This window comes from Phyllobates terribilis, unplaced genomic scaffold, assembly GCF_046119375.1.
Source record: "Phyllobates terribilis strain yellow unplaced genomic scaffold, ASM4611937v1 Scaffold_8__6_contigs__length_399053987, whole genome shotgun sequence".
Lineage (NCBI taxonomy): Eukaryota > Metazoa > Chordata > Amphibia > Anura > Dendrobatidae > Phyllobates > Phyllobates terribilis.
In genome coordinates, this window is record NW_027362768.1 from 32438012 (window position 1) to 33591444 (window position 1153433).

The following is a 1153433-nucleotide window of genomic DNA, read 5'->3' on the forward strand; positions in this document are numbered from 1 at the left end:
CTGTGTGTAATCGCCCGCTACAGCTTCTTGATCCATCTCATCATACTCTGGCTGCAATGCCTCCTCTTTAATTCTCTGCAGAGAGCGTTGCAAAAGACAGACAAGTGGGATGCTGACGCTAATGATGGCGTCATCGCCACTCACCATCTTGGTGGACTCCTCAAAGTTTGTCAGGATAGTACATATGTCAGACATCCAGGTCCACTCCTGAGGTCTTATGTGTGGAGTCTGACCTGAATATCGACGGCCTTGTTGCAGCTGGTACTCCACAACTGCTCTCTTCTGCTCACAAATCCTTTGCAACATGTGGAGGGTAGAGTTGCAACGTGTGGGGATATCACACACCAGTCGGTGTGCCGGAAGCTGCAAACACTGCTGCAACACAGCAAGGGCGGTGGAAGCTGTAGCCGACTTGCGAAAATGAGCTGACAGGCGGTGTACTTTGTCGAGCAGATCTGGCAACTCGGGGTACGATTTAAGAAACCGCTGACCCACGAGGTTAAGCATATGAGCCAGGCATGGTACGTGTGTGATCTCGCCTCACCTCAGAGCCGCCACCAGGTTACGGCCATTGTCACACACGACCATGCCTGGATGTAGGTTCAGCGGTCTCAGCCACAGATCTGCCTGCTCTTTCACAGCTGTCCACAACTCTCAAGCAGTGTGAGGTTTATCACCTAAGCTTATGAGTTTCAGCACAGCCTGTTGCCGCTTGGCGGAGGCAGTACTGCAGTGCTTCCAGCTTGTAACTGATGTGGTGATATCTGATATGAAGGCTGAACATGAGGAGGAGGAGGAGGATGTTGCGCAGGAGCTGTACACTGTGGGGGCAACTCTGACTGACATAGGTCCCGCAATCCTCGGTGTGGGGAGGATGTGTACCGTCCCAAGGTCCGACTGGGTCCTGGCTTCCACTATGTTTAACCATTGTGCCGTCAGGGAGATGTACCGTCCCTGGCCTCAAGCACTTTCTCCACGTGTCCGTTGTCAGGTGGACTCTCCCAGTAACTGCGTTGTTGAGGGCCCGGCAGATGTTTTGGGACTCATGCTTGTGTAGTGCGGGGATGGCATACCGGGCAAAATAGTGTCGGCTGGGGACCGAGTACCGAGGGACGGCCACCGCCATAAGGTTGCGGAAGGATTCCGTCTCCACCAGCCTAAAAGGAAGCATTTCCAACGCAAGCAGTCGTGAAATGTGCGAATTTAGGTCTGTGGCCTGTGGGGCTTTGGCTGCGAATTTGCGCTTTGGTTCAAAGCTCTGGGATATGGACAATTGAACGCTGCGGTGGGACATGGACGTAGACGTTGATGCTGTTTCTTGAGAAACTGCCATAACAAGTGAATACTGAGAGGAGGGGCATCTTTGCATGCTGTATGGACAAGGGATTGCCTTGCACGCACAACAGGGGGTTATCTTACACACACAACAGCAGAGGAAGCAGTGGTGACACCCGTTAACACTGGTCGTGGACCCTGGGGTTCGCCTCACAAGGTCGGGTGCTTTGCTGACATGTGCCTGATCATGCTGGTGGTGGTCAGGCTGGTAGTTTTGTCACCCCTGCTGATGCTGGTCTGGCATGTGGTACAAATGGCCTGTTTGGGGTTATTAGTAAAGTCTTTAAAAAAATTCCAGACTCTGGAAGACCTACCGGTTGTACTGGCAACGTCCCTCATGTTGGTGTTACAGGGAACGGTTGCCTGCCTTCTGTCTGCGGCAACCACACTGCTTCTTCCTGCCTGTTGGGGTACTCTGCCTCCGTCCCCTTGTGTGCTGCTGGCCTTGCTCTGCGTGTCCTTCTGCCATGTTGGGTCAGTTACTAGATCATCCACCACCTCCTCCTCTTCCACTTCCGGACCACGGTCCTCTTCCTCACTTTGTGGCAATTGTGCCTCGTCATCGTCCACCTCTTGTGACAAATTGCCAGCGTCGTCTTCCTGTGGCCGTGGCTGTTCAAATATTTGGCCACCGCAACATGGGATCTCCTTTTCCACCACTTCAAGCGGAGCAGGCGAAGGGCAAAAATATGGAAATGGACCAGTGAACAGCCCTTCAGAGTGTCCAACTGTGGGATCAGTTGCTGTCTGACGAAACTCGGCATGGTGGGAGGAAGGAGCATCAGGGTGAGGAGGAGTATGCGGTCGAGACTCACTGCTACTAACACTTGCCCATCTGGAAGACAAACCGGAGGTGGTGGTGCCAAGGTGACTGGAAGTATTATCTGCTATCCAATTAATAACCTGTTCACACTGATTAGTTCGCAATAGTGGTCTTGTTGTTGTGTGCTTCCCTAGTAATTCGGTCAAGAACTGGGAGCAAGAAGATGTGGCTGTTGGTTGTGGCACATTTTCACCTTGGCCAACATCCCCTTTCTCTGCACGCACCATCACCAGAACGTCCAGTTCCACGTCCCTTGCCACGCACCTTGCCCACTGTAAATGAAGTAAAATAGCTTACACTCGCACTATCAATGGCAAAAGGGTAATAAAAAAGGAGATTTGAACCGTGGAAGAGGAAAACCACAGTTCTAGTTCTCTGGCCTACACCAGACTCTTTTAAACAGATATATTGGTGTCTGAACAGTCAGAGAGACACTGAAAATGTTTTTTTTTTATGCAAAAAACACAAAAAAGTGGATAATGCAGAGATTTGAACCGTGGAACTGCAAAACCACAGTTATAATTTCCTGGTGTATACCAGACTTGTTAAAATAGATATATTGGTGTCTGAACAGTCAGCGACACACTCAAACTGTTTTTTTTTATAGAAGAAAGGCAAGCAGGTTGATAACACCCAGATTTGAACAGTGGAAAAGGGAAACCACAGTTCTAGTTCTCTGGCCTACACCAGACTCTTTTAAACAGATATATTTGTGTCTGAACACTCACAGACACACTCAATTTTTTTTGGGGGGGCGGGGGGGAATAACAAAAGGTTAATAAGATGAGTATTTGTACAGTCTGACTGAGGAAAAAAAAACAATAACAGGATTTAGATGAAAAAAAAAGGATTTTTCCTGGCCCCTGAGACCTGGGGCTAAGTCTAGAAATTTGACCAGCAGGAGCACACAGGACTGTAATGCAGTGTTTGTTGGTATAACCACTGCATCTCCTATACAGCCTGCCTGATATCTGGGATGGATATTAGTCCTGAGAAGGACTGTTTGTTTGATTTGGCAGGCTTTAGAGACCCTACACTAACTATTTTGCAGTATAAATCTCACCCTAGCTCTGCAGTACTGACCCTACACTGTCTGATCCGGAGCGACTGTGTCCAAGATGGCGGCGTCCGGTTTTAAATACTTGAGGTGACGCTGTGCGGCCAGTCAATCACTGTAATGCCCAGAAACAACATGGCTGCGGCATTACAGTGACTGGCTGGCAATCCCTGCATGTTCATTGGCTCTGTAAAGAGCGCCAAACGTGCAGTGCGGAGACCCGAGCTCCCGCCCGAGTAACCCGGAAATGCTCGGTGCTCACCGAACATCCCGAGTAGTGAGATGCTCGGGCGAGTAACGAGCAGTGTCGAGCATGCTCGCTCAACACTAATTATTATTACTTATAAAAACCAAAAAAACACACTGGCTCTTCACACAGGATATAAAAAAAGCTGCTGGTAGTAAGCAGGCTCTGTGTGTATCTGCCTGCACTATGTAATAATAATAATAAAACAATAACAAATACTACGGCGCTAAGTGCAATCTATTGGTGACCTTTGACACCTTCAGAGCAGGAATGAATGTGTCGCATGGATTTATGTCGTTCTGCATCAACTAAGGCGATGTGCCCATCAGTCTTCTGGACCTAGACACAGGACAATAAAATCTTCACACTCCTTATCTATGAACAGCTAAAATATTTACAGCCAGAACTGTTTATCTCTCCCATAGTAATAGCTCTGCTTTTCATCACCTGTCTCATCTATTGCATTATTTCTGTGTCCTACTGTGTATAAATATGCAACTCTTCAGATTTTGGGTTGTACTAGCCTGATGAAGAGGCCTGAGTAGTCTCAAAAGCTTGCAACTTGTTACCATCTTTTCAGTTTGTCATTAAAAGGTATCAACCACTGAGGACTCTGAAACCTAAATACTTTTCTTTGTACGGGACAAAACTGTTTTATGTACAATTTGGATTAGGTAGATTGCTACCTTTTTATACCAGGTCCTGGTCTTCCACTTCACCCGATATGGTTGAAGCACCTGGTCTGACATGTCAATGCCACCAATAAATGTATTATAATCTGTGATGCAGATTGGTTTCTGTTTGTCCCTGGTGGCGCACCTGTCTCTGACACGGCACGAACATTGCACATTCGGATTCGTGATAGGACAGCCGAGTGTTTTTACAGAAAATCGGCCCAATTCGGCAAAAGTGCGGGAAATGATCGCATTTCCACTACAGTATTTATTAGGACTCTGCCTAGAGTAGTAGGGTAGTGATGCTGTATGATGAGCGGGGGGACGTGTTTGATGAGGGGAGGTGTTGGGAGCATTCAGAGTAGCGGGATGTTAATCCTTTTTTTCTTAACTTAATATGTGCCGATTCCGGCAAGCCAATCAGGGCGCAGGAACCATCCACAACGTCCAGACACAAGGGCTTCTGTCATTGGCTGCTGAAGTCACATGTCCCTTTTCATATAGAGAGTGGACATGTTGTTTTAGTGCCATTTTGTCAGTATAATAGGGCTGAGAGGCTGCTCCTGACGCTGGTCCTGGATACTGAGAGATTTGAGATAGTTAGCTAGGTGTTTGCTTCTAAGTCAGATAATTCAGACAGATAGGATCCTGTGTGACTTTGAAATTGACCTTCCAGCAGATCAATTGCTTTTGCTATTAGTGTGGTCCAGACAGAGACAGCAGGGCACATTTCTGCATAGAACTCTGCTGTCCACTGCTGATATTGTGCTGCATGCAGGAGTACACCTTTGAAATTCAGCTGTATCCAGAGCTTGTACACAGTAAAAAATTCAAATTTCTTCTGTTACTAATGTGATAGAGCAGGCCGCATCTCAACTTGAAATTTTTTGGCGCATATATTCTACTATACACAGGCTTCATCCATAGTAAAAAATCCAATTTCTTCTGTTACTACCTTGATACATAAAGGAAGCCACATCTCAGTTTTAAATTTTCTGGCGGTGAAATTCAGCTGTATCCAGAGCTCATCCACAGTAAAAATAAAATTAAATTCTTCTGTTACTAACGTGATATGTAACATGTTGACATGTCTTTCTGGTAATGAGCTCATATTCATGACAGTGTAAATTTCTCCTGCAATGACTTAGTCCAGCCATTAGGAGTCAACAAGGAACAAGTAAAGGAAAAGCCCGGGAAAAGAGAGATCCAGGAAGTCCAGAGAGAGAAGGCGACGTGCGTCTAATGCTGTTTGACGTGGGAGAGATTATACAGTCTGGAGCCAGACTGTGTCTTCAAGGAGAAGCTGTGCCTTGTGAGTAACTGAGATATGTGACCGGTCACCAACTGTGTAGTCAGTTAGGGAAAGCTAGTTAGTGATTCCAGTGTGCTGAGAACAGCCTGGTGTATATCACTGCTGATGGACTGAGCAGGCTTGATCCAGAGATTGTAAAGGATCTGGTATACTAAGACTGTGCACGTGGATACTACAAAGGAGCCCTGTTGTGAACTACACTTTGAGACTGAGATTGATTCTAATTCCTGCTGACACCTGGATGTGCTGGAGAGCTTGGTGAGAAGGAGAAGCTGATCAAACCCTGTGGCTGGAGATCAGAGTCTAGTTAAAGGTTTAGTTAGTTAACTGTTTGCATATGTATTAAGTCTGAGAGATTTCTCTTTGCTCTTGTAAGAAGAGAAACTGTACACTGTATAGGTAACGCGTTGGTAAAATATATATGAGTGTTCTCTAAGGGGAAAACAAGGGTACCCAGATCCCATTGTATTAGTGTGGGAGGGGGGTGTTAGGTTATATTCCTGGGAGGACCACGTGCCACGTCCGCGGTAACGTCCTGGGTAGGCCCTGTACTGAATAAGGGTGGGAGCGGCATAGCCCAGGGGTAGATTTTCTTATCCCCGCGAGATTGGCACTTGGGCTCTCTTGGGCTGCATAACTTGTAATTTGTGTTAGTGACTGTTGTGGCCCATATTTTGTAGAATTGTTTAACCTTGTCATTCTTGTGATCAGTAAAAAGAAAGTGTTCTGCCACTATACAAAGTCGGAGTCATTCATAGCAGCGCCGTATTCCTCATACACATTCGACCGGTGTTCCGGTCGTTACATCTTGGCGTAGTCGGCAAGATACGGTGCTCGCCATGAATGGTGACAGTAGCGCGGAAGGTACTGCCGCGTCAGCTGAAGTACTCCACGCCCCTTCTCCCATTGAGATTGGTAGGGATCGGTTAGTTGGTTGCTCTGCAACGGGCGCACTACTTAACCACCTGGCCAAGTTTGATGGGTATAACTTGCTGTTCAGTGACTGGGTAGGCAGGTTGAAGAATGCCATTGCCTTGCACGGTGTCAGCTCTCAGCTGCAACCGGAAGTCGCGCTGAATGCTCTGGAGGGGGATGCCCGTAAAGTTGTCTTGTTAAAACCTGAGGATAGGCGAAAGATGGTCAACGACATCATCCGGATACTAGGGAAAGTATTTGATCACGTGGCAGCGGCAGGGCAACTACGAGTACAGTTTTTCGCCCGGACCCAGAGAGACGGAGAAAGCTTGATCCAGTATGCTATACGGCTGGAGGAACTGCATCAAGAGATCAAAAAGAAATCACCTGTAACCGTGGGTACTGAATCCGATGTCGACAGCATTCTTCGGGATCAGTTCATCGAGGGGATACGGAGTGAGGCGCTAAGGAGCGAATTGTTGTTGAAGGCGCGGAATACCCCTGGTGTCACCTATGCCGAAATACAGGAAGAGGCGGTAGCACGGACTTTGGAAGTGAAGCCTGCTCTGCAGTGGAGTAGCCTGCAAGTGGCTAACACAGGAGAGCCGAGACCAGATCCTGTTCGGGCACAGCTGGCTGCTTTGCAGAAAACCATGGAAAACCTGACGGAACAGGTACAGCAGATGCAAGTTCGAGGGACGCCTCCGATATGCTCGGCCTTGACGAACCCCTCTATTCCCCTTTATGATCAACCCCCCTATACCTCACGGAGGACGCCGACTGCTCCTAGACCTGAGGCATCCGGAGGTAGGGCAAGAAGATCAGTTCAATGTTGGCGATGCCGAGAACTGGGGCATATGCAGCGGTACTGCCCGAGGAGTCTGCCAGCTGAAGTTCCGCCATCGGTAAAAGAGAGGCCCTTGCTGTAGTTGGGCATACGGCAAGGCAGGAACGAAAATCAGCGCCCAATGTCTGTTCCGAGGATCTGATTGCAGAGAGTCCCACGTTGGATGTGCAGTTTGCAGGAAAGAAGATGGCGTGCTTGGTGGATACCGTATCGGAGGTGACGACCATGCAGATGGAATTTTTCAAGACGCACTTCGAAGAGACTGTCAAAACGGAGTCAGGACACCTGCTAAAGCTGATGACCACTAATAATGAAGAAATTCCAGTGGCAGGCATCGCTTGGATGAGAGTACAGCTGTGTGGCCAGGAGTTGGAAACCAAAGGAGTCGTGCTCGTGAAGACTCAGGCGAGGCCGAATCTCCCGGTGGTTCTGGGAATGAATATCCTGAGAGAACTGGACTCCCTTTTGTTTGAGCGTGATGGTCTGAGATACTGGAAACGAGCGACACCCCACAAAGCCACTCAGAGGGCCCTGCAACAGGTGGTCCGTTCGTGCGGCATTCAAAAGAGCTCGGCTGAAGGAAGAGCAGTGGGAGCAGTGTATGTCCCATGCGGCTCTGCCGTTGTAATCGCTCTGGGTCAAGAGAAGCTTGTGCTGATGCCGGTAGGGACGCACAGGAAACTGAATGGTGTAGAGGTGATTCTGGTACCGGCGGGATGGTAAGAAGATACAGATAGCCCGATGATAGCCCGAACACTGGCCATTGTGCAAGATGGAAGTGTACCAGTGAGATGTCTGAATCTGCAGAATCATGAGGTGACTTTGACAGTGGGCACGAAGCTGGCTGACGTGTATGTGTGTGGTGAAGGGGTCATCCCCAAAAGCCAGTTCACACTGAGGGAAGACAGCCGGACCGCCTGGACCTTGTCGATGCAGACAGCAGCTGAAGAATCCCCCACGCCTGAGTGGAATGGCAAAAGGATTATGGAAATCATGGGAGTAGATGAGTCCCAGTTGACTCCCGAACAGGCTCGCAGACTGGAGGCTGCACTGTGGGAATATCAGGCTGCCTTCTCCAGGGGAGATGAAGACTTTGGTTGCACCAAGGCTGTGGAGCACGAGATACCCACGGGAAACACCCCCCCAATTCGAGAGAGATATCGCCAGATCCCACCGAGTCTTTATCAGGAGGTCAAAGGAATGCTGGCGCAGATGCTGGATAATGGGATTATCCAGCCGAGTCAAAGTCCTTGGGCCGCACCAGTCGTGCTGGTCCGGAAAAAGGATGGGACCATACGGTTTTCTGTTGATTACCGTAAGCTGAATGTGCACACAGTGCGTGATTCCTACCCATTGCCCCGGATCGAGGAATCTCTGTCTGCCCTTGGAAAGGTGAAGTACTTCTCCACTCTTGACCTGGCCAGCGGCTACTGGCAGGTGCCCGTGGCAGCTCTAGATAGGCAGAAGACAGCATTCATCTTGCCAATGGGACTGTATGAATTTAATCGAATGCCCTTCGGACTGACTAATGCTCCAGGAACATTTGAGCGGTTAATGGAATACTGCTTGGGCGATTACAATTTCGAGTCCGTGCTGATCTATTTGGATGATGTGATTATATTTGGAGATTCGTTCGACGCCCACCTGAAGAAGCTCCGGCAAGTGTTGCACCGACTGAGAGACAATGGACTTAAGATCAAGCCAAAGAAATGTCACTTGTTCCAGACACAGATCGAGTATCTGGGGCATGTGGTGTCTGCTGAGGGTGTGCGACCAGCACCGAGTAAAATTGAGGCCATTCAGGGTTGGCCCCGTCCCAAGACCGTGAGAGAAGTACGAGCATTCCTTGGTTTAGCAGGATACTACCGTCGGTTTGTGAAAGACTTTGCTAAGGTGGTTGAACCACTGAATGAGTTGTTGAGAGGGACGGCACAGGGGCCCAAGAATCAGCCAATTCGGTGGACTGACCGACAGCAACAGGCATTTGATCGGGTCAGGGCCGCCCTTGTACAGGCACCTTTATTGGCGTATGCTCGCTTTGACCAACCGTTCACCCTGTACACGGATGGAAGTCTCCATCGTCTGGGAGCTGTGTTAGCCCAAGAACAAGATGGGTATGAAAGGGTCATCGCGTATGCTAGCCGGTCTCTACGGGACACCGAGCGAAACCCGGACAATTACAGCCCGTTTAAGCTGGAGATGTTGGCCCTGGTGTGGGCCATGACTGAGAAGTTTGCAGAGTATCTGGCTGGTTCTGAGATTCTCGTGATGACGGACAATAATCCGCTTGCACACTTGGAAAACGCTAAGCTTGGAGCCCTGAAGCAGAGATGGGTAGCTCGGATGTCCAAGTTTAATTAGGGCATTCGGTTCCGTTCGGGTAAAGAGAACTCCAATGCTGACGCATTATCACGAGTGACCCGAGGCGCACCAGAGCATGGGGTGGATGAAGACCTCGAGGATACTGAGATCCCCGATTTGAGGCGACTGCCTGTGTTCGCAGACGTGGCACGTTCAAGTGGGGTGGCGACACGGGTCGCCACGATGCTGGGCAAGACTCGTCAAGAGTGGGCTGAGTTACAGGACGCAGACTCCGAACTGTCACGAGTAAAGAAATGGCTGAGTCAAAAGTCCTGGCCCTATGGGAGAGCAATAGCCCGGCTGGGAGCCTAAGGACAAAAGCTGCTAAGGCAATGGGATCAATTGGTCATAGCGGAGGGGATACTGTATCACTGGATCTACATAGCAGCAGAGCTGGGGTACCGTTGGCAGGTAGTAATTCCAGATTCAGTGGCTCCAGACATTGCCCAGGAAGCTCATACGCGGGGTACACATTTCGGGCCTGAGAAGACTTATCGTTGGCTGCACCGGTACGTGTACACGCCTGGCTTAGAAGAAGTTGTGAGAGAGGTGTGTGGTAGGTGCCGGGCATGTGAGCTGAATAAGTCCCCAGAGCAGAGGGCTCCTGTCCAGACAATCGTGACGTCTGCCCCACTGGAAGTGCTAATGGTGGATTATTTGTCAATTGGGTATGCCAGAAGTGGTCATCATTCATGTCTGGTCATGACTGATCACTTTACTAAGTTTGCGGTCGCTGTCCCCACCAAAGATCAGACTGCTAAGTCTGCAGCAGAGGCAATTTGTAAGCATTTCATCCAGGTTTATGGGTGTCCTCAAAGGATACATTCAGATCAAGGTGCTTGCTTCCAAGGTCAGCTCATAACGGAGTTGCTGCAAGTCTATGGGATTCAGCAATTCCGGACAACACCCTACCATCCGCAGGGAAATGGGGCCTGTGAACGGTTCAACCGTTAAACCAAACCTTGCTCCAGATGCTGAGAATGCTTGAACAGAGGCAGAAGGAGCGATGGACTGAGTTCCTCCCAGAACTTATGTGGGCCTATAACAATCGGGTCCATAGCACCACAGGATTCACTCCGTACGCGATGATGTTCGGTCGGCCTGGGCGAGAGATTGAAGAGCTTAGTCTCACTGTACCCGATGAACCAGAATATCGTACAGCCAGTGAGTGGGTCCAGGATCATCGCCGAAGGTTGCGTGAAATCCACCGGATAGTAAAAGACCGTGTACAGGATCACGCGCATCGGGGTAGGCGCCGCACAGCTCTGGTGGATCACATAGGTATGCACATGCCAGTGGAAGGCAGCACATTCTACAATGTATTTATAAAAACAATGACGTGTAATGTTACATATGTGCTATGAGATATAATACCAATATAAAAGATATATAACATTTGATTGATTATGTGCCATGTTGCTTATACTGTCTGTTGATATCTATAGACAGCACAGGTCACTATGTCATATACAAATAGATATACTGGTTTACCTCCATCTTGGATTATTTAACTTGACAGTTATGAAGTTGCATGGCACTGTATCGATCTGGTATATATTATACTAAGGCATCGTTGCATCCTATGGATATTACGACTCTGACTGATCAATTGTTTGTGCTTTTGTACACATACCAGGAAATGATACTTCATTGTTTCAGTATTTATTGCACTAAGGCACTTTTTTAGCTTAGAGCTATTATAAATTAAATGAATTGGTGTACTGTTACAATTGTATTATGAAAGATGTGATTATTTTTGCTCAGATGATTATGTACGATGCTGCTTATATTTTGTATTGATTTACGCCATGTTCATAACATACAGGGATAATGCATGTCCCCCAATGTACATCATTGTTGTGTGAGCGTCTCTCCATGCAGTGCCACCTAATGGCCTAACCATGATTCATTAAAGTTTTTTTAAGGAATATTGTCTACTTTTTGATCTTTGTTGTTCGGTTGCTCTCTGTTGGTTAGCCAGGGGGAAGTGTGTACACAGTGGTTCCCGAAGGGTGCATTGGACCCCGTCGCACAATGCACCGGAACTGGCTAAAGAGGTGTATGTCCGACTCACCTGCCTGTCACCCAGAGTCACCTGCGCCACCTACGACAGTAGCACCGGACAATTTTGAATGCAACTGTTGGGATGACTTCGGGGTGAGACCATCGGATGTGCAGAGTCCGATAGTGCAAGTTCCAGGTGTTCCAGACACCGTCCCTGATGTTACTGTTCCACTAGATGTGGTAGACCCTCCATCGAGATCGGCAGGTACTGGTTTGCGGAGATCGGAGAGGAGCACAGCTGGTGTTCCCCCGATACGATATAATCCTGAGGAGTATGTGTTACATATGAGTGGTACGAAACCATTTGTCGGGACGCCAAATTGTGAGTGGGGTGGAGTGTAACATGTTGACATGTCTTTCTGGTAATGAGCTCATATTTATGACAGTGTAAATTTCTCCTGCAATGACTTAGTCCGGCCATTAGGAGTCAGCAAGGAACAAGTAAAGGAAAAGCCCGGGAAAAGAGAGATCCAGGAAGTCCAGAGAGAGAAGGCGACGTGCGTCTAATGCTGTTTGACGTGGGAGAGATTATACAGACTGGAGCCAGACTGTGTCTTCAAGGAGAAGTTGTGCCTTGTGAGTAACTGAGATATGTGACCGGTCACCAACTGTGTAGTCAGTTAGGGAAAGCTAGTTAGTGATTCCAGTGTGCTGAGAACTGCCTGGTGTATATCACTGCTGATGAACTGAGCAGGCTTGATACAGAGATTGTAAAGGATCTGGTATACTTAAGCCCCCGTCTCACATAGCAAGATCGCTAGCGAGATCGCTGCTGTGTCACGGTTTTGGTGACACAACAGCGACCTCACCAGCGATGTCGCTATGTGTGACACTTTGCAGCGATCAGGCCCCTGCTGTGAGGTCGCTGATCGCTGCAAAGTGTCCTGGACCATTTTTTGGTCGTTGCTCTCCCGCTGGTCAGCACACATCGCTGTGTGTGACCAGCGGGAGCAGCGATCAGGCTTGAACTATGGTAAACATCGGGTTACTAGGGGCACAGGCGCTCCTAGTAACCCGTTGTTTATCATGGTTGCGAGCCTGCTAAAGTGAGCGGTAACCTCCCGCTCACTGTAGCAGAGTGGTAACCATGATAAACAAAGGGTTACTAGGAGCCCGTGTGCCCCTAGTCACCCGATGTTTACCATAGTTACCAGCCTGCTCCTGCTTCAGCAGGCTCGTAACCAGGAGCAGGACATCGTGGAAAGATTCTTTACACGATGCCGCTGCTCCCCTGATCGTTGGTGAGCCTACCTGTTTGACAGCTCACCAGCGACCACATAGCGACGCAGCAACGACCCCTGACAGGTTGTATCGTTGTCGGGGTCATTGCAGCGTCGCTAAGTGTGACGGGGCCTTAAGACTGTGCACGTGGATACTACAAAGGAGCCCTGTTGTGAACTACACTTTGCTGGAGAGCTTGGTGAGGAGGAGAAGCTGATCAAACCCTGTGGCCGGAGATCAGAGTCTAGTTAAAGGTTTAGTTTGTTAACTGTTTGCAAATGAATTAAGTTTGAGAGATTTCTCTTTGCTCTTGTAAGAAGAGAAACTGTACACTGTATAGGTAATGCGTTGGTAAAATATATATGAGTGTTCTCTAAGGGGAAAACAAGGGTACCCAGATCCCATTGTATTAGTGTGGTAGGGGGGTGTAAGGTTATATTCCTGGGAGGACCACGTGCCACGTCTGCGGTAATGTCCTGGGTAGGCCCTGTACTGAATAAGGGTGGGAGCTGCATAGCCCAGGGGTAGATTGTCTCATCCCCGCGAGATTGGCACTTGGGCTCTCTCGGGCTGCATAACTTGTAATTTGTGTTAGTGGCTGTTGTGGCCCATATTTTGTAGAATTGTTTAACCTTGTCATTCTTGTGATCAGTAAAAAGAAAGTGTTCTGCCACTATACAAGGTCGGAGTCATTCATAGCAGCGCCGTATTCCTCATATACATTCGACCGGCGTTCCGGTCGTTACAGATACAGCAGGCCACATCTCAGCTTAAATTTTTGATGCATATATTCTGCTGTATACAGGCCTTGTCCACAGTAAAAAATCTAATTTCTTCAGTTACTAACATTATACAGCAGGTCACATCTCAGCTTGTAATTTTCTGGTGGTGAAATTCAGCTGCATCCAGAGCTCGCCCACAGTAAAAAAAAATCTAAATTCTTCTGTTACTAAAGTGAAACTGCAGGCCACATCTCAGCTTGAAATTTTTTGGCACATATATTCTGCTGTATACAGGCCTCTGTTAAGGATCCGGGTGGTGGAACCTCTGTGCTGCGGTGCAAGGAGGGACCAGAGGGGTGTAACTAGGTATCAACTCGGACCGACCAAGGCCGTACGGTGGCTCAATCAACTCCGTGACCAGGGAAGGACCGAGCAGAGGGACAAGGTGCTACTCTGGGGACCGACCTTGTATTAGAGCAGGTGACTCCCATGGGTCAGAAGGCAGAGACTGATCGGTACAGCAGATGAGCACGGCAGGCAGGCTGACGAGAGATCCGGGCAGACGGGCTGGCAGACAAGGCAGGAAACTAGCAGGAGCCTCTAGATAGGCTGTCAGGTATACACGGCAGGTGCCGGCAGGAGCCTCTAGGTAGGCTGTCTGGTGGTCACGGCAAGTGACAGGCAGGAGCCTCTAGGTAGGCTGTCAGGTATACATGGCAGGTGCAGGCAGGAGCCTCTAGGTAGGCTGTCAGGTGGTCACGGCAAGTGACAGGCAGGAGCCTCTAGGTAGGCTGTCAGGTGGTCACGGCAAGTGACGGGAGGGAGCCTCTAGGTAGGCTATCAGGTGGTCACGGCGAGTGATGGGTAGGAGCCTCTAGGTAGGCTGTCAGGTGGTCACGGCAAGTGACGGGAGGGAGCCTCTAGGTAGGCTATCAGGTGGTCACGGCGAGTGACGGGCGGGAGCCTCTAGGTAGGCTGTCAGGTATACACGGCAGGTGCAGGCAGGAGTCTCCAGGTAACAGGCAAGTTCTCCAAGTAGGCAGGCTCGCCTAGCCCATAGACAGACTGGCGGGTTTGACCGGAGGCAGACCGTTGGGCTGGAGAGTGTCCTTGGCAGGCGGAGACAGGTAGCAGGTGGAGGCTCCGGATAAGCGGACTGGCCAAGCCCATAGACAGACTAGCAGACTGGGCTGTAAGCAGACTGTCGGGCTGGACTGGTAATCAAGCTGGCAGACTGAACTGATAGTCAGACGGACTAGACTGGTAGTCAGACAGGCAGCGGGACCTGTGGGCTGATGCAGAGTTTAGCATATAGAGCAACAACCTTGCATGGGCACCTCCATATTGCCATTTATAGGGGAAGTCCTCAGGCCATTGGCCGGGGACTTCTTAGGACGGCGCGCGCGGCCCCTTTAAGAGGGCAGGAGCGCGCGCGCCCTAAGCACAGGGCCAGGGAAGCTACGTGCACCAGCACAGCTTCAGGGAGGCCAGAAGATGCCGGGGCAGGACCGCGGCGGTAAGAGGGACGGCGTCTCTGCCGGGCAGGAGGCAGAGACGCCGATGCTACAGCCTCGTCCACAGTAAAAAATCTAGTTTCTTCTGTTACTAACGTAATACAGCAGGCCACATCTCAGCTTGTATTTTTCTCGCAGTGAAATTCATCTGCATGCAGAGCTTGTCCACAGTAAAAAAATCTAATTTCTTCTGTTACTAATGTGATACAGCAGGTCACACCTCGGCTTGAAATTTTTTGGCGCATATATTCTGCTGTATATAGGCCTCGCCCACAGTAAAAAATCTAATTTCTTCTGTTACTAACGTGATACAGCGGGCCATATCTCAGCTTGTAATTTTCTGGTGCTGAAATTCAGCTGTATCCAGAGCTTGCCCACAATAAAAAATTGTCTAATTTCTTCCGTTACTAATGTGATACATCAGGCCACATCTCAGCTAGAAATTTTTTGGTGCATATATTCTTCTGTATACAAGCCTCGTCCACAGTAAAAAAAATCTAATTTCTTCTGTTACTAACATGATACAGCAGGCCACATCTCAGCTTGTAACTATCTGACGTTGAAATTCAGCTATATCCAGAGCTTGTCCACAGTAAAAAAAATCTAATTTATTTTGTTATTAACGTCATACAGCAGGCAACATCTCAGTTTGTAATTTTTGGCGCATGTATTCTGCTGTATACAGGCTTTGTCCACAGTAAAAATCTAATTTCTTCTGTTACTACCGTGATACATAAAGCATGCCACATCTTTGCTTGTAATTTTTTGATGTTGATATTGTTCTCCAATCAGGGGTTCACATAATAAAATCTAACTATGCTGTCTTACTACCGTGCTACATATAGCAGACCACATTTCAGCTTTTAATTCTTTGGTGCTGATATGCTACTCCATCCAGGGGGTTCACATTATAAAATCAAATTTTTTTCTGTTACTTCCATGCTACATAAACAAGGCCACATCTGAGCTTGTAATTGTTTCTCTCAAGCTTGTCTTCAAGTATGTTTTAATACTCCAGCATGGGTGCGTCCCTTTCCAGGGGGGGAACATCTGGAAAAATTTGCTCTTGCACCGTGGATCGAACAGAGTGGCAACCCAAAAGTCAGAATCCTAGCAATACGGTCAACAATCATGTTGCAGATAGTGCAGCAAGAAGGCACTCATGGATCAGTCTCTTCCATGAAGTCCAAGTCCATGGTGTGTTGGTGGCGGGATAACACTCAAGTTTGCTTCCTCTTTCCCCTCCCAACAACCACGGACAACAAAGTGGGGATCATTATTTATCCTCTTCATCTCCTAACTGTTGTGCGCCCATTACCTCTTCCTCATCCTCTTCCATTTGTTCCTCAGCTCCTGCACCTTCACTAACAGTTTATCTGGTACCATGAGTCCCCTTGATCACTGTAATCCACTCTCCCATGACAACCGCCTGTGCGATGATGGCTTGGAGCTTAGAGATATTGTTATCCTTCCGCATCCTCCTCTGCTTCCACCTCTTCCTCCTCTTCCTCTGGGACCACCACCTCCTCCCACTGACTATTCAAAGTGTGCTCCAACTTGAAGATGACCGGAATATTGATGCTGATGATGGCATCGTCAGCGCTAACCATCTTAGTAGCCATTTCGGAAATGTGCAGAACGGTGCAGAGGTCCTTCATTTGTGTCCACTCCGCAAGTGTGATTTGCACAACGTCCGTACTGCTCTGGCCCAGGCTATGCAAAATGAAATACTGCACCAGGGTTCATCACTGCTGCCACAGTCTCTGCAACATGTGCAGAGTTCAATTAAACCATGTCGCAACTTCACAGATCAATCGGTAGACCGAAAGATCTCTATAGCAATACATGCTGGCTGCGCAGTACGGAGGTGGGGGAGATTCTCTCTGCACTGATTGAATGCGTATCTCATTAAGGCAGATGTTGAGGGTGCAGGTAGAGGCCCTACAGCGGATTGAGGAGAAGGAAGCAGTGGAGGAAGTGTTAGATTTAGAGGTTTGTCCCGCAGGCCTTGGGGATTCCAAGACTTGGTGTCTAGTAGTTTAGTTCTCTATCCCCTTGTATGTAGTGGTTTAGTTCTCCAACCCTGGATGTTTAGAAGTTTAGTTCTCCAACCCCTGCTGTCTATTAGTTTAGTTCTCCATCCTCTGGTGGGTAGTGGTTTAGTTCTCCCACCCTAGCTGTTTAGTAGTTCTGCTCTCCAACCCCTGTTGTCTATTAGTTTAGTTCTCCATCTTCTGGTGTGTAATTGAGTCACCCAGTGCCCAGTCAGCGAGATGTAATGCCCCTGGCCATGCTGGCTTGTCCAGGTGTCAGTGAGGAAATGCATCCTGGCAAACATAGATTTTTTCAAGGCATGGGTGATGTTGTCTGCAACATGCTGGTGTAGCGCATGCACATCTTTATTTGAGTAGTAATGTTGACCGGGAAACTGGTACTGGGGGACTGCGATGGCAATCAGTTTTTGGGAACTGTCTTTATCCACCAGGTGGAAAGGCAGAATTTCCGTAGTCAACAGATTGGAGGTAGTGAGGTTCAATCTCTTTGCTATGGCATGTGTAGGAGGAAACAATCTTTTACATGATCACAACTGTGGGATCGAGGGCTGGCTGCTGTTCTGAGAGAAGGTGATGTAGGTTGAACATGAAAAACTGCTAGACTGTGAGAGAGGTGCAGGCGGGGATCTTATGATGGATTGAGAAAGAGATGGTGCGCTTGGTGTCCACTACCATAACAGCTGACGTGCTCTTACTCACTGCGACTGTAGCGTGTAAACAAGTGGAGGTTCTGCAGCCGGAGACCTGTGGGAGAACAGTTGCCACAGTGGCGGAGGAGGAAGAAGCAGCAGTTGTGGTTGATGGGGCGGACAGTCTTTGGCGACGCCCGCTAGTCTGCATTTTAGTGCAGTAAGATTCCCAGTCTAACACATGTTGATCACGCATGTGCCTGTACATGCATGTACTAGTCAAATTATTGCAATTTTTACCTGTACTCAGTCATTTTTAACATAGTTGCCAGATAAAGTGTGTTGTGTCATCCTTTGGGGTCTCAACAAAGACCCAGGCGAGGCAACCCTTGCCATCCCTGTGAACTGCAGACCCACGACCGCTGCAGGTCACAGCCACAGATGTGGCTATGAATACTGTACAATGCTTGTCATGGTTGCATCACTCAGTGTCTGTGCGGGATGCCACAATGCAGCCTCCTAATCTTCCTCCTCCTCCATCTCCCCTGCTTAGCTACTCTGCTGCGTGCCTCTGGGTTCACACCAAGTGGGATCTTCAACTTTATCGTCATTCTATTTGTTCTCCCACTCCTCTCCCTGAGAGTCACTCTCCTCCTCTTCCTGTCCTGATAGCACAGTACAGTCTGCGTGTGCCTCAGGTATCTGAATGTCATCAGTATCACTTCTATGCTGATTACACACAAATCTACCTCTCTGGACCTCATATCACCTCCTTACTAACCAGAAACCCTGCACTGGCTCCCTGTTGCCCAGAGACTCCAGATGAAAACCCTAACTTTGTGATACAAAGCCATACAAAACCGGTCTCCTTAATACATCTGTGACCTAGTCTCCCGGTACTTACCTGCGCGCAACCTCCGATCCTCACAAGATCTCCTTCTCTACTTCCTTCTTATCTCCTCTTCCCACAATCGCATACGAGATTTGTCCTGTGCATCTCCCCTATTCTGGAAACCTTCAAAAGGAACCTGAAGATCCACCTCTTCCGACAAGCATACAACCTGCAGTAACCCTCGTTCCACCATACCGCCCCATGACCAGCTCTACCCTCACCTACTTTATCCTCACCCGTGGCTTGTAGATTGTTTGCCCCTTGCGGGCAGGGTCATCTCTCCTCCTGTACCAGTCAGTGACCCCTTTTCACATGTAATGCGCCATGGAATAAATGGCACTATAATAATAAATAATAATAATAATTATACTATTTGTACTGTGGGTCAATTCATGCCAATTTTCCTGGTGTCTGCCCTCAATTTGAGCTGTTTTGGCAGCTTTTGGGCCCATTTGAAGGTGTTCTCTATGCTTTTGGTTTTGCCTTTCATTGAATGCAATGGGATTCAGATATGTTTGGTGAACAATGGGAAGTTCTCTGATCGAAAACGAATCGAACCTTGGGAGGTTCACTCATCTCTATACACATTTTTCCTGTCATTCCACTTCACTGCATGAAGTTGGTCACTTGCAAGTGAGAATGACACCCCCTTCTCCAAACGTCTGGACGCCAACTGTGATGGAAAACCTACTCAGTTTTTCCTGACTGCCCCAGAGGCCCCTATATTTGCAGCATTGAGGGATTTGTATAGGGAGATACTTGTATAGTAGTTGTCTGTGTACACATGGTACCCTTGATATAAAATGGCTTCATTAGTTCCCAGACAATTTTACCCAGGATGCAAATTGTCTTTGGGCAGTTTGGTGGGTTAATCTGGCGGTCCCTACCTTCATATATTAGGAAGGTGGATGTGTAGCCTGTTGTGCTCTTGTACATTATGTACAATTTGATGCCGTATTTGGCGTGCTTGGAGGGGATGAATTGGTAGAACGACAGACAGCTCTTGAGACTCATGATGGACTCGTTGACTGCAACATTTTTCTCTGGGGTATGTGAATTTAAAAATGAATCTTGTAGACAGGAAATTAGGGATCTCAATTTGTTTAGACGATCATAGTTGGGGTCATTTCTTGGAGGGGCTTGGGAATTATCAATAAAATGAAGGAATCTCGCTAGGGCTTCATAACGGGCTCGGGTCATGACAGCTGCAAACACAAGGGTGCTGTGGACAGATTTTGTTGCCCAGTAGGAGCGGAGTGTGTTTTTTTTTTTACTAAACCCATGTTGAGGGTAAGGCTTTAACATTTTTTTATTTCAGGGACATTTGTAGGGATCCATGACTGGAAAATGTATTGTGGGGCATATAAATTGGTTTGTGGGGCAATCAATTGTAGGACTTCTGGAGTAATGAAAATTTGAAAAAATTCAAAGAGGTAAAATTGGGGGCATCTAAGTTTTATGCAGGGGGTGCTTGAAAAGGGGGAATTTGAGGGGAAAGTGCATTGTTGGGATGCCAGAGTGAAGGGGGACTGCGGTACTTGGTCCTGCTTCTGACGCTTCAGCAGTGACTACCGACTCCGCTACCATCAGGCTGTCAGATCCCATGGAGAAAGAGTCGTCATCACTAGCTGAAAATTGCTCTGCTTCAGAGGCAGATTCAGTTTCAATCCTGGAACAGCCGGCGCAAAGCAGGGTGTACACCTACTGCTCCGTGGTGTAGGTTCTGTGGGCCATTATTATATTGTATATGCCTGCCTAACAAAAAAAACTAGCGTAATCTAACACTACTAGACCTAAACCTTATCTAAGACTACTTGTCCTTAACCGAATGTAACACTAGTATATCTAAACATATTTTTTTTTAATATATGTATATATAATATAGATTTTTTTTACCTTTGAAGAAACTCTAAAGTCTAACCCTAACACCTAACCCTAACACTAAAGCCCAACCATAACAGATTTATGAAAACCGATCAAAAATTAGATTTATTTCCTCTGACAGGCCAGCACTTGGATGTAGTGCATCTCTCTTCTCTCCCAGAACAACTACAAGAAGAGAAGAGAGAGGCACAGCCCAAGTGTTGCCATATTTACTAACATTGGGGCTTTTGATCACTGTCATAGGGTCTATCACATTAATCAAAAGTTATCAGCCAATAAAAAAAATCCCTGCAGGGAGGTAGTTCTCGGTGGGCGCACTGCTCATAAGCCCGCCATTTTGCTTTGGAAGAGAAAAAGTAAGTGGGCCGGGGGATTGCGGATCCGGTACCAAAGGTACTGTGGTGGGCTCAGCGATCCCAATTCTCTCTCCTCTGATATGTTAGATCATGTCAGATGAGAGAGAAATGAATTTTAAATTGAACTTTACCTTTTTTTTAACGTGATCACGTGACAGGGAACCAGAAAACCTGTAGCTGAAACCTTGGAGATTTTCTGATGCTGGGGGACCGCTATACTCTTTTTTCTCAAAGCTGTTAATCATTTGTGTAGCGGTATTCAGCCCCATGAAATGACGCATAATGTCCTGTTGCCTGTGTGCACCAGAGGAAGGTGTTGCATTTGGGTTCATATAAGGAGCAGAACCAACACGTCCTCTCCCTGCAGCAGGCCCACCAGCAGCAGATACACCAGCACCACCATGCCCACATCCTTGCCCTGTCATTGATGGTCTACTCATTTTTTGAAGTGATTTTTAGGCACACTACTCGCGCACACACACGATTGCAGAGTATAACTATTTTTAAGGCCCACAACTTGTACAGACACTGCGATTGAGTATAATAATTATTTTAGGCCCAGACTTCGCATACAGACAAACCGGTACAGTAATATAATTTTTTTGGCCTACAAATGGTAAAGCGACTGCCGCAGAGTAGAATGTTTTTTTGATCAAAAATGGCAAAGAGACAGCTGCAGACTAGAATTATTTTTTTGCCACACTAGGTGTATAGACACAGCGGAACAATAACATTTTTTGCTTGTCCTACAAATGGCAAAGAGATGGCTGCAGAGTAGAATAAGTTTTTGGACAGAAAATTGCAAAGACATGACTGCAGAGAAGAATTATTTTTTTGCCACACTACTTGTATAGACACAGTGAAAAAACCTGGGAGTCTGAACTGAACCGTAAATTGATGTGCATGCAAAATGTAAATGCATGTTCACATAAAGCCACTAGACAGAGAAAAAGCAAAGACAAGCAAAATACCCAAATATCTGGAAGTAAATGGGTAAATCGCACAGTGCAAAAATAATGATAAATAATAAAGGGTATTTAGTTAACATAATTTGATCAAAATAATGTAAAAGCCATCCCACCACGTCACAGTAACCCTTATAGGACAGTCCTAACTCTAATATTAAAACCTTACCATTTGTCAAGTGACATACATATGGATAAGGGCAGAGAGACTGAAACCCTAGTAGAAACATAGACCTGTGAGTCAGAATGAACCTTTCAGCTCAGACAAAGGGCGGCCACACCATTTATATGCACTAAAGTACACTAAACTGCAAAGAAAAAACCTGGGAGTCTGAACTGAAACGTAAATTGATGTGCATGCAAAATGTAAATGCATGTTCACATAAGGCCACTAGACAGAGAAAAACCAAAGACAAGCAAAATACCCAAATATCTGGAAGTAAATGGGTAAATCGCACAGTGCAAAAATAATGATAAATAATAAAGGGTATTTAGTTAACATCATTTTGATCAAAATAATGTAAAAGCCATCCGACCACGTCACGGTAACCCTTATGGGACAGTCCTAACTCTAATATTAAAACCTTAATATTTGTCAAGTGACAAACATATGGATAAGGGCTGAGAGACTGAACCCCTAGTAGAAACATAGACCTGTGAGGCAGAATGAACCTTTCAGCTCAGACAAAGGGCGGCCACACCCTTTATATGCACTAAAGCACACTAAACTGCAAAGAAAAAACCTGGGAGTCTGAACTGAAACTGTTAGAACCCTCCTGTTTGTTTTTGTTTCTATCTTGTGTTTTGCGGTCACGTGACCATCTTCCTATATATTCCAGCTCCGCCCTTGTGGCTTTGCTGGACTTCAGTGTTGTTTTGACTGTCTCTCTAGCCAGGTGCCTTTGTGCCTATCTATCTCTTGTTTGCTTGGTCCTCTGGGACCTCTAATACTTTTGTCAGTTTATCTTTGGCTCTGCAACAACTTCTGTTAGGAGGTGTCCCATTTTTGTCCCAGTTCTTAGCTCTTTTAGGGACCCCTCCCATTCTCTATAGGTCTCCGTTCAGACTAGCCGAGGAAGAAGGCGGGTCTGTTCACAAGGAACAGGTTGCCCGCTACAATGTGGGGACTCTGCTTAGTCTTACTGTAGGGACAGCTCTCCCCTTCTTTCCCTAGTTTATGTTGCAGATCATAACAGAAAACGTAAATTGATGAGCATGCAAAATGTAAATGCATGTTCACATAAGGCCACTAGACAAAGAAAACCAAAGATAAGCAAAATACCCAAATATCTGGAAGTAAATGGGTAAATCGCACACTGCAAAAATAATGATAAATAATAAAGGGTATTTAGTTAACATAAGTTTGATCAAAATAATGTAAAAGCCATCCCACCACGTCACGGTAACCCTTAGGGGACAGTCCTACCTCTAATATTAAGACTTTACCATTTGTCAAGTGACATAAATATGGATAAGGGCAGAGAAACTGAACCCCTAGTAGAAACATAGACCTGTGAGGCAGAATGAACCTTTCAGCTCAGACAAAGGGCGGCCACACCCTTTATATGCACTAAAGCACACTAAACTGCAAAGAAAAAACCTGGGAGTCTGAACTGAAACGTAAATGGATGTGCCTGCAAAATGTAAATGCATGTTCACATAAGACCACTAGACAGAGAAAAACCAAAGACAAGCAAAATGCCCAAATTTCTGGAAGTAAATGGGTAAATCGCACAGTGAAAAAATAATGATAAATAATAAAGGGTATTTAGTTAACATAGTTTTGATCAAAATAATGTAAAAGCCATCCCACCACATCACGGTAACCCTCATGGGACAGTCCTAACTATAATATTAAAACCTTACCATTTGTCAAGTGACATACATATGAATAAGGGCAGAGAGACTGAACCCCTAGTAGAAACATAGACCTGTGAGGCAGAATGAACCTTTCAGCTCAGACAAAGGGCGGCCACACCCTTTATATGCACTAAAGCACACTAAACTGCAAAGAAAAAACCTGGGAGTCTGAACTGAAACGTAAATTGATGTGCATGTAAAATGTAAATGCATGTTCACATAAGGCCATTAGACAGAGAAAAACCACAGACAAACAAAATACCCAAATATCTGGAAGTAAATGGGTAAATAGCACAGTGCAAAAATTATGATAAATAATAAAGGGTATTTAGCTAACATAATTTTGATAAAAATAATGTAAAAGCCATCCCACCACGTCACGGTAACCCTTATGGGACAGTCCTAACTCTAATATTAAAACCTTACCATTTGTCAAGTGACTTACATATGGATAAGGGCAGAGAGAGTGAACCCCTAGTAGAAACATAGACCTGTGAGGCAGAATGAACCTTTCAGCTCAGACATAGGGCGGCCACACCCTTTATATGCACTAAAGCACACCAAACTGCAAAGAAAAAACCTGGGAGTCTGTACTGAAACGTAAATTGATGTGCATGCAAAATGTAAATGCATGTTCACATAAGGCCACTAGACAGAGAAAAACCAAAGACAAGCAAAATACCCAAATATCTGGAAGTAAATGGGTAAATCGCACAGTGCAAAAATAATGATAAATAATAAAGGGTATTTAGTAGATTTGAGCGCACACTTAAATGCTGGGGTGCTCGAAGCTCGGGCCGAGCTCACCGTGATACTCGGGTGCTCGACCCGAGCAACGAGCCCAATGTTAGTTTATAGGAGACCCGAGCATTTTTGCGGTGGCACCCACGGCAGTCTGTAGAAAGCCTAAAAAGTTCCCAAAATGATAGTGACAGTGCTCAAATGACATGGGGACAGTATGGGGATCGCCCCAGGAAGCATTTCTGACTTCCAGGTCACTGCTGTCAACAACATGGTTAGAAGTATTAAGCCACTTTTACGGGCTCACAATAAAACATTCAAAAGCGAAACTGAAATGGTTTTTCTGTGAAATATGTTAAAGAACTTCCTTTCCAGGGTAAAGACTTGGGTATAAGGTAAAATAAATAACCAAAAACAAAAATACTCCTCCACACCTTGGGCTATGTTCACAAGTAGAATTGTGTATGCGTTTTTGCACTTTTGTATTGCTTTCAACCATGACAAATGCATTCACCGGGAAATGTAATTTTAACATTTTACAACCTTATCTGGCCATTTTCTGTGTGACACATGCATACAGTGCTGAAAAGACATGGGAACAGCATGGGGAAGACCCCTGGAAGCTTCTCTGACACCCAGGTCGCTGCCTAAAAGTGTGCCCATCAGAAGTGATCCTTGCCGCATCAGAAGATGCAGACTTGCAACTATCCCCGTGCAATTCCTTGTCCCAGGGCAGTGTTCAATTTTACCTCCCCCATTCCTTGCAATGCAAGTGCAAGTTTGCAGCCTGCCCCCTACCCACCCCCAGGCTGAAATACTATACTGCTTGCTTGCTTGCACTTGAAATTGGGCCTTTTAGGCATGTGGAGGCGGAATCTGGCCACCAAGTCATGGCTGTGTCGGCGGCCCGGTATCCAAACTCAGTCCCCAGCCGCCCAGTGGCCGGGTGTCCACGCTTGGTCCCCAGCCGCCAGGGGGCGGCCGGGTATTCATACTCGGTCCCCAGCCGCCCCGCAGCCGGGTGCCCACACACGGTCCCCAGCCGCCTGGGGGCAGCCGGGTGTCCATAAACAGTCCCCAGCCGCCCCTATTTGAAGGACAGCCTAACCACAAACACGTGGACAAGTGAATGTGGCCAGGGATGGTCCATCTGACTGATGCCTTTACACTGGGTTAATATTGTGGAAGTCGGGACACAGTTCGACACTGGGATGCAACACGTCCTCCAGACATAGAGGATTGCGGGTCCTGGGTCAATCAGGCTTCAACACAAAGTTCAGAAGGTAGACAGCAGCAATTGTCGGTCTCCTACACAATGAGTAAATTATTCATGATCATGAGGCCATCCATCTCTTTAGCTTTCTGTTCCTTGGAATGCAAGCGCATGTCTGTAGCAGAGGCTAGGCCTGAGGTGGTAAGCGTTTTGGCGCATATCCTACCTCCTCCGAGGATTGCTGGATGTTTTCCTTCTACTATCCCAGTTCTATGACTCCCGTTAAAGCAAAGCTTCAGGTGATGAATGATGGATAAGGTGGTGGCAAAGGAGAAAGAGCAGGAGGAACAGGGACCATTCACATCAATATCAGGCCAGTCAACCACACATGTCTTGTAGGATATGTTTCTGTACAAAAGGAGCGGTTCGGCTACACAGTTATAGGGCATACAGTGAGTGCAATGCATACCAAAATTTTCGGGGCACTCCAATGCCCCTTTGAAGTGACATGGAGGTCAGAGGGCCTTAACTAAACCATTTTTTCCATTTATAGCAACTGGTTCTCCTGTACACGGTTGGCCTAAGCAGTGAATGGAAGGCTTTCCAAAAATTATAAGGAACTGCAATGCCCATTGAAACAGACATGGAATACAGGGTACTAAAAACCTTCTACCCATTATTGGGGATTGGGTCTCCCTTAGTGTTCGCCAATGCATTGAAAAGAAAAGCTGACTAAAATTAGGAGGAAATGCAATGCCCGTTATAAGAGTCATGGAGGTAAGAGGTAATAAAAAACTACATTTCAATGCCCCTTGGAAGAGCTGTGGAGTTCAGAGTGGTTTAACAAGACGGTTTTAAAACCCCTTGGAAGAGCTGTGGAGTTCAGAGTGGTTTAACAAGATGGTTTTAATGTCCCTTGGAAGAGTGGTGGAGATCATAGTAGCTTAACAAGACGGTTTTAATGCCCCTTGGAAGAGTGGTGGAGGTCACAGTAGCTTAACAAGACGTTATTAATGCCCCTTGGAAGAGACGAGGAGTTAAGAGTGGTTTAACAAGATGGTTTTAATGCCCCTTGGAAGAGTGGTGGAGGTTGCAGTGGAATAAAAAGACAATATCAATGTCCCTTGGAAGAGTGGTGGAAGTCGCAGTAGCTTAACAAGATGGTTTTAATGCCCCTTGGAAGAGACGTGGAGGTCACAGTAGCTTAGCAAGACAGTTTTAATGCCCCTTGGAAGAGTGGTGGACGACGCAGTGGAATTAAAAGACAATATCAATGCCCCTTGGAAGAGTTGTGGAGGTCACAGTAGCTTAACAAGACGGGTTTAATGCGCTTTCGAAGAGACGTGGAGTTCAGAGTGGTTTAACAAGACGGTTTTAATGCCCCTTGGAAGAGCTGTGGAGTACAATGTGGTTTAACAAGACGGTTTTAATACCCCTTGGAAGAGATGTGGAGGTCACAGTAGCTTAACAAGACAGTTTTAATGCCCCTTGTAAGAGTGGTGGAGATCACAGTAGCTTAACAAGACGGTTTTAATGCCCCTTGGAAGAGTGGTGGAGGTCACAGTTTCTTAACAAGATGGTTTTAATGCCCCTTCGAAGAGACGTGGAGTTCAGAGTGGTTTAACAAGACGGTTTTAATGCCCCTTGGAAGAGACGTGGAGGTCACAGTGATTTAACAAAACGGTTTTAATGCTCCTTAGAAGAGACGTGGAGGTCACAGTAGCTTAACAAGACAGTTTTAATGCCCATTGGAAGAGTGGTGGAGGTCACAGTGATTTCACAAGACGGTTTTAATGCCCCTTGGAAGAGACGTGGAGTTAAGAGTGGTTTAACAAGACGGTTTTAAAGCCACTTGGAAGAGACGTGGAGGTCACAGTGGAAAAAAAGACGGTTTTAATGCCCCTTGGAAGAGTGGTGGAGGTCGCAGTGGAATAAAAAGACAAAATCAATGCGCCTTGGAAGAGTGGTGGAGGTCACAGTAGCTTAACAAGACGGTTTTAATGCCCCTTGGAAGAGACGTGGAGGTCACAGTAGCTTAACAAGACAGTTTTAATGCCCCTTGGAAGAGTGGTGGAGGTCGCAGTAGCTTAACAAGACGGTTTTAATGCCCTTGGAAGGGTGGTGGAGGGCACAGTAGCTTAACAAGACGGTTTTAATGCCCCTTGGAAGAGACATGGAGGTCACAGTAGCTTAACAAGACAGTTTTAATGCCCGTTGTTAGAGTAGTGGAGTTCGCAGTGGAATAAAAAGACAATATCAATGCCCCTTGGAAGAGAGGTGAAGGTCACAGTAGCTTAACAAGACAGTTTTAATGCCCCTTCGAAGAGACGTGGAGTTCAGAGTGGTTTAACAAGATGGTTTTAATGCCCCTTGGAAGAGACGTGGAGGTCACAGTGGTTTAACAAGATGGTTTTAATGCTCCTTGGAAGAGACGTGGAGGTCACAGTAACTTAACAAGACAGTTTTAATGCCCATTGGAAGAGTGGTGGAGGTCACAGTAGCTTAAAAAGACGGTTTTAATGCCCCTTGGAAGAGTGGAGGAGGTCACAGTAGCTTAACAAGACTTTTTTAATGCCCGGTGGAAGAGACGTGGAGTTCAGAGTGGTTTAACAAGACAGTTTTAATGCCCCTTGAAAGAGTGGTGGAGGTCGCAGTGGAATAAAAAGACGATATCAATGCCCCTTGGGAGAGTGGTGGAGGTCACAGTATCTTAACAAGATGGTTTTAATGCCCCTTGAAGAGTGACGGGGGTCACAGTAGCTTAACAAGATTGTTTTAATGCCCCTTGGTTGAGACGAGGAGGTCACAGTAGCTTAACAAGACAGTTTTAATGACCCTTGGAAGAGTGTTGGAAGTCGCAGTAGAATAAAAAGACAATATCAATGCCCCTTGGAGGAGTGGTGGAGGACACAGTAGCTTAACAAGACGGTTTTAATGACCCTTGGTAGAGACGTGGAGTTCAGAGTGGTTTAACAAGACGGTTTTAATGCCCCTTGGAAGAGACGTGGAGGTCACAGTAGCTTAACAAGACAGTTTTAATGCCCCTTGGAAGAGTGGTGGAGGTCGCAGTAGCTTAACAAGACAGTTTTAATGCCTCTTCGAAGAGACGTGGAGTTCAGAGTGGCTTAACAAGACGGTTTTAATGCCCTTGGAAGAGTGGTGGAGGGCACAGTAGCTTAACAAGACGGTTTTAATGCCCCTTGGAAGAGACATGGAGGTCACAGTAGCTTAATAAGACAGTTTTAATGCCCGTTGTTAGAGTAGTGGAGTTTGCAGTGGAATAAAAAGACAATATCAATGCCCCTTGGAAGAGAGGTGAAGGTCACAGTAGCTTAACAAGACAGTTTTAATGCCCCTTCGAAGAGACGTGGAGTTCAGTGTGGTTTAACAAGATGGTTTTAATGCCCCTTGGAAGAGACGTGGAGGTCACAGTGGTTTAACAAGACTGTTTTAATGCTCCTTGGAAGAGACGTGGAGGTCACAGTAACTTAACAAGACAGTTTTAATGCCCATTGGAAGAGTGGTGGAGGTCACAGTAGCTTAAAAAGACGGTTTTAATGCCCCTTGGAAGAGTGTTGGAGGTCACAGTAGCTTAACAAGACTTTTTTAATGCCCTGTGGAAGAGACGTGGAGTTCAGAGTGGTTTAACAAGACAGTTTTAATGCCCCTTGAAAGAGTGGTGGAGGTCGCAGTGGAATAAAAAGACAACATCAATGCCCCTTGGGAGAGTGGTGGAGGTCACAGTATCTTAACAAGATGGTTTTAATGCCCCTTGGAAGAGTGACGGGGGTCACAGTAGCTTAACAAGATTGTTTTAATGCCCCTTGGTTGAGACGTGGAGGTCACAGTAGCTTAACAAGACAGTTTTAATGCCCCTTGGAAGAGATGTGGAGGTCACAGTAGCTTAACAAGACAGTTTAATGCCCCTTGGAAGAGTGGTGGAGGTTGCAGTGGTATAATAAGACAATATTAATGCCCCTTAGAAGAGTGGAGGAGGTTACAGTAGCTTAACAAGACGGTTTTAATGCCCCTTGGAAGAGCTGTGGAGTTCAGAGTGGTTTAACAAGACGGTTTTAATACCCCTTGGAAGAGACGTGGAGGTCACAGTAGCTTAACAAGATGGTTTTAATGCCCCTTGTAAGAGTGGTGGAGATCACAGTAGCTTAACAAGACGGTTTTAATGCCCCTTGGAAGAGTGGTGGAGGTCACAGTTTCTTAACAAGATGGTTTTAATGCCCCGTCGAAGAGACGTGGAGTTCAGAGTGGTTTAACAAGACGGTTTTAATGCCCCTTGGAAGAGACGTGGAGGTCACAGTGATTTAACAAGACGGTTTTAATGCTCCTTAGAAGAGACGTGGAGGTCACAGTAGCTTAACAAGACAGTTTTAATGCCCATTGGAAGAGTGGTGGAGGTCACAGTGATTTCACAAGACAGTTTTAATGCCCCTTGGAAGAGACGTGGAGTTAAGAGTGGTTTAACAAGATGGTTTTAAAGCCACTTGGAAGAGACGTGGAGGTCACAGTGGAAAAAAAAGACGGTTTTAATGCCCCTTGGAAGAGTGGTGGAGGTCGCAGTGGAATAAAAAGACAAAATCAATGCGCCTTGGAAGAGTGGTGGAGGTCACAGTAGCTTAACAAGACGGTTTTAATGCCCCTTGGAAGAGACGTGGAGGTCACAGTAGCTTAACAAGACAGTTTTAATGCCCCTTGGAAGAGTGGTGGAGGTCGCAGTAGCTTAACAAGACGGTTTTAATGCCCTTGGAAGGGTGGTGGAGGGCACAGTAGCTTAACAAGACGGTTTTAATGCCCCTTGGAAGAGACATGGAGGTCACAGTAGCTTAACAAGACAGTTTTAATGCCCGTTGTTAGAGTAGTGGAGTTCGCAGTGGAATAAAAAGACAATATCAATGCCCCTTGGAAGAGAGGTGAAGGTCACAGTAGCTTAACAAGACAGTTTTAATGCCCCTTCGAAGAGACGTGGAGTTCAGAGTGGTTTAACAAGATGGTTTTAATGCCCCTTGGAAGAGACGTGGAGGTCACAGTGGTTTAACAAGACTGTTTTAATGCTCCTTGGAAGAGACGTGGACGTCACAGTAACTTAACAAGACAGTTTTAATGCCCATTGGAAGAGTGGTGGAGGTCACAGTAGCTTAAAAAGACGGTTTTAATGCCCCTTGGAAGAGTGGTGGAGGTCACAGTAGCTTAGCAAGACTTTTTTAATGCCCTGTGGAAGAGACGTGGAGTTCAGAGTGGTTTAACAAGACAGTTTTAATGCCCCTTGAAAGAGTGGTGGAGGTCGCAGTGGAATAAAAAGACAATATCAATGCCCCTTGGGAGAGTGGTGGAGGTCACAGTTTCTTAACAAGATGGTTTTAATGCCCCTTCGAAGAGACGTGGAGTTCAGAGTGGTTTAACAAGACGGTTTTAATGCCCCTTGGAAGAGACGTGGAGGTCACAGTGATTTAACAAAACGGTTTTAATGCTCCTTAGAAGAGACGTGGAGGTCACAGTAGCTTAACAAGACAGTTTTAATGCCCATTGGAAGAGTGGTGGAGGTCACAGTGATTTCACAAGACGGTTTTAATGCCCCTTGGAAGAGACGTGGAGTTAAGAGTGGTTTAACAAGACGGTTTTAAAGCCACTTGGAAGAGACGTGGAGGTCACAGTGGAAAAAAAGACGGTTTTAATGCCCCTTGGAAGAGTGGTGGAGGTCGCAGTGGAATAAAAAGACAAAATCAATGCGCCTTGGAAGAGTGGTGGAGGTCACAGTAGCTTAACAAGACGGTTTTAATGCCCCTTGGAAGAGACGTGGAGGTCACAGTAGCTTAACAAGACAGTTTTAATGCCCCTTGGAAGAGTGGTGGAGGTCGCAGTAGCTTAACAAGACGGTTTTAATGCCCTTGGAAGGGTGGTGGAGGGCACAGTAGCTTAACAAGACGGTTTTAATGCCCCTTGGAAGAGACATGGAGGTCACAGTAGCTTAACAAGACAGTTTTAATGCCCGTTGTTAGAGTAGTGGAGTTCGCAGTGGAATAAAAAGACAATATCAATGCCCCTTGGAAGAGAGGTGAAGGTCACAGTAGCTTAACAAGACAGTTTTAATGCCCCTTCGAAGAGACGTGGAGTTCAGAGTGGTTTAACAAGATGGTTTTAATGCCCCTTGGAAGAGACGTGGAGGTCACAGTGGTTTAACAAGATGGTTTTAATGCTCCTTGGAAGAGACGTGGAGGTCACAGTAACTTAACAAGACAGTTTTAATGCCCATTGGAAGAGTGGTGGAGGTCACAGTAGCTTAAAAAGACGGTTTTAATGCCCCTTGGAAGAGTGGAGGAGGTCACAGTAGCTTAACAAGACTTTTTTAATGCCCGGTGGAAGAGACGTGGAGTTCAGAGTGGTTTAACAAGACAGTTTTAATGCCCCTTGAAAGAGTGGTGGAGGTCGCAGTGGAATAAAAAGACAATATCAATGCCCCTTGGGAGAGTGGTGGAGGTCACAGTATCTTAACAAGATGGTTTTAATGCCCCTTGAAGAGTGACGGGGGTCACAGTAGCTTAACAAGATTGTTTTAATGCCCCTTGGTTGAGACGTGGAGGTCACAGTAGCTTAACAAGACAGTTTTAATGACCCTTGGAAGAGTGTTGGAAGTCGCAGTAGAATAAAAAGACAATATCAATGCCCCTTGGAGGAGTGGTGGAGGACACAGTAGCTTAACAAGACGGTTTTAATGACCCTTGGTAGAGACGTGGAGTTCAGAGTGGTTTAACAAGACGGTTTTAATGCCCCTTGGAAGAGACGTGGAGGTCACAGTAGCTTAACAAGACAGTTTTAATGCCCCTTGGAAGAGTGGTGGAGGTCGCAGTAGCTTAACAAGACAGTTTTAATGCCTCTTCGAAGAGACGTGGAGTTCAGAGTGGCTTAACAAGACGGTTTTAATGCCCTTGGAAGAGTGGTGGAGGGCACAGTAGCTTAACAAGACGGTTTTAATGCCCCTTGGAAGAGACATGGAGGTCACAGTAGCTTAATAAGACAGTTTTAATGCCCGTTGTTAGAGTAGTGGAGTTCGCAGTGGAATAAAAAGACAATATCAATGCCCCTTGGAAGAGAGGTGAAGGTCACAGTAGCTTAACAAGACAGTTTTAATGCCCCTTCGAAGAGACGTGGAGTTCAGTGTGGTTTAACAAGATGGTTTTAATGCCCCTTGGAAGAGACGTGGAGGTCACAGTGGTTTAACAAGACTGTTTTAATGCTCCTTGGAAGAGACGTGGAGGTCACAGTAACTTAACAAGACAGTTTTAATGCCCATTGGAAGAGTGGTGGAGGTCACAGTAGCTTAAAAAGACGGTTTTAATGCCCCTTGGAAGAGTGTTGGAGGTCACAGTAGCTTAACAAGACTTTTTTAATGCCCTGTGGAAGAGACGTGGAGTTCAGAGTGGTTTAACAAGACAGTTTTAATGCCCCTTGAAAGAGTGGTGGAGGTCGCAGTGGAATAAAAAGACAATATCAATGCCCCTTGGGAGAGTGGTGGAGGTCACAGTATCTTAACAAGATGGTTTTAATGCCCCTTGGAAGAGTGACGGGGGTCACAGTAGCTTAACAAGATTGTTTTAATGCCCCTTGGTTGAGACGTGGAGGTCACAGTAGCTTAACAAGACAGTTTTAATGCCCCTTGGTAGAGATGTGGAGGTCACAGTAGCTTAACAAGACAGTTTAATGCACCTTGGAAGAGTGGTGGAGGTTGCAGTGGTATAATAAGACAATATTAATGCCCCTTAGAAGAGTGGAGGAGGTTACAGTAGCTTAACAAGACGGTTTTAATGCCCCTTGGAAGAGCTGTGGAGTTCAGAGTGGTTTAACAAGACGGTTTTAATACCCCTTGGAAGAGACGTGGAGGTCACAGTAGCTTAACAAGATGGTTTTAATGCCCCTTGTAAGAGTGTTGGAGATCACAGTAGCTTAACAAGACGGTTTTAATGCCCCTTGGAAGAGTGGTGGAGGTCACAGTTTCTTAACAAGATGGTTTTAATGCCCCGTCGAAGAGACGTGGAGTTCAGAGTGGTTTAACAAGACGGTTTTAATGCCCCTTGGAAGAGACGTGGAGGTCACAGTGATTTAACAAGACGGTTTTAATGCTCCTTAGAAGAGACGTGGAGGTCACAGTAGCTTAACAAGACAGTTTTAATGCCCATTGGAAGAGTGGTGGAGGTCACAGTGATTTCACAAGACGGTTTTAATGCCCCTTGGAAGAGACGTGGAGTTAAGAGTGGTTTAACAAGACGGTTTTAAAGCCACTTGGAAGAGACGTGGAGGTCACAGTGGAAAAAAAAGACGGTTTTAATGCCCCTTGGAAGAGTGGTGGAGGTCGCAGTGGAATAAAAAGACAAAATCAATGCACCTTGGAAGAGTGGTGGAGGTCACAGTAGCTTAACAAGACGGTTTTAATGCCCCTTGGAAGAGACGTGGAGGTCACAGTAGCTTAACAAGACAGTTTTAATGCCCCTTGGAAGAGTGGTGGAGGTCGCAGTAGCTTAACAAGACGGTTTTAATGCCCTTGGAAGGGTGGTGGAGGGCACAGTAGCTTAACAAGACGGTTTTAATGCCCCTTGGAAGAGACATGGAGGTCACAGTAGCTTAACAAGACAGTTTTAATGCCCGTTGTTAGAGTAGTGGAGTTCGCAGTGGAATAAAAAGACAATATCAATGCCCCTTGGAAGAGAGGTGAAGGTCACAGTAGCTTAACAAGACAGTTTTAATGCCCCTTCGAAGAGACGTGGAGTTTAGAGTGGTTTAACAAGATGGTTTTAATGCCCCTTGGAAGAGACGTGGAGGTCACAGTGGTTTAACAAGACTGTTTTAATGCTCCTTGGAAGAGACGTGGAGGTCACAGTAACTTAACAAGACAGTTTTAATGCCCATTGGAAGAGTGGTGGAGGTCACAGTAGCTTAAAAAGACGGTTTTAATGCCCCTTGGAAGAGTGGTGGAGGTCACAGTAGCTTAGCAAGACTTTTTTAATGCCCTGTGGAAGAGACGTGGAGTTCATAGTGGTTTAACAAGACAGTTTTAATGCCCCTTGAAAGAGTGGTGGAGGTCGCAGTGGAATAAAAAGACAATATCAATGCCCATTGGGAGAGTGGTGGAGGTCACAGTATCTTAACAAGATGGTTTTAATGCCCCTTGGAAGAGTGACGGGGGTCACAGTAGCTTAACAAGATTGTTTTAATGCCCCTTGGTTGAGACGTGGAGGTCACAGTAGCTTAACAAGACAGTTTTAATGACCCTTGGAAGAGTGTTGGAAGTCGCAGTAGAATAAAAAGACAATATCAATGCCCCTTGGAGGAGTGGTGGAGGTCACAGTAGCTTAACAAGACGGTTTTAATGACCCTTGGTAGAGACGTGGAGTTCAGAGTGGTTTAACAAGACGGTTTTAATGCCCCTTGGAAGAGACGTGGAGGTCACAGTAGCTTAACAAGACAGTTTTAATGCCCCTTGGAAGAGTGGTGGAGGTCGCAGTAGCTTAACAAGACAGTTTTAATGCCTCTTCGAAGAGACGTGGAGTTCAGAGTGGCTTAACAAGACGGTTTTAATGCCCTTGGAAGAGTGGTGGAGGGCACAGTAGCTTAACAAGACGGTTTTAATGCCCCTTGGAAGAGACATGGAGGTCACAGTAGCTTAACAAGACAGTTTTAATGCCCGTTGTTAGAGTAGTGGAGTTCGCAGTGGAATAAAAAGACAATATCAATGCCCCTTGGAAGAGAGGTGAAGGTCACAGTAGCTTAACAAGACAGTTTTAATGCCCCTTCGAAGAGACGTGGAGTTCAGAGTGGTTTAACAAGATGGTTTTAATGCCCCTTGGAAGAGACGTGGAGGTCACAGTGGTTTAACAAGACGGTTTTAATGCTCCTTGGAAGAGACGTGGAGGTCACAGTAACTTAACAAGACAGTTTTAATGCCCATTGGAAGAGTGGTGGAGGTCACAGTAGCTTAAAAAGACGGTTTTAATGCCCCTTGGAAGAGTGGTGGAGGTCACAGTAGCTTAGCAAGACTTTTTTAATGCCCTGTGGAAGAGATGTGGAGTTCAGAGTGGTTTAACAAGACAGTTTTAATGCCCCTTGAAAGAGTGGTGGAGGTCGCAGTGGAATAAAAAGACAATATCAATGCCCCTTGGGAGAGTGGTGGAGGTCACAGTATCTTAACAAGATGGTTTTAATGCCCCTTGGAAGAGTGACGGGGGTCACAGTAGCTTAACAAGATTGTTTTAATGCCCCTTGGTTGAGACGTGGAGGTCACAGTAGCTTAACAAGACAGTTTTAATGCCCCTTGGAAGAGATGTGGAGGTCACAGTAGCTTAACAAGACAGTTTAATGCCCCTTGGAAGAGTGGTGGAGGTTGCAGTGGTATAATAAGACAATATTAATGCCCCTTAGAAGAGTGGAGGAGGTTACAGTAGCTTAACAAGACAGTTTTAATGCCCCTTGGAAGAGCTGTGGAGTTCAGAGTGGTTTAACAAGACGGTTTTAATACCCCTTGGAAAAGACGTGGAGGTCACAGTAGCTTAACAAGATGGTTTTAATGCCCCTTGTAAGAGTGGTGGAGATCACAGTAGCTTAACAAGACGGTTTTAATGCCCCTTGGAAGAGTGGTGGAGGTCACAGTTTCTTAACAAGATGGTTTTAATGCCCCGTCGAAGAGACGTGGAGTTCAGAGTGGTTTAACAAGACGGTTTTAATGCCCCTTGGAAGAGACGTGGAGGTCACAGTGATTTAACAAGACGGTTTTAATGCTCCTTAGAAGAGACGTGGAGGTCACAGTAGCTTAACAAGACAGTTTTAATGCCCATTGGAAGAGTGGTGGAGGTCACAGTGATTTCACAAGACGGTTTTAATGCCCCTTGGAAGAGACGTGGAGTTAAGAGTGGTTTAACAAGACGGTTTTAAAGCCACTTGGAAGAGACGTGGAGGTCACAGTGGAAAAAAAAAAACGGTTTTAATGCCCCTTGGAAGAGTGGTGGAGGTCGCAGTGGAATAAAAAGACAAAATCAATGCGCCTTGGAAGAGTGGTGGAGGTCACAGTAGCTTAACAAGACGGTTTTAATGCCCCTTGGAAGAGACGTGGAGGTCACAGTAGCTTAACAAGACAGTTTTAATGCCCCTTGGAAGAGTGGTGGAGGTCGCAGTAGCTTAACAAGACGGTTTTAATGCCCTTGGAAGGGTGGTGGAGGGCACAGTAGCTTAACAAGACGGTTTTAATGCCCCTTGGAAGAGACATGGAGGTCACAGTAGCTTAACAAGACAGTTTTAATGCCCGTTGTTAGAGTAGTGGAGTTCGCAGTGGAATAAAAAGACAATATCAATGCCCCTTGGAAGAGAGGTGAAGGTCACAGTAGCTTAACAAGACAGTTTTAATGCCCCTTCGAAGAGACGTGGAGTTCAGAGTGGTTTAACAAGATGGTTTTAATGCCCCTTGGAAGAGACGTGGAGGTCACAGTGGTTTAACAAGACTGTTTTAATGCCCCTTGGAAGAGTGGTGGAGGTCACAGTAGCTTAAAAAGACGGTTTTAATGCCCCTTGGAAGAGTGGTGGAGGTCACAGTAGCTTAGCAAGACTTTTTTAATGCCCTGTGGAAGAGACGTGGAGTTCAGAGTGGTTTAACAAGACAGTTTTAATGCCCCTTGAAAGAGTGGTGGAGGTCGCAGTGGAATAAAAAGACAATATCAATGCCCCTTGGGAGAGTGGTGGAGGTCACAGTATCTTAACAAGATGGTTTTAATGCCCCTTGGAAGAGTGACGGGGGTCACAGTAGCTTAACAAGATTGTTTTAATGCCCCTTGGTTGAGACGTGGAGGTCACAGTAGCTTAACAAGACAGTTTTAATGACCCTTGGAAGAGTGTTGGAAGTCGCAGTAGAATAAAAAGACAATATCAATGCCCCTTGGAGGAGTGGTGGAGGTCACAGTAGCTTAACAAGACGGTTTTAATGACCCTTGGTAGAGACGTGGAGTTCAGAGTGGTTTAACAAGACGGTTTTAATGCCCCTTGGAAGAGACGTGGAGGTCACAGTAGCTTAACAAGACAGTTTTAATGCCCCTTGGAAGAGTGGTGGAGGTCGCAGTAGCTTAACAAGACAGTTTTAATGCCTCTTCGAAGAGACGTGGAGTTCAGAGTGGCTTAACAAGACGGTTTTAATGCCCTTGGAAGAGTGGTGGAGGGCACAGTAGCTTAACAAGACGGTTTTAATGCCCCTTGGAAGAGACATGGAGGTCACAGTAGCTTAACAAGACAGTTTTAATGCCCGTTGTTAGAGTAGTGGAGTTCGCAGTGGAATAAAAAGACAATATCAATGCCCCTTGGAAGAGAGGTGAAGGTCACAGTAGCTTAACAAGACAGTTTTAATGCCCCTTCGAAGAGACGTGGAGTTCAGAGTGGTTTAACAAGATGGTTTTAATGCCCCTTGGAAGAGACGTGGAGGTCACAGTGGTTTAACAAGACGGTTTTAATGCTCCTTGGAAGAGACGTGGAGGTCACAGTAACTTAACAAGACAGTTTTAATGCCCATTGGAAGAGTGGTGGAGGTCACAGTAGCTTAAAAAGACGGTTTTAATGCCCCTTGGAAGAGTGGTGGAGGTCACAGTAGCTTAACAAGACTTTTTTAATGCCCTGTGGAAGAGATGTGGAGTTCAGAGTGGTTTAACAAGACAGTTTTAATGCCCCTTGAAAGAGTGGTGGAGGTCGCAGTGGAATAAAAAGACAATATCAATGCCCCTTGGGAGAGTGGTGGAGGTCACAGTATCTTAACAAGATGGTTTTAATGCCCCTTGGAAGAGTGACGGGGGTCACAGTAGCTTAACAAGATTGTTTTAATGCCCCTTGGTTGAGACGTGGAGGTTACAGTAGCTTAACAAGACAGTTTTAATGACCCTTGGAAGAGTGTTGGAAGTCGCAGTGGAATAAAAAGACAATATCAATGCCCCTTGGAGGAGTGGTGGAGGTCACAGTAGCTTAACAAGACGGTTTTAATGACCCTTGGAAGAGATGTGGAGTTCAGATTGGTTTAACAAGACGGTTTTAATGCCCCTTGGAAGAGTGGTGGAGGTCGCAGTGGAATAAAAAGACAATATCAATGCCCCTTGGAAGAGTGGTGAAGGTCGCACTGGAATAAAAAGACAATATCAATGCCCCTTGGAAGAGTGGTGGAGGTCACCGTAGCTTAACAAGATGGTTTTAATGCCCCTTACAAGAGCCATGCAGTACAGCATATTAAAAACATTATTCCCATTATTGGTGAGTGGGTCTCCCATAGGCTTTGCCTATGCCTTCCAAGCAAAAGCTGCAAAAAATTAAGACGGAGGAACTTGCAATGCTGGCAAACAAGAGCCATGCAGTACAGCATATTCAAAACATTATTCCCATTATTGGGGAGTGGGTCTCCCATAGTCTTTGCCTATGCCTTCCAAGCAAAAGCTGCCAAAAATTAGGACGGAGGAACTTGCAATGCTAGCAAACAAGAGCCATGCAGTACAGCATATTCAAAACATTATTCCCATTATCGGAGAGTGGGTCTCCCATAGTCTTTGCCTACGCCTTCAAAGCAAAAGCTGCCAAAAATTAGGATGGAGGAATTTGCAATTCTGGCAAACAAGAGCCATGCAGTACAGCATATTCAAAACATTATTCCAATTATTGGGGAGTGGGTCTCCCATAATCTTTACCTATGCCTTCCAAGCAATAGCTGCCAAAAATTAGGACGGAAGAACTTGCAATGCTGGCAACATGGGCCACGGTCACCCTAGTGGTATAGTGGTGGTGGAGGATAAGGAGAAGAGCAAAATACAGCTGAAATGATTAAGCATATACCCATGTGTGGGTGTGAAGCGGTGCATGAGAATACACCTCCAGAAATAACACAGTGGATTTGACTTCATGTTACTCTGCTGTCATTTGGTGGTGATGAGAAGTCTGGCCCAATCCAGTTCTTGTTCATTTTGATAAGGGTCAGCTTGTCAGCATTGTCAGTTGACAGGCGCGTGCGCTTATCAGTTATAATTCCCCCAGCGGCACTAAAAACACGCTCCGATAACACGCTAGCGGCAGGGCAGGCCAGGACCTCCAAGGCATACAGAGCGAGTTCATTCCAAGTGTCCAGCTTGGATGCCCAATAATTAAAAGGCACAGAGGAATCACGGAGGACGCTGGTACGGTCGCCAAGGTCCTCCCTCACCATCTTTTGAAACTTTCCTCTTCTTGTGAGGGCCTGTGTGCTGAGCAGGTCTCACAAAACTGTCCCAGAACGTTGACAGTGTTCCCCTGCCTCTGCTGGATTGGAGTTGTGTCTCCCTCGCCTGTACGCCTTGGTTGGTCAGCGAAATGTGACCTCTGACACTAGCGTGTTCAGATGGGTATTTTTTTAACAGTTCTGCAGCAAGGGCCTTCTGGTACTGCCACATTTTTGTAGACATCTCCACCTCAGGAATAAGAGAGTGAAAGTTCTCCTTGCAGCAGGGGTCTAAAAGTGTTACCAACCAGTAATGACTGTCACCCAACATTTTGACAACGCGAGGGTCACAGTTAAAGCAGCGTAACATAAAGTCAGCCATGCGTGCCAGACTGGTAATGGGCAAGACTTCCGTGTTCTCACCAAGATGACGACTAACCATGCTCTCCTCCTCCTCCCCCCTGTCCTCATGCTACCCACGCTGAACCGACGATATGACAGTTGTACAGGTACTACCATCTACAGCACATGATACCAGCTCCTGTTCTTCCTCCTCCTCCTCCTCCTCTCCCTCATTGTCCCCCAATGCACGTTGGGATGAGATGAGGCTGGGCTGTGTGTAATCGCCCGCTATGGCTTCTTGATCCATCTCATCATACTCTGGCTGCAATGACTCCTCTTTAATTCTCTGCAGAGATTGTTGCAAAAGACAGACAAGTGGGATGCTGACGCTAATGATGGCGTCACCGCCACTCACCATCTTGGTGGACTCCTCAAAGTTTGTCAAGATGGTACATATGTTACACATCCAGGTCCACTCCTAAGGTCTTTTGTGTGGAGTCTGACCTGAATATCGACGGCCTTGTCGCAGCTGGTACTCCACAACTGCTTTCTTCTGCTCACAAATCCTTTGCAACATGTGGAGGGTAGAGATCCAACATGTGGGGACATCACATACCAGTCGGTGTGCCAGAAGCTGCAAACACTGCTGCAACACAGCAAGGGTGGCGGAAGCTGTAGCCGACTTGCGAAAATGAGCTGACAGGCGACGTACTTTCACGAGCAGATCTGGCAACTCGGGGTACGATTTAAGAAACTGCTGAACAATGAGGTTAAGCACATGAGCCAGGCATGGTACGTGTGTGATCTCGCCTCGCCTTAGAGCCGCCACGAGGTTACGGCCATTGTCACACACGACCATGCCTGGATGTAGGTTCAGCGGTCTCGGCCACAGATCTGCCAGCTATTTCACAGCTGTCCACAACTCACAAGCAGTATAAGGTATATCACCTAAGCTTATGAGTTTCAGCACAGCCTGTTGCTGCTTGGCTGAGGCAGTACTGCAGTGCTTCCAGCTTGTAACTGATGTGGTGATATCTGAGATTGCGGCTGAACATGAGGAGGAGGAGGAGGATGATGCGCAGGAGCTGTACACTGTGGGCGCAACTCTGACTGACATAGGGCCCGCAATCCTCGGTGTGGGGAGGATGTGTTCTGTCCCAAGGTCTGACTGGGTCCCGGCTTCCACTATGTTTACCCAGTGTGCTGTCAGGGAGATGTACCGTCCCTGGCCACAAGCACCTGTCCACGCGTCCGTTGTCAGGTGGACTCTCCCAGTAACTGCGTTGTTGAGGGCACGGCAGATGTTTTGGGACACGTGCTTGTGTAGTGCGGGGATGGCACACCGGGCAAAATAGTGTCGGCTGGGGACCGAGTACCAAGGGACGGCCACCGCCATAACGTTGTGGAAGGATTCCGTCTTCACCAGCCTAAAAGGCAGCATTTCCAACGCAAGCAGTCGGGAAAAGAGCGAATTTAGGACTGTGGCCTGTGGGGCATTGGCTGCGAATTTGTGCTCTCGTTCAAAGTTCTGGGATATGGACAATTGAACGCTGCGGTGGAACGTGGATGTTGATGCTGTTTCTTGAGAAACGGCCATAACAAGTGAAGACTGAGAGGAGGGGGCATCTTTGCATGCAGTATGGACAGGGGATTGCCTTGCACGCACAACAGGGGGTTCTATTACAAGCACAACAGTGGAAGAAGCAGTGGTGACACCCGCTGACACTGGTCGTGGACCCTAGGGTTCGTCCCACAAAGTCGGGTGCTTGGCTGACATGTGCCTGATTCTGCTGGTTGTGGTCAGGCTGGTAGTTTTGTCACCCCTGCTGATGCTGGCATGGCAGGTGGTACAAATGGCCTTTTTTTGTTTATCAGCAGAGTCTTTAAAAAAATTCCAGACTCTGGAAGATCTACTGGTTCTACTGTCAACGTCCCTCATGTTGGTGTTATGGGGAACTGTTGCCCGCCTTCTGTGTGCGGCCACCACACTGCTTCTTCCTGCCTATTCGGGTACTCTGCCTCCCCCCCTCTGTGCTGCTGGCCTCGCTCTGCGTGTCCTCCTGCGACGTTGGGTCAGTTACTAGATCATCCACCACCTCCTCCTCTTCCACTTGCGCACCACGATCCTCCTCCTTACTTCATGGCAATTGTGTATCGTCATCGTCCACCTCTTGTGACAAATTGCCAGCGTCGACTTCCTCTGGCCGTGGCTGTTCAAATATTTGGGCATCACTAGATGGGATCTCCTCTTCCACCACTTCAAGCGGAGCAGGCGAGAGGCACAAATATGGAAATGGACCAGTGAACAGCTCTTTACAGTGTCCAAGTGTGGGATCAGTTGCTGTTTGACGACACTCGCCATGGTGGGAGGAAGGAGCATCAGGGTGAGGAGGAGTATGCGGTCGAGACTCATGGCTACTAAAACTTGACCATGTGGAAGACAGACCTGAGGTGGTGGTGCCCAGGTAACTGAAAGTATTATCTGCTATCCAATTAATAACCTGTTCACACTGATCAGTTCGCAATACTTGTGTTGTAGCGTGCTTCCGTAGTAATTCGGTCAAGTAGTGGGAGTGAGAAGATTTGGCTGTTGGTTGTGGTACATTTTCACCTTGGCCACGGCCCCGTCCTCTATACGCACCATCACCGGAACGTCCAGTTCCACGTCCCTTGCCACACACCTTGCCCATTGTAAATGAGGTAAAATAGCTTACACTCGCACTATCAATGGAAAAAGAGTAATAAAAAGGAGATTTGAACCATGCAAGAGGAAAACCACAGTTCTATTTCTCTGGCCTACACCAGTCTCTTTTAAACAGATATATTTGTGTCTGAACAGTCAGGGAGACACTATTACTGGGTTTTTTTATGGAAAAAATGCCAAAAGCAGGATAATACAGAGATTTGAACCGTGGAGCTGCAAAACCACAGTTCTATTTCTCTGGCCTACACCAGACTCTTTTAAACAGATATATTTGTGTCTGAACAGTCAGGGAGACACTATTACTGTTTTTTTTACGGAAAAAATGCCAAAAGCAGGATAATACAGAGATTTGAACTGTGGAGCTGCAAAACCACAGTTCTATTTCTCTGGCCTACACCAGACTCTTTACAACAGATATATTTGTGTCTGAACAGTCAGGGAGACACTATTACTGTTTTTTTTTACGGAAACAATGCCAAAAGCAGGATAATACAGAGATTTGAACCGTTGAACTGCAAAACCACAGTTCTAGTTATCTGGCCTACACCAGTCTCTTTTAAACAGATATATTTGTGCCTGAACAGTCAGGGAGACACTATTACTGTTTTTTTTTATGAAAAAAATGCCAAAAGCAGGATAATACAGAGATTTGAAACGTGGAACTGCAAAACCACAGTTCTATTTCTCTGGCCTACACCAATCTCTTTTAAACAGATATATTTGTGCCTGAACAGTCAGGGAGACACTATTACTGTTTTTTTTACGGAAAAAATGCCAAAAGGAGGATAATACAGAGATTTGAACCGTGGAACTGCAAAACCACAGTTCTATTTTTCTGGCCTACACCAGACTCTTTTAAACAGATATATTTGTGTCTGAACAGTCAGGGAGACACTATTACTGTTTTTTTTACGGAAAAAATGCCAAAAGCAGGATAATACAGAGATTTGAACCATTGAACTGCAAAACCACAGTTCTAGTTATCTGGCCTACACCAGTCTCTTTTAAACAGATATATTTGTGCCTGAACAGTCAGGGAGACACTATTACTGTTTTTTTTTATGGAAAAAATGCCAAAAGCAGGATAATACAGAGATTTGAACCGTGGAACTGCAAAACCACAGTTCTAGTTATCAGGCCTACACCAAACTCTTTTAAACAGATATATTTGTGTCTGAACAGTCAGGGAGACACTATTACTGTTTTTTTCACGGAAAAAAATGCCAAAAGCACGATAATACAGAGATTTGAACCGTGGAACTGCAAAACCACAGTTCTATTTCTCTGGCATACACCAGACTCTTTTAAACAGGTATATTGGTGTCTGAACAGTCACAGACACACTCAATTTTTTTTGGGGGGGGAATACCAAAAGGTTAATAAGACGCGTATTTGTACAGTCTGACTGAGGAAAAAAAAAAAATACAGGATTGAGATGAAAAAAAAAGGATTTTTCCTGGCCCCTGAGACCGGGGAATAAGTCTAGCAATTTGACCAGCAGGAGCACACAGGACTGTAATGCCGCGTTTGTTGGTATAACCAATGCGTCTCCTACACAGCCTGGTTGCCTGTTATCTGGGATGGATATTAGTCCTGAGAAGGACTGTTTGTTTGATTTGGCAGGCTTTAGAGACCCTACACTAACAATTTCGGAGTATAAATCTCTCCCTAGCTTAGCAACACTGACCCTACACTGGCTGATCCGGAGCGACTGTGTCCAAGATGGCGGCGTCCGGTTATAAATACTCGAGGTGACACTGTGCGGCCAGCCAATCACTGTAATGCCCACAAACAACATGGCTGCAGCATTACAGTGACTGGCTGGCAATCCCTGTATGTTCATTGGCTCTGTAAAGAGCACCAAACGTGCAGGGCGGAGATCTGAGCTCCCGACCGAGTAACCCGGAAATGCTCGGTGCTCGCCAAACATACCGAGTAGTGAGATGCTCGGGCGAGTACCGAGCAGTGTCGAGCATGCTCGCTCAACACTAGTATTTACTTAATGTAATTTTGATCAAAATAATGTAACGCATGCACATCAATTTACATTTCAGTTCAGACTCCCAGGTTTTTTCTTAGCAGTTTAGTGTGCTTTAGTGCATATAAAGGGTGTGGCCGCCCTTTGTCTGAGCTGAAAGCTTCATTCTGCCTCACAGGTTTATGTTTCTACTACGGGTTCAGTCTCTCTGCCCTTATCCATATGTATGCCACTTGACAAAAGGTAAGGTTTTAATATTAGAGTTAGGACTGTCCCATAAGGGTTACCGTGACGTGGTGGGATGGCTTTTACATTATTTTGATCAAAATTATGTTAACTAAATACCCTTTATTATTTATCATTATTTTTGCACTGTGCAATTTACCCATTTACATCCAGATATTTGGGTATTTTGCTTGTCTTTGGTTTTTCTCAGTCTAGTGGCCTTATGTGAACATGCATTTACATTTTGCATGCACATCAATTTACATTTCAGTTCAGACTCCCAGGTTTTTTCTTTGCAGTTTAATGTGCTTTAGTGCATATAAAGGGTGTGGCCGCCCTTTGTCTGAGCTGAAAGCTTCATTCTGCCTCACAGGTTTATGTTTCTACTACGGGTTCAGTCTCTCTGCCCTTATCCATATGTACAGTACAGACCAAAACTTTGGACACACCTTCTCATTTAAAGATTTTTCTGTATTTTCATGACTTTGAAAATTGTACATTCACACTGAAGGCATAAAAACTATGAATTAACACATGTGGAATTATATACTTAACAAAAACGTGTGAAACAACTGAAAATATGTCTTATATTGTAGGTTCTTCAAAGTAGCCACCTTTTGCTTTGATGACTGCTTTACACACTCTTAGCATTCTCTTGATGAGTTTCAAGAGGTAGTCACCGGAAATAGTTTTCACTTCACAGGTGTGCCCTGTCAGGTTTAATAAGTGGGATTTCTTGCCTTATAAATGGGGTTGGTACCATCAGTTGTGTTGTGCAGAAGTCAGGTGGAAACACAGCTGATAGTCCTACTGAATAGACTGTTAGAATTTGAATTATGGCAAGAAAAAGGCAGCTAAGTAAAGAAAAACAAGTGGCCATCATTACTTTAAGAAATGAAGGTCGGTCAGTCCGAAAAATTGGGCAAACTTTGAAAGTGTCCCCAAGTGCAGTTGCAAAAACCATCAAGCGCTACAAAGAAACTGGCTCACATGAGGACCGCCCCAGGAAAGGAAGACCAAGAGTCACCTCTGCTTCTGAGGATAAGTTTATCCGAGTCACCAGCCTCAGAAATCGCAGGTTAACAGCTGCTCGGATTAGAGACCAGGTCAATGCCACACAGCAGCAGACACATCTCTTCAACAACTGTTAAGAGGAGACTTTGTGCAGCAGGCCTTCATGGTAAAATAGCTGCTAGGAAACCACTGCTAAGGACAGGCAACAAGCAGAAGAGACTTGTTTGGGCTAAAGAACATAAGGAATAGACATTAGACCAGTGGAAATCTGTGTTTTGGTCTGATGAGTCCAAATTTGAGATCTTTGGTTCCAACCACCATGTCTTTGTGCGACGCAGAAAAGGTGAACGGATGGACTCTACATGCCTGGTTCCCACCGTGAAGCATGGAGGAGGAGGTGTGATGGTGTGGGGGTGCTTTGCTGGTGGCACTGTTGGGGATTTATTCAAAATTGAAGGCATACTGAACCAGCATGGCTACCACAGCATCTTGCAGCGGCATGCTATTCCATCCGGTTTGCGTTTAGTTGGACCATCATTTATTTTTCAACAGGACAATGACCCCAAACACACCTCCAGGCTGTGTAAGGGCTATTTGACAAAGAAGGAGAGTGATGGGGTGCTACGCCAGATGACCTGCCCTCCACAGTCACCAGACCTGAACCCAATAAAGATGGTTTGGGGTGAGCTGGACCGCAGAGTGAAGGCAAAAGGGCCAACAAGTGCTAAGCATCTCTGGGAACTCCTTCAAGATTCTTGGAAGACCATTTCCGGTGACTACCTCTTGAAGCTCATCAAGAGAATGCCAAGAGTGTGCAAAGCAGTCATCAAAGCAAAAGATGGCTACTTTGAAGAACCTAGAATATAAGACATATTTTCAGTTGTTTCACACCTTTTTGTTAAGTATATAATTCCACATGTGTTAATTCATAGTTTTGATGCCTTCACTGTGAATGTACAATTTTCAAAGTCATGAAAGTACAGAAAAATCTTTAAATGAGAAGGTGTGTCCAAACTTTTGGTCCGTACTGTATCTCTCTGATTTAAGGGCGTAAAAATTTAAATTTTGAAAATTGCAAAATTTTCAAAATTTTTGCTAAATTTCCGTTTTTTTCACAAATAAACGCAAGTGATATCGAAGAAATTTTAGCACAATCATGAAGTACAATATGTCATGAAAAAACAGTCTCAGAATCAGTGGGATCCCTTGAAGCGTTCCAGAGCAATTACATCATAAAATGACAGTGGTCAGAATTGTAAAAATTGGCCTGGTCATTAACCACCTTGATTTGTAATGGGGTTAAAGTGAACCTGACAGTTGATGCACTGCAGCATTTCTAGAAAATGCTGTAGACTGCTTGGAGAGGTAGTACCCCCGCAGCTTTTAAAGCACATTTTTCTCTGAGCTGCTGCAGTGTTTCAGAGTCAAACACACAGTGGAGACCAAATGTTTTGCATTGTTTTTAAAAGTGTGATTACTTCTGTCTGGTTGTTGTGTTGCCATTTTTCGGGTGATTTTAGTAAACTGAAAGCAAATGGTTGTCAGCTATAAGGCTGTGTGCCCACTTTGCATTTTTCAACATTTTTGATGCGGAATTTCCACTGCAGAAATGCTTTAAAAACACTTGGTAATCCGTGCCCCATGATCCCCAATGAAAATCTGCATCTTCTGTGCCCATACTGCCGATTTTTCCGCAGCGGATTTTCCTTGCGGAAAAATCCGCAGCATGTCCATTATTTGTGCATTTCTGCATGCGGATTTGAGGTCCCAATGGACTTGAAAAACGCAAGTCAAATCCACATGTAAAAACGCTGCAAAAACGCATCAAAAACGCCTGTAAAATCCGCAAGCGTTTTTGACTGCCAAGACCATGCAGAAATGCTGCAGAAATTTTCTGCTTCATTTCTGCATCGTGGGCACATAGCCTAAGGCCAAAAATTGTGTTTGACATTGTTATATCCCTTTATGGCTATGTGCCCACGATGCAGAAATGAAGCAGAACATTTTTGCAGCGTTTCTGCATCTCCCTTGCCAGAAAAAACGCATGCAGATTGTGCATGCGTTTTTCCTGCAGAATACACGCGTATTCACATGCGTATTCACATGCGTTTATGCATGCGTTTACGCATGAGGACTACAAGCACTTTCCAGGCGATAGCATCACTTGGAAAGTGCTTGACAACTAGGTCACACTATATAAATCCATGCAAACAGCATGGATTTATATAGTGTGACCGTAAAAAATAAAGCTATACTTACCGATCCCCCGCCGCGTGTGCTGCCGCGTGTGTTGTCGCGCTCCTTCCGGGTTGCCGGCATATCGCGAGACACCCTGCGGTCACATGACCGCGACGTCATCTCAGGTCCTGGAAGGAGAAGCGCTGCAGGGGCCGCCGGACAGGTGAATATAAACTTTATTTATTATTTTATTCTTTTTTTCACAGGTACAATGGTACCCAGGTCTGGATGAGAGTCTCCTCTCCTCCAGAACAGGGTACCATCCGCACATTGAAACGCATATTATTCGCGTGTACAAATGTACAGACACGGATATAATGCGTCTCAATGCAAGTCAATGGCGGCAATTCTGCTGCGCTTCCGCAAAATTAATGAACATGCTGCGGATTTATGAGCGCTGCAGAAATGCTGCGGAAAAATCCGCAGCATGTGCATTGACATTGCGGAATGCCCTTGGGGACCATGGGGTGCGGATTACCATGCGTTTTTTATGCGTTTCTGCTGCGGAAATTCCGCAGCGGAAACGCATGAAAAAAGCATCGTGGGCACGCAGCCTATGTGTTAGTTTTCAACATTTGCTGGGCCAAATGTTTTGCATATTTTGTCATGGGAAGTCAAATTTTCCCTAAAATTTTATTTTATTTGTGTGTGTGTTTTTAGGTTAAAACATGGCAAAGACAAAGCCAAATGTTACAGCAGATGTCAGGAAGCATATTATTCTGAGAGTGAAGTCAAAAAGAGAGCAGCTATGGAATTCCACTGCTCTCAGAGTCAAGTGTAACGTATATTAAAGAAAGAAAAAGAAGGTTATGGAACAGCTGACAAACCTAGAAGTGGACGACCTCGGAAAACTTCCTCCAGAGTTGATCACATTATTAAGAAAAAGTCAGTATCTGATGTCCATAAAAGTGCTGTACAGATTTTGCAAGAAATGAACAAAGAATATGGGGTCAATGTGAGCCGCCAAACTGTGATGCGAAAGCTGAGAGCAGTAGGGCTGAATGCACGAGTTCCAGTCAAGAAGCCTTTCATTTTGCTTAAAATTAAGGTCTTGCATGATGACAACTTCATGAACTTTCAATGCATCACCAGGGAAATGGCATCACAACAACCAGACAGAAGTAATCACACTTCTAAACTTTTGGCCGTCACTATACCTGGCTGAGATCATACAGCCAGTGTCTGATACATGCTGACCATAGATTGCGCAGCATTTATCAGCTGTCAGGTTCACTTTAACTTTTAACATCCGAGGAAGCACTCTCCAGCCCACTGATTTCTAGAATTTAGCTGCTCACCTCCATCCCTCTCTGTTTCAGTTTCTGAACAGAGGTGCAGCTATAAATATTGCAAATTCACCAGGTGCTAGCTTTCAGAGCAGGTCTACTAATCTGCTCTTGACGCGCCCATGGGCCTACTTAGTGTAGCGTTGCGCACGCGGGGACTACCCGGAGCCGGGCCTGTTGGGGGTAGTAGTTTCGTGGCGGTGACCCGGTCCGTGCCCAGGGAGTCAAACTGTGTGGCTGAGTATTAGCAGTAGATGTTGGACGACTACGCCACCCGTTGAATGCAGCTATGGAGCTGCCGCTGCAGGGCAGACCGCTGAGGCCGGTGGTACGATTGTGCAGCGTAGATGGTATAACCCCCAACGGGAGGGGTATGGCCTCAGGGCAGCCGACGTGGATGAAGTACTGGCTAGCAATTGGGGCCTGGTCAGTCCTTGAGCAGATGGGATCTCCCCTGGCCAGGCGGAGTTGTAGGCCTTCCCAGCTAACTGTACTCTTCTGGCTACCTTGCTAGAGGCGGGTAAAAGTAGCCCACGTCCCTGAGTGTACCGTGTGGTGCTCACCCGTATGGCCGGTGACTCGGGGCCTTCTAATGGCTTCCGCTCCACGATGGCGGTGCTGGTCCCACGCGTGTGACCGTGCCTTCGGGTTTCTGGGCCAGAGGACCTGCAATCCCCTGCCGGTTGGTTTCTGCTGCTGGGTAAGGATTAGTCCCCACAGCCTCGGACTCCGGGTCCGGTGATAACTTCTCAGTCAGGGCGAGCTCTGCAGCTGCCAGCCCCTGACTCCTTGTAACACTGCTCCCACAGAGCTCCTGATGTTTCTTCCCATAGCTGCTTCTCTTCTCTGTCTCTACTTCTGGCATGGCCCAGGAGCTGGGCCCAGCCGGAGCCACAGCTCCCTGTCAGCCCTCCTGGCTGAACTCTCCCTCTGAACTCTCTAACCCTGCCTCAGCCCCAGGTTTATATAGGGGAAGTTCTTCCCCTCCCAGGACTGGGCAGGAGGTGTGGCATGCATAGGATTCCTGACCAAGAGACCTCCCACCTGCTCTCAGACATAACATTGCTGTTACTGTGGAAACCAGACCCCTGGGGTGCCACATTCCCCCCTAGTGAAATTTAGTACTCCGGGACTAAACATATTTTTAGAAAAACATAACAAGGTATAAACAATAATAATACAATAAGAAAAACACATAAAGATGGTTACGGCGTGTCCGCAACCGGGTGCAGTTTTGAAGAAAAGCAAGGTGTTCATTTCACCAAAACAGGGAGACATAACCAGGTAGGGGTCTGTCCTGCCCCGAGTCCTTAACAGTCTTTAGTCCGTCCTGGGTTACGCTCCAACCATGTACAAAGGATTCCCGGTAAATCCACCAAAGACTCCCATAAATTACTAGAAACACATAATTATTTACAGGATATGGCCGCTCTCAGTCCTCGGCCAGTGGGGATAAGGAATGGCTGCTCACAGTCCTCAGCCTGGTTTAAGATAGGGGCACATGGGGAACAATTCACTAATCCCAACGGGGACCATATTTTAATTAGCAGCAGTCCTTGTACCCTTACGGGTAACTATTTACAGCTCTTTATTCACGCTACTTCCCTTCAGTAGCTATGTCCTCTTTCTGCTCCCTCCTGAGGGTAGTCCTCAGACCCGTCCGGGTCCTCTTGGCTTTCCTCGTATTGGTAGTACTGCAGCTCCTCCTCGGTTAGCTGGGTTAGTATCTCTGCGACAGTCCTCCTCCCAGGTGGCCAGGACTTTACCTCCCTTTGGGCTGCCCCGGTTAATTGGGCCACCAGAATGCTCACTTTTTGCTCCTCTGTGAGGGGGTACACCTGGAAGAGGCTATCCAGCTTTTCTCTAAAGTCATGCAGGGTATGTGACTCCCCTGAGGCTGCCCCCGGGATATAGGGCATGGTGAAAGGCATGACCGCAACAGCGGTGGCGCTGGCGGGGGTTGAAGCGGTGAAGCTCTCCTCCGTATCCGACATCCTTCTCCCCCCTAGTGGACCGTGGCCTACCTTGCGATGATCCTCTTCCGTAGGCCGCGGCTCCGCAGTGGATCGTCAGGGTTGAGGACCTTCCGTCGCGCTCCTGTGACGTCGGCGTCTGCTGGGCTCCTTCCAGGACCTTACGCAACGTCCGGACGTGAGGCGGGGCTTCAGTTCTCGCGCGCTTTCGGAGTCCACGCCCCTCTTCTTCCCGCGCGGCGTCTTCAAGATGGCGTCCAACGGCGGGAAAACTCCACGGATGGTGGGAAGAAGGCAGAAGATGGCGCCGGATGGCGGGAAAACTTCGCGGATGGCGGGAAGAAGACAGAAGATGGCGCCGGATGGCGGGAATCTTCACCACTGGTAAGTTTGAACAGTCTTTTTCAGGCACGCAGTACCCGGTGGTTGCGGGCACGAAATCCTGCCGACTACGCCAAAGGTTGACGCGCCCATGGGCCTACTTAGTGTAGCGTTGCGCACGCGGGGACTACCCGGAGCCGGGCCTGTTGGGGGTAGTAGTTTCGTGGCGGTGACCCGGTCCGTGCCCAGGGAGTCAAACTGTGTGGCTGAGTATTAGCAGTAGATGTTGGACGACTACGCCACCCGTTGAATGCAGCTATGGAGCTGCCGCTGCAGGGCAGACCGCTGAGGCCGGTGGTACGATTGTGCAGCGTAGATGGTATAACCCCCAACGGGAGGGGTATGGCCTCAGGGCAGCCGACGTGGATGAAGTACTGGCTAGCAATTGGGGCCTGGTCAGTCCTTGAGCAGATGGGATCTCCCCTGGCCAGGCGGAGTTGTAGGCCTTCCCAGCTAACTGTACTCTTCTGGCTACCTTGCTAGAGGCGGGTAAAAGTAGCCCACGTCCCTGAGTGTACCGTGTGGTGCTCACCCGTATGGCTGGTGACTCGGGGCCTTCTAATGGCTTCCGCTCCACGATGGCGGTGCTGGTCCCACGCGTGTGACCATGCCTTCGGGTTTCTGGGCCAGAGGACCTGCAATCCCCTGCCGGTCGGTTTCTGCTGCTGGGTAAGGATTAGTCCCCACAGCCTCGGACTCCGGGTCCGGTGATAACTTCTCAGTCAGGGCGAGCTCTGCAGCTGCCAGCCCCTGACTCCTTGTAACACTGCTCCCACAGAGCTCCTGATGTTTCTTCCCATAGCTGCTTCTCTTCTCTGTCTCTACTTCTGGCATGGCCCAGGAGCTGGGCCCAGCCGGAGCCACAGCTCCCTGTCAGCCCTCCTGGCTGAACTCTCCCTCTGAACTCTCTAACCCTGCTTCAGCCCCAGGTTTATATAGGGGAAGTTCTTCCCCTCCCAGGACTGGGCAGGAGGTGTGGCATGCATAGGATTCCTGACCAAGAGACCTCCCACCTGCTCTCAGACATAACATTGCTGTTACTGTGGAAACCAGACCCCTGGGGTGCCACACTCTTAGCTGTCCAAAGCTATGTGCTTAAGCTGCTTTGTTTTTGATACTTCCTGGTGTTTTGCTTTGACACAACCTTGACCTGTGGATTTTACACATTGAATGCAATTCCCATCTGCTTTGCTGTAACTGTAAGACGCTACATTTTTTGCTCAGTCAAAATATACAGCATCAAAAATTCATTGCTGGAACTTAGGTTGTGTTTTAAGTTGTTTCTAATCTTGGCTGCTACAGCAGGAGCGGGGATGTGTGTTACCGCTGAACTCAGTCCGTACCTTGTGCGGGTACAATACAGCAACCATGAAATTATCATTATGAAATCATTGGAGATGGAAGGGATTAATATGAGTGTTTAATTAAACCAATCAACAAACTGCAAATAAGAGCATTACCATTAAATAATTATATATATATATAATCCAGTTTTACTTATTTATACTTTTATTTCTTACACAGAAGTCACTGAAACAATACACAGGGAGTGACCACTATTTTATTTAAGTGAGTAGTACAATTAGAGAAAAGGCTGTTTGTCTATAGATGTTTTTTCTCTGTATGGTGTTACACTCTGGGTGCTATTAAGGTAATCACCCTGACGATACTGCGGAAAAATAAGAAACAGAACAGAATTAATGATCTGTATGCAACATACTCCTAAATAATGAAGAAAATAAATAAAAATGATAAAGCTTAAAACATTCAATAAGTCCCCTTATGCTACCAAAATGTCTCTAGCTCATTAAAGAAGGAACCTCTGAAGGTATAATTTGGTATTTGCCACCTGGACGTTAGACCAGACGAACATGTCAGGTTTTAGAAAACAGACCATCAGTTTTTTAAATCATATTTTCATCAGTATTTGGTCAGAGGGTCAGATTTTACCATCAGTGTTTCATCGTTTTTTTTCATATGCAGATAAACCCTGAAGGAGATTTCTCAAGCCTATCAGTCTATGAAAAACAGACAACACTAGGATGCAACCAGCTGTGTTGTCTGAGTTTTTCACTGACCCATAGACTTCAATAGGTGATTTTGATCTGTCACTAGAAGAAAAATGAAAACCAGAGTTGTAGCTTTTTTTTTGTTTGTTGTGCTGACACCAGGTCTGAAAAAAAAATAGTCATGCTGCATCATAGACAAACCACAAACATTTTGGGGGCGTTTCATTAAGATGCATATGCCAGAAATCTGGTGTAAACACCATAATAAATCACAATATTTTTCCACATCTCTGAAATGGAACTTATTGTGACTTTTGGCGTTTAAATGGCAGTCCAGGCAAGCTATACCAATACGGGCATAGCATGGGAAGGATGGGGTATGGTCATGCCTGCCCTTTACATTTATCTTAAGCTATGCCTTTAAAGGGGGGAATAGTGTACTTTTCCGGCGGCAGGGCATGCTGGGTAACAGATACACCAAGTTTATTAAAGCATGCTACCTAATGAATCAGGAGCACTGTACTCCAGCGAGCAGTTGCTACTCCAGTCTTAAAGAGGTTGTCCGCTACTAGGAAAACCCCTTCTTGATCTAAATAAAACCTCCCATGCCGGTGCTGTTCCAGTGGTGTCAGCACTCGCGTTCCCGGGGCTCTTGTGCGGTTGTATGACACGTGGTGCCCGGTGCCCAATCAGCACTGGCGTCACTGTCCCTGTCTCTAGACATTTTGAGCATGAAGAGGAAGTCCGGGCTGTAGCTTATCTCTGACTTTCTCTTCATGTTCAATTTGTACGAAGGCACGACCAGTGACGCCAGCTCTGATTAGGCGCTGGGCATCACGCGTCATAACAACTGCACGGGAGCCCAGGGAATGCGGTTGCCGACACCGCTGAAACGGCGCCAACACGAGAGGTTAGCATAAGCTTTTTTATTTTCTCGGGACCAAACATTTAGTTAAAGAAGGGGTGTTCCTAGTAGTGGACAACCCCTTTAAGGAATCGTCCCCATCTATTAAAGTAGATACTGAAGCTGAAAAAATTATTTAAAACAGTTATAAGGTATGTGCACACAATTTATTTTATATCATGGTTTACCCCCTGAGTTTTTAAAATAGAAGACAATTCTCAAATGCAGGAAGTATTTTTCCTGAAGTGTCTTTTTGGTGTTTTGGTGCTAATTTTCTATATTTGCTAGCCACGTTTTTTTTTCTTTACTACTGTGTATAAAATAATGAGTGGCTTCCAGGTGGCAGATGCCTGGAGAATGGTCAGGTCACTAGTTTTACAAACATTAAGTGGTTGAAAGAAGCTTAAAAGATTGACATAAGCACAGCAATTCAATTTTACTTTGCCGTGCAAATGTTCAATCTTGTTAAACTTTATTGAGCTTTTTTTCAGGTGGGTTACACAGCAAATCCATCTGAAAAATAAGTCACATGCACATACCTTAATATATGGTATTGTATACAAAAGAAATAGAGGCCTTTGTCAAGACTTTGGTTATCACAGAAATCCATCAACAATCTGTGATTGTGAAGTAGGAGGCCATTGGGCTGACACAGGGAGCATTCTTCTTCTTCATGTTTCTCATGAGCTTCCGTCACTATCGACATTGGCATATAAGTATATTAGTGGTTAAACTGCTGGGATCAGTGAGAATATCGATCCTAGCAGTTACAGCAGTAGCCTGGCTATTTACTGCGTATCCGGTAAGCTCCTTCAGCTGATCGTACTTGTACAAAAGTGGAGGAGATACAGTTTTGTAGTATGGGCTTTTTCAGGAACATAAAAATCTCAACAGGAAAGGTAAAAAATAAATCAAGCTAGCATAGAGAGAAACTAATCACTAACAATATTAAAGTAACTCCAAAAAATTGTTACAATATTATTAATTACAAAAAAAAAAAATCCAATGATATTAGCCGCCTTAAAGATTACTATAGTAATATAATTGTAGAGGTCAAAGAATGCCGAGATATTAATTTTGCGCTTTTTAAATGTGCTCAGCAATGAACTCCCTGTACCAGGTATCATACAGCAAGGCAGCAACCAATGTTCACCACCCAATATAACTAACATAAAGTGAGAAGAAATACGGATGAGTAAGAGCAAGGTTTTTTTTTATTTTATTCTTATTTTTACACCAGGATACAGTGGGAGCAGAATACTACTCTCAGCATTGTCGTTGCTGGCGTTGATCGCAGCTCAAGCTTGGGGCAATGATGAGGGCAGCGTTCAGCATCTGGCACTTGGGAACAGTGCTAACTGCACCGCTGATTCCCAAGCATCGGTACGTGTGAGCCTGATGCGGCACACGGTTGCCACATTTATGCCACACGTGTGACAGGTGCACATGGACAGACAAACACCAATATCTCCGGTACTGGTTTTTCCAGTACTGGAAGTATTCAGACGTGTGAAAGAGGTCTAAGGAAGAGGAAAGGAGGAACAAGAAGGTCTATGCTCATCAAAAAGAAGAGTGTGTCTCCACGGGACTAAATCAGAGCTTACGTGTCTTGCCAGGATTAGGGGGAGTTAAAGGTGAATCCTCTTCCCCCTTGCGAAGTAAGTGAAATGACATTGTATCTTTTGTGATACATATGCTCAAATATAGTGTTGGCTGGAGCTAATTTTTGTGTTTTTTGTAGCTGGGATTCTGAATGGAATAAAGTCAGTAGTGGGGACCACAAGGATCAGTACTAGGACTAGTGGGAATCACAAGTATCATTGTTAAGAACCAATTTTTTTAATTCCTTTATTAACCCCTTCATGACATATATCATACATGTACATCATATGTCATGTCCCTGTCTTTGATTCGAGCTTGCACGCCGAGCTTATATCTTTCTCTGCAGATGATGGCTGATTTAATCAGCCATCTTGTGCTTTTAACAGCCGCGGATGGAGCCGTTAGGGGCACATTATTCCAGTTGACCATCGGCGTGACCATGGCATGATCATGACACGCCAATGGGTTGTCATGACATCTGCTGATTATCTCCGTGCCTGTCATTACAATACTCCTGTGAAAGCCAGCCATTGGTTGACATTCATAGGAGATTGTGATTTTCATTATACATGGCAATGCTGATGCACTGCTATGTGTAGCACAAACGATCAAACAATAACAGCTTTTCTTAAGGGGAGTATTAAGTACAGTAAAAAGTTTTTTAAAAAGTTTTAAAAAATGTGAAAAAAGTAAAAAATACCTCCTTTTTGCTCCATTAAAAATAATACAATTAAAAAGTTTGATCTCTCAAAATATAAAGTAAATTAATTTGATTGATAAACAACAAAATGAGAAAAAATATAAATGCTCATATTTTTTATTTTTGAGTTGCTAGAACATTGCAATAAAAGGTGAACAAAACATTGTATCTACCTCAAAATAATATTAGTAAAATTGTAAGCTCAGGGTGAAGAATATAAGCCAACACACAGGTCTATATCCTGAAACTTTAAAATGTTACGGGACTCGGAAAATAGCGATAAAAGCAAAAATTGTTTTTGTTACAAATTTCAGATTTTTTTTTCACCACTTAAATAAAAAAAAAACAGCACGTTTGGTATCTGCGTACTCATATTGACCTAGAGAATCATATTGCCAGGTCTGTTTTACCATGTACTGACCATGGTAAATAAAAAATACAAAAAACAATTGTGAAATTGCACTTTTTTTGCAATTTCAGCTCACGTGGAATCTATTTCCCATTTTCCAGTATACTATGTGATAGAATGAGAGATGTTATTCAAAATTACAAATCATCCCATGGAAAATAAACCCTCAGATGACTATGTAGATAGGAAAAAAAAAGTTATAGTACTAGGTAGAAGGCGAGGAAAAAACGAAAAGAACAAATGGAAAATCGACATGTTGTGAAGGGGTTAATGACATTGTTGATGGAATTGAGAGTAAAGTCTCAGACTTTTCTGATGAAACAAAACTGTGTAACACAGTAAATATAGAGCTTGATTGCATACAGTGGCATGTAAAAGTGTTAGCACCCCTGCACCGTGCGCTGTTGGGATTCGTCAGTTTCAGACCCGGGAATAGTCAGTCAGTAGACGGGGCGTGACTTCGGCTCAATAAAAGTGTACGTGTGAGGCTATGTGCCCACGATGCAGAAATGCTCCGGATTTTTTCCTGAGCGTTTCTGCATCTCCCTGGCAGAAAAAACACATGCGGATTGTACATGCGGATTGTACATGTGGATTGTACATACATTTTTCCTGCCAGGGACATGCGGATGTGAAGCGTTCTTCACACGCATTTCCACATGCGAGTTGTCAAGCGCTTTCCAAGAGATTTTAGCATCACTTGGAAAGTGCTTGACAACTTGGTCACACTATATAAATCCATGCAACCGGCATGGATTTATATAGTGTGACTGAAAGAATGGTAAAAAATAAAAAATAAATATATACTTACCTTCTGATGGCCCCCGGTGTGCTTGTCTCGGCTTGCCGGCAGCTCGCAGTAGATTAAAGGACCTGCCGACGTCAGCGGTCGCGTGACCCGTCACATGACTAAATGACGTCACCGCAGGTCCTTGAGTCCACAGCGAGCAGCCGGCAAGCCGAGACAAGGACACCAGGGGCCATCAGAAGGTAAGTATAATGTATATTTTTTATTTTATTCTTTTTTTTTTACAGGTTCTATGGTTCCCGGGTCCGGAGGAGAGTCTCCTCTTCTCCAGACCCAGGTACCATCCGCACATTGAAACGCATGGAATGCGCATCTGCAGATGCAGTGATGCAGATTCCATGCGTTCCAACGCAAGTCAATGGCGGCAAAAACTTCAGGCTGCCGCAAAATAATTGGTAGTGCTGCGGATTTTTCAGCAATGATTATCCGCAGCGGAAATTTCCGCAGCATGTGCACAGCACATGCGGATTATCATTGGGGAACATGGCAGATCTTCTACCAAGCATTTTTTAAGCGTTTCTGCAGCAGAATTGCCCCTGTGGAAACGCTTAAAAAATGCACAGTGGGCACACAGCCTTATACATACTCCCGGCCAGTGAGCTTGGCCTTGCTTCCTACACTTGTATTGAGCCGAGATCGCGCCCTGTCTACTGACGCAGACATCTAGTGGGTGAGGCTGACTAGAGGGAGAAGCCTCGCTCGATACAAGTGTATGGAGAGTGAAGATGCGCTTACTGGCCGGTAGTATGTATAACACATCCTGTGTGTTCCGGGTATGAAACCGGCAAATCCCTGCAGCTCCATGCAGCACACAGTGCATGCACTGGGGGGATTCATAAGTCTGCAGTCACACAGAGTGATTGGCAAGATGTTCTTTTCTTGAAAATCTGTGCCCTTGGGGGCGTGGCCTGGGCTCAGGGTATGTAGGAAGTGGAAGTCTGGGACTCCGTGTAGGCCACGCTGTAAATCTACAATCAAAGCTACTAAAGAAAAATTTCTTATCCTAAAGTACCAAGGACATGTTCCTTATAAGATCTGAAACATTTCAAGACTAAAATTGAAAAATTTGGTCCTGTAAAACAGAAGCTACACCGTGTGAAAGTCGGCGGGGGGCCGGAGCTGCAGCCCGGGGCTCTCCCCTGCTTCAGTGTGCTGCGACAGAGGCCTGCACCTCACTGAGCACACAGTGAATGGTGTACTCCAGACCAAGCACCCTGTGATATCGGGACCTGGACTGGACTAAAGTGCTCAAGCAACCGGTCATCTGTCCGGAGCATAACAACAAGGAACAGACCACGGATCGGCAGATTAACCGACCCGCCACAACCTCTGAGAAGGAGCGCGAGTCAGTTCCCACGGCACACCTACAAGAAGCAGAAGAAGCCTCAGGCCTGGTCACTCATACCTTTGACAAGGTTAGTCCCCCTTCCTGAGTTCTCCCCGACCCTCACTTCACACTCCAGTGGTGGCACAACTTGGACACCGACGAGCACTGAGGGCGGGACTGCGGTGGCTTCTTCCCTGTCACCGCGGAGTGAGGCCCTGCAAGAGACAGCTGCGGGAGACATCGGGGATCACTAGACCCCCTAACTGGCCCTGTAAAGAATTTTGCACTTACCTGAGAGGGCACAAGTGGTGACTCGTCGACCTCGGAGCGGAGGACTGCAATAGCCTCCCTGTTCACAGCGTGCAGGACCCTGCTGTCGGCGATTCCGAGAGGAAGCGGGAAGCTTCAGCGCATACCAAACCCGGTACATCTGTAGTGGAAACCGGGATTGTGACAGCCCCTGCTAACCATCTCACTGCTGAATCCTGTCACCAGTGACATCAAGGTGAAGAGAGGTCCCCAAGGCTGAATCTGACCCGTGGCACCAGGCGCTCAAAAGCTCATCTACCCTCTTGGACCCAGCACCTGGAAGTAGCTAGACACTGGCAATCCAACAGTGACCAGCCCTCTACCCAAGAGAAGAAAGAAGAAAGAAGCTGAGAAGAAGAAAGCAGGTAGAAAGAAGACACAAAGGCGGCGGATCAACTGACCTGTCAGCAATTCCGGAGGAGAGGAGCACTCCTGACCCTCTGCAGCGCTGTACAGATCTCCGGAGCAGAGGTACCGGTCTGGGCATACCCATAATAAGAAAAGACCTCCTCCCATAGTGCCCCCCGGTACTTACCATCCTTCACCTTGCACCCAAGTGGTGGCACAGCCGGGATCCAGGTGGGAGCGGGTGGCGGGACCACGGCGGCAACTCCTCAGTCACTGAGCAGCGCAGAACCTGACTGCCGGCGGCGCAAGGAGAAATCTTCTGACCAGACCGGACCCGATGCAGCTGGAAGCTGACGGCAGGACCACGCCAGGCTTCTGAGCAACACAGCGGGAGACATTACTGCCGGCGGCACCAGGGAGAAGAAAGGACCAGACCCATTCCACAAGGTAACTGTCAGTGACAGCTCCCCCTACATCACCGCAGCGGCGTGAGCCCCTGCTGCAGGCAACACAGGGAAGAAGCGGAGACCAGCAGACACCTCATATTAGGCACTGCAGGAGAAGTACACAGGGGATAAGCTGGGATCTGACGGCAGGTCAGTATAAGCATCTTCTCAGCTGTTGTAACGCAGGTCCCTGGTGCAGGAGGCCCCCGGGAGTAGTGGGGTTCACTGAGTCACTGAGTTCGCTTTTCCGGTCTCCACTATAATTATTAAGCAAATTATTTTCTATATACCTGACCCAAGATATCACCGGGTCTGAAAGGCGCAATCGGGCAGACCGCGATATTCCTTCCCAGCTACTGCATCATAAGCCCCTGCTACCGGTGGATTCAAGAGTATACCTTACCCCCCCCCCTTGCAAGCGGGAGCTTCACAATCCCCCACTGAACCTCAATCCTCACATTACAGGGATTTATATGAAAATACTGCTAAAATGCAGTCCTGAATTTACTCAAATCGCAGCCTGAATTCAGAGTATTTTTACAATTATTATAACTCAATCTACTACTGCTCTTGAACAGTGAAAAGGATCTACTTATTTTTTGAGCAACATTGTATTAACATCTTGAAGGTGTAGATCGCTGAAACCTTGTGAAATACGACTTGGGGATAGCTCTATACCCTCATTCTTTTCTCCGCAAACTCAAAGTGGAAAGTCAATATCTTTAGTACATGCACATTTCTTGTATAAAATCTAGGTGATTGTCACCGGCGTTTATGCTGGAAGTTTTTGCTTCAATTTTCCAAGTACCTTTTGTCTACTGCATATTGGTTATATTGTTTATATACTGCATTTCAGATTACTCATAGCAATTCCTTGAATTTTACGCATTATACCTCAAGTAACTCTAACCGTTTTATTTACTAGGAAGTGTCTGCACACCCCATCCCCGTTTGTACTGAACTTCCCGTTGGGGACACTATAAAGCTTTGGCTACAGTCAAGGTTCAAATTACTATTCAGTTTTTATTGCAATCTACTCTTTAATAATTAATATCCTAAAATGGCTTCAAACCCAGGAACGCTTCTGCAGCGTCACAAAAACCTTCTGAATCTGCTATTAAATCTAAAAATCTAAAAGACAAATCCTCTCATTATCACTCATACTCTAACCCCTCAGAGGATTTACCCAACCTCATAAGCCCTGTTAAATCTATATCTCCTCTTAAAAGGGTGGACTATACCTCAGATTAAAAAAAAAACGAATCTATCCCTCTCAAATAGCAAAACAGCCAAAAATGAAACTTCACCAAAAATCCATGGAACTACACACTCAGTGATCACTACTAATACCCCACTAGGCAAAAAAAAGTGAGGAAGAGATGGACATCTCCATCTCTGCTAAGAGAAGGGAACCAGGAGACTGGGGCAATAAAAGCACATTAAATTCAGAAGACTCAGAGGATGAATTCTTAGATTCATCCCCTAATTTGAGCCCTGAGAGAAGACGCTCCAAAAAAGATCTATCCTCCCCCTGTAGAAGTACAAAATCTTATGTAGCGCTTTACCTAAGTGATCCCCCTGTATCCAAGTTTACAGTTTAAAGAAAATCCCCATAGGGAACCAAACTACCCGAAACGCTGAAAATCATGGCCTACATTCAAGGATTTCTCACTTATACACCACTTTCCCTTAAAGCAGTTTTCTAATGGTTTATAACATTAATGTTTACAAAATGTTATGTAAGGTTTTTTATTCCTTTATTATGTTGTCAATTGTTAAACTGCTTTTGAGGGTTGTTCATATATGGTCAAACTCTGTAAAGCTTCAATAGTTACTATTCATACATGAAGAAAGCGAGGTGGCACACCGATGTAATAAAATCTTCTCATATGCCTGGACCCATAGAAGCGTGATAGACACGCGAAACGGCCGTCATCCGTAAAAGGTGCCGCTTCCCTGCATTTTTAATGGAAATGGAATAAAAGAAGATTTTATTACATCGGTGTGCCACTTCGCTTTCTTCATGTATGAATTGTGGCTTACTTTGTTTCTGGAGGGAGTTGCACCCGATGGTAAGACTGATTGCTCCTCCAGCTGGTGAGGTCGAGCTTCTGGAGTCTCTGCACAAGGACTGAGTCGCTGCAGTGCTGGTTGCCTGTGCATTTGTATTTCAATAGTTACTATAACATCCTTTTGAAAGACTTTATTATACCATTCTTCTTTTCGGATGGCCTTCATGGTCTTGATCCACGAACTTTTCCCCCAAAAGAGAAGGAGAACCTTGGACGAGAAGGTTCCTTCTGGAAGACTTTGATTTGATTCAGAGAATTACTTGAGTTAATTTTATTACATTTTCTTGTGTTACCATTTGCTATAGTGTATTCCATTGTTTAGTGTTATTACAACAAATATTCAAACTAGTTTAACTGTTTTATACACACTCTTTTGAGACTCACTCATATTCTTTCTATCCCATTCTAAGGTTCATTAGATCCTCAAACCAATTTACCCATAAAATATCTCAATAACCAATACTCATCATGTCCATCAAGATCTTATCCTATAATGTAAGAGGTCTGAATAACCCCAACAAAAGGTTTACCTTATGGAAAGAGTTAAATAATTTTAAAGCGGACATTGCTTGTATCCAATAAACTAAATTTGCAAAAGGAAAACACCCAAAATTTAACCATAAAAAGTTCCCACATATATTCGAGTCAGTTATTGAAGGCAAAAACGCAGGAGTACCTACAATTATTAAAAATTCCATTCCCTTTGAATTTTTAGAGGAGCACAAGGACACAAAAGGGAGGTTTCACATCCTTGTATGCAATTTAAACAATCATGAGTGCACCATCGTAAAAGTTTATGTCCCCAATAATAACCACACTACGTTTTTGGATAAACTAATGAATAAAGTGGAAAAAGTCAGGAGGGGTGAATTAATCTTGCTGGGGGACTTTAATATAGTTTCAGATGGGCATCTTGATTCCTCTTCTCCCAATCGTCACCTTTCCGCCACGCTAAATAACTGGCTGTTCAAAAAAGAGTTATTTGATGTCTTCAGATGTCTAAACACGACTTCTAGAGAATACTCCCATTTTTCAGATGTTCACCAATCTGCGTCAAGGATAGACTTAATTCTGACAGATGTCTTCTCACTGACCAAATTTAATAAAATCTCCATAAACAAGAAATCCATCTCTGATCACACCCCTGTCATGGGAGAAATTTCTTTAGGCCCTCTCCTCAAAGATAACTTCTTATGGAAGTGTAACTCCTCCCTCCTTCATACTCCAAAACACAAAGCTATGATTGAGGAAGCTATCATTAATTATTTTAAGGAAAACGACAACCCAGAATTAACTAATCATTTTATTAGTTGGAATGCGCATAAAGCCGTTCTAAGAGGCATAATCATGCAAATTTCGTCCAGACAAAAAAAAGAAAATAGGGCAAAATTAAACAAACTACAAAGCCTAATCAAAGAAATGGAACTAAAACAAATCAATATCCCCTCTCCATCAATAACAATACAGAGAGAGCTATTGAATCTGAGACAGGAACTGAAGTCAGAGATTTTCATATGTTTTGACTCAGTCATTAAAAATTCTAAATTTAATCATTACGCCGCATTAAATAAACCCACCCGTTTTATGGCTCGCCGCATTAAACAAAAAAGAATCTTCAACAGAATCGACTAAACTAAGTCAGAAAATAGAACAACCTTTTATCACCCCAGGGATATTGCAAATCAATTTTCCAATTATTACAAGAATTTATACAATATTAATTTATCCCCATCATCCCCCCAACCAGACACAGAAATAATTAATAAATTCCTCCCCTCCATTAACCTCCCAAGACTGAACTTACCCGATCTTGAATCTTTAAACGCACCATTCACTTCAGTAGAAATACTAAGTACAATCAAGCAACTAAAATCTTTGAAAGCCCCGGGGCCAGATGGGTTTATTAACGAATACTACAAAATTTTCAGCCAACACCTATCTCCCCATCTGACCAAAATTTTCAATTTAGCCTCAACCCTGGGATCTTTCCCAGCAGAAATGCTAGAGGCAACTATTATCCTAATACCTAAGCCAAAAGGAGGGCTGGATAACATCAAAAATTACAGGCCCATCTCATTAATTAATTCAGACATTAAAATATACTCCAAAATTTTAGCAAATCGTCTCACTAATATACTCCCCCAGTTGATTAACAATGACCAAATTGTATTTGTGGGAGGAAGGCAACCAACAGAAGGCACAAGGAGATTACTAAATATTATTAAACTAATCAACACTTCAAAACTACCAGCAACACTACTAGCATTAGACGTGGAAAAGGCCTTCGACAGATTAAATTGGGATTACGTAAAACTATCACTCCTTAAATTTGGCTTCAACAATCATTTTCTATCCTCAGTTATGGCTCTTTTCTCTAATCCTTATGCCAGAGTATACGTCAACAACCAGTTATCCAACCCGATACCCATTTCAAACGGTACAAGACAGGGAAGCCCGCTTTCTCCCTTGCTTTTCGTGCCCAAAAGATTAGGGAAAACCCAAAATTAAAGGAATATCCACCACAGCTCGCCAATTTAAAATAAGTCTTTTCGCAGATGACATCATGTTAACCCTACTAGACCCAATAAACTCAGTAAGGGAAGTCTCTGAAATATTGGAAGTATTCTCACAAATCTCTTATTTTAAAATCAACAATGAGAAGTCAAAACTACTCCATTTCAATTTAAGCAAATCTACTAAAAACACTCTAAAAAAGAACACATCTTTTAGCTGGGCAGAAAAAGATATAACATACCTAGGGATCTCTATATGTAACTCCATTATCTCCACCAATTTAGAATCTATTATTGACATCCTCTCTAGAGAGATCCTTAAATATGGAGATCATGACCTCTCATGGTGGGGTAAGGTACTCATGGCAAAAATGTTTATCCTTCCAAAAATTCTATATATCTTCTGGAATCTCCCCCTAATAATTCCTCATACATTTATCCTCAGAATTCAAAACCAAATAAACTCATTCATCTGGAACAATAAAAGAGCCAGAATATCTACAAATATCGTCTACAAAAATAAAGCCAACGATGGACTTGGTCTACCAAATATTACAGCATACTTCCTCGCCAATCTTATCAAGCAGAGTGTCTACTGGTTTAACTATGTGGACCTACCAGCTTGGATCGATCTTGAAACATCAATGAATAATATTTCCCCTCCTCGAGAACTTCTTTTCAGACATCTTTTCCAAAAAAACTCTAATGACCCTACACACCCTATTTTTCATGCGGCTATTTTGGCCTGGAAAAAATTAGCAAAACAAAAACAGATCCATTCTAGGTGCCCAAACAATAACAAATTCATTTTCCTAACAAACTTATCATTATCATTTATTGCCTCTTTATACAATTATTCAACCCCAGATCTCTGGGAAAGTCGAGGTTTAAAAAAACTAAAAGACCTTCATGATGGCTCTAATATCATCCCTTTCAGAACCATTAAAAATAATTTTAACTTATCTTCCTCAGACTTCTTTCATTACTCAAACATAAAAGAAATAATCCAGAAATTCCTTTCAGGTAAACTCCTAATTTCAGAATCTTCATCAAAACTCATTTGCAACCATAACCACAAAATTTTTTGGAGCTTAAAAATCATTTACAACGGATGCAACAATGACTCATCATTCACTAAAAATCTGTACATGACACGTTGGTAAGCAGATCTAAAAACCACTTTCCATATCGATCAATGGGAAAATGCGTTAGCATTCATACAAGCGTCATATATCTCCATGCCCTTACAAGAATCATATTACAAACTTTTCTCAAGATGGTACTATACACCTACTAGGCTTCACCATATCAATCCCAGTAACTCTCCCCTATGCTGGAGGAATTGTAGTCAATGAGGTAATATCTAGTGTTGAGCGAGCACTAAAATGCTCGGGTGCTCGAAGCTCGGGCCGTGCTCGCCGTGATACTCGGGTGCTCGACCCGAGCAACGAGCCCAATGTTAGTCTATGGGAGACTCGAACATTTTTGCGGTGGCACCGCCGGCAGTCTTTTAAAAGCCTAACAAGTGCCCAAAACGATAGTGACAGTGCCCAAATGACATGGGAACAGCATGGGGATCGCCCCAGGAAGCATTTCTGACCCCCAGGTCACTGCTGTCAACAACGTGGTCAGAGGTATTAAGCCACTTTTACAGGCTCACAATAAAACGTTCAAAAACGAAAGTGAAACTTTTTTCCTGTGAAATATGTTAAGGAACAACCTTTCCAGGGAAAAGACTTGTGTATAAGTTAAAATAAATGACCAAAAACAAAAATACTCCTCCACAACTTCGGCTATGTTCACATGTAGCATTTTTTATGCATTTTTGCACTTTTGTATTGCTTTCAACTATGACAAATGCATTCACCGTGAAATGTCATTTTAACATTTTACAACCTTATCTGGCCATGTGCTGTGTGACACATGCATAAAGTGCTGAAAAGACAAGGGAACAGCATGGGGAAGACCCCTGGAAGCATCTCTGACTCCCAGGTCACTGTCTAAAAGTGTGCCCATCATAAGTGATCCTTACCGCATCAGAAGATGCAGACTTGCAACTATCCCCATGCAAGTTCTAGTCCCAGGGAAGTGTTCAATTGTACCTCCCCATTCCTTGCAATACAAGCTCAAGTATGCAGCCTGCCACCCACCCACCCCCAGGCTGCAATACCATACTGCTTGCTTGCTTGAACTTGAACTTGGGCCTTTTAGGCATGTGGAGGCGGAATCTGGCCACCACGTCATGGCTGTGTTGGCGGCCTGGAATCCAACTGGGGACCGCTTGCTCCCCAGCCTCCAGGGGGTGGCCGGGTGTCCATACTCGGTCCCCAGCAACCCCTATTTGTCCCGGTAACCTTTCCCACACTTTTCTTAGCCTGGCCTGCTTTAGGGCAGCATTGGCCGAGCCCACCGGACTATCAGACTCCTCCGGTGGGATGATAGAAGTTAGCATCTGCTTTGTTTTGTTGTAATGCAAGCGCATGTATGTAGTAGAGGCTAGGCCTGAGGTGGTCAGCATTTTGGCGCATATCCTACCTCCTCCGAGGATTGCTGGATGTTTTCCTGCTACTATCCAAGTTCTATGACTCCCGATAAAACAAAGCTTCAGGTGACAAATGATGGATGAGGTAGTGGCAAAGGAGAAAGAGCAGGAGGAACAGGGACCATTCACATCAATATCAGGCCAGTCAACCAGATATGTCTTGTAGGATATGTTTCTGTAACAAAAGGAGCGGTTCGGCTACACAGTTATAGGGCATACAGTGAGTGCAATGCCTACCAAAAATTTCGAGCCACTCCAATGCCCCTTGGAAATGACATGGAGGTCAGAGGGCGTTAACTAAACCTTTTTTTCCATTTATAGCAACTGGGTCTCCCATGCACTGTTGGCCTAAGCAGTGAATGGAAGGCTTTCCAAAAATTATGAGGAACTGCAATGCCCCTTACAAGAGCCATGTGTGGCACGCCAGGGGTCTGGTCACCACAGTAATAGAGATATTACGTCGGAGAGCAAGTGGGAGGTTTCCTGGTCAGGATCCCTTAAACATGCAACATCCTCCTGCCCCAGTCCTGGGAGGGGAGAATTCTGCCCTTATAAACTGGATCTGGGGCGGGGTTGAGTGAGTCAGAGAACAGTCAGAGTCAGAGTGAGAGCAAGGGAAAGTAACAGCAAGGAGCTCTGTAGGAGCTAGGAGCTAAAGACCAGGGGCTGGAAGCTGAGCAGAGCTCACCCTGGCAGAAGACAATAGGAACCGGACACAGGAGTCCGAAGCTGTGAGGACTTATATATCCAGCAGCAGAAACTAGCCGGCAGGGGATTTCAGGTCCTCTGGCCATAGAAGCCCGGAGGCTCAGTCACAAGCAAGGGACCAGCACCGCCGTCGTGGAGCGGAGGCTAACAGAAGGCCCCAAGTCACCAGCCATACGGGTGAGCACTACACGGTACACTCAGGGACGTGGGCTACTTCTACCCGCTTACAGCAAGGTAGCCAGGAAGAGTGCAGACAGACGGGGAGGCCTACAACTCCACCTGACCAGGGGAACTCCTGCTTGCTCACAGACTGACCAGGCCTCTTATGCTAGCCAGTACTCCCGGGAGGGTCTACCTTATAATCATCAGTAAAGACCCTGAACTGCACTGCAAAGACTCTGAGTCGTTCCTGCTGCGCTCGTGCACCATCACCCCCATCATCCACACTCACTGCCCTGAGGCTATACTCCTCCCGAGGGGAGTTATCCCATTCTATGCTGCGCACACAACACCAGCCTCAGCGGTCTGCCTCACAGCGGTGGTACTCCCTGATCGCAATTCACGGGTGGCGCAGTCGGACACTTAACCTCAAAGCCTAAGAAAGACTGCCACTGGTTTGACCAGCCTGAGCCATGGGACCGGGTCACCGCCACGGAGACTACAGACCCCAGAGACCCGGCACCGGGTATCCCACACACGTGTACACACGGCCCAGGGGGCACGTCACATGCAGTACAGCATATTACAAACATAAGTCCCATTATTATGGAGTGAGTGTCCCATAGTATTTGCTTATGTCTTGCAAGCAAAAGCTGCCAAAAATTAGGACGGAGCAACTTGCAATGCCCCTTACAAGAGCCATGCAGTACAGCATTTTACAAACATAAGTCCCATTATTGGGGAGTGGGTGTCCCATGGTATTTGCTTATGGTTTCCAAGCAAAAGCTGCCAAAAATTAGGACGGAGCAACTTGCAATGCCCCTTACAAGAGCCATGCAGTACAGCATATTACAAACATAAGTCCCATTATTGGGGAGTGGGTGTCCCATGGTATTTGCTTATGCTTTCCAAGCAAAAGCTGCCAAAAATTAGGACGGAGCAACTTGCAATGCCCCTTACAAGAGCCATGCAGTACAGCATATTACAAACATAAGTCCCATTATTGGGGAGTGGGTGTCCCATAGTATTTGCTTATGCTTTCCCAGCAAAAGCTGCCAAAAATTAGGATGGAGCAACTTGCAATGCCCCTTACAAGAGCCATGCAGTACAGCAAGCATATTACAAACATAAGTCCCATTATTGGGGAGTGGGTGTCCCATAGTATTTGCTTATGCTTTCCCAGCAAAAGCTGCCAAAAATTAGGACGGAGCAACTTGCAATGCCCCTTAAAAGAGCCATGCAGTACAGCATATTACAAACATAAGTCCCATTATTGGGGAGTGGGTGTCCCATGGTATTTTCTTATGCTTTCCAAGCAAAAGCTGCCAAAAATTAGGACGGAGCAACTTGCATTGCCCCTTACAAGAGCCATGCAGTACAGCATATTACAAACATAAGTCCCATTATTGGGGAGTGGGTGTCCCATGGTATTTGCTTATGCTTTCCCAGCAAAAGCTGCCAAAAATTAGGACGGAGCAACTAGCAATGCCCCTTACAAGAGCCATGCAGTACAGCATATTACAAACATAAGTCCCATTATTGGGGAGTGGTTGTCCCATGGTATTTGCTTATGCTTTCCAAGCAAAAGCTGCCAAAAATTAGGACGGAGCAACTTGCAATGCCCCTTACAAGAGCCATGCAGTACAGCATATTACAAACATAAGTCCCATTATTGGGGAGTGGGTGTCCCATAGTATTTGCTTATGCTTTCCCAGCAAAAGCTGCCAAAAATTAGGACGGAGCAACTTGCAATGCCCCTTACAAGAGCCATGCAGTACAGAATATTTCAAACATAAGTCCCATTATTGGGGAGTGGGTGTCCCATAGTATTTGCTTATGCTTTCCCAGCAAAAGCTGCCAAAAATTAGGACGGAGCAACTTGCAATGCCCCTTACAAGAGCCATGCAGTACAGCATATTACAAACATAAGTCCCATTATTGGGGAGTGGGTGTCCCATGGTATTTGCTTATGCCTTCCCAGCAAAAGCTGCCAAAAATTAGGATGGAGCAACTTGCAATGCCCCTTACAAGATACAAGAACCATGCAGTACAGCATATTACAAACATAAGTCCCATTATTGGGGAGTCGGTGTCCCATGGCATTTGCTTATGTTTTCCAAGCAAAAGCTGCCAAAAATTAGGATGGAGCAACTTGCAATGCCCCTTACAAGAGCCATGCAGTACAGCATATTACAAACATAAGTCCCATTATTGGGGAGTGGGTGTCCCATTGTACTTGCTTATGCTTTCCAAGCAAAAGCTGCCAAAAATTAGGACGGAGCAACTTGCAATGCCCCTTACAAGAGCCATGCAGTACAGCATATTAGAAACATAAGTCCCATTATTGGGGAGTGGGTGTCCCATTGTACTTGCTTATGCTTTCCAAGAAAAAGCTGCCAAAAATTAGGACGGAGCAACTTGCAATGCCCCTTACAAGAGCCATGCAGTACAGCATATTAGAAACGTAAGTCCCATTATTGGGGAGTGGGTGTCCCATAGTATTTGCTTTTGCCTTGCAAGCAAAAGCTGCCAAAAATAAGGACGGAGGAACTTGCAATGCTGGCACCCTGGTGGTATAGTGGTGGTGGAGGCTGAGGATAAGGAGAAGATAAAACAGCCGAAACGAGGAAGCGTATACCCATGTGTGGGTGTGAAGCGGTGCATTTGAATACACCTCCCGAAATGACACAGTGGATTTGACTTTATGTTACTCTGTTGTCATTTGGTGGTGATGAGAAGTATGGCCCAATCCAGCCCTTGTTCATTTTGATAAGGGTCAGCTTGTCAGCATTGTCAGTTGACAGGCGAGTGCGCTTATCAGTTATAATTCCCCCAGCGGCACTAAAAATACGCTCCGATAACACGCTAGTGGCAGGGCAGGCCAGGACCTCCAAGGCGTACAGAGCGAGTTCATTCCAAGTGTCCAGCTTGGATATCCAATAATTAAAAGGCACAGAGGAATCACAGAGGATGCTGGTACGATCGGCAAGGTACTCCCTCACCATCTTTTGAAACTTTCCACTCCTTGTGAGAGTACCCCGCGCCTCAGGGCCTGTAAGCTGGGCGGGTGTCAGAAAACTGTCCCAGAACATTGACAGTGTTCCCCTGCCTCTGCTGGATTGGAGTTGCATCTCTCTCGCCTGTACGCCTTGGTTGGGCAACGAACTGTGACCTCTGCCGCTAGCGTGTTCAGATGGGAATTTTTTTAAGAGTTCTGCAGCAAGGGCCTTCTGGTACTGCCCCATTTTTGTAGACCTCTCCACCTCAGGAATAAGAGAGTGAAAGTTCTCCTTGTAGCGGGGGTCTACAAGTGTCACCAACATTTTGACAATGCGAGGGTCACGGTTAAGGCAGCGTAACATAAAGTCAGCCATGCGTGCCAGACTGGTAACGGGCAAGATTTCCGTGTCCTCACCAAGATGATGACTGACCATGCTCTCCTCCTCCTCCTCTTCCTCCTCCCCCCTGTCCTCAGTCCACCCACGCTGAACCGATGGTATGACACTTGTACAGGTACTACCGTCTGCAACGCATGATAGCAGCTCCTGTTCTTCCTCCTCCTCATTGTCCCCCAATGCATGTTGGGATGAGATGAGGCTGGGCTGTGTGTAATCGCCCGCTACGGCTTCTTGATCCATCTCATCATACTCTGGCTGCAATGCCTCCTCTTTAATTCTCTGCAGAGAGCGTTGCAAAAGACAGACAAGTGGGATGCTGACACTAATGATGGCGTCATCGCCACTCACCATCTTGGTGGCCTCCTCAAAGTTTGTCAGGATGGTACATATGTCAGACATCCAGGTCCACTCCTGAGGTCTTATGTGAGGAGTCTGACCTGAATATCGACGGCCTTGTTGCAGCTGGTACTCCACAACTGCTCTCTTCTGCTCACAAATCCTTTGCAACATGTGGAGGGTAGAGTTCCAACGTGTGGGGACATCACACACCAGTCGGTGTGCCGGAAGCTGCAAACGCTGCTGCAACACAGCAAGGGCGGCGGAAGCTGTAGCCGACTTGCGAAAATGAGCTGACAGGCGGTGTACTTTCACGAGCAGATCTGGCAACTCGGGGTACGATTTAAGAAACCGCTGAACCACGAGGTTAAGCACATGAGCCAGGCATGGTACGTGTGTGATCTCACCTCGCCTCAGAGCCGCCACCAGGTTACGGCCATTGTCACACACAACCATGCCGGGATGTAGGTTCAGCAGTCTCAGCCACAGATCTGCCTGCTCTTTCACAGCTGTCCACAACTCACAAGCAGTGTGAGGTTTATCACCTAAGCTTATGAGTTTCAGCACAGCCTGTTGCCGCTTGGCGGAGGCAGTACTGCAATGCTTCCAGCTTGTAACTGATGTGGTGATATCTGAGATGGAGGCAGAACATGAGGAGGAGGATGCGCAGGAGCTGTACACTGTGGGGGCAATTCTGACTGACATAGGGCCCACAATCCTCGGTGTGGGGAGGATGTGTTCCGTCCCAAGGTCCGTCTGGGTCCCGGCTTCCACTATGTTTACCCAGTGTGCCGTCAGAGAGATGTACCATCCCTGGCCACAAGCACTTGTCCACGTGTCCGTTGTCAGGTGGACTCTCCCAGTAATTACGTTGTTGAGGGCACAGCAGATGCTTTGGGACACGTGCTTGTGTAGTGCGGGGATGGCACACCGGGCAAAATAGTGTCGGCAGGGGACCGAGTACAGAGGGACGGCCACCGCCATAAGATTGCGGAAGGATTCCATCTCCACCAGCCTAAAAGGCAGCATTTCCAATGCAAGCAGTCGTGAAATGTGCGAATTTAGGACTGTGGCCTGTGGGGCGTTAGCTGCGAATTTCCGCTTTCGTTCAAAGGTCTGGGATATGGACAATTGAACGCTGCGTTGGGACGTGGACGTGGACGTTGATGCTGTTTCTTGAGAAACTGCCATAACAAGTGAAGACTGAGAGGAGGGGGCATCTTTACATGCAGTATGGACAGGGGATTGCCTTGCACACACAACAGGGGGTTCTATTGCACGCACAACAGTGGAAGAAGCTGTGGTGACACCCGCTGACACTGGTCGTGGACCCTGGGTTTCGCCCCACAAAGTCGGGTGCTTTGCTGCCATGTGCCTGATCATGGTGGTGGTGGTCAGGCTGGTAGTTTTGTCACCTCTGCTGATGCTGGCATGGCAGGTGGAACATATGGCCTTTTTGGGTTTATCAGCAGAGTCTTTAAAAAAATCCCAGACTCTGGAAGACCTACCACTTGTACTGGCAACGTCCCTCGTGTTGGTGTTACGGGGAACGGTTGCCTGCCTTCTGTCTGCGGCCACCACACTGCTTCTTCCTGCCTGTTGGGGTACTCTGCCTCCCTCTGCATGTCCTCCTTCCACGTTGGGTCAGTTACTAGATCATCCAGCACCTCCTCCTCTTCCACTTGCGCACCACGATCCTCCTCCTCACTTCCTGGCAATTTTGTCTCATCATCGTCCACCTCTGACAAATTGCCAACGTCGACTTCCTGTGGCCGAGGCTGTTCAAATATTTGGGCATCGCAACATGGGATCTCCTCTACCACCACTTCAAGCGTATCAGGCAAGGGGCCCAAATATGGAAATGGACCAGTGAACAGCTCTTCAGAGTGTCCAATTGTGGGATCACTTGCTGTCTGATGACACTCGGCATGGTGGGAGGAAGGAGCATCAGGATGAGGAGGAGTATGCGGTCGAGACTCACGGCTACTAAGAGTTGACCGTGTGGAAGACAGACCGGAGGTGGTGGTGCCCAGGTAACTGGAAGTATTATCTGTTATCCAATTAATAACCTTTTCACACTGATCAGTTCTCTATACTGGTGTTGTTCTGTGCTTCCCTAGTAATTTGGTCAAGAAGTGGGAGCGAGAAGATGTGGCTATTGGTTGTGGCACATTTTCACCTTGGCCACGGCCCCATCCTCTGCATGAACCATCACCAGAACGTCCATTTCCACGTCCCTTGCCACGCGCCTTGCCCATTGTAAATGAAGTAAAATAGCTTACACTTGCACTATCAATGGAAAAAGGGTAATAAAGAGTAGATTAGAACCGTGGAAGAGGAAAACCACAGTTATTGTTTACTGGGGTATACCACACTTTTTTAAATAGAGATATTTGCGGCTGAACAGTGAGCGACACACTCAAACTGCTTTTTTTTTTAGATACCAAAGGCCCAAAACTGGATAGTACAGCGATTTGACCCGTGGAACTGCGAAACCACACTGGGATGTCGGGCCTACACAAGACTATTTTCAACAGATATATTTTTGTGTCACAACAGTCAGGAGACACTACTGTTTTTCTTTATGGAAAAAACTACCAAAAGCTGAATAATAGAGATTTTTTACCATGGGATGGCAAAACCACAGTTATTGTTTACTGGGGTATACCACACTTTTTTAAATAGAGATATTTGCGGCTGAACAGTGAGTGACACACTCAAACAGTTTTTTTTTTTTAGATACAAATGGCCCAAAATGGATAATACAGAGGTTTGAACCGTGGAAGTGCAAAACAACACTTCTGTTTCTCTAGCCTACACCAGACTATTTTCAACAGTTATATTTGTGTCTGAAAAATCAGAGACACGCTTTTTTGGGGGGGGGGGGGGGGACACACCGAAAGGTTAATAAGACGGGTATTTGTACAGTGTGAAGGAGGAAAAAAAAGGAGGATTTAGATGAAAAAAAAAGGATTTTTCCTGGCCCCCGACACCTGGTGCTAAGTCCAACAATTTCAGCAACAGGAGCACACAGGACTGTAATGTAGCGTTTGCTGGTATAACCACTGTGTCTCCTATACAGCCTGCCTGCCTGGTATCTGGGATGGATATTAGTCCTGAAAAGGACTGTTTGCTTGTTCTGGCAGCCTTTACAGACCCTACACTAACTATTTTGCAGTTTATATCTCTCCCTAAATCAACAGCGCTGTCCCTACACTGTCTAATCCGGAGCGACTGTGTCCAAGATGGCGGCGCCCCGTTTTAAATACTCGAGGTGACGCTGTGCGGCCAGCCAATCACTGTAATGCCCACAACCAACATGGCTGCAGCATTACAGTGACTGGCTGGCAATCCCTGCATGTTCATTGGCTCTGTAAAGAGCGCCAAACATGCAGGGCGGAGACCCGAGCTCCCGCCCGAGTAACCTGGAAATGCTCGGTGCTCGCCGAACATCCCGAGGAGCGTGATGCTCGGGCGAGTACCGAGCAGTGTCGAGCATGTTCGCTCAACACTAGTAATATCCTCCATCTTTTCTGGAGTTGCCCCAAAATCCAAAAATTATGGGCTCAGACATCCAAACTAGTTAATAGCCTATTGAACAGATCATTCGATATCCCTCCTCAAATGGCCTTATTTTTTTTTAGGTTTAGGAACCCTTAGTCCCTCCGAGAGACCACTACTAATACACATCTTTTTAGTCATTAAGAATGCTATAGCATTCTATTGGAAAAAGCCAGACATACAAACACTAAAAGACATAATAGAAAAAATGAATCTGCATAGAACATATGAATATAAATTTGCTGTTACTAATAACTGCATGGTTAAGTTCTCAAAAAAATGGGATATTTGGACAATTAAATTTCCATACTGATTTATGAGTCCGTTGCAACTGTTATCTCATCTGCATTATATAGATGATCAATCATTACTAATACTCTGTAATTCTCTTGCATTGTTAATTGATTATTTTATTTTAGAATATTTTACCTATGTTATTCTCTATTGTTAAACACCAACATTAGTTGACTCAATTTCTTCCCCCTTTCACCCCCTCAACTTTCCACTTCCTCCCCCTTCACCCAGTTTCCCTCCCACCCCTCCCCTATATTCCCTTATCTTCCCCGACCCTTCATTTTCAAGTTATTAAAAATTAATTAAAATTTTTGGAAAAGAAAATCTGTGCCCTTTTTCATCACACATACATTTGATCATAGTGGCCAAAGAATTCTATTTTAACCTCATCGGTAGTGTTGAGCCACGCCCGTAGTGTTCGAGTTCGGTTCGGTTCGTCGAACACCCGTGTGTTCGCCGAACTGTTCGTCGAACTGTTCGTCGAACACCTTCAAACACCGTTAAAGCCAATGGCAGGCAAACAAAAACACATAGAAACACATAGAAAACACCTTCAAAGGTGTCCAAAAGCTGACAAACTGCTCAGAAGACACAACTAACACATGGAAAAGTGACAAGTACATATAGTCATGCGAAAAGAAAAGAGGTGGAGGAGTAAAAGGAGGGGGAGACACAGATATAGGCATGTCATGCCCTTCTAAAATCCAAAAAGTGAGAAGCCGACACGTTCAGTCCGCTCCTGCCCGTGCCACCTCCGTGTCGCCGGGTTTGTGCCAGAGCCGCGGTGAACCCTGACGGCCAGCCCCCCTCTCCCAATACTGGTGCCTGTACGCTGGTGGGTCGAGCGAGCCCCCCTGTGGTGGAGGCAGCTCTAAGCTTTTTAATTTAAATTGCCTCTCTAATTTGAATGAATACACTTTAAATCCATTTACAAGGATCTATTGGAGGGCAAGTCTCATGCCAGCAGCCGCATAATTCCAGCTCCAGTAGCGTCCACTAAAGCTGCTGCAGTTAAAAAGCTTTTATAAGGATCGAGCTCGGCTGTCCACCGCAAGGCATCCTACTGCCAGTCCCAGCCCCTATGCCTTGGGGTGCCTCATGATGCTCTTCACTGAGTATCCCGTGGTCCCGAAGCATTTCCTTTGAAAAAATTAAGTGTCCAAACTACAGGTGGTGTAGCTTGCTTAACAGCTGGGATAATCCGCTGACTAGCAGACACTGCTACTAGGCACAAAGTATTTCCTGGGCTAGATGCAGTTAAAAATTTGTAATTAGATACTCTCGTTGGATGCTGAGAAAGCATTCCATAGAGTCTCCTGGCACGCCATATATGATTCTCTTAAAAAGCTTGGGGTAGGGGTCTAGGGGACCCTTTTATAGCCAAAATCACGGCCCTGTATCGCAATGCGTCACCTAGGCTGAAGATAAATGGAACTGTAGCACCCTGAGGGCTCGGTTGCTACAGAGGTATTGCACCTCACCCAGAGGTGTGATATCTCACTCTCAGGTAAGGATGGAGTGTGGATCAGGACCCGACACCTGCATGCATTACACCACATTGCCGTGGGGCAGGGCGACCAATATGCCCCTGAGATGGGCACGACAGTCCCTGTCCCTGGCTGGAGTGGAGGGAGGGAACACTGAGGAAGGGGAACCCTGTAGTGCAGGAGCAGGGAGGAAGCAGTTCCTGGGTGCATTGAGAAGGGAGTATAAAAGGTGGGCACCATCTTAGTTCAGTGCAGAGAAGTCTGAGCAGAAGTGGCAGGGAGCAGGGGCTCTGCATGAGCTCTGCTCCGGAGGCGGGCCTAGTAACAGAGGCCCAGGCCTGGAAGAGGGAGAAGGAAGGAAGAGGAGTGGAGAAGGCTCCAGGAACGAGGAACGAAGGGATCCCAGGGGTGCGGACGGGCGAGTCGCCACCGCACGCCCGAATCCACCTGCGTGAAGGGGTCAGGCCAAAGGGGGAGACCGGTCCCCGAAACTAGTGGAGGCAGGAAACGACCCTCAGCTAGAAACCGGAGGCTGTGACATTTTATGTGGCGCAGCCCCTCGCTACACCCGCTAGGAAGGCACCACATAGGGTCAGGGAAACTGGCGCCAAGTTTACCAAGAGGAGGCCCGAGGCAGCCGGACAGAAGGGTTGGTAAGAAAGGCCAGACAAAGGACACACAAAGGGGGTCCTGTGAAGCACTCCAAAGTTATCTGGGAGTTGTCTGGGCCCCTCACCTGGTGAGCACAGTACGACCTAGGCAGCCGTTACCTGCAGACGTGGTCTGGATAATAAGAACTGTGAGTAAAGGCCCTGGACTGCATCACTGACTCCGTGTCGTTACTGCTGCTGCCCTGCACTATCACCCCCATCCTCCGCATACACTGCCCTGAGGCTATACTCCTCCCGTGGGGAGTTGTGCTACGCTCTGCTGCACCCACAACACCAGCCTCAGTGGTCTGCCCTGCAGCGGCGGTTCACTCTGACCGCAATCCACGGGTGGCGTAGTCGGACATTTAAACATCAAAACCACATAAATAGTTCCGCCACTGGTTTGACCACCCTGAGCCACGGAACCGGGTCGCCGCCACGAAGACTACAACCACCAGCATCCACCAAAAAGGGTCCGGCTCCAGGTGTCCAAAGGCCCAGGGGGTGCATCAGAACATTTTCATCACCTTTCACAATCACCAATGGGACAAGGCAGGGATGTCCTCTGTCCCCTCTCTTATACATCCTAGTGACGGAGCACCTGCTCTCATCAATTCGCCATAACCCCAATATTAGGTGGATTGAGGTGGGAGGCACCGAGTACAAGTGCTCTCTATTTGCTGATGATGTCCTAGTATATATCACTCAATCACATATATCCATCCATGCTGTTATGGCTGAAATAGATCACTTTGTTAGATGGTCAAATTTTAAAATCAATGCAGCGAAGTCTGAGGCCCTCGATGTCTCCCTCCCCAAATCCATACAGGATTCCATCCAGTCCAACTTTCCCTTTGCCTGGCCCTCACAGGGTATCAAATACTTAGGAATTCCTATTCATAGAGACCTCTCCCATCTATGTTATCTTAATTTTGGGCCCTTTATTGAACAACTCCATACAGACCACGGTTGGCAATATAGAACTGTAAGATTCACTACGTGAACCACTGGTGTTTTGTGGAAAAGCACATGTACACTGTGCTCCAAATTATTATGCAAAAAGTGTTTAGGAGTGATAAGGGAAGAATTTGTTTGTTTGTCAGTTAAACTCATTGATGGTGATGTGTGTCAGGGCTCTTTATATCACTGCAAGCAATTGCAGACACCTGTGCTAATTAGTTTGGCAGGTGTGTCCAATGAAAGGCAAGACTACTTAAGAAGGCTGTCTCACATTATTAAGCAGCCTACATTTTCTGCCAAAATGGGAAAGAAAAAGGATGTGTCGGCTGCTGAGAAGCAACAAATTGTGGAGTGTTTAGGTCAAGGCATGACTACAATCAACATTGTGCGATGATCAGGATGAAGTGTCTTGGCAATCAAGAAGTATGTAGCTGATTCACAGTACACACGTGTGCGTGCTGATAAGGGCAAATTGAGGACTCTTTCCTACAGGCAATTACGTCAGGTTAAAAGAGCAGCGGCAAAAAAGCCTTGTCATAGCAGCAGACAAGTTTTTGAAGCTGCTGGTGCCTCCAACATCCCCCGAACAACAAGATGCAGGGTCCTTCAGAGGTTTTCAGCTGTGCATACGCCATCCTGTCGACCTCCTCTATCCACTTCACACAAGCAGAAACGGCTCCAGTGGGCCAAACATTACATGAAGACTGATTTCAAAACTGTTTTGTTCACGGATGAGTGCCATGCAGCGCTCGATGGTCCAGATGGATGGAGTGGAGGATGGCTGGTTGATGGACACCCCACGCAAACACGGCTACAGCGCCAACAAGGAGGAGGTGGAGTAATGTTTTGGGCTGGAATCATGGGGAGAGAGATTGTCGGCCCCTTTAGGATCCCTGAAGGGGTAAAGATGACCTCCATAATGTATGTGGATTTTCTCAAACAGCACTTCCTGCCATGGTTCAAGAAGAAGAACCGTGTATTCCACAGCAAGATCATTTTTATGCATGATAATGCACCATCTCATGCTGCACATAAAACATCTGCATCTCTGGCTGATATGGGCATAAAAGGGGACAAACTTATGGTGTGACCCCCATGCTCCCCTGACCTCTACCCCATTCAGAACCTCTGGAGCATCATCAAAAGGAGTGTCTATGATGGCGGGAGGCAGTTCACATCTAAGCAACAGCTCTGAGAGGGTATTCTGTCCTCATGCAAAACAATTGAAGCAGAAACCATCCAAAACCTGACAAATTCAATGGACGAGAGAGTTCAGAAGCTCCTTTCGAACAAGGGGTCCTATGTGAAAATGTAACTTCACCTAGAATAAAGTTTTGTGTTGAAAACTGTTTGATTTCAGTTTCTAATAACCTGCTAATGCTTATAATTTCAAAAATGACCATTTTTTTGGTCTTTATTAAAATGAAAAGGTTGATCGAAAAGTTTGGGGGATCTAAGAGTGTGGCAACCCAGTAGTCATGATTACTTCGAATTCTGACAATATGAGGGTCATGTTGCAGGTAGTGCAGCAAGAAGGCACTTATGTGTCTTGCGCATCTCGGAGCCCCAAAATTATTTTCCGGGCTAGATGCAGCTAAAAATTATTATTAATTTTAAATCTGGTGGAGCTTAGTATAGATGGCCTAATAGGATCAGTGCTGCACACTGCTACGAAGCCCAAATTATTTTCCAGCCAAGATACAGATAAACATGATTAGTAATTTTAAATCTGGTGGAGCTTATTATAGATGGCCTAATAGAATCAGTGCTGCACACTGCTACAAAGCCCAAATTATTTTCCAGCCAAGATACAGATAAACACGATTAGTAATTTGAAAGCTTAAAACGGTTGGTGAGGTGATTTTAACCAATCATCAAGCTTTTACTCTCCCCAGGATGACACAGGGGTAGAAAAGTCGTTTCGGATCCATGATTTGTTCATCTTTATGAACGTGAGTCTGTCTACATTATCAGTGGAGAGCCGCGTGCGCTTATCTGTCAGCACACCACCAGCAGCGCTGAACACACGTTCAGACAGAACGCTGGCTGCGGGGCATGACAAGATCTCCAAGGCGTAAGTGGCTAGCTCCGGCCATTTATCCAGATTGGAAGCCCAAAAAGAGCAAGGGTCCAGTGACACAGTCATGGCTTCAATGTTTACTTGGAGATAATCCTGTACCATCGTCTCTCGGCGTTGACTATGTGTCAGACTTCTTGTCTCCTGTGGTCTTGCAAAGGATGGGCTAAAAAAGTGGTGAAATGATTCCGCAAAATTGATGTTACCAGCAGATACTGTGGTTCTGTTACTGTTTGAGTGCTGAACACTTGACGGTCCCACGGTTGGCAAGTTGGAACTGTGAGATTCACTACGTGCACCACTGGTATTTTGTGGAAAAGCACATGTAAGATTCTGCAACAGTCTCTGCTGATACTTCTGCATGAGTGCATCCCTTTCTATGGCAGGAATAATTTCTGCAAATTTACTTTTGTACCGGGGATCTAACAGTGTGGCAACCCAGTAGTCAGGATTATTTCTAATTCTCACAATTCGAGGGTCATGTTGCAGGTAGTGCAGCAAGAAGGCACTCATGTGTGTTGCGCATCCAGGAGCACCAAGTCCCTGTTGTGTTGGTGGCGAGGTAACAATCATGCTTCCTTCTTCTGTCCTCTCCCCCCAACCTCGCACAACAGAAATGTGATCAAGGTCTCCCTCATCGGATGAGTCTTCCATCAATTCGTCCTCCACTTCTTCCTGGGCTCCTGCACCTTCCTCACTAGTTTGGCTGCTACCATGCGCCCTGGTAAAACCATCTCCCCCACCCTCACATGCCTGCCGCCTTGGTGCTGCCGACCGTCTGGACCTTGCAGATGTTAGCCCTTCCGCATACAACTCCTCCTCCTCTACTTCCTCCACCTGCTCTTGTGCCACCACCTGACTCCGAATTCTGTTTAACATGTGCTCCAGCATGTAAATCACCGGAATAGTCATGCTGATAATGGCATCGTCAGCACTAAACATCTTCGTCGCCATTTCAAAACTGTGCAGAAGGGTGCATAGGTCCCTGATCTGAGACCACTCCTCCAGCGTGATTTGCCCCACCTCTGGATCTCGTTGGCCCAGGCTATACGTCAGAACGTATTGCACCAGGGCTTGTCGGTGCTGCCACAGTCGCTGCAACATGTGAAGAGTTGAATTCAACCGGGTAGGCACATCGCATTTTAGACAGTGAAGTGGCAGGCCCAACGACTTCTGTAGAGATGTAAGTCGCTGAGCTGCGGGATGCAAACGGCGGAAGTGAGCACACAGCGACCGTGCCCTCTGCAGAAGGCCATCTAGTCCGGGATAGTGGGCTAAAAATAGCTGGACAACCAGGTTCAACACGTGAGCCATACAAGGCACGTGTGTGACATTGCCCCGGCGAAGGGCCGCACCCAGCTTTGCAGCATTGTCGCACACGGCCTTCCCTGGTTTCAGGTCCAGTGGAGACAACCATTCATGAAATTGGTTCTCCAGAGCTGACCACATCTCCTCAGCTGTGTGACTCACATTTCCCAGACATTTCAAAGTAAAAACCGCCTGATGACGTTGAGCCCTACTGCCAGCATAGTAAGGAGGTGTGCAGGATCCCTTCTGCGCAGTTAGAAAGCTTGTGGCATGACCAGACAGGCTTTGGGTGCAGGTGGAGGACCGAGAGGAGGTTGAGGAGGCAGAAGCAGTGGAGGAACTTTGACATAAAGAGGATTGACGCACAACTCGTGGGGATGGCAAGACTTGGACAGCAGCCCCTTGTCCTGCTGTCACCATAGTTACCCAGTGCCCAGTCAGCGACATGTAACGCCCCTGTCCATGCCTACTCGTCCAAGTGTCTGTGGTGAAATGCACCCTGTCACACACAGAGTTTCTCAAAGAAGCGGTGATGTTGTGTGCGACATGCTGGTGGAGCGCAGGCACACCTTTCTTTGAGAAGTAGTGCCGACTGGGCATCTGGTACTGGGGCACTGCGACGGACATAAGGTCTCGAAAATCCTCTGTGTCCACCAGGCGGAAAGGCAGCATTTCTGTAGCCAAGAGCTTGCAGATGGTGAAATTCAACCTCTTAGCTTTCTCATGGCTAGGAGGAAATGGTCTTTTACTTGTCCACATCTGAGGGACCGAGGGCTGGCTATTGTGCTTAGACGGGGTTGATAAGGGTGTCCCCGGCAAACTGCCGGTCTGTGAGGAAGATGCAGGCGGACATGTTAGGTTGCCTTGATCCAAAGGTGGTGCTATCGATGTCGGACAGCGCTCAACACCAGCTGGTGTTACCACCTGCAAAGAAAATGATTACCTGCCAATCACGCTGGCTGTTGCGGGTAAAGAGGTGGCAGGTCTGCGCCCCAAAACAGGTGTGACTGCTGTCCCCCCAGTCACAGAGGATGAAGAGGCCGCGGATGCACAAGATATGGCAAACGGTGGTTGGCCCGGCCGGCTAGGCCGCATTGTAGCACAGTGAGCTTCCCACTGCAACTTATGCTTCATGTCCATGTGCCGGTTCATGCATGAAGTACTCAAACTATGTATTTTTTGGCCTCTACTTAGCTTTTGCTGCCAAATGTTACAGATAACACGAGTTGGGTCATCTTTATCGATCTGAAAAAATGCCCAGGCTATGCAATGCTTAGCACCCATGCGACCTGAAGAGCCACCACGACTTGTGGTGAGAGGCAGAGTTGTGTTTGAGGATGCAGTTGTTGACATGCTTCCAGTACTACGTCTCTGTCCAGGAAGGCGCAACCTGACCTCGTCGTCACTAGCATCCTCCTCCACCTCCTCTGCTGACCTCATCTCTTGGCTGACTGTGGGTTGACAGTAAGTGGGATCTCCAACCTCATCATCATCACCCTGTGCGTTTTCACACCCGTCGTCCTCAGAGCCAACCTGTTCCTGCCCTGACAAAAAACTAAAGTTGTCGCTCCAATCAGGTATTTGAGTCTCATCATCGTCTTCCTCATTGTCTCCACCAACAGGAGTTACAGTTTGGGAATGAGGGTCTACATTATGGTCAGAACCTTCTGCGTCTGGTCCTGGATCCGACTCATAAAGATTCTGGGCTTCAGTGCAGATCATTTCCTCGTCTGGATTCACAGAAGCGCTGGAGTCGACCTCTGATTCCCAGGCTATAGTATGAGTAAACATCTCTGCAGACTCAACCATCTGTTCTACCTCATACTCAGACGGGCAGCTGGAGATTTGGGAGCTGTGAGGAAGCAAGTGCGATTGGGGTGACACCTTTGAGGACTGGAGTATTTGTGCTGTTGAAGTTGATGTGGAGGAGAGCCCACTTAAAGGAGCACTTGATATCCGTTGAAGCACCTGCTGTTTTTGTGCCTCATCTGGAATTTGTAGCGATTAGCGTGGCTGTAAGAAAGGGATCTTATCACATTGTCCGCTAAAAGAAGTAGACATTTTAGTTTGGCTGGAAGATGGTCTTTCTTCTGCAGATGTTACTGTTGCTTTAACACCTACCCCACGGACACAACCTTTTTTCCCCTTCCCAACACGCCTATTCCCCTTTCCACCAGCAGCAGGCCTTTTTCCACTCATTTTGGTGGTTAACTAATTCACAACTCTGGAGTTGTTTGCACAAAAAAACAATGGATGGGAACCGAGCAGAGCTGAGTGGCCAAACTGTGGTATTAGGCCAAAACTACTGGCTGGGTTAGATGCAGAAAAAAATTATATTCAATTTGCAACCTGATGGAGGTCAGTATAGATGGACTAATAGAACAAGTCCCACACACAGCTAGAAGCCCAAATATTTTTTCAGAGGTAGATGCAGAAAAAAATTGTATTCAGTTTGCAACCTGATGGAAGTCAGTATAGATGGACTAATAGAACAAGTCCCACACACAGCTAGAAGCCCAAATATTTTTTCAGAGGTAGATGCAGAAAAAAATTGTATTCAGTTTGCAACCTGATGGAGGTCAGTATAGATGGACTAATAGAACAAGTCCCACACACAGCTAGAAGCCCAAATATTTTTTCAGAGGTAGATGCAGATAAAAATTATTTTTAATTTGCAACCTGATGGAGGTCAGTATAGATGGACTAATAGAGAAAGTCCCACACACTGCTAGAAGGCCAAATATTTTTTCAGAGCTAGATGCAGATATAAATTATTTTTAATTTGCAACCTGATGCAGGTCAGTATAGATGGACTAATAGAACAAGTCCCACACACTGCTAGAAGGCCAAATATTTTTTCAGAGGTAGATGCAGAAAAAAATTATATTCAGTTTGCAACCTGATGGAGGTCAGTATAGATGGACTAATAGAACAAGTCCCACACACAGCTAGAAGCCCAAATATTTTTTCAGAGCTAGATGCAGACAAAAAATTATTTTGAATTTGCAACGTGATGGAGGTCAGTATAGATGGACTAATAGAACAAGTCCCACACACTGCTAGAAGGCCAAATATTTTTTCAGAGCTAGATGCAGATAAAAATTATATTCAGTTTGCAACCTGATGGAGGTCAGTATAGATGGACTAATAGAACAAGTCCCACACACTGCTAGAAGCCCAAATATTTTTTCAGAGCTAGATGCAGAAAAAAATTATATTCAGTTTGCAACGTGATGGAGGTCAGTATAGATGGACTAATAGAACAAGTCCCACACACTGCTAGAAGGCCAAATATTTTTTCAGAGCTAGATGCAGATAAAAATTATATTCAGTTTGCAACCTGATGGAGGTCAGTATAGATGGACTAATAGAACAAGTCCCACACACAGCTAGAAGCCCAAATATTTTTTCAGAGCTAGATGCAGACAAAAAATTATTTTGAATTTGCAACGTGATGGAGGTCAGTATAGATGGACTAATAGAACAAGTCCCACACACTGCTAGAAGGCCAAATATTTTTTCAGAGCTAGATGCAGATAAAAATTATATTCAGTTTGCAACCTGATGGAGGTCAGTATAGATGGACTAATAGAACAAGTCCCACACACTGCTAGAAGCCCAAATATTTTTTCAGAGCTAGATGCAGAAAAAAATTATATTCAATTTGCAACCTGATGGAGGTCAGTATAGATGGACTAATAGAATGATGCTTTGCCCAAAAGATTTTACTTCACTAGGTGCAGTAAAAAAATTGGTATTCTATACACAGTTGGTATATCTTGCAACACAGATAGGCTACTCCACTGACTAACACACTCTGCAATAGGCCAAAAAGGATTAGCTTTGCTAGATTCAGCCAAATGCTGTGAAAAAAACTTGCACAGCACTGGCACAGACCTGCCTGGCAAAAACTGATAGGAACTGATGTAACCTAGTCCTGAAAAGGACTGCAATTACAATTAGTCTTTACTCCCACAATCTATCTATTTAAGAGCACAGACCTGCCTGATAAAAGTCGTAGGAAATGCTGTAACCTAGTCCTTAAAAGGACTGCAATCACAACTATTCCCTACTCCCAAGCTATCTGTAGATTTGTCCGAAAATTGGCTTGAAATTAACAAGGTATAGCGCACACAGCAACAGCGGTGCCATCTAACACGCAGCTGCAGCAGTGAGAAAATGGTGGCGATGGGGAAAATGGCTTGGTCTTATAGGAGTGTAAAATCACTCCTATTAGTATACATTGCTGTGCAGGAGGTCACTGGGGTTCATCAGCTGAAAATTAGCTCCAGTGAACTTACCACCATGGGAACGTTCTTCAGAACGTTGCTGCATTTCAATTAAAGTCAATGGGCGGGAAACGCTCCGGAAACGCTGGGCATAATGGTCATGCTGCGTTTTTATCCACAGTGCTAATCCTGAGAGGAAATTTCCACATCATGTGCACAGCACATCAGGATTGGCATTGCTATAACTGGCAGATCTATTAACAAGCGTTTTTGCAACATTTTGTGTGCACATAAACCTAAAAGTAATTTTGAGCAAATGTGCCCAAACTTTTACATGCCACTGTAATATTACAGAATGCTGCACATAAGATGTGTGCAAGGGCAAACACGTGGCAGATGAGGTTTAATGTTGATAAATGTAGAGTAATGCATCATGTCTGTAGTTATCATATTGCTGCATATAGATTAAGTGGAAATCTACTAGGGACTACAATACAGGAGAAGGACTTGGGTATTCTAGTTACAAGTAGGGATGAGCAAGCACTAAAATGCTTGGATGCGCGTTACTCTAACTGAGCAATTCTTAATGCTTGGATGCTCTTTTCAAGTAACGGGTATAATGGGAGTCAATGGGAAAGCCTAGCATTTTTTCTGCAGACCCTACAAGGAAGACTGAGGGGTAGTGAAGACCTTGAAATGGATGGAAAAGTGCTGAATGGAAGGAGAAAAAACAGCATGGGAAAAACACCTGGAAACATCTGCTGCTGAGAAAAATGGTGTCACACTTTTACTCAATTTTACCCCATTTCTGGCATAGTACGTAATAATGCGTTCCTGTGCCCTCTCTGCCTTATGGACCAGGTACGTATTATTACGACATCGCGATCGCGCCTGCACAGAGGCTGTGCGGGCGCAATCGCCGCCGGATGTCAGCTGATTCTGACAGCTGACACCAGGCACTCAGTGCCAGGAGTGGTGCCCACACCGCTCCCGGCACTTTAACCCCTTAAATGTTGTGATCGCTGCAATCGCAGCATTTAGCGGGGTCCCAGTCGTTGCCATGGTGACCCAATATCATCCAACATCCGAGTCACCAAGCACCAGCACAGTTCATGATCAAACTAACTTGTGCCAGTGCAGAACTTACTGTTATAAGGAATAGCAGTGATTCTGCACTGCTATACATTATAATTGGGATCAGACTGCAGAAAGTGAAAGTCTTATAGAGGGACTAAGTAAAAAAGTGAAAAAAGTGAAAAGCAAAAGTAAAAAAAAAATGTAAAAATAATAATAATAATAATAATAATAATAATAAAGTAAATATATACACACGTGGTCAAAATTGTTGGTACCCCTCGTTTAATGAAAGAAAAACCTACAATGGTCATAGAATTAACTTGAATCTGACAAAAGTAATAATAAATAGTGTTGAGCGAGCATGCTCGACACTGCTCGGAACTCGTCCGAGCATCTCGCTACTCGGGAAGTTCGGCGAGCACCGAGCATTTCCGGGTTACTCGGGTGGGAGCTCGGGTCTCCGCCCTGCATGTTTGGCGCTCTTTACAGAGCCAATGAACATGCAGGGATTGCCAGCCAGTCACTGTAATGCCGCAGCCATGTTGTTTGTGGGCATTACAGTGATTGTAAGTGTAGGGTCAGTGCTGCTGAGTTAGAGAGAGATATATAATGCGAAATAGGTAGTGTAGGGTCTCTAAAGCCTGCCAAATCAAACAAACAGTCCTTCTCAGGACTGATATCCATCCCAGATATAAGGCAGTGAGGCAGGCAGGCAGTATAGGTATTGGTTATACCAACAAACAGTGCATTACAGTCCTGTGTGCTCCTGGTCAAATTGCTAGACTTATCCCCCGGTCTCAGGGGCCAGGAAAAATCCTTTTTTTTTCATCTAAATCCTGTATTTTTTTTCCTCAGTCAGACTGTACAAATACGCATCTTATTAACCTTTTGGTATCCCCCCCCCAAAAAAAAAAAATTTAGTGTGTCTGTGACTGTTCAGACACCAATATATCTGTTTAAAAGATTCTGGTGTAGGCCACATAACTATAACTGTGGTTTTGCAGTTCCACGGTTTAAATCTCTGTATTATCCAGCTTTTGGCCTTTTTTCCATAAAAAAAACAGTAATAGTGTCTCGCTGACTGTTCAGACACAAATATATCTGTTTAAAAGATTCTGGTACAGGCCACATAACTATAACTGTGGTTTTGCAGTTCCATGGTTCAATTCTCTGTATTATCCAGCGTTTGGCCTTGTTTCCGTTAAAAAAAACAGTAATAGTGTCTCACTGACTGTTCAGACACAAATATATCTGTTTAAAAGATTCTGTTGTAGGCCACATAACTATAAATGTGGTTTTGCAGTCCCATGGTTCAAATCTCTGAATTATCCAGCTTTTGGCCTTTTTTCCGTTAAAAAAACAGTAATAGTGTCTCCCTGACTGTTCAGACGCAAATATATCTGTTTAAAAGATTCTAGAGTAGGCCACATAACTAAAACTATGGTTTTGCAGTACCACGGTTCAAATCTCAGTATTATCCAGCTTTTGGCCTTTTTTCCGTAAAAAAAAACAGTAATAGTGTCTCCCTGACTGTTCAGACACAAATATATCTGTTTAAAAGATTCTGGTGTAGGCCACATAACTATATCTGTGGTTTTGCAGTTCCACGGTTCAAATCTCAGTATTATCCAGCTTTTGGCCTTTTTTCCGTAAAAAAAAACAGTAATAGTGTCTCCCTGACTGTTCAGACATAAATATATCTGTTTAAAAGATTCTGGTGTAGGCCACATAACTATAACTGTGGTTTTGCAGTTCCACAGTTCAAATCTCAGTATTATCCAGCTTTTGGCCTTTTTTCCGTAAAAAAAAACAGTAATAGTGTCTCCCTGACTGTTCAGACATAAATATATCTGTATAAAAGATTCTGGTGTAGGCCACATAGCTATAACTGTGGTTTTTCAGTTCCACGGTTCAAATCTCTGTATTAACCAGCTTTTGGCCTGTTTTACGTAAAAAAAAACAGTAATAGTGTCTCCATGACTGTTCAGACACAAATATATCTGTTTGAAAGATTCTGGTGTAGGCCAGAGAAATAGAACTGTGGTTTTCCTCTTCCACGGTTCTAATCTCCTTTTTATTACCCTTTTTCCGTTGATAGTGCGAGTGTAAGCTATTTTACTTCATTTACAATAGGCAAGGCGCGTGGCAAGGGACGTGGAACTGGACGTTCCGGTGATGGTGCGTGTAGAGGACCGGGCCGTGGCCAAGGTGAAAATGTGCAACAACCAACAGCCACACCTTCTCGCTCCCACTACTTGACCGAATTACTAGGGAAGCACACTACTCCACCAGTATTGCGAACTGATCAGTGTGAACAGGTTATTAATTGGATAGCAGATAATACTTCCAGTTACCTGGGCACCACCCCCTCCGGTCTGTCTTCCACACGGTCAAGTTTTAGTAGCCGTGAGTCTCGACCGCATACTTCTCCTCACCCTGATGCTCCATCCTCTCACCATGCCGAGTGTCATCAGACAGCAACTGATCCCATAGTTTTACTCTCTGAAGAGCTGTTCACTGGTCCATTTCCATTTTTGTGCCCCTCACCTGCTCCACTTGAAGTGGTGGAAGAGGAGATCCCATGTAGCAATGCCCAAATATTTGAACAGCTGCGGCCACAGGAAGTCGACGCTGGCAATTTTTCACAAGAGGTGGACGATGACGAGACACAATTGCCACGAAGTGAGGAGGAGGATCGTAGTGCGCAAGTGGAAGAGGTGGAGGTGGTGGATGATCTAGTAACTGACCCATCGTGGCAGGGGGACTCACAGAGCGAGGCCAGCAGCACACAGGGAGAGGGAGGCAGAGTACCCCAACAGGCAGGAAGAAGCAGTGCGGTGGCCGCAGACAGAAGGCGTGCAACCGTTCCCCGTAACACCAACAAGAGGGACGTTGCCAGTACAACCGGTAGGTCTTCCAGAGTCTGGAATTTTTTTAAAGACTCTGCTGATAACAATAAAAAGGCCAATTGTACCATCTGCCATGCCAGCATCAGCAGGGGTGACAAAACTACCAGCCTGACCACCACCAGCATGATCAGGCACATGTTAGCAAAGCACCAAACTTTGTGGGGCGAACCCCAGGGTCCACAACCAGTGTTAGCGGGTGTCACCACTGCTTCTTCCGCTGTTGTGCGTGTAAGAGAACCCCCTGTTGTGCGTGCAAGGCAATCCCCTGTCCATACTGCATGCAAAGATGCCCCCTCCTCTCAGTCTTCACTTGTTATGGCAGCTTCTCAAGAAACATCCACGTCCACGTCCCACCGCAGCGTTCAATTGTACATATTCCAGATCTTTGAATGAAAGCGCAAATTCACAGCCAACGCCACACAGGCCACAGTCCTTAGTTCACACATTTCATGACTGCTTGCGTTGGAAATGCTGCCTTTTAGGCTGGTGGAGACAAAATCCTTTCGCAACCTTATGGCGGTGGCCGTCCCTCAGTACTCGGTCCCCAGCCGACACTATTTTGCCCGGTGTGCCATCTCCGCACTACATAAGCACGTGTCCCAAAACCTCTGCCGTACCCTCAACAAAGCAGTTACTGGGAGGGTCCACCTGACAACGGACACGTGGACAAGTTCTTGTGGCCAGGGACGGTACATCTCCCTGACGGCACACTGGGTAAACATAGCAGAAGCCGGGACCCAGTCGGACCTTGGGACGGAACACATCCTCCCCACACCGAGGATTGCGAGCCCTATGTCATTCAGCGTTGCCCCACAGTGTACAGCTCCTGTGCATCATCCTCCTCCTCCTCCTCATGTTCAGCCTCCATCTCAGATATCACCAGATCAGTTACAAGCTGGAAACACTGCAGTATTGCCTCAGCCAAGCTGCAACAGGCTGTGCTGAAACACATAAGCTTACGAGATAAACCTCACACTGCTTGTGAGTTGTGGACAGCTGTGAAAGAGTAGGCAGATCTGTGACTGAGACCGCTGAACCTACATCCAGGCATGGTCGTGTGTGACAATGGCCGTAACCTGGTGGCGGCTCTGAGGCGAGGCAAGATCACACACGTACCATGCCGGGCTCATGTGCTTAACCTCGTGGTTCAGTGGTTTCTTAAATCATACACCGAGTTGCCAGATCTGCTCATCAAAGTACGCCGCCTGTCAGCTCATTTTCGGAAGTCGACTACAGCTTACGCCGCCCTTGCTGTGTTGCAGCAGCGTTTGCAGCTTCCGGCACACCGACTGGTGTGTGATGTCCCCACACGTTGGAACTCTACCCTCCACATGTTCCAAAGGATTTGTGAGCAGAAGAGAGCAGTTGTGGAGTACCAGCTGCAACAAGGCCGTTGATATTCATGTCAGACTCCACACATAAGATCTCAGGAGTGGACCTGGATGTCTGACGTATGTACCATCCTGACAAACTTTGTGAAGTAGACCAAGATGGTGAGTGGCGATGACGCCATCATTAGCATCAGCATCCCTCTTGTCTGTCTTTTGCAATGCTCTCTGCAGAGAATTAAAGAGGAGGCATTGCAGCCAGAGTATGATGAGATGGATCAAGAAGCCATAACGGGCGATTACACACAGCCCAGCCTCATCTCATCCCAACGTGCAATGGGGGACAATGAGGGAGAGGAGGAGGAGGAAGAACAGGAGCTGGTATCATGCGCTGTAGATGGTAGTACCTGTACAACTGTCATACTGTCGGTACAGCGTGGGTGGCCGGATTACAGGGGGGGAGGAGGAGAAGGAGAAAGAGAGAATGGTCAGCCGTCATCTTGGTCAGGACACGAAAATCTTGCCCGTTACCAGTCTGGCATGCATGGCTGACCTTATGTTAAGCTGCCTTAACTGTGACCCTCGTGTTGTCAAAATGTTCGGTGACAGTCATTACTGGGTGGTGACACTTCTAGACTCCCGCTACAAGGAGAACTTTCACTCTCTTATTCCTGAGGTGGAGAGGTCTACAAAAATGGGGCAGTACCAGAAGGCCCTTGCTGCAGAACTGTTAAAAAAATTCCCATTTGAATACTCTAACGGCAGAGGTCACAGTTCGTTGCTCAACCAAGGCATAAAGGCGAGAGAGACGCAACTCCAATCCAGCAGAGGCAGGGGAACACTGACAATGCTCTGGGACAGTTTTCTGAGACAATTCCAGCTTACAGGCCCTGAGGCGCGGGGTACTGTCACAAGGAGTGGAAAGTTTAAAAACATGGTGAGGGAGTACCTTGTCGACCTTACCAGCATCCTCCGTGATTCCTCTGTGCCTTTTAATTATTGGGTATCCAAGCTGAACACTTGGAATGAACTCGCTCTGTACGCCTTGGAGGTCCTGGCCTGCCCTGCCACTAGCGTGTTATCGGAGCGTGTTTTTAGTGCCACTGGGAGAATTATAACTGATAAGCGCACTGGCCTGTCAACTAACAATGCTGACAAGCTGACCCTTATAAAAATTAACAAGGGCTAGATTGGGCCAGATTTCTCATCACCAACAAATGACAGCAGAGTAACATAAAGTCAAATCCACTGTGTTATTTTTGGAGGTATATTCCCATGCACCGCTTCACACCCACACATGGGTATACGCTTCCTCATTTCAGCTGTATTTTGCTCTTCTCCTTATCCTCAGCCTCCACCACCACTACACCACAAGGGTGACCGTGGTCCGTGTTGCCAGCATTGCAAGTTCCTCCGTCCTAATTTTTGGCAGCTTTTGCTTGGAAGGCATAGGCAAAGACTATGCGAGACCCACTCCCCAATAATGGGAATAATGTTTTAAATATGCTGTACTGCATGGCTCTTGTTTGCCAGCATTTCAAGTTCCTCCGTCCTAATTTTTGGCAGCTTTTGCTTGGAAGGCATAGGTAAAGACTATGGGAGACCCACTCCCCAATAATGGGAATGATGTTTTTAATATGCTGTACTGCATGGCTCTTGTAAGGGGCATTGCAAGTTCCTCCGTCCTAATTTTTGGCAGCTTTTGCTTGGAAGGCGTAGGCAAAGACTATGGGATACCCACTCCCCAATAATGGGAATAATGTTTTTAAAATGTTGTACTGCATGGCTCTTGTTTGCCAGCATTGCAAGTTCCTCCGTCCAAATTTTTGGCTGCTTTTGCTTGGTAGGCATAGGCAAAGACTATGGGAGACCCACTCCCCAATAATGGGAATGATGTTTTTAATATGTTGTACTGCATGGCACTTGTAAGGGGCATTGCAAGTTCCTCCATCCTAATTTTTGGCAGCTCTTGCTTGGAAGGCATAGGGAAAGACTATGGGAGACCCCCTCCCCAATAATGGGAATGATGTTTTTAATATGTTGTACTGCATGGCTCTTGTAAGGGGCATTGCAAGTTCCTCCGTCCTAATTATTGGCAGCTTTTGCTTGGAAGGCATAGGCAAAAACTATGGGAGACCCACTCCCCAATAATGGGAATAAAGTTATTATTATGCTGTACTGCATGGCTCTTGTTTGCAAGCATTCCAAGATCCTCCATCCTAATTTTTTGCAGCTTTTGCTTGGAAGGCATAGCCAAAGTCTATGGGAGACCCACTCCCCAATAATGGGAATAATGTTTTTAATATGCTGTACTGCATGGCTCTTGTAAGTGGCATGAAAGCTGTCTTGTTAAACCACTCTGAACTCCACAGTTCTTCCAAGGGGCATTAATACCGTCTTGTTAAGCCACCGTGATCTCCACCACTCTTCCAAGGGGCATTGATATTGTGTTTTTATTCCACTGCAACCTCCACCACTCTTCCAAGGGGCATTAAAACTGTCTTGTTAAACCACTCTGAACTCCACATCTCTTCAAAGGGGCATGAAATCCGTCTTGTTAAGCTACTGTGACGTCCAGGTCTCTTCCAAGGGGCATTAAAACTGTCTTGTTAAGCTACTGTGACCTCCACATCTCTTCCAAGGTGCATTAAAACCGTCTAGTTAAACCACTCGGAACTCCACGTCTCTTCCAAGGGGCATTGATTTTTTCTTTTTATTCCACTAGTACCTCCACCACTCTTCCAAGGGGCATTGATATTGTCTTTTTATTCCACTGGCACGTCCACATCTCTTCCAAGGGGCATTGAAACCATCTTGTTAAGCTACTGTGACCTCTATGTCTCTTCCAAGGGGCATTAAAACCGTTTTGTTAAACAACTCTGAAATCCACGTCTCTTCCACGGGGCATTAAAATTGTCTATTTAAGCTACTGTGACCTCCATGTCTCTTCCAAGGGGCATTGATATTGTCTTTTTATTCTACTGGGCCCTCCACCACTCTTCCACGGGTATTGATATTGTATTTTTATTCCACTGGGACCTCCACGTCTCTTCCAAGGGGCATTGAAACCGTCTTGTTAAGCTACTGTGACCTCCAAGTCTCTTCCAAGGGGCATTAAAACCGTCATGTTAAACCACTCTAAACTCCAGGTCTTTTCCAAGGGGCATTAAAACCATCTTGTTAAACCTCTCTGAATTCCACGTCTCTTCCAAGGGGCATTAAAACCGTCTTGTTAAACCACTCTGTACTCCACAGCTCTTCCAAGGGGCATTAAAATGTTGTTTTTAATTACCTCTTACCTCCACGACTCTTCCAACGGGCATTGCATTTCCTCCTAATTTTAGTCAGGTTTTGCTTTTCAATGGATAGGCGAACTCTAAGGGAGACCCCCTCCCCAATAATGGCTAGAAGGTTTTTAGCACGCTGTAATCCATGTCTGTTTCAAGTGGCATTGCAGTTCCTCATAATTTTTGGAAAGCCTTCCATTCACTGCTTAGGCCAACAGCGTACAAGAGACCCAGTTGCTATAAATGGAAAAAAAGGTTTAGTTAAGGCCCTCTGACCTCCATGTCACTTCCAAGGGGCATTGGAGTGCCTCTAAATTTTTGGTAGGCATTACACTCACTGTATGCCCTATAACTGTGTAGCCGAACCGCTCCTTTTGGTACAGAAACATATCCTACAAGAAATCTGTGGTTTACTGGCCTGATATTGATGTGAATGGTCCCTGTTCCTCCTGCTCTTTCTCCTTTGCCACCACCTCATCAATCATTCATCACCTGAAGCTTTGTTTTAACGGGAGTCATAGAACTGGGATAGTAGCAGGAAAACATCCAGCAATCCTCGGTGGAGGTAGGATATGCGCCAAAACGCTGACCACCTCAGGTCTAGCCGCTACTACATACATGCGCTTGCATTCCATGGAACAGAAAGCTAAGGAGATGGATGGCCTCATGATCATGAATAATTTACTCGTTGTGTAGGAGGCCGACCACTGCTGCTGTGTACCTTCTGAACTTTGTGTTGAAGCCTGATTGACCCAGGACCCGCAATACTCTATGTATGGAGGAGGTGTTTTGCTTACCAGTGTCCAACTGTGTCCCGGCTTCCACAATATTAACCCAGTGTGAAGGAGTCAGTGAGATGGACCATCCCTGGCTACATTCACTTGTCCACGTGTTTGTGGTTAGGCTGTCCTTCCCACTAAATGCACTGGGGAGGGCACAGGTAATGTTTTGGTATACGTGCTTGTGTATAAGGCACAACGGGACAAATAAGGGCGGCTGGGGACCGAGTATGGACACCCGGCCGCCCCCTGGCGGCTGGGGACCGAGTGTGGACACCCGGCCGCTGGGCGGCAGGGGACTGAGTATGGATACCAAGCCGCCGACGCAGCCATGACATGGTGGCCGGCGTCTGCCTCCACAGGCCTAAAAGGCCTCATTTCAAGTGCAAGCAAGCTAGCAATATGGTATTGCAGCCTGGGGGTGGGTGGGTGGCAGGCTGCACACTTACGCTTGCATTCCAAGAAAACAAAGCAGATGCTAACTTCTATCATCATCATCATGCTCCTCACCATGGCAGTCTCAACTCCCCTGATGGAGAAGCCAGGACCCACCGGAGGAGTCTGGTTGTCTGGTGGGCTCGTCCAATGCTGCCCTAAAGCAGGCCAGGCTAAGAAAAGTGTGGGGAAGGTTCCCAGGGAAAATAGCGGCGGCTGGGGACTGAGAATGGAGACCTCACCACCGACGCAGCCATGAGGTAGTGGCCAGCTTCGGCCTCTTCCAAACTAAAAGGCCCCATTTCAAGTGCAAGCTAGCAGTATAGTATTGCAGCCTGCGGGTGGGTGGGTAGTTGGCTGCATATTTGCGCTAGCATTGCAAGGAATGGGGGAGGTACAATTGAACACTGCCCTGGGACAAGTCTGCATTTTCTGATGCGGCAAGGATCACTTCTGATGGGCACACTTTTAGGCAGGGACCTTCGTGTCAGAGATGCTTCCAGGGGTCTTCCCCATGCTGTTCCCATGTCTTTTCAGCACTGTATGCATGTGTCACACAGCACATGGCCAGATAAGGTTGTAAAATGTTAAAATGACATTTCCCGGTGAATACATTTGTCACGGTTGAAAGCAATACAAAAGTGCAAAAACGCATAAAAAATGCTACCTGTGAACATAGCCAAGGTGTGGAGGAGTATTTTTGGTTTTGGTTATTTATTTTACCTTATACACAAGTCTTTACCCTAGAAAGGAAGTTCCTTAACATATTTCACAGGAAAACCGTTTCAGTTTCGTTTTTGAACGTTTTATTGTGAGCCCGTAAAAGTGGCTTAATAACTCTGACCACATTGTTGACAGCAGTGACCTTGGGGTCAGAAATGCTTCCTGAGGCAATCCCCATGCTGTCTCCATGGTATTTGAGCACTGTCACTATCGTTTTGGGCACTTTTTAGGCTCTCTACAGACCGCCGGGGGGTGCCGCCACAAAAATTCTCTGGTCTCCCATAGACTAACATTGGGCTCGTTGCTCGGGTCGAGCACCCGAGTATCACGGTGAGCTAGGCCCGAGCTTCAAGCACCCGAGCATTTTAGTGCTCGCTCAACACTACCAGGAACTCCAATTTTCTGGAATGTAAGTGATAATTCTTCTCGGCATCTGTCAACGTTCTAGAACCGTAACCGATGACCCTCAATTTTCCATCTTGATGCTGATACAGGGCAGCTCCCAGTCCAACTTAAGAAGAGTCACAATGAAGAACAAATGGTAAATTGAAATCATGATATCCCAAGATGGGTTGTTTTACAGGTAGTCTACTAGTTCTTCCAATACCTCCTGTTGGTCTGCTGTCCAGAGAATAAGCTGTTGGGACGAAACGGCGTTGTTTCTTTAAAGCCCTGTCCTACCCGCGTTCCTCTTTTACTCCATGGGTGTTGTTGTCTCTGTCCCCCCCCCCCCAAGAGGAGGTATAGTGGGGCGGCAATCCTGGAGAAGTTCCGAATGTAAGTACAATAGTATGAGAGGAATCCTAATATCCGCCTCAACTCCCCTACGGTAGAGGGCCACTTGTCTTTTAAAGCCAGTACTGAAGCGATTTCGACTGAGTCCATGGTATATCCTTCTCCGGACACAATTTTCCATAGAAATCGGACTTGTCTTTTGAACAGTTCACACTTCTTTGGGATCAACTTAACTCTGTGTTGTTGATATCGTTGTAATACGGTCCTCACGTGTTCAACATGCTTCCGGAAGGTTTTACTGTGTACCACATTGTCATCCAAGTATGGCTGGCAGATATCGTCTCTCAATCCTTCTAAACATGTCTCCATGCTCCTCAGGAATTCTGCTGGAGCTGAACTGAGCCCAAACCATATGCGGATCCACTCATATAATCCCCACGGTGTGATGAATGCTGTCAAGGGTCTACTGGACTCTTCGACAAACCCTTGGTGGCCTTACCCTGATCGAGGACAGAGAACCAGGTGCTTCCTGATAGGCTATCCAGCATATCTTGGATCTTTGGTATTGGGTGTCGATCAGGTACTGACTTTCGGTTTAGTTCCCGGTAATCACAGCAGAGTTTCAACGTACCTTCCTTCTTTCTAACACAGACAATAGGAGAGGAATAAGATGACTTCGACTTGTGGACCCAACCTCTGTTGATGAGATCTTGTAAATATTCTTTCACTTCACGGTGTAATGGTTTCGGCACAGACATGTAACTTCTGGTTACTGGGGTTGTGTCTTTCAAATTGATTTTCAACTGCAATGATGGGATACAGCCTATATCAGAGTCATCTTTGGAGAATGCATGACACTCTTCTCTCAGCATCTGTTTTGCTACCGCTTGATCTTCAGCACACGAGTGTTCCAGGAATACTGGGGGATCACAGGACTCAGAGGTGGGTCGTGCAATTTCTTCCCCTGGGCAACTCCTGTTCCTTGTTGGGGAGACTGAATTCACTGTAGACACCTGGGTGGGTCTCACACTGGCTGGATATACCGTTTTAACGGTTTCGATGTGACCTAACACAGTCTTTGGATTCAGTCTAATTTCATGTCTTGTAGTATTCATCACCGGCACTGTCACTCGAGCAAACCCACCAGTAGGAATCGTAAGCACAGTCTCACCTTGAACTAGGCCTTCTGGAAGTTCTAAGGAGTCTTTTGACACAAACAGTGTTTCCTGGACTTTTCTTCCCAGTTCTACCCAGACTCCATACCTCACCCCCACCATTTGGTTTGCAGTAATGATGGTTGGGCGCCAGCCTACCATGACTTCTTTTAGGTCCATTGTATTCTGTGTTTCGTTACTCTATGAATCACATTTTCGGCCATGGTGTTGGGTATGGCGAGCGATGTGGCGATTGCATCCACCACCAGCGCCCCTGCCTTGTGTTTCCTGATGACCTCACTGATTACATTATAACCCAGGATAGGATCCTGTGCCACGTTCTCATGACTGGTCATGAGAAAAGGTACCAAAAGCTTGATGGTGTTGCTGTTCTTCATGGCCCTGAGTTGGAAAGTCACTTCCACCCAGCCTATGAAAGGGATTTCGGTTTGGTTGACGGCTTTGCCCTGGTGTTCCACTGGTCCTAAGAGTTCTTTTAGTGACCGAAAGCAAGTGTGTGGCAGGTAGCGTATTCTCCATTCTTCATTTAAAAGGCTCGCTTGGGCTCCTGTGTCCCACAGTACTATGAGTCCATCTAGCTGGCGCTGTACAAAGCACCTTTCACCGATTAGGCTACCTTTATTGACTGAGGAATCCTCCTCCCAGGAATACATCGTTTGACCTTCGCACTGGGCATTAAGCAACTGATGCCCCTGTCTCCCTTGGAGATGTTGTAGACGGGAACACACTTGGAGATAGTACTGACGTAGCCATTTTACCTCAGGTGCTGTTCTGGGGTTTTGTGAGATTTGGATTTGCTTCTGCGGCCTCCTCTGTGTCGAGGTTACCAGTCACCCCGCACTGGTATCTTCCTGTCTTTTAACCCAAACTACCGTGACCATTGGCATTCCTTGGCATAATGTCCTTCCTCACCACATCTTAGACAGTGGACACACACCAAACTCTGATTTGAAGAACGGCACGCTTCACAAGGCGGGTATCTTCTGCATTGGAACCCACTCCTGGATCTGAGGGATAACGGTTCTGGCCTGGAACGAATCAACTTTTTCACCTCAATAAACTCGGCTTGCAGTTCTCATATTACTTCCTCCCAGTCAGAGCTGGCAGGCCTCTCTTTTGTTGGTGATTTAAGGTTCCCTCTCGGAGGTGGTACTGGAGGGTCTCTATGATGATATTTGGACTGGCCACCGGGGGTCTCCAACTTCAGCTGACTCATTTTGGTGATTTTAGGTGCAGAGCCTTTCTTTAATTTCAGTTCGCTGTCTGACTCCAAAGTAGCGGCCTCATTCATTTTTTCAATTAGAACTTCGTCCAAAATGCCCGGATCTTCTAGGTACTGTTTCATCTACAACTTGAAATCTTTGCTGATTAATCCATTTCCCAATGATCTCAAGAACTTCTTCTGGACTAGTCCATCATCAAACTTCTCTTCAGTGTATACATCTCTGGATGCAAACAACAGTCTATTCTTCAGTTCAATTCCTCTGAACAAGAAATTTTGGGGTGATTCATTATTTTTCTGTGAGAGGTTAATGAGTCGGTGGAACAATTCTGAAGTACTCTCCTGTTTATAGTGCCCTTTTAAAATTTACTTCAGCTGTTGTAAGGTCAATTGACTTTTCATTTACAGCATATTACGAAGGTTCAGTCCTGGGCTGATCGCTTTCACCACCCCCTCAATGATCTCATCTAGCTGGTAGCCTTTCTATAAGCCTACATCGGTCTGGTGCAACAAGTTCCTATAAGACAGTCTCTTTTTCTGCTCACACTCTCCAATCTGTCCAAGGATCTTGAATTCTTACCTTATGGTGAATTGTGGTGTTAGAGAGGACTGTATCCCTGATTTATCTAACCCGAGCAGGTTAAAGGTCCTGTTTGAGTCTATCACCAGTTCAAAGGTTTTGGTCGATTCGTGCAGAGCTGTTGTTAGGGGTTTGAATTGTTCTTTCAATTCCTGTAGTTCAGCCTGTGGACGGAGATTCACGCTTTGGTAATTGGTACCGCCCCTCCATCCTCCAACTTCAACTTGTTTATAAACTGTGTTAGTTCCTGGAGGAATGTACCCATGACGTCTTCAGCTTCTTTCTCCCCCAGCTCATCTATTTTTGCATTAATGGCAGCTAACAGCTGCCTGCGGTTGTGTGCTTTGGAAATCTGTTCTACTGACATCTTTGTATGTTCTGATACTGTTCTTAATTCTTCACAGGTTAACTGAAGAAGCAGCTCACTAATTCTGTCCATTTGTATTTCCACATCCGTTGCTGCTAGTGAGTTTTTCTTGAGAGCTGCTCCCCTTTTACTGATGTAGCAGAGTTGAGTTGAGGTGCTGATGTGCTTTTCCAGACACTTTTTCTCTTCTCCCTCTACATGCTAATTCCCACTCAGGATTCCCCGTACAGGCCACCAACCAATGTTACACGCACGCCGGTAGGTTCAGATAGGGGCGAGACAGGTTACATGAATTCTTTGGAATCCTAGGGGAACCGTTACTCAGGGTGACTATAGACCATGTGCTGCAGCTTCTCTCAGGCACACAGGGGCATTGACCCTCAGGCACAGACACGTAATTTTTTTCACTTGCTGACCAGACACACTTGACAAGAGTCTTCTTAAACGGTAGAACAGTAGCATTTAATAAGAAGCCACACAGCCAGTGCAAGTTAAGTCTTATGAGCAACAGGCTCCAGTGACAAACAGTACAGCTTCCTTAGCAGCACAGCCATTTACAGTCTTCCCGTAGTACAGGACAGCACAGTTCTAATGCAAAGGCACATAAATGAACACAGCATTCTTTACAGCACAGTGAGATGGAGGAGGGGGGAGGGTTTGCTGAGGGAGATGATCCCTGTGAGACCATTTCTTCCAGTCCTTATCTTTCTGCTTGACAATACTCTGCACTACTAGTTCAGGAACTCTACCTAACCTGTGCTTAGCTTCACTCCTGACTTCAATCCTTTTAACTTGCAGGGGTGCTTCTGTCATATGCAGGACACACACACCACCTTTCTCTTTGGCTCCTGCCAGACAGTAAACAACTTCCCAACAATCCCCTGGGGCTCCGCTAAAACACTCCCCTTCTCCTGTGACTGTGTTAACCCCTTCAGTTGCTGGATGCTTGTGGAGCACAACACTTCCTGTCTCATGTGCTTGTGTTACTGCTAATAGTTGCTGAATGCTTTTAAAGCAACAGCACTACTTCTGCATATCACACTCTGCAACAGCACTACTTCTGCATGTCACATTTATGAGCATAGAATCCATACTCTAAGGCTTTTCACACAGTGCAAAGCCAGAAAAATAATTAGGATGGTAAAACAGTAATCCTCTTCAGGTGTCCGCTTCTTCTTCTCCTTCCTCGGGAGGCTGAGGCGACTGCCTCCGCCTCCTTCCTAGAGCCTGATTCCCAGGTGCCTGGGCTGTAAGTGACCCGGCTTTCGGTAGTGCCAGAGCCCCGAGATGTAGAAATGAGTGACAGACCCCTGTGTCACCTACAACATCGCCTGCTCCCGCATAGGAGATGGGGAACCCCAAGGACAGTCCGATCTCTTGGGGGTGGTAGCCGCATCTCGAGTAGCCTTGAGGAGCCTTTCCCAGATCAATTAATTTTGCAAAAATACCAGCGATGTAGCCCCTCCAGTTTGAGGAATGTGACCCTGGTTCCAGCCATCAGCTCTTGCAGCCTTCTAGGCAAGTGTTCCATCTCTACTTCCCACTGGTTGAACGAGATGTGATGAGGGGTCCCAAACTCTTCTATGGACCCTCATCTCTGCTGCAGGTCATACTCAATGACCTCCGCCTGGGATGCCAACTCTCGGTATCTACTGGCTAGCGGGCCCGCAAGCATGTTACCAGTCCTCGTTACTGCTTGCCCCCTTCTCTTTTCTCAGTCCGCTCAACAGTTCCTGGATCCTGGCTCCCAACCGCAGTCCACAATTACCCCAGCAGTGAAGTCTGCGGTCTTGGTTCGGGCCCTGGTTTTTCTGGGAAAGGGGCCGTTTCAGGGCCACATGCTCCTGCACCTCAGCTGTTGCGCCAGTTTGGTCTGACTCAGATATTCCTCCAGTCCCTTCCTGCGGGATTCTACCACCCTTGTCGCCCACTAAGCCCGTTACACTGAATGGATTACTAATTGAATCCAGAAACATTTTCAACATTTTTTTGGAGTTGGTTATACCACCGTAATGTAACACACAACATGTAATACTCTATGGATGACAAATTCAATCCAGGAAAAATTTTCAATTCTTTTTTGCAGTGTTATATACCACCGAAATCTAACACAAAGCACGTAAAACTCTATGGATGACTAATTGAATCCAGAAAAAAAATTAACGCTTTTTAGAGTGTTATATACCACCAAAATATAACACAAAGTACATAATATTCTATGGATCAGTAATTGAATCTAGAAAAAAATGTCAATGCTTTTTGGAGTGTTATATACCTCCAAAATGTAACACAAAGCACGCAATACTCTATGGATGACAATATAGTCAATTTTGTCACCAAAAAATAAAAGTACAGTTTCCATTTTAGGACATGATCAGATATCAAAATCAAACATCAGAATGATGTTAGTTTGAGGCTAAATACCCTGTCTGAGAACTGATTTTGATAAGTGATTCTGACAAGTGATTTTGACAAAAGATTTTGACGAGTGATTTTGATGAGCGATTCTGACAAGTGATTCTGACGAGTGATTCTGATAAGTGACTCTGATGAGTGACTTTGACAAGTGACTTTTACAACTGTAATAATAATAATAAAAAAGTAACTGTTCGCTGATGGGACTTGAACCCAAAATTCTATGTCCCAAAGCCAGTGCACTATCCACTGAGCTATAAACTCAGTTGTAAAAACATAGGAGTTCTATTTGGTTATATGATTTTCAGTGCAAACTTGTCTATAACTCATTGGGACTTATGCACAGACTGCAAGCAAGCCAAATTCAAATGATGTTTGATTTTTATGTGTGAGTCTGATGTGTGACTTTCTTCAAACATCAGAATCAGAATCACAATGATTTTTAGTCACCCTGAGTATTTTCATGGTTGATCTCATAAGACAAGAAAAGCTAATAGTTAGTATCACTTGACTGGATAGTGCAATGGTAAGGCAGCAGCCTCTGAAACCACAGTTTTAAGAGCTCAAATCCTGATAGGAGTAAGATTTTATTTTTTTTTAAATTATGCCTATTTAGCACACAAACTACAGGGGTGTTTTACTTTTAATATCTGACACTCTGATTGTCATCCTGATGTGTTAAGAGTTTCAGACACGCTGTCTATTTGCATGGTAAATTACATAGCCAAAGTAAATTGGGAGGCAATAATTTACTACATATCTATTTCCAAGTGACTTTATATTTGCATAATTTCTTAAAGGGATCTAATGATAAAATGTCTCTATTGTAAATTTTTATTTCCATTCACCCAAGTACTGGCTGCAAACTCCAAATTTACTTTTGCTATGTAATTTACCAGACTGCGTGTCTGAAACTCTTTTAACGCATCAGGATGACGATCAGAGTGTCAGATATTAAAAGTAAAACACCCCTGTAGTTTGTGTGCTTAATAGCCATAATTAAAAAAATAAATCTTATTCGTATCAGGATTTGAACTCAAACACTGTAGTTTCAGAGACTGATGCCTTACCATTGCACTATCCAGTCAAGTGATAGTAGCTGGCAGCTTTTCTTGTCTTATGAGATCAACCATGAAAATACTCAGGGTGACTAAAAGTCATTGTGATTCTGATGTTTGAAGAAAGTCACACATCAGACTCACACATCAAAATCAAACATCATTTGAATTTGGCTTACTTGCAGTCTGTGCATAAGTCCCAATAAGTTATAGACATGTTTGCACTAAAAATCATATAACCAAATAGAGCTCCTAGGTTTCTATAACTGAGTTTATAGCTCAGTGGTTAGGGCACTGGCTTTAAGACACAGAATTTTGGGTTCAAGTCCCATCAGCGAACAGTTACTTTTTTTTTTATTATTATTACAGTTGTAAAAGTCACTTGTCAGAATCACTTGTCAGAATCAGTTCTCAGACAGGGTATTTAGCCTCAAACTAACATCATTCTGATGTTTGATTTTGATATCTGATCATGTTCTAAAATGGACACTGTATAAAAGAATGTGGTCACGTGTAGGAGATACTGTATATATTTAGCAAAGGAATGCAACACCCTAAGCCCTGCCTAGAGAGTGTATTCTGCCACTCTCCCTGCTCCTGCAACTGTCCCTACCTAGGCTAAATGCAGAATGTATCTGATAGAAACAGCAAAGTACAAGATTAGCCCTTAAAACTGTTAGATGGTTCAGCATCAGCACCAGTATCAACATTAGAGGACTCGGATTACTTAAATTGTACACACACAAGCCTGGACAAGCACTTTCTCCTAGAGATGAGCGTTGTTCTACTCGAACTGTTCGCCAATCTCAAATTCGAGCTGTTTTGGGCGGTGTTCGAGCCGTTCGGCGAACACGAACAATTTGAGAAAAATTCGGCTGTTCGAGGTTATGTTCGATAACTGTTCGTGCACCAAAATCATAACTGGATTTTTTCTCAGTAATGATGAAAATTAATGTTTATACGCAGTTTGAGTGTACAGCGGGGTGGGGGGAGGGGCAGGGGATGGATCTCTGCAGGAACAATGAAGATCTCCATTTTTTTTTCTCTTTCCCGCATTTGCAGTGGGGAGGTGCAATCTGTCAGCCTATCAGCAGCGCACACACGGAGCGAAGTGCTTTTTTTCACACAAGCAAGGGCATGTGTCATTGGCAGTGTATGTCACATGTCCTTGCCCTATAAGACCAAGCCATTTTCCCCGTCGCCACCATTTTCTCACTGCTGCAGCTGCGTGTTAGACGGCACTGCTGTTGCTGTGTGCGCTATACCTTGTTAATTTCAAGCCAATTTTCGCACAAATATACAGATAGCTTGGGAGTAGGGAATAGTTGTGATTGCAGTCCTTTTAAGGACTAGGTTACAGCATTTCCTACGACTTTTATCAGGGAGGTCTGTGCTCTTAAATAGATAGGTTGTGGGAGTAAAGACTAATTGTAATTGGAGTCCTTTTCAGGACTAGGTTACATGAGTTCCTATCAGTTTTTGCCAGGCAGGTCTGTGCCAGTGCTGTGCAAGTTTTTTTCACAGCATTTGGCTGAATCTAGCAAAGCTAATCCTTTTTGGCCTATTGCAGAGTGTGTTAGTCAGTGGAGTAGCCTATCTGTGTTGCAAGATATAACACCTGTGTATAGAATACCAATTTTTTTACTGCACCTAGTGAAGTAAAATCTTTTGGGCATAGCATCATTCTATTAGTCCATCTATACTGACCTCCATCAGGTTGCAAACTGAATATAATTTTTTTCTGCATCTAGCTCTGAAAAAATATTTGGGCTTCTAGCAGTGTGTGGAACTTGGTCTATTAGTCCATCTATACTGACCTCCATCAGGTTGAAAATTAAAAATAATTTTTTTCTTCATTTAGCTCTGAAAAAATATTTGGGCTTCTAGCAGTGTGTGGGACTTGTTCTATTAGTCCTTCTATACTGACCTCCAGCAGGTTGCAAATTGAATAGAATTTTTATCTGCATCTAGCTCTGAAAAAATAGTTGGGCTTCTAGCGGTGTGTGGGACTTGGTCTATTAGTCCATCTATACTGACCTCCATCAGGTTGCAAATTAAAAATAATTTTTTTCTGCATCTAGCTCTGAAAAAATATTTGGGCTTCTAGCAGTGTGTGGGACTTGGTCTATTAGTCCATCTATACTGACCTCCATCAGGTTGCAAATTAAAAATAATTTTTTTCTGCATCTAGCTCTGAAAAAATATTTGGGCTTCTAGCGGTATGTGGGACTTGGTCTATTAGTCCATCTATACTGACCTCCATCAGGTTGCAAATTCAAAATAATTTTTTTCTGCATCTAACCCAGCCAATAGTTTTGGCCTAATACCACAGTTTGGCCACTCAGCTCTGCTCGGTTACCATCCATTGTTTTTTTGTGCAAACAACTCCAGAGTTGTGAATTAGTTAACCACCAAAATGAGTGGAAAAAGGCCTGCTGCTGGTGGAAAGGGGAATAGGCGTGTTGGGAAGGGGAAAAAAGGTTGTGTCCGTGGGGTAGGTGTTAAAGCAACAGTAACATCTGCAGAAGAAAGACCATCTTCCAGCCAAACTAAAATGTCTACTTCTTTTAGCGGACAATGTGATAAGATCCCTTTCTTACGGCCACGCCAATCGCTACAAATTCCAGATGAGGCACAAAAACAGCAGGTGCTTCAATGGATATCAAGTGCTCCTTTAAGTGGGCTCTCCTCCACATCAACTTCAACATCACAAATACTCCAGTCCTCAAAGGTGTCACCCAAATCGCACTTGCTTCCTCACAGCTCCCAAATCTCCAGCTGCCCGTCTGAGTATGAGGTAGAACAGATGGTTGAGTCTGCAGAGCTGTTTACTCATACTATAGCCTGGGAATCAGAGGTCGACTCCAGCGCTTCTGTGAATCCAGACGAGGAAATGATCTGCACTGATGCCCAGAATCTTTATGAGTCGGATCCAGGACCAGACGCAGAAGGTTCTGACCATAATGTAGACCCTCATTCCCAAACTGTAACTCCTGTTGGTGGAGACAATGAGGAAGACGATGATAAGACTCAAATACCTGATTGGAGCGACAACTTTAGTTTTTTGTCAGGGCAGGAACAGGTTGGCTCTGAGGACGACGGGTGTGATAACGCACAGGGTGATGATAATGAGGTCGGAGATCCCACTTACTGTCAACCCACAGTCAGCCAAGAGATGAGGTCAGCAGAGGAGGTGGAGGAAGATGCTAGTGACGACGAGGTCAGGCTGCGCCTTCCTGGACAGAGACGTAGTACTGGAAGCACGTCAACAACTGCATCCTCAAACACAACTCTGCCTCTCACCACAAGTCGTGGTGGCTCTTCAGGTCGCATGGGTGCTAAGCCTTGCATAGCCTGGGCATTTTTTCAGATCGATAAAGATGACCCAACTCGTGTTATCTGTAACATTTGTCAGCAAAAGCTAAGTAGAGGCCAAAAAATACATAGTTTGAGTACTTCATGCATGAACCGGCACATGGACATGAAGCATAAGTTGCAGTGGGAAGCTCAGTGTGCTACAATGCGGCCTAGCCGGCCGGGCCAATCACCGTCTGCCATATCTTGTGCATCCGCGGCCTCTTCATCCTCTGTGACTGGGGGGACAGCAGTCACACCTGTTTTGGGGCGCAGACCTGCCACCTCTTTACCCGCAACAGCCAGCGTGATTGGCAGGTCATCATTTTCTTTGGAGGTGGTAACACCAGCTGGTGTTGAGCGCTGTCCGACATCAATGTCACCACCTTTGGATCAAGGCAACCTAACATGTCCGCCTGCATCTTCCTCACAGACCGGCAGTTTGCCGGGGACACCCTTATCAACCCCGTCTAAGCACAATAGCCAGCCCTCGGTCCCTCAGATGTGGACAAGTAAAAGACCATTTCCTCCTAGCCATGAGAAAGCTAAGAGGTTGAATTTCACCATCTGCAAGCTCTTGGCTACAGAAATGCTGCCTTTCCGCCTGGTGGACACAGAGGATTTTCGAGACCTTATGTCCATCGCAGTGCCCCAGTACCAGATGCCCAGTTGGCACTACTTCTCAAAGAAAGGTGTGCCTGCGCTCCACCAGCATGTCGCACACAACATCACCGCTTCTTTGAGAAACTCTGTGTGTGACAGGGTGCATTTCACCACAGACACTTGGACGAGTAGGCATGGACAGGGGCGTTACATGTCGCTGACTGGGCACTGGGTAACTATGGTGACAGCAGGACAAGGGGCTGCTGTCCAAGTCTTGCCGTCCCCACGAGTTGTGCGTCAATCCTCTTTATGTCAAAGTTCCTGCACTGCTTCTGCCTCCTCAACCTCCTCTCGGTCTTCCACCTGCACCCAAAGCCTGTCTGGTCATGCCACAAGCTTTCTAACTGCGCAGAAGGGATCCTGCACACCTCCTTACTATGCTGGCAGTAGGGCTCAACGTCATCAGGCGGTTTTTACATTGAAATGTCTGGGAAATGTGAGTCACACAGCTGAGGAGTTGTGGTCAGCTCTGGAGAACCAATTTCATGAATGGTTGTCTCCACTGGACCTGAAACCAGGGAAGGCCGTGTGCGACAATGCTGCAAACCTGGGTGCGGCCCTTCGCCGGGGCAATGTCACACACGTGCCTTGTATGGCTCACGTGTTGAACCTGGTTGTCCAGCAATTTTTAGCCCACTATCCCAGACTAGATGGCCTTCTGCAGAGGGCACGGTCGCTGTGTGCTCACTTCCGCCGTTCGCATCCCGCAGCTCAGCGACTTACATCTCTACAGAAGTCGTTGGGCCTGCCACTTCACCGGCTAAAATGCGATGTGCCTACCCGGTGGAATTCAACTCTGCACATGTTGCAGCGACTGTGGCAGCACCGACAAGCCCTGGTGCAATACGTTCTGACGTATAGCCTGGGCCAACGAGATTCAGAGGTGGAGCAAATCACGCTGGAGGAGTGGTCTCAGATCAGGGACCTATGCACCCTTCTGCACAGTTTTGAAATGGCGACGAAGATGTTTAGTGCTGACGATGCCATTATCAGCATGACTATTCCGGTGATTTACATGCTGGAGCACATGTTAAACAGAATTCGGAGTCAGGTGGTGGCACAAGAGGAGGTGGAGGAAGTAGAGGAGGAGGAGTTGTATGCGGAAGGGCTAACATCTGCAAGGTCCAGACGGTCGGCAGCACCAAGGCGGCAGGCATGTGAGGGTGGGGGAGATGGTTTTACCAGGGCGCATGGTAGCAGCCAAACTAGTGAGGAAGGTGCAGGAGCCCAGGAAGAAGTGGAGGACGAACTGATGGAAGACTCATCAGATGAGGGAGACCTTGATCACATTTCTGTTGTGCGAGGTTGGGGGGAGAGGACAGAGGAAGGAAGCATGATTGTTACCTCGCCACCAACACAACAGGGACTTGGTGCTCCTGGATGCGCAACACACATGAGTGCCTTCTTGCTGCACTACCTGCAACATGACCCTCGAATTGTGAGAATTAGAAATAATCCTGACTACTGGGTTGCCACACAGTTAGATCCCCGGTACAAAAGTAAATTTGCAGAAATTATTCCTGCCATAGAAAGGGATGCACGCATGCAGGAGTATCAGCAGAGACTGTTGCAGAATCTTACATGTGCTTTTCCACAAAATACCAGTGGTGCACGTAGTGAATCTGACAGTTCCAACTTGCCAACCGTGGGACCGTCAAGTGTTCAGCACTCAAACTGTAACAGAACCACAGTATCTGCTGGTAACATCAATTTTGCGGAATCATTTCACCACTTTTTTAGCCCATCCTTTGCAAGGCCACAGGAGACAAGAAGTCTGACACATAGTCAACGCCTAGAGACGATGGTACAGGAGTATCTCCAAGTAAACATTGAAGCCACGACTGTGTCACTGGACCCTTGCTCTTTTTGGGCTTCCAATCTGGATAAATGGCCGGAGCTAGCCACTTACGCCTTGGAGATCTTGTCATGCCCCGCAGCCAGCGTTCTGTCTGAACGTGTGTTCAGCGCTGCTGGTGGTGTGCTGACAGATAAGCGCACGCGGCTCTCCACTGATAATGTAGACAGACTCACGTTCATAAAGATGAACAAATCATGGATCCGAAACGACTTTTCTACCCCTGTGTCATCCTGGGGAGAGTAAAAGCTTGATGATTGGTTAAAATCACCCTACCAACCGTTTTAAGCTTTCAAATTACTAATCATGTTTATCTGTATCTTGACTGGAAAATAATTTGGGCTTTGTAGCAGTGTGCAGCACTGATCCTATTAGGCTATCTATACTAAAGCTTCACCAGATTTAAAATTAAAAATAATTTTGAGCTGCATCTAGCCCGGAAAATAATTTTGGGGCTCCGAGATGCGCAAGGCACATAAGTGCCTTCTTGCTGCACTACCTGCAGCATGACCCTCATATTGTCAGAATTCGAAGTAATCATGACTACTGGGTTGCCACACTCTTAGATCCCCCAAACTTTTCGATCAACCTTTTCATTTTAATAAAGACCAAAAAAATGGTCATTTTTGAAATTATAAGCATTAGCAGGTTGTTAGAAACTGAAATCAAACAGTTTTCAACTCAAAACTTTATTCTAGGTGATGTTACATTTTCACATAGGACCCCTTGTTCGAAAGGAGCTTCTGAACTCTCTCATCCATTGAATTTGTCAGGTTTTGGATGGTTTCTGCTTCAATTGTTTTGCATGAGGACAGAATACCCTCCCAGAGCTGTTGCTTAGATGTGAACTGCCTCCCGCCATCATAGACACTCCTTTTAATGATGCTCCAAAGGTTCTGAATGGGGTAGAGGTCAGGGGAGCATGGGGGTCACACCATAAGTTTGTCCCCTTTTATGCCCATATCAGCCAGAGATGCAGATGTTTTATGTGCAGCATGAGATGGTGCATTATCATGCAGAAAAATGATCTTGCTGTGAAATACACGGTTCTTCTTCTTGAACCATGGCAGGAAGTGCTGTTTGAGAAAATCCACATGCATTATGGAGTTCATCTTTAGCGCCTTCAGGGATCCTAAAGGGGCCGACAATCTCTCTCCCCATGATTCCAGCCCAAAACATTACTCCACCTCCTCCTTGTTGGCGCTGTAGCCGTGTTTGCGTGGGGTGTCCATCAACCAGCCATCCTCCACTCCATCCATCTGGACCATCGAGTGCTGCACGGCACTCATCCGTGAACAAAACAGTTTTGAAATCAGTCTTCATGTAATGTTTGGCCCACTGGAGCCGTTTCTGCTTGTGTGAAGTGGATAGAGGAGGTCGACAGGATGGCGCATGCACAGCTGCAAACCTCTGAAGGACCCTGCATCTTGTTGTTCGGGGGACGTTGGAGGCACAAGCAGCTTCAAAAACTTGTCTGCTGCTATGACAAGGCTTTTTTGCCGCTGCTCTTTCAACCTGACGTAATTGCCTGTAGGAAAGAGTCCTCAATTTGCCCTTATCAGCACGCACACGTGTGTACTGTGAATCAGCTACATACTTCTTGATTGCCAAGACACTTCATCCTGATCATCGCACAATGTTGATTGTAGTCATGCCTTGACCTAAACACTCCACAATTTGTTGCTTCTCAGCAGCCGACACATCCTTTTTCTTTCCCATTTTGGCAGAAAATGTAGGCTGCTTAATAATGTGAGAGAGCCTTCTTAAGTAGTCTTGCCTTTCATTGGACACACCTGCCAAACTAATTAGCACAGGTGTCTGCAATTGCTTACAGTGATATAAAGAGCCCTGACACACATCACCATCAATGAGTTTAACTGACAAACAAACAAATTCTTCCCTTATCACTCCTAAACACTTTTTGTATAATAATTTGGAACGCAGTGTACATGTGCTTTTCCACAAAACACCAGTGGTTCACGTAGTGAATCTTACAGTTCTAACTTGCCAACCGTGGTCTGTATGGAGTTGTTCAATAAAGGGCCCAAAATTAAGATAACATAGATGGGAGAGGTCTCTATGAATAGGAATTCCTAAGTATTTGATACCCTGTGAGGGCCAGGCAAAGGGAAAGTTGGACTGGATGGAATCCTATATGGATTTGGGGAGGGAGACATCGAGGGCCTCAGACTTCGCTGCATTGATTTTAAAATTTTACCATGTAACAAAGTGATCTATTTCAGCCATAACAGCATGGATGGATATATGTGATTGAGTGATATATACTAGGACATCATCAGCAAATAGAGAGCACTTGTACTCGGTGCCTCCCACCTCAATCCACCTAATATTGGGGTTATGGCGAATTGATGAGAGCAGGTGCTCCGTCACTAGGATGTATAAGAGAGGGGACAGAGGACATCACTGCCTTGTCCCATTGGTGATTGTGAAAGGTGATGAAAATGTTCTGACGCACCCCCTGGGCCTTGGGACACCCGGAGCCGGACCCTTTTTGGTGGATGCTGGTGGTTGTAGTCTTCGTGGCGGCAACCCAGTGCCGTGGCTCAGGGCGGTCAAACCAGTGGCGGAACTATTTATGTGGTTTTCATGTTTAAATGTCCGACTACGCCACCCGTGGATTGCGGTCAGAGTGAACCGCCGCTACAGGGCAGACCACTGAGGCTGGTGTTGTGGGTGCAGCAGAGCGTAGCATAACTCCCCACGGGAGGAGTATAGCCTCAGGGCAGTGTATGCGGAGGATGGGGTGATGGTGCAGGGCAGCAGCAGTAACGACACGGAGTCAGTGATGCAGTTCAGGGCCTTTACTCACAGTTCTTATTATCCAGACCACGTCTGCAGGTAACGGCTGCCCACGTCGTACTGTGCTCACCAGGTGAGGGGCTCAGACAACTCCCAGATAACTTTGGAGCACTTCACAGGACCCCCTTTGTGTGTCCTTTGTCTGGCCTTTCTTACCAACACTTCTGTCCGGCTGCCTCGGGCCTCCTCTTGGTAAACTTAGCGCCAGTTTCCCTGACCCTATGTGGTGCCTTCCTAGCGGGTGTAGCAAGGGGCTGCGCCACATAAAATGTCAGAGCCTCCGGTTTCTAGCTGAGGGTCGTTTCCTGCCTCCACTAGTTCGGGGACCGGTCTCCCCCTTTGGCCTGACCCCTCCACGCAGGTGGATTCGGGCGTGCGGTGGCGACTCGCCCGTCCGCACCCCTGGGATCCCTTCATTCCTCGTTCCTGGAGCCTTCTCCGCTCCTCTTCCTTCCTTCTCCCTCTTCCAGGCCTGGGCCTCTGTTACTAGGCCCGCCTCCGGAGCAGAGCTCATGCAGAGCCCCTGCTCCCTGCCACTTCTGCTCAGACTTCTCTGCACTGAACTAAGATGGTGCCCACCTTTTATACTCCCTTCTCAATGCACCCAGGAACTGCTTCCTCCCTGCTCCTGCACTACAGGGTTCCCCTTCCTCAGTGTTCCCTCCCCCCACTCCAGCCAGGGACAGGGACTGTCGTGCCCATCTCAGGGGCATATTGGTCGCCCTGCCCCACGGCAATGTGGTGTAATGCATGCAGGTGTCGGGTCCTGATCCACACTCCATCCTTACCTGAGAGTGAGATATCACACCTCTGGGTGAGGTGCAATACGTCTGTAGCAACCGAGCCCTCAGGGTGCTACAGTTCCATTTATCTTCAGCCTAGGTGACGTATTGCGATACAGGGCCGTGATTTTGGCTATAAAAGGGTCCCCTAGACCCCTACCCCAAGCTTTTTAAGAGAATCATATATGGCGTGCCAGGAGACTCTATGGAATGCTTTCTCAGCATCCAACGAGAGTATCTAATTACAAATTTTTAACTGCATCTAGCCCAGGAAATACTTTGTGCCTAGTAGCAGTGTCTGCTAGTGAGCGGAGCAAGCTGCACCACCTGTAGTTTAGACACTTAATTTTTTCAAAGGAAATGCTTCGGGACCATGGGATACTTAGTGAAGAGCATCAGGAGGCACCCCAAGGCATAGGGGCTGGGACTGGCAGTAGGATGCCTTGCGGTGGACAGCCGAGCTCGATCCTTATAAAAGCTTTTTAACTGCAGCAGCTTTAGTGGACGCTACTGGAGCTGGAATTACCGCGGCTGCTGGCATGAGACTTGCCCTCCAATAGATCCTTGTAAATGGATTTAAAGTGTATTCATTCAAATTAGAGAGACAATTTAAATTAAAAAGCTTAGAGCTGCCTCCACCACAGGGGGGCTCGCTCGACCCACCAGCGGACAGGCACCAGTATTGGGAGAGGGGGGCTGGCCGTCAGGGTTCACCGCGGCTCTGGCACAAACCCGGCGACACGGAGGTGGCACGGGCAGGAGCGGACTGGCCGTGTCGGCTTCTCACTTTTTGGATTTTAGAAGGGCATGACATGCCTATGTCTGTGTCTCCCCCTCCTTTTACTCCTCCACCTCTTTTATTTTCGCATGACTATATGTACTTGTCACTTTTTCATGTGTTAGTTATGTCTTCTGAGCAGTTTGTCAGCTTTTGGACACCTTTGAAGGTGTTTTCTATGTGTTTCTATGTGTTTTTGTTTGCCTGCCATTGGTTTTAACGGTGTTCGAAGGTGTTCGACGAACAGTTCGACGAACAGTTCGGCGAACACACGGGTGTTCGACGAACCGAACCGAACTCGAACACTACGGGGGTGGCTCAACACTACTCTCTCCCTCCAATAAGAACTGTTCTTGAGCTGTGCAATGGCATCAGTGTGCCGAGCGTGGCAACCCCTGTCCTTTTATAACCCCAGATGATGTATTGCAGCCAGCCAATCACAGTAATGCCACTACCAAGATGACTACGACATTACAGTAACTGGCAGGTAACCCCTGCAGCAGTGGCGTACCGCCAATGGCGGCAGACCACGCGACTGCTATGGGGCCTGTGAGCCGGGGGGGCCCCATAGCAGTCCAGGGGTGGAAATACCGCCGCCGGTGCAGCTGCGCCAGGTCCCCACCATGCAGCTGCACCAAGGGGCCCGCAAGATGCAGCTGCTCCCTGCACAAGGCGGTCAGGGAGCGATCCCTGCAGCTCCGCTGATGTCAGGAGGAGAATAGCAGCGGAGCTGGAGGGTTCGTCCTCTGCTTCCTCCCTGACCCAGGCGCGCATATCTTGATGACGTCATCATGCAGCGCGCTGATGGCAACCAGGAGGATGCTGCTGCAGGGGAGCGAGCTGAGGTAAGTTGTTTTTTTTACTGAAATGCTGGGGAGGTGAGGTGCTGGTGTGGCACCCCAGGGTTCTGGTTACCACAGTAATAGCAATATTACGTCTGTGAGCAGGTGGGAGGTCTCCTGGTCAGGAACCCTAAGCATGCCACACCTCCTGCCCAGTCCTGGGAGGGGAAGAACTTCCCCTATATAAACTGGGGCTGAGGTGGGGTTAGGTAAGAAAAAGAAGAGAAGAAGAGGAGTCCCAGACAGAGACACAGTCTGGTCTGGAGTGGAGCAGGTGCAGGGAGAGCAAGATCAGGAGCTCTGTGGGAGCAGTGATAAAAGGGGTCCAGGACTGGAAGCTGTAGAGCTCGTCCTGACTGAAGAGATCTCACCGGACACGGAGTCCGAGGCTGTGGGGACTGTTCCATACCCAGCAGCAGAAACCGTCCGGCAGGGGATTTCAGGTCCTCTGGCCAAGAAACCCGAAGGCACGGTCACACGCAAGGGACCAGCACCGCCGTCGTGGAGCGGAGGCTACCAGAAGGCCCCGAGTCACCGGCCATACGGGTGAGCACCACACGGTACACTCAGGGACGTGGGCTACTTTTACCCGCTTCTAGCAAGGTAGCCAGGAAGAGTACAATTAGTTGGGGAGGCCTACAACTCCGCCTGGCCGGGGGAGATCCTATCTGCTCACGGACTGACCAGGCCCCAATCGCTAGCCAGTACTCCCGGGAGGGTCTACCTTTGCCACCAGTAAAGACCCTGAACTACACCGCACCGTCTCTGAGTGGTTCCTGGTGCCTGCGTGCAATTCTGCTATCCCCATCATCCACGTCTGCTGCCCTGAGGCCATACCCCTCCCGTTGGGGGTTATACTACCCATGCTGCACAACTGTACCACCGGCCTCAGCGGTCTGCCCTGCAGCGGCGGATTCATAACCGCATTCAACGGGTGGCGTAGTCGAACACTATAACATCTTCTGCTAAATTCCGCCACTTAGTTTGACACCCTGGGCACGGACCGGGTCACCGCCACGAGGACTACTAACCCCGATAGATCCGGCTCCGGGTATTCCCCGCGTGCGCAACGCTACACAACACAGGCCCAGGGGGTGCGTCAACTTTGGCGTAGCCGGCAGGATTTCGTGCCCGCAACCACCGGGTACTGCGTGCCTGAAAAAGACTGTTAAACTTACCTGTGGTGAAGATTCCCGCCATCCGACGCCATCTTTTGCCTTCTTCCCGCCATCCGTGGAGTTTTCCCGCCATCCGACGCCATGTTTTGCGTTCTTCCCGCCATCCGTGGAGATTTCCCGCCATTGGACGCCATCTCGAGGACGCCGCGCGAGAAGAAGAGGGGCGTGGACTCCGAAAGCGCGCGAGAACTGAAGCCCCGCCTCACGTCCGGACATTGCGTAAGGTCCTGGAAGGAGCCCAGCAGACGCCGACGTCACAGGAGCGCGACGGAAGGTCCTCAACCCTGACGATCCACTGCGGAGCCGCGGCCTACGGAAGAGGATCATCGCAAGGTAGGCCACGGTCCACTAGGGGGGAGGAGGATGTCGGATACGGAGGAGAGCTTCACTGCTACAGCCACCGCCAGCACCACCGCTGCTGCGGTCATGCCTTTCACCATGCCCTACATCCCGGGGGCAGCCTGGCTACCCCAGTACTCAGGGGAGTCCCATACCCTAAATGACTTCAGAGAAAGGCTGGATAGCCTCTTCCAGGTGTACCCCCTCACAGAAGAGCAAAAAGTGAACATCCTGGTGGCTCAATTAACAGGGGCAGCCCAAAGGGAGGTAAAGTCTTGGCCACTTGGGAGGAGGAGGACTGTCGCAGAGATACTAGCCCGGCTGAAGGACACCTTTGATACCCGTACCTCAGCCGAGATCAAGCTTAGATTCTACGGGTGCAAGCAGCGAGCACATGAGAATATAAGGGACTATGCACTAAACCTACAAGAGGCCCTGAGAGCCATTAAGCAGGCCGACCCTGAAGGCGTGGGAAACGAAGACAAGTTGTTGACTGAACAATTTATAGAGGGTCTACATTGCAATGCCCACCGAACCCAGTTGCGAGCAATGGCCTTACAGGACCCTCATCTGGACTTTGCACAGTTCAAGGACAGAGCCATCCGGGTGCTCCGAGAACCGGCACCAGGTGGCGCTGTGACCCACAAACGCCCTGCTACCATTTACCACCAGGAGACGGCGCCCTTGTCGGCAGGGCCTGTGGGAGCTGATGCGCAGGCTTTAAACAATGACCCGGCTACAGACCTGCACCGTCAGGTCCAAGAGCTAACTAAAAGCGTTGCCGCGCTAACCCGAACTGTGCAGTCTTTACAGGTTTCTACTCCAGGGAAGATCCAGCTGGCATCCGGACCGGAGGATATCCCGTGGCGCCGACCAAGGAGGACCCCACCGGCCAGAGGAAGACCCAGCGACCGATACAACGAGGACGGACAACCCATCTGCCGCCGCTGCAATCAACCCGGACATATGGCAAGGTACTGTCCTTTAAACTGGCACAACCTGGGGTAGAGGGCCAACCCCTAGGAATAAGATCACCAGGCCCATCGAACTGGCGTGACAAATACGTGGGAGGACGTCTAGTCTTGCCTGTAGTACTGGATGGCATTCCTATGAGTGCCCTACTTGATACCGGGTAACAGGTCACCACCATCCCGTACGTGCTCTTCAAGCAGTACTGGAATGACTCGGATATAACCCGCTACCCAGACGACGACTTGAGTATCATCGCCAGCAATGGTCAGCCCGTGCCACAGATCGGATTTAAAGAGATGACCATTAAAATCGGTAAAGTCGAACTGGCAGCACAGGGACTGATCATTGTAGACATTGACAAGAGCGAGAGTCACCCAAAGATAACTCTAGGAACTAATGTGATTGAAAATTGTCTTGCAGAGGTGATTCTCATTTTACAGCAGGTTGCCAAGAACGCCAGCTCCGGCCAGCAGCGAGTGCTCCAAAAAGAGATCCGGGCACTGATGCGACGGCAACAGGTGGAACTCTCCGGTGGTGAGATTGGTAGCGTGAGAATGTGTGACCCTTTCCCTATTGCCATGCCCCCGAAAAGTGAAATGATGATTTGGTGCCGGGCAGCTATTGGTCTGAGAGGTAGAGATTACCAGGCAATGGTAGAACCAGTCTACTCAGATAGTAGGCCCACCATTTTGACGGCACGGGGGGTGGTTGATGTACGCCATGGGAGGGTGCCCGTTCGCATAATAAATATCGGGAAGAGGGAAGTGTACCTGCCCCAGTATGCTACGCTAGCCAAATTGTATACCATCAACCAAAATTCTGTACAGTCCGTGGAACCCTTGCCTCCATCTCATCCAGAGGAAGGTAACGGCTCTAAACAACAAATGGAGGACTGGTGTCAGCAACTGCATTTGGGTACTGACTCCACACCTGCTCACCAAAAGCAGGGAGTCTACCGGGTGATCCAGGAATACGAGAGAGTGTTCAGTAAACACCCGCTGGACTTCGGGCGAGTAAAGGGAGTGGAACATCACATCCCCACGGGAGATCATCCTCCCATAAAGGAAAGGTATCGTCCCGTACCCCCTGCACACTACCAACACGCCAAGGGGATGCTTAGAGACATGAACGAGGCTGGGGTAATCAGGGATAGCTGTAGCCCCTGGGCAGCTCCACTAGTCTTGGTTAAAAAAAAAGACAACACCATGAGAATGTGTGTAGATTACCGGAAAATCAACCGTATCACACACAAAGATGCGTACCCCTTACCAAGGATAGAGGAGTCTTTGGCTGCTTTAAAATCTGCTAACTTCTTCTCCACTTTGGATCTCACTAGTGGGTACTGGCAGGTTCCTGTCGCAGAGGCGGACCGGGAGAAGACCGCATTCACTACCCCGATGGGACTTAGCGAGTTTACCTGCATGCCGTTCGGACTCTGCAACGCACCAGGAACCTTCCAACGATTGATGGAATGCTGTCTGGGACACCGGAACTTTGAGACGGTCCTGCTGTACCTGGACGATGTTATAGTTTATTCCAAAACCTACGAGGACCACCTGAAACACCTGGCGGAAGTGTTCGAAGCCCTGGCAAACTACGGTCTGAAGGTGAAACCGTCGAAGTGTCACCTGCTAAAACCAAAAGTGCAGTACCTGGGACACGTGGTGAGTGCTGACGGAGTGGCTCCCGACCCTGATAAGATCACCGCGATTAAGGAATGGCCAAAACCCTCCAGCGTAAAGGAAGTGCGGCAGTTCCTCGGGTTGGTAGGATACTACCGAAGATTCATTCCCGGTTTCACCAAAAAGGCAGCTCCTATGCAGGACCTCCTGATAGGCCAGTCCAGGAAGGCCAAGAACCAGAAGCCGCCCTTCAGATGGGAGAAGCTGGAAGAAGAGTCCTTCCGCCAGCTGAAGATGGCCCTCACGGGGGATGAAATCCTGGCGCACCCTGATTACAGCCAGCCCTTTATCCTCTACACCGACGCAAGTAACATCGGGCTAGGAGCCGTACTGTCCCAGATCCAGCAGGGGAGAGAACGGGTAATTGCTTACGCCAGCCGAAAACTGCGACCCACCGAAAGAAACCCTGAAAATTACAGCTCATTTAAGCTAGAGTTCCTGGCAGTGGTGTGGGCAGTCACCGAACGCTTTAAGCACTACCTAGCCTCTTCGCGGTTCACCGTGTACACGGATAACAACCCATTGACACACCTGGACACTGCAAGACTCGGTGCCCTGGAGCAGAGATGGATGGCCCGCCTGTCCAACTATGAGTTCACGATCAAATACCGGGCAGGATGCTCCAATACCAACGCGGATGCCTTGTCCAGAATGCCAAACCTACCGGACGTAGGGGAAGATCCAGAGGAACTGGAAGAAGTTGAACTCCCCGCGTTTCACCGTCATGGGACTACCCAGTATTCCCACCGTGTAAGGGGTAAGCAATCCGCTACGTTCAACCCCTTACCTCATTACAACTGGGCGGAAACACAAGACAGTGACCCCGCCGTCCGACTAGTGAAGGAGATGCTGACTCGGCCAGATGCCCGCCTTGACCCAGACGGTCCGGAGGAGACCAAGCAACTGTGGGCTGAGAAGAGTCGACTGTTTCTTTACAAGGGGAAGTTGTGCAGCAGAATGGTTAACTCCCGGACGCATGAACTGATCTGGCAAGTAGTGGTGCCAAGAAGAGACGCGGCTATGGTACTGGAGGCATACCACGACGGAGCTGGGCACTTCGGATGGAAGAAGCTGGAGTTCCTGCTGCGCGGGCGGTTCCACTGGGTAGGCATGAGAGGGACCATCGAGATGTGGTGCAGAGACTGTGGCCCATGCAACCTAAGAAGGAAGGACCGTGCCAGCCAGAAGACTCCCCTGCAGTCCATCGTCACCAGGCAGCCGTTGGAACTGGTAGCCTTGGACCATGTAAAACTGACCCCCAGCAGAAGTGGCTACGTCTATGCGTTAACCATCGTGGATCACTACTCCCGGTTCTTGGTTGTAGTCCCCGTCAAGGACTTAACGGCTCAAACAGCAGCTAGAGCCTTCCAGCAGCACTTCTGTCGTCCACACGGATACCCAGAGCAGGTGCTGACGGACCAAGGACCTGCCTTTGAAGCGGAAGTCTTCCAGGAGTTCTGCACTCTGTATGGCTGCCGGAAGATAAGAACAACACCCTATCATCCGCAAACCAATGGACTTTGCGAGAAGATGAACCAGGTGGTGATAGACCTTCTGAAAACATTGCCCCTGGAAGAACGCAGTCTGTGGCCTGAGAAACTGCCTGATCTGGTGGACCTATACAACCACATCCCTGTAGGTTCTACCAACTGTACCCCGGCTTACCTAATGAGAGCAAGACCTGGTAAGCTGCCTGTTGATCTGGATATGGGAGTCCTGACACCCGAGGACACTTCACCAGAAGCAGACTGGGACACAGAGAGGCAGCAGCAGTACCGGAAAGTACAGGAGAGCGTTGAGCGAAGTCTCCGTCAAGCAAGAGAAAGACAGGAGAAGACTTACAACCAGTGTGCTCCCGCTGTTCCCCTGGTACCTGGAGAGCAGGTCTTGAAGAGGAAAAGACGGCTCCACAAGTTGGACGACCAGTGGGAGAAGGACCCGTACACCGTACTGCCATCAAGCCATGAAAACCCAAAAATCTGCACAATCAGTAAGGATGGAGGAGAAACCACAGCCATTGTCTCCCGAGATCACCTGAAGAAGTGTCCCGAGCAGCTACGAAACCCTGAAGAAGATCAAGAAAACCCTCGACCCGCAGAGGAAAGGGAAGAGATGGTCAGTACTGTACTCGGAGACTTCCCTCTGTCTTGGACACAGGTAAATGGCGCGGTTGTGGTACCCGTCCTCACCTTCCTCCAGCCAGCATCCCAAGTGCCTACGGAAAAACAGGTAGAGCTGGAAGAGCAGCCGGTCCAGGAGGCAGAAGACCCAACACAAGCAGACCAGGAGAATCGACCCTCTGCTTATAGTGAGCCTGCCGTGCCCCTAGTGAGCCAAAGAGTCCGTAGACAGCTGCCCAGCTTACCTTTGACAGCTCCTACACCCTGTAGCTCAGGACCGGTCAGTAAGCTCCGTAGGTCTACTAGGGCCAATAGAGGCCAGTTGCCCGTACGTTGGAGGATCTAAAGTGTTCAGACTGTCTTATTGGTATTTACCTGTTTACTATTGCTTGTAAATAATTATGTTTTTCCAGTTATTTTATAGGTGTCTTTTGTGGATTAACCGGAACTCTGTTGTATATATGTTTGGAGCGTAACCCAGGAACGGACTATAGACTGTTAAAGACTCGGGGCAGGACAGACCCCTACCTGGTTACGGCTCCCCGTTCTTTGGTGAAATGGACACCCTTTTTGCTTCAAAAATTGCACCCGGTTGCGGACACTCCGTGACCACCCTAACGTGTTTTTCCTTATTGTATTGTTCCTGTTTATACCCTGTTATGTTTTCAAAAATATGTTTAGTCCCGGAGTACTAAATTTTACTAGGGGGGAATGTGGCACCCCAGGGTTCTGGTTACCACAGTAATAGCAATATTACGTCTGTGAGCAGGTGGGAGGTCTCCTGGTCAGGAACCCTAAGCATGCCACACCTCCTGCCCAGTCCTGGGAGGGGAAGAACTTCCCCTATATAAACTGGGGCTGAGGTGGGGTTAGGTAAGAAAAAGAAGAGAAGAAGAGGAGTCCCAGACAGAGACACAGTCTGGTCTGGAGTGGGGCAGATGCAGGGAGAGCAAGATCAGGAGCTCTGTGGGAGCAGTGATAAAAGGGGTCCAGGACTGGAAGCTGTAGAGCTCGTCCTGACTGAAGAGATCTCACCGGACACGGAGTCCGAGGCTGTGGGGACTGTTCCATACCCAGCAGCAGAAACCGTCCGGCAGGGGATTTCAGGTCCTCTGGCCAAGAAACCCGAAGGCACGGTCACACGCAAGGTACCAGCACCGCCGTCGTGGAGCGGAGGCTACCAGAAGGCCCCGAGTCACCGGCCATACGGGTGAGCACCACACGGTACACTCAGGGACGTGGGCTACTTTTACCCGCTTCTAGCAAGGTAGCCAGGAAGAGTACAATTAGTTGGGGAGGCCTACAACTCCGCCTGGCCGGGGGAGATCCTATCTGCTCACGGACTGACCAGGCCCCGATCGCTAGCCAGTACTCCCGGGAGGGTCTACCTTTGCCACCAGTAAAGACCCTGAACTACACCGCACCGTCTCTGAGTGGTTCCTGGTGCCTGCGTGCAATTCTGCTATCCCCATCATCCACGTCTGCTGCCCTGAGGCCATACCCCTCCCGTTGGGGGTTATACTACCCATGCTGCACAACTGTACCACCGGCCTCAGCGGTCTGCCCTGCAGCGGCGGCTTCATAACCGCATTCAACGGGTGGCGTAGTCGAACACTATAACATCTTCTGCTAAATTCCGCCACTTAGTTTCACACCCTGGGCACGGACCGGGTCACCGCCACGAGGACTACTAACCCCGACAGATCCGGCTCCGGGTATTCCCCGCGTGCGCAACGCTACACAACACAGGCCCAGGGGGTGCGTCACTGGGACAGAGCAATGACGGGAGGGGGGGTGCTGGGACAGAGCAATGACGGGGGTGCTGGGACAGAGCAGGGAGGGGGGATGCTGGGACAGAGCAGGGAGGGGGGGTGCTGGAACAGAGCAATGACGGGGGTTGCTGGGACAGAGCAATGACGGGGGGTGCTGGGACAGAGCAATGACGGGGGTGCTGGGATAGAGCAATGACGGGGGTGCTGGGACAGAGCAATGATGGGGGTGCTGGGACAGAGCAATGACGGGGGTGCTGGGACAGAACAGGGAGGGGGGGTGCTGGGACAGGGAAATGATGGGGGGTGCTGGGACAGTGCAATGACGGGGGTGCTTGGACAGAGCAATGACAGGGGTGCTGGGACAGAGCAATTATGGGGGTTTCACTTTGCTTGTACTGTGAAGCCTTGTGTGTTTTCCGTGTGCACATAGCCTTACAGTTAATTGGGGAGAGTCACAGAGACTGAATAATTTATATTATTGGCCGGTGCTGATTATTGTTCATGGGGGGCACAGTGCTGCTTATCACTTTATATTTTGATTACTAAGTGGCTAATAGTATATTAATGGGGGGGTATGTATCTGTATTCGAGGACACAGAGCGGGGGAGACACATGTATGCATACAACATGTGACCTTGTTATTTTCTAGACTGGAGATCATCGTGACAAGACGAGTCATGGCTGGGAGATGTCGACATGAAGGTCTGATCAGATGGAGAAGAAGCAGCAGAAACCGACTCTGATCAGATGAGACGTCAGCGGTAAGTGCCTGGATGTAAATATTATTCTATATCTGCACTGTGTGACTTGAAGTGATAATGTTATCTGTAACATCCCTTATGCCACATTCTCACACTTGTGTGAAATGTCCGTGTGCTGCCAGATCTTTTTATCGGATGGTCCACGGACTCGTACAGTTTTATAGATCCATTCACACATCCATGAAAATCACGTATCTGAGAATGAGATCTAAGAGGGTCAGAGAATGTCCTGCTCTGATCCGATTTTGAGGATTAGAATAGGACATGCTCAATGCGTCAGTAAAACAGGGCAGCACACCGACACTGCACACAGATGCAGGAATGTAGCGTAATTATGTATAGCACAATCCCTTAGTATATAGTGTACTCACTTATTATGTATAGCGCCATCCTTAGTTATATAGTTTCCTCTTTTATTATGTATAGTGCTGTCCCTTATTATGTACCATCCTCTCTAGCGGCTCACAGTTGGGGGATCATACTGTGTTGGGGTCAGCATACTTTACCCTGGGAGTTGGTGGGATACAGTAGGGTCATTATACTGTGCATGTGGAGGAATTCACCATGGGGGTTTCATACTGTGCTTGGGGGGCCCTTTTATTGGCATCACACTTTATGGGGCAATGAAAGAGATCTAGGACGTCAGCAGGAGGAAAATTACTATGTAAAGGATGGAAAGTTGTGAGATCTGATCCTTGGTGACCCCGACAATTATTTATTTATTTTTTTTTTGGGGGGGGACCTAATTAGAGCTTCTGCTATGGGGTCCCATGATTCCTATGTACGCCCCTGCCCTGCAGGTTTACTGGCTTCGAAACAGGCGCCAAACATGCGGGGCAGGGATTCGAACTTCAAATTCAAGCACCAGCTAATGCTCGCCGAGTGCCGAGCACCCAAATACTCGAGTGAAATCCGTGTATTACAGAGTATGTTCGATCATTCTTAGTTACAAGTACAGGTGCATCTCACTAAATTAGAATATCATCAAAAAGTTAATTTATTTCCATTCTTCAAAATTATATAGAGTCATTACAAACAGAGTGATCTATTACAAGTGTTTATTTCTGTTAATGTTGATGATTATGGCTTACAGCCAATGAAAACACAAAAGTCGTTATCTTAGTAAATTACAATAATTAACAAAAAACACCTGCAAAGGCTTCCTAAGCATTTAAAAAGGTCCCTTGGTCTGTTTCAGTAGGCTTCACAATCATGAGGAAGACTGCTGACTTGACAGATTTTCAGAAGGCAGTCATTGACACACTCAAGGTCCCAGAGTTCCAATTTTAATTTGGAAATCAAGGTCCCAGAGTCTGGAGGAAGAGTGGAGAGGAATACAATCCAAGCTGCTTGAGGTCTAGGGTTAAGTTTCCACAATCAGTAATGGTTTGGGGAGCCATGTCATCGGCTGGTGTAGGTCCACTGTGTTTTATCAAGACCAAAGTCAGGGCAGCCGTCTACCAGGAAATTTTAGAGCACTTCATGCTTCCCTCTGCTGACAATATTTATGGAGATGGAAATTTCATTCTCCAGCAGGACTTGGCACCTGTCCACACTGCCAAAAGTACCAATGCCTGGTTTAAAAACAACAGTATCACTGTGCTTGATTGGCCAACAAACTCGCCTGACCTTGATCCCATAGAGAATTTATGGGGTATTGTCAAGAGGAAGATGAGAGAAATCAGACCCTACAATGCAGACTAACTGAAGGCTGCTATCAAAGCATCCTGGGATTCCATAGCACCTCATCAGTGCCACAGGCTGATCGCCTCCATGTCACGCCGCATTGATGCAGCAATTGATGCAAAAGGAACCCCGACCAAGTATTGAGTACATTTACTGAACATACATTTCAGTAGGCCAACATTTTGGATTTTAAAAACAATTTTCAAGCTGTTGTTATAAAGTATTCTAATTTACTGAGATAATGACTGTTGTGTTTCCATTGGCTGTAAGCCATAATCATGCCATACAGCTCCATCGGTCAAAAAATAAAAACGTTATAGCTATCAGAATAAAGCGATGCAAAACAAATCTTTTTTCTATCAAATAGTTTTTATTGTGTAAAAGCGCCTAAGCAAAAAATAAATATAAATGTGGTACAGCTGTAAACGTACTGACCCAATGAGTAAAGCTGCCTTATCAATTTTACCACACGCAGAATGGCATAAAAAAAAATCCTGAATTGTTCGTTTTTGTTTATTCGGCCTCCCAAAAATCGGAATAGAAAGCGATCAAAAAAGTCACGTGCCCGAAAATGGTACTAATAAAAACATCAACCTGTCCCGCAAAAAACAAGCCATCACATGACTCTGTCTGCCGAAATATGGAAAAATTATAGCGCTCAAAATATGGCGATGCAAAAACTAGTTTTTGCAGAAAAAAGGGTTTCTAAGTATGTGACAGCTGTCAATCATAAAAACCCGATATGAATCTCGCATCGCTTTAATCGCGCAGACCCGAAGAATAAAGTTGTCTAATCACTTATACCACATGAGGAATGATTTAAAAAATAAACTCTAGGGTTAGGGTTGTGCTAGGGTTAGGGTTGTCCTAGAGTTAGGATTGTGCTAGGATTAGGGTTGTTCTAGGGTTTTGGTTGGGCTTGGGTTGGGTTTAGGGTTAGGGATGGGCTTAGGGTTGGGTTAGGGTTGTGCTAGGCTAGGGTTAGGGCTGGGCTAGGATTAGGGTTGAGCTAGGGTTAGGGTTGGGCTAGGGTTAGGGTTGTGCTAGGGCTAGGGTTGTGCTAGGGTTAGGCTTGTGCTAGGGTTAGGGTTGGGCTAGGGTTAGGGTTGGGCTAGGGTTAGGGTTGGGCTAGGGTTAGGGTCGGGGTTGTATTAGGGTTGGGGTTAGGGTTGGTATTTTTTTTGTCAAAAGTAAAGAAAAAAAAATGACGACGATATGGCAACTAGAGATGAGTGAATTTGTTTGGCAAATGATCGCCAGTTTCAAATTCAGCATGAATCTGGCACATTCGGATTCGTGTTCGAGTTAACGAGCTTTTACGCAAAAATTGGCAAAAGTCGGCCATGAACATGAACATCACTGGCTTCCCACTCTGTCATCTGCGTGACAGCACGGGAATCAGGGCCTGGGACCGGCGATAATATCATTACCGCCGGTAACAGCGCTGCAGGGATCATACTGACAGCTATCAGCGTGATACCCACAGATGTGACAGTGACTCGCAAGAAACGGGCTGTTACCGGCAGTAATATCAGCTGTCAGAGTGATCCCTACAGCTGTGACAGTCACTCGCGGTAAAACACTTACCACAGGTGTCAGGCGCCGGCTGATGGAGCTACTACCCCCATCATCCGGCGCCTGCTGTCATAGTGCACACACTGCCCAAGCGCCGCTGATGGGAGAAGTAATCTCTCATCAGCGTGCTTGCGTGATGAAAGTGAAAGTTAAAAAAAAAAAGTGAAAATAAAAATAATAAACACATATACTCACTTACTTACACTTACCTGCACCTTGACTCCGATGTTCTCGTCCTCTGTAAAAAATAAACAATAAAAAAACACCATATACTTACCTTACACGTAGTCCCCGAAGCCCATGTTCATATGCAATAAAGGTAAAATAACAAACCAACCTCATCCTCACCTGTTCGCCGCAATCCATATAATGAGTGTCCCACGTTAATCTCAGTAATAGAAGGCCACATCCAGAGATCCGGCAGCCGGCGATACACTGACAGGAGCTCTATGGCTCCAGCAGTGTATCGCGAGAAGCTGCCGACTGGGGGTCACTGGAGTTCAAATAGCTGATGATCAGCTGAGAGCTCTAGTGATCTCACTTACGGCATTAGTGCTGTGTGGGAATTTTCCCACACAGCACTTAATGCTGTAAAGTGAGATCACTGGAGCTCTCAGCTGATGATCAGCTGTTTGAACTCAAGTGACCTCACCTGCAGCACAGCCTATACATTGACAGGAGTGATTACACTCCTGTCAGTGTATACAGTGCTGTCTTCTACAGCAGTGACATCAGTGATTGCTGATGTCACTGCTGTAGAAGTGACCCGGATCGCCGTGGGACAATTGTTGGTGGTAATCGTGGACTGCGTGGTGACGGCAGACAGGTGAGGGATATGGTTGTTTGTTATTTTACTTTTTTTTCAGAAGAGCGAAGGCTTCGGGGACTGGGCGTACAATAATTTTTTTTTTAAAACCGTGCAAACACTGATCATGTGCACGTACCCTAAATACATGTATAAAGAGACAAAAGGACAGTGAAAAAACAGCACCAAGAACAAAGCAAAAAATCCAGAAAAATCCTAAACAAACCTTCCTGGCAAGACATAAGGATTTGCTGCAAAAAAAAACTACAGCAAAAATGCATTACTTTTTTTTTCTGCGGTTTTTTAATGCATTTTTATGCAGCTGTATTTTAACAGCAAAGTCTATGAGATTCCAGAAATCTCATGCACACATCTTTTTTTTTTTTAATCAGGATTTTGTACTTTGCATGTCTTTTTGCAGAATAGGGCTATGCTCACACATTGCGTTTTTACCGCCATTTTACCGCAATTTTGATTAAAGTTATTGCCTGTGGTTTTGCCGCGATTTTATTGCATTTTTTATGCGATTTTGATGCGTTTTTTCAGTGTATTCAATGCACAGAGAATTGACATACTGAAGATTATTTTCTATTTTGGCTTTTGGTGCTTCTTGCCTGCGTTTTTCACCCATTGAATGCACTGAAAAAAAGCTGGCAAAAAACGTGGCAAAAACGCAGAGAATTAACATGTTGATGGTTATTTTCTGTACCAAATCTGCAAGTCAAAAAATACTCAACGTGTGCATAACACTTCACGTTTATCATCACTTTGCAACAGAGTTTTTGTTGCATTTTTTGGACGTGTTTTTGTAAAGCAATGAATGGTTTTGGAGCTAAATAAAGATATTTTAAAAAAGAAACGTGGGACATTGCTTTAAGAGTATGTGCACAGGGTCAGGAGCCACTGCGGGTTTGACGCTATGTGCTTATGCAACGTCAAACCCGCAGCGGCCAGTTGTTCCAGCATAATGGATGGGATTTGTAGAAATCCCATGTCCACTATGCGTTCATCAAAGGCTGAGGGTCACCCATGGACACGGACATGCGGTGCGTCTTTCCAGACAGCAGCATGTCAATTTCTCTTGTGGAGTCGCTAGTTTCCACAAGAGAAATCTGATCAGTACAATGTATTGAATGTGGGGAATCCACATGATTCAATGAACACATGCTGATTCACCTGCGTTTAATAGATCGCAGTGCTTTGGATGCAGCATAAAGTATACTGTGTCCAAAGCGCTGTATGTCCGGATCGTGAGCACATACCCTAGCCCTTTGATTACCGTCGGACCAGGGGTGAGTATTTTCGCAGCGTCTGAAATGCTGCGCTCTAATGCCGCACTTGTTTTGTCAGTACATGTGGATCCAACGCATGTAATGACATTTCAATAGGTCAAATTCTGCGCAGAGAGTTGTCTCTCCGCTACAGAAATTGACATGCAGCGGGTGAGTTTACGCAGCGTGAAAAAAAACAAGCACAGTGGAAATGGGATTTCTTTTAAATGAAATAAAATGAAGAATTTAATAAAAAAATGGTGTGGGCTCCCGAGTCATTTTCATAACCAGCAGAGGGAAAGCTGACTGCTGGGGGCTGATATTAGTAGCTGGGGAGGGGGTCATTAGCCAAAGATGTTCCCTGGCTATTAATAACAGCTCACAGCTGTTTGCTTAGCCTTCACTGGCTATATTACAGGGGGACCCCAGAAAAAAATTGACGCAGGGCCACCCTATAAAATCTAACCAGCAAAGGCTAAACAAACACTGCGGGCTGATATTAATAGCCAGGGAAGGGGACATGGATACTAGCCCCCTCTGCAACTATTAATATCACCCCTCAGCAGTCCCAGAAATGGTGCATCCATAAGATGCGGCAAATCTGGTACTTATCCTCCGCTCTTCTTACTGACCTGTAGTGGTGGCAAGTGGGTTAATGGGGTTGGGGTTCACTTCAGCCTCGTATTGGCGGCTGACGTGAAGCCCAGGTTAGTAATGGAAGGGCGTCTACAAGACACCCCTATTACTAACCGCGTAGTAAACTTGTCAGCGCTCTTTCAATAAATACACAGCCAGAATAAAGTATTTTAATGAAATAGAAAACACACAGTTTTAACATTTTTTTATTGTATGCCCAGTCCCTGAAGCCTTTGATCTTTTGAAAAAAAAGTAAAATAACAAACAACCATATCCCTCACCTGTCCACCGTCAAGACGTAGCCAACGTACCACCAACGATTTTCCCATGGCGATCCGGGTCACTACTACAGCAGTGACATCAGCAATCACTGATGTCACTGCTGTAGAAGACAGCACTATATACACTGACAGGAGTGTAATCACTCCTGTCAGTGTATAGGCTGTGCTGCAGGTGAGGTCACTTGAGTTCAAACAGCTGATCATCAGCTGAGAGCTCCAGTGATCTCACTTTACAGCATTAGGTGCTGGGTGGGAAAATTTCCACACAGAACTAATGTTGTAAGTGAGATCACCAGAGCTCTCAGCTGATCATCAGCTGTTTGAACTCCGGTGACCCCCAGCCGGCAGCTTCTCCCGATACACTGCAGGAGCCATAGAGCTCCTGTCAGTGTATTACTGGCTGCCGGATAGCACGGTTACATGTCCGGATGTGGCCGTGCTATCACTGAGATCGACGTGGGACACTCATTATATAGACTGCAGCGGACAGGTGAGGATGAGGTTTTTATTGCAGGCGAACATGGGCTTTGGGGACTAGGTGTAAGCGGAGTATATGGTATTTTTTTTTCTTTGCTTTTTTTTTTACAGGGGACGAGAACATCGGGGTCAAGGTGCAGGTAAGTGATAGGTGAGTATATGTGTTTGTTATTTTTATTTAAATAATTATTTTCACTTTTTTTTTTACTTTTACTGCGCAAGCTCACTGATAAGAGATTGCTTCTCCCATCAGCGGCGCTTGGGCAGTGTGTGCACTGTGACAGCAGGTGGCGGATGATGGGGGTAGTAGCCCCATCAGGCGGCGCCTGCAAGCTACGGTAAGCTTTTTACCGCAGGTGACTGTCACAGCTGCGGGGATCACACTGACAGCTGTCAGTATGATCCCCTCAGTGCTGTTACCGGCCGCGGGTCACCGTCACAGCTGCGGGGATCATTCTTACAGCTGTCAGTATGATCCCCGCACTGCTGTTAAAGGTGGTAATGATATTGCCACCAATCACAGGCCCTGATTCCCACGCTGTCACACAGATGACAGCATGGAAACCAGGGATGTTCAGAGTCATATTCGTGTTTTGGTTTGTGATCGGGCGCCCGAACACAAACATTTTTTTGATGTTTGGGTCTATTCGTCAAAACCGAACATCAAAACAATCGCTCATCTCTAATGGCAACTAGTGTTCAGCGCAAGAGCTCGCTACTTGAGTTTGCATTGGGTGCTCGGGTATGCATTGAGTATCGCGGGTGCTCGAGTAACACGTGGAGTCTCCACCCCATATGTTTTGCAGCTGTTATATAGCCAAAAAAAACTCACAGGGATTGTCTGCCATGCACGAGTGATCCCTGCATGGTTTTTTTGAGTATCTAACAACCGTGAATCATGCAGGGTGGGGACTCGAGCATGTCACTTGGGCACCCATGATACTTGGTGCATACCCGAGTACCCGATGCAAACTCAAGTAGCGAGCATTTGCACTCAAGACTAATGACAACTTATTCAATATGATGACCTAATGTTATCAAATTCTGTGTCGTACCTCTGGGTTCAAAATGTTCACTATACCCCTTGATAAAATCCTTGAGGGGTGTAGTTTCCAAAATGGAGTCACTTGTGGGGAGTTTTCACTGTTTAGGCACATCAGGAGCTCCCCAAACGCATGGGAAAAATGTTAACATTTTATTTTTACGGCTCAATGTTATAAACTTCTGTGAAGTACCTGAGGGTTCAAGATGCTCAACACTCATCTAGATAAGTTCCCTGAGGGGTTTAGTTTCCAAAATGGGGTCACTTGTGGGGGGTTTCCACTGTTTAGGCACATCAGGGGTTCCCCAAACGCAACATGGCGTCCACTAATTATTCAATCAAATTTTACATTCAAAAAATCAAACGGCGCTCCTTCCATTCCAAACCCTGCAGTGTGCCCAAACAGTGGTTTTCCCCCACATATGGGGTATCGGCGTTCTCAGGAGGAATCGCACAACAAATTTTGGCATCCATTTTTTCCTGATACCCTTGATAAAATATTTTTTTTTTGTCTAAAATAACATTTTTGTGAAAAAAGTTAAATGTTGATTTTTTTCTTCCATATTCCAAAAATTCCTGTGAAGCACCTGAAGGGTTAATAAACTTCTTGAATGTGGTTTTGGGCACCTTGAGGGGTGCAGTTTTTGAAATGGTGTCACTTTGGGGTATTTTCTGTCATAGTGGCCCTTCAAAGTCACTTCAAATGAAATGTGGTCCCTAAAAAAATGGTTTTGTAAATTTTTTCGGAAAAATGAGACATTGCTGGTCAACTTTTAACCCTTAAAACTTCCTAACAAAAAAAATGTTGGTCCCAAAAGTGTGGTTATGTAAAGTAGACACGTGAGAAATGTTATTTATTAACTATTTTGTATGACATATCTCTCTGATTTAAGGGCATGAAAATTCAAATTTTGAAAATTGCGAATTTTTAAAATTTTCGCCAAATTTCCATTTTTTTCACAAATAAATGCAAGTCATATCGAATAAATTTTATGACTATCATGAAGTACAATATGTCATGAAAAAACAATCTCAGAATCAGGGGGATCAGTTGAAGAGTTCCAGAGTTATTACCTCATAAATTGACAGTAATGACAGTGGTCAGTATTGTAAAAATTGGCCTGGTCATTAACATTCAAACCACCCTCGGGGGTTAAGGGGTTAAAATGCTAGTGTCTCTCGATGTTCACACGGCATTGTTATGCCAAATTGTCTGGTTCTGCTGATAAACTGCTGTTTACTCTCTTTAACAGCACACACACTGTAGCCGCAGCATGATTCCTGCTGCGGCTCAGCGGTTGCATGTGCCCGCTATTAAAGAGCATGAATATTCACTTCTCCCCATGCCCATGGGAGTAGGTTGTAGTGACCACCGAGCCACTGCAGGAGCAGGCGGCTGCTGCTGACACTATGTGCCCGCTAATAAGGAGAATGAAATGAGGCTCCTGCCTCCTGTGCCCCGCTCCTCCGCCACTGCCACTCTCCCCACAGCTCCCACCACCCACAGCCATATATACAGTACAGACCAAAAGTTTGGACACACCTTCTCATTTTAAGATTTTTCTGTAGTTTTATGACTATGAAAATTGTACATTCACACTGAAGGCAGCAAAACTATGAATTAACACATGTGGCATTATATACTTAAAAAAAAAGTGTGAAACAACTGAAAATATGTATTATATTCTAGGTTCTTCAAAGTAGCCACCTTTTGCTTTGATGACTGCTTTGCACACTCTTTGCATTTTGCATTTTGATTAAATTGTCACAAAAACTTCAGCAAAAAAGCAAATGATGAGTCAGGCCCAGAGAATTTTTAAATGGATTTTGAAGTGAATCTGATACAAAATCCACATTGAAAATTTTATAGTCAGGTCAAGAATAATAACTATGGATTCCACCAGTAAGTATTCTGTGACCAGTTAAGGTATGTTCACGCAATATTTTCTGATGTGGACTTTACAGCAGATTCACTTAAAAATTTGCATAAAAATTCTGCTGATACTCTATGAATACTTTTCAATGTGGATTTTGTATCAGATTCACTTCAAAATCCATTTAAAAATTCTCTGGGCCTGACTCATCATTTGCTTTTCTGCTGAAGTTTTTGTGACAATTTAATTAAAATGGTACATCTGATCCATGAAATTTGAGCATTGCTCATACTTGTCGGTTTTTCACTCTTTAACTGGTTTTGCAACTTTTCAGAGGGAAAAGTTGCACATTTTGCAAAATATGCAACAAGTTAACTGGAATAAATAAAATAGCCGGTTCCCTCCCACACTCCAAAGACACACTGATAGGGAATTTTTAAAGCGCTGTGGAATTAATGGCACTATATAAGTGATTAAAAATAAATAAATAGCTCTGGTGGGGGGGACTGGAGTAGAATTGCACCAAATTTTGCAACATTTTTTAAATTAAAATTGCATTTCATGAATTTGGTTTTAAAACAATTGCCTTTGTGTGGTGAAACCATACTGGTTACTTCATCAGGATGGTGTATTATGTTGATAACAACTCATTGATCTTGCACCTATTAAGGTTGGTCTGGGGTCTCTAGTTGCTTTTGGGATTTGTTTTAACTCCCTTTATGCTGTTAGTGCAGAGCTAGTTATAGACAGTCTAATTTTTGTATTAAATAAGTGCATATAAAGTGCATACATAGAAGACGTACCTGCAGCAGAGCATTTTGGGTATTGTATTTTTCCCAATGTACATGTGGCTTCCAGCCTCTTTTCTGGTATCATTTCTTCATTACATTGAAATGTGACTGTTTGTCCACGTTCTACTACTATGCTTACATTGTAATTAATATTATTGGCAATCATTTCCGATTGTTGTAATATACAAAAACCTGCAAAATAAATAATTCAATTTTACTTATACATTGGTTGTTGGGTGCAAATCATGCTCCAGTATAAAAGAGAGAAATATATCATGTTACTATTAATCTACAAGAAATTACTCAGCTGTACCCAGGCTCGGACAAAGACAGGAGATGACCCCTGTATAGTATATGCTATAGCGTAACTCCCCACTCACTTATCTTCAGCATCTTCTTCACTCTGTAGCTCTCTTACGGGACCTGCATCTCAAACATATTAATTAAATATTCAATTCTCTTTTTTTCTTGTCTCCCCGTGAATCGAACCAACAATTGCTTATATTGCAGTCACAGCTAAAGATAAGAGCCACAGGTTGCACTGATCAGTATTATAGAATTTGGCATGCTTGAGCTGATTTGCAGACTCTGACAGCCCAGGCAAATAATACTGGTACATAGAGATACATCTGTACATAGCAGTCTATTTCTATATCCCTGGATTCTAGAGGTGAAGAAAAAGTCAGATTTTTTTCTTCTTATAAAATTACTAAAATCATGAAAAACAATTAGATAGATGTCATTTTTAGAATGCTTTTTTTAAAAATAATAAAACATCTCAAATCAGCAAATAACATGAACATATTTGTCCCTGCAATGACGTGCACAACAAATTATTTATGGTGATCGGTAAATGGCATAACAAAATGTTGTGTCATATTATTTTTTTCATTAATCCTATAAAAAATGTACTGTAAATGTAACACTTAGGCCGTGATCACACATACCGTAAATGCTGCATTTTTACTACGGCTTTTTTCTGCAGTAGTTTGAACCACACGACGCAAGACCAAACATCTCTGATTATTGTGTGTTTGCCATGTTTTTTAAGACATTTTCTACATTATTTGATGCTCATTTGGTGCAGATGTGAAGCCACTTTTTAATGTGGTTTTTATAGTATGGAAAAGTTTGCTTCTGCTTTTAAAAATGCAACAGCATTTTTTTTTACCTGTTTTTTTTTAAGGCTCAGAACATATCAGAAGGCGTCTCCACCACCTCATTAAGCCCATTGGGGTGCAAACAAGAGAGCTTGCAAGCAACAAGAGAACTTGTTTATAACACTGGAAAAATGCTTGTTAATTAGTTACTGCAACTGTTAGGCCGGTTTCACACATCCGTATATTTCCGGTACCGGAAACACCAGTGCCGGAGATATCTGTGTCCCGTGTGACCATGGGAGGCATCTTGGCGCATGCGAAGATGCCTCCCGCCATGAACCTTTCATTGCAGACTTACAACAATCACCATCCACGTCCTTGTCCCACTGCAGCATTCAGCTGTCCCTACCCCATTCCTTGGAATGCAAGCGCAAGTATGCAGGCAGCCAGCCACCCACCCACCCACAGGCTGCAATACTATACTGTCAAATTTTTGACAGCTGCTTGCACTTGAAATGTGGCCTTTTAGGCTCGTGGAGGCGGAAGCTTTTCATAACCTCATGCCGGCGGCGGCTGGGTGTCCATACTCGGTCCCCAGCCACTTACTGGGAAGGACCGCGTAACCACAAACAAGTGGACAGGTGAATGTGGCCAGGGACAGTACGGAGCCAGTCCACAACTTTTTTTACTGACAGTTGTATTTAGCTCGGTGAAAGGACTGGCATAGAGGGAAACCCTATCTACCCTGCATGTCATTTCTTACAGGAAGTCCTGTAAAGCTGCTTTCACTTGAAATGTGGCCTTTTAGGCTCTTGGAGGCGGAAGCTTTTAACAACCACATGCCTCATGCCTCGTGTCCATACTCTGTCCCCAGCCGTCACTATTTCTCCCGGTGTTGTCTCCGTCTTCTACAAGCGCGGGTCCCTGAATATTACTGCTGGTACTTTTCTGTGGGAATTTGCTTGCCTCCTACCAGCCTGAAATATTTCCAGCAAACTATGGTACGACGCCATGGTATTAGTACTGCCCCCAGTACCAGTACCAAAGCCATCCCCAATTTCCTTCTCAGGAATTTTATTTGGTAGACTGAGTGGCTACCCAAATACATTTTCTCACAAAGGAGCTGAAGATAGAGTGGCAGTAGGTGCAAGTTTCTCCAGCCTGTTAGATATTAGAGGGTGAACGGCAGCACATTGGATCAGTGGTTAGCACTGAGGACTTGCAGCGCTGGGATCCTGGGTTCAAATCCCAGCAAGGACAACATCTGCAAGGACTTTGTATGTTCTCCCTGTGTTTGCATGTGTTTCCTCCTCAGTAAAAAAGCAGCCATAGAGTGTCTGGGAACCTTTCCATACACTTTTCTTAGCCAGGACTGCTTCTTGGCAGGGTTGGACAGTCCCACCAGAGAATCCTCTGGTGTGCCTTGGCTTCTACCTCAGGAGAGTTCACGATAGCGCTAACTTTGCAGCTGCTATGGGGCTCTTGAGCGGGGGAGAAAGGTTAGCCCTCAGAATCAAATCCTCTGGTGGGCACAATGTTTTTCAATCTGAAACAGCTTCTCAGTGGGAGTTGTATTTCACCACAGCCATATTCTTTAGCTCGGTGAAAGGAGTGGCATAAAGGGAAACCGTATCTACCACGGCTGTCATTTCTCGGTCACCAGGTTGCGCCCATTGTCACACATGACCATGCCTGGCTGTATGATCAGCGGTGAGAGCCACAGATCAGGCTGCTGTGTTACAGCTTTCAACAACTCTGCAGCGCTGGGCGGTTTGTCAATTAAGCATTAAGCATGTTATCTTCAGCACAGCCTGTTGTCGCTTGGCAAAGAAGTGCTGCACTGCTGTCAGCTTGTGACTGATGTGGTCATTTCGGAGATGGAGGAGGAGGTGCATGAGCTGAACAATGTGATTACATTGTTGCTAAATTGGTGATGCTATTTTTTATGCTAAAGAAAGATCCTATTGTTTTGTTTTTTTACATTTTTTTTTTTTAAGACAAATGCATTCACCGGGAAATGTCATTTTAACATTTTACAACCTTATCTGGCAATGTGGTGTGTGACACATCATCAGACACATCCTGTTTTATTTATGATGGAGGGACTCTGATGTCCCTATAAAATAGGCTTAATGACTTTCAAACGGCCCTTACTATTCTTAAAAGGCCAGCAGTCGGCCCTAGCTATTGTTAGAGAGCCATCAGCCGGCTATGCTTTGTTGTTCCCATTATTAACAAGTGGGTCTCCTAAACTGTTATTGCATATCCAGCGACTGCAAGGGCTACCAAAAATTTGGACGCAACCCAATACCCCTTTGAAGAGACATAGAGGAGGGTCTCAGTAAAAAAAATGTTCCCATTATAAAGGAGCGGGTCTCCTATAGTGGTAATGCCCATGCTGTGACTGCAAGGGCTGCCAAAATTTGGGAAAAACCCCACTAAGAATTTAAAGACACATAGAGCAGGGCCACAGTAACAAGGTATGACATGTTCCCATTACAAAGGAGAGGGTCTGCTATACAGTTATAGGGTATGCAGTGAGTCCAACAACTGACAATTTTAGGAAAAATCCCACTAAGAATTTAAAGACACATGGAGCAGGGCCACAGTAACATGGCACGACATGTTCCCTTTAGAAAGGAGAGGGTCAGCTACACAGTTATAGGGTATGCAGTGATTCCAATGGCTGACAATTTTAGGAAAAACCCCACTAAGAATTTAAAGACACACAGAGCTGGGCCACAGTAACAAGGTACGACATGTTCCCATTAGAAAGGAGAGAGTCTGCTATACTGTTATAGGGTATGCAGTGAGTCCAACGGCTGACCAATTTTAGTAAAAACACCACTAAGAATTTAAAGACACATGGAGCAGGGCCACAGTAACAAGGCACAACATGTTCCCACTAGAAAGGAGAGGGTCAGCTATACAGTTATAGGGTATGCAGTGATTCCAATGGCTGACAATTTTAGGAAAAACCCCACCAAGAATTTAAAGACACACGGAGCAGGGCCACAGTAACAAGGTACGACATGTTTCCATTAGAAAGGAGAGGGTCTGCTATACAGTTATAGGGTATGCAGTGAGTTCAACGGCTGACAATTTTAGGAAAAACCCCACTAAGAATTTAAAGACACACGGAGCAAGGCCCCAGTAACAACGTACGACATGTTCCCATTAGAAAGGAGAGGGTCAGCTATACAGTTATAGGGTACGCAGTGAGTCCAACGGCTGACCAATTTTAGTAAAAACCCCACTAAGAATTTAAAGACACACAGAGCAGGGCCACAGTAACGACAAATTCCCATTAGAAAGGAGAGAGTCTCTTATATTGTTTGCCTATGCAGTGAAGGCAAGGGCTGCCAAAAATTTGGAGGCACTTCAATGCCCCTTGGAAGAGACGTGGAGGAGGGCCTCATAAAAAAATGTTCCCATTAGAAAGGAGCGGGCCTCCTATACTTGTAATGCCCATGCACTAAATGTATGGGCTGACAAACATTTACCCCTGTGGGGTATACATGAACATACTGTATAAAAAAAATTTTTTACGGGCATAATAAACACCCTTTAAAAAAATTATGTGGGTGTTGCATCATGGACCATGGTCACCCTGGTGATATGGTGGTGGAGGATGAGGAGAAGGAGGAGGACAAGAGCAAATAGCCAAAATCATGAAGCGTATACCCATGTGTGGGTGTGAAAAGGTGCATGGGAATACACCTCCCAAGAAAAGACACTGGATTGGAGTTTATGTTATGCTGCTATCATTCAGTGGTGTTGAGAAGTCTGGCCCAATCCAGCCCTTGTTCATTTTTATAAGAGTCAGCCTGTCAGCATTTTCAGTTGACTGGCAGATGCGCTTATTAGTTATAATTCCACCAGCGGCACTAAAAACCCACTCTGATAAAACGCTGGCGGCAGGGCAGGCCAGGACCTCCAAGGCATAGAGAGCCAGTTCATTCCATGTATCCAGCTTGGATACCCAATAATTATAAGGCACAGCGGAATCACGGAGGACGTTGGTACAGTCGGTAAGGTACTCCCTCAGCATCTTCCCAAACTTTCACTCCTTGTGAGAGTATGCCGCGCCTCAGGGCCTGTCCGATGGGAGGGTCTGAGAAAACGCTCCCAGAACTTTGACAGTGTTCCCCTGCCTCTGCTGGATTGAAGTTGTGTCTCTCTCGCCTGTACTCCTTGGTTGTCCAACGAAGTGTGCCCTCTGCCGCCAGCGTTTTCAGAATGGAATTTTTTTAATAGTTCCGCAACAAGGGCCTTCTGGTACTGACCCATTTTTGTAGACCTGTCCGCCTGAGGAATAAGAGATATAAAGTTCTCCTTGTAGCGTGGGTCTAGAAGTGTCACCAACCAGTAATGACTGTCACCCAAAATTTTGAGAACGTGAGGGTCATGGGAAAGGCAGCGTAACATAAACTCGGCCATGCGTGCCAGACTACTAACAGGCAAGACTTCCGCGTCCTCACCAAGAGGATGACTGACCATGCTCTCCTCCTCCTCCTCCTCTGTGGCCATCCACGCTGAATAGATGGTATGACAGCTGTGCAGGTAGTACCGTCTATAGTGCATGAAACTAGCTCCATTCCTTCCTCCTCCTCCTCCTCTTCCTCAATTTCACCCAATCCACGTTGGGATGAGATGAGGCTTGGCTGTGTGTAATCACCCTGTATGGTTCCTTGCTCCATCTCATCGTGCGCCGCCTGCAATGCATCCTCTTTGATTGTGAGCAGAGAGGGTTTCAGAAGACAGAGAAGCAGGATGGTGATGCTAATTATGGCGTCATCGCCGCTCACCATCTTGGTGGAGTCCTCAAAGTTTTGGAGGATGGTACATATGTATGACATCCATGTCCACTCCTGAGGTCTTATGTGTGGAGTCTGAACTGAATACCGACAGCCTTGTTGATGCTGGTACTTAACAACTGCCCTATTCTGCTCAAAAATCCTTCCCAAGATCTGCAGTGTAGAGTTTCAATGCGTGGGGACATCACACACCAGTCTGTGAGCTGGAAGCTGCAATTGCTGCTGAAACACTGCAAGGGCGGCGGAAGCTGTAGCCGACTCTCTAAAATGGGCTCACAGGCGGCGTACTTTAACAAGCAGATCCGGCAGCCTGGGTAGGATTTCAGAAACCGCTGAACCACGAGGTTGAGCACATGGGCCAGGCATGGTACATGTGTGAGCTCGCCTCGCCTCTGAGCCGCCAACAGGTTCTGGCCATTGTCACACATGACCTTGCCTGGCTGTAGGTTCAGCGGTGTGAGCCACAGATCAGCCTGCTCTTTCAGAGCTGTCCACAACTCTTCAGCATTGTACGGTTTTTCACCTAAGCATATTAGCTTCAGCACAGCCTGTTGCCCCTTGGCCGAGGCAGTGCTGCAGTGCTTTCAGCTTGTGACTGATGTGGTAATTTCGGAGATGGAGGCTGAAAAGGAGGAGGAGGCTGAGGAGGATGAGGTGCAGGAGCTGTAGACTGTGGGGGCAACCCTGATTGACCTAGGGCTCACAATTCTTGGCGTCGGGAGGACGTGTTCCGTCCCAGGGTCCGACTGGGTCCCGGCTTCCACTATGTTAACCCAGTGTGCCTTAGCGAGATGTACAGTCCCTGCCCACAAGCACTTGTCCAAGTGTCCGTGGTTAGGTGGACTTTACCCGTAACTGCGTTGTTGAGAGCACGGCTAATGTTTTGGGACACGTGCTTGTGTAATGCGGGAATAGCACACTGGGAGAAATAGTGGCGGCTGGGGACTGAGTACCGAGGGATGGCCGTCGCTATCAGGTTGTGGAATGCTTCTGTCTCCACGAGCATAAAAGGCAACATTTCGAACGCAAGCAGTCGTGAAATGTGAGAATTTAGTATTGTGGCCTGTGGGGCGTTGGCTGCATATTTGTGCTTGCGTTCCAAGGACTGGGGTATGGACAACTGAACGCTGCGCTGGAACAAGGACATGGACGTGCTTCCTGGTGCTGCTACTTGAGAGTGTGAAACGACAGTTGCAGGGCAGGAGGCATCTTCGCATGCACCATGGACCGGGGATTGGCTTGGATGCACAACAGTGGAAGAAGCAATGGTGCCACCCGCAGACACTGTTCCTGGACCCTGAGGTTCGGCCCACAAAGTCAGGTGCTTTGCTGCCATGAGCCTGATCATGCTGGTGGTGGTCAGGCTGGTCGTTTTGCCATCCCTGCTGATGCTGGCCTAGCAGGTGTTGCAAATGGCCTTTTTGGGGTTATCGGCAAAGTCTTTAAAAAACAACCAGACTCGGGAAGACCTAATACTGGCAACTTCCTTCGTGTTGGTGTTAAGGGGAATGGTTGCCTTCCTTCGGTCTGCGTCCACCACACTGCTTCTTCCTGCCTGTTGGGGTGCTCTGCCTCCCACCCCCTGTGTGCTGCTGTCCTCGCTCTGCATGTCCTCCTGCCAGGTTGGGTCAGTTACTATATCATCCACCACCTCGTCTTCCACTTCCGCCCAATGGTCCTCCTCCTGACTTTCTGGCAATTGTGTCTCATCATCGTCCACCTCTTGTGACACTTTCCCACCGTCGCCTTCGCGTGACCGTGGCTGCTAAAATATTTGGGCATCGCTACACGCGATCTCCTCTTGCCCCGCTTCAAGTGGACTGGGCGAGAGGCCCGAATCTATAAATGGAAAAGTGAACAGCTCTTCAGAGTGTCCAAGTGTGGGATCAGTTGTCTCTGGGTACTCGGCATGTTGGGAGGAAGGAGGATCAGGGTGAGGAATATGCGGTCCAAACTCACAGCTACTGAGACTTGACCGTGTGGAAGACCGGGTGGTGGTGGTCGTGGCTAAGTGACTGGAAGCATTATCCGCTATCCAACCAACAACCTTTTGACACTGCTCTGGGTTCAACAGTGGTGTGCTGCGGTCCCCTAGAAATTGGGACAGGAAGGTCAGGCGAGAAGATGTGGGTGTTTGTTGTGGCACAATTTCGGTTTGCCCACGGACTTGTCCTCGGCCTCTGCATGCACCATTACCATCACGTCCAGTTCCCCGTCCCTTGCCACGTGCCTTGCCCATTTTAAATGGAGGACAGTATCTTCCACGCTCACTACAAATGACTGAGTTTGGAGCGAATTTATATGTGATCCGTGTGACGGAGAAAACAGAGTTTTAAATACCTGGCCTGTAGGTAAGTAGTTTGACCAGCAAACTGCTGTGAATTGCTTCACTGACACACTGAAAGAAATTTGTAATGGAGGCCAGAAATGGCAGTATTTTATGAAAACGTATATGTGAGCCGTGTGACGGAGAAAACACCGTTTTCAATACCTAGCCTGTAGGTAACTGTTTTGAACAGCAAACCAGTGACAAAAACTTTGCTGGCACACTGAAAATTTTTTTTAATGGAGGCCAGAAATGGCAGTATTTTCTGAAAACGTATATGTGATCCGTGTGATGGAGAAAGCATAGTTTTAAATACCTGGCCTGTAGGTAACTGCTTTGAACAGCAAACCAGTGTGAATAACTTTGCTGATGTGGCACCCCAGGGGTCTGGTTTCCACAGTAATAGCAATATTACATCTGAGAGCAGGTGGGAGGTCTCCTGGTCAGGAATCCTATGCATGCCACACCTCCTGCCCAGTCCTGGGAGGGGAAGAACTTCCCCTATATAAAACTAGGGCTGAGGCAGGGTTAGAGAAAAAAAGAGCAGAGAACACAGACAGAGACACAGTCTGGTCTGTAGTGGAGCAGCTTTAGGAACAAGAAAGATCAGGAGCTCTGTGGGAGCTGTGCTAAAAGAGGTCAGGGCTGGAAGCTGTAGAGCTCGCCCTGATTGAAGAGTTCTTACCGGACCCGGAGTCCGAGGCTGTGGGGACTAATCCTTACCCAGCAGCAGAAACCGCCCGGCAGGGGATTTCAGGTCCTCTGGCCAAGAAACCCGAAGGCACGGTCACACGCAAGGGACCAGCACCGCCGTCGTGGAGCGGAAGCTACCAGAAGGCCCCGAGTCACCGGCCATACGGGTGAGCACCACACGGTACACTCAGGGACGTGGGCTACTTTTATCAGCCTCTAGCAAGGTAGCCAGAAGAGTACGATTAGTTGGGGAGGCCTACAACTCCACCTGGCCAGGGGAGATTCCATCTGCTCACAGACTGACCAGGCCCCGATCGCTAGCCAGTACTCCGGGAGGGTCTACCTTTGTCACCAGTAAAGACCCTGAACTACACCGCACCGTCTCTGAGTGTTTCATCATCCACGTCCGCTGCCCTGAGGCCATACCCCTCCCGTTGGGGGTTATACCATCCCCGCTGCACAACCGTATCACCGGCCTCAGCGGTCTGCCCTGCAGCGGCGGTCTCATGACCGCATTCAACGGGTGGCGTAGTCGAGCAATATAACATCTTCTGACAAGCACCGCCACTTAGTTTGACTCCCTGGGCACGGACCGGGTCACCGCCACGAAACTACTACCCCTATCAGATCCGGCTCCGGGTAGGTCACCTGCGTGCGCAACGCTACTCAGCACAGGCCCAGGGACGCGTAAACTTTGGCGTAGTCGGCAGGATTCCGTGCCCGCAACCACCGGGTACTGCGCGCCTGAAAAAGAGACTTTCAAACTTACCTGTGGTGAAGATTCCCGCCATCCGACGCCATCTTCTACCTTCTTCCCGCCATCCGTGGAGTTTTCCCGCCGTTGGACGCCATCTTGAAGACGCCGCGTGGGAAGAAGAGGGGCGTGGACTCCGAAAGCGCGCGAGAACTGAAGCTCCGCCTCACGTCCGGACGTTGCGTAAGGTCCTGGAAGGAGCCCAGCAGACGCCGACGTCACCGGAGCGCGACGAAAGGTCCTCGACCCTGACGATCCACTGCGGAGCCGCGGCCTACAGAAGAGGATCATCGCAAGGTAGGCCACGGTCCACTAGGGGGGAGGAGGATGTCGGATACGGAGGAGAGCTTCACTGCCACAGCCACCGCCAGCGCCACCGCTGCAGCGGTCATGCCTTTCACGATGCCCTATATCCCGGGGGCAGCCTGGCTACCCCAGTACTCAGGGGAGTCACATACCCTGAGTGACTTTAGAGAAAAGCTGGATAGCCTCTTCCAGGTGTACCCCCTCACAGAAGAGCAAAAAGTGAGCATCCTGGTGGCCCAACTAACCGGGGCAGCCCAAAGGGAGGTAAAGTCCTGGCCACCTGGGAGGAGGACTGTAGCAGGGATATTAACACGGCTGAAGGACACCTTTGATACCCGCACCTCAGCTGAGATAAAGCTTAGTTTCTACGGGTGCAAACAGCGAGCACATGAGAATATAAGGGACTATGCACTAAACCTACAAGAGGCCCTGAGAGCCATTAAGCAGGCCGACCCTGACGGCGTGGGAAACGAGGACAGGCTGTTGACCAAACAATTTATAGAGGGACTATATTGCAATGCCCACCGAACCCAGTTGCGGGCAATGGCCTTACAGGATCCTCATCTGGACTTTGCACAGTTCAAGGACAGAGCCATTCGGGTGCTCCGAGAACCGGCACCGGGTGGCGTTGTGGCCCACAGGCGCCCTACTACCGCTTACCACCAGGAGGCGGCGCCCTTGTCGGCAGGGCCTGTGGGAGCTGATGCGCAGGCTTTGAACAATGACCCGGCTCCAGACCTGCACCATCAGGTCCAAGAGCTAGCTAAAAGCGCAGCTGCGCTAACCCGAACTGTGCAGTCTTTACAGGTTGCTGCTCCAGGGAAGATCCAGCTGGCATCCGGACCGGAGGACATCCCGTGGCGTCGACCAAGGAGGACCCCACCGGCCAGAGGAAGACCCAGCGACCGATACAACGAGGACGGACAACCCATCTGCCGCCGCTGCAATCAACCCGGACATATGGCAAGGTACTGTCCTTTTAAACTGGCACAACCTGGGGTAGAGGGCCAACCCCTAGGAATAAGATCGCCAGGCCCATCGAACTGGCGTGACAAATACGTGGGAGGACGTCCAGTCTTGCCTGTAGTACTGGATGGCATTCCTATGAGTGCCCTACTGGACACTGGGTCACAGGTCACCACCATCCCGTACGTGCTCTTTAAGCAGTACTGGAATGACTCGGATATAACCCGCTACCCTGACGACGACTTGAGTATCATCGCCAGCAATGGTCAACCCGTGCCACAGATCGGATTCAAAGAGATGACCATTAAAGTCGGTAGAGTCGAACTGGCAGCACAGGGACTGATCATTGTAGACATTGACAAGCGCGAGAGTCACCCAAAAATAACTCTAGGAACTAATGTGATTGAAAATTGTCTTGCAGAGGTGATTTTCATTTTACAGCAGGTTGCCAAGAACGCCAGCTCCGGCCAACAGCGAGTGCTCCAAAAAGAGATCCGGGCACTGATGCGGCGGCAACAGGTGGAACTCTCCGGTGGTGAGATTGGAAGCGTGAGAATGTGTGACCCTTTCCCTATTGCCATGCCCCCAAAAAGTGAAATGATGATTTGGTGCCGGGCAGCTATTGGTCTAAGAGGTAGAGACTACCAAGCAATGGTAGAACCCGTCTACTCAGACAGTAGGCCCACCATTTTGACAGCACGGGGGGTGGTTGATGTACGCCATGGGAGGGTGCCCGTTCGCATAATAAACATCGGGAAAAGGGAAGTGTACCTGCCCCGGTATGCTACGCTAGCCAAATTGTATACCATCAATCAGAATTCTGTACAGGCCGTGGAACCCTTGCCTCCATCTCAACCAGAGGAAGGTAACGGCTCTAAGAAACCAATGGAGGACTGGTGTCAGCAACTACATCTGGGTACTGACTCCACTCCCTCACACCAGAAACAAGGAGTCTATCGGGTGGTTCAAGAGTACGAGAGAGTGTTTAGCAAACACCCGTTAGACTTCGGGCGAGTAAAGGGGGTAGAACACCACATCCCCACGGGAGACCATCCTCCCATAAAGGAGAGATACCGACCCGTACCCCCTGCACACTACCAACATGCCAAGGGGATGCTTAGAGACATGAAGGAGGCTGGGGTAATCAGGGATAGCTGTAGCCCCTGGGCAGCTCCACTAGTCTTGGTTAAAAAGAAAGACAACACCATGAGAATGTGTGTAGATTACCGGAAAATCAACCGTATCACACACAAAGATGCGTACCCCTTACCAAGGATAGAGGAGTCTTTGGCTGCTTTAAAATCTGCTAACTTCTTCTCTACTTTGGATCTTACTAGCGGGTACTGGCAGGTTCCTGTAGCAGAGGCGGACCGGGAGAAGACCGCATTCACCACCCCGATGGGACTTAGCGAGTTTACCTGCATGCCGTTCGGACTCTGCAATGCACCAGGAACCTTCCAACGGTTGATGGAATGCTGTCTGGGACACCGAAACTTCGAGACGGTCCTGTTATACCTGGACGATGTCATCGTTTACTCCAAGACCTACGAGGACCACCTGAAACACCTGGCAGAAGTGTTCGAAGCCCTGGCAAACTACGGCCTAAAGGTGAAACCCTCCAAGTGTCACCTCCTGAAACCAAGGGTGCAGTACCTGGGACACGTGGTGAGTGCTGACGGAGTGGCTACCGACCCTGATAAGATCACCGCAATTAAGGAATGGCCAAGCCCCTCCAGCGTAAAGGAAGTGCGGCAGTTCCTCGGGTTGGTAGGCTACTACCGAAGGTTCATTCCCGGTTTCACCAAAAAGGCAGCTCCTATGCAGGACCTCCTGATAGGCCAGTCCAGGAAGGCCAAGAACCAGAAGCCGCCCTTCAGATGGGAGAAGTTGGAAGAAGAGTCCTTCCGCCAGCTGAAGATGGCCCTCACGGGGGATGAAATCCTGGCGTACCCGGATTACAGCCAGCCCTTTATCCTCTACACCGACGCAAGTAACATCGGGCTAGGAGCCGTACTGTCCCAGATCCAGCAGGGGAGAGAACGGGTAATTGCTTACGCCAGCCGAAAACTGCGACCCACCGAAAGAAACCCTGAGAATTACAGCTCATTCAAGCTAGAGTTCCTGGCAGTGGTGTGGGCAGTCACCGAACGCTTTAAGCACTACCTCGCCTCTTCCCGGTTCACCGTGTACACGGATAACAACCCGTTGACACACCTGGATACGGCAAGACTCGGTGCCCTGGAGCAGAGATGGATGGCCCGCCTGTCCAACTATGAGTTCACGATCAAATACCAGGCAGGACGCTCCAATACCAACGCGGATGCCCTGTCCAGAATGCCAAACCTACCGGACGTAGGGGAAGATCCAGAGGAATTGGAAGAAGTTGAACTCCCCGCGTTCCACCATCATGGGACTATCCAGTATTCCCACCGTGTAAGGGGTAAGCAATCCGCTACGTTCAACCCCTTAACTCATTACAACTGGGCGGAAACGCAAGACAGTGACCCCGCCGGCCGACTGGTGAAGGAGATGCTGACTCAGCCAGATGAACGCCTTGACCCAGACGCTCCGGAGGAGACCAAGCAACTGTGGGCTGAGAAGAGTCGACTGTTCCTTTACAAGGGGAAGTTGTGCCGCAGAATGGTTAACTCCCGGACGCATGAACTGATCTGGCAAGTAGTGGTGCCAAGAAGAGACGCGGCTATGGTACTGGAGGCATACCACGACGGAGCTGGGCACTTCGGATGGAAGAAGCTGGAGTTCCTGCTGCGCGGGCGGTTCCACTAGGTAGGCATGAGAGGAACCATCGAGAGGTGGTGCAGAGACTGTGGACCGTGCCACCTAAGAAGGAAGGACCGTGCCAGCCAGAAGACTCCCTTGCAGCCCATCATCACCCGACAGCCACTGGAACTGGTAGCCCTGGACCATGTGAAACTGGCTCCAAGCAGATCTGGGTATGTCTACGCCCTCACAATCGTAGATCATTACTCCCGGTTCCTGGTGGTGGTCCCGGTCAAGGACTTAACGGCTCAAACAGCAGCTAGAGCCTTCCAGCAGCACTTCTGCCGTCCACACGGATACCCAGAGCAGGTGCTGACGGACCAAGGACCTGCCTTTGAAGCGGAAGTCTTCCAGGAGTTCTGCACTCTGTATGGCTGCCGGAAGATAAGAACAACACCCTATCATCCGCAAACCAATGGACTCTGTGAGAAAATGAACCAGGTGGTGATAGACCTTCTGAAAACATTGCCCCTGGAAGAACGCAGTCTGTGGCCTGAGAAACTGCCTGATCTGGTGGACCTATACAACCACATCCCGGTAGGTTCTACCAACTGTACCCCGGCTTACCTAATGAGAGCGAGACCTGGTAAGCTGCCTGTTGATCTGGATATGGGAGTCCTGACACCCGAGGACACTTCACTAGAAGCAGACTGGGACACAGAGAGGCAGCAGCAGTACCGGAAAGTACAGGAGAGCGTTGAGCGAAGTCTCTGTCAAGCTAGAGAAAGACAGGAGAAGACTTACAACCAGTATGCTCCCGCTGTTCCCTTGGTACCTGGAGAGCAGGTCTTGAAGAGGAAGAGACGGCTCCACAAGTTGGACGACCAGTGGGAGAAGGACCCGTACACCGTACTGCCCTCAAGCCATGAGAACCCGAAAGTCTGCACAATCAGTAAGGATGGAGGAGAAACCACAGCCATTGTATCCCGAGATCACCTGAAGAAGTGTCCCGAACAGCTACGGGACCCTGAAGAAGAACAAGAAGACCCTCGACCCGCAGAGGAAAGGGAAGATATGGTCAGTACTGTGCTCGGAGACTTCCCTCGGTCTTGGACTCAAGTCAATGGCGCTGTTGTGGTACCCGTCCTCACCTTCCTCCAACCAGCATCCCAAGTGCCTACGGAGAAACAGGTAGAGCTGGAAGAGCAGCCGGTCCAGGAGGCAGAAGACCCCACACAAGCAGACCAGGAGGATCAACCCTCTGCTTATAGTGAGCCTGCCGTACCCCTAGTGAGCCAAAGAGCCCGTAGACAGCTGCCCAGTTTATCTTTGACAGCTCCTACACCCCGTAGCTCAGGACCAGTCAGTCAGCTCCGTAGGTCCACTAGAGCCACTAGAGGCCAGTTGCCCGTACGTTGGAGGATCTAAGTGTTTAGACTGCTTTATTTGTATTTACCTGTTTATTGTTGCTTGTGAATAATTGTGTATTTCTAGTTATTTTATAGGTGTCGTTTATGGATTATCCGGAATCCTTTGTACATATGTTTGGAGCGTAACCCAGGAAAGGACTAAGACTGTTAAAGACTCGGGGCAGGACAGACCCCTACCTGGTTACGGCTCCCTGTTCCTTTGTGAATTGGACACCCTTGTTTTCTTCAAAAACTGCACCCGGTTGCGGACACGCCGTGACCTTCCTAATGTGTTTTTCTTTATTGTACTGTTTCTGTTTATAACTTGTTATGTTTACAAAAATATGTTTAGTCCCGGAGTACTAAATTTTACTAGGGGGGAATGTGGCACCCCAGGGGTCTGGTTTCCACATTAATAGCAATATTACGTCTGAGAGCAGGTGGGAGGTCTCCTGGTCAGGAATCCTATGCATGCCACACCTCCTGCCCAGTCCTGGGAGGGGAAGAACTTCCCCTATATAAAACTAGGGCTGAGGCAGGGTTAGAGAAAAAAAGAGCAGAGAACACAGACAGAGACACAGTCTGGTCTGTAGTGGAGCAGCTTTAGGAACAAGAAAGATCAGGAGCTCTGTGGGAGCTGTGCTAAAAGAGGTCAGGGCTGGAAGCTGTAGAGCTCGCCCTGATTGAAGAGTTCTTACCGGACCCGGAGTCCGAGGCTGTGGGGACTAATCCTTACCCAGCAGCAGAAACCGCCCGGAAGGGGATTTCAGGTCCTCTGGCCAAGAAACCCGAAGGCACGGTCACACGCAAGGGACCAGCACCGCCGTCGTGGAGCGGAAGCTACCAGAAGGCCCCGAGTCACCGGCCATACGGGTGAGCACCACACGGTACACTCAGGGACGTGTGCTACTTTTATCAGCCTCTAGCAAGGTAGCCAGAAGAGTACGATTAGTTGGGGAGGCCTACAACTCCACCTGGCCAGGGGAGATTCCATCTGCTCACAGACTGACCAGGCCCCGATCGCTAGCCAGTACTCCGGGAGGGTCTACCTTTGCCACCAGTAAAGACCCTGAACTACACCGCACTGTCTCTGAGTGTTTCATCATCCACGTCCGCTGCCCTGAGGCCATACCCCTCCCGTTGGGGGTTATACCATCCCCGCTGCACAACCGTATTACCGGCCTCAGCGGTCTGCCCTGCAGCGGCGGTCTCATGACCGCATTCAACGGGTGGCGTAGTCGAGCAATATAACATCTTCTGACAAGCACCGCCACTTAGTTTGACTCCCTGGGCACGGACCGGGTCACCGCCACGAAACTACTACCCCTATCAGATCCGGCTCCGGGTAGGTCCCCCGCGTGCGCAACGCTACTCAGCACAGGCCCAGGGGTGCGTCACTGACACACTGAAATTTTTTTTTAATGGAGGCCAGAAATGGCAGTATTTTCTGAAAACGCATATGTAATCCGTGTGACGGAGAAAACACAGTTTTCAATACCTGGCCTGTAGGTAACTGTTTTGAACAGCAAACCAGTGTCAAAAACTTTGCTTACACACTGAAATTTTTTTTTAATGGAGGCCAGAAATGGCAGTATTTTCTGAAAACACATATGTAATCCGTGTGATGGAGAAAACACAGTTTTAATTACCTAACCTGTAGGTAACTGTTTTGAACAGCAAACCAGTGTCAAAAACTTTGCTGACACACTGAAATTTTTTTTTAATGGAGGCCAGAAATGGCAGTATTTTCTGAAAACGTATATGTGATCCGTGTGATGGAGAAAACACAGTTTTAAATACCTGGCCTGTAGGTAACTATTTTGAACAGCAATCTGGTGTCAATTGCTTCACTGACACACTGAAATTTTTTTTAATGGAGGCCAGAAATGGAAGTATTTTCTGAAAACGTATATGTGATCCGTGTGATGGAGAAAGCATAGTTTTAAATACCTGGCCTGTAGGTAACTGCTTTGAACAGCAAACCAGTGTCAAAAACTTTGCTGACACACTGAAAAAAAAATTAATGGAGGCCAGAAATGGCAGTATTTTCTGAAAACGTATATGTGATCCATGTGACGGAGAAAACAGTTTTAAATAGATGAATTTTTAGCGCTTAACAAAGGACCTGGCTGTATTCTGCAGTGCCAACAAGCAAATGGCGCAGAAAAACCGTGTTCTTTGGATTGCTTTTTAAGCAAATAATGAGGATTAAGATGCAAAAAAAATTATTCCTGGCCCCTGAGACCTGGGCCTATTTCCAGCCGACAGAACTGGAATGGAGCCTCTTGTGCTATATGCACTGCAGTCTGCTATATACACTGCCTGCCTTTACACCCTGCCTGCCTGATATCTCTGCAGATGGATTAGTCCTCAGAAGGACTGTTTGTTAAGATGGATATGTGTAATGTACGGTTTTTCTCCCTACACTACCTAATACAAGATCAAATCTCTCCCTGACACAGCAGCAGCTCTTCCTACACTGTCTGATCCAGAGTGACTGTGACGAGCATGGCGGCGCCAGGTCTGATATAGACCTGATGACGCTGTGCGGCCAGCCAATCACTGTAATGCCCACAACCAACATGGCTACGGCATTACAGTGCATGGCAGGCAATCCCTGCATGTTCATTGGCTCTCTAAAGAGCACCAAACATGCAGGGAGGGGACCCGAGTTCCCGCCAGAGCAACCCGGAAATACTCGCCGAGCTTGTCGGGCACTATGATGCTCGGGCGTGTACCGAGTAGTGGCGAGCACGTTCGCTCATCACTAGTGACCATCTATTAACCTGAGCAGTCATGAGGGCCAGACCCCTTTGTGTCTATATACTTTTTAAATGTTTTTAAATGTTTTGTCTACGAAGTTTCTGGAATAAAATTATATATTTTATATATAGAAGTGTGCTGCTCCGTGCATGTGGTTCTTTTCTCTTTTCTTTTCTCTCTTTTTGTGGTTCTTTTCTCTTTTACTTTCCCTCTAGAATATGGCGACATAGAAATGTACTGCTTTGTACAGATGTACTGTATCTCTATTTACCAGAATTATCTGCTTATGGGTTCAGAGCCTGCACAGCAGCTTTATACATAGAGAATCCTCCCACTGAGGTCTGTGGAGGCTGTAGCTTGTATCTTTCACTGTTGCCTACAATGATATAAATTGTGGGTTTGACTTATGGGGAGACCAGATCTCACAAAAAAATAGAAAGTGACATTTTTGTACTTTTTTTAATTAGTTTTAGCAGTTTATAGGAACATAAAAATCTGTCATTTTCTTCACTTCTAGAATACAGGGACATAGACATACACTGTTATGTGCAGATATATCTCTATGCATCAGTAAAATCTGCTTGTGGTTTAATTGCCTACAATGTAGCTTCAAAGATAAAAAATTCTCCTTTCTAAACCAGTGCAGTTGGTGGCTCATAGGTTTTTGGTTCACATTCCAGTGGAGACCAGATCACAAAAGAATAAAAACTGTTTAATTAATTAGGAGTGAGCAGAGCAGAGATGGTGCCCGCTCCTCTCCAATGAGGAGCAATGGAGCGATAAAAACATTGGAGAGAAGAGTGAGTGACGGTCGGGACAAACCCCTGACGTGCTCGGACATGTGAACTGATCCCTCAAAGCAGACAGTCCTGTTGAATCCAGGATGGTTGAGAACAATGCTTCGGAGTGTAATCAGGGTGCTAATCAACTGAGCAACGGGCAGATGCACTTTCATTGGATGAAATTATTTTTAAGCTGACTTTAAAATCATTACTCTATGCAGCGCATAATCCTGTGTAATTAGAACCTGTGCTGCAACAATGGCAGTCTACATACACAGAATGATCTATTATTGATCGTTCTTTGCACATCAGAACTGTGGTCTACCTGTCTAAACAAGTTATTAAGCAAACACCGATAAATTATCCCTTTCTGTTATTATTCTGGAAACAACTTATTTAACTGAATTAATGTTTGAACTTGCACATTCCTATGTTCCGTCTCACACCTTTTCTTAGGCATTTTGGATATTCCAACTTTCCATGTTCGCAAGTAATTCTCATCTGAGTGGTAGGAAGAGCTTCATATCCAAAAATACAACTGAATTCTATATTTTCTCCATGTTTAAGGTACTTTTTTTTTTCTTCTGCAAACCTTAGCTGTATATTATTTTCATCCATGCTGTTTTCCTTTGCAGTACAAGGTTCTGAAACATAAAATAGACATTTTTTCTAAGTTATTTTAATTACTTTTAGCTAAGGCACAGTTATCTTTAACTCTATACATTATATTTACTATAAAAAGTTACATATTTAGTATGATTGTATGATGATGATTTAGTATGATGATTTAGTATGAATTTAAAGAAGATCTTTTGCTGGATTTTTTTAATTTAAAATTAGTGCTGCTTCATTGATTCTGGAAAAGTTTTTATTTTTCTTCTTTGCCACTTTGTTCTAAAGTTATTTACTAAGGGGGAATAAATATGCAAAATTTCCCTTCAACTAACTGGGTGTATACCACAAAAATTCTCTGTGGGCATTTGCTTTTTCTCCTCTAACTTCATCTCTTGAGAGGTGTGGGGAGGCCCCCATACACAATATCTGGTCAGCCAGTCCCCCTTTGATCTAAAGGGCATTTAGCTAAAATAATACTTAACAAATATGCAATACAAATTGAATAATGTAGTAAACCTTATTTATGAGCTTTCTACATTAGCTTGAACATTTAAGTTATATTATAGCTTGGCTATTTTAAAGTTATCTTTTTCTATTTATTAGGAGCAGAATTCCCAAACTAACATATTTTCCTAGTCATTGTTTCTAAATTCTAGTGTCTACTTCAGACATGTAAAAGATAGAGCATGTAGAGTAGTGTTGAGCCACCCCCGTAGTGTTCGAGTTCGGTTCGGTTCGTCGAACACCCGTGTGTTCGCCGAACTGTTCGTCGAACTGTTCGTCAAACACCTTCGAACACCGTTAAAACCAATGGCAGGCAAACAAAAACACATAGAAACACATAGAAAACACCTTCAAAGGTGTCCAAAAGCTGACAAACTGCTCAGAAGACACAACTAACACATGGAAAAGTGACAAGTACATATAGTCATGCGAAAAGAAAAGAGGTGGAGGAGTAAAAGGAGGGGGAGACACAGATATAGGCATGTCATGCCCTTCTAAAATCCAAAAAGTGAGAAGCCGACACGGCCAGTCCGTTCCTGCCTGTGCCACCTCTGTGTCGCCGGGTTTGTGCCAGAGCCGCGGTGGACCCTGACGGCCAGCCCCCCTATCCCAATACTGGTGCCTGTCCGCCGGTGGGTCGAGGCCCCCCACGGTGGGGGGGGGAGTAACATCTGCAGAAGAAAGACCATCTTCCAGCCAAACTAAGATGTCGACTTCTTTTCGTGGACAATGTGATACGATCCCATTCTTACGGACACGCCCATCGCTACAAATTCTAGATGAGGCACAAAAACAGCAGGTGCTTCAACGGATATCAAGTGCTCCTTCAAGTGGGCTCTCCATCACCTCAATTTCAACATCACAAATACTCCAGTCCTCAGAGGTGTCACCCCAATCGCACTTGCTTCCTCACAGCTCCCAAGTCTCCAGCTGCCCGTCTGAGTATGGGGTAACACAGATGGTTGAGTCTGCACAGCTGTTTACTCATACTATAGTCTGGGAAACGGAGGTCTGCTCCAGAGCTTCTGTTAATCCAGATGAGGAAATGATCTGATCCGATGCCCAGAATCTTTATAAGTTGGATCCAGGACCAGATGAAGAAGGTTCTGAGCATAATGTAGACCCTTGTTCCCAAACTGTAACTCCTGTTGGTGGAGACAATGATGAAGACGATGATGAGACTCAAATACCTGATTGGAGCGACAACTTGACTTTTCGGTCAGGGCAGGAAGAGGTTGGCTCTGAGGGCGACGGGTGTGATAACACACAGGGTGATGATGACGAGGTTGGAGATCCCACTTACTGTCAACCCACAGTCAGACAGTCGATGAGGTCAGCAGAGGAGGTGGAGGAGGATGTGACTAGCCCTGGGGATGGGGATGACTCGGTACCCGGGCATTTGCCTGGCCTTGGGGATGTCGCGGTGGTCGGCTCCCTGGCCCGTACCCTGGGGTCTCTCTTTAAAAGGGTGGATAATTGTTAATTTTATAAGAGTTCATGACGCCACCTGTGGTATCTGGTGACAAGCACCAGCGCTGCAGCAGTCCACTGAGGCCGGTGATAAGGCAGCTCGATGGTATAGCTCCCCACAGGTGGAGCTAGGTCTCAGGGCAGCGTATGCAGGGGGAATGCAGGACAGGCGAGACCCAGCTGGGTCAGAGCAAGAACGGGAACGGACACGGTAGTCACTTCAGAACCTTTTACTGGTGGAAATTCAGGCACATCCCGGAGCACTGTAGGGTGAAGGGTGCATATCAGGATCCTCCCCAATGAGCGGGTGTAGGGCCTCCTGTTTCTTGCCTCTGCGTAGTAAGTTTCTGACCTGCCTGGAGCCAGGCCTAACTTTGTCTCTGTCCCGCGCTGGCTGACCTTGTGGTAGGGCCTTCTCTTGGAGTTCACGCTCCCAGTATGCGGGGCCTAAGCGTCTCCTGGCTCTGTTACATATCAGTACCTTTGCGATCCTGGGACTTGTAGTTCTCCAGGGATTCCGGTTATGCCTTACTGGGTCATAGAGATACCGGTAAGCTCGGATCCTGTGTCCGGTAAATGCTTCGGGGTGAGCTGGTTAAGCTCCTCTGCCCCTTATGTACTAACTCGCCACTCGCCTTCGGCCTACTCGGGCCCTCACTAGGCTATACACACTAACGGCAGCTTGCCGCGCTTCACTGATCTTACGGCACCGGCACACCTTAAGCTCTATCTGGGCTCCCTGAATCTAGCAAGCAGGAGCCTCGTGCTCCACTGCTGAACTATTAACTGCGTTCTCTAGACTAGACTGAGCTCCACTGCAGACTGACCTCTCTTAGGCTTCTCTACTGCAGGAACTCTTCAGAGGAACTGAACTGCCTAGCTCCACCTTCCCTATTTATATCCCTAACGGGCTCCCTCTGCTGGTCTGAGGTGGAAGGTGGAGATGTGTGAATGTTTATGGGGGCCTCTTGTGGAGGATTCCATCAATGCACTCTTGTAGGATCTGTGATACCAAGCGCAGCGGGGCATCACAGATGCTATTGACGACGAGGTTAGGTTGCGCCTTCCTGAACAGAGACGGAGTACTGGAAGCACGTCAACAACTGCATCCTCAACCACAACTCTGCCTCTGACCACAAGTCGTAGTGGCTCTTCAGGTCACATGGGCTCTAAGCCTTGCATAGCCTGGGCATTTATTCAGATCGATAAGGATGACCCAACTCGTGTTATCTGTAATATTTGTCAGCAAAAGCTAAGTAGAGGCCAAAAAATACATAGTTTGAGTACTTCATGCATGTACCGTCACATGGATATGAAGCATAAGTTGCAGTGGGAAGCTCACTGTGCCAACCACCGTCTGCCCCATCTTGTGCATCCGCAGCCTCTTCATCCTCTGTGACTGGGGGGACAGCAGTCACACATGTTTTTGGACGCAGACCTGCCACCTCTCTACCCGCAACAGCCAGTGTGATTGGCAGGTCGTCAGTTCATTGGGAAGTGGAAACACCTGCTAGTGTTGAGCGCTCTCTGACATCGAGAGCACCACCTTTGGATCAAGGCAACCTAACATGTCCGCCTGCATCTTCCTCACAGACCGGAAGTTGCCGGGGACACCCTACTCAACACCGTCTAAGCACAACAGCCAGCCCTCGGTCCCTCAGATGTGGAAAAGTAAAAGACCATTTCCTCCTAGCCATGAGAAAGCTAAGAGGTTGAATTTCACCATCTGCAAGCTGTTGGCTACAGAAATGCTGCCTTTCCACCTGGAGGACACGGAGGATTTTCAAGACCTTATGTCCGTCACAGTGCCCCAGTACCAGATGCACAGTCGGCACTACTTCTCAAAGAAAGGTGTGCCTGCGATCCACTAGCATGTCGCACACAACATCACCGCTTCTTTGAGAAACTCTGTGTGTGACAGGGTGCACTTCACCACAGACACTTGGACGAGAAGGCATGGACAGGGGCGTTACATGTCGCTGACTGGGCACTGGGTAACTATGGTGACAGCAGGACAAGGGGCTGCTGTCCAAGTCTTACCGTCCCCACGAGTTGTGTGTTAATCCTCTTTATCTCGAACTTCCTCCACTGCTTCTGCCTCCTCAACCTCCTCTCGGTCCTCCACCTGCACCCAAAGCCTGTCTGGTAATGCCACCTGCTTTCTAACTGCGCAGAAGGAATCCTGCACACCTCCTTACTATGCTGGCAGCAGGGCTCAACGCATCAGTGTTTACTTTGAAATGTCTGGGAAATGTGAGTCACACAGCTGAGGAGTTTTGGTCAGCTCTGGAGACCCAGTTTCATGAAAGGTTGTCTCCACTGGACCTGCAACCAGGGAAGGCCATGTGCGACAATGTTGCAAACCTGGGTGCGGCACTTCGCAGGGGCAATGTCACACACGTGCCTTGTATGGCTCACGTGTTGAACCTGGTTGTCCAGCAATTTTTAGCCCACTATCCCGGACTAGATGGCCTTCTGCAGAGTGCACGGTCGCTGTGTGCTCACTTCCGCCGTTCACATCCCGCAGTTCAACGACTTACATCTCTACAGAAGTCGTTGGGCCTGCCAGTTCACCGGCTGAAATGCGATGTGCCGACACGGTGGAATTCAACTCTGCACATGTTGCAGCGACTGTGGCAGCACCGACAAGCCCTGGTGCAATACGTTCTGACATATAGCCTGGGCCAACGAGATCCAGAGGTGGGGCAAATCACGCTGGAGGAGTGGTCTCAGATCAGGGACCTATGCACCCTTCTGCACAGTCTTGAAATGGCGACGAAGATGTTTAGTGCTGACGATGCCATTATCAGCATGACTATTACGGTGATTTACATGCTGGAGCACATGTTAAACAGAATTCGGAGTCAGGTGGTGGGACAAGAGGAGGTGGAGGAAGTAGAGGAGGAGTCGTATGCGGAAGGGATAACATCTCCAAGGTCCAGACGGTTGACAGCACCAAGGCGGCAGGCATGGGAGGGTGGGGGAGAGGGATTAACCAGGGCGCATGGTAGCAGCCAAACTGTTGAGGAAGGTGCAGGAGCCGAGGAAGAAGTGGAGGACGAACTGGCAATGGGCATGGAAGACTCATCAGATGAGGGAGACCTTGATCACATTTCTGTTGTGCGAGGTTGGAGGGAGAGGGCAGAGGAAGGAAGCATGATTCTTACCTCGCTACCAACACAACAAGGACTTGGTCCTTCTGGATGCGCAAGACACATGAGTGCCTTCTTGCTGCACTACCTGCAACATGACCCCCGGATTGTCAGAATTCGAAGTAATCCCGACTACTGGGTTGCCACACTCTTAGATCCCCGGTACAAAAGTATATTTGCCGAAATAATTCCTGCCATAAAAAGGTATTGACGAATGCAGGAGTATCTGTTGCAGAATCTTACATGTGCTTTTCCACAAAACACCAGTGGTGCACGTAGTGAATCTCACAGTTCTAACTTGCCAACGGTGGGACTGTCGAGTCTTCATCACTCAAACAGTAACAGTAACACAGTATCTGCTGGTAACAGCAATTTTGTGGAATCGTTTCACCACTTTTTTAGACCATCCTTTGCAAGGCCACAGGAGACAAGAAGTCTGACACATAGTCAATGCCTACAGAGGATGGTACAGGAGAATCTCCAAGTGAACATCGAAGCCATGACTGTGTCACTGGACCCTTGCTCATTTTGGTATTCCAATCTTGAAAAATCGCCGGAGCTCGCCACTCACACCTTGGAGATCTTGTCATGCCATGCAGCCAGCGTTCTCTCTGAAAGTGTGTTCAGCGCTGCTGGTGGTGTGCTGACAGATAAGCGCATGCGGCTGTCCACTGAGAATGTAGACAGACTCACGTTCATAAAGATGATCAAATCATGGATTCGCAAGGACATTTCTACCCCTGTGTCATCCTTGGGAGACTAAAAGCTTGGGGATTTGGTAAAATCACCTCACCAACCGTTTTAAGCAACAGTGGGGCAATTGATGCCACTTAACCCTAGAACGCATGACCATAAAAATCTACACTTTCACATACCTGGGGCCCTTTAGGCCCGTGTGCAAATAACATGGAATAACTCAAACTCAAATGACAAACAACTATATACATGAAGAATACCTAGAGTTTCAAAATTCTAACTAAAGCAATCTTGCAGAAAATAGAAAACAATTAACTGGGCGGGCCTGCAAGGCCACAGGTATGCGTTCTAGGGTTAAGTGGTGTCTGTGCCACAATTTTGGGAGTCCCCTTGCTGTGTCTTACGTGACGTTGGCATCGTCAATTCCAGGTGGGTTGGGTCGCACCCCCCCCTTTTAACTGTAAGAAACTACATACACTATGGCTTGGGGTAACACAGATGGTTGAGTCTGAAGAGCTTTTTACTCAGAGGTCTGCTCCAAATCTTCAGTGTCTGCTAGTCAGCGTAGAATTTTTAACTGCATCTAGCCTAGGCAATACTTTGGGCGTAGTAGCCCAGCTGCGAATCAAGCTGCACCGCCTGTGTATCTAATAAGAATTTTTAAATTAATCTAGCCTAGGCAGACTGTGGGGACCCCCAACCAAACCCAGATGCTCAGCCCCCCTACCGCCCCCCTTTCATGGACAACCCAATAATGTAACTCTTACAACTGGATGGGTGAGGATCGGTCACAGCTTTATTAACTCTTTATACTCATTCCATTAGAAAAGCATTTTATTTCTAAAATAATTCAGCTTGTTGCAGCATGCCCTGGGTCCCCACTCCGGCAAGTTGGCCAACAAGTGTAACTCTCCAACATGTCCTTTCTATTTCCAGGCCACGGAGGATCCAGCGTACTCGTATGCAGGACTCTGACCCCCACCCATCACTCTTAACGCTTGTTCCACTCCGTCCTGGAGTCTTGACAGGAATATGTCCAGTCCAATATCTATTAAGTGAACACTGTCGGGCCGTATGAGGCCTGCTTTATCTCCTTCCAGTTGTCGGTGTCGTATCACTACACTGCCTCTGTCTCTTCTAAATTTTGCCATCCGAATATTTATTACCCGCCTTGTCCATTCGATGGCCGTGATGTCTCGCGCACCTTGCCATACCGCTATCGGCACAATCTCTGACCATACTATAGCTAATTTTGTGAAAAATTCGCTGAAGCGCTCAGTGTCTAGTTTCATTATTGCCATTAGTTATGCGCTCTTGTGATGACCTAGGTTGTTTCCCCCGGCCTGTATAACTAAGATGACCGGACCTCTTGCCTCTCTCCCTACCTTGATTACCTCCATTAGTACCTGTGGCCATAGCAGGCCTCTAATACCTCTCCAGTTGAAATATGTGTTATGAAACTCTAAATTCCTCCCGCCTGGGCGGACTTTCGCCCTTTTTTGTGCCCAATATATATACGAGTGGCCTATCACTCACACTGTTGGCTTAGCGTTACCTGTAAAAGAAACAAACCACGTTAGGATAACAAGTCCGGTCTTATGTATCTCGCCAAACACGTGGATCGCCATCTCCCTATCCTCTGAACTTCCGTTTCTGACAGTCCTGCTCTTGCTGCTTCCGTGGCCGCACCTATGCGGAATGATTGTGTCCCGTAATCTTTGTGGTGGTTCCCTGCCGATGTTATGCATTTATTAAATATAGCTTGGAACAGGTATCTTGATAATGGCGTTCCATCAATGTGTGATACGAAGAAATTACTTTGTGATCTGATGGTTAGATATGTTTTTACTATTGTTACCCGACTCAGTGTACCGTTTGTGGGTTGTAGAAGTACCCAAGTACCCCTGCCCGCTGGAACCGTTTTCGATTGGTGTATGCGTACACGTATTGCATTATTGGCTATGACTACTTCCTGGTGTAATAAGCGTCCACTGGTCGTAATTTTGGATTGAGGGACTAATTCGCTTATACATAGCGCCCCGAAGAAGGCGATCACAAATGCAGTAGACATTAGTGTTGCTTCAAATTGTGAGTGTCATGTTAATGGTGTTAGGGATAAGATGTGAGAAATCAGTTTTAGTGACACGGGACGGGACGTCTACATTCCTGACTTGGCTGACCCCTTTTCCACCCTTTTATGGATTGTCTGATGATGAATCTTTGTCACATCTCCCCAATTCAGTAGTTGGAAGTGAAATGCTACTCCGGTCAGACACCGCTGCGCTGACGCCCCTGATATGCCCCTCATCATTAGCTGGTGGAGAAATTCTATGGTGACTTGTGATCTGGCTTGTTCACATTGGTCAACCCGTCTGCCTGCTACTAGTCGTGTCCACTCTTCCCATGCCTTACCGCATGCTTGCCACGTTGACGGGGCAACTGACGCTCTGATTAATGGCATGAACTATTCGCCACTAGATCCCATAGGGAGGGTGGGCAACTGTTGCCCGATGGGTGGGCGTTGTGGAAGAGCTCTGTGAAAATCTGCCAATTGAATTGTTATAAAGCGTTAGCAGCAGCTTTATACCCCTCAGCATAGTGGCTAGCGCGGACCCATACATTGTGTTTTAGGCACAGGAATACTAGCCTGCGTAGTAGGCCTAGCACTGGGAGAGACGATGATGCCATCTTATTAATGCAGTGCGCTAGGCTGGTGTTTTGTGTTATGAAGCGTATATTTTTGTTAGCCAGGCGCGCGCCCCATATTTCTATTGCTACCACTATTGGGAAAAATTATTTTCATGGCTAGATGCAGCTAAAAATTATTATTAATTTCAAAGCTGGTGGAGCTTGGTATAGATGGCCTAATACAATGAGTCCCACACACTGCTAGAAGCCCAAATATTTTTTCAGAGGTAGATGCAGATAAAAATTATTTTTAATTTGCAACCTGATGGAGGTCAGTATAGATGGACTAATAGAGAAAGTCCCACACACTGCTAGAAGGCCAAATATTTTTTCAGAGCTAGATGCAGATAAAAATTATATTCAATTTGCAACCTGATGGAGGTCAGTATAGATGGACTAATAGAGAAAGTCCCACACACTGCTAGAAGGCCAAATATTTTTTCAGAGCTAGATGCAGATAAAAATTATATTCAATTTGCAACCTGATGGAGGTCAGTATAGATGGACTAATAGAACAAATCCCACACACAGCTAGAAGCCCAAATATTTTTTCAGAGGTACTGTAGATGCAGATAAAAATTATTTTTAATTTGCAACCTGATGGAGGTCAGTATAGATGGACTAATACAACAAGTCCCACACACAGCTAGAAGCCCAATATTTTTTCAGAGCTAGATGCAGACAAAAAATTATTTTGAATTTGCAACCTGATGGAGGTCAGTATAGATGGACTAATAGAGAAAGTCCCACACACTGCTAGAAGGCCCAATATTTTTTCAGAGGTAGATGCAGAAAAAAATATATTTAGTTTGCAACCTGATGGAGGTCAGTATAGATGGACTAATACAACAAGTCCCACACACAGCTAGAAGCCCAATATTTTTTCAGAGGTAGATGCAGAAAAAAATATATTCAGTTTGCAACCTGATGGAGGTCTGTATAGATGGATTAATAGAACAAGTCCCACACACAGCTAGAAGCCCAATATTTTTTCAGAGGTAGATGCAGAAAAAATTATATTCAGTTTGCAACCTGATGGAGGTCTGTATAGATGGATTAATAGAACAAGTCCCACACACAGCTAGAAGCCCAATATTTTTTCAGAGGTAGATGCAGAAAAAAATATATTCAGTTTGCAACCTGATGGAGGTCAGTATAGATGGACTAATACAACAAGTCCCACAGACAGCTAGAAGCCCAATATTTTTTCAGAGCTAGATGCAGACAAAAAATTATTTTGAATTTGCAACCTGATGGAGGTCAGTATAGATGGACTAATAGAGAAAGTCCCACACACTGCTAGAAGGCCACATATTTTTTCAGAGGTAGATGCAGAAAAAAATATATTCAGTTTGCAACCTGATGGAGGTCTGTATAGATGGATTAATAGAACAAGTCCCACACACAGCTAGAAGCCCAATATTTTTTCAGAGGTAGATGCAGAAAAAAATATATTCAGTTTGCAACCTGATGGAGGTCAGTATAGATGGACTAATACAACAAATCCCACACACAGCTAGAAGCCCAATATTTTTTCAGAGGTAGATGCAGAAAAAAACATATTCAGTTTGCAACCTGATGGAGGTCTGTATAGATGGATTAATAGAACAAGTCCCACACACAGCTAGAAGCCCAAATATTTTTTCAGAGGTAGATGCAGATAAAAATTATTTTTAATTTGCAACCTGATGGAGGTCAGTATAGATGGACTAATAGAGAAAGTCCCACACACTGCTAGAAGGCCAAATATTTTTTCAGAGCTAGATGCAGATAAAAATTATATTCAATTTGCAACCTGATGGAGGTCAGTATAGATGGACTAATAGAACAAGTCCCACAAACAGCTAGAAGCCCAAATATTTTTTCAGAGGTACTGTAGATGCAGATAAAAATTATTTTTAATTTGCAACCTGATGGAGGTCAGTATAGATGGACTAATACAACAAGTCCCACACACAGCTAGAAGCCCAATATTTTTTCAGAGGTAGATGCATAAAAAAATATATTCAGTTTGCAACCTGATGGAGGTCTGTATAGATGGATTAATAGAACAAGTCCCACACACAGCTAGAAGCCTAATATTTTTTCAGAGGTAGATGCAGAAAAAAATATATTCAGTTTGCAACCTGATGGAGGTCAGTATAGATGGACTAATACAACAAGTCCCACACACAGGTAGAAGCCCAATATTTTTTCAGAGCTAGATGCAGAAAAAAATTATATTCAATTTGCAAGCTGATGGAGGTCAGTATAGATGGACTAATAGAATGATGCTATGCCCAAAAGATTTTACTTCGCTAGGTGCAGTAAAAAAATTGGTATTCTATACACAGGTGGTATATCTTGCAACACAGATAGGCTACTCCACTGACTAACACACTCTGCAATAGGCCAAAAAGCATTAGCTTTGCTAGATTCAACCAAATGCTGTGAAAAAAACTTGCACAGCACTGGCACAGACCTGCCTGGCAAAAACTGATAGGAACTGATGTAACCTAGTCCTGAAAAGGACTCCAATTACAATTAGTCTTTACTCCCACAACCTATCTATTTAAGAGCACAGATCTGCCTGATAAAAGTCATAGGAAATGCTGTAACCTAGTCCTTAAAAGGACTGCAATCACAACTATTCCCTACTCCCAAGCTATCTGTAGATTTGTGCGAAAATTGGCTTGAAATTAACAAGGTATAGCGCACACAGCAACAGCGGTGCCGTCTAACACGCATCTGCAGCAGTGAGAAAATGGTGGCGACAGGGAAAATGGCTTGGTCTTATAGGGCAAGGACATGTGACATACACTGCCAATGACACATGCCCTTGCTTGTGTGAAAAAAAGCACTTCGCTCCGTGTGTGCGCTGCTGATAGGCTGACAGATTGCACCTCCCCACTGTAAATGCGGGAAAGAGAAAAAAAAAATGGAAATCTTCATTGTTCCTGCAGAGATCCATCCCCTGCCCCTCCCCCCACCCCGCTGTACACTCAAACTGCGTATTAACATTAATTTTCATCATTACTGAGAAAAAATCCAGTTATGATTTTGGTGCACGAACAGTTATCGAACATAACCTCGGCAGCCGAATTTTTCTCAAATTGTTCGTGTTCGCCGAACGGCTCGAACACCGCCCAAAACAGCTCGAATTTGAGATTGGCGAACAGTTCGAGTAGAACAACGCTCATCTCTAATGTAGAGTAGAGCTTCCTAACTAATGGCTCATGCACCCCTGCTGTATGGCTCATAGCGATCTGCTAGCTCTGCACATTAAAGCTGGGCAATGGTGATACTAGGCAATTTGATTCCTTGTTCTGAATCTTTAGGGCTGCGTTTTAGTCAATTTTAAATAGATGTTATTTTATTTTACACAAGCTACACAAAATGCAAGCTCGCAGGCTGCTGATGTATCATATGTATCTCTGCCCTGCATAACTTCTCTTCCTGAATCGTCTTCTCCAACTCACTGCTTCTACAGTGGTATATCTGTGGGTGGGGGCAAGCAGGGTATTTGCATCGGGTGTAATTAGCACTGGGGTGCCATTGCGCTGTCAAATACTGTAATCTGTGGTGTCTCCCAGGCGGCATTTTGTTGACCTCAAAGAATAGGACTCTCCTATTCTCCAAACTGGTTTCAAACTAACCCCAGACTCAAAAAACATAAAATGCCATCTCCATCACCCAAATGTACATGCATCTTTCAGGCACGAGCATCAGGGCAACGTTAGGCGACATGATCATCTGATTACTCTGCAGGTCCCTGTGACTGGACTGTATGAGGGGAGAAAAATGTGATGGGAAAGCATGGGGGGGGGAATGTGAGGAGACAGCATGGAGGAAAAAAAGTGAAACAGTATAAGTAGTGAAAAGTGTAAGTAAAAAGTAAAGCATAGTGTACTAAGATTGGTGATGTATTCATATACTGAAAGTGGTTGTAATGCTGTATTTCTGTGCTGTTGGTGGTGCTGATAATGTATTCTTGTACTGATGGTGTTTTGGTGATTTACTCATGTACTTATGATGGTTCTGGTGATGTATTTCTGTAATGTTGGAGGTTCTGGTGATGTATTCATGTAATGATGGTAGTTCTTGTGATGTGTTTCAGTACTGTTGGTAGTTATGGTGAAATTTTTATGTACTGATGATGGTTCTGTTGATGTATTTATGTAATGTTGGTGTTACTGGTGACATATTCATGTACAGATGGTGATTCTGGTGAAGTATTTCTGTAATGGTTGTGGTGCTGTTTTTCTGTAATATTGTTTTTTTTATTGATGCATTGATATGCTGATGGTGGTTTTAGTGATGCATTCATATACTAATGATGGTTCTGGTGATATATTCCTGTACTTGTGGTTGTGATGATGTATTTCTGTAATATTATGACTCTGGTGATGTATTTCTGTACTTTTGGTGGTTCTGGTGATGCATTCCTGTATAGTTATTGGTTCTAATCCAGTACACATGAAGCAATCCGTAACTTGTCAAATAACCTAATACATGGCTACATTGTTAAAGTATTGTGCAGTCTGACAAGATAAGGATTACAAGATCTCTGTTTATGTTAGGATAAATAATTATAAAATTATGCACTATGGAATGCGAAATCCTAACAGTATGTGACATACTGACTGTCAGAATTTAGGCTCTGCTTGCCAGTTCCAGAGATCATCAGATGACCACATGACCACTTATATATGATTTTCATACTTCCAGTCACATGCTAACTAGCTTCTCTTCCTGTACTTTCATTAAAGTAAGGGTTGTAGTTTTTTACTGAACATTGAGATAATTAGAAAGCTCACCTAGTCTGCATTTAGCTGTAAGTATGCAAATTGCATATGTATGTTCAAATGACGACTACTCAAACCCCTTAAGTTATATACTGAAGGGGGCCCCAAACTGAATTTTTGCCCCGAGTGCATGAAAACCTTGATTCGCCTCTGGCTTCTACATTCAGCCCATACAGAATGCATACACATGGCTCCCATTGCTCCCCAAGCCTATCCTCTTCCACATTACAGCAACAGTAATTGAGTGAGATGAAGGGAGGTAATATAAATTTTGATTTTACATAATTATCTTTAACTGGTAAATGATTATTCTGACTCCAGTTCTAACTCCACTTCTGAGTGGTGCATCATGTTTACAGACATTTGATGAGACCTGTGTGTGATCAGCAAGTATAGTTTATATGTATTATTTATAAGGACATGTGTGCATTAGTCTTGAAAAGTATCTGTAAATATGATGTCAGTCGGCTACTCACCTCCTGATACTGAAGTGAACAGTGCCAAAATGATCCTTTTATACATGGATCTGACTTTATTGCAAATTCTTGCACGGTTCGATTTGGTTACTATCGACGAATTTCACGATGTTCGCCGAACGGTTTGTTGAACATATCCGAATCCAATTGCATTCAATGGGAGGCAAAACCAGACTCATAGACAATGCCTTCAAAAAGGCACAACAGCTGTCAAAACAGCTCAAATTATGGGCAGACACCAGGAAAAGTGACATCAATTGACCCATAGTACAAATAGTATAATTACTATTATTTATTATTATAGCGTCATTTATTCCATGGAGCTTTACATGTGAAAAGGGGTATACATAGCAAACAGCAAGTACAATAATCTTGAACAAAAATGAGTCACCCACTTGTACAGGAGAAGAGAGGACCCTGCCATCGAGGGCTCACAATCTACAATGGATGGGTGAGAACACAGTAGTTGAGGGCAGAGCTGGTCGTGCAGTGGTATGGTGGAACGAGAATTACTGCAGGTTGTATTCCTGTTGGAAGAGATAGGTCTTCAAGTTCCTTTTGAAGGTTTCCACGACAGGCGAGAGTCTGATAGGTTGGGGAAGAGAGTTCCTGTTAACAATACTTATTTTGTATATTTATTTATACAGGACTTCTAACCAGATGCGATACTTCAGAGAACATACTGTATCACAGTAATTATATAAAAAAATGTAGAGGTTTATTTAATTGTTCATCAAAAACAATAAATGCAGCAAACATAAAATAGCTGAAGTAGTTACAAAGAGATTGTCCATTTGTCCATAATTAGCTCATTAGTTGAAGTCCACCCATCTTTTCCTGGGATCCTAAATGGTAGGTTGCATCTGTCTGTGTCAATACCATGACCAAGGCTGAAGATGCTGCAGGTATGGGAGCAAGTGTTCGGGCCTACATGGGAGCACATGTAACCGTAAAAATGGACCCCCCGTGTCTCACATGTGTTATATATATCCCATATAGCTCAGGGTAGAAGTTAGTGCCTTATACAGAAATGGGTGCTAAGTATACAGAAATAGCCTAAATGTCATGTCAGCAAAACCTTTCATGTGGCTAATGCAATCTATCCAGTACCAAATTGAGAGTAAAAATGAATAACCATAATTAATATTTAACAGTTACAGAGTAGGGTAGATGCATGGGACAAATCTTGTATGTGACTGTGGGAAGAGGAGATAAGAGGGGAATAGAGAAAGAGATCTAGTGAGGATCAGGGGTTGCGTGAAGGTAAGTACCAGGACACTAGGTCACAGATATATGGAGGAGACAGGTTTTGGATGGCTTTGTATGCCAAAGTTAGGGTTTTCAACTAGAGTCTCTGGGCAACTGGGATTCAGTGCAGGGATTGACAGAGGGGAGAAGCCAGGGAATAGCGGGGAGACAGGTGGATTAGTCGGCCAGCTGAGTTTAGGATAGATTGGAGGGGTGCGAGAGTGTTAGAAGGGAGGGCACAAAGCAGAAGGTTGCAATAGTCGTGCCGGGAGATAAGGATGGGCACTACTGTTTTTGCAGATTCATAGTTAAGAAATGTGAGAATCCATTAGATATTTTGGAGTTGGAGTAGGCAGGAAGTGGAAAGGGCTTGGATCTCAGGTTTGAAGGAAAGATGAGAGTCAACCTTGTGGGACTAGGGAGAGTGGGCAGCCATTGATTGACTTTGATAGATAGGTCAGTTGGGGGGGGTAGAATGAGACGGTGGAAAGATGATGGATACAGTTTTATCCATGTTAAGTTTTAGAAATCTAGCAGAGAAGAAAGATGAAATAGCAAACAGACATTGTGGGATTCTGGTTAGTAATAGATATGAGGTCCAGAGAGGTATATCTGTGTGTTACCAGCATAGAGGCGATGCTGAAAGCCATTAGACTCTATGAGCTGTCCTTGGCCGAATGTGTAGATGGAGAAGAGCAGGGGTCCTTGAACTGAACCTTGGGGGACTCTGACGGATAGAGAGTGAGATGAGGAGGTGGTGTGTGAGTGGGAGACACTGAATGTCCGGTCTGTTAAGAAAGAGGAGATCCAAGATAGGGCCAAGTCTGTGATTCCAAGACATGAGAGAGTCTGTAGTAAAAGGGAATGGTCCACTTTAGTCAGGGCAGTTTCAGTGTAATGGTGCGGTCGGAAGCCAGATTGCAAGCGGTCAAAGAGGAGGAAGATGAGGAGGTTACATTGTGGCTTCGCGCACAGACATGAAGTGATGCAACCTCGATGAGTACCGCATACTCAGCCACAACTTTGGTTGTGGCCAGCAGTGGTCGCAAGTCTGCAGTTCACAGGGGAAGCAAGGGTAGCCTATCCTGGGCCTTTTTGGAGATCGCAAAGGATGACAAAACTTATGTTATCCATTAACTTTGCTAAAAACAACTGAGTAGAGGCAAAAATTGCAATAAATTGACTACTATATGAAACTGACACATGTGCGATGAACATGCGTTACACTGGGAATTTCACTGCGCTAAAAAACAGACTAGCGGGCCTTGCCAACCACCGGCAGCCCAATCAACCGTATCTGCTGCTTCTTCCTCCTCTGTCACTGTGGAAAGTGTTCTCACACAGGTCTCCGGCCGCAGAACCTCTACTTGTTTATCTGCTACATTCGGGGTGAGTGAGAGCCCATCAACTGTTACAGAAGTGGACATGATCTGCTGTTTTTGACCGATCTCGGAGACAGAGCACATCTTTCTCAATCCACCATAACATCTCCGTCTGCACCTCTCTCACAGTTCAGCAGTTTTTCATGTTCACCCTACTCCACCCTCTCTCAGCACAGCAGCCAGTCCTTGGTCCCGCAGTTGTAGTCATGTAAAAGATTATTTCCTCTAATGCATGCCAAACTAAAGAGCTTGAAATTCAACATCTCCAATCTTTTGGCCATGGAAATGCTGCCTTTTCGCCTGGTGGATACAGATGGTTTCCAAAAGCTGATGGTCCCCCAGTACTAGTTGCCCAGTCACCATTACTTCACTAAGAAAGCTGTGCCTGCGCTACACCAGCATGTCACAGACAACATAACCCATTTCTTGAAAAAATCTATGTCTGCCAGGGTGCATTTAACCACTGACAGATGGACGAGCAAGCATGGCAAGGGGAGTTACATCTCGCTGACTGGGCACTGGGTGACTCTGGTGGCTATGGGGGCAGGCGGGGAATGGGCTGCTCTACAAGTCTTAGAGTCCCCAAGATCTTGCAGGGCACTTGGGGATGGAGAAGTAAACCACTACCCACCAGAAGATGGAGAACTAAACTAATAGATAACAGGGATGGGAGAACTAAAACTACTAAACACCTAGGGGTGGAGAACTAAACCACTACACATCGACACACCAAGGGATGGAGAACTAAAGCACTAGACACCAAGGTGTCATTAGACATCGAGTCTTGGAATCCCCAAGGATTGCGGGACAAACCTCTGTGTCTAACACTTCCTCCACTGCTTCGGCCTCCTCCATCTCCTCTAGGGCCTTCACCTGCGCCCTCAACCCCTCCCTTAATAAGACACATGTTACAACAGTGCAGAGTGAATCCCCCCACATCCGTACTGCACAACCAGGACTCAAAGCAGTCAGGCAGTGCTTAAATTAATATGCCTTGGAGAGTGCAATCACACAGCTCAAGGGTTGTGGACAGCTATCCAAACTGATTTAGAGCAATGGCTTTCTACACTGAATCTGGAGCCAGGGAAGGCTGTGTGCGATAACGTTGCTAACCTGATGGCAGCCTTACGCCGGGGCAACCTCACACACATGCCTTGCATGGCTCACGTCCTCAACCTGGTGGCACAGCTATTTCTCCGCCACTATCCCAGCCTGGATGTGCAGCTGCAGAAAGCACCGAAGCTGTGTGCTCAGTTCCACCGTTCGCAACCCACGGTTCATCGACTTGTATCGCTACAGAGATCTTTCAGCATACCGGTTAACCGGTTTATATGCGATATGCCGACATGGTGGTATTCCACTCTACACATGTTGCAGTGACTGTAGCAGTAGTGAAGAGACTTGGTGCACTTTGCCATTAAGCATAGCCTGGGCTAACCCAGTACAGACATAGTGCAAATCACGATTGTGGAGAAGGCACAGATGAAGGACCTCTACAACCTTCTGCACAGTTTTGAAATGGCTACTAAGATGGTCAGCGCTGATGATGCCATCATCAGCATCACTCTTCCACTTTTCTGCATGCTGAATCACACTTTGAAAAGTCTAAGGAAGAAGGTTGTGGTCACAGAAGAAGAGGAGGAAGCAGAGGAGGATGGATAAGGGATAACAATATCTCTAAGTTCCAGACTGTCATAGTACAGGAGGATGCCAAACGACGGTGAATTTCAGTGATCGAGAGGACTCATGGTACCAGACAAACTGTTAGTGAAATTGCAAGAGTCGAGTAACAAATGGAGGAGGACGTGGAGGAAGAAGTGATGGGCGTGCAACAGTCAGGAGATGAAGAAGATAATGATTAGAGATGAGCAAACATGTTCAAAAAACGTTCGCCAATCTCAAATTCGGTACGAACATTGCACATCCGGATTCGTGTTCGGGCATATTTCAGCACAGAACTCTGTTGTCCACTGCTTATATTGTGCTCCATGCACGAGTACACCTTTGAAACTATTTTTTTCTGTTCATATTGTGCTACATTAAGCAAACCACATCTGAACTTGTAATTCTTTTGTGCTGAGATTCAGCTATATCCATGTTGTGAGGCAGTGACTGGGATCATATATGAGGGATATATCCCCCAGAATGTGTACAGAGACCTATTAAACCGGTTGGAGTGCATTGCAGTCACAGACACAGCTGCGGCTGCAATGCAGGAATGAAGGTGAGCATTGACCTGGTCAGGCTATCTGGCTATGGCAGACTAAGTGAAACCCGGCAGGGCCTTCATTTCTTGGAGGAGGCTACAAGAAGGCAGTGGGGCAGCCTCCGCCCTCCAACCCGGGTTTTCCAGTGGCTCTTGCCACAGGGCCTTTAAAAAACCCTGCATTAGGGATTAGTGTTGTTCAGTGTTGGGACCTGCTAGGAGCATAGGAGGAAAGCTCGGCGGGCTTGTGAGTAGCTGAACCCATGCCTGGGAAGGCTCTGCACCCGTCAGCCTCTGAGCGGCACGGCGCGGCCATTGCCCCCAGCTAGTGTTGTTTATGGACTTGTGTTAAGCCAGCTGCGAACCCATGGACTTCCTATTTTACCTGTGAGTTTGCTGAATAAAAGCTGCTTATGTTGGACTTGCTTGGGTCACTGCCTCAGTTACTGCACGGTGTGAACCTCACCGCCTTACAGTTTGGTGGAGAATGCAGGCATTGTGACTGAGGCATACCCCACCAGCAGCTACATGTCCACAATCCGGCCTGCCACCTTTCAGCCCAACCCCGTGGACAAAATGGAGGAGCTGTTAAGGCAATTGGTCCTCACGCAGAGGCAGCAGCAGGAGCAGTTCAAGCAGCAGCACACCAATAAGCTGATCGTGCAGCAGCTCACAGCTCTGCGGGAGACACCGACGGCACCAGTCCCGGAATGTCGAGAGGCCTGGGACAAGGTTTGCTCAGCTTTGAGGAAGATGGGACCGGAAGACGACGTGGAAGCCTTCCTTACCATCTATGAATGCACAGCAGAGCGGGAAAACCTACCAGCCTGCCAGTGGGCAGAAGTGGTGGCTCAGTTTTTGGTCAGTGATGTCCAGAAGGCCTACAGTACTTCGACCTCAGTCTGGAGGACACCCAGGACTACCAGAGGCTCAAAGGTGAGATCCTTGCCCGTCTGGGGGTCAATACATATGCGAGGGCTCAGCGTGTATATTAATGGGCCTTTGTGGAGACCCGACCCACCCAGTCTCAGGCTTATGACCTTCTGCAGCTGATAAAGAGGTGGCTCCAGCCTGAGACTTTGACTCCAGCCCAGATGGTGGAGAGGGTGGTGGTCGACCGGCTGGTGAGGACTCTGCCGGCTGCTATCCAACGTTGAGTGGGGCAAGGGGACCCCGGCACCCTCGACCAGGTGGTCAGCCTGATCGAGCGGTACTTGGCCACTCAGGACTTTATACGGGAGTCTGCCCCCTTGCGGCTATCAAGCTGGACCCTGCCAACCCATAAACCGGGAAAGGGGTCGCGTCCCTCTGCTGAGGACAGTCAGCACTAGTGTTGAGCATGCACTAAAATGCTCGGGTGCTTGAAGCTCGGGCCAAGCTCGCCATGATACTCGGGTGCTCGACCCGAGCAACGAGCCCAATGTTAGTTTATCGGAGACCCGAGCAATTTTGCGGCAGCACCCCCGGCAGTCTGTAGAAAGCCTAAAAAGTGCCCAAAACGATAGTGACAGTGCTCAAAAGACATGGGGACAGCATGGGCATCGCCCCAGGAAGCATTACTGACCCCCAGGTCACTGCTGTCAACAACGTGGTCAGAGGTAGTAAGCCACTTTAACGGGCTCACAATAAAATGTTCAAAAACAAAACTGAAATTGGTTTCCTGTGAAATATGTTAAGGAACTTCCTTTCCAGGGTAAAGACTTGTGTATAAGGTAAAATAAGTAACTAAAAACAAAAATACTCCTCCACACCTTGGGCTATGTTCACAAGTAGCATTTTTTATGCATTTTTGCACTTTTGTATTGCTTTCAACCGTGACAAATGCATTCACCGGGAAATGTCATTTTAACATTTTACCATCTTATCTGGCCATGTGCTGTGTGACACATGCATACAGTGCTGAAAAGACAAGGGAACAGCATGGGGAAAACCCCTGGAAGCATCTCTGACACCCAGGTCACTGCCTAAAAGTGTGCCCATCAGAATTGATCCTTTCCGCATCAGAAGATGCAGACTTGCAACTATCCCCGTGCAAGTCCTTGTCCCAGGGCAGTGTTCAATTGTACCTTCCCCATTCCTTGCAATGCAAGCGCAAGTATGCAGCCTGCCACCCACCCACCCCCAGGCTGAAATAACATACTGTTTGCTTGCTTGCACTTGAAATGGGGCCTTTAAGTTTGGAGGAGGCCGAAGCTTGCCACTACCTCATGGCTGCTTCGGCAGCGATGTATCCATACTCAGTCCCCAGCCGCCCGGCGGCCGGGTGTCCACGCTCGGTCCCCAGCCACCAGGGGGCGGCCGGGTGTCCATACTCAGTCCCCAGCCGCCCCGCGGCCGGGTGTCCACACACGGTCCCCAGCCGTCAGGGGTCGGCCGGGTGTTCATAAACGGTCCCCAGTCGCCCCTATTTCTCCTTGGAACATCCCCCCACACACTTTTCTTAGCCTGGCCTGCTTTAGAGCAGCATTGGACGAGCCCACCAGAGAACCAGACTCCTCCGGTGGGCCCTGGCTTCTCCATCAGGGGAGTTGAGAGTGCCAAGGTGAGGAGCATGAAGATGATGATAGAAGTTAGCATCTGCTTTGTTTTCTTGGAATGCACGCGTAAGTGTGCAACCTGCCACCCACCCACCCCCAGTCTGCAATACCATACTGCTAGCTTGCTTGCACTTGAAATTGGGCCTTTTAGGCATGTGGAGGCGGACGCCGGCCACCATGTCATGGCTGCATCGGCGGCCTGGTGCGTCGGCGTCCTAGTATCCATACTCAGCCCCCAACTGCCTGGCGGCCGGGTGTCCACGCTCGGTACCCAGCCGCCAGGGGGCGGCCTGGTGTCCATACTCGGTCCCCAGCGCCCCGCGGCCAGGTGTCCACACATGGTCCCCAGCCGCCTGGGGGTGGCCGGGTGCCCATAAACGGTCCCCAGCCGCCCCTATTTCTCCTTGGAACATCCCCACACACGTTTCTTAGCCAGGCCTGCTTTAGGGCAGCATTGGACGAGACCACCAGAGAACCAGACTCCTCCGGTGGGCCCTGGCTTCTCCATCAGGGGAGTTGAAATTGCCAAGGTGAGGAGCATGATAATGATGATAGAAGTTAGCATCTGCTTTGTTTTCTTTGAATGCAAGCATAAGTGTGCAGCCTGCCAACCACCCACCCCCATGCTGCAATACCATACTGCTAGATTGCTTGCACTTGAAATTGGGCCTTTTAGGCATGTGGAGGCAGACGCCGGCCACCATGTCATGGCTGCGTCGGTGGCCTGGTGTCCATACTCAGTCCCCAGCCACCGGCGGCCGGATGTCCACGCTCGGTCTCAAGCCGCCAGGGGGCGGCCGGGTGTCCATACTCGGTCCCCAGCCGCCCCGCGGCCGGGTGTCCACACACGGTCCCCAGCCACCTGGGGGCGGTCAAGTGCCCATAAACGGTCCCCAGCCGCCCTATTTCTCCTTGGAACATCCCCCCACACTTTTCTTAGCCCAGCCTGCTTTAGGGCAGCATTGGACGAGCCCACCAGAGAACCAGACTCCTCCGGTGGGCCCTGGCTTCTCCATCAGGGGAGTTGAAAGTGCCAAGGTGAGGAGCATGATGATGATGATAGAAGTTAGAATCTGCTTTGATTTCTTGGAATGCAAGCATAAGTGTGCAACCTGCCACCCACCCACCCCCAGGCTGCAATACCATACTGCTAACTTGCTTGCACTTGAAATTAGGCCTTTTAGGCATGTGGAGGCAGACGTCGGCCACCATATCATGGCTGCGTCGGCGGCCTGGTATCCATACTCAGTCCCCAGCCGCCCGGCGGCCGGGTGTCTACGCTCGGTCCCCAGCTGCCAGGGGGCGGCCGTGTGTCCATACTCGGTCCCCAGCCACCCCGCGGCTGGGTATCCTCACACGGTCCCCAGCCGCTTGGCGGTGGCCGGATGTCCATAAACGGTCCCCAGCCACCCTAGTTCTCCTTGGAACATCCCCCCACACTTTTCTTAGCCCGGCCTGCTTTAGGGCAGCATTGGACGAGCCCACCAAAGTAAAAGACTCTTCCGGTGGGCCTTGGCTTCTCCATCAGGGGAATTGAGAGTGCCAAGGTGAGGAGCATGATGACGATGATAGAAGTTAGCATCTGCTTTGTTTTCTTGGAATGCAAGCGCATGTATGTAGTAGCGGTTAGGCCTGAGGTGGTCAGCGTTTTGGTGCATATCCTACCTCCTCCTAGGATTGCTGGATGTTTTCCTGCTACCGTGCCAAGGTGAGGAGCATGATGACGATGATAGAAGTTAGCATCTGCTTTGTTTTCTTGGAATGCAAGCGCATGTATGTAGTAGCGGTTAGGCCTGAGGTGGTCAGCGTTTTGGTGCATATCCTACCTCCTCCTAGGATTGCTGGATGTTTTCCTGCTACCATCCTAGTTCTATGACTCCCATTAAAGCAAAGCTTCAGGTAATAAATGATGGATGAGGTAGTGGCAAAGGAGAAAGAGCAGGAGGAACAAGGACCATTCACATCAATATCAGGCCAGTCAACCACACATGTCTAGTAGGATATGTTTCTGTACCAAAAGGAGAGGTTCGGCTACACAGTTATATGGCATGCAGTGAGTGCAATGCCTACCAAAAATTTCAAGGCACTCCAATGCCCCTTGGAAGTAACATGGAGGTCAGAGGGCCTTAACTAAACCGTTTTTTCCATTTATAGCAACTGCGTCTCCTGTGCACAGTTGGCCTAAACAGTGAATGGAAGGCTTTCCAAAAATTATGAGGAACTGCAAAGCCCCTTGAAACAGACGTGGATTACAGCATACCAAAAACCTTCTACCCATTACTGGGGAGTGGGTCTCCCTGAGTGTTCGCCTATGCATTGAAAAGCAAAAGCTGACTAAAATTAGGAGGAAATGCAATCCCCTTTGGAAGAATTGTGGAGTTCGCAGTGGAATAAAAAGAGAATATCAATGCCCCTTGAAAAAGTGGTGGAGGTAGCAGTAACTTAACAAGACGGTTTTAATGCCCCTTGGAAAAGTGGAGGAGGTCGCAGTGGAATAAAGAGACAACATCAATGCCCCTGGGAAAAGTGGTGGAGGTCGCAGTAGCTTAACAAGACAGTTTTAATGCCCCATGGAGAGTGGTGGAGGTCACAGTAGCTTATCAAGATGGTTTTAATGCCCCTTGGAAGAGACGTGGAGGTCGCAGTGGAATAAAAAGACAATATCAATGCCCCTGGGAAAAGTGGTGGAGGTCACATTAGCTTAACAAGACGGTTTTAATGCCCCTTGGAAGAAACGTGGAGGTCACAGTAGCTTAACAAGACAGCTTTAATGCCCCTTGGAAAAGTGGTGGAGGTCGCAGTAGCTTAACAAGATGGTTTTAATGCCCCTTGGAAAAGTGGTGGAGGTCGCAGTAGCTTAACAAGATGGTTTTAATGCCCCTTGGAAGAGACATGGAGGTTGCTGTAGCTTAACAAGATGGTTTAAATGCCCATTGGAAGAGTGGTGGAGGTCACAGTAGCTTAACAAGACAGCTTTAATGCCCCTTGGAAAAGTGGTGGAGGTCACATTAGCTTAACAAGACGGTTTTAATGCCCTTTGGAAGAGACGTGGGGGTTGCAGTAGCTTAACAAGATGGTTTAAATGCCCCTTGGAAGAGACGTGGAGGATGCAGTAGCTTAACAAGACAGTTTTAATACCCCTTGGAAGAGACGTGGAGGTTGCAGTAGCTTAAAAAGACGGTTTAAATGCCCCTTGGAAAAATGGTGGAGGTCGCATTAGCTTAACTAGACGGTTTTAATGCCCCTTGGAAGAGACGTGGAGGTCGCAGTAGCTTAACAAGACAGTTTTAATGCCCCTTGGAAGAGACATGGAGGTCAGAGTGGCTTAGCAATATGGTTTTAATGCCCCTTGGAAGGGCGGTGGAGGTCGCAGTAGCTTAATAAGATGGTTTTAATGCCCCTTGGAAGAGTCGTGGAGGTTGCAGTAGCTTAAAAACACAGCTTTAATGCCCCTTGAAAAAGTGGTGGAGGTCGCAGTAGCTTAACAAGACAGCTTTAATGCCCCCTGGAAAAGTCGTGGAGGTCGCAGTAGCTTAACAAGATGGTTTTAATGCCCCTTGGAAAAGTGGTGGAGATTGCAGTAGCTTAACAAGACGGTTTAAATGCCCCTTGGAAGAGACGTGGAGGTCAGAGTGGTTTAACAAGACGGTTTTAATGCCCCTTACAAGAGCCATGCAGTACAGCATATCAAAAACAATATTCCCATTATTGGGGAGTGGGTCGCCCATAGTCTTTGCCTATGCCTTCCAAGCAAAAGCTGCCAAAAATTAGGAACTTGCAATGCTGGCAACACCGACCACGGTCACCCTGGTGGTATAGTGGTGATGGAGGCTGAGGATAAGAAGAAGAGCAAAAAAAAGTTGAATTGAGGAAGCGTATACCCATGTGTGGGTGTGAAGCGGTGCATGGGAATACACCTCCCGAAATAACACAGTGGATTTGACTTTATGTTACTCTGCTGTCATTTGGTGGTGATGAGAAATCTGGGCCGATCCAGCCCTTGTCCATTTTGATAAGGGTCAGCTTATCAGCATTGACAGACGAGTGTGCTTATCAGATATAATTCCCCCAGCGGCACTAAAAACACACTCCGATAATACGCTAGCGGCAGGGCAGGCCAGGCCCTCCAAGGCGTACAGAGCGAGTTCATTCCAAGTGTCCAGCTTGGATACCCAATAATTAAAAGGCACAGAGGAATCACGGGGGATGCTGGTACGGTCGGCAAGGTACTCCCTCACCATCTTTTGAAACTTTGCACTCCTTGTGACAGTACCCCGCGCCTCAGGGCCTGTAAGCTGGGCGGGTCTCAGAAAACTGTCCCAGAATGTTGACAGTGTTCCCCTGCCTCTGCTGGATTGAAGTTGCATCTCTCTCGCCTGTACGCCTTGGTTGGTCAACGAACTGTGACCTCTGCCGCTAGCGTGTTCAGATAGGAATTTTTTTAACAGTTCTGCAGCAAGGGCTTTCTGGTACTGCCAAATTTTTGTAGACCTCTCCACCTCAGGAATAAGAGAGTGAAAGTTCTCCTTGTAGCGGGGGTTTAAAAGTGTCACCAACCTGTAATGACTGTTACCCAACATTTTGGCAACGTGAGGGTCACGGTTAAGGCAGCGCAACATAAAGTCAGTCATGTGTGCCAGACTGGTAACGGGCAAGACTTCCGTGTCCTCACCAAGATGACGACTGACCATGCTCTCCTCCTCCTCCTCCTCCCCCCTGTCCTCAGGCCACCCACACTGAACCGATTGTATGACAGTTGTACAGGTACTACCATCTACAGCGCATGATACCAGCTCCTGTTCTTCCTCCTCCTCCTCTCCCACATTGTCCCCCAATGCACGTTGGGATGAGATGAGGCTCGACTGTGTGTAATCGCCCATTAAGGGTTCTTGATCCATCTCATCATAATCTGGCTGCAATGCCTTCTCTTTAATTCTCTGCAGAGAGCGTTGCAAAAGACAGACAAGTGGGATACTGATGCTAATGATGGCGTCATCGCCACTCACCATCTTGGTGGACTCCTCAAAGTTTGTCATGATGGTACATATGTCAGACATCCAGGTCCACTCCTGAGGTCTTATGTGTGGAGTCTGACCTGAATATCGACGGCCTTGTTGCAGCTGGTACTCCACAACTGCTCTCTTCTGCTCACAAATCCTTTGCAACATGTGGAGGGTAGAGTTGCAACGTGTGGGGACAACACACACCAGTCGGTGTGACAGAAGCTGCAAATGCTGCTGCAACACAGCAAGGGCGGTGGAAGCTGTAGCCGACTTGCGAAAATGAGCTGACAGGCGGCACACTTTGACAAGCAGATCTGGCAACTCGGGGAACGATTTAAGAAACTGCTGAAGCACAAGGTTAAGCACATGAGCCAGGCATGGTACGTGTGTGATCTCGCCTCGCCTCAGAGCCGCCACCAGGTTACGGCCATTGTCACATATGACCATGCCTGGATGTAGGTTCAGTGGTCTCAGCCACAGATGTGCCTGCTCTTTCACAGGTGTCCACAACTCACAAGCAGTGTGAGGTTTATCACCTAAGCTTATGAGTTTCAGCACAGTCTGTTGCCGCTTGGCTGAGGCAGTACTGCAGTGCTTCCAGCTTGTAACTGATGTGGTGATATCTGAGATGGAGGCTGAACATGAGGAGGAGGAGGATGATGCGCAGGAGCTGTACACTGTGGGGGCAACTCTGACTGACATAGGGCCCGCAATCCTCGGTGTGGGGAGGATGTGCTCCGTCCCAAGGTCCGACTGGGTCCCGGCTTCCACTATGTTTACCCAATGTTCCGTCATGGAGATGTACCGTCCCTGGCCACAAGCACTTGTCCACTTGTCCGCTGTCTGGTGGACTCTCCTAGTAACTGCGTTGTTGAGGGCATGGCAGATGTTTTGGGACACGTGCTTGTGTAGTGCGGGGATGGCACACCGGGCAAAATAGTGTCGGCTGGGGACCGAGTACAGAGGGACGGCCACCGCCATAAGGTTGCGGAAGGATTCCGTCTACACCAGCCTAAAAGGCAGCATTTCCAACACAAGCAGTAGTGAAATGTGAAAATTTAGGACTGTGGCCTGTGGAGCATTGGCTGCGAATTTGCGCTTTCGTTCAAAGCTTTGGGATATGGACAATTGAATGCTGCGGTGGGACGTGGACGTTGATGCTGTTTCTTGAGAAACTGCCATAACAAGTGAAGACTGAGAGGAGGGGGCATATTTGCATGCAGTATAGACAGGGGATTGCCTTGCATGCACAACAGGGGGTTCTATTACACGCACAACAGCGGAAGAAGCAGTGGTGACACCAACTGACACTGGTCGTGGACCCTGGGGTTCGCCTTACAAAGTCGGGTGCTTTGCTGTCATGTGCCTGATCATGCTGGTGGTGGTCAGGCTGGTAGTTTTGTCACCCCTGCTGATGCTGGCATGGCAGGTGGTACAAATGGCCTTTTTGGGGTTATCAGCAGAGACTTTGAAAAAATTCCAGACTCTGGAAGACCCACTGGTTGTACTGGCAACGTCCCTCGTGTTGGTGTTACAGGGAACTGTTGCCCGCCTTCTGTGTGCGGCCATCCCACTGCTTCTTCCTGCCTGTTGGGGTACTCTGCCTTCCTCCCCCTGTGTGCTGCTGGCCTCGCTCTTTGTGTCCTCCTGCCACGTTGGGTCAGTTACTAGATTATCCACCACCTCCTCCTCTTCCACTCGCGCACCATGATCCTCCTCCTCACTTCCTGGCAATTGTGTCTCATCATCGTCCACTTCTTGTGACAAATTGCCAGCGTCGACTTCCTCTGGCTGTGGCTGTTCAAATATTTGGGCATCGCTACATGGGATCTCCTCTTCCACCACTTCAAGCGGAGCAGGCGAGGGGCACAAATCTGGAAATGGACCAGTGAACAGCTCTTCAGAGTGTCCAAGTGTGGGATCAGTTGCTGTCTGACGACACTCGGCATGGTGGGAGGAAGGAGCATCAGGGTGAGGAGGAGTATGCGGTCGAGACTCACGGCTACTAAAACTTGACTGTGGAAGACAAACCGGAGGTGGTGGTGCCCAAATAACTGGAAGTATTATCTGCTATCCAATTAATAACCTGTTCACACTGATCAGTTCGCAATACTGGTGTTGTAGTGTGCTTCCCTAGTAATTCGGTCAAGAAGTGGGAGCGAGAAGATGAGGCTGTTGGTTTTGGCACATTTTCACCTTGGCCACAGCCCCGTCCTCTACACGCACCATCACCAGAACGTCCAGTTCTACGCCCCTTGCCTTGCCCATTGTAAATGAAGTAAAGTAGCTTACACTCGCACTATCAATGGAAAAAGGGTAATAAAAAGGAGATTAGAACCATGGAAGAGGAAAACCACAGTTCTATTTCTCTGGCCTACACCAGAATCTTTTAAACAGATATATTTGTCACTGAACAGACAGGGAGAAACTATTACTGTTTTTTTTTTTACGTAAAACAGGCCAAAAGCTGGATAATACAGAGATTTTAACAGTGGTACTGCAAAACCACAGTTCTAATTTACTGGCGTATACCAGACTTTTTAAAATAGATATATTTGGGGCTGAACAGTCAGCGACACACTCAAACTGTTTTTTTGTTTTTTTTGTAAAAAAGGCCCAAAAGTGGAAAATACAGAGATCTGAACCATGGAACTGCAAAACCACAGTTATAGTTATGTGGCATACACCAGAATCTTTCAAACAGATATATTTGTGTCTGAACAATCAGGGAGACACTATTACTGTTTTTTTTTACGGCAAAAAAATGCAAAAAGCAGGATAATACAGAGATTTGACCCATGGAACTGCAAAACCACAGTTATAGTTAGGTGGCGTACACCAGACTCTTTTAAACAGATATACTGGTGTCTGACCAGTCAGGGAGACACTATTACAGTTATTTTTACGGCAAAAAATGCCAAAAGCAGGATAATAAAGAGATTTGACCCGTGGAACTGCAAAACCACAGTTATAGTTATGTGGCGTACACGAGACTCTTTTAAACAGATATATTGGTGTCTGACCAGTCAGAGAGACACTATTACAGGTTTTTTTTACGCAAAAAATGCCAGAGACAGGATAATACAGAGATTTGACCCGTCGAACTGCAAAACCACAGTTATAGTTATGTGGCGTACACCAGACTCTTTTAAACAGATATATTGGTGTCTGAACAGTCACAGACACACTCAATTTGTTTGTTTTTTTGTGGGGGGGGGAATACCAAATGGTTAATAAGAGGCATATTTGGACAGTCTGACTGAGGGAAAAAAAATAAATACAGGATTTAGATGAAAAAAAAACAAAAAAACATTTCTTTGCCCCTGAGACCTGGGTGATAAGTCTAGCAATTTGACCAACAGGAGCACACAGGACTGTAATGCAGCGTTTGCTGGTATAACCACTGCGTCTCCTATACAGCCTCCCTGCCTGCCAGATATCTAGGATGGATATTAGTCCTGAGAAGGACTGTTTGTTTGATTTGGCAGGCTTTAGAGACCCTACACTACCTTTTTCGCTCTATATATCTCTCCCTAACTCAGCAGCATTCTCCCTACACCGTCTGATCCGGAGCGACTGTGTCCAAGATGGGGGCGCCCGGTTTTAAATACTCGAGGTGATGCTGTGTGGCCAGCCAATCACTGGAATGCCCACAAACAACATGGCTGTGGCATTACAGTGACTGGCTGGCAATCCCTGCGCTGTTCATTGGCTCTGTAAAGAGCGCCAAACATGCAGGGCGGAGACCCGAGCTCCCGCCCGAGTAACCCGGAAATGCTCGGTGCTCACCGAACATGCCGAGTAGCGTGATACTCGGGCGTGTAACGAGCAGTGTCGAGCATGCTCGCTCAACACTAGTCAGCACCTTACCTGTGCTGAAGGGGTACCTCGGAGTGAGAGTGGCAGAAGACCGGTTCCCTCCCAAACCGTCATAAGAACTAAAAGTACCTCCACCATTAGGTGCTGGTGGTGTCAGGGGCCGGGACATGTGGTTGCTAACTGCCCCCTGACTATGGAGCCAATGGTCTGTCGGTATAACCGCCGGGTCTCAATATACACCCAGACTGTCTGCACTGCAAGTGCAAACCCCCTGGACAGTGAACCCCAACTGTGCCAGGTACTGGTTAATGGGTACCCCACGGAGGCCCTCCTAGACTCCGAGAGCCTAGTGACTTTGGTACATGGGTCGCTGGTGGCAGGAGACAACCCCAGTGGACGGACAGTCGGGGTTGTGTGTATCCTTGGGGACCTCCGAGAGTACACAACCGTGGAGGTAGTTTTGTCCACGTCATTTGGCGACATGAAACAATAGGTGGAGGTGGTAAAAACTCTTCCATATGGGACTGTGTGGGGAAGAGACTTGCCCCTGTTCTGGACTCTGTGGGAAAACAAAAACCACTCTTCCACGGTAAAATTTATTACAGGCGTTGTACCCGAAGAACCCGAGTCAGGGGTACCTACCGTAGGGGTGTTCAACCTAGGGACAGAGTGTGACCCCGATAGGTCTCCCCTAAAAGTACTGGCAGGAGAGGTTAAGGAGACTCCATCATTCCCCGAGCTGGAAGTGTTTCAGGCACATTTGGGACAGCTCAGATACAGGATCCCACCCTGACTCGGGCGCGGAAACGGGTGTTAGAGGTAAATGGCTTAGCTCAACAGCCCGGTGCAGATACTGTGTTTCCACGCATGGCGGTCAACGGTGAGTTGCTCTATAGTTTAGACAAAATCAGGAACGAGGTTGTGGAACAGTTAGTGGTACCTCAGTAGTACCGTCAGTCGGTTCTGGAGATGGCACACACACACATTCAGGGTGGACACTTAGGGGTTAAAAAGATGCAAGAGCATATCTTGCAGCAGTTCTTTTGGCCTGGGATTTACGTGGAGGTCCAAAAGTACTGCGAATCCTGCCCCGAATGTCAGCTGACCACACCAAATGCAAGTTTCTGTAGCCCATTGGTACCTCTTCCAGTGATAGAGGTACCTTGTGAACAGATTGCAATGGACTTGGTAGGGCCCATTGTAAAATCCACTCGTGGCCACCAACATATACTTGTGGTCGTCGACTATGCCACCCGGTACCTGGAGGCTATACCGCTAGGCCACACCTCGGGAAAAACTGATTGCACGGGAGCTGTTTGCCATGTTCTGTCACCTGGGGCTACCTAAGGAGATCCTGACAAATCATGGTACCCCTTTTATGCCCAAGGTGACGAAGGAACTGTGCAAACTGCTAAAAATAAAACAATTGCACACCTCGGTGTACCACCCTCAAACCAACGGGCTAGTAGAAGGGTTCAATAAAATCCTCAAGTCCATGTTAAAAAAGGTGGTTTCTAAGGACGGAAGGCATTGGGACATGCTGCTACCCTATTTGATGTTTGCCGTCAGTGAGGTACCCAAGGCTTCTACAGGGTTCTCTCCCTTTGAATTATTTTACGGCAGACACCCTAGGGGTTTGTTGGATGTAGCCAAAGAGATGTGGGAACAAGAGCCGACTCCACATAGGAGTATAACTGAACACGTGGCTAGTATGCAGGACCGGATCGCGGCAGTCATGCCCATCGTGAAAGAACATCTGTTAGATGCCCAGGCAGCACCGAGGCTCACATATAATAAAAGAGCCACGGTTAAGTCTTTTAACAAGGGCAATCGGGTGTTAGTACTTGTACCCACAGCCGAGAGAAACCTCATGGTCAAGTGGCAAGGGCCATATGAAGTTCGAGAAAAGGTGGGGGAGGTAAATTACCAGGTGTATCAGCCCGGAAGGAGGAAACCAGAGCAGCTTTATCATGTAAACCTGCTAAAACCTTGGAAAGGTCGAGAGTGTTTAGTTACAGACGTCACTTCTGGCATTCCATCAGAGTTCTCTACTAGTGTTGAGCCACCCCCGTAGTGTTCGGGTTCGGTTCGGTTCGTCGAACACAGGGATGTTCGAGGAACTGTTCGTCGAACACCTTAGAACACCATTGAACACCGTCGAACACCGTTAAAACCAATGGCAGGCAGACAAAAACACATAGAAACACATAGAAAACACCTTCAAAAGTGTCCAAAAACTGACAAACTGCTCAGGAGACACTCTCTTTAAAAAAGCCAGCCGGCAATTCAGCAGCGGCATACACCGGTACCCGACAATTTAGACAAGAAGGAATAGAGCATCACACATAGATTAGATAGATAGAAACATGTCAGTCACATATATAAGAAGTATAGTGACAGTGTTGGTTACTGTACTTGTCATTTAGTGTTAAAGGATTTATTAAAAAAAAATATTAGTGTTTTCATGCACCGTCTCTTTAAAAAAGCCGGCGGGCAATTCAGCATCGGTACCCGACAATTTATAACAGAAAGAATAGAGCATCACACATAGATTAGATAGATAGAAACATGTCAGTCACATTTATAATAAGTACAGTGATAGTGTTGATTACAGTACTTGTCATTTAGTGTTAAAATAATGGATTTATTAAAAAAAAAATTGCCGTGGGGTTCCCCGTAATTTTAGTCTCTAGCGGAGGTTAAGCAGACGGCTGGGGCAGATGTTTGAAGCCTGGGAAGGGGGTAATACCCACGGAGCTTCCCAGGCTACTAATATCAGACCCCAGCTGAATACCTAGCCTTTACTAGCTATTAAAATGGGGGACCCCCAAAAAAATGACGTGGGAACCCCTCTATTTTAATAGCTAGCAAAGGCTAGGCAGACAGCTGGGGGCTGATATTAATAGCTCAGGAAGGGTGCCATGAATATTGGCCCCCTCCCAGGCTAGAAACACCAGCCGTAAGCCGCCCCAGAAATGGCGCATCCATAGGATGCGCCAATTCTGGCACTTAGCCTCGCTCTTCCCACTGCCCTGTAGCGGTGGTAGTGGGGTAATAGTGTTGGGGTTGATGTCAGCTTATAATGCCAGCTGACATCAAGCCCAGGTTAGTAATGGAGAGGCGTCTATAAGACACCCCCATTACTAACCCCATAGTCAAAGTTACAAAAAAACACAAACACCCAGAATAAAGTCCTTTAATTGAAATAAAAACACAATTCTTTATTGTTCTAAATTAAACCATACTTACCATCACGCCCATTCCAGCTGAAGCCAACGATCTCCTGCAATAAAAGTAAAATAATAAAGCAACATCATACTTACCTTTCCATGGTTCCCACGACAGCTTCAGCTCTGCTACATTCACATGACAGGCTGGACTGCAGCAGAACGCTGCCATCCAGCTTGCCATGCGGCAGACACTGAGAAGCGCAGGCATGCTGGCGCTCCTCAGTGTCTGGCTGTGACGGCATAAAGATGAGCCGAGTTCATGTCCAATGAACTCAGCTCACCTCATGCACGTCACTGACAGCGTGGGAAAATTCTCCTGCGCATGCGGTGAGTGCAGGAGAATTTCCCCACGCTGTTAGTGACGTGCATGAGGTGAGCTCATGTCCAATGAACTCGGCTCACCTCATGCACTTCACTGGCGCTTCTCAGTCTCTGCGGCATGGCAAGCTGGATGGCAGTGTTCTGTTGCGGTCCAGCCTGTTATGTGAATGTAGCAGAGCTGAAGCTGTCGTGGGAACCATGGAAAGATAAGTATGATGTTGCTTTATTATTTTACTTTTATTACAGGAGATCATTGGCTTCAGCTGGAATGGGCGTGATGGTAAGTATGGTTTAATTTAGAACAATAAAGAATTGTGTCTTTATTTCAATTAAAGGACTTTATTCTGGGTGTTTGTGTTTTTTGTAACTTTGACTATGGGGTTAGTAATGGGGGTGTCTTATAGACGCCTCTCCATTACTAACCTGGGCTTGATGTCAGCTGGCATTATAAGCTGACATCAACCCCAACCCTATTACCCCACTGCCACCGCTACAGGGCAGTGGGAAAAGCGAGGCTAATTGCCAGAATTGGCACATCCTATGGATGCGCCATTTCTGGGGCGGCTGACGGCTGGTGTTTCTAGCCTGAGAGGGGGCCAACATTCATGGCACCCTTCCTGGGCTATTAACATCAGCCCCCAGCTGTCTGCCTAGCCTTTGCTAGCTATTAAAATAGGGGGGACCCCATGTCATTTTTTTGGGGGTCCCCCATTTTAATAGCTAGTAAAGGCTAGGCATTCAGCTGGGGGCTGATATTAGTAGCCTGGGAAGCTCCGTGGGTATTACCCCCTCCCCAGGCTTCAAACATCTGCCCCAGCCATCTGCTTAACCTCCGCTAGAGACTAAAATTACGGGGAACCCCACGCCAATTGTTTTTTTAATAAATCCTTTATTTTAACACTAAATGACAAGTACAGTAATCAACACTATCACTGTACTTCTTATATATGTGACTGACATGTTTCTATCTATCTAATCTATGTGTGATGCTCTATTCTTTCTGTTATAAATTGTCGGGTACCGATGCTGAATTGCCGACCGGCTTTTTTAAAGAGACGGTGCATGAAAACACTAATATTTTTTTTAATAAATCCTTTACACTAAATGACAAGTACAGTAACCAACACTGTCACTGTACTTCTTATATTTGTGACTGACATGTTTCTATCTATCTAATCAATGTGTGATACTCTATTCTTTCTGTTCTATATTGTCGGGTACCGGTGTATGCCGCTGCTGAATTGCCGGCTTTTCATGTTTCACTGTGAGCACTGTTCTCATCGATTTGGGCAATCACTGTAATGCCACAACCACCATGGCTGTGGCATTACAGTGAGTGGCAGACAATCCCTGCATGATTGGTGCTCTAAATAGCGCCAGACATGCAGGACACGCTTTTGGTGCACAAACAGTTATCGAACATAACCTCGAACTGCCGAATTTTTTGCAAATCGTTCGCGTTCGTCGAACTACTCGAACACCGCCCAAAACAGCTCGAATTTGAGATTGGGGAACAGTTCTAGTCGAACACCGCTCATCTATGTTCTCTACCTTCAGCCAGCGATGCATCTGGGGGAGAGGTCAGGATAAGTGATGCTGTCACTAAACAGCAGAGATGGGAGGCTCGCTTGCTGGTGCAGCAGAATACCGACGTGTTCTCAGAGCTACCGGGTAGGATTACGGTTCTCCAACATGACATTGTCACTAAACCTGGGGTAAGGGTACGAATGAGATCGTACCGGGTACCCGAAGCCCGGAGGCAAGCCATCACAGCTGAGGTAAAACAAATGCTCCAGTTAGGTGTCATCGAGGAATCACAGAGTGAGTGGGCTAGCCCCATGGTACTGATCCCGAAACCAGACTGATCGTTACGCTTCTGTAACGATTTCCGGAAACTAAATGAAGTGTCGAAGATGGACCTTTATCCAATGCCCAGGGTGGATGAGAGACTGGGGCAGGCACATTACTTTACCATGCTCGATCTCACCAAGGGTTACTGGCAGGTACCTCTCACGAAATCGGCAAAGGAAAAGACTGCCTTCATAACTCCGGAGGGTCTATATCACTATGTGGCTTACCTTTTGCGTTACATGGGGCCCCGGCTACATTCCAGAGGCTGATGGACATAGTGCTCAAGCCCCATCAGGAGTATGTGTCCGGGTATCTAGATGATATCATCATCTTTAGCACCGTCTGGCATACGCACCTATCCCAGGTACAAGCGGTGTTGGATTCTCTCAGAGCCACGGGGTTAACGACAAACCCCAAAAAATATGCGATAGGGCTAGAGGAAGCCCGATATTTAGGGTATGTGATTGGCCAAGGAGTTATCAAGCCCCAAATCTATAAAGTTGAGGCCGTTAAAAACTGGCCTAAACAGTCAAATACAAAGCAGGTGAGGGCGTTTCTTGGCATCCTTGGGTATTACCGCCGGTTTACAGCTAATTTTGCTGGGAGAACGGTGGCCCTGACCGATCTCTTGAAAGGAAAGAAATCGGTAGTGGTTCGGTGGAACCCTCAGGCAGAAGAAGCGTTTCAGTCCATGAAATTGGCCCTGTGTAGACAGCTGGTCCTCATCAGCCCCAACTTCAAGGAAACCTTCATTGTACAGACAGATGCCTCGGAGGTAGGCCTAGGGGCGGTATTGTCACAAAAAGTGAATGGTGAAGAGCACCCGGTCACCTACTTGAGTACAAAGCTTACCCCGGCAGAGAAAAACTATAGTGTGGTAGAGAAGGAGTGTTTGGCTATTAAGTGGGCCTTGGAATTGGTACATTATTATTTGCTCGGGCGTCTGTTGCTTGGTGATGGACCACTCACCCTTGGTATGGATGAGGAACACCAAGGAGAGGAATGCGCGAGTCACCAGGTGGTTTTTTGTCATTGCAAAATTTCAGTTTCTCTGTAGAACATCACGCTGGGAAGTCACAGGCAAACACGGATGCCCTGTCCCGGGCACCCTGTATGGTGACAGAAGTTCAACCCCGCAAGGTTGAACAATGGGGGGGGTATGTAAGGCAGTGACTGGGATCGTATACGAGGGACATTATATATCTCCCAGAATGTGTACAGAGACCTATTAAACCGGTTGGAGTGCATTGCAGTCACAGACACAGCTACGGCTGCAATGGAGGAATGAAGGTGAGCATTGACCTGGTCAGGCTATTTGGCTAAGGCAGATTAAGTAAAACCCGGCAGGGCCTTCATTTCTTGGAGGAGGCTACAGGAAGGCAGTGCGACAGTCTCCTCCCTCCAACCCGGGTTTTCCGGTGGCTCTTGCCACATGGCTTTTAAAAAACCCTGCATTAAGGATTAGTGTTGTTCAGTGTTGGGACCTGCTAGGAGCATAGCAGGAAAGTTTGGCGGGCCTGTGAGTAGATGAACCCACGCCTGGGAAGGCTCTGCGTCCGTCATGCTCTGAGCGGCATGGCGTGGCCGTTGCTCCCAGCAACTGTTGTTTATGAACTTGTGTTAACCCGGCTGCGAGCCGGTGGACTTCCTATTTTACCTATGAGTTTGCTGAATAAAAGCTGCTTATGTTGGACTTGCTTGGTTCACTGCCTCAGTTACTACACAGTGTGAACACCGCAGCCTTACAATGGCTTCACAGTAAAAAATCTATTTTTTTCTGTTACTACCGTGATGCATATAGCAGGCCACATCCCAGCTTGTATTTTTCTGGCGCATATGTTCTACTGTATCCAGAACTCGTCCACAGTAAAAAAAAATAATTGAATTTCTTCTGTTATTGATTCGTGATACAGCAGGTCATATCTCAGCTTGTACATTTTTGGTGCATATATTCTACTGTATTCAGGCCTCATCCAAAGTAAAAAATCTAATTTATTTTGTTACTAACGTGGTACATACAGCAGGCCACATCCGAGCTTGTAATTTTTTGGTGCTTATATTTTACTGTATCAAGGCCTCATCCACAGTTAAAAAATCAAATTTTTGTTGCTAATAGCGTGCTCCAACCACACTATCTGAGCAACATGAGTAGGAAAAAGCAAGGTCGTGGTGAAAGGGGGAATAGGCTTGGTGTCAAAGGTGAACAAACACAGTCTCGTCCTATCCAAAGACAACTGACAAATTCTTTTACTAGACTTTCTACTCCACTCCCTTTCTTTTGCAACCACACAGTGGTATGCCTTGTAGATGAGGGCCAGAAAGAGCATGTGCTCCAGTGGATGTCAAGTGCTGCATCAAATGGCTTCTCCTCCTCTTCTTTCACCTCAACATCACCGACAGTACAGTCCTTAGGGGTGGCACCCCAATTACCCTTGTTCCCCCCACCCGTGTCACAACTCTCCAACCACCCAAATGACTGTAGGGAACTACAGATGGGTGAGTCTGCAGAGCTGTTCAAACATTATATTCCATGGGCATCAGAGGTCTGCTCCAAAAAGAGAACATAGAGGAAGATGATGAGGTTGTAGATCCTACTTGTTGTGAACAGAGAGGCAGCTGAGTAGCTCATCTAAGGAGGTGGAGGGGGGGGAATAAGAGGGGGTTATGTTGCACCCTATGGCACAGACATGGAGTGATGCAACCACGACGAGCACTGCATCCTTTGCCACATCTGTGCTGTGGCCAGCAGCGGTCAAGGGTTTGTGTGGCACCCCTGTGGGTCCAGTTGCCACAGAGGTACTGCATCTCATCCAGAGGTGCTGTACCCCACTCTCAGGTAAGGAGGGAGCACTACCCAGGACCCACACACCCACATCCAACACTACACCACTGCAGACCAGCAGGGGGGCAAGATGCACTTGGTCACTGCTGAGCCCTGTCCCTGGCTGGAAGGGGAGAACCAAAAGAGAGGGAACCATGTAGTGGGTGTGGGTGGAGGAAGAAGTTTAGAGGAGCACAGATGTTAGGAGTATAAAAAGAAGGGTAGAAAGTTCTGAGGAGAGTTCTGCTCAGGGGTGCAGTTGAAGACAGTTCTGCTCAGAAGAGCAAGGAAGGAGTTCAGTGGAGAAGAGTGAAAGAGGAGAGGGGCCCAGTCAGAGAGGCCCAGGAGTAGGAAAGTGAGGAAAGAAGACAGGAGCAGTGAGGAGGGCTCCAGAGAGACAGAAGGGATCCCAGGGGCATGGCGACGTGGAGGGATCAGGCCGCAGTAGGGGACTGGCCCCAGCCTAGTGGAGTACTGTAGGTCTCAGCTAGCAAACCAGAGGTTGCAGCATTTCAGGTGCTGTAGCCACACTCCACACTTAATCGCTGAAAAGGTGGCCATAGAGGATCAGGGGGACAAAGAGGACGTCGCCCGACAAGTCCCGCGGCCACTGGCTTGGGACACTGGGTGTGAGACGCAGGGCAGGAGGGCGAGAACCAGAGCAGAGAGACGACCTGGAGAGGTACACAGAAAGGGGTCCCGTTCAAGTGCTTCCAAGATACCTGAGAGTTGGCTGGATCACTTCCCTGGAGGACACAGGACGACGTGGGCGGCTATAGCCTGGCCATTGTAAATTGGAGCAGCTTAACAACTGTAAGTAAAGCCTGAAGACTGCACCCCACTGTGTCCTTGACTAATTACTGCGTCACCAGCCCTGCACTACACTGTCCCAGCCCGCAACATCTACCTTTAAACATCACCATATACTGCCCAGGAGCTTAGCTCTGCCCGTGGAGAGCTGAATCAACTCTGCTGCTTCATAATCAGCTCCAGTGGATCTGCACCGCAGCTGCAGCCCCAGATAGCCGCATACCACGGGTGGCATCACGAATACATTCCCCAAAATAGACTATTACACTTTTCCTTTATTTGACCGCCCGGGGCCACGGACCGGATCACTGCCATCGTGACTACCCCAGAAAAGGACCGGCCCGGATACTGAGTACCCCACGGCCCCAGGGGGGCGCGTCATCTGCAGCTCGCAGGGGCGGCAAGGGTTGCCTAAACTGGGCCTTTTTTGACACTGCAAAGGATGAGCCAACATACGCTACCTGCCAACTTTGCAAGATTCGGAAGTGGGAAAAATTTCAATAATTTGACTACTATATGCATTAACCGTCACATGCACGATCAACATGCGTTACTCTGGCAATCTCACTGTGATAAAATGCTGACCAGTGGGCCTTTACCAACCATCGACCGCTTCGTCAACTGCATCTGCTGATTCTTCCTCCCTTCGTCACTGTCCCAACTGTTATCATGCAGGTCTCCAACCGCAGAACCTCCTGTTAATTACCCGCTCCAGTCAGGCTGAGTGAGAGCCCATCAGTGTTATTATCTGCAACATGTACTAAGGAAAGATAGGGGAAAGCTGTCCCTACAGTAAGACTAAGATAAATACCTACGATGTAGCAGGCCGCCTGTTCCTAGTGAACAGACCCGCCTTAGTCCTCGGCTAGTCTGAACGAAGACCTATAGAATTAAGGGAGGGGTCCATAAAAGAACTAAGGACTGGGACAAAAATGGGACACCTCCTAAACAGAGAAGTTATTGCAGAACACAAAAGACAAACTGACAAAAATGTATTAGAGGTCCCAGAGGACCAAGCGAACTTGACAGAGAAAGGCACCGAAGCACCGGGCTAGAGAAACAGTCAAACACTGAAGTCCAGCACATCCAGAAGGGCGGAGCTGGAATATAAAGGCAGATGGTCACATGACCACAAAACACAAGATAGAAAAAACAAACAGGAGAGTTCTAACAGTACCACCTCTTTTATGAGGATCCTCCGTATCCTCTAGGCCCAGGCCTATACGGAAACCTCCAGTGGAAAGCTTTAGCAAGCCTAGGAGCAGAGACATCATCCGTCCTTACCCAGGAGTTTTCTTTGGGACCGAAACCCTTCCAGGAGACAAGATACTGTAATCTCCCTCTATGCCATCTAGAATTCAAGATACGAAAAATTTCATATTCGCCATCTTCCACCACAGGAGGAACTGTGACAGTGGCGTTCCTATCAGATACATCAGCCTTTTTCAACAAGGAAACATGAAACACAGGATTAATCTTCCAGGAAGTAGGGACATCCAACCTAACAGCAGATGGGTTAACAACCTGAATCACTTTAAATGGACCCACAAACTTAGGACCCAGTTTTTTAGAGGGAATCTTCAACTGCAGGTTCTTCGAGGACAACCAAACCTTGTCACCCACAGTAAACAAAACCTCCTTACATTTCCTGTCAAAATACTTCTTGGACTTCTTGTTAGCCTCTTGAAGGTTGCAACGTACATTAGTCCAAACTCTCTCCAAATCACCTGAAAAATTCTCCTCCTCCGGCACCGCCGACCCCAATTTGGAGAACGAACCAAAAGACGGATGTCTCCCAGTACAACAACAAAAAAGGAGAACACCCAGCAGAGGAGGATGTATGATTGTTAAGAGCGAATTGTGTGAGAGGCAGAAACTCAGACCACACCTCTTGATTGTCCGCCACAAGACAACGCAAAAACTGTTCAACATCCTGGTTCTTTCTTTCAGTCTGTCCATTAGACTCAGGATGATAACCAGACGAAAATGACAAATGGATTCCCAACCTGTCACAAAAAGCACGCCAAAAGCAAGCCACAAACTGAGGTCCTCTATCAGAAACAATATCCGTGGGAACGCCATGGAGCTTGACAATCTCTTTAACAAATGCCTTAGTGAGTGTCTTGGCGCAGGGCAACTTAATGAATGGAACCAAATGACACATCTTACTAAAACGGTCCACAACCACCCAGATGACAGTAAAACCCTCGGACACAGGAAGATCAGTAATAAAATGCATTGTGAGATGCGTCCAAGGCTCATTAGGAACCTCCAGAGGGCAAAGCAACCCCGCAGCAGGAGTATGTGAAGCCTTTGACATAGCACACACAGTACACTGACGCACCCATTTGATGACTTCCTTCTGCCATCCAGGCCACCATAAACTGCAACTGATAAGTCTCTTAGTCTCTGAAATTCCTGGATGACCTGCCAACCGAGATTCATGACACTCCACAAAACAAATCTCTCCTAAAGGCTCTAGGCACGAGCAACCTCCCATGGGGAGTGTTAGATGGAACATCATCTTGAGTTTTATGAATCCCATTCTCCAAAACGGAGTCCAATGCCGCCACCACAACTCCTTTCTGTAAAATGCTCTCCTCCTCTTTGGCACCGACCATAGGAGAGAAGCTACGAGATAAAGCATCGGCTTTAACATTCTTAGTACCAGAGATATAGGTAACAGAAAAATGAAACCGAGAAAAAAAAGTGCCCACCTATCTTGAAGGGCATTCAAGCGCTTGGCAACATCCAGATAGATCAAATTCTAATGATCTGTGAAAACCTGAATAGGAAATCTAGCACCTTCCAAAAAATGACGACAATGTTCAAACGCAAGTTTAATAGCCAGCAACTCCCGATTTCCAACATCATAATTCAGTTTGGTTTCCGAATTTTTTTTTTTCGAAAAGAAGGCACAAGGATGTACTCCACCCTTGTTTTCCTGAGACAAAACTGCTCCTACCCCCACCGATGAAGCATCGACCTCGACCAAAAAAGGCTTGGTCTCATCAGGCTGCATAAGGATAGGGGCAGAACTGAACCTCTCTTTGAGATACTCAAATGCTTCAATGACCTCAGTAGTCCACTGGGCCGTATTCGCACCTTTCCTGGTGAGATCACTTCGAGGTTTAAAAATTACAGAAAAATTCTTAATGAATTTCCTGTAATAATTGGCAAAACCCAAAAATCTCTGTATAGATTTCAAACCAATCGGCCTAGGCCATTCCTGCACAGCCTGAACCTTCACAGGGTCAATCTCAAAGCCCTCGCTGGAGACAATGTAGCCCAAAAAACTAATTTTCTGCACCGCAAACTCACATTTCTCCAGCTTAGCAAAGAGTGAATTATCACTCAATAACTGCAAAACTTCACGTACACTCTGCCAATGGGACACTAGATCTGGTGAGTAAATCAAAATGTCATCCAAATACACAATCACATTCTTACCAATCAAAGGTCTCAGGATGTCATTAATAAGGTTCTGAAAAAATGCATGTGCATTGGTAAGACTAAGAGGCATCACCAGATTCTCAAAATGACCTACCGGAGTGTTAAAAGCAGTTTTCCTTTCATCACCCTCCTTCACTCGTAACAAATTGTATGCCAGGAGAGTTCTAACAATCAGCTGTAATGGAAGTGGACATGTCTGCTGTTTTTGCTTCAATGAGCACACCACATCTTTCTCAATCCACCGTAACATCTCTGCATGCACTTCACTCACAGTCCAGCAGATTGTCGTGTTGACAATATTCCACCCTCTCTCAGCACTGCAGCCACACCTTAATCCCCCAGTTGTGGTCACGTAAAAGATTGTTTCCTCCTACACATGATAAAGATAAGAGGTTGAACTCCACCATCTCCAATCTGTTGGCCATGGAAATGCTGCCTTTCCGCCTGATGGATACAAACTGTTAGAACTCTACTGTTAGGTTTTTTCTATCTTGCTGGTCACATGACCTTTTTTGCCTATTTAATCCTGCTCCGCCCTCCTGGCCTTGCTGGACTTCATTGTAATTTCTACTCTTAAGTTAGCTTGGTGCTTAGTTACCTTTCTCAGTCAGTTTTGCTAGGTCTTCGGACCTTTATGTTCTATGTTGTGTGTTTGTCTTTTACTGCTACAATTTCTGCTAGGAGGTGTCCAACTTTATCCCAGTCCCTAGTTCTTGTAGGGATTCCTCCCTTGCATCTATAGGTCTTCGTACAGACTAGCCGAGGACTTTAGCGGGTCTGATCGCAGGATCAGGTTCCCCGTTACATCGTAGGGATCTAGCTTAGTTCTATTGTAGGGACAGATCTCCTTTCTTTCCTTAGTGCTTGTAGCAGATCATAACAGTAAGTCCAGCCCAAAAATATCTCTAAGGAAAGACTTCCAGTTTCCATCATGGTGTCGGTTCAGGATTTGGCTCAACGCCTGCAGGGACTCTGTCTGGAGGTGGCCGAGCTCCAACAACACGTGAGTAGCTGTTCTGGAGCACATTTTGTGGAGCAAAAGGTATGTTTGCCTGATTCATTTTTTGGTGATCAAGAAGAATTTTTTTCCTTTAAAAATGCTTGTTTGTTGTATTTTCGTTTGAGACCCAGATCCTCTGGTGATGAATCACAGAGCATAGGTTTCATAATGTCACTTTTGCGCAAAGAACCTCAGGGATGGGCCTTTTCTCTCCAACCTAGTGATCCATGCTTTAGATCAGTGGATAGGTTTTTTTCTGCTTTGGGTTTGTTGTATGATGATCCTGATCGTGTCTCATCAGCTGAAACTGAATTGAGACGTTTGAGGCAGGGATCAGGTAATGTGGAAAAATATTGTTCTCACTTCCGTCGGTGGTCTGCCCAGGTGGGGTGGAACGATTCAGCTTTGAAAAGTTTGTTTCTTGCGGGGCTAGGTGAAAGGGTTAAGGATTTGCTGATTGCTTATCCCACACCCAGAAACTTGCAGGAGGCAATGCAATTAGCTATATGGGTGGACAGGAGACTGCGTGCAAGGGTTAATGATAGTAAATCCTCTGCCATGTCAGCTCAGAGTCTTGAGAGGGTCTGTACTGACTTTGGAGAGCCGATGGAGATTGGGGCGATGGCACCCCGCTCTCAGGAAAAAGACCGCAGATCTTCTGAAGGTTTGTGCTTTTATTGCGGGAAATCTGACCATTTTATTAAGAACTGTGTGCTTCGTATGAACAAAGAAAAAAAAAAGGTCAGTTACGCCTGTATTGCCTGTTTAAATTCTAAGGGGGTATTTCTTTCTGCTACTGCTGCTGCTCAGGAAGAATTAATTGAATTTCGGATATTTGTGGATTGTGGTTCTACTCTGAATGTGATTGATGGGGGATTCTTGGAAAAACTTAAATTAAAACCCAAACCTTTGTCATCCCTATTGCTGTGGTTTCTGTCGATGGCTCCCCCTTGAAGAGTGTTACTCACAAGGTCTGTGAATTTCCCCTCACTATTAATGGTATTCACCAAGAAAATTTGGATTTGGTGGTATTAAATAATTTGCCTTCTCCAGTAATTTTGGGGTTACCCTGGTTAAAATTGCACAATCCTGTACTGGATTGGTCTACCAATGAAATTAAGTCCCGGAGCCCTAAGTGTTATGACAAGTGTTGTAACGGACGTATTGCTGCGGTGGAAAAAGGGGAATTACCTGTACCTATTCAGGATTTTTGGAGAGTTTTTTCTGAGGAGGAGTCACAAATCTTGCCTCCCCATACAGACTATGATTGTACCATTGAATTTGTCCCTGGAGCGACTCTTCCTAAAAGTCATTTATTTAATCTTACTATTCCTGAGAGAAAGGCTTTGGAGGAATACATACAGACAAGCTTGGCCGCCGGTCACATTAGGCCTTCCAAGTCTCCTGTGGCTGTTGGATTTTTTTTTGTTAAAAAAAAGGATGGCAGTTTACGTCCTTGTCTGGATTTTCGTGAGATTAATAAAATTACTGTACGCAATCCTTACCCACTGCCATTGATTCTTGATTTGTTTAACCAGTTAGTGGGGGTCAAGTGGTTCTCTAAAATTGATCTCCGGGGGGCATACAATTTGTTGCGCATGAAGGAGGGTGATGAATGGAAGACTGCTTTTAACACTCCTGTGGGTCATTTTGAGAACCTGGTTATGCCTTTTGGTCTTACCAGTGCTCCAGCATTTTTTCAGAATCTTATTAATGACATCCTTAGACCTTTGATCGGCAAAAATGTGGTTGTGTATTTGGATGACATTTTGATTTATTCACTGGATCTGGAGTCTCATTGGCGGAGCGTACGTGAGGTATTACAGTTATTAATTGACAATTCGCTTTTTGCTAAGCTGGAGAAATGTGAGTTCGCTGTACAGAGAATTCGTTTTTTGGGCTACATTATCTCCAGCGAGGGCTTTGAGATGGACCCTGTGAAGGTTCAGGCGGTTCAGGAATGGCCTAGGCCTATTGGTTTGAAATCGATACAGAGGTTTTTGGGTTTCGCCAATTATTACAGAAAATTCATTAAAAATTTTTCTATTATTGTCAAACCACTGACCGATCTCACCAGGAAAGGTGCTAATGCGGTTCAGTGGACTACTGAGGCCATTGAAGCTTTTGTGTTTCTAAAGGAGAGGTTCAGCTCTGCTCCCATCCTTATGCAGCCTGATGTGACTAAGCCGTTTTTGGTTGAGGTTGATGCTTCTTCGGTGGGGGTCGGTGCGGTGTTGTCTCAGAAAAACAAGGATGGAGTACATCCCTGTGTTTTTTTTTCAAAAAAATTTTCTGAGACTGAACTTAATTACGATATTGGTAATCGGGAATTGCTGGCTATTAAACTCGCATTTGAACACTGGCGTCATCTCTTGGAAGGTGCTGAATTTCCCATTCAGGTTTTCACTGATCATAAAAATCTGATCTATCTTGATTCTGCCAAGCGCTTGAATGCCCGTCAGGCTAGGTGGGCACTTTTTTTTTCGCGGTTTAATTTTTCCGTTACTTACATCCCGGGTACCAAGAATGTTAAAGCTGATGCTTTGTCTCGCAGCTTTTCTCCCATGGTCGGTGCTGAGGAGGAGGGGAGCATTTTACAAGAAGGTGTTGTGATTGCTGCATTGGACTCCGTTTTGGAAGATGAGATTCTTAAAGCACAGGAGAATGCCCCATCTAACACTCCCCATGGGAGGTTGTTTGTGCCTAGGACCTTTAGGAGAGATTTGTTTGTTGAGTGTCATGAGTCTCGGTCATCCAGGAATTTCTGAGACCAAGAGACTTGTGGGTCGCAGTTTTTGGTGGCCTGGATGGCAGAAGGAAGTCATTAAGTGGGTGCGTCAATGTACGGTGTGTGCTAGATCTAAGTCTTCACATACTCCTGCAGCGGGGTTACTTTGCCCTCTGGAGGTTCCTAGTGCACCTTGGACACATCTGGCTATCGACTTTATTACTGACCTTCCCCCCTCTGAGGGTTTCACAGTCATCTGGGTGGTCGTGGACTGTTTTAGCAAGATGTGTCACTTGGTTCCTTTCATCAAACTGCCCTGCGCTAAGACACTCGCTAAGGCCTTTGTCAAGGAAATTGTCAGACTACATGGCGTTCCTACTGACATTGTTTCGGATAGGGGACCTCAGTTCGTGGCTCGTTTTTGGCGTGCTTTTTGAGACAGGTTGGGAGTTCATTTGTCGTTTTCATCCGGATATCATCCTGAGTCTAATGGCCAGACAGAAAGGAAGAATCAGGATGTTGAGCAGTTCTTGTGTTGTTTTGTGGCAGACAATCAGGAGGGGTGGTCTGAGTTTCTGCCACTTGCTGAGTTTGCTCTTAACAACCATACATCCTCTTCTGCTGGTTGTTCGCCTTTTTTTTGTTGTTCTGGGAGACATCCGTCTTTTGGGTCATTCTCCAAATTGGTATCAGTTGTGCCTGAGGAGGAGAGTTTTTCCGGTGATTTGGAGAGAGTTTGGACGGATGTGCGTGGTAATCTTCAGAAGGCTAACAAAAAATCTAAGAGGTACTTTGATAGGAAACGGAAAAAGGTTTTGTTTGCTATTGGTGACATGGTTTGGTTGTCCTCTAAGAATCTGCGGTTGAGGATTCCTTCTAAAAAATTGGGTCCCAAGTTTGTAGGGCCCTTTAAGGTGTTTCAGGTAGTTAACCAATCTGCTGTTAGGTTGGAGGTTCCTACCTCCTGGAAGATTAATCCGGTGTTTCAAGTTTCTCTGTTGAAAAGAGCTTATGTGTCGGATGGAGACGCCTCTGCCACTGTTCCTCCGGTGGTGGAGGACGGGGAATACGAAATTTCCCGCATCCTAAATTCTAGACGGTATAGAGGGAGTTTGCAGATTCTCGTCGCTTGGAAGGGTTTCGGACCCGAGGATAACTCATGGGTGAGGGCGGATGATGTTTCTGCTTCCAGACTTGTCAGAGCGTTTCACAAGAGGTTTCCTGATAAGCCTGGGCCTAGGGGATCCGGAGGATCCTCATAGAAGAGGGGGTACTGTTAGAACTCTCCTGTTAGGTTTTTTCTATCTTGCTGGTCACATGACCTTTTTTGCCTATTTAATCCTGCTCCACCCTCCTGGCCTTGCTGGACTTCATTGTAATTTCTACTCTTAAGTTAGCTTGGTGCTTAGTTACCTTTCTCAGTCAGTTTTGCTAGGTCTTCGGACCTTTATGTTCTAGGTTGTGTGTTTGTCTTTTACTGCTACAATTTCTGCTAGGAGGTGTCCAACTTTATCCCAGTCCCTAGTTCTTGTAGGGATCCCTCCCTTGCATCTATAGGTCTTCGTACAGACTAGCCGAGGACTTTAGCGGGTCTGATCGCAGGATCAGGTTCCCCGATACATCGTAGGGATCTAGCTTAGTTCTATTGTAGAGACAGATCTCCTTTCTTTCCTTAGTGCTTGTAGCAGATCATAACACAAACGGTTTCCAAAAGCTGATGACTAGTGTTGAGCCACCCCCGTAGTGTTCGAGTTCGGTTCGGTTCGTCGAACACCCGTGTGTTCGCCGAACTGTTCGTCGAACTGTTCGTCGAACACCTTCGAACACCGTTAAAACCAATGGCAGGCAAACAAAAACACATAGAAACACATAGAAAACACCTTCAAAGATGTCCAAAAGCTGACAAACTGCTCAGAAGACACAACTAACACATGGAAAAGTGACAAGTACATATAGTCATGCGAAAAGAAAAGAGGTGGAGGAGTAAAAGGAGGGGGAGACACAGATATAGACATGTCATGCCCTTCTAAAATCCAAAAAGTGAGAAGCCGACACGTTCAGTCCGCTCCTGCCCGTGCCACCTCCGTGTCGCCGGGTTTGTGCCAGAGCCGCGGTGAACCCTGACGGCCAGCCCCCCTCTCCCAATATTGGTGCCTGTCCGCTGGTGGGTCGAGCGAGCCCCATTGTGGTGGAGGCAGCTCTAAGCTTTTTAATTTAAATTGTCTCTCTAATTTGAATAAATACACTTTAAATCCATTTACAAGGATCTATTGGAGGGCAAGTCTCATGCCAGCAGTCGCGTAATTCCAGCTCCAGTAGCGTCCACTAAAGCTGCTGCAGTTAAAAAGCTTTTATAAGGATCGAGCTCGGCTGTCCACCGCAAGGCATCCTACTGCCAGTCCGAGCCCCTATGCCTTGGGTTGCATCCTGATGCTCTTCACTGAGTATCCCGTGGTCCCGAAGCATTTCCTTTGAAAAAATGAAGTGTCCAAACTACAGGTGGTGTAGTTTGCTTAACAGCCGGGATAATCCACTGACTAGCAGACCCTGCTACTAGGCACAAAGTATTTCCTGGGCTAGATGCAGTTAAAAATTTGTAATTAGATACTCTCGTTGGATGCTGAGAAAGCATTCCATAGAGTCTAATGGCACGCCATATATGATTCTCTTAAAAAGCTTGGGGTAGGGGTCTAGGGGACCCTTTTATAGCCAAAATCACGGCCCTGTATCGCAATACGTCACCTAGGCTGAAGATAAATGGAACTGTAGCACCCTGAGGGCTCGGTTGCTACAGAGGTATTGCACCTCACCCAGAGGTGTGATATCTTACTCTCAGGTAATGATGTAGTGTGGATCAGGACCCGACACCTGCATGCATTACACCACATTGCCGTGGGGCAGGGCGACCAATATGCCCCTGAGATGGGCACGACAGTCCCTGTCCCTGGCTGGAGTGGGGGGAGGGAACACTGAGGAAGGGGAACCCTGTAGTGCAGGAGCATGGAGGAAGCAGTTCCTGGGTGCATTGAGAAGGGAGTATAAAAGGTGGGCACCATCTTAGTTCAGTGCAGAGAAGTCTGAGCAGAAGTGGCAGGGAGCAGGGGCTCTGCATGAGCTCTGCTCCGGAGGCGGGCCTAGTAACAGAGGCCCAGGCCTGGAAGAGGGAGAAGGAAGGAAGAGGAGCGGAGAAGGCTCCAGGAACGAGGAACGAAGGGATCTCAGGGGTGCGGACGGGCGAATCGCCACCGCACGCCCGAATCCACCTGCGTGGAGGGGTCAGGCCAAAGGGGGAGACCGGTCCCCGAAACTAGTGGAGGCAGGAAACGACCCTCAGCTAGAAACAGGAGGCTGTGACATTTTATGTGGCGCAGCCCCTCGCTACACCCGCTAGGAAGGCACCACATAGGGTCAGGGAAACTGGCGCCAAGTTTACCAAGAGGAGGCCCGAGGCAGCCGGACAGAAGGGTTGGTAAGAAAGGCCAGACAAAGGACACACAAAGGGGGTCCTGTGAAGCACTCCAAAGTTATCTGGGAGTTGTCTGAGCCCCTCACCTGGTGAGCACAGTACGACGTGGGCAGCCGTTACCTGCAGACGTGGTCTGGATAATAAGAACTGTGAGTAAAGGCCCTGGACTGCATCACTGACTCCGTGTTGTTACTGCTGCTGCCCTGCACCATCACCCCCATCCTCCGCATACACTGCCCTGAGGCTATACTCCTCCCGTGGGGAGTTATGCTACGCTCTGCTGCACCCCCAACACCAGACTCAGCGGTCTGCCATGGAGCGGCGGTTCACTCTGACCGCAATCCACGGGTGGCGTAGTCGGACATTTAAACATCAAAACCACATAAATAGTTCCGCCACTGGTTTGACCGCCCTGAGCCACGGAACCGGGTTGCCGCCACGGAGACTACAACCACCAGCATCCACCAAAAAGGGTCCGGCTCCGGGTGTCCCAAGGCCCAGGGGGCGCGTCAGAACATTTTCATCACCTTTCACAATCACCAATGGGACAAGGCAGGGATGTTCTCTGTCCCCTCTCTTATACATCCTAGTGACGGAGCACCTGCTCTCATCAATTCGCCATAACCCCAATATTAGGTGGATTGAGGTGGGAGGCACCGAGTACAAGTGCTCTCTATTTGCTGATGATGTCCTAGTATATATCACTCAATCACATATATCCATCCATGCTGTTATGGCTGAAATAGATCACTTTGTTACATGGTCAAATTTTAAAATCAATGCAGCGAAGTCTGAGGCCCTCGATGTCTCCCTCCCCAAATCCATATAGGATTCCATCCAGTCCAACTTTCCCTTTGCCTGGCCCTCACAGGGTATCAAATACTTAGGAATTCCTATTCATAGAGACCTCTCCCATCTATGTTATCTTAATTTTGGGCCCTTTATTGAACAACTCCATAAAGACCACGGTTGGCAAGTTAGAACTGTAAGATTCACTACGTGAACCACTGGTGTTTTGTGGAAAAGCACATGTACACTGTGTTCCAAATTATTATGCAAAAAGTGTTTAGGAGTGATAAGGGAAGAATTTGTTTGTTTCTCAGTTAAACTCATTGATGGTGATGTGTGTCAGGGCTCTTTATATCACTGTAAGCAATTGCAGACACTTTTGCTAATTAGTTTGGCAGGTGTGTCCAATGAAAGGCAAGACTACTTAAGAAGGCTGTCTCACATTATTAAGCAGCCTACATTTTCTGCCAAAATGGGAAAGAAAAAGGATGTGTCGGCTGCTGAGAAGCAACAAATTGTGGAGTGTTTAGGTCAAGGCATGACTACAATCAACATTGTGCGATGATCAGGATGAAGTGTCTTGGCAATCAAGAAGTATGTAGCTGATTCACAGTACACACGTGTGCGTGCTGATAAGGGCAAATTGAGGACTCTTTCCTACAGGCAATTACGTCAGGTTGAAAGAGCAGCGGCAAAAAAGCCTTGTCATAGCAGCAGACAAGTTTTTGAAGCTGCTTGTGCCTTCAACGTCCCCCGAACAACAAGATGCAGGGTCCTTCAGAGGTTTGCAGCTGTGGATACGCCATCCTGTCGACCTCCTCTATCCACTTCACACAAGCAGAAACGGCTCCAGTGGGCCAAACATTACATGAAGACTGATTTCAAAACTGTTTTGTTCACGGATGAGTGCCGTGCAGCGCTCGATGGTCCAGATGGATGGAGTGGAGGATGGCTGGTTGACGGACACCCCACGCAAACACGGCTACAGCGCCAACAAGGAGGAGGTGGAGTAATGTTTTGGGCTGGAATCATGGGGAGAGAGATTGTCGGCCCCTTTAGGATCCCTGAAGGCGCTAAAGATGAACTCCATAATGTATGTGGATTTTCTCAAACAGCACTTCCTGCCATGGTTCAAGAAGAAGAACCGTGTATTTCACAGCAAGATCATTTTTCTGCATGATAATGCACCATCTCATGCTGCACATAAAACATCTGCATCTCTGGCTGATATGGGCATAAAAGGGGACAAACTTATGGTGTGACCCCCATGCTCCCCTGACCTCTACCCCATTCAGAACCTTTGGAGCATCATTAAAAGGAGTGTCTATGATGGCGGGAGGCAGTTCACATCTAAGCAACAGCTCTGGGAGGGTATTCTGTCCTTATGCAAAACAATTGAAGCAGAAACCATCCAAAACCTGACAAATTCAATGGACGAGAGATTTCAGAAGCTCCTTTCGAACAAGGGGTCCTATGTGAAAATGTAACATCACCTAGAATAAAGTTTTGAGTTGAAAACTGTTTGATTTCAGTTTCTAACAACCTGCTAATGCTTATAATTTCAAAAATGACCATTTTTTTGGTCTTTATTAAAATGAAAAGGTTGATCGAAAAGTTTGGGGGATCTAAGAGTGTGGCAACCCAGTAGTCATGATTACTTCGAATTCTGACAATATGAGGGTCATGCTGCAAGTAGTGCAGCAAGAAGGCACTTATGTGTCTTGCGCATCTCGGAGCCCCAAAATTATTTTCCGGGCTAGATGCAGCTAAAAATTATTATTAATTTTAAATCTGTTGAAGCTTTAGTATAGATGGCCTAATAGGATCAGTGCTGCACACTGCTACAAAGCCCAAATTATTTTCCAGTCAAGATACAGATAAACATGATTAGTAATTTTAAATCTGGTGGAGCTTATTATAGATGGCCTAATAGAATCAGTGCTGCACACTGCTACAAAGCCCAAATTATTTTCCAGCCAAGATACAGATAAACATGATTAGTAATTTGAAAGCTTAAAACGGTTGGTAGGGTGATTTTAACCAATCATCAAGCTTTTACTCTCCCCAGGATGACACAGGGGTAGAAAAGTCGTTTCGGATCCATGATTTGTTCATCTTTATGAACGTGAGTCTGTCTACATTATCAGTGGAGAGCCGCGTGCGCTTATCTGTCAGCACACCACCAGTAGCGCTGAACACACGTTCAGACAGAACGCTGGCTGCGGGGCATGACAAGATCTCCAAGGCGTAAGTGGCTAGCTCCGGCCATTTATCCAGATTGGAAGCCCAAAAAGAGCAAGGGTCCAGTGACACAGTCGTGGCTTCAATGTTTACTTGGAGATACTCCTGTACCATCGTCTCTAGGCGTTGACTATGTGTCAGACTTCTTGTCTCCTGTGGCCTTGCAAAGGATGGGCTAAAAAAGTGGTGAAATGATTCCGCAAAATTGATGTTACCAGCAGATACTGTGGTTCTGTTACGGTTTGAGTGCTGAACACTTGACGGTCCCACGGTTGGCAAGTTGGAACTGTGAGATTCACTACGTGCACCACTGGTATTTTGTGGAAAAGCACATGTAAGACTCTGCAACAGTCTCTGCTGATACTCCTGCATGCGTGCATCACTTTCTATGGCAGGAATAATTTCTGCAAATTTACTTTTGTACCGGGGATCTAACAGTGTGGCAACCCAGTAGTCAGGATTATTTCTAATTCTCACAATTCGAGGGTCATGTTGCAGGTAGTGCAGCAAGAAGGCACTCATGTGTGTTGCGCATCCAGGAGCACCAAGTCCCTGTTGTGTTGGTGGCGAGGTAACAATCATGCTTCCTTCCTCTGTCCTCTCCTCCCCACCTCGCACAACAGAAATGTGATCAAGGTCTCCCTCATCTGATGAGTCTTCCATCAGTTCGTCCTCCACTTCTTCCTGGGCTCCTGCACCTTCCTCACTAGTTTGGCTGCTACCATGCGCCCTGGTAAAACCATCTCCCCCACCCTCACATGCCTGCCGCCTTGGTGCTGCCGACCGTCTGGACCTTGCAGATGTTAGCCCTTCCGCATACAACTCCTCCTCCTCTACTTCCTCCACCTCCTCTTGTGCCACCACCTGACTCCGAATTCTGTTTAACATGTGCTCCAGCATGTAAATCACCGGAATAGTCATGCTGATAATGGCATCGTCAGCACTAAACATCTTCGTCGCCATTTCAAAACTGTGCAGAAGGGTGCATAGGTCCCTGATCTGAGACCACTCCTCCAGCGTGATTTGCCCCACCTCTGGATCTCGTTGGCCCTGGCTATACGTCAGAACGTATTGCACCAGGGCTTGTAGGTGCTGCCACAGTCGCTGCAACATGTGCAGAGTTGAATTCCACCGGGTAGGCACATCGCATTTTAGCCGGTGAAGTGGCAGGCCCAACGACTTCTGTAGAGATGTAAGTCACTGAGCTGCGGGATGCGAACGGCGAAAGTGAGCACACAGCGACCGTGCCCTCTGCAGAAGGCCATCTAGTCTGGAATAGTGGGCTAAAAATTGCTGGACAACCAGGTTCAACACGTGAGCCATACAAGTCACGTGTGTGACATTGCCCCGGCGAAGGGCCGCACCCAGGTTTGCAGCATTGTCGCACACGGCCTTCCCTGGTTTCAGGTCCAGTGGAAACAACCATTCATGAAATTGGTTCTCCAGAGCTGACCACAACTCCTCAACTGTGTGACTCACATTTCCCAGACATTTCAATGTATAAACCGCCTGATGACGTTGAGCCCTACTGCCAGTATAGTAAGGAGGTGTGCAGGATCCCTTCTGCGCAGTTAGAAAGCTTGTGGCATGACCAGACAGGCTTTGGATGCAGGTGGAAGACCGAGAGGAGGTTGAGGAGGCAGAAGCAGTGGAGGAACTTTGACATAAAGAGGATTGCCGCACAACTCGTGGGGACGGCAAGACTTGGACAGCAGCCCCTTGTCCTGCTGTCACCATAGTTACCCAGTGCCCAGTCAGCGACATGTAACGCCCCTGTCCATGCCTACTCGGTCAAGTGTCTGTGGTGAAATGCACCCTGTCACACACAGAGTTTCTCAAAGAAGCGGTGATGTTGTGTGCGACATGCTGGTGGAGCGCAGGCACACTTTTCTTTGAGAAGTAGTGCCGACTGGGCATCTGGTACTGGGGCACTGCGACGGACATAAGGTCTAGAAAATCCTCTGTGTCCACCAGGCGGAAAGGCAGCATTTCTGTAGCCAAGAACTTGCAGATGGTGAAATTCAACCTCTTAGCTTTCTCATGGCTAGGAGGAAATGGTCTTTTACTTGTCTACATCTGAGGGACCGAGGGCTGGCTATTGTGATTAGACGGGGTTGATAAGGGTGTCCTCGGCAAACTGCCGGTCTGTGAGGAAGATGCAGGCGGACATGTTAGGTTGCCTTGATCCAAAGGTGGTGCTATCGATGTCGGACAGCGCTCAACACCAGCTGGTGTTACCACCTCCAAAGAAAATGATGACCTGCCAATCACGCTGGCTGTTGCGGGTAAAGAGGTGGCAGGTCTGCGCCCCAAAACAGGTGTGACTGCTGTCCCCCCAGTCACAGAGGATGAAGAGGCCGCGGATGCACAAGATATGGCAGACGGTGGTTGGCCCGGCCGGCTAGGCTGCATTGTAGCACACTGAGCTTCCCACTGCAACTTATGCTTCATGTCCATGTGCCGGTTCATGCATGAAGTACTCAAACTATGTATTTTTTGGCCTCTACTTAGCTTTTGCTGATAAATGTTACAGATAACACCAGTTGGGTCATCTTTATCGATCTGAAAAAATGCCCAGGCTATGCAAGGCTTAGCACCCATGCGACCTGAAGAGCCAACACGACTTGTGGTGAGAGGCAGAGTTGTGTTTGAGGATGCAGTTGTTGACGTGCTTCCAGTACTACGTCTCTGTCCAGGAAGGCATAACCTGACCTCGTCGTCACTAGCATCTTCCTCCATCTCCTCTGCTGACCTCATCTCTTGGCTGACTGTGGGTTGACAGTAAGTGGGATCTCCAACCTCATCATCATCACCCTGTGCGTTATCACACCCGTCGTCCTCAGAGCCAACCTGTTCCTGCCCTGACAAAAAACTAAAGTTATCGCTCCAATCAGGTATTTGAGTCTTATCATCGTCTTCCTCATTGTCTCCACCAACAGGAGTTACAGTTTGGGAATGAGGGTCTACATTATGGTCAGAGCCTTCTGCGTCTGGTCCTGGATCCGACTCATAAAGATTCTGGGCATCAGTGCAGATCATTTCCTCGTCTGGATTCACAGAAGCGCTGGAGTCGACCTCTGATTCCCAGGCTATAGTATGAGTAAACAGCTCTGCAGACTCAACCATCTGTTCTACCTCATACTCAGACGGGCAGCTGGAGATTTGGGAGCTGTGAGGAAGCAACTGCGATTGGGGTGACACATTTGAGGACTGGAGTATTTGTGATGTTGAAGTTGATGTGGAGGAGAGCCCACTTAAAGGAGCACTTGATATCCGTTGAAGCACCTGCTGTTTTTGTGCCTCATCTGGAATTTGTAGCGATTGGCGTGGCCGTAAGAAAGGGATCTTATCACATTGTCCGCTAAAAGAAGTAGACATTTTAGTTTGGCTGGAAGATGGTCTTTCTTCTGCAGATGTTACTGTTGCTTTAACACCTACCCCACGGACACAACCTTTTTTCCCCTTCCCAACACGCCTATTCCCCTTTCCACCAGCAGCAGGCCTTTTTCCACTCATTTTGGTGGTTAACTAATTAACAACTCTGGAGTTGTTTGCACAAAAAAACAATGGATGGGAACCGAGCAGAGCTGAGTGGCCAAACTGTGGTATTAGGCCAAAACTATTGGCTGGGTTAGATGCAGAAATAAATTATATTCAATTTGCAACCTGATGGAGGTCAGTATAGATGTACTAATAGAGAAAGTCCCACACACTGCTAGAAGGTCAAATATTTTTTCAGAGCTAGATGCAGAAAAAAATATATTCAGTTTGCAACCTGATGGAGGTCTGTATAGATGGATTAATAGAACAAGTCCCACACACAGCTAGAAGCCCAATATTTTTTCAGAGGTAGATGCAGAAAAAAATATATTCAGTTTGCAACCTGATGGAGGTCAGTATTGATGGACTAATACAACAAGTCCCACACACAGCTAGAAGCCCAATATTTTTTCAGAGGTAGATGCAGAAAAAAATATATTCAGTTTGCAACCTGATGGAGGTCTGTATAGATGGACTAATACAACAAGTCCCACACACAGCTAGAAGCCCAATATTTTTTCAGAGGTAGATGCAGAAAAAAATATATTCAGTTTGCAACCTGATGGAGGTCAGTATAGATGGACTAATACAGCAAGTCCCACACACAGCTAGAAGCCCAATATTTTTTCAGAGGTAGATGCAGAAAAAAATATATTCAGTTTGCAACCTGATGGAGGTCTGTATAGATGGATTAATAGAACAAGTCCCACACACAGCTAGAAGCCCAATATTTTTTCAGAGGTAGATGAAGAAAAAAATATATGCATTTTGCAACCTGATGGAGGTCAGTATAGATGGACTAATACAACAAGTCCCACACACAGCTAGAAGCCCAATATTTTTTCAGAGCTAGATGCAGAAAAAAATTATATTCAATTTGCAACCTGATGGAGGTCAGTATAGATGGACTAATAGAATGATGCTATGCCCAAAAGATTTTACTTCACTAGGTGCAGTAAAAAAATTGGTATTCTATACAAAGGTGGTATATCTTGCAACACAGATAGGCTACTCCACTGACTAACACACTCTGCAGTAGGCCAAAAAGGATTAGCTTTGCTAGATTCAGCCAAATGCTGTGAAAAAAACTTGCACAGCACTGGCACAGACCTGCCTGGCAAAAACTGATAGGAACTGATGTAACCTAGTCCTGAAAAGGACTCCAATTACAATTAGTCTTTACTCCCACAATCTATCTATTTAAGAGCACAGACCTGCCTGATAAAAGTCGTAGGAAATGCTGTAACCTAGTCCTTAAAAGGACTGCAATCACAACTATTCCCTACTCCCAAGCTATCTGTAGATTTGTGCGAAAATTGGCTTGAAATTAACAAGATATAGCGCACACAGCAACAGCGGTGCCGTCTAACACGCAGCTGCAGCAGTGAGAAAATGGTGGCGACGGGGAAAATGGCTTGGTCTTATAGGGCAAGGACATGTGACATACACTGCCAATGACACATGCCCTTGCTTGTGTGAAAAAAAGCACTTCGCTCCGTGTGTGCGCTGCTGATAGGCTGACAGATTGCACCTCCCCACTGTAAATGCGGGAAAGAGAAAAAAAAAATGGAGATCTTCATTGTTCCTGCAGAGATCCATCCCCTGCCCCTCCCCCCACCCCACTGTACACTCAAACTGCGTATTAACATTAATTTTCTTCATTACTGAGAAAAAATCCAGTTATGATTTTGGTGCACGAACAGTTATCGAACATAACCTCGAACAGCCGAATTTTTCTCAAATTGTTCGTGTTCGCCGAACGGCTCGAACACCGCACAAAACAGCTCGAATTTGAGATTGGCGAACGGTTCGAGTAGAACAACGCTCATCTCTACTCTACTAGTACCAGTTGCCCAGTCGCCATTACTTCGCTAAGAAAGCTGTGCCTGTGCTACACCAGCATGTTGCAGACAACATCACCCATTCCTTGACTAAATCTATATCTGCCAGGGAGCATTTCACCACAGACAACTGGACGAGTAAGCATGGCCAGGGGCGTTACATCTCGCTGACTGGGCACTGGGTGACTCTGGTGGCTGTGGGGGCAGGCGGGGAAGGGACTGCTCTACAAGTCTTGGAATCCCCAAGGCTTGCGGGACAAACCTCTGTATGTAACACTTACTCTATTGCTTCTGCCTCCTCCACCTCTTCTAGGGCCTCCACCTCCTCTAGGGCCTCCACCTGCGCTTTCAAACTATGCCTTAATAAAACACGTGTTCCAACAGTGCAGAACGAATCCCCACCACCTCCGTACAGTGCTCACTGCAATCAGGCAGTGTTAAAATTAATATGTCATGGAGATCGCAGTCTCACAGGTCAAGAGTTGTGGACAGCTATCCAAGCTGAATTTGGCTGCATACTGCAAACGGAGTGGAAGTCTCAGTGACTCACCGTCACTTGCGCAATACAAGGCTGCGGCGCAGTATGCAACCAAACGGGGCCGGAGGAAAACAAAGTGAGCTTCCTGGGAGCAGGGCACGTCACAAGGTCTGTCACAGGGCCCTGTGACGTGCAGGGGAGGGGGTAATATGGTAATTTAGCACAGAGGTGTCGATTTAGGGGAATAGTAAACAGATAAGAGTAGTTTTCTTGGTGTCCCCCGGACGCCAAGCATCTGGAAAACAGACTTTATAAAAACAGATTTCTCTGCAATCAGACCTCTGCTATGGGTCATTAAGGTAAGTATAGATTTACTTTTCTATGACCTGTATGCCCAAAGTAGAGGTCTGATATCGCCCAGGGGAGTGACACATTCCCTTTAATGTGCTGCTTTGATCTTGCCTAATTGCAGTATGTGATATCTTTGTCTTGGCTTCTGTGCCTGCTGTTGCTGCAGATGTTAACAATATTTTTTTTGAGATTTGGAGGCTCCTGGTTGGGTTTCCATATGGTGGGTTGGCTGTAGTGGAAGGGGTGTCAATGGCCCATCATACTAGGTCTACTATGGTAAAATTGATGCCAATTTAGAGGTGGTGTATGTCTCTAATTTTTGGAAATGTGGAGACTCCTGATTGGGTCTCCTTCATGTGTGTTGCCTGCAGCAGTAGGTCTCCCAGACCAGCAGGCCACCACTTACTTTCAGTCAACTACTTGTATTATTATCCTTAAATTTTTGTTTCAATAGTACTCTATGAAACTGAGGTTTGTGCTACCTGAGTGTAGCAGAGCAGAATAGCAGAATGAGCTGTTGCATGTGGTATCAGGGCTCTCTGCACAGCAGGCTTACACCGATCCCTCATCCAACTCGTCTTAATTTGAAGATAAATTCAAAGCTGTAAATGCTGGTCCAGATCCTGATACCTCATGCATTGCCCACAGCTGACTGCTGCTGTGCCATTATAAAATGTGTACTGTGGGTCAATTGATGTCACTTTTCCTTGTGTCTGCTGATAATTTGAGCTGTTTTCGCAGCTTTTGGGCCCCTCCAATGGGGTTTGGATATGTTCGACGAACTATTAGACAAATTTTTCGGCGAATATCGGGAAGCTCGCCTATCTGAAACAAATCGAGCCTTGAGAGGTTCACTCATCTCTAATAATGATCCCCGCTCTGCTGTCCGTTGTTGGTGGGAGGGGACGGAGGAAGAAAGGTTGAGTGTTACCCCTCCACCAACACACCATGGACTTTGACCTCATGGAAGTGCCCAACACATGAGCGCCTTCTTGCTGTACTATCTGCATCATTATTGTTGCCCATATTGTTAGAATTATAAATAGTGCTGACTACTGGGTTGCCACTCTGTTAGATCCACGGTACAAGAGTACGTTTAACAGATGCTTCACCCCTGAAAAGGGACACATGCATGGTGGAATATCAATGCCATCAGGGGGAATTTGGACCCCTTTGAATTTTGGTATAGAAAAATTAAAGAGTGGCCTGAGCTCGTCTGTCACGCCTTGGATGTTTTGTCATGGCTGGCAGCCAGCGTTCTCTCAGAACGTGTCTTCAGCGCTGCTGGTGGTGTCCTGATGGATAAGCGCATCTTGCTGTCCCCTGAAAGTGTAGACCACCTAACTTTCATAAAGATGAACAAGTCATGGATCTCCAATGACTTTTGACCCCAATCACAGACTGGGCAGATGAGGCGATGGTATAGTTTCTAATGTGCTGCATTGATCTCACATTATTGCAGTCTGTGACACTTTTGTCATGGTTTTTATGCCTGTTGTTGCTACTGCTGTTGATGTTACTAACAATTTTTTGAAATATGGAGACTCCAAGCTGAGTCTCCATCTGGTGGGTTGCCTGTAGTGTAAGAAGTGTCAGAGCCCGATTATATTATTTGTACTTTGGAGAAATTGATAATGTCTGTTAAGCGCTGTGGAATTAATGGTGCTATATACACTGTGTGCAGAATTATTAGGCAAGTTGTATTTTAGAGGATTATTTTTATTATTGATCAACAACTATGCTCTCAATCAACACAAAAGACTCATAAATATCCAAACTTAATACTGTATTTTTGGAAGTTGGAGTGGTTTTTTTTTAGATTTGGCTATCTTAGGAGGATCCTGTGTGGCTGTGAAATCCAGCAGATCAATCGTTTTTTGCAATAGTGTGTTCCAGGACAGAGACACCAGGTCACATTTCAGCATATAACTGTGTTGGGCTGCTAATTTTCAGCTCCATGCAGGAGTACACCTTTGAAACTCTAAATTATTTCTGCTAATACCATGGTCCTGAAGCAGGCCACATTTGTGAATAGAAAGATTTGGTTCTGGTAATTTGTAATTATTTTGTGCTGAGATTCTGCTCCATCCTGGAGTTCACATTATAAAATCTACATTTTTTCATTGTACTACAGTGCTACAGAAACCAGGCCAGATTTGAGATTGTAATTGTTTTGTGCTGACATTCTGCTCCATCTAGGAGATCACATTAGAAAATCTAATTTTTTTCTGGTTCTACCATGTTACATAAACCAGACCACATTTGAGCTTGTAATTGTTTTGTTTTGGACCACAGGTTCTCTATGGGGTTCAGTTTCAAATGTGTACTCCTGCATGGAGCTGAAAATTAGCAGCCCAACACAGTTATATGCTGAAATGTGACATGGTGTCTCTGTCCTGGAACACACTATTACAAAAAATGATTGATCTGCTGGATTTCACAGCCACACAGGATCCTATCTATGTAAACTATCTGATTTACAAGCTGTGATGATACAGCTTATAATCTTAATCAGCCAGAAGTTTAGATTTGTTAATCCAAGAGAAATACACTATTATCTTTGTGTTGACTTGTAAATGTTTGTGTATTCCTGTGGCTGGCCAAGAAGGTCATACTATTTGTATAAAACTGAATGTTGACTTGTCTTAGTTTGGAAACAATGATGTTTTCTACTATGCTAATGACATATTATACTAAGATAGCTAGATGTTTATTTACAAGAGCCCCCTACTATACCAACTATATAAATAGATTAGCTCAAACAATGAGACCTGAGCCCTGTGAGTAATGTCCTCCCCGACCCCTTACCCTTGAATGTGTACTTGCAAGGACAACTGTAACTATTTTAAGGAAGATGTGCTTCTGTAGCAGTCAGACTTGAAACAGAAATTGGAAAGAGACTTTACAAGGAGAATCAAAGATCAGACTCTCTGAGACCATCAGCTTGGAAGAATAGCTTTACCCAAAGAGACACAGATTTGGATTCTACATGATTCCAGCCTAAGGATAAATGGCCCTGACTGGAAAGATACGGATCTGCTCCATTGACCATCAGAGAGACAATGGATACATTTGGGGAGACCAGGTTGGGACGATGAAGTCACCTGGTCACATGGATATGTTGTTTGGGGTTGCCAGGTGGGACTCTCCGGTCACCTGGAACCCATGGAGACATTCGGAGAAGCCAGATTGGGACCATTCGGTCATCTGGCCCCATGGAAACTCTCGGAGAGGCCAGGGTGGGACCCTCGGATCTCCTGGCCTTGTACCTCGATGGACTGCTAGCTTCCTACGCTTGCAGCCACCTTCTCTCTGTGGGAACCCGCCAGAAGTGGGGGGCCACTGGTTGAGGTAATTGCCCCTGGAAGTCCCAAAGTCACAGCTATTCTATCCCAGGCAGGGTAACGGAAGGGTGAGGACTGTGTAATATTCTACCATCTTGGGTATTTGCTGGGACTGTTTTATCTGTTTATTACCTGTTTTGCGGCTTAATAAAATATTGCCACACTGTTTTACCATCACCCTGTGTTGTCTGAGTAGTATTACGCCCACTGAAGACCCCCGTGTTTTCATACAAGCATTACAAGCAACCGCCTAGCTAACTATCTCACTCTCTCAAAATCCAGTAGCAGCAGGACCAGCCTCTCTGCGCTGTTACACTGACAAAATGGTGCCAAAACAACATGTCCGCTCTTTATATGACTTCGGCAGCCAATGACACAAGCCTTTGTGTCTGGATGTTGTGGATGGTTCCTGCGGCCTGATTGGCTGCTGAAATATGCACACCAAAAAATTGAGAATAACATTCCGCCGCTCCTCCGACCTCTTCTCACCCCATCCCCTCATCAAACACGTCTCCCACGTACATCATACAGCACCTCTGTCCTAGGCAAAGTCAGAAAAAAAATAGTGGAAACGTGATCATTTACCGAATTTTGCCGATTTTGAGTAAAAATGTTCGGTGCCGATCACGAATCCGAATGTGCAATGTTCGTGCCGACTTTGAAATTGGCAAACGTTTTCCGAACATGTTCGCTCATCTCAATTAATGACTAATGATAACCTTTTAATGATCAGTTTTCCAACATTGGTCACAATTAGAGATGAGCGTTGTTCTACTCGAACTGTTCGCCAATCTCAAATTCGAGCTGTTTTGGGCGGTGTTCGAGCCGGTCGGCGAACACGAACAATTTGAGAAAAATTCGGCTGTTCGAGGTTATGTTCGATAACTGTTCGTGCACCAAAATCATAACTGGATTTTTTCTCAGTAATGATGAAAATTAATGTTAATAAGCAGTTTGAGTGTACAGCGGGGCGGGGGGAGGGGCAGGGGATGGATCTCTGCAGGAACAATGAAGATCTCCATTTTTTTTTCTCTTTCCCGCATTTGCAGTGGGGAGGTGCAATCTGTCAGCCTATCAGCAGCGCACACACGGAGCGAAGTGCTTTTTTTCACACAAGCAAGGGCATGTGTGATTGGCAGTGTATGTCACATGTCCTTGCCCTATAAGACCAAGCCATTTTCCCCGTCGCCACCATTTTCTCACTGCTGCAGCTGCGTGCTAGACGGCACCGCTGTTGCTGTGTGCGCTATACCTTGTTAATTTCAAGCCAATTTTCGCACAAATATACAGATAGCTTGGGAGTAGGGAATAGTTGTGATTGCAGTCCTTTTAAGGACTAGGTTACAGCATTTCCTACGACTTTTATCAGGCAGGTCTGTGCTCTTAAATAGATAGATTGTGGGAGTAAAGACTAATTGTAATTGGAGTCCTTTTCAGGACTAGGTTACATCAGTTCCTATCAGTTTTTGCCAGGCAGGTCTGTGCCAGTGCTGTGCAAGTTTTTTTCACAGCATTTGGCTGAATCTAGCAAAGCTAATGCTTTTTGGCCTATTGCAGAGTGTGTTAGTCAGTGGAGTAGCCTATCTGTGTTGCAAGATATACCACCTGTGTATAGAATACCAATTTTTTTACTGCACCTAGTGAAGTAAAATCTTTTGGGCATAGCATCATTCTATTAGTCCATCTATACTGACCTCCATCAGGTTGCAAACTGAATATAATTTTTTTCTGCATCTAGCTCTGAAAAAATATTTGGGCTTCTAGCAGTGTGTGGGACTTGGTCTATTAGTCCATCTATACTGACCTCCATCAGGTTGCAAATTAAAAATAATTTTTTTCTTCATTTAGCTCTGAAAAAAAATTTGGGCTTCTAGCAGTGTGTGGGATTTGTTCTATTAGTCCTTCTATACTGACCTCCAGCAGGTTGCAAATTGAATATAATTTTTTTCTGCATCTAGCTCTGAAAAAATATTTGGGCTTCTAGCGGTGTGTGGGACTTGGTCTATTAGTCCATCTATACTGACCTCCATCAGGTTGCAAATTAAAAATAATTTTTTTCTGCATCTAGCTCTGAAAAAATATTTGGGCTTCTAGCGGTGTGTGGGACTTGGTCTATTAGTCCATCTATACTGACCTCCATCAGGTTGCAAATTAAAAATAATTTTTTTCTGCATCTAACCCAGCCAATAGTTTTGGCCTAATACCACAGTTTGGCCACTCAGCTCTGCTCGGTTACCATCCATTGTTTTTTTGTGCAAACAACTCCAGAGTTGTGAATTAGTTAACCACCAAAATGAGTGGAAAAAGGCCTGCTGCTGGTGGAAAGGGGAATAGGCGTGTTGGGAAGGGGAAAAAAGGTTGTGTCCGTGGGGTAGGTGCAGAAGAAAGACCATCTTCCAGCCAAACTAAAATGTCTACTTCTTTTAGCGGACAATGTGATAAGATCCCTTTCTTACGGCCACGCCAATCGCTACAAATTCCAGATGAGGCACAAAAACAGCAGGTGCTTCAACGGATATCAAGTGCTCCTTTAAGTGGGCTCTCCTCCACATCAACTTCAACATCACAAATACTCCAGTCCTCAAAGGTGTCACCCAAATCGCACTTGCTTCCTCACAGCTCCCAAATCTCCAGCTGCCCGTCTGAGTATGAGGTAGAACAGATGGTTGAGTCTGCAGAGCTGTTTACTCATACTATAGCCTGGGAATCAGAGGTCGACTCCAGCGCTTCTGTGAATCCAGACGAGGAAATGATCTGCACTGATGCCCAGAATCTTTATGAGTCGGATCCAGGACCAGACGCAGAAGGTTCTGACCATAATGTAGACCCTCATTCCCAAACTGTAACTCCTGTTGGTGGAGACAATGAGGAAGACGATGATAAGACTCAAATACCTGATTGGAGCGACAACTTTAGTTTTTTGTCAGGGCAGGAACAGGTTGGCTCTGAGGACGACGGGTGTGATAACGCACAGGGTGATGATAATGAGGTCGGAGATCCCACTTACTGTCAACCCACAGTCAGCCAAGAGATGAGGTCAGCAGAGGAGGTGGAGGAAGATGCTAGTGACGACGAGGTCAGGCTGCGCCTTCCTGGACAGAGACGTAGTACTGGAAGCACGTCAACAACTGCATCCTCAAACACAACTCTGCCTCTCACCACAAGTCGTGGTGGCTCTTCAGGTCGCATGGGTGCTAAGCCTTGCATAGCCTGGGCATTTTTTCAGATCGATAAAGATGACCCAACTCGTGTTATCTGTAACATTTGTCAGCAAAAGCTAAGTAGAGGCCAAAAAATACATAGTTTGAGTACTTCATGCATGAACCGGCACATGGACATGAAGCATAAGTTGCAGTGGGAAGCTCAGTGTGCTACAATGCGGTCTAGCCGGCCGGGCCAACCACCGTCTGCCATATCTTGTGCATCCGCGGCCTCTTCATCCTCTGTGACTGGGGGGACAGCAGTCACACCTGTTTTGGGGCGCAGACCTGCCACCTCTTTACCCGCAACAGCCAGCGTGATTGGCAGGTCATCATTTTCTTTGGAGGTGGTAACACCAGCTGGTCTTGAGCGCTGTCCGACATCGATAGCACCACCTTTGGATCAAGGCAACCTAACATGTCCGCCTGCATCTTCCTCACAGACCGGCAGTTTGCCGGGGACACCCTTATCAACCCCGTCTAAGCACAATAGCCAGCCCTCGGTCCCTCAGATGTGGACAAGTAAAAGACCATTTCCTCCTAGCCATGAGAAAGCTAAGAGGTTGAATTTCACCATCTGCAAGCTCTTGGCTACAGAAATGCTGCCTTTCCGCCTGGTGGACACAGAGGATTTTTGAGACCTTATGTCCGTCGCAGTGCCCCAGTACCAGATGCCCAGTCGGCACTACTTCTCAAAGAAAGGTGTGCCTGCGCTCCACCAGCATGTCGCACACAACATCACCGCTTCTTTGAGAAACTCTGTGTGTGACAGGGTGCATTTCACCACAGACACTTGGACGAGTAGGCATGGACAGGGGCGTTACATGTCGCTGACTGGGCACTGGGTAACTATGGTGACAGCAGGACAAGGGGCTGCTTTCCAAGTCTTGCCGTCCCCACGAGTTGTGCGTCAATCCTCTTTATGTCATTTTTCCTCCACTGCTTCTGCCTCCTCAACCTCCTCTCGGTCTTCCACCTGCACCCAAAGCCTGTCTGGTCATGCCACAAGCTTTCTAACTGCGCAGAAGGGATCCTGCACACCTCCTTACTATGCGGGCAGTAGGGCTCAACGTCATCAGGCGGTTTTTACATTGAAATGTCTGGGAAATGTGAGTCACACAGCTGAGGAGTTGTGGTCAGCTCTGGAGAACCAATTTCATGAATGGTTGTCTCCACTGGACCTGAAACCAGGGAAGGCCGTGTGCGACAATGCTGCAAACCTGGGTGCGGCCCTTCGCCGGGGCAATGTCACACACGTGCCTTGTATGGCTCACGTGTTGAACCTGGTTGTCCAGCAATTTTTAGCCCACTATCCCAGACTAGATGGCCTTCTGCAGAGGGCACGGTCGCTGTGTGCTCACTTCCGCCGTTCGCATCCCGCAGCTCAGCGACTTACATCTCTACAGAAGTCGTTGGGCCTGCCACTTCACCGGCTAAAATGCGATGTGCCTACCCGGTGGAATTCAACTCTGCACATGTTGCAGCGACTGTGGCAGCACCGACAAGCCCTGGTGCAATACATTCTGACGTATAGCCTGGGCCAACGAGATTCAGAGGTGGGGCAAATCACGCTGGAGGAGTGGTCTCAGATCAGGGACCTATGCACCCTTCTGCACAGTTTTGAAATGGCGACGAAGATGTTTAGTGCTGACGATGCCATTATCAGCATGACTATTCCGGTGATTTACATGCTGGAGCACATGTTAAACAGAATTCGGAGTCAGGTGGTGGCACAAGAGGAGGTGGAGGAAGTAGAGGAGGAGGAGTTGTATGCGGAAGGGCTAACATCTGCAAGGTCCAGACGGTCGGCAGCACCAGGGCGGCAGGCATGTGAGGGTGGGGGAGATGATTTTACCAGGACGCATGGTAGCAGCCAAACTAGTGAGGAAGGTGCAGGAGCCCAGGAAGAAGTGGAGGACGAACTGATGGAAGACTCATCAGATGAGGGAGACCTTGATCACATTTCTGTTGTGCGAGGTTGGGGGGAGAGGACAGAGGAAGGAAGCATGATTGTTACCTCGCCACCAACACAACAGGGACTTGGTGCTCCTGGATGCGCAACACACATGAGTGCCTTCTTGCTGCACTACCTGCAACATGACCCTCGAATTGTGAGAATTAGAAATAATCCTGACTACTGGGTTGCCACACTGTTAGATCCCCGGTACAAAAGTAAATTTGCAGAAATTATTCCTGCCATAGAAAGGGATGCACGCATGCAGGAGTATCAGCAGAGACTGTTGCAGAATCTTACATGTGCTTTTCCACAAAATACCAGTGGTGCAGGTAGTGAATCTCACAGTTCCAACTTGCCAACCGTGGGACCGTCAAGTGTTCAGCACTCAAACCGTAACAGAACCACAGTATCTGCTGGTAACATCAATTTTGCGGAATCATTTCACCACTTTTTTAGCCCATCCTTTGCAAGGCCACAGGAGACAAGAAGTCTGACACATAGTCAACGCCTAGAGACGATGGTACAGGAGTATCTCCAAGTAAACATTGAAGCCATGACTGTGTCACTGGACCCTTGCTCTTTTTGGGCTTCCAATCTGGATAAATGGCCGGAGCTAGCCACTTACGCCTTGGAGATCTTGTCATGCCCCGCAGCCAGCGTTCTGTCTGAACGTGTGTTCAGCGCTGCTGGTGGTGTGCTGACAGATAAGCGCACGCGGCTCTCCACTGATAATGTAGACAGACTCACGTTCATAAAGATGAACAAATCATGGATCCGAAACGACTTTTCTACCCCTGTGTCATCCTGGGGAGAGTAAAAGCTTGATGATTGGTTAAAATCACCCTACCAACCGTTTTAAGCTTTCAAATTACTAATCATGTTTATCTGTATCTTGACTGGAAAATAATTTGGGCTTTGTAGCAGTGTGCAGCACTGATCCTATTAGGCCATCTATAATAAGCTTCACCAGATTTAAAATTAAAAATAATTTTTAGCTGCATCTAGCCCGGAAAATAATTTTGGGGCTCCGAGATGCGCAAGACACATAAGTGCCTTCTTGCTGCACTAAATGCAGCATGACCCTCATATTGTCAGAATTCGAAGTAATCATGACTACTGGGTTGCCACACTCTTAGATCCCCCAACTTTTCGATCAACCTTTTCATTTTAATAAAGACCAAAAAAATGGTCATTTTTGAAATTATAAGCATTAGCAGGTTGTTAGAAACTGAAATCAAACAGTTTTCAACTCAAAACTTTATTCTAGGTGATGTTACATTTTCACATAGGACCCCTTGTTCGAAAGGAGCTTCTGAACTCTCTCATCCATTGAATTTGTCAGGTTTTGGATGGTTTCTGCTTCAATTGTTTTGCATGAGGACAGAATACCCTCCCAGAGCTGTTGCTTAGATGTGAACTGCCTCCCGCCATCATAGACACTCCTTTTAATGATGCTCCAAAGGTTCTGAATGGGGTAGAGGTCAGGGGAGCATGGGGGTCACACCATAAGTTTGTCCCCTTTTATGCCCATATCAGCCAGAGATGCAGATGTTTTATGTGCAGCATGAGATGGTGCATTATCATGCAGAAAAATGATCTTGCTGTGAAATACACGGTTCTTCTTCTTGAACCATGGCAGGAAGTGCTGTTTGAGAAAATCCACATACATTATGGAGTTCATCTTTAGCGCCTTCAGGGATCCTAAAGGGGCCGACAATCTCTCTCCCCATGATTCCAGCCCAAAACATTACTCCACCTCCTCCTTGTTGGCGCTGTAGCCGTGTTTGCGTGGGGTGTCCATCAACCAGCCATCCTCCACTCCATTCATCTGGACCATCGAGCGCTGCACGGCACTCATCCGTGAACAAAACAGTTTTGAAATCAGTCTTCATGTAATGTTTGGCCCACTGGAGCCGTTTCTGCTTGTGTGAAGTGGATAGAGGAGGTCGACAGGATGGCGTATGCACAGCTGCAAACCTCTGAAGGACCCTGCATCTTGTTGTTCGGGGGACGTTGGAGGCACAAGCAGCTTCAAAAACTTGTCTGCTGCTATGACAAGGCTTTTTTGCCGCTGCTCTTTCAACCTGACGTAATTGCCTGTAGGAAAGAGTCCTCAATTTGCCCTTATCAGCACGCACACGTGTGTACTGTGAATCAGCTACATACTTCTTGATTGCCAAGACACTTCATCCTGATCATCGCACAATGTTGATTGTAGTCATGCCTTGACCTAAACACTCCACAATTTGTTGCTTCTCAGCAGCCGACACATCCTTTTTCTTTCCCATTTTGGCAGAAAATGTAGGCTGCTTAATAATGTGAGACAGCCTTCTTAAGTAGTCTTGCCTTTCATTGGACACACCTGCCAAACTAATTAGCACAGGTGTCTGCAATTGCTTACAGTGATATAAAGAGCCCTGACACACATCACCATCAATGAGTTTAACTGACAAACAAACAAATTCTTCCCTTATCACTCCTAAACACTTTTTGCATAATAATTTGGAACGCGGTGTACATGTGCTTTTCCACAAAACACCAGTGGTTCATGTAGTGAATCTTACAGTTCTAACTTGCCAACCGTGGTCTGTATGGAATTGTTCAATAAAGGGCCCAAAATTAAGATAACATAGATGGGAGAGGTCTCTATGAAAAGGAATTCCTAAGTATTTGATACCCTGTGAGGGCCAGGCAAAGGGAAAGTTGGACTGGATGGAATCCTATATGGATTTAGGGAGGGAGACATCGAGGGCCTCAGACTTCGCTGCATTGATTTTAAAATTTGACCATGTAACAAAGTGATCTATTTCAGCCATAACAGCAGGGATGGATATATGTGATTGAGTGATATATACTAGGACATCATCAGCAAATAGAGAGCACTTGTACTCGGTGCCTCCCACCTCAATCCACCTAATATTGGGGTTATGGCGAATTGATGAGAGCAGGTGCTCCGTCACTAGGATGTATAAGAGAGGGGACAGAGGACATCCCTGCCTTGTCCCATTGGTGATTGTGAAAGGTGATGAAAATGTTCTGACGCACCCCCTGGGCCTTGGGACACCCGGAGCCGGACCCTTTTTGGTGGATGCTGGTGGTTGTAGTCTTCGTGGCGGCGATCCGGTTCCGTGGCTCAGGGCGGTCAAACCAGTGGCGGAACTATTTATGTGGTTTTGATGTTTAAATGTCCGACTACGCCACCCGTGGATTGCGGTCAGAGTGAACCGCCGCTACAGGGCAGACCGCTAAGGCTGGTGTTGTGGGTGCAGCAGAGCGTAGCATAACTCCCCACGGGAGGAGTATAGCCTCAGGGCAGTGTATGCGGAGGATGGGGGTGATGGTGCAGGGCAGCAGCAGTAACGACACGGAGTCAGTGATGCAGTTCAGGGCCTTTACTCACAGTTTTTATTATCCAGACCACGTCTGCAGGTAACGGCTGCCCACGTCGTACTGTGCTCACCAGGTGAGGGGCTCAGACAACTCCCAGATAACTTTGGAGCGCTTCACAGGACCCCCTTTGTGTGTCCTTTGTCTGGCCTTTCTTACCAACACTTCTGTCCGGCTGCCTCGGGCCTCCTCTTGGTAAACTTGGCGCCAGTTTCCCTGACCCTATGTGGTGCCTTCCTAGCGGGTGGAGCAAGGGGCTGCGCCACATAAAATGTCAGAGCCTCTGGTTTCTAGCTGAGGGTCGTTTCCTGCCTCCACTAGTTCGGGGACCGGTCTCCCCCTTTGGCCTGACCCCTCCACGCAGGTGGATTCGGGCGTGCGGTGGCGACTCGCCCGTCCGCACCCCTGGGATCCCTTCATTCCTCGTTCCTGGAGCCTTCTCCGCTCCTCTTCCTTCCTTCTCCCTCTTGCAGGCCTGGGACTCTGTTACTAGGCCCGCCTCCGGAGCAGAGCTCATGCAGAGCCCCTGCTCCCTGCCACTTCTGCTCAGACTTCTCTGCACTGAACTAAGATGGTGCCCACCTTTTATACTCCCTTCGCAATGCACCCAGGAACTGCTTCCTCCCTGCTCCTGCACTGCAGGGTTCCCCTTCCTCAGTGTTCCCTCCCCCCACTCCAGCCAGGGACAGGGACTGTTGTGCCCATCTCAGGGGCATATTGGTCGCCCTGCCCCACGGCAATGTGGTGTAATGCATGCAGGTGTCGGGTCCTGATCCACACTCCATCCTTATCTGAGAGTGAGATATTACACCTCTGGGTGAGGTGCAATACGTCTGTAGCAACCGAGCCCTCGGTGCTACAGTTCCATTTATCTTCAGCCTAGGTGACGTATTGTGATACAGGGCCGTGATTTTGGCTATTAAAGGGTCCCCTAGACCCCTACCCCAAGCTTTTTAAGAGAATCATATATGGCGTGCCAGGAGACTCTATGGAATGCTTTCTCAGCATCCAACGAGAGTATCTACTTACAAATTTTTAACTGCATCTAGCCCAGGAAATACTTTGTGCCTAGTAGCAGTGTCTGCTAGTCAGCGGATTATCCCGGCTGTTAAGCAAGCTACACCACCTGTAGTTTGGACACTTAATTTTTTCAAAGGAAATGCTTCGGGACCACGGGATACTTAGTGAAGAGCATCAGAAGGCACCCCAAGGCATAGGGGCTGGGACTGGCACTAGGATGCCTTGCGGTGGACAGCCGAGCTCGATCCTTATAAAAGCTTTTTAACTGCAGCAGCTTTAGTGGACGCTACTGGAGCTGGAATTACGCGGCTGCTGGCATGAGACTTGCCCTCCAATAGATCCTTGTAAATGGATTTAAAGTGTATTCATTCAAATTAGAGGGACAATTTAAATTAAAAAGCTTAGAGCTGCCTCCACCACAGGGGGGCTCTCTCGACCCACCAGCGGACAGGCACCAGTATTGGGAGAGGGGGGCTGGCCGTCAGGGTTCACCGTGGCTCTGGCACAAACCCGGCGACACGGAGGTGGCACGGGCAGGAGCAGACTGGCCGTCTCGGCTTCTCACTTTTTGGATTTTAGAAGGGCATGACATGCCTATATCTGTGTCTCCCCCTCCTTTTACTCCTCCACCTCTTTTCTTTTCGCATGACTATATGTACTTGTCACTTTTCCATGTGTTAGTTGTGTCTTCTGAGCAGTTTGTCAGCTTTTGGACACCTTTGAAGGTGTTTTCTATGTGTTTCTATGTGTTTTTGTTTGCCTGCCATTGGTTTTAACGGTGTTCGAAGGTGTTCGACGAACAGTTCGACGAACAGTTCGGCGAACACACGGGTGTTCGACGAACCGAACCGAACTCGAACACTACGGGGGTGGCTCAACACTAGTCACAATATCAATCCTATAATTTATTTGGAGAGAATGTGGGTAGGGAGAATCTCTCAGAGTTGAATGTGGCTCTCAAGGTAAAAAAGTTTGGAGACCAAAAATGCAGAGTATTATAATTAGTGTTGAGCGAGTATGTTCTGTCCGAGTATGCTCGGGCCAAGCTCCGAGCATTTATAGCTGCTCGGTGATATGGTTGTATCGCTCCCGTGTGCATGATTTGCAACTGTTTGACAGTTTTATTACATGTGAGGAAGTGTAAGAAATAGACATTCCTCACATGTAAGCAAAATATGTCTCCTGATCTGAACCCAACTGAAACACTTATGGGAAATTATGAAAAGACAAGCTGAGCATCACTCTCCATCCAGCATCCAGGTGCTAAAAAAGGTTGTTCTTGATGACTGGAAAAATATTGATGTTGCAATATGCAGCTAACTTCTTCATTCCATGCCTAGAAGATTTGTTTCTGTCTAGTGGCATAACTAGAGTTTAATGGGCCAAGGTACAAGATTTGGACCGCTCCTCCACATCCTGAATAAATATATATATATACTAGCTTTTACCCGCGGCTTCACTCGCGTGGAATTTGGTCTGCCACATTAAGTTTCGTGACAGATCATTTTAATAGTAAAAAAAAATAATCTTAACAGTAAAAAAAAATAATCTTAATAGTAAAAAAAAATAATCTTATTTAGTTACTCGTACATCCAAAATTTCAGATGTCTAACTTCAAAACTGACGGATTCCATACAATCTTTGAACCCCTATAATATGAAGAGGGAAACTCTTGAGGGTGGAATTATCAAAATTCCTTTCTTAGTGCTCATTTAAGCTATAATAGAACCTATCTGCAAATTTCAAGATGCTAAGTTCAGTGGTTTCGGCTGTGCGTTGACCGCTAGGTGTGTCAGTCAATCAGGTTTACAGTTTTATATAATCTTCGCCTGTATGGTGTGTTTATAAAAAGTAGCCCTATGTCCTTCCCCAGGCTTGAAATTATCCATATCAAATTTCATCACAAACGGATTACTAAACACTGATTAATAAACAGGACGGACTGAAGTTACTTGCGTTTAATATTGTTCGTGTTAGTAAAGAATTAGTATGTAATTGGAATAATGGACATCTGCAGGTAATTTATCTATGTGTTTTTACTGCAATATACTCCTGTAAACTATGTTATTTAATTTCTTTCGTTCAGTGAAAATATGTAGATTTTGCGATTTAGAAACACGTGAGCAAGCTACGTATAGCTGACCGTGGGAAAAACAGGGCGTGCCTAAATGTATCCCCGCTACCTTCAAAGTTTGTCCTTGCGATTTATTGATGGTCATTGAAAATGCAACATTAAGTGGGAACTGCAAACATTTGAAATTAAAGGGTAAGTTATTGGGTATAATTGGGATGCGTGGTATAAGAATATTTTCACCCTTAGCTTCTCCAGTTAAAATTGTGGCCTTTACAATGTGCCTGCCTAGTTCAGTGACTCGCAATCTAGTGCCATTACATAATCTCGGGGCATCCAAGTTGCGCATTAACAAAACGGGTATACCGACCTTTAATTCGAGCTTATGAGATGGGACCCCGGATAGCTCCAAAGAGTTAAGAAACTCCACGGGGTAGCTCGTACAGTCTTCAGATGACATGACTGTGTCGATGGAGTTGTAGGTTGTTGCATCGCTGGTTACTTGGTCCAAGATAATTTTATTGATTTTCGCAACTGTTTCATTTCTTGGTGCTAGTATAGTTCTTTCACATAGCCAATTTTCATCGTGGATGTTTTGTTGCAAATTTGGAAAAACTTGAGCAATAAGTGCGTCTTCTGAATCCACAACATGACAAAATTGGTTAGTGAATAGAACCATACCTTCTTCGTCAGTTTCGATTCGACCTTCACCGATCTCGAGCAGTTTCTCAGCGTACGCGCCCGACTCTAGATCACTGAATAACTGGACACGCATGTTGGTGGTGAGGTGCAGCTTCTTCAACTTTGGTCCATAAATATGAGGATTTCAGACATGCGTTAATTTCGTATGCTGCAGTGCCTCGCTCGATGACAGGCAAAGTTTGCCTAAAGTCCCCAGCCAATAAAACAACCACACCACCCATTATTGTTTCTTTACTGTGTAAGTCTTGTAGACAACGATCAAGAGCTTCGATGGCGCGTTTGTGTGACATTGTGCACTCGTCCCACACGATTAGTTTGCGCTGTTGCAACAGGAGGCCACGGGCGCTGCTCTTGCTGATATTACACGATGGGGTTTCTTCGTTCACCAGATTAAGAGGTAATTTAAAGACTGAATGTGCCGTCCGTCCACCGCTTAGCAATGTTGCAGCAATTCCAGAGGCAGCCACAGCTAATGCAAGGTTATGACTGCTACGAATTTTTGCTAAAAGTAAATTAAGCAAGAAAGTTTTTCCTGTACCACCCGGGGCATCAAGGAAAAAAAGTCCGCATTCACCATTCTCAACTCGTCCTACTATTTTGTGATAAATCTCTCTTTGATCAGGTTGCAAACGTGGCTCAGTTTCGCAAACGTGAGCGTCTAACTGGTTGGTATCATAGCTTAGCTCTTTTATCAACTCGTTCGACAGCTCTCCTCTACGCCACGGTGAGGGTAGACCAAAATCGGACAATTTCTTTCCAGAAATTATTAATATTTTGTCCTCGATAAGCCCCAACGCCTCATTGAAACAGAGATCATCGTTAACGTGATCCATTCTTTCAAATCTGTGCATGATATCCTCTGATAACGCAGTTTTATACTTGTGCCAGAGTTGTAGAGGATTGGATAAACTGCAAGTGCATATCAATATGGCAAACAGCTCTCTTATTTGCGCCGGGGAGCGACATAGCACGGCCTCTTCTAAGGTGGTATCCCAGTGTCCCAGTGGTTATCATCTTCCAACAACCCCATCTTCTCACACACCTGCCGAAAAGTTGCAAGTTCTTGACCTTCAAATGTTTTTAAATCCGAGAAGTTGGTTGGACCCCTTATTACATTCAGCAGCATACGCAACAATAACATTCAAAATTGCTAACGTGCACCGTGTAAATGCGACCTAGAGCGTCTCCTGCCTTCACACCTGGCCAGCCATCGACAGGTGTTCCTTGTAAACGACGTTTCCATTGCTTCCGTGCCACATTCCAAGTATAGTAGCGAGGCACGTCAATGTAAAGTAATGTTTTTGCAAACGTATCACTTTGGCACAACAGGAAAAATGCAGTTAGTGTAGTTTTAGGTGGTGCTTCTAATCTCTCTCTAAAATTATTTTCCGTAAAGTAAACACTCTCACCATTGGGTAAATGAATCGTGAGATGAGTGACGGTTGGGTGTCTCTCGTGCAGAGGCAGACCTAAGGTCCGCCACGCTGCTTCGTTACTACTAACATATCGGCCGGTTCTAAAGGTCTGCACCTCATCTCTTGGGTCAATGTTAACATTCCCTTGCTGGCGGATGTTAAAAATAGCCTGGTCGCTACCCTTATTAATATATTTACAAATATATTTTATCGCCTGTACCGTATTACAGAACTCTACATTTAAATGAGAATTAAAAATTTTTGATAAGAGTGGAGAATATGGGACCACCCAGCTATTGTCCACCAATATTTCCTGTGTTCCTCTACTGGTTTTTATAATCGTCGTGCGTCCACCATTCTCTGGTGCTCTGCGCCTGTACAAAGGATAACCTTTGTCATTGGTTTGAGTATCTTTTAAAAGCTTCCTCGGATATTTTTTGGTACATTTTCCTTCCTTCATGCATGGCGATGAAGAATTGAATGTACCACATGGCCCGTGAATCATATTCTTTGTCACTGTATCATAGAGCTTTTGATCGGTTTCTGGGTTTGGTATCTCAGCACATATGATTTCGTCAATTTGGTTCGGATGCAATTTTTCCTTTAACCACAGCAGTAAGTGCACATGAGGCAAACCTCGCTTTTGCCACTCGATCGAGTACATGAAGCATTGCATATCACCAAATATGTTACCTTTTGTAAGTAGAGCTACCAACTTCTGTACTTTTATTCTAAATACTCGAGCTGTTAAGTCATGTCTGTCCGTTGAATTTTGACCAGCTATAAGCTCTTTGGTGATTTCTGGCCAAGCGGGGTTGCAAGTCATTGTAATAAATAAATCAGGCCTCCCATAATTACGTACGTATGTGAACGCATCTTGTGTGTATTCGTGTAGGTATCTCGGGCTATTTACAAATGATGACGGGAGAATCACCATCTGACCTAAGTTATTTGGATCCAAATCCGCATCATTTCTTATTGCATCTTGCAAGTGAATATAATTTTCTGCGCGCAGTTTTTTTTTATTTAAAGAACTGAACCTTAAGTGCTCACTTTCCATCTTTACATACATGTCGACCAGAAACTGATGAAGTAGGAGCCTACACTTAAGCATCAAATTAAAATCGCTGCGACGGACCATCAAGTGAAAGGCATAAAAATCTTTGCAGGACACCTTTTTGCTTGGCATTGCTTGTTTGGTAATTGGATTTATCTGAGGAATATCAATGCTGTACCCCTCTTGTCCTTTCCAAAAAATTATTGGGTACTCAAGAGCATCATAGAATCTATGTGTATCAGGAACCCGAGTGAGCATGCCATCGCGCGGCTGCACAACGATGTCCCGAAGACATAGTTTGTTCGCTACTAACTATTACAGCAGCTATTTCATTTGTAGTAGGGGCATTGAATCGTCTCTTATGTTGACCACATGGTACACGGTATGGGTGAATCACTACTTTGAAATGATCGTCATTGATCATCCTGTCTCTAGCCATTTTAAATTCATGCACCAAAATGTTGTGGTCGTGAAGTACTCGTTGTAATTTTTTAATTATGTTTCTATCTACGCTTTGCACGCACTCAGTACGCCTGTTGATTTGTTCTTCTTTATCACCTATGAAATAAACTTGTAAAAATTGTGGTTGCGAAATGGACGTAGGAATTAAAGAACCGATACGGTGGTATACTTGTCCTTGTATTGTAAAGGTCGGGCAAAACCCTGGCATTGAGACAATTTGATCTGCTCCAAAAGACGTCATATGAAAGCACATGTTGTATTTTCTTATATTATTTAGAAAAAGGGGAGAGTCATCAGTTTCATTAGAGAAAAGCTCTTTTAAAGGTTGAACTGTCTCGTCTATATAAGGAAGAGCTACTTTCCCGCCCAAACAACACATACCTGCTGCTTCCTCTTTCCACTTAAGAGCTCCGCAATATTTGCAATCTATGGTCATTGCTTCTATTTTTATAAGCTTGTGAGTTTCATAATCAAGAGTCTCGTCATACTCAAATGCAGCTTTATTAAACAATATCCATGTATTTCTTGTAAATGTTTGACGTCGCTGTGCTGCCCTTTCAGCAACAGTGCGTCTGCGAGATTCGGCCATTTCATATGTTTCAGTGGCTCCTTGGGACGCCATGTAAGTCGCTTGCTGCTGATGTCGAGCTTGGGACTGTTCTGGAGTTTCAGCAGCCCATTGAGACGCCAGATACTCCGCATGCTGCTCACGTCGGGCTTGGGACTGTTCTTGAGTTTCAGCAGCCCGTTGAGATGCCAAAAACTCCGCATTCCGTTCACGCCGGGCTTGGGATTGTTCTGGAGTCTCTGCAGCTCTATGTGCCGCACATCGCACCGCCTGCTCAAGCCTTCGTTGCTCGGCTTGTTGAGACGTCTCATCACGTCTAATTATTTTCATAGCTTGGGCTTTATTAGAGCTTTGCGAAATGTTAGACTTACGCTTTCGCGGCATTTTTATAAGTACTAATTACAAAATAGGTACTTAGTAAAGTTCAAACAAAATACTAAAACAATCTAATTAGTTATATTACGATCGCTGTACAGACGATATCAGTTGTATGTGACTGGTCTATGAGGAGCAGCTGTGGCGCGGTTACCCATAGCAACCATTCCCAGTGCTATGTGGGAGCTGAGAGCAGCCTGCTGGTGCTGTAGGTGAAATGGTCTATGAGGAGCAGCTGTGGCGCGGTTACCCATAGCAACCATTCCCAGTGCTCTGTGGGAGCTGAGAGCAGCCTGCTGGTGCTGTGGGTGACATGCTGCGCAGCACACACACAGGGCTGTGCTGCACACAGGAGGGGAGGACGCCATTTGTGTAGCGCTGCTGCTGGTGCTGTCAGGCTGCAGTGTGTGCATCCTCCATGGAGCCGCGCTCAGGTTACTGCCCCTCCCCGTGTGTGAGTCACTTCCCCTCCGCCCAGGTGAGGTGCTCGGAACATTCCCGGCTGCAGCAGCTGGCGCAGGTGAGCGCATGTTTTATTATACGGTGTTATGTGGAGGGACAATGGCAGCGGGGACCCCCTGTGTGAGGACAATGACGGCCCGGTGCCCCCGGGCAACCTGCAGGAGGAAGCCTCACACTCCCCCCGGGCTGTGGGCGCGGGCAGGCCATGCTGGGACGTGTAGTTCCCTTGTAACCTGTTCCTGACATATGGGATGTTTTCTGGGCTATTTTTTTTTTTTTAAGTCTGAGAAAATGTCATAAATTATCCTTCTCCCTTCAGCTGTTTCCAGAGTGTAATGTATCAGGGTGAGCTCATGACTGACAGCTGCCAAAGTTTCTAGGAAATGTCAGTCCCTGGGGGTCGTGTGTGAACCCCCTGTACCACACTTGTACCTGGCCACGGTATATGATCACCCCTGTATTCTGACTGTGGACAGGCGGCAACTGTGACCTCACTATACAATGATCCACTGTGGGCAAATTATTGTATTATCAATCTCTTCTGACTGCTGTAAATCAGCCATTTAAATATCACCTGTGTATGTGTGTATATAAGAGTTTGATAAATATACTAAAAAGTTTGATAAATATACTAAAATGTGCATTGTAAAATAGTATCTAATTTAATTAAATTTATGGTTCACAATTTTGGTCATAGTGGCTTCCACATAAAAGGTAGATATATGCTGTCGCAGACTTTTATTTAGAACTATTCAAGACAAACAATTCTACAGTACATCCTCTGTGTGTAACTCCAACGGTTTAGGCAGCGTACGCCAAGATAGCTCTCAGAGGCCAGATTTTTTTTCCGACTTAATTGACATGTATCGTTATATTACGACCAAAATTACATAAAATCATTACAAATTGTAGCCTACATGTTATTCCGATGTATAATCTATATTACTGTAAAGTTTCATGCAAATCCGTCCAGTTGTTTTTTCGTGAAAGAGTAACAAACATACATACTCACAAACTTTCGCATTTATAATATTAGTAGGATATATATATATATATATATATATATATATATATATATACACACACACAGTGGGTACAGAAAGTATTCAGACCCCTTTAAATTTTTCACTCATTGTTTCATTGCAGCCATTTGGTAAATTCTAAAAAGTTAATTTTTTTCTCATTAAAGAACACTCTGCACCCCATCTTGACTGAACCTTCGACCAAGTCTGAGGTCCAGAGCACTCTGGAAGAGGTTTTCATCCAGGATATTTCTGTACTTGACCGTATTCATGTTTCCTACAATTGCAACCAGTCCCTGCAGCTGAAAAACACCCCCATAGTATGATGCTGCCACCACCATGTTTCACTGTTGGGATTGTATTGGGCAAGTGATGAGCAGTGCTTGCCTGGTTTTCTCCACACATGCCGCTTAGAATTATCACCAAAAAGTTATATCTTCGTCTCATCAGACCAGAGAATCTTATTTCTCATAGTCTGGGAGTCCTTCATGTGTTTTTGAGCAAACTCTATGCAGGCTTTCATATGTTTTTCTCTGAGGAGAGGCTTCCGTCGGGCCACTCAGCCATAACGGCCCGACTGGTGGAGGGCTTCTCCCATCTCCCTACTGCATCTCTGGAGCTCAGCCACAGTGATTTTGGGGTTCTTCTTTACCTCTCTCACCAAGGCTCTTCTCCCACGATTGCTCAGTTTGGTTGGATGGCCAGGTCTAGGAAGACTTCTGGTGGTCCCAAACTTCTTCCATTTAAGGATTATGGAGGCCACTGTGCTCTTAGGAATCTTGAGCAATCCGGAAATTCTTTTGTAACCTTGGCCAGATCTGTGCCTTGCCACAATTCTGTCTCTGAGCTCCTTGGGCAGTTCCTTTGAACTCATGATTCTTATTTGGTCTGACACGCACTGTGAGCTGTGAGGTCTTATATAGACAAGTGTGCGCCTTTCCAAATCAAGTCCTATCAGTTTAATTAAACACAGCTGGACTCCAATGAATGAGTAGAACCATCTCAAGGAGGATCACAAGGAAATGGACAGCATGTGACTTAAATATGAGTGCCTGAGCAAAGAGTCTGAATACTTATGACCATGTGATATTTCAGTTTTTCTTTTTTAATAAATTTGCAAACATTTCTACATTTCTGTTTTTTTTTCAGTCAAGATGGGGTGCAGAGTGTACTTTAATGGAAAAAAAATTAACTTTTTAGAATTTACCAAATGGCTGCAATGAAACAGAGTGAAAAATTTAAAGGGGTCTGAATACTTTCTGTACCCACTGTATATATATATATAAGCCCTTCATCCTGGTCCCCATTCTAGCTTGGTTTATGTCCCCTGTTCTGCTACTGTCCTTTAATGTATAGAAAAAAAAACGTTATACTCACCAGGGGTGAACATAGAAGTCATGTGGCTCAATAGCAGAAGTATAATGCACTCCCCATAGTCCTCCATATAGTATAATGCATCCCATAGTCCTCCATATAATATACTGCACAGCCCATTGTCATCCATGTAGTATAATGCACAGCCCACAGTCTTCCATATAGTATAATGCACAGCCCGTAGTCATACATGTAGTATAATGCACAGCTCATAGTCATACATGTAGTATAATGCACACCCCATAGACCTCCATATAGTAAAATGCTCTTCCCATAGTCATCCATAAAGTGTAATGCACCCCATAGTCATCCATAAAGTAAAATGCACCCCCTTCGTCATATATAGTAGTATAATGCACCGCATAGTCACATATAGCAGTATAATGCACCCCAGTCATATAAAGTACGAGGGTCAGTCAATAAGTAATGCCTCCTATTTTTTTTCTCCTTAAATAAGGTAGTTATGTTAAATATTCGAATTTGGCACAATTCCTCAAACCTTCTTCTCCAATCCACAGCAATTGCAACTTCCTGCACCAACAGGTGGCAGGACTGTATCCGTTTGCAAAGTGTCTGACATCGATGTTCGTATTAGACACCATTCTATGATTGAATTCTTGCATGCAGAAGGTGAAACGTCCATTCGAATTAATGAGACTGAAAAATGTGTACGGTGATGCAACAGTGGATGTCAGTACTGTTGGATGACAAAATGCGGAGTGGCAGGCCAGTAACCGCAGTGACTCCAAGCAACATTCAGTGAGTCGATGACATCATTCGTGGTGACCGCCGGGTGACTGCAGATGAATTGTGTGGCATTATCTTCCTCAGTAAAGGCAGTGTGATGAAAATTATTGGACAACTGGGATACAGAAAAGTTTGTGCATGGTGGGTCCCAATAATGATTTTAACTATGCTGGAATACATGCCCTTGTTAAACGGTGGACCAAGACTGTGGAAATGGATGGAGATTATATTGAAAAGTGACAAATTAATCGTTAATGTTGTGGTTTTCAACCTATGTAATTGCATTTGAATTTCTTGCCAATTAAAAGGAGTAAAAAAATAGGAGGCATTACTTATTGACTGACTCTCGTAGTATAATGCATCCCCATAGTTATATATAGCAGTATAATGCATCTCTATAGGTATATATATATAACAGTATAACGCACCCATAGTCATTTATAGCAGTATAATGCACCACCATATTAATATATAGCAGTATTATGATTCCTCATAATGATATATAGCAGTATAATGCACCCTATAGTCATATAAAGTACTATAATGCCCCCCCATAGTCATACATAGTAGTATAATGCACCACATAGTCATATATAGCAGTATAATGCACTCCATAGTCATATACAGTAGTATAATGTACCCTCACAGTCATATGTAGCAGTATGTCCATTAACCTTAGCATGCTTGAGTCCCAAATCTACACTTTTACGTAACGGGGCATCTTAGAAAACACCAAAAAAGATATTTTTTTCCAAATTTCAAACAAAAATATGAAAACACACAAAAGTATATAAATCTAGAGTAAACTAGCTGCAGCTACATTTCTTTTCTAACTCTTTCTTTTCAATTTCATTGGTCTTCCCAACAATTTTCTCATGTTATCTTTTCTGAATAATGTTCTTTACAGACATTTTCCCCACAAGTGGTACAATATCGCTTAGTTTTCCTCTCTAAGTTTCTTGGACAAATGAAACAATGCTTTCATTTTCTTTCTCCTGGCCCTGGAATATCCTGAAACTGTACGCCACACTGTTTTATTGCTTCTTTAGTTTGCCTTGGCAAGAATTTCATGTTGCTTCGCTCCATCATATGAGGCATTACAAGTTCATGGCAGAGGTCCTTCAAGAATAGGCGTCTCCTGTCCTTCCTCCTTGCATGGAATTCTGGATGAGTTTCTGTATAAATAATGAATGAATTCAGGGCTGCTACATCAAGCATATTTGAAAAAATTACTACAGGCCAACATCTTGTTTGCCTCTTGCATGAATATTCTCCCACCATTTAACTCATTTTGTCTACACCTCCTTTAGTTTTATTATAATACAGGATGATTTCTGGTTTCAATTTCCTGTCATTGCTGTCAATACTGCAATCATAATGCATGGTAATGAGTAATATATTGGATTTCTCCTTCTTCGCTTTGTAAGATACCAGTGTCGCTTTGTTGTTGAAACCAAAGACACTCTCATAAAGTGCTCGCTGTGGATTGTGTTTCATTGCTTGAGGAATTTCTCGTCGGTTTGTCTTCATAGTACCAACAAGTGTAACAGCTTTTTCAAGTAGAAAATTGCCCAGTCCAACATTGGTAAAATAATTGTCCATGGTAATGTTTCTACCTGAATTGTATATTGGTACAGCAAGTGTTTTCACAATCTCAGACCCTAGATCTTTCTGTACTGGCGCATCAACTTCTTTGCCCCAGTAGATAAGCCCATTTATGCCATAATAATTTGCAGAATCACACATCCAGAAGATTTTTATTCCATACTTCGCTGGTTTACTGTGCATGTATTGTATGAACTTGCAACATCCTCTGTAGGGTACAAGTTGCTCATCTACTGTAACATTAGTACTAGGATTGTAAAGTTTGGTGTAATTTTTGATAAATATGTTCAGATATAACTGATAGGGGCTAATTTGTCTGTTTGGGACCTCGCTGCACGAGTTTGCTTATCATCAAATCAAATGTTTCTTCTAATTTCCTCATATCTGTCCACTGCCATTGTCGCTTTATAGTGTGGATCAGAAAGTGGGGCCAGAAATAATTCTCTGATTGGAACACCATACGATTTTTGACTCCCTGCCAGCAGTAAAAGTCCAATATATGCATAAAGTTCCTCTTTTGAGATATTTTTCCAGGACTTATTTTTTGCAGAAGCGATACGTCTTCCTTCTAGGCCTTATCACTCCTTCCCAAAATCACACGACATCCTCACATGGCATGATCCACCCCCTGGCACCTCCACCAGCAACCCTGACTACAAATAAAGTAACTTGTGACACAAACACTGCTGAGTACATGATAAAAATAGCAGGGGCCTAAAAGGCCCCCTTTCTGTACAGATGTGGTTTTCCCCAAAAAAGCATTGTTACACCAAAATGCCTATCAAAAAAATTATATGAACAACTGGATATTACCAACAACGACATACTTGAGGAATACCTAGAGTTTCAAAATTCTAACTAAAGTAATTTTTCAGATAATAGTAAAAAAGTAAGCATCAGGGCCTGAAAGGCCCCCGATACGCATTGTAGGGTTAATTAAAAAAAACTAAAAAAAATTATATATATATATATATATATATATATATATATATATGTATATACAGTGGGTACGGAAAGTATTCAGACACCTTTAAATTTTTCACTCATTATTTCATTGCAGCCATTTGGTAAATTCTAAAAAGTTCATTTTTTTTCTCATTAATGTACACTCTGCACCCCATCTTGACTAAAAAAAACAGAAATGTAGAAATTTTTGCAAATTTATTAAAAAAGAAAAACTGAAATATCACATGGTTATAAGTATTCAGACCCTTTGCTCAGACACTCATATTTAAGTCACATGCTGTCCATTTCCTTGTGATCCTCCTTGAGATGGTTCTACGCCTTCATTGGAGTCCAGCTGTGCTTAATTAAACTGATAGGACTTGATTTTGAAAGGCACACACCTGTCTATATAAGACCTCACAGTGCATGTCAGACCAAATGAGAATCATGAGCTCAAAGGAACTGCCCAAGGAGCTCAGAGACAGAATTGTGGCAAGGCACAGAACTGGCCAAGGTTACAAAAGAATTTCTGCATTACTCAAGGTTCCTAAGAGCACAGTGGCCTCCATAATCCTTAAATGGAAGAAGTTTGGGACCACCAGAAGTCTTCCTAGACCTGGCCATCCAGCCAAACTGAGCAATCGTGGGAGAAGAGCCTTGGTGAGAGAGGTAAAGAAGAACCCCAAGATCACTGTGGCTGAGCTTCAGAGATGCAGTAGGAAGATGGGAGAAAGTTCTACAAAGTCAACTATCACTGCAGCCCTCCACCAGTTGGGCTTTTATGGGAGAGTGGCCCGACGGAATCCTCTCCTCAGTGAAAGACATATGAAAACCTATGAAGGACTCCCAAACTATGAGAAATAAGATTCTCTGGTCTGATGAGATGAAGATAGAACATTTTGGTGATAATTCTAAGCGGTATATGTGCAGAAAACGAGGCACTGCTCATCACCTGCCCAATACAATCCCAACAGTGAAACATGGTGGTGGCACCTTCATGCTATGGGGGTATTTTTCAGCTGCAGGAACAGGACGACTGGTTGCAATTGAAGCAAACATGAATGCGGCCAAGTACAGAGATATCCTGGATGAAAACCTCTTCCAGAGTGCTCTGGACCTCAGACTTGGCCGAAGGTTCACCTTCCAAGAAGACAATGACCCTTAGCACAATGCTAAAATAACAAAGGAGTGGCTTCAGAACAACTCTGTGACCATTCTTGACTGGCCCAGACAGATCCCTGACCTAAACCCAATTGAGCATCTCTGGAGAGACCTGAAAATGGCTGCCCACCAACGTTCACCATCCAACCTGACAGAACTGGAGAGGATCTGCGGGGAAGAATGGTAGAGGATCCCCAAATCCAGGTGTGAAAAACTTGTTGCATCATTCCCAAGAAGACTCATGGCTGTACTAGCTCAAAAGGGGGCTTCTACTCAATACTGAGCGAAGGGTCTGAATACTTATGACCATGTGATATTTCAGTTTTTCTTTTTTAATACATTTGCAAAAATTTCTACATTTCTGTTTTTTTTAGTCAAGATGGGGTGCAGAGTGTACTTTAATGAGGAAAAAATGAACTTTTTAGAATTTACCAATTGGCTGCAATGAAACAAAGAGTGAAAAATTTAAAGGGGTCTGAATACTTTCCGCACCCACTGTATATATATATATATATGTATATACACTGTGTTCCAAATTATTATGCAAATAATATTTTCTCAGATTTTCCCAAATTACCTATATGAATTGCAGTCATTGTAATTTTCCAGTCAAATAACTATTAGAGTACAATTGAAAGGTTTTTGTACAAACTGCCTATGATAACAGTATATTTTTAAATAAATAAAACACTCAAACTGCACTCAAAATGCATGTTCCAATTTATTATGCACAGCAGAGTTTTCAACCTTTTCATTTTAATAAAGAACAAAAAAATGGTCATTTTTGAAATTATAAGCATTAGCAGGTTATTACAAACTGAAATCAAACAGTTTTCAACTCAAAACTTTATTCTAGGTGATGTAACATTTTCACATAGGACCCCTTGTTCGAAAGGAGCTTCTGAACTCTCTCATTCATTGAATTTGTCAGGTTTTGGATGGTTTCTGCTTCAATTGTTTTGCACGAGGACAGAATAACCTCCCAGAGCTGTTGCTTAGATGTGAACTGCCTCCCGCCATCATAGACACTCCTTTTGATGATGCTCCAGAGGTTCTCAATGGGGTTGAGGTCAGGGGAGCATGGGGGCCACACCATAAGTTTGTCCCCTTTTATGCCCACAGCAGCCAGAGATGCAGATGTGTTATGTGCAGCATGAGACAAGGCATTATCATGCATGAAATGATCTCGATGGTCCAGATGGATGGAGTGGAGGATGGCTGGTTGATGGACACCCCATGCAAACATGGCTACGGCACCAACAAGGAGGAGGTGGAGTAATGTTTTGGGCTGGAATCAAGGGGAGAGAGATTGTCGGCCCTGTTAGGATCCCTGAAGGGGTAAAGATGAACTCTATAATGTATGTTGAGTTTCTCAAACAGCACTTCCTGCCATGGTTCAAGAAGAAGAAATGTGCATTCCACAGCAAGATCATTTTCATGCATGATAATGCCCCGTCTCATGCTGCACATAACACATCTGCATCTCTGGCTGATATGGGCATAAAAGGGGACCAACTTATGGTGTCTAAGCAACAGCTCTGGGAGGGTATTCTGTCCTCATGCAAAACAATTGAAGCAGAAACCATCCAAAAACTGACAAATTCAATGAATGAGAGAGTTCAGAAGCTCCTTTCGAACAAGGGGTCCTATGTGCAAATGTTACATCACCTAGAATAAAGTTTTGAGTTGAAAACTGTTTGATTTCAGTTTGTAATAACCTGCTAATGCTTATAATTTCAAAAATGACCATTTTTTGTTCTTTATTAAAATGAAAAGGTTGAAAACTCTGCTGTGCATAATAATTTGGAACATGCATTTTGAGTGCAGTTTGAGTGTTTTATTTTTTTAAAACATACTGTTATCATAGGCAGTTTGTGCAAAAACTTTTCAATTGTACTCTAATAGTTATTTGGCTGGAAAATTACAATGACTGCAATTCATATTGGTAATTTGGGAAAATCTGAGAAAATATTATTTGCATAATAATTTGGAACACAGTATATATATATATATATATATATATATATATATATATATATACAGTACAGACCAAAAGTTTGGACACACCTTCTCATTTAAAGATTTTTCTGTATTTTCATGACTATGAAAATTGTACATTCACACTGAAGGCATCAAAACTATGAATTAATACATGTGGAATTATATATGATATGTAACAAAAAAGTGTGAAACAACTGAAAATATGTCTTATATTCTAGGTTCTTCAAAGTAGCCACCTTTTGCTTTTATGACTGCTTTGCACACTCTTGGCATTCTCTTGATGAGCTTCAAGAGGTAGTCACCGGAAATGGTTTTCACTTCACAGGTGTGCCCTGTCAGGTTTAATAAGTGGGATTTCTTGCCTTATAAATGAGGTTGGGACCATCAGTTGTGTTGTGCAGAAGTCTGGTGTATACACAGCTGATAGTCCTACTGAATAGACTGTTAGAATTTGTATTATGGCAAGAAAAAAGCAGCTAAGTAAAGAAAAACGAGTGGCCATCATTACTTTAAGAAATGAAGGTCAGTTAGTCCGAAAAATTGGGAAAACTTTGAAAGTGTCCCCAAGTGCAGTTGCAAAAACCATCAAGCGCTACAAAGAAACTGGCTCACATGAGGACTGCCCCAGGAAAGGAAGACCAAGAGTTACCTCTGCTTCTGAGGATAAATTTATCCGAGTCACCAGCCTCAGAAATCGCAGGTTAACAGCAGCTCAGATTAGAGACCAGGTCAATGCCACACAGAGTTCTAGCAGCAGACACATCTCTACAACAACTGTTAAGAGGAGACTTTGTGCAGCAGGCCTTCATGGTAAAATAGCTGCTAGGAAACCACTGCTAAGGACAGGCAACAAGCAGAAGAGACTTGTTTGGGCTAAAGAACACAAGGAATGGACATTAGACCAGTAGAAATCTGTGCTTTGGTCTGATGAGTCCAAATTTGAGATCTTTGGTTCCAACCACCGTGTCTTTGTGCGACGCAGAAAAGGTGAACGGATGGACTCTACATGCCTGCTTCCCACCGTGAAGCATGGAGGAGGAGTTGTGATGGTGTTGGGGTGCTTTGCTGGTGACACTGTTGGGGATTTATTCAAAATTGAAGGCATACTGAACCAGCATGGCTACCACAGCATCTTGCAGAGGCATGCTATTCCATCCAGTTTGCGTTTAGTTGGACCATCATTTATTTTTCAACAGTGCAATGACCCCAAACACACCTCCAGGCTGTGTAAGGGCTATTTGACCAAGCAGGAGAGTGATGGTGTGCTACGCCAGATGACCTGGCCTCCACAGTCACCAGACCTGAACCCAATCGAGATGGTTGGGGGTGAGCTGGACCGCAGAGTGAAGGCAAAAGGGCCAACAAGTGCTAAGCATCTCTGGGAACTCCTTCAAGATTGTTGGAACACCATTTCCGGTGACTACCTCTTGAAGCTCATCAAGAGAATGCCAAGAGTGTGCAAAGCAGTCATCAAAGCAAAAGGTGGCTTCTTTGAAGAACCTAGAATATAAGACATATTTTCAGTTGTTTCACACTTTTTTGTTACGTATATAATTCCACATGTGTTAATTCATAGTTTTGATGCCTTCAGTGTGAATGTACAATTTTCATAGTCATGAAAATACAGAAAAATCTTTAAATGAGAAGGTGTGTCCAAACTTTTGGTCTGTACTGTATATATATATATATATATATATATACATATACATATACACACACACGCACATTAATATTCTACTCACCTTTCCTTCAGTCCCGCACCACGCGTGTCCTCTTGGGAGGCTGTCAGCTGACATTGGTGTGCACCAGGAGCGTGTGACGTCACTGCCATGCCCCATCATGTGCATGCCAATGACAGCTGCTGGCCTCTGATTGGCCGTCAGCGTGTATTGACGTGGATGGACCCAATGGGTCTGTCTGCATCAATACACTTCAACTTGATGTGCGTCTGAGGGCCTCTTGGCGTCCGAGGGCCTCTTTAACTGCTGCAACTGCTGGTTGGCCCTAGTTCTGTCTTTTAAAATCATGGAGATCATACAAAATACTAGATGTAATAGTTTTTGTGGTGGGGTGTATTCATTTTTGTATCAACTAATTTGAGTAAAACTGAAGATTTGTAGTGAAAGTTATGTTATTAACCTTACTTACATGTTATGGATTAAAAAAATGTTCTATGAAATTCAGTCTTGTAAAAATTTTGTAAATTGTTCTTATGTTCAGTGGGATACTCATTTATATCGAGTAATGTATCTATCTATCTACACAGTTGGTGAAATAAGTATTGAACACGTCACCAATTTTGGAAGTAAATATATTTCTAAAGGTGACATTAACATGGAATTCTCACCAGATGTCGTTAACAACCCATCCAATCTACACAGGCAAAAAAATCAAACTATAGATGTCCATAAATAAAGTTATGCGCAAGGCTGTGTGCACACAGTGCATTTTTGCCGCGTTTTTTATGGAATCTTGTGCCAGCATAGCCAGTTAGAATCCTGAAGTGCTGTGCACATGATCAGATCGTCCGGCAGCAGGCAATACACTGACAGGAGCGTGATTGTTCCCGGAAGCACCGCATAGCGCTGAGCTGCCAGGAGAGAGGTCACCAAAGTTCTATCAGCTGATGAGCTTCGGTGACCTCACTTACTGCACTGATGCTGCATGAGAAAATTTTCACTCAGTGGTAGTGCCATAAGTGAGGTCACCGGGGCTCATCAGCTGATTGAACTCTAGTGACATCTCTCCCAACATCTCAGCACTATACACTCACACAGGTGCCATTACACTCCTGTAAGTGTATATCCTGCTGTCCTCTAGAATAGTCACATTAGCAATTTCTGGTGTGACTGCTCTAGAACTGGCCCAGATCTTCATGGGACACTCTGGATTATGTCATCACGTCGGACATGTGAGGGATATGCTTGGTTTTTATTTTTGTTTTTCACAGGAAACATTGGCTTCAGTGGATTAGGCCTTAGGTGAGTATACTGTGTTTTTTTATTTTTAAATAAATGATTAAAACCATGTGGTCTTTTATTTCAAATAAATGATTTTTTTCAGGCCATGTGTTTGTTTCAAAACCTTTACTATGGGGTTAGTAATCTTATAGACGCCTCTCCATTACTAACCTGGGCTTCATGTCAGCTGCCAATACAAGGCTAACATGAACCCCAACCCTATTACCCTACTACCACATTTGGCGCATCTTATTGATGTACAATTTTTGGGGCCACTGAGGGCTGATATTATTAGCCTAGGAGGGGGCCAGTATCCATGGTCCCTTCCCTGGATGTTAATATCAGCTCACAGCTGTCTGCTTAGCCTTTGCTGGTTGGATTTTATAGGGGGACCCTACATCAATTTTTTTCAGGGGTCCCCCTGTAACCTAGCCAGTAAAGGCTAATCAAACAGCGGTGAGCTGTTATTAATAGCCAGGGAACATTTTGGCTAATGGCTCCTTCCCTGGCTATTAATATCAGCCATAATCAGTCCTTTCCTAAGCTAAAAATACCAGCCTTCAGCTGACCCAGAAAATGCATATTTGAATTGGATTAGGAGTAATGGGATTAGGGGTAATGGGATTAGGTGTCGCTGACACAAAGCCCTAGGTTTAGTAATGAAGAGGTGTCAGCCAGACATCCTCATTGTTAAACTTGAAGGTAAAGAGGTAAACACACACACCTAGAGTAAAACACTTTAGTTGAAATAAAACAAACACATTCTTTAATCATTTAAATTAACCAATATACTAACCCCAAGTCCGATGGTTAAAGCAATGTTTTTTCAAATATCTTTATTTAGCTTCAAAAAGCAGCCATTGCTGTACAAAATGCTTAGAAAAACGCATGCAAAAACGTACCAAAAACACATCAAAATCGTCGCAAAAACAGGCATTTTTTTCCGCAGCGCTTTTGCTACCAACAGATACAGAAACTTTGCAGAAATTTCTGCGCTCAAATACTCAACGTGCGCACATAGCCTGATAATGAGATATGACACAGGGAAAAATTATTGAACACATGAAGAAAGAGAGGTGCAAAAAGGCATGGAAAGTCATGACACAAGCTGAAATCTCTCAATAAGTAGAAAGCAATCCTGCCATTTAGTGAAAAATAATGTCAACTGGTTCATCTGATGGCCTATATAAAGGTGTCTCATTACCAAAAGTGCCACACAAGAAACATCTCATGATAGGTAAAACAAGTGAGCTGTCTCAAGACCTTTATTTTTGCAAAACATATTGATGGTGTTGGTCACCGAAGAATTTGTAAAACTACTGAAGGTTCCAGTGAGCACTGTTGGGGCGAAAATCTGATAGTGGAAAGAACATAATTTTACCATAAACCAGCGACAAGCAGGTGATCATGGCAAGATTTCCGATGAGTGAAAAGAATTATCAGAAGAGTTGTTCAAGGGCCAAGGACAACAATCCCAAGCACACAGCCAAGGAAACTATCAAATGGTTTCAGAGAAAGAAAATAAAGCTGCTGGGATAGCCCAGCCAATCACCTGACCTGAATCCAATAGAAAATTTATGGAAGGAACTAAAGCTCAGAATTCATAGAAGAAGCCAACAGAACCTTCTGGTTGTGAAGAGTGTTTGTGTGAAAGAATGGGCCAAACTCACACCTGAGCATTGCATGTGACTAGCTTTTCCATACAGGAGGCGTCTTGAAGCGGTCAGCATTAATAAAGACTTTTGTACGAAGTAATAAATAATTTTCTGTAAGCGTGTTCAATACTTATTTCCTGTGTCATTTCTCATTATTACACATGTTATGGTAAATATTTATACTTTGCTTTGATTATTATTTTAGACAGTTAAATCTACCTATATATCTTTGATAATTTAATATTAGCTTGTATAAGTGTTATTCATAAAAGCGATAAAACAGGATGTAGAGCTGTGTTTCTGTTTCATTTTTCTCTGTTTTTTTAAAGTATAGATCATCGAACAGAGCTAGTTTAGTTCAAGGACATCTGCATCAGTTTAAATAATTTATGATTTTGTGAATTACAATTAAAATTCTTTCTTTCCCCAATTAAAATATCTGCAGCATGAGGTAATGTAAAGCCTGCAAAGACATTCTCCCTTTCATATCTCTGTTGTTGTAATAAAGATATGTGACTGGGCTTCTGAGACTCAGACAAGGCAGGGACACAGACAGAATTGGCTGTGAGTTCTCTTGTCTCCGATCCCTGATTTGATCAAAACTGGCAAACGTGTGAAACCCCTTGAGTTTCTCCTAAACCTTTCCACATGGTGCCGAAAACCCAGGATGGTCAGAACTGGACCTCCTTTGGACCCGACTGCAAGGATATATCTCTCGGAACACTGAATGATGATCCGCGGTGAGTAACCCATTGTGTTACTAAAAATTCAGTGTTACTTAGAGGGCTGCAAGACGGGTAATTGGTGGTGCGAACAAGACAATCTCTGTTGAACCTTTGCCGGTATTTGAATTTTGTATGTATCATTTGTGGTCTGTCATATGTTTCAATGTGTCTTTAGATGTATAACTGATGATTGAATGACGCTTGAATGAACATTGAATGAAGTGACAAGTAGCCAACCTTTCACAACAATTCTGGTCAGGTGCCTTCACAATTCTGCCTGTATACAGTTATATGAAAAAGTTTGGGCACCCCTATTAATCTTAAGCTTAATGTTTTATAAAAAATTGGTGTTTTTGCAACAGCTATTTCAGTTTGATATATGTAATAACTGTTGGACACAGTAATGTTTCTGCCTTGAAATGAGGTTTATTGTACTAACAGAAAATGTGCAATCTGCATTCAAACAAACTTTGACAGGTGCATAAGTATGGGCACCCTTATCATTTTCTTGTTTTAAATACTCCTACCTACTTTTTACTGACTTACTAAAGCACCTTTTTTGGTTTTGTAACCTCATTGAGCTTTGAACTTCATAGCCAGGTGTATGCAATCATGAGAAAAGCTACTTAAAGTGGCCACTTGCAAGTTGTTCTCCTGTTTGAATCTCCTCTGAAGAGTGGCATCATGGGCTCCTCAAAACAACTGTCAAATGATCTGAAAACAAAGATTATTCAACATAGTTGTTCAGGGGAAGGATACAAAAAGCTGTCTCAGAGATTTAACCTGTCAGTTTCCACTGTGAGGAACATAGTAAGGAAATGGAAGAACACAGGGACAGTTCTTGTTAAGGCCAGAAGTGGCAGGCCATGAAAAACATCAGAAAGGCAGAGAAGAAGAATGGTGAGATCAGTCAAGGACAATCCTCAGACCACCCCCAGAGAGCTGCAGCATCAACTTGCTGCAGATGGTGTCACTGTGCATCGGTCAACTATACAACGCACTTTGCACAAGAAGAAGCTGTATGGGAGAGTGATGCGAAAGAAGCCGTTTCTGCAAGCACGCCACAAACAGAGTCAGCTGAGGTATGCAAAAGCACATTTGGAGAAGCCAATTTCTTTTTGGAAGAAGGTCCTGTGGACTGATGAAACCAAGATTGAGTTGTTTGGTCATACAAAAAGGCGTTATGCATGGCGGCAAAAAAACACAGCATTCCAAGAAAAACACTTGCTACCCACAGTAAAATTTGGTGGAGGTTCCATCATGCTTTGGGGCTGTGTGGCCAATGCCGGCACCGGGAATCTTGTTAAAGTTGAGGGAAGCATGGATTCCACTCAGTATCAGCAGATTTTTGACAATAATGTTCAAGAATCAGTGATAAAGTTGAAGATACACAGGGGATGGATCTTTCAGCAAGACAATGATCCAAAACACCGCTCCAAATCTACTCAGGCATTCATGCAGAGGAACAATTACAATGTTCTGGAATGGCCATCCCAGTCCCCATACCTGAATATCATTGAACATCTGTGGGATCATTTGAAGAGGGCTGTACATGCTCGGCGACCATCAAACTTAACTGAACTGGAATTGTTTTGTAGGAATAGTCAAAAATACCTTCATCCAGGATCCAGGAACTCATTAAAAGCTTCAGGAAGCGACTAGAGGCTGTTATTTTTGCAAAAGGAGGATCTACTAAATATTAATGTCACTTTTCTGGTGAGGTGCCCATACTTATGCACCTGTCAAATTTTGTTTGAATGCAGATTGCACATTTTCTGTTAGTACAATAAACCTCATTTCAAGGCAGAAACATTACTGTGTCCAACAGTTATTACATATATCAAACTGAAATAGCTGTTGCAAAAACACCAATTTTTATAAAACAATACGCTTAAGATTAATAGGGGTGCCCAAACTTTTTCATATAACTGTATTTCAGGAGTCGGAGGATTGTTATATATTGTCCTCATTGTCTATGTGATTGTAAAGTCTGGAGGGATATTGTTGTAAACTATGAGGATCCTTGAATGTGAGACTGAATGATTTTTGAGTGTCCAATAAGGGACTACGGTATCTGTTTGATAAGGGATCCTGTTAGGTGTGTTCCTTCACATGTGGTGAAGTGAAAAATTGGTCCCGTGACTGTTCATAACAGACGAATCCTACACAGTAAGGTAGTACACTGAAGGTATTAATTGTCCCCTGTAAATTGATAAGGGCACTCTCTTGAAAGAGGCGCTGAATGCATCCTTAGCCCGAATACAGCAGGAGGATTTTATACCAACGATTGTAGAATGTGGATTGAGTGACTGACGTATAGTAAAATTGTGTTGATGAATCAGAATCATTGTCCTCAGTGCCTGTGCTCTGTTTTATGTTTACCATTTCTGATCAATCATCATCCTTGGTGTCCGTGCTGTGTGAACTCAAGAGAGAAAATGTAATAATAGGAGTTTTAGTCCATCCAGCCAGTATATACAGAGAGGGGAGACGTAACACAGATTTCATTGTCAAGCTGTGTCCCCTGCAGGATGTTGAAAGGAACTCCTTGTTCGAAGTACTTAAAACCTGCCATTATGCTCTGATCTAAGTCACCCCTCCTCTTTTGTCCTAGATGTAATCTGTCTGAATTAGAGGAGATGGACAAAGGTTTTGTAGAAAAAGAACTTATTCTCCCATGACATGTTATTTTGACTAGTGGAAGTAATTGCAATAACTATTGGTAGTATAGTTTTTGGATTTTTATTTTGTTTGGTTATGTATCAAAGTTGCATGGGTACATAAGGCTGGGTACCTGATGTTGATATTTCCTAAAATTCTTCTTTTTCAAGAACATTTTAATTTTGGGAGTTGAATTCCTTCTCTTGCGAGCTAATTAGAAGCTTGGAGAATAGTAGAGTCTTCTACGGTTATGACTCTATGGGCCCATTCAGTTCTTCGATTAACTGCGGGCATTAAAGTTGCAGTTATGAGGACTGGCAACTCAAAGGAAGTAAGCAATCTGAGAGGTACCACCTTTGTCCATGCATGTGATATAGTGAAAAGACTAAGAAGGAATGGGAGAAGTGTTTTTTTTCAATTGGGAAGGATTATTGGAAGATAGATAAGAGCAGACTTGAGCTGGCTAGGATTTGGTTAGAAGTATTTAAAGCGTCTCTCAATGAGTGAACATAAATCAGAAAAAATTAACATAGAATTGTGTATGTAATCTATGATACATGAAAACACAGAGATCCCTGTAAAACTTGCATCCTTTGTGACACCCCTGCCTTATGCAAGAATTGCAGATATTGTGTACAGAATCCCCGTGGGGTTAATTACTGTGTCCTGTGGGCCCCCATGTCCATGCATGTCCAAGGTGCCTCTGCCCCCATGAGGACTACAAGTCATGTACACTTTCTACCTCCTAGGATAGAAAGTAAGCTGCTGGTACATGGTCGACCATGGTTATGGTCAATAGAATAACAATGGCCCTGGTCCCCCAGTGAGCTCATCGCTCTTTGTACCCAGCTTCTGGATCCCCTAACATTTATAATATGTCTCTATGGTGTTGAGGAGGCATATCGGGCCACATGGGATGATCTAGTAAAGTCATTTTACAGTGACCCCTTACTATTCCTGCAGTGATTCATGAATGGTCTTAGACGTATAGTCCAGACCGTAGAACACACTAGTCGCCAGGAGTGGCACAATAGGTTGATCTGAAGGAAATAGCCTGGGGTGCTGAAGTAGAAAGCATGTCAAAGAAAGAGTTAATTACAAATTAGGACCTGTGCAGCAAGAAAGGGAAGAAGGAGGGGGAGATATTTCACTGGGGGAAAGGCTGTTACATTCATGATAGACACTGGAGCAGCCAGTACAGTATTAATGCAAGAACAGAAATCAGAAGACATACTGTCCCCCGAATATGTAACTTGTGAAGGGGTAGAGGGACGGCCTACTAAATTACAAATGTCTCAGCCCCTCCGACTGAATTAGCATGATTCAATTTCAATTGTAATCCAGGTTTTAGTTTCCCCTGATGTATATTTTGATTTGTTAGGGACAGATGTGTTGCAGAAAATTGGAGCCTGCAAATGGCCCCAAGATGACTAGGCTCATAGATGAATGTCCACTGTGTAGTCTCTTGTCCCTGACACTTCCTACAGCCCTGGACTGTACACGCTCTGAACCCCATTCCCTAAATACTTGGTTCAAGAACATAACCAGCCAGCTGGGGCATCTTACAAACTTGATTGGGGAAAACTATCCACACCCCGGTGACAGTAAAGCTTAAACCAGGTGTCCATCCCTCTGTATAAAGTAGCATCCTATAAGTACTGTGGAGAATGTGGTGATACATGATAACTTCCGAGAGCTCCAGAGAGGAGGTCCTATGGTTCCTATAATCTCCCCGTTTAATTTCCGCCCCATATAACTTTCAAACTCCGTAATGTTCTAAATCCAGCTACGTTATTACCAGTGGATTTAGAAAAGGGAGAATATCAGGATGGGAAAGAGGGAGGGACGATGAGTCAAGATCCACCCTAGTTTTTCAAACTAGCAGATGAGGAAGCTCAGTGTGACATTGACACATGAACATGACTGTCAGGCATTGATGGATGCAAACACATAGGACTTGTTAGATATCACTGATGTACCCTCTCAAACCCCTCTGTTGAGTATTTTGTAGATGGTTCCAGAGCTCGGGACAGTGATCAAGCACGGTTCTTTCACTGGGTATGCAGTAGTCCACAATGGTAAGACAGTAATACATGAACCACTCTCCTCCAGCTGATCTACGCCAGAGGCTGAGCTGAAGGCGCTCGCTGAAGAGTGCAATCTGGGTAAAGGTAAAGAGATTCGTGTATTTTCGGACTCGAGATATGTTTTAAAGGGTCGCACATAACTTTGGCGCCATTTGGTGAAGCAGTAATTTCCTGACCTCTGCTGGCAAACCTATGAGGCGGTAGAGCAGCTACTCACAGCACTCACCCTTCTCCAAAGGGCAGCTATTGGCGCACACATGGAACAAACTCCCCTTTCAGTAAGGATTGACTTGGCCGACCAGGCATCTAGGCAAGCAGCACGACTACCTCTGACTGGAATACTGACCATAGATGACACAGTCCCGCTAGAGGACTCAATGACTGAGAGTGCAAGAAGTTACCTTTTCACAGAGGAGACTGTCACCGCACTGGCCCCAGTGGCTGTTGATCGTGAACTACTGCTGGTCCAGACCCAGGCTCCCCCACACGAACAGAACAAATGGGCCAAAGTGGGTACTGCACGGTCAGTCAGGGGTATGGCAGGCAAACACAGGATTTGGCCTCCCACGCTGCGTGTTCCCCATGATGGCTGCCCTAGCACATCCCCCTGGTGCACAACTCAAAGGGTGTTATGTGTGCAGCAGTGCAACACCCACAGGGGTCCCAAATGTGGCTACAAAGTATGTCTAGTTTGTGTGAAACATAACCCTGGTAGACCTATTCGAGTCCCACAAAATGCAAACCAAAACCAGATTACCTGTTTCAGAGACTGCAGTAGGACTACATATAGCTACCTAAGGTGGGTACTTATGAATACGTCTTGGTATGCCTTGATCTCTTCCCTTGGTTGCCTGAAGCTTGAGCCATGACCAAAGTTCAAAACAAAATTTTGATAAGTGAGAAGGTTTGTAGATATGGGGTAACCAAACCATGGTTATAGGAAGTTTCGCCCCCAGCAGTTCGCCCCCCAGCAATTTGCCCCCAGCAGTTCGCCCCCATCAGTTCGCCCCAGGTATATTTCGCCCCCGCACATTTTGCCCCTATCATTTTGCCCCCAGGAAGATTAGCCCCCGCACATTTCGACCCCGCACATTTCGCCCCCAGACCGGGGCGAACTGGGGGCGATATGTGCAGGGGTGAAATGTGCGGGAACAAAACATCCTGGGGGCCAAATGCTGGGGACGAAATGTGCGGGGGCGAAATGTACCCAGGGGCGAATTGCTGGGGGTGAACTGCTGGGGGCGAAACATCCAATTCCCCCAAATCATACAGAGTGACAGAGACACTCACACTTCACTGGAGAACTGATGAAACAGATCATGGCCACTCTGGGGATAGAACAGGTTTTCCATGTTCTCTATCACTCACAAAGTAGTGGGAAGGTGGAATACCTTAATGGTACTCTGAAATTAAAAATCCAGAAGTGCATGGAGGAAACACTCTTGTACTGGGTAGATTGCTTGCCCATGGCATTATATTCAGTGAGGACCACCCCAAGGCATAGAGAGAAGCTGTCCCCGATGAAATACTGTTTGGTAGTGTCCCAAAGAAAGGGTTGTATTTCCTACAGCAGCTGCAGGCCTCTTACAGTTCCCTCGCTGAATATGTCTTGGGGTTGCACAAACATTTGACTGTTACTCATAACCATGTTCTTTCCTCCATCCCAGACCCCAAGCAACACACACACACACATTGGTACCAGGAGACTGGGTTGTGGTCAAGAGACATATAATGAGACCACTAAACCCAGATACAGTGAGCCATTTTAAGTACTACTGACCTCTGCCATTTCTGTCAAGCTCCAAGGCAAAGATCAACGCCAGCCACTGAAAAAAGTCCTGATCCCCGGCAGCAGCAAAGAATATGGCACTTCCCCTTTGGACACTTCTGATGGCAATTGCATCCCTAACCCTAACTCTCAATGATATACTAAAAGAGGACTGGGACAACAAACTGATAAGTATCATCAAGTCCTGCTGTGAGACATAGGTTCTAAAGACATTCCTAAAAACTGCTGGATATGCACCCATAGCCCAATGTCCTCTGATACAATGTCATATCTCACAGTGCCCCCAACCCCATATGAAGAAAGAAGGAATTGTGCGGTGTTAGCGAAGCGCTAGAACAACTAGACAGGGGATTAGGTTATAACACACAAACCTTTAATAGTTTAGTACGCTCTCTAACACCACGACGCGTTTCGATAGCAGAAGCTATCTTCCTCAGGTAGATTAGAGAGCAGATGAAAGAGCAACCATTATATAGGGTAGGTGCACCAATCAAAGGACACTAACAATTATGACAACACAGGAAATACAAAACAGGAAGAAAAGAAAAAAAAAAAAAAAAAGGAAGTAAAAGAAATGAATATCATATAAATATGAATATAAAAACTACATTAGGTCAAAAGGTTAAAAAAGAGGATAAAATATGCCACAGTATACCCAATAGTGTCATGATGTACTAGCAGGGATTATAAATAAAATATAAAAAATATAAAATTAATAAAAAAATAAAAAATGAATAAAAACTAGTAATGCGTGAATAAGAACCAAGAGAGAAATAGGGTTAATGAATCGCATTCTCAATCATTAAATTAAGGCCCTCAGGGGACAGCGTGCCCAATCTAAAAATCCAATAACTCTCACGATTAATTAAACGACCCAAGCGGTTAGTCGTGGTTTCAGCAATCTGATAAATAATTTTAAGCCTTAAGTCAGTAGGATCCTTATTATGCGCCACAGAAAAATGTTTAGAAACGCTATGTAGAAGGAAACCACTATGAATGTTAGACCTATGTTTATTCATCCGTGCATGCATGGCCTGTATCATATGGCCCACGTATTGTAGGCCGTACGTACATTCAAGGAGATATACCATGAACATGGAGTGACAGTTTAAAAATTGTCTAATGGTTTATGTTTTGCCAGTGGTATTCGAGTAGAAAGTCTTTGAACCACTCAAGATACTCTGGCAACACATGCATTTTGGGGACCCACAAGAGAAACAACCACTGATCAAATTGCCCATGCCGATAGGTTGGGTTGGAGAGGATTCACATAGCGTATTGCTAGGAGCCACCATATTGCGGAGGTTCTTACCCCTTCTGAACACCACCCTTGGTTTATCAGGAAGGTGCCTAGAGAGGACCGGATCACTCTTAAGGATAAACCAGAATTTGTCTAATAACTTCTGGATGTTCCTGTGAGACTGGTTATAAGTAGTCACCAGGCTCCAGTTACTCAACTCAGTAGCGTCATCAGGGTTTTTATCACTGGCCGAAGTCGTGCTCTTAACAATACTGTCTTGGGAACGGAGCTGGAGTTTTTTGATACTGGACTCTTGAGATAATGCTCTACATTTCTGAAAGGCATCACTCAGTAATTTCCGTGGATATCCTTTTTGCCTGAACTGTTTGTTGAGGATTTTGACGTCCAGGGCAAAATCAGAATTATTAGTGCAGTTTTTTCTGATCCTCCAGTATTGGCCATATGGTACATTTCTGACCCATCTAGGGAGGTGTCCACTGTCAAAGCAAAGGTAGCTGTTGACATCAACCTGTTTAAAATGGGTAGACGTGGACAACCTCCCCGAAGGGTCAACCCGCACCAAAAGGTCCAAATAATGGAGGGCTGTTTCTGACACAGTTGCTGTAAAGGTAAGACCCCATGTATTCAAATTTAATTCTTCCACAAACATAGATGCCTCCTCTTTAGTCCCTGACCACAAAAAGAAGAGAACATCAATGAAACGCTTGTAGAGGAGAACATGTCCAGCTGTAGAGGGGGACTGCGCGATGAAGACAGACTCAAACACCCCCATAAACAGGTTAACATAACTGGGGGCGAATCTCGTCCCCATTATGCAGCCCCTCAACATCGATGCCACTTTGTTGGTGTCTGCCAGTAATTTCTGGAAATGTGGAGAATCCTGACTGGGTTTCCATCTATTGGGTTGGCTGTAGTGGAAGCGGTGTCGGTCCCCATTATACTACTTAAACTGTAGTGAAATTGATGCCACTTTGGTGGTTTTAAGCCCTCATTTTTTTAAATGTGAACACTCCTGATTGGGTCTCCGTCTATTGGGTTGGCTGTAGTGGAAGAGGTTTCTGTCTCCATTAAACTACTTCTACTCTGGTGAAATTGTTGCCACTTTGCTGGTGTCTGCCACAAATTTTTGGAAATGTGGGGAATCCTGATTGGGTCTCCATCTATTGGGTTGGCTGTAGTGGAAGCGGTGTTCGTCACCATTATGCTACTTCTACTTTAGTGAAATTGATGCCACTTTGGTGGTTTTATGCCCTCATTTTCTTAAATGTGAACACTCCTGATTGTGGCTACATCTATTGGGTTGGCTGTAGTGGAAGAGGTTTCTGTCTCAATGAAACTATTTTTACTCCTGTGAAATTGATGCCACTTTGCTGGTGTTAGGCCCTAATTTAGTGAATTGTCCAGAAATGTTGCAGTTTAGTATTGCGGCTTTTGGGTGGATGGGTGGATGGGTGGATGCGTGGCTGGCTGCATACTTGCACTTGCATTCCAAGTAACAGAAAACTAAGGAGATGGATGGCTTCATCATCATCACCACAACCTGAAAGGTTTGCGCTATGAACTCTCCTGATGGAGAGCCAGGGCCCACTGGAGGATTCTCCGGTTCTCTGGTGCGCCCGTCCAACCCTGCAGAGAAGCATCACTGGCTAAGAAAAGTGTGTGGGAAGGTTCCCGGACACTCTATGGATTTTTTTTTACTGAGGGGGAAACCCACACAAACACAGGGAGAACATACAAAATCCTTGCAGATGTTGTCCTTGGTGGGATTTGAACCCTAAACCCCAGTGCTGCAAGGCTTCAGTGCTAACCACTGAGCTACTGTGCTGCCCTCTCTGTTCTCCCTCTGATATCTAACATGCTGGAGAAACTTGCACCTACTGCAACAGAGTATCTTCAGCTCCTTTGTGAGAAACTAAAGTATTTCGGCAGCCACTCAGTATACCAAATAAAATTCCTGAGGAGGAGATTGTGGATGGCTTTGCTACTGATACTGGGGGCACTGCTAATACCATGACATCGTGCCATAGTTCACTGGAAATATTCCAGGCTAGTTGGAACCAAACTGATTCCCATAGAAAAGTACCAGCAGCAACCTAAGGAGATGGTGGCCTCTATCATCATCACAACCTCTATCATCATCACGACCTCGGCACTATAAACTCTCCTGAAGGAGAAGCCAGGGCCCACCGGAGGAGTCTCCGGTTCCTTGGTGGGCCCATCTAACCCTGCTGAGAAGCAGCCCTGGCTAAGAAAAGTCTGTGGGAAGGTTCCCGGACACTCTATAGCTGCTTTTTTGCTGTGGCCTGGCTCCAGTGAGATGTACCGCCCCTGGCCACATTCACTTGTCCATGTGTTTGTGGTTAGGAGGTCCTTCCCACTAAGTGCACTGGGGAGGGCACGGGTAATGTTCTGGGACCCGTGTTTGTGGAAGGGGGGGACGACACTGAGAGAAATAGTGGCGGTTGGGGACCGAGAATGGAGTCCCAGCTGCCATGAGGTTTTGAAAATCTTCCGCCTCCACGAGCCTAAAAGGCACTATTTCAAGTTCAAGCAGCTGTCCAGAAATGTTGCAGTTTAGTATTGCTTCCTGGTTGGTGGGTGGCTGGCTGCATACTTGCGCTTGCATTCCAAGTAACAGAAAACTAAGGAAATGGATGGCCTCATCATAACAACCTGAAAGGTTTGCGCTATGAACTCTCCTGATGGAGAAGCCAGGGCCCACCAGAGGATTCTTCGGTTCTCTGGTTGGCCCGTCCAACCCTGCCAGTAAGCATGCCTGGCTAAGATAAGTATGGGGGAAGGTTCCTGGGACACTCAATGGCTGCTTTTTTACTGTAGACTGGCTCCAGCAATCATAAAATTACAGTCTATAAGATCCCTTCACTGGCTTCCAATTGCCCAGCGTATCCAGTTCAAACTATTAACACTAATGTAAAAATGCTGGAAGGAAATGAGAGAGCAAAATAGGGCTTTAACTGATACAACCAGTGTCAATAAGGCAGTGTGCCCACTATGTGTTTTTTAAGCGTTTCCGCAGCGGCAATTTCACTGCAGAAACGCTTAAAAAACGCTTGGTAGAAGGTCAGCCATGTTCCCCAATGATAATCCGCATGTGCTGTGCACATGCTGTGGAAATTTCCGCTGCGGATTATGAATGCGGAAAAATACGCAGCACTACCGATTACTTTGCAGAAGCGCCGCGTTTTCGCTGCCATTGACTTGCACTGGATCGCATGGAATCTGCACCACGGCATCTGCAGATGCGGATTCCATGCACTTCAATGTGCGGATGGTACCTGGGTTTGGAGAAGAGGAGACTCTCCTCTGGACCCGGGTACCATAGTACCTGTAAAAAAAAAGAATAAAATAAAAAATAAATATACTTACTAACCTGGGCTTGATGTCAGCTGGCATTATAAGCTGACATCAACCCCAACCCTATTACCCCACTGCCACCGCTCCTATGGATGCGCCTTCTGGGGCGGCTGACGGCTGGTGCTTCTAGCCTGGGAGGGGGCCAATATTCATGGCACCCTTCCAGGGCTATTAATATCAGCCCCCAGCTGTCTGCCTAGCCTTTGCTAGCTATTAAAATAGGGGGGACCCCACGTCATTTTTTTGGGGGTCCCCCATTTTAATAGCTAGTAAAGGCTAGGTATTCAGCTGGGGGCGGATATTAGTGGCCTGGGAAGCTCCGTGGGTATTACCCCCTTCCCAGGCTTCAAATATCTGCCCCAGCCGTCTGCTTAACATCCGCTAGAGACTAAAATTACGGGGAACCCCACGCCAATTTTTTTTTAATAAATCCTTTATTTTAACACTAAATGACAAGTACAGTAATCAACACTATCACTGTACTTCTTATATATGTGACTGACATATTTCTATCTATCTAATCTATGTGTGATGCTCTAGTCCTTCTTGTCTAAATTGTCGGGTACCGGTGTATGCCGCTGCTGAATTGCCGGCCGACTTTTTTAAAGAGAGTGTCTTCTGAGCAGTTTGTCAGCTTTTGGACACCTTTGAAGGTGTTTTCTATGTGTTTCTATGTGTTTTTGTTTGCCTGCCATTGGTTTTAACGGTGTTCGACAGTGTTCGATGAACAGTTCCTCGAAAATCCCGGTGTTCGACGAACCGATCCGAACCCGAACACTACGAGGGTGGCTCAACACTAGCAATGACAGGTGAAGGGCAGGAGGCATCTTCACATGGACCATGGATAGGGGATTGGCTTGCATGCACAACAGCGGAAGAAGCAGTGGTGCCACCCGCAGACACTGTTCCTGGACCTTGGGGTTCGGCCCACTTAGTCGGGTGCTTTGCTGCCATGTGTCTGATCATGCTGGTTGTGATCAGGCTGGCAGTTTTGCCACCCCTGCTGAAACTGGCCTGGCAGGTGGTGCAAATAGCCATTTTAGGGTTATTGGCAGTCTTTAAAAAACAACCAGACTCGGGAAGACCTAACAATTGTACTGGCAACTTCCTTCGTGTTGGTGTTACCAGGAACGGTTGCCTGCCTTCTGTCTGCGGTCGCCACACTGCTTATTCCTGCCTGTTGGATTGCTCTGCCTCCCCCCCCCGCCTGATGCTGTCCTCGCTCTGCATGTCCTCCTGCCAGGTTGGATCAGTTATTATTATCATCCACCACCTCGTCTTCCACTTCCGCACTCTGGTCCTCCTCCTGACTTTTTGGCAATTGTGTCTCATCATTGTCCACCTCTTGTGACACTTTCCCACCGTCGCCTTCGTGTGACCGTGGCTGCTCAAATATTTCGGTATCGCTACATACGATCTCCTCTTGCCCCATTTTAAGTGGACCGGGTGAGAGGCCCGAATCTATAAATGGAAAAGTGAACAGTGTCCAAGTGTGGGATCAGTTGTCTCCGGGCACTCGGCATGGTGGGAGGAAAGAGGATCAGGGTGAGGAATATGCGGTCCAGACTCACGGCTACTTAGACTTGACAATGTGGAAGACAGGGTGATGGTGGTGGTGGTGGCAAAGTGACCGGAAGCATTATCTGCTATCCAACCAACAACCTTTTGACACTGCTCTGGGTTCAATATTGGTGTGCTGCGGTCCCCTAGGAATTGGGACAGGAGGGTCGAGCGAGAAGATGTGGGTGTTTGCTGTGGCAAAATTTCAGCTTGCCCACAGCCTCAGCATGCACCATCACCATCACAATCACGTCCAGTTCTCCTTCCCTTGCCGTGCACCTTGCCCATTTTAAATGGAGGACAATATCTTCCACGCTCACTACAAATGGTTGAATTTGGAGCAAAGTTATATGTGATCTGTGTGACGGAGAAACCACAGTTTTAAATACCTTGCCTGTAGGTAACTATTTTGAACAGCAAACAAGTGTCAAAAACTTCGCAGACACACTGAAAAAAGTTTTTAATGGAGGCCAGAAATGGCAGTATTTTCTGAAAACATATATGTGATAAGTGTGACGGAGAAACCACAGTTTTATATACCGTGCCAGTAGGTAACTATTTTGAACAGCAAACTGGTGTCAAAAACTTCGCTGACACACTGAAACAAATTTTTAATGGAGGCCAGAAATGGCAGTATTTTCTGAAAACGTAAACCACAGTTTTAAATAGCTGGATTTTTAGCAATGTAATATGGAAAGGACCTGGCTGTATTCTGCACTGTCAACAAGCAAATGGCGCAGAAAAACGGTGTTCTCTGGATTGCTTTTTAAGCAAGTAATGAAGATTAAGATCCAAAAAAAAATTATTCCTGGCCCCTGAGACCTGGGCCTATGTCTAGAAATGTCTAACAGCAGCAGCAGACCAAACCTTTTGCTATATGCACTGCAGTCTGCTATATATCCTGCCTGCCTATATACACAGCCTGCTTGATATCTCTGCAGATGGATTATTCCTCAGAAGGACTTTTTATTGAAATGGATATGTGTAATATACTTCTGTTCTACCTACACTACCTAATAAACAAGCAAATCTCTCCCTAGCTCAGCAGCACCTCTCTCTACACTGTCTGATTGCGGAGTAGACTGACAAGCACAGTGGCGCCAGGTCTGATATAGACCTGATGACGCTGTGCGGCCAGCCGATCACTGTAATGCCACAACCAACATGGCTGAGGCATTACAGAGTGTGACAGGCAATCCCTGCATGTTCATTGGCTCTGTAAAGAGCGCCAAACATGCAGTCAGGGGACCTGCGAATCCGCCCGCGCATCTCGCAAGTACTCGGCGAGCTCTGAGCATCTCGAGTACTGAGATGCTCGGGCGAGTAACGAGTACTTGCAAGTATACTCGCTCATCACTAATATGGATAGCTAGATTTATAGATAATAAATAGATAATAGATAGATAATAGATAGATATACAGATAAAATATGTGATATATATAATCCGTGCTTTGCGTGTGTACCTTACTGTTCATGTAATTTATTAATAAATGTGTAAATTTCTGGGGGAAAAATGGTGTGGGGGTCCCCCTATTTTAACAGCTAGCAAAGGCTATGCAGACAGCTGGGAGCTGATATTAATAGCCTAGGAATGGGCAATGAATATTTGCCCCCTCCAAGGCTAGAAACAGGAGCCCTCAGATGCCTCAGAAATGGCACATCCATCGGATGATCAATTCTGGCACTTAGCCTCGCTCTGCCCACAGCCCTGTAGCGGTGGCAGTGGGATTATAGGGTTGGGGTTGATGTCAGCTTATAATGCCATCTGACATTAAGCCCCGGATAGTAATGGAGAGACGTCTATAAGACACCCCCATTACTAACCCCATAGTGATGGTGAAATGTAAAATAAAAACACCCACACCGTGAGTAAAATATTTTATTTGAAATAAACACAGACACCTTTAATGTTCTAAATTAAACCATATTTAATGCCAGCTGAAGCCCATGATCACCGGCAAATGAGGTCAGCGCATACGTGGTGAGTTTTTTCCCATGCTTGCGTCAATGAACTCAGTTCAACTCATTGGCATCAGGGCAAGCGAGGAAAAATATTCACTGCACGTCAGCTGACCTCATTTCCCGGCAATACACTGAGCTTGAATGTATTGCCGACAAATGAACAGAGTGGTCACATTTTACAATGTGGCCATTCTGTTCATGGGATCATGGTGGGATCCTCGATATTTGGACTGCGGTGGACAGGTGAGGTTGAGGTTGCTTTATTATTTTAATTTTGTTATAGGTGATCATGGTCTTTTGGGATTAGCTGTAAGGTGAGTATATGTTTTTTTTTATTATTTTTTTTTTGCAGGGGCGGATAACATCGGGGACAAGGTGTAGGTGAGTATAATGTGTTTTATTTTTATTTGAATATTTTTTTATTAATTTTAACATTTTTTTTTAGATTAAGCACAGCACAGGTGCCGGCGGATGGGAGACTACTGCTCCCATCCAGAGGTGCCTGCTCTCGCTGTTTCCTATGGCAGTAGGCGCCGGCTGATGGCAGTAGTAGTACCATCAGCCGGCGCCTATGACCCGTGGTAAGCTTTTTACCACAGGTCACTGTCACAGCAGTGGGATCATGCTGACAACTGTCAGAATGATTTCACAGTGCTCTGACCACGGTAATGCTGTTACCGCCTATCAGAGATAGTGTCTCCTGCTCTGTCACGCAAGTGACAGCGCAGGACACCGGAGCCCAAACATTAACACAGTCTTCCTTAGGAAGTTTGTGTTTTGGGTCCGTGTCCGAACATTAGGTGTTAGGTATGGACTCCGAACTTTAGTGTTCAGGTTCGCCCATCACTAGTATCACCCATTAAGGACTTTCAAATATTGCACAGTCATTCGTTTATCTCCTAACTAGTGATGTGCGAGCAGTAAAATGCTCAGGTACTCGTTGGTCGAGTCGTGAAAATTGGAATGCTCGAATGCTCAGTCCGAGTAACGAGCCCAATGTAAGTCTATGGGAAACGCGAGCATTTTTCCGATGGCTCCCCCCGACGGTCTGCAGAGGGCCTAAAAATTGCCCAAATTGATGGGAACAGTGCTCAAATGACATGGAAACAGCATGGGGAAAATCCCTGGAAGCATTTCTGACTCCCAGGTTACTGCTGTCAACAATGTTGTCAGAGGTAATACACCACATTTATGGACTCACAATAAAACATGCAAAAACGAAACCAAAATGGATTTTTTGGGGAAATATGTTAAGGAATATCCTTTCCAGGGTAATGACTTGTATATAAGGCAAAATAAATAATCAAAAACAAAAATGCTCCTCCACACCTTGGGCAATGTTCACACGTAGCATTTTTGATTAGTGATGAGCGAGCATGCTCGCTACTGCTCTGTGCTCGCCCGAGCATCTCAATGCTCGAGATGCTCGGCGCTTGCCAAATATTTCCGGGGTTGCTCGGCGGGACCTCGGGTCCCCTCCCTGCATGTTTGGCGCTCTTTAGAGCGTCAATGAACATGCAGGGATTGTCTGCCACACACTGTAATGCCGCATCCATGTTGGTTGTGGCATTACAGTGATTTGCTGGCCGCACAGCGTCATCAGGTATATATCAGACCAGGCGCCGCCATGCTCAACACAGTCTACTACGGAATCAGGCAGTGTAGAGAGAGGTGCTGCTGAGCTAGGGAGAGATTCGCTTGTTTCTTAGTTACTGTAGGTGTACCAAAACATATTCTACACATATCCATCTCAACTAACAGTCCTTCTGCCGATTATTCCAGCTGCATAGTTATCAGTGCTAGGCAGGCAGTGTATGTGGCAGACTGAAGTGTATATAGCAAGAGGGTCCATTCCAGTTCTGTCTGCTGGTGCTTTTACAGATATTTCTAGAAATAGCCCCAGGTATCAGAGGCAAGGAATAATATTTTTTAGGATCTTAATCCTGATTATTTGCTTAAAAAGCAATCCAGAGCACACAGTTTTTCTGCTCCATTTGCTTGTTAGCACTGCAGAATACAGCCAGATCCTTTCCATATTACAGCGCTAAAAATCGATCTATTTAAAACTGTGGTTTGTCCGTCACATGGATCACATATAATTGCACTGAAAATTCTGCAATTTCAGGCCTCCATTGAAATTTTGTTTCAGTGTGTCAGCGAAGTTATTGACACCAGGTCGCTGTTCAAAAAAGTTACTTACAAGCCAGCTATTTAAAACTGTGATTTGTTCGTCACCTGGATCACATATAATTGCCCTGAAAATTCTGCCATTTCTGGCCTCACTTGAAATTTAGTTGCAGTGTATGAGTGAAGTTATTGACATGAGGTCGCTGTTCAAAATAGTTACCTACAGGCCAGGTATTTACAACTCTGTTTTCTCCATCACATTGATCACATATACGTTGTCAGAAAATACTGCCATTTCTGGCCTCCTTTAAAAATTTCCTTTAGTGTGTCAGTGAAGAAATTCACAGCAGTTTGCTGTTCAAACTACTTACCTACAGGCCAGGTATTTAAAACTCTGTTTTCTCCATCACGCGGATCACATATAAGTTCATTCCAAACTCAGTCATTTGAAGTGAGCGTGGAAGATACTGTCCTCCATTTAAAATGGGCAAGGCACGTGGCAAGGGATGGGGAAGTGGACGTGATGGTAATGGTGCATGCAAAGGCCGAGGACAAGGCCGTGGGCAAGCCGAAATTGTGCCACAACAAACACCCACATCTTCTCACCTGACCTTCCTGTCCCAATTTCTAGGGGACCGCAGCACACCACTATTGAACCCAGAGCAGTATCAAAAGGTTGTGGGTTGGATAGTGGATATTGATTCCTGTCACTTAGCCACCACCACCCTGTCTTCCACACGGTCAAGTCTCAGTAGCCGTGAGTCTGGACCGCATATTCCTCACCCTGAACCTTCTTCCTCCCACCTTGCCGAGTACCCAGAGACAAATGATCCCACCCTTGGACACTATGAAGAGCTGTTCACTTTTCCATTTATAGATTCGGGCCTCTAGCCAGGTCCACTTGAAGCGGGGTAAAAGGAAATCGCGTGTAGCGATGCCCAAATATTTGAGCAGCCACAATCAAATGAAGGCGACGGTGGGAAAGTGTCACAAGAGGTGGACGATGATGAGACACAATTGCCAGAAAGTCAGGAGGAGGACCAGGGTGTGGAAGTGGAAGACGAGGTGGTGGATGATATAGTAACTGACCCAACCTGGCAGGAGGAAATGCAGATCGATGACAGCCGCACACAGGGGGAGGGAGGCAGAGCACCCCAACAGGCAGGAAGAAGCAGTGTGATGGCCGCAGACAGAGGGCAGTAAACCGTTCCCCGTAACACTAACACGAAGGAAGTTGCCTGTACAACTGTTAGGTCTTCCCGAGTCTGGTTGTTTTTTAAAGACTCTGCTGATAACCCCAAAAAGGCCATTTGCACCACCTGCCAGGCCAGCATCAGCAGGGGTGGCAAAACTACCAGCCTGACCACTACCAGCATGATCAGGCACATGGAAGCAAAGCACCCGACTTTGTGGGCCGAACCCCAGGGTCCAGGAACAGTGTCTGCGGGTGGCACCATTGCTTCTTCCGCTGTTGTACATGCAAGCCAATCCCTTGTCCATGGTGAATGAGAAGATGCCTCCTGCCCTGCACCTGTCGTTGCACACTCTCAAGTAGCAGCATCAGGAAGCACGTCCATGTCCTTTTTCCAGCACAGTGTTCAGTTGTCCATACCCCAGTCCTTATATGCAGCCAACTCCCCACAGGCCACAGTACTAAATTCTCACATTTTACGACTGCTTGCGCTCGAAATGTTGCCTTTTAGGCTCGTGGAGAAGGAATCATTCTGCAACCAGATGGCGATGGCCGTCCCTCGGTACTCTTTCCCCAGCCGACACTATTTCTCCCGGTGTGCCGTCCTCGCATTACACAAGCACGTGTCCCAAAACATTAGCCGTGATCTCAATAATGCAGTTACCGGTAAAGTCCAGCTAAGCACGGACCTGTGGACAAGTGCTTGTGGGCAGGGACGGTACATCTCGCTGACGGCACACTGGGTTAACATAGTGGAAGCCGGGACCCAGTCGGACCTTGGGCCGGAACACGTCCTACCGATGCCAAGGATTGCGGGCCCTATGTCAATCAGAGTTGCCTCCATGGTCTACAGCTCCTGCACCTCATCCTCCTCAGCCTCCTCCTCCTCTTAAGCATCCATCTCCGAAATTACCACATCAGTCACAAGCTGGAAGCACTGCAGCACTGCCTCGGCCAAGCGGCAACAGGCTGTGCTAAAGCCAATATGCTTAGGTGACAAAGCGCACAATGCTGAAGAGTTGTGGACAGCTCTGAAAGAGCAGGTAGATCTGTGGCTCACACCGCTGAACCTACAGCCAGGCATGGTCGTGTGTGACAATGGCCGGAGCCTGGTGGTGCCTCTGTGGCGAGGCGAGCTCACACACGTATCATGCCTGGCCCATGTGCTTAACCTCGTGGTTCAGCAGTTTCTCAAATCCTACCCGGAGCTGCTGGATTTGCTTGTTAAAGTACGCGGCCTGTGTGCCTATTTTAAAAAGTCAGCTACAGCTTTCGCCGCCCTTTCAGTGTTTCAGCAGCATTTGCAGCTTCCAGCTCAGTCTGGTGTGTGATGCCCCACGCATTGGAACTCTACACTGCAGATGTTGTGAAGGATTTTTGAGCAGAAGAGGGCAGTTGTTGAGTACCAGCATCAACAAGGCCATCGATATTCAGTTCAGACTCCACACATAAGACCTCAGGAGTGGACATGGATGTCAGACATATGTACCATCCTCCAAAACTTTGAGGACTCCACCAAGACGGTGAGCGGTGATGACGTCATAATTAGCATCACCATCCCGCTTCTCTGTCTTCTGAAACGCTCTCTGCTCACAATCAAAGAGGATGCATTGCAGGTGGAGCACAATGAGATGGAGCAAGGAACCATACAGGGTGATTACACACAGCCAAGCCTCATCTCATCCCAACGTGAATTGGGTGACAATGAGGAAGAGGAGGAGGAAGGACAGGAGCTAGTTTCATGCACTATAGACGATACTACATGCACAGCTGTCATACCGTCTGTTCAGCGTGGATGGCCAGAGGACAGAGAGGAGGAGGAGGAGGAGGAGGAGAGCATGGTCAGTCATCCTCTTGGTGAGGACACGGAAGTCTTGCCTGTTAGTAGTCTGGCACGCATGGCCGAGTTTATGTTACGCTACCTTTCCCATGACCCTCGTGTTCTCAAAATTTTGGGTGACAGTCATTACTAGTTGGTGACACTTCTAAACCCACCTACAAGGAGAACTTTATATCTCTTATTCCTGAGGCGGACAGGTCTATGGGGCTGTACCAGAAGGCCCTTGTTGCGGAACTATTAAAAAAATTCCCATCTGAAAACGCTGGCGGCAGAGGGCACACTTCGTTGGACAACCAAGGAGTACAGGTGAGAGAGACACAACTTCAGGGGAACACAGTCAAAGTTCTGGGAGAGTTTTCTCAGACCCTCCCATCGCACAGGTCCTGAGGCATGGGATACTCTCACAATGAGTGCAAAGTTTGGGAAGATGCTGAGGGAGTACCTTGCTGACCGTACCAACGTCTTCCGTGATTCCGCTGTGCCTTATAATTATTGGGTATCCAAGCTCGATACGTGGAATTAACTGGCTCTCTATGCCTTGGAGGTCCTGGCCTGCCCTGCCTCCAGCATTTTATCAGAGTGGGTTTTTAGTGCTGCTGGTGAAATTATAACTGATAAGCGCATCAGCCTGTCATCTGAAAATGCTGACAGGCTGACTCTTATGAAAATGAACAAGGGCTGGATTGGGCCAGACCTCTCAACACCACCAAATGATAGCAGCGTAACATAAACTTAAATCCAGTGTCTTTTCTTGGGAGGTGTATTCCCATGCACCTTTTCACACCCACACATGGGTATACGCTTCCTGATTTTGGCTATTTGTTCTTGTCCTCCTCCTTCTCCTCATCCTCCACCACCATATCACCAGGGTGACTGTGGTCCGTGATGCAACACCTGCATAATTTTTGTAAAGGGTGATTATGATGACCTTAAAAAATTTTTTTTATACAGTATGTTCATGTATACCCCCCAGGGGTAAAATGTTTGTCAGCCCATACACTTAGTGCATGGACATTATAAGTATAGGAGGCCCACTCCTTTCTAATGCAAACATTTTTTTATGAGTCCCTCCTCCATGTCTCTTCCAAGGGTCATAGAAGTGCCTCCAAATTTTTGGCAGCCCTTGCATTCACTGCATAGGCCAACACTATGGGAGACTCTCTCCTTTCTAATGGGAATTTGTTGTTACTGTGGCCCTGCTCTATGTGTCTTTAAATTCTTAGTGGGGTTTTTCCTAAAATTGGTCAGCCGTTGGACTCACTGCATACCCTATAACTGTATTGCAGACCCTCTCCTTTCTAATGGGAACATGTCGTACCTTGTTACTGTGGCCATGCTCCGTGTGCCTTTAAATCCTTAGTGGGGTTTTTCCTAAAATTGGTCAGCCGTTGGACTCACTGCATACCCTATAACTGTATAGCAGATTCTCTACTTTCTAATGGGAACATGTCGTACCTTGTTACTGTGGCCCTGCTCTGTGTGTGTTAAATTCTTAGTGCGGTTTTTCCTAAAATTGGTCAGCCGTTGGACTCACTGCATACCCTATAACTGTATAGCAGACTCTTTCCTTTCTAATGGGAACATGTCGTACCTTGTTACTGTGGTCCTGCTCCGTGTGTCCTTAAATTCTTAGTGGGGTTTTTCCTAAAATTGGTCAGCCGTTGGACTCACTGCATACCCTATAACTGTATAGCAGACTCTCTCCTTTCTAATGGGAACATGTCGTACCTTGTTAATGTGGCCTTGCTCCCTGTGTCTTTAAATTCTTAGTGGGGTTTTTCCTAAAATTGGTCAGCCGTTGGACTCACTGCATACCCTCTAACTGTATAGAAGACCCTCTCCTTTCTAATGGGAGCATGTCGTACTTGTTACTGTGGCCCTGCTTTGTGTGTCTTTAAATTCTTAGTGGGTTTTTTCCCAAATTTTGGCAGCACTTGCAGTCACAGCATGGGCATTATTACTATAGGAGACCAGCTCCTTTATAATGGGAACATTTTTTTTACTGAGACCCTCCTCTATGTCTCTTCAAAGGGGTATTAGGTTGCGTCCAAATTTTTGAAAGCCCTTGCAGTCACTGCACACGCAATAACAGTATAGGAGACCCACTTGTTAATAATGGGAACAACAAAGCATAGCCGGTTGATGGCTCTCTAACAATAGCTAGGGCCCACTGCTGGTCTTTTAAGAATAGTAAGGGCCGTCTGATGTCCCTATAAAAATAGGCTTTATAACTTTCAGAGTCCCTCCATCATAAATAAAACTGGATGTGTCTGATGATGTGTCACACACCACATTGCCAGATAAGGTTGTAAAATGTTAAAATGACATTTCCCGGTGAATGCATTTGTCTTAAAAAATAACGTAAAAAAACCAAAACAATAGGATCTTCCTTTAGTATAAAAAACAGCATCACCAATTTAACCTCAATGTAATCACATTGTTCAGCTCATGCACCTCCTCCTCCATCTCCGAAATGTCCACATCAGTCACAAGCTGACAGCACTGCAGCACTGCCTTTGCCAAGCGGCAACAGGCTGTGCTGAAGATAACATGCTTAATGCTTAATTGACAAACCGCCCAGCGCTGCAGAGTTGTTCAAAGCTGTAACACAGCAGCCTAATCTGTGGCTCTCACCGCTGAACATACAGCCAGGCAAGGTCATGTGTGACAATGGGCGGAACCTGGTGATGGAGAAATGACAGCCCGGGTAGATAAGAAAAGTGTGTGGGAAGGTTCCCGGACACTCTATGGCTGCTTTTTTACTGAGGCGGAAACACACGCAAACACGGGGAGAACATATAAAGTCCTTGCGGATGTTATCCTTGCTGGGATTTGAACCCAGAATCCCAGCACTGCAAGTCTTCAGTGCTAACCACTGATCCAATGTGCTGCCGTTCACCCTCTAATATCTAACAGGCTGGAGAAACTTGCACCTACTGCCACTCTATCTTCAGCTCCTTTGTGAGAAAATTTATTTGGGCAGCCACTCAGTCTACCAAATAAAATTCCTGAGAAGGAAATTGGGGATGGCTTCGCTACTGGTACTGGGGGCAGTGCTAGTACCATGGCGTCGTACCATAGTTTGCTGGAAATATTCCAGGCTGGTAGGAGGCAAGCAAATTCCCACAGAAAAGTACCAGCAGTAATGTTCAGGCCACATTTCAAGTGCAAGCAGCTTTAGAGGACTTCCTGGGAGAAATGACACGCATGGTAGATACGGTTTCCCTCTATGCCAGTCTTTTCACCGAGCTAAATGCAACTCTTCGCCAAAAAAGTTGTGGAATGGCTCCATACCGTCCCTAGCCACATTCACCTGTCCACGTGTTTGTGGTTAGGCAGTCCTTCCCAGTAAGTGCACTGGGGAGGGCTCGGGTAATGTTGTGGGACCCAAGCTTGTGGAAGGCGGAGGCGATACCGGGAAATATAGTGGCGTCTGGGGACCGAGTATGGACACCCGGCCACCGCCGGCATGTGGTTTCAAGTGCAAAGTGCTGCCCAGAAATCTGGCAGTTTAGTGTTGCGGCCTGTGGGTGGGTGGGTGGCTGGCTGCATACTTGCACTTGCATTCCAAGTAACAGAAAACTAACCAGATGGTGGCCTCTATCATCATCATGGCCTCACCTCGGCACTATGAACTCTCCTGAAGGAGAAGCCAGGGCCCGCCGTAGGAGTCTCCAGTTCTCTAGTGAGCCCGTCTAACCCTGCCAAAAAGCAACCTTGGCTAAGAAAAGTGTGGGGGAAGGTTCCCGGACACTCTATGGCTGCTTTTATAATGTGGATCGGCCATGCTTAAGCATGTTATTTCTCAAAACGCATTACAGATCAGGCCATTGTCCAACTCTGTATTCGAGAAATTGAATGCGCAAAGAAAGATGTGTGTGTGTCAAAGCACCACCGACAAGTGCGAGTTGATGTTGGACGGGCTGCCATTGCTTCTGCAACAAGCTCAATTCCAGGACTTCCTGGGAGAAATGTCACTCAGGGTAGATACGGTTTCCCTCTATGCCAGTCCTTTCACCGAGCTAAATACAACTCTTAGCAAAAAAAGATGTGGACTGCCTCCGTACCATCCCTGGCCACATTCACTTGTCCACGTGTTTTTGGTTAGGCAGTCCTTCCCAGTACGTGCACTGGGGAGGGCACGGGTAATGTTGTGGGACCCGTGCTTGTGGAAGGAGGAGGTGATACCGGGAAATATAGTGGCGGCTGGGGACCGAGTATGGACACCCGGCCGCCGCCGGCATGAGGTTATGAAAAACTTCCGCCTCCACGAGCCTAAAAGGCCACATTTCAAGTGCAAACAGCTGTCAAAAATTTGGCAGTATAGTATTGCAGCCTGTGGGTGGGTGGCTGCCTGCATACTTGCGCTTGCATTCCAAGGAATGGGGTAGGGACAACTGAATGCTGTAGTGGGACATGGACGAGGATGGTGATTGTTGCAAGTCTGCAACGATAGATGCATGGCGGGAGGCATCTTCGCATGCGCCAAGGATCACTTTTGATGGGCACACTTTTAGGCAGTGACCTGGGAGTGAGAGATGCTTCCAGAGGTCTTCCCCATGCTGTTCGCATGTCTTTTCAGCACTGTATGCATGTGTTTGATGATGTGTCACACACCACATGGCCAGATAAGGTTGTAAAATGTTAAAATGACATTTCCTGGTGAATGCATTTATCTTGGTTGAAAGCAATGCAAAAGTGCAAAAAAAAGCATCAAAAACACTATGTGTGAACATAGCCCAAGGTGTGGAGGAGTATTTTTGTTTTTGGTTATTTATTTTGCCTTATATACAAGTCATTACCCTGGAAAGGATGTTCCTTAACATATTTTCCAGGAAAATCCATTTTGGTTTCGTTTTTGTATGTTTTATTGTGAGTCAGTAAAAGTGGGGTAATACTCTGACCACGTTGTTGACAGCAGTGATCTGGGAGTCAGAGATGCTTCCAGGGGTCTTCCCCATGCTGTTCCCTTGTCATTTGAGCACTGTTCCAATCGATTTGGGCAATTTTTAGGCCCTCTGCAGACCGCCGGGGGGGGAGCCGCCTGAAAAATGTTTGAGTTTCCCATAGACTTACATTGGGCTCGTTACGCGGACTGAGCACTCGAGCATTCCAATTTGCTCGACCCGAGCAATGAGTACCCGAGCATTTTAGTGCTTGCTCATTACTACTAGTTATTTAAACTATCTGACTTAAAAGCAACCATCTATCAATCTAGCTAAAATCTCTCGGTAAGTTGGATTGGCGTCCAGCAGCAGCGTCTGTGATAACTTATAAGCATAAAATGGCACTCACACAACATGTCTGCTCCTTATATCGAGAGGACATGTGATTTTTCAGCAGCTAATAGCTCAAGCCCTTGTGTCTGGACAGTGTGGATGCTTCCTGCGCCCCGATTGGCTAGCCACGATTTGCATACATAAAGTTGGGGGAAAAAAAAAATTAGAAGCATGGTGCTGCTCTCAGCATCTGTTAGCTCTCCCCCCAGCCCCTCCCCTCATCAAACACGTCCCCCCGCTCATCATACACAAGCAGTATGCTAGCCAAACTGTTAAAAACACCTTCGTTGTGAGTAGTGATGCGCGAGTGTATTCGTTACTATTCGCTATTCGCATGGATAGTACGGCATTCGGGTTACACTTTATTCTGCGAGTATTGGTGTACTTGCCTTGCTATATACGGATGTCCCACCCTGCAGTTCTGGCACCTTCTTTGCAGCCATTAAACATGCTCGGCTTCTTAACCAATCACAGTAATGCCGCAGACATCTTGGTTGTGGCATTACTGTGATTGGCTGGCCACCCAGCAGCATAGTCTTTTTAATCCCTGTTGCCACCATTTTGTGCACATTGCGTCTGGAGCCTGCGTTCTTTAAGCATAGGGAGAGATCGCTGAGTTGCTAGGGAGAGTATTTAGGCTTCTTGATAAAACAAAAGCCCTTTTAAGGGCTACCTGCAGTGTATACTAGTTCAGTGTTTAAAGGAGCCGCTCACTAACTCCATAATACGACTAAAAAATAGCTTTTCAGAGCTGAAGGCACACAACAAAGTCAGAGTACAGGGAGGGAGAGATTGTGTGTTAGGTAGGGAGAGGTTAAAGTGTTCTTCCAGTGTCCATCTTAAAACAGCTCTTGTCAGGTGCAAAGCAATATTTTCCAGCACACACAGACAAAAGTTTTAATGCTGCCTTTTTTTTTTTTAAGCACCGGTCTATTTTCACTGTTGTTTTAGGGGTTAGATCCTGGCTTCTGCTGTCCACATTAGTCCACTTAAAGAGGAGTTTGGTGCCCTACGCAAAGCAGTAGTCCAAACATTTCCTACTACCTACTACCAAGCCCACACCAGGCCATTTTAACCACTATTCTGGGGTGTCAGCCTGCCCTCTGTCCATATTAGTCCACTTTTAAAATCATTGAGTGCCCTGCACAAAGCAGTAGTCCAAATATTTCCTACTGCTAGCTACAAAGCATGCACCAGGCCATTTTAACCACTATTTTGAGGTGTCAGCCTGCCTTCTGTCCATATTAGTCCACTTAAAAAATCATTGAGTGCCCTACACAAAGCAGTAGTCCACACATTTCCACCTGCCTGCTACAAAGCATGCACCAGGCCATTTTAACCACTATTTTGGAAACCACCATCCCAAGGGCCACCAATCACAAATAGTAGCTAGGCTGGAGTAGGAATACTGTCCTGGTTTGTCCACTGCACAATTTGCATAGGGTTTGTAAAAATTAGCCCTATGGGCTGAGTCATGGTTGACGCAGGAAGCCCCCATCCCACGGGCCTCCAATCACAAATAGTAGTTAGGCTGGAGTAGGAATACTGTCCTGGTTAGTCCACTGCACAATCGGCATAGGGTTTGTAAAAATTAGCTCTATGGGCTGAGTCATGGTTGACGAAGGAAGGAAACAGGTTCTTATGAGAAGGGGGTGATGATAACAGAAGCATGAATCTGAATTTTTGGTGAATTTAGGTTTGCTTGCTGTCATCTGGAGGGATTACAATCTGTGGGGATATCCAGTCCTTGTTGAATTTAATCAGAGTAAGTCTGTCTGCATTTTCTGTGGAGAGGCGTGTGCACCTATCAGTGATGATTGCCCTAGCGGAACTGAAAACACGCTCAGACACCACATTAGCAGCCAGGCAGGCAAGGCATATAAAGAGAGGTCGGGCCAAGTGTTCAGCTTAGACACCCAATAATTAAAGGGAACTGAAGCGTCAGAAAGGACGCATGTATGGTCAATTAAGTACCCCTTGACCATGTTCTGCAACTTGTCCCTCCTTGGCATTGTTATAGGCACAGATAGCCTTTGCTGTTGTGCTGGTTTATTTAAAATTGCACAATTTATGCACATTTTCCCCCCACCTCTGTTGGATCTGGTGTTCTTGTCTCTCCCCATTATCCCTTGGTGTTGAAAAGAGCCGGTACCCCTGCCACCAGCATTGTCTGAGGGTGATGTTTTCAGCAACTGATCTACAATGGCCCTCTTGAACAATTCAATTGTAAAACTCTTTGTTGACTCCAAAAGGAGAGAAGGAATTTTCTCCTTGTACCGTGGATTGAGAAAGGTGGCCAACCAGTATAGGTCACTCTTGTCACCTGCACCTTAAAAACATCTCCAGAATCCGACCTTTTCTCATCTTTGAAACTGCTAAAACTCTTACTGTTGGTCTTATTCACTCTCGTGTGGACTACAGCAACTCTCTTCTGATCGGTCTCCCTTTTACCAAACTTTCTTCACTTCAATCCGTCCTGAATGCAGCAGCCAGAGTTGTATTTCTGTCCAGCCGCTACACCGATGCCTCCATCTTGTGCCAGTCATTACACTGGTTGCCCATTTGCTACAGGGTCCAATATGAACTCATTACTCTCACCCACAAAGCTCTCTACAGTTCTGCACCGCCTTATATCTCCGCTCTCATCTTTGTCTATCGCCTTACACGTGCCCTCCGTTCTACAAATGACCTAAGACTAACATCCCCCATAATCCAAACCTCGCAATTCCGTCTCCAAGACTTCTCTCGTGCTGCACCAGTTCTCTGGAATGCCCTACCCCAGACGATCCTACTGATGCCTAGCCACCACGTCTTCAAGCGCGCTTTAAAAACCCATCTCTTTAAACTACCACCTCAACTACTCAGTAAACTAACTTTCCCCTTTTTCCGCCTTCTAAATATTATTCTGAATCGGCACCCTACTATTCATCTGTCTCCACACCCTCCATGCACACGATAACTACACTGGCTGATGACCGGATCATGCAGTTTTATATGAAAATCCCTACTTATTATAATTGCCTGACCTGAAATAACAAGCACTTTTCACCTATTGTGTCCACCCATTTCCTTGTTGAATGTAAGCTTGCGAGCAGGAACCTCACTCCTAATGTAACTGTTTAAACTGTCTTACCTTGTATTGAATTTATTGTATGAACATGTCTCCGCTTAATTGTAAAGTGCTGCGGAATATGTTGGCACTATATAAATAAAATTTTTTATTATTATTACTGTTGGATAAAATGTGTATCACAGGAGGGTCTTGCCACAGACACTAATACATCAATGGTGCCATGTGGGCCAAGCTGCAAAAAGGCAAATGTTCTGTGTCCCCAACAATAGAAACAGTACCCATCATCTTCTTACGCTGACTCGCCTCCTTCTCCTCCTCCACCTTCTCCTTTCCAGCCCATCCAGGTTGGACAGACATGAAGCTTGGGTTGGGTGTCCCCTCTGTAGCACGGAAAAACAAGTCCTCTCCTTCCTCATCTTCCTCCTCATCACCAATGTTGCCTCAGAATATTGACTGGGCTGGGAAGTGTCACCCATTGGGAAATCTGGCTCCATACCAACATGCTGGGCACTCAAAGCTCCCTCTTTGAGATTATGCAGCGATTGTTTCAAGAGACACAGCAGCGGGATGGTTACGCTGATAATAGCCTGATCACCGTACACGAGGTTGGTGCAGTACTCAAAGTTATCAAGAACCTCACAAATGTCAGCGATCCACACCCACTTAACAGTTATGTGTGGTGGCTGACTCTCAGTCTAACTGGCATGCTGAAGCTGGTATTCAGCTACTGCCCTCTGCTGTTCACTAATCCTCCCCAACATATGATAGGTGGAGTTCCACCACGTGGGCAGGTCGCAAATTAGTCGGTGACTTGGCAAATTCAAGCGCTTTTGCAGCGCTGGAAAAGTAGTAAAAGCAGTAGAGGAATGGCGGAAATGGGCACTAATACGGCGCACCTTCTCAAGTAGGTACGGCAAGTCTCGTAAAGTTTTCCAAAATTTCTGAACAACTTGGTTCAGCATGTGAGACATGCATGGCACGTGTACCAGCTTGCCAATCTTTAAAGCCGCCACCAGGTTACGCTCATTATCGCAGACGACCAGACCGGGTTGGAGGTGCAGCGGGGAGAACCACTGATCGGTCTGTTGTTTTAAAGCTTGCCATAGCTCTGTTGCAGTGTGTGCTTACTGACCTAAACAGATTAGCTTCAGCAGGGCATCTTGCCACTTTGCCGATGCGCTGCTGCACAGGTCCCAGCTTGGCAGTCATGGGGAGGGTAATTCAGCAGAAGCTGAGGAACAGGAGAAGGGGAGAAACGAAGTGGAATATGAAGAGTTGGAAACTCTGACAGAAGTTGGGCCCGCTATTCTTAGGGTGGGTGGGATGTGTGATGTTCCAGTTTGGGCCTTTGTCCCACCCTCCACCAGGTTCTCGCAGTGTGCCATGACAGAAATGTATCGTCCCTGTACACAAAAATTTGTCCAGGTGTCTGTTAGGTGGACCTTCCGGGTTACGGTGTTGGTGAGAGCACAATTCAGATTGTTTAACATGTACTTGTGTAACGCAGGGACAGCACACCGGGCAAAATAGTGGCTGCTGGGAACACTATCGTGGGGCAGCCACAGCCAAGAGATCACGGAAGACTGAGTTCCCACGAGCCTAAATGGCATCATCTCCACAGCTAGAAATTTGGCAATGTGTGAGTCTAGTATTTGTGCCTGTGGGTGCGTGGCTGGGTATTTACACATTCTTTCCAAGCTCTCAGGCACGGACAATTGGACGCTGTGCTGGCACAAGGAACTGGATGTGGTTGATGTTTGTTGTGTGTGAGCAACTGCAGCTTGTGGGCAGGAGGTATGAGCGCATGCTTCTTGAACAGCAGATTCTGAAGCACATAGCCCAGGCGACATGGCATAAGTCTCCACCGAACCCCAAAGCACTACAGATGCTGGCTGGTGATGAGCTCATGCAACCTTTATCTATCCCTCATCCCCTCAAGATGGCTGGACCATCATTATAAATAAGCCCCTGTACTTTGTATCACCCCCACCTCATTGTAGATTGTAAGATCTTATGAGCAGGGTAGTCATTATTTTTGCTTTAATTATTGTATTATCTTTAGCTATGTTACTTATGACTGTTGAATATGAACCTCTGAATTGTAAAGCACTGCGGAATAGGTTGGCGCTAAATAAAGAGTATTATTATTATTATCACTATTGGTTTGACCCGCAGACGCACATTTGATACCCTGATGTACTGCTTGTGGGCAGGAGGTATAAGCGCCTGCTTCTTGAACAGCAGATTCTGAAGCACATAGCCCAGGCGACATGGCATAAGTCTCCACCGAACCCCTAAGCACTACAGATACTGGCTGGTGATGAGCTCATGCAACCTTTATCTATCTCTCATCCCCTCAAGATCGCTGGACCATCATTGTAAATAAGCCCCTGTACTTTGTGTCACCCCCACCTCATTGTAGATTGTAAGCTCTTACGAGCAGGGTCGTCATTATTTTTGCTTTTATTATTGTATTATCTTTAGCTATGTTACTTATGACTGTTGAATATGAACCTCAGAATTGTAAAGCGCTGTGGAATAGGTTGGCGCTATATAAATAAAGAGTATTATTATTATTATTAGTTTGACCAGCAGACGCAGATTTGATACCCTGGTGTTCTGCCCACCTACTGGGCAGCTTGGCTGCCATGTGATTTCTCATGCTGGTTGTTCTCAGGTTGCCTTTGCCCTGGCCTCTGCTCAACTTGGTATGGCAGATGCTACAGACAACGTTTTTCTCTGAAGGACTTTCAGAAAAAAAAATTCCACACAGCAGCTGAACGCCCCCTAGCCCTGACTTGGCGCACAGCGGGGGTGCTCTTGGGAACACTTGACCCAGTTCTCACTCTGGGCTAACCACGACCCCTTGGTGCCTGTGTTTGTGCTACATATTCATCTTCCTCTGTGTTGCTGTCATGGCTATGTGTGCAAACGGTCCTGGTCGGATGAGTGAACTCATCATCGACCACCTCATCTTCTATCTCATCCTCCTTCCCAGTTGACATTGTAGGCTGACCTGATGGCAACTGTGTCTCATCATCATCAGCCTCCACCTCTGGAGACAGTAAATGACGTTCCTTCAAGTGGCTTTCTTCTGGCCATAGGTCCTCAAATACTTGAGCATCAATGCACGCCACCTCCTCTTGTCCCTCTTCAATGCTGCACAGTGAGAGGCCAGAGTCAACCAAAGGCTACGTACCAAACAGATCCTCGGAGTAGCCAAGCTTGGTGTCATATGTCTCCTGTGACTGATAATGGCAGGAGGAAGGAGAACCAGCTTCAGGATTGGAAGGGCCAGCCTTCTGTGTATCCACAGTAGACTGTGTGGTCATGGAAGATTTGTTGCTGCTTGACAAATGTGTAGAGGCATTGACTGCTATCCAAAACAGAATCTGCTCTCGCTCTTCTTGCTTCCACACACGTTTATGCTCCAGACTGGGAATTTTTTCCAGGAACATAGTGGATGTATCAAGCTTCTTCTGACCTGACACAGACTGAGTGCCTTCTCGTGCACCACTGACAACACCACGTCCACGTCCCTTAACAACAGGCTTTTTTGGCATTTTGGGTTTTGTTTACAGATTTTCAGATGTTGATGGCACAAGCCAAGCTGGCTGTCACAGGCTCAGCCAAAATAGTGAGTCAATCATGACACAGCACATATAGCTAATTTTTACAAATCCTATAAACATTGTGCAGTGGACAACCCAGGACAGTATTCCTACTCCAGCCTATCTACTATTTGTGATTGGAAGCCCTTGGGATGGGGGCTTCCTGCGTCAACCATGACTCAGTCCATAGGGCTAATTTTCACAAACCCTATGCATATTGTGCAGTGGACAAATCTGGAATGTACAGTAGTCCTACCAAACTAATATTTGTCACTGGAAGCCCTTGTCACATGTTGTGCCACATTGTGACTGAGATAGGGAATACATATTCAACAGAAATTTACACTGACTGTTGATGACTGACTGATGGCCCTCTGAAAACTTGAATTGAGGGCCAGAACTACTACAGTACTCCATCGTAGATAATGTTTGTCAAGGGAGGCTCTTGTCATGAAATCTTCTTGCACCTATGACACAGCCCCCAGCCCCAAGAGTAATTTTTGGAAATTCGATGCACATTCTGACCTGGACCAAGTAGTACAGTATCAAGAAGTCTTCACTTGCTATATAATCTGGGGACTATAGACAATCAAAATATCTAAGCCATTTGGAGAAGCTTCTCCAACCCATCCTGGAGGGGGGGCACCATATATCCTTTGTCCATTGACTTGCACAAGTGATATATTTGAGCTCGTCTTCCAGTTGACTAGTGCAGCTTTATTTTTCCGGTTCACAGAGTTCAGCCATACCTGAGGATCATAGGCCGCATTCACTGTTATCTTCTAGTACTCCATGTCTCTTGGCCATTTTCTCTGTAGTCTCTGCCCTTAAATTAGTTAAATAATAGTGAGGGCCCTACAATATGAATAAGTAAGGGCACTCTCAAATGTACACAAGAGGCACCCCAAAAATTTCTAGAGGAGGGCACTTCAAAATGTATGTTACAGAGCCACACGAGGGCTCTCACAAAACTCAGCTTTCCAGCCTACTGCAGGCCCTCTGAACATTTGAATTTAGGGCCGCAGTATCACATGGTGGTGGTGGAGGAGGAGGAGGAGGAGGGGGTCAAGCTCAACGCTACAATGGGCACATTGTAAACTACGATGGAATATGTATTCCACTATCTGAGTGTCAATGATGGAGGGACCACCCAAATGTCTAAGTAACAGCTGTCCCTCCAAAACGCATGTTACAGAGCCACCTGAGGCCTCTCAGGTCAAAGATCAACATACCTATTAGTATGTTCTAGCTGTGCTTGTAAAGTGCTGGGGAATAGCGAACTAAAAATGATGTATTACAGAGGGACCAAGAAAATGCATAAGTCAGGGCCCTCCCAATTGTAAAAGGCGAAAAAAAGCCACAAGAGTATGTGTGAAAAAACGATAAAATGCATGTCTTCTGGTTTCTCTGGTTTATTTAGCCTTATAAAATAGTGATTATGCAGGAAAAACTGTTTCTTAACCTTTTTGGCCTGTTAAATGCAATTTAGGTTAGGTTTGGTAGTTGTTCTTGTGTGTCTGTAAAAGTGGCGTAACACTGCGACAAACGTATTCCCAGAAACCATATGTGAGTCAGAAATGCATGCAGGCATATTCTCCAGGCTCTTCCCAATCTGTTCATCACTTTCCCATCCATTTCAGCCTTTTCCTCAGGCCCACAGACCCCTTTGTAGGGTCCAGCAGAAAATTACTCTCATTTTCCATTGACTTACATTGTACTCGCTATTCGGAACGAATACGCGATTATTACAAAGTACTCTTTACAAGTATAGCAATTATGAATATTATGGTACTCACTCATCACTTGTTGCGAGGCAATCATTTCCTGCCCTTTTTACCAAATTTTACCAATTTTTGCCGATTTAAAAAAAAATGCACGGGTTTCCGATCAGGAATCCGAAAGTACAATATTCGTGTCGAGTTTATCTTTTGTGAACGTTTTTCAAACATGCTCGCTGATCACTAACCTCCACCTTCTGCTGCTAATTGACACACCCTTGCTTGATAGTTAAAAACTCTCCGTGTCTCCAGAGAGTCGCCGGTGATTACTCTATTTTCCTCTGTCCAGGGCTGGAGTGCTAGAAGTTGGCTAGTGTCTTCTTGGAATTTCCTTGGAGGATAGTTGGCGTGATCTCTCTGGTGTCTTCTCAAGCTCAGTGTACCTCTTTGTTTGCTTACCTTGTTATCTTTGGTTGCACTAGGGGCTGACTAGTGCTCACCCTGTCCCCTCCATACCTAGCGCCTAGCTCTAGGGACAGTCAGGGATTAGGTTTCCTGCTCAGCGATAGGTGCAGAACTTATTTAGGGACGATAGGGCAGTCAGGATGATATTAGATCAGCCTAGGGGTTTCTACCCCCCCTTTGCCTAATTATTGTGCTCCCTTCCCCCTCATTCTGTCATTATACACTTATTCCTCCCCTCAGCCTGCATGACACTAACCATGTGGTAGAGTTTATATATACCATTTACAGTTAGGTCCATATATATTTGAACAGAGAAAACATTTTTCTAATTTTGGTTCTAGACACCACAATAAATTTTAAACAAAACAATTCAGATGCAGTTGAAGTTCAGACTTTCAGCTTTCATTTGAGTGTATCTACATTAAAATTGGATGAAAGGTTTATGAGTTTCAGCCCCTTAACATGTGCCACCCTGTTTTTAAAGGGACCAAAAGTAATTGGACAATTGACTCCAAGGCTATTTCATGGACAGGTGTGGGCAATCCCTTCGTTATGTTATTCTCAATTAAGCAGATAAAAGGCCTGGAGTTGATTTGAGTTGTGGTGCTTGCATTTGGAAGGTTTTGCTGTGAAGTAAACATGCGGTCAAAGGAGCTCTCCATGCAGGTGAAAAAAGACCTCCTTAAGCTGCAAAAACAGAAAAAAAACATCCATTAAATTGCTACAATATTAGGAGTGGCAAAATCTACAGTTTGGTACATCCTGAGAAAGAAAGCAAGCACTGGTGAACTCATCAATGCAAAAAGACCTGGGCGCCCATGGAAGACAACAGTGGTGGTTGATCGCAGAATAATCTCCATGGTGAAGAGAAACCCCTTCACAACAGCCAACCAAGTGAACAACACTCTCCAGGAGGTAGGCGTATCAATATCCAAATCTACCATAAAGAGAAGACTGCATGAAAGTAAATACAGAGGGTTCACTGCACGGTGCAAGCCACTCATAAGCATCAAGAATAAAAAGGCTAGACTGGACCTTGCTAAAAAACATCTAAAAAAGCCAGCACAGTTCTGGAAGAACATTCTTTGGATAGATGAAACCAAGATCAACCTCTACCAGAATGATGGAAAGAGAAAAGTATGGCGAAGGCGTGGTACAGCTCATGATCCAAAGCATACCACATCATCTGTAAAACACTGCGGAGGCAGTGTGATGGCTTGGGCATGCATGGCTGCCAGTGGCACTGGGTCACTAGTGTTTATTGATGATGTGACACAGGACAGAAGCAGCCGAATGAATTCTGGTGTATTCAGAGCCATACTGTGTGCTCAGATCCAGCCAAATGCAGCCAAACTGATTGGTCGTCGTTTCATACTACAGATGGACAATGACCCAAAACATAAAGCCAAAGCAACCCAGGAGTTTATTAAAGCAAAGAAGTCACCTGATCTCAACCCAATTGAGCATGCATTTCACTTGTTAAAGACTAAACTTCAGACAGAAAGGCCCACAAACAAACAGCAACTGAAAACCACCGCAGTGAAGGCCTGGCAGAGCATCAAAAAGGAGGAAACACAGCGTCTGGTGATGTCCATGAGTTCAAGACTTCATGCAGTCATTGCCAACAAAGGGTTTTCAACCAAGTACTAGAAATGAACATTTTATTTACAATTATTTAATCCGTCCAATTACTTTTGGTCCCTTTAAAAACAGGGTGGAACATGTTAAGGAGCTGAAACTCCTAAACCCTTCATCCAATTTTAATGTGGATACCCTCAAATGAAAGCTGAAAGTCTGAACTTCAATTGCATCTGAATTGTTTTGTTTAAAATTCATTGTGGTAATGTCTAGAACCAAAATTTGAAAAATGTTGTCTCTGTCCAAATATATATGGACCTAACTGTACAAAAGGGGGAAATTGATATAGAAAGGTTTATGTAACTGTGTGACATTAGGGCTACACACATATTGTGATATTTACTATTCACTGTATACAACATATTGTTACAATTTACTATTGTGTGTTGACTTTGGTATATGAATAAGGTAGCATTTGTTCTGCCTTATTGTACGTTTAGGGATTATTGCCTGTATTGATCTAATACTTACTTCCTGCAATACTTAAGTGTTGTGGTGCCATCTACTGTTTTCCTAAGTTTTTACTTCCATTTTTTAATATTTTGTAGTTTAGAATAAAGTTTTACCTTTTTATTTAGGTTCTTTTTTGTACAAATTTATTTGTAGGATAATGTTTTTCTTTGTACTGAACGATATACAGTTATATGAAAAAGTTTGGGCACCCCTATTAATCTTAAGCTTAATGTTTTATAAAAATTGGTGTTTTTGCAACAGCTATTTCAGTTTGATATATGTAATAACTGTTGGACACAGTAATGTTTCTGCCTTGAAATGAGGTTTATTGTACTAACACAAAATGTGCAATCTGCATTCAAACAAAATTTGACAGGTGCATAAGTATGGGCACCCTTATCATTTTCTTGTTTTAAATACTCCTACCTACTTTTTACTGACTTACTAAAGCACTTTTATTGGTTTTGTAACCTCATTGAGCTTTGAACTTCATAGCCAGGTGTATGCAATCATGAGAAAAGCTACTTAAAGTGGCCACTTGCAAGTTGTTCTCCTGTTTGAATCTCCTCTGAAGACTGGCATCATGGGCTCCTCAAAACAACTGTCAACTGATCTGAAAACAAAGATTATTCAACATAGTTGTTCAGGGGAAGGAAACAAAAAGCTGTCTCAGAGATTTAACCTGTCAGTTTCCACTGTGAGGAACATAGTAAGGAAATGGAAGAACACAGGGACAGTTCTTGTTAAGGCCAGAAGTGGCAGGCCAAGAAAAACATCAGAAAGGCAGAAAAGAAGAATGGTGAGATCAGTCAAGGACAATCCTCAGACCACCTCCAGAGAGCTGCAGCATCAACTTGCTGCAGATGGTGTCACTGTGCATCGGTCAACTATACAACGCACTTTGCACAAGGAGAAGCTGTATGGGAGAGTGATGCGAAAGAAGCCGTTTCTGCAAGCTCGCCACAAACAGAGTCGGCTGAGGTATGCAAAAGCACATTTGGAGAAGCCAATTTCTTTTTGGAAGAAGGTCCTGTGGACTGATGATACCAAGATTGAGTTGTTTGGTCATACAAAAAGGCGTTATGCATGGCGGCAAAAAAACACAGCATTCCATGAAAAACACTTGCTACCCACAGTAAAATTTGGTGGAGGTTCCATCATGCTTTGGGGCTGTGTGGCCAATTCCGGCACCGGGAATCTTGTTAAAGTTGAGGGACGCATGGATTCCACTCAGTATCAGCAGATTCTTGACAATATTGTTCAAGAATCAGTGACAAAGTTGAAGTTACGCAGGGGATGGATCTTTCAGCAAGACAATGATCCAAAACACCGCCCCAAATCTACTCAGGCATTCATGCAGAGGAACAATTACAATGTTCTGGAATGGCCATCTCAGTCCCCAGACCTGAATATCATTGAACATCTGTGGGATCATTTGAAGAGGGCTGTCCATGCTCGGCGACCATCAAACTTAACTGAACTGGAATTGTTTTGTAAAGAGGAATGGTCAAAAATACTCTCATCCAGGATCAAGGAAATCATTAAAAGCTACAGGAAGCGACTAGAGGCTGTTATTTTTGCAAAAGGAGGATCTACTAAATATTAATGTCACTTTCCTGGTGAGGTGCCCATACTTATGCACCTGTCAAATTTTGTTTGAATGCAGATTGCACATTTTGTGTTAGTACAATAAACCTCATTTCAAGGCAGAAACATTACTGTGTCCAACAGTTATTACATATATCAAACTGAAATAGCTGTTGCAAAAACACCAATTTTTATAAAACATTAAGCTTAAGATTAATAGGGGTGCCCAAACTTTTTCATATAACTGTATATAGGTTCCATGTATATATTCCAGTATGGGTGTACTGTATTCCCCTATGCAAATTGTCTCTTCAGAAAGGAAGATAATTAGAACTCTATAGCGCCACTATTTGGAAGCAGCGATCCTACAAGTCACTATCGACCCTTTAATGAGCCTTGACATATGACTTAGGCTGTGTGCCCACGATGCGTTTTTTAAGCGTTTCCGCAGCAGAAAAAACGCTGCAGAAACGCTTAAAAAACGCATGGTAGAAGGCCTGCCATGTCCCCCAATGATAATCCGCATGTGCTGTGCACATGCTGCGGAAATTTCCGCTACGGATTATCATTGCGGAAAAAAACGCAGCACTACCAATTATTTTGCGGAAGTGCTGCGTTTTCACCACTATTGACTTGCATTAGAATGCGCCAATTCCGCAAGACTGCATCTGTACTTGCGTAATTGGCGCATTCTAATGTGCGGATGGTACTCGGGTGTGGAGGAGAGGAGAGGAGAGTCTCATCCACACCATCCACACCCAGGTACCATTAAAAAAGCTGTAAAAAAAGAATAAAATAAATATATACTTACCTTCTGGTGGCCCGCGCTGCGCTCCTCCTTGCTTCCCGGCACATCGCAATGGAATGAAGGACCTGCGCTGACGTCAGAGTCATGTGACGGGTCATGCGACACTGACGTTGGCAGGTCCTTCACTCTACCGCTGCCGGCAGCTGGGACCGAGCGAAGCAAGACAGCACGGGCCATCGGAGGGTAAATATATATTTATTTTTTTATTTTTTGACATTCTCTCGGTCACACTATATAAATCCATGCCTTTTGCATGGATTTTTATAGTGTGGCCAAGTTGTCAAGCACTTTCCAAGTGATGCTAAAATCGCTTGGAAAGCGCTTGACAACCCGCATGCGGAAATGCAAGTGAAGAACGCTTAATTTCCGCATGTCCCTGGCAGGAAAACGCATGTACAATCAGCATGCGTTTTTTTCCATTAATTGGCTGGCCGCACAGCATCACCTCGAGTATTTAAAACCGTGCGCCGCCATCTTGGACACAGACGGCTGGGATCAGACAGTGTAGGGACAGCGCTGCTGATTTAGGGAGAGATATATACTACAAAATAGTTAGTGTAGGGTCTGTAAAGGCTGCCAGATCAAACAAACAGTCCTTCTCAGGACTAATATCCATCCCAGTTATCAGGCAGGCTGTATAGGAGACGCAGTGGTTATAAACGCTGCATTACAGTCCTGTGTGCTCCTGTTGCTGAAATTGCTGTACTTAGCTCCAGGTCTCGGGGGCCAGGAAAAATCCTTTTTTTTCATCTAAATCCTCTTTTTTTTTTTTCCTCCTTTATACTGTACAAATACCTATCTTATTAAACTTTTGGTGTCCCACCCCCTCCCCCCCCCCAAAAAAAGTGTGTCTGTGACAGTTCAGACAAAAATATATTTTTTTAAAAGAGTCTGGTGAATGCAAGAGAAATAGAAATGTGGTTTTGCAGTTCCACGGGTCAAATCTCTGTATTATCCTGCTTTTGGCATTTTTTGCCGTAAAGAAAAACAGTAATAGTGTCTCCTGATTGTTCAGACACAAATATATCTGTTTAAAAGATTCTGGTATACACCAGTAAATTATAACTGTGGTTTTGCCGTCCCACGGTAAAAAATGTCTATTATCCAGCTTTTGGTATTTTTTCCGTAAAGAAAAACAGTAATAGTGTCTCCTGATTGTTCAGACACAAATATATCTGTTTAAAATAGTCTGGTGTAGGCCCGAGAAATAGAACAGTGGTTTTGCAGTTCCACAGTAAAAAATCTCTATTATCCAGCTTTTGGTATTTTTTCCGTAAAGAAAAACAGTAATAGTGTCTCCCGATTGCTCAGACACAAATATATCTGTTTAAAAGAGTCTGGTATACACCAGTAAATTATAACTGTGGTTTTGGCATTTCACGGTGAAAAATCTCTATTATCCTGCTTTTGTCATTTTTTGCCGTAAAGAAAAACAGTAAAAGTGTCTCCTGATTGTTAAGACACAAATATATCTGTTGAAAATAGTCTGGTGAAGGGCAGAGAAATAGAAGTGTGGTTTCGAAGTTCCACGGTTCATTCGTCTGTATTATCCACTTTTGGGCCATTTTTACCAAAAAAAAAACAGTTTGAGTGTGTCGCTCACTGTTCAGCCGCAAATATATCTATTTAAAAGATTCTGGTATACACCAGTAAATTATAACTGTGGTTTTGCCGTCCCACGGTAAAAAATCTCTATTATCCAGCTTTTGGTATTTTTTCCGTAAAGAAAAACAGTAATAGTGTCTCCTGATTGTTCAGACACAAATATATCTGTTTAAAATAGTCTGGTGTAGGCCCAAGAAATAGAACTGTGGTTTTGCAGTTCCACAGTAAAAAATCTCTATTATCCAGCTTTTGGTATTTTTTCCGTAAAGAAAAACAGTAATAGTGTCTCCTGATTGTCCAGACACAAATATATCTGTTTAAAAGAGTCTTGTATACACCAGTAAATTATAACTGTGGTTTTGCCGTTCCACGGTGAAAAATCTCTATTATCCTGATTTTGGCATTTTTTGCCGTAAAGAAAAACAGTAATAGTGTCTCCTGATTGTTCAGACACAAATATATCTGTTGAAAATAGTCTGGTGTAGGCCCGAGAAATAGAACTGTGGTTTTGCAGTTCCACGGATCAAATCTCTGTATTATCCAGCTTTTGGTATTTTTTCCGTAAAGAAAAACAGTAATCGTTTCTCCATGATTGTTCAGATTGTTTAAAAGAGTCGGGTGTAGGCCAGAGAAATAGAACTGTGGTTTTCCTCTTCCACAGTTCTAATCTACTTTTTATTAGCCTTTTTCCATTGATAGTGCGAGTGTAAGCTATTTTACTTCCTTTACAATGGGCAAGGCGCGTGGCAAGGGACGTGGTACTGAACGTTCTGGTGATGGTGCGTGCAGAGGATGGGGCCGTGGCCAAGGTGAAAATGTGCCACAACCAACAGCCACATCTTCTCGCTCCCACTTCTTGACCAAATTACTAGGGAAGCACAGAACAACCACAGTATTGCAAAATGATCAGTGTGAACAGGTTATTAATTGGATAGCAGATAATACTTCCAGTTACCTGGGCACCACCACCTCCGGTCTGTCTTCCACACGGTCAAATCTTAGTAGCCTTGAGTCTCGACTGCATACTCCTCCTCACCCTGATGCTACTTCCTCCCACCATGCCGAGTGTCGTCAGACAGCAACTGATCCCACACTTGGACACTCTGAAGAGCTGTTCACTGGTCCATTTCCAGATTTGTGCCCCTCGCCTGCTCCGCTTGAAGTGGTGGAAGAGGAGATCCCATGTAACGATGCCCAAATATTTGAACAGCCACGGCCACAGGAAGTCGACGCTGGCAATTTGACACAGGAGGTGGACGATGACGAGACACAATTGCCCGGAAGTGAGGAGGATCGTGGTGCGCAAGTGGAAGAGGAGGAGGTGGTGGATTATCTAGTAACTGACCCAACGTGGCAGGAGGACTCGCAGAGCAAGGCCAGCAGCACACAGGGTGAGGGAGGCAGAGTACCCCAACAGGCGGGAAGAAGCAGTGTGGTGGCCACACACAGAAGGCAGACAACAGTTCCCCGTAACACCAACACGAGGGATGTTGCCAGTACAACCTGTAGGTCTTCCAGAGTCTGGAATTTTTTTAAAGACTCTGCAGATAACCCCAATAAGGCTATTTGTACCACCTGCCATGCCAGCATCAGCAGGGGTGACAAAACTAACAGCCTGACCAACACCAGCATGATCAGGCACATGGCAGCAAAGCACCCGACTTTGTGGGGTGAACCCCAGGGTCCACGACCAGTGTCAGCGGGTGTCACCACTGCTTCTTCCGCTGTTGTGCGTGCAATAGAACCCCCTGTAGTGTGTGCAAAGCAATCCCCTGTCCAAACGGCATGCAAAGATGCCACCTCCTCTCAGTCTTCACTTGTTATGGCATTTTCTCAAGAAACAGCATCAACGTCCATATCCACGTCCCACCGCAGCGGTCAATTGTCCATATCCCAGACCTTTGAACGAAAGCAGAAATTCGCGGCCAACGCCCCACAGGCCACACTACTAAATTCGCACATTTCACGACTGCCTGCGTTGGAAATGCTGCCTTTTAGGCTGGTGGAGATGGAATCCTTCCGCAACCTTATGGCGGTGGTCATCCCTCGGCACTCGGTCCACAGCCGACACTATTTTGCCCGGTGTGACATCCCCGCACTACACAAGTACGTGTCCCAAAACATCTGCCGTGCCCTCAACAACGCAGTGACTGGGAGAGTCCACCTGACAACGGAAATGTGGACAAGTGCTTGTGGCCAGGGACGGTACATCTCCCTGACGGCACACTGGGTAAACATAGTGGAAGCCAGGACCCAGTCGGACCTTGGGACGGAACAAATCCTCACAACATCGAGGATTGCGGGCCCTATGTCAGTCAGAGTTGCCCCCACAGTGTACAGCTCCTGCGCATCAACCTCCTCCTCATGTTCAGCCTCCATCTCAGATATCACCACATCAGTTACAAGCTGGAAGCACTTCAGTAGAGATGAGAGTTGTTCGACTCGAACTGTTCGCCAATCTCAAATTCGAGCTGTTTTGGACGTGTTCGAGCCATTCGGAGAACACGAACGATTTGAAAAAAATTCGGCTGTTCAAGGTTATGTTCGATAACTGTTCGTGCACCAAAATCATAACTGGATTTTTTCTCATTAATGCTGAAAATTAATGTTAATACGCAGTTTGAGTGTACAGTGGGGCGGGGGGAGGGGCAGGGGATGGATCTCTGCAGGAATAATGAAGATCTCCATTTTTTTTTCTCTTTCCCGCATTTACAGTGGGGAGGTGCAGTCTGTCAGCCTATCAGCAGCGCACACACGGAGCGAACTGCTTTTTTTCACACAAGCAAGGGCATGTGTCATAGGCAGTGTATGTCACATGTCCTTGCCCTATAAGACCCAGCCATTTTCCCCGTCGCCACCATTTTCTCACTGCTGCAGCTGAGTGTTAGATGGCACCGCTATTGCTGTGTGCGCTATACCTTGTTAATTTCAAGCCAATTTTCGCACAAATCTACAGATAGCTTGGGAGTAGGGAATAGTTGTGATTGCAGTCCTTTTAAGGACTAGGTTACAGCATTTCCTACGACTTTTATCAGGCAGGTCTGTGCTCTTAAATAGATAGGTTGGGAGTAAAGACTAATTGTAATTGCAGTCCTTTTCAGGACTAAGTTAGATCAGTTCCTATCAGTTTTTGCCAGGCAGGTCTGTGCCAGTGCTGTGCAAGTTTTTTTCACAGCATTTGGCTAAATCTAGCAAAGCTAATCCTTTTTGGCCTATTGCAGAGTGTGTTAGTCAGTGGAGTAGTCTATCTGTGTTGCAAGCTACACCACCTGTGTATAGAATACCAATTTTTTTACTGCACCTAGTGAAGGAAAACCTTTTGGGCATAGCATCATTCTATTAGTCCATCTATACTGACCTCCATCAGGTTGCAAATTAAAAATAATTTTTATCTGCATCTAGCTCTGAAAAAATATTTAATCTTCTAGCAGTGTGTGGGACTTGTTCTATTAGTCCATCTATACTGACCTCCATCAGGTTGCAAATTAAAAATAATTTTTATCTGCATCTAGCTCTGAAAAAATATTTGGCCTTCTAGCAGTGTGTGGGACTTGTTCTATTAGTCCATCTATACTGAACTCCATCAGGTTGAAAATTAAAAATAATTTTTATCTGCATCTAGCTCTGAAAAAAATATTTGGCCTTCTAGCAGTGTGTGGGACTTGTTCTATTAGTCCATCTATACTGACCTCCATCAGGTTGCAAATTGAATATACTTTTTTTCTACATCTAGCTCTGAAAAAATATTTGGCCTTCTAGCAGTGCGTGGGACTTGTTCTATTAGTCCATCTATACTGACCTCCATCAGGTTGCAAATTAAAAATAATTTTTATCTGCATCTAGCTCTGAAAAAATATTTGGCCTTCTAGCAGTGTGTGGGACTTGTTCTATTAGTCCATCTATACTGACCTCCATCAGGTTGCAAATTGAAAATAATTTTTTTCTACATCTAGCTCTGAAAAAATATTTGGCCTTCTAGCAGTGTGTGGGACTTGTTCTATTAGTCCATCTATACTGACCTCCATCAGGTTGCAAATTGAATAAAAATTTTTTCTGCATCTAGCTCTGAAAAAATATTTGGCCTTCTAGCAGTGTGTGGGACTTGTTCTATTAGTCCATCTATACTGACCTCCATCAGGTTGCAAATTAAAAATAATTTTTATCTGCATCTAGCTCTGAAAAAATATTTGGCCTTCTAGCAGTGTGTGGGACTTGTTCTATTAGTCCATCTATACTGAGCTCCATCAGGTTGCAAATTAAAAATAATTTTTATCTGCATCTAGCTCTGAAAAAATATTTGGCCTTCTAGCAGTGTGTGGGACTTGTTCTATTAGTCCATCTATACTGACCTCCATCAGGTTGCAAATTGAATATAATTTTTTTCTCCATCTAGCTCTGAAAAAATATTTGGCCTTCTAGCAGTGTGTGGGACTTGTTCTATTAGTCCATCTATACTGACCTCGATCAGGTTGCAAATTGAATATAATTTTTTTCTGCATCTAGCTCTGAAAAAATATTTGGCCTTCTAGCAGTGTGTGGGACTTGTTCTATTAGTCCATATATTCTGACCTCCATCAGGTTGCAAATTAAAAATAATTTTTTTCTGCATCTAGCTCTGAAAAAATATATGGCCTTCTAGCAGTGTGTGGGACTTGTTCTATTAGTCCATCTATACTGACCTCCATCAGGTTGCAAATTAAAAATAATTTTTATCTGCATCTAGCTCTGAAAAAATATTTGGCCTTCTAGCAGTGAGTGGGACTTGTTCTATTAGTCCATCTATACTGACCTCCATCAGGTTGCAAATTAAAAATAATTTTTATCTGCATCTAGCTCTGAAAAAAATATTTGGCCTTCTAGCAGTGTGTGGGACTGTTCTATTAGTCCATCTATACTGACCTCCATCAGGTTGCAAGTTGAATATAATTTTTTTCTGCATCTAGCTCTGAAAAAATATTTGGCCTTCTAGCAGTGTGTGGGACTTGTTCTATTAGTCCATCTATACTGACCTCCATAAGGTTGCAAATTGAATATAATATTTTTCTGCATCTAGCTCTGAAAAAATATTTGGCCTTCTAGCAGTGTGTGGGACTTGTTCTATTAGTCCATCTATACTGACCTCCATCAGGTTGCAAATTAAAAATAATTTTTATCTGCATCTAGCTCTGAAAAAATATTTGGCCTTCTAGCAGTGTGTGGGACTTGTTCTATTAGTCCATCTATACTGACCTCCATCAGGTTGCAAATTAAAAATAATTTTTACCTGCATCTAGCTCTGAAAAAATATTTGGCCTTCTAGCAGTGTGTGGGACTTGTTCTATTAGTCCATCTATACTGACCTCCATCAGGTTGCAAATTAAAAATAATTTTTATCTGCATCTAGCTCTGAAAAAATATTTGGCCTTCTAGCAGTGTGTGGGATTTGTTCTATTAGTCCATCTATACTGACCTCCATCAGGTTGCAAATTAAAAATAATTTTTATCTGCATCTAGCTCTGAAAAAATATTTGGCCTTTTAGCAGTGTGTGGGACTTGTTCTATTAGTCCATCTATACTGACCTCCATCAGGTTGCAAATTGAATAAAATTTTTTTCTGCATCTAGCTCTGAAAAAATATTTGGCCTTCTAGCAGTGTGTGGGACTTGTTCTATTAGTCCATCTATACTGACCTCCATCAGGTTGCAAATTAAAAATAATTTTTATCTGCATCTAGCTCTGAAAAAATATTTGGCCTTCTAGCAGTGTGTGGGACTTGTTCTATTAGTCCATCTATACTGAGCTCCATCAGGTTGCAAATTAAAATTAATTTTTATCTGCATCTAGCTCTGAAAAAATATTTGGCCTTCTAGCAGTGTGTGGGACTTGTTCTATTAGTCCATCTATACTGACCTCCATCAGGTTGCAAATTGAATATAATTTTTTTCTCCATCTAGCTCTGAAAAAATATTTGGCCTTCTAGCAGTGTGTGGGACGTGTGCTATTAGTCCATCTATACTGACCTCGATCAGGTTGCAAATTGAATATAATTTTTTTCTGTATCTAGCTCTGAAAAAATATTTGGCCTTCTAGCAGTGTGTGGGACTTGTTCTATTAGTCCATATATTCTGACCTCCATCAGGTTGCAAATTAAAAATAATTTTTTTCTGCATCTAGCTCTGAAAAAATATTTGGCCTTCTAGCAGTGTGTGGGACTTGTTCTATTAGTCCATCTATACTGACCTCCATCAGGTTGCAAATTAAAAATAATTTTTATCTGCATCTAGCTCTGAAAAAATATTTGGCCTTCTAGCAGTGAGTGGGACTTGTTCTATTAGTCCATCTATACTGACCTCCATAAGGTTGCAAATTGAATATAATATTTTTCTGCATCTAGCTCTGAAAAAATATTTGGCCTTCTAGCAGTGTGTGGGACTGTTCTATTAGTCCATCTATACTGACCTCCATCAGGTTGCAAGTTGAATATAATTTTTTTCTGCATCTAGCTCTGAAAAAATATTTGGCCTTCTAGCAGTGTGTGGGACTTGTTCTATTAGTCCATCTATACTGACCTCCATAAGGTTGCAAATTGAATATAATATTTTTCTGCATCTAGCTCTGAAAAAATATTTGGCCTTCTAGCAGTGTGTGGGACTTGTTCTATTAGTCCATCTATACTGACCTCCATCAGGTTGCAAATTAAAAATAATTTTTATCTGCATCTAGCTCTGAAAAAATATTTGGCCTTCTAGCAGTGTGTGGGACTTGTTCTATTAGTCCATCTATACTGACCTCCATCAGGTTGCAAATTAAAAATAATTTTTACCTGCATCTAGCTCTGAAAAAATATTTGGCCTTCTAGCAGTGTGTGGGACTTGTTCTATTAGTCCATCTATACTGACCTCCATCAGGTTGCAAATTAAAAATAATTTTTATCTGCATCTAGCTCTGAAAAAATATTTGGCCTTCTAGCAGTGTGTGGGATTTGTTCTATTAGTCCATCTATACTGACCTCCATCAGGTTGCAAATTAAAAATAATTTTTATCTGCATCTAGCTCTGAAAAAATATTTGGCCTTCTAGCTGTGTGTGGGACTTGTTCTATTAGTCCATCTATACTGACCTCCATCAGGTTGCAAATTAAAAATAATTTTTATCTGCATCTAGCTCTGAAAAAATATTTGGCCTTCTAGCAGTGTGTGGGACTTGTTCTATTAGTCCATCTATACTGACCTCCATCAGGTTGCAAATTGAATATAATTTTTTTCTGCATCTAACCCAGACAATAGTTTTGGCCTAATACCACAGTTTGGCCACTCAGCTCTGCTCGGTTCCCATCCATTGTTTTTTTGTGCAAACAACTCCAGAGTTGTGAATTAGTTAACCACCAAAATGAGTGGAAAAAGGCCTGCTGCTCGTGGAAAGGGGAATAGGCGTGTTGGGAAGGGGAAAAAAGGTTGTGTCCGTGGGCTAGGTGTTAAAGCAACAGTAACATCTGCAGAAGAAAGACCATCTTCCAGCCAAACTAAAATGTCTACTTCTTTTAGCGAACAATGTGATAATATCCCTTTCTTACGGCCAAGCCAATCGCTACAAATTCCAGATGAGGCACAAAAACAGCAGGTGCTTCAACGGATATCAAGTGCTCCTTTAAGTGGGCTCTCCTCCACATCAACTTCAACATCACAAATACTCCAGTCCTCAGAGGTGTCACCCCAATCACACGTGCTTCCTCACAGCTCCCAAATCTCCAGCTGCCCGTCTGAGTATGAGGTAGAACAGATGGTTGAGTCTGCAGAGCTGTTTACTCATACTATTGCCTGGGAATCAGAAGTCGGCTCCAGCGCTTCTGTGAATCCAGACAAGGAAATGATCTGCACTGATGCCCAGAATCTTTATGAGTCGGATCCAGGACCAGACGCAGAAGGTTCTGACCATAATGCAGACCCTCATTCACAAACTGTAACTCCTGTTGGTGGAGACAATGAGGAAGACGATGATGAGACTCAAATACCTGATTGGAGCGAGAACTTTAGTTTTTTGTCAGGGCAGGAACAGGTTGGCTCTGACGACGACGGGTGTGATAACACACAGGGTGATGATGATGAGGTTGGAGATCCCACTAACTGTCAACCCACAGTCAGCCAAGAGATGAGGTCAGCAGAGGAGGTGGAGGAAGATGCTAGTGACGACGAGGTCAGGTTGCGCCTTCCTGGACAGAGACGTAGTACTGGAAGCACGTCAACAACTGCATCCTCAAACAGAACACTGCCTCTGACCACAAGTCGTGGTGGCTCTTCAGGTCGCATGGGTGCTAAGCCTTGCATAGCCTGGGCATTTTTTCAGATTGATAAAGATGACCCAACTCGTGTTATCTGTAACATTTGTCAACAAAAGCTAAGTAGAGGCCAAAAAATACATAGTTTGAGTACGTCATGCATGAATCGGCACATGGACATGAAGCATAAGTTGCAGTGGGAAGCTCACTGTGCTACAATGCGGCCTAGCCGGCCGGGCCGACCACCGTCTGCCCCATCTTGTGCATCTGCGGCCTCTTCATCCTCTGTGACTGGGGCGACAGCAGTCACACCTGTTTGGGACGCAGACCTGCCACCTCTTTACCCGCAACAGCCAGCGTGATTGGCAGGTCATCATTTTCTTTGGAGGTGGTAACACCAGCTGGTGTTGAGAGCTGTCCGACATCGATAGCACCACCTTTGGATCAAGGCAACCTAACATGTCTGCCTGCATCTTCCTCACAGACCGGCAGTTTGCCGGGGACACCCTTATCAACCCCGTCTAAGCACAACAGCCAGCCCTCGGTCCCTCAGATGTGGACAAGTAAAAGACCATTTCCTCCTAGCCATGAGAAAGCCAAGAGGATGAATTGCACCATCTGCAAGCTCTTGGCTACAGAAATGCTGTCTTGCCGCCTGGTGGACACTGAGGATTTTCGAGACCTTATATCCGTCGCAGTGCCCCAGTACCAGATGCCCAGTCGGCACTACTTCTCAAAGAAAGGTGTGCCTGCGCTCCACCAGCATGTCGCACACAACATCACCGCTTCTTTGAGAAACTCTGTGTGTGACAGGGTACATTTCACCACAGACACTTGGACGAGTAGGCATGGACAGGGGCGTTACATGTCGCTGACTGGGCACTGGGTAACTACGGTGACAGCAGGACAAGGGGCTGCTGTCCAAGTCTTGCCGTCCCCACGAGTTGTGCGTCAATCCTCTTTATCTCAAAGTTCCTCCACTGCTTCTGCCTCCTCAACCACCTCTCGGTCCTCCACCTGCACCCAAAGCCTGTCTGGTCATGCCACAAGCTTTCTAACTGCGCAGAAGGGATCCTGCACACCTCCTTACTATGCTCGCAGTAGGGCTCAACGTCATCAGGCGGTTTTTACTTTGAAATGTCTGAGAAATGTGAGTCACACAGCTGAGGAGTTGTGGTCAGCTCTGGAGAACCAATTTCATGAATGGTTGTCTCCACTGGACCTGAAACCAGGGAAGGCCGTGTGCGACAATGCTGCAAACCTGGGTGCGGCCCTTCGCCGGGGCAATGTCACACACGTGCCTTGTATGGCTCACGTGTTGAACCTGGTTGTCCAGCAATGTTTAGCCCACTATCCCGGACTAGAAGGCCTTCTGCAGAGGGCACGGTCGCTGTGTGCTCACTTCCGCCGTTCGCATCCCGCAGCTCAGCGACTTACATCTCTACAGAAGTCGTTGGGCCTGCCACTTCACCGGCTAAAATGCGATGTGCCTACCCTGTGGAATTCAACTCTGCACATTTTGCAGCAACTTTGGCAGCACCGACAAGCCCTGGTGCAATACGTTCTGACATATAGCCTGGGCCAACGAGATCTAGAGGTGGGGCAAATCACGCTGGAGGAGTGGTCTCAGATCAGGGACCTATGCACCCTTCTGCACAGTTTTGAAATGGCGACGAAGATGTTTAGTGCTGACGATGCCATTATCAGCATGACTATTCCGGTGATTTACATGCTGGAGCACATGTTAAACAGAATTCGGAGTCAGGTGGTGGCACAAGAGGAGGTGGAGGAAGTAGAGGAGGAGGAGTTGTATGCGGAAGGGCTAACATCTGCAAGGTCCAGACGGTCGGCAGCACCAAGGCGGCAGGCATGTGAGGGTGGGGGAGATGGTTTTACCAGGGCGCATGGTAGCAGCCAAACTAGTCAGGAAGGTGCAGGAGCCCAGGAAGAAGTAGAGGACGAACTGATGGAAGACTCATCAGATGAGGGAGTCCTTGATCACATTTCTGTTGTGCGAGGTTGGGGGGAGAGGACAGAGGAAGGAAGCATGATTGTTACCTCGCCACCAACACAACAGGGACTTGGTACTCCTGGATGCGCAAGACACGAGTGCCTTCTTGCTGCACTACCTGCAACATGACCCTCGAATTGTGAGAATTAGAAATAATCCTGACTACTGGGTTGCCACACTGTTAGATCCCCGGTACAAAAGTAAATTTGCAGAAATTATTCCTGCCATAGAAAGGGATGCACGCATGCAGGAGTATCAGCAGAGACTGTTGCAGAATCTTACATGTGCTTTTCCACAAAACACCAGTGGTGCACGTAGTGAATCTCACAGTTCCAACTTGCCAACCGTGGGACTGTCGAGTGTTCAGCACTCAAACCGTAACAGAAACACAGTATCTACTGGTAACATCAATTTTGCGGAATCATTTCACCACTTTTTTAGCCCATCCTTTGCAAGGCCACAGGAGACAAGAAGTCTGACACATAGTCAACGCCTAGAGACGATGGTACAGGAGTATCTCCAAGTAAACATTGAAGCCATGACTGTGTCACTGGACTCTTGCTCTTTTTGGGCTTCCAATCTAGATAAATGGCCGGAGCTCGCCAATTACGCCTTGGAGATCTTGTCATGCCCCGCAGCCAGCGTTCTGTCTGAACGTGTGTTCAGCGCTGCTGGTGGTGTGCTGACAGATAAGCGCACGCGGCTCTCCACTGATAATGTAGACAGACTCACGTTCATAAAGATGAACAAATCATGGATCCGAAACGACTTTTCTACCCCTATGTCATCCTGGGGAGAGTAAAAGCTTGATGATTGGTTAAAATCACCTCACCAACCGTTTTAAGCTTTCAAATTACTAATCATGTTTATCTGTATCTTGGCTGGAAAATAATTTGGGCTTTGTAGTAGTGTGCAGTACTGATTCTATTAGGCCATCTATACTAAACTCCACCAGATTTAAAATTACTAATCATGTTTATCTGTATCTTGGCTGGAAAATAATTTGGGCTTTGTAGCAGTGTGCAGTACTGATTATATTAGGCCATCTATACTAAGCTCCACCAGATTTAAAATTAATAATAATTTATAGCTGCATCTAGCCCGGAAAATAATTTTGGGGCTCCGAGATGCGCAAGACGCATAAGTGCCTTCTTGCTGCACTACCTGCAACATGACCCTCAGATTGTCAGAATTCGAAATAATCCTGACTACTGGGTTGCCACACTCTTAGATCCCCCACACCTTTTCATTTTAATAAAGACCTAAAAATGGTCATTTTTGAAATTATAAGCATTAGCAGGTTATTAGAAACTGAAATCAAACAGTTTTCAACTCAAAACTTTATACTAGGTTATGTTACATTTGCACATAGGACCCCTTGTTCGAAAGGAGCTTCTGAACTCTCTCGTCCATTGAATTTGTCAGGTTTTGGATGGTTTCTGCTTCAATTGTTTAGCATGAGGACAGAATACCCTTCCAGAGCTGTTACTTAGATGTGAACTGCCTCCCGCCATCATAGACACTCCTTTTGATGATGCTCCAGAGGTTCTGAATGGGGTAGAGGTCAGGGGAGCATGGGGGTCACACCATAAGTTTGTCCCCTTTTATGCCCATATCAGCCAGAGATGCAGATGTGTTATGTGCAGCATGAGAAAATGATGTTGCTGTGGAATACACGTTCTTCTTCTTGAACCATGGCAGGAAGTGCTGTTTGAGAAACTCCACATACATTATGGAGTTCATCTTTACCCCTTCAGGGATCCTAAAGGGGCCGACAATCTCTCTCCCCATGATTCCAGCCCAAAACATTACTCCACCTCCTCCTTGTTGGCGCTGTAGCCATGTTTGCGTGGGGTGTCCATCAACCAGCCATCCTCCACTCCATCCATCTGGACCATCGAGCGTTGCACGGCACTCATCCGTGAACAAAACAGTTTTGAAGTCAGTCTTCATGTAATGTTTGGCCCACTGGAGCCATTTCTGCTTGTGTGCAGTGGATAGAGGAGGTCAACAGGATGGCATATGCACAGCTGCAAACCTCTGAAGGACCCTGCATCTTGTTGTTCGGGGGACGTTGGAGGCACCAGCACCTTCAAAAACTTGTCTGCTGCTATGACAAGGCTTTTTTGCCACTGCTCTTTTAACCTGACGTAATTGCCTGTAGGAAAGAGTCCTCAATTTGCCCTTATCAGCACGCACACGTGTGTACTGTGAATCAGCTACATACTTCTTGATTGCCAAGACACTTCATCCTGATCATCGCACAATGTTGATTGTAGTCATGCCTTGACCTAAAGACTCCACAATTTGTTACTTCTCAGCAGCCGACACGTCCTTTTTCTTTCCCATTTTGGCAGAAAATGTAAGCTGCTTAATAATGTGGGACAGCCTTCTTAAGTAGTCTTGACTTTCATTGGACACACCTGCCAAACTAATTAGCACAGGTGTCTGCAATTGCTTACAGTGATATAAAGAGCCCTGACACACATCACCATCAACGAGTTTAACTGACAAACAAACAAATTCTTCCCTTATCACTGCTAAACACTTTTTGCATAATAATTTGGAACACAGTGTACATGTGCTTTTCCACAAAACACCAGTGGTTCACGTAGTGAATCTTACAGTTCTAACTTGCCAACCGTGGTCTGTATGGAGTTGATCAATAAAGGGCCCAAAATTAAGATAAAATAGACGGGAGAGGTCTCTATGAATAGGAATTCCTAAGTATTTGATACCCTGTGAGGGCCAGGCAAAGGGAAAGTTGGACTGGATGGAATCCTGTATGGATTTGGGGAGGGAGACATAAAGGGCCTCAGACTTCGCTGCATTGATTTTAAAATTTGACCATGTAACAAAGTGATCTATTTCAGCCATAACAGCAGGGATGGATATATGTGATTGAGTGATATATACTAGGACATCATCAGCAAATAGAGAGCACTTGTAATCGGTGCCTCCCACCTCAATCCATCTAATATTGGGGTTATGGCGAATTGATGAGAGCAGGTGCTCCATCACTAGAATGTATAAGAGAGGGGACAGAGGACATCCCTGCCTTGTCCCTTTGGTGATTATGAAAGGTGATGAAAATGTTCTGACGCGCCCCCTGGGCCTTGAGACACCCGGAGCCGGACCCATTTTGGTGGATGCTGGTGGTTGTAGTCTCCGTGGCGGCGACCCGGTTCCGTGGCTCAGGGCGGTCAAACCAGTGGAGGAACTATTTATGTGGTTTTGATGTTTAAATGTCCGACTACGACACCCGTGGATTGCGGTCAGAGTGAACCGCTGCTGCAGGGCAGACCGCTGAGGCTGGTGTTGTGGGTGCAGCAGAGCATAGCATACAGTTATATGAAAAAGTTTGGTCACCCCTATTCATCTTAAGCGTAATGTTTTGTAAAAATTGGTGTTTTTGCAACAGCTATTTCAGTTTGATATATGTAATAACTGTTGGACACAGTAATGTTTCCGCCTTGAAATGAGGTTTATTGTACTAAAAGAAAATGTGCAATCTGCATTCAAACAAAATTTGACAGGTGCATAAGTATGGGCACCTCACCAGAAAAGTAACATTAATATTTAGTAGATCCTCCTTTTGCAAAGATAACAGCCTCTAGTCGCTTCCTGTAGCTTTTAATGAGTTCCTGGATCCTGGATGAAGGTATTTTGACCATTCCTCTTTACAAATCAATTCCAGTTCAGTTAAGTTTGATGGTCGCCGAGCATGGACAGCCCTCTTCAAATGATCCCACAGATGTTCAATGATATTCAGGTCTGGGAACTGGGATGGCCATTCCAGAACATTGTAATTGTTCCTCTGCATGAATGCCTGAGTAGATTTGGAGCGGTGTTTTGGATCATTGTCTTGCTAAAGATCCATCCCCTGCGTAACTTCAACTTTATCACTGATTCTTGAACATTATTGTCAAGAATCTGCTGATACTGAGTGGAATCCATGCGTCCCTCAACTTTAACAAGATTCCCGGTTCCCGGCATTGGCCACACAGCCCATAAGCATGATGGAACCTCCACCAAATTTTACTGTGGGTAGCAAGTGTTTTTCTTGGAATGCTGTGTTTTTTTGCTGCCATGCATAACGCCTTTTTGTATGACCAAACAACTCAATCTTGGTTTAATCAGTCCACAGGACCTTCTTCCAAAAAGAAATTGGCTTCTCCAAATGTGCTTTTGCATACCTCAGCCGACTCTGTTTGTGTCATGCTTGCAGAAACGGCTTCTTTCGCATTACTCTCCCATACAGCTTCTCCTTGTGCAAAGTGCGTTGTATAGTTGACCGATGCACAGTGACACCATCTGCAGCAAGTTGATGCTGCAGCTCTCTGGAGGTGGTCTGAGGATTGTCCTTGACTGATCTCACCATTCTTCTTCTCTGCCTTTCTGATGTTTTTCTTGGCCTGCCACTTCTGGCCTTAACAAGAACTGTCCCTGTGTTCTTCCATTTCCTTACTATGTTCCTCACAGTGGAAACTGACAAGTGAAATCTCTGAGACAGCTTTTTATATCCTTCCCCTGAACAACTATGTTGAATAATCTTTGTTTTCAGATCATTTGACAATTGTTTTGAGGAGCCCATGATGCCACTCTTCAGAGGAGATTCAAACAGGAGAACAACTTGCAAGTGGTCACTTTAAGTAGCTTTTCTCATGATTGCATACACCTGGCTATGAAGTTCAAAGCTCAATGAGTTTACAAAACCAAAAAAGTGCTTTAGTACGTCAGTAAAAAGTAGGTAGGAGTATTTAAAACAAGAAAATGATAAGGGTACCCATACTTATGCACCTGTCAAATTTTGTTTGAATGCAGATTGCACATTTTCTGTTAGTACAATAAACCTCATTTCAAGGCAGAAACATTACTGTGTCTAACAGTTATTACATACAGTTATATGAAAAAGTTTGGGCACCCCTATTAATCTTAAGCTTAATGTTTTATAAAAAATTGGTGTTTTTGCAACAGCTATTTCAGTTTGATATATGTAATAACTGTTGGACACAGTAATGTTTCTGCCTTGAAATGAGGTTTATTGTACTAACAGAAAATGTGCAATCTGCATTCAAACAAACTTTGACAGGTGCATAAGTATGGGCACCCTTATCATTTTCTTGTTTTAAATACTCCTACCTACTTTTTACTGACTTACTAAAGCACCTTTTTTGGTTTTGTAACCTCATTGAGCTTTGAACTTCATAGCCAGGTGTATGCAATCATGAGAAAAGCTACTTAAAGTGGCCACTTGCAAGTTGTTCTCCTGTTTGAATCTCCTCTGAAGAGTGGCATCATGGGCTCCTCAAAACAACTGTCAAATGATCTGAAAACAAAGATTATTCAACATAGTTGTTCAGGGGAAGGATACAAAAAGCTGTCTCAGAGATTTAACCTGTCAGTTTCCACTGTGAGGAACATAGTAAGGAAATGGAAGAACACAGGGACAGTTCTTGTTAAGGCCAGAAGTGGCAGGCCATGAAAAACATCAGAAAGGCAGAGAAGAATGGTGAGATCAGTCAAGGACAATCCTCAGACCACCCCCAGAGAGCTGCAGCATCAACTTGCTGCAGATGGTGTCACTGTGCATCGGTCAACTATACAACGCACTTTGCACAAGAAGAAGCTGTATGGGAGAGTGATGCGAAAGAAGCCGTTTCTGCAAGCACGCCACAAACAGAGTCAGCTGAGGTATGCAAAAGCACATTTGGAGAAGCCAATTTCTTTTTGGAAGAAGGTCCTGTGGACTGATGAAACCAAGATTGAGTTGTTTGGTCATACAAAAAGGCGTTATGCATGGCGGCAAAAAAACACAGCATTCCAAGAAAAACACTTGCTACCCACAGTAAAATTTGGTGGAGGTTCCATCATGCTTTGGGGCTGTGTGGCCAATGCCGGCACCGGGAATCTTGTTAAAGTTGAGGGACGCATGGATTCCACTCAGTATCAGCAGATTTTTGACAATAATGTTCAAGAATCAGTGATAAAGTTGAAGATACACAGGGGATGGATCTTTCAGCAAGACAATGATCCAAAACACCGCTCCAAATCTACTCAGGCATTCATGCAGAGGAACAATTACAATGTTCTGGAATGGCCATCCCAGTCCCCATACCTGAATATCATTGAACATCTGTGGGATCATTTGAAGAGGGCTGTACATGCTCGGCGACCATCAAACTTAACTGAACTGGAATTGTTTTGTAGGAATAGTCAAAAATACCTTCATCCAGGATCCAGGAACTCATTAAAAGCTTCAGGAAGCGACTAGAGGCTGTTATTTTTGCAAAAGGAGGATCTACTAAATATTAATGTCACTTTTCTGGTGAGGTGCCCATACTTATGCACCTGTCAAATTTTGTATGAATGCAGATTGCACATTTTCTGTTAGTACAATAAACCTCATTTCAAGGCAGAAACATTACTGTGTCCAACAGTTATTACATATATCAAACTGAAATAGCTGTTGCAAAAACACCAATTTTTATAAAACAATACGCTTAAGATTAATAGGGGTGCCCAAACTTTTTCATATAACTGTATATCAAACTGAAATAGCTGTTGCAAAAAAAACAATTTTTACAAAACATTAAGCTTAAGATTAATAGGGGTGCCCAAACTTTTTCATATAACTGTAACTCCCCACGGGAGGAGTATAGCCTCAATGCAGTGTATGCGGAGGATAGGGGTGATGGTGCAGGGCAGCATCAGTAACGACATGGAGTCAGTGATGCAGTCCAGGGTCTTTACTCACAGTTCTTATTATCCTGACCACTTCTGCAGGTAACGGCTGCCCACGTAGTACTGTGCTCACCAGGTGAGTGGCTCAGACAACTCCCAGATAACTTTGGAGTGCTTCACAGGACCCCCTTTGTGTGTCATTTGTCTGGCCTTTCTTACCAACCCTTCTGTCCGGCTGCCACGGGCCTCCTCTTGGTAAACTTGGCGCCAGTTTCCCTGACCCTATGTGGTGCCTTCCTAGCGGGTGTAGCGAGGGGCTGCGCCACATAAAATGTCACAGCCTCCGGTTTCTAGCTGAGGGTCGTTTCCCGCCTCCACTAGTTTCGGGGACCGGTCTCCCCCTTTGGCCTGACCCCTCCACGCAGGTGGATTCGGGCGTGCGGTGGCGACTCGCCCGTCCGCACCCCTGGGATCCCCTCGTTCCTCGTTCCTGGAGCCTTCTCCGCTCCTCTTCCTTCCTTCTCCCTCTTCCAGGTCTGGGCCTCTGTTACTAGGCCCGCCTCCGGAGCAGAGCTCATGCAGAGCCCCTGCTCCCTGTCACTTCTGCTCAGACTTCTCTGCACTGAACTAAGATGGTGCCCACCTTTTATACTCCCTTCTCAATGCACCCAGGAACTGCTTCCTCCCTGCTCCTGCACTACAGGGTTCCCCTTCCTCAGTGTTCCCTCCCCCCACTCCAGCCAGGGAAAAGGACTGTCGTGCCCATCTCAGGGGCATATTGGTCGCCCTGCCCAACTGCAATGTGGTGTAATACATGCAGGTGTCGGGTCCTGATCCACACTCCATCCTTACCTGAGAGTGAGATATCACACCTCTGGGTGAGGTGCAATACGTCGGTAGCAACCGAGCCCTCAGGGTGTAACAGTTCCATTTATCTTCAGCCTACGTGACGTATTGCGATACAGGGCCGTGATTTTGGCTATAAAAGGGTCCCCTAGACCCCTACCCCGAGCTTTTTAAGAGAATAATATATGGCGTGCCAGGAGACTCTATGGAATGCTTTCTCAGCATCCAACGAGAGTATCTAATTACAAATTTTTAACTGCATCTATCTCACGAAATACTTTGTGCCTAGTAGGGTGTTCGACGAACCGAACCGAACTCAAACACTACGGGGGTGGCTCAACACTACACTGCAGTACTGCCTCCGCCAAGCGGCAACAGGCTGTGCTGAAACTCATAAGCTTAGGTGAGAAACCTCACACTGCTTGTGAGTTCTGGACAGCTGTGAAAGAGCAGGCAGATCTGTGGCTGAGACCGCTGAACCTACATCCAGGCATGGTCGTGTGTGACAATGGCCGTAACCTGGTGGTGGCTCTGAGGCGAGGCGAGATCACACACGTACCATGCCTGGCTCATTTGCTTAACATCGTGTTTCAGCGGTTTCTTAAATCGTACCCCGAGTTGCCAGATCTGCTCGTCAAAGTACGCCGCCTGTCAGCTCATTTTCGCAAGTCGGCTACAGCTTCCGCCACCCTTGCTGTGTTGCAGCAGCGTTTGCAGCTTCCATCACACCGACTGGTGTGTGATATCCCCACACGTTGGAACTCTACCCTCCACATGTTGCAAAGGATTTGTGAGCAGAAGAGAGTAGTTGTGGAGTACCAGCTGCAACAAGGCCGTCGATATTCAGGTCAGACTCCACACATAAGACCTCAGCAGTGGACATGGATGTCTGACATATGTACCATCTTGACAAACTTTGAGGAGTCCACCAAGATGGTGAGTGGCGATGATGACGCCAACATTAGCATCAGCATTCCACTTGTCTGTCTTTTGCAACACTCTCTGCAGAGAATTAAAGAGGAGGCATTGCAGCCAGAGTATGATGAGATGGATCAAGAAGCCGTAGCGGTCGATTACACGCAGCCCAGCATCATCTCATCCCAACATGCATAGGGGAACAATGAGGGAGAGGAGGGGGAGGAGGAAGAACAGGAGCTTGTATCATGCGCTGTAGACGGTAGTACCTGTACAACTGTCATACCGTCGGTTCAGCGTGGGTGGCCTGAGGACAGGGGGGAGGAGGAGGAGGAGAGCATGGTCAGTCATCATCTTGGTGAGGACACGGAAGTCTTGCCCGTTACCAGTCTGGCATGCATGGCTGACTTTATGTTATGCTGCCTTAACCGTGACCCACGCGTTGTCAAAATGTTAGGTGACCGTCATTACTGGTTGGTGACACTTTTAGACCCCTGCTACAAGGAGAACTTTCACTCTCTTATTCCTGAGGTGGAGAGGTCTACAAAAATCGGGCAGTACCAGAAGGCCCTTGCTGCCGAACTGTTAAAAAAATTCCCATCTGAACACGCTAGCGGCAGAGGTCACGGTTCATTGACCAACCAAGGCGTACATGCGATAGAGACGCAACTCCAATCCAGCAGAGGCAGGGGAACACTGTCAACGTTCTGGGACAGTTTTCTCAGACCCTCCCTTCGGACAGACCCTGAGGCGCGGGGTACTCTCACAAGGAGTGGAAAGTTTCAAAAGATGGTGAGGGAGTACCTTGCCGACCGTACCAGCGTCCTCCATGATTCCTCTGTGCCTTTTAATTATTGGGTATCGAATCTGGACACTTGGAATAAACTCGCTGTCTACGCCTTGGAGGTCCTGGCCTGCCCTGCCACTAGCGTGTTATCGGAGCGTGTTTTTAGTGCCGCTGGGGGAATTATAACTGATAAGCACACTCGCCTGTCAACTGACAATGCTGACAAGCTGACCATTATCAAAATGAACATGGGCTGGATTGGGCCAGACTTCTCATCACCAGCAAATGACAGCAGAGAAATAAAGTCAAATCCACTGTGTTATTTCGGGAGGTATAATCACATGCACCGCTTCACACCCACACATGGGTATACGCTTCCTCATTTCGGCTGTTTTATGTTCTTCTCCTTATCCTCAGCCTCCACCACCACTATACCACTAGGGTGACCTTGGTCCGTGTTGCCATTATTGAAAGTTCCTCCGTCTTTATTTTTGGCAGCTTCTGCTTGGAAGTCATAAGCAAAGACTGTGTGAGACCCACTCCCCAATAATGGGAATAATATTTTTAAGATGCTGTACTGTATGGCTCTTGTAAGGGGCATTAAAATCGTCTTGTTAAGCTACTGTTACCTCCACCACTTTTCCAAGAGGCATTCAAACCGTCTTGTTAAGCTACTGTGACCTACACCAGTTTTCCAAGGGGCATTAAAACCGTCTTGTTAAGCTACTGCGACCTCCACGTCTCTACCGAGGGGCATTAAAAGCATCTTGTTAAACCACTCTGAACTCCACAGCTCTTCCAAGGGGCATTGAAATGTTGTTTTTAATTAACTCTAACCTCCACGACTCTTCTAACGGGCATTGCATTCCCTCCTAATTTTTGGCAGCTTTTGCTTGGAAGGCATAAGCAAAGACTATGGGAGACCCACTCCCAATAATGTCAATAATGTTTGTAATATGCTGTACTGCATGGCTCTTGTAAGGGGCATTGCAAGATCCTCCGTCCTAATTTTTGGCAGCTTTTGCTTGGAAGGCATAAGCAAAGACTATGGGAGACCCACTCCCCAATAATGGGAATAATGTTTTTAAGATGCTATACTGTATGGCTCTTGTTAGGGGCATTAAAACTGTCTTGTTAAGCTACTGCGATCTCCACCACTTTACCAAGGGGTATTCAAACAGTCTTCTTAAGCTACTGTGACCTCCACCACTTTTCCAATGGGCATTAAAACCGTCTTGTTAAGCTACTGCGACCTCCACGTCTCTTCCGAGGGGCATTAAAACCATCTTGTTAAGCTACTGTGACCTCCACCACTTTTCCAAGGGGCATTCAAACCGTCTTGTTAAGCTACTGTGACCTCCACCACTTTTCCAAGGGGCATTAAAACCGTCTTATTAAGCTACTGCGACCTCCACGACTCTTCCAACGGGCATTGCATTTTCTCCTAATTTTAGTCAGCTTTTGCTTTTCAATGCATAGGCGAACACTAGGGGAGACCCACTCCCCAATAATGGGTAGAAGGTTTTTAGTATGCTGTAATCCACGTCTCTTTCAAGGGGCATTGCAGTTCCTCATAATTTTTGGAAAGCCTTCCATTCACTGCTTAGGCCAACAGTGCACAGGAGACCCAGTTGCTATAAATGGAAAAAATGGTTTAGTTAAGGCCCTCTAACCTCCATGTCACTTCCAAGGGACATTGGAGTGCATCTAAATTTTTGGTAGGCATTGCACTCACTGTTAGAGATGAGCGTTGTTCTACTCGAACTGTTCGCCAATCTCAAATTCGAGCTGTTTTGGGCGGTGTTCGAGCCGTTCGGCGAACACGAACAATTTGAGAAAAATTCGGCTGCTCGAGGTTATGTTCGATAACTGTTCGTGCACCAAAATCATAACTGGATTTTTTCTCAGTAATGATGAAAATTAATGTTAATACGCAGTTTGAGTGTACAGCGGGGATGGATCTCTGCAGGAACAATGAAGATCTCCATTTTTTTTTTCTCTTTCCCGCATTTACAGTGGGGAGGTGCAATCTGTCAGCCTATCAGCAGCGCACACACGGAGCGAAGTGCTTTTTTTCACACAAGCAAGGGCATGTGTCATTGGCAGTGTATGTCACATGTCCTTGCCCTATAAGACCAAGCCATTTTCCCCGTCGCCACCATTTTCTCACTGCTGCAGCTGCGTGTTAGACGGCACCGCTGTTGCTGTGTGCTCTATACCTTGTTAATTTCAAGCCAATTTTCGCACAAATCTACAGATAGCTTGGGAGTAGGGAATAGTTGTGATTGCAGTCCTTTTAAGGACTAGGTTACAGCATTTCCTATGACTTTTATCAGGCAGGTCTGTGCTCTTAAATAGACAGGTTGTGGGAGTAAAGACTAATTGTAATTGGAGTCCTTTTCAGGACTAGGTTACATCAGTTCCTATCAGTTTTTGCCAAGCAGGTCTGTGCCAGTGCTGTGCAAGTTTTTTTCACAGCTTTTGGCTGAATCTAGCAAAGCTAATCCTTTTTGGCCTATTGCAGAGTGTGTTAGTCAATGGAGTAGCCTATCTGTGTTGCAAGATATACCACCTGTGTATAGAATACCAATTTTTTTACTGCACCTAGTGAAGTAAAATCTTTTGGGCATAGCATCATTCTATTAGTCCATCTATACTGACCTCCATCAGGTTGCAAATTGAATATAATTTTCTTCTGCATCTAGCTCTGAAAAAATATTGGGCTTCTAGCTGTGTGTGGGACTTGTTGTATTAGTCCATCTATACTGACCTCCATCAGGTTGCAAACTGAATATATTTTTTTCTGCATCTACCTCTGAAAAAATATTGGGCTTCTAGCTGTGTGTGGGACTTGTTCTATTAATCCATCTATACAGACCTCCATCAGGTTGCAAATTAAAAATAATTTTTATTTGCATCTACAGTACCTCTGAAAAAATATTTGGGCTTCTAGCTGTGTGTGGGACTTGTTCTATTAGTCCATCTATACAGACCTCCATCAGGTTGCAAATTAAAAATAATTTTTATCTGCATCTACCTCTGAAAAAATATTTGGGCTTTTAGCTGTGTGTGGGACTTGGTCTATTAGTCCATCTATACAGACCTCCATCAGGTTGCAAATTGAATATAATTTTTATCTGCATCTAGCTCTGAAAAAATATTTGGCCTTCTAGCAGTGTGTGGGACTTTCTCCATTAGTCTATCTATACTGACCTCCATCAGGTTGCAAATTAAAAATAATTTTTATCTGCATCTACCTCTGAAAAAATATTTGGGCTTCTAGCTGTGTGTGGGACTTGTTCTATTAGTCCATCTATACTGACCTCCCTCAGGTTGCAAATTGAATATAATTTTTATCTGCATCTAGCTCTGAAAAAATATTTGGCCTTCTAGCAGTGTGTGGGACTTTCTCTATTAGTCCATCTATACTGACCTCCATCAGGTTGCAAATTAAAAATAATTTTTATCTGCATCTACCTCTGAAAAAATATTTGGGCTTCTAGCTGTGTGTGGGACTTGTTCTATTAGTCCATCTATACTGACCTCCATCAGGTTGCAAATTGAATATAATTTTTATCTGCATCTAGCTCTGAAAAAATATTTGGCCTTCTAGCAGTGTGTGGGACTTTCTCTATTAGTCCATCTATACTGAACTCCATCAGGTTGCAAATTGAAAATAATTTTTATCTGCATCTACCTCTGAAAAAATATTTTGGCTTCTAGCTGTGTGTGGGACTTGTTCTATTAGTCCATCTATACTGACCTCCATCAGGTTGCAAATTGAATATAATTTTTATCTGCATCTACCTCTGAAAAAATATTTGGGCTTCTAGCTGTGTGTGGGACATGTTCTATTAGTCCATCTATACTGACCTCCATCAGGTTGCAAATTGAATATAATTTTTATCTGCATCTAGCTCTGAAAAAATATTTGGCCTTCTAGCAGTGTGTGGGACTTTCTCTATTAGTCCATCTATACTGACCTCCATCAGGTTGCAAATTGAATATAATTTTTATCTGCATCTAGCTCTGAAAAAATATTTGGCCTTCTAGCAGTGTGTGGGACTTTCTCTATTAGTCCATCTATACTGACCTCCATCAGTTTGCAAATTAAAAATAATTTTTATCTGCATCTATCTCTGAAAAAATATTTGGGCTTCTAGCAGTGTGTGGGACTCATTGTATTAGGCCATCTATACCAAGCTCCACCAGCTTTGAAATTAATAATAATTTTTAGCTGCATCTAGCCCTGAAAATAATTTTTCCCAATAGTGGTAGCAATAGAAATATGGGGCGCGCGCCTGGCTAACAAAAATATACGCTTCATAACACAAAACACCAGCCTAGCGCACTGCATTAATAAGATGGCATCATCGTCTCTCCCAGTGCTAGGCCTCCTACGCAGGCTAGTATTCCTGTGCCTAAAACACAATGTATGGGTCCGCGCTAGCCACTATGCTGAGGGGTATAAAGCTGCTGCTAACGTTTTTTAACAATTCAATTGGCAGATTTTCACAGAGCTCTTCCACAACGCCCACCCATCGGGCAACAGTTGCCCACCCTCCCTATGGGATCTAGTGGCGAATAGTTGATGCCATTAATCAGAGCGTCAGTTGCCCCGTCAACGTGGCAAGCATACGGTAAGGCATTTGAAGAGTGGACACGACTAGTAGCAGGCAGACGGGTTGACCAATGTGAACAAGCCAGATCACAAGTCACCATGGAATTTCTCCACCAGCTAATGATGAGGGGCATATCAGGGGCGTCAGCGCAGCGGTGTCTGACCGGAGTAGCATTTCACTTCCAACTACTGAATTGGGGAGATGTGACAAAGATTCATCATCAGACAATCCAAAAAAGGGTGGAAAAGGGGTCAGCCAAGTCAGGAATGTAGACGTCCCGTCCCGTGTCACTAAAACTGATTTCTCTCATCTTATCCCTAACACCATTAACATGACACTCACAATTTTAAGCAACACTAATGTCTACTGCATTTGTGATCGCCTTCTTCGGGGCGCTATGTATAAGCGAATTAGTCCCTCAATCCAAAATTACCACCAGTGGACGCTTATTACACCAGGAAGTAGTCATAGCCAATAATGCAATACGTGTACGCATACACCAATCGAAAACGGTTCCAGCGGGCAGGGGTACTTGGGTACTTCTACAACCCACAAACGGTACACTGAGTCGGGTAACAATAGTAAAAACATATCTAGCCATCAGATCACAAAGTAATTTCTTCGTATCACACATTGATGGAACACCATTATCAAGATACCTGTTCCAAGCTATATTTAATAAATGCATAACATCGGCAGAGAACCACCCCAAAAATTACGGGACACACTCATTCCGCATAAGTGCGGCCACGGAAGCAGCAAGAGCAGGACTGTCAGAAACGGAAGTTCAGAGGATAGGGAGATGGCGATCCACGTGTTTGGCGAGATACATAAGACCGGACTTGTTATCCTAACGTGGTTTGTTTCTTTTACAGGTGACGCTAAGCCAACAGTGTGAGTGATAGGCCACTCGTATATATATTGGGCACAAAAAAGGGCGAAAGTCCGCCCAGGCGGGAGGAAATTAGAGTTTCATAACACATATTTCAACTGGAGAGGTATTAGAGGCCTGCTATGGCCACAGGTACTAATGGAGGTAATCAAGGTAGGGAGAGAGGCAAGAGGTCCGGTCATATTAGTTATACAGGCCGGGGGAAACAACCTAGGTCATCACAAGAGCGCATAACTAATGGCAATAATGAAACTAGACACTGAGCGCTTCAGAGAATTTTTCACAAAATTAGCTATAGTATGGTCAGAGATTGTGCCGATAGCGGTATGGCAAGGTGCGCGAGACATCACGGCCATCGAATGGACAAGGCGGGTAATAAATATTCGGATGGCAAAATTTAGAAGAGACAGAGGCAGTGTAGTGATACGACACCGACAACTGGAAGGAGATAAAGCAGGCCTCATACGGCCCGACAGTGTTCACTTAATAGATATTGGACTGGACATATTCCTGTCAAGACTCCAGGACGGAGTGGAACAAGCGTTAAGAGTGATGGGTGGGGGTCAGAGTCCTGCATACGAGTACGCTGGATCCTCCGTGGCCTGGAAATAGAAAGGACATGTTGGAGAGTTACACTTGTTGGCCAACTTGCCGGAGTGGGGACCCAGGGCATGCTGCAACAAGCTGAATTATTTTAGAAATAAAATGCCTTTCTAATGGAATGAGTATAAAGAGTTAATAAAGCTGTGACCGATCCTTACCCATCCAGTTGTAAGAGTTACATTATTGGGTTGTCCATGAAAGGGGGGCGGTAGGGGGGCTGAGCATCTGGGTTTGGTTGGGGGTCCCCACAGTCTGCCTAGGCTAGATTAATTTAAAAATTCTTATTAGATACACAGGCGGTGCAGCTTGCTTCGCAGCTGGGCTACTACACCCAAAGTATTGCCTAGGCTAGATGCAGTTAAAAATTCTACGCTGACTAGCAGACACTGAAGATTTGGAGCAGACCTCTGAGTAAACAGCTCTTCAGACTCAACCATCTGTGTTACCCCAAGCCATAGTGTATGTGGTTTCTTACAGTTAAAAGGGGGGGTGCGACCCAACCCACCTGGAATTGACGATGCCATCGTCACGTAAGACACAGCAAGGGGACTCCCAAAATTGTGGCACAGACACCACTTAACCCTAGAACGCATACCTGTGGCCTTGCAGGCCCGCCCAGTTAATTGTTTTCTATTTTCTGCAAGATTGCTTTAGTTAGAATTTTGAAACTCTAGGTATTCTTCATGTATATAGTTGTTTGTCATTTGAGTTTGAGTTATTCCATGTTATTTGCACACGGGCCTAAAGGGCCCCAGGTATGTGAAAGTGTAGATTTTTATGGTCATGCGTTCTAGGGTTAAGTGGCATCAATTGCCCCACTGTTGCTTAAAACGGTTGGTGAGGTGATTTTACCAAATCCCCAAGCTTTTAGTCTCCCAAGGATGACACAGGGGTAGAAATGTCCTTGCGAATCCATGATTGGATCATCTTTATGAACGTGAGTCTGTCTACATTCTCAGTGGACAGCCGCGTGCGCTTATCTGTCAGCACACCACCAGCAGCGCTGAACACACGTTCAGAGAGAACGCTGGCTGCATGGCATGACAAGATCTCCAAGGCGTGAGTGGCGAGCTCCGTCGATTTTTCAAGATTGGAATACCAAAATGAGCAAGGGTCCAGTGACACAGTCATGGCTTCGATGTTCACTTGGAGATTCTCCTGTACCATCCTCTCTAGGCATTGACTATGTGTCAGACTTCTTGTCTCCTGTGGCCTTGCAAAGGATGGTCTAAAAAAGTGGTGAAACGATTCCACAAAATTGCTGTTACCAGCAGATACTGTGTTACTGTTACTGTTTGAGTGATGAAGACTCGACAGTCCCACCGTTGGCAAGTTAGAACTGTGAGATTCACTACGTGCACCACTGGTGTTTTGTGGAAAAGCACATGTAAGATTCTGCAACAGATACTCCTGCATTCGTCAGTACCTTTTTATGGCAGGAATTATTTCGGCAAATATACTTTTGTACCGGGGATCTAAGAGTGTGGCAACCCAGTAGTCGGGATTACTTCGAATTCTGACAATCCGGGGGTCATGTTGCAGGTAGTGCAGCAAGAAGTCACTCATGTGTCTTGCGCATCCAGAAGGACCAAGTCCTTGTTGTGTTGGTAGCGAGGTAAGAATCATGCTTCCTTCCTCTGCCCTCTCCCTCCAACCTCGCACAACAGAAATGTGATCAAGGTCTCCCTCATCTGATGAGCCTTCCATGCCCATTGCCAGTTCGTCCTCCACTTCTTCCTCGGCTCCTGCACCTTCCTCAACAGTTTGGCTGCTACCATGCGCCCTGGTTAATCCCTCTCCCCCACCCTCCCATGCCTGCCGCCTTGGTGCTGCCAACCGTCTGGACCTTGGAGATGTTATCCCTTCCGCATACGACTCCTCCTCTACTTCCTCCACCTCCTCTTGTCCCACCACCTGACTCCGAATTCTGTTTAACATGTGCTCCAGCATGTAAATCACCGTAATAGTCATGCTGATAATGGCATCGTCAGCACTAAACATCTTCGTCGCCATTTCAAGACTGTGCAGAAGGGTGCATAGGTCCCTGATCTGAGACCACTCCTCCAGCGTGATTTGCCCCACCTCTGGATCTCGTTGGCCCAGGCTATACGTCAGAACGTATTGCACCAGGGCTTGTCGGTGCTGCCACAGTCGCTGCAACATGTGCAGAGTTGAATTCCACCGTGTCGGCACATCGCATTTCAGCCGGTGAACTGGCAGGCCCAACGACTTCTGTAGAGATGTAAGTCGTTGAACTGCGGGATGCGAACGGCGGAAGTGAGCACACAGCGACCGTGCACTCTGCAGAAGGCCATCTAGTCCGGGATAGTGGGCTAAAAATTGCTGGACAACCAGGTTCAACACGTGAGCCATACAAGGCACGTGTGTGACATTGCCCCGGCGAAGTGCCGCACCCAGGTTTGCAGCATTGTCGCACATGGTCTTCCCTGGTTGCAGGTCCAGTGGAGACAACCTTTCATGAAACTGGGTCTCCAGAGCTGACCAAAACTCCTCAGCTGTGTGACTCACATTTCCCAGACATTTCAAAGTAAACACTGATGCGTTGAGCCCTGCTGCCAGCATAGTAAGGAGGTGTGCAGGATTCCTTCTGCGCAGTTAGAAAGCAGGTGGCATTACCAGACAGGCTTTGGGTGCAGGTGGAGGACCGAGAGGAGGTTGAGGAGGCAGAAGCAGTGGAGGAAGTTCGAGATAAAGAGGATTAACACACAACTCGTGGGGACGGTAAGACTTGGACAGCAGCCCCTTGTCCTGCTGTCACCATAGTTACCCAGTGCCCAGTCAGCAACATGTAACGCCCCTGTCCATGCCTTCTCGTCCAAGTGTCTGTGGTGAAGTGCACCCTGTCACACACAGAGTTTCTCAAAGAAGCGGTGATGTTGTGTGCGACATGCTAGTGGAGCGCAGGCACACCTTTCTTTGAGAAGTAGTGCTGACTGGGCATCTGGTACTGGGGCACTGTGACGGACATAAGGTCTTCAAAATCCTCTGTGTCCTCCAGGTGGAAAGGCAGCATTTCTGTAGCCAACAGCTTGCAGATGGTGAAATTCAACCTCTTAGCTTTCTCATGGCTAGGAGAAAATGGTCTTTTACTTTTCCACATCTGAGGGACCGAGGGCTGGCTGTTGTGCTTTGACGGTGTTGAGTAGGGTGTCCCCGGCAACTGCCGGTCTGTGAGGAAGATGCAGGCGGACATGTTAGGTTGCCTTGATCCAAAGGTGGTGCTCTCGATGTCGGAGAGCGCTCAACACTAGCAGGTGTTTCCACTTCCCAATGAACTGACGACCTGCCAATCACAGTGGCTGTTGCGGGTAAAGAGGTGGCAGGTCTGCGTCCAAAAACATGTGTGACTGCTGTCCCCCCAGTCACAGAGGATGAAGAGGCTGCGGATGCACAAGATGGGGCAGACGGTGGTTGGCCCCGCCGGCTAGGCCGCATTGTAGCACAGTGTGCTTCCCACTGCAACTTATGCTTCATATCCATGTGACGGTACATGCATGAAGTACTCAAACTATGTATTTTTTGGCCTCTACTTAGCTTTTGCTGACAAATATTACAGATAACACGAGTTGGGTCATCCTTATCGATCTGAATAAATGCCCAGGCTATGCAAGGCTTAGAGCCCATGTTACCTGAAGAGCCACTACGACTTGTGGTCAGAGGCAGAGTTGTGGTTGAGGATGCAGTTGTTGACGTGCTTCCAGTACTCCGTCTCTGTACAGGAAGGCGCAACCTAACCTCGTCGTCAATAGCATCTGTGATGCCCTGCTGCGCTTGGTATCACAGATCTTACAAGAGTGCATTGATGGAATCCTCCACAAGAGGCCCCCATAAACATTCACACATCTCCACCTTCCACCTCAGACCAGCAGAGGGAGCCCGTTAGGGATATAAATAGGGAAGGTGGAGCTAGGCAGTTCAGTTCCTCTGAAGAGTTCCTGCAGTAGAGAAGCCTAAGAGAGGTCAGTCTGCAGTGGAGCTCAGTCTAGTCTAGAGAACGCAGTTAATAGTTCAGCAGTGGAGCACGAGGCTCCTGCTTGCTAGATTCAGGGAGCCCAGATAGAGCTTAAGGTGTGCCGGTGTTGTAAGATCAGTGAAGCGCGGCAAGCTGCCGTTAGTGTGTATAGCCTAGTGAGGGCCCGAGTAGGCCGAAGGCGAGTGGCGAGTTAGTACATAAGGGGCAGAGGAGCTTAACCAGCTCACCCCGAAGCATTTACCGGACACAGGATCCGAGCTTACCGGTATCTCTATGACCCAGTAAGGCATAACCGGAATCCCTGGAGAACTACAAGTCCCAGAATCGCTAAGGTGCTGATATGTAACAGAGCCAGGAGACGCTTAGGCCCCGCATACTGGTAGCGTGTACTCCAAGAGAAGGCCCTACCACAAGGTCAGCCAGCGCAGGACAGAGACAAAGTTAGGCCTAGCTCCAGGCAGGTCAGAAACTTACTACGCAGAGGCAAGAAACAGGAGGCCCTACACCCGCTCATTGGGGAGGATCCTGATATGCACCCTTCACCCTACAGTGCTCCGGGATGTGCCTGAATTTCCACCAGTAAAAGGTACTGAAGTGACTACCGTGTCCGTTCCCGTTCTTGCTCTGACCCAGCTGGGTCTCGCCTGTCCTGCATTCCCCCTGCATACGCTGCCCTGAGACCTAGCTCCACCTGTGGGGAGCTATACCATCGAGCTGCCTTATCACCGGCCTCAGTGGACTGCTGCAGCGCTGGTGCTTGTCACCAGATACCACAGGTGGCGTCATGAACTCTTATAAAACTAACAATTATCCACCCTTTTAAAGAGAGACCCCAGGGTACGGGCCAGGGAGCCGACCACCGCGACATCCCCAAGGCCAGGCAAATGCCCGGGTACAGAGTCATCCCCATCCCCAGGGCTAGTCACATCCTCCTCCACCTCCTCTGCTGACCTCATCGACTGTCTGACTGTGGGTTGACAGTAAGTGGGATCTCCAACCTCGTCATCATCACCCTGTGTGTTATCACACCCGTCGCCCTCAGAGCCAACCTCTTCCTGCCCTGACCGAAAAGTCAAGTTGTCACTCCAATCAGGTATTTGAGTCTCATCATCGTCTTCATCATTGTCTCCACCAACAGGAGTTACAGTTTGGGAACAAGGGTCTACATTATGCTCAGAACCTTCTTCATCTGGTCCTGGATCCAACTTATAAAGATTCTGGGCATCGGATCAGATCATTTCCTCATCTGGATTAACAGAAGCTCTGAAGCAGACCTCCGTTTCCCAGGCTATAGTATGAGTAAACAGCTGGGCAGACTTCGCCATCTGTGTTACCCCATACTCAGACGGGCAGCTGGAGACTTGGGAGCTGTGAGGAAGCAAGTGCGATTGGGGTGACACCTCTGAGGACTGGAGTATTTGTGATGTTGAAATTGAGGTGATGGAGAGCCCACTTGAAGGAGCACTTGATATCCGTTGCAGCACCTGCTGTTTTTGTGCCTCATCTAGAATTTGTAACGATGGGCGTGTCTGTAAGAATGGGATCGTATCACATTGTCCTCGAAAAGAAGTCGACATCTTAGTTTGGCTGGAAGATGGTCTTTCTTCTGCAGATGTTACTCCCCCCCCCACTGTGGGGGGCCTCGACCCACCAGCGGACAGGCACCAGTATTGGGATAGGGGGGCTGGCCGTCAGGGTCCACCGCGGCTCTGGCACAAACCCGGCGACACAGAGGTGGCACAGGCAGGAACGGACTGGCCGTGTCGGCTTCTCACTTTTTGGATTTTAGAAGGGCATGACATGCCTATATTTGTGTCTCCCCCTCCTTTTACTCCTCCACCTCTTTTCTTTTCGCATGACTATATGTACTTGTCACTTTTCCATGTGTTAGTTGTGTCTTCTGAGCAGTTTGTCAGCTTTTGGACACCTTTGAAGGTGTTTTCTATGTGTTTCTATGTGTTTTTGTTTGCCTGCCATTGGTTTTAACGGTGTTCGAAGGTGTTCGACGAACAGTTCGACGAACAGTTCGGCGAACACACGGGTGTTCGACGAACCAAACCGAACTCGAACACTACGGGGGTGGCTCAACACTACTCACTGTATGCCCTATAACTGTGTAGCCGAACCTCTCCTTTTCGTACAGAAACATATCCTGCAAGACATGTGTGGTTGACTGGCCTGATATTGATGTGAATGGTCCCTGTTCCTCCTGCTCTTTCTCTTTTGCCACCACCTCATCCATCATTTATCACCTGAAGCTTTGTTTTAACGGGAGTCATAGAACTGGGAGAGTAGCAGGAAAACATCCAGCAATCCTCGGAGGAGGTAGGATAAAACGCTGCCCACCTCAGGCCTAGCCGCAACTACATACATGCGCTTGCATTCCAAGAAAACAAAGCAGATTCTGTCATCATCATCATGCTCCTCACCTTGGTACTCTCAACTCCCCTGATGGAGAAGCCAGGGCCCACCGGAGGAGTCTGGTTCTCTGGTCGGCTCGTCCAATGGTGCCCTAAAGCAGGCCAGGCTAAGAAAAGTGTGTGGGAAGGTGACAGGAGAAATAGGAGCGGCTGGGGACCGTTTATGGACACCCGGCCGCCCCCAGGCGGCTGGGGACCATGTGTGGACACCCGGCCGCCGGGCGGCTGGGGACCGAGTATGGACACCCGGCCACCCACTGGCGGCTGGGGACCGAGTGTGGACACCCGAGCGGCTGGGGACTGAGTACGGATACCAGGCCGCCGAAGCAGCCATGAGGTAGTGGCCAGCTTCGGCCTCCTCCAAACTAAAAGGCCCCATTTCAAGTGCAAGCTAGCAGTATGGCATTGCAGACTGCCCACTTACGCTTGAATTAAAAGAAAACAAAGCAGATGCTAACTTCTATGATCATCATCATGCTCCTCACAATGGCACTCTCAACTCCCCTGATGGAGCAGCCAGGGCCCACTAGAGGAGTCTGGTTCTCTGGTGGGCTCATCCAATGCTGCCCTAAAGCAGGCCAGGCTAAGAAAAGTGTGGGGGAAGGTGACAGGAGAAATAGGGGCGGCTGGGGACCGTGTGTGGACACCCGGCCGCGGGGCGGCTGGGGACCGAGTATGGACACCCGGCCACCCCCTGGCAGCTGGAGACCGAGCGTGGACACCCGGCCGCCGGGCGGCTGGGGACTGAGTATGGATACCTCGCTGCCGAAGCAGCCATGAGGTAGTGGCCAGCTTCGGCCTCCTCCAAACTAAAAGGCCCCATTTCAAGTGAAAGCTAGCAGTATGGTATTGCAGCCTGCGGGTGGGTGGGTGGTTGGCTGCATATTTGTGCTTGCATTGCAAGAAATGGGGGAGGTTCAATTGAACACTGCCCTTGGACAAGGATTTGCATGGGGATAGTTGCAAGTCTGCATCTTCTGATGCGGCAAGGATCACTTCTGATGGGCACACTTTTAGGCAGTGACCTGGGAGTCAGAGATGCTTCCAGGGGTCTTCCCCATGCTGTTCCCATGTCTTTTCAGCACTGTATGCATGTGTCACACAGCACATGGCCAGATAAGGTTGTAAAATGTTAAAATGACATTTCCTGGTGAATGCATTTGTCACGGTTGAAAGCAATACAAAAGTGCAAAAACGCATGAAAAATGCAATTTGTGAACATAGCCCAAGGTGTGGAGGAGTATTTTTGCTTTTGGTTCTTTATTTTACCTTATACACTAGATTTTACCCTGGAAAGGAAGTTCCTTAACATATTTCACTGGAAAACCGTTTCAGTTTCGTTTTTGAAAGTTTTATTGTGAGCCCGTAAAAGTGGCTTAATACCTCTGACCACGTTGTTGACAGCAGTGACCTGGGGGTCAGAAATGCTTCCTGGGGCGATGCACATGCTGTCCCCATGTCTTTTGAGCACTGTCACTATAGTTTTGGGCACTTTTTAGGCTTTCTACAGACTGCCGGGGGTGTCGCCGCAAAAATGCTCGGGTCTCCCATAGACTAACATTGGGCTCATTGCTCGGGTCGAGCACTCGAGTATCACAGTGAGCTCGGCCCGAGCTTCGAGCACCTGAGCATTTTAGTGCTCGCTCAACACTAATGATAACGATATATAAATATATATGTCACTGGGTCCCATCAAGGGTTGTTCACATGGATTAAATAAACATAGTTTGTATGAGAGCCATCATCCTGTAATACTCCCTTGAGGTAAGTATATAACACATGTCACAGAAGTGTGTTCATGCAAACATGCCAAAACAGGAAATTAAAAAAGATACCTGATGTGACCAGGAGCCACACATGAATATCTAGAACACAAGAATGAAGCAAGGAATATATATAATACAGATGAAAAAATTATTATTTCCATGCGAACCACCTAGAAGATGTATGAACACTCTAATAACCAAATATTAGGTTGCTGGCTAAGAGATCCATAATGGGATCAGGTATATCACTTGCATGAATTACCAAGGGGGGGCATTAAGGACCCCACGCGTATCGCTACAAAGACATAGAGCTTTCTCAGGGGCACTTTGTCCCTAAAGCCCCTAGTATAATGTCCCTACAGCCTCCAGTATAATATGATGTCCATCACAGCCCTCTGTTTAATGTCCCCCAGAACTCCTCATATAATATAATGTCCCCAAAGTCCCCAGTATAATGTCCCCCATAGTCCCTCATATAATTTGATGTCCCCACAGTTCCCAGAATAATATCCCTAGAGCCCCTTGGATAATGTGCAACATAGCCCATAGTATAATATGATGTCCCCCATAGCCACCTGAATAATATCCCTTACAATCCCCTGTACAATGTCCCCCACAGCCCCTCATATAATATGATCTCTCTTCCGCAAAAGTATAATGTACCCCACAACCCGTCATTTAATATAATGTAAGCCCCCCCTGAAGCAAGAATAGAATGGGGGTCTCATGGTAACACAGGCCCTGTCAGTTTATTTTAGGTATGCTGGCCAAGTGTATTTTAAAGACTAATAGTAATTTATGTCATCTTTAACATCATAGGGTCAAAAGGTCATTTGGTAAGCTGTGAGCTGTCATGAAAAGGTTAAAACCAGTATCAGCCACATGTTTTGGTGGTTCTTTTTCAAGGAAGCGGATTGGCTAAGATAAAAAGTGCGGGAAAGCTTTTGGAGTATATAACAGCTGTTGCTGTCTTCTTATCATTGTGAGCTGCGCAAAAGAGTGAAGATCCCACCCGCCCTCCCATTTTTTCAAGCATTTTATTTTGTCATGATGTTCATTAGTGGGAAAATTGCCCAGCTAGGCTGGGTGGATTAGTTTATTTATATGGTTTTAAATTAATATTTATTTGATATTTATTGAGTTGGTATCTTCGTTAATTGATTAAACTTCATGATACTCATAATAAACATCACGGCCTGTTTTATCCATTCATATTGTGTTTGATTTATTTTATTTATAATTGTTTGGCATGGGTTTTGTGTTACCATGTCCACACAGTCTCCAGTAAAATGTCTACCACAAACCCTCATATAATATGATGTCCCCACAGTAACTCTTATATTATGATGTCCCAACAGCCCCCATTCAGTGGCCTAATAGTGTAATAAAAATTAAAAAAGCTTATATAATCATAGATCCTCGTCCACAGTGGCTTCCATCTCCTCTTCTATCTTGCATAGCAGTGTGCACCACATGAAGTTCTCTGTGTTTTATTGGCATTACCTATGGGGCTGGCAGCTGATCAGAGCTCATCTACTATATTAGTGTTTTAAAAACACAAATACAATTGAGTGTGTGAAGGAAGTGCTGGCTGAGGTGCAGGCAGTGAGCGGTATTAGTGACTCACTGACACTTCTTACCTGTATGACTGTGCCGCGGACATCATTCTGCTGAATGCCTGTGGCATTAGGAAGATGTCGGTGGCAGTAGTCATAGCACTGTCAGATTTCTTTTTTAAAAATGTGTTTCTCTCAGGAAAGCAATAGGTAGCCCCCTAGGTGGGTGCCTACACTGCCTACCCCTCATCCTGGCCCTGAGTTGACATTGTTTGATATCTTGAGGTTTTTTATGTGATGTCTAATTTCACTTGCAGTACAGAATATACACGAACTGGTGAACCCGAATTTTAAATGCTCTGCTCATCACTAATATACTGTATACACTTGCTTCTATGACGGAGGGAAGGGATACAGGATAGGGACACTTTGTTGTCAGTTGTCTACCGATCAATTCAACAGACCTATATAGGAAGTACTTTCCTTCTGTGTTTGTTATCATAATCCTAATAGTGATATGATTGTATTACATTTATGTTTTTTTCTGTACATTTTGTGATAAATGATCATGTACATACCTAGACAAACCGGCGCTTCTCCCCAGACACCGTTCAAACACTTCACAATCTTTTCTCCTTTAACAAGATGATAAATTGGGCACTTGTATTCCACAAATTCACCAGGTTTATAGATAAATTTTCTAATTTCAATGGTGTCTCCAAATTGTATGGTTGGTGGTGGACCACATTGATCACCGATTTCTGAAAAGGAATTAAAATTAAACAAATTATTTTGTTTTGCCGTTGTTACATTCAACCAGATAATGCATTTATTGTGTGCTTTCTCCTCAATGTCACATAATTTAACTCTAAAGTTGCATATATCCTGACATACACTTTCTGTCACTTGTGTTTCTGTGCTGCATTTTAATCTCTGAAGCATAAACCCAGAGTACCGCACCCTCGTGCGAGTTCCCCCACTTTCCAGTCACTGCTGAATGGTTTCTCCCTATGCACTGCAATATGGAGAGAGTTGTCGATTAGCAATTGGTGGGTTTGGGATATCACAGCCAGGGCCATGAGGAGAGAGAAGCATCTTGCTTCAAGTGACAGACAGACAAGTTAATTCGAGCAAGAAGGTCTTGCTCTGACGATAATACATATCAAACAGAATACATTAATATCAGACATAGACTTAATTGATGGTGTATTCCAGAATGCATGAATATACACACGTGGTAAAAATTGTTGGTACCCCTCGTTTAATGAAAGAAAAACCCACAATGGTCACAGAAATAACTTGAATCTGACAAAAGTAATAATAAATTAAAAATCTATGAAAATGAACAAATGAAAGTCAGACATTGCTTTTCAACGCTGCTTCCAAATAATTAAAAAAAAATAATTAAACTCATGAAATAGGCCTGGACAGAAATTATGGTATTCTTAACTTAATATTTTGTTGAACAACCTTTTGAGGCAATCACTGCAATCAACGATTCCTGTAACTGTCAATGAGACTTCTGCACCCTTCGACAGGTATTTTGGCCGACTCCTCATGAGCAAACTGCTCCAGTTGTCTCGTGTTTGAAGGCTGCCTTTTCCAGACGACATGTTTCAGCTCTTTCCAAAGATGCTCAATAGGATTTTGGCCAGGGCTCATAGAAGGCCACTTCAGAATAGTCCAATGTTTTCTTCTTAGCCATTCTTGGGTGTTTTTAGCTGTGTGTTTTGGGTCATTATCCTGTTGCAAGACCCATGACCTGCGACTGAGACCAAGTTTTCTGACACTGGGCACCACATTTTTCTCTGGAATCCCTTGATAGTCTTGAGATTTCATTGTACCCTGCACAGATTCAAGACACCCTGTGCCAGATGCAGCAAAGCAGCCCCAGAACATAACAGATCCTCCTCCATGTTTCACAGTAGGGACAGTGTTCTTTTCATTTCATTTTTCCATCTGTGAACATGGCTGATGTGCATCACAAAAACCTCCATTTTTGTCTCATCTGTCCAAGGACATTCTCCATGAAGCTTTGTGGCTTGTCACCATCTAGTTTGGCAAATTCCATTCTGGCTTTTTTATGATTTTTTTTCAACAATGGTGTTCTCCTTGGTGGTCTCCATTGAAGTCCACTTTGGATCAAACAATGACGGATGTTGCGATCACTTTAGAAGTTATCCTGGGGTCTTTTGTTACCATTCGTATTATCCGTCTCTTTGATTTGTCATTAATTTTCCTCCTGCGGACACATCCAGGGAGGTTGGCTACAGTCCCATGGATCTTAAATTTCTGAATAATATATGCAACTGTAGTCACAGGAATGCTTGGAGATGGTCTCATAACCTTTACCTTTAACATAGTTGCCTTAATTTTCTTTCTAATCTCCTGAGACAACTCTTTCCTTTGCTTCCTCTGGCCCATGTTGAGTGTGGTAAACACCATGTCACCAAACAGTACAGTGAGTATCTGTAGCCCTATATACAGGCCCACTGACTGATTACAAGATTGTAGACACCTGTGATGCTAATTAGTGTTGAGCGAGCATGCTCGACACTGCTCGGTACTTGCCCGAGCATCTCACTACTCGGGATGTTCAGCGAGCACCGAGCATTTCCGGGTTACTCGGGCGGGAGCTCGGGTCTCCGCCCTGCACGTTTGGCGCTCTTTACAGAGCCAATGAACATGCAGGGATTGCCAGCCAGTCACTGTAATACTGCAGCCATGTTGTTTGTGGGCATTACAGTGATTGGCTGGCCGCACAGCATCACCTTGAGTATTTAAAACAAGGCGCTGCCATCTTGGACACAGTTGCTCCGGATCAGACAGTGTAGGGTCAGTGCTGCAGAGCTAGGGAGAGATTTATACTGCAAAATAGTTAGTGTAGGGTCTCTAAAGCCTGCCAAATCAAACAAACAGTCCTTCTCAGGACTAATATCCATCCCAGATATCAGGCAGGCAGGCAGGCTGTATAGGAGATGCAGTGGTTATACCAATAAACACTGCATTACAGTCCTGTGTGCTCCTGCTGGTCAAATTTCTAGACTTATCACCCCGGTCTCAGGGGCCAGGAAAAAATCCTTTTTTTTCATCTAAATCCTGTTTTTTTTTTCTTCTCAGTCAGACTGTACAAATACCCGTCTTATTAACCTTTTGGTATTTCCCCCCCACAAAAAAAAAATTGAGTGTGTCTGTGAGTGTTCAGACACCGATATATCTGTTTAAAACAGTCTGGTGTAGGCCAGAGAACCTGCTTGCCTTTTTTCTATTGAAAAAAAGTGTGTCGCTGACTGTTCAGACACCAATATATCTATTTTAACAAGTCTGGTATACACCAGGAAATTATAACTGTGGTTTTTCAGTTCCACGGTTCAAATCTCTGTATTATCCACTTTTTTTATCTTATCTTTTTAGCAAAAAAAAAAACATTTTCAGTGTCTCGCTGACTGTTCAGACACCAATATATCTGTTTAAATGAGTCTGGTGTAGGCCAGAGAACTAGAACTGTGGTTTTCCTCTTCCTCGGTTCAAATCTCCTTTTTATTACCCTTTTGCCATTGATAGTGCGAGTGTAAGCTATTTTACTTCATTTACAATGGGCAAGGCGCGTGGGAAGGGACGTGGAACTGGACGTTCTGGTGATGGTGCGTGCAGAGGATGGGGCTGTGGCCAAGGTGAAAATGTGCCACAACCAACAGCCACATCTTCTCGCTCCCAGCTCTTGACCGAATTACTAGGGAAGCACACAACAGCACCACTATTGCGAACTGATCAGTGTGAACAGGTTATTAATTGGATAGCAGATAATACTTCCAGTCACCTGGGCAACACCACCTCCGGTCTGTCTTCCACACGGTCAAGTGTTAGTAGCCGTGAGTCTCGACTGCATACTCCTCCTCACCCTGATGCTCCTTCCTCCCTTCCTGCCGAGTGTCATCAGACAGCAACTTATCCCACAGTAGGACACTCTGAAGAGCTGTTCACTGGTCCATTTCCATATTTGTGCCCCTTGCCTGCTCCGCTTGAAGAGGTGGAAGAGGAGATCCCATGTAGGGATGCCCAAATATTTGAACAGCCAATGCCACAGGAAGGCGACGCTGGCAATTTGTCAAAAGAGGTGGACGATGACGAGACACAATTGCCACGAAGTGAGAAGGAGGACCGTGGTGCGGAAGTGGAAGAGGAGGAGGTGGTGGATGATCTAGTAACTGAACCAACATGGCAGGAGGACTTGCAGAGCAAGTCCAGCAGCACACAGGGGGAGGGAGGCAGAGTACCCCAACAGGCAGGAAGAAGCAGTGCGGTGGCCGCAGACAGAAAGGGGGATCCGCTCCCCGTAACACCAACACGAGGGACGTTGCCAGTACAACCGGTAGGTCTTCCAGAGTCTGGAATTTTTTTAAAGACTCTGCTGATAACCTCAAAAAGGCCATTTGTACCACCTGCCATGCCAGCATCAGCAGGTGTGACAAAACTACCAGCCTGACCACCACCAGCATGATCAGGCACATGTCAGCAAAGCACCCGACTTTGTGGGGTGAACCCCAGCATCCACGACCAGTGTCAGCGGGTGTCACTACTGCTTCTTCCGCTGTTGTGCGTGTAAGAGAACCCCCTGTTGTGCGTGCAAGGCAATCCCCTGTCCATACTGCATGCAAAGATGCCCCCTCCTCTCAGTCTTCACTTGTTATGGCAGTTTCTCAAGAAACAGCATCAACGTCCAAGTCCACGTCCCACTGCAGCGTTCAATTGTCCATATCCCAGACCTTTGAACGAAAGTGCAAATTCGCAGCCAATGCCCCACAGGCCACAGTCCTAAATTCGCACATTTCATGACTCCTTGCGTTGGAAATGTTGCGTATTAGCCTGGTGGAGACAGAATCCTTCCGCAACCTTATGGCGGTGGCCGTCCCTCGGTACTCAGTCCCCAGCCGACACTATTTTGCCTGGTGTGCCATCCCCGCACTACACAAGCTTGTGTCTCAAAACATCTGCCGTGCCCTCAACAACACAGTTACTGTGAGAGTCCACCTGACAACGAACATGTGGACAAGTGCTTGTGGCCAGGGATGGTGTATCTCCCTGACGGCACACTGGGTAAACATAGTGGAAGCCGGGACCCAGTCGGAACTTGGGACGGAACACATTTTCCCCACACCGAGGATTGCGAGCCCTATGTTAGTCAGAGTTGCCCCCACAGTGTACAGTTCCTGCACATCATCCTCCTCCTCCTCCTCATGTTTACCCTCCATCTCAAATATCACCACATCAGTTACAAGCTGGAAGCACTGCAGTACTGCCTCAGCCAAGCGGCAACAGGCTGTGCTGAAACTCATAAGCGTAGGTGATAAACCTCACACTGCTTATGAGTTGTGGACAGCTGTGAAAGAGCAGGCAGATCTGTGGCTGAGACCGCTGAACCTACATCCAGGCATGGTCGTGTGTGACAATGGCCGTAACCTGGTGGCGGCACTGAGGCAAGGCGAGATCACACACGTACCATGCCTGGCTCATGTGCTTAAACTCGTGGTTGATTCAGCGGTTTCTTAAATCGTACCCCGAGTTGCCAGATCTGCTCGTCAAAGTACGCTGCCTGTCAGCTCATTTTAGGAAGTCGGCTACAGATTCCGCCGCCCTTGCTGTGTTGCAGCAGCATTTGCAGCTTCCGGCACACCAACTGGTGTGTGATGTCCTCACACGTTGGAACTCTACCCTCCACATGTAGCAAAGGATTTGTGAGCAGAAGAGAGCAGTTGTGGAGTACCAGCTGCAATAAGGCCATCGATATTCAGGTCAGACTCCACACATAAGACCTCAGGAGTGGACCTGGATGTCTGACATATGTACCATCCTGACAAACTTTGAGGAGTGCACCAAGATGGTGAGTGGCGATGATGTCATTATTAGCGTCAGCATCCCACTTGTCTGTCTTTTGCAAAGCTCTTTGCAGAGAATTAAAAAGGAGGCATTGCAGCCAGAGTATGATGAGAAGGATCAAGAAGCCGTAGTGGGTGATTACACACAACCCAGCCTCATCTCATCCCAACGTGCATTGGGGGACAATGAGGGAGAGGAGAAGGAGGAAGAACAGGAGCTGGTATCATGCGCTGTAGACGCTAGTACCTGTACAACTGTCATACCGTCGGTTCAGCGTGGGTGGCCTGAGGACAGGGGGGAGGAGGAGGAGGAGGAGAGCATGGTCAGTCGTCATCTTGGTGAGGACACGGAAGTCTTGCCCGTTACCAGTGTGGCATGCATGGCTGACTTTATGCCTTAACCGTGACCCTCGCATTATCAAAGTGTTGGGTGACAGTTAATACTGGTTGGTGACACTTTTAGACCCCCATTACAAGGAGAACTTTCACTCTCTTATTCCTGAGGTGATAAGGTCTACAAAAATGGGGCAGTACCAGAAGGCCCTTGCTGCAGAACTGTTAAAAAAATTCCCATCTGAACACGCTAGCGGCAGAGGTCACAGTTCATTAACCAAACAAGGCGTACAGGCGAGAGAGACGCACCTCCAATCCAGCAGAGGCAGGGGAACACTGTCAACATTCTGGGACAGTTTTCTGAGACCCGCCCAGCTTACAAGCCCTGAGGCACGGGGTACTCTCACATGGAGTGGAAAGTTTCAAAAGATGGTGAGGGAGTACGTTGCCGACCATACGAGCGTCCTCTGTGATTCCTCTGTGCCTTTTAATTATTGGGTATCCAAGCTGGACACTTGGAATGAACTCGCTCGGTACTGCTTGGAGGTCCTGGCCTGCCCTGCCGCTAGTGTTTTATTGGAGCGTGTTTTTAGTGCCGCTGGGGGAATTATAACTGATAAGCACACTCGCCTGTCAACTGACAATGCTGACAAGCTGACCCTTATCAAAATGAACAAGGGCTAGATTGGGCCAGACTTCTCATGACCACCAAATGACAGCAGAGTAACATAAAGTCAAAACCACTGTGTTGCTTTGGGAGATGTATTTCCATGCACCGCTTCATAACCACACATGGGTATAAGCTTCCTCGTTTCGGCTGTTTCTTGCTCTTCTCCTTATCCTCAGCCTCCACTACTGTAGCGTCGGCGTCCCTCCTTTCTGCTAGGCAGAGACGCCGTTCCCCTCACCTCCCTACTCCGTCCTCGGTGTCCTCCTCCCGCGCTGCTGGCAGCGCTCGCTGCTTCCCGGGCACTGTGCTTAGGGCGTGCGCGCGCTCCCTCTCTCTTAAAGGGGCCACGCGCGCCGTCCTAAGGAGTCCCCGGCCAATTACCGGCGGTGCTCCCATATATAAGGCACCTCCTCCAAAATGGAGGTGCCCGAGCAAAGTTGTTGCAAAGTCTTTCACCTCTGCTTCAGCCCTCAGGTTCCGTTGCCAGTCTGTTTTCCAGTGCTGTCTACCTGCTAGCATTCCCTGCGGTCCGACAGTCTGTCTACCAGCATCCTCCAGTCTGTCTATGGACCAGTCCACCTGCGGTTCAGGAAGCACCTGCCTGATACCTGCCTGATACCTGCCTGATACCTGCCTGATACCTGCCTGATACCTGCCTGAGACCTCCTGCCAGCCAGCCGAGAGACTCTTCCCGCTCACCTGGGAGCACTCACCTGCTACCCGCCAGCTAGCCTACCTGGAGGCTCTGCCGTCACTTGCCATGACCACCTGCCAGCCAGCCGTGAAACTCTTACCCGCTCACCTGGGAGCGCTCTCCTGCTTCCCACCTGCTAGCCTACCTGCAGGCTCTGCCGTAACTTGCCGAGACCACCTGCCAGCCAGCCGTGAGACTCTTACCCGCTCTCCTGGGAGCGCTCACCTGCTTCCCACCTGCTAGCCTACCTGGAGGCTCTGCCGTCACTTGCCGTGACCACCTGCCAGTCAGCCGCGAGACTCTTACCCGTTCACCTGGGAGCGCTCACCTGCTTCCCACCTGCTAGCCTACCTGGAGGCTCTGCCGTCACTTGCCGTGACCACCTGCCTGTCTAGAGACTCTTACCCTGCTGTCACTTGCCGTGATCACCTGCCTGTCTAGAGACTCTTCCCCTGCTGTCACTTGCCGTGACCACCCGCCTGTCTAGAGACTGTCCTGTCACTTGCCGTGACTACCTGCCCGCCTTCCCTGGGAGCCACCCGCTTCCTTACAAGGACTCCCCCTTTGTATAGTAGCTCAGAGGTTCCACCTCCCAGACCCGTTACAGTTTGCTCTGGCCATGGAACCCGGTGGCACCCAAGCTCCCTCACTCTCGGATCTATGCCTTGAGCTATCCCGTCAGAGGTCCCAACAGGAGTCCATCCTGAGTCACCTGCATAGTGTTAACTCCCGCCTGGACACACTGACTGCCTCATCGGGAGCTGCTTCCACTCGCACAACTACTACCCCGGCAGCGTCGCTGCCCATCAATACCATGGCATCCCTTCCTGGTCCCCGCCTATCCGCCCCGCCTCGTTTTAGTGGAGATCCCGGTCAGGCCCGGGGCTTCATTAACCAGTGCACCCTGCACTTCGAACTTTTGGCACACCAGTTTTCCACTGACCGAGCCAAAGTGGCCTTCATCATGTCCCACCTCACTGGGGAGGCGCTGGCTTGGCTTCATCCTCTATGGGAGAGAGGAGACCCCCTGGTGTCCAACCTGCCAGCCTTTCTTCCGGCCTTCCGGAAAGTCTTTGACGAACCGGGACGAAAGACCTCTTCCACCTCTTCTCTGCTACGTCTCCGTCAAGGGAGTCTCACCGTGGGCCCATATGCCATACGGTTCCGTACCCTTGCTTCGGAGCTTGCCTGGGATAACGACGCTCTGGTGTCCGTCTTCTGGGAGGGCCTATCCGGCCGGACTAAAGATGAACTTGCCGGTCGGGACATTCCTACCACTCTCGACGACCTAATAACACTTGCCACCCGGATTGACATCCGGTTCCAGGAGTGAACCAAAGAGGTCACCCGTGAGAGGAGGTTTCCTCGCCTTGCTCTTACCTTCTGGAATCCCGTCACTTCCTCTGTTACTCCCCAGGTGCACTCACCCGAGCCTATGCAGGTCGACCAGACCAAGTTGGTCAAAACCCGTCAAGAGTCACGCCGTGCCGAGGGGAGCTGCTACTACTGTGGCAGTAAGGAGCACCGGATCCGTTCCTGCCCGGAGAGGTTGGGAAACGCCTGTGTCTAGGATCGCTCAGAGAGGTCTTCCTAGACAAGAATAAACCCTCTCCATCTCTGATGCTGTCGGTCTCCATCATCTGCGGGGAGAACCGTTACTTTGAACTAGCTCAACTTGACTCTGGAGCTGCTGGAAATCTCATTTCTCAGTCCCTGGTAGAGAAATTCCACATTCCCACCAAACCTCTGGCTGAACCCTGTCACCTCCGTGGATGGGGGTCTCTTACCACATCCCATCCAACTTATCACCGAACCCATAACTCTGCAGGTGGGAATGCTGCACTCTGAGAGCATCTTCTTCCATGTTCTACATGGACTCTCTCATGCCCTTTTGCTTGGCCTACCTTGGCTCCAGAGACATGCACCCGTGCTTGATTGGCAACTGGAGAAGTCCTTCGCTGGGGACAGGACTGCCATAAGACTTGTTTAGTTCCTGTTCGTCTTGCCCGTCCTTCTCCTCTTCCAGCCAATCTATCCGGCCTGCCGGTACCCTATTGGTCTTATGCTGATGTCTTTAATAAAAAGGAAGCAGAGACATTACCTCCTCATAGACCATACGATTGCCCTATCGACTTGGTACCTGGCGCTACTCCGCCCCGAGGGCGTATCTACCCTTTGTCCGCTGCTGAGACCCGGTCCATGTCTGAATATATCGAGGAGAACCTGGCCCGGGGTTTTATCCGGAAATCTACCTCCCCGGCGGGAGAAGGCTTCTTCTTCATTAAAAAGAAGGATGGCTCACTCCGTCCCTGCATAGACTATAGAGGCCTTAACCAGATCACGGTGAAGAATAAATACCCCCTTCCGCTCATTCCAGAATTATTTGATCGTCTGAGGGGTGCTAGAATCTTCACCAAGCTGGATCTCCGTGGGGCCTATAACCTGGTTCGTATCCGTCAGAGGGATGAATGGAAGACAGCATTTAACACCCGGGGCGCCACTATGAATACCTCGTAATGCCCTTCGGTCTCTGTAATGCTCCCGCCGTCTTTCAAGAGTTGGTCAATGATATCTTCCGTGACCTTCTCTACTCCTGCATGGTGGTGTACCTGGACGACATCTTGGTCTTCTCTCCGGATCTCCCCACACACCAGAGGGAAGTTCGTCAGGTCCTGCTCAGGCTCAGGCAGAACCACCTCTACGCAAAATTTGAGAAGTGCCTCTTTGAACAGACCTTCCATTTCTGGGCTACATCATCTCTCAGACCGGTCTACAAATTGTTCCTGAGAAACTTTCTGCCATCCAGAAGTGGCCCCGACCGGAGGGGTTAAAGGCTATCCAGCGGTTCCTGGGCTTCGCCAACTACTACCGCCTCTTCATTCCGCACTTCTCTTCCCAGACTGCCCCTATCTCTGCGCTCACCCGTAAGGGTGCTAATAAGTGTTGAGCCACCCCCGTAGTGTTCGAGTTCGGTTCGCCGAACTGTTCGTCGAACTGTTAGTCGAACACCTTCGAACACCGTTAAAACCAATGGCAGGCAAACAAAAACACATAGAAACACATAGAAAACACCTTCAAAGGTGTCCAAAAGCTGACAAACTGCTCAGAAGACATAACTAACACATGGAAAAGTGACAAGTACATATAGTCATGCGAAAAGAAAAGAGGTGGAGGAGTAAAAGGAGGGGGAGACACAAATATAGGCATGTCATGCCCATCTAAAATCCAAAAAGTGAGAAGCCGACACGGCCAGTCCGTTCCTGCCCATGCCACCTCCGTGTCGCTGGGTTTGTGCCAGAGCCGCGGTGGACCCTGACTGTCAGCCCCCCTCTCCCAATACTGGTGCCTGTCCGCTGGTGGTTCGAGCCCCCCCGCGGTGGGGGGGAGTAACACCTGCAGAAGAAAGACCATCTTCCAGCCAAACTAAGATGTCGACTTCTTTTCGTGGACAATGTGATACGATCCCTTTCTTATGGACACGCCCATCGCTACAAATTCCAGATGAGGCACAAATACAGCAGGTGCTTCAACGGATATCAAGTGCTCCTTCAAGTGGGCTCTCATCCACCTCAATTTCAACATCACAAATACTCCAGTCCTCAGAGGTGTCACCCCAATCGCACTTGCTTCCTCACAGCTCCCAAGTCTCCAGCTGCCCGTCTGTGTATGGGGTTACACAGATGGTTGAGTCTGCAGAGCTGTTTACTCATACTATAGCCTGGGAAATGGAGGTCTGCTCTAGAGCTTCTGTTAATCCAGACGAGGAAATGATCTGCACTGATGTCCAAAATCTTTATAAGTCGGATCCAGGACTAGATGAAGAAGGTTCTGAGCATAATGTAGACCCTCGTTCCCAAACTGTAACTCCTGTTGGTGGAGACAATGATGAGACTCAAATACCTGATTGGAGCGACAACTTGACTTTTCGGTCAGGGCAGGAAGAGGTTGGCTCTGAGGACGACGGGTGTGAGAACACACAGGGTGATGATGACGAGGTTGGAGATCCCACTTACTGTCAACCCACAGTCAGCCAGTCGATGAGGTCAGCGGAGGAGGTGGAGGAGGATGTGACTAGCACGGGGGATGGGGATGACTCGGTACCCGGGCCTTTGCCTGGCCTTGGGGCTGTCGCGGTGGTCGGCTCCCTGGCCCGTACACTGGGGTCACTCTTTAAAAGGGTGGATAATTGTTAATTTTATAAGAGTTCGTGACGCCACCTGTGGTATCTGTTGAGAAGCAAAAGCGCTGCAGCAGTCCACTGAGGCCCGTGATAAGGCAGCTCGATGGTATAGCTTCCCACAGGTGGAGCTAGGTCTCAGGGCAGCGTATGCAGGGGGAATGCAGGACAGGTGAGACCCAGCTGGGTCAGAGCAAGAACGGGAAAGGACATGGTAGTCACTTCAGTACCTTTTACTGGAGGAAATTCAGGCACATCCCGGAGCAATGTAGGGTGAAGGGTGCATATCAGGATCCTCCCCAATGAGCGGGTGTAGGGCCTCCTGTTTCTTGCCTCTGCTTAGTAAGTTTCTGACCTGCCTGGAGCTAGGCCTAACTTTGTCTCTGTCCTGCACTGGCTGACCTTGTGGTAGGGCCTTCTCTTGGAGTTCACGCTCCCAGTATGTGGGGCCTAAGCGTCTCCTGGCTCTGTTACGTATCAGCACCTTAGCGATCCTGGGACTTGTAGTTCTCCAGGGATTCCGTTTATGCCTTACTGGGTCATAGAGATACCGGTAAGCTCGGATCCGGTGTCCGGTAAATGCTTCAGGGTGAGCTGGTTAAGCTCCTCTGCCCCTTATGTACTAACTCGCCACTCGCCTTCGTCCTACTCGGGCCCTCACTAGGTTATACACACTAACGGCAGCTTGCCGCGCTTCACCGATCTTATGGCGCCGGAACACCTTAAGCTTAATCTGGGCTCCCTGAATCTAGCTAGCAGGAGCCTCGTGCTCCACTGCTGAACTATTAACTGAGTTCTCTAGACTAGACTGAGCTCCACTGCAGACTGACCTCTCTTAGGCTTCTCTACGGCAGGAACTCTTCAGAGGAACTGAACTGCCTAGCTCCACCTTCCCTATTTATATCCCTAAGGGGCTCCCTCTGCTGGTCTGAGGTGGAAGGTGGAGATGTGTAAATGTTTATGGGGGCCTCTTGTGGAGGATTCCATCAATACACTCTTCTAGGATTTGTGATACCAAGCGCAGCGGGGCGTCACAGATGCTATTGATGACGAGGTTAGGTTGCGCCTTCCTGGACAGAGACGGAGTACTGGAAGCACGTCAACAACTGCATCCTCAACCACAACTCTGCCTCTGACCACAAGTCGTAGTGGCTCTTCAGGTCGCATGGGCTCTAAGCCTTGCATAGCCTGGGCATTTATTCAGATCAATAAGGATGACCCAACTCGTGTTATCTGTAATATTTGTCACCAAAAGCTAAGTAGAGGCCAAAAAATCCATAGTTTGAGTACTTCATGCATGTACCGTCACATGGATATGAAGCATAAGTTGCAGTGGGAAGCTCACTGTGCTACAATGCGGCCTAGCAGGCTGGGCCAACCACCGTCTGCCCCATCTTGTGCATCCGCGGCCTCATCATCATCTGTGACTGGGGGGACAGCAGTCACACATGTTTTTGGACGCAGACTTGCTACCTCTTTACCTGCAACAGCCAGTGTGATTTGCAGGTCGTCAGTTCATTGGGAAGTGGAAACACCTGCTGGTGTTGAGCGCTCTCCGACATCGAGAGCACCACCTTTGGATCAAGGCAACCTAACATGTCCGCCTGCATCTTCCTCACAGACCGGCAGTTTGCCGGGGACACCCTACTCAACCCTGTCTAAGCACAACAGCCAGCCCTCGGTCCCTCAGATGTGGAAAAGTAAAATACCATTTCCTCCTAGCCATGAGAAAGCTAAGAGGTTGAATTTCACCATCTACAAGCTCTTGGCTACAGAAATGCTGCCTTTCCGCCTGGTGGACACAGTGGATTTTCGAGACCTTATGTCCATCGCAGTGCCCCAGTACCAGATGCCCAGTCGGCACTACTTCTCAAAGAAAGGTGTGCCTGCGCTCCACCAGCATGTCGCACACAACATCACCGCTTCTTTGAGAAACTCTGTGTGTGACAGGGTGCATTTCACCACAGACACTTGGACGAGTAGGCATGGACAGGGGCGTTACATGTCGCTGACTGGGCACTGGGTAACTATGGTGACAGCAGGACAAGGGGCTGCTGTCCAAGTCTTACCATCCCCACGAGTTGTGCGTCAATCCTCTTTATCTCGAAGTTCCTCCACTGCTTCTGCCTCCTCAACCTCCTCTCGGTCCTCCACCTGCACCCAAAGCCTGTCTGGTAATGCCACCTGCTTTCTAACTGCGCAGAAGGAATCCTGCACACCTCCTTACTATGCTGGCAGCAGGGCTCAACGGCATCAGTGTTTACTTTGAAATGTCTGGAAAATGTGAGTCACACAGCTGAGGAGTTGTGGTCAGCTCTGGAGACCCAGTTTCATGAATGGTTGTCTCCACTGGACCTGCAACCAGGGAAGGCCGTGAGCGATAATGCTGCAAACCTGGGTGCGGCCCTTCGCAGGGGCAATGTCACACACGTGCCTTGTATGGCTCACGTGTTGAGCCTGGTTGTCCAGCAATTTTTAGCCCACTATCCCGGACTAGATGGCCTTCTGCAGAGGGCATGGTTGCTGTGTGCTCGCTTCCGCCGTTTGCATCCCGCAGCTCAACGACTTACATCTCTACAGAAGTCGTTGGGCCTGCCAGTTCACCGGCTGAAATGCGATGTGCCGACACGGTGGAATTCAACTCTGCACATGTTGCAGCGACTGTGGCAGCACCGACAAGCCCTGGTGCAATACGTTCTGACGTATAGCCTGGGCCAATGAGATCCAGAGGTGGGGCAAATCACGCTGCAGGAGTGGTCTCAGATCAGGGACCTATGAAGTTGACGCGCCCCCTGGGCCGTGGGGTAGCCTGAGCCGGGCCGGTAGACGCTGTGGCGGTGACCCGGTCCGTGACCCAGGGCGGTCAATCCAAGGGTAATTTGTATATATGGATTTTACAATGTCCGACTACGCCACATGTGGAGTGCGGCCAAAGGGGCCGCCGCTGCGGAACAGTCCTTTGAAGCTGGTGGTTTTGCAGCAATTGTATTATTACTCACCACAGGAAGAGTGTAGCTTCAGGGCAGTGTGGGTGGATGATGGTGGTTGTAGTGCAGGGAGTCAGTAATGAACACAGAGTCCGTGTGATGCAGTCCCAAGATCTTTACTCACAGTTGTTGCAGTCCAGATTACAGGTACCAGAGCAATCTCACCCGTCGTGCTGTGCGTAATCAGTGAGGGGCTCAGTCCACCCCCAGGTAGCTCCGGAGTACTTAGCAGGACCCCCTTCTGTGTGTCCTTTCTCTGGCCTTCTCCCTGCACCTCACACCCAGTGACACTTCTATCCGGTATCCTTGGGCCTTGGCGGGCGACTTGTGTTGTCCCCTGGGTTCTATGTGGCTACCTTCTAAGTGAGACTGGTGTGGACTTTGGCCTGCAGTACATGAAATGCTGCAGCCTCCAGTTTCTAGTTGAGCCTTGCTGTTTCTCCGGTAGTTGAGGGACCGATTCCCCTTATGTGGCCTGACCCCTCTACCTCCTGGTAGCAGCGGGAGTACGGGTGGCCTTCTTCACGGCCCGTAGCCCTAGGGTCCCTTCGGTTCCTGGAGCCTTCCTGCTCCCACTACTCTCTACTCTCCTTCAGTCCTGGGCCTCGCAGGCTAGGCCCGCCTCCCGAGCAGAGCTCATGCCGTGACTCTGCTCCTGTCACTTTTCCTCCTCTGACTGGCTTGCTCTTTCTAAGATGGATTCCTATTTATACTCTCCCTGTCATGTGCTCCCCTAATCTTCTCCCCTAAGCACCCACTACATAGGACCCTCCCACCAGCTAGGGACCTGGGACTGTGCTCTCCCTTTGGAGCAATCTCGCCCTACCATCACTGCGGGTATGTCACGGATGCAGGTGTTAGGGTCCCGAGCCATACGCCTTCCTTACCTGAGGGTGAGATACCACACCTCTGGGTGAGATGCAGTAACTCTGTGGCGACTGAACCCTCAGGGGCGCCACACACCCTTCTGCACAGTTTTGAAATGGCGACAAAGATGTTTAGTGCTGACGATGATGCCATTATCAGCATGACTATTCCGGTGATTTACATGCTGGAGCATGCATTAAACAGAATTCAGAGTCAGGTGGTGGGACAAGAGGAGGTGGAGGAAGTAGAGGAGGAGTCGTATGCGGAAGGGATAACATCTCCAAGGTCCAGACGGTTGGCAGCACCAAGGCAGCAGGCATGGGAGGGTGGGGGAGAGGGATTAACCAGGGCACATGGTAGCAGCCAAACTGTTGAGGAAGGTGCAGGAGCCGAGGAAGAAGTGAAGGACTAACTGGCGATGGGCATGGAAGGCTCATCAGATGAGGGAGACCTTGATCACATTTCTGTTGTGCGAGGTTGGGGTGAGAGGGCAGAGGAAGGAAGCATGATTCTTACCTCGCTACCAACACAACAAGGACTTGGTCCTCCCGGATGCGCAAGACACATGAGTGCCTTCTTGCTGCACTACCTGCAACATGACCCTCGGATTGTCAGAATTCTAAGTAATCCCGACTACTGGGTTGCCACACTCTTAGATCCCCGGTACAAAAGTAAATTTGACGAAATAATTCCTGCCATAAAAAGGGATTGACGCATGCAGGAGTATCTGCAGATGCTGTTGCAGAATCTTACATGTGCTTTTTCACAAAACACCAGTGGTGCACGTAGTGAATCTCACAGTTCTAACTTGCCAACCGTGGGACTGTCGAGTCTTCATCACTCAAACCGTAACAGTAACACAGTATCTGCTGGTAACAGCAATTTTGTGGAATCGTTTCACCACATTTTTAGACCATCCTTTGCAAGGCCACAGGAGACAAGAAGTTTGACACATAGTCAATGCCTAGAGAGGATGGTGCAGGTGTATCTCCAAGTGAACATCGAAGTCATGACTGTGTCACTGGACCCTTGCTCATTTTGGTATTCCAATCTGGAAAAATGGTCGGAGCTCGCCACTCATGCCTTGGAGATCTTGTCATGCCCTGCAGCCAGTGTTCTCTCTGAACGTGTGTTCAGCGCTGCTGGTGGTGTGCTGACAGATAAGCGCACTCGGCTGTCCACTGAGAACATAGACAGACTCACGTTCATAAAGATGAACAAATCATGGATTCGCAAGGACTTTTCTACCCCTGTGTTATCCTTGGGAGACTAAAAGCTTGAGGATTTGGTAAAATCACCTCACCAACCGTTTTAAGCAACTGTGGGGCAATTGATTCCACTTAACCCTGGAACGCATGACCATAAAAATCTACACTTTCACATACCTGGGGCCTTTTAGGCCCGTGTGCAAATAACATGGAATAACTCAAACTCAAATGACAAACAACTGTGTACATGAAGAATACATAGAGTTTCAAAATTCTAACTAAAGTAATCTTGCAGAAAATAGAAAACAATTAACAGGACGGGCCTGCGAGGCGCCAGGTATGCGTTCTAGGGTTAAGTGGTGTCTGTGCCACAATTTTGGGAAAAAATGGAGACTCTTTTTGCAGTCCCCTTGCTGTGTCTTACGTGACGTTGGCATCGTCAATTCCAGGTGGGTTGGGTCGCCCCCCCCCCCCCCTTTTAACTGTAAGAAACTACATACACTATGGCTTGGGGTAACACAGATGGTTGAGTCTGAAGAGATGTTTACTCAGAGGTCTGCTCCAAATCTTCAGTGTCTGCTAGTCAGCGTAGAATATTTAACTGCATCTAGCCTAGGCAATACTTTGGGCGTAGTAGCCCAGCTGCGAAGCAAGCTGCACCGCCTGTGTATCTAATAAGAATTTTTAAATGCATCTAGCCTAGGCAGACTGTGGGGACCCCCAACCAAACCCAGACGCTCAGCCCCCCTACCGCCCCCCTTTCCTTGACAATTCAATAATGTAACTCTTACAACTGGATGGGTGTGAATCGGTCACAGCTTTATTAACTCTTTATACTCATTCCATTAGAAAGGCATTTTATTTCTAAAATAATTCAGCTTGTTGCAGCATGCCCTGGGTCTCCACTCCGGCAAGTTGGCCAACAAGTGTAACTCTCCAACATGTCCTTTCTATTTCCAGGCCACGGAGGATCCTGCGTACTCGTATGCAGGACTCTGACCCCCACCCATCACTCTTAACGCTTGTTCCACTCCGTCCTGGAGTCCTGACAGGAATATGTCCAGTCCAATATCCATTAAGTGAACACCGTCGGGCAGTATGAGGCCTGCTTTATCTCCTTCCAGTTGTCGGTGTCGTACCACTACACCGCCTCTGTCTCTTCTAAATTTTGCCATCCGAATATTTATTACCCGCCTTGTCCATTCGATGGCCGTGATGTCTCGCACACCTTGCCATACTGCTATCGGCACAATCTCTGACCATACTATAGCTAGTTTTGTGAAAAATTCTCTGAAGCGCTCAGTGTCTAGTTTCATTATTGCCATTAGTTATGCGCTCTTGTGATGACCTAGGTTGTTTCCCTCGGCCTGTATAACTAAGATGACTGGAACTCTTGCCTCTCTCCCTACTTTGATTACCTCCATTAGTACTTGTGGCCAAAGCAGGCCTCCAATACCTCTCCAGTTGAAATATGTGTTATGAAACTCTAATTTCCTCCCGCCTGGGTGGACTTTCGCCCTTTTTTCTGCCCAATATATCTACGAGTGGCCTATCACCCACACTGTTGGCTTAGCGTCACCTGTAAAAGAAACAAACCACGTTAGGATAACAAGTCCGGTCTTATGTATCTCGCCAAACACGTGGATCACCATCTCCCTATCCTCTGAACTTCCATTTCTGACAGTCCTGCTCTTGCTGCTTCCGTGGCCGCGCCTATGCGGAATGAGTGTGTCCCGTAATCTTTGGGGTGGTTCCCTGCCGATGTTATGCATTTATTAAATATAGCTTGGAACTGGTATCTTGATAATGGCGTTCCATCAATGTGTGATAGGAAGAAATTACTTTGTGATCTGATGGTTAGATATGTTTTTACTATTGTTACCCGACTCAGTGTACCATTTGTGGGTTGTAGAAGTACCCAAGTGCCCCTGCCCGCTGGAACCATTTTCGATTGGTGTATGCATAGACGTATTGCATTATTGGCTATGACTACGTCCTAGTGTAATAAGCCTCCACTGGTGGTAATTTTGGATTGAGGGACTAATTCGCTTATGCATAGCGCCCCGAAGAAGGCGATCACAAATGCAGCAGACAGTAGTGTTGCTTCAAATTGTGAGTGTCAGGTTAATGGTGTTAGGGATATGATGTGAGAAATATGTTTTAGTGACACGGGATGGGACATCTACACTCCTGACTTGGCTGACCCCTTTTCCACCCTTTTATGGATTGTCTGATGATGAATCTTTATCACATCTCCCCAATTCAGTATTTGGAAGTGAAATGCTACTCCGGTCAGACACCGCTGCGCTGACGCCCCTGATATGCCCCTCATCATTAGCTGGTGGAGAAATTCTATGGTGACTTGTGATCTGGCTTGTTCACATTGGTCAACCCGTCTGCCTGCTACTAGTCGTGTCCACTCTTCCCATGCCTTACCGTATGCTTGCCACGTCAATGTGGCAACTGACGCTCTGATTAATGGCATCAACTATTCGCCACTAGATCCCATAGGGTAGGTGGGCAACTGTTGCCCGATGGGTAGGCGTTGTGGAAGAGCTCTGTTAAAATCTGCCAATTGAATTGTTATAAAGCGTTAGCAGCAGCTTTAGACCCCTCAGCATAGTGGCTAGCGTGGACCCATACATTGTGTTTTAGGCACAGGAATGCTAGCCTGCGTAGTAGGCCTACCACTGGGAGAGACGATGATGCCATCTTATTAATGCAGTGCGCTAGGCTGGTGTTTTTTGTTATGAAGCGTATCTTTTTGTAAGCCAGGCGCGCGCCCCATATTTCTATTGCTACCACTATTGGGAAGAAAAATTATTTTCAGGGCTAGATGCAGCTAAAAATTATTATTAATTTCAAAGCTGGTGGAGCTTGGTATAGATGGCCTAATACAAGTCCCACACACTGCTAGAAGCCCAAATATTTTTTCAGAGGTAGATGCAGAAAAAAATTATTTTTAATTTGCAACCTGATGGAGGTCAGTATAGATGGACTAATAGAACAAGTCCCACACACTGCTAGAAGCACAAATATTTTTTCAGAGGTAGACGCAGATAAAAATTGTTTTTAATTTGCAACCTGATGGAGGTCAGTAAAGATGGACTAATAGAACAAGTCCCACACACTGCTAGAAGCACAAAAAATTTTTCAGAGGTAGATGCAGATAAAAATTATTTTTAATTTGCAACCTGGTGGAGGTCTGTATAGATGGACTAATAGACCAAGTCCCACACACTGCTAGAAGCCCAAATATTTTTTCAGAGGTAGATGCAGATAAAAATTATTTTTAATTTGCAACCTGATGGAGGTCAGTATAGATGGACTAATAGAACAAGTCCCACACACTGCTAGAAACCCAAATATTTTTTCAGAGCTAGATGTAGAAAAAAATTATATTCAATTTGCAACCTGATGGAGGTCAGTATAGATGGACTAATAGAACAAGTCCCACACACTGCTAGAAGCACAAATATTTTTTCAAAGGTAGATGCAGATAAAAATTATTTTTAATTTGCAACCTGATGGAGGTCAGTATAGATGGACTAATAGAATGATGCTATGCCCAAAAGGTTTTACTTCACTAGGTGCAGTAAAAAAATTGGTATTCTATACACAGGTGGAGTAGTTTGCAACACAGATAGGCTACTCCACTGACTAACACACTTTGCAATAGGCCAAAAAGGATTAGCTTTGCTAGATTTAGCCAAATGCTGTGAAAAAATCTTGCACAGCACTGGCACAGACTTGCCTGGCAAAAACTGATAGGAACTGATGTAACTTAGTCCTGAAAAGGACTGGTGGCAACGGGGAAAATGGCTGGGTCTTATAGGACAAGGACATGTGACATACACTGCCAATGACACATGCCCTTGCTTGTGTGAAAAAAAACAGTTCGCTCCGTGTGTGCGCTGCTGATAGGCTGACAGATTGCACCTCCCCATTGTAAATGCGGGAAAGAGAAAAAAAAATGGAGATCTTCATTATTCCTGCAGAGATCCATCCCCTGCCCCTCCCCCCGCCCCTCCCCCCGCCCCACTATACACTTAAACTGCATATTAACATTAATTTTCAGCATTACTGAGAAAAAATCCAGTTATGATTTTGGTGCATGAACAGTTATCGAACATAACCTCGAACAGCCAAATTTTTTTCAAATCGTTCGTGTTCGCCGAACGGCTCGAACACCGCCCAAAACAGCTCAAATTTGAGATTGGCGAACAGTTTGAGTCGAACAACGCTCATCTCTAGTGCTAATCCCAAAGAATGGCCGGCCGAGGCAGAGGAGGCCTTCCTGTCTTTGAAACAAGCTTTCTCTTTCGCTCCTGTGCTGCACCGTCCGGACAGCAACAAACAATTCTTCTTAGAAGTAGACGCTTCTTCCTCCAGAGCCGGAGCGATGCTCACCCAAAAGTCATCTTCCGGAAGAATGGTAACCTGCGGCTACTTCTCCAAACTCTTCTCCTCATCTGAGCTCAATTATTCTATCGGAGACCGAGAATTGTTAGCCATTAAGTTGGCACTGGAGGAGTGGTGTTACCTGCTCGAAGGGGCTCTTCACCCGGTAATAATCTACACGGATCACAAAAACTTGGCTTATCTCCAGAGTGCCCAAAGACTTAACCCGTGCCAAGCCCGGTGGTCCTTGTTCTTCGCCCGCTTTGATTTCATTCTTCATTTTCGCCCGTCAGACAAAAATATCAAAGCTGATGCCTTGTCCCGATCCTTTTTGTTCTCCGATCTAGAGGAGGAGCCGAAGCACATCATCGACCCCGCCAAGGTAATGCAGGTGGCTCCCGTGGACCTAAATCGTCTTCCACCCGGTAAGACGTTCTTAGCAGTACCTGATCGTGAGAGGGTCCTACACTGGGGACATTCGTCTAAACTAGCTGGCCATGCTGGCCAGAAAAAGACCCTCCTGCTTATTACCCGGCATTAATGGTGGCCTACCCTGCAAAAGGACGTAATAAATTTTGTCTCAGCCTGTGCATCCTGCGCCCGCAACAAGGTTCCTAGACATCTGCCAGCCGGCTACCTTCTGCCTCTTCCCATACCTGCTGCCCCGTGGCAGCATATAGCCATGGACTTTATAACGCATCTCCCCGTCTCTGCTGGTTGTACGGTCATTTGGGTGGTCGCTGACCGCTTCTCTAAGATGGCTCACTTCATTCCCCTGCGAGGTCTTCCGTCTGCCTCTGGGTTGGCTAAAGACTTTATCCATCATATTTTCCGTCTCCATGGTCTCCCTCTCCACATCGCATCCGACCGAGGAGTTCAGTTCACCTCTCGCTTCTGGAGAGCCATGTGTAAACTGCTGGGGGTCACCTTGGACTTCTCCTCTGCTTATCACCCACAGTCCAATGGTCAAGTAGAGCGAATCAACCAAATTTTAACCAGTTACCTCCGGCACTTTATTAATGCCCACCATTCCGACTGGGTGGATCTTTTACCGTGGGCTGAATTTTCCTATATTAATCACGAGAGCGAGGCTTCCTCCAAATCCCCGTTTTTTATTGTCTACAGTCAACATCCTCGGATCCCGTTTCCCGTCTCCGCCTCGGTGGATAATCCGTCCGCGGAATCTCTTGTTAGCGAATTTTCTTCCATTTGGGAGAGTAAAAGATCCGCACTTCTTCAGTCCTCCGAGCGGATGAAGAAACAGGCTGACAAAAGACGTCTGGATCCATCCCAATTCCATCCTGGAGATAAAGTCTGGCTCTCGTCCAAATATGTCCAGCTCAAGATTCCTTCCTACAAGCTAGGGCCCCGGTTCATTGGCCCACTGGAAGTTATCAAACAAATCAACCCGGTGGCCTATAAATTGAAACTTCCGGCCAACTTGAGGATCCCTAACTCCTTCCATGTGTCTCTCCTCAAACCTGTGGTACTTAACTCTTTTTCCAAGTCTACAGGTACGCCTCCTGCTCCGGTTTCCGCTGAGGACGAGTTTGAGGTAGAGAGCATTCTGACCACCAAAAGGGTAAGAGGAAAGACCTTTTTTCTAGTGGATTGGAAGGGGTTTGGTCCTGAGGAGAGAACGTGGGAGCCCCGGGAGAACATCCATGCCCCGCTCATCCTTGATAAATTTCTCTCTGGCCTAAAAAGGGGGGGCCTAAAGGGGGGGGTACTGTAGCATCGGCGTCCCTGCCTCCTGCTAGGCAGAGACACCGTTCCCCTCACCTCCCTGCTCCGTCCTCAGCGTCCTCCTCCTGTGCTGCTGGCAGCGCTCGCTGCTTCCCGGGCACTGTGCTTAGGGTGCGCGCGCGCTCCCTCTCTCTAAAAGGGGCCGCGCTCGCCGTCCTAAGGAGTCCCCGGCCAATTGCCGGCGGTGCTCCCATATATAAGGCACCTCCTCCAAAATGGAGGTGCCCGAGCAAAGTTGTTGCAAAGTCTTTCACCTCTGCTTCAGCCCTCAGTTTCCATTGCCAGTCTGTTTTCCAGTGCTGTCTACCTGCTAGCATTCCCTGCGGTCCGACAGTCTGTCTACCAGCATCCGCCAGTCTGTCTATGGACCAGTCCGCCTGCGGTTCAGGAAGCACCTGCCTGATACCTGCCTGATACCTGTCTGATACCTGCCTGATACCTGCCTGAGACCTCCTGCCAGCCAGCCGAGAGACTCTTCCCCCTCACCTGCTACCCGCCAGCTAGCCTACCTGGAGGCTCTGCCGTCACTTGCCATGACCACCTGCCAGCCAGCCGTGAGACTCTTACCGGCTCACCTGGGAGCACTCACCTGCTTCCCACCTGCTAGCCTACCTGGAGGCTCTGCCGTCACTTGCCGTGACCACCTGCCAGTCAGCCGTGAGACTCTTACCCACTCACCTGGGAGTGCTCACCTGCTTCCCACCTGCTAGCCTACCTGGAGGCGCTGCCGTCACTTGCCGTGACCACCTGCCTGTCTAGAGACACTTACCTTGCTGTCACTTGCCGTGACCACCTGCCTGTCTAGAGACTCTTACCCTGCTGTCTCTTGCCGTGATCACCTGCCTGTCTAGAGACTCTTCCCCTGCTGTCACTTGCTGTGACCACCCGCCTGTCTAGAGACTGTCCTGTCACTTGCGGTGACTACCTGCCCGCCTTCCCTTGGAGCCACCCGCTTCCTTACAAGGACTGCCCCTTTGTATAGTAGCTCAGAGGTTCCACCTCCCTGATCCGTTACAACTACCACTATAGCACCAGGGTGACCGTGGTCCGTGTTGCCAGCATTGCAAGTTCCTCCGCTCTAATTTTTGGCAGCTTTTGCTTGGAAGGCAGAGGCAAACACTATGGGAGACGCACTCCCCAATAATGGAAATAATGTTTTTAATATGCTGTACTGCATGGCTCTTGTAAGGGGCATTAAAATCATCTTGTTAAGCTACTGTGACCTCCACGTCCCTTCCACGGGGCATTGTTATTTTCTTTTTATTCCACTGCGACCTCCACCACTCTTCCAAGAGGCATTAAAACCGTCTTTTTAAGCTACTGTGACCTCCACCACTGTTCCAAGGGGCATTAAAACCGTCTTGTTAAGCTACTGTGACCTCCACCACTCTTCCAAGGGGCATTGATATTGTCTTTTTATTCCACTGCAAACTCCAACACTCTTTCAAGGGGCATTAAAACCATCTTGTTAAGCTACTGCGACCTCCACCACTCTTCCAAGGGGCATTAAAACCGTCTTGTTAAGATACTGCGACCTCCACCACTCTTTCAAGGGACATTAAAGCTATCTTGTTAAGCTACTGTGACCTCCATGTCTCTTCCAATGGGCATTAAAACCATCTTGTTAAGCTACCTTGACCTCCACCACTCTTCCAAGGGGCATTAAAACCGTCTTGTTAAGCTACTGTGACCTCCACCACTCTTCCAAGGGGCATTAAAACTGTCTTGTTAAGCTACTGCGATCTCCATCACTCTTCCAAGGGGCATTAAAACCGTCTTGTTAAGCAACTGTGCCCTCCACCACTCTTCCATGGGGCAATAAAACCATCTTGTTAAGCTACTGCGACCTCCACCACTCTTCCAAGGGGCATTGATATTGTCTTTTTATTCCACTGTAACCTCCACCACTCTTACAAGGGGCATTAAAACTGTCTTGTTAAGCTACTGTGACCTCCACCACTCTTCCAAGGGGCAATAAAACCATCTTGTTAAGCTACTGCGACCTCTACCATTCTTCCAAGGGTCATTGATATTGTCTTTAAATTCCACTGCGACCTCCACCACTCTTTCAAGGGGCATTAAAACCACCTTGTTAAGCTACTGCGACCTCCACCACTCTTCCAAGGGGCATTAAAACCGTCTTGTTAAGCTACTGCGAACTCCACCACTCTTCCAAAGGGCACTAAAACCACCTTGTTAAGCTACTTCGACCTCCACCACTATTCCAAGGGGCATTAAAACCGTCTAGTTAAGCTACTGCGACCACCACCTCTCTTCCAAGGGGCATTGATATTGTCTTTTTATTCCACTGTGACCTCCATGTCTCTTCCAAGGGGCATTAAAACAGTCTTGTTAAGCTACTGTGACCTCCACCACTCTACCAAGGGGCATTAAAACCGTCTTGTTAAGCTACTGCGACCTCCACCACTCTTCCAAGGGGCGTTGATATTGTCTTTTTATTCCACTGCAACCTCCACCACTCTTCCAAGGGGCATTAAAACCATCTTGATAAGCTACTGCGACTTCCACCACTCTTCCAATGGGCATTAAAACTGTCTTTTTAAGCTACTGCGACCTCCACCACTCTTCCAAGGGGCATTGATATTGTATTTTTATTACACTGTGACCTCCACCAGTTTTCCAAGGGGCATTAAAACCGTCTTGTTAAGCTAATGCGACCTCCATCACTCTTCCAAGGGGCATTGATATTGTCTTTTTATTCCACTGTGACCTCCACGTGTCTTCCAAGGGGCATTAAAACCATCTTGTTAAGCTTCTGCGACCCCCACCACTCTTCCAAGGGGCATTAAAACCGTCTTGTTACACTACTACAACCTCCACCACTCTTCCAAGGGGCATTAAAACCGCCTTGTTACACTACTACGACCTCCACCACTCTTCCAAGGGGCATTAAAATCGTCTTGTTAAAGCACTCTGAACTCCACAGCTCTTCCAAGGTCCATTGAAATGTTGTTTTTAATTACCTCTAACCTCCAAAACTCATCCAATTGCATTTCCTCCTAATTTTAGTCAACTTTTTCTTTTTAATGCATAGGCGAACACTAAGGGAGACTCACTCCACAATAATGGGTAGAAAGTTTTTAGTATGCTGTAATCCACGTCTGTTTCAAGGGGCATTGCAGTTCCTCATAATTTTTGGAAAGCCTTCCATTCACTGCTTAGGCCAACAGTGTACAGAAGACCCAGTTGCTATAAATTAAAAAAACGGTTTAGTTAAGGCCCTCTGACCTCCATAAGACTTCCAAGGGGCATTGGAGTGCTTCGAAATTTTTGGTAGACATTGCACTCTCTGTATGCCCTATAACTGTGTAGCCGAACCGCTCCTTTTGGTACAGAAACATATCCTACAAGACATGTGTGGTTGACTGGCCTGATATTGATGTGAATGGTCCCTGTTCCTCCTGCTCTTTCTCCTTTGCCACCACCTCATCCATCATTCATCACCTGAAGCTTTGTTTTAGCGGGAGTCATAGAACTGGGATAGTAGCAGGAAAACATCCAGCAATCCATGGAGGAGGTAGGATATGCGCCAAAACGCTGACCACCTCAGGCCTAGCTGCTATTACATACATGCGCTTGCATTCCAAGGAACAGAAAGCTAAGGAGATGGATGGCCTCATGATCATGAATAATTTACTCATTGTGTAGGAGGCCGAGCACTGCTGCTGTCTACCTTATGAACTTTGTGCTGAAGCATGATTGACCCAGGACCTGCAATCCTCTATGTCTGGAGGACATGTTGCATCCCAGTGTCCAACTGTGTCCTGGCTTCCACAATATTAACCCAGTGTGAAGGCTTCAGTGAGATGGACTATCCCTGGTCACATTCACTTGTGCACGTGTTTGTGGTTAGGCTGTCCTTCCCACTAAATGCACTGGGGAGGGCACAGGCAATGTTTGGTATGCGTGCTTGTGTATAAGGCACACCGGGACAAATAAGTGCGGCTGGGGACTGTTTATGGATACCCGGCCACCCCCAGGCAGGTGGGGACCGTGTGTGGGCACCCGGCCGTGGGGCTGCTGGTGACCAATTATTGATACCAGGCCACCGACGCAGCCATGACATGGTGACCGGCGTCTGCCTCCACAAGCCTAAAAGGCCTCACTTCAAGTGCAAGCAAGCTAGCAGTATGGTATTGCAGCCTGGAGGTGGGTGGGTGGCAGGCTTCACACTTACGCTTGCATTCCAAGAAAACAAAGCAGATGCTAATGTAGCACCCTGAGGATTTGGCTGCTACAGGGATATTACACCTCAAGCCAGAGGTGTGGTATTCCACTCCCGGGTAAGGATGGAGTGTGGAACTGAGCTTAGTAGGCTGCATGCACTACATACATCCCATTTCCGGGGGACAGAACGACGGTACTCCCACCAGTTTATGTGCAGGTACGACAGCGTCTGTCCCTGGCTGGAGTGGGAGGGGGGGTGGAACATCCCAGTAGTGTAGGGGCAGATAGGGGGAGTAGTCTGGGTAAAGCTAGGAGCTCATTGGGTGCTGGTCACCTGAGCTCACACATAGAGGGAGTATATAAGGTGGGCACCATCTGAGAACAGGGTTGTTGTTCAGTTCAGTTCAGGCAGGAGGAGAAGAGGAGAGGAGCTCAGCCAGGAGGGCTGACAGGGAGCTGTGGCTCCGGCTGGGCCCAGCTCCAGAACAGAGCCTGCTGAGAGAGAGAGAGAGAGGAGTCAGAAGGACCCAGAGAGGAAACAAGAAGGAACCCCAAGATCCCAGAATAAGGACAGAAGGGTGAAGGGTTGGCGAACAAGGGTACCGGAACCCAAGCTGGCAGAGGCCAAAACGAACCTTAGCCAGGAACCGGAGGTCGTGGTCAGGATCTGCCACGACCCTCACCAAATCCACTAGAAAGGCACACCGAGTATAGGGTCAGGGAGCCCAGAGGAGGCTTGACCACCAAGAGACCCGAGGGAGCCGGCCAAAAGTGGATCCCTGGTGGGAACGGCCAGAGGAAGGGAGAGTCAGAAAGGAGCTCAGGACCACGCTCCAGAATTGCCTGGGGGTTGGCCGAGTCCAGGACCTGGTGGACGCAGCACGGCTCGGGTGGTCACTCAAGGCCAGAGTGACCAAAAGTACACCAGTAAGTAAAAGCCCTGAACTGCATCTCCTGACTCTGAGTCTTCCTTCTGCATCTTCACAACCCCCATCATCTACACCTTCTGCCCTGAGGCCATACCCCTCCCGTTGGGGGTTGTACCATCACTGCTGCACATATACCACCGGCCTCAGTGGACTGCTCTGCAGCGGCGGCTTCAAAGCCGCACTCAACGGGTGGCGTAGTCGACAATCAAGTTAACATCTACTGCCATAGACTGCCACTTAGTTTGACACCCTGGGCACGGACCGGGTCACCGCCACAAGGACTACTACCCCCATCGAGATCCGGCTCCGGGTATCCCCTACAGCACTGGCCCAGGGGGCGCGTCAACTTTTGGCGTAGTCGGCAGGATCACGTGCCCGCAACCATCGGGTACTGCGTGCCTGAAGAAAAGTTCGCATTTACCTCAAAAAGAAGTCTCCCGCCGGTTCCGGAGGGTCCCCGCCATCGGACGCCATCTCGGATCGGTTCCCGCCATTTGCCCGTCATCTGCAGTCTTTTCCCGCCATCTGCAGTGTTTCCCGCCACTGGGAAGCGATTTCCGCCATCTAAGAAGATTTCCCGCCCTGGCAGAGCGGACGCCATTATGGGCGTGCCAGAGGGTGGTAAGAGACGACCTCCCATCGTGGGCCAGGACCAAGAATGGCGCCAAAAACGGAAACCGCCCCCACCAGCAGAGACTGTGATGTTAGAGATGTCCATCAGCGTGAGGGGTCTGCCCCTGGAACTGACAATCACCAAGTTACCCCAGGACCGCCCTCAGTATGGGCGTAGACAGAACAAAAGAGTGAAGATGGGAGCAGCCTGGAGGAGTCTGGAGAAGCCGTACCCGGAGATGGAGGGGGAGGCAGGCAGCACCGACCCAGTGGTCAGGAGCCTGTTGCAAGCGACAACCCCAGAAGGCCTGGTGGAGATCCTGGCGCAGCTCCCCAGAGATCGGGAGCATGCACGGACCGCACTGGAGGGCTTGGCTCAGAGGATGGCCCGAGTGCAGCGAGACGTACTGGCCGCATGGAGCAGAGAGATGGCCCAGCAGGCTGGAACCCGCCAGCGGAGCACACCACCTGCAACGAGGAGCACGCCTGCCCCTGAAGAGGATGCAGAAGGGACGGAGGCCGGAGACGACGCCGCAGAGGGAGCTGAAGATACGGAGGCAAGTAAAGGGGACGTCACTACCCCAAGCCCGGCCACAGTAAACCTACCCCCGCTCCCCGTCGCAGGGCCCGAAGTCCCACCGATCGTGCCCGTTGCCGCTCCGCTACCGCTCCAGACTAGGACTCAAGCAGGAGCCGCGGCCACGCCTCTTGTGACGTCACGCGCCTCAATCCTGAGCGCGGCAAAGCAGGAGACGCCACCGGCCTGGTCGCAAGGCCGAGTACCCCCGGGCGCCGCAGTACCAACAGCGCCCTCTACCTCCACTGAGCCACCGGCCTGGTCGCTGGGCCAAGTAACCCCGGTCGCCGCCGTCTTCACGGTGCCCTTTACATTCAGGGTGCCCCAAGCCTGGTCGCAAGGCCTGGTGAACCCGGGCGCCGCCACCACAACAGCGCCCTCAACGTCCACAGCGCCACACCTGGGTGAAGACCTATTTGCCCAGCACACATGCCCGGATGGGCAGCCCTTTGTGTGGCCACCGGAGTTCCACCATCCCCGACTCCGGAAAGAAAGACCTCTGGATGAGCCCCTGATCCCGGCTCCGGCGCCTGCCAAGATCACCCCACTCTCGCTGGAGGAAGCACCAGGAGGACGCCGCTACTAAAGTACGGTAAATGGAACTGTAAAATAGTTACCCGTTAGGGTACAGGAACTGTTACCATTATAGTCCCCGTTGGGACCAGTGAACTGTTCTAGTGTGTCCCATATCCCTTAACAGGCTGAGGACTGTGAACAGCCATTCCTTTTCCCCACTGGCCGAGGACTGAGAGCGGCCACCTCCCCTTGTAAATAGTTGCGCTTCTTAAAGCGCCCCCTACCGGTTTTATAGGAAACTGTTGTTTTTACTACAAGAGACTGTTGCACTTTACCCGGTCACAAGTTGCATCGTGGCCGGAGGAACAAGAATGTTTCTATGAAAAGTTTTATATGAAAAGTTTTATGCTGATGATATATATAATGTTTTATATGTTTATGATGTTTAAAAAAAAATTTTTGTGTGTTTGTGGATGTTTTAATTCTTTTACAGCCCGAGGACGTGCTGTGGTTTACCAGGGGGGAATGTAGCACCCTGAGGATTCGGCTGCTACAGGGGTATTACACCTCAAGCCAGAGGTGTGGTATTCCACTCCCGGGTAAGGATGGAGTGTGGAACTGAGCTCAGTAGGCTGCATGCACTACATACATCCCATTTCCGGGGGACAGAACGACGGTACTCCCACCAGTTTATGTGCAGGTACGACAGCGTCTGTCCCTGGCTGGAGTGGGAGGGGGGGTGGAACATCCCAGTAGTGTAGGGGCAGATAGGGGGAGTAGTCTGGGTAAAGCTAGGAGCTCATTGGGTGCTGGTCACACATAGAGGGAGTATATAAGGTGGGCACCATCTTAGAACAGGGTTGTTGTTCAGTTCAGTTCAGGCAGGAGGAGAAGAGGAGAGGAGCTCAGCCAGGAGGGCTGACAGGGAGCTGTGGCTCCGGCTGGGCCCAGCTCCAGAACAGAGCCTGCTGAGAGAGAGAGAGAGAGGAGTCAGAAGGACCCAGAGAGGAAACAAGAAGGAACCCCAAGATCCCAGAATAAGGACAGAAGGGTGAAGGGTTGGCGAACAAGGGTACCGGAACCCAAGCTGGCAGAGGCCAAAACGAACCTTAGCCAGGAACCGGAGGTCATGGTCAGGATCTGCCACGACCCTCACCAAATCCACTAGAAAGGCACACTGAGTATAGGGTCAGGGAGCCCAGAGGAGGCTTGACCACCAAGAGACCCGAGGGAGCCGGCCAAAAGTGGATCCCTGGTGGGAACGGCCAGAGGAAGGGAGAGTCAGAAAGGAGCTCAGGACCACGCTCCAGAATTGCCTGGGGGTTGGCCGAGTCCAGGACCTGGTGGACGCAGCACGGCTCGGGTGGTCACTCAAGGCCAGAGTGACCAAAAGAACACCAGTAAGTAAAAGCCCTGAACTGCATCTCCTGACTCTCAACTCCCCTGATGGAGAAGCCAAGGCCCACCGGAGGAGTCTGGTAGTCTGGTGGGCTCGGCCAATGCTGTCATAAAGAAGGTCAGGCTAAGAAAAGTGTGGGAAAGGTTACCGGTACAAATAGTGGTGGCTGGGGACCGAGTATGGACACCTGGCCGCCCCCTGGCCTCTGGGGACCGAGTGTGGACACCCGGTATCCGGGCGGCTAGGGACTGAGTATGGATGCCAGGCCACCGACGCAGCCATGACATGATGGCCGGCGTCTGCCTCCACAAGCCTAAAAGGCCTCATTTCAAGTGCAAGAAAGCTAGCAGTATGGTATTGCAGCCTGGGGGTGGGTGGGAGGCAGGCTGCACACTTACGCTTGCATTCCAAGAAAACAAAGCAGATGCTAACTTTTATCATCATCAACATCATGCTCCTCACCTTGGCACTCTCAACTCACCTGATGGAGACGCCAGGGCCCATCGGAGGAGTCTGGTTGTCTGGTGGGCTTGGCCAATGCTGCCCTAAGCAGGCCAGGCTAAGAAAATTGTGGGGAAGGCTACCAGGACAAATAGGGGTGGCTGGGGACCGAGTATGGACACCAGGCCGCCCCCTGACGGCTGGGGACCAAGCGTGGACACCCGGCCGCTGAGCGGCTGGGGACTGAGTATGGATACCAGGCTGCTGACGCAGCCATGACGTGGTGGCCTGATTCCGCCTCCACATGCCTAAAAGGCCCAATTTCAAGTGCAAGCAAGCAAGCAGTTTGGTATTGCAGCCTGGGCATGGGTGGGTGGCAGGCTGCATACTTGCGCTTGCATTACAAGGAATGGGGGAGGTACAATTGAACACTGCCCTGGGACAAGGACTTGCACGGGGATAGTTGCAAGTCTGCATCATCTGATGCGGCAAGGATCACTTCTGATGGGCAAACTTTTAGGCAGTGACCTGGGAGTCAGAGATGCTTCCAGGGGTCTTCCCCATGCTGTTGCCATGTCTTTTCAGCAATGTATGCATGTGTCAAACAGCACATGGCCAGATAAGGTTGAAAATGTTAACATGACATTTCCCGGTGAATGCATTTGTCACGGTTGAAAGCAATACAAAAGTGAAAAAATGCATAAAAAATGCTACTTGTGAACATAGGCCAAGGTGTGGAGGAGTATTTTTGGTTTTGGTTATTTATTTTACCTTATACACAAGTCTTTACCCTGGAAAGGATGTCCCTTAGCATATTTCACAGGAAAGCAGTTTCAGTTTAGTTTTTGAACGTTTTATTGTGAGCCCGTAAAAGTGGCTTAATACCTCTGACCACGTTGTTGACAGCAGTGATCCGGGGGTCAGACATGCTACCTGGGGCGATCCCCCTTGCTGTCCCCATGTCTTTTGAGCACTGTCACTATCGTTTTGGGCACTTTTTAGGCTTTCTACAGACTTTCAGGGGTGCCGCTGCAAAAATCCTCGGGTCTCCCATAGATTAACATTGGGCTCGTTGCTCGTGTCGAGCACCCGAGTATCACAGTGAGCTCGGCCCGAGCTTCAAGCACCCGAGCATTTTAGTGCTCGCTTAACACTAATGCTAATTAGTGGACACAACTTGATTTAACATGTCCCTTTTGTCGCATTATTTTCAGGAGTACCATAATTTCTGTCAAGTCCTATTTCATGAGTTTAATTTTTTTTTAAATTCTGTGGAAGTAGGGTTGAAAAGCAATGACTGACTTTCATTTGTTCATTTTCATAGATTTTCAATTTATTATTATTTATTATTGCTTTTGTCAGATTCAAGTTATTTCTATGAACATTGTGGGTTTTTCTTTCATTAAACGAGGGGTACCAACAATTTTGACCATGTGTATATTGCATCTACTAGTACAAGATGTTAACGACTGGATCATAAAAAAACCTCACACTTTAGAAAACCAACTTCTATATTACCTGTTATTTTTTCTACTTCATACACTAAGGATTAACGCAAAATAGTATTTATCCATATTATATCAGGACTAATGATGAGCGAGCATGATCGTCACTGCTCAGTACTCGCCTGAGCATCTCACTGCTCGAGATGCTTGGTGCTCTTTGAGTATTTCCAGGATGCTCGGACGGGAGCTCGGGTCCCCTCCCAGCATGTTTGGCGCTCTTTAGGCAGCCAATTAACATGCAGTGATTGCCTGCCACTCACTGTAATGCCGTAGCCATGTTGGTTGTGGCATTACAGTGACATTTTGTGGAGCGTGCCAAATATTACACTCCATTTAAAGACTGGCAGCGGTGTTTTGTTGAACCTATTCGCACTTGGTTGTTGACCTAGACTATACTACAAGGCCACAGCCCAAAACCGTGGTCATCACACGTGATCGCATATTACTGAGGGAATAATACAGACATTTTGTGGAGCATGCCAAATATTACAATCCATTTAAAGTCAGCCAGCTGTGTTTTGTTGAATCTATTCATGCTTGGTTGCCGACCAATACTATACTACAAGGCCACAGCCTAAAACCGTGGTCGTCACACGTGATCACATATTGCTGCGTTAATAATACAGACATTTTGTGGAGGGGGCCAAATATTAATCTCCTTTTAAAATGGTAAAGGCGCGTGGCAAGGGACGGGGAAATGGTGATGGTGAAGATGAAATTGTGCCTACTGAGGGAGCGCAACAAATACCCACATCATGTAGAATTACCTTCCTGTCCCAATTATTAGGGGGCCACAGAACACCACTCTTGAAACCAGAGAAGTGTGAAAAGGTTGTTTCTTGGATAGCAGATAATGCTTCTAGTCAGTTTGCCACCACCACCTCCCTGTCTTCCACACGGTCAAGTCTCAGTAGCCATGAGTCTGGACCACACATTCCTTCCCCTGATCCTCCTTCTTCTCACCATGCCCAGTGCCCGGAGACAACTGATCCCACACTTGGACACTCCGAAGAGCTGTTCACTTTTCCATTTATAGATTCAAGTCTCTTGGTCATCTTCAAAGCGGGGCAAGAAGAGATTGCATGAAGCGATGACCAAATATTTGAGCAGCCACGGTCACATGAAGGTGACGATAGGAAACTGTCGCAAGAGGTGGATGATGATGATGAGACACAATTGCCACCAAGTCAGGAGGAGGTCCAGGGTGCGACCGTGGAAGACGAGGTGGTGGACGATGAAGTCACTGACCCAACCTTGCAAGGTGACATGCAGAGTGAGGACAGCAGCACACAGGGGGAGGGAGGTATAGTATCAGAACCAGTAGGAACAAGCAGTGGGGAGACCACAGACACAAGGTGGGCAACTGTTTCCCAGAACACCAACACGATGGGAGTTGCAAGTCCAACTGTTACCTCTTCCAGAGTCTGGCTCCTTTTTAAAGACTGTCCAGATAATCCAAAAAGGGCCATTTTAAACATCTGCCCGGCCAGCATCTGCAGGGGCAGCAAAACTACCAGCCTGACCACCACCTCAGCTCAGGCACATTACAGCAAAGCACCAGTCTAGGTGGGCCGAATTCAAGGGTTCAGAAACAGTGTCTGTGGGTGAACCACTGCCTGTTCCGCTGTAGTGTGTGCACGCCAATCCCCTGTCCACGGCGCAGGCATTCAGGTCAGCCTCCGCACATAAGAACTGAGGAGTGGGCATGGATGTCAGACATCTGTGTCGTCCTCCATAACCTTAAGGACTCAACCAAGAGTTTAAGCGGTGATGACACATAATTAGCATCACCATGCCGCTTCTCTGTCTTCTGAAACGCTCGCTGCTCCCAGTTAAAGAGGAGGCATTGCAGTTGCAACACGATGAGATGGTGCAAGGAACCACATAGGGTGATGCCACACAGCCCATCCTCATCTCATCCCAATGGGGATTGGGTGCTAATGAGGAGGAGGAAGAGGAGGAGGAGGAACAGGAGCTGTTTTTTTGCGCTACAGAAGTTACTACCCGCACAACCTTCATGCCGTCTGTTCAGCGTGGATGGTCTGAGGAAAGGGAGAATGAGGAGGTGGAGGAGGAGGATGCGAGCATGGACAGTCGTCCTCTTGGTCAGGACAGGGAAGACTTGGCTGGTGGCAGTCTGGCACTGACTTTATATTCCTCTGCCTTTCCCATGACCCTTGCATTGTATGCATTTTGGCCAACTTTCATTACTGATTGGTCACACTTCAAGACCCACATTACAAGGAGAACTTACTAACTCTTTTTCCTGCGGTGAAGAGGTCTAGTAAAATGTTGCAGTACCAGAAGGCCCTTGTTGCGGAATTAATAAAAAAAATCCCATTTGAAAACTCTGGCGGCAGAGGTTGCAATTCCTTGGACAACCAAGTAGTACAAGAGAGGGAGACAAAAATATGATGCAGCAGAGGCAAGGGAACACTGTCATAGGTGTAGGACAGTTTTCTCAGACCCTCCCAGCACCCAGGCCCTGATGCACATGGCACTATGACAAGGAGGGAAAGGAATTGGAAGTTGCTAAAGGAGTACCTTGCCGACTGTACCAACGTCCTCCGTGATTCCTCTGTGCCTTATAATTATTGGGTATCCAAGCTGGACACATGACAAGAACTGTCTCTCTATGCCTTGGAGGCCCTCTCCTGCCGTAACGTTTTGTCAGCTGGTTTTTAGTGCCGCTGGGGGTATTATAACTGATATGCGCATCTGCCTGTCAACTGAAAATGCTGACAGGCTGACTCTTATCCAAATTAACAAGGGCTGGATTGGGCCAGACTTCTGATCACCACGGGATGATAGCAGCGGAACATAAAGTCAAATCCAGTGGCATTTTTTGGGGGGGTGGTCTATTCCCATGCACCTCTTCACATCCAGACAAGGGGAATATGATTCCTGATTTTTTCTATTTTCTGTTATCTTCCTCCTTCTCCTCAACCTCCAACACCATATCATCAGGGTTACCGTGATGCAACACCCATATAATTTTTTTGTAAGGGTGTTTATAATTCCCGTAGTAAAAAATTTTTGAGGCCTACCTCTAACATTCTGTATGTTATACAGTATGTTCATGTATACCCCACAGGGGTAAATGTGCTTCAGCCCATGCACTTAATGAATAGGCATTACCAGTATAAGAGAACCACTCCTTAACAATGGTAACAATCTTTTATAATGAGGACCTCCTGTACGTCTTTTCAAAGGAGTATTGGGGCGTCAATTTTTTGTGCAGCTGTTGCAGTCACTGCATACGCAATAACGGTATAGGAGACTTGCTTCTTATTAATGGGAACATTTATTTAATGAGTCCCTCCTCTTTGTCTCTTCAAAGATGTATTGGGGAGCAACAAAATTTTTGGTAGCCGTTGCACTCACTGCATATGCAATAACTGTATAGAAGAACCGCTCCTTCATAATGGGAACATTTTTTTTAACTGAAGCCCTCGTCTACGTGTCTTCAAATTGGTATTGGGGTTTTTCCAAAATTTCGGCAGCCGTTGCAGTCATTGCATATGCAATACCTGTATAGCAGAACCTCTCCCTTATAATGAGAATTTTTTTTTTAACTAAGGCCCTCCTCTATGTGTTTTCAAATTGGTATTGAGATTTTTCCAAAATTCAGGCAGCCATTGCAGTTAAAGATAAGCGAACGTTTCAATGTTCGGTTTGGATTACGATCATCGATTTTTCAATATTCGCCGATTTATTCATCGAATATTCACTGAACATTACCAAATGCCATAGGATTCAATGGGGGACAAAGATAAACGCATACACAACACCTTCAAATGGCCCCAAAAGCTTCCAAAACACATCAAATTAGGGGCAGACACCAGGAAAGTGGCATCAATTGACCCAGAGTACAAGTACTATAATTATTATTACAGCGACATTTATTTCATGGCGCTTTAAATGTGAAAAGCGTTTACTGACTGGTACAAGAGGAGAGAGAACAGTGCCCGCAAGGGCGCACAAACAATCTACAAGGGATGGGTGAGGATACAGTAGGTTAGAGTACAGCTGGTCATGCAGCAGTATGCTGGAGCGAGGGTTACCGCTGATTTTTCAACGTTTCCATGGTAGGTGAGAGTCTGATACGTTGGGGTACAGAGTTATACAGTAGGGGAGATGAACGGGACAAATCTTGTATGTGATTGTGGCAAGAAGAGATAAGTGGGAAATAGAGAAGGAGATCTTGGAAGGATGAAAGGTTGCGTGCAGATAAGTACAGGGAGACTAGGTCACACATGTATGGAGGAGACAGGTTTTGGATGGCTTTGTATGCCAAAGTTAGGATTTTCAACTGGAGTCTCTGGGCAATGGGGAGCAATGGATTGACAGAGAGAGGGTAGAAGCCAGGGAATAGCGAGGTGACAGGTGGATTAGTCGGCCAGCACAGTTTAGGATAGATTGGAGGGGTGGGAGAGTGACAAAACAGAGGCCACAGAGCAGAAGCTTGCAGTAGTCGAGACAGGAGAGAATGAGGGCGTGCACTAAAGTTTTTATAGAATCATGGTTGAGGAATGTGCAGATACCGGACATATTTTGGAGTTGGATTCGGCAGCAAGTGGAAAGGGCTTGGATTTGTTGTTTGAAGGACAGATCAGAGTAGGCAGCCATTGACTTTGATGGATAGGTCAGTTGGGGGGGGGGTGAAAGAGATGGTGGAAAGATGATGAATTCAGTTTTATCCATGTTAAGTTTTACAAATCTAGCAGAGAAAAAAGCTGAAATAGCAGACACACATTTTGAGATTCTGGTTAGCAAAGAGGTAATATCAGGTCCATAGAGGTCGATCTGTGTGTCATCAGCAAAGAGGTGATCCTGAAAGCTATAGTATAATGGAGACCGACACCTCTTGTACTAAAGCCAACCAAGCAGAGGGAGACAAAATCAGGAGTGTTCACATTTTAATAAATTATGGCCTAACACCAAATTTTCCATGGCCAACAGATTGGAGATGGTGAAGTTCAATCTCTCAGCTTTGTCATGTGTAGGAGGAAACAATCTTTGACGTGACCACAACTGCGGGACCGAGGGCTGGCTGCAGTGCTGAAAGAGAGCGGAATACGGTGAACCGGAAAATCTGCTGGACCATGTGTGAGATACAGGTGGGATGTTACGATGGATTGAGAAACATGTGGTGTGCTTGGTGAAACAAACACAGCAGGCATGTCCGCTTCCATTACAGCTGACGGGCTCTCACTCAGCCTGACAGGAGCGGGTGTAAAACCGGAAGTTCTGTGGTTAGAGACCTGCATGACAACACTTGGCACAGTAACAGAGGAGGAGAAAGAAGCAGCAGATGCATTTGATGGGGCAGCTGATGGTTGTTTATTGAAAACCAATTTTGAGTTTATCATGTTTGTGTACCCCTGTGTAGAGATCAATATCTGCACCCAAAAATTTAATTCACTAGAGTATAACTATTAAAATGGAGACCAAAATCTCTTCCAACAACAGGCAACCCAGCAGATGGAGACCCAACCAGGAGTGTTCATATTAAAAAAATTAGGCCTGATACTACCGAAGTGGCATCAATTTCAGTAGATTATAAGTAGTAAAATGGGAACAGACACTTCTTCCACTACAGCCAACCCAGCAGTTGGAGACCAAACCAGGGGTGTTCACATTTCCCTAAATTAGGGCATAACAACAGCGAAGTGGCATCAATTTCAGTACCATAAAAATAGTAGAATTAGGACTTACACCTCTTTCACTACAGCCAACCCAGTAGATGGAGACCCAATCAGGATTCTCCACATTTCCAAAAATTAGTGACAGACATCAGCAAAGTGGCATCAATTTCAGTACAGTAGAAATAGTAGAATTAAGACCGACACCTCTTCCACTACAGCCAACCCAGCAGATGGAGACTCAATTAGGAGTGCACCATCCTCTCCAGTCGTTCACCATGTGTCAGACTTGTACTCTGTTGTGCTGGTGCACAAGTTGGTTTTAAAAATGTGTGAAAGGACTCACTGAAATTGCTTCTGCCACTTACACTACTGCTGATGCTAATATTTTGGCATTGACAAATTGATTTGCCGAAGTTTAGAAGTGTAGAGCTGTGATGCACACTGTGTGCCTCAATGCCATCTTGGGGAAAACCTATCTTAAGGTTGTGTAAAAATGTGTTTTGATACTCCAGCATTCGCGGGTCCCTTTCCAGGCGGGAAGCATCTGGCAAAATGTACAAAATTGTAATGTGGATCTAACACAGTGACAACCCAGTAGTCAGCACTATTTGGAATCATAACTATACGGGGATCATGTTGCAGATAGTGCAGCAAGAGGGCACTCATATGTCAGGCTTTTCCATGAGGTTCAAGCTCATGATGTGTTGGTGGCTGGGTAACTCTTATGATTGTTTTCTCTGTCTCCTCCCACCAAACACGACCCATTAACAGAGAGGGGATGATTATCCTCTTCATCTTCTGACTGTTGCTCACCCATCACCTCTTCCTCCTCCATTTATTTCTCACCACTTGCACCTTCACTAACAGTCTGTCTGGTATCACCAACCACCCTCGATCACAATGATCTACCCCACCATGGCATCCTGAGATGTCCTCTACTGTATGACGTTAGTAACAGAAGAAAGTATTACTTTAGTGTGGATGATGCCTGTATAACATTGCAGATATACTCCAAGCTATTTCAAACTGTGATGTCCCCTGCTGTATCACGTTAGTAACAGAAGAAAGGATTTTTTACCATGGATGAGGCCTGTATAATAAAGGAGATATACTCCAAACTATTTAAATCTGAGGTGTCGCCTGCTGCATAACGTTAGTAACAGAAGAAAGTATTTTTTTTACTGTGGACGAGGCCTGTATAACAGAGAATATATGCTCCTTGATGTTTCAAACTCAGATCTTGCCTACTTTATCACATTAGTCACAGAAAAATAAAAGATTTTTTTTTACTCTTGTTAGGAACAGAAAAAAATAGTTTTTTACTCAGTCTACACACAGTTTCCTTTCACCGCCACTAAAGGACTAGGTGGCTTATAGCAGACTGTATCACATTTGTGACAGAACTCTAGCTAGCAACGGAAAAAATTTTTTTTTTTCTTACTGTGTGTAGAGCTGAATTTCACCCCCAAAAAATGACAAGGTGGACTAGTAGGGCTTGATTGCTGTATCACATTAGCAAGTGAAAAAATAGATTGAAGGGATACTCATGCACTCATAATAGAAGCAGTGCACAACAGAGTTCTATGACATGGGCCCTGCTGTTTTTGTCTGGACCTCAGTAACTAACAATAAAAAAAAATCTGCTGGAAGGTCGATTTCACAGACACACAGGACACTAATTATCTAAACTATCTGACTTCCAAGCAACCACCTATCTATCTAGCTAAAATCTCTCTGTACACAGGATCAGGGTCCAGCAGACGTGTCTGTGACCAGTTACATGCATAAGATGGCGCTCAGAGAACATGGCTGCTCTTCACATTGAGAGGACATGTGATTTCAGCAGATAATGGCACAAGCCATTGTGCCTGGACAGTGTGGATACTTCCTGCACTCTGATTGGCTTGCTGCGATTTGCACACAAAGTTAGAGAAAAAAAAATTAGAAGCACGGCGCTGCTCTCAGCTTATGTCTGCACTCCCCCATTCCCTCTAATCATCAAACATGTCCCCCTGCTCATCATACACAAGCAGTAAGCTATCCAAACTGTTAAAAACACTTTAGCTGCAACACAATAATTTTTGCTCACTGTTTCATCGAATGTTACAATTTTTTTCCGATTTTAAGAAAAAATGCTCGCGTTTCTAATCACGAATCAGAATGTGCATATTCGTGTCTAATTTAACATTTGAGATCGGATTTCTAACATATTCGCTCATCACTAGTTGCAGTCACTGCACACGCAATAACTGTATAGCAGAAACACTTCTTTATAATGCTCACATTTTTTTTAACTGAGGACCTCCTTTATGTGCCTTCAAATTGGTATTGAGGTTTTTCAAAAATGTAGGCAGCCGTTGCAGTCACTGCATACGCAATAACTCTATAGCAGAACCGTTCCTTTATAATGGGAACATTTTTTTAACTGCGGTCCTCCTCTATGTGTCTTCAAATTGGTATTGGGGTTTTACCAAAATTTAGGCAGCTGTTGCAGTCACTGCATACGCAATAACAGTATAGGAGAACAGCTCCTTTATAATGGGAACACTTTTTTTACTCAGGCCTTCCTCCATGTGTCTTCAAATTGGAATTTGTATTTTTCCAAATTTTTGGCAGGCTCTTAAGTCACTGCATACGCAATAACAGTATAGGAGACCCACTCCTTTATGGGAACAACAAAAGCTGATGGCCCTCTAGCAATAGTGAGGGCCGACTGCTTGCATTTAAACAAAAGTAAGGGATGCCTGATGGCCATATAAAAATAGGATTTGTTACTTTCAGAGTCCTTCCTTCATAAATGAAACAGGATGTGTCTGATCATGTCTCACACACCACATGTCCAGATAAGGTAGTAAAATGTTAAAATTACATTTACCGGTGAATATATTTTTCACCCTTGTAAGCAATGCACCTGTGAGTCAGAGATGCTTTCAGGGGTGTTCCCCATGCTGCTCTCATGTCCTTTGAGCACTGTTCCCACCGATTTGGGCAATTTTTAGGCCCTCTGCAGACCTCCTGGGGGGAGCTGCTGGAAAAATGCTCAAGTTTCTCAAAGACTTACATTGGGCTCGTTGCTCGGGTCGAGCACCCAAGCATTATGATTTGCTCGACTCAAGAAACGAGCACCCAAGCATTTTAGTGCTCGCAAATCATTAATTATTACACCATATCTGTTTATCGCATTTTTCGTCTCTGCATATCTGATATATTACATATTGCTTTTTCAGTGTTCAGCTTGTTAGCAGTAACATGACTGTCTGTATTCATCATTATTTGGTGACTTTTTTTTTGTATATGTGTATGTCTGCCTAGGGGTAAGAAGGATTAGTAAGGGATAGCTGGCTCTAAATCGATTAGATATGGTGTTATCCTGCCTGTCAGCGGAGGTTATCAGCCAATTTGGGATTTCTAGGGCTAGCCTGCATAGTAAGTGCTCTATATCTATCCCATTATCATACCCCCCATTATACCTGTATATTTATAATGGGTGGTGTCTCTATACATAATGATATGGGTGCTTTTATCTTTATTAAAAGTTATTTTTAAGGGTTTTTTTTCTATGTTTCTTTGGCTGTTGGTTGATTGGTATACCTCACCTTTCCTGTATTGCCTTTGGCATATGGTTTTCTCCTAAATATATATAGTATAATTAAACAACAGAACATTTTGGGTATAAGATAAAATAAAATCTATACAGTACATGAAAAAGTATATCTGTAGACAAAAGAAACTCACCATAGCATTCTGGAGGTTGTTCCCATTTTCCTTCGATACAACGTATTGTTGCAGAGCCATACATCCTATACCCTCTTTTACACTTCATAGTAACTTCATCATTGCTGTAATAAGCTTTCTTCATATTTATGATTTCAGCATTTCTTGGATTATGTGCAATAGGACATGTCTTTTTTTTTTCTAAAGGTAGACAAAAAGGTTTTTTATTAATAAGTATTGAATTTAATAATCTAATACTACATTTTTCATCATGTTGAAACATTGCTTTTTATTATGTTCCTCAGTGAAGTAATCAATTTTGGCATTAATGACCAAGTCCTATACTTAAGTTGTCACTTTATGAGGCAAAAACTCTGGAATAGTGGTGGACGGACCCCTGGATGTACGAGTCTGGCTGGTTCGGCCGAACATCTATTAACCCCTTCGCCCCCGAGACTGTTTTCACCTTCATAACCACACCAAATTTTACAATTCTGTCCAGTGTCATTTTATGAGGTAAGAAACCTTCAACGGATCCCACTGATTCTGAGATGGTTATTTCACGATATATTGTGCTTCATGATAGTGTTAAAATTTATTTGATATGACTGCCATTAATTTGTGAAAAAATCAGAAATTTGGCAATGATTTTGAAAATTTAGCAATTTTCCAACTTTGAAATTTTATTCCGTTAAATCAGAGAGATATGTCATACACAATAGTTAATAAATAACATATCCCATATGTCTATTTTACATCAACACAATTTTGGAAACACATTTTTTTGTTTGTTAGGAAGTAATAAGGGTTAAAATTAATTAGCGATTAGGAATGTGGAAGAAAATAATGAACATTTCGTTTTTTTCACAAAAAATTAAGTTTAGACTAGTGATGGGCGGGCACTAAAATGCTCGGGTGCTCGATGCTCGGGTCGAGCAAATTGGAATGCATGGGTGCTCGACGCGAGCAACGAGCCCAATGTAAGTATAAGGGAAACTCAAGCATTTTTCAGGCGGCTGCCCCCAGCGGTCTGCAGAGGACCTAAAAATTGCCCAAATCGATGGGAACAGTGCTCAAATGACATGGGAACAGCATGGGGAAGACCCCTGAAAGCATTTCTGACTCCCAGGTCACCGCTGTCAACAACGTTGTCAGAGGTATTACGCCACTTTTACGGACTCACAATAAAACATCCAAAACGAAACCAAAATGGATTTTCCTGGGAAATATGTTAAAGAACCTCCTTTGCAGGGTAATGACTTGTAAATAAGGCAAACTATATAACCAAAAACAAAAATATTCCTCCACACCTTTGGCTATGTTCACACGTAGCGTTTCTGATGCGTTTTTGCACTTTTGCATTGCTTTCAACCAAGACAAATGCATTCAACGGGAAATATTTTAACATTTTACCACCTTATCTGGCCATGTGGTGTGTGAGACATGATCAGAAACATACTGTTTTATTTATGAAGGAGGGACTCTGAAAGTCACAAAGCCTATTTTTAAAGGGCCATCAGGCAGCCTTTACTATTCTTAAAGGGCCAGCAGTCAGCCCTCACTATTCTTAGAGAGCCATCAGCTGGCTATGCTTTGTTGTTCCCATTACTAAAGAGTGGCTCTGCTATATTGTTATGGCGTTTACAGTGAGTGGCAGGTCTGCCCAAAATCTGGATGCACCCCAAAACCCCTTTGAAAATTTGGACGCACCCCAATACCCCTTTGAAGAGACTTAGTGGAGGACCTCCTGAAAAAAATCTTCCCATTATTAGGAAGTGGGTCTCCCATACTGTTTGCCTATGCAGTGAATGCAAGGGCTGCCAAAAATTTGGATCTACTCTAATGCCCCTTGGAAGAGACGTAGAGGAGGGCCTCCTGAAAAAAAATGTTCCCATTATTAGGAAGTGGGTCTCCCATAGTGTTGGCCTATGCAGTGAATGCAAGGGCTGCCAAAAATTGGAAAGCACTCCAATGCGCCTTGGAAGAAATGTAAAGGGCCTCATGAAAAAATGTTCCCATTATTAGGAAGTGGGTCTCCCATACTGTTGGTCTATGCAGTGAATGCAAGGGCTGCCAAAAATTGGGAGGCAATCCAATTCACCATGGAAAAGACATGGAGGAGGGCCTTATACAAAAATGTTCACATTAGAAATCAGCGGGTCTCCTATACAGGTAATGCCCATGCACTAAGTGTATGGGCTGACAAACATTTATCCTTGGGGGGTATATGTGTCACCCTGGCCTGGATGCCACAAAATGTAATAAAGCTGTGTCTGAGAGCAAGGGGGAGGTTCTCTAGTCAGGGGAACATTAGCATGCAGTACCTCCTGTCTCAGGCCAGTAGGGGGAGCAGGCTGCCCCTATAAAAGCTGGTACTGGGGGCAGGGTTAGAGAGAGCTGGACGACCTGTCTCAGGATTCAGGTCCCAGAGCAGAGAGGGCCAGTTGTATTGCACCCTAAGAGGAAGTGTGGCAGGAGGAGAGCCACAAGCCAGAGACAAGAGGTGAAGTGATCCTGTCTTGGCAGATAACGGACTTAATTTACCAGACTTTAGTGTCTGAGGCTGGGAGGATTCCACATCCTACAGCAGATAACCAGTCCGCAGGGGACTGTATATTCCTTGGCCTAAGAAGCCTGTCGGCTCTGCCACAGCAGAAGGGACCAGTAAAGCCGTACCAGGCCGGGAGCAGAAAGGAACCCACGTAGCAGGCCATACAGGCAAGAGTACACGGAGAGCTCGGAAACGTGGGCTGTTACCCTATGAGGAGGAGATAGCCAGAAGGAGCGCAGAAAGCACGGTAGGCATACACCCTCACCCTGACCAGGGCCAATTTCCCCATTGCTCTCAAACATCCAGGTCCCCTCCTAGCCGGGACTGTTTATGGGTCAGTTTACCTGTTCTAGTAAAGACCCTGGACTGCAACCTGTTGTCTGTGTTCTCCTTGCTTCTCCAGCACTATCAGCACTGGGACTCTCACCACCATCACTCCCACCATCCACTACACTGCCCTGGGGCTGCACTCTTCCCGTGGGGAGTCACACCACCTCAGCTGCATACATCATCAGCCCCAGCGGTCTGCCTTGCAGCGGCGGTTCCTAATGACCGCAAATCCACGGGTGGCATAGTCGGACATAATCATCAGCACATAACGGACTACCACTGGCCTGACCACCCTGAGCCACGGAACCGGGTTGCCACTACTACTCCCATCGTTCCCCCTACTGCCCGGATCCGAGTGCCCCACGGCCCAGGGGGCGACTCATATACATGAACATAATGAATCATTTTTTTTTTACCGGCATCATAAATAGAGTTGAGCCACCCCCGTAGTGTTCGAGTTCGGTTCGGTTCGTCGAACACACGTATGTTCACCGAACTGTTCGTCGAACTGTTCGTCGAACACCTTCGAACACCTTTAAAACCAATGGCAGGCAAACAAAAACACATAGAAACACATAGAAAACACCTACAAAGGTGTCCAAAAGCTGAGAAACTGCTCAGAAGACACAACTAACACATGGAAAAGTGACAAGTACATATAGTCATGCGAAAAGAAAACAGGTGGAGGAGTAAAAGGAGGGGGAGACACAGATATAGGCATGTCATGCCCTTCTAAAACCAAACAAGTGCGAAGCCGACACGGCCACTCCGTTCCTGCCAGTGCGACTTCCGTGTCGCCGGGTTTGTGCCAGAGCCGCAGTGGACCCTGACAGCCAGCCCCCCTCTCCCAATACTGGTGCCTGTCCTCTGGTTGGTTGAGCGAGCCCCCCTGTGGTGGAGGCAGGTCTAATATTTTTAATTTAAATTGTCTCTCTAATTTGAATGAGTACACTTTAAATCCTTTTACAAGGATCTATTGAAGGGCAAGTCTCATTCCAGCAGCCGCATAATTCCAGCTCCAGTAGCGTCCACTAAAGCTGCTGCAGTTAAAAAGATTTTATAAGGATCGAGCTTGGTGGTCCACCGCAAGGCGTCCTACCGCCAGTCCCAGACCCTTGGGGTGCCTCCCCGATGCTCTTCACTGAGAGTCCCGGGGGCCCGAACTATTTCCTTTGAAAAAATTAAGTGTCCAAACTACAGGTGGTGTAGCTTGCTTAACAGCTGGGATAATCCGCTGACTAGCAGACACTGCTACTAGGCACAAAGTATTTCCTGGGCTAGATGCAATTAAAAATTTGTAATTAGATACTCTCGCTGGATGCTGAGAAAGCATTCCATAGAGTCTCCTGGCACACCATATATTATTCTCTTAAAAAGCTTGGGGTAGGGGTCTAGGGGACCCTTTTATAGCCAAAATCACGGCCCTGTATCGCAATACGTCACCTAGGCTGAAGATAAATGGAACATTTTCATCACCTTTCATAATCACCAATGGGACAAGGCAGGGATGTCCTCTGTCCCCTCTCTTATACATCCTAGTGACGGAGCACCTGCTCTCATCATTTTGCCATAAACCCCAATATTAGGTGGATTGAGGTGGGAGGCACCGAGTACAAGTGCTCTGCATTTGCTGATGATGTCCTAGTATATATCACTCAATCACATACATCCATCCCTGCTGTTATGGCTGAAATAGATCACTTTGTTACATGGTCAAATTTTAAAATCAATGCAGCGAAGTCTGAGGCCCTCGATGTCTCCCTCCCCAAATCCATAAAGGATTCCATCCAGTCCAACTTTCCCTTTGCCTGGCCCTCACAGGGTATCAAATACTTAGGAATTCGTATTCATAGAGACCTCTCCTGTCTATCTAATCTGCATTTTGGGCCCTTTATTGAACAACTCCATACAGACCATGGTTGGCAAGTTAGAACTGTAAGATTCATTACGTGAACCACTGGTGTTTTGTGGAAAAGCACATGTACACTGTGTTCCAAATTATTATGCAAAAAGTGTTTAGGAGTGATAAGGTAAGAAATTATTTGTTTGTCAGTTAAACTCATTGATGGTGATGTGTGTCAGGGCTCTTTATATCACTGTAAGCAATTGCAGACACCTGTGCTAGTTAGTTTGGCAGGTGTGTCCAATGAAAGGCAAGACTACTTAAGAAGGCTGTCCAACATTATTAAGCAACCTACATTTTCTGCCAAAATGGGAAAGAAAAAGGATGTGTTGGCTGCTGAGAAGCAACAAATTGTGGAGTGTTTAGGTCAAGGCATGACTACAATCAACATTGCCAAGACACTTCATCCTGATCATCGCACAATCAAGAAGTATGTAGCTGATTCACAGTACACACGTGTGCGTGCTGATAAGGGAAAATTGAGGACTCTTTCCTACAGGCAATTACGTCAGGTTAAAAGTAGAGATGAGCGTTGTTCTACTCGAACTGTTCGCCAATCTCAAATTCGAGCTGTTTTGGGCGGTGTTCGAGCCGTTCGGCGAACACGAACAATTTGAGAAAAATTTGGCTGTTCGAGGTTATGTTCGATAACTGTTCGTGCACCAAAATCATAACTGGATTTTTTCTCAGTAATGATGAAAATTAATGTTAATATGCAGTTTGAGTGTACAGCGGGGTGGGGGGAGGGGCAGGGGATGGATCTCTGCAGGAACAATGAAGATCTCCATTTTTTTTTTCTCTTTCCCCCATTTACAGTGGGGAGGTGCAATCTGTCAGCCTATCAGCAGCGCACACACGGAGAGAAGTGCTTTTTTTCACACAAGAAAGGGCATGTGTCATTGGCAGTGTATGTCACATGTCCTTGCCCTATAAGACCAAGCCATTTTCCCCATCGCCACCATTTTCTCACTGCTGCAGCTGCGTGTTAGACGGCACCGCTGTTGCTGTGTGCGCTATACCTTGTTAATTTCAAGCCAATTTTCGCACAAATCTACAGATAGCTTGGGAGTAGGGAATAGTTGTGATTGCAGTCCTTTTAAGGACTAGGTTACAGCATTTCCTACGACTTTTATCAGGCAGGTCTGTGCTCTTAAATAGATAGATTGTGGGAGTAAAGACTAATTGTAATTGGAGTCCTTTTCAGGACTAGGTTATATCAGTTCCTATCAGTTTTTGCCAGGCAGGTCTGTGCCAGTGCTGTGCAAGTTTTTTTTTCACAGCATTTGGCTGAATCTAGCAAAGCTAATCCTTTTTGGCCTATTGCAGAGTGTGTTAGTCAGTCAGTGGAGTAGCCTATCTGTGTTGCAAGATATACCAGCTGTGTATAGAATACCAATTTTTTTACTGTACCTAGTGAAGTAAAATCTTTTGGGCATAGCATCATTCTATTAGTCCATCTATACTGACCTCCATCAGGTTGCAAATTGAATATATTTTTTTTCTGCATCTAGCTCTGAAACAATATTGGGCTTCTAGCTGTGTGTGGGACTTGTTGTATTAGTCCATCTATACTGACCTCCATCAGGTTGCAAACTGAATATATTTTTTTCTGCATCTACCTCTGAAAAAATATTGGGCTTCTATCTGTGTGTGGGACTTGTTCTATAAATCCATCTATACAGACCTCCATCAGGCTGCAAACTGAATATATTTTTTCTGCATCTACCTCTGAAAAAATATTGGGCTTCTAGCTGTGTGTGGGACTTACTGTATTAGTCCATCTATACTGACCTCCATCAGGTTGCAAACTGAATATATTTTTTTCTGCATCTACCTCTGAAAAAATATTGGGCTTCTAGCTGTGTGTGGGACTTGTTCTATTAATCCATCTATACAGACCTCCATCAGGTTGCAAACTGAATATATTTTTTTCTGCATCTACCTCTGAAAAAATATGTGGCCTTCTAGCAGTGTGTGGGACTTTCTCTATTAGTCCATCTATACTGATCTCCATCAGGTTGCAAACTGAATATATTTTTTTTCTGCATCTACCTCTGAAAAAATATTTGGCCTTCTAGCAGTGTGTGGGACTTGTTCTATTAGTCCACATATACTGACCTCCATCAGGTTGCAAATTCAAAATAATTTTTTGTCTGCATATAGCTCTGAAAAAATATTTGGCCTTCTAGCAGTGTGTGGGACTTTCTCTATTAGTCCATCTATACTGACCTCCATCAGGTTGCAAACTGAATATATTTTTTTTCTGCATCTACCTCTGAAAAAATATTTGGCCTTCTAGCAGTGTGTGGGACTTTCTCTATTAGTCCATCTATACTGACCTCCATCAGGTTGCAAATTAAAAATAATTTTTATCTGCATCTACAGTACCTCTGAAAAAATATTTGGGCTTCTAGCTGTGTGTGGGACTTGTTCTATTAGTCCATCTATACTGACCTCCATCAGGTTGCAAATTGAATATAATTTTTATCTGCATCTAGCTCTGAAAAAATATTTGGCCTTCTAGCAGTGTGTGGGACTTTCTCTATTAGTCCATCTATACTGACCTCCATCAGGTTGCAAATTGAATATAATTTTTATCTGCATCTAGCTCTGGAAAAATATTTGGCCTTCTAGCAGTGTGTGGGACTTTCTCTATTAGTCCATCTATACTGACCTCCATCAGGTTGCAAATTAAAAATAATTTTTATCTGCATCTACCTCTGAAAAAATATTTGGGCTTCTAGCTGTGTGTGGGACTTGTTCTATTACTCCATCTATACTGACCTCCATCAGGTCGCAAACTGAATATATTTTTTCTGCATCTACCTCTGAAACAATATTGGGCTTCTAGCTGTGTGTGGGACTTGTTGTATTAGTCCATCTATCCTGACCTCCATCAGGTTGCAAATTGAATATAATTTTTTTCTGCATCTAGCTCTGAAACAATATTGGGCTTCTAGCTGTGTGTGGGACTTGTTGTATTAGTCCATCTATACTGACCTCCATCAGGTTGCAAACTGAATATATTTTTTTCTGCATCTACCTCTGAAAAAATATTGGGCTTCTATCTGTGTGTGGGACTTGTTCTATAAATCCATCTATACAGACCTCCATCAGGCTGCAAACTGAATATATTTTTTTCTGCATCTACCTCTGAAAAAATATTGGGCTTCTAGCTGTGTGTGGGACTTACTGTATTAGTCCATCTATACTGACCTCCATCAGGTTGCAAACTGAATATATTTTTTTCTGCATCTACCTCTGAAAAAATATTGGGCTTCTAGCTGTGTGTGGGACTTGTTCTATTAATCCATCTATACAGACCTCCATCAGGTTGCAAACTGAATATATTTTTTTCTGCATCTACCTCTGAAAAAATATGTGGCCTTCTAGCAGTGTGTGGGACTTTCTCTATTAGTCCATCTATACTGATCTCCATCAGGTTGCAAACTGAATATATTTTTTTTCTGCATCTACCTCTGAAAAAATATTTGGCCTTCTAGCAGTGTGTGGGACTTGTTCTATTAGTCCACATATACTGACCTCCATCAGGTTGCAAATTCAAAATAATTTTTTGTCTGCATATAGCTCTGAAAAAATATTTGGCCTTCTAGCAGTGTGTGGGACTTTCTCTATTAGTCCATCTATACTGACCTCCATCAGGTTGCAAACTGAATATATTTTTTTTCTGCATCTACCTCTGAAAAAATATTTGGCCTTCTAGCAGTGTGTGGGACTTTCTCTATTAGTCCATCTATACTGACCTCCATCAGGTTGCAAATTAAAAATAATTTTTATCTGCATCTACAGTACCTCTGAAAAAATATTTGGGCTTCTAGCTGTGTGTGGGACTTGTTCTATTAGTCCATCTATACTGACCTCCATCAGGTTGCAAATTGAATATAATTTTTATCTGCATCTAGCTCTGGAAAAATATTTGGCCTTCTAGCAGTGTGTGGGACTTTCTCTATTAGTCCATCTATACTGACCTCCATCAGGTTGCAAATTAAAAATAATTTTTATCTGCATCTACCTCTGAAAAAATATTTGGGCTTCTAGCTGTGTGTGGGACTTGTTCTATTACTCCATCTATACTGACCTCCATCAGGTCGCAAACTGAATATATTTTTTCTGCATCTACCTCTGAAAAAATATTGGGCTTCTAGCTGTGTGTGGGACTTGTTGTATTAGTCCATCTATACTGACCTCCATCAGGTTGCAAATTGAATATAATTTTTTTCTGCATCTAGCTCTGAAACAATATTGGGCTTCTAGCTGTGTGTGGGACTTGTTGTATTAGTCCATCTATACTGACCTCCATCAGGTTGCAAACTGAATATATTTTTTTCTGCATCTACCTCTGAAAAAATATTGGGCTTCTATCTGTGTGTGGGACTTGTTCTATAAATCCATCTATACAGACCTCCATCAGGCTGCAAACTGAATATATTTTTTTCTGCATCTACCTCTGAAAAAATATTGGGCTTCTAGCTGTGTGTGGGACTTACTGTATTAGTCCATCTATACTGACCTCCATCAGGTTGCAAACTGAATATATTTTTTTCTGCATCTACCTCTGAAAAAATATTGGGCTTCTAGCTGTGTGTGGGACTTGTTCTATTAATCCATCTATACAGACCTCCATCAGGTTGCAAACTGAATATATTTTTTTCTGCATCTACCTCTGAAAAAATATGTGGCCTTCTAGCAGTGTGTGGGACTTTCTCTATTAGTCCATCTATACTGATCTCCATCAGGTTGCAAACTGAATATATTTTTTTTCTGCATCTACCTCTGAAAAAATATTTGGCCTTCTAGCAGTGTGTGGGACTCGTTCTATTAGTCCACATATACTGACCTCCATCAGGTTGCAAATTCAAAATAATTTTTTGTCTGCATATAGCTCTGAAATATATTTGGCCTTCTAGCAGTGTGTGGGACTTTCTCTATTAGTCCATCTATACTGACCTCCATCAGGTTGCAAACTGAATATATTTTTTTTCTGCATCTACCTCTGAAAAAATATTTGGCCTTCTAGCAGTGTGTGGGACTTTCTCTATTAGTCCATCTATACTGACCTCCATCAGGTTGCAAATTAAAAATAATTTTTATCTGCATCTACAGTACCTCTGAAAAAATATTTGGGCTTCTAGCTGTGTGTGGGACTTGTTCTATTAGTCCATCTATACTGACCTCCATCAGGTTGCAAATTGAATATAATTTTTATCTGCATCTAGCTCTGAAAAAATATTTGGCCTTCTAGCAGTGTGTGGGACTTTCTCTATTAGTCCATCTATACTGACCTCCATCAGGTTGCAAATTGAATATAATTTTTATCTGCATCTAGCTCTGGAAAAATATTTGGCCTTCTAGCAGTGTGTGGGACTTTCTCTATTAGTCCATCTATACTGACCTCCATCAGGTTGCAAATTAAAAATAATTTTTATCTGCATCTACCTCTGAAAAAATATTTGGGCTTCTAGCTGTGTGTGGGACTTGTTCTATTACTCCATCTATACTGACCTCCATCAGGTCGCAAACTGAATATATTTTTTCTGCATCTACCTCTGAAAAAATATTGGGCTTCTAGCTGTGTGTGGGACTTGTTGTATTAGTCCATCTATACTGACCTCCATCAGGTTGCAAATTAAAAATAATTTTTATCTGCATCTACAGTACCTCTGAAAAAATATTTGGGCTTCTAGCTGTGTGTGGGACTTGTTCTATTAGTCCATCTATACTGACCTCCATCAGGTTGCAAATTGAATATAATTTTTATCTGCATCTAGCTCTGAAAAAATATTTGGGCTTCTAGCTGTGTGTGGGACTTGTTCTATTACTCCACCTATACTGACCTCCATCAGGTTGCAAACTGAATATATTTTTTTCTGCATCTACCTCTGAAAAAATATTGGGCTTCTAGCTGTGTTTGGGACTTGTTGTATTAGTCCATCTATACTGACCTCCATCAGGTTGCAAATTAAAAATAATTTTTATCTGCATCTACAGTACCTCTGAAAAAATATTTGGGCTTCTAGCTGTGTGTGGGACTTGTTCTATTAGTCCATCTATACTGACCTCCATCAGGTTGCAAATTGAGTATAATTTTTATCTGCATCTAGCTCTGAAAAAATATTTGGCCTTCTAGCAGTGTGTGGGACTTTCTCTATTAGTCCATCTCTACTGACCTCCATCAGGTTGCAAATTAAAAATAATTTTTATCTGCATCTAGCTCTGAAAAAATATGTGGCCTTCTAGCAGTGTGTGGGACTTTCTCTATTAGTCCATCTATACTGACTTGCATCAGGTTGCAAATTAAAAATAATTTTTATCTGCATCTACCTCTGAAAAAATTTTTGGGCTTCTAGCTGTGTGTGGGACTTGTTCTATTAATCCATCTATACAGACCTCCATCAGGTTGCAAAATGAATATAATTTTTTTCTGCATCTAGCTCTGAAAAAATATTTGGCCTTCTAGCAGTGTGTGGGACTTGTTCTATTAGTCCACCTATACTGACCTCCATCAGGTTGCAAATTCAAAATAATTTTTTGTCTGCATCTAGCTCTGAAAAAATATGTGGCCTTCTAGCAGTGTGTGGGACTTTCTCTATTAGTCCATCTATACTGACTTGCATCAGGTTGCAAATTAAAAATAATTTTTATCTGCATCTACCTCTGAAAAAATTTTTGGGCTTCTAGCTGTGTGTGGGACTTGTTCTATTAATCCATCTATACAGACCTCCATCAGGTTGCAAAATGAATATAATTTTTTTCTGCATCTAGCTCTGAAAAAATATTTGGCCTTCTAGCAGTGTGTGGGACTTGTTCTATTAGTCCACCTATACTGACCTCCATCAGGTTGCAAATTCAAAATAATTTTTTGTCTGCATCTAGCTCTGAAAAAATATTTGGCCTTCTAGCAGTGTGTGGGACTTTCTCTATTAGTCCATCTCTACTGACCTCCATCAGGTTGCAAATTAAAAATAATTTTTATCTGCATCTAGCTCTGAAAAAATATGTGGCCTTCTAGCAGTGTGTGGGACTTTCTCTATTAGTCCATCTATACTGACTTGCATCAGGTTGCAAATTAAAAATAATTTTTATCTGCATCTACCTCTGAAACAATTTTTGGGCTTCTAGCTGTGTGTGGGACTTGTTCTATTAATCCATCTATACAGACCTCCATCAGGTTGCAAACTGAATAAAAATTTTTTCTGCATCTACCTCTGAAAAAATATTTGGGCTTCTAGCTGTGTGTGGGACTTGTTCTATTAGTCCATCTATACTGACCTCCATCAGGTTGCAAATTGAATATAATTTTTTTCTGCATCTAACCCAGCCAATAGTTTTGGCCTAATACCACAGTTTGTCCACTCAGCTCTGCTCGATTCCCATCCATTGTTCTTTTGTGCAAACAACTCCAGAGTTGTGAATTAGTTAAACACCAAAATGAGTGGAAAAAGGCCTGCTGCTGGTGGAAAGGGGAATAGGCGTGTTGGGAAGGGGAAAAAATGTTGTGTCCGTGGGGTAGGTGTTAAAGCAACAGTAACATCTGCAGAAGAAAGACCATCTTCCAGCCAAACTAAAATGTCTACTTCTTTTAGCGGACAATGTGATAAGATCCCTTTCTTACGGCCACGCCAATCGCTACAAATTCCAGATGAGGCACAAAAACAGCAGGTGCTTCAACGGATATCAAGTGCTCCTTTAAGTGGGCTCTCCTCCACATCAACTTCAACATCACAAATACTCCAGTCCTCAAAGGTGTCACCCCAATCGCACTTGCTTCCTCACAGCTCCCAAATCTCCAGCTGCCCGTCTGAGTATGAGGTAGAACAGATGATTGAGTCTGCAGAGCTGTTTACTCATACTATAGCCTAGGAATCAGAGGTAGACTCCAGCGCTTCTGTGAATCCAGACGAGGAAATGATCTGCACTGATGCCCAGAATATTTATGAGTCGGATCCAGGACCAGACGCAGAAGGTTCTGACCATAATGTAGACCCTCATTCCCAAACTGTAACTCCTGTTGGTGGAGACAATGAGGAAGACGATGATAAGACTCAAATACCTGATTGGAGCGACAACTTTAGTTTTTTGTCAGGGCAGGAACAGGTTGGCTCTGAGGACGACGGGTGTGATAACGCACAGGGTGATGATGATGAGGTTGGAGATCCCACTTACTGTCAACCCACAGTCAGCCAAGAGATGAGGTCAGCAGAGGAGGTGGAGGAAGATGCTAGTGACGACGAGGTCAGGTTGCGCCTTCCTGGACAGAGACGTAGTACTGGAAGCACGTCAACAACTGCATCCTCAAACACAACTCTGCCTCTCACCACAAGTCGTGGTGGCTCTTCAGGTCGCATGGGTGCTAAGCCTTGCATAGCCTGGGCAATTTTTCAGATCGATAAAGATGACCCAACTCGTGTTATCTGTAACATTTGTCAGCAAAAGCTAAATAGAGGCCAAAAAATACATAGTTTGAGTACTTCATGCATGAACCGGCACATGGACATGAAGCATAAGTTGCAGTGGGAAGCTCAGTGTGCTACAATGCGGCCTAGCCGGCCGCGCCGACCACCGTCTGCCATATCTTGTGCATCCGCGGCCTCTTCATCCTCTGTGACTGGGGGGACAGCAGTCACACCTGTTTTGGGGCGCAGACCTGCCACCTCTTTACCCGCAACAGCCAGCGTGATTGGCAGGTCATCATTTTCTTTGGAGGTGGTAACACCAGCTGGTGTTGAGCGCTGTCCGACATCGATAGCACCACCTTTGGATCAAGGCAACCTAACATGTCCGCCTGCATCTTCCTCACAGACTGGCAGTTTGCCGGGGACACCCTTATCAACCCCGTCTAAGCACAATAGCCAGCCCTCGGTCCCTCAGATGTGGACAAGTAAAAGACCATTTCCTCCTAGCCATGAGAAAGCTAAGAGGTTGAATTTCACCATCTGCAAGCTCTTAGCTACAGAAATGCTGCCTTTCTGCCTGGTGGACACAGAGGATTTTCGAGACCTTATGTCTGTCGCAGTGCCCCAGTACCAGATGCCCAGTCGGCACTACTTCTCAAAGAAAGGTGTGCCTGCGCTCCACCAGCATGTCGCACACAACATCACCGCTTCTTTGAGAAACTCTGTGTGTGACAGGGTGCATTTCACCACAGACACTTGGACGAGTAGGCATGGACAGGGGCGTTACATGTCGCTGACTGGGCACTGGTAACTATGGTGACAGCAGGACAAGGGGCTGCTGTCCAAGTCTTGCCGTCCCCACGAGTTGTGCGTCAATCCTCTTTATGTCAAAGTTCCTCCACTGCTTCTGCCTCCTCAACCTCCTCTCGGTCTTCCACCTGCACCCAAAGCCTGTCTGGTCATGCCACAAGCTTTCTAACTGCACAGAAGGGATCCTGCACACCTCCTTACTATGCTGGCAGTAGGGCTCAACGTCATCAGGCGGTTTTTACATTGAAATGTCTGGGAAATGTGAGTCACACAGCTGAGGAGTTGTGGTCAGCTCTGGAGAACCAATTTCATGAATGGTTGTCTCCATTGGACCTGAAACCAGGGAAGGCCGTGTGCGACAATGCTGCAAACCTGGGTGCGGCCCTTCGCCGGGGCAATGTCACACACGTGCCTTGTATGGCTCAAGTGTTGAACCTGGTTGTCCAGCAATTTTTAGCCCACTATCCCAGACTAGATGGCCTTCTGCAGAGGGCACGGTCGCTGTGTGCTCACTTCCGCCGTTCGCATCCTGCAGCTCAGCGACTTACATCTCTACAGAAGTCATTGGGCCTGCCACTTCACTGGCTAAAATGCGATGTGCCTACCCGGTGGAATTCAACTCTGCACATGTTGCAGCGACTGTGGCAGCACCGACAAGCCCTGGTGCAATACGTTCTGACGTATATCCTGGGCCAACGAGATCCAGAGGTGGGGCAAATCACGCTGGAGGAGTGGTCTCAGATCAGGGACCTATGCACCCTTCTGCACAGTTTTGAAATGGCGACGAAGATGTTTAGTGCTGACGATGCCATTATCAGCATGACTATTCTGGTGATTTACATGCTGGAGCACATGTTAAACAGAATTCGGAGTCAGGTGGTGGCACAAGAGGAGGTGGAGGAAGTAGAGGAGGAGGAGTTGTATGCGGAAGGGCTAACATCTGCAAGGTCCAGACGGTCGGCAGCACCAAGGCGGCAGGCATGTGAGGGTGGGGGAGATGGTTTTACCAGGGCGCATGGTAGCAGCCAAACTAGTGAGGAAGGTGCAGGAGCCCAGGAAGAAGTGGAGGACGAACTGATGGAAGACTCATCAGATGAGGGAGACCTTGATCACATTTCTGTTGTGCGAGGTTGGGGGAGAGGACAGAGGAAGGAAGCATGATTGTTACCTCGCCACCAACACAACAGGGACTTGGTGCTCCTGGATGCGCAACACACATGAGTGCCTTCTTGCTGCACTACCTGCAACATGACCCTCGAATTGTGAGAATTAGAAATAATCCTGACTACTGGGTTGCCTCACTGTTAGATCCCCGGTACAAAAGTAAATTTGCAGAAATTATTCCTGCCATAGAAAGGGATGCACGCATGCAGGAGTATCAGTGTGACCGTCAAGTGTTCAGCACTCAAACTGTAACAGAACCACAGTATCTGCTGGTAACATCAATTTTGCGGAATCATTTCACCACTTTTTTAGCCCATCCTTTGCAAGGCCACAAGAGTAAAGAAGTCTGACACATAGTCAAAGCCTAGAGACGATGGTACAGGAGTATCTCCAAGTAAACATTGAAGCCATGACTGTGTCACTGGACCCTTGCTCTTTTTGGGCTTCCAATCTGGATAAATGGCCGGAGCTCGCCACTTACGCCTTGGAGATCTTGTCATGCCCCGCAGCCAGCGTTCTGTCTGAACGTGTGTTCAGCGCTGCTGGTGGTGTGCTGACAGATAAGCGCACGCGGCTCTCCACTGATAATGTAGACAGACTCACGTTCATAAAGATGAACAAATCATGGATCCGAAACGACTTTTCTACCCCTGTGTCATCCTGGGGAGAGTAAAAGCTTGATGATTGGTTAAAATCACCCTACCAACCGTTTTAAGCTTTCAAATTACTAATCATGTTTATCTGTATCTTGGCTGGAAAATAATTTGGGCTTTGTAGCAGTGTGCAGGACTGATTCTATTAGGCCATCTATAATAAGCTCCACCAGATTTAAAATTACTAATCATGTGTATCTGTATCTTGACTGGAAAATAATTTGGGCTTTGTAGCAGTGTGCAGCACTGATCCTATTAGGCCATCTATACTAAAGCTTCACCAGATTTAAAATTAATAATAATTTTTAGCTGCATCTAGTCCGGAAAATAATTTTGGGGCTCTGAGATGCGCAAGACACATAAGTGCCTTCTTGCTGCACTACCTGCAGCATGACCCTCATATTGTCAGAATTCGAAGTAATCATGACTACTGGGTTGCCACACTCTTAGATCCCCCAAACTTTTCGATCAACCTTTTCATTTTAATAAAGACCAAAAAAATGGTCATTTTTGAAATTATAAGCATTAGCAGGTTGTTAGAAACTGAAATCAAACAGTTTTCAACTCAAAACTTTATTCTAGGTGATGTTACATTTTCACATAGGACCCCTTGTTCGAAAGGAGCTTCTGAACTCTCTCGTCCATTGAATTTGTCAGGTTTTGGATGGTTTCTGCTTCAATTGTTTTGCATGAGGACAGAATACCCTCCCAGAGCTGTTGCTTAGATGTGAACTGCCTCCCGCCATCATAGACACTCCTTTTAATGATGCTCCAAAGGTTCTGAATGGGGTAGAGGTCAGGGGAGCATGGGGGTCACACCATAAGTTTGTCCCCTTTTATGCCCATATCAGCCAGAGATGCAGATGTTTTATGTGCAGCATGAGATGGTGCATTATCATGCAAAAAAATGATCTTGCTGTGAAATACACGGTTCTTCTTCTTGAACCATGGCAGGAAGTGCTGTTTGAGAAAATCCACATACATTATGGAGTTCATCTTTAGCGCCTTCAGGGATCCTAAAGGGGCCGACAATCTCTCTCCCCATGATTCCAGCCCAAAACATTACTCCACCTCCTCCTTGTTGGCGCTGTAGCCGTGTTTGCGTGGGGTGTCCATCAACCAGCCATCCTCCACTCCATCCATCTGGACCATCGAGCGCTGCACGGCACTCATCCGTGAACAAAACAGTTTTGAAATCAGTCTTCATGTAATGTTTGGCCCACTGGAGCCGTTTCTGCTTGTGTGAAGTGGATAGAGGAGGTCGACAGGATGGCGTATGCACAGGTGCAAACCTCTGAAGGACCCTGCATCTTGTTGTTCGGGGGACGTTGGAGGCACCAGCAGCTTCAAAAACTTGTTTGCTGCTATGACAAGGCTTTTTTGCCGCTGCTCTTTCAACCTGACGTAATTGCCTGTAGGAAAGAGTCCTCAATTTGCCCTTATCAGCACGCACACATGTGTACTGTGAATCAGCTAAATACTTCTTGATTGCCAAGACACTTCATCCTGATCATCGCACAATGTTGATTGTAGTCATGCCTTGACCTAAACACTCCACAATTTGTTGCTTCTCAGCAGCCGACACATCCTTTTTCTTTCCCATTTTGGCAGAAAATGTAGGCTGCTTAATAATGTGAGACAGCCTTCTTAAGTAGTCTTGCCTTTCATTGGACACACCTGCCAAACTAATTAGCACAGGTGTCTGCAATTGCTTACAGTGATATAAAGAGCCCTGACACACATCACCATCAATGAGTTTAACTGACAAACAAACAAATTCTTCCCTTATCACTCCTAAACACTTTTTGCATAATAATTTGGAACACAGTGTACATGTGCTTTTCCACAAAACACCAGTGGTTCACGTAGTGAATCTTACAGTTCTAACTTGCCAACCGTGGTCTGTATGGAGTTGTTCAATAAAGGGCCCAAAATTAAGATAACATAGATGGGAGAGGTCTCTATGAATAGGAATTCCTAAGTATTTGATACCCTGTGAGGGCCAGGCAAAGGGAAAGTTGGACTGGATGGAATCCTATATGGATTTGGGGAGGGAGACATCGAGGGCTTCAGACTTCGCTGCATTGATTTTAAAATTTGACCATGTAACAAAGTGATCTATTTCAGCCATAACAGCATGGATGGATATATGTGATTGAGTGATATATACTAGGACATCATCAGCAAATAGAGAGCACTTGTACTCGGTGCCTCCCACCTCAATCCACCTAATATTGGGGTTATGGCGAACTGATGAGAGCAGGTGCTCCGTCACTAGGATGTATAAGAGAGGGGACAGAGAACATCCCTGCCTTGTCCCATTGGTGATTGTGAAAGGTGATGAACATGTTCTGACGCGCCCCCTGGGCCTTGGGACACCCGGAGCCGGACCCTTTTTGGTGGATGCTGGTGGTTGTAGTCTCCGTGGCGGCGACCCGGATCCGTGGCTCAGGGCGGTCAAACCAGTGGCGGAACTATTTATGTGGTTTTGATGTTTAACTGTCCGACTACGCCACCCGTGGATTGCGGTCAGAGTGAACCGCCGCTCCAGGGCAGACCGCTGAGGCTGGTGTTGTGGATGCAGCAGAGCGTAGCATAACTCCCCACGGGAGGAGTATAGCCTCAGGGCAGTGTATGCGGAGGATGGGGGTGATGGTGCAGGGCAGCAGCAGTAACGACACGGAGTCAGTGATGCAGTCCAGGGCCTTTACTCACAGTTCTTAGTATCCAGACCACGTCTGCAGGTAACGGCTGCCCACGTCGTACTGTGCTCACCAGGTGAGGGGCTCAGACAACTCCCAGATAACTTTGGAGCGCTTCACAGGACCCCCTTTGTGTGTCCTTTGTCTGGCCTTTCTTACCAACCCTTCTGTCCGGCTGCCTCGGGCCTCCTCTTGGTAAACTTGGCGCCAGTTTCCCTGACCCTATGTGGTGCCTTCCTAGCGGGTGTAGCGAGGGGCTGTGCCACATAAAATGTCACAGCCTCCTGTTTCTAGCTGAGGGTCGTTTCCTGCCTCCACTAGTTTCGGGGACCGGTCTCCCCCTTTGGCCTGACCCCTCCACGCAGGTGGATTCGGGCGTGCGGTGGCGACTCGCCCGTCCGCACCCCTGGGATCCCTTCGTTCCTCGTTCCTGGAGCCTTCTCCGCTCCTCTTCCTTCCTTCTCCCTCTTCCAGGCCTGGGCCTCTGTTACTAGGCCCGCCTCTGGAGCAGAGCTCATGCAGAGCCCCTGCTCCCTGCCACTTCTGCTCAGACTTCTCTGCACTGATCTAAGATGGTGCCCACCTTTTATACTCCCTTCTCAATGCACCCAGGAACTGCTTCCTCCCTGCTCCTGCACTACAGGGTTCCCCTTCCTCAGTGTTCCCTCCCCCCACTCCAGCCAGGGACAGGGACTGTCGTGCCCATCTCAGGGGCATATTGGTCGCCCTGCCCCACGGCAATGTGGTGTAATGCATGCAGGTGTCGGGTCCTGATCCACACTACATCCTTACCTGAGAGTGAGATATCACACCTCTGGGTGAGGTGCAATACCTCTGTAGCAACCGAGCCCTCAGGGTGCTACAGTTCCATTTATCTTCAGCCTAGGTGACGTATTGCGATTCAGGGCCGTGATTTTGGCTATAAAAGGGTCCCCTAGACCCCTACCCCAAGCTTTTTAAGAGAATCATATATGGCGTGCCAGGAGACTCTATGGAATGCTTTCTCAGCATCCAACGAGAGTATCTAATTACAAATTTTTAACTGCATCTAGCCCAGGAAATACTTTGTGCCTAGTAGCAGTGTCTGCTAGTCAGCGGATTCTCCCGGCTGTTAAGCAGCTACACCACCTGTAGTTTGGACACTTAATTTTTTCAAAGGAAATGCTTCGGGACCACGGAATACTCAGTGAAGAGCATCAGGAGGCACCCCAAGGCATAGGGGCTGGGACTGGCAGTAGGATGCCTTGCGGTGGACAGCCGAGCTCGATCCTTATAAAAGCTTTTTAACTGCAGCAGCTTTAGTGGACGCTACTGGAGCTGGAATTACGCGGCTGCTGGCATGAGACTTGCCCTCCAATAGATCCTTGTAAATGGATTTAAAGTGTATTCATTCAAATTAGAGAGACAATTTAAATTAAAAAGCTTAGAGCTGCCTCCACCACAGGGGGGCTAGCTCGACCCACCAGCGGACAGACACCAGTATTGGGAGAGGGGGGCTGGCCGTCAGGGTTCACCGCGGCTCTGGCACAAACCCGGCGACGCGGAGGTGGCACGGGCAGGAGCGGACTGAACGTGTCGGCTTCTCACTTTTTGGATTTTAGAAGGGCATGACATGCCTATATCTGTGTCTCCCCCTCCTTTTACTCCTCCACCTCTTTTCTTTTCGCATGACTATATGTACTTGTCACTTTTCCATGTGTTAGTTGTGTCTTCTGAGCAGTTTGTCAGCTTTTGGACACCTTTGAAGGTGTTTTCTATGTGTTTCTATGTGTTTTTGTTTGCCTGCCATTGGTTTTAACGGTGTTCGAAGGTGTTCGACGAACAGTTCGATGAACAGTTCGGCGAACACACGGGTGTTCGACGAACCGAACCGAACTCGAACACTACTGGGGTGGCTCAACACTAGTTAAAAGAGCAGTGGCAAAAAAGCCTTGTCATAGCAGCAGACAAGTTTTTGAAGCTGCTGGTGCCTCCAACATCCCCCGAACAACAAGATGCAGGGTCCTTCAGAGGTTTGCAGCTGTGCGTAAGCCATCCTGTCAACCTCCTCTATCCACTGTACTCAAGTAGAAAAGGCTCCAGTGGGCCAAACAATACATGAAGACTGACTTCAAAACTGTTTTGTTCACCGATGAGTGCTGTGCAACGCTCGATGGTCCAGATGGATGGAGTGGAGGATAGCTGGTTGATGGACACCACATGCAAACACGGCAACGGCGCCAACAAGGAGGAGGTGGAGTAATGTTTTGGGCTGGAACCATGGGGAGAGAGATTGTCGGCCCTTTTAGGATCCCTGAAGGGGTAAAGATGAACTCCATAATGTATGTGGAGTTTCTCAAACAGCACTTCCTGCCATGGTTCAAGAAGTAGAACAGTGTTTTCCGCAGCTAGGTCATTTTCATGCATGATAATGCACCGTCTCATGCTGCACATAACACATCTGCATCTCTGGCTGATATGGGCATAAAAAGGGACAAACTTACGGTGTGACCCCCATGCTCCCCTGACCTCAACCCCATTGAGAACCTCTGGAGCATCATCAAAAGGAGTGTCTATGATGGGGGGAGGCAGTTCACATCTAAGCAACAGCTCTGGGAGGGTATTCTGTCCTCATGCAAAACAATTGAAGCAGAAACCATCCAAAACCTGACAAATTCAATGGACGAGAGAGTTCAGAAGCTCCTTTCGAACAAGGGATCCTATGTGCAAATGTAACATCACCTAGAATAAAGTTTTGAGTTGAAAACTGTTTGATTTCAGTTTCTAAGAACCTGCTAATGCTTATAATTTCAAAAATGACCATTTTTTTGTTCTTTATTAAAATGAAAAGGTTGATCGAAGAGTGTGGGGGATCTAAGAGTGTGGCAACTCAGTAGTCAGGATTATTTAGAATTCTGACAATCTGAGGGTCATGTTGCAGGTAGTGCAGCAAGAAGGCACTCATGTGTCTTGTGCATCTAGCAGCCCCAAAATTATTTTCCGGGCTAGATGCAGCTAAAAATTATTATTAATTTGAAAGCTGGTGGAGTTTAGTATAGATGGCCGAATAGAATCAGTACTGCACACTGCTACAAGGCCCAAATTATTTTCCAGCCAAGATACAGATAAACATGATTAGTAATTTGAAAGCTTAAAACGGTTGGTGAGGTGATTTTAACAAATCATCAAGCTTTTACTCTCCCCAGGATGACACAGGGGTAGAAAAGTCGTTTTGGATCCAGGATTTGTTCATCTTTATGAACGTGAGTCTGTCTACATTATCAGTGGAGAGACGCTCACTAGTTTGGCTGCTACCATGCACCCTGGTAAAGCCATCTCCCCCACCCTCACATGCCTGCCGCCTTGCTGCTGCCGACCGTATGGACCTTGCAGATGTTAGCCCTTCCGCATACAACTCCTCCTCCTCTACTTCCTCCACCTCCTCTTGTGCCACCACCTGTCTCCGAATTCTGTTTAACTTGTGCTCTAGCATGTAAATCACCGGAATAGTCATGCTGATAATGGCATTGTCAGCACTAACATCTTCGTCACCATTTCAAAACTGTGCAGAAGGGTGCATAGGTCCCTGATCTGAGACCACTCCTCCAGCGTGATTTGCCCCACATCTGGATCTCGTTGGCCCAGGCTATACGTCACGACGTATTGCACCAGGGCTTGTCGGTGCTGCCACAGTCGCTGCAACATGTGCAGAGTTGAATTCCACCGGGTAGGCACATCGCATTTTAGCCGGTGAAGTGGCAGGCCCAACGACTTCTGTAGAGATGTAAGTCGCTGAGCTGCGGGATGCAAACGGCGGAAGTGAGCACACAGCGACCTTGCCCTCTGCAGAAGGCCATCTAGTCTGGGATAGTGGGCTAAAAATTGCTGGACAACCAGGTTCAACACGTGAGCCATACAAGGCACGTGTGTGACATTGCCCCGGCGAAGAGCCGCACCCAAGTTTGCAGGATTGTTGCACACGGCCTTCCCTGGTTTCATGTCCAGTGGAGACAACCATTCATGAAATTGGTTCTCCAGAGCTGACCACAACTCCTCAGCTGTGTGACTCACATTTCCCAGACATTTCAAAGTAAAAACCGCTTGATGACGTTGAGCCCTTCTGCCAGCATTGTAAGGAAGTGTGCAGGATCCCTTATGCGCAGTTAGAAAGCAGGTGGCATTACCAGACAGGCTTTGGGTGCAGGTGGAGGACCGAGAGGAGGTTGAGGAGGCAGAAGCAGTGGAGGAACTTTGACATAAAGAGGATTGACGCACAACTCGTGGGGACGGCAAGACTTGGACAGCAGCCCCTTGTCCTTCTTTCACCATAGTTACCCAGTGCCCAGTCAGCGACATGTAACGCCCCTGTCCATGCCTACTCGTCCAAGAGTCTGTGGTGAAATGCACCCTGTCACACAGAGTTTCTCAGAGAAGTGTTGATGTTGTGTGCGACATGCTGGTGGAGCGCAGGCACACCTTTCTTTGAGAAGTAGTGCCAACTGGGTATCTGGTACTGGGGCACTGCGACGGACATAAGGTCTCGAAAATCCTCTAATGTCCACCAGGCGGAAAGGCAGCATTTCTGTAGCCAACAGCTTGCAGATGGTGAAATTCAACCTCTTAGCTTTCTCATGGCTAGGAGGAAATGTTCTTTTACTTGTCCACATCTGAGGGACCAAGGGCTGGCGGTTGTGCTTAGACATGGTTGAGAAGGGTGTCACCGGCAAACTGCCGGTCTGTGAGGAAGATGCAGGAGGACATGTTAGGTTGCCTTGATCCAAAGGTGGTGCTATCAATGTCGGACAGCGCTGAACACCAGCTGGTGTTTCCACCTCCAAAGAAAATGATGACCTGCCAATCACGCTGGCCGTTGCGGGTAAAGAGGTGGCAGGTCAGTGTCCCAAAAGAGGTGTGAGTCCCCCCAGTCACAGAGGATGAACAGGCCGCGGATGCACAAGATGCGGCAGACGGTGGTTGGCCCAGCCGGCAAGGCCGCATTGTAGCAAAGTGATCTTCCCACTGCAACTTATGCTTCATATCCATATGCCGGTTCATGCATGAAGTACTCAAACTATGTATTTTTTGGCCTCTACTTAGCTTTTGCTGACAAATGTTACAGATAACACGAGTTGGGTCATCTTTATCGATCTGAAAAAATGCCCAGGCTATGCAAGGCTTAGCACCCATGCGACCTGAAGAGCCACCACGACTTGTGGTCAGAGGCAGAGTTGTGTTTGAGGATGCAGTTGTTGACGTGCTTCCAGTACTACGTCTCTGTCCAGGAAGGCGCAACCTGACCTCATCTTCACTAGCATCCTCCTCCACCTCCTCTGCTGACCTCATCGACTGGCTGACTGTGGGTTGACAGTAAGTGCGATCTCCAACCTCGTCATCATCACCCTGTGTGTTATCACACCCGTCGTCCTCAGAGCCAACCTCTTCCTGCCCTGACAAAAAACTAAAGTTGTCGCTCCAATCAGGTATTTGATTCTCATCATCGTCTTCCTCATTGTCTCCACCAATAGGAGTTAAAGTTTGGGAATGAGGGTCTACATTATGGTCAGAACCTTCTGCGTCAGGCCTGGATCCGACTCATAAAGATTCTGGGCATCAGTGCAGATCATTTCCTCGTCTGGATTCACAGAAGCTCTGGAGCCAAACTCTGATTCCCAGGCTACAGTATGAGTAAACAGTTCTGCAGACTCAACCATCTGTTCTACCCCATACTCAGATGGGCAGCTGGAGACTTGGGAGCTGTGAGGAAGCAAGTGCGATTGGGGTGACACCTCTGAGGACTGGAGTATTTGTGATGTTGAAGTTGAGGTGGAGGAGAGCCCACTTAAAGAAGCACTTGATATCCGTTGAAGCACCTGCTGTTTTTGTGCCTCATATGGAATTTGTAGCGATTGGCGTGGCCGTAAGAAAGGGATCTTATCACATTGTCCGCTAAAAGAAGTAGACATCTTAGTTTGGCTGGAAAATGGTCTTTCTTCTGCAGATGTTACTGTTGCTTTAACACCTACCCCACGGACACAACCTTTTTTTCCCTTCCCAACACGCCTATTCCCCTTTCCACCAGCAGCAGGCCTTTTTCCACTCATTTTGGTGTTTAACTAATTCACAACTCTGGAGTTGTTTGCACAAAAAACAATGGATGGGAACCGAGCAGAGCTGACTGGCCAAACTGTGGTATTAGCCCAAAAGTATTGGCTGGGTTAGATGCAGATAAAAATTGTATTGAATTTGTAACCTGGTGGAGGTTAGTATAGATGGACTAATAGAACAAGTCCCACACACTGCTACAAGCCGAAATATTTTTTCAGAGCTAGATGCAGAAAAAAATTATATTGAATTTGCAACCTGGTGGAGGTTAGTATAGATGGACTAATAGAACAAGTCCCACACACTGCTACAAGCCGAAATATTTTTTCAGAGCTAGATGAAGAAAAAAATTATATTGAATTTGCAACCTAGTGGAGGTTAGTATAGATGGACTAAAAGAACAAGTCCCACACACTTCTATAAGCCCAAATATTTTTTCAGAGCTAGATGCAGACAAAAATTATATTGAATTTGCAACCTGGTGGAGGTTAGTATAGATCGACTAATAGAATGATGCTATGCACAAAAGGTTTTACTTCACTAGGTGCAGTAAAAAAAATTGTATTCTATACACAGGTGGTGTAGCTTGCAACACAGATAGGCTACTCCACTGACTAACACACACTGCAAGAGGCCAAAAAGGATTTGCTTTGCTAGATTTAGCCAAATGCTGTGAAAAAAACTTGCACAGCACTGGCACAGACCTGCCTGGCAAAAAGTGGTAGGAACTGATGTAACCTAACCCTCAAAATGACTGCAATTGCAATTAGTCTTTACTCCCAACCTATCTAATTTAAGAGCACAGACCTGCCTGATAAAAATGATAGGAACTGATGTAACCTAGCCCTGAAAAGGACTGCAATTACAATTAGTCTTTACTCCCAACCTATTTATTTAAGAGCACAGACCTGCCTGATAAAGTCGTAGGAAATTATGTAACCTAGTCCTTAAAAGGACTGCAATCACAACTATTCCCTACTCCCAAGCTATCTGTAGATTTGTGCGAAAATTGGCTTGAAATTAACAAAGTATGGCGCACACAGCAACAGCGGTACCATCTAAAACGCAGCTGCAGCAGTGATAAAATGGTGGCGACAGGGAAAATGGCTTGGTCTTATAGGGCAAGGACATGTGACATACACTGACAATGACACATGCCCTTGCTTGTGCGAAAAAAAGCAGTTCGCTCCGTGTGTGCACTGCTGATAGGCTGACAGATTGCACCTCCCCACTGTAAATGCGGGAAAGAGAAAAAAAAATGGAGATCTTCATTATTTCTGCAGAGATCCATCCCCTGACCCTCCCCCCGCATCGTTGTACACTCAAACTGCGTATTAACATTAATTTTCAGCATTACTGAGAAAAAAGCCAGTTATGATTTTTGTGCACGAACAGTTATCGAACATAACCTCGAACAGCAGAATTTTTTTCAAATTGTTCGTGTTCACCGAACGGCTCGAACACCGCCCAAAACAGCTCGAATTTGAGATTGGCGAACAGTTTGAGTCGAACACCGCTCATCTCTAATCATAAACACCCCTTAAAAAAATTATGTGGGTGTTGCATCGCGGACCACGGTCACCCGGGTGACATGAGTATGAGGATGAGGAGAAGGAGGAGGACAAGGGCCAATAGCCAAAATCAGGAAGCATTACCCATGTGTAGGTGTGAAAAGGTGCATGGGTATGCACCTCCCAAAAAGAGACACTGGATTTGAGTTTAGGTTATGCTGCTATCATTCAGTGGTGTTGAGAAGTCTGGCCCAATCCAGTCCTTGTTCATTTTTATAAGAGTCAGCATGTCAGCATTTTCAGTTGACAAGCAGATGCGCTTATCAGCTGTAATTCCACAAGAGGCACTAAAAACCCGCTCTGATAAAACTCTAGCAGCAGGGCAGGCCAGGACCTCCAAGGCGTAGAGAGCCAGTTCATTCCACGTGTCCAGCATGGATACCCAATAATTATAAGGCACAGTGGAATCACGGAGGACATTGGTACGGTCTGCAAGTTACTCCATCAGCATCTTCCCAAACTTTGCACTCCTTGTGAGAGTACCCCGCGCCTCAGGGCCTGTGCGATGGGAGGGGCAGATAAAATTATCCCAGAACTTTGACAGTGTTCCCCTGCCTCTGCTGGATTGGAGTTGTGTCTCTCTCGCCTGTACTCCTTGGTTGTGCAACGAACTGTGACCTCTGCCGCCAGTGTATTCAGATGGGAGTTTTTAATAGTTCCGCAACAAAGGCCTTCTGGTACTGCCCCATTTTTGTAGACCTGTCCGCCTCAGGAATAAGATATATAGAGATTAGTGTTGAGCCACCCCCGTAGTGTTCGGGTTCGGTTCGGTTCGTCGAACACCGGGATGTTCGAGAAACTGTTCGTCGAACTGTTCGTCGAACACCTTAGAACACCGTCGAACACCGTTAAAACCAATGGCAGGCAAACAAAAACACATAGAAACACATAGAAAACACCTGCAAAGGTGTCCAAAAGCTGACAAACTGCTCAGAAGACACTCTCTTTAAAAAAGCCGGCCGGCAAATTCAGCAGCGGCATACACCGGTACCCGACAATTTAGACAAGAAGGAATAGAGCATCACACATAGATTAGATCGATAGAAACATGTCAGTCACACATATAAGAAGCACAGTGACAGTGTTGGTTACTGCACTTGTCATTTAGTGTAAAGGATTTATTAAAAAAAATCTTATTGTTTTCATGCACCGTCTCTTTAAAAAAGCCGGCCGGCAATTCAGCATCTGTACCCGACAATTTAGAACAGAAAGAATAGAGCTTCACACATAGATTAGATAGATAGAAACATGTCAGTCACATATATAATAAGTACAGTGATAGTGTTGCTTACTGTACTTGTCATTTAGTGTAAAGGATTTATTTAAAAAAATAATAGTGTTTTCATGCACTGTCTCTTTAAAAAAGCCGGCCGGCAATTCAGCAGCGGTACCCGACAATTTAGAACAGAAAGATAGAGCATCACACATAGATTAGATAGATAGAAAGATGTCAGTCACATATATATGAAGTACAGTGATAGTGTTGGTTACTGTACTTGTCATTTAGTATTAAAATAAAGGATTTATTATTAAAAAAATTGGCGTGGGGTTCCCCTTAATTTTAGGCTCTAGCGGAGGTTAAGCAGACGGCTGGGGCAGATGTTTGAAGCCTGGGAAGGGGGTAATACCCACGGAGCTTCCCAGGCTACTAATATCAGCCCCCAGCTGAATACATAGCCTTTACTAGCTATTAAAATGGGGGACCCCCCAAAAAAAATCACGTGGGGGTCCCCCCTAATTTAATAGCTAGCAAAGGCTAGGCAGACAGCTGGGGGCTGATATTAATAGCCCAGGAAGGGAGCCATGAATATTCGCCCCCTCCCAGGCTAGAAACACCAGCCGTCAGCCGCCCCAGAAATGGCGCATTCATAGGATGCGCCAATTCTGGCACTTAGCCTCGCTCTTCCACGCTGCCCTGGTGCGGTGGCAGGGGGTAATAGGGTTGGGCTTGATGTCAGCTTATAATGCCAGCTGACATCAAGCCCAGGTTAGTAATGGAGAGGCGTCTATAAGACACCCCCATTACTAACCCCATAGTCAAAGTTAAAAAAAACACAAACACCCAGAATAAAGTCCTTTAATTGAAATAAAGACACAATCCTTTATTGTTCTAAATTAAACCATACTTACCATCACGCCCATTCCAGCTGAAGCCAACGATCTCCTGCAATAAAAGAAAAATAATAAAGCAACCTCATCCTTACCTTTCCATGGTTCCCACGACAGATTCAGCTCTGCTACATCGAGATGACAGGCTGGACCGCAGCAGAACGCTGCCATCCAGCCTGTCATCCCGCAGACACTGAGAAGCGCAGGCTTGCTTGCGCTGCTCAGCGTCTCTCTGTGACGACATCCAGATGAGCCGAGTTCATGTCCAATGAACTCGGCTCACCTCATGCACGTCACTGACAGCGTGGGAAAATTCTCACGCTGAAGCGCTGATTGCAGGAGAATTTTCCCACGCTGTCAGTGACGTGCAGGAGGTGAGCTGAGTTCATTGGACATGAGCTCACCTCATGCACATCACTGACAGCGTGGGAGAATTCTCCTGCACTCAGCACTTCAGCGTGAGAATTTTCCCACGCTGTCAGTGAGGTGCATGAGGTGAGCCGAGTTCATTGGACATGACCTCGGCTCATCTGGATGCCGTCACAGCGAGACAGTGAGGAGCGCAAGCATGCCTGCGCTTCTCAGTGTCTGCGGGATGACAGACTGGATGGCAGCGTTCTGCTGCGGTCCAGCCAGTCATCTCGATGTAGCAGAGCTGAAGCTGTCGTGGGAACCATGGAAAGGTAAGGATGATGTTGGTTTATTATTTTTCTTTCATTGCAGGAGATCGTTGGCTTCAGCTGGAATGGGTGTGATGGTAAGTATGGTTTAATTTAGAACAATAAAGAATTGTGTCTTTATTTCAATTAAAGGACTTTATTCTGGGTGTTGTGTTTTTTTTAAATACTTTACTAGAAATTCATGGCGGTCATGTCTAATACTGGCGTGACCCCATGAATTTTGGGCTTGGGGCCAGCTGATAATACCAAGCTGGCCCTAACCCCTTTATTACCCAGTGAGCCACCGCACCAGGGCCCTGGATGAGTTGGGTACAGCGCCAGAAGATGGCGCTTCTATGAACGCGCCATTTTCCGGGGTGGCTGCGGACTGCAATTTGTAGCGGGGGGGGGCCCAGAAAGCTTGGGCCTCCCTGCGCTGCAGATTCCAGCCCCCAGCTGCCTAGTTGTACCTGGCTGGACACAAAAATAGGGCGAAGCCCCACGTATTTTTTTTTTAATTATTTCATGAAATTCATGAAATAATTAAGAAAAAAAGGCCTTCCCTATATTGTTGTGTCCGGCCAGGTACAAATAGTCAGCTGGTGGTTGGGGGCAGCCCGTTCCTGCCTGCTGTACCTGGCTGGACACAAATATAGTGCGAAGCCCCACTTCAATTTTTTTTAATTATTTCATGAAATTCATGAAATAATTAAGAAAAAAAGGGCTTCCCTATATTGTTGTGTCCGGCCAGGTACAAATAGGCAGCTGGTGGATGGGGGCAGCCCGTTCCTGCCTGCTGTACCTGGCTGGACACAAATATAGTGCGAAGCCCCACTTCAATTTTTTTAAATTATTTCAGGAAATTCATGAAATAATTTAAAAAAAATTGACGTGGGGCTTCGCACTATATTTGTGTCCAGCCAGGTACAGCAGGCAGGAACAGGCTGCCCCCAACCACCAGCTGCCTATTTGTACCTGGCCGGACACAACAATATAGGGAAGCCCTATTTTTCTTAATTATTTCATGAAATAATTTAAAGAAAATTGACGTGGGGCTTTGCCCTGTTTTTGTGTCCAGCCAGGTACAACTAGGCAGCTGGGGGCTGGAATCCGCAGCGCAGGGAGGCCCAAGCTTTCTGGGCCACCCCCGCTGCAAATTGCAGTCCGCAGCCACCCCGGAAAATGGCGCGTTCATAGAAGCGCCATCTTCTGGCGCTGTACCCAACTCATCCAGGGCCCTGATGCGGTGGCTCACTGGGTAATAAAGGGGTTAGGGCCAGCTTGGCATTATCAGCTGGCCCTAAGCCCGAAATTCATGGGGTCACGCCAATATTAGACATGACCACCATGAATTTCTAGTAAAGTATTTAAAAAAAACACAACACCCAGAAAAAAGTCCTTTAATTGAAATAAACACACAATTCTTTATTGTTCTAAATTAAACTATACTTACCATCACGCCCATTCCAGCTGAAGCCAACGATCTCCTGAAATAAAAGAAAAATAATAAAGCAACATCATCCTTACCTTTCCATGGTTCCCATGACAGCTTCAGCTCTGCTACATCGAGATGACAGGCTGGACCGCAGCAGAACGCTGCCATCCAGCCTGTCATCCCGCAGACACTGAGAAGCGCAGGCTTGCTTGCGCTCCACAGTGTCTCTCTGTGAGGGCATCCAGATGAGCCGAGTTAATGTCCAATGAACTCGGCTCACCTCATGCACGTCACTGACAGCGTGGGAAAATTCTCCTGCACTCAGCGCTTCAGCGTGGGAGAATTCTCACACTGAAGCGCTGAGTGCAGGAGAATTCTCCCACGCTGTCAGTGACGTGCAGGAGGTGAGCTGAGTTCATTGGACATGAGCTCACCTTATGCACGTCACTGACAGCGTGGGAAAATTCTCCTGCACTCAGCGCTTCAGCGTGGGAGAACTCTCACGCTGAAGCGCTGAGTGCAGGAGAATTCTCCCACGCTGTCAGTGACGTGCAGGAGGTGAGCTGAGTTCAATGGACATGAGCTCACCTTATGCACGTCACTGACAGCGTGGGAGAATTCTCCTGCACTCACCGCTTCAACGTGAGAATTTTCCCACGCTGTCAGTGACGTGCATGAGGTGAGCCGAGTTCATTGGACATGAACTCGGCTCATCTGGATGTCGTCACAGAGAGACGCTGAGCAGCGCAAGCAAGCCTGCGCTTCTCAGTGTCTGCGGGATGACAGGCTGGATGGCAGCGTTCTGCTGCGGTCCAGCCTGTCATCTCGATGTAGCAGAGCTGAAGCTGTCGTGGGAACCATGGAAAGGTAAGGATGAGGTTGCTTTATTATTTTTCTTTTATTGCAGGAGATCGTTGGCTTCAGCTGGAATGGGCGTGACGGTAAGTATGGTTTAATTTAGAACAATAAAGGATTGTGTCTTTATTTCAATTAAAGGACTTTATTCTGGGTGTTTGTGTTTTTTTTAACTTTGACTATGGGGTTAGTAATGGGGGTGTCTTATAGACGCCTCTCCATTACTAACCTGGGCTTGATGTCAGCTGGCATTATAAGCTGACATCAGCCCCAACCCTATTACCCCCTGCCACCGCACCAGGGCAGCGTGGAAGAGCGAGGCTAAGTGCCAGAATTGGCGCATCCTATGAATGCGCCATTTCTGGGGCGGCTGACGGCTGGTGTTTCTAGCCTGGGAGGGGGCCAATATTCATGGCTCCCTTCCTGGGCTATTAATATCAGCCCCCAGCTGTCTGCCTAGCCTTTGCTAGCTATTAAATTAGGGGGGACCCCACGTCATTTTTTTTGGGGGGTCCCCCATTTTAATAGCTAGTAAAGGCTATGTATTCAGCTGGGGGCTGATATTAGTAGCCTGGGAAGCTCCGTGGGTATTACCCCCTTCCCAGGCTTCAAACATCTGCCCCAGCCGTCTGCTTAACCTCCGCTAGAGCCTAAAATTAAGGGGAACCCCACGCCAATTTTTTTAATAATAAATCCTTTATTTTAATACTAAATGACAAGTACAGTAACCAACACTATCACTGTACTTCATATATATGTGACTGACATGTTTCTATCTATCTAATCTATGTGTGAAGCTCTATTCTGTCTGTTATAAATTGTCGGGTACCGCTGCTGAATTGCCGGCCGGCTTTTTTAAAGAGACGGTGCATGAAAACACTATTATTTTTTTTGATAAATCCTTTACGCTAAATGACAAGTACAGTAAGCAACACTGTCACTGTACTTCGTATATATGTGGCTGACATGTTTCTATCTATCTAATCTATGTGTGAAGCTCTATTCTGTCTGTTATAAATTGTCGGGTACCGCTGCTGAATTGCCGGCCGGCTTTTTTAAAGAGACGATGCATGAAAACACTATTATTTTTTTTGATAAATCCTTTACGCTAAATGACAAGTACAGTAAGCAGCACTTTCACTGTACTTCGTATATATGTGGCTGACATGTTTATATCTATCTAATCTATGTGTGAAGCTCTATTCTTTCGGTTCTAAATTGTCGGGTACAGGTGTATGCCGCTGCTGAATTGCCGGCTTTTCATGTTTCACTGTTGGCACTGTTCCCATCGATTTGGGCAATCACTGTAATGCCACAACCACCATGGCTGTGGCATTACAGTGAGTGGCAGACAATCCCTGCATGATTGGTGCTCTAAATAGCGCCAGACATGCAGGACACGCTTTTGGTGCACGAACAGTTATCGAACATAACCTCGAACAGCCGAATTTTTTGCAAATCGTTCGGGTTCGTCGAACAACTCGAACACCGCCCAAAACAGCTCGAATTTGAGATTGGCGAACAGTTCTAGTCGAACACCGCTCATCTCTAATAGAGATCTCCTTGTAGCTTGGGTCTAGAAGTTTCACCAATCAGTAATAACTGTCACCCAAAATTTTGAGAACGCGATGGTCACGGGAAAGGCAGAGTAACATAAACTCAGCCGTGCGTGCCAGACTTTTAACAGGCAAGACTTCTGTGTCCCCACCAAGAGGACGACTGACCATGCTAGCCTCCTCCTCCACTTCCTCCTCCCCCCTGTCCTCAGGCCATCACGCTGAACAGACAGTACGACAGATGTGCAGGTACTATCGTCTGTAGTGCATGAAACTAGCTCCTGTTCTTCCTCCTCCTCTTCCTCATTGTCACCCAATCCACATTGGGATGAGATATGGCTGGGCAGTGTGTAATCACTCCGTATGATTCCTTGCTCCATCTCATCGTTCTCTGCCTGCAATGCATCCTCTTTGATTGTGAGCAGAGAGCGTTTAAGAAGACAGAGAAGAGGGATGGTGACGCTAATTATGGCGTCATTACTGCTCACCATCTTGGTGGACTCCTTAAAGTTTTGGAGGATGGCACAGATGTCTGACATCCACTCCTGAGGTCTTATGTGTGGTGTCTGAACTGAATACCAACTGCCTTGTTGATGCTGGTAGTCAACAACTGCCCTCTTCTGCTCACAAAGCCTTCCCAACATCTGCAGTGTAGAGTTCCAACACGTGAGGACAACACACACCAGTCGGTGAGCTGGAAGCTGCAAACACTACTGAAGCACGGCAAGGGCGGTGGAAACTGTAGCATTCTTTCTAAAATGGGCATACAGGAGGCGTACTTTGACAAGCAGATATGGCAGCTCTGGGCAGGTTTTGAGAAACTGCTGAAACATGAAGTTAAGCACATGGGCCAGGCATGTTACATGTCTGAGCCCGCCTCGCCTCAGAGCCGCCACTAGGTTTCGGCCATTGTCACACACACGACCATGCCTGGCTGTAGGTTCAGCGGTGTCAGCCACAGATCTGCCTGCTCTTTCAGAGCTGTCCACAACTCTTCAGCATTGAGCATTTTGTCACCTAAGCATATTAGCTTCAGCACAGCCTGTTGCCACTTGGCCGAGGCAGTGCTGCAGTGCTTCCAGCTTGTGACTGATGTGGTCATTTCGGAGATGGAGCCTAAAGAGGAGAAGGAGGATGAGGAGGATGAGGTGCAGGAGCTGTAGACTGTGGGGGAACCCTGATTGACCTAAAACTCGCAATCATTGGTGTCGGGAGGATGTGTTTGGTCCCAAGGTCCGACTGGGTCGAGGCTTCCACTATGTTAACCCACTGTGCCGTCCCTGCCCACAAGCACTATTCCACGTATCCGTGGTTAGGTGGACTTTCCCAGTAACTGCATTGTTGAGGGCACAGCTAATGTTGTGGGACACGTTCTTGTGTAATGTGGGGAAGGCACATCGGGAGAAATAGTGGCGGCTGGGGACCGAGTACCGAGGGATGGCCACCGCCATCAGGTTGCAGAAAGATTCTGTGTTCACGAGCCTAAAAGGCAACATTTCGAGCGCAAGCAGTCATGAAATGTGGGAATTTATTAGTGTGGCCTGTGGGGCGTTGGCTGCGTATTTGCGCTATCGTTCCAAGGACTGGGGTATGGACAACTGAATGCTGCACTGGGACAAGAACGCGCCTGCTGATGGTGCTAGTTGAGAGTATGCAATGACAGGCACAGGGCAGGAGGCATCTTTGCATGCACTATGGACAGGGGATTGGCTTGCATGCACAACAGTGGAAGAAGCAGTGGTGTCCCCAGCAGACACTGTTTCTGGACCCTGGGGTTCGGCCCACAAAGTCGAGTGCTTTGCTGCCATGTGCCTGATCATGCTGGTGGTGGTCAGGCTGGTAATTTTGCAACCCCTGCTGATGCTTGCCTGGCAGGTGATGCAAACTGCCTTTTTGGGGTTATTGGCAGAGTCTTTAAAAAACTACCAGACTCAGGATGACCTAACAGTTGTACTGGCAACTTCTGTCGTGTTGGTGTTATGGGGAACGGTTGCCTGCCTTCTGTCTGTGGCCACCACACTGCTTCTTCCTGCCTGTTGGGGTGCTCTGCCTTCCTCCCCTGTGTGCTGCTGTCCTCGCTATGCATGTCCTCCTACCAAGTTGGGTCAGTTACTATATCATCCACCACCTCTTCTTCCACTTCCGCACCCTGGTCCTCCTCCTGACTTTACGGAAATTATGTCTCATCATCATCCACCTCTTGTGACACTTTCCCACCGTTGCCTTCGTATGACTGTGACTGCTCAAATATTTGGGCATCGCTACATGCGATCTCCTCTTGCCCCGCTTCAAGAAGACCAGGCGAGAGGCCCGAATCTATAAATGGATGAGTGAACAGCTCTTTGGAGTGTCCAAGTGTGGGATCAGTTGTCTCTGGGCACTCGGAATGGTGGGAGGAAGGAGGATCAGGGTGAGGAATATGCGGTCCAGACTCACGGCTACTGACACTTGACCGTGTGGAAGACAGGGTGGTGATGGCTAAGTGACTGGAAGAATTATCTGCTATCCAACCGATAATCCTTTCACACTGCTCTGTGTTCAATAGTAGTGTTCTGCGGTCCCCTATTAATTGGGACAGGAAGGTCGAGCGAGAAGATGTGGATGTTTGTTGTGGCACAATTTCAGCTTGCCCACGGCCTCAGCCTCTGCATGCACCATCACCTTCACGTCCAGTTCCCCGTCCCTTGCCATGTGCCTTGCCCATTTTAAATGGAGGACAATATCTTCCATGCTCACTACAAATGGCTGAATTTGGAGCGAACTTATATGTGATCCGTGTGACGGACAATCCACAGTTTTAAATAGCTGGCCTGTAGGTAACTATTTTTAATAGCAAACTGGTGTCAATAACTTCGCTGACACACTGAAATTTTTTTTTTATGGAGGCCAGAAATGGCAGAATTGTCAGCGCAATTATATGTGATCCGTGTGATGGAAAAACCACAGTTTTAAATAGCTTGCCTGTAGGTAACTATTTTTAACAGCACCGACCTCGTGTCAATAAGTTCACTGACACACTGCAACAAAATTTAATTGGATGCCAGAAATGGCAATATTTTCAGCAAAATTATATGTGATCTGTGTGCCGGACAAACCACAGTTTTAAATAGCTGGATTTTTAGCGCTGTAATATGGAAAGGACCTGATTTTGCAGTGCCATCAAGCAAATAGAGAAGAAAAACAGTGTTCTCTGGATTGCTTTTGAAGAAAATAATCAGGATTAAGATAAAAAAAAAATATTTCTAGCCCCTGATACCTGGGGCTATTTCTACAAATATCTGTAAAAGCACCAGCAGACAGAACTGGAATGGATCCTCTTGCTATAAGCACTGCAGTCTGCCACGTACCCTGCCTGCCTGCCTAGCACTGATATCTCTGCAGCTGGATTGGTCCTCAGAAGGACTGTTAGTTGAGATGAATATGTGTAGAGAATCTTGTAGAATACCTACACTAACTAATAAACAACCGAATCTCTCCCTAGCTCAGCAGCACCTCTCCCTGCACTGCCTGATTGCGGAGCAGACTGTGATGAGCACGGCGGCACCAGGTCTGATATAGACCTGATGACGCATTGTGGCCAGCTCATCACTGTAATGCCACAGCCAACATGGCTGTGGCATTACAGTGCGTGACAGAAAATCCCTGCATGTTGATTGGCGCTCTAAAGAGAGCCAAACATGCAGTGAGGGGACACTAGGTCCCAGCGAGCAACCCCGGAAATACTCAGCGAGCGCCGAGCATCTCGAGTATGAGATGCTCAAGCCAGCACCGAGCTGTAGCGAGCATGCTCACTCATCACTAGTTTAGACACAATTTTTTTTATTTTCACAAGTGTAACAGGAAAAAATGGACCCCAACATGTGTTGTCCAATTTCTCCTGAGAATGCGGATACTACATATGTGGGGGAAAAACACTGTTTGGGCACACGGCATGGCTCAGAAGAGAAGGAGCGCCATTTGACTTTTTGAATGTAAAATTTGCTGGAATAATTAGCGGACGCCATGTCGCGTTTGAAGAGCAGTTGATGTGCATAAACAGTGGAATACCCACACAAGTGACACCATTTCGGAAACTATACCCTTCAGGGAACTTATCTAGATGTGTTGTGAGCACCATGAACCCATAAGTGCTTCATAGAAGTTTATAACAATGAGCTGTGAAAATAAAAAAAAAAAATCACATTTTTCCAACAAAAGTGTTTTTTAGCCCCAATTTTTTTTAATTTCACAAGGGTAAAAGGAAAAACTGCACAACAAAATTTGTTCTGCAATTTCTCCTGAGTACACCAATGCCAAATATGTGAAGGAAAACTACTGCTTGGGCAAGCAGCAAGGCTTAGAAAGGAAGAAGTGCCATTTGACTTTTTGAATGCAAAATTTGCTGGAATAATTAGCAGATGACATGTCGCGTTTGGAGAGCCCCTGATGTGCCTAAACAGTGGAAACCCCCCCACAAGTGACACGATTTGGGAAACTGTGGTGTGCACCTTGAACCCTCAAGTGCTTCACAGAAGTTTATAATGTAGAACCGTGAAAATAAAAAAAAATGCAATTTTTCCCCACAAAAAATGTGTTTTGGCTCCAAATTCTTTATTTTCAAAGGGGTAACAGGAGAAAATAGACCCCAAAATTTGTTGTGCAGTTTCTCCCCAGCATGCAGATACTCAATATCTGGGGGAAAAAAAATTTATGCGCATGGCAGGGCTCAGAAAGGAAGGAGTGACATTTTGGAACGCATACATTGATGGAATAGTCTGCAGGTGTCATATCGCGTTGAAGAGCCCCTCATATGCCTTAATAGTGGAAAACCCTCACTAGTGACCCCATTTTGAAAACTAGACCCCTCAAGGAATCTATTTAGATGTGTGGTGAGCAACTTTAACCCACAGGTGCTTCACAGAATATTACAACAAGAATCGGTAAAAATGAAAAAATATATATTTTTCCCACAAAATGTTGTTTTAGCCCCAATTGTTTTCATTTTCACAAGGATAGCAGGAAAAAATGAAGTTGTGCAATTTTTCCTGTGTACACTGAAACCCCATATGTGTTCAAAAACTACTTTTGATGCACAGTGCAAAGCTCAGAAGAGAAAAAGCACCATATTTGAGTTCAGATTTTGCTGGACTGGTTTGAGGGTGCCATGTCACATTGGCAGAGCCCCTGAGGTGCCAGAACAGCAGAACCCCATAAGAGACCCCATTTTACAAACTACACCTCACAATGAGTTAATCTAGGGATGCAGTGATCATATTAACACCACAGGTGAGTCACAGAATTTTATACCATTGGGCAGTGAAGAAAAAAATAATTAAATTTTTACCACCAAAATTTTCTCTTAGCCCCAGATTTTACATTCTTACACTAGGAAATGGGTAAAAATGGCACCAAAGTGTGTCCCACAATTTCATCTGAATGTAGAAAAACCCTGTATGTGGCTTTGCAGTACTACTTAGCCTCTTGGCAAGACTCGGGAGGGATGGAGTGCTATTTGCCTCCTGGAGTGCAGGTTTTTCCGGAATAGTATGCAGACTCCATATACGGAGCCGCTAAGTGCTAGAATAGCAGAATCCCACATCAAGTGCCCCTATTTTGGAAATTATACCCCTTTGGGAATTTATCTACAGGTGTAGTGATGATTTTGACTCCATGATTGTTCTCCTCAAATAAGCAGCAGTGGATGTTGCTGATTGAAAATTGCAAACTACGGCTGTAGTCACCAGTACCTTGTAGTGACCAGTACGTTATGCCCAGCTCATGCTTCTGGAGACATGCACCAGTAAATTAGGTGGGCTCTCATTACTACAGAAATGCCAAACCAGTAACTTGGAAGCCCTCTATATTATCATTGACAGATGATGGACCTGAGTGGGGATTTGTTATCTTTTGTGGATTGATTTGAAGCTTTGTTAGGAACATTTTACATAACATTTTGGATCACATTTATCCAGCACTCTATGCTGATCATCTAAATCACTGAATGACATGATTCAGATGAAATGCTCGAGGGATCCATTCATTATAATGATGCAGCAGAGTTACTATGGACCCAGTCTATCTTAAGTTCAGTGTTATACTTTTCAGAAATGCACAAAACTGTGGCAGATGGCAGTTTTATGCACGCCTAAAAAGACAGACACCGCCAGATCACAGGCCAAACGTCGTCCACAGTGCCTCATTATGGGGAATCTTTCGCCAGAGGTTCCATCTGAATCACGTATTTCAGAGATTTACACGGAAACCCCTGTGTAAGTGCTCAGTGTAGAGTGCAGCATAAATATGCACCTAGTCTTAGGCTATGTTCCCACATGTTGTGTTTTTTTCAGTAAGAAATCTCCAGCAAAACTGATCTCTGGAAGGAAATCAGCTGCATCAAAAACGCAGGTTTTGCTGCATTTTTCTATGCATTTTTGATGCGTTTTTTCAGCGTTTTTTTTCACTGTCCTGTCTCTATTCATGCATGTACATAAAGTTCTGTGGCAAAAAAATATCATTCTGGTTTTGGCATAGAGGGGAAGGTGAATTGTTCAGGAATAGTTTAGACACTGGCAATGCATTGAGTTTGTATGACACTATTTGCTTTCACGCTATGGGGTCTGCCATTCAATTTGCACAGGCATTGTTCAATTTCACACCTAACTGGGCCACAGGTATTGTTCAATCTCACACTATAGGTCAGCTAATGTTTATACATCACTAATTTATTTAAACTCTCCAAATGCAAACAACAGCCTGAGTGACCAAGACTAGATGGTTAATCACAAAATAGAACTCATATTGTGCCATCAAAAACGCTGAAAAAAAACACAAAAAAAAGCTGAAAAATATTTAGCTGCGTTTTCTGATGCTTTTTTTTCACCACCCATTACTTCCTATGGGTGAAAAAACGCTGAAAAAACACTGAAAGAAGTGACAAACTATTTTACAAAAACGCAAGCTAAGCAGAAAATACGCAGCCAGCAATAAGCAACATGTGCGAACAATGAATTCTGGTTTGTCATACACTTTGCTGGTACTGCAAGACGCAGCTGAAAATGTGCATAAAAATCTGCTGCAAAATATGCAACAAAACACAACGTGTGTAAACATAGCCTTACTGTGATCTTTGGGAGGCAAAATGAGCAAATCAACAGCGGGTGAAGAATTGGTTTTATTTATTTTTTACGCTGTTCCTCGTTCGGTATAAGTGATTAGGCGACTTTGTTCTTCAGGTTGGTGCAACTATAGAGATATCAGATTTATATCAGGTTTTTATGTTTGGCAGCTGTGTCACACTAAAAGACGTTTTTTATTGCAAAAACTCGTTTTTGCATCAACATATTTTGAGAGCTATAATTTTTCCATATTTCAGCCAACAGTCAAGTGAAGGCTTGTTTTTTGCGGGATGAGTTGACGTTTTTATTGGCACCATTTTAGGGCACATGCATCCTTGCAGTTTAACCCCTCTTATGCTGCTGTCAAGAGTGAAACAGCAGCACACAAGGAGTTAGACTGGGGGGAAAGTGATTCTCTGACAGATAAACGGTATCTGCGCAGTGCAATCGTGGATTGCTATGGCAACTGGGGTGTAAAAAATCCCTCCGGGTCTGCCATACATCACAGTCAATCAAATCCTTGCAGGGTCTGGGCCTGATCGGCTGTCAGTCAAGAACTAACAGTGTAGTATATTAATAAATCGATCATGAGATTGAATGTTAAAGTCCCATTTGGGGACTAATAAAGAAATGTAAAAATAAAGTAAAATAAATGTTTTGAAGTGTTCAAAGTCAGTAAAAACACTCTCCAAAAAATTTCAATACCCACAACAAAAAATGCTTAAATCTGGAAAATAATAAATGTAGCTACAAATATTACAGTTTTTGTATTGTCACATCTGCAATGACTTGTACTACAACACTATATTATTACTATTTATCCTAACCCCTACATTTTTTTCAAAAACAATGCCAAGACTTTAATTTTTATGACACTCACAATGGTCCCATCTACTCTGGCTTTTCTATTGGCCGATGCAGAGTAACTATTCAGTAGCCATTTTTCATTCTTGGGACTTGTGGGTGTTACAAGACCAATAACTATGGGGATAATTCTGTCAGGTTGGGTTTCCTCCTGTTGTCAGCATTAGGTGGAGCTGTTCTCTATTTAAACACCTGAGAATCAATTCTCACATACCTGAATGAACCTGTATCAGCTCACCACAGCCTGGGACCATCTACTTTTATCTTCATTATACGTAAATCTATATAAAGCCTCCTGATGAACCTGTCAGATGGTAAAATCCGTCAAGACGAAAGAAAAATAAGTTAAGTTCATAATTTACTATGGCATTCTACCCTATTTAGTGTTATATAATCTTGACCTAATAGGGAAAGAAGCTAAAAACATCACGTTTCAAAGATAACGGCTTTATCTCCAGGGAAGTTTTTTGATTGCTGTTCTATATTTCTATTGGGTATATCTCCCTACGATTTTTGCTATATATGTCTACTAATTATCTACTGTATGTGACTATATCTCACCATTTTGTCTTTAATTGTTATATCAATAGGGTGAGGAAGGGAAAGTGATCATTAATTGGGGGCGCCATATCTCTCTTTGTTTAGGGTACCAACCTTCGCAGTCAGGTAGTACCAGCACTAGGCATCTGAAGAGGGAAGTACAGGTTTCCTGGTGGTGTCTGGTATATATACTTTTATTTCTGATAGTTAAGAATCTAATGTTATCAGGATAATCCAGAGGCTATCGCTCTCTATGCTAGATATATATACAATTTTATTATAGTGTGGGTCACATGCGTATTGGTGTTTTTTATAGATTTTATAGGTGGAACTATAGAGTTCAAGTCCTCTTTCTATCTGAAGAGGCAATTTGCATAATATTAATACAAATTATTTTTAAGAGTTAGTATGTTCACACTTAATCCTTGCTTCCATTGGTATGATCAGTACTTTACACAAACTTCAATTCTCACAAGCCAATCAATGTTTGTGCTTTCGGGGTTTTGTATGTCTGTGTTTCATTCTGATTTATCCAGTTCTCTGACCTCGGCTAGTTTTTGGACACTTCTTCTGCCTAATGATTTTTTACCTCCTGGATCTGACCCTTCTACCTATCCTTTCTGCCAGCTTGCATCACCGAACAACAGCTGACTCTGTCGCCATAGCCTAGGAAACTTGTAAAAGTCCAGATTCCTATGATAGGATTAAAGGGTAAAGGCTAGGGCAACGCCTGGGCTTGGGAAATAATAATAATATAATAATAATAATTTTTATTTTTATAGCGCCAACAAATTCCGCAGCACTTTACAATTAAGCGGGGACATGTACAGACAATAAATTCAATACAATTTAAGACAGTTTAAACAGTTACATTAGGATGTGAGGTCCCTGCTCGCAAGCTTACATTCTACAAGGAAATGGGGGGACACAATAGGTGAAAAGTGCTTGTTATTTCAGGTCTGGCAATTATAATAAATAGGGATTTTCATATAAAGCTGTATGATCCGGTCATAAGCCTGTATGTTTAAGTGCAATACTCAAGTACCCAGTGCAGTTATCTTGTGCATGGAGGGTGTGGAGACATATGAAGAGTAGGCAACAGATTCTGAATAATATTTTGAAGGAGGGAACAGGGGAAAGTTAATTTAGTGAGTAGTTAAGGTGGTAGGCTTGTTTAAAGAGATGGGTTTTTAAAGGATGCTTGAAGACATGGGAGCTAGGCATCAGTCGGATCGCCTGGGGAAGTGCATTCCAGAGAACTGGAGCAGCACGAGAGAAGTCTTGGAGACAGAGGTGCCAGGTTCGGATTATGGGGGATGTTAGTCTTAGGTCATTTGTAGAATGGAGGGCACGTGTAGGGCGATAGACAGAGATGAGAGAGGAGATATAAGGCGGTACAGAAATGTGGAGAGCTTTGTGGTTGATAGCGATGAGTTTATATTAGACCCTGAGGTGGATGGGCAACCAGTGTAATGAATGACACAAGATGGAGGCATCGGTGAAGCGGCTGGACAGAAATACGACCCAGGCTGCCGTATTCAGGAAGGATTGGAGAGGAGAAAGTTTGGTAAAAAGTTAGACCTATCAGAAGAGAGTTGCAGTAGTCCAGACGAGAGTGAATAAGATCAACAGTAAAAGTTTTAGCAGTTTCAAAGGTGAAAAAAGTTCGGATTGTGGAGATGTTTTTAAGATGCAGGTGACAGGAGCGAGTGAGTGATCGGATATGGGGGGTAAAGGAAAGGTTAGTGTCAAATATGACCCAAAAGCAGCAGGCTTGCTGCTTGGGAGTTATGGTTGAACCCTCCAAGGTAATTTTGATGTTAGGTAGAGTTGGGTTAGTAGAGGGGAGAAACACAAGAAGTTCAGTTTTAGAGAGATTCAGTTTAAGATAGAGGGGGCACATGATGTTAGAGACAGCAGACAGACAATCTTTGGTATTTTGTATTAGGGTAGGGGTGATGTCAGGTGATTGGATGTCGTCAGCATAGAGATGATACTGGAACCCAAATCTACTGACTGTTTGTCCAATAGGGGCAGTGTATAGAGAGAAGAGGAGGGGGCCTAGGTCTGAGCCCTGCGGAACTCCGATATTAAGGGGACGAGGAGAGGAAGAGGAGCCAGCAAAAGAAACAATAAAGGAGCGGTCAGAGAGGTAGGAGGAGAACCAGGAGAGAACAGTTTCCTTGAGGCCTATAGAACGGAGCATAATGAGGAGGAGCTGGTGATCTACAGTGTCAAATGCGGAGGAGAATCAGCAGGGAGCAGTGACCTTTGGACCTTTGGATTTGGCTGTTAGTAGATCATTAGAGATTTTAGTGAGGGCAGTTTCAGTGGAGTGTAAGTAGCGGAAACCAGATTGCAGAGGGTCGAGGAGAGAGTTATCTGAGAGATAGCGGATTAGACGGGAAAGGACCAGGCGTTCCGGGAGTTTAGAGATGAAAGGAAGGTTAGAGTCAGGTCTGTAGTTAGCAGTACAGTTCTGGTCCAGGGATGGCTTTTTAAGTAAAAGCGTTATGATGGCATGTTTAACCCCTTTACCCCCGAGGGTGGTTTGCACGGTAATGACCAGGCCAAATTTTACAATTCTGACCACTGTCACTTTATGAGGTAATTACTCTGGAACGCTTCAACGGATTCCCCTGATTCTGAGAATTTTTTTTCATGACATATTTTACTTTATGATTGTGGTAAAATTTCTTCGATATCACTTGCGTTTATTTGTGAAAAAAACGCAAATTTGGCGAAAATTTTGAAAATTTTGCAATTTTCAAACTTTGAATTTTTATGCCCTTAAATCAGAGAGTTATGTCACACAAAATAGTTAATAAATAAAATTTCCCACATGTCTACTTTACATCAGCACAATTTTGGAACCAAAATTTTTTTTTGTTAGGGAGCTATAAGGGTTAAAATTTGACCAGCGATTTCTCATTTTTCCAACAAAATTTACAAAACCATTTTTTTAAGGGACCACATCACATTTGAAGTCACTTTGAGAGGTGTTTATGACAGAAAATACTCAAAAGTGACACCATTCTAAAAACTGCACCCCTCAATGTGCTCAAAACCACATTCAAGAACTTTATTAACCCTTCAGGTGCTTCACAGCAATTTTTGGAATGTGGAAGAAAAAAATGAACATTTAACTTTTTTCACACAAATGTAACATTAGACCCAATTTTTTTTATTTTCACAGGGGTAACAAGAAAAAATGGACCCCAAAATTTGTTGAGAAATTTCCCCTGGGTACGCAGATACCCCATATGTGGGGAAAAAACACTGCTTGGGTGCACGGCAGGGCTCGGAAGGGAAGGAGCGCCATTTGACTTTTTGATTGTAAAATTTGCTTGAATAATTAGCGGAGGCCATGTTGCATTTGGAGAGCCCCTGATGTGCCTAAACACTGGAGCTCCCACAGAAATGACCCCATTTTGGAAACTAGACCCCCCAAGGCACCTATCTAGATGCATAGTGAGCACTTGGATACACCAGGTGCTTCACAAATTGATCCATAAAAATGAAAAAGTGTTTTTTTTTTCACTTTTTCATTTTTACGAATCAATTTGTGAAGCACCTGGGGGTTCCAACTGCTCACTATGCATCTAGATAGGTGCCTTGGGGGGTCTAGTTTCCAAAATGGGGTCACTTGTGGGGGAGCTCCAATGTTTGGGCACACAGGGACTCTCCAAATGCAACATGGTGTCCGCTAACAAATTGAATGGAAAATCGGCTCAAATTGTTAGCGGACACCATGTTGCATTTGGAGAGCCCCTGTGCGCCAAAACATTGGAGCTCCCCCGCAAGTGACCCCATTTTGGAAACTTGACCCCCCAAGGCACCTATCTAGATACATAGTGAGCAGTTGGAACCCCCAGGTGCTACACAAATTGATTCGTAAAAATGAAAATGTGAAAAAAAAACACTTTTTCATTTTTATGGATCAATTTGTGAAGCACCTGGGGGTTCCAAGTGCTCACTATGCATCTAGATGGGTGCCTTGGGGGGTCTAGTTTCCAAAATAGGGTCACTTGTGGGGGAGCTCCAATGTTTGGGCACACAGGGGCTCTCCAAACGCAACATGGTGTCCGCTAACAATTTGAGCCGATTTTCCATTCAATTTGTTAGCGGACACCATGTTGCATTTGGAGAGTCCCTGTGTGCCCAAAAATTGGAGCTTCCCCACAAGTGACCCCATTTTGGAAACTAGACCCCCCAAGGCACCTATCTAGATGCATAGTGAGCACTTGGAACCCCCAGGTGCTTCACAAATTGATTCGTAAAAATTTAAAAGTGGAAAAAAAAATACTTTTCCATTTTTACAAATCAATTTGTGAAGCACCTAGGGGTTTCAAGTGCTCATTATGCATCTAGATAGGTGCCTTGGGGGGTCTAGTTTCCCAAATGGGGTCACTTGTGGGGGATCTCCAATGTTTAGACACACAGGGGCTCTCCAAACGCAACATGGTGTCCGCTAACAAACTGGAACCATGTCTCGTTTGGAGAGCCCCTGTGTGTCTAAACATTTGAGCTCCCCCACAAGTGAACACATTTTGGAAACTAGACCCCCCAAGGCACCTATCTAGATGCATAGTGAGCATTTGGAACCCCCAGGTGCTTCACAAATTGATTCGTAAAAATGAAAAAGTGAAAAAAAACACTTTTTCATTTTTACAAATCAATTTGTGAAGCACCTGGGGGTTCCAAATGCTCACTATGCATCTAGATAGGTGTCTTGGGGAGTCTAGTTTCCAAAATGTGGTCATTTGTGGGAGAGCTCCAATGTTTGGGCACACAGGGGCTCTCCAAACGTAACATCGTGTCCCCTAACAAATTGGAACCATGTCGCGTTTGGAGAGCCCCTGTGTGTCTAAACATTTGAGCTCCCCCACAAGTCACCCCATTTTGGAAACTAGATCCCCCAGGGAACTTATGTAGATGTGTGGTGAGCCCATTGAACCCCCAGGTGCTTCACAGAAAATCATAATGTTGCCTTGTGAAAATAAAAAAAATCATTTTTTCGACAAAAATGGAAAAAAAAATATTTTCACAAGGGTACCAGGAGAAATTTCACCCCATAAGTTGTTGTGCAATTTCTTCTGAGTATGCATGTACCCCATGTGTTGGAAAAAACGACTGTTTGGGTGCATGTAAGGGCTCGGAAGGGAAGGAGTGATGCTTTTGAACGCAGACTTTGATGCAATGGTCTGCGGGCGTCATGTCATGTTCTCAGAGCCCCTGATGTGCCTAAACAGTGAAATTCCCAACAAGTGCCCCCGTTTTGGAACGGATTCCTGACTTGTCAATTTTATAATGTAGTGTTATATGCCAGTTGTGTATTACAACCTGATAAACACTACACAACTGAAGTATGACAACCTGACGAACACTACGTCAGCTGTGTAGTGTTCATCGGGTTCTCATACGTCAGAAATTAATTCAATAGTCCATGGAGGTATGGTATCTTCTGAAGCAGCCTTTCATGCACGAACAGTTATCGAATATAACCTCGAACAGCAGAATTTTTTTCAAATTGTTCGTGTTCGCCGAACGGCTCGAACACCGCCCAAAACAGCTCGAATTTGAGATTGGCGAACAGTTTGAGTCGAACACCGCTCATCTCTAATCATAAACACCCCTTAAAAAAATTATGTGGGTGTTGCATCGCGGACCACGGTCACCCGGGTGACATGAGTATGAGGATGAGGAGAAGGAGGAGGACAAGGGCAAATAGCCAAAATCAGGAAGCATTACCCATGTGTAGGTGTGAAAAGGTGCATGAGTATACACCTCCCAAAAAGAGACACTGGATTTGAGTTTAGGTTACGCTGCTATCATTCAGTGGTGTTGAGAAGTCTGGCCCAATCCAGTCCTTGTTCATTTTTATAAGAGTTAGCATTTTCAGTTGACAAGCAGATGCGCTTATCAGCTGTAATTCCACAAGAGGCACTAAAAACCCGCTCTGATAAAACTCTAGCAGCAGGGCAGGCCAGGACCTCCAAGGCGTAGAGAGCCAGTTCATTCCACGTGTCCAGCATGGATACCCAATAATTATAAGGCACAGTGGAATCACGGAGGACATTGGTACGGTCAGCAAGTTACTCCATCAGCATCTTCCCAAACTTTGCACTCCTTGTGAGAGTACAGCGCCTTAGGGCCTGTGCGATGGGAGGGGCAGATAAAATTATCCCAAAACTTTGACAGTGTTCCCCTGCCTCTGCTGGATTGCAGTTGTGTCTCTCTCGCCTGTACTCCTTGGTTGTGCAACGAACTGTGACCTCTGCCGCCAGTGTATTCAGATGGGAGTTTTTAATAGTTCCGCAACAAAGGCCTTCTGGTACTGCCCCATTTTTGTAGACCTGTCCGCCTCAGGAATAAGATATATAGAGATCTCCTTGTAGCTTGGGTCTAGAAGTTTCACCAATCAGTAATAACTGTCACCCAAAATTTTGAGAACGCGATGGTCACGGGAAAGGCAGAGTAAAATAAACTCAGCCATGCGTGCCAGACTTTTAACAGGCAAGACTTCTGTGTCCCCACCAAGAGGACGACTGACCATGCTATCCTCCTCCTCCACTTCCTTCTCCCCCCTGTCCTCAGGCCATCACGCTGAACAGACGGTACGACAGATGTGCATGTACTATCGTCTGTAGTGCATAAAACTAGCTCCTGTTCTTCCTCCTCCTCTTCCTCATTGTCACCCAATCCACATTGGGATGAGATATGGCTGGGCAGTGTGTAATCACTCCGTATGATTCCTTGCTCCATCTCATCGTTCTCTGCCTGCAATTCATCCTCTTTGATTGTGAGCAGAGAGCGTTTAAGAAGACAGAGAAGAGGGATGGTGACGCTAATTATGGCGTCATTACTGCTCACCATCTTGGTGGACTCCTTAAAGTTTTGGAGGATGGCACAGATGTCTGACATCCACTCCTGAGGTCTTATGTGTGGTGTCTGAACTGAATACCAACTGCCTTGTTGATGCCGGTAGTCAACAACTGCCCTCTTCTGCTCACAAAGCCTTCCCAACATCTGCACTGTAGAGTTCCAACACGTGAGGACAACACACACCAGTCGGTGAGCTGGAAGCTGCAAACACTACTGAAGCACGGCAAGGGCGGTGGAAGCTGTAGCATTCTTTCTAAAATGGGCATACAGGAGGCGTACTTTGACAAGCAGATATGGCAGCTCTGGGCAGGTTTTGAGAAACTGCTGAAACATGAAGTTAAGCACATGGGCCAGGCATGCTACATGTCTGAGCCCGCCTCGCCTCAGAGCCGCCACTAGGTTTCGGCCATTGTCACACACACGACCATGCCTGGCTGTAGGTTCAGCGGTGTCAGCCACAGATCTGCCTGCTCTTTCAGAGCTGTCCACAACTCTTCAGCATTGAGCATTTTGTCACCTAAGCATATTAGCTTCAGCACAGCCTGTTGCCACTTGGCCGAGGCAGTGCTGCAGTGCTTCCAGCTTGTGACTGATGTGGTTATTTCGGAGATGGAGCCTAAAGAGGAGAAGGAGGATGAGGAGGATGAGGTGCAGGAGCTGTAGACTGTGGGGGAACCCTGATTGACCTAAAACTCGCAATCATTGGTGTCGGGAGGATGTGTTCGGTCACAAGGTCCGACTGGGTCGAGGCTTCCACTATGTTAACCCACTGTGCCGTCCCTGCCCACAAGCACTATTCCACATATCCGTGGTTAGGTGGACTTTCCCAGTAACTGCATTGTTGAGGGCACAGCTAATGTTGTGGGACACGTTCTTGTGTAATGTGGGGAAGGCACATCGGCAGAAATAGTGGCGGCTGGGGACCGAGTACCGAGGGATGGCCACCGCCATCAGGTTGCAGAAAGATTCTGTGTTCACGAGCCTAAAAGGCAACATTTCGAGAGCAAGCAGTCATGAAATGTGGGAATTTATTAGTGTGGCCTGTGGGGCGTTGGCTGCGTATTTGCGCTATCGTTCCAAGGACTGGGGTATGGACAACTGAATGCTGCACTGGGACAAGAACGCGCCTGCTGATGGTGCTAGTTGAGAGTGTGCAATGACAGGCACAGGGCAGGAGGCATCTTTGCATGCACTATGGACAGGGGATTGGCTTGCATGCACAACAGTGGAAGAAGCAGTGGTGTCCCCAGCAGACACTGTTTCTGGACCCTAGGGTTCGGCCCACAAAGTCGGGTGCTTTGCTGCCATGTGCCTGATCATGCTGGTGGTGGTCAGGCTGGTAATTTTGCAACCCCTGCTGATGCTTGCCTGGCAGGTGATGCAAACTGCCTTTTTGGGGTTATTGGTAGAGTCTTTAAAAAACTACCAGACTCAGGATGACCTAACAGTTGTACTGGCAACTTCTGTCGTGTTGGTGTTATGGGGAACGGTTGCCTGCCTTCTGTCTGTGGCCACCACACTGCTTCTTCCTGCCTGTTGGGGTGCTCTGCCTTCCTCCCCTGTGTGCTGCTGTCCTCGCAGGGTGGTGATGGCTAAGTGACTGGAAGCATTATCTGCTATCCAACCGATAATCCTTTCACACTGCTCTGTGTTCAATAGTAGTGTTCTGCGGTCCCCTATTAATTGGGACAGGAAGGTCGAGCGAGAAGATGTGGATGTTTGTTGTGGCACAATTTCAGCTTGCCCACGGCCTCAGCCTCTGCATGCACCATCACCTTCACGTCCAGTTCCCCGTCCCTTGCCATGTGCCTTGCCCATTTTAAATGGAGGACAATATCTTCCACGCTCACTACAAATGGCTGAATTTGGAGCGAACTTATATGTGATCCGTGTGACGGACAATCCACAGTTTTAAATAGCTGGCCTGTAGGTAACTATTTTTAATAGCAAACTGGTGTCAATAACTTCGCTGACACACTGAAATTTTTTTTTTATGGAGGCCAGAAATGGCAGAATTGTCAGCGCAATTATATGTGATCCGTGTGATGGAAAAACCACAGTTTTAAATAGCTTTCCTGTAGGTAACTATTTTTAACAGCACCGACCTCGTGTCAATAAGTTCACTGACACACTGCAACAAAATTTAATTGGATGCCAGAAATGGCAATATTTTCAGCAAAATTATATGTGATCTGTGTGCCGGACAAACCACAGTTTTAAATAGCTGGATTTTTAGCGCTGTAATATGGAAAGGACCTGGTTTTGCAGTGCCATCAAGCAAATAGAGCAGAAAAACAGTGTTCTCTGGATTGCTTTTTAAGAAAATAATCAGGATTAAGATAAAAAAAAAATATTTCTAGCCCCTGATACCTGGGGCTATTTCTACAAATATCTGTAAAAGCACCAGCAGACAGAACTGGAATGGATCCTCTTGCTATAAGCACTGCAGTCTGCCACGTACCCTGCCTGCCTGCCTAGCACTGATATCTCTGCAGCTGGATTGGTCCTCAGAAGGACTGTTAGTTGAGATGAATATGTGTAGAAAATCTTGTAGAATACCTACACTAACTAATAAACAACCGAATCTCTCCCTAGCTCAGCAGCACCTCTCCCTGCACTGCCTGATTGCGGAGCAGACTGTGATGAGCACGGCGGCACCAGGTCTGATATAGACCTGATGACGCATTGTGGCCAGCTCATCACTGTAATGCCACAGCCAACATGGCTGTGGCATTACAGTGCGTGACAGAAAATCCCTGCATGTTGATTGGCGCTCTAAAGAGAGCCAAACATGCAGTGAGGGGACACTAGGTCCCACCGAGCAACCCCGGAAATACTCAGCGAGCGCCGAGCATCTCGAGTATGAGATGCTCAAGCCAGCACCGAGCAGTAGCGAGCATGCTCACTCATCACTAGTTTAGACACAATTTTTTTTATTTTCACAAGTGTAACAGGAAAAAATGGACCCCAACATGTGTTGTCCAATTTCTCCTGAGAATGCGGATACTGCATATGTGGGGGAAAAACACTGTTTGGGCACACGGCATGGCTCAGAAGAGAAGGAGCGCCATTTGACTTTTTGAATGTAAAATTTGCTGGAATAATTAGCGGACGCCATGTCGCGTTTGAAGAGCAGTTGATGTGCATAAACAGTGGAATACCCACACAAGTGACACCATTTCGGAAACTATACCCTTCAGGGAACTTATCTAGATGTGTTGTGAGCACCATGAACCCATAAGTGCTTCATAGTTATAACAATGAGCTGTGAAAATAAAAAAAAAAAATCACATTTTTCCAACAAAAGTGTTTTTTAGCCCCAATTTTTTTTAATTTCACAAGGGTAAAAGGAAAAACTGCACAACAAAATTTGTTCTGCAATTTCTCCTGAGTACACCAATGCTAAATATGTGAAGGAAAACTACTGCTTGGGCAAGCAGTAAGGCTTAGAAAGGAAGAAGTGCCATTTGACTTTTTGAATGCAAAATTTGCTGGAATAATTAGCAGATGACATGTCGCGTTTGGAGAGCCCCTGATGTGCCTAAACAGTGGAAACCCCCCCACAAGTGACACGATTTGGGAAACTGTGGTGTGCACCTTGAACCCTCAAGTGCTTCACAGAAGTTTATAATGTAGAACCGTGAAAATAAAAAAAAATGCAATTTTTCCCCACAAAAAATGTGTTTTGGCTCCAAATTCTTTATTTTCAAAGGGGTAACAGGAGAAAATAGACCCCAAAATTTGTTGTGCAGTTTCTCCCCAGCATGCAGATACTCAATATCTGGGGGAAAAAAAATTTATGCGCATGGCAGGGCTCAGAAAGGAAGGAGTGACATTTTGGAACGCATACATTGATGGAATAGTCTGCAGGTGTCATATCGCGTTTGAAGAGCCCCTCATATGCCTTAATAGTGGAAAACCCTCACTAGTGACCCCATTTTGAAAACTAGACCCCTCAAGGAATCTATTTAGATGTGTGGTGAGCAACTTTAACCCACAGGTGCTTCACAGAATTTTACAACAAGAATCGGTAAAAATGAAAAAATATATATTTTTCCCACAAAATGCTGTTTTAGCCCCAATTGTTTTCATTTTCACAAGGATAGCAGGAAAAAATGAAGTTGTGCAATTTTTCCTGTGTACACTGAAACCCCATATGTGTTCAAAAACTACTTTTGATGCACAGTGCAAAGCTCAGAAGAGAAAAAGCACCATATTTGAGTTCAGATTTTGCTGGACTGGTTTGAGGGTGCCATGTCACATTGGCAGAGCCCCTGAGGTGCCAGAACAGCAGAACCCCATAAGAGACCCCATTTTACAAACTACACCTCACAATGAGTTAATCTAGGGATGCAGTGATCATATTAACACCACAGGTGAGTCACAGAATTTTATACTATTGGGCAGTGAAGAAAAAAATAATTAAATTTTTACCACCAAAATTTTCTCTTAGCCCCAGATTTTACATTCTTACACTAGGAAATGGGTAAAAATGGCACCAAAGTGTGTCCCACAATTTCATCTGAATGTAGAAAAACCCTGTATGTGGCTTTGCAGTACTACTTAGCCTCTCGGCAAGACTCGGGAGGGATGGAGTGCTATTTGCCTCCTGGAGTGCAGGTTTTTCTGGAATAGTATGCAGACTCCATATACGGAGCCGCTAAGTGCTAGAATAGCAGAATCCCACATCAAGTGCCCCTATTTTGGAAATTATACCCCTTTGGGAATTTATCTACAGGTGTAGTGATGATTTTGACTCCATGATTGTTCTCCTCAAATAAGCAGCAGTGGATGTTGCTGATTGAAAATTGCAAACTACGGCTGTAGTCACCAGTACCTTGTAGTGACCAGTACGTTATGCCCAGCTCATGCTTCTGGAGACATGCACCAGTAAATTAGGTGGGCTCTCATTACTACAGAAATGCCAAACCAGTAACTTGGAAGCCCTCTATATTATCATTGACAGATGATGGACCTGAGTGGGGATTTGTTATCTTTTGTGGATTGATTTGAAGCTTTGTTAGGAACATTTTACATAACATTTTGGATCACATTTATCCAGCACTCTATGCTGATCATCTAAATCACTGAATGACATGATTCAGATGAAATGCTCGAGGGATCCATTCATTATAATGATGCAGCAGAGTTACTATGGACCCAGTCTGTCTTCTGTTCAGTGTTATCCTTTTCAGAAATGCACAAAACTGTGGCAGACGGCACTTTTATGCACGCCTAAAAAGACAGACACCGCCAGATCACAGGCCAAACGTCGTCCACAGTGCCTCATTATGGGGAATCTTTCGCCAGAGGTTCCATCTGAATCACGTATTTCAGAGATTTACACGGAAACCCCTGTGTAAGTGCTCAGTGTAGAGTGCAGCATAAATATGCACCTAGTCTTAGGCTATGTTCCCACATATTGTGTTTTTTTCAGTAAGAAATCTCCAGCAAAACTGATCTCTGGAAGGAAATCAGCTGCATCAAAAACGCAGGTTTTGCTGCATTTTTCTATGCATTTTTGATGCGTTTTTTCAGCGTTTTTTTTCACTGTCCTGTCTCTATTCATGCATGTACATAAAGTTCTGTGGAAAAAAAATATCATTCTGGTTTTGGCATAGAGGGGAAGGTGAATTGTTCAGGAATAGTTTAGACACTGGCAATGCATTGAGTTTGTATGACACTATTTGCTTTCACGCTATGGGGTCTGCCATTCAATTTGCACAGGCATTGTTCAATTTCACACCTAACTGGGCCACAGGTATTGTTCAATCTCACACTATAGGTCAGCTAATGTTTATACATCACTAATTTATTTAAACTCTCCAAATGCAAACAACAGCCTGAGTGACCAAGACTAGATGGTTAATCACAAAATAGAACTCATATTGTGCCATCAAAAACGCTGAAAAAAAACACAAAAAAAAGCTGAAAAAAATTTAGCTGCGTTTTCTGATGCTTTTTTTTTCACCACCCATTACTTCCTATGGGTGAAAAAACGCTGAAAAAACACTGAAAGAAGTGACAAACTATTTTACAAAAACGCAAGCTAAGCAGAAAATACGCAGCCAGCAATAAGCAACATGTGCGAACAATGAATTCTGGTTTGTCATACACTTTGCTGGTACTGCAAGACGCAGCTGAAAATGTGCATAAAAATCTGCTGCAAAATATGCAACAAAACACAACGTGTGTAAACATAGCCTTACTGTGATCTTTGGGAGGCAAAATGAGCAAATCAACAGCGGGTGAAGAATTGGTTTTATTTATTTTTTACGCTGTTCCTCGTTCGGTATAAGTGATTAGGCGACTTTGTTCTTCAGGTTGGTGCAACTATAGAGATATCAGATTTATATCAGGTTTATATCAGGTTTATATAAGGTTTTTATGTTTGGCAGCTGTGTCACACTAAAAGACGTTTTTTATTGCAAAAACTCGTTTTTGCATCATCATATTTTGAGAGCTATAATTTTTCCATCACAGTCAATCAAATCCTTGCAGGGTCTGGGCCTGATCGGCTGTCAGTCAAGAACTAACAGTGTAGTATATTAATAAATCGATCATGAGATTGAATGTTAAAGTCCCATTTGGGGACTAATAAAGAAATGTAAAAATAAAGTAAAATAAATGTTTTGAAGTGTTCAAAGTCAGTAAAAACACTCTCCAAAAAATTTCAATACCCACAACAAAAAATGCTTAAATCTGGAAAATAATAAATGTAGCTACAAATATTACAGTTTTTGTATTGTCACATCTGCAATGACTTGTACTACAACACTATATTATTACTATTTATCCTAACCCCTACATTTTTTTCAAAAACAATGCCAAGACTTTAATTTTTATGACACTCACAATGGTCCCATCTACTCTGGCTTTTCTATTGGCCGATGCAGAGTAACTATTCAGTAGCCATTTTTCATTCTTGGGACTTGTGGGTGTTACAAGACCAATAACTATGGGGATAATTCTGTCAGGTTGGGTTTCCTCCTGTTGTCAGCATTAGGTGGAGCTGTTCTCTATTTAAACACCTGAGAATCAATTCTCACATACCTGAATGAACCTGTATCAGCTCACCACAGCCTGGGACCATCTACTTTTATCTACATTATACGTAAATCTATATAAAGCCTCCTGATGAACCTGTCAGATGGTAAAATCCGTCAAGACGAAAGAAAAATAAGTTAAGTTCATAATTTACTATGGCATTCTACCCTATTTAGTGTTATATAATCTTGACCTAATAGGGAAAGAAGCTAAAAACATCACGTTTCAAAGATAACGGCTTTATCTCCAGGGAAGTTTTTTGATTGCTGTTCTATATTTCTATTGGGTATATCTCCCTACGATTTTTGCTATATATGTCTACTAATTATCTACTGTATGTGACTATATCTCACCATTTTGTCTTTAATTGTTATATCAATAGGGTGAGGAAGGGAAAGTGATCATTAATTGGGGGCGCCATATCTCTCTTTGTTTAGGGTACCAACCTTCGCAGTCAGGTAGTACCAGCACTAGGCATCTGAATAGGGAAGTACAGGTTTCCTGGTGGTGTCTGGTATATATACTTTTATTTCTGATAGTTAAGAATCTAATGTTATCAGGATAATCCAGAGGCTATCGCTCTCTATGCTAGATATATATACAATTTTATTATAGTGTGGGTCACATGGGTATTGGTGTTTTTTATAGATTTTATACGTGGAACTATAGAGTTCAAGTCCTCTTTCTATCTGAAGAGGCAATTTGCATAATATTAATACAAATTATTTTTAAGAGTTAGTATGTTCACACTTAATCCTTGCTTCCATTGGTATGATCAGTACTTTACACAAACTTCAATTCTCACAAGCCAATCAATGTTTGTGCTTTCGGGGTTTTGTATGTCTGTGTTTCATTCTGATTTATCCAGTTCTCTGACCTCGGCTAGTTTTTGGACACTTCTCCTGCCTAATGATTTTTTACCTCCTGGATCTGACCCTTCTACCTATCCTTTCTGCCAGCTTGCGTCACCGAACAACAGCTGACTCTGTCGCCCTAGCCTAGGAAACTTGTAAAAGTCCAGATTCCTATGATAGGATTAAAGGGTAAAGGCTAGGGCAACGCCTGGGCTTGGGAAATAATAATAATATAATAATAATAATTTTTATTTTTATAGCGCCAACAAATTCCGCAGCACTTTACAATTAAGCGGGGACATGTACAGACAATAAATTCAATACAATTTAAGACAGTTTAAACAGTTACATTAGGATGTGAGGTCCCTGCTCGCAAGCTTACATTCTACAAGGAAATGGGGGGACACAATAGGTGAAAAGTTCTTGTTATTTCAGGTCTGGCAATTATAATAAATAGGGATTTTCATATAAAGCTGTATGATCCGGTCATAAGCCTGTATGTTTAAGTGCAATACTCAAGTACCCAGTGCAGTTATCTTGTGCATGGAGGGTGTGGAGACATATGAAGAGTAGGCAACAGATTCTGAATAATATTTTGAAGGAGGGAACAGGGGAAAGTTAATTTAGTGAGTAGTTAAGGTGGTAGGCTTGTTTAAAGAGATGGGTTTTTAAAGGACGCTTGAAGACATGGGAGCTAGGCATCAGTCGGATCGCCTGGGGAAGTGCATTCCAGAGAACTGGAGCAGCACGAGAGAAGTCTTGGAGACGGAGGTGCCAGGTTCGGATTATGGGGGATGTTAGTCTTAGGTCATTTGTAGAACGGAGGGCAAGTGTAGGGCGATAGACAGAGATGAGAGAGGAGATATAAGGCGGTACAGAACTGTGGAGAGCTTTGTGGTTGAGAGCGATGAGTTTATATTAGACCCTGAGGTGGATGGGCAATCAGTGTAATGAATGACACAAGATGGAGGCATCGGTGAAGCGGCTGGACAGAAATACGACCCAGGCTGCCGTATTCAGGAAGGATTGGAGAGGAGAAAGTTTGGTAAAAAGTTAGACCTATCAGAAGAGAGTTGCAGTAGTCCAGACGAGAGTGAATAAGATCAACAGTAAAAGTTTTAGCAGTTTCAAAGGTGAAAAATGTTCGGATTGTGGAGATGTTTTTAAGATGCAGGTGACAGAAACGAGTGAGTGATCGGATATGGGGGATAAAGGAAAGGTTAGTGTCAAATATGACCCAAAAGCAGCAGGCGTGCTGCTTGGGAGTTATGGTTGAACCCTTCAAGGCAATTTTGATGTTAGGTAGAGTTGGGTTAGTAGAGGGGAGAAACACAAGAAGTTCAGTTTTAGAGAGATTCAGTTTAAGATAGAGGGGGCACATGATGTTAGAGACAGCAGACAGACAATCTTTGGTATTTTGTATTAGGGTAGGGGTGATGTCAGGTGATTGGATGTCGTCAGCATAGAGATGATACTGGAACCCAAATCTACTGACTGTTTGTCCAATAGGGGCAGTGTATAGAGAGAAAAGGAGGGGGCCTAGGTCTGAGCCCTGCGGAACTCCGATATTAAGGGGACGAGGAGAGGAAGAGGAACCGGCAAAGAAACAATAAAGGAGCGGTCAGAGAGGTAGGAGGAGAACCAGGAGAGAACAGTTTCCTTGAGGCCTATAGAACGGAGCATAATGAGGAGGAGCTGGTGATCTACAGTGTCAAATGCGGAGGAGAATCAGCAGGGAGCAGTGACCTTTGGACCTTTGGATTTGGCTGTTAGTAGATCATTAGAGATTTTAGTGAGGGCAGTTTCAGTGGAGTGTAAGTAGTGGAAACCAGATTGCAGAGGGTCGAGGAGAGAGTTATCTGAGAGATAGCAGATTAGACGGGAAAGGACCAGGCGTTCCGGGAGTTTAGAGATGAAAGGAAGGTTAGAGGCAGGTCTGTAGTTAGCAGTACAGTTCTGGTCCAGGGATGGCTTTTTAAGTAAAAGGGTTATGATGGCATGTTTAACCCCTTTACCCCCGAGGGTGGTTTGCACGGTAATGACCAGGCCAAATTTTACAATTCTGACCACTGTCACTTTATGAGGTAATTACTCTGGAATGCTTCAACGGATTCCCCTGATTCTGAGAATTTTTTTTCATGACATATTTTACTTTATGAGTGTGGTAAAATTTCTTCGATATCACTTGCGTTTATTTGTGAAAAAAATGGAAATTTGGCGAAAATTTTGAAAATTTTGCAATTTTCAAACTTTGAATTTTTATGCCCTTAAATCAGAGAGTTATGTCACACAAAATAGTTAATAAATAAAATTTCCCACATGTCTACTTTACATCAGCACAATTTTGGAACCAAAATTTTTTTTTGTTAGGGAGCTATAAGGGTTAAAATTTGACCAGCGATTTCTCATTTTTCCAACAAAATTTACAAAACCATTTTTTTAAGGGACCACATCACATTTGAAGTCACTTTGAGAGGTGTTTATGACAGAAAACACTCAAAAGTGACACCATTCTAAAAACTGCACCCCTCAATGTGCTCAAAACCACATTCAAGAACTTTATTAACCCTTCAGGTGCTTCACAGCAATTTTTGGAATGTGGAAGAAAAAAATGAACATTTAACTTTTTTCACACAAATGTAACATTAGACCCAATTTTTTTTATTTTCACAGGGGTAACAAGAAAAAATGGACCCCAAAATTTGTTGTGAAATTTCCCCTGGGTACGCAGATACCCCATATGTGGGGAAAAAACACTGCTTGGGTGCACGGCAGGGCTCGGAGGGGAAGGAGCGCCATTTGACTTTTTGATTGTAAAATTTGATTGAATAATTAGCGGACGCCATGTTGCATTTGGAGAGCCCCTGATGTGCCTAAACACTGGAGCTCCCACACAAATGACCCCATTTTGGAAACTAGACCCCCCAAGGCACCTATCTAGATGCATAGTGAGCACTTGGATACACTAGGTGCTTCACAAATTGATCCATAAAAATGAAAAAGTGTTTTTTTTTTCACTTTTTCATTTTTACGAATCAATTTGTGAAGCACCTGGGGGTTCCAACTGCTCACTATGCATCTAGATAGGTGCCTTGGGGGGTCTAGTTTCCAAAATGGGGTCACTTGTGGGGGAGCTCCAATGTTTGGGCACACAGGGACACTCCAAATTCAACATGGTGTCCGCTAACAAATTGAATGGAAAATCGGCTCAAATTGTTAGCGGACACCATGTTGCATTTGGAGAGCCCCTGTGCGCCCAAACATTGGAGCTCCCCCACAAGTGACCCCATTTTGGAAACTAGACCCCCCAAGGCACCTATCTAGATACATAGTGAGCAGTTGGAACCCCCAGGTGCTTCACAAATTGATTCGTAAAAATGAAAATGTGAAAAAAAAAAACTTTTTCATTTTTATGGATCAATTTGTGAAGCACCTGGGGGTTCCAAGTGCTCACTATGCATCTAGATAGGTGCCTTGGGGGGTCTACTTTCCAAAATGGGGTCATTTGTGGGGGAGCTCCAATGTTTGGGCACACAGGGGCTCTCCGAACGCAACATGGTGTCCGCTAACAATTAGATCCAATTTTCCATTCAATTTGTTAGCAGACACCATGTTCCATTTGGAGAGTCCCTGTGTGCCCAAACATTGGAGCTCCCCCACAAGTGACCCCATTTTGGAAACTAGACCCCACAAGGCACCTATCTAGATGCATAGTGAGCAGCTGGAACACCCAGGTGCTTCACAAATTGATTCGTAAAAATGAAAAAGTGAAAAAAAAAACACTTTTTCATTTTTATGGATCAATTTGTGAAGCACCTGGGGGTTCCAAGTGCTCACTTTGCATCTAGATAGGTGCCTTGGGGGGTCTAGTTTCCAAAATAGGGTCACTTGTGGGGGAGCTCCAATGTTTTGGCACACAGGGGCTCTCCAAACGCAACATGGTGTCCGCTAACAATTTGAGCCGATTTTCCATTCAATTTGTTAGCGGACACCATGTTCCATTTGGAGAGTCCCTGTGTGCCCAAACATTGGAGCTTCCCCACAAGTGACCCCATTTTGGAAACTAGACCCCCCAAGGCACCTATCTAGATGCATAGTGAGCACTTGGAACCCCCAGGTGCTTCACAAATTGATTCGTAAAAATTTAAAAGTGGAAAAAAAAATACTTTTCCATTTTTACAAATCAATTTGTGAAGCACCTAGGGGTTCCAAGTGCTCATTATGCATCTAGATAGGTGCCTTGGGGGGTCTAGTTTCCCAAATGGGGTCACTTGTGGGGGATCTCCAATGTTTAGACACACAGGGGCTCTACAAACGCAACATGGTGTCCGCTAACAAACTGGAACCATGTCGCGTTTGGAGAGCCCCTGTGTGTCTAAACATTGGAGCTCCCCCACAAGTGAACACATTTTGGAAACTAGACCCCCCAAGGGACCTATCTAGATGCACAGTGAGCATTTGGAACCCCCAGGTGCTTCACAAATTGATTCGTAAAAATGAAAAAGTGAAAAGCCATGACAGAAATTGCATCAAATAAAAAGTTGCAATTCAAATCCTTTCTAAATCGTGTCATTAACTTACAGGAGAGAGTAGTATCCCCATGGTCCTGGCGCTGCACCCCGACGGCCGTTTCGCCACGCTTCTTCCTGGGGGCGAAACGGCCGTCGGGGTGCAGCGCCAGGACCACGGGGATACTACTCTCTCCTGTAAGTTAATGACATGATTTAGAAAGGATTTGAATTGCAACTTTTTATTTGATAGCAATTTCTGTCATGGCTAGAACCATACATTCGGGCACTATACTTTGAGATATGTGAACCTTCTAGTTTGTGTTACAATAGATAGTGGGATATCATTAGCTTATATATGGCTTTGTCTATTAACTGTTACCTATGAGTTGTACTTTACAGGTTTGTTATAGCTCACACGAGGAAAAATCATTATAGCTGCTAGCACTAGACACTTTTTTTGCCTGTTGTACTCTATAAATATGACTTGAGATAAATTATCGATTTTACCTTGGGATCTGAAGGTCTAAAATAGTTCTGAACTTTGTAAAGCCTATTTCAGCTAATGGCTCTAGACACTTTATCAATAGTTGCACTTTATGAGTAAAGAACCTAGATCCTATGATTGATTGAATATATCCTTTAAATTCAGTAATAACACAAATCTATTGGTGTTAATTGATTCTATAGGATGGAGACCTATACTTGAACCCTGGTGCTGAATAATTGTCCTCCTGCTTAATTTTAAATATATTTGTCTTTTTAATGGATTTAATAAAATATTTTTTTTAAACACAAATTGTCTACACTCTATTTTCCCTCTACCTATATGTGTAGTGGGTGACATGTGATGTACCCTGGAAATGCTGGCCTGGTACAACTCGAGGTCCTTTAGTTCCAGAAGTAGTGGGACCCGCTCCGCCACCACTGCCAAATATCAGGGCCTTGATAACTGTCTTCTGAAAGTGAAGATACGACGCAGAAGTCTGGCCTGCACATTGAGACAGAAGGAAAGCGTTGTGCATTGCCATCTGAACAATGTGCACGGCCAGCTTCTTATACCATACCTTGGCCTTTCTCAAAGCACTGTACGGCTGGAGGACTTGATCGGAGAGATCAACTCCCCCCATGTACTTGTTGTACCCCACTACACAGTCTGGTTTGGCGACCTGTGTAGTGGAACCTCTTACAGTGCTGAGGGTGCAGCCATCACCATGTATGGTGGTCAAGAGAAGGACATCCCTCTTGTCCTTGTACTTGACCACCAAAAGGTGGTCGCTACATTGGGCTCTGCTCTCACCCCTTCTGAGCAGCTGCCCAATTAGCGTCTTTGGGAGGCCTTTCTGATTTTTGCGGACAGTACCGCAAGCTGCGGTATGTCGCGCAGAGTGGGACTTGAAGAGTGGGATACTTGTATAAAAGTTATCCATGTACAGGTGATAGCCTTTATCCAGCAGTGGGTGCACCAAGTCTCACACAATTTTCCCACTCACTCCCAGAACAGGGGGGCATTCAGGGGGTTCAAACCGGGAGTCCTTCCCTTCATAAACTCTAAACTTGTGAGTGTACCCTGAGGTACTCTTACAAAGTTTATACAGCTTGATCCCGTACCTGGACCTTTTACTGGGCAGGTACTGCCGGAATCCAAGCCACCCCTTTAAAGAAATTAAGGACTCATCCACGCAGATGTCCCTTTGGGGCATGTACACTTCACCAAACTTGTTGTTGAAGTGCTCGATGACCGGTCGAACTTTGAAAAGATGCTAAAAGTTCGGGTCATCGCGTGCAGGACATCTTGCATTATCTTGGTAATGCAAGAACTTGTGGATGGGCTCAAAACGTTTCCGGATCATCACCATTCGGAACACTGGAGTGTTATACAAAACGTCAACACTCCAGTATTGCCGAACCTCTGTTTTCTTCAGGATCCCCATATGAAGGACCATGCCCCAAAACTTCATAATTTCTTCTGCGTCTACAGGAGACCAGTTAGAAAATGATGAAGAGGGGTTTTGTTCCAAAAATTGATGAGCATACAAATTAGTTTGGCCCACCATGAGGTTTATAAAATCCTCAGAGAAAAAGACTTTGAAAAAGTCTATTTCTGTGAGGCCGGTGGTGTCAAACTTGATTCCTGATTAAGCCACGAAATCAGGAATCAATGGCTCAAAATTTTCGGGGGGCGAGGTCCATATGGGGTCAGTATTGGGGGGCACTGGAATATCTTCTCTCCTGCGACGACTGTGGGGCGGTCCAGGAGAACCTGAGGAAGAAGAGGAGGAAGAAAAGTAGGAAGAGGAGGACGATGAAGCGTCAGAAAAGCAAAGAAATGTGGGATCCTCGCCCTCGCTGTCAGTCTCAGTGTTGGAGGCAACAAAAGAGTATGCCTCCTCCGCTGAATAGCGAGTTTGGGATGAGCCGGCCATTTTTTTTTTCCCGTGTATGTGGTGCGTGTGTGTCAGTTCTTTATTTAGTGTGTGTGTGTCAGTGTGCTTGGTGTGAACTTTTTTTTCCTGAAAAAAAAGAGAAAAAAAAGAACTACCATAGGTGGTTCAAACAGCGAGCATGAGTGCGGATCGGTGAACTATGTCACCAATCAACTCTCGGCAGCTGCTGGGTGTGTGCGCGGATGTGGTGCAAAGGTGGGGGGGGGATTGACAGGGACAAGAAAAAGAAGAGAAAGAAAAGAAAGAAAAAAAAAAGAAAAGTCGTGAAAACAGCGAACACAGAAAAGAAAAAAAGAAAAGTCATGAAAACAGCGAACACAGAAAAGAAAAAAAGAAAAGTCGTGAAAACAGCGAACACAGAAAAGAAAAAAAGAAAAGTTGTGAAAACAGCGAACACAGAAAAGAAAAAAATAAAAGTCGTGAAAAGCAGCGAGCATGGACGTTGATCAGTGACGTACACACTGCTCAGCGCTCGGCCGCTGCAGGACGCATGAAAAAAAAAAATTGGTAAAAGGAAGGGGGGGGGGGGTGGAGAGGAGGAGGGGGGGAGAGGGGTGGATGAGGGGAGAACAGAGATGCACTTACCAAAGTCTTCTCTGTTCTTCTTTCAGCAGGATCAGTAGCAGGTTCTGGAAGAGGCTCAGGAGCAGGATCCGCAGGATAAGAAGCTGGAGACCGACGAACCCAGGAGACAGGAGCAGGAGATTCAGGACCCTGGACAGCAGCCAGAGACCGAAGCTGAAGATCCAGCAGCCTGAACAACTCAGCAGATGCCAGAGCAAGAGATCCAGGACCCTGGAGAGCGGCAGCAGTGACTGGAGCAGGTAGGAGGAGGTCTTGTAGTGTCACAGAAGATTGTGGAACTACAAGGCCCAGCACAGAGTGATCAGACGTGACCGCTCTGTAGAAATCCTCACCAAGTGTGAGGATCTGCAGGGCGGTCACAGGGGGGTGACAGGGTGGTGACAGGTAGGTCACAGGCCGGTCACCACCCGGTCAGGTACTCTGATTGGTGTGATTGATGATGACATCAATCGCACCAATCAGAGATGGCTGGGGCCTGGGAATGCACCACAGGGGGTTACAGGGAGGTGACAGGCTGTGTCACCTGTTTTCATGTACTCTGATTGGAGCGATCGATGTCATCATCGATCGCTCCAATCAGAGCTGGCTGGGGGCTGGCAGGGGGCTTGTATGACTTCAAAGGTGGTCATGGGGAGGTGACAGGCAGGTCACAAGCCGGTCACCGCCCCGTAACCGCCCTGTTACCGCGCGGTCCCGCTGTGATCGGTGCGATCGATTTGATTGGCGATCGCACCGATCCTAGCAGTTTGGGGAGAGGGCTGGGTTTACTAGGCAACAGCCTAGGATTGGTGCTCTTAGGAGCACCGATCCTAGGCTGCACAGCACTGTTTCCGGCAATATGATTGCCGGAAACAGTGAGAAATGCTGTGATTGGCTGTTCAGAATTGAACAACCAATCACAGTGATCGTGGGTGCGGGGGGGCAGCGCCACCCCCCAAGATGCCGGCGCCATCTACCCTGAGGTAAGATGGCATTGGAATTTTAATTTTATCACCGCGACTTTGGTCGCGGTGCCTCTTTAAAGATAGGGCATACTAATACGTATCAGGTCCATAAGTCCCAGGGCACCGATACGTATTAGTACGCCTTGGGTCAGAAAGGGGTTAAATGAGGAGGGAAAGAAACCTGAAGAAAGAAAGAGGTTAAATATTTTCGTCAGGTGAGTGGTGACTACAGGTGAGAGAGACTGCAGAAGATGTGAAGTAATAGGGTCACTGTTGCAGGTTGTAGGTTGAGAAGAAATGAGGAGCTGGGTAACTTCTTCTTCTGTAACAGGCTCAAAGATGACTAGTGAGCTTGAAGTGCGGAAGGGAAGGGGATCCAGGCACTGAGGAGCTTGGGCTGAGATGTCCTGATGGATGTGGTTGATTTTTTCTAGGAAATAAGTGGCCAGATCCTCCCCGCTGAGGCTGGTGATGGGGGTCTGTGCTTTAGGGCTCATGAGGGAGTTTAAGGTTTCAAAAAGTGATTTTGGATTGTTGGACAGTGAATTGATGAGAGTGGTGAAGTAGGATTGTTTGGGCAGATAAAGGGCAGAGTTATAGGTTTTGAGCATGAATTTATAGTGGATGAAGTCCTCTGCTAGAAGAGATTTTCTCCACTGCCTCTCAGCACACCTTGAGCAACGCTGAAGAACGCGTGTTTGCATTGTGTAACAGGGTTGCCGTTGTCTGTGTCGGGTCTTTCTGAGTGTAGAAGGTGCTGCTTCATCTAGGGCATTCTTCAGTGTATTATTGTAGTGTGACAAAGCTAAGTCTGGACAGGAGAGGGAGGATATGGGGGCTAAAGATGTGTGGAGATTGCCCATAAGCTACTGGGTATTAATGGTACGTGTATTCCTATAAGTGTGGTAAGTGGGGATGTCCCGGGTGAGGAGACGGTTCTTGACAGAGAAGGAAAGAAGGTTGTGGCCCGAGAGCGGGAGAGGGGAGTTAGTAAAGTCACGCAGGGAGCAGAGACGAGAGAAAACCAGGTCCAGAGTATTCCAGTCTTCATGCGTAGGAGAATTAGTAAATTGTGAGAGGCTGAATGAGGAGGTTAGAGAAAGTAGATGAGAGGCAGATTGGGAGAGGGGATCATTGATGGGGATATTAAAGTCTCCCATGATGATGGTGGGAATGTCACAGGATAGAAAGTGAGGAAGCCAGGTGGCAAAGTAATCCAGGAACTGGTGGGAGGAGCCTGGAGGGCGAAACACAACCACCACTCGCAGGGAGAAGGGTTTGAAGAGTCTGACAGTGTGCACTTCAAAGGAAGGAAACATAAGTGAGGGACCCGGGGGGGTGACCTGGAAAGCACATTGTGGTGAATGGAGCAAACCAACACCTCCACCCTGTCTATTCTCTGGTCTGGCAGTATGTGAAAATTTCAGCCCACCAAATGAGTGAGAAGCAGCTGCGGTGGTGTGTGAATGCTTGATCCAGGTTTCTGTAATAGCCAGAAGGTTAAGGGAATTAAAGAGGAAAAAATCGTGAATGTAAGTTAGTTTGTTACACACAGACCGTGCATTCCAGAGACCACAATGGAAAGCGATAGGAGAGGGCATGCACTGAATGTTAATAAGATTAGCAGGGTTTCAACAGTATTTGCAGCTGAAGGAGAGTGGTGTATGTTAGTGGTGGGAGGCCCAGGTTTGAGGGAGATGTCGCCAGCGACTAGGAGAAGGAGAAAAAAAGAGAAAGAGCAGGTGGTGCAATGATTTGCGTGAACGTTTTGAGTGCTGTATGGAGGTAGTGGATGGTTTGGAGTGGGTGAGAAATGTCAGTAGAGCCTCAGAGTTATACATGGGAGAGGGGAGAAGGGAGGGGTGGATATGGAGTGAATGCACAGAATGTGTTAAAGGGCGGACGAGATGTGAGAAAGCAGAAGTTAAAACAAGTAAGAAGCATATTGCTTTACACAAAAGTAGTAAAATGTAAAGAAATAATAATCATTTTTATTTCAATAGTACAAACATATTCTGCAGCACTTTACAATTCAGAGATAACATGTACAAACAAGATAAGACACTATAGAGTAATACATAGTTCAACACATACCAAGAGGAGTGAGGGCCCTGATCGCAAGCTTACAATCTATGAGAAAATATGGATGACACCAAAGGTAAAATTAAATGTTTTGTTGTTTAAAGTCAAGCCATCAATATAACAAAGAGTGCTTCTCAAATAACATTGCAAGAACCAGTCACAAAGCAAGCCAATATTGTACAAGTACAAATACAAGTAGCTGTCCATTGCATGTAAGAGAGAACAGGGAATAGTTATTTAGATTAGGGAGGTGAGGTGTGAGATGAGTCTCAAAAAATGTGTTTTTGGGGTATGCTTAAAACTTTGGATGCAGGGAATTAACCGTATTGTATGGGGTAGTGCTTTGCAGAAAACTGGTGCAGCTCGAGAAAAGTTCTGGAGAAGGGATTGAGATGTTCGGATTATAGTGGAATTAAGTCTTGATTGAACAGAGAGGACAGAGAGGATGGTAGTCAGAGATGAGAGAGGAAATGTAGGGCGGTGCAGGACTGTGTGGAGCTTTGAAGGTAAGAGTGATTCATTTACCGTATATTGTACTTTGCAGCAGATAGATAACCAGTAGTGATGAGCGAGTATGCTTTGTTAACCCTTTCACCGAGTATGCTAGGGAGAGCACCTATTATATTCAGCGTGCTCGGTCTTAAAGTTTTCGTCGCTCCGAGAACATGATTTGCGACTGTTTGACAGCTTTAATAAATGTGATGAATGCCTGTTTTTCCAGCATTCCGCACATAGCACTGGGTGTCAGCTGTGACAATCAGCAGACACCCGGCAGCGATCGCGCCCGCACAGCCTGTGCGCGGGCGCGATCGCCATGATGTACTATTCCATACCTGGCTCTTAAGTCGCAGGGAGCAATTATGGAAAAGTACGTCATGGGCTTTAAAGGGGTTAAAACTGTGGTTTGTCCTTCACATGGATCACATATAATTGCACTGAAAATTCTGCCATTTTTTGCCTCCATTAAAATTTTGTTTCAATGTGTCAGCGAAGTTATTGACACCAGTTTGCTGTTAAAAATAGTTACCTACAGGCCAAATATTTAAAACTGTGGTTTGTCTGTCACATGGATCACATATAAGTTTGCTCGAAATTCAGCCATATGTAGTGAGCGTGGAAGATATTGTCCTCCATTTAAAATAAGCTAGGCGCGTGGCAAGGGATGGGGAACTGGACGTGATGGTGATGGTGCATGCAGAGGCCGAGGCCGTGGGCAAGCTGAAATTGTGCCACAACAAACACCCACATCTTCTCGCCTGACCTTCCTGTCCCAATTCCTAGGGGACCGTAACACACCACTATTGAACCCAGAGTAGTGCCAAAAGATTGTTGGTTGGATAGCGGATAATGCTTCCAGTCACTTTTAGAGATGAGCGTTGTTCGACTCGAACTGTTCGCCAATCTCGAATTCGAGCTGTTTTGGGCGGTGTTCGAGCCGTTTGGCGAACATGAACTATTTGAAAAAAATTTGGCTATTCGAGGTTATGTTCGATAACTGTTCGTGCACCAAAATCATAACTGGATTTTTTCTCAGTAATGATGAAAATTAATGTTAATACGCAGTTTGAGTGTACAGCGGGGCAGGGGGAGGGGCAGGGGATGGATCTCTGCAGGAATAATGAAGATCTCCATTTTTTTTTCTCTTTCCCGCATTTACAGTGGGGAGGTGCAATCTGTCAGACTATCAGCAGCGCACACATGGAGCGAAGTGCTTTTTTTCACACAAGCAAGGGCATGTGTCATTGGCAGTGTATCTCACATGTCCTTGCCCTATAAGACCCAGCCATTTTCCCAGTCGCCACCATTTTCTCACTGCTGCAGCTGTGTGTTAGACGGCACCGCTGTTGCTGTGTGCGCTATACCTTGTTAATTTCAAGCCAATTTTCGCACAAATCTACAGATAGCTTGGGAGTAGGGAATAGTTGTGATTGCAGTCCTTTTAAGGACTAGGTTACAGCATTTCCTACGACTTTTATCAGGCAGGTCTGTGCTCTTAAATAGATAGGTTGGGAGTAAAGACTAATTGTAATTGCAGTCCTTTTCTGGACTAAGTTACATCAGTTCCTATCAGTTTTTGCCAGGCAGGTCTGTGCCAGTGCTGTGCAAGTTTTTTTCACAGCATTTGGCTAAATCTAGCAAAGCTAATCCTTTTTGGCCTATTGTAGAGTGTGTTAGTCAGTGGAGTAGCCTATTTGTGTTGCAAGCTACACCACCTGTGTATAGAATACAAATTTTTTACTGCACCTAGTGAAGTAAAACCTTTTGGGCATAGCATCATTCTATTAGTCCATCTATACTGACCTCCATCAGGTTGAAAATTGAATATAATTTTTTTCTGCATCTAGCTCTGAAAAAATATTTGGGCTTCTAGCAGTGTGTGGGACTTGTTCTATTAGTCCATCTATACTGACCTGCACCAGGTTGCAAATTGAATATAATTTTTTTCTGCATCTAGCTCTGAAAAAATATTTGGGCTTCTAGCAGTGTGTGGGACTTGTTCTATTAGTCCATCTATACTGACCTCCATCAGGTTGCAAATTAAAAATAATTTTTATTTGCATCTAGCTCTGAAAAAATATTTGGGCTTCTAGCAGTGTGTGGGACTTGGTCTATTAGTCCATCTATACTGACCTCCATCAGGTTGCAAATTAAAAATAATTTTTATCTGCATCTAGCTCTGAAAAAATATTTGGGCTTCTAGCAGTGTGTGGGACTTGGTCTATAAGTCCATCTATACTGACCTCCATCAGGTTGCAAATTCAAAATAATTTTTATCTGCATCTAGCTCTGAAAAAATATTTGGGCTTCTAGCAGTGTGAGGGACTTGGTCTATTAGTCCATCTATACTGACCTCCATCAGGTTGCAAATTGAATATATTTTTTTTCTGCATCTAGCTCTGAAAAAATATTTGGGCTTCTAGCAGTGTGTGGGACTTGGTCTATTAGTCCATCTATACTGACCTCCATCAGGTTGCAAATTAAAAATAATTTTTATCTGCATCTAGCTCAGAAAAAATATTTGGGCTTCAAGCAGTGTGTGGGACTTGGTTTGTTAGTCCATCTATACTGACCTCCATCAGGTTGCAAAAAGAATATAATTTTTTTCTGCATCTAGCTCTGAAAAAATATTTGGGCTTCTAGCAGTGTGTGGGACTTGGTCTATTAGTCCATCTATACTGACCTTCATCAGGTTGCAAATTGAATATAATTTTTTTCTGCATCTAGCTCTGAAAAAATATTTGGGCTTCTAGCAGTGTGTTAGACTTGTTCTATTAGTCCATCTATACTGACCTCCATCAGGTTGCAAATTCAATATAATTTTTTTCTGCATCTAGCTCTGAAAAAATATTTGGGCTTCTAGCAGTGTGTGGGACTTGGTCTATTAGTCCATCTATACTGACCTCCATCAGGTTGCAAATTGAATATAATTTTTTTCTGCATCTAACCCAGCCAATAGTTTTTGCCTAATACCACAGTTTGGCCACTCAGCTCTGCTCGGTTCCCATCCATTGTTTTTTTGTGCAAGCAACTCCAGAGTTGTGAATTAGTTAACCACTAAAATGAGTGGAAAAAGGCCTGCTGCTGGTGGAAAGGGGAATAGGCGTGTTGGGAAGGGGAAAAAAGGTTGTGTCTGTGGGGTAGGTGTTAAAGCAACAGTAACATCTGCAGAAGAAAGACCATCTTCCAGCCAAACTAAAATGTCTACTTCTTTTAGCGGACAATGTGATAAGATCCCTTTCTTACAGCCACGCCAATCGCTACAAATTACAGATGAGGCACAAAAACAGCAGGTGCTTCAACTTATATCAAGTGCTCCTTTAAGTGGGCTCTCCTCCACATCAACTTCAACATCACATATACTCCAGTCCTCAGAGGTGTCACCCCAATCGCACTTGCTTCCTCACAGCTCCCAAATCTCCAGCTGCCCGTCTGAGTATGAGGTAGAACAGATGGTTGAGTATTTACTCATACTATAGCCTGGGAATCAGAGGTCGGCTCCAGCGCTTCTGTGAATCCAGACGAGGAAATGATCTGCACTGATGCCCAGAATCTTTATGAGTCGGATCCAGGACCAGACGCAGAAGGTTCTGACCATAATGTAGACCCTCATTCCCAAACTGTAACTCCTGTTGGTGGAGACAATGAGGAAGACGATGATGAGACTCAAATACCTGATTGGAGCGACAACTTTAGTTTTTTGTCAGGGCAGGAACAGGTTGGCTCTGAGGACGACGGGTGTGATAACACACAGGGTGATGATGATGAGGTTGGAGATCCCACTTACTGTCAACCCACAGTCAGCCAAGAGATGAGGTCAGCAGAGGAGGTGGAGGAGAATGCTAGTGATGACGAGGTCAGGTTGCGCCTTATTGGACAGAGACGTAGTACTGGAAGCAAGTCAACAACTGCATCCTCAAACACAACTCTGCCTCTCACCACAAGTCATGGTGGCTCTTCAGGTCGCATGGGTGCTAAGCCTTGCATAGCCTGGGCATTTTTTCAGATCGATAAAGATGACCCAACTCGTGTTATCTGTAACATTTGTCAGCAAAAGCTAAGTAGAGGCCAAAAAATACATAGTTTTAGTACTTCATGCATGAACAGGCACATGGACATGAAGCATAAGTTGCAGTGGGAAGCTCACTGTGCTACAATGCGGCCTTGCCGGCCGGGCCAACCACAGTCTGCCACATCTTGTGCATCCGCGGCCTCTTCATCCTCTGTGACTGGGAGGACAGCAGTCACACCTGTTTTGGGGCGCAGACCTGCCACCTCTTTACACGCAACAGCCAGCGTGATTGGCAGGTCATCATTTTCTTTGGAGGTGGTAACACCAACGGGTGTTGAGCGCTGTCCGACATCGATAGCACCACCTTTGGATCAAGGCAACCTAACATGTCCGCCTGCATCTTCCTCACAGACCGGCAGTTTGCCGGGGACACCCTTCTCAACCCCGTCTAGGCACAACAGCCAGCCCTCGGTCCCTCAGATATGGACAAGTTAAAGACCATTTCCTCCTAGCCATGAGAAAGCTAAAAGGTTGAATTTCACCATCTGCAAGCTCTTGGCTACAGAAATGCTGCCTTTCTGCATGGTGGACACAGAGGATTTTCGAGACCTTATGTCCATCGCAGTGCCCCAGTACCAGATGCCCAGTTGGCACTACTTCTCAAAGAAAGGTGTGCCTGCGCTCCACCAGCATGTCGCACACAACATCATCGCTTCTTTGAGAAACTCTGTGTGTGACAGGGTGCATTTCACCACAGACACTTGGACGAGTAGGCATGGACAGGGGCGTTACATGTCGCTGACTGGGCACTGGGTAACTATGGTGAGAGCAGGACAAGGGGCTGCTGTCCAAGTCTTGCCGTCCCCACGAGTTGTGCGTCAATCCTCTTTATCTCAAAGTTCCTCCACTGCTTCTGCCTCCTCAACCTCCTCTCGTTCCTCCACCTGCACCCAAAGCCTGTCTCGTCATGCCACAAGCTTTCTAGCTGCGCAGAAGGGATCCTGCACACCTCCTTACTATGCTGGCAGTAGGGCTCAACGTCATCAGGCAGTTTTTACTTTGAAATGTCTGGGAAATGTGAGTCACACAGCTGAGGAGTTGTGGTCAGCTCTGGAGAACCAATTTCATGAATGGTTGTCTCCACTGAACCTGAAACCAGGAAAGGCCGTGTTCGACAATGCTGCAAACCTGGGTGCGGCCCTTCGCCGGGGCAATGTCACACACGTGCCTTGTATGGCTCACGTGTTGTACCTGGTTGTCCAGCAATTTTTAGCCCACTATCCCGGACTAGATGGCCTTCTGCAAAGGGCACGGTCGCTGTGTGCTCACTTCCGCCGTTCGCATCCCGCAGCTCAGCGACTTACATCTCTACAGAAGTCGTTGGGCCTGCCACTTCACCGGCTAAAATGCGATGTGCCTACCCGGTGGAATTCAACTCTGCACATGTTGCAGCGACTGTGGCAGCACCGACAAGCCCTGGTGCAACACGTTCTGACGTATAGCCTGGGCCAACGAGATCCAGAGGTGGGGCAAATGACGCTGGAGGAGTGGTCCCAGATCAGGGACCTATGCACCCTTCTGCACAGTTTTGAAATGGCGACGAAGATGTTTAGTGCTGATGATGCCATTATCAGCATGACTATTCCGGTGCTTTACATGCTGGAGCACATGTTAAACAGAATTAGGAGTCAGGTGGTGGCACAAGAGGAGGTGGAGGAAGTAGAGGAGGAGGAGTTGTATGCGGAAGGTCTAAGACCTGCAAGGTCCAGACGGTTGGCAGCACCAAGGCGGCAGGCATGTGAGGGTGGGGGAGATGGTTTTACCAGGGCGCATGGTAGCAGGCAAACTAGTGAGGAAGGTGCAGGAGCCCAGGAAAAAGTGGAGGACGAACTGATGGAAGACTCATCATATGAGGGAGAACTTGATTACATTTCTGTTGTGCGAGGTTGGGGGGAGAGGACAGAGGAAGGAAGCATGATTGTTACCTCGCCACCAACACAACAGGGACTTGGTGCTCCTGGATGCACAAGACACATGAGTGCCTTCTTGCTGCACTACCTGCAACATGACCCTCAAAATTGTGAGAATTAGAAATAATCCTGACTACTGGGTTGCCACACTGATAGATCCCCGGTACAAAAGTAAATTTGCAGAAATTATTCCTGCCATAGAAAGGGATGCACGCATGCAGGAGTATCAGCAGAGACTGTTGCAGAATCTTACATGTGCTTTTCCACAAAACACCAGTGGTGCACGTAGTGAATCTCACAGTTCCAACTTGCCAACCGTGGGACCGTCGAGTGTTCAGCACTCAAACCGTAACAGAAACACAGTATCTGCTGGTAACATCAATTTTGCGGAATCATTTCACCACTTTTTTAGCCCATCCTTTGCAAGGCCACAGGAGACAAGAAGTCTGACACATAGTCAACGCCTAGAGACGATGGTACAGGAGTATCTCCAAGTAAACATTGAAGCCATGACTGTGTCACTGGACCCTTGCTCTTTTTGGGCTTCCAATCTGGATAAATGGCCGGAGCTCGCCACTTACGCCTTGGAGATTTTGTCATACCCCGCAGCCAGTGTTCTGTCTGAACGCGTGTTCAGCGCTGCTGGTGATCTGCTGACAGATAAGCGCACGCGGCTCTCCACTGATAATGTAGACAGACTCACGTTCATAAAGATGAACAAATCATGGATCCAATATGACTTTTCTACCCCTTTGTCATCCTGGGGAGAGTAAAAGCTTGATGATTGGTTAAAATCACCTCACCAACCATTTTAAACTTTCAAATTACTAATCATGTTTATCTGTATCTTGGCTGGAAAATAATTTGGGCTTTGTAGCAGTGCGCAGTACTGATTCTATTAGGCCATCTATACTAAGCTCCACCAGATTTAAAATTACTAATCATGTTTATCTGTATCTTGGCTGGAAAATAATTTGGGCTTTGTAGCAGTGTGCAGTACTGATTCTATTAGGCCATCTATACTAAGCTCCACCAGATTTAAAAGAACTAATCATGTTTATCTGTATCTTGGCTGGAAAATAATTTGGGCTTTGTAGCATTATGCAGCACTGATTCTATTAGGCCATCTATACTAAGCTCCACCAGATTTAAAATTAATAATTATTTTTAGCTGCATCTAGCCCGGAAAATAATTTTGGGGCTCCGAGATGCGCAAGACACATTAGTGCCTTCTTGCTGCATTACCTGCAACATGACCCGCAGATTGACAGAATTCGAAGTAATCCTGACTACTGTGTTGCCACACTCTTAGATCCCCCACACTCTTCGATCAACCTTTTCATTTTAATAAAGACCAAAAAAATGGTCATTTTTGAAATTATAAGCATTAGCAGGTTATTAGAAACTGAAATCAAACAGTTTTCAACTCAAAACTTTATTCTAGGTGATGTTACATTTGCACATAGGACCCCTTGTTCGAAAGGATCTTCTGAACTCTCTCGTCCTTTGAATTTGTCAGGTTTTGGATGGTTTCTGCTTCAATTGTTTTGCATGAGGACAGAATACCCTCCTAGAGCTGTTGCTTAGATGTGAACTGCCTGACGCCATCATAGACACTCCGTTTGATGATGCTCCAGAGGTTCTGAATGGGGTAGAGGTCAGGGGAGCATGGGGGTCACACCATAAGTTTGTCCCCTTTTATGCCCAAATCAGCCAGAGATGCAGATGTGTTATGTGCAGCATGAGACGGTGCATTATCATGCATGAAAATTATCTTGCTGTGGAATACACGGTTCTTCTTCTTGAACCATGGCAGGAAGTGCCGTTTGAGAAACTCCACATACATTATGGAGTTCATCTTTACCCCTTCAGGGATCCTAAAGGGGCCGACAATCTCTCTCCCCATGATACCAGCCCAAAACATTACTCCACCTCCTCCTTGTTGGCGCTGTAGCCGTGTTTGCGTGGGGTGTCCATCAACCAGCCATCCTCCACTCCATCCATCTGGACCATCGAGCATTGCACGGCACTCATCCGTGAACAAAACAGTTTTGAAATCAGTCTTCATGTATTGTTTGGCCCACTGGAGCCATTTCTGCTTGTGTGCAGTGGATAGAGGAGGTCGACAGGATGGCGTACGCACAGCTGCAAACCTCTGAAGGACCCTGCATCTTGTTGTTCGGGGGACGTTGGAGGCACCAGCAGCTTCAAAAACTTGTCTGCTGCTATGACAAGGCTTTTTTGCCACTGCTCTTTTAACCTGACACAATTGCCTGTAGGAAAGAGTCCTCAATTTGCCCTTATCAGCACGCACACGTGTGTACTGTGAATCAGCTACATACTTCTTGATTGCCAAGACACTACATCCTGATCATCGCACAATGTTGATTGTAGTCATGCCTTGACCTAAACACTCCACAATTTGTTGCTTCTCAGCAGCCGACACATCCTTTTTCTTTCCCATTTTGGCAGAAAATGTAGGCTGCTTAATAATGTGGGACAGCCTTCTTAAGTAGTCTTGCCTTTCATTGGACACACCTGCCAAACTAACTAGCACAGGTGTCTGCAATTGCTTACAGTGATATAAAGAGCCCTGACACACATCACCATCAATGAGTTTAACTGACAAACAAACAAATTCTTCCCTTATCACTCCTAAACAATTTTTGCATAATAATTTGGCACACAGTGTACATGTGCTTTTCCACAAAACACCAGTGGTTCACGTAGTGAATCTTACAGTTCTAACTTGCCAACCATGGTCTGTACGGAGTTGTTCAATTAAGGTCCCAAAATTAAGATAACATAGACGGGAGAGGTCTCTATGAATAGGAATTCCTAAGAATTTGATACCCTGTGAGGGCCAGGCAAAGGGAAAGTTGGACTGGATGGAATCCTGTATGGATTTGGGAGGGAGACATCGAGGGCCTCAGACTTCGCTGCAATGATTTTAAAATTTGACCATGTAACAAAGTGATCTATTTCAGCCATAACAGCAGGGATGGATATATGTGATTGAGTGATATATACTAGGACATCATCAGCAAATAGAGAGCACTTGTACTCGGTGCCTCCCTCCTCAATCCACCTAATATTGGGGTTATGGCGAATTGATGAGAGCAGGTGCTCCGTCACTAGGATGTATAAGAGAGGGGACAGAGGACATCCCTGCCTTGTCCCATTGGTGATTATGAAAGGTGATGAAAATGTTCTGACGCGCCCCCTGGGCCTTGGGACACCCGGAGCCGGTCAAACCAGTGGCGGAATTATTTATGTGGTTTTGATGTTTAAATGTCCGACTACGCCACCCGTGGATTGCGGTCAGAGAGAACCGCCACTGCAGGGCAGACCGCTGAGGCTGGTGTTGTGGGTGCAGCAGAGCGTAGCATAACTCCCCACGGGAGGAGTATAGCCTCAATGCAGTGTATGTGGAGGATAGGGGTGATGGTGCAAGGCAGCATCAGTAACGACACGGAGTCAGTGATGCAGTCCAGGGCCTTTACTCACAGTTCTTATTATCCAGACCACTTCTGCAGGTAACTGCTGCCCACGTCGTACTGTGCTCACCAGGTGAGGGGCTCAGACAACTCCCAGATAACTTTGGAGCGCTTCACAGAACCCCCTTTGTGTGTCCTTTGTCTGGCCTTTCTTACCAACCCTTCTGTCGGGCTGCCTCGGGCCTCCTCTTGGTAAACTTGGCGCCAGTTTCCCTGACCCTATGTGGTGCCTTCCTAGCAGGTGTAGCGAGGGGCTGCACCACATAAAATGTCACAGCCTCCGGTTTCTAGCTGAGGGTCGTTTCCCGCCTCCACTAGTTTCGGGGACCGGTCTCCCCCTTTGGCCTGACCCCTCCACGCAGGTGGATTCGGGCGTGCGGTGGCGACTCGCCCGTCCGCACCCCTGGGATCACTTCGTTCCTCGTTCCTGGAGCCTTCTCCACTCCTATTCCTTCCTTCTCTCTCTTCCAGGCCTGGGCCTCTGTTACTAGGCCCGCCTCCGGAGCAGGGCTCATGCAGAGCCCCTGCTCCCTGTCACTTCTTCTCAGACTTCTCTGCACTGAACTAAGATGGTGCCCACCTTTTATACTCCCTTCTCAATGCACCCAGGAACTGCTTCCTCCCTGCTCCTGCACTACAGGGTTCCCCTTCCTCAGTGTTCCCTCCCCCCACTCCAGCCAGGGACAGGGACTGTCTTGCCCATCTCAGGGGCATATTGGTCGCCCTGCCCCATGGCAATGTGGTGTAATGCATGCAGGTGTCGGGGTCCTGATCCACACTCCATCCTTACCTGAGAGTGAAATATCACACCTCTGGGTGAGGTGCAATACCTCTGTTTCAACCGAGCCCTCAGTGTGCTACAGTTCCATTTATCTTCAGCCTAGGTGACGTATTGCGATACAGGGCCGTGATTTTGGCTATAAAAGGGTCCACTAGACCCCTACCCCAAGCTTTTTAAGAGAATAATATATGGCGTGCCAGGAGACTCTATGGAATGTTTTCTCAGCATCCAACAAGAGTATCTAATTACAAATTTTTAACTGCATCTAGCCCAGGAAATACTTTGTGCCTAGTAGCAGTGTCTGCTAGTCAGCGGATTATCCCGGCTGTTAAGCAAGCTACACCACCTGTAGTTTGGATACTTAATTTTTTCAAAGGAAATGCTTCGGGACCACGGGATACTCAGTGAAGAGCATCAGGAGGCACCCAAAGGCATAGGGGCTGGGACTGGTGGTAGGATGCCTTGCGGTGGACAGCCGATCTCGATCCTTATAAAAGCTTTTTAACTGCAGCAGCTTTAGTGGACGCTACTGGAGCTGGAATTACGCGGCTGCTGGCATGAGACTTGCCCTCCAATAGATCCTTGTAAAAGGATTTAAAGTGTATTCATTCAAATTAGAGAGACAATTTAAATTAAAAAGCTTAGAGCTGCCTCCACCACAGGGGGGCTCGCTCGACCCACCAGCGGACAGGCACCAGTATTGGGAGAGGGGGGCTGGCCGTCAGGGTCCACCGCGGCTCTGGCACAAAGCCGGCGACACAGAGGTGGCTCGGGCAGGAAAGGACTGGCCATGTCGGCTTCTCACTTTTTGGATTTTAGAAGGGCATGACATGCCTATATCTATGTCTCCCCCTCCTTTTACTCCTCCACCTCTTTTCTTTTCGCATGACTATATGTACTTGTCACTTTTCCATGTGTTAGTTATGTCTTCTGAGCAGTTTGTCAGCTTTTGGACACCTTTGAAGGTGTTTTCTATGTGTATCTATGTGTTTTAGTTTGCCTGCCATTTGTTTTAACGGTGTTCGAAGGTGTTCGACGAACCGTTCGACGAACAGTTCGGCGAACACACGGGTGTTTGACGAACCGAACTGAACTCGAACACTACAGGAGTGGCTCAACACTAGTCACTTTGCCACCACCACCACCCTGTCTTCCACACGGTCAAGTCTCAGTAGCTCTGAGTCTGGACAGCATATTCCTCACCCTGATCCTCCTTCCTCCTACCATGCTGAGTGCCCAGAAACAACTGATCCCACACTTGGACACTCCGAAGAGCTGTTCACTTTTCCATTTATAGATTCAGGCCTCTCACCTGGTCCAATTGAAGCGGGGCTAAAGGAGATTTCATGTAACGATGCCCAAATGTTTGAGCAGCCACGTTTATAAGAAGGCAACAGTGGGAAAATGTCACAAGAGGTGGATGATGAAGAGACACAATTGGCAGAAAGTCAGGAGGAGGACCAGGCTGTGGAAGTGTAAGACGAGGTGGTGGATGATATAGTAAATGACCCAACTTGGCAGGAGGACATGCAGGGCGACGATAGCAGCACACAGGGGGAGGGAGGCAGAACACCCCAACTGGGAGGAAGAAGCAGTGAGGTGGCTGCAGACAGAAGGCAGGCACCTGTTCCACGTAACACCAACAAGACGGAAGTTGCCAGCACAACTGTCAGGTCTTCCCGAGTCTGGTTGTTTTTAAAAGACTCTGACGATAATCCCAAAAAGGCCATTTGCACCACTTGCCAGGCCAGCATCAGAAGGGGTAGCAAAACTACCAGCCTGACAACCACCAGCATGATCAGGCACATGGCAGCAAAGCACCTGACTTTGTGGGCTGAACCCCAGGGACCACTGCTTATTCTGCTGTTGTGTGTGCAAGTCAATCCCCTGTCTATAGTGCATGCGAAGATGCCTTCTGCTCTGCACCGGTCATTGCACTCTCTCAACTAGCACCATCAGCAAGAACGTTCTTGTCCCAGCGCAGCATTCAGTTGTCCTTACCCCAGTCCTTGGAACGCAAGCACAAATACGCAGACAACGCCCCACAGACCATACTACTAAATTCCCACATTTCGCGACCAGTTGGGCTCGAAATGTTGCCTTTTAAGCTCATGGAGACAGAAGCTTTCCGCAACCTGATGGCGGCAGCCGTCCTTCGGTATTCGGTCTCCAGCCGCTACTATTTCTCCCGGTGTGCCATACCCGCATTACACAAGCACGTGTCCCACAACATTAGCCGTGCCCTCAACAATGCAGTTACTGGGAAAGGCCACCTAACCATGGACACTTGGACAAGTACTTGTGGCAGGGATGGCACACTGGGTTAACATAGTTGAAGCTGGGACCCAGTCAGACCTTGGGACGGAACATTTCCTCCGGACGCCGAGGATTGCGGGCCCTAGGTCAATCAGGATTGCCCCCACAGTCTACAGCTCCTGCACCTCATCCTCCTCAGCCTCCACCTCCTCTTCAAGCTCCGCCTCCAAAATGACCACATCAGTCTCAAGCTAAAAGCACTGCAGCACTGCCTCAGCCAAGCGGCAACAGGCTGTGCTGAAGCTAATATGCTTAGGTGACAAACCACACAATGCTGAAGAGTTGTGGGCAGCTCTAAAAGAGCAGGCAGATCTGTGGCTAACATCGTTGAACCTACAGCCAGGCGAAGTCGAAGCGAGCTCACACATGTACCATGCCTGGCCCATGTGCTTAATATCGTGGTTCAGCGGTTTCTCAAACCTACCCAGAGATGCCAGATATGCTTGTCAAATTTCGCCGCCTGTGTGCCCATTTTAGAAAGTCAGCTTCAGCTTCTGCCGCCCTTGACGTGCTTCAGCAGGGTTTGCAGCTTCAGGCTCACAGACTGGTGTGTGAAGTCCCCACACATTGGACCTCTACACTGCAGATGTTAGGAAGGATTTGTGAGCAGAAGAGGGCAGTTGTTGACCACCAGCATCAACAAGGCAGTCGGTATTCAGTTCAGACTCCACACATAAAACCTCAGGAGTGGACATGGATGTCAGACATCAGTACCATCCTCCAAAACTTTGAGGACTCCACCAAGATAGTGAGCGGCCATGACGCCATAATTAGCTTCACCATCCAGCTTCTCTGCCTTCTGAAACGCTCTCTGCTCACAATCTAAAAGGATGTATTGCAGGCGGAGCATGATGAGATGGAGCAAGGAACCATACAGGGTGATTACACACAGCCCAGCCTCATCTCATCCCAACATGGATTGGGTGGCAATGAGGAAGAAGAGGAGCTAGTTTAATGCGCTATAGACGGTACTACCTGCACAACTGTCATACCGTCTGTTCAGTGTGGATGGCCTGAGGAAAGGGAGGAGGATGAGGAGAAGGAGAGCATGGTCAGTCGCCCTCTTGGTGAGGACACGAAAGTCTTGCCTGTTAGCAGTCTGGCACTCATGGCTGAGTTTATGTTAAGCTGCCTTTCCCATGACCCTCACGTTCTCAAAATTTTGAGTAACAGTCATTACTGGTTGGTGACACTTCTAGACCCAAGCTACAAGGAGAACTTTATATCTCATATTCCTGAGGCGGACATGTCTAAAAAATGGGGCAGTACCAGAAGGCCCTTGTTGTGGAACTATTAAAAAAATTCCCATCTGAAAACGCAGGCGGCAGAGGTCACATTTTGTTGGAAAACCAACGAGTACAGGCGAGAGAGACACAACTCCAATCCTGCAGATGTAGGGGAACACTGTCAAAGTTCTGGGAGAGTTTTCTCACACCCTCCTATTGCACAGGCCCTGAGGCGTGGGCTACTCTCACAAGGAGTGCAAAATTTGGGAAGATGCTGAGGGAGTACCTTACTGACCGTACCAACGTCCTCCGTGATTCCTCTATGCCTTATAATTATTGTGTATCCAAGCTGGACACGTGGGATGAACTGGCTCTCTACACCTTGGAGGTCCTGGCCTTCCCTGCCGCTAGCGTTTTATCAGATCGAGTTTTAGTGCCTCTGGTGGAATTATAACTGATAAGCGCATCCGCCTGTCAACTGAAAATGCTGACAGGCTGACTCTTATAAAAATGAACAAGGCCTGGATTAGGCCAGACTTTTCAACACCACCAAATGATAGCAGCATAACAAACTCAAATCCAATATCTTTTCTTGGGAGGTGTATTCCCATGCACCTTTTCACACCCAGACATGGGTATATTCTTCCTGATTTTGGATAATTGCTCTTGTCCTCCTCCTTCTCCTCTTCCTCATCCTCCACCACCACATCAAAAGGGTGACCGTGGTCCGTGATGCATCACCCACATAATTTTTTTAAAGGGTGTTTACGATGCCCATAAAAAGTTTTTTTTATACAGTATGTTCATGCATACCCCCCAGGGGTAAATGTTTGTCAGCCCATACACTTAGTGCACGGGCATTACAAGTATAGGAGACCCGCTCCTTCCTACTGGGAACATTTTTTTATGAGGCCCTCCTCCACATCTTTTCCAAAGAGCATTGGAGTGCCTCCCAATTTTTGGCAGCCCTTGCATTCACTACATAGGCAAACACAATGGGAGACCCACTTCCTAATAATGTGAACATTGTTTTCAGGAGGCCCTCTGACCTCCACGTCTCTTCCAAGGCGCATTGGAGTGCCACCAAATTTTTGGCAACCCTTGCATTCACTGCATAGGCAAACTCACTAAGAGATCCACTTCCTAATCGTGGGAACATTGTTTTCAGGAGGCCATCCTCTAAGTCTCTTCAAAGGGGTATTGCGGTGCGTCCAAATTTTGGGAAGCCCTGCCACTCACTGCATACACAATAACAGTAAAGAAGACCCACTCTTTAGTAATGGGAACAGCAAAGCTTAGCCGGCTGATGGCTCTCTAAGAATAGTAAAGGCCGCCTGATGTTCCAATAAAAATTGGCTTTGTGACTTTCAGGGTCTCTCCTTCATAAATGAAACAGAATGTGTCTGATCATGTCACACACCACATGGCCAGAAAAGGTTGTAAAATGTTAAAATTAGATTTCCCGGTGAATGCATTTGTCACGGTTGAAAGCAATGCAAAAGATGCATCAAAAACGCTACGTGTGAACATAGCCCAAGGTGTGGAGGAGTATTTTTGTTTTTGGTTATTTATTTTGCCTTATATACAAGTCATTACCCTGGAAAGGATGTTCCTTAACATATTTCCCCGGAAAATCAATTTTGGTTTCGTTTTTGTATGTTTTATTGTGAGTCCGTAAAAGTGGGGTAATACCTCTGACAACGTTGTTTACAGCAGTGACCTGGGAATCAGAAATGCTTCCAGGGGCCTTCCCCATGCTGTTCCCATGTCATTTGAGCACTGTTCCCATTGATTTGGGCAATTTTTAGGCCCTCTGCAGACCGCCAGGGGAAGCAGTCTGAAAAATGTTCACGTTTCTTATAGACTTACATTGAGCTCTTTGCTCGGGTCGAGCACCCAAGTATTCAAATGTGCTCGACCTGAGTAACAAGCACCAGACCATTTTAATGCTCGCCCATCACTAGTAAAGTCCTTACAGGTATGTTTTAGAACATTAGAGATAAAACCGCGTCATGAAAACCAAGGAATATACCAGACAGGTCAAGAAAAAGGTTTTGGAGAAGAGTTAAGCACCTTTAAGTATAAAAAATTAGCCAATGCGTTGAACATCTAATGGAGCACTGTTCAATCTATTTTCCAAAAATAGGAGGAGAATGACACAACTGTAAACCTACCAAGACATGGCCATTCAACTAAACGGTCATGCCAAACAAGGAGAGCACTAATTATTGACGAAGCCAATGGGCCCATGAGCACTCTGGAGAAGCTGCAAAGATCCACAGCTCAGGTGGGAGAATCTGTCCACAGGACTACTAACAGTGTTATAATCCACAAATCTGACCTTTATGATAGAGTGGCAGGAAGAAAGACAATTTTGAAAGCAAGTTTAGTAATACGAAGTCCGATTAGTAGAAAGTTGAAGGTGTACAGGTGTGAATGAATCAGAGTAAGAGTTAATTCCCCTTTGCAGTTTGAAAAAATCAATGTAGAAGACACAGCAAGCAAGAAGCTGCTGTGGTCAGGTGAGAACAAAGTAGAACTTTTTGGGCTAAATGCAAAACCCAATGTGTGGCGGAAAACTTACACTGCACTTTAACCTGAAAATACCATATCCACCATCAAACATGGTGGTAGCACTGTGCTGTGGAGATGATTTCTTCAGGAGATACAGAGAAGCTGGTTTGAGCAGATGAAATATGGATGAAGCTAAATATAGGGCAATCCTGGATGAAAACTTGACCTGTTGGAGGCAAAAGACTTGAGACTGGGGCAAAAGTTCACCTTTCAGCAGGATAACAACTTTAAGCTTACAGCCAGAGCTACAACTGAATGGAAAAGCATATTTATTTATTTTACTCACTTATATAGCACAAATAATTCCACAGTGCTTTACAAAAAATATCCCCATTGGAGCTCACAATTTAGATTCCCTATCAGTATGTGTTTGGAGTGTGGGAGGAAACCGGAGTACAAAGACGAAACCCACACAAACATGCGGAGAACATACAAACTCCTTGCAGATGTCCTTGGTGGGATTTGAACCCAGGACTAGTGTTGAGCCACCCCCGTAGTGTTCGAGTTCGTTTCGGTTCGTCGAACACCCGTGTGTTCGTCGAACTGTTCGTCGAACACCTTCGAACACCGTTAAAACCAATGGCAGGCAAACAAAAACACATAGAAACACATAGAAAACACCTTCAAAGGTGTCCAAAAGCTGACAAACTGCTCAGAAGACATAACTAACACATGGAAAAGTGACAAGTACATATAGTCATGCGAAAATACAAGAGGTGGAGGAGTAAAAGGAGGGGGAGACACAGATATAGGCATGTCATGCCCTTCTAAAATCCAAAAAGTGAGAAGCCGACACGGCCAGTCCGCTCCTGCCCGTGCCACCTCCGTGTCGCCGGGTTTGTGCCAGAGCCGCGGTGAACCCTGATGGCCAGCCCCCCTCTCCCAATACTGGTGCCTGTCCGCTGGTGGGTCGAGCGAGCACCCCTGTGGTGGAGGCAGCTCTAAGCTTTTTAATTTAAATTGTCTCTCTAATTTGAATGAATACACTTTAAATCCATTTACAAGGATCTATTGGAGGGCAAGTCTCATGCCAGCAGCCGCGTAATTCCAGCTCCAGTAGCGTCCACTAAAGCTGCTGCAGTTAAAAAGCTTTTACAAGGATCGAGCTTGGCTGTCCACCGCAAGGCATCCTACTGCCAGTCCCAGCCCCTATGCCTTGGGGTGCCTCCTGATGCTCTTCACTGAGTATCCCATGGTCCCGAAGCATTTCCTTTGAAAAAATTAAGTGTCTAAACTACAGGTGGTGTAGCTTGCTTAACAGCCGGGATAATCCGCTGACTAGCAGACACTGCTACTAGGCACAAAGTATTTCCTGGGCTAGATGCAGTTAAAAATTTGTAATTAGATACTCTCGTTGGATGCTGAGAAAGCATTCCATAGAGTCTCCTGGCACGCCATATATGATTCTCTTAAAAAGCTTGGGGTAGGGGTCTAGGGGACCCTTTTATAGCCAAAATCACGGCCCTGTATCGCAATACGTCACCTAGGCTGAAGATAAATGGAACTGTAGCACCCTGAGGGCTCGGTTGCTACAGAGGTATTGCACCTCACCCAGAGGTGTGATATCTCACTCTCAGGTAAGGATGGAGTGTGGATCAGGACCCGACATCTGAATGCATTACACCACATTGCCGTGGGGCAGGGCGACCAATATGCCTCTGAGATGGGCACGACAGTCCCTGTCCCTGGCTGGAGTGGGGGGAGGGAACACTGAGGAAGGGGAACCCTGTAGTGCAGGAGCAGGGAGGAAGCAGTTCCTGGGTGCATTGAGAAGGGAGTATAAAAGGTGGGCACCATCTTAGTTCAGTGCAGAGAAGTCTGAGCAGAAGTGGCAGGGAGCAGGGGCTCTGCATGAGCTCTGCTCCGGAGGCGGGCCTAGTAACAGAGGCCCAGGCCTGGAAGAGGGAGAAGGAAGGAAGAGGAGCGGAGAAGGCTCCAGGAACGAGGAATGAAGGGATCCCAGGGGTGCGGACGGGCGAGTCGCCACCGCACGCCCGAATCCACCTGCGTGGAGGGGTCAGGCCAAAGGGGGAGACCGGTCCCCGAAACTAGTGGAGGCAGGAAACGACCCTCAGCTAGAAACCGGAGGCTGTGACATTTTATGTGGCGCAGCCCCTCGCTACACCCGCTAGGAAGGCACCACAAAGGGTCAGGGAAACTGGCGCCAAGTTTACCAAGAGGAGGCCCGAGGCAGCCGGACAGAAGGGTTGGTAAGAAAGGCCAGACAAAGGACACACAAAGGGGGTCCTGTGAAGCGCTCCAAAGTTATCTGGGAGTTGTCTGAGCCCCTCACCTGGTGAGCACAGTACGACGTGGGCAGCCGTTACCTGCAGACGTGGTCTGGATAATAAGAACTGTGAGTAAAGGCCCTGGACTGCATCACTGACTCCGTGTCGTTACTGCTGCTGCCCTGCACCATCACCCCCATCCTCCGCATACACTGCCCTGAGGCTATACTCCTCCCGTGGGGAGTTATGCTACGCTCTGCTGCACCCACAACACCAGCCTCAGCTTTCTGCCCTGCAGCGGCGGTTCACTCTGACCGCAATCCACGGGTGGCGTAGTCGGACATTTAAACATCAAAACCACATAAATAGTTCCGCCACTGGTTTGACCACCCTGAGCCAAGGAACCGGGTCGCCGCCACGAAGACTACAACCACCAGCATCCACCAAAAAGGGTCCGGCTCCGGGTGTCCCAAGGCCCAGAGGGTGCATCAGAACATTTTCATCACCTTTCACAATCACCAATGGGACAAGGCAGGGATGTCCTCTGTCCCCTCTCTTATACATCCTAGTGACGGAGCACCTGCTCTCATCAATTCGCCATAACCCCAATATTAGGTGGATTGAGGTGGGAGGCACCGAGTACAAGTGCTCTCTATTTGCTGATGATGTCCTAGTATATATCACTCAATCACATATATCCATCCATGCTGTTATGGCTGAAATAGATCACTTTGTTACATGGTCAAATTTTAAAATCAATGCAGCGAAGTCTGAGGCCCTTGATGTCTCCCTCCCCAAATCCATATAGGATTCCATCCAGTCCAACTTTCCCTTTGCCTGGCCCTCACAGGGTATCAAATACTTAGGAATTCCTATTCATAGAGACCTCTCCCATCTATGTTATCTTAATTTTGGGCCCTTTATTGAACAACTCCATACAGACCACGGTTGGCAAGTTAGAACTGTAAGATTCACTACGTGAACCACTGGTGTTTTGTGGAAAAGCACATGTACACTGCGTTCCAAATTATTATGCAAAAAGTGTTTAGGAGTGATAAGGGAAGAATTTGTTTGTTTGTCAGTTAAACTCATTGATGGTGATGTGTGTCAGGGCTCTTTATATCACTGTAAGCAATTGCAGACACCTGTGCTAATTAGTTTGGCAGGTGTGTCCAATGAAAGGCAAGACTACTTAAGAAGGTTGTCTCACATTATTAAGCAGCCTACATTTTCTGCCAAAATGGGAAAGAAAAAGGATGTGTCGGCTGCTGAGAAGCAACAAATTGTGGAGTGTTTAGGTCAAGGCATGACTACAATCAACATTGTGCGATGATCAGGATGAAGTGTCTTGGCAATCAAGAAGTATGTAGCTGATTCACAGTACACACGTGTGCGTGCTGATAAGGGCAAATTGAGGACTCTTTCCTACAGGCAATTACGTCAGGTTGAAAGAGCAGCGGCAAAAAAGCCTTGTCATAGCAGCAGACAAGTTTTTGAAGCTGCTTGTGCCTCCAACGTCCCCCGAACAACAAGATGCAGGGTCCTTCAGAGGTTTGCAGCTGTGCATACGCCATCCTGTCGACCTCCTCTATCCACTTCACACAAGCAGAAACGGCTCCAGTGGGCCAAACATTACATGAAGACTGATTTCAAAACTGTTTTGTTCACGGATGAGTGCCGTGCAGCGCTCGATGGTCCAGATGGATGGAGTGGAGGATGGCTGGTTGATGGACACCCCATGCAAACACGGCTACAGCGCCAACAAGGAGGAGGTGGAGTAATGTTTTGGGCTGGAATCATGGGGAGAGAGATTGTCGGCCCCTTTAGGATCCCTGAAGGCGCTAAAGATGAACTCCATAATGTATGTGGATTTTCTCAAACAGCACTTCCTGCCATGGTTCAAGAAGAAGAACCGTGTATTTCACAGCAAGATCATTTTTCTGCATGATAATGCACCATCTCATGCTGCACATAAAACATCTGCATCTCTGGCTGATATGGGCATAAAAGGGGACAAACTTATGGTGTGACCCCCATGCTCCCCTGACCTGTACCCCATTCAGAACCTTTGGAGCATCATTAAAAGGAGTGTCTATGATGGCGGGAGGCAGTTCACATCTAAGCAACAGCTCTGGGAGGGTATTCTGTCCTCATGCAAAACAATTGAAGCAGAAACCATCCAAAACCTGACAAATTCAATGGACGAGAGAGTTCAGAAGCTCCTTTCGAACAAGGGGTCCTATGTGAAAATGTAACATCACCTAAAATAAAGTTTTGAGTTGAAAACTGTTTGATTTCAGTTTCTAACAACCTGCTAATGCTTATAATTTCAAAAATGACCATTTTTTTGGTCTTTATTAAAATGAAAAGGTTGATCGAAAAGTTTGGGGGATCTAAGAGTGTGGCAACCCAGTAGTCATGATTACTTCGAATTCTGACAATATGAGGGTCATGCTGCAGGTAGTGCAGCAAGAAGGCACTTATGTGTCTTGCGCATCTCGGAGCCCCAAAATTATTTTCCGGGCTAGATGCAGCTAAAAATTATTATTAATTTTAAATCTGGTGAAGCTTTAGTATAGATGGCCTAATAGGATCAGTGCTGCACACTGCTACAAAGCCCAAATTATTTTCCAGTCAAGATACAGATAAACATGATTAGTAATTTTAAATCTGGTGGAGCTTATTATAGATGGCCTAATAGAATCAGTGCTGCACACTGCTACAAAGCCCAAATTATTTTCCAGCCAAGATACAGATAAACATGATTAGTAATTTGAAAGCTTAAAATGGTTGGTAGGGTGATTTTAACCAATCATCAAGCTTTTACTCTCCCCAGGATGACACAGGGGTAGAAAAGTCGTTTCGGATCCATGATTTGTTCATCTTTATGAACGTGAGTCTGTCTACATTATCAGTGGAGAGCCGCGTGCGCTTATCTGTCAGCACACCACCAGCAGCGCTGAACACACGTTCAGACAGAACGCTGGCTGCGGGGCATGACAAGATCTCCAAGGCGTAAGTGGCTAGCTCCGGCCATTTATCCAGATTGGAAGCCCAAAAAGAGCAAGGGTCCAGTGACACAGTCGTGGCTTCAATGTTTACTTGGAGATACTCCTGTACCATCGTCTCTAGGCGTTGACTATGTGTCAGACTTCTTGTCTCCTGTGGCCTTGCAAAGGATGGGCTAAAAAAGTGGTGAAATGATTCCGCAAAATTGATGTTACCAGCAGATACTGTGGTTCTGTTACGGTTTGAGTGCTGAACACTTGACGGTCCCACGGTTGGCAAGTTGGAACTGTGAGATTCACTACGTGCACCACTGGTATTTTGTGGAAAAGCACATGTAAGATTCTGCAACAGTCTCTGCTGATACTCCTGCATGCGTGCATCCCTTTCTATGGCAGGAATAATTTCTGCAAATTTACTTTTGTACCGGGGATCTAACAGTGTGGCAACCCAGTAGTCAGGATTATTTCTAATTCTCACAATTCGAGGGTCATGTTGCAGGTAGTGCAGCAAGAAGGCACTCATGTGTGTTGCGCATCCAGGAGCACCAAGTCCCTGTTGTGTTGGTGGCGAGGTAACAATCATGCTTCCTTCCTCTGTCCTCTCCCCCCAACCTCGCACAACAGAAATGTGATCAAGGTTTCCCTCATCTGATGAGTCTTCCATCAGTTCGTCCTCCACTTCTTCCTGGGCTCCTGCACCTTCCTCACTAGTTTGGCTGCTACCATGCGCCCTGGTAAAACCATCACCCCCACCCTCACATGCCTGCCGCCTTGGTGCTGCCGACCGTCTGGACCTTGCAGATGTTAGCCCTTCCGCATACAACTCCTCCTCCTCTACTTCCTCCACCTCCTCTTGTGCCACCACCTGACTCCGAATTCTGTTTAACATGTGCTCCAGCATGTAAATCACCGGAATAGTCATGCTGATAATGGCATCGTCAGCACTAAACATCTTCGTCGCCATTTCAAAACTGTGCAGAAGGGTGCATAGGTCCCTGATCTGAGACCACTCCTCCAGCGTGATTTGCCCCACCTCTGAATCTCGTTGGCCCAGGCTATACGTCAGAACGTATTGCACCAGGGCTTGTCGGTGCTGCCACAGTCGCTGCAACATGTGCAGAGTTGAATTCCACCGGGTAGGCACATCGCATTTTAGCCGGTGAAGTGGCAGGCCCAACGACTGCTGTAGAGATGTAAGTCGCTGAGCTGCGGGATGCGAACGGCGGAAGTGAGCACACAGCGACCGTGCCCTCTGCAGAAGGCCATCTAGTCTGGGATAGTGGGCTAAAAATTGCTGGACAACCAGGTTCAACACGTGAGCCATACAAGGCACATGTGTGACATTGCCCCGGCGAAGGGCCGCACCCAGGCTTGCAGCATTGTCGCACACGGCCTTCCCTGGTTTCAGGTCCAGTGGAGACAACCATTCATGAAATTGGTTCTCCAGAGCTGACCACAACTCCTCAGCTGTGTGACTCACATTTCCCAAACATTTCAATGTAAAAACCGCCTGATGACGTTGAGCCCTACTGCCAGCATAGTAAGGAGGTGTGCAGGATCCCTTCTGCGCAGTTAGAAAGCTTGTGGCATGACCAGACAGGCTTTGGGTGCAGGTGGAAGACCGAGAGGAGGTTGATGAGGCAGAAGCAGTGGAGGAACTTTGACATAAAGAGGATTGACGCACAACTCGTGGGGACGGCAAGACTTGGACAGCAGCCCCTTGTCCTGCTGTCACCATAGTTACCCAGTGCCCAGTCAGCGACATGTAATGCCCCTGTCCATGCCTACTCGTCCAAGTGTCTGTGGTGAAATGCACCCTGTCACACACAGAGTTTCTCAAAGAAGCGGTGATGTTGTGTGCGACATGCTGGTGGAGCGCAGGCACACCTTTCTTTGAGAAGTAGTGCCGACTGGGCATCTGGTACTGGGGCACTGCGACGGACATAAGGTCTCGAAAATCCTCTGTGTCCACCAGGCGGAAAGGCAGCATTTCTGTAGCCAAGAGCTTGCAGATGGTGAAATTCAACCTCTTAGCTTTCTCATGGCTAGGAGGAAATTGTCTTTTACTTGTCCACATCTGAGGGACCGAGGGCTGGCTATTGTGCTTAGACGGGGTTGATAAGGGTGTCCCCGGCAAACTGCCGGTCTGTGAGGAAGATGCAGGCGGACATGTTAGGTTGCCTTGATCCAAAGGTGGTGCTATCGATGTCGGACAGCGCTCAACACCAGCTGGTGTTACCACCTCCAAAGAAAATGAGGACCTGCCAATCACGCTGGCTGTTGCGGGTAAAGAGGTGGCAGGTCTGCGCCCCAAAACAGGTGTGACTGCTGTCCCCCCAGTCACAGAGGATGAAGAGGCCGCGGATGCACAAGATATGGCAGACGGTGGTTGGCCCGGCCGGCTAGGCCGCATTGTAGCACACTGAGCTTCCCACTACAACTTATGCTTCATGTCCATGTGCCGGTTCATGCATGAAGTACTCAAACTATGTATTTTTTGGCCTCTACTTAGCTTTTGCTGACAAATGTTACAGATAACACGAGTTGGGTCATCTTTATCGATCTGAAAAATGCCCAGGCTATGCAATGCTTAGCACCCATGCGACCTGAAGAGCCACCACGACTTGTGGTGAGAGGCAGAGTTGTGTTTGAGGATGCAGTTGTTGACGTGCTTCCAGTACTACGTCTCTGTCCAGGAAGGCGCAACCTGACCTCGTCGTCACTAGCATCTTCCTCCACCTCCTCTGCTGACCTCATCTCTTGGCTGACTGTGGGTTGACAGTAAGTGGGATCTCCAACCTCATCATCATCACCCTGTGCGTTATCACACCCGTCGTCCTCAGAGCCAACCTGTTCCTGCCCTGACAAAAAACTAAAGTTGTCACTCCAATCAGGTATTTGAGTCTTATCATCATCTTCCTCATTGTCTCCACCAACAGGAGTTACAGTTTGGGAATGAGGGTCTACATTATGGTCAGAACCTTCTGCGTCTGGTCCTGGATCCGACTCAAAAAGATTCTGGGCATCAGTGCAGATCATTTCCTCGTCTGGATTCACAGAAGCGCTGGAGTCGACCTCTGATTCCCAGGCTATAGTATGAGTAAACAGCTCTGCAGACTCAACCATCTGTTCTACCTCATACTCAGACGGGCAGCTGGAGATTTGGGAGCTGTGAGGAAGCAAGTGCGATTGGGGTGACACCTTTGAGGACTGGAGTATTTGTGATGTTGAAGTTGATGTGGAGGAGAGCCCACTTAAAGGAGCACTTGATATCCGTTGAAGCACCTGCTGTTTTTGTGCCTCATCTGGAATTTGTAGCGATTGGCGTGGCCGTAAGAAAGGGATCTTATCACATTGTCCGCTAAAAGAAGTAGACATTTTAGTTTGGCTGGAAGATAGTCTTTCTTCTGCAGATGTTACTGTTGCTTTAACACCTACCCCACGGACACAACCTTTTTCCCCTTCCCAACACGCCTATTCCCCTTTCCACCAGCAGCAGGCCTTTTTCCACTCATTTTGGTGGTTAACTAATTCACAACTTTGGAGTTGTTTGCACAAAAAAACAATGGATGGGAACCGAGCAGAGCTGAGTGGCCAAACTGTGGTATTAGGCCAAAACTATTGGCTGGGTTAGATGCAGAAAAAAATTATATTCAATTTGCAACCTGATGGAGGTCTGTATAGATGGATTAATAGAACAAGTCCCACACACAGCTAGAAGCCCAATATTTTTTCAGAGGTAGATGCAGAAAAAAATATATTCAGTTTGCAACCTGATGGAGGTCAGTATAGATGGACTAATACAACAAGTCCCACACACAGCTAGAAGCCCAATATTTTTTCAGAGGTAGATGCAGAAAAAAAATATATTCAGTTTGCAACCTGATGGAGGTCTGTATAGATGGATTAATAGAAAAAGTCACACACACAGCTAGAAGCCCAATATTTTTTCAGAGCTAGATGCAGAAAAAAATATATTCAGTTTGCAACCTGATGGAGGTCTGTATAGATGGATTAATAGAACAAGTCCCACACACAGATAGAAGCCCAATATTTTTCAGAGGTAGATGCAGAAAAAAATATATTCAGTTTGCAACCTGATGGAGGTCTGTATAGATGGATTAATAGAACAAGTCCCACACACAGCTAGAAGCCCAATATTTTTTCAAAGGTAGATGCAGAAAAAAATATATTCAGTTTGCAACCTGATGGAGGTCTGTATAGATGGATTAATAGAACAAGTCCCACACACAGCTAGAAGCCCAATATTTTTTCAGAGGTAGATGCAGAAAAAAATATATTCAGTTTGCAACCTGATGGAGGTCAGTATAGATGGACTAATACAACAAGTCCCACACACAGCTAGAAGCCCAATATTTTTTCAGAGGTAGATGCAGAAAAAAAATATATTCAGTTTGCAACCTGATGGAGGTCAGTATAGATGGATTAATAGAACAAGTCCCACACACAGCTAGAAGCCCAATATTTTTTCAGAGCTAGATGCAGAAAGAAATATATTCAGTTTGCAACCTGATGGAGGTCTGTATAGATGGATTAATAGAACAAGTCCCACACACAGCTAGAAGCCCAATATTTTTTCAGAGGTAGATGCAGAAAAAAAAATATTCAGTTTGCAACCTGATGGAGGTCTGTATAGATGGATTAATAGAACAAGTCCCACACACAGCTAGAAGCCCAATATTTTTTCAGAGGTAGATGCAGAAAAAAATATATTCAGTTTGCAACCTGAAGGAGGTCTGTATAGATGGATTAATAGAACAAGTCCCACACACAGCTAGAAGCCCAATATTTTTTCAGAGGTAGATGCAGAAAAAAATATATTCAGTTTGCAACCTGATGGAGGTCTGTATAGATGGATTAATAGAACAAGTCCCACACACAGCTAGAAGCCCAATATTTTTTCAGAGGTAGATGCAGAAAAAAATATATTCAGTTTGCAACCTGATGGAGGTCTGTATAGATGGATTAATAGAACAAGTCCCACACACAGCTAGAAGCCCAATATTTTTTCAAAGGTAGATGCAGAAAAAAATATATTCAGTTTGCAACCTGATGGAGGTCTGTATAGATGGATTAATAGAACAAGTCCCACACACAGCTAGAAGCCCAATATTTTTTCAGAGGTAGATGCAGAAAAAAATATATTCAGTTTGCAACCTGATGGAGGTCTGTATAGATGGATTAATAGAACAAGTCCCACACACAGCTAGAAGCCCAATATTTTTTCAGAGGTAGATGCAGAAAAAAATATATTCAGTTTGCAACCTGATGGAGGTCTGTATAGATGGATTAATAGAACAAGTCCCACACACAGCTAGAAGCCCAATATTTTTTCAGAGGTAGATGCAGAAAAAAATATATTCAGTTTGCAACCTGATGGAGGTCTGTATAGATGGATCAATAGAACAAGTCCAACACACAGCTAGAAGCCCAATATTTTTTCAGAGGTAGATGCAGAAAAAAATATATTCAGTTTGCAACCTGATGGAGGTCTGTATAGATGGATTAATAGAACAAGTCCCACACACAGCTAGAAGCCCAATATTTTTTCAGAGGTAGATGCAGAAAAAAATATATTCAGTTTGCAACCTGATGGAGGTCAGTATAGATGGACTAATACAACAAGTCCCACACACAGCTAGAAGCCCAATATTTTTTCAGAGGTAGATGCAGAAAAAAAATATATTCAGTTTGCAACCTGATGGAGGTCTGTATAGATGGATTAATAGAACAAGTCCCACACACAGCTAGAAGCCCAATATTTTTTCAGAGCTAGATGCAGAAAGAAATATATTCAGTTTGCAACCTGATGGAGGTCTGTATAGATGGATTAATAGAACAAGTCCCACACACAGCTAGAAGCCCAATATTTTTTCAGAGGTAGATGCAGAAAAAAAAATATTCAGTTTGCAACCTGATGGAGGTCTGTATAGATGGATTAATAGAACAAGTCCCACACACAGCTAGAAACACAATATTTTTTCAGAGGTAGATGCAGAAAAAATATATTCAGTTTGCAACCTGAAGGAGGTCTGTATAGATGGATTAATAGAACAAGTCCCACACACAGCTAGAAGCCCAATATTTTTTCAGAGGTGGATGCAGAAAAAAATATATTCAGTTTGCAACCTGATGGAGGTCTGTATAGATGGATTAATAGAACAAGTCCCACACACAGCTAGAAGCCCAATATTTTTTCAGAGGTAGATGCAGAAAAAAATATATTCAGTTTGCAACCTGATGGAGGTCTGTATAGATGGACTAATACAACAAGTCCCACACACAGCTAGAAGCCCAATATTTTTTCAGACGTAGATGCAGAAAAAAATATATTCAGTTTGCAACCTGATGGAGGTCTGTATAGATGGATTAATAGAACAAGTCCCACACACAGCTAGAAGCCCAATATTTTTTCAGAGGTAGATGCAGAAAAAATATATTCAGTTTGCAACCTGATGGAGGTCTGTATAGATGGATTAATAGAACAAGTCCCACACAGCTAGAAGCCCAATATTTTTTCAGAGCTAGATGCAGAAAAAAATTATATTCAATTTGCAACCTGATGGAGGTCAGTATAGATGGACTAATAGAATGATGCTATGCCCAAAAGATTTTACTTCACTAGGTGCAGTAAAAAAATTGGTATTCTATACACAGGTGTTATATCTTGCAACACAGATAGGCTACTCCACTGACTAACACACTCTGCAATAGGCCAAAAAGGATTAGCTTTGCTAGATTCAGCCAAATGCTGTGAAAAAAACTTGCACAGCACTGGCACAGACCTGCCTGACAAAAACTGATTGGAACTGATGTAACCTAGTCCTGAAAAGGACTCCAATTACAATTAGTCTTTACTCCCACAATCTATCTATTTAAGAGCACAGACCTGCCTGATAAAAGTCGTAGGAAATGCTGTAACTTAGTCCTTAAAAGGACTGCAATCACAACTATTCCCTACTCCCAAGCTATCTGTAGATTTGTGCGAAAATTGGCTTGAAATTAACAAGGTATAGCGCACACAGCAACAGCGGTGCCGTCTAACACGCAGCTGCAGCAGTGAGAAAATGGTGGCGACGGGGAAAATGGCTTGGTCTTATAGGGCAAGGACATGTGACATACACTGCCAATGACACATGCCCTTGCTTGTGTGAAAAAAAGCACTTCGCTCCGTGTGTGCGCTGCTGATAGGCTGACAGATTGCACCTCCCCACTGCAAATGCAGGAAAGAGAAAAAAAAATGGAGATCTTCATTGTTCCTGCAGAGATCCATCCCCTGCCCCTCCCCCCACCCCGCTGTACACTCAAACTGCGTATTAACATTAATTTTCATCATTACTGAGAAAAAATCCAGTTATGATTTTGGTGCACGAACAGTTATCGAACATAACCTCGAACAGCCGAATTTTTCTCAAATTGTTCGTGTTCGCCGAACGGCTCGAACACCGCCCAAAACAGCTCGAATTTGAGATTGGCGAACAGTTCGAGTAGAACAACGCTCATCTCTACCCAGGACCCCAGCACTGGAAGGCTGCAGTGCTAACCACCAAGCCACCGTGCTGCCCTATGTTCATGTGTTTGAATGGCCCACTCAAAGTCCGGAATTCTATCCCATTGAGAATCTGTGGCAAGACTTGAAAATTGCCTTTTACAGACACTTCCAATATCACTGAGCTAAAGCTAGTTTGCAAAGAATAGGCAAAAATTCAGCGTCTATATGTACAAAGGTGGTAGAGACAAGTGTTGAGCCACCCCCGTAGTGTTCGGGTTCGGTTCGGTTCGTCGAACATCGGGATGTTCGAGGAACTGTTCGTCGAACTGTTCGTCGAACACCTTAGTACACCGTCGAACACCGTTAAAACCAATGGCAGGCAAACAAAAACACATAGAAACACATAGAAAACACCTTCAAAGGTGTCCAAAAGCTGACAAACTGCTCAGAAGACGCTTTCTTTAAAAAAGCCGGCCGGCAATTCAGCAGCGGCATACACCGGTACCCGACAATTTAGACAAGAAGGAATAGAGCCTCACACATAGATTAGATAGATAGAAACATGTCAGTCACATATATATGAAGTACAGTGACAGTGGCAATTCAGCATCTGTACCCGACAATTTATAACAGACAGAATAGAGCTTCACACATAGATTAGATAGATAGAAACATCTCAGTCACATATATATGAAGTACAGTGACAGTGTTGCTTACTGTACTTGTCATTTAGTGTAAAGGATTTATTAAAAAATATAATAGTGTTTTCATGCACTGTCTCTTTAAAAAAGCCGGCCGGCAATTCAGCATCTGTACCCGACAATTTATAACAGACAGAATAGAGCTTCACACATAGATTAGATAGATAGAAACATGTCAGTCACATATATATGAAGTACAGTGACAGTGTTGCTTACTGTACTTGTCATCTAGTGTAAAGGATTTATTAAAAAATATAATAGTGTTTTCATGCACTGTCTCTTTAAAAAAGCCGACCGGCAATTCAGCATCTGTACCCGACAATTTATAACAGACAGAATAGAGCTTCACACATAGATTAGATAGATAGAAACATGTCAGTCACATATATATGAAGTACAGTGATAGTGTTGGTTACTGTACTTGTCATTTAGTATTAAAATAAAGGATTTATTATTAAAAAAAATTGGCGTGGGGTTCCCCTTAATTTTAGTCTCTAGCGGAGGTTAAGCAGACAGCTGGGGCAGATGTTTGAAGCCTGGGAAGGGGGTAATACCCACGGAGCTTCCCAGGCTACTAATATAAGCCCCCAGCTGAATACATAGCCTTTACTAGCTATTAAATTGGGGGACCCCCCCAAAAAAATGACGTGGGGTCCCCCCTAATTTAATAGCTAGCAAAGGCTAGGCAGACAGCTGGGGGCTGATATTAATAGCCCAGGAAGGGTGCCATGAATATTGGCCCCCTCCCAGGCTAGAAACACCAGCCGTCACCCGCCCCAGAAATGGCGCATTCATAGGATGCGCCAATTCTGGCACTTAGCCTCGCTCTTCCACGCTGCCCTGTAGCGGTGGCAGGGGGTAATAGGGCTGGGGTTGATGTCAGCTTATAATGCCAGCTGACATCAAGCCCAGGTTAGTAATGGAGAGGCGTCTATAAGACACCCCCATTACTAACCACATAGTCAAAGTTAAAAGAAAACACAAACACCCAGAATAAAGTCCTTTAATTGAAATAAAGACACAATCCTTTATTGTTCTAAATTAAACCATACTTACCATCACGCCCATTCCAGCTGAAGCCAACGATCTCCTGCAATAAAAGAAAAATAATAAAGCAACATCATCCTTACCTTTCCATGGTTCCCCCGACAGCTTCAGCTCTGCTACATCGAGATGACAGGCTGGACCGCAGCAGAACACTGCCATCCAGCCTGTCATCCCGCAGACACTGAGAAGCGCAGGCTTGCTTGCGCTCTGCAGTGTCTGGCTGTGACGGCATAAAGAAGAGAAGAGTTCATGTCCAATGAACTCTGCGCACCTCATGCACGTCACTGACAGCGTGGGAAAATTCTCACGCTGAAGCGCTGAGTGCAGGAGAATTCTCCCACGCTGTCAGTGACGTGCATAAGGTGAGCTCATGTCCAATGAACTCAGCTCACCTCCTGCACGTCACTGACAGCGTGGGAGAATTCTCCTGCACTCAGCGCTTCAGCGTGAGAATTCTCCCACGCTGAAGCGCTGAGTGCAGGAGAATTTTCCCACGCTGTCAGTGACGTGCATGAGGTGAGCCGAGTTCATTGGACATTAACTCGGCTCATCTGGATGCCCTCACAGAGAGACACTGTGGAGCGCAAGCAAGCCTGCGCTTCTCAGTGTCTGCGGGATGACAGGCTGGATGGCAGCGTTCTGCTGCGGTCCAGCCTGTCATCTCGATGTAGCAGAGCTGAAGCTGTCATGGGAACCATGGAAAGGTAAGGATGATGTTGCTTTATTATTTTTCTTTTATTTCAGGAGATCGTTGGCTTCAGCTGGAATGGGCGTGACGGTAAGTATGGTTTAATTTAGAACAATAAAGAATTGTGTGTTTATTTCAATTAAAGGACTTTTTTCTGGGTGTTGTGTTTTTTTTAAATACTTTACTAGAAATTCATGGTGGTCATGTCTAATATTGGCGTGACCCCATGAATTTTGGGCTTAGGGCCAGCTGATAATGCCAAGCTGGCCCTAACCCCTTTATTACCCAGTGAGCCACCGCATCAGGGCCCTGGATGAGTTGGGTACAGCGCCAGAAGATGGCGCTTCTATGAACGCGCCATTTTCCGGGGTGGCTGCGGACTGCAATTTGCAGCGGGGGTGGCCCAGAAAGCTTGGGCCTCCCTGCGCTGCGGATTCCAGCCCCCAGCTGCATAGTTGTACCTGGCTGGACACAAAAACAGGGCGAAGCCCCACGTCAATTTTCTTTAAATTATTTCATGAAATAATTAAGAAAAAAAGGGCTTCCCTATATTGTTGTGTCCGGCCAGGTACAAATAGGCAGCTGGTGGTTGGGGGCAGCCCGTTCCTGCCTGCTGCACCTGACTGGACACAAATATAGTGCGAAGCCCCACGTCAATTTTTTTTTAATTATTTCATGAATTTCCTGAAATAATTTAAAAAAATTGAAGTGGGGCTTCGCACTATATTTGTGTCCAGCCAGGTACAGCAGGCAGGAACGGGCTGCCCCCAACCACCAGCTGCCTATTTGTACCTGGCCGGACACAACAATATAGAGAAGGCCTTTTTTTCTTAATTATTTCATGAATTTCATGAAATAATTAAAAAAAATTGAAGTGGGGCTTCGCACTATATTTGTGTCCAGCCAGGTACAGCAGGCAGGAACGGGCTGCCCCCAACCACCAGCTGCCTATTTGTACCTGGCCGGACACAACAATATAGGGAAGGCCTTTTTTTCTTAATTATTTCATGAATTTCATGAAATAATTAAAAAAAATTGAAGTGGGGCTTCGCACTATATTTGTGTCCAGCCAGGTACAGCAGGCAGGAACGGGCTGCCCCCAACCACCAGCTGACTATTTGTACCTGGCCGGACACAACAATATAGGGAAGGCCTTTTTTTCTTAATTATTTCATGAATTTCATGAAATAATTAAAAAAAAAATACGTGGGGCTTCGCCCAATTTTTGTGTCCAGCCAGGTACAACTAGGCAGCTGGGGGCTGGAATCTGCAGCGCAGGGAGGCCCAAGCTTTCTGGGCCCCCCCCCGCTGCAAATTGCAGTCCGCAGCCACCCCGGAAAATGGCGCGTTCATGGATTCGCCATCTTCTGGCGCTGTACCCAACTCATCCAGGGCCCTGGTGCGGTGGCTCACTGGGTAATAAAGGGGTTAGGGCCAGCTTGGTATTATCAGCTGGCCCCAAGCCCAAAATTCATGGGGTCACGCCAGTATTAGACATAACCGCCATGAATTTCTAGTAAAGTATTTAAAAAAAACACAACACCCAGAATAAAGTCCTTTAATTGAAATAAACACACAATTCTTTATTGTTCTAAATTAAACCATACTTACCATCACACCCATTCCAGCTGAAGCCAACGATCTCCTACAATAAAAGAAAAATAATAAACCAACCTCATCCTTACCTTTCCATGGTTCCCACGACGGCTCCAGCTCTGCTACATCGAGATGACAGGCTGGACCGCAGCAGAACGCTGCCATCCAGCTTGCCATGCCGCAGACACTGAGAAGAGCAGGCATGCTTGCGCTCCTCAGTGTCTCGCTGTGACGGCATCCAGATGAGCCGAGGTCATGTCCAATGAACTCGGCTCACCTCATGCACGTCACTGACAGCGTGGGAAAATTCTCACGCTGAAGTGCTGAGTGCAGGAGAATTCTCCCACGCTGTCAGTGACGTGCATGAGGTGAGCTCATGTCCAATGAACTCAGCTCACCTCATGCACCTCACTGACAGCGTGGGAAAATTCTCCTGCACTCAGTGCTTCAGCGTGAGAATTTTCCCACGCTGTCAGTGACGTGCATGAGGTGAGCCGAGCTCATTGGACATGACCTCGGCTCATCTTTATGCCGTCACAGAGAGACAATGTGGAGCGCAAGCAAGCCTGTTCTTCTCAGTGTCTGCGGGATGACAGGCTGGATGGCGGCGTTCTGCTGTGGTCCAGCCTGTCATCTCGATGTAGCAAAGCTGAAGCTGTCGTGGGAACCATGGAAAGGTAAGGATGAGGTTGCTTTATTATTTTATTTTTATTACAGGAGATCGTTGGCTTCAGCTGGAATGGGCGTGACGGTAAGTATGGTTTAATTTAAAACAATAAAGAATTGTGTCTTTATTTCAATTAAAGGACTTTATTCTGGGTGTTTGTGTTTTTTTTAACTTTGACTATGGGGTTAGTAATGGGGGTGTCTTATAGACGCCTCTCCATTACTAACCTGGGCTTGATGTCAGCTGGCATTATAAGCTGACATCAACCCCAGCCCTATTACCCCCTGCCACCGCACCACGGCAGCGTGGAAGAGCGAGGCTAAGTGCCAGAATTGGCGCATCCTATGAATGCGCCATTTCTGGGGCGGCTGACGGCTGGTGTTTCTAGCCTGGGAGGGGGCCAATATTCATGGCTCCCTTCCTGGGCTATTAATATCAGCCCCCAGCTGTCTGCCTAGCCTTTGCTAGCTATTAAATTAGGGGGGACCCCACGTCATTTTTTTGGGGGGGTTCCCCATTTTAATAGCTAGTAAAGGCTATGTATTCAGCTGGGGGCTCATATTAGTAGCCTGGGAAGCTCCGTGGGTATTACCCCCTTCCCAGGCTTCAAACATCTGCCCCAGCTGTCTGCTTAACCTCCGCTAGAGCCTAAAATTAAGGGGAACCCCACGCCAATTTTTTTAATAATAAATCCTTTATTTTAATACTAAATGACAAGTACAGTAACCAACACCATCACTGTACTTCATATATATGTGACTGACATGTTTCTATCTATCTAATCTATGTGTGAAGCTCTATTCTGTCTGTTATAAATTGTCGGGTACAGATGCTGAATTGCCGGCCGGCTTTCTTAAAGAGACGGTGCATGAAAACACTATTATTTTTTTTTAATAAATCCTTTACACTAAATGACAAGTACAGTAAGCAACACTGTCACTGTACTTCATATATATGTGACTGACATGTTTCTATCTATCTAATCTATGTGTGATTCTCTATTCCTTCTATTCTAAATTGTCGGGTACCGCTGCTGAATTGCCGGCCGGCTTTTTTAAAGAGACGGTGCATGAAAACACTATTATTTTTTTTGATAAATCCTTTACGCTAAATGACAAGTACAGTAAGCAGCACTTTCACTGTACTTCGTATATATGTGGCTGACATGTTTATATCTATCTAATCTATGTGTGAAGCTCTATTCTTTCGGTTCTAAATTGTCGGGTACCGGTGTATGCTGCTGCTGAATTGCCGGCTTTTCATGTTTCACTGTTGGCACTGTTCCCATCGATTTGGGCAATCACTGTAATGCCACAACCACCATGGCTGTGGCATTACAGTGAGTGGCAGACAATCCCTGCATGATTGGTGCTCTAAATAGCACCAGACATGCAGGACACGCTTTTGGTGCACGAACAGTTATCGAACATAACCTCGAACAGCCGAATTTTTTGCAAATCATTCGGGTTCGTCGAATAACTCGAACACCGCCCAAAACAGCTCGAATTTGAGATTGGCGAACAGTTCTAGTCGAACACCGCTCATCTCTAGTAGAGACATACTGTGAAAGACTTACAGCAGTAATAAGTGGTCTTACAGAGTATGGACTCAGGGGGGCTGAATACAAATGCAAGTACAATTTATGTTTTTAAGAAGGAAGGAGTTCTCATTTGAAAATCTATATTCTTTCTGCTACTAGTGTGCTACAGAAAGCAGGACAGCTTTTAATTCTTTTGTGCTAATATTGTGCTCCATCCAGGGGTCCACATTTGAAGATCTAAATTCTTTCTGCTACTAGTGTCTCACTAGTGTGTGCTACGGAAAAAAGACAACATTACTGCACATAAATATTTGGTGCTACTAGTTTTGTTTCAGCCAGGAGTCAATATGAAACAAGGCCTTATTTGTGTATAGAAATACTTAGTGCTGTTAATTTTTTAGGCCAGGCAGGAGTTCTCATTTGAAAATCTAAATTCTTTCTGCTTCTAGAATGGTGCTGAAAAAGCAAATCCTCACCACCTCCACATTGCGCAGCCAGGGCTGACCACAATCAGGCAGTCTTAAAATGAATATGTCTTGGAGATAGCAGTCACACAGGTCAAGAGTTGTGGACAGCTATCCAGACTGAGTTTGAGCAATAGCTGTCCCCACTTAACATGGAGCCAGGGAAGGCTGTGTGCGAAAACGGTGTGCACCGGGTGGCAGCCCTATGCAAGGGCAACCTCACACATGTGTCTTCCATGGCTCACAAACTCAACCTGGTGGTACAGCAATTTCTCCGCCACTATCCTGGCGTGGATGCACTGCTGCAGAAAGCATGGTCGCTGTGTACTTACTTCCAGCGTTCGAACCGCGCGGGTCATCGACTTGCATCGCTGCACAGGTCTTTGGCCCCACTGGTTAACTGGATGATATGCGACTGTTGCAGCAGTGACTAGCCTGCTTGCATAGCCTGGGCTAACAAATTATGGCCATGATGCAAATCACGTTTGCGACATGGGCACAGATTAAGCACCTCTGCACAAGTTTGAAATGGCTACTAAGATGGTTACCGATAACGATGCCATCATCAGCATCACTATTCCAGTCATCTACATGATGGAGCATACTTTGAATAGTCTGCAGGAGGAGGTGGTGGTCCCAGAGGAAGAGGAGTAAACAGAGGAGGATACAGAAAGGATAACAATATCTCTAAGTTCCAGACTGTCGTCGCACAGGTGGGTGCCAAGGGAAGGTGGATTATAGTGATGGTGGAGGGCTCATGATACCTACCAGTTAGTGAAGGTGCAGGAGCCAAGGAACAAATGGAGGAGGACGAGGAGGAAGAGGTGATGGGCAAGCGACAGGAGATGAAGAGGATATTGATCCCCTTTCTGTTTTCCGTGGTTGGCGGGAGGGGATGGAGGAAGCAAGCTTCAGTATTACCACGCCACCAAAACACCATGGACTTGGACCTCATGGAAGAGCCCGACACACGAGTGCCTTTTTGCTGCACTATCTGCAACATTAACCCCGTATTGCTAGGATTCGAAATAGTGCTGACTACTGGGTTGCCACAGATGCTTCCCGACCTGGAAAGGGATGCGCGTATGCTGGAGTATCGAAACACACTTGTAGACAACCTTAGAGTGGTTTTCCCCAAGAAGGCAGTGAGGCACACAGTGTGCATCTCAGTTATATACTTCCAACCTCTACGTCAATTTGTCAATGCAAAAACATTAGCAGCTGCAGCAATGTAAGTGGCAGAAGCAATTTCTGAGGGTCGTTTCAGAGATTTTTTAGACCAGCCTGTGCGCCAGCACAACAGAGTTCGAGTACAAATCTGACACATAGTGAATGACTGGAGAGGATGGTGCAGAAGTATCTCAAGCTCAAAATTAATGCCACCAGGGAGGGTTTGGACACTTTTTCATTTTGGTTTTCAAATATGGAAGTGTGGCCTGAGCTCGTCTGTCACGCCTTGGAGGTTTGGTCATACCGGCAGCCAGCATTCTCTCAGAACGTGTCTTCAGCATTGCTGGTGGTGTCTTGACGGATAAGCGCTTCCGGCTGTCCCCTAAAAGTGTAGACCGCCTAACTTTCATCAAGATGAACAAGTCATGGATCTCCAAGGACTTTTGCACCCCAATCGCAGACTGTCCAGACTAGGCCATGATGTAGTTGTTAGTGTGCTGCATTTATCTCACGTTTTTGCAGTCTGTGACGCCTTTGTCGTGGCTTCTGTGCTTGCTGTTGCTACTGCTGCTGATGTTATCAATCATTTTTTGAAATGTGGAGACTCCTGGTTGGGTCTCCATCTGGTGTGTTTCCTGTAGTGGAAGGGGTGTCAGAGCCCCATTATACTATTTCTACTCTGTTGAAATTGATGCCACTTTAGTGGTGCATGGTAATAATTATTTGAAATGTGGTGTGTGGCAAGTTGGGTCTCCTTCATGTGTGTTGCCTGTAGCAATAGGGCTCCCAGACCGACAGGCCTGCACTTACTTTCACACAATTACCTGTGTTACTATACTTGAATTTTTCTAGCAGTCTAAAAAACTGATATTTGTGCCACCTAAGTGAGGCTGAGCAGAAAAACAGCTTGAGCTATTGCACGTGGTATTGATCCCTACCTCGCTCGTATTTATTTGAACTTAAATTCAAAGCTGTAAATGCTGGCCTATACACCTGATACCTCATGCATGGGCCATGACAGACTGCTGCTGTGCCATTATAAAATTTCAACTGTGTGTCAATTGAAGTCTCTTTTCCTGGTGTCTACCCCTAATTTGAGCAGTCTTGGCTACTCAAATGGCATTACAGAATAAATTTTCCTGTAATTTGTTTTGGCAGCTTTTGGGAAACTTTGAAGGCGTTTTCTATGTATTTGTTTTGCCTCTCACTGAATTCAATGGGATTCGGATATGTTCAAAGAACTGTTGAGCGAACATCAGGAAATTCGTCGATCGGAACCGAATTGAACCATAACTCTCATCTCTTTTAACTTTGCCCACCGACTATTCCATCTCTGTCCTCGCTACTTCTCCACTTCTCACCTCTGCAAATTCCTTAATTGGCTCCCAATTCCACAACGTATCGACTTAAAGCTACTAACATTGACCTACAAAGCCGTCCATAATCTGTTTCCCCCATATATCTCCAAACTAATCTCACGATATCTCCCACCACATAATCTCCGTTCCTCCCAAGACCTCCTTCTCTCCTCCACAATAGGCCACTTTCCTCATCTAATCGCCTGCAAGACTTCTCCCGATTATCCTTTAGTGTCTAGCATTCTGTGGCTCAACACATCCGAATAACCCCTATATTCGGAACTTTCAAGCAGAACTTGACAACTGATCTTGAACATCCTACAGACTGTAATGACCACCCCCCTGCCACCTCACCACTACCAGAGCAGCCAGCTCACCAACACCAGAGTTGCTGCAAGCCCTGAACCTATTGTTTTCTTCCCCATTATACTGCAGAATATGAGGCCACAAGGGGAGGGTCCTCTTCCCTCAGTAACTTCCCGTCACTATTAGTTTGCTTATTGTAATTTATATTTGTGTTTTGTATGTAAACCCTCATCATGTACAGCACCATAGAATCAATGGTCCTCTAAAAATAAATAATAATAATCCCTTGCATGATGTTCCACCCAGTCCTCACACATGTCCTTGCCATTTGCACAGAGCAGAAAGCCACAGCAGTTGGCTCCTGTGTTTGGTCATCATCATCATCTGAGATGTGCTACAGTGGTCCACTGTCAGTTTGCACTACTCCTCCCACGTTTTCATCCTTAAAAAAGAACAAGTGGATGGGCATCAGTGCACACATTCTGTCAGTGACTGCTGCTTGAATTGAGGCTCAGACTGCTTGCCTGCTTTGCAAGGGGGTGAGGTGGGAGACAGATGTCCAGAGAGCCGCAGGTGCAAACTCAGCTCTTTCAGCTGGGGACCAGGTTGAAGACAAAGCAAAGGAACTTAAGGTACTCTCAGTCATCAAATCTAAAACCACCTCTACTTGTTTTTCATCCATTCACCCAGTGGTACTTGGCTCTACGAAATTACACAGAACGTCCTGTAATCTGCAGAGCTGCCACTAGGAATTTCGGGGCCCCATACTGTCAAAATTTCCGGGCCCCTTTGAGACTCCGCCCAGGCTTCACCCCAGTTCCACCTACACCCCTTGACCCTTCCACAGTCCCACTGCCCACTCTTGGAAAAACTCCACTTCTGGACCACGTCCTCACCTATCACACATTAATAGTTCCTATCGAACACCAGATCACATACAGAGCCAACAGCTTTTATTTTGGCCAAAAGATTTTTTAAGCCGCCACCTCGACAAGGAGACTCTTCTGGCCGGGTCCTACGCTACTCTAACCTAATAAACATTTCTTAAAAATACCCAATACCCTTTTTTTAGGTATATTTTATTTATTTTTCTTTAAGGGAATTTTTTTTTATAATCTGTATTTCTGATTGCAGATTCCATCAATCATTCCCTCCCCTCCCCAACCAAAATTGATAAGCTCCTGGAGAATCCTGAGCGCGGCCACCTGATGTTATAACTCGGCATTTGGTTTTGCAGCATCGCTCAGGATCATCCATATCCATCATAGCTTATAAGTTTTGGTTGGGGTTGGAAGGAGGCAGGGGAGGAAATGATTGCATCATGCAATCACGTACTGAAATGGTGGACAAATTAATACATGGACTTAACTTAGGCTACTCACATAGCCAGTGGCTCCGCTACACCCGCTGCCCAGTCAAAAAAAATCTAATGGTCACCTCAGCTTGCCCGCCTCAGCCTGCAATCACCGAATTAATAAATGTAAACAGGATATATTATTGCATATATATTCACAGATTATACACTACTAAAAATATCTTTATTGGTATTCATTAAAAAACTATAAATTCTAGAATATAAATATAATTACACTTCAAAACATAACAAAATGATAATATAAAAAAATTGCCAAGTAGTCAAGAGTAAAGGGGGGAGATGGGGCACCACATTTAGCAACTACTCGCCCCTACCTGTCTGCGGAGGTTGGCACCCTCTTGAAACCAAATTTGCGCCCCCGTTCCAGCAGCCACTAAACAGCCTCCCCTCCATCACCAGCTTCCCCTCAGCAGCCTCCCCTCCTTCAGCAGCCTCCCTCCCTCACCAGGATCCCCTCAGCAGCCTCCCCTTCTTCAGTGGCCTCCCCTCCTTCAGCAGCATCCCCTCACTTACTACTCTCCCCTCCCTCAGCAGCTTCCCCTCCCTCAGCAGCCTCCCCTTCTACAGGAACCTCCTATCCTTCAGAAGCCACCCCTAATTTAGCAGCCTCCCCTAATTTAGCAGCTTCCCCTCATTCAGCAGCCTCCCCTCATTCAGCAGCCTCCCCTCCCCAGCATCCTCCCCTCCCCCAGCAGCCTCCCCTCCCTCAGCAGCCTCCCCTCCTCCAGCAGCCTCCTCTCCTCCAGCAGCCTCTCCTCCTCCAGCAGCATCTCCTCCTTCAGCAGCCTCCCCTCTCTCAGCAGCCTCCCCTCCTTCACCAGCATCCCCTATGCAGCCTCTCCTCCTTCAGCAGTTTCCCCTCCTCCAGCAGCCTCTCCTCCTCCAGCAGCCTCCTCCTCCAGCAGCCTCCCCTCCACCAGCAGACTACCGTCCTCCAGCAGCATCCCCTCACCAGCCTCCCCTCCCTCACCAGCCTCCCATCCTTCAGCAGCCTTTCCTAAGCAGCAACTTCCCATCCTTGCGTAGCGCAGCATGCATGCTCGTGCACACCCACACTTGCTGCCTGCCGCCGTCCCCGCGGCACATGCGACATGCTGCTGCTCTGGATTGCAGATGAGCGCGCAGCGTGTCACATGACCTGGACCATGATGCACCTGGCCGCGGATTAAAGGTACAGAGCTCATTTCCATCCGCCGGTTGCATCATGAGCCGAGCTGCTGTCCCTAAGGGCATGGAAAGCAGAAACAAAGAGAGGGGGACCCTGGGCCGTGGGCATGGGACCCGGGCTGGCGGGGCCCCCCCTTTTTGCTTCTGGTCACCGGTCCCCATACAGCAGTAAGTGCACTAATGCCCTGATTGCGGCCCTGGTCATCTGCATGCACCAGAGGAGGTGTTTCATTTGGATGCGTAGTAGGCACAGATCGACCACATTCTCTCTCTCCCTGAAACAGCTGCACCAGCAGCAACAGGACCACGGGCCCTATTTGATGCTCTCATTATTCTTTGCACCCCAAAAAAGTGCAGAGTATTACACTGCCTGTATACATAGAGAGCGTATCCATCAGATTATTACACTGCCTGTGTGCAGAGTGCCCCCACAGAGCCTGTTTTCAGAGTACCCCCCCCCCAAAAAAACCCACAAAAACAGTGTTGGCTACCTCCTCCTCCTCCTCTGCCTCTTCCACCTACAGTACCATGTCCACTTCCACCCCCTCCTCCACTTGGATCTCCGCCTCCTGATTCAAGATTATTATTATTTAAATATTTTATTTTATTATTTGCCATTTTAAGTCATTTCCCTATCCATATTTGTTTGCATACATCATCCTGATCTTACCTCCATTTTACTTCCTTTTGCAGCCCCCTAGCCATTACTATGACCATTTTACAGCCATTTTAAAGTTCGGGTTCCCGCTGACTTCTATTTGGTTCAGGGTCAAGTTCAGGTCATGTTGTGATGCCCAAAAAGAACTTTGAACTACAAACCCGACAAACCCGAACATCCATGGGTCCGCTCATCCCTACTTATTGGGTTTGCTGATTTTTGCTTGAAATTTGGTGCCTATGGGGCACTTTTATGGGATCCATACCATTTCATAAAGGTTACAATAAGATGACTTAGTGATTTTGGAAATTGTGATGGTGTCACTGCAAATTCATTCATTCTTTCATTCTACCGGTTACCAGACTCTATTCTTAGCTCAAATAGTGCACTTTTTGTCAGGAGTTTGGAAAAACTGACAGCCAAATTATTATTATGCCATGTGTCATTCCCCTAGTTATCATGCAGCAATGTCAGATAAATTGTATTATTGCGGTTTCCTAAATGAATAGCATTTGGTCAATTTTGCCATATATATTAATATTGGATTGAAAACTGAGGTAAATAACATACCTTCTTTTTCTATGTCTTCCAGTGGTGGATTAGTGGCATCTGGTTCATCAGGTTTCTTCTCTAAAATACATAAATAATAATATTTTTGATAGTATTATTAAGTCACTTACATTTCTTTGCAAAATTTTTGCTGTGGAAGATTTAAGAAATGCATACTTATGGAATGAATGATGTTTTTTCTGTAATTCATCATTCTGATGTATATAAACAGTATTTCATAGCTTTAAAAATGGTCTGTACAATCTTTTCTCATGCAATCCAACATTTGTAAATAGTAGCATTAAATGTAATGAGTGAAAAAGTATTAATAGACATAATCTGTCTTCCCCATATATCTCTAAACTAATCTCCCAATATCTCCCACCACATAATCTCTGGTCGTCCCAAGACCTCCTTCTCTCCTCCACAATTGTCCACTTTCCTCATCCAATCGCCTGCAAGACTTCTCCCGATTATCCTCTATTGTCTAGAATGCTGTGGCCCAACACATCCGATTAGAAAAAACATGACAGTCAATTTATTGTTGCATGCCACATCCTCTCATCCTAAACCCCTAGAGAACAGTATTCCCTATGGGCAATTCCTAAAGACAAGGAAGATTTTGTTCTAATGAGTCCTCCTTCCAGGTACAAGCACAAGAGCTGGCAGAACGATTTTGTCAGAGGGGATATTCCACTCACTTCATCAGTCAAGGCTGGTCAAAGGCATGTAAAATCAACAAGACATATTTTCTCAAAACGAAAGCCAAATCAATACCATCACCAGAGGTGAGGTTTATTTCAACCTATAATGAGAAATGGAACTTCATGAAAAATAGTCTGTCTAAATACTGGCCTATCCTTAGAATTGACCCTGTGTTGGCCAAGAGCACAACACCTCAACATTCAATTACCTACAGAATGACGCAGAATTTGAGATATGTGTTAGTCCACATTTACCAAAAAGGATCATCCACAGAACCAGCGTTTGGATCTAGGGGTCCAAAATGGAGCTTTTTACCATGAAAAAAATTGTGCAGCTTGTGCCAAACATTAACAAAGCATTTACTTTTAACCCCTTTACTAGTAAATAGCGGACAAAGCACATCATGAGCAAGTGTCAGTTCCCGCATCATGACGTGCTATGTCCGTCATGCATTTAAACTGTCACTGCGTGTAAACACGCAGTGATAGTTATGTGCCACCAGCTGTCACTGACAGCTGAGCGGCAAGGGAAGAGTTGCGGTGACACATGACATCGGTCCCTGCACTCAGAGGGCTCTGATCGGTCTGTCAATCTGACTGACCCATCACAGCATTATCGTTCAGGAAATATCAGCAACTCCCGCAGGACCACAGTAGGAGCTCAGCCCTGCTAATGCCCAAGTTCCTGCAGTGACAGCCTGGGACCGTGCCAGCACAGCCACTGGCTGTGTAGCCCTCTAAGTGCTGTGATCGAGAGCGATAGCAAAATTTAGGAGGCAGGGAGAGGGAGGGGCTCCCTCTCCCTTCAGATTGGCGCCCCCGTGACGTCATCTCTGGGGCGAGATTGCTGCCATAGTGATGACCCCAGAGTCACCAAGCCATAGAAATCTTCTGAGACTATGTCCAGAGAATGGTCTATGAAGCTTCTGTACAGGTATAATGCATTGCAAAGCTGATGCATTGCAATGCATTATACCTGAGATCAAAGTTAAAAAAATGAAAGTCCTATAGGAGGACTAACTTGAAGAAATGAACTGGAATGTAAATTGTTGTGCATGCAGCGTGTAAGAGCATATTCACACATGGCCATTAAGCAGAAAAAAAAACAAAGACAGAAACATAATACAAAAATACCCTGCAATAAATAAATAAACCGCAATAGTGCATGAAAATAATATAGGGTACTTAGTGAACATAATTTTGATCAAAATAATGCAAAAGCCATCTCACCTCATCACGGTGACACTATTTTTTGGACAGTCCTAATATTTAAAACCTTACCTATTGTCAAGTGACATGCATGTGGATAAAGGCTGAGAGACTAAACCCAGTGAGTGGACACATAGACCTGGGAAGCAAGATGAATAAACTTTCCAGCTCAAGGAAAGGGCAGGTGTAGCATCAGCATCTCTGCCCCCTGCCAGCCAGAGATGCCATCCCCCTTACCACCGCAGTCCTGGTCCGGCGTCTTCCGGCCTCCTTGCTGCTGTTGCTGGTGCACTGTGCTTAAGGCGCTCGCGCTCCCTCCCTCTTGAAGTGGCCGTGCGCACTGTCCTAAAAAGTCCCCGGCCAATGGCCGGAGGACTTTCCTTATTTAAAGCACCTCCTCCAATATGGAGGTGCCCGTGTAAGGTTGATGCTCTGTGTTCTTACTTTGCTTCAGCCCTCAGGTCCCTCTGCAAGTCAGTCCTGTCCACCAGTCTGTCCTCTTTGAACTCCTGGCACATCAGTTCCCACCGACCGGGCTAAGGTGACGTTCATCATGTCTCACCTCACCGGGGAAGCACTGGCATGACTAAACCCTCTGTGGGAAAGAGGGGATCCCCTGGTGTCTGATCTTCCGGCTTTCCTCACTGCCTTCCGGAAGGTCTTCGATGAGCCCGGACGAAAATCTTCTACTGCCTGCTCATTTCTCATTTCTCCGCCAATGGAGCCTCACCGTGGGCCAGTATGCCATACAGTTCCGAACCCTCGCATCTGAGCTTGCCTGTAACAACGAGGCCCTGGTGTCCACCTTCTGGGAGGGTCTTTCTGGACGGATCAAGAATGAACTTGCCGGTCATGACATGCCTTCCACCCTGGACGACTTGGTGTCTTTGGCTAACCGGATTGACATCCATTTTTTGGGACGAGCTAAGGAGACAACCCAGAAGAGAAGACTTCCGCGTCGCGCTCCTGTATTCCAAAGCCCGGCTTCGCAACCAGCTATTCCCCGGACACGTTACCCTGAGCCTATGCAAATTGACCAAACCAAGGTGGTCAAGTCTCGCCTGGAGACTCGCTGAGCAGAGGGGAGTTGCTTCTATTGTGGCAGTAAAGAGCATCTGATCCGTTCGTGCCCGGTGAAGTCGGAAAACTCCAGTGTCTAGCACCGCGTGGACAGGTCGTCCTAGGCAAGAGTAAATCCTCTCCATCCTTGACCCTATCTGTTTTCATTTCCAGTGGTGAGACCCGCTTCTTCGAGACTGCCCACCTGGATTCCGGAGCCGCTGGGAATCTCACTTGACAGGCTGTAGTGGAGCGGTATCAGATTCCTACCATACTTCTGGCTGAACCATTGGCAGTCGCTTCCGTGGAAGGGAGACTTCTTCCAGAGACCATCTTGCTCGTCACAGAGCCTTTAACACTTCAGGTGGGAATGCTGCACTCAGAGAGGATCTCCTTTCATGTGCTGTCCGGTCTCTATCACTCCCTCTTGCGTGCTCTACCCTGGTTACAGAGACATGAACCCATCCTGAATTGGCGATCTGGTGAGGTGCTCCATTGGGGGCAGGATTGCCATGAGTCCTGCCTGGTTCCGGTTCATCCAGCTCGACCCCCGTCTGCTCCGGCTAATCTACCATGTCTGCCGGCACCCTTCTCATCCTATGCGGACGTCTTCGACAAGAAGGAAGCTGAGACACTACCACCTCATAGGCCGCATGATTGCCCAATCTACCTGGTACCCGGTGCTTCACCTCCCTGTGGGCGTATCTACCCCTGGTCACTGGCTGAGACCCGGGCCATGTTTGAGTACATATAAGAGAATCTTTCTAAGGGATTCATCCATAAATCTACCTCCCCGGCAGGAGCAGGATTCTTCTTCATTAAAAGACGAATCACTATGTCCCTGTATTGATTACAGGAGTTTTAACCAGATTACCATCAAGAATAAGTACCCCTTGCCTCTCATCTTGGAGCTGTTCAACCGCCTTAAAGGCGCAAAGATCTTCACCTAGCTCGATCTTCGTGGGGCGTACAATTTGGTCTGGATCCGCCAAGGAGACGAGTGGAAGATGGCATTCAACACCCGGGACGGTCACTACAAATACCGCGTGATGCCCTTTGGTCTCTGTAATGGCCCAGCAGTCTTCCATGATCTCCTGTATTATTGCGTGGTGGTGTACCTGGACGATATCTTGGTCTTCTATCCGGACCTACTCGCGCACCGGAGGGATGTTCGTCAGGTTCTGCTAAGGCTCCGGCAGAATTGCCTATACGCAAAATTTGAGAAATGCCTCTTCGAGCAGGCTTCCCTTCCGTTCCTGGGATATATTATCTCCGAGACTGGTCTACGGATGGATCCCAAGAAAGTTTCTGCCGTCTTAAAGTGGCCCCGACCAGAGGGGTTGAAGGCGATTCAGCGATTCCTGGGCTTCGCAAATTCACAAATCTGCCCCCTGCCAGGCAGAGACGCCGTACCCCTTACCGCCGCGATCCTGGTCCGGCGTCTTCCAGCCTCCCTGCTGCTGCTGGTGAACGCAGTTTCCCGGGAACTGTGCTTAAGGCACGCGCACGCTCGCTCCCTCTTAAAGGGGCCACGCGCACCATCCTAAAAAGTCCCCGGCCAATGGCCCGGAGGACTTTCCTTATTTAAAGCACCTCCTCCAATATGGAGGTGCCCGTGCAAGGTTGTTGCTCTGTCTTCTTACTTTGCTTCAGCCCTCAGGTCCCTCTGCAAGTCAGTCCTGTCCGCCTATCTGTCCTTCAGTCCTGCACGCCAGTCTAACTACACTGTGTTCAGAATTATTAGGCAAATGAGTATTTTGATAGCATGATACCTTTTATACATGTTGTCCTACTCCAAGCTGTATAGGCTGAGAGACAACTACCAATTAAGTAAATCTGGTGATGTGCATCTCTGTAATGAGGAGGGGTGTTGACTAATGACATCAACACCCTATATAATGTGTGCTTAAATATTAGGCAACTTCCTTTCCTTTGGCAAAATGGGTCAGAAGTAGTGTTGAGCCACCCCCGTAGTGTTCGGGTTCGGTTCGGTTCGTCGAACACCGGGATGTTCGAGGAACTGTTCGTCGAACTGTTCGTCGAACACCTTAGAACACCGTCGAACACCGTTAAAACCAATGGCAGGCAAACAAAAACACATAGAAACACATAGAAAACACCTGCAAAGGTGTCCAAAAGCTGACAAACTGCTCAGAAGACACTCTCTTTAAAAAAGCCGGCCGGAAAATTCAGCAGCGGCATACACCGGTACCCGACAATTTAGACAAGAAGGAATAGAGCATCACACAGATTAGATAGATAGAAACATGTCAGTCACACATATAAGAAGCACAGTGACAGTGTTGGTTACTGCTCTTGTCATTTAGTGTAAAGGATTTATTAAAAATAATATTAGTGTTTTCATGCACCGTCTCTTTAAAAAAGCCGGCCGGCAATTCAGCAGCAGTACCCGACAATTTAGAACAGAAAGAATAGAGCTTCACACATAGATTAGATAGAGAGAAACATGTCAGTCACATATATAATAAGTAAAGTGACAGTGTTGCTTACTGTACCCGACAATTTAGAACAGAAAGATAGAGCATCACACATAGATTAGATAGGCAGGAACGGGCTGCCCCCAACCACCAGCAGCCTATTTGTACCTGGCCGGACACAACAATATAGGGAAGCCCTTTTTTTCTTAATTATTTCATGAAATAATTTAAAGAAAATTGACGTGGGGCTTCGCCCTGTTTTTGTGTCCAGCCAGGTACAACTAGGCAGATGGGGGCTGGAATCCGCAGCGCAGGGAGGCCCAAGCTTTCTGGGCCACCCCCGCTGCAAATTGCAGTCCGCAGCCACCCCGGAAAATGGCGCGTTCATAGAAGCGCCATCTTCTGGCGCTGTACCCAACTCATCCCGGGCCCTGATGCGGTGGCTCACTGGGTAATAAAGGGGTTAGGGCCAGCTTGGCATTATCAGCTGGCCCTAAGCCCGAAATTCATGGGGTCACGCCAATATTAGACATGACCACCATGAATTTCTAGTAAAGTATTTAAAAAAAACAAAACACCGAGAAAAAAGTCCTTTAATTGAAATAAACACACAATTCTTTATTGTTCTAAATTAAACCATACTTACCGTCACACCCATTCCAGCTGAAGTCAACGATCTCCTGAAATAAAAGAAAAATAATAAAGCAACATCATCCCTACCTTTCCATGGTTCCCATGACAGCTTCAGCTCTGCTACATCGAGATGACAGGCTGGACCGCAGCAGAACGCTGCCATACAGCCTGTCATCCCGCAGACACTGAGAAGCGCAGGCATACTTGCGCTCCTCAGCGTCTCTCTGTGACGGCATCCAGATGAGCCGAGTTCATGTCCAATGAACTCGGCTCACCTCATGCACGTCATTGACAGCGTGGGAAAATTCTCCTGCACTCAGCGCTTCAGCGTGGGAGAATTCTCACGCTGAAGCGCTGAGTGCAGGAGAATTTTCCCACGCTGTCAGTGACGTGCATGAGGTGAGCTGAGTTCATTGGACATGAGCTCACCTTATGCACGTCACTGACAGCGTGGGAGAATTCTCCTGCACTCAGCGCTTCAGCGTGAGAATTTTCCCACGCTGTCAGTGACGTGCATGAGGTGAGCCGAGTTCATTGGACATGAACTCGGCTCATCTGGATGCCGTCACAGAGAGACGCTGAGGAGCGCAAGCAAGCCTGCGCTTCTCAGTGTCTGCGGGATGACAGGCTGGATGGCAGCGTTCTGCTGCGGTCCAGCCTGTCATCTCGATGTAGCAGAGCTGAAGTGTCGTGGGAACCATGGAAAGGTAAGGATTATGTTGCTTTATTATTTTTCTTTTATTGCAGGGGATCGTTGGCTTCAGCTGGAACGGGCGTGATTGTAAGTATGGTTTAATTTAGAACAATAAAGAATTGTGTCTTTATTTCAATTAAAGGACTTTATTCTGGGTGTTTGTGTTTTTTTTTAACTTTGACTATGGGGTTAGTAATGGGGGTGTTTTATAGACGCCTCTCCATTACTAACCTGGGCTTGATGTCAGCTGGCATTATAAGCTGACATCAACCCCAGCCCTATTACCCCACTGCCACCGCTACAGGGCAGTGGGAAGAGCGAGGCTAAGTGCCAGAATTGGCGAATCCTATGGATGTGCCATTTCTGGGGCGGCTGACGGCTGGTGTTTCTAGCCTGGGAGGGGCCCAATATTCATGGCACCCTTCCTGGGCTATTAATATCAGCCCCCAGCTGTCTGCCTAGCCTTTGCTAGCTATTAACCCCTTAAGCCCCGGAGCATTTTCCGTTTTTGCATTTTCGTTTTTGCTCCCCTTGTTCCCAGAGCCATAGCGTTTTTATTTTTTGGTCAATATGGCCATGTGAGGGCTTATTATTTGCAGGATGAGTTGTACTTTTCAACGCCATTACTAGTTTTACCATATCCTGTACGGGAAAACGGGAAAAAAATTCCAAGTGCGGTAAAATTGCAAAAAAAGTGCAATACCACAGTTGTTTTTTATTTATTTTTTTTACCACGTTCACTGAATGCTAAAACTGACCTGTCCTTCTCATTCTACAGGTCATTATGAGTTCATAGACACCAAACATGTATAGGTTCTTTTAAGTGGTGAAAAAAAATTCCAAAATTTGGTAAAAAAAATAATAAAAAATAGCGCCATTTTCTAAGACCCGTAGCGTCTCCATTTTTTGTGATCTGGGGCTGGTTGATGGCTTATTTTTTGCGCACCGGGCAAACGTTTTTATTGATAACATTTGGGGTAGATCCGATGTTTTGATCGCCCGTTATTGCATTTTATTGCAATTTTGCGGCGACCAAAAAACGTAATTCTGGCGTTTAGAATTTTTTTCTCGTTACGCCGTTTACCGATCGGATTAATTATTTTTTTATATTGATAGATCGGGCGATTCTGAACGCGGCGATACCAAATATGTGTATGTGGGGGTTTTTTTTATATATATTTTATTTTGAATGGGGCGAAAGGGGGGTGATTTAAACTTTTATATTTTTTTATTTTTTTTAATATTTTTAAAAACTTTTTTTTTTTTACTTTTTGCATGATTCTATAGTCTCCATAGGAGACTAGAAGCAGCAACTATCCGATCGCCTCTGCTACATACAGGGGACGAGCAGGTCCCCTGCATGCAGCAGAAATGGTCCTGTGCTATGAGCGCCGACCACTAGGTGGCGCTCATAGCGACAAGATCATGACAACCACAGGCGTCTGCTGCAGACCCTGGGTTGTCATGCACGCCCATCGGCGACCCGCGATCACGTGACGGGGTCGCCGGTGGGCGGGGCTTATGACGCGCTACCCGGAAGCGCGCGTTAAATGCTGCTGTCGGAGATTGACAGTGGCATTTAACATGTTAACAGCTTCGGGTGGATCGCAATTCCACCCGCGGCTGTTGCGGGCACATGTCAGCTGTGAGAATCAGCTGACATGTGCTCCGTTCAGTGAGGGCTCAGCGCAGCAGCCCTCACTGAACCCGGGGCACGCAAATATGCGTACTAATACGTCCCTGGTAAGTAAGGGGTAAATAGGGGGGACCCCACGTCAATTTTTTGGGGGGTCCCCCATTTTAATAGCTAGTAAAGGCTAGGTATTCAGCTGGGGGCTGATATTAGTAGCCTGGGAAGCTCCGTGGGTATTACCCCTTCCCAGGCTTCAAACATCTGCCCCAGCTGTCTGCTTAACCTCCGCTAGAGCCTAAAATTATGGGGAACCCCACGCCAATTTTTTTTTAAATAAATCCTTTATTTTAACACTAAATGACAAGTACAGTAATCAACACTGTCACTGTACTTCATATATATGTGACTGACATGTTTCTATCTATTTAATCTATGTGTGATTGTCACGGGTGTGTTGCCACGAAGATCGTCACGAGTACACAGCCTGACTTCTCGCAGCTGACTTGTTGGTGCTTTGTGTCTCTCGGCAGTGAGGGAGTTAATTCTCTCTCTCTCTGGGCTAGATGAGGTCCAGCCTCGCCCAGCTGCAATCAATACTTCTGTAGTGAGACTCCTTCATATACCTGCTGGTCTGTTTGGGAAGTGTCGGTGAAAGCATTTTATTCAGACTGACAGAGCTGATCGTGGTGTTTGGAGTTGCTGAGATAAGTGTATTTGGAAGTGTTTTTTCCCTTTCCTCGCTTTATCATTTATCTCCTTTCCCGTTGGTTTTCCCTCTGTTGTAGTTGAGAAGTTGTTTGTATGCAAGGTGGTTTTGGTTTTTCCCTTGTACTGTCTCGTTCGTCTAAGTATTGTGTTTGGGCATATTATGTCTTGTTCCCTTTGGTTGTGATCGGGGTCCTTCTCAGGACTAGATTACTGTGGTGCAGGGATCTTCAGGAGGTAGGGGTTACGCTGGCGGCCTGGACCTCTGTACCTTTAACAGTACCTCCAGGTTGAGGGATTAGTCAGGGCCCCAGCTTAGGGTCAGCTTAGGCCCCCTACTTCCAGTATACGGAGACAGCGTGACATTTTCACCGACCCAACTTAGTTTTTCTCCAGCTACCATGGATCCAGTAGCCGGTCTAGCTCGGCAATTGCAGAGTTTGTCTATGGAGCTGGCGGACGTTAGGTCCAAGGTTTGGCATCCTCAGGAGCAAGCCGGACCAGAACCTAAAGTAGCTCTCCCTGATAGGTTCACTGGGGGGCGGGACAAGTTTTTTGTTTTCCGGGAGGCATGCAAATTGTACTTTCGGCTGCGGCCTCGGTCATCGGGGAGTGAAGAACAAAGGGTGGGAATTGTCATCTCGCTCCTACAAGGGGACCCACAATCCTGGGCGTTCTCTCTTCCCCCGGGTTCCCCGGCTCTCCAGTCAGTGGATAGGTTTTTCGCTGCTCTGGGACTCGTATATGATGACCCAGATCGGATCTCCCTTGCTGAGTCTAAGTTACGTAGGATCCAGCAGGGAGATCGTCCGGCGGAGGAATTCTGTTCGGAGTTCCGTAGGTGGGCCACGGACACCCAGTGGAATGACCCGGCTCTTAGGAGCCAGTTTTGTCATGGTTTATCCGACAAATTACAGGATGTGTTGGCACAGTATGACTCTCCCGTGTCACTGGAAGCCGCTATGGCCCTTGCTATTCGCGTGGACAGACGGCTTCGGGAGAGGTGCGGGATAATTCTACACCCTGTGATGACTCCACCTCCTACAAGGTCCCCTCATATGGTGGTTCCCCTGGTCAGTCCAGAGGAGCCTATGCAATTAGGAGGGACATCATTTCGGGGGAGGGGACCGGTGGTGCGCCATAAGGCAGGAAGGTGTTTCTTCTGCGGGAGAAAGGGACATTTTATTGGGGGGTGTCCATCCCGTCCCTTGCAGAGTGAAGAGTCGTCGGAAAACTGTTAATCCCAGGTTGTGTGGTGGACGGCAATCTGGGAGTAGGTATTTCGTCCCTAGGTTCGTCTCAGTTTCTCGTACCGGCGGAGGTGGTGGTGGGTACGAGAACTGAGAGGATATCTGTTCTTCTGGATAGTGGGGCCGGGGCTAATCTGGTTGATGCTCGGTTTGCCCGGGTCCAAGGTATGCGGTTGAGTGAGTTGGCTAAACCCATCCCCATATTCTCGATCGATGCCAGGCCTCTCGGTCAGGGAAGTTTTTTGCAAGCTGTGCATGACGTAAAACTTCAAGTGGGGGCAATACATAAAGAACTGTTGTCTTGCTACGTGTTGGAGGGTCTTCCCACTCCTATTGTGTTGGGCCTTCCTTGGTTAGCTAAGCATAACCCGGTTATTAATTGGCAAACCAGGGAGATAAGCCAATGGAGTAAATTCTGTAATAAAAACTGCATGAACACGGTCATTGGTGCGGTTACTCCTTGGGTCTTACCTCCATTTCTGGCGGACTTTGAGGATGTATTCTCGGAGAAAGGGTGTCAGGAACTACCTCCTCATCGCGTGTATGACTGTTCTGTAAAACTGCTCCCTGAGGCCAAGTTACCTAAAGCTAGGTTATATAACCTTTCTGGTCCTGAGAGGCAGGCCATGAAGGATTATATCTTAGAAAGTCTGGCTAAGGGGCATATTAGACCTTCATCTTCACCGGTGGCTGCGGGGTTCTTCTTTGTTAAGAAGAAAGATGGAGGCCTACGCCCTTGCCTGGATTTCCGTGAACTTAATCGGATTACGGTCCGAGATCCGTATCCGCTCCCACTTATTCCTGATCTCTTTAATCAGATCGTGGGCGCCAAATGGTTCTCTAAGTTGGATCTCAGGGGGGCGTACAATCTGATTAGGATGAAAGAGGGGGATGAGTGGAAGACGGCGTTTAACACTCCGGAGGGGCATTATGAGAACCTTGTCATGCCATTCGGTCTGACTAATGCCCCGGCGGTGTTTCAACACTTTGTTAATGACATCTTTCGCCGCCTGGTGGGACAGTTTGTTGTCATATATCTGGATGATATCTTAATTTACTCGCCGGATCTGGTGTCTCATCAGGAGCACGTTAGGCAGGTGTTACAGATCTTGCGGGATAATAAACTGTATGCCAAGTGGGAAAAGTGTGTGTTCGCCGTACAGGAACTCCAGTTTTTAGGCTTCCTGGTTTCAGCGTCCGGTTTTCGTATGGACCCTGGGAAAGTGCGGGCAGTTCTTGAGTGGTATCGGCCAGAGAATCTTAAGGCACTACAACGTTTCCTGGGGTTTGCTAATTATTACCGGAAGTTCATTCGTAATTTTTCGTCCATGGTTAAGCCTCTCACAGACATGACTAAAAAGGGGACGGATTTTTCTAGGTGGTCTGACAAGGCTTGTCAAGCATTCTCCTCTTTGAAAAAATGTTTTGCCTCGGCGCCCATACTCATTCAACCTGATGCGTCTCAGCCATTCATTGTAGAGGTAGACGCTTCCGAGGTAGGGGTGGGAGCAGTATTGTCACAGGGTTCGTCCCCTGGTAAGTGGCATCCGTCCGCCTTTTTCTCTAAAAAATTGTCGTCCGCTGAGAGGAATTACGATGTCGGCAATAGGGAACTCTTGGCCATTAAGTTAGCTTTTGAGGAGTGGCGCCATTTTTTGGAGGGGGCAGTTCATCCGGTCACCGTCATCACCGATCACAAGAACCTGCTATATCTGGAGTCCGCGAAACGTCTGAATCCCAGACAAGCTAGGTGGTCATTGTTTTTTACCAGGTTTAATTTTGTCGTTACATATCGTCCTGGGTCAAAAAATGTAAAGGCGGATGCCTTATCTCGTAGTTTCCCGGGGGCCGGGAATACGGACGACCCGATTCCTATCCTTCAGGAGGGGGTGGTGGTTTCGGCAGTATGCTCTGAGCTGGAGGAGGAGGTATTGGAGGCTCAGGGGGACGCCCCTGTTGGACCTCCAGGGAGACTGTTTGTTCCAGATCAGTTGCGACAAAAGGTGATCGAGGCACACCATAACTCTGTTTTTGCAGGACACCCGGGGAGTAAAGCAACTGTGGATCTCCTCTCGCGTCGGTTTTGGTGGCCTAACTTACATAAGGAGGTGGTAACTTTTGTCGCGTCCTGTGGGGTTTGTGCGCGCTCTAAGACCTCACATACCCGTCCGTCTGGGGCCCTCTTACCTTTGAAGATCCCGGAGCGTCCTTGGACTCATCTGTCTATGGACTTTATTACGGACCTCCCTCCGTCTTCGGGTAAAACGGTCATACTCGTTGTAGTGGACAGGTTCAGCAAGATGGCACATTTTATCGCTCTTCCGGCTCTCCCTAATGCTAAAACTCTTGCACAGGTGTTCATTGGGGAGATTGTGAGGCTTCACGGGGTACCCTCCGAGGTGGTGTCTGATCGGGGGTCTCAGTTTGTGTCCAAGTTCTGGAAGGCGTTTTGTGCACGGCGGGGGATGCAGTTGTCATTCTCTTCGGCTTTTCATCCTCAGACCAATGGTCAGACGGAACGTATGAACCAGAGCTTGGAGACATATCTCCGGTGTTTTGTGTCAGAGAACCAGGAGGACTGGGCTTCTTTCTTACCTCTGGCAGAGTTTGCTCTTAATAATAGGCGGAGCGAGTCCACTGGTAAGTCCCCGTTTTTTGGGGCATATGGTTTTCACCCCCAGTTTTGTACTTTCAGTAGGGGGGGCTCTTCGGGGGTTCCTGAGGAGGAACGATTTTCCTCATCACTCGCTTCAGTATGGAGAGGGGTGCTGAAGAATCTGAATACTATGGGGAACCGATACAAACGTATGGCTGATAGGAGGAGAGTGTCTGGTCCGGACCTAAGTGTGAACGATCGGGTATGGTTGTCTACCAGGAATATTAAACTTAAGGTTCCCTCCTGGAAATTGGGTCCCAGGTTCATTGGGCCGTACAGAATCAGTTCTATTATTAATCCGGTGGCATTCCGTCTTGATCTCCCCCCTACGTTTAAAATTCACAACGTGTTTCACAGATCATTGCTTAAGAGGTATGTGGCGCCGGTGGTACCGTCACCTTTACCTCCCCCTCCAGTGGTTGTCAATGGTAACTTGGAGTTCCAGGTATCGAGGGTCATTGATTCACGCTTTAATCGCCGGTCCCTTCAGTACCTGGTTCATTGGAAGGGGTATGGTCCTGAGGAGAGGATGTGGGTTCCTGCGTTGGATATTAACGCAGACCGATTAGTTCGGGCCTTCCACACGACTCACCCGGATAAACCTGGCCCTGAGGGTCCGGAGGCCCCTCGTAGAAGGGGGGGTACTGTCACGGGTGTGTTGCCACGAAGATCGTCACGAGTACACAGCCTGACTTCTCGCAGCTGACTTGTTGGTGCTTTGTGTCTCTCGGCAGTGAGGGAGTTAATTCTCTCTCTCTCTGGGCTAGATGAGGTCCAGCCTCGCCCAGCTGCAATCAATACTTCTGTAGTGAGACTCCTTCATATACCTGCTGGTCTGTTTGGGAAGTGTCGGTGAAAGCATTTCATTCAGACTGACAGAGCTGATCGTGGTGTTTGGAGTTGCTGAGATAAGTGTATTTGGAAGTGTTTTTTCCCTTTCCTCGCTTTATCATTTATCTCCTTTCCCGTTGGTTTTCCCTCTGTTGTAGTTGAGAAGTTGTTTGTATGCAAGGTGGTTTTGGTTTTTCCCTTGTACTGTCTCGTTCGTCTAAGTATTGTGTTTGGACATATTATGTCTTGTTCCCTTTGGTTGTGATCGGGGTCCTTCTCAGGACTAGATTACTGTGGTGCAGGGATCTTCAGGAGGTAGGGGTTACGCTGGCGGCCTGGACCTCTGTACCTTTAACAGTACCTCCAGGTTGAGGGATTAGTCAGGGCCCCAGCTTAGGGTCAGCTTAGGCCCCCTACTTCCAGTATACGGAGACAGCGTGACAGTGATGCTCTATTCCTTCCATTCTAAATTGTCGGGTACCGCTGCTGAATTGCCGGCCGGCTTTTTTAAAGAGACGGTGCATGAAAACACTATTATTTTTTTTAATAAATCCTTTACACTAAATGGCAAGTACAGTAATCAACACTGTCACTGTACTTCTTATATATGTGACTGACATGTTTCTATCTATCTAATTTATGTGTGATTCTCTATTCCTTCTATTCTAAATTGTCGGGTACTGCTGCGGAATTGCCGGCCGGCTTTTTTAAAGAGACGGTGCATGAAAACACTAATATTTTTTTTTATAAATCCTTTACACTAAATGACAAGTACAGTAATCAACACTGTCACTGTACTTCTTATATATGTGACTGACATGTTTCTATCTATCTAATCAATGTGTGAAGCTCTATTCTTTCGGTTCTAAATTGTCGGGTACCGGTGTACGCCGCTGCTGAATTGCCGGCTTTTCATGTTTCACTGTGAGCACAGTTCCCATCGATTTGGGCAATCACTCTAATGCCACAACCACCATGGCTGTGGCATTACAGTGAGTGGCAGACAATCCCTGCATGATTGGTGCTCTAAATAGCGCCAGACATGCAGGACACGCTTTTGGTGCACGAACAGTTATCGAACATAACCTCGAACAGCCGAATTTTTTGCAAATCGTTCGGGTTCGTCGAACAACTCGAACACCGCCCAAAACAGCTCGAATTTGAAATTGGCGAACAGTTCTAGTCGAACACCGCTCATCTCTAGTCAAAAGATAGATTTGTCGGGCTCTGAAAAGTCCAAAATTGTGAGATGTCTTGCAGAGGGATGCAGCAGTCTTGAAATTTTCAAACTTTTGAAGCGTGATCACCGAACAATCAAGTGTTTCATGGCAAATAGTGAACAGGGTCGCAAGAAGCGTGTTAGCCAAAAAAGGCGCAAAATAACTGCCCATGAATTGAGGAAAATGAAGCGTGAAGCTGCAAAGATGCCATTCGCCACCAGTTTTGCCTTATTTCAGCGCTGCAACATTACTGGAGTATCAAAAAGCACAAGGTGTGCGATACTCAGGGACATGGCCAAGGTAAAGAAGGCTGAAAAATAACCACTTTAAACAAGAAACATAAGATAAAACGTCAAGAATGGGCCAAGAAATATCTTAAGACTGATTTTTCAAAGGTTTTATGGACTGATGAAATGAGAGTGCCTCTTGATGGGCCAGATGGATGGGCCAGAGGTTGGATCAGTAAAGGGCAGAGAGCTCCACTTCGACTCAGATGCCAGCAAGGTGGAGGTGGGGTACTGGTATGGGCTGGTATCATCAAAGATGAACTTGTGGGACCTTTTCGGGTTGAGGATGGAGTGAAGCTCAACTCCTAGACCTACTGCCAGTTTCTGGAAGACCATTTCTTCAAGCAGTGGTACAGGAAGAAGTCTGTATTGTTCAAGAAAAACATGATTTTCATGCAGGACAATGCTCCATCACATGCATCCAACTACTCCACAGCGTGGCTGGCCAGTGAAGGTCTAAAAGAAGAAAAAGTAATGACATGGCCCCCTTGTTCACCTGATCTGAACCCCATAGAGAACCTGTTGTCCATCATAAAATGTGAGATCTACAGGGAGGGAAAACAGTACACGTCTCGGAACAGTGTCTGGGAAGCTGCGGTGGCTGCTGCACGCAATGTTGATCGAAAACAGATCAAGCAACTGACAGAATCTATGGATAGAAGGCTGTTGAGTGTCATCATAAAGAAAGGTGGCAATATTGATCACTAATTTTTTGGGTTTTTGTTTTTGCTTGTCAGAAATGTTTATTTCTAAATTTTGTGCACTGATATTGGTTTACCTGGTGAAAATAAACAAGTGAGATGGGATTATATTTGGTTTCTATTAAGTTGCCTAATAATTCTGCACAGTAATAGTTACCTGCACAAACAGATATCCACCTAAGATAGCCAAATCTAAAAAAAAACCCACTCCAACTTCCAAAAATATTAAGCTTGGATATTTGTGAGTCTTTTGGGTTGATTGAAAACATAGTTGATGATCAATAATAATAAATTATCCTCTATAATACAACTTGCCTAATAATTCGGCACACAGTGTACAATCCAGCCCAACAGTCTATCTACAGTCCAATCTGGAAGCACCTGCCAGTTACTTGCCGTGTCCGCCAGCCTGATTACCTGGAAGCACCTGCCAGTTACCTGCCGTGCCCGCCAGCCTGCTTACCTGGAAGCACCTGTCTGTTACAAGCCGTGCCTGCCAGCTTGCTTACCTGGAAGCACCTGCCAGTTACCCGTTGTGCCCGCCAGCCTGCCTACCCGGAGCAACCATCTGGCTAACAGCCAAATCAGCCTGCTTATCTGCTGTACCGATCAGTTCCTGCCATCTGACCTGTGGGAGTCATCTGCTCTCATACAAGGTCGGTCCCAGAGTGGCACCTGGTCCCCCTGCTTAGTCCCTCCCTGGTTGACGGAGTCGATTGAGCTGCCTTGCGACCTTGGTCAGGCCGAGAAGGTGCTTAGTCATGCCCCTGTGGTCCCTCCTTGCACCGCAGCACAGAGGTTCCACCACCCGGATCCGTAACAGCAGGCCACACCCTTATATGCACTTGTGCACATTAGACTGGAAAAAACTGAAGAAATGAACTGGAATGTAAATTGGTCGTGACGGTCAACAGCTAAGACTTCCCTGTCCCCACCAAGAGGACAACTGTCCATTTTCTCCTTCTCATCCTCCTCAAGGTCCTCCTCATCATTCTCCCTCTCCTCCCCTTCTTCAGGTCATCCACGCTGAACAGATGGGATGAAGGTGATGTGGGTAGTTTCATCTGTAGTGGAGGAAACCAACTCCTGTTCCTCCTCCTCCTCCTCATTATCACCCAATCCATGTTGAGATGAGGCTGGGCTGTGTATCATCACCTTTTAATAGTTACTTGCTCTACCTCATCTTGCTCCGCCTTCAAAAACTCCTCTTTAATTGTGAGCAGCGAGCATTTCAGTAGACAGAGAATCGGGATGAAGAGTCCTTTCCCGTGACCCTCGCGTTGTACGCATTTTGGGCAACAGTAAATACTGGTTGGTCATACTTCTAGACCTACACTACAAGGAGAATTTCCTATCTCTCCTTCCCGTGGTGGAGAGGTCTAATAAAATGTTGCAGTACCAGAAGGCCCTAGTTAAAGAATTATTGTAAAAATTTCCATCCGACAAAGCTGGCAGCAGAGGTCACAGTTCTTTTGACAACCAATGCATTCAAGAAAGGGAGACACAAACCAGATCGAGAAGAGGTAGGGGAACACTGTCAAAGGTCTGGGACAATTTTCTCAGACCCTCCCAGCACCAATGCCCTGATGCGTGAGGTACAATGACAAGGAGGAAAAAGTTTTGGAAGATGCTGAAGGAGTACTTAGGCGACCGTACCAGCATCCTCCGTGATACCTCTATGCCTTACAACTATAGGGTATCCAAGCTGGACATGTGGCATGAACTGTGTCATCATTTTGTCAGAGTGTGTCTTAGTGGTATTATAACTGATAGGCCATCCGTCTGTCAACTGAAAATGCTGACAGGCTGACTCTTGTCAAAATGAACAAGGGCTGAATTGGCCCAGATTTCTCAACAACAGCAGATGACAGCAGCGGAACATAAAAAAAAAAAAACACTCTGTATTTGAGTTTGTCTGGGCTATTCCCATGCACCCCTTCACACCCAGACATGAGTTTACGCTTCAGGATTTTGTCAATTTTATGTTGTCCTCCTTCTTCTTCTCCTCATCCTCCACCACTGTATCAACATAGTGACCATCATGCAACACCCACATAAATTTTTTTATGGGTGTTTATTATGTCTGTAGGAACAATTTTTAGAGGCCTACCTCTAACATTCTATAAAATATATATATACATGGTGGGCCTAAATTTTACACCTAAATTAAATGGGAATGGTTGGTGATATCAACTTCTGTTTGTGGCACATTAGTAAATGGGAAAGGGAAAACTTTTCCAGATGGATGGTGACCATGGAGGCTATTTTGAAGACGGCCATTTTGGATCCAACTTTTTTTCAATGGGAAGAGGGTTATGTGACACATCAAACTTATTGAGAATTTCATAAGAAAACCTGACACCCATAATGTGGTGTTGCACCACATTGTTGCAAAAACTCAGGGAATGTGCCATCTTCAGTGCATAAAGAGGGCAACACATCATCATGTAGCAATTTCAGATATCCAGTGGCATTGAGGTTTCCATTGATGAAGAATGGCCCACTATCTTTGTACCCCATATACCACACCATACCATCAAGATACGAGATGTGCAGCATCTGAAAGAACGGATACTGCAAGCCTGTGCTAGCATTTCTTCTGCGGTGTTGCTATCAGTGTGTCAAGAGTGGGAGAAGAGGGTTGCATTGACAATCCAACACTTTGGACACATTTTATAAGTGGTCATAAACTTGTAAAAATCTCATGAAAAAATAAAGTTATATTAAAACCAAGAAGACAATTGTTTTTCTTATGAAATTCTCAATAAGTTTGAGGTGTCACATGACCCTCTTCCCATTGAAAAAAATAAAGTTGTATCCAAAATGGCCAACTTCAAAATGGCTGCCATGGTCACCATTTATCTAGAAAAGTTTTCCCCCTCCCATATACTAATGTGCCAAAAACAGGAAGTTGATATCACCAACCATTCCCATTTAATTTAGGTGTATCCATATAAATGGCGCACCCTGTATATATACCCCCAGGGATAAATGTTTTTCAGCCTATGCACTTAGTGCATGGGCATTACCAGTCTAGGAGACCCACTCCTTAATAATGGAAAAAAAATTTTTTACTGAGGCCCTCAACTCCGTCTTTTCAAAGTGGTATCGGAGTGCATTCTAATTTTTGCAGCCCTTGCACTTACTGCATACCCAATAACAGTATAGGAGTGTCACTGCTGTGTAAGGTTTGACAGACAGTCATTCTGGATCCGACTGCAGAAGGACACTGTGTGGCGCCCAGCTGTGCTTGGTACCACAGATCCTAGAGGGTTGTATAGAAGGATTTCTCCACAAGAGGCCCCCACAGCATACACACACCTCCACCTTCCTCCTCAAACCAAATGGCTGCCATGGTCACCATTTTTCTGGAAAAGTTTTCCCCCTCCCATATACTAATGTGCCACAAACAGGAAGTTGATATCACCAACCATTCCCATTTAATTTAGGTGTATCCATATAAATGGCGCACCCTGTATATATACCCCCAAGGGTAAATGTTTTTCAGCCTATGCACTTAGTGCATGGGCATTACCAGTCTAGGAGACCCACTATTTAATAATGGAAAAAGTTATTTTTACTGAGGCCCTCAACTCCGTATTTTCAAAGTGGTATCGGAGTGCATTCTAATTTTTGCAGGCCTTGCACTTACTGCATACCCAATAACAGTATAGGAGTGTCACTGCTGTATCAGGTTTGACAGACAGTCATTCTGGATCCGACTGCAGAAGGTCGCTGTGTGGCGCCCAGCTGCGCTTGGTACCACAGATCCTAGAGGGGTGTATAGAAGGATTTCTCCACAAGAGGCCCCCACAGCATACACACACCTCCACCTTCCACCTCAAACCACCAGAGGGAGCCTGTTAGGGATATATAAAGGGAAGGTGGAGCCAGGCAACCCAGAAAGTGATTCAGCAGTTCCTACTCAGACAAAGAAGGAATCAGTGCAGTCGAGCCAGAGCCTAGCAGTTCTGCAGAAAGAGTTGAGTACAGTCTGTAGAGTGATTCCAGACTAGAACTCACAGAGCTCAGGATAGAGAGAATAGGAGGGATCCAATGGCTGGATGTCCTTAAGGACAAAAATGTCCAGGAAGGATGGGAAATTTTTAAAAATGAGATTCTCAAAGCACAATCGTTAACAATCCCGAAAAGTAGGAAGAATGGGAAGCATTTAAGGAAACCAGGATGGATGAACACAGAACTTAAACACATGCTAAAAAGAAAGAAAGAAATGTTTATTAAATGGAAAGAGGGAGGCATATCTAAAGAAGATTATAATGCAGTCTGCAGATCCTGTAGGGCACGTATCAGGTTAGCTAAAGCTGACAATGAATTAAGGCTTGCAAGAGATGTCAAAAGCAATAAAAAAGGATTTTGGGGGTATGTCAAAAGTAAAAGAAAAGTCAAAGATGCTATAGGATTTTTACAGGATGAAAATGGAGAAATGGTAAGAGAGGATGTTGAGAAGGCCGAACTTTTTAATTCCTATTTTGCATCTGTTTTCTCTCAGAAAGAAAATGTAACATCAACTGATCTTCACTGTCCTTTTAAAGGAATAGAGGAATCCAAGTTATCTGTAAACAGAAAGATTGTGAGGGAATATTTAGCTAACATAAATGAGTTCAAGTCTCCAGGTCCAGATGAATTACACCCCAGAGTACTGAAGGAGATCGTAGAAGAAATTTTAGAACCACTCTCCATAATCTTTGAAAATTCTTGGAGAACAGGAGAAGTACCAGAAGACTGGAGAAGAGCAAATGTTGTTCCTATCTTCAAAAAGGGGAAGAAGGTGGACCCAGGGAACTATAGGCCGGTGAGTCTGACTTCTATACCAGGAAAGATCTTTGAACAAATTATTAAACAACATGTATGTAAGTACATGGATAAGAATGAAGTGATTAACCAGAGTCAGCATGGGTTTGTAACTAACAAGTCATGTCAGACTAACTTAATTTCCTTCTATGACAGAATTACTGACTGGGTGGATCAGGGAAATGCTGTAGATATAGTATATCTTGACTTCAGCAAAGCATTTGACAAAGTATCTCACACCATCCTTATTGAAAAAATGACCAAGTATGCAATGGACCAGGCAACTGTTAGGTGGATTCATAACTGGCTTAGTGATCGGACTCAAAGGGTGGTTGTAAATGGCTTCACATCCAGCTGGATGAATGTCTCAAGTGGGGTACCACAGGGCTCCGTCCTGGGACCTGTATTGTTCAACATCTTTATCAATGATTTAGATGAAGGAATTGAGGGTAAACTGATTAAATTTGCTGATGACACAAAGCTAGGAGGGATAGCTAATACTAGAGAAGAGAGAGAGAGGATTCAAAAAGACCTAAATAAACTGGAGCAGTGGGCAGCAACCAACAGAATGGTTTTTAACAGGGAAAATTGCAAAGTACTACATCTGGGCAATAAAAATGAAAAAAGCATATACAGAATGGGAGGAATAGAGCTAAGCAACAGTACATGTGAAAAAGACTTAGGTATACTAATAGATCATAGACTAAACATGAGTCAACAGTGTGATGCAGCAGCAAAAAAGGCAAATACAATTCTGGGATGTATTAACAGAAGCATACAGTCTAGATCACGTGAAGTCATTATCGGTCTTTACTGCTCTTTGGTCAGACCTCATCTGGAATACTGTGTACAGTTTTGGGCACCACATTTTAAAAAAGACATAGACAAACTGGAGCAAGTTCAGAGAAGAGCGACCAGAATGGTGACTGGTTTGCAAACCATGTCCTATGAGGAACGGTTGCAGGATTTGGGAATGTTTAGCTTGCAAAAAAGAAGACTGAGAGGAGACTTAATAGCTGTCTACAAATATGTCAAGGGCTGTCACATTGTAGAAGGATCATCTTTATTCTCATTTGCACAAGGAAAGACTAGAAGCAATGGGATGAAACTAAATGGGAGGAGACACAGATTAGATATTAGAAAAAACATTTTGACAGTTAGGGTGATTAATGAGTGGAACAGGCTGCCAAGAGAGGTGGTGAGTTCCCCTTCAATGGACGTCTTCAAACAGAGGCTGGACAGACATCTGTCTGAGATGATTTAGTGAATCCTGCTTTGAGCAGGGGGTTGGACCAGATGACCCAGGAGGTCCCTTCCAACTCTACCATTCTATGATTCTATGATTCTATGATTCTATGAGAGCTAGCAGTGTGCCGACGTTCTGAGAGCGGCGAAGAAGAGCAGCGTCCCGGCTGCAGTGTGTGTAGCCGAGTGAGGGCCCCGAGCGGGACCGAAGGCGAGTGGAGAGTGAGTATATAGGGGGGCAGAGGAGCTTAACCAGCTAACCCCGAAGAATTTACCGGACACCGGGTCCGAGTCTACGTTGATCTTCATGACCAGTAGAAAACGACCGGAACCCCTGGCGAACTACATGTCCCGGGATCACCAAAAGCTGATACGTACCAGGGTCAGGAATCACAGAGACCCCAAAGAATAGGGAGAGAGATCTCCAACAGAAGGCCCTACCACAAGGTCAGCAGGTGCAGAACAGAGACAAAGTTAGGCCTAGCTCCAGGCAGGTCAGAAACTTACTACGCAGAGGCAAGAAACAGGAGGCCCTACACCCGCTCATTGGGGAGAATCTTGATATGTACCCTTTACCCTACAGTGCTCCGGGATGTGCCTGAATTACCACCAGTAAAAGGTACTGAAGTGACTACCGTGTCCGTCCCCGTTCTTGCTCTGACCCAGCTGGGTCTCGCCTGTCCTGCATCCCCCTCTCCGTACGCTACCCTGAGGCCTAGCTCCACCCATGGGAAGCTATACCATCGAGCGGCCTTATCACCGGCCTCAGTGGACTGCCGCAGCGCTGGTGATTTTCACCAGAAACCACAGGTGGCGTCACGAACTTTCAAAAAATTAACAAACAATCCCTTTTTTAAAGCTGACCCCAGGGTACGGACCCGGGAGCCGACCACCGCGACATCCCCAAAAGCCAGGCAAAGGCCTGGGTACCGAGTTATCCCCATTCCCTGGGCAAGTCATCTTTCCTGGCGTCACGAACAGGATTCCATGCCCGCTGCAACGACGGAGTGTTATGCCCGTTGCCACCGGGTACTGTGCGCCTTTAATTAAAAACTGTGTATGTTAAACTGTGGTGAAGATTGCCGCCATTGTTGGGCTGCCGAGCGATAAGAAGGGCTTAACTGCGGGAAACTGAGGGGTGTACCTGCAAAAGCGTGTGAAGCACCGGACACGCCCCACGCCTCGACGTCAAATCATGTAGCGCCAGCTCCTGGAAGGAGCGTCGCTGAACGCTCTGACGTAGGACGCAAGCGACGCAAGGTCCTGAAGACGACCGTCACCTGCGGAGCTGCAGCCTACCGGAAGAAAAGAAAAGAAGGTAGGCCATTGTTCGCTAGGGGGGCGCCAGAATGTCCGAGGAACAGCGCCGGAGCACCGGTTCAACGCCCTGATGTTCAACCCGAGCTCGGCACCGAGCAGGCCGAAGAGGCCGCCCCATCAGCAGGACCTGTAACCCCTGTCATACCCATGGCCCTGAATGTCCACAAGGTGGGGGAGGAGAGCAAACCCCCGCCATCTACGGCTGATGACCCGGCTGAGCCAGCCTATCATGGACAGGTGCTTCCCCGGAAGGAGCACCATTATTGAACTGCTGAAAATGTTTTATATGTTTAGTAATGTTTTTGTTATGCAACATTTAAGAAATGTGCCTCCCATAAAGGGAAGATTGTTAATGTTTATTGCTTAATAAAATGCACTTCAGCCCGGGAGGGCTGAGCTTTGCTAGGGGGGAATGTGGCGCTCAGCTGCGCTTGGTACCACAGATCCTAGAGGGGTGTATAGAAGGATTTCTCCACAAGAGGCCCCCACAGCATACACACACCTCCACCTTCCACCTCAAACCACCAGAGGGAGCCCGTTAGGGATATATAAAGGGAAGGTGGAGCCAGGCAGCCCAGAAAGTGATTCAGCAGTTCCTGCTCAGACAAAGAAGGAATCAGTGCAGTCAAGCCAGAGCCTAGCAGTTCCTGCAGAAGGAGTTCAGTACAGTCTGTAGAGTGATTCCAGACTAGAACTCACAGAGCTCAGGATAGAGAGCTAGGAGTGTGCCGACGTTCTGAGAGCGGCGAAGAAGAGCAGCGTCCCGGCTGCAGTGTGTGTAGCCTAGTGAGGGCCCCGAGCGGGGCCGAAGGCGAGTGGAGAGTGAGTACATAGGGGGGCAGAGGAGCTTAACCAGCTCACCCAGAAGAATTTACCGGACACCGGGTCCGAGTCTACGTGGATCTTCATGACCAGTAGAAAACTACCGGAACCCCTGGCAAACTACATGTCCCAGGATCACCAAAAGCTGATACATACCAGGGTCAGGAATCACAGAGACCCCAAAGAATAGGGAGAGTGAACTCCAACAGAAGGCCCTACCACAAGGTCAGCAGGTGCAGAACAGAGACAAAGTTAGGCCTAGCTCCAGTCAGGTCAGAAACTTACTACGCAGAGGCAAGAAACAGGAGGCTCTACCCCCGCTCATTGGGGAGGATCCTGATATGTACCCTTCACCCTACAGTGCTCCGGGATGTGTCTGAATTACCACCAGTAAAAGGTACTGAAGTGACTACCACGTCCGTCCCCGTTCTTGCTCTGACCCGGCTGCGTCTTGCCTGTCCTGCATCCCCCTCTCCGTACGCTGCCCTGAGGCCTAGCTCCACCCGTGTGAGCTATACCATCGAGCGGCCTTATCACCGGCCTCAGTGGACTGCCGCAGCGCTGGTGATTTTCACCAGAAACCACAGGTGGCGTCACGAACTTTCAAAAAATTAACAAACAATCCCTTTTTTAAAGCTGACCCCAGGGTACGGACCCGGGAGCCGACCACCGCGACATCCCCAAAGGCCAGGCAAAGGCCTGGGTACCGAGTTATCCCCATTCCCTGGGCAAGTCATCTTTCCTGGCGTCACGAACAGGATTCCATGCCCGCTGCAACGACGGAGTGTTATGCCCGTTGCCACCGGGTACTGTGCGCCTTTAATTAAAAACTGTGTATGTTAAACTGTGGTGAAGATTGCCGCCATTGTTGGGCTGCCGAGCGATAAGAAGGGCTTAACCGTGGGAAACTGAGGGGTGTACCTGCAAAAGCGTGTGAAGCACTGGACATGCCCCACGCCTCGACGTCAAATCATGTAGCGCCAGCTCCTGGAAGGAGCGTCGCTGAACGCTCTGACGTAGGACGCAAGCGACGCAAGGTCCTGAAGACGACCGTCACCTGCGGAGCTGCAGCCTACCGGAAGAAAAGAAAAGAAGGTAGGCCATTGTTCGCTAGGGGGGCGCCAGAATGTCCGAGGAACAGCGCCGGAGCACCGGTTCAACGCCCTGATGTTCAACCCGAGCTCGGCACCGAGCAGGCCGAAGAGGCCGCCCCATCAGCAGGACCTGTAACCCCTGTCATACCCATGGCCCTGAATGTCCACAAGGTGGGGGAGGAGAGCAAACCCCCGCCATCTACGGCTGATGACCCGGCTGAGCCAGCCTATCATGGACAGGTGCTTCCCCGGAAGGAGCACCATTATTGAACTGCTGAAAATGTTTTATATGTTTAGTAATGTTTTTGTTATGCAACATTTAAGAAATGTGCCTCCCATAAAGGGAAGATTGTTAATGTTTATTGCTTAATAAAATGCACTTCAGCCCGGGAGGGCTGAGCTTTGCTAGGGGGGAATGTGGCGCCCAGGTGCGCTTGGTACCACAGATCCTAGAGGGGTGTATAGAAGGATTTCTCCACAAGAGGCCCCCACAGCATACACACACCTCCACCTTCCACCTCAAACCACCAGAGGGAGCCCGTTAGGGATATATAAAGGGAAGGTGGAGCCAGGCAGCCCAGAAAGTGATTCAGCAGTTCCTGCTCAGACAAAGAAGGAATCAGTGCAGTCGAGCCAGAGCCTAGCAGTTCCTGCAGAAGGAGTTCAGTACAGTCTGTAGAGTGATTCCAGACTAGAACTCACAGAGCTCAGGATAGAGAGCTAGGAGTGTGCCGACGTTCTGAGAGCGGCGAAGAAGAGCAGCGTCCCGGCTGCAGTGTGTGTAGCCTAGTGAGGGCCCCGAGGGGGGCCGAAGGCGAGTGGAGAGTGAGTACATAGGGGGGCAGAGGAGCTTAACCAGCTCACCCAGAAGAATGTACCGGACACCGGGTCCGAGTCTACGTGGATCTTCATGACCAGTAGAAAACTACCGGAACCCCTGGCAAACTACATGTCCCAGGATCACCAAAAGCTGATACATACCAGGGTCAGGAATCACAGAGACCCCAAAGAATAGGGAGAGAGAACTCCAACAGAAGGCCCTACCACAAGGTCAGCAGGTGCAGAACAGAGACAAAGTTAGGCCTAGCTCCAGGCAGGTCAGAAACTTACTACGCAGAGGCAAGAAACAGGAGGCTCTACCCCCGCTCATTGGGGAGGATCCTGATATGTACCCTTCACCCTACAGTGCTCCGGGATGTGTCTGAATTACCACCAGTAAAAGGTACTGAAGTGACTACCACGTCCGTCCCCGTTCTTGCTCTGACCCGGCTGCGTCTTGCCTGTCCTGCATCCCCCTCTCCGTACGCTGCCCTGAGGCCTAGCTCCACCCGTGGGAGCTATACCATCGAGCGGCCTTATCACCGGCCTCAGTGGACTGCCGCAGCGCTGGTGATTTTCACCAGAAACCACAGGTGGCGTCACGAACTTTCATAAAATTAACAAACAATCCCTTTTTTAAAGCTGACCCCAATGTACGGGCCCGGGAGCCGACCACCGCGACATCCCCAAAGGCCAGAAAAAGGCCCGGGTACTGAGTCATCCCCATCCCCTGGGCTAGTCAGCTGCGCTTGGCCTTGTAGACACCTTCTTGATCCTTTCATCCCTCCCTTTCTAGGACCCAGCGGTGATCTCCACCTTCTGCTGCTACTTGACACACCCTCGCTGGATCTTTAAATACACTCAGTTTCTCCAGAGAGTTGCTGGTGATAGATTTAATTCCTCTGTTCAGGTCTAGAATCCTAGCAGTCGGCTAGATTCTCCATGGCGTTGTCTTCTCAAAGCTAAGTGTATCCCTTTGTTTCCCTTGTTTGTCTTTAGTTGAAGTGGGGCTGACCAGTGCTCACCCCTCCCCCTCCCTACGTAGGGCCTAGCTCTAGGGTCAGCAAGGGCTAAGTTATCCTACTCGGCGATAGGTGCAGAACCTTCTTAGGGACGATAGGGAAGTCAGGGTGTTGGTACATCTGCTTAGAGGTCTCCACTCCCCCTTTCCCAAGTTGCTGGGCTTCCCCCCTTTTCCCATCATCATACACTGGGTTCTTCCCATACCTAGCATGACATTATTACTAGACTTTTAGAAAAAAAAAAACTGACTTTTGTTTTTTTGTGCGTTTTTTTTTTTTTTTCTTTCCGTGTTTATAGATCCCATTTCAGTGCTGGCAGATCAGCTTTGGAGTTTGTCACTGGAGGTGACTGATCTTCGATTAGAGGTTCAGCCGCAACGGAAGTGGCCGCAGACTCTTAATGTTGGCGACTCTGGTGGTTGGCCGGTCCAGCTTGAACCCAAAATTTCCCTCCTGAACAGGTTTTCAGGAGGTAAAGATAAGTTTTTTTGTATTTAAAGAAGCTTGTAAGTTGTAATCTTAGCTTCGATCCTACTCCTCTGGAGATGAGCAGCAGCGAGTGGGGATTGTGATCTCACTGTTGCAAGGAGATGCTCAATCCTGGACTTTCTCTTTGCCAAAGGGCTCTGCTTGCCTCAGATCGGTTTAAGGATTTTTCGAGGCTCTGGCACTTATCTATGATGATCCTGACAGAGTCTCTTTGACTGAATCCAGGCTGGGCTGCCGTCAGTGGAGATTATAGTTTTGAATTCCGTAGATGGCCAACTGATACCAGATGGAATAACTCGGCTCTTACAAGCCAATTTGTCAGGGTCTTTCAGAGAGGCTGAAGGATGCCTTGGCAGTTTACGAAACCCCGGGTCCTTGGAGGCTGCCATGTAATTGGCCATATGTGTGGATAGACGCATTCGGGATAGGTGGGTGATACCGCTCTCTCCTGAGCCCCCCTTTCATGGCAATGCCCCTTTGCCGGGGGAGGCGGGGCGGTCTGGGGTGAACCTGTACTTATGGAGTTGGAGGAACCCATGCAGATAGGGAGAGCTACTACGTCACATATTTCCCCTGAAATCCGCAAGAGAAAGGGTGTGTGCATTTTTTTGTGGCAAAAGGGGACATTTTATTGGGGTCTGTTCCTTCAAATTACCACCCAAGATCCTTATCCTCTTAATATGATTCTAGATTTATTTAACCAGGTTGTGGGAGCTAAGGTATTCTCTATAAGCTGGATTTAAGGGGCGCCTACAATCTGGTTAGAATCAGAGAAGGGGATGTATGGAAAACGGCATTCAATACACATGAGGGCATTTCGAGAGTCTGGTTATGTCTTTCGGTCTGACCAATGCACCTACGGGGTTCCAGTATTTCATAAACAATATTTTCCATCATTTAGCGGACAGGTTTGTGGTGGTCTATCTGGGTGATATTTTGGTTTACTCATCTTATTTTGAGACACATCAGGGTCAAGCTAAACAGGTACTACAGATATTCAGAGATAATAAACTATATGCCAAACTAGAGAAATGTGTTTTCGCTGTCCAGGAGGTGCAAAATTTTGGGGTACCTGTTGTTATCATCGGGTTTTCGACTGCATCCGGAGAAGATCCGTGCTGTACTTGATTGGAACCTTCCTGAGAACCTGAAGGCATTACAGTGCTTTCTGGGCTTTACTAATTTTTACCATAAATTTATCCAAAATTATTCAGTAATTGTGAAACCCCTCACTGACATGACAAGAAAGGGGTCTGATATTTCTAAATGGTCGAATGCCACCCAGCAGGCTTTTTCCTCCTTAAAGAGATGTTTTGCCACAGCACCTATAGTCAGTCAATCCGATGTGTCTCAATCTTTCATCGTTGAAGTTGATGCGTCGGAGGTGGGGGTTAGGGCTGTGTTGTCTTAAGGTCTGTCCCCTGGTAAATGGTGTCCATGCGCTTTCTTTTCCAAAAAATTGTCTTCGGCCGAGAGAAATTATGAAGTGGGTAATAAGGAGCTTTTGGCGATTAAATTGGCTTTCGAAGAATGGCGACATTGGTTGCAGGGGTAGTCCAATCTATTACTTTTATGACGGTATCACACGGTGTGGGAAAGACTAAGTGCAACATGAAGGAATGAGGGGAAAGAAGCCCAGACACTAGGGAAAGGGGGAGTGGAGACCCCTAGGCAGATCTAATAATACCCTGCCTACCCTACCATCCCTATATTGGTTCCAAACCAATCGCCGAGCAGGAAACCTAAGACCTGTGTGTCCCTAGAGCTAGGCCCTGAGCAGGGAAGGGGGGAAGAGCACATGTCAGTCCCCACTATAAACAAAAGACCACAAGGGAGACAAACAAATGGGGAGAAACTAAGTTTGAGAAGACTCCAGAGAGATAACACCAAACGTCCTCCAAGGGCACCAGAGAGGAATTAAGCCAACTGCTATAGCTCCAAGCCTGCACAAGGGAAAAAGTGACTCACCGGCGACTACCTGGAGCAGACAGAGTTTATAAACACCCAGACCAAAGTGTGTCGATCAGAGCAGGAGGGAGGTTGCCACTGGGTCCAAAAGTCAGAAGGATTAAGAAGGCGTCTGCAATGTTAAACGCAGAGACCTTCTGCAGCTTGATGCAGAGTGACTGTCTGTTGCATCTGACACACCCATGACACACGGACCATAAGAACCTGTCAGTCTGCTAAATATCTCAACCCTAGTCAGCCTAGATGGTCTGTTTTTTACTAGGTTCAATTTTGTTGTCACTTTCGGTCCAGGGGTTAAAAACATCAAGCTGATACTTTATCCCAGAACTTCCCTGGTGGTGGTGGCTATGAGAACCCTGCCCATATTTTGCAGAAGGGGGTAGTCATTTCGGCTTTGTACCCTGACCTGGAGAGAGAGGTGTTGGAGCTCTGGGGGGATGCCCCTGCCTCCTACCCTTCCAGGAGGTTATTTGTACCATCTAATTTACGCTGGTCATCCAGGTGGTAAGGCAAATGCAGACCTCCTTTCTCGTCGCTTTTGGTGGCCAGGGGTTTCATCAGGATCTGGTTAAACATGTTTGCTTGTAGTATTTGAGAGCGTTCTAAAGAATCGCATACCCCTCCGTCTGATCCTCTTCTGCTGCCTATTCCTAGAAGACCATGGACACACTTGTGCATGGATTTTATTACTAACCTACTGGTATCTGCAGGCAAGACTGTGGTTCTATTGGTTGTAGATAAGTTCAGTAAAATGGTTCATTTCATCACATTACCGGCACTTCCGAATGCCAAGACTTTTGCTTGGGTATTCATTAATGAGATTATGAAGCTTCACGGGGTTCCATCCGATGTGGTGTCATATCGGGGAACCCAGTTTGTTTCCAAATTCTGGAAAGCTTTCCGTACTCGACTGGGGGTGAAGTTGTCTTTTTCTTCTGCCTTCCATCCTCAGTCAAATGGACAGACCAAGCGTAATAATCAGAATTTGGAGAATCACCTCAGGTGCATCCTAATTACCATTGGCCGAGTTTGTAATTAGTAATCACCGCCATGAATCTACTGGCAGGTCACCTTTCTTTGGTGCATATTGTTTTCATCCACAGTTTGGTACCTTTAGTGGGGGAGGGGCTTCACAAGTTCCTGAGGATGAATGTTTTGCTCCATTGCTCTCTTCTGTGTGGCGGGGGGGGGGGGGGGTTCAGAGTAATTTGAAGATCATGAAGGACAGATACAAACGTATGGCTGACAGGAAACTTTCGCCTGGCCCGGACCTAAGTGTGAATGACTTTGTGTGGTTGTCTACCAGGAATATCAAGTTGACGGTTCCTTCCTGGAATCTGGGACCTAGATTTATTGGTCCCTATAAAATAACTGCCGTCATTAACCCAGCAGTTTTTCATCTTAAGTTTCCTCAGACTCTTAGTATCCACAATGTGTTTCACAGGTATCTCCTCAGGAATTATGTGGTACCTCTTGAGACCTCCCCCAAGCTGCCACACCCAATTGGTTGGTTGATGGCAAGTTGGAGTTCCAAATTTCAAAGTTTGTGGATTCTCATCTTCAAGGTCGTTCCCTTTAGTACTTTGGTGCACTAGAGAGGTTATGGTCCAGAGGAAAGGATGTGGGTTTCAGCATCAGAGGTGCATGCCCCTAGGTTGATTTGTTCTTTCCATGCCTCTCATCCAGAGAAACCTGGTCCTGAGTGTCCGGAGGCCATGCGTAGAAGGTGGATACTGTCATGGCTGTGTCAAATTTGACAGACAGTCATTCTGGATCCGGCTGTAGGAAGTCTCTGTGGCCTTACAGACACCTTCTTGATCCTTTCATCATCCCTCCCTCTCTAGGCCCCAGTGATGATATCCACCTTCTGCTGCTAATTGAAACACCCTTGCTGGATCTTTAAATACACTCAGTTTCTCCAGAGAGTTGCTGGTGATAGATTTAATTCCTCTGTTCAGATCGGGAATTCTAGCAGTCGGCTATATTCTCCTTGGAGGTCCTTTGTGGATTGTAGTTGTTATCTCTCTGGTGTCTTCTTAAAGCTAAGGGTATCCCCTTGTATGTTTCCCTTGTTTGTCTATAGTTGAAGTGGGGATGACTAGTGCTCACCCATTCCACTCCTTACCTAGGGCCTAGCTCTAGGGTCAACCAGGGCTAAGGTATCCTGCTCAGCGATAGGTGTGTAATCTATTTAGGGACGATAGGGGAGTCAGGGTGTTGGTAGAACTGCTTAGGGGTCTCCACTCCCCCTTTCCCTAGTTGCTGGGCTTCCTCACATTTTCCATTGTCGTACACTGGGTTCTTCTCATACCCATACCAGATTTTGCACTCTAAGGAATCTAATAAAAAACATATACTAAATGACTTTTATACACAGTTTTTTCCATTTTTTCGCACAAAATTTTTTTCACACAGAAGGTATTTTCTTTCCTAAAAACACTATAAGCGTAATTATACTAAATATAAAATGTCTTTTAAAATGTTATTAAACATGCTAAAAGTGTGATTTCATACAAAAATAAAAAATCCTACAAACATATACTGTACATTATGACAAAATTTAAAACCCTTTCTTTCTTCATATTATAACCATTTCCAAATAGAATTTTTTGATATTCCATTCATGGACATAAAAAAAAAAAAAAAAAACATAAATAAATGTAATAAGCAATTTTGTACCTGTCAATGTTTATTTTATATGTCATATACCCTCTACAATATAATTTAATCCATCTGGGTATAATGTACCCAGACGGAAGATCCAATATGATTCTTTCTGGTTTAACTTTTGTACCCTATTAGTATAATTCTCTGGTAATTGCTCCAACGGGGTCACAGAAATACTGAATGTTTTAATATTCTTCAAACATACGTGCCGGGATCTGCTCTGTTTTTAAAAAACATTTTTGGTATTGTGCCTGTGGCCATTCATACGGGATCATAGGGACTGGATAGTCCGACCCACGTATTGCAAGCCACAGGCACAGGTGATAACATATATCACAAAATCACTATAACACGTTCATTTTTGTGTGACCGCTATGGTTTCACCCGTACTGTACGACATAATGTACTGAGTCATATGATTGATTGATTTTTACAGGTACAACACTTTCGGGAGCCACATCGATTGACACCCAGTTTGAAAGCACCCATTTTATTTATCCTAACTTTTTCTTTTTTCTTTAAACATTCCTGTTCCCCATCTTTGGTCATCCTGAGATTACTAGTGGCAATTTTACCCTTCACGGTTTAGCCCCTACGAAAGGTAAAATTGGATCTATCTGGTAAAAGTTTTTTCAAAAATGTATCCTTTTTCAAAAAGTACCAATATTTATTTAAAATGTTTCTTATCTCCGTATTACTACGATTAAAAGCAGTAATAAATTTATACTGCCACCCATCTTTTTTTCTTTCCTTATTCTTGTTTTTGTTATTTTTTTTTTTATTAGTTATCTGCTCAGGTTTTTCTCCTCCTTCCTTAGTTATAGGAGTTCTTAGTGGAGGAGGGGATAGCTAAGGAAGGAGGAGAAAAACCTGAGCAGATAACTAATGAAAAATAACAACAATAAAGACAAAAATAAATAAATATGTTTGTAAGATTTTTTATTTTTGTATGAAATCACACTTTTAGCATGTTTAACATTTTAAAATAAATTTTATATTTAGTATAATTATACTTATAGTGTTTTTAGAAATGAATAAACCTTCTGTGCGAAAAAATTGAATAAAAAAAATGGGAAAAAAAGTCATAAAAGTCATTTGGTATGTGGGTTTTTCTAGATTCCTCAGAGTGCAAAATCCTGCATATCTGAGTATCTGGGTGTGTCTGAAAAACAGATATTTCAGTCCCCACCCAAAATGACAAGCAGGGATATCTACCATAAAATGTGTTTAGATAAATCTGTTTATATGCATGATATTATACCTGAGGAAGGCTCAAAGAAGTCGAAACCGGTTGTAGTATAGTTTGAAATAAAAAATATCTTCGAATCCGAATATCGAGTTCCATCATTATCCTTCAGGAGCGCATAGTGCTGGTAAAAACATTTACAAAGTAATAATTTTTAATGCAATTTTTCTGAGGCTCTTCACTACGTCTCTTCAAAGTGGTATTGGAGTGTGTCCTAATTTTTTGCAGCCCTTGCACCTTCTGCATACACAATAACAGTATAGGATACCCACTTAATAATGGGAAGGTCAATTCAAATTGATTGTATATTCTACAATATTACCTTTCTTATCTACAATTCATGTATGCTAAGGATCATCAGCTGGAAATAAGTGTTCATTCTGGTTGCATACATCTGTGGCACCCCAGGGGTCTGGTTTTCCACAGTAACAGCAATGTTATGTCTGAGAGCAGGTGGGAGGTCTCTTGGTCAGGGATCCTATGCATGCCACACCTCCTGCCCAGTCCTGGGAGGGGAAGAACTTCCCCTATATAAACCTAGGGCTGAGGCAGGGTGAGTAGTAGAGAAGAAGCAGAGAAAAGAAGCAAATATAGGAAGAAACAACAGGAGCTCTGTGGGAGCAGTGTTACAAAGAGTCAGGGGCTGGCAGCTGCAGAGCTCGCCCTGACTGAGAAGTTATCACCGGACCAGGAGTCCGAGGCTGTGGGGACTAACTCCTATCCAGCAGCAGAAACCGATCGGCAGGGGATTGCAGGTCCTCTGACCCAGAAACCCGAAGGCCCCGAGTCACCGGCCATACGGGTGAGCACCACACGGTACACTCAGGGACGTGGGCTACTTATATCCGCCTCTAGCAAGGTAGCCAGAAGAGTACAGTTAGTTTGGGAGGCCTACAACTCCGCCTGGCCAGGGGAGATCCCATCTGCTCAAGGACTGACCAGGCCCCAATCGCTAGCCAGTACTCCGGGAGGGTCTATCTTTGTCACCAGTAAAGACCCTGAACTACACCGTACCGTCTCCGAGTGGTTCCTGCTACCCCCATCATCCATGTCGGCTGCCCTGAGGCCATACCCCTCCCGTTGGGGGTTATACTATCACGCTGCACAATCCTACCACCGGCCTCAGCGGTCTGCCCTGCAGCAGCAGCTCCTTAGCTGTACTCAACGGGTGGCGTAGTCGTCCAACATCTACCGCTGATACAGCGCCACTTAGTCTGACTCCCTGGGCACGGACCGGATCACCGCCACGAGACTACAACCCTCAAAAGATCCGGCTCCGGGTAAGCTCCCGCGTGCGCAACGCAGCGCGACACAGGCCCAGGGGCGCGTCACATCCCTTCCACAGTCCATAACTGAATTGCTTTTTTCAAAAATTCATTGACAGATTCATTTTTTTAATACAGTCTGTACTCAGAAATTCATTAAAGCAGGCAGGTTTGGTTGCGTTACTCCACAGTTTGGTGCTGCCACATACCAAAAAAACTCTTCTGGGCTGGTTAAAATCTATTTTATATTCTCCAATATTACCTCTCTTATTTGTGTAAGGGTGAGCTATCACACTATGGATAGCATATAACACGCATCTAGCTAAGTATTATTGCCTTATACTCCTTGCTGCTGCAATGAAACAAACAAAAAAAACCGATTCTATTACCACTGTTAGCTGCATTTAGAATAGGGATAGGTGCTAGGTGGTAACATCGACTGGAAAGGAGTGGTCATTCTGGTCACATCTCTTTCACAGTGCATAACTTGATTGATTTCTTCCATGCACTCATTGACCGATTCCTAATTTTTAACAGTGATTTGTTCTCACAATTTCATGAAAGCAGGCAGATTTGCTTGCGTTCTCTCACAGTTTGGTGCTGCCACATAAAAAAACTCCTCTGGGGCCAGTTAATATCTATTTTATATTCTACAATATTACCTCTCTTATCTGCAATTTGTGTACAGGTGAGCTATCACACTAGGGATAGCGTATTACGAGCATCCAGCTAGGGATTATTGACTTATATTCCTTGCTGCTGCAAGCGACCAGTCTGGTCGCATACATCTTTTCCACAGTCCATAACTAGATAGATTTTTTCCATCCACTCATTGACCGATTCATAATTTTTACAGTGATCTATAATCAGTAATTCATCAAACATGACAGAAATGTATCAAAGTTGAAACAAATTAATCAAAGTTAACAAAATGTAATGATTTAATTTGTTATTTGCAGTTTCTCTGTGGGTTCTGTATGTAAGAGGTAGTGGTGGGAAACTTGGGGTCATTGCCCTGCTGGAAGACCCATGACTTAGGATGCAAATCCAGCTTTATGACACTGGGCACTACATTGTGACACACAATACTTTGGTAATCTTCACATTTCATGATGCCTTACACACAGTCAAGGTACCCAGTGCCCGAGGCAGCAGAACAACCCCTAAATATCTTTGAATCTCCTCTATATTTGACTGTAAGTACCGTGTTCTTGTATTTGTAGGCCTCATTTCATTTACAGTAAACAGTTGAATGATGTGCTTTACCAAAATCTCTATTTTGGACTCATCTGTCCCTAAGATGCCTGCTGGCCCTCGAAAAATAGTGGAGGTCACCTGCTGGCACTCTATAAATTGTGAGGGCCACCTGCTGGACATCAAAGTTTCAAACTTTACAGAATATATACGAAATAGAAAATTTGACCACTTCAGTTGGATACGTTATATTGCTGTAGCAATTTATGGCCATGCACAGAATAGCTGCCTGCTGGCCCTCCAAGTTTCAAACTTAACAGTATTAATACAAAAAGAAAATTGCCCACCTCAGATGGATAAATTATATTGCAGTAGCAATATAAGGCTATGCAAAGCATAGCCGGCTCTCTAATAATAGTGAGGGCCAACTGATGGCCCTCTAACAATAGTGAGGGCAGACTGCTGGCCCTCTAACAGTAGTAAGGGCTGCCTGATGGCCCTCTACAAGTAGTGAGGGTCACCTGATAGCCCTGTAAAAATTGGCCCGGTGACTTTCAGAGTCCCTCCTTTATAAAAGAAACATGATGTGTCTGATCATGTCTCACATACCACAAGTCCAGATAAGGTACTGGTGAATGTATTTTTCACTGTTGAAAGCAATGCAAATGTACAAAAATGCAGCAAAAACACTACGTGTGAACATAGCCCAAGGTGTGGAGGATAATTTTTTTATTTTTATTTATTTTTCCTTATATACAAGTCATTATCCTGAAAAGAATGTTTCTTTTCATTTTTTCAAGGAAAATCCATTTTATCGTTATTTTTGTATGTTTTGTTGTCAGTCAGTAAAAGTGACTTAATACTCTGACAACATTGTTCCCAGCAGCGACCTGGGATTCAGAGATGCTTCCAGGGGTCTTCCTCATGCTGTTCCCATGCCATTTCAGCACTGTTTCTTTCAATTTGACCAATTTTTAGACCTCCTCCAGACCACCAGGAAGGGAGGGGAGTGGTGCCGGAAGAATGCTCCAGCTTCCCATTGACTTACATTATACTCATTACTCTGGTCAAACAGCTGAGCATTACGATTTACTCGACCTGAGTAACGAGTACCTGAGCATTTTAGTGCTCGCTCATCACTAATTTATATTTTTAAAATGTTTAGAAAACCAAGTATAAGTTCCTTTACACTTCAAAAATACTGTATATACTATATACCAAGCTCATATGTATATTGTCATCGGTGGTAATATTAATGTTATTAGTATTGTGAGTTTTGCTATTGATCAGTTTGAAATTATTCGGTCACTATGCAGTGGTAATATGTGGTCTAGTCATGATTTGGAGACTCCTGGGACTCACATTAATTGGCACAATGGGGAAGAATTTGTTAGAATGAAATTGCAAGTCCTATTTTACCATCACTCCTTTCATCCCTATGTGGCTGCGGAACACTACCCTTGACATTTTCTGCCAGCCCCAAAAATGGTGAAAGGAACGTCAGTCAGACATATTACCTTCCGCTCCATTTTGTTCCCTGTCTGGCATAAAAGTTCCCCATTCTTCCGATCAGTTAAGCTCTCAATGGTTGGGCTCACTGTTTGGACAGATTGTAAAAAAGAAGGTTAATTGGCCCATTAATTAAGCAGTCCACCGGAATCAGTCCAGTAGAGAAGGTTGTCAATCTGGGCTTGTCAGATCCAATGGGATATTTAAAAGTATTTCAGAATTATTACCAAAATAAATTGACACATCTAAGATTTGAAAAATTGTCCTTTAGTCATTAAAGGGGTTATCCACTTTCAGGAATGTCAGCCACAAACTCTGTAAGATACGCAAAACAATAAACTTGGCAGGTACTCTCCCTCACTGGTTCAAGAGTCAGTTTCCTGCAACTGCTCCATTCTCAGTGTTTTGGCTGCAGTCATGAAATCATGTCAACATCCTCCATAACCATTCTAGCGAGTCACTGAGCTCAGCGGCTTGTGCACTGAGCACCGTGCCTGTGGCTTACGGCACTGGCATGAATATAGTCATAATACTAAGATCCAGAGCAGCATTGAGGAGTCAGTGCTGGAGCCAAGGAGGGTGAGTACCCGTTGAGTTATTATTTTCAAAATTATACAGAGTTTATGCCCATTTTCCTGAAAGTGTACCATTCCTTTGAAGTCAAAATTCCCTCCATCACTATGGGTTTCAATGATCAATCAGCCAGCAGCATACTTTAATGTTTATAGGGGCCCTTAATTTACTCTTCCCATTTTGAAGACATGCATACTTGACTTGTGTGTGGGAGGAGATCAGAAAAAATAGCTTTTGGCCAAACATACATTTGGCTGACACCTATCTACTGTATATGGCCAGCCTAACTCATTTAAAACTTTAGCCTTGTGGTTGGGACTCTCAGTTTACATTTTATAGGAATCTACCATCACATAAAATATTTTTTCTGCTTCCACAAATAAAAAATGATGTATTTAGTATTTTGTAATGATTTTATTTAGTTATAGAAATATGAATAATTTTACAGGCACCAAGCATGCATGGTAATCTTCTGTAAATTGGGTAAATATACTATTATTAAAAAAATTATAATTCTATCCGTAAATTTGTCTTGGATTTTTCGCTTATACAAAGCAACAGGGGAGTAACGATCGTGGTCACAGGTTGTATTTTGCAGTATATGGGAAGAAAAAGATTTTTCCACCACCAGGAGCAAAACAGTAACAATGCATTGACATGACAAGAATCTGCATAATCAATCATATGCTAAATAGCTGCAAGTCAAATTTATGTATGACATAGTCAAGATGATTGTCCATAAAATTATGGTAGTGTCACATTCGAAGCAGTATTGCATGGTGTGATATGGAGCATGAAAGTCAAAGGAAGGGCAACATATATATACACTTGGATGGAACACATATATACCAGGATCGGCCCAGGATGAGGAACATACAGTATATACCAGGATGGGGGATATATATTCCAGGATGAGGAACATATATACCAGGAAGGGGGACATATATTCCAGGATGGGCCGAGGATGGGGGATATTAGTACAGGTTTGGAGACATTACCACATAATGAGGGAGGGGTGGCAACTTGTATGTTTTTATAGAATTTAGAACCCTACAAGGGCCCATATATCTGACCAACATGCAGGGGGGAATGGGATAGGGGTTGAAATGGGGTCCCAGGTCCAAAGGGGGAGTGGAAGGTGGAAGAGTCAGGTCGAAATCTTGCCCTGGGGCCCATTAGACTATAGTTACACCACTGCATAGCAGTCAATCTGAGTAGGTAAAACTGTACTTCAGAGGTGTGTGTTTCAGTATATAGCACCAAAGAATAATAAGAAATTAGGCAGGAAATCAATGTTTCCATAGATTGTGAAACCTATACAGACAGTATAGAACAGTGCATAAAAATGTAGGCAAGAAAGAATCAGTCAGCACACTGTCACTCTAAAATAACAGAGTTAAATAAGCAGACAAGCAGTCAGAACTCTACAAAACTAAAAGCGGGTCATATTTTTAACATCACTAATGCACTTCTTTTTCAGCCAATAAAACTTACCTTGACAAATGATTGGTGGACCCCAGCCATAATTAAAACACTGCACAAGATCTGATTTTGGTCTTTTCCCATGAGGACATTTATAGCTAATGACATCTTTATCTTTGTATGAGGAAGAGCCAAGTTCACAGGTAATAGCTGTAAAAAATAGACACATATATTGTTCATTATTTCATGTAATTGATATTAGATACAAAAAGGTGCACTAAAAAATGAACAAATGTTCAAATAACAATTTTTGTGTGTTAACAACATTTATCATTCAGTCATATGGATGCAAATAGAGAGGAATGTTGTCTAGATGATGACCCAAAATTGCACAAATGATCTTATGGATGGGGTAATCCTGTGAAAACAAGACACCATTACATGTGTATATATATATATATATATATATATATATATATATATACACAGTACAGACCAAGAGTTTGGACATACACCTTCTCATTTAAAGATTTTTCTGTATTTTCATGACTATGAAAATTGTACATTCCCACTGAAGGCATCAAAACTATGAATTAACACATGTGGAATTATATATTTAACAAAAAAGTGTGAAACAACTGAAAATATGTCATATTCTAGGTTCTTCAAAGTAGCCACCTTTTGCTTTGATGACTGCTTTGCACACTCTTGGCATTCTCTTGATGAGCTTCAAGAGGTAGTCACCGGAAATGGTTTTCAATTCACAGGTATGCCCTGTCAGGTTTAATAAGTGGATTTCTTGCCTTATAAATGGGGTTGGGACCATCAGTTGTGTTGTGCAGAAGTCAGGTGGATACACAGCTGATAGTCCTACTGAATAGACTGTTAGAATTTGAATTATGCCAAGAAAAAAGCAGCTAAGTAAAGAAAAACGAGTGGCCATCATTACTTTAAGAAATGAAGGTCAGTCAGTCCGAAAAATTGGGAAAACTTTGAAAGTGTCCCCAAGTGCAGTTGCAAAAACCATCAAGGGCTACAAAGAAACTGGCTCACATGAGGACCGCCCCAGGAAAGGAAGACCAAGAGTCACCTCTGCTTCTGAGGATAAGTTTATCGGAATCACCAGCCTCAGAAATCAAAGGTTAACAGCAGCTCAGATTAGAGACCAGGTAAATGCCACACAGAGTTCTATTAGCAGACACATCTCTACAACAACTGTTAAGAGGAGACTTTGTGCAGCAGGCCTTCATGGTAAAATAGCTGCTAGGAAACCACTGCTAATGACAGGCAACAAGCAGAAGAGACTTGTTTGGGCTAAAGAACACAAGGAATGGACATTAGACCAGTGGAAATCTGGGCTTTGGTATATATATATATATATATATATATATATATATATATATATATATATATAGACCAAAAAATATGCCGCTTATTGTAATGCCGCAGCCAAGGTGGTTGTGGCATTACAGTGATTGGCTGGCCGCACAGTGTCATCAGGTCTATATCAGACCTGGCGCCGCTGTGCTAGTCACAGTCACTCTGGAATCAGGCAAAGTAGGGAGAGGTGCTGCTGAGCTAGGGAGAGATTTGCTTGTGTATTAGGTAGTGTAGGTAGGAAACATGTAAATTACACATATCCATTTCAACAAACAGTCCTTCTGAGGACTAATCCATCTGCAGAGATATTCGGCCTGCAGTGTATATAGGCAGGCAGGCAGTGTATATAGCAGACTGCAGTGCATATAGCACAAGAGGCTCCATTCCAGTTCTGCCTTCTGATGCTATTAGATATTTCTAGAAATAGGCCCAGGTCTCAGGGGCAAGGAATACTTTTTTTTGGATCTTAATCCTCATTATATGCTTCAAAAGCAATCCAGAAAACACAGTTTTTCTGCGTCATTTGCTTGTTGGCACTGCAGAATACAGCCAGGTCCTTTCCATATTACAGCGCTAAAAATTCAGCTATTTAAAACTATGTTTTCTCCGTCACACGGATCACATATACGTTTTCAGAAAATACTGCCATTTCTGACCTCCATTAAAAATTTGTTTCAGTGTGTCAGTGAAGCAATTGACATCGGTTTGCTGTTCAAAATAGTTACCTACAGGTATTTAAAACTGTTTTCTCCATCACACTGATCACATATACGTTTTCAGAAAATACTGCCATTTTTGGCCTCCTTTCAAATTTTTTTTCACTGTGTCAGCGAAGTTTTTGACAACGGTTTGCTGTTCAAAATAGTTACCTACAGGCCAGATATTTAAAACTGTGGTTTCTCTGTCACACAGATCACATATAATTTTGCTCCAAATTCAGACATTCATAGTGAGCGTGGAAGATATTGTCCTCCATTTAAAATGGGCAAGGCATGAGGCAAGGGACGGGGAACTGGACGTGATGGTGATGGTGCATCCAGAGGCCGAGGCCAAGGCCGCGGGCAAGCTGAAATTGTGCCACAACAAGCACCCACATCTACTCGCCTGACCTTCCTGTCCCAATTCCTAGGGGACCGCAGCACACCACTATTGAACCCAGAGCAGTGTCAAAATGTTGTTGGTTGGATAGCGGATAATGCTTCCAGTCACTTAGCCACCACCACCACCACCCTGTCTTCCACACGGTCAAGTCTCAGTAGCCGTGAGTCTGGACCGCATATTCCTCACTCTGATCCTCCTTCCTCCCACCATGCCGAGTGCTCGGAGACAAATGATCCCACACTTGGACACTGTTAACTTTTCTATTTATAGATTCAGGCCTCTCGCCTTGTCCACTTGAAGCGAGGCAAAAGGAGATCGCATGTAGCGATGCCCAAATATTTGAGTAGCCACGGTCACACGAAGGAGATGGTGGGAAATTGTCACAAGAGGTGGACGATGATGAGACACAATTGCCAAAAAGTCAGGAGGAGGACCAGGCAGCGGAAGTGGAAGATGAGGTGGTGGATTATAAAGTAACTGACCCAAACTGGCAGGAGGACATGCAGAGTGAGGAGAGCAGCACACAGGGGGAGGGAGAGCACCAAAATAGGCAGGAAGAATAAGTGTGTTGGCCGCAGACAGAAGGCAGACAACCGTTCCCCGTAACACCAACACGAAGGAAGTTGCCAGTACAACTGTTAGGTCTTCCCGAGTCTGGTTGTTTATTAAAGACTCTGCTGATAACCCTAAAAAGGCTATTTGCACCACCTGCCAGGGGAGAATCAGCAGAGGTGGCAAAACGAAAAGCCAGACAACCATCAGGCACATGGCAGCAAAGCACCCGACTTTGTGTGCTGAGCCCCAGGGTCCAGGAACAGTGTCTGTGGGTGGCATAATTGCTTCTTCCGCTTTTGTGCATGCAAGCCAATCCCCTGTCCGTGGTGCATGCGAAGATGCCTCCTGCCCTGCACCTGTCGTTGCACACTCTCAAGTAGCAGCATCAGGAAGCACGTCCACATCCTTGTCCCAGTGCAGCGTTCAGTTGTCCATACCCCAGTCCTTGGAATGCAAGCGGAAATACGCAGCCAACGCCCCATAGGCCACGCTACTAAATTCTCACATTTCATGACTGCTTGCGCTTGAAATGTTCCCTTTTAGGCTAGTGGCGATGGAAGCATTCCGCAACCTGATGGCGGCGGCCGTCCCTCGGTGCTTGGTCCCCAGCCGCCCCTTTTTCTCCCGGTGTGCCGTCCCCGCATTACACAAGCACGTGTCCCAAAACATTAGCCGTGCCCTCAACAATTCAGTTATTGGGAAAGTCCACCTAACTACGGACAAGTGGACAAATGCTTGTGGGCAGGGACGGTACATCTTGCTGATGGCACACTGGGTTAACATAGTGGAAGCTGGGACCCAGTCGGACCTTGAGACGGAACATGTACCCTCCTGACGCCAAGGATTGTGGGCCCTATGTCATTCAGGTTTGCCCCCACAGTCTACAGCTCCTCCACCTCATCCTCCTCAGCCTCCTCCTCCTCTTCAGCCTCCATCTCCGAAATGACCACATCAGTCACAAGCTGGAAGCACTGCAGCACTGCCTCGGCCAAGCGACAACATGCTGTGCTGAAGCTAATATGCTTAGGTGACAAACCACACAATGCTGAAGAGTTGTGGACAGCTCTGAAAGAGCAGGCAGATCTGTGGCTCACACCGGTGAACATACAGCCAGGCATGTTCGTGTGTGACAATAGCCAGAACCTGGTGGTGGCTCTGAGGCGAGGCGAGCTCACACAAGTACCATGCCCGGCCCATGTGCCTAATCTCGTGGTTCAGTGGTTTCTCAAATCCTACCCGGAGCTGCTGGATCAGCTTGTTAAAGTACGCTGCCTGTCTGCCCATTTTAGAAAGTCACTTTCAGCAGTGTTTGCAGGTTCTGGCTCACAGACTGCTATCTGATGTCCCCACATGTTGGAACTCTACACTGCAGATATTGGGAAGGATTTGTGAGCAGAAGAGAGCAGTTGTTGAGTAGTAGCATCAACAAGGCCATCGGTATTCAGTTCAGACTCCACACATAAGACCTCAGGAGTGGACATGGATGTCAGACATATGTGCCATCCTCCAAAATTTGAGGACTCCACCAAGATGGTGAGTGGGGATTACGCCATAATTAGCGTCACCATCCCGCTTCATTGTCTTCTGAAACGCTCTCTGCTCTCAATCAAAGAGGATGCATTGCAGGTGGAGCATGATGAGATGGAGCAAGGAACCATACAGGGTGATTACACACAGCCCAGCCTCATCTCATCCCAACATTGATTGGGGGACAATAAGGAAGAGGAGGGGGAAGAACAGGAGCTAGTTTCATGCGCTATAGACAGTACTAACTGCACAGCTGTCATTCCATCTGTTCAGCGTGGATGGCCAGAGGACAGAGAGAAGGAGAAGGAGGAGACCATAGTCAGTGATCCTCTTGGTGAGGACATGGAGGTCTTGCCTGTTAGTAGTCTGGCATGCATGGCTGAGTTTATGTTACGCTGCCTTTCCCATGACCCTCGCATTCTCAAAATTTTGGGTGACAGTCATTACTGTTTGGTGACACTTCTAGACCTACACTACAAGGAGAACTTTATATTTCTTATTCCTGAGGCGGACAGGTCTACAAAAATGGGTCTGTACCAGAAGGCCCTTGTTGTGGAACTATTAAAAAAAATTCCCATCTGAAAACACTGGCAGCAGAGGTCACACTTCTTTGGACAAGCAAGGAGTACAGGCGAGAGAGACACATCTTCAATCCAGCAGAGGCAGGGGAACACTGTCAAAGTTCTGGGAGAATTTTCCCAGCCTCTCCCATCGCACAAGCCCTGGGGCGCAGGGTACTCTTACTAGGAGTGCAAAGTTTGGGAAGATGCTGAAAGAGTACCTTGCCGACCGTACCAACGTCCTCCGTGATTCCGCTGTGTCTTATAATTATTGGGTATCCAAGCTGGATACGTGGAATGAACTGGCTCTCTATGCCTTGTAAGTAGAGATGAGCGGTGTTCGACTAGAACTGTTCGCCAATCTCAAATTCGAGCTGTTTTGGGCGGTGTTCGAGTTGTTCGACGAACCCGAACGATTTGCAAAAAATTCGGCTGTTCGAGGTTATGTTCGATAACTGTTCGTGCACCAAAAGCGTGTCCTGCATGTCTGGTGCTATTTAGAGCACCAATCATGCAGGGATTGTCTGCCACTCACTGTAATGCCACAGCCATGGTGGTTGTGGCATTACAGTGATTGCCCAAATCGATGGGAACAGTGCCAACAGTGAAACATGAAAAGCCGGCAATTCAGCAGCGGCATACACCGGTACCCGACAATTTAGAACCGAAAGAATAGAGCTTCACACATAGATTAGATAGATATAAACATGTCAGCCACATATATACGAAGTACAGTGAAAGTGCTGCTTACTGTACTTGTCATTTAGCGTAAAGGATTTATCAAAAAAAATAATAGTGTTTTCATGCACCGTCTCTTTAAAAAAGCCGGCCGGCAATTCAGCAGCGGTACCCGACAATTTAGAATAGAAGGAATAGAGAATCACACATAGATTAGATAGATAGAAACATGTCAGTCACATATATATGAAGTACAGTGACAGTGTTGATTACTGTACTTGTCATTTAGTGTAAAGGATTTATCAAAAAAAATAATAGTGTTTTCATGCACCGTCTCTTTAAAAAAGCCGGCCGGCAATTCAGCATCTGTACCCAACAATTTAGAATAGAAGGAATAGAGAATCACACATAGATTAGATAGATAGAAACATGTCAGTCACATATATATGAAGTACAGTGACAGTGTTGCTTACTGTACTTGTCATTTAGTGTAAAGGATTTATTAAAAAAAATAATAGTGTTTTCATGCACCGTCTCTTTAAGAAAGCCGGCCGGCAATTCAGCATCTGTACCCGACAATTTATAACAGACAGAATAGAGCTTCACACATAGATTAGATAGATAGATACATGTCAGTCACATATATATGAAGTACAGTGACAGTGTTGGTTACTGTACTTGTCATTTAGTATTAAAATAAAGGATTTATTATTAAAAAAATTGGCGTGGGGTTCCCCTTAATTTTAGGCTCTAGCGGAGGTTAAGCAGACAGCTGGGGCAGATGTTTGAAGCCTGGGAAGGGGGTAATACCCACGGAGCTTCCCAGGCTACTAATATCAGCCCCCAGCTGAATACATAGCCTTTACTAGCTATTAAAATGGGGGACCCCCCAAAAAAAATGACGTGGGGTCCCCCCTAATTTAATAGCTATCAAAGGCTAGGCAGACAGCTGGGGGCTGATATTAATTGCCCAGGAAGGGAGCCATGAATATTGGCCCCCTCCCAGGCTATAAACACCAGCCGTCAGCCGCCCCAGAAATGGCGCATTCATAGGATGCGCCAATTCTGGCACTTAGCCTCGCTCTTCCACGCTGCCCTGGTGCGGTGGCAGGGGGTAATAGGGCTGGGGTTGATGTCAACTTATAATGCCAGCTGACATCAAGCCCAGGTTAGTAATGGAGAGGCGTCTATAAGACACCCCCATTACTAACCCCATAGTCAAAGTTAAAAAAAACACAAACACCCAGAATAAAGTCCTTTAATTGAAATAAAGACACAATTCTTTATTGTTCTAAATTAAACCATACTTACCATCACGCCCATTCCAGCTGAAGCCAACGATCTCCTGTAATAAAAGTAAAATAATAAAGCAACCTCATCCTTACCTTTCCATGGTTCCCACGACAGCTTCAGCTCTGCTACATCGAGATGACAGGCTGGACCGCAGCAGAACGCCGCCATCCAGCCTGTCATCCCGCAGACACTGAGAAGCGCAGGCTTGCTTGCGCTCTGCAGTGTCTGGCTGTGACGGCATAAAGATGAGACGAGTTCATGTCCAATGAACTCGGCGCACCTCATGCACGTCACTTACAGCGTGGGAGAATTCTCACGCTGAAGCGCTGAGTGCAGGAGAATTTTCCCACGCTGTCAGTGAGGTGCATGAGGTGAGCTGAGTTCATTGGACATGAGCTCACCTCATGCACGTCACTGACAGCGTGGGACAATTCTCCTGCACTCAGCACTTCAGCGTGAGAATTTTCCCACGCTGTCAGTGACGTGCATGAGGTGAGCTGAGTTCATTGGACATGAACTCGGCTCATCTGGATGCCGTCACAGCGAGACACTGAGGAGCGCAAGCATGCCTGCTCTTCTCAGTGTCTGCGGCATGACAGGCTGGATGGCAGCGTTCTGCTGCGGTCCAGCCTGTCATCTCGATGTAGCAGAGCTGAAGCTGTCGTGGGAACCATGGAAAGGTAAGGATGAGGTTGGTTTATTATTTTTCTTTTATTGCAGGAGATCGTTGGCTTCAGCTGGAATGGGCGTGATGGTAAGTATAGTTTAATTTAGAACAATAAAGAATTGTGTGTTTATTTCAATTAAAGGACTTTATTCTGGGTGTTGTGTTTTTTTTAAATACTTTACTAGAAATTCATGACGGTCATGTCTAATACTGGCGTGACCCCATGAATTTTGGGCTTGGGGCCAGCTGATAATACCAAGCTGGCCCTAACCCCTTTATTACCCAGTGAGCCACCGCACCAGGGCCCTGGATGAGTTGGGTACAGCGCCAGAAGATGGCGCTTCTATGAACGTGCCATTTTCCGGGGTGGCTGCGGACTGCAATTTGCAGCGGGAGGGGCCCAGAAAGCTTGGGCCTCCCTGCGCTGCAGATTCCAGCCCCCAGCTGCCTAGTTGTACCTGGCTGGACACAAAAATAGGGCGAAGCCCCACGTATTTTTTTTTTAATTATTTCATGAAATTCATGAAATAATTAAGAAAAAAAGGCCTTCCCTATATTGCTGTGTCCGGCCAGGTACAAATAGTCAGCTGGTGGTTGGGGGCAGCCCGTTCCTGCCTGCTGTACCTGGCTGGACACAAATATAGTGCGAAGCCCCACTTCAATTTTTTTTAATTATTTCATGAAATTCATGAAATAATTAAGAAAAAAAGGCCTTCCCTATATTGTTGTGTCCGGCCAGGTACAAATAGGCAGCTGGTGGTTGGGGGGCAGCCCATTCCTGCCTGCTGTACCTGGCTGGACACAAATATAGTGCGAAGCCCCACTTCAATTTTTTTAAATTATTTCAGGAAATTCATGAAATAATTAAAAAAAAATTGACGTGGGGCTTCGCACTATATTTGTGTCCAGTCAGGTGCAGCAGGCAGGAACGGGCTGCCCCCAACCACCAGCTGCCTATTTGTACCTGGCCGGACACAACAATATAGGGAAGCCCTTTTTTTCTTAATTATTTCATGAAATAATTTAAAGAAAATTGACGTGGGGCTTCGCCCTGTTTTTGTGTCCAGCCAGGTACAACTATGCAGCTGGGGGCTGGAATCCGCAGCGCAGGGAGGCCCAAGCTTTCTGGGCCACCCCCGCTGCAAATTGCAGTCCGCAGCCACCCCGGAAAATGGCGCGTTCATAGAAGCGCCATCTTCTGGCGCTGTACCCAACTCATCCAGGGCCCTGATGCGGTGGCTCACTGGGTAATAAAGGGGTTAAGGCCAGCTTGGCATGATCAGCTGGCCCTAAGCCCAAAATTCATGGAGTCACGCCAATATTAGACATGACCACCATGAATTTCTAGTAAAGTATTTAAAAAAAACACAACACCCAGAAAAAAGTCCTTTAATTGAAATAAACACACAATTCTTTATTGTTCTAAATTAAACCATACTTACCATCACACCCATTCCAGCTGAAGCCAACGATCTCCTGAAATAAAAGAAAAATAATAAAGCAACATCATCCTTACCTTTCCGTGGTTCCCATGACAGCTTCAGCTCTGCTACATCGAGATGACAGGCTGGACCGCAGCAGAACGCTGCCATCCAGCCTGTCATCCCGCAGACACTGAGAAGCGCAGGCTTGCTTGCGCTCCACAGTGTCTCTCTGTGAGGGCATCCAGATGAGCCGAGTTCATGTCCAATGAACTCGGCTCACCTCATGCACGTCACTGACAGCGTGGGAAAATTCTCCTGCACTCAGCGCTTCAGCGTGGGAGAATTCTCACGCTGAAGCGCTGAGTGCAGGAGAATTCTCCCACGCTGTCAGTGACGTGCAGGAGGTGAGCTGAGTTCATTGGACATGAGCTCACCTTATGCACGTCACTGACAGCGTGGGAAAATTCTCCTGCACTCAGCGCTTCAGCGTGGGAGAATTCTCACGCTGAAGCGCTGAGTGCAGGAGAATTCTCCCACGCTGTCAGTGACGTGCAGGAGGTGAGCTGAGTTCATTGGACATGAGCTCACCTTATGCACGTCACTGACAGCGTGGGAGAATTCTCCTGCACTCAGCGCTTCAGCGTGAGAATTTTCCCACGCTGTCAGTGACGTGCATGAGGTGCGCCGAGTTCATTGGACATGAACTCGTCTCATCTTTATGCCGTCACAGCCAGACACTGCAGAGCGCAAGCAAGCCTGCGCTTCTCAGTGTCTGCGGGATGACAGGCTGGATGGCGGCGTTCTGCTGCGGTCCAGCCTGTCATCTCGATGTAGCAGAGCTGAAGCTGTCGTGGGAACCATGGAAAGGTAAGGATGATGTTGCTTTATTATTTTTCTTTTATTGCAGGAGATCGTTGGCTTCAGCTGGAATGGGCGTGATGGTAAGTTTGGTTTAATTTAGAACAATAAAGGATTGTGTCTTTATTTCAATTAAAGGACTTTATTCTGGGTGTTTGTGTTTTCTTTTAACTTTGACTATGGGGTTAGTAATGGGGGTGTCTTATAGACGCCTCTCCATTACTAACCTGGGCTTGATGTCAGCTGGCATTATAAGCTGACATCAACCCCAGCCCTATTACCCCCTGCCACCGCACCAGGGCAGCGTGGAAGAGCGAGGCTAAGTGCCAGAATTGGCGCATCCTATGAATGCGCCATTTCTGGGGCGGCTGACGGCTGGTGTTTCTAGCCTGGGAGGGGGCCAATATTCATGGCACCCTTCCTGGGCTATTAATATCAGCCCCCAGCTGTCTGCCTAGCCTTTGCTAGCTATTAAATTAGGGGGGACCCCACGTCATTTTTTTGGGGGGGTCCCCCATTTTAATAGCTAGTAAAGGCTATGTATTCAGCTGGGGGCTCATATTAGTAGCCTGGGAAGCTCCGTGGGTATTACCCCCTTCCCAGGCTTCAAACATCTGCCCCAGCTGTCTGCTTAACCTCCGCTAGAGACTAAAATTAAGGGGAACCCCACGCCAATTTTTTTTAATAATAAATCCTTTATTTTAATACTAAATGACAAGTACAGTAACCAACACTATCACTTTACTTCATATATATGTGACTGACATGTTTCTATCTATCTAATCTATGTGTGAAGCTCTATTCTGTCTGTTATAAATTGTCGGGTACAGATGCTGAATTGCCGGCCGGCTTTTTTAAAGAGACGGTGCATGAAAACACTATTACTTTTTTTAATAAATCCTTTACACTAAATGACAAGTACAGTAAGCAACATTGTCACTGTACTTCATATATATGTGACTGACATGTTTCTATCTATCTAATCTATGTGTGAAGCTCTATTCTGTCTGTTATAAATTGTCGGATACCGCTGCTGAATTGCCGGCCGGCTTTTTTAAAGAGACAGTGCATGAAAACACTATTATATTTTTTAATAAATCCTTTACACTAAATGACAAGTACAGTAAGCAACACTGTCACTGTACTTCATATATATGTGACTGACATGTTTCTATCTATCTAATCTATGTTTGAGGCTCTATTCCTTTTTGTCTAAATTGTCGGGTACCGGTGTATGCCGCTGCTGAATTGCCGGCCGGCTTTTTTAAAGAAAGCGTCTTCTGAGCAGTTTGTCAGCTTTTGGACACCTTTGAAGGTGTTTTCTATGTGTTTCTATGTGTTTTTGTTTGCCTGCCATTGGTTTTAACGGTGTTCGACGGTGTTCTAAGGTGTTCGACGAACAGTTCAACGAACAGTTCCTCGAACATCCCGGTGTTCGACGAACCGAACCGAACCCGAACACTACGGGGGTGGCTCAACACTACTTGTAAGTCCTGGCCTGCCCTGCCGCCAGCATTTTATCAGAGCGGGTTTTTAGTGCCGCTGGTGGAATTATAACTGATAAGCGCATCCGCGTGTCAACTGAAAATGCTGACAGGCTGACTCTTATAAAAATGAACAAGGGCTGTATTGGGCCAGAATTCTCAACACCACCGAATGATAGCAGCGAAACATAAACTCAAATCCAGTGTCTTTTCTTGGGAGGTTTATTCCCATGCACCTTTTCACACCCAGACATGGGTATACGCTTCCTGATTTTGGCTATTTGCTCTTGTCCTCTCCTTTCTAATGGGAACATTTTTTTATGAGGCCCTCCTTAACGTCTCTTCCAAGGGGCATTGGAGTGCCTCCCAATTTTTGGCAACCCTTGCATTCACTGCATAGGCAAACACAATGGGAGACCCACTTCCTAATAATGGGAACATTGTTTCCCGGAGGCCCTTTGACCTCCACGTCTCTTCCAAGGGGCATTGGAGTGCCTCCAAATTTTTGGCAACCCTTGCATTCACTGCACAGGTAAACACAATGGGAGACCCACTTCCTAATAATTGGAACATTTTTTCTTCAGGCCCTCTCCGTCTCTTCCAAGGGGCATTGGAGTGCCTCCAAATTTTTGGCAGCTCTTGCATTCACTGCACAGGTAAACACAATGGGAGACCTACTTCCTAACAATGGGAACATTGTTTTCAGGAAGCCCTCCTCTAAGTCTCTTCAAAGGGGTATTGGGGTGCATCCAAATTTTGGGCAGCCCTGGCACTCACTGCATATGCAATAACAATATAGGAGACTCACTCTTTAGTAATTGGAACAATAAAACATAGCCTGCTGATGGCTCTCTAAGAATAGCGAGGGCCGACTGCTGGCCCTTTAAGAATAATAAAGGCCGCCTGATGGCCCTATAAAAATAAGCTTTGTGACTTTCAGAGTCCCTCCTTCATAAAAGAAACACAATGTGTCTGATGATATCTCACACACCACATGGCCAGATAAGGTTGTAAAATGTTAAAATGACATTTCATCGTGAATGCAGTTGTCACGGTTGAAAGCAATGCAAAAGTGAAAAAACACATCAGAAATGCTACGTGTGAACATAACCCAAGATGTGGAGGAGCATTTTTGCTTTTGGTTATTTATTTTGCTTTATATACGAGTCATTACCCTGGAAAGGATGTTCCTTAACAAATTTCCCAGGAAAATCCATTTTGATTTCATTTTGGTATGTTTTATTTTGAGTCCGTAAAAGTGGCGTAATACCTTGGACAACGTTGTTGACTGAAGTGACCTGGGAATCATAAATACTTCCAGGGGTCTTCCCCATGCTGTCCCCATGTCCTGCCGGGAGAAGCAGCCTGAAAAATGCTCGAGTTTCCCATAGACTTACATTGGGCTCGTTGCTTGGGTCGAGCACCCGAGTATTCCAATGTGCTCAACCCGAGCATTGAGCACCAGAGCATCTTAGTGCTCTCTCATCACTAGTGTACATAAGATGATTAATGAGGTGTTTTTTGAGAGGTTTCACTGTACAGGAAGTGTTAGCTTGATTCTCGGGTTAATACTAGAACTGATTTACAGCGAATCAACTTCAAGTCAAGTTTCCTAAAATTAACAAGTCTGAATGAATTTGAATAATTTGAACTCCAATTTTTGTGGCACCTCCTTCCTTTCAGAAAAAATATAATTAAATGTCTAAAGCAATTTCACACATTGCTGAAGGCAGAACACATTCACATGACATAAGGTGCAGCAGCACAGACATCCCCATGATACCTTGGAGCTATCACATCACATGGTCTAGCAGAGGCAATCAGGGGTAACTATCTCAGGCACTACAAAATGTGTGGGCAAGAAATGCAGCTGCAATTTTAAGATTTTATATCTTAGGGATAGGAGGGGCCTAAAGTTCATCATTACATTAAGATACAAAGGTCAAAATCAGAGTTTGTTGTGTGACATGCAAAAGTAGTGCTGTGGCAGAGTGGGACATGCAGAAGTAGTGCTGTTGGTTTAAAAGCATTCAGCAACTATTAGAAGTAACACAAGCATATGAGACAGGAAGTGTTGTGATCCAGAAGCATCCAGCAACTAGAGGGGTTAACACAGTTACAGAAGAAGGGGAGTGTTTTAGCAGAGCCCCAGGGGGATTGTGGGGAAGTTGTTTACTGTGTGGCTGGAGTCAAAGAGAAAAGTGGTATGTGTGTTCTGTATCTCACAGAAGCGCCCCTGCAAGTGAAAAGGATTCAAGTCAGGAGTGAAGCTCAGAACAGGTCAGGTAAAGTTCCTGTAGTAGCAGTGCAAAGTATTGTCCGGCAGAAAATTAAGGACTAGAAGAAATGGTGTCACAGTGATCATCTCCATCAGTAAACCCTCCCCCCCTCCTCCATCTCACTGTGCTGCAAAGAATGCTGTGTTCATTAATGTGCCTTTGCATTTGAACTGTGCTGTCCTTTACTACTGTAAAGACTGTGAACTGCTGTGCTGCTAAGGAAACAGTACTGTTTGTCACTGGAGCTTGTTGCTCATAAGACTTAACTTGCACTGGCTGAGCAGCTTCTTATTAAATGCTACTGTTCTACCTGTTTATGAGGATTCTTGTCAAGTGTGTCTGGTCAGCAAGTGAAACAACCTACGTGTCTGTGCCTGAGGGTCAATACCCCTGTGTGGCAGAGAGAAGCTGCAGCACATGGTCTATGGTCGCCCTGAGTAACAGTTCCCCCAGGATTCCAAAGAATTCATGTAACCTTTCTCACCCATATCTGAACCTAGCGGCGTGCATGTAACATTGGTGGCCCATACGGTTAATCCTGAGTGGAAATTAGCGTGTAAAGGGAGAAGAGGAAAAGTGTCTGAAAAAACACAGCAGCACAGCATGTCATAGAATCATAGAATCATAGAATGGTAGAGTTGGAAGGGACCTCCTGGGTCATCTGGTCCAACCCCCTGCTCAAAGCAGGATTCACTAGATCATCTCAAACAGATGTCTGTCCAGCCTCTGTTTGAAGACGTCCATTGAAGGGGAACTCACCACCTCTCGTGGCAGCCTGTTCCACTTATTAATCACCCTAACTGTCAAAAAGTTTTTTCTAATATCTAATCTGTGTCTCCTCCCATTTAGTTTCATCCCATTGCTTCTAGTCATTCCTTGTGCAAATGAGAATAAAGATGATCCTTCTACAATGTGACAGCCCTTGACATATTTGTAGACAGCTATTAAGTCTCCTCTCAGTCTTCTTTTTTGCAAGCTAAACATTCCCAAATCCTGCAACCGTTCCTCATAGGACATGGTTTGCAGACCAGTCACCATTCTGGAACTAGGTTAATCAGCAAAGACATCAAGTTGCAGCTGAAACAGTACCTAGGACTTTGTCCAGAATGCCAGGATCTCCTAACTGAAAAAAATAATGAGGCAGCTAGTAGTGTTGAGCCACCACCGTAGTGTTCGGGTTCGGTTTGGTTCGTCGAACACCGGCATGATCGCCGAACGGTTCATCGAGCGGTTCATCGAACACCGTTACAACCAATGGCAGGCAAGCAAAAACACATATAAACACATAGAAAGCACCTTCAAAGGTGTACAAAAGCTGACAAACTGCTCAGAAGACACAACTAACACATGGAAAAGTGACAAGTACATATAGTCATGCGAAAAGAAAAGAGGTGGAGGAGTAAAAGGAGGAGGAGTCACAGATAAAGGCATGTCATGCCCTTCTAAAATCAAAAAAGGCTGGAGTAAAAATCTAAAATCAGCCTACCAATACCCAGACGTCGTGACAAGAAAATTAAAAAAATAAATATCTTTAGGTAGAATGGTGGTTCCATTCAGAAAACTTTCCTTACAAGAAGTAGTGGTATCCCCGTTGGGAGTCGTGCCAAATACGGAACCCAATACATTCAGACTAATCCACCATTTGTCATATCTAAGGGACAGGTCAGTAAACGACAACATTGACGCGGAACCAAGTACAGTAGTATATACCGTACCTCCTTTGACAAGGCAATCAGGCGGGTCAAGCAGTTGGGAAGGGGCACCCTAATGGCCAAAACAGACATTGAGGGGGCGTTCCTGTTACTTACTACCTGTGCCTCCGAATAGTGTCCGCCTATTGGGCTGCTTCTGGGAAGGAGCATACTATATAGATTGATGTTTGAACATGGGATGCTCCATATCCTTCTCACTATTTGAGCGGTTTAGTTGCTTCCTCGAATGGGTCGTCATTAGAGATGAGCGGTGTTCGACTAGAACTGTTCGCCAATCTCAAATTCGAGCTGTTTTGGGCGGTGTTCGAGTTGTTCGACGAACCCGAACGATTTGCAAAAAATTCGGCTGTTCGAGGTTATGTTCGATAACTGTTCGTGCACCAAAAGCGTGTCCTGCATGTCTGGCGCTATTTAGAGCACCAATCATGCAGGGATTGTCTGCCACTCACTGTAATGCCACAGCCATGGTGGTTGTGGCATTACAGTGATTGCCCAAATCGATGGGAACAGTGCCAACAGTGAAACATGAAAAGCCGGCAATTCAGCAGCGGCATACACCGGTACCCGACAATTTAGAACCGAAAGAATAGAGCTTCACACATAGATTAGATAGATATAAACATGTCAGCCACATATATACGAAGTACAGTGAAAGTGCTGCTTACTGTACTTGTCATTTAGCGTAAAGGATTTATCAAAAAAAATAATAGTGTTTTCATGCACCGTCTCTTTAAAAAAGCCGGCCGGCAATTCAGCAGCGGTACCCGACAATTTATAACAGACAGAATAGAGCTTCACACATAGATTAAATAGATAGAAACATGTCAGTCACATATATATGAAGTACAGTGACAGTGTTGGTTACTGTACTTGTCATTTAGTATTAAAATAAAGGATTTATTATTAAAAAAATTGGCGTGGGGTTCCCCTTAATTTTAGGCTCTAGCGGAGGTTAAGCAGACGGCTGGGGCAGATGTTTGAAGCCTGGGAAGGGGGTAATACCCACGGAGCTTCCCAGGCTACTAATATCAGCCCCCAGCTGAATACATAGCCTTTACTAGCTATTAAAATGGGGGACCCCCCCAAAAAAATGACGTGGGGTCCCCCCTAATTTAATAGCTAGCAAAGGCTAGGCAGACAGCTGGGGGCTGATATTAATAGCCCAGGAAGGGAGCCATGAATATTGGCCCCCTCCCAGGCTAGAAACACCAGCCGTCAGCCGCCCCAGAAATGGCGCATTCATAGGATGCGCCAATTCTGGCACTTAGCCTCGCTCTTCCACGCTGCCCTGGTGTGGTGGCAGGGGGTAATAGGGTTGGGGTTGATGTCAGCTTATAATGCCAGCTGACATCAAGCCCAGGTTAGTAATGGAGAGGCGTCTATAAGACACCCCCATTACTAACCCCATAGTCAAAGTTAAAAAAAACACAAACACCCAGAATAAAGTCCTTTAATTGAAATAAAGACACAATCCTTTATTGTTCTAAATTAAACCATACTTACCGTCACGCCCATTCCAGCTGAAGCCAACGATCTCCTGCAATAAAAGAAAAATAACAAAGCAACCTCATCCTTACCTTTCCATGGTTCCCACGACAGCTTCAGCTCTGCTACATCGAGATGACAGGCTGGACCGCAGCAGAACGCTGCCATCCAGCCTCTCATCCCGCAGACACTGAGAAGCGCAGGCTTGCTTGCGCTGCTCAGCGTCTCTCTGTGACGACATCCAGATGAGCCGAGTTCATGTCCAATGAACTCGGCTCACCTCATGCACGTCACTGACAGCGTGGGAAAATTCTCACGCTGAAGCGGTGAGTGCAGGAGAATTCTCCCACGCTGTCAGTGACGTGCATAAGGTGAGCTCATGTCCAATGAACTCAGCTCACCTCCTGCACGTCACTGACAGCATGGGAGAATTCTCCTGCACTCAGCGCTTCAGCGTGAGAATTCTCCCACGCTGAAGCGCTGAGTGCAGGAGAATTTTCCCACGCTGTCAGTGACGTGCATAAGGTGAGCTCATGTCCAATGAACTCAGCTCACCTCCTGCACGTCACTGACAGGGTGGGAGAATTCTCCTGCACTCAGCGCTTCAGTGTGAGAATTCTCCCACGCTGAAGCGCTGAGTGCAGGAGAATTTTCCCACGCTGTCAGTGACGTGCATGAGGTGAGCCGAGTTCATTGGACATTAACTCGGCTCATCTGGATGCCCTCACAGAGAGACACTGTGGAGCGCAAGCAAGCCTGCGCTTCTCAGTGTCTGCGGGATGACAGGCTGGATGGCAGCGTTCTGCTGCGGTCCAGCCTGTCATCTCGATGTAGCAGAGCTGAAGCTGTCATGGGAACCATGGAAAGGTAAGGATGATGTTGCTTTATTATTTTTCTTTTATTTCAGGAGATCATTGGCTTCAGCTGGAATGGGCGTGATGGTAAGTATGGTTTAATTTAGAACAATAAAGAATTGTGTGTTTATTTCAATTAAAGGACTTTTTTCTGGGTGTTGTGTTTTTTTTAAATACTTTACTAGAAATTCATGGTGGTCATGTCTAATATTGGCGTGACCCCATGAATTTCGGGCTTAGGGCCATCTGATAATGCCAAGCTGGCCCTAACCCCTTTATTACCCAGTGAGCTACCGCATCAGGGCCCTGGATGAGTTGGGTACAGCGCCAGAAGATGGCGCTTCTTTGAACGCGCCATTTTCCGGGGTGGCTGCGGACTGCAATTTGCAGCGGGGGTGGCCCAGAAAGCTTGGGCCTCCCTGCGCTGCGGATTCCAGCCCCCAGCTGCCTAGTTGTACCTGGCTGGACACAAAAACAGGGCGAAGCCCCACGTCAATTTTCTTTAAATTATTTCATGAAATAATTAAGAAAAAAAGGGCTTCCCTATATTGTTGTGTCCGGCCAGGTACAAATAGGCAGCTGGTGGTTGGGGGCAGCCCGTTCCTGCCTGCTGTACCTGGCTGGACACAAATATAGTGCGAACCCCACGTCAATTTTTTTTAAATTATTTCACGAATTTCCTGAAATAATTTAAAAAAATTGAAGTGGGGCTTCGCACTATATTTGTGTCCAGCCAGGTACAGCAGGCAGGAACGGGCTGCCCCCATCCACCAGCTGCCTATTTGTACCTGGCCGGACACAACAATATAGGGAAGCCCTTTTTTTCTTAATTATTTCATGAATTTCATGAAATAATTAAAAAAAATTGAAGTGGGGCTTCGCACTATTTTTGTGTCCAGCCAGGTACAGCAGGCAGGAACGGGCTGCCCCCAACCACCAGCTGCCTATTTGTACCTGGCCGGACACAACAATATAGGGAAGGCCTTTTTTTCTTAATTATTTCATGAATTTCATGAAATAATTAAAAAAAAAGTACGTGGGGCTTCGCCCTATTTTTGTGTCCAGCCAGGTACAACTAGGCAGCTGGGGGCTGGAATCTGCAGCGCAGGGAGGCCCAAGCTTTCTGGGCCCCCCCCCCGCTACAAATTGCAGTCCGCAGCCACCCCGGAAAATGGCGCGTTCATAGAAGCGCCATCTTCTGGCGCTGTACCCAACTCATCCAGGGCCCTGGTGCGGTGGCTCACTGGGTAATAAAGGGGTTAGGGCCAGCTTCGTATTATCAGCTGGCCCCAAGCCCAAAATTCATGGGGTCACGCCAGTATTAGACATGACCGCCATGAATTTCTAGTAAAGTATTTAAAAAAAACACAACACCCAGAATAAAGTCCTTTAATTGAAATAAAGACACAATTCTTTATTGTTCTAAATTAAACCATACTTACCATCACACCCATTCCAGCTGAAGCCAACGATCTCCTGCAATAAAAGAAAAATAATAAACCAACCTCATCCTTACCTTTCCATGGTTCCCACGACAGCTTCAGCTCTGCTACATCGAGATGACTGGCTGGACCGCAGCAGAACGCTGCCATCCAGTCTGTCATCCCGCAGACACTGAGAAGCGCAGGCATGCTTGCGCTCCTCACTGTCTCGCTGTGACGGCATCCAGATGAGCCGAGGTCATGTCCAATGAACTCGGCTCACCTCATGCACGTCACTGACAGCGTGGGAAAATTCTCACGCTGAAGTGCTGAGTGCAGGAGAATTCTCCCACGCTGTCAGTGATGTGCATGAGGTGAGCTCATGTCCAATGAACTCAGCTCACCTCCTGCACGTCACTGACAGCGTGGGAAAATTCTCCTGCAATCAGCGCTTCAGCGTGAGAATTTTCCCACGCTGTCAGTGACGTGCATGAGGTGAGCCGAGTTCATTGGACATGAACTCGGCTCATCTGGATGTCGTCACAGAGAGACGCTGAGCAGCGCAAGCAAGCCTGCGCTTCTCAGTGTCTGCGGGATGAGAGGCTGGATGGCAGCGTTCTGCTGCGGTCCAGCCTGTCATCTCGATGTAGCAGAGCTGAAGCTGTCGTGGGAACCATGGAAAGGTAAGGATGAGGTTGCTTTATTATTTTTCTTTTATTGCAGGAGATCGTTGGCTTCAGCTGGAATGGGCGTGATGGTAAGTATGGTTTAATTTAGAACAATAAAGGATTGTGTCTTTATTTCAATTAAAGGACTTTATTCTGGGTGTTTGTGTTTTTTTTAACTTTGACTATGGGGTTAGTAATGGGGGTGTCTTATAGACGCCTCTCCATTACTAACCTGGGCTTGATGTCAGCTGGCATTATAAGCTGACATCAACCCCAACCCTATTACCCCCTGCCACCGCACCAGGGCAGCGTGGAAGAGCGAGGCTAAGTGCCAGAATTGGCGCATCCTATGAATGCGCCATTTCTGGGGCGGCTGACGGCTGGTGTTTCTAGCCTGGGAGGGGGCCAATATTCATGGCTCCCTTCCTGGGCTATTAATATCAGCCCCCAGCTGTCTGCCTAGCCTTTGCTAGCTATTAAATTAGGGGGGACCCCACATCATTTTTTTTGGGGGGTCCCCCATTTTAATAGCTAGTAAAGGCTATGTATTCAGCTGGGGGCTGATATTAGTAGCCTGGGAAGCTCCGTGGGTATTACCCCCTTCCCAGGCTTCAAACATCTGCCCCAGCTGTCTGCTTAACCTCCGCTAGAGCCTAAAATTAAGGGGAACCCCACGCCAATTTTTTTAATAATAAATCCTTTATTTTAATACTAAATGACAAGTACAGTAACCAACACTCTCACTGTACTTATTATATATGTGACTGACATGTTTCTATCTATCTAATCTATGTGTGAAGCTCTATTCTTTCTGTTCTAAATTGTCGGGTACAGATGTTGAATTGCCGGCCGGCTTTTTTAAAGAGACGGTGCATGAAAACACTAATATTTTTTTTAATAAATCCTTTACACTAAATGACAAGTGCAGTAACCAACACTGTCACTGTGCTTCTTATATGTGTGACTGACATGTTTCTATCTATCTAATCTATGTGTGATGCTCTATTCCTTCTTGTCTAAATTGTCGGGTACCGGTGTATGCCGCTGCTGAATTTGCCGGCCGGCTTTTTTAAAGAGAGTGTCTTCTGAGCAGTTTGTCAGCTTTTGGACACCTTTGCAGGTGTTTTCTATGTGTTTCTATGTGTTTTTGTTTGCCTGCCATTGGTTTTAACGGTGTTCGACGGTGTTCTAAGGTGTTCGACGAACAGTTCGACGAACAGTTCCTCGAACATCCCGGTGTTCGACGAACCGAACCGAACCCGAACACTACGGGGGTGGCTCAACACTAGTCGTCATGGACATTTCTAAGGGGGCACATATTATCCATTACCTTGACGACTTCTTATGCCTGGGCCCAAAAGATTCGCCACAGTGTGAATACACGCGGTAGTCCACCTGTGAGAAGGAGAGAACTGGAGAGAGAGTGGACACCACAGAGCCGAGGGGTTAGATGGAGAACGGAAGAAGGAAAGAGGGCGAGGGAGGTAAGGGAGTACGGTGGAAGACCGACCTGAGCTCCCCCACGTTCCTGCTGGGTGGGGAACAGCCTTGGGAAGAAAACGGGCAGAGGGACTACGCTGGAGTGCAAAGCCGACACAGCCAGGCCGTTCCTGCCCGTGCGTCCTCCATGTCACCGGGATTGTGCCAGAGCCATGGTGGACCCTGACGGCCAGCCCCCCTCTCCCAATACTGGTGCCTGTCCGCTGGAGGGTCGCCCGCGCGGTGGAGGCAGGTCTAAGCTCTGTAATTTAAATTGGCTCTGTAATTTGAATGAGTACACTTCAAATCCGTTTACAAGGATCTTTTGGAGGGCAAGTCTGGTGCCAGCAGCTGTGGTAATTTCAGCACCAGTAGCGTCAACTAAAGCTGCAGTTAAAAAGCTTTTATAAGGATCGAGCTTGGCGGTCCGCCGCAAGGCGTGCTACCGCCAGCCCCAGCCCCTTTGCCTTGGGGCACCTCCCCGATGCTCTTGACTGAGTGTCCCCGGGGCCCGAAGCATTTCCTTTGAAAAAATTAAGTGTCCAAAGCACAGGTGGTGTAGCTTGCTTGACAGCTGGGCTACTTCACTGACTAGAAGACACTGCTACTAGGCCCAAATTATTGCCTGGGCTAGATGCAGTTAAAAATTTGAAATTAGATCTACAGGCGGTGTAGCTTGCTTAACAGCTGGGCTACTCCGCTGACTAGTAGACACTGCTACTAGGCCCAAAGTATTGCCTGGGCTAGATGCAGTTAAAAATTGTTATTAGATACAAAGGCGGTTAGCTTGCTTCAGATGGGCTACTCTGCTGACTATGAGACACTGCTACTAGGCCCAAAAAGATTTCCTGGGTTAGATGCAGTAAAAAATTTGAATTAGATACACAGGCAGTGTAGCTTCCTTCAAAGGAGGGCTACTCCGCTGACTACCAGACACTGCTACTAGGCCCAAAAAGATTTCCTGGGTTAGATGCAGTAAAAAATTAGAATTAGATACACAGGTGGTGTAGCTTGCTTCAGATGGGCTACTCCACTGACTACCAGACACTGCTACTAGGCCCAAAAGGATTTCTTGGGTTAGATGCAGTAAAAAATTAGAATTAGATACACAGGCGGTGAAGCTTCCTTCACAGGTGGGCTACTCCGCTGACTACGAGACACTGCAACTAGGCCCAAAAAGATTTCCTTGGTTAGATGCAGTAAAAAATTAGAAATAGATACACAGTCGGTGTAGCTTCCTTCACAGGTGGGCTACTCCACTGACTACCAGACACTGCTACTAGGCCCAAAAAGATTTCCTGGGTTAGATGCAGTAAAAAATTAGAACTAGATACACAGGCGGTGTAGCTTTCTTCACAGGTGGGCAAACTCCGCTGACTACGAGACACTGTTACAGTCCCAAAAGGATTGGCTGGCTTAGATGCAGTAAAAAATTGGTATTAGAGACACAGGTGGTGTAGCTTGCAACACAGGTAGGCTACTCCAATGACTAACAGACACTGCTACAGGCCCAAAAGGATTGGCTGAGCTACATTTCACCAAATGCTGTGAAAAACACTTGCACAGCACTGGCACAGACCTGCCTGGCAAAAAGTGCTATGAACTGCTGTAACCTAGCCCTCAAAAGGGCTGCAATTAGAACTAGTCCCTACTTCCTAAACCTATCTCTCTATGTAACTGGAAATTTGCTCGCAATTCACACAGTTATACTGTATAGCGCCCACAGCAGCAGCGGTGCCATCTAACACTCAGCTGCAGCAGTGAGAAAATGGTAGCGACGGGGAAAATGGCTGGGTCTTATAGGGCAAGGACATGTGACATACACAGCCAATGACACATGCCCTTGCTTCTGTGAAAAAAAAGCACTTTGCTGCGTGTGTGCGCTGCTGATAGGCTGACAGATTGCACCGCCCCACTGTAAATGCGGGAAAGAATGGAGATCGGCATTATTTCTGCAGAGATCCATCCCCTGCCCCTCCCCCCGCCCACTGTTCACTGAAACTGTCTATTGATTAACAGTATTACTGTTAAAAATTCCAGTTACGCTTTTGGTGCACGAACAGTTATTGAACATAACCTCGAACAGCCGAATTTTTTGCAAATCGTTCGATTTCGTCGAACAACTCGAACACCGCCCAAAACAGCTCGAATTTGAGATAGGTGAACTGTTTGAGTCGAACACCGCTCATCTCTAGCAGCTAGTTTGGAGTCAGAGAGCGAACAGAAGTTAAAGAAAGGCTCTGCTCCTAAAATCACCAAAATGAGTCAGCTGAAGTTGGAGACCGTATAAATGTAAGAAAAAATTGGCTTCCAGGAAAAAAATTCCCCCAATTTTTTATTTTTTATTGATAGAAAAATAGTTCACATCAGTTCAGGTAATAAGATAAAAATTCAATGGATAAATCACATCATAGGATCCAGCTACGCGTTTCGAGCAAGACACTATGCTCTTTGTCAAAGCTGATGAACTGCTGGACAGGCAGAGTATATATATTCTGGGCTGCCCATCAGAAAAGCAGGTCTGAGTCATGTGAGCATTGGATCTAGTCACACATGAAAGATAATAAGCTAATTAAGAATACAAAAGGAGAAAGAAAAAAAAACTCTGTGCAAGATTGGATATTTAAGCATTCCAGAAAAAGAAAAAACTATTTTCCAAAAGAGATATATATATGTAGAAACATACAAAAAATCAAAACATACAAATATATGAAATAAAAGAAGGTTCACTTAGGTATAATGATACATAATCTCCCGACGTGCATTGAGACCATTAGGATATCGCGAATCCAGAGAATAAATCCAAAATGCTTCTCTGGTAAGAAGATGTCATCTGCGATCACCCCCTCTTTGTGTGTGCTTGAGTCATTCAATACCAATCACTTGTAAAGCACGGGTGTTTCTCTGATGTCGTTCAATAAATTGTTTAGAAGCATGTGAAACATTCCGATTACTACTACAAAGAGAAAAAATGTCAGTCAAGTGTTCAGAAATACGGTCTTTTAATCTCCTGGTGGTACATCCCACATAGATCAATTTACACTCCTTACATAATATAATGTAAACCACTCCTGTAGTATTACAATTAATATACGTCTTAATAAAGAATGATTTGGTGTAAGAGGAGTTAAAAAACTCTTTTACAGGAATCATGTGGTTGCACGTACGGCATTTGGCCTGACCGCAACCATAAAAACCCTGGAAATTGAGCCATGTGGTCTTTTTTTTAACTGAAGAAAAAAGAGATGGAGACAACATATTGCCAATAGTTTTCCCTCTGCGTGCTACAACTGAACATCCTGAATTTAATATCTCAGATAAGATTGGGTCTTTAAATAAAATAGGTAAATGTTTGTAAAAAATTTATTTAATCATTGATTGTATTGTAAAGATAGAACCAATTTATTTTTCTGTACCATGCTATTCCGATCATGACAGAGAAAATTGTGTCTGTCTTTTTTCTGTGATGTTCTATTCCTGTTATATGTGTTAGTATCTGAGTTATTCCCACTGACAATATGTTGAGCCCTATTCAAAATCCATTTTGGATAACCACGTCGAATAAAGTTTGTTTTGGAGCGAGATAATTCACCAGCTAATATTTGTGCATTATTACAATTTATAGCTATACGTGTGAATTCACCCACTGGCACAGCTTTTATTGTGTGAAGTGGGTGACTGCTGCTGGCATGCAGAATAGTATTGCCAGAAAGAGGTTTACAATGGGTACTAGTGGCAATGTTTTTGTTAGAAATGCCACACAAATTTAGATCCAAAAGCAAAATCTTATTTTTTTTTTATGCTGATATGTAAAGGTAAGGTTGCAATGATTAATATTCAAAAAATCTATGAACTCAGGTATGTCAGATGCATCGCCAGACCATATGAAAAGTTGGTCATCGATGTATCTGCCATACCAGTAAATATGTCCCAAAAAGGATTGTTGTCACAATATAAATAACTCTCCTCCCAATAAGCCATAACTAAATTTGCCAACAAAGGTGAATACTTTGCACCCATAGAAACACCCCTGATTTGGATGTAAAATTGGCCATGGAAGGAGAAGTAGTTGCATTTCATTAAATAATCAACAACCTGTATAACAAAATTGCAAAGGTCTGGTGAATATTTACTATATTTACTCAAATGAAAAGATAACGCCTCAAGAGCAATTTCTGATGGAATAGATGTATATAAAGCAACAATATCTCAAGAGATCCAACAGAAATTCTCCTGCCACACTATATCAGATAACTGCTCCAGAACGTCACCTGTGTCCTGCAGAAAACTGGGTGTCCTCTGTGATAGAGGCTGTAACAAGGAGTCCACCCACTCGCCCAGTCTCTCAGAGGTTGAGCCAATACCCGAAATGATGGGTCGCATAGGTGGAGGAGTGATCCCCTTGTGCACCTTGGGCAAATCATGCATAATGGGGGTAACAGGAAAATCCACCGGCATATAATCACTTTGGGTTTGAGTTAGAATACCCAAAGACAAACCATCCTGCAAGATATTGTTAATTTTTGTGGCAATATTTTTAACTGGATCATACTGCAGTTTCTTATAGGTGGTAGAATCACTTAACAGTGTTAGAATTTGGGATCTATACACATCTGAGTCCAAAATGACCACCAGACCACCTTTATCAGCCATGCGTGTCACTATATGGTCCATATCTTGCAGTTCTTGCAAAGCTTTTTGTTGATTCTTGGACAAATTATGTTTTTTATGATTTGTGCGATCACTGTGTGCCAGGATCCTAATTTCACGTTCCATGGTTTCCTGAAAACGGTCAATACAATCAACGCGAGCTTGAAGAGGGTAAAAAAAGACCGTATTTCTGAACACTTGACTGACATTTTTTCTCTTTGTAGTAGTAATCGGAATGTTTCACATGCTTCTAAACATTTTATTGAACGACATCAGAGAAACACCCGTGCTTTACAAGTGATTGGTATTGAACGACTCAAGCACACACAAAGAGGGGAAGATCGCAGACGACATCTTCTTACCAGAGAAGCATTTTGGATTTATTCTCTGGATTCGCTATATCCTAATGGTCTCAATGCACGTCGGGAGATTATGTATCATTATACCTAAGTGAACCTTCTTTTTATTTCATATATTTGTATTTATTGATTTTTTGTATGTTTCTACATATATATCTCTTTTGGAAAATATTTTTTTCTTTTTCTGGAATGCTTAAATATCCAATCTTGCACAGTGTTTTTTTTTTTCTCCTTTTGTGTTCTAAATTAGCTTATTATCTTTCATGTGTGACTAGATCCAATGCTCATATGACTCAGACCTGCTTTGCTGATGGGCAGCCCAGTATATATATAATCTGCCTGTCCAGCAGTTCATCAGCTTTGACAAAGAGCATAGTGTCATGCTCGAAACACGTAGCTGGATCCTATGATGCGATTTATCAATTGAATTTTTATCTTATTACCTGAACTGATCAGAACTATTTTTTTATCAATAAAAAAAAAAAAAAAAAAATTTGGAAATTTTTTCCTGGAAGCCAATTTTTTCTTACATTTATACTGTTTCTACTATGTGAGACCACACGTTACTAGGCTTCCCTGCACCAGGAGCATGTGAGAACCAGGTGAGCTGAATTTATTTTATTTTTCACCTCGAAGTTGGAGACCCCAGTGGCCAGTCCGAAGATCATCATGGAGACCCTTCAGTGCCACCTCCGAGAGGGAACCTTAAATCACCAACAAAAGAGAGCCGCCAGCGCGGACTGGGAGGAAGTAATAGGAGAACTGCGAGCCGAGTTGATTGAGGTGAAAAAGTTGATTCGTTCCAGGCCAGAACCTGTATCCTTCAGACCCAGGAGTGAGTTCCAAAACAGAAGATACCTGGCTTGTGAAGCAAGGCGTTCATCAAATCAGAGTACGGTGTGTGTCCACTGTCTAAGATGTGGTAAGGAAGGACATTATGCCAAGGAATGCCAATGGTCACGGTCGTTTGGGTTAAAAGACAGGAGGCTGCCAGTGCGGGCGACTGGTAACTGCGACACGGAGGAGGCCCCAGAAGCAAATCCAAATTTCACTAAACCTCAGAAAAGCACATGAGGTAAAACTGCTGCATCAGTGCTATCCCTAAGTGTGTTCCCGTCTATAACAGCTGCAAGGGAGACAGGGGCATCAGTTACTTAATGCCCAGTGCGGAGGTCAAACGATGTACTCCTGGGAGGAGAATTCCTCGGTCAGTAAAGATAGCCTCATCAATCTAATCGGTGAAAGGTGTTTTATACAGTGCTATCTAGATGGACTCCTAGTAAAAGCACTGTGGGACACAGGAGCCCAAGCGAGCCTTTAAAATGAAAAATGGAGAAGGTGCTACCTGCCACACACTTGCCTTTGGTCACTAAAAGTACTCTTGGGACAAGTGGAACTCCACAGCAAAGCTGTCAACCAGGCCGAGATCCCTTTCATAGGCTGGGTGGAAGTGACTTTCCAACTCAGAGCCACGAAGAACAGCAACACCATCAAGCTTTTGGTTCCTTTGCTCGTGACCAGTGATCAGAACGTGGCAGAGGATCCTATCCTGGGTTATATTGTAATCAGTGAGGTCATCACAAAACAAGGCAAGGGCGTTGGTGGTGAATGCAATCGCCACATTGCTCGCCATACCCAACACCATGGCAAAAAACGTGATTCAAGAGTAAAGAAAGCACAGAATACAATGGACCTAAAATAAGTCAAGGTAGGTGTTAGGCATTTGCTGGATTTGAAATGGGTTCAGAACCATCAGTGGATTCTGTGGTCTCCCATTCCAGTCCAGCTGGGGCAGATGATGCTCAGCATCATTGTCAATCCCAATATCTAGCTGGTGCACGAGATGTACAGGTTGTCTCTTGGGTTTTTGTTCCTAGCAACATGAAGGATAGGTTGCGGAGGGAAACAGAGTTGCTGCAGCCTAAGTCCAGGATTCTCTGCACTGAGTATGCCCGTGACATGGCGGACAGTGATTGGTGGTTTGGGAGTCAGCTGAGCCGGTTACCTGGCACCACCTGATTTTTCGCGGGTAACGTCACCAATAGTGCGATGGTGGGCAGGGCTTAATCTTTAAAAAGCCTGCCCACAAACATGGCGGTGGCTCTGATCATTGAGCAGTGATGGTGTTGCGTGGATGCTTGGTCGTTTGAACTCCACGTGTGCTTTAGCTTGACTCAGGCAGGTTAAGCGGGGGATAGGCAGCCTTAGATGGAGGGAGGCAGGTAGCTTCGTCTGACAGTCTGGCTCCGACAAAGGGGTCGCCATATACCCCGAGCAGTCTGCAGATGCCTTATTCCCGGCACCGCCTGTAAGCCACGTGGAGAGTTACTCCTCAGTCCGGTAGCACGCCAGCTGGGAGCACTTATACGCCGGTGTGTAGCACCCACGCATCCTACCGCCTGCTGTGTAGTCTCTGTGCTGTAACTGGACTGCAGATACATTATTTATCGCACATCTCTCGTGCAGTTAATGGAGATAGTGCGAATCCTTATTCCCATTCCGGTGTGCAGTAACACGGAGGGGATTGTTATTTAAGTTGGTTGTTTTACCTTCTCACTCGGATGGTGTTCGGCCGCAGTCCACCAGGCTGCATCGCGGACCCCGGGTTCGGTTGCTTTCCATTACTTAATAAAGTTGTTTGCAACCGTCCCCTTAGCAGTAGGCTTGCGCCCAACCATCAACCCTACAAAACCAAATGGTGGAGGTGAGGTGTGGAGTCCGGGTAGAACCAGGAAGTAAAGTCCAGAAAAGACTGTTCATGCCAAAATACTCCTCAGAACTTCCGGAAGGCCTAGTTCAAGGTGAGACTGTGCTTATGATTCCTACTGGTGAGTTTGATGGAGTGACAGTACCAGTGATGAATACTACGAAACACGAAATTAGACTGGATCCAAAGACTGTGTTAGGTCACATTGAAACCATTAAAACAGTATATCCAGCCAGTGTGAGACCTGCCCAGGGGTCTACCGTGAATTCAGTCTCCCCAACAAGGAACAGGGGATGCCAAGGGGAAGAAACTGCACGACCCACCTCAAAGTCCTGGAATCTCACAGTACCCCTGAAACACTTGTGTGCTGAAGATCGAGCCATAGAAAAACAGATGATGAGAGAAAAGTGTCATGCATTCTCCAAAGATGACTCTGGTGTAGGCTGTATCCCGTCGTTGTAGTTGAAAATTCATTTGAAAGACACAACCCTTGTCACCAGAAGTTACATGTCTGTGCCGAAACCATTAGACCGTGAAGTGAAAGAGTATATACAAAACCTAATCAACAGAGGTTGGGTCCAAAAGTCAAAGTCGTCTTATTCCTCTCCTATTGTCTGTGTTAAGAAGAAGGACGGTACATTGACTCTGTTGTGATTACCGGGAGCTAAACCGAAAGTCAGTACCTGATCGACACCCGATACCAAAGATCCAAGATAGGCTATCCAGCATATCAGGAGGCATCTCCTTCTCTGTCCTCGAGCAGGGTAAGGCATGCCACCAAGGGTTTGTCGAAGAGTCCAGTAGACCCTTGACAGCATTCATCACACCGTGGGGATTATATGAGTGGATCTGCATAATGTTTGGGCTCAGTTCAGCTCCAGCAGAATTCCAGAGGAACATGGAGACATGTTTAGAAGGGTTGAGGGACGATATCTGCCAGTCATACTTGGATGACAATGTGGTAGACGGCAAAACCTTCCAGGAGCATGTGGAACATGTGAGTACCGTATTACAATGGTACCAACAACACAGAGTTAAGTTGACCCTAAAGAAGTGTGAACTGTTCAAAAGGCAAGTTCGATTTCTAGGGAAAATTGTGTCCAGAGAAGGATATACCATGGACCCAGCAGAAATCGCTGCGGTACTGGCCTTAAAAGACAAGCGGCCCTCTATTGTCGGGGAGTTGAGGCAGATCTTGTGATTCCTCTCCTACTATTGTACTTACGTTCGGAACTTCTTCAGGATTGCCGCCCCACTATACCTCCTCTTGGGAACGACGACAGAGACAACAAATGCAGGTAGGACAGGGCTTAAAAGAAACAATGCCGTTTCATCCCAACAGTCCATTCTCTGGACAGCAGACCACCAGGAGGTATTGGAAGAACTAGTAGATTACCTGTAAAAACCACCCATCTTGGGATATCCTGATATCAATTTACCATTTGCTCTTCATTGTGATGCTTCTCCAGTTGGACTGGGAGCTGCCCTGTATCATCATCGAAATGGAAAAATTAGAGTCATCGGTTACGGTTCTAGAACTTTGACAGACGCCATCTACATTCCGGAAAATTGGAGTTCCTGGCATTGAAATGGGCTATTTGTGAATGATTTAGACATTATCTCTACTACAGCAAAGAGTTTGAGGTATACACTGACAGCAACCCTTTGACCTATGTCCTTACTACAGCCAAACTGAATGGTCAGAGATGGGTCGCTGAACTAGCTGACTTCAATTTCAGCATCAGGTACAGGCCAGGAAAATGCAATGTGGATACTGACATATTGTCAAGATTGCCAATAGAGCCTGAGGAGCTCATGCAAGAATGTTCGGAAGTAGTCAGTCTGGAAGCAATTGATAGCAATACCCAAGCAGTACAAGCTTATCAGGAGGAAGACACGATTGTGGTGTCCACTGACGGTGGAAGCCACTAAAAAAGCGAGAGAACAAGATCACTCCCTGTCTATTCAACAACTACCAAAAGGAAAAATCCATAAAGCACAACGGGAAGATCAGGTAATTGGTAGAATACTACTTTATGTGTACCAAAATCAGGTACCAGGTAAATGGGAGAGAGACAATGGGTCACCAGCAGTATCTGTTTTAGTTAAAGAATGGACGAAGTTCTACCTCAGTGAAGACGATATCCTGTATCATAAAGGAGGACAAAACCGGCAGTTGGTACTACCCAGAGTATTCCGTAGGTTGGTCTTCAAAGAACTCCATGAAAACATAGGACACCTGGGAGTGGAAAGGACAACAAACTTGATCCGTGAACGTTTCTTCTGGCCGTACATGCAGAGAGATATTGAGAGGTACGTGACCAGGGAGTGTGAGTGTCTGAAAGATAAACATCCCAACACGTCAACCAGGGCACCTATGGGCAACATCCAAACTATGTATCCACTTGAGATGGTCTCAATAGACTTTCTACATCTCGAAACATGCAAAGGTGGTTACAAATACATCCTGGTGGTGATGGACCATTTCATTCGATTTGCTCAAGCATATGCCACCATCAATAAATCAGGTCGAACAGCGGCAGAGAAGATCTTCATTGATTTTGCTTTGAGGTTTGGGTTCCCTAAGAGATTACACCATGACCAAGGAAGAGAATTTGAGAACCAGCTCTTTGCCAAACTAGGAAAGTACTGTAGAATTCAGAGATCCCAAACAACACCCTATCACTAAGAATGTAATGGACAAGTGAAACGTTTTAACCGGACATTGTCGATGTTGCGCACTTTAACAGCTGATGAGAAGAAAGACTGAAAGAGTTCTCTGTCAAAAGTGGTACATGCCTATAACTGTACAAAGAGCGATGCAACAGGTTTCTCACCCTTTTTCCTATTGTATGGACGATTGTCAAGACCGCCAATCGACATCATGTTCAATAAGCCAGTGTCAGAGACTTACAGAACGTATTCGGAGTATGTTTGGAAAAGGAAAGAACGGACGGCAGAGGCATAAAACATAACGTCCAAAGTGGTTACGCAAGGACAGAGCAAGAGTAAGGAGTACGATGATCAAAAATGTTATGGAGCAGAATTGGCACCGGGAAGCCGGGTGCTAGTCAAGAACGTACGTGAGAAAGGCTGTCCAGGAAAACTTTGTTCGTACAGAAAAGCAAAGTGTATGTGGTCATAAGGAGGACAGCTGATGAAAGCCCAGTGTATGAAATCTGATTGGAAATGGGAGCCAAGAAAACCAGAATACTCCATCGGAATTTACTACTACCCTGTGATTATCTCTCACCACAACAAGACTTAACAGAAGTAAACCGACATCATCCGAGATCGACTAAGGGACCACCACAGACTGAAGCTCCGGAGATGGATAGTGACCTTGAAAGTTCCGATGGAGAAGAACACACAATATCTTGGACCGGTAAGGTGAGGGATGTACCATCCTCAGGAAAGTGAACTAAGTCCTGAGGCTCCAGAGTTCGTACCAAAGAGCACAGATGAAGTCCAATTCAGATCTGATGATCGAACACTGGCCCCTGAAGGGACCGATCGACACTTAGGAGGAATGGAATTACCAGACCGTATGGAAACAAGCAACTCAGAAGTACAGGAACTTACAGAGGCAGCTCCAAGAGCATCTGAGGAAGCACGGGAAAGAGTGCGGTGGAAGAAACTTCTGTGACTGAAGAACCCGTGGTCTCTAAGGAACAACCCACCAGGAGGATGCCGACTCGAGAAGTGAGGAGGCCCGTGATGCTGATGTATGAGATACTTGGTGAACCGAATCAAGTGCCAAGGACTGTCAACTGGAAACAGATATCTCTGCCTGTGGACCAGGTAAGCCCACTTGAGTGTATTCACCACCAAGAGGCAGTATGGAAAATGTTGACTGGTGGAAAGACTTGTTTTCATGCTTTGATTTTCCTTAAAAGACTTTTTTTCTTTGTAGAAACAAAGAACTGTTAAAGAATAGAGAGAGAGCTGGTTGAAGACATACAAAAAGCTCCAGCTGAAGAGATGCTGATTGTTATAATTGTGCTATTTATTTTTTACAGGCATCCTACAAGAAAAAGATCGTAAGATTAGGTTGATATCAATCTTTATGAACTTTATACCAATTTCACAATGCCAATTTGTATATAAAGTTATCCAGCTTTCACCACTTTCTCAGAATTGACGACATTCAATTGGAGGGAAGAGTGTGACATGCAGAAGTAGTGCTGTTGCTTTAAAAGCATTCAGCAACTATTAGAAGTAACACAAGCACATGAGACAGGAAGTGTTGTGCTCCAGAACCATCCAGCAATTAGAGGGGTTAACACAGTCACAGGAGAAGGGGAGTGTTTTAGCAGAGCCCCAGGGGGATTGTGGGGAAGTTGTTTACTGTCTGGCTGGAGCTGAAGAGAAAGGTGGTGTGTGTTCTGTATCTCACAGAAGCATCCCTGCAAGTAAAAAGGATTCAAGTCAGGAGTGAAGTTAAGCACAGGTCAGGTAGAGTTCCAGAACTAGCAGTGCAGAGTATTGTCAGGCATAAAATTAAGGACTAGAAGAAATGGTGTCACAGGGATCATCTCCCTCTGCAAACCCTACCCCCCTCCTCCATCTCACTGTTCTGTAAAGAATGCTATGCTCATTAATGTGCATTTGCATTAGAACTGTACTGTCCTGTACTGCTGAAAAGACTGTGAACTGCTGTGCTGCTAAGGAAACTGTACTGTTTGTCACTGGAGCCTGTTGTTCATAAGACTTAACTTGCACTGGCTGTGCGGCTTCTTATTAAATGCTACTGTTCTACCATTTGAGGACTCCTGTCAAGTGTCTGGTCAGCAAGTGAAACAACCTACGTGTCTGAGCCTGAGTGTCACTACCCCTGTGTGCCTGAGAGAAGCTGCAGCACATGGTCTATGGTCACCCTGAGTAACGGTTCCCCCAGGATTCCAAAGAATTCAGGTAACCTGTGTCGCCCCTATCTGAACCTAGCAGCGTGAGACACGCCCAGGGGATGGGGACGACTCGGTGCCCGGGCCTTGTTGTTGCCTGATCTTGGGGAATGTCAAGGCAGTCGACTCCGGGGCCCGTACCCTGGGGTCACTCTTAAAAGAAGGGGAAAAGTTATATGGGATGGGGAATGTTCGTGACGCCACCTTTGGTGCCTGGTGAGGAACACCAGCGCTGCGACAGTCCTCTGAGGCCAGTGTTCAGGCAGCTTAGTTGGTGCGGCTCCCCACAGGTGGATCGGGACCTCAGAGCAGCATAGAGAGAGTGTAGAATAGAGCGTTGGCGGGTGCAGGGCCACAGAGGAAAGAACAGACTGAGGCAGTAGTTGAAGTTATCCAAGTCTTTACTTACTTTGGTGTGTAGTCAGCTCAGAGATTCTCTCTGCTGTCACACAGCGAGCTGCGGCCGCCAGGGTGGGGTTCAGCACACTCCAGATAGTTCAGGAGCACTTGTCAGGACCCCCGCTCTAGTGTGTTCCTCTCTTGTTCAACTTCTCCCGCCTTGTGACCCCCACTGAGTCCCGTACGGGTACTGCGATGTCCCTCGTGGGTAACGTGTAGTTCCCGGACCGACTGGGTGCCCTTTTTGGTGACTTGTGGTGAGAACATGGCGTAAGGCCGGGTCCCTCTGGATAAACTCAGATTAGGGCATACAGGTGGCGACTCCTCTCCATCCGTATCCCCCTGGGATCCACATAAGCCTCCGTACTTTTCCGACAGAGACGTGAAGTGCAAAGTCAGATAATCAGGGTCCGGTACCCCCTCTTACGGCAGGGTCTCTCTGGCTGGGCAAGAATAAGGTATGCAGGTGGCGACTCCGCTCCGTCCGCACCCCCTGAGATCCTTTCGCCTGTGGAGCCTATCTCCTCTGCTCCCCTCCTGGGCCTTCTTCCTTGGACCCTGATCGGGGACAGAGCCGGTTATAACTCTGCCCTCACCCCCCGTCTCGAGGCCTGAGACCGGGAACCGTGGACCCTCAGCCGGCTGCAGCCTTGTGCCGACTTGCCGTCCCAAAGACCCACGACCAAAGACCTTGTTATTAAATTGGCCTCCAGTTATATAGAATTCTAGTAAAGTGCTTAGGTAAATGCTTCCTCCACCCTCACTCACTAGGTGGTTCCCCCTAACTTTGGTTCCCCCAACTCCTCCATTCAGGCCCGGGGCAGCACTATGGTGCTTTAGGCCCCCTTCAGAACTGGAATGGTGTAGTGTTGAGTGTGTGGTTGGGGTCCTGTGTAGTACTCCATCCTTACCTGGGAGAGGAGATACCACACCTCATTCTGAGGTGCAGCACCCCTGTGGCGACTGAACCCTCAGGGGCGCCACACGTGAGTGTAACAGTAGTACTACTGCAGCTTTGAAGAACATAAAAAATGGAAATGCTAGACTCAGTCTGTGAATAACAACACACACATTCAAGTAATAGAGGGATGATGGACCTGCAAAGTCTGTGTGACTGTGAATTTATTGATCCATGATATACTGCAGTACAACACCTTAACCCCTTTACCCCCGAGGGTGGGGGTAATGCACCCGTTGGAATTTAGGTCAACCTCCACACATAAGAGCTGATGAGAGGGCATGGATGTCTGACATCTGTGCCGTCCTCCATAACTTTGAGGACTCCACCAAGATTAGCCCCGTGCATCTCCCCTACTGTGTAACTCTGTGCCCCAACACATCAGACTTTGCCTACCATGGAAACCTTGAAAAGGAAGCTGAAGACCCACTTCTTATGTCAAGCGTACAATCTGCGGTAACCCTCGCACCAGCATACTGCTGCACGACTAGCTGTACCCTCACCTACTGTATCCTCACTCATCCCTTGTAGATTGTTTGTGCACCTTCGCAGGCAGGGTCCTCTATCCTCTTGTACCAGTCGGTGACCCCTTTTCACATGTAAAGCGCCACGGAATAAATGTTGCTGTAATAATAATAATAATAATAATAATAATTATAGTACTTGTTCTCTGGGTCAATTGATGGCACTTTCCTGGTGTCTAACCATAATTTGATGTGTTTTGGCAGCTTTTGGGTCAGTTTCAAGGTGTTGCGTATGCATTTGTTTTTGCCCCCATTGAATCCTATGGCGTTGGATAATGTTTGGCAAATATTCAATGAATAAATCGGCGAATATTGCATATTCAACAATCATAATCCGAACTGAACATTGAAACATTCGTTCATCTTTAGTCCCAATCTCCTCCATCTCATGTCCTGACTCTGCAATGTTTCATTATAATGTTTCAGTGCAAACACTCCTATATTTAGAACAACTTCGCGCTGCAAACACGGTTTTTCCACTGGTGCTTCAGGTGCGCCAAATGTCTGTGGAGAAAATCCAATCTGGCCAAAGATTTCATCCATTTTAAGTTAATGCTTAAAACATACAACTCTGCCCTTCACCTCTCCAAACAAACCTACTTCAACACCCTTATCACGGCACTATCCAACAATCCTAAACAACTGATATTTTTCATTATCTCCTGAATCTAAGAGTACAGGCCCCCACCCTTGACCTCAGTGCTGACAATCTGGCCACTTATTTTAAAGAAAAAATTGAACATATCCAACAGTAAATGTTCTCCCAATTCCCTAACATCATGCATTGTCCTCCCTCCCGCACTGCATCTAGCACACTCCTGTCTTTGAACCGGTCACGGAAGAAGAAGTACACAAGATCCTCGCCCTACTACTTCACTAGTGGCCCTATTCCCTCACATCTCCTTCAGTCCCTTTTCCCGGCTGTCACCACTCACCTAACTAAAATATTCCCTCTCTCATCTGGTCTCTTTCTCTCTTCATTTAAACATGCCAGCATACAACTATTACTTAAAAAAACATTCTTCGACCAAAACTGTGGTGCTAAATACAGAGATGTATCTAATGTTCCCTTCATGTCAGAACTTCTGGAATGCTTGGTCCACTCCTGTCTAATCCGCTATCTCTCAGATAACTCTTTTCTCGACCCTTTTCAATCTGGGTTCCGCTCCTGACACTCTACTGAAACTGCCCTTACGAAAGTCTCTTATATTCTAACAGCAAAATCTAATAGTCACTACTCCCTATGATTCTCCTGGATCTCTCTGCAGCATTCAACACTGTAGATCACCAGCTCCTCCTTACTATACTCCGCACTATGGGACTCAAGGATCCTGCTCTCTCCTGCTACTCCAACTACTCCTTTGACTGCTCCTTCACTGTATCTTTTGCTGAATCCTCTTCCCCTTACTGTCGAGATTCTTCAAAGATCAGTCCTATGCCCCCTCGTCTTCGCCTTATATACTGCCGCTATTGCACAAACCATCACTAGATTTGGTTTTCAGTACCATCTCTACGCTGATGACACCCATATATACACTTCGGCTCCTGACATCACGCTTACATTACTACAAAATACCGGTAATTGTCTTTCCGCTGTTTCTAACATTATGTCCTCTTTGTAAAATTGAGTTTGTCATAAACTGAACTCCTTGTGTATCCTCCCTCCACTAACCTACCCATACCCGATATTGCCATTTCTGTGTCCTGTTCTGCCATTATTTACAAACTGCCAAAAAGTCAAATAGACCCTCTCTAAAGATCCTATGATAATTATTAATATATAATTTTTATTTATCAATTTAATTAAATGTGGAATTTTTTTAAAAACCACAATGATTGTGTTGGTCACTGTATAGCCTTTCAATTATTCCTGAGCTATCAATTTATTTCCTTTGTTCTGCCATTACTCCCAGGCATTGATTCAGATTTTTATTCGCCCCCCACATGCGATCGCTCGCTCATGTCACCTACATCTCAAAAACATCTCTAGATTTCGAACTTTTCTTACCTTTGACTCTGCAAAAACTTTCTGTTGCTCTTATTCATTCCTATCTGGACTATTGCAAATCTCTACTAATCGGTCTCCCTCTTACTAAACACTCTCCAATATGTCTATAATGTTGCAACCATCAACATATTTCTTTCCAACTGCTACACTGTTGCCTCTGCCCTATATCATTTGTTGCACTGGTTACACATCCACTACAGTGTCCAATATAAACTTATCACACTCACCCACAAAGCTCTCTACAGTTCTGCACCATTCTATATCTCCTCCCTCATCTCAGTCTACCACCCTACCCGTGCCCTCCGTTCTGCTAATCACCTAACACTAACATCCTCAATAATGCACACCTCCCACTCCCATCTCCAAGACTTCTTGCGTGCTACACCCGTTCTTTGGAATACTCTACCAAGAACAATTTGATTAATTCCCAATACCCACAGTTTTAAGTGTGCCCTTAAAATGCATTTAAAAAAAAACCCTGTTTTGCCCATACAATATTTTGTTCAAAACCAGAACCCTTGTAGCATCTATCCACTCCCCCTCCATGCACTTTATAGAATTCTGTGTCTGTACTTTGTACACATAATGCTGCATGAGCTGGTCACCAGCCAGTATGTGAATACCCTACTCGTTATATTGATGACTAGACCATAGAATAAAAGCACATTTTTTCATTCATCTTTCGTATGTCCCTTATTTCTTCATAGATTGTAAGCTTGCGAGCAGGGTCCTCACTCTTTCTCCTTTTGATATGTTGATTTATGTGTTATTCTGTAATGTCTTTATTGTCTATACAATTCCCCTCTAAAATATAAAGTGCTGCAGAATATGTTGTTGTTAAAGAAATAAAAATGATTATTATTATATGTGCAAAAAAATGTTTGCGACACGCAAACTTTGTGAGGTTCATTTTTTTTAGTTAAGTTTCAGGTTTCTGCACTTCGTGCAGGTCAGGGTGTGACCTCCCTTTCTTTGAGCTGGGCAAAACATTTGTATAGCTTCCCATTTGATGTGTATCATTATTTGGGACTCAACCCTGCTCGGCCCTTATTCACATTGACGTCACTTTGATACATGGTAAGGTTTTAATACTATAAATTAGGGCCATCCCGATTTGGGTACAACTTGACTCTGGTGGGATGACTTTTACTCTTTTTTTTTTTTAGTGAAAAACAGTGTTTATTAAATACTATATTTATTTATATGTACTATTGCTTTTACTTATTTATTTACAGCAGGGTATTTGTTCATTTTGTTTCTGTCTTAGGTTTAGTCACAGTTAAGTGTCAGCATTTTGAAGAATTTTCTTTTTCTTTTATATTTTTAAAAATCAATTACTTCCCCTTCATTTAAAAGCATTGCACAAGAAAAGCAAAAACTTAATACAGTCGTTTGAAGCTAGCAAATACACCATTTTGAAATGACACTGATTTAAGATATTTTTCTTTCTAAAAAATATTGTACTGATACTGCAACATTTTATTAGACCTGTCCGCCACGAGAAAGAGAGATAGAAAGTTCTCCTTGTAGCGTGGGTCTAGAAGTGGGACCAACTAGTAATTACTGTCGGCCAAAATGGGGGTCAGACTGCCAACAGCCAAGACTTCTGTGTCCAGACTAAGAAGACGACTGTCCATGCTTTCCTCCTCCTCCTTCTGGTCCTCCTCCTTCTCCCTCTCCTCAGGTCATCCACGCGGAATAGACTGTATGACTGTTGTGTGGGTAGTACCATCTGTATCGCGGGTAAACAGCTCCTGTTCCTCCTCCTCCTCACGTCCTCCTCATTATCACCCACTCCACATTGAGATGAAATGAGGCTGGGCTGTGGTTGAGATGAAATGAGGCTGGGTGGGCAGCACCCTGTATGGATCCTTGCACCATCTCATTGTGCTCCGCCTGCAATGCCTCTTCTTTAATTGTAAGCAGCGAGCGTTTCACTAGACAGAGGGGCCGGACGGTGACTCTAATTATGGCATCATTGCCACTCACCATCTTGGAGGCGGAGTCCTCAAAGTTTTGGAGCACGGCACAGATGTCAGACATCCAAGCCCGCACTTCAGATCTTATGTCCGGAGGCTGACCTGAATACCAATGGGTGTATTGAAGCTGGTACTGAACAACTGCCCTATGCTGCTCACAAATCCTTTCCAGCATATGCAACATTGAGTTCCAATGCGTGGTGACATCGCACACCAATCGGTGAGCTGGTAGTTTCAAACGCTGCTGAAGCACGGCGAGGGTGGAGGAAGCTGTAGCTGACTTTCTGAAATGGGCACACACGGCATACTTTCAAAAGCAGATCAAGCAGATCCGGATAGGATTTGAGAAACCGCTGAACCACTAGGTTGAGCACATGAGCCAGGCCTAGCTTCAGAGCTGCCACCAGGTTCCGGCCATGGTCTCACACGACCATGCCTGGCTGTAGATTCAGCGGCTGTCAACAACACTGACGTGTTCGGCCCAGGGTCCGACTGGGTCCCAGCTTCCACTATATTAAACCAGTGTGCCATCAGCGAGATGTACCATCCCTGGCCACAAGCACTTGTCCATGTGTCCATGGTTAGGGGGACCTTCCCATGGGTAATATTCTGGGACATGTGCTTGTGTAAGGCAGGGAGGTTGCGGAAAGATTCCATCTCCACTAGCCTAAAAGGCAACGGCAACTTTTCAAGTGCAAGCAATTTAGAAACGTGGCAGTTTAGCGCTTTGGACTCTGGGTGTCTGGCTGCATATTTGCGCATGCGTTCAAAGGACTGGGATAGGGACAACAGAACACTGTGCTGAGACAAGGACGTGGATGTGGTTGCTGATGGTGGTGGTTGCGAGTGTGCAATGACAGGTGCAGCGCGGGAGGCATCTTCACCTACGCCATGGACAGGGGGGATTGTTGTGCATGCACAACAGTAGAACAGGCAGTGGTGTAACCCACAAACACTGTTCCTGGAACCTGGCATTCGGCCCAACTAGTTGGGCACTTTGCTGTCATGTGTATGAGCATGCTGGTGGTGGTCAGGCTGGTAGTTTTGCTGCCCCTACTGATGCTGGCATGGCAGATGTTGCAAATGGACTTTTGAGGGTTATCTGGACAGTCTTTAAAAAAGAGCCAGACTTAGGAAGGCCTAACAGTTGGAGTGGCAACATCCCTTGTGTTGGTGTTCCAGCGAACTATTGGCCCCCTTGTGTCTGGCCACCCCACTGCTTGTTTCTGCCTGCTATGGTGCTGAGCCTCGCTCGACCTCTGTGCTGCTGTCCTTGCTATGCATGTCACCTTGCCAGGTTGGGTCAGTAACTTCATAGTCCAACACTTCGTCTTCCACGTATGCACCCTGGGCCTCCTCCAGACTTGCTGGCATTTGTGTCTCATCATCATCATGCGATCTCCTCTTGCCCTGCTTGAAGCGGGCTGACTGAGAGGCCCGAATCTATACATGGAAAAGTGAACAGCTCTTTGGAGTGTCCAAGTGTGGGATCAGTTGTCTCTTGGCACCTGGCATTGTGGGAGGAAGGAGTATCAGGGTGAAGAATATGTGGTCCAGACTCACGACTACTGAAACTGGACCGTGTGGAAGACAGGGTGGTTGTGGTGGCAAACTGACAGGAAGCATTATCTGCTATCCAACCAACAACCTTTTCACACTGCTCTGGCTTCAAGAGTGGTTTTCCATGGCCCCCTAGAAATTGGGACAGGAAGGTAGTGTGACATGATGAGGGTGTTTGTTGTGCTCCCTCAGCAGGCACAGTTTCATCTTGCCCATGACCTCGGTCTCTGCGTCCAAAATATATGATGATTATTACGGCAGTAATATCGGATCATGTCTTGTGACCACGGATTTAGGCAGCGGCCTTACAGATGTGGTATTGGTCAGCAATCTAGTGTGAATAGGTTGAACAACACACAACTGGCATGTATTATTTGGCACGCTCCAAAAAATGTGACGATTATTACCGTGGTAATATCGGATCACGTACGATGACCATGGTTTTAGGCAGTAGCCTTACAGATTTGGTATTGGTCAGCGACCAAGTGTGAATAGGTTAAACAACACACAACTGGCATGTATTATTTGGCACGCTCCAAATAAATGTGACGATTATTACTGCAGTAATATCGGATCACTTGTGATGACCACGGTTTTAGGCAGTGGCGTTATAGATATAAATAAGCAGGATTACGAGCAAAAAAAAAAATTAGCCCTGATATCTAGGGCTAGGGATATCTGTAACAGCAGCAGACAGAGCGTGCAATGTGGACCCAATTCTGCTGTATACAGTGTCCACAAATTTTGCCTGCCTAACTCCTGCTATCACCAGTAAAATATGCAGCTGGATTAGTCCTTTGAAGGACTGTTAGCTCAGATGTGTATGTATAGCTGTGGAATACCTAATACCTCACTAATAAACTGCCAATTCTCTCCCTAGCTCAGCAGCAGCTCTCCTACTCTGCCTGTCAGAAGGGTAGATTGTGGCAAGCATGGGGTCAACAGGTCTGATATAGACCCGATGACGCTATACGGCCAGCCAATCACTGTAATGCCACAGCCAACATGGCTGTGGCATTACAGTGAGTTGTAGGCGAACCCTGCATGTTTATTCACTGTTCAAACAGCGGCAAACATGCAGGGTGGGGACTCGAGCTCCAGTCCGAGCATCCCGGAAGTACTCGCGAGCATCTCGAGCAGTGAGATGCTCGGAAGACTACAGAGCAGAGCTCGATCATCACTAGTGATCAATTGTTGTTTTTCATTTTTCGCATCATAGACAAGACTTACCTATACATTTCGGAATCTCAGACCACTTTTCATCAAGACACTGGGCTGTGGCGAGAAGATTGTGTTTTTCTGTCATATAACCTTTATCACATTCATACTGCAAATGTTCTCCATTAGAAAATTCATTTTTATTTGGGGTGTATTTTCCATGTAGAAGTCGGGGTGCCGTACAAGTTTCTAGCAAAAAAATACAAAGAAACAAATTTCATTGCAAATAAAAATGGCGTTTTAGATAAAGAGAGTATCCTGTGTCTTTTATAGGATTGACACAGGATACTATATAACACTCCTAAACATACAATATAAAATCAAGGTATAATAACTAAAAATATGCAAGCAACCAAATGAGTAAAAACATTAGTCTTTTTACAGAGGAGAATGTCAGGAATTATGTAGAAATATTGTTTATATTTATTAGAGGGGACAGTTCATTAAATTGTGTAAAAGAAAAAGTGTTTTTGGTGCTCATAGCAACCTATCACACTGCAGATTTTATTTCTTAGTGATCTTGTAAATATTTGTTTTATCAAAAACACTTTTTTCTATAGGTAAGTTTACAAATATGCCCATAATAACCTTTCCAACTTCTCCATTACATTCTGTACTGACATCTGCAGCGTCTGCAGAATACATAGGCAGATACAGAAGGTAGGTAGGAGCTCTCCACGTCCGCAGGGCCGATGCACTGATTGATTCCACGGAGGAGGCCAAGTCCAGCTGACAGAGCACAGCCAAGGAACAATGGAAGACAGAAGGAGTTGGTGGCACATCCATACAAATAAAAAGTAAAATGCTTTATTGAATGTCCAACAACTCCTCCAGCTTTACTCTTGTAAACTGGCATGGACTGTTTATGTTTTAGTGTTATAGAATTTTTCGTCATATTAGATATATATATACATTTATATGAAAAAGTTTGGGCACCCCTATTAATCTTAAGCTTAATGTTTTATAAAAATTGGTGTTTTTGCAACAGCTATTTCAGTTTGATATATGTAATAACTGTTGAACACAGTAATGTTTCTGCCTTGAAATGAGGTTTATTGTACTAACAGAAAATGTGCAATCTGCATTCAAACAAAATTTGACAGGTGCATAACTATGGGCACCCTCATCATTTTCTTGTTTTAAATACTCCTACCTACTTTTTACTGACTTGCTAAAGCACTTTTTTTGGTTTTGTAACCTCATTGAGCTTTGAACTTCATTGCCAGGTGTATGCAATCATGAGAAAATCTACTTAAAGTGGCCACTTGCAAGTTGTTCTCCTGTTTGAATCTCCTCTGAAGTGTGGCATCATGGGCTCCTCAAAACAACTGTCAAATGATCTGAAAACAAATATTATTCAACATAGTTGTTCAGGGGAAGGATACAAAAAGCTGTCTCAGAGATTTAACCTGTCGGTTTCCACTGTGAGGAACATAGTAAGGAAATGGAAAAACACAGGGACAGTTCTTGTTAAGGCCAGAAGTGGCAGGCCAAGAAAAACATCAGAAAGGCAGAGAAGAAGAATGGTGAGATCAGTCAAGGACAATCCTCAGACCACATCAAGAGAGCTGCAGCATCAACTTGCTGCAGATGGTGTCACTGTACATCGATCAACTATACAACGCACTTTGCACAGGGAGAAGCTGTATGGGAGAGTGATGCGAAAGAAGCCGTTTCTGCAAGCACGCCACAAACAGAGTCGGCTGAGGTATGCAAAAGCACATTTGGAGAAGCCAATTTCTTTTTGGAAGAAGGTCCTGTGGACTGATGAAACCAAGATTGAGTTGTTTGGTCATAGAAAAAGGCGTTATGCATGGCGGCAAAAAAACACAGCATTCCAAGTAAAACACTTGCTACCCACAGTAAAATTTGATGGAGGTTCCATCATGCTTTGGGGCTGTGTGGCCAATGCCGGCACCGGGAATCTTGTTAAAGTTGAGGGACGCATGGATTTCACTCAGTATCAGCATATTCTAGACAATAATGTTCAAGAATCAGTGACAAAGTTGAAGTTACGCAGGGGATGGATCTTTCAGCAAGACAATGATCTAAAACACCGCTCCAAATCTACTCAGGCATTCATGCAGAGGAACAATTACAATGTTCTGGAATGGCCATCCCAGTCCCCAGACCTGAATATCATTGAACATCTGTGGGATCATTTGAAGAGGGCTGTCCATGCTCGGCGACCATCAAACTTAACTGAACTGGAATTGTTTTGTAAAGAGGAATGGTCAAAAATACCTTCATCCAGGATCCAGGAAATCATTAAAAGCTACAGGAAGCGACTAGAGGCTGTTATTTTTGCAAAAGGAGGATCTACTAAATATTAATGTCACTTTTCTGGTGAGGTGCCCATACTTATGCACCTGTCAAATTTTGTTTGAATGCAGATTGCACATTTTCTGTTAGTACAATAAACTTCATTTCAAGGCAGAAACATTACTGTGTCCAACAGTTATTACATATATCAAACTGAATTAGCTGTTGCAAAAACACCAATTTTTATAAAACATTAAGCTTAAGATTAATAGGGATGCCCAAACTTTTTCATATAACTGTATTTCTACTCTCCTTTGTGTGGTATAACATGTAAAAGGACTTTATACTACTCTACCTACCATTTATAAACTAAGTCTTGTTACATGTTAGACCAAACAAAGGAGAGCATAAATATACTTTAGCTTTAGCAGCACAGCCACTTCCCTGAAATGCGCGAAGTAGCCCCGTTGCAAAAGCTAAGGTATATTTATACTCTCCTTTGTTTGGTCTAATATGTAAGACGACTTTGTTTGTCAAGCTTATGTTTTCATTGCAACTTACTTAACCTCCAGATATCTACTGATACTAGTTTATACATTCTACTACTCCACCTAACATTTGCAAACTATGCTGACATCTTGTACTATACAATGCCATGAGCTTGTCCTCCTAATCACTATGTACAGTTGAAACCAGAAGTTTACATACACTATATAAAAATACACATACTCATGTTTTTCTCTATATCTGACATGAAATCAGAATAAACCTGTCCCATTTTAGGTCAATTAGGATTACCATAGTTTTTAATATTTGCCAAATGCCAGAATAATGAGAGAGAGAGAGAGAGAGAGAGTGTTTTAAGGCATTTTTATTACTTACTGCAAAGTCAAAAGTTTACATACATTTCATTAGTATTTGGTACCATTGCCCTTAAACTGAACGACTTAGGTCAAATGCTTGAGATATCCTTCCACAAGCTTCTCACAATAGTTGGTCGGAATTTGGACCCATTCCTCCTGCAAAACTGGTGTAACTGAGCCAGGTTTGTAGGTCGCCCTGCTCGCACCTGTCTTTTTTTGCTTTGCCCATAAATTTTCAATAGGATTGAGATCAGGGCTTTGTGATGGCCACTCCAAAACATGGACTTTGTTATCCTTAAGCCACTTTATTACCATTTTGGTAGTATGCTTCGGGCCATTGTCCATTTGGAAGACCCATTTCCGCCCAAGCTTTAACTTCCGGGCTGATGTCTTGAGATGTTGTTTCGGTATTGCCACATAATCTTCTTTTCTCATGATGCCATCTATTTTGTGAAGTGCACCAGTCCCTCCAGCAACAAAACAACCCCACAACATGATGCTGCCACCCCTGTGTTTCACAGTTGGATGGTGTTCTTAGGCTTCCAAGCTTCTCTCTTTTTCCTCCAAACGTAACGATGGTCATTATGCCTAAAAAGTTCAAATTTAGGTTCATCAGACCACAGGACATGCCTACAAAAATTAAGTTATTTGGTCCTGTGTGCATTTGCAAACATTAATCTGTTTTTTTTTTATGCTTCTTTTGGAGTATTGGCTTCTTCCTGGCTGCGTGGCCTTTCAGCCCATGTTGATACAGTACTCGTTTCACTGTGGATATTGACACAATCTTACCAACTTCTGCCATCATCTTCACAAGGTCTTTTGCTTTTGTCCTTGGGTTGATATGCACATGTCTGACTAAAGCACGTTCACCTCTGGGACACAGAACTCGTCTCCTTCCTGAGTGGTATGATGGCTAGACATTCCCATCTTGTTTGTACTAGTGTATAATTGTTTGTACAGATGAGCGAGGTACCTTCAGGTATCTTAAAACTGTACCCAAGGATAAGCCAGACTCGTGCAAGGCAACAATTCTCTTTCTGATATCTTGGCTGATTTGTTTAGACTTTCCCATGATGCTACACAAAGAATTAGTGTGTTTCAGGTGTGCATTAAAATACATCTACAGAAGTGTCTCTAACTCAGATGTTGCCAAAAAAACTATCAGAAGCTTCCAAACACATGACATCATCACATGGACAGTCCAGAATTGTTTAAAGACATAGTAATCTTAGGGTATGTAAATTTTTGACTTTACAGTAAATAATAAAAATGCCTTAAAACATTCTCTGCCTGTCATTATTCTGGCATTTGGCAAATATTAAAAATGATGGTAATCCTAATTGACCTAAAATGGGAAAGGTTTATTCTGATTTCATGTGAGATATTGAGAAAAACATGCACATGTGTCTTTTTATATAGTTTATGTAAACTTCTGGTTTCATCTGTATGTATTATACTGTAATATACTAACCTAGCTTAGTTTGCAGTGACATCTATTGGTTTATTTATTGTTCAGCACTCCTGTCCATACTATTTTCTACTTTTAATGTATTTTAATAAAATGTGATAGTTTTTTAATTCACAAGTTTGTTGTGTGCATTTTCTATATGCTTCAATGTTCCCCCTTGCACTGAACTTTCAATTAGCTGTTACACATAGGTACATGATAGATTTACTCTAACATATATTCAAATATATGTACCTTAGCTGATAGCTTCGCTTAGGATTTTTTTACATGACCTATCTAATGAACTACAGATAGTCCAATTTCCAGTGATGAGCTGATTCTATGTTCTGTCGCGTCTCTGAACTTCCTAGGAAGTTACAAGAAATCTCTACCCTGCGTCACTGTTGCATGCAGCCACTCATTATTGTAGTAGCCCTTAGGGAAAGAAATTGCCTTCTATAACAGCAAACTATTTCAAATTTTGCTTTATCAAACCAAATCACCTGCTCTCATTTTCCTGCAAGAGGGTTCCTATGTTTTTTTATGAATAATTGAGTCACTGGGCCTTGTTTTCACTTGGAAGGTATGGATTTTTGCCTGCATTTCTTCCATGAAGACCACTTTCAGACATACTTATTCAAATGGTAAATGGATGAAGCTAGAAGCTATAGGTTGCTGAGATTTTCTGAGTTGATGACACTGCAGGTCATCTTCCAATTACATGTCTTTCAAGTGGTGCACCAAGTTTCGTTGGCCAACTATGGCATCTATGGTCCTCAATGTCCTCAAAGCTACAGGTTGCTGAGATTTTCTGAGTTGATGACACTGCAGGTCATCTTCCAATTACATGTCTTTCAAGTGGTGCACCAAGTTTCGTTGGCCAACTATGGCATCTACGGTCCTCAATGTTGTTATGTATTGTTCTCAATGCTTAGAAGAACAGACAAATACAGTTTATCAATTAAGCAATAATATCAGGAAGGCATCTGATTGGCTCCAGTTCATTCTGTTGTATCACAACATTAAACATACAGCCAGTATAATTAAGATCTATCTTCAGCAGAAGCCTGGTATGTTTTATTAACATATGTGGCGGAGCACAGAACAACTGGCTTCCTACTCTGTAACTTACTCCAGCAGGATTCAGATTACTTCCATCACTCTATCGCGCTGCCTACTATCATCACCCTATCAAGCTGTCCACACCTGCTCATTACGAGACAAGATGGAAAAGGAGCTGGAGACTTTGGTGGGCTGGAAAGTTATTTTTTTTATAATATTGGGCCTGGGAGTCCAGTGGTGGGTTATGAAACTGTAAAGGGGACTTGGGGGATATTATACAGTACAGGTGACTATGGGGGACAATACTGTGTTTAGGGTACTCTGCAGGCATCATACAATATAGGGGAACATGAGAACATCATTCTGTATTAGGGCTAAGGGGGCCATTATACTGAACAGGTGGTTGTGAGGAACATCATACTGTATAGGAGGCTGTGGGGGACAATACTGTGTATAAGGAGCTGTGCAGCAATCACATTGTATAATGGGTTATGGGCACATCATACTGTATTGGGGCCATGAGGACCATCATACTGTATTGAAGGCAGTGGGGTACAATACAATGTATAAGTAGTTGTGCAGCCATCATACTGTATAGCGGGCTATGGAAGACATCACAGTGTTTGTGCAGCTGTGGGTGACATCATACTGTATGGTGGGCTATGGAGGCCTATTGTATTCATCATACTTTGTGTGGAGACTGTGAGGTACTCATACTGTGTGTTGAGACTGAGCCAATCATACTGTGTGGAAGGCTTTGGTGACCTTCATATTTTATGTAGTACTGTGGTGACACTGACAATCCTACTGTATGGGGGGGTTTGGAGGCCGTCATACTATAGGAACCATCATACTATCTGGGGTTCATCATACTGTTTGTGGAGGTTGGTGGGCAATCATAAAGTGTGTGGAACCTTTGGGGTCATTATACTGTGTGTGGGGAGCTTTGTTAACTATCTTACTGTGTGGGGTGCTTTGGTGCATCATACTTTCTGTGGGTTTTGTGGGGCCATATACTGAGTAGGTGGAGGAATACAGGAACATTATTCCGTGTGGGGTTATCATTAGTGTTGAGCCACCCCCGTAGTGTTCGAGTTCGGTTCGGTTCGTCGAACACCCGTGTGTTCGCCCAACTGTTCGTCGAACACCTTCGAACACCGTTAAAAACCAATGGCAGGCAAACAAAAACACATAGAAACACATAGAAAACACCTTCAAAGGAGTCCAAAAGCTGACAAACTGCTCAGAAGACATAACTAACACATGGAAAAGTGACAAGTACATATAGTCATGCGAAAAGAAAAGAGGTGGAGGAGTAAAAGGAGGGGGAGACACAGATATAGGCATGTCATGCCCTCCTAAGATCCAAAAAGTGAGAAGCCGACATGGCCAGTCCGTTCCTGCCCTTGCCACCTCCGTGTCGCCGGGTTTGTGCCAGAGCCGCGGTGGACCCTGACGGCCAGCCCCCCTCTCCCAATACTGGTGCCTGTCCGCTGGTGGGTCGAGCGAGCCCCCCTGTGGTGGAGGCAGCTCTAAGCTTTTTAATTGAAATTGTCTCTCTAATTTGAATGAATACACTTTAAATCCTTTTACAAGGATCTATTGGAGGGCAAGTCTCATGCCAGCAGCCGCGTAATTCCAGCTCCAGTAGCGTCCACTAAAGCTGCTGCAGTTAAAAAGCTTTTATAAAGATCGAGCTCAGCTGTCCACCGCAAGGCATCCTACCGCCAGTCCCAGCCCCTATGCCTTGGGGTGCCTCCTGATGCTCTTCACTGAGTATCCCGTGGTCCCGAAGCATTTCCTTTGAAAAAATTAAGTGTCCAAACTACAGGTGGTGTAGCTTGCTTAACAGCCGGGATAATCCGCTGACTAGCAGACACTGCTACTAGGCACAAAGTATTTCCTGGGCTAGATGCAGTTAAAAATTTGTAATTAGATACTCTCGTTGGATGCTGAGAAAGCATTCCATAGAGTCTCCTGGCACGCCATATATTATTCTCTTAAAAAGGTTGGGGTAGGGGTCTAGGGGACCCTTTTATAGCCAAAATCACGGCCCTGTATCGCAATACGTCACCTAGGCTGAAGATAAAAGGAACTGTAGCACCCTGAGGGCTCGGTTGCTACAGAGGTATTGCACCTCACCCAGAGGTTTGATATCTCACTCTCAGATAAGGATGGAGTGTGGATCAGGACCCGACACCTGCATGCATTACACCACATTGCCGTGGGGCAGGGCGACCAATATGCCCCTGAGATGGGCACGACAGTCCCTGTCCCTGGCAGGAGTGGGGGGAGGGAACACTGAGGAAGGGGAACCCTGTAGTGCAGGAGCAGGGAGGAAGCAGTTCTTGGGTGCATTGAGAAGGGAGTATAAAAGGTGGGCACCATTTTATTTCAGTGCAGAGAAGTCTGAGCAGAAGTGACAGGGAGCAGGGGCTCTGCATGAGCTCTGCTCCGGAGGCGGGCCTAGTAACAGAAGCCCAGGCCTAGAAGAGGGAGAGGAAGGAAGAGGAGCGGAGAAGGCTCCAGGAACGAGGAACGAAGGGATCCCAAGGGTGCGGACGGGCGAGTCGCCACCGCACGCCAGAATCCACCTGCGTGGAGGGGTCAGGCCAAAGGGGGAGACCGGTCCCCGAAACTAGTGGAGGCGGGAAACGACCCTCAGCTAGAAACCGGAGGCTGTGACATTTTATGTGGCGCAGCCCCTCGCTACACCCGCTAGGAAGGCACCACATAGGGTCAGGGAAACTGGCGCTAAGTATACCAAGAGGAGGCCCGAGGCAGCCGGACAGAAGGGTTGGTAAGAAAGGCCAGACAAAGGACACACAAAGGGGTCCTGTGAAGCGCTCCAAAGTTATCTGGGAGTTGTCTGAGCCCCTCACCTGGTGAGCACAGTACGAAGTGGGCAGCCGTTACCTGCAGAAGTGGTCTGGATAATAAGAACTGTGAGTAAAGGCCCTGGACTGCATCAATGACTCCGTGTCGTTACTGCTGCTGCCCTGCACCATCACCCCCATCCTCCGCATACACTGCCCTGAGGCTATACTCCTCCAGTGGGGAGTTATGCTACGCTCTGCTGCACCCACAACACCAGCCTCAGCGGTCTGCCCTGCAGCGGCGGTTCAATCAGACCGCAATCCATGGGTGGCGTAGTCGGACATTTAAACATCAAAACCACATAAATAGTTCCGCCACTGGTTTGACCGCCCTGAGCCACGGAACCGGGTGGCCGCCACGGAGACTACAACCACCAGCATCCACCAAAAAGGATCCGGCTCCGTGTGTTCCAAGGCCCAGGGGGCGCGTCAGAACATTTTCATCACCTTTCATAATCACCAATGGGACAAGGCAGGGATGTCCTCTGTTCCCTCTCTTATACATCCTAGTGAAGGAGCACCTGCTCTCATCAATTCGCCATAACCCGAATATTAGGTGGATTGAGGTGGGAGGCACCGAGTACAAGTGCTCTCTATTTGCTGATGATGTCCTAGTATATATCACTCAATCACATATATCCATCCCTGCTGTTATGGCTGAAATAGATCACTTTGTTACATGGTCAAATTTTAAAATCAATGCAGCGAAGTCGGAGGCCCTCGATGTCTCCCTCCCCAAATCCATACAGGATTCCATCCAGTCCAACTTTCCCTTTGCCTGGCCCTCACAGGGTATCAAATACTTAGGAATTCCTATTCATAGAGACCTCTTCCGTCTATGTTATCTTAATTTTGGGCCCTTTATTGAACAACTCCATACAGACCACGGTTGGCAAGTTAGAACTGTAAGATTCACTACGTGAACCACTGGTGTTTTGTGGAAAAGCACATGTACAATGTGTTCCAAATTATTATGCAAAAAGTGTTTAGGAGTGATAAGGGAAGAATTTGTTTGTTTGTCAGTTAAACTCATTGATGGTGATGTGTGTCAGGGCTCTTTATATCACTGTAAGCAATTGCAGACACCTGTGCAAATTAGTTTGGCAGGTGTGTCCAATGAAAGGCAAGACTACTTAAGTAGGCTGTCCCACATTATTAAGCAGCCTACATTTTCTGCCAAAATGTGAAAGAAAAAGGATGTGTCGGCTGCTGAGAAGCAACAAATTGTGGAGTGTTTAGGTCAAGGCATGACTACAATCAACATTGTGCGATGGTCAGGATGAAGTGTCTTGGCAATCAAGAAGTATGTAGCTGATTCACAGTACACACGTGTGCGTGCTGATAAGGGCAAATTGAGGACTCTTTCCTACAGGCAATTACGTCAGGTTAAAAGAGCAGCGGCAAAAAAGCCTTGTCATAGCAGCAGACAAATTTTTGAAGCTGCTGGTGCCTCCAACGTCCCCCGAACAACAAGATGCAGGGTCCTTCAGAGGTTTGCAGCTGTGCGTACGCCATCCTGTCGACCTCCTCTATCCACTTCACAGAAGCAGAAACGGCTCCAGTGGGCCAAACATTACATGAAGACTGATTTCAAAACTGTTTTGTTCACGGATGAGTGCCGTGCAACGCTCGATGGTCCAGATGGATGGAGTGGAGGATGGCTGGTTGATGGACACCCCACGCAAACACGGCTACAGCGCCAACAAGGAGGAGGTGGAGTAATGTTTTGGGCTGGAATCATGGGGAGAGAGATTGTTGGCCCCTTTAGGATCCCTGAAGGGGTAAAGATGAACTCCATAATGTATGTGGAGTTTCTCAAACAGCACTTCCTGCCATGGTTCAAGAAGAAGAACCGTGTATTCCACAGCAAGATCATTTTTATGCATGATAATGCACCGCCTCATGCTGCACATAACACATCTGCATCTCTGGCTGATATTGGCATAAAAGGGGACAAACTTATGGTGTGACCCCCATGCTCCCCTGACCTCTACCCCATTCATAACCTCTGGAGCATCATCAAAAGGAGTGTCTATGATGGCGGGAGGCAGTTCACATCTAAGCAACAGCCCTGGGAGGGTATTCTGTCCTCATGCAAAACAATTGAAGCAGAAACCATCCAAAATCTGACAAATTCAATGGACGAGAGAGTTCCGAAGCTCCTTTCGAACAAGGGGTCCTATGTGCAAATGTAACATCACCTAGAATAAAGTTTTGAGTTGAAAACTGTATGATTTCAGTTTCTAATAACCTGTTAATGCTTATAATTTCAAAAATGACCATTTTTTTGGTCTTTATTAAAATGAAAAGGTTAATCGAAGAGTGTGGGGGATCTAAGAGTGTGTCAACCCAGTAGTCAGGATTACTTCGAATTCTGACAATCATGTTGCAGGTAGTGCAGCAAGAAGGCACTTATGTGTCTTGCGCATCTCGGAGCCCCAAAATTATTTTCCGGGCTAGATGCAGCTAAAAATTATTATTAATTTTAAATCTGGTGGAGCCTAGTATAGATGGCCTAATAGAATCAGTACTGCACACTGCTACAAAGCCCAAATTATTTTCCAGCCAAGATACAGATAAACATGATTAGTAATATTAAATCTGGTGGAGCTTAGTATAGATGGCCTATTAGAATCAGTGCTGCACACTGCTACAAAGCCCAAATTATTTTCCAGCCAAGATACAGATAAACATGATTAGAAAAACGGTTGGTGAGGTGATTTTAACCAATCATCAAGCTTTTACTCTCCCCAGGATGACACAGGGGTAGAAAAGTCGTTTCGGATCCATGATTTGTTCATCTTTATGAACGTGAGTCTGTCTACATTATCAGTGGAGAGCCGCGTGCGCTTATCTGTCAGCACACCACCAGCAGCGCTGAACACACGTTCAGACAGAACGCTGGATGCGGGGCATGACAAGATCTCCAAGGCGGAAGTGGCTAGCTCCGGCCATTTATCCAGATTGGAAGCCCAAAAAGAGCAAGGGTCCAGTAACACAGTCATGGCTTCAATGTTTACTTGGAGATACTCCTGTACCATCGTCTCTAGGCGTTGACTATGTGTCAGACTTCTTGTCTCCTGTGGCCTTGCAAAGGATGGGCTAAAACAGTGGTGAAATGATTCCGCAATATTGATGTTACCAGCAGATACTGTGTTTCTGTTACGGTTTGAGTGCTGAACACTCGACGGTCCCACGGTTGGCAAGTTGGAACTGTGAGATTCACTACGTGCACCACTGGTGTTTTGTGGAAAAGCACATGTAAGATTCTGCAACAGTCTCTGCTGATACTCCTGCATGCGTGCATCCCTTTCTATGGCAGGAATAATTTCTGCAAATTTACTTTTGTACTGGGGATCTAACAGTGTGGCAACCCAGTAGTCAGGATTATTTCTAATTCTCACAATTCGAGGGTCATGTTGCCGGTAGTGCAGCAAGAAGGCATTCATGTGTCTTGCGCATCCAGGAGCACCAAGTCCCTGTTGTGTTTGTGGCGAGATAACAATCATGCTTCCTTCCTCTGTCCTCTTCCCCCAACCTCGCACAACAGAAATGTGATCAAGGTCTCCCTCATCTGATGAGTCTTCCAACAGTTCGTCCTCCACTTCTTCTTGGGCTCCTGCACCTTCCTCACTAGTTTGGCTGCTACCATGCACCCTGGTAAAACCATCTCCCCCACCCTCACATGCCTGCCGCCTTGGTGCTGCCGACCGTCTGGACCTTGCAGATGTTAGCCCTTCCGCATACAACTCCTCCTCCTCTACTTCCTCCACCTCCTCTTGTGCCACCACCTGACTCCGAATTCTGTTTAACATGTGCTCCAGCATGTAAATCACCGGAATAGTCATGCTGATAATGGCATCGTCAGCAATAAACATCTTCGTCGCCATTTCAAAACTGTGCAGAAGGGTGCATAGGTCCCTGATCTGAGACCACTCCTCCAGCGTGATTTGCCTCACCTCTGGATCTTGTTGGCCCAGGCCATACGTCAGAACGTATTGCACCAGGTCTTGTCGGTGCTGCCACAGTCGCTGCAACATGTGCAGAGTTGAATTCCACCGGGTAGGCACATCGCATTTTAGCCAGTGAAGTGGCAGGCCCAAGGACTTCTGTAGAGATGTAAGTCGCTGAGCTGCGGGATGCGAACGGCGGAAGTGAGCACACAGCGACCGTGCCCTCTGCAGAAGGCCATCTAGTCTGGGATAGTGGGCTAAAAATTGCTGGACAACCAGGTTCAACACGTGAGCCATACAAGGCACGTGTGTGACATTGCCCCGGTGAAGGGCCGCACCCAGGTTTGCAGCATTGTCGCACTCAGCCTTCAATGGTTTCAGGTCCAGTGGACACAACCATTCATGAAATTGGTTCTCCAGACATTTCCCTCAGACATTTCAAAATAAAAACCGCCTGATGACGTTGAGCCCTACTGCCAGCATAGTAAGGAGGTGTGCAGGATACCTTCTGCGCAGTTAGAAAGCTTGTGGCATGACCAGACAGGCTTTGGGTGCAGGTGGAGGACCGAGAGGAGGTTGAGGAGGCAGAAGCAGTGGAGGAACTTTGAGATAAAGAGGATTGATGCACAACTCGTGGGGACGGCAAGACTTGGACAGCAGCCCCTTGTCCTGCTGTCACCATAGTTACCCAGTGCCCAGTCAGCGACATGTAACGCCCCTGTCCATGCCTACTCGTCCAAGTGTCTGTGGTGAAATGCACCCTGTCACACACAGAGTTTCTCAAAGAAGCGGTGATGTTGTGTGCGACATGCTGGTGGAGCGCAGGCACACCTTTCTTTGAGAAGTAGTGCCAACTGTGCATGTGGTACTGGGGCACTGCGACGAACATAAGGTCTCGGAAATCCTCTGTGTCCACCAGGCGGAAAGGCAGCATTTCTGTAGCCAAGAGCTTGCAGATGGTGAAATTCAACCTCTTAGCTTTCTCATGGCTAGGAGGAAATGGTCTTTTACTTGTCCACATCTGAGGGACCGAGGGCTGGCTATTGTGCTTAGACGGGGTTGATAAGTGTGTCCCCGGCAAACTGCCGGTCTGTGAGGAAGATGCAGGCGGACATGTTAGGTTGCCTTGATCCAAAGGTGGTGCTATCGATGTCGGACAGCGCTCAACACCAGCTGGTGTTACCACCTCCAAAGAAAATGATGACCTGCCAATCACGCTGGCTGTTGCGGGTAAAGAGGTGGCAGGTCTGCGTCCCAAAACAGGTGTGACTGCTGTCCCCCCAGTCACAGAGGATGAAGAGGCCGCGGATGCACAAGATATGGCAGACGGTGGTTGGCCCGGCCGGCTAGGCCGCATTGTAGCACAGTAAGCTTCCCACTGCAACTTATGCTTCATGTCCATGTGCCGGTTCATGCATGAAGTACTCAAACTATGTATTTTTTGGCCTCTACTTAGCTTTTGCTGACAAATGGTACAGATAACACGAGTTGGGTCATCTTTATCGATCTGAAAAAATGCCCAGGTTATGCAAGGCTTAGCACCCATGCGACCTGAAGAGCCACCACGACTTGTGGTGAGAGGCAGAGTTGTGTTTGAGGATGCAGTTGTTGACGTGCTTCCAGTACTACGTCTCTGTCCAGGAAGGCGCAACCTGACCTCATCGTCACTAGCATTCTCCTCCACCTCCTCTGCTGACCTCATCTCTTGGCTGACTGTGGGTTGACAGTAAGTGGGATCTCCAACCTCATCATCATCACCCTGTGCGTTATCACACCCGTCGTCCTCAGAGCCAACCTGTTCCTGCCCTGACAAAAAACTAAAGTTGTCCCTCCAATCAGGTATTTGAGTCCCATCATCGTCTTCCTCATTGTCTCCACCAACAGGAGTTACAGTTTGGGAATGAGGGTCTACATTATGGTCAGAACCTTCAGCGTCTGGTCCTGGATCCAACTCATAAAGATTCTGGGCATCAGTACAGATCATTTCCTTGTCTGGATTCACAGAAGCGCTGGAGCCGACCTCTGATTCCCAGGCTATAGCATGAGTAAACAGCTCTGCAGACACAACCATCTGTTCTACCTCATACTCAGACGGGCAGCTGGAGATTTGGGAGCTGTGAGGAAGCAAGTGCGATTGGGGTGACACCTTAGAGGACTGGAGTATTTGTGATGTTGAAGTTGATGTGGAGGAGAGCCCACTTAAAGCAGCACTTGATATCCGTTGAAGCACCTGCAGTTTTTGTGCCTCATCTGGAATTTGTAGCGATTGGCGTGGCCGTAAGAAAGGGATCTTATCACATTGTCCGCTAAAAGAAGTAGACATTTTAGTTTGGCTGGAAGATGGTCTTTCTTCTGCAGATGTTACTGTTGCTTTAACACCTACCCCACGGACACAACCTTTTTTCCCCTTCCCAACACGCCTATTCCCCTTTCCACCAGCAGCAGGCCTTTTTCCACTCATTTTGGTGGTTAACTAATTCACAACTCTGGAGTTGTTTGCACAAAAAAACAATGGATGGGAACCGAGCAGAGCTGAGTGGCCAAACTGTGGTATTAGGCCAAAACTATTGGCTGGGTTAGATGCAGAAAAAAATTATATTCAATTTGCAACCTGATGGAGGTCAGTATAGATGGACTAATAGACCAAGTCCCACACACTGCTAGAAGCCCAAATATTTTTTCAGAGCTAGATGCAGAAAATTTTTTAATTCAATTTGCAACCTGATGGAGGTCAGTATAGATGGACTAATAGACCAAGTCCCACACACTGCTAGAAGCCCAAATATTTTTTCAGAGCTAGATGCAGAAAAAAATTATATTCAATTTGCAACCTGATGGAGGTCAGTATAGATGGACTAATAGAACAAGTCCCACACACTGCTAGAAGCCCAAATAATTTTTCAGAGCTAGATGCAGAAAAAAATTATATTCAATTTGCAACCTGATGGAGGTCAGTATAGATGGACTAATAGACCAAGTCCCACACACTGCTTGAAGCCCAAATATTTTTTCAGAGCTAGATGCAGAAAAAAATTAAATTGAATTTTCAACCTGATGGAGGTCAGTATAGATGGACTAATAGAACAAGTCGCACACACTGCTAGAAGCTCAAATATTTTTTCAGAGCTAGATGCAGAAAAAAAATATTTTTAATTTGCAACCTGATGGAGGTCAGTATAGATGGACTAATAGACCAAGAACCACACACTGCTAGAAGCCCAAATATTTTTTCAGAGCTAGATGCAGAAAAAAATTATATTCAATTTGCAACCTGATGGAGGTCAGTATAGATGGACTAATAGAACAAGTCCCACACACTGCTAGAAGCCCAAATATTTTTTCAGAGTTAGAAGAAGAAAAAAATTATATTCAATTTGCAACCTGATGGAGGTCAGTATAGACGGACTAATAGACCAAGTCCCACACACTGCTAGAAGCCCAAATATTTTTTCAGACCTTGATGCAGAAAAAAATTATATTCAATTTGCAACCTGATGGAGGTCAGTATAGATAGACTAATAGAACAAGTCGCACACACTGCTAGAAGCCCAAATATTTTTTCAGAGCTAGATGCAGAAAAAAATTATTTTTAATTTGCAACCTGATGGAGGTCAGTATAGATGGACTAATAGACCAAGTCCCACACACTGCTAGAAGCCCAAATATTTTTTCAGAGTTAGATGCAGAAAATAATTATATTCAATTTGCAACCTGATGGAGGTCAGTATAGATGGACTAATAGAACAAGTCCCACACACTGCTAGAAGCCCAAATATTTTTTCAGAGCTAGATGCAGAAAAAAATTATATTCAATTTGCAACCTGATGGAGGTCAGTATAGATGGACTAATAGACCAAATCCCACACACTGCTAGAAGCCCAAATATTTTTTCAGAGCTAGATGCAGAAAAAAATTATATTCAATTTGCAACCTGATGGAGGTCAGTATAGATGGACTAATAGACCAAGTCCCACACACTGCTAGAAGCCCAAATAATTTTTCAGAGCTAGATGCAGAAAAAAATTATATTCAATTTGCAACCTGATGGAGGTCAGTAAAGATGGACTAATAGAACAAGTCGCACACACTGCTAGAAGCCGAAATATTTTTTCAGAGCTAGATGCAGAAAAAAATAATTTTTAATTTGCAACCTGATGGAGGTCAGTATAGATGGACTAATAGACCAAGTCCCACACACTGCTAGAAGCCCAAATATTTTTTCAGAGCTAGATGAAGAAAAAAATTATATTCAATTTGCTACCTGATGGAGGTCAGTATAGATGGACTAATAGACCAAGTCCCACACACAGCTAGAAGCCCAAATATTTTTTCAGAGCTACATGCAGAAAAAAATTATATTCTATTTGCAACCTGATGGAGTTCAGTATAGATTGACTAATAGAATGATGCTATGCCCAAAAGGTTTTACTTCACTAGGTGCAGTAAAAAAATTGGTATTCTATACACAGGTGGTGTAGCTTTCAACACAGATAGGCTACTCCACTGACTAACATACTCTGCAATAGGCCAAAAAGGATTAGCTTTGCTAGATTTAGCCAAATGCTTTAAAAAAAACTTGCACAGCACTGGCACAGACCTGCCTGGCAAAAACTGATAGGAACTGATGTAACTTAGTCCTTAAAAGGACTGCAATCACAACTATTTCCTACTCCCAATCTATCTGTAGATTTGTGCGAAAATTGGCTTGAAATTAACAAGGTATAGCGCACACAGCAACAGCGGTGCCGTCTAACACGCAGCTGCAGCAGTGAGAAAATGGTGGCGACGGGGAAAATGGCTGGGGGCAAGGACATGTGACATACACTGCCAATGGCACATGCCCTTGCTTGTGTGAAAAAAAGCATTTCGCTCCGTGTGTGCGCTGCTGATAGGCTGACAGATTGCACCTCCCCACTGTAAATGCGGGAAAGAGAAAAAAAAATGGAGATCTTCATTATTCCTGCAGAGATCCATCCCCTGCCCCTCCCCCCGCCCCGCTGTACACTCAAACTGCGTATTAACATTAATTTTCATCATTACTGAGAAAAAATCCAGTTATGATTTTGGTGCACGAACAGTTATCGAACATAACCTTGAACAGCCGAATTTTTCTCAAATCGTTCGTGTTCGCCGAACGGCTCGAACACCGCCCAAAACAGCTCGAATTTGAGATTGGCTAACAGTTCGAGTCGAACAACGCTCATCTCTAGTTATCATACTGCGTGGGGGCATTTTTGGGGCATCATATCCTATGAGTGCCAAGGAAGGGATATCATAGTGGATGAGAACACTAAGGGGCTTCAGTACCATCAAAATAAGTGTGTAAGTGATGCAATGCATATCTCTCTTCATTTCTTTAATGTTACGAGGACACCTTATGTGACTGCGTTTATGTACAGTGATAGAAATAATCCTATCTGCCCCATCACTCTATAATTATTTAAATAAAATTTTTATTACTATACTATTAAGAACGGTAGTAATCACACCAGATACAGTTATATGAAAAAGTTTGGGCACCCTTATTAATCGTAAGCATAATGTTTTATAAAAATTGGTGTTTTTGCAACAGCTATTTCAGTTTCATATATGTAATAACTGTTGGACACAGTAATGTTTCTGCCTTGAAATGAGGTTTACTGTACTAACAAAAAATGTGCAATCTGCATTCAAACAAAATTTTACAGGTGCATAAGTATGGGCACTTCACCAGAAAAGTGACATTAATATTTAGTAGATCCTCCTTTTGCAAAAATAACAGCCTCTAGTCGCTTCCTGTAGCTTTTAATGATTTCCTGGATCATGGATGAAGGTATTTTTGACCATTCCTCTTTACAAAACAATTCCAGTTCAGTTAAGTTTGATGGTCGCCGAGCATGGAAAGCCCTCTTCAAGTGATCCCACAGATGTTCAATGATATTCAGGTCTGGGGACTGGGATGGCCATTCCAGAACATTGTAATTGTTCCTCTGCATGAATGCCTGAGTAGATTTGGAGCGGTGTTTTGGATCATTGTCTTGCTGAAAGATCCATCCCCTGCGTAACTTCAACTTTGTCACTGATTCTTGAACATTATTGTCAAGAATCTGCTGATACTGAGTGGAATCCATGCGTCCCTCAACGTTAACAAGATTCCCGGTGCCGGCATTGGCCACACAGCCCCAAAGCAGGATGGAACCTCCACCAAATTTTACTGTGAGTAGCAAGTGTTTTTCTTGGAATGCTGTGTTTTTTTGCCGCCATGCATAACGCCTTTTTGTATGACCAAACAACTCAATCTTGGTTTCATCAATCCACAGGACCTTCTTCCAAAAAGAAATTGGCTTCTCCAAATGTGCTTTTGCATACCTCAGCCGACTCTGTTTGTGGTGTGCTTGCAGAAGCGGCTTCTTTCGCATCACTCTCCCATACAGCTTCTCCTTGTGCAAAGTGCGTTGTATAGTTGACCGATGCATAGTGACACCATCTGCAGCAAGTTGATGCTGCAGCTCTCTGGAGGTGGTCTGAGGATTGTCCTTGGCTGATCTCACCATTCTTCTTCTCTGCCTTTCTGATGTTTTTCTTGACCTGCCACTTCTGGCCTTAACAAGAACTGTCCCTGTGTTCTTCCATTTCCTTACTATGTTCCTCACAGTGGAAACTGACAGGTTAAATCTCTGAGACAGCTTTTTGTATCCTTCCTCTGAACAACTATGTTGAATAATCTTTGTTTTCAGATCATTTGACAGTTGTTTTGAGGAGCCCATGATGCCATTCTTCAGGAGATTCAAACAGGAGAACAACTTGCAAGTGGCCACTTTAAGTAGCTTTTCTCATGATTGCATACACCTGGCTTTGAAGTTCAAAGCTCAATGAGGTTACAAAACCAAAAAAAGTGCTTTAGTAAGTCAGTAAAAAGTAGGTAGGAGTATTTAAAACAAGAAAATGATAAGGGTGCCCATACTTATGCACCTGTCAAATTTTGTTTGAATGCAGATTGCACATTTTCTGTTAGTACAATAAACCTCATTTCAAGGCAGAAACATTACTGTGTCCAACAGTTATTACATATATCAAACTGAAATAGCTGTTGCAAAAACACCAATTTTTAAAAAACATTAAGCTTAAGATTAATAGGGGTGCCCAAACTTTTTCATATAACTGTATAAAACATCATAATGCCGTTTCTAAATGTCAACCAATTAGTTAAGGAATATAAATAATCAACCAGTATATCCCCAAACTTTATATATTTAAGCATTATTTGTAGAAACAGTATCTAGACCTTCCAATATACAGGTTGGGCCATTTTTATGGATACACCTAAAGTAAATGGGAATGGTTGGTGATATCAACTTCCTGTTTGTGGCACATTAGTATATGGGAGGGGGAAAACTTTTCCAGATAGGTGGTGACCATGGTGGCCATTTTAAAGTCAGCCATTTTGGATCCAACTTTATTTTTTTCAATGGGAAGAGGGTCATGTGACGCATCAAACTGATAGAGAATTTCATAAGAAAAACAATGGTGTGTTTTTCTTATGAAATACCACACCATACCATCGTATCTTGATGGTATGGTGTGGTATATGGGGTACAAAGATAGTGGGGCCATTCTTCATCATTGGAAACCTCAATGCCACTGGATATCTGAAATTGCTACATGATGATGTGTTGCTCTCTTGTTTTTCCAACAAGATGGTGTACCACAACATTATGGGTATCAGGTTCAAGCATTCCTACATGAACCATTTCCTTGAAAGTGGATTGTTCGTCATGGGCCAGTAGAATGACCACCAAGGTCTCCTGATCTGACCCCCTTAGACTTTTATCTTTGGGGTCATCTGAAGGCAATTGTCTATGCTGTGAAGATACGAGATGTGCAGCATTTGAAACAACGGATACTGGAAGCCTGTGCTAGCATTTCCTCTGCGGTGTTGCTATCAGTGTGTCAAGAGTGGGAGAAGAGGGTTGCATTGACAATGCAACACAATGGGCAGCACTTCGAACACATTTTATAAGTGGTCATAAACTTGTAAAAAACTCATGAAAGAATAAAGTTACATTAAAACCAAGCACGCCATTGTTTTTCTTATGAAATTCTCAATAAGTTTGATGTGTCACATGACCCTCTTCCCATTGAAAAAAATAAAGTTGGATCCAAAATGGCTGACTTCAAAATGGCCGCCATGGTCACCACCCATCTGGAAAAGTTTTCCCCCTCCCATATACTAATGTGGCACAAACAGGAAATTGATATCACCAACCATCCCCATTTAATTTAGGTGTATCCATATAAATGGCCCACCCTGTATTACTAGTAAGTTGCAAAACAGCAGTAATGTGAAAATTTGCTTGTTGATTATTTATATTCAATAACTAATTAGTGGGCAGTTAAGAACGTCATTCTGATTTCATGTTTTGTGTATAGTGTGGTTACTACAGTTCTTAATAGGAAATTAATAAAAGTGAAGTTTTAATAATTATTAACAAGAGGCACTGCAAGAGGAGGTGCAACTGTGGATCATGATTAAAAGGAGGCAGAATGGGGCATAATTATAATTATTATAAGTAGTCACAGTAGGGTTTTATAATTATGAGTCACAGGATACCATCATCATTATTACAAAAAGGCACAGGGAGGCAGTTTAATTATTATTATTAGGCATTATTGTTAGAATTATTATTTTTATTACTATTATGAGACACAGAGGCCATTATTATTATAATTATGCATAATAATATTATTATAAGCAGGCCAGTAAAAATAGTCCTGTGTGGTTTCAAATGACATGGCTATATTTCTGGCCCAGTTGAAATGCAAATGATAAAAAAAATGGAAATAAAGTTTTCAAAAATCTTCAAATAATCAAGAATGGGAGACACCCGCAAGCTAGGCCAGATTGACAGCCCTGCTGCTCAATTAAAATGTGGACAGCCCAGCACACGCCAGACTCAGATTTGACGACTGCGCTATCACTCACTATACTGACAGTACAGCACACTCCAGATCCTATAGGGTGGCTGAACTGTCAGCTGACAGCATTGCTATGCCACAGTGAGTGATGAGATCACGACACTGGTGTTATTGTGTTGAAAAATGGCTCTTGGAACATGTTGGAGAAATGTCGATACCACATGGTTCCACGACCAAAGTAATCTGATGCTGAGTTGTTAGTGTACCTGGAATGAAGACTATTGGGGTTCATACATTATGCCACCACACACCAGAATTCCAGGAGTAGGACTGTTGTGACATTCCTTTGTGAAAGCCTTTTCATGGTGTTGCCCAGGTCGTCTCCTTACCAATCTCTGGATCCAAGACAAAATTGCATCTCTTTTCAGAATAGGATAACCTTCCACTCTAGCCAACAGTGTTAACTTGCTCTTTACCACATTTGCCTTTGAGAGCATTGACATGAGGTCAATGGAAAACCCATTGTCGAGCAAACACCTTCAAAGGTTTGGCATAGACACCGTTTGACCATAAGCTTGTATGTGCTGTCCAATTTTTATGTGCAGTACAGAATAAATCACTGTGTGTCAGTTATTGAATCTGATGATCTGTCAATGTAGAGTTTCACATTTGTGCATCCATTGCCGGCATTCCAGTTCCTCATTGTTCTACCAATCACTTGGACACGTAATGTTGAACAGTGCTGACATCTTGTCCTATGCACGTAGCGATCAGCGAAAGTGATAAACCAAGGACTCTCATTTCACGGATCCTGCCCCTCTCAGTTAACGACAAATAATAATCATTGGCAAATCGATGAATAAGAGGCATCACAAGACTTAATCTGATCTTTTATGTGGCTAAAAATAAATCCCATTCTACCTGACATTTATGCCCCTCTCACAGGCCACAGATTGGAGTCAGGTGCTTGAATATTTATTAATTTGCAGAACTTAGCGACACTTGCTAACAACTGTATTTGCATAACTTAAAAATATCCTGCAAATAATTATACTTACTAGAACATTTTGCTGTTGTAAATTCTCCATTAGGGAGACACGTTCTAATTCCACTGGTCTTTCCTTCTCGTGTCTGAAAAGAAGATTTACACCTAAACGTCACTTCTTCTCCTTCCAGATAGATCGATTGTAAATTTACAAGTTCAGCATTTTCAAAATGCGCCTTCAGGAAGGAACATTGTCCTATAAGATACAAAGACATTTTATATGAGTTCCTGTTTGTTTTAATCATCATTATATGATTGTAAATGCACCCTGTGATCCATCCAGCATCTGCGTATGTTCAGGTGTGGAATATTTGTTGCAGAAATGTTTGCAGCTGTCAAATTCATCTGAATATTAATAGCAGAAATCCATGCACATTCTGTCATATCAACTCCAGTGGTATCTTAAATTACCATGTAAAAAAATGGTTTTGATTTATAGTCATGTAGGTAATAGTGATCATATGGCATGGGCATATATTCTGTCATGCGAGAGAATCGGGCTGATTATACCAATGACACTCAGATTAAGCTCGGTCAGAGTTTGATCCAATTCTCTTGCATGAAAGAATCACAGTACAGGTGTGGAAAAGATGGAGAATTTAATTTCTCCATCTTCTCCATTCTCTGTGTCTGCGGTAATCGGACTGCACTCAGTTGACATTAATCACATGCATCCATAGATTTGTATGGGTGCTCGTGATCCGAATTTCAGAGCCACTCGCAGCATGCTGTGATTGTTTTCTCATGCAAAATCAGCATGAGAAAAAAAAATTGCAGATTTGCACAGCCCCGTAGTATAACATTGGGCCAAATGCTATCTGATAAAACATAGCTAGCTAAAAGATAGCACTTACTCATGTTATGTGCTCGTGTGAGTGAACCCTAACAGAAGTTTATTTGAGGAGCTCCAGAAAACTTAAGCTTCAGGAAGACTAATAGTCATGTACTAAGATAAAATGGGACAATGTCCTCAAAAATTAAAGTACACAAATGAATGTAGGCACTTGTCTCATAGCATCCTGAAGAGGTATAAACATACAATCATGGTCACTGTTATTGGCACCGATGAAGTTTAAGTACATAATGTGGAATATCTCCTGAAAAAAATGAATCAAGTGAAACATTTTTTTTGTATAGAGCACTCATGTTAAATACAAAAGGGCAAATAATAAACAATAGTGATGAGCAAGCGTGCTCGTCACTGCTTGGTACTCGCCCGAGCATCTCACTGCTTGACATGCTTGGCACTCCTCGAGTATTTCCAGGATGGTCGGGTGGGAGCTTGGGTCCCTGCCCTGCATGTTCTGCGCTCTTTAGACAGTCAATTAACATGCAGGGATTGCTTGCCACACACTGTAATGCCGTAGACGTGTTGGTTGTGGCATTACAGTGATTGGCTGGCCGAATAGCATCATCAGGTCTATATAAGACTCGGTGGCCCTATGCTCGTTACAGTCTAACTCAGAAACAGGCAGAGTAGGCAGAGATGCTGCTGAGCTAGGGAGAAAATTGGCAGTTTATTAGTTAGGTATAGGTATTCCACAGCAATATATATGTATAAATCTGAACTAACAGTCCTTCTGTGGACTAATCCAGCTGCAAATATTACTGGTGATAGCAGGAGTTAGGCAGGCAGGGTTTGTTGCAGTGTATACAGCACAACAGGGTCCATTGTTCTGTCTGCTGCTGATGTTACAGATATCCATATAGCCCTACATATCCGGGCTATTTTTTTTTTTTTTGCTCTTAATCCTGATTATTTGCTTAAAAAGCAATCCAGAGCACACCATTTTACTGTTCCATTTACTTGCTACCAGAATACAGCCAGATTTTTTTGATTATATTTGCATTACTGTGTTGTGGAAGCAGAGAAACTTTTCCATGATCGCACGTGATCCCAAATTACTGCTGTAATAATACAGACATTTTATGGAGTGTGCCAAATATTACACTCCATTTAAAGTCAACCAGCTGTCTTTTGTTGAACCTATTAACAGTTGGTCACTGACAAATGCAATACTATTAGGCGACTGACTAAAACCGTTGCCATTAGACGTGATCCCATATTACTGCCATAATAATACAGAACTTTTTAGGAACATGTCAGATATTATACTCCATTTAAAGTATGGCAGTTGTGTGTTCAAACTTATTTACAGTTGATCTCTGACAAATACCATACTATTAGGTGACTGACTGAAACCGTGGCCATCAGACGTGATCCCATATTATTAACCCAGTGTGCCGTCAGTGAGATGTACTGTCCCTGGTCACAAGTAATTCTTCACGTGTCTGTGGTTAGGCGGTCCTTCCCACTAACTTCACTGGTAAGGGTATGGGTAATGTTCTGGGACCCGTGCTTCTATAAGGCAGGAATGACACTGTGAGAAATGGTGGTGGCTGGCGACCAAGTACCGAGGGCCAGCCGCCATGAGGTTGCGGAAAACTTCCACCTTCATGACCCTAAAAGGCAACATTTCTGGTGCAAGTAGTCGAGAAATGTGGCAGTTTAGTATTGTGGCCTGTGGATGGTTGGCTGTATATTTGCGCATGAGTTCAAAGGGCAACTGAATGTTGTGCTGGGACAAGGACGTGGACGTGGTTGCTGATGGGGATGGCTGCAAGTATGCAACGACAGATACAGGGTGGGAGGAATTTTTGCTTGCATCATGGACAGAGGCTTGGCGTGCACGTACAACCCTGGAAGAGGCAGTGGTGTCACCTGCAGACACTGTTTCTGGACCCTGGCGTTCGGCCAATCGACTTAATTGTCTACACCTCGTCTTCCACTTCCCCACCCTGGTCCTCCTCCTGACTTTCTGTCCATTGTGTCTCATCATCATCATCTACCTCTTGCAACAGTAATTGCACTTTCCCACCCTCACCTTTGGGTGACCATGGCTGCTCAAACATTTGGGCATCACTACATGTGATCTTCGGTTGCCCTGCTTGAAGCGAGCCAGGAAAGAGGCCCGAATCTATAAATGGAAAAGTGAACAGCTCTTTGGAGTATCCAAGTGTGGGATGAGTTATGTCGGGGCACTCGGCATTGTGGAAGGAAGGAGGATCAGGTACTAACCAAAATCCCACAAATGTCTGTCCGCTATTTCATCCTTTTTCTCTGCTAGATTTCTAAAACTTAACATGGATAAAATAGAATTCATCATCTTTCCACCATCTCATTCAACCCCCCCCCCCATCTGACCTTGTTGAGGGAGGGCAGCGATGACCCTTCACGGTTGACCAAGTGAGTGTCAAATTATTATGTTACAAAGTTGATTGCAATCAGGGAACCAGACGGAGACAGTGCTCTGTATAGGAGGATTCGAGAATCTCTAATCCCGTTTATTTTACTTAGCATTATATATTGTTTTGAGTATATCAATAGCCAATCAACTACAGCCATACTACAGGCTTAAACCAATGTTAGTACAATTATTACGGAAACACACATATGGTCATATTATCGTTAGTTCGGCACATGATGGAAAGTTACAAGGTTATACATCCCGGCTCAGACTAGTTAGATAACAGGAGCAGGGCATTTCATAGAATGTTCTTGAGAGAAAAGGTTCTTGTGCGAAAATTTCATGTGAAGCGGGAGAAAAGAATAAAAGAACGTATGCTATGCAAGGAGTAATAATAACATGATTTTAGAAGCAAGCAATCAAAGAATGAAGTAACTATAAAAGTAACTGTTACGCTCATGCCCAGACTGACTGGCGTGAGCGTGATTAGTGGTCCCACTGTACCATGAACCGGGGAGTGCCTGGAGGGGCGTAACTAAGTATCTACCCGATCCGACCAAGGTCGCACGGTGGCTAACGACTCTGTGAACCAAGGAGGAACCGAGCAGAGGGACCAGGTGCTACACCAGGTCAGACCCCGGTCACAGCTGTTGACTAGTGTTGAGCCACCCCCGTAGTGTTCGAGTTCGGTTCGGTTCGTCGAACACCCGTGTGTTCGCCGAACTGTTCGTCGAACTGTTCGTCGAACACCTTCGAACACCGTTAAAACCAATGGCAGGCAAACAAAAACACATAGAAACACATAGAAAACACCTTCAAAGGTGTCCAAAAGCTGACAAACTGCTCAGAAGACACAACTAACACATGGAAAAGTGACAAGTACATATAGTCATGCGAAAAGAAAAGAGGTGGAGGAGTAAAAGGAGGGGGAGACACAGATATAGGCATGTCATGCCCTTCTAAAATCCAAAAAGTGAGAAGCCGAGACGGCCAGTTCGCTCCTGCCCGTGCCACCTCCGTGTCGCCGGGTTTGTGCCAGAGCCGCGGTGAACCCTGACGGCCAGCCCCCCTCTCCCAATACTGGTGCCTGTCCGCTGGTGGGTCGAGAGAGCCCCCCTGTGGTGGAGGCAGCTCTAAGCTTTTTAATTTAAATTGTCCCTCTAATTTGAATGAATACACTTTAAATCCATTTACAAGGATCTATTGGAGGGCAAGTCTCATGCCAGCAGCCGCGTAATTCCAGCTCCAGTAGCGTCCACTAAAGCTGCTGCAGTTAAAAAGCTTTTATAAGGATCGAGCTCGGCTGTCCACCGCAAGGCATCCTAGTGCCAGTCCCAGCCCCTATGCCTTGGGGTGCCTCCTGATGCTCTTCACTAAGTATCCCGTGGTCCCGAAGCATTTCCTTTGAAAAAATTAAGTGTCCAAACTACAGGTGGTGTAGCTTGCTTAACAGCCGGGATAATCCGCTGACTAGCAGACACTGCTACTAGGCACAAAGTATTTCCTGGGCTAGATGCAGTTAAAAATTTGTAAGTAGATACTCTCGTTGGATGCTGAGAAAGCATTCCATAGAGTCTCCTGGCACGCCATATATGATTCTCTTAAAAAGCTTGGGGTAGGGGTCTAGGGGACCCTTTTATAGCCAAAATCACGGCCCTGTATCACAATACGTCACCTAGGCTGAAGATAAATGGAACTGTAGCACCGAGGGCTCGGTTGCTACAGACGTATTGCACCTCACCCAGAGGTGTGATATCTCACTCTCAGATAAGGATGGAGTGTGGATCAGGACCCGACACCTGCATGCATTACACCACATTGCCGTGGGGCAGGGCGACCAATATGCCCCTGAGATGGGCACGACAGTCCCTGTCCCTGGCTGGAGTGGGGGGAGGGAACACTGAGGAAGGGGAACCCTGCAGTGCAGGAGCAGGGAGGAAGCAGTTCCTGGGTGCATTGAGAAGGGAGTATAAAAGGTGGGCACCATCTTAGTTCAGTGCAGAGAAGTCTGAGCAGAAGTGGCAGGGAGCAGGGGCTCTGCATGAGCTCTGCTCCGGAGGCGGGCCTAGTAACAGAGGCCCAGGCCTGCAAGAGGGAGAAGGAAGGAAGAGGAGCGGAGAAGGCTCCAGGAACGAGGAATGAAGGGATCCCAGGGGTGCGGACGGGCGAGTCGCCACCGCACGCCCGAATCCACCTGCGTGGAGGGGTCAGGCCAAAGGGGGAGACCGGTCCCCGAACTAGTGGAGGCAGGAAACGACCCTCAGCTAGAAACCGGAGGCTCTGACATTTTATGTGGCGCAGCCCCTTGCTCCACCCGCTAGGAAGGCACCACATAGGGTCAGGGAAACTGGCGCCAAGTTTACCAAGAGGAGGCCCGAGGCAGCCGGACAGAAGTGTTGGTAAGAAAGGCCAGACAAAGGACACACAAAGGGGGTCCTGTGAAGCGCTCCAAAGTTATCTGGGAGTTGTCTGAGCCCCTCACCTGGTGAGCACAGTACGACGTGGGCAGCCGTTACCTGCAGACGTGGTCTGGATAATAAGAACTGTGAGTAAAGGCCCTGAACTGCATCACTGACTCCGTGTCGTTACTGCTGCTGCCCTGCACCATCACCCCCATCCTCCGCATACACTGCCCTGAGGCTATACTCCTCCCGTGGGGAGTTATGCTACGCTCTGCTGCACCCACAACACCAGCCTTAGCGGTCTGCCCTGTAGCGGCGGTTCACTCTGACCGCAATCCACGGGTGGCGTAGTCGGACATTTAAACATCAAAACCACATAAATAGTTCCGCCACTGGTTTGACCGCCCTGAGCCACGGAACCGGATCGCCGCCACGAAGACTACAACCACCAGCATCCACCAAAAAGGGTCCGGCTCCGGGTGTCCCAAGGCCCAGGGGGTGCGTCAGAACATTTTCATCACCTTTCACAATCACCAATGGGACAAGGCAGGGATATCCTCTGTCCCCTCTCTTATACATCCTAGTGATGGAGCACCTGCTCTCATCAATTCGCCATAACCCCAATATTAGGTGGATTGAGGTGGGAGGCACTGAGTACAAGTGCTCTCTATTTGCTGATGATGTCCTAGTATATATCACTCAATCACATATATCCATCCCTGCTGTTATGGCTGAAATAGATCACTTTGTTACATGGTAAAATTTTAAAATCAACGCAGCAAAGTCTGAGGCCCTCAATGTCTCCCTCCCTAAATCCATATAGGATTCCATCCAGTCCAACTTTCCCTTTGCCTGGCCCTCACAGGGTATCAAATACTTAGGAATTCCTATTCATAGAGACCTCTCCCATCTATGTTATCTTAATTTTGGGCCCTTTATTGAACAATTCCATACAGACCACGGTTGGCAAGTTAGAACTGTAAGATTCACTACGTGAACCACTGGTGTTTTGTGGAAAAGCACATGTACACCGCGTTCCAAATTATTATGCAAAAAGTGTTTAGGAGTGATAAGGGAAGAATTTGTTTGTTTGTCAGTTAAACTCATTGATGGTGATGTGTGTCAGGGCTCTTTATATCACTGTAAGCAATTGCAGACACCTGTGCTAATTAGTTTGGCAGGTGTGTCCAATGAAAGGCAAGACTACTTAAGAAGGCTCTCTCACATTATTAAGCAGCCTACATTTTCTGCCAAAATGGGAAAGAAAAAGGATGTGTCGGCTGCTGAGAAGCAACAAATTGTGGAGTGTTTAGGTCAAGGCATGACTACAATCAACATTGTGCGATGATCAGGATGAAGTGTCTTGGCAATCAAGAAGTATGTAGCTGATTCACAGTACACACGTGTGCGTGCTGATAAGGGCAAATTGAGGACTCTTTCCTACAGGCAATTACGTCAGGTTGAAAGAGCAGCGGCAAAAAAGCCTTGTCATAGCAGCAGACAAGTTTTTGAAGCTGCTTGTGCCTCCAACGTCCCCCGAACAACAAGATGCAGGGTCCTTCAGAGGTTTGCAGCTGTGCATACGCCATCCTGTCGACCTCCTCTATCCACTTCATACAAGCAGAAACAGCTCCAGTGGGCCAAACATTACATGAAGACTGATTTCAAAACTGTTTTGTTCACGGATGAGTGCCGTGCAGCGCTCGATGGTCCAGATGAATGGAGTGGAGGATGGCTGGTTGATGGACACCCCACGCAAACACGGCTACAGCGCCAACAAGGAGGAGGTGGAGTAATGTTTTGGGCTGGAATCATGGGGAGAGAGATTGTCGGCCCCTTTAGGATCCCTGAAGGCGCTAAAGATGAACTCCATAATGTATGTGGATTTTCTCAAACAGCACTTCCTGCCATGGTTCAAGAAGAAGAACCGTGTATTTCACAGCAAGATCATTTTTCTGCATGATAATGCACCATCTCATGCTGCACATAAAACATCTGCATCTCTGGCTGATATGGGCATAAAAGGGGACAAACTTATGGTGTGACCCCCATGCTCCCCTGACCTCTACCCCATTCAGAACCTTTGGAGCATCATTAAAAGGAGTGTCTATGATGGCGGGAGGCAGTTCACATCTAAGCAACAGCTCTGGGAGGGTATTCTGTCCTCATGCAAAACAATTGAAGCAGAAACCATCCAAAACCTGACAAATTCAATGGACGAGAGAGTTCAGAAGCTCCTTTCGAACAAGGGGTCCTATGTGAAAATGTAACATCACCTAGAATAAAGTTTTGAGTTGAAAACTGTTTGATTTCAGTTTCTAACAACCTGCTAATGCTTATAATTTCAAAAATGACCATTTTTTTGGTCTTTATTAAAATGAAAAGGTTGATCGAAAAGTTTGGGGGATCTAAGAGTGTGGCAACCCAGTAGTCATGATTACTTTGAATTCTGACAATATGAGGGTCATGCTGCAGGTAGTGCAGCAAGAAGGCACTTATGTGTCTTGCGCATCTCGGAGCCCCAAAATTATTTTCCGGGCTAGATGCAGCTAAAAATTATTTTTAATTTTAAATCTGGTGAAGCTTATTATAGATGGCCTAATAGGATCAGTGCTGCACACTGCTACAAAGCCCAAATTATTTTCCAGTCAAGATACAGATAAACATGATTAGTAATTTGAAAGCTTAAAACGGTTGGTAGGGTGATTTTAACCAATCATCAAGCTTTTACTCTCCCCAGGATGACACAGGGGTAGAAAAGTCGTTTCGGATCCATGATTTGTTCATCTTTATGAACGTGAGTCTGTCTACATTATCAGTGGAGAGCCGCGTGCGCTTATCTGTCAGCACACCACCAGCAGCGCTGAACACACGTTCAGACAGAACGCTGGCTGCGGGGCATGACAAGATCTCCAAGGCGTAAGTGGCTAGCTCCGGCCATTTATCCAGATTGGAAGCCCAAAAAGAGCAAGGGTCCAGTGACACAGTCGTGGCTTCAATGTTTACTTGGAGATACTCCTGTACCATCGTCTCTAGGCGTTGACTATGTGTCAGACTTCTTGTCTCCTGTGGCCTTGCAAAGGATGGGCTAAAAAAAGTGGTGAAATGATTCCGCAAAATTGATGTTACCAGCAGATACTGTGGTTCTGTTACGGTTTGAGTGCTGAACACTTGACGGTCCCACGGTTGGCAAGTTGGAACTGTGAGATTCACTACGTGCACCACTGGTATTTTGTGGAAAAGCACATGTTAGATTCTGCAACAGTCTCTGCTGATACTCCTGCATGCGTGCATCCCTTTCTATGGCAGGAATAATTTCTGCAAATTTACTTTTGTACCGGGGATCTAACAGTGTGGCAACCCAGTAGTCAGGATTATTTCTAATTCTCACAATTCGAGGGTCATGTTGCAGGTAGTGCAGCAAGAAGGCACTCATGTGTGTTGCGCATCCAGGAGCACCAAGTCCCTGTTGTGTTGGTGGCGAGGTAACAATCATGCTTCCTTCCTCTGTCCTCTCCCCCCAACCTCGCACAACAGAAATGTGATCAAGGTCTCCCTCATCTGATGAGTCTTCCATCAGTTCGTCCTCCATTTCTTCCTGGGCTCCTGCACCTTCCTCACTAGTTTGGCTGCTACCATGCGCCCTGGTAAAATCATCTCCCCCACCCTCACATGCCTGCCGCCTTGGTGCTGCCGACCGTCTGGACCTTGCAGATGTTAGCCCTTCCGCATACAACTCCTCCTCCTCTACTTCCTCCACCTCCTCTTGTGCCACCACCTGACTCCAAATTCTGTTTAACATGTGCTCCAGCATGTAAATCACCGGAATAGTCATGCTGATAATGGCATCGTCAGCACTAAACATCTTCGTCGCCATTTCAAAACTGTGCAGAAGGGTGCATAGGTCCCTGATCTGAGACCACTCCTCCAGCGTGATTTGCCCCACCTCTGAATCTCGTTGGCCCAGGCTATACGTCAGAACGTATTGCACCAGGGCTTGTCGGTGCTGCCACAGTCGCTGCAACATGTGCAGAGTTGAATTCCACCGGGTAGGCACATCGCATTTTAGCCGGTGAAGTGGCAGGCCCAACGACTTCTGTAGAGATGTAAGTCGCTGAGCTGCGGGATGCGAACGGCGGAAGTGAGCACACAGCGACCGTGCCCTCTGCAGAAGGCCATCTAGTCTGGGATAGTGGGCTAAAAATTGCTGGACAACCAGGTTCAACACGTGAGCCATACAAGGCACGTGTGTGACATTGCCCCGGCGAAGGGCCGCACCCAGGTTTGCAGCATTGTCGCACACGGCCTTCCCTGGTTTCAGGTCCAGTGGAGACAACCATTCATGAAATTGGTTCTCCAGAGCTGACCACAACTCCTCAGCTGTGTGACTCACATTTCCCAGACATTTCAATGTAAAAACCGCCTGATGACGTTGAGCCCTACTGCCAGCATAGTAAGGAGGTGTGCAGGATCCCTTCTGCGCAGTTAGAAAGCTTGTGGCATGACCAGACAGGCTTTGGGTGCAGGTGGAAGACCGAGAGGAGGTTGAGGAGGCAGAAGCAGTGGAGGAACTTTGACATAAAGAGGATTGACGCACAACTCGTGGGGACGGCAAGACTTGGACAGCAGCCCCTTGTCCTGCTGTCACCATAGTTACCCAGTGCCCAGTCAGCGACATGTAACGCCCCTGTCCATGCCTACTCGTCCAAGTGTCTGTGGTGAAATGCACCCTATCACACACAGAGTTTCTCAAAGAAGCGGTGATGTTGTGTGCGACATGCTGGTGGAGCGCAGGCACACCTTTCTTTGAGAAGTAGTGCCGACTGGGCATCTGGTACTGGGGCACTGCGACGGACATAAGGTCTCGAAAATCCTCTGTGTCCACCAGGCGGAAAGGCAGCATTTCTGTAGCCAAGAGCTTGCAGATGGTGAAATTCAACCTCTTAGCTTTCTCATGGCTAGGAGGAAATGGTCTTTTACTTGTCCACATCTGAGGGACCGAGGGCTGGCTATTGTGCTTAGACGGGGTTGTTAAGGGTGTCCCCGGCAAACTGCCGGTCTGTGAGGAAGATGCAGGCGGACATGTTAGGTTGCCTTGATCCAAAGGTGGTGCTATCGATGTCGGACAGCGCTCAAGACCAGCTGGTGTTACCACCTCCAAAGAAAATGATGACCTGCCAATCACGCTGGCTGTTGCGGGTAAAGAGGTGGCAGGTCTGCGCCCCAAAACAGGTGTGACTGCTGTCCCCCCAGTCACAGAGGATGAAGAGGCCGCGGATGCACAAGATATGGCAGACGGTGGTTGGCCCGGCCGGCTAGACCGCATTGTAGCACACTGAGCTTCCCACTGCAACTTATGCTTCATGTCCATGTGCCGGTTCATGCATGAAGTACTCAAACTATGTATTTTTTGGCCTCTACTTAGCTTTTGCTGACAAATGTTACAGATAACACGAGTTGGGTCATCTTTATCGATCTGAAAAAATGCCCAGGCTATGCAAGGCTTAGCACCCATGCGACCTGAAGAGCCACCACGACTTGTGGTGAGAGGCAGAGTTGTGTTTGAGGATGCAGTTGTTGACGTGCTTCCAGTACTACGTCTCTGTCCAGGAAGGCGCAACCTGACCTCGTCGTCACTAGCATCTTCCTCCACCTCCTCTGCTGACCTCATCTCTTGGCTGACTGTGGGTTGACAGTAAGTGGGATCTCCGACCTCATCATCATCACCCTGTGCGTTATCACACCCGTCGTCCTCAGAGCCAACCTGTTCCTGCCCTGACAAAAAACTAAAGTTGTCGCTCCAATCAGGTATTTGAGTCTTATCATCGTCTTCCTCATTGTCTCCACCAACAGGAGTTACAGTTTGGGAATGAGGGTCTACATTATGGTCAGAACCTTCTGCGTCTGGTCCTGGATCCGACTCATAAAGATTCTGGGCATCAGTGCAGATCATTTCCTCGTCTGGATTCACAGAAGCGCTGGAGTCGACCTCTGATTCCCAGGCTATAGTATGAGTAAACAGCTCTGCAGACTCAACCATCTGTTCTACCTCATACTCAGACGGGCAGCTGGAGATTTGGGAGCTGTGAGGAAGCAAGTGCGATTTGGGTGACACCTTTGAGGACTGGAGTATTTGTGATGTTGAAGTTGATGTGGAGGAGAGCCCACTTAAAGGAGCACTTGATATCCGTTGAAGCACCTGCTGTTTTTGTGCCTCATCTGGAATTTGTAGCGATTGGCGTGGCCGTAAGAAAGGGATCTTATCACATTGTCCGCTAAAAGAAGTAGACATTTTAGTTTGGCTGGAAGATGGTCTTTCTTCTGCACCTACCCCACGGACACAACCTTTTTTCCCCTTCCCAACACGCCTATTCCCCTTTCCACCAGCAGCAGGCCTTTTTCCACTCATTTTGGTGGTTAACTAATTCACAACTCTGGAGTTGTTTGCACAAAAAAACAATGGATGGTAACCGAGCAGAGCTGAGTGGCCAAACTGTGGTATTAGGCCAAATCTATTGGCTGGGTTAGATGCAGAAAAAAATTATTTTTAATTTGCAACCTGATGGAGGTCAGTATAGATGGACTAATAGACCAAGTCCCACACACTGCTAGAAGCCCAAATATTTTTTCAGAGCTAGATGCAGAAAAAAATTATTTTTAATTTGCAACCTGATGGAGGTCAGTATAGATGGACTAATAGACCAAGTCCCACACACCGCTAGAAGCCCAAATATTTTTTCAGAGCTAGATGCAGAAAAAAATTATATTCAATTTGCAACCTGCTGGACGTCAGTATAGAAGGACTAATAGAACAAGTCCCACACACTGCTAGAAGCCCAAATATTTTTTCAGAGCTAAATGAAGAAAAAAATTATTTTTAATTTGCAACCTGATGGAGGTCAGTATAGATGGACTAATAGACCAAGTCCCACACACTGCTAGAAGCCCAAATATTTTTTCAGAGCTAGATGCAGAAAAAAATTATTTTTAATTTGCAACCTGATGGAGGTCAGTATAGATGGACTAATAGACCAAGTCCCACACACCGCTAGAAGCCCAAATATTTTTTCAGAGCTAGATGCAGAAAAAAAATATTTTTAATTTGCAACCTGATGGAGGTCAGTATAGATGGACTAATAGAACAAGTCCCACACGCTGCTAGAAGCCCAAATATTTTTTCAGAGCTAAATGAAGAAAAAAATTATTTTTAATTTGCAACCTGATGGAGGTCAGTATAGATGGACTAATAGACCAAGTCCCACACACTGCTAGAAGCCCAAATATTTTTTCAGAGCTAGATGCAGAAAAAAATTATTTTTAATTTGCAACCTGATGGAGGTCAGTATAGATGGACTAATAGACAAAGTCCCACACACTGCTAGAAGCCCAAATATTTTTTCAGAGCTAGATGCAGAAAAAAAATATTTTTAATTTGCAACCTGATGGAGGTCAGTATAGATGGACTAATAGAACAAGTCCCACACGCTGCTAGAAGCCCAAATATTTTTTCAGAGATAAATGAAGAAAAAAATTATTTTTAATTTGCAACCTGATGGAGGTCAGTATAGATGGACTAATAGACCAAGTCCCACACACTGCTAGAAGCCCAAATATTTTTTCAGAGCTAGATGCAGAAAAAAATTATATTCAGTTTGCAACCTGATGGAGGTCAGTATAGATGGACTAATAGAATGATGCTATGCCCAAAAGATTTTACTTCACTAGGTGCAGTAAAAAAATTGGTATTCTATACACAGGTGGTATATCTTGCAACACAGATAGGCTACTCCACTGACTAACACACTCTGCAATAGGCCAAAAAGGATTAGCTTTGCTAGATTCAGCCAAATGCTGTGAAAAAAACTTGCACAGCACTGGCACAGACCTGCCTGGCAAAAACTGATAGGAACTGATGTAACCTAGTCCTGAAAAGGACTCCAATTACAATTAGTCTTTACTCCCACAATCTATCTATTTAAGAGCACAGACCTGCCTGATAAAAGTCGTAGGAAATGCTGTAACCTAGTCCTTAAAAGGACTGCAATCACAACTATTCCCTACTCCCAAGCTATCTGTATATTTGTGCGAAAATTGGCTTGAAATTAACAAGGTATAGCGCACACAGCAACAGCGGTGCCGTCTAACACGCAGCTGCAGCAGTGAGAAAATGGTGGCGACGGGGAAAATGGCTTGGTCTTATAGGGCAAGGACATGTGACATACACTGCCAATCACACATGCCCTTGCTTGTGTGAAAAAAAGCACTTCGCTCCGTGTGTGCGCTGCTGATAGGCTGACAGATTGCACCTCCCCACTGCAAATGCGGGAAAGAGAAAAAAAAATGGAGATCTTCATTGTTCCTGCAGAGATCCATCCCCTGCCCCTCCCCCCGCCCCGCTGTACACTCAAACTGCGTATTAACATTAATTTTCATCATTACTGAGAAAAAATCCAGTTATGATTTTGGTGCACGAACAGTTATCGAACATAACCTCGAACAGCCGAATTTTTCTCAAATTGTTCGTGTTCGCCGACCGGCTCGAACACCGCCCAAAACAGCTCGAATTTGAGATTGGCGAACAGTTCGAGTAGAACAACGCTCATCTCTAGTCTTGATCAAATCAGGGAGTCGATCGATCGGAGAAAAGAGCACACAGCCATTGTCAGTGTAGGGGCTTGTCTGTTCTCAGATGCCCAGTCACAAGTCTTTATTACAACCACAGAGATAAGGAAAAGGGGATTGCTTTACAGGCTTTACATTACCTCACTGAGATACTATGTAAGTTGGGAATAACAAGGTCATAAATCATGGAAACTGTTAAGTTTCTTGAAAACTGGTCAACCCAGCTTTCCTATGCCTTCTATAACAAAGAAACTTAATACACAGACACCTCTATATAAGATAGGTCTTGTGTTATTGTTTTTATGACAAACACTTATAAAGCTAATACTAAAATACAAAATTTTCAAATATATATAGGTATATTTAATTGTCTAAAATAATAATCAAAGCAAAGTATAAATATATACCATAACAAAGTTATCACCCGAGAGGGTGATCATTGGAATCTGACCACTGGAAATCGCATCGATTGGAAGAATGGGTAACTTTTATCCCCATTTTAAGATGGAACAGTAGGTCGTATGTCTGACTGCAGCTCCATTCATCTTCTTTTACCCATCCTGGACCCATTTGGTAATAATGTCCCCCATCCTGTAATAATGTCCTCCATCCTGGGCTTCTTCCTGTAAAAATGTTAATAATGCCTCCCATCCTGGCCTCTTTATTTAATAATGGTCCCATCTGGGGCTCCTTTATTACAGGATGGGGGGCATTATTGAATAATGCATGCTGTTCTGGGACACTTCCTGTAGAAATGACATCTGTCCTGGCACCTTTCTGTAATAATGTCCTCCATACTTGTCCCTTTCTATAATAATGTCCTTATTCTGGACCCCTATGTCCCTCATCCTGGGTCCCTATGACCCCCATTCTGCCACATCCACAGAAAAAAAATATTTTTACCTTCTTGCAGTCCTACGGCAAGCAGTGTCCTCTTGCTGCTTCACATCCGGCGTGGTTATTAAGATGTCCGCTGGCCTTTCAGGGGCCTGCAGCTGACGTCACTACCCAACAGGGCTGCTGATGTCAGCTGCCAGCCTCTGATAGGCCGGTGGCCATTTTAACTATTGCGGTGCATTAAGCTGTTGGATTTCTGCACCACCATACAATTCAACTTAATGTGTGTCTCAGTAGAATCCAGCTCTGTTACCCTCTACGTCCTGCTCAGAAGCACGCAGAGTCAGTCTGACCCTTTATACTAGGGTGCACAAAAAGGTGAAGGATTTAATTTTTTCTCAAAACAAATTCAATATAATATCACAACAAAGCAGCAAGATTGTAATCTTATGACACACATCTCATGATATGTTGAGCTGAAAGAAAAGGTAAAGAAGGACACATCTGTAGATCTAATTTAGTTATATAATTTCATAGTTTTTAAGGTTAAGGGTAGACATAAATCCATCGGGTTCAACCTTTACATAGACATAGATGAATAGATATCAACATTAGTCTGAATTTGGCTGGAGCCTAGAAGATTAAGGGGCTGATACATGAAGACTGGCATTGTGCATGCAAGTCATAATGAAGAGTACAGTAAAAAATAACCAAAAACTTGTTGAGGACACATAAAGGGTTTTTCTCAAGTTAACCAATGGCTTTGATTAGTTAGACAGCATACATAAATAAAGAGGTATGCAAATGACTTGCTTTTTCTATCTGCTACTAAAGTGCTCCCCTTTTAACCCCTTCACACTGAGGCCAATTTCTGTTTTTTCATTATTGTTTATTCCTCCCCTTATTTTTCTGTCCAAATAACCTTATGAGGGCTTGTTTTTTGGAAAGCGTGAAAAAATTCCAAGTATGTTGAAATATTGAAAAAAAGTGCAATTCCACAGTTTGTTTTATTTTTTTATTTACCATGTTCACTATATAGTAAAACTGACCAGAAAATATGATTCTCCAGGTCAGTATGATTAAGCAGAAACGAAGTATGAATAATTTTTTTGAATTTAAGTGGCAAAAAAACATACAGAAATTTGGAAAAAAAATAAAAAATTTTGCTTTTGTCACCATTTTCCGAGACCCATAATGCATTTAATTTACAGGATATGGGGCTGTGTGATGGCTTATTTTTTGCACCCTGAGCTGATGTTTTTAACTGGTATAATTTTGGGGTAGATACGATGTTGTGATTGCCTCTTATTGCATTTTATTGTGTTCTTCATTCAGATTAATTTATTTTATATTTTGATAGATTTGACTTTTTTTCACTTTTTAATGTATTTGTTAGTCTCCTTGGGGGATTTGAACTTGCGATCATTTCAATGTTTCCCCAAATTCTAGTCCTCACAGTCCCCAACAGGTCACATTCTTAGGATTTCCTTACTATTGCACAGGTGATGGAAGTATAATCAAGGTATCGGTAATTCTCTCACCTCTACAATACTATGGAAATCCTGAAAGCATTACCTGTGGTGGCCCGTGATGACTTGAGGTTGAGATACATTGAATTATCCCATCTCCTCTACTATACATAGCAGTGCATTAGCTCCGCTATATAGAGTGAAAATCACGATCTCCTATGATCACCAGCTACAGGCTTGCATTCACAGGAGAGTCATCATGTCAAGCAAGGAGGTCTTCAGCTAGAACTATATTGTTTTGGTCACAGTAATATTGCAGTAAAAGGGGATGAAAACATTGGATCTCCCTCAAAATGGTACTAGTAAGGCTATGTGCACTCTTTGCTGATTTGGTGCATTTTATTCACTTTTTTCTGCTCGCCAATGTAACAAAACCTGAAGTAAAACCGGATACCATTAAAGTGAATGCGAAACCTCAAGTGTCATGCACACCTTGCGTATTTTTGACTTGCAGACGTGCTGTAAAAAATAATCTGCAGTATGTCAATTCTCTGTGCATTTTTGCCTGAAATTTCCACCCATTGAATGCACTGAAAAAATGCAAGCAAATAACGCTGCGAAAACACGGCAAAATCACAGAAAAAGTGCAATGTTTTTGAGGCTGCGTTCTCCTGTCAATAGATGCAGAAACGTTGCAGAAATTTCTGCAGTCAAATACTCAATGTGTGCACTAACCCTATAAACGTCAGCTCAGGGCGCAAAAAGTAAGCCCTCACACAGCCCCACATCCTGAAAATTGGAAATGTTACAGCTCTCAGAAAATGGTGATACAAGCAAAAAATGTTTTGGGTTTTTTTTGTTTTTTTTTACAAATTTCCAAATTTTTTTTCACCACTTAAATAAATAAAACACGATACAGGTTCAGTTTCTGCGCACTCGTACTTACCTGGAGAATCATATTGCCAGGTCAGTTTTACGGGAAAATGAACATGATGAATAAAAAACAATTGTGAATTTGGATTTTTTTTTCTAACTTCAACGCATTTGGAATTATTTTTCCCCGCTTTCCAGTGCATTACACGATAAAATGAATGGTTTAATTTAAAAGTACAACTCTTCCCGCAAAAAAAAGTCCTCATACTTCTATGTGGTTTGAAAAATAAATGTGTTATGGCTCTTGGAAGATAGTGAGGAAAAAACGAAAAAGTGGAAAATAGCTCTGTTATGAAGGGCTTTAGCTTTGGTACATCTGCATAGAATATAGAACAAGTATCTGGCATTTAAAATACTTTGAATATTTAGCATAGTATTAAAATTTCATTTAATTTCTGTGGAAAATGAAAGCTGTATAGTTTTCCATTGCACTTTCATACCAACTGATAAGTGTTACATTGCCCTATATTATTCTGTATTGATCACTTTTGGATGGAGGCTTTCTAGTCCTTGTCTGACTGATAGTTTACAGTGTTTGAATGATCGACATCTCACGTGTATGGCTGCCATTAGGCAGAACTGACTGTAAATGGATACTTGTACAATTAATGATTTAATAAAGAAAGTGTCATGGAAAACTGTACAACTTTTCATTCTACAGTGAAGCTTTATTGTTTTACACCAAAATATCCATTTATGTTAAAAATTATCTTTTATTTTCAAGACCGTTATCAAACTGGACCCATTCTTACGTAAGCATTTTGGTTCAGAATTCCATCCAAACTTAGTACAACTTGTTGTTCCCCAGTAACCTTTCTGTGGTGACAGATAATTTGTATTACACCGATAATTTATAGTAGTTCCAGGATTCCTTGGAAAATAGTAATTGTAAAGCTCTCCATTTTTAATGTCAGGTCTGTCACATTTTTTAACTGCAGAAATAAGAAAACAGAGACTATTAGTTATAAGGATGAAGAAGGTCTGAAAACATCTGCTATCAACTAATAAAATCTACCAGTAACTCCAGGGAGGAAATGGAAATAGCTGACAGAGCAAAGAAAATGTTATCCTGATTGATCATCAAAGATACTTGCAATACTTCATACCCTTTTTGGATAAGAACTGTTAAAGGATGGGAAGAAATGTTTATTTATCAATAACATTTTAGGGGTTTAAACGTTTTTTAAACCCCTTAATGGCCAAAGATATGCCTTTTTACTGACCTGAGGTATAAGAGAATAATGCACCCTTATAGTCAGAAAATATGCTGGGTTGTCAGTTGTACACGTATAGCTGACACATTGCTGCATCTGCCACAATTGGTGGTTGCAAAAATAATGGTCCTTTAACCTCCTGTATGCTGCTCTAAGTAGAAAAGATTGCATATAGATGGTTTACAGAGGGAAGGGTTTCCCTTTATAACCTCATTGGCAATCTGCAATCACAATTTTATGGTCCTGATATTTCTAACGGCAACCTAAGGCCAAGTAATGACCAAACTGTCTGTCAGCTATGGTGGCCTGTTATACTGTTAGAAACATTTTAGAGTAAAAAACTGTGAAGCACTTAAAGGTTAAAAAATATTCTCACACCAGTTTTGAATACTTTGAGGGGTGCTGGTTTTAAATAAGTATCACTTTTGTTTTGTTTTTCCAATATATAGACCCCTACAAGTGTCTTCAATATTGAATAGGTTGCTAAAAACGTTTTGTAAATTATTTTGAAAAAAATGAAAAATTGTTGTTAAACTTTTAGCCCTTCTAATATCCTACCAAAATAAAAGGATATTTAAAAAAGGATTCTGTCGTAATGTAGACATGGAAAATGTTCTTCATTTACTGGCGTTGTCCGCTATGACCATCTTGTTTAAAGCGCACCTGTCAGCAGGATTGTGCTCAGTAAACTACATACACTGTCAGGTGGGTGACATTACACTGATTAATATGCTACCTTGGTTAGTGAAATCCGTTCTGTGGTTCTTGTGTAATCTTTACTTTCAGTTTGGAGATAATGATATGCTTGTGCTCCCCTGTGAGGGGCGCACTATCTGATGCTCTGCTTACATACTCATCTGTATACTCTTATGGCAGCTCACTGATCGTTCACTGACCTGCCTCCTATTTTACATAATGCATCCATTAGTGCAGGGCTAGGTAAAAGAGGAGGCAGGTCAGTGAAGGCACAGTGAGCTGTCATAAGAGCATACAGATGAATATGTAAGCAGAGCACCAGATAGAGCCCACCCCACAGGCCGCCCTGGAGCACGAGCATATCATTATCTCCAAACTGAAAGTAAAGATTACACAAGAACCACAGGATGGATTTCACCAACAAATATATAATTTTAATCAGAGTAAAGGCACCCACCTGACTGTGTATGTAGTCTGTGTATGTAACTGAAAATTGCAAATTTTTTAAAATGTTTGTTTGTAAAGATTTTCATAATTAAATGCAAAACATATTAACATAAACTTACCACTAAAATAAAGTGTAATATGTCACCAAAAAAATCTCAGAATTACTGGACTATGTTATAACATTCCGGAAAGATTACCACATAAGTGATATGTGTCAGTAAAACTTCAGGGATATCAATCTGTCTATTTAGGAAGCATTTTGATTCTTTTGATTGCTTTGGTACAAAATAAAGTGAAAACAGGAGGCAACAAGCCAACCTCTAAAGGAAATGGTTTGGCAGGTGGTGGCCACAGACAATTACTCTACTCTCTCTTTAACCTCGGGAATCACTCTTGTCTAGTTTCATATTATGTTAGTGCCCACATTACAACTAGTGATGAGCGAATACGTTCGAAATCCAATCTCAAAAGTTAAATCCGGCACAAATGTGGCACACTCAGATTTGTGATCAGAAAGGCGAGCATTTTTACTTAAATTCGGGAAAATTGGCACCGTTCGGCGAATAAGTGCGGGAACATGACTGCGGGACAACTACAGCGTTTTTAACAGTTTGGCTAGCATAGTGCTTGTGTATGATGATCGGGGGAACGTGTTAGAACAGTGGAGGGCCTGGGGAGAGCTCAGAAGAGGTCAGAGCAGCAGCGCGCTTGTAATCCTTTTTTTCCTTGTACCTTTAAGTGAGTTAAGCGCGGCTAGACAATCAGAGCTCAGGAAGAATCCACACTGTCCAGACACAAGGAATTCTGCCATTGGCTGCTGAAATCACATGTCCTCTCTATATAAAGAGCGGCCATATTCCCTTAGCTCCATTTTATGCATGTCACTGGCGGTGACAGATGCTGCTGCTCAGCAGGGCTGGCGTCAGCACCCGGCGCACCTGGGCAAGTGCCGGGGCCCTGAGCAGGCGGGGGGGCCCACTCATGGTGGGGCACCCTGTCAGGCTATGGGCGGAGGAGAGCAGTGCCAGCTCCCGCCCTTCCCCCCCGCTTGACAGGGCCCCGGCAGCCGGATACTTGCCTCTCCCCGTGCCTCCGCAGATCTGCTGTCTTCCTGCTGTGCGCTCCCTGTGATGTCTCAGGTCAGAGGGTGCGGTGACGTCTTTCCACCGCGACCTCCCCTGAGCCGTCACAGGCAGTGCAGAGTGGGAAGACACCGGCAACGCTGGAGTCCGGACCTGAGCAGAGGCAGCAGGTGAGGAGGAGTGAGGTGAGTATTTTTTTTTTTTAATGTATGGAGGCATGAGGCATTATATGGGGGGTGACATCCTGCATGGGGCATTATATGGGGGGGTGACATCCTGCATGGGGCATTATATAGAGTTGTGGACAGCTGTCCAGGCTGAGTTTGACCAATGGCTGTCTCCGCTGAACATAGAGCCAGGTAAGGCCATGTGCGATACCAGTGCAAATCTGGTGGCGGCCCTAGGCCGAGGCAAACTCATACACGTGCCTTGCATGGCTGACATCCTCAACCTGGTGGTACAGTGATTTCTCTGCCACTATCCCAGCCTGGATGAGCTGCTTCAGAAAGCACGGAAGCTGTGTTTGGACCTCTCATGTCATCGATACATAGGTCTTTGTCCATGCCAGTTAGTAGGTTAATATGCATTGTGCCAACACAGTGGAATTCCACTCTGCATATATTGTAGCAACTGTGGCAGCAGCAATGAGCCCTGATGCAGTATATGATGTCGCATAGCCTGGGCCAACGCAGTAGGGACGTGGGGCATATCACGTTTACAAAGTTGGGACAGATTAAGGACCTCTGCACCCTTCTGAACAGTTTTGAAATGGCTACTAAAATGGTTAGCACTGACGATGCCAACATCAGCATCACTATTCCCGTCATCTACATGCTGGAGCAGACTTTGAATAGCCGGCTGCAGGAGGTGGTTGTCCCAGAAGAAGAGGAGGATGTGGAATGAATAAGAATGTCTCAAAGTTCCAGACTGTCGTCACACAGGCTGATGCAAAGTGACGGTGGATTACTGCGATCAAAGGGGGTTGGTGATACCAGACAAACTGTTAGTGAAGGTTCAAGAGCCGAGGAACAAATGGAGGAGGAAGAGGTGATGGGCGAGCAACAGTCAGAAGATGAAGAGGATAATCATCCCATCTCTGTTCATGGATGGTGGGAGGGGACAGAGGACTAGAGATGAGCGGTGTTCGACTAGAACTGTTTGCCAATCTCAAATTCAAGCTGCTTTGGGTGGTGTTCGAGTCGTTCGACGAATGCGAACGATTTGCAAAAAATTCGGCTGTTCGAAGTTATGTTCGATAACTGTTCGTGCACCAAAAGAGTAACTGGATTTTTTCACATCATGCAGGGATTGTCTGCCACTCACTGTAATGTCACAGCCATGTTGGTTGTGGCATTACAGTGTTTGCCCAAAAAGATGGGAACCGTGCTCACAGTGAAACATGAAAAGCCGGCAATTCAGCAGTGGCATACACCGGTACCAGACAATTTAGAACAGAAAGAATAGAGCATTACACATAGATTAGATAGAAACATGTCAGTCACATATATAAGAAGTACAGTGACCGTGTTGGTTACTGAACTTGTCATTTAGTGTTAAAGGATTTATTAAAAAAAAAATAGTGTTTTCATGCACCGTCTCTTTAAAAAAGCCGGCCGGCAATTCAGCATCGGTACCCGACAATTTAGAACAGAAAGAACAGAGCATCACACATAGATTAGATAGATAGAAACATGTCAGTCACATATATAATAAGTACAGTGATAGTGTTGATTACTGTACTTGTCATTTAGTGTTAAAATAAAGGATTTATTAAAAAAAAAAATTGGCGTGGGGTTCCCCGTAGTTTTAGTCTCTAGCGGAGGTTAAGCAGACGGCTGGGGCAGATGTTTGAAGCCTGGGAAGGGGGTAATACCTTCGGAGCTTCCCAGGCTACTAATATCAGCCCCCAGCTGAATACCTAGCCTTTACTAGCTATTAAAATGGGGGACCCCCCAAAAAAATGACGTGGGGTCCCCCCTATTTTAATAGCTACCAAAGGCTAGGCAGACAGCTGGGGGCTGATATTAATAGCCCAGAAAGGGGGCAATGAATATTGGCCCCCTCCCAGGCTAGAAAAATCAGCCGTCAGCCCCCCAGAAATGGCGCATCCATAGGATGCGCCAATTCTGGCACTTAGCCTCGCTCTTCCCACTGCCCTGTAGCGGTGGCAGTGGGGTAACAGGGCTGAGATTGATGTCAGCTTATAAAGCCAGCTGACATCAAGCCCAGGTTAGTAATGCAGAGGCGTCTATAAGACACCCCCATTACTAACCCCATAGTGAAAGTTAAAAAAAAACAGAAACACCCAGAATAAAGTCCTTTAATTGAAATAAACACACATCTCTTTATTGTTCTAAATTAAACCAAACTTACCATCACGCCCATTCCAGCTGAAGCCAATGTCGTGGGAGAATTCTCCTGCACATGCGGTGAGCGTGAGAGAATTCTCCTGCGCTCACGGCAAGCACAAGCGAAGGAGAATTTTCCCGCGCTGTCAGTGACGTGCATGAGGTGAGCTGAGTTCATTGGACATGAACTCGGCTCATCTGGATGCCGTCACAGCCAGAAACTGAGGAGCTCAAGCATGCCTGCGCTTCTCAGTGTCTGCGGCATGGCAAGCTGGATGGCTGCGATCCAGCCTGTCATGTGAATGTAGCAGAGCTGGAGCCATCCTGGGAACCCTGAAAAGGTAAGGATGATGTTGGTTTATTATTTTACTTTTATTGCAGAAGACATTGGCTTCAGCTGGAATGGGCATGATGGTAAGTGTGGTTTAATTTAGAATATTAAAAAATTGTGTGTTTATTTCAATTAAATGACTTTATTCTGGGTGTTGTGTTTTTTTAAATACTTTACTAGAAATTCATGGTGGTCATGTCTAATATTGGCGTGACCCCATGAATTTTGGGCGTAGGGCCAGCTGATAATACCAAGCTGGCCCTAACCCCTTTATTACCCAGTGAGCCACTGCACCAGGGCCCTGGAAGAGTTTGGTACAGCGCCAGAAGATGGCGCTTCTATGAACGCGCCATTTTCTGGGGGGGCTGCGGTCTGCAATTTGCAGCAGGGGGGGGGGCAGAAAGCTTGGGTCTCCCTGCGCTGTGGATTCTATCCCCCAGCTGCCTAGTTGTATCTGGCTGGACACAAAAATAGGGCGAAGCCCCACATATTTTTTTTTTTAATTATTTCATGAAATTCATGAAATAATTTAAAAAAAAAGGGCTTCCCTATATTGTTGTGTCCGGCCAGGTACAAATAGGCAGCTGCTGGTTGGGGGCAGCCTGTTCCTGCCTGCTGTACCTGGCTGGACACAAAAATAGGGCGAAGCCCCACGTATTTTTTTTTTTCAATTATTTCATGAATTTCCTATGGATGCGCCATTTCTGGGGTGGCTGACAGCTGGTGTTTCTAGCCTGGGAGGGGGCCAATATTCATGGCACCATTCCTGGGCTATTAATATCAGCCCCCAGCTGTCTGCCTAGCCTTTGCTAGCTATTAAAATAGGGGGGACCCCACGTCATTTTTTTTTTGGGGTCCCCCATTTTAATAACTGGTAAAGGCTAGGTATTCAGCTGGGGGCTGATATTAGTAGCCTGGGAAGCTCCGTGGGAATTACCCCCTTTCCAGGCTTCAAACATCTGCCCCAGCCATCTGCTTAACCTCCGCTAGAGATTAAAATTACGGGGAACCCATGCCAATTTTTTTTTTAATAAATCCTTTATTTTAACACTAAATGACAAGTACAGTAACCAACACTGTCACTGTACTTCTTATATTTGTGACTGACATGTTTCTATCTATCTAATCTATGTGTGATGCTCTATTCTTTCTGTTCTAAATTGTCGGGTACAGATGCTGAATTGCCGGGCGGCTTTTTTAAAGAGAGTGTCTTCTGAGCAGTTTGTCAGCTTTTGGACACCTTTGAAGGTGTTTTCTATGTGTTTTTATTTGCCTGCCATTGGTTTTAACGGTGTTCGACGAACTGAACCCAAACACTACCGGGGTGACTCAACACTACAGAGGACACAAGCATCAGTGTTAAGCAGCCATCAATGCAGCCTTTCTTTGGACCTCATGGAAGAGCCCAACATATGAGTGTCTTCTTGTTGTCTGCAACATGATCCACATATAGTTAGGATGGAAATTAATGATGACTACTGGGTTGCCACTCTGTTAGATCTACGTTAGAACAGTAAATTTTTGCCATATGCTTCCCACCCTGGAAAGGGACCCTCTAATGCTGGAGTATCGAAACCAGCTTTTAAGCAAGCTAAAGAGAGGTTTTCCCCCAAGATTGCAGTGAGGCACACACTGCGCATCGCAGCTGTAGTCTTTGAACCTCCGGCACGTCAATTCGTCAACGCCAAAACATTATCAGCAGCAGCGTAAGTGGGATAAGCAATTTCTGTGAGTCCTTTCTTTACTTCCTTCGGATCTCTGCTCTGACAGGCAGGGTCTCCGGCGTGTCACTTCACTCACCCATGCTGCGGTTGATACTTCCCTCCCCCGTGGTCTGTCTGCTTCCAGCAAGACTCCTAGTCACTTCCTTAGGGCACGCGCTCGCGCTCCCGTCCTCTTAAAGGCCCAGCGCGTGCACTTGCTATTACGTCCCCAGACAATGGCTGTGGGACATTACAAATATATTGCTTCCTCCCCACTAGGGAGGTGCCTGAGCAACCTTCCTGTTTCACAGTCTAAGTTGTTAAGGTTGCATACCAGTTCTTGCCGCACTCTGCTGCAAATCCTGCCTGCCGCACTCTGCTGCAAATCCTGCCTGCCGTACTCTGCTGCAAATCCTGCCTGCTACCCAAGGAGCAAACCCACCCGCTGCTCCACCCAGTCTGTCCTGCAGGGTCCAGCTGCTGCGCGCCTGTTGGTCTGTCCTGAAGTGGCACCTGGCATTCATCGGGAGCCAAGTCTAACCTTACCATCAGAGGCTCTAGTGAACAGTGCTCAGCTAGTCATGCCCCTCCAGGCTCTCCGCGGTCCGTGGCACAGTGGTTCCACAAACCATGTCCGTGACAGTTTACTCAGGCCATGGAATAAGCTGGATCCTGGGTCCCCTCTGATCAGGCCATGTACCAAGATCTCAGTCGACAGAAAGGATTGCAGGAGAAGTTGACTATGCAGTTTCAGTCCCTGACTACCAAGTTGGAGGCTTTAAATATCTCACCCGAGTCCTCCTATGAGCAAGCAGCTGTGTCATCTTCTGGATCTTCCCCGTCTATTCGCTTTGTCCAAGTTTCAGGACCCAGACTCTCTGCCCCTCCACGTTTTGACGGCAATCCGAAGCTGTGCCGAGGGTTCATTAATCAGTGCCAGGTATATTTTGAACTCCATCCTCACTGCTTCCCGTCAGATCGAACAAAGGTGGCATTCCTGATGTCACACCTTGGAGGCGAGGCTCTGGCATGGTTAAATCCATTATGGGAGAGAGAAGATCCGATCATCTCCAATTTGCCTACATTCTTGGATGCTTTTCCTAAAGTGTTCGATGAAATTGGGCAAACTACTTCTTCTGCTCCCAGTCTTCTCTGGTTACGTCAGTCCAGCTCATCAGTGGGACAATACGTGGTTCGCTTTTGCACTCTGGCATCCGAACTTGACTGGAATAACGAGGCACTGGTGGCAACATTCTGGGAGGGGCTTTCCGGAAATATTAATGATGAGCTAGCCAGTTGAGATCTATCAACTACCATCGAGGACCTGATCTCCCTCTCGATCCGTATAGACCTTCATTTCCAGGAGCGCTCCCGGGAGGTGGCAAGTGAGAGAAGATCGCGCACCTTACTCAGTCCTTCCAAAGGCCACTTGTTCCTCTGCCATCCCCCGCCAAGGTTACCCCTGAACCCATAAAGGTTGACCGCTTTGCACTCGCTGAACAGCAACAAAGGGATCGCCGCACTAAAGGCTGATGCCTGTACTGTGGGGACATAGGTCACTGCATTCATGCCTGTCCGGCAAAGCCAGAAAACTCCATCATCTAGGGCTGGTAGGAGAGGCCTCCCTAGATGGAAAAGACACATCTCTACTCCTGACCCTTACTGTGGCCGTGACAACCAGTGAATCCCAGTTTATTGAGACTGTGTATCTGGATTCAGGGGCAACAGGAAATTTTATCCTCCAGGCTGTAGTGGATCACTTCCAAATCCCAGTTTGTTTGCTCCAAAACCCTCTCGCAATAACATCTGTTGATGGGAGAACTCTTCGAAAGATGGTTCGTCTGATCACTGAGCCACTCGAGGTCCATATCAGGATACTTCATACTAAGAAGATTGCTTTCTATGTCCTTACCCACATGTCTCATGCCTTTCTCTTAGGTCTACCATGGCTACGACAACACGAGACTGTGTTGAATTGGAGGACTGGAGAGGTGCTCTGCTGGGGACATTCCTGTCATCAGAATTGTCTGGCTCCCGTACGTCCGTCTAAGGCTCCGTCTTCTCCAGCATCTGCCTATTGGTCCTTTGCCAAAGTATTTGACAAAAAGGAAGCAGAGACTTTACCGCCTCACAGGCCGTATGACTGCCATATCGACTTGATTCCCGGATCTACACCCCCTAGAGGTTGAATTTACCCCGTCTTCAGCTGAGACTCAAGCTATGTAGGAAAAAAATGAACATTTAACTTTTTTCACAAAAATTTTATTTTAGACTTAATTTTTTTATTTTCGCAGGGGTAACAGGAAAAAATTGACCCCAAAATTTGTTGTGCAATTTCCCCAGAGCATGCAGATACCCCATATGTGGGGAAAAAACACTGTTTGGGCGCACTACAGGGTTCGGAAGGAAAGGAGCGCCATTTTACTTTTTGATTGTAAAATTTGCTTGAATAATTAGCGGACGCCATGTTGCATTTGGACAACCCCTGATGTGCTTAAACAGTGGAAACCTCCAACAAGTGACACTATCTTGTAAACTAGACCCCTCAGGGTACTTATCTAGATCTGTGGTGAGAACCTTGAACTCCCAGGTGCTTCACAGAAGTTTATAACATTGAGCCGTAAAAATAAAATTTTCACATTTTTCCCAGAAATTTTTTTTCAGCCCCAAATTTTGCATTTTCATAAGGGTAACAGGAGAAATTGCACCATGCAGTTTGTTGTGCAATTTCTCCTCAGTAAGCAGATACCCCATATGTGGGGAAAAACCAATGTTTGGACATACGGCAGACTTCGGAAGGGAAGGAGTGCCATTTGACTTTTTGAATGTAAAATTTGCTTGAATAATTAGCGGATGTGCCCCTTATGTGCCTAAACAGTGGAAACCCCCCACAAGTGACACCATTTTGGAAACTAGATCCCTCAGGGAACTTACCTAGATGTGTGGTGAGCACCTTGAACCCCCAAGTCCTTTACAGAAGTTTATAACATGGAGCTGTGAAAATAAAAAAAATCTAACTTTTTCCACAAAAATGATGTTTTAGCCCCAATTTTTTTATTTTCACAAGGGTAAGAGGAGAAAATGGACCCCAAAAAATGTTGTGCAGTGTCTCCTGAGTACGCCAAAACCCCATATTTGGGGAAAATACAGTGTTTGGTCGCACGGCAGAGTTCAGAAGGGAAGGAGCACTGTGTGACTTTTTGAACGCAAAATTGGGTGGAATCGAGAGCGGACCCCATGTCGCGTTTGGAGAGCCCCTGATGTACCTAAATAGTGGAAACCACAAGTGACGCCATTTTGGAAACTACACCCCTCAAGGATTTTATCAAAGGGTATAGTGAACATTTTGAACCCAGAGGTACGACACAGAATTTGATAACATTAGATCATCATATTGAATAAGTTGTCATTAGTCTAGAGCGCAAGTGCTCACTACTTGAGTTTGCATCGGGTACTCAGGTATGCACCATGTATCACGGGTGCTCGAGTGACATGTTCGAGTCCCTGCCCGCATGTTTCATGGTTATTAGACACCCAAAAAAATACATGCGGGGATCACTCGTGCATGGCTGGCAAACCCCGCAAGGTTTTTTGGGCCACAAAGCATATGGGGTGGAGACTCGAGCATGTCACTCGAGCACCTGCGATACTCGGTGCATACCCGAGCACCCGATGAAAACTCAAGTAGCGAGCACTTGTGCTCAACACTAGTCGCCATGTCATCTTTTTTTTTTTTTACTTTTGAAAAAAATTCCAACCCTAACCCTAGGCCAACCCTAACCCTAGCCCAACCCTAATCCCAACCCTAACCCCAATCATAACCCTAACCCCCAACCCTAACCATAGCACAACCCTAGCACAACCCTAGCACAACCCTAGCCAAACCCTAACCCCAACCCCAACTCTAACCCCAACCCTAAACCTAGCCCAACCCTAACCCTAACCCCAACTCTAACCCTAGCACATCCCTAACCCAACCCTAACCCCAACCAACCCTAACCCCAAACCTAACCCTAGACCAACCCTAACCACAACCCTAGCCCAACGCTAACCCTAGCCCAACCCTAACCCCAACCCTAACCCTAGCACAACCCTAACCCAAACCTAACCCCAACCAACCCTAACCCCAATCATAACCCTAACCCCAACACTAGCCCAACCCTAACCCCAACCCTAACCCCATTCCTAACCCCAATCATAACCCTAACCCCAACACTAGCCCAACCCTAACCCTAACCCCAACCCTAACCCCAACCCTAACCCTAGCCCAACCCTAACCTCAACCCCAACCCTAACCCTAGCCCAACCCTAGCCCAACCCTAACCCGAGAGTTTATTTTCTATGCCATTCCTCGTGCGGTATAAGTGATTAGACGACTTTATTCTTCGGGTCGGTGCGATTACAGTGATACCAGAATAATATCAGAATTTTATGATTGACAGCTGTCACACACTAAAAGAAACATTTTTTTGTAAAATCTAGTTTTGGCATCGCCATATTTTGAGAGCTATAATTTTTCCATATTTTGGCTGACAGAGTCATGTGATGGCTTGTTTTTTGCAGGATGAGTTGATGTGTTTATTGGTGCCATTTTCAGATCGTTTTCTATTCTGATTTTTGGGAGGCAGAATAAACAAAAATCAACAATTCAGGAATTTTTTTTTTATGCTGTTCGTTGTGTGGTAAAATTGATAAGGTAGCTTTATTCTTCGGGTCAGTACGTTTACAGCAATACTACATTTATATAATTTTTCTGTGTTTTGGCGCTTTTACACAATAAAAGCTATTTTATAGAAAAAAATATTGTTTTGCATCATTTTATTTTGAGAGTTAGAACTTTTTTATTTTTCAGCTGATGGAGCTTTATGGCAGCTTGTTTTTTGAGGGACAAGATGACATTACCCTAACCCTAGCCCAACCCTAACCCTAGACCAACCCTAACCCTAACCCCAACCCTAACCCCAACCCTAACCCAACCCTAACCCCAACCAACACTAACCCCAATCATAACCCTAACCCCAACACTAGCCCAACCCTAACCCTAACCCCAACCCTAACCCCAACCCTAACCCTAGTCCAACCCTAACCTCAACCCCAACCCTAACCCTAACCCCAACCCTAACCCTAGCCCAACCCTAGCCCAACCCTAGCCCAACCCTAGCCCAACCCTAACCCTAGCACAACCCTAACCCGAGAGTTTATTTTCTACGCCGTTCCTCATGCGGTATAAGTGATTAGATGACTTTATTCTTCGGGTCGGTGCGATTACAGTGATACCAGAATAATAACAGGATTTTATGATTGACAGCTGTCACACACTAAAAGAAACATTTTTTTGTAAAATCTAGTTTTTGCATCGCCACATTTTGAGAGCTATAATTTTTCCATATTTTGGCTGACAGAGTCATGTGATGGCTTGTTTTTTGCAGGATGAGTTGATGTGTTTATTGGTGCCATTTTCAGATCGCTTTCTATTCTGATTTTTGGGAGGCAGAATAAACAAAAATCAACAATTCAGGAATTGTTTTTTTTTATGCTGTTCCGTGTGTGGTAAAATTGATAAGGTAGCTTTATTCTTCGGGTCAGTACGTTTACAGCAATACTACATTTATATAATTGTTCTGTGTTTTGGCGCTTTTACACAATAAAAGCTATTTTATAGAAAAAAATATTTTTTTGCATCGTTTTATTTTGAGAGTTAGAACTTTTTTATTTTTCAGCTGATGGAGCTTTATGGCAGCTTGTTTTTTGAGGGACAAGATGACATTATCAGGGGTACCATTTTTATTTATATTTGTCTTTTTGATCGCGTGTTATTCCATTTTTTGTTTGGCGGTATGGTGATAAAGCATTGTTTTTTGATTGTTTTTTTTTTTTTTTTTTTTTACCATGTTCACTGAAGGGGCTAACTAGTGGGACAATTTTATAGGTCAGGTCATTCCGGACGCAGCAATACCAAATATGTGTACTTTTATTGTTTTTTTTTTTATAATAATATTTATTGTTGGGTACATTAGATTTTTATTTTTGGTGGATTCTTTTTATTTATTTTTTTATATTTTTACAATTTTTTTTTATTTTTTTTTCACTTTCTGATACTTTTTTTACTTTTATACTTTGTCCCACTATGGGACTTTAACTTTTTTTTATTCTGATCGCCTGCATAGGATAGGGATGGAGCACCATCCCTGTGCTATGCAGGCTGTCAGCGCTGCAAACGCAGAAAATACTTTGGTCATGCACTGCGCATGACCAAAATATCTTCCTGCTGTCTGGTGACCCTGATGTTGTCATGACGACATCGGGTCATCATGACAACATCCAGGAAGCCGCGGCAGACAGAGCTGGAGGCCGGGAAAGGAGGTGAGTATTGTGATCACTTCCCTTTGCCCCCGCAATGCTGCGATCGACTTCGATCGCAGCATTGCGGGGGTTCATGTGCTGGGAGCGGTGCAGGACCACTCCTTGCACATGGCACCGGGTGTCAGCTGTGACAATCAGCTGACACCCGCCGGTGATCGTGCCCGCACAGTCTGTGTGTGGGCACGATCGCAAAGACGTACTAATACGTATCAGGCTCTTAAAGCCCAGGGCGCAGATACGTGTTAGTACGTCTTGGCCTTTAAAGGGGTTAAAAAACGCCGCTAGGGTATTTGTGTATTGTATTTCTGTCTTTGTTTTTTTCCGATGACAAGAATGTCCGAGCAGATGCCCTCTCTTGCTCATTTCTGTCCGGGGACCAAGAGGAGGATCCTTAATTTATCATCGAACTGTCCAAGATGGTTACTGTCGCACCAGTCACCCTGTCGCACCAGTCACCCTGTTGCAAATTCTCCCAGGAAAAACCCTTGTGGCTGAATCCGAGAAGGAGCGAGTTTTGTTATGGGGCCACTCGTCCAAGGTGGCTGGTCACGTGGGACAAAGGAAGATGCTACAATTGATTTCTCATCACTACTGGTGGCCATCTATGAGAAGGGAGATCTATGCTTATGTGACTGCCTGTCCGATTTGTGCTCACAATAAAGTCCACAGACGACTTCCTACCAGATCTCTCCTGCCCGTTACCCATGCCATCTGGTCCATGAAAGCACATAGCAATGGACTTCATTACAGATTTGCCAGTATCTGAGGGTTGCACCGTCATCTGGGTAGTCATGGACCACTTCTCCAAAATGGCTCATTTTACCCCGTTGTCTGCTCCTGAACTGGCCGACAGCTTCATCAAACATGTTTTCTGCCTGCATGGATTTTCTTGTCCCATTGTGTCCAATCAAGGTTCGCAGTTCACTTCCAGATTCTGGCGACCTCTCTGTAAACATCTGGATATCGTCTTGGACTTCTCCTTGGCCTATCACCCTCAGTCTAATGGGCAAGTGGAACATATCAACCAGGTCCTGGGCAACTACCTGGGCTATGGGTTGAACTAGATGGACTTAGTCTTCCTTCAACCTTTAAAATTATGCTACTATGATAACTGCGACACTTCGTCAATGCCCATCACAATGATTGGCTGAAATTACTTCCCTGGGCTGAGTTCTCATACAACAATCATGTTAGTGAAGCCTCGGGAGAGCCTCCTTTCTGCATTATGTTCGGTTGGCAACCCGTGGTTCCCCTCCCAGTGACGGTTCCATCTAATGTTCCTGCGGCAGATGTGCTCTCCAAGGATTTTGTAAAGTTGTGGGAGGACACCAAAGCCACTCTAGAAGCATCTTCCGCCCGTATGAAGAGACATGCAGACAAAAGGCGCCTGGACCCTCTGTGCTTCCGCCATGGTGACAAGGTAAACCTTTCGTCCAGCTACATCCGGCTGAAGATTCCCTCTTACAAGCTGGGTCCTTGTTTTATCGGGCCTTTCGAAGTGCTGAAGCGGATCAATGAGGTCTCCTATAAAGTGAAGTTGCCTCCTTCATTACGGATTCCGAATTCTTTCCATGTACTGTATCTCTGCTGAAGCTGGTCATCCTGAGCTCCTTCTTCAAGTATCCCAGTACCACGCCCATGCCAACCATCTCGGATGATGTTTTTGAGGTGGAGGACATCTTGGACATGAGGAAGCTGAGAGGCTAGATTTTCTTCTTGGTTGACTGGAAGGGATTTGGTCTCGAAGAGAGGTCCTGGGAGCCTAAGGAGAACTTTTACTCTCCAATTCTCCTCCAGAACTTCCTCGATGGCTTGAAGAGGAGAGGGCATAAAGGGGCGGGTACTGTTAGCATTATGCTGGATACCTGCTCTGACAGACAGGGTCTCCGGAGTATCACTTCACTCACCTGGCTGCGGTTGATGCTTCCCTCCCCCATGCTCTGTCTGCTTCCAGAAAGGCTCCCTGCCATGTCCTTAGGGCACGCACGCGCGCTCCCGTCCTCTTAAAGATCCAGCACGTGCACTTGCTATTAGGTCCCCAGCCAATGGCTGTGGGACTTAACATATACATTGCCTCCTCCCCACTAGGGAGGTGCCTGAGCAACATTCCTGTTTCACAGTCTAAGTTGTAAAAGTTGCATACCAGACAGTGCTCCACTCTGCTGCAAATCCTGCCTGCTCCACTCTGCTGCAAATCCTGCCTGCTCCACTCTGCTGCAAATCCTGCCTGCTCCACTCTGCTGCAAATCCTGCCTGCTCCACTCTGCTGCAAATCCTGCCTGCTATTCCCTGCTGCAAATCCTGCCTGCTCCACTCTGCTGCAAATCCTGCCTGCTCCACTCTGCTGCAAATCCAGCCTGTTCCACTCTGCTGCAAATCCACCCTGCTCCACTCTGCTGCAAATCCAGCCTGCTTCACACTGCTGAAAATCCAGCCTGCTCCACTCTGCTGCAAATCCAGCCTGCTCCACTCTGCTGAAAATTCTGCCTGCTCCACTCTGCTGCAAATCCAGCCTGCTCCACTCTGCTGCAAATCCAGCCTGCTCCACTCTGCTGCAAATCCAGCCTGCTCCACTCTGCTGCAAATCCTGCCTGCTCCACTCTGCTGCAAATCCTGCCTGCTCCACTCTGCTGCAAATCCTGCCTGCTCCACTCTGCTGCAAATCCTGCCTGCTCCACTCTGCTGCAAATCCTGCCTGCTCCACTCTGCTGTGAATCCTGCCTACTCCACTCTGTTGCAAATCCTGCCTGCTCCACTCTGCTGCAAATCCTGCCTGCTCCACTCTGCTGCGAATCCTGCCTACTCCACTCTGCTGCAAATCCTGCCTGCTCCACTCTGCTGCAAATCCTACCTGCTCCACTCTGCTGCAAATCCTACCTGCTCCACTCTGCTGCAAATCCTAACTGCTCCACTCTGCTGCAAATCCTACCTGCTTCACTCTGCTGCAAATCCTACCTGCTCCACTCTGCTGCAAATCCTACCTGCTCCACTCTGCTGCAAATCCTACCTGCTCCACTCTGCTGCAAATCCTACCTGCTCCACTCTGCTGCAAATCCTACCTGCTCCACTCTGCTGCAAATCCTACCTGCTCCACTCTGCTGCAAATCTTACCTGCTCACTCTGCTGCAAATCCTACCTGCTCCACTCTGCTGCAAATCCTACCTGCTCCATTCTTCTGCAAATCCTGCCTGCTGCACTCAGGTGCAAATCCTGTGCGTTACACTTGGAGCAAACCCAGCCCACTGTTCCATCCAGTCTGTCCTGTTGGGTCCAGCAGCTGAGCATCCGTTGGTCTGTCCTGGAGTGGCACCTGACGTTCATCGGGAGCCAAATCTAACCTTACCATCAGAGGCTCTAGTGAACAGTCGGGCGCTCACCTAGACACGCCCCTCCAGCCTCTCCACAGTCTGTGGCATAGTGGTTCCACAAACAACTTCACGCATTTTTTAGAACAGCTCATGCACCAGCACAACAAAGTACAAGTCTGACACATGGTGAACAACTGGAGAAGATGGTGTAGGAGTATCTAGAGCACAGTATGAATACCATCAGGGAGGTTTTTGGACACTTTTACATTTTAGTCTTCAAAAATGGATGAATGGCCTGAGCTCGCCTGTAACGCCTTGGAGGTTTTATCATGCCCGGCAGCCAGCGTTCTCTCAGAATATGTTTTCAGCGCTGCTGGTGGTGTCCTGACGGATAAGCTCAGCCGGCTGTCCCCCGAAAGTGTAAACCACCTAACTTTCATCAAGATGAACAAGTCATGGATCTCCAAGGAATTTTGCACCCCAATTGCAGACTGTACAGACTAGGCGATGTACTTTTTAGTGTGCTGCATTGATCTTGAAGAATTGCTGTCTGTGATATGGCTTCTGTGACTGCTCTTGCTGCTGCATGTTGTAGGCCCTAATTTTTTTAAATGTGAACACTCCTGATTGTGTCTCCATCTGCTGGGTTGGCTGTAGAGGTTTCGTTCCCCATTATTAGAGATGAGCGTTGTTCGACTCGAACTGTTCGCCAATCTCAAATTCGAGCTGTTTTGAGCGGTGTTCGAGCCGTTCGGCGAACACGAACGATTTGAAAAAAATCCGGCTGTTCGAGGTTATGTTCGATAACTGTTTGTGCACCAAAATCATAACTGGATTTTTTCACAGTAATGCTGATAATCAATGTTAATACGCAGTTTGAGTGTACAGCGGGGCAGGGGGAGGGGCAGGGGATGGATCTCTGCATAAATAATGAAGATCTCCATTTTTTTTTCTCTTTCCCGCATTTACAGTGGGGAGGTGCAATCTGTCAGCCTATCAGCAGCGCACACACGGAGCAAACTGCTTTTTTTCACACAAGCAAGGGCATGTGTCATTGGCTGTGTATGTCACATGTCCTTGCCATATAAGACCCAGCCATTTTCCCCGTCGCCACCATTTTCTCACTTCTGCAGCTGCATGTTAGACGGCACCGCTGTTGCTGTGTGCGTTATACTTTCAGTGTTAATTTCAAGCCAATTTTCTCAGAAATATACAGATAGCTTGGGAGTAGGGAATAGTTGTGATTGCAGTCCTTTTGAGGACTAGGTTACAGCATTTCCTATGACTTTTAGCAGGCAGGTCTGTCCTCTTAAACAGACAGCTTGGGAGTAGGGACTAGTTGTAATTGCAGTTCTTTTGAGGACTAGGTTACAGCATTTCCTAGGACTATTTGCCAGGCAGGTCTGTGCCAGTGCTGTGCAAGTTTTTTTCACAGCATTTGGCTAAATCTAGCTAAGCAAATCCTTTTTGGCCTCTTGCAGTGTGTGTTAGTCAGTGGAGTAGCCTATCTGTGCTGCAAGCTACACCACCTGTGTATAGAATACAATTTTTTTTACTGCACCTAGCCAAGTAAAACCTTTTGGGCATAGCATCATTCTATTAGGCCATTTATACTAAGCTCCACCAGCTTACAAATTACTAATAATTTTTATCTGCATCTAGCTCGGAAAATAATTTTGGGTTTGCAGCAGTGTGTGGGACTTATTCTATTAGTCCATCTATACTAAGCTCCTCCAGCTTGAAAATTACAAATAATTTTTAGCTGCATCTAGCTCGGAAATAATTTTGGGCATAGTAGCAGTGTGTGGTACTCATTGCATTAGGCCATCTATACCAAGCTCCACCAGCTTTGAAATTAATAATAATTTTTAGCTGCATCTTGCCTGTAAAATAATTTTGGGCATATTAGCAGTGTGTGGTACTCATTGTATTAGGCCATCTATACCAAGCTCCACCAGCTTTGAAATTAATAATAATTTTTAGCTGCATCTTGCCTGTAAAATAATTTTGGGCATATTAGCAGTGTGTGGTACTCATTGTATTAGGCCATCTATACCAAGCTCCACCAGCTTTGAAATTAATAATAATTTTTAGCTGCATCTAGCCCGGAAAATAATTTTGCTTCCCTATAGTGGTAGCAATTGAAATATGGGGCGCGCGCCTGGCTAACAAAAATATACGCTTCATAACAAAAAACACCAGCCTAGCACACTGCATTAATAAGATGGCATCATCGTCTCTCCCAGTGCTAGGCCTACTACGCCAGCTAGCATTCCTGTGCCTAAAACACAATGTATGGGTAAGCGCTAGCCACGATGCTGAGGGGTCTAAAGCTGCTGCTAACGCTTTATCACAATTCAATTGGCAGATTTTCACAGAGCTCCTCCCCAACGCACACCCATCGGGCAACAGTTGCCCACCGTCCCTATGGGATCTAGTGGTGAATAGTTCATGCCATTAATCAGAGCGTCAGTTGCCCCGTTGACGCGGCAAGCATAGGGTAAGGCATGGGAAGAGTGGACATGACTAGTAGCAGGCAGACGGGTTGACCAATGTGAACAAGCCAGATTACAAGTCACCATAGAATTTCTCCATCAGCTAATGATGAGGGGCATATCAGGGGCATCAGCGCAGCGGTGTCTGACCGGAGTAGCAATTCACTTCCAACTACTGAATTGGGGATATGTGACAAAGAGATTCATCATCAGACAATCCATAAAAGGGTGGAAAAGGGGTCAGCCAAGTCAGGAGTGTAGACGTCCCGTCCCGTGTCACTAAAACTGATTTCTCACATCATATCCCTAACACCATTAACATGACACTCACAATTTGAAGCAACACTACTGTCTACTGCATTTGCGATAGCCTTCTTCGGGGTGCTATGCATAAGCGAATTAGTCCCTCAATCCAAAATTACCACCAGTGGAGGCTTATTACACCAGGACGTAGTCATAGCCAATAATGCAATACGTCTACGCATACGCCAATCGAAAACGGTTCCAGCGGGCAGGGGCACTTGGGTACTTCTACAACCCACAAACGGTACACTGAGTCGGGTAACAATAGTAAAAATATATATAACCATCAGATCACAAAGTAATTTCTTCCTATCACACATTGATGGAATGCCATTATCAAGATACCAGTTCCAAGCTATATTTAATAAAAGCATAACATCGGCAGGGAACCACCCCAAAGGTTATGGGACACACTCATTCCGCATAGGCGCGGCAACGGAAGCAGCAAGAGCAGGACTGTCAGAAACGGAAGTTCAGAGGATAGGGAGATGGCGATCCACGTGTTTGGCGAGATACATAAGACCGGATTTGTTATCCTAACGTGGTTTGTTTCTTTTACAGGTGACGCTAAGCCCACAGTGTGGGTGATAGGCCACTCGTATATACATTGGGCAGAAAAAAGGGCGAAAGTCCGCCCAGGCGGGAGGAAATTGGAGTTTCATAACACATATTTCAACTGGAGAGGTATTAGAGGCCTGCTACGGCCACAGGTACTAATGGAGGTAATCAAGGTAGGGAGAGAGGCAAGAGGTCCGGTTATCTTAGTTATACAGGCAGGGGGAAACGACCTAGGTCATCACAAGAGCGCATAACTAATGGCAATAATGAAACTAGACACTGAGCACTTCAGAGAATTTTTCACAAAACTAACTATAGTATGGTCAGAGATTGTGCCGATAGCGGTATGGCAAGGTGCGCGAGACATCACGGCCATCGAACGGACATGGCGGATAATAAATATTCGGATGGCAAAATTTAGAAGAGACAGAGGTGGTGTAGTGATATGACACCGACAACTGGAAGGAGATGAAGGAGACCTCATACGGCCCGACGGTGTTCACTTAATGGATATTGGACTGGACATATTCCTGTCAGGACTCCAGGACGGAGTGGAACAAGCGTTAAGAGTGATGGATGGGGGTCAGAGTCCTGCATACGAGTATGCAGGATCCTCCGTGGCCTGGAAATAGAAAGGACATGTTGGAGAGTTACACTTTTTGGCCAACTTTCCGGTGTGGAGACACAGGGCATGCTGCAACAAGCTGAATTATTTTAGAAATAAAATGCCTTTCTAATGGAATGAGTATAAAGAGTTAATAAAGCTGTGACCGATCCTCACCCATCTAGTTGTAAGAGTTACATTATTGTATTGTCAAGGAAAGGGGGGCGTTAGGGGGGCTGAGCATCTGGGTTTGGTTGGTGGTCCCCACAGTCTGCCTAGCCTAGATGCAGTTAAAAATTCTACACTGACTAGCAGACACTGAAGCTTTGGAGCAGACCTCTGAGTAAACAGATCTTCAGACTCAACCATCTGTGTAACATACCTGGCGGCGTCCTGCTGTGGGTCACACCCCTTGTGCGTCCTCAGCCTATTGCTGTCTGTCACCTGGTATATAGCTCAGCTGCTCCCATCTATCCCTGCCTGAGCATAGTGTTTCATTCAGTGTGTGCTTGCACTCTGAAGGTGCCAGGTCCCGTTCTGTGTTCTCTTGTCTGCCTATCCTGGAGGCTGTATTTCCAGGCCTGTCTGAACACGCTCCTAGCCTGTTCCTCCTGCCTTCTAGGGGCCGATTACCTAGACCCGTTCCTGTATCTTGTCTGACCTGTCTGAACACGCTCCTAGCCTGTTCCTCCTGCCTTCTAGGGGCCGATTACCTAGACCCGCTCCTGTATCTTGTCTGTCCTGTCTGAACACGCACCTTGCCTGTTCGTCCTGCCTCTCTGGGGGCCGTATTCCCAGACCCGCTCCTGTATTCCCCTGCAGTGTCGGTCTCCTCCGTACACTCAGTTCCAGTCTGAACTCTCTCCTATCCTTTACCTGTTTTGCCTCTATGTCCGTTCCCTTCCTTTTTCTGCAGAGTCTGAACTCGTACCTAACTCCTGCTTGTTGTCTCTGTACTCCCGTTTGTGAGTTTGTGGTCCACTCGCTACTTCTCTGCTAGTACCCTGTGGGTGTCTGGCTCTGCCTTTCCCTTCCTGTCTGTTCCGTGTGAACAGAGCCCTGTCCCCCCTACTCAGCCTAGCCTGCTCTGACTCCTTTGCTCACCGCTCCGGTGGTTCTAGCCTGCTCTGACTCCTTTGCTCACCGCTCCGGCGGTTCTAGTCTGCTCTGACTCCTTTGCTTGCCGCTCCGGCGGTTCTAGCCTGCTCTGACTCCTTGCTCACTGCTCCGCAGCCTTGCTCACTGCTCCGCAGCCTTGCTCCGCTCTGTCCCTTTTGCTCACTGCTCCGGCAGTCCTGTCCTGCCCTGCTTCTGCCCACTGCTCTGGCAGTCCTGTCCTGCCCTGCTTCTGCCCGCTGCTCCGGCAGTCCTGTCCTGCCCTGCTTCTGCCCGCTGCTCCGGCAGTCCTGTCCTGCCCTGCTTCTGCCCGCTGCTCCGGCAGTCCTGTCCTGCCCTGCTTCTGCCCGCTGCTCCGGCAGTCCTGTCCTGCCCTGCTTCTGCCCGCTGCTCCGGCAGTCCTGTCCTGCCCTGCTTCTGCCCGCTGCTCCGGCAGTCCTGTCCTGCCCTGCTTCTGCCCGCTGCTCCGGCAGTCCTGTCCTGCCCTGCTTCTGCCCGCTGCTCCGGCAGTCCTGTTCTGTCCTGCCCTGCTTCTGCCCGCTGCTCCGGCAGTCCTGTCCTGTCCTGCCCTGCTTCTGCCCGCTGCTCCGGCAGTCCTGTCCTGCCCTGCTTCTGCCCGCTGCTCCGGCAGTCCTGTCCTGCCCTGCTTCTGCCCGCTGCTCCGGCAGTCCTGTCCTGCCCTGCTTGTGCTCGCTGCTCCTGCAGCCCCGTCCTGCTCTGTTCTTGCCCACCGCTTCGGGCGTTCCCTCTCTGCTGTGGTTGTCTACCGCATCTGCGGTTCTGTGACCCAGTCTGCACTGGGTCTTAACCTTTCTGTGCTCCAGCCCGTCCTTTCGGCCAGTACCTCCCTGCCTGCATACTCGCCTGTATCCACCCATCTGCATACCTGCCGTGTTTGCTTATATCCACCAGTCTGTGCCAGCCTAACCTGCCTGTTCCTGAGTCCCAGTGTGTACTGGGTCCTATCCCGCCTGTGTTCCTACCTGCTAGTGCCTCCCTGTCTGCACTCTAGCTGTGCTTGCCTGTACCCCTCTACCTGTATTGTTCCTGAGTCCCAGTGTGTACTGGGTCCTATCCCGCCTGTGTTCCTACCTGCTAGTGCCTCCCTGTCTGCACTCTAGCTGCGCTTGCCTTTACCCGCCTGCCTGCATACCAGTCGTGCCTGCCTATACCCTCCAGTCTGTGCGCCAGCCTAACCAGCCTGATCCAGTAATCCCTGTGTGGGTCAACCCCCGTGTCCAGAGTTTGACCTGGAGTAGCACCTGGTCCCTCTGCCCGGTTTCTCCCTGGTGCACTGGCGTCGTATGCCGTCGTGCCATCTTGGTCGGATCGGCCAGATACTTAGTCACGCCCCTCCAGGCACTCTCCGGTTCATGGTCCAGTGGAACCACAACACCCGCACACGCCAGTCAGTCCGGGCGTGTGCATAACAGCATGCTCAGGCAATGGTTCCCGTTGAGCCCCACGGCCTTCGCTCTGAGAAGTTTTCCAGCGAATACATGCATTAAAAATAAATAAATAAAATTTATTTATTTTTTTTCCTCAGCTGAGTTCCAGGCGAATTACGCACCCGTCCAGATGGATCTATCTGCTCTCGTTCCTGCGGATCCGCCACGTTACTATGGGGATCCAAGACAAAGTCGTGCATTTGTGGAGCAATGCATGCTACACTTCAAGTTCTACCCTCTATGTTTTCCCACCGATCGGGTTAAGGTGGCATTCATTATGTCTTACCTGGCGGGTGATGCCTTGGAATGGATCAACCCCCTATATGAAACACAGGATCCGATCCTCCTGGACCTAATGGCCTTCCTGGTGGCCTTTCTAATGGTCTTCGATGATCCTAACCCGGAGGCTCCTGCTGAAGCTTCACCTCCCAATATCCCGGAGCAGCCCCGATGGGTAATATGTGTGGGTAGCGCAATAGTCCTCCAGCCCAATGAGACTACTGTCCACCCAGAATCTTCACAGGGTGACTACGCTTTCCGGAATACATCTCCCAACCTCAAGAGGCAGTCCAGACGTGCTAGACGTAGAGGCAAGCCGTCACGCCAGGGTCTGTCCTCCCTGAGACCTCCTGACCCCAACCTTGAAGTCCCTACTGAAGCTTCATCTCCCTGTATCCCGGAGAAGCCCCAACGGGTAATGTGCGTGGGTAGTGCACCGGTTCTCCTGCCCAAAGAGACTTCTGCCCATCCAGACTCCACACAGGAGAACTTCCTGCACCCGGCATCAGATGCTTCACCCACTTTAACCGGTGTGCATGTCCAAGGATGCTCCAAAGCTGTGGTTACCTCAGAGTCTGTGCACCTCTACTACCTGGCGGAGGACCCCCTGTTGCCTCTTGAATCCTCCGGGATACCACTCGATGACAAATGGAGAGAGACTTCTCTACACCCGGTACTCGATACTTTGTCCGCTTCGTCCTGTGAGCCTGACAATGGGTACCCCAAAGTGGTAGTTACCCCCGAGTCTCTACACCCCTCCGAACAGGCGGAGGACCTCCAGTTGTCTCCAGAACCCTTCGGGGTGCTACCTGGTAGCGGAAGGACAGAGACCCTCCTATACTCTGTACCTGATACCTCACTCGCTTCGTCCAGTGAGTCCAACCTAGTGAACTCCGAAGCAGAGGTTACTCCCGAGTCTCTACGCCCCTCCGACCAGGCGGAGGACCTCCAGTTGTCTCCAGAACCCTTCGGGGTGCCACCTGGTGGTGAATGGTCAGAGACTTTCCTATATCCTGGATCTGATACCTCCCTTGCTTCGTCCAGTGAGTCCGACCTTGTGTACTCTGAAGCAGAGGTTACCCATGAGTCTCTACACCCCTCTGACCAGGCGGAGGACCTCCAGTTGTCTCCAGAACCCTTCGGGGTGCCACCTGGTGGTGAATGGTCAGAGACTTTCCTATATCCTGGATCTGATACCTCCCTTGCTTCGTCCAGTGAGTCCGACCTTGTGTACTCTGAAGCAGAGGTTACCCATGAGTCTCTACACCCCTCTGACCAGGCGGAGGACCTCCAGTTGTCTCCAGAACCCTTCGGGGTGCCACCTGGTGGTGAATGGTCAGAGACTTTCCTATATCCTGGATCTGATACCTCCCTTGCTTCGTCCAGTGAGTCCGACCTTGTGTACTCTGAAGCAGAGGTTACCCATGAGTCTCTACACCCCTCTGACCAGGCGGAGGACCTCCAGTTGTCTCCAGAACCCTTTGGGGTGCCACCTGGTGGTGAATGGACAGAGACTTTCCTATACTCGGTACCCGATACCTCGCCTGCTTCCTCCAGTGAGTCCGACCTAGTGTACTCTGAAGCAGATGTTTTCTCTGAGCCTCTGCACTCTTCTGACCCGGCGGAGGACCTCCAGTTGTTTCCTGAATTCTCCGGGGTACCACCAGATAACAAAGAGACAGTGACTTTTCCTCATTATGTACCTGATAACCCGTCTATTTCTTCCTGTGAGCTTGACAAGATGTACCTCGAAGCAGAGATTACCCCCAAGTCTCTGTCCCCTTCCAACCCGGTGAAGGACTTCCAGTTGTCTCCTGTACCCTCTGGGGTGCCACCTGAAAATATGTGGAGAGAGACTTCCTTGTGTGCTGTTCCTGGTACTCCACCCGTTTCGTCTGTTGCTGAGGATGGCTGGATGGGAGGTAGCATCCTAGCTAACCAGATGAGATCAGTTTTTCCTGTGGACAGTGGAAGTGATCTCCTTGAAGTGAACGACTGGTCCTCGAATTCCCTGCGGAAGATTCTGGCAGGCCTGAAGAAGAGGGGGCATAAGGGGAGGGGTACTGTAACATACCTGGCGGCGTCCTTGCATGGTGGTCCATCTCCCACTGTGCAAGAGCGCGCACTTGATCTCCAGTCCAGAATGTCTCTCTGGCTTCCCTCCATGCTGTCTGTTTGTGTCTGTTTCTGCTGCTAAAGGGCGGTGCCCGATCACTTCCTGCTTTTTATACCTGCTGTGGGTCACACCCCTTGTGCGTCCTCAGCCTATTGCTGTCTGTCACCTGGTATATAGCTCAGCTGCTCCCATCTATCCCTGCCTGAGCATAGTGTTTCATTCAGTGTGTGCTTGCACTCTGAAGGTGCCAGGTCCCGTTCTGTGTTCTCTTGTCTGCCTATCCTGGAGGCTGTATTTCCAGGCCTGTCTGAACATGCTCCTAGCCTGTTACTCCTGCCTTCTAGGGGCCGATTACCTAGACCCGTTCCTGTATCTTGTCTGACCTGTCTGAACACGCTCCTAGCCTGTTCCTCCCGCCTTCTAGGGGCCGATTACCTAGACCCGCTCCTGTATCTTGTCTGTCCTGTCTGAACACGCACCTTGCCTGTTCGTCCTGCCTCTCTGGGGGCCGTATTCCCAGACCCGCTCCTGTATTCCCCTGCAGTGTCGGTCTCCTCCGTACACTCAGTTCCAGTCTGAACTCTCTCCTATCCTTTACCTGTTTTGCCTCTATGTCCGTTCCCTTCCTTTTTCTGCAGAGTCTGAACTCGTACCTAACTCCTGCTTGTTGTCTCTGTACTCCCGTTTGTGAGTTTGTGGTCCACTCGCTACTTCTCTGCTAGTACCCTGTGGGTGTCTGGCTCTGCCTTTCCCTTCCTGTCTGTTCCGTGTGAACAGAGCCTTGTCCCCCCTACTCAGCCTAGCCTGCTCTGACTCCTTTGCTCACCGCTCCGGTGGTTCTAGCCTGCTCTGACTCCTTTGCTCACCGCTCCGGTGGTTCTAGTCTGCTCTGACTCCTTTGCTTACCGCTCCGGCGGTTCTAGCCTGCTCTGACTCCTTGCTCACTGCTCCGCAGCCTTGCTCACTGCTCCGCAGCCTTGCTCCGCTCTGTCCCTTTTGCCCACTGCTCCGGCAGTCCTGTCCTGCCCTGCTTCTGCCCGCTGCTCCGGCAGTCCTGTCCTGCCCTGCTTCTGCCCGCTGCTCCGGCAGTCCTGTCCTGCCCTGCTTCTGCCCGCTGCTCCGGCAGTCCTGTCCTGCCCTGCTTCTGCCCGCTGCTCCGGCAGTCCTGTCCTGCCCTGCTTCTGCCCGCTGCTCCGGCAGTCCTGTCCTGCCCTGCTTCTGCCCACTGCTCCGGCAGTCCTGTCCTGCCCTGCTTCTGCCCGCTGCTCCGGCAGTCCTGTCCTGCCCTGCTTCTGCCCGCTGCTCCGGCAGTCCTGTCCTGCCCTGCTTCTGCCCGCTGCTCCGGCAGTCCTGTCCTGCCCTGCTTCTGCCCGCTGCTCCGGCAGTCCTGTCCTGCCCTGCTTCTGCCCGCTGCTCCGGCAGTCCTGTCCTGTCCTGCCCTGCTTCTGCCCGCTGCTCCGGCAGTCCTGTCCTGTCCTGCCCTGCTTCTGTCCGCTGCTCCGGCAGTCCTGTCCTGCCCTGCTTCTGCCCGCTGCTCCGGCAGTCCTGTCCTGCCCTGCTTCTGCCCGCTGCTCCGGCAGTCCTGTCCTGCCCTGCTTCTGCCCGCTGCTCCGGCAGTCCTGTCCTGCCCTGCTTGTGCTCGCTGCTCCTGCAGCCCCGTCCTGCTCTGTTCTTGCCCACCGCTTCGGGCGTTCCCTCTCTGCTGTGGTTGTCTACCGCATCTGCGGTTCTGTGACCCAGTCTGTACTGGGTCTTAACCTTTCTGTGCTCCAGCCCGTCCTTTCGGCCAGTACCTCCCTGCCTGCATACTCGCCTGTATCCACCCATCTGCATACCTGCCGTGTTTGCTTATATCCACCAGTCTGTGCCAGCCTAACCTGCCTGTTCCTGAGTCCCAGTGTGTACTGGGTCCTATCCCGCCTGTGTTCCTACCTGCTAGTGCCTCCCTGTCTGCACTCTAGCTGTGCTTGCCTGTACCCCTCTACCTGTATTGTTCCTGAGTCCCAGTGTGTACTGGGTCCTATCCCGCCTGTGTTCCTACCTGCTAGTGCCTCCCTGTCTGCACTCTAGCTGCGCTTGCCTTTACCCGCCTGCCTGCATACCAGTCGTGCCTGCCTATACCCTCCAGTCTGTGCGCCAGCCTAACCAGCCTGATCCAGTAATCCCTGTGTGGGTCAACCCCCGTGTCCGGAGTTTGACCTGGAGTAGCACCTGGTCCCTCTGCCCGGTTTCTCCCTGGTGCACTGGCGTTGTATGCCGTCGTGCCATCTTGGTCGGATCGGCCAGATACTTAGTCACGCCCCTCCAGGCACTCTCCGGTTCATGGTCCAGTGGAACCACAACACCCGCACACGCCAGTCAGTCCGGGCGTGTGCATAACAATCTGTATTACCCCAAGCCATAGTGTATGTAGTTTCTTACAGTTAAAAGGGGGGGGGGGCGACCCAACCCACCTGGAATTGATGATGCCAACGTCACGTAAAACACAGCAAGGGCACTCCAAAAAAGAGTGTCCATTTTTTCCAAAAATTGTGGCACAGACACCACTTAAGTGGCATCAATTGCCCCAGAGTTGCTTAAAACGGTTGGTGAGGTGATTTTACCAATTCCTCAAGCTTTTAGTCTCCCAAGGATGACACAGGAGAAGAAAAGTCCTTGCGGATCCATGATTTGTTCATCTTTATGAATGTGAGTCTGTCTACATTCTCAGTGGACAGCCGAGTGCACTTATCTGTCAGCACACCACCAGCAGCGCTGAACACACATTCAGAGAGAACGCTGGCTGCAGGGCATGACAAGATCTCCAAGGCGTGAGTGGCGAGCTCCGGACATTTTTCCAGATTGGAATCCCAAAATGAGCAAGGGTCTAGTGACATAGTCATGGCTTCGATATTCACTTGGAAATTCTCTTGTACCATCCTCTCTAGGCGTTGACTATGTGTCAGACTTCTTGTCTCCTGTGGCCTTGCAAAGGATGGTCTAAAAAAGTGGTGAAACGATTCCACAAAATTGCTATTACCAGCAGATACTGTGTCACTGTTACGGTTTGAGTGATGAAGGCTCGACAGTCCCACGGTTTTCAAGTTAAAACTGTGAGATTCACTACGTGCACCACTGGTGTTTTGTGGAAAAGCACATGTAAGATTCTGTAACAGGCTCTGCTGATACTCCTGCATGCGTGAATCCCTTTCTATGGCAGGAATTATTTAGGCAAATTTACTTTTGTACCGGGGATCTAAGAGTGTGGCAACCCAGTAGTCGGGATTACTTCGAATTCTGACAATCCAAGCGTCATGTTGCAGGTAGTGCAGCAAGAAGGCACTCATGTGTAGAGTTGAGCCACCCCCGTAGTGTTCGAGTTCGGTTCGGTTCGTCGAACACCCGTATGTTCGCCTAACTGTTCGTCGAACTGTTCGTCGAACACCGTCGAACACCGTTAAAACCAATGGCAGGCAAACAAAAACACATAGAAACACATAGAAAACACATAGAAAACACTTCAAAGGTGTCCAAAAGCTGAGAAACTGCTCAGAAGACACAACTAACACATGGAAAAGTGACAAGTACATATAGTCATGCAAAAAGAAAAGAGGTTGAGGAGTAAAAGGAGGGGTAGACACAGCTATAGGCATGTCATGCCCTTCTAAAACCAAAAAAGTGCAAGGCTGACACGGCCAGTCCGTTCCTGCCCGTGCAACCTCCGTGTCGCCGGGTTTGTGCCAGAGCTGCGGTGGACTCTGACGGCCAGCCCCCCTCTCCCAATACTGGTGCCTGTCCGCTGGTGGGTCGAGCGAGCCCCCTGCTGTGGAGGCAGGTCTAAGCTTTTTAATTTAAATTGTCTCTCTAATTTACAGTTACATAGTTTTTTAAGGTTGAAGGAAGACTATGTCCATCTAGTTCAACCCATAGCCTAACATGTTGATCCAGAGGAAGGCAAAAAAAAAACATGTGGCAAACACTAAGCTCCACATTGGGGAAGAAAATTCCTTCCCGACTCCATACGACAATCAGACTAGTTCCCTGGATCAACGCCCTATCAAGGAATCTAGTATTTATAACCTGTGATATTATACTTTTCAAGAAAGGCATCCATGCCCTTCTTAAATTTTAACCGTGAATCACTCATTACAACATCATGCGGCAGAGAGTTCCATAGTCTCACTGCTCTTACAGTAAAGAATCCCCGTCTGTGATTATGATTAAACCTTCTTTCCTCCAGACGTAGAAGATGCCCCCTTGTCCCCGTCTCAGGCCTCAGAGTAAAAAGACCAGTAGAAAGGTCTTTGTACTGTCCCCTCATATACTTAGTAATAAGATCACCCCTAAGTCTTCTTTTTTCCACAGTAAATAACCCCAAGTGTAATAACCTGTCTTGGTATTGCAGACCCCCCAGTCCTCTAATAACCTTCGTCGCTCTTCTCTGCACCCGCTCTAGTTCAGCTATGTCTTTCTTATACACCGGAGACCTGAACTGTACACAGTATTCTAAGTGTGGTCGCACTAATGACTAAGGTAAAACTATCTTCTCCTCATGAGTATCTATGCCTCTTTTAATGCATCCCATTATTTTATTTGCCTTTGCAGCAGCTGCCTGACACTGGCCACTAGACGTGAGCTTGTTGTCCACCAATACACCCAGGTCTTTTTCAGTTACAGTTTTGCCCAGTGTTTTACAATTAAGCATATAATTATACATTTTATTTCCTCTGCCGAAGTGCATTACCTTACATTTATCCCCATTAAAGCTCATTTGCCATTTATCAGCCCAAGCTTCTAGTTTACATAGATCCTCCTGTAATATAAAATTGTCCTCCTCTGTATTGATTACCCTGCAGAGTTTAGTGTCATCTGCAAATATTGAAATACTACTCTGTATGCCCCATACAAGGTTATTAATAAATATATTAAAAAGAAAGGGGCCCAATACTGACCCCTGTGGTACCCCACTGTTAACTGAGACCCAGTCTGAGTGTTTTCCATTAATAACCACCCTTTGTTTCCTATCACTGAGCCAATTCTTAACCCACATACATATATTTTCCCCTATCCCCATTGTTCTCATTTTATGTATCAACCTTTTGTGTGGAACCGTATCAAAAGCTTTTGAAAAGTCCATATACACAACATCCACTGCATTTCCTTGGTCCAGTCCCGAACTTGCCTCCTCATAAAAACTGATCAGATTAGTTTGACAGGAACGGTCCCTCGTAAACCCATGTTGATATTGGGTCATGAGGTTATTATTAGAGATGAGCGTTGTTCTACTCGAACTGTTCACCAATCTCAAATTCGAGCTGTTTTGGGCGGTGTTCGAGCCGTTCGGCGAACACGAACAATTTGAGAAAAATTCGGCTGTTCGAGGTTATGTTCGATAACTGTTCGTGCACCAAAATCATAACTGGATTTTTTCTCAGTAATGATGAAAATTAATGTTAATACACAGTTTGAGTGTACAGCGGGGTGGGGGGAGGGACAGGGGATGGATCTCTGCAGGAACAATGAAGATCTCCATTTTTTTTTCTCTTTCCCGCATTTGCAGTGGGGAGGTGCAATCTGTCAGCCTATCAGCAGCGCACACACGGAGCGAAGTGCTTTTTTTCACACAAGCAAGGGCATGTGTCATTGGCAGTGTATGTCACATGTCCTTGCCCTATAAGACCAAGCCATTTTCCCCGTCGCCACCTTTTTCTCACTGCTGCAGCTGCGTGTTAGACGGCACCGCTGTTGCTGTGTGCGCTATACCTTGTTAATTTCAAGCCAATATTCGCACAAATCTACAGATAGCTTGGGAGTAGGGAATAGTTGTGATTGCAGTCCTTTTAAGGACTAGGATACAGCATTTCCTACGACTTTTATCAGGCAGGTCTGTGCTCTTAAATAGATAGATTGTGGGAGTAAAGACTAATTGTAATTGGAGTCCTTTTCAGGACTAGGTTACATCAGTTCCTATCAGTTTTTGCCAGGCAGGTCTGTGCCAGTGCTGTGCAAGTTTTTTTCACAGCATTTGGCTGAATCTAGCAAAGCTAATCCTTTTTGGCTTATTGCAGAGTGTGTTAGTCAGTGGAGTAGCCTATCTGTGTTGCAAGATATACCACCTGTGTATAGAATACCAATTTTTTTACTGCACCTAGTGAAGTAAAATCTTTTGGGCATAGCATCATTCTATTAGTCCATCTATACTGACCTCCATCAGGTTGCAAATTGAATATAATTTTTTTCTGCATCTAGCTCTGAAAAAATATTGGGCTTCTAGCTGTGTGTGGGACTTGTTGTACTAGTCCATCTATACTGACCTCCATCAGGTTGCAAACTGAATATATTTTTTTCTTCATCTACCTCTGAAAAAATATTGGGCTTCTAGCTGTGTGTGGGACTTGTTCTATTAATCCATCTATACAGACCTCCATCAGGTTGCAAACTGAATATATTTTTTTCTGCATCTACCTCTGAAAAAATATTTGGCCTTCTAGCTGTGTGTGGGACTTGTTCTATTAGTCCATCTATACTGACCTCCATCAGGTTGCAAACTGAATATAATTTTTTTCTGCATCTACCTCTGAAAAAAGATTTGGCCTTCTAGCTGTGTGTGGGACTTGTTCTATTAGTCCATCTATACTGACCTCAATAAGGTTGCAAACTGAATATAATTTTTTTCTGCATCTACCTCTGAAAAAATATTTGGCCTTCTAGCTGTGTGTGGGACTTGTTCTATTAGTCCATCTATACTGACCTCCATAAGGTTGCAAACTGAATATAATTTTTTTCTTCATCTACCTCTGAAAAAATATTTGGCCTTCTAGCTGTGTGTGGGACTTGTTCTATTAGTCCATCTATACTGACCTCCATCAGGTTGTAAATTGAATATAATTTTTTTCTGCATCTAGCTCTGAAAAAATATTGGGCTTCTAGCTGTGTGTGGGACTTGTTGTACTAGACCATCTATACTGACATCCATCAGGTTGCAAACTGCATATATTTTTTTCTTCATCTACCTCTGAAAAAATATTGGGCTTCTAGCTGTGTGTGGGACTTGTTCTATTAATCCATCTATACAGACCTCCATCAGGTTGCAAACTGAATATATTTTTTTCTGCATCTACCTCTGAAAAAATATTGGGCTTCTAACTGTGTGTGGGACTTGTTCTATTAATCCATCTATACAGACCTCCATCAGGTTGCAAACTGAATATATTTTTTTCTGCATCTACCTCTGAAAAAATATTGGGCTTCTAGCTGTGTGTGGGACTTGTTGTATTAGTCCATCTATACTGACCTCCATAAGGTTGCAAACTGAATATAATTTTTTTCTGCATCTACCTCTGACAAAATATTTGGCCTTCTAGCTGTGTGTGGGACTTGTTCTATTAGTCCATCTATACTGACCTCCATAAGGTTGCAAACTGAATATAATTTTTTTCTGCATCTACCTCTGAAAAAATATTTGGCCTTCTAGCTGTGTGTGGGACTTGTTCTATTAGTCCATCTATACTGACCTCCATAAGGTTGCAAACTGAATATAATTTTTTTCTGCATCTACCTCTGAAAAAATATTGGGCTTCTAGCTGTGTGTGGGACTTGTTCTATTAGTCCATCTATACAGACCTCCATCAGGTTGCAAACTGAATATATTTTTTTCTGCATCTACCTCTGAAAAAATATTGGGCTTCTAGCTGTGTGTGGGACTTGTTCTATTAATCCATCTATACAGACCTCCATCAGGTTGCAAACTGAATATATTTTTTTCTGCATCTACCTCTGAAAAAATATTGGGCTTCTAGCTGTGTGTGGGACTTGTTGTATTAGTCCATCTATACTGACCTCCATAAGGTTGCAAACTGAATATAATTTTTTTCTGCATCTACCTCTGACAAAATATTTGGCCTTCTAGCTGTGTGTGGGACTTGTTCTATTAGTCCATCTATACTGACCTCCATAAGGTTGCAAACTGAATATAATTTTTTTCTGCATCTACCTCTGAAAAAATATTTGGCCTTCTAGCTGTGTGTGGGACTTGTTCTATTAGTCCATCTATACTGACCTCCATCAGGTTGCAAACTGCATATATTTTTTTCTTCATCTACCTCTGAAAAAATATTGGGCTTCTAGCTGTGTGTGGGACTTGTTCTATTAATCCATCTATACAGACCTCCATCAGGTTGCAAACTGAATATATTTTTTTCTGCATCTACCTCTGAAAAAATATTTGGCCTTCTAGCTGTGTGTGGGACTTGTTCTATTAGTCCATCTATACAGACCTCCATAAGGTTGCAAACTGAATATAATTTTTTTCTGCATCTACCTCTGAAAAAATATTTGGCCTTCTAGCTGTGCGTGGGAGTTGTTCTATTAGTCAATCTATACTGACCTCCATAAGGTTGCAAACTGAATATAATTTTTTTCTGCATCTACCTCTGAAAAAATATTTGGCCTTCTAGCTGTGTGTGGGACTTGTTCTATTAGTCCATCTATACTGACCTCCATAAGGTTGCAAACTGAATATAATTTTTTTCTGCATCTACCTCTGAAAAAATATTTGGCCTTCTAGCTGTGTGTGGGACTTGTTCTATTAGTCCATCTATACTGACCTCCATCAGGTTGCAAATTGAATATAATTTTTTTCTGCATCTAGCTCTGAAAAAATATTGGGCTTCTAGCTGTGTGTGGGACTTGTTGTACTAGTCCATCTATACTGACCTCCATCAGGTTGCAAACTGCATATATTTTTTTCTTCATCTACCTCTGAAAAAATATTGGGCTTCTAGCTGTGTGTGGGACTTGTTCTATTAATCCATCTATACAGACCTCCATCAGGTTGCAAACTGAATATATTTTTTTCTGCATCTACCTCTGAAAAAATATTGGGCTTCTAGCTGTGTGTGGGACTTGTTCTATTAATCCATCTATACAGACCTCCATCAGGTTGCAAACTGAATATATTTTTTTCTGCATCTACCTCTGAAAAAATATTGGGCTTCTAGCTGTGTGTGGGACTTGTTGTATTAGTCCATCTATACTGACCTCCATAAGGTTGCAAACTGAATATAATTTTTTTCTGCATCTACCTCTGACAAAATATTTGGCCTTCTAGCTGTGTGTGGGACTTGTTCTATTAGTCCATCTATACTGACCTCCATAAGGTTGCAAACTGAATATAATTTTTTTCTGCATCTACCTCTGAAAAAATATTTGGCCTTCTAGCTGTGTGTGGGACTTGTTCTATTAGTCCATCTATACTGACCTCCATAAGGTTGCAAACTGAATATAATTTTTTTCTGCATCTACCTCTGAAAAAATATTGGGCTTCTAGCTGTGTGTGGGACTTGTTCTATTAGTCCATCTATACAGACCTCCATCAGGTTGCAAACTGAATATATTTTTTTCTGCATCTACCTCTGAAAAAATATTGGGCTTCTAGCTGTGTGTGGGACTTGTTCTATTAATCCATCTATACAGACCTCCATCAGGTTGCAAACTGAATATATTTTTTTCTGCATCTACCTATGAAAAAATATTGGGCTTCTAGCTGTGTGTGGGACTTGTTGTATTAGTCCATCTATACTGACCTCCATAAGGTTGCAAACTGAATATAATTTTTTTCTGCATCTACCTCTGACAAAATATTTGGCCTTCTAGCTGTGTGTGGGACTTGTTCTATTAGTCCATCTATACTGACCTCCATAAGGTTGCAAACTGAATATAATTTTTTTCTGCATCTACCTCTGAAAAAATATTTGGCCTTCTAGCTGTGTGTGGGACTTGTTCTATTAGTCCATCTATACTGACCTCCATCAGGTTGCAAACTGCATATATTTTTTTCTTCATCTACCTCTGAAAAAATATTGGGCTTCTAGCTGTGTGTGGGACTTGTTCTATTAATCCATCTATACAGACCTCCATCAGGTTGCAAACTGAATATATTTTTTTCTGCATCTACCTCTGAAAAAATATTTGGCCTTCTAGCTGTGTGTGGGACTTGTTCTATTAGTCCATCTATACAGACCTCCATAATGTTGCAAACTGAATATAATTTTTTTCTGCATCTACCTCTGAAAAAATATTTGGCCTTCTAGCTGTGCGTGGGAGTTGTTCTATTAGTCCATCTATACTGACCTCCATAAGGTTGCAAACTGAATATAATTTTTTTCTGCATCTACCTCTGAAAAAATATTTGGCCTTCTAGCTGTGTGTGGGACTTGTTCTATTAGTCCATCTATACTGACCTCCATAAGGTTGCAAACTGAATATAATTTTTTTCTGCATCTACCTCTGAAAAAATATTTGGCCTTCTAGCTGTGTGTGGGACTTGTTCTATTAGTCCATCTATACTGACCTCCATCAGGTTGCAAATTGAATATAATTTTTTTCTGCATCTACCTCTGAAAAAATATTGGGCTTCTAGCTGTGTGTGGGACTTGTTGTACTAGTCCATCTATACTGACCTCCATCAGGTTGCAAACTGCATATATTTTTTTCTTCATCTACCTCTGAAAAAATATTGGGCTTCTAGCTGTGTGTGGGACTTGTTCTATTAATCCATCTATACAGACCTCCATCAGGTTGCAAACTGAATATATTTTTTTCTGCATCTACCTCTGAAAAAATATTGGGCTTCTAGCTGTGTGTGGGACTTGTTCTATTAATCCATCTATACAGACCTCCATCAGGTTGCAAACTGAATATATTTTTTTCTGCATCTACCTCTGAAAAAATATTGGGCTTCTAGCTGTGTGTGGGACTTGTTGTATTAGTCCATCTATACTGACCTCCATAAGGTTGCAAACTGAATATAATTTTTTTCTGCATCTACCTCTGAAAAAATATTTGGCCTTCTAGCTGTGTGTGGGACTTGTTCTATTAGTCCATCTATACTGACCTCCATAAGGTTGCAAACTGAATATAATTTTTTCTGCATCTACCTCTGAAAAAATATTGGGCTTCTAGCTGTGTGTGGGACTTCTTGTATTAGTCCATCTATACTGACCTCCATAAGGTTGCAAACTGAATATAATTTTTTTCTGCATCTACCTCTGAAAAAATATTTGGCCTTCTAGCTGTGTGTGGGACTTGTTCTATTAGTCCATCTATACTGACCTCCATAAGGTTGCAAACTGAATATAATTTTTTTCTGCATCTACCTCTGAAAAAATATTTGGCCTTCTAGCTGTGTGTGGGACTTGGTCTATTAGTCCATCTATACTGACCTCCATAAGGTTGCAAACTGAATATAATTTTTTTCTGCATCTACCTCTGAAAAAATATTTGGCCTTCTAGCTGTGTGTGGGACTTGTTCTATTAGTCCATCTATACTGACCTCCATAAGGTTGCAAACTGAATATAATTTTTTTCTGCATCTACCTCTGAAAAAATATTTGGCCTTCTAGCTGTGTGTGGGACTTGTTCTATTAGTCCATCTATACAGACCTCCATCAGGTTGCAAATTGAATATAATTTTTTTCTGCATCTAACCCAGCCAATAGTTTTGGCCTAATACCACAGTTTGGCCACTCAGCTCTGCTCGGTGCCCATCCGTTGTTTTTTTGTGCAAACAACTTCAGAGTTGTGAATTAGTTAACCACCAAAATGAGTGGAAAAAGGCCTGCTGCTGGTGGAAAGGGGAATAGGCGTGTTGGGAAGGGGAAAAAAGGTTGTGTCCGTGGGGTAGGTGTTAAAGCAACAGTAACATCTGCAGAAGAAAGACCATCTTCCAGCCAAACTAAAATGTCTACTTCTTTTAGCGGACAATGTGATAAGATCCCTTTCTTACGGCCACGCCAATCGCTACAAATTCCAGATGAGGCACAAAAACAGCAGGTGCTTCAACGGATATCAAGTGCTCCTTTAAGTGGGCTCTCCTCCACATCAACTTCAACATCACAAATACTCCAGTCCTCAAAGGTGTCACCCCAATCGCACTTGCTTCCTCACAGCTCCCAAATCTCCAGCTGCCCGTCTGAGTATGAGGTAGAACAGATGGTTGAGTCTGCAGAGCTGTTTACTCATACTATAGCCTGGGAATCAGAGGTTGGCTCCAGAGCTTCTGTGAATCCAGACGAGGAAATGATCTGCACTGATGCCCAGAATCTTTATGAGTCGGATCCAGGACCAGACGCAGAAGGTTCTGACCATAATGTAGACCCTCATTCCCAAACTGTAACTCCTGTTGGTGGAGACAATGAGGAAGACGATGATAACACTCAAATACCTGATTGGAGCGACAACTTTAGTTTTTTGTCAGGGCAGGAACAGGTTGGCTCTGAGGACGACGGGTGTGATAACGCACAGGGTGATGATGATGAGGTTGGAGATCCCACTTACTGTCAACCCACAGTCAGCCAAGAGATGAGGTCAGCAGAGGAGGTGGAGGAAGATGCTAGTGACGACGAGGTCAGGTTGCGCCTTCCTGGACAGAGACGTAGTACTGGAAGCACGTCAACAACTGCATCCTCAAACACAACTCTGCCTCTCACCACAAGTCGTGGTGGCTCTTCAGGTCGCATGGGTGCTAAGCCTTGCATAGCCTGGACATTTTTTCAGATCGATAAAGATGACCCAACTCGTGTTATCTGTAACATTTGTCAGCAAAAGCTAAGTAGAGGCCAAAAAATACATAGTTTGAGTACTTCATGCATGAACCGGCACATGGACATGAAGCATAAGTTGCAGTGGGAAGCTCAGTGTGCTACAATGCGGCCTAGCCGGCCGGGCCAACCACCGTCTGCCATATATTGTGCATCCGCGGCCTCTTCATCCTCTGTGACTGGGGGGACAGGAGTCACACCTGTTTTGGGGCGCAGACCTGCCACCTCTTTACCCGCAACAGCCAGCGTGATTGGCAGGTCATCATTTTCTTTGGAGGTGGTAACACCAGCTGGTGTTGAGCGCTGTCCGACATCGATAGCACCACCTTTGGATCAAGGCAACCTAACATGTCCGCCTGCATCTTCCTCACAGACCGGCAGTTTGCCGGGGACACCCTTATCAACCCCGTCTAAGCACAATAGCCAGCCCTCGGTCCCTCAGATGTGGACAAGTAAAAGACCATTTCCTCCTAGCCATGAGAAAGCTAAGAGGTTGAATTTCACCATCTGCAAGCTCTTGGCTACAGAAATGCTGCCTTTCCGCCTGGTGGACACAGAGGATTTTCGAGACCTTATGTTCATCGCAGTGCCCCAGTACCAGATGCCCAGTCGGCACTACTTCTCAAAGAAAGGTGTGCCTGCGCTCCACCAGCATGTCGCACACAACATCACCGCTTCTTTGAGAAACTCTGTGTGTGACAGGGTGCATTTCACCACAGACACTTGGACGAGTAGGCATGGACAGGGGCGTTACATGTCGCTGACTGGGCACTGGGTAATTATGGTGACAGCAGGACAAGGGGCTGCTGTCCAAGTCTTGCCGTCCCCACGAGTTGTGCGTCAATCCTCTTTATGTCAAAGTTCCTCCACTGCTTCTGCCTCCTCAACCTCCTCTCGGTCCTCCACCTGCACCCAAAGCCTGTCTGGTCATGCCACAAGCTTTCTAACTGCGCAGAAGGGATCCTGCACACCTCCTTACTATGCTGGCAGTAGGGCTCAACGTCATCAGGCGGTTTTTACATTAAAATGTCTGGGAAATGTGAGTCACACAGCTGAGGAGTTGTGGTCAGCTCTGGAGAACCAATTTCATGAATGGTTGTCTCCACTGGACCTGAAACCAGGGAAGGCCGTGTGCGACAATGCTGCAAACCTGGGTGCGGCCCTTCGCCGGGGCAATGTCACACACGTGCCTTGTATGGCTCACGTGTTGAACCTGGTTGTCCAGCAATTTTTAGCCCACTATCCCAGACTAGATGGCCTTCTGCAGAGGGCACGGTCACTGTGTGCTCACTTCCGCCGTTCGCATTCCGCAGCTCAGCGACTTACATCTCTACAGAAGTCGTTGGGCCTGCCACTTCACCGGCTAAAATGCGATGTGCCTACCCGGTGGAATTCAACTCTGCACATGTTGCAGCGACTGTGGCAGCACCGACAAGCCCTGGTGCAATACGTTCTGACGTATAGCCTGGGCCAACGAGATTCAGAGGTGGGGCAAATCACGCTGGAGGAGTGGTCTCAGATCAGGGACCTATGCACCCTTCTGCACAGTTTTGAAATGGCGACAAAGATGTTTAGTGCTGACGATGCCATTATCTGCATGACTATTCCGGTGATTTACATGCTGGAGCACATGTTAAACAGAATTCGGAGTCAGGTGGTGGCACAAGAGGAGGTGGAGGAAGTAGAGGAGGAGGAGTTGTATGCGGAAGGGCTAACATCTGCAAGGTCCAGACGGTCGGCAGCACCAAGGCGGCAGGCATGTGAGGGTGGGGGAGATGGTTTTACCAGGGCGCATGGTAGCAGCCAAACTAGTGAGGAAGGTGCAGGAGCCCAGGATGAAGTGGAGGACGAACTGATGGAAGACTCATCAGATGAGGGAGACCTTGATCACATTTCTGTTGTGCGAGGTTGGGGGGAGAGGACAGAGGAAGGAAGCATGATTGTTACCTCGCCACCAACACAACAGGGACTTGGTGCTCCTGGATGCGCAACACACATGAGTGCCTTCTTGCTGCACTACCTGCAACATGACCTTCGAATTGTGAGAATTAGAAATAATCCTGACTACTGGGTTGCCACACTGTTAGATCCCTGGTACAAAAGTAAATTTGCAGAAATTATTCCTGCCATAGAAAGGGATGCACGCATGCAGGAGTATCAGCAGAGACTGTTGCAGAATCTTACATGTGCTTTTCCACAAAATACCAGTGGTGCACGTAGTGAATCTCACAGTTCCAACTTGCCAACCGTGGGACCGTCAAGTGTTCAGCACTCAAACCGTAACAGAACCACAGTATCTGCTGGTAACATCAATTTTGCGGAATCATTTCACCACTTTTTTAGCCCATCCTTTGCAAGGCCACAGGAGACAAGAAGTCTGACACATAGTCAATGCCTAGAGACGATGGTACAGGAGTATCTCCAAGTAAACATTGAAGCCACGACTGTGTCACTGGACCCTTGCTCTTTTTGGGCTTCCAATCTGGATAAATGGCCGGAGCTAGCCACTTACGCCTTGGAGATCTTGTCATGCCCCGCAGCCAGCGTTCTGTCTGAACGTGTGTTCAGCGCTGCTGGTGGTGTGCTGACAGATAAGCGCACGCAGCTCTCCACTGATAATGTAGACAGACTCACGTTCATAAAGATGAACAAATCATGGATCCGAAACGACTTTTCTACACCTGTGTCATCCTGGGGAGAGTAAAAGCTTGATGATTGGTTAAAATCACCCTACCAACCGTTTTAAGCTTTCAAATTACTAATCATGTTTATCTGTATCTTGGCTGGAAAATAATTTGGCCTTTGTAGCAGTGTGCAGCACTGATTCTATTAGGCCATCTATAATAAGCTCCACCAGATTTAAAATTACTAATCATGTTTATATGTATCTTGACTGGAAAATAATTTGGGCTTTGTAGCAGTGTGCAGCACTGATCCTATTAGGCCATGTATACTAAAGCATCACCAGATTTAAAATTAATAATAATTTTTAGCTGCATCTAGCCCGGAAAATAATTTTGGGGCTCCGAGATGCGCAAGACACATAAGTGCCTTCTTGCTGCACTACCTGCAGCATGACCCTCATATTGTCAGAATTCGAAGTAATCATGACTACTGGGTTGCCACACTCTTAGATCCCCCAAACTTTTCGATCAACTTTTTCATTTTAATAAAGACCAAAAAAATGGTCATTTTTTAAATTATAAGCATTAGCAGGTTGTTAGAAACTGAAATCAAACAGTTTTCAACTCAAAACTTTATTCTAGGTGATGTTACATTTTCACATAGGACTGCTTGTTCGAAAGGAGCTTTTGAACTCTCTCGTCCATTGAATTTGTCAGGTTTTGGATGGTTTCTGCTTCAATTGTTTTGCATGAGGACAGAATACCCTCCCAGAGCTGTTGCTTAGATGTGAACTGCCTCCCGCCATCATAGACACTCCTTTTAATGATGCTCCAAAGGTTCTGAATGGGGTAGAGGTCAGCGGAGCATAGGGGTCACACCATAAGTTTGTCCCCTTTTATGCCCATATCAGCCAGAGATGCAGATGTTTTATGTGCAGCATGAGATGATGCATTATCATGCAGAAAAATGAGCTTGCTGTGAAATACACGGTTCTTCTTCTTGAACCATGGCAGGAAGTGCTGTTTGAGAAAATCCACATACATTATGGAGTTCATCTTTAGCGCCTTCAGGGATCCTAAAGGGGCCGACAATCTCTCTCCCCATGATTCCAGCCAAAAACATTATTCCACATCCTCCTTGTTGGCGCTGTAGCCGTGTTTGCGTGGGGTGTCCATCAACCAGCCATCCTCCTCTCCATCCATCTGGACCATTGAGCGTTGCACGGCACTCATCCGTGAACAAAACAGTTTTGAAATCAGTCTTCATGTAATGTTTGGCCCACTGGAGCTATTTCTGCTTGTGTGAAGTGGATAGAGGAGGTCGACAGGATGGCGTATGCACAGCTGTAAACCTCTGAAGGACCCTGCATCTTGTTGTTCGGGGGACGTTGGAGGCACAAGCAGCTTCAAAAACTTGTCTGCTGCTATGACAAGGCTTTTTTGCCGCTGGTCTTTCAACCTGACGTAATTGCCTGTAGGAAAGAGTCCTCAATTTGCCCTTATCAGCACGCACACGTGTGTACTGTGAATCAGCTACATACTTCTTGATTGCCAAGACACTTCATCCTGATCATCGCACAATGTTGATTGTAGTCATGCCATGACCTAAACACTCCACAATTTGTTGGTTCTCAGCAGCCGACACATCCTTTTTCTTTCCCATTTTGGCAGAAAATGTAGGCTGCTTAATAATGTGAGAGAGCCTTCTTAAGTAGTCTTGCCTTTCATTGGACACACCTGCCAAACTAATTAGCACAGGTGTCTGCAATTGCTTACAGTGATATAAAGAGCCCTGACACACATCACCATCAATGAGTTTAACTGACAAACAAATTCTTCCCTTATCACTCCTAAACACTTTTTGCATAATAATTTGGAACGCAGTGTACATGTGCTTTTCCACAAAACACCAGTGGTTCACGTAGTGAATCTTACAGTTCTAACTTGCCAACCGTGGTCTGTATGGAGTTGTTCAATAAAGGGCCCAAAATTAAGATAACATAGACGGGAGAGGTCTCTATGAATAGGAATTCCTAAGTATTTGATACCCTGTGAGGGCCAGGCAAAGGGAAAGTTGGACTGGATGGAATCCTATATGGATTTGGGGAGGGAGACATCGAGGGCCTCAGACTTCGCTGCATTGATTTTAAAATTATCCATGTAACAAAGTGATCTATTTCAGCCATAACAGCATGGATGGATATATGTGATTGAGTGATATATACTAGGACATCATCAGCAAATAGAGAGGACCTGTACTCGGTGCCTCCCACCTCAATCCACCTAATATTGGGGTTATGGCGAATTGATGAGAGCAGGTGCTCCGTCACTAGGATGTATAAGAGAGGGGACAGAGGACATCCCTGCCTTGTCCCATTGGTGATTGTGAAAGGTGATGAAAATGTTCTGACTAGTGTTGAGCCACCCCCGTAGTGTTCGAGTTCGGTTCGATTCGTCGAACACCCGTGTGTTCGCTGAACTGTTCGTCGAACTGTTCGTCGAACACCTTCAAACACCGTTAAAACCAATGGCAGGCAAACAAAAACACATAGAAACACATAGAAAACACCTTCAAAGGTGTCCAAAAGCTGACAAACTGCTCAGAAGACACAACTAACACATGGAAAAGTGACAAGTACATATAGTCATGCGAAAAGAAAAGAGGTGGAGGAGTAAAAGGAGGGGGAGACACAGATATAGGCATGTCATGCCCTTCTAAAATCCAAAAAGTGAGAAGCCGAGACGGCCAGTCCGCTCCTGCATGTGCCACCTCCGTGTCGCCGGGTTTGTGCCAGAGCCGCGGTGAACCCTGACGGCCAGCCCCCCTCTCCCAATACTGGTGCCTGTCCGCTGGTGGGTCGAGAGAGCCCCCCTGTGGTGGAGGCAGCTCTAAGCTTTTTAATTTAAATTGTCCCTCTAATTTGAATGAATACACTTTAAATCCATTTACAAGGATCTATTGGAGGGCAAGTCTCATGCCAGCAGCCGCGTAATTCCAGCTCCAGTAGCGTCCACTAAAGCTGCTGCAGTTAAAAAACTTTTATAAGGATCGAGCTCGGCTGTCCACCGCAAGGCATCCTAGTGCCAGTCCCAGCCCCTATGCCTTGGGGTGCCTCCTGATGCTCTTCACTAAGTATCCCGTGGTCCCGAAGCATTTCCTTTGAAAAAATTAAGTGTCCAAACTACAGGTGGTGTAGCTTGCTTAACAGCCGGGATAATCCGCTGACTAGCAGACACTGCTACTAGGCACAAAGTATTTCCTGGGCTAGATGCAGTTAAAAATTTGTAAGTAGATACTCTCGTTGGATGCTGAGAAAGCATTCCATAGAGTCTCCTGGCACGCCATATATGATTCTCTTAAAAAGCTTGGGGTAGGGGTCTAGGGGACCCTTTTATAGCCAAAATCATGGCCCTGTATCACAATACGTCACCTAGGCTGAAGATAAATGGAACTGTAGCACCGAGGGCTCGGTTGCTACAGACGTATTGCACCTCACCCAGAGGTGTGATATCTCACTCTCAGATAAGGATGGAGTGTGGATCAGGACCCGACACCTGCATGCATTACACCACATTGCCGTGGGGCAGGGCGACCAATATGCCCCTGAGATGGGCACGACAGTCCCTGTCCCTGGCTGGAGTGGGGGGAGGGAACACTGAGGAAGGGGAACCCTGCAGTGCAGGAGCAGGGAGGAAGCAGTTCCTGGGTGCATTGAGAAGGGAGTATAAAAGGTGGGCACCATCTTAGTTCAGTGCAGAGAAGTCTGAGCAGAAGTGGCAGGGAACAGGGGCTCTGCATGAGCTCTGCTCCGGAGGCGGGCCTAGTAACAGAGGCCCAGGCCTGCAAGAGGGAGAAGGAAGGAAGAGGAGCGGAGAAGGCTCCAGGAACGAGGAATGAAGGGATCCCAGGGGTGCGGACGGGCGAGTCGCCACCGCACGCCCGAATCCACCTGCGTGGAGGGGTCAGGCCAAAGGGGGAGACCGGTCCCCGAACTAGTGGAGGCAGGAAACGACCCTCAGCTAGAAACCGGAGGCTCTGACATTTTATGTGGCGCAGCCCCTTGCTCCACCCGCTAGGAAGGCACCACATAGGGTCAGGGAAACTGGCGCCAAGTTTACCAAGAGGAGGCCCGAGGCAGCCGGACAGAAGTGTTGGTAAGAAAGGTCAGACAAAGGACACACAAAGGGGGTCCTGTGAAGCGCTCCAAAGTTATCTGGGAGTTGTCTGAGCCCCTCACCTGGTGAGCACAGTACGACGTGGGCAGCCGTTACCTGCAGACGTGGTCTGGATAATAAGAACTGTGAGTAAAGGCCCTGAACTGCATCACTGACTCCGTGTCGTTACTGCTGCTGCCCTGCACCATCACCCCCATCCTCCGCATACACTGCCCTGAGGCTATACTCCTCCCGTGGGGAGTTATGCTACGCTCTGCTGCACCCACAACACCAGCCTTAGCGGTCTGCCCTGTAGCGGCGGTTCACTCTGACCGCAATCCACGGGTGGCGTAGTCGGACATTTAAACATCAAAACCACATAAATAGTTCCGCCACTGGTTTGACCGCCCTGAGCCACGGAACCGGATCGCCGCCACGAAGACTACAACCATCAGCATCCACCAAAAAGGGTCCGGCTCCGGGTGTCCCAAGGCCCAGGGGGTGCGTCAGAACATTTTCATCACCTTTCACAATCACCAATGGGACAAGGCAGGGATGTCCTCTGTCCCCTCTCTTATACATCCTAGTGACGGAGCACCTGCTCTCATCAATTCGCCATAACCCCAATATTAGGTGGATTGAGGTGGGAGGCACCGAGTACAAGTGCTCTCTATTTGCTGATGATGTCCTAGTATATATCACTCAATCACATATATCCATCCCTGCTGTTATGGCTGAAATAGATCACTTTGTTACATGGTAAAATTTTAAAATCAATGCAGCGAAGTCTGAGGCCCTCGATGTCTCCCTCCCTAAATCCATATAGTATTCCATCCAGTCCAACTTTCCCTTTGCCTGGCCCTCACAGGGTATCAAATACTTAGGAATTCCTATTCATAGAGACCTCTCCCATCTATGTTATCTTAATTTTGGGCCCTTTATTGAACAATTCCATACAGACCACGGTTGGCAAGTTAGAACTGTAAGATTCACTACGTGAACCACTGGTGTTTTGTGGAAAAGCACATGTACACCGCGTTCCAAATTATTATGCAAAAAGTGTTTAGGAGTGATAAGGGAAGAATTTGTTTGTTTGTCAGTTAAACTCATTGATGGTGATGTGTGTCAGGGCTCTTTATATCACTGTAAGCAATTGCAGACACCTGTGCTAATTAGTTTGGCAGGTGTGTCCAATGAAAGGCAAGACTACTTAAGAAGGCTCTCTCACATTATTAAGCAGCCTACATTTTCTGCCAAAATGGGAAAGAAAAAGGATGTGTCGGCTGCTGAGAAGCAACAAATTGTGGAGTGTTTAGGTCAAGGCATGACTACAATCAACATTGTGCGATGATCAGGATGAAGTGTCTTGGCAATCAAGAAGTATGTAGCTGATTCACAGTACGCACGTGTGCGTGCTGATAAGGGCAAATTGAGGACTCTTTCCTACAGGCAATTACGTCAGGTTGAAAGAGCAGCGGCAAAAAAGCCTTGTCATAGCAGCAGACAAGTTTTTGAAGCTGCTTGTGCCTCCAACGTCCCCCGAACAACAAGATGCAGGGTCCTTCAGAGGTTTGCAGCTGTGCATACGCCATCCTGTCGACCTCCTCTATCCACTTCACACAAGCAGAAACGGCTCCAGTGGGCCAAACATTACATGAAGACTGATTTCAAAACTGTTTTGTTCACGGATGAGTGCCGTGCAGCGCTCGATGGTCCAGATGAATGGAGTGGAGGATGGCTGGTTGATGGACACCCCACGCAAACACGGCTACAGCGCCAAAAAGGAGGAGGTGGAGTAATGTTTTGGGCTGGAATCATGGGGAGAGAGATTGTCGGCCCCTTTAGGATCCCTGAAGGCGCTAAAGATGAACTCCATAATGTATGTGGATTTTCTCAAACAGCACTTCCTGCCATGGTTCAAGAAGAAGAACCGTGTATTTCACAGCAAGATCATTTTTCTGCATGATAATGCACCATCTCATGCTGCATATAAAACATCTGCATCTCTGGCTGATATGGGCATAAAAGGGGACAAACTTATGGTGTGACCCCCATGCTCCCCTGACCTCTACCCCATTCAGAACCTTTGGAGCATCATTAAAAGGAGTGTCTATGATGGCGGGAGGCAGTTCACATCTAAGCAACAGCTCTGGGAGGGTATTCTGTCCTCATGCAAAACAATTGTAGCAGAAACCATCCAAAACCTGACAAATTCAATGGACGAGAGAGTTCAGAAGCTCCTTTCGAACAAGGGGTCCTATGTGAAAATGTAACATCACCTAGAATAAAGTTTTGAGTTGAAAACTGTTTGATTTCAGTTTCTAACAACCTGCTAATGCTTATAATTTCAAAAATGACCATTTTTTTGGTCTTTATTAAAATGAAAAGGTTGATCGAAAAGTTTGGGGGATCTAAGAGTGTGGCAACCCAGTAGTCATGATTACTTCGAATTCTGACAATATGAGGGTCATGCTGCAGGTAGTGCAGCAAGAAGGCACTTATGTGTCTTGCGCATCTCGGAGCCCCAAAATTATTTTCCGGGCTAGATGCAGCTAAAAATTATTTTTAATTTTAAATCTGGTGAAGCTTATTATAGATGGCCTAATAGGATCAGTGCTGCACACTGCTACAAAGCCCAAATTATTTTCCAGTCAAGATACAGATAAACATGATTAGTAATTTGAAAGCTTAAAACGGTTGGTAGGGTGATTTTAACCAATCATCAAGCTTTTACTCTCCCCAGGATGACACAGGGGTAGAAAAGTCGTTTCGGATCCATGATTTGTTCATCTTTATGAACGTGAGTCTGTCTACATTATCAGTGGAGAGCCGCGTGCGCTTATCTGTCAGCACACCACCAGCAGCGCTGAACACACGTTCAGACAGAACGCTGGCTGCGGGGCATGACAAGATCTCCAAGGCGTAAGTGGCTAGCTCCGGCCATTTATCCAGATTGGAAGCCCAAAAAGAGCAAGGGTCCAGTGACACAGTCGTGGCTTCAATGTTTACTTGGAGATACTCCTGTACCATCGTCTCTAGGCGTTGACTATGTGTCAGACTTCTTGTCTCCTGTGGCCTTGCAAAGGATGGGCTAAAAAAGTGGTGAAATGATTCCGCAAAATTGATGTTACCAGCAGATACTGTGGTTCTGTTACGGTTTGAGTGCTGAACACTTGACGGTCCCACGGTTGGCAAGTTGGAACTGTGAGATTCACTACGTGCACCACTGGTATTTTGTGGAAAAGCACATGTAAGATTCTGCAACAGTCTCTGCTGATACTCCTGCATGCGTGCATCCCTTTCTATGGCAGGAATAATTTCTACAAATTTACTTTTGTACCGGGGATCTAACAGTGTGGCAACCCAGTAGTCAGGATTATTTCTAATTCTCACAATTCGAGGGTCATGTTGCAGGTAGTGCAGCAAGAAGGCACTCATGTGTGTTGCGCATCCAGGAGCACCAAGTCCCTGTTGTGTTGGTGGCGAGGTAACAATCATGCTTCCTTCCTCTGTCCTCTCCCCCCAACCTCGCACAACAGAAATGTGATCAAGGTCTCCCTCATCTGATGAGTCTTCCATCAGTTCGTCCTCCACTTCTTCCTGGGCTCCTGCACCTTCCTCACTAGTTTGGCTGCTACCATGCGCCCTGGTTAAACCATCTCCCCCACCCTCACATGCCTGCCGCCTTGGTGCTGCCGACCGTCTGGACCTTGCAGATGTTAGCCCTTCCGCATACAACTCCTCCTCCTCTACTTCCTCCACCTCCTCTTGTGCCACCACCTGACTCCGAATTCTGTTTAACATGTGCTCCAGCATGTAAATCACCGGAATAGTCATGCTGATAATGGCATCGTCAGCACTAAACATCTTCGTCGCCATTTCAAAACTGTGCAGAAGGGTGCATAGGTCCCTGATCTGAGACCACTCCTCCAGCGTGATTTGCCCCACCTCTGAATCTCGTTGGCCCAGGCTATACGTCAGAACGTATTGCACCAGGGCTTGTCGGTGCTGCCACAGTCGCTGCAACATGTGCAGAGTTGAATTCCACCGGGTAGGCACATCGCATTTTAGCCGGTGAAGTGGCAGGCCCAACGACTTCTGTAGAGATGTAAGTCGCTGAGCTGCGGGATGCGAACGGTGGAAGTGAGCACACAGCGACCGTGCCCTCTGCAGAAGGCCATCTAGTCTGGGATAGTGGGCTAAAAATTGCTGGACAACCAGGTTCAACACGTGAGCCATACAAGGCACGTGTGTGACATTGCCCCGGCGAAGGGCCGCACCCAGATTTGCAGCATTGTCGCACACGGCCTTCCCTGGTTTCAGGTCCAGTGGAGACAACCATTCATGAAATTGGTTCTCCAGAGCTGACCACAACTCCTCAGCTGTGTGACTCACATTTCCCAGACATTTCAATGTAAAAACCGCCTGATGACGTTGAGCCCTACTGCCAGCATAGTAAGGAGGTGTGCAGGATCCCTTCTGCGCAGTTAGAAAGCTTGTGGCATGACCAGACAGGCTTTGGGTGCAGGTGGAAGACCGAGAGGAGGTTGAGGAGGCAGAAACAGTGGAGGAAAAATGACATAAAGAGGATTGACGCACAACTCGTGGGGACGGCAAGACTTGGACAGCAGCCCCTTGTCCTGCTGTCACCATAGTTACCCAGTGCCCAGTCAGCGACATGTAACGCCCCTGTCCATGCCTACTCGTCCAAGTGTCTGTGGTGAAATGCACCCTGTCACACACAGAGTTTCTCAAAGAAGCGGTGATGTTGTGTGCGACATGCTGGTGGAGCGCAGGCACACCTTTCTTTGAGAAGTAGTGCCGACTGGGCATCTGGTACTGGGGCACTGCGACGGACATAAGGTCTCGAAAATCCTCTGTGTCCACCAGGCGGAAAGGCAGCATTTCTGTAGCCAAGAGATTGCAGATGGTGAAATTCAACCTCTTAGCTTTCTCATGGCTAGGAGGAAATGGTCTTTTACTTGTCCACATCTGAGGGACCGAGGGCTGGCTATTGTGCTTAGACGGGGTTGATAAGGGTGTCCCCGGCAAACTGCCGGTCTGTGAGGAAGATGCAGGCGGACATGTTAGGTTGCCTTGATCCAAAGGTGGTGCTATCGATGTCGGACAGCGCTCAAGACCAGCTGGTGTTACCACCTCCAAAGAAAATGATGACCTGCCAATCACGCTGGCTGTTGCGGGTAAAGAGGTGGCAGGTCTGCGCCCCAAAACAGGTGTGACTGCTGTCCCCCCAGTCACAGAGGATGAAGAGGCCGCGGATGCACAAGATATGGCAGACGGTGGTTGGCCCGGCCGGCTAGACCGCATTGTAGCACACTGAGCTTCCCACTGCAACTTATGCTTCATGTCCATGTGCCGGTTCATGCATGAAGTACTCAAACTATGTATTTTTTGGCCTCTACTTAGCTTTTGCTGACAAATGTTACAGATAACACGAGTTGGGTCATCTTTATCGATCTGAAAAAATGCCCAGGCTATGCAAGGCTTAGCACCCATGCGACCTGAAGAGCCACCACGACTTGTGGTGAGAGGCAGAGTTGTGTTTGAGGATGCAGTTGTTGACGTGCTTCCAGTACTACGTCTCTGTCCAGGAAGGCGCAACCTGACCTCGTCGTCACTAGCATCTTCCTCCACCTCCTCTGCTGACCTCATCTCTTGGCTGACTGTGGGTTGACAGTAGGTGGGATCTCCGACCTCATCATCATCACCCTGTGCGTTATCACACCCGTCGTCCTCAGAGCCAACCTGTTCCTGCCCTGACAAAAAACTAAAGTTGTCGCTCCAATCAGGTATTTGAGTCTTATCATCGTCTTCCTCATTGTCTCCACCAACAGGAGTTACAGTTTGGGAATGAGGGTCTACATTATGGTCAGAACCTTCTGCGTCTGGTCCTGGATCCGACTCATAAAGATTCTGGGCATCAGTGCAGATCATTTCCTCGTCTGGATTCACAGAAGCGCTGGAGTCGACCTCTGATTCCCAGGCTATAGTATGAGTAAACAGCTCTGCAGACTCAACCATCTGTTCTACCTCATACTCAGACGGGCAGCTGGAGATTTGGGAGCTGTGAGGAAGCAAGTGCGATTTGGGTGACACCTTTGAGGACTGGAGTATTTGTGATGTTGAAGTTGATGTGGAGGAGAGCCCACTTAAAGGAGCACTTGATATCCGTTGAAGCACCTGCTGTTTTTGTGCCTCATCTGGAATTTGTAGCGATTGGCGTGGCCGTAAGAAAGGGATCTTATCACATTGTCCGCTAAAAGAAGTAGACATTTTAGTTTGGCTGGAAGATGGTCTTTCTTCTGCACCTACCCCACGGACACAACCTTTTTTCCCCTTCCCAACACGCCTATTCCCCTTTCCACCAGCAGCAGGCCTTTTTCCACTCATTTTGGTGGTTAACTAATTCACAACTCTGGAGTTGTTTGCACAAAAAAACAATGGATGGTAACCGAGCAGAGCTGAGTGGCCAAACTGTGGTATTAGGCCAAAACTATTGGCTGGGTTAGATGCAGAAAAAAATTATTTTTAATTTGCAACCTGATGGAGGTCAGTATAGATGGACTAATAGACCAAGTCCCACACACCGCTAGAAGCCCAAATATTTTTTCAGAGCTAGATGCAGAAAATTTTTTTATTCAATTTGCAACCTGATGGAGGTCAGTATAGATGGACTAATAGTCCAAGTCCCACACACTGCTAGAAGCCCAAATATTTTTTCAGAGCTAGATGCAGAAAAAAATTATTTTTAATTTGCAACCTGATGGAGGTCAGTATAGATGGACTAATAGACCAAGTCCCACACACTGCTAGAAGCCCAAATATTTTTTCAGAGCTAGATGCAGAAAAAAATTATTTTTAATTTGCAACCTGATGGAGGTCAGTATAGATGGACTAATAGAACAAGTCCCACACGCTGCTAGAAGCCCAAATATTTTTTCAGAGATAAATGAAGAAAAAAATATTTTTAATTTGCAACCTGATGGAGGTCAGTATAGATGGACTAATAGACCAAGTCCCACACACTGCTAGAAGCCCAAATATTTTTTCAGAGCTAGATGCAGAAAAAAATTATTTTTAATTTGCAACCTGATGGAGGTCAGTATAGATGGACTAATAGACCAAGTCCCACACACCGCTAGAAGCCCAAATATTTTTTCTGAGCTAGATGCAGAAAAAAATTATATTCAGTTTGCAACCTGATGGAGGTCAGTATAGATGGACTAATAGAATGATGCTATGCCCAAAAGATTTTACTTCACTAGGTGCAGTAAAAAAATTGGTATTCTATACACAGGTGGTATATCTTGCAACACAGATAGGCTACTCCACTGACTAACACACTCTGCAATAGGCCAAAAAGGATTAGCTTTGCTAGATTCAGCCAAATGCTGTGAAAAAAACTTGCACAGCACTGGCACAGACCTGCCTGGCAAAAACTGATAGGAACTGATGTAACCTAGTCCTGAAAAGGACTCCAATTACAATTAGTCTTTACTCCCACAATCTATCTATTTAAGAGCACAGACCTGCCTGATAAAAGTCATAGGAAATGCTGTAACCTAGTCCTTAAAAGGACTGCAATCACAACTATTCCCTACTCCCAAGCTATCTGTATATTTGTGCGAAAATTGGCTTGAAATTAACAAGGTATAGCGCACACAGCAACAGCGGTGCCGTCTAACACGCAGCTGCAGCAGTGAGAAAATGGTGGCGACGGGGAAAATGGCTTGGTCTTATAGGGCAAGGACATGTGACATACACTGCCAATCACACATGCCCTTGCTTGTGTGAAAAAAATCACTTCGCTCCGTGTGTGCGCTGCTGATAGGCTGACAGATTGCACCTCCACACTGCAAATGCGGGAAAGAGAAAAAAAAATGGAGATCTTCATTGTTCCTGCAGAGATCCATCCCCTGCCCCTCCCCCCGCCCCGCTGTACACTCAAACTGCGTATTAACATTAATTTTCATCATTACTGAGAAAAAATCCAGTTATGATTTTGGTGCACGAACAGTTATCGAACATAAAGTCGAACAGCCGAATTTTTCTCAAATTGTTCGTGTTCGCCGACCGGCTCGAACACCGCCCAAAACAGCTCGAATTTGAGATTGGCGAACAGTTCGAGTAGAACAACGCTCATCTCTAGTTCTGACGCACCCCCTGGGCCTTGGGACACCCGGAGGCGGACCCTTTTTGGTGGATGCTGGTGGTTGTAGTCTTCGTGGCGGCGACCCGGTTCCGTGGCTCAGGGTGGTCAAACCAGTGGCGGAACTATTTATGTGGTTTTGATGTTTAAATGTCCGACTACGCCACCCGTGGATTGCGGTCAGAGTGAACCGCCGCTACAGGGCAGACAGGCTGAGGCTGGTGTTGTGGGTGCAGCAGAGCGTAGCATAACTCCCCACGGGAGGAGTATAGCCTCAGGGCAGTGTATGCGGAGGATGGGGGTGATGGTGCAGGGCAGCAGCAGTAACGACACGGAGTCAGTGATGCAGTTCAGGGCCTTTACTCACAGTTCTTATTATCCAGACCACGTCTGCAGGTAACGGCTGCCCATGTCGTACTGTGCTCACCAGGTGAGGGGCTCAGACAACTCCCAGATAACTTTGGAGCGCTTCACAGGACCCCCTTTGTGTGTCCTTTGTCTGGCCTTTCTTACCAACACTTCTGTCCGGCTGCCTCGGGTCTCCTCTTGGTAAACTTGGCGCCAGTTTCCCTGACCCTATGTGGTGCCTTCCTAGCGGGTGTAGCGAGGGGCTGCGCCACATAAAATGTCAGAGCCTCCGGTTTCTAGCTGAGGGTCGTTTCCTGCCTCCACTAGTTCGGGGACCGGTCTCCCCCTTTGGCCTGACCCCTCCACGCAGGTGGATTCGGGCGTGCGGTGGCGACTCGCCCGTCCGCACCCCTGGGATCCCTTCATTCCTCGTTCCTGGAGCCTTCTCCGCTCCTCTTCCTTCCTTCTCCCTCTTGCAGGCCTGGGCCTCTGTTACTAGGCCCGCCTCCGGAGCAGAGCTAATGCAGAGCCCCTGCTCCCTGCCACTTCTGCTCAGACTTCTCTGCACTGAACTAAGATGGTGCCCACCTTTTATACTCCCTTCTCAATGCACCCAGGAACTGCTTCCTCCCTGCTCCTGCACTACAGGGTTCCCCTTCCTCAGTGTTCCCTCCCCCCACTCCAGCCAGGACAGGGACTGTCGTGCCCATCTCAGGGGCATATTGGTCGCCCTGCCCCACGGCAATGTGGTGTAATGCATGCAGGTGTCGGGTCCTGATCCACACTCCATCCTTACCTGAGAGTGAGATATCACACCTCTGGGTGAGGTGCAATACGTCTGTAGCAACCGAGCCCTCAGGGTGCTACAGTTCCATTTATCTTCAGCCTAGGTGACGTATTGTGATACAGGGCCGTGATTTTGGCTATAAAAGGGTCCCCTAGACCCCTACCCCAAGCTTTTTAACAGAATCATATATGGCATGCCAGGAGACTCTATGGAATGCTTTCTCAGCATCCAACGAGAGTATCTACTTACAAATTTTTAACTGCATCTAGCCCAGGAAATACTTTGTGCCTAGTAGCAGTGTCTGCTAGTCAGCGGATTATCCCGGCTGTTAAGCAAGCTACACCACCTGTAGTTTGGACACTTAATTTTTTCAAAGGAAATGCTTCGGGACCACGGGATACTCAGTGAAGAGCATCAGGAGGCACCCCAAGGCATAGGGGCTGGGACTGGCAGTAGGATGCCTTGCGGTGGACAGCCGAGCTCGATCCTTATAAAAGCTTTTTAACTGCAGCAGCTTTAGTGGACGCTACTGGAGCTGGAATTACGCGGCTGCTGGCATGAGACTTGCCCTCCAATAGATCCTTGTAAATGGATTTAAAGTGTATTCATTCAAATTAGAGAGACAATTTAAATTAAAAAACTTAGAGCTGCCTCCACCACAGGGGGGCTCGCTCGACCCACCAGCGGACAGGCACCAGTATTGGGAGAGGGGGGCTGGCCATCAGGGTTCACCGCGGCTCTGGCACAAACCTGGCGACACGGAGGTGGCACGGGCAGGAGCGGACTGAACGTGTCGTCTTCTCACTTTTTGGATTTTAGAAGGGCATGACATGCCTATATCTGTGTCTCCCCCTCCTTTTACTCCTCCACCTCTTTTCTTTTCTCATGACTATATGTACTTGTCACTTTTCCATGTGTTAGTTGTGTCTTCTGAGCAGTTTGTCAGCTTTTGGACACCTTTGAAGGTGTTTTCTATGTGTTTCTATGTGTTTTTGTTTGCCTGCCATTGGTTTTAACGGTGTTCGAAGGTGTTCGACGAACAGTTCGACGAACAGTTCGGCAAACACACGGGTGTTCGACGAACCGAACCGAACTCGAACACTACGGGGGTGGCTCAACACTAGTTATTATTCTTCTTCAGATACTCTATTATAGCATCTCTTAGGAAACCCTCCAGGATTTTACCCACAGTAGAGGTTAAGCTTACTGGCCTATAATTTCCAAGTTCAGTTTTTGTCTCCTTTTTGAATATTGGCACCACATTTGCTATACGCCAGTCCTGTGGTACAGACCCTGTTATTATGGAATCTTTAAAGATTAAAAATAATGGTGTATCTATGACTTTACTTAATTCCTGCAGTACTCGCGGGTGTATCCCATCTGGGCCCGGGGATTTGTCAACTTTAGTGATTTTTAGATGCCGCCGTACTTCCTGCTGGGTTAAGCAAGTGACATTTAATGGAGAATTTTTGTTATCACTGATCATGTTTTCTGTCATGCGAATTTCTTGTGTAAATACGGTTGAAAAAAAATCATTTAGCATATTGGCTTTTTCCTCATCCTCATTCACCATTTCACCCAGACTATTTTTAAGGGGGCCAACACTATAATTTTTTAGTTTTTTACTATTTATGTAGTTAAAGAATATTTTGGGGTTATTTTTACTTTCTCTGGCAATGATTCTCTCTGCCTCAATCTTTGCTGCCTTGATTTGTTTTTTAACATAATTTATTTAATTTTCTATATTTATTTAATGCCTCATCACTACCTACTTGCTTTAGTTCTCTAAATGCTTTCTTTTTTTCACTTATTGCGCCCCTTACAGCTCTATTTAGCCATAGTGGTTTCCTCCTATTTCTAGCATGTTTATTCCCAAAAGGTATGTATTGTGCACAGGTACTATTCAGGATGTTAATAAATGTCTCCCATTTGCTTTGTGTAGCTTTATGTCTCAGGATATCGTCCCAGTTTATTTATCATCTCTCAACCGTTGGAAATTAGCCTTCCTGAAGTTTAGTGTCCTTGTAACCAATCTACTACACATCTTATTAAAGGTTACATGAAAACGTATTGTTTTGTGATCACTATTACCCAAGTGACCCCCAACTCGTATATTTGATATGCAGTCTGGCCTATTGGTTAATATTAGGTATATCAGTGCCCCCCTTCTTGTTGGGTCCTGAACCAGTTGTGAAAGGTAATTGTCTCTCATAGTTGTCAAAAACCTATTACCTTTGCTTGAACTACATGTTTCTGTCCCCCAATGTATTTCAGGGTAGTTGAAGTCTCCCATAATAATGACTTCTACTTGAGTCGCTGCTTCATCTATTTGCTTTACGAGGATATTCTCCGCTACTTCCATTATTTTTGGAGACTTATAACAAACCCCTATCAGTAATTTATTATTTTTCCCCCTCCCCTTATCTCCACCCACAGGGACTCTACATTTTCATTAGATTCACATATATCCTCTCACAAGACAGGTTTTAAGGATGATTTTACATATAAACACACTCCCCCTCTCTTGTTTGTACGGTCATTTCTGAACAGACTATAGCCCTGTAAATTAACTGCCCAGTCATGGCTCTCATCCAGCCACGTCTCAGATATCCCTACCATGTCATAATTATTTTCCAACAAAATTAGTTCTAATTCCTCCATTTTGTTGGTGAGGCTTCTGGCATTAGTGTACATGCATTTTATGTATCTCTCTGTACCTCTATTCCTTCTTACTTTATTGACTGTTCTAACCCCACCCCCAATTTCTTTATTTGTGCCCAGGTCACTATCTGCACTATCTTCCCCATCTATAAAATGAATACCCTCCCCCCCAATCCCTAGTTTAAACACTCCTCCAACCTTCTAGCCATTTTCTCCCCCAGCACAGCTGAACCCTCCCCATTAAAGTGCAGCCGGTCCCTAGCGTAGAGTCTGTAGCCAACTGAGAAGCCGGCCCAGTTCTTCAGGAACCCAAATCCCTCCTTCCTACACCAGTTCTTGAGCCACTTATTTCTCTCCCTAATCTCCCGTTGCCTCTCTAGCGTGGCACGTGGTACTGGTAGTATTTCAGAGAATACCACCTTGGAGGTCCTTGATTTCAGCTTGCAGCCTAATTCCCTGAAATCATCTTTAAGGACCTTCCACCTACCTTTAACTTTGTCATTTGTGCCAATGTGCACCATGACCGCTGGGTCCTCACCAGCCCCTTCCAGTAATCTGTCAACCCGATCAGCGATGTGCCGGACTCGAGCGCCAGGTAGGAAGCACACTGTTCGATGATCCCTGTCTTTGTGACAGATTGCCCTATCTGTTCCCCTAATAATTGAGTCCCCCACTACCAGCACCTAACTAGCCTGCACTACTCTCCTATTTCCCTCATTACTGGAGCTGACACTCCTCCGACTTTCAGGTGACATGCCTTGCAGCAGTAGTGCTACCCCTGTACCGTCACTCCCCTCATCTGCCAACTTTGCAAACTTATTGGGGTGTGCCAGATCAGGACTAGCCTCCCTGGCACTCTTCCCTCTACCCCAAATTTGAATGAGTACACTTTAAATCCTTTTACAAGGATCTATTGGAGGGCAAGTCTGATGCCAGCAGCCGCGGGAATTACAGCTCCAGTAGCGTACACTAAAGCTGCTGCAGTTAAAAAGCTTTTATAAGGATCGAGCTTGGCGGTCCACTTCAAGGCGTCCTACCGCCAGTCCAAGCCCCTGTGGCATGGGGTGCCTCCCGATACTCTTCACCGAGTGTCCCGGGAGCCCAAACCATTTCCTTTGAAAAAATTAAGTGTCCAAACTACAGGTGGTGTAGCTTGCTTAACAGCTGGGATAATCCGCTGACTAGCAGACACTGCTACTAGGCACAAAGTATTGTCTGGGCTAGATGCAGTTAAAAATTTGTAATTAGATACTCTCGTTGGATGCTGAGAAAGCATTCCATAGAGTCTCCTGGCATGCCATATATTATTCTCTTGAAAAGCTTGGGGTAGGGGTCTAGGGGACCCTTTTATAGGCAAAATCACGGCCCTGCATCACAATACGTCACCTAGGCTGAAGATAAATGGAACATTTTCATCACCTTTCATAATCACCAATGGGACAAGGCAGGGATGTCCTCTGTCCCCTCTCTTATACATCCTAGTGACGGAGCACCTGCTCTCATCAATTCGCCATAACCCCAATATTAGGTGGATTGAGGTGGGAGGCACCGAGTACAAGTGCTCTGCATTTACTGATGATGTCCTAGTATATATCACTCAATCACATATATCCATCCCTGCTGTTAGGGCTGAAATAGATCACTTTGTTACATGGTCAAATTTTAAAATCAATGCAGCGAAGTCTGAGGCCCTCGATGTCTCCCTCTCCAAATCCATACAGGATTCCATCCAGTCCAACTTTCCCTTGGCCTGTCCCTCACAGGGTATCAAATACTTAGAAATTCGTATTCATAGAGACCTCTCCCGTCTATGTTATCTTAATTTTGGGCGCTTTATTGAACAGCTCCATACAGACCACGGTTGGAAAGTTAGAACTGTGAGATTCACTACGTGAACCACTGGTGTTTTGTGGAAAAGCACATGTACACTGTGTTCCAAATTATTATGCAAAAAGTGTTTAGGAGTGATAAGGTAAGAATTTTTTTATTTGTCAGTTAAACTCATTGATGGTGATGTGTGTCAGGGCTCTTTATATCACTGTAAGCAATTGCAGACACCTGTGCTAATTAGTTTGGCAGGTGTGTCCAATGAAAGGCAAGACTACTTTAGAAGGCTGTCCCACATTATTAAGCAGCCTACATTTTCTGCCAAAATGGGAAAGAAAAAGGATGTGTCGGCTGCTGAGAAGCAACAAATTGTGGAGTGTTTAGGTCAAGGCATGACTACAATCAACATTGACAAGACACTTCATCCTGATCATCGCACAATCAAGAAGTATGTAGCTGATTCACAGTACACACGTGTGCTTGCTGATAAGGGAAAATTGAGGACTCTTTCCTACAGGCAATTACGTCAGGTTAAAAGAGCAGCGGCAAAAAAGCCTTGTCATAGCAGTAGACAAGTTTTTGAAGCTGCTGGTGCCTCCAACGTCACCCAAACAACAAGATGCAGGGTCCTTCAGAGGTTTGCAGCTGTGCGTAAGCCATCCTGTCGACCTCCTCTATCCACTGTACACAAGCAGAAACGGCTCCAGTGGGCCAAACAATACATGAAGACTGACTTCAAAACTGTTTTGTTCACCAATGAGTGCCGTGCAACGCTCGATGGTCCAGATGGATGGAGTGGAGGATGGCTGGTTGATGGACACACCATGCAAACACGGCTACGGCGCCAACAAGGAGGAGGTGGAGTAATGTTTTGGGCTGGAATCATGGGGAGAGAGATTGTCGGCCCCTTTAGGATCCCTGAAGCGGTAAAGATGAACTCCATAATGTATGTGGAGTTTCTCAAACAGCACTTCCTGCCATGGTTCAAGAAGAAGAACCGTGTATTCTGCAGCAAGATCATTTTCATGCATGATAATGCACCGTCTCATGCTGCACATAACAAATCTGCATCTCTGGCTGATATGGGCATAAAAGGGGACAAACTTATGGTGTGACCCCCATGCTCCCCTGACCTCAACCCCATTGAGAACCTCTGGAGCATCATCAAAAGGAGTGTCTATGATGGCGGGAGGCAGTTCACATCTAAGCAACAGCTCTGGGAGGGTATTCTGTCCTCATGCAAAACAATTGAAGCAGAAACCATCCAAAACCTGACAAATTCAATGGATGAGAGAGTTCAGAAGCTCCTTTCGAACAAGGGGTCCTATGTGCAAATGTAACATCACCTAGAATAAAGTTTTGAGTTGAAAACTGTTTGATTTCAGTTTCTAATAACCTGCTAATGCTTATAATTTCAAAAATGACCATTTTTTTGTTCTTTATTAAAATGAAAAGGTTGATCGAAGAGTGTGGGGGATCTAAGAGTGTGGCAACCCAGTAGTCAGGATAATTTTGAATTCTGACAATCTGAGGGTCATGTTGCAGGTAGTGCAGGAAGAAGGCACTCATGTGTCTTGCGCATCTAGGAGCCCCAAAATTATTTTCCGGGCTAGATGCAGCTAAAAATTATTATTAATTTGAAAGCTGGTGGAGCTTAGTATAGATGGCCTAATAGAATCAGCACTGCAAACTGCTACAAGGCCAAAATTATTTTACAGGCAAGATAGAGATAAACATGATTAGTAATAATTTGAAATCTGGTGGAGCTTAGTATAGATGGCCTAATAGAATCAGTACTGCAAACTGCTACAAGGCCAAAATTATTTTACAGGCAAGATACAGATAAACATGATTATTAAAAACACAGCTGTACAAAAAAAATAAATTTCTGGCATGGACTTTAAGAACAGTTTAAGACTAATTTGAGGGTGCTGAATTCAAATCTGATCTTATAATTTCTCTATCACATCACGTTTTTGCGCTATAGGTATATAGCCCATTTTCAATAATTCCAAGAAAAATATAAGTAGTGTATGAAAAGTGCCGGTTTATACGGTTCACTAAGGTAAATTTAGTTTTCAATTGGTCTCCCAATAAATGTGAGAATATCTTTGTTTTCTTTGAACATGCATAATTCCCATTTGTTATGATAAGAAAGTAAAAAAAGAGTTTTCAAACACCCTTGTTTTCTGTGCTACTGGGACAGTAGTGCTACAGCAGAGCATTGGGTGAAAACTGAATGGCCTCAGCGACAGAGTTTGGCATCTGGCGATAAGAATGTCATCCATGATCCTCTAGTGGATAGGAAGAACATTGTCTTTCCTCCCTTGCACATAAAACTTGGATTGATGAAGCAGTTCGTTAAAGCTCTCAATCACAGTGGAGAATGCTTTAACTATATATGTTCAACTTTTCCTGGTCTTAGTGAAGAGAAGAAAAAGGCTGGAATATCTGATGTACCTCAAATAAGAACACTTATGAGAGACCCAAACTTTATCACATCAATGAATGAGACAGAAGAAAGAGCTTGGAATGCATTTTGTAATGTGGTGCAGAATTTTCTAGGGAATAAGAAAGCAGACAACTATGAAGAGATTGTGGAAGAGCTACTAATGAGTCTGCAAAATCTTGGATGTAGAATGAGTATCAAGATTTACTCTTTACACAGCCATTTGGACTTTTTTCCAGAGAACCTTGGGGATGTGAGCGAGGAACAAGGGGAGCATTTTCATCAGGACATTAAAACAATGGAAGAACGGTATCAAGGCCGGTGGGACTCACATATGATGGCTGACTATTGCTGGAGCTTGATGAGAGACAACCCAGAAGCTGTACATCACAGATCGGCCAAGAAAAGAAAGCTCATATAAATGCCATTTGCCATTCATCTGTGTGCCATATATATGTGTTTTTATATTTTGTAGTTTAATTTTGTAAGTATATTTGATTTGCTGTACACAGACTTTGTAATTTTTGTTATTCCATGATTAAAAAAATACAAAATGTAGTAACGAAAATCATGAGGTTTTTATCAAAAAACATTCGATAGGAGTAATTTCCATCAAAAATATTTCGAAATCCTGATGTGATAGCCAAAAACGGAGTTCGTATTAGTAATCAGCCGCTAAAATTGACTTAAAATATGTTTTAAAACCTTTTGACAGAAAAATTGCGTTGACCAGTGGAATTTTAAATCTGGTGGAGCTTAGTATAGTTGGCCTAATAGAATCAGTACTGAAAACTGCTACAAGGCCCAAATTATTTTCCAGCCAAGATACAGATAAACATGATTAGTAATTTTAAATCTGGTGGAGTTTAGTATAGATGGCCTAATAGAATCAGTACTGCACAGTGCTACAATGCCAAAATTATTATACAGGCAAGATACAGATAAACATGATTGGTAAATTGAAAGCTTAAAATGGTTGGTGAGGTGATTTTAACAAATTATCAAGCTTTTACTCTCCCCAGGATGACACAGGGGTAGAAAAGTCCTTTCTGATCCATGATTTGTTCATCTTTATGAACGTGAGTCTGTCTACATTATCAGTGGAGAGCCGCGTGCGCTTATCTGTCAGCACACCACCAGCAGCGCTGAACACACTTTCAGACAGAACGCTGGCTGCGGGGCATGACAAGATCTCCAAGGCGTTAAAGGCGAGCTCCGGCCATTTATCCAGATTAGAAGCCCAAAAAGAGCAAGGGTCCAGTGACACAGTCATGGCTTCAATGTTTACTTGGAGATACTCCTGTACCATCGTCTCTAGGCGTTGACTTTGTGTCAGACTTCTTGTCTCCTGAGGCCTTGCAAAGGATGGGCTAAAAAAGTGGTGAAATGATTCCGCAAAATTGATGTTACCAGCAGATACTGTGTTTCTGTTACGTTTTGAGTGCTGAACACTCAACAGTCCCACGGTTGGCAAGTTGGAACTGTGAGATTCACTACGTGCACCACTGGTGTTTTGTGGAAAAGCACATGTAAGATTCTGCAACAGTCTCTGCTGATACTCCTGCATGCGTGCATTCCTTTCTATGGCAGGAATAATTTCTGCAAATTTACTTTTGTACCGGGGATCTAACAGTGTGGCAACCCAGTAGTCAGGATTATTTCTAATTCTCACAATTTGAGGGTCATGTTGCAGGTAGTGCAGCAAGAAGGCACTCATGTGTCTTGCGCATCCAGGAGCACCAAGTCCCTGTTGTGTTGGTGGCGAGGTAACAATCATGCTTCCTTCCTCTGCCCTCTCCCCCCAACCTCGCACAACAGAAATGTGATCAAGGTCTCCCTCAACTGATGAGTCTTCCATCAGTTCGTCCTCCACTTCTTCCTGGGCTCCTGCACCTTCCTCACTACTTTGGCTGCTACTATGCAACCTGGTAAAACCATCTCCCCCACCCTCACATGCCTGCCACCTTGGTGCTGCCAACCGTCTGGACCTTGCAGATGTTAGCCCTTCCGCATACAACTCTACTTCCTCCACCTCCTCTTGTGCCACCACCTGAATCCGAATTCTGTCTAACATGTGCTCCAGCATGTAAATCACCGGAATAGTCATGCTGATAATGGCATTGTCAGCACTAAACATCTTCGTCGCCATTTCAAAACTGTGCAGAAGGAAGCATAAGTCCCTGATCTGAGACCACTCCTCCAGCATGATTTGCCTTACCTCTGGATCTCGTTGGCCCAGGCTATACGTCAGAACATATTGCACCAGGGCTTGTCGGTGCTGCCACAGTCGCTGCAACATGTGCAGAGTTGAATTCCACCGGGTAGGCACATCGCATTTTAGCCGGTGAAGTGGCAGGCCCAACGACTTCTGTAGAGATGTAATTCGCTGAGCTGCGGCGAAAGTGAGCACACAGTGACCGTGCCCTCTGCAGAAGGCCATCTAGTCCGGGATAGTGGGCTAAAAATTGCTGGACAACCAGGTTCAACACGTGAGCCATACAAGGCACGTGTGTGACATTGTCCCGGCGAAGGGCCAAACCCAGATTTGCAGCATTGTCGCACACGGCCTTCCCTGGTTGCAGGTCCAGTGGAGACCACCATTCATGAAACTGGGTCTCCAGAGCTGACCACAACTCCTCAGCTGTGTGACAGACATTTCCCAGACATTTCAAATTAAACACCGCCTGATGCCGTTGAGCCCTGCTGCCAGCATAGTAAGGAGGTGTGCAGGATTCCTTCTGCGCAGTTAGAAAGCGGGTGGCATTACCAGACAGGCTTTGGGTGCAGGTGGAGGACCGAGAGGAGGTTGAGGAGGCAGAAGCAGTGGAGGAACTTCTAGATAAAGAGGATTGACGTACAACTCGTGGGGACGGCAAGATTTGGACAGCAGCCCCTTGTCCTGCTGTCACCATAGCTACCCAGTGCCCAGTCAGCGACATGTAACGCCCCTGTCCATGCCTACTCGTCCAAGTGTCTGTGGTGAATTGCACCCTGTCACACACAGAGTTTCTCAAAGAAGTGGTGATGTTGTGTGCGACATGCTGGTGGAGCGCAGGCACACATTTCTTTGAGAAGTAGTGCCGACTGGGCATCTGGTACTGGGGCACTGCGACGGACATAAGGTCTCGATAATCCTCTGTGTCCACCAGGCAGAAAGGCAGCATTTCTGTAGCCAACAGCTTGCAGATGTTGAAATTCAACCTCTTTGCTTTGTCATGGCTAGGAGGAAATCGTCTTTTACTTGTCCACATCTGAGGGACCGAGGGCTGGCTGTTGTGCTTAGACGGGGTTGAGTAGGGTGTCCCCGGCAAACTGCCGGTCTGTGAGGAAGATGCAGGTGGAAAAGTTAGGTTGCCTTGATCCAAAGGTGGTGCTCTCGATGTCGGAGAGCGCTCAACACCAGCTGGTGTTTCCACTTCCAAATGAAATGATGACCTGCCAATCACACTGGCTGTTGCAGGTAAAGAGGTGGCAGGTCTGTGTCCAGAAACATGTGTGACTTCGGTCCCCCCAGTCACAGAGGATGAAGAGGCCGCGGATGCACAAGATGGGGCAGACGGTGGTTGGCCCAGCCCGCTAGGCCGCATTGTAGCACAGTGAGCTTCCCACTGCAACTTATGCTTCATATCCATGTGACGGTTCATGCATGAATAACTCAAACTATGGATTTTTTGGCCTCTACTTAGTTTTTGGTGACAAATATTACAGATAACACGAGTTTGGTCATCCTTATCGATCTGAAAAAATGCCCAGGCTATGCAAGGCTTAGAGCCCATGCGACCTGAAGAGCCTCTACGACTTGTGGTCAGAGGCAGAGTTGTGGTTGAGGATGCAGTTGTTGACGTGCTTCCAGTACTCCGTCTCTGTCCAGGAAGGCGCAACCTAACCTCATCGTCAATAGCATCTGTGACGCCCAGCTGCGCTTGGTATCACAGATCCTAAATGAGTGCATTGATGGAATCCTCCACAAGAGGCCCCCAGAAACATTCACAGATCTCCACCTTCCACCTCAGACCAGCAGAGGGAGCCCATTAGGGATATAAATAGGGAAGGTGGAGCTAGGCAGTTCAGTTCCTCTGAAGAGTTCCTGCAGTAGAGAAGCCTAAGAGAGGTCAGTCTGCAGTGGAGCTCAGTCTAGTCTAGAGAACTCAGTTAATAGTTCAGCAGTGGAGCACGAGGCTCCTGCTAGAGCTCAGAGAGCCCAGTTAGAGCTTAAGGTGTGCCGGCGCCTTAAGATCGGTGAAGCACGGCAAGCTGCCGTTAGTGTGTATAGCCTAGTGAGGGCCCGAGTAGGCCGAAGGCGAGTGGAGAGTTAGTACATAGGGGGCAGAGGAGCTTAACCAGCTCACCCCAAAGCATTTACCGGACACCGGATCCGAACTTACCGGGATCTCTATGACCCAGTAAGGCATAACCGGAATCCCTGGAGAACTACAAGTCCCAGGATCGCTAAGGTGCTGATACGTAACAGAGCCAGGAGACGCTTAGGCCCCACATTCTAGGAGCGTGAACTCCAAGACAAGGCCCTACCACAAGGTCAGCCAGCGCAGGACAGAGACAAAGTTAGGTCTAGCTCCAGGCAGGTCAGAAACTAACTACGCAGAGGCAAGAAACAGGAGGCCCTACACCCGCTCATTGGGGAGGATCCTGATATGCACCCTTCACCCTACAGTGCTCCGGGATGTGCCTGAATTTCCACCAGTAAAAGGTACTGAAGTGACTACCGTGTCTGTTCCCGTTCTTGCTCTGACCCAGCTGGGTCTCGCCTGTCCTGCATTCCTCCTGCAGATGCTTTTCTGAGGTCTAGCTCCACCTGTGGGGAGCTATACCATCGAGCTGCCTTATCACCGGCCTCAGTGGACTGCTGCAGCGCTGGTGCTTCTCACCAGATACCACAGGTAGCGTCACGAACTCTTATAAAATTAACAATTATCCACCCTTTTAAAGAGTGACCACAGGGTACGGGCCCGGGAGCTTACCACCGCGACATCCCGAAGGCCAGGCAAAGGCCCGGGTACCGAGTCATCCCCATCCCCTGGGCTAGTCACATCCTCCTCCACCTCCTCTGCTGACCTCATCGACTGGCTGACTGTGGGTTGACAGTAAGTGGCACTCCAACCTCGTCATCATCACCCTGTGTGTTCTCACACCCGTCGTCCTCAGAGCCAACCTCTTCCTGCCCTGACCGAAAAGTCAAGTTGTCGCTCCAATCAGGTATTTGAGTCTCATCATCGTCTTCATCATTGTCTCCACCAACAGGAGTTACAGTTTGGGAATGAGGGTCTACATTATGCTCAGAACCTTCTTCATCTGGTCCTGGATCCGACTCAAAAAGATTCTGGGCATCAGTGCAGATCATTTCCTCGTCTGGATTCACAGAAGCTCTGGAGCAGACCTCCGTTTCCCAGGCGATAGTATGAGTAAACAGCTGTGCAGACTCAACCATCTGTGTTACCCCATACTCAGACAGGCAGCTGGAGACTTGGGAGCTGTGAGGAAGCAAGTGCGATTGGGGTGACACCTCTGAGGACTGGAGTATTTGTGATGTTGAAGTTGAGGTGGAGGAGAGACCACTTGAAGGAGCATTTGATATCCGTTGAAACACCTGCTGTTTTTGTGCCTCATATGGAATTTGTAGCGATGGGCGTGTCCGTAAGAAAGGGATCGTATCACATTTACGACGAAAAGAAGTAGACATCTTAGTTTGGCTGGAAGATGGTCTTTCTTCTGCAGATGTTACTCCCCCCCACCGCGGGGGGGCTCAACCCACCAGCGGACAGGCACCAGTGTTGGGAGAGGGGGGCTGGCCGTGAGGGTCCACCGCGGCTCTGGCACAAACCCGGCGACACGGAGGTCGCATGGGCAGGAACGGACTGGCCGTGTCGGCTTCGCACTCCAGTGTAGTCCCTCTGCCCGCTCGCGCCCGTAACCTCAAACGGATGCGCAAGCGGCTTTTCTTCCCAGGGCTATTCCCCGCCCAGCAGGAACGTGGGGGAGCTCAGGTCGGCCTTCCACTGTACTCCCTTACCTCCCTCGCCCTCTTTCCTTCTTCCGTTCTCCATCTAACCCCTTGGCTCTGTGGTGTCCGCTCTCCCTCCAGCTCTCTCCTTCTCACAGGTGGACTACCGCGTGTATTCACACTGTGGCGAATCTTTTGGGCCCAGGCATAAGAAGTTGTCGAGGTAATGGATAATATGTGCCCCCTTAGAAACGTCCATTACAACCCATTCGAGGAAGCAACTAAACACCTCAAATAGTGAGCAGGATCTGGACCACCCCATGGGCAAACAGCGATCTATATAGTATACTCCTTCCCAGAAGCAGCCCAATAGGTGGACACTATTCGGAGGCACAGGTAGTAAGTAACCGGAACGCTGCATTAATGTCTGTTTTGGCCATTAGGGTGACCCTTCCCAACTTCTTGATCCACCTGATTGCCTTGTCAAAGGATGTACAGTATATAATATTGTACTTGGTTCCGCGTCGATGTTGTCGTTTACGGACCTGCCCCTTGGATATGACAAATGGTGGATTAGTCCGAATGTATTGGGTTCTGTTTTTGGCACAACTTACAAAGGGGATACCACTACATCTTGTAAGGAAAGTGTTCTGAATGGAACCGCCATTCTACCTAAAGATATATATTTTTTTAATTTTCTTGTCACGACGTCTGGGTGTTGGTAGGCTGATTTTAGATTTTTACTCCAGCCTCTCTTGATTTTAGAAGGGCATGACATGCCTATATCTGTGTCTCCCCCTCCTTTTACTCCTCCACCTCTTTTCTTTTCGCATGACTATATGTACTTGTCACTTTTCCATGTGTTAGTTGTGTCTTCTGAGCAGTTTTTCAGCTTTTGGACACCTTTGAAGTGTTTTCTATGTGTTTCTATGTGTTTTTGTTTGCCTGCCATTGGTTTTAACGGTGTTTGAAGGTGTTCGACGAACAGTTCGGCGAATATACAGGTGTTCGACGAACCGAACTCAAACACTACGGGGGTGGCTCAACTCTACCCATTATACTACTTCTACAGGGTGGGCCATTTATATGGATACACCAAAATTAAATGGGAATGGTTGGTGATATTAACTTCCTGTTTGTGGCACATTAGTATATGGGAGGGGGAAAAATTTTCCAGATGGGTGGTGACCATGGCGGCCATTTTGAAGTTAGCCATTTTGGATCCAACTTTATTTTTTTCAATGGGAAGAGGGTCATGTGACACATCAATCTTATTGATAATTTCATAAGAAAAACAAAGGTGTGCTTGGTTTAACGTAACTTTGTTCTTTCATGAGTTATTTACAAGTCTATGACCACTTATAAAATGTGTTCAATGTGCTGCCCATTGTGTTGGATTGTCAATGCAACCCTCTTCTTCCAGTCTTGACACACTGATAGCAACCACGCAGAAGAAATGCTAGCACAGGCTTCCAGTATCCGTTGTTTCAGATGCTGCTCATCTCGTATCTTCACAGCATAGACAATTGCCTTCAGATGACTGCAAAGATAAAAGTCTAAGGGGGTCAGATCAGGAGACCTTGGTGGCCATTCAACTGGCCCTCGATGACCAATCCACTTTCCAGGAAACTGTTCATGTAGGAATGCTCGGACTTGACACCCATAATGTGGTGGTGCACCATCTCGTTGGAAAAACTCAGGGAACATGCCATCTTAAGTGCATAAAGAGGGCAACACATCATGTAGCAATTTCAGATATCCAGTGGCATTGAGGTTTCCATTGATGAAGAATGGTCCCACTATCTTTGTACAACATATACCACACCATACCATCAATCTTTGTGTTCCAACAGTCTTGGAGGGATCTATCCACTGTAGGTTAGTGTCAGACCAATAGCGGTGGTTTCGTTTGTTAACTAAACCATTCACAAAAAAGTTTGCCTCATCACTGAACATAATGTTCTGTGTAAAATGAAGGTACTGTTCCAATTTTTGTTTTGCCCATTCTGCAAATTCAGTGCGCCGATCTTGGTCATCGTCGTTGAGATGCTGCAGCAGCTGGATTTTGTAAAGGTGCCATTTGTGAGTAGCTAATATTCACCGAAGGGATGTTTGACTGATGACACTCTCCAGTGACATGCGCCGAGTGCTACGCTGTGGGCTCTTGCTGAATGAAGCTAGGACAGCCACTGATGTTTCTTCATTAGTGACAGTTTTCTGGAGTCCACATTTTGGCAAATCCAACACTGAACCTGTTTCACGAAATTTGCCAAGCAGTTTGCTAACTGTAGCATGGGAGATGGGTGGTCTTGTAGGGTGTCTTGCATTGAAATCTGCTGCAATGACCCAGGTACTGCTTTCACAAGACATCAACACAATTTCTATCCGCTCCTCACGTGTTAATCTCTGCGACATGTCAATGGCTGTAAGCAAAGAGAAACTTGTGAATAACTCATAAAAGAATAAAGTTATGTTAAAATCAAGCACACCATTGTTTTTCTTATGAAATTCTCAATAAGTTTGATGTGTCACATGACCCTCTTCCCATTGAAAAAAATAAAGTTGAATCCAAAATGGCCGACTTCAAAAGAGCCGCCATGGTCACCACACATCTGGAAAAGTTTTCACCCTCCCATATACTAATGTGCCACAAACAGGAAGTTAATATCACCAACCATTCCCATTTTATTTTGGTGTTTCCATATATATGGCCCACCCTGTACTCTAGTGAAATTAATGCCACTTTGGTGGTTTTAGGCCCTAATTTTTTTAAATGTGAAAGACTCGCCCCCTGGGCCATGGGGCACTCGGAACCGGGCTTCTGCGCAATGATGGGGGTAGTAGTGGCAACCCTATCCCGTGGCACAGGGTGGTCAGACCAATGGCAGTCTTCTATATGTTTTTGCAATGTCCGACTACGCCACCCGTGGATTGCGGTCAGGGTTAACTGCCGCTGCAGTGCAGACCGCTGGGACAGATGTAGGTGTGCAGCACTAAGTAGTATGACTCCCCACGGGAGGAGTGTGGCCCCAGAGCAGTGAGTGGAAATGATGGGGGTTGTAGTGCAGGGCGTCCCAGTACCAGTAGTGCTGGCGCGGCAAGAAATGCAAAGACAACGTGTTGCAGTCCAGGGTTTTTTACTCACAGTTAATATCCAAGTCGTGCTGCGTCCACCAGGTGAGGGACTTGGTCAACCCCTAGGCAATTCAGGAGTATGGCACAGGACTCCCTTCTATCCTTTCTCTGGCTCGTGCCCCACCAGTGACCAAACTTCTATCCAGCTGCCGCGGATCTATGCGGTTAAACGTGGGCCCCGTTCCCTGTATCCTTTATGGTGCCTTCCTAGCAGGTTTGGCGCGGGGTCGCACCAATAAATGATCATGACCTCCGTTCTTTGGCTGAGGGATTATTTACCTCCACCAACTTGGGAATCCGGTACCCTTATTCTGCCTGACCCTTCACCCGTTATCTCGTGGGTTCTCAGGGTCCCTTCTTCCTTCTTGTTTCTGTGCTTTTCTACTCCTCTGTCTTTTCTCCTTCTTTCCTGTTCCTGTTCCTTCTTCTCCCCCTTCCTCGGCCTCTTCTCTAGGCCTACTTCTCCTTCCTTCCTCCTCTCAGGCCCCGGCCTTTTATCTAGGCCTGCCTTCTGAGCAGAGCTCCTACAGAGCCACTGCTCCCTGTCACCTCTCCACTGTACTGACTATCCCTCCTAAGATGGTGCCCACCTTTTATACCTCCTCCTCTGAGTGTGAGATCAGGTGACCAGCACCCAATGAGCTCCTTCCTATGCTCCAGAAACCGTCCCCTTCTGCTCCTACATCACTGGGTTTTCCTCCCCCCTCCCCACTCCAGCCAGGGACATGGTCAGATGTGCCTGCATAACTATTGGGTTGGTTGTAGTGGAAGGTGTGTTATTCCTAATTCTACTATTTGTACTATAGTGAAATTGATGCTACTTTGCTGGTGACTGCCAATAATTTTTGGAAATGTGGAGAATCCTGATTGGGTCTCTCTATCTGCTGGGTTGGCTGTAGTGAAACCAACTACGTCACGGGAGTTATTCAAACATATCACCGAGCAGCTGTAAATACTCGGTGCTCGGCCGAGCATGCTCGGCAAAAGGGTTAACAACACATACTCGATCATCACTACTAGTTAGTAATAGTGATGAGCGAGCATACTCGCTACTGCTCGGTGCTCGCCCGAGCATCTCACTGCTCGAGATGCTCGGCGCTCGCCGAGTATTTTCCGGGGTTGTGGCATTACAGTGATTGGCTGGCCGCACAGCATCATCAGGTCTATATCAGTACTCGTCACAGTCACTTCAGAATCAGACAGTGTAGGGAGAGGTGCTGCTGACCTAGGGAGAGATTTGCTTGTTTATTAGGTAGCGTAGGTAGAACAGAAGTATATTACACATATCCATCTCAACAAACAGTCCTTCTGAGGACTAATCCATCTGCAGAGATATCAGGCAGGCAATGTATATAGGCAGGCAGGCATTGTATATAGCAGACTGCAGTGCATACAGCACAAGAGGCTCCATTCCAGTTTTATCTGCTGCTGCTGTTAGATATTTTTAGACATAGGCCCGGGTCTCAGGGGCCAGGAATAATTTTTTTTTGGATCTTAATCCTCATTATTTGCTTAAAAAGCAATCCAGCGAACACAATTTTTCTGTGCCATTTGCTTGTTGGCACTGCAGAATACAGCCAGGTCCTTTCCATATTACAGAGCTAAAAATCCAGCTGTTTAACCCCTTAACCCCCGAGGGTGGTTTGCACGTTAATGACCAGGCCAATTTTTACAATTCTGACCACTGTCACATTATTAGGTAATTACGCTGGAACGCTTCAACGGATCCCCCTGATTCTGAGAATGTTTTTTCGTGACATATTGTACTTCATGATGTTTGTAAAATTTCTTCGATATCACTTGCGTTTATTTGTGAAAAAAATGGAAATTTGGAGAAAATTTTGAAAATTTTGCAATTTTCAAAATTTGAATTTTTATGCCCTTAAATCAGAGAGATATGTCACACAAAATACTTAAAAAATAACATTTCCCACATGTCTACTTTACATCAGCACAATTTTGGAACCAAATTTTTTTTTTGTTATGGAGCTATAAGGGTTAAAAGTTGACCAGCGATTTCTCATTTTTCCAACAAAATTTACAAAACCATTTTTTAGGGACCACATCACATTTGAAGTCACTTTGAGAGGTCTTTATGACAGAAAATACCCAAAAGTGACACCATTCTAAAAACTGCACCCCTCAAGGAGCTCAAAACCACATTCAATAACTTTATTAACCCTTCAGGTGCTTCACAGGAATTTTTGGAATGTGGAAGAAAAAAATGAACATTTAACTTTTTTCACAAAAATGTTACTTTAGACCCAATTTTTTTTATTTTAACAGGGGTAACAAGAAAAAATGGACCCCAAAATTTGTTGTGCAATTTCCCCTGGGCACGCAGATACGCCATATGTGGGGAAAAAACACTGTTTGGGTGCATGGCAGGGCTCGGAAGGAGCGCCATTTGACTTTTTGATTGTAAAATTTGCTTGAATAATTAGCGGACGCCATTTTGCATTTGGAGAGCCCCTGATGTGCCTAAAGATTGGAGCTCCCCCACAAGTGACCCCATTTTGGAAACTAGACCACCCAAGGCACCTATCTAGATGCATAGTGAGCACCATGTTGCATTTGGAGAGTCCCTGTGTGCCCAAACATTGGAGCTCCCCCACAAGTGACCCCATTTTGGAAACTAAACCCCCCAAGGCACCTATCTAGATGCAGAATGAGCACTTGGAACCCCCAATGCTTCACAAATTGATTCGTAAAAATGAAAAAGTGTTTTTTTTTCACTTTTTAATTTTTACGAATCAATTTGTGAAGCACCTGGGGGTTCCAAGTGCTCACTATGCATCTAGATAGGTGCCTTGGGTGGTCTAGTTTCCAAAATGCGGTCACTTGTGGGGGAGCTCCAATGTTTAGTCACACAGGGCCTCTTCAAACGCGACATGGTTCCAATTTGTTAGCGGACACCATGTCGCGTTTGGAAAGCTCCTGTTTGCCTAAACATTGGAGCTCCCCCACAAGTGACCGCATTTTGGAAACTAGACCACCCAAGGCACCTATCTAGATCGGGGTTCCAAGTGCTCACTATGCATCTAGATAGGTGCCTTGGGTGGTCTAGTTTCAAAAATGGGGTTACTTGTGGGGGAGCTCCAAAGTTTAGGCACGCAGGGGCTCTCCAAACGCAACATGGCGTCCGCTAACAATTTGAGCCGATTTTCCATTCAATTTGTTAGCGGACACCATGTCGCGTTTGAAGAGCCCCTGATGTGCCTAAACTGTGGAGCTCCCCCACAAGTGACCCCATTTTGGAAACTATACCCCTCAAGGATTTTATTAAGGTGTATAGTGAACATTTTGAATCCAGAGGTACAACACAGAATTTGATAACATTAGGTCATCATATTGAATAAGTTGTCATTAGCCTTGAGCGCAAGTGCTCGCTACTTGAGTTTGCATCGGGTACTCAGGTATGCACCATGTACTGCGTGTGCTCGAGTGATATGCTCGAGTCCCCGCCCGGATGTTTCACGGTTATTAGACACCCCCAAAAAAACATGCGGGGATCTCTCGTGCATAGCAGGCAATCCCCGCAAAGTTTTTTGGGCCGTGAAGCATATGGGGCGGAGACTCGAGCATGTCACTCAAATACCCACGATACTCAATGCATACCAGAACACCCGATGCAAACTGAAGTAGCGAGCACTTGCGCTCAACACTAGTCGCCATATCGTCATCTTTTTTTCTTACTTTTGAAAAAAATCACAACCCCATCACAACCCTAACCCCAACCCTAACCCCAACCCCAGCCCTAACCGTAGCACAACCCTAACCGTAGCACAACCCTAACCCTAGCACAACCCTAACCCTAGCACAACCCTAACCCTAGCACAACCCTATCCCTAGCACAACCCTAACCTGACAGTTTATTTTTTACGCCGGTCCTCATGCGGTATAAGAGATTAGACGACCTTATTCTTCGGGTCGGTGAGACTACAGCGATACCAGAATCATATGGGGTTTTTATGACTGACAGCTGTCACACACTAAAAGACGCATTTTTTGTAAAATCTAGTTTTTGCATCACCATATTTTGAGAGCTATAATTTTTCCAGATTTTGGCAGACAGTCATTTGACAGCTTGTTTTTTGCGGGATGAGTTGACGTTGTTATTGGTGCCATTTTCAGGCACGTGACATTTTTTGATCGCTTTCTATTCCGATTTTTGGGAGGCAGAATAAACAAAAACCAACAATTCAGGAATTGTTGTTTTTGTTTTATTTTTATTCTGTTCCGCATGTGGTAAAATTAATAAGGCAGCTTTATTCTTCGGGTCAGTACGTTTACAGCGGTACCCCATTTATATCGTATTTTTATGTTTTGCACTTTTACATAATAAAAGCAATTTTATAGAAAAAAATATTTTTTAGCATAGCTTTATTCTGAGAGCTATAACTTTTATTTTTCGGCTGATGGAGCTGTGTCGCGGCTTGTTTTTTGCGGGATGAGATGACGTTTTCAGCGGTACAATTTTTATTTATATTTGTCTTTTTGATCACGTGTTATTCCATTTTTTGTTTGGCGGTATGGTGATAAAGCATTGGTTTTTGCTTCGTTTTTTATTTTATTTTTTTACCGTGTTCACTGAAGGGGTTAACTAGTGGGACAGGTTTATAGGTCAGGTTGTTCTGGATGCAGCGATACAAATATGTGTACTTTTATTGTTTTTTTTTAATTTTTTTTATAATAATATTTATTGATGGGTACATTATATTTTTATTTTTGGTGGATTATTATTATTTTTTTTTTTTTATATTTTTACAATTTTTTTTTTTTTTTTTACTTTCTGATAGTTTTTATACTTTATTACTTTGTCCCACTATGGGACTTTCACTTTTTTTTCTCTGATCGCCTGCATGGCGCAGGAATGCAGCACCATCCCTGTGCCATGCAGGCTGTCAGCGCTGGACAGGGAGAAGATTGTTTGGAGATGCACTGCGCATGTCCAAAAAATCATCCTGCTGTCTGGTGACCCGGATGTTGTCATGACGACATCGGATCGTCATGGCAACATCCTGGAAGCCACGGCAGACTGCGCTGGAAGCCGGAAGAGGAGGTGAGTATCTGCGATCACCTCCCCTTGCCACCGCAATGCTGCGATCGACTTCGATCGCAGCATCGCGGGGGTTGATGTGCTGGGAGCGGTGCAGGACCGCTCCCTGCACATAGTACCAGGTGTCAGCTGTGACAATCAGCTGACACCCGGCGGCGATCGCGCCCGCACAGTCTGTGTGCGCGCGCGATCGCCATGACGTACTAATACGGGTCTGGCTTTTAAGTCCCAGAGCATAGATGCATATTAGTATGTCTAATGTTGTTAAGGGGTTAAAACTGTGGTTTGTCCGTCACACGGATCACATAATTGCGCTGAAAATATTGCCATTTCTGGCTTCCATTGAAAATTTGTTTCAGTGTGTCAGTGAAACTATTGACTCCATTTTGCTGTTCAAAATAGTTACCTACAGGCCAGCTATTTAAAACTGTGGTTTCTCCATCACATGGATCACATACAAGTTCGCTCCGAATTCAGCCATTTGTAGTGAGCGTGGAAGATATTGTCCTCCATTTAAAATGGGCAAGGCAAAAGGCAAGGGATGGGGACTGGACATGATGCTGATGGTGTATGCAGAGGCCGAGGCCGTGGGCAAGCTGAAATTGTGCCACAACAAACACCCACATCTTCTCGCTCGACATTCCTGTCCCCAATTAATAGCGGACCGCAGAACACCCCTGTTGAACACAGAGCAGTGTGAAAAGGTTATTGGTTGGATAGCAGATAATGCTTCCAGTCACTTAGCCACCACCGCCACCCTGTCTTCCACATGGTCAAGTCACAGTAGCTGTGAGTCTGGACCGCATATTCCTCACCCTGAACCTCCTTCCTCCCACTATGCCGAATTCCCAGAGACAACTGATCCCACACTTGGACACTCTGAAGAGCTGTTCACTTTTTCATTTAAAGATTCGGGCCTCTCGTCCGGTCCACTTGCAGCGGGGCAAGAGGACATCGCATGTAGCGATGCCCAAATATTTGAGCAGCCACGGTCACACGAAGGTGACGGTGGGAAAGTGTCACAAGAGGTGGACAATGATGAGACACAATTGCCAGAAAGTCAGGAGGAGGACCAAGGTGCAGAAGAGGAAGAGGAGTTGATGGATGATAAAGTAACTGACCCAACCTAACAGGAGGACAAGCAGAGCGAGGACAGCAGAACACAGGGGAAGGGGGAAGAGCACCCCAACAGGCAGGAAGAAGCAGTGTGGTGGCCGCAGACAGAAGGCAGGAAACCATTCCCTGTAATACCAACACAAAGGAAGTTGCCAGTACAACTGTTAGGTCTTCCCGAGTCTGGTTGTTTTTTAAAGACTCTACCGATAACCCCAAAAAGGCCAATTGCACCACCTGCCAGGCCAGCATCAGTAGGGGTGGAAAAACTACCAGCCTGACCATCACCAGCATGATCAGGCACATGGCAGCAAAGCACGCGACTTTGTGGGCCGAACCACAGGGTCCAGGAACAGTGTCTGCGGGTGGCACCACTGCTTCTTCCACTGTTGTGCATGCAAGCCAATACCCTGTCCATGGTGCATGCAAAGATGCCTCCTGCCCTGCACCTATCATTGCACACTCTCAAGTAGCAGCATCAGGAAGCACGTCAACGTCCTTGCCCCAGTGCAGCGTTCAGTTGTCCATACCCCAGTCCTTGGAATGCAAGCGCAAATACGCAGCCAAGGCCCCAAAGGCCACACTACTAAATACCCACATTTCGCGACTGCTTGCGCTCGAAATGTTGCCTTTTAGGCTCATGGAGATGGAAGCATTCCACAACCTGATGCTGGCTGCCGTCCGTCGGTACTCGGCACCCAGCCACCACTATTTCTCCCAGGGTGCCGTCCCCGCATTACACAAGCACGTGTCCCAAAACATTAGTCGTGCCCTCAACAACTCAGTTACTGGGAAAGTCCACCTAACCACGGACACGTGGACAAGTGCTTGTGGGCAGGGATGGTACATCACACTGACGGCACACTGGGTTAACATAGAGGAAGCTGGGACCCAGTCGGACCTTGGGACGGAACACATCCTCCCAAAGCCAAGGATTGCGGGCCCTAGATCAATCAGGGTTGCCCCCACAGTCTACAGCTCCTGCACCTCAACCTCCTCAGCCTCCTCCTCCTCTTCAGCCTCCATCTCCGAAATGACCCTATCAGTCACAAGCTGGAAGCACTGCAGCACTGCCTCGGCCAAGCGGCAACAGGCTGTGCTGAAGCTAATATGCTTAGGTGACAAACCGCACAATGCTGAAGAGTTGTGGACTGCTCTGAAAGAGCAGGCAGATCTGTGGCTCACACCGTTGAACTTACAGTCAGGCATGGTCATATGTGACAATGGCAAGAACTTGATCGTGGCTAGGAGGTGAGTCGAGTTCACACACGTACCATGCCTGGCCCATGTGCTTAACCTCGTAGTTCAGCGGTTTCTCAAATCCTACCCGGAGCTGCCGGATCTGCTTGTTAAAGTACGCCACCTGTGTGCCCATTTTAGAAAGTCAACTACAGCTTCCGCCGCCCTTGCCGTGTTTCAGCAGCGTTAGCAGCTTCCGGCTCACAGACTGATGTGTGATGTCCCCACACGTTGTAACTCTGCACTGCAGATGTTGGGAAGGATTCGTGAGCAGAAGAGGGCCGTTGTTAACTACCAGCATCAACAAGGCCGTAAGTATTCAGTTCAGACTCCACACATAAGACCTCAGGAGTGGACATGGATGTCAGACATATGTACCATCCTCCAAAACTTTGAGGACTCCACCAAGATGGTGAGTGGCAATGACGCCATAATTAGCATCACCATCCTGTTTCTCGGTCTTCTGAAACACTCTCTGCTCACAATCAAAGAGGATGCATTGCAGGCTGAGGATGATGAGATAGAGCAAGGAACCATACAGGGTGATTACACACAGCTTAGCCTCATCTCATCTCAACGTGGATTGGGTGACAATGAGGAAGAGGAGGAGGAGGAAGATCAGGAGCTATTTTCATGCGCTATAGACGGTACTACCTGCACAACTGTCATACAGTCTGTTCAGCGTGGATGGCCTGAGGACAGAGAGGAGAAGAAGGAGAGCATGGTCACTCATCCTCTTGGTGAGGACACGGAAGTATTGCCTGCTAGAATTCTGGCACGCATGGCTGAATTTATGTTACACTGCCTTTCCCATGACCCTCGCATTCTCAAAATTTTGGGTGACTGTCATTACTGGTTGGTGACACTTCTAGACCCACGATACAAGGAGAACTTTATATCTCTTATTCCTGAGGCGGACAGGTCTACAAAAATGGGGCAGTACCAGAAGGCACTTGTAGCGGAACTATTTAAAAAATTCCCATCTGAAAAAGCTGGCAGCAGAAGTCACAGTTAGTCGGACAACAAAAAAGTACAGTCGAGAGAGACAAAACTTAATCCAGCAGAGACAGGGGAACACTGTCAAAGTTCTGGGAGAATTTTCTCAGCCCCTCCCATCGCACAGGCCCTGAGGCGCGGTGTACTCTCACAAGGAGTGCAAAGTTTGGGAAGATGCTGAGTGAGCACCTTGCCGACCATACCAACGTCCTCCGTGATTCCTCTGTGCCTTATAATTATTGGGTATGCAAGCTGGATACGTGGAATGAACTGGCTCTCTACGCCTTGGAGGTCCTGGCCTTCCCTGCCGCTAGCGTTTTATCAGAGCGGGTTTTTAGTGCCGCTGGTGGAATTTTAACTGATAAACGCATCCGCCTGTCAACTGAAGATGCTGCAAGGGCTGACTCTTATAAAAATAAACAAGGGCTGGATTGGGCCAGACCTTTCAACACCACCAAATGATAGCAGCGTAACATTAACTCAAATCCAGTGTCTTTTTTTGGAAGGTGTATTCCCATGCATCTTTTCACACCCACACATGGGTATAGGCTTCCTGATTTGGGCTATTTGCTCTTGTCCTCCTCCTTCTCTGCATCCTCCACCACCATATAACAAGGGTGACCATGGTCCGTGAAGCAACACCCACATAATTTTTTTAAAGGGAGTTTATGATGTAAATTCCATGCACTTAGTGCATGGACATTACAAGTATAGGAGACCTGCTCCTTTCTAATGAGAACATTTTTTTATGAGGCCCTCCTCCACATCTCTTCCAAGGGGCATTGGAGTGCCTCCCAATTTTTGGCAGCCCTTGCATTCACTGCATAGGCCAACACTATGGGAGACTCACTTCCTAATAATGGGAACATTTTTTTATAAGGCCCTCTACGTCTCTTCCCAGGGGCATTGTAGTGCCTCCCAATTTTTGCTACCCTTGCATTGACTACATAGGTAAACACAATGGGAAACCCACTTCCTAATAATGGAAACATTGTTTCAGGAGGCCCTCTGACCTCCATGTCTCTTCCAAGGGGCATTGGAGCGTCTCCAAATTTTTGGCAGCCCTTGCATTCACTGCATAGACAAACACAATGGGAGACCCACTTCCTAATAATTGGAACATTGTTTTCAGGAGGCCCTTCTCCAAGTTTCTTCAAAAGAGTTATCGGGGTGCGTCAAAATTTTGGGGAGACCTGCCACTCACTGCATTTGCAATAACAGTATAGGAGACCCAATCTTTAATAATGGAAACAACAAAAGTATAGCCGGCTGATGGCCCTTTAAGAATAGTAAAGGCCGCCTGATGGCCCTATAAAAATAGGCTTTGTGACTTTCAGAGTCCCTCCTTCATAAATGAAACAGGATGTGTCTGATGAAGTCACACACACCACATGGCCAGATAAGGTTGTAAAATATTTAAATGACTTTTCCCGGTGAATGCATTTGTCACGGTTGAAAGCAATGCAAAAGTGCAAAAACGCATCAAACACGCAACGTGTGAACATAGCCCAAGGTGTGGAGGAGTATTTTTGTTTTTGGTTATTTATTTTGCCTTATATACAAGTCATTACCCTGGAATGGATGTTCCTTAACATATTTTCCAGGAAAATCCATTTTGGTTTCGTTTTAGTAGGTTTTATTGTGAGTCAGTAAAAGTGGCGCAATACCTTTGAAATTGTCAAAAGTACATTGTTGACAGTAGTGACCTGGAAGTCAGAAATGCTTCCAGGGGTCTTCTCAATGCTATTCCCATGCCATTTGAGCACTGTTCCCATCGATTTGGGCAATTTTTAGGCCCTCTGCAGATCGCCGGGGGGAGCCGCCTGAAAACTGCTCGAGCTTCCCATAGACTTACATTGGGCTCGTTGCTTGGGTTGAGCACCTGAGTACTCCAACGTGCTCGACCCGCCACTAGTTAGTAACAGAAGAAAGTATTATTTTAGTGTGGATGACGCCTGTATAACATAGAAGATGTGCTCCAAACAATTTCAAATTGAGATGTCCCCTACTGTATCACGTTAGTAACAGAAGTATTATTTTAGTGTGGATGAGGCCTGTATAACATAGTATATATACTCCAAAAAATTTCAAACTGGGATCTCCCCTACTGTATCATGTTAGTAACAGAAGAAAGCATTGTTTTAGTGTGGATGAGGTTGTATAACATAGAAGATATGCTCCAAACAATTTCAAACTCAAATGTCCCCTACTGTATCAGGTTAGTAACAGAAGAAGGTATTTTTTTAGTGTGGATTTGGCCTGTATTCCATAGAAGATTTACTCAAAACAATTTCAAACTGAGATCTTCCCTACTGTATCACGTTAGTAAGAGAAGAATGCATTGTTTTAGTGTGGATGAGGCCTGTATAATATAGAAAATATGCGCTAAACAATTTCAAAATGAGATCTCCCTTACAGTATCACCTTAGTAACAGAAGAAAGTATTTTTTTTAGTATGGATGAGGTCTTTAAAACACATAAAATATGCTCCCAACAAATTCAAACTGAAAAGTCCCTTGCTGTATCAAGTTAGTAATAGTGTTGAGCGAACATGCTCGACACTGCTCGGTACTCGCCCAAGCATCATGCTACTTGGGATGCTCTGCGAGCACCGAGCATTTCCGGCTTACTTGGGCGGGAGCTCGGGTCTCCGCCCTGCATGTTTGGCGCTCTTTACAGAGCCAATGAACATGCAGGGATTGCCAGTCAGTCACTGTAATGCCGCAGTCATGTTGGTTGTGGGCATTACATTGATTGGCTGGCCGCACAGCGTCAGCTGGAGTATTTAAAACCGGGCACCGCCATCTTGGACACAGACGGCTGGGATCAGACAGTGTAGGGACAGCGCTGCTGATTTAGGGAGAGATATATTCTGTGAAATAGTTAGTGTAGGGTCTGTAAAGGCTGCCAGATCAAACAAACAGTCCATCTCAGGACTAATATCCATCCCAGATATCAGGCAGGCAGGCAGGCTGTATAGGAGACATAGTGGTTATACCAGCAAACGCTGCATTACAGTCCTGTGTGCTCGTGTTGCTGAAATTTCTGGACTTAGCTCCAGGTCTCGGGGGCCAGGAAAAATCCTTTTTTTTTCATCTAAATCCTCTTTTTTTTCCTCCTTCACACTGTACAAATTCCTGTCTTATTAACCTTTTGGTGTCCCTTTTGGTGTGTCTGTGACAGTTCAGACACAAATATATCTGTTTAAAAGAGTCTGGTGTAGGCCAGAGAAATAGAAGTGTGGTTTTGTAGTTCCACGGTTCAAACCTCTGTATTATCCACTTTTGGGCCATTTTTGCCTAAAAAAAAAACAGTTTGAGTGTGTCGCTCACTGTTCGACGTAAATATATATATTTAAAAAAGTCTGGTATACGCCAGTAAATTATAACTGTGGTTTTGCCGTTCCATGGTAAAAAATCTCTATTATTCAGCTTTTGGTATTTTTTCCGAAAAGAAAAACAGTAATAGTTTCTCCCTGATTGTTCAGATTGTTTAAAAGAGTCGGGTGTAGGCCAGAGAAATAGATAGTGCGTGCAGAGGACGGGGCCGTGGCCAAGGAGAAAATGTGCCACAACCAACAGCCACATCTTTTCGCTCCCACTTCTTGACCGAATTACTAGGGAATCACATAACACCAGGTTATTAATTGGATAGCAGATAATACTTCCAGTTACCTGGGCACCACCACCTCCGGTCTATCTTCCACACGGTCAAATCTTAGTAGCCGTGAGTCTAGACCGCATACTCCTCCTCACCCTGATGCTCCTTCCACCCACCATGCAGAGTGTCATCAGACAGAAACTGATCCCACACTTGGACACTCTGAAGAGCTGTTCACTGGTCCATTTCCAGATTTATTCCCCTCGCCTGCTCCGCTTGAAGTGGTGGAAGAGGAGATCCCATGTAGCGATGCCCAAATATTTGAACAGTCACGGCCACAGGAAGTCGACGCTGGCAATTTGTCACAAGAGGTGGATGATGACGAGACACAATTGCCAGGAAGTGAGGAGGAGGATCGTGGTGCGCAAGTGGATAAGGAGGAGGTGGTGGATGATCTAGTAACTGACCCAATATGGCAGGAGGACATGCAGAGCGAGGCCAGCAGCACACAGGGTGAGGGAGGCAGAGTACCCCAACAGGCAGGAAGAAGCAGTGTGGTGGCAGCACACAGAAGGCAGGCAACATTTCCCCTAATACCAACACGAGGGGTGTTGCCAGTACAACCTGTAGGTCTTCCAGAGTCTAGAATTTTTTTAAAGACTCTGCTGATAACCCCAAAAAGCCATTTGTACCACCTGCCATGCCAGCATCAGCAGGGGTGACCACCACCAGCATGATCAGGCACATGGCAGCAAAGCACCCGACTTTGTGGGGTGAACCCCAAAGTCCACGACCAGTGTCAGCGGGTGTCACCACTGCTTCTTCCACTGTTTTGTGTGCAATAGAACCCCCTGTTGTGAGTGCAAGGCAATCTCCTGTCTATACTGCATGCAAAGATGCCCACTCCTCTCAGTCTTCACTTGTTATGGCAGTTTCTCAAGAAACAGCATAAATGTCCACGTCCACGTCCCATCGCAGCATTCAATTGTCCATATCCCAGACCTTTGAACGAAAGCGGAAATTCGCAGCCAACGCCCCACAGGCCACAGTCCTAAATTCGCACATTTCACAACTGCTTTAGTTGGAAATGCTACCTTTTAGGCTGGTGGAGACGGAATCCTTCCGCAACCTGATGGCGGTCGCCGTCCCTCGGTACTCGGTCCCCAGCCGACACTATTTTGCCCAGTGTGCCATCCCCGCACTACACAAGCACGTGTCCCAAAACATCTGCCGTGCCCTCAACAATGCAGTTACTGGAAGAGTCCACCTGACAACAGACACGTGGACAAGTGCTTGTGGCCAGGGATGGTACATCTCCTTGACGGCACACTGGGTAAACATAGTGGAAGCCAGGACCCAGTCGGACCTTGAGACGGAACACATCCTCCCCACACGGAGGATTGCGGGCCCTATGTCAGTCAGAGTTGCCCCCACAGTGCACAGCTCCTGCGCATCATACTACTCCTCTTCCTCATGTTCAGCCTCCATCTCAGATATCACCACATCAGTTACAAGCTGGAAGCACTGCAGTACTGCCTCAGCCAAGCGGCAACAGGCTGTGCTGAAACTCATAAGCTTAGGTGAGAAACCTCACACTGCTTGTGAGTTGTGGACAGCTGTGAAAGAGCAGGCAGATCTGTGGCTGAGACCGCTGAACCTTCATCCAGGCATGGTCGTGTGTGACAATGGCCGTAACCTGGTGGCGGCTCTGAGGCAAGGCGAGATCACACACGTACCATGCCTTGCTCATGTGCTTAACCTTGTGGTTCAGCGGTTTCTTAAATCGTACCCCGAGTTGTCAGATCTGCTCGTCAAAGAACGCTGCCTGTCAGCTCATTTTCGCAAGTCGGCTACAGCTTCCGCCGCCCTTGCTGTGTTGCAGCAGCGTTTGCAGCTTCCGTCACACCGAATGGTGTGTGATGTCCCCACATTTTGGAACTCTACCCTCCACATGTTGCAAAGGATTTGTGAGCAGAAGAGAGCAGTTGTGGAGTACCAGCTGCAACAAGGCCGTCGATATTCAGGTCAGACTCCACACATAAAAAGTGGACCTGGATGTCTGACATATGTACCATCTTGACAAACTTTGAGGAGTCCACCAAGACGGTGAGTGGCAATGACGCCATCATTAGCGTCATCATTCCACTTGTCTGTCTTTTGCAACGCTCTCTGCAGAGAATTAAAGAGGAGGCATTGCAGCCACAGTATGATGAGATGGATCATGAAGCCATAGCGGTCGATTACACACAGCCCAGCCTTATCTCATCCCAATGTGCATTGGGGGATAATGAGGGAGAGGAGGAGGAGGAGGAGGAGGTGGAGGAGGAAGAACAGGAGCTGTTATCATGCGCTGTAGACGGTAGTACCTGTACAACTGTCATGCTGTCGGTTCAGCGTGGGTGGCCTGAGGACAGGGGGGAGGAGGAGGAGGAGAGCATGGTCAGTTGTCATCTTGGTGAGGACACGGAAGTCTTGCCCATTACCAGTCTGGCACGCATGGCTGACTATGTTACGCTGCCTTAACCGTGACCCTCGCATTGTCAAAATGTTGGGTGACAGTCATTACTGGTTGGTGACACTTTTAGACCCCCGCTACAAGGAGAACTTTCACTCTCTTATTCCTGAGGTGGAGAGGTCTACAAAAATGGGGCAGTACCAGAAGGCCCTTGCTGTAGAACTGTTAAAAAAATTCCCATCTGAACACGCTAGCGGCAGAGGTCACAGTTCGTTGCCCAACCAAGGAGTACATGCGAGAGAGACGCAACTCCAATCCGGTAGAGGCAGGGGAACACTGTCAACGTTCTGGGACAGTTTTCTCAGACCCTCCCTTCGGACAGACCCTGAGGCGCAGGGTACTCTCACAAGGAGTGGAAAGTTTCAAAAGATGGTGAGGGAGTACCTTGCTGACCGTACCAGCGTCCTCTGTGATTCCTCTGTGCCTTTTAATTATTGGGTATCCAAGCTGGACACTTGGAATGAACTCGCTCTGTACGTCTTGGAGGTCCTGGCCTGCCCTGCCGCTAGCGTGTTATCGGAGCGTGTTTTTAGTGCTGCTGGGGGAATTATAACTGATAAGTGCACTCGCCTGTCAACTGACAATGCTGACAAGCTGACCCTTATCAAAATGTACAAGGGCTGGATTGGGCCAGACTTCTCATCACCATCAAATGACAGCAGAGTAACAAAGTCAAATCCACTGTGTTATTTTGGGAGGTGTATTTGTGTCACCCCAGGCCTGGGTGCCACAAATATTAAAGGCTGTGTCTGAGAGCAGGAGGGAGGTTCCCTGGTCAGGGACCATTAGCATTCAGCACCTCCTGTCCCAGGCCAGTAGGGGGAGCAGGCTGCCCCTATAAAAGCTTGAACTGGGGCAGGGTTAGACAGACCAGAACCCACTTCTGAAGTGTCCAGAAGGGGTCTCAAGGAAGAGGGACAGGTCAGCAGCAGCCGAGGAGTCTGTGAGGCAGAGGAGGATCTGCGAGCCAGGGACAGAGACGAAGAGAGCCGGTCCTGGCTGAGAGAACTTCACTACCGGACATTGGGGTCTGAGGCTGTCGGGGTTGCAGGCCCAGCAGCAGAGAACCAACCCGCGAGGGAATTCAGGTCCCTTGGCCTAAGAAGCCTGGAGGCTCCGCCACACAGAGGGACCAGTACAGCACGGAGAAGCTAAGGTACCCAAGGCCCGAGTCGCAAGCCATACAAGCGAAGTACACGGCCAGCTCAGGGACGTGGGCTATCACACCACGAAAAGGGGGATAGTCAGCAAGGGCAGAGAGAGAACGGTAGGCCTACACGCTCACCCTGACCAGTGGGGCTTGCTCGAATGCTCTCAGAAACCCAGGCTCATTCCTACCCGGTACTCCTGTTGGGTCAGTAATATCATCTGCTGTAAAAGACCATGGACTGCATTATTGGACTCTGTGTGATTTCTACTGTGGCCTGCACTGTCACCCCCAGCATCCTATTACACTGCCCTGAGGCTACACTCTTCCCGTGGGGAGTTATCCCATCCCTGTGCTGCACACCAACACCAGCCTCAGCGGTCTGCCTTGCTGCAGCGGTCATCCCCGACCGCAATTCACGGGCGGCGTAGTCGGACATTCATAAATCTACAAATAGACTGCCACAGCATTTGGTCTGACCACCCTGAGCCATGGGATCGGGTTGCCACTACTACCCCCAGCATCGCACAGAAGCCCGGTTCCGGGTGCCCCACGGCCCAGGGGGCGAGTCAGCTTTTGGCGTAGTCGACAGGATCGTGACCAACCCGCCACAAACTGGTATTGCGCGCCTGAAAAGACTGTATTCGTACCTTAAAAAGAGATTTCCCACCATTCGGAGCCGTTTCCCGCCATCTTCAGCCGTTTCCCGCCATCTCCAGCTGTTTTCCCGCCATCGGACGCCATCATCGGGATGCCGCGCGGGAAGAAGAGGGGCGTGGACATCAAAAACGCGTGAGACTTGAAGCTCCGCCCTGCGCTTAGACGCTGCACAAGGTCCTGGAAGGGGAGAGAGCGACGCTAACTTCACCAGGACGCGACGCAAGGTCCTCACCCAGAGCATCGCGAGCGGAGCCACGGCCTACAGAAGAGGATCGTCGGAAGGTAAGCCATGGTTAACTAGGGGGGAGGAAGATGTCGGACGCGGAGGGACCCTCTACCACCAGCGTAGCCGCTGCAGCCGTAATGCCGTTTTCTATGCCCTATATTCCCGGAGCGGCCTGGCTGCCACAGTATGGTGGCGAGTCGCATACCTTGGGTGACTTTAAAGAAAGACTGTATAGCTTATTTAAAGTTTATCCCCTGACAGAGGAGCAGAAAGTAAGCATACTGATAGGGCAGTTAACTGATGTGGCCCAACGTGAGGTAAAGTCTTTGACAGCTGAGGAGAAAAGGACTGTAAGGGGGGTTCTGACCCGTCTGCGGGACACCTTTGACACCCGTACCTCAGCAGAAATCAAAATGAGGTTCTATGGCTGTAAGAAGCGAGCCCAGGATAGTATCAGAGACTATGCCTTGAACCTGCAGGAAGCTCTGGGAGCAATCAAACAGGCTGAACCTGGCAGCGCGCAGGACACCGATAAACTGTTGACTGACCAGTTCATAGAAGGTCTGCTGTCCAGCGCCCACAGAACCCAGCTGCGCCTCATGGCCCTACAGAACCCCGATTTGACTTTTGCCCAGTTCAAAGATAGGGCCATCCGGGTGCTCCGAGAACCCGCACCAGGTGGCGCTGTAGCTTCCCGGCGCCCTGCCATTACTTACCAACAGGGGGCGGCGCCCTACCCGGCAGACCTTTTGGGGGCTGATGCACAGGCCCTAAATCCATCCCAGCATGCCAACCTGAACCATCAGGTCCAAGAGCTAACAAAGAGTGTGGCTGCATTGAACAGGACCGTACAGTCGTTGCAGGTGGAACAGTCAAGACCAATCAAGCTGGCTTCCAGTCCAGAGGATGTCCCATGGCGTCGACAGAGGAGGATCCCGTCGTTCAGAGGGAGGCCCGCCGACTGTTTCGGCTGTCCATCCACAGTGTTTTGCCGCCGTTGCAGTCAGCCAGGACACATAGCAAGGTACTGTACTTGAAATGGGTCCGACCTGGGGCAGAGGGCCAACCCCCAGGCATAAGATCATCAGGGCCATCTAACTGGCGCGATAAGTACGTGGGGGGACGCCCGGTCTCACCCGTAGTGCTGGACGGTATCCCCATGAGTGCACTGCTGGACACAGGGTCTCAAGTGACTACCATCCCCTACGCACTTTTCAAGCGGTACTGGAGTGACACGGATATAACCCGTTACCCAGACGATGACTTAAGCATCATCGCCAGCAATGGCCAACCCGTGCCGCAGGTGGGGTTCAGAGAGATGACCATCAAGATTGGTAAGGTTGAACTGCCGGCACAGGGAGTGATCATTGTGGACATTGATCGTTGTGAAAGTCACCCTAAAATAACCTTGGATACTAATGTGATTGAAAACTGTCTTTCAGAAGTAATTGTGATTTTGCAGCAGGTGGCGATGAATGCAAGCTCCAGCCAACAGAGGGTCCTCCAGAAAGATAAGAGCCCTGATGAGACGGCAACAGGTAGAACTGTCTGGTGGTGAGATCATTAGCGTGAGGATGAGCGACCCGTTCCCCATTGCCATGCCTCCCAAAAGCGAAATGATGATCTGGTGTCGGACTGCAATCAGGTTAAGAGGGAGAGACTACCAAGCCATGGTAGAACCCGTGTACTCAGACAGCAGGCCCACCATTTTGAAAGCCCGGGGGGTGGTTGATGTCCGCCATGGAAGGGTGCCCGTCCGAATCTTAAACATTGGGGAAAGGGAAGTACACTTGCCCCGGTACGCTACACTTGCCAAGTTGTTTGTCGTCGAACACAATGCTATCAGGGTCGTGGAACCCTTGCCTCCATCTCCCCCGGCGGAGGGTAATGGCTCCTAGAAACACAAAGAGGACTGGTGCCAGAAACTCCATGTGGGTGCTGACTCTACTCCCCTGCACCAAAAACAAGGAGTCTACCAGGTGGTTCAGGAGTACGAGAGAATCTTTAGTAAGCACCCACTAGACTTCGGCCGAGTAAAGGGAGTAGAACAACACATCCCCACGGGGAGCCACCCACCAATTAAAGAGAGACACCGACCTGTACCTCCTGCACATTATCAGAATGCAAAGGGCATGCTGAGAGAAATGAAAGAAGCTGGGGTCATTAGAGATAGCAGTAGCCCCTGGGCAGCTCCCTTAGTTTTGGTAAAAAAGAAAGATGGTACCATGAGAATGTGCGTGGACTATAGAAAAGTCAATCGTATCACCCATAAAGACGCGTACCCGTTACCTAGGATAGAGGAGTCTTTAGCAGCTCTAAAATCAGCTAATTTCTTCTCTACTTTGGACCTTACTAACGGGTACTGGCAGGTAGTGTTGAGCCACCCCCGTAGTGTTCGAGTTCGGTTCGGTTCGTTGAACACCCGTGTGTTCGCCGAACTGTTCGTCGAACTGTTCGTCGAACACCTTCGAACACCGTTAAAACCAATGGCAGGCAAACAAAAACACATAGAAACACATAGAAAACACCTTCAAAGGTGTCCAAAAGCTGACAAACTGCTCAGAAGACACAACTAACACATGGAAAAGTGACAAGTACATATAGTCATGCGAAAATAAAAGAGGTGGAGGAGTAAAAGGAGGGGGAGACACAGATATAGGCATGTCATGCCCTTCTAAAATCCAAAAAGTGAGAAGCCGACACGGCCAGTCCGCTCCTGCCCGTGCCACCTCCGTGTCGCCGGGTTTGTGCCAGAGCCGCGGTGAACCCTGATGGCCAGCCCCCCTCTCCCAATACTGGTGCCTGTCCGCTGGTGGGTCGAGCGAGCCCCCCTGTGGTGGAGGCAGCTCTAAGCTTTTTAATTTAAATTGTCTCTCTAATTTGAATGAATACACTTTAAATCCATTTACAAGGATCTATTGGAGGGCAAGTCTCATGCCAGCAGCCGCGTAATTCCAGCTCCAGTAGCGTCCACTAAAGCTGCTGCAGTTAAAAAGCTTTTATAAGGATCGAGCTCGGCTGTCCACCGCAAGGCATCCTACTGCCAGTCCCAGCCCCTATGCCTTGGGGTGCCTCCTGATGCTCTTCACTGAGTATCCCATGGTCCCGAAGCATTTCCTTTGAAAAAATTAAGTGTCTAAACTACATGTGGTGTAGCTTGCTTAACAGCCGGGATAATCCGCTGACTAGCAGACACTGCTACTAGGCACAAAGTATTTCCTGGGCTAGATGCAGTTAAAAATTTGTAATTAGATACTCTCGTTGGATGCTGAGAAAGCATTCCATAGAGTCTCCTGGCACGCCATATATGATTCTCTTAAAAAGCTTGGGGTAGGGGTCTAGGGGACCCTTTTATAGCCAAAATCACGGCCCTGTATCGCAATACGTCACCTAGGCTGAAGATAAATGGAACTGTAGCACCCTGAGGGCTCGGTTGCTACAGACGTATTGCACCTCACCCAGAGGTGTGATATCTCACTCTCAGGTAAGGATGGAGTGTGGATCAGGACCCGACACCTGCATGCATTACACCACATTGCCGTGGGGCAGGGCGACCAATATGCCCCTGAGATGGGCACGACAGTCCCTGTCCCTGGCTGGAGTGGGGGGAGGGAACACTGAGGAAGGGGAACCCTGTAGTGCAGGAGCAGGGAGGAAGCAGTTCCTGGGTGCATTGAGAAGGGAGTATAAAAGGTGGGCACCATCTTAGTTCAGTGCAGAGAAGTCTGAGCAGAAGTGGCAGGGAGCAGGGGCTCTGCATGAGCTCTGCTCCGGAGGCGGGCCTAGTAACAGAGGCCCAGGCCTGGAAGAGGGAGAAGGAAGGAAGAGGAGCGGAGAAGGCTCCAGGAACGAGGAATGAAGGGATCCCAGGGGTGCGGACGGGCGAGTCGCCACCGCACGCCCGAATCCACCTGCGTGGAGGGGTCAGGCCAAAGGGGGAGACCGGTCCCCGAACTAGTGGAGGCAGGAAACGACCCTCAGCTAGAAACCGGAGGCTCTGACATTTTATGTGGCGCAGCCCCTCGCTACACCCGCTAGGAAGGCACCACATAGGGTCAGGGAAACTGGCGCCAAGTTTACCAAGAGGAGGCCCGAGGCAGCCGGACAGAAGTGTTGGTAAGAAAGGCCAGACAAAGGACACACAAAGGGGGTCCTGTGAAGTGCTCCAAAGTTATCTGGGAGTTGTCTGAGCCCCTCACCTGGTGAGCACAGTACGACGTGGGCAGCCGTTACCTGCAGACGTGGTCTGGATAATAAGAACTGTGAGTAAAGGCCCTGGACTGCATCACTGACTCCGTGTCGTTACTGCTGCTGCCCTGCACCATCACCCCCATCCTCCGCATACACTGCCTTGAGGCTATACTCCTCCCGTGGGGAGTTATGCTACGCTCTGCTGCACCCACAACACCAGCCTCAGCGGTCTGCCCTGTAGCGGCGGTTCACTCTGACCGCAATCCACGGGTGGCGTAGTCGGACATTTAAACATCAAAACCACATAAATAGTTCCGCCACTGGTTTGACCGCCCTGAGCCACGGAACCGGGTCGCCGCCACGAAGACTACAACCACCAGCATCCACCAAAAAGGGTCCGGCTCCGGGTGTCCCAAGGCCCAGGGGGTGCGTCAGAACATTTTCATCACCTTTCACAATCACCAATGGGACAAGGCAGGGATGTCCTCTGTCCCCTCTCTTATACATCCTAGTGACGGAGCACCTGCTCTCATCAATTCGCCATAACCCCAATATTAGGTGGATTGAGGTGGGAGGCACCGAGTACAAGTGCTCTCTATTTGCTGATGATGTCCTAGTATATATCACTCAATCACATATATCCATCCATGCTGTTATGGCTGAAATAGATCACTTTGTTACATGGTAAAATTTTAAAATCAATGCAGCGAAGTCTGAGGCCCTTGATGTCTCCCTCCCCAAATCCATATAGGATTCCATCCAGTCCAACTTTCCCTTTGCCTGGCCCTCACAGGGTATCAAATACTTAGGAATTCCTATTCATAGAGACCTCTCCCATCTATGTTATCTTAATTTTGGGCCCTTTATTGAACAATTCCATACAGACCACGGTTGGCAAGTTAGAACTGTAAGATTCACTACGTGAACCGCTGGTGTTTTGTGGAAAAGCACATGTACACCGCGTTCCAAATTATTATGCAAAAAGTGTTTAGGAGTGATAAGGGAAGAATTTGTTTGTTTGTCAGTTAAACTCATTGATGGTGATGTGTGTCAGGGCTCTTTATATCACTGTAAGCAATTGCAGACACCTGTGCTAATTAGTTTGGCAGGTGTGTCCAATGAAAGGCAAGACTACTTAAGAAGGCTCTCTCACATTATTAAGCAGCCTACATTTTCTGCCAAAATGGGAAAGAAAAAGGATGTGTCGGCTGCTGAGAAGCAACAAATTGTGGAGTGTTTAGGTCAAGGCATGACTACAATCAACATTGTGCGATGATCAGGATGAAGTGTCTTGGCAATCAAGAAGTATGTAGCTGATTCACAGTACACACGTGTGCGTGCTGATAAGGGCAAATTGAGGACTCTTTCCTACAGGCAATTACGTCAGGTTGAAACAGCAGCGGCAAAAAAGCCTTGTCATAGCAGCAGACAAGTTTTTGAAGCTGCTTGTGCCTCCAACGTCCCCCGAACAACAAGATGCAGGGTCCTTCAGAGGTTTGCAGCTGTGCATACGCCATCCTGTCGACCTCCTCTATCCACTTCACACAAGCAGAAACGGCTCCAGTGGGCCAAACATTACATGAAGACTGATTTCAAAACTGTTTTGTTCACGGATGAGTGCCGTGCAGCGCTCGATGGTCCAGATGGATGGAGTGGAGGATGGCTGGTTGATGGACACCCCACGCAAACACGGCTACAGCGCCAACAAGGAGGAGGTGGAGTAATGTTTTGGGCTGGAATCATGGGGAGAGAGATTGTCGGCCCCTTTAGGATCCCTGAAGGCGCTAAAGATGAACTCCATAATGTATGTGGATTTTCTCAAACAGCACTTCCTGCCATGGTTCAAGAAGAAGAACCGTGTATTTCACAGCAAGATCATTTTTCTGCATGATAATGCACCATCTCATGCTGCACATAAAACATCTGCATCTCTGGCTGATATGGGCATAAAAGGGGACAAACTTATGGTGTGACCCCCATGCTCCCCTGACCTCTACCCCATTCCGAACCTTTGGAGCATCATTAAAAGGAGTGTCTATGATGGCGGGAGGCAGTTCACATCTAAGCAACAGCTCTGGGAGGGTATTCTGTCCTCATGCAAAACAATTGAAGCAGAAACCAACCAAAACCTGACAAATTCAATGGACGAGAGAGTTCAGAAGCTCCTTTCGAACAAGGGGTCCTATGTGAAAATGTAACATCACCTAGAATAAAGTTTTGAGTTGAAAACTGTTTGATTTCAGTTTCTAACAACCTGCTAATGCTTATAATTTCAAAAATGACCATTTTTTTGGTCTTTATTAAAATGAAAAGGTTGATCGAAAAGTTTGGGGGATCTAAGAGTGTGGCAACCCAGTAGTCATGATTACTTCGAATTCTGACAATATGAGGGTCATGCTGCAGGTAGTGCAACAAGAAGGCACTTATGTGTCTTGCGCATCTCGGAGCACCAAAATTATTTTCCGGGCTAGATGCAGCTAAAAATTATTTTTAATTTTAAATCTGGTGGAGCTTATTATAGATGGCCTAATAGGATCAGTGCTGCACACTGCTACAAAGCCCAAATTATTTTCCAGTCAAGATACAGATAAACATGATTAGTAATTTGAAAGCTTAAAACGTTTGGTAGGGTGATTTTAACCAATCATCAAGCTTTTACTCTCCCCAGGATGACACAGGGGTAGAAAAGTCGTTTCGGATCCATGATTTGTTCATCTTTATGAACGTGAGTCTGTCTACATTATCAGTGGAGAGCCGCGTGCGCTTATCTGTCAGCACACCACCAGCAGCGCTGAACACACGTTCAGACAGAACGCTGGCTGCGGGGCATGACAAGATCTCCAAGGCGTAAGTGGCTAGCTCCGGACATTTATCCAGATTGGAAGCCCAAAAAGAGCAAGGGTCCAGTGACACAGTCGTGGCTTCAATGTTTACTTGGAGATACTCCTGTACCATCGTCTCTAGGCGTTGACTATGTGTCAGACTTCTTGTCTCCTGTGGCCTTGCAAAGGATGGGCTAAAAAAGTGGTGAAATGATTCCGCAAAATTGATGTTACCAGCAGATACTGTGGTTCTGTTACGGTTTGAGTGCTGAACACTTGACGGTCCCACAGTTGGCAAGTTGGAACTGTGAGATTCACTACGTGCACCACTGGTATTTTGTGGAAAAGCACATGTAAGATTCTGCAACAGTCTCTGCTGATACTCCTGCATGCGTGCATCCCTTTCTATGGCAGGAATAATTTCTGCAAATTTACTTTTGTACCGGGGATCTAACAGTGTGGCAACCCAGTAGTCAGGATTATTTCTAATTCTCACAATTCGAGGGTCATGTTGCAGGTAGTGCAGCAAGAAGGCACTCATGTGTGTTGCGCATCCAGGAGCACCAAGTCCCTGTTGTGTTGGTGGCGAGGTAACAATCATGCTTCCTTCCTCTGTCCTCTCCCCCCAACCTCGCACAACAGAAATGTGATTAAGGTCTCCCTCATCTGATGAGTCTTCCATCAGTTCGTCCTCCACTTCTTCCTGGGCTCCTGCACCTTCCTCACTAGTTTGGCTGCTACCATGCGCCCTGGTAAAACCATCTCCCCCACCCTCACATGCCTGCCGCCTTGGTGCTGCCGACCTTCTGGACCTTGCAGATGTTAGCCCTTCCGCATACAACTCCTCCTCCTCTACTTCCTCCACCTCCTCTTGTGCCACCACCTGACTCCGAATTCTGTTTAACATGTGCTCCAGCATGTAATTCACCGGAATAGTCATGCTGATAATGGCATCGTCAGCACTAAACATCTTCGTCGCCATTTCAAAACTGTGCAGAAGGGTGCATAGGTCCCTGATCTGAGACCACTCCTCCAGCGTGATTTGCCCCACCTCTGAATCTCGTTGGCCCAGGCTATACATCAGAACGTATTGCACCAGGGCTTGTCGGTGCTGCCACAGTCGCTGCAACATGTGCAGAGTTGAATTCCACCGGTAGGCACATCGCATTTTAGCCGGTGAAGTGGCAGGCCCAACGACTTCTGTAGAGATGTAAGTCACTGAGCTGCGGGATGCGAACGGCGGAAGTGAGCACACAGCGACCGTGCCCTCTGCAGAAGGCCATCTAGTCTGGGATAGTGGGCAAAAAATTGCTGGACAACCAGGTTCAACACGTGAGCCATACAAGGCACGTGTGTGACATTGCCCCGGCGAAGGGCCGCACCCAGGTTTGCAGCATTGTCGTACACGGCCTTCCCTGATTTCAGGTCCAGTGGAGACAACCATTCATGAAATTGGTTCTCCAGAGCTGACCACAACTCCTCAGCTGTGTGACTCACATTTCCCAGACATTTCAATGTAAAAACCGCCTGATGACGTTGAGCCCTACTGCCAGCATAGTAAGGAGGTGTGCAGGATCCCTTCTGCGCAGTTAGAAAGCTTGTGGCATGACCAGACAGGCTTTGGGTGCAGGTGGAAGACCGAGAGGAGGTTGAGGAGGCAGAAGCAGTGGAGGAACTTTGACATAAAGAGGATTGACGCACAACTCTTGGGGACGGCAAGACTTGGACAGCAGCCCCTTGTCCTGCTGTCACCATAGTTACCCAGTGCCCAGTCAGCGACATGTAACGCCCCTGTCCATGCCTACTCGTCCAAGTGTCTGTGGTGAAATGCACCCTGTCACACACAGAGTTTCTCAAAGAAGCGGTGATGTTGTGTGCGACATGCTGGTGGAGCGCAGGCACACCTTTCTTTGAGAAGTAGTGCCGACTGGGCATCTGGTACTGGGGCACTGCGACGGACATAAGGTCTCGAAAATCCTCTGTGTCCACCAGGCGGAAAGGCAGCATTTCTGTAGCCAAGAGCTTGCAGATGGTGAAATTCAACCTCTTAGCTTTCTCATGGCTAGGAGGAAATGGTCTTTTACTTGTCCACATCTGAGGGACCGAGGGCTGGCTATTGTGCTTAGACGGGGTTGATAAGGGTGTCCCCGACAAACTGCCGGTCTGTGAGGAAGATGCAGGCGGACATGTTAGGTTGCCTTCATCCAAAGGTGGTGCTATCGATGTCGGACAGCGCTCAACACCAGCTGGTGTTACCACCTCCAAAGAAAATGATGACCTGCCAATCACGCTGGCTGTTGCGGGTAAAGAGGTGGCAGGTCTGCGCCCCAAAACAGGTGTGACTGCTGTCCCCCCAGTCACAGAGGATGAAGAGGCCGCGGATGCACAAGATATGGCAGACGGTGGTTGGCCCGGCTGGCTAGGCCGCATTGTAGCACACTGAGCTTCCCACTGCAACTTATGCTTCATGTCCATGTGCCGGTTCATGCATGAAGTACTCAAACTATGTATTTTTTGGCCTCTACTTAGCTTTTGCTGACAAATGTTACAGATAACACGAGTTGGGTCATCTTTATCGATCTGAAAAAATGCCCAGGCTATGCAAGGCTTAGCACCCATGCGACCTGAAGAGCCACCACGACTTGTGGTGAGAGGCAGAGTTGTGTTTGAGGATGCAGTTGTTGACGTGCTTCCAGTACTACGTCTCTGTCCAGGAAGGCGCAACCTGACCTCGTCGTCACTAGCATCTTCCTCCACCTCCTCTGCTGACCTCATCTCTTGGCTGACTGTGGGTTGACAGTAAGTGGGATCTCCGACCTCATCATCATCACCCTGTGCGTTATCACACCCGTCGTCCTCAGAGCCAACCTGTTCCTGCCATGACAAAAAACTAAAGTTGTCGCTCCAATCAGGTATTTGAGTCTTATCATCGTCTTCCTCATTGTCTCCACCAACAGGAGTTACAGTTTGGGAATGAGGGTCTACATTATGGTCAGAACCTTCTGCGTCTGGTCCTGGATCCGACTCATAAAGATTCTGGGCATCAGTGCAGATCATTTCCTCGTCTGGATTCACAGAAGCGCTGGAGTCGACCTCTGATTCCCAGGCTATAGTATGAGTAAACAGCTCTGCAGACTAAACCATCTGTTCTACCTCATACTCAGACGGGCAGCTGGAGATTTGGGAGCTGTGAGGAAGCAAGTGCGATTTGGGTGACACCTTTGAGGACTGGAGTATTTGTGATGTTGAAGTTGATGTGGAGGAGAGCCCACTTAAAGGAGCACTTGATATCCGTTGAAGCACCTGCTGTTTTTGTGCCTCATCTGGAATTTGTAGCGATTGGCGTGGCCGTAAGAAAGGGATCTTATCACATTGTCCGCTAAAAGAAGTAGACATTTTAGTTTGGCTGGAAGATGGTCTTTCTTCTGCAGATGTTACTGTTGCTTTAACACCTACCCCACGGACACAACCTTTTTTCCCCTTCCCAACACGCCTATTCCCCTTTCCACCAGCAGCAGGCCTTTTTCCACTCATTTTGGTGGTTAACTAATTCACAACTCTGGAGTTGTTTGCACAAAAAAACAATGGATGGTAACCGAGCAGAGCTGAGTGGCCAAACTGTGGTATTAGGCCAAAACTATTGGCTGGGTTAGATGCAGAAAAAAATTATTTTGAATTTGCAACCTGATGGAGGTCAGTATAGATGGACTAATAGAGAAAGTCCGACACACTACTAGAAGGCCAAATATTTTTTCAGAGGTAGATGCAGAAAAAAATATATTCAGTTTGCAACCTGATGGAGGTCAGTATAGATGGACTAATAGAACAAGTCCCACACACTGCTAGAAGCCCAAATATTTTTTCAGAGGTACTGTAGATGCAGATAAAAATTAGTTTTAATTTGCAACCTGATGGAGGTCAGTATAGATGGACTAATAGAGAAAGTCCGACACACTACTAGAAGGCCAAATATTTTTTCAGAGGTAGATGCAGAAAAAAATATATTCAGTTTGCAACCTGATGGAGGTCAGTATAGATGGACTAATAGAACAAGTCCCACACACTGCTAGAAGCCCAAATATTTTTTCAGAGGTACTGTAGATGCAGATAAAAATTAGTTTTAATTTGCAACCTGATGGAGGTCAGTATAGATGGACTAATAGAGAAAGTCCGACACACTACTAGAAGGCCAAATATTTTTTCAGAGGTAGATGCAGAAAAAAATATATTCAGTTTGCAACCTGATGGAGGTCAGTATAGATGGACTAATAGAACAAGTCCCACACACTGCTAGAAGCCCAAATATTTTTTCAGAGGTACTGTAGATGCAGATAAAAATTAGTTTTAATTTGCAACCTGATGGAGGTCAGTATAGATGGACTAATAGAGAAAGTCCGACACACTACTAGAAGGCCAAATATTTTTTCAGAGGTAGATGCAGAAAAAAATATATTCAGTTTGCAACCTGATGGAGGTCAGTATAGATGGACTAATAGAACAAGTCCCACACACTGCTAGAAGCCCAAATATTTTTTCAGAGGTACTGTAGATGCAGATGAAAATTAGTTTTAATTTGCAACCTGATGGAGGTCAGTATAGATGGACTAATAGAGAAAGTCCGACACACTACTAGAAGGCCAAATATTTTTTCAGAGGTAGATGCAGAAAAAAATATATTCAGTTTGCAACCTGATGGAGGTCAGTATAGATGGATTAATAGAACAAGACCCACACACAGCTAGAAGCCCAATATTTTTTCAGAGGTAGATGCAGAAAAAAATATATTCAGTTTGCAACCTGATGGAGGTCAGTATAGATGGACTAATAGAACAAGTCCCACACACTGCTAGAAGCCCAAATATTTTTTCAGAGGTACTGTAGATGCAGATAAAAATTATTTTTAATTTGCAACCTGATGGAGGTCAGTATAGATGGACTAATAGAGAAAGTCCGACACACTACTAGAAGGCCAAATATTTTTTTAGAGGTAGATGCAGAAAAAAATATATTCAGTTTGCAACCTGATGGAGGTCAGTATAGATGGACTAATAGAACAAGTCCCACACACTGCTAGAAGCCCAAATATTTTTTCAGAGGTACTGTAGATGCAGATAAAAATTAGTTTTAATTTGCAACCTGATGGAGGTCAGTATAGATGGACTAATAGAGAAAGTCCGACACACTACTAGAAGGCCAAATATTTTTTCAGAGGTAGATGCAGAAAAAAATATATTCAGTTTGCAACCTGATGGAGGTCAGTATAGATGGACTAATAGAACATGTCCCACACACTGCTAGAAGCCCAAATATTTTTTCAGAGGTACTGTAGATGCAGATAAAAATTAGTTTTAATTTGCAACCTGATGGAGGTCAGTATAGATGGACTAATAGAGAAAGTCCGACACACTACTAGAAGGCCAAATATTTTTTCAGAGGTAGATGCAGAAAAAAATATATTCAGTTTGCAACCTGATGGAGGTCAGTATAGATGGACTGATAGAACAAGTCCCACACACTGCTAGAAGCCCAAATATTTTTTCAGAGGTACTGTAGATGCAGATAAAAATTAGTTTTAATTTGCAACCTGATGGAGGTCAGTATAGATGGACTAATAGAGAAAGTCCGACACACTACTAGAAGGCCAAATATTTTTTCAGAGGTAGATGCAGAAAAAAATATATTCAGTTTGCAACCTGATGGAGGTCAGTATAGATGGATTAATAGAACAAGACCCACACACAGCTAGAAGCCCAATATTTTTTCAGAGGTAGATGCAGAAAAAAATATATTCAGTTTGCAACCTGATGGAGGTCAGTATAGATGGACTAATAGAACAAGTCCCACACACTGCTAGAAGCCCAAATATTTTTTCAGAAGTACTGTAGATGCAGATAAAAATTAGTTTTAATTTGCAACCTGATGGAGGTCAGTATAGATGGACTAATAGAGAAAGTCCGACACACTACTAGAAGGCCAAATATTTTTTCAGAGGTAGATGCAGAAAAAAATATATTCAGTTTGCAACCTGATGGAGGTCAGTATAGATGGACTAATACAACAAGTCCCACACACTGCTAGAAGCCCAAATATTTTTTCAGAGGTACTGTAGATGCAGATAAAAATTAGTTTTAATTTGCAACCTGATGGAGGTCAGTATAGATGGACTAATAGAGAAAGTCCGACACACTACTAGAAGGCCAAATATTTTTTCAGAGGTAGATGCAGAAAAAAATATATTCAGTTTGCAACCTGATGGAGGTCAGTATAGATGGACTAATACAACAAGTCCCGCACACAGCTAGAAGCCCAAATATTTTTTCAGAGGTACTGTAGATGCAGATAAAAATTATTTTTAATTTGCAACCTGATGGAGGTCAGTATAGATGGACTAATAGAGAAAGTCCGACACACTACTAGAAGGCCAAATATTTTTTCAGAGGTAGATGCAGAATAAAATATATTCAGTTTGCAACCTGATGGAGGTCAGTATAGATGGACTAATAGAACAAGTCCCACACACTGCTAGAAGCCCAAATATTTTTTCAGAGGTACTGTAGATGCAGATAAAAATTAGTTTTAATTTGCAACCTGATGGAGGTCAGTATAGATGGACTAATAGAGAAAGTCCGACACACTACTAGAAGGCCAAATATTTTTTCAGAGGTAGATGCAGAAAAAAATATATTCAGTTTGCAACCTGATGGAGGTCAGTATAGATGGACTAATAGAACAAGTCCCACACACTGCTAGAAGCCCAAATATTTTTTCAGAGGTACTGTAGATGCAGATAAAAATTAGTTTTAATTTGCAACCTGATGGAGGTCAGTATAGATGGTCTAATAGAGAAAGTCCGACACACTACTAGAAGGCCAAATATTTTTTCAGAGGTAGATGCAGAAAAAAATATATTCAGTTTGCAACCTGATGGAGGTCAGTATAGATGGACTAATAGAACAAGTCCCACACACTGCTAGAAGCCCAAATATTTTTTCAGAGGTACTGTAGATGCAGATAAAAATTAGTTTTAATTTGCAACCTGATGGAGGTCAGTATAGATGGACTAATAGAGAAAGTCCGACACACTACTAGAAGGCCAAATATTTTTTCAGAGCTAGATGCAGAAAAAAATTATATTCAGTTTGCAACCTGATGGAGGTCAGTATAGATGGATTAATAGAACAAGACCCACACACAGCTAGAAGCCCAATATTTTTTCAGAGGTAGATGCAGAAAGAAATATATTCAGTTTGCAACCTGATGGAGGTCAGTATAGATGGACTAATAGAACAAGTCCCACACACTGCTAGAAGCCCAAATATTTTTTCAGAGGTACTGTAGATGCAGATAAAAATTAGTTTTAATTTGCAACCTGACCTGATGGAGGTCAGTATAGATGGACTAATAGAATGATGCTATGCCCAAAAGATTTTACTTCACTAGGTGCAGTAAAAAAATTGGTATTCTATACACAGGTGGTATATCTTGCAACACAGATAGGCTACTCCACTGACTAACACACTCTGCAATAGGCCAAAAAGGATTAGCTTTGCTAGATTCAGCCAAATGCTGTGAAAAAAACTTGCACAGCACTGGCACAGACCTGCCTGGCAAAAACTGATAGGAACTCATGTAACCTAGTCCTGAAAAGGACTCCAATTACAATTAGTCTTTACTCCCACAACCTATCTATTTAAGAGCACAGACCTCCCTGATAAAAGTCGTAGGAAATGCTGTAACCTAGTCCTTAAAAGGACTGCAATCACAACTATTCCCTACTCCCAAGCTATCTGTATATTTGTGCGAAAATTGGCTTGAAATTAACAAGGTATAGCGCACACAGCAACAGCGGTGCCGTCTAACACGCATCTGCAGCAGTGAGAAAATGGTGGCGACGGGGAAAATGGCTTGGTCTTATAGGGCAAGGACATGTGACATACACTGCCAATGACACATGCCCTTGCTTGTGTGAAAAAAAGCACTTCGCTCCGTGTGTGCGCTGCTGATAGGCTGACAGATTGCACCTCCCCACTGTAAATGCGGGAAAGAGAATAAAAAATGGAGATCTTCATTGTTCCTGCAGAGATCCATCCCCTGCCCCTCCCCCCACCCCGCTGTACACTCAAACTGCGTATTAACATTAATTTTCATCATTACTGAGAAAAAATCCAGTTATGATTTTGGTGCACGAACAGTTATCGAACATAACCTCGAACAGCCGAATTTTTCTCAAATTGTTCGTGTTCGCCGAACGGCTCGAACACCGCCTAAAACAGCTCGAATTTGAGATTGGCGAACAGTTCGAGTAGAACAACGCTCATCTCTACTGGCAGGTTCCTGTGGCAGAAGCTGACAAGGAGAAGACCACCTTCACCACCCCGATGGGATTGAGCGAATTCAACTGTATGCCATTCAGGCTCTGCAATGCACCTGGGACCTTCCAGAGGCTGATGGAATGCTGCCTAGGGCACCAAAACTTCGAGACGGTCCTCCTTTACCTGGACGATGTGATTGTCTATTCGAAGACCTACGAGGACCATCTGAAACACCTGGCAGAGGTGTTCGAAGCCCTGGCAGGCTATGGCCTGAAGGTGAAACCCTCCAAGTGCCATCTGTTAAAGCCGAAGGTACAGTACCTGGGACACGTGGTGAGTGCAGAAGGAGTAGCCCCCGACCCCGACAAGTTCACAGTAATCAAAAGCTGGCCAAGCCCCTCTAACATCAAAGAAGTGAGGCAGTTCCTCGGGTTGGTAGGCTACTACCAAAGGCTCATCCCCGGGTTCACTAAGATGGCAGCCCCTATGCAGGACCTCCTGATAGGGCAATCTAAGACCAGAAGCCAAAAGCCACCCTTCAAGTGGGACAAACTGGAAGAGGAGTCCTTCCGCCAGCTGAAGATGGCCCTCATGGGGAATGAGATCCTGGCCTACCCCGATTATGGCCAGCCTTTCATCCTCCACACAGATGCCAGCAATGTGGGGCTGGGAGCCGTACTGTCACAGAATCAACAGGGCAGAGAAAGGGTGATCGCGTACGCCAGACGGAAGATGAGGCCCACTGAAAGAAACCCGGAGAATTACAGCTCCTTCAAGCTAGAATTCTTGGCAGTGGTGTGGGCCGTCACAGAATGGTTTAAGCATTACCTGGCCTCCTCAAAGTTCACTGTGTACACGGACAACAACCCGCTGACACACCTGGACAATGCAAGACTAGTTGTCCTAGAACAGCGTTGGATGGCCAGGCTATCAAATTATGACTTCACCATCAAGTACTGGGCAGGCAGAACCAACGCCAACGCAGACGCCCTATCAAGAATGCCCCACCTACCTGAAGGAGAAGAAGACTCGGAAGAGCTGGAGGAAGTAGAGCTCCCTGCGTTCCACCGGTATGGGGCCACTCAGTATTCTCACCGGGTAAGAGACAAAGACCTAACCACCGTCATGTTCAACCCCTTACCCCACCACGGCTGGGCTGAAACGCAAGATAGTGACCCTGCAATACGCCTGGTGAAAGACATGTTAACCCAGGCAGACGCAAGCCCTGGCCCGGAAGCTCCAGAGGAAGCCAAGCAGTTATGGAAGGAGAAAAGCAGGCTATTCCTCTACGAAGGTAAGCTGTGCAGAAGGCTTGTCAACCACCGGACGCACGAGCTGACCTGGCAGGTAGTGGTCCCAAGGCGAGATGCAGCAATGGTCCTGGAGGCCTACCATGACAGAGCGGGACACTTCGGGTGGAAGAAACTGGAGTTCCTACTGAGAGAGCGGTTCTACTGGGTCGGTATGAGAGAGGCCATAGAGAAGTGGAGCAGGGACTGCGGCCCATGTCACTTCAGAAGGAAGAACCATACCAGCCAGAAGACACCCTTGAGGCCCATCGTCACCAGGCAGCCTCTTGAGCTGGTAGCTCTGGACCATGTGAAGTTGGCTCCAAGCCGGTCCGGCTACATCTATGCCCTCACGATTGTGGACCATTACTCCCGGTTCCTGGTGGTGGTTCCTGTTAAAGACCTGACAGCCAAACAGCAGCCAGAGCCTTCCAGCAACACTTCTGCCGTCCACACGGGTATCCGGAACGGGTCTTGACAGATCAAGGTCCAGCGTTTGAGGCTGAAGTATTCCAGGAGTTCTGCAACCTCTACGGCTGTAGGAAGATTCGGACAACGCCTTACCACCCGCAAACCAACGGGCTGTGTGAGAAAATGAATAATATCGTCATTGATCTCCTCAAGATGTTGCCCCTGGAAGAACGCAGCCTGGGGCCGGAGAAGCTGCCAGACCTGATTGACTTGTACAACCATATCCCGGTGAATGCTACAAATTGCACCCCGGCTTACCTGATGCGAGCAAGACCAGGTAAGCTGCCTATAAACCTGGAGATGGGAGTCCTGACACCCGAGGACACCTCCCCAGACGTGGACTGGGATACGGAACGGCGGATACAGTAAAAGAAGGTACAGGAGAGTGTGGAGAGGAGTCTGGCTCAAGCGAGAGAAAAGCAAGAGAGGCTCTTCAACCAACACGCCCCTGCTGGTCCCCTGGAACCTGGTGAGCAGGTCCTGAAGCAGAAGAGAAGGCTTCACAAGCTGGACGACCAGTGGGAGAGAGACCCGTACACAGTACTGCAGTCCGACCACAACAACCCGAAGGTATGTGTAATTACCAAGGATGGAGGAGAAACCACTAGCACCGTCTCCAGAGACCACCTAAAACGGTGCCCTGAGCAACTGCAGAGTTCAAGTGAAGATCAAGATGACCTTGAGCCTGCAGTGGACAAGGAAGAAATGGTCAGCACCGTTCTCGGAAAGTTCCCCCGGACCTGGACTCGGATAAATGACGCGATAGTGGTACCCGTCCTACACTTCCTTCAACCTACCCAGCGGAAGCCTACAGGAGAGCAGGAAGAACAAGAAGACCAAGCAGCCCCAGAGGCAGAAGAACCCATGCCAGCAGCCCATGAGAGTCAACCCTCTGCTGACAGTGAGCCTGCCATACCTGCGGTAAACCAAAGGACCCGCAGACAGCTGCCTACCCTTCCTGTAACCCCAGCTTGTAGCTGTACCCTAAATGATAGTGGGGAAAGCCAGGTTAGACCACCACCAGACAGTGGGTTATGTAGGTCAACCCGGAGCACTAGGGGTCAAATGCCAGCTCGCTGGAAGATCTAAATGCACAGTGTATATATTTAATGTTTTTTGTTGTACCCTGGTTATTAATACTGTTTTCCCAGTTTTTGTAGATATATGGACTAACAGGTTATGAACTTTGAGTAACCGGGACTTCCTTGTAAATATGTTTGGAGCCTAACCAAAGGAATGAATAAAGACTGTCAAGGACTCGGGGCAAGGACAGACCCCCACCTGGTTAAGGCTCCCGTTGTGTTGGTGAAATGGACACCTGGTCACAGCCACACTGTGACCTAAAGAACTCAACATGTGGTGTTGTTTGTTATTTCCTTCCCTGTTGTGTTTATGGTCATGCATTTATACCCTGTATTTGTGTTTCTTGTTTAGTCCCAGAGTACTAAATTTTACTAGGGGGAATGTGTCACCCCAGGCCTGGGTGCCACAAATATTAAAGGCTGTGTCTGAGAGCAGGAGGGAGGTTCCCTGGTCAGGGACCATTAGCATGCAGCACCTCCTGTCCCAGGCCAGTAAGGGGAGCAGGCTGCCCCTATAAAAGTTGGAACTGGGGCAGGGTTAGACAGACCAGAACCCACTTCTGAAGTGTCCAGAAGGGGTCTCAAGGAAGAGGGACAGGTCAGCAGCAGCCGAGGAGTCTGTGAGGCAGAGGAGGATCTGCGAGCCAGGGACAGAGGTGACGAGAGCCGGTCCAGGCTGAGAGCACTTCACTACCGGACACTGGGGTCCGAGGCTGTCGGGGTTGCAGGCCCAGCAGCAGAGAACCAACCCGCGAGGGAATTCAGGTCCCTTGGCCTAAGAAGCCTGGAGGCTCTGCCACACAGAGGGACCAGTACAGCACGGAGAAGCTAAGGTACCCAAGGCCCAAGTCGCAAGCCATACAGGCGAAGTACACGGCCAGCTCAGGGATGTGGTCTATCACACCACGAAAAGGGGGATAGTCAGCAAGGGCAGAGAGAGAACGGTAGGCCTACACGCTCACCCTGACCAGTGGGGCTTGCCCGAATGCTCTCAGAAACCCAGGCCCATTCCTACTCGGTACTCCTGTTGGGTCAGTAATATCATCTGCAGTAAAAGACCCTGGACTGCATTATTGGACTCTGCGTGATTTCTACTGCGGCCTGCACTATCACCCCCAGCATCCTATTACACTGCCCCGAGGCTACACTCTTCCCGTGGGGAGTTATCCCATCCCTGTGCTGCACACCAACACCAGCCTCAGCGGTCTGCCTGGCAGCGGCGGTCATCCCCGACCGGAATCCACGGGTGGCGTAGTCGGACATTCATAAATCTACAAATAGACTGCCACAGCATTTGGTCTGACCACCCTGAGCCACGGGATCGGGTTGCCACTACTACCCCCAGCATCGCACAGAAGCCCGGTTCCGGGTGCCCCATGGCCCAGGGGGCGAGTCATATTCACATGCACCGCTTCACACCCACACATGGGTATACGCTTCCTCATTTCGGCTGTTTTATGCTCTTCTCCTTATCCTCAGCCTCCACCACCACTATACCACCAGGGTGACCGTGGTCCGTGTTGCCATTATAGAAAGTTTCTCCATCCTAATTTTTGGCAGCTTTTGCTTGGAAGGCATAAGCAAAAGACTATAGGAGACCCACTCCCCAATAATGGGAATAATGTTTTTAAGATGCTGTACTGTATGGCTCTTGTAAGGGGCATTAAAACCGTCTTGTTAAGCTACTGAGACCTCCACGTCTCTTCCGAGGGACATTAAAACCATTTTGTTAAGCTACTGTGAACTCCATGTCTCTTCAAAGGGGCATTAAAAGTGTCTTATTAAACCACTCTGAACTCCACAGCTCTTCCAAGGGGCATTGAATTGCTGTTTTTAATTACCTCTAACTTCCACGACTCTTCCAACGGGCATTGCATTTCCTCTTAATTTTAGTCAGTTTTTGCTTTCCAATGCAAAGGCGAAAACGAATGGAGACCAACTCCCCAATAATGGGTAGAAGGTTTTTAGAATGCTGTAATCCACGTCTGTTTCAAGGGGCATTGCAGTTCCTCATAATTTTTGGAAAGCCTTCCATTCACTGCTTAGGCCAACAGTGTACAGGAGACCCAGTTGCTATAAATGGAAAAAACGGTTTAGTTAAGACCCTCTGACCTCCATGTCACTTCCAAGGGGCATTGGAGTGCCTCGAAATTTTTTGTAGGCATTGCACTCAGTGTATGCCCTATAACTGTGTAGCCGAACCGCTCCTTTTGTTACAGAAACATATCCTACAAGACATGTGTGGTTGACTGGCCTGATATTGATGTGAATGGTCCCTGTTCCTCCTGCTCTTTCTCCTTTGCCACCACCTCATCCATCATTCATCCCCTGAAGCTTTGTTTTAACGGGAGTCATAGAAATGGGATAGTAGCAGGAAAACATCCAGCAATCCTCGGAGGAGGTGGGATATGTGCCAAAACGCTGACCACCTCAGGCCTAGCCGCTACTACATACATGCGCTTGCTTTCCAAGAAAACAAAGCAGATGCTAACTTCTATCATCATCATCATGCTCCTCACCTTGGCACTCTCAACTCTCCTGATGGAGAAGCCAGGGCCCACCGGAGGAGTCTGGTTCTCTGGTGCGCTCGTCCAATGCTGCTCTAAAGCAGGACTGGCTAAGAAAATTGTGTGGGAAGTTGACAGGAGAAATAGGGACGGCTGGGGACCGTTTATGGACACGCGGCCACCCCCAGGTGGCTGGGGACCGTGAGTGGACACCCGGCCGCGGGGCGGCTGGGGACTGAGTATGGACACCCGGCCGCCCCCAGTCGGCTGGGGACCGAGTGTGGACACCGGCCACCGGGCGGCTGGGGACTGAATATGGATACCAGGCCGCCGAAGCAGCCATGAGGTAGTGGTCAGTTTCGGCCTACTCCAAACTAAAAGGCCCCATTTCAAGTGCAAGCTAGCAGTATGGCATTGCAGCCATTGCAGATGTTAACTTTTATCATCATCATCATGCTTCTCACCTTGGCACTCTCAACTCCCCTGATTGAGAGGCCAGGGCCCACCCGAGGAGTCTGGTTCTCTGGTGGGCTCGTCCAATGCTGCCCTAAAGCAGGCCAGGCTAAGAAAAGTGTGGGGGAAGTTGACAGGAGAAATAAGGGTGGCTGGGGACCGTTTATGGACACCCGGCCACCCCCAGGCGGCTGGGGACCATGTGTGGACACCCCGCCGCAGGGCGGCTGGGGACCGAGTATGGACACCCGGCCGCCCCTGGCGGCTGGGGACTGAGCGTGGACACCCGACCGCCGGGCGGCTGGGGACTGAGTATGGATACCTCGCAGCCGAAGCAGCCATGAGGTAGTGGCCAGCTTCGGTCTCCTCCAAACTAAAAGGCCCCATTTCAAGTGAAAGCTAGCAGTATGGTATTTCAGCCTGCGTGTCGGTGGATGGTTGGCTGCATATTTGCGCTTGCATTGCAAGGAATGGGGGAGGTACAATTGAACACTGCCCTGGGACAAGGACTTGCACGGGGATAGTTGCAAGTCTGCATCTTCTGATGCGGAAAGATCACTTCTGATGGGCACACTTTTAGGCAGTGACTTGGGAGTCAGAGATGCTTCCAGGGGTCTTCCCCATGCTGTTCCCATGTCTTTTCAGCACTGTATGCATGTGTCACACAGCACATGGCCAGATAAGGTTGTAAAATGTTAAAATGACATTTCCCGGTGAATGCATTTGTCACGGTTAAAAGCAATACAACAGTTCAAAAATGCATGAAAAATGCTACATGTGAAAATAGCCCAAGGTGTGGAGGAGTATTTTTATTTTTGGTTATTTATTTTACCTTATACACAAGCCTTTACCCTGGAAAGGAAATTCCTTAACATATTTCACAGGAAAACTGTTTCAGTTTTGTTTTTGAATGTTTTATTGTGAGCCCGTAAAAGTGGCTTAATATCTCTGACCACGTTGTTGACAGCAGTGACCTGGGGGTCAGAAATGCTTCCAGGGGCGAACCCCATGGGCACTTTTTAGGCTTTCTACAGACTGCCGGGGGTGCCGTCGCAAAAAAGCTGGGGTTTCCCATAGACTAACATTGGGCTCGTTGCTCGGGTCGAGCACTCGAGTATCACGGTGAGCTCGGCCCGAGCTTCAAGCACCCGAGCATTTTAGTGCTCGCTCAACACTAGTTAGTAATTCAAGAAAGTATTATTTTAGTGTGGATGATGCCATTATAACATAGAATATAGGCTCCAAACAATTTAACACTGAGATTTCCCATACTGTATCACGTTAGTAACAGAAGAAATTATTTTTTTGAGTGTGTATGAGTCCTGTGTAATGACCTGAGGTCCGAGAGAGATCCAGTGAGTCACAAACCGAGACAGAGACAGAAATAAACAACACTTTCTTTACTAAAACAGGGATTAAACTAAAATTCAGTATTGCATGGATCAGTCTCAAGTTCTACCTGGGACACTGTCCCTAATAAATACACACAATCAGCAAAAGCTGAAATCAATGTGCCAATCTCAAGGTTTCCAGCTTATGTGAATTATTCTAGTGATCTGGAACAATTTTACCTAAACACAGTGTCAGACTAGTGATGGCGGTATATTGGGAACCCCTGAGATGGCACACTGAATACAATCCTACCACTATGAACAATAATAATGCATGAAACTCTATCAATTGCTCTTATACCCTTATTATCAGAATACCCGGGTATCTTAAAGTTATGGTACCGTTAACCTCAGATGCAGTCTATCACAGGCCTGTGAATCACGGTGGCTGCAGCTAGTCCCGGAAAACTTTGGCGCCAAACAAAAGCAACGTTCACAAAAACAGCAAAGGTTCCTTGTCTTGTCGGCCGATGCCGAGCCCACACGCCAGGGACTTTAGTCCTGTAGCCTCAGATTAAGGTCTGGGAAGATCTCTTCACAAAGTCTTGTCAATATCCTCTCAGTGGAAATGGCACCAGAAACCTTCTTTTCTCCCGAAGTCTCTCCCTCTTATCCAGTACACCATCCACGTGCTCAGTCACAGAAATGGATTCCTGAGTCCCTTCGTTTATCACTCGGCACGTGACTCCTTCAGCACAAAGTCTCTAATCCACTTATCATGGACTTCCACAGAACTCCACAGAGCCACACAGCTTCCCCAACTCAGCACTTGTTCTTAAACAGAGAAAGGGGTAAACAAAACTCCACAGGGAAGAGTGTAAAGACAGCTTCTTGTTTCAGCTCCTTCTCACAGACTTCCTGTCTGGACTCTCACACATCAGACACTCTTAGAACACACACAGTTTCTTGCACTGCCCCTCTTCTGAGCTCAGCCAGGCAAAAGTCACAGGGTCCTGGTGCTCTCCTGCTGTTATCACATTTCACACTCTCACACCTGTATGACACAGAAAATTTGCTCCAGACAATTCCAAACTGAGATCTCCCCTACTCTATCATGTTAGTAACAGAAGAAATTAGTTTTTAGTGTGGATGAGGCCAGTATAACATAGTAGATATGCTCCAAACAATTTCAAACAGAGATCTCCCCTATTTTATCACGTTAGTAACAGAAGAAAGTATTTTTTTAGTGTGAATGAAACCTGTATAATATAGTAGATATGCTCCAAACAATTTCTAATTGAGATCTCCCCTACTGTATCAAATTACTAACAGAAGAAAGTATTATTTTAGTGTGGATGACGCCGTTATAACATACAAGATATGCTCCAAACATTTTCAAACTGAGATCTTCCCTACTGCATCATGTTAGTAACAGAAGAAAGGTTTTTTTTTGTGTGTGTATGAGTTCTGTATGACATAGAAAACAAGCTCCAAATATTTCAAACTGAGATGTCCGCACTGTATCACGTTAGTAACAGAAGAAAGTACTTTTTTAGTGTGGCTGAAGCCTGTATAATATAGAAGATGTGCTCTAAACAATTTCAAACTGAGATTTCCCATACTGTATGATGTTAGTAACAGAAGAAATTATTTTTTAGTGTGGATGGGGCCTCTATAAATTAGTAGACATGCTCCAAACAATTTCAAACAGTGATCTCCACTATTGTATCACGTTAGTAACAGAAGAAAGTATTTTTTAGTGTGGATGAGGCCTGTATAACATAGAAGATATGCTCGAAACAATTTCAAACTGAGATCTCCCTTACTGTATCATGATAGTAACTGAAGAAAGTAATATTTTAGTGTGGCTGATTCCGTTATAACATAGAAGATATGCTCCAAGCAATTTCAAACTGAGGTCTCCCCTACTGTATCACGTTAGTAATAGAAGAAAGTATTTTTTTTAGTGTGGATGAGTTCTGTATGATATAGAAAACATGCTCCAGACAATTTCAAACAGAGATCTTCCCTACTGTATCACGTTAGTAACAGAAGAAATTATTTTTTAGTGTGGATGAGGCCTGTATAACACAGAAGATATGCTCCAAACAATTTCAAACTGAGATCTCTCCTACTGTTTAATGTTAGTAACAGAAGAAAGTATTTTTTTTAGTGTGGATGAGGCCTGTATAATATATAATACATGCTTCAAGAAATTTCAAACTCAGATCTAACCTGCTGTATCACTTTTGTCACAGAAAAAAAATGATTGTTTTTACTCTGCATGAGCTGTGCATACAGCTGTATTTCACCACCGCAAAATGACAAGGTGGGCTATGGCATGCTGCATCACATTAGTCACAGAAAAAGTAGATTTTTTTACTCTGTATACAGCTGAATTTCACTGCCACAAAATGACAAGATGGGCTATGGCATGCCGCATCACATTAGTCACAGAAAAAAATAGATTTTTTTGCTCTGTATGAGTTCTGCATACAGCTGAATTTCAACACCATAAAATGACATGCTGAGATGTGGCGTGCTGTATCATGTTAGCAACTGAAAAAAATAGATTTTTAAAGGTGTACTCTCGCATGGAGCACAATAGAAGCAGTGCACAACAGACATCTATGAAATGTACCCTACTGTCTTTGTCTGGACCTCACTAATAGCACAAGAAAAAAAATCTGCTGGAAAGTCTATTTCACAGCCACACAGGACACTAGCTACAGTGGGGAAAAAAGTATTTAGTCAACGCCAAATTGTGCAAGTTCTCCCACTTAAAAAGATGAGAGAGGCCTGTAACTGACATCATAGGTAGACCCAACTATGAATACAAAATGAGAAAACAAATCCTTAAAATCACATTGTCTGATTTGGAAAGAAATTGTTTTCAAATTTTGGTGGAAAATTTGTATTTGGTCAATTACAAACAAGCAATATTTCTGGCTCTCACAGACCTATAACTTATTCTTTAAGAGGCTCCTCTGTCCTCCACTCATTACCTGTAGTACTGGCACCTGTTTGAACTTGTTATCAATATAAAATACACCTGTCCACAACCTAAAACAGTCACACTCCAAACTCCACTATGGTGAAGACCAAAGAGCTGTCGAAAGACACCAGAAACAAAATTGTAGCCCTGCACCTGGCTGGGAAGACTGAATCTGCAATAGGCAAGCAGCTTGGTGTGAAGAAATCTGGGGCTCCACACAAAATCTCACCCCGTGGGGTCAAAATGATCTCAAGAACCGTGAGCAAAAATCCCAGAACCACATGTGGGGACCTAGTGAATGACCTGCAGAGAGCTGGGACCAATGTTACACAGGCTACCATCAGTAACACACTACGCCGCCAGGGACTCAGATCCTGCAATGCCAGACGTGTCCCCCTGCTTAAACCATTACATGTCCGAGCCCATCTGAAGTTTGCTAGAGAGCATTTGGATGATCCAGAAGAGTATTGGAAGAATGTCATATAGTCAGATGAAACCAAAGAAGAACTGTTTGGTAGAAACACAACTCGGCGTGTTTGGAGGAGAAAGAATGCCGAGTTGCATCCAAAGAACACCATACCTACTGTGAAGCATGGGGGTGGCAACATCATGCTTTGGGGCTGTTTCTCTACCAAGGGACCAGGACGACTGATCAGTGTACATGAAAGAATGAATAGGCCCTTGTATCTGGACATTGTGGATGCTTCCTGCGCCCTGATTGGCTAGCCGCAATTTGCACACATGAAGTTATCATTAAACACGTCTCCCTCGCTCATCATACACCACCACTATCCTAGCTAAAGTGCTAAAAATACTTTAGTGGCATGCAATCATTTCCCACACTTTTACCGAATTTTACTGATTTTTGACGATTTTAATAAAAAATGCTCATGTTTCCAATCACTAATCCAAATGTGCCATATTTGTGCCAAATTTGAAATCGGCGATCATTTTCAAACATATTCGCTAATCTCTAGTCATGACTCAAAAAAATGACTTTCAAAATTGTCATATCTAAGTCATTCATAAAAACCTCAATTCATAATCTCTAAAAGGAGGATAAAGGATTTTAAAGTAATCTGCTTACCCTTCTGTTCAAAGCTGATGCTAAAGATTATCTCCACCAGTTATAAATCTGTCATATCCGATAACACCTCTGTCAGCCCTGCCTGGTCTGCGATCCATCAGATATCAACTTTAATTGCCTGTTTCCATCAAAAGGGGTCCCTTTGCACCGGGGTAATGTAGACTTTAATAGAGTGCTAGCCTTGCTTCTGTATTCACTATGATAACTATGAGAACTTGATAGATTTTAACAATTATATCTATAACAGAAAAATATTTAGACAGCATAAATTACCCATTACAAATGTACTTACTAATACAACTAAGAGGTGGAAACCAGCCATTTGATGTGCATTTACGGGGTTTATTAGGCTCTATCCGAAGCACATAACCATCATCACATTTGACATCAATTTCTTCACCATCATTGTACATGGCTTTCTTTGCATCCACACTTCCTTTTTCCACGTGAGGAGGACTGCAGGTTATTTCTGCTGAAAAAATTCCATAAAAAATTTAGCTAAACACTGTAATTGGTAAGTCATGTACAGAAATATAATATAAACAAAGTAGATTTATTAGCAATTTAATTGTAGGCAGTTGAAGTTGGTCATATTTACAAAGATAAAAGAGCCTATACGATGAGGGGGTTTGACATTTTTAAAGCAGTTATCCACTATGAGCCCAGGGAGAAAAACAATACTCAGCACTGCATTCAACCTCACTAGTCCCCTACCATAAACATCTTGCTGGGGTGTGTGGTAAAGCGTCTTGCTCGGCTGTATGCGGAGGTAGACATGGAACACTGTCTCTTTAAATTGTGGGTTGGTTTATTACAACATCATCAACCAACCGGGAGTCCATAAAGTAAACACAGCCCATTCGGCATAATGGCAAAAAAAATACAAAGATGCAGCACAGTCCGCATATCTGCCGGGGTCCGGCCACTCAGGGTTAGACACACACGGTTCAGCACAACACATGCAAGCTCCACTCTGGAGCAAGCCTCTCCAGATACTGGACCCCACCTGAGTCCAAAGACTGGCTATTTAAAGCCAATACCACTCCCGTGCGTGTAGGTATGGTGAATGGCCTGCCGCCTGCACTTTAGCCATTCACTTATAAAACATGCCCTTTAAAAGATGGCTGCTTAACCCTCTCTGCACCTACCATGCAGGAGAAACTTCCATATTTCACATCATTGAAGCTAATAGCCTCAGTGAAACATATCTCCCCTCTAGAATTCTGCCAGTGACTTTGTCACAGGCTGTCACGTGAACACTGCAGTCAATCAGTGGCTGCCAATTGCCTGCTGCTATCACATTTCACACGAACTTAAGAAACAGAATCCTGATAGGCTGCTGCATGTCACTGACCCTCTGCCAGATGTTAATTCCAGGGGACCAGCAGGAGACACAGTGCTGAGTACATAGGAGCACAACTAGTCTGTGAGGTGGCAAACAATGTTGTGCACAAAATGCCTACTGATCTCTGCCCTGGCCAGTCATAAGGAGAGCAATTGTCTGCAAATGTACTGTTCTATGACCAGGGCAAGTTACAAAGTCCCTGTGTGTATAGGTATAATTGTTTGCACCTGCATATGTACATTTTCGTAAAAACATGTCTCTCAGGTTGTATATACAGTCGCTTGAAAAAGTGTTCATATCCCATGAACTTTTCCATATTACTCCCACAAACCTAAATGTATTTTATTGGTATTTTTTGTGATATATCTACACAAACTAGCAAGCATGTGTGAAGTGTAAAGGAAATAACACATGATTTTCTAAATATTTTAAAAGTATAATTCTGTAATTCTGAAAATTGTGATGTGCATTTGTATTCATCTCCTTTAAAGGGGTTTTCCCACAAACTAAAGTTAATTTTAATCAATAGATCTTGGAATAATAATAACTTCCACAATTGGATGTGTTTAAATAAAATGTCCCTGTGCTGAGATAATCTTATAAATGTGCCCCTGTGCAATGGCTGTGTCCAACCATGTACAGAACATGGTCTGATCATACCACAGCTCCTGGGCAGGGGAGGAAGCTAAAGACAATACAGACATTACAGACATTACAACAGGGGATCGCAGAGGATTCATATTGTGAAACAAAACATTTCCCTGCATGTTTTTAAACAATGTTTTACCTCACAGAAAGACTCAGCTGTGATCCCCTGCTGTAATGTCTGTATACTCTTTTGCTTCCTCCTCTGCCCAGGAGATTTGGTATGATCAGACAGTGTTCCTGCACGGTAAGACACATCCATTACACAGTACACAGCAGGGGCACATTTATAAGATTATCTCAGCTCAGGAACATTTTATTTAAATACATTCAATTGTGAAATTTATTATCATTCCTAGATCTATTGATTAAAAATAACTTTTATTGGTGGGAGAACCCCTTTAAGTCAATATTTTGTAAGATCACAATTTGTTGTAATTACTCTGCAAGTCTTTTGGGGTATGTCTCTACCAGCTTTGTACATCTAGAGAATGAAATTTTTGCCAATTCTTGTTTGCAAACTTGCTCTGGCTCAGTGAGAATGGATATAGAACAACTGTGAATGGTAATTTTCAAGTCTTGCCACAGTTCTCAATGGGATTTAGGTCTCGACTTTGCTTGAGCCATTTAGACACATGAATGTTCTTTGTTCTAAACCAATCCATTGTAGCTTTGACAGTATGTTTAGGGTCATTGTCCTGCTGGAAGGTGAACCTACATCCCAACTTCATGCCTTTTGCAGCCTTTAACAGGTTTTCCTCAAAAATTGTCTTGTATTTAGCACCATTCATCTTCTCATCAACTCTGACCAGCTTCCCTGTACCTGCTGAAGAAAAGCATCCCCACAGCATGATGACACTGCTACCATGTTTGGCGGTGGGGATGATGTTTAGAGGATGATGTGTAGAGTTACTTTCCCACCACAAATAGAGTTTTGGATTTAGCCCAAAAAGTTCTACTTTGGTCTCATCTGACCTTCTTCCGCATGCTAGCTGTGTCCTCTAAATGGCTTTTTGCAATCTGCAATCGGGACTTCTTATGGATTGCTTTCAAAAATGGATTTTTCTTGCCACTCTTCCATAAAGGCCAGATTTGTGGCGTATATTATGACTAATGGTTGTCCTGTGGACAGGTTCTCCCTCCTGAGCTGTGGATCCCTGCAGCTCCTCCAGTGTGACCACGGACCCCTTGGCTGCTTCTATAATTAGTTTACTCATTGCATGGGATTTCAGTTTAAATGAACAGCCATGTTATGGTAGATTTACAGTTGTAGATTGTCTTGAAGAAGGAGTCTAAGGAAATCCCTAAAAAATGAATTTCCTTATTCATGGGAGAAATATAGTGTTCCTTATTTGGGGATAAAAATTACTAATCCAAGCTACAAAATCTTAGATGAAAATCGACGTAATATTCAGAAATCCATACAAGATCACCTTGACAACTTTGATAAATCTGATACGTCTTGGTTAGGCAGGATTGTTCTTTTTAAGATGATGATCCTTCCTAAACCTCAATATATATTTCGTACTATCCCTATCCTAATCCCTGACTATTGGATTAATAAACTGCATAAACAATTATCCAATTTTATATGGCAATCTAAACCCACTAGGATCTCAAAGCTTTCACTGTTTAAACATAAGAAAAATGGAGGAATCGGCCTACCCAATACCTATGCCTACCATGCTTCTAATATTCTTCAAAGTAGATACTGGCTCCGTGAGTCCAACAAATCTGCCTGGACGGAACTTGAAAAAGCTTTTAATAATAATTCCACTTTATCATCATTGATAATATCCCATTTATTGGATCCATCTCTTCCTCTACCTAATCACTCTTTGATTAAATCTACTATCTCACTTTGGAAAAAGCTATATAGTATCTCAAAAACTAATAAATGTAATATTAATCCCAACAAACTTCCTATCTCAATTTTTCATACAGCTCTACCAAATTTTCCAAGTAAAAAATGGGAAAAATTTGGAGTTTTAGACTGTTCTTCACTTATAACAGGGCCTAAATTAGACTCCATTATAAACTTTCAGTCATTAAAAACCCTATACAATCTTCCTGATGAAGAATTCTATCATTTCCTAGACTTAAGGAAGTATATTAGAAATAAATTCTCTTTACCTTTGACTAGTGTTGAGCGAGCACTAAAATGCTCGGGTGCTTGAAGCTCGGGCCGAGCTCGCCGTGATACTCGGGTGCTCGACCCGAGCAACGAGCCCAATGTTAGTCTATGGGAGACTCGAGCATTTTTGCGGTGGCACCCCCGGCAGTCGTTTAAAAGCCTAACAAGTGCCCAAAACGATAGTGACAGTGCTCAAATGACATGGGGACAGCATGGGGATCGCCCCAGTAAGCATTTCTGACCCCCAGGTCACTGCTGTCAACAACGTGGTCAGAGGTATTAAGCCACTTTTACAGGCTCACAATAAAATGTTCAAAAACGAAAGTGAAACTTTTTTCCAGTGAAATATGTTAAGGAACATCCTTTCCAGGGAAAAGACTTGTGTATAAGTTAAAATAAATGACCAAAAACAAAAATACTCCTCCACACCTTCGGCTATGTTCACAAGTAGCATTTTTTATGCGTTTTTGCACTTTTGTATTGCTTTCAACTATGACAAATGCATTCACCGTGAAATGTCATTTTAACATTTTACAACCTTATCTGGCCATGTGCTGTGTGACACATGCATAAAGTGCCGAAAAGACAAGGGAACAGCATGGGGAAGACCCCCTGGAAGCATCTCTGACTCCCAGGTCACTGTCTAAAAGTGTGCACATCATAAGTGATCCTTACCGCATCAGAAGATGCAGACTTGCAACTATCCCCATGCAAGTTCTAGTCCCAGGGCAGTGTTCAATTGTACCTCCCCCATTCCTTGCAATACAAGCTCAAGTATGCAGCCTGCCACCCACCCACCCCCAGGCTGCAATACCATACTGCTTGCTTGCTTGAACTTGAAATTGGACCTTTTAGGCATGTGGAGGCGGAATCTGGCCACCACGTCATGGCTGTGTTGGCGGCCTGGAATCCATACTCAGTCCCCAGCCACCCGGCGGCCGGGTGTCCATACTCGGTCCCCAGCCGCCCCGCGGCCGGGTGTCCACACACGGTCCCCAGCCGCCTGGGGGCAGCCGGGTGTCCATAAAAGGTCCCCAGCCGCCCCTATTTCTCCTTGGAACATCCCCCCACACACTTTTCTTAGCCCGGCCTGCTTTAGGGAGCATTGGACAAGCCCACCAGAGAACCAGACTCCTCCGGTGGGCCCTGACTTCTCAATCGGTGGAGTTGAGAGTGCCAAGGTGAGGAGCATGATGATGATGACAGAAGTTAGCATCTGCTATGTTTTCTTTTAATGCAAGTGTAAGTGTGCAGCCTGCCACCCACCCACCCCCAGACTGCAATTCCATACTGCTAGCTTGCACTTGAAATGGGGCCTTTTAGTTTGGAGGAGGCCGAAGCTGGCCACTACCTGATGGCTGCTTCGGCAGCGAGGTATCCATACTCAGTCCCCAGCCGCCCATATTTGTACTGGTGTGCCTTATACATAAGATTAAGCGCGTATACCAAAACATTACCTGTGCCCTCCCCAGTGCATTTAGTGAGAAGGAGAGCCTATTCCGCTGTAGTGTGTGAATGCCAAACCCCTGTTCATGGTACATGCGAAGATGCCTCCCACCTTGCACCTGTCGTTGCAGACTTGCAACTATCCCCATTCAAGTCCTTGTCCCAGGGCAGTGTTCAATTGTACCTCTCCCATTCCTTGCAATGCAAGCGCAAGTATGCAGCCTGCCACCCACCCACCCCCAGGCTGCAATACCATACTGCTTGCTTGCACTTTAAATTGGGCCTTTTAGGCATGTGGAGGCGGAATCTAGCCACCACGCCATGGCTGTGTCGGCGGCCTGGTATCCATACTCAGTCCCCAGCAGCCTGGTGGCCGGGTGTCCCCGCTTGCTCCCCAGCCTCCAGGGGTTGGCCGGGTGTCCATACTCTGTCCCCAGCCACCCCTATTTGTCCCGGTAACCTTTCCCACACTTTTCTTAGCCTGGCCTGCTTTAGGGCAGCATTGGCCGAGCCCACCGGACTATCAGACTCCTCCGGTGGGCCCTGGCTTCTCCATCAGGGGAGTTGAGAGTGCCAAGGTGAGGAGCATGATGAGGATGATAGAAGTTAGCATCTGATTTGTTTTGTTGTAATGCAAGCGCATGTATGTAGTAGCGGCTAGGCCTGAGGTGGTCAGCGTTTTGGCGCATATTCTACCTCCTCCGAGGATCGCTGGATGTTTTCCTGCTACTATCCAAGTTCTATGACTCCTGTTAAAACAAAGCTTCAGGTGATAAATGATGGATGAGGTAGTGGCAAAGGAGAAAGAGCAGGAGGAACAGGGACCATTCACATCAATATCAGGCCAGTCAACCAGATATGTCTTGTAGGATATGTTTCTGTAACAAAAGGAGCGGTTCGGCTACACAGTTATAGGGCATACAGTGAGTGCAATGCTTACCAAAAATTTCGAGCCACTCCAATGCCCCTTGGAAATGACATGGAGGTCAGAGGGCGTTAACTAAACCTTTTTTTACATTTATAGCAACTGGGTCTCCCATGCACTGTTGGCCTAAGCAGTGAATGGAAGGCTTTCCAAAAATTATGAGGAACTGCAATGCCCCTTACAAGAGCCATGTGTGGCACCCCAGGGGTCTGGTCACCACGGTAATAGAGATATTACGTCGGAGAGCAAGTGAGAGGTTTCCTGGTCAGGATCCCTTAAACATGCAACATCCTCCTGCCCCAGTCCTGGGAGGGGAGAATTCTGCCCTTATAAACTAGATCTGGGGCGGGGTTGAGTGAGTCAGAGAACAGTCAGAGTCAGAGTGAGAGCAAGGGAAAGTAACAGCAAGGAGCTCTGTAGGAGCTAGTAGCTAAAGACCAGGGGCTGGAAGCTGAGCAGAGCTCGCCCTGGCAGAAGACAATAGGAACCGGACACAGGAGTCCGAAGCTGTGAGGACTTATATATCCAGCAGCAGAAACCAGCCGGCAGGGGATTTCAGGTCCTCTGGCCATAGAAGCCCGGAGGCTCAATCACAAGCAAGGGACCAGCACCGCCATCGTGGAGCAGAGGCTAACAGAAGGCCCCAAGTCACCAGCCATACCGGTGAGCACTACACGGTACACTCAGGGACGTGGGCTACTTCTACCCGCTTACAGCAAGGTAGCCAGGAAGAGTGCAGACAGACGGGGAGGCCTACAACTCCACCTGGCCAGGGGAACTCCTGCTTGCTCACAGACTGACCAGGCCTCTTATGCTAGCCAGTACTCCCGGGAGGGTCTACCTTATAATCATCAGTAAAGACCCTGAACTGCACTGCAAAGACTCTGAGTCGTTCCTGCTGCGCTCGTGCACCATCACCCCCATCATCCACACTCACTGCCCTGAGGCTATACTCCTCCCGAGGGGAGTTATCCCATTCTATGCTGCGCACACAACACCAGCCTCAGCGGTCTGCCTCGCAGCAGTGGTACTCCCTGACCGCAATCCACGGGTGGCGCAGTCGGACAATTAACCTCAAAACCTAAGAAAGACTGCCACTGGTTTGACCAGCCTGAGCCACGGGACCGGGTCACCACCACGGAGACTACAGACCCCAGAGACCCGGCACCGGGTACCCACACACGTGTACACACGACCCAGGGGGCGCGTCACATGCAGTACAGCATATTACAAACATAAGTCCCATTATTGGGGAGTGGGTGTCCCATAGTATTTGCTTATGCCTTGCAAGCAAAAGCTGCCAAAAATTATGACGGAGCAACTTGCAATGCCCCTTACAAGAGCCATGCAGTACAGCATATTACAAACATAAGTCCCATTATTGGGGAGTGGGTGTCCCATGGTATTTGCTTATGCTTTCCAAGCAAAAGCTGCCAAAAATTAGGACGGAGCAACTTGCAATGCCCCTTACAAGAGCCATGCAGTACAGCATATTACAAGCATAAGTCCCAATATTGGGGAGTGGGTGTCCCATAGTATTTGCTTATGCCTTGCAAGCAAAAGCTGCAAAAAATAAGGACGGAGGAACTTGTAATGCTGGCACCGTGGTGGTATAGTGGTGGTGGAGGCTGAGGATAAGGAGAAGAAGCTCAAACAGCCGAAACGAGGAAGCGTATACACATGTGTGGGTGTGAAGCGGTGCATGTGAAAACACCCCCCGAAATAACACAGTGGATTTGACTTTATGTTACTCTGCTGTCATTTGGTGGTGATGAGAAGTCTGGCCCAATCCAGCCCTTGTTCATTTTGATAAGGGTCAGCTTGTCAGCATTGTCAGTTGACAGGCGAGTGCGCTTATCAGTTATAATTCCCCCAGCGGCACTAAAAACACGCTTCGATAACACGCTAGCGGCAGGGCAGACCAGGACCTCCAAGGCGTACAGAGCGAGTTCATTCCAAGTGTCCAGCTTGGATACCCAATAATTAAAAGGCACAGAGGAATCACGGAGGACGCTGGTACGATCTGCAAGGTACTCCCTCACCATCTTTGGAAACTTTCCACTCCTTGTGAGAGTACCCCGCGCCTCAGGGCCTGTAAGCTGGGCGGATGTCAGAAAACTGTCCCAGAATGTTGACAGTGTTCCCCTGCCTTTGCTGGACTGGAGTTGCATCTCTCTCGCCTGTACGCCTTGGTTGGGCAACGAACTGTGACCTCTGCCGCTAGCGTGTTCAGATGGGAATTTTTTTAAGAGTTCTGCAGCAAGGGCCTTCTGGTACTGCCCCATTTTTGTAGACCTCTCCACCTCAGGAATAAGAGAGTGAAAGTTCTCCTTGTAGCGGGGGTCTAAAAGTGTCACCAACCAGTAATGACTGTCACCCAACATTTTGACAACGCGAGGGTCACGGTTAAGGCAGCGTAACATAAAGTCAGCCATGCGTGCCAGACTGGTAACGGGCAAGATTTCCGTGTCCTCACCAAGATGACGACTGACCATGCTCTCCTCCTCCTTCCTCCTCTTCCTCCTCCCCCCTGTCCTCAGGCCACCCACGCTGAACCGACGGTATGACACTTGTACAGGTACTACCGTCTACAACGCATGATAGCAGCTCCTGTTCTTCCTCCTCCTCCTCCTCTTCCTCATTGTCCCCCAATGCACGTTGGGATGAGATGAGGCTGGGCTGTGTGTAATCGCCCGCTACGGCTTCTTGATCCATCTCATCATACTCTGGCTGCAATGTCTCCTCTTTAATTCTCTGCAGAGAGCGTTGCAAAAGACAGACAAGTGGGATGCTGACACTAATGATGGCGTCATCGCCACTCACCATCTTGGTGGCCTCCTCAAAGTTTGTCAGGATGGTACATATGTCAGACATCCAGGTCCACTTCTGAGGTCTTATGTGTGGAGTCTGACCTGAATATCGATGGCCTTGTTGCAGCTGGTACTCCACAACTGCTCTCTTCTGCTCACAAATCCTTTGCAACATGTGGAGGGTAGAGTTCCAACATGTGGGAACATCACACACCATTCGGTGTGACGGAAGCTGCAAATGCTGCTGCAACACAGCAAGGGCAGCGGAAGCTGTAGCCGACTTGCGAAAATGAGCTGACAGGCGGCGTACTTTCACGAGCAGATCTGGCAACTCGGGGTACGATTTAAGAAACTGCTGAACCACGAGGTTAAGCACATGAGCCAGGCATGGTACGTGTGTGATCTCACCTCGCCTCAGAGCCGCCACCAGGTTACGGCCATTGTCACACACGACCATGCCGGGATGTAGGTTCAGTGGTCTCAGCCACAGATCTGCCTGCTCTTTCACAGCTGTCCACAACTCACAAGCAGTGTAAGGTTTATCACCTAAGCTTATGAGTTTCAGCACAGCCTGTTGCCGCTTGGCGGAGGCAGTAATGCAATGCTTCCAGCTTGTAACTGATGTGGTGATATCTGATATGGAGGCTGAACATGAGGAGGAGGAGGAGGAGGATGCGCAGGAGCTGTACACTGTGGGGGCAACTCTGACTGACATAGGGCCCGCAATCCTTGGTGTGGGGAGGATGTGTTCCGTCCCAAGGTCCAACTGGGTCCCGGCTTCCACTATGTTTACCCAGTGTGCCGTCAGAGAGATGTACCGTCCCTGGCCACAAGCACTTGTCCACGTGTCCGTTGTCAGGTGGACTCTCCCAGTAACTGCGTTGTTGAGGGCACGGCAGATGCTTTGGGACACGTGCTTGTGTAGGGCGGGGATGGCACACCAGGCAAAATAGTGTCGGCTGAGGACCGAGTACCGAGGGACGGCCACCGCCATAAGATTGCGGAAGGATTCCGTCTCCACCAGCCTAAAAGGCAGCATTTCCAATGCAAGCAGTCGTGAAATGTGCGAATTTAGGACTGTGGCCTGTGGGGCGTTAGCTGCGAATTTCCGCTTTCGTTCAAAGGTCTGGGATATGGACAATTGAACGCTGCGGTGGGATGTGGACGTGGACATTTATGCTGTTTCTTGAGAAACTGCCATAACAAGTGAAGACTGAGAGGAGGGGGCATCTTTACATGCAGTATGGACAGGGGATTGCCTTGCACACACAACAGGGGGTTCTATTGCATGCACAACAGTGGAAGAAGCAGTGGTGACACCTGCTGACACTGGTCGTGGACCCTGGGTTTCGCCCCACAAAGTCGGGTGCTTTGCTGCCATGTGCCTGATCATGCTGGTGGTGGTCAGGCTGGTAGTTTTGTCACCCCTGCTGATGCTGGCAAGGTAGGTGGAACATATGGCCTTTTTGGGGTTATCAGCAGAGTCTTTAAAAAAATTCCAGACTCTGGAAGACCTACCGCTTGTACTGGCAACCTCCCTCGTGTTGGTGTTACGGGGAACGGTTGCCTGCCTTCCGTCTGCGGCCACCACACTGCTTCTTCCTGCCTGTTGGGGTACTCTGCCTCCCTCCCCCTGTGTGCTGCTGGCCTCACTCTGCATTTCCTCCTTCCACGTTGGGTCAGTTACTAGATCATCCACCACCTCCTCCTCTTCCACTTGCGCACCACGATCCTCCTCCTCACTTCCTGGCAATTGTGTCTCGTCATCGTCCACCTCTTGTGACAGATTGCCAACGTCGACTTCCTGTGGCCGTGGCTGTTCAAATATTTGGGCATCGCAACATGGGATCTCCTCTTCCACCACTTCAAGCGTATCAGGCGAGGGGCCCAAATATGGAAATGGACCAGTGAACAGCTCTTCAGAGTGTCCAAGTGTGGGATCACTTGCTGTCTGACGACACTCGGCATGGTGGGAGGAAGGAGCATCAGGGTGAGGAGGAGTATGCGGTCGAGACTCACGGCTACTAAGAGTTGACAGTGTGGAAGACAGACCGGAGGTGGTGGTGCCAAGGTAACTGGAAGTATTATCTGCTATCCAATTAATAACCTGTTCACACTGATCAGTTCTCAATACTGGTGTTGTTCTGTGCTTCCCTAGTAATTCGGTCAAGAAGCGGGAGCGAGAAGATGTGGCAGTTGGTTGTGGCACATTTTCACCTTGGCCACGGCCCCGTCCTCTGCACGAACCATCACCAGAACGTCCACTTCCACGTCCCTTGCCACGCGCCTTGCCCATTGTAAATGAAGTAAAATAGCTTACACTTGCACTATCAATGGAAAAAGGGTAATAAAGAGTAGATTAGAACCGTGGAAGATGAAAACCACAGTTATTGTTTACTGGGGTATACCACACTTTTTTAAATAGAGATATTTGCGGCTGAACAGTGAGCGACACACTCAAACTGCTTTTTTTTTAGATACCAAAGGCCCAAAACTGGATAGTACAGCGATTTGACCGGTGGAACTGCAAAACCACACTGGGATGTCGGGCCTACACAAGACTATTTTCAACAGATATATTTTTGTGTCACAACAGTCAGGAGACACTACTGTTTTTCTTTATGGTAAAAACTACCAAAACCTGAATAATAGAGATTTTTTACCATGGGATGGCAAAACCACAGTTATTGTTTACTGGGGTATACCACACTTTTTTAAATAGAGATATTTGCGGCTGAACAGTGAGCGACACACTCAAACTGCTTTTTTTTTTAGATACCAAAGGCCCAAAACTGGATAGTACAGCGATTTGACCCGTGGAACTGCAAAACCACACTGGGATGTCGGGCCTACACAAGACTATTTTCAACAGATATATTTTTGTGTTACAACAGTCAGGAGACACTACTGTTTTTCTTTACGGAAAAAACTACCAAAAGCTGAATAATAGAGATTTTTTACCGTGGGATGGCAAAACCACAGTTATTGTTTACTGGGGTATACCACACTTTTTTAAATAGAGATATTTGCGGCTGAACAGTGAGCGACACACTCAAACTGCTTTTTTTTTAAGATACAAATGGCCCAAAATGGATAATACAGAGGTTTGAACCGTGGAAGTGCAAAACAACACTTCTGTTTCTCTAGCCTTCACCAGACTATTTTTAACAGTTATATTTGTGTCTGAAAAATCAGAGACACGCTTTTTTTTTTGGGGGGGGGGACACCAAAAGGTTAATAAGACGGGTATTTGTACAGTGTGAAGGAGGAAAAAAAAGGAGGATTTAGATGAGAAAAAAAAGGAATTTTCTTGGCCCCCGACACCTGGTGCTAAGTCCAGCAATTTCAGCAACAGGAGCACACAGGACTGTAATGCAGCGTTTGCTGGTATAACCACTGTGTCTCCTATACAGCCTGCCTGCCTGGTATCTGGGATGGATATTAGTCCTGAAAAGGACTGTTTGTTTGTTCTGGCAGCCTTTACAGACCCTACACTAACTATTTCGCAGTTTATATCTCTCCCTAAATCAGCAGCGCTGTCCCTACACTGTCTAATCCGGTGCGACTGTGTCCAAGATGGTGGCGCCCCGTTTTAAATACTCGAGGTGACGCTGTGCGGCCAGCCAATCACTGTAATGCCCACAACCAACATGGCTGCAGCATTACAGTGACTGGCTGGCAATCCCTGCATGTTCATTGGCTATGTAAAGAGCGCCAAACATGCAGGGCGGAGACCCGAGCTCCCACCCGAGTAACCCGGAAATGCTCGGTGCTCGCCGAACATCCCGAGTAGCGTGATGCTCAGGCGAGTACCGAGCAGTGTCGAGCATGTTCGCTCAACACTACCTTTGACCCTTTCAAGAGAACTTGTTACTCTTTTAGAGAATCCTACGAATAACTCAATTTGGAATATGAAGAATATCTACTCAATTTTTAATTCTGATGTCTCATTTTAAAAACTGAATTATATGTGGAGATGGGAAAAATAATCATTTCCTCCTAGATAAATGGAAAAAAGCGGTGGAACTAGCGTAAAAATCTTCTTTAGAGCAAACCTACATGAAAATTATTTTAAAATTTTATCTAGGTGGTTCTACACTCCCGCTAGCTAGACTTAAAAACGTATTTCCTGATCAATCTGATTTGTTCTGGAGGAATTGTGGTCACAAATCAATCTTCTTCACATATTCTAGGAATGTCCAAAACTTTCGATACTTAGGAGAGATGTCTATTTACTATTGAATAAAATCAATGAATCTCCTGTAAAAATTTCTCCCCAACTGGTTCTCCTTTTTCGGGAAGCAGATGACCTCCCTCAAAAAATTAGACAAGTTTCTTTACATATTTTTTCTCTTATAAAAACTTGTATTGAGTCACAATGGAAATTGATGGATATTCCCTCTATTTCCAACATAATTGATATTATGTTCTCCCATAATGCCTTTGAAATCTCCTTAGCTTTAAGGAATAACTCTCTACCTAAATATAATTCCAAATGGTCCTCTTGGAAGGCAATTTTTCCTCCAAGCAAGAGAAGCCTGTTTATATGTTTTCTTACTTTGCCAGAATTCTTTTAATCTATGCTTCATTCTATGTTTTTTTTGCACTTGGTATGTTAACGTTGTGGTGCAATTATGTTAAGATGATCTTATTCATTTCCTTTTTTTTCTCTCTTCTTCTCTACTCTTCCCCCATACCCCATTTTCTATTTTCCTTTATTTGGCTGCCTTTCCTTTCCCTTTATCCCTTTCCTGACCCCTTGTTCCCTATACTGTAAAAATCTACTAATAAAAAGAATTTTAAAGAAGAAGGAGTCAGTTGACTTCAAAATGCGTTGACAAAAAAACACTTTTAACAAATCTTGGCCCTTGGATCTTTGACTGGAAAATCAGCAGTGCAGATAAAATCCATTTCCTGTTATCTTTGTACATTGCTTCATCGTGGATGCTGCACCCGCTGATATCACATGCCGCATAGTGGTTGTGTCACATACAACCACACCAGGAGGGCATATGATATATGTTTATCAATTCTGCCTACTTGGACTCTATTTTTGCTTTATGTTCCTTTATAGCAACATGAAAGGATTAAATGTACAGCTCAGCGGACTGTTTCAAACATGATAGAATTAGATATGCAGACTGTATCACACATGATAGGATTAGATACACAGCTCAGTGGACTGTATCGTACAAGATAGGATTAAATACATTGACTATCACACATAATATGATTAGTTACATGGCTCAAGGGACTGTATTACATATCATAGGATTAGATACATGGACTGTATCACACAATAGTTATAGATACATGGCTCTGCAGACTGTATCACACATGACATGATTAGAGACATTGCCCTGCTCTGTCAATGTGAAGCCTCATTCAGATGCCTCTGATGCATGGATATATGAATGAGGATTTAATGCTGCACCTGCAAAGTACATTAGAAGGGATAAATTTGTCACTGATTACTATGCAAATGGCCTCTTCAGAGAAAAAGAGGACTTGTACTCTATAGCGCCACCTATTGGAAGCAGCAATTATACAAGTCACAATCAACCCTTTAACGAGTCGTGCAATATGACTTAGGATAAAAGCCAAATCAGAATCTCAATTTGCAGACACAGTGTTTCGGGCTGTTGGCCCTCGTCAGTGCAAAGCATGAGAACTGATTTGGCTAGGTGAGAGGCTCTGGACTGAGGTCTAAGGGGTAACGTTTCTCCTTATGGAGAGTGACACACCAGCTCTGGCAAGTCAAGGTAAGGAGGCTTATTCACCATGCAATGCTCCTCTGGGAAATTTAATAAGCAAATTGCCTCTTCAGAGAAAAAGAGGACTTGTACTCTATAGCGCCACCTATTGGAAGCAGCAATCCTACAAGTCACAATCAACCCTTTAATGAGTCGTGCAATATGATTTAGGATAAAAGCCAAATCAGAATCTCAATTTGCAGACATGGTGTTTCTGATTACTGTGATCTGTACTTGGAAGTTATATCATCTGATGACAGCCTATTGGGAGTGGCCAATTCACAGCTGATCTGTATAGAAAATAGGGTCAAGCTTAATAAAACAGTTGTGTTTTTTTTACAAGTATTTTTTTTCAGGCTCGCCAGAGACGTCTATAGAGATAAAAAAGCAATAAAACTGCACTGTTCAGCAGAGTCTTTAGACACCCTGTGGTCAGGAGTTTTCATGAACTCACATCCACTTCGCTTGGACTATTAAATGCAGCAGAATTTCTGTACAAAAAAAAACTGCAGAAAAAAACACATTTACGCTACATGTGAACATGTCCTAACTGTCCAATCAGAGGCTGGCAAATTTTGGCTTGGGTGACAAGCACAAAGCAGTGGCCCCTCATTTTGTTTACCTCTAGCTGCTTCATAAAAGGAGTAGAGGTTACAAGGCATAAAAAAGAGAAAGCCGGAGTAATTATCAGGTAGTTGTGTTCAAAGCTGACTATAATGTCATCCAATTCTATCAGTGTGCTACCGAGAGGTGTCTGAGACTATAGTCAGCATGTGACAATTACTATGCAACTCACATACTTGCGATCACTACACTAGGAATATAGAGGAATCATGTTAGTGTGTGCATATCACTCTCACGATAAAGCAATCTCCAGTCATATAGTGATTACAAAAATTTGACTCGAGCTCAGACAGCAGTGTTTGAAAAAAAAGTATGTTGCTTGGAAATTGCATGTGGCTTGAAAACTAACTAAAAAAATATATGAAAACCATAGGATGTCACAGTATCACAACAACCAAACCAGAAAAAAACAGTCATATAAATTCTTTATTAATTATTAAAACTACACTAATGAATATTCACAATTTGTGCTATGAGACCAAAATTCTCTATTGAATCAAAAATAGATTGCTCAATACACAGAATAGAAATTATCATTGATTAGTATGATACAAAACCATAAAATATTGGATAGGGTTCTGCAGTCACCCTAAAGTTTTTCCCTACCTAATAGTGGAAGTTGGTACCCTAAAAGATATGAAAGTGGCACCCCCGCTCATTGAAGAGTCGTCACATCCCTGGTACCTTTCAACTAATCCGACCAAATTATCGGCGTTCCAGGATCTCCCTGGGAAACCCAAGTCTGCATTGGTCTAGGAAGGGAACGCATAAAAAGGTCCATTACAACTCGCTCCACCCTCTGCATCGGGCTAGAGGACTCCTGCTGCAACCACTTTTGGACAAAGTCCAGCAGATCAAACATTTGGGAGCGAGGGGGTTTGGTACGGTGATATGACCAGGAGTGGACACGTTATGCTCTGACAGTCATTGTTACCCACAAATTTCCTTTTTTAATTTTGCATATTCTTTGGCATCCCATAAGGCTAGATCATAGTAGGCCTTTTGTGCCTCCTCCATGGCAGGAGTTTCTCCCTATCAGCGACTCTTTCAGAAATGGTTAAAGAGACCTTTGTCATCACCCCCTGTCATTTTCTGCAAGGTTCTCTTCACCACCTACCTGACAGAGAAATCATAAGCTGATCTTGGAGTTGGAGCTGCTGCTGTGCCATGCACTGCCTCTGTGAGTAATTCAATCTGCAGCTGCTGCTGTTGTCAGTGCTGTTGCTGGATCTGTTTCTGGTGCTGCTGCTGGAACTGTTGCTGGTGCTGCTGCTGGAGCTGTTGCAAAAACAGCTTATTTGTCTTCTGTTGTGCCAGCTGCTGTTGTTGCTACTGCAACTGTTGCTGATGCTGGGCTTGCACTAGGTGTTTAATCAGATCCTCCATGCTGTCTGACGTTGCTCCCTGGCTTATAGCATCCTTCACCCAAGACATACAGTACTGGGAACTCTGTCAGCACTTCTAACACCAAATGTTACAATATTACTCATTTGGGAGCAATCTGAGGTATCACGGGAACCATTTCTATTTAACCCCTTAAGCCCCGCGGGTGGTTTGCACGTTAATGACCGGGCCAATTTTTACAATTCTGACCACTGTCACTTTATGAGGTAATTACTCTGGAACGCTTCAACGGATCCCCCTGATTCTGAGATTGTTTTTTCGTGACATATTGTACTTCATGACTGTGGAAAAATTTCTTCGATATCATTTGCGTTTATTTGTGAAAAAAACGGAAATTTGGCGAAAATTTTAAAAATTTAGCAATTTTCAAAATTTGAATTTTTAAGCCCTGAAATCAGAGCGATATGTCACACAAAAGAGTTAATAAATAACATTTCCCACATGTCTACTTTACATCAGCACAATTTTGGAACCAAAATTTTTTTTTGTTAGGCAGCTATAAGGGTTAAAAGTTGACCAGCGATTTCTCATTTTTCCAACAAAATTTACAAAACCATTTTTTTAGGGACCACATCACATTTGAAGTCACTTGGAGAGGTCTTTTTGACATAAAATATCCAACAGTGACACCATTCTAAAAACTGCACCCCTCAAGGTGCTCAAAACCACATTCAAGAACTTTATTAACCCTTCAGGTGCTTCACAGGAATTTTTTGAATGTGGAAGAAAAAAATGAACATTTAACTTTTTTCACAAAAATGTTATTTTAGACCCATTTTTTTTTATTTTCACAGGGGTAACAAGAAAAAATGGACCCCAAAATTTGTTGTGCAATTTCCCCTGGGCACGCAGATACCCAATATTTGGGGAAAAAACACTGTTTGGGCGCACGGCAGGGCTCGGAAGGGAAGGAGCGCCATTTGACTTTTTGATTGTAAAATTTGCTTGAATAATTAGCGGACGCCATGTTGTGTTTGGAGAGCCCCTGTGTGCCCAAACTTTGGAGCTCCCCCACAAGTGACCCCATTTTGGAAACTAGACCCCCCAAGGCACCTTTATAGATGCATAGTGAGCACTTGGAACCCCCAGGTGCTTCACAAATTGATTCGTAAAAATGAAAAAGTGAAAAAAAAAACACTTTTTCATTTTTACGAATCAATTTGTGAAGCACCTAGGGGTTCCAAGTGCTCACTATGCATCTAGATAGGTGCCTTGTGGGGTCTAGTTTCCAAAATGGGGTCACTTGTGGGGGAGCTCCAATGTTTGGACACACAGGGACTCTCTAAATACAACATGGTATCCGCTAACAAATTGAATGGAAAATCGGCTCAAATTGTTAGCGGACACCACATTGCGTTTGGAGAGCCCCTCTGTGCCCAAACTTTGGAGCTCCCCCACAAGTGACCGCATTTTGGAAACTAGACCCCCCAAGGCACCTTTCTAGATGCATAGTGAGCACTTGGAACCCCCAGGTGCTTCACAAATTGATTCGTAAAAATGAAAAAGTGAAAAAAAAAACACTTTCTCATTTTTATGAATCAATTTGTGAAACACCTGGGGTTCCAAGTGCTCACTATGCATCTAGATAGGTGCCTTGGGGGGTCTAGTTTCCAAAATGGGGTCACTTGTGGGGGAGCTCCAATGTTTGGGCACACAGGGACTCTCCAAATGCAACATGATATCCGCTAACAAATTGAGCCGACAATTTGTTAGCGGATATCATGTTGCATTTGGAGAGTCCCTGTGTGCCCAAACACTGGCCGCGAAGCATATGGGGCAGAGACTCGAGCATGTCACTCAAATACCCACGATACTCAATGCATACCAGAGCACCCGATGCAAACTCAAGTAGCGAGCACTTGCTCTCAACACTAGTCGCCATATCGTCATCTTTTTTTCTTACTTTTGAAAAAAATCCCAACCCCAGCCCTAACCCTAGCACAACCCTAGCCCTAGCACAACCCTAGCCCTAGCACAACCCTAGCCCCAGCACAACCCTAGCCCCAGCACAACCCTAGCCCCAGCACAACCCTAGCCCCAAACCCAGCCATAACCCTAGCCCAATCCTAACCCAAGAGTTTATTTTTGACGCCGTTCCTTGTGCGGTATAAGTGATTAGACGACTTTATTCTTCGGTTCGGTGTGATTACAGCAATGCCAGAATCATATGGGGTTTTTATGACTGACAGCTGTCACACACTAAAAGACGCATTTTTTGTAAAATCTAGTTTTTGCATCGCCATATTTTGAGAGCTATAATTTTTCCAGATTTTGGCAGACAGTCATGTGACAGCTCGTTTTTTGCGGGATGACTTGTCGTTGTTATTGGTGCCATTTTCAGGCACGTGACATTTTTTGATCGCTTTCTATTCCGATTTTTGGGAGGCAGAATAAACAAAAACCAACAATTCAGGAATTGTTTTTTTTTTTTTTTATTCTGTTCCGCGTGTGGCAAAATTGATGAGGTAGCTTTATTCTTCGGGTCAGTACGTTTACAGCGGTACCACATTTGTATAATTTTTCTATGTTTTGGCGCTTATACACAATAAAAGCTATTTTATAGAAAAAAATATTTTTTAGCATCGCTTTGTTCTGAGAGCTATAACTTTTTTATTTTTCGGCTGATGGAGCTGTATGGCGGCTTGTTTTTTGCGGGACGAGATGACATTTTCAGCGGTATCATTTTTATTTATATGCGTCTTTTTGATCGCGTGTTATTCCACTTTTTGTTTGGCGGTATGGTGATAAAGCATTGTTTTTTGCTTCGTTTTTTTTTTTTTTTTTTTTTACCGTGTTCACTGAAGGAGTTAACTAGTGGGACAGTTTTATAGGTCAGGTTGTTCCGGACGCGGCGATACCAAATATGTGTACTTTTATTGTTTTTTTTTTATTTTTTTTACAATAATATTTATTGATGGGTACATTATATTTTTATTTTTGGTGTATTATTTTTTTTATTTTTTTATAATATTTTTGCACATTTTTTTTTTTTTTCCACTTTCACACAGTTTATACACTTTATTACTTTGTCCCACTCTGGGACTTTCACTTTTTTTTTTCTGATCGCCTGCATGGCACAGGAATGAAGCACCATCCCTATGCCATGAAGGCTGTCAGAAGTGCACAGTGTGAAGATTGCTTGTAGATGCACTGCGCATGCCCAAGCAATCTTCCTGCTCTCTGGTGACCCGGATGTTGTCATGACGACATCGGGTCGTCATGGCAACACCCGGGAAGCCTTTGCAGACTGCGCTGGAAGCCGGAAGAGGAGGTGAGTATCGCCGATCACCTCCCCTTGCCCCCGCAATGCCGCGATCGACTTCGATTGACTTCGATCGCAGCATCGCGGGGGTTAATGTGCTGGGAGCGGTGCAGGACCGCTTCCTGCACATAGTACCGGGTGTCAGCTGTGACAATCAGCTGACACCCGGCGGCGATCGCGCCCGCACAGCCTGTGTGTGCGCGCGATCGCCATGACGTACTAATACGGGTCTGGCTCTTAAGTCCCAGGGCACAGACGCGTATTAGTACGTCAGATGTTATTAAGGGGTTAAAGTCCCACTGTTTTTTTTCAGTATTCATAAACCACATCACAGGAAAACTTAAATTCAGCCTTTGTCCAGCACAAATTGAAACATAAAGTAACAGTCCATACAGTAGTGTAGGTTTGTCTGCTTGGCTTAGAGTGCAGCTTCTAAGATCTTTTGCAAAGCAACACAATCCAGGAGGTCTACCCACCTCCATACACACAACCATGTGTCAGATAAACAGGTCCCATTTTACAATGTGAACCACACCCAGGGGTGGACGCTGGAGAACGCTTGGAGCCGTTACAGGTAAGAGGAGTGTATGGCGCCGGAGATCGCAGTATGCGTAGACACTGAACGCATACCGCGATCTTCGGCGCCATATTTACATACTTACCTGGAGGAGCGTTGCAGCGGCGCCTCTCTTCTGGCCGGAGACCGGAGGCAAAGTGAAGTCGTCGGAATGGGCGGATGCGCATAGCGCTTTCAGGCTCCATTTTACTGAAGACACATTTACAGTGTGTCTTCAGCAAAATGGCGCCGGACAGCGCGGTGCTCCGGCGCCTCACTCCTCTCCAGGCCTCCGGCAGAAGAGGACACAGCAGCGCTGGAGCACAGGGAAGAAAGGTGAGTATCAGTGTTTATTTTTTTTTTGTATGTGTGCAGAGGATACCACGCATACCAGGATTAGGGGGATGAGGGGTACCATGCATACCAGGATTGGGGGAAGAGGGGTACCATGCATACCAGAATTGGGGGATGAGGGTTACCATGCACACCAGGATTGGAGGAAGAGGGGTATCATGCATACCAGGATTGGTGGGTGAGGGGACCATGCATACCAGGATTGGTGGGTGAGGGGACCATGCATACCAGGATTGGGGGATGAGGGGTATCATGCATACCAGGATTGGGGGGATGAGGGGTACCATGCATACCAGGATTGGGGGATGAGGGGTACCATGCATACCAGGATTGGGGGGTGATGGGACCATACATACCAGGATTGGGGGATGAGGGGTATCATGCATACCAGGATTGGGGGATGAGGGGTACCATGCATACCAGGATTGGGGGATGAGGGGTACCCTGCATACCAGGATTGGGGGATGAGGTGTACCAGGATTGGGGTATGAGGGGGCCATGCAAACTAGGATTGGAGGTGAGAGGACCACACATACCAGGATAGGGGGATGAGGGGTGCCATGCATATCAGGAATGGGGGATGAGGGGACCATGCATACCAGGATTGGGGGGTGAGGGGACCATGCATACCAGGATTGAGGGATGAGGGGACCATGCATACCAGGATTGAGCGATGAGGGATACCATGCATACCAGGATTACGGGATAGGGGGGGCATGCATACCAGGAATGGGGGATGAGGGGACCATGCATTCCAGGATTGGGGGATGAGGGGACCATGCATTCCAGGATTGGGGATGAGGGGACCATGCATTCCAGGATTGGGGGATGAGGGGTACCATGCATACCAGGATTGGGGGATGAGGGGTATCATGCATACCAGGATTGGGGGATGAGGAGTGCCATGCATACCAGGATTGGGAATGAGTGGTGCCATGCATACCAGGATTGGGGCAAGAGGGGTGCCATGCATACCAGGATTGAGAGGTGAGGGGTACCCTGCATACCAGGATTGAGGGGTGAGAGGTACCATGCATACCAGGATTGGCGGATGAGGTGTACCATGCATACCAGGATAGGGATCTGGGGGGGCCATGCATACCAGAATTCGGATGAGGCGTCATGCATACCAGGATAGGGATGAGGGGTACCATGTATACCAGGATAGGGATGAGGGGTACCATGCATACCAGGATGAGGGATGAGGGAGCCATGCATACCAGGATGAGGGGCACCATGCATGCCAGGATTGGAGATGAGGGGTGCCATGCATACCAGGATTGGAGGTGAGAGGACCACACATACCAGGATAGGGGGATGAGGGGTGCTATGCATATCAGGAATGGGGGATGAGGGGACCATGCATACCAGGATTGAGGGATGAGGGGACCATGCATACCAGGATTGAGGGATGAGGGATACCATGCCTACCAGGATTACGGGATGAAGGGGGCACACATACCAGGAATGGGGGATGAGGGGACCATGCATACCTGGATTGGGGGATGAGGGGTACCATACATACCAGGATTGAGGGATGAGGGGTACCATGCATACCAGGGTGAGGGATGAGGGAGCCATGCGTACCAGGATGAGGGGCGTCATACATACCAGGAATGGGGGATGAGGGGACCATGCATTCCAGGATTGGGGGATGAGGGGACCATGCATTCCAGGATTGGGGGATGAGGGGACCATGCATTCCAGGATTGGGGGATGAGGGGTACCATGCATACCAGGATTGGGGGATGAGGGGTATCATGCATACCAGGATTGGGGGATGAGGAGTGTCATGCATACCAGGATTGAGAATGAGTGGTGCCATGCATACCAGGATTGGGGGAAGAGGGGTGCCATGCATACCAGGATTGAGAGGTGAGGGGTACCATGCATACCAGGATTGAGGGGTGAGAGGTACCATGCATACCAGGATTGGCGGATGAGGTGTTCCATGCATACCAGGATAGGGATCTGGGGGGGCCATGCATACCAGAATTCAGATGAGGCGTCATGCATACCAGGATAGGGATGAGGGGTACCATGTATACCAGGATAGGGATGAGGGGTACCATGCATACCAGGATGAGGGATGAGGGAGCCATGCATACCAGGATGAGGGGCACCATGCATGCCAGGATTGGGGATGAGGGGTGCCATGCATACCAGGATTGGAGGTGAGAGGACCACACATACCAGGATAGGGGGATGAGGGGTGCCATGCATATCAGGAATGGGGGATGAGGGGACCATGCATACCAGGATTGAGGGATGAGGGGAACATGCATACCAGGATTGAGGGATGAGGGATACCATGCCTACCAGGATTACGGGATGAGGGGGCACACATACCAGGAATGGGGGATGAGGGGTACCATACATACCAGGATTGGGGGATGAGGGGTACCATGCATACCAGTGTGAGGGATGAGGGAGCCATGCATACCAGGATGAGGGGCGTCATGCATGCCAGGATTGGGGATGAGGGGTGCCATGTATACCAGAATTGGGGGTGAGAGGTGCCATGCATACCAGGATTGGGGGTGAGGGGTGCCATGCATACCAGGATTGGAGGTGAGGGGTGCCATGCATACCAGGATAGGGATGACCCGTGCCATGCGTACCAGGATTGGGGGTGAGGGGTTCCATGCATACCAGGATTGGGGGTGAGGGGTGCCATGCATACCAGGATTGGGGATGAGGGGTGCCATGCATACCAGGATTAGGGATGAGGGGTGCCATGCATACCAGGATTGTGGGTGAGGGGTGCCATGCATACCAGGATTGGGGGTGAGGGGTGCCATGCATACCAGGATTGGAGGTGAGGGGTGCCATGCATACCAAGATAGGGATGACCCATGCCATGCGTACCAGGATTGGGGGTGAGGGGTTCCATGCGTACCAGGATTGAGGGTGAGGGGTGCCATGCATACCAGGATTGAGGGTGAGGGGTGTCATGCGTACCAGGATTGAGAGTGAGGGGTGCCATGCATACCAGGATTGAGGGTGAGGGCAGCACATAACAGGATGGGGGAACAGGATTGAGGATCACAAATACCAGGATTGGGGCAGCACAAATACCAGGATGGGAGACCATATACCAATAAAAATGCTCACCACCCTGGCATAGAATGGGCTCAATAGCTAATATATATATAAGTCTGTAGCTTGGTCGCCATAAAAGGAGGGGGGCCCAAACACATTTCTTGCACAGGGGCACTAAGCTATCAGTGTCTGCCCCTGATCAGAGTGTCAGCTGTAATATATCCACTGTTTATGAAGTATTCTCTATAATAGGCTATGCTTCTTACGTTATGCTTTTATATTCCTTGACAGATTGGGTTAAAAAGAACCTCTTAAGGGATTCGGCGGGGAACCATTGCCAGAGACTAGAAGAGTCGGGCACTGCCCGCAGCCAGCTCCTCCAAGTGCTGTAGGATGTGAGACAGATCTCTTTTTCATATGTACATCACCTTCAGTGGGTTTGTGTAGAGCCAGCCAGAGGCAACATCAGATTAGTCTCATCTTTGGTTATAGTCTCCAGCTTGACAGTCAAAAATTATTTTTTCTGAAATGCCAGAGTGTACCACTGAACAGTATACCTGGTTGCAATCATGCGGCTAAGTTGTGATTTATGCCGATCCTGGTTTGGCCAGTCTGAATCGTCTAACAAGTTTCCTCTAAAAGTATATTACAGAATTATTCCCTGAAGAAGCTACATTGTGTTGGTGATACATATGAGAAACCTGGGGACTGAAGAGACTTTCTAACAATAGTGTAAGGGGGTGATGGGGGTTGTCATGTGCCTTCCCCATGAAAGACAACATTTACAAAATGGTTCTGACGTGATTTTATTGTATTTTTATGACTGTTATAATATGTGAAAATGCATAGAACTTTGTAAGGACTAATTGATTCAGTTATGGTGATGTAATATGATGATTGTACAATTTGGGTAATGTGTAGTGATTGAATAGGTAAAGCATAGAGTTAGGTTTAGGACATAAGGTATAGTATAGGGCATAGGTTTAGATGCATTTAAATGTTTTTGGAATAGCCGATATACTGGGAGGGAATTGAATAAGCAAAAAGAGGAAGCACTTTCTAGATAGGGAGTCTAAGACAGTGAGAGTTGGAGGTTCTTGGGAGGTTTAGATGTAAACTGAAGTGAGCAAGAAAAGTACATAGCATTCTGACAGCATAAGGTCTCACCATAAGTCTTGCAGTAATCCCTGTGAAGTCTGGAGCCTGTGGCCCAGAGTAGGCACTGGAATGCGTGTCATATTCTCTTCAATGTGGAAGAGGCTGGATAGGAAAAAGCAAGAGGGAGCGGTAGCAGATCTGAGATAAGCTGCTTTATGGATGGGGAGTCTCTAGGGCCAACATAAGCTTTTGAGGTAGGGGCAGTCTTAGCGGAACAGAGGCAAAGCCTTGCAATGTACTGTGTGAATGGAACAACCTCACCATCTGTGAACTTGACCCAATCCCGTCCCACCTCATCCCAAACCTTACCACTATCTTTATCCCAACCCTAGCCTACCTCTTCAACCTGTCATTAACAACGGGCATCTTCCCCTCATGCTTCAAACATGTCTCGATCACACCCATCCGCAAAAAGCCCTCCCTTGACCCATCCTCTCTGTCTAGCTATTGCCCCATATCACTTCTCCCCCTATGCCTCAAAACTACTGGAACAACACGTCCACTCTGAACTGTCCACCCACCTCTCCTCCTGCTCCCTCTTCGACCGCCTACAATCTGGTTTCCGACAGCACCATTCTACTGAAACTGCACTGACTAAAGTCACCAATGACCTACTAACTGCCAAATCCAAGTGATGCGCCCCCTGGGCCGTGGGGTACTCGGTGCCGGGCCGGTCGTTGCTAGGGGTGATGTCACAGTGGCGGTGACCTGGTCCGTGACCCAGGGCAGTCAGTAAAAAGGGGATTTTATAGTTTTTATGTACATAGTTCGAGACGCCACCTGTGGTATGTGGCTAAAGGGAGCCGCCACTGCGGAACAGGTCCTCTGGAGCTGATGTTAGTGCAGCAAAGCTGGTGTGGCTCTCCACAGATAGTGCTTGGCTCCAGGGCAGTGTAGATGTTATAGTTATTATAGGTGATGCTGGGCATTGTAGTGCAGGGGTGATAGCACAGATAATAATCACAGAGACAGTGGGGTGCAGTCCTCAGGGTCTTTTCTCACGGTTGTTGCAGTCCAAGTTACAGGTACCAGTGTAACTTCCCTCGTCGTGCTGCGCTTACTCAGGGAGGGGTTCAGCCCACCCTCAGATATCTCCGGAGTACTTAGCGGGCCCCCGTTCTGTGTGTTCTCTCTCTGGCCGTTTCCCTGCACCTCATACCAAGTGTCCCAATCTAGGACCGACGGGCCTTGTCGGGCGACATCTATTCCGTCCCATGGGTCCTCTATAGCTACCTTCTTGGTGAGACTGATATGGACTGTGGGCTGCAGGACTTGAAATACTGCAGCCTCTGGTTTCTAGTTGAGACATACAGTCTTCCGCTAGTTGAGGGACCGGTCCCCTTTGTGTGGCCTGACCCCTCCACATCCTGGTAGATTAGGGCGTACGGGTGGCCTCCAGCACTGCCCGTACCCCTGGGGTCACTTCCTTGTCCCTGGAGCCCTTCCTGCTCCGCTCTCCTTCTCCTTCAGTCCTGGCCCTCTCCTCAGGCCCTCAGCCTGAGCAGAGCTACTACAGAGCCCCTGCTCCCAGCTCCTCTCACTGTAGACTGTTCTCTCTAACTGCTACTACCACTCAAACAAGATGGCTTCTCTATTTATACTTTCCTCCATGTGCTCCCCTAAGCTACTTCCTCCACCCACACCCACTACATAGCTCCTCCCAACAGTTAGGGACCCGGGACTGTGCTCTCCCTTAGGAGCAATCTCACCCTGCCCCCACTGCTGGTATGTGTTGGATGCAGGTGTTAGGGTCCCGAGCTGAACTCCTTACTTACCTGAGAGTGAGATACCACACCTCTGGGTGAGATGCAGTACCTCTGTGGCGACAACACACAAGCAACACTAATTTGTCCTCCTCCTTCTGGACCTGTCATCTGCCTTTGACACAGTGGACCATTCCCTCTTACTACAAACTCTCTCATCTCTCGGCATCACAGACTTGGCCCTATCCTGGATCACCTCATGCCTAACAGACAGGACATTCAGTGTCTACCACTCACACACCACCTCCTCATCCCGCCCCCTATCTGTCGGTGTCCCCCAAGGTTCAGCTCTAGGCCTACACCTTAGGCCTGGGACAGCTCATAGAGTCTCATGGCTTTCATTATCACCTCTATGCTGACGACACACAGATCTACTAAATTATTTGTGCCTAAAGCCTTGAGGAGAGCTTTATTTGCTGAATGTCATGAGTCTCAGTTGGCGGGTCATCCAGGGATTTCAGAAACTAGAAAGTCAATCGGTCGAAGTTTCTGGTGGCCAGGGTGGCAAAGAGAAATCATCAAGTGAGTGCGTAAGTGTACTGTGCGCGCTAGGTCGAAGGCCTCTAATGCCCCGGTTGCGGGGTTGCTGTGCCCTTTGGAGGTCCCTAGTTCACCATGGACACATCTTGCTATGGATTTTATCACCGATCTGCTGGTCTCTGAGGGTTTTTCTGTCATCTGGGTTGTTGTGGACCGGTTTAGTAAGATGTGCCATCTGGTCCCGTTCAATAAACTACCCTGCGCCAAGACTCTAGCTAAGGCTTTTGTGAAAGAGATTGTCAGGCTCCAAAGTGTTCCCACGGACATTGTTTCCGATAGAGGACCTCAGTTTGTGGCTCGCTTTTGGCGTGCTTTCTGTGACAGATTAAAGGTTCATTTGTCATTTTTGTCTGGGTATCATCCAGAGTCCAATGGACAGACTGAAAGGAAGAACCAGGACGTCGAGCAGTTTTTAAGATTCTCTTTTTTTGCTGTGCAGGGAGGCATCCATCTTTCTGACCATTTTCAAAAATTGGGGCGGCGGTGCCTGAGGAGGAGAGTTTTTCAGGAAATTTGGAAAGGGTTTGGACATTGGTACGCCATAATCTGAAAGAGGCAAATAGGAGGTCCAAAAAATATTTTGACAAAAAAAGAAGGGAGACGTTTTTTGCAGTTGGGGACATGGTCTGGTTGTCCTTTAAGAATCTGCGTTTGAAGATCCCTTCTAAAAAACTGGGGCCTAAGTTTATAGGCCCTTTCAAAGTGGTCCAGGTGGTCAACTCGGCAGCGGTGAGATTAGACATCCCCTCATCCTGGAGAATTAATTCAGTTTTTCATGTATCTTTACTGAAGTAAGCGGATACGCCAGATAAGGAGGCGATGCCGACTGTCCCTCCAGTCGATGAGGACGGCGAAATTGAAATTTCACGCATGAGGCGATGCCGACTGTCCCTCCAGTCGATGAGGATGGAAAATTTGAAATTTCACGCATTTTAGATTCTAGGTGGCACAGAGGAAGGTTACAGTATCTCGTGTCCTGGAAGGGGCTCAGTCCCGAGGATAATTCCTGGGTGAAAGCTGGGGACGTCTCGGCCTCAAGGCTGATTAAAGCTTTTCACAGGATATTCCCAAATAAAGCTCGGCCGAGAGGGTCCGGAGGATCCTCATAAAAGGGGAGGTACTGTTAGAATGTGTGTCTTTTTGACCATCCGCCATGGTCCGCTGTGGTTTTCTGGCTGCTGGTCTTTTTCCCCCTAGTGTTGAGTTTGTCTTGGGCAGGTGATTGTATCACCCTCTATCACCCAGCACCTGCCTCCTAGTCCTTGTGGGACAACAGTATTTATCCATTAGTATTTTGGCCAGGAGGTTTGATAGTAGTGTTTCTGTGTTTAGTTTTGTGCAGTTCTGGGATCTTCTAGTTCTGCCTGCTGAGAATCCTTTTAGTCCTTTTAGTTTCTGCAGCTTCCTCTTTTCCTGCTAGGAGGTCACCAGTTTGTTATCCCAGCCCTTAGATCTTTCAGGGTTTCCTTCCCTCTTCCTTTAGGCCTTCTATTGAGTTTAGTCTAGGAAAGGTCAGTGGGTCTATTCGCCAGGAATAGGTTGCCCACTCCATCGTAGGATTACAGACTAGACCTAGTGCAGGGACAGCTTTCCCTCTCTTGCCTAGTTCTGATTTGCAGTATCGTAACAGTACCTACTAAAGAAAAGCATCTTCACAGCATGATGCTACCAACACCATGTTTGGTGGTGTGCATGGTGTTTTCAGGGTGATTCACAGTGTTAATTTTCCACTGCATATAGTTTGTTTGATGTGTATGGCGTATACAGTGTGTGCGTGTGTGGTGCGTACGACGTATACAGTGTGTGCGTGGTGCATATGGCATATACAGTGTGTGCTTGTGGTGTAAACAGCGTTTACAGTGTGTGTGTGTGTGTGTGGTGCGTACGGCATTTACAGTGTGTGTGGTGCGAACAGCGTATACAGTGTGTGTGCGTGTGTGTGTGTTTGTGGTGCGTATGGCCTATACAGTGTGTGTGTGGTGCGAACAGCGTATACAGTGTGTGTGTGTGTGGTGGGTACGGCGTATACAGTATGTGTGTGGTGCGAACAGCGTATACAGTGTGTGTGTGGTGCGTACGGCGTATACAGTATGTGTGCGGTGCGTACGGCATATACAGTGTGTGTGGTGTGTGTTGCAAACGGCGTATACAGTGTGTGTGTGTGGTGCGTACGGTGTATATAGTGTGTGTTGCATATGGCGTATACAGTGTGTGTGTTGCGTACGGCGTAAACAGCGTGCGTGTGGTGCGTATGGCGTATACAGTGTGTGTGTAGTGCATATGACGTATACAAAGTGTGCGTGTGTGTGTGTAAAGTGGTGCGTACGGCGTATACATTGTGTGTGTGGTGGGTACAGCATATACAGAGTGTGTGTGTGTGGTGCGTACGGTGTATAAAGTGTATATGTGTATGTATGGGGTGCGTACTGCGTATACAGTGTGTGTGTTTGTGGTGCGTACAGTGTATACAGTGTGTGTGTGGTGCATACGGCGTATACATTATGTGTGTGATGCGTACGGCATATACAGTGTGTGTGTGGTGAGTATGGCGTATATAGTGTGTGTGGTGCATACGGCATATACATTGTGTATGTGTGATGTGTACGGCATATACAGTGTGTGTGTGGTGCGTACGGCGTATACAGTGTGTGTGGTGCGTACAGCGTATACAGTGTGTGTGTTGTGAATTTGGCATATACAGTGTGTGTGTGGTGCATACGGCATACACAGTGTGTGTGTGGTGCGTACGGCATATACAGTGTGTGCATGTGTGTGTGGTGCGTACGGCGTATACAGTGTGTGTGTGGTGCATACGGAGTATACAGTGTGTGTGGTGCGTACGGCGTATACAGTGTGTGTGGTGCATACTGCGTATACAGTTTGTGTGTGTATGAGGTGCGTAAGGCGTATACATTGTGTGTGTTGTGCATACGGCGTATACAGTGTGTGTGTGGTGCAAAAGGCGTATACAGTGTGTGTGATGCATACGGCGTATACAGTGTGTGTGTGTTGTGCATACGCGTATACAGTGTGTGTGTGGTGCAAAAGGCGTATACAGTGTGTGTGATGCATACGGCGTATACAGTGTGTGTGTGGTGCGTACTGCGTATACAGTGTGTGTGTGTGTGTGTATGTGGGGCGTACGGCGCATACAGTGTGGGGGGGGCATATGGCGTATCTGAGTGTGTGGGGGGTGTACGGCATATTCATTGTGTGTGTGTGTTGCGTACGACGTATACTGTGTGTGTTGCGTATGGCGTATATATTGTGTGTGTGTGGTGCGTACGGCGTATATGTAGCACCCTGAGGACTCGGCTGCTACAGGGGTATTGCACCTCAAACCAGAGGTGTGGTATTCCACTCCCGGGTAAGGATGGAGTGTGGGACTGAGCTCAGTAGGCTGCATGCACTACATACATCCCATTTCCGGGGGACAGAACTACGGTACTCCCACCAAGTAGATGTGCAGGTACGACAGCGTCTGTCCCTGGCTGGAGTGGGAGGGGGGGGTGGAACATCCCAGTAGTGTAGGGGCAGATAGGGGAGGGGCTCTGGGCATAGAGATAGGAGCCCATTGGGTGCTGGTCACCTGGGCTCACACATAGAGGGAGTATATATGGTGGGCACCATCTAGAGATAGGGTGAGTCTGTCAGGAGAGTTCTGAGGAGGAGTTCAGCCAGGAGGGCTGACAGGGAGCTGTGGCTCCGGCTGGGCCCAGCTCCAGGGCCAGGTCTGAAGCAGAGAGGAAGAAGAAAGGCCCAGAGACGCAGAAAAGAGGGAACCCTAAGATCCCAGAAGCAAACCAAAAAGGGTGAAGGGTTGGCAGAAGAGGGCACCGGATCCCAAACTGGCGGAGGCAAAAGTAACCCTTAACCAGGAACCGGAGGTCGTGGGCAAGCTTTGCCACGACCCTCACCACATCCACCAGGAAGGTACACCAAGAGTAGGGTCAGGAAAGCCAGAGAAGGTTTTACCATAGAAGGCCCAAGGGAACCGGACAAAGGTGGATCCCTGGTGGGGACGGCCAGGAGAAAGGGAGAGAGAGGGAAGCTCAGGACCACGCTCCGGAACTGCCTGGGGGTTGGCCGAGTCCAGCACCTGGTGGATGCAGCACGGCTCGGGTGGTCACTCAAGGCCAGAGTGACTGAAGGAACACCTGTGAGTAAAAACCCTGAAACTGCATCTCACGTCTCTGACTCTCCTTTCTGCACTATCACTACCCCCATCATCCGCTCCAGCTGCCCTGAGGCCATACCCCTCCCGTTGGGGGTTATACCACCATCGCTGCACCCATACTACCGGCCTCAGCGGACTGTTCTGCAGCGGCGGCCTTGTGACCGCAAATCAACGGGTGGCGTAGTCGACACAGAAACAACATCTACCAAGACTGCCACACACTTAGTTTGACACCCTGGGCACGGACCGGGTTACCGCCACGAGACTACTACCCCCATCTGATCCGGCTCCGGGTAAGCCCCCGTGCGCGCGATGCCGCACGACACAGCAGGCCCAGGGGCGCGTCATATACAGTGTGTGTGAGTGTGTGTGTGTGTGGTGCATACGGCGTATACAGTGTATGTCTTGTGCACACGCCATATACAGTGTGTGTATGTGGTGCGAACGGTGTATACAGTGTGTGGTGTGTACAGCATATGCAGTGTGTGTGGTGTGTACGGCGTATACAGTTTGTGTGTTGTGCGTACGGCGTATACGGTGTGTGTGGTGCATACTGCGTATACAGTTTGTGTGTGTATGAGGTGCGTAAGGCATATACATTGTGTCTGTGTTGTGCATACGGCGTATACAGTGTGTGTGTGGTAAACGGCGTATACAGTGTGTGTGTGATGCATACGGCATATACAGTGTATGTGTGGTGCGTACTGCATATACAGTGTGTGTGTGGTGCGTAATACGTATACAGTGTGTGTGTGTGTATGTGGGGCGTACGGCGCATACAGTGTGTGGGGGGGGCATACGGTGTATCCGGGTGTGTGGGGGGCGTACGGCATATTCATTGTGTGTGTGTTGTGCATACGGCGTATACAGTGTGTGTGTGGTGCAAACGGCGTATACAGTGTGTGTGTGTGTGTGTGTGTGTGTGTGTGTGTGTGTTGCATACGGCGTATACTTTGTGTGTGTTGCGTACGGCATATACAGTGTGTGAGTGTGTGTGTGTGTGGTGCATACGGAGTATATAGTGTGTGTCTTGTGCACACGCCGTATACAGTGTGTGTATGTGGTGCGTACGGTGTATACAGTGTGTGGTGTGTACAGCATATACAGTGTGTGTGGTGTGTACGGCGTATACAGTTTGTGTGTGGTGCGTACGGCGTATACAGTGTGTGTGGTGTGTTCGGCGTATACAGTGTGTGTGTGTGTGTGTGTGTGTGTGTGTGGTGCGTACCGCGTATACAGTGTGTGTGTTGCGTATGGCGTGTGTGTGTGGCGCGTACAGCATATACATTGTTTGTGTGTGTGGTACGTTTGGCGTATACAGTGTGTGAATGGTGCGTACGGCGTATACACTGTGTGTGTGGTGCATAAGGCGTATAGAATCTGTGTGTAGTGCGTACGGCGTATACAGTGTGTGTGTGGTGTGTACGGCGTATACAGTTTGTGTGTGTATGAGGTGCGTAAGGCATATACATTGTGTCTGTGTTGTGCATATGACGCGCCCCCTGGGCCATATTCTTTAGGGGGAATATCCGGAGCCGGATCAGATGGGAGTTGTAGTCTTCCGAGTGGCTGTGACCCGGTCCGTGCCCAGGGTGTCAAACTCAGTTGTATGTGGCAGTCCTACAGATGTTAATAAGTTCTTAATGTCGACTACGCCACCCGTTGTATTGCGGTCACTATGGCCGCCGCTGCAGCAGGGTCCGCTGAGGCTGATGGTGTAGGTGCAGCTTTTGATGGTATAACCCCCAACGGGTGGGGTATAGCCTCAGGGGGTCAGGTGCAGAGAATGGGGGTTGTGGTGGTGCAGCATAGATGTTAAAGGAAGACAGAGTCGGGTTATGCAGTTAAGGGTATTTACTCACTGCTGATGTTCCGGTCACTCCAGCTTAAAGTGACCTCCCGAGCCGTGCTGCATCCACCAGGTCCTGGATCCAGCCAACCCCCAAGCGAGTCCGGAGCGTGACCCTGAGCTCTCCTTCTGTCCTTTCTCTGGCCGTCCCCACTAGTGATCCACCCAGGTCCAGCTCCCTCGGGCCTTCTGTTGGGAGACCCTTGGCCTTGGGTTCCCTGACCCTCCACGTGGTATGCCTTCGGGGTGGATGTGGTGGGTGGCCGTGGCAGACGCTGCCCACGGCCTCCGGTCTCTGGCTGGGGTGTGTTTTTGCCCCCACCAGCTTGGGTTCCGGTACCCTGATGCCGACTCTTCACCCGTGGATTGGATTTGGGGTCTCAGAGTCCTCTCTTCTGTTTCCCCCTCTGGGTCTCTCTTGCTTTCTCCTCTCTCTCTCTCTGGGGCTGCTCTGCTCCTCTGCTTCTTACTTCTCTGCAAAGGCTGACAGACTGACCTGCCTGCAAAGACTGACTGACCCTGTTCTTAGTTGGTGCCCACCTTATATACACCCTCTATGTGTGAGCTCAGGTGACCAGCACCCAATGAGCTCCTATCTTTACCCAGGCTGCTCCCCCTATCTGCCCCTACACTACTTGGGATGTACCACCCCCCTCCCACTCCAGCCAGGAACAGACTCGGTCGTACCTGCACATTTCTAAGTGGGAGTACCGTCGGCCTGCTCCTCGGAAATGGGATGTGTGTAGTGCATGCAGCCTACCGAGCTCAGTTCCACACTCCATCCTTACCCGGGAGTGGAATATCACACCTCTGGGTTGAGGTGCAATACCCCTGTAGCAGCCGAATCCTCAGGGTGCTACATTCCCCCCTGGTAAATCACAGCACGTCCTCGGGCTGTAAGACATAACACCAAAAACATACAAATTTTTGCATAAACATATAAAACATATAAAACATTATATATATATATATCAATATAAAACATTCTCGTCGCCTCTGGCTCCTCCTCCGGTCACTGTGCAACGTGTGACCGGGTAAAGTGCGACAGTCTCTCTAGAAAACTGGTTTTCCTATAAAACCGGTAGGGGGCGCTTTAGGACGCGCAACTATATACAAGGATATGGCCGCTCTCAGTCCTCGGCCAGGTATTAGGGAGGAATGACCGCTCTCAGTCCTCGGTCAGTGGGATTTAGGGAAATACGGGTTAACAGTTCACACATGCTGGTCGCAACGGGGACTATATTAGCAACAGCAACAGTTTCAGTTTCAGTTTCAGTTTCAGTTCACGGTTTCAGTTTCAGTTTCAGTTCACGGTTTCAGTTCACGGTGCCCCGACGGGCAACTATATACAGCTTCTGCTTCGCTGTCCTTAGCGACGGCGTCCTCCTGCTCTTGCTTTATGGTTACCTTTGGCTCTAGTTTCAGACCCGTCCGGGTCCTCTTGTTCTTCCTCCTCACACCGCAGCTCTTCCTCCGTCAGGCGATGCACATGGAGGGCGTAGGGACCTTTGGCACACTTGTGCCGGGTGAAGGTGACCTCGTCCCCGATGTAAAGGTCACGACCTCTGTGTCCCTCCGGTAGGTGGGACTCAACGTCTCTCCTGGTTACGAAGACGTCGCCTAGGGTGTGGTGGTCTCGGATGAAGCCCCACCCATGCTGCAGGTTAAACTTTATCACAGTCCCGGTGGTGCGGGGACTATGCGCTGCACGGGGGTCTCTCCTGGCCTGACTCTTCTGCTCCGCGCTCTTTACTTGAGCTTGCTGTTCCCGGACCCGCCTCTCTCTCCGCTCCCTCTCGAAGTCCTCGAGCTGTTGGCGGCAGCACTCAGCACGCTCCGCTGCAGCTGCCCGAGTCTCTTGAGTGAACCCCATAAGATCTTCTCCGGTGGGGTCCCACTCAAACTGTGCTTCCGCTAGCGGGGGCGAGATCCTCTTTACGGGCTTTGGAGCCGGGATCAGGGGTTCATCCAGGGGTCTCTCTCTCCGGAGTCGGGGATGGTAAAACTCCGGTGGCCATATAAATGGCTGCCCATCCGGGCACGTATGCTGGGCGTACAGGTCCTCTCCCAGATGCGGCACTCTTGGTCTTATGGGCGCGGTGGTGGTGGCGCCCGGGTTGCCCGGGCCTTGCGGCCAGGCCTGGGGTATCTGGAAGGTAAAGGGCACCGTAAGGACGGCGGCGCCCTGGGCTACTTGGCCCTGCGACCAGGCCGGGGGCTCCGCGGAGGTAGGGGGCGCTGTTGGTATTGCGGCGCCCGGGGGTACTAGGCCTTGCGACCAGGCTGGTGGTACTTCCTGCTTGGTCACGCTCGGGGTCGAGGCGTGTGACGTCACAGGGGTCGCGGCTCCCGTTTGAGGCCTAGTCTGCGGCGGTGACGTTGCAGCGACGGGCACGGCAGGATAGACTTCGGGCTCTGCGACGGGGAGCTGGGGCAGGTAAGCGGTTTCCCGGTTTGGGGTATTGACGTCCCCTTTACCTGCCTCCACTCGTTCGGCTCCCTTCTCGGCGCCGTCTCCGGCCTTCAGTCCTCCCGCGCCATCCTCAGAGGCGGTCTGTCTCCTCGTCTCGGGTGGCGTGCTACGCTGACAGGTCTCGGTCTGCTGGGCCATCTCATGGCTCCACTCCGCCAACGTCTCTCGCTGCACCCGGGCCATCCTCCTTGCGAGGCCCTCCAGAGCGGTCTGTGCACACTCCCGGTCTCGGGGGAGCTGTGCTAGGACCTCCACTAGGCCTAGTGGGGTCGTTGTTTCCAGCAGGCTCCTGACCAACGGGTCGGTGCTGCTCTGCTCTCTTACTGTTGTCTCTAGCAGGCTCCTGGCCAGCGGGCCGGTGCTGCTCTGCTCTCCCTCCTCTGTTTCTAGCAGGCTCCTGGCCAACGGGCCGGTGCTGCTCTGCTTTCTCGCCATCCCCGGGTAAGCTCCTCCGATACTCTTCTCCAGGCTTCTTGCCTCCGGGTGCGCTCGCTCTAGACTGCTCCAGGCGGCACCCATCTTTGTTCTCTCCTTTCGTCTCCTCCCACCTCGAGGGCGGTCCCGGGGCCACTTGGTGACTGTCAGCTCCAGGGGCGGTTCTTTCACGCTGACAGACAGCTCTAGCATCACAGTCTCTGTTGGTGGGGGCGGTTTCCACTTTTGGCGCCATTTTCGGTCCTGGCCCACGATGGGAGGTGGCCTCTTGCCACCCTCTGGCACGCCCATAATGGCGTCCGCTCTTCCAAGGCGGGAAACCTTTGGAAATGGCGGGAATCGCTTCCCAGTGGCGGGAAACTCTGCAGATGGCGGGAAAACGCGGTTAATGGCGGACAACCGGCAGGAATCGACCTGTGATGGGGTCCGATGGCGGGGACCCTCCGGAACCGGCAAGAGACTTCTTTTTGAGGTAAACTCGTTCTTTTCTTCAGGCACGCAGTACCCGGGTGTTGCGGGCACGTAATCCTGCCGACTACGCCAAAGTTGACGCGCCCCCTGGGCCATATTCTTTAGGGGGAATATCCGGAGCCGGATCAGATGGGAGTTGTAGTCTTCCGAGTGGCTGTGACCCGGTCCGTGCCCAGGGTGTCAAACTCAGTTGTATGTGGCAGTCCTACAGATGTTAATAAGTTCTTAATGTCGACTACGCCACCCGTTGTATTGCGGTCACTATGGCCGCCGCTGCAGCAGGGTCCGCTGAGGCTGATGGTGTAGGTGCAGCTTTTGATGGTATAACCCCCAACGGGTGGGGTATAGCCTCAGGGGGTCAGGTGCAGAGAATGGGGGTTGTGGTGGTGCAGCATAGATGTTAAAGGAAGACAGAGTCGGGTTATGCAGTTAAGGGTATTTACTCACTGCTGATGTTCCGGTCACTCCAGCTTAAAGTGACCTCCCGAGCCGTGCTGCATCCACCAGGTCCTGGATCCAGCCAACCCCCAAGCGAGTCCGGAGCGTGACCCTGAGCTCTCCTTCTGTCCTTTCTCTGGCCGTCCCCACTAGTGATCCACCCAGGTCCAGCTCCCTCGGGCCTTCTGTTGGGAGACCCTTGGCCTTGGGTTCCCTGACCCTCCACGTGGTATGCCTTCGGGGTGGATGTGGTGGGTGGCCGTGGCAGACGCTGCCCACGGCCTCCGGTCTCTGGCTGGGGTGTGTTTTTGCCCCCACCAGCTTGGGTTCCGGTACCCTGATGCCGACTCTTCACCCGTGGATTGGATTTGGGGTCTCAGAGTCCTCTCTTCTGTTTCCCCCTCTGGGTCTCTCTTGCTTTCTCCTCTCTCTCTCTCTGGGGCTGCTCTGCTCCTCTGCTTCTTACTTCTCTGCAAAGGCTGACAGACTGACCTGCCTGCAAAGACTGACTGACCCTGTTCTTAGTTGGTGCCCACCTTATATACACCCTCTATGTGTGAGCTCAGGTGACCAGCACCCAATGAGCTCCTATCTTTACCCAGGCTGCTCCCCCTATCTGCCCCTACACTACTTGGGATGTACCACCCCCCTCCCACTCCAGCCAGGAACAGACTCGGTCGTACCTGCACATTTCTAAGTGGGAGTACCGTCGGCCTGCTCCTCGGAAATGGGATGTGTGTAGTGCATGCAGCCTACCGAGCTCAGTTCCACACTCCATCCTTACCCGGGAGTGGAATATCACACCTCTGGGTTGAGGTGCAATACCCCTGTAGCAGCCGAATCCTCAGGGTGCTACACATACGGCGTATACAGTATGTGTGTGGTAAACGGCGTATACAGTGTGTGTGTGATGCATACGGCATATACAGTGTGTTTGTGGTGCGTACTGCATATACAGTGTGTGTGTGGTGCGTAATACGTATACAGTGTGTATGTGTGTGTATGTGGGGCGTACGGCGCATACAGTGTGTGGGGGGGCATACGGTGTATCCGGGTGTGTGATGTGCATACGGCGTATACAGTGTGTGTGTGGTGCAAACGGCGTATACAGTGTGTGTGTGTGTGTTGCGTACGGCGTATACTTTGTGTGTGTTGCGTACGGCATATACAGTGTGTGAGTGTGTGTGTGTGTGGTGCATACGGAGTATACAGTGTGTGTCTTGTGCACACGCCGTATACAGTGTGTGTATGTGGTGCGAACGGTGTATACAGTGTGTGGTGTGTACAGCATATACAGTGTGTGCGGTGTGTACGGCGTATACAGTTTGTGAGTGGTGCGTACGGCGTATACGGTGTGTGTGGTGCATACTGCGTATACAGTTTGTGTGTGTATGAGGTGCGTAAGGCATATACATTGTGTCTGTGTTGTGCATACGGCGTATACAGTGTGTGTGTGGTAAACGGCGTATACAGTGTGTGTGTGATGCATACGGCATATACAGTGTATGTGTGGTGCGTACTGCATATACAGTGTGTGTGTGGTGCGTAATACGTATACAGTGTGTGTGTGTGTATGTGGGGCGTACGGCGCATACAGTGTGTGGGGGGCGCATACGGTGTATCCGGGTGTGTGGGGGGCGTACGGCATATTCATTGTGTGTGTGTTGTGCATACGGCGTATACAGTGTGTGTGTGGTGCAAACGGCGTATACAGTGTGTGTGTGTGTGTGTGTGTGTGTGTGTGTGTGTGTTGCATACGGCGTATACTTTGTGTGTGTTGCGTACGGCATATACAGTGTGTGAGTGTGTGTGTGTGTGGTGCATACGGAGTATATAGTGTGTGTCTTGTGCACACGCCGTATACAGTGTGTGTATGTGGTGCGTACGGTGTATACAGTGTGTGGTGTGTACAGCATATACAGTGTGTGTGGTGTGTACGGCGTATACAGTTTGTGTGTGGTGCGTACGGCGTATACAGTGTGTGTGGTGTGTTCGGCGTATACAGTGTGTGTGTGTGTGTGTGTGTGTGGTGCGTACCGCGTATACAGTGTGTGTGTTGCGTATGGCGTGTGTGTGTGGCGCGTACAGCATATACATTGTTTGTGTGTGTGGTACGTTTGGCGTATACAGTGTGTGAATGGTGCGTACGGCGTATACACTGTGTGTGTGGTGCATAAGGCGTATAGAATCTGTGTGTAGTGCGTACGGCGTATACAGTGTGTGTGTGGTGTGTACGGCGTATACAGTTTGTGTGTGTATGAGGTGCGTAAGGCATATACATTGTGTCTGTGTTGTGCATACGGCGTATACAGTATGTGTGTGATGCATACGGCATATACAGTGTGTTTGTGGTGCGTACTGCATATACAGTGTGTGTGTGGTGCATAATACGTATACAGTGTGTATGTGTGTGTATGTGGGGCGTACGGCGCATACAGTGTGTGGGGGGGCATACGGTGTATCCGGGTGTGTGGGGGGCATACGGCATATTCATTGTGTGTGTGATGTGCATACGGTGTATACAGTGTGTGTGTGGTGCAAACGGCGTATACAGTGTGTGTGTGTGTGTTGCGTACGGCGTATACTTTGTGTGTGTTGCGTACGGCATATACAGTGTGTGAGTGTGTGTGTGTGTGGTGCATACGGAGTATACAGTGTGTGTCTTGTGCACACGCCGTATACAGTGTGTGTATGTGGTGCGAACGGTGTATACAGTGTGTGGTGTGTACAGCATATACAGTGTGTGCGGTGTGTACGGCGTATACAGTTTGTGAGTGGTGCGTACGGCGTATACGGTGTGTGTGGTGCATACTGCGTATACAGTTTGTGTGTGTATGAGGTGCGTAAGGCATATACATTGTGTCTGTGTTGTGCATACGGCGTATACAGTGTGTGTGTCGTAAACGGCGTATACAGTGTGTGTGTGATGCATACGGCATATACAGTGTGTGTGTGGTGCGTACTGCATATACAGTGTGTGTGTGGTGCGTAATACATATACAGTGTGTGTGACGCGCCCCTGGGCCTGTGTCGCGCTGCGTTGCGCACGCGGGAGCTTACCCGGAGCCGGATCTGTTGAGGGTTGTAGTCTCGTGGCGGTGACCCGGTCCGTGCCCAGGGTGTCAAACTAAGTGGCAGTCTATGGCAGTAGATGTTAACTTGGATGTCGACTACGCCACCCGTTGAGTGCGGCTTTGCAGCCGCCGCTGCAGAACAGTCCGCTGAGGCCGGTGGTATGGGTGCAGCGATGATGTTATAACCCCCAACGGGAGGGATATGGCCTCAGGGCAGCAGGTGAAGATGATGGGGGTTGTGACGGTGCAGTAAGAAGAGTCAGAGTCAGGAGATGCAGTTTCAGGGTTTTTACTCACGGGTGTTCTCTCAGTCACTCTGGCCTTGAGTGACCACCCGAGCCGTGCTGCGTCCACCAGGTCCTGGACTCGGCTAACCCTCAGGCAGTTCCGGAGCGTGGTCCTGAGCTCCCTTCTCTCTCTCTGTCTCTGGCCGTTCCCACCAGGGATCCACCTTTGGCTGGCTCCCTCGGGTCTCTTGGTGGTCAAACCTCCTCTGGGTTCCCTGACCCTATACTTGGTGTGCCTTTCTGGTGGATTTGGTGAGGGTCGTGGCAAATCTTGACCACGACCTCCGGTTCCTGGCTGAGGATAAGTGGCCTCCACCAGTTCGGGTTCCGGTACCCATGTCCGCCAACCCTTCACCCTTTTTGGTCTGATTCTGGGTTCTTAGGGTTCCCTCTGGTCTTCCACTCTGGGCCTTTCTTTCTCCTCTCTCCTCTGCAGGCTTGGCTCTGGAGCTGGGCCCAGCCGGAGCCACAGCTCCCTGTCAGCCCTCCTGGCTGAACTCTTCCTAAAGACTCCCTCAGCTCTCTCTGTCCTAAGATGGTGCCCACCATATATACTCCCTCTATGTGTGAGCCCAGGTGACTAGCACCCAATGAGCTCCTAGCTTTACCCAGAGTACTCCCCCTATCTGCCCCTACACTACTGGGATGTTCCACCCCCCTCCCACTCCAGCCAGGGACAGACGCTGTCGTACCTGCACATTTACTTGGTGGGAGTACCGTAGTTCTGTCCCCCGGAAATGGGATGTATGTAGTGCATGCAGCCTACTGAGCTCAGTCCCACACTCCATCCTTACCCGGGAGTGGAATACCACACCTCTGGGTCGAGGTGCAATACCCCTGTAGCAGCCGAGTCCTCAGGGTGCTACATTCCCCCCTGGTAAATCACAGCACGTCCTCGGGCTGTAAAAGAATAAAATATCCAAAAACATACAATTTTTTTCAAAACATACAAGAACATATCAAACATTAAACATTATCAGATTTAAACAAGATAAACTTTTTCTTTCATATAAAACTCTTTCATAATAATGTTCTTTGAGTTACTGGCCACTGTGCGCCTGTGACCAGGTAGAAGTGCAACAGTCAGTTCAAGAACAACAGTTTCCTATAAAACCAGTAGGGGGCGCCTTAGAAAGTGCAACTATATACAAGGGGAGGTGGCCGCTCTCAGTCCTCGGCCAGTGGGGAAAAGGAATGGCTGTTCACAGTCCTCAGCCTGTTAAGGGATAGGGGACTCACGGGTTTAAGTTCACACTTGTCCCAACGGGGAACATATTTAAATTAGCAGCAGTTCTTATACCCTTACGGATAACTATGTACAGTTCTTTTTTACCGTACTCTAATAACGGCGTCCTCCTGATGCTTCCTCCCTGTATTCTTCAGACCCGTCCGGGTCCTCTTGCTCCTCCTGACACCTCAGCTCTTCCTCCGTCAACCGGTGTACATGAAGGGCATAGGGTCCTTTGGCACATTGGTGCCGGGTAAAGGTGACCTCATCACCCAGGTATAGGTCACGACCTCTGTGTCCCTCCGGCAGGTGGGACTCAACATCCCTGCGGGTCACGAAGACGTCGCCAGGGGTGCGGTGATCCCGGATGAAGCCCCAACCGTGCTGCAGTTGGAATTTAATTACAGTCCCGGTGGCACGGGGACCGTGGGCTGCACGGGGGTTCCGTCGGGTCCGGCTCTTCTGTTCTGCACTCCTCACTTGCAGCCGCTCCTCGCGGACCCGCCTCTCTCGTCGTTCCCGGTCGAAAACCTCTAATTGCTGCCGGCAGCACTCTGCTCGCTGGGCTGCGGCCGCCCGGGTCTCTTGAGTGAACCCGATGAGGTCTCCTCCAGTGGGGTCCCACGCAAACTGCGCTTCCTCCGGCGAGAGTGGGGTGATCTTGGTGGGCGCCGGAGCCGGGATCAGGGGCTCATCCAGGGGTCTTTCTTTCCGGAGTCGGGGATGGTAGTACTCCAGTGACCACTCAAAGGGCTGCCCATCCGGGCAAATATGCTGGGCTAACAAGTCTTCACCCAGGTGCGGCACTGTGGAGGTTGAGGGCGCGGTGGTGGTAGCGGCGCCCGGGTTCACCAGGCCTTGCGACCAGGCCTGGGGCACCCTGAAGGTGAAGGGCACCGTGAAGACGGCGGCGCCCGGGTGTACTTGACTTTGCGACCAGGCCGGTGGCTCGGTAGAGGGCGCTGTTGGTACTGCGGTGCCCGGGGGTACTCGGCCCTGCGACCAGGCCGGTGGCGTCTCCTGCTTGGCCGCGCTCAGGGTTGAGGCGCGTGACGTCACAAGAGGCGTGGCCGCGGCTCCTGCTTGAGGCCTAGTCTGGAACGGTAGCGGTGCGGCAACGGGCACGATCGGTGGGATTTCGGGCTCTGCGACGGGGAGCGGGGGTAGGCTTACGGTGGCTGGGCTTGGGGTAGTGACGTCCCCTTTACTTGCCTCCGTCTCTTCAGCTCCCTCTGCGGCGTCGTCTCCGGCCTCCGTCCCTTCTGCATCCTCTTCAGGGGCAGGCGTGCTCCTCGTTGCGGGTGGTGTGCTTCGCTGGCGGGTTCCAGCCTGCTGGGCCATCTCCCTGCTCCACTCCGTCAGCGTTTCTCGCTGCACCTGGGCCATCCTCCGTGCGAGGCCCTCCAGCGCGGTCTGTGCACGCTCCCGGTCTCGGGGGAGCTGTGCCAGGATCTCCACCAGGTCTTGTGGAGTGGTAGCTTGCAACAGGCTCCTGACCACAGGGTCGGTGCTGCCTGACTCTCCCTCCATCTCCGGGTACGGCTTCTCTAGACTCCTCCAGGCTGCACCCATCTTCTCTGTTTTGTTCTGTATCCGCCCCCATTGAGGGCGTTCCTGGGGCAACTTGGTGATTGTCAGTTCCAGGGGCAGACCCCCCACGCTGATGGACATCATAATCATTGCAGTCTCTGCTGGTGGGGGCGGTCTTCGTTTTTGGCGCCCTTCTTGGTCCTGGCCCACGATGGGAGGTGGCCTCTTGCCACCCTCTGGCACGCCCATAATGGCGTCCGCTCTGCCAGGGCGGGAAATCTTCCCAGATGGCGGGAATCGTCTCCCAGTGGCGGGAAACTCTGTGGATGGCGGGAAAAGACTGCAGATGGCGGGCAACCGGCGGGAAACGACTCGTGATGGCGTCCGATGGCGGGGACCCTCTGGAATTGGCGGGAGACTTCTTTTTACGGTAAATATGAACTTTTCTTCAGGCACGCAGTACCCGGTGGTTGCGGGCACGTTATCCTGCCGACTACGCTAAAGTTGACGCGCCCCTGGGCCTGTGTCGCGCTGCGTTGCGCACACGGGAGCTTACCCGGAGCCGGATCTGTTGAGGGTTGTAGTCTCGTGGCGGTGACCCGGTCCGTGCCCAGGGTGTCAAACTAAGTGGCAGTCTATGGCAGTAGATGTTAACTTGGATGTCGACTACGTCACCCGTTGAGTGCGGCTTTGCAGCCGCCGCTGCAGAACAGTCCGCTGAGGCCGGTGGTATGGGTGCAGCGATGATGTTATAACCCCCAACGGGAGGGGTATGGCCTCAGGGCAGCAGGTGAAGATGATGGGGGTTGTGACGGTGCAGTAAGAAGAGTCAGAGTCAGGAGATGCAGTTTCAGGGTTTTTACTCACGGGTGTTCTCTCAGTCACTCTGGCCTTGAGTGACCACCCGAGCCGTGCTACGTCCACCAGGTCCTGGACTCGGCTAACCCCCAGGCAGTTCCGGAGCGTGGTCCTGAGCTCCCTTCTCTCTCTCTGTCTCTGGCCGTTCCCACCAGGGATCCACCTTTGGCCGGCTCCCTCGGGTCTCTTGGTGGTCAAACCTCCTCTGGGTTCCCTGACCCTATACTTGGTGTGCCTTTCTGGTGGATTTGGTGAGGGTCGTGGCAAATTTTGACCACGACCTCCGGTTCCTGGCTGAGGATAAGTGGCCTCCACCAGTTCGGGTTCCGGTACCCGTGTCCGCCAACCCTTCACCCTTTTTGGTCTGATTCTGGGTTCTTAGGGTTCTCTCTGGTCTTCCACTCTGGGCCTTTCTTTCTCCTCTCTCCTCTGCAGGCTTGGCTCTGGAGCTGGGCCCAGCCGGAGCCACAGCTCCCTGTCAGCCCTCCTGGCTGAACTCTTCCTAAAGACTCCCTCAGCTCTCTCTGTCCTAAGATGGTGCCCACCATATATACTCCCTCTATGTGTGAGCCCAGGTGACTAGCACCCAATGAGCTCCTAGCTTTACCCAGAGTACTCCCCCTATCTGCCCCTACACTACTGGGATGTTCCACCCCCCTCCCACTCCAGCCAGGGACAGACGCTGTCGTACCTGCACATTTACTTGGTGGGAGTACCGTAGTTCTGTCCCCCGGAAATGGGATGTATGTAGTGCATGCAGCCTACTGAGCTCAGTCCCACACTCCATCCTTACCCGGGAGTGGAATACCACACCTCTGGGTTGAGGTGCAATACCCCTGTAGCAGCCGAGTCCTCAGGGTGCTACATGTGTGTGTGTGTATGTGGGGCGTACGGCGCATACAGTGTGTGGGGGGGGCATACGGTGTATCCGGGTGTGTGGGGGGCGTACGGCATATTCATTGTGTGTGTGTTGTGCATACGGCGTATACAGTGTGTGTGTGGTGCAAACGGCGTATACAGTGTGTGTGTGTGTGTGTGTGTTGCGTACGGCGTATACTTTGTGTGTGTTGCGTACGGCATATACAGTGTGTGTGTGTGTGTGTGTGTGTGTGGTGCATATGGAGTATACAGTGTGTGTCTTGTGCACACGCCGTATACAGTGTGTGTATGTGGTGCGTACGGTGTATACAGTTTGTGGTGTGTACAGCATATACAGTGTGTGTGGTGTGTACGGCGTATACAGTTTGTGTGTGGTGCGTACGGCGTATACAGTGTGTGTGGTGTGTTCGGCGTATACAGTGTGCGTGTGTGTGTGTGTGTGTGTGTGTGGTGCGTACCGCGTATACAGTGTGTGTGTTGCGTATGGCGTGTGTGTGTGGCGCGTACAGCATATACATTGTTTGTGTGTGTGGTATGTTTGGCGTATACAGTGTGTGTGATGCGTATGACGTATACAGTGTGTGAGTGGTGCGTACGGCGTATACACTGTGTGTGTGGTGCATAAGGCGTATAGAATCTGTGTGTAGTGCGTACGGCGTATACAGTGTGTGTGTGGTGTGTACGGCGTATACAGTGTGTGAGTGGTGCGTACGGCGTATACTTTGTGTGTGTTGCGTACGGCATATACAGTGTGTGTGTGTGTGTGTGGTGCATATGGAGTATACAGTGTGTGTCTTGTGCACACGCCGTATACAGTGTGTGTATGTGGTGCGTACGGTGTATACAGTGTGTGGTGTGTACAGCATATACAGTGTGTGTGGTGTGTACGGCGTATACAGTTTGTGTGTGGTGCGTACGGCGTATACAGTGTGTGTGGTGTGTTCGGCGTATACAGTGTGCGTGTGTGTGTGTGTGTGTGTGGTGCGTACCGCGTATACAGTGTGTGTGTTGCGTATGGCGTGTGTGTGTGGCGCGTACAGCATATACATTGTTTGTGTGTGTGGTACGTTTGGCGTATACAGTGTGTGAATGGTGCGTACGGCGTATACACTGTGTGTGTGGTGCATAAGGCGTATAGAATCTGTGTGTAGTGCGTACGGCGTATACAGTGTGTGTGTGGTGTGTACGGCGTATACAGTGTGTGAGTGGTGCGTACGGCGTATACAGTGTGTGTGTGTGTATCGTGCGTACGGCGTATACAGTTTGTGTGTGTGTGTGTGGTGCTTATGACGTATACAGAGTGTGTGTGTGTATGGTGCGTACGGCATTTACAGTGTGTGTGTGGTGCGTATGGTGTATACAGTGTGTGTGGTGCATATGGCATATGCAAAGTGTGTGTGTGTGTGTGTGTGTGTGTAAAGTGGTGCGTACGGCGTATACAAAGTGTGTGTGTGTTACATACGGTGTATACAGTGTGTATGTGGTGCGTACAGCGTATACAGTGTTTGTGTGGTGCGTACGGTGTATACAGTGTGTGTGTGATGCGTACGTCATATACAGTGTGTGTGTGGTGCGTACGGCATATACAGTGTGTGTGATGCGTATGGCGAATGCGGTGTGTGTGGAGCATACTGCGTATACAGTGCGTGTGTGTGTGTATGAGGTGCATAAGGCGTATACATTGTGTGTGTTGTGCATACAGCGTATACAGTGTGTGTGTGTGTGGTTCAAACGGCGTATACAGTGTGTGTGTGTGATGCATACGGCATATACAGTGTGTGTGTGTGGTGTGTACAGCATATACAGTGTGTGTGGTGTGTACGGCGTATACAGTTTGTGTGTGGTGCGTACGGCGTATACAGTTTGTGTGTGGTGTGTTCGGCGTATACAGTGTGTGTGTGTGTGTGTGTGTGTGGTGCGTACCGCGTATACAGTGTGTGTGTTGCGTATGGCGTGTCTGTGTGGCGCGTACAGCATATACATTGTGTATGTGGTACGTTTGGCGTATACAGTGTGTGTGATGCGTATGACGTATACAGTGTCTGAGTGGTGCGTACGGCGTATACACTGTGTGTGTGGTGCATAAGGTGTATAGAATCTGTGTGTAGTGCGTACGGCGTATACAGTGTGTGTGTGGTGTGTACGGCGTATACAGTGTGTGAGTGGTGCGTACGGCGTATACAGTGTGTGAGTGTGTGTATGGTGCGTACGGCGTATACAGTTTGTGTGTGTGTGTGTGGTGCGTATGGCTTATACAGTGTGTGTTGCGTACGGCGTATACAGCGTGTGTGTGGTGCATATGACGTATACAGTGTGTGTGTGTGTATGGTGCGTACGGCATATACAGTGTGTGTGTGGTGCGTATGGCGTATACAGTGTGTGTGGTGCATATGGCGTATGCAAAGTGTGTGTGTGTGTGTGTAAAGTGGTGCGTACAGCGTATACAAAGTGTGTGTGTGTTACATACGGTGTATACAGTGTGTATGTGGTGCGTACAGCATATACAGTGTGTGTGTGGTGCGTACGGTGTATACAGTGTGTGTGTGTGGTGCGTACGGAGTATACAGTGTGTGTGTGATGCGTACGTCATATACAGTGTGTGTGTGGTGCGTACGGCATATACAGTGTGTGATGCGTATGGCGTATGCGGTGTGTGTGTGGAGCATACTGCGTATACAGTGTGTGTGTGTGGGTGTGTGTATGAGGTGCATAAGGCGTATACATTGTGTGTGTTGTGCATACAGCGTATACAGTGTGTGTGTGTGTGTGGTTCAAACGGCGTATACAGTGTGTGTGTGATGCATACGGCGTATACAGTGTGTGCGCGTGGTGCGTACTGCGTATACAGTGTGTGTGTGGTGTGTACTGCGTATACAGTGTGTGTATGTGTGTATGTGGGGCATACGGCGTATACAGTGTGGGGGGCGTACGGCGTATCGGGGTGTGTGTGGGGCGTACGGCATATTCATTTTCTGTGTGTTGTGCATTCGGCGTATACAGTGTGTGTGTGCATGGTGCAAACGGCGTATACACTGTGTTCCAAATTATTATGCAAATAATTTTTTCTCAGATTTTCCCAAATTACCTATATGAATTGCAGTCATTGTAATTTTCCAGTCAAATAACTATTAGAGTACAATTGAAAGGTTTCTGTACAAACTACCTATGATAACAGTATATTTTTTAAAAAATAAAACACTCAAACTGCACTCAAAATGCATGTTCCAAATTATTATGCACAGCAGAGTTTTCAACCTTTTCATTTTAATAAAGAACAAAAAATGGTCATTTTTGAAATTATAAGCATTAGCAGGTTATTACAAACTGAAATCAAACAGTTTTCAACTCAAAACTTTATTCTAGGTGATGTAACATTTGCACATAGGCCCCCTTGTTCGAAAGGAGTTTCTGAACTCTCTCATTCATTGAATTTGTCAGGTTTTGGATGGTTTCTGCTTCAATTGTTTTGCATGAGGACAGAATACCCTCCCAGAGCTGTTGCTTAAATGTGAACTGCCTCCCGCCATCATAGACACACCTTTTGATGATGCTCCAGAGGTTTCTCAATGGGGTTGAGGTCAGAGGAGCATGGGGGCCACCCCATAAGTTTGTCCCCTTTTATGCCCACAGCAGCCAGAGATGTAGATGTGTTATGTGCAGCATGAGACGGGGCATTATCATGCATGAAAATGATCTTGCTGCGGAATGCACGGTTCTTCTTCTTGAACCATGGCAGGAAGTGCTGTTTGAGAAACTCAACATACATTATGGAGTTCATCTTTACTAGTGTTGAGCGAACATGCTCGACACTGCTCGGTACTCGCCCGAGCATCACGCTACTCGGGATGTTCGGCGAGCACCGAGCATTTCCGGGTTACTCGGGCGGGAGCTCGGGTCTCCGCCCTGCATGTTTGGTGCTCTTTACAGAGCCAATGAACATGCAGGGATTGCCAGCCAGTCACTGTAATGCCGCAGCCATGTTGTTTGTGGGCATTACAGTGATTGGCTGGCCGCACAGCGTCACCTCCCAGACGATCAGCCCGTCATGATTGGTGTGTGTGGGTGTCTGTGCGTGTGTCTGCGTGATGTCTGCGGGTGTGTGCGGTGTCTGTGCGATGTGTGCGGTGTCTGTGCAATGTGTGCGGGTGTGTGCGTGCAGGCAGACATAGGCCGATGTGACACTACTACTCCCATCGGCCTATGTCTGTCCCCGGTCCACTCGTGCCAGCAGGATCAGCTCGATGGGAGAAGTAGTTTCCATCAGCCTGATCCTGCTATATAAATTGCCCTACTGCGTCCCCAATAAATTTTAAATACATGTCATTGGTGGCCAGTGGTTGCCTACAATAAATTAGTTCATACATTACCTGTCCCCGCCGATCGCCACCTAAAATAAAGTAAAAAATAAAAAACTACACCTATACTCACCTAGACACCTAATTCCCCGAAGCCATCGATCTACTGTAATAAAATATAAAATAATAAACCACAACCTTATCCTTACCCCTCCATAGTAGTCCACGAGTGTCCCACGATGATCTCCAGTTTAGAGCAGCCACATAGAATGTGACCGCTCTGAACCTCTGCCGCCGCTAGAATGATGGGGCCGTAAAGCAGCCCCGTCATTGCATAAGCGGGTTCGCCGGAGTTCAGGAAGCGCTGCTCCGGTTAGCTCCTTTACGGCCCTGCTGTATCGTGAGAAATTCCCACGGTACAGCAGTGCCGTAAAGGAGGTCTCCGGAGCTGCGCTGCCTGAATGCACTCCGGTGACCTCAGTCAGTGGCTCCCGCTGCCGGGAGCGGACGTGTTCCCGGCAGCGTGAGCTTACAGCAGCCATGCACAGCTGTCAAAATCTTCAGATGTGACAGCTGTGCATGGGAGATCAGCGCAGGAACGTGGACAGGTAACTATTTTTTTTTAGTAAACTAAGAATTAAATAAAATTGTGTGTTTTATTTCAAATAAATTATTTTTTTCTGGGTGTAGTGTGTTTTTTCTTTTTAACACTTTGTAGGTTAGTAATGGGGGTGTCTTATAGACGCCCATCATTACTAACCTGGGCTTCATGGCAGCTGGCGCTGACATGAACCCCAACCCTATTACCCCCTGCCACCGCACCAGGGCAGCGTGGAAGAGCGAGGCTAAGTGCCAGAGTTGGCGCATCCTATGGATGCGCCATTTCTGGGGCGGCTGACGGCTGGTGTTTGTAGCCTGGGAGGGGGCCAATATTCATGGCACCCTTCCTGGGCTATTAATATCAGCCCCCAGCTGTCTGCCTAGCCTTTGCTAGCTATTAAATAGGGGGTACCCCACGTCATTTTTTTTGGGAGGTCCCCCATTTTAATAGTTAGTAAAGGCTAGGTATTCAGCTGGGGGCTGATATTAGTAGTCTGGGAAGCTCCGTGGGTATTACCCACTTTCCAGGCTTCAAACATCTGCCCCAGCCGTCTGCTTAACCTCCGCTAGAGCCTTAAATTATGGGGGATCCCACGCCAATTTTTTTTTCAATAAATCCTTTATTTTAACACTAAATGACATTTGAGGAGTTAATAAAGATGCAGTCCCTAAATTATAATTTATTTTTTAATTAATTTTTCCCAAAAATTTTGACGTGGGCTTTGCCATATTTTTGTATGCCAGCCAGGTACAGCATCCAGCTTCTATGAACGCGCCATTTTCCAGGGTGGCTGCGGACTGCAATTTGCACCGGGGGGGGGCAGAAAGCTTGGGCCTCCCTGCGCTGCAGATTTCATCCCCCAGCTGCCTAGTTGTACCTGGCTGGACACACAAATAGGGAGAAGCCCCACGTATTTTTTTTTTAAATTATTTCATGAAATTCATGAAATAATAAAGAAAAAAAGGGCTTCCCTATATTGTTGTGTCTGGCCAGGTACAAATAGGCAGCTGGTGGTTGGGCGCAGCCCGTTCCTGGATGCTGTACCTGGCTGGATACAAATATAGTGCGAAGCCCCAAGTCAATTTTTTTTTAATTATTTCAGGAAATTCATGAAATAATTAAAAAAAATTGATGTGGAGCTTCGCCCTATATTTGTGTCCAGCCAGGTACAGCAGGCAGGAACGGGCTGCGCCCAACCACCAGCTGCCTATTTGTACCTGGCCGGACACAACAATATAGGGAAGCCCTTTTTTTAAAAAATTATTTCATGAATTAATTAAAAAAAAATTGACGTGGGGCTTCGCACTATATTTGTGTCCAGCCAGGTACAGCAGGCAGGAACGGGCTGCCCCCAACCACCAGCTGCCTATTTGTACCTGGTTGGACACAACAATATAGGGAAGACCTTTTTTTCTTAATTATTTCATGAATTTCATGAAATAATAAAAAAAAAATACGTGGGGCTTCGCCCTATTTTTGTGTCCAGCCAGGTACAACTAGGCAGCTGGGGGCTGGAATCCGCAGCGCAGGGAGGCCCAAGCTTTCTGGGCCCCACCCGCTGCAAATTGCAGTCCGCAGCCACCCCGGAAAATGGCGCGTTCATAGAAGCGCCATCTTCTGGCGCTGTACCCAACTCATCCAGGGCCCTGGTGCGGTGGCTCACTGGGTAATAAAGAGGTTAAGGCCAGCTTGACATTATCAGCTGGCCCTAAGCCCGAAATTCATGGGGTCACGCAAATATTAGACATGACCACCATGAATTTCTAGTAAAGTATTTAAAAAAAACACAAACACCCAGAATAAAGTCCTTTAATTGAAATAAACACACAATTCTTTCTTGTTCTAAATTAAACTATACTTACCATCACGCCTTTCCAGCTGAAGCCAACGATCTCCTGCAATAAAAGAAAAATAATAAAGCAACCTCATCCTTACCTTTCCATGGTTCCCAGGACAGCTTCAGCTCTGCTACATCGAGATGACAGGCTGGACCGCAGCAGAACGCTGCCATCCAGCCTGTCATCCCGCAGACACTGAGAAGCGCAGGCATGCTTGCGCTTCTCAGTGTCTCTCTGTGACGGCATAAAGATGAGCCGAGGTCATGTCCAATGAACTCGGCTCACCTCATGCACGTCACTGACAGCGTGGGAAAATTCTCCTGCACTCAGCACTTCAGCGTGAGAATTTTCCCACGCTGTCAGTGACGTAAATGAGGTGAGGTCATGTCCAATGAACTCAGCTCACCTCATGCACGTCACTGACAGCGTGGGAAAATTCTCACGCTGAAGCGCTGAGTGCAGGAGAATTCTCCCACGCTGTCAGTGACGTGCATGAGGTGATCTGAGTTCATTGGACATGAACTCGGCTCATCTGGATGCCGTCACAGAGAGACACTGTGGAGCGCAAGCAAGCCTGCTCTTCTCAGTGTCTGCAGGATGACAGGCTGGATGGCAGCGTTCTGCTGCGGTCCAGCCTGTCATCTCGATGTAGCAGAGCTGGAGCTGTCCTGGGAACCATGGGAAGGTAAGGATGAGGTTGCTTTATTATTTTTCTTTTATTGCAGGAGATCGTGGGCTTCAGCTGGAATGGGAATGATGGTAAGTAGAGTTTAATTTAGAACAATAAAGAATTGTGTGTTTATTTCAATTAAAGGACTTTATTCTGGGTGTTTGTGTTTTTTTTTTAACTTTGACTATGGGGTTAGTAATGGGGGTGTCTTATAGACGCCTCTCCATTACTAACCTGGGCTTGATGTCAGCTGGCATTATAAGCTGACATCAACCCCAACCCTATTACCCCACTGCCACCGCACCAGGGCAGTGGGAAGTGCGAGGCTAAGTGCCAGAATTGGCGCATCCTATGGATGCGCCATTTCTGGGGCGGCTGACGGCAGGTGTTTCTAGCCTGGGAGGGGGCCAATATTCATGGCACCCTTCCTGGGCTATTAATATCAGCCCCCAGCTGTCTGCCTAGCCTTTGCTAGCTATTAAATTAGGGGGGACCCCACGTAATTTTTTTGAGGGGGTCCCCCATTTTAATAGCTAGTAAAGGCTAGGTATTCAGCTGGGGGCTGATATTAGTAGCCTGGGAAGCTCCGTGGGTATTACCCCCTTCCCAGGCTTCAAACATCTGCCCCAGCCATCTGCTTAACCTCCGCTAGAGACTAAAATTAAGGGGAACCCCACGCCAATTTTTTTAAAATAAATCCTTTATTTTAACACTAAATGACAAGTACAGTAATCAACACTGTCACTGTACTTCATATATATGTGACTGACATGTTTCTATCTATCTAATCTATGTGTGATTCTCTATTCCTTCTATTCTAAATTGTCGGGTACAGATGCTGAATTGCCGGCCGGCTTTTTTAAAGAGACGGTGCATGAAAACACTATTATATTTTTAAATAAATCCTTTACACTAAATGACAAGTACAGTAAGCAACACTGTCACTGTACTTCATATATATGTGACTGACATGTTTCTATCTATCTAATCTATGTGTGAAGCTCTATTCTTTCTGTTGCAAATTGTCGGGTACCGGTGTATGCCGCTGATGAATTGCCGGCTTTTCGCTAATACATTCTACATTATTCTTAGTTGTTTTACTTCATGTAGAATTAACCTACAAGGAAAGAAAGGGTTTATTTTCATTCCGATATTTGTATCCCATTGACTTGCATTGGTTTCCTGTATCGGAATCGGCGATATCCGATACTTTTTGGGTATCGGTCCGATCCAATCCGATACGATATTTCCTGATATCGGAAGGTATCGCTCAACACTATCCTTAACATATTTCACAGGAAAGCACTTTCACTTTCGTTTTTGAACGTTTTATTTTGAGCCCGTAAAAGTGGCTTAATACCTCTGACCACGTTGTTGACTGCAGTGACCTGTGGGTCAGAAATGCTTCCTGGGGTGATCCCCATGCTGTCCCCATGTCATTTGAGCACTGTCACTATTTTTTTGTGCACTTGTTAGGCTTTTAAAAGACTGCCGGGGGAGCCGCCGCAAAAATGCTCGAGTCTCCCATACACTAACATTGGGCTCGTTGCTCGGGTCGAGCACCCGAGTATCACAGTGAGCTCGGCCCGAGCTTCGAGCACCCGAGCATTTTAGTGCTCGCTCAACACTAATCTTTACCCCTTCAGGGATCCTAAAAGGGCCGACAATCTCTCTCCCCATGATTCCAGCCCAAAACATTACTCCACCTCCTCCTTGTTGGCGCCGTAGCCGTGTTTGCATGGGGTGTCCATTAACCAGCCATCCTCCACTCCATCCATCTGGACAATCGAGATCATTTCATGCATGATAATGCCCCGTCTCATGCTGCACATAACACATCTGCATCTCTGGCTGCTGTGGGCATAAAAGGGGACAAACTTATGGTGTGGCACCCATGCTCCCCTGACCTCAACCCCATTGAGAACCTCTGGAGCATAATCAAAAGGAGTGTCTATGATGGCGGGAGGCAGTTCACATCTAAGCAACAGCTCTGGGAGGGTATTCTGTCCTCATGCAAAACAATTGAAGCAGAAACCATCCAAAACCTGACAAATTCAATGGACGAGAGAGTTCAGAAGCTCCTTTCGAACAAGGGGTCCTATGTGCAAATGTTACATCACCTAGAATAAAGTTTTGAGTTGAAAACTGTTTGATTTCAGTTTGTAATAACCTGCTAATGCTTATAATTTCAAAAATGACCATTTTTTGTTCTTTATTAAAATGAAAAGGATGAAAACTCTGCTGTGCATAATAATTTGGAACATGCATTTTGAGTGCAGTTTGAGTGTTTTATTTTTTTTAAAATATACTGTTATCATAGGCAGTTTGTACAAAAACCTTTCAATTGTACTCTAATAGTTATTTGACTGGAAAATTACAATGACTGCAATTCATATAGGTAATTTGGGAAAATCTTAGAAAAAATTATTTGCATAATAATTTGGAACACAGTGTACAGTGTGTTTGTGTGGTGCGTACGGCGTATACTGTGTGTGTGTGTTGCGTACGGCGTATATATTGTGTGTGTGGTGCTTACGGTGTATACAGTGTGTCTTGTGCACATGCCGTATACAGTGTGTGTATGTGGTGCGCACGGTGTATACAGTGTGTGGTGTGTACAGCATATATAGTGTGTGTGGTGTGTAAAGCGTATACAGTTTGTGTGTGTGGTGCGTACGGCGTATACAGTGTGTGTGGTGCGTACGGCATATACAGTGTTTGTGTGTGGTGCGTACGGCGTATACAGTGTGTGGTGTGTTCGGCGTATACAGTGTGTGGTGTGTTCGGCGTATACAGTGTGTGTGTGTGTGTGTGTGTGTGTGTGGTGCGTACAGCGTATACAGTGTGTGTGTGGTGCGTACGGCATATACAGTGTGTGAGTGGTGCGTACGGCGTATACAGTGTGTGAGTGGTGCGTACGGCGTATACAGTGTGTGTGTGTATGTGGTACATACGGCGTTTACAGTGTGTGTGTGTGGTGCATACGGCATTTACAGTGTGTGTGGTGCATACGGCGTATACAGTGTGTGGTGCATACGGCGTATACAGTGTGTGGTGCATACGGCGTATACAGTGTGTGGTGCATATGGCGTATACAGTGTGTGGTGCATACGGCGTATACAGTGTGTGGTGCATACGGCGTATACAGTGTGTGGTGCATATGGAGTCTACAGTGTGTGGTGCATACTGCGTCTACAGTCTGTGGTGCATACGGCGTCTACAGTGTGTGTGTGTTTGTGTGCGGTGCATATGGCGTGTACAGTGTGTGTGTGTGGTGCATATGGCGAATACAGCTTTTGTGTGTTTGGTGCATACGGCGTATACTGTGTGTGTGGTGTGTACGTCCTTTACAGTGTGTGTGTGTGGTGCGTATGGCGTATACAGTGTGTGTGTGTGTGTTTGTGGTGCGTACGGCGTATACAATGTGTGTGTATGTGGTGCATACGGCGTATACAGAGTGTGTGTGTGTAAAGTGGTGCGTACGGCGTATACAGTGTGTGTGTGGTGCGTATGGCATATACAGAGTGTGTGTGTGGTGCAAAAGGCATATACAGTGTGTGTATGGTGCGTAAGGCGTATACAGTGTGTGTATGGTGCGTAAGGCGTATACAGTGTGTGTGTGGTGCATACGGTGTATACAAAGTGTGTGTGTTGCATACGGTGTATACAGTGCGTGTGTGTGTGGTGTGTACGGTGTATACAGTGTGTGTCTGTGTGTGATGCGTACGTCATATACAGTGTGTGTGTGTGTGGTGCGTACAGTGTATACAGTGTGTGTATGTGTGTGTGTTGCGTATGGCGTATAGTGTGTGTATGTGTGTGTGTATGTGGTGCGTAAGGCGTATACATTGTGTGTGTGTTGTGCATACGACGTATACAGTGTGTGTGGTACAAACGGCGCATACATTGTGTGTGATGCGTACTGCATATACAGTGTGTGTGGTGCGTATGGCGTATATAGTGTGTGTGTGGTGCATACGGCATATACATTTTGTGTGTGATGCGTACGGCATATACAGTGTGTGTGTGGTGCGTACGGCGTATACAGTGTGTGTGTCGTGCATACGGCGTATACAGTGTGTGTGGTGCGTACGGCATATACAGTGTTTTTGTGTGTGTAGTGCGTACGGCGTATACAGTGTGTCTGGTGCATACGGCGTATACTGTGTGTGTGTGTGTGTGGTGCGTTCAGCATATACAGTGTGTGTGGTGCGTATGGCGTATACAGTGTGTGTGTGGTGCATACAGCGTATACAAGGTGTGTGTGTGGTGCGGAAGATGTATACAGTTTGTGTGTGTGATGCGTACGGTGTATAGAGTGTGTGTCGTGCAAACAGCATATACAGTGTGTGTGTGGTGTGTATGGTGTATGCAGTGTATGTGGTGCATACGGCGTATACAGTGTGTGTGGGGCGTACGATGTATACCGTATGTGTGTGGTGCGTACGGCGTAAACAGTATGTGTGTACTGCGCATGGTGAATACAGTGTGTGTTTCTGTATGTGTGTGGTACGTACGGCGTATACAGTATGTTTGTGGTGCCTATACAGTGTGCATGTGTGTGTGGTGCGTACAGCGTATACAGTGTGTGTGTGTGTGTGTGTTGCGTACGGTGTATACAGTGTGTTTGTGTGGTGCATACGGTGTATACAATGTGTGTGTGTGGTGCGTACGGTGTATACAGTATGTGTGGTGCGTACGGCATATACAGTGTGTGTGGTGCATACAATGTATACAGTTTGTGTGTGGTTCGTACGGCGTATACAGTGTTTGTGTGAACTGCGTATGGTGAATACTGTGTGTGTGGTACGTGCGGCGTATACAGTATGTGTGTGGTGCGTACGGTGTATACAATGTGCGTGTGTGCGTGGTGCGTACAGCGTATACAATGTGTGTGTGTGGTGCGTGCGGTATATACAGTGTTTGTGTGTGGTGCGTACGGCGTATACATTGCGTGTGTGTGATGCGTTCGGCGTATACAGTGTGTGTGGTGCGTATGGCGTATACAGTGTGTGTGGTGCATACGGCGTATACAGTGTGTGTGTGGTGTGTACAACGTATACAGTGTGTGTGTGTGGTGCGTATGGCATATACAGTGTGTGTGTGTGGTGCGTACAGCATATACAGTGTGTGTGTGGTGCATACGGCGTATACAGTGTGTGTGTGTGTGTGTTGCGTACGGCCTATACAGTGTGGGTGCGTGTGTGGTGCATACAGCGTATGCAGTATGTGTGTGTGTGTGTGTGTGTGTTGCGTACGGTGTATACAGTGTGTGTGTGTGTGTGGTGCATATGGCGTATACAATGTGTGTGTGTGGTGCGTACAGCGTTTACAGTGTGTGTGTGGTGCGTATGGTGTATACAGTGTGTGTGGTGCGTACAATGTATTCAGTATGTGTGTGGTGCGTACGGCGTATACAGTGTTTGTGTGTACTGCGTATGGTGAATACTGTGTGTGTGTGGTACATACAGCGTATACAGTATGTGTGTGGTTGAAGAGGAAAAATACGACCATATAAACCCAACACAATTATAAAAATTAACTTTTATTCATAAATAGTATAAAAAGTTTACTTCATAATATAGGGTACAATGCAGAAATACAGAAAAACACATATCATGTAGAAAAAACCGTCTCACTGAAGGGACGATGCGATCCGCATATATAGGGGGCCTCGGCGCCACAGCAAAAACATATATATCTAGTCCTTCATCTGTTATACCAATATAGCGGACTAACAAATAGCCACAGTATAATACCCATGGTAGTATCCATATAACAGTGCATATCATAAGTAGTACTTAGAGGTTCCTCAAAGAGGACTCATGATCAGTATTAGCAAAATGCCATGTGCCAGCACCTAGACTGTACTTGTCAATATATCAAATGCACGGTATAAAAATAGATAAGATACAAAATAGAATGAAGAGCAAGTGCTGCATTATATCAGAAGGATTACCTGGGCCACAGGCTGTGATGCAAAGGATCCCCCACGTGGATCGCTCGCCCACCCCAACGCACGTTTCGGCGTTTGCCTTCTTCAGGGGGCGTCAACTTCCTAGAGGGGAGTGTGGATTTAAATATTGTGTTTGGCCAATCAAATAGAGGGGGTGGACCCGTAGTAACGCGCGTAGCATCCCCGCTGCCGAGCAACCGGTGACGCGGGCGTCATGCAAGGAATCACATGACGGTCACATGGACCCACGTGATGCAGGTCCTTGCATGAAGACGCCAGGCGGCACGGGGCACTCAGAAAGCGGCGACGCTCGCGTGTAAGGTCCTATTATACTCACATAGATGGGGAACATAACGGAAGGTATACATTAACATCACGCAATGTTAATGTATACCTTCCGTTATGTTCCCCATCTATGTGAGTATAATAGGACCTTACGCGCGAGCGTCGCCGCTTTCTGAGTGCCCCGTGCCGCCTGGCGTCTTCATGCAAGGACCTGCATCACGTGGGTCCATGTGACCGTCATGTGATTCCTTGCATGACGCCCGCGTCACCGGTTGCTCGGCAGCGGGGATGCTACGCGCGTTACTACGGGTCCACCCCCTCTATTTGATTGGCCAAACACAATATTTAAATCCACACTCCCCTCTAGGAAGTTGACGCCCCCTGAAGAAGGCAAACGCCGAAACGTGCGTTGGGGTGGGCGAGCGATCCACGTGGGGGATCCTTTGCATCACAGCCTGTGGCCCAGGTAATCCTTCTGATATAATGCAGCACTTGCTCTTCATTCTATTTTGTATCTTATCTATTTTTATACCGTGCATTTGATATATTGACAAGTACAGTCTAGGTGCTGGCACATGGCATTTTGCTAATACTGATCATGAGTCCTCTTTGAGGAACCTCTAAGTACTACTTATGATATGCACTGTTATATGGATACTACCATGGGTATTATACTGTGGCTATTTGTTAGTCCGCTATATTGGTATAACAGATGAAGGACTAGATATATATGTTTTTGCTGTGGCGCCGAGGCCCCCTATATATGCGGATCGCATCGTCCCTTCAGTGAGACGGTTTTTTCTACATGATATGTGTTTTTCTGTATTTCTGCATTGTACCCTATATTATGAAGTAAACTTTTTATACTATTTATGAATAAAAGTTAATTTTTATAATTGTGTTGGGTTTATATGGTCGTATTTTTCCTCTTCAAGTATTCATTTATGTTTAAACGACCTAACCTAGACTTCCATCAGTAGGTGCCAGCTATTTAGCAAGAGATATATTATCTTTAATATGCACCAATTGAGAAATGTAGATTGGAGTATGTGTGTGGTGCGTATGGTGTATACAGTGTGTGTGTAGTGTGTACAGCGTATACAGTGTACGTGTGTGGTGCGAACGGCGTATACAGTGTGTATGTGGTGGGTACGGTGTATACAGTGTGTGTGTGGCGCGTCCGTTGTATACAGTGTGTGTGTGTGTGTGGTGTGTACGGCGTATACATTGTGTGTGTGTGGTGTGTTCAGCGTGTACAGTGTGTGTGGTGCGTACGGTGTATACAGTGTGTGTGTGTGCTGCATACGGCGTATACAATGTGTGTGTGTGTGTGGTGCGTACGGAGTATACAGTATGTGTGTGATGCGTATGGCGTATAGAGTGTGTGTGTGTGGTGCGTACGGCGTATACAGTGTTTGTGTACGGCGTATACAGTGTTTGTGTGTGGTGCGTACGGCGTATACAGTGTGTGTGTGTGTGGTGCATACAGCGTATACAGTGTGTGTGGTGCGTACAGCGTATACAGTGAGTGTGTGGTGCGTACAGCGTATACAGTGAGTGTGTGGTGCGTACAGCGTATACAGTGAGTGTGTGGTGCGTACAGCGTATACAGTGTGTGTGTGTGGTGCGTATGGCGTATACAGTGTGTGTGTGTGGTGGCGCATGGCGTATACAGTGTGTGTGTGTGTGTGGTGCGTACGGCGTATACATTTTGTGTTTGTGTGTGTGTGTGTGTGTGTGTGGTGTCTATGGCGCATACAGTACTGTGGCAACCAGGGGTCTGGTTGCCACAGTAATAGAAATATTACGTTTGAGAGCAGGTGGGAGGTTTCTCTGGTCAGGAGCCCTAAGCATGCAACACTGCCCGCCCAGACCTGGGAGGGGAGGAATCTGCCCTTATAAACTGGGTCTGGGGCGGGATTAGGTGAGTTATAGCCTGGAGAGGGAAAGATACAGCAGGAGCTCTGTAGGAACAGTAGCTGAAGACCAGGGGCTGGAGCTGAGCAGAGCTCGCCCTGGCTGAGGACACTACAACCGGACACCGGAGTCCGAGGCTGTGGGGACTGATATACACCCAGCAGCAGAAACCAGCCGGCAGGGGATTCCAGGTCCTCTGGCCATAGAAGCCCGGAGGCAGTGGCGTACCGCCAATGGCGGCAGACCACGCCACTGCTATGGGGCCCATGGCGGGAGGGGGCCCGTGAGCCGGGAGGGCCCCAAGCAGCGTGGGAACGAGGAGGATAGGTGAGTAAGAGGTTGCGGCTGCAGAGGAGCGGGTTGCGGCAGTGGAGGAGCGGAGCACACACAGTAGCTGCTGCTGCAGCTACCAAGTGTGCCCGCTGCTAAAGAGACATGAATATTCCCTCTTCTCCACTCCCATGGGCGTGGAGAAGACGGAATATTCATTCTCTTTAGTAGCGGGGACGGAGGAGCGCTGAGCCACGGCTCCTGCTGTCAGTGGCCGCCGCTAAAGAGAAAGCATATTCACGAGAGAGGAGTGAATGTGCCGGCAGCAGCTCACCTCGGCTTCTGAGAGCGCGCGCTGCTCAGATGCCGACATGAGCTGCTGCAGACAGGACTCAGCGCTGGAGCAGAGGTGAGGAAGGAAGGTGAGTATTAGTGTTTATTGTTTTGTGTGCAGTGATTGGGGGATGAGGGGGCCACACATGCCAGGATACTTGGATTGACGAAGCCACACATGCCAGGATTGGGGGATTGAGGAGGCCACACATGCCAGGATTGGGGGATTGAGGAGGCCACACATACCACGAATGGGGGATTGAGGAGGCCACACATGCCAGGATAGGGGGATTGAGGAGGCCACACATACCAGGAATGGGGGATTGAGCAGGTCTCACAAACCAGGAATGGGGGATTGAGGAGGCCTCACATACCAGGATTGGGGGGGTTGAGGAGGCCTCACATACCAGGATTTGGGGATTGAGGAGGCCACACTTACCAGGATTTGGGGATTGAGGAGGCCACACATACCAGGATTTGGGGATTGAGGAGGCCACACATACCAAGATTTGGGGATTGAGGAGGCCACACATGCCAGGATTGGGGGATTGAGGAGGCTACACATATCAGGAATTGTGGGATTGAGGGGGCCACACATGCCAGGGATTGTGGGATTGAGGGGGCCACACATGCCAGGGATTGTGGGATTGAGGGGGCCACACATGCCAGGGATTGTGGGAATGAAGGGGCCACACATGCCAGGGATTGTGGGATTGAGGGGGCCACACATACCAGGGATTGTGGGATTGTGGGGGCCACACATACCAGGGATTGTGGGATTGAGGGGGCCACACATACGAGGATGGGGAAATTTACCAGTAGCTGCTGCATTTCCCACCCTAGGCTTATACTCAAGTCAATAGGTTTTCCCATTTTTATGTGGTAAAATTAGGGGCCTCGGCTTATATTCGGGTCGGCTTATTTAAAATATACGGTATTTTAAAATCAGTGAGTACGTGGTGCCCATAATACTGCTGGACTGTGGCATGCATTATACTATATGGGGGCTGCATTTTACCCTATGGGGTGTGTTATATACTGTATGGAGGACTATGGGGAGTGCATTATATTCTATGGAGGACCATGGGAAGTTCATTATACTATATGGAGGTTTATGGGGGGAACATTATACTATATGGAGGATTATGGGGGGCACATTATACTTTATGGAAGATTATTGGTGGTGCATTATACTATATGGAATGCTATGTGGGGCCATTATAATATTTTGAGGGCTATGTGGGGGGCCATTATACTGCATGAAAGCAATTATACAGTATGAAGGTTTGTGTGGGGTCATTATACTGTTTGGAGGGCTGTGTGGGGGCCATTATACTGTTTGGAGGGCTGTGTGGGGGCCATGAGAGTGTATGGAGGGCTCTGCGAGGTTCACAGTTGGGGGATTATACTGTGTTAGGGTCACCATACTTTGCCGTGGGAGTTGAAGTGGGGTACAATAGGGTCATTATACTGTGCATGTGGAGGCTAATGTGGAGGAATGCACCATAGGGGTATCATACTGTTTGGGGGGCACTTTTGTTGGCATCATACTTTATGGGGGCAATGAAGGAGGAATCTACGACTTCAGAAGGAGGTAAATTACTATGTAAAGGCTGGAAAGTTATGAGATCTGCTCTTCTGTGACACAGACAAATATTTTTTTTTTGTAGGGGGGGGGGCCCAATTAGAGCTTCTGCTATGGGGCCCCATGACTTCTATGTACGCCCCTGCCCGGAGGCTCAGTCACAAGAAAGGGACCAGCGCCGCCATCCAGGAGCGGAGGCTAACAGAAGGCCCCAAGTCACCAGCCATATGGGTGAGCACCACACGGTATACTCAGGGACGTGGGCTATTTGCAACCGCTTACTGCAAGGTAGCCAGGAAAGAGTGCAGATAGACGGGGAGGCCTACAACTCCGCCTGGCCAGGGGAGATCCTACTTGCTCACAGACTGACCAGGCCTCTACTGCTAACCAGTACTCCTGGGAGGGTCTGCTTTATAGCATCAGTAAAGACCCTGAACTGCACCACACGTCTCTGTGTTTCATCGCCGCACCAGCACCATTAGTACTGGGACGCTCACACCATCACTCCCATCATCCACACTAGCTGCCCTGAGGCAATACTTCTCCCGTGGGGAGTTATCCCATACTTGGCTGCGCTTACAACATCAGCCTCAGCGGTCTGCAGCGCAGCGGCGGTCCCCACTGACCGCAATCCACGGGTGGCGTAGTCGGACATTTGTTATTACACTAAGACTGCCACTGGTTTGACCACCTTGAGCCACGGACTGGGTCGCCGCCACACTGAGACTACCACCCCCAGCATCCCACCAGAGGCCCGGTTCCGGGTTCCCCACGCGGCCCATGGGGCGCTTCATATACAGTGTTTGTGTGTGTGTGTGTGTGTGTGGTGCGTACGGCGTATACAGTGTGTTTGTGTGTGTGTGTGGTGTGTACGGCGTATACAGTGTGTGTGGTGCGTACGGCGTATACTGCATGTTTGTAGTGCATGCAGAGTATACAGTGTGTGTGTGTGTGCGGTGCGTACGGCGTATACAGTGTGTGTGTGTGGTGCGACAGTGTTCCGCTGGTGGTACCGCACAAGAGGCTAGTACCACCAGCAGTTTCCATATTGAGACACCCATCACTTAGTTGTCCCAATATGGCGGTCGACGAACTTCCGCCGCTTGGAACTCTGGGATCCGGACACAACTGGACTGAACAGGATGTGAAGACATTACATGGCAAGTATATATTAAATGCGTAAGGGTATAAAATATTATCCCTCTTCGTCCTCACATATTTTTAGCAATAAACACTTATGTATATTCATTTGATGACACCCCAGGGTGCCACCATTTATAGAGCAGAATAGGACAATTTGTACTTATAGCACAAGTCCTCCCAACATATTTCACCATGTGTACGGCGTTATCTGGGGATGGGACAAGGGCATAAATGGCTGCCAGTCATATACGCCTCATATATATAGCCTTTGTATATAGGTCACAACCAATGTGAGTAGCTCCAACGAAGTGCAGGAAGTGATGTAAGTCATAAAATCATCAACAGACAGTGTCAAAGTAACAGACCAATCACATTACATCATAGCTAGATAAGAGAGACATAGTGATACGTCTCAGAGAGCATCTTACCCTGTTGTTGCCATAGAAATTCCCATCCAATAAATAGATCCGCTCTTTCCGATACTCCAATCACAAAGGAGTTTGTCATTAGAGACGTTATAATGACGTAGCACATTCTAATTGGCTGCAATAGCAGTCACATGACAGTGACATCTAAGCCCTTGATTGGATAATAGCAACGGCCTCGTCATTCAGTGAGTATGTCTCCAATTGGATGCAATTCAAAATTGGGGTCCGCCTTCACCAATACTCCAATCTCATAGGAGTTTACTGACGGAAATGTCTCACCGACGCGGCGCATTGGGATTGGCTACAATAACGGCCACAAGATAGTAACGCCTAGCTCTCCGAATGGATCACAGCAAGGGTCGCGTCATTTTAATGTATACATCCCTGATTTGATGTAATTTCAGCTATATTATAATGGTGTTCTCAACTCTGATTACATACTTTAATAAACGAACCATAGTGGTATTCCATTTTCTCATTAAATATAGCAATAGGCGCATTATAAAATTAGTAATCAACTTCTCTTACTATTATCTTTAGTAGGATATTATTAGATTTATTATTAGATTATTTACTTAGTTGATTAATAATTAATAACTTGTTTTATTTCTTAACACTGTCCATTGTTGACCAGTTAAATGTTAAATTATACTAACACAAATTTTCATAACACACTTGGTCACATTAAATGGCACCAATAAAGAGAATTTGAGAAGTACTTTTATTTTTCTCTTTTACATCAAAGCTACATTCTACTTCCACTAATGTTCTCATCAATAGCATTATGATCTTCTTTTCTATATGCTATGGGAGAAATGTAACTATTTGGGTTAGTTTTATTTCTTTAACACTAATTGAACAGCATTCCTATTGATTCAAGACACTGTACTTCAATTAGGAAAAATTATGTATATACCACACATCATTGTAACTTCATACAATACATTCAATATTTATTCCAAGGCGAGGCAGTCATAGCGGTAGGCATGTTCCTTATATCAACTGATGCAAAACCTCAAAAAAACCAATGAAATTCCAGGTTGTGAGGTAGCAAAACACAAAAAATGCCAAGAGGGTGAATACTTTTGCAAGCCACTGTATGTGCAAATGTAGGTGAAAAATCATTAATAAATGGTGGCCATTTTATTTATTCATTGAATTTCACCAACATCAAGACACTGAAAATTTTTGATAGTTTAGATTTTAATTACCTTTACATTTGCCTTTACCAATTTGCCACCAAGTGCCTTCAATACATGCCATTTTAATGAGTCCATCCTGGGTGTATCCTGGAAGGCAGTCAAAATTTGCAACCGTACCAGGTGGGTAAGTTTCTTCATTCCATTCACCTTGTAATTGAGCTTCTTTTATGTTGTCAGGCTTTTGGCAATGATCTATAATAAGAGAACATGTATATTAAAATAAAATATTTAAAAAATGTTATTTATTATGTACGCAAGTGGAATAATGATCAGCACCACCTAATGATCATAAAGTAATTGCATTGATTTATGTTGATGCACTTTTCTCGACTGTTGCATTGATTTATAAGTGTACTGTAAAAACCATTGATAGCTGCAGGAGTTTGGATGACAAAGGGTTAGCAACTAGTGGGAAACTCATGGAGGAGTTTCAGCTATATTAATGGCTGTTGGGCCTAGTACATTAGAGTGCCTGTAGTTACAACACAAGACAATATCATACAGAAAATAGATTCTATCAGAATAGTAATTCATCAAAAGTAGCAGAAGCATTATCATGGAAGTTAGTACAGCTTTGTGGGAAGCTGAGAGAAGACGGAATATGAGCATAGTTGAGAATCGTGGAGGAGCAGAGCTATTAGTAGTCCTGAGACTGCTGTGAGCTAAACATGGTCACCTTAATGCAGTGGTGGATTACAAATTGCCAACCTAGTGTGGAAGGCTTACAAAAGTAATTCTATTTCTTGTCTCATAGGAGCATCTGAAAAGGTGGATACTGCAGCCAGTGTGCAGGAAGTCGCCAAGAATGATTCTACTTAGATTCATATGTGCAGTGTTCATTTTAGGACATGATCAGATATCAAAGTCAAACATCAGAATAATGTCAGTTTGAGGCTAATTATCCTGTCTGAGAACTGACTTTGATATCTGACATCTAACATCTATATTTTCTTGGATAATCTGAGGTGGTTAATACACAAGGTACTTATAGCAGACCAAGTTAATGCATGATGCCACTGCTCGCATCTAAAGGATACCCCTAAGTCTTGGTACCATTTTACCAGTTTAGTATATTATACAAAATAGAAAGCCCCTTATCGTAACCCTTTTTCCCTAATGTGAAACTCTGGATATTGGATGGAATCTAAGGATATTAGTGCAAGCAGAGAGGAAGCTTCTAAGTTGGATATATTGAAAATAAAGTTTAGGAAGTGAAAATTTATTGGCTAACACATTGTATGACAGAAGAACATTGCTTTTACATAAAGAAGCTAGGTTTGTAATCCCATGAGAAACCTAATGTGTAAAGCAAGAGAACTGGATCACTTATGCCAGGCTTTTCTAGGAAATGTATTTCAAAGGCACATGTGTTTTTTTAAATAGGTTGTCTACTACTATATAAAATGGCCCAATCAATTTAAATGGTGGAAATACGTTTTTTCTTTTCTTACTATCTGTTGTGATTCTTGCCTGTGAGCGATGCTATCGCTGACCGCTCACCAGGCATCACGTGACCGCGGCTGCAGCCGGCTCTGACATCCGCTGAAGTCACATCAAGTTCCGGCTGCAGCCGGGTGTGACCCAGTGACGCGCTCCCCCCTGATTGATGGGCTGTGGGCAGGGTTTCACCGCGCATCACAGCCCAGCATCTACCTCGCTCTTTCCCAATGAATGCAGAGGAGAGGGAATCCTGGTTTTCTCAGCTACATATAATAGATCAAGCATACGTCTCGTACTATCCCTGGCCTATCTCCCAGGTACAAATCCTACTTGATCTGGAGATATCAAGTGAGGGAGGACTTTATTTAGTCTATTCTCTAACATCTTTGAATATATTTTAAAATCACCATTCAGAAGTGAGATTGGCCTAAAGTTTTCAGGTTTTGTAGGAGATTTACATGGTTTTGGTAGAATAGCTATTGAGAAGCGAGCACTAAAATGCTCGGGTGCTCGTTGCTTGAGTCGAGCAACGAGCACCCGAGCAACGAGCCCAATGTAAGTCTATGGGAAACTGGAGCATTTTCCTGGTGGCACCCCTCGGAGGTCTGCAGGGGGCCTAAAAGTTGCTCAAATTGATGGGAACAGTGCTCAAATGACATGGGAACAGCATGGAGAAGACCCCTGGAAGCATCTCTGACTCCCAGGTCACTGTTGTGAACAATGTTGTCAGAGTGTTACGTAACTCTTATGAGCTCACAATAAAAGATACAAAAACTAAACCAAAATGGATTTTCCTGGGAAAAATGTTAAGGAACATCCTTTCCAGGGTAATGACTTGTATATAAGGCAAAATAAATAACCAAAAACAAAAATGATCTTCCACACCCTGGGCTATGTTCACACATAGCGTTTCTGATGTGTTTTTGCACTGCTGCATTGCTTTCAATGGTGAAAAAACATTTACCATTAAATGTCATTTTAACATTTTACTACCTTATCTGGCCATGTGGTGTGTGAGACATAATCAGACACATCCTGCTTCATTTATGAAGGAGGGACATTGAAAGTCATAAAGCCTATTTTCATAGAACCATCAGGAGGCCTTACTATTCTTAAAGGGCCAGCAGTCGACCCTCACTATTGTTAGAGGGCCATCAGCTGACTATGCTTTGTTGTTCCCATTATTAAGGAGAAAGTCTCCTATAGTGTTATAGCATATGCAGTGACTGCAACAGCTGCCTAAATTTAGGAAAAACCCCAATACCAATTTAAAGCGACATAGAGGAGGGCCTCGGTAACAACATGTTCACTGTTATTGAGTATGCAGTGACTGCAAGGGCTGCCAAAAATTTGGACGCACTCCAATGCCCCTTGGAAGAGACGTAGAGGAGGGCTTCATTAAAAAAATGTTCCCATTATAAAGGAGCGGGTTAGGGGCGTGACCTGGCCATGAGGAGATAGAGACATGTACGTGCATAGCTCCTGACCTGGGCCAAAGAAACCACCATCCAGCTAACTCTAACAGAGCCCAATACCTCACAGATGGGAGTCAAAAAGAAAAAAAGGTACCACAGGGCACCATACCCGCAGCTCAGGAGTCGCCTCTCCTCACTATTGAGCATTTCCTATCAGGACTTATTTGGGAGAAGCATACAGGAAGCATAGCCAACAGCACTCCCCTGCTTCTGCAGACATTACTGCCTGGGACATCAGATCCAGAATGCAGCGGAGCTCTGGCGACAGATGTAGCGAGTGGGGTATCGGGAAGCCCTCCGGGGAATTCCCAGGGGCCGGTGAATGTACCTAGGGATTGTGACGGGGTATGCGGCAGAGCAAGAAGAGACCACCGGACTAAGAACGATCCAACGGGGTTTATTAAGGCGGGCAGCATACCAAATCAAAAATCCATGTTATTCCTAAGGTCCATAATAAGTCCACAATCACCAACGGGCGTGAGGTCTTGCCGCAGCTAAGAGCCCCCACTCTTCTTCCTCCAGAGATCTCCCAACACAACACTGGTCACGCATAAGTCCATTGTCTTGGGCTACCGGGAACAGCCCAAGGGTAGGGGAGGAGAGGTTTCCCCACTCCTAGTCGATGGTTTAGTCCATGGCATGGCTCCGATGTGTCTATAAAGATGTGTACTGTGAGTTCTCCCCCTGCTTAAGAGAACAATGGGGAGGAATTATGGTTGAGGAACAAAGATCTGGGAAAGGCCATGGGTACTTACATCACATCATGACATTTTATACAGAAATGCAGGACAGGGAAAACTATGACAATTCCTTCCCCTCCAATTTTGTGTACGTATGAGGGACCTCTACAGGTCGCTTGTTAAGTACACACAGGCAGGGCTGACCGGACTCAGGGCTCCTCCTGCCTGGACAGTCCATCTGCATTTTGGTGTTGGCTGCCTCTTCTATACTGTACTGTAAAGTTATAGGGCTGCAGAGCCAGGCTCCACCGTAGTAAGCGTCCATTGTCCCCAGAGGCTCTGTTCAGCCAATTGAGGGGATTGTGATCAGTAGCCACAGTGAATTCTCGTCCATACAGATATGGCTTTAGTTTCCGGAGGGCCCACACTATAGCCAGACATTCTTTTTCCACAGTTACATAGGCCACTTCTCGGTCCAGCAGTTTCCTGCTGAGGTAGGCGACGGGGTGCTCGTCCCCCGCTGCATTCACCTGGCTGAGTACAGCTCCCAATCCATAAGCAGAGGCGTCCGTCTGCACAATGAATCGCCTCTTGTAGTCCGGAGCAGCCAGAACAGGGTCACAGACCAGGGCGTCCTTCAGCCGGTTAAAAGCCTCCTCACAGGCTGGAGTCCAGATTACCAGCCTGGGCATCGTTTTCTTGGTCAGGTCGGTAAGAGGCTTGGCCACAGTGCTAAAATGAGAAACAAATTTTCGGTAGTAGCTAGCAGTGCCAAAAAAAGCCATAACTTGTTTCTTAGTTTGGGGTACAGGCCAGTCTCTAATAGCCTGGATTTTTGCAGGTTCTGGAATGAGCTTCCCTCCCCCTACTCTATGCCGTAGGTACTGGACTTCACCCATCCCCAATTGACATTTATCGGGTCAAATGGTTAGGCCGGCTGCAAGAATCAGGTCAAGAATAACAGCTACTTGATTCAGATGTTCCTCCCACGTCTGGCTGAAGACGGCGATATCATCTAAGTAGGCACAAGCAATGTCCCCACATCCCCGGAGGATCTGATCTACCATTCTCTGGAAGGTTGCCGGGGCATTTTTCATTCCAAAAGGCATGCTTAGAAATTCATACAGACCAAAGGGGGTTATAAAAGCGGACCGTCCTCTCCCTTCCTCTGTCAGAGGAATTTGCCAGTATCCCTTACCGAGATCTAAGGTAGTGACATATCGGGATCCAGCCATTCGGTCTAGAAGTTCGTCAATACGGGGCATTGGGTAAGGATCACTGACAGTATGGTCATTAAGTCGTCTGTAGTCCACACAAAATCGAGTACTCCCATCCTTCTTTGGTACTAACACCACAGGAGAGGCCCAAGGGCTATGAGAGGCCTGGATTACCCCCAGCTGTAACATCTCCTCTAGTTCGTGCTGCATGGTGTTTCAAACTGATTCAGGTACCCGGTAAGGAGCCTGTTGTATGGGACGGATACCCTGAGTGTCTACATGATGTTGGGTGATGGTGGTTCGACCTGGTTGAGATGAGAAAGCAGCCCGTCTCTGTTGAAGCACTCCCAGCATCTGGTCTTTCTGTAAGGGGTCCAGGTGATCTCCCAGAGGAACCTGTTCCACAGTGGACGGGGCTCTCGTGGCTTCCACGAGATCCGGTAGGGCGTCCTCTTCCTCGGGACCGTCTTCTGAAGCTAGCCGACAGCTTACGATCATTGGAAGGTTCCGGTCGTGGTATTCCATAATCATATTCACATGGACAGTCTTTTGTCTTAGTCCCTGATCATCTAGAGCAAGAAGGTAATTGGTGTCATTTAGTTTCTTGAGAACCCGGAAGGGACCCTCCCACGTGGTCTGCAGTTTATTTTGTGGATGGGGAATAATCATTAAGACCGGTTGTCCTTCTACAAACTCCCGATAGCGTGCTTTACGGTCATACCAGGTCTTCTGTCGGGTTTGAGCCATATGCACATGACTCTGGGCGAAACTAGCAAGTTGAGCCAGGGTTTCTCGCAGCTTTAGGACATAAGGGACAACAGGGGCTCCTGTATCTTCATCTTGCCCCGCCCAGTATTCATTGAGCAGAGTTAAGGGTCCTCGGACCTTTCTTCCATAGAGGAGTTCAAAGGGGGAAAACCCGGTGGACTCCTGAGGAACTTCCCGATAGGCAAACAAGAGATGGGGCAGGTACTTCTCCCAGTCTGAATCTCTGTCCGTGAAGGCCCTCAGCATATTCTTCAGAGTGCCATTATATCGTTCACAAAGTCCATTTGTTTGTGGATGATACGGTGTCGTTCGAATCGCTCGTACTCCACAGGTGCGCCACAGACACTGGACTAGTTCTGACATGAACTGGGAGCCTTGGTCCGACAAGATCTCACTGGGAAATCCTACTCTGGTGAAAATGGTAACCAGGGCCTCGGCCACCTTGGCTGCAGAAATACTGTACAAGGCCACAGCTTCCGGATATCGGGTGGCGTAGTCCACAACAGTGAGAATGTACTGCTTTCCTGATCTACTTGGCTTAGCTAGAGGCCCAATGATATCGACAGCTACTCTTTGAAATGGCTCTTCTATGATAGGGAGTGGTTGCAGAGGGGCCTTTGGGTGATCTCCGGGTCGCCCTCTACGCTGACATATATCGCAAGTTCGGCAGAAATGCGCCACTGCCTGGGAAATCCCTGGCCAATAGAAGGTTTGAGTCAATCGTCTCTCGGTGCGGGTTTTGCCTTGATGGCCAGCAGTAGGGATATCATGAGCAAGGTGTAGTAGGGGAATCCTGTATTTCTGAGGAACAATCATCTGTTTGTTACAAGTCCAGGGCTTATCTGGGGAGGCAGCTTTGGTAACCCTATACAAAAGTCCATTTTCTCGGATAATCCTTTCCCTGTTCTCCCCTAACTGCCCTGTCTCAGCTCGTGCTCTAAAACTAGCTAGGGTGGGGTCAGTATCGACCTCTTGTCGAAACTGAACTCTATCCCAGGTATCACTCACATTGTCCCCACAAGAAGAATCACTCACCGGCGGTGTCGGCGGTTCTGGTGACCTCATTTCCATGGATGAGTTGTATGCGTCCCCATCTGCTGCTCTCTTGGCTTGACTTCTGGTTACCGCACCGACCAAGTGCAATGCAGATGTCCCACATCATTTCCTAAAAGAACGTCTGCGGGGAGGCCGCTCATCACACCGACCACGCATTGTTTGGCTCCAAAGCCATAATCCAGGGTCACCCTCGCTCTTGGAATATATCTCTGGGTGCCTCCAGCCAATTCAATGGCAATTCCTGGTCCCTTTTGAATTGCTTCTGGCTGAAGTGCGCGGGGATCGGCTATGGTGAGAAAAGCCCCAGTGTCACGGAAGCCGACAACCTTTTGGCCATCCAGCATGACCTCCTGTAGATGTTTGTGCTGACGGTTAGAAGAACAGGTGGCTGGGGCTCGCACCCCATAGACTCCTGGTATGGGGGCCAGGGTATCGGAGTCACTTGGCAAGTCGTCAGGGACTGAATCCAGCTCTTCTCCTGGTGAGGGTGTCTGTAGATAATGAACCGGCAAAGGCAGTCTGTAGTTGTCCTGCCTCCAAACACCTGGACATTGGAATTACAGATGCCCAGGCTGCCCACATCTATAACATCTGCGCTCTGGGACTCTTCCTCCATGTCGTAGTCCCGAAGGCGGAGCAGGAGTAATGCAAGGCATTGTCACACGAAGGACACCATGAGTGGATGGTCTATTGAGATTGTGAGTATGGGAGGCCATCGTCGGGGGGGCTGGTAGTTCTTTTCTCACTGAGTAGTAGTTTTTTCCATTGAGGCTTGATGGTGAGAGCCTCATCCGCTAGAGCTGCAGCTTCCTCCACCGTGGCTGGTCTCCTTTCACGCACCCATTCTCGGATCTCAGCGGGACACTTGAAGTAAAACTGCTCTTTCAAGATGACCTGGAGGAAGGCCCCCCAAGTTAAGGCCTCCTCTCCCTCCAGCCAGCGAATACATATTTGTTTGAGTCTGTGGGCATACATCTTGAAGGACACCTCCTCATCACAGGCCAAAGTACGAAACTGGGTCCTATAAGTGTCTGGGGTCACAGCGTAGTGTTCCAGAATAGTCCATTTAATGTCTGCATACTCACAGTCCCCCCGAGGGTCCATAGCTCTATAGGCTGCGGCAGCTCCACCCTCTAAGAGCCCCACCAGATGTCGGACTCGCTCCCTTTCTGGGACTTCCATTAATCGACACTGATGCTCAAAGTCCTGGAAGAAGCCCTCAATGTCACCTGCAGCCTCCTGGAACGGCTTGAAATCTTTGCGGGACACTCTGGGGAGTTCCCTCATGGTGGATGCTGGGGTTACTGTCTGTCTGGCGCTTCTAGCTGCTTCCAAAGCTATCTGCCTCTCCAGCAATGCCATCTCCTTAGCTCCTCGAATGACCTCCATCTTATAGTCTATGGAGACCTCCTCTCCCATCATTGCCATCTCATCTTCGTACCACACAGCCCACTGACTTTTTTGGGTATTTACCTCGGCCTGTCGCCTTTCCTCCATTGGCCGTGGAGGTGCTTCCTCAGTGTCCTCTTGCAGGCGAACTCCTTCCAAAGCCTCAGTTAGCTGCTCCTTTGAGAGTCCCTTGTACCTGACCCCCAGTTCACGGGCCTTTGTTTGTAAGCTCACCACAGTCCAGTTCTTGTACTCTGAGGCTCTGGTTCCAGCAGTTGATGGGCCGTTGTCCTCCATTCCTTCTGCTCTGATCCCACCGCTGCCAACCAGTTTGTGACGGGGTATGCGGCAGAGCAAGAAGAGACCACCGGACTAAGAACGATCCAACGTGATTTATTAAGGCGGGCAGCATACCAAATCAAAAATCCATGTTATTCCTAAGGTCCATAATAAGTCCACAATCACCAACGGGCGTGAGGTCTTGCCGCAGCTAAGAGCCCCCACTCTTCTTCCTCCAGAGATCTCCCAACACAACACTGGTCACGCATAAGTCCATTGTCTTGGGCTACCGGGAACAGCCCAAGGGTAGGGGAGGAGAGGTTTCCCCCCTCCTAGTCGATGGTTTGGTCCATGGCATGGCTCCGATGTGTCTATAAAGATGTGTACTGTGAGTTCTCCCCCTGCTTAAGAGAATAATGGGGAGTCCTCTAGCGGTGTTGACACAAGCCCAAGTTAAATTATGGTTGAGGAACAAAGATCTGGGAAAGGCCATTGGTACTTACATCACATCATGACATTTTATACAGAAATGCAGGACAGGGAAAAGTATGTACCATGACAGGGATGCATTGTTTTTGATGCAGAGGCAAGATGGTGCTGAGATCCAGGAACCCCAGAGCTGCTCTGCCATTGCAGCACAATTCACAATTACAGAAAGGGAAAGTGAAACTAACAACACAGGGGCTTCCAGAGATAATAGAAAGAGAGGGGAATGTGGCTTTTCTCCCTCAATCCCAATACCTCACAACATCAGAGACTATTTCTATGGTAGATGTTGATTCCCCTCATATAGCCACAAGTGCTGAGTACTCAGAGTCTACAGTTAACTCTCATACAGGACAAATGCCTTCCTTATCTTCTCAGGAAACCATTTCTCAACAGTTACAGATATCCAATATAAACCCATTAAAGAAGTTGTGCACTACTTTATATTATTCCCCCCAATATATCCCTACGGGGCCCCTAAGACTTTTTGTAAACACCTTCCGTTGCAGATAAGGCCTGTGAGTGGCGCTATCACTGGCTGCTCACAGGCATCACGTGACCCCGCGCTGACGTCACGACAAGTGAGGCGTGACTCAGCGCTGGAGTACCCGCGGTGGCTGCTGGGTTGTGGGCAGGGTTACCCCCGCGTCACACCCAGCATCTACCGTACGCTTTCCCAATGAATGGGGAGAGGCAGAGTGCACGGTGGATGCTGGGTGTGACGCGGGGGGGTAACCCGCCCACAGCCTGGCATCCACCGAGGAACCAGGAAGACAAATACCCCCGGCTGCTGCCAGCACTTGTCGTGACATCAGCGGATGTCAGAGCCGGCTGCAGCCGGGGGTCACGTGATGCCTGGGAGCGGCCAGTGATAGCACCTGTTATGAACTGCTACAGGCACTAAGGAAAGATAGGAAACCTGTCCCTACAATAGGACTAAGCTGATTCCCTACGATGCAGCGGGGGACCTGTTCCTTGTGAACAGACCAGCCTAAGTCCTCGGCTAGTCTGATCGCAGACCTATAGATATAAGGGAGGGGTCCCTACAAGAACTAAGGACTGGGATATAGTTGGACACATCCTAGCAGAAATTGTAGCAGAGCAAAGAAACAAACAAAAAGTACTAGTGGTTAAAAGACCAAGCAAACTACAAGGTAAGGTACAAGGCACCTGGCTAGCTTAAGAGTAAATGTAACACTGAAGTCCAGCAAGGCCAGAAGGGCGTAGCAGGATTAAATAGGCAGAAAGTCATGTGACCAACAAAATAGAAAAAAAACTAACAGGAGGGTTCTAACAGTACCCCCTCTTCTATGAGGATCTTCCGGATCTTCCAGGCCCAGGTCTATCTGGAAACCTCCTGTGAAACGCTCTGACAAGTCTAGGAGCAGAGACATCATCCGCCCTTACTCAGGAGTTATCCTCGGGACCGAAACCTTTCCAAGCGACGAGATACTGCAATCTCCATCTATGCCTTCTAGAATTAAGAATGCGAGAAATTTCATATTCACCGTCTTCCACCACCGGAGGAACAGTGGCAGTGGCGACTCTATCTGATACATCAGCTTTTTTCAATAGAGAAACATGAAACACCGGATTAATCTTCCAGGAGGTGGGAACCTCCAACCTAACAGCAGTTTGGTTAACTACCTGAAGCACCTTAAAGGGCCCTACAAACTTGGGACCTCAATTTTTTAGAAGGAATCCTCAACCGCAGATTCTTAGAGGACAACCAAACCATGTCACCAACCATAAACAGAACCTCTTGACGTTTCCTGTCAAAGTACCTCTTGGATTTTTTGTTAGCCTCTTGAAGGTTACGAAGTACATCAGTCCAAACTCTCTCCAAATCACCGGTAAAATTCTCCTCCTCCAGCACAGCCGATACCAATTTGGAGAATGACCCAAACGACGGATGTCTCCCAGTACAACAAAAAAAAGAACACCCAGCAGAAGAGGATGTATGGTTGTTAATAGCAAATTCAGCCAGTGGCAGAAACTCAGACCACCCCTCTTCATTGTCAGCCACAAAACAACGCAAAAACTGTTCAACATCCTGGTTCTTTCTTTCTGTCTGTCCATTAGACTCAGGATGATATCCAGATGAAAATGACAAATGAACTCCCAACCTGTCACAAAAGGCATGCCAAAAACGAGCCACGAACTGAGGTCCCCTATCGGAAACAATGTCGGTAGGAACACCATGGAGCCTGACAATTTCCTTAACAAAAGCCTTAGAGAGTGTCTTAGCGCAGGGAAGTTTGATGAAGGGAACCAAGTGACACATCTTGCTAAAATGGTCCACGACCACCCAGATGACAGTGAAACCCTCATAGTCAGGAAGGTCAGTAATAAAATCCATAGCAAGATGCGTCCAAGGTGCACTAGGAACCTCCAGAGGGCAAAGCAACCCCGCAGCAGGAGCATGTGAAGACTTAGATCTTGCACACATAGTACATTGACGCACCCACTTAATGACTTCCTTCTGCCACCCAGGCCACCAAAAACTGCGACTTACAAGTCTCTTGGTCTCCGAAATTCCTGGATGACCTGCCAACCGAGACTCATGACACTCCACAAACAAATCTCTCCTAAAGTTCCTAGGCACAAACAACCTCCCATGGGGAGTGTTAGATGGGGCATCCTCCTGGGCTTTCAGAATCCCATCTTCCAAAACGGAGTCCAATGCTGCTATCACAACACCTTCCTGTAAAATGCTCTCCTCCTCCTCGGTACCAACCATGGGAGAAAAACTGCGAGATAAAGCATCAGCTTTTACATTCTTGGTACCCAGGATGTAAGTAACAGAAAAATTAAACCGCGAAAAAAAAAGTGCATACCTAGCCTGACGGGCATTCAAGCGCTTGGCAGCATCAAGATAGATCAGATTCTTATGATCAGTGAAAACCTGAATGGGAAATTTAGCACCTTCCAAGAGATGACGCCAATGTTCAAATGCGAGTTTAATCGCCAGCAATTCCCGATTGCTGTCATTGTAATTAAGCTCCGTCTCAGAAAAAATTTTTGAAAAAAAAAGCACAGGGATGTACTCCATCCTTGTTTTCCTGAGACAAAACAGCACCGACCCCCACCGAAGAAGCATCAACCTCGAACAAAAAAGGCTTGGTCTCATCAGGCTGCATAAGGATGGGGGCAGAACTGAACCTCTCCTTGAGATACACAAAAGCTTCAATGGCCTCAGTAGTCCACTGGACCGTATTCGCACCTTTCCTGGTGAGATCGGTCAGCGGTTTAACAATTGTAGAAAAATTCTTAATGAATTTTCTGTAATAATTGGCGAAACCCAAAAATCTCTGTATCGATTTCAAACCAAAAAGCCTAGGCCATTCCTGCACCGCCTGAACCTTCACCGGGTCCATCTCAAAGTCCTCGCTGGAGATAATGTAGCCCAAAAAACTAATTCTCTGCACAGCGAACTCACATTTCTCCAGCTTAGCAAAAAGTGAATTGTCACTTAGCAACTGCAATTGTTATGATCTGCTACAAGCACTAAGGAAAGACAGGAGATCTGTCCCTACAATAGAACTAAGCTAGATCCCTACGATGAAACGGAGAACCTGATCCTGCGATCAGACCCGCTAAAGTCCTCAGCTAGTCTGAACGAAGACCTATAGATGTGAGGGAGGGATCCCTACAAGAACTAGGAACTGGGAGAAAGATGGACACCTCCTAGCAGAAATTGTAGCAGTAAAAAGACAAACAAACAGCATAGAACATAGAGGTCAAAAGACCTAGCTAAACTGACTGAGTAAGGTAACAAAGCACCTGGCTAGCTTAAGAGTAGAAATTACAATGAAGTCCAGCAAGGCCAGAAGGGCGGAGCAGGATAAAATAGGCAAAAAAGGTCATGTGACCAGCATAATAGAAAATACCTAACAGGAGAGTTCTAACAGTACCCCCTCTTCTATGAGGATCCTCCGGATCCCCTAGGCCCAGGCTTATCAGGAAACCTCTTGTGAAACGCTCTGACAAGTCTGGAAGCAGAAACCTCATCCGCCCTCACCCATGAGTTATCCTCGGGACCGAAACCCTTCCAAGCGACGAGATACTGCAAACTCCCTCTATACCGTCTAGAATTAAGGATGCGGGAAATTTCATATTCCCCGTCCTCCACCACCGGAGGAACAGTTGCAGTGGTGACTCTATCTGATACATCAGCTTTTTTCAATAGAGAAACATGAAACACCGGATTAATCTTCCAGGAGGTGGGAACCTCCAACCTAACAGCAGATTGGTTAACTACCTGAAGCACCTTAAAGGGCCCTACAAACTTGGGACCCAATTTTTTAGAAGGAATCCTCAACCGCAGATTCTTAGAGGACAACCAAACCATGTCACCAACCATAAACAAAACCTCTTGACGTTTCCTGTCAAAGTACCTCTTAGATTTTTTGTTAGCCTCCTGAAGATTACCATGCACATCCGTCCAAACTCTTTCCAAATCACCGGAAAAACTCTCCTCCTCAGGCACAGCCGATACCAATTTGGAGAATGACCCAAAAGACCGATGTCTCCCAGAACAACAAAAAAAGGTGAACACCAAGAAGAAGAGGATGTATGGTTGTTAAGAGCAAATTCAGCAAGCGGCAGAAACTCTGATCACCCCTCTTGATTGTCTGCCACAAAACAACGCAAGAACTGCTCAACACCCTGGTTCTTCCTTTCTGTCTGGCCATTAGACTCAGGATGATATCCAGATGAAAATGACAAATGAACTCCCAACCTGTCACAAAAGGCACGCCAAAAACGAGCCACGAACTGAGGTCCCCTATCAGAAACAATGTCAGTAGGAACACCATGGAGTCTGACAATCTCCTTAACAAAGGTCTTAGCGAGTGTCTTAGCGCAGGGCAGTTTGATGAAAGGAACCAAGTGACACATCTTGCTAAAACGGTCCACGACCACCCAGATGACCTTGAAACCCTCAGAGGGGGGAAGGTCAGTAATAAAGTCCATTGCCAGATGTGTCCAAGGTGCACTAGGAACCTCCAGAGGGCAAAGCAACCCCGCAGCAGGAGTATGTGAAGACTTAGATCTAGCATACACAGTACATTGACGCACCCACTTAATGACTTCCTTCTGCCATCCAGGCCACCAAAAACTGCGACCCACAAGTCTCTTGGTCTCAGAAATTCCTGGATGACCTGACAACCGAGACTCCTGACACTCAACAAACAAATCTCTCCTAAAGGTCCTAGGCACAAACAACCTCCCATGGGGAGTGTTAGATGGGGCATTCTCCTGTGCTTTAAGAATCTCATCTTCCAAAACGGAGTCCAATGCAGCAATCACAACACCTTCTTGTAAAATGCTCTCCTCCTCCTCAGCAAAATTAAACCGCGAAAAAAAAAGTGCCCACCTAGCCTGACGGGCATTCAAGCGCTTGGCAGCATCAAGATAGATCAGATTTTTATGATCAGTGAAAACCTGAATGGGAAAATCAGCACCTTCCAAGAGATGACGCCAGTGTTCAAATGCGAGTTTAATAGCCAGCAATTCACGATTACCAATATCGTGATTAAGTTCAGTCTCAGAAAATTTTTTTGAAAAAAAGGCACAGTGATTAGAGATGAGCGTTGTTCTACTCGAACTGTTCGCCAATCTCAAATTCGAGCTGTTTTGGGCGGTGTTCGAGCCGTTCGGCGAACACGAACAATTTGAGAAAAATTCGGCTGTTAGAGGTTATGTTCGATAACTGTTCGTGCACCAAAATCATAACTGGATTTTTTCTCAGTAATGATGAAAATTAATGTTAATACGCAGTATGAGTGTACAACGGGGTGGGGGGAGGGGCAGGGGATGGATCTCTGCAGGAACAATGAAGATCTCCATTTTTTTTTCTCTTTCCCGCATTTACAGTGGGGAGGTGCAATCTGTCAGCCTATCAGCAGCGCACACACGGAGCGAAGTGCTTTTTTTCACACAAGCAAGGGCATGTGTCATTGGCAGTGTATGTCACATGTCCTTGCCCTATAAGACCAAGCCATTTTCCCCGTCGCCACCATTTTCTCACTGCTGCAGCTGCGTGTTAGACGGCACCGCTGTTGCTGTGTGCGCTATACCTTGTTAATTTCAAGCCAATTTTCGCACAAATATACAGATAGCTTGGGAGTAGGGAATAGTTGTGATTGCAGTCCTTTTAAGGACTAGGTTACAGCATTTCCTACGACTTTTATCAGGCAGGTCTGTGCTCTTAAATAGATAGGTTGTGGGAGTAAAGACTAATTGTAATTGGAGTCCTTTTCAGGACTAGGTTACATCAGTTCCTATCAGTTTTTGCCAGGCAGGTCTGTGCCAGTGCTGTGCAAGTTTTTTTCACAGCATTTGGCTGAATCTAGCAAAGCTAATCCTTTTTGGCCTATTGCAGAGTGTGTTAGTCAGTGGAGTAGCCTATCTGTGTTGCAAGATATACCACCTGTGTATAGAATACCAATTTTTTTACTGCACCTAGTGAAGTAAAATTTTTGAGCATAGCATCATTCTATTAGTCCATCTATACTGACCTCCATCAGGTTGCAAACTGAATCTAATTTTTTTCTGCATCTAGCTCTGAAAAAATATTTGGCCTTCTAGCAGTGTGTGGGACTTGTTCTATTAGTCCACCTATACTGACCTCCATCAGGTTGCAAACTGAATATATTTTTTTCTGCATCTACCTCTGAAAAAATATTGGGGTTCTAGCTGTGTGTGGGACTTGTATTAGTCCATCTATACTGACCTCCATCAGGTTGCAAACTGAATATATTTTTTTCTGTATCTACCTCTGAAAAAATATTGGGCTTCTAGCTGTGTGTGGGTCTTGTTCTATTAATCCATCTATACAGACCTCCATCAGGTTGCAAACTGAATATAATTTTTTTCTGCATCTAGCTCTGAAAAAATATTTGGCCTTCTAGTAGTGTGTGGGACTTTCTCTGTTAGTCCATCTATACTGACCTCCATCAGGTTGCAAACTGAATATATTTTTTTCTGCATCTACCTCTGAAAAAATATTGGGCTTCTAGCTGTGTGTGGGTCTTGTTCTATTAATCCATCTATACTGACCTCCATCAGGTTGCAAACTGAATATAATTTTTTTCTGCATCTAGCTCTGAAAAAATATTTGGCCTTCTAGTAGTGTGTCGGACTTTCTCTATTAGTCCATCTATACTGACCTCCATCAGGTTGCAAATTAAAAATAATTTTTATCTGCATCTACAGTACCTCTGAAAAAATATTTGGGCTTCTAGCTGTGTGTGGGACTTGTTGTATTAGTCCATCTATACTGACCTCCATCAGATTGCAAACTGAATATATTTTTTTCTGCATCTACCTCTGAAAAAATATTGGGCTTCTAGCTGTGTGTGGGACTTGTTGTATTAGTCCATCTATACTGACCTCCATCAGGTTGCAAACTGAATATATTTTGTTCTGCATCTATCTCTGAAAAAATATTGGGCTTCTAGCTATGTGTGGGTCTTGTTCTATTAATCCATCTATACAGACCTCCATCAGGTTGCAAACTGAATATAATTTTTTTCTGCATCTAGCTCTGAAAAAATATTTGGCCTTCTAGTAGTGTGTGGGACTTTCTCTGTTAGTCCATCTATACTGACCTCCATCAATTTGCAAACTGAATATATTTTTTTCTGCATCTACCTCTGAAAAAATATTGGGCTTCTAGCTGTGTGTGGGTCTTGTTCTATTAATCCATCTATACAGACCTCCATCAGGTTGCAAACTGAATATAATTTTTTTCTGCATCTAGCTCTGAAAAAATATTTGGCCTTCTAGTAGTGTGTGGGACTTTCTCTGTTAGTCCATCTATACTGACCTCCATCAGGTTGCAAACTGAATATATTTTTTTCTGCATCTACCTCTGAAAAAATATTGGCCTTCTAGTAGTGTGTCGGACTTTCTCTATTAGTCCATCTATACTGAGCTCCATCAGGTTGCAAATTAAAAATAATTTTTATCTGCATCTACAGTACCTCTGAAAAAATATTGGGCTTCTAGCTGTGTGTGGGACTTGTTGTATTAGTCCATCTATACTGACCTCCATCAGGTTGCAAATTAAAAATAATTTTTATCTGCATCTTCAGTACCTCTGAAAAAATATTGGGCTTCTAGCTGTGTGTGGGACTTGTTGTATTAGTCCATCTATACTGACCTCCATCAGGTTGCAAACTGAATATATTTTTTTCTGCATCTACCTCTGAAAAAATATTGGGCTTCTAGCTGTGTGTGGGTCTTGTTCTATTAATCCATCTATACAGACCTCCATCAGGTTGCAAACTGAATATAATTTTTTTCTGCATCTAGCTCTGAAAAAATATTTGGCCTTCTAGTAGTGTGTGGGACTTTCTCTGTTAGTCCATCTATACTGACCTCCATCAGGTTGCAAACTGAATATATTTTTTTCTGCATCTACCTCTGAAAAAATATTGGGCTTCTAGCTGTGTGTGGGTCTTGTTCTATTAATCCATCTATACAGACCTCCATCAGGTTGCAAACTGCATATAATTTTTTTCTGCATCTAGCTCTGAAAAAATATTTGGCCTTCTAGTAGTGTGTGGGACTTTCTCTGTTAGTCCATCTATACTGACCTCCATCAGGTTGCAAACTGAATATATTTTTTTCTGCATCTACCTCTGAAAAAATATTGGCCTTCTAGTAGTGTGTCGGACTTTCTCTATTAGTCCATCTATACTGAGCTCCATCAGGTTGCAAATTAAAAATAATTTTTATCTGCATCTACAGTACCTCTGAAAAAATATTGGGCTTCTAGCTGTGTGTGGGACTTGTTGTATTAGTCCATCTATACTGACCTCCATCAGGTTGCAAACTGAATATATTTTTTTCTGCATCTACCTCTGAAAAAATATTGGGCTTCTAGCTGTGTGTGGGTCTTGTTCTATTAATCCATCTATACAGACCTCCATCAGGTTGCAAACTGAATATAATTTTTTTCTGCATCTAGCTCTGAAAAAATATTTGGCCTTCTAGCAGTGTGTGGGACTTGTTGTATTAGTCCATCTATACTGACCTCCATCAGGTTGCAAATTGAATATAATTTTTTTCTGCATCTAACCCAGCCAATAGTTTTGGCCTAATACCACAGTTTGGCCACTCAGCTCTGCTCGGTTACCATACATTGTTTTTTTGTGCAAACAACTCCAGAGTTGTGAATTAGTTAACCACCAAAATGAGTGGAAAAAGGCCTGCTGCTGGTGGAAAGGGGAATAGGCGTGTTGGGAAGGGGAAAAAAGGTTGTGTCCGTGGGGTAGGTGTTAAAGCAACAGTAACATCTGCAGAAGAAAGACCATCTTCCAGCCAAACTAAAATGTCTACTTCTTTTAGCGGACAATGTGATAAGATCCCTTTCTTACGGCCACGCCAATCGCTACAAATTCCAGATGAGGCACAAAAACAGCAGGTGCTTCAACGGATATCAAGTGCTCCTTTAAGTGGGCTCTCCTCCACATCAACTTCAACATCACAAATACTCCAGTCCTCAAAGGTGTCACCCCAATCGCACTTGCTTCCTCACAGCTCCCAAATCTCCAGCTGCCCGTCTGAGTATGAGGTAGAACAGATGGTTGAGTCTGCAGAGCTGTTTACTCATACTATAGCCTGGGAATCAGAGGTCGACTCCAGCGCTTCTGTGAATCCAGACGAGGAAATGATCTGCACTGATGCCCAGAATCTTTATGAGTCGGATCCAGGACCAGACGCAGAAGGTTCTGACCATAATGTAGACCCTCATTCCCAAACTGTAACTCCTGTTGGTGGAGACAATGAGGAAGACGATGATAAGACTCAAATACCTGATTGGAGCGACAACTTTAGTTTTTTGTCAGGGCAGGAACAGGTTGGCTCTGAGGACAACGGGTGTGATAACGCACAGGGTGATGATGATGAGGTTGGAGATCCCACTTACTGTCAACCCACAGTCAGCCAAGAGATGAGGTCAGCAGAGGAGGTGGAGGAAGATGCTAGTGACGACGAGGTCAGGTTGCGCCTTCCTGGACAGAGACGTAGTACTGGAAGCACGTCAACAACTGCATCCTCAAACACAACTCTGCCTCTCACCACAAGTCGTGGTGGCTCTTCAGGTCGCATGGGTGCTAAGCCTTGCATAGCCTGGGCATTTTTTCAGATCGATAAAGATGACCCAACTCGTGTTATCTGTAACATTTGTCAGCAAAAGCTAAGTAGAGGCCAAAAAATACATAGTTTGAGTACTTCATGCATGAACCAGCACATGGACATGAAGCATAAGTTGCAGTGGGAAGCTCAGTGTGCTACAATGCGGCCTAGCCGGCCGGGCCAACCACCGTCTGCCATATCTTGTGCATCCGCGGCCTCTTCATCCTCTGTGACTTGGGGGACAGCAGTCACACCTGTTTTGGGGCGCAGACCTGCCACCTCTTTACCCGCAACAGCCAGCGTGATTGGCAGGTCATCATTTTCTTTGGAGGTGGGAACACCAGCTGGTGTTGAGCGCTGTCCGACATCGATAGCACCACCTTTGGATCAAGGCAACCTAACATGTCCGCCTGCATCTTCCTCACAGACCGGCAGTTTGCCGGGGACACCCTTATCAACCCCGTCTAAGCACAATAGCCAGCCCTCGGTCCCTCAGATGTGGACAAGTAAAAGACCATTTCCTCCTAGCCATGAGAAAGCTAAGAGGTTGAATTTCACCATCTGCAAGATCTTGGCTACAGAAATGCTGCCTTTCCGCCTGGTGGACACAGAGGATTTTCGAGACCTTATGTCCGTCGCAGTGCCAAAGTACCAGATGCCCAGTCGGCACTACTTCTCAAAGAAAGGTGTGCCTGCGCTCCACCAGCATGTCGCACACAACATCACCGCTTCTTTGAGAAACTCTGTGTGTGACAGGGTGCATTTCACCACAGACACTTGGACGAGTAGGCATGGACAGGGGCGTTACATGTCGCTGACTGGGCACTGGGTAACTATGGTGACAGCAGGACAAGGGGCTGCTGTCCAAGTCTTGCCGTCCCCACGAGTTGTGCGTCAATCCTCTTTATGTCAAAGTTCCTCCACTGCTTCTGCCACCTCAACCTCCTCTCGGTCTTCCACCTGCACCCAAAGCCTGTCTGGTCATGCCACAAGCTTTCTAACTGCGCAGAAGGGATCCTGCACACCTCCTTACTATGCTGGCAGTAGGGCTCAATGTCATCAGGCGGTTTTTACATTGAAATGTCTGGGAAATGTGAGTCACACAGCTGAGGAGTTGTGGTCAGCTCTGGAAAACCAATTTCATGAATGGTTGTCTCCACTGGACCTGAAACCAGGGAAGGCCGTGTGCGACAATGCTGCAAACCTGGGTGCGGCCCTTCGCCGGGGCAATGTCACACACGTGCCTTGTATGGCTCACGTGTTGAACCTGGTTGTCCAGCAATTTTTAGCCCACTATCCCAGACTAGATGGCCTTCTGCAGAGGGCACGGTCACTGTGTGCTCACTTCCGCCATTCGCATCCCGCAGCTCAGCGACTTACATCTCTACAGAAGTCGTTGGGCCTGCCACTTCACCGGCTAAAATGCGATGTGCCTACCCGGTGGAATTCAACTCTGCACATGTTGCAGCGACTGTGGCAGCACCGACAAGCCCTGGTGCAATACGTTCTGACGTATAGCCTGGGCCAACGAGATTCAGAGGTGGGGCAAATCACGCTGGAGGAGTGGTCTCAGATCAGGGACCTATGCACCCTTCTGCACAGTTTTGAAATGGCGACGAAGATGTTTAGTGCTGACGATGCCATTATCAGCATGACTATTCCGGTGATTTACATGCTGGAGCACATGTTAAACAGAATTCGGAGTCAGGTGGTGGCACAAGAGGAGGTGGAGGAAGTAGAGGAGGAGGAGTTGTATGCGGAAGGGCTAACATCTGCAAGGTCCAGACGGTCGGCAGCACCAAGGCGGCAGGCATGTGAGGGTGGGGGAGATGGTTTTACCAGGGCGCATGGTAGCAGCCAAACTAGTGAGGAAGGTGCAGGAGCCCAGGAAGAAGTGGAGGACGAACTGATGGAAGACTCATCAGATGAGGGAGACCTTGATCACATTTCTGTTGTGCGAGGTTGGGGGGAGAGGACAGAGGAAGGAAGCATGATTGTTACCTCGCCACCAACACAACAGGGACTAGGTGCTCCTGGATGCGCAACACACATGAGTGCCTTCTTGCTGCACTATCTGCAACATGACCCTCGAATTGTGAGAATTAGAAATAATCCTGACTACTGGGTTGCCACACTGTTAGATCCCCGGTACAAAAGTAAATTTGCAGAAATTATTCCTGCCATAGAAAGGGATGCACGCATGCAGGAGTATCAGCAGAGACTGTTGCAGAATCTTACATGTGCTTTTCCACAAAATACCAGTGGTGCACGTAGTGAATCTCACAGTTCCAACTTGCCAACCGTGGGACCGTCAAGTGTTCAGCACTCAAACCGTAACAGAACCACAGTATCAGCTGGTAACATCAATTTTGCGGAATCATTTCACCACTTTTTTAGCCCATCCTTTGCAAGGCCACAGGAGACAAGAAGTCTGACACATAGTCAACGCCTAGAGACGATGGTACAGGAGTATCTCCAAGTAAACATTGAAGCCACGACTGTGTCACTGGACCCTTGCTCTTTTTGGGCTTCCAATCTGGATAAATGGCCGGAGCTAGCCACTTACGCCTTGGAGATCTTGTCATGCCCCGCAGCCAGCGTTCTGTCTGAACGTGTGTTCAGCGCTGCTGGTGGTGTGCTGACAGATAAGCGCACGCGGCTCTCCACTGATAATGTAGACAGACTCACGTTCATAAAGATGAACAAATCATGGATCCGAAACGACTTTTCTACCCCTGTGTCATCCTGGGGAGAGTAAAAGCTTGATGATTTTTTAAAATCACCCTACCAACCGTTTTAAACTTTCAAATTACTAATCATGTTCATCTGTATCTTGACTGGAAAATAATTTGGGCTTTGTAGCAGTGTGCAGCACTGATCCTATTAGGCCATCTATACTAAAGCTTCACCAGATTTAAAATTAAAAATAATTTTTAGCTGCATCTAGCCCGGAAAATAATTTTGGGGCTCCGAGATGCGCAAGACACATAAGTGCCTTCTTGCTGCACTACCTGCAGCATGACCCTCATATTGTCAGAATTCGAAGTAATCATGACTACTGGGTTGCCACACTCTTAGATCCCCCAAACTTTTCGATCAACCTTTTCATTTTAATAAAGACCAAAAAAATGGTCATTTTTGAAATTATAAGCATTAGCAGGTTGTTAGAAACTGAAATCAAACAGTTTTCAACTCAAAACTTTATTCTAGGTGATGTTACATTTTCTCATAGGACCCCTTGTTCGAAAGGAGCTTCTGAACTCTCTCGTCCATTGAATTTGTCAGGTTTTGGATGGTTTCTGCTTCAATTGTTTTGCATGAGGACAGAATACCCTCCCAGAGCTGTTGCTTAGATGTGAACTGCCTCCCGCCATCATAGACACTCCTTTTAATGATGCTCCAAAGGTTCTGAATGGGGTAGAGGTCAGGGGAGCATGGGGGTCACACCATAAGTTTGTCCCCTTTTATGCCCATATCAGCCAGAGATGCAGATGTTTTATGTGCAGCATGAGATGGTGCATTATCATGCAGAAAAATGATCTTGCTGTGAAATACATGGTTCTTCTTCTTGAACCATGGCAGGAAGTGCTGTTTGAGAAAATCCACATACATTATGGAGTTCATCTTTAGCGCCTTCAGGGATCCTAAAGGGGCCGACAATCTCTCTCCCCATGATTCCAGCCCAAAACATTACTCCACCTCCTCCTTGTTGGCGCTGTAGCCGTGTTTGCGTGGGGTGTCCATCAACCAGCCATCCTCCACTCCATCCATCTGGACCATCGAGCGCTGCACGGCACTCATCCGTGAACAAAACTGTTTTGAAATCAGTCTTCATGTAATGTTTGGCCCACTGGAGCCGTTTCTGCTTGTGTGAAGTGGATAGAGGAGGTCGACAGGATGGCGTATGCACAGCTGCAAACCTCTGAAGGACCCTGCATCTTGTTGTTCGGGGGACGTTGGAGGCACAAGCAGCTTCAAAAACTTGTCTGCTGCTATGACAAGGCTTTTTTGCCGCTTCTCTTTCAACATGACGTAATTGCCTGTAGGAAAGAGTCCTCAATTTGCCCTTATCAGCACGCACACGTGTGTACTGTGAATCAGCTACATACTTCTTGATTGCCAAGACACTTCATCCTGATCATCGCACAATCTTGATTGTAGTCATGCCTTGACCTAAACACTCCACAATTTGTTGCTTCTCAGCAGTCGACACATCCTTTTTCTTTCCCATTTTGGCAGAAAATGTAGGCTGCTTAATAATGTGAGAGAGCCTTCTTAAGTAGTCTTGCCTTTCATTGGACACACCTGCCAAACTAATTAGCACAGGTGTCTGCAATTGCTTACAGTGATATAAAGAGCCCTGACACACATCACCATCAATGAGTTTAACTGACAAACAAACAAATTCTTCCCTTATCACTCCTAAACACTTTTTGCATAATAATTTGGAACGCAGTGTACATGTGCTTTTCCACAAAACACCAGTGGTTCACGTAGTGAATCTTACAGTTCTAACTTGCCAACCGTGGTCTGTATGGAGTTGTTCAATAAAGGGCCCAAAATTAAGATAACATAGATGGGAGAGGTCTCTATGAATAGGAATTCCTAAGTATTTGATACCCTGTGAGGGACAGGCAAAGGGAAAGTTGGACTGGATGGAATCCTATATGGATTTGGGGAGGGAGACATCGAGGGCCTCAGACTTCGCTGCATTGATTTTAAAATTTGACCATGTAACAAAGTGATCTATTTCAGCCATAACAGCATGGATGGATATATGTGATTGAGTGATATATACTAGGACATCATCAGCAAATAGAGAGCACTTGTACTCGGTGCCTCCCACCTCAATTCACCTAATATTGGGGTTATGGCGAATTGATGAGAGCAGGTGCTCCGTCACTAGGATGTATAAGAGAGGGGACAGAGGACATCCCTGCCTTGTCCCATTGGTGATTGTGAAAGGTGATGAAAATGTTCTGACGCACCCCCTGGACCTTGGGACACCCGGAGCCGGACCCTTTTTGGTGGATGCTGGTGGTTGTAGTCTTCGTGGCGGCGACCCGGTTCCGTGGCTCAGGGCGGTCAAACCAGTGGCGGAACTATTTATGTGGTTTTGATGTTTAAATGTACGACTACGCCACCCATGGATTGCGGTCAGAGTGAACCACCGCTACAGGGCAGACCGCTGAGGCTGGTGTTGTGGGTGCAGCAGAGCGTAGCATAACTCCCCACGGGAGGAGTATAGCCTCAGGGCAGTGTATGCGGAGGATGGGGGTGATGGTGCAGGGCAGCAGCAGTAACGACACGGAGTCAGTGATGCAGTTCAGGGCCTTTACTCACAGTTCTTATTATCCAGACCACGTCTGCAGGTAACGGCTGCCCACGTCGTACTGTGCTCACCAGGTGAGGGGCTCAGACAACTCCCAGATAACTTTAGAGCACTTCACAGGACCCCCTTTGTGTGTCCTTTGTCTGGCCTTTCTTACCAACACTTCTGTCCGGCTGCCTCGGGCCTCCTCTTGGTAAACTTGGCGCCAGTTTCCCTGACCCTATGTGGTGCCTTCCTAGCGGGTGTAGCGAGGGGCTGCGCCACATAAAATGTCAGAGCCTCCGGTTTCTAGCTGAGGGTCGTTTCCTGCCTCCACTAGTTCGGGGACCGGTCTCCCCCTTTGGCCTGACCCCTCCACGCAGGTGGATTCGGGCGTGCGGTGGCGACTCGCCCGTCCGCACCCCTGGGATCCCTTCATTCCTCGTTCCTGGAGCCTTCTCTGCTCCTCTTCCTTCCTTCTCCCTCTTCCAGGCCTGGGCCTCTGTTACTAGGCCCGCCTCCGGAGCAGAGCTCATGCAGAGCCCCTGCTCCCTGCCACTTCTGCTCAGACTTCTCTGCACTGAACTAAGATGGTGCCCACCTTTTATACTCCCTTCTTAATGCACCCAGGAACTGCTTCCTCCCTGCTCCTGCACTACCGGGTTCCCCTTCCTCAGTGTTCCCTCCCCCCACTCCAGCCAGGGACAGGGACTTTCGTGCCCATCTCAGGGGCATATTGGTCGCCCTGCCCCACGGCAATGTGGTGTAATGCATGCAGGTGTCGGGTCCTGATCCACACTCCATCCTTACCTGAGAGTGAGATATCACACCTCTGGGTGAGATGCAATACGTCTGTAGCAACCGAGCCCTCAGGGTGCTACAGTTCCATTTATCTTCAGCCTAGGTGACGTATTGTGATACAGGGCCGTGATTTTGGCTATAAAAGGGTCCCCTAGACCCCTACCCCAAGCTTTTTAAGAGAATCATATATGGCGTGCCAGGAGACTCTATGGAATGCTTTCTCAGCATCCAACGAGAGTATCTAATTACAAATTTTTAACTGCATCTAGCCCAGGAAATACTTTGTGCCTAGTAGCAGTGTCTGCTAGTCAGCGGATTATCCCGGCTGTTAAGCAAGCTACACCACCTGTAGTTTAGACACTTAATTTTTTCAAAGGAAATGCTTCGGGACCATGGGATACTTAGTGAAGAGCATCAGGAGGCACCCCAAGGCATAGAGGCTGGGACTGGCAGTAGGATGCCTTGCGGTGGACAGCCGAGCTCGATCCTTATAAAAGCTTTTTAACTGCAGCAGCTTTAGTGGACGCTACTGGAGCTGGAATTACGCGGCTGCTGGCATGAGACTTGCCCTCCAATAGATCCTTGTAAATGGATTTAAAGTGTATTCATTCAAATTAGAGAGACAATTTAAATTAAAAAGCTTAGAGCTGCCTCCACCACAGGGGGGCTCGCTCGACCCACCAGCGGACAGGCACCAGTATTGGGAGAGGGGGGCTGGCCATCAGGGTTCACCGCGGCTCTGGCACAAACCCGGCGACACGGAGGTGGCACGGGCAGGAGCGGACTGGCCGTGTCGGCTTCTCACTTTTTGGATTTTAGAAGGGCATGACATGCCTATATCTGTGTCTCCCCCTCCTTTTACTCCTCCACCTCTTTTATTTTCGCATGACTATATGTACTTGTCACTTTTCCATGTGTTAGTTATGTCTTCTGAGCAGTTTGTCAGCTTTTGGACACCTTTGAAGGTGTTTTCTATTTGTTTCTATGTGTTTTTGTTTGCCTGCCATTGGTTTTAACGGTGTTCGAAGGTGTTCGACGAACAGTTCGGCGAACACACGGGTGTTCGACGAACCGAACCGAACTCGAACACTACGGGGGTGGCTCAACACTAACAGTGATGTACTCCATCCTTGTTTTCCTGAGACAACACCGCACCGACCCCCACAGAAGAAGCATCAACCTCAACCAAAAATGGCTTAGTCACATCAGGCTGCATAAGGATGGGGGCAGAGCTGAACCTCTCCTTTAGAAACACAAAAGCTTCAATGGCCTCAGTAGTCCACTGAACCGTATTAAAACCTTTCCTGGTGAGATCGGTCAGTGGTTTAACAATAATAGAAACATTTTTAATGAATTTTCTGTAATAATTGGCGAAACCCAAAAACCTCTGTATCGATTTCAAACCAATAGGCCTAGGCCATTCCTGCACAGCTTGAACTTTCACCGGGTCCATCTGAAAGCCCTCGCTGGAGATAATGTAGCCCAAAAAACTAATTCTCTGTACAGCGAACTCACATTTCTCCAGCTTAGCAAAAAGCGAATTGTCAATCAATAACTGCAATACCTCACGTACGCTCCGCCAATGAGACTCCAGGTCAGGCGAATAAATCAAAATGTCATCCAAATACACAACCACATTTTTGCCGATCAAAGGTCTAAGGATGTCATTAGTAAGATTCTGAAAAAAATGCTGGTGCATTGGTAAGACCAAAAGGCATAACCAGATTCTCAAAATGACCCACATGAGTGTTAAAAGCAGTCTTCCATTCATCACCCTCCTTCATGCGCAACAAATTGTATGCCCCCGGAAATCAATTTTATAGAACCACTTGGCCCCCACTAACTGGTTAAACAAATCAGGAATCAATGGCAGTGGGTAGGGATTGCGTACAGTAATTTTATTAATCTCGCGAAAGTCCAAACAAGGACGTAAACCGCCGTCCTTTTTTTTAACAAAAAAAAATCCAACAGCCGCAGGTGACTTAGAGGGTCTGATATGACACATTACCTGATCCCTGCCTCAAATGTCTCAATTCCGTCTCAGCTGATGAGACACGATCAGGATCATCATACAACAATCCCAAAGCAGAAAAAAAACTATCCACTGATCTAAAGCACGGATAACAAGGTTGGAGAGAAAAGGCCCATCCCTGAGGTTCTTTGCGCAAAAGTGGCAAGGCCAGAAGGGCGGAGCAGGATAAAATAGGCAAAAAAGGTCAGGTAACCAGCATAATAGAAAAAACCTAACAGGAGAGTTCTAACAGCAATACCTCACGTACGCTCTGCCAATGAGACTCCAGATCCGGCGAATAAATCAAAATGTCATCCAAATACACCACCACATTCTTTCCGATTAACGGTCTTAGGATGTCATTAATAAGGTTCTGAAAAAAACGCTGGTGCATTGGTAAGACCAAAAGGCATAACCAGATTCTCAAAATGACCCACCGGAGTGTTAAAAGCAGTTTTCCACTCATCACCTTCCTTCATACATAACAAATTGTATGCCCCCCGGAGATCAATTTTAGAGAACCACTTGGCCCCCACTAACTGGTTGAACAAGTCAGGAATTAATGGCAGTGGGTAGGAATTGCGTACTGTAATTTTATTAATTTCGCGAAAGTCCAGACATGGACGTAAACCGCCGTCCTTTTTTTTTTTACAAAAAAAAAATCCAACAGCCACACGTGACTTAGAAGGTCTAATGTGACCGGCGGTCAAGCTTGTCTGTATGTATTCCTCCAAGGCCTTTCTCTCAGGGATAGTAAGATTAAATAAGTGACTCTTGGGAAGAGTAGCTCCAGGGACAAACTCAATAGTACAATCACAGTCCCTATGAGGAGGCAAAACTTGCGACTCCTCCTCAGAAAAAACTTTCCAAAAAATCCTGAATAGGTACAGGTAATTCCCCTTTATCCACAGCAGCAATGCGACCGTTACAACATTTATCATAACACTTAGGACTCCAAGACTTAATTTCATTGGTAGACCAATCCAGTACAGGATTGTGCAATTTTAACCAAGGTAACCCCAAAACCACTGGAGAAGGCAAATTATTTAATACTGCCAAATCCAAATTCTCTTGGTGAATACCATTAATGGTGAGGGAAAATTCAAAAACCTTGTGAGTAATACATTTCAAGGGAGAGCCATCAACCGCAACCACAGAAATAGGAGATGACAAAAGTTTGGATTCTAATTTAAATTTTTCCAAAAATCCCTCATCAATCACATTGAGTGTAGAACCACAATCCACAAATACCCGAAATTCAATCAACTCCTCCTGGAATGAGGTGCTTCCAGAAAGAAATACTCCTTTTCAGTTTAATCAAGCTATACGGGTGTAACTGACCTCTTTTTTGTTTTCTTTTTCAAACGAAGCACACAGTTGTTAATAAAGTGGTCAGATTTACCGCAATAAAAACATAATCCCTTAGCAAACCTGCGGTCTTTTTCCTGAGAGTGGGGTGACATCGCCCCAATCTCCATCGGCTCTCCAGTGTCAGTACAGACCCTCTCAAGACTCGGAGCTGACATGGCAGAAGATTTACTCTCATTAACCCTTGCACGCAGTCTCCTGTCCACCCGTATAGCTAATTGCATTGCCTCCTGCAAGGTTCCAGGTTTTGGGAAGGCAATCAGCAGATCCTTAACCCTTTCACCTAGACCAGCAAAAAACAGACATTTTAATGCCGAGTCATTCCATTCCACTTCAGCTGACCATCTTCTGAAGTATGTACAATAATTTTCCACATCACCTGATCCCTGCTTCAAACGTCTTAATTCAGTTTCAGCAGATGAGACTCAATCAGGATCATCATACAACAACCCCATAGCAGAAAAAAAATCTTCCACAGATCTAAAACACGGATCATTAGGTTGTAGAGAAAAGGCCCATCCCTGTGGTTCTTTGCGCAAAAGTGACATTATAAACGCAATGCTCTGTGATTCATTCCCCGAGGATCTGGGTCTTAAACGAAAATATAATAAACAAGCGTTTTTAAAGGAAAAAAAATCTTGCCATTTACCATAAAAAAAAACCTGGCAGTCCTACCTTCGGTTCGACAAAATGCGCTCAAGGACAGCTACTCACGTGTTGCTGGAGCTCGGCCTCCTACAAAGACAGTCCCTGCAGGCGTTAAGCCAACTCCTGAACCAACACCATGCTGAAATCTGGCTTTCTTACCTTAGAGTGTTTTATTTTTTGGCTGGACTTACTGTTAAGAACTGCTACAAGCACTAAGGAAAGATAGGAAAACTGTCCCTACAATAGGACTAAGCTGATTCCCTACAATGCAGCGGGGGACCTGTTCCTTGTGAACAGACCCGCCTAAGTCCTCGGCTAGTCTGAACGCAGACCTATAGATATAAGGGTGGGGTCCCTACAAGAACTAAGGACTGGGATATAGTTGGACACCTCCTAGCTGAAATTGTAGCAGAGCAAAGACAAACAAACAAAAAGTACTAGTGGTTAAAAGACCAAGCAAACTACAGAGTAAGGTACAAGGCACCTGGCTAGCTTAAGAGTAAATGTAACACTGAAGTCCAGCAAGGCCAGAAGGGCGGAGCTGGATTAAATAGGCAGAAAGTCATGTGACCAACAAAATAGAAAAAAAACTAACAGGAGGGTTCTAACAGCACCGCTCACAGGCAGTAATTGCAACGGAAGGTATTTACAAAAAGTCTTAGGGGCCCAGGGGGGATACATTGGGGGGGGGGGGTAATCTAAAGTAATGGATTACCCCTTTAATGATAGACTTTGGAGAATGAAATGCTACGTTTAAAGACATTCCGACCAGAAAAGATAAGGAACAGTATGTCACACGATAATTCATACCGAGCAGAATTATCTACCCTAAGGGATGAAGTACAACAATGGAGTGAAAGGGTTACAGCCTCTGAGACTGCTACAGCGGCACTGTCCACTAGGGTGGATACTCAAGACTCTGCCTTACTTGTTCATTCATTTCAGATACAAATGCTTACTGACATGCTAGATGATTCAGAGAATAGGGGCAGAATAAATAACAAGGATCAGAGGCTTACCTGAAACAATTGAGCCAAAAGAACTGAATGTAACACTTCGCTATATATTCAGTTCCATTTTAAATGCTCCTATGGATTCTCCTGAAAAACTGGATAGGGCTCAAATAGCTCTTGGTCCCAAACCTGGGGACCCTGACTATCCGTTATTTGAAGAGTCCATAGGTACCAAATTAAAGATACTATAATGTCTCAGGCTCGGCTGAAAGGCAATATAAAACACTCCCAAGACGATTCAGATTTTGCTATCTCTCTCTAGATGGCCTTTGCAAAAAAGAAGAGCTTTGAAACCCCTCCTTGAAATACTGTGAAGTCACAACATTCCTTTCACTTGGGGATTTCCGTGCCGCTTAAGGGTAAGTCAAGCTGGTAGAGTCCACGTGCTAAGTCATCCAAGTGGCATTTTGGCGTTCACTAAGGCTCTACATATCCCTAATGTGGACATTCTAAACTGGCCTACTCTTTCTACAGGAGAAGTAGATGAGGGACTTCATCAACTCCCTCCACTTAGACAAAGAGAGCATAGAAGGAATGATAGGTTGCGGGTCAGAAGAAAAGATGCTCTATAGACTCTAGCACGGTGTATCTCCTGTTCACTGGTTTATGCCATCATAAAAATACTAGCTATTAAACCCATTCTACGCCCGGGTGGCGAACATTTTTATTGGTATATGGCCTCCCATCCTGGTATGTGCTACCCCCCTCCTGCTATGTGCTGCCCCCCTCCTGCTCCCCCATCCTGGTATTTGTGCTGCCCCCATCCTGGTATTTGTGCTCCCGAATCCTGTTTCCCCATCCTGCTATGTCCTACCCCTATCCTATCCTGGTATACATGGTACCCCTCATACCTATCCTGGTATGCATGGCACCCTTCATCCCTATCCTGATATGCATGGCACCCTTCATCCCTATCCTGACATGTATGGCACCCCTCATCCCTATCCTGGTATGCATGGTACCCCTCATCCCTATCCTGGTATGCATTGCACCCCTCATCCTTCAATCTTGGTATGCATGGTACCCCTCATCCCCCAATCCTGATATGCATGGCTCCCTCATCCCCAATCCTGGTATGCATGTCACTCCTCATCCCACAATCCTGGTATGCATGGCTCCCTCATCCCCAATCCTGGTATGCATGGCACCCCATCCCTTATCCTGGTATGTATGGTACCCCTCATCCCTATCCTGGTATACATGGCACCCCCTCATCCCTATCCTGGTATACATGGCACCCCCTCATCCCTATCCTGGTATGGATGGCACCCCCTCATCCCTATCCTGCTATGGATGGCACCCCCTCATCCCTATCCTGCTATAGATGGCACCCCCTCATCCCTCATCCTGGTATGCATGGTCGCCTCAACCCCCAATACTGGTATGCATGGCCCCCTCAGCCTTATCCTGGTATGCATGGTACCTCATCCCACATCCCTATCGTGATATGTATGGTACCCTTCTTCCTGGTATGCATGGCACCCCATCCTACATCCAGGTATGCATGGTACCCCTCATCCCTATCCTGGTATGCATTGCCCCACATCCATATCCGGGTATGAATGGCACCCCTCATCCACAATCCTGGTATGCATGGCACCCCTCATCCCCAATCCTGGTATGCAATGCCTCCTCATCCCCCAATCCTGGTATGTATGGCCCCTTCATCCCTATCCTGGTATGCATGACACCCCTCATCCCTAATCCTGGTATGTATTTCACCCCTCAAAAACCTACAAAACCTACAAAAGACAAATAATATGATATGGTATGTGATATATTTTTTGTCTTTTGTAAGTTTTGCATCTTTTTGCTAGTGTGAACATGCTCTTATTTCTTCCTTGTGTACCATCTTAGACCTCAGTTCACATTGCTTGGTTTTTTGTCTTGTTTGCATTCTGTGCAAATTAGGGGTGTGGCATCCCCCTTGTTGAGCTGGTCAGTATATATGAAGCTTACCATGGGCTTAGGTGGTCTGATTTTGGGACCCGGTTCTATTTGTCTACCCTTTTATAGGCATTACTTCAACTTTGATATACAGTAAGGTTTTTAATATAGACAGTGTAGGACCGTCCCAATTAGGGTCACCTTGTCGCTGGTGGGACGGCTTGTATACTTTTTTTGATCAAAAATAGTTCACCAAGTACCCTATATTTCATATGCAACTTTGCTTTACATTTATATATAATGATGGTAGGGTATGTGATATATTTTTTGTCTTTTGTAGGTTTTGTATCTTTTTTGCTAGTGTGAACATGCTCTTATTTCTTGCATGTGTACCATCTTAGACCTCAGTTCACATTGCAGGGTGTTAATTAGCCAGAGGAAGGTAGCCATTGGGTCCTAGTGAGACAGAATCTAACAAGGATTCTAATGCCAAATGTAGAGATCTCCTGCAACCAACTGCAGGGTGACTGTCACTTCTGACACACCTGTGACAATACCCCCTTTCTACGAGTGGCCTCCGGACACTCAGGACTGAGTTTCTCAGGATAAGAGGTGTGGAATGAATGAACCAACCTGGGAGCGTTCACCTATGATACTGAAACCCACATACTCTCCTCTGGACTATAACCCTTCCAGTGCACCAATTATTGAAGAGAACAACGTTGGAGATGAGAATCTACATTCCTCGAAATCTGGAACTCCAGAATACCATCAACCATTACTGGGGGCAGTGGTAGAGGTTAGGGCTCAAGAGGTTCCACATACTTCTTGAGTAAGGACCTGTGGAACACGTTGTGGACCTTAAGGGCCTGAGGAAGTTCAAGACAAAATGCTGCTGGGTTAATGACTGCGGTTATTTTATAGGGACCAATAAACTTAGGTCCCAGTTTCCAAGAAGGAACTTTCAATCTTATATTCCTGGTAGACAACCACACAAAGTCATTCACATTCAGGTCCGGACCTGGCCAGCGTTTTCTATCAGCCATACGTTTATACCTGTCTTCCATGATCTTTAAATTACTCAGAACACCCTGCCATACTGAGGAGAGCGACGAAGCAAACTGTTCCTCCTCGGGAACTCCTGAAGCTCCTCCCCCACTAAAGGTACCAAACTGTGGGTGATAACAGTAGGCATCGAAGAACGGTGACCAGCTAGTGGATTCTTGACGATGATTATTAATGGAAAATTCTGCCAGCGGCAAGTAGGATGCCCAATCCTGCTGATTTTTAGAGACTAAACACCTGAGGTAGGTCTCCAAATTCTGATTGACACGCTCGATCTGTCGATTCGAGTAAGGGTGGAAGGCAGAGGAAAAGGACAGCTGCACCCCCAGTCAAGAACAGAATGCCTTCCAGAACTTGGAAACAAACTGGGTCCCCCAATCTGAGACCAAATCGGAGGTAACTCCGTGAAGCTTCACAATCTCATTTATGAACACCTGAGCAAGTGTCTGGGCAAAAGGAAGTGGAGGTAATGCGACAAAGTGAACCATTTTACTAAACCTATCTATAACCACCAAAACCAACGTTTTGCCTGCAGAAACTGGTTGGTCAGTAAAAAAATCTATGGACAAGTGTGTCCATGGCCTACTAGGGATAGGTAGCGGAAGAAGAGTACCAGACGGAAGGGTATGTGAAACCTTAGAAAGCACGCAAATACTACAAGCAGCTACATATTCAATCACATCCCGATGCAATCCCGGCCAACAAAAATGACTAGAGAGGAGGTCCGTGGTTGCCTTACCACCGTCATGCCCAGCAAGCACGGAGTTTCAGATGGAACAAATAACCTTCCTGAAGGGCAGGAGGCAGGGGCATCCCCCTAAGCCTCCAACACCTTATCCTCCAGTTCAGGATACAGTGCCAAAATCAATACCCCTTTCTGTAATATCGGGCCAGGGGACGGACCCAGAGACAACACAGGCCCAACCCCGACATTCGACACATCAACCTCCACAATAAAGGGTTGGGAAACATCGACTTGACTGAATATAGGTGCAGTAGCAAAATGATTCATTAAGGAAGAAAAAGCCTGGAGGGAGGTATCTGACCACTTGGAAAAATCAGACCCATTCTTAGTCATGTCAGTAAGGGGTTTCACAATTTCAGAGTAATTTTGGATGAATTTCCTGTAAAAATTAGTAAAGCCCAGAAAATGTTGTAGAGCCTTCAGGTTCTTGGGACGGTCCCAATCTAGGACTGCACGGATCTTCTCCGGATTCATCCGAAAACCCGAAGATGACAACAAGTACCTCAAAAACTGCACCTCCTGAACAGTGAAAACACATTTTTCCAGTTTGCCATAAAGTTTGCTATCCCTTAATATCTGGAGCACCTGCTTAACATGCCCCCGACGTGTCTCTAAATCAGGTGAGTAAACCAAAATATCATCCAGATAGACCACCACAAACCTCCCCACCAAATGATGGAAAGCATCATTTATGAAATGCTGGAATACCGCAGGTGCATTGGTCAAACTGAAAGGCATAGCCAGACTCTCGAAATGTCCTTCCAGGGTATTGAACACTGTTTTCCATTCGTCCCCTTCTCTGATTCTAACCAGATTGTAGGCTACCCTTAAATCCAACTTGGAGAATAGCTTAGCTCCTGTTGAGGAGAGGTATAGGATCAAATACTTAATTAACCTCAAGACCTAGGAGATTGAGAGAAAAGACCCATAGAGAGTGTATTTTACCTTACATAAGCTTGTTTTTGATCAAAAGATGGCTGCCATTTCCTGTTTCATCACACCATGCTCTGGTATGCAAGATGGTGACTGGACCTATGACTACATCCTGCTGTTCATGTGGAAAAGGTGGAGACTTTATTTATGACTACACCCTGTCGTACAAGGAAGTTCCAGGAGGAAGCTGAATTCTATAGAAGGACTAAGCAACCACAGAGTGACACGTCGCTTGGAGACACCCGATCGAGATCACACCCCCCTGATGACCTCATGGACCAACCCACCCTGATGACCTCATGGATCCGCCCATGGACTTGCCCATTGCCCAATCCATTAACCAAATAAAACATCCGGTTACTCCCATTCTAGGGTTAACTGAGCCCCTTTACAGAGTTCATATAAGTCTATGTTCGGGTTGACTTGGAGCTGTACCATAGGTGATCAAGGAGAGCTTACATCCGATTGTGTGTCTGATGTTATTCTTTCTTGCATGCACTTGATCATATTCATTAGGCCAGGAGCAGGCAACTAGTGAACATATCAAACTGTTCACCCTAACACTCCTACAACTTGGCTGAACAAATCAGGAATCAGAGGAAGAGGGTATGGATAACGGATGGTAATTTGATTTAATTCCCAGAAATCTTAACAGGGACATAGACCGCCATCTTTTTTCTTCACAAAGAAGAACCCTGCCACCATGAACGAAGATGAGGGTCTCATATGTCCCTTCTCCAGACTTTCCGCAATGAAATGCTTCATGGCTTGTCTCTCAGGGCCAGAAAGATTATACAGTCTGGACTTCAGTACTTGAGCTCTGGGGGTCAGGTTAAAAGGACAGTCATATGCACAATGAGTCCTGAAAAACAGACAGAAAAGCAGGTAATATTTCCGTAGAGACAGTAGCAAGGAAAATACCTAAACAGTTCTCATGGCAGTAATCTCCCCATTCAATAATCTCCCTGGCTTGCCAATCCACCAACGGATTATGTTTAGCAAGCCAAGAAATACCCCAAACAATAGGTATGGGAAGATTGTCCACGACATAGCAAGGGATTATTTCACAATGAACTGACCCCACCCTCAGTTTTACTTTCTGTGCAAGTGGCGCCGAGTTGATGGCAAAGATGGAAATAAGTTTAGCTAAAGTATAGTAAGCAAGACCATGAGTTTTCACAAACTCAGCATCAACCATGCTGACTCCGGCTCCACTGTCAAACACAGAAACTTTCTCGATTTTGTTGTCTAGCACCATCTCTGCTGTCAGGACAAAGCGGGAGCTGCAGGTTGGCCACAATTGTACCCCTTGTTTATCCAACTACAGACTACCAAGAGTTAATTGAGTCGCCTTTTTTTAGGAATTGAAGGACAGGTCACAACAAAATGTCCCTTTTTCCCACAAAATAAACATTTGCCTTTTTTCTTGTGAATCTCCAGGGAGATGTATGATGCAGAGACACCCCCTAACTGCAAGGTTTCCTCCACCTTCCCCAGTACTTGTTCACCCCCAGACCTCTCCCACGGCAGAGGTACACAACCACGACAAGAAGGCCGCAGAGAAGGTTGTCTCACCCATCTATCCCCAGGAGCCTCCAAAGACCGAGGGGTTTCATATACTGGCAATGTATCTTTCAACCTTTCAGTAAGCCCCTCACAAAATTGACTTCTAAGGGCTGAGTCATTCCATTTGGAATCCATTGCCCATATGCGGAATTTCGAACTGTATGTCTCCACTGACTGATTCCCCTGCTGAAGGTGACATAGCCTAGACTCAGCCAAGGTGACTTGGTCAGGGTCATCATAGAGGAGGACCAGAGCCCCAAAAAACCCCTTCACAGACTGGAGACAAACCGAGTCCTGCGGTAAAGAAAACTCCCACGACTAAGGATCTCCCTGCAGTAGAGAGATCACAATTCCAACCCGTTGCTCCTCATTTCCAGAGGAATAAGGATGAAGTTCAATATACAGTTTACAGGCCTCCTTAACCCCTTTAAGCCCATGACGTACTAATACGCGTCTGTGCCCTGGGCTTTAAGAGCCTGATCCGTATTAGTACGTCATTGCGATCGCGCACCACTCCCGGCACATTAACCCCCGCAATGCTGCGATCGAAGTCGATCGCAGCATTGCGGTGGCTTAGGGGAGGTGATCGGTATACTCACCTCCTCTTCTGGCCTCCAGCGCTGACTGCCGCGGCTTCCCGGGTGTTGCCATGATGACCCAATGTCGTCATGACAACATCAGGGTCAACAGACAGCAGGAAGATTGTTTGGTCATGTGCAGTGCACGACCAAACATTCTTATCACTGTGTAGCGCTGACTGCCTGCATAGCACAGGGATGGTGCTCCATCCCTATGCTGTTCAGGCGATCAGAATGAAAAAAGTGAAAGTTCCACAGTGCAACAAAGTAAAAAAGTAAAAAAACTCCCAGAAAGTGAAAAAAAAAATTTAAAAAAATGTGTAAAAATATTAAACAAAAATAAAAAAAATAATCCACTAAAAATAAAAATATAATGTACCCATCAATAAATATTATTATGAAAAAAAAACAAACAAACAATTAAAGTACACATATTTGGTATCGCCGCGTCTGTAACGACCTGACCTATAAAACTGTTCCACTAGTTAGCCCCTTCAGTAAACACTGTAAAAAAAAAAAAAAAAAAAGAAGCAAAAAACAATGCTTTATCATCATACTGCCAAACAAAAAATGGAATAACACGCGATCAAAAAGACGAATATAAATAAAAATGGTACCACTGAAAATGTCATCTTGTCCCGCAAAAAACAAGCTGTGACACAGCTCCATCATCCAAAAAATCAAAAAGTTATAGCTCTCAGAATAAAGCGATTCCAAAAAATATTTTTTTCTATAAAATAGCTTTTATTGTGTAAAAGCGCCAAAACATAGAAAAACTGTATAAATGTGGTACCGCTGTAAACGTACTGACCCAAAGAATAAAGCTACTTTATCAATTTTACCACACGCAGAGTAGAATAAAAAAATGTAAAAAAAACACAATTCCTGAATTGTTGGTTTTTGTTTATTCTGCCTCCCAAAAGCTGAATAGAAAGCGATCAAAAAATGTCACATGCCTGAAAGTGGCACCAATAAAAACGTCAACTCATTCCGCAAAAAACAAGCTGTCAAATGACTCTGTCGGCCAAAATATGGAAAAGTTATAGCTCTCAAAATATGGCGATGCAAAAACTAGATTTTACAAAATATGTGTCTTTTAGTGTGTGACAGCTGTCAATCATAAAAACCAGATATGATACTGGTATCTCTGTAATCGCACCAACCCGAAGTATAAAGTCATCTAATCACTTATACCGCACTAGGAACGGCATAAAAAATAAACGCTATTGCTGGGGTTGGGGTTGTGCTAATGTTAGAGTTGGGGTTGTTTTTTTTTTCCAAAAGTAAAAAAAAAAAAAGAAGATGACGATATGGCAACTAGTGTTGAACGCAAGTGCTCACTACTTGAGTTTGCATCGGGTGCTCGGGTATGCACCGAGTATCGCGGGTGCTCGAGTCTCCGCCCCATATGCTTCGCGGCCAAAAGAACCTTGCGGGGATTGCCTGCCATGCACGAGCGGTCCCCGCATGTTTTTTTGGGGTGCCTAATAACCGTGAAACATGCGGGCGGGGACTCGAGCATTTCACTTGAGCACCCATGATACATGGTGCTTACCTGAGTACCTGATGCAAACTCAAGTAGCGAGCACTTGCGCTCAAGAGTAATGACAACTTATTCAATATGATGACCTAATGTTATCAAATTCTGTGTCGTACCTCTGGGTTCAAAATGTTCACTATACCCCTTAATAAAATCCTTGAGGAGTATAGTTTCCAATATGGGGTCACTTGTGGGGGAGCTCCACTGTTTAGGCATGTCAGGGGCTCTCCAAATGCGACATAGTGTCCGCTAACAAATTGAATGGAAAATCGGCTCAAATTGTTAACGGACACCATGTTGCGTTTGGAGAGCCCCTGTGTGCCTAAACATTGGAGCTCCCCCACAAGTGACCCTATTTTGGAAACTAGACCAACCAAGGCACCTATCTAGATGCATAGTGAGCACTTGGAACCCCAGGTGCTTCACAAATTGATTCGTAAAAATGAAAAAGTGGTTTTTTTTTCCTACTTTTTCATTTTTACGAATCAATTTGTGAAGCACCTGGGGGTTCCAAGTGCTCACTATGCATCTAGATCGATGCCATGGGTGGTCTAGTTTCCAAAATGGGGTCACTTGAGGGGGGTTTCCACTGTTTAGGCACATCAGGGGCTCTCCAAACGCAACATGGAGTCCGCTAATTATTCAAGCAAATTTTACAATCAAAAAGTCAAATGGCGCTCCTTCCCTTCCGAGCCCTGCCGTGCACCCAAACAGTGGTTTTTCCCCACATATGGGGTATATGCGTGCCCAGGGGAAATTGCACAACAAATTTTGGGGTCCATTTTTTCTTGTTACCCTGCAAAAATAAAAAAAATTGGGTCTAAAGTAACATTTTTGTGAAAAAAGTTAAATGTTCATTTTTTTCTTCCACATTCCAAAAATTCCTGTGAAGCACCTGAAGGGTTAATAAAGTTCTTGAATGTGGTTTTGAGCACCCTGAGGGGTGCATGGGAAGGGAGGGGATGAGCACTAGTTGATCCCCACTAAACACTAAAGACAACAAGGGGGGACAAACAAGGGAAAATTGCTTAGCTTTATTCGACTCCAGACAAATGTGTATACATCCTCTAGCACCAAAGAGAAAGAAGTACTGCTCTTGCTCAAGCCTTCACAAGGGGTAATGAATATTGCCAGCACCTCTCTGGCACACAGCAGGTATGAGACAGACTCTAAGGCATTACAGAAACTAAGAATGTGTCTGTAATGCCAAACGTAGAGATCTCCTGCAACCAACTGTAGGACGACTGACTGTCACTTCTGACACACCCGTGACATCATGTTCCTAATATTAGAGACTGTTACTATACCAAATCGTTTCACAGCATCAACACAAAATCTCGATCGAGGGGGTGTCTCTATAGCTATCCAAAATTCTCTGGCCCATACAATTGTAGACATGCATCTCGATACAAAGGGACGGTACATCATTCTAAAAATGAAATATATTCAACTTTATATACTATTGCTGGCTGGTATGCACCAAATCAAGGTCAAGTTATGGAATGCTGCTCTTTCCTAAAAGTTTTATAAGAGTTTGCAGATGGTGTTATAGTAGTGGGTGGAGATTTTAATCTCACACTGAATCCCTTAGTAGACACCACTGCGGGGCTGGGGGCAGTTCCTCTCAGGCAATTAGCATTGTTGAAGAAAGATCGGCACCTCCTCCGGCTATCTGACGTTTGGTGGATTTTGAACCCCAAAAGGTAGAGACTACATTTTTTATTCTTCTCCACACGATTCTTACAGCAGGAATGACTTTTTTTTGATTAGCCACCATGCACTATCATGGCAGCCTTAATCCGCAATAAGTAGCTTCCTTTGGTCTTATCACATTCCTATCTTTTTAAACATTACTCCTTCTCAATAGTTCAAATCGTCCTTGGATGTGAAGATTAAACGATAATTTGCTTAAAGATAATATCTGTGTAAATGATATCAAAGACACAATTGATCTCTTTCTGTTCATTCATTCATGAGACACTACCACTTTACCATTGCAGTAGGAGGCCTTTAAGTGCATAATTCGGGGAACACTAATTAAACATGGTACTCATCTAAAAAGAGAGAAAGCTTTCAAGGTCTCTGAGCTTAAAAAGATACAAGAGCTTGAATCAGTCCATAAGAATAATATTTCGCCTGCAATAATGGCAGATCTAACAAATTATAGGGAAGAATTGAGATCCCTCCTAAATGAAAAATTCCTGAGATATAAAAACCAATTTCGAAAATTTCTTTATAATTTGCCAAAAAATGTAGTCGACCCGTGTCACGGTTACTACATCCACGTAATCAAATGACTTTTTTCTCCAAAATGCATGGACAAGGGGGGAAAGATACACATAACCCAGTTGAAATATTGGGATATAATGAGTAATTACTATTCCAAGTTATACAGTATAATATAGAAGGTTAACTTTCAGATCTGGACCCTCAGATCTTTCAACAACGGATTGACCAGTATATAGAGGAAACAGCTATCCCCCATTTAAATAATGAAGCCATTGAACAGTTAGAAGGCCAATTCTCCTTAACAGAAATTGACAATGCAATAAGAAACACAACAGCGGGTAAGAGTCCAGGCCCAGACGGGTTAACATCGCTATTTTTTAAAACATTTTTGGAAATCTTCTCCCCTTTTATTACTAAAAGGTATTTAACTCAGTCTCCGATTCTTCTCCTTTTGCTCTGAAATCCTTAGAAGTCCACATCACAGTAATACCAAAACCTGGGAAAGATCACTCGATAGTCTCTAATTATAGACCTAACATATAAATCAATATTTTCTCCAAAATTCTTGCCAGTAGACTGGCACCTCGTTTGCCCTCAATAATTCATTCAGATCAGATGGGGTTCATACAGGGGAGAGAAGCCAGAGATAATGTTAATAAAACAATTTCTCTCATCGCTAGTGCGAAATCTTCTTTACAGCCATTTGGTTTGTTGTCAGTGGACGTGGAGAAGGCTTTTGACTGTGTATACTGGGGTTTCATGACGATGGCTCATAAGCATTTGTGAATTGGTCCCCTGTCCCCTCTGCTATATATAATTGTTATGGAGCATTTGGCAAATGCAGTGAGGAATAACCCCAGTATAAGCTATTGACACCAGTTTGCTGTTAAAAATAGTTAACTACAGGCCAGCTATTTAAAACTGTGGTTTGTCTGTCACATGGATCATATATAAGTTCGCTCCAAATTCTGTCATTTTCAGTGAGCGTGGAAGATATTGTCCTCCATTTAAAATGGGCAAGGCACGTGGCAAGGGAAGGGGAACTGGACGCGATGGTAATGGTGCATGCAGAGTAGAGATGAGCGGTGTTCGACTAGAACTGTTCGCCAATCTCAAATTCGAGCTGTTTTGGGCGGCGTTCGAGTTGTTTGACGAACCCGAATGATTTGCAAAAAATTCGGCTGTTCGAGGTTATGTTCGATAACTGTTCGTGCACCAAAAGCGTGTCCTGCATGTCTGGCGTTATTTAGAGCACCAATCATACAGGGATTGTCTGCCACTCACTGTAATGCCACAGCCATGGTGGTTGTGCATTACAGTGATTGCCCAAATCGATGGGAACAGTGCTCCCAGTGAAACATGAAAAGCCGGCAATTCATCAGCGGCATACACCGGTACCCGACAATTTAGAACCGAAAGAATAGAGTATCACACATAGATTAGATAGATAGAAACATGTCACTCACATATATAAGAAGTACAGTGACAGTGTTGGTTACTGTACTTGTAATTTAGTGTAAAGGATTTATTAAAAAAAATATTAGTGTTTTCATGCACTGTCTCTTTAAAAAAGCCGGCCGGCAATTCAGCAGCGGTACCCGACAATTTAGAATAGAAGGAATAGAGAATCACACATAGATTAGATAGATAGAAACATGTCAGTCACATATATATGAAGTACAGTGACAGTGTTGATTACTGTACTTGTCATTTAGTGTTAAAATAAAGGATTTATTAAAAAAAAAAATTGGCGTGGGGTTCCCCGTAATTTTAGGCTCTAGCGGAGGTTAAGCAGACGGCTGGGGCAGATGTTTGAAGCCTGGGAAGGGGTAATACCCACGGAGCTTCCCAGGTTACTAAGATCAGCCCTCAGCTGAATACCTAGCCTTTACTAGCTATTAAAATGGGGGACCCCCCCCCCAAAAATGACGTGGGGTCCCACCTATTTTAATAGCTAGCAAAGGCTAGGCAGACAGCTGGGGGCTGATATTAATAGCCCAGGAAGGGTGCCATGAATATTGGCCCCCTCCCAGGCTAGAAACACCAGCCGTCAGCCGCCCCAGAAATGGCGCATCCATAGGATGCGCCAATTCTGGCACTTAGCCTCGCTCTTCCCACTGCCCTGTAGCGGTGGCAGTGGGGTAATAGGGCTGGGGTTGATGTCAGCTTATAATGCCAGCTGACATCGAGCCCAGGTTAGTAATGGAGAGGCGTCTATAAGACACACCCATTACTAACCCCATAGTCAAAGTTAAAAAAAAACACAAACACCCAGAATAAAGTCCTTTAATTGAAATAAAGACACAATTCTTTATTGTTCTAAATTAAACCATACTTACCATCACGCCCATTCCAGCTGAAGCCAATGTCTTCTGCAATAAAAATAAAATAATAAAGCAACCTCATCCTTACCTTTCCATGGTTCCCACGACGGCTTCAGCTCTGCTACATTCACATAACAGGCTGGACCGCTGCAGAACGCTGCCGTCCAGCTTGCCATGCCGCAGACACTGAGAAGCGCAGGCATGCTTGCGCTCCGCAGTGTCTCGCTGTGACGGCATCCAAATGAGCCGAGTTCATGTCCAATGAACTCGGCTCACCTCATGCACGTCACTGACAGCGTGGGAAAATTCTCCTGCACTCAGCGCTTCAGCGTGAGAATTCTCCCCTGCTGTCAGTGACGTGCATGACGTGCATGAGGTGAGCTGAGATCATTGGACATGAACTCACCAGTGACTTCCATGTGGTGAGCTCATGTCCAATGAACTCAGCTCACTTCATGCACGTCACTGCCAGCGTGGGAAAATTCTCCTGCACTCAGCTCTTCAGCGTGAGAATTTTCCCACGCTGTCAGTGACGTGCATGAAGTGACATGAGCTCACCACATGGAAGTCACTGACAGCGTGGGAGAATTCCCATGCTGAAGCGCTGAGTGCAGGAGAATTTTCCCACGCTGTCAGTGACGTGCATGAGGTGAGCGGAGTTCATTGGACATGAACTCGGCTCATCTGGATGCAGTCACAGCGAGACACTGAGGAGCGCAAGCACGCCTGCACTTCTCAGTGTCTGCGGGATGACAGGCTGGATGGCAGCGTTCTGTTGCGGTCAAGCCTGTCATCTCGATGTAGCAGAGCTGAAGCTGTCGTGGGAACCATGGAAAGGTAAGGATGATGTTGCTTTATTATTTTTCTTTTATTGCAGGAGATCATTGGCTTCAGCTGGAATGGGCGTGATGGTAAGTATGGTTTTATTTAGAACAATAAAGAATTGTGTGTTTATTTCAATTAAAGGACTTTATTCTGGATGTTGTGTTTTTTTTAAATACTTTACTAGAAATTCATGGTGGTCATGTCTAATATTGGCGTGACTCAATGAATTTCGGGCTTAGGGCCAGCTGATAATGCCAAGCTGGCCCTAACCCCTTTATTACCCAGTGAGCCACCGCACCAGGGCCCTGGATGAGTTGGGTACAGCGCCAGAAGATGGCGCTTCTATGACCGCGCCATTTTCCGGGGTGGCTGCGGACTGCAATTTGCAGCTGGGGGGGGGGGGGGGGAAGAAAGCTTGGGCCTCCATGCGCTGCGGATTCCAGCCCCCAGCTGCCTAGTTGTACCTGGCTGGACACAAATGTAGTGCGAAGCCCCACATCAATTTTTTTTTAATTATTTCGTCTGCCTAACCTCCGCTAGAGACTAAAATTACGGGGAACCCCACGCCAATTTTTTTTTAATAAATCCTTTATTTTAACACGAAATGACAAGTACAGTAACCAACACTGTCACTGTACTTCTTATATATGTGCCTGACATGTTTCTCTCTATCTAATCTATGTGTGATGCTCTATTCTTTCTGTTATAAATTGTCGGGTACCGCTGCTGAATTGCCGGCCAGCTTTTTTAAAGAGACGGTGCATGAAAACACTAATATTTTTTTTAATAAATCCTTTACACTAAATGACAAGTACAGTAACCAACACTGTCACTGTACTTCTTATATATGTGACAGACATGTTTCTATCTATCTAATCTATGTGTGATGCTCTATTCCTTCTTGTCTAAATTTTCGGGTATCGGAGTATGCCGCTGCTGAATTGCCGGCCGGCTTTTTTAAAGAGAGTGTCTTCTGAGCAGTTTGTCAGCTTTTGGACACCTTTGAAGGTGTTTTCTATGTGTTTCTATGTGTTTTTGGTTGCCTGCCTTTGGTTTTAACGGTGTTCGACGGTGTTCTAAGGTGTTCGACGAACAGTTCGACGAACCGAACCAAACCCGAACACTACGGGGGTGGCTCAACACTAAAGCAGAGGCCGAGGCCATGGGCTGGCTGAAATTGTGCCACAACAAACACCCACATCTTCTCGCTCAACCTTCCTGTCCCAATTAATAGGGGACCGAAGAAAACAACTATTTAACACAGAGCAGTGTGAAAAGGTTATTGGTTGGATAGCAGATAATGCTTAGACACCACCACCACCCAGTCTTCCACACAGTCAAGTCTCAGTACCTGTGAGTCTGCACCACATATTCCTCATCCTGAACCTCCTTCCTCCCACCATGCCGAGTGCCCGGAGACAACTGATCCCGCACTCCTAAGAGTTGTTCACTTTTCCATTTATAGATTCAGGCCTCTCGCCAGTTCCACTTGAAGCGGGGCAAGAGGAGATCGCATGTAGTGATGCCCAAATATTTGAGCAGCTATGGTCACATGAAGTCAATGGTGGGAAATTGTCACAAGAGGTGAACGATGATGAGACACAATTGTCAGAAAGTCAGGAGGAGGACCAGAGTGCCGAAGTGGAAGACGAGGTGGTGGATGATATAGTAACTGACCCAACCTGGCAGGAGGACATGCAGAGAGAGGAGAGCAGCACACAGGGGGAGGGAGGCAGAGCACACCAAAAAGGCAAGAAGAAGCAGTGTTGTGGCCACAGAAAGAAGGCAGGCAACTGTTCCCCGTAACACCAACACGAAGGAAGTTGCCAGTACTACTGTTAGGTCTTCCAGAGTCTGGTTGTTTTTTAAAGACTCTGCTGATAACCCCAAAAAGGCCATTTGCACCACCTGCCAGTCCAGCATCAGCAGGGGTGGCAAAACTACCATCCTGACCACCACCAGCATGATCAGGCACATGGCAGCAAAGCACCCGACCTTGTGGGCCGTACCCCAAGGTCCAGGAACAGTGTCTGCGGGTGGCACCACTGCTTCTTCCGCTGTTGTGCATGCAAGCCAATCCCCTGTGCATGGTGCATGCGAAGATGCCTCCTGCCCTGCACCCTGTCATTGCACACTCTCAAGTTGCAGCATCAGGAAGCACGTCCACGTCCTTGTCCCAGCGCAGCATTCAGTTGTCCATACCCCAGTCCTTGGAATGCAAACAGAAATACGCAGCCAATGCCCCACAGGCCACACTACTAAATTCCCAAATTTCGCGACTGCTTGTGCTCAAAATGTTGCCTTTTAGGCTCGTTGAGACGGAAGCATTCCGCAATCTGATGGCAGCTGCCGTCCCTCGGTACTTGGTCCCCAGCCGCTACTATTTCTCCCGGGGTGCCGTCCCCGCATTACACAAGCACGTGTACCAAAACATAAGCCATGCCCTCAACAATGCAGTTACTGGGAAAGTCCACCTAATCACGGACACATGGACAATGCTTTTGGGCAGGGACGGTACATCTCGCCGACGGCACACTGGATTAACATAGTGGAAGTAAAGACCCAGTCGGACCTTGGGACGGAACACGTCCTCCCGAAACCAAGGATCGCAAGCCCTAGGTCAATCAGGGTTGCCCCCACAGTCTACAGCTCTTGGACCTCATCCTCCTCAGCCTCCTCCTCCTCTTCAGCCTCCATCTCCAAATTTTCCACATCAGACAAGCTGGAAGCACTGCAGCACTGCCTCGGCCAAGCGGCAACAGGCTGTGATGAAGCTAATATGCTTAGGTGACAAAAAGCACAATGCTGAAGAGTTGTGGACAGCTCTGAAAGAGCAGGCAGATCTGTGGCTCACACCTCTGAACCTACAGCCAGGCAAGATCGTGTGTGACAATGGCCAGAAAATGGTGGTGGCTCTGAGGCGAGGCGAGCTCACACACGTACCATACCTGGCCCATGTGCTTAACCTTGTAGTTCAGAAATTTCTCAAAACTTACCCGGAACTGCCAGATCTGTTTGACAAAGTACGCCTGTGTGCCCATTTTAGAAAGTCAGCTACAGCTTACGCCGACCTTGACGTGCTTCAGCAGTGTTTTCAGCTTCCGGCTCACAGACTGGTGTGTCGTGTCCCCACGCGTTGGAACGCTACACTGCAGATGTTGGGAAGGATTTGTGAGCAGAAGAGGGAAGTTGTTGAGTACCAGCATCAACAAGGCAGTTGGTATTCAGTTCAGACTCTACACATAAGACCTCAGGAGTGGACATGGATGTCAGACATATGTACCATCCTCCAAAACTTTTGGAGAATTTTCTCAGCACCTCCCATCGCACGAGCCCTGAGGCGCGGGATACTCTCACAAGGAGTGCAAAGTTTGGGAAGATGCTGAGGGAGTACCTTGCCGACCATACCAACATCCTCCTTGATTCCTCTGTGCCTTATAATTATTGGGTATCAAGGTGGATACGTGGAATGAACTGGCTCTCTACGCCTTGGAGGTCCTAGCCTGCCCTGCCGCCAGCATTTTATCAGAGTGGGTTTTTAGTGCCGCTGGTGGAATTATAACTGGTAAGCGCATCCGCCTTTCAACTGAAAATGCTAACAGGCTGACTCTTATAAAAATGAACAAGGGCTGGATTGGGCCAGACTTCTCAACACCACCGAATGATAGCAGCGTAACAAACTGAAATCCAGTGGGTTTTTTTTGGGAGGTTTATTCCCATGCACCTTTTCACACCCACACATGGGTACCCGCTGGCTATTTGCTCTTGTCCTCCTTCTTCTCCACCACCATATTACCAGGGTGGCCGTGGTCAGTGATGCAACACCCACATAAACACCCTTTAAAAAAATTATGATGCCCTTAAAAAAAAATTTTTTATACAGTATGTTCATGTATACACCCCCCAGAGGTAAATATTTGTCAGCCCATACACTTAGTGCATGGGCATTACAAGTATAGGAGACCCGCTCCTTTCTAATGGGAACATTTTTTTATGAGGCCATCTAAGTCTCTTCCAAGGGGCATTGCAGTGCTTCCCAATATTTGACAGCCCTTGCATTCACTGCATAAGCCAACACTATGGGAGATCCTGTCCTTTCTAATGGGAATTTGTCATTACTGTGGCCCTGCTCTATATGTCTTTAAATTCTTAGTGGGGCTTTTACTAAATTTGGTCAGCCGTTGGACTCATTGCATACCCTATAACTGTAGAGCAGACTCTCTCCTTTCTAATGGGAACATGTCATACTCATTACTGTGGCCTTGCTATATGTGTCTTTAAATTCTTAGTGGGGTCTTTCCTAAAATATTATTAGTCGCAGAGGGTGCTAGTATCCATCAACCCTTCCCTGGCTATTAATATCAGCTCACAGCTGTCTGTTTAGCCTTTTCCGGTTAAATTTTATAGGGGGACCCTACGTCAATTATTTTCTGGGGTCCCCCTGTAATCTAGCCAGTAAATGCTAAGCAAATAGCTGTGGGCTGCTATTAACAGCCAGGGAACATTTTTGGCTAATGCCCCCTTCCCCGACTACTAATATCAGCTCCCAGTGGTTGGCTTTCCCTCTGCTGGTTATGAAAATGACGCGGGAGCCCACGCCATATTTTTATTTTTATTTTTTAGGCTATATGCCCATGATCCGGACGTAGCAGCGTTTGGAAGCAGCATATTTTTGCTGCATCCAAAACACTGCGTTCTATTGAACGCAGGTAAATCCGCATGTGTTCATTGAACCATGCAGATTCTAGTGGTCAAATTTCTGTTGTGGTTGTGGACACTAGCGACTCCACAAGAGAAATTGACATGCTGTGGTCCTGAAAGATGCGCTGAATGTCAGTGTCCGTGTGTGATCCGCAGCCTCAGATGCACGCATAGTGGGCATGGGATTTCTGAAAATCCCATCCGCTATGCTGTAATATCAGGGCGCTGTGGGTTTGGCGCTGCATAAATACACAGCTTCAAACCTGCAGCGGCTTCTGATTGTGGCCACATGAGACGCTGAAGATTTTGACCGATTGAAGTGTCATTATATGCGGTGGATCCGCAAGTATTGACAACAAAAGTGCAACATTAGAACACCGCATTTTGGAAGCAGCGAAAATACACTGCGTCCAAAGTGCTGCTGGTTGATGATCGGAGGAAATAGAGGCTAACAAAACAGCTGTGAGATGTTATTAATAGTCAGGGAACATGTTTGCCTAATGGCACCTTCCTAGGCTAAAAATAGCAGCTGTCCCAGAAATGACTTGAATGGAAATGCTACTGAGATTGGGTGTATGGGATTAGCTGACACCTAGCCCTTTTGTTTGGTGATGAGAAGGTGTCAATCAGGCCATTTTGTTACTAAACCTAATTAAAGTAAAGTAAAGAGTCAAATAGACACACAGACACAGAGTAAATATTTTAATTTAAATACAACAGACACAATCTTTAATCATTTAAATTAACCAATATACTGTACTCACCCCAGGTCTGACGATAATCCAAGGATTAAAGTGATGTCCCAGGTTTCTTTTTTCAAATATCTTTATTTAGCTCCAAAACGCATTCATTGATGTACAAAAGTGCATAAAAAAATGCATTAAAAAGTGCATTAAAACGCGCCCCTTTGAAAAAGCTACAGGCGAAACGGCGGCGTCGGGGTTTAGGACGGCATATCTCCCCTTGCTATTCCCTTGGTGGTCATTATGTAAGTAATCTCTTTTGAGGTGTACACATTACTTCTGTGCTTTTATTTCTATGCATCCACCTGACAGGTCTTGTTGTTAGCACTTGCTAAATGGGATGCATAAGATGTAATTACAATCATTGCACTACCTTTGTTCTTCTGGTACACCTGCAAGTGTATTTTTGTATGCACTAATCTCTTTATGCACTTTTTCACTTTATATATTTATTTATAATTTGACTTAGGGTGTATGTATATATATATGTTCATTTACATATTTTGATACTGTTTCAGGCACATTTGCACTTTACTTATCTGCAGGTTGTACTATTTACCGATATTAAATTATCAAATTATTATATCATTATTAGCCCCCTTTTTATAGGAATTGTGCACAATATTTATTACAGTTGTAATATACCTTTTTGACCCTTTTTGATATAGGGCCCCCCACTACTGTATTTGTTTAGCTAAGGGAATATGTTTGTTATGTATTCTGAGGGCACTTGTTTTTTAATCCTGTTTCTATTTTAAACTGTTGAAATAAATAATAATTAATTTTATGTGTCTTTCTATTTTTCTTCCATTTAAACCAAGGCGCATATGGCCTAGGTTTCTTTGATGGTGATATATTTATTGGAAGCATATAAGTTTGTGACCTTTTGTGGTATACTCACCCCAGGTCTGACGATAATCCAAGGATTAAAGTGATGTCCCAGGTTTCTTTTTTCAAATATCTTTATTTAGCTCCAAAACGCATTCATTGATGTACAAAAGTGCATAAAAAAAATGCATTAAAAATGCATTAAAACGCGTCAAAAATGCAGCAAAATGCAAGTTTTTTCCCCCAGCTTTTTTTCTGCCAATAGATGCAGAAACGCTGCAGAAATTTCTGCATTCAAATCCTGTATGTGCAAACATAGCCTTAGGGTATGTGCCCACGTAGCGTTTTTCAAGCGGATATGCTGCAGAATTTCCGCAGCGCAAACGCTTGTGAAACGCTATGTTATCCGCCCCCCATGGTCCCCAATGTGATTACGCAAGTTCAATGCCCATGCTGCGGATTTTTCTGCAGCGTTTTTGCTGCGGGGTAAAAATCTGCAGCATGTTCATTAATTTTGCATTTCCGCAAGCAGAATTTCCTTTGCAGTGCAATAAAAAACGCAAAGCAATTCCGCATGTGGAAATCGCGCGATAAACGCATGATAAACGCGTGCGAAATTCCACGTGCGTTTATCCGGGAGAGGACATGCAGAAATGAAGCAGAAATTTTCTGCTTCATTTCCGCAGCGTGGGCACATAGCCTTAGGTGTGTTTTTGATGTCGCAAATTTTTTGCTGCATTTCTACATTTATTAGGTAAATTAGGTTACTTATGCTTTTTTCATTGCGTTTTTTAGTGCATTTTTATAGCATTTGTGACTGTGTTTTTGTCTCCTGTTGCTGTGTCATGTTATAAATAAAGCTGCTTTGTTTTTGATACTTTCTGACATTTGGCTTTGAAAAAACTTTATTGAAATAGTCATGTGCAGATTACATGCGTTTTGATGTGCTTCCGTCACAGAAACATAGTAAAAACGCATGTGCATTTTTTATCTGTACATTTTCCGCATCTAATGCAAGTCTATAAGAAGAATCTAGACATCAAACTTTCCCGCAAGAGAAATTGACATACTGTGGATCTGAAATCTGCACCCCATGTCAGATTACGCTGATTCAAAAAGAAGCACAATGGGCATGAGATTTTTATAAATCCCATCAATTTTGCTGCTACTGTAAGAACATGCATTTTTGCAGCAGAGAAAATGCACCGCATCAAAAACTTACTAAAAACTAACTGTGGCCACATGCCTCATTCTGCTATGTTGATGAGGTAAAAAACGACCAGTTAACTAGTAAAAATCACTTTAGGAAATGTTCCTTCTGTAAGGAGATTTTCATTTTGTGAAATGATTTTGGAAGAAGTTTTCCTCTGAAGCATTTTTTTAAGCCTTTTGTTTAGGCAGTGCCTAGTTTGGATCAGATTCCATCAAGAGACGCTTCAAAGAAGAGACATGCCGTTTCTTTTTTCCCCACCAGGCATTATTTCAAACCTCAACTGGACACCAGCAAAATGATTTTATAATAGAAATAACTAGGTAAAGTCTTTAAAGGGAACCTATCAGCAGGATTTTGCTATGTAAACTGAAGACACCATGCTGAAGGGGTTAAAACACAGATTGTAGCAATGCTGATCTTATCAAGTGGTTTTGTTTGCTTACAATGGTTGTTTTAGCACCAGTAGCTAATTATTACTCTGACCAAGCAGTCCAACACGCCCCCTTCTGTGATAGGCAGTGCATTGTCTATAGACATTGTGCATACAGAGCCTGGTGTGGTGGGGGTTGTTTTCAACTCTGCTTCATTGCTGAACTTCTACACCCAGCAATCTAAGTGATACATCCTTGGATGCACCTTCTCTTTGTCTACATCAGGCTGCTCTCAGATAAGGTAGCAAAAATGTGGAGACAGATCCTCTTTAAAGCATATTTAAATCATTTTTAGATGTTTTTTAAGCAGACCTGCTAAAAAAAAACCTCAAGAATTTCCTAAAAAAAGCTTAGCATGCACATACTGTGAGGCAGTGACCGGGATCGTATACGAGGGACATTATATCTCCCCCAGAATGTGTACAGAGACATATTAAATCCATTGGAGTGCATTGCAGTCACACACACAGCTGCGGCTGCAATGCAGGAATGAAGGTGAGCAATGACCTGGTCAGACTACCTGGCTAAGGCAGATTAAGTAAAACCCGGCAGGGCCTTCATTTCTAGGAGGAGGTCACAGGAGGCAGTGGGGCGGCCTCCTCCCTCCAACCCGGGTTTTCCAGTGGCTCTTGCCACAGGTCCTTTAAAGCTCCTGCACTAACTATTAGGGTTGTTCTATGTTGCAACCTGCTAGGAGCACAGCAGGTTAGCTCAGCAGGACTGAGGGTGGCTGAACCACTGCCTGGGAAGGCTCTGCACCGGTCAGGCTCTGAGCGGCCCGGTGTGGCCGTTGTCCCCGGCAACCATTGTGTATGGACTTTCTGGTAACCCGGCTGCGAACCGGAAGACTTTCTGTTAACCCGTGAGTTGCTGAAATAAAAGCTGTTTATGTTGGACTTGCTTGGGTCACTGCCTCAGTTACTGCATGGTGTGAACACCGCCGCCTTACAGCTTGGTGGAGAATGCGGGCATAGTGACTGAGGCATACCCCACCGGCCGCTGCATGACCACAATTCGGCCTGCCACCTTTCAGTTCCACCCCATGGACAAAATGGAGGAGCTGTTTAAGCAGCTGGTACTCACTCAGCAGCAACAGATGCAGTCTCAGGGGCAAAAGCAGGAGCAGCACCAGAGTCTCCAGCGGCAACAGCAGGAGCAGTTCCTGAGTCTCCAACGGCAACAGCAGGAGCAGCACCAGGATCTCCAACGGCAGCAGCAAAAAACAAATGAACTGATGATGCAACAAATTGATGCCCTGCACGAGACTCCGACGGCATCAGCCCCCGAACGTCGAGACGCCCGGGACAAGGTTCGATCAGCGTTGAGGAAGATGGGACCGGAGGACGACGTGGAAGCCTTCGTTATCATCTACGAACGCACAGCAGAGCAGGAAAACCTACTAGCTGACCAGTGGGCGGAAGTGGTGGCTCCGTTTTTGGTTGGCGATGCCCAGAAGGCCTGTTTTGACCTCAGGCAGGAGGACGCCCGGGACTACCAGAGGCTCAAAGGTGAGATCCTTGCCCGGCTGGGGGTCAATACATACGTGAGGGCTCAGCATGTGTTTTCGTGGGCCTATGTGGATACCCGATCTGCCCGGTCTCAGGCTTATGACCTCCTGCAGCTTATGACCTCCTGGTCAGACGCTGTGCCCGATGAACCTGCCGTAGGGGAGTCCAACCTAGGGACAGAGTGTGACCCCGATAGGTTTCCCTTAGAGGTGTTGGCAGGAGAGGTCGAGGACACCCAATCGATCCCCGAGTTGAAAGTGTCCCGGGGCACGTTTGGGACAGCTCAGCTACGGGATCCCACCCTGACTCAGGCGCGGGAAAGGGTGTTAGAGATAAATGGCGTAGCTCAACAGCCCGGTGCAGATACTGTATTTCCACGCATGGTAATCAACGGTGAGTTACTCTACAGGACAGATAAGATCAGGGACGAGGTTGTGGATCAGTTAGTGGCACCTCAGTCGTACCGTCGGGCGATTCTCGAGATGGCACACTCACACCTGCTGGGTGGACACTTAGGGGTAAAAAAGACGCTAGAACGTATCTTGCAGCGGTTCTTTTGGCCTGGGGTTTACGCGGAGGTCAAAAGGTACTGCGAATCCTGCCCCGAATGTCAGTTGACCACACCCACTGCAAGTTTCCGTAGCCCATTGGTACCTCTGCCAGTGATAGAGGTGCCTTTTGAACGGATTGCAATGGATTTGGTTGGACCCATTGTAAAATCCGCCCGTGGACACCAACATATACTGGTAGTCGTCGACTATGCCACTCGGTACCCGGAAGCTATACCACTATGCCACACCTCGGCAAAATTGATTGCACGGGAGCTGTTTGCCATGTTCTGTCGCCTTGGACTCCCCAAGGAGATCCTGACGGATCAGGGGACCCCCTTTATGTCCAAAGTGACAAGGGAACTATGCAAATTGATAAAAATTAAACAATTGCGCACCTCGGTGTACCACCCTCAAACCGACGGGCTAGTAGAACGGTTCAATAAAACCCTCAAGTCCTTGTTAAAAAAGGTGGTTTCTAAGGATGGAAGGGATTGGGACATGTTGTTACCCTATTTGATGTTCGCCGTCCGTGAGGTACCCCAGGCTTCCACAGGGTTCTCTCCCTTTGAGTTATTGTACGGCAGACACCCGAGGGGTCTGTTGGACATAGCCAAAGAGACATAGGAACAAGAGCCAACTCCGCATAGGAGTATAATTGAACATGTGGCTAGTATGCAGGACCGGATCGCGGCGGTCATGCCCATCGTGAAAGAGCATCTGTTAGATGCCCAGGCAGCTCAGAGGCGCACATATAATACAAGAGCCAGAGTCAGAACTTTTAACAAGGGTGATCGGGTGTTAGTACTGGTACCCACAGCCGAGAGTAAGTTCATGGCCAAGTGGCAAGGACCATATGAGATTCGAGAAAAAGTGGGGGAGGTAAATTACCGGGTGTATCAGCCCAGAAGGAGGAAACCTGAGCAGCTTTACCATGTAAACCTGCTAAAGCCTTGGAAAGATCGAGAGTGTTTAGTTACAGACGTCACCCCGGACATAACACCAGAGAATTCTCCACCTTCAGCCAGGGAAGCATCCGAGGGGGAGGTCAGGATAAGTGATGCCCTCACTAAACAGCAGCGATAGGAGGCTCGCTCGCTGGTGCAGCACAATACCGACGTGTTCTCAGAGCTACCAGGTAGGACTACGGTTATCCAACATGACATTGTCACCGAACCTGGGGTACGGGTACGAATAAAACCGTACCGGGTACCCGAGGCCCGAAGGCAAGCCATCACTGCTGAGGTAAAACAAATGATTCAGTTAGGCGTCATAGAGGAATCACGGAGTGAGTGGGCTAGCCCCATCGTACTGATTCCAAAACCAGACGGATCATTATGCTTCTGTAACGATTTCCGGAATTTGAATGAAGTGTCAAAGTTTGACCTTTATCCAATGCCCCGGGTGGACGAGCAGATTGAGAGACTGGGGCAGGCCCAGTACTTTACCACGCTCGATCTCACCAAGGGTTACTGGCAGGTACCTCGCACAGATTCGGCGAAGGAAAAGACCGCCTTCGTAACTCCAGAGGGTCTATACCACTATGTGGTCTTACCTTTTGGCTTACATGGGGCCCCGGCTACATTTCAGAGGTTGATGGACATAGTGCTCAAGCCTCATCAGGAGTACGCGTCCACGTATCTAGATGATATTATCATCTTTAGCACCAACTGGCATACGCACCTATCACAGGTACAGGCAGTGCTGGATTCTCTCAGAGCCACAGGGTTAACGGCAAACCCCAAAAAATGTGCGATAGGGCTAGAGGAAGCCCGATATTTGGGGTATGTGATAGGAAGAGGAGCTATCAAGCCCCAAATCAATAAAGTTGAGGCTATAAAAAACTGGCCTAAACCGTCAAGTACAAAACAGGTGAGGGCGTTCCTTGGCCTCCTTGGGTATTACTGCCGGTTTATACCTAATTTTGCTGGGCGAACGGCGGCCCAGACCGATCTCTTGAAGGGAAAAAAATATCGGTAATGGTTCGGTGGAACCCTCAGGCAGAAGAAGCTTTTCAGTCCATGAAGTTGGCCCTGTGTGGACAGCCGGTCCTCATCAGCCCCAACTTCAGTGAAACCTTCATTGTACAGACAGATGCCTCGGAGGTAGGCCTAGGGGCGGTATTGTCACAAGAAGTGAATGGTGAAGAGCACCCGGTCACCTACTTGAGTAGAAAACTTGTCTCGGCAGAGAAAAACTATAGCGTGGTAGAGAAGGAGTGTTTGGCTATTAAGTGGGCCTTGGAATCACTACGTTATTATTTACTCGGGCGTCAGTTCCGCTTGGTGACGGACCATTCACCCTTGGTATGGATGAGGAATGCCAAGGAGAGGAATGCGCGAGTCACCAGGTGGTTCCTGTCTCTGCAAAATTTCAGTTTCTCTGTAGAACATCGCCCTGGGAAGTTGCAAGCAAACGCGGATGCCCTGTCCCGGGCACCCTGTATGGTGGCAAATGTTCAACCCCACAAGTTTGAACAGAGGGGGGGGATATGTGAGGCAGTGACCGGGATCGTATACGAGGGACATTATATCTCCCCCAGAATGTGTACAGAGACCTATTAAATCCATTGGAGTGCATTGCAGTCACACACACAGCTGCGGCTGCAATGCAGGAATGAAGGTGAGCAATGACCTGGTCAGACTACCTGGCTAAGGCAGATTAAGTAAAACCCGGCAGGGCCTTCATTTCTTGGAGGAGGTCACAGGAGGCAGTGGGGCGGCCTCCTCCCTCCAACCCGGGTTTTCCAGTGGCTCTTGCCACAGGTCCTTTTAAACTCCTGCACTAACTATTAGGGTTGTTCTATGTTGCAACCTGCTAGGAGCACAGCAGGTTAGCTCAGCAGGACTGAGGGTGGTTGAACCACTGCCTGGGAAGGCTCTGCACCTGTCAGGCTCTGAGCGGCCCGGTGTGGCCGTTGTCCCCGGCAACCATTGTGTATGGACTTTCTGGTAACCCGGCTGCAAACCGGAGGACTTTCTGTTAACCCGTGAGTTGCTGAAATAAAAGCTGTTTATGTTGGACTTGCTTGGGTCACTGCCTCAGTTACTGCATGGTGTGAACACCGCCGCCTTACAATACCCTAAAGGAAACAAAGATATAAAAGATAGGTTTAGGCCCCCTTCACACCTAACCACAAACCGTTACTAGTGCCATCAGTGTTTTTCGTCATTGTATCATAAATGTGTCATCCGTGTGTACCTTTTTACTATCAGTGTGTCCTCAGTGTATTTCCAGTATTATGAAAGAAAGAAATAAGTTACAAAGCTATTAAACATGGACAGCACAGGGATAGCACATGGATGCCATCTGTGTGCTAAACGTGTTTTTCACGAACTTATAGACTTGTATTGGTCTTGTCATCCATGCTGCAAAAAAAAAAAATGGACATGTCTCCATGTGCTTTGTCTGGACACATGGTTGGTGTAAAAACACGGACATGTGAGCAGCCCCACAGATTATAATGGTTATGTATGGCATCTGTGAAAAAACAACACAAAAGGATGAAAAAAAAAAAAGGATGGCACACATGTTGGAAACTAAGAGAAATATAGCTGCATTGTAAAATGTTAAGAATAATTATTTGGAAAATTGGAACTGCATAACTTTTTTTATTTATTTTACTCACTTATATAGCGCCATTAATTCCATAGCGCTTTACAGACATTATGGGCATTGTCCCTATTGGGGTTCACAATCTAGATTCCTTATCAGTATGTCTTTGGAGTGTGGGAGGAAACCCACGCAAACATGGGGAGAACTCCTTGCAGATGTTGTCCTTGGTGGGATTTGAACCCAGGACTCCAGTGCTGCAAGGCTGCAGTGCTAACCACCGAGCCACCGTGCTTCCCATAATTGCCATAGAAAATAGGTAAACGCTACATTGTGTACATACAGTGGGGAAAAGAAGTTTTTGATACACTGCTGATTTTGCAAGTTTTTCCACCTACAAATAATGGAGAGGTGTGTAATTTATATCCTAGGTACGCTTCAACTGTGAGAGATAGAATCTAAAAATAAAATCCCAAAAAATCACATTGTATGATTTTTACATAATTAATTTGCATTTTATTGCATGAAATAAGTATTTGATACTATAGAAAAACAGAACTTAATATTTGGTCCAGAAACCTTTGTTTGTAATTACAGAGGTCAGACATTTCCTGTAGTTCTTGACCAAGTTTGCACACACAGCAGCAGGGATTTTGGCCTACTCCTCCATACAGATCTTCTCCAGATCTTTCAGGTTTCAAGGTTGTAGCTGGACAACATTGAGTTTCAGCTCCCTCCAAAGATTTATATTGGGTTCAGATGTGGAGACTGGCTAGGCCACTCCAGGACCTTGAAATGCTTCTTACAGAGCCACTCCTTAGTTGCCCTGGCTATGTCATTCGGATCATTGCCTGCCCTGCAGGATTTTTATCCATGAAGGCGTAGTGTGTTACTAATGGTAATATTTGAGACTGTGGTCCCAGCTCTCTTCATGTCATTGACCAGCTCCTCCTGTGTAGTTCTGGACTGATTCCTGACATTTCTCAGAATCATCCTTAACCCACGAGGCAAGATCTTGTTTCTTTCATTTTCTAATAATTGTTGTTATTATAATAAATAATAGTTGTTGCCTTCTCACCAAGCTGCTTGCCTATTGTCCTGCAGCCCATCCCAGCCTTGTGCAGGTCTACAATTTTGTCCCTGGTGTCTTTAGACAGCTCTTTGGTTTGGTCATGGTGGAGAGGTTAGAGTGCGATTGTGTGGTCAGGTGTCTTTTATTCAGCTATCGAGTTCAAACTGGCGCAATTAATACAGGTAATGAATGCATGGTAGGAGGGTTTCTTAAATAAAAACTAATAGGTCTGTGAGAGCCAGAATTCTTGCTGGTTGGCAGGTGAACAAATATGTATTTCATGCAATAAAATGCTATTTAATTCTTTAAAAATCATACAATGTGATTTTCTGTTTTTTATTTTTAGAGTCTCTCTCTCTCACAGTTGAAGTGTACCTACGATAAAAATTACTGACCTCTCCATTCTTTGTAGGTGGGAAAACTTGTAAATTCATCAGTGTATCAAATAACTATTACCCCTAATGTATGGAATATTGAAAAAATTTAACTGAAATATTGCTATAGAAAAATTACAGAAAAAAGAAGACACTTAGCTTGCACCTATACACACACACACACATACACACAAACACACACACACACACACACACACTAGTTTGGATATGCTAGTCAGTTTTTCTGTTTGTAGAAAACTCCTCATGACATATGCACTCCTACTCTCATCAGAATAAGGGGGGGTTTAATTAGCTGGATTCCTCCTTCCCTATAAATTGAAGGCTTTTTAGCCCAGGAGACTTGACTTATCAGGTTAGGGACCAACAATAAGGTACGCCTTGTCAAAGACTGTTGAGCTCTCATATATTTGCCAATTTATGTGCTAAGTACCTTCTTTTTTCTGTAATTTTTCTATAGCAATACTGCATTTCCATTTTTTCAATATTCCGTATGTACACAATGTAGCATTAACCTATTTTCTATGGCAGAAATACGGTTCCAATTTTCTAAATGTATTATTCTTAGCATTTTAGAGTGCAGCTATATTTCATCATAGATTTATCGTCTAAGCTTGCTCCTATACACACTAGTTTGGATGTGATGGTCAGTTTTTCTGTTTGTATCCGTACTGGAAACACAGGCTTGTGAACGAGGCTTTGGGATAGTTTCACACTAAACATTTTTTTGGAAACAATGCTGCAGTTTTTGAGACCATTTTTGAACCAAATGCATAAATTTATGTAAAACCAACAGGAAAATGAAAAGACGGGACATATTCTCTATCTCCCTGGCTCTATTTCTGACTATGGCTAAAAAAAATTGAAGTGACATTCACCAAATAATTCAGCATAAAAAAAAATACATATAACTTACTTGTAAAGTGTCTTCATGAAAAAAAAATGCTCATAAAATGATAGCTGATATCTTACCATTCTCTGGCTTTGGAGCTGCACAACAAGATGCTGCAGCTAGAAGCAGAATGATGAATTGTAATACAGACATCCTAAGGTCCCCAATACAGAGCAGTTATGTCTCCAGAGTCCTGATTTTCTCTGCAGGGCTAAATGAATGTACCAGTGAGATAAAATGAAAAACTTATCACCATATATCGTAAATACCCTTGCTTCTTATGCAATTGTTGAAACTAAGCATTTACTGATAATGCAAGAGCAGAACATGAATAGGTTACCCAACAGTTCTGTGGAAATCATTTGGCTAATCTGAAAACATTTACTGATTAAACAAAGGTCATTCTTTATTTGCACTTTGTGGGTCTGTACATTTGCACCAAAAAACATAGCTAAAGAGGTAGAAAGTCTGCTAAAGATTTGTATAAGGCTATGTTTACACATCATAGTTTTTTCAGTGTAATTTTTATGCACGTTTTTGGCTGCATTTGCAGTACCAGCAAAGTCTATGAGATTCCTGAATTCTTAGTTCGCACATCATGATTTTTTGGGGTTCAGGATTTTGTGCCTTGCATGTTTTTTTTGCAAAATAGAGCATGTCACTTCTCTCAGCCGTTTTTAAGTGTTTTTTTCTGCATTTTTCACCCATTGGAAGTAATGAGTAGTGAAAAAAATGAAAAAAAAAAGCTTAGTGTAAACAGAGCTATCAGATTTTGCTGCCCTTTAAGTGAAAATAAGCAAGTAGATCAGTATGTGAAACTCATTTATTTTCTTGATTTTACCCTCTTGTCTTGGTCACTGAGGTGGTAGTTTGTATTAGTACAGTGTAATTAAACTAGTGATGTGTAAACATTAGCTAAGCCGCCGGGCATTAGCTGTGTGTGAAAGGGGGAGGGGTATTTACTGTGTGTGTGGGGGAGGGGGGTATTTACTGTGTGTGGGGGGATATTTACTGTATGTGTGTGGAAGGGGGTATTTACTATGTGGCGGGGTATTTACTGTGTATGTGTGAGGGGCTATTTACTGTGTGTGTGCGGGAGAGGGGTATTTACTGTGCGTGCAAGGAGATTTAGTGTAACGGGGTGGGGGAGATTTACTGTGTGGGGGAGATTTAGTGTAATGGGATGGGGATGATTTGGGGACACAAGGGAGGGATCGGAGCAGACACAATATGGGAGCAGGAGAAATTTGAAGACACAATATGAGAAGTAAGGGGTGAGATGGGGGAAACGTGTGAGGAGGAAATGTGTGAGGAGACTATTGAGGGTAATAATTAGTGTTGAGCCACCCCCGTAGTGTTCGAGTTCGGTTCGGTTCGTCGAACACCCGTGTGTTCGCCGAACTGTTCGTCGAACTGTTCGTCGAACACCTTCGAACACCGTTAAAACCAATGGCAGGCAAACAAAAACACATAGAAACACATAGAAAACACCTTCAAAGGTGTCCAAAAGCTGACAAACTGCTCAGAAGACACAACTAACACATGGAAAAGTGACAAGTACATATAGTCATGCGAAAAGAAAAGAGGTGGAGGAGTAAAAGGAGGGGGAGACACAGATATAGGCATGTCATGCCCTTCTAAAATCCAAAAAGTGAGAAGCCGAGACGGCCAGTCCGCTCCTGCCCGTGCCACCTCCGTGTCGCCGGGTTTGTGCCAGAGCCGCGGTGAACCCTGACGGCCAGCCCCCCTCTCCCAATACTGGTGCCTGTCCGCTGGTGGGTCGAGAGAGCCCCCCTGTGGTGGAGGCAGCTCTAAGCTTTTTAATTTAAATTGTCCCTCTAATTTGAATAAATACACTTTAAATCCATTTACAAGGATCTATTGGAGGGCAAGTCTCATGCCAGCAGCCGCGTAATTCCAGCTCCAGTAGCGTCCACTAAAGCTGCTGCAGTTAAAAAGCTTTTATAAGGATCGAGCTCGGCTGTCCACCGCAAGGCATCCTAGTGCCAGTCCCAGCCCCTATGCCTTGGGGTGCCTCCTGATGCTCTTCACTAAGTATCCCGTGGTCCCGAAGCATTTCCTTTGAAAAAATTAAGTGTCCAAACTACAGGTGGTGTAGCTTGCTTAACAGCCGGGATAATCCGCTGACTAGCAGACACTGCTACTAGGCACAAAGTATTTCCTGGGCTAGATGCAGTTAAAAATTTGTAAGTAGATACTCTCGTTGGATGCTGAGAAAGCATTCCATAGAGTCTCCTGGCACGCCATATATGATTCTCTTAAAAAGCTTGGGGTAGGGGTCTAGGGGACCCTTTTATAGCCAAAATCACGGCCCTGTATCACAATACGTCACCTAGGCTGAAGATAAATGGAACTGTAGCACCGAGGGCTCGGTTGCTACAGACGTATTGCACCTCACCCAGAGGTGTGATATCTCACTCTCAGATAAGGATGGAGTGTGGATCAGGACCCGACACCTGCATGCATTACACCACATTGCCGTGGGGCAGGGCGACCAATATGCCCCTGAGATGGGCACGACAGTCCCTGTCCCTGGCTGGAGTGGGGGGAGGGAACACTGAGGAAGGGGAACCCTGCAGTGCAGGAGCAGGGAGGAAGCAGTTCCTGGGTGCATTGAGAAGGGAGTATAAAAGGTGGGCACCATCTTAGTTCAGTGCAGAGAAGTCTGAGCAGAAGTGGCAGGGAGCAGGGGCTCTGCATGAGCTCTGCTCCGGAGGCGGGCCTAGTAAAAGAGGCCCAGGCCTGCAAGAGGGAGAAGGAAGGAAGAGGAGCGGAGAAGGCTCCAGGAACGAGGAATGAAGGGATCCCAGGGGTGCGGACGGGCGAGTCGCCACCGCACGCCCGAATCCACCTGCGTGGAGGGGTCAGGCCAAAGGGGGAGACCGGTCCCCGAACTAGTGGAGGCAGGAAACGACCCTCAGCTAGAAACCGGAGGCTCTGACATTTTATGTGGCGCAGCCCCTTGCTCCACCCGCTAGGAAGGCACCACATAGGGTCAGGGAAACTGGCGCCAAGTTTACCAAGAGGAGGCCCGAGGCAGCCGGACAGAAGTGTTGGTAAGAAAGGCCAGACAAAGGACACACAAAGGGGGTCCTGTGAAGCGCTCCAAAGTTATCTGGGAGTAGTCTGAGCCCCTCACCTGGTGAGCACAGTACGACGTGGGCAGCCGTTACCTGCAGACGTGGTCTGGATAATAAGAACTGTGAGTAAAGGCCCTGAACTGCATCACTGACTCCATGTCGTTACTGCTGCTGCCCTGCACCATCACCCCCATCCTCCGCATACACTGCCCTGAGGCTATACTCCTCCCGTGGGGAGTTATGCTACGCTGTGCTGCACCCACAACACCAGCCTTAGCGGTCTGCCCTGTAGCGGCGGTTCACTCTGACCGCAATCCACGGGTGGCGTAGTCGGACATTTAAACATCAAAACCACATAAATAGTTCCGCCACTGGTTTGACCGCCCTGAGCCACGGAACCGGATCGCCGCCACGAAGACTACAACCACCAGCATCCACCAAAAAGGGTCCGGCTCCGGGTGTCCCAAGGCCCAGGGGGTGCGTCAGAATATTTTCATCACCTTTCACAATCACCAATGGGACAAGGCAGGGATGTCCTCTGTCCCCTCTCTTATACATCCTAGTGACGGAGCACCTGCTCTCATCAATTCGCCATAACCCCAATATTAGGTGGATTGAGGTGGGAGGCACCGAGTACAAGTGCTCTCTATTTGCTGATGATGTCCTAGTATATATCACTCAATCACATATATCCATCCCTGCTGTTATGGCTGAAATAGATCACTTTGTTACATGGTAAAATTTTAAAATCAATGCAGCGAAGTCTGAGGCCCTCGATGTATCCCTCCCTAAATCCATATAGGATTCCATCCAGTCCAACTTTCCCTTTGCCTGGCCCTCACAGGGTATCAAATACTTAGGAATTCCTATTCATAGAGACCTCTCCCATCTATGTTATCTTAATTTTGGGCCCTTTATTGAACAATTCCATACAGACCACGGTTGGCAAGTTAGAACTGTAAGATTCACTACGTGAACCACTGGTGTTTTGTGGAAAAGCACATGTACACCGCGTTCCAAATTATTATGCAAAAAGTGTTTAGGAGTGATAAGGGAAGAATTTGTTTGTTTGTCAGTTAAACTCATTGATGGTGATGTGTGTCAGGGCTCTTTATATCACTGTAAGCAATTGCAGACACCTGTGCTAATTAGTTTGGCAGGTGTGTCCAATGAAAGGCAAGACTACTTATGAAGGCTCTCTCACATTATTAAGCAGCCTACATTTTCTGCCAAAATGGGAAAGAAAAAGGATGTGTCGGCTGCTGAGAAGCAACAAATTGTGGAGTGTTTAGGTCAAGGCATGACTACAATCAACATTGTGCGATGATCAGGATGAAGTGTCTTGGCAATCAAGAAGTATGTAGCTGATTCACAGTACACACGTGTGCGTGCTGATAAGGGCAAATTGAGGACTCTTTCCTACAGGCAATTACGTCAGGTTGAAACAGCAGCGGCAAAAAAGCCTTGTCATAGCAGCAGACAAGTTTTTGAAGCTGCTTGTGCCTCCAACGTCCCCCGAACAACAAGATGCAGGGTCCTTCAGAGGTTTGCAGCTGTGCATATGCCATCCTGTCGACCTCCTCTATCCACTTCACACAAGCAGAAACGGCTCCAGTGGGCCAAACATTACATGAAGACTGATTTCAAAACTGTTTTGTTCACGGATGAGTGCCGTGCAGCGCTCGATGGTCCAGATGAATGGAGTGGAGGATGGCTGGTTGATGGACACCCCACGCAAACACGGCTACAGCGCCAACAAGGAGGAGGTGGAGTAATGTTTTGGGCTGGAATCATGTGGAGAGAGATTGTCGGCCCCTTTAGGATCCCTGAAGGCGCTAAAGATGAACTCCATAATGTATGTGGATTTTCTCAAACAGCACTTCCTGCCATGGTTCAAGAAGAAGAACCGTGTATTTCACAGCAAGATCATTTTTCTGCATGATAATTCACCATCTCATGCTGCACATAAAACATCTGCATCTCTGGCTGATATGGGCATAAAAGGGGACAAACTTATGGTGTGACCCCCATGCTCCCCTGACCTCTACCCCATTCAGAACCTTTGGAGCATCATTAAAAGGAGTGTCTATGATGGCGGGAGGCAGTTCACATCTAAGCAACAGCTCTGGGAGGGTATTCTGTCCTCATGCAAAACAATTGAAGCAGAAACCATCCAAAACCTGACAAATTCAATGGACGAGAGAGTTCAGAAGCTCCTTTCGAACAAGGGGTCCTATGTGAAAATGTAACATCACCTAGAATAAAGTTTTGAGTTGAAAACTGTTTGATTTCAGTTTCTAACAACCTGCTAATGCTTATAATTTCAAAAATAACCATTTTTTTGGTCTTTATTAAAATGAAAAGGTTGATCGAAAAGTTTGGGGGATCTAAGAGTGTGGCAACCCAGTAGTCATGATTACTTCGAATTCTGACAATATGAGGGTCATGCTGCAGGTAGTGCAGCAAGAAGGCACTTATGTGTCTTGCGCATCTCGGAGCCCCAAAATTATTTTCCGGGCTAGATGCAGCTAAAAATTATTTTTAATTTTAAATCTGGTGAAGCTTATTATAGATGGCCTAATAGGATCAGTGCTGCACACTGCTACAAAGCCCAAATTATTTTCCAGTCAAGATACAGATAAACATGACTAGTAATTTGAAAGCTTAAAACGGTTGGTAGGGTGATTTTAACCAATCATCAAGCTTTTACTCTCCCCAGGATGACACAGGGGTAGAAAAGTCGTTTCGGATCCATGATTTGTTCATCTTTATGAACGTGAGTCTGTCTACATTATCAGTGGAGAGCCGCGTGCGCTTATCTGTCAGCACACCACCAGCAGCGCTGAACACACGTTCAGACAGAACGCTGGCTGCGGGGCATGACAAGATCTCCAAGGCGTAAGTGGCTAGCTCCGGCCATTTATCCAGATTGGAAGCCCAAAAAGAGCAAGGGTCCAGTGACACAGTCGTGGCTTCAATGTTTACTTGGAGATACTCCTGTACCATCGTCTCTAGGCGTTGACTATGTGTCAGACTTCTTGTCTCCTGTGGCCTTGCAAAGGATGGGCTAAAAAAGTGGTGAAATGATTCCGCAAAATTGATGTTACCAGCAGATACTGTGGTTCTGTTAAGGTTTGAGTGCTGAACACTTGACGGTCCCACGGTTGGCAAGTTGGAACTGTGAGATTCACTACGTGCACCACTGGTATTTTGTGGAAAAGCACATGTAAGATTCTGCAACAGTCTCTGCTGATACTCCTGCATGCGTGCATCCCTTTCTATGGCAGGAATAATTTCTGCAAATTTACTTTTGTACCGGGGATCTAACAGTGTGGCAACCCAGTAGTCAGGATTATTTCTAATTCTCACAATTCGAGGGTCATGTTGCAGGTAGTGCAGCAAGAAGGCACTCATGTGTGTTGCGCATCCAGGAGCACCAAGTCCCTGTTGTGTTGGTGGCGAGGTAGCAATCATGCTTCCTTCCTCTGTCCTCTCCCCCCAACCTCGCACAACAGAAATGTGATCAAGGTCTCCCTCATCTGATGAGTCTTCCATCAGTTCGTCCTCCACTTCTTCCTGGGCTCCTGCACCTTCCTCACTAGTTTGGCTGCTACCATGCGCCCTGGTAAAATCATCTCCCCCAGCCTCACATGCCTGCCGCCTTGGTGCTGCCGACCGTCTGGACCTTGCAGATGTTAGCCCTTCCGCATACAACTCCTCCTCCTCTACTTCCTCCACCTCCTCTTGTGCCACCACCTGACTCCGAATTCTGTTTAACATGTGCTCCAGCATGTAAATCACCGGAATAGTCATGCTGATAATGGCATCGTCAGCACTAAACATCTTCGTCGCCATTTCAAAACTGTGCAGAAGGGTGCATAGGTCCCTGATCTGAGACCACTCCTCCAGCGTGATTTTCCCCACCTCTGAATCTCGTTGGCCCAGGCTATACGTCAGAACGTATTGCACCAGGGCTTGTCGGTGCTGCCACAGTCGCTGCAACATGTGCAGAGTTGAATTCCACCGGGTAGGCACATCGCATTTTAGCCGGTGAAGTGGCAGGCCCATCGACTTCTGTAGAGATGTAAGTCGCTGAGCTGCGGGATGCGAACGGCGGAAGTGAGCACACAGCGACCGTGCCCTCTGCAGAAGGCCATCTAGTCTGGGATAGTGGGCTAAAAATTGCTGGACAACCAGGTTCAACACGTGAGCCATACAAGGCACGTGTGTGACATTGCCCCGGCGAAGGGCCGCACCCAGGTTTGCAGCATTGTCGCACACGGCCTTCCCTGGTTTCAGGTCCAGTGGAGACAACCATTCATGAAATTGGTTCTCCAGAGCTGACCACAACTCCTCAGCTGTGTGACTCACATTTCCCAGACATTTCAATGTAAAAACCGCCTGATGACGTTGAGCCCTACTGCCAGCATAGTAAGGAGGTGTGCAGGATCCCTTCTGCGCAGTTAGAAAGCTTGTGGCATGACCAGACAGCCTTTGGGTGCAGGTGGAAGACCGAGAGGAGGTTGAGGAGGCAGAAGCAGTGGAGGAAAAATGACATAAAGAGGATTGACGCACAACTCGTGGGGACGGCAAGACTTGGACAGCAGCCCCTTGTCCTGCTGTCACCATAGTTGCCCAGTCAGCGACATGTAACGCCCCTGTCCATGCCTACTCGTCCAAGTGTCTGTGGTGAAATGCACCCTGTCACACACAGAGTTTCTCAAAGAAGCGGTGATGTTGTGTGCGACATGCTGGTGGAGCGCAGGCACACCTTTCTTTGAGAAGTAGTGCCGACTGGGCATCTGGTACTGGGGCACTGCGACGGACATAAGGTCTCGAAAATCCTCTGTGTCCACCAGGCGGAAAGGCAGCATTTCTGTAGCCAAGAGCTTGCAGATGGTGAAATTCAACCTCTTAGCTTTCTCATGGCTAGGAGGAAATGGTCTTTTACTTGTCCACATCTGAGGGACCGAGGGCTGGCTATTGTGCTTAGACGGGGTTGATAAGGGTGTCCCCGGCAAACTGCCGGTCTGTGAGGAAGATGCAGGCGGACATGTTAGGTTGCCTTGATCCAAAGGTGGTGCTATCGATGTCGGACAGCGCTCAAGACCAGCTGGTTTTACCACCTCCAACGAAAATGATGACCTGCCAATCACGCTGGCTGTTGCGAGTAAAGAGGTGGCAGGTCTGCGCCCCAAAACAGGTGTGACTGCTGTCCCCCCAGTCACAGAGGATGAAGAGGCCGCGGATGCACAAGATATGGCAGACGGTGGTTGGCCCGGCCGGCTAGACCGCATTGTAGCACACTGAGCTTCCCACTGCAACTTATGCTTCATGTCCATGTGCCGGTTCATGCATGAAGTACTCAAACTATGTATTTTTTGGCCTCTACTTAGCTTTTGCTGACAAATGTTACAGATAACACGAGTTGGGTCATCTTTATCGATCTGAAAAAATGCCCAGGCTATGCAAGGCTTAGCACCCATGCGACCTGAAGAGCCACCACGACTTGTGGTGAGAGGCAGAGTTGTGTTTGAGGATGCAGTTGTTGACGTGCTTCCAGTACTACGTCTCTGTCCAGGAAGGCGCAACCTGACCTCGTCGTCACTAGCATCTTCCTCCACCTCCTCTGCTGACCTCATCTCTTGGCTGACTGTGGGTTGACAGTAAGTGGGATCTCCGACCTCATCATCATCACCCTGTGCGTTATCACACCCGTCGTCCTCAGAGCCAACCTGTTCCTGCCCTGACAAAAAACTAAAGTTGTCGCTCCAATCAGGTATTTGAGTCTTATCATCGTCTTCCTCATTGTCTCCACCAACAGGAGTTACAGTTTGGGAATGAGGGTCTACATTATGGTCAGAACCTTCTGCGTCTGGTCCTGGATCCGACTCATAAAGATTCTGGGCATCAGTGCAGATCATTTCCTCGTCTGGATTCACAGAAGCGCTGGAGTCGACCTCTGATTCCCAGGCTATAGTATGAGTAAACAGCTCTGCAGACTCAACCATCTGTTCTACCTCATACTCAGACGGGCAGCTGGAGATTTGGGAGCTGTGAGGAAGCAAGTGCGATTTGGGTGACACCTTTGAGGACTGGAGTATTTGTGATGTTGAAGTTGATGTGGAGGAGAGCCCACTTAAAGGAGCACTTGATATCCGTTGAAGCACCTGCTGTTTTTGTGCCTCATCTGGAATTTGTAGCGATTGGCGTGGCCGTAAGAAAGGGATCTTATCACATTGTCCGCTAAAAGAAGTAGACATTTTAGTTTGGCTGGAAGATGGTCTTTCTTCTGCACCTACCCCACGGACACAACCTTTTTTCCCCTTCCCAACACGCCTATTCCCCTTTCCACCAGCAGCAGGCCTTTTTCCACTCATTTTGGTGGTTAACTAATTCACAACTCTGGAGTTGTTTGCACAAAAAAACAATGGATGGTAACCGAGCAGAGCTGAGTGGCCAAACTGTGGTATTAGGCCAAAACTATTGGCTGGGTTAGATGCAGAAAAAAATTATTTTTAATTTGCAACCTGATGGAGGTCAGTATAGATGGACTAATAGACCAAGTCCCACACACCGCTAGAAGCCCAAATATTTTTTCAGAGCTAGATGCAGAAAAAAAATATTTTTAATTTGCAACCTGATGGAGGTCAGTATAGATGGACTAATAGACCAAGTCCCACACACCGCTAGAAGCCCAAATATTTTTTCAGAGCTAGATGCAGAAAAAAATTATATTCAATTTGCAACCTGCTGGAGGTCAGTATAGAAGGACTAATAGAACAAGTCCCACACACTGCTAGAAGCCCAAATATTTTTTCAGAGCTAAATGAAGAAAAAAATTATTTTTAATTTGCAACCTGATGGAGGTCAGTATAGATGGACTAATAGACCAAGTCCCACACACTGCTAGAAGCCCAAATATTTTTTCAGAGCTAGATGCAGAAAAAAATTATTTTTAATTTGCAACCTGATGGAGGTCAGTATAGATGGACTAATAGACCAAGTACCACACACTGCTAGAAGCCCAAATATTTTTTCAGAGCTAGATGCAGAAAAAAATTATTTTTAATTTGCAACCTGATGGAGGTCAGTATAGATGGACTAATAGACCAAGTCCCACACACCGCTAGAAGCCCAAATATTTTTTCAGAGCTAGATGCAGAAAAAAATTATATTCAATTTGCAACCTGCTGGACGTCAGTATAGAAGGACTAATAGAACAAGTCCCACACACTGCTAGAAGCCCAAATATTTTTTCAGAGCTAAATGAAGAAAAAAAATATTTTTAATTTGCAACCTGATGGAGGTCAGTATAGATGGACTAATAGACCAAGTCCCACACACTGCTAGAAGCCCAAATATTTTTTCTGAGCTAGATGCAGAAAAAAATTATTTTTAATTTGCAACCTGATGGAGGTCAGTATAGATGGACTAATAGACCAAGTCCCACACACCGCTAGAAGCCCAAATATTTTTTCAGAGCTAGATGCAGAAATTTTTTTTATTCAATTTGCAACCTGATGGAGGTCAGTATAGATGGACTAATAGACCAAGTCCCACACACTGCTAGAAGCCCAAATATTTTTTCAGAGCTAGATGCAGAAAAAAATTATTTTAAATTTGCAACCTGATGGAGGTCAGTATAGATGGACTAATAGACCAAGTCCCACACACTGCTAGAAGCCCAAATATTTTTTCAGAGCTAGATGCAGAAAAAAATTATTTTTAATTTGCAACCTGATGGAGGTCAGTATAGATGGACTAATAGAACAAGTCCCACACGCTGCTAGAAGCCCAAATATTTTTTCAGAGATAAATGAAGAAAAAAAATATTTTTAATTTGCAACCTGATGGAGGTCAGTATAGATGGACTAATAGACCAAGTCCCACACACTGCTAAAAGCCCAAATATTTTTTCAGAGCTAGATGCAGAAAAAAATTATTTTTAATTTGCAACCTGATGGAGGTCAGTATAGATGGACTAATAGACCAAGTCCCACACACTGCTAGAAGCCCAAATATTTTTTCAGAGCTAGATGCAGAAAAAAATTATATTCAGTTTGCAACCTGATGGAGGTCAGTATAGATGGACTAATAGAATGATGCTATGCCCAAAAGATTTTACTTCACTAGGTGCAGTAAAAAAATTGGTATTCTATACACAGGTGGTATATCTTGCAACACAGATAGGCTACTCCACTGACTAACACACTCTGCAATAGGCCAAAAAGGATTAGCTTTGCTAGATTCAGCCAAATGCTGTGAAAAAAACTTGCACAGCACTGGCACAGACCTGCCTGGCAAAAACTGATAGGAACTGATGTAACCTAGTCCTGAAAAGGACTCCAATTACAATTAGTCTTTACTCCCACAATCTATCTATTTAAGAGCACAGACCTGCCTGATAAAAGTCGTAGGAAATGCTGTAACCTAGTCCTTAAAAGGACTGCAATCACAACTATTCCCTACTCCCAAGCTATCTGTATATTTGTGCGAAAATTGGCTTGAAATTAACAAGGTATAGCGCACACAGCAACAGCGGTGCCGTCTAACACGCAGCTGCAGCAGTGAGAAAATGGTGGCGACGGGGAAAATGGCTTGGTCTTATAGGGCAAGGACATGTGACATACACTGCCAATCACACATGCCCTTGCTTGTGTGAAAAAAAGCACTTCGCTCCGTGTGTGCGCTGCTGATAGGCTGACAGATTGCACCTCCCCACTGCAAATGCGGGAAAGAGAAAAAAAAATGGAGATCTTCATTGTTCCTGCACAGATCCATCCCCTGCCCCTCCCCCCGCCCCGCTGTACACTCAAACTGCGTATTAACATTAATTTTCATCATTACTGAGAAAAAATCCAGTTATGATTTTGGTGCACGAACAGTTATCGAACATAACCTCGAACAGCCGAATTTTTCTCAAATTGTTCGTGTTCGCCGACCGGCTCGAACACCGCCCAAAACAGCTCGAATTTGAGATTGGCGAACAGTTCGAGTAGAACAACGCTCATCTCTAGTAATAATATGAGGAGACAGTATTGGGGAGAAAAGTGTGACTGGGCATAGAATAAACTGCACAATATATGTAAAAAGAGAGTGCAGCAGCACTCCATTATGGCCAAGATACATAAGGACAATAAAAACCTTTAACCTAAACTGTGTTACTCAGTAAGCTTTACTTAAAAAAAATGGAGGTTTTAGCACATAAATTGGCCAATTCATGTGTGCCCATCAACCGCTGCAAGGTGACCTCCTGTCTGATGGGTACTACTCTGCCTACATGCCTCTCTTGGGCTACAAGCCTACAACTCTGGACAAAACATGTCACTTCTGTGCTAAAACACTTACAATTTAAATGGGCTGGTAGAATAGAATATATATCACCTGCTGGTTAAATGGGGGAGTGCAAGGTCAGACAGGAGGCTTCCTGTCTGACCTTGCACTCCTCTCATTTAACCAGCAGGTGATGTATATTCTATAGTAACCATCAGACTGGAGGTCACCTTGCAGCGGTTGATGGGCACACATGAATTGGCCAATTTATGCGCTAATAACCTCCATTTTTTTGTAAGTAAAGATTACTGAGTAACACAGTTTAGATTAAATGTTTTTATTGTCCTTATGTATCTTGGCCATAATGGAGTGCTACTGCGCTTTCATTTTACATATATTTGGCATACAATAAAGACTGAGGTGTTTGTGTGTGTGTATTGAGAGGGCACAGTATAGAGACTGGGCCCTATAGGGGGGGGGACATAGTGTGAGAAGGGGGCCCAGTATGAAAAGAGAGGACAGTGTGCAGAGCATATACCTTAAGAGGGACAGTGTGTGGGTCATATTTTGTGCAGGGAATATAGTGAGGGGCAATTATTTATTCTAGGGCTCCGCGTAGGGCAGATATTTTTATTCAGGAGCATTATAATGACACTGCTATCTTTAAGGGCATCGTGTGGGGATGTGCTGCAGAAGACCAGAGAAGATGGAAGTCTGCAGATGGGCTGTGGATGAGAAAAGTCATCATGGAATCTGGACAAGATGAAGAAGAAAAGAAAAAGGTTCTCTCATTTCTACTCTCCAGTGCTTTGTTTCTATCCATTTCTGGGTGCTTCATGAAGTATATTTTGAGTTTATTGTCCTGCTGGAAAACCCATGACCTAGGATGCAAACCCAGCTTTATGACACTGGGCACTACATTGCGAACCAAAATCCTTTAGGAATCTTCACATTTCATGATGTACACAGTCAAGGCACCTAGTGCCTTTATTTATAAGCCTCATTCCATTTACAGTAAACAGTTGAGTGATGTGCTTTAACAAAAAGTCCTATCTTTGTCTCATCTGTCCACAAGACTCCTGCTGGCCCTCTAAAAATAATGGAGGCCACCTGCTGGCACTCTATAAATTGTGAGTGTTTTCCAGTAAAATCCATTTTAGCTTTGGTTTTGAATGTTTTATTGTCAATCCGTAAAAGTGTCATAATAGTTTGACAACATTGTTCCCAGCAGCGACCTTAGAATCAGAGGTGCTTCCAGGGGTCTTCCCCATGCTGTTTCCATGCCATTTCAGTGTTGTCTTCATCGATTTCAGCAAAAATTTGGAAAATTACTCAAGTTTCCCATTAACTTCCATTATACTAGTTACTTGGGTCGAGCACCTTTGGACTTTGGAAAAATGCAGTCATTCAGGACCATTTCTTCTGGGAGGGTAGAAGGTTATTTCCTCTTCTCTCTATGGTTTGGGGGATGGAAAGCTGAACACTTCCGTGGGACAAGGTGGAGTTGCTCTTTGACACTTTTAGTAGGGCTGTCACATCCTCTGTTTGCAGGAAGGCAGGTGGCATTGTTAATCATGAGCGTGAAGAAGAGGCCAAGACCGCAGCAGGAGGAGGCTCAGTTCTGTCATGCTTTTTAAGTTGTGTACCCCACTGCACCTCGTGCTTGAAGTTCAGATGCCTCATCATGCAGGTGGTGCTCAGGTTCAGTACATTTATGCCTCGCTTCAGGCTCTGACTGCACAGTGTGCAAACCAGTTGCTGCTTGTCATCAGCACGGATGCTAGCCTCACCATTCGTGTAGCGGTATCTGGCCTTATAAAAGTATGCAGAACGTCCTGTCGCTTGCGTGCACCAGAGGAAGATGTTTCATTTGGGCATATAGCAGGCACAAAACAGCCACGTCCTCTTCCTACAGCAGCTACACTACCATCACCAGCAGCTGCTACACAAGCTCTCATTTTTAGAAGTGGTTGTTAAGTACACTACTCCCACAGACACGCTTGCAGGGTAGAAAAAATTGGTTAGGCACACTACTCTCACAGACATGCGTACTGAGTAGAAAAAAAATGTTTTTACACACACTACTACCAGAGACACAGGTGCAGAGTAGAAAAAAATGGTTAAGCACACTACTCCCACACACATGCTGTCATGGGTGTGTCAGATGTAACAGACAGTCGCCCTGCAGTTGGTTGCAGAAGATTTCTTCGTTTGGCATTACAGACACCGTCTTAGCTGTTTCACTCTATGACCCAGCGGCTCCCTCCTTCCTGCTCTAATTGACACCCTGGCCTGGGTGTTTAAATAGTTTCACTTTGTAGCAGGATGGTGTTGGTGATATTCACATGTTTCCTTGTGAACTCTTGGAGCTATTTCTGACTTTCTACTTCTCTGTTGCTAGGAGTGTGTTTGGAGTTATCCCTCTGAGTTCGGCTCAAGCTATGCTACTTTTCCCTGTGACTTTTCCCCATGGTTGTCACCTTTGTTGTCTTTAGTTGTTAGTGGGGATCGACTAGTGCTCATCCCACCCCCCTTCCCAATCCAGGGCCAAGTGCTAGGGAAATACATGGGTAAGTTCCTGTGCTGTGATTGGTGAAGAACCAATATAGGGATGGTAGGGGAGACAGAGTGATATCAGATCAGCCTAGGAGGTCTCCACTTCCCCCTTTCCCTAGAGTCTGAAAATAAGTCCTTCATGTGGTCACTATATTGACCTTATGAGAAATCTCCAAGAGAGAGCTGATATACAGAAAATAGCCAAAATAAGGGAGAAATGGTTACAGGAACATGTCCAAACAAAGACTCCTAGTGAGAGAAACATTCTCTTTCCTGAACCCAGCCAATTGGTTCAAGGATTAAAGCGGGAGGCTCTCAGTGATCCTACAAACCTGTATGCATCTAGTATTTTTTTAGTGGTTGGTATATGTAAAAGCGCTAATCTATGTTATACTGAAGGAAACCAGGTCTGTGTGTAAGGAAACCTTGTCAAAGATCCTCTAGTTGTATATTACGGGCCTCAAACAAGAAGATATCCATTGTTGTGATACAATTATGGGTGTTCATGTAGGAAACTGAGATGAAGCAGATAGGAAAGTCCCAAGGATGTGGGCAGCGCACTCCTATGTACAGTACATACATCCGAAGATGCCCAAAATTGGTCACAAAAGCGGGGAAATTGAGAGAACAGACATCACTTTGTGTTTGTGGCATCCATCTTGTCTAATTCTCTTGATTCATGGTAATCAAATATTTAACACTGCTGGTTAGACGAGTTTCAAATTTTTGTTCACACCCCTAAATCCTATTGGCTACATCTTTTGGTGGGAAGTTTTCTTTGTCTGTGACACTACTTAACCTTGGGATCTGTATTAATAAACTAGAAATTCTTCTTTGTACACTATACAAGGTTGTGCTGATTGATTTTCTAATATCTCTTAAAACAAATCTTATTTAGAGTTCATAAGGCATTGAAAATAGTGGATTTCACCACTAGCAGCAATATGGCCATGGGGTGTGCGGTATCTAAGGTAGACAATTAAAACAGGTATTCCAAAATAAAAAGATCTTTTATATTAACCCCTTCACAACCTTGGATGTGTCTATACATCCTGGTTAGGAAGGGATTCTTGACCTTGGATGTATGGATACGTCCTGTCGATCTGTCATGACACAGGAGCTGTGCCCACGAGATAGTAGCCAGATGTTCAGCTTATGAGACAGCCAACACCCGGCTCTAACAGCCAGGAGAGGTACGCACACCACACCTGTATGCTTAACCCCCTAAATGCTGCGATCAATATGGATCACAACATTTAGGAGGCTGTGAGAGGAAGGGGACTTCCTCTCTTGTCCAATTGGTGCCCCCGTTACATTATCGCAAGGGCCCGATCATTGCCATGGTGACCCCAAGTTGTCATGATGACATCCGGTTCACCCAGCTACGGAAAGTCTCTTAGACCTTGCTCAGAGCTTGTAACAATGCAACACTGACAGGCAAAAAATAAGTAAAATCAATTCTTGTCCTGCTATTCATTTGTTCATTCTGCCTCCCAAAGATCTCAGTAAGGCTTGGCTTAAATTTACCCTGCTCTCTACATTGAGCGCTGACATAAGGGTTTCCAAGTAAAACTCTGAAATACGTGATTCAGACGGAACCCCCGGTTGAAGATTCCCTATAATAAGGTAGATGGAGTCACTGTGGATGCCGTCTGACCTATGATACAACGATATCCGTCTTTTTGAGTGTGCATAAAAGCAGAGTCGGCCACAGTTTTTTGCACTTCTAAAAAGAACGACAATTCTGAATAGAGGCCAAACGGAGCCCAGAGAAACTCTGCTGTCTCATAATAGTGAAAGGATTCCTCAATGGTTTCATCTAGGGATGAGCGAACCCGAACTGTAAAGTTTGGAGTTCATACCGGACATCTAGTATGAGGTACTGAACCCCAAACACGGACTTCTTACCAGAAGTTCCGTTTACTGTTCGAGTTCGTATGGCAGATAAAGTTTGTTAAAAGACTGCAACGCAGCCAGTCAACAAACTTTTAGGCTATGGGCACTTCCAGAACCATCACAATCATACCATGTATTGCAATGGCTGTGATTGGCAGGCATACCACGTAACACCGCCTGTATGAATGATAGATCATGTGTGCTGCTGCCATTCTGCTTTGATTAGCATAGGTACATAATGAAGCTAGAGATAGGGACAGTGTTAGGTTCTGTGTGTGGGCACTCTGCAAAAAAGCCTCTGTATGTGTGTTCTTCACCCGTGTCTGTGGGAGTACTGTACCAAAAAGCCTCTGTGTGAACTCTGCGCCTTTGTTTGTGGGAATACTGTGTCTTTAAGCCTCTATGTGTACTGTGCACTTGCTCTTATATCTTTGAGAGTAGTGTGCCTAACCAATTTTTTATACTCTCCACCCATGTCAGTGTGAGTAGTGCGCATAACCATTTTTTTATAAAACCTAAACACAGGCAAATCACGAAAGTGAAATGCAATCTCCAATATTACAACAAAAACCAAACCAAGGTCTAATAGGTATTTATAGAGTCAATCCAATAAATAGTGAAATAATGAATACCCAAGACACATTAGAGATATATGCAAAATATTATAATTTATTCACAAAAACTACGTAATTATATAAAACGCATCACATGGAAGGTTACGGGAGGAAGACAGCTAAAACAATAAGGATTGCAGGGTGTATAGTCCCAATATTGCAGGGCAGAAATAGTGAGCAATAATCCCAGGACAATAAAGCTCCCACACAGATTATGTAATAATAGTATGCAACATAGTGATCAGGAAAAAAAAAAAAACACACACACCGGCCAGGAATGGATCAGTCACATAATATGCAGCAAAATACAGCAAAATATAATAATAAATATACAGTAACAGAACTGTGTGTATAGAGTATCAAAACTTATCAGGAGATAAGATAATCATGTATCTCCTGATAAGATGTGCAAATAATGCACATGACACAATGACAAGTAACTAGTTTTTTATACTCTGCATGCCTGTGTTACGGATCCGGGGGTGGAACCTCTGTGCTGTGATACAAGGAGGGACCAGAGGGGCATAACTAAGTGCCTAGCTGGACTGACCCTGCCCACATGGCGGCTTAGTCGACTCCGTGAACCAAGAAGGGACCGGGAAGGTGAACCAGGTGCCACTCTGGGACCGACCTTGTGTGAGAGCAGGCGACTCCCACGGGACTGATGGCAGAAGCCGACAAGCACAGATAGACAGGCTGGCGGGTACTGGAACCTGAGGGTTGAGGAGAGTGTTAGCACACAAACAACAACCTTGCACAGGTACCTCCATTTTGGAGGAGGTGCCTTATATAATCGGCAGTCCTCCGGCCATTGGCCGGGGACTCTTTAGGACGGCGCGCGTGGCCCCTTTAAGAGGGAGGGAGAGCACGCGCGCGCGCCCTAAGTACAGTGCCAGGGGAACTGCGCTCGGTGCATGCACCCCGGGCAGATGCAGCAGGAGAGCCGGAGGAATCCGGACCGGGGACGCAGCGGTGAGGAGATCAGCGTCTTTGCCCAACAGGAGACAGAGAAGCCAACGCTACAGTACCCCCTTTTATGCCCCCTCTTCTTTAGGCCCACAAGAAATTTTTCTAGAAGAAGAGGAGCATGAATGTTCTCCCTGGGCTCCCAAGACCTCTTCTCAGGACCAAATCCACTCCAATCCACAAGAAAAAAAATCTTTCCTCTTACCCTCTTGATGGCCAAAATATTCTCTACCTCAAAGACGTCCTCAGCGGAGACTGGAGCTGGAGTGGTACGTCAGAGAAAGGATTCAGGACAGCCGGCTTGAGGAGAGACACATGAAAGGAACTGGGAATCCGCAAGGAGGCAGGGAGTTTCAGCTTGTACGCCACTGGATTTATTTGGTTCAGAATCTCGAAAGGACCAATGAACCGCGGGCCCAACTTGTATGACGGTATCTTGAGACGTACATATTTATTTGGAGGAAAGCCAGACCTTGTCTCCCAGATGAAATAGAGGTGGATCTAGACGTCTCTTATCAGCATGCTTCTTCATCCGCTCGGAGAACTGAAAAAGCGCAGATCTAGTGTCTTCTCAAATTACCGAAAAGTCACTGACGAGAGACTCCGCGGCAGGATTGTCCACTGAAGAAGAGACGAGAAACGGAATTTGGCGGTGTCAACCGTAAACCACAAAAAACGGAGACTTAGCAGAGGACTCACTCACATGGTGCGCGCACCCCGGGCAGGTTCAACAGGAAAGCCGGAGGATGCCAGAGAGACGCTACAGCCTGTCTGTGCTAGTAGTATGCCTAATAAATTTTTATACTCTGCACCCTTGTCTGTAGGGGTAATGTGCATAAAACCTAATTGTTCTACTCTGTACCTGTGTCTGTGAGAGCAATGTGTGAAAAAAAAACATTTTTCTACTCTACAACCATGTCTGTGAGAACACTGTGCATAAAAACAAACGGTTCTACTGTGCACCTGTGTCTGTGGGAGAAGAGTGCATAAACATTTTGATAAATATTTTGCACAATTATCTGTGGAAGCGACGTGCGTAAAAACAAATTTTACTACTCTGCAACCGTGTCTGTGGGAATACTGTGCCAAAGAACCTGTGTGAGTACCCTGCATGAGTATCTGTGGGAGTACTCTGAAAAAAGTCAATGTGAGGGTACACTGCACACCAGCCTCTGTGGAGTTACTCTGCAAAACAGACTGTATAGGTATACTCTGCAAAACTAACTTGACTGAGTGGGTATACTCTGAAAAACACCCTCGTTGTTTTTTCTTTTTTGTTTTCGGTTTTATTGTAATTTGGGGAGGCCCAAAAACACTGTAAATGTAAAATAGAACAAACAAAACTGCAGTGAATTCTAACAATGGCTGGATGTGGCTGGTATACTTCTCTATTAAGTCAAAGGTACAGACAAGTTATGTGGGATACACACCTACAGTAGTTCATTTTAATAAATGTCAGCTTGCCCACTTTGTGTGTGGACAGGCGGATGCGCCTGTCTGTTATCATACCTCCTGCCATGTGTGGCGCCCTGCTGCGCATTGGTGCCACAGAACCCATAAGGGTGCATGGATGGATTTCTCCACAAGAGGCCCTCACTACATTCACACACCTTCACCTTCCACCTCAGACCAGCAGAGGGAGCCCTGATAGGGATATATAAAGTGAAGGTGGAGCCAGGCAGTTCAGTAAAGTCTGGAGTGTGTTCCAGAGTGTGCTCAGAGAGACAGCAGCACGCAGGCTGCTGTGTGAGGCAAGCTAGGCCTCCAGCAGCACTGAAGCCTAGTGAGGGCCCCGAGCATGGCCGAAGGCGAGAGGAAGGAAGGAGTGACAAAGGGGGCAGAGGAGCATAGTAAGCTCACCCCGATATATATATACCGGACACCGGGTCCGCGCATACACGGATTCATTATACCCAGTAGGAACTACCGGAACCCCTGGAGAACTACAGGTCCCAGGTTACCAAAGGCTGACTGCATTACCAGGGCTAGGAGTCAAGGAGGCCCCAGCGACCAGGGAGAGTGATTCCAAGGAGAAAGCCCTACCACCAGGTCAGCAGGTGCAAGAGCAAGAGACAGTAGTCAAGCCAGGCCTGGCTTCAGACAGGTCAGAGCTTAGCAAGTGGAGGCAGACGAACAGGAGGCCCTATACCCGCTCACTGGGGAGAAGTCCAAAAGTGCGCCCTTCACCTGAAGTACCCTGGACCGTGCCTGCATCATCATCAGTAAAGGTACTGAAGCGCACCCCCCGTGTGAGTGTCTGTCTTTTCCTCCGGAACCGTCCTGCCGTCTCTCCCCTGCACCACCATCCATCAACCCCTATGCTGCCCTGAGGCCTGCTCCACCTGTGGGGAGCCGTTCCATCTCAGTTGCCCCAACATCTGCCTCAGAGGATTGCCGCAGCGCTGGTGATCCTCACCAGGCACCACAGGTGGTGTCACAACAAATCCCCAATAAATAATCCCCTTTTACTGCACTGACCACCCTGGGTCATGGACCGGGCCGGCAACCAGAGGCCCGGCTGTCGAGAACCCCACCGCCCTGGGGGCGAGTCACATGCTAAACACGCAATCCGGCACTACTCTTGCCACAGGTCAGGCCAGCACCTCCAAGGAATAAAGAGCAAGCTCAAGCTATGTGTATAATTTGGAGTAGTGATGAGCGAACGTGCTCGCCACTGCTCGGTACTTGCCCGAGCATCTCACTGCTCGAGTTGCTCGGTGCTCTGTGAGTATTTCCTGGTTGCTCGGACTGGAGCTTAGGTCTCCTCCTTGCATGTTTGGCGCTGTTTAGAGAGCCAATGAACATTCAGGGATTGCCTGCCACACACTGTAATGCCATAGCCATGTTGGTTGTGGCATTACAGTGATTGGCTGGCCGCACAGCATCATCAGGATTATATAAGACCAGCCGCCATGCTCATCACAGTCTACCCCGGAATCAGGCAGAGTAGGGAGAGGTGCTGCTGCATCAGGGAGAGACTTACTTGTTTAGAGTTAGTATAGGTATTCCACAACATACATCTATAATATCCATCTGAACGAACAGTCCTTCTGAGGACTAATCCAGCTGCCTATAATCAGTGGTGATAGCAGGAATTAGGCAGGCTAGCAGTGCATGTTGCAGACCGAAGTGCAGATATCAAGAGGGTCCATTGAACATCCTGTTAGTCTAGGTATTCCACAACATTATATATATACACTGTGTTCCAAAGTATTATGCAAATAATATTTTCTCAGATTTTCCCAAATTACCTACAGTATATGAATTGCAGTCATTGTAATTTTCCAGTCAAATAACTATTAGATTACAATTGAAAGGTTTTTGTACAAACTGCCTATGATAACAGTATATTTTTAAAAAAATAAAAAACTCAAACTGCCCTCAACATGCATGTTCCAAATTATTATGCACAGCAGAGTTTTCAACCTTTTAATTTTAATAAAGAACAAAAAAATGGTCATTTTTGAAATTATAAGCATTAGCAGGTTATTACAAACTGAAATCAAACAGTTTTCAACTCAAAACTTTATTCTAGGTGATGTTACATTTGCACATAGGACCCCTTGTGACTACCTCTTGAAGCTCATCAAGAGAATGCCAAGAGTGTGCAAAGCAGTCATCAAAGCAAAAGGTGCCTACTTTGAAGAACCTAGAGTATAAGACATATTTTCAGTTGTTTCACACTTTTTTGTTAAGTATATAATTCCACATGTGTTAATTCATAGTTTTGATGCCTTCAGTGTGAATGTACAATTTTCATAGTCATGAAAATACAGAAAAATCTTTAATTGAGATGGTGTGTCCAAACTTTTGGTCTGTACTGTATATCTAATATATAAAGCTGTATGTGTGTATGTCCGGGATTGGCATCTGCACCGTCGCAGCTACAGCCACAAAATTTTGCACAGTCACACGTCTGGACCCCAAGAGAATCATAAGCTATGTTGTGAGGAGAAATTTTAACCCCGCGTGTTCCAATTCACCAAACAATTTTGCCCCTATGTACATAATGGGGAAAAAGTGAAAGGAAAAGTGTTGGAGGCAAATTGACAGCTGCCACATGTGAACAAGGGAGAATTAAAGAATGAGAGCGATGGCGCCAAAGAGTATATACCGTACAGTTGCTAAGGTGGGGCCATGACATGGGATACTCATACTCACCACACACGGGGATATGAACACACACACAAAATGCGCCACACACTACCACGAGCTTGAACACATATACCACCCTCAGCACACACAAAACTCATTTCACAAAGATTTATCAGGCTGCCAATAGCAACCAATCACAGCTCAGCTTCTATTTTGCTACAGATAATTAATCTGAGCTGTGATTGGTTAATATAGGCAACAAAGGACATTCTCAGTATAACAAAGCTTGTGTAAGGTAATAAGATGTCAGTTAGGGTGAGTTGGTGGAAAGACTGATGTCAGTCACATTACTTCTATGTGAGAGGACATAGAAACTGCCAGTTACAGACTATTTTTACCACAATAATGCCTCATAAGAAAAGGAATTTCATGGCACAAATGTCAGTTGTTGCAAAAAGAAAATCTGCATTACGGGCCAATGAAAAATGTGAAGACCGAGAAACAAGGCTGACACACAAGAGAACAGCAGCTGCTTCCTCAAGAGCCAATGAACTTTCTGAGCAGAGGGAAGCGAGGCTTGCAGACAAGAGAACAAGAGCTGCTTCCTCAAGGGCCAATGAACTATCTGAGGAGAGGGAAGCGAGGCTTGCAGACATGAAAACAAGAGCTGCTTCCTCAAGAGTCAATGAACTTTCTGAGGAGAGGGATGCGAGGCTTGCAGATAAGAGAAGAAGAGCTGCTTCCTCAAGCGCCAATGAGTCATCTCAGCAGAGAGAAGGCTGACTTGCCACTAAGAGAATTGCTATTTCTTCCACCAGGGCACAGGAAATGGTTGGAGATTTGAAACATGCTGCCTTTTGTTACCAGTCAGACATAAACTATCAGGATAATCCTAAAGTTCAGATAGGAAAAATGGATGTGGTTTGCATGTACTACAGTGCCCTGAAATGGAAAGATGAACCACCAGGTTTATGCTGTGCAAATGGCAAGATAAAACTTCCATCTCTCCTGTCACCACTAGATCCCCTAAAGTCTCTGATGACAGGTACCAGTAAAATATCAAAGCATTTCTTGGACAACATTAGGAAGTACAACTCCTGCTTCCAAATGACATAATTTGGTGCAACAAAAGAAATGTTTACAACAGGATTTATGCCGACATTTAAAGTTCAAGGACAGGTTTACCACTCAATTGGTTCACTGCTTCCATTACAAGGAGAAGAACCTCAATTTCGTCAACTCTTCTTTTATGGGAAATGCAGAAGCAGAGGCTCAGCGGAGATGCTCTTTAATTCCTAACACTCGCCTTGATATTGTCACTATTTTGCAGCAGTTCCTTCACTCCAACAATCTATATGTTCAACTTTTCAAGACTGCACTTGAATGCATGCCAAATGACGACTACAAGGTTGTCATTCGAGCTGACAAAACACCACAAGGTAAACATCGACGACGTTTCAATGCTCCCACATTTGATGAGGTAGCCATCTTGATTGTAGGTAATGATTTTCAAAGCCGTGACATTGTGCTTCAGAAAAGGAACAATAGTTTGCAATGAGTAGCAGAAACTCACAGGTCCTATGTAGTGTTGAGCCACCCCCGTAGTGTTCGAGTTCGGTTCACCAGTACAGAAAGATCTAAGGTCTGAGATTGTGAAAACACTTGCTTTACCAACATACAATTCAGGTAGAAACATTACTATGGACAATTATTTACCTATGTTGCAATGGGCAATTTTTTGCTTGAAAAAGCTGTTACACTTGTTGGTACTATGAAGCCAAACCAACGAGAAATTCCTTAAGCAATGAAACACAATCCACAGCGAGCACTTTATGAGAGTGTCTTCTTTTCAACAACAAAGCGACACCGGTGTCTTACAAAGCGAAGAAGGAGAAATCCATTATATTACTCAATACTAGTGTTGAGCCACCCCCGTAGTGTTCGAGTTCGGTTCGGTTCGTCGAACACCCGTGTGTTCGCCGAACTGTTCGTCGAACTGTTCGTCGAACACCTTCGAACACCGTTAAAACCAATGGCAGGCAAACAAAAACACATAGAAACACATAGAAAACACCTTCAAAGGTGTCCAAAAGCTGACAAACTGCTCAGATGACACAACTAACACATGGAAAAGTGACAAGTACATATAGTCATGCGAAAAGAAAAGAGGGGGAGGAGTAAAAGGAGGGGGAGACACAGATATAGGCATGTCATGCCCTTCTAAAATCCAAAAAGTGAGAAGCCGACACGTTCAGTCCGCTCCTGCCCGTGCCACCTCCGTGTCGCCAGGTTTGTGCCAGAGCCGCGGTGAACCCTGACAGCCAGCCCCCCTCTCCCAATACTGGTGCCTGTCCGCTGGTGGGTCGAGCGAGCCCCCCTGTGGTGGAGGCAGCTCTAAGCTTTTTAATTTAAATTGTCTCTCTAATTTGAATGAATACACTTTAAATTCATTTACAAGTGTCTATTGGAGGGCAAGTCTCATGCCAGCAGCCTACTGCCAGTCCCAGCCCCTATGCCTTGGGGTGCCTCCTGATGCTCTTCACTGAGTATCCCGTGGTCCCGAAGCATTTCCTTTGAAAAAATTAAGTGTCCAAACTACAGGTGGTGTAGCTTGCTTAACAGCCGGGATAATCCGCTGACTAGCAGACACTGCTACTAGGCACAAAGTATCTCCTGGGCTAGATGCAGTTAAAAATTTGTAATTAGATACTCTCGTTGGATGCTGAGAAAGCATTCCATAGAGTCTCCTGGCACGCCATATATGATTCTCTTAAAAAGCTTGGGGTAGGGGTCTAGGGGACCCTTTTATATATAAAATCATGGCCCTGTATCACAATACGTCACCTAGGCTGAAGATAAACGGAACTGTAGCACCCTGAGGGCTCAGTTGCAACAGAGGTTTTGCACCTCACCCAGAGGTGTGATATCTCACTCTCAGTTAAGGATGGAGTGTGGATCAGGACCCGACACCTGCATGCATTACACCACATTGCCGTGGGGCAGGGCGACCTCTGAGATGGGCACGACAGTCCCTGTCCCTGGCTGGAGTGGGGGGAGGGAACACTGAGGAAGGGGAACCCTATAGCGCAGGAGCAGGGAGGAAGCATTTCCTGGGTGCATTGAGAAGGGAGTATAAAAGGTGGGCACCATCTTAGTTCAGTGCAGAGAAGTCTGAGCAGAAGTGGCAGGGAGCAGGGGCTCTGCATGAGCTCTGCTCCGGAGGCGGGCCTAGTAACAGAGGCCCAGGCCTGGAAGAGGGAGAAGGAAGGAAGAGGAGCGGAGAAGGCTCCAGGAACGAGGAATGAAGGGATCCCAGGGGTGCGGACGGGCGAGTCGCCACCGCACGCCCGAATCCACCTGCGTGGAGGGGTTAGGCCAAAGGGGGAGACCGGTCCCCGAAACTAGTGGAGGCAGGAAACGACCCTCAGCTAGAAACCGGAGGCTGTGACATTTTATGTGGCGCAGCCACTCGCTACACCCGCTAGGAAGGCACCACATAGGGTCAGGGAAACTGGCGCCAAGTTTACCAAGAGGATGCCCGAGGCAGCCGGACAGAAGGGTTGGTAAGAAAGGCCAGACAAAGGACACACAAAGGGGGTCCTGTGAAGCGCTCCAAAGTTATCTGGGAGTTGTCTGAGCCCCTCACCTGGTGAGCACAGTACGACGTGGGCAGTCGTTACCTGCAGACGTGGTCTGGATAATAAGAACTGTGAGTAAAGGCCCTGGACTGCATCACTGACTCCGTGTCGTTACTGCTGCTGCCCTGCACCATCACCCCCATCCTCCGCATACACTGCCCTGAGGCTATACTCCTCCCGTGGGGAGTTATGCTACGCTCTGCTGCACCCACAACACCAGCCTCAGCGGTCTGTCCTGCAGCGGCGGTTCACTCTGACCACAATCCACGGGTGGCGTAGTCGGACATTTAAACATCAAAACCACATAAATAGTTCCGCCACTGGTTTGACCACCCTGAGCCACGGAACTGGGTCGCCGCCACGAAGACTACAACCGCCAGCATCCACCAAAAAGGGTCCGGCTCCGGGTGTCCCAAGGCCCAGGGGGTGCATCAGAACATTTTCATCACCTTTCACAATCACCAATGGGACAAGGCAGGGATGTCCTCTGTCCCCTCTCTTATACATCCTAGTGACGGAGCACCTGCTCTCATCAATTCGCCATAACCCCAATATTAGGTGGATTGAGTTGGGAGGCACCGAGTACAAGTGCTCTCTATTTGCTGATGATGTCCTAGTATATATCACTCAATCACATATATCCATCCATGCTGTTATGGCTGAAATAGATCACTTTGTTACATGGTCAAATTTTAAAATCAATGCAGCGAAGTCTGAGGCCCTCGATGTCTCCCTCCCCAAATCCATATAGGATTCCATCCAGTCCAACTTTCCCTTTGCCTGGCCCTCACAGGGTATCAAATACTTAGGAATTCCTATTCATAGAGACCTCTCCCATCTATGTTATCTTAATTTTGGGCCCTTTATTGAACAACTCCATACAGACCACGGTTGGCAAGTTAGAACTGTAAGATTCACTACGTGAACCACTGGTGTTTTGTGGAAAAGCACATGTACACACCTGTTCCAAATTATTATGCAAAAAGTGTGTAGGAGTGATAAGGGAAGAATTTGTTTGTTTGTCAGTTAAACTCATTGATGGTGATGTGTGTCAGGGCTCTTTATATCACTGTAAGCAATTGCAGACACCTGTGCTAATTAGTTTGGCAGGTGTGTCCAATGAAAGGCAAGACTACTTAAGAAGGCTGTCTCACATTATTAAGCAGCCTACATTTTCTGCCAAAATGGGAAAGAAAAAGGATGTGTCGGCTGCTGAGAAGCAACAAATTGTGGAGTGTTTAGGTCAAGGCATGACTACAATCAACATTGTGCGATGATCAGGATGAAGTGTCTTGGCAATCAAGAAGTATGTAGCTGATTCACAGTACACAAGTGTGCGTGCTGATAAGGGCAAATTGAGGATTCTTTCCTACAGACAATTACATCAGGTTAAAAGAGCAGCGGCAAAAAAGCCTTGTCATAGCAGCAGACAAGTTTTTGAAGCTGCTGGTGCCTCCAAAGTCCCCCGAACAACAAGATGCAGGGTCCTTCAGAGGTTTGCAGCTGTGCATACGCCATCCTGTCGACCTCCTCTATCCACTTCACACAAGCAGAAACGGCTCCAGTGGGCCAAACATTACATGAAGATTGATTTCAAAACTGTTTTGTTCACGGATGAGTGCCGTGCAGCACTCGATGGTCCAGATGGATGGAGTGGAGGATGGCTGGTTGATGGACACCCCACGCAAACACGGCTACAGCGCCAACAAGGAGGAGGTGGAGTAATGTTTTGGGCTGGAATCATGGGGAGAGAGATTGTCGGCCCCTTTAGGATCCCTGAAGGCGCTAAAGATGAACTCCATAATGTATGTGGATTTTCTCAAACAGCACTTCCTGCCATGGTTCAAGAAGAAGAACCGTGTATTTCACAGCAAGATCATTTTTTTGCATGATAATGCACCATCTCATGCTGCACATAAAACATCTGCATCTCTGGCTGATATGGGCATAAAAGAGGACAAATTTATGGTGTGACCCCCATGCTCCCCTGACCTCTACCCCATTCAGAACCTCTGGAGCATCATCAAAAGGAGTGTCTATGATGGCGGGAGGCAGTTCACATCTAAGCAACAGCTCTGGGAGGGTATTCTGTCCTCATGCAAAACAATTGAAGCAGAAACCATCCAAAACCTGACAAATTCAATGGACGAGAGAGTTCAGAAGCTCCTTTCGAACAAGGGGTCCTATGTGAAAATGTAACATCACCTAGAATAAAGTTTTGAGTTGAAAACTGTTTGATTTCAGTTTCTAATAACCTGCTAATGCTTATAATTTCAAAAATGACCATTTTTTTGGTCTTTATTAAAATGAAAAGGTTGATCGAAAAGTTTGGGGGATCTAAGAGTGTGGCAACCCAGTAGTCATGATTACTTCGAATTCTGACAATATGAGGGTCATGTTGCAGGTAGTGCAGCAAGAAGGCACTTATGTGTCTTGCGCATATCGGAGCCCCAAAATTATTTTCCGGGCTAGATGCAGCTAAAAATTATTATTAATTTTAAATCTGGTGGAGCTTAGTATAGATGGCCTAATAGGATCAGTGCTGCACACTGCTACAAAGCCCAAATTATTTTCCAGTCAAGATACAGATAAACATGATTAGTAATTTTAAATCTGGTGGAGCTTATTATAGATGGCCTAACAGAATCAGTGCTGCACACTGCTACAAAGCCCAAATTATTTTCCAGCCAAGATACAGATAAACATGATTAGTAATTTGAAAGCTTAAAACGGTTGGTAGGGTGATTTTAACCAATCATCAAGCTTTTACTCTCCCCAGGATGACACAGGGGTAGAAAAGTCGTTTCGGATCCATGATTTGTTCTTCTTTATGAACGTGAGTCTGTCTACATTATCAGTGGAGAGCCGCGTGCGCTTATCTGTCAGCACACCACCAGCAGCGCTGAACACACGTTCAGACAGAACGCTGGCTGCGGGGCATGACAAGATCTCCAAGGCGTAAGTGGCTAGCTCCGGCCATTTATCCACATTGGAAGCCCAAAAAGAGCAAAGGTCCAGTGACACAGTCATGGCTTCAATGTTTACTTGGAGATACTCCTGTACCATCGTCTCTAGGCGTTGACTGTGTCAGACTTCTTGTCTCCTGTGGCCTTGCAAAGGATGGGCTAAAAAAGTGGTGAAATGATTCCGCAAAATTGATGTTACCAGCAGATACTGTGGTTCTGTTACGGTTTGAGTGCTGAACACTTGACGGTCCCACGGTTGGCAAGTTGGAACTGTGAGATTCACTACGTGCACCACTGGTGTTTTGTGGAAAAGCACATGTAAGATTCTGCAACAGTCTCTGCTGATACTCCTGCATGCGTGCATCCCTTTCTATGGCAGGAATAATTTCTGCAAATTTACTTTTGTACCGGGGATCTAACAGTGTGGCAACCCAGTAGTCAGGATTACTTCTAATTCTCACAATTCGAGGGTCATGTTGCAGGTAGTGCATCAAGAAGGCACTCATGTGTGTTGCGCATCCAGGAGCACCAAGTCCCTGTTGTATTGGTGGCGAGGTAACAATCATGCTTCCTTCCTCTGTCCTCTCCCCCCAACCTCGCACAACAGAAATGTGATCAAGGTCTCCCTCATCTGATGAGTCTTCCATCAGTTCGTCCTCCACTTCTTCCTGGGCTCCTGCACTTTCCTCACTAGTTTGGCTGCTACCATGCGCCCTGGTAAAACCATCTCCCCCACCCTCACATGCCTGCCGCCTTGGTGATGCCGACCGTCTGGACCTTGCAGATGTTAGCCCTTCCGCATACAACAACTCCTCCTCTACTTCCTCCACCTCCTCTTGTGCCACCACCTGACTCCGAATTCTGTTTAACATGTGCTCCAGCATGTAAATCACCGGAATAGTCATGCTGATAATGGCATCGTCAGCACTAAACATCTTCGTCGCCATTTCAAAACTGTGCAGAAGGGTGCATAGGTCCCTGATCTGAGACCACTCCTCCAGCGTGATTTGCCCCACCTCTGGATCTCGTTGGCCCAGGCTATACGTCAGAACGTATTGCACCAGGGCTTGTCGGTGCTGCCACAGTCGATGCAACATGAGCAGAGTTGAATTCCACCGGGTAGGCACATCGCATTTTAGCCGGTGAAGTGGCAGGCCCAACGACTTCTGTAGAGATGTAAGTCGCTGAGCTGCGGGATGCGAACGGCGGAAGTGAGCACACAGCGACCATGCCCTCTGCAGAAGGCCATCTAGTCTGGGATAGTGGGCTAAAAATTGCTGGACAACCAGGTTCAACACGTGAGCCATACAAGGCACGTGTGTGACATTGCCCCGGCGAAGGGCCGCACCCAGGTTTGCAGCATTGTCGCACACGGCCTTCCCTGGTTTCAGGTCCAGTGGAGACAACCATTCATGAAATTGGTTCTCCAGAGCTGACCACAACTCCTCAGCTGTGTGACTCACATTTCCCAGACATTTCAAAGTAAAAACCGCCTGATGACGTTGAGCCCTACTGCCAGCATAGTAAGGACGTGTGCAGGATCCCTTCTGCGCAGTTAGAAAGCTTGTGGCATGACCAGACAGGCTTTGGGTGCAGGTGGAAGACCGAGAGGAGGTTGAGGAGGCAGAAGCAGTGGAGGAACTTTGACATAAAGAGGATTGACGCACAACTCGTGGGGATGGCAAGACTTGGACAGCAGCCCCTTGTCTTGCTGTCATCATATTTACCCAGTGCCCAGTCAGCGACATGTAACGCCCCTGTCCATGCCTACTCGTCCAAGTGTCTGTGGTGAAATGCACCCTGTCACACACAGAGTTTCTCAAAGAAGCGGTGATGTTGTGTGCGACATGCTGGTGGAGCGCAGGCACACCTTTCTTTGAGAAGTAGTGCCGACGGGGCATCTGGTACTGGGGCACTGCGATGGACATAAGGTCTCGAAAATCCTCTGTGTCCACCAGGCGGAAAGGCAGCATTTCTGTAGCCAAGAGCTTGCAGATGGTGAAATTCAACCTCTTAGCTTTCTCATGGCTAGGAGGAAATGGTCTTTTACTTGTCCACATCTGAGGGACCGAGGGCTGGCTATTGTGCTTAGACAGGGTTGATAAGGGTGTCCCCGGCAAACTGCTGGTCTGTGAGGAAGATGCAGGCGGACACGTTAGGTTGCCTTGATCCAAAGGTGGTGCTATCGATGTCAGACAGCGCTCAACACCAGCTGGTGTTACCACCTCCAAAGAAAATGATGACCTGCCAATCACGCTGGCTGTTGCGGGTAAAGAGGTGTCAGGTCTGCGCTCCAAAACAGGTGTGACTGCTGTCCCCCCAGTCACAGAGGATGAAGAGGCCGCGGATGCACAAGATATGGCAGACGGTGGTTGGCCCGGCCGGCTAGGCCGCATTGTAGCACACTGAGCTTCCCACTGCAACTTATGCTTCATGTCCATGTGCCGGTTCATGCATGAAGTACTCAAACTATGTATTTTTTGGCCTCTACTTAGCTTTTGCTGACAAATGTTACAGATAACACGAGTTGGCTCATCTTTATCGATCTGAAAAAATGCCCAGGCTATGCAAGGCTTAGCACCCATGCAACCTGAAGAGCCACCACGACTTGTGGTGAGAGGCAGAGTTTTGTTTGAGGATGCAGTTGTTGACGTGCTTCCAGTACTACGTCTCTGTCCAGGAAGGCGCAACCTGACCTCGTCGTCACTAGCATCTTCCTCCACCTCCTCTGCTGACCTCATCTCTTGGCTGACTGTGGGTTGACAGTAAGTGGGATCTCCAACCTCATCATCATCACCCTGTGCGTTATCACACCCGTCGTCCTCAGAGCCAACCTGTTCCTGCCATGACAAAAAATTAAAGTTGTCGCTCCAATCAGGTATTTGAGTCTTATCATCGTCTTCCTCATTGTCTCCACCAACAGGAGTTACAGTTTGGGAATGAGGGTCTACATTATGGTCAGAACCTTCTGCGTCTGGTCCTGGATCCGACTCATAAAGATTCTGGGTATCAGTGCAGATCATTTCCTCGTCTGGATTCACAGAAGCGCTGGAGTCGACCTCTGATTCCCAGGCTATAGTATGAGTAAACAGCTCTGCAGACTCAACCATCTGTTCTACCTCATACTCAGACGGGCAGCTGGAGATTTGGGAGCCGTGAGGAAGCAAGTGCGATTGGGGTGACACCTTTGAGGACTGGAGTATTTGTGATGTTGAAGTTGATGTGGAGGAGAGCCCACTTAAAGGAACACTTGATATCCGTTGAAGCACCTGCTGTTTTTGTGCCTCATCTGGAATTTGTAGCGATTGGCGTGGCCGTAAGAAAGGGATCTTATCACATTGTCCACTAAAAGAAGTAGACATTTTAGTTTGGCTGGAAGATGGTCTTTCTTCTGCAAATGTTACTGTTGCTTTAACACCTACCCCACGGACACAACCTTTTTTCCCCTTCCCAACACGCCTATTCCCCTTTCCACCAGCAGCAGGCCTTTTTCCACTCATTTTGGTGGTTAACTAATTCACAACTCTGGAGTTGTTTGCACAAAAAAACAATGGATGGGAACCGAGCAGAGCTGAGTGGCCAAACTGTGGTATTAGGCCAAAACTATTGGCTGGGTTAGATGCAGAAAAAAATTATATTCAGTTTGCAACCTGATGGAGGTCAGTATAGATGGACTAATAGAACAAGTCCTACACACAGCTAGAAGCCCAAATATTTTTTCAGAAGTAGATGCAGAAAAAAAATATATTCAGTTTGCAACCTGATGGAGGTCAGTATAGATGGACTAATAGAGAAAGTCCCACACACTGCTAGAAGCCCAAATATTTTTTCAGAGCTAGATGCAGACAAAAAAATATTTTTAATTTGCAACCTGATGGAGGTCAGTATAGATGGACTAATAGAGAAAGTCCCACACACTGCTAGAAGGCCAAATATTTTTTCAGAGCTAGATGCAGACAAAAAATTATTTTGAATTTGCAGAGTGATGGAGGTCAGTATAGATGGACTAATAGAGAAAGTCCCACACACTGCTAGAAGCCCAATATTTTTTCAGAGGTAGATGCAGAAAAAAAATATATTCAGTTTGCAACCTGATGGAGGTCAGTATAGATGGTCTAATAGAGAAAGTCCCACACACTGCTAGAAAGCCAAATATTTTTTCAGAGCTAGATGTAGATAAAAATTATTTTTAATTTGCAACCTGATGGAGGTCAGTATAGATGGACTAATAGAGAAAGTCCCACACACTGCTAGAAGGCCAAATATTTTTTCAGAGCTAGATGCAGAAAAAAATTATATTCAGTTTGCAACCTGATGGAGGTCTGTATAGATGGATTAATAGAACAAGTCCCACACACAGCTAGAAGCCCAAATATTTTTTCAGAGGTAGATGCAGAAAAAAATTATATTCAGTTTGCAACCTGATGGAGGTCTGTATAGATGGATTAATGGAACAAGTCCCACACATAGCTAGAAGCCCAAATATTTTTTCAGAGCTAGATGCAGAAAAAAATTATATTCAATTTGCAACCTGATGGAGGTCAGTATAGATGGACTAATAGAATGATGCTATGCCCAAAAGATTTTACTACACTAGGTGCAGTAAAAAAATTGGTATTCTATACACAGGTGGTATATCTTGCAACACAGATAGGCTACTCCACTGACTAACACACTCTGCAATAGGCCAAAAAGGATTAGCTTTGCTAGATTCAGCCAAATGCTGTGAAAAAAACTTGCACAGCACTGGCACAGACCTGCCTGGCAAAAACTGATAGGAACTGATGTAACCTAGTCCTGAAAAGGACTGCAATTACAATTAGTCTTTACTCCCACAATCTATCTATTTAAGAGCACAGACCTGCCTGATAAAAGTCGTAGGAAATGCTGTAACCTAGTCCTTAAAAGGACTGCAATCACAACTATTCCCTACTCCCAAGCTATTTGTAGATTTGTGCGAAAATTGGCTTGAAATTAACAAGGTATAGCGTACACAGCAACAGCGGTGCCGTCTAACACGCAGCTGCAGCAGTGAGAAAATGGTGGCGACGGGGAAAATGGCTTGGTCTTATAGGGCAAGGACATGTGACATACACTGCCAATGACACATGCCCTTGCTTGTGTGAAAAAAAGCACTTCGCTCCGTGTGTGCGCTGCTGATAGGCTGACAGATTGCACCTCCCCACTGTAAATGCGGGAAAGAGAAAAAAAATGGAGATCTTCATTATTCCTGCAGAGATCCATCCCCTGCCCCTCCCCCCACCCCGCTGTACACTCAAACTGCGTATTAACATTAATTTTCATCATTACTGAGAAAAAATCCAGTTATGATTTTGGTGCACGAACAGTTATCGAACATAACCTCGAACAGCCAAATTTTTCTCAAATCGTTCGTGTTCGCCGAACGGCTCGAACACCGCCCAAAACAGCTCGAATTTGAGATTGGCGAACAGTTCGAGTCGAACAACGCTCATCTCTAGTCCTATGATGCTCTGCAATATCCAATCATCTTTTGGCAGGGACAGGATGGCTATCACTTTGGAATACCTCAGACAGATCCTATAACAGGCAACCCTTCAGGAAAAAAAGTGTCTGCCATGGACTTCTATGCATATAGGATCATGACAAGATTTGCAGAGGAAAATCACATCTTGAAATGCAAACACCTCTTCCTCCAATTTATTGTTGACATGTATGCAAACATTGAGAGTGAACGTCTTTTATATATCCGACTAAATCTAAAGAAGCTCAGGGCAGAGGAATATATTCACCTTAGAGATGCTGTTGCAAATGATGCTGATCCAAAAGAGTTGGGGAAAATGGTTATTCTTCCATCAACTGTCACTGGAAGCCCACGACACATGCATGAATACACACAGGATGCAATGACTTATATGAGAAAGTATGGCCGTCCAGATCTTTTCATCACCTTTACTTGCAATCCTGCCTGGGAGGAAATTGGAGGGCACTTATTGCCGGGCCAAATAAAAGTGAATCGCCATGACCTTATTGCTCGGGTTTTCAAACCGAAACTTTCAAAAATGACTAATCTCATCACAAAATCACATATTTATGGTGAGACGCAGTGCTGGATGTATTCAGTTGAATGGCAAAAAAGAGGCCTTCCTCTCGCCCACATCTTGATTTGGCTGAAGCAAAAAATACAGCCTACCGAAATTGACAATATCATCAGTGCCGAATTGCCAGACCCTCAGATTGACCCATTGCTCTTTGACACCATCACAAAATACACGATCCATGGTCCGTATGGGAGTCTGAACAAAAATTCTCCTTGTATGATTGATGGCAGGTGTTCAAGCATTACCCACGATCCCTGGTCCAAGAAACCCAAACAGGACAAGATGGATATCCAGTCTACCGAAGAAGAAAGTCAGGGGATGGTGGTTTCATAGCAAAGCTCAAAGTGCATGTTGGATCATCACTCCAAGAGAAATTGACAACAGGTGGGTAGTGCCTTACAACCCTTTGCTCTCAAAAATCTTCCAGGCCCACATAAATGTCAAATCTTGCAACTCTGTGAAATCAATCAAGTATATCTACAAATATGTCCACAAAGGAAGTGATCAAGCAGTTTTTGAACTCCAGAAAAATGGACCTATTATTGATGAAGGGGAGGCATTCCAGATGGGCAGGTACATAAGCAGCAATGAAGCTGTTTGGAGAATACTAGGATTCTGTAGCGTCGGCGTCCCTGCCTCCTGCTAGGCAGGGACGCTATTCCCCTCACCTCTCCGCTCCGTGCCCGGCGTCTTCCTCCCGCTCTGCTGGCAGCGCGCGCTCCTCCCCGGTCACTGTGCTTAGGGCGAGCGCGCGCTCCCCCTCTCTTAAAGGGGCCACGCGCGCCGTCCTAAGGAGTCCCCGGCCAATGGCCGGAGGACCTCTCCATATATAAGGCACCTCCTCCAAGATGAAGGTGCCCGAGCAATGTTGTTGCAAAGCCTTCACTCTGCTTCAGCCCTCAGGTCCCGTTACCAGTCACCTGCCAGTCACCTGCCAGATTCCTGCCTGTTACCTGCCAGTCACCTGCCAGATTCCTGCTTGATACCTGCCTGATATCCGCTTACCTGCTTGCAAGCCTGCGGTCCGACGGTCTGCCTTCCGACACCTGTCTGTCTATGGACCAGCCTGCCCGCTCACCTGGGAGCGCTCACCTGCTACCTGCCTGCTAGCCTACCTGGAGGCTCTGTCGTCACTTGCCGTGACCATCTGCCCGTCCAGAGACTCTTGCCCGCTCACCTGGGAGCGTCCACCTGCTACCTGTCTGCTAGTCTACCTGGAGGCTCTGCCGTCACTTGCCGTGACCACCTGCCTGTCCAGAGACTCTCGCCCGCTCACCTGGGAGCGCTCACCAGCCACCTGCCTGCTGTCCTTCTACCCAGAGACTGTCCCTGTCACTTGCCGTGACTACCTGCCCTTCTACCCAGAGACTGTCCCTGTCACTTGCCGTGACTACCTGCCCTTCTACCCAGAGACTGTCCCGGTCACTTGCCGTGACTACCTGCCCGTCTTCCCTGGGAGCCACCCGCTTCCTTACAAGGACCGTCCCCTTGTATAGTTGCTCAGAGGTTCCGCCTCCCAGACCCGTTACAGATTCTCCATTCATGAGCGCTACCCACCAGTTGTGCATCTGAGTGTGCACTTGGAAAATGGACAGAGAATTTACTTTAACCCAGCAAACTTGCAGCAGCAGCTCCTAACACCACCTAAGACCGCCCTCTTGGCATTTTTTGAGCTGTGTCAACAAGACCCTTTTGCAAAAACAATTCTCCACTGTGATCTACCAAAGTACTACACTTGGAATGCCTCCAGAAAAACACTGGAACAGAGGAAATGGGGGCTTGATATTGAAGGCTATCCAGGGGTGAAAGCAACTGATACTCTTGGTCGCGTCTAAACTGTTCATCCATCAAATGCAGAGTGCTTCTACCTGCGCATGTTACTTCATGTTGTCAAAGGCCCTACATCATTTTCTGACCTGAAGACCGTAGGTGGTCATGTGTGTGAAACATTCAGGGAAGCTTGCCAAAGAAAAGGACTTTTGGAAAATGATGGACACTGGGACATGACCCTCAGTGAAGCAGCAGCCACACAAACCCCAAAGCGACTAAGACACCTCTTTGGTATTATTCTAACAACCTGTGGAATTTCAAATCCTCTTGAGATTTGGACAAAGTACAAAACTGATCTCAGTGAGGACATCCTCATGCAGATTAGAAGGGAAAATACTCAGCAACTCATCAACTTCACTGAGGAAATGTTCAATGAAACTTTTATGCTCCTTGAAGATCAGTGCATAGCAATGTCAGGAAAAGCATTACAGTTGCTTGGTTTGCCTGCTCCAATAATAAATCCTGAAGGCATCCAAATGTGTAGGGAGATTTTCCTAGAAACAAACTACAATATTGATGAACTGACAGCATTTGTGTCTCAGAACGAGCCAATATTGGTACCAGATCAAAGGGATGCCTATAACTACATTTTAAGTTTCAGTGAAACCAACGAAGGTGGGATTGTCTTCCTTGATGATCCAGGTGGAACAGGAAAGACATTTGTAATCAACTTGCTCATGGCAAAATTTCGACAACAAAAAAAGGTTGCACTTGCAGTGGAATCTTCTGGAATTGCAGCTATGCTTTTAAAAGGTGTCAGGACAGCACATTCGACATTCAAACTACCACTTAACCTGTCTCATAGTGACAGCCCCATGTGTAAAATTCCCAAGCGATCAGGACTGGCCAAATTGCTTCAAAAATGCAGTGCCATCATTTGGGATGAATGCACCATGTCACACAAAAGGGCTCTGGAAGCAGTGGACAGACTGCTGCAAGACCTGCGTAGCAACAAATATATCATGGGAGGAGTAGTTGTTGTTTTGGCAGGTGACTTCTGCCAAACACTACCTGTTATTCCAAGATCAACCCCTGCAGATGAACTGAATGCCTGTCTCAAAGCATCGTACCTTTGGAGAAAAGTAAAGAAAATGTCACTGAACACAAACATGAGGGTCTACATGACAGGCGATGTTTCTGCTGGACTGTTTTCGAGCCAGCTGTTGACTATTGGAGATGGAAAGGAACCAGTAAACTCCACCACTGGACAGATCACCTTCCCAAGCAACTTTTGTTGCATTGTGACTTCCATTGAGGAGTTGAAAGCAAAGGTTTTTCCAAACATTCAACTCCACTTCAAAAATTCTGGCTGGCTGTGTGAAAGGGCTATTCTAGCTCCCAAAAATGATAGTGTCAACAAGATCAATCTTCAAGTCAGTGGATACAGGAACAGTCCCTGCTCAAGCATTATTTTATCCAACTGAGTTCCTCAATTCCTTGGAGCCACAAGGACTTCCTCCTCACAACCTCTTTCTAAAACCTGGAGCACCTATTCTGCTATTGAGAAATTTGGATCCACCAAAGCTGTGTAATGGAACAAGACTCTTGATTGAGAACCTGTTTACACATGTAATTGAGGCAACCATTTTGACAGGGTGTGCCACAGGAGAAGATGTTTTCATTCCAACAATTCCTCTCATTCCATCTGATTTGCCTTTTGATTTTAAACGCCTCCAGTTTCCTGTTCGACTGGCATTTGCTATGTCCATCAACAAGGCTCAGGGACAGTCCTTGAAAGTAGTTGGAATCGATTTACAATCTCCATGCTTTTCTCATGGTCAACTTTATGTGGCCTGTTCAAGAGTTGGAACAGCCAAAAATCTGTTCGTGTTTGCACCTGAAGGAAGAACTAAGAATGTCTTTTATCAAAAGGCTCTCGAATAAGGAGTAGAAGATTACTTCACATTACTTGGCCAATTTAGTTAAATCTGTGTGGAATATCTCTGGTGTTGAAATATATGCTGTGAAATGCTTCTATTAGCTTAGTTTTTGCCTTTTAATAATTACATTTCTATCTATTTGTTTTGTGTTTTTTGTGTGGAGAATAAATTTTTGTTAACACATTCTATTTTGCTAACAGCAGTTATTAACCCGGGCGAAGCCGGGTAGTACAGCTAGTGTGTGTGTGTGTGTGTGTGTGTGTGTGTGTGTGTGTGTGTGTGTGTGTGTGTGTGTGGGTGGGTGGGTGGGTGGGTGGGTGGGTGTGTGTGTGTGTGTGTGTGTGTGTGTATATATATAATATATCAGAGGCAGGCAGGCAGTGTATGTGGCAGACTGCAGTGTATAATGCAGCACAACAGGTTCCATTCCAGTTCTGTCTGCTACTGCTGTTACAGATATTTCTACAAACAGCCCAGGTATCAGGGGCCAGGGATAATTATTTTTTTTATCTTAATCCTGATTATTTGGTTAAAAAGCAATCCAGAGAACACCGTTTTTCTGCCCCATTTGCTTGTTGCCACAACAGAATACAGCCAGATTCTTTCCATATTACAGCGATAAATATACAGAAATTTGTAGTGAACGTGGAAAATATTGGCTTCTATTTAAATTTTGTTGCAGTGTGTCAGTGAAGTTATTGACACCAGATCGCTGTGAAAAATAGTAACCTACAGGCCAGCTATTTAAAACTGGTTTTCCATCACACGTATCACATATAAGTTCAATCCAAACTCAGCCATTTCTGGCTTCCATGTAAATTTTGTTGCAGTGTGTTAGTAAAGTTATTGACACCAGGTGTCACTCGTATCACATATTACTGCGGTTCAAATTCAGCCATTTGTAGTGAAAGTAGAAAATATTGTCCTCCATTTAAAATGGACAAGGTGCGTGGCAAGGGACGGGGAAGTGGGCGTGATGGTGATGATGGTGCATGCAGAGGACAAGGCCGAGGCCGTGGGCAAGCAGAAATTGTGCCACAACAAGCACGCACATCTTGTCATTCAACCTTCATGTCCCAATTAATAGGGGACCGCAGAGCACCACTATTGAACACGGAGCAGTGTGAAAAGGTTATTGGTTGGATAGCATATAATGCTTCTGTAACGGGTCTGGGAGGTGGAACCTCTGAGCTATTATACAAAGGGGCAGTCTTTGTAAGGAGGCAGGTGGCTCCCAGGGAAGGCGGGAAAGTAGACGCGGCAGGTGACAAGAACAGTCTCTTGACAGGCGGGTGTTCACGGCAAGTGACAGCAGAGCCTCCAGGTAGGCTAGCAGGCAGGTAACAGGTGAGCTCTCCCAGGTGAGCGGGCAAGAGTCTCTGGACAGGCAGGTGGTCACAGCAAGTGACGGCAGAGCCTCCAGGTAGGCTAGCAGGCGGGTAGCAGGTGGGCGCTCCCAGGTGAGCGGGCAAGAGTCTCTGGACAGGCAGGTGGTCACAGCAAGTGACGGCTAAGCCTCCAGGTAGGCTAGCAGGCGGGTAGCGGGTGAGCGCTCCCAGGTGAGCGGGCAAGAGTCTCTGGACAGGCAGGAGGTCACAGCAAGTGACGGCAGAGGCTCCAGGTAGGCTAGCAGGCAGGTAGCAGGTGGGCGCTCCCAGGTGAGCGGGCAAGACTCTCTGAACAGGCAGGTGGTCACAGCAAGTGATGGCTAAGCCTCCAGGTAGGCTAGCAGGTGAGTAGCAGGTGAGCGCTCCCAGGTGAGCGGGTAAGAGTCTCACGGCTGGCTGGCAGGTGGTCACAGCAAGTGATGGCTAAGCCTCCAGGTAGGCTAGCAGGCAAGTAGCAGGTGAGCGCTCCCAGGGGAGCGGGTAAGAGTCTCACGGCTGGCTGGCAGGTGGTCACGGCAAGTGACGGCAAAGCCTCCAGGTAGGCTAGCAGGCAGGTAGCAGGTGGGCGCTCCCAGGTGAGCGGGCAGACTGATCCATAGACAGACTGGCAGGTGCTGGTAGGCACACTGTCGGACCGCAGGAATGCAAGCGGATAGACAGGAATCAGGCAGGTATCAAGCAGGAATCTGGCAGGTAACTGGCAGGTATCTGGTAATGGGACCTAAGGGCTGAAGCAGAGTTGATAGGCTTTGCAACAACATTGCTCGGGCACCTCCATTTTGGAGGAGGTGCCTTATATATGGTGAGATCCTCCGGCCATTGGCCGAGGACTCCTTAGGACAGCGCGCGCGGCCCCTTTAAGAGAGGGGGAGCGCGCGTGCGCCCTAAGCACAGTGGCCGGGAAGCAGCGCGCGCTGCCAGCAGAGCGGGAGGAAGACGCCGGGCATGGAGCAGAGAGGTGAGGGGAACGGCATCCCTGCCTAGCAGGAGGCAGGGACGCCGACGCTACAGTACCCCCCCCTTTAGGCCCCCCCTTTTTTAGGCCAGAGAGAAATTTATCAAGGATGAGCGGGGCATGGATGTTCTCCCGGGGCTCCCACGTTCTCTCCTCAGGACCAAACCCTTTCCAATCCACTAGAAAAAAGGACTTTCCTCTTACCCTTTTGGTGGCCAGAATGTTCTCTACCTCAAACTCATTTTCAGCGGAAACCGGAGCAGGAGGCGTACCTGTAGACTTGGAAAAAGAGTTAAGTACCACAGGTTTGAGTAGAGATACATGGAAAGAGTTAGGAATCCGCAAGTTGGCCGGGAGTTTCAATTTATAGGCCACCTGGTTGATTTGTTTGATAACTTCCAGTGGGCCGATGAACCGAGGCCCTAACTTGTAGGAAGGAATCTTGAGCCGGAAATATTTGGACGAGAGCCAGACTTTATCTTCAGGACGGAATTGTGGTGGATCCAGACGTCTTTTGTCAGCCTGTTTTTTCATCCGCTCGGATGACCGAAGAAGTGCGGATCGGGTACTCTCCCAAATGGAGGAAAATTCGCTAACGAGAGATTCCGCAGCCAGATTGTCCACCGAGGTGGAGAAGGGAAACGGGATCCGAGAATGCTGACCGAAGACTACAAAAAACGGTGATTTGGTGGAAGATTCGCTCTCGTGATTATTGTAGGAAAATTCGTCCCACGGTAAAAGATCCACCCAATCGGAATGGTGAGCATTAACAAAGTGCCGGAGGAAACTGGTTAAAATTTGTTTGATCCGCTCTACTTGGCCATTGGACTGTGGGTGATAAGCAGAAGAAAAGTCTAAGGTGACCCCCAGCAATTTACACATGGCTCGCCAAAAGCGAGAGGTGAACTGAACACCTCGGTCGGATACAATGTGGAGAGGAAGACCATGAAGACGGAAAACATGATGGATAAAGTCTTTAGCTAACTCAGATGCAGACGGGAGACCCGGCAGGGGAATGAAGTGAGCAATCTTGGAAAAGCGGTCAGCGACCACCCAAATGACCGTACAACCGGCAGAGACAGGGGGGTCCGATATAAAGTCCATAGCTATATGCTGCCACGGAGCAGCAGGTACAGGAAGAGGAAGGAGGTGGCCGGCTGACAGGTGTCTCGGAACCTTGTTGCGGGCGCAGGACACACAGGCTGAAACAAAATCTATTACGTTCTTGTGCAGGGTAGGCCACCAGTAATGCCGGGTAATAAGCTGGTGGGTCTTCTTCTGACCAGCGTGGCCAGCTAGCTTAGACAAGTGTCCCCAGTGTAGGACCTTCTCAAGATCAGGTACTGTTACGAACGTCTTTCCGGGTGGAAGACGATTTAGATTCACGGGGGCCACCTGCATTACTCTGGCGGGGTCGATGATGTGCTTAGGCTCCTCCTCAAGATCAGAGACCAAAAAGGATCGGGACAAGGCATCAGCTTTGATGTTTTTGTCTGCCGGGCGAAAATGAAGAATGAAATCAAAGCGGGCGAAGAACAAGGACCACCGGGCTTGGCGCGGGTTAAGTCACTGGGCGCTCTGGAGGTAAGCCAAGTTCTTGTGGTCCGTGTAAATTATTACCGGGTGAAGAGCCCCCTCGAGCAGGTAACGCCACTCCTCCAGTGCCAGCTTAATGGCCAATAATTCTCTGTCTCCTATAGAATAATTGCGCTCAGAAGAGGAGAAGAATTTGGAGAAGAAACCGCAGGTTACCATTCTTCCGGAAGACGACTTTTGGGTAAGTACCGCTCCGGCTCCGGAGGAGGAAGCGTCAACCTCTAGGAAGAATTGTTTGTTGCCGTCCGGACGATGCAGCACAGAAGCGGAGGAGAAAGCTTGTTTTAAGGAAAGGAAGGCCTCCTCTGCTCGGGCGGTCATTCTCTGTGATTAGCGCCCTTACGGGTGAGCGCAGAGATAGGGGCAGTCCGGGAAGAGAAGTGCGGAATGAAGAGGCGGTAGTAGTTGGTGAAGCCCAGGAACCGCTGAATAGCCTTCAACCCCTCTGGTCGGGGCCACTTCTGGATGGCAGACAGTTTCTCAGGATCCATTCGTAGGCCGGTCTGAGAGATTATGTAGCCCAGAAACGGAAGCAAGGTCTGCTCAAAGAGGCGCTTCTCATATTTAGCGTAGAGGTAGTTCTGCCTGAGCCTGAGCAGGACCTGACGAACGTCCCTCCGGTGAGTGAGAAGATCCGGAGAGAAGACCAAGATGTCGTCCAGGTACACCACCACGCAGGAGTAGAGAAGGTCACGGAAGATGTCATTGACCAACTCTTGAAAGACAGCGGGAGCGTTACAGAGACCGAAGGGCATTACAAGGTATTCATAGTGGCCGTCCCGGGTGTTTAATGCCGTCTTCCATTCATCCCCCTGACGGATATGGACCAGATTATACGCCCCACGGAGGTCCAGCTTGGTGAAGATTCTAGCCCCCCTCAGACAGTCAAATAATTCAGGAATGAGCGGAAGGGGCTATTTATTTTTCACTGTGATCTGGTTAAGGCCTCTATAGTCTATACAGGGACGGAGTGAGCAGTCCTTCTTTTTGACGAAGAAGAAGCCTGCTCCCGCCGGGGAGGTAGATTTCCGGATAAATCCCCGGGCCAGATTCTCCTCAATATATTCAGACATAGACTGGGTCTCAGCAGTGGACAAAGGGTAAATACGCCCACGGGGAGGAGTAGCGCCGGGCATCAGGTCGATTGGGCAGTCGTATGGTCTATGAGGGGGTAATGTCTCTGCTTCTGTTTTATTAAAGACGTCCGCATAAGACCAATAGGGAACCGGTAGGCCGGGTAGATTGGCTGGAGTAGGAGAAGGATGAGTAGGATGAACGGGAACCAGACAAGTCTTATGACAGTCCTGTCCCCAGCGAAGGACTTCTCCGGTCTGCAAATCAAGCACGGGTGCATGTCTCTGGAGCCAAGGTAGGCCTAGCATGAGGGCGTGAGAGAGTCCAGGCAGAACATGGAAGAAGATTCTCTCAGAGTTCAGCATTCCCACCTGCAGAGTTATGGATTCGGTCATGAGTTGGATGGAATGTGGTAAGAGACCCCCATCCACGGCGGCGACAGATAAGGGTACAGCCAGAGGTTTGGTGGGAATGCGGTATTTCTCTACCAGGGACTGAGAAATGAGATTTCCGGCAGCTCCAGAGTCAAGTTGGGCCAGTTCAAAATAACGGTTCTCCCCGCAGATGATAGAGACCGACAGCATCAGAGATGGAGTGGGTTTACTTTTGTCTAGGGCGACCTCTCTGAGCGATCCTAGACACAGGCGTTTCCCGACCTCTCCGGGCAGGAACGGATCCGGTGCTCCTTACTGCCACAGTAGAAGCAGCTCCCCTCGGCACGGCGTAATTCTTGACGGGTTTTGACCATCTTGGTCTGGTCGACCTGCATAGGCTCGGGTGATTGCGCCTGGGGAGTAACGGAGGAAGTGACGGGTCTCTGGAAGGTAGGGGCAAGGCGTGGAAACCTCCTCTCACGGGTGACCTCTTTGGTGCGCTCCTGGAACGGATGTCAATCCAGGAGGCAAGTGTTATTAAGTCGTCGAGAGTGGTAGGAATGTCCCGACCGGCGAGTTCATCTTTAATATGGCCGGACAGACCCTCCCAGAAGACGGACACCAGGGCGTCGTTATCCCAGGCAAGCTCCGAAGCAAGGGTACAGAACCGTATGGCATATTGGCCCACGGTGAGACTTCCTTGGCGGAGGCGTAGCAGAGATGAGGCGGATGAGGTCTTCCGTCCTGGTTCGTCGAAGACTTTCCGGAAAGCCGTGAGAAAGTCTGGCAGGTTGGACACCAGGGGGTCTCCTCTCTCCCATAGAGTACTTAGCCAAGCCAGCGCCTCCCCCGTGAGATGGGACATGATGAAGGCTACTTTGGCTCGGTCGGTGGAAAACTGGTGTGCCAACAGTTCGAAGTGCAGAGTGCACTGGTTAATGAACCCCCGTGCCTGACCGGGATCTCCGCCAAAACGACGCGGGGCGGAGAGGCGGGGACCGAGAAGAGATGCCATGGTATTGATGGGCAGCGGCGCTGTCGGGGTAGGAGTCGTGCGACTGGAAGTAGGTCCCGAAGAGGTAGTCAGTGTGTCCAGGCGGGAGTTAACACTACGCAGGTGGCTCAGGATGGACTCCTGTTGGGACCTCTGACGGGACAGTTCATGGCATAAGTCTGAGAGCGATGGAGCTTGGGTGCCACCGGGATCCATGGACCGAGCAAACTGTAACGGGTCTGGGAGGTGGAACCTCTGAGCTATTATACAAAGGGGCAGTATTTGTAAGGAGGCAGGTGGCTCCCAGGGAAGGCGGGAAGGTAGACACGGCAGGTGAAAAGAACAGTCTCTTGACAGGCGGGTAGTCACGGCAAGTGACAGCAGAGCCTCCAGGTAGGCTAGCAGGCAGGCAACAGGTGAGCGCTCCCAGGTGAGCGGGCAAGAGTCTCTGGACAGGCAGGTGGTCACAGCAAGTGACGGCAGAGCCTCCATGTAGGCTAGCAGGCGGGTAGCAGGTGGGCGCTCCCAGGCGAGCGGGCAAGAATCTCTGGACAGGCAGGTGGTCACTAGTGTTGAGCCACCCCCGTAGTGTTCGAGTTCGGTTTGGTTCGTCGAACACCCGTGTGTTTGCCGAACTGTTCGTCGAACTGTTCGTCGAACACCTTCGAACACCGTTAAAACCAATGGCAGGCAAACAAAAACACATAGAAACACATAGAAAACACCTTCAAAGGTGTCCAAAAGCTGACAAACTGCTCAGAAGACACAACTAACACATGGAAAAGTGACAAGTACATATAGTCATGCGAAAAGAAAAGAGGTGGAGGAGTAAAAGGAGGGGGAGACACAGATATAGGCATGTCATGCCCTTCTAAAATCCAAAAAGTGAGAAGCCGAGACGGCCAGTCCGCTCCTGCCCGTGCCACCTCCGTGTCGCCGGGTTTGTGCCAGAGCCGCGGTGAACCCTGACGGCCAGCCCCCCTCTCCCAATACTGGTGCCTGTCCGCTGGTGGGTCGAGAGAGCCCCCCCTGTGGTGGAGGCAGCTCTAAGCTTTTTAATTTAAATTGTCCCTCTAATTTGAATGAATACACTTTAAATCCATTTACAAGGATCTATTGGAGGGCAAGTCTCATGCCAGCAGCCGCGTAATTCCAGCTCCAGTAGCGTCCACTAAAGCTGCTGCAGTTAAAAAGCTTTTATAAGGATCGAGCTCGGCTGTCCACCGCAAGGCATCCTAGTGCCAGTCCCAGCCCCTATGCCTTGGGGTGCCTCCTGATGCTCTTCACTAAGTGTCCCGTGGTCCCGAAGCATTTCCTTTGAAAAAATTAAGTGTCCAAACTACAGGTGGTGTAGCTTGCTTAACAGCCGGGATAATCCGCTGACTAGCAGACACTGCTACTAGGCACAAAGTATTTCCTGGGCTAGATGCAGTTAAAAATTTGTAAGTAGATACTCTCGTTGGATGCTGAGAAAGCATTCCATAGAGTCTCCTGGCACGCCATATATGATTCTCTTAAAAAGCTTGGGGTAGGGGTCTAGGGGACCCTTTTATAGCCAAAATCACGGCCCTGTATCACAATACGTCACCTAGGCTGAAGATAAATGGAACTGTAGCACCGAGGGCTCGGTTGCTACAGACGTATTGCACCTCACCCAGAGGTGTGATATCTCACTCTCAGATAAGGATGGAGTGTGGATCAGGACCCGACACCTGCATGCATTACACCACATTGCCGTGGGGCAGGGCGACCAATATGCCCCTGAGATGGGCACGACAGTCCCTGTCCCTGGCTGGAGTGGGGGGAGGGAACACTGAGGAAGGGGAACCCTGCAGTGCAGGAGCAGGGAGGAAGCAGTTCCTGGGTGCATTGAGAAGGGAGTATAAAAGGTGGGCACCATCTTAGTTCAGTGCAGAGAAGTCTGAGCAGAAGTGGCAGGGAGCAGGGGCTCTGCATGAGCTCTGCTCCGGAGGCGGGCCTAGTAACAGAGGCCCAGGCCTGCAAGAGGGAGAAGGAAGGAAGAGGAGCGGAGAAGGCTCCAGGAACGAGGAATGAAGGGATCCCAGGGGTGCGGACGGGCGAGTCGCCACCGCACGCCCGAATCCACCTGCGTGGAGGGGTCAGGCCAAAGGGGGAGACCGGTCCCCGAACTAGTGGAGGCAGGAAACGACCCTCAGCTAGAAACCGGAGGCTCTGACATTTTATGTGGCGCAGCCCCTTGCTCCACCCGCTAGGAAGGCACCACATAGGGTCAGGGAAACTGGCGCCAAGTTTACCAAGAGGAGACCCGAGGCAGCCGGACAGAAGTGTTGGTAAGAAAGGCCAGACAAAGGACACACAAAGGGGGTCCTGTGAAGCGCTCCAAAGTTATCTGGGAGTTGTCTGAGCCCCTCACCTGGTGAGCACAGTACGACGTGGGCAGTCGTTACCTGCAGACGTGGTCTGGATAATAAGAACTGTGAGTAAAGGCCCTGAACTGCATCACTGACTCCGTGTCGTTACTGCTGCTGCCCTGCACCATCACCCCCATCCTCCGCATACACTGCCCTGAGACTATACTCCTCCCGTGGGGAGTTATGCTACGCTCTGCTGCACCCACAACACCAGCCTTAGCGGTCTGCCCTGTAGCGGCGGTTCACTCTGACCGCAATCCACGGGTGGCGTAGTCGGACATTTAAACATCAAAACCACATAAATAGTTCCGCCACTGGTTTGACCGCCCTGAGCCACGGAACCGGATCGCCGCCACGAAGACTACAACCACCAGCATCCACCAAAAAGGGTCCGGCTACGGGAGTCCCAAGGCCCAGGGGGTGCGTCAGAACATTTTCATCACCTTTCACAATCACCAATGGGACAAGGCAGGGATGTCCTCTGTCCCCTCTCTTATACATCCTAGTGACGGAGCACCTGCTCTCATCAATTCGCCATAACCCCAATATTAGGTGGATTGAGGTGGGAGGCACCGAGTACAAGTGCTCTCTATTTGCTGATGATGTCCTAGTATATATCACTCAATCACATATATCCATCCCTGCTGTTATGGCTGAAATAGATCACTTTGTTACATGGTAAAATTTTAAAATCAATGCAGCGAAGTCTGAGGCCCTCGATGTCTCCCTCCCTAAATCCATATAGGATTCCATCCAGTCCAACTTTCCCTTTGCCTGGCCCTCACAGGGTATCAAATACTTAGGAATTCCTATTCATAGAGACCTCTCCCATCTATGTTATCTTAATTTTGGGCCCTTTATTGAACAATTCCATACAGACCACGGTTGGCAAGTTGGAACTGTGAGATTCACTACGTGCACCACTGGTATTTTGTGGAAAAGCACATGTAAGATTCTGCAACAGTCTCTGCTGATACTCCTGCATGCGTGCATCCCTTTCTATGGCAGGAATAATTTCTGCAAATTTACTTTTGTACCGGGGATCTAACAGTGTGGCAACCCAGTAGTCAGGATTATTTCTAATTCTCACAATTCGAGGGTCATGTTGCAGGTAGTGCAGCAAGAAGGCACTCATGTGTGTTGCGCATCCAGGAGCACCAAGTCCCTGTTGTGTTGGTGGCGAGGTAACAATCATGCTTCCTTCCTCTGTCCTCTCCCCCCAACCTCGCACAACAGAAATGTGATCAAGGTCTCCCTCATCTGATGAGTCTTCCATCAGTTCGTCCTCCACTTCTTCCTGGGCTCCTGCACCTTCCTCACTAGTTTGGCTGCTACCATGCGCCCTGGTAAAATCATCTCCCCCACCCTCACATGCCTGCCGCCCTGGTGCTGCCGACCGTCTGGACCTTGCAGATGTTAGCCCTTCCGCATACAACTCCTCCTCCTCTACTTCCTCCACCTCCTCTTGTGCCACCACCTGACTCCGAATTCTGTTTAACATGTGCTCCAGCATGTAAATCACCGGAATAGTCATGCTGATAATGGCATCGTCAGCACTAAACATCTTCGTCGCCATTTCAAAACTGTGCAGAAGGGTGCATAGGTCCCTGATCTGAGACCACTCCTCCAGCGTGATTTGCCCCACCTCTGAATCTCGTTGGCCCAGGCTATACGTCAGAACGTATTGCACCAGGGCTTGTCGGTGCTGCCACAGTCGCTGCAACATGTGCAGAGTTGAATTCCACCGGGTAGGCACATCGCATTTTAGCCGGTGAAGTGGCAGGCCCAACGACTTCTGTAGAGATGTAAGTCGCTGAGCTGCGGGATGCGATCGGCGGAAGTGAGCACACAGCGACCGTGCCCTCTGCAGAAAGCCATCTAGTCTGGGATAGTGGGCTAAAAATTGCTGGACAACCAGGTTCAACACGTGAGCCATACAAGGCACGTGTGTGACATTGCCCCGGCGAAGGGCCGCACCCAGGTTTGCAGCATTGTCGCACACGGCCTTCCCTGGTTTCAGGTCCAGTGGAGACAACCATTCATGAAATTGGTTCTCCAGAGCTGACCACAACTCCTCAGCTGTGTGACTCACATTTCCCAGACATTTCAATGTAAAAACCGCCTGATGACGTTGAGCCCTACTGCCAGCATAGTAAGGAGGTGTGCAGGATCCCTTCTGCGCAGTTAGAAAGCTTGTGGCATGACCAGACAGGCTTTGGGTGCAGGTGGAAGACCGAGAGGAGGTTGAGGAGGCAGAAGCAGTGGAGGAAAAATGACATAAAGAGGATTGACGCACAACTCGTGGGGACGGCAAGACTTGGACAGCAGCCCCTTGTCCTGCTGTCACCATAGTTACCCAGTGCCCAGTCAGCGACATGTAACGCCCCTGTCCATGCCTACTCGTCCAAGTGTCTGTGGTGAAATGCACCCTGTCACACACAGAGTTTCTCAAAGAAGCGGTGATGTTGTGTGCGACATGCTGGTGGAGCGCAGGCACACCTTTCTTTGAGAAGTAGTGCCGACTGGGCATCTGGTACTGGGGCACTGCGACGGACATAAGGTCTCGAAAATCCTCTGTGTCCACCAGGCGGAAAGGCAGCATTTCTGTAGCCAAGAGCTTGCAGATGGTGAAATTCAACCTCTTAGCTTTCTCATGGCTAGGAGGAAATGGTCTTTTACTTGTCCACATCTGAGGGACCGAGGGCTGGCTATTGTGCTTAGACGGGGTTGATAAGGGTGTCCCCGGCAAACTGCCGGTCTGTGAGGAAGATGCAGGCGGACATGTTAGGTTGCCTTGATCCAAAGGTGGTGCTATCGATGTCGGACAGCGCTCAAGACCAGCTGGTGTTACCACCTCCAAAGAAAATGATGACCTGCCAATCACGCTGGCTGTTGCGGGTAAAGAGGTGGCAGGTCTGCGCCCCAAAACAGGTGTGACTGCTGTCCCCCCAGTCACAGAGGATGAAGAGGCCGCGGATGCACAAGATATGGCAGACGGTGGTTGGCCCGGCCGGCTAGACCGCATTGTAGCACACTGAGCTTCCCACTGCAACTTATGCTTCATGTCCATGTGCCGGTTCATGCATGAAGTACTCAAACTATGTATTTTTTGGCCTCTACTTAGCTTTTGCTGACAAATGTTACAGATAACACGAGTTGGGTCATCTTTATCGATCTGAAAAAATGCCCAGGCTATGCAAGGCTTAGCACCCATGCGACCTGAAGAGCCACCACGACTTGTGGTGAGAGGCAGAGTTGTGTTTGAGGATGCAGTTGTTGACGTGCTTCCAGTACTACGTCTCTGTCCAGGAAGGCGCAACCTGACCTCGTCGTCACTAGCATCTTCCTCCACCTCCTCTGCTGACCTCATCTCTTGGCTGACTGTGGGTTGACAGTAAGTGGGATCTCCGACCTCATCATCATCACCCTGTGCGTTATCACACCCGTCGTCCTCAGAGCCAACCTGTTCCTGCCCTGACAAAAAACTAAAGTTGTCGCTCCAATCAGGTATTTGAGTCTTATCATCGTCTTCCTCATTGTCTCCACCAACAGGAGTTACAGTTTGGGAATGAGGGTCTACATTATGGTCAGAACCTTCTGCGTCTGGTCCTGGATCCGACTCATAAAGATTCTGGGCATCAGTGCAGATCATTTCCTCGTCTGGATTCACAGAAGCGCTGGAGTCGACCTCTGATTCCCAGGCTATAGTATGAGTAAATGTAGCACCCTGAGGATTCGGCTGCTACAGGGGTATTGCACCTCAACCCAGAGGTGTGATATTCCACTCCCGGGTAAGGATGGAGTGTGGGACTGAGCTCAGTAGGCTGCATGCACTACACACATCCCATTTCCGGAGGGCAGACCAACGGTACTCCCACTTAATAATGTGCAGGTACGACCGAGTCTGTTCTTGGCTGGAGTGGGAGGGGGGTGGAATATCCCAGTAGTGTAGGGGCAGATAGGGGGAGCAGCCTGGGTAAAGCTAGGAGCTCATTGGGTGCTGGTCACCTGAGCTCACACATAGAGGGAGTATAAAAGGTGGGAACCATCTAAGATCAGGGTCAGACAGGCAGACAGCAACCAGTCAGCCTGTTGTAGTGAAGACTTTGCAGAGCAGTGGAAGAAGGCAGAGGAGCAGAGCAGCCCAGGCCCAGAGTGAGAGAGGAGAGAACGAAAGACCCAGAGGGGGAGAAAGAAGGAACTCTGAGAGCCCAAATCCAACCACAGGGTGAAGAGTTGGCAACAGGGTACCGGATCCCAAACTGGTGGGGGCTACAGCATACCTCAGCCAGAGACCGGAGGCCGTGGGCAGCATCTGCCACGGCCACCCACCATATCCACCCGGAAGGCAGACCACGCGTAGGGTCAGGGAACCCAGAGTCAAGGGTTACCAACAGAAGGCCCGAGGGAGCCGGACTTAGGTGGATCCCTGGTGGGGAAGGCCAGAGACGAGGACAGGACAGAACGGGAGCTCAGAACCACGCTCCAGAACTACTTGGGGGTTGGCCGAGTCCAGGACCTGGTGGACGCAGCACGGCTCGGGTGGTCACTCAAGGCCGGAGTGACCGGAACATCTGCAGTAAGTAAAAACCCTGAACTGCACAACCCGACTCTGTCTCTGATTACCATCCTCCCTGCACCTCCACAACCACCATCCTCTGCACCTGACCCCGAGGCTATACCCCTCCCGTTGGGGGTTATACTACCTAAGCTGCACCAACACCATCAGCCTCAGCGGACCCTGCTGCAGCGGCGGCCGTAGTGACCGCAATTCAACGGGTGGCGTAGTCGACATAAAGAACTTTAGTAACATCAGTAAGGACTGCCACACACTGAGCTTGACACCCTGGGCACGGACCGGGTCACAGCCACTCGGAGACTACAACCCCCATCTGATCCGGCTCCGGGTATTCCCCTAAAGAATATGGCCCAGGGGGTGCGTCATAAACAGCTCTGCAGACTCAACCATCTGTTCTACCTCATACTCAGACGGGCAGCTGGAGATTTGGGAGCTGTGAGGAAGCAAGTGCGATTTGGGTGACACCTTTGAGGACTGGAGTATTTGTGATGTTGAAGTTGATGTGGAGGAGAGCCCACTTAAAGGAGCACTTGATATCCGTTGAAGCACCTGCTGTTTTTGTGCCTCATCTTGAATTTGTAGCAATTGGCGTGGCCGTAAGAAAGGGATCTTATCACATTGTCCGCTAAAAGAAGTAGACATTTTAGTTTGGCTGGAAGATGGTCTTTCTTCTGCACCTACCCCACGGACACAACCTTTTTTCCCCTTCCCAACACGCCTATTCCCCTTTCCACCAGCAGCAGGCCTTTTTCCACTCATTTTGGTGGTTAACTAATTCACAACTCTGGAGTTGTTTGCACAAAAAAACAATGGATGGTAACCGAGCAGAGCTGAGTGGCCAAACTGTGGTATTAGGCCAAAACTATTGGCTGGGTTAGATGCAGAAAAAAATTATTTTTAATTTGCAACCTGATGGAGGTCAGTATAGATGGACTAATAGAACAAGTCCCACACGCTGCTAGAAGCCCAAATATTTTTTCAGAGATAAATGAAGAAAAAAATTATTTTTAATGTGCAACCTGATGGAGGTCAGTATAGATGGACTAATAGACCAAGTCCCACACACCGCTAGAAGCCCAAATATTTTTTCAGAGCTAGATGCAGAAATTTTTTTTATTCAATTTGCAACCTGATGGAGGTCAGTATAGATGGACTAATAGACCAAGTCCCACACACTGCTAGAAGCCCAAATATTTTTTCAGAGCTAGATGCAGAAAAAAATTATTTTTAATTTGCAACCTGATGGAGGTCAGTATAGATGGACTAATAGACCAAGTCCCACACACCGCTAGAAGCCCAAATATTTTTTCAGAGCTAGATGCAGAAAAAAATTATTTTTAATTTGCAACCTGATGGAGGTCAGTATAGATGGACTAATAGACCAAGTCCCACACACCGCTAGAAGCCCAAATATTTTTTCAGAGCTAGATGCAGAAAAAAATTATATTCAATTTGCAACCTGCTGGACGTCAGTATAGAATGACTAATAGAACAAGTCCCACACACTGCTAGAAGCCCAAATATTTTTTCAGAGCTAAATGAAGAAAAAAATTATTTTTAATTTGCAACCTGATGGAGGTCAGTATAGATGGACTAATAGACCAAGTCCCACACACTGCTAGAAGCCCAAATATTTTTTCAGAGCTAGATGCAGAAAAAAATTATTTTTAATTTGCAACCTGATGGAGGTCAGTATAGATGGACTAATAGACCAAGTCCCACACACCGCTAGAAGCCCAAATATTTTTTCAGGGCTAGATGCAGAAATTTTTTTTATTCAATTTGCAACCTGATGGAGGTCAGTATAGATGGACTAATAGACCAAGTCCCACACACTGCTAGAAGCCCAAATATTTTTTCAGAGCTAGATGCAGAAAAAAATTATTTTTAATTTGCAACCTGATGGAGGTCAGTATAGATGGACTAATAGACCAAGTCCCACACACTGCTAGAAGCCCAAATATTTTTTCAGAGCTAGATGCAGAAAAAAATTATTTTTAATTTGCAACCTGATGGAGGTCAGTATAGATGGACTAATAGACCAAGTCCCACACACCGCTAGAAGCCCAAATATTTTTTCAGAGCTAGATGCAGAAAAAAATTATATTCAATTTGCAACCTGCTGGAGGTCAGTATAGAAGGACTAATAGAACAAGTCCCACACACTGCTAGAAGCCCAAATATTTTTTCCGAGATAAATGAAGAAAAAAATTATTTTTAATTTGCAACCTGATGGAGGTCAGTATAGATGGACTAATAGACCAAGTCCCACACACTGCTAGAAGCCCAAATATTTTTTCAGAGCTAGATGCAGAAAAAAATTATTTTTAATTTGCAACCTGATGGAGGTCAGTATAGATGGACTAATAGACCAAGTCCCACACACCGCTAGAAGCCCAAATATTTTTTCAGAGCTAGATGCAGAAAAAAATTATATTCAATTTGCAACCTGCTGGAGGTCAGTATAGAAGGACTAATAGAACAAGTCCCACACACTGCTAGAAGCCCAAATATTTTTTCAGAGCTAAATGAAGAAAAAAATTATTTTTAATTTGCAACCTGATGGAGGTCAGTATAGATGGACTAATAGACCAAGTCCCACACACTGCTAGAAGCCCAAATATTTTTTCAGAGCTAGATGCAGAAAAAAATTATATTCAGTTTGCAACCTGATGGAGGTCAGTATAGATGGACTAATAGAATGATGCTATGCCCAAAAGATTTTACTTCACTAGGTGCAGTAAAAAAATTGGTATTCTATACACAGGTGGTATATCTTGCAACACAGATAGGCTACTCCACTGACTAACACACTCTGCAATAGGCCAAAAAGGATTAGCTTTGCTAGATTCAGCCAAATGCTGTGAAAAAAACTTGCACAGCACTGGCACAGACCTGCCTGGCAAAAACTGATAGGAACTGATGTAACCTAGTCCTGAAAAGGACTCCAATTACAATTAGTCTTTACTCCCACAATCTATCTATTTAAGAGCACAGACCTGCCTGATAAAAGTCGTAGGAAATGCTGTAACCTAGTCCTTAAAAGGACTGCAATTACAACTATTCCCTACTCCCAAGCTATCTGTATATTTGTGCGAAAATTGGCTTGAAATTAACAAGGTATAGCGCACACAGCAACAGCGGTGCCGTCTAACACGCAGCTGCAGCAGTGAGAAAATGGTGGGGACGGGGAAAATGGCTTGGTCTTATAGGGCAAGGACATTTGACATACACTGCCAATCACACATGCCCTTGCTTGTGTGAAAAAAAGCACTTCGCTCCGTGTGTGCGCTGCTGATAGGCTGACAGATTGCACCTCCCCACTGCAAATGCGGGAAAGAGAAAAAAAAATGGAGATCTTCATTGTTCCTGCAGAGATCCATCCCCTGCCCCTCCCCCCGCCCCGCTGTACACTCAAACTGCGTATTAACATTAATTTTCATCATTACTGAGAAAAAATACAGTTATGATTTTGGTGCACGAACAGTTATCGAACATAACCTCGAACAGCCGAATTTTTCTCAAATTGTTCGTGTTCGCCGACCGGCTTGAACACCGCCCAAAACAGCTCAAATTTGAGATTGGCGAACAGTTCGAGTAGAACAACGCTCATCTCTAGTGGTCACATCAAGTGACGGCTAAGCCTCCAGGTAGGCTAGCAGGTGGGTAGCGGGTGAGCGCTCCCAGGTGAGCGGGCAAGAGTCTCTGGACAGGCAGGAGGTCACAGCAAGTGACAGCAGAGCCTCCAGGTAGGCTAGCAGGCAGGTAGCAGGTGGGCGCTCCCAAGTGAGCGGGCAAGAGTCTCTGAAAAGGCAGGTGGTCACAGCAAGTGACGGCTAAGCCTCCAGGTAGGCTAGCAGGCGAGTAGCAGGTGAGCGCTCCCAGGTGAGCGGGTAAGAGTCTCACGGCAGGCTGGCAGGTGGTCACAGCAAGTGACGGCTAAGCCTCCCGGTAGGCTAGCAGGCGAGCAGAAGGTGAGCGCTCCCAGGTGAGCAGGTAAGAGTCACACGGCTGGCTGGCAGGTGGTCACGGCAAGTGACGGCAGAGCCTCCAGGTAGGCTAGCAGGCAGGTAGCAAGTGGGCGCTCCCAGGTGAGCGGGCAAACTGATCCATAGACAGACTGGCAGGTGCTGGTAGGCAGACTGTCGGACCGCAGGAATGCAAGCAGATAGACTGGAATCAGGCAGGTATCAAGCAGGAATCTGGCAGGTAACTGGCAGGTATCTGGTAACGGGACCTGAGGGCTGAAGCAGAGTTGATAGGCTTTGCAAAAACATTGCTCGGGCACCTCCATTTTGGAGGAGGTGCCTTATATATGGTGAGATCCTCCGGCCATTGGCCGGGGACTCCTTAGAAAGGCGCGCGTGGCCCCTTTAAGAGAGGGGGAGCGCGCGCGCGTGCGCCCTAAGCACAGTGGCCGGGAAGCAGCACGCGCTGCCAGCAGAGCGGGATGAAGACGCCGGGCACGGAGCGGAGAGGTGAGGGGAACGGCGTCCCTGCTTAGCAGGAGGCAGGAACGCCGACGCTACAGCTTCCAGTCACTTTGCCAGTAACACCACCACCCTGTCTTCCACACGGTCAAGTCACAGTAGCCATGAGTCTGGACTGCATATTCCTCACTCTGATCCTCCTTCCTCCCACCATGCTGAGTGCCCGGAGACAACTGATCCCATACTTGAACACTCCGAAGAGCTGTTCATTTTCAATTTATAGATTCTGGCCTCTCACCTGGCCCACTTGAAGCAGGGCAAGAGGAGATCGCATGTAGCTATGTCAAAATATTTGCCAGCCACGGTCACACGCAGGCGACGGTGGGAAACTGTCACAAGATGTGAATGATGATGAGACACAATTGCCAGAAAGTCAGGAGCAGGACCAGGGTGTGGAAGTGGAAGATGAAGTGGTGGACGATGAAGTCACTGACCCAACCAGGCAAGGTGACATGCAGAAGCAAGGACAGCAGCACACAGGGGGAGGGAATCGTAGCACCACCACAGGCACGAGCAAGCAGTGTGGTGGCTGCAGACAGTAGGTGGGCAACCAATCCCCGTAACATCAACACGAAGGAAGTTGCCAGTACAACTGTTAGGTCTTCCCGAGTCTGGTTGTTTTTTAAAAGACTCTGCCGATAACTTCAAAAAGGCCAATTGCACCACCTGCCAGGCCAGCATCAGCAGGGATAGCAAAACTAGCAGCCTGACCACCATTAGCATGATCAGACACATGGCAGCAAAGCATGGACTAGATGGACATAGTCTTCCTTCAACCTTAAAAACTATGTTACTATGTTACTATTGTGGGCCGAACCCCAGGGTCCAGCAACAGTGTCTGCGGGTGACACCACTGCTTGCTCCGCTGTTATGCACGCATGCCAATCCGTCCATGATGCATGCCAAGATGCCTCCATCCCTTCACCTGTCATTGAACACTCTCAACTAGCACCATTAGCAAGCATGTGTGGCGCCCTGCTGCGCATTGGTGCCACAGATCCTAGAGGGGTGCATGGACGGATTCCTCCACAAGAGGCCCTCATAGCATTCACAGACCTCCACCTACCACCTCAGACCACCAGAGGGAGCCCGTTAGGGATATAAATAGGGAAGGTGGAGCTAGGCAGCTCAGTCTGGATTCTACAGCCTGGAGTGTGCAGTCTACAGTCTGCTGCAGGCAGAGAGGTTGTCAGGTCAGTCCAGACTCAGAGAGCTTGAGTTAGTGAGCCTAGGGCGTGCCGATGCCAAAAGAGCGGCGAAGCGCAGTGTGCCTACTGCCCGTGTGAAGCCTAGTGAGGGCCCCGAGCGTGGCCAAAGGCGAGTGGAGTAAGCAAGAGAGTAACACAGGGGGCAGAGGAGCTTTACCCGCTCACCCCAAAAACCTTTTACTGGAGACCGTGTCCCCGTCTTCAGGGATTCCTTACACCCAGCAGAAACAACCGGGACCCCTGGCGAACTATACGTCCCAGGTTCACCAGAAGCTGACTGTTATACGAGGGTCAGGAGTCACGGAGGCCCCAGAGACCAGGGAGTGTGAATTCCAACAGAAGGCCCTACCACCAGGTCAGCAGGTGCAAGACAGAGACCAAGTTAGGCCTAGCTCTAGGCATGTCAGAAACTTATCAAGGAAAGGCAAGGAACAGGAGGCCCCACACCTGCTCACTGGGGAGAGTCCTGATATGCACCCTTCACCCTACAGTGCCCTGGATCATGCCTGAAACACCACCAGTAAAGGTACTGAAGTGAACTCCTGTGTGCGTGCCTATTCTTCTATCCTTCCTCTGACCCAGCTGGGTCCCCTCTGTCCTGCATCCCTACACCTACGCTGCCCTGAGGCCTTGCTCCACCTGTGGGGAGCCATACCAAAAAAGCTGCCTAAACACTGGCCTCAGAGGACTGTCGCAGCGCTGGTGATCCTCACCAGACACCACGGGTGGCTTCGCGAACATTCCCCTATCCCATATATCTTTCCCCCTTTCTTTTAAGAGTGACCCCAGGGTACGGACCCGAGAGCCGACCACCGCGACATCCCCCAAGGTCAGGCAACAACAAGGCTCGGGCACCGAGTCGTTCCCCATCCCCTGGGCGCGTCATCTCTTCCTGGCGTCACAAACAGGATTCCGTGCCCGCTGCAACGATGGAGTGTTATGCCCGTTGCCACCGGGTACTGTGCGCCTTTAATCAGAACTGTGTATTATACTGTGGTGAAGATCGCCGCCATTGTTGTGCCACCGAGCGGGAAGAAGGGCGTGACCGCGGGAAACTGAGAGGCGTACCTGCTGAAGCGCGCAAGCCCCGGACACGCTTACGCCGCGACGTCAAATCAGGAAGCACCAGGTCCTGGAAGGAGCCCCGCTGAGCGCTCTGACGTAGGACGCAAGCGATGTAAGGTCCTGAAAGAAGACAGTCACCTGCGGAGCTGCGGCCTACCAGAAGAAAAGAAAAGAAGGTAGGCCACGGTTCGCTAGGGGGGTGCAAGAATGTCCGAAGAACAGCACAACGCCGGAGTACCGGTTAGCGGCCCTGATGATCAACCCACGCTCGGCGCCGAGCAGGCCGGAGCAGCCGCTCCACCAGCAGGGCTTGTAACCCCTGTCATACCCATGGCCCTACCGTACATCCCTGGAGTGAAGTGGCTCCCCCAGTACAGTGGCAAACCAGATACCCTGTCTGGATTCAAAAGGAAAATCTGCGGTATACTTGACATGTACTCTATGACAAGCAAGCAAAGAGCCGCTGTTGTATTGGGACAATTGACTGGTACAGCGGAGCGAGAAGTAGAAACCTGGTCGGCCGCAGACCAGGAGTCAGTGTTAGTGTTGAGCCACCCCCGTAGTGTTCGGGTTCGGTTCGTCGAACACCGGGATGTTCGAGGAACTGTTCGTTGAACACCTTAGAACACCGTCGAACACCGTTAAAACCAATTGCAGGCAAACAAAAACACATAGAAACACATAGAAAACACCTTCAAAGGTGTCCAAAAGCTGACAAACTGCTCAGAAGACACTCTCTTTAAAAAAGCCGGCTGGCAATTCAGCAGCGGCATACACCAGTACCCGACAATTTAGACAAGAAGGAATAGAGCATCACACATGGATTAGATAGATAGAAACATGTCAGTCTCATTTATAATAAGTACAGTGATAGTGTTGATTACTGTACTTGTCATTTAGTGTTAAAATAAAGGATTTATTAAAAAAAAAATTGGCGTGGGGTTCCCCGTAATTTTAGTCTCTAGCGGAGGTTAAGCAGACGGCTGGGGCAGATGTTTGAAGCCTGGGAAGGGGGTAATATCCACGGAGCTTCCCAGGCTACTAATATCAGCCTCCAGCTGAATACCTATCCTTTACTAGCTATTAAAATGGGGGACCCCCAAAAAAATGATGTGGGGTCCCCCCTATTTTAATAGCTAGCAAAGGTTAGGCAGACAGCTGGGGGCTGATATTATTAGCCCAGGAAGGGTGCCATGAATATTGGCCCCCTCCCAGGCTAGAAACACCAGCCGTCAGCCGCCCCAGAAATGGCCCATCCACAGGTTGGGACAATTCTGGCACTTAGCCTCGCTCTTCCCACTGCCCTGTAGCGGTGGCAATGGGGTAATAGGGCTGGGGTTGATGTCAGCTTATAATGCCAGCTGACATCATGCCCAGGTTAGTAATGGAGAGGCGTCTATAAGACACCCCCATTACTAACCCCATAGTCAAAGATACAAAAAACACAAACACCCAGAATAAAGTCCTTTAATTGAAATAAAGACACAATTCTTTATTGTTATAATTTAAACCATATTTACCATTAATGTTGAGCCACCCCTGTAGTGTTCGGGTGCGGTTCGGTTCGTCGAACACCGGGATGTTCGAGGAACTGTTCGTCGAACTGTTCGTCGAACACCTTAGAACACCGTCGAACACCGTTAAAACCAATGGCAGGCAAACAAAAACACATAGAAACACATAGAAAACACCTTCAAAGGTGTCCAAAAGCTGACAAACTGCTCAGAAGACGCTCTCTTTAAAAATGCTGGCCGGCAATTCTGCAGCGGCATACACCAGTACCCGACAATTTAGACAAGAAGGAATAGAGCATCACACATAGATTAGATAGATAGAAACATGTCAGTCACATATATAAGAAGTACAGTGACAGTGTTGGTTACTGTACTTGTCATTTAGTGTAAAGGATTTATTAAAAAATATATTAGTGTTTTCATGCACCGTCTCTTTAAAAAAGCCGGCTGGCAATTCAGCAGCGGTACCCAACAATTTATAACAGAAAGAATAGAGCAGCACACATAGATTAGATAGATAGAACCATGTCAGTCACATATATAATAAGTACAATGACAGTGTTGGTTACTGTACTTGTCATTTAGTGTTAAAATAAAGGATTTATTAAAAAAAAAATTGGCGTGGGGTTCCCCGTAATTTTAGTCTCTAGCGGAGGTTAAGCAGACGGCTGGGGCAGATGTTTGAAGCCTGGGAAGGGGGTAATACCCATGGAGCTTCCCAGGCTACTAATATCAGCCCCCAGCTGAATACCTAGCCTTTACTAGCTATTAAAATGGGGGACCCCCCCAAAAAAATGATGTGGGGTCCCCCCTATTTTAATAGCTAGCAAAGGCTAGGCAGACAGCTGGGGGCTGATATTAATAGCCCAGGAAGGGTGCCATGAATATTGGCCCCTTCCCAGGCTAGAAACACCAGCCGTCAGCTGCCCCAGAAATGGCGCATCCATAGGATGCGCCAATTCTGGCACATAGCCTCGCTCTTCCCACTGCCCTGTAGCAGTGGCAGTAGGGTAATAGGGCTGGGGTTGATGTCAGCTTAGAATGCCAGCTGACATCAAGCCCAGGTTAGTAATGGAGAGGCGTCTATAAGACACCCCCATTAATAACCCCATAGTCAAAGTTAAAAAAAAACACAAACACCCAGAATAAAGTCCTTTAATTGAAATAAACACACAATTCTTTATTGTTCTAAATTAAACCATACTTACCATCACGCCCATTCCAGCTGAAGCCAACGATCTCCTGCAATAAAAGAAAAATAATAAAGCAACATCATCCTTACCTTTCCATGGTTCCCAGGAGAGCTTCAGCTCTGCTACATCGAGATGACAGGCTGGGCCGCAGCAGAAAGCTGCCATCCAGCCTGTCATCCCGCAGACACTGAGAAGCGCAGGCTTGCTTGCGCTCCTCAGCGTCTGGCTGTGACGGCATCCAGATGAGCCGAGTTCATGTCCAATGAACTCAGCTCACCTCATGTACGTCACTGACAGCGTGGGAAAATTCTCCTGCACTCAGCGCTTCAGTGTGAGAATTTTCCCACGCTGTCAGTGACGTGCATGAGGTGAGCTCATGTCCAATGAACTCAGCTCACTTCATGCACGTCACTGACAGCGTGGGAAAATTCTCCTGCACTCAGCGCTTCAGCGTGAGAATTTTCCCACGCTTTCAGTGACGTGCATGAGGTGAGCTCATGTCCAATGAACTCAGCTCACCTCATGCACGTCACTAACAGCGTGGGAGAATTCTCACGCTGAAGCGCTGAGTGCAGGAGAATTTCCCACGCTGTCAGTGACGTGCATGAGGTGAGCCGAGTTCTTTGGACATGAACTCGGCTCATCTGGATGCCATCACAGCGAGACACTGAGGAGCGCAAGCATGCCTGCGCTTCTCAGTGTGTGCGGCATTGCAAGCTGGATGGCAGCGTTCTGCTGCGATCCAGCCTGTTATGTGAATGTAGCAGAGCTGAAGCCGTCGTGGGAACCATGGAAAGGTAAGGATGATGTTGGTTTATTATTTTACTTTTGTTGCAGGAGATCGTTGGCTTCAGCTGGAATGGGCGTGAGGGTAAGTATGGTTTAATTTAGAACAATAAAGAATTGTGTCTTTATTTCAATTAAAGGACTTTATTCTGGGTGTTTGTGTTTTTTTTTATCTTTGACTATGGGGTTAGTAATGGGGGTGTCTATAGACGCCTCTCCATTACTAACCTGGGCTTGATGTCAGCTGGCATTCTAAGCTGACATCAACCCCAGCCCTATTACCCCACTGCCACCGCTACAGGGCAGTGGGAAGAGCGAGGCTAAGTGCCAGAATTGGCGCATCCTATGGATGCGCCATTTCTGGGGCGGCTGATGGCTGGTGTTTCTAGCCTGGGAGGGGGCCAATATTCATGGCACCCTTCCTGGGCTATTAATATCAGCCCCCAGCTGTCTGCCTAGCCTTTGCTAGCTTTTAAAATAGGGGGGACCCCACGTCATTTTTTTGAGGGGTCCCCCATTTTAATAGCTAATAAAGGCTAGGTATTCAACTGAGGGCTGATATTAGTAGCCTGGGAAGCTCCGTGGGTATTACCCCCTTCCCAGGCTTCAAACATCTGCCCCAGCCGTCTGCTTAACCTCCGCTAGAGCCTAAAATTACGGGGAACCCCACGCCAATTTTTTTTTAAATAAATCCTTTATTTTAACACTAAATGACAAGTACAGTAATCAACACTGTCACTGTACTTCATATATATGTGACTGACATGTTTCTATCTATCTAATCTATGTGTGATTCTCTATTCCTTCTATTCTAAATTGTCGGGTACAGCTGCTGAAATGCCGGCCGGCTTTTTTAAAGAGACGGTGCATGAAAACACTATTATTTTTTTAAATGAATCCTTTACACTAAATGACAAGTACAGTAAGCAACACTGTCACTGTACTTCATATATATGTGACTGACATTTTTCTATCTATCTAATCTATGTGTAATTCTCTATTCTTTCTGTTCTAAATTGTCGGGTACCGGTGTATGCCACTGCTGAATTGCTGGCTTTTCATGATTCACTGTGAGCACTGTTCCCATCGATTTGGGCAATCACTGTAATGCCACAACCACCATGGCTGTGGCATTACAGTGAGTGGCAGACAATCCCTGCATGATTGGTGCTCTAAATAGCGCCAGACATGCAGGACACGCTTTTGGTGCACGAATAGTTATCGAACATAAGCAACAAAAACCAAAAGAAGACCCTTAAAAAATACCTTTAATAGTTTCTTTTATAAAAAAGATACTCAATGGTACCTATGGAACAGAGTATACACACAAAAGCAAATATATACTTTGATATACTTCAATTATCATACAAAGGGAGGGATGTAAGACAACGATCCAAAATTGCCCTAGGTCACCCTAGTAGTAGATAATAGCCCACCTAAAGGCCAAGTATTTAGTTCACCCTAAGGGTTCGAATGATGTCCCCACTCATCAGTGGGTATAGCTAAACTCTCCCTATATCCCCATGCACACACAAGTGAAAAATATATCAAAATAAAAAATAATAAATAAATTGCAAAGCGTCAGATCAAGTAACAAGATGCCAGTCACATACAGTATCAAAAATGGACTAAATGAAAAATAGCCCGTTACACATGGCAATCAACTATACAAAATAGACTTAATCAACTATCGCCCGCAAGATGACAATCACATACAGTATCAGAAATGGACTCAATTGAAAATAGCCCTTTACACGTAGCAATCACATATACAAAAAATGGGCTCAGTAAACTAACGTCCGTTTTTTGAGATATCAGCTAGTACTTATTACAAATCATAAATGGCCCGTTCACGGGGTATAAGCTAATGCTTATTAACAATACTCATTCTGGGATCATGAAAGAAATGATCAATTATAATCAAATACTAGAAAATTCAAAACTTAAAGTACTAATTAAGTTGTCAGAGGATAAATATAGATAAATAAACATAATGCAAGAGTAAACTTAATATAGGATAATTCTTCTGAGATGTCCATTGATAACCTTCCATTAGTGATCTTTGTTTGGGTCATTTTATTGTGGCCCTATGGTTTATAATATAGATGAGTATTGATGGACATCTCATGATCCCAGAATGAGTATTGTTAATAAGCATTAGCTTATACCCCGTGAACGGGCCATTTATGATTGAGTCTATTTTTGAAATTGTATGTGATTGGCATCATGCAACTTGAGGTCCCATAAGCTATATTTTTAATAAGTACTAATATCTCAAAAAACGGACGTTAGTTTACTGAGCCCATTTTTTGTATATGTGATTGCTACGTGTAACGGGCTATTTTCAATTGAGTCCATTTCTGATACTGTATGTGATTGGCATCTTGCGGGCGATAGTTGATTAAGTCTATTTTGTATAGTTGATTGCCATGTGTAACGGGCTATTTTTCATTTAGTCCATTTTTGATACTGTATGTGACTGGCATCTTGTTACTTGATCTGACGCTTTGCAATTTATTTATTATTTTTTATTTTGATATATTTTTCACTTGTGTGTGCATGGGGATATAGGGAGAGTTTAGCTATACCCACTGATGAGTGGGGACATCATTCGAACCCTTAGGGTGAACTAAATACTTGGCCTTTAGGTGGGCTATTATCTACTACTAGGGTGACCTAGGGCAATTTTGGATCGTTGTCTTAAATCCCTCCCTTTGTATGATAATTGAAGTATATCAAAGCATATATTTGCTTTTGTGTGTATACTCTGTTCCATAGGTACCATTGAGTATCTTTTTTATAAAAGAAACTATTAAAGGTATTTTTTAAGGGTCTTCTTTTGTTTTTTGTTGCTTAGTTTTGTACCCTGGTTTTCCAACTTTTGTTGGTCTTTGTTGGTTTGTTTTCTTTAGTTATCGAACATAACCTCGAACAGCCGAATTTTTTGCAAATCGTTCGCATTTGTCTAACGACTCGAACACCGCTCAAAACAGCTCGAATTTGAGATTGGCGAACAGTTCTAGTCGAACACCGCTCATCTCTAGTCAGTGCCCGCAATCTTTTAATAGTTACAGACTGTCTTTAAGAATCGTACTGAGACAGACCTCCGGATGAGGTTCTACAACTGCTCTCAGCAACCGGAGAACAGTGTTCGGGACTATGCCTGGCGTTTACAAGGGGCCCTGCGAGCTCTGAAACAGGTTAATCCAACCAGCATCAATGATGAAAATAAAATGCTGAAGGAACAGTCTATCCGGGGACTGAGGTCTCAAGAAGAGAGCAGGACTGTGCGTTGATGGTCCCTGGATCATCCAGATGCCACCTTTGACACCGTTAAGGACATGGCTATAAAAGGACTGCAGCCCCCAGAAACAACTGCTATCCAATGTTACCAGGGTGGGGCCACCCCAGTGCCTGCAGCATCCACCTTTTCCCCGGTTGCTGCTGAAGCCAAGGTGCAAGCAACGTCCCCTAGTGAGCTCGACAGCCTGCACTCTGAAGTGCGTCAGTTGAGCAAAACCCTGACCACTGTACTGAGTGCCCTGCAGCTGCGGATGGAGCCTGAGGCAGAAGGAAGGATCCTGCTAGCCGACAGCCCTGAGGATGATCCCTGGATGAGAAGGAGGAGGACAACGCCACTCCCTGGGAGGACCAGTGACCAACGCCGCCCGCCGAAGGACCCTGTCTGTCACCGCTGCCACAAGACAGGTCACGCCGTCCAGAGCTGTCCTTTAAACGAGCAAACCCTGGGGCCGAGGGTCGACACCAAGGAGTAGAACCCCCAGGCCAACTAAACTGGTACCGCAGGTTCGTGGGAGGAAGACCTTTCCTGTCCATCGTGTTGGACGGCATCGCGACACCCGCTCTGCTGAACACAGGATCTCAGGTAACCATCATGCCTGATGTCCTCTACAAAAGGCTCTGGTCCATAGACGAACTTCACCCACCAAATCCAAATCTTTCTGTATATGCCTCAAACGGCCTCCCCCTTAACCTAGTCGGGGTTAAGGATGTGACAGTAAAGGTGGGAAGAGTGGAACTGAAGGACCAGCGACTAATTGTAGTAGAGACTAATCCTGATGATACAGACTTGTATATGGTACTTGGCACAAATATTGTTAGTAACTGTTTGGGAGAAGTGTTGTTCTTGCTCCAACAGATAGCTGACACTGCCAGACCAGGACAGAGAAGGGCGCTCCAGAAAGAGATCCGAGCCCTTATGTTCCAGCAACAGGTAAAGCTAACAGGCGGTGAAATTGGTAATGTACGGGTGACAGACCCGGTACCCATTGTGATCCCCCCGATGAGTGAAATGCTGATTTGGTGTAGAGCAGCAATAGGTCTCAAAGGACGGAGCTACCAGGCGGTAGTAGAGCCCTTTAGCTTGGAACATAGACCTACACTCTTGACTGCCAGAGGGATAGTGGATGTACGCAATGGGAGGGTGCCCGTACGCTTCCTGAACTATGGGGAGGACGAGATTAGATTACCACGCTACGCCACTGTTGCCAAACTGTACCCAGAAGATAACAACTCCATACACATGGCGGAGTCCTTAACCTCACCAGACGAAGTGGAGGATAATGACCCGGGAACCCAGGTGGAGGATTGGTGCCAACAGCTCCATGTTGGGACAGACACCACCCCTGCCCATCAGAAACAGGGTGTACACCGGGTGGTTCAGGAATACGAGCAGGTATTCAGTAAGCACCCACTTGACTTTGGGAGAATTAAGGGGGTTCAACACCATATCCCCACAGATGACCATCCACCCATCAAAGAACGTTACAGGCCTATACCACCAGCACACTACCAGAAGGCAAAGGAGATGTTGCACGACATGAAGAAGGCAGGGGTAGTAAGGGATAGTTGTAGTCCCTGGGCAGCTCCCCTAGTACTAGTCAGGAAAAAGGACGGAAGCATGAGAATGTGTGTAGATTACAGAAAAGTGAATCGCATTACACATAAAGATGCATACCCTTTACCACGAATAGAGGAATCCATGGCTGCCTTAAAGTCTACAAATTACTTCTCCACCCTTGACCTCACTAGTGGATACTGGCAAGTAGCTGTTGCTGGGGAGGATCGGGAGAAGACGGCCTTTACTACCGCGATGGGACTCTGCGAGTTCAATAGTATGCCGTTTGGACTCTGCAACGCCCCCGGAACGTTCCAGAGATTGATGCAGTGCTGCCTGGGACACCGCAACTTCGAGACTGTACTACTATACCTGGATGACGTGATAGTGTACTTCAAGACGTATGAGGACCACTTGAAGCACCTGGCGGAGGTATTTGAGTCGCTGTCCCAGTATGGGATGAAGCTGAAGCCCTCAAAGTGCTACCTGCTCAAGCGAAATGTACAGTACCTGGGGCACATCGTTAGTCCAGAGGGAGTAGCACCAGACCCGGAGAAGGTCACTGCCATCCAGAAATGGCCGGAGCCGAAGAGCCTCAAGAAGGTACGTCAGTTCCTGGGACTAGTCGGGTATTACCAGAGGTTTGTGAAGGACTATACCAAGAAATCGGTGCCTTTGCAAGACCTCTTGGTAGGACAGTCCCCCAGAGGCAGAAATCCCCCGTTCTAGTGGGGTAAGGAACAAGCTGAATCCTTTAAGGTGATGAAGGAGATCCTGACCGGCGAAGAGATCCTGGCCTACCCTGACTACAGCCAACCATTCCTGCTGTACACTGATGCCAGCAACGAGGGATTAGTAGCTGTGTTAAGTCAGAAGCAGAATGGCCGAGAGAAGGTGATCGCCTATGCAAGCAGGAAGCTCCGTCCGACTGAGAGGAACCCAGAGAACTATAGCAGCTTCAAGTTGAAGTTACTCGGCCTGGTCTGGGCCATCACCGAGCGGTTCAAACACTACTTAGCCTCCAGTAAGTTCACTGCCTTCACTGATAATAACCCCTTGACTCATCTGGAAACAGCCAAGCTAGGAGCCATGGAAAAACGATGGATGGCTCGGCTGTCAAACTTCCAATTCACTATTAAGTACCGGACGGGCCGCAAGAACGCCAACGCCGATGCCCTGTCCAGGATGCCTCACCAGTCGGACACTGAAGAAGAAGTGGATGACCTGGAGGAGATTGAACTACCTGCCTTTCATCGGAATGGGATGGTCCACGAGCAATGAGCCTCCAGGAGGCATCGCGGTAAGACGTTAAACCCCTTGCCTCACCACAGCTGGAAGGAGACACAGGACAGTGACCCGGATGTCAGCCGTATCAAAGAGCTGATAACCCAGTGTAACATACTTGGCGGCGTCCTTGCATAGTGGTCCATCTCCCACTGTGCAAGAGCACGCACTTGATCTCCAATCCAGAATGTCTCTCTGGCTTCCCTCCATGCTGTCTGTTTGCCTCTGTTTCTGCTGCTTAAGGGCGGCGCCCAATCACTTCCTGCTTTTTGTACCTGCTGCAGGCACACCCCTTGTGCGTCCTCAGCCTATTGCTGTCTGTCACCTGGTATTTAAACCAGCTGCTCCAATTAACCCATGCCTGAGCATTGTGTTTCATTCAGTGTGCTCTTTCACTCTGAATGTGCCAGGTCCCCTTCTGTGTTTGCTTGCCTGCCCTTTCTGGAGGCTGTATTTCCAGGCCTGTCTGAACTCGCTCCTAGCCTGTTCCTCCCGCCTTCTAGGGGCTGCATACCTAGACCCGCTCCTGTATCTTGCTACTGTGTCTGTTCTTGTCTGTATACTCTTCTAGCCTGTTTCCTGTGTTTCTCTATGTCCGTACCTTTCCTTTTTCTGCAGAGTCTGAACTCGTACCTAACTCCTGCTCGTTGTCACTGTACTTCCGTTTGTGGGTTTGTGGTCCTCTCGCTACTTCACTGTAAGTACCCTGTTCTGCCTTTCCCTTCCTGCCTGTTCCGTGTGTACAGAGACCTGTCCCCCCTGCTCTGCCTTGCTCACCACTCCGGCGGTTCTAGCCTGCTCTGCCTTGCTCACTGCTCCGGCGGTTCTAGCCTGCTCTGCCTTGCTCACCGCTCCGGCGGTTCTATCCTGCTCTGCCTTGCTCACCGCTCCGGTGGTTCTAGCCTGCTCTGCCTTGCTCACTGCTCTGGCAGTCAAGCTCCGCTCTGACACTTTGCTCACTGCTCCGGCAGTCTTGCTCAGCTCTGATCCTTTGCTCACTGCTCCAGCAGTCTCGCTCCGCTCTGACCCTTTGCTCACTGCTCCGGCAGTCTCGCTCTGCTCTGACCCTTTTCTCACTGCTCTGGCAGTCTCGCTCTGCTCTGACTACTCTTGCTCACCGCTCCAGGTGGCCTCGTCCTGCTCTACTCTTGCTCACCGCTCCAGGTGGCCTCGTCCTGCTCTACTCTTGCTCACCGCTCCAGGCGGCCTCGTCCTGCTCTACTCTCGCTCACCGCTCCAGGCGGCCTCGTCCTGCTCTACTCTCGCTCACCACTCCAGGCGGCCTCGTCCTGCTCTACTCTCGCTCACCGCTCCAGGCGACCTCGTCCTGCTCTACTCTCGCTCACCGCTCTAAGCGGTCTCGTCTTGCACTTCTCTCGCTCACCACTCTGGGCGGCCTTACTCTGCTGTGTTTGTCCGCCACATCTGTGGTTCTGTTCCTGAGTCCCAGTGTGTACTGGGTCCTATCCCGCCTGTGTTCCTACCTGCTAGTGCCTCCCTGTCTGCACTCTAGCAGTGCTTGCCTGTACCCCCCTGCCTGCATACCCGCCTGCCTGCATACCAGTCGTGCCTGCCTATACCCACCAGTCTGTGTGCCAGCCTAACCAGTCTGTTTCTGTATTCCCCTGTGTGGGTCAACAGCAGTGTCCGGGGTCTGTCCTGGAGTAGCACCTGGTCCCTCTGCTCGGTTCCTCCTTGGTGCACTGGCGTGGTATGCCGTCGTGCAACCCTGGTCGGATCGGGTGAATACCTAGTTACGCCCCTCCAGGCATTCACTCTCCGGCACGGTCCAGTGGAATCACAGGCACATGCCGCTCAGCCCGGGCGTGTGCATTACAGCATGCTCAGGCCACGGTTCCCGTTGAGCCCCACGGCCTTCGCTCTCTGAGACGTTTTCCAGCGAATACGTGCATTAAAAATAAATAAAAAAATATATACTTTTTTTTTTTTCTTTAGCTGAGTTCCAGGCGAATTACGCACCCGTCCAGATGGATCTTTCTGCACTCGCTCCTGCGGATCCGCCTCGGTTCTATGGGGATCCAAGACAGAGTCGTGCATTTGTGGAGCAATGCATGCTACACTTCAAGTTCTACCCTCTTTGTTTTCTCACCGATCGGGCTAAGGTGGGATTCATGATGTCTTACCTAGCGGGTGATGCCTTGAAATGGATCACCCCCCTATGGGACGCACAGGATCCTATCGTCCTGGACATAATGGCCTTCCTGGTGGCCTTTCTAATGGTCTTCGATGATCCTAACCCGGAGGCTCCGGCTGAAGCTTCACTTCCCAATATCCCGGAGCAGCCCCGATGGGTAATGTGTGTGGGTAGCGCACTAGTTCTCCTGCCCGAAGAGACTGCTGCCCACCCAGAATCCACACCAGAGGACCCCCTGTTGCCTCCTGAATCCCCCGGGATACCACTTGATGACAATTGGAGAGAGACTTCCCTATACTCAGTACCTGATACCTCGGCTGCTTCATCCAGTGAGTCCGACCTAGTGTACTCCGAAGCAGAGGTTACCCATGAGTCTCTTCACCCCTCCGACCTGGCGGAGTACCTCCAGTTGTCTCCTGAGTCCTTCGGGTGCTACCTCGTAGCGAAAGGACAGAGACTCTCCTATACTCTGTACCTGATACCTCGCTCGCTTCGTCCAGTGAGTCCAACCTAGTGTACTCCGAAGCAGAGGTTACTCCCGAGTCTCTACACCCCTCCGACCAGGCGGAGGACCTCCAGTTGTCTCCAGAACCCTTCGGGGTGCCACCTGGTGGTGAATGGACAGAGACTTTCCTATATCCTGGATCTGATACTTCGCTTGCTTCGCCTAGTGAGTCTAACCTAGTGTACTCCAAAGCATAGGTTATTCCTGAGTCTCTACACCCCTCCGACCAGGCGGAGGACCTCCAGTTGTCTCCAGAACCCTTCGGGGTGCCACCTGGTGGTGAATGGACAGAGACTTTCCTATACTCGGCACCCGATACCTCGCCTGCTTCGTCCAGTGAGTCCGACCTAGTGTTTTCTGAAGCAGAGGTTACCCCCTAGTCTCTGCACTCCTCTGACCCGGCAGAGGACCTCCAGGTGTCTCCTGTACCCTTCGGGGTGCTACTTGATAGCGAATGGACAGAGACTCTCCTATACTCGGTACTTGATACCTCGCCTGCTTCATCTAGTGAGTCTGAACAAGTGTACTCCGAAGCGGAGGTTACCCCCGAGTCTCTGCCCACCTCCAACCCGGCGGAGGACTTCCAGTTGTCTTCTGTACCCTCTGGGGTGCCACCTGAAAATATGTGGAGAGAGACTTCCTTGTGTGCTGTTCCTGGTACTCCACCAGTTTCGTCTGTTGCTGAGGATGGCTGGATAGGAGGTAGCATCCTAGCTAACCAGATGAGACCAGTTTTTCCTGTGGACAGTGGAAGTGATCTCCTTGAAATGAAGGATTGGCCCTCGAATTCTCTGCGGAAGATTCTGGCAGGCCTGAAGAAGAGGGGGCGTAAGGGGGGGGGGTACTGTAACATACCTGGCAGCGTCCTTGCATAGTGGTCCATCTCCCACTGTGCAAGAGCACGCACTTGATCTCCAATCCAGAATGTCTCTCTGGCTTCCCTCCATGCTGTCTGTTTGCCTCTGTTTCTGCTGCTTAAGGGCGGTGCCCGATCACTTCCTACTTTTTGTACCTGCTGCAGGCACACCCCTTGTGCGTCCTCAGCCTATTGCTGTCTGTCACCTGGTATTTAAACCAGCTGCTCCAATTAACCCATGCCTGAGCATTGTGTTTCATTCAGTGTGCTCTTTCACTCTCAATGTGCCAGGTCCCCTTCTGTGTTTGCTTGCCTGCCCTTCCTGGAGGCTGTATTTCCAGGCCTGTCTGAACTTGCTCCTAGCCTGTTCCTCCCGCCTTCTAGGAGCTGCATACCTAGACCCGCTCCTGTATCTTGCTACTGTGTCTGTTCTTGTCTGTATACTCTTCTAGCCTGTTTCCTGTGTTTCTCTATGTCCGTACCTTTCCTTTTTCTGCAGAGTCTGAACTCATACCTAACTCCTGCTCGTTGTCACTGTACTTCCGTTTGTGAGTTTTTGGTCCACTAGCTACTTCACTGTAAGTACCCTGTGGGTATCTGGTTCTGTCTTTCCCTTCCTGCCTGTTCCGTGTGTACAGAGCCCTGTCCCCCCTGCTCTGCCTTACTCACCGCTCCAGCGGTTCTAGCCTGCTCTGCCTTGCTCACCGCTCCGGCGGTTCTAGCCTGCTCTGCCTTGCTCACCGCTCTGGCGGTTCTAGCCTGCTCTGCCTTGCTCACCGCTCTGGCGGTTCTAGCCTGCTCTGCCTTGCTCACTGCTCCGGCGGTTCTAGCCTGCTCTGCCTTGCTCACTGCTCCGGCAGTCTTGCTCCGCTCTGACCCTTTGCTTACTGCTCCGGCAGTCTTGCTCCCCTCTGACCCTTTGCTCACTGCTCCGGCAGTCTTGCTCCGCTCTGATCCTTTGCTCACTGCTCCGGCAGTCTTGCTCCGCTCTGACCCTTTGCTCACTGCTCCGGCAGTCTTGCTCCGCTCTGACCCTTTGCTCACTGCTCCGGCAGTCTCGCTCCACTCTGACCCTTTGCTCACTGCTCCGGCAGTCTTGCTCCGCTCTGACCCTTTGCTCACTGCTCCGGCAGTCTTGCTCCGCTCTGACCCTTTGCTCCCTGCTCCGGCAGTCTCGCTCCGCTCTGACCCTTTGCTCACTGCTCCGGCAGTCTCGCTCTGCTCTGACTACTCTTGCTCACCGCTCCAGGCGCCCTCGTCCTGCTCTACTCTTGCTCACCGCTCCAGTTGGCCTCGTCCTGCTCTACTCTCGCTCACCGCTCCAGGCGGCCTCGTCCTGCTCTACTCTCGCTCACCACTCTAGGCGGTCTCGTCTTGCCCTGCTCTCTGTTCCTGAGTCCCAGTGTGTACTGGGTCCTATCCCGCCTGTGTTCCTACCTGCTAGTGCCTCCCTGTCTGCACTCTAGCCATGCTTGCCTGTACCCCCCTGCCTGCATACCCGCCTGCCTGCATACTAGTCGTGCCTGCCTATACCCACCAGTCTGTGTGCTAGCCTAACCAGTCTGTTCCTGTATTCCCCTGTGTGGGTCAACAGCCGTGTCCGGGGTCTGTCCTGGAGTAGCACCTGGTCCCTCTGCTCGGTTCCTCCTTGGTGCACTGGCGTCGTATGCCATCGTGCGACCCTGGTCGGATCGGGTGAATACCTAGTTACGCCCCTCCAGGCATTCACTCTCCGGCACGGTCCAGTGGAATCACACGCACACGCCGCTCAGCCGTGTGCATTACACCCAGGAAGGTTCATCCCTGGAGAAGGACCCATCTCTACAATCCAAGCAGCTGTGGAATGAGAAGAGCCGGCTGTTCATCTATAGGGAGAAGCTGTGCCAGAGGTACAGTACAGACCAAAAGTTTGGACACACATTCTCATTTAAAGATTTTTCTGTATTTTCTTGACTATGAAAATTGTACATTCACACTGAAGGCATCAAAATTATGAATTAACACATGTGGAATTATATACTTAACAAAAAAGTGTGAAACTCCTTCAAGATTGTTGGAAAACCATTTCCGGTGACTACCTCTTGAAGCTCATCAAGAGAATGCCAAGAGTGTGCAAAGCAGTCATCAAAGCAAAAGGTGGCTACTTTGAAGAATCTAGAATATAAGACATATTTTCAGTTGTTTCACACTTTTTTGTTAAGTATATAATTCCACATGTGTTAATTCATAATTTTGATGCCTTCAGTGTGAATGTACAATTTTCATAGTCATGAAAATACAGAAAAATCTTGAAATGAGAAGGTGTGTCCAAACTTTTGGTCTGCACTGTACGTCAACCCCAAACCCATGAGATGGTATGGCAGATAGTGGTGCCCAAGACAGACATCCAGATGGTGTTGGAAGCCTATCACGATCAGGCGGGGCACTTTGGTTGGAAGAAGCTAGAAGCCCTGCTGAAGTGTCGGTTTTATTGGGTAGGAATGCGCAGTTCCATTGAGAGGTGGTGCCGGAATTGTGGACCCTGTAGCCTCAGAAAAAAAGATTACAGTAGCCAGAAGGCACCCCTGCAACCCATCAAGACAACGCGACCTTTGGAGATCGTAGCCCTGGATCATGTCAAGCTGTCACCCAGCAGATCAGGATATTCTTATGCCCTGACCATGGTGGATCACTACTCCCGGTTCCTGGGGGTCGCCCCCGTCAAGGATCTGACGGCAGAAACTACGGCGAAGATGTTTCAAGCATACTTCTGCAGGCCCCATGGATACCCGGAGCAGGTGCCGACAGATCAAGGCTCCGCCTTTGAATCCGAATTGTTCAAGGAGTTCTGCCATCTGTACGGGTGTAAAAAGATCCGGACTACACCGTACCATCCCCAAACCAACGGTCTCTGTGAAAAGATGAATAACATCGTCATCGACCTGCTGAAGACCTTACCACTTGAGGAGAGAAATCAGTGGCCAGACCTACTACCAGACCTGGTAGATCTGTACAACCACACACCTGTGAGTTCCACCAATTGCACTCCAGCATATCTCATGCGAGCAAGACCCGGAAAGTTGCCCATGGACCTGGAGCTTGGTATAGTAGAACCAGAAGCAGATATGTCCACTGAGGACTGGGACATGACCAGACAGGAGCAGTACAGAAGAGTACAGGCCTGTGTCGAAGACAGTCTCACTCGGGTAGGGGACAGACAGGAAGCCCACTAAAATAAAAGTGCGCCCACAGAACCCTTCACACCAGGAGAAGTGGTGTTAAAGAGGAAAAGGAGAAACCACAAACTTGATGCCCAGTGGGAGAGAGAACCCTACACTGTGTTAAATTCAAGATTTGATAACAAGAAGACCTGTTTGATTAGCAAAGACGGAGGAATGACGACTGCAACGGTATCTAGAGACCATCTGAAGTTGTGTCCAGACCTGCTAAAGCCCCAAGAAGAAGTGCCTCTCACCGTACCGGAGGAGCCTAAACAAGCAGTACTCCATACTAACTTAGGAGATTTCCCGGCAGATTGGCCTCAACTTAGAGGAGCAGTAATAATACCTGTGATCCACTTCTTTCAACAGCCAGAATCCCCCGAAGAAGGATCCCCGGTTGGAGCAGAGCAAGAAGGCCCAGCCAATGGTACACTTACCAGTCCCATAGAGAGTTTAAGGCAGTTTTACAATCTACCCACACGTAGAACTGACAGGGTAGCAGATGGTGCAGACACAGATACCATCCACACTCCCGTACTACGCAGATCGACACGTAGCACACGAGGTCAGACCCCTGTCAGATACAGAGAGTAAAGAAGGAAACTCTGACAGTGTAGATAGTTGCCCTTGGGGTATCATATTGTGTATTTTCATGTATGAATTTCTTAATTTGTGATTTGCCTTAATAATGGACAATCCAGTGATATGGACACTTCCCTTGTTGCCTCTAGTTACCCGTAAAGGTACATAAATAACTTTGTGGCTGAGGACTGTGTGCAGCCCAAAAACTGTTTGCTGTAAATAATTGCACTCCCTGGAGTTCCCCTTTAGGTGACCTCAGAACAAAAACCTGTCTGGTGTGGCACAAGCGAAGGTCCAACTCAGGAACGCCATGCCCTGCAGCCACCCCAGGGCCTACGTGGAGGCTTTGCTTTGGACAGGTCCCTCAAACTACCAAGTACTTTAGCCTGTGAGATGGACACCCTGTCAGGGGACCTCACCGGAAGAGACTTGAATTCTGAGGTTGCTTATTGAATTGTACATATCTATTTATTATCTCTGTTTTATATGCAATGTTCAAGCAAAGTGCCTCCCATAAAGGGAAGAGTTATTGTTGTTATAAAAGTTACTTCTGTCCGGGAGTACTGAGCTTTGCTAGGGGGGAATGTGGCGCCCTGCTGCGCATTGGTGCCACAGATCCCAGAGGGGTGCATGGACGGATTCCTCCACAAGAGGCCCTCATAGCATTCACACACCTCCACCTACCACCTCAGACCACCAGAGGGAGCCCGTTAGGGATATAAATAGGGAAGGTGGAGCTAGGCAGCTCAGTCTGGAATCTACAGCCTGGAGTGTGCAGTCTACAGTCTGCTGCAGCCAGAGAGGTTGTCAGGTCAGTCCAGACTCAGAGAGCTCGAGTTAGTGAGCCTAGGGCGTGCTGACGCCAGAAGAGCGGCGAAGCGCAGTGTGCCTACTGCCCGTGTGAAGCCTAGTGAGGGTCCCGAGCGTGGCCGAAGGTGAGTGGAGTAATCAAGAGAGTAACACAGGGGGCAGAGGAGCTTTACCCGCTCACCCCAAAAACCTTTTACCGGACACCGGGTCCACGTCTGCAGGGATTCCTTACACCCAGCAGAAACAACCGGGACCCCTGGCGAACTATACGTCCCAGGTTCACCAGAAGCTGACTATTATACCAGGGTCAGGAGTCACGGTGGCCCCAGAGACCAGGGAGTGTGAATTCCAACAGAAGGCCCTACCACCAGGTCAGCAGGTGCAAGACAGAGACCAAGTTAGGCCTAGCTCCAGGCAGGTCAGAAACTTATCAAGGAAAGGCAAGGAACAAGAGGCCCCACACCTGCTCACTGGGAAGAGTCCTGATATGCACCCTTCACCCTACAGTGCCCTGGATCGTGCCTGAAACACCACCAGTAAAGGTACTGAAGTGAACTCCTGTGTGCGTGCCTATTCTTCTATCCTTCATCTGACCCGGCTGGGTCCCCTCTGTCCTGCATCCCTACGCCTATGCTGCCCTGAGGCCCTGCTCCACCTTTGGGGAGCCGTACCAACGAAGCTGCCTAAATCCTCACCAGACACCACGGGTGGCGTCACGAACATTCCTCTATCCCATATATATTTCCCCCAAGGTCAGGCAACAACAAGGCCCGGGCGCCAAGTCGTTCCCCATCCCCTGGGCGCGTCACATGTCCACGTCCTTGTCTCAGCGCAGCGTTCAGTTGTCTCTAACCCAGTCTTTGAAATGGAAGAGCAAATACGCTACTAACGCACACTACTAAATTCACACATTTCGTGAATGTTTACTCTCGAAATGTTGCCTTTTAGGCTCATGGAGATGGAAGCTTTCCGCATCCTGATGGCGGCGGCCATCCCTCTGTTCTCAGTTCCCAGCTGCCACTAATTCTCCCAGTGTGCTGTCCCCACATTACACAAGCACGTGTCCCACAACATTAGCTGTGCCCTCAACAATGCAGTTACTGGGAAAGTCCACCTAACCATGGACACGTGGGCAAGTGCTTGTGGGCAGGGACGGTACATATTGCTGACAGCACACTGGGGTAACATAGTGGAAGCCGGGACCCAGTCAGACCTTGGGACACACGTCCTCCCAACGCCGAGGACTGCGGGCCCTGGGTCAATCAAAGTTGTCCCCACATTCTACAGCTTCTGCACCTGCTCCTCCTCCTCCTCTTCAGCATCCATCTCCAAAATGATCACATCAGTCGCAAGCTGGAAGCACTGCTGCCCTGCCTCGGCTAAGCAGCAACAGGCTGTGCTGAAGCTAATATGCTTAGGTGACAAACCACACAACGCTGAAGAGTTGTGGACATCTCTGAAAGAGTAGGCAGATCTGTGGCTGACACAGCTGAACCTACAGCCAGGCATGGTCATGTGTGACAATGGCCGGAACCTGGTGGCGGCTCTGAGGCGAGGCAAGCTCACAGACCTATCATGCCTGGCCCATGTGCTTAACCTCATGGTTCAAAGTTTTTTCAAAACCTACCCGGATCTGTAAAAGTGCGCCGCCTGTGTGCCCATTTTACGAAGTCACCTACAGCTTCCACCGCTCTTGCCGTGGTTCAGCAGCGTTTGCAGCTTCCGTCTCTCCGACTGGTGTGTGATGTCCTCACACATAGGAACTCTACATTGCAGATGTTGGGAAGGATTTGTGAGCAGAAGCGGGCAGTTGTTGACTACCTGCATGAATAAGGCCGTCAGTATTCAGGTCAGACTTCACACATAAAACCTCAGGAGTGGACATCAATGTCAGAGATCTGTACCATCCGCAAAAACTTTAAGGACTCCACCAAGAGAGTGAGCAGCAATGAAGCCATAATTAGCATCACCATCCCGCTTCTCTGTCTTCTGAAATTGTCTCTGCTCACAGTTAAAGAGGATGCATTGCAGGCGGAGCACGATAAGATGGAGCAAGGAACCATACAGGGTGATTCCACACAGCACAGCCTCATCTCATCCCAACGTGGTTTGGGTGACAATGAGAAAGAGGAGGAGAAAGAACTGGAGCTAGTTTCCTGCGCTATAGATGGTACTACCTGCACAACTGTCATACAATCTGCTCAGCGTGGATGGCCTGAGGACAAGGAAGAGGAGGATGAGGAGGAGAGCATGGTCAATCTTCCTCTTGGTGAGGACACGGAAGTCTTGCCGCTTGGCAGTCTGGCACATATGGCTGAGTTTATGTGGCGCTGCCTTTCCTTTGACCCTCGCGTTGTCCAAATTTTGGGTGACAGTCATTACTGGTTGGTGACACTTCTAGACCCACGCTACAGGGAGAACTTTATGCCTCTTATTCCTTTGCAGGACAGGCCTAATAAAATGTGGCAGTACGAGAAGGCCCTTGTTGAGAAATTAGTGAAAAAATTCCCATCTGAAAACGCTGGCGGCAGAGGTCACAGTTCATTGGACAACAAGGAGTACAGGTGAGAGAGCCACAAATGCAATCCATCAGAGGCAAGGGAACACAGTCAAAGTTCTGGGACAGTTTTCTCAGACCCTCCCATCGCACAGGCCCTGAGGCGGGGGGTGCTCTCACAAGGAGTGCAAAGTTTTGGAAGATGCTGAGGGATTACATTGCTGTCCATACCAACGTCCTCCGTAATTCCTCTGTGCCTTATAATTATTTGGTATCCAAGCTGGACACGTGGCATGAACTGGCTCTCTACGCCTTGGAGGTCCTAGCTTGCCCTGCCACTAGCGTTTTGTCAGAGCGGGTTTTTAGTGCGGCCAATGGAATTATAAACGATAGGCGCATCCGCCTATCAAGTGAAAATGCTAACAGGCTGACTCTAATAAAAATGAACAAGGGCTGGATTGGGCCGGAATTCTCAACACCAACAAATGATAGCATAATATAAACTCAAATACAATGTCTTTTTTTGGGAGTTCTAACTCTATTCCCATGCACCTCTGTCTTCACACACAGACACGGGTATACGTTTCCTGATTTTGGCTATTTGCCCTTGTCCTCCTCCTTCTCCGCATCCTCATCCTCCACCACCATATCACCACCATATGTACCATATCAACATATCTAATCTGTTGCAAGGGACATTGGAGTTCCTCCTAATTTTTGGCAGCCGTTGCTTAACTGCATAAGCAAACACTATGGGAGACCCACTTCCTAGTAAATGGAATATTGCTTTTAGGAGGCTCTCTGACCTCTACGTCCCTTGCAAGGGGCATTGGAGTTCCTCCACATTTTGACAGCCCTTGCAGTCACTGCATACACAATAACAGTATAAGAGACCCACTCGTTAAAAATGGGAACAACAAAGCATAGCTGGCTGATGGCTCTCTAACAATAGCGAGGCCCACTGCTGGCCCTTTAAGAATAGTAAAGGCCGCCTGATGGCCCTATAAAAATAGGCTTTGTGACCTTCAGTGTCCCTCCATCATAAATGTAACAGAATTTAGGCCTCTACGAGCCTAAAATGCCAAATTTCAAGTGCAAGCAGCTTTAGAGGACTTCCTGGGAGAAAGCTGGAGTAGATACGGTTTCCCAAGTCCTTTCACCAAGCTAAACAATATGGCTGTGGTGAAATACAACTCTCAGAAAAAAAGCTGTGGACTGGCTCTGTACCGTCCCTGGCCACATTCACTTGACCACGTGTTTGTGGTTAGGCGGTCCTTCCCAGTAAGTGCACTGGGGAGGGCACAGGTAATGTTGTGGGACCCATGCTTGTGGAAGACGGAGACAACACCGGGAGAAATAGTGGCGGCTGGGGACCGAGTATGGACACCCGGCTGCCACCATGAGGTTGTTGACAGCTTCCGCCTCCATGAGCCTAAAAGGCCACATTTCAAGTGCAAGCAGCAATCAAAAATTTGCCAGTATAGTATTGCAGCCTGTGGGTGGGTTGCTGCCTGCATACTTGCGCTTGCATTCCAAGGAATGGGGTAGGGACAACTGAACGCTGCGCTAGGACAAGGACATGGACGGTGATTGTTGCAAGTCTGCAATGAAAGGTGCATGGCAGGAGGCATCTTCGCATGCGCCAAGGATCACTTATGATGGGCACACTTTTAGCCAGTGACCTGGGAGTCAGAGATGCTTCCAGAGGTCTTCCCCATGCTGTTCCCATATCTTTTCAGCACTGTATGCATGTGTCTGATGATGTGTCACACACCACATGGCCAGATAAGGTTGTAAAATTTTAAAATGACATTTCCCAGTGAATGCATTTGTCTTGGTTGAAAGCAATGCAAAAGTGTAAAAACACATCAAAAACGCTATATGTGAACATAGCCCAAGGTGTGGAGGAGCATTTTTGTTTTTGGTTATTTGTTTTGCCTTCTATAAAAGTCATTACCCTGTAAAGGATGTTCTTTACAATATTCCCCAGGAAAATCCATTTTGGTTTCATTTTTGCATGTTTTATTGTGAGTCCATAAAAGTGGCATAATACCTCTGACAACATTGTTGACAGCAGTGACCTGGGAGTCAGAAATGCTTCCAGGGGTCTTCCCCATGCTGTTCCCATGTCATTTGAGCACTGTTCCTGTCGATTTGGGCAATTTTAAGGCCCTCTGCAGACCGCCTGGGGGAGCCACTGGAAAAATGCTCGAGTTTCCCATAGACTTACATTGGGCTCGTTACTCGGGCCAAGCACTCGAGCATTCCAATTTGCTCGACCTGAGCAACGAGTACCCAAGCATTTTAGTGCTTGCTCATCACTAATTTGGTGACCCAGTAGTTAAATAGGGCAGGCCCATCACTCAGTACGTGGAGACGTGTGGACACATATTCTTCCACCATGTTGTTGAAACTCTCATGCTCCTGGATTCCATCCCTTGAGCTTGTGTTCTGTGATTGGTTTCTCTTCCTTCCAAACCACAGGAGACGCACCTTTTCCCTGGGTGTTTTGGTTCTGTTTTCTGGCTGTAATCTGTCTAGCTTAACACAGGTGTTTTCATTTGTCCACCCTTTGAGCTAAGGATTTCCACCTTGCTGTTTATTTGCTATACTTTGCACTTATCTTCTGTTTCTATAGTAAGTAGGCTGTATATTTGTTAACAATAATTGCTTTATTCTTTGTTTGGTATTTCGTTATTTACTTTACTCACTGAGTATTTCCTTTGTTCAGCAGACTTCTCCTCTTGTAGTTAATTCACACTCAGCTCTGCCTTCCAGTTCTTTAGGAGGAATGTGAATCAATTTGATGGCCATTCAGGCAGGTTAGGTCCGAGTTTCCATCTCCTAGTTCTGTGGTTATGGCTATCTCTGTACCCACAGGCATCACTAGGGACTGCGGTGTCAGGATATCTAGTCTGTATAGGAACCAGTAGGATCAGTTGCATTTTTTTTGTGTTTAACCTATTAATCCTGAGAGAGTTGCTACACAGGCATAACTGAAACGCTGCCTCCTGCTAATACAGACCAAATGAGATGGTGATGCTGGATGTTGCAGCGTGCTGAGGAAGGTTTTCCATATTTCAGCCATGATAACTCTCCCGTCAGAGGTAGTCATGGTGCCCCAGGTGCATTGGCGACTTCCTCCTCCTCTGCCTTGTGCTTCCACTGAGCTCCCGCTGTCAATTGAGGACGCTGTTGGTAGTGCGTCTAGCATAATGCACTTGTATTCCTGCATTTTCCGATCACACTCCTGTGATGGAAGTAAGGATGGCACGTTGTGCTTGTAGCATGGATCCAGCAGGGTGGCCACCCAGTAATCAGCATTTGTAACAATCTGGGCAACTTGGCGATGATTGCACAAGCACAACAGCATGTATTGGCTCATATGTGCCAGGCTCGCAAAGGCAACGAGAAGCTGCCCTGGGTGGAAGGTGAATCATCTAGGTCAGCTGTATCCACCCAGCCACGCTCCAGTGATGTCCATGAGCTGCTTTGAGTGCCATCCTGTTGTGAACACGGTTCCTCATCCTCATCCTCAAAAAATGTCCCATGGGTGGGCAGTTGTGCACCTGGCCGCTGCTGGTACAAGAAACAATTCTCCGAGCCATGTGTTGACCATTGGCTTGCTAATGGTGTGAATGGTCCCTGTTCCTCCTCCTCTTCCTCCTGTGTCACCACCTCATCCATTATCATCTGAAGCATTTTTTTCAAGGAAGCTTAGAAGTGGGATAATAACACTGATGATGGCGTCATCAGTGCTGGCCATGTTCATGATGTATTCGAAGCAGCGCAACACGTCCCACATGGAGGCACACTCAGTGTTGAATTGGTGTTGCTCTGCAGAGCGACTCACCCGTGCATGCTGCTGAAACTCAACTATTGTCTACTGCTGGCATAGTCGCGGTGAGTGGGAAGGCAGAAGAGATGTTGCAGTGCAGACAGGTGAGCAGGAGTAGGGTGAGAATGCCGTAAGTGCACTATGATGGCCTGCACTTTCTGCAGCAGTTATGACATATGTGTGTAATTTTTAAAGAAGCTTTGCACCACCAAATTCAGCACAAGCACCAGGCAAGGAATGTGCATAAAACCGGATTGGCCCAGAGCTGCTATGATATTAGGTCTGACTTGAGGTTCAGCGGCACCAACCACACATCGGTCTGTTGTTTGATCCCCATCCACAGCTCGTGCGCAGTGTGGGATTTCCCACAAACAGATGTATTTTAGAACCGCCTGTTGTTGTTTCCCCCTGGCTCTGCTGAAGTTTGTTGTGCAGGTGTTATGCTGACCAGATGAGGAGACGGTGGAGAAAGTGGAGTAGGAGGAGGAGGAAAATAGGACAGAGAAACGTCAAAAAAACATCCAATAATCCACGGTGTTGGTAGGACATGCGCCAAAATGCTTTCTGCCTCAGGCCCAGCCATTACAACATTTACCCACTGGGCAGTTAGAGAGATATAAAATTCCTGCCCTTGCTTACTGGTCCACATTTTGGTGGTTATGTGGACTTTTACACTATTGGCTTTGCGCACTGCACACATGATTTTGTCCGCAACATGATCATGCAGGGCAGGGTTGACCCACTCAGCAAAGTAGTGGCTGCTAGGTACCACGTACTGTCATTCCCACAATCCCAACGTATTGTTAGACTTTTCAAAATCACTTGTGAGGCCACATGTAGAATATGGGATCCAGTGTTTGGGAGATGTGCAGCTGAAAGATTCAATGTGTTGGTGTGGAGATGTTTATTGACACTGCTGGTGGTGGTGCTGTCACATTCTCTCTTTGCGGGTGGCCCTGTTTCTTGGGAGCAGGAGGAATTGTGGCGCCCCTGAGGGTTCGACCCCCACAGGGATGCTGCACTTCTCTAATGGAGTGTGGTGTTCCACCTCTGAGGTAAGAACAGTGTGATAGTCGTGACACAACCATTGCATCCAACACCACATATCTTCACCAGAGGGAGCTGGTATGCACTAGGTGCTGCTCCCCTGGTTACAGGGAGACTGGGGAACCAAGAGTTAGGAGAACCAGTTAGTGGGTGACGGTGGAGGACTTACAAGTTAGTTACACTTTAAATTTCATATTTAATAAAAAGCCATCTTGTTCATTGGTCTTGGGCAGTTAGCCTGTCCTTAGTAATGGTTCTTTGATCGATCTCTGACTGACAGTGTAGTCAAGTCTGGCACTGTGACCTCCCTCCCGGAGCACAGATCCTGTGTGGGCCTACATCGGATTGGGACACAGCCCTCGTGCCCCGGCCTTGGGACAAGGGGAAGGTTGTAGATGGAGAATGTCTTGACCCGGTCAAGAACCAGGACCAAGAAGGCCCGAAGCTTAAGAGTGTGGCTCCATAGCAAATGGATCCCAGGCAGGATGCAGACGGAGAGGTGTACGCCACCTGTCCTCGCCATGCTGATATATTCAGAGGAAGTCCAGCTGCAAGAGGGGTACCGGCCCCCGAAACCCGACCTTGCTACTCCAAGTCCTGGTTGGGAAAGCCCGGTAGGCCCAGAGGATCCCACCGTGTATCGGACGGAGCGGAGCTGCCACCTGTTCCCTTGTTCTGAGAGGAGCACAGAGGGAGACTCGGCCTATTTGCACACACACACGGACAGGAAAGGATTCAGTCTGTAGTTCAGGAACACTCTGGTGTAGGGTCCCGATGGAATATTGGACTTACTCGGAGGTTATCGGACCCCCGTCCCTGGTGACCTCAGGACTCTGGAGGGAGCAGGGAGTCGCCTTCCTTCTGCCAACTCTAAAGTGAGTAAAGCCTTGGAAGTTCACCCCTATGGCCTCCGGACTGTTCATTCTGCGCCACACCGCGCGACGCGGCATCCGTTCTCCTCTACTACTACCCCCTCCATCCTGTCCCTCTGCCCTGAGGCCTTGCTCCACCTGTGGGGAGTAGTAATAACTCTGGCCGCCATAACACCATGCCTCAGCGGACTGCAGCGGCGCTGGTGGCCTTCACCATGTGCCACAGGTGGCGTAGTCGTAAATCAGCCACTCAACCCGGACGAGCCCACACCATCCTTTTTAATGTGACGGCCCTGAGCACGGGTCGGGTCCGGGCCACAGCTGCACCCCATCTCTACATCATAGGACCCGACTCCGAGTCCCCCATCTCCCAGGGTAAACTAAAGGACTTTTTCGAGTAAGAGGTGTCAAAACCTGGCGTAGTCGGCAGGATCACGTGCCCGCAGCAAAGGAAGGAATTACTCATTGCTACAAGGTCCTGTGTGCCTTACACCTTGAACTGTTGTTTTACACTTAAAATGGCATCCGCCCAAGAAGAACAGGTGCCATAATGCTGTGAACAGACTGTCTTTGAACGCCTCCCATCGTGGGCTGGGCTCCCGCTTGGCGCCAAAAATGTGGACTGCCCCTTCCATTAGAGACTGTCCGCGGGGTAATGCCTGTCAAACTGGATGGGCTGAACGAAGGCGGGCCTGTCAGCATGCCGCCCAGGAACCGCCCCGAAAGAGGAGGAAGAAGAAAAGCAACAAGGTGCGGCCATTGCAGTCGGAGCTTGGCATTCGTCAGAGGCAGACATGGACGCTTTTGGGGAGCAAACCAGCGCACCTTCTGAACCCGGTTCAGGCCCTTCACCCAGCAGAGAGCAAGGCAGCAGTATCCTCACATTGGGAGATTTTGAATTTCTCCGGCAGGAAGCTCCGGGTCTCTTGCGAAGACAGAGAGAGGCCCAGGAGGCAGCGACGGCTGCATGGCGGGAAGAGATGTTGCTACGTATCCGGGCCTGCCGCCAAGGAGTTGATGTCCCAGGACAAGGCGACGCAGTGACAGAGGTCGTGAGCGGCCCAGCGGTGGGTGAGTGTGCTACCGCTGCCCCGCTGCAGAGCCTACCGTAACGATCCTGGACCTTATGACGGAGTATTTAATACCTCACGTGGCCACCTGGGAGCAGGCTTTGGCTCCGGAGCTGCAAGCGGCAGCTATGAGTGGGGGCTTGCGATGCCGCCCTAACACTGAAACCAAAGTGCCTGAAGTCACGGAGGAATCCACCGGCTCCAACCCGGACTGGTCCGTGCCTGTAGAGGACCCGCAGCAACCTGTGATGACCCCGCTACCCGCACCAGCAATAACCTGGCCCGAGGCTGAGGAGTTGGCCTGGGACAACTGGGGGGGGGACCTGATGGGCTTCCCCTGGGAGACCCAGGCTGAAGCATGGAGGAGGAGCCAGTGGTGCAGCGACCAGATCTTCCAGCTCGCTCGGGAGCAACATCAACGGGAGCTCCGCTGTGAACGTCTAGAGGTACGGACCAAAGCTGCCAAATCCCGGGCTCGTCATGAGGAGGCCACCCGTCCCAGTCCCCGAGTGGAAGGGCAAGTCGTCCGCTTCCACCATGAGGCGGGGTGGCGCTTCATTAGAAGTCCCCAGTACATGGACGACGTCTTGGTCAGCAGGCGGGACGTCGAGCCGCGTCTGAAGAAGGGACACCCTGGTCAGAACCTCTTCCCGGGCGATACAGTGACCTTTTCTCGCTCCAGGGGGTGCGAGGGTGGTACACCCTGGATGTACACAAATTGTCCGGGAGCGACGCCCCCTCGCGCTCAACCTCAGGGGACCGGTTAGCCTCCATCGGGAGAAACGAGCCTTTTCCTAGGAGAGAGCCCGAGGTCTAAAGCAGCCCCCCGGCTGTTACAGTTTTTGTTTACAAGTTATGAGTGTTGACTTTTCTATTTTTGCTTCTTTTATAATCCCCGGTTTCTAGAGACATGTGTCCCTGCAGACTGGCAGCAGACAGACTCTTTCCTTTATAAATAGTTTGCATCTCTTCAGGTGCTCCATATTGGTTTTATACAAAAAACGCGGATATTTCTACCTCAAGACCTCAGAAGGAAAACCTGTCAGGGTGGCTATCCGGGAGGTCCAACTCGGGATCTTCATGCCCTGCAGCCACCCCAGGGCCCACGTTGAGGGTTTGGGACAGGTCCCTCGCACTTCTGAACTGACTCTGCGTCTTTGCACCTTAACCCATCTGTTTGCACAAAATGTCTCAGGAAAATGCTAGCACTTTTATAATTTTATACTTTTGTACTTTTATACTGTATAACCTGTTATGCAACGTTTAAGAAGATGTGCCTCCCATAAAGGGAAGATAGTTCATGTTAATATTAAAAAGAAAATTTCCTGGGTGTTACTTCTTTTGCAGCCCGCGGACGTGCTGTGTTTTACGAGGGGGAATGTGGCACCACTGAGGGTTCGACCGCCACAGGGATGCTGCACTTCTCTAATGGAGTGTGGTGCTCCACCTCTGAGGTAAGAACAGTGTGATAGTCGTGACCCAACCTTTGCTTCCAACACCACATTTCTCCACCAGAGGGAGCTGGTATGCACTAGATGCTGTTCCCCTGGTTACAGGGAGACTGGGGAACCAAGAGTTAGGGGAACCAGTTAGTGGGTGAGGGTGGAGGACTTACAAGTTATTTACACTTTAAATTTCATATTTAATAAAAAGCCATCTTGTTCATTGGTCTTGGGCAGTTAGCCTGTCCTTAGTAATGGTTCTTTGATCGATCTCTGACTGACAGTGTAGTCAAGTCTGGCACTGTGACCTCCCTCCCGGAGCACAGATCCAGTGTGGGCCTGCATCGGATTGGGACACAGCCCTCGTGCCCCATCCTTGGGATGAGGGGAAGGTTGTAGATGGAGAATGTCTCGACCCGGTCAAGAACCAGGACCAAGAAGGCCCGAAGCTTAAGAGTGTGGCTCCATAGCAAATGGATCCCAGGCAGGATGCAGACGGAGCGGTGTACGCCACCTGTCCTCGCCATGCTGATATATTCAGAGGGAGTCCAGCTGCAAGAGGAGTACCGGCCCCCGACACCCGACCCTGCCACTCCAAGTCCTGGTTGGGAAAGCCCGGTAGGCCCAGAGGATCTCACCGGGTATCGGACGGAGCGGAGCTGCCACCCATGTCCTTGTTCTGAGAGGAGCTCAGAGGGAGACTCGGCCTATTTGCACACACACGGACAGGAAAGGATTCGGTCTGTAGTTCAGGAACACTCTGGTGTAGGGTCCCGATGGAACGCTGGATTTTCTCGGAGGTTGTCGCACCCCCGTCCCTGGTGACCGCAGGACTCCGCGGGGAGCAGGGAGTCACCTTCCTTCTGCCAACTCTAAAGTGAGTAAAGCCTTGGAAGTTCACCCCTATGGCCTCCGGACTGTTCATTCTGCGCCACACTGCGCGACGCGGCATCCATTCTCCTCTACTACTACCCCCTCCATCCTGTCCCTCTGCCCTGAGGCCTTGCTCCGCCTGTGGGGAGTAGTAATAACTCTGGCCGCCATAACACCATGCCTCAGCGGACTGCAGCGGCGCTGGTGGCCTTCACCAGGTGCCACAGGTGGCGTAGTCGTAAATCAGCCACTCAACCCAGACGAGCCCACACCATCCTTTTTAATGTGACGGCCCTGAGCACGGGTCGGGTCCGGGCCATGGCTGCACCCCATCTCTACATCATAGGACCCGACTCCGAGTTCCCCATCTCCCAGGGTAAACTAAAGGGCTTTTTCGAGTAAGAGGCGTCACAGAATAGGCCGAGATGCAGCAGAATAAGGAGCATAAGGAGGCTCAGTTCTTTCCTGTATTTTTAGGTATGTACTCCAATGCAGCTCGTGCTTTGCATTCAGACACTTCATCATGCAGGTGGTGCTCAGGTTAAGAACTTTTATGCCTTCAGTATCTGATGGTACAGCTGGCATAGTACCCATGTCTTGTCAGGAAGCTCCTTCGAGCTGGCTTTGGTGTGCTCAGTTTGTCAGCATGGTGGGCAGTAACAGCCGATATACTGGCTAGGTGCCAACCTCAGCACTTTTGCACCCTGCTCCCTCTTTTGCTGTGCAGCAGGGCAGTGTGACCACCACCTCTTTATCAAACTGCCCACATCCTGCTGATGGCCTTGACTCCATGTGGGGTCCGAGACCTCATCATCCCCATCACATCATCGCACCTCTCCAGTCTGTCCTTAACTGTCCTTAACTCTGCTGCCCTACTTATCCTCTTCTGTCCTCGCTACTCCTCCACTTCTCCCCTCTGCAAATCCCTTCATTGCCCCCCAATTCCACAACGTATCCACTTCAAGCTACTAACACTGATTTACAAAGCTGTCTATAATCTGTCTCCCTCATTTATATTTGAATTAATCTCCCAATATCTCCCACCACCTAATCTCTGGTTCTCCCAAGACCTCCTTCTCTCCTCCACAGTTGTACATTCCTTATCCAATCTTTGCAAGACTTTTCTCGAGTATCCCCCATCCTGTAGAATTCTGTGGCCCGACACGTCCGATTATCCCCTAGATTTGGAACTTTCAAGTGGAACTTGAAAATCCATCTCTTCAGAACAGCTTGCAGCCTGCAATGATCCCCCTGCCACCTCACCACTATCAGAGCTGCCACCTCACCAACACCAGAACATCTGCAACCCCCAAACCTACTGCCACCTTCCCCATTAACCTGTAGAATGTATGGCCATGTGTGTAAGATCCTCTCTCCCCTGTACCTGTCTGTCACTATTCGTTAGTTCATTGTAATTTCTATTTGTATTTTGTATGTAACCTCTCCTCATGTACATCACCATAGAATCAATAGTGCTCTAAAAATAAATAATAATAATCCCCTGCAGGATGTTCCACCAAGTCCTCACCCCTGCCCTCCTTGCTAGTCTACACACAGCAGAAAGCAGCAGCAGTTGGCACCTGTGTTTTGTCTTCATCATCACAGATGTGCTGCGGTGGTCCGCTGACCGTTCGCACTACCCCTCCCAAGTACTCATCCTCAAACAGAGCAAGTGGTTGTGTATCAGTGCACTCAATCTCTTCCACTTGTGGGGCAGGGCTAGGGGGATGGTCCACAGAACCACAGTCAGCAGAGTCATCAAAAAGCAGAAGTGCCTTCTGCATGACTTGAGGCTCAGACTAATTGCCTGATTTGCAAGGTGATGAGATGGAAGACTGATGCCCATGGGCCGCAGGTGCAAAATCTGCACATTCAGCAGGGGACCAGGTGGAAGACAAAGCGAAGGAACTGAAGGCACTTTCAGCCGTCCAATCTTAGACCACCTCTACTTGTTATGGCCTCATCATTCATTCAGCAGTACTCAGCCCTACAAAATTACAAGAACGTCCTGTGCCTGTGTGCATCAGAGGAAGGTGTTTCATTTGAGCATGTAACAGGCATAGATTAAGCACCTCCTCTCTCTCCCTGCACCAGCTGCACTACCAAAAGCAGCAACAGGGCCACGGCCCCTATTTGATACTCTCATCATTCTTTCCACCCCTAAAAAAGTGTAGAGTATTACAAGGCCTGTGTACAGAAAAAGAGTCGCCAGCAAATTACTAAACTGCCTTTATGCAGAATGCCACCACAGAACCTGTTTTCAGAGTACCCTCCGAAAAAGAAATATAAAAAAAACAAAAACAGAGTTTGCTATCTTCCCCTGCCATGTCCACCTCCTCCCCAACTTGGACCTCCGCCTTCTGATCCAAGATTATTATTTTTTCTAAATTTTTTTTTATTCTAAGTTATTTTAATTACTGTAAATTTCCTATTCACATCTGTTTACAGGGCAATTGTCCTGCTTTTACCCTCATTTTGCTTACTTTTGTAGTCCACTAACCCTTACTATGACAAATTTACAGCAATTTTATAGCACTGAAGTTCTGGTCCCATTGACTTCTATTGGGTTTGGATTCGGGGCAGTTCAGATTCCAAACCAAACTTTGAACTACAGTTCGGGGGAATCAGACAAATCCAAACATCCACGGGTCCGCTCATCCTAGTTTCATCTGAATCATGCCATTAGGAGATTTGGATGAAAACCCAGATGTAAGTGCTCAGTGTAGATCGCAGGATAAATGTGATCCAAAATGTTATGTAAAATGTTTTTAACAAAAGCTTCAAATCAGTCCAAAAAAAAATCAAGTCCCCACTCAGATCCATCATCTGTCAATGGAAATATAGGGGTATTCCACATTACTGGTACTAAAAAGGCTCTGGAAAAGTTAATTTGCTCCTCGCCACAAAAGAAATTCAGCAAACTCTGCGCTAACAAATCTACATGCGTTCCTCCCTACTGAGCACCTCAGTGTGCTTAAACCATATTTAGTGTCCACATGATTGGAATTTCTGTAGCAACGAGAGCCCACCTAATTTACAGGAGCATATCTCCAGAAGCATGAGCTGGGTATAATGTACTGGGCACTACAATGTACTGGGCTTTACAACAAACTGGGCTGTACAATTTAGAGGCGCTACAATAGCAGATTTGCAGTTTTCACTCAGCTACATCCGCTGCTGCTTGTTTCTGGAAAACATCAACAGAGTCAAATCATCACTACGCTTGTAGATAAATTCCCAAAGGGGTATTAATTCCAAAATATGGTCAACTGAGGGGATTATTCTGCTCTTCTAGCACTTAGTGGCTCTGTATATGGAGTTCGCAAACTATTCTAGGAAAATCTGTGCTCCAGGAGGCAAATAGCGCTCCTTCCCTCCCGAATCTCATCGTCTGGCTAAGTAAAAGTGATGAGTGTGTATGCTTGGCACTTCTTGAGGCTCGATTGAGCATACTTGTGCTCAAGATTAATGATGAGCGAGCATGCTCGCTACTGCTCTGTGCTCACCAGAGCATCTCACTGCTCGAGATGCTCGGCGCTCGCAGAGTATTTCCGGGTTGCTCGGGCGGGAACTCGGGTCACCTCCCTGCATGTTTGGCGCTCTTTAGAGAGCCAATGAACATGCAGGGATTGCCTGCCATTCATTGTAATGCCGTAGCCATGTTGGTTATGGGCATTACAGTGATTGGCTGGCCGCACAGCGTCATCAGGTCTATATCAGACCTGGCGCCGCCATGCTCGTCACAGTCACTCCGGATCAGACAGTGCAGGGAGAGCTGCTGCTGTTTCAGGGAGAGATTTGATCGTGTATTAAGTAGTGTAGGGAGAAAAAACGTACATTACACATATTCATCTTAACAAACAGTCCTTATGAGGACTAATCCATCTGCAGAGATATCAGGCAGGCAGTGTATATAGGCAGGCGGTGTATATAGCAGACTGCAGTGCATATAGCACAAGAGGCTCCATTCCAATTCTGCCTTCTGCTGCTGGTAGATATTTCTATACAAAGGCTCAGGTCTCAAGGGCCAGGAATACTTTTATTTGGATCTTAATCCTCATTATTTGCTTAAAAAGCAATCCAGAGAACACCATTTTTCTGCGGCATTTGCTTGTTTTGGGAGAGGTGCTGCTGCATCAGGGACAGATTTGCTTGTGTATTAGGTAGTGTAGGGAGAAAAACCGTACATTACACATATCCATCTTAACAAACAGTCCTTCTGAGGACTAATCTATCTGCAGAGATATCAGGCAGGCAGGGTGTATAGGCAGGCAGTGTATATAGCAGACTGCAGGGCATATAGCACAAGAGGCTCCATTCCAATTCTGCCTTCTGCTGCTGGTAGATATTTCTATACAAAGTCTCAGGTCTCAAGGGCCAGGAATACTTTTATTTGGGTCTTAATCCTCATTATTTGCTTAAAAAGCAATCCAGAGAACACCATTTTTTCTGCGCCATTTGCTTGTTGGCACAGCAGAATACAGCCAGGTCCTTTCCATATTAGAGTGCTAGAAATCCAGCTATTTAAAACTGTGTTTTCTCCGTCAAATGGATCACATATACTTTGTCAGAAAATACTGCCATTTTGGGCTTCCATTAAAAATTTCCTTTACTGTGTCATTGAAGCAATTCACACCAGTTTGCTGTTCAAACTAGTTACCTACAGGCCAGGTATTTAAAACTCTGTTTTCTCTATCACACGGATCACATATAAGTTTGCTCCAAACTCGTGGCAAGGGACGGGGAACTGGACGTGATGGTAATGGTGCATGCAGAGGCCGAGGACAAGGCAGTGGGCAAGCCGAAATTGTGCCACAACAAACACCCACATCTTCTCGCCTGACCTTCCTGTCCCAATTTCTAGGGGACCGCAGCACACCACTATTGAACCCAGAGCAGTGTCAAAAGGTTGTTGGTTGTTTAGCGGATAATGCTTCAAGTCACTTAGCCACCACCACCACCACTGTGTCTTCCACACGGTCAAGTCTCAGTAGCGGTGAGTGTGGACCGCATATTCCTCTCCTTGATCCTCCTTCCTCCCACCATGCCGAGTACCCAGAGACAACTGATCCCACACTTGGACACTCTGAAGAGCTGTTCACTTTTCTGATGCGCCCCCTGGGCCGTGTGGGGAACCCGGAACCGGGCCTTTTGTGTGATGCTGGGGGTTGTAGTCTCCGCGTGGCAGTGACCCGGTCCGTGGCTCAGGGTGGCCAAACCGAATGGCAGTCTGTTTGTTGTATTTTAATTGTCCGACTACGCCACCCGTGGATTGCGGTCAGGATGAACCGCCGCTGCAGGGCAGACCGCTGAGGCTGATGTTGTTGGTGTAGCAGAATGTAGTACAACTCCCCATGGGAGGAGTGTAGCCTCAGGGCAGTGTATGCGGAGGATGGGGGTGATGGTGCAGGAGTAGCAGTGACGACACTGAGTCAGTGATGCAGTCCAGGGTCTTTACTCACAGTTATTATTATCCAGACCACTTCTGCAGGTAACGGCTGCCCACGTCGCTCTGTGCTCACCAGGTGAGGAGCTCGGCCGACTCCCAGGTATCTCCGTAGTGTTTCACAGGACCCCCTTTATGTGTCCTTCCTCTAGCCTGTCGTACCCCACCAGTGACCACGCTTCTGTCCAGCTGCCTCGGGTCTTGGTGGGCAAACGTGCATTCCGTTTCCCTGGACCTTATATGGTGCCTTCCTAGCGGGTGTAGCAGTTTGGTGGCCACAGACAGAAGGCAGGCAACCGTTCCCCGTAACACCAACACGAAGGAAGTTGCCAGTACAACTGTTGTGTCTTCTCGAGTCTGGTTGTTTTTTAATGACTCTGCCGATAACCCCAAAAAGGCCATTTGCACCACCTGCCAGGCCAGCATCAGCAGGGGTGGCAAAACGACCAGCCTGAACACCACCAGCATAATCAGGCACATGGCAGCAAAGCACCCGACTTTGTGGGCTGAACCCCAGTGTCCAGATACAGTGTCTGCGGGTGGCACCATTGCTTCTTCCGCTGTTGTGCATGCAAGCCAATCCCCTGTCCATGGTGCATGCGAAGACGCCTCCTGCCCTGCACCTGTCGTTGCACACTCTCAAGTAGCTGCATCAGGAAGTATGTCCATGTCCTTGTCCCAGCGCAGCATTCAGTTGTCCATACCCCAGTCCTTGGAACGCAAGCGCAAATAAGCAGCCAACGCCCCACAGGCCACACTACTAAATTCTCACGTTTCACGACTGCTAGCGCTTGAAATGTTGCCTTTTAGGCTCGTGGAGAAGGAAGCATTCTTCAACCTGATGGCGGCGGCCGCCCATAGGTACTCGGTCCCCAGCTTCCACTATTTCTCCTGGTGTGCCGTCCCCACATTACACAAGCACGTGTCCCAAAACATTAGCCATGCTCTCAACAACACAGTTACCGGTAAAGTCCACCTAACCACGGACACGTGGACAATTGCTTGTGGGCAGGGATGGTACATCTCGCTGACGGCACACTGGGTTAACATAGTGGAAGCCGGGACCCAGTCGGACCTTGGGACGGAACATGTCCTCCCGACGCCAAGGATTGGGGGCCTTAGGTCAATCAGGGTTGCCCCCACGGTCTACAGCTCCTGCACCTCAGCCTCCTCCTCCTCTTCAGCCTCCAACTCCGAAATGACCACATCAGTCACAAGCTGGAAGCACTGCAGCACTGCCTCGGCCAAGTGGCAACATGCTGTGCTGAAGCTAATATGCTTAGGTGACAAACCGCACAATGCTAAAGAGTTGTGGACAGCTCTGAAAGAGCAGGTAGATCTGTGGCTCACACCACTGAACCTACAGCCAGGCATGGTCGTGTGTGACAATGGCCAGAACATAGTGGTGGCGGCTCTGAGGTGAGGCAACCTCGTGGTTCAGCGGTTTCTCAAATCCTACCCGGAGCTGCCAGATCTGCTTGTTAATGTATGCCGCCTGTGTGCCCATTTTAGAAAGTCAGCTACAGCTTCCACCGCCCTTGCAGTGTTTCAGCAGCGTTTACAGCTTCCGGCTCACAGACTGGTGTGTGATGTCCCCACATGTTGGAACTCTACACTGCAGATGTTGGGAAGGATTTGTGAGCAGAAGAGGACAGTTGTTGAGTACCAGCATCAACAAGACCGTCGGTATTCAGTTCAGACTCCACACATGAGACCTCAGGAGTAGACATGGATGTCAAGACATATGTACCATCCTCCAAAACTTTGAGGACTCCACCAAGATGGTGAGCGGCGATGATGCCATAATTAGCGTCACCATACCACTTCTCTGTCCTTGTGAAACACTCTCTGCTCACAATCAATGAGGATGCATTGCAGGCGGAGCACGATGAGATGGAGCAAGGAACCATACAGGGTGATTACACACAGTCAAGCCTCATCTCTTCCCAACGTGGATTGGGTGACAATGAGGAAGAGAAGGAGGAGGAGGAAGAGCAGGAGCTAGTTTCATGCACTATAGACGGTACTACCTGCACAGCTGTCATACCGTCAGTTCAGCATGGATGGCCAGAGGACAGAGAGGAGGAGGAGGAGAGCATGGTCAGTCATCCTCTTGGTGAGGACCCGGAAGTCTTGCCTGTTAGTAGTCTGACACGCATGGCTGAGTATATGGATGACAGTCATTACTGGTTGGTGACCCTTCTAGACCCACACTACAAGGAAAACTTTATATCTCTTATTCCTGAGGCAGACAGGTCTACAAAAATGGGGCAGTGCCAGAAGGACCTTGTTGCGAACTATTAAAAAAATTCCCATCTGAAAACGCTGGCGGCAGAGGGCACATTTCGTTGGACAATCAAGGAGTACAGGCGAGATAGACACAACTTCAATCCAGCAAAGGCAGGGGAACACTGTCAAAGTTCTGGGATAGTTTTCTCAGACCCTCCCATCGCACAGGCCCTGAGGCGCATGGTACTCTCACAAGGAGTGCAAAGTTTGGGAAGATACTGAGGGAGTACCTTGCCGACCGTACCAACGTCCTCTGTGATTCTTTTGTGCCTTATAATTATTGGGTACCCAAGCTGGATATGTAGAATGAACTGGCTCTCTGTGCCTTGGAGGTCCTGGCCTGCCCTGCCGCCAGCGTTTTATCAGAGAGGGTTTTTAGTGCCGCTGGTGGAATTTTAACTGATAAGCGCATCTGTCTGTCAACTGAAAATGCTGACAGTCTGACTCTTATAAAAATGAACAAGGGCTGGATTGGGCCAGACTTCTCAACACCACTGAATGATAGCAGCGTAACATAAATTCAAATCCAGTGTCTTTTCTTAGGAGGTGTATTCCCATGCACCTTTTCACACCCACACATGGGTATACACTTCCTGATTTTGTCTATTTGCTCTTGTCCTCCTCCTTCTCCTCATCTTCCTCAACCATATCACCAGGGTGACAGTGGTCCGTGATGCATGGGCATCACAAGAATAGGAAGCCCACTCCTTTCTAATGGGAACATTTTTTTATGAGGCCCTCCTCCACGTCTCTTCCAAGGGGCATTGAAGTGCCTCCAAATTTTTAGCAGCCCTTGCATTCACTGCATAGGCCAACACTATGGGAGACTCTCTTCTTTCTAATGGGAATTTGTCATTGCTGTGGCCCTGCTCTATGTGTCTTTAAATTCTTAGTGGGGTTTTTCCTAAAATTGGTCAGCCGTTGGACTCACTGCATACCCTATAACTGTATAGCAGACCCTCTCCTTTCTAATGGGTGTAGCGCCGGCGTCCCTGCCCTCTGCTGGGCAGGGACGCTGTTCCCCTCACCTCTCTGCTCCGAGCCCGGCGTCCTCCTCCCGCTCTGCTGGCAGCGCGCGCTCCTTCCCGGCCTCTGTGCTTAGGGCGCGCGCGCGCTCCCTCCCTCTTAAAGGGGCCGCACGCGCCGTCCTAAGGAGTCCCCGGCCAATGGCCGGAGGACTTCACCATATATAAGGCACCTCCTCCAAAATGGAGGTGCCCGAGCAATGTTGTTGCACTGTTCACTACTCTGCTTCAGCCCTCAGGTCCCGTTGCCAGTTACCTGCCAGTTACCAGCCAGATTCCTGCCAGCTTGCTGTCTTATTCCTGCCTGATATTCTGCTACCTGCCTGCTAGCCTGAGGTCCGACGGTCTGCCTTCCAACTCCTGTCAGTCTGTCTAAGGACCAGCTTGCCCGCTCACCTAGGAGCGCACATCAGCTACCTGCCTGCTTGCCTGAGGTCCGACGGTCTGCCTTCCAACTCCTGTCAGTCTGTCTATGGACCAGCTTGCCCGCTCACCTGGGAGCGCACACCTGCTACCTGCCTGCTAGCCTACCTGGAGGCTCCGCCGTCACGTGCTATGACCACCTGCCTGTCCAGAGACTCCTGCCCGCTCACCTGGGAGCGCTCATCTGCTGCCTGTCTGCTAGCCTACCTGGAGGCTCTGCCGTCACGTGCTGTGACCACCCGCCTGTCCAGAGACTTCTGCCCGCTCACCTGGGAGCGCTCATCTGCTGCCTGTCTGTTGGTCTTCCTGGAGGCTCCGCCGTCACATGCTGTGACCACCCGTTTATCCAGAGACTCTCGCCTGCTCACCTGGGAGCTCACGTCTACCATCAGCCGCCACAGGTCGTACCAACCCTTTACCCAGAGACTGCCCCGGTCACTTGCCGTGACCTTCTGCCCGTTCATCCAGAGACTGCCCCGGTCACTTGCCGTGACCTCCTGCCCGTTCTTCCAGAGACTGTCCCGGTCACCTGCTGTGACTGCCTGCCTGGTCGCCACCCGCTCCCTTACAAGGACCGCCCCCTTGTATAGTAGCTCAGAGGTTCCGCCTCCCAGACCCGTTGTAGTTTGCTCGGGCCATGGAACCCGGTGGCACCCAAGCTCCCTCGCTCTCGGACCTGTGTCATGAACTGTCCCGTCAGAGGTCCCAACAGGAGTCCATCCTGGGTCACCTGCGGAATGTCAATTCTCGCCTGGACACTCTGACTGCTCCGTCAGCAACCTCCGCCAGTGCCATGACTCGCAATCCGGCAGCTTCGCTGCCCACTAATACCATGGTATCCTACCCCGGACCCCGGCTTTCTGCACCTCCTCGCTTCGGAGGCGACTCCGCCCAGGCTCGGGGCTTCATAAATCAGTGCACCCTGCACTTTGAACTCCTGTCCCACCAGTTTAACTCCGACCGGGCCAAAATTGCCTTCATCATGTCCCATCTCACCGGGGAGGCCCTGGCCTGGCTAAATCCTCTATGGGAGAGAGGAGACCCCCTGGTGTCCGACTTGCCTGCCTTTCTCACGGCTTTCCGGAAAGTCTTCGACGAACCCGGACGGAAGACCTCATCCGCATCATCACTGCTACGCCTCCGTCAGGGAAGTCTCACCGTGGGCCAATATGCCATACGGTTCCGTACCCTTGCCTCGGAGCTGGCCTGGGATAACGACGCTCTGGTATCCGTCTTCTGGGAGGGTCTGTCAGGCCGTATTAAAGATGAACTTGCCGGTCGGGACATTCCTACCACTCTCGATGACCTAATAACTCTTGCCACCCGGATTGACTTACGTTTCCAGGAGCGTGCCAAAGAAGTCACCCGTGAGAGGAGGTTTCCACGTCTGGCTCCTACTTTTCAGAAATCCGTCACTCCCTCCGTTTCTCCCCAGGTACACTCTCCTGAGCCTATGCAGGTCGACCAGACCAAGATGGTCAAAACCCGTCAGGACTTACGCCGTGCCGAGGGGAGCTGCTTCTACTGTGGCAGTAAGGAGCACCGGATCCATGCCTGCCCGGAGAGGTCGGGAAACGCCTGTGTCTAGGTTCGCTCAGAGAGGTCGACCTAGACAAGAATAAATCCTCTCCATCTCTGCTGTTGTCAGTCTCAATCGTCTGCGGGGAGAACCGTTATTTCAAACTTGCCCAACTTGACTCTGGTAGAGAAATACCGCATCCCCACCAAACCTCTGGCTGTACCCTTGTCTGTTGCTGCCGTGGATGGGGGTCTCTTACCACGCCCCATCCAACTCATCACCGAATCCATTACTCTGCAGGTGGGAATGCTGCATTCTGAGAGTATCTCCTTTCATGTTCTGCCTGGACTCTCTCACGCCCTCTTGCTAGGCCTACCTTGGCTCCAGAGACATGCACCCGTGCTTGACTGGCAGACCGGAGAAGTCCTTCGCTGGGGACAGGACTGCCATAAGACCTGTCTGGTTCCTGTCCATCCCGTCCGTCCTTCTCCTACCCCAGCTAATCTACCTGGACTTCCGATTCCTTATTGGTCTTATGCTGATGTCTTTAATAAAAAGGAGGCAGAGACACTACCCCCTCATAGACCATACGACTGCCCTATCGACCTGTTACCCGGTACTACTCCTCCCCGTGGGCGTACTTATCCATTATCCGCTGCTGAGACCCGGTCGATGTCCGAATATATTGAGGAGAATCTGGCCAGGGGATTCAACCGGAAATCTACCTCCCCGGCGGGAGCAGGCTTCTTTTTCGCCAAAAAGAAGGACGGCTCTCTCCGTCCCTGTATAGACTATAGAGGCCTTAACTAGATCACGGTGAAGAATAAGTACCCCCTTCCGCTCATTACGGAGTTAATTGATCGTCTGAGGGGGGCTAGAATCTTCACCAAACTGGACCTCCGTGGGGCGTACAACCTGGTTCGTATCCGTCAGGGGGATGAATGGAAGACGGCATTCAACACCCGGGACGGCCACTATGAATATCTGGTAATGCCCTTTGGTCTCTGTAACGCTCCTGCCGTCTTTCAAGAGTTGGTCAATGACATCTTCCGGGACCTTCTCTACTCCTGCGTAGTGGTGTACCTGGACGACATCTTGGTCTTGTCTCCGGATCTCCAGACTCACCGGAGGGACGTTCGTCAGGTCCTGCTCAGGCTCAGGCAGAATCACCTCTTCGCTAAATACGAGAAGTGCCTCTTTGAGCAGACCTCGCTTCCGTTTTTGGGCTACATTATTTCTCAGACCGGCCTACGAATGGATCCAGAGAAACTGTCTGCCATCGAGAAATGGCCTTGACCGGAGGGGTTGAAGGCCATTCAGCGATTCCTGGGCTTCGCCAACTACTACCGCCTCTTCATACCACACTTCTCTTCCCGGACTGCCCCAATTTCCGCGCTCACCCGTAAGGGTACTAATCCCAAAGAGTGGCCGCCCGAAGCAGAGGAGGCCTTTCTTTCCTTAAAACAGGCCTTCTCTTCCGCCCCGGTGCTGCATCGCCCGGACGGCAACAAGCAGTTCTTCCTGGAAGTTGACGCCTCCTCCTCTGGAGCCGGAGCGGTACTTACTCAAAAATCATCTTCCGGGAGGATGGTAACTTGCGGCTTCTTCTCTAAACTCTTCTCCTCCTCAGAGCGCAATTATTCCATAGGTGACCGAGAGTTATTGGCCATCAAACTGGCATTGGAGGAGTGGCGTTACCTGCTCGAGGGGGCTCTTCACCCGGTAATAATTTACACTGACCACAAGAACTTGGCTTACCTCCAGCATGCCCAGAGACTTAACACGCGCCAAGCCCGGTAGTCCTTGTTTTTTGCTCGCTTTGATTTTGTTCTTCATTTTCGCCCGGCTGACAAAAACGTCAAGGCGGACGCCTTGTCTCGATCCTTTCTGGTGTCTGATCTCGAGGAAGATCCGAAACACATCATCGATCCCGCCAGAATAATGCAGGTGGCTCCCGTGAGTCTAAATCGTCTCCCTCCCGGAAAGACGTTCGTATCAATACCTGATCGGGAGAAGATCCTTCACTGGGGTCACTCGTCTAAACTGGCTGGCCACGCCGGTCAGAAAAAGACCCTCCAGCTTATTACCCGGCACTACTGGTGGCCTACCCTGCACAAGGACGTAATAGACTTTGTTTCTGCCTGTGTGTCCTGCGCCCGCAACAAGGTTCCGAGACATCTGCCAGCCGGTCGCCTCCTTCCGCTTTCTGTACCTGCTGCCCCCTGGCAGCATATATCAATGGACTTTATAACTGACCTCCCAGTCTCTGCCGGTTGTACGGTCATTTGGGTGGTCGCTGACCGCTTCTCCAAGATGGCTCATTTCGTTCCCCTGCCAAGCCTCCCGTCTGCACCGGAGCTAGCTAAAGACTTTATCCGCCACATCTTCCGTCTTCATGGCCTGCCCCTCCACATCGTGTCGGATCGTGGGGTACAGTTCACCTCACGCTTCTGGAGAGCCACTTGTAAACTGCTAGACGTCACCCTGGACTTCTCTTCCACTTACCACCCACAGTCCAATGGTCAAGTGGAGCGGATCAATCAGAACCTGACCAGTTACCTACGGCACTTCGTTAATGCCCATCATTCAGACTGGGTGGATCTCCTACCATGGGCCGGTTCGTCGAACACCCGTGTGTTCGCCGAACTGTTCATCGAACACCTTCGAACACCGTTAAAACCAATGGCAGGCAAACAAAAACACATAGAAACACATAGAAAACACCTTCAAAGGTGTCCAAAAGCTGACAAACTGCTCAGAAGACACAACTAACACATGGAAAAGTGACAAGTACATATAGTCATGCGAAAAGAAAAGAGGTGGAGGAGTAAAAGGAGGGGGAGACACAGATATAGGCATGTCATGCCCTTCTAAAATCCAAAAAGTGAGAAGCCGACACGGCCAGTCCGTTCCTGCCTGTGCCACCTCTGTGTCGCCGGGTTTGTGCCAGAGCCGCGGTGGACCCTGACGGCCAGCCCCCCTATCCCAATACTGGTGCCTGTCCGCCGGTGGGTCGAGGCCCCCCCACGGTGGGGGGGGGGAGTAACATCTGCAGAAGAAAGACCATCTTCCAGCCAAACTAAGATGTCGACTTCTTTTCGTGGACAATGTGATACGATCCCATCCTTACGGACACGCCCATCGCTACAAATTCTAGATGAGGCACAAAAACAGCAGGTGCTTCAACGGATATCAAGTGCTCCTTCAAGTGGGCTCTCCATCACCTTAATTTCAGCATCACAAATACTCCAGTCCTCAGAGGTGTCACCCCAATCGCACTTGCTTCCTCACAGCTCCCAAGTCTCCAGCTGCCCGTCTGAGTATGGGGTAACACAGATGGCTGAGTCTGCCCAGCTGTTTACTCATACTATAGCCTGGGAAACGGAGGTCTGCTCCAGAGCTTCTGTTAATCCAGATGAGGAAATGATCTGATCCGATGCCCAGAATCTTTATAAGTTGGATCCAGGACAAGATGAAGAAGGTTCTGAGTATAATGTAGACCCTTGTTCCCAAACTGTAACTCCTGTTGGTGGAGACAATGATGAAGACGATGATGAGACTCAAATACCTGATTGGAGCGACAACTTGACTTTTCGGTCAGGGCAGGAAGAGGTTGGCTCTGAGGGCGAAGGGTGTGATAACACACAGGGTGATGATGACGAGGTTGGAGATCCCACTTACTGTCAACCCACAGTCAGACAGTCGATGAGGTCAGCAGAGGAGGTGGAGGAGGATGTGACTTGCCCTGGGGATGGGGATGACTCGGTACCCGGGCATTTGCCTGGCCTTGGGGATGTCGCGGTGGTCGGCTCCCTGGCCCGTACCCTGGGGTCTCTCTTTAAAAGGGTGGATAATTGTTAATTTAATAAGAGTTCATGACGCCACCTGTGGTATCTGGTGACAAGCACCAGCGCTGCAGCAGTCCACTGAGGCCGGTGATAAGGCAGCTCGATGGTATAGCTCCCCACAGGTGGAGCTAGGTCTCAGGGCAGCGTATGCAGGGGGAATGCAGGACAGGCGAGACCCAGCTGGGTCAGAGCAAGAACGGGAACGGACACGGTAGTCACTTCAGTACCTTTTACTGGTGGAAATTCAGGCACATCCCGGAGCACTGTAGGGTGAAGGGTGCATATCAGGATCCTCCCCAATGAGCGGGTGTAGGGCCTCCTGTTTCTTGCCTCTGCGTAGTACGTTTCTGACCTGCCTGGAGCTAGGCCTAACTTTGTCTCTGTCCTGCGCTGGCTGACCTTGTGGTAGGGCCTTCTCTTGGAGTTCACGCTCCCAGTATGCGGGGCCTAAGCGTCTCCTGGCTCTGTTACATATCAGCACCTTAGCGATCCTGGGACTTGTAGTTCTCCAGGGATTCCGGTTATGCCTTACTGGGTCATAGAGATACCGGTAAGCTCGGATCCTGTGTCCGGTAAATGCTTCGGGGTGAGCTGGTTAAGCTCCTCTGCCCATTATGTACTAACTCGCCACTCGCCTTCGGCCTACTCGGGCCCTCACTAGGCTATACACACTAACGGCAGCTTGCCGCGCTTCACTGATCTTACGGCACCGGCACACCTTAAGCTCTATCTGGGCTCCCTGAATCTAGCAAGCAGGAGCCTCGTGCTCCACTGCTGAACTATTAACTGCGTTCTCTAAACTAGACTGAGCTCCACTGCAGACTGACCTCTCTTAGGCTTCTCTACTGCAGGAACACTTCAGAGGAACTGAACTGCCTAGCTCCACCTTCCCTATTTATATCCCTAACGGGCTCCCTCTGCTGGTCTGAGGTGGAAGGTGGAGATGTGTGAATGTTTATGGGGGCCTCTTGTGGAGGATTCCATCAATGCACTCTTGTAGGATCTGTGATACCAAGCGCAGCGGGGCATCACAGATGCTATTGACGACGAGGTTAGGTTGCGCCTACCTGAACAGAGACGGAGTACTGGAAGCACGTCAACAACTGCATCCTCAACCACAACTCTGCCTCTGACCACAAGTCGTAGTGGCTCTTCAGGTCACATGGGCTCTAAGCCTTGCATAGCCTGGGCATTTATTCAGATCGATAAGGATGACCCAACTCGCGTTATCTGTAATATTTGTCAGCAAAAGCTAAGTAGAGGCCAAAAAATACATAGTTTGAGTACTTCATGCATGTACCGTCACATGGATATGAAGCATAAGTTGCAGTGGGAAGCTCACTGTGCTACAATGCGGCCTAGCCGGCTGGGCCAACCACCGTCTGCCCCATCTTGTGCATCCGCAGCCTCTTCATCCTCTGTGACTGGGGGGACAGCAGTCACACATGTTTTTGGACGCAGACCTGCCACCTCTTTACCCGCAACAGCCAGTGTGATTGGCAGGTCGTCAGTTCATTGGGAAGTGGAAACACCTGCTAGTGTTGAGCGCTCTCCGACATCAAGAGCACCACCTTTGGATCAAGGCAACCTAACATGTCCGCCTGCATCTTCCTCACAGACCGGCAGTTGCCGGGGACACCCTACTCAACACCGTCTAAGCACAACAGCCAGCCCTCGGTCCCTCAGATGTGGAAAAGTAAAAGACCATTTCCTCCTTGCCATGAGAAAGCTAAGAGGTTGAATTTCACCATCTGCAAGCTGTTGGCTACAGAAATGCTGCCTTTCCACCTGGAGGACACAGAGGATTTTCAAGACCTTATGTCCGTCACAGTGCCCCAGTACCAGATGCCCAGTCGGCACTACTTCTCAAAGAAAGGTGTGCCTGCGCTCCACTAGCATGTCGCACACAACATCACCGCTTCTTTGAGAAACTCTGTGTGTGACAGGGTGCACTTCACCACAGACACTTGGACGAGAAGGCATGGACAGGGGCGTTACATGTCGCTGACTGGGCACTGGGTAACTATGGTGACAGCAGGACAAGGGGCTGCTGTCCAAGTCTTACCGTCCCCACGAGTTGTGTGTTAATCCTCTTTATCTCGAACTTCCTCCACTGCTTCTGCCTCCTCAACCTCCTCTCGGTCCTCCACCTGCACCCAAAGCCTGTCTGGTAATGCCACCTGCTTTCTATCTGCGCAGAAGGAATCCTGCACACCTCCTTACTATGCTGGCAGCAGGGCTCAACGCATCAGTGTTTACTTTGAAATGTCTGGGAAATGTGAGTCACACAGCTGAGGAGTTTTGGTCAGCTCTGGAGACCCAGTTTCATGAAAGGTTGTCTCCACTGGACCTGCAACCAGGGAAGGCCATGTGCGACAATGCTGCAAACCTGGGTGCGGCACTTCGCCGGGGCAATGTCACACACGTGCCTTGTATGGCTCACGTGTTGAACCTGGTTGTCCAGCAATTTTTAGCCCACTATCCCAGACTAGATGGCCTTCTGCAGAGTGCACGGTCGCTGTGTGATCACTTCCGCCGTTCGCATCCCGCAGTTCAACGACTTACATCTCTACAGAAGTCGTTGGGCCTGCCAGTTCACCGGCTGAAATGCGATGTGCCGACACGGTGGAATTCAACTCTGCACATGTTGCAGCGACTGTGGCAGCACCGACAAGCCCTGGTGCAATACGTTCTGATGTATAGCCTGGGCCAACGAGATCCAGAGGTGGGGCAAATCACGCTGGAGGAGTGGTCTCAGATCAGGGACCTATGCACCCTTCTGCACAGTCTTGAAATGGCGACAAAGATGTTTAGTGCTGACGATGCCATTATCAGCATGACTATTACGGTGATTTACATGCTGGAGCACATGTTAAACAGAATTCGGAGTCAGGTGGTGGGACAAGAGGAGGTGGAGGAAGTAGAGGAGGAGTCGTATGCGGAAGGGATAACATCTGCAAGGTCCAGATGGTTGGCAGCACCAAGGCGGCAGGCATGGGAGGGTGGGGGAGAGGGATTAACCAGGGCGCATGGTAGCAGCCAAACTGTTGAGGAAGGTGCAGGAGCCGAGGAAGAAGTGGAGGACCAACTTTCAATGGGCATGGAAGACTCATCAGATGAGGGAGACCTTGATCACATTTCTGTTGTGCGAGGTTGGAGGGATAGGGCAGAGGAAGGAAGCATGATTCTTACCTCGCTACCAACACAACAAGGACTTGGTCCTTCTGGATGCGCAAGACACATGAGTGCCTTCTTGCTGCACTACCTGCAACATGACCCCCGGATTGTCAGAATTCGAAGTAATCCCGACTACTGGGTTGCCACACTCTTAGATCCCCGGTACAAAAGTATATTTGCCGAAATAATTCCTGCCATAAAAAGGTATTGACGAATGCAGGAGTATCTGTTGCAGAATCTTACATGTGCTTTTCCACAAAACACCAGTGGTGCACGTAGTGAATCTCACAGTTCTAACTTGCCAACGGTGGGACTGTCGAGTCTTCATCACTCAAACAGTAACAGTAACACAGTATCTGCTGGTAACAGCAATTTTGTGGAATCGTTTCACCACTTTTTTAGACCATCCTTTGCAAGGCCACAGGAGACAAGAAGTCTGACACATAGTCAATGCCTAGAGAGGATGGTACAGGAGAATCTCCAAGTGAACATCGAAGCCATGACTGTGTCACTGGACCCTTGCTCATTTTGGTATTCCAATCTTGAAAAATCGCCGGAGCTCGCCACTCACGCCTTGGAGATCTTGTCATGCCATGCAGCCAGCGTTCTCTCTGAACGTGTGTTCAGCGCTGCTGGTGGTGTGCTGACAGATAAGCGCACGCGGCTGTCCACTGAGAATGTAGACAGACTCACGTTCATAAAGATGATCAAATCATGGATTCGCAAGGACATTTCTACCCCTGTGTAGTGTTGAGCGATACCTTCCGATATCGGGAAATATCGGATCGGATTGGATCGGACCGATACCGAAAAAGTATCGGATATCGCCGATTCCGATACCGGAAACCAATGCAAGTCAATGGGACATAAATATCGGAATTAAAATAAACCCTTTCTTTCCTTGTAGGTTATTTCTACATGAAGGAAAACAACTAAGAATAATGTAGAATGTATTGGGGGAGGTGGGGGAGACAATAAAGGCATAGAGGTTTAGCCCAGTCAAATGGAATAGCAGGAATTAATATTTTTTTATTATGTTCTGAGTTACGGAAATATTAACTATGTTAAGTATTTTTATATTTTGTCAGATATTTATGTTTCACTACTTCCATGCTCTTCACCTTCTTTTTTACTTCTCCCACACTTTCTCCTTCATCATCCTCAGCATCTTTTTCATCCACTTCTTCTTCACCTTCTTCTTCTTCACCTTCTTCGTATTATTCTTTTTTTTACATTCTTCATATTCTACTTCTTCATCTTCTTCATATTCTTCTTCTTCATCATATTCTTATTTGTGACAGGCATTCCTGTAGTTGTTATCTATAAAAGGTTGGACATTACACCTTTCGTTCTGCCCGTCACAAAAGATTTACAACAGGATTTGTCCGCGTTCAGTTTGGCCTGCAGCAGCAGGTCTTTTCCAGGGGCACCACGAGGAGGAACGGACTCACCCCCATACACTGCTTAGTCATCTTCTGCTTATAATTTAGATATTATCTTTTGCTTTGATTTTTAGTCTTATGCTTAATGTTCTTCCGCTTTTTGTTCTGCAGCTTCTTGTATTTCTGCTTCTTGGTTTTCTGTCTCTTGTTTTTCTGTATCTTGGTGCTTGTCTTCTCTTCTTTGTCTTCTTGGTCAACTTCTTCAGGGTCATCTTCTTGGTCTTCTTCGGGGTGGTCTTCAGGGTCGTCGTCTTCGGGGGTCCTCGTCTTCGGGGTCCTCGTCTTCTTCGGGTTGGTCTTCTGGGTCCTCGTCTTCGGGGTCCTCGTCTTCTTCGGGGTGGTCTTCAGGGTCCTCGTCTTCTTCGGGGTGGTCTTCAGGGTCCTCGTCTTCTTCGGGGTGGTCTTCAGGGTCCTCGTCTTCAGGGTCATTGTCTTCGGGGTCCTCGTCTTCTTAGGGTTGGTCTTCAGGGTCCTCGTCTTCAGGGTCCTCGTCAGGGAGATCCAGAGTGATTACCAAGAACCATTTCAAAAAGCTTGAACTTGGAAATGTAGCAGAAGGTACAAGAAAGCTGAGGAACTACCGAGGACCAGCTGACGGTACTGGAACCCGGATGGATAGCAGAAGGTACAAGAGCCAATGGAACTACCGAGGACCAGCTGATGTTACTGGAACTCGGTTACTAAGCAGGAGGTACCTGTGCCAGAAAGCACTACCAAGGACCAGCAGACGTTGGTGGAACTTGGATACCGAGAAGGAGGCACCTAATCCAAAGGCACTGCCGAGAACCAGCTGACGGTACTGGAACCCGGATGGGTAGCAGAAGGTACAAGAGCCAATGGAACTACCGAGGACCAGCTGATGTTACTGGAACCCGGATGGGTAGCAGAAGGTACAAGAGCCAATGGAACTACCGAGGACCAGCTGATGTTACTGGAACTCGGTTACTAAGCAGGAGGTACCTGTGCCAGAAAGCACTACCAAGGACCAGCAGACGTTGGTGGAACTTGGATACCGAGAAGGAGGCACCTAATCCAAAGGCACTGCCGAGAACCAGCTGACGGTACTGGAACCCGGATGGGTAGCAGAAGGTACCCATGTAAAAAAAAAGTTCAAGGCCGCGAGCCGGCCGCAGTTACCAAAACCCACAGTCCTACAGAGGGTGCTTGTCCTATTGGCACTATGGAACCAGCCTTCATTGCCAGATCCCGCAGCCCACATAGGAGTCACCTAAACTGCAGGCACCATAGAGTCGGCTAACCCGACCGCAACACGACAGGACAACGCATTGGAGGCAAAGTGACGTTGACACTACCCGGAAACAGCTGGCGTGCTGGAACCAGGCTGGGCAGGAGGGAGTACCCGTGCCAAAGACACTGCCGAGAACCAGCTGACGGTACTGGAACCCGGATGGGTAGCAGAAGATACAAGAGCAAATGGAACTACCGAGGACCAGCTGACGGTACTGGAACCCGGATGGGTAGCAGAAGGTACAAGAGCCAATGGAACTACCGAGGACCAGCTGATGTTACTGGAACTCGGTTACTAAGCAGGAGGTACCTGTGCCAGAAAGCACTACCAAGGACCAGCAGACGTTGGTGGAACTTGGATACCGAGAAGGAGGCACCTAATCCAAAGGCACTGCCGAGAACCAGCTGACGGTACTGGAACCCGGATGGGTAGCAGAAGGTACCCATGTAAAAAAAAAGTTCAAGGCCGCGAGCCGGCCGCAGTTACCAAAACCCACAGTCCTACAGAGGGTGCTTGTCCTATTGGCACTATGGAACCAGCCTTCATTGCCAGATCCCGCAGCCCACATAGGAGTCACCTAAACTGCAGGCACCATAGAGTCGGCTAACCCGACCGCAACACGACAGGACAACGCATTGGAGGCAAAGTGACGTTGACACTACCCGGAAACAGCTGGCGTGCTGGAACCAGGCTGGGCAGGAGGGAGTACCCGTGCCAAAGACACTGCCGAGAACCAGCTGACGGTACTGGAACCCGGATGGGTAGCAGAAGATACAAGAGCAAATGGAACTACCGAGGACCAGCTGACGGTACTGGAACCCGGATGGGTAGCAGAAGGTACAAGAGCCAATGGAACTACCGAGGACCAGCTGATGTTACTGGAACTCGGTTACTAAGCAGGAGGTACCTGTGCCAGAAAGCACTACCAAGGACCAGCAGACGTTGGTGGAACTTGGATACCGAGAAGGAGGCACCTAATCCAAAGGCACTGCCGAGAACCAGCTGACGGTACTGGAACCCGGATGGGTAGCAGAAGGTACCCATGTAAAAAAAAAGTTCAAGGCCGCGAGCCGGCCGCAGTTACCAAAACCCACAGTCCTACAGAGGGTGCTTGTCCTATTGGCACTATGGAACCAGCCTTCATTGCCAGATCCCGCAGCCCACATAGGAGTCACCTAAACTGCAGGCACCATAGAGTCGGCTAACCCGACCGCAACACGACAGGACAACGCATTGGAGGCAAAGTGACGTTGACACTACCCGGAAACAGCTGGCGTGCTGGAACCAGGCTGGGCAGGAGGGAGTACCCGTGCCAAAGACACTGCCGAGAACCAGCTGACGGTACTGGAACCCGGATGGGTAGCAGAAGATACAAGAGCAAATGGAACTACCGAGGACCAGCTGACGGTACTGGAACCCGGATGGGTAGCAGAAGGTACAAGAGCCAATGGAACTACCGAGGACCAGCTGATGTTACTGGAACTCGGTTACTAAGCAGGAGGTACCTGTGCCAGAAAGCACTACCAAGGACCAGCAGACGTTGGTGGAACTTGGATACCGAGAAGGAGGCACCTAATCCAAAGGCACTGCCGAGAACCAGCTGACGGTACTGGAACCCGGATGGGTAGCAGAAGGTACCCATGTAAAAAAAAAGTTCAAGGCCGCGAGCCGGCCGCAGTTACCAAAACCCACAGTCCTACAGAGGGTGCTTGTCCTATTGGCACTATGGAACCAGCCTTCATTGCCAGATCCCGCAGCCCACATAGGAGTCACCTAAACTGCAGGCACCATAGAGTCGGCTAACCCGACCGCAACACGACAGGACAACGCATTGGAGGCAAAGTGACGTTGACACTACCCGGAAACAGCTGGCGTGCTGGAACCAGGCTGGGCAGGAGGGAGTACCCGTGCCAAAGACACTGCCGAGAACCAGCTGACGGTACTGGAACCCGGATGGGTAGCAGAAGATACAAGAGCAAATGGAACTACCGAGGACCAGCTGACGGTACTGGAACCCGGATGGGTAGCAGAAGGTACAAGAGCCAATGGAACTACCGAGGACCAGCTGATGTTACTGGAACTCGGTTACTAAGCAGGAGGTACCTGTGCCAGAAAGCACTACCAAGGACCAGCAGACGTTGGTGGAACTTGGATACCGAGAAGGAGGCACCTAATCCAAAGGCACTGCCGAGAACCAGCTGACGGTACTGGAACCCGGATGGGTAGCAGAAGATACAAGAGCAAATGGAACTACCGAGGACCAGCTGACGGTACTGGAACCCGGATGGGTAGCAGAAGGTACAAGAGCCAATGGAACTACCGAGGACCAGCTGATGTTACTGGAACTCGGTTACTAAGCAGGAGGTACCTGTGCCAGAAAGCACTACCAAGGACCAGCAGACGTTGGTGGAACTTGGATACCGAGAAGGAGGCACCTAATCCAAAGGCACTGCCGAGAACCAGCTGACGGTACTGGAACCCGGATGGGTAGCAGAAGATACAAGAGCAAATGGAACTACCGAGGACCAGCTGACGGTACTGGAACCCGGATGGGTAGCAGAAGATACAAGAGCAAATGGAACTACCGAGGACCAGCTGACGGTACTGGAACCCGGATGGGTAGCAGAAGGTACAAGAGCCAATGGAACTACCGAGGACCAGCTGATGTTACTGGAACTCGGTTACTAAGCAGGAGGTACCTGTGCCAGAAAGCACTACCAAGGACCAGCAGACGTTGGTGGAACTTGGATACCGAGAAGGAGGCACCTAATCCAAAGGCACTGCCGAGAACCAGCTGACGGTACTGGAACCCGGATGGGTAGCAGAAGGTACCCATGTAAAAAAAAAGTTCAAGGCCGCGAGCCGGCCGCAGTTACCAAAACCCACAGTCCTACAGAGGGTGCTTGTCCTATTGGCACTATGGAACCAGCCTTCATTGCCAGATCCCGCAGCCCACATAGGAGTCACCTAAACTGCAGGCACCATAGAGTCGGCTAACCCGACCGCAACACGACAGGACAACGCATTGGAGGCAAAGTGACGTTGACACTACCCGGAAACAGCTGGCGTGCTGGAACCAGGCTGGGCAGGAGGGAGTACCCGTGCCAAAGACACTGCCGAGAACCAGCTGACGGTACTGGAACCCGGATGGGTAGCAGAAGATACAAGAGCAAATGGAACTACCGAGGACCAGCTGACGGTACTGGAACCCGGATGGGTAGCAGAAGGTACAAGAGCCAATGGAACTACCGAGGACCAGCTGATGTTACTGGAACTCGGTTACTAAGCAGGAGGTACCTGTGCCAGAAAGCACTACCAAGAACCAGCAGACGTTGGTGGAACTTGGATACCGAGAAGGAGGCACCTAATCCAAAGGCACTGCCGAGAACCAGCTGACGGTACTGGAACCCGGATGGGTAGCAGAAGATACAAGAGCAAATGGAACTACCGAGGACCAGCTGACGGTACTGGAACCCGGATGGGTAGCAGAAGGTACAAGAGCCAATGGAACTACCGAGGACCAGCTGATGTTACTGGAACTCGGTTACTAAGCAGGAGGTACCTGTGCCAGAAAGCACTACCAAGGACCAGCAGACGTTGGTGGAACTTGGATACCGAGAAGGAGGCACCTAATCCAAAGGCACTGCCGAGAACCAGCTGACGGTACTGGAACCCGGATGGGTAGCAGAAGATACAAGAGCAAATGGAACTACCGAGGACCAGCTGACGGTACTGGAACCCGGATGGGTAGCAGAAGATACAAGAGCAAATGGAACTACCGAGGACCAGCTGACGGTACTGGAACCCGGATGGGTAGCAGAAGGTACAAGAGCCAATGGAACTACCGAGGACCAGCTGATGTTACTGGAACTCGGTTACTAAGCAGGAGGTACCTGTGCCAGAAAGCACTACCAAGGACCAGCAGACGTTGGTGGAACTTGGATACCGAGAAGGAGGCACCTAATCCAAAGGCACTGCCGAGAACCAGCTGACGGTACTGGAACCCGGATGGGTAGCAGAAGGTACCCATGTAAAAAAAAAGTTCAAGGCCGCGAGCCGGCCGCAGTTACCAAAACCCACAGTCCTACAGAGGGTGCTTGTCCTATTGGCACTATGGAACCAGCCTTCATTGCCAGATCCCGCAGCCCACATAGGAGTCACCTAAACTGCAGGCACCATAGAGTCGGCTAACCCGACCGCAACACGACAGGACAACGCATTGGAGGCAAAGTGACGTTGACACTACCCGGAAACAGCTGGCGTGCTGGAACCAGGCTGGGCAGGAGGGAGTACCCGTGCCAAAGACACTGCCGAGAACCAGCTGACGGTACTGGAACCCGGATGGGTAGCAGAAGATACAAGAGCAAATGGAACTACCGAGGACCAGCTGACGGTACTGGAACCCGGATGGGTAGCAGAAGGTACAAGAGCCAATGGAACTACCGAGGACCAGCTGATGTTACTGGAACTCGGTTACTAAGCAGGAGGTACCTGTGCCAGAAAGCACTACCAAGGACCAGCAGACGTTGGTGGAACTTGGATACCGAGAAGGAGGCACCTAATCCAAAGGCACTGCCGAGAACCAGCTGACGGTACTGGAACCCGGATGGGTAGCAGAAGGTACCCATGTAAAAAAAAAGTTCAAGGCCGCGAGCCGGCCGCAGTTACCAAAACCCACAGTCCTACAGAGGGTGCTTGTCCTATTGGCACTATGGAACCAGCCTTCATTGCCAGATCCCGCAGCCCACATAGGAGTCACCTAAACTGCAGGCACCATAGAGTCGGCTAACCCGACCGCAACACGACAGGACAACGCATTGGAGGCAAAGTGACGTTGACACTACCCGGAAACAGCTGGCGTGCTGGAACCAGGCTGGGCAGGAGGGAGTACCCGTGCCAAAGACACTGCCGAGAACCAGCTGACGGTACTGGAACCCGGATGGGTAGCAGAAGGTACAAGAGCCAATGGAACTGCCGAGAACCAGCTGGCGGTGCTGGAGCCCAGGGTAAATACTAAAAACAGAAGAGCCAGAGGTGTATTTGGAGGAGGTTTTAAATCCGTACTACAGTGGATGTGGACAAAGCAGGAGAATTTGCCGGACACACAGCTGGGGATCAGCTGACGTTACTGAATCCCAATAACACTGGAGCAAGCGTTGACTGTGCAGACGGCACTTCTGAGCAGCAACTAGCGGTATTGGAGCCCAGGGTAAATACTAAAAACGGAGGAGCCAGAGGTGTAATTGGAGCAAGTTTTAAATAAGTAGCACAGTGAATATGGACAGAGCAGGAGAAATTGCCGTGAACACAGCAGGGGAACAGCTGACGTTACCGAACCCCAATAACACCGCAGCAAGTGTTGACTGTGCAGACGGCACTTCCGAGCGCCAACTGGCGGTGCTGGAGCCCAGGGATAAGAATGAAAGCAGAGGAGCCAGAGGTGTAATTGGAGCAACTTTAAAATCTGTAGTAGTGAGAATGTGGACAGAGCAGGAGAAATTGCCGTCCGCACAGCAGGGGAACAGCTGACGTTACTGAACCCCAATAACATGGTAGCAAGTGTTGACTGTGCAGACAGCACTTCCGAGCGCCAACTGGCGGTGCTGGAGCCCAGGGATAAGAATGAAAACAGAGGAGCCAGAGGTGTAATTCGAGCAACTTTAAAATCTGTAGTAGTGAGAATGTGGACAGAGCAGGAGAAATTGCCGTCCGCACAGCAGGGGAACAGCTGACGTTACTGAACCCCAATAACACGGCAGCAAGTGTTGACTGTGCAGACAGCACTTCCGAGCGCCAACTGGCGGTGTTGGAGCCCAGGGTAAATACTAAAAACGGAGGAGCCAGAGGTGTAATTGGAGCAAGTTTTAAATAAGTAGCACAGTGAATATGGACAGAGCAGGAGAAATTGCCGCGAACACAGCAGGGGAACAGCTGACGTTACTGAACCCCAATAACATGGTAGCAAGTGTTGACTGTGCAGACGGCACTTCCGAGCGCCAACTGGCGGTGCTGGAGCCCAGGGATAAGAATGAAAACAGAGGAGCCAGAGGTGTAATTCGAGCAACTTTAAAATGTGTAGTACAGTGGATGTGGACAAAGCAGGAGAAATTGCCGTCCGCACAGCAGGAGAACAGCTGACGTTACTGAACCCCAATAACACGGCAGCAAGTGTTGACTGTGCAGACGGCACTTCCGAGCGCCAACTGGCGGTGCTGGAGCCCAGGGATAAGAATGAAAACAGAGGAGCCAGAGGTGTAATTCGAGCAACTTTAAAATGTGTAGTACAGTGGATGTGGACAAAGCAGGAGAAATTGCCGTCCGCACAGCAGGAGAACAGCTGACGTTACTGAACCCCAATAACACGGCAGCAAGTGTTGACTGTGCAGACGGCACTTCCGAGCGCCAACTGGCGGTGCTGGAGCCCAGGGATAAGAATGAAAACAGAGGAGCCAGAGGTGTAATTCGAGCAACTTTAAAATGTGTAGTACAGTGGATTTGGACAAAGCAGGAGAAATTGCCGTCCGCACAGCAGGAGAACAGCTGACGTTACTGAACCCCAATAACACGGCAGCAAGTGTTGACTGTGCAGACGGCACTTCCGTGCGCCAACTGGCGGTGTTGGAGCTCAGGGATAATACTGAAAACAGAGGAGCCAGAGGTGTAATTGGAGCAACTTTAAAATCTGTAGTAGTGAGAATGTGGACAGAGCAGGAGAAATTGCCGTCCGCACAGCAGGGGAACAGCTGACGTTACTGAACCCCAATAACATGGTAGCAAGTGTTGACTGTGCAGACAGCACTTCCGAGCGCCAACTGGCGGTGCTGGAGCCCAGGGATAAGAATGAAAACAGAGGAGCCAGAGGAGTAATTGGAGCAACTTTAAAATGTGTAGTACAGTGGATGTGGACAAATCAGGAGAAATTGCCGTCCGCACAGCAGGAGAACAGCTGACGTTACTGAACCCCAATAACACGGCAGCAAGTGTTGACTGTGCAGACGGCACTTCCGAGCGCCAACTGGCGGTGCTGGAGCCCAGGGATAAGAATGAAAACAGAGGAGCCAGAGGTGTAATTGGAGCAACTTTAAAATCTGTAGTAGTGAGAATGTGGACAGAGCAGGAGAAATTGCCGTCCGCACAGCAGGGGAACAGCTGACGTTACTGAACCCCAATAACATGGTAGCAAGTGTTGACTGTGCAGACAGCACTTCCGAGCGCCAACTGGCGGTGCTGGAGCCCAGGGATAAGAATGAAAACAGAGGAGCCAGAGGTGTAATTGGAGCAACTTTAAAATCTGTAGTAGTGAGAATGTGGACAGAGCAGGAGAAATTGCCGTCCGCACAGCAGGGGAACAGCTGACGTTACTGAACCCCAATAACACGGCAGCAAGTGTTGACTGTGCAGACGGCACTTCCGAGCGCCAACTGGCGGTGCTGGAGCCCAGGGATAAGAATGAAAACAGAGGAGCCAGAGGTGTAATTCGAGCAACTTTAAAATGTGTAGTACAGTGGATTTGGACAAAGCAGGAGAAATTGCCGTCCGCACAGCAGGAGAACAGCTGACGTTACTGAACCCCAATAACACGGCAGCAAGTGTTGACTGTGCAGACGGCACTTCCGTGCGCCAACTGGCGGTGTTGGAGCTCAGGGATAATACTGAAAACAGAGGAGCCAGAGGTGTAATTGGAGCAACTTTAAAATCTGTAGTAGTGAGAATGTGGACAGAGCAGGAGAAATTGCCGTCCGCACAGCAGGGGAACAGCTGACGTTACTGAACCCCAATAACATGGTAGCAAGTGTTGACTGTGCAGACAGCACTTCCGAGCGCCAACTGGCGGTGCTGGAGCCCAGGGATAAGAATGAAAACAGAGGAGCCAGAGGAGTAATTGGAGCAACTTTAAAATGTGTAGTACAGTGGATGTGGACAAATCAGGAGAAATTGCCGTCCGCACAGCAGGAGAACAGCTGACGTTACTGAACCCCAATAACACGGCAGCAAGTGTTGACTGTGCAGACGGCACTTCCGAGCGCCAACTGGCGGTGTTGGAGCTCAGGGATTACAGTTCAGGTGGTAGAAACATGAACAGAACAGGAGACCTGGATACTGTTGCCAACCAATTATTTATTCTGGAAGAGGACTGGCAAATTCATGAGAGATCCAGGCCTTGTTCATTTTGAGAAAAGTAAGCCGGTCAACGTTATCGGAGGATAGTCGCATGCGACGGTCTGTTAGTACACCACCTGCGGCACTAAAGACGCGTTCCGATAATACACTAGCAGCAGGGCAAGCTAGCACCTCCAGTGCATACTGACTAAGCTCTGGCCATGTATCCAGCTTACAGACCCAAAACTTGAAGGGAGAAGAGCCGTCTGGGAGTACACTAAGAGGGCAAGACATGTAGTCTGTCACCATCTGACGGAAACGTTGCCTCCTGCTGACTGGAGCTGTCTGTGATGGTGTAGACATTTGTGGCGGCGGGGACACAAAACTTTGCCACATTTCGGCCATATTGGTCTTGCCTTGTGCTGAGGCGCTGCTTCTGCTCCCTCTTTGTGCAGAGCTTCCTCCACTGCCTCGACGCACTGAGCTGCTTTGTAAAGCACTAGCAGCACTGCTCTCGGTTGGAATGGAGAACATGATGGAATGCACCAGTGCGTCTTGGTACTCCCGCATTTTACGCTCCCGGTTCAATGGTGTTATGAGGCTTTGTAAGTTGTCCCGGTAGCGAGGATCTAGGAGGGTGGACACCCAATAATCAGCCGTGTTGAGAATGTGGGCGATGCGGCGGTCGTTTCTGAGGCACTGCAGCATGAAATCAACCATGTGCTGCAGACTGCCAACTGGCCAAGAAACGCTGTCCCCTGCTTGAGGCGTGATCTCTGCCTGCTCTGCATCACCCCACCCTCGCTCTAGATACTGACTACTAGAGCATTGTGTACCTCCCTCCTCTGGACAGATGTCTTCCTCATCCATTGACTCCTCCTCATCCTCCTCACAAAGTGTCCCCTGCCTAGGCCTTTGTGAGGAACCACATTGCGCAGACTGTAGAGAAGCAGATGGCATTTGTGACTCCTCATCCTCCACCTCTTCCAAAACCTCGTCCCTTAGTGCTTGCAGTGTTTTTTCAAGCAGGCAGATAAGGGGGATAGTCATGCTGACTAGTGCATCATCTGCACTCGCCATCCGCGTGGAATAATCGAAGGCACGCAAAACGTGGCAAATGTCCTTCATAGAGGCCCACTCAGTGGTGGTGAAGTGTGAACGGCGCGCACTGCGACTTGTTTGCGCCTGCTGCAGCTGGTACTCCATTACTGCTGCCTGCTGCTCACACAACCTCTCCAACATATGTAACGTTGAATTCCACCTGGTGGGTAGGTCACATATGATGCGATGTTCCGGAAGACATAATCGGCGCTGCAGAGCTGCAATGCGTGATCTTGCATTGCTGGAACGCCGCAAGTGAGCGCACTCTATGCGGACCTTGTGAAGCAGTGCATCAAGATCCGGATAGTCCCTCAAAAAACTCTGCACGACCAAGTTGAGCACATGTGCCAGACATGGGATGTGAGTGAGGTTGCCTAGGCCCAGAGCTGCCACCAGATTTCGGCCATTGTCACACACTACCATGCCTGGCTGGAGATTCGCTGGCACAAACCACACGTCACTCTGCTGCTTGATGGCATTCCAGAGCTCCTGCGCTGTGTGGCTTCGATTCCCCAAAGAAATTAATTTTAATACGGCCTGTTGACGTTTGGCCACGGCTGTGCTCATATCGGTCATCATAACAGGTAACCGTTCACGGGTCGATGTGGAGGTAGACCGTGACGGCTCCTGCAGCGCTGATTCAGAGGAACTGGAGTATGAGGAGGAGTCAATGTGTACAGACTGGATTCCTGCAATCCTTGGAGTTGGCAGAACACGTACAGCGCCACTCTCAAGATCTGTACCCGGCTCCACAACATTTACCCAATGGGCAGTGAGGGAAAGGTATCGTCCCTGTCCATGCTTACTGGTCCACGCATCAGTGGTCAGGTGGACCTTGCTACTGACGGCGTTTTGTAGCGCATGTTTAATTTTTCCCTCCACATGATGTTGCAGGGCAGGGACGGCTTGCCTGCTGAAATAAAAGCGGCTGGGCACGTTGTATTGTGGGACTGCCAATGCCATAAAGTTACGGAATGTGTCAGTCTCCACCAGCCTGAATGATAGCATTTCAAGGGCCAGTAGTTTAGCAATGCCAGCATTCAGAGCCTGTGCTCGGGGGTGGTTTGCCGAGTATGGGCGCCTTTTCTCCCATGCCTGTGCTAACGATGGCTGTAGACTGGCCTGGGAGTGTGAGGATGACTGGGAAAGTGGTGCTGTGGGTGGAATTACACTGTGTCTCTGTACAACAGTGCCAGAGATTCTTCCATGGCGATCCTGTGAGGAAGCCGAACCAGCTGTGTGTGAGCTGGAGGAAGAGGCTACAACACGAGCTGAAGAGGTGGTAGGTGGCGCTGTAGGTTGGCCTAGGTCTTCAGTGTGTTTGTGTAACTCCACCACGTGCTTGGTCCGCACATGTTTCCACATATTTGTGGTATTGAGGTTGCTGACACTTTTCCCTCTTTTCACCTTCTGATTACACAGCTTGCATTTGACAAAGCAAATGTCATCTGCAACTGTGTCAAAAAAGGACCAGGCACTGCAAGTCTTGGGAGCGCCCGCTTTGGATTTTGGAAGAGCCATGCTCCTAATGGGTGCCGAAGTGGAGGCTACAGGCAACCAAGTCTGCCCCCTCCCTCTCCCTCCTTTTTGGGCCGTTCGGGGAATCTCTTCCTCAGAGCTGCTCCCACCACCTTCCTGTCCCTCACGCCATGATGGGTCAAGGACCTCATCATCTACACCACCCTCTTCAAACAACTGCTTCTCCTGGGTAGTCTCGACAGCACAGTACGCACCAGAAAGTGGCACCTGAGTCTCATCATCAGATGCGTACTGAGGTGTGCTGCTGACCATAGGCACTGGCCCACCCGCCTCTTCAGATTCAGAGAGACAAAACGGTTGCGCATCACTGCATACTACCTCTTCTTCAAATTCTCGAATTCTGCTTGGCTGGCCCCCTCTTTCCAAGCCAAGAGATTCAGAGAACAGAAGTAGAGATGGCTCCTGTCCAGGGCTCTCTGACTGCCTGGGCAATTTGGCAGGTGGTGAAGAGACAGATGGGTGCTCTTCAGTGCTCAGGACCTGAGAGGATCTGGAACTAATTGAAGTCGATGCGTTAGCTGCCATCCATCCGACAACGGCTTCAATTTGGTCCTCGCGCAGCAGTGGGGTACGGCTAGCTCCTACAAAGCTGCGCATAAAGGACTGTTCCCTGGTAAAACTGGGGGATGCTGAGTCACTGGTGCCCGCAGCAGGCACAGAATCCCCACGTCCTCTCCCTGCAGGCACAGAATCCTCACGTCCTCTCCCTGCAGAAACTCCACGCCCACGCCCACGACCACGACCACATGCCTTACTCCCTGCCTTCTTCATCTTGGTAGACTGATAAAGATAGGCAGAAAAGTACTAAGGGCTTAGTGTGCTTATTCCTGAACAGCTGCTAACAGGTATAAGAAACACTAATTTTATAAAGTGTGGACTAGACTTTAATATGAGCTAATGTGGCCTACACAACTGTAAAGTGGAGTGTTTGGTGAACTTTATTTAGGTTTTTTTTGTCACAAAAAGACACTGGATGTGCCTAAAGATGTAATAACGATAGTATCACAAACTTTTTGTAGCTATTACAATGTAGGAAGGTAACCTACAATGCAATAGATGAGGCTGCAAAAAATAGGCTAATACTAATCTGGCTGGGGCTGCAGGGCCCAATGCTGCAGAAAGGCTCCTCTATCTACTCCTATATAGTGTGTTTGGAATCAATTTAGCTGAATACAGATGGAACCACCACACTAATAGGAGATATCAGGAAAAATTATGAATTGGCAATAAAGGACAATGTATGAGGCAGTGACACACACTGAGTGCACTACAACCAGACGGGGTTGAAGCACACACTACAGGGTGAGCTGCACTCACACACCAGACCTTGCAGACAGCGGTGAACAGTACAGATGCAGAGCACTGTGCACTAGATCTGCAAGACGGAAAAAAATCTCTCTATCTACTCCTATATAGTGTGTTTGGAACCAATTTAGCTGAATACAGATGGAACCACCACACTAATAGGAGATATCAGGAAAAATTATGAATTGGCAATAAAGGACAATGTATGAGGCAGTGACACACACTGAGTGCACTACAACCAGACGGGGTTGAAGCACACACTACAGGGTGAGCTGCACTCACACACCAGACCTTGCAGACAGCGGTGAACAGTACAGATGCAGAGCACTGTGCACTAGTGCTGCAAGACGGAAAAAAATTTCTCTATCTACTCCTATATAGTGTGTTTGGAACCAATTTAGCTGAATACAGATGGAACCACCACACTAATAGGAGATATCAGGAAAAATTATGAATTGGCAAAAAAGGACAATGTATGAGGCAGTGACACACACTGAGTGCACTACAACCAGACTTGGCTGAAGCACACACTACAGGGTGAGCTGCACTCACACACACAGACCTTGCAGATAGCGGTGAACAGCACAGGGAACTGTGCACTAGCACTGCAAGGCACAGTGATTTAGAAAGTAGCTTGGGTAAAGCAGTATAGAGCAAATAGGTAGCTAAAACTGTCCCTCAGAACAACAGCGTCCTATCCCTAACTGAATTCATAGCAGAGTGAGCTCAAAATGGCGGCGGTGGCTTTTATAGTGCATCATGACATCATTTCAGCAGCCAATCACAGCCATGCCATTAGTTAAGATGCCTACATGCCTAACAGGATGTGCCCACACTTCTTAGGATCCTCATTGGCTGAATAAAATGAAAATGTCTCATTGCATTATGGGAACTTCCGATTCCGGTATACGATATTGCAATAGTATCGGAATTAAGTATCGGAATTCCGATACCGCGAATATCGGCCGATACCCGATATTTCAGTATCGGAATGCTCAACACTACCCCTGTGTCATCCTTGGGAGACTAAAAGCTTGGGGATTTGGTAAAATCACCTCACCAACCGTTTTAAGCAACAGTGGGGCAATTGATGCCACTTAACCCTAGAACGCATAACCATAAAAATCTACACTTTCACATACCTGGGGCCCTTTAGGCCCGTGTGCAAATAACATGGAATAACTGAAACTCAAATGACAAACAACTATATACATGAAGAATACCTAGAGTTTCAAAATTCTAACTAAAGCAATCTTGCAGAAAATAGAAAACAATTAACTGGGCGGGCCTGCAAGGCCACAGGTATGCGTTCTAGGGTTAAGTGGTGTCTGTGCCACAATTTTGGGAGTCCCCTTGCTGTGTCTTACGTGACGTTGGCATCGTCAATTCCAGGTGGGTTGGGTCGCACCCCCCCCTTTTAACTGTAAGAAACTACATACACTATGGCTTGGGGTAACACAGATGGTTGAGTCTGAAGAGCTGTTTACTCAGAGGTCTGCTCCAAATCTTCAGTGTCTGCTAGTCAGCGTAGAATTTTTAACTGCATCTAGCCTAGGCAATACTTTGGGCATAGTAGCCCAGCTGCGAAGCAAGCTGCACCGCCTGTGTATCTAATAAGAATTTTTAAATTAATCTAGCCTAGGCAGACTGTGGGGACCCCCAACCAAACCCAGATGCTCAGCCCCCCTACCGCCCCCCTTTCATGGACAACCCAATAATGTAACTCTTACAACTGGATGGGTGAGGATCGGTCACAGCTTTATTAACTCTTTATACTCATTCCATTAGAAAGGCATTTTATTTCTAAAATAATTCAGCTTGTTGCAGCATGCCCTGGGTTCCCACTCCAGCAAGTTGGCCAACAAGTGTAACTCTCCAACATGTCCTTTCTATTTCCAGGCCACGGAGGATCCAGCGTACTCGTATGCAGGACTCTGACCCCCACCCATCACTCTTAACGCTTGTTCCACTCCATCCTGGAGTCCTGACAGGAATATGTCCAGTCCAATATCTATTAAGTGAACACCGTCGGGCTGTATGAGGCCTGCTTTATCTCCTTCCAGTTGTCGGTGTCGTATCACTACACCGCCTCTGTCTCTTCTAAATTTTGCCATCCGAATATTTATTACCCGCCTTGTCCATTCGATGGCCGTGATGTCTCGCGCACCTTGCCATACCGCTATCGGCATAATCTCTGACCATACTATAGCTAATTTTGTGAAAAATTCTCTGAGGCGCTCAGTGTCTAGTTTCATTATGGCCATTAGTTATGCGCTCTTGTGATGACCTAGGTTGTTTCCCCCAGCCTGTATAACTAAGATGACCGGAACTCTTGCCTCTCTCCCTACCTTGATTACCTCCATTAGTACCTGTGGCCATAGCAGGCCTCTAATACCTCTCCAGTTGAAATATGTGTTAAGAAACTCTAATTTCCTCCCGCCTGGGCGGACTTTCACCCTTTTTTGTGCCCAATATATATACGAGTGGCCTATCACTCACACTGTTGGCTTAGCGTCACCTGTAAAAGAAACAAACCACGTTAGGATAACAAGTCCGGTCTTATGTATCTCGCCAAACACGTGGATCGCCATCTCCCTATCCTCTGAACTTCCGATTCTGACAGTCCTGCTCTTGCTGCTTGCGTGGCCGCACCTATGCGGAATGAGTGTGTCCCGTAATCTTTGGGGTGGTTCCCTGCCGATGTTATGCATTTATTAAATATAGCTTGGAACAGGTGTCTTGATAATGGCGTTCAATCAATGTGTTATACGAAGAAATTACTTTGTGATCTGATGGTTAGATATGTTTTTACTATTGTTACCCGACTCAGTGTACCGTTTGTGGGTTGTAGAAGTACCCAAGTACCCCTGCCCGCTGGAACCGTTTTCGATTGGTGTATGCGTACACGTATTGCATTATTGGCTATGACTACTTCCTGGTGTAATAAGCGTCCACTGGTGGTAATTTTGGATTGAGGGACTAATTCGCTTATACATAGCGCCCCGAAGAAGGCGATCACAAATGCAGTAGACATTAGTGTTGCTTCAAATTGTGATTGTCATGTTAATGGTGTTAGGGATAAGATGTGAGAAATCAGTTTTAGTGACACGGGACGGGACGTCTACATTCCTGACTTGGCTGACCCCTTTTCCACCCTTTTATGGAATGTCTGATGATGAATCTTTGTCACATCTCCCCAATTCAGTAGTTGGAAGTGAAATGCTACTCCGGTCAGACACCGCTGCGCTGACGCCACTGATATGCCCCTCATCATTAGCTGGTGGATAAATTCTATGGTGACTTGTGATCTGGCTTGTTCACATTGGTCAACCCGTCTGCCTGCTACTAGTCGTGTCCACTCTTCCCATGCCTTACCGTATGCTTGCCACGTTGACGGGGCAACTGACGCTCTGATTAATGGCATCAACTATTCGCCACTAGATCCCATAGGGAGGGTGGGCAACTGTTGCCCGATGGGTGGGCGTTGTGGAAGAGCTCTGTGAAAATCTGCCAATTGAATTGTTATAAAGCGTTAGCAGCAGCTTTATACCCCTCAGCATAGTGGCTAGCGCGGACCCATACATTGTGTTTTAGGCACAGGAATACTAGCCTGCGTAGTAGGCCTAGCACTGGGAGAGACAATGATGCCATCTTATTAATGCAGTGCGCTAGGCTGGTGTTTTGTGTTATGAAGCGTATATTTTTGTTAGCCAGGCGCGCGCCCCATATTTCTATTGCTACCACTATTGGGAAAAATTATTTTCAGGGCTAGATGCAGCTAAAAATTATTATTAATTTCAAAGCTGGTGGAGCTTGGTATAAATGGCCTAATACAATGAGTCCCACACACTGCTAGAAGCCCAAATATTCTTTCAGAGGTAGATGCAGATAAAAATTATTTTTAATTTGCAACCTGATGGAGGTCAGTATAGATGGACTAATAGAGAAAGTCCCACACACTGCTAGAAGGCCAAATATTTTTTCAGAGCTAGATGTAGATGAAAATTATATTCAATTTGCAACCTGATGGAGGTCAGTATAGATGGACTAATAGAGAAAGTCCCACACACTGCTAGAAGGTCAAATATTTTTTCAGAGCTAGATGCAGATAAAAATTTTATTCAATTTGCAACCTGATGGAGGTCAGTATAGATGGATTAATAGAACAAGTCCCACACACAGCTAGAAGCCCAAATATTTTTTCAGAGGTACTGTAGATGCAGATAAAAATTATTTTTAATTTGCAACCTGATGGAGGTCAGTATAGATGGACTAATACAACAAGTCCCACACACAGCTAGAAGCCCAATATTTTTTCAGAGCTAGATGCAGACAAAAAATTATTTTGAATTTGCAACCTGATGGAGGTCAGTATAGATGGACTAATAGAGAAAGTCCCACACACTGCTAGAGGGCCCAATATTTTTTCAGAGGTAGATGCAGAAAAAAATATATTCAGCTTGCAACCTGATGGAGGTCTGTATAGATGGATTAATAGAACAAGTCCCACACACAGCTAGAAGCCCAATATTTTTTCAGAGGTAGATGCAGAAAAAAATATATTCAGTTTGCAACCTGATGGAGGTCTGTATAGATGGATTAATAGAACAAGTCCCACACACAGCTAGAAGCCCAATATTTTTTCAGAGGTAGATGCAGAAAAAAATATATTCAGTTTGCAACCTGATGGAGGTCAGTATAGATGGACTAATACAACAAGTCCCACACACAGCTAGAAGCCCAATATTTTTTCAGAGGTAGATGCAGAAAAAAATATATTCAGTTTGCAACCTGATGGAGTTCTGTATAGATGGATTAATAGAACAAGTCCCACACACAGCTAGAAGCCCAAATAGTTTTTCAGAGGTAGATGCAGATAAAAATTATTTTTAATTTGCAACCTGATGGAGGTCAGTATAGATGGACTAATAGAGAAAGTCCCACACACTGCTAGAAGGCCAAATATTTTTTCAGAGCTAGATGCAGATAAAAATTATATTCAATTTGTAACCTGATGGAGGTCAGTATAGATGGACTAATAGAACAAGTCCCACACACAGCTAGAAGCCCAAATATTTTTTCAGAGGTACTGTAGATGCAGATAAAAATTATTTTTAATTTGCAACCTGATGGAAGTCAGTATAGATGGACTAATACAACAAGTCCCACACACAGCTAGAAGCCCAATATTTTTTCAGAGCTAGATGCAGGCAAAAAATTATTTTGAATTTGCAACCTGATGGAGGTCAGTATAGATGGACTAATAGAGAAAGTCCCACACACTGCTAGAAGGCCAAATATTTTTTCAGAGCTAGATGCAGAAAAAAAATATATTCAGTTTGCAACCTGATGGAGGTCAGTATAGATGGACTAATAGAGAAAGTCCCACATACTGCTAGAAGGCCACATATTTTTTCAGAGGTAGATGCAGAAAAAAATATATTCAGTTTGCAACCTGATGGAGGTCTGTATAGATGGATTAATAGAACAAGTCCCACACACAGCTAGAAGCCCAATATTTTTTCAGAGGTAGATGCAGAAAAAAATATATTCAGTTTGCAACCTGATGGAGGTCAGTATAGATGGACTAATAGAGAAAGTCCCACACACTGCTAGAAGGCCAAATATTTTTTCAGAGCTAGATGCAGATAAAAATTATATTCAATTTGCAACCTGATGGAGGTCAGTATAGATGGACTAATAGAACAAGTCCCACACACAGCTAGAAGCCCAAATATTTTTTCAGAGGTACTGTAGATGCAGATAAAAATTATTTTTAATTTGCAACCTGATGGAGGTCAGTATAGATGGACTAATACAACAAGTCCCACACACAGCTAGAAGCCCAATATTTTTTCAGAGGTAGATGCAGAAAAAAATATATTCAGTTTGCAACCTGATGGAGGTCTGTATAGATGGATTAATAGATCAAGTCCCACACACAGCTAGAAGCCCAATATTTTTTCAGAGGTAGATGCAGAAAAAAATATATTCAGTTTGCAACCTGATGGAGGTCAGTATAGATGGACTAATACAACAAGTCCCACACACAGCTAGAAGCCCAATATTTTTTCAGAGCTAGATGCAGAAAAAAATTATATTCAATTTGCAACCTGATGGAGGTCAGTATAGATGGACTAATAGAATGATGCTATGCCCAAAAGATTTTACTTCACTAGGTGCAGTAAAAAAATTGGTATTCTATACACAGGTGGTATATCTTGCAACACAGATAGGCTACTCCACTGACTAACACACTCTGCAATAGGCCAAAAAGGATTAGCTTTGCTAGATTCAGCCAAATGCTGTGAAAAAAACTTGCACAGCACTGGCACAGACCTGCCTGGCAAAAACTGATAGGAACTGATGTAACCTAGTCCTGAAAAGGACTCCAATTACAATTAGTCTTTACTCCCACAACCTATCTATTTAAGAGCACAGACCTGCCTGATAAAAGTCATAGGAAATGCTGTAACCTAGTCCTTAAAAGGACTGCAATCACAACTATTCCCTACTCCCAAGCTATCTGTAGATTTGTGCGAAAACTGGCTTGAAATTAACAAGGTATAGCGCACACAGCAACAGCGGTGCCGTCTAACACGCAGCTGCAGCAGTGAGAAAATGGTGGCGACGGGGAAAATGGCTTGGTCTTATAGGGCAAGGACATGTGACATACACTGCCAATGACACATGCCCTTGCTTGTGTGAAAAAAAGCACTTCGCTCCGTGTGTGCGCTGCTGATAGGCTGACAGACTGCACCTCCCCACTGTAAATGCGGGAAAGAGAAAAAAAAAATGGAGATCTTCATTGTTCCTGCAGAGATCCATCCCCTGCCCCTCCCCCCACCCCGCTGTACACTCAAACTGCGTATTAACATTAATTTTCATCATTACTGAGAAAAAATCCAGTTATGATTTTGGTGCACGAACAGTTATCGAACATAACCTCGAACAGCCGAATTTTTCTCAAATTGTTCGTGTTCGCCGAACGGCTCGAACACCGCCCAAAACAGCTCGAATTTGAGATTGGCGAACAGTTCGAGTAGAACAACGCTCATCTCTACTCTGGAGGTCATCAGTCAGATCAACCCCGTGGCCTATCAATTGAAACTCCCAGCCAACTTACGGATCCCTAACTCCTTCCATGTATCTCTCCTCAAACCTGTGGTACTTAACTCTTTTTCCAAGTCTACAGGTACGCCTCCTGCTCCGGTTTCTGCTGAGGACGAGTTTGAGGTAGAGAACATTCTTGCCACCAAAAGGGTAAGAGGAAAGACCTTTTTTCTAGTAGATTGGAAGGGGTTTGGTCCTGAGGAGAGAACGTGGGAGCCCCGGGAGAACATCCATGCCCCTCTTATCCTTGCTAAATTTATGTCTGGCCTAAAAAAGGGGGGGCCTAAAGGGGGGGGGTACTGTAGCACCGGCGTCCCTGCCCTCTGCTAGGCAGGGACGCTGTTCCCCTCACCTCTCTGCTCCGAGCCCGGCGTCCTCCTTCCGCTCTGCTGGCAGCGCGCGCTCCTTCCCGGCTACTGTGCTTAGGGCGCGCGCGCGCGCTCCCTCCCTCTTAAAGGGGCCGCGCGCGCCGTCCTAAGGAGTCCCCGGCCAATGGCCGGATGACTTCACCCTATATAAGGCACCTCCTCCAAAATGGAGGTGCCCGAGCAATGTTGTTGCACTGTTCGCTACTCTGCTTCAGCCCTCAGGTCCCATTGCCAGATTCCTGCCAGCTTGCTGTCTTATTCCTGCCTGATATTCTGCTACCTGCCTGCTAGCCTGAGGTCCGACGGTCTGCCTTCCAACTCCTGTCAGTCTGTCTAAGGACCAGCTTGCCCGCTCACCTGGGAGCGCACATCAGCTACCTGCCTGCTTGCCTGAGGTCCGACGGTCTGCCTTCCAACTCCTGTCAGTCTGTCTATGGACCAGCTTGCCCGCTCACCTGGGAGCGCACACCTGCTACCTGCCTGCTAGCCTACCTGGAGGCTCCGCCGTCACGTGCTGTGACCACCTGCCTGTCCAGAGACTCCTGCCCGCTCACCTGGGAGCGCTCATCTGCTGCCTGTCTGCTAGCCTACCTGGAGGCTCTGCCGTCACGTGCTGTGACCACCCGCCTGTCCAGAGACTTCTGCCCGCTCACCTGGGAGCGCTCATCTGCTGCCTGTCTATTGGTCTTCCTGGAGGCTCCGCCGTCACATGCTGTGACCACCCGTTTATCCAGAGACTCTCGCCTGCTCACCTGGGAGCTCACGTCTACCATCAGCCGCCACAGGTCGTACCAACCCTTTACCCAGAGACTGCCCCGGTCACTTGCCGTGACCTTCTGCCCGTTCATCCAGAGACTGCCCCGGTCACTTGCCGTGACCTCCTGCCCGTTCTTCCAGAGACTGTCCCGGTCACCTGCTGTGACTGCCTGCCTGGTCGCCACCCGCTCCCTTACAAGGACCGCCCCCTTGTATAGTAGCTCAGAGGTTCCGCCTCCCAGACCCGTTACAATGGGAACATGTTGTACCTTGTTACTGTGGCCCTGCTCTGTGTGTCTTTAAATTTTTAGTGGGGTTTTTCCTAAAATTGGTCAGCCATTGGACTCACTGCATACCCTATAACTGTATAGCAGATGCTCTCCTTTCTAATGGGAACATGTCGTACCTTGTTACTGTGGCCCTGCTCTATGTGCCTTTAAATTCTTAGTGGGGTTTTTCCCAAATTTTTGCAGCCCTTGCAGTCACATCACGGGCATTACCACTATAGGAGACCCGCTCCTTTGTAATGGGAACATTTTTTTACTGAGACCCTCCTCTACACTGTGTGCAGAATTATTAGGCAAATGAGTATTTTGATCAAATGATACTTTTTATACATGTTGTCCTATTTCAAGCTGCATAGGCTTGAGAGCCAACTACCAATTAAGTAAATCTGGTGATGTGCATCTCGGTAATGAGGAGGGGTATTGACTAGTGTTGAGCCACCCCCGTAGTGTTCGAGTTCGGTTCGTTTCGTCGAACACCCGTGTGTTCGCCGAACTGTTCGTCGAACGGTTCGTCGAACTGTTCGTCGAACACCTTCGAACACCGTTAAAACCAATGGCAGGCAAACAAAAACACATAGAAACACATAGAAAACACCTTCAAAGGTGTCCAAAAGCTGACAAACTGCTCAGAAGACATAACTAACACATGGAAAAGTGACAAGTACATATAGTCATGCGAAAAGAAAAGAGGTGGAGGAGTAAAAGGAGGGGGAGACACAGATATAGGCATGTCATGCCCTTCTAAAATCCAAAAAGTGAGAAGCCGACACGGCCAGTCCGCTCCTGCCCGTGCCACCTCCGTGTCGCCGGGTTTGTGCCAGAGCCGCGGTGAACCCTGATGGCCAGCCCCCCTCTCCCAATACTGGTGCCTGTCCGCTGGTGGGTCGAGCGAGCCCCCCTGTGGTGGAGGCAGCTCTAAGCTTTTTAATTTAAATTGTCTCTCTAATTTGAATGAATACACTTTAAATCCATTTACAAGGATCTATTGGAGGGCAAGTCTCATGCCAGCAGCCGCGTAATTCCAGCTCCAGTAGCGTCCACTAAAGCTGCTGCAGTTAAAAAGCTTTTATAAGGATCGAGCTTGGCTGTCCACCGCAAGGCATCCTACTGCCAGTCCCAGCCCCTATGCCTTGGGGTGCCTCCTGATGCTCTTCACTGAGTATCCCATGGTCCCGAAGCATTTCCTTTGAAAAAATTAAGTGTCTAAACTACAGGAGGTGTAGCTTGCTTAACAGCCGGGATAATCCGCTGACTAGCAGACACTGCTACTAGGCACAAAGTATTTCCTGGGCTAGATGCAGTTAAAAATTTGTAATTAGATACTCTCGTTGGATGCTGAGAAAGCATTCCATAGAGTCTCCTGGCACGCCATATATGATTCTCTTAAAAAGCTTGGGGTAGGGGTCTAGGGGACCCTTTTATAGCCAAAATCACGGCCCTGTATCACAATACGTCACCTAGGCTGAAGATAAATGGAACTGTAGCACCCTGAGGGCTCGGTTGCTACAGAGGTATTGCACCTCACCCAGAGGTGTGATATCTCACTCTCAGGTAAGGATGGAGTGTGGATCAGGACCCGACACCTGCATGCATTACACCACATTGCCGTGGGGCAGGGCGACCAATATGCCTCTGAGATGGGCACGACAGTCCCTGTCCCTGGCTGGAGTGGGGGGAGGGAACACTGAGGAAGGGGAACCCTGTAGTGCAGGAGCAGGGAGGAAGCAGTTCCTGGGTGCATTGAGAAGAGAGTATAAAAGGTGGGCACCATCTTAGTTCAGTGCAGGGAAGTCTGAGCAGAAGTGGCAGGGAGCAGGGGCTCTGCATGAGCTCTGCTCCGGAGGCGGGCCTAGTAACAGAGGCCCAGGCCTGCAAGAGGGAGAAGGAAGGAAGAGGAGCGGAGAAGGCTCCAGGAACGAGGAATGAAGGGATCCCAGGGGTGCGGACGGGCGAGTCGCCACCGCACGCCCGAATCCACCTGCGTGGAGGGGTCAGGCCAAAGGGGGAGACCGGTCCCCGAAACTAGTGGAGGCAGGAAACGACCCTCAGCTAGAAACCGGAGGCTGTGACATTTTATGTGGCGCAGCCCCTCGCTACACTCGCTAGGAAGGCACCACATAGGGTCAGGGAAACTGGCGCCAAGTTTACCAAGAGGAGGCCCGAGGTAGCCGGACAGAAGGGTTGGTAAGAAAGGCCAGACAAAGGACACACAAAGGGGGTCCTGTGAAGCGCTCCAAAGTTATCTGGGAGTTGTCTGAGCCCCTCACCTGGTGAGCACAGTACGACGTGGGCAGCCGTTACCTGCAGACGTGGTCTGGATAATAAGAACTGTGAGTAAAGGCCCTGGACTGCATCACTGACTCCGTGTCGTTACTGCTGCTGCCCTGCACCATCACCCCCATCCTCCGCATACACTGCCCTGAGGCTATACTCCTTATGTGGGGAGTTATGCTACGCTCTGCTGCACCCACAACACCAGCCTCAGCGGTCTGCCCTGCAGCGGCGGTTCACTCTGACCGCAATCCACGGGTGGCGTAGTCGGACATTTAAACATCAAAACCACATAAATAATTCCGCCACTGGTTTGACCACCCTGAGCCACGGAACCGGGTCACCGCCACGAAGACTACAACCACCAGCATCCACCAAAAAGGGTCCGGCTCCGGGTGTCCCAAGGCCCAGGGGGTGCATCAGAACATTTTCATCACCTTTCACAATCACCAATGGGACAAGGCAGGGATGTCCTCTGTCCCCTCTCTTATACATTCTAGTGACGGAGCACCTGCTCTCATCAATTTGCCATAACCCCAATATTAGGTGGATTGAGGTGGGAGGCACCGAGTACAAGTGCTCTCTATTTGCTGATGATGTCTTAGTATATATCACTCAATCACATATATCCATCCATGCTGTTATGGCTGAAATAGATCACTTTGTTACATGGTCAAATTTTAAAATCAATGCAGCGAAGTCTGAGGCCCTCGATGTCTCCCTCCCCAAATCCATACAGGATTCCATCCAGTCCAACTTTCCCTTTGCCTGGCCCTCACAGGGTATCAAATACTTAGGAATTCCTATTCATAGAGACCTCTCCCATCTTTGTTATCTTAATTTTGGGCCCTTTATTGAACAACTCCATACAGACCACGGTTGGCAAGTTAGAACTGTAAGATTCACTACGTGAACCACTGGTGTTTTGTGGAAAAGCACATGTACACTGCGTTCCAAATTATTATGCAAAAAGTGTTTAGGAGTGATAAGGGAAGAATTTGTTTGTTTGTCAGTTAAACTCATTGATGGTGATGTGTGTCAGGGCTCTTTATATCACTGTAAGCAATTGCAGACACCTGTGCTAATTAGTTTGGCAGGTGTGTCCAATGAAAGGCAAGACTACTTAAGAAGGCTGTCTCACATTATTAAGCAGCCTACATTTTCTGCCAAAATGGGAAAGAAAAAGGATGTGTCGGCTGCTGAGAAGCAACAAATTGTGGAGTGTTTAGGTCAAGGCATGACTACAATCAACATTGTGCGATGATCAGGATGAAGTGTCTTGGCAATCAAGAAGTATGTAGCTGATTCACAGTACACATGTGTGCGTGCTGATAAGGGCAAATTGAGGACTCTTTCCTACAGGCAATTACGTCAGGTTGAAAGAGCAGCGGCAAAAAAGCCTTGTCATAGCAGCAGACAAGTTTTTGAAGCTGCTTGTGCCTCCAACGTCCCCGGAACAACAAGATGCAGGGTCCTTCAGAGGTTTGCAGCTGTTGACCTCCTCTATCCACTTCACAGAAGCAGAAACGGCTCCAGTGGGCCAAACATTACATGAAGACTGATTTCAAAACTGTTTTGTTCACGGATGAGTGCCGTGCAGTGCTCGATGGTCCAGATGGATGGAGTGGAGGATGGCTGGTTGATGGACACCCCACGCAAACACGGCTACAGCGCCAACAAGGAGGAGGTGGTGTAATGTTTTGGGCTGGAATCATGGGGAGAGAGATTGTCGGCCCCTTTAGGATCCCTGAAGGCGCTAAAGATGAACTCCATAATGTATGTGGATTTTCTCAAACAGCACTTCCTGCCATAGTTCAAGAAGAAGAACCGTGTATTTCACAGCAAGATCATTTTTCTGCATGATAATGCACCATCTCATGCTGCACATAAAACATCTGCATCTCTGGCTGATATGGGCATAAAAGGGGACAAACTTATGGTGTGACCCCCATGCTCCCCTGACCTGTACCCCATTCAGAACCTTTGGAGCATCATTAAAAGGAGTGTCTATGATGGCGTGAGGCAGTTCACATCTAAGCAACAGCTCTGGGAGGGTATTCTGTCCTCATGCAAAACAATTGAAGCAGAAACCATCCAAAACCTGACAAATTCAATGGACGAGAGAGTTCAGAAGCTCCTTTCGAACAAGGGGTCCTATGTGAAAATGTAACATCACCTAGAATAAAGTTTTGAGTTGAAAACTGTTTGATTTCAGTTTCTAACAACCTGCTAATGCTTATAATTTCAAAAATGACCATTTTTTTGGTCTTTATTAAAATGAAAAGGTTGATCGAAAAGTTTGGGGGATCTAAGAGTGTGGCAACCCAGTAGTCATGATTACTTCGAATTCTGACAATATGAGGGTCATGCTGCAGGTAGTGCAGCAAGAAGGCACTTATGTGTCTTGCGCATCTCGGAGCCCCAAAATTATTTTCCGGGCTAGATGCAGCTAAAAATTATTATTAATTTTAAATCTGGTGAAGCTTTAGTATAGATGGCCTAATAGGATCAGTGCTGCACACTGCTACAAAGCCCAAATTATTTTCCAGCCAAGATACAGATAAACATGATTAGTAATTTGAAAGCTTAAAACGGTTGGTAGGGTGATTTTAACCAATCATCAAGCTTTTACTCTCCCCAGGATGACACAGGGGTAGAAAAGTTGTTTCGGATCCATGATTTGTTCATCTCTATGAACGTGAGTCTGTCTACATTATCAGTGGAGAGCCGCGTGCGCTTATCTGTCAGCACACCACCAGCAGCGCTGAACACACGTTCAGACAGAACGCTGGCTGCGGGGCATGACAAGATCTCCAAGGCGTAAGTGGCTAGCTCCGGCCATTTATCCAGATTGGAAGCCCAAAAAGAGCAAGGGTCCAGTGACACAGTCGTGGCTTCAATGTTTACTTGGAGATACTCCTGTACCATCGTCTCTAGGCGTTGACTATGTGTCAGACTTCTTGTCTCCTGTGGCCTTGCAAAGGATGGGCTAAAAAAATGGTGAAATGATTCCGCAAAATTGATGTTACCAGCAGATACTGTGGTTCTGTTACGGTTTGAGTGCTGAACACTTGACGGTCCCACGGTTGGCAAGTTGGAACTGTGAGATTCACTACGTGCACCACTGGTATTTTGTGGAAAAGCACATGTAAGATTCTGCTGATACTCCTGCATGCGTGCATCCCTTTCTATGGCAGGAATAATTTCTGCAAATTTACTTTTGTACCGGGGATCTAACAGTGTGGCAACCCAGTAGTCATGATTATTTCTAATTCTCACAATTCGAGGGTCATGTTGCAGGTAGTGCAGCAAGAAGGCACTCATGTGTGTTGAGCATCCAGGAGCATCAAGTCCCTGTTGTGTTGGTGGCGAGGTAACAATCATGCTTCCTTCCTCTGTCCTCTCCCCCCAACCTCGCACAACAGAAATGTGATCAAGGTCTCCCTCATCTGATGAGTCTTCCATCAGTTCGTCCTCCACTTCTTCCTGGGCTCCTGCACCTTCCTCACTAGTTTGGCTGCTACCATGCGCCCTGCTAAAACCATCTCCCCCACCCTCACATGCCTGCCGCCTTGGTGCTGCCGACCGTCTGGACCTTGCAGATGTTAGCCCTTCCGCATACAACTCCTCCTCCTCTACTTCCTCCACCTCCTCTTGTGCCACCACCTGACTCCGAATTCTGTTTAACATGTGCTCCAGCATGTAAATCACCGGAATAGTCATGCTGATAATGGCATCGTCAGCACTAAACATCTTCGTCGCCATTTCAAAACTGTGCAGAAGGGTGCATAGGTCCCTGATCTGAGACCACTCCTCCAGCGTGATTTGCCCCACCTCTGAATCTCGTTGGCCCAGGCTATACATCAGAACGTATTGCACCAGGGCTTGTCGGTGCTGCCACAGTCGCTGCAACATGTGCAGAGTTGAATTCCACCGGGTAGGCACATCGCATTTTAGCCGGTGAAGTGGCAGGCCCAACGACTTCTGTAGAGATGTAAGTCGCTGAGCTGCGGGATGCGAACGGCGGAAGTGAGCACACAGCGACCGTGCCCTCTGCAGAAGGCCATCTAGTCTGGGATAGTGGGCTAAAAATTGCTGGACAACCAGGTTCAACATGTGAGCCATACAAGGCACGTGTGTGACATTGCCCCGGCGAAGGGCCGCACCCAGGTTTGCAGCATTGTCGCACACGGCCTTCCCTGGTTTCAGGTCCAGTGGAGACAACCATTCATGAAATTGGTTCTCCAGAGCTGACCACAACTCCTCAGCTGTGTGACTCACATTTCCCAGACATTTCAATGTAAAAACCGCCTGATGACGTTGAGCCCTACTGCCAGCATAGTAAGGAGGTGTGCAGGATCCCTTCTGCGCAGTTAGAAAGCTTGTGGCATGACCAGACAGGCTTTGGGTGCAGGTGGAAGACCGAGAGGAGGTTGAGGAGGCAGAAGCAGTGGAGGAACTTTGACAAAGAGGATTGACGCACAACTCGTGGGGACGGCAAGACTTGGACAGCAGCCCCTTGTCCTGCTGTCACCATAGTTACCCAGTGCCCAGTCAGCGACATGTAACGCCCCTGTCCATGCCTACTCGTCCAAGTGTCTGTGGTGAAATGCACCCTGTCACACACAGAGTTTCTCAAAGAAGCGGTGATGTTGTGTGCGACATGCTGGTGGAGCGCAGGCACACCTTTCTTTGAGAAGTAGTGCGGACTGGGCATCTGGTACTGGGGCACTGCGATGGACATAAGGTCTCGAAAATCCTCTGTGTCCACCAGGCGGAAAGGCAGCATTTCTGTAGCCAAGAGCTTGCAGATGGTGAAATTCAACCTCTTAGCTTTCTCATGGCTAGGAGGAAATGGTCTTTTACTTGTCCACATCTGAGGGACCGAGGGCTGGCTATTGTGCTTAGACGGGGTTGATAAGGGTGTCCCCGGCAAACTGCCAGTCTGTGAGGAAGATGCAGGCGGACATGTTAGGTTGCCTTGATCCAAAGGTGGTGCTATCGATGTCGGACAGCGCTCAACACCAGCTGGTGTTACCACCTCCAAAGAAAATGATGACCTGCAAATCACGCTGGCTGTTGCGGGTAAAGAGGTGGCAGGTCTGCGCCCCAAAACAGGTGTGACTGCTGTCCCCCCAGTCACAGAGGATGAAGAGGCCACGGATGCACAAGATATGGCAGACGGTGCTTGGCCCGGCCGGCTAGGCCGCATTGTAGCACACTGAGCTTCCCACTGCAACTTATGCTTCATGTCCATGTGCCGGTTCATGCATGAAGTACTCAAACTATGTATTTTTTGGCCTCTACTTAGCTTTTGCTGACAAATGTTACAGATAACACGAGTTGGGTCATCTTTATCGATCTGAAAAAATGCCCAGGCTATGCAAGGCTTAGCACCCATGCGACCTGAAGAGCCAGCACGACTTGTGGTGAGAGGCAGAGTTGTGTTTGAGGATGCAGTTGTTGACGTGCTTCCAGTACTACGTCTCTGTCCAGGAAGGCGCAACCTGACCTCTTCGTCACTAGCATCTTCCTCCACCTCCTCTGCTGACCTCATCTCTTGGCTGACTGTGGGTTGACAGTAAGTGGGATCTCCAACCTCATCATCATCACCCTGTGCGTTATCACACCCGTCGTCCTCAGAGCCAACCTGTTCCTGCCCTGACAAAAAACTAAAGTTTTCGCTCCAATCAGGTATTTGAGTCTTATCATCGTCTTCCTCATTGTCTCCACCAACAGGATTTACAGTTTGGGAATGAGGGTCTACATTATGGTCAGAACCTTCTGCGTCTGGTCCTGGATCCGACTCATAAAGATTCTGGGCATCAGTGCAGATCATTTCCTCGTCTGGATTCACAGAAGCGCTGGAGTCGACCTCTGATTCCCAGGCTATAGTATGAGTAAACAGCTCTGCAGACTCAACCATCTGTTCTACCTCATACTCAGACGGGCAGCTGGAGATTTGGGAGCTGTGAGGAAGCAAGTGCGATTGGGGTGACACCTTTGAGGACTGGAGTATTTGTGATGTTGAAGTTGATGTGGAGGAGAGCCCACTTAAAGGAGCACTTGATATCCGTTGAAGCACCTGCTGTTTTTGTGCCTCATCTGGAATTTGTAGCGATTGGCGTGGCCGTAAGAAAGGGATCTTATCACATTGTCCGCTAAAAGAAGTAGGCATTTTAGTTTGGCTGGAAGATGGTCTTTCTTCTGCAGATGTTACTGTTGCTTTAACACCTACCCCACGGACACAACCTTTTTTCCCCTTCCCAACACGCCTATTCCCCTTTCCACCAGCAGCAGGCCCTTTTCCACTCATTTTGGTGGTTAACTAATTCACAACTCTGGAGTTGTTTGCACAAAAAAACAATGGATGGGAACCGAGCAGAGCTGAGTGGCCAAACTGTGGTATTAGGCCAAAACTATTGGCTGGGTTAGATGCAGAAAAAAATTATATTCAATTTGCAACCTGATGGAGGTCTGTATAGATGGATTAATAGAACAAGTCCCACACACAGCTAGAAGCCCAATATTTTTTCAGAGGTAGATGCAGAAAAAAATATATTCAGTTTGCAACCTGATGGAGGTCAGTATAGATGGACTAATACAACAAGTCCCACACACAGCTAGAAGCCCAATATTTTTTCAGAGGTAGATGCAGAAAAAAATATATTCAGTTTGCAACCTGATGGAGGTCTGTATAGATGGATTAATAGAACAAGTCCCACACACAGCTAGAAGCCCAATATTTTTTCAGAGGTAGATGCAGAAAAAAATATATTCAGTTTGCAACCTGATGGAGGTCTGTATAGATGGATTAATAGAACAAGTCCCACACACTGCTAGAAGCCCAATATTTTTTCAGAGGTAGATGCAGAAAAAAATATATTCAGTTTGCAACCTGATGGAGGTCTGTATAGATGGATTAATAGAACAAGTCCCACACACAGCTAGAAGTCCAATATTTTTTCAGAGGTAGATGCAGAAAAAAATATATTCAGTTTGCAACCTGATGGAGGTCTGTATAGATGGACTAATACAACAAGTCCCACACACAGCTAGAAGCCCAATATTTTTCCAGAGGTAGATGCAGAAAAAAATATATTCAGTTTGCAACCTGATGGAGGTCTGTATAGATGGATTAATAGAACAAGTCCCACACACAGCTAGAAGCCCAATATTCTTTCAGAGCTAGATGCAGAAAAAAATTATATTCAATTTGCAACCTGATGGAGGTCAGTATAGATGGACTAATAGAATGATGCTATGCCCAAAAGATTTTACTTCACTAGGTGCAGTAAAAAAATTGGTATTCTATACACAGGTGGTATATCTTGCAACACAGATAGGCTACTCCACTGACTAACACACTCTGCAATAGGCCAAAAAGGATTAGCTTTGCTAGATTCAGCCAAATGCTGTGAAAAAAACTTGCACAGCACTGGCACAGACCTGCCTGGCAAAAACTGATAGGAACTGATGTAACCTAGTCCTGAAAAGGACTCCAATTACAATTAGTCTTTACTCCCACAATCTATCTATTTAAGAGCACAGACCTGCCTGATAAAAGTCGTAGGAAATGCTGTAACCTAGTCCTTAAAAGACTGCAATCACAACTATTCCCTACTCCCAAGCTATCTGTAGATTTGTGCGAAAATTGGCATGAAATTAACAAGGTATAGCACACACAGCAACAGCGGTGCCGTCTAACACGCAGCTGCAGCAGTGAGAAAATGGTGGCGACGGGGAAAATGGCTTGGTCTTATAGGGCAAGGACATGTGACATACACTGCCAATGACACATGCCCTTGCTTGTGTGAAAAAAAGCACTTCGCTCCGTGTGTGCGCTGCTGATAGGCTGACAGATTGCACCTCCCCACTGCAAATGCGGGAAAGAGAAAAAAAAATGGAGATCTTCATTGTTCCTGCAGAGAGCCATCCCCTGCCCCTCCCCCCACCCCGCTGTACACTCAAACTGCGTATTAACATTAATTTTCATCATTACTGAGAAAAAATCCAGTTATGATTTTGGTGCACGAACAGTTATCGAACATAACCTCGAACAGCCGAATTTTTCTCAAATTGTTCGTGTTCGCCGAACGGCTCGAACACCGCCCAAAACAGCTCGAATTTGAGATTGGCGAACAGTTCGAATAGAACAACGCTCATCTCTAGTATTGACTATTGACATCAATATGCTTAATTATTAGGCAACTTCCTTACCTTTGCAAAATGGGTCAGAAGAGAGATTTGACGGGTTCTGAAAAGTCCAAAATTGTGAGGTGTCTTGCAGAGGGATGCAGCAGTTTTGAAATTTCCAAACTTTTGAAGCGTGATCACCGAACAATCAAGAGTTTCACGGGAAATAGCCAACAGGGTTGCAAGAAGCGTGTTGGCCAAAAAAGGCGCAAAATAACTGCCCATGAATTGAGGAAAATCAAGCGTGAAGCTGCCAAGATGCCATTCGCCACCAGTTTTGCCATATTTCAGAGCTGCAAAGTTGCTGGAGTATCAAAAAGAACAAGGTGTGCGATACTCAGGGACATGGCCAAGGTAAGGAAGGCTGAAAAACGACCACCTTTGAACAAGAAACGTCAAAAATGGGCCAAGAAATATCTTAAGACTGATTTTTCAAAGGTTTTATGGACTGATGAAATGATAGTGACTCTTGATGGGCCAGATGGGTGGGCCAGAGGCTGGATCAGTAAAGGGCAGAGAGCTCCACTCCGACTCAGATGCCTGCAAGGTGGAGGTGGGGTACTGGTATGGGCTGGTATAATCAAAGATGAACTTGTGGGACCTTTTCGGGTTGAGGATGGAGTGAAGCTCAACTCCCAGACCTACTGCCAGTTTCTGGAAGACAACTTCTTCAAGCAGTGGTACAGGAAGAAGTCGGTATCGTTCAAGAAAAACATGATTTTCATGCAGGACAATGCTCCATCACATGCATCCAAGTACTCCACAGTGTGGCTGGCCAGTAAAGGTCTAAAAGAAGAAAAAATAATGACATGGCCCCCTTGTTCACCTGATCTGAACCCCATAGAGAACCTGTGGTCCATCATAAAATGTGAGATCTACAGGGAGGGAAAACAGTACACCTCTCGGAACAGTGTCTGGGAGGCTGTGGTGGCTGCTGCATGCAATGTTGATCGAAAACCGATCAAGCAACTGACAGAATCTATGGTTGAAAGTCTGATGGCTCATCATAAAGAAGGGTGGCTATATTGATCACTAATTTTTTTGGTTTATGTTTTTGCATGTAAGAAATGTTTATTTCTAAATTTTGTGCACTGATATTTATTTATCTGGTGAAAATAAACAAATGAGATGGGATTATATTTGGTTTTTATTAAGTTGCCTAATAATTCTGCACAGTAATAGTTACCTGCACAAACAGATATCCTCCTAAGATAGCCAAATCTAAAAAAAAAACACTCCAACTTCCAAAAATATTAAGCTTGGATATTTGAGTCTTTTGGGTTGATTGAGAACATAGTTGTTGATCAATAATAAAAGTAATACTCTAAAATACAACTTGCCTAATAATTCTGCACACGGTGTATGTCTCTTCAAAGTGGTATTGGGTTGCGTCCAAATTTTGGGCAGCCCTTGCAGTCACTGGATACGCAATAACAGTATAGGAGACGCACTTGTTAATAGAGATGAGCAGTGTTCGAATCGAACTGTTCGCCAATCTCAAATTCGAGCTGTTTTGGGCGGTGTTCGAGCCATTCGACAAACCCGAACGATTTGAAAAAAATCCCGCTGTTCGAGGTTATGTTCGATAACTGTTCGTGCACCAAAATCGTAACTGTTTTTTTTCACAGTAATGCTGATAATCAATGTTAATACACAGTTTCAGTGTACAGCAGGGTGGGGGGAGGGGCATGGGATCGATCTCTGCAGAAATAATTAAGATCTCCATTTTTTTTTCTCTTTCCCGCATTTACAGTGGGGAGGTGCAGTCTGTCAGCCTATCAGCAGCGCACACACGGAGCGAAGTGCTTTTTTTTCACAAAAGCAAGGGCATGTGTCATTGGCTGTGTATGTCACATGTCCTTGCCCTATAAGACCCAGCCATTATCCCCGTCTCCACCATTTTCTCACTGCTGCAGCTGAGTGTTAGACGGCACTGCTGCTGCTGTTAGCGCTATATTGTGTAACTGAATTGCAAGCGAATTTTCTCTTAAATAGACAGAAAGGTTTAGGGAGTAGGGACTAGTTTGTAATCGCAGCCCTTTTGAGGGCTAGGTTACAGCAGTTCCTAGCACTTTTAGCAGGCAGGTCTGTGCTCTTAAATAGACAGATAGGTTGGGAGTAGTGACTAGTTGTAATTCCAGCCCTTTTGAGCGCTAGGTTACATCAGTTCCTATCACTTTTTGCCAGGCAGGTCTGTTTTAGTGCTGTGCAAGTGTTTTTCACAGCATTTGGCTAAATCTAGCTAAGCAAATCCTTTTGGGCCTCTTGCAGTGTGTGTTAGTCAGTGGAGTAGCGTATCTGTGTTGCAAGCTACACCACCTGTGTATGTAATACATATTTTTTACTGCACCTAGCCAAGTAAAACCATTTGGGCATAGTAGCAGTGTGTGGTACTCATTGTATTAGGCCATCTATACCAAGCTCCACCAGCTTTGAAATTAATAATAATTTTTAGCTGCATCTAGCCCGGAAAATAATTTTGGGCATAGTAGAAGTGTGTGGTACTCATTGTATTAGGCCATCTATACCAAGCTCCACCAGCTTTGAAATTAATAATAATTTTTAGCTGCATCTTGCCTGTAAAATAATTTGGGGAATATTATCAGTGTGTGGTACTCATTCTATTAGGCCATCTATACTAATCTCCACCAGCTTTCAAATTACTAAAAAATTTTAGCTGCATCTTGCCTGGAAAATAATTTTGGGCATAGTAGCAGTGAGTGGTACTCATTGTATTAGGCCATCTATACCAAGCTCCACCAGCTTTGAAATTAATAATAATTTTTAGCTGCATCTAGCCCGGAAAATAATTTTGGGCTTAGTAGCAGTGTGTGGTACTCATTGTATTATGCAATCTATACCAAGCTCCACCAGCTTTGAAATTAATAATAATTTTTAGCTGCATCTAGCCCGGAACATAATTTTGGGCTTAGTAGCAGTGTGTGGTACTCATTGTATTAGGCCATCTATACCAAGCTCCACCAGCTTTGAAATTAATAATAATTTTTAGCTGCATCTAGCCCGGAAAATAATTTTGGGCTTAGTAGCAGTGTGTGGTACTCATTGTATTATGCAATCTATACCAAGCTCCACCAGCTTTGAAATTAATAATAATTTTTAGCTGCATCTAGCCCGGAACATAATTTTGGGCTTAGTAGCAGTGTGTGGTACTCATTGTATTAGGCCATCTATAACAAGCTCCACCAGCTTTGAAATTAATAATGATTTTCAGCTGCATCTAGACCGGAAAATAATTTTGGGCATAGTAGCAATGTGTGGTACTCATTGTATTAGGCCATCTATACCAAGCTCCACCAGCTTTGAAATTAATAATAGTTTTTAGCTGCATCTAGCCTGGAAAATAATTTTGGGCATGGTAGCAGTGTGTGGTACTCATTGTATTAGGCCATCTATACCAAGCTCCACCAGCTTTGAAATTAATAAGAATTTTTAGCTGCATCTTGCCTGTAAAATAATTTTGGGCATAGTAGCAGTGTTTGGTACTCATTCTATTAGGCCATCTATACTAAGCTCCACCAGCTTTCAAATTAGTAATAATTTTTAGCTGCATCTAGCCCGAAAAATAATTTTGGGCATAGTAGCACTGTGTGGTACTCATTGTATTAGGCCATCTATACCAAGCTCTACCTGCTTTGAAATTAATAATAATTTTTAGCTGCATCTAGCCCGGAAAATAATTTTGGGCATAGTAGCAGTGTGTGGTATTCATTGTATTAGGCCATCTATTCCAAGCTCCACCAGCTTTCAAATTACTAATAATTTTTAGCGGCATCTTGCCTGTAAAATAATTTTGGGCATATTAGCAGTGCGTGGTACTCATTCTATTAGGCCATCTATACTAAGCGCCACCAGCTTTCAAATTACTATTAATTTTTAGCTGCATCTAGCCCGGAAAATAATTTTGGGCATAGTAGCAGTGTGTGGTACTCATTGTATTAGGCCATCTATACCAAGCTCCACCAGCTTTGAAATTAATAATAATTTTTAGCTGCATCTTGCCTGTAAAATAATTTTGGGCATATTAGCAGTGTGTGGTACTCATTCTGTTAGGCCATCTATACTAAGCTCCACCAGCTTTTAAATTACTAATAATTTTTGTAACATACCAGGCGGCGTCCTTGCATAGTGGTCCATCTACCACTGTGCAAGAGCGCGCACTTGATCTCCAGTCCAGTCTGCTAGCCTGGCTTCCCTCCATGCTGTCTGCTTGCCTCTGTGTCTTCTGCTTAAGGGCGGCGCCCGATCACTCACTTCCTGCTTTTTGTACCTGCTGCAGGCACACCCCTTTTCCATCCTCAGCCTATTGCTGTCTGTCATCTGGTATTTAACCCAACTACTCCAATGAATCCCTGCCTGAGCATTGTGTTTCATTCAGTGTGCTCTTTCCTCTGAATGTGCCAGGTCCCTTTCTGTGTTTGCTTGCTTGCCTTTCTTGTAGGCTGTATTTCCAGTCCTGTCTGAACACGCTCCTAGCCTGTTCCTCCTGCCTTCTAGCGGCCGCATACCTAGACCCGCTCCTGTATCTTGTCTGTCCTGTCTGAACACGCTCCTAGCCTGTTCCTCCCGCCTTCTAGGGGCTGCATACCAAGACCCGCTCCTGTATCTTGCTACTGTGTCTGTTCTTGTCTGTATACTCTTCTAGCCTGTTTCCTGAGTTTCTCTATGTCCGTACCTTTCCATTTTCTGCAGAGTCTGAACTCGTACCTAACTCCTGCTCGTTGTCTCTGTGCTTCCGTTTGTGAGTTTGTGGTCCACTCGCTACTTCACTGCAAGTACCCTTTGGGTATCTGGTTCTGCCTTTCCCTTCGTGCCTGTTCCGTGTGTACAGAGCCCTGTCCCCCCTGATCTGCCTTGCTCACCGCTCCGGCGGTTCTAGCCTGCTCTGCCTTGCTCACTGCTCCGGCAGTCTTGTTCCGCTCTGACCCTTTGCTCACTGCTCTGGCAGTCTCGCTCCGCTCTGACCCTTTGCTCACTGCTCCGGCAGTCTCGCTCCGCTCTGACCCTTTGCTCACTGCTCCGGCAGTCTCGCTCCGCTCTGACACTTTGCTCACTGATCCGGCAGTCTCGCTCCGCTCTGACCCTTTGCTCACTGCTCCGGCAGTCTCGCTCCACTCTGACCCTTTGCTCACTGCTTCAGCAGTCTCGCTCCGCTCTGACTTCTTTGCTCACTGCTCCGGCAGTCTCGCTCAGCTCTGACTCCTTGCTCACTGCTCCAGCAGTCTCGCTCAGCTCTGACTCCTTGCTCACTGCTCCAGCAGTCTCGCTCAGCTCTGACCCTTTGCTCACCGCTTCAGGCGGCCTTGTCCTGCTCTACTCTTGCTCACTGCTCCAGGCGGCCTCGTCCTGATCTACTCTTGCTCACCGCTCCAGGCGGCCTCGTCCTTCTCTACTCTTGCTCACCGCTCCAGGCGTCCTCGTCCTACTCTACTCTTGCTCACCACTCCAGGCGGCCTCGTCCTGCTCTACTCTCACTCACCACTCCAGGCGGCCTCGTCCTGCTCTACTCTCGCTCACCGCTCTTGGCGGTCTCGTCTTGCCCTGCTCTCGCTCACCACTCTGGGCGACCTTACTCTGCTGTGTTTGTCCGCCACATCTGTGGTTCTGTTCCTGAGTCCCAGTGTGTACTGGGTCCTATCCCGCCTGTGTTCCTACCTGTTAGTGCCTCCCTGTCTGCACTCTAGCCGTGCCTGTACCCCCCTGCCTGCATACCAGTCGTGCCTGCCTATACCCACCAGTCTGTGTGCCAGCCTAACCTGTCTGTTCCTGTATTCCCCTGTGTGGGTCAACAGCCGTGTCCGGGGTCTGTCCTGGAGTAGCACCTGGTCCCTCTGCTCGGTTCCTCCTTGGTGCACTGGCGTCGTATGCCGTCGTGCGAACCTAGTCGGATAGGGTGAATACCTAGTTACGCCCCTCCAGGTTTTCACTCTCCGGCACGGTCCAGTGGAATCACACGCACACGCCGCTCAGCCCGGACGTGTGCATAACAATTGTTAACTGCATCTTGCCTGTGAAATAATTTTGGGCATATTCGCATTGTGTGGTACTCATTGTATTAGGCCATCTATACTAAGCTCCACCAGCTTTTAAATTACTAATAATTTTTAGCTGCATCTAGCCCGGAAAATAATTTTGGACATAGTAGCAGTGTGTGGTACTCATTGTATTAGGCCATCTATACTAAGCTCCACCAGCTTTTAAATTACTAATAATTATCAGCTACATCTTGCATGGAAAATAATATTGGGCCTGTACCAGTGTTTGGTACTCATTCTATAAGGCCATCTATACGAAGCTCCACCACCTGTGTATCTAATAAAATTATTTTACTGCTTCTAACCCAGCCAATCCTTTTGGGCTAGTACCACAATTTAGCCACTCAGCTCTGCTCGGTTTCCATCCATCGTTTTTTCTGCAAACAACTCCAGAGTTGTCAATTAGTTAACCACCAAAATGAGTGGCAAAAGGCCTGCTGCTGGTGGAAAGGGGAATAGGCATGTTGGGAGGGGGAAAAAAGGTTGTGTCCGTGGGGTAGGTGTTAAAGCAACAATAACATCTGTAGAAGAAAGACCATCTTCCAGCCAAACTAAGATGTCTACTTCTTTTAGTGGACAATGTGATACGATCCTTTCTTACTGCCACGCCCATGGCTACAAATTCCAGATGAGGCACAAAAACAGCAGGTGCTTCAATGGATATCAAGTGCTCCTTTAAGTGGGCTCTCCTCCACCTCTACTTCAACATCGCAAATACTCCAGTCCTCAGAGGTGTCACTTGCTTCCTCACAGCTCCCAAGTCTCCAGCTGCCCGTCTGAGTAAGGGGTAGAACAGACGGTTGAGTCTGCAGAGCTGTTTACTCATACTATAACCTGGGAATCAGAGGTCGGCTTCAGATCTTCTGTGAATCCAGACGAGGAAATGATCTGCACTGATGCCCAGAATCTTTATGAGTCGGAACCTGGACTAGATGAAGAAGGTTCTGAGCATAATGTAGACCCTCGTTCCTAAACTGTAACTCCTGTTGGTGGAGACAATGAGGAAGACGATGATGAGACTCAAATACCTTATTGGAGCGACAACTTTAGTTTTTTGTCAGGGCAGGAAGAGGTTGGCTCTGAGGACGACAGGTGTGAGAACACACAGGGTGATGATGACGAGGTTGCAGATCCCACTTACTGTCAACTTACAGTCAGCCAGTCGATGAGGTCAGCAGAGGAGGTGGAGGAGGATGCTAGTGACGACGAGGTCAGGTTGCGCCTTCCTGGACAGAGACGTAGTACTGGAAGCACATCAACAACTGCATCCTCAAACACAACTCTGCCTTTGACCACAAGTCGTGGTGGCTCTTCAGGTCGCATGGGTTCTAAGCCTTGCATAGCCTGGGCATTTTTTCAGATCGATAAGGATGACCCAACTCATGTTATCTGTAACATATGTCACCAAAAGCTAAGTAGAGGCCAAAAAATCTATAGTTCGAGTACTTCATGCATAAACCGTCACATGGATATGAAGCTTAAGTTGCAGTGGGTAGCTCACTGTGCTACAATGCGACCTAGCGGGCCGGGCCAAACACCGTCTGCCCCATCTTGTGCATCCGCGGCCTCTTCATCCTCTGTGACTGGGGGGACAGCAGTCACACCTGTTTTGAGACGCAGACCTGCCATCTCTTTACCCGCAACAGCCAGTGTGATTGGCAGGTCATCATTTCATTTGGAAGTGGAAACACCAGCTGGTGTTGAGTGCTCTCTGACATCGAGAGCACCACCTTTGGATCAAGGCAACCTAACTTTTCCGCCTGCATCTTCCTCACAGACCGTCAGATTGCCGGGGACACCCTACTCAACCCCGTCTAAGCACAACAGCCAGCCCTCGGTCCCTCAGATGTGGACAAGTTAAAGACCATTTCCTCCTAGCCATGAGAAAGCTAAGAGGATGAATCTCACCATCTTGGCTACAGAAATGCTACCTTTCCGCCTGGTGGACACAGAGGATTTTCGAGACCTTATGTACGTCGCAGTGCCCCAGTACCAGATGCCCAGTCGGCACTACTTCTCAAAGAAAGGTGTGCCTGCGATCCACCAGCATGTCGCACACAACATCACCGCTTCTTTGAGAAACTCTGTGTGTGACAGGGTACACTTGGACAAGTAGGCATGGACAGGGGCGTTACATGTCGCTGACTGGGCACTGGGTAACTATGGTGACAGCAGGACAAGGGGCTGCTGTCCAAGTCTTGCCGTCCCCACGAGTCGTGCGTCAATCCTCTTTATCTCGAAGTTCCTCCACTGCTTCTGCCTCCTCAACCTCCTCTCGGTCCTCCACCTGCACCCAAAAGCCTGTCTGGTCATGCCACCCGCTTTCTAACTGCACAGAAGGGATCCTGCACACCTCCTTACTATGCTGGCAGCAGGGCTCAACGTCATCAGGCGGTTTTTACTTTGAAATGTCTGGAAAATGTGAGTCACACAGCTGGGGAGTTGTGGTCAGCTCTGGAGAACCAGTTTCATGAATGGTTGTCTCCACTGGACCTGCAACCAGGGAAGGCCGTGTGCGACAATGCTGCAAATCTGGGTGCGACCCTTCGCCGGGGCAATGTCACACACGTGCCTTGTATGGCTCACGTGTTGAACCTGGTTGTCCAGCAATTTTTAGCCCACTATCCCGGACTAGATGGCCTTCTGCAGAGGGCACGGTAGCTGTGTACTCACTTCTGCCGTTCGCATCCCGCAGCTCAGCGAATTACATCTCTACATCTCGTTGGGCCAGCCACTTCACCGGCTAAAATGCGATGTGCCAACACCGTGTAATTCATCTCTGCACATGTTGCAGCGACTGTGGCAGCACCAACAAGCCCTGGTGCAATACGTTCTGACTTATAGCCTGGGCCAACAAAATCCAGAGGTGGGGCAAATCATGCTGGAGAAGTGGTCTCAGATCAGGGACGTATGCACCCTTCTGCACAGTTTTGAAATGGCGACGAAGATGTTTATTGCTGACGATGCCATTATCAGAATGACTATTCCGGTGATTTACATGCTGGAGCACATGTTAAACAGAATTCGGAGTCAGGTGGTGGGACAAGAGGAGGTGGAGGAAGTAGAGAAGGAGGAGTTGTATGCGGAAGGGCTATCATCTGCAAGGTCCAGACGGTCGGCAGCACCAAGGCGGCAGGCATGGGAGGGTGGGGGAGAGGGATTAACCAGGGCGCATGGTAGCAGCCAAACCAGTGAGGAAGGTGCAGGAAGCAGTGGAGGACGAACTGGAGGTAGGCGTGGAAGACTCATCAAATGAGGGAGACCTTGATCACATTTCTGTTGTGAGAGGTCGGGAGGGGAGGGCAGAGCAAGGACGCATGATTCTTACCTCGCCACCAACACAACAGGGACTTGGTGCTCCTGGAGACACATGAGTGCCTTCTTGCTGCACTACCTGCAACATGACCTTCGAATTGTCAGAATTTGAAATAATCCTGACTACTGGGTTGTCACACTCTTAGATCCCCGGTACAAAAGTAAATTTGCCGAAATAATTCCTGCCATAGAAAGGGATTCACGCATGCAGGAGTATCAGCAGAGACTGTAGCAGAATCTTACATGTGCTTTTCCACAAAACACCAGTGGTGCACGTAGTGAATCTCACAGTTCTAACTTGCCAACCGTGGGACTGTCGAGTCTTCAGCACTCAAACAGTAACAGAAACACAGTATCTGCTGGCAACAGCAATTTTGCAGAATCCTTTCACCACTTTTTTAGCCCAATCTTTGCAAGGCCACAGGAGACAAGAAGTCAGACACATAGTCAACGCCTAGAGACAATGGTACAGGAGTATCTCCAAGTGAACATCGAAGCCATGACTGTGTCACTGGACACTTGCTCTTTTTGGGCTTCCAATCTGGATAAATGACCGGAGCTCGCCACTCATGCCTTGGAGATCTTGTCATGCCCTGGAGCTAGCGTTCTCTCTGAACGTGTGTTCAGCGCTGCTGGTGGTATGCTGACAGATAAGCGCACGCGGCTGTCCACTAAGAATGTAGACAGACTCACGTTCATAAAGATGAACAAATCATGGATCCGCAAGGACTTTTCTACCCCTGTGTCATCCTGGCGAGAGTAAAAGCTTGAGGATTTGTTAAAATCACCTCACCAACCATTTTAAGCAACTCTGGGGCAATTGATGCCACTTAAGAGGTGTCTGTGCCCCAAATTTTTGGAAAAAATGGAGACTCTTTTTGGAGTCCCCTTGCTGTGTTTTACGTGACGTTGGCATCGTCAATTACAGGTGGGTTGGGTCTCCCCCCCCCCTTTTAACCGTAAGAAACTACATACACTATGGCTTGGGGTAACACAGATGGTTGAATCTGAAGAGCTGTTTACTCAGAGGTCTGCTCCAAAGCTTCAGTGTCTGCTAGTCAGCGTAGTAACTAGAGATGAGCGTTGTTCTACTCGAACTGTTCGCCAATCTCAAATTCGAGCTGTTTTGGGCGGTGTTCGAGCCGTTCGGCGAACACGAACAATTTGAGAAAAATTCGGCTGTTCGAGGTTATGTTCGATAACTGTTCGTGCACCAAAATCATAACTGGATTTTTTCTCAGTAATGATGAAAATTAATGTTAATACGCAGTTTGAGTGTACAGCGGGGTGGGGGGAGGGGCAGGGGATGGATCTCTGCAGGAACAATGAAGATCTCCATTTTTTTTTCTCTTTCCCGCATTTGCAGTGGGGAGGTGCAATCTGTCAGCCTATCAGCAGCGCACACACGGAGCGAAGTGCTTTTTTTCACACAAGCAAGGGCATGTGTCATTGGCAGTGTATGTCACATGTCCTTGCCCTATAAGACCAAGCCATTTTCCCCGTCGCCACCATTTTCTCCCTGCTGCAGCTGCGTGTTAGACGGCACCGCTGTTGCTGTGTGCGCTATACCTTGTTAATTTCAAGCCAATTTTCGCACAAATCTACAGATAGCTTGGGAGTAGGGAATAGTTGTGATTGCAGTCCTTTTAAGGACTAGGTTACAGCATTTCCTACGACTTTTATCAGGCAGGTCTGTGCTCTTAAATAGATAGATTGTGGGAGTAAAGACTAATTGTAATTGGAGTCCTTTTCAGGACTAGGTTACATCAGTTCCTATCAGTTTTTGCCAGGCAGGTCTGTGCCAGTGCTGTGCAAGTTTTTTTCACAGCATTTGGCTGAATCTAGCAAAGCTAATCCTTTTTGGCCTATTGCAGAGTGTGTTAGTCAGTGGAGTAGCCTATCTGTGTTGCAAGATATACCACCTGTGTATAGAATACCAATTTTTTTACTGCACCTAGTGAAGTAAAATCTTTTGGGCATAGCATCATTCTATTAGTCCATCTATACTGACCTCCATCAGGTTGCAAATTGAATATAATTTTTTTCTGCATCTAGCTCTGAAAAAATATTGGGCTTCTAGCTGTGTGTGGGACTTGTTCTATTAATCCATCTATACAGACCTCCATCAGGTTTCAAACTGAATATATTTTTTTCTGCATCTACCTCTGAAAAAATATTGGGCTTCTAGCTGTGTGTGGGACTTGTTCTATTAATCCATCTATACAGACCTCCATCAGGTTGCAAACTGAATATATTTTTTTCTGCATCTACCTCTGAAAAAATATTGGGCTTCTAGCTGTGTGTGGGACTTGTTCTATTCATCCATCTATACAGACCTCCATCAGGTTGCAAACTGAATATATTTTTTTCTGCATCTACCTCTGAAAAAATATTGGGCTTCTAGCTGTGTGTGGGACTTGTTGTATTAGTCCATCTATACTGACCTCCATCAGGTTGCAAACTGAATATATTTTTTTCTGCATCTACCTCTGAAAAAATATTGGGCTTCTAGCTGTGTGTGGGACTTGTTCTATTAATCCATCTATACAGACCTCCATCAGGTTGCAAACTGAATATATTTTTTTCTGCATCTACCTCTGAAAAAATATTGGGCTTCTAGCTGTGTGTGGGACTTGTTCTATTAATCCATCTATACAGACCTCCATCAGGTTGCAAACTGAATATAATTTTTTTCTGCATCTACGTCTGAAAAAATATTTGGGCTTCTAGCTGTGTGTGGGACTTGTTCTATTAGTCCATCTATACTGACCTCCATAAAGTTGCAAACTGAATATAATTTTTTTCTGCATCTACCTCTGAAAAAATATTTGGGCTTCTAGCTGTGTGTGGGTCTCATCGTATTAGGCCATCTATACCAAGCTCCACCAGCTTTTCAATTAATAATAATTTTTCGCTGCATCTAGCCCTGAAAATAATTTTTCTTCCCAATAGTGGTAGCAATAGAAATATGGGGCGCGCTCCTGGCTTACAAAAATATATGCTTCATAACAAAAAATACCAGCTTAGCGCACTGCATGAATAAGATGGCATCATCGTCTCTCCCAGTGCTAGGCCTACTACCTAGGCTAGCATTCCTGTGCCTAAAACACAATGTATGGGTCCGCGCTAGCCACTATGCTGAGGGGTCTAAAGCTGCTGCTAACGCTTTATAACAATTCAATTGGCAGATTTTCACAGAGCTCTTCCAAAATGCCCACCCATCGGGACAACAGTTGCCCACCTTCCCTATGGGATCTAGTGGCGAATAGTTGATGCCATTAATCAGAGCGTCAGTTGCCCCGTCGACGTGGCAAGCATACGGTAAGGCATGGGAAGAGTGGACACGACTAGTAGCAGGCAGACGGGTTGACCAATGTGAACAAGCCAGATCACAAGTCACCATAGAATTTCTCCACCAGCTAATGATGAGGGGCATATCAGGGGCGTCAGCGCAGCGATGTCTGACCGGAGTAGCATTTCACTTCCAACTACTGAATTGGGGAGATGTGACAAAGATTCATCATTAGACAATCCATAAAAGGGTGGAAAAGGGGTCAGCCAAGTCAGGAGTGTAGACGTCCCGTCCCGTGTCACTAAAACTGATTTCTCACATCATATCCCTAACACCATTAACATGACACTCACAATTTGAAGCAACACTACTGTCTACTGCATTTGTGATCGCCTTCTTCGGGGCGCTATGCATAAGCGAATTAGTCCCTCAATCCAAAATTAGCACCAGTGGAGGCTTATTACACCAGGACGTAGTCATAGGCAATAATGCAATACGTCTACGCATACACAAATCGAAAATGGTTCCAGCGGGCAGGGGCACTTGGGTACTTCTACAACCCACAAACGGTACACTGAGTCGGGTAACAATAGTAAAACCATATCTAACCATCAGATCACAAAGTAATTTGTTCCTATCACACATTGATGGGACGCCATTATCAAGATACCAGTTCCAAGCTACATTTAATAAATGCATAACATCGGCAGGGAACCACCCCAAAGATTACGGGACACACTCATTCCGCATAGGAGCGGCCACAGAAGCAGCAAGAGCAGGACTGTCAGAAACGGAAGTTCAGAGGATAGAGAGATGGTGATCCACGTGTTTGGCAAGATACATAAGACCGGACTTGTTATCCTAACGTGGTTTGTTTCTTTTACAGGTGACGCTAAGCCAACAGTGTGGGTGATAGGCCACTCGTATATATATTGGGCAGATTAAAGGGCGAAAGTCCGCCCAGGCGGGAGGAAATTAGAGTTTCATAACACATATTTCAACTGGAGAGGTATTAGAGGCCTGCTATGGCCACAGGTACTAATGGAGGTAATCAAGGTAGGGAGAGAGGCAAGATGTCTGGTCATCTTAGTTATACAGGCCGGGGGAAACAACCTAGGTCATCACAAGAGCGCATAACTAATGGCAATAATGAAACTAGACACTGAGCGCTTCAGAGAATTTTTCACAAAACTAGCTATAGTATGGTCAGAGATTGTGCCGATAGCGGTATGGCAAGGTGCGCGAGACATCACGGCCATCGAACGGACAAGGCGGGTAATAAATATTCGGATGGCAAAATTTAGAAGAGACAGAGGCTGTGTAGTGGTACGACACCGACAACTGGAAGGAGATAAAGCAGGCCTCATACGGCCCGACGGTGTTCACTTAATGGATATTGGACTGGACATATTCCTGTCAGGACTCCAGGACGGAGTGGAACAAGCGTTAAGAGTGATGGGTGGGGGTCAGAGTCCTGCATACGAGTACGCAGGATCCTCCGTGGCCTGGAAATAGAAAGGACATGTTGGAGAGTTACACTTGTTGGCCAAGTTGCCAGAGTGGAGACCCAGGGCATGCTGCAACAAGCTGAATTATTTTAGAAATAAAATGTCTTTCTAATGGAATGAGTATAAAGAGTTAATAAAGCTGTGACCGATCCTCACCCATCCAGTTGTAAGAGTTACATTATTGTATTGTCAAGGAAAGGGGGGCGGTAGGGGGGCTGAGCGTCTGGGTTTGGTTGGGGGTCCCCACAGTCTGCCTAGGCTAGATGCATTTAAAAATTCTTATTAGATACACAGGCGGTGCAGCTTGCTTCGCAGCTGGGCTACTACGCCCAAAGTATTGCCTAGGCTAGATGCAGTTAAAAATTCTACGCTGACTAGCAGACACTGAAGATTTGGAGCAGACCTCTGAGTAAACAGCTCTTCAGACTCAATCATCTGTGTTACCCCAAGCCATAGTGTATGTAGTTTCTTACAGTTAAAAGGGGGGGGGGGAGCGACCCAACCCACCTGGAATTGACGATGCCAACGTCACGTAAGACACAGCAAGGGGACTCCAAAAAGAGTTTCCATTTTTTCCCAAAATTGTGGCACAGACACCACTTAACCCTAGAACGCAGACCTGGGGCCTCGCAGTCCCGCCCTGTTAATTGTTTTCTATTTTCTGCAAGATTACTTTAGTTAGAATTTTGAAACTCTAGGTATTCTTCATGTATATAGTTGTTTGTCATTTGAGTTTGAGTTATTCAATGTTATTTGCACACGGGCCTAAAAGGCCCCAGGTATATGAAAGTGTAGATTTTTATGGTCATGCGTTCTAGGGTTAAGTGGCATCAATTGCCCCACAGTTGCTTAAAACGGTTGGTGAGGTGATATTACCAAATCCTCAAGCTTTTAGCCTCCCAAGGATAACACAGGATTAGAAAAGTCCTTGCGAATCCATGATTTGTTCATCTTTATGAACGTGAGTCTGTCTACATTCTCAGTGGACAGCCGCGTGCGCTTATCTGTCAGCACACCATCAGCAGCGCTGAACACACGTTCAGAGAGAACACTGGCTGCAGGGCATGACAAGATCTCCAAGGCGTGAGTGGCGAGCTCCGGCCATTTTTCCAGATTGGAATACCAAAATGAGCAAGGGTCCAGTGACACAGTCATGGCTTCGATGTTCACTTGGAGATACTCCTGCACCATCCTCTCTAGGCATTGACTATGTGTCAGACTTCTTGTCTCCTGTGGCCTTGCAAAGGATGGTCTAAAAAAGTAGTGAAACGATTTCACAAAATTGCTGTTACCAGCAGATACTGTGTTACTGTTACGGTTTGAGTGATAAAGACTCGACAGTCCCGCGGTTGGCAAGTTAGAACTGTGAGATTCACTTCGTGCACCACTGGTGTTTTGTGGAAAAGCACATGTAAGATTCTGCAACAGCGTCTGCAGATACTCCTGCATGCGTCAATCCCTTTTTATGGCAGGAATTATTTCGGCAAATTTACTTTTGTACCGGGGATCTAAGAGTGTGGCAACCCAGTAGTCGAGATTACTTCGAATTCTGCAATCTGAGGGTCATGTTGCAGGTAGTGCAGCAAGAAGGCACTCATGTGTCTTGCGCATCCAGGAGGACCAAGTCCTTGTTGTGTTGGTAGCGAGGTAAGAATCATGCTTCTTTCCTCTGCCCTCTCCCCCCAACCTCGCACAACAGAAATGTGATCAAGGTCTCCCTCATCTGATGAGTCTTCCATGCCCATCGCCAGTTCATCCTCCACTTCTTCCTCGGCTCCTGCACCTTCCTCAACAGTTTGGCTGCTACCATGCGCCCTGTTTAATCCCTCTCCCCCACCCTCCCATGCCTGCCGCCTTGGTGCTGCCAACCGTCTGGACCTTGGAGATGTTATCCCTTCCGCATACGACTCCTCCTCTACTTCCTCCACCTCCTCTTGTCCGACCACCTGACTCTGAATTCTGTTTAATGTGTGCTCCAGCATGTAAATCACCGGAATAGTTATGCTGATAATGGCATCGTCGTCAGCACTAAACATCTTCGTCGCCATTTCAAAACTGTGCAGAAAGGTGTGTGGCGCCCCTGAGGGTGCAGTCACCACAGAGTTACTGCATCTCACCCAGAGGTGTGGTATCTCACCCTCAGGTAAGGAAGGCGTATGGCTCGGGACTAGTGTTGAGCCACCCCCGTAGTGTTCGAGTTCGGTTCGGTTCGTCGAACACCCGTGTGTTCGCCGAACTGTTCGTCGAACTGTTCGTCGAACACCTTCGAACACCGTTAAAACCAATGGCAGGCAAACAAAAACACATAGAAACACATAGAAAACACCTTCAAAGGTGTCCAAAAGCTGACAAACTGCTCAGAAGACACAACTAACACATGGAAAAGTGACAAGTACATATAGTCATGCGAAAAGAAAAGAGGTGGAGGAGTAAAAGGAGGGGGAGACACAGATATAGGCATGTCATGCCCTTCTAAAATCCAAAAAGTGAGAAGCCGAGACGGCCAGTCCGCTCCTGCCCGTGCCACCTCCGTGTCGCCGGGTTTGTGCCAGAGCCGCGGTGAACCCTGACGGCCAGCCCCCCTCTCCCAATACTGGTGCCTGTCCGCTGGTGGGTCGAGAGAGCCCCCCTTTGGTGGAGGCAGCTCTAAGCTTTTTAATTTAAATTGTCCCTCTAATTTAAATGAATACACTTTAAATCCATTTACAAGGATCTATTGGAGGGCAAGTCTCATGCCAGCAGCCGCGTAATTCCAGCTCCAGTAGCGTCCACTAAAGCTGCTGCAGTTAAAAAGCTTTTATAAGGATCGAGCTCGGCTGTCCACCGCAAGGCATCCTAGTGCCAGTCCCAGCCCCTATGCCTTGGGGTGCCTCCTGATGCTCTTCACTAAGTATCCCGTGGTCCCGAAGCATTTCCTTTGAAAAAATTAAGTGTCCAAACTACAGGTGGTGTAGCTTGCTTAACAGCCGGGATAATCCGCTGACTAGCAGACACTGCTACTAGGCACAAAGTATTTCCTGGGCTAGATGCAGTTAAAAATTTGTAAGTAGATACTCTCGTTGGATGCTGAGAAAGCATTCCATAGAGTCTCCTGGCACGCCATATATGATTCTCTTAAAAAGCTTGGGGTAGGGGTCTAGGGGACCCTTTTATAGCCAAAATCACGGCCCTGTATCACAATACGTCACCTAGGCTGAAGATAAATGGAACTGTAGCACCGAGGGCTCGGTTGCTACAGACGTATTGCACCTCACCCAGAGGTGTGATATCTCACTCTCAGATAAGGATGGAGTGTGGATCAGGACCCGACACCTGCATGCATTACACCACATTGCCGTGGGGCAGGGCGACCAATATGCCCCTGAGATGGGCACGACAGTCCCTGTCCCTGGCTGGAGTGGGGGGAGGGAACACTGAGGAAGGGGAACCCTGCAGTGCAGGAGCAGGGAGGAAGCAGTTCCTGGGTGCATTGAGAAGGGAGTATAAAAGGTGGGCACCATCTTAGTTCAGTGCAGAGAAGTCTGAGCAGAAGTGGCAGGGAGCAGGGGCTCTGCATGAGCTCTGCTCCGGAGGCGGGCCTAGTAACAGAGGCCCAGGCCTGCAAGAGGGAGAAGGAAGGAAGAGGAGCGGAGAAGGCTCCAGGAACGAGGAATGAAGGGATCCCAGGGGTGCGGACGGGCGAGTCGCCACCGCACGCCCGAATCCACCTGCGTGGAGGGGTCAGGCCAAAGGGGGAGACCGGTCCCCGAACTAGTGGAGGCAGGAAACGACCCTCAGCTAGAAACCGGAGGCTCTGACATTTTATGTGGCGCAGCCCCTTGCTACACCCGCTAGGAAGGCACCACATAGGGTCAGGGAAACTGGCGCCAAGTTTACCAAGAGGAGGCCCGAGGCAGCCGGACAGAAGTGTTGGTAAGAAAGGCCAGACAAAGGACACACAAAGGGGGTCCTGTGAAGCGCTCCAAAGTTATCTGGGAGTTGTCTGAGCCCCTCACCTGGTGAGCACAGTACGACGTGGGCAGCCGTTACCTGCAGACGTGGTCTGGATAATAAGAACTGTGAGTAAAGGCCCTGAACTGCATCACTGACTCCGTGTCGTTACTGCTGCTGCCCTGCACCATCACCCCCATCCTCCGCATACACTGCCCTGAGGCTATACTCCTCCCGTGGGGAGTTATGCTACGCTCTGCTGCACCCACAACACCAGCCTTAGCGGTCTGCCCTGTAGCGGCGGTTCACTCTGACCGCAATCCATGGGTGGCGTAGTCGGACATTTAAACATCAAAACCACATAAATAGTTCCGCCACTGGTTTGACCGCCCTGAGCCACGGAACCGGGTCGCCGCCACGAAGACTACAACCACCAGCATCCACCAAAAAGGGTCCGGCTCCGGGTGTCCCAAGGCCCAGGGGGTGCGTCAGAACATTTTCATCACCTTTCACAATCACCAATGGGACAAGGCAGGGATGTCCTCTGTCCCCTCTCTTATACATCCTAGTGACGGAGCACCTGCTCTCATCAATTCGCCATAACCCCAATATTAGGTGGATTGAGGTGGGAGGCACCGAGTACAAGTGCTCTCTATTTGCTGATGATGTCCTAGTATATATCACTCAATCACATATATCCATCCCTGCTGTTATGGCTGAAATAGATCACTTTGTTACATGGTAAAATTTTAAAATCAATGCAGCGAAGTCTGAGGCCCTCGATGTCTCCCTCCCTAAATCCATATAGGATTCCATCCAGTCTAACTTTCCCTTTGCCTGGCCCTCACAGGGTATCAAATACTTAGGAATTCCTATTCATAGAGACCTCTCCCATCTTTGTTATCTTAATTTTGGGCCCTTTATTGAACAATTCCATACAGACCACGGTTGGCAAGTTAGAACTGTAAGATTCACTACGTGAACCACTGGTGTTTTGTGGAAAAGCACATGTACACCGCGTTCCAAATTATTATGAAAAAAGTGTTTAGGAGTGATAAGGGAAGAATTTGTTTGTTTGTCAGTTAAACTCATTGATGGTGATGTGTGTCAGGGCTCTTTATATCACTGTAAGCAATTGCAGACACCTGTGCTAATTAGTTTGGCAGGTGTGTCCAATGAAAGGCAAGACTACTTAAGAAGGCTCTCTCACATTATTAAGCAGCCTACATTTTCTGCCAAAATGGGAAAGAAAAAGGATGTGTCGGCTGCTGAGAAGCAACAAATTGTGGAGTGTTTAGGTCAAGGCATGACTACAATCAACATTGTGCGATGATCAGGATGAAGTGTCTTGGCAATCAAGAAGTATGTAGCTGATTCACAGTACACACGTGTGCGTGTTGATAAGGGCAAATTGAGGACTCTTTCCTACAGGCAATTACGTCAGGTTGAAACAGCAGCGGCAAAAAAGCCTTGTCATAGCAGCAGACAAGTTTTTGAAGCTGCTTGTGCCTCCAACGTCCCCCGAACAACAAGATGCAGGGTCCTTCAGAGGTTTGCAGCTGTGCATATGCCATCCTGTCGACTTCCTCTATCCACTTCACACAAGCAGAAACGGCTCCAGTGGGCCAAACATTACATGAAGACTGATTTCAAAACTGTTTTGTTCACGGATGAGTGCCGTGCAGCGCTCGATGGTCCAGATGAATGGAGTGGAGGATGGCTGGTTGATGGACACCCCACGCAAACACGGCTACAGCGCCAACAAGGAGGAGGTGGAGTAATGTTTTGGGCTGGAATCATGGGGAGAGAGATTGTCGGCCCCTTTAGGATCCCTGAAGGCGCTAAAGATGAACTCCATAATGTATGTGGATTTTCTCAAACAGCACTTCCTGCCATGGTTCAAGAAGAAGAACCGTGTATTTCACAGCAAGATCATTTTTCTGCATGATAATGCACCATCTCATGCTGCACATAAAACATCTGCATCTCTGGCTGATATGGGCATAAAAGGGGACAAACTTATGGTGTGACCCCCATGCTCCCCTGACCTCTACCCCATTCAGAACCTTTGGAGCATCATTAAAAGGAGTGTCTATGATGGCGGGAGGCAGTTCACATCTAAGCAACAGCTCTGGGAGGGTATTCTGTCCTCATGCAAAACAATTGAAGCAGAAACCATCCAAAACCTGACAAATTCAATGGACGAGAGAGTTCAGAAGCTCCTTTCGAACAAGGGGTCCTATGTGAAAATGTAACATCACCTAGAATAAAGTTTTGAGTTGAAAACGGTTTGATTTCAGTTTCTAACAACCTGCTAATGCTTATAATTTCAAAAATGACCATTTTTTTGGTCTTTATTAAAATGAAAAGGTTGATCGAAAAGTTTGGGGGATCTAAGAGTGTGGCAACCCAGTAGTCATGATTACTTCGAATTCTGACAATATGAGGGTCATGCTGCAGGTAGTGCAGCAAGAAGGCACTTATGTGTCTTGCGCATCTCGAAGCCCCAAAATTATTTTCCGGGCTAGATGCAGCTAAAAATTATTTTTAATTTTAAATCTGGTGAAGCTTATTATAGATGGCCTAATAGGATCAGTGCTGCACACTGCTACAAAGCCCAAATTATTTTCCAGTCAAGATACAGATAAACATGATTAGTAATTTGAAAGCTTAAAACGGTTGGTAGGGTGATTTTAACCAATCATCAAGCTTTTACTCTCCCCAGGATGACACAGGGGTAGAAAAGTCGTTTCGGATCCATGATTTGTTCATCTTTATGAACGTGAGTCTGTCTACATTATCAGTGGAGAGCCGCGTGCGCTTATCTGTCAGCACACCACCAGCAGCGCTGAACACACGTTCAGACAGAACGCTGGCTGCGGGGCATGACAAGATCTCCAAGGCGTAAGTGGCTAGCTCCAGCCATTTATCCAGATTGGAAGCCCAAAAAGAGCAAGGGTCCAGTGACACAGTCGTGGCTTCAATGTTTACTTGGAGATACTACTGTACCATCGTCTCTAGGCGTTGACTATGTGTCAGACTTCTTGTCTCCTGTGGCCTTGCAAAGGATGGGCTAAAAAAGTGGTGAAATGATTCCGCAAAATTGATGTTACCAGCAGATACTGTGGTTCTGTTACGGTTTGAGTGCTGAACACTTGACGGTCCCACGGTTGGCAAGTTGGAACTGTGAGATTCACTACGTGCACCACTGGTATTTTGTGGAAAAGCACATGTAAGATTCTGCAACAGTCTCTGCTGATACTCCTGCATGCGTGCATCCCTTTCTATGGCAGGAATAATTTCTGCAAATTTACTTTTGTACCGGGGATCTAACAGTGTGGCAACCCAGTAGTCAGGATTATTTCTAATTCTCACAATTCGAGGGTCATGTTGCAGGTAGTGCAGCAAGAAGGCACTCATGTGTGTTGCGCATCCAGGAGCACCAAGTCCCTGTTGTGTTGGTGGCGAGGTAGCAATCATGCTTCCTTCCTCTGTCCTCTCCCCCCAACCTCGCACAACAGAAATGTGATCAAGGTCTCCCTCATCTGATGAGTCTTCCATCAGTTCGTCCTCCACTTCTTCCTGGGCTCCTGCACCTTCCTCACTAGTTTGGCTGCTACCATGCGCCCTGGTAAAATCATCTCCCCCACCCTCACATGCCTGCCGCCTTGGTGCTGCCGACCGTCTGGACCTTGCAGATGTTAGCCCTTCCGCATACAACTCCTCCTCCTCTACTTCCTCCACCTCCTCTTGTGCCACCACCTGACTCCGAATTCTGTTTAACATGTGCTCCAGCATGTAAATCACCGGAATAGTCATGCTGATAATGGCATCGTCAGCACTAAACATCTTCGTCGCCATTTCAAAACTGTGCAGAAGGGTGCATAGGTCCCTGATCTGAGACCACTCCTCCAGCGTGATTTGCCCCACCTCTGAATCTCGTTGGCCCAGGCTATACGTCAGAACGTATTGCACCAGGGCTTGTCGGTGCTGCCACAGTCGCTGCAACATGTGCAGAGTTGAATTCCACCGGGTAGGCACATCGCATTTTAGCCGGTGAAGTGGCAGGCCCAACGACTTCTGTAGAGATGTAAGTCGCTGAGCTGCGGGATGCGAACGGCGGAAGTGAGCACACAGCGACCGTGCCCTCTGCAGAAGGCCATCTAGTCTGGGATAGTGGGCTAAAAATTGCTGGACAACCAGGTTCAACACGTGAGCCATACAAGGCACGTGTGTGACATTGCCCCGGCGAAGGGCCGCACCCAGGTTTGCAGCTTTGTCGCACACGGCCTTCCCTGGTTTCAGGTCCAGTGGAGACAACCATTCATGAAATTGGTTCTCCAGAGCTGACCACAACTCCTCAGCTGTGTGACTCACATTTCCCAGACATTTCAATGTAAAAACCGCCTGATGACGTTGAGCCCTACTGCCAGCATAGTAAGGAGGTGTGCAGGATCCCTTCTGCGCAGTTAGAAAGCTTGTGGCATGACCAGACAGGCTTTGGGTGCAGGTGGAAGACCGAGAGGAGGTTGAGGAGGCAGAAGCAGTGGAGGAAAAATGACATAAAGAGGATTGACGCACAACTCGTGGGGACGGCAAGACTTGGACAGCAGCCCCTTGTCCTGCTGTCACCATAGTTACCCAGTGCCCAGTCAGCGACATGTAACGCCCCTGTCCATGCCTACTCGTCCAAGTGTCTGTGGTGAAATGCACCCTGTCACACACAGAGTTTCTCAAAGAAGCGGTGATGTTGTGTGCGACATGCTGGTGGAGCGCAGGCACACCTTTCTTTGAGAAGTAGTGCCGACTGGGCATCTGGTACTGGGGCACTGCGACGGACATAAGGTCTCGAAAATCCTCTGTATCCACCAGGCGGAAAGGCAGCATTTCTGTAGCCAAGAGCTTGCAGATGGTGAAATTCAACCTCTTAGCTTTCTCATGGCTAGGAGGAAATGGTCTTTTACTTGTCCACATCTGAGGGACCGAGGGCTGGCTATTGTGCTTAGACGGGGTTGATAAGGGTGTCCCCGGCAAACTGCCGGTCTGTGAGGAAGATGCAGGCGGACATGTTAGGTTGCCTTGATCCAAAGGTGGTGCTATCGATGTCGGACAGCGCTCAAGACCAGCTGGTGTTACCACCTCCAAAGAAAATGATGACCTGCCAGTCACGCTGGCTGTTGCGGGTAAAGAGGTGGCAGGTCTGCGCCCCAAAACAGGTGTGACTGCTGTCCCCCCAGTCACAGAGGATGAAGAGGCCGCGGATGCACAAGATATGGCAGACGGTGGTTGGCCCGGCCGGCTAGACCGCATTGTAGCACACTGAGCTTCCCACTGCAACTTATGCTTCATGTCCATGTGCCGGTTCATGCATGAAGTACTCAAACTATGTATTTTTTGGCCTCTACTTAGCTTTTGCTGACAAATGTTACAGATAACACGAGTTGGGTCATCTTTATCGATCTGAAAAAATGCCCAGGCTATGCAAGGCTTAGCACCCATGCGACCTGAAGAGCCACCACGACTTGTGGTGAGAGGCAGAGTTGTGTTTGAGGATGCAGTTGTTGACGTGCTTCCAGTACTACGTCTCTGTCCAGGAAGGCGCAACCTGACCTCGTCGTCACTAGCATCTTCCTCCACCTCCTCTGCTGACCTCATCTCTTGGCTGACTGTGGGTTGACAGTAAGTGGGATCTCCGACCTCATCATCATCACCCTGTGCGTTATCACACCCGTCGTCCTCAGAGCCAACCTGTTCCTGCCCTGACAAAAAACTAAAGTTGTCGCTCCAATCAGGTATTTGAGTCTTATCATCATCTTCCTCATTGTCTCCACCAACAGGAGTTACAGTTTGGGAATGAGGGTCTACATTATGGTCAGAACCTTCTGCGTCTGGTCCTGGATCCGACTCATAAAGATTCTGGGCATCAGTGCAGATCATTTCCTCGTCTGGATTCACAGAAGCGCTGGAGTCGACCTCTGATTCCCAGGCTATAGTATGAGTAAACAGCTCTGCAGACTCAACCATCTGTTCTACCTCATACTCAGACGGGCAGCTGGAGATTTGGGAGCTGTGAGGAAGCAAGTGCGATTTGGGTGACACCTTTGAGGACTGGAGTATTTGTGATGTTGAAGTTGATGTGGAGGAGAGCCCACTTAAAGGAGCACTTGATATCCGTTGAAGCACCTGCTGTTTTTGTGCCTCATCTGGAATTTGTAGCGATTGGCGTGGCCGTAAGAAAGGGATCTTATCACATTGTCCGCTAAAAGAAGTAGACATTTTAGTTTGGCTGGAAGATGGTCTTTCTTCTGCACCTACCCCACGGACACAACCTTTTTTCCCCTTCCCAACACGCCTATTCCCCTTTCCACCAGCAGCAGGCCTTTTTCCACTCATTTTGGTGGTTAACTAATTCACAACTCTGGAGTTGTTTGCACAAAAAAACAATGGATGATAACCGAGCAGAGCTGAGTGGCCAAACTGTGGTATTAGACCAAAACTATTGGCTGGGTTAGATGCAGAAAAAAAATATTTTTAATTTGCAACCTGATGGAGGTCAGTATAGATGGACTAATAGACCAAGTCCCACACACCGCTAGAAGCCCAAATATTTTTTCAGAGCTAGATGCAGAAATTTTTTTTATTCAATTTGCAACCTGATGGAGGTCAGTATAGATGGACTAATAGACCAAGTCCCACACACTGCTAGAAGCCCAAATATTTTTTCAGAGCTAGATGCAGAAAAAAATTATTTTTAATTTGCAACCTGATGGAGGTCAGTATAGATGGACTAATAGACCAAGTCCCACACACCGCTAGAAGCCCAAATATTTTTTCAGAGCTAGATGCAGAAAATTTTTTTATTCAATTTGCAACCTGATGGAGGTCAGTATAGATGGACTAATAGACCAAGTCCCACACACTGCTAGAAGCCCAAATATTTTTTCAGAGCTAGATGCAGAAAAAAATTATTTTTAATTTGCAACCTGATGGAGGTCAGTATAGATGGACTAATAGACCAAGTCCCACACACTGCTAGAAGCCCAAATATTTTTTCAGAGCTAGATGCAGAAAAAAATTATTTTTAATTTGCAACCTGATGGAGGTCAGTATAGATGGACTAATAGACCAAGTCCCACACACCGCTAGAAGCCCAAATATTTTTTCAGAGCTAGATGCAGAAATTTTTTTTATTCAATTTGCAACCTGATGGAGGTCAGTATAGATGGACTAATAGACCAAGTCCCACACACTGCTAGAAGCCCAAATATTTTTTCAGAGCTAGATGCAGAAAAAAATTATTTTTAATTTGCAACCTGATGGAGGTCAGTATAGATGGACTAATAGAACAAGTCCCACACGCTGCTAGAAGCCCAAATATTTTTTCAGAGATAAATGAAGAAAAAAATTATTTTTAATTTGCAACCTGATGGAGGTCAGTATAGATGGACTAATAGACCAAGTCCCACACACTGCTAGAAGCCCAAATATTTTTTCAGAGCTAGATGCAGAAAAAAAATATTTTTAATTTGCAACCTGATGGAGGTCAGTATAGATGGACTAATAGACCAAGTCCCACACACCGCTAGAAGCCCAAATATTTTTTCAGAGCTAGATGCAGAAAATTTTTTTATTCAATTTGCAACCTGATGGAGGTCAGTATAGATGGACTAATAGACCAAGTCCCACACACTGCTAGAAGCCCAAATATTTTTTCAGAGCTAGATGCAGAAAAAAAATATTTTTAATTTGCAACCTGATGGAGGTCAGTATAGATGGACTAATAGACCAAGTCCCACACACCGCTAGAAGCCCAAATATTTTTTCAGAGCTAGATGCAGAAAAAAATTATATTCAATTTGCAACCTGCTGGAGGTCAGTATAGAAGGACTAATAGAACAAGTCCCACACACTGCTAGAAGCCCAAATATTTTTTCAGAGCTAAATGAAGAAAAAAATTATTTTTAATTTGCAACCTGATGGAGGTCAGTATAGATGGACTAATAGACCAAGTCCCACACACTGCTAGAAGCCCAAATATTTTTTCAGAGCTAGATGCAGAAAAAAATTATATTCAGTTTGCAACCTGATGGAGGTTAGTATAGATGGACTAATAGAATGATGCTATGCCCAAAAGATTTTACTTCACTAGGTGCAGTAAAAAAATTGGTATTCTATACACAGGTGGTATATCTTGCAACACAGATAGGCTACTCCACTGACTAACACACTCTGCAATAGGCCAAAAAGGATTAGCTTTGCTAGATTCAGCCAAATGCTGTGAAAAAAACTTGCACAGCACTGGCACAGACCTGCCTGGCAAAAACTGATAGGAACTGATGTAACCTAGTCCTGAAAAGGACTCCAATTACAATTAGTCTTTACTCCCACAATCTATCTATTTAAGAGCACAGACCTGCCTGATAAAAGTCGTAGGAAATGCTGTAACCTAGTCCTTAAAAGGACTGCAATCACAACTATTCCCTACTCCCAAGCTATCTGTATATTTGTGCGAAAATTGGCTTGAAATTAACAAGGTATAGCGCACACAGCAACAGCGGTGCCGTCTAACATGCAGCTGCAGCAGTGAGAAAATGGTGGCGACGGGGAAAATGGCTTGGTCTTATAGGGCAAGGACATGTGACATACACTGCCAATGACACATGCCCTTGCTTGTGTGAAAAAAAGCACTTCGCTCCGTGTGTGCGCTGCTGATAGGCTGACAGATTGCACCTCCCCACTGCAAATGCGGGAAAGAGAAAAAAAAATGGAGATCTTCATTGTTCCTGCAGAGATCCATCCCCTGCCCCTCCCCCCGCCCCGCTGTACACTCAAACTGCGTATTAACATTAATTTTCATCATTACTGAGAAAAAATCCAGTTATGATTTTAGTGCACGAACAGTTATCGAACATAACCTCGAACAGCCGAATTTTTCTCAAATTGTTCGTGTTCGCCGATCGGCTCGAACACCGCCCAAAACAGCTCGAATTTGAGATTGGCGAACAGTTTGAGTAGAACAACGCTCATCTCTACTCGGGACTAGAGATGAGCGTTGTTCTCCGCGAACTGTTCGCCAATCTCAAATTCGAGCTGTTTTGGGCGGTGTTCGAGCCGTTCGGCGAACACGAACAATTTGAGAAAAATTCGGCTGTTCGAGGTTATGTTCGATAACTGTTCGTGCACCAAAATCATAACTGGATTTTTTCTCAGTAATGATGAAAATTAATGTTAATACGCAGATTGAGTGTACAGCGGGGTGGGTGGAGGGGCAGGGGATGGATCTCTGCAGGAACAATGAAGATCTCAGTTTTTTTTCTCTTTCCCGCATTTGCAGTGGGGAGGTGCAATCTGTCAGCCTATCAGCAGCGCACACACGGAGCGAAGTGCTTTTTTTCACACAAGCAAGGGCATGTGTCATTGGCAGTGTATGTCACATGTCCTTGCCCTATAAGACCAAGCCATTTTCCCCGTCGCCACCATTTTCTCACTGCTGCAGCTGCGTGTTAGACGGTACCGCTGTTGCTGTGTGCGCTATACCTTGTTAATTTCAAGCCAATTTTCGCACAAATATACAGATAGCTTGGGAGTAGGGAATAGTTGTGATTGCAGTCCTTTTAAGGACTAGGTTACAGCATTTCCTACGACTTTTATCAGGGAGGTCTGTGCTCTTAAATAGATAGGTTGTGGGAGTAAAGACTAATTGTAATTGGAGTCCTTTTCAGGACTAGGTTACATGAGTTCCTATCAGTTTTTGCCAGGCAGGTCTGTGCCAGTGCTGTGCAAGTTTTTTTCACAGCATTTGGCTGAATCTAGCAAAGCTAATCCTTTTTGGCCTATTGCAGAGTGTGTTAGTCAGTGGAGTAGCCTATATGTGTTGCAAGATATAACACCTGTGTATAGAATACCAATTTTTTTACTGCACCTAGTAAAGTAAAATCTTTTGGGCATAGCATCATTCTATTAGTCCATCTATACTGACCTCCATCAGGTTGCAAACTGAATATAATTTTTTTCTGCATCTAGCTCTGAAAAAATATTTGGGCTTCTAGCAGTGTGTGGGACTTGGTCTATTAGTCCATCTATACTGACCTCCATCAGGTTGCAAATTAAAAATAATTTTTTTCTTCATTTAGCTCTGAAAAAATATTTGGGCTTCTAGCAGTGTGTGGGACTTGTTCTATTAGTCCTTCTATACTGACCTCCAGCAGGTTGCAAATTGAATATAATTTTTTTCTGCATCTAGCTCTGAAAAAATAGTTGGGCTTCTAGCGGTGTGTGGGACTTGGTCTATTAGTCCATCTATACTGACCTCCATCAGGTTGCAAATTAAAAATAATTTTTTTCTGCATCTAGCTCTGAAAAAATATTTGGGCTTCTAGCAGTGTGTGGGACTTGGTCTATTAGTCCATCTATACTGACCTCCATCAGGTTGCAAATTAAAAATAATTTTTTTCTGCATCTAGCTCTGAAAAAATATTTGGGCTTCTAGCAGTGTGTGGGACTTGGTCTATTAGTCCATCTATACTGACCTCCATCAGGTTGCAAATTAAAAATAATTTTTTTCTGCATCTAGCTCTGAAAAAATATTTGGGCTTCTAGCAGTGTGTGGGACTTGGTCTATTAGTCCATCTATACTGACCTCCATCAGGTTGCAAATTAAAAATAATTTTTTTCTTCATTTAGCTCTGAAAAAATATTTGGGCTTCTAGCAGTGTGTGGGACTTGTTCTATTAGTCCTTCTATACTGACCTCCAGCAGGTTGCAAATTGAATATAATTTTTTTCTGCATCTAGCTCTGAAAAAATAGTTGGGCTTCTAGCGGTGTGTGGGACTTGGTCTATTAGTCCATCTATACTGACCTCCATCAGGTTGCAAATTAAAAATAATTTTTTTCTGCATCTAGCTCTGAAAAAATATTTGGGCTTCTAGCAGTGTGTGGGACTTGGTCTATTAGTCCATCTATACTGACCTCCATCAGGTTGCAAATTAAAAATAATTTTTATCTGCATCTACAGTACCTCTGAAAAAATATTTGGGCTTCTAGCTGTGTGTGGGACTATTTGTATTAGTCCATCTATACTGACCTCCATCAGGTTGCAAACTGAATATATTTTTTTCTGCATCTACCTCTGAAAAAATATTTATCCTTCTAGTAGTGTGTCGGACTTTCTCTATTAGTCCATCTATACTGACCTCCATCAGGTTGCAAATTAAAACTAATTTTTATCTGCATCTACAGTACCTCTGAAAAAATATTTGGGCTTCTAGCTGTGTGTGGGACTATTTGTATTAGTCCATCTATACTGACCTCCATCAGGTTGCAAATTCAAAATAATTTTTTTCTGCATCTAACCCAGCCAATAGTTTTGGCCTAATACCACAGTTTGGCCACTCAGCTCTGCTCGGTTACCATCCATTGTTTTTTTGTGCAAACAACTCCAGAGTTGTGAATTAGTTAACCACCAAAATGAGTGGAAAAAGGCCTGCTGCTGGTGGAAAAGGGAATAGGCGTGTTGGGAAGGGGAAAAAAGGTTGTGTCCGTGGGGTAGGTGTTAAAGCAACAGTAACATCTGCAGAAGAAAGACCATCTTCCAGCCAAACTAAAATGTCTACTTCTTTTAGCGGACAATGTGATAAGATCCCTTTCTTACGGCCACGCCAATCGCTACAAATTCCAGATGAGGCACAAAAACAGCAGGTGCTTCAACGGATATCAAGTGCTCCTTTAAGTGGGCTCTCCTCCACATCAACTTCAACATCACAAATACTCCAGTCCTCAAAGGTGTCACCCAAATCGCACTTGCTTCCTCACAGCTCCCAAATCTCCAGCTGCCCGTCTGAGTATGAGGTAGAACAGATGGTTGAGTCTGCAGAGCTGTTTACTCATACTATAGCCTGGGAATCAGAGGTCGACTCCAGCGCTTCTGTGAATCCAGACGAGGAAATGATCTGCACTGATGCCCAGAATCTTTATGAGTCGGATTTAGGACCAGACGCAGAAGGTTCTGACCATAATGTAGACCCTCATTCCCAAACTGTAACTCCTGTTGGTGGAGACAATGAGGAAGACGATGATAAGACTCAAATACCTGATTGGAGCGACAACTTTAGTTTTTTGTCAGGGCAGGAACAGGTTGGCTCTCAGGACGATGGGTGTGATAACGCACAGGGTGATGATGATGAGGTCGGAGATCCCACTTACTGTCAACCCACAGTCAGCCAAGAGATGAGGTCAGCAGAGGAGGTGGAGGAAGATGCTAGTGACGACGAGGTCAGGTTGCGCCTTCCTGGACAGAGACGTAGTACTGGAAGCACGTCAACAACTGCATCCTCAAACACAACTCTGCCTCTCACCACAAGTCGTGGTGGCTCTTCAGGTCGCATGGGTGTTAAGCCTTGCATAGCCTGGGTATTTTTTAAGATCGATAAAGATGACCCAACTCGTGTTATCTGTAACATTTGTCAGCAAAAGCTAAGTAGAGGCCAAAAAATTCATAGTTTGAGTACTTCATGCATGAACCGGCACATGGACATGAAGCATAAGTTGCAGTGGGAAGCTCAGTGTGCTACAATGCGGCCTAGCCGGCCGGGCCAATCACCGTCTGCCATATCTTGTGCATCCGCGGCCTCTTCATCCTCGGTGACTGGGGGGACAGCAGTCACACCTGTTTTGGGGCGCAGACCTGCCACCTCTTTACCCGCAACAGGCAGCGTGATTGGCAGGTCATCATTTTCTTTGGAGGTGGTAACACCAGCTGGTGTTGAGCGCTGTCCGACATCGATAGCACCACCTTTGGATCAAGGCAACCTAACATGTCCGCCTGCATCTTCCTCACAGACCGGCAGTTTGCCGGGGACACCCTTATCAACCCCGTCTAAGCACAATAGCCAGCCCTCGGTCCCTCAGATGTGGACAAGTAAAAGACCATTTCCTCCTAGCCATGAGAAAGCTAAGAGGTTGAATTTCACCATCTGCAAGCTCTTGGCTACAGAAATGCTGCCTTTCCGCCTGGTGGACACAGAGGATTTTCGAGACCTTATGTCCGTCGCAGTGCCCCAGTACCAGATGCCCAGTCGGCACTACTTCTCAAAGAAAGGTGTGCCTGCGCTCCACCAGCATGTCGCACACAACATCACCGCTTCTTTGAGAAACTCTGTGTGTGACTGGGTGCATTTCACCACAGACACTTGGACGAGTAGGCATGGACAGGGGCGTTACATGTCGCTGACTGGGCACTGGGTAACTATGGTGACAGCAGGACAAGGGGCTGCTGTCCAAGTCTTGCCGTCCCCACGAGTTGTGCGTCAATCCTCTTTATGTCAAAGTTCCTCCACTGTTTCTGCCTCCTCAACCTCCTCTCGGTCTTCCACCTGCACCCAAAGCCTGTCTGGTCATGCCACAAGCTTTCTAACTGCGCAGAAGGGATCCTGCACACCTCCTTACTATGCTGGCAGTAGGGCTCAACGTCATCAGGCGGTTTTTACATTGAAATGTCTGGGAAATGTGAGTCACACAGCTGAGGAGTTGTGGTCAGCTCTGGAGAACCAATTTCATGAATGGTTGTCTCCACTGGACCTGAAACCAGGGAAGGCCGTGTGCGACAATGCTGCAAACCTGGGTGCGGCCCTTCACCGGGGCAATGTCACACACGTGCCTTGAATGGCTCACGTGTTGAACCTGGTTGTCCAGCAATTTTTAGCCCACTATCCCAGACTAGATGGCCTTCTGCAGAGGGCACGGTCGCTGTGTGCTCACTTCCGCCGTTCGCATCCCGCAGCTCAGCGACTTACATCTCTACAGAAGTCGTTGGGCCTGCCACTTCACCGGCTAAAATGCGATGTGCCTACCCGGTGGAATTCAACTCTGCACATGTTGCAGCGACTGTGGCAGCACCGTCAAGCCCTGGTGCAATACGTTCTGACGTATAGCCTGGGCCAACGAGATTCAGAGGTGGGGAAAATCACGCTGGAGGAGTGGTCTCAGATCAGGGACCTATGCACCCTTCTGCACAGTTTTGAAATGGCGACGAAGATGTTTAGTGCTGACGATGCCATTATCAGCATGACTATTCCGGTGATTTACATGCTGGAGCACATGTTAAACAGAATTCGGAGTCAGGTGGTGGCACAAGAGGAGGTGGAGGAAGTAGAGGAGGAGGAGTTGTATGCGGAAGGGCTAACATCTGCCAGGTCCAGACGGTCGGCAGCACCAAGGCGGCAGGCATGTGAGGGTGGGGGAGATGGCTTTACCAGGGCGCATGGTAGCAGCCAAACTAGTGAGGAAGGTGCAGGAGCCCAGGAAGAAGTGGAGGACGAACTGATGGAAGACTCATCAGATGAGGGAGACCTTGATCACATTTCTGTTGTGCGAGGTTGGGGGGAGAGGACAGAGGAAGGAAGCATGATTGTTACCTCGCCACCAACACAACAGGGACTTGGTGCTCCTGGATGCGCAACACACATGAGTGCCTTCTTGCTGCACTACCTGCAACATGACCCTCGAATTGTGAGAATTAGAAATAATCCTGACTACTGGGTTGCCACACTGTTAGATCCCCGGTACAAAAGTAAATTTGCAGAAATTATTCCTGCCATAGAAAGGGATGCACGCATGCAGGAGTATCAGCAGAGACTGTTGCAGAATCTTACATGTGCTTTTCCACAAAATACCAGTGGTGCACGTAGTGAATCTCACAGTTCCAACTTGCCAACCGTGGGACCGTCAAGTGTTCAGCACTCAAACCGTAACAGAACCACAGTATCTGCTGGTAACATCAATTTTGCGGAATCATTTCACCACTTTTTTAGCCCATCCTTTGCAAGGCCACAGGAGACAAGAAGTCTGACACATAGTCAACGCCTAGAGACGATGGTACAGGAGTATCTCCAAGTAAACATTGAAGCCACGACTGTGTCACTGGACCCTTGCTCTTTTTGGGCTTCCAATCTGGATAAATGGCCGGAGCTAGCCACTTACGCCTTGGAGATCTTGTCATGCCCCGCAGCCAGCGTTCTGTCTGAACGTGTGTTCAGCGCTGCTGGTGGTGTGCTGACAGATAAGCGCACGCGGCTCTCCACTGATAATGTAGACAGACTCACGTTCATAAAGATGAACAAATCATGGATCCGAAACGACTTTTCTACCCCTGTGTCATCCTGGGGAGAGTAAAAGCTTGATGATTGGTTAAAATCACCCTACCAACCGTTTTAAGCTTTCAAATTACTAATCATGTTTATCTGTATCTTGACTGGAAAATAATTTGGGCTTTGTAGCAGTGTGCAGCACTGATCCTATTAGGCCATCTATACTAAAGCTTCACCAGATTTAAAATTAAAAATAATTTTTAGCTGCATCTAGCCCGGAAAATAATTTTGGGGCTCCGAGATGCGCAAGGCACTTAAGTGCCTTCTTGCTGCACTACCTGCAGCATGACCCTCATATTGTCAGAATTCGAAGTAATCATGACTACTGGGTTGCCACACTCTTAGATCCCCCAAACTTTTCGATCAACCTTTTCATTTTAATAAAGACCAAAAAAATGGTCATTTTTGAAATTATAAGCATTAGCAGGTTGTTAGAAACTGAAATCAAACAGTTTTCAACTCAAAACTTTATTCTAGGTGATGTTACATTTTCACATAGGACCCCTTGTTCGAAAGGAGCTTCTGAACTCTCTCGTCCATTGAATTTGTCAGGTTTTGGATGGTTTCTGCTTCAATTGTTTTGCATGAGGACAGAATACCCTCCCAGAGCTGTTGCTTAGATGTGAACTGCCTCCCGCCATCATAGACACTCCTTTTAATGATGCTCCAAAGGTTCTGAATGGGGTAGAGGTCAGGGGAGCATGGGGGTCACACCATAAGTTTGTCCCCTTTTATGCCCATATCAGCCAGAGATGCAGATGTTTTATGTGCAGCATGAGATGGTGCATTATCATGCAGAAAAATGATCTTGCTGTGAAATACACGGTTCTTCTTCTTGAACCATGGCAGGAAGTGCTGTTTGAGAAAATCCACATACATTATGGAGTTCATCTTTAGCGCCTTCAGGGATCCTAAAGGGGCCGACAATCTCTCTCCCCATGATTCCAGCCCAAAACATTACTCCACCTCCTCCTTGTTGGCGCTGTAGCCGTGTTTGCGTGGGGTGTCCATCAACCAGCCATCCTCCACTCCATCCATCTGGACCATCGAGCGCTGCACGGCACTCATCCGTGAACAAAACAGTTTTGAAATCAGTCTTCATGTAATGTTTGGCCCACTGGAGCCGTTTCTGCTTGTGTGAAGTGGATAGAGGAGGTCGACAGGATGGCGCATGCACAGCTGCAAACCTCTGAAGGACCCTGCATCTTGTTGTTCGGGGGACGTTGGAGGCACAAGCAGCTTCAAAAACTTGTCTGCTGCTATGACAAGGCTTTTTTGCCGCTGCTCTTTCAACCTGACGTAATTGCCTGTAGGAAAGAGTCCTCAATTTGCCCTTATCAGCACGCACACATGCGTACTGTGAATCAGCTACATACTTCTTGATTGCCAAGACACTTCATCCTGATCATCGCACAATGTTGATTGTAGTCATGCCTTGACCTAAACACTCCACAATTTGTTGCTTCTCAGCAGCCGACACATCCTTTTTCTTTCCCATTTTGGCAGAAAATGTAGGCTGCTTAATAATGTGAGAGAGCCTTCTTAAGTAGTCTTGCCTTTCATTGGACACACCTGCCAAACTAATTAGCACAGGTGTCTGCAATTGCTTACAGTGATATAAAGAGCCCTGACACACATCACCATCAATGAGTTTAACTGACAAACAAACAAATTCTTCCCTTATCACTCCTAAACACTTTTTGTATAATAATTTGGAACGCAGTGTACATGTGCTTTTCCACAAAACACCAGTGGTTCACGTAGTGAATCTTACAGTTCTAAATTGCCAACCGTGGTCTGTATGGAGTTGTTCAATAAAGGGCCCAAAATTAAGATAACATAGATGGGAGAGGTCTCTATGAATAGGAATTCCTAAGTATTTGATACCCTGTGAGGGCCAGGCAAAGGGAAAGTTGGACTGGATGGAATCCTATATGGATTTAGGGAGGGAGACATCGAGGGCCTCAGACTTCGCTGCATTGATTTTAAAATTTTACCATGTAACAAAGTGATCTATTTCAGCCATAACAGCATGGATGGATATATGTGATTGAGTGATATATACTAGGACATCATCAGCAAATAGAGAGCACTTGTACTCGGTGCCTCCCACCTCAATCCACCTAATATTGGGGTTATGGCGAATTGATGAGAGCAGGTGCTCCGTCACTAGGATGTATAAGAGAGGGGACAGAGGACATCACTGCCTTGTCCCATTGGTGATTGTGAAAGGTGATGAAAATGTTCTGACGCACCCCCTGGGCCTTGGGACACCCGGAGCCGGACCCTTTTTGGTGGATGCTGGTGGTTGTAGTCTTCGTGGCGGCGACCCGGTTCCGTGGCTCAGGGTGGTCAAACCAGTGGCGGAACTATTTATGTGGTTTTCATGTTTAAATGTCCGACTACGCCACCCGTGGATTGCGGTCAGAGTGAACCGCCGCTACAGGGCAGACCACTGAGGCTGGTGTTGTGGGTGCAGCAGAGCGTAGCATAACTCCCCACGGGAGGAGTATAGCCTCAGGGCAGTGTATGCGGAGGATGGGGGTGATGGTGCAGGGCAGCAGCAGTAACGACACGGAGTCAGTGATGCAGTTCAGGGCCTTTACTCACAGTTCTTATTATCCAGACCACGTCTGCAGGTAACGGCTGCCCACGTCGTACTGTGCTCACCAGGTGAGGGGCTCAGACAACTCCCAGATAACTTTGGAGCACTTCACAGGACCCCCTTTGTGTGTCCTTTGTCTGGCCTTTCTTACCAACACTTCTGTCCGGCTGCCTCGGGCCTCCTCTTGGTAAACTTGGCGCCAGTTTCCCTGACCCTATGTGGTGCCTTCCTAGCGGGTGTAGCGAGGGGCTGCGCCATATAAAATGTCAGAGCCTCCGGTTTCTAGCTGAGGGTCGTTTCCTGCCTCCACTAGTTCGGGGACCGGTCTCCCCCTTTGGCCTGACCCCTCCACGCAGGTGGATTCGGGCGTGCGGTGGCGACTCGCCCGTCGCACCCCTGGGATCCCTTCATTCCTCGTTCCTGGAGCCTTCTCCGCTCCTCTTCCTTCCTTCTCCCTCTTCCAGGCCTGGGCCTCTGTTACTAGGCCCGCCTCCGGAGCAGAGCTCATGCAGAGCCCCTGCTCCCTGCCACTTCTGCTCAGACTTCTCTGCACTGAACTAAGATGGTGCCCACCTTTTATACTCCCTTCTCAATGCACCCAGGAACTGCTTCCTCCCTGCTCCTGCACTACAGGGTTCCCCTTCCTCAGTGTTCCCTCCCCCCACTCCAGCCAGGGACAGGGACTGTCGTGCCCATCTCAGGGGCATATTGGTCGCCCTGCCCCACGGCAATGTGGTGTAATGCATGCAGGTGTCGGGTCCTGATCCACACTCCATCCTTACCTGAGAGTGAGATATCACACCTCTGGGTGAGGTGCAATACGTCTGTAGCAACCGAGCCCTCAGGGTGCTACAGTTCCATTTATCTTCAGCCTAGGTGACGTATTGCGATACAGGGCCGTGATTTTGGCTATAAAAGGGTCCCCTAGACCCCTACCCCAAGCTTTTTAAGAGAATCATATATGGCGTGCCAGGAGACTCTATGGAATGCTTTCTCAGCATCCAACGAGAGTATCTAATTACAAATTTTTAACTGCATCTAGCCCAGGAAATACTTTGTGCCTAGTAGCAGTGTCTGCTAGTGAGCGGATTATCCCGGCTTTTAAGCAAGCTGCACCACCTGTAGTTTAGACACTTAATTATTTCAAAGGAAATGCTTCGGGACCATGGGATACTTAGTGAAGAGCATCAGGAGGCAGCCCAAGGCATAGGGGCTGGGACTGGCAGTAGGATGCCTTGCGGTGGACAGCCGAGCTCGATCCTTATAAAAGCTTTTTAACTGCAGCAGCTTTAGTGGACGCTACTGGAGCTGGAATTACCGCAGCTGCTGGCATGAGACTTGCCCTCCAATAGATCCTTGTAAATGGATTTAAAGTGTATTCATTCAAATTAGAGAGACAATTTAAATTAAAAAGCTTAGAGCTGCCTCCACCACAGGGGGGCTCGCTCGACCCACCAGCGGACAGGCACCAGTATTGGGAGAGGGGGGCTGGCCGTCAGGGTTCACCGCGGCTCTGGCACAAACCCGGCGACACGGAGGTGGCACGGGCAGGAGCGGACTGGCCGTGTCGGATTCTCACTTTTTGGATTTTAGAAGGGCATGACATGCCTATATCTGTGTCTCCCCCTCCTTTTACTCCTCCACCTCTTTTATTTTCGCATGACTATATGTACTTGTCACTTTTCCATGTGTTAGTTATGTCTTCTGAGCAGTTTGTCAGCTTTTGGACACCTTTGAAGGTGTTTTCTATGTGTTTCTATGTGTTTTTGTTTGCCTGCCATTGGTTTTAACGGTGTTCGAAGGTGTTCGACGAACAGTTCGACGAACAGTTCGGCGAACACACGGGTGTTCGACGAACCAAACCGAACTCGAACACTACGGGGGTGGCTCAACACTACTCGGGACCCTAACACCTGCATCCAACACATACCCGCAGTGGGGTTAGGGCGAGATTGCTCCTAAGGGAGAGCACAGTCCCAGGTCCCTAGCTGGTGGGAGGATCCTATGTAGTGGGTGCTTAGGGGAGCAGCTTAGGGGAGCACATGACAGGGAGAGTATAAATAGGAAGCCATCTTAGAAAGAGCAAGCCAGTCAGAGGAGGAAAAGTGACAGGAGCAGAGGCTCGGCATGAGCTCTGCTCCGGAGGCGGGCCTAGCCTGGGAGGCCCAGGACTGAAGGAGAGAAGAGAGGAGTGGGAGCAGGAAGGCTCCAGGAACCGAAGGGACCCTAGGGCTACGGTCCGTGCAGAAGGCCACCTGTACTCCCGCTGCTACCAGGAGGTAGAGGGGTCAGGCCAGATAAGGGGAACCGGTCCCTCAACTAGAGGAGAAACAGCAAGGCTCAACTAGAAACCGGAGGCTGCAGCATTTCATGTACTGCAGGCAAAAGTCCACACCAGTCTCACTAAGAAGGTAGCCACATAGGACCCAGGGGACGGAACACAAGTCGCCCGCCAAGGCCCGAGGATACCGGATAGAAGTGTCACTGGGTGTGAGGTGCAGGGAGAAGGCCAGAGAAAGGACACACAGAAGGGGGTCCTGCTAAGTACTCCGGAGCTATCTGGGGGTGGACTGAGCCCCTCACTGAGTACGCACAGCACGACGGGTGAGATAGCTCTGGTACCTGTAATCTGGACTGCAACAACTGTGAGTAAAGATCTTGGGACTGCATCACACGGACTCTGTGTTCATTACTGACTCCCTGCACTACAACCACCATCATCCACCCACACTGCCCTGAAGCTACACTCTTCCTGTGGTGAGTAATAATACCATTGCAGCAAAACCACCAGCTTCAGAGGACTGTTCCGCAGCGGCGGCCCCTTTGGCCGCACTCCACAGGTGGTGTAGTCGGACATTATAAAATCCATATATACAAATTACCGTTGGATTGACCGCCCTGGGTCACGGACCGGGTCACCGCCACAGTGACTACAAACCGCAGCGTCTACCGGCCCGGCTCCGGGTACCCCATGGCCCAGGGGGCGCGTCAACTTCATAGGTCCCTGATCTGAGACCACTCCTGCTGTGTGATTTGCCCCACCTCTGGATCTCGTTGGCCCAGGCTATACGTCAGAAACTATTGCACCAGGGCTTGTCGGTGCTGCCACAGTCGCTGCAACATGTGCAGAGTTGAATTCCACCGTGTCGGCACATCGCATTTCAGCCGGTGAACTGGCAGGCCCAACAACTTCTGTAGAGATGTAAGTCGTTGAGCTGCGGGATGCGAACGGCGGAAGTGAGCACACAGCGACCGTGACCTCTGCAGAAGGCCATCTAGTCCGGGATAGTGGGCTAAAAATTTATGGACAACCAGGTTCAACACGTGAGCCATACAAGGCACGTGTGTAGCATTGCCCCGGCGAAGGGCCGCACCCAGGTTTGCAGCATTGTCGCACACGGCCTTCCCTGGTTGCAGGTCCAGTGGAGACAACCATTCATGAAACTGGGCCTCCAGAGCTGACCACAAGTCCTCAGCTGTGTGACTCACATTTCCCAGACATTTCAAAGTAAACACTGATGCCGTTGAGCCCTGCTGCCAGCATAGTAAGGAGGTGCGCAGTTAGAAAGCAGGTGGCATTACCAGACAGGCTTTGGGTGCAGGTGGAGGACCGAGAGGAGGTTGAGGAGGCAGAAGCAGTGGAGGAACTTCTAGATAAAGAGGATTGACGTACAACTCGCGGGGACGGCAAGACTTGGACAGCAGCCCCTTGTCCTGCTGTCACCATAGTTACCCAGTGCCCTGTCAGCGACATGTAACGCCCCTGTCCATGCCTACTCGTCCAAGTGTCTGTGGTGAAATGCACCCTGTCACACACAGAGTTTCTCAAAGAAGCGGTGATGTTGTGTGCGACATGCTGGTGGAGCGCAGGCACACCTTTCTTTGAGAAGTAGTGCCGACTGGGCATCTGGTACTGGGGCACTGTGACGGACATAAGGTCTCAAAAATCCACTGTGTCCTCCAGGCGGAAAGGCAGCATTTCTGTAGCCAACAGCTTGCAGATGGTGAAATTCAACCTCTTAGCTTTCTCATGGCTAGGAGGAAATGGTCTTTTACTTGTCCACATCTGAGGGACCGAGGGCTGGCTGTTGTGCTTTGACGGGGTTGAGTAGGGTGTCCCTGGCAAACTGCCGGTCTGTGAGGAAGATGCAGGCGGACATGTTAGGTTGCCTTGATCCAAAGGGGGTGCTCTCGATGTCAGAGCGCTCTCAACACCAGCAGGTGTTTCCACTTCCCAATGAACTGACGACCTGCCAATCACACTGGCTGTTGCAGGTAAAGAGGTGGCAGGTCTGCGTCCAAAAACATGTGTGACTACTGTCCCCCCAGTCACAGAGGATGAAGAGGCCGCGGATGCACAAGATGGGGCAGACGGTGGTTGGCCCAGCCTGCTAGGCCGCATTGTAGCACAGTGAGCTTCCCACTGCAACTTATGCTTCATATCCATGTGACGGTACATGCATGAATTACTCAAACTATGGATTTTTTGGCCTCTACTTAGCTTTTGGTGACAAATATTACAGATAACACGAGTTGGGTCATCCTTATCGATCTGAATAAATGCCCAGGCTATGCAAGGCTTAGAGCCCATGCGACCTGAAGAGCCACTACGACTTGTGGTCAGAGGCGGAGTTGTGGTTGAGGATGCAGTTGTTGACGTGCTTCCAGTACTCCGTCTCTGTCCAGGAAGGCGCAACCTAACCTCGTCGTCAATAGCATCTGTGACGCCCCGCTGCGCTTGGTATCACAGATCCTAGAAGAGTGTATTGATGGAATCCTCCACAAGAGGCCCCCATAAACATTCACACATCTCCACCTTCCACCTCAGACCAGCAGAGGGAGCCCGTTAGGGATATAAATAGGGAAGGTGGAGCTAGGCAGTTCAGTTCCTCTGAAGAGTTCCTGCAGTAGAGAAGCCTAAGAGAGGTCAGTCTGCAGTGGAGCTCAGTCTAGTCTAGAGAACTCAGTTAATAGTTCAGCAGTGGAGCACGAGGCTACTGCTAGCTAGATTCAGGGAGCCCAGATAGAGCTTAAGGTGTGCCGGCGTCATAAGATCGGTGAAGCGCGGCAAGCTGCCGTTAGTGTGTATAGCCTATTGAGGGCCCGAGTAGGCCGAAGGCGAGTGGCGAGTTAGTACATAAGGGGCAGAGGAGCTTAACCAGCTCACCCCGAAGCATTTACCGGACACCGGATCCGAGCTTACCGGGATCTCTATGACCCAGTAAGGCATAACCGGAATCCCTGGGGAACTACAAGTCCCAGGATCGCTAAGGTGCTGATACGTAACAGAGCCAGGAGACGCTTAGGCCCCGCATACTGGGAGCGTGAACTTCAAGAGAAGGCCCTACCACAAAGTCAGCCAGCGCAGGACAGAGACAAAGTTAGGCCTAGCTCCAGGCAGGTCAGAAACTTACTGCGCAGAGGCAAGAAACAGGAGGCCCTACACCCGCTCATTGGGGAGGATCCTGATATGCACCCTTCACCCTACAGTGCTCCAGGATGTGCCTGAATTTCCTCCAGTAAAAGGTACTGAAGTGACTACCGTGTCCATTTCCGTTCTTGCTCTGACCCAGCTGGGTCTCGCCTGTCCTGCATTCAACCTGCATACGCTGCCCTGAGACCTAGCTCCACCTGTGGGGAGCTATACCATCGAGCTGCCTTATCACGGGCCTCAGTGGACTGCTGCAGCGCTGGTGCTTCTCACCAGATACCACAGGTGGTGTCACAAACTCTTATAAAATTAACAATTATCCACCCTTTTAAAGAGTGACCCCAGGGTACGGGCCAGGGAGCCGACCACCGCGACATCCGAAAGGCCAGGCAAAGGCCCGGGTGACCTCATCGACTGGCTGACTGTGGGTTGACAGTAAGTGGGATCTCCAACCTTGCCATCATCACCCTGTGTGTTATCACACCCGTCGTCCTCAAAGCCAACCTCTTCCTGCCCTGACCGAAAAGTCAAGTTGTCGCTCCAATCAGGTATTTGAGTCTCATCATCGTCTTTATCATTGTCTCCACCAACAGGAGTTACAGTTTGGGAATGAGGGTCTACATTATGCTCAGAACCTTCTTCATCTGGTCCTGGATCCGACTTATAAAGATTCTGGGCATCAGTGCAGATCATTTCCTCGTCTGGATTAACAGAAGCTCTGGAGCAGACCTCCGTTTCCCAGGCTATAGTATGAGTAAACAGCTGTGCAGACTCAACCATCTGTGTTACCCCATACTCAGACGGGCAGCTGGAGACTTGGGAGCTGTGAGGAAGCAAGTGCGATTGGGGTGACACCTCTGAGGACTGGAGTATTTGTGATGTTGAAGTTGAGGTGGAGGAGAGCCCACTTGAAGGAGCACTTGATATCCGCTGAAGCACCTGCTGTTTTTGTGCCTCATCTGGAATTTGTAGCGATGGGCGTGTCCGTAACAAAGGGATCGTATCACATTGTCCACGAAAAGAAGTCGACATGTTAGTTTGGCTGGAAGATGGTCTTTCTTCTGCAGATGTTACTCCCCCCCCACCGCGGGGGGCTCGACCCACCAGCGGACAGGCACCAGTATTAGGAGAGGGGGGCTGGCCGTCAGGGTCCACCGCGGCTCTGGCACAAACCCGGCGACACGGAGGTGGCACGGGCAGGAACGGACTGGCCGTGTCGGCTTCTCTCTTTTTGGATTTTAGAAGGGCATGACATGCCTATATCTGTGTCTCCCCCTCCTTTTACTCCTCCACCTCTTTTCTTTTCGCATGACTATATGTACTTGTCACTTTTCCATGTGTTAGTTATGTCTTCTGAGCAGTTTGTCAGCTTTTGGACACCTTTGAAGGTGTTTTCTATGTGTTTCTATGTGTTTTTGTTTGCCTGCCATTGGTTTTAACGGTGTTCGAAGGTGTTCGACGAACAGTTCGACGAACAGTTCGGCGAACACACGGGTGTTCGACGAACCGAACCGAACTCGAACACTACGGGGGTGGCTCAACACTAGTAGTAACCCAGCTGCGAAGCAAGCTGCACCGCCTGTGTATCTAATAATGATTTTTAACTGCATCTAGCCTAGGCAGACTGTGGTGACCCCCATCCAAACCCAGACGCTCAGCCCATTACCGCCCCCCTTTCATTGACAATATAATCATGTAACTCTTACAACTGGATGAGTTAGGATCGGTCACAGCTTTATTAACTGTTTATACTCATTACATTAGAAAGGCATTTTATTTCTAAAATAATACAGCTTGTTGCAGCATGCCCCGTGTCTCCAGTCTCCCCAAAGGCAAGTTGGCCAACAAGTGTAACTCTCCAACATGTCCTTTCTATTTCCAGGCCACGGAGGATCCTGCGTACTCGTATGCAGGACTCTGACCCCCATCCATCACTCTTAACGCTTGTTCCACTCCGTCCTGGAGTCCTGACAGGAATATGTCAAGTCCAATATCCATTAAGTGAACACAGTCGGGCCATATGAGGCCTGTTTTATCTCCTTCCAGTTGTCCGCCTCTGTCTCTTATAAATTTTGGCATCCAAATATTTATTAGCCGCCTTGTCCGTTCTATGGCCGTGATGTCTCGGGCACCTTGCCATACCGTGCTCGGCACAATCTCTGACTATTTTTGTGAAAAATTCTCTGAAGCGCTCAGTGTCTAGTTTCATTATTGCCATTAGTTATGCGCTCTTGTGATAACCTAGGTCATTTCTCCCGGCCTGTATAACTAAGATGACCGGACCTCTTGCCTCTCTCCCTACCTTGATTACCTCCATTAGTACCTGTGGCCATTGCAGGCCTCTAATGCCTCTCCAGTTCAAATATGTGTTATGAAACTCTAATTTCCTCCCACTTGGGCGGACTTTCGCCCTTTTTTCTGCACAATATATATACGAGTGGCCTATCACCCACACTGTTGGCTTAGCATCACCTGTAAAAGAAACAAACCACATTAGGATAACAAGTCCGGTCTTATGTATCTCGCCAAACACGTGGATCGCCATCTCCCTATACTCTGAACTTCCGTTTGTGACAGTCCTGCTCTTGCTGCTTCTGTGGCCGTGCCTATGCGGAATGAGTGTGTCCCATAATTTTTGGGGTGGTTCCCTGCCGATGTTATGCATTAATTAAATATAGCTTGGAACTGGCATCTTGATAATGGCGTTCCATCAATGTGTGATAGGAAGAAATTACTTTGTGATCTGATGGTTATATATGTTTTTACTATTGTTACCCGACTCAGCATTCCATTTGTGGGTTGTAGAAGTACCCAAGTGCCCCTGCCCGCTGGAGCCGTTTTCGATTTGCGTATGCGTAGACGTATTGCATTATTGGCTATGACTACATCCTGGTGTAATAAGCCTCCACTGGTGTTAATTTTGGATTGAGGAACTAATTCGCTTATGCATAGCGCCCCGAAGAAGGCGATCGCAAATACAGTAGACAGTAGTGTTGCTTCGAATTGTGAGTATCATGTTAATGGTGTTAGGGATATGATGTGAGAAATCAGTTTTAGTGACACTGGACAGGACGTCTACACTCCTAACTTGGCTGACCCCTTTTCATCCCCTTTAATGGATTGTCTGATGATGAATCTCTTTGTCACATGTCCCTAGTTCAGTAGTTGGAAGTGAAATGCTACTCCGGTCAGCCACCGCTGCACTGACGCCCCTGATATGCCCCTTATCATTAGCTGATGGAGAAATTCTATTGTGACTGTAATCTGGCTTGTTCACTTTGGTCAACCCGTCTGCCTACTACTAGTCGTGTCCACTGTTCCCATGTCTTACCGTATGCTTGCCACATCGACCGGGCAACTGACGCTCTGATTAATGGCATCAACTATTCTTCACTAGATCGCATAGGGAGGCTGGGCAACTGTTGCCCGATGGGTGGGCGTTGGGGACGAGCTCTGTGAAAATCTGCCAATTGAATTGTGATAAAGCGTAAGCTGCAGCGTTAGACCCCTCAGCATCGTGGCTAGCGCAGACCCATATATTGTGTTTTAGGCACAGGAATGCTAGCCGGCGTAGTAGGCCTAGCACTGGGAGAGACGATAATGCCATATTATTAATGAAGTGTGCTAGACTGGTGTTTTTTGTTATGAAGAGTATATTTTTGTTAGCCAGGCGCGCGCCCCATATTTCTATTGCTATCACTATTGGAAACAGTTCCAGGACTTTCTGTTTTTTTGTCAGCACTTGTTCTGCCAAATACGGAGGCCATAAGCTTGTGCACCATTGGTTATTTAGTATCGCTGCATATCCGCCTGATTCTGCCACCCCGGTGAATAATCTCATTTCAATGTTGGACTGTTCTGCTGACATAAATAACGTGTGACCGTTGAATGATTATAAGAAGGTTTTCCACACCTCTAAGTCCGCCAGTAGCTGCCTGCTGATTCTGATTGTATGACTCGGTTTAGATGCCCCTTTTGTTTGGCGATAAATGAAGAGAAAAAACCCTTCCGACTGGCATAACCCGGCTCGCAAACACGAGGAGACCTAGTAATACTAGCATCTGCTGTAGGGTTACTTTTCATACTGCGCAAAAAACCTAGATCAGGTGTAATGTTTTGGTATTTTTTCCCATGGGAGGCAGAACAACCTTGCTGTGGTGTCTATTTCGATGCCTAAGACCGATTTTTTTTAGTTGTGGGGCCTATGTTTTTGGTTGGGCATAATGGAACTCCAAACTAACGGGAGAGGTTTGTGAATTCGTTGAGTAGTGGATGACCAATCGCCACATGGCAGAAAAAGAAAGGAAAAAATCAGCTCACCCACCTAGAAGATCAACAGCACGGAGCCAGGAGTGCTACTAGACGAACATGAGGAACCAGGAAGATCCAGCTGAACAAATCTTCTAAAATCCACTTTTTATTTGGTCATACAAAAAATATTTTAAAAGTCCACCTTGGAGAAGAACAGCAAAGGCGTTTCGAACTGAAGGTTCTTAATCATTGCATGGCAAGAAACAGCAAGGAAATGGTATTTATATGTCATGTCCTGCTATGCACCTGGTCAAGGCTGAGTTAATCAGAAATTTAAACACACATACCATGTTAAAATCGTATAGCATAGAAACAATGCATATAAATGTAAATAATCCAAAAGAAAAGAAGAAAAAAGGAACATATATATAATAATAATAATCTATAAATGATCATTCATAATGATACATCAAATCATGTCTGATGTTTAAACCCGCTGGTACACGTTTATTTAAAGTATAAATCCACCAACTTTCTCTATTAAGGAGCTTTCTCCTATAATCATCCACCAAATCTCCACCAATCGCCACGGCCCATAGAGGGGACACCACAGTCAGTGAATCCTTCCTTATTTAGTATAGAGTCTACCTATACTTTGGGCTTATTAGCCCATCTGCGAAGCAAGCTGCACCGCCTGTGTATCTAATAATAATTTTTAACTGCATCTAGCCTAGGCAGACTGTGGGGACCCCCAACCAAACCCAGACGCTCTGCATCTAACCCAGCCAATCATTTGATAGTGTTGCTAGTAGCAGAGTCGCATTGGCTCTAAACCTTGCATAGCCTGTGCGTTTTTTCAGATCGATAAGGATGACCCAACTCGTGTTATCTGTAACATTTGTCACCAAAAGCTAAGTAGAGGCCAAAAAATCCATAGTTTGAGTACTTCATGCATGAACCGTCACACGGATATGAAGCGCAAGTTGCAGTGCGAAGCTCACTGTGCTACAATGCGGCCTAGCGGGCCGGGACAACCACCATCTGCCCCACCTGTGTCATTCTGGGGAGACTAAAAGCTTGAGGATTTTGGAAAATTACCTCACCAACCATTTTAAGCAACTCTGGGACAATTGATGCCACTTAAGTGATGTCTGTGCCACAATTTTGGGAAAAAATGGAGACTCTTTTTGGAGTCCCCTTGCTGTGTTTTACATGATGTTGCCATTGTCAATTCCAGGTGGGTCGGGTCTCCCCCCCCCCCACACTTTTAACCGTAAGAAACTACATACAGTGCCTACAAGTAGTATTCAACCCCCTGCAGATTTAGCTGGTTTGATAAGATGCAAATAAGTTAGAGCCTTCAAACTGCAAACAAGAGTAGGTTTTATGAACAGAAGCATAAATCTTACAAACCAAAAAGTTATGTTGCTCAGTTGAATTTTATTAAATTTTAAACATAAAAGTGTGGGTCAATTATTATTCAACCCCTATGTTTAATATTTTGTGGAATAACCCTTGTTTGCAATTACAGCTAATAATCGTCTTTTATAAGACCTGATCAGGCCGGCACAGGTCTGTGGAGTTATCTTGGCCCACTCCTCCATGCAGATCTTCTCCAAGTTATCTAGGTTCTTTGGGTGTCTCATGTGGACTTTATTCTTGAGCTCCTTCCACAAGTTTTCAATTGGGTTAAAGTCAGGAGACTGACTAGGCCACTCCAATACCTTGACTTTTTCCCTATTGAACCAGGCCTTGGTTTTCTTGGCTGTGTGCTTTGGGTCATTGTCTTGTTGGAAGATGAAATTACGACCCATCTTAAGATCCTTGATGGAGGAGCGGAGGTTCTTGGCCAAAATCTCCAGGTAGGCCGTGCTATCCATCTTCCCATGGATGCGGACCAGATGGCCAGGCCCCTTGGCAGAGAAACAGCCCCACAGCATGATGCTGCCACCACCATGCTTGACTGTAGGGATGGTATTCTTGGGGTCGTATGCAGTGCCATCCAGTCTCCAAACGTCACGTGTGTGGTTGGCACCAAAGATCTCGATCTTGGTCTCATCAGACCATAGAACCTTGAACTAGTCTGTCTCAGAGTCCTCCAAGTGATCATGAGCAAACTGTAGACGAGCCTTGACATGACGCTTTGAAAGTAAAGGTACCTTACGGGCTCGTCTGGAACGGAGACCATTGCGGTGGAGTACGTTACCTATGGTATTGACTGAAACCAATGTCCCCACTGCCATGAGATCTTCCCGGAGCTCCTTCCTTGTTGTCCTTAGGTTAGCCTTGACTCTTCGGACAAGCCTGGCCTCGGCACGGGAGGACACTTTCAAAGGCTGTCCTGGCCGTGGAAGGCTAACAGTAGTTCCATAAGCCTTCCACTTACGGATGATGCTCCCAACAGTGGAGACAGGTAGGCCCAACTCCTTGGAAAGGGTTTTGTACCCCTTGCCAGCCTTGTGACCCTCCACGATCTTGTCTCTGATGGCCTTGGAATGCTCCTTTGTCTTTCCCATGTTGACCATGTCTGAGTGCTGTTCACAAGTTTGGGGAGGGTCTTAAATAGTCAGAAAAGGCTGGCAAAAGAGATCTTTAATCCACACATGTGAAGCTCATTATTCTTGGTGCCTGAACTACTTCTTAATACTTTAGGGGGACCAAACAGAATTCTTGTGGTTTGAGGGGTTGAATAATAAATGACACTCTGAATTAACTTTTTACATTTAAAAAAACAAAAACAAAAAAAAATTTGCTGCAGTGCATTTCCCACTTCCAGGCTGATCTACAGTACAAATGTCACAATGCCAAGTTAATTCCGCATGTGTCAACCAGCTAAATCTGCAGGGGGTTGAATACTACTTGTAGGCACTGTACACTATGGCTTGGGGTAACACAGATGGTTGAGTATGAAGAGCTGTTTACTCATACTATAGCCTGGGAAACAGAGGTCTGCTCCAAAGCTTCAGTGTCTGCTAGTCAGTGGAGTAGCCACCACCTGTAGATCTAATTACAATTTTTTTTTTCAAATTCAAGTATTTTTTTATTTTTGTGTTGAAAAAGTACAAGAAAATACAATATACATAGTAAAAGGGGTAGTATAACTATAAATCTATGCATAACGACAGTACATTGGGGGGTACAGGGAGGGTTTTCCATCAATATCCAGATCAAGCATGTATTTTTCCTTATGAAAGATAGAGAGGGAGCGGACCACGGCAGACCACCAATCAATAGGGTGCGATTATGATCATTGTTGTGCCGACATCATGGATAACTTTAGTTGGGGGCTAGATGGTAGGCGTCAAGAGTTTTGCAAATCAATCCAATCCCTCCAAATCACACAGTATCTATCAACATCAGCCGGTGAGATTGCAATCAGATGCTCCATCCTATTAAGGAGGGAGATCTCCGCAAACCATTCCTCCACAGTGGGTGGGTCTCTGCTTTTCCAGTGTCATGGAATGACATTCTTAGCCGCCTGTATTAGGTAGCCTATTGATGACCTTTTATAACTACGTTTACTTATTGGTAACATTGATAAAAGGAGGGCTTCTGGCGTATTAGGGATAGTCAAACCAGTTATTTTCTCAATCATGGGAACCACCTTTGCTCAAAATGCATTTATTATAGGGCATACCCACCTTATGTGTGGCATTGTCCCTTCCCCCTCCCCACATCTCCAACATCTATCTTAGACCACTGCATACCATCTATGAAGGACTGTTGGTACCCGGTACCATCTAGAGATAATTTTGAAGGAGGTTTCCTGGGCTTTGGACCCTATTGAGGTTTTATGTGTTAGGAAGAAACATTTATCCCATTGTGAGTCAGAGAAGGACTTCCCCAGTTCCCTTTCCCATGCACCGCAGAATCCTGGCCTATTGTCAGTTACCTGGGCAATGAGGAGATTATACAGTAGGGAGATGGAGTGTGTAGGGGGTGACAATGATAGGCTCAATTTTTCAAAGTTTGTGAGATCTCTATGAAGATGTGTGCGCTTCTTCACAGTTGAATAGAAGTGTTCTAACTGACTATATTCAAAATTAGCCTTCGGGGAAGTAGCTCTTCCCTGTAACAAGTCATTGAGGGGGAGCAGCAAAGTATTGGAGATGACATGAGAAAATAATATCGGATGGGATTTATTTGAACCGAGAAATCTATTTGCAGATAGTCCTAGTGGGAAATCTGTATTATCTGAAATCGGGAGCAAGGGGCCCTGGGGGGTCGATTGAGGATAAGCTTTTTTTTGGGATCTCAAAGCCAAAGCAGTGGCATGAGTACTATATGACATGAGGCCAAGAGAGGGGACAATTAAATGGGCACACCATGGGAGAGTGGTAAGAGCTTTAGGACAAATGGATTGAGCTATTTTGACCCACAATTTCCCCTCCGAATGATGGAAGAAGTCCAGGATTCTAGCGTGTACTGCTGCCATGTAATACCTTCTACAATCCGGAAGGCTAAGGCCCCCCTTTTGTTTGTGTCTGATAAGAACGTCCCCCCGAATGCGTGGACGCCCACTTGCCCAGATAAATCTGCAAAACCTACTGCGTAGTCTTTTCTAAAAATTTGAGGGAATTACCATGGGAATGGTTTGGAAGAGGTATAAGAGTTTAGGTAGGACGTTCATTTTTAGTATATTTATTCTGCCGAACAAGGAAAAATCCTTCACTGTTCAAGAAGTAAGATCTCTATGGAGTTGTTCAATAAAGGGCCCAAAATTAAGATAAAATAGATGGGAGAGGTCTCTATGAATACAATTTCCTAAGTATTTGATACCCTGTGAGGGCCAGGCAAAGGGAAAGTTGGACTGGATGGAATCCTGTATGGATTTGGGGAGGGAGACATCGAGGGCCTCAGACTTCACTGCATTGATTTTAAAATTTGACTATGTACCAAAGTGATCTATTTCAGCCATAACAGCAGTGATGGATATATGTGGTTGAGTGATATATACTAGGACATCATCAGCAAATGCAGAGCACTTGTACTCGGTGCCTCCCACCTCAATCCCCCTAATATTGGGGTTATCGTGAATTGATGAGAGCAGGTGCTCCATCACTAGGGTGTATAAGAGAAGGGACAGAGGACATCCCTGCCTTGTCCTATTGGTGATTATGAAAGGTGATGATAATGTTCCATTTATCTTCAGCCTAGCTGACGGATTGCGATACAGGGCCATGATTTTGGCTATAAAAGGGTCCCCTACCCCAAGCTATTTAAGAGAGTAATATATGGCGTGCCAGGAGACTCTATGGAATGCTTTCTCAGCATTCAACAAGAGTATCTAATAACAAATTTTTAACTGCATTTAGCCCAAGCAATACTTTGGGCCTAGTAGCAGTGTCTGCTAGTCAGCGGATTAACCCAGCTGTTAAGCAAGCTACACCACCTGTATTTTGGACACTTAATTTTTTCAAAGGAAATGGTTCGGGCCCCCGGGACACTCAGTGAAGAGCATCGGGGAGGCACCCCAAGGCACAGGGGATGGGACTGGAGGTAGGATGCCTTGCGGTGGACCGCAAGCTCGATCCTTATAAAAGCTTTTTAACTGCAGCAGCTTTAGTGGACGCTACTGGAGCTGGAATTACCGCGGCTGCTAGCATGAGACTTGCATTCCAATAGATCCTTGTAAAAGGATTTAAAATGTACTCATTCAAATTAGAGAGACAATTTAAATTAAAAAGATTAGACCTGCTTCCAACACAGGGGGGCTTGCTCGACCCACCAGCGGACAGGCACCAGTATTGGGAGAGGGGGCTGGCCGTCAGGGTCCACCGCAGCTCTGGCAAAAACCCGGCGACACGGAGGTCGCACGGGCAGGAACGGAATGGCCGTGTCGGCTTCGCACTTTTTTGGTTTTAGAAGGGCATGACATGCCTATATCTGTGTCTCCCCCTCCTTTTACTCCTCCACCTCTTTTCTTTTCGCATGACTATATGTACTTGTCACTTTTCCATGTGTTAGTTGTGTCTTCTGAGCAGTTTGTCAGCTTTTGGACACCTTTGAAGTGTTTTCTATGTGTTTTTGTTTGCCTGCCATTGGTTTTAACGTTGTTCGAAGGTGTTTGACGAACAGTTCAGCGAACAGTTCGGCTAACATACGGGTGTTCGACGAACCGAAACGGACGCAAACACTACGGGGGTGGCTCAACACTACTTGTTAATAATGGGAACAACAAAGCATAGCCGGCTGATGGCTCTCTAACAATAGCTAGGGCTGACTGCTGGCCTTTTAAGAATAGTAAGGGCCATCTGATGTCACTGTAAAAATAGGCTTTATGACTTTCAGAGTCCCTCTATCATAAATAAAAAAGGATATGTCTGATGATGTGTCACACACCACATTGCCAGACAAGGTTGTAAAATGTTAAAATTACATTTCCCGGTGAATGCATTTGTCTTAAAAAATAACGAAAAAAAAACAAAACAATAGTATCTTTCTTTAGTATAAAAACAAGGGTCACCAATTTAACCTCAATGTAATTAAATTGTTCAGCTCATGCACCTCCTCCTCCACCTCCGAAATTATCACATCATTCACAAGCTGACAGTGTGTCACCCCAGGCCTGGATGCCACAAATAATAAAGGCTGTGTCTGAGAGCAGGAGGGAGGTTCCCTGGTTAGGGACAATTAGCATGCAGCACCTCCTGTCCCAGGCCAGTAGGGGGAGCAGGCTGCCCTGTAAAAGCTAGAACTGGGGGCAGGGTAAGAGAGACCAGAGAGACCTGGGAGACCTGAGACCGTGACGGAGTCTAGGCCCAGAGAGTAAGGGTCAGAAGCAGGCCGAGGAGGTCATGAGGCAGTGGAGGAACTGCTAGCCAGTGACATACGGCACCAAGAGCCAGTCCTGGCAGAAAGGGAGATTTATCTACCGGACATTGAGGTCCGAGGCTGTAAAGACTCTAAGTCCAGCAGCAGAGAACCAATACGCGAGGGATTTCATGTCCTTTGGCCTAAAAAGCCCGGAGGCTTCGCCACAACAGAAGGGACCAGCAAAGCCAAGAGAGGCCAGAGGTAAAAAGATCCCAAGTTGCAAGCCATACGGGTGAGAATACACGGCACGCTCAGGGACGTGGGCTATTCTACCACTAAGAGGCGAATAGTCAGAGCATAGAGAGCACGGTAGGCCTACACCCTCACCCTGACCAGAGGGGCTTCCCGAGTGTTCTCAGACATCCAGGACCCTCTTCTAGCCGGTACTGTTGTTGGGTCATTACCATCTGTTACAATAAAGATCCTGAACTGTTTAAGCAGACTCTGCATTCTGACCATCGCGGCCGGAACTGTCACCCCCAACATCCACCTACACTGCCCTGGGGCTACACTCCTCCCGTGGGGAGTTATACCACTCCTGTGATGCTCACCAACACCAGCCCCAGCGGTCTGTCCTGCAGCGGCGGTTATCCCTGACCGCAATCCACGGGTGGCGTAGTCGGACTTTCACATGTATATATATGTATGTATGTATGTATGTATGTATGTATGTATGTATGTATGTATGTATGTATGTATGTATGTATATATATATATATATATAAATAGACCGCCACCATTTTAGCCTGACACCCTGAGCACGGGACCGGGTTGCCACTACTACCCCCATCAGCACCGCGCAACCCAGAGACCCGGTCTTGAGTACCCCACGGCCCAGGGGGCGAGTCAACAGCACTGCAGAACTGGCTTGGCCAAGCGGCAACAGGCTGCGCTGAAGATAATATGCTTAATTGACAAACCGCCCAGCGCTGCAGAGTTGTTGAAATCTGTAACACAGCAGCCTGATCTGTGGCTCTCACCGCTGAACATACAGCCAGGCATGGTCGTGTGTGACAATGGGTGGAACCTGGTGATGGAGAAATGACACCCAGAGTAGATACGGTTTCCCTCTATGCCAGTCCTTTCACCGAGCTAAAGAATATGGCTATGGTGAAATACAACACCCACTGAGAAGCTATTTCAGATTGAAAAGCATTGTGCCCACCAGAGGATTTGATTCTGAGGGCTAACCTTTCTCACCTGCTCAAGAGCCCCATAGCAGCTGCAAAGTTATCGCTATCATGAACTCTCCTGGTGGGACCGTCCAACCCTGCTGAGAAGCAGTCCTGGCTAAGAAAAGTGTGTGGGAAGGTTCCCGGACACTCTATGGCTGTTTTTTTACTTACCAGGTAAACACACGCAAACATGGGGAAAACATACAAAGTCCTTGCAGATGTTGTCCTTGCTGGGATTTGAACCCAGGATCACAGCGCTGCAAGGCTTCAGTGCTAAGCACTGATCCAATGTGCTGCCGTTCACCCTCTGATATCTAACAGGTTGGAGAAACTTGCATCTACTGCCACTCTATCTTCAGCTCCTTTGTGAGAAAATGTATTTGGGCAGCCACTCAGTCTACCAAATAAATTTCCTGAGAAGGAAATTGGTGATGGCTTCGCTACTGGTACTGGGGGCAGTGCTAATACCATGGCGTCGTACCATAGTTTTCTGGAAATATTCTAGGCTGGTAGGAGGCAAGTAAATTCCCACAGAAAAGTACCAGCAGTAATGTTCAGGCCACATTTCAAGTACAAGCAGCTTTAGAAGACTTCCTGGGAGAAATGACACGCAGGGTACATACGGTTTCCCTCTATGCCAGTCCTTTCACCGAGCTAAATACAACTCTTAGCAAAAAAAGTTGTGGACTGGCTCCGTACCGTCCCTGGCCACATTCACATGTCCACGTGTTTGTGGTTAGGTGGTCCTTCCCAGTAAGTGCACTGGGGAGGGCACGGGTAATGTTGTGGGACCCGTGCTTGTGGAAGGCGGAGGCGATATTGGGAAATATAGTGGCGGCTGGGGACCGAGCATGGACACCCGGCCGCCGCCAGCATGAGGTTATGAAAAGCTTCCGCCTCGATGAGTTTAAAAGGCCATATTTCAAGTGCAAAGAGCTGCCCAGAAATCTGGCAGTTTAGTGTTGCGGCCTGTGGGTGGGTGTCTGGCTGCATACTTGCACTTGCATTCCAAGCAACAGAAAACTAAGCAGATGGTGGCCTCTATCATCATCATGGCCTCACCTCGGCACTATGAACTCTCCTGAAGGAGAAGCCAGGGCCTGCCGGAGGAGTCTTCGGTTCTCTGGTGATCCCGTCCAACCCTGCCGAAAAGCAGCCCTGGCTAAGAAAAGTGTGGGGGAAGGTTCCCGGACACTCTATGGCTGCTTTTTTAATGTGGCTCGGCCTTGCTTATATATGTTATTCTCAAATGCATTACAGATCAGGCCATTGTTCAAATCTGTATTCAAGAAATTAAATTCGCAAAGAAAGATGTGTGTGTGTGTGTGTCAAAGCACCACCGACAAGTGCGAGTTGATGTTGGACGGGCTGCCATTGCTTCTGCAACAAGCTCAATTACAGGACTTCCTGGGAGAAATAACACGCAGGGTACATACAGTTTCCCTCTATGCCAGTCCTTTCACCGAGCTAAATACAACTCTTAGCAAAAAAAGTTGTGAACTGGCTCTGTACCGTCCCTGGCCACATTCACCTGTCCACGTGTTTGTGGTTAGGCGGTACTTCCAAGTAAGTGCACTGGGGAGGGCACGGGTAATGTTGTGGGACCAGTGCTTGTGGAAGGCGGAGGCGATACCGGGAAATATAGTGGCTGCTGGGGACCGAGTATGGACACCCGGCCGCCGCGGGCATAAGGTTGTGAAAATTTTCCGCCTTCACGATCCTAAAAGGCCACATTTCAAGTTCAAGCAGCCGTCAAAAATTTGGCAGTATAGTATTTCAGCCTTTGGGTGGGTGGGTGGCTGCCTGCATACTTGCGCTTGTATTCCAAGGAATGGGGTAGGGACAACTGAATGCTGCAGTGGAACACGGACGTGGACGGTGATTGTTGCAAGTCTGCAATGACAGGTGCATGGCGGGAGGCATCTTCGCATTCGCCAAGGATCACTTATGATGGGCACACTTTTAGACAGTGCCCTGGGAGTTAGAGATGCTTCGAGAGGTCTTCCCCATGCTGTTCCCATGTCTTTTCAGCACTGTATGCATGTGTTTGATGATGTGTCACACACAACATGGCCAGATAAGGTTGTAAAATGTTAAAATGACATTTCCTGGTGAATGCATTTGTCACGGTTGAAATCAATTCAAAAGTGCAAAAACGCATCAAAAACGCTACGTGTGATCATAGCCCAAATTGTGGAGGAGTATTTCTGTTTTTGGTTATTTATTTTACCTTATATATACAAGTCATTACCCTGGAAAGTATGTTCCTTAACATATTTCCCAGGAAAATCCATTTTGGTTTCGTTTTTGTATGTTTTATTGTGAGTCCGTAAAAGTGGGGTAATACTCTGACCACGTTGCTGACAGAAGTGACCTGGGAGTCAGAAATGCTTCCAGGGGTCTTCCCCATGCTGTTCCCATGTCATTTGAGCACTGTTCCCATCGATTTGGGCAATTTTTAGGCCCTCTGTAGACCGCCAGGGGGAGCCGCCTGAAAAATGCTCGAGTTTCCCATAGACTTACATTGGGCTCGTTGCTCGGGTCGAGCAACTGAGTATTCCAATTTGCTCGACCCGAGCAACAAGTACCTGAGCATTTTAGTGCTCACTCATCACTATTCACCACGCATTACTTCCTATGGGTGAAAAAACGCAGAAAGAAGTTACATGCTCTATTTTCTAAGAACACAACCAAGGCATAAAATATGCAGCAAAACAAACCAGAAGATGTGGGAACAGAGAATTCTGGTTTCTCATAGACTTTGCTGGCACTGCAAAACGCAGCTGAAAATTTACATAAAAATCCGCAGCACAATATGCTGAAAAATACAACATGTGGGAACATAGCCTTAGGCTATGTGCCCACGATGCAGAAATGAAGCGGAAAATTTCCGCTTCACTTCTGCATGTCCTTGCCTGGAAAAACGCATGCGGAATTTCACACGTGTTTTTTGTGCATTTTTGAAGGTTTTTGAACATGCGGAATTGCCTTGCATTTTTCTAACGCATTGATGAAGGCAATTCCGCATGCGTAAACGCACAAATAATGGACATGCTGCGGATTTTTCCGCACATCAAAAACGTTGCGGAAAATTCCGCAGCATGGGCATTAAACTTGCGGAATGACATTCGGGACCATGGGGGACGGATTACCAAGCATTTTACAAGTGTTTACGCTGCACAAATTCAGCAGCAAGAACGCTTGAAAAACGCATCGTGGGCACGCACCCTTACTCTTGTAAAAATGCAAAATTTGAGGCTAAAATAAAATTTTCATGGGAAAATGTTACATTTTCATTTTTTTCTTCCACATTGCTATATTTTCTGTGAAGCACCCGAAGGGTTAATAAACTTTTTGAACATGGTTTTGAGCACCTTGAGGGGTGCAGTTTGTAGAATGGTGTCACTTTGGGATATTTTCTGTCATATAGGCACCTCAAAGACTCTTCAAATGTGATGTGGTCCCTAAAAAATATGGTTTTGTAAATTTTGCTGGAAAAATGAGAAATTGCTGATAAAATTTTAACCCTTCTAACTTCCTAAAAAACTGTTTCAAACTTTGTGCTGATGTAAATTAGACCTGTGGTAAATGTTATTTATTAACTCTCTGGTTTATGTCACATAAAATAGTTAAGGTCAAAAAATTAAAAGTTTGAAAATTGTTGCATTTTCAAAAATTTCTCCAAATTTCAAATATTTTTATAAATAAACGTATGTCATATTGAACAAATTTTACCACTATCATGAAGTACAGTATGTCATGAAAAAACAGTCTCAGAACCACTGGGATATGTTGAAGTGTTCCAGAGTTCTTACCTCATTTAGTGTCACTGGTCCGAAGGGTGAAAACAGGCTGGGGGTGAAGGGGTTAAAGATGAAAAAAAAAAGGTTCATGTGGCTTTAGAAAATTTGACAGGATCAGAAAATGACTATAATGAAGCACAGGCAACTGGCTGCTGTACTCAAGTGGTGTGTATGTGGCGCCCCTGTGGGTTCAGTCGCTACAGAGGTACTGCATCTCACCCAGAGGTGTGGTATCTCACTCTCAGGTAAGGATAGAGTTCTGCCCGGGACCCTAACACCTGCATCCAACACTACACTACTCCAGACCAGCAGGAGGGGCAAAATGCGTCGCTTCCCTGCTGAGCCCTGTCTCTGGCTGGAGTGGGGGGAACCAAAGTGAGGGGGAACCATGTAGTGGGTGAGGGTGGAGGAAGTAGATCAGGGGAGCACTTGTTAGGAATAGCATAAAGAGGGAAGCCATCTTGAGAAGTCAGTCAGTCAGTGAGTCCAGTCTGTGGAGTTTGAGAGGAGAAGTAGAGGGAGCAGGAGCTCTGCAGGAGCTCTGCTCAGGAGGAGAGCCTGCAGAGAGGCCCAGGACAGACTGAGGTAGAGAGGAGCAGGAGGAAGGCTCCAGGAACGAAGAAGGGATCCCAGGGGTACGAGCAGTGCTGGAGGCCACCAGTACGCCCGAATCTGCCAGGCGGTGGAGGGATTGAGCCGCAGAGGGGACCAGCCCCTAACCAGAGAGAATTGCAAAGTTCAACTGGAAACCGGAGGCTTCTGTACTTTCAGTGTGCAGTTGCCACATTGGCACTCAAGTCGCCAAAAAGGTAACCACATAGGATCCAGGGAAATTTAGGTTGCCCAGAAAGATCCGAGGATACTGGCTTGGGACATTGTTTGGCGAGGCGCAGGGCAAGAAGGGTAAGGGCCAGCGCAAGAAGACAGCTGAGAAGGGCATATAGAATGGGGTCCTGTCAGGCACTCTTGAAACACCTGGGAGTTTTCTGAACCCCTGCCTGGTGAACGCAGCGCGACGTGGGAGGTCGTAATCCGGAAAGTGCAACCTGAGGAATTTAACAACTGTGATTAAACCCTGAGGACTGTGTAATGACCGGAGGTCCAAGAGAGATCCAGTGAGTCACAAACTGAGACAGAGACAGAAATAAACAACACTTTCTTTACTAAAACAGGGATTAAATAAAAATTCAGTATTGCATGAATCAGTCTCAAGTTCTACCTGGGACACTGTCCCTAATAAATACACACAATCAGCAAAAGCTGAAATCAATGTGTCAATCTCAAGGTTTCCAGATTATGTGAATTATTCTAAAGATCTTGAACAATTTTACCTAAACACAGTGTCAGTCTAGTGAGGGCGGTCTATAGGGACCCCTAAGATGGCACACTGAATACAATCCTACCACTATTAACAATAACAATGCATGAAACTGCCAATTGCTCTTATACCCTTATTATCAGGATACCCGGGTATCTTAAAGTTACGGTACCGTTAACCTCAGATGTAGTCTATCACAGACCTGTGAATTGCGGTGCTGCAGCTAGTCCCGGAAAACTTTGGTGCCAAAACAAAAACAAAGTTCACAAAAACAGCAAAGATACCTTGTCTTGTCGGCTGATGCCAAGCCCTCACGCCGGGGACTTTAGTCCTGTAGCCTCAGATTAAGGTCTGGGAAAATCTCTTCACAAGGCTTGTCAGTATCCTCTCAATGTGAATGGCATCTGACCTCTTCTCTCCTCTAGCAGTCACTCACTCTTTTCCAGACCACCGACGATGTGCTCCGTCACAGAGATGGATTCCTCAGTCTGTTTCCGTTCTCACTCGACACTTGGCTCCTTCAGCACGAAGTTTCTAGTCCACTCAGCATAGACTTCCACAAATCTCCAAAGAGCCGCACAGCTTTCCCCAACTCAGCACTTGTTATTAAGCAGGGACACAGCTTCACCAGGGGCAGGGGTTAACAATCTCCACAGGGAAGCTTGTAGAGACAGCGTCTTGTTGTAGCTCAGTTCTCACAGACTTCCTGTCTCGTCTCTCACACAGCAGACACCCTCAGAACACACAGGGTTTCCTGGTCTGCTCCTGCTCTGACCTCAGCCAGGCAAAAATCACAGGGTCCTAATGCTCTCCTGCTGCTATCACAGTTCACACTCTCACATGCCACCCCACTAGAGGTTGGCATCCTCGACACACCTCCCCACTCAAAGTCGTCTTGTGCATAGCTCTGTGGAGGTATACCCGCCGTAGCTCGAGTAGTTCTCCTGAGACCCACCCCAACAGGCTCAGCTCCCGAGGGGGCAGAAGTCTCTTCAACGGGAGCCAATGAGGCTGCTCCCTCCTGAGGTGTGGCGCCCTGTGCCACATCATACGGATCAGGTAACTGTCCTGATTCCCCGTTCTCTGAAGGACATACCACATTCTCAATACTCTGTCCACATGGGGACAGATTGATCGCAGGGGGGAAGTAAGCAGACGCGGAGGCAGACCCACCATCAAATTCAAGAGGGATGCCCACCCCTCGGGACACAGCCTGTGGTTCCCTGAAAACGGGGACGGCATCTTTAAACCAGCACCGTTGTAGCATGTTACGATGAAGATTACGGGTTGGTCCCCCTGTCCCCACCGGCTCGACCTTGTAGACTGGAATCTCAGGGCTCACTCGTTTTTTTACCAGGTACGGAGTCGCCTCCCACCGTTCACTCAGCTTTCTGAACCGTCGTTTGATTCTCACCAACACTCTATCCCCCAGAGAGAAAGGCTCTGTTTGCATGGGACGCGTGTCCCTATGGGTCACCTGACTGAGTCAATCACCCACCACCTGATACACCACCCTCAATCGTCGCCGGTGTTCCCAAACCCATTCCGATGCAGTCCGAGGGGGATTGGAGGAAGGATCTGGCATGCTCAAATCCTCAATGTCCTGCCCTGGTCTCCCGAACATCAACATGTGTGGTGAGTAGCCAGTAGTGCTGTGCACTCTATTATTGTAGGCCCACATCAATTTGGGGAGATACTCAGGCCAGCGTACCTGTTGTTTTCCCTCTAAAGTCCTCAACATCTGCAACAGAGTCCGATTAAAGCGCTCACAAGCTCTGTTACCTTGGGGGATGGTAAGGTTTCGTTCTCGACTGTGCAACACCATACAGCTGGTACAGCTCCTTCATCAATGCCCCCTGAAAACATGCCCCCTGATCCAAGTGTATTCTTTGCGGACACCCAAACACCTGGATGAAATGTCGACACTTGGCTTCAGCCGCCGTCTCCGCCATCTGGTCTCTTGTTGGCACTGCTACAGCATACTTGGTGAAGTGGTCCGTCATTACCAAGCAATAGGAATACCCAGACGTTGAGTATCCTATCAAGACATTGTCAATCATGAGCAGCTCTAAAGGAGCGGAAGTCTTAATAGATTGCGTCGTCGCCCGCTGCTCAGGGCTCTTACTGAGCCCACAGACCCGACACTGCCGACACACCTCTGTCACCATCTCCCCCAATTCAGGACAATAGAGGACTCGCTGTAGCCACTGGAGTGTCTTTTCACTCCCAAAATGGGCCCCCTTCTCATGCGCCTCACGAGCGACCACTGGACCCATCCCCATAGGGATCACCAGCTGGTACCGATGCTGCAGCTCAGATGGCAGGTACACTTTACGGTACAAGAGGCCCTGCTCCACACACAACTTATCCCACTGTCGCAGTAGTTTCATTCCTTCCACGGACAGCCGGGCCTTTTCCTCTGCATGCGGCCAGACCCCTTTTTGTACCCAATTGCGCACTAGTGCAATGTCAGGGCAATCGTTCTGGTCCCTCGTCCAATGCTAGGATGTTTTTCCCAGAACACACGGCATCCCTGACGCCACCCCACTTGAATGTACCACACTTCGGAAGATAGGTACATGCCCCAAGTCAGGGGTTTCAGTGTCCTCAAGCTGGTCATCAACATTTTCCCCCGAGCACCCAAGGGGCACCCTTGAGAGTGCATCCGCATTTCCGTTTTCCCGCCCAGAGCGAAACTTAATTCGATTGTTAAACTTAGCAAGGCGAGCGACCCACCACTGCTCCAATGCTCCCAGCTTTGCATTTTATAGGTGAGCCAGAGGGTTATTATCAGTCATGACTAGCACCTCAGCTCCCGTTAAATACTCAGCAAAGCGTTCTGTCATCGCCCACACCAGGGCCAGTAGCTCTAGGCGAAACGAGCTGTAGTTAGCTAGGTTGCATTCAGTGTCTCTTAAAGACCTGCTGCCATAGGCAATTACTCGCTCCCGACCATCCTGCACTTGTGCTAGTACCGCCCCAAGTCCATGCAGACTGCCATCAGTGTATAACAGGAAAGGGGAATCAAACCAGGCATACGCTAACAACGGAGCACTCGTTAGGGCGGCCTTCACCTCCTCAAATGCCTTTTGCTGCTGGGTTCCCCATGGGATGGGGCGATTTTGGGGGCTTTGTGCCTTCCCTCTTAAGAGCTCATTCAGGGACTCACTACTTGTGAAAACTTAGGTACAAATCACCGATAGTACTCCTCTAAACCTAAGAAGGCCCGAAACCTCTCGCAGGGTATGGGGGGGTGGCAACTCCTGCACAACCATTACCTTACTGGTAGCGGGCAGAACCCCGTCCGGAGTCACCACGTGACCTAAATACTCAATCTGACTCTGTAACAGTAGGCACTTCTTTGGTTTTATTTTTAGGCCATAACAACTGAGTCGCCGGAGAACTTGACGTAACTTCTCAAGATGGTCTTCAAATGAAGTCCCGAACACCACAATGTCATCTAGGTATATCAGGACTGATTCAAAATTCAGATCGCCTAAGCAATGTTCCATCAGGCATTGTAAAGTTCCCGGGGCATTAGTGAGCCCGAAGGGCATCCGGTTGAATTCATAGAACCCCATTGTTAGGACAAACGCCGTCTTGGCCCGATCTTTTTCGGCCATTGGTACCTGCCAATAGCCACTTGCTAAATCCAACATCGAGAAGTATTTGGCCCGACCCAATGCCGACAGAGACTCTTCTATGCGAGGTAACGGATATATGTCCCTCACCGTGTGAGCATTCAATTTGCGATAGTCCACACAAAACCGAAAGGTCCCATCCTTCTTCCGCACCAAGACCACAGGGGCCGCCCAGGGGTTCTGGCTCTCTCGGATCACTTAGTTGTCAAGCATACTGGCCACCATGCGCTTCACCTCTTGATAGAGCATTGGGGGAATTTGACGATAACATTCCCTAATAAGAGGAGTATCCCCCGTGGGAATCTCATGCTCAATCATCCGGGAACAGCCGAAATCCTCCGCATGTCGCGAAAATGTCTCTTGATGTTCCCACAAGACCTTCTCCAGCTGCTCCAGTTGCACGGGGGTCAGTTCCTCCCGATCCAATCCCATCTGGTCCATGATCACATGACCATTCCATTCTTCGGTAGGAGGTTCGGTCCGGCCTACTTCGACCGCGAATGTCCATGAAGACTGTTCATCTGGGCGAAGTTCGGACACTGTCATATCAGGCAACTTCCCTGGTGGCACGAACAATTCAACCAGAATGACCCAGCAGGAATTGTAACAGCCTCATCTAAAACATTGATACATATGACTGGCACCCGTCCATTCTTCACAATTGCCAAAGACCGGGCCACATGCGCCTTGTTGAACAAGGACTTCTTTGGGGCTGGCTCGATGAGTACTTCAATCCCATTTAGTCTCTGTGCAGCCCCCACCGGTAGCATTAAGAGTTCTTCATGCCGGGGCGCTAGCGAGATCGTGGTCCGTGATGGCACTCGGACCAGTCCCACCCGTCCCCCAGGGACCGCACTCTTCAGGAGATCGCAACTAAGCACTAGACAGTGTAACATTCTCTGGGTGGGTCGATGGTGGGTAGCACACGCCCAGTATCGGGGTCCCTCACTGGCATACATATGATGATTTAAATCTCGCAGAACGTTCATTCCGAGCGTCAACTCCATCCCTCTTCTGGGAGGGTGGTCCACCAGCACTATCCCTTTCTGACCCAGCTCTTGACCAAACATTTTCAATTGCATCCACACGATCCCCTTCACCGTCAGTTGGCCATTTTTAGCGGCTGTAAGCCTTATCACTCGGCCGTCCTCGGGAACCACGAGTTGACTGAAGTGCCTTTCGTATACCTCTAAGGGCATTATGGTACATTCGGATCCTGTGTCAACCAAGCATCTCATCTTCCACCCTTCAAACTCTACTTCCAGCACTGGACTTCATGCGAACAAATCTTGTTCTTCCCATCGAGGGCTTTGTGGGGGGTGGGCCGCTGCTGCTCGCCCTCTCATGGCAGCAGCAGGGAATTCTTCGGGGCTGCAGACATCTGGCAGTACCGGGAGATGTGTCCCCGACGCCCACACCTCCAGCAGGTGACTGCTCCTCGTGGACGAGAACTTGGATCATTTGAGGGGGGCGACCTGATAGACTGTGGAACCACCATTCCAGAGGACGGGGCAGGTGGCCCTTCCGTAGGAGTAGGGACCGGCCCATCTCTGAGTTTAGACACCTCCAGCTTTAGCTCCTTCAGTTCGGCACGCAGAGCCTGTACAACATTTACCAGTCTGCCCCCTCCTGAAACTGGCACCAGACCTCCCTCCAGCTGTGCACTGTCCACTGCCCCCTCGACCACCAGAGTAGATTCCTCCTCCCTTTCCACCGCAGCCCAATAAATCTGCCAGAAGGATAATTCCGGGGTAGCTCGGGACATCTCCATCAGTTTGTCTCGAAGGAGTCTATTGGCTAACCCCGTTATGAATTGATCCCGGAGTAAACGGTCTACCTCTCGGAATGCCCCCATGGCCCCTGAGTCTAGTCGCTACACCTCATTCAACGTTTCTTGTAAAGTGTTCGAGTACTGCATCAAAGTCTCACATTCCCTTTGGGGCCGATTGAAAAACAAGGGACGAAGCTGGGACACACGAGCCCGGCCTCCTGAACTCCCCTCTAACAGCTCCAAGATTTTCTAACGTGCTCCTCTCTGACTCTGGACGTACCATCACCATCCGCCTAGCGTCGCCCTCTAGTGCATTTAATGCCAACTCTGCCAATTATGCGGGGGCCAGATTACACATCTGCAGGACACTCCGAACCCTCTCAGCCCAATCCTGCAATGGCATGTTACGCCCGTCGTATTTCGGCATGTGCTGGAGTAAAGCTCCTACCGGCACATATCCTCCCACAGTCGTCGCGGCTGCCAGGGGTTCCGCTACCAGCAGGGGGTTGCTGGTGCGGCAGAGTCATTTCTTCCCTCGCCTGCGTCCATGACAAGCACTGGATCCTGCCGACTACGCCAAAAATGTAATGACCGGAGGACAGAGAGAGATCCAGTGAGTCACAAACTGAGACAGAGACAGAAATAAACAACACTTTCTTTACTAAAACAGGGATTAGACTAAAATTCAGTATTGCATGAATCACTCTCAAGTTCTACCTTGGACACTGTCCCTAATAAATACACACAATCAGCAAAAGCTGAAATCAATGTGCCAATCTCAAGGTTTCCAGTTTATGTGAATTATTCTAAAGATCTTGAACAATTTTATCTAAACACAGTGTCAGTCTAGTGAGGGCGGTCTATAGGGACCCCCTGAGATGGCACACTGAATACAATCCTACCACTATTAACAATAACAATGCATGAAACTATGCCAATTGCTCTTATACTCTTATTATCAGGATACCCGGGTATCTTAAAGTTACGGTACCATAAACCTCAGATGTAGTCTATCACAGGCATGTGAATCGCGGTGCTGCAGCTAGTCCCGGAAAACTTTGGCGCCAAAACAAAAACAAAGTTCACAAAAACAGCAAAGATTCCTTGTCTTGTCGGCTGATGCCGAGCCCTCACGCCGGGGACTTTAGTCCTGTAGCCTCAGATTAAGGTCTGGGAAAATCTCTTCACAAGGCTTGTCAGTATCCTCTCAATGTGAATGGCAACGGACCTCTTCTCTCCTCTAGCAGTCACTCACTCTTTTCCAGACCACCGACGATGTGCTCCGTCACAGGGAAGTATTCCTCAGTCTCTTTCCGTTCTCACTCGACACTTGGCTCCTTCAGCACAAAGTCTCTAGTCCACTCAGCATTAGAGATGAGCGGTGTTCGACTCGAAATGTTCGCCAATCTCAAATTCGAGCTGTTTAGGTCGGTGTTCGAGCCGTTCGGCGAACATGAACAATTTGAAAAAAATTCGGCTGTTCGAGGTTATGTTCGATAACTGTTCATGCACTAAAATCATAACTGGATTTTTTCTCAGTAATGATGAAAATTAATGTTAATACGCAGTTTGAGTGTACAGCGGGGTGGGGGGAGGGGCAGGGGATGGAACTCTGCAGGAATAATGAAGATCTCCATTTTTTTTATCTTTCCCGCATTTACAGTGGGGAGGTACAGTCTGTCAGCCTATCAGCAGCGCACACACGGAGCGAAGTGCTTTTTTTTCACACAAGCAAGGGCATGTGTCATTGGCAGTGTATGTCACATGTCCTTGCCCTATAAGACCCAGCCATTTTCCCCGTCGCCACCATTTTCTCACTGCTGCAGCTGCGTGTTAGACAGCACCACTGTTGTTGTGTGCGCTATGCTTTCAGTGTTCATTTCAAGCCATTTTCGCACAAATCTACAGATAGCTTGGGAGTAGGGAATAGTTGTGATTGCAGTCCTTTTGAGGACTAGGTTACATCATTTCCTACGACTTTTATCAGGCAGGTCTGTGCTCTTAAATAGATAGGTTGGGAGTAAAGACTAATTGTAATTGCAGTCCTTTTCAGGGCTAGGATACATCAGTTCCTATCACTTTTTGCCAGGCAGGTCTGTGCCAGTGCTGTGCAAGTTTTTTCACAGCATTTGGCTAAATCCAGCAAAGCAAATCCTTTTTGGCCTCTTGCAGTGTGTGTTAGTCAGTGGAGTAGCCTATCTGTGTTGCATGCTACACCACCTGTGTATAGAATACCAATTTTTTTACTGCATATAGTGAAGTAAAACCTTTTGGGCATAGCATCATTCTATTAGTCCACCAGGTTGCAAATTCAAAATAATTTTTATCTGCATCTAGCTCGGAAAAAATATTTGGGCTTCGGCTTGTAGCAGTGTGTGGGACTTGTTCTATTAGTCCATCTATACTAACCTCCACCAGGTTGCAAATTCAAAATATTTTTTATCTGCATCTAGCTCTGAAAAAATATTTGGGCTTGGGCTTGTAGCAGTGTGTGGGACTTGTTCTATTAGTCCATCTATACTAACCTCCACCAGGTTGCAAATTCAAAATAATTTTTTATCTGCATCTAACCCAGCCAATACTTTTGGGCTAACACGACAGTTTGGCCACTCAGCTCTGCTCGGCTCCCATTCATTGTTTTTTCTGCAAACAACTCCAGAGTTGTGAATTAGTTAACCACCAAAATGAGTGGAAAAAGGCCTGCTGCTGGTGGAAGGGGAAAAAAAGGTTGTGTCCGTGGGGTAGGTGTTAAAGCACCAGTAACATCTGCAGAAGAAAGACCATCTTCCAGCCAAACTAAAATGTCTACTTCTTTTAGCGGACAATGTGGTAAGATCCCTTCCTTACGGCCATGCCAATCGCTACAAATTCCAGATGAGGCAAAAAACAGCAGGTGCTTCAACGGATATCAAGTGCTTGTTTAAGCGGGCTCTCTTCCACCTCAACTTCAACATCACAAATACTCCAGTCCTCAGAGGTGTCACCCCAATTGCACTTGTTTCCTCACAGCTCCCAAGTCTCCAGCTGCCCGCCTGAGTATGGGGTAGAACAGATGGCTGAGTCTGCAGAGCTGTTTACTCATACTATAGCCTGGGAATCAGAGGTCGGCTCCAGAGCTTCTGTGAATCCAGACGAGGAAATGATCTGCACTGATGCCCAGAATCTTTATGAGTCGGATCCAGGACCAGACGCAGAAGGTTCTGACCATAATGTAGACCCAAGTTCCCAAACTGTAACTCCTGTTGGTGGAGACAATGAGGAAGACGATGATGAGACTCAAATACCTGATTGGAGCGACAACTTTAGTTTTTTGTCAGGGCAGGAAGAGGTTGGCTCTGAGGATGACGGGTGTGAGAACACACAGGGTGATGATGACGAGGTTGGAGATCCCACTTACTGTCAACCCACAGTCAGCCAGTCGATGAGGTCAGCAGAGGAGGTGGAGGAGGATGCTAGTGACGATGAGGTCAGGTTGCGCCTTCCTGGACAGAGACATAGTACTGGAAGCACGTCAACAACTGCATCCTCAAACACAACACTGCCTCTGACCACAAGTCGTGGTGGCTCTTCAGGTCGCATGGGTGCTAAGCCTTGCATAGCCTGGGCATTTTTTCAGATCGATAAAGATGACCCAACTCGTGTTATCTGTAACATTTGTCAGCAAAAGCTAAGTAGAGGCCAAAAAATACATAGTTTGAGGACTTCATGCATAAACCGGCACATGGATATGAAGCATAAGATGCAGTGGGAAGCTCACTGTGCTACAATGCGGCCTAGCCGGCCGGGCCAACCACCGTCTGCCACATCTTGTGCATCCGCGGCCTCTTCATCCTCTGTGACTGGGGGGACAGCAGTCACACCTGTTTTGAGATGCAGACCTGCCACCTCTTTATCCGCAACAGCCAGCGGGATTGGCAGGTCATCATTTTCTTTGGAGGTGGAAACACCAGCTGGTGTTCAGCGCTGTCCGACATCGATGGCACCACCTTTGGATCAAGGCAACCTAACATTTACGCCTGCATCTTCCTCACAGACCGGCAGTTTGCTGGGGACACCCTTCTCAACCCCGTCTAAGCACAACAGCCAGCCCTCAGTCCCTCAGATGTGGACAAGTAAAAGACCATTTCCTCCTAGCCATGAGAAAGCTAAGAGGTTGAATTTCACCATCTGCAAGCTCTTGGTTACAGAAATGCTGCCTTTCCGCCTGGTGGACACAGAGGATTTTCGAAACCTTATGTCCGTCGCAGTGCCCTAGTACCAGATGCCCAGTCGGCACTACTTTTCAAAGAAAGGTGTGCCTGCGCTCCACCAGCATGTCGCACACAACATCACCGCTTCTTTAAGAAACTCTGTGTGTGACAGGGTGCATTTCACCACAGACACTTGGACAAGTAGGCATGGACAAGGGCGTTACATGTCGCTGACTGGGCACTGGGTAACTATGGTGACAGCAGGACAAGAGGCTGCTGTCCAAGTCTTGCCGTCCCCACGAGTTGTGCGTCAATCCTCTTTATCTCGAAGTTCCTCCACTGCTTCTGCCTCCTCAACCTCCTCTCTGTCCTCCACCTGCACCCAAATCCTGTCTGGTCATGCCACGAGCTTTCTAACTACACAGAAAGGATCCTGCACACCTCCTTACTATGTTGGCTGCAGGGCTCAACGTCATCAGGCAGTTTTTACTTTGAAATGTCTGGGAAATGTGAGTCACACAGCTGAGGAGTTGTGGTCAGCTCTGGAGAACCAGTTTCATGAATAGTTGTCTCCACTGGACCAGAAACCAGGGAAGGCCGTGTGCGACAATGCTCCAAACCTGGGTGCCGGGGCAATGTCACACACGTGCCTTGTATGGCTCACGTGTTGAACCTGGTTGTCCAGCAATTTTTAACCCACTATCCCGGTCGCTGAGTGCTCACTTCCGCCGTTCGCATCCCGCAGCTCAGTGACTTACATCTCTACAGAAGTCCTTGGGCCTGCCACTTCTCCGGCTAAAATGCGATGTGCCTACCCAGTGGAATTCAACTCTGCACATGTTGCAGCGACTGTGGCAGCACCAACAAGCCCTGGTGCAATACGTTCTGACGTATAGCTTGGGCCAAGATCCAGAGGAGGGGCAAATCACGCAGGAGGAGTGGTCTCAGATCAGGGACCTATGCAACCTTCTGCACAGTTTTGAAATGGCGACAAAGATGTTTAGTGCTGACGATGCCATTATCAGCATGACTATTCCTATGATTTACATGCTGGAGCACATGTTAAACAGAATTCGGAGTCAGGTTGTGGCACAAGAGGAGGTGGAGGAAGTAGAGGAGGAGGAGTTGTATGCGGAAGGGATAACATCTGCAAGGTCCAGACGGTCGGCAGCAGCAAGGCGGTAGGCATGTGAGGGTGGGGGAGATGGATTTACCAGGGCTCATGGTAGCAGCCAAACTAGTGAGGAAGGTGCAGAAGCCCAGGAAGAAGTGGAGGACGAACTAATGGAAGACTCATGAGATGAGGGAGACCTTGATCACATTTCTGTTGTGCGAGGTTGGGGGGAGAGGGCAGAGGAAGGAAGCATGATTATTACCTCACCACCAACACAAGAGGGACTTGGTGCTCCTGGATGCGCAAGACACATGAGTGCCTTCTTGCTGCACTACCTGCAACATGACCCTCGAATTGTGAGAATTAGAAATAATCCTGACTACTGGGTTTCCACACTGTTAGATCCCCGGTACAAAAGTAAATTTGCAGAAATTATTCCTGCCATAGAAAGAGATGCACGCATGCAGGAGTATCAGCAGAGACTGTTGCAGAATCTTACATGTGCTTTTCCACAAAACACTAGTGGTGCACGTAGTGAATCTCACAGTTCCAACTTGCCAACCGTGGGACCGTCAACTGTTCAGCACTCAAAACATAACAGAAACACAGTATTTGCTGGTAACATCAATTTTGCGGAATCATTACACCACTTTTTTAGCCCATCCTTTGCAAGGCCACAGGAGACAAGAAGTCTGACACATAGTCAACGCCTAGAGACGATGGTACAGGAGTATCTCCAAGTAAACATTGAAGCCATGACTGTGTCACTGGACCCTTGCTCTTTTTTCGGCTTCCAATCTGGATAAATTGCCGAAGCTCGCCACTTACGCCTTGGAGATCTTGTCATGCCCCACAGCCAGCCTTCTGTCTGAACGTGTGTTCAGCGCTGCTGGTGGTGTACTGACAGATAAGCGCACACGGCTCTCCACTGATAATGTAGACCGACTCACGGTCATAAAGATGAACAAATCATGGATCTGAAACAAATTTTCTACCCCTGTGTCATCCTGGGGAGAGTAAAAGCTTGATGACTTGTTAAAATCACCTCACCAACCGTTTTAAGCTTTCAATGTACTAATCTAGTTTATCTGTATCTTGGCTGGAAAATAATTTAGGCCTTGTAGCAGTTTGCAGTACTGATTTTATTAGGCCATCTATACTAAGCTCCACCAGCTTTCAAATTAATAATAATTTTTAGCTGCATCTAGCCCGGAAAATAATTTTGGGGCTCCTAGATGCGCAAGACACATGAGTGCCTTCTTGCTGCACTACCTGCATAATGACCCTCAGATTGTCAGAATTTGAAATAATCCTGACTACTGAGTTGCCACACTCTTAGATCCCCCACACTCTTCGATCAACCTTTTCATTTTAATAAATAACCAAAAAATGGTCATTTTTGAAATTATAAGCATTAGCAGGTTATTAGAAACTGAAATCAAACAGTTTTCAACTCAAAACTTTATTCTAGGTGATGTTACATTTGCACATAGGACCCATTGTTCAAATGGAGCTTCTGAACTCTCTCGTTCATTGAATTTGTCAGGTTTTGGATGGTTTCTGCTTCAGTTGTTTTGCATGAGGACAGAATACCCTTCCAGAGCTGTTGCTTAGATGTGAACTGCCTCCTGCCATCATAGACCCTCCTTTTGATGATGCTCCTGAGGTTCTCAATGGGGTTGAGGTCAGGGGAGCATGGGGGTCACACCATAAGTTTGTCCCCTTTTATGCCCATATCAGCCAGAGATGCAGATGTGTTATGTGCAGCATGAGACGGTGCATTATCATGCATGAAAATGATCTTGCTGCGGAATACACGGTTCTTCTTCTTGAACCATGGCAGGAAGTGCTGTTTGAGAAACTCCACATACATTATGGAGTTCATCTTTATCCCTTCAGGGATCCTAAAGGGGCCAACAATCTCTCTCCCCATGATTCCAGCCCAAAACATTACTCCACCTCCTCCTTGTTGGCGCCGTAGCCATGTTTGCATGGGGTGTCAATCAACCAGCCATCCTCCACTCCATCCATCTGTACCATCGAGGGTTGCACGGCACTCATCGGTGAACAAAACAGTTTTGAAGTCAGTCTTCATGTATTGTTTGGCCCACTGGAGCCGTTTCTGCTTGTGTACAGTGGATAGAGGAGATCGACAGGATGGCTTACGCACAGTTGCAAACCGCTGAAGGACCCTGCATCTTGTTGTTCGGGGGACGTTGGAGGCACCAGCAGCTTCAAAATCTTGTCTGCTGCTATGACAAGGCTTTTTTGCCACTGCTCTTTTAACCTGACGTAATTGCCTGTAGGAAAGCGTCCTCAATTTTCCCTTATCAGCACGCACACGTGTGTACTGTGAATCAGCTACATGCTTCTTGATTGTGCGATGATCAGGATGAAGTGTCTTGGGCAATGTTGATTGTAGTCATGCCTTGACCTAAACACTCCACAATTTGTTGCTTCTCAGCAGCCGACACATCCTTTTTATTTCCCATTTTGGCAGAAAATGTAGGCTGCTTAATAATGTGGGACAGCCTTCTTAAGTAGTCTTGCCTTTCATTGGACACACCTGCCAAACTAATTAGCAGAGGTGTCCACAATTGCTTACAGTGATATAAAGAGCCCTGACACACATCACCATCAATGAGTTTAACTGACAAACAAACAAATTCTTCCCTTATCACTCCTAAACACTTTTTGCATAATAATTTGGAACACAGTGTTCATGTGCTTTTCCACAAAACACCAGTTGTTCACGTAGTGAATCTTACTGTTCTAACTTGCCAACCGTGGTCTGTATGGAGTTGTTCAATAAAGGGCTCAAAATTAAGATAACATAGACGGGAGAGGTCTCTATGAATACAAATTCCTAAGTATTTGATAGCCTGTGAGGGCCAGGCAAAGGGAAAGTTGGACTGGATGGAATCCTGTATGGATTTGGGGAGGGAGACATCGAGAGCCTCAGACTTCGCTGCATTGATTTTAAAATTTGACCATGTAACAAAGTGATCTATTTCAGCCATAACAGCAGGGATGGATATATGTGATTGAGTGATATATACTAGGACATCATCAGCAAATGCAGAGCACTTGTACTCGGTGCCTCCCACATCAATCCACCTAATATTGGGGTTATGGCGAATTGATGAGAGCAGGTGCTCCGTCACTAGGATGTACAAGAGAGGGGACAGAGGACATCCCTGCCTTGTCCCATTGGTGATTATGAAAGGTGATGAAAATTTTCCATTTATCTTCAGCCTAAGTGACGTATTGCGATACAGGGCCATGATTTTGCCTATAAAAGGGTCCCCTAGACCCCTACCCCAAGCTTTTTAAGAGAATAATATATAGCGTGCCAGGAGACTCTATGGAATGCTTTCTCAGCATCCAACGAGAGTATCTAATTACAAATTTTTAACTGCATCTAGCCCAGGAAATACTTTGTGCCTAGTAGCAGTGTCTGCTAGTCAGCGGATTATCCCGTCTGTTAAGCAAGCTACACCACCTGTGGTTTGGACACTTAATTTTTTCAAAGGAAATGGTTCGGGCCCCCGGGACATTCAGTGAAGAGCATCGGGGAGGCACACCAAGGCACAGGGGCTGGGACTGGCGGTAGGACGCCTTGCGGTGGACCGCCAAGCTCGATCCTTATAAAAGCTTTTTAACTGCAGCAGCTTTAGTGGACGCTACTGGAGCTGGAACTCTTTTTTATTATAAAAATAGAAAACCTATACACACGCCATCAACATCCATTAATCCCCACCCCATAACATTACAAAGTTTTTGTCAACAAAAAAAAGAGTCTAAGCTGCCCAAAACAAAAGGAAAGGGTAGACCATACCAAGATGTCTTGATTAATGTCCAAAAACCGAATCCAAGACTTTACCCAGATGCCGGTCCAGGGTCGACAAGGGCCATAAGAGTCCATTTCGTTACGCCAGAGTCCACGAGTGTCCACGAGAGTCCATGAGAGTCCATGAGTCCTTTGAGTTCATATTTGGCTCCGCTCTCCGCTCTCCCTCGCTCTCTTTGCTCCTGCTCCTTTGTCTTTCTCTTTGTCCCTCCTCCTCTCCGCCTCCTCTCGGGCTCCGGTGTTTTTGTGGAAAGGGGAGAGAAAAGAGACAGGGACCGCATTACCATACATTCAATATACCCAGACATACTACAGTCTACTCAAAACACCATCCATCGCCCTTCAACATAATACATAGCTTAAAAAAAAACAAAAAAAACACAACGGGAACTTACAAAATTCTATATACACTATTATTTTTTTTATTTTTTTTTATATTTTTAATTTATTGTTTTATTTTTATATATATATATATATATATATATATATATATATATATATATATATATATATATATATATATATATATATATATATATATATTTAATTTTTTTTTTTTTTTTTTCCTGTCCCTACATCACACGTTATTTCCATATATTACACTATCATTATACCTATCATTACATTCCGTTACTATTATACCCATCATTACATTACATTATACAAAACAAACCTTATCAACATTATCAACCTTATACAACTTACACCTTTTAAGCCATGGCTCGGTGCTTGCGAGCCCCATACACCTTAATATTTCTGAAAAACAAAAAGCTATAAGTGAAAATTAACAGCCCACCACCGGGAGTCGGACAGACAGCCACTCTCCCTACATTTTAAAAGAAAAAAGAGAAACTAACTCTCCCTTCCTATCACTCACGTAAAAAAAAAAAAAAAAAACTATCCCTACATAAAAGAAACCTGTCCCTACCTGTCCCTCTCTGTCCCTAAAGCCCTATCTACCTCACCTCGTGCCTACCTATCTCGCTCTATTCTGGCCCTGACTGTCCCTAAAACACACTGCCCCTATATACCTAACTAACTATCCCTCTCTGAGAACAAAAATTATTAACACAGTTTATCTGTCCCTAGGGCACACTGAAGGAGAAACCCCTCCAAAGGAGAGAAGCCCTCCTTGCACCCAGCCTTTCAAAATCCAGCGAGCGCACTTTACCAAGGTCACCCAGAATGTTCCTAACCACCTCTTCCTCGGGGAGGACCTTTTGCTGCATTGACACTAGACAGCGTGCATTCCATGTGTAAAACCTAACCACTAAACTGACTAAGAATAAAGTGCCCGAACTCGGCCACCAAGGGACCCGAATGCTCCATATGCCCACTCCGGATAGGAGAGGCGAGCCAGCCGAGGCCAGCCTACGGAAGCACCCACCCTGGTGTAGACCCCTGGATTGAAGGGGCAATGAAGGAGGAAGTGCTCCATGCATTCCAGCACGTCGCAGCATTCCTCACGAGGACAACCCGATCATCGGAATTCCTGTACTTCAAATTGCCCCTCACATACAGCCTCCCGTGGAAGCAGCGCCAAGTCCCAAAACTTCAGGGGGATCAGGGCAGAATTTAATAACCTCAGCCCCCCCTCCAGATCCCGACTTGGGCAATCCTTGAGGGCCAGAGGCTTCAGGAAATGGGTCAACAGGACCCTCCTGTCAAGGAATTTCCTCGGCATGGTCCTGATCTTCCACATTCCCAGACCCCACAGGCGGATCACCTTCAGAACCGGGGTAGCATAAGCCGGGAGATGCCCGTGCAGTGTGCGCAGATCCTTCACACGCCCTCCTCTCTCCCATTCCTGGAAGAAAGGCTGAAGCCACCCCCTACAGGAGAATACCCACAGAGGAACCCTCTCTGACCAGAGGTTTGCCACATTGGTCTTAAGAAAGGCATTCACTAGGAACACCACCGGGTTGACCATACCCAACCCACCTAGTCTCCTCGTATGGTACGTGACCTCCCTCTTGATTAGGTTAAGCCTGTTTCCCCATAACATCTGGAAAAACAGGCCATAGACCCGTGTCCAGAGAGGTTCTGGCAAGATACATACGCTGCCCAGGTAATTTAACAATGGAAGCAAGTACCCCTTGATCAGGTTCACCCGCTCCCTCAGGGTTAAAGTCCAAACCTTCCACTGGTTCACCTTCTGGGCGGCGATCTTTAGCCTGCCCTCCCAATTTTGTTGGGGGTAATCCCCCGGGCCGAAAATGATGCCTATGATCTTAGCCGTGGACTGGGGCTCTGGGAGGGAGTCCAGGAAACAAAAACTGGGGTATCCCCCTCCCAGCCAGAGACTCTCACATTATTCCTGGTTAATCCTCGACCCGGATGCCTCCGAGTAGCGGTCAGCCTCCGACATCACCCTGTCCGCCTCCTCCTTCGAGGACACAAAAAGGGAGACATCATCAGCGTACGCCACTGCCCTCAAGGTGGCCTCCGGGGCCGCCACATCCATCCGGACTCCCGCCAACTGTCCACCCTCGATCCTCCTTAAAAAGGGGTCGATGGCGAACACGTATAACAGCGGACTCAATGGACAGCCCTGATTAACCCCTGATTCCACCTCAAAAGGGCTGCCGGACCAACCATTCACCAACGGGAAAGTCTCTGCCCCCGCATACAATGCCTTTAACCAATTTACAAACCCCCCGGGCAGGCCATACCTCAGAAGGACTGACCAGAGGTAGTCGTGGTTCACCCGATCAAAGGCTTTTGCCTGGTCTAAGGACAGCAGGAACCCCTTCCAGAGACCAGCCCTGCCCTGCTCCACTGCCTCTCGGACACTGAGCACAGCACTAAAAGTGCTGCGGCCTGGAACAGAACAGTGCTGGGACCCCGAAAGGAGCCGGGGCGCAAATTTCACCAACCGATTAAACAGTATCCTAGCCAGTACCTTCCGGTCTGTATTGAGAAGCGCTATGGGACGCCAATTCTCAATACGGGATGAGTCCTTACCCTTTGACAGGATAATCAGGGCTGACCTCCTCATTGAATGGGGAAGAGCACCCGAGGAGAGGCATTCGTTTAACACCTCCGTCAAGAGGGGGACCAAAGAGTCCCTAAAGGTCTTGTAGAATTCAGACGTTAAGTCATCTGGACCTGGCGATTTTTTGGGCCGGAGCCCATCAATGACCAGTCTCACTTCCTCTTCCCTGATTACCTCGGTCAAAACACCAAGTGAGGGGTCATCCCCTGGTTCAGGGACAGCTTCAGCCAGGAAAGCCGGCATCAGGTCCCGATTCAGATCCCTCTTTCCCAAGAGGCGTGAGTAGAACGACCTGACGACTTCCAAGATCCCTGATTTGGATCGGTTCAGGGAGCCTGTACCGTCAATCAGGCCGGTCACCACTTTACAGCCTACCAACATCTTACAATTTCTGTAGGGGTCAGGCGAGCGGTACCTCCCGAAATCCCTCTCAAAAACTAAAGATGTGTGTCTATCGTACTGACACCTCTTAAGTAAAGACTTCACCCTGGAGATTACCTCGCGGTCACCTCCAGTCGAAACGAGCTGTTCGAGTTTCCTCCTCAGACCTTGGTACAAACGGTTCTTACTCAGGTTCCTGAGGCTAGAGAGCTGGCGGAAGAAGCTCGCAACCTGATCCTTGAATATCTCCCACCACTCTGACTTAGTGCTACACAGATCCAATAGCGGTACCTGGCTCTGAAGAAAGTCCTCAAAAGATTGTCTCACCTCCGCTTCTTCCAGCAGGGATGAATTCAGCTTCCATAGTCCTCTCCCCATCCGGGGGGTTTCTGCAACATTCAAGGAAAAGAAAATTAGACAGTGGTCGGAGAATTCCACTTCCACAGCGGACACTGCTGAAGAGACGGCCTCCTCCTTTAAAAAAAAGGGGTGTGCCGGATGTGCCGGATGTGGACATCCACCAGGCGAGCATCACTAGCTATGCTATTCAAGGCAATGCTATCATAAGCCAGCCGGCCCTTGGCACCTCCCCTGTCACGCAATCTTGTGACGGTGTTGAAGTCACCTCCAAAGACCACCTGCCGGCTTGTAAAAAGATAGGGCTTGATATTCATAAAGAGACATTTGCGGTCCCACTTAGACTGAGGACTGTAGATGTTTATGAGCTGAAGCGCTTGTCCCCTCATGAAGACGTCTAAGACCAAGCACCTCCCCATTTCTACCTCAATAACCCTCCGGCATTCAACCGCCGCGACCTTAAAAAGGACCGCCACCCCGCTATACGGCTCGCCCCCAAGAGACCAGTATGAGGTCCCACAGCTCCACTCACTTTTCGCCTTGTGAATGGTCCCCATGTCCGTTAGCCTGGTCTCCTGCAAGAATAAAACTTCAGCCTCAACCCGGGTGAAAAAATCAGACTTAATACTGGCGACATTAATGGACGCCAGTGTCAACGGGGTGGGTGCCGCCATTGGATGATCGATTTAGATGGCCTTTTTCTTCCTCCCACCCCCTTCACCATCCAAAAGGGGCCCCGTACTGCTCCCCCTATTACACTCCCGGCGCTTGAGGGAGACCGAGGTATCCATGGAGCCCCCCCTCCCTTCCTCACCACCGGGCACGGGAACAGTCCCTCCCCCAGAGGAAGATGGTGTAACCCCCAAAGAAGGGACCCCGCCATCCCCCACAGGTTCCCCAGATGACACAGATGGCACACCCGGCTTCTCACCCCCGACCCCCGGCACATCAGGGTCCTCGAGGGCTTGGAACCGGTTAGAGACCGGGACCAGAGGGGAGGTCGCAGAGCCTTTCGCCGCTACCTTTTTGGTCAGGGGGGGGCAGATATAACAACCCCCTTCCCTTTGTTCTTCTTGTTCTTGTTCTTCTTCCTCTTAACTAGGGTTGCACTGCCATCCATTGCTCTAGGCTGCGCCTCGTCCCCTCCATCACTTTCATACTGGGAGGAATCTGATAGCGCAGCCGTCTCCTCCCTCTCCAGCCTCCTGATCTCCTCGTTCACCGCTTTCTCCCCCAGGGCCTCAGTGGCACCAGCCGAAACCCCCGGAGTGGGGACTGTCATCGCCCCAGTTGCCTGGGGATCCAACTGCCCCTTCCCCTCATGACGCCTCACCTGCCTTCGCTGGTAAGAGGGGTTGTGGGCCCTGCTGCTCTTCTTCACTGGCCCTACAGTTCCCTCACCTCTGCCAACCTCAGACCCCGCAGGGGGTGCACCGCCGGGATTTACCCCGACACGGTTACCCCCTGCCTGACCGAAGACGGCATTGGCAAAGGAACGAGGGCAGCGGCTGAACGGATGCCCGACGGCATCACACAGGTGGCACCTAACCGTACCACAGGAGGCGGCGAGATGGCCAGCCTCGCCACACAGGGTGCATTTCTGCACCCTGCAGGCCGCACTAAGATGCGTAGGATCGCCGCACCTGTGGCACACCTTTGGTTGCCCCTGGTAGAAGACCAGGATCCTATCCCTTCCAAGGAAGGCCGAGGAAGGGATGTGGGTGACAGTGCCGCCGGACCGCTTCAACCTCATCATGAAGGTCCAGCCCCCTGACCATATGCCTTCATCCAAGATTTTTTTGGGGGTCTCCACCACTTCACCGTACCGGCTAAGCCAGGTCATTATGTCAATGCCCGAGAGTGACTCATTACAGGTCAAAACGGTCACTCTCTTGGGTCCGTTTTGGTGGGATATCGCCTCAGCAACGAGACCCCGCCAGTCGGGCATCTCCTTTGCCAGCTCATAATTCGACCAGAAGAGCTCCATACCCACCGATCGAACGAAGCTGACATCAAAGATGGGAGCGCCAAAAGGATGTATCAGGGCAAAGATGTCACTCGCCCTGAAGCCCATCTCCAGAAGGAGCTTCACTACCCTAGATCTTGGAGGGCACGCATCACTGCCCCTCCACTGGAGACGGACCACATTCCTTCTGTTCACCCCCTGCCCGGCTGTAGGGAGAGACCATACGGTCTCACCCCCCCTTTTTTCTAGGAAGGCCGCCTGTCCAAACTTATCCAGCCAAAAGGACAGGTCCACGTTCCTCCCCTCTACAGAGATCATCCGCTCCCCGTGCCTGAGACCCTGCAGAAAAAGGCGGTGGAAATCTCCGCCTCCCCTGCCCGGGTGTGAGGAAGAGCCTGACACTACCTCTGAATAACACATACCATTTGTGGGGGGCGATGGACCGGCCCCTGCTTCACCATTCACCCCATTACCACCATTATTTTTCCCCTTACTCACTGATCCATTTTCCTAACCTACTGCTCCATTTTCCGCAACACTCCCACTGCCCCCCCTAGAGGTGGCCATTCCTCCATCTCCACACATTCACCACTTTCACCGTTTTCACTTCCATTTACTCTTTCATTCACACCACTATTTATACACTTTTTTTGTGCATCATTCACACCATGCGGTTTTTCCTCCCCACTCTTTTTTTGCTGTTCTTTTTCCCCATTCCCACCATGCATTTTTCCCTCTTTTCCTGCTACACCATTTACTACAGTTTTATTTTTATTACTCACTTCATGCTTTTCCCCTAGACTCTTTCCTTGTTTTGCTGTTTTAAGGTGTTCTTCCCCTTTAAGGTTCTCAGAGCTACAGCTAGAAACAAACACACCCTGCTTCACAGCAGGGCGTGCAGCAGAACCAGCAGAAGCAGTGAGAGCTGCAGCAGAGCATTGCTCCCCCAATGCTTGCTGCAGAGCGTCACTCCCTGAGGGACCAGCCACCGCCGAGGACCCCGCCAGCCCAGGCAACACAGTGCCAGGTAACATATTGCCAGCAGGGGACCCCGTCGGTGCGGCCCCCCTTGCTGTGGTTGGGGGCGGGGCTTCAGATGTTGTGCCATTTTTTTGTTTCTTACAATGTATGTTTCCTGCACTTTCATTACCTGCATTTTCCCCTGATACTGGCACTGGGGCCCCCGCAGCCTTGGGTGGAATTAGGCCAGCGGGGGACCCCAGCAACACCGCGCCCCCTGCCGGAGGTGCGGTCATGGACGCGGCCGGTTGCGTCACCGCCGCGGTATCCCTGCTACACCTCCCGCCCTCACACTCTACCGGCGCCAAGGTCCCTGCGGCCCCAGATGGTGGCGGGCCCCCAGGGGACCCCGGCAATACCGCCCCCCCCGCCGGTGGTGCGGTCCGGGATACGGCCGGCAGTTTTACAGTCGCGGCCCTGCTCCCGCCCTTTGGAGATACCGGCGCCGCGGCCCCCGCAGCCCCAGGTGGAAGCGGGCTCGCAGGGGACCCCGGAAGACCGCCCCCCCGCCGAGGATGCGGGCAGGGTGAGGATGGCCGCGGCAATCACGGCTGACCCTATGCCATTCCTAGCAGGCCCTGGGGCCCCCGCAGACCCAGTAGATGACATACTCGCAGGGGACCCCGGAGGCACCACCCCCCCACCAAGGTGGGGGTCCGGGTCAGCCGGACCTGCGGCACCATCCTCATGTTTGGTCCTTGCCCACACCCCCTGCTATGACCAGCAGGGGCGGCTGCCTTTACCACAGTTACATTATTCTCCCCGCTCCCTTGCACTGTGGCCACATCAGAACCCAGGCTGGGGTGGGAAACGGGCCCACAGTGGGACCGAGGGGTCCCAGGAAGGGGGACATAGATGTATTTCTCCTCCACCACCTTTTTTTTTCCTTTCTTCTTTCTTTCCCCCCTCCTGGTTACCTCATCCTGGCAGCCCTCATCCCCAAATCTTAGCTGGGAGTAATCCACTCCCGGGGACTCGAGCTGCCGGATCTGTCACATGAGGTAACCCCCCTCGCTACTGCTGCTGTTGCCGCTCCCCTCGTCTTCCGATAGACTGGAGTCTGACGGGAGCGTGACCTGGTGGGGTTCCAGCAGCCCACTATGCGTTACTCGGTGATCACTTACCGAGTCCCCAGGCAGGCCCTCTGGCTCCTCTTCCTCCTCCTTATCCTCCTCCTCCTCCTCTGATGATGATGATGACGATGATTCCTCTGCCTGGGCCAGGCAACCAGACCCCCCTGGCACCCTCTTTGTGATGGCAGCCTTGCTCCATAACCTCTCGTCGTTCACCAGTTTCTCATAGAAGGGACCTGCATTTTTCAGGATTTCTTGTTTCCTTTTTTCCAGACTTTTTACTGAGCTTTTCAGCTCCTTAATCTTGACAGACAGGGCCAGCCGGGCACACCGCAGCTCCTCCCGGAGTCGTCCCAAGGTCTTACCGGCCTCCCCGTACTCGCGGAGGTACGCACTCAGGCGGGACCCATAGGTGCCAACAGGCTCCCCCTCGGCCTGGATGCCCCAGTCCTTGTGGACGGCCGAGCTCCCGCGAGAACTAGGCCCCTTACCGAGAGGAGAGATGGTTACTGCGTCTGGCCCGGCTTCGGCCGTGCCCTGCTGCCCCTCCTCGACTTCTTCTCTGTTTTGGCCACCTCCTTCTTGGCCTCCTCCTTCCTAGCCTTAGCCTCCCCGTGGGAGACCGGGACTGGCCCCACTGGAGTCCTCAACCCACCCTCCCTCTCCTGGGTCCAAGAAGGGGGGGTCCCTGTAGACAAACAAAGTTTTGGAGCTTCAGCTCATCTCTCCAACACCTGACTCTCTCCACCAAACTCCGCCCAGGAAGTGACACGGCTGCTGGCATGAGACTTGCCCTTCAATAGATCCTTGTAAAAGGATTTAAAGTGTACTCATTCAAATTAGAGAGACAATTTAAATTAAAAAGATTAGATCTGCCTCCACCGCAGGGGGGCTCGCTCGACCCACCAGCGGACAGGCACCAGTATTGGGAGAGGGGGGCTGGCCGTCAGGGTCCACCGCGGCTCTGGCACAAACCCGGCGACACGGAGGTCGCACTGCAGGAACGGACTGGCCGTGTCGGCTTCGCACTTTTTTGGCTTTAGAAGGGCATGACATGCCTATATCTGTGTCTCCCCCTCCTTTTACTCCTCCACCTCTTTTCTTTTCGCATGACTATATGTACTTGTCACTTTTTCATGTGTTAGTTGTGTCTTCTGATCAGTTTGTCAGCTTTTGGACACCTTTGAAGTGTTTTCTATGTGTTTCTATGTGTTTTTGTTTGCCTGTCATTGGTTTTAACGGTGTTCGAAGGTGTTCAACGAACAGTTCGACTAACAGTTTGGCGAACATACGGGTGTTCGACGAACCGAACCGAACTCGAACACTACGGGGGTGGCTCAACACTACTCAGCATGGACTTCCACAAATCTCCAAAGAGCCACACAGCTTTCCCCAGCTCAGCACTTGTTCTTAAGCAGGGACACAGCTTCACCAGGGGCAGGGGTTAACAATCTCCACAGGGAAGCTTGTAGAGACAGCGTCTTGTTGCAGCTCAGTTCTCACAGACTTCCTGTCTCGTCTCTCACACAGCAGACACCCTCAGAACACATAGGGTTTCCTGGTCTGCTCCTGCTCTGACCTCAGCCAGGCAAAAGTCACAGGGTCCTAATGCTCTCCTGCTGCTATCACAGTTCACACTCTCACAGACTGCATCCCACTGTCTCTGTGAAATTATTGCTGCGCCATCACCTCCTGCACTACACTGCACTACACTGCACTACAACTGCTACCGCAACATCCATAACATCTCAGCACAGCCCTGGAGCTAAGCTCTACCTGTGGAGAGCTGAACCAACTCTGCTGCATTTACACCAGCTCCAGATGACCTGCTCCGCAGCGGCGGCTCCAAATAGCCTCATACCACAGGTGGCATCACGAACATTATATAAAAACTATTAATCCCCTGTAAATAACCCCTTTTATTGACCGCCCTGGGTCACGGACCGGGTCACCGCCACTGTGACATCTCCCCTAGCAAGACAGACACGGCACCGAGAACCCCACGGCCCAGGGGGAACGTCATGTACACCTCTAATATTAAACAAATTGGAGCAATGAAGTGGGCTAAAACAAATATTTGAAACAACGTATACAGTTTATTAGGTGAACACTTGTATTTGAGTTTTAGGATTTAGGCGATTTCTCCATAAAAAAAAAAATGCGAATTTCAAAACACAGGGATCGCACTTTCACTAGGCCCATTGTTATACTGCGGGGGAGTGCAGATATGCGATTTTTTTTCTCATGCTGATTTGGCATGAGAAAACAATTGCAGCATGTCGCAAGTGGCTCCGATATTCTGATAACGCGCAACCACACAAGTGTATGGGTGCATGTGAAACATCGAACTGCACTCGGATGTCAGATGGAGGTATTAAAGTTTACATCTTCTCCGCACATGTGATACTATAAACTCATGCAAGAGAAATGGATCACACTGAGATGACACTCCGCTCAAACTCTGAGTTTGAGCCAAGTGTCATTAGCATAATCAATCAGGTTCTCTCACATGAGAGTATCTATACCAATCTGAGCAAGCCCTTAGTTGCAAAATCTGCAATGAATGCTATAATAGTATGTGCAGACCATCCGGAGCCAGCTGCGGCCCCGAGGCTGCGGAGGAGCCACCTCCAGCTTCCGCTCATTATGCAAATGAGCAGCGGACGTTTTTTTTCTTCTCACAAGCGGGCTTTCCCCATAGAGTTTAGGTCTATGGGGAAAGCCAGCATGCGGACCCGCAGGAGAAATTGACATGCTGCGGTCTGGAAAGACGCTCCGCATGTCTGTTTCCGCGGGTGTAACGCAGACGCATAGTGGGCATGGGATTTATATAAATCCAATCCACTTTGCTGTAACATCTAGTCACTGCGGATTGCACACAGTGCACTTGCACTGCGTCCAGTCTGCAGTGAACACTGATCGTCTGCACACACCCTAATACTACCGTTAATTGCTGTCACTGTGAAAACAAGTTAAGAAAAAAGCAGCTATTAAGGTGCTATTACTGCAGTACGTCACATAGGTATTAATTCACAGTCACATACTGAGTGGTGATAATGAGACTTTTACAACAATTCACTGTATTTGACTTGCATCTTGGATTTCTTTTCACAGACTGAAACAATGACTTAAATTTTCAATCTAGTAGATCAGCACTGAAGTACAAAATGATCACATTAGGCCCTTTTCTATCCCTATTCTGTGTGCTCTGAGCGCTCCTATCCCTACACAGTACAGTCATAACATGGCGTTCCTTGTCCACCCTATATGTTTTATGATGCTTGTGAAAGCCCCCCTGGTTGGCTGTGGTACACAATGTGATCGGATTGCTGCACGGCATTATGGGGAAGCTTGGACTGCTATGCTAGATGCTATTAGCCTCCTCATTGAGAGTGCAGCATGAGTGTAATGATGCTGGGTATTTTTTTTTATGGTAAACCACTAATTTTATCACAACTTGTTAAAATTCATGTGAAATGTCAGGAAATTCGACTTGAATTTGATCGTCAGTGAATTGATCCACTCATATCTACTCAAAACGGGTTCAATTTACATTAAGGCCACATGGACATGTTAAGAATTTGGTGAGATATTTACATCAGTATTTGAAAACCAAAACCAGGAGAGGGTGAAAAATGCAGAAGTGGTGACGTGTTTCTGTAATAGAAGTCAAAAAGCTTTATTGTCATCTGCTGGTTAACCGCAATCAAACGGAACCAAGATGCCTTAGAAATGTTGAAGGAAGAACAGATTTGAACGTGAGACCCGGTCAGGTGACGTCCAGTGAGGAGCTTTCAAATATAATGGTCGCGCTCGCTAAACCTGAAGTGATTTCGGGTTCAAGCTGCAGAGAGGAGGAGATGCGCGCAGAATGCGCTGGGGAAACCAGCCTGACAGGTAAAAGTCAGAGACCTACGAGGCAGGACAGGCAGACTCTGGTGAACAAATAACGGATTCACCGCAGAGGTCCCCCGAGTGCTGCAGCCGCTGAGGAGAGCCGGGATCTGCTTACGTTACTGAGTGACTTCACAGTATCACACATGGTCTGTCAACCGACAAGGTCCGGACGCCGCTATCCAAGGCGAAAGAGACCGCCTCCAACGGCCGAGCAAAGAGGAGAAAAGAGAGAACTGCATCAGAGGAGTCATGCCAGTAGAAACAGAGTAGCTGCATCGCTGAACAGGGCCGTCGCTTCAAATGATCATCCATGGTACCGGGGACAGCGGGGTTTAGGATGTCAGATTGGGAGGGGGACGGGCGAAGTGGAAAAAGCCAAACTGGATTTAATTGACTTTGTTAGAAAAAGACTTGCGGCCTAGCGGGAATAACCGGTGACCCCCGCTAGGGCCATTCACAGAGTTAAAGAACTGTTGTGGTGACTCCCATGCCAGGGCGCATCACATTATTTTGGGAGATTGTTAATTGTTATGGCAAATTCCCTGTTCATTCCTGTTACTAACCCCTTTGTTAAAGGTTGGTTATATACACTGCTCAAGAAATAAAGGGAACACTTAAACAACAGAATATAACTCCAAGTGAAATCAAACTGTCCACTTAGGAAGCAACACTGATTGACAATCAATTTCACATGCTGTTGTACAAATGGAATAGACAATAGATGGAAATTATTGGCAATTATCAAGACACACTCAACAAAGGAGTGGTTCTGCAGGTGGGGACCACAGACCACATCTCAGTACCAATGCTTTCTGGCTGATGTTTTGGTCACCTTTGAATGTTGGTTGTGCTTTCACACTTGTGGTAGCATAAGACGGGCTCTACAACCCACAGAAGTTGCTCAGGTAGTGCAGCTCATCCAGGATGGCACATCAATGCGAGCTGTGGCAAGAAGGTTTGCTGTGTCTGTCAGCGTAGTGTCCAGAGGCTGGGGGCGCTACCAGGAGACAGGCCAGTACACCAGGAGACATGGAGGGGGCCGTAGGAGAGCAACAACCCAGCAGGTAGACTGCTACCTCCGCCTTTGTGCAAGGAGGAACAGGAGGAGCACTGCCAGAGCCCTGCAAAATGACCTCCAGCAGGCCACAAATGTGCATGTGTCTGCACAAACGGTTAGAAACCAACTCCATGAGGGTGATATGAGGGCCCAACATCCACAGTTGGGGGTTGAGCTCACAGCCCAACACCGTGCAGGACGCTTGGCATTTGCCACAGAACACCAGGATTGGCAAAGTCGCCACTGGCGCCCTGTGCTCTTCACAGATGAAGGCCGGTTCACATTGAGCACATGTGACAGACGTGACAGAGTCTGGAGATGCCGTGGAGAGCGATCTGCTGCCTGCAACATCCTTCAGCTTGACCAGTTTGGCAGTGGGTCAGTAATGGTGTGGAGTAGCATTTCTTTGGAGTGCCGCAAAGCCCTCCATGTGCTTGCTAGAGGTAGCCTGACTGCCATTAGGTACCGAGATGAGATCCTCAGACCCTTTGTGAGACGATATGCTGGTGCGGTTAGCCCTGGGTTCCTCCTAATGCAGGACAATGCCAGACCTCATGTGACTGGAGTGTGTCAGCAGTTCCTGCAAGATGAAGGCATTGAAGCTATGGACTGGCCCGCCCATTCCCCAGACCTGAATCTGATTGAGCACATCTAGGACATCATGTCTCGCTCAATTTACCAATGTCACTTTGCATCACAGACTGTCCAGGAGTTGGCTGATGCTTTAGTCCACGTCTGGGAGGAGATCCCACAGGAGACCATCCGCAACCTCATCAGGAGCATGCCCAGGCATTGTAGGGAGGGCATACAGGCACGTGGAGGCCACACAAAATACTGAGCCTCATTTTGACTTGTTTTAAGGACATGGCATCAAAGTTGGATCAGCCTGTAGTGTGTTTTTCCACTTTAATTTTGTGGGTGACTCCAAATCCCGGCCTTCATTGGTTAATAAATTTGATTTCCATTGATTTTTGTGTGATTTTGTTGTAAGCACATTCAACTTTGTACAGAACAAAGTTTCAGGTCTAGGATGTGTTATTTAAGTATTCCCTTTATTTTTGAGCATTGTGTATATATATAAATTGTTTTTCTACATCCTTGACTATCCTTATTCTGTGTCTCTGTGTGTTGCATTTCTGACACCTGCTTTACATTTGGCGTAGTCGGCAGGATGCAACATTCAGATGCAGAGTTGGGGGATCAGTCTGTGACCGGGTCTGTCAGTGAACATATTCTCTTCGGGACTATGCTCTGCCACCTTCCCGAGTTCACGGGGGATGGCACGTCACTGTGGGACTGGGTAGAAAGACTGAGAAGTATGTTACGCATGTATCCCCTCAATCCCTTAGCTCAGGCTGAGTTGGCTCTCCTAAACCTTGATGGAGAAGCCCGGCAAACAGTAATGTATTGTCCACCTGGGGACTGTGACACCGTGGACAAAGTGATAAAAATTCTGGATGACATGCACGGTGATACCACAGATCTGGGGCATTTACGCCTGTGGTTAATTTGGAGGGTTCAAGGGGAAAATGAAACCATAAATCAATACATTAATGCATTACAGAAAGTGACGGCCCACATCATCAAGAAGGATCAAGATGGGAACCAAGGACTGGGATCATTGGACGAAGTGTTGCGTGACCAACTGATTGCTGGCTTGAAGGACCCCTCCCTGAGTCAGATCTTAAAGTAGTGGCTGCGCTTGAGGCCCGGTCTGGGTTTCCATGAGGTTGTGGCTGAAGCTAGAGTTTTAGAGGAGGAAGTTCCTGTTCTCAAAGCCACCGTCAGAAGTCATGAAGTAAAGACTCCTTCTCCCCTCGCTTCCTAGCATGCCAACCTTTGCCAACTGCCCGACTGGGCATGAGGGATATGTCAGGAATTTTGAGATCTTCGAGATTAGCTGAGCACTATTGGGGAGACCCCTGCAGCCCCCTTGCTAATGGACCGCTCCACCCCATGTGGATGGAGACCCGAGTGAGAAAGACGTTCCTATCAGGCTCCAACGAGTTATGCACCAAGCCCATCGGAGGAGCGAGGACCAGACTGTTGGACCAGCGGTGGTAGGGGGCATATCTCCAAAGACTGTCCAAATCGAGAAAAGAGAAAGCGGGGGCAGCCATTAAACTAAGACGCCCCACTGTGGTAGAGCATACCGTGGGGTTTCAAACTTCAGGGAGTAGAAGAAGACATTGTTTCCAAGAGGCCTATTATTTGGCTGAATTTAACGGACAGCGGATTCGCTGTTTAATGGACACTGGGTCTCAGGTGACTACTATGCCTGGGGCGTACTTTCAAAATCACTTTCCGGAAGTTGCTCATTCCTGGAAGGAACCTATTGTCAAGTTGGCAGCGGCTAATCAATTACCTATCCAGGTAGCGGGAGTGGTATAGATGTCGTTTCAGGCATGCGGAAAGAACCTCGGTCGATAAGGGATTGTACTGACCACAGGACCTGGAGGCGATGGGCCCATTGTAACCCTGGGCATGTCTAATATAAATTGGAGAGGGTATTAGGAAAGAAAAAGGTGTGTGAATAAAATTTAGCTTTTATTAATATAATTAAAAAAACTCTTGTTTTATAAAAATTATTTATAAATGAATATTCATACATCAAAAGATGTATATAGGGCTACTGTTGTATAATTTTGAACAGTTCAAGCCCACAAGTTTCTTATTTTAAATGTGAGGACACAAAAATAAATTGTCCACAGCCGATGTCCCTATAATTGTTGGCTGGGTATTATAAGTTGATATCTCAAGTATCCCAACTCTCTCGGTCAAATAATTTAATTATTATAAGTTCCATTTATAAGATACCGTAAAAATGTGAGGAATAATAATTTATTCTCCACTAATGAACCTCTTGTGGCTTCTTATATTCTCTGCACTGTTAGTGAGTTATTGACAGTATTAATAGGGAGATAAAATGTAATACTTGTGCGATCTCACTGCTATAGATGACATAAAATAAACAGCTATATGGCTGAACTTGCATCTAAGAGCTAAGCACTAGTCTAATGTGGGTAATATATGCGGTTAATACCGCTGATCTTTCAAATCATACCCATAAAGATAAGAGTGCTCTATCTCTCCCACAGCATATGCATGCTAACTGTGTGCGAGTGATCTGCTTGAAGTCACTGTTATTTATTACAGAGATTAAGCATACGGTTAACTGCCAGTTTGTATCATTAGTAGTGTTGAGCGAGCACTAAAATGCTCGGGTGCTTGAAGCTCGGGCCGAGCTCGCCGTGATACTCGGGTGCTCGACCCGAGCAACGAGCCCAATGTTAGTCTATGGGAGACTCGAGCATTTTTGCTGTGACACCCCCGGCAGTCTTTTAAAAGCCCAACAAGTGCCCAAAACGATAGTGACAGTGCTCAAATGACATGGGGACAGCATGGGGTACGCCCCAGGAAGCATTTCAGACCCCCAGGTCACTGCTGTCAACAACGTGGTCAGAGGTATTAAGCCACTTTTACGGGCTCACAATAAAACGTTTAAAAACGAAAGTGAAACTTTTTTCCTGTGAAATATGTTAAGGAACATCCTTTCCAGGGAAAAGACTTGTGTATAAGTTAAAATAAATGACCAAAAACAAAAATACTCCTCCACACCTTCGGCTATGTTCACAAGTAGCATTTTTTATGCGTTTTTGCACTTTTGTATTGCTTTCAACTATGACAAATGCATTCACCGGGAAATGTCATTTTAACATTTTACAACCTTATCTGGCCATGTGCTGTGTGACACATGCATACAGTGCTGAAAAGACATGGGAACAGCATGGGGAAGACCCCTGGAAGCATCTCTGACTCCCCGGTCACTGTCTAAAAGTGTGCCCATCATAAGTGATCCTTGCCGCATCAGAAGATGCAGACTTGCAACTATCCCCATGCAAGTTCTAGTCCCAGGGCAGTGTTCAATTGTACCTCCCCCATTCCTTGCAATACAAGCGCAAGTATGCAGCCTGCCACCCACCCACCCCCAGGCTGCAATACCATACTGATTGCTTGCTTGAACTTGAAATTGGGCCTTTTAGGCATGTGGAGGTGGAATCTGGCCACCACATCATGGCTGTGTTGGCGGCCTGGAATCCATACTCAGTCCCCAGCCGCCCGGCGGCCGGGTGTCGATACTCGGTCCTCAGCCGCCTGGGGGCAGCCGGGTGTCCATAAACGGTCCCCAGCCGCCCCTATTTCTCCTTGGAACATCCCCCCACACACTTTTCTTAGCCCGGCCTGCTTTAGGCAGCATTGGACGAGCCCACCAGAGAACCAGACTCCTCCGGTGGGCCCTGACTACTCCATCGGTGGAGTTGAGAGTGCCAAGGTGAGGAGCATGATGATGATGACAGAAGTTAGCATCTGCTATGTTTTCTTTTAATGCAAGTGTAAGTGTGCAGCCTGCCACCCACCCACCCCCAGACTGCAATTCCATACTGCTAGCTTGCACTTGAAATGGGGCCTTTTAGTTTGGAGGAGGCCGAAGCTGGCCACTACCTCATGGCTGCTTCGGCAGCGAGGTATCCATACTCAGTCCCCAGCCGCCCCTATTTGTCCTGGTGTGCCTTATACATAAGATTAAGCGCGTATACCAAAATATTACCTGCGCCCTCCCCAGTGAATTTAGTGGGAAGGAGAGCCTATTCCGCTGTAGTGTGTGCATGCCAAACACCTGTTCATGATACATGCGAAGATGCCTCCCACCTTGCACCTGTCGTTGCAGACTTGCAACTATCCCCATTCAAGTCCTTGTCCCAGGGCAGTGTTCAATTGTACCTCTCCCATTCCTTGCAATGCAAGCGCAAGTATGCAGCCTGCCACCCACCCACCCCCAGGCTGCAATACCATACTGCTTGTTTGCTTGCACTTGAAATTGGGCCTTTTAGGCATGTGGAGGCGGAATCTGGCCACCACGCCATGGCTGTGTCGGCGGCCTGGTATCCATACTCAGTCCCCAGCCGCCTGGTGGCCGGGTGTCCCCGCTTGCTCCCCAGCCTCCAGGGGGTGGCCGGGTGGCCATACTCGGTCCCCAGCCACCCCTATTTGTCCCGGTAACCTTTCCCACACTTTTCTTAGCCTGGCCTGCTTTAGGGCAGCATTGGCCGAGCCCACCGGACTATCAGACTCCTCCGGTGGGCCCTGGTTTCTCCATCAGGGGAGTTGAGAGTGCCAAGGTGAGGAGCATGATGAGGATGATACAAGTTAGCATCTGCTTTGTTTTGTTGTAATGCAAGCGCATGTATGTAGTAGCGGCTAGGCCTGAGGTGGTCAGCGTTTTGGCGCATATCCTACCTCCTCCGAGGATTGCTGGATGTTTTCCTGCTACTATCCAAGTTCTATGACTCCCGTTAAAACAAAGCTTCAGGTGATAAATGATGGATGAGGTAGTGGCAAAGGAGAAAGAGCAGGAGGAACAGGGACCATTCACATCAATATCAGGCCAGTCAACCACATATGTCTTGTAGGATATGCTTCTGTAACAAAAGGAGCGGTTCGGCTACACAGTTATAGGGCATACAGTGAGTGCAATGCCTACCAAAAATTTCGAGGCACTCCAATGCCCCTTGGAAATGACATGGAGGTCAGAGGGCGTTAACTAAACCTTTTTTTCCATTTATAGCAACTGGGTCTCCTGTGCACTGTTGACCTAAGCAGTGAATGGAAGTCTTTCCAAAAATTATGAGGAACTGCAATGCCCCTTACAAGAGCCATGTGTGGCACCCCAGGGGTCTGGTCACCACAGTAATAGAGATATTACGTCGGAGAGCAAGTGGGAGGTTTCCTGGTCAGGATCCCTTAAACATGCAACATCCTCCTGCCCCAGTCCTGGGAGGGGAGAAATCTGCCCTTATAAACTGGATCTGGGGCGGGGTTGAGTGAGTCAGAAAACAGAGAACAGTCAGAGTCAGAGTGAGAGCAAGGGAAAGTAACAGCAAGGAGCTCTGTAGGAGCTAGGAGCTAAAGACCAGGGGCTGGAAGCTGAGCAGAGCTCACCCTGGCAGAAGACAATAGGAACTGGACACAGGAGTCCGAGGCTGTGAGGACTTATATATCCAGCAGCAGAAACCAGCCGGCAGGGGATTTCAGGTCCTCTGGCCATAGAAGCCTGGAGGCTCAGTCACAAGCAAGGGACCAGCACCGCTGTCATGGAGCGGAGGCTAACAGAAGGCCCCAAGTCACCAGCCATACGGGTAAGCACTACACGGTACACTCAGGGACGTGGGCTACTTCTACCCTCTTACAGCAAGGTAGCCAGGAAGAGTGCAGACAGACGGGGAGGCCTACAACTCCACCTGGCCAGGGGAACACCTGCTTGCTCACAGACTGACCAGGCCTCTTATGCTAGCCAGTACTCCCGGGAGGGTCTACCTTATAATCATCAGTAAAGACCCTGAACTGCACTGCAAAGACTCTGAGTCGTTCCTGCTGCGCTCGTGCACCATCACCCCCATCATCCACACTCACTGCCCTGAGGCTATACTCCTCCCGTGCGGAGTTATCCCATTCCCTGCTGTGCACACAACACCAGCCTCAGCGGTCTGCCTCGCAGCGGTGGTACTCCCTGACCGCAATCCACGGGTGGCACAGTCGGACAATTAACCTCAAAACCTAAGAAAGATTGCCACTGGTTTGACCAGCCTGAGCCACGGGACCGGGTCACCGCCACGGAGACTACAGACCCCAGAGACCCGGCACCGGGTATCCCACACACGTGTACACACGGCCCAGGAGGCGCGTCACATGCAGTACAGCATATTACAAACATAAGTCCCATTATTGGGGAATGGGTGTCCCATAGTATTTGCTTATGCCTTGCAAACAAAAGCTGCCAAAAATTAGGACGGAGCAACTTGCAATGCCCCTTACAAGAGCCATGCAGTACAGCATATTACAAACATAAGTCCCATTATTGGGGAGTGGGTGTCCCATAGTATTTGCTTATGCCTTGCAAGCAAAAGCTGCCAAAAATAAGGACGGAGGAACTTGCAATGCTGGCACCCTGGTGGTATAGTGGTGGTGGAGGCTGAGGATAAGGAGAAGAAGATTAAACAGCCGAAACGAGGAAGCGTATACCCATGTGTGGGTGTGAAGCGGTGCATGTGAATACACCTCCCGAAATAACACAGTGGATTTGACTTTATGTTACTCTGCTGTCATTTGGTGGTGATGAGAAGTCTGGCACAATCCAGCCCTTGTTCATTTTGTTATGGGTCAGCTTGTCAGCATTGTCAGTTGACAGGCGAGTGCGCTTATCAGTTATAATTCCCCCAGCGGCACTAAAAACGCGCTCCGATAACACGCTAGCGGCAGGGCAGGCCAGGACCTCCAAGGCGTACAGAGCGAGTTCATTCCAAGTGTCCAGCTTGGATACCCAATTATTAAAAGGCACAGAGGAATCACGGAGGATGCTGGTACGGTCGGCAAGGTACTCCCTCACCATCTTTTGAAACTTTCCACTCCTTGTGAGAGTACCTCGCGCCTCAGGGCCTGTAAGCTGGGCGGGAGTCAGAAAACTGACCCAGAACGTTGACAGTGTTCCCCTGCCTCTGCTGGATTGGAGTTGCATCTCTCTCGCCTGTACGTCTTGGTTGGGCAACGAACTGTGACCTCTGCCGCTAGCGTGTTCGGATGGGAATTTTTTTAAGAGTTCTGCAGCAAGGGCCTTCTGGTACTGCCCCATTTCTGTAGACCTCTCCACCTCAGGAATAAGAGAGTGAAAGTTCTCCTTGTAGCGGGGGTCTACAAGTGTCACCAACCAGTAATGACTGTCACCCAACATTTTGTCAACGCGAGGGTCCTCACCAAGATGACGACTGACCATGCTCTCCTCATCCTCCTCCTCCTCCTCTTCCTCCTCCCCCCTGTCCTCAGGCCACCCACGCTGAGCCGACGGTATGACACTTGTACAGGTACTACCGTCTACAACGCATGATAGCAGCTCCTGTTCTTCCTCCTCCTCCTCCTCTCCCTCATTGTCCCCCAATGCACGTCGGGATGAGATGAGGCTGCGCTGTGTGTAATCGCCCGCTACGGCTTCTTGATCCATCTCATCATACTCTGGCTGCAATGCCTCCTCTTTAATTCTCTGCAGAGAGCGTTGCAAAAGACAGACAAGTGGAATGCTGACACTAATGATGGCGTCAACGCCACTCACCATCTTGGTGGCCTCCTCAAAGTTTGTCAGGATGGTACATATGTCAGACATTCAGGTCCACTCCTGAGGTCTTATGTGTGGAGTCTGACCTGAATATCGATGGCCTTGTTGCAGCTGGTACTCCACAACTGCTCTCTTCTGCTCACAAATCCTTTGCAACATGTGGAGGGTAGAGTTCCAACATGTGGGGACATCACACACCAGTCGGTGTGCCGGAAGCTGCAAACACTGCTGCAACACAGCAAGGGCAGTGGAAGCTGTAGCCGACTTGCGAAAATGAGCTGACAGGCGGCGTACTTTCACAAGCAGATCTGGCAACTCGGGGTACGATTTAAGAAACCGCTGAACCACGAGGTTAAGCACATGAGCCAGGCATGGTATGTGTGTGATCTCACCTCGCCTCAGAGCCGCCACCAGGTTACGGCCATTGTCACACACGACCATGCCGGGATGTAGGTTCAGCGGTCTCAGCCACAGATCTGCCTGTTCTTTCACAGCTGTCCACAACTCACAAGCAGTGTGAGGTTTATCACCTAAGCTTATGAGTTTCAGCACAGCCTGTTGCCGCTTGGCGGAGGCAGTACTGCAATGCTTCCAGCTTGTAACTGATGTGGTGATATCTGAGATGGAGGCTGAACATGAGGAGGAGGAGGAGGAGGATGCGCAAGAGCTGTACACTGTGGGGGCAACTCTGACTGACATAGGTCCCACAATCCTCGGTGTGGGGAGGATGTGTTCCGTCCCAAGGTCCGACTGGGTCCCGGCTTCCACTATGTTTACCCAGTGTGCTGTCAGAGAGATGTACCATCCCTGGCCACAAGCACTTGTCCACGTGTCCGTTGTCAGGTGGACTCTCCCAGTAACTGAGTTGTTGAGGGCACCGCAGATGCTTTGGGACACGTGCTTGTGTAGTGCGGGGATGGCACACCGGGCAAAATAGTGTCGGCTGAGGACCGAGTACTGAGGGACGGCCACCGCCATAAGATTGCGGAAGGATTCCTTCTCCACCAGCCTAAAAGGCAGCATTTCCAACGCAAGCAGTCGTGAAATGTGCGAATTTAGGACTGTGGCCTGTGGGGCGTTAGCTGCGAATTTCCGCTTTCGTTCAAAGGTCTGGGATATGGACAATTGAACGCTGTGGTGGGACGTGGACGTGGACGTTGATGCTGTTTCTTGAGAAACTGCTATAACAAATGAAGACTGAGAGGAGGGGGCATCTTTACATGCAGTATGGACAGGGCCTTGCACACACAACAGGGGATTCTATTGCATGCACAACAGTGGAAGAAGCAGTGGTGACACCCGCTGACACTGGTCGTGGACCCTGGGTTTCGCCCCACAAAGTCGGGTGCCTGCTGCCATGTGCCTGATCATGCTGGTGGTGGTCAGGCTGGTAGTTTTGTCACCCCTGCTGATGCTGGTATGGCAGGTGGAACATATGGCCTTTTTGGGGTTATCAGCAGAGTCTTTAAAAAAATTCCAGACTCTGGAAGACCTACCGCTTGTACTGGCAACGTCCCTCGTGTTGGTGTTACGTGGAACGGTTGCCTGCCTTCTGTCTGCGGCCACCACACTGCTTCTTCCTGCCTGTTGGGGTACTCTGCCTCCCTCCCCCTGTGTGCTGCTGGCCTCACTCTGCATGTCCTCCTTCCATGTTGGGTCAGTTACTAGATCATCCACCACCTCCTCCTCTTCCACTTGCGCACCACGATCCTCCTCCTCACTTCCTGGCAATTGTGTCTCGTCATCGTCCACCTCTTGTGACAGATTGCCAATGTCGACTTCTTGTGGCCGTGGCTGTTCAAATATTTGGGCATCGCAACATGGGATCTCCTCTTCCACCTCTTCAAGCGTATCAGGCGAGGGGCCCAAATATGGAAATGGACCAGTGATCAGCTCTTCAGAGTGTCCAAGTGTGGGATCACTTGCTGTCTGACGACACTTGGCATGGTGGGAGGAAGGAGCATCAGGGTGAGGAGGAGTATGCGGTCGAGACTCATGGCTACTAACAGTTGACCGTGTGGAAGACAGACCGGAGGTGGTGGTGCCCAGGTAACGAAGTATTATCTGCTATCCAATTAATAACCTGTTCACACTGATCAGTTCTCAATACTGGTGTTGTTCTGTGCTTCCCTAGTAATTCGGTCAAGAAGTGGGAGCGAGAAGATGTGGCTGTTGGTTGTGGCACATTTTCACCTTGGCCACGGCCCCGTCCTCTGCACGAACCATCACCAGAACGTCCACTTCCACTTCCCTTGCCACGCGCCTTGCCCATTGTAAATAGTGTTGAGCCACCCCCGTAGTGTTCGAGTTCGGTTCGGTTCGTCGAACACCCGTGTGTTCGCCGAACTGTTCGTCGAACTGTTCGTCGAACACCTTCGAACACCGTTAAAACCAATGGCAGGCAAACAAAAACACATAGAAACACATAGAAAACACCTTCAAAGGTGTCCAAAAGCTGACAAACTGCTCAGAAGACACAACTAACACATGGAAAAGTGACAAGTACATATAGTCATGAGAAAAGAAAAGAGGTGGAGGAGTAAAAGGAGGGGGAGACACAGATATAGGCATGTCATGCCCTTCTAAAATCCAAAAAGTGAGAAGCCGACACGTTCAGTCCGCTCCTGCCCGTGCCACCTCCGTGTCGCCGGGTTGTGCCAGAGGCACGGTGAACCCTGACGGCCAGCCCCCCTCTCCCAATACTGGTGCCTGTCCGCTGGTGGGTCGAGCGAGCCCCCCTGTGGTGGAGGCAGCTCTAAGCTTTTTAATTTAAATTGTCTCTCTAATTTGAATGAATACACTTTAAATCCATTTACAAGGATCTATTGGAGGACAAGTCTCATGCCAGCAGCTGCGTAATTCCAGCTCCAGTAGCGTCCACTAAAGCTGCTGCAGTTAAAAAGCTTTTATAAGGATCGAGCTCGGCTGTCCACCGCAAGGCATCCTACTGCCAGTCCCAGCCCCTATGCCTTGGGGTGCCTCCTGATGCTCTTCACTGAGTATCCCGTGGTCCCGAAGCATTTCCTTTGAAAAAATTAAGTGTCCAAACTACAGGTAGTGTAGCTTGCTTAACAGCCGGGATAATCCGCTGACTAGCAGACACTGCTACTAGGCACAAAGTATTTCCTGGGCTAGATGCAGTTAAAAATTTGTAATTAGATACTCTCGTTGGATGCTGAGAAAGCATTCCATAGAGTCTCCTGGCACGCCATATATGATTCTCTTAAAAAGCTTGGGGTAGGGGTCTAGGGGACCCTTTTATAGCCAAAATCACGGCCCTGTATCTAAATACGTCACCTAGGCTGAAGATAAATGGAACTGTAGCACCCTGAGGGCTCGGTTGCTACAGAGGTATTGCACCTCACCCAGATGTGATATCTCACTCTCAGGTAAGGATGGAGTGTGGATCAGGACCCGACACCTGCATGCATTACACCACATTGCCGTGGGGCAGGGCGACCAATATGCCCCTGAGATGGGCACGACAGTCCCTGTCCCTGGCTGGAGTGGGGGGAGGGAACACTGAGGAAGGGGAACCCTGTAGTGCAGGAGCAGGGAGGAAGCAGTTCCTGGGTGCATTGAGAAGGGAGTATAAAAGGTGGGCACCATCTTAGTTCAGTGCAGAGAAGTCTGAGCAGAAGTGGCAGGGAGCAGGGGCTCTGCATGAGCTCTGCTCCGGAGGCGGGCCTAGTAACAGAGGCCCAGGCCTGGAAGAGGGAGAAGGAAGGAAGAGGAGCGGAGAAGGCTCCAGAAACGAGGAACGAAGGGATCCCAGGGGTGCGGACGGGCGAGTCGCCACCGTACACCCGAATCCACCTGCATGGAGGGGTCAGGCCAAAGGGGGAGACCGGTCCCTGAAACTAGTGGAGGCAGGAAACGACCCTCAGCTAGAAACCGGAGGCTGTGACATTTTATGTGACGCAGCCCCTCGCTACACCCACTAGGAGGGCAGCACATTAGGTCAGGGAAACTGGCGCCAAGTTTACCAAGAGGAGGCCCGAGGCAGCCGGACAGAAGGGTTGGTAAGAAAGGCCAGACAAAGGACACACAAAGGGGGTCCTGTGAAGCGCTCCAAAGTTATCTGGGAGTTGTCTGAGCCCCTCACCTGGTGAGCACAGTACGACGTGGGCAGCCGTTACCTGCAGACGTGGTCTGGATAATAAGAACTGTGAGTAAAGGCCCTGGACTGCATCACTGACTCCGTGTCGTTACTGCTGCTGCCCTGCACCATCACCCCCATCCTCCGCATACACTTCCCTGAGGCTATACTCCTCCCGTGGGGAGTTATACTACGCTCTGCTGCACCCACAACACCAGCCTCAGCGGTCTGCCCTGCAGCGGCGGTTCACTCTGACCGAAATCCACGGGTGGCGTAGTCGGACATTTAAACATCAAAACCACATAAATAGTTCCGCCACTGGTTTGACCACCCTGAGCCACGGAACCGGGTCGCCGCCACGAAGACTACAACCACCAGCATCCACCAAAAAGGGTCCGGCTCCGGGTGTCCCAAGGCCCAGGGGGTGCATCAGAACATTTTCATCACCTTTCACAATCACCAATGGGACAAGGCAGGGATGTCCTCTGTCCCCTCTCTTATACATCCTAGTGACGGAGCACCTGCTCTCATCAATTCGCCATAACCCCAATATTAGGTGGATTGAGGTGGGAGGCACCGAGTACAAGTGCTCTCTATCTGCTGATGATGTACTAGTATATATCACTCAATCACATATATCCATCCATGCTGTTATGGCTGAAATAGATCACTTTGTAACATGGTCAAATTTTAAAATCAATGCAGCGAAGTCTGAGGCCCTCGATGTCTCCCTCCCCAAATCCATATAGGATTCCATCCAGTCCAACTTTCCCTTTGCCTGGCCCTCACAGGGTATCAAATACTTAGGAATTCCTATTCATAGAGACCTCTCCCATCTATGTTATCTTAATTTTGGGCCCTTTATTGAACAACTCCATACAGATCACGGATGGCAAGTTAGAACTGTAAGATTCACTACGTGAACCACTGGTGTTTTGTGGAAAAGCACATGTACACTGTGTTCCAAATTATTATGCAAAAAGTGTTTAGGAGTGATTAGGGAAGAATTTGTTTGTTTGTCAGTTAAACTCATTGATGGTGATGTGTGTCAGGGCTCTTTATATCACTGTAAGCAATTGCCGACACCTGTGCTAATTAGTTTGGCAGGTGTGTCCAATGAAAGGCAAGACTACTTAAGAAGGCTGTCTCACATTATTAAGCAGCCTACATTTTCTGCCAAAATGGGAAAGAAAAAGGATGTGTCGGCTGTTGAGAAGCAACAAATTGTGGAGTGTTTAGGTCAAGGCATGACTACAATCAACATTGTGCGATGATCAGGATGAAGTGTCTTGGCAATCAAGAAGTATGTAGCTGATTCACAGTACACACGTGTGCGTGCTGATAAGGGCAAATTGAGGACTCTTTCCTACAGGCAATTACGTCAGGTTAAAAGAGCAGCGGCAAAAAAGCCTTGTCATAGCAGCAGACAAGTTTTTGAAGCTGCTGGTGCCTTCAACGTCCCCCGAACAACAAGATGCAGGGTCCTTCAGAGGTTTGCAGCTGTGCATATGCCATCCTGTCGACCTCCTCTATCCACTTCACACAAGCAGAAACGGCTCCAGTGGGCCAAACATTACATGAAGACTGATTTCAAAACTGTTTTGTTCACGGATGAGTGCCATGCAGCGCTCGATGGTCCAGATGGATGGAGTGGAGGATGGCTGGTTGATGGACACCCCACGCAAACACGGCTACAGCGCCAACAAGGAGGAGGTGGAGTAATGTTTTGCGCTGGAATCATGGGGAGAGAGATTGTCGGCCCCTTTAGGATCCCTGAAGGCGCTAAAGATGAACTCCATAATGTATGTGGATTTTCTCAAACAGCACTTCCTGCCATGGTTCAAGAAGAAGAACCATGTATTTCACAGCAAGATCATTTTTTTGCATGATAATGCACCATCTCATGCTGCACATAAAACATCTGCATCTCTGGCTGATATGGGCATAAAAGGGGACAAACTTATGGTGTGACCCCCATGCTCCCCTGACCTCTACCCCATTCAGAACCTCTGGAGCATCATCAAAAGGAGTGTCTATGATGGCGGGAGGCAGTTCACATCTAATCAACAGCTCTGGGAGGGTATTCTGTCCTCATGCAAAACAATTGAAGCAGAAACCATCCAAAACCTGACAAATTCAATGGACGAGAGAGTTCAGAAGCTCCTTTCGAACAAGGGGTCCTATGTGAAAATGTAACATCACCTAGAATAAAGTTTTGAGTTGAAAACTGTTTGATTTCAGTTTCTAATAACCTGCTAATGCTTATAATTTCAAAAATGACCATTTTTTTGGTCTTTATTAAAATGAAAAGGTTGATCGAAAAGTTTGGGGGATCTAAGAGTGTGGCAACCCAGTAGTCATGATTACTTCGAATTCTGACAATATGAGGGTCATGTTGCAGGTAGTGCAGCAAGAAGGCACTTATGTGTCTTGCGCATCTCGGAGCCCCAAAATTATTTTCCGGGCTAGATGCAGCTAAAAATTATTATTAATTTTAAATCTGGTGGAGCTTAGTATAGATGGCCTAATAGGATCAGTGCTGCACACTGCTACAAAGCCCAAATTATTTTCCAGCCAAGATACAGATAAACATGATTAGTAATTTTAAATCTGGTGGAGCTTATTATAGATGGCATAATAGAATCAGTGCTGCACACTGCTACAAAGCCCAAATTATTTTCCAGCCAAGATACAGATAAACATGATTAGTAATTTGAAAGCTTAAAACGGTTGGTAGGGTGATTTTAACCAATCATCAAGCTTTTACTCTCCCCAGGATGACACAGGGGTAGAAAAGTCGTTTCAGATCCATGATTTGTTCATCTTTATGAACGTGAGTCTGTCTACATTATCAGTGGAGAGCCGCGTGCGCTTATCTGTCAGCACACCACCAGCAGCGCTGAACACACGTTCAGACAGAACGCTGGCTGCGGGGCATGACAAGATCTCCAAGGCGTAAGTGGCTAGCTCCGGCCATTTATCCAGATTGGAAGCCCAAAAAGAGCAAGGGTCCAGTGACACAGTCATGGATTCAATGTTTACTTGGAGATACTCCTGTACCATCGTCTCTAGGCGTTGACTATGTGTCAGACTTCTTGTCTCCTGTGGCCTTGCAAGGGATGGGCTAAAAAAGTGGTGAAATGATTCCGCAAAATTGATGTTACCAGCAGATACTGTGGTTCTGTTACGGTTTGAGTGCTGAACACTTGACGGTCCCACGGTTGGCAAGTTGGAACTGTGAGATTCACTACGTGCACCACTGGTGTTTTGTGGAAAAGCACATGTAAGATTCTGCAACAGTCTCTGCTGATACTCCTGCATGCGTGCATCCCTTTCTATGGCCGGAATAATTTCTGCAAATTTACTTTTGTACCGGGGATCTAACAGTGTGGCAACCCAGTAGTCAGGATTATTTCTAATTCTCACAATTCGAGGGTCATGTTGCAGGTAGTGCAGCAAGAAGGCACTCATGTGTGTTGCGCATCCAGGAGCACCAAGTCCCTGTTGTGTTGGTGGCGAGGTAACAATCATGCTTCCTTCCTCTGTCCTCTCCCCCAAACCTCGCACAACAGAAATGTGATCAAGGTCTCTCTCATCTGATGAGTCTTCCATCAGTTCGTCCTCCACTTCTTCCTTGGCTCCTGCACCTTCCTCACTAGTTTGGCTGCTACCATGCGCCCTGGTAAAACCATCTCCCCCACCCTCACATGCCTGCCGCCTTGGTGCTGCCCACCGTCTGGACCTTGCAGATGTTAGCCCTTCCGCATACAACTCCTCCTCCTCTACTTCCTCCACCTCCTCTTGTGCCACCACCTGACTCCGAATTCTGTTTAACATGTGCTCCAGCATGTAAATCACCAGAATAGTCATGCTGATAATGGCATCGTCAGCACTAAACATCTTCGTCACCATTTCAAAACTGTGCAGAAGGGTGCATAGGTCCCTGATCTGAGACCACTCCTCCAGCGTGATTTGCCCCACCTCCGGATCTCGTTGGCCCAGGCTATACGTCAGAACGTATTGCACCAGGGCTTGTCGGTGCTGCCACAGTCGCTGCAACATGTGCAGAGTTGAATTCCACCGGGTAGGCACATCGCATTTTAGCCGGTGAAGTGGCAGGCCCAACGACTTCTGTAGAGATGTAAGTCGCTGAGCTGCGGGATGCGAACGGCGGAAGTGAGCACACAGTGACCGTGCCCTCTGCAGAAGGCCATCTAGTCTGGGATAGTGGGCTAAAAATTGCTGGACAACCAGGTTCAACACGTGAGCCATACAAGGCACGTGTGTGACATTGCCCCGGCGAAGGGCCGCACCCAGGTTTGCAGCATTGTCGCACACGGCCTTCCCTGGTTTCAGGTCCAGTGGAGACAACCATTCATGAAATTGGTTCTCCAGAGCTGACCACAACTCCTCAGCTGTGTGACTCACATTTCCCAGACATTTCAAAGTAAAAACCGCCTGATGACGTTGAGCCCTACTGCCAGCATAGTAAGTTTGTGTGCAGGATCCCTTCTGCGCAGTTAGAAAGCTTGTGGCATGACCAGACAGGCTTTGGGTGCAGGTGGAAGACCGAGAGGAGGTTGAGGAGGCAGAAGCAGTGGAGGAACTTTGACATAAAGAGGATTGACGCACAACTCGTGGGGATGGCAAGTCTTGGACAGCAGCCCCTTGTCCTGCTGTCACCATAGTTACCCAGTGCCCAGTCAGCGACATGTAACGCCCCTCTCCATGCCTACTCGTCCAAGTGTCTGTGGTGAAATGCACCCTGTCACACACAGAGTTTCTCAAAGAAGCGGTGATGTTGTGTGCGACATGCTGGTGGAGCGCAGGCACACCTTTCTTTGAGAAGTAGTGCCGACTGGGCATCTGGTACTGGGGCACTGCGATGGACATAAGGTCTCGAAAATCCTCTGTGTCCACCAGGCGGAAAGGCAGCATTTCTGTAGCCAAGAGCTTGCAGATGGTGAAATTCAACCTCTTAGCTTTCTCATGGCTAGGAGGAAATGGTCTTTTACTTGTCCACATCTGAGGGACCGAGGGCTGGCTATTGTGCTTAAACGGGGTTGATAAGGGTGTCCCCGGCAAACTGCCGGTCTGTGAGGAAGATGCTGGCGGACATGTTAGGTTGCCTTGATCCAAAGGTGGTGCTATCGATGTCGGACAGCGCTCAACACCAGCTGGTGTTACCACCTCCAAAGAAAATGATGACCTGCCAATCACGCTGGCTGTTGCGGGTAAAGAGGTGGCAGGTCTGCGCCCCAAAACAGGTGTGACTGCTGTCCCCCCAGTCACAGAGGATGAAGAGGCCGTGGATGCACAAGATATGGCAGACGGTGGTTGGCCCGGCAGGCTAGGCCGCATTGTAGCACACTGAGCTTCCCACTGCAACTTATGCTTCATGTCCATGTGCCGGTTCATGCATGAAGTACTCAAACTATGTATTTTTTGGCCTCTACTTAGCTTTTGCTGACAAATGTTACAGATAACACGAGTTGGGTCATCTTTATCGATCTGAAAAAATGCCCAGGCTATGCAAGGCTTAGCACCCATGCGACCTGAAGAGCCACCACGACTTGTGGTGAGAGGCAGAGTTGTGTTTGAGGATGCAGTTGTTGACGTGCTTCCAGTACTACGTCTCTGTCCAGGAAGGCGCAACCTGACCTCGTCGTCACTAGCATCTTCCTCCACCTCCTCTGCTGACCTCATCTCTTGGCTGACTGTGGGTTGACAGTAAGTGGGATCTCCAACCTCATCATCATCACCCTGTGCGTTATCACACCCGTCGTCCTCAGAGCCAACCTGTTCCTGCCCTGACAAAAAACTAAAGTTGTCGCTCCAATCAGGTATTTGAGTCTCATCATCGTCTTCCTCATTGTCTCCACCAACAGGAGTTACAGTTTGGGAATGAGGGTCTACATTATGGTCAGAACCTTCTGCGTCTGGTCCTGGATCCGATTCATAAAGATTCTGGGCATCAGTGCATATCATTTCCTCGTCTGCATTCACAGAAGCGCTGGAGTCGACCTCTGATTCCCAGGCTATAGTATGAGTAAACAGCTCTGCAGACTCAACCATCTGTTCTACCTCATACTCAGACGGGCAGCTGGAGATTTGGGAGCTGTGAGGAAGCAAGTGCGATTGGGGTGACACCTTTGAGGACTGGAGTATTTGTGATGTTGAAGTTGATGTGGAGGAGAGCCCACTTAAAGGAGCACTTGATATCCATTGAAGCACCTGCTGTTTTTGTGCCTCATCTGGAATTTGTAGCGATTGGCGTGGCCGTAAGAAAGGGATCTTATCACATTGTCCGCTAAAAGAAGTAGACATTTTAGTTTGGCTGGAAGATGGTCTTTCTTCTGCAGATGTTACTGTTGCTTTAACACCTACCACACGGACACAACCTTTTTTCCCCTTCCCAACACGCCTATTCCCCTTTCCACCAGCAGCAGGCCTTTTTCCACTCATTTTGGTGGTTAACTAATTCACAACTCTGGAGTTGTTTGCACAAAAAAACAATGGATGGGAACCGAGAAGAGCTGAGTGGCCAAACTGTGCTATTAGGCCAAAACTATTGGCTGGGTTAGATGCAGAAAAAAATTATATTCAATTTGCAACCTGATGGAGGTCAGTATAGATGGACTAATAAAGAAAGTCCCACACACAGCTAGAAGCCCAAATATTTTTTCAGAGGTAGATGCAGAAAAAAAATATATTCAGTTTGCAACCTGATGGAGGTCAGTATAGATGGACTAATAGAGAAAGTCCCACACACTGCTAGAAGGCCAAATATTTTTTCAGAGCTAGATGCAGACAAAAAATTATTTTTAATTTGCAACCTGATGGAGGTCAGTATAGATGGACTAATAGAGAAAGTCCCACACACTGCTAGAAGGCCAAATAATTTTTCAGAGCTAGATGCCGAAAAAAATTATATTCAGTTTGCAACCTGATGGAGGTCAGTATAGATGGACTAATAGAACAAGTCCCACACACAGCTAGAAGCCCAAATATTTTTTCAGAGGTAGATTCAGATAAAAATTATTTTTAATTTGCAACCTGATGGAGGTCAGTATAGATGGACTAATAGAGAAAGTCCCACACACTGCTAGAAGGCCAAATATTTATTCAGAGCTAGATGCAGACAAAAAATTATATTCAGTTTGCAACCTGATGGAGGTCAGTATAGATGGACTAATAGAGAAAGTCCCACACACTGCTAGAAGGCCAAATATTTTTTCAGAGCTAGATGCAGACAAAAAATTATTTTTAATTTGCAACCTGATGGAGGTCAGTATAGATGGACTAATAGAGAAAGTCCCACACACTGCTAGAAGGCAAAATATTTTTTCAGAGATGGATGCAGATAAAAATTATTTTTAATTTGCAACCTGATGGAGGTCAGTATAGATGGACTAATAGAGAAAGTCCCACACACTGCTAGAAGGCCAAATATTTTTTCAGAGCTAGATGCAGACAAAAATTATTTTTAATTTGCAACCTGATGGAGGTCAGTATAGATGGACTAATAGAGAAAGTCCCACACACTGCTAGAAGGCCAAATATTTTTTCAGAGCTAGATGCAGACAAAAAATTATTTTCAGTTTGCAACCTGATGGAGGTCAGTATAGATGGACTAATAGAACAAGTCCCACACACAGCTAGAAGCCCAAATATTTTTTTAGAGGTAGATGCAGAAAAAAATTATATTCAGTTGGCAACCTGATGGAGGTCAGTATAGATGGATTAATAGAACAAGTCCCACACACAGCTAGAAGCCCAATATTTTTTCAGAGGTAGATGCAGAAAAAAAATATATTCAGTTTGCAACCTGATGGAGGTCAGTATAGATGGACTAATAGAACAAGTCCCACATGCTGCTAGAAGCCCAAATATTTTTTCAGAGCTAGATGCAGACAAAAAATTATAATAAGTTTGCAACCTGATGGAGGTCTTTATAGATGGATTAATAGAACAAGTCCCACACACAGCTAGAAGCCCAATATTTTTTCAGAGGTAGATGCAGAAAAAAAATATATTCAGTTTGCAACCTGATGGAGGTCAGTATAGATGGACTAATAGAGAAAGTCCCACACACTGCTAGAAGGCCAAATATTTTTTCAGAGCTAGATGCAGAAAAAAATTATATTCAGTTTGCAACCTGATGGAGGTCAGTATAGATGGACTAATAGAGAAAGTCCCACACACTGCTAGAAGGCCAAATATTTTTTCAGAGCTAGATGCAGACAAAAAATTATTTTTAATTTGCAACCTGATGGAGGTCAGTATAGATGGACTAATAGAGAAAGTCCCACACACTGCTAGAAGGCAAAATATTTTTTCAGAGATGGATGCAGATAAAAATTATTTTTAATTTGCAACCTGATGGAGGTCAGTATAGATGGACTAATAGAGAAAGTCCCACACACTGCTAGAAGGCCAAATATTTTTTCAGAGCTAGATGCAGAAAAAAATTATATTCAGTTTGCAACCTGATGGAGGTCAGTATAGATGGACTAATAGAACAAGTCCCACACACAGCTAGAAGCCCAAATATTTTTTTCAGAGGTAGATGCAGATAAAAATTATTTTTAATTTGCAACCTGATGGAGGTCAGTATAGATGGACTAATAGAGAAAGTCCCACACACTGCTAGAAGGCCAAATATTTATTCAGAGCTAGATGCAGACAAAAAATTATTTTCAGTTTGCAACCTGATGGAGGTCAGTATAGATGGACTAATAGAACAAGACCCACACACAGCTAGAAGCCCAAATATTTTTTCAGAGGTAGATGCATAAAAAAATTATATTCAGTTTGCAACCTGATGGAGGTCTGTATAGATGGATTAATAGAACAAGTCCCACACACAGCTAGAAGCCCAATATTTGTTTAGAGGTAGATGCAGAAAAAAAATATATTCAGTTTGCAACCTGATGGAGGTCAGTATAGATGGACTAATAGAGAAAGTCCCACACACTGCTAGAAGGCCAAATATTTTTTCAGAGCTAGATGCAGACAAAAAATTATTTTTAATTTGCAACCTGATGGAGGTCAGTATAGATGGACTAATAGAGAAAGTCCCACACACTGCTAGAAGGCCAAATATTTTTTCAGAGCTGGATGCAGATAAAAATTATTTTTAATTTGCAACCTGATGGAGGTCAGTATAGATGGACTAATAGAGAAAGTCCCACACACTGCTAGAAGGCCAAATATTTTTTCAGAGCTGGATGCAGATAAAAATTATTTTTAATTTCCAACCTGATGGAGGTCAGTATAGATGGACTAATCGAGAAAGTCCCACACACTGCTAGAAGGCCAAATATTTTTTCAGAGCTAGATGCAGACAAAAAATTATTTTCAGTTTGCAACCTGATGGAGGTCAGTATAGATGGACTAATAGAACAAGTCCCACACACAGCTAGAAGCCCAAATATTTTTTCAGAGGTAGATGCAGAAAAAAATTATATTCAGTTTGCAACCTGATGGAGGTCTGTATAGATGGATTAATAGAACAAGTCCCACACACAGCTAGAAGCCCAATATTTTTTCAGAGGTAGATGCAGAAAAAAAATATATTCAGTTTGCAACCTGATGGAGGTCAGTATAGATGGACTAATAGAGAAAGTCCCACACACTGCTAGAAGGCCAAATATTTTTTCAGAGCTAGATGCAGACAAAAAAATATTTTTAATTTGCAACCTGATGGAGGTCTGTATAGATGGACTAATAGATGAAGTTCCACACACTGCTAGAAGGCCAAATATTTTTTCAGAGCTGGATGCAGATAAAAATTATTTTTAATTTGCAACCTGATGGAGGTCAGTATAGATGGACTAATAGAGAAAGTCCCACACACTGCTAGAAGGCCAAATATTTTTTCAGAGCTGGATGCAGATAAAAATTATTTTTAATTTGCAACCTGATGGAGGTCAGTATAGATGGACTAATAGAGAAAGTCCCACACACTGCTAGAAGGCCAAATATTTTTTCAGAGCTAGATGCAGACAAAAAATTATTTTCAGTTTGCAACCTGATGGAGGTCAGTATAGATGGACTAATAGAACAAGTCCAACACACAGCTAGAAGCTCAAATATTTTTTCAGAGCTAGATGCAGAAAAAAATTATATTCAGTTTGCAACCTGATGGAGGTCTGTATAGATGGATTAATAGAACAAGTCCCACACACAGCTAGAAGCCCAATATTTTTTCAGAGGTAGATGCAGAAAAAAAATATATTCAGTTTGCAAACTGATGGAGGTCAGTATGGATGGACTAATAGAGAAAGTCCCACACACTGCTAGAAGGCCAAATATTTTTTCAGAGCTAGATGCAGACAAAAAATTATTTTTAATTTGCAGCCTGATGGAGGTCAGTATAGATGGACTAATAAAGAAAGTCCCACACACTGCTAGAAGGCCAAATATTTTTTCAGAGCTAGATGCAGAAAAAAATTATATTCAGTTTGCAACCTGATGGAGGTCAGTATAGATGGACTAATAGAACAAGTCCCACACACAGCTAGAAGCCCAAATATTTTTTCAGAGGTAGATGCAGATAAAAATTATTTTTAATTTGCAACCTGATGGAGGTCAGTATAGATGGACTAATAGAGAAAGTCCCACACACTGCTAGAAGGCCAAATATTTATTCAGAGCTAGATGCAGACAAAAAATTATTTTCAGTTTGCAACCTGATGGAGGTCAGTATAGATGGACTAATAGAACAAGTCCCACACACAGCTAGAAGCCCAAATATTTTTTCAGAGTTAGATGCAGAAAAAAATTATATTCAGTTTGCAACCTGATGGAGGTCTGTATAGATGGATTAATAGAACAAGTCCCACACACAGCTAGAAGCCCAATATTTTTTCAGAGGTAGATGCAGAAAAAAAATATATTCAGTTTGCAACCTGATGGAGGTCAGTATAGATGGACTAATAGAGAAAGTCCCACACACTGCTAGAAGCCCAAATATTTTTTCAGGGGTAGATGCAGATAAAAATTATTTTTAATTTGCAACCTGATGGAGGTCAGTATAGATGGACTAATAGAGAAAGTCCCACACACTGCTAGAAAGCCAAATATTTTTTCAGAGCTAGATGCAGACAAAAAATTATTTTTAGTTTGCAACCTGATGGAGGTCAGTATAGATGGACTAATAGAACAAGTCCCACACACAGCTAGAAGCCCAAATATTTTTTCAGAGGTAGATGCAGAAAAAAATTATATTCAGTTTGCAACCTGATGGAGGTCTGTATAGATGGATTAATAGAACAAGTCCCACACACAGCTAGAAGCCCAATATTTTTAAAGAGGTAGATGCAGAAAAAAAATATATTCAGTTTGCAACCTGATGGAGGTCAGTATAGATGGACTAATAGAACAAGTCCCACACACTGCTAGAAGCCCAAATATTTTTTCAGAGCTAGATGCAGACAAAAAATTATAATAAGTTTGCAACCTGATGGAGGTCTGTATAGATGGATTAATAGAACAAGTCCCACACACAGCTAGAAGCCCAATATTTTTTCAGAGGTAGATGCAGAAAAAAAATATATTCGGTTTGCAACCTGATGGAGGTCAGTATAGATGGACTAATAGAGAAAGTCCCACACACTGCTAGAAGGCCAAATATTTTTCAGAGCTAGATGCAGACAAAAAATTATTTTTAATTTGCAACCTGATGGAGGTCAGTATAGATGGACTAATAGAGAAAGTCCCACACACTGCTAGAAGCCCAAATATTTTTTCAGAGCTGGATGCAGATAAAAATTATTTTTAATTTGCAACCTGATGGAGGTCAGTATAGATGGACTAATAGAGAAAGTCCCACACACTGCTAGAAGGCCAAATATTTTTTCAGAGCTGAATGCAGATAAAAATTATTTTTAATTTCCAACCTGATGGAGGTCAGTATAGATGGACTAATCGAGAAAGTCCCACACACTGCTAGAAGGCCAAATGTTTTTTCAGAGCTAGATGCAGACAAAAAATTATAATAAGTTTGCAACCTGATGGAGGTCAGTATAGATGGACTAATAGAACAAGTCCCACACACAGCTAGAAGCCCAAATATTTTTTCAGAGGTAGATGCAGAAAAAAATTATATTCAGTTTGCAACCTGATGGAGGTCTGTATAGATGGATTAATAGAACAAGTCCCACACACAGCTAGAAGCCCAATATTTTTTCAGAGGTAGATGCAGAAAAAAAATATATTCAGTTTGCAACCTGATGGAGGTCAGTATAGATGGACTAATAGAGAAAGTCCCACACACTGCTAGAAGGCCAAATATTTTTTCAGAGCTAGATGCAGACAAAAAATTATATTCAGTTTGCAACCTGATGGAGGTCAGTATAGATGGACTAATAGAACAAGTCCCACACACAGCTAGAAGCCCAAATATTTTTTCAGGGGTAGATGCAGATAAAAATAATTTTTAATTTGCAACCTGATGGAGGTCAGTATAGATGGACTAATAGATAAAGTCCCACACACTGCTAGAAGGCCAAATATTTTTTCAGAGGTAGATGCAGAAAAAAATTATATTCAGTTTGCAACCTGATGGAGGTCTGTATAGATGGATTAATAGAACAAGTCCCACACACAGCTAGAAGCCCAATATTTTTCAGAGGTAGATGCAGAAAAAAAATATATTCAGTTTGCAACCTGATGGAGGTCAGTATAGATGGACTAATAGAGAAAGTCCCACACACTGCTAGAAGGCCAAATATTTTTTCAGCGCTAGATGCAGAAAAAAATTATATTCAGTTTGCAACCTGATGGAGGTCAGTATAGATGGACTAATACAATGATGCTATGCCCAAAAGATTTTACTTCACTAGGTGCAGTAAAAAAATTGGTATTCTATACACAGGTGGTATATCTTGCAACACAGATAGGCTACTCCACTGACTAACACACTCTGCAATAGGCCAAAAAGGATTAGCTTTGCTAGATTCAGCCAAATGCTGTGAAAAAAACTTGCACAGCACTGGCACAGACCTGCCTGGCAAAAACTGATAGGAACTGATGTAAACTAGTCCTGAAAAGGACTGCAATTACAATTAGTCTTTACTCCCACAATATATCTATTTAAGAGCACAGACCTGCCTGATAAAAGTCGTAGGAAATGCTGTAACCTAGTCCTTAAAAGGACTGCAATCACAACTATTCCCTACTCCCAAGCTATCTGTAGATTTGTGCGAAAATTGGCTTGAAATTAACAAGGTATAGCACACACAGCAACAGCGGTGCCGTCTAACACGCAGCTACAGCAGTGAGAAAATGGTGGCGACGGGGAAAATGGCTTGGTCTTATAGGGCCAGGACATGTGACATACACTGCCAATGACACATGCCCTTGCTTGTGTGAAAAAAGCACTTCGCTCCGTGTGTGCGCTGCTGATAGGCTGACAGATTGCACCTCCCCACTGTAAATGCGGGAAAGAGAAAAAAAAATGGAGATCTTCATTATTCCTGCAAAGATCCATCCCCTGCCCCTCCCCCCACCCCGCTGTACACTCAAACTGCGTATTAACATTAATTTTCATCATTACTGAGAAAAAATCCAGTTATGATTTTGGTGCACGAACAGTTATCGAACATAACCTCGAACAAGCAAATTTTTCTCAAATCGTTCGTGTTCGCCGAACGGCTCGAACACCGCCCAAAACAGCTCAAATTTGAGATTGGCGAACAGTTCGAGTAGAACAACGCCCATCTCTAATTGTAAATTAAGTAAAATATCTTACACTTGCACTATCAATGGAAAAAGGGTAATAAAGAGTAGATTAGAACCGTGGAAGAGGAAAACCACAGTTATTGTTTACTGGTGTATACCACACTATTTTAAACAGAGATATTTGCTGCTGAACAGTGAGCGACACACTCAAACTGCTTTTTTTTTAGATACCAAAGGCCCAAAACTGGATAGTACAGCGATTTGACCCGTGGAACTGCGAAACCACACTGGGATGTCGGGTCTACACAAGACTATTTTCAACAGATATATTTTTGTGTCACAACAGTCAGGAGACACTACCGTTTTTCTTTACGGAAAATATACCAAAACCTGAATAATAGAGATTTTTTACCGTGGGATGGCAAAACCACAGTTATTGTTTACTGGGGTATACCAGACTTTTTTAAATATATAGATTTGCGGCTGAACAGTGAGCGACACACTCAAAATGTTTGTTTTTTTTAGATACAAATGACCCAAAATGGATAATACAGAGGTTTGAACCGTGGAAGTGCAAAACAACACTTCTGTTTCTCTAGCCTACACCAGACTATTTTCAACAGTTATATTTGTGTCTGAAAAATCAGAGACACGCTTTTTTTGGCGGGGGGGGGGGACACACCAAAAGGTTAATAAGACGGTTATTTGTGCAGTGTGAAGGAGGAAAAAAAAAGGAGGATTTAGATGAAAAAAAAAGGATTTTTCCTGGCCCCCGACACCTGCTGCCACGTAAAGCAATTTCAGCAACAGGAGCACACAGGACTGTAATGCAGCGTTTGCTGTTATAACCACTGTGTCTCCTATACAGCCTGCCTGCCTGGTATCTGGGATGGATATTAGTCCTGAAAAGGACTGTTTGTTTGTTCTGGCAGCCTTTACAGACCCTACACTAACTATTTTGCAGTTTATATCTCTCCCTAAATCAGCAGCGCTGTCCCTACACTGTCTAATCCGGAGCGACTGTGTCCAGGATGGCGGCGCCCGGTTTTAAATACTCGAGGTGACGCTGTGTGGCCAGCCAATCACTGTAATGCCCACAACCAACATGGCTGCAGCATTACAGTGACTGGCTGGCAATCCCTGCATGTTCATTGGCTCTGTAAAGAGCGCCAAACATGCAGGGCGGAGACCCGAGCTTCCGCCCGAGTAACCCGGAAATGCTCGGTGCTCGCCGAACATCCCGAGTAGCATGATGCTCGGGCGAGTACCGAGCAGTGTCGAGCATGTTCACTCAACCCTAATCATTAGCTAAAGCACGTGGAGATCAAAGCACCCTATCTCCCCCACAGCGTTCTCACTCAAGTCGCGTGCAGATAATCTGCATGCGGTCAATGCCGCTTTATATATTAAGCCGGCAGAGTAAAAGTTTGAGATAACGACGGCACATAGCATGACAGAGAGTGGTATACGGATCTTGGAGTGTGTCACCACATTTAGAATATAAGAATAAACGTCCCTGATGCGCGTTTCGCCATGATTACCAGCTTTTTCTAAGGGCGGGATCAGCCGCCTTCTCAGGATTCTTATACCTCCTGTCAAGATTGACAGGTCTAACAGCCAATCAAAGAGTCCACATGCCTGCATTACCAGAAGGATGTAATGAGATGACTCCAAATAAAGTTTTGAAGATAACAGGAATTATAAAGATAATGGCTAAATTCCAAATTTCATCCCACACTAGTGGGTTGGCTAATAGTATACCTGAAAGGCTGTGCATTAGAATAATAGTACAATAAAATATTACTATATATATAGACCTATCAGATTGAAAAAATCTTATACACACTAACCATCAGTTGTTTTTAAGGGGGATCCTTTTACAAGCCCCTAATTCTCTCTCATATTTTCTATGATAATTCACGTAAGTTCCTCAGTAAATATAAATAAGACCAATCCCCTCATTCTCCACCTTCAATACAGCATGAGGAGAATGAATGGGAAGGTGTGATAAATGGGAATATTTTAATATATTTTTTTCTTTATATTTAAACTGATACATCTGGGACAAAATACCCGGATGCATCAATATTTTCAGAGGACAGATAGACACATCAATTTGCTGTAAGGCAAAAGAAATTCTTGGGAAACGCACAGCTAACAACCCTAAAACCAGAGACATACAAAAAAGTCACTCATCAGAATGTAGAGAAACATCATAAAAAACAACCAAAATTGAAATTTTCGTTCAACCCATGTGGATTGACCGTATTTAAATGAAATATCCACTGGCTTTCCATTTTCAGCAGGAACTGGTCCAAATCTCCACCCCTAAGGTACAGTCTGTGCTAAAAATTGCCCACCCTTTCAGATCTTTCCATCGTAAATCGTGTGCATATTTGAAATGCTTAGCGATGGGAGTGGGAACAAAAATTTTTTGTTTTTCTCTACATGTTTGTTCATCCTTATCAAAATTAATGAAACTCCTAATATGCTCTCTAATGCGTGTTCTCAGATCTCTAGTTGTCTTTCCTACATATCTGAGTCCACATGTGCACTCCAAACAATAAATTACTCCAACAGAAGAGCAATTTAATGTTGATGTATGGTAAAGTTTTTTCCAAAAGCGTCCCTGAAGGATTTCATAGGAGTCAGGATTTGGCAGGCACTGCATAATTTGCAGGGGAAGAAACCCGGATCCCTTACATTTGCAACTCTATTATTACTTTTAAAATGGCTCGAGACCAAAAGGTTAGAGATAGATGTAGTTTTCCGATATCCTATTGAGGCCTTCGGTGTAAGATATCGATCAAGATCACTATCGGATTTTAAAATCCCCCAGTGTTTATTAAAGATGTTAATCATAATTTGCCAATCTTGATGATATTCAGTTATAAATCTCAGCTTGTCATCCTGATCTCGAATTTTCGTGATAGAAAGATGTTTCCTCTCCGTCCTTAAGGCAATGTTATTCGCCTTTTTAATTGTTTGTTTAGAGTAATTTCTCTCAGAAAGTCTCTTCCTCAGTTCCGCTGCTCTCAATTTGAACCCTTCAAAGGTGGAACAGTTGCGGCGTAACCGCAAGAATTCCCGCTTGGGAATGGCTCGGATGGTTGATGGTGCATGTGCACTTCTAGCATCCAAGATGCTGTTTGTGGCAGTTTCCTTTCTATATAGATCTGTTTGGATCCTGTTGTCCAGGTCTCTGTATATCATAATATCCAAAAATGGAATATGATCCTTATGGAAAGAGAGAGTTAGCTTCAAATTAAGTTGGTTATCATTAAGGATGTTAACAAAATTCATTAGGGTATCTGCTGTGCCCTTCCAAATAATAAGAATATCATCTATGTAGCGTTTGTACATTACAATCTGATCTACATAGATAGACATATTCTCTGCAAAGACGAACTCCTCTTCCCACCATCCCAAGTATAAATTTGAAAAAGTGGGTGCGACCGCCGCCCCCATTGCGGTTCCCCACATTTGTAAGTAGAAGCGTCTGTCAAAAACAAAATAATTTCTTTTTAGAATGAACTTCAAAAGAGAGAGAATAAAATTTTTTCGTGTTGGATCAAGGTCGTGATTTCTAGGTAAATAAAAATCAACGGCCTTACATCCACTATCCTGATCTATACATGTATATAAACTTTCGACATCACATGTCACAAGTAATTCTTGCTGATCGAGTTTACTGCCCTCAAGTTCTTGTAGAACTTGCATGGTGTCTCTGGTATAGGAGGGAAGATCGTAAACATATCCTCTTAATTCCTGATCTACCCATTGATTGGCTTTTTCAGTCAGGTTACCTATACCAGAGACAAAAGGTCTTCCTGGTGGCTTCCCAAGGTCTTTATGGACCTTGGGTAGCATATAAAATGTTGCTACTCTTGGATGTTTAACCGTCAGGAAGTCTCTCTCACATTTCGTGATAGCTCCACTGTCCAATCCCTTGGTTATTAAATTAGCGTATTCTTCCAGGAACTGGTCAGTGGGATCACTCCAGAGTGGTCTATAGAAGTCTTTGTTGGTAAGTTGTCTCTTGGCTTCTTGCATATATTTATCCTGCGGCCAGATAACAATATTGCCACCTTTATCACTGGACTTAAAGACGACATCCTCCATTTGTTTGAGTTCATCAATTATTCGTCTATCTCCAGGAGCAGCGATTGGTTGAAAATCTCCATCTGGTAAAGCTAAAATATCCTTCGTAACAAGATCCACAAAGACTTTCACTGCAGGGCAAGTCTGTAATGTCAGCATATTAGAAGATTTGGGCTTAAGTATCTTCTTTTTCCATTTAGAGCATAATGTGTTTTCATTCTCTAATTCCCCTACTTGGTTCTCTGTATCTAATTCTTCCAAAATATCTAACTTCCTCAATTCTTGGCTCAACAAACTTGATGTAGGTTCTACTTCCTGAGAGATAGTACCCTTACTTGATTGATCTGAGAACAATTTTTTAAAAATTAACTTTCTCCCAAATAAGTGCAAGTCCTTAATAATACTAAACTTGTTCAAATGGGTCGGGAGGCACTGATATGTGTCTATTTGTCCTCTGAAAATATTGATGCATCTGGATATTTTGTCCCAGATGTATCAGTTTAAATATAAAGAACAAAATATATTAAAATATTCCCATTTATCACACCTTCCCATTCATTCTCCACATGCTGTATTGAAGGTGGAGAATGAGGGCATTGGTCTTATTTATATTTACTGAGGAACTTACGTGAATTATCATAGAAAATATGAGAGAGAATTAGGGGCTTGTAAAAGAATCCCCCTTAAATACAACTGATGGTTAGTGTGTATAAGATTTTTTCAATCTGATAGGTCTATATATATATAGTAATATTTTATTGTACTATTATTCTAATGCACAGCCTTTCAGGTATACTGTCAGCCAACCCACTAGTGTGGGATGAAATTTGGAATTTAGCCATTATCTTTATAATTCCTGTTATCTTCAAAACTTTATTTGGAGTCATCTCATTACATCCTTCTGGTATTACAGGCATGTGAACTCTTTGACTGGCTGTTAAACCTGTCAATCTTGACAGGAGGTATAAGAATCCTGAGAAGGAGGCCGATCTCGCCCTTAGAAAAAGCCGGTAATCATGGCGAAACGCGCGTCAGGGACGTTTATTCTTATATTCTAAATGTGGTGACACACTCCAAGATCCGTATACCACTCTCTGTCATGCTATGTGCCGTCGTTATCTCAAACTTTTACCCTGCCGGCTTAATATATAAATCGGCATTGACCGCGTGCAGATTATCTGCACGCGACTTGAGTGAGAACGCTGTGGGGGAGATAGGGTGCTTTGATCTCCACGTGCTTTAGCTAATGATACAAACTGGCAGTTAACCGTATGCTTAATCTCTGGAATAAATAACAGTGACTGCAAGCAGATCACTCGCACACAGTTAGCATGCATATGCTGTGGGAGAGATAGAGCACTCTTATCTTTATGGGCATGATTTGAAAGATCAGCGGTATTAACCGCATATATTACCCACATTAGACTAGTGCTTAGCTCGTAGATGCAAGTTCAGCCATATAGCTGTTTTTTTTTATGTCATCTATAGCAGTGAGATCGCACAAGTATTAAATTTTATCTCCCTATTAATACTGTCAATAACTCACTAACAGTGCAGAGAATATAAGAAGCCACAAGAGGTTCATTAGTGGAGAATAAATTATTATTCCTCACATTTTTACGGTATCTTATATATGGAACTTATAATAATTAAATTATTTGACAGAGAGAGTTGGGATACTTGAGATATCAACTTATAATACCCAGCCAACAATTATAGGGACATCGGCTGTGGTCAATTTATTTTTGTGTCCTCACATTTAGAATAAGAAACTTGTGGGCTTGAACTGTTTAAAATTATACAACAGTAGCCCTATATACATCTTTTGATGTATGAATTTTCATTTATAAATAATTTTTATAAAACAAGAGTTTTTTAAATTATATTAATAAAAGCTAAATTTTATTCACACACCTTTTTCTTTCCTAATACCCTTTCCAATTTTTATTAGATATTTGAATCAGTGGTGACCACTAGAGTGAATTTTGTCCATTATCCTAATCAGTATTCTATGTAATTTAACCCTGGGCATGAATGTGCTTAAAGAGGTCGGACACTTCCTGGCTGAGGGTTCTGACAGAAATAACTGGACTCGCGCCTCTCTTGACCCAGCCAGCAAGAGGGTGTTTCAGCACCTCGTGCGAGTCACTCAAATTCAAACATTGACTGCTCCTCTCAGTATCTGGGTAAAGTATCAATGCCACCTGAAGCTACAGTGACCCTGCTAGAGGGACAGACTGTACTCACTTTGCCAGTACTGGGGTATGGACATTCAGATTAAACCAGTAGAGGGAGATGAAGCGGCCTCTGGGCTTCTAATGGCACGCACACTGGCCACCCTGCGACAGGGTAGGGTACCCGTGCATTGCATTAATCTAAGTGACGCAAGTTTGCAGTTATTGCCCCGCAAAGAGATGGCGCGAGTTTGCGTAATGCCAGAGGATCTCACCAGAGCTGATGCTATAAGGTTGGCACCCGTAGAAGGGGAACCATGGACCCTGGAGGTGTCCCTCAACAGACAAGAAACGGAAAGAGAGCCGTTAACTGGGTGTCACTAGTAATGGGCGAGCACTAAATTGCTCGGGTGCTCGATGCTCGGGTCGAGCAAATTGGAATATTGTGGTGCTCGACCCGAGCAACGAGCCCAATGTAAGTCTATGGGAAACTCGAGCATTTTTCAGGCGGCTCCCGCCGGCGTTCTGCAGAGGGCCTAAAAATTGCCCAAATCGATGGGAACAGTGCTCAAATGACATGGGAACAGCATGGGGAAGACCCCTGGAAGCATTTCTGACTCCCAGATCACTACTGTCAACAACGTTGTCAGAGGTATTGCGCCACTTTCAACCAAGACAAATGCATTCATTGGGAAATGACATTTTAACATTTTACAACCTTATCTGGCCATGTGGTGTGTGACACATAATCAGACACATGCATACAGTGCTGAAAATGAAAAGTCATGGGAAGACTTCTGGAAGCATCTCTGACACCCAGGTCACTGCCTAAAAGTGTGCCCATCATAAGTGATCCTTGGCGTATGAGAAGATGACTCCCGCCATGCACCTGTTTTTGCAGACTTGCAACAATCACCGTTCACGTCCTTGTCCCAGTTCAGCATTCAGTTGTCCCTACCCCATTCCTTGGAATGCAAGCGAAAGTATGCTGCCAGCCACCCACCCACCCATAGGCTGCAATACTATACTGACAAATTTTTGACAGCTGCTTGCACTTGAAATGTGGCCTTTTAGGCTGGTGGAGGCGGAAGCTTTTCATAACCTCATGCCGGCAGCGGCTGGGTGTCCATACTTGGTCCCCAGCCACCATTATTTGTCCCGGTGTCTTCTCCACCTTCCACAAGCACGGGTCCCACAACATTACCCGTGCCCTCCCCGGTGAACTTACTGGGAAGGACCGCCTACCCACAAACATGTGGTCAAGTGAATGTGGCCAGGGACGGTACGGAGCCAGTCCACAGCTGTTTTTGCTGAGTTGTATTTCACCACAGACATATTGTTTAGCTTGGTGAAAGGACTTGGGAAACCATATCTACTCCAGCTGTCAGTTATCCCAGGAAGTCCTCTAAAGCAGATTTCACTTGAAATGTGGCCTTTTAGGCTCGTGGAGGCAGAAGTTTTTCATAAATTCATGCCGGCGGCGGCCGGGTGTCCATACTCGGTCCCCCGCCGCCACTATTTCTCCGGATATTGTCTCTAGATATGAGCTGTGTTCGACTCAAACTGTTCGCCAATCTCAAATTCGAGCTGTTTTGGGCAGGGTTCGAGCCGTTCGAACCCGAACGATTTGCAAAAAATCCGGCTGTTCGAGGTTATGTTTGATAACTGTTCGTGCACCAAAATCGTAACTGGATTTTTTCACAGTAATACTGTTAATTAGTGTTGAGCCACCCCCGTAGTGTTCAAGTTCGGTTCGGTTTGTCTAACACCCGTGTGTTCGCCTAACTGTTCGTCGAACTGTTCGTCGAACACCTTCGAACACCGTTAAAACCAATGGCAGGCAAACAAAAACACATAGAAACACATAGAAAACACCTTCAAAGGTGTCCAAAAGTTGACAAACTGCTCAGAAGACATAAATAACACATGGAAAAGTGACAAGTACATATAGTCATGCGAAAAGAAAAGAGGTGGAGGAGTAAAAGGAGGGGGAGACACAGATATAGGCATGTCATGCCCTTCTAAAATCCAAAAAGTGAGAAGCCGACACGGCCAGTCCGTTCCTGCCCGTGCCACCTCCGTGTCGCCGGGTTGTGCCAGAGCCGCGGTGGACCCTGACGGCCAGCCCCCCTCTCCCAATACTGGTGCCTGTCCGCTGGTGGGTCGAGCGAGCCCCCCTGTGGTGGAGGCAGCTCTTAGCTTTTTAATTTAAATTGTCTCTCTAATTTGAATGAATACACTTTAAATCCTTTTACAAGGATCTATTGGAGGGCACGTCTCAAGCCAGCAGCCGTGTAATTCCAGCTCCAGTAGCGTCCACTAAAGCTGCTGCAGTTAAAAAGCTTTTATAAGGATCGAGCTCGGCTGTCCACCGCAAGGCATCCTACCGCCGGTCCCAGCCCCTATGCCTTGGGGTGCTTCCTGATGCTCTTCGCTGAGTATCCCGTGGTCCCGAAGCATTTCCTTTGAAAAAATTAAGTGTCCAAACTACAGGTGGTGTAGCTTGCTTAACAGCCGGGATAATCTGCTGACTAGCAGACGCTGCTACTACGCACAAAGTATTTCCTGGGCTAGATGCAGTTAAAAATTTGTAATTAGATACTCTCGTTGGATGCTGAGAAAGCATTCCATAGAGTCTCCTGGCACGCCATATATTATTCTCTTAAAAAGCTTGGGGTAGGGGTCTAGGGGACCCTTTTATAGCCAAAATCACGGCCCTGTATCGCAATACGTCACCTAGGCTGAAGATAAATGGAACTGTAGCACCCCGAGGGCTCGGTTGCTACAGAGGTATTGCACCTCACCCAGAGGTGTGATATCTCACTCTCAGGTAAGGATGGAGTGTGGATCAGGACCCGACACCTGCATGCATTACACCACATTGCCGTGGGGCAGGGCGACCAATATGCCCCTGAGATGGGCACGACAGTCCCTGTCCCTGGCTGGAGTGGGGGGAGGGAACACTGAGGAAGGGGAACCCTGTAGTGCAGGAGCAGGGAGGAAGCAGTTCCTGGGTGCATTGAGAAGGGAGTATAAAAGGTGGGCACCATCTTAGTTCAGTGCAGAGAAGTCTGAGCAGGAGTGACAGGGAGCAGGGGCTCTGCATGAGCTCTGCTCCGGAGGCGGGCCTAGTAACAGAGGCCCAGGCCTGGAAGAGGGAGAAGGAAGGAAGAGGAGCGGAGAAAGCTCCAGGAACGAGGAACGAATGGATCCCAGGGATGCGGACGGGAGAGTCGTCACCGCACGCCCGAATCCACCTGCGTGGAGGGGTCAGACCAAAGGGGGAGACCGGTCCCCGAAACTAGTGGAGGCGGGAAACGACCCTCAGCTACAAACCGGAGGCTGTGACATTTTATGTGGCGCAGCCCCTCGCTACACCCGCTAAGAAGGCACCACATAGGGTCAGGGAAACTGGCGCCAAGTTTACCAAGAGGAGGCCCGAGGCAGCCGGACAGAAGCATTGGTAAGAAAGGCCAGACAAAGGACACACAAAGGGGGTCCTGTGAAGTGCTCCAAAGTTATCTGGGAGTTGTCTGAGCCGCTCACCTGGTGAGCACAGTACGACGTGGGCAGCCGTTACCTGCAGAAGTGGTCTGGATAATAAGAACTGTGAGTAAAGGCCCTGGATTGCATCACTGACTCCGTGTCGTTACTGCTGCTGCCCTGCACCATCACCCCCATCCTCAACATACACTGCCCTGAGGCTATACTCCTCCCATGGGGAGTTATGCTATGCCCTGCAGCGGCGGTTCACTCTGACCACAATCCACGGGTGGCGTAGTCGGACATTTAAACATCAAAACCACATAAATAGTTCCGCCACTGGTTTGACCGCCCTGAGCCACGGAACCGGGTCGCCGCCACGGAGACTACAACCACCAGCATCCACCAAAAAGGGTCCGGCTCCGGGTGTCCCAAGGCCCAGGGGGCGTTTCAGAACATTTTCATCACCTTTCATAATCACCAATGGGACAAAGCAGGGATGTCCTCTGTCGCTTCTCTTATACATCCTAGTGACGGAGCACCTGCTCTCATCAATTCGCCATAACCCCAATATTAGGTGGATTGAGGTGGGAGGCACCGAGTACAAGTGCTCTCTATTTGCTGATGATGTCCTAGTATATATCACTCAATCACATATATCCATCCCTGCTGTTATGGCTGAAATAGATCACTTTGTTACATGGTCAAATTTTAAAATCAATGCAGCGAAGTCTGAGGCCCTCGGTGTCTCCCTCCCCAAATCCATACAGGATTCCATCCAGTCCAACTTTCCCTTTGCCTGGCCCTCACAGGGTATCAAATACTTAGGAATTCCTATTCATAGAGACCTCTCCCATCTATGTTATCTTAATTTTGGGCCCTTTATTGAACAACTCCATACAGATCACGGTTGGCAAGTTAGAACTGTAAGATTCACTACGTGAACCACTGGTGTTTTGTGGAAAAGCACATGTACACTGTGTTCCAAATTATTATGCAAAAAGTGTTTAGGAGTGATAAGGGAAGAATTTGTTTGTTTGTCAGTTAAACTCATTGATGGTGATGTGTGTCAGGGCTCTTTATATCACTGTAAGCAATTGCAGACACCTGTGCTAATTAGTTTGGCAGGTGTGTCCAATGAAAGGCAAGACTACTTAAGAAGGCTGTCCCACATTATTAAGCAGCCTACATTTTCTGCCAAAATGGGAAAGAAAAAGGATGTGTCGGCTGCTGAGAAGCAACAAATTGTGGAGTGTTTAGGTCAAGGCATGACTACAATCAAGATTGTGCGATGATCAGGATGAAGTGTCTTGGCAATCAAGAAGTATGTAGCTGATTCACAGTACACATGTGTGCGTGCTGATAAGGGCAAATTGAGGTCTCTTTCCTACAGGCAATTACGTCAGGTTAAAAGAGCAGCGGCAAAAAGCCTTGTCATAGCAGCAGACAAGTTTTTGAAGCTGCTGGTGCCTCCAACGTCCCCCGAACAACAAGATGCAGGGTCCTTCAGAGGTTTGCAGCTGTGCGTACGCCATCCTGTCGACCTCCTCTATCCACTGCACACAAGCAGACACGGCTCCAGTGGGCCAAACATTACATGATGACCGATTTCAAAACTGTTTTGTTCACGGATGAGTGCCGTGCAACGCTCGATGGTCCAGATGGATGGAGTGGAGGATGGCTGGTTGATGGACGCCCCACGCAAACACGGCTACAGCGCCAACAAGGAGGAGGTCGAATAATGTTTTGGGCTGGAATCATGGGGAGAGAGATTGTCGGCCCCTTTAGGATCCCTGAAGGGGTAAAGATGAACTCCATAATGTATGTGGAGTTTCTCAAACAGCACTACCTGCCATGGTTCAAGAAGAAGAACCATGTATTCCACAGCAAGATCATTTTCATGCATGATAATGCACCGTCTCATGCTGCACATAACACATCTGCATCTCTGGCTGATATGGGCATAAAAGGGGACAAACTTATGGTGTGACCCCCATGCTCCCCTGACCTCTACCTCATTCAGAACCTCTGGAGCATCATCAAAAGGAGTGTCTATGATGGCGAGAGGCAGTTCACATCGAAGCAACAGTTCTGGGAGGGTATTCTGTCCTCATGCAAAACAATTGAAGCAGAAACCATCCAAAACCTGACAAATTCAATGGATGAGAGAGTTCAGAAGCTCCTTTCGAACAATGGGTCCTATGTGCAAATGTAACATCACCTAGAATAAAGTTTTGAGTTGAAAACTGTTTGATTTCAGTTTCTAATAACCTGCTAATGCTTATAATTTCAAAAATGACCATTTTTTTGGTCTTTATTAAAATGAAAAGGTTGATCGAAGAGTGTGGGGGATCTAAGAATGTGGCAACCCAGTAGTCAGGATTACTTCGAATTCTGACAATCTGAGGGTCATGTTGCAGGTAGTGCAGCAAGAAGGCACTTATGTGTCTTGCGCATCTCGGAGCCCCAAAATTATTTTCCGGGCTAGATGCAGCTAAAAATTATTATTAATTTTAAATCTGGTGGAGCTTAGTATAGATGGCCTAATAGAATCAGTACTGCACACTGCTACAAAGCCCAAATTATTTTCCAGCCAAGATACAGATAAACATGATTAGCAATTTTAAATCTGGTGGAGCTTAGTATAGATGGCCTAATAGAATCAGTACTGCACACTGCTACAAAGCCCAAATTATTTTCCAGCCAAGATACAGATAAACATGATTAGTAATTTTAAATCTGGTGGAGCTTACTATAGATGGCCTAATAGAATCATTACTGCACACTGCTACAAAGCCAAAATTATTTTCCAGCCAAGATACAGATAAACATGATTAGTAATTTCAAAGCTTAAAACGGTTGGTGAGGTGATTTTAACCAATCATCAAGCTTTTACTCTCCCCAGGATGACACAGGGGTAGAAAAGTCATTTCGGATCCATGATTTGTTCATCTTTATGAACGTGAGTCTGTCTACATTATCAGTGGAGAGACGCGTGCGCTTATCTGTCAGCACACCACCAGCAGCGCTGAACACACGTTCAGACAGAACGCTGGCTGCGGGGCATGACAAGATCTCCAAGGCGTAAGTGGCTAGCTCCGGCCATTTATCCAGATTGGAAGCCCAAAAAGAGCAAGGGTGCAGTGACACAGTCATGGCTTCAATGTTTACTTGGAGTTACTCCTGTACCATCGTCTCTAGGCATTGACTATGTGTCAGACTTCTTGTCTCCTGTGGCCTTGCAAAGGATGGACTAAAAAAGTGGTGAAATGATTCCACAAAATTGATGTTACCAGCAGATACTGTGTTTCTGTTACGGTTTGAGTGCTGAACACTCGACGGTCCCACGGTTCTCAAGTTGGAACTGTGAGATTCACTACGTGCACCACTGGTGTTTTGTGGAAAAGCACATGTAAGATTCTGCAACAGTCTCTGCTGATACTCCTGCATGCGTGCATCCCTTTCTATGGCAGGAATCATTTCTGCAAATTTACTTTTGTACCGGGAATCTAACAGTGTGGCAACCCAGTAGTCAGGATTATTTCTAATTCTCACAATTCGAGGGTCATGTTGCAGGTAGTGCAGCAAGAAGGCATTCATGTGTCTTGCGCATCCAGGAGTAACAAGTCCCTGTTGTGTTGGTGGCGAGGTAACAATCATGCTTCCTTCCTCTGTCCTCTTCCCCCAACCTCGCACAACAGAAATGGGATCAAGGTCTCCCTCATCTGATGAGTCTTCCATCAGTTCGTCCTCCACTTCTTCCTGGGCTCCTGCACTTTCCTCACTAGTTTGGCTGCTACCATGCGCCCTGGTAAAACCATCTTCCCCATCCTCACATGCCTGCTGCCTTGGTGCTGCCGACCGTCTAGACCTGGCAGATGTTATCCCTTCCGCATACAAATCCTCCTCTACTTCCTCCACCTCCTCTTGTGCCACCACCTGACTCCGAATTCTGTTTAACATGTGCTCCAGCATGTAAATCACCGGAATAGTCATGCTGATAATGGCATCGTCAGCACTAAACATCTTCGTCGCCATTTCAAAACTGTGCAGAAGGGTGCATAGGTCCCTGATCTGAGACCACTCCTCCAGCGTGATTTGCCCCACCTCTGGATCTCGTTGGCCCAGGCTATACGTCAGAACGTATTGCACCAGGGCTTGTCGGTGCTGCCACAGTCGCTGCAACATGTGCAGAGTTGAATTCCACCGGTTAGGCACATCGCATTTTAGCCGGTGAAGTGGCAGGCCCAACGACTTCTGTATAGATGTAAGTCGCTGAGCTGCGGGATGCGAACGGCGGAAATGAGCACACAGCGACCGTGCCCTCTGCAGAAGGCCATCTAGTCCGGGATAGTGGGCTAAAAATTGCTGGACAACCAGGTTCAACACGTGAGCAATACAAGGCACGTGTATGACATTGCCCCGGCGAAGGGCCGCACCGAGGTTTGCAGCATTGTCGCACACGGCCTTCCCTGGTTTCAGGTCCAGTGGAGACAACCATTCATGAAATTGGTTCTCCAGAGCTTACCACAACTCCTCAGCTGTGTGACTCACATTTCCCAGACATTTCAAAGTAAAAACCGCCTGATGACGTTGAGCCCTACTGCCAGCATAAGTAAGGAGGTGCGCAGGATCCCTTCTGCGCAGTTAGAAAGCTTGTGGCATGACCAGACAGGCTTTCGGTGCAGATGGAGGACAGAGAGGAGGTTGAGGAGGCAGAAGCAGTGAAGGAACTTTGAGATAAAGAGGATTGACGCACAACTCGTGGGGATGGCAAGACTTGGACTGCAGACCCATGTCCTGCTGTCACCATAGTTACCCAGTGCCCAGTCAGCGACATGTAACGCCCCTGTCCATGCCTACTCGTCCAAGTGTCTGTGGTGAAATGCACCCTGTCACACACAGAGTTTCTCAAAGAAGCGGTGATGTTGTGTGCGACATGCTGGTGGAGCGCAGGCACACCTTTCTTTGAGAAGTAGTGCTGACTGGGCATCTGGTACTGGGGCACTGCGACGGACATAAGGTCTCAAAAATCCTCTGTGTCCACCAGGCGGAAAGGCAGCATTTCTGTAGCCAAGAGCTTGAGATGGTGAAATTCAACCTCTTATCTTTCTCATGGCTTGGAGGAAATGGTCTTTTACTTGTCCACATCTGAGGGACTGAGGGCTGGCTGTTGTGCTTAGACGGGGTTGATAAGGGTTTCCTCGGCAAACTGCCGGTCTATGAGGAAGATGCAGGCGGACATGTTAGGTTGCCTTGATCCAAAGGTGGTGCTATCGATGTCGGACAGTGCTCAACACCAGCTGGTGTTACCACCTCCAAAGAAAATGATGACCTGCCAATCACGCTGGCAGTTGCGGGTAAAGAGGTGGCAGGTCTGCGTCCCAAAACAGGTGTGACTACTGTCCCCCCAGTCACAGAGGATGAAGAGGCCGTGGATGCACAAGATGTGGCAGACGGTGTTTTGCCCGGCCGGCTAGGCCACATTGTAGCACAGTGAGCTTCCCACTGCAACTTATGCTTCATGTCCATGTGCCGGTTCATGCATGAAGTACTCAAACTATGTATTTTTTGGCCTCTACTAAGCTTTTGTTGACAAATGTTACAGATAACACGAGTTGGGTCCTCTTTATCGATCTGAAAAAATGCCCAGGCTATGCAAGGCTTAGCACCCATGCGACCTGAAGATCCACCACGACTTGTGGTGAGAGGCAGAGTTGTGTTTGAGGATGCAGTTGTTGACGTGCTTCCAGTACTACGTCTCTGTCCCGGAAGGCACAACCTGACCTCGTCGTCACTAGCATTCTCCTCCACCTCCTCTGCTGACCTCATCTCTTGGCTGACTGTGGGTTGACAGTAAGTGGGATCTCCAACCTCATCATCATCACCCTGTGTGTTATCACACCCGTTGTCCTCAGAGCCAACCTGCTCCTGCCCTGACAAAAAACTAAAGTTGTCGCTCCAATCAGGTATTTGAGTCTCATCATCGTCTTCCTCATTGTCTCCACCAACAGGAGTTACAGTTTGGGAATGAGGGTCTACATTATGGTCAGAACCTTCTGCGTCTGGTCCTGGATCCGACTCATAAAGATTCTGGGCATCAGTGCAGATCATTTCCTCGTCTGGATTCACACAAGCGCTGGAGCCGACCTCTGATTCCCAGGCTATAGTATGAGTAAACAGCTCTGCGGACTCAACCATCTGTTCTACCTCATACTCAGACGGGCAGCTGGAGATTTGGGAGCTGTGAGGAAGCAAGTGCGATTGGGGTGACACCTCTGAGGACTGGAGTATTTGTGGTGTTGAAGTTGAGGTGGAGGAGAGCCCACTTAAAGGAGCACTTGATATCCGTTGAAGCACCTGCTGTTTTTGTGCCTCATCAGGAATTTGTAGCAATTGGCGTGGCTGTAAGAAAGGGATCTTATCACATTGTCCGCTAAAAGAAGTAGACATTTTAGTTTGGATGGAAGATTGTCTTTCTTCTGCAGATGCTACTGTTGCTTTAACACCTACCCCACGGACACAACCTTTTTTCCCCTTCCCAACACGCCTATTCCCCATTCCACCAGCAGCAGGCCTTTTTCCACTCATTTTGGTGGTTAACTAATTCACAACTCTGGAGTTGTTTCCACAAAAAAACAATGGATGGGAACCGAGCAGAGCTGAGTGGCCAAACTGTGGTATTAGGCCAAAACTATTGGCTGGGTTAGTTGCAGAAAAAAATTATATTCAATTTGCAACCTGATGGAGGTCAGTATAGATGGACTAATAGACCAAGTACCACACACTGCTAGAAGCCCAAATATTTTTTCAGAGCTAGATGCAGAAAAAAATTATATTCAATTTGCATCCTGATGGAGGTCAGTATAGATGGACTAATAGACCAAGTCCCACACACTGCTAGAAGCCCAAATATTTTTTCAGAGCTAGATGCAGATAAAAATTATTTTTAATTTGCAACCCGATGGAGGTCAGTATAGATGGACTAATAGAACAAGTCCCACACACTGCTAGAAGGCCAAATATTTTTTCAGAGCTAGATGCAGAAAAAAATTATATTCAATTTGCAACCTGATGGAGGTCAGTATAGATGGACTAATAGAATGATGCTATGCCCAAAAGGTTTTACTTCACTAGGTGCAGTAAAAAAATTGGTATTCTATACACAGGTGGTGTAGCTTGCAACACAGATAGGCTACTCCACTGACTAACACACTCTGGAATAGGCCAAAAAGGATTAGCTTTGCTAGATTTAGCCAAATGCTGTGAAAAAAACTTGCACAGAACTGGCACAGACCTGCCTGGGAAAAACTGATAGGAACTGATGTAACTTAGTCCTGAAAAGGACTGCAATTACAATTAGTCTTTACTCCCAACCTATCTATTTAAGAGCACAGACCTGCCTGATAAAAGTCGTAGGAAATGCTGTAACCTAGTCCTTAAAAGGACTGCAATCACAACTATTCCCTACTCCCAAGCTATCTGTAGATTTGTGCGAATATTGGCTTGAAATTAACAAGGTATAGCGCACACAGCAACAGCGGTGCCGTCTAACACGCAGCTGCAGCAGTGAGAAAATTGTGGCGACTGGGAAAATGGCTGGGTCTTATAAGGCAAGGACATGTGACATACACTCCCAATGACACATGCCCTTGATTGTGTGAAAAAAAGCACTTCGCTCCGTGTGTGCACTGCTGATAGGCTGACAGATTGCACCTCCCCACTGTAAATGCGGGAAAGAGAAAAAAAAATGGAGATCTTCATTATTCATGCAGAGATCCATCCCCTGCCCCTCCCCCCACCCCGCTGTACACTCAAACTGCGCATTAACATTAATTTTCATCATTACTGAGAAAAAATCCAGTTATGATTTTGGTGCACGAACAGTTAACGAACATAACCTCGAACAGCCAAATTTTTTTCAAATTGTTCGTGTTCGCCGAACGGCTCGAACACCGCCCAAAACAGCTCGAATTTGAAATTGGCGAACAGTTCGAGTAGAACAACACTCATCTCTACTGTTAATCAATGTTAATAGACAGTTTCAGTGCAGAGTGGGCGGGGGGAGGGGCAGGGGATGAATCTCTGCAGAAATAATGCCGATCTCCATTTTTTTTTCTTTCCCGCATTTACAGTGGGGCGGTGCAGTCTGTCACCCTATCAGCAGCGCACACACGCAGCAAAGTGCTTTTTTTTCACAAAAGCAAGGGCATGTGTCATTGGCTGTGGATGTCACATGTCCTTGCCCTATAAGACCCAGCCATTTTCCCCGTCGCCACCATTTTCTCACTGCTGCAGCTGCGTGCTAGACGGCACCGCTGTTGCTGTGTGCACTATACCTTGTTAATTTCAAGCCTATTTTCGCACAAATCTATAGATAGCTTGGGAGTAGGGAAGAGTTGTGATAGCAGTCCTTTTAAGGACTAGGTTACATCATTTCCTACGACTTTTATCAGGCAGGTCTGTGCTCTTAAATAGATAGGTTGGGAGTAAAGACTAATTGTAATTGCAGTCCTTTTCAGGACTAAGTTTCATCAGTTCCTATCAGTTTTTGCCAGGCAGGTCTGTGCGAGTGCTGTGCAAGTTTTTTTCACAGCATTTGGCTAAATGTAGCAAAGCAAATCCTTTTTGGCCTATTGCAGAGTGTGTTAGTCAGTGGAGTAGCCTATCTGTGTTGCAAGATATACCACCTGTGTATAGAATACCAATTTTTTTACTGCACCTAGTAAAGTAAAACCTTTTGGGCATAGCATCATTCAATTAGTCCATCTATACTAACCTCCACCAGGTTGCAAATTCAATATAATATCTTTCTGCATCGAGCTCTCAAAAAATATTTCGGCTTCTAGCAGTGTGTGGGACTTGTTCTATTAGTCCACCTATACTGACCTCCATCAGGTTGCAAATTCAATATAATTTTTTTCTGCATCTAGCTCTGAAAAAATATTTCGGCTTCTAGCAGTGTGAGGGACTTGGTCCATCTATACTAACCTCCATCAGGTTGCAAATTCAATACAATTTTTATCTGCATCTAGCTCTGAAAAAATATTTGGGCTTCTAGCAGTGTGTGAAACTTGGTCTATTAGTCCATCTATACTAACCTCCACCAGGTTGCAAATTAAAAATAATTTTTTTATGCATCTAGCTCTGAAAAAATATTTGGGCTTCTAGCAGTGTGTGGGACTTGGTCTATTAGTCCATCTATACTGACCTCCACCAGGTTGCAAATTCAATATAATTTTTTTCTGCATCTAGCTCTGAAAAAATATTTCGGCTTCTAGCAGTGTGTGGGACATGGTCTATTAGTCCATCTATACTAACCTCCACCAGGTTGCAAATTAAAATTAATTTTTATCTGCATCTTCCTCTGAAAAAATATTTCGGCTTCTAGCAGTGTGTGGGATTTGTTCTATTAGTCCATCTATACTAACCTCCATCAGGTTGCAAATTCAATATAATTTTTTTCTGCATCAAGCTCTGAAAAAATATTTCGGCTTGTAGCAGTGTGTGGGACTTGGTCTATTAGTCCATCTATACTAACCTCCACCAGGTTGCAAATTCAATATAATTTTTTTCTGCATCTAGCGCTGAAAAAATATTTCGGCTTCTAGCAGTGTGTCGGACTTGGTCTATTAGTCCATCTATACTAACCTCCACCAGGTTGCAAATTAAAAATAATTTTTATCTGCATCTAGCTCTGAAAAAATATTTGGCCTTCTAGCATTGAGTGGGACTTGTTCTATTAGTCCATCTATACTGACCTCCATCAGGTTGCAAATTGAATATAATTTTTTTCTGCATCTAGCTCTGAAAAAATATTTGGCCATCTAGCAGTGTGTGGGACTTGTTCTATTAGTCCATCTATACTGACCTCCATCAGGTTGCAAATTGAATATAATTTTTTGCTGCATCTAGCTCTGAAAAAAATATTTGGCCTTCTAGCAGTGTGTGGGACTTGGTCTATTAGTCCATCTATACTGACCTCCATCAGGTTGCAAATTAAAAATATTTTTTATCTGCATCTAGCTCTGAAAAGATATTTGGCCTTCTAGCAGTGTGTGGGACTTGTTCTATTAGTCCATCTATACTGACCTCCATCAGGTTGCAAATTAAAAATAATTTTTATCTGCATCTAGCTCTGAAAAAATATTTGGCCTTCTAGCAGTGTGTGGGACTTGTTCTATTAGTCCATCTATACTGACCTCCTTCAGGTTGCAAATTGAATATAATTTTTTTCTGCATCTAACCCAGACAGTAGTTTTGGCCTAATACCACAGTTTGGCCACTCAGTTCTGCTCGGTTCCCATCCATTGTTTTTTTGTGCAAACAACTCTAGAGTTGTGAATTAGTTCACCACCAAAATGAGTGGAAAAAGGCCTGCTGCTCGTGGAAAGGGGAATAGGCGTGTTGGGAAGGGGAAAAAGGTTGTGTCCGTGGGGGAGGTGTTAAAGCAACAGTAACATCTGCAGAAGAAAGACCATCTTCCAGCCAAACTAAAATGTCTGCTTCTTTTAGCGGACAATGTGATAACATCCCTTTCTTAAGGCCAAGCCAATCGCTACAAATTCCAGATGAGGCACAAAAACAGCAGGTGCTTCAACGGATATCAAGTGCTCCTTTAAGTGGGCTCTCCTCCACATCAACTTCAACATCACAAATACTCCAGTCCTCAGAGGTGTCAACCCAATCACACTTGCTTCCTCACAGCTCCCAAATCTCCAGCTGCCCGTCTGAGTATGAGGTAGAACAGATGGTTGAGTCTGCAGAGCTGTTTACTCATACTATAGCCTGGGAATCAGAAGTCGGCTCCAGCGCTTCTGTGAATCCAGACGAGGAAATGATTTGCACTGATGCCCAGAATCTTTATGAGTCGGATCCAGGACCAGACGCAGAAGGTTCTGACAATAATGTAGACCCTCATTCCCAAACTGTAACTCCTGTTGGTGGAGACAATGAGGAAGACGATGATGAGACTCAAATACCTAATTGGAGCGACAACTTTAGTTTTTTGTCAGGGCAGTAACAGGTTGGCTCTGAGGACGACGGGTGTGATAACACACAGGGTGATGATGATGAGGTTGGAGATCCCACTTACTGTCAACCCACAGTCAGCCAAGAGATGAGGTCAGCAGAGGAGGTGGAGGAGGATGCTAGTGACGACGAGGTGAGGTTGCGCCTTCCTGGACTGAGACGTAGTACTGGAAGCACGTAAACAACTGCATCCTCAAACACAACTCTGGCTCTGACCACAAGTCGTGGTGGCTCTTCAGGTCGCATGGGTGCTAAGCCTTGCATAGCCTGGGCATTTTTTCAGATCGATAAAGAGGACCCAACTCGTGTTATCTGTAACATTTGTCAACAAAAGCTAAGTAGAGGCCAAAAAATACATAGTTTGAGTACTTCATGCATGAACCGGCACATGGACATGAAGCATAAGTTGCAGTGGGAAGCTCACTGTGCTGCAATGCGGCCTAGCCGGCCGGGCCAACCACCGTCTGCCCCATCTTGTGCATCTGCGGCCTCTTCATCCTCTGTGACTGGGGGGACAGCAGTCACACCTGTTTTGGGACGCAGACCTGCCACCTCTTTACCCGCAACAGCCAGCGTGATTGGAGGTGGTAACAGCAGCTGGTGTTGAGCGCTGTCCGACATCGATAGCACCACCTTTGGATCAAGGCAACCTAACATGTCCGCCTGCATCTTCCTCACAGACCGGCAGTTTGCCGGGGACACCCTTATCAACCCCGTCTAAGCACAACAGCCAGCCCTCGGTCCCTCAGATGTGGGCAAGTAAAAGACCATTTCCTCCTAGCCATGAGAAAGCTAAGAGGTTGAATTTCACCATCTGCAAGTTCTTGGCTACAGAAATGCTGCCTTTCCGCCTGGTGGACACAGAGGATTTTCGAGACCTTATGTCCGTCGCAGTGCCCCAGTACCAGATGCCCAGTCGGCACTGCTTCTCAAAGAAAGGTGTGCCTGCTCTCCACCAGCATGTCGCACACAACATCACCGCTTCTTTGAGAAACTCTGTGTGTGACAGGGTACATTTCACCACAGACACTTGGACGAGTAGGCATGGACAGGGGCGTTACATGTCGCTGACTGGGCACTGGGTAACTATGGTGACAGCAGGACAAGGGGCTGCTGTCCAAGAATTGCCGTCCTCACGAGTTGTGCGTCAATCCTCTTTATCTCAAAGTTCCTCCACTGCTTCTGCCTCCTCAACCCCCTCTCGGTCCTCCACCTGCACCCAAAGCCGGTCTGGTCATGCCACAAGCTTTCTAACTGCGCAGAAGGGATCCTGCACACCTCTTTACTATGCTGGCAGTAGGGCTCAACGTCATCAGGCGGTTTTTACTTTGAAATGTCTGAGAAATGTGAGTCACACAGCTGAGGTGTTGTGGTCAGCTCTGGAGAACCAATTTCATGAATGGCTGTCTCCACTGGACCTGAAACCAGGGAAGGCCGTGTGCGACAATGCTGCAAACCTGGGTGCGGCCCTTCGCCGGGGCAATGTCACACACGTGCCTTGTATGGCTCACGTGTTGAACCTGGTTGTCCAGCAACTTTTAGCCCACTATCCCGGACTAGATGGCCTTCTGCAGAGGGCACGGTCGCTGTGTGCTCACTTCCGCCGTTCGCATCCCGCAGCTCAGCGACTTACATCTCTACATAAGTCGTTGGGTCTGCCACTTCACCGGCTAAAATGCGATGTGCCTACCCGTTGGAATTCAACTCTGCACATGTTGCAGCGACTGTGGCAGCAGTGACAAGCCCTGGTGCAATACGTTCTGATGTATAGCCTGGGCCACCGAGATCCAGAGGTGGGGAAAATCATGCTGGAGGAGTGGTCTCCGATCAGGAACCTATGCACCCTTCTGCGCAGTTTTGAAATGGCGACGAAGATGTTTAGTGCTGACGATGCCATTATCAGCATGACTATTCCGGTGATTTACATGCTGGAGCACATGTTAAACAGAATTCGGAGTCAGGTGGTGGCACAAGAGGAGGTGGAGGAAGTAGAGGAGGAGGAGTTGTATGCGGAAGGGCTAACATCTGCAAGGTCCAGACGATCGGCAGCACCAAGGCGGCAGGCATGTGAGGGTGGGGGAGATGGTTTTACCAGGGCGCATGGTAGCAGCCAAACTAGTGAGGAAGGTGCAGGAGCCCAGGAAGAAGTGGAGGACGAACTGATGGAAGACTCATCAGATGAGGGAGACCTTGATCCCATTTCTGTTGTGCGAGGTTGGGGGGAGAGGACAGAGGAAGGAAGCATGATTGTTACCTCGCCATCAACACAACAGGGACTTGTTACTCCTGGATGCGCAAGACACATGAGTGCCTTCTTGCTGCACTACCTGCAACATGACCCTCGAATTGTGAGAATTAGAAATAATCCTGACTACTGGGTTGCCACACTGTTTAATCCCCGGTACAAAAGTAAATTTGCAGAAATTATTCCTGCCATAGAAAGGGATGCACGCATGCAGGAGTATCAGCAGAGACTGTTGCAGAATATTACATGTGCTTTTCCACAAAACACCAGTGGTGCACGTAGTGAATCTCACAGTTCCAACTTGCCAACCGTGGGACAGTCGAGTGTTCAGCACTCAAACCGTAACAGAAACACAGTATCTGCTGGTAACATCAAATTTGCGGAAATATTTCACCACTTTTTTAGCCCATCCTTTGCAAGGCCACAGGAGACAAGAAGTCTGACACATAGTCAACGCCTAGAGACAATGGTACAGGAGTATCTCCAAGTAAATATTGAAGCCATGACTGTGTCACTGGACCCTTGCTCTTTTTGGGCTTCCAATCTGGATAAATGGCCGGAGCTAGCCACTTACGCCTTGGATATCTTGTCATGCCCCGCAGTCAGCGTTCTGTCTGAACGTGTGTTCAGCGCTGCTGGTGGTGTGCTGACAGATAAGCGCACGCGTCTCTCCACTGATAATGTAGATAGACTCACGTTCATAAAGATGAACAAATTATGGATCCGAAACGACTTTTCTACCCCTGTGTCATCGTGGGGAGAGTAAAAGCTTGATGATTGGTTAAAATCACCACACCAACTGTTTTAAGCTTTCAAATTACTAATCATGTTTATCTGTATCTTGGCTGGAAAATAATTTGGGCTTTGTTGCTGTGTGCAGTACTGATTCTGTAACATACCTGGCGGCGTCCTTGCATGGTGGTCCATCTCCCACTGTGCAAGAGGGCGCACTTGATCTCCTGTCCAGAATGTCTCTCTGGCTTCCCTCCATGCTGTCTGTTTGTGTCTGTTTCTGCTGCTTAAGGGCGGCGCCCGATCACTTCCTGCCTTTTGTACCTGCTATGGGTCACACCCCTTGTGCGTCCTCAGCCTATTGCTGTCTGTCACTTGGTATATAGCTCTGCAGCTCCCTTCTATCCCTGCCTGAGCATAGTGTTTCCTCCAGTGTGTGCTTGCACTCTGAAGGTGCCAGGTGCCGTCTCTTGTCTCCTGCTTTTTGTATCAGTTCCCGTGTCTGAACTGAGTCCTGTATGTCTCCTGCTTTGCGGTATCAGCTCCCGTGTCTGAACTGAGTCCTTTCTGTGTTCTCTTGTCTGTCCTGTCTGAACACGCTCCTAGCCTGTTCCTCCTACCTTCTAGGGGCCGATTACCTAGACCCGTTCCTGTATCTTGTCTGACCTGTCTGAACTCGCTCCTAGCCTGTTCCTCTCGCCTTCTAGTGGCCGATTTCCTAGACCCGCTCCTGTGTCTGGTCTGTCCTGTCTGAACACGCTCCTTGCCTGTTCGTTCCGCCTTTTAGTGGCCGATTTCCTAGACCCGCTCCTGTGTCTGGTCTGTCCTGTCTGAACACGCTCCTTGCCTGTTCGTTCCGCCTTCTAGTGGCCGATTTCCTAGACCCGCTCCTGTGTCTGGTCTGTCCTGTCTGAACACGCTCCTTGCCTGTTCGTTCCGCCTCTCTGGGGGCCGTATTCCCAGACCCGCTCCTGTATCCCTCTGCAGTGTCGGTCTCCTCCGTACACTCAGTTCCAGTCTGAACTCTCTCCTGTCCTTTACCTGTTTTGCCTCTATGTCCGTTCCCTTCCTTTTTCTGCAGAGTCTGAACTCGTACCTAACTCCTGCTTGTTGTCTCTGCAAGTACTGTGTGAGTATCTGGCTCTGTCTTTCCCTTCCTGTCTGTTCCGTGTGAACAGAGCCCTGTCCTCCCTGCTCAGCCTTGTCTGCACTCTAGCTGTGCTTGCCTGTAACCCTCTGCCTGTTTTGTTCCTGAGTCCCGGTGTGTACTGGGTCCTTTCCCGCCTGTGTTCCTACCTGCTAGTGCCTCCCTGTCTGCACTCTAGCTGTGCTTGCCTTTACCCCCCTGCCTGCATACCCGCCTGCCTGCATACCAGTCGTGCCTGCCTATACCCTCCAGTCTGTGTGCCAGCCTACCAGCCTGTTCCTGTATTCCCCTGTGTGGGTCAACAGCCGTGTCCGGGGTCTGTCCTGGAGTAGCACCTGGTCCCTCTGCTCGGTTCCTCCTTGGTGCACTGGCGTCGTATGCCGTCGTGCGACCCTGGTCGGATCGGGTGAATACTTAGTCACGCCCCTCCAGGCATTCACTCTCCGGCACGGTCCAGTGGAATCACTACCAATCACACGCACACGCCGCTTAGCCCGGGCGTGTGCATAACAGCATGCTCAGGCCATGGTTCCCGTTGAGCCCCACGGCCTTCGCTCTTTGAGAAGTTTTTCCAGCGAATACATGCATTAAAATAAATAAATAAATTTTTTTCCCCCTTTAGCTGAGTTCCAGGCGAATTACGCACCCGTCCAGATGGATCTATCAGCTCTCGTTCCTGCGGATCCGCCACGTTACTATGGGGATCCAAGACAGTGTCGTGCATTTGTGGAGCAATGCATGCTACACTTTAAGGCCTACCCTCTCTATTTTCCTTCCGATTGGGCTAAAGTGGCCTTTATGATTGACTACCTAGCGGGTGATGCCTTGAAATGGGTCACCCCCCTATGGGAAGCATGGGATCCTGTCATCCTTGACCTGCAGGCCTTCCTGGTGGCCTTTCGTATGGTCTTCGAGGACCCTAACTCTGAAGCCCCTGCTGAAGCTTCACTTCCCAATATCCCGGAGCAGCCCCGACGGGTAATGTGTGTGGGTAGCGCAATAGTCCTCCAGCCCAATGAGACTACTGCCCACCCAGAATCCTCACAGGGTGACTACGCTTTCCGGAATACTTCTCTCAACCTCAAGAGGCAGTCCAGACGTGCTAGACTTAGAGGCAAGCCGTCACGCCAGGGTCTGTCCTCCCTGAGACCTCCTGACCCCAACCTTGAAGTCCCTACTGAAGCTTCATCTCCCTGTATCCCGGAGAAACCCAAATGGGTAATGTGCGTGGGTAGTGCACCAGTTCTCCTGGCCGAAGAGACTTCTGCCCATCCAGACTCCACACAGGAGAACTTCCTGCACCCGGCATCAGATGCTTCTTTCTCTTTAACCGGTGTGCATGTCCAAGGATGCTCCAAAGCTGTGGTTACCTCAGAGTCTGTGCACCTCTACTACCTGGCGGAGGATCCCCTGTTGCCTCCTGAACCCTCCGGGATACCACTCGATGACAAATGGAGAGAGACTTCTCTACACCCGGTACTCAAAACTTTGTCCGCTTCGTCCTGTGAGCCTGACAATGGGTACCCCAAAGTGGTAGTTACCTCCGAGTCTCTACACCCCTCCGACCAGGCGGAGGATCTCCAGTTGTCTCCTGAACCCTTCGGGGTGCTACCTGGTAGCGAAAGGACAGAGACTCTCTTATACTCTGTACCTGATACCTCGCTCGCTTCGTCCAGTGAGTCCAACCTAGTGTACTCCGAAGCAGAGGTTACTCCTGAGTCTCTACACCCCTCCGACCAGGCGGAGGACCTCCAGTTGTGTTCAGAATCCTTCGGGGTGCCACCTGGTGGTGAATGGACAGAGACTTTCCTATATCCTGGATCTGATACCTCGCTTGCTTCGTCCAGTGAGTCCGACCTAGTGTACTCTGAAGCAGAGGTTACCCGTGAGTCTCTACACCCCTCTGACCAGGCGGAGGACCGCCAGCTGTCTCCAGAACCCTTCGGGGTGCCACCTGGTGGTGAATGGACAGAGACTTTCCTATACTCGGTACCCGATACCTCGCCTGCTTCCTCCAGTGAGTCCGACCTAGTGTACTCTGAAGCAGAGGTTACCCGTGAGTCTCTACACCCCTCTGACCAGGCGGAGGACCGCCAGCTGTCTCCAGAACCCTTCGGGGTGCCACCTGGTGGTGAATGGACAGAGACTTTCCTATACTCGGTACCCGATACCTCGCCTGCTTCCTCCAGTGAGTCCGACCTAGTGTACTCTGAAGCAGTTGTTTTCTCTGAGCCTCTGCACTCTTCTGACCCGGCGGAGGACCTCCAGTTGTTTCCTGAATCCTCCGGGATACCACCAGATAACAAAGAGACAGTGACTTTTCCTCATTATGTACCTGATAACCCGTCTATTTCTTCCTGTGAGCTTGACAAGATGTACCTCGAAGCAGAGATTACCCTTAAGTCTCTGTCCCCCTCCAACCCAGTGAACGACTGGCCCTCGAATTCCCTGCGGAAGATTCTGGCAGGCCTGAAGAAGAGGGGGCGTAAGGGGGGAGGTACTGTAACATACCTGGCGGCGTCCTTGCATGGTGGTCCATCTCCCACTGTGCAAGAGGGCGCACTTGATCTCCTGTCCAGAATGTCTCTCTGGCTTCCCTCCATGCTGTCTGTTTGTCTGTTTCTGCTGCTTAAGGGCGGCGCCCGATCACTTCCTGCCTTTTGTACCTGCTATGGGTCACACCCCTTGTGCGTCCTCAGCCTATTGCTGTCTGTCACTTGGTATATAGCTCTGCAGCTCCCTTCTATCCCTGCCTGAGCATAGTGTTTCCTCCAGTGTGTGCTTGCACTCTGAAGGTGCCAGGTCCCGTCTCTTGTCTCCTGCTTTTTGTATCAGTTCCCGTGTCTGAACTGAGTCCTGTATGTCTCCTGCTTTGCGGTATCAGCTCCCGTGTCTGAACTGAGTCCTTTCTGTGTTCTCTTGTCTGTCCTGTCTGAACACGCTCCTAGCCTGTTCCTCCTGCCTTCTAGGGGCCGATTACCTAGACCCGTTCCTGTATCTTGTCTGACCTGTCTGAACTCGCTCCTAGCCTGTTCCTCTCGCCTTCTAGTGGCCGATTTCCTAGACCCGCTCCTGTGTCTGGTCTGTCCTGTCTGAACACGCTCCTTGCCTGTTCGTTCCGCCTTTTAGTGGCCGATTTCCTAGACCCGCTCCTGTGTCTGGTCTGTCCTGTCTGAACACGCTCCTTGCCTGTTCGTTCCGCCTTCTAGTGGCCGATTTCCTAGACCCGCTCCTGTGTCTGGTCTGTCCTGTCTGAACACGCTCCTTGCCTGTTCGTTCCGCCTCTCTGGGGGCCGTATTCCCAGACCCGCTCCTGTATCCCTCTGCAGTGTCGGTCTCCTCCGTACACTCAGTTCCAGTCTGAACTCTCTCCTGTCCTTTACCTGTTTTGCCTCTATGTCCGTTCCCTTCCTTTTTCTGCAGAGTCTGAACTCGTACCTAACTCCTGCTTGTTGTCTCTGCAAGTACTGTGTGAGTATCTGGCTCTGTCTTTCCCTTCCTGTCTGTTCCGTGTGAACAGAGCCCTGTCCTCCCTGCTCAGCCTTGTCTGCACTCTAGCTGTGCTTGCCTGTAACCCTCTGCCTGTTTTGTTCCTGAGTCCCGGTGTGTACTGGGTCCTTTCCCGCCTGTGTTCCTACCTGCTAGTGCCTCCCTGTCTGCACTCTAGCTGTGCTTGCCTTTACCCCCCTGCCTGCATACCCGCCTGCCTGCATACCAGTCGTGCCTGCCTATACCCTCCAGTCTGTGTGCCAGCCTACCAGCCTGTTCCTGTATTCCCCTGTGTGGGTCAACAGCCGTGTCCGGGGTCTGTCCTGGAGTAGCACCTGGTCCCTCTGCTCGGTTCCTCCTTGGTGCACTGGCGTCGTATGCCGTCGTGCGACCCTGGTCGGATCGGGTGAATACTTAGTCACGCCCCTCCAGGCATTCACTCTCCGGCACGGTCCAGTGGAATCACTACCAATCACACGCACACGCCGCTTAGCCCGGGCGTGTGCATAACAGATTCTATTAGGCCATCTATACTAAGCTCCACCAGATTTAAAATTAATAATAATTTTTAGCTGCATCTAGCCCGGAAAATAATTTTGGGGCTCCGAGATGCACAAGACACATAAGTGCCTTCTTGCTGCACTACCTGCAACATGACCATCAGATTGTCAGAATTCGAAGTAATCCTGACTACTGGGTTGCCACACTCTTAGATCACCCACACTCTTCGATCAACCTTTTCATTTTAATAAAGACCAAAAAAATGGTCATTTTTGAAATTATAAGCATTAGCAGGTTATTACAAACTGAAATCAAACAGTTTTCAACTCAAAACTTTGTTCTAGGTGATGTTACATTTGCACATAGGATCCCTTGTTCGAAAGGAGCTTCTGACCTCTTTCGTCCATTGAACTTGTCAGGTTTTGGATGGTTTCTGCTTCAATTGTTTTGCATGAGGACAGAATACCCTCCCAGAACTGTTGCTTAGATGTGAACTGCCTCCCGCCATCATAGACACTCCTTTTGATGATGCTCCAGAGGTTCTGAATGGGGTAGAGGTCAGGGGAGCATAAGTTTGTCCCCTTTTATGCCCATATCAGCCAGAGATGCAGATGTGTTATGTGCAGCATGAGATGGTGCATTATCATGCATGAAAATGATGTTGCTGTGGAATACACGGTTATTCTTCTTGAACCATGGCAGGAAGTGCTGTTTGAGAAACTCCACATACATATTGGAGTTCATCTTTACCCCTTCAGGGATCCTAAAGGGGCCGACAATCTCTCTCCCCTTGATTCCAGCCCAAAACATTACTCCAACTCTTCCTTGTTGGTGCTGTAGCCGTATTTGCGTGGGGCGTCCATCAACCAGCCATCCTCCACTCCATCCATCTGGACCATCGAGCGTTGCATGGCACTCATCCGTGAACAAAACAGTTTTGAAGTCAGTCTTCATGTATTGCTTAGCCCAGTGGAGCCGTTTCTGCTTGTGTGCAGTGGATAGAGGAGGTCGACAAGATGGCGTACGCACAGCTGCAAACCTCTGAAGGACCCTGCATCTTGTTGTTCAGGGGACGTTGGAGGCACCAGCAGCTTCAAAAACTTGTCTGCTGCTATGACAAGGCTTTTTTGCCGCTGCTCTTTTAACCTGACGTAATTGCCTGTAGGAAAGAGTCCTCAATTTGCCCTTATCAGCATGCACACGTGTGTACTGTGAATCAGCTACATACTTCTATGAGAGGGGTTACCTAAAGAAGGTAGTAGTTGAGGCTTATGAAGAGATTTTGGTCAGGGACCGCTCCTCCTTGCTACATCCATCCCCGAATCTGGATAAGGATAATACCTTCTGCAGATTCATCACTACCTTCTCCAATCAGTCATATACAGTCCATAGGATACTACAAAAACATTGGCCGATTCTACTAATGGATGAGGACATTGGTGACGTGGTCGATTCAAGACCCATGATTACCTATAAAAGGGGTAGATCCCTCAGGGACAGATTGGTCCATAGTCATTATATGGGCCATTTGGGGAACAACTGGTTGAGAAGTTCTATTAATGGCTGCTTTAGATGCAGCGGATACGTATCTTGTAAAGTTATCACACAAGGAAAAGACTTCACAAGTAACGTCACCGGGAAAACATTTGTTGTCAAACATTTTATCAACTGTAGATCCAAAGGAATCATTTATATGGCCAAATGTGTCTGTGGAATGGAATATGTGGGGAAAACAAGGAGGGAATTGAGGAGAAGAGTGGGGGAACATCAAAGGGATATCATCCTGAAAAGAGACACCCCCCTGGCAAAACATGTAAACAACGCCCACCCGAATAGTAGGGATATGATACGATTCATGGCAAAGTAATGGTCCCGCCAAGAGGGGGTGACTGGGACAAACTGATTCTGCAAAGGGAGACGAAGTGGATCTTTAGGCTGCGGACAATGGCTCCTCACGGCCTCAATGAACAGCTGTCTTATAGGTCCTTCCTATAAGTGTAGGGTGAATTAGGGAAAGGAGTGTAGGGACAGCCGTCGAGGAGTGGGGGCGCCATTTGCGCAGGTTTTAGGGTGCCAACCTCCACTGCCAGGTAGGGTGATTTTGTTTCAGTTGCTCAATAGGGCTTTTTATAGGTCCCTTGGCCCCCTTCATTTCTCTCCCTCTAATTCTGTGAGGTGCGGTCCCCCCATATCTCTTCATATTTTTCCACATTTCTTCATACCCCCTTTTCCTTGATTTCCATTTTTATTTTCATAATAATTTATGTTTGGGCTTTAAGTGCGCTCTCGACCTTGGGCTGTGGCACCACTGTGCGGTTTTGACCTATGAGGTATTTCCAGCTCATAAACCATTGGGGCAGAATATACGCGGTTAGTATATACCGCGGTACATACGGTATGTGCCTGGATGGGTGTCAGTTATTGTTTAACTTGGACATTTGCCCTGGCCTGGGGTACTTATGGATGGGAGGGCTTCATGTCACCATCCAACACAAGATGTCAGTTGGTTACCTTGTATGCCCCTTTAATCGTCGCTCCGTGGTGTGCGGTTTTTCCTGTTTGCGATGCGCACACCGGATGTGACGCTTGCGTGTCACGGCCGGCATCTGCGTTCCACATACCGGATGTCAGCTGACCGGAACCGGAAGTGACACGATCGCGAGTATAGCGCGACCAGGATTTAAAAGAGGACTTATCAGAGTGTCAAATGGCGCTGTCTGGTGAATGAGCTGCGCGATTGTGGGCAGCGTGAATACCGCATGTCTTCTTTTTTTTCCTCTGATGACTAGCTAAGGCAAAGAAACGCGTCGGGAGCGGTATTTTGTGATGGGCTGGTGACCCAATGAGACTTGGTCTGCCCCCATTGTATGGAGCTATCCTTGAAGTCTGAGAGCAGGAACGGATATCAAAATTGGTGAGGATGTTCCATTTCTATATATAGCAAAGTTTAAATGGTTACCATTGATTGGGTTAATGTTTCTGCGTTCTCACATTCTGAGACACAATAAGTTGTATAGTGTCCTGTAGGCTCCATCATTTTCTTTCTGCCACACTTTCTTGGTGGCGTCGAAGATACAATATGCTTATATGACATATATTTATATCTTTGGACGCAACAATACATGGAAGTATTTTGGCTATCTAATATCACAGACAGTATATCTGTGTTTTTTTAGGTCCTTGTATATTGCATATATTTTATTCAGTGATAATAAATGTTAAGTTTTATATTTGTATAGCACTACACCTGCTTGTGTTTACATTTATACTTCTTGATTGCCAAGACACTTCATCCTGATCATCGCACAATCTTGATTGTAGTCATGCCTTGACCTAAACACTCCACAATTTGTTGCTTCTCAGCAGCCGACACATCCTTTTTCTTTCCCATTTTGGCAGAAAATGTAGGCTGCTTAATAATGTGGGACAGCCTTCTTAAGTAGTCTTGACTTTCATTGGACACACCTGCCAAACTAATTAGCACAGGTGTCTGCAATTGCTTACAGTGATATAAAGAGCCCTGACACACATCACCATCAACGAGTTTAAATGACAAACAAACAAATTCTTCCCTTATCACTCCTAAACACTTTTTGCATAATAATTTGGAACACAGTGTACATATGCTTTTCCACAAAACACCAGTGGTTCACGTAGTGAATCTTACAGTTCTAACTTGCCAACCGTGGTCTGTATGGAGTTGTTCAATAAAGGGCCCAAAATTAAGATAACATAGACGGGAGAGGTCTCTATGAATAGGAATTTCTAAGTATTTGATACCCTGTGAGGGCCAGGCAAAGGGAAAGTTGGACTGGATGGAATCCTGTATGGATTTGGGGAGGGAGACATCGAGGGCCTCAGACTTCGCTGCATTGATTTTAAAATTTGACCATGTAACAAAGTGATCTATTTCAGCCATAACAGCAGGGATGGATATATGTGATTGAGATATATATACTAGGACATCATCAGCAAATAGAGAGCACTTGTACTCGGTGCCTCCCACCTCAATCCACCTAATATTGGGGTTATGGCGAATTGATGAGAGCAGGTGCTCCGTCACTAGGATGTATAAGAGAGGGGACAGAGGACATCCCTGCCTTGTCCCATTGGTGATTATGAAAGGTGCTGAAAATGTTCTGACGCGCCTCCTGGGCCTTGAGACACCCGGAGCCGGAGCCTTTTTGGTGGATGCTGGTGGTTGTAGTCTCCGTGGCGGCAACCCGGTTCCGTTGCTCAGGGCGGTCAAACCAGTGGAGGAACTATTTATGTGGTTTTGATGTTTAAATGTCCGAATACGCCACCCGTGGATTGCGGTCAGAGTGAACCGCCGCTGCAGGGCAGACCGCTGAGGCTGGTGTTGTGGGTGCAGCAGAGCGTAGCATAACTCCCCATGGGAGGAGTATAGCCTCAGGGCAGTGTATGCGGAGGATAGGGGTGATGGTGCAGGGCAGCAGCAGTAACGACACGGAGTCAGTGATGCAGTACAGGGCCTTTACTCACAGTTCTTATTATCCAGACCACTTCTGCAGGTAACTGCTGCCCACGTCGTACTGTGCTCACCAGGTGAGGGGCTCAGACAACTCCCAGATAACTTTGAAGCGCCTCACAGGACCCCCTTTGTGTGTCCTTTGTCTGGCCTTTCTTACCAACCCTTCTGTCCGGCTGTCTCGGGCCTCCTCTTGGTAAACTTGGCGCCAGTTTCCCTGACCCTATGTTTTGCCTTCCTAGCGGGTGTAGTGAGGGGCTGCGCCACATAAAATGTCACAGCCTCCGGTTTCTAGCTGAGGGTCGTTTCCCGCCTCCACTAGTTTCGGGGACCGGTCTCCCCCTTTGGCCTGACCCCTCCACGCAGGTGGATTCGGGCGTGCGGTGGCGACTCGCCCGTCCGCACCACTGGGATCCCTTCGTTCCTCATTCCTGGAGCCTTCTCCACTCCTCTTCCTTCCTTCTCCCGCTTCCAGGCCTGGGCCTCTGTTACTAGGCCCGCCTCTGGAGCAGAGCTGATGCAGAGCCCCTGCTCCCTGTCACTTCTGCTCAGACTTCTCTGCACTGAACTAAGATGGTGCCCACCTTTTATACTCCCTTCTCAATGCACCCAGGAACTGCTTCCTCCCTGCTCCTGCACTACAGGGTTCCCCTTCCTCAGTGTTCCCTCCCCCCACTCCAGCCAGGGACAGGGACTGTCGTGCCCATCTCAGGGGCATATTGGTCGCCCTGCCCCACGGCAATGTGGTGTAATGCATGCAGGTGTCGGGGTCCTGATCCACACTCCATCCTTACCTGAGAGTGAGATATCACACCTCTGGGTGAGGTGCAATACCTCTGTAGCAACAGAGCCCTCGGGGTGCTACAGTTCCATTTATCTTCAGCCTAGGTGACTTATTGCGATACAGGGCCGTGATTTTGGCTATAAAAGGGTCCCCTAGACCCCTACCCCAAGCTTTTTAAGAGAATAATATATGGTGTGCCAGGAGACTCTATGGAATGCTTTCTCAGCATCCAACGAGAGTATCTAATTACAAATTTTTAACTGCATCTATCCCAGGAAATACTTTGTGCCTAGTAGCAGTGTCTGCTAGTCAGCGGATTATCCCGGCTGTTAAGCAAGCTACACCACCTGTAGTTTGGACGCTTAATTTTTGCAAAGGAAATGCTTCGGGACCACGGGATACTCAGTGAAGAGCATCAGGAGGCACCCCAAGGCATAGGGGCTGGGACTGGTGGTAGGACGCCTTGCGGCGGACCGCCGAGCTCGATCCTTATAAAAGCTTTTTAACTGCAGCAGCTTTAGTGGATGCTACTGGAGCTAGAATTACGCGGCTGCTGGCATGAGACTTGCCCTCCAATAGATCCTTGTAAAAGGATTTAAAGTGTATTCATTCAAATTAGAGAGACAATTTAAATTAAAAAACTTAGACCTGCCTCCACCACAGGGGTCTCGCTCGACCCACCAGCGGACAGGCACCAGTATTGAGAGAGGGGGGCTGGCCTCCAGGGTCCACCGCGGCTCTGACACAAACCCGGCGACACGGAGGTCACACGGGCAGGAACGGACTGGCCGTGTCGGCTTCTCACTTTTTGGGTTTTAGAAGGGCATGACATGCCTATATCTGTGTCTCCCCCTCCTTTTACTCCTCCACCTCTTTTCTTTTCGCATGACTATATGTACTTGTCACTTTTCCATGTGTTAGTTATGTCTTCTGAGCAGTTTGTCAGCTTTTGGACACCTTTGAAGGTGTTTTCTATGTGTTTCTATGTGTTTTTGTTTGCCTGCCTTTGGTTTTAACAGTGTTCGACAGTGTTCGACGATCAGTTTGACGAACAGTTCGGCGAACACACGGGTGTTCGACGAACCGAACCGAATTCGAACACTACAGGGGTGGCTCAACACTAGTCAGCAGAGGAGGTGGAGGAGGATGCTATTGACGACGAGGTTAGATTGCGCCTTCCTGGACTGAGACGGAGTACTGGAAACACGTCAACAACTGCATCCTCAACCACAACTCTGCCTCTGACCACAAGTCGTGGTGGCTCTTCAGGTCGCATGGGCTCTAAGCCTTGCATAGCCTGGGCATTTTTTCAGATCGATAAGGATGACCCAACTCGTGTTATCTGTAATATTTGTCACCAAAAGCTAAGTAGAGGCCAAAAAATCCATAGTTTGAGTACTTCATGCATGAACTGTCACATGGATATGAAGCATAAGTTGCAGTGGGATGCTCACTGTGCTACAATGCGGCATAGCGGGTCGGGCCAAACACCGGCTGCCCCATCTTGTGCATCCGCGGCCTCTTTATCCTCTTTGACTGGGGGGACAGCAGTCACACATGTTTTTGGACACAGACCTGCCACCTCTTTACCCGCAACAGCCAGTGTGATTTGCATGTCATCATTTCATTTGGAAGTGGAAACACCAGCTGGTGTTGAGCACTCTCCGACATCGAGAGCACCACCTTTGGATCAAGGCAACCTATCTTTCTGCCTGCATCTTCCTCACAGACGGACAGTTTGCCATGGACACCCTACTCAACCCCAGCCAGCCCTCGGTCCCTCAGATGTGGACAAGTAAAAGACCATTTCTTCCTAGCCATGAGAAAGCTAAGAGGTTGAATTTCACCATCTGCAAGCTCTTGGCAACAGAAATGCTGCCTTTCCGCCTGGTGGACACAGAGGATTTTCGAGACCTTATGTCCGTTGCAGTGCCCCAGTACCAGATGCCCAGTCGGCACTACTTCTCAAAGAAAGGTGTGCCTGCGCTCCACCAGCATGTCACACACAACTTCACCGCTTCTTTGAGAAACTCTGTGTGTGACAGGGTGCAATTCACCACAGACACTTGGACGAGTAGGCATGGACAGGGGCGTTACATGTCGCTGACTGGGCACTGGGTAACTATGGTGACAGCAGGACAAGGGGCTGCTGTGCAAGTCTTGCTGTCCCCACGAGTTGTCCCTAAATCCTCTTTATCTAGACGTTCCTCCACTGCTTCTGACTCCTCAACCTCCTCTCGGTCCTCCCCCTGCACTCAAAGCATGTCTGGTAATGCCACCCGCTTTCTAAATGCGCAGAAGGAATCCTGCACACCTCCTTACTATGTTGGCAGCAGGGCTCAATGGCATCAGGCGGTGTTTACTTTGAAATGTCTGGGAAATGTGAGTCACACAGCTGAGGAGTTGTGGTCAGCTCTGGAGTCCCAGTTTCAAGAGTGGTTGTCTCCACTGGACCTGCAACCTGGGAAGGCCGTGTGCAACAATTCTGCAAACCTGGGTGCGGCCCTTCGCCGGGGCAATGTCACACACGTGCCTTGTATGGCTCACATGTTGAACCTGGTTGTCCAGCAATTTTTAGCCCACTATCCCAGACTAGATGGCCTTCTGCAGAAGGCACAGTCACTGTGTGCTCACTTCCTCCATTCGCATCCCGCAGCTCAATGACTTACATCTCTACAGAAGTCGTTGGGCCTGCTAGTTCACTGGCTGAAATGCGATGTGCCGACACGGTGGAATTTAACTCTGAACATGTTGCAGCGACTGTGGCAGCACCGACAAGCCCTGGTGCAATACATTCTGACGTATAGCCTGGGCCAACGAGATCCAGAGGTGGGGCAAATCACGCTGCAGGAGTGGTCTCAGATCAGGGACCTATGCACCCTTCTGCACAGTTTTGAAATGGCGACGAAGATGTTTAGTGCTCACGATGCCATTATCAGCATGACTATTCCGGTGATTTACATGCTGACGCACACGTTAAACAGAATTCGGAGTCAGGTGGTGGGACAAGAGGAGGTGGAGGAAGTATAGGAGGAGTCGTATGCAGAAGGGATAACATCTCCAAGGTCCAGACAGTCGGCAGCACCAAGGCGGGAGGCATGGGAGGGTGGGGGAGAGGGATTAACCAGGGCACATGGTAGCAGCCAAACTGTTGAGGAAGGTGCAGGAGCCAAGGAAGAAGTGGAGGACGAACTGGCGATGGGCATGGAAGACTCATCAGATGAGGGAGACCTTTATCACATTTCTGTTGTGCGAGGTTGGGGGGAGAGGGCAGAGGAAGGATGCATGATTCTTACCTCGCCACCAGCACAACAGGGACTTGGTGCTCCTGGATGCGCAAGACACATAAGTGCCTTCTTGCTGCACTACCTGCAACATGACCCTTGGATTGTCAGAATTCTAAGTAATCCCCACTACTGGGTTGCCACACTCTTAAATCCCCGGTAGAAAAGTAAATTTGCTGAAATAATTCCTGCCATAGAAAAGGATTCACGCATGCAGGAGTATCAGCAGAGGCTGTGGCAGAATCTTACATGTGTTTTTCCACAAAACACCAGTCGTGCATGTAGTGAATCTCACAGTTCTAACTTGCCAACCGTGGGACTCTCGAGTCTTCATCACTCAAACCGTAACAGTAACACAGTATCTGCAGGTCACAGCAATTTTGTGGAATCGTTTCACCACTTTTTTAGACCATCCTTTGCAAGGCCACAGGAGACAAGAAGTCTGACACATAGTCAACGCCTACAGAGGATGGTACAGGAGTATCTCCAAGTGAACATCGAAGCCATGATTGTGTCACTGCACCCTTGCTCATTTTGGGCTTCCAATCTGGAAAAATGGACAGAGCTCGCCACTCACGCCTTGGAGATCTTGTCATGCCCTGCAGCCAGCATTCTCTCTGAACGTGTGTTCAGCGCTGCTGGTGGTGTGCTGACAGATAAGCGCACGCAGCTGTCCACTGAGAATGTAGACAGACTCACGTTCATAAAGATGATCAAATCATGGATCAGCAAGGAATTTTCTACCCCTGTGTCATCCTGGGGAGAGTAAAAGCTTGAGGATTTGGTAAAATCACCTCACCAACCAATTTAAGAAACTCTGGGGCAATTGATGGCACTTAAGTGGTGTCTGTGCCACAATTTCTGGAAAAAATGGAGACTCTTTTTGGTGTCCCCATGCTGTGTTTTACGTGAAGTTGGCATCGTCAATTCCAGGTGGGTTGGGTCACTCCCCCCCCTTTTAACCGTAAGAAACTACATACACTATGGCTTGGGGTAACACAGATGCTTGAGTATGAAGAGCTGTTTACTCAGAGGTCTGCTCCAAAGCTTCAGTGTCTGCTAGTCAGAGTAGTAGCCCAGCTCTGAAGCAAGCTACACCGCCTGTGTATCTAATAAGAATTTTTAACTGCATCTATCCTAGGCAATACTTTGGGCGTAGTAGCCCAGCTGTGAAGCAAGCTGCACCGCCTGTGTATCTAATAAGAATTTTTAACTGCATCTAGCCTAGGCAGACTGTGGGGACCCCCAACCAAACCCAGATGCTCAGCCCCCCTACCGCCCCCCTTTCCTTGACAATACAATAATGTAACTCTTACAACTGGATGGGTGAGGATCGGTCACAGCTTTATTAACTCTTTATACTCATTCCATTAGAAAGGCATTTTATTTCTAAAATAATTCAGCTTGTTGCAGCATGCCCTGTGTCTCCACACCGGCAAGTTGGCCAACAAGTGTAACTCTCCATCATGTGCTTTATATTTCCAGGCCACGGAGGATCCTGCGTACTCGTATGCAGGACTCTGACCCCCATCCATCACTCTTAACGCTTGTTCCACTCCGTCGTGGAGTCCTGACAGGAATATGTCCTGTCCAATATCCATTAAGTGAACACCGTCGGGCCATATGAGGCCTGATTTATCTCCTTCCAGTTGTCTGAGTCGTATCACTACACCGCCTCTGCCTCTTCTAAATTTTGCCATCCGAATATTTATTACCCGCCTTGTCCGCTCGATGGCCGTGATGTCTCGTGCACCTTGCCATACCGCTATCGGCATAATCTCTGACCATAGTATAGTTAGTTTGGTGAAAAATTCTCTGAAGCGCTCAGTGTCTAATTTCATTATTGTCATTAGTTATGTGCTCTTGTGATGACCTAGGTAATTTCCTCCGGCCTATATAACTAAGATGACCGGACCTCTTGCCTCTCTTCCTACCTTGATTACCTCCATTAGTACGTGTGGCCATTGCAGACCTCTAATACCTCTCCAGTTGAAATATGTGTTATGAAACTCTAATTTCCTCCCGCCTGGGTGGACTTTCGCCCTTTTTTATGCCCAATATATATACGAGTGGCCTATCACCCACACTGTTGGCTTGGCGTCACCTGTAAAAGAAACAAGCCTGGGAATCAGAGGTCTGCTGCAAAACTTCAGTGTCTGCTAGTCAGCGGAGTAGCCACCGCCTGTAGATCTAATTACAAATTTTTAACTGCATCTAGCCCAGGCAATACTTTGTGCCTAGTAGCAGTATCTGCTAGTCAGCGGAGTATCCCAGCTGTTAAGCAAGCTACACCACCTGTGGTTTGGACACTTAATTTTTTCAAAGGAAATGCTAAGGGCCCCCGGGACACTCAGTGAAGAGCATCGGGGAGGCGCCCCAAGGCACAGGGGCTGGGACTGGTGGTAGCACGCCTTGCGGTGGACCACCAAGCTCGATCCTTATAAAAACTTTTTAACTGCAGCAGCTTTAGTGGATGCTAATTGAGCTGGAATTACCGCCGGTGCTGGCATCAGAATTGCCCTCCAATAGATCCTTGTAAAAGGATTTAAAGTGTACTCATTCAAATTACAGAGGCAATTTAAATTACAGAGCTTAGACTGGCCGTCAGGGTCCACCGCGGCTCTGGCACAAACCCGGTGACACGGACGTCGCACGGGCAGGAACGGACTGGCCGTGTCGGCTTCGCACTTCAGCGTAGTCCCTCTGCTCTCTGCCCACTCGCGCCCATAACCTCAAAGGGATGCGCAAGCGGCTTTTCTTCCAAGGGCTGTTCCCCGCCCAGCAGGAAAGAGGGGGAGCTCAGGTCGGCCTTCCACTGTACTCCCTTACCTCTTTCCTTCTTCCGTTCTCCATCTAACCCCTCGGCTCTGTGGTGTCCGCTCTCTCTCCAGCTCTCTCCTTCTCACAGATGGACTACCGCGTGTATTCACACTGTGGTGAATCTTTTGGGCCCAGGCATAAGAAGTTGTCGAGGTAATGGATAATATGTGCCCCCTTAGAAACGTCCATTACATCCCATTCGAGGAAGCAACTAAACGCCTCAAATAGTGAGCAGGATCTGGACCACCCCATGGGCAAACAGCGATCTATATAGTACGCTCCTTCCCAGAAGCAGCCCAATAGGTGGACACTATTCGGAGGCACAGGTAGTAAGTAACCGGAACGCCGCATCAATGTCTGTTTTGGCCATTAGGGTGACCCTTCCCAACTTCTAGATCCACCTGATTGCCTTGTCAAAGGATGTACAGTGTATACTACTGTACTTGGTTCCGCGTCATGTTGTCGTTTACTGACCTGCCCCTTGGATATGACAAATGGTGGATTAGTCCGAATGTATTGGGTTCCGTTTTTGGCACAACTCACAACGGGGATACCACTACTAGTTCTTGTAAGGAAAGTGTTCTGAATGGAACCGCCATTCTACCTAAAGATATTTCTTTTTTTAATTTTCTTGTCACGACGTCTGGGTGTTGGTAGGCTGATTTTAGATTTTTACTCCAGCCTTTCTTGATTTTAGAAAGGCATGACATGCCTATATCTGTGTCTCCCCCTCCTTTTACTCCTCCACCTCTTTTCTTTTCGCATGACTATATGTACTTGTCACTTTTCCATGTGTTAGTAGTGTCTTCTGAGCAGTTTGTCAGCTTTTGGACACCTTTGAAGGTGTTTTCTATGTGTTTCTATGTGTTTTTGTTTGCCTGCCATTGGTTTTAACGGTGTTCGACGCTGTTCGACGAACAGTTCGACGAACAGATCGACGAACACATCGGTGTTCGACGAACCGAACCGAACCCGAACACTACGGGGGTGGCTCAACTCTAATCGTCTCTGCCTTCCACAAGCACGGGTCCCACAACATTACCCGTGCCCTCCCAAGTGCACTTACTGGGAAGGACCACCTAACCACCAACACATGGACAGGTGAATGTAGCCAGGGATGGTACGGAGCCAGTCCTCAGCTTTTTTTTTGCTGAGAGTTGTATTTCACCACAGCCATATTTTTTAGCTCGGTAAAAGGACTGGCATAGAGGTAAACCGTATCTACTCTGGGTGTCATTTCTCCCAGGAAGTCCTTTAATGCAGCTTGTTGCAGAAGCAATGGCAGCCCATCCAACATTAACTCGCACTTGTCTGTGATGCTTTGACACACAAACATCTTTCTTTGCGCATTTAATTTCATGACTACAGAGTTGGGCAATGGCCTGATCTGCAATGCAGTTTGAGAAATAACATGCATTAGCACATCCTATCCACATTAAAAAAGCAGCCATAGAGTGTCCGGGAACCTTCCCCCACACTTTTCTTAGCCAGGACTGCTTCTCAGCAGGGTTGGACGGGCCCACCAGAAAACCGGAGACTCCTCCGGTTGGCCCTGGCTTCTCCTTCAGGAGAGTTCATAGTGCCAAGGTGAGGCCATGATAATGATAGAGGCCGCCATCTGCTTAGTTTTCTGTTACCTGAATGCAAGCGAAAGTATGCAGCCAGCCACCCACCCACCCACTTACCCACAGGGCGCAATACTAAACTGCCAGATTTCTGGACAGCTGCTTGCACTTGAAATGTGGCCTTTTAGACTCGTGGAGGCGGAAGCTTTTCACAACCTCATGCCTCCTACCCCGTGTCCATACTCGGTCCCCAGCCACCACTATTTCTCCCGGTGTTGTCTCCGCCTTCTACAAGCGTGGGTTACTGAACATTACTGCTGGTACTTTTCTGTGGGAATCTGCTTGCCTCCTACCTGCCTGAAATATTTCCAGTAAAATATGGTACGACGCTATGGTATTAGCACTGCCCCCAGTACCAGTAGCGAAGCCATCCCCAATTATCTTCTCAGGAATTTTATTTGGTAGACTGATTGGCTGCCCAAATACATTAGTTTCTCACAAAGGAGCTGAAGATAGAGTGGCAGTAGTTGCAAGTTTCTTCAGCCTGTTAGATATCAGAGGGTGAACGGAAGCACATTGGATCAGTGGTTAGCACTGAAGCATTGGGATCCTGGGTTCAAATCCCAGCAAGGACAACTTCTGCAAGGATTTTGTATGTTCTCCCTGTGTTTGCGTGGGTTTCCACCTCAGTAAAAAAGCAGCCATAGAGTGTCTGGGAACCTTCCCACACACTTTCCTTAGCCAGGACTGCTTCTCAGCAGGGATGGACGGTCCCACCAGAGAATCAGGAGGGTTCATGATAGCGCTAACTTTGCAGCTGCTATGGGGCTCTTGAGCAGGGGAGAAAGGTGAGCCCTCAGAATCAAATCCTCTGGTGGGCCCAATGTTTTTCAATCTGAAACAGCTTCTCAGTGGGAGTTGTATTTCACCACAGCCATATTCTTTAGCTCGGTGAAAGGACTGGCATAGAAGGAAACCGTATCTACTCCGGCTGTCATTTCTCCGTCACCAGGTTCCACCCATTGTCACACACGACCATGCCTGGCTGTATGTTCAGAGCCACAGATTAGGCTGCTGTGTTACAGCTTTCAACAACTCTGCAGCACTGGCGGTTTGTCACCTAAGCATTAAGCATGTTATCTTTAGCACAGCCTTTTGCCGCTTGGACAAGGCAGATCTGCACTGCTTTCAGCTATTGACTGATATGGTCATTTCGGAGATGGAGGAGGAGGTGCAGGAGCTAAACAATGTGATTACATTGAGGTTACATTGGCGACTCTGCTTTTTATAGTAAAGAAAGATCCTACTGTTTGTTTTTTTACATTATTTTTAAGAAAAATGCATTCACCGGGAAATGTCATTTTAACATTTTACAACCTTATCTAGCCATGTGGTGTGTGACACATCATCCGACACATCCTGTTTCATTTATGATTGAGGGACTCTAAAAGTCACAAAGCCTATTTTTATAGGGCCATCAGGCGGCCCTCGCTATTGTTAGAGAACCATCAGCCGGCTATGCTTAGGTGTTCCATTATTAACAAGTGGGTCTCCTATACTATTATTGCATATGCAGTGACTGCAAGGGCTGCCAAAAATTCGGACGCAACCCAATACCCCTTTGAAGAGACGTAGAGGAGGGTCTCAGTAAAAAAATGTTCCCATTATAAAGGAACGGGTCTCCTATAGTGGTAATGCCGATGCTGTTACTGCAAGGGCTGACCAAAATTTTGGAAAAACCCCACTAAGAAGTTAAAGACACATAGAGCAGGGCCACAGTAACGAGTACGACATGTTCCCATTAGAAAGGAGAGGGTCTGCTATACAGTTATAGGGTATGCAGTGAGTCCAACGGCTGACCAAATTTAGGAAAAACCCCGCTAACAATTTAAAGACACATAGAGCAGGGCCACAGTAACGAGTATGACATGTTCCCATTAGAAAGGAGAGGGTCTGCTATACAGTTATAGGGTAGGCAGTGAATTCAACGGCTGCCCAAATTTAGGAAAAACCCCGCTAACAATTTAAAGACACATAGAGCAGGGCCACAGTAATGAAAAATTCCCATTAGAAAGGAGAGGGTCTCCCATAGTGTTGGCCTATGCAGTGAATGCAAGGGCTGCCAAAAATTGGGAGGCACTCCAATGCCCCTTGGAAGAGACTTAGAGGGCCTCATAAAAATGTTCCCATTTGAAAGGAGAGGGTCTCCTATACTTGTAATGCACTAATTGTATGGGCTGACAAATATTTATCCCTGGAGGGTATACATGAACATACTGTATAAAAAATTTTTTTTACAGGCATCATAAGCACCCTTTAAAAAAATTATGTGGGTGTTGCATCACGGACCACGGTCACCCTGGTGATATGGTGGTGGAGGATGAGGATGAGGGGAAGGAGGATGACAAGAGCAAATAGCTAAAATCAGGAAGCATATACCCATGTGTGGATTTGAAGAGGTGCATGGGAATAGACCTCCCAAAAACGACACTGGATTTGAGTTTGTTATGCTGCTATCATTCGGTGGTGTTGAGAAGTCTGGCCCAATCCAGCCTTTTGTTCATTTTTATAAGAGTCAGCCTGTCAGCATTTTCAGTTGACAGGTGGATGCGCTTATCAGTTTTAATTCCACCAGTGGCACTAAAAACACGCTCTGATAAAACGCTAGCAGCAGGGCAGGCAGGACCTACAAGGCATAGAGAGCCAGTTCATTCCACGTATCCAGCTTGATTGCCCAAGAATTATAAGTCACAGAAGAATCACGGAGGTCGTTGGTACGGTCGGCAAGGTACTCCCTCAGCATCTTCCCAAACCTTGCACTTCTTGTGAGAGTACCCCGCGCCTCAGGGACTGTGCGATGGGAGGGGCTGAGAAAATTCTCCCAGAACTTTGACAGTGTTCCCCTGCCTCTGCTGGATTGAAGTTGTGTCTCTCTCGCCTGTACTCCTTGGTTGTCCAATGAACTGTGACCTCTGCCACCAGAATTTTCAGATAGGAATTTTTTTAATAGTTCCGCAACAAGGGCCTTCTGGTACTGCACCATTTTTGCAGACCTGTTCGCCTCAGGAATAAGAGATGTAAAGTTCTCCTTGAAGCGTGGGTCTAGAAGAGTCACCAATCAGTAATGACTGTCACCCAAAATTTTGAGAACGCGAGGGTCATGGGAAAGGCAGCGTAACATAAACTCAGCCATGCGTTCTAGACTGCTAACAGGCAAGACTTCAGTGTCCTCACCAAGAGGATGACTGACCATGCTCTCCTCCTCCTCCTCCTCCTACTCTCTGTCCTCTGGCCATCCATGCTGAACCGACGGTATGACAGTTGTGCAGGTAGTACTGTCTATAGCGCATGAAAATAGCTCCTGCTCCTCCTCCTCCTTCTCCTCTTCCACATTGTCACCCAATCCACATTGGGATAAGATGAGGCTGGGCTGTGTGTAATCACCCTGTATGGTACCTTGCTCCATCTCATCGTGCTCCGCCTGCAATGCATCATCTTTGGTTATTAGCAGAGAGCGTTTCAGAAGACAGAGAAGCGGGATGGTGATGCTAATTATGGCATCATCGCCGTTCACCATCTTGGTGGAGTCCTCAAAATTTTGGAGGATGGTACATATGTCTGACATCCATGTCCACTCCTGAGGTCTTATGTGTGGAGTCTGAACTGAATACCGACGGCCTTGTTGATGCTGGTACTTAACAACTGCCCTCTTCTGCTCACAAATCCTTCCCAACATCTGCAGCCTAGAGTCCCAAAGCGTGGGGACATCACATACAAGTCTGTGAGCGGGAAGCTGCAAACGCTGCTGAAACACGAAGCTGTAGGTGACTCTCTAAAATGCGAACACAGGCGGTGTACTTTTAACAAGCAGATCCGGCAGCTCCGGCTATGATTTTAGAAACCGCTGAACAACGAGGTTAGGCACATGGGCAAAGCATGGTACGTGTGTGAGCTCGCCTCTCCTCAGAGCCACCACCATTTTCTGGCAATTGTCACACACGACCATGCCTGGCTGTAGGTTCAGCGGTGTGAGCCACAGATCTGCCTGCTGTTTCAGAGCTGTCCACAACTCTCCAGCATTGTGCGTTTTGTCACCTAAGTATATTAGCTTCAACACAGCCTGTTGCCGCTTGGCCGAGGCAGTGCTGTAGTGTTTCCAGCTTGTGAGTGATGTGGTCATTTCGGAGATGGAGGCTGAAGAGGAGGAGGAGGCTCAGGAGGATGAGGTGCAGGAGCTGTAGACTGTGGGGGCAACCTTGATTTACCTAGGGCCCGCAATCCTTGGCGTCGGGAGGATGTGTTCCATCCCAATGTCCGACTGGGTCCTGGCTTCCATTATGTTAACACAGTGTGCCGTCAGCGAGATGTATAGTCCCTGCCCACAAGCACTTGTCCACGTGTCTGTGGTTAGGTGGTCTTTCCCGGTAACTGCATTGTTGAGGGCACGGCTAATGTTTTGGGACACGTGCTTGTGTAATGCGGGGACGGCACACTGGGAGAAATAGTGGCGGCTGGGGACCGAGTACCGAGGAATGGCCGTCGCCATCAGGTTGCGGAATGCTTCCGTCTCCACGAGCCTAAAAGGCAACATTTCTAGCGCAACCAGTCACGAAATGTGGGAATTTAGTAGTGTGGCCTGTGGGGCGTTGGCTTTTTCTATTTGCTCTTGCGTTCCAAGGATTGAGGTATGGACAACTGAATGCTGTGCTGGGACAAGGACGTGGACGTGCTTCCTGATGCTGCACCTTGAGAGAGTGCAATGACAGGTGCAAGACAGGAGGCATCTTTGCATGCACCATGGACAGGGGATTGGCTTGCATGCACAATAGTGGAAGAAGCAGTGGTGCAAACCGCAGACACTGTTCCTGGACCCTGGGGTTCAGTCCACAAAGTCGAGTGCTTTGCTGCCATGTGCCTGATCATGCTGGTGGTGGTCAGGCTGGTCGATTTGCCACCCCTGCTGATGCTGGCCTGGCAGGTGGTGCAAATGGCCTTTTTGGGGTTATCGGCAGAGTCTTTAAAAAAACAGACTCGGGAAGACCTAACAGTTGTACTGGCAGCTTCCTTCGTGTTGGTGTTACGGGGACCGGTTGCCTGTCTTCTTTCTGCGGCCACCACACTGCTTCTTCCTGCCTGTTGGGGTGCTCTGCCTCCCTCTCCCTGTGTGCTGCAGTCCTCGCTCTGCATGTCCTCCTGCCAGATTGGGTCAGTTACTATATCATCCATCACCTCGTCTTCCACTTCCACACTCTGGTCTTCCTCCTGACTTTCTAGTAATTGTCTCATGATCGTCCACCTCTTGAGACACTTTCCCACCGTCGCCTTTGTGTGACCGTGGCTGCTCAAATATTTGGGCATTGCTACTTGCTATCTCCTCTTGCACCGCTTCAAGTGGACCGGGTGAGAGGCCCGTGTCTATAAATGGATAAATGAACAGCTCTTCAGAGTGTCCAAGTGTGGGATCAGTTGTCTCTGGGCACACGGCATGGTGGGAGGAAGGAGGTTCAGGGTGAGGAATATGCGGTCCAGACTCACAGCTACTGAGACTTGACCGTGTGGAAGACAAGGTGGTGGTGGTGGCTAAGTGACTGGAAGCATTATCTGCTATCCAACCAATAACCTTTTCACACTGCTCTGTGTTCAATAGTGGTGTTCTGCAGTCCCCTATTAATTGAGACAGGAAGGTCGAGCAAGAAGATGTGGGTATTTGTTGTGGCACAATTTCAGCTTGCCCACGGCCTCTGCATACACCATTACCATCACGTCCAGTTCCTCGTCCCTTGCCACGTACCTTGCCCATTTTTAAATGGAGGACAATATCTTCCACGCTCACTACAAATGACTGAATTTGGAGCAAATTTATATATGATCCGTGTGACGGAGAAACCACAGTTTTAAATACCTGGCCTGTAGGTAACTATTTTGAACAGCAAACTGGTGTCAATTGCTTCACTGACACACTGAAACAAATTTTTAATGGAGGTCAGAAATGGCAGTATTTTCTGAAAATGTGTATGTGATCCCTGTGACGGAGAAAACACAGTTTTGATTAGATGTATGTTTAGCATTGTAATATGGACCCGGCTGTATTCTGCAGTGCCAACAAGCAAATCGCGCAGAAAATCTGTGTTCACTGGATTGCTTTTTAAGCAAATAATGAGAATTAACATCCAAAAAAAAATTATTCCTGGCCCCTGAGACCTGGGCCTATTTCTAGAAATATCTAACAGCAGCAGCAGACAGAACTGGAATGGAGCCTCTTGTGCTAAGTGCACTGCAGTCTGCTATATACACTGACACCTATCCATCTCAACAAACAGTCCTTCTGAGAACTAATCCATCTGCAGAGTATATATAGGAGATGGATATGTGTCTCTAATATAGTTTGGTACACCTACACTAACTAGAAACAAGCAAAGCTCTCCCTAGCTCAGCAGCAGCTCTCCCTTCACTGTCTGATTCCGGAGTGACTGTGACGAGCATGGCGGCGCCAGGTCTGATATAGACCTTATGACGCTGTGCGGCCAGCTAATCACTGTAATGCCACAACTAACAATGGTGTTACAGTGAGTGGCAGGCAATCCATGCATGTTCATTGGCGCTCTATAGAGCACCAAACATGCAGGGAGGAGACCCGAGCTCCCACAGAGCAACCCCGGAAATACTCAGCGAGCGCCGAGCATCTCGAGCAGTGAGATTCTCAGGCTAGCACCGAGCAGTAGCGAGCATGCTTGCTCATCACATTCCCTCTTAAAGCAAAGCACCCGTAGAAGGGGAACCATGGACCCTGGAGGTGTCCCTCAACAGACTAGAAACGGAAAGAGAAACGTTAACTGGGCGTCACCTCTTAGAGCAAATGGAGGCTAATCTTACTGAGTTCTCCGCTGGGCAAGTTAGACAGATTGAACAGCTTCTACAGCGTTATCAAGGGGTGTTTGCACAAGATGAAGACGATTTTGGCTGCACTCGGGACATTCAACATGAAATACCCACAGGAAATACTGCTTCCATTCGAGATAAGTATAGCCAGATTCCACCTCAAATGTACAAGGAGGTGAAAGAACTCTTGGCTCATATGTTGGGGAAAGGCGTGATCTGCAAAAGTAAGAGTCCCTGGGCAGCTGCTATTGTACTGGTTTGGAGAAAAGGTGGTACCCTGAGATTCTGTGTAGACTATCGGAAGTTGAATGCTTGTACAGTACGGGACTCATCCATTTCAATGAAGTGATGAGTCTATCTGCGTTAGGAAATTACAAATTCTTCTCTTCTCTCGACCTAGCCAGTAGCTACTGGCAGGTCCCAGTGACTGAGAAGGATCATCCAAAAACTGCCTTTGTCCTTCCTATGGGTTTGTTTGAGTTCAACTGGATGCCGTTTGGACTGACAAATGCACCAGGGACTTTCCAAAGATTGATGGAGAGATGCTTGGGGGGACCTCAACTTCGAGGCTACTTTAATATATCTTGTAAATTTCACAAGAAGTGTCCAAATTGATGAATTAATAGTACTTCCGAACACTCAATTATTACCACAAAGAATTTTTTTACCAGGATGTATTATAATAACCCAGTAAAACATGAAGTACGAAAATAATTTTAAAATAAATATTTTATTTTAGACACGTTAAAATCCAGAATTAAACCATAAAAAGAGAAAGGTACCAAACATGAGGAGGCAGGAGAAAAAATATTAAAATCTTTAGGAAAGCTTGAGTAGTCTTATAATGCAGGAAGGAGGAGTATCTACATTGGTATGGAATAAGTACTTTACACTTTACTGTTTAGATATGCCTATGTATTGAATGTACTCATTTAGTATTAGGTGTTGGTGACAGCAGGAGATTTCTATATATTTATATGCACTGGATAGATCACTTCGGCCGCAGGTGCTGGTCATGCAATTAATAAATAGTGCTGATCTATGCACCTTTGTGCACGAGAACACCAGTATGCTATAGCACTGCTGCCCTGTTGATTCGGTCCAATGTGTGGCATAAAATGATTCTTTTTTGACACTCCATGCTGTTACATATAACACTACTATACCTCTTTCTTTATGATGAGTGCTTCATCCACAGCATAATTAAATCATTATAAGACTACTCAAGCTTTCCTAAAGATTTTAATATTGTTTCTCCTGCCTCCTCATGTTTGGTACCTTTCTCTTTTTATGGTTTAATTCTGGATTTTAAAGTGTCTAAAATAAAATATTTATTTTAAAATTATTTTGGTACTTCATGTTTTACTGGGTTATTTTAATATATCTTGGCAATATAATCCTCTATTCTGCCACGTTTGAAGTTCATCTCCACCGACTGGAACAAGTGTTGGAACGACTTCAGAGGCATGGATTGAAAATCAAGCCCCGCAAGTGTCATCTCTTCAAGTGATAGATTGAATATTTCTCCATTGCGGAGAAAGTAGCGGCATTGCAGACGTGGCCCACACCAGTCAACCTAAGGGAGCTGAGGGCATTTCTAGGACTATGGATACTATCGCAGATTCATAAAAGACGTTGCTAAGATTGCAGTCCCGCTTAATGAATTGCCGAGAGGAACGGCTAAGGGAGCCAAGCTACAGTCTATTCAGTGGGGTCTACGACAGGAAGAAGCATTTCGAGCATTGAAAATGGTGCTAACGAATGCCCCAATTCTGGCCTATGCTGATTTTTTACAGCCTTTTGTGTTGTACACTGACGGAAGCTTACATGGACTGGGAGCAGTGTTGGCTCAAGTACAGGAAGGAAAAGAGCGGGTGATTGCGTACGCCAGTCGGTCACTCCGGGATACTGAGCAGAATCCGGATAACTGCAGTTCGTTCAAGTTGGAGTTACTGGCATTGGTGTGGGCCATGACCGAGAAGTTTACAGAGTACTTATCAGGTTCAGAAGTACAAGTGTGTTTGAACAATAACCCTTTGGCTCAAAGCTGGGTGCATTGGAGCAATGGTGGGTCGCAAGGATGCCCAAATATCAGTACAAAATCGCTTATCAGTCCAATGCCCTGAGCACTCATTCAGATGCTGTTATGTACTGCAACTTAGAACTAAAGAATTGTAGGAAAAAGCTGTCCCTGCACTGAGACTCAGCTTAACCCCACGCTGGAGTGAGTGCCCTATTCCTTATGAATAGCCCCACCGAAACTCCTGCACTGAACTCAAATGAAGACCTGTAGGACGGAGAAAGGGGTCCCTAAAAGATCTAAGGACTGGGAGCAAAAGCAGGAGAACTCCTAACAGAAAAGTTGCAGAAACAAAAAATAAAGGAAACAAAACTGGTGGAACAAGAAGTCCCAGGAGAACAATAGTCCAAAGCAAGAAGAACTAAACAAGGCTACTTAGACAGAGCACGAGCGTTACAACACTAATGTCCAGCAGGGAAAGGGAGCCAGGTTCTGGGTAATAAAGAGTGCAGAGATCACGTGACCAAGAAACCCAGCACCAGAGGAAAAGACTAGAAGCCAGCAAACCACAACAAGATGGCCGATAGTAAAACAAAATAGATATTGACAGTACCTCCCCTTTTACAAGGATCCTCCAGATCCTCTAGGCCGAGCCTTACCAGGAAATCTCCTGTGAAGAGCCTTAATTAGCCTTGAGGCCGAGACGTCCTCCGCCTTCACACAGGAATCATCCTCGGGTCGAAACCTCTCCAGGAGACCAGATACTGTAACCTTCCTCTATGCCACCAGGAATCCAAAATGCGAGAAATCTCAAATTCACCGTCCTCGTCAACAGGAGGAACAGTAGGCTTCGCCTGCTTATCAGGAGTGTCCGCCTTCTTAAGTAACGACACATGAAACACAGAATTAATCCTCCAGGACGAGGGAATGCCCAACCTCACTGCTGCCGAGTTGATAATCTGAACCACTTTGAAAGGACCCACAGATTTAGGCCCCAGTTTTTTAGAAGGAATCTTCAAACAAAGATTCCTAGAGGACATCCAAACCATATCCCCAACAGCAAACAAGGAATCCTTTCTTTTTTTGTCAAAATACCTTTTTGATATCCTGTTAGCCTCTTTAGGGCTCAGACGCACACTGGTCCAAACCCTCTCCAAATCACCAGAAAAATTGTCCTCCTCCGGTACAGCAGCCCCAACTTTGGAAAATGGACCAAAAGATGGATACCTTCCAGTACAACAAAAAAAGGAGTACAACCAGCCGAGGAAGAAGTATGATTATTAAGGGCAAACTCCGCAAGTGGTAGATATTCTGACCACATTTCCCGATTGTCTGCCACAAAACATCTCAAAAACTGCTCGACATCCTAGTTCTTCCTTTCAGTCTGTCCATTGGACTCTGGATGATACCCCGACAAGAATGACAAATTAATTTTCAATCTGTCACAAAAAGCAAGCCAAAAGTGAGCCACAAACTGTGGTCCTCTATCGGAAACAATGTCCGTGGGAACACCATGGAGCCTAACAATCTCCTTCACAAAAGCCTTAGCAAGAGTCTTGGCTCAAGGTAACTTGTTGAACGGAACCAGATGACACATTTTACTAAAGCGGTCCACAACAACCCAGATGACAGAAAAACCCTCGGTGATAAAATGCATGGCAAGGTGCGTCCATGGCGAACTAGGAACTTCCAAGGGGCATAGCAACCCCGCAGCCGGAGCGTGAGAGGCCTTTGACCTAGCACACGCAGAACACTGACGCACCCACTTGATGACTTCCCTTTGCCACCCTGGCCACCAGAAACTCCGACTGATAGGCTTCCTAGTTTCCAAAATCCCTGGGTGACCCATCAACCGAGACTCATGACATTCTACAAACAGCGCTCTCCTCAAGGCTCTAGCCACAAACAATTTACCACACGGATTGTTAGTTGGTGCAGCACTCTGAGCTCCTAGGATGCTATTCTCCAACTCGGAATCTAATGCGGCCACCACCACCCCACTCTGCAAAATACACTCCTCCCTCTCAGCATTCACCGCTGGAGAGAAACTACGAGACAAAGCGTCAACCTTAACATTCCTTGTCCCCGGGAAAAAGGTTACAGAAAAATTGAATCGGGCAAAAACAGTGCCCACCTAGCCTGACGATCATTCAAACGTTTAGCTGAGTCCAGATAAAGCAAATTCTTATGATCAGTGAAAACCTATATAGGATGTCGAGCCCCCTCCAAAAAATGTCGCCAATGTTCGAACACGAGTTTAATAGCCAACAACTCACGATTCCCAACATCACAGTTGAGCTCTGTCTCCTTTAGATACTCAAAAGCTTCAATAGCCTCAGTGGACCATTGGACTGTATTAGCACCCTTCTTGGTGAGATCAGTAATGGGTTTAGCGATGACAGAGAAATTCTTTATGAATTTCCTGTAATAATTGGCAAACCCCAAAAACCTCTGTACGGACTTCAAACCCTCAGGCCTCGGCCACTCCAGCACAGCCTGAACTTTCACTGGGTCCATCTCAAAACCATCACAAGAGACAAAGTAACCCAAAAACTAATTTTCTGGACAGCAAACTGACACTTCTCCAATTTAGCAAAGAGTGTGTTATCTCTCAGAATCTGAAGAACTTCGCTGACTCTCTGCCAATGAGACTCAAGATCCGATGAATAAATCAAAATGTCATCCAGATAAACAATAACACTCCTACCGATCAAGGGTCTCAGAATGTCATTGATGAAATTTTGAAAAAATGCATGGGCGTTAGTAAGCCCAAAAGGCATCACCAAACACTTAAAATGTCCTTCCGGGGTATTAAAAGCTGTCTTCCAGTCATCTCCATCCTTCACCCACAGCAAATTATATGCCCCACGAAGGTCAGTCTTAGAAAACCATTTAGCTCAAGTCAATTGGTTAAACAAATCCGGAATAAGTGGTAACGGGTAAGGATTGCGCACAGTGATCTTATTAATCTCCTGAAAATCCAGACATGGCCTAAGACCCCCATCCTTCTTTTTGACAAAAAAGAACCCAACCGCCACAGGAGACTTAGAGGGTCTTATGTGACCTGCAGCTAAACTAGTCTGAAGGTAATCCTTCAAAGCCTCTCTCTCTGGAATTGTCAGATTAAACAACCGACTCTTAGGGAGTTTAGCATCAGGGACGAACTCAATAGAGCATCGTAATCTCTATGAGGTGGTAAAGCTTTCGGCTCCACCTCCGAAAAAACCCTCCAAAAATCCTGAATGGGGTCAGATAACTCCCCCTTCACAACAGCCGCAATGTGAACATTACAACACTTAACATAACACCCCTGACCCCAGGATCTTATGGAACCAGACGACCAGTCCAGCAAAGGATTATGCACTTTTAACCAGGGCAACCCCAGGATGACCAGGGAAGGCAACTTAGCAAGTACAAATAAGTCAATCTGCTCCTGATGTTCCATATTCGTAGTAAGCGGAAACCCAGTGACCTTTCGAAGAATGCTCCCATGCTCCCAGAAAGTATTATCAATCGCCACCACAGTAAAAGGAGATGACAAAAAGGTTCAGAATCAAACTAAGGCTGTGTGCCCACGATGCGTTCTTTAAGCGTTTTCGCAGTGGCAAAGACGCATGGTAGAAGGCCTGCCATGTTCCCCAATGATAATCCGCATGTGCTGTGCACATGCTGTGTAAATTTCTGCTGCAGGTTATCATTGCGGAAAAAAACGCAGCACTACCAATTATTTTGCGGAAGCGCAGCGTTTTTGCTGCCATTGACTTGCATTGAATTGCTTGGATTCCGCATCACTGCATCTGTAGATGCGGAATCCAAGCATTTCAATGTGCAGATGGTACCCAGGTGTGGAGGATAGGAGCCTCTCCTCCGGACCTGGGTACCATAGAACCTGTGAAAAAAAAGAATAAAATAAAAAATAAATATCATACTTACCTTCTGATGGCACGCGGTGCGCTTGTTCTCCCTTGACGGCAGCTCGCGGTCTACTGAAGGACCTGCATTGACATCATAGTCATGTGACGGCAGGTCCTTTAGTGTAGTGTACCGCGAGCTGCCGGCAGCCAGAACGGAGCGAAGCAAGACTGAGGGGGCCATCGGAAGGTAAGTATAGATTTATTCTTTTATTTTTAAACATTCTTTAAGGTCACACTATATAAATCCATGCCATTTGCATGGATTTATATAGTGTGACCAAGTTGACAAGCACTTTCCAAGTGATGCTAAAATCGCTTGGAAAGCGCCTGTCAACCCGCATGCGGAAATGCATGTGAAGAACGCTTCACATCCGCATGTCCCTGGCAGGAAAAACGCATGTACAATCCGCATGCGTTTTTTCTGCCAAGGAGATGCAAAAAAGCTCAGGAAAAAATCCTGAGCATTTCTGCATCATGGGCACATAGCCTTATATTTTTCAAGAAATTGTTGATCAATCAAATTAAGTGTAGAACCACAATCCACCATAACCTGAAACTCAATTAAACGACCCTGACAGGTGGTATTACCAGGAAAACACACCCCAGCAGAACGTAAAAACGCAATGCGAGCGGGAGTGTTATTTCTACTGACCATTTTTTTTTCTTTCCTTAAGCGAACCTTACATTGCTTTAAAAAATGATCAGCCTTACCACAATACAAGCAAAGTCCCTCAGAGAACCTCCTGTCCCTCTCCTTGGAGCGGGATGACATTGCCCCAACCTGCATAGGTTCCCCAGTGTCGGCAGGAATTTCGAGAGAAACAGAATCCAGTAATACAGGAAACTTCTCCTCATTCTGTCTAGCCCTTAACCTTCTATCCACAAGCATAGCTAACTGCATGGCAACTTGCAGAGTATCAGGTGCAGGGAATGCAATGAGCAAATCTTTATCCCTTTCACTCAAGCCTGACAGAAACTGAAACTTGAGTGCAGGGTCGTTCCGCCTGACCTCTGCAGACCATCGTCAGAACAGGGTGCAATAACTCTCAGCATCAAAAGAACCCTGTTTGAGACATCTGAGCTCTGCCTCAGCTCATGTAACCTGATCAGGATCATCATATAGCAAACCCATGGCATCAAAAAATGCCTTCACAGCACTCAAACAATGATCATCAGGAGACAAGGAAAATGCCCAGATTTGAGGTTCCTTACGCAATAGAGACATAATAATTCCTACATGCTGTAGTTCACTACCAGAAGACCTAGGTGTGAGCCGAAAATACAACAAGCAAGCATTTTTAAATGAAAAAAAATCCTGTAGTTTCACTGAGAAACACCCAGGTAATCCTACCTTAGGTTCTACATAGCTCTCTCCAGGGTATTTACTCACGTACTGCTGAAGATCAGCAACCTCCAGAGTCAACCCTTGCAAGCGTTGAGCAAGCTCCTGGATGGTAACCATACTGAAGAAAATCCAGGAAGATGAGAGGAGAAGAAATAAAAAGCAAACAAAAAAATAACTTTTTTTTTTTTAAACGCGGCTGCACATACTGTTATGTACTGCAACTTAGAACTAAGGAATAGGAGGGAAAAGCTGTCCCTGCACTGAGACTCAGCTTAACCCTATGCTGGAGTGGGTCCCCTATTCCTTATGAATAGCCCCACAGGAACTCTTGCACTGAACTCAAACGAAGACCTGAAGGATGGGGAAAAGGGTCCCTAAAAGATCTAAGGACTGGGAGCAAAAGCAGGAGACCTCCTAACAGAAAAGTTAGTTGCAGAAACAAAAAATAGAGCAAGTAAAACTGGTGGAACAAGAAGTCCAAGGAGAACAATAGTCCAAAGCAAGAAGAACTAAAGAAGGCTACTTAGCCAGAGCATGAGCGTTACAACACTGATGTCCAGCAGGGAATGGGAGCCAGGTGCTGGGTAATAAAGAGTGCAGATATCACATGACCAAGAAACCCAGCACCAGAGGAAAAGAATAGAAGCGAGCAAACCACAACAAGATGGCCGATAGTAAAACAAAATAGATCTGAACAGATGCCCTGTCCCAGGTTACTCAGATGGTGTTAAAACCCTCCTGTTTGTTTTTTTTCCATCTTGTGTTTTGCGGTCATGTGACCATCAGCCTTTATATTCCAGCTCCGTCCTTTTGGCTGTGCTGGACTTCAGTGTTTGACTGTCTCTCTAGCGAGGTGCTTTGGTGCCTTTCTCTGTCAGTTTGCTTGGTCCTTTTGGGACCTCTAGTACCTTTTTGTCAGTTTGTCTTTTTGTGTTCTGCAACAACTTCTCTGTTTAGGAGATATCCCATTTTTGTCCCAGTCCTTAGTTCTTTTAGGGACCCCTCCCCTTATGCTATAGGTCTTCGTTCAGACTAGCCGAGGACTAAGGCTGGTCTGTTCGCTAGGAACAGGCAGCCCGCTACATCGTAGGGATTCAGCTTAGTCTTACTGTAGGGACAGCTTTCCCCTTTCTTTCCTTAGTACATGTTGCAGATCATAACAGTAAGTCCAGCCCAAAAAACTAAAAGGAAAGAAATTCGGGGATCAATATGGTTTCCATCCAGGATTTGGCTCAACACTTGAAGGGATTGCGCAGGAGAATTCTCCCACGCTGTCAGTGACGTGCATGAGGTGAGCTGAGTTCATTGGACATGAACTCGGCTCAAGTGGATGCCGTCACAGCCAGACACTGAGGAGCTTCACTTAGGAGCTTCTCAGTGTCTGCGGCATGGCAAGCTGGATGGCAGCGTTCTGCTGCGCTCCATCCGGTCATGTCAATGTAGCAGAGCTGAAGCTGTCCAGGGAACCATGGAAAGGTAAGGATGAGGTTGGTTTATTATTTTATTTTTATTGCAGGAGATCGTTGGCTACAGCTGGAATGGGCGATACAGTAAGTAGGGTTTAATTTAGAACATTAAAGGAATGTGTCTTTACTTCAATTAAAGGACTTTATTCTGGGTGTTTGTGTTTTTTTAATTTTGACTATGGGGTTAGTAATGGGGGTGTCTTATAGACTCCTCTCCATTACTAACCTGGGCTTGATGTCATCTGGCATTATAAGCTGACAACAACCCCAACCTTATTACCCCACTGCCACCGCTACAGGGCAGTGGGAAGAGCGAGGCTAAGTGCCAGAATTGGCACATCCTATGGATGCGCCATTTCTGGGGCAGCTGACGGCTGGTGTTTCTAGCCTGGGAGGGGGCCAAAATTCATGACACCCTTCCTGGGCTATTAATATCAGCCCCCAGCTGTCTGCCTAGCCTTTGCTAGCTATTAAAATAGGGGGGACCCCACGTCTTTATTTGGGGGGGTCCCCCATTTTAATAGCTAGTAAAGGCTAGGTATTCAGCTGGGGGCTGATATTAGTAGCCTGGGAAGCTCCGTGGGTATTACCCCCTTCCCAGGCTTCAAACATCTGCCCCAGCCATCTACTTAACCTCCGCTAGAGACTAAGATTACGGGGAACCCCACGCCAATTTTTTTTTTTAATAAATCCTTTATTTTAACACTAAATGACAAGTACAGTAACCAACACTGTCACTGTACTTATTATATATGTGACTGACATGTTTCTATCTATCTAATCTATGTGTGATGCTCTATTCTTTCTGTTCTAAATTGTCGGTACCGGTGTATGCCGCTGCTGAATTGCCAGTTTTTCATGTTTCACTGTGAGCACTGTTCCCATCGATTTGGGCAACCACTGTAATGCCACAACCACCATGGCTGTGGCATTACAGTGAGTGGTAGACAATCCCTCCATGATTGGTGCTCTAAATAGCGCCAGGACGGGGACCTGAGCTCCCACCCGAAACCTCGAAAGTGCTCGGCGAGCTCCGAGCATCTCAAGTACTGAGATGCTCGGGTGAGTACCGAGCAGTGGCGAGCATTAACAGTATTACTGTGAAAAAATCCAGTTACGCTTTTGGTGCACAAACAGTTATTGAACATAACCTTGAACAGCCGAATTTTTTTGCAAATCGTTCGAGTTCGTCGAACGACTCGAGCACCACCCAAAACAGCTCGAATTTGAGATTCGCCAACAGTTCGAGTCGAACACCGCTCATCTCTTTTCAGGTTTTCACAGATCATAAGAATTTGATCTATCTGGATGCTGCCAAGCGCTTGAATGCCCGTCAAGCTAGGTGGGCACTTTTCTTTTTTTTTTAACTCGGTTTTCATTTTTCTGTTACCTATATCCCTGGTACTAAGAATGTTAAAGCCGATGCTTTATCTTGCAGCTTCTCTCCTATGGTCTGTGCCGAGGAGGAGGAGAGCATTTTACAGAAAGGAGTTGTGGTGGCGGCATGGGACTCTGTTTTGGAGGATGGGATTCTGAAAGCTCAAGATGATGCCCCATCTAACACTCCCCATGGAAGATTGTTCTTGCCTAAAACCTTTAGGAGAGATTTGTTTGTGGAGTGTCATGAGTCTCGGTTGGCAGGTCATCCAGGAATTTCTGAGACTAAGAGACTTATCATTCGCAGTTTTTGGTGGCCTGGATGGCAGAAAGAAGTCATCAAGTGGGTGCGTCAATGTACGGTGTGTGCTAGGTCAAAGGCTTCACATACTCCTGCTGCGGGGTTGCTTTGCCCTCTGGAGGTTCCTAGTGCGCCTTGGACGCATCTCACAATGGATTTTATTACTGATCTTCCTGTGTCCGAGGGTTTTACTGTCATCTGGGTGGTCTTGGACCGTTTTAGTAAGATGTGTCATTTGGTTCCATTCATTAAGTTGCCCTGCGCCAAGACACTCGCTAAGGCGTTTGTTAAGGAGATTTTCAAGCTTCATGGCGTTCCCACGGATATTGTTTCTGATAGATGACCTCAGTTTGTGGCTTGCTTTTGGCGTGCTTTTTGTGACAGGTTGGGAGTCCATTTGTCATTTTCGTCTGGGTATCATCCTGAGTCTAATGGACAGACTGAAAGAAAGAAGCAGGATGTAGATCAGTTTTTGCGTTGTTTTGTGGCAGACAATCAAGAGGTGTAAAACCAAAAAGAGCTATACTGGAGAAAAGAATATAAATATGTTACACTGCGGTGGAAGGGAAAACCCTTTCCCTCTTAAACAGGTGATAATAAGAGTCTATTAGTAAATGTTCTCCAAACAGACACATACATATAAGGGAAAATAGAGAAAATATTCTTTATTGAAAAAAATATAAATATCATAAAAATAACATTCAATATAAATAATAACGTACAAAATAAAGACAGCAGGGGAGGGGAAGAGGGGACAGCAAGAGAGTAATAGGATAAGGTGATAAATATAGCAGAGAGACTAACACCCCAAAAAAGCATTCATGTATGACAAATGTAAATGTGCTGCCAATGGATAAAAAATCCTAACACTGACCATATCAGATAATGATAATAACAGATCTTCTAGAGGAAGCTGAAAACATGTCTAACATAGAACCAATAATCCTATATATAAAATACATATAGGTAGGTATCAGAGTTGTTATATACTGTCAAGTAGACTGTGTAATCATGATAAATACGCAATGAGATATACATGTCAGTGAGTCAAAAAGACAGACATGGAGCTTCCATTACCTTGGGTCATATCAGTGGGATAGGAGGCAGCGTGGGAGGGAATGCTGGGGGTGCACGGCAGCCTCGACGCGCGTTTCGCCCGGAAATGGCTTCGTCAGGAGGCGTAATCAAGAGGTGTAGTCGGAGTTTCTGCCTCTCGCAGAATTTGCTCTTAACAATCATATGTCCTCCTCCGCTGGGTGTTCTCCTTTTTTTTGTTGTACTGGGAGACATCCGTCTTTTGGTTCGTTCTCCAAATTGGGGTCGGCGGTGCCGGAGGAGGAGAATTTTTCCGGTGATTTGGAGAGAGTTTGGACTAATGTAAGTTGCAACCTTCAAGAGGCTAACAAGAAGTCCAAGAAGTATTTTGACAGGAAACATAAGGAGGTTTTGTTTACTGTGGGTGACATGGTTTGGTTGCCCTCAAAGAACCTGCGGTTGCGGATTCCCTGTAAAAAACTGGGTCCTAAGTTTGTGGGTCCATTTAAGGTGCTACAGGTTTTTAACCCATCTGCGGTTAGGTTGGATGTCCCTACTTCCTGGAAGATTAATCCTGTGTTTCATGTTTCCTTGTTGAAAAAGGCTGATGTGTCAGATAAGGATGCCACTGTCACATTTCCTCCTGTGGTGGAAGACGGCGAATATGGAATTTCTCGTATCTTGAATTCTAGATGGCATAGAGGGAGATTACAGTATCTTGTCTCCTGGGAGGGTTTCGGTCTCGAAGACAACTCCTGGGTAAGGACGGATGATGTCTCTTTTCCTAGGCTTGTTAAAGCTTTCCACAAGAGGTTTCCGGATAGGCCTTGGCATGGAGGATCCGGAGTATCCTCATAAAAGAGGGGGTACTGTTAGAACACTACTGTTTTTTTTTTTTTCCATCTTGTGTCTTGCGGTCATGTGACCATCTGCCTTTATATTCCAGCTCCACCCTTTTGGCTGTGCTGGACTACATTGTTTGACTGTCTCTCTAGCCAGGTGCTTTGGTGCCTTTCTCTGTCAGTTCGCTTGGTCCTTCTGGGATCTCTAGTACCTTTTTGTCAGTTTGTCTTTTTGTGTTCTGCAACAACTTCTCTGTTTAGGAGGTGTCCCATTTTTGTCCCAGTCCTTAGCTCTTTTAGGGACCCCTCCCCTTATGCTATAGGTCTTCATTCAGACTAGCCGAGGACTAAGGCGGGTCTGTTCACTAGGAACATGCAACTACTGGCTACACACCTTATATGCTGCTGTTTGGAAGGAACGGCCGAGAGATTACTGAACTGGAGCTGGACTAAGAAGATCCCGGTCCGTACAACAGTCCGAGTACCTGGATTCGAGAACACAGACGGCAGCTTCATACAGTGAAAAAGCTGGTTGCGCAGAAGTTTCAGGAAGTGGAGCATACAGGGCGGCCCTCTATTTCGGTGGGCTCACTCCGACTAGGAGATCGTGTGTTAGTGAGGGCCAAACCGGTAGGGAGTAAGCTAGACCATTGTTGGGAGGCGGAACCACATCGAGTGGTGAAGCAGATCCACCCAAAGAATTCAGTCTACGAGGTTAGGACTGAAGGGGATGATGCCAAGACATCTTGGGTGTTGCACCGCAATATGCTACGGCCCTGTTCGTCTGAAGCAGAGGACTGTAACAAAGTTGAGCCTGTGGAAAAATTAACTGAAGTGCCACACATAGTGACTCTTGAAGACGAAGAAGGATGGGCTACAATGCAATTGAACCCTTCAGTCCCGAATGGGATATAAAATAGATCAGGAGGCGATTTACAATCTCAACTGGTTGATTTATCAGATACCCCGGAATCACCTTTGCGGGAGGAACCCCGCAGAACTGAATGGGCTAATGCCGGAATCCCTCCTAACTGGTATGCTCAAGAGGAGTTTATATGGTCTCAAATTCAACAGAAAACAGAGGAGTGTGCTCAACTCATGTCTGAACTTACGCTGCCTCGAAGGAGGCATCAATCTCAAAAAAGAGGGAGGAATGCAATATAAGTCAAAAAGCCTTATTGTCATCTGATGGTTGACCGCAATAAAATGGAACAAAGATGCCTTAGGAATGTTGAATGGAGAACAGATTTGAATGTGAGACCCGGTCAGGTGACGTCCAGTGATGAATTTTCAAATAGAAAGGTCGCGCGCGCCAAACCTGAGGTGATTTCGGCGCCAAGCTGCAGAGAGGAGGAGATGGGCGCGGGATGCGCTGGGGAAACCAGCCTGACAGGTCAGAGTCAGAGACCTACAAGGCAGGACAGGCGGATGCTGGTGAACAAATTCCGGATTCATCGCAGAGGTCCCCCGAGTGCCGCAGCCGCTGAGGAGAGCCGGGATCTGCTTGCGATACTGAGTGACTTCACAGTACCCGACATTGCCCGTCAACCGACAAGGTCTGGACCCCGCTATCCAAGGCGTGAGAGACTGCCTACAACAGCCGAGCAAAGAGGAGATGAGAGAACTGCATCAGAGGAGTCATGCCAGCAGAAACAAAGGAGCTGCATCGCTGAACAGGGCTGTTACTTCAAATGATCATCCACGGTACCGGGGACAGTGGGATTTAGGATGTCAGGTTGGGAGGGTGACGGGCGAAGTGGAAAAAGCCAAACTGGATTTAATTGACTTTGTTAGAAAAAGACTTGCGGCCTAGTGGGAATAACCGATGACCCAAGCTAGGGCCATTCACAGAGTTAACTCCTTTAAAGCCTGGGGCGTATTAGTACGCCCCAGGCCATCACCCCCGGTTCAGTGAGGGCTCCGGCGCTGAGCCCGCACTGAACCGGGCACATGTCAGCTGATTCTTACAGCTGATATGTGCCCGCAACAGCCGCGAGTGGAATCGCGATCCACCTGCGGCAGTTAACCAGTTAAACGTCGCTGTCAATCTCAGACAGCGGCATTTAACAGCGCCGTGCCAGAAGCGTGGCCTTAGCCATGCCCATCAGTGACCCCGTCACGTGATTGCAGGTCACTGATGGGTGGGCATGGCAACCCGGGGTCTGCAGCAGACCCCTGTGGTTGTCATGTCTCGCTAGCTATGAGCGCCACCTAGTGGTCAGCGCTCATAGCACAGGACCATTTCTCCTGCATACAGACAATCTGCTCGTCGCCTGTATGCACTAGAAATGATCAGGAAACAGCATCTTCTAGTCTCCTATGGAGACTATTGAAGCATGCAGAAAGTGTAAAAAAATGGTTTTAAAAAAATAAAAAAAATAAAAAAATATAAAAGTTAAATCACCCCCCTTACGCCTCATTCAAAATAAAATAATAATAAAAAAATTCCCACATACACATATTTGGTATTGCCGTGTTCAGAATCGCCTGATCTATCAATATAAAAAAATAATTAATCCGATCGGTAAACGGTGTAACGAGAAAAAAATTCTAAACGCCAGAATTAAGTTTTTTTTGATCTTCGCAAGATTGCAATAAAATGCAATAACGGGCAATCAAAACATCGGATTTATCCCAAAATGGTATCAATAAAAATGTCAGCTCTGCATGCAAAAAATAAGCCCTCACCCGGCCCCAGATCACGAAAAATGGAGACGCTACGGGTCACGGAAAATGCCACCATTTTTTTTTTAAGCAAACTTTGGATTTTTTATTCACCACTTAAATAAAAAATAACCTATACATGTTTGGTGTCTTCAAACTCGTAATGACCTGGAGAATAATAATGGCAGGTCAGTTTTAGTATTTAGGGAACGTGGTAAAAAAAAAAAACAACTGTGGAATTGCTTTTTTTGCAATTTCACAGCACTTGGAATTTTTTTCCCGTTTTCCAGTACACAATATGGTAAAACCAGTGATGGGGTTTCAAAGTACAACTCATCCCGCAAAAAATATCTCACATGGGCATATTGACCGAAAAATAAAAAGGCTATGGCTCTGGGAAGAAGGGGAGCAAAAAATGAAAACGCAAAAATGGAAAAATCCAAGGTCCTTAAGGGGTTAAAAAACTGTTGTGGTTGTGAGAGTGTGAAATGTGATAACAGCAGGAGAGCACTATGACCCTGTGACTTTTGCCTGGCTGAGCTCAGAGGAGGGGCAGTGCAAGAAACTCTGTGTGATCTAAGAGTGTCTGAG

The 1153433-nt window shown here is 46.7% G+C and overlaps 1 protein-coding gene across 4 annotated transcripts; it reads right to left on the bottom strand.

Annotated features, from left to right (window-relative positions):
- Positions 1–53574: 53574 nt before the first annotated feature.
- Positions 53575–837727, bottom strand: LOC141156682 (coagulation factor XIII B chain-like). Of its 4 annotated transcripts, none has more exons than XM_073642930.1 (13): positions 837483–837727; positions 777752–777934; positions 712052–712228; positions 598313–598492; positions 580063–580245; positions 557659–557835; positions 515028–515165; positions 475490–475549; positions 365938–366117; positions 324007–324189; positions 154719–154916; positions 135648–135827; positions 53575–53702 (listed from the first exon to the last, which is right to left on the bottom strand). In XM_073642930.1, exons 1-13 carry the CDS (start codon positions 837553–837555, stop codon positions 53689–53691), a joined length of 1926 nt encoding a protein of 641 aa, XP_073499031.1. In that variant the 5' UTR covers positions 837556–837727; the 3' UTR covers positions 53575–53688. The 4 variants fall into 4 exon arrangements, with proteins under 4 accessions (XP_073499031.1, XP_073499030.1, XP_073499032.1 ...); XM_073642929.1 differs by having other exon boundaries at positions 712052–712231; XM_073642931.1 differs by lacking the exons at positions 53575–53702; positions 135648–135827; positions 154719–154916 and adding an exon at positions 236471–238110 and having other exon boundaries at positions 712052–712231.
- Positions 837728–1153433: the final 315706 nt, after the last annotated feature.

Bases quoted from the DNA above. Each gene is read 5' to 3' on its own strand.
- LOC141156682 (XM_073642929.1), bottom strand. From the start codon at position 837,555: ATGTCTGTATTACAATTCATCATTCTGCTTCTAGCTGCAGCATCTTGT. The intron at 712,232-777,751 runs GTAATTAAAATC...GAATTTTTTCAG, and splicing joins TGGTAAAGGCAAATGTAAAG to CAGAAATAACCTGCAGTCCT. The intron at 557,836-580,062 runs GTAAGTATAATT...TTTTTTTGCTAG, and splicing joins TACAACAGCAAAATGTTCTA to AAACTTGTACGGCACCCCGA.